Source organism: Micromys minutus, assembly GCF_963924665.1.
Source record: "Micromys minutus genome assembly, chromosome: 1".
Classification (NCBI taxonomy): Eukaryota; Metazoa; Chordata; class Mammalia; order Rodentia; family Muridae; genus Micromys; species Micromys minutus.
The window spans coordinates 55392757-56360256 of NC_137969.1; the positions used below are offsets into that span (position 1 = coordinate 55392757).

Below are 967500 nucleotides of genomic sequence, written 5' to 3' on the forward strand. Positions count from 1 at the left end.
TAGAGTATTATGAGTACACAGGCATACCTCACTGCTGATCACCAGACAGCAGAATTTAAATATTATCTTCACTTTCAAACAGCAGTATGTGTTACACTGAACTGAAATCCAAATGCTTGTAACAAAAATTCTTACCTTGCAGGCTCAAATGAACAACGTGTTAAAACAAAATTAAACAGAAAACCAAAAAAAAAAAAAAAAAAAAAAAAAAAAAAAAAAAAAAGAAAGAAAGAAAAGAAAAGAAAAGAAAGAAAAAAAAGAAAAGAAAAGAAAAAAAGCAGGCAGCCCCAGAGTATCCCCTCAATGGGTAAGTCACCCAGACACATTACATATTCCAGGGGAACACACAAAGCTCTTATCTTGTCACCATTGCCCACTAATGTGATCCTTCCATATTAGTGAGGCAGGCACATTACATCACCTCTATTTTTACAATTTCTGTCACGGGGCTGTATTTTTGTCCTTTGCAGATTCTCAGACCAATTTCTTTCAAGATTTACATTTAAAGAAATAGTTTGTAATAAACTACAAATAAATTTATGGAGTTCCATAAAACTGGCACAGACTTCGTCAAAATTCATCTCTGAACAATCCCAACGAAATGAGTTTCTTTTTTCATTTCTTCCCCAGCTTGGCCACTAGTTGACCTCTGAGAATATATTATACACCTTTTCCTCAACAAACTAAAAGGTTTCCTTCCTCTTCGATAAATGGCTACCTGGAGTAAGGTCAGCAATCCACACAGCCATGTCACTGAATTTAGATCACAACGGTCACCCACGATAGATTAGTCCTCAAAATACCACTTTAATGCGAATATGTAGATTGCTCCCTAACTGTTCTAAGTTTTTGCTGAGTGGAATCACACAGGCGAGGCGAAACCCAAGCAACCATTTTAGAACATAAAGCCAAAGACTTGACCCCAAAGAAGACGGTGAGTGTTGCAAGAAGCCACCATGTTGGCTAAGTCATTTGAGTTCCCCATTTTTCAAGTGTAATTATTTGAAAATGATAGATCATCTTTCAGCTGTTCCACACAAAATTTTCCTTCTCCTCCTTGGCACTTCCCTGTGTTTGGCTGCATCCTGGCAGTTTAGCCTAGAGCACACCAGATCACTTATTGGTTTTTAAAATTAGTCTATAAAATAATGGATCTCATCAAGGCATCTCCCCACAGGTTTATACTTTAGCATCCTCACACTCAGCACCCTCTCATTCCTCTTTCCCTCTGAGCAGATCCCCTCACACTACCTTTGACTTTCTTCTTTATGGCTGAGCAAAACTCCATTGTGTGCACGTGCCTCGGTTCTTAGGCTTCTATCTGCTGAAGGGCATCTAAGCTGCTCTGCACCTTGGCTCTTGCATTTTGGTCAACATGGATGTGCAGGTATCTCTGTATGTGGAGTCCTTAGGGCACATGGTGGGAGGATATAGTTGGTCTAAATGAACGAGTTGGTCACTCCGTTTCCTGTGTTGGTTTGTTTCTGAGGAAGCTCTGAAGTGAGTCCACAGTCGATGCACCAGCTTTTATCACCCCCCCCAGCAGCAGAGTGTGCAGGCTTCTTCTCCTTCCATATCCTCCCTGGCATTTTAGTGTTTCATATATTCTGGGTGCTGGCCCCCAATTGATGTACAGCCTTCACCATTATACAAACTGTTGTATGCTTCTTGAAATCAATGAATATTTATCTGTTCTCTATGCACATTATCAGAATACTGCAGTGAAAATGCTTGACTTGTGAATTTTGTTAGGAAGTAAAAATTTTGAAGCCAATCTTTAGAACCTTTCCATCTACCGTTATTGTTGCTGTTGTCATTGTTGTTGTTGCCATGGGTAAAATATGTGTTAAAATCTAAGTATATGTTCAAATCAGGACCAGCTCTGTATGTCATTTCATGAGAGAGTTCTTGAGAACAGTAGCTATGCTGAAACCCCACGAAGGAAGAGAAATTTAAGCCTTAGTCCTACTGAGCCTGAAGTAATCTACAATATTAACTTCACAGAAACTAAGGGTTAGTAGCAGTCACTCCGTAATCTGTCCATAGAAAAACTTGTTACACTAGACCTGAAAATGAGTGTATAATGCAATACTTTCTCTTTAGGAGCTTATCATCTGATGAGGGAATAAAACATATGTACAGAGTGGCTACTTAGAAACCATAGCATAAGCATCTGTAGGTGAGTTAAAACAATCACAGTGTATTGAACTAGAGAGATTCAACACAACTTCTCAAGTAAATACGATCCATATATTTTGTAATTTAAACGTAGAACATACATAGACACACATTTACATATATCCACTGTGATGGTTTGAATGTGAATGCCCCTTATAGGCTCATATATTTAGATGTTTTATCATGAGGAAGGGGCACTATTAGGGAGTGTGGCCTTGTTAAAGAAAGTGTGTTACTAGGGGTGAGCTTGGGGTTGCAAATGCCTAAGCAAGGCCCCCCCTCTTATTGATGTCTGACAATAATTCAGAGAGAACTCTAGGCTTTTTCTTCAGCACCAAGTCCACATCCATGATGCCATACTTCCCACCATGACGATGATGGATGAAACTTCTGAACCTGTAAGCCAGCTCCAAGTGAATATTTTCTTTTAGGAGAGTTGCCACGGTCATGGTGTCTCTTAACAGCAGTAAAAACCCTAAGATACCCACTTATACAGTATCTTATACAGTATAGAATAAAATCTCCTTGATCAAATGATAGCTGGATTTTAGTCCAAGTTAGTCCCAAGACAGGAGTAACACGATTTAAAGCACCCCCTTACTTCCTTCTACTGTTCTTCAAGTATATGATGTTTGTATCCAACCTTTCCTTATTCTGTGGTCCTACAGAGCCCCTTGACCCTTCATTTGTTTTGAAGGTATACTACTAGTAAGTTTTTTTTTTTTTTTTTTTTTTTTTTTAATCAGTAGATAAAAAAAAAAAAAAAAAAAAAAAAAAAAAAAAAAAAAAAAAAAAAAAAAACCCTACTAGAGCTCACTCATTCATTTTGGCTAACAGGAAGGGAAGGTTTCAGGAGTGGATAACATCCTTTGTCTATGGCTTTACTTTATGGATTTCCCCAAATTCAAAATGCACAGTCAAACATCTGTGCTTTCAGCACATGTAGGTAAAACAGGACTGAGGCAGCCAATCACTGCACTTGCTTGGCTTGGCTCTGAAGCAAATGGACATCATGAATGTTAGATTTAGTTTTCATTTTCCACATGGTTAGCAATCTGAGTTCTACTTGGCACCTCAGGGTGGGGAGTGTGCTGATTAGACATTCAGCACTGCTCCTTGTCCCGGCTGACACATCTGTAACACAAAGACCTGTACCTAAGGTTCAGGGAACAGCATAGAATAGGAGGGGGAGGGGCTCCAAGAGCCAGAGTGGCAGCACCTATGCCGAGGAATAGTGCCTTCTACATGTAACAGAGAAGTTGAACACATGAAGTCTCAGTATGGTGGTAGGGAAGACCTGAGCCACGGCAACACCAGTTGACATGCCAATGGCGATGGGAAAAACCTGACAGGGCCCCAGCCCAAGAAGAAGAGGGGTGGACATTAACAGTGCCAAGAGAGGAGCAATCTCTAAGGACAAGGCCCCTGAAAGGTTATCCAGTCCCAAGCATTCGCCCTTAAACACAAACACATTTGCATAAGACTAAAGGAAGCTCAGCAGATTAAATGTAAGAATATTATATATAAATATATATGCATATTTAAAAAAATAAGAGGGCATGAGTCTGAGAAGACATGAGAGGGATGCAAGAAAAATTGGAGACCAGAGAGAATTGCAATAATGAAACAATGTAAATTTTATAAAATTCTTAAAAAAATAAAGAATCAAAGAGCACACATTCCTAAATTTAATGTTAAATTAAAAATAAAAGAGAATTCAAAGACATGCATCTTCTAGCCTGAGTGAGTAGGAGTCTGTATCCCAGCATAATCCCAGGGATCTCTCCTTCCACTGTGAGCTCTTGGCAGCCCTGTACCCCACTTGTAACCCTCTGCCGTTCACTGTATGCCCTGGGATTTTCCTCATGGCAGAACGTGTCCAGCTGGAACATGGGGAAGGAAGAGTGTGGGTAATTCCAGCCTAGCCAGTGTTAAAGGCCTCACAAAGGAGCGTGTCTCCACACTACAGCTTATCCCCAGTGCCCCATGAGCCCCATGCAAAAGCTCAAGCCTGGAAAGTAAGCCAAGTATAGAATTTAAAGTCCTAGCATGGGAGCCTATGAGAGGGGCTGCATTTCAGGAGCCATTTGGGAATCACCTGATAGGATGGGGTTGAATCACTAACTGTTACTTGAAACTCCTCAAGAGAGAATAGAAATTTATAGATAGCCACGGCCCTGCTACAACCCAACCCCTTCCCCGCACCAGAAGTATATCAACTGCAGAGGCCAGAGATAGTTTTAGTGAGAAAAACTACTACCTATCTTATTATAAATTGAAATCTCTTATTTTTTTACAAAGATGTAAATTTGGTTGTTAATATCTAAAAATTATTGTTATTGATGAATAGTAAATAATTATTCTGGCAGAATAATAGTTACTTCATGGTAAGGGAAAGGAACATAGCCCTTGGATTTCAGAGCAATGTAATCCAAGAAGACTACTGAAGAAGTGATTCTTGTTTAGCAATTACAGCCTTAACAGGATGCCAGGTGCTCTGCTAATTATACTGATAATTAAGTTCATGAGCTCAAACAGCTCAAGAAAAAAATAACCATGTATGTGTACATCCTTGAATCCACTTATTCTTGGTATGCTTTCGGATCAGGTTCTGCCCCTCTCTCTGCGCAGCCTCAGTCAGAGGCTAAAGGGCTGGATTCTGGCTGCATCTTGACATGTTAACAGGGCCAAAAGGGAAAATCCACAGAAGCTACAAAGAGCTAATTGGAGCCCTTTGTAACAAGCCTACAGGAATAAGGAGCGACTGCAGCAGAGCTTCCTACCCAGAGGCTCAGGTGGAGGAGATGAACTCTGAACTCTGGCCTTGGGAGGGAATGGAGTCTAGCCCCTGTGGCCCAAAGGGGCCCATTTGCTCCTAAGTGGCTCTATTAACCCTTGGACCCTCCACTGCTGGTGGGATTATCCTCACTGAATCCTCTAGTGGCCAAAATCCACCAGGCGAATATTTGACTATCGAGTTTTGCTGCTCTGCTTGTCGAGTTCTTCCTGTTGATGGTCTTGCATAATCACTGTCCTCGTCTAACCTCTGCCTTCATGTGAGTCTGGCCATGGAGTCCAGCCCCCACTGTGCTTAACTGTCTTGCTAATTGTTAATTTTGAAATATATATATATATATATATATATATATATATATATATATATATACACACACATACATACATACATACATATACACACACACACACACACACATATATATATATATATATATATATATATATATATATATATATATATATGAGGGAAAAGTTATCCCAAGGATTGCTAGATGAAATTGAAATTTGGGAATGATGTCAAATTTCTCCCCTTAACCCCATGTTAGATGGACAAGAGAATTATCAGTTTAAAACTCTAATACATAGGCTCAATTCCAAAGCCATTAAACCAGGTGCTCTGCAATTCGGCAGAGGGTAGTAGGATGTTTGAAAGTCTCCTCATTAGGAAGCCACACCTTATGAGAAGCCAATGTCTCTAAATATCTTAAGGACAAGAGGCAAAGAGAACTTTGCAATATATCAGAGTGGGGCCAGGAAACCTGGATCCCCAGTAAATGAGCAATGTCTCTGGCTCTTAGTGCCCCGCTTCATTGAACCCTTGGAGGAAAGGAGCTGAGCTCATGAGCTGTGAGGGTAATACAAGTTTCCCTCAGGAGATGGGTCATCCTGTGAGAGTCTCCATTGACACCACTTGCTGACCAGTAAAACAGAAATCCACTTAGTGTTCCTAGGGGTGGGGCTACTGAATGTAGAAGCTGAGTTTCTGGGGTATGCATTCAGCAGATGGAGAAACCATGTCTGACCCAGGGAGGAAAACATGGCAGTAGACTGGCTTCTGTCACCAAGGAAATGGACAGTTCACATAAATCCACACACAGCACAAAAGGGCACAGAAGGTGATTAGACTGTAACTCTCCAAGGTCTGCCTTAGGCGGATACCTCCATCATATAGGTTCCTTAAGGCAGAAAGCTACAATCTTCCAAAACAGCACCACCATCTGGGCAGCAAGAGTTCAAACAAATGTGCCTGCAGGAATCAGGGAGGGTTAAGGGGAGAAAAGAGAAGGAAGAGGAAGGGGAAGGAGAGGGGAAAAAGAGAAAGGAGGTGGGAGAGGAAGAGGGAGAGGGAAGAAAAGAGGGAAGGAAGAGGGAGAGGGGAGAGAGAATTCATTTCACATCCAACCTAATGTCTGTATTATCTCAAAATCGCTACTTGTGTGCATCTAATGAATTTGGTGTCTATGAATCAAGGGGCAGATTAAATGGTAAGCAGACACTTAGATGGCAACCAAAAATGTTGAGAGACCAGAGGAAGTAAGAACTTGCAAAGCAAGAAAGTGAAGATGTGGCACTTTAAAGACCTAAACCAAAGAATTAAAAGCCAGTCAAGGAGCAGAGTCTGAAGTACAAAGACACTAAACAAAGCCAAAGTCAAACAAAAGCCACAGAAGATTTACAAGACAATAACCTAGAATTCAAAACCTTTAATTCAGAGACCTGAAACTATGGTTGAACATTTATTTGTAGATATATATATTAAGGTGATACATGATTGGGCAGGAGAGAGAGGCGAGGAAAGGTAGAGGAGCAGAGGTAGAGTCAGGAGAGGGATTCAGGGGGAAATGAAGAAGGAGCTCTAGAAGGATGATCTGGATCCTGGCAGACTTAACTGACATTAGGTAGACATGAATGTTTTAAGGGATTCTATAGGTCTTTTATCTCATATAGAAGGGCAGTTTGTATCTTTGTCCATTGGATGTAATCTTATTGTGCAGAGGGTTTATGGATTGAGAATTTAATATATAAACCTGCTTGATTTGGAGCCATGTTTGTGCTGGGCAGTGGGGTAAAGAAACATTCCAGGGTGGGCAGAGTAGGGAAGTCACACGGCTTGCGGACTGAATGACAGTCTGTGTTCGGCTCCACACTAGATCGGCGTATGTGGAGTAAGACTTGGGGGCTGATAAGAGGTTAAGCCATACTTTTAAAATATTTACCGCAACATTTATTTATAATTCTAAGCAAAAATACTTTGCACAAGGAATTCATTTTATCTTTGCAGTAATTACATAAATAAGGATTTCATACCCCACTGAGGTGGAAAACTTTGGTCCAGGGACATCGCTTTAAACTTGTCTGTGGCATTGTGATAAATCCTTGGCTCTGAGCACAGTTCTTAAAAACTAAAATAAGGGGGGGGGGGGCAACCTGAGAAGAAAGAGTTAAGCTGAGAACTTGCTCTTTTTTACAATTAGTAATGATTGGATACATAAGGCTGAATTCTTCACAGACAGAAGACCTAATTCTGTGGAGTAAAAGAGCTCATTATGAAACAGAAAAATAATTAATGAAAAGAAACGAACTCATTTTCTGAAGAAAAAAACTTTTCAACTTAATTGGTAAAGAATCCCGTATTGGGTAATAAATCTAAAAAGCCACTATTTATCCAGTATCAGCATTATTTTATTCAAATAAATGTGACTCTGAAGAGCAAAATTAATGAAAATATTAACATCTCAACCAAAGTCACTTCAGTTATGCCAAAGAGAAGTTATTTTTCCCAATTGGTATGGAGGCTTTACCATGTGACCAGAGCTGCTTCACAAAGTGACAGCTACCCTCCTGCCACGTCTGCTCAACTTTGACCCCACCCTCACCCCCAGCCCTGGAATCTACCCTGCTCTCTCTCACAGCACTTTCTAGTCTTTATTTTCTTTACTCTGGAGTTCTTTGCCTTAGATAATTACCACGGTTACTTTGATGGCAGTCAATGTGTGTGCTACCCCATCCTCTGTTACTCTGTTTCTGCGCAGATGGACTTGTAAGCAATAAAGATAGTGTCAAGTTTGCCACGGCCTTGCCTGCCTATCAGAGCGCTCAGTGGTTTCCACACACCTTTTGCGATCAAATCAATGAGCCTTCAGTCTGTACTGTCAGAAACAGGAACTAGGAGAAAGAAGGGCTAGAGCCATGGTTCAGTCAGAAGCGCTTGCCATGTAAACATAAACCTGACTCTGCATCCCCTGGATCCCATTCCAGAGGATGAACATCTAAGAGCACGATGGCAGGGAACATGGCAGCTGACAGACAGGTATTGGAGCAGTAGTTGAGTACTCAAATCTGATCCACAAGCCTGTGTCAGAGTGAGTGGGGTGGGGTGAGAAGAATGCTGACTGGAAATGGGATAAGATTTTGAAACTTCAAAACCCCAGTGACACACCTCCTTCTATAAGACCATGCCTTCCAATCCTTCCCAAAGAGTTTCACCAACTGGACCATTCTCACTTAAACCAACACGACCTGTTAGCATGGTCTATTCAACTGCAAAGAACTAAGCGGCTTTGTCCCAAAAGGCAATGACCAATATTAGATATACTGTGGCATATGTGTGCTTGCACACACACACACACACACACACACACACACACACACACAGCACATATATAAATAACCATACAATGAGAAAGCTGCAACATCTGTACCTTAAAGTCAGAAACAAAGTTAGTCACTCAACTCAACTATAAAAATAAATGCGAATGAACAAAATTTGGCTTCTAGTGCAGATGAATAGAAAATTTAGTCTTACCACAAAAGTACAAAATCCACCTTGAGTTTAAAAGTGAAAACATACACAATGGATATAAAAGTCATAATAACAAAGAGAATAATGACAATAGAAACAGTATTTTGGGGAAAACTGGAAAGTTGAATCGAGAAATTTCCTGCTACTTCATCAACAGATTGCATACAGAAAATTAGTAACCAGCCTGTGACTTTCCCCTCCCTACACCCCATCCTTCCATTTCCCATGCTGATGGTAACACCAACTAATTCACTACCCTGGTTCTCATCTGGCCTGTTCTTTCTCTAGGGCTATGGTTATCAACCTTCCTAATTCTGCAACACTTTAATACCGTTCCTCATGCTGTGGCGATCCCTACCCATAAAATTACTTTGTTGCTATTTCATAAGTGCAATTTCACTACTGTTGTGAATCATAATGTAAATATCTGATATGCAGATATCTGATATGTGACTCCCAAAGGGGTCATGGCCCACAGGTTGAGAACTGCTGCTCTACAGAGCCACCTTCCAGAATGTTGAAAATGCTTCTCCAAGTTTGATCCTACACTAAACATAGATTTGTTATTACAAGTCAGGTATTGATAGTTGACTTATCTAACATAAGCAAACACTAATTTACTCTGAATAGAAAACATGTACTTTTAATTTTTAAACAACTTACAGAAAAAATGAAAATATTTTATCAACTATACAAAATATCTTTAAAAAATTTTTATATGAAGTAAAAACTAAAAGGAAATTGGCAAAATTTGGAAGATCTATACTATATAAGAAAAAAAATCTAGGATGTTTTTGAACTAGAGACAAAAGTGTGACCCAGGCAGTAGAAAAATTAACAAGAAACCAATTTAGGCCACACCTCAAAAGAAGTCTAGTGAGTAAATATTTAAACAATGTCTCTAACAAGCGAATAAATTTAATTTGAAACAATATCTTCAAACCTTTGATTCTCAAATTTGCAAAGGTTTTTAAAAAAAAACTATAAAATATAGTGGTGGCTAAGATGAAATGTAATGTAAATATTCTTGTGTTCTCCTTGCTGGTAGTACAACTTGTACAACTTCTGTAGAAATTTGTACAAATTTTTGCAAATGATAAGCCCCTGAAATAACTACTCCTTTATTAGAAAAATTTGCCAGATACTATGCACTGTGTTCATATTGTAGAGACCCTGACAGCCCCTCTTTATAGTTCTTCACACGCCAAACAACATTTTACATATTGTACACAAATGTGGTGTTATTTTTTCTGGCTATCTTATGAAGGAAGTCATCGTATTTCATTTTCATTAGCATAAATGGAATCGGAAGCATATATAGAGTTGAACTGGTATCTTCAATTTGCAAGAGGTAAGAAGTATCAGGCCAGAATGGATCATGTAATGTTCATATTCTTTTGGGTATACATTACTTTTCCATTTCATAGGTTAAGAAGAACATGAAAGAAGGATCCGGGAGGTAGTTTAAGGCCCCTTTATTAATTACTTTTCTCACTGCTGTGAAAGAAGAACTGACAAAAGAAACTGTGAAACAGGGCTTATTTTGTCTCATGTTTTGAGCAGATGCAGTGCATCAGAACAGGGAAGGAAGGGTGGTGGGAGTGTGGGGTAGGTGGACGCTCTGTGTCCTCAGTGAGATGGTAGGCAGATGTGAATGCTGCTGTTCATCTGGTTTCCTCCTCTTTTCGTCTGCACCCCATGCCATTGAGATCGTGTCACCTACACTCAGCGTGAATTTTTCATCCTCTGTCAAACTTCTCTGGGAAGACCCTCACATACACCTACCAAGTCCTGCAGGACAGACTCATGCCTGCAGTCGCAAAGGACCCTGGGAAGTCTACAGAAGATATCCAGCACTTTGACTTCATCAGTTGGTAGGACGACATGGATGAGTTTAACAAACACTTTGAGAAAATGATTGTCACATGTAGATATGTGGAAGGAAGGAGGAGATTAGGAGGCAATACTAATGTTCAAAGGAAGGACAGACAGATTCTGCGAGGTGGACTCATCTACCACTGCAGTATCTAATGTGTCTAAGAATGCAACAATGAGAGGGATGTAGTGGGGGCCATTTGCACTTGGGTAGTTTGGAAAAACAGATCATAAGAAGGAGCTTATGGAACTGGTATTGCTTGAGACCTGTCATGATAAACTGCTGGATTTCTTTCATTTTGCCTAGCCAACTGTGCAATATGGAAAAAGGTCAGCTGGGGACATAGGTTGAGTTTGTATGGGGAGTATAAGAGGGAAGAAGGGAGTGGAGAACATAGATTTTTATATAGCATTTGGCTGTGGGCTGATGAGCTGGCTCAGCAAGTAAAGGTACTCGCCACCAAGCCTGGTGACCTGAACTTAAACCTGGGGCCCACATGGAGGAATGAAAGAATGATCCTCTCAACATGCTCATGCTGTGGACACATGTACTGTGCCACGTGTGCTCATACAAATGCATCCACAGCAAATAGGTGTGATTAGAAATAAGTAAAATTCTGAGATGTGTACATATTTGGATGACACATAAAACTTCTAAAGACAGGAATGAAGGCTTGGGGTTGTACAATAAATATGCTGAAAAGAGAAAAGTGACCAAGGTGATGCTCAAGTCTACACAATAACTCCAGTTGCAAATATTTGGCTATAGAAAAGAGTTTTTCCTCTCGGGGACAAAGCCTTCTACTTGGCTTTTGGGTTGAATATACTGTAGCATTTTCTAAAGCTGAAATTCCAATTGCTGCATACATGAATTCTGGTGTGAGATGTGTCAGCGAGGTGTGGGTTGTTTCTCTTCTAATCATTCTTCATGGCCAGCTTCACTGTGAAAAATTGATTCTCTGACTTGCCAGTCAAATGGCTGGGGCAATAACCCCCTCCACCTTGAGATAATTAGGTATAATCAGCAATTTTACAATAAATAATGGTTCTGTGAACTTGGGCTAGTCCCAAAGAGTATAGTTTTACATGTAAAATATACAAAGTAGTCATGCATTTTTGTGCATGGATATGTGTATGTGTATATGTGTGTGTATCTCACATGTATATGGCTTGCATTTATATGCATAGATATGTATATGATCTTTAAAAAAGATGTTTATGCAATATTCAAAGGCTATAAATCCTATAACCTAGAAGAGAAGATGAACCTCTAAATGCATCTATATTCACTGGAATTTGTGCTTTGCAGAATTATCCTTTTAATCCTACACAGATAGATACAGGATTCTGTCACATTGGTTTTCTTATTTGGTTGGTGGGATTTGTGTGTATGCACATGTGCGCGAATGTGCGTGTTTTTACTTCTTTAGGAATGGGGTATCGCTGTGCAGCCTAGGGTGGCCTCGTACTTACAATGAAACCTGAGCTGGTCTTGAACTCATTATTCTTCTACCTTCACTTTGTGCTTACAGCTGTGTGTCATCCTGCTTTGTCTTGTTGTTTTCCACTGGGCCAAACACACATAACCAATGTACGCGGGAGAGTAAAGCGTGAAGAACATTCTGTTATCCAAAACCAAAACAAAGGAGACTGCAGGACGGACTCCCGGGAGTCTCCTTTACCTGTGTGGATGTCGGTGTCATTAAGTTCAGTGCTGGCTGAGGGCTGGGAGCTGTCCTCACTGTAGGCTTTCAGAACATACTTCTCCAGGACACCTTTAACCAGAGCAGGTTCATTCCAGGCCACCTCAACGCTGTATCCATTTATGCTCTGGGCTCTTGTGGGAGTTGGCACACTCTGCGGAGCTGAGAAAGAATAAAAGAGAGAGGGAGAGCAAGCGCCAGTCTGAGGGGATGACTGTTCCTATTCTTCACTTTTAATGGCAGCAGTAAATCAGACTCGACCATTAGCATAAATACAATTTATTAGAGTTGTAACTTTTCAGCATTGATTTAATATGACTGCACATCTTGAGCCATTCAGTTTAAGCTATATTTCAAAACCATCAAAACTCCATCGACAGAACATCCTTTTTAGTTGAGACCAGGTTTTCCCCAAAACATTGACTGTATCTGATGCGTTTAAGCAACACTCATCAGGAAGGAGGTGCGTGGTCGGCAGGTAACAGGGTGACACAATATAATAATTTGTCACTTTGGAGCAAGGTAATTAGACTGTTATTATACACAGTGAGCTGACACTTTTATGCCTTTCAGGTAGCCAAAAAAAAAAAAAAAAAAAAAAAAAAAAAAAAAAAAAAAAAAAGAAAGAAAGAAAGAAAGAAAGAAAAAATCGAAAGAAAAAAAAGAAAAATCACACATTTGATTTTATGTGGTACTGAAATGGCTATTCCTACTTTCCAAATTCAATTTTTTGGGTTTTTTTTTAATGGTTTTCAAAAAGTAAAGCTCCAGTAGGTATGATATATAGGACACAGTTTTAATTGCATTTGGGAGGTTAAGGGAGCTTGTGCCCTGGATAGACTTCAAAATCAGTTTTAGAAACATTCCCTGCAGAGCATCTCAGAACAAAACGAGAATGCTTCGTTCTCAAAAGCTGAGCCCTGATTTCAAAAAAAAAAAAAAAAAAAAATCCATAACCTTTAACTAATTATTAGGTATTTACACAGCTCTGACCAGTAACAACTTCATCAGAGCTGACTGCACTGGGGACACAAAGAAAGAGCCCATGGAACTGTGTGGACACCAGGATGGATGACAGAGTGGTTCTAACTGCTCCTGGGCTTCTGAGTCCTGTAGATGGATGATGGGAGACAGTCCCCAACTTCACACAGCTTCCTTCCAGACTATCGCATTCAGACCACTACCACAGGACAGTTTTAAGAGAAGCAAACTGAACATTGAGGGTGAGAGGAGGTACAGTGAGCAGATCTCTCTGTACTTAAAGCACTACACGCATCTACAGAAAACGGCACACACAACCAAGTTGCCAGGAAAGAGACAAAGGGAGAGAGGCTGATTTTATTAGTTGTGAAATGTGGTACAGGGCAAAGATGATACTGTCTACCAGATGGTCTTCTCATAAGGGACAGAGAAAAACTGACTCCCAAAATAATCAAATTATCCATCAGCCCTCAGGAGCTGCCTCGTGCTGTGGTCAGACTGCAAATGTGAATCCCAGATACAGCATGTGTGGCCAGATCATGGCTCTACTTTCAGCCATGTACGACATGTGGGGTCATGTTGGGGAGTTAGCTAACAATGGATTTTATAGACACCACTAAATTGCCTAAAAGCAGGCTATGGTGGCATATTTGCTAAGAACATGGAGGATTGTGAAACAGGTGGAAACATGTTGGTTACCAGTGGCTGTTTTATTCTGAGTCTTTCACCTACTCTGAGGTTGAGGAGGGTCTAGAGAGAATGTTCATCTCAATGTATTGTCTATATCTAGACAGTTATCTCAGGAGATTCTCCCATCATCCTCTCTGGAAAATCTATAGGCAGCGGGTCTTGAAAGTCATTGTTAGTGATTGTACTGGCTGGTTTTGTGTCAACTTGACACAGCTGGAGTTAGCACAGAGAAAGGAGCATTCCTTAAAGAAATGCTTCCATGAGATCCAGCTGTAAGAAATGTTCTCAATTAGTGATCAAGGGGGGAGGGCTCAGCCCATTGTGGGTAGTGTAATCCCTGGGCTGGTAGTCCTGATTTCTATAAGAAATCAATCTTAGCAAGCCAGGGGAAGCAAGCCAGTAAGCAGTATCCCTCCATGGCCTCTGCATCAGCTCCTACCTCCAAGTTCCTGCCCTCTGTGAGTTCCAGTCCTGACTTCCTTTGGTGACAAATAGCAATATGGACATGTAAGATGAATCTACCCTTTTCTCCCTAACTTGCTTTTTGGTCATGATGTTTTGTGCAGGAGTAGAAACCCTGACCATAAAATGAAGGTGCCGTGGCTAGTAACCAACTATTGAGAAATAAGAAAGAATATTTTATGGCTAGAGAAACTGTCCTCAGAGACCACAGCCATCGCTAATATGCTAGACTTCCTGACAGACATTTGACTAGGTTGGTGAAAAACTCCTGACTCACCAAATACTTTGTGATCAATACCCCCTGTCATGCCACCCTGAGAAAGACCATGCTGACACGGTCAGAAGTACTGAACACACACCCGCTGCTCGGGGGTCTGAAGTCTGGTCTAACATGCCTCCTCATCATTTCTCTTCTGATTTGAAAACATTTAACTTATTTGAAACTTTTCGCCTTTGAGAGTCACTCTCCAAGGCCTTGGCTCACCACCATGACAGGTGTCTCCTAGGACATGATAAGGAGATGTCCCTGATTCTAGAGTGCACTCGAGAATTTGCCATTCTGCCTGATGGTACCCTCGTGTGTCCTACCTTTTGTGATACAGATGACTGCTAGATGTCTCTCACTCTGAAAAAGCAGGGTAGTGCCTGTTAAATCTGTAAGTACATGAGTTTCCCTTCTCTGGGTTTAAAGAGGAAAGAAAAAGCCCCAGCAAGCACAGTTAACTCTTACAAACTCAAATGCACTGATCTGTATTTTTCTACAGCCACCTGGTGCTGCTTTAGGGCATAGGTTTTATGTGCACAGACATGCCCACGTGCATGCATAGTTATGTTTGCAGATCAGCAGACTTTACCTGAGCCCAACGTACGTCCCCGACTCCAATCACTGGACACTGACCCTCCTTCGTGTGAGGCTATGACCCGATACAGGTATTCTTGAAGGGAAATAAGAAGTAGAAAGTTTAAAACCAGCTTCCTTCAGACTTGCAGCAGGCTTTCAGCAGGGGGAAAGAAAGCAGATGGCAGATCTGTAGCATTTAATTTAGAGACTGCCACATTACCTGTAAAGGGCTGGAGACCGCTCTCGTAAACATTCTGCTGGCTTCCCCGATAAACCAGGATGGAGTCATTTCCCCCACAGTTAACAGTACTGTCACTTGATAGGCATCCGTCCTGATTGACTCTGACAGCACGGCTGGACACAGATGCCAAGTTAACGACAACACCCTGTGTAAATGCAACTTCCTTCACGCAACCACGGAACCCTAGCAAACAGAAAGGGATTCGTGTCACAGAAAGGACTTGGGTCATTAATGACCAACTGTTTTTGTACTCTGAAAGTTTTACTTTTGGCGGTTGGGGGGTGAGATGTTAGTCAGGGACAATGATTAAAGTCTTGTTCGAGAAATCTTTATGGCTCTTGTTTTTTCATGAAGTTGCAGAGGTGTATTTATAGATACCATTTTGAAAAGCTGCATATGCCTAGGTAATTACAGTTTGACTTTGGCACATAAACAATTTCTTTTGCCTATATAGGCTTACATTTTCTACATTCTTTTAACTATAAAGTAAAATTTAAACTTTCAAACAAGATAGACAGGAGTCTCCATGTGCCTAGTCAATGTAGGATAAGTGGAGTAAGTGGGAAAGGGGGTGAAAGAAATTATTCCTGGATATGTGTGATTTGAGAACAAGATGGACCATGGCATGTTTATGTAGGGCAGTAGAGAAGAAAACATTGCTTTTCATCTACCAGAGCCCCCAGACACTGGCATGAGATGTGTAGTTTATAGATGTGGAAACACAGCAGGAAAAGACAAGAGCTCTGTGCCCCATCATTTTCTCTATACTCTGTCATCTTGATACACACCTTGAATACACACTGGGTTCACACTCAAGTTAGCAAAGACCCTCATTCGGTGTCAGCAATGTTAATGCCATAAACTTCATGGAATGGGTGCTTCACATGTGGATCCTGAGACAACATCGCCTGCCACTGGCAGTGAATGCACACAAGTGAATTTGTAGATTTCCCTGTGTTCACTAGAGAACAAATGCACAAATGACTTCATAGCCAAGGAGTCACCGTTTCCTGCTTCCTCAGACATGTGCCAAAAGAGGTCACGTCTGTGATGTTTGGCCAGGAGATGCCCAGAAATGTGCCCCAAATTAAGGCAAAAGAGGGCCACAGTCACAACTCCCCCATAAATACTCACCTTTCTGCACAAGACAATGTCAAGTTTGAAAAGTCTGGGGCACACTGTGAGTGTTCTTAAAAATTAAAATGGTCAAATTGTTCTCTTCAGGGTTTAGCTGATATCTTCTTATTTCTTCTCTCCTATTAAGCTGAAGTGTACTTCCTTTTAAATGCCTTTGGCTATTATTCCAATTCCTTCAGGCCTGACTGATCAATACTGTGAGTCTATCTTCGATACATGGTAGGCATGAAAAGAGTTGGTTGAATCGAGTTGGAAGCAGTGAGGCTTGCTATAAGATGTATTTGCTGGAAATTTCAGGACCGAAGAATTCTGTTGTTAATAGCAGACATTTTCTGAGGATATGTGTGAGGATCATCTTACTTCTCTGCACCCTATTTTCTATCCCCATAAAAAGAAGGCAAAAGACAGGCAGCTTTCACAACTCGGTAATGCTACTCTAAGAAATTCCACATGCTTCCGGACCTTCAAGTTGTCAAGATGGAGTTCTGGAGATGGGGTGGTGATGAACACACACCTCTGTTTGTACATGACACCACTGAAGGATCTACTTAAAATGACAACAAAGCCTCTTGGGGATGGTCCAGATCGCTCAATTGCTTGTTATGCAGTTATGAGAAACTGATTTCTGTCTTTAGAAACCAAATGAAAGTGATGGGCAGTCCTCAGAACTTGATGGAAAACCTTTTGTTGAAGACTATGATCACAGCACATGGTGCAAGCAATCAGGATGCTGCTGGCCAGGAAGCCTTCCTCCCTGCTGGCTGGCTTTCTCGGTACTGAAAGGTAAACTGCAGGTTGCTGGGGATAATCACCATGCGCAGTCTCAACAAAGCTATGGGAAAGATGTGCTAATTGGGTACAGTAGTCGCTGAATATTATGGTTAACAACCAATTGTTTTATTATTGAATTTATTTCTAATTTATTGTTGGATTTATTATATTAGATTGGAGGCCAGCTTCAGAGGAGGAAAGCCATACCTAGTAGCATAAGTCTGACCAAGAACTCATAACTGGGAAGCTCAAGGGCTCCAAGGTTGAATTTACTACTATTATTTTGTTAAAATAATGCTTAGTATCAAGCTGCCCCCTAAATGTATAGCCCTGTGCCTGGAGATTAGTGTAGCTAAGAGCTCTGCAAAGAAACTCCTTTGTGCAATGATTAATGGAGAAACTCACAACTGGTTAAAGTCCAGAGAAAAATGGCTATGAAAGCTCAGCTTCCATATCATACTTAAGGTTCAGGGGACACCACAGATGAGAGTGTGGGGGGACCATAAGAGCCAGAGGTCAGCTATAACCATAGCAAAACAATGTCTTCTGGACAGGACAGAATCAATGTATGCATGAGTTCTAACAAATATTCTTGCTTGCATAAGACCCGAACAAGATCAAGCTAGTGCACAATTCAATACAGAGTAAGGAGGAACTCCCCTGCCCCCATCACTAGGTGAGCAGCTGTTGACTAGTGATGGCCAATAGAGGATGGGAAGTTAGTGTCTTATGGTGGCAAAGTAAGCTGAGTGTTCTCCAGTAACGACTTCCACCCATCCCTGTATATGGTGCTCAAAATGGACTTAGTGAGTTATTAAAAAAAAAAAAACAAGAAATTGAAAGGTAGAGAATGGATTTCATAGGTGCTAGAAGACAAGAGTTGGGGTAAAAACAATCCACACACATTATATACATCCATAAATGTCATAAAGATGGAATGTTATATCAGGGGCCTTTAAAAAAATGTTGGACATTTTTGTTAGTGCTTGGAACCCCAGTGTTTGGGAGGTAGAGACAACAGATATCTGGGGTTCTCTAGCTAATCAATTTAGCCAACCACAGAGATTCAAACAAGTAAAAAAAAAAACCAATCTCACAATAAATGAATGAATCATTAATATGTGGACAGTATTCAAGGAACAACAAAGGTAGACATCTGCAACCCATATGCAAAGGCATACTCATTCGCATGCAGGCACAATGTAAACCTGGATGTATATGCACATATACATACATACACCAAAACTGCTGTGAATATAACCTCAAAATGGAATCTGGAAAAAAAGAGGCTCTAAATTAGGCGGCGTAGAAAAGGATGAGGTGAAAAGTAAGACAGCTCCTGAGAGGGCAGAGAGAGATACAGTAAAAAAACATGAATTATTTTAATTTCATGTGGCTACCTGTAGGCTAGCCATCTCTTTGGTGTATATTTTCTCAGATGAGCCTATATCCAGGTACAATAGATCAGTGTGTCTCAAAGTGTCTGAGTCAGAACCTTAAAGCCTGGAGTGAGGGAATGATGATGATGATGATGATGATGATGATGATGATGATGACAACGACGACGATGGTGATGATGATGATGATGATGATGGGGAGGAGGAGGAGGAGGAGGAGAATGATGATAATGATAAGAAAGCTAATTTGGATTTCTTACTGTCTTCAGGTATACTAGACTTCAATAGTTTATCAGCAGCTCAAAACCAGTGACACAGACAAGACACAAGTAACTGCGTAAATAAAAAGGCTACCGCTATCACAGACTTACATCTAGTACTGGTAAAATGGCTCCCCTTGGGTCCATGTTGATGCTTTACATCTTCCCCCCTCAGGATCTGTTCGGCATTTTGTTTCATTCTTGTTTCCAATACTCACAGTAATAACAGGGTCAGGTCTGACTCATTAGCTTGAATAAGGAGACTGTTTTATCTAACACTTCCCAGACCCGCGTAAACAGGACGAAGCAGTCTCACTCACGGAGAATTGCCAGATTCCTTCTAATACCGGAAAGCCTGAAAATCTAGGGATGATCCTGTATGAATGTAATATTTTTAGCAGCTGCTACATCTTAAGTGCCTTGAAAATGTCATTACTGTCTCAGATCCTGGTTATTCATTAACTCCTTACTGCTGCTACTCTGTTCAGAGTGTCCTTACAGCGCACCATATATTCTCAACCCAAAGTCATTTAAATCTTTATGTACTGACCAAGTAGGCAAAGGCTGCTTCATGGAAATTTTAACCATTCATGGTGCGTAGATTTAAAAATGCACAGAGAACACTCTCTCTATGAGAGCACGTTTGGTCAAGCTTTGGAAGTTTTCTCTTGTTCCCCAAGTCACAGGGGTGGGGCAATGGCAAGCACCAATCAAAAGAATACTTCACTGTCAGGAGTATAAACGGTGGCACCAGGCTATCCACTATGGAGTCTTGTATCTGCTTCTTAACTGTGCGATCTCCCGCAGGCAGATGCCTTCTTCCCTGTTTCTCATTCATCGGGTGGGGTCAGGAATCACCATGGCCCACTCAGCGGCTCCTTGTGAAGAACCTCTGTTCTTCTCACAAGAAGTGCTCAGCAGAATCACACTCAGATGCTGTTAGATGCTATTTTCCTTTTGATTTTGAGTCAGGAGTCTCACTATATAACCTAGAAGGGCTCCAACAATGTCATCCACCTGCCCCAGCCTCTCCAGTATCAACATGACCAAGGGCCTTAAAAATATTTTTTTTTCTAGTTAAGTCCAAACATACAGGAGTTAAATGCTGGGTCAGATGCTAATTTTTTTTTTTCTAGTTAAGTCCAAACATACAGGAGTTAAATGCTGGGTCAGATGCTTAACTACTTCCCCCTTTCTGATGGTTATTGATAAAGCTGTCCAGTTTTTCCACAAATGTATTTGGAATTCTAAGCTCAGGGCTTCATGTGCTTGCTCTGCCCCACACTTCTGCTGACGAGCTATGGAGATGACCGGTTCTGACATCAGAAGCCGTAATGTCTGCGAGGAATGGCAGTGGTTTCCTAGTTGCTTGTTCACATCCATACAAACTCCTGTCTTTTACCTTCACGTATAGATAATGATTGATATTTTGAGATCCCAAATCACACTGAGTTTTCAAGGAAATCAGGCATGCCATGCAATACATATGAAGCTGGTTTATCTGTGTGACACTTTTTTTTGCTGAAGACATGTTGGAATGCATGTGTTGGATTTAAGGAGGGTGGTCAGGCACTCTTAGGAATAACACGGAGAGCTGTCTGGGGCTCCTGGAGAGATTAAGGACACTGTCTGCTCCTGCAAAGGACCAGGGCTCCATTTCTAGCAGCCACGTGGTGTCTCTAACCAGCTGAAAGTCCAGTTCCTTTGGGTCTGGTGCTCTCTTCTCCTCTCGGAGAGCGCTGCATTGAACATACAACGCTTAGCCAAGACACAAACATGAGAAAATGGAGAGACAAATTTTTAAAACTTACAAGAAGCTATAAAATATATTAAAACTGTGTTTGAGGAAATAACCAGTGAGTGGGTATTTTTTTTTTTTTTTTTTTGTTTTTAGCTTAAAGGGCTGTAAGCAAAGGGTTAGTGGGGATTAGTTTAGTGCAAATCTACTGCCATATTTGAAACAGCATAACCAAAGTCCGGTGAGCCAGGGCCATGTTCAACAGACGTTGTGTGTCTCTGACAGGAACTTACCTTGCTCCAGAGTCAAATGCCTGTAGGAATCCTGCAGCTCCTGTGGGATGCCGCCCAGGTAGATGGGTGAATTCACCAGCAGAGGCTGACCTCCAGCCAGAGAGGTGCTCTTTGTAAGTTCATTCACACCAACTGACACCAAAGAGCCTTCCTTTCTGATGACGACTGTATTCCATTTCCCCTCACAATAAGCCAGTCCTAGCCTGAGATCCACGCGTGTGAAGATGAGGCTGGAATTTAACTTGAAGCTCAGCAGCCCCCTCTTCAGCTCCATCTGCATTTCATATTCAAAAAACCAAAGAGTTGCGGTCAGTTGAGAAGCTGGTCAGCCGAGAAGCTGCAGTGGGGCAAGAACAGGCCAGTTTCCTGAAGACAGGCCAGACACAATAGACCCACCTCACTTTATCCTGAGCAGAGCTGAATTAATGGGTGGTGAAGTGTGCTGCAAGCTTACAATTGCCACGAAAAATGTTGTATTCAGTCAAATGAATTGATACCTAGTAATGATTATACTACAGTGTATTATTACGGAGACACCGGCTTCTTCTGTAGCATAGTTAACAGATTAAATCCTCCTCTAAGTGACGGGCAAAGTGGAGAACAGAACACTTGTGAACTATGACTCCATTTTCTGAGTTCTCAGCAATGAGAAGATACGACTGCGTGTATCAATTTAATTTGGGAGAAAATTTGACAGGACAATAAGAAAATGAAATGTCAGGCTCAATGAAGCTTGTTTTAAATGGTTAGTGAACTCAATTTCAAATTTGTAAGATTTATTTTGATTCGATGTTTCAGTCTGATTCTGAGTTCTAGCATAATTGGCTCTGTGTGTATTCTTTTAGATTAATGCACTGTTTTCCAATGTCAGCACATTTTACCCAAATTTTCAGAGTAAGGGAAAAGCATTCAGATCTCCCCTCAAAACATTCCATGATAATTATTTTACCAAGCATTTTTTAAAAAAAATTTAGTTTTGGGTGTGAGATCAGCTTCCACACCTGCTGAAAGTTTGAGAATGGCATGTTAAATAAAATAAACAGTCAGTCTTGATGGAGAACGAATATGTCTTCTATGTAGATATCTCAATGATGCATCCCCAGCAAGCAGGCACTACCTTCATTCAATAAGCACGGAGCTCCCCAGCTCCCTAAATTCTTCCTGTTAGCAAAGGGGCCCCTTGGAGCACTCCTGTCACCAAGAGAATGACAAGCTGCCACAAAAGCAGATGAGCCACTCTATCCCTGTGGGCCAAGAAAGATTTAGAGTTGGAGCAAAGGCCCCTCTAAAAGCAGAGGTTGAGCCACTTGCCAAGAAAGCATAGGGATCCATCACCAGGGGGAATGTGGCCTCCTGGAATTCTGGAATTACAGTACTTGGAAGGCAAAGACAGAAAGAAGCTCCTGGGAACAAGCAGGATGTGTCAACTGGCTGGATGAACAAGCTCTGGAATCAGCAAGAGCTGCCAGCCCAATGAATACAGTGGAGACATATGCAGAAAGAAATTAAAGATCAAATTTGGGCTCTATGTGCACACAAACAAGTGCACACACACACACACACACACACACACACACAGGAGCACTCATTCAACTTGACTGCATCACACCCCTGAAGTAAAAATTCCTGGTTTTGTTGAAAACTCGTTTGTGCCGTGTGATGTTTTTCAGGAATCTGTCTTGTGAAAGGCATGTGGTGTTCTGCTAGAGTGGACACTTGAGAGGGTGTGTGATGTTCAGAAAGAACATAAATACAGCCCTGCAGACAGTGAGCGGGGCTCTGGTATTGGTTTGTCTTGCAACGTTTGGCCTGTGTTAACTGATCTTTGCTTCTTGTGTCTTTATAGAGAACTTGCCAGAGAACTTCAGGAAGTTCAAGAGGTATTCCAGCTGCTTCTTGCTGCTTCTCAGGACTCATGGCAATTTGGGGAGTCTTGTGGTTTTTTTTTTTTCTGGATTGAGCTGTTTCTACTGATTCTTGTTTGATGTTTTGGACTGGACTGCTGATATCCTCACAATGAAGAGTAAAATTGCCCCAAAAAACTACATCTAAACAGGCCCACAACACCCTTTTCCTATCAAACTGTCTTTTCCCCTACTATGTGTGCTAGGAGGAACATTGGATCATTTAAGAACCCTAATCATACACTTGAGCGCGCACATGCACACACACACACACACACACACACACACACACACACACACACACACAAGATTTAGAGTAATGTGAGCTGCATGGATGGTCCTTCAAGCAGGGTTGTGGACACATGCAGTCAGAAGATATTGGGCTTAAAGGAAGCTTACAGGCCAGGTAAGAGACAGAGGCAGGGGAGTGGGAGACTCTGAGAGCCTTGCTCACTGTGCAGAGGTAGATTTTAGACAATTTGGGGGTGAGATGGAAAAAGTATGAGTCTGACACCAAAAACTGCTTTGTATTGACTCATAGTTTATATCAGAAGTTCCTTTTTGGTCACAGGAAGCATCCAATGGAAACTGGAATACCGGATTAGTGATACGTCATCCAAAGGCATTACAATAAGCACACTTAACAGTGATGGTCAGGAAGTCTCTGAGAAGGGTTTCCTAAAGTACCTCATGAGAACATGGTGACCGGTACTGAGCGTGCTGGGTCCCTTCAAGGCACCTGTGCTGGTGAATGTCATGTGTTGCTTGAGATGCTGAGATGCTGGTTCAGGAAGCAGGGCTGTTCTTCCCTACCCCGTTTCTGATTTAAATGTGTTTGTCTCAAAGTGTTGTCGGTATCCCCTTGTCTGGGGACAGGGTAGCTTGCCCCACTGTGACAAGGAGGGAAAAAAAGCAAAGTAGGCCAGGAGTGAAATCAGTATCTTTCAGAACAGAAGGTAAATTGTTCCAGGTAGACATTAGTATTGCATGTCTCATAATAGAAAGATGCCTACCATGGAAACGAGGGGCCTGAGGTTAAGTGTGGGAAGCTCATCCATGCAGGGAAAGTTGAATTGGGAACTCCATTAGACTGCCTCAGTTTCCCTACTTGGTTTCTCCTGGCTAGCCTCAGCACTAACTTGAGAACCAGATCAGTTCATCTTTCTACTGTTTGTTTGTTCCTTCATTTGGAAGTCAAGCCCCAGTAGACAGATAACCTGCTCTGTGCAGGCCCCAATGAAACTAGCTGATGGACCTAATGGGGCTTCCTTCCCCAGATGAATTCTGCTGAGGGTTTTGAGAACATGATTTGATGGTGTTGTATTATCTGTCTGTCTTTCTGCTACTTGCTATACATTCTTTTGTTTTTACTTGCTGTGTACTTAATAAACTCCCCCATTTAAAAGCAGGTGTATATCTACGGTAGATCATACACTGAAGAGTGTGTGAAAAAAAAAATCAAGGCTATGTGTCCGTCAGTTTGATTGTATTGTTTTACCTGGAGGATCAGCAGATATCCCTGCCTGTGTAGGTAAATGCAAATCCAGGGCCGATCAGTGCTCGGATATCTCCCATAGTTTAACCACTGGGTTAAGATCGGAGCATGGCAGAGAGGTGGCTCAGAAGATAAGAGTCCCTGCTGCTCTTGTGAGAACCTGAGATTCATTCCCTGCACCCACATGGTGGCTCACAACCACTGTTTAAATTAGTTCCTAGGGATTTGTTGACCTCCTCTTGTCTCCGAGGTCATGTGGAGCACAGACATATGTGTGGGCAAAAACACTCGTACACATACATAAAAATAAATTTTAAAAAAGATCAGACTAGATTATTTTGAGATGGTGGTGGTGGGGTCCACAGGCTGATTGGAGAATGTGGCTCACTGGGACTGTGTTTCTGAGGGGCACCTGCTTCCTGTCCCAAGTGTTTCCCCAACCCCTCCCCTTGCTTTGTGCTTCATGGAATAGAAGCTTCTAGAGTGTTTCTGCCATCATGATGTTCTCAGGAAATGCCCAGGACTATGGAGTGAGCCAAAAATAAATTGCCTTTTAATTCTGTCAGGTCTTTGCTCAGGGTGACACACAATGCAGACATCTGTCATACTTTCACCATGGCAGATGGGAGAGGGCTGGCCACCATCACCACACAAACATCAGGGGAAGGGGCTGGAGGACAGGAGGGACTCACGCCATAGAGGAGACTGAGCTCAGCACAGGAAGAACACACCAAGAGAGATGTTTCTGGAAGAGGCAAGATATAAACATAAATATTTATAACTGCTAGGCCATCTCTCCAGTGCTTCACTCAGTTTTGATGATAGCATTTGATTGAATGATTAGTGGTAAATAAAAAACTGTCATGATTTCTTACTGCACTTAGGGAACTTATAAACTGTTCATATTAATCTTATTAACTACAGCAAATACATGAAAATAAACAGTGTATTGTTGGTGAGAGGTATATTATATAGCCCTGAAAATGGAACACCTCAATGGGAAATGTGAATAACCTAGAATATTGTGGCTAAATAGAAATTCCTAAAAGTATATTTTCATAAATCTTAAAATTGTAATATTCATATATGTTTATCATTCAAACCATAAAAGGTCTAACAATAAGAAATATAAAATTATGATTTCATGCTGGTTCTGGTTAGAGTTTTAGAAACAAAGATGCAAAGAATGATAATTGAGTTCTCAGACAGAGCGCATTGCTCATTAACATTCATCGTATAGAGTTTTATCTGACACTGAGTGAAACATATAAAGTACATTTTGAAACTATATCAAAAGATAATGAGGAGGCATTTTTCATGTATCAAGAAATGAAATTGGATTCCCTTAATTTTTTAACATCTGTTCTGTTCTGTTCAATTTACAACATTTATAGTACTAATTGTCAGTTGAAAAAAAAAGTATCTTAACTCTGTAAGTCATTTCACAGGCCTGTAAAAATAGACTCCTTAAGGAAAAATAAGAAAATAAAACTAAGTTTGGGGAAGGAAAACCATTGTGCTTGCTACAAACACACCATTTATCTCTTTCAAAATTGTGCCTGATATTTTAATATAAGCTTAATTCAATTTATTAACTTACAGCAAGAAAATCCGGCCCTTCTGTATTGTGAGTGAAAAGAAGTAATCCATTTAGTTGATCTGTTTGAAACTTCAGGGAAATCTCAAAGTCCTTTGCAGCATGAAACACATCTGAACGAAGCTCCAGGAACCCTTTAATACAAGAGTGTGCACACATCAGCATACTGCAGGCAGTGTAGGAGTGGGGCGAGTGTCTGAGAAAGGTGGGGCTTGTTTTAAAATCCCGCAAAAGACAGATCAGTCCATGACATCCATCCTGCTGTCTATGGGGGTTGCAAGATGGATGTCATATACCTTTGAAGATGAAACAAATTATACTCACACACACACACACACACACACACACACACACACACACACACACAAACACAGACACACACGCACTCACACATGCATGCATGCACGCACATATCTTGTATGATGCTAGCCCTCAAGGAACTAAGACAAGCCCAGAATGCCACCTTTAATGGAAAAACAAACTATATCACCATGGTTATGTTACTACACGCAGTTTAAGCCACTTAATAACCCATCAACTTAGAGACAGGAGGTTGACTTTGGTGTTCAGTGAGGAATAGTCTCAATCTGCCAAGCCATACTGTTCCTTTCCAGGGCCATGCCGTGGGGGTGGGGTGAGAAGGCAGAGGCAGGTGAGAAGGAAGGTCACTACCTCACAGTTTTCCTCAGCTTCTGCAGTGGTGGCAGGGATGGCCCTATTCACCAGGGTCCGTCAGAGGTCTTTTTAAGCCCCTGCTGAGCTTTAAAGACAGGTATCCTTCAATTATATATAAGAGGAATGGAGATGTTGAGTCATCTTAGCATTAAAAAAAAAATCTCCTTGGTACCATTTCTCCAACAGTAACTTGTATGCTGACATCTGTTATCTGATTCATCCATGGAAACTGTGACACAAGAACTCTGGAGCCCTCCAGAGATGTCACTCATAAGTATGTACCATGAATCTTAACAGCTATATTTTATATTCATACCTAGAAAATAATGTATAATTCAGAGTACACAGTTCTGCAATATAAACTCATTCAAGTAAACTGTGGGGAGGAGTTTAAATGAGACCACAAAGAGACCATATATGCCCTGCTATCGTGTGGCCCTTGAATGTCCTCAAATCTTTCAAAAGCGGGATCAGTGGGAGACCTTGAGGATCAACAAGGAGATATGAAAAGCAGAATGTGACTTCTCTTCTGTTCACCAGCAAGGAGTGGTTTTACATGGTCCCGTGTTCCCACCAGGATGTGTTCCTCACAGGAACACATCAGAAGCCACTGAAACCTGGAAAACTGAGAGCCTAAGTTCACCTTTCATCCTCTTAAGTCAACTTCCCTGGGTACCTTGTGATTGTGACTGAAAGATGATTAATACAAGTCGCGTCACCGGCCACACCTCACCTGCTCCCAGGAACTGAACTCCTTCCTCTAGGTTGGTGGGGCACCCCTCCCAGCTGTGATGTACATTGACCTGCTCCTCAGAGCTCTGCCAATCCAAAGGTAGCCACGTCCCAGAGGGGCTGGAACCCTTCATGATGAACACATCCTTTAGGCAGCCCACAAAGCCTCTTCGGACTATCTCTGCCAAAATGAAAGGCATTAAAGAACACACATGATTCAGTGGTGCAGACTATTGTTCAGCAATCCATTTTACCTGACATTCAAAAAGAAGAAACCTACAAGCATCGGTACCCCTAGTTCCCGGATATTACAATTTATGCAGCCCTAGTAGCTACAGTGAATGGTTGCGATTTTTTTTTTTTTTTTTATGGGCTCTGGCTTATTCTCAACGAATCTGCAGAAACAGAATTATGGGGGAAAAAAAAACAACAAAAATTTGATGTGTTGCTGTTAGCAAGACTACTGCCTCTTGAATTAACCCAGAAATTGTCTTCATAAGCCTCTAAAATAAGTGCTTAGAACTTTCAAAGGTGAGGTTTAGGGCTGGGAGAGAGCCCAGTTGGTAAAGTGCTGCCAATAGCCTGGGGACCGGAGTTTGAATCTCTAATGCCCACTTTAAAGGTCCAGAATCCCCCCTGCCCCCAGCACCGTGTTGACAACCCCAATTCTCAGGAGCTGAGGGGAGATATAGGATGGTCCCTGAAGCTCACTGGACAGTCAGCCCTGACAAAGCTTAGAACGTTGGTCTTTGTGAGAGATTCTATCTCTCACAAATAAAGGGCAGAAAGTCATTGGAAACATCAGACGTAGACCTCTGACATCCATGGACACATGCCCATGTTCAGAGGAGCATACACACCCACACACATGAACAATGAATACCTCCCACCCAAAACTCATATAACGACCCACCCACACACATGGGTGACCACATATCCCAGGGTTCCAGCTTTTCCGTGATATCTGGAATGCTCCATGGAAGCCTTTTGAGAGAAACCCCTGAGGTGCCCTGTGAGTCCTGGTAAGATGTGGAAAAAACCCTAAAGTCATTAGGAAGCATCTGGAGGTGATTGTTGTCAGGGTCTTATAAAGTTTGTTTCTATTTGTGTGTGTGTGTGTGTGTGTGTGTGTGTGTGTGTGTGTGTCTGTTAACTTGACACAGGTTATAGTCATCTGAGAGGAGGAATCTCAGTTGAGAAGGTGCCTTGATGAGATTGGTCCATAGGCAAGCTTGTGTGGTATACTCTTGATTAATGGATGATGTAGAAGTTCTAGCTCATTGTGGGTAGTGCCACCCCTAGCCAGATTGTCCTGAAATGTAAAAGAAACTGAATTGAACAAGCTGTAAAGAACAAGTCAACACGCAGTGTTTTACCATGGCTTCTGCTTCAGCTTGTGCCTGGAGTTCCTGCCCTGACTTCCCTTTATGACAGTTTACAACTGTAACCTGAAGTAAAGCCCTTCCTTCCCAAGTTGCCTTTTGTCATTGTATTTTATCACAGAACACTATCTATCTATCTATCTATCTATCTATCTATCTATCTGTATCTGTGTGCTTGCACGTCAAGTGGTCACAGTGCAGACAGAGGCTGGAAGAGTATGCCAGATTGTGAGCCACCATGTGGGTACTGAGAACATAATCCAGATCCTCTAAAAGAACAAACAATATTCTTATTCACTCATCCATCTCTCCAGTCCCAATATGCTAATTATAGAATTTGGGAATTGGGTTAGGATCATCCATCTGTAGCCTCTTTTGTGACTGTCACATAATACACTTGGAATGTTTCTCAGAGTTCTGGGAGTCAAATTTCCCATTCGTGTGCTATTCCCATTGTATTAAAAGTCTTAGAAAAAAATCTCTACACACATTCTAAAATTATATGGCTCTTAATTAATATAAGTTATTTTGGCAAAAGCCTAATAAGCTTTTGAATGGCAAGAACTTGATATTGACAAGGTAAGTAGAACTATTGAAGTTGCTCTGAGAACAATAAGGGCTTGAGATATATATAATATTAATATATTATATGATATATTGATATACCAATATAAATATAATGTTAATATAATTTTTACATTAATAGTATATTATTATTATAATTATTAATATGATTATATATAATGTAAATAATACCCCTTTATACTTTTAAGTACTATAAATAAATTGTATTTGAAGTTTTGAGTACAACATTATGCTGGTTGGTATTAATTGTACACTTGATACAATCTATAACCAACTGATAAGAGTCTTAATGAGTGATTAACTAGAGCAGACTACCCTTTGTGCACATCTGTAGAGGGACACCCTTGTTTAAGGTCATTGATGCTTGATGTGGGAAGACATAAGCCATGTGCCATGGTGGGCAGTACCATTCCCTAGATTTGATTCCTTGGTAGTGTAAGCATGGAGAAGGTGAGGTGAGTAGTAAGCAGGTATGGACTCTCTCTCTCTCTCTCTATCTCCCTCTCTCTCTCTCTCTCTCTCTCTCTCTCTCTCTCTCTCTCTCTCTCTCTCTCTCTCTCTTCTCTCTCTCTCTCTCTCTGCTCTGCTCTTGACTGTAGATGTAACCAACTGTTTTAAGTTCCTGCCATGGCTTCTCTGAAGAGGTACACTATACCATGGAACTGCTAAAAACATCCTTACTTCCTTACAGTTGTGCTGCTGGGGTGTTTGTTTATTTCATGGCAACTGAAACAACACTAGGATAATATGTTTCCTGTGAAACTCACCAAGCCTCTTCTGGAGGATGTCATGACCTTGAGGCAGCCCACCCACAAACAGTCTGGTGTAGCCTCCCATCATGGGGCTTCCATTCAGAGAAGTCGAGGAGCCTGTGGGGGAGGAGAAGAGAATTATAGCTTCCATGGGGAATCTTCAGAGTGAAAGTCATCACAGATTTTTGGTACCCAGCTCTCCTGCTTCTTCTTCACCTGCTTGTCCATTAGCTCCCAGATAGGCAGATGCTGTAGGCCTGCATCTCATCAGCAACCCCTCCCTGGCTGCTGACCTCCTTGTCAGACCCCAACATGTAACATAAAGTGTTCTGATATCCCTAGGGCCTGTTGCCCCACCATTTACTTCATCCAGGCCTGGTGTCCACTGTTTTGTTTTGACCCAAAACATACACATTTCTTTCTAGATATTTTCATGGTTCCTTTCTTGGTCCCTCATTTCCTTGTTCAAATATTATAAGAAAGTCCTTACCCGACAGTCCTGCATTAAATTTAACAGTCCTCCCAATGCACAAACCTTTCTTGACAACGGCCCCATTCCAATCTGCTATGAGTCTCTAGGATCTGGGCTAGTTAGTGGCTCTAAGAGTCTGTTCCCAGAATGCTCCTCAGCAGTCTTCAAGGGTAAATTAGATGGAAGTGCCCATTGGGTTAAAGACTTACCAACACAGATAACACCTACCTATCCTGCTTCTATAGTCTCATAACTTGTTACAACTTTATACCTTTATTTATTATCTCCTGCCTCCTCTCCAATTTAAACCCCAGCCACGACAAAGCTCTGTTTACTCTTTGCTATCTGAGCACCTAGAACAATAGTAGAATATAGTAGGAGCTCATTAAAATTAGTTATAGCCTAAAGGAATCCATGAAAACCTGTGTCACTGGATGAAAATGGAAGACAGAGGCTGCTGGGAAAAAAAAAAAAAAGGATAGTCAAATAAAAACTCTGGGTATGTGGGCAATGACCTGCCTACCCACTGCAGGAACTAGGAATAATTAGTTACATGTCTGAGCCTTGTGTTTTTCACATCTTTGTGCATAGATCTTGCTTTCCTTGCTTGCCTTCTGGAGGCAAAGGGGAAAGTTGATCAGGCAATCAAGAGCCCCTGTGTGGTTTGAAGAATACAGAAAATACAGAACAGCTGGCGATGGCTTTATTTCCATCTCTGCTTTACTGGAGTCTTACCTGGACAAGAACCAACAAAGAGACAGAGATCATGGGGACTAGTGTGGAACTGCATAAAGAAACCTATGTGAAATTCACACATGTATACACAAAGATGCACATATGCACACACACAAACACACATACACACAAGCACGCTCACACAGCCCTTACCTGTGTGCTGCCCATCAAGAGTGATCTGGCCAAAAGCCTGATGTTTGATTGCTATGATTTCATGCCATTGTCCGTCACTGTATTGTTGACTATGATCATCAGTGGTAACTTCCACTAGTGATCCCTTAAGAGAATGAATGAATAAATAAATGAATGAGTGCTCACATTCAGATATCAGCAATGCTACATATATGTTTTAAACTAGTTCACAGATTTCAGCATTATGATCCCAACACAAAGTAGCCACTCTTCCAGATAATTGACACACAGTTGGCATCTACTAATTGCCCATGACCATCCCGTGGCGTACGTCCGAAAACCCCAGTGACCAAATATGAACAGAAGGCTTCAGACCAGATTCTCTTCCAAAAGCACCTGTAGTTTGGATACCTATGCCCATATTTTATTGTTCATGGGAAATTGTAACAAGGAAGAAGAGATTTAAAACTGAAATAAGCTGGGAAAATTTATTCTAAGGATAATCAAGCATCAGGAAATTTTGCTTCTCTCCATGAATAATTTTGTAACGTGCACTGAGAGAGGGGATGCGAGGTGACCCACGTTAAAGTGAGCATTTATTGAACTTAGGTGTGGAGTTGAGGCTGGTGTTCAATACTTTGTAGTCTAAAATTCTAACATGCATAGTTCTGGTGTGGTCTTAATAACACGGTGGGAAATGAGTTCCTGAGAAGGACGGCAGTGAATGGCATATACCAGGAGGAAAGAGGAATAAAGTAGGCAAGGACAGGGAAGCAGAAAAGAGAGAGCAAAGGGACTAGCACAGAGAGCCATATGCAAATCAGAGTCCATATAAGAAACTCCATCCAGGTTAGCCAGCACTTCCTATCCTGACAAAGAATGCAAATCCCTCCAAACCTAAGGAGGATAAATTTAATCAAATACAAAGTCATTGCAAGACACTACAAGCAAGATTGCTTTAAATGACACACGTTTTGAAAAAAATAATCTTGAGTCAGGGCCGAAGAGCTTGGGCTAAGAGCTCCAGCTGCTCTTGCAGAGGACCCGGGTTTGTTTGGTTTTCAGCATCTACATGGTAACTGACAACCATTAGTAGCTCCAGTTCTGCGGGATTCTGCACTCTCTTCCGGCCTCTTCAGTTACTGCACGCACACTGTGTGCAGACTCATGCAGCCAAACACCGATACTTATAAGATACCAATAATTTTTTAAATACCTAGAATGTTCCATCAAATGCTAACAGTTTTAGTCAGTTGTTTTTCCTGAGAGAAAAAGCCAGTAATCCCCCCATGTAGCAGATTTACATGGCCGAGCACAAGGTATTATTTACAGTTTCTTACACTATGTTCATTTATATTTTCCTAAACATATTTTCCCGTTCTATACATGTAGTTAACCCTTGTTAAGCCTCACATATACTTGGCCACAGACATGATATCAAGAAACTTATGTTACTAATATTTAAAAAAAACTACAAAGCTAACAACAACAGCAACAAAAAGCTTTCAGTTCTCCACTGGTAGAAGTAGCTCCTTCTTACACGGACAGTACCCCAACCTATGCAGACAGCCTGGGCAGCGAGGCACATGACCATTTCTGAAGTTATCTCTAATCCTACACTCTTTTTCTTTCTAGGTTTTTTTCTACCTATTCTTTTATTTTCCTTGACTCTATTTCAACATTTTAATATTTTACAAACACACATTTCATTATCGTAGTTTAATAATTAAAACCAGAACTGGTGTCGTGCCCAATTAATGTGCCCTGGTAGTATGCCCATTAGTTTTTCCATTAGTGAATTCAACAATACTAATGGGATTACTAGCATGGGATGCTAATTGGGTGTGACATAAGAAACTGGCTTACTTCTGAGCATACCCTTGCTAATGATGAAATTAATGAGCATTTTATTAAACGCTGTCTCATCAAAGTGTACTTAGTTAGCGTTAAAATTGTTACAAACGGTTCTGCATTTTAAAGATCAGGTGTCTTAGGCAGAGGCTCTGCACATTTTGTTTGGCAATACTCAGAAGCAAGGGAGAGTTCTTGCCATCAGAAATCATAGTGATCGGTTACAGATCCACTGAGTTATTCTACAGCACAGAGCACCAAACTTGCTTCAAGTCTTAGAGGAACTTGGCATAGCATTCCTTGATGAAGACAACAATCTTCCCATCATAGTAATTTTTCAATTGGATCTGGATTATGCATGAAAAATCTCAGGCATAGCAATTACAGTCTGATCAGAATCATTTTCAAGTTTTGTTTTCAAAGGTTCCTTGTGTGTGAAGATATGATGCTCTGTGTATTTTCTGTGAATGCCGCTGGGTACAGAACACAGAAGAGACAAATTAGGTTAAAGCTGGGTAGTAAAACATCACCTCATCAAGTGTCCTCAGAATTGAAGTAGCCAAACAAAGGATTCCAACATTGTAGCTTTTAGAGACTCAGTGACACTATAGACATTAGAGTTGCAATTCATTTCTCATTTTGGTCTTTTTAAGCTCTGTTTTTATTATTTTAAAGTGTGTGTGTGTGTGTGTGTGTGAGAGAGAGAGAGAGAGAGAGAGAGAGAGAGAGAGAGAGAGAGAGAGAGAGAGAGAGAAGCAGCTGCATGCAGAGGTCAGAGGTCAGCAGGCCTCCCTGGAACTGGAGTTACAGGTGGTTGTGAGCTACCAGATGCTGGTGCTGCAGCTAGCACTTGGGTCCTCTGTAAGAGCAGTGTGTATTCTTAACTGGTGAACCCTCTCTCCCTTCCCTCACTTTTATCTATTAACAATTACTCCCAGCATTCCGTTCCTGAGAGACACATTTCCAGTTTTAACCACCACTAAGAATCTCTTCTCCCTAAATATTTATCCAAAGGAACATACTGGATACACAGAAGAGAAGCCATGGCCTCCCTCTGTGGAAGATTTACAGCTATTGAAGCAATTCAGCTTCCAGAGTTATTAAGAAAGGCATTTTAAAACTTGAAACATTCGAGAGAACATGAAGTTATTTTGAAACTGCATCATAGACAGTGACTTTAAAATTCCTGGAAAATGTCCTCTTCCAAATTTAAAATTAAATTCCTGTGAATAAATTCAGGAAGAATCAGTTAAAGTCCTCACTACAGCTTTTTTTGGACACGTTAATGCATCTAGTGAAAAAGGTAGAAATCGCCAAGTACCAAAATGTCACCACAGGATCATTAAAAGTCAGAAACTTCATCTCAGGAACAGATGATCTGATTCAACTATGACACAGTTTTAGTCACAACGCTCCAACATTTTAGCAGATAACCTGTCAGAGGTGTTTAGCCTCCATCTACATTTCCTAAGGACTGGGTGGGGATGAAGTAGTGACAGTCCAGTAAGAAAAGAACACATTAAGCACATAATTACCATTGTGGTGGGAACAATGCAGTTCTCTAGGCAACCTTGTCTTAATTTACAGAGAAAAGGAGAAAAAAAATGCCTTAAAGTGATGCTTGAAGTACTTAAGACACACGTAATTATGATGTCACTATCAGGTGCACATATCAAAGACAAGCACTTCTTTAAATGTGAGCTATCTCTCACTTCACTTAGGAATCTGTCTTCAGTTTCTTATCCGAAAGTGAGAGCAAACGAATAGAGACTGTTCAGATTTTTCTCTATTTGGAAGTTTCGGGACCTGTCTAAAAATAAGCACAGTCTTCATTATGCAGTTGGCAGACATGTCCAGTTAACCTGCATTAGCTATGAATTCTTAGAGGTGGGTAAAGGAAGCCCTCCTGCTGGCTGGTGCTCACTGCCCTATGGATTGCCTCCTGGCCAAGGAGCACTTAGTATAATATATCTGATTACATCTCCTCAAATACACCCGAGGCAAGCCTGCTCAACCAATAGCTTACTCTTTCAAAGGTAAGTGAATTGTCAACGTGCTGGAAACAGACAGCTCTTGCCTCGTGCGGACCGATTATTATTCTAGACAGGGATGTGCTTACCCAGCATACGCTCCTGTCTCCACTGGCTTCTACTTTTACTAGCATGGCTTTTGGTTTTCTTAGTATTTGGCTAGTATCTTCCAACTCAGTAGACACTTAGGGTGAAGCTGTATGGTTCTGGGGCAAAAGAGCAGGGAAGACCCCAGCAGCGTCATCTGGGATAAGAGATCAAGAGAGCAGAAGGGACAGGAAGTGCTCTCTGCCACTGTGACTTGAACCAGCCTGCCTATCTGATGGGAATCCAGAGAGCTTCCTGGCAGCACCACCAGGATCATGACAGTTGTATGGTTGCGTGATGAGTGACATGGATTGGTCCCTTCATCCCCTGCAGTTTTCAAGGCCCCTAGATTTTCGAAAGAGAGCAGGACTCACATCAAAAGAGATGGGGTGTTGACATTCAGATCTGGAGTCATTTTCATTCTCTGAATGCTTTGCCTCATATGCTTAAGGATGTGGGTGTGTCCATGCATGCATTTATTATAAAACTCCGAGTCTGGGAAGGCCATTTGTAGTTCCTGGGACTGTGTGTGGTCAATTTTTTATGTTTGTGTCACAGAGCCTAATCCCAGAGCCTGATTCAAGTTCTTTATTTCCTGAATTGTGTGTGTGTGCATGTGCACTTGTGTGCTGCATTCATGTGCTTATGTGAGTATACACACGTGTATGAAGGTGCATGTATAGAGGCCAAAGGACAAAGTGCAGTACCATCCTCCTCAATTTCCCTGTCTTCTGTTCTGAGACTGAGTCTCTCACTGAACCTGTGCAGAGATTCTGCTAGGCTGGATAGCCAGAGCACATCTAGGAATCACCTGTCTCCCCAGTGGCTCCCGACACACTAGCTGTTTATGTACATGCTGGGGATTCAAGCTCAGGCCTTAAATTTGTGAGCAAGTACTTTAACTCACTGAACCATCCTCTTTGCCCTGTAAGATCTTATTTTTTTATTTTTTTATTGGATAATCTCCATATTACGTTTCAAATGTTAGTAATCTCCTTTCCCCTAACTCCCATCCTCTTTCCCCCTCCACTTCCTTCCATGAAGATGCTCCCTTTTCCACCCCTCCCGCCCACCTCTGCTCCCTGGCATTCCCCTACACTGGGAGAATATGCATTCATTGGACCAAAGGCCTCTTCACTCACTGATGCCAGACAATGCTATCCTCTTCTACATGTGCAACTGGAGCCATGGGTCTCTCACCATGTGCACTCATTGGCTGGTGTTTTAGTCTCTAGGAGTTCTGGAGGGTTTGTCTGGTTGATAATGTTCTTTTTTTTTCCCCATGGGGTTGCAAACCCTTTCTGCTCCTTCAGTTCTTTCTCCAGCTCCCTTATTGGGATCTCCATGTTCAGTCTGATGATTAACTGCAAGCATCCTCAATTGTATCTATATGACACTGGCAGAGATTCTGAGGAGGCATACATATCAGGCTCCTGCTAGTAAGCACTTCTTGGCATCATAAATAGTTCCTGGGTTTGATGGCTGCATATGGGGTAGACCCCCAGATGAGACAGTCTCTGGGTGATCTTTTTTCAATTTCTGCTCCTCTATTTGTCCCTGTATTTCCTCCCGTGAGTATTTTCTTCTCCCTTCTAAGAAAAACTAAGGCATCCACATTCTGGCCTTCCTTCTTTTTGAGCTTCATAAGATTTGTGGATTATTTCTTAGGTATTCCAAGCTTTTGGGCTAGTATCGGCTTATCAGTGATTACATACCATGTGTGTTCTTTTGTGACTTGGTTACCTCACTCAGGATGACAGCTGCTAGTTCCATCCATTTGCGTAGAATTTCCATAAAGTTATTGTTTCTAATAGCTGAGTAATACTGCACTGTGTAAATGTACCACATTTTCTGTATCCATTCCTTTGTTGAAGGACAACTGGGTTCTTTCCAGCTTCTGGCTATTATAAATAAGGCTGCTAAGAACATGATGGAGTATGCATCCTTGTTATATGTTGGAGCATCTTTTGGGTATATGCCCAAGAGTGCTATAGCTGGGTTCTCATGTAGTACTATATCCAATTTTCTGAGGAACCACTAGACTGATTTTCAGAGTGGTTGCACCAGCCAGCAATCTCAACAGTGGAGGAGTGTTCCTCTTTCTCTACATCCTTGCCAGTATCCACTGTCACCTGAGTTTTTTATCTTGCTATTATGACTGGTGTGAGGTGAATCTCAGGGTTGTTTTTATTTGCATTTCCCTGATAACTAGGGATGTTGAGCATTTCTTTAGGTGCCTCTCAGCCATTGGGTATTCCTCAGTTGAGAATTCTTTGTTTTGTTCTGTACCCAATTTTTTGATAGGATTATTTGATTCTCTGGAGTGTAACTTCTTTAGCTCTCTGTATATATTAGATATTAGCTCTCTATCAGATGGAGAATTGGTAAAGAATTTTCCCCAATCTGTTGGTTTCCGTTTTGTCCTCTTGACAGTATCCTTTCCTTTACAGAAGCTTTGCAATTTCATAAGGTTCCATTTGTCAATTCATGATCTTAGAGCATAAGCCATTGGTGTTCTGTTCAGGAAAATTTCCCTTGTGCCTATGTGTTCTATGCTCTTTCCTACATTCTCTTCTATTAATTTCAGCGTACCTGGTTTTATATAGAGGTCTTTGATCCACTTGGATTCGAGCTTTGTACAAGGAGATAAGAATAAATAGATTTGCTTTCGTATGCATTCTGACTGCCAGTTAAACCAGCACCATTTGTTGAAGATGAAGTCCTTTTTCCACTAAATGTTTTTTTAGCTCTTTTGTCAAAAACTAAGTGACCATAGTGTGTGGGTTCATTTCTGGGTCTTCCATTCTGTTCCACTGATCTACCTGCCTGTCTCTGTATCAATACCATACAATTATTTTTAACATGATTGATAATACAGCTTGAGGTCAGGGATGGTGTTTTCCCAAGAAGTTCTTTTATTGTTGAAAATAGATTTAGATATCTTAGGTTTTTTGTTATTCCAGATAAATATGCAAATTGCTCTTTCTAACTCTGTGAAGAATTCAGTTGGAATTTTGATGGGGATTGCATTGAATCTATAGATTAATTTTGGCAAGATGGGCATTTTTACAATGTTGATCCTTTAAACCCATGAACATGGGAGATCTTTCCACCTTCTGAGATTTTTTTCAATTTCCTTATTCAGAGTATTTGTTATCCAGATCTTTTACTTGCTTCATTAGGGTTACACCAAGATATTTTATATTCTTTGTTACTATTGTGAATGGTGTCGATTCCCTAATTTTTTTCCTCATTCTGTTTATCCTTTGAGTAGAGGAAGAATACTGATTCATTTGAGTTAATTTTATATCCTGACACTTTGCTGAAGTTGTTTATCAGCTGCAGGAGTTCTCTAGTGGCATTTTTGGGGTAAGTTAAGTGTACTATTATATTATCAGCAAATAGTAAAATTTTGACTTTTTCCTTTCCAATTTGTATTCCTTTGACTTCCTTTTGCTCTCTGAGTGCTCTGGCAAGAACTTCCAGTACTACATTGACTAGGTAGAGAGAGAGAGTGGGGCAGCCTTGTCTAGTCACTAGTTTTAGTGGGATTGCTTCAAGATTCTTCCCATTTAGTTTGATGTTGGCTACTGGTTTGCTGTATATTGCTTTTATTATGTTTAAGTATGGGCCTTGAATTTCTGATCTTTCTAAGACTTTTAACATGAAGGGGTATTAAATTTTGTCAAATACTTTCTCAGCATTTAATGAGATGATCATGTGTTTTTTTTTTTTTTTTTTTTTGAGTTTGTTTATATAGTGGATTACATTGATGGATTTCCATATATTGAACCATCCCTGCATCTCTGGGATGAAGCCTACATGATCTTGGTGTATGATCATTTTGATGTGTTCTTAGATTCTGTTTGCAAAAATTTTATTGATTATTTTTGCATTGATGTTCATGAGGAAAATTGGTCCAGAATTCTTCTTTGTAGGGTCTTTGTGTGGTTTAGGTATAAGCGTAATTGTGGCTTTGGAGAATAAGTTAGGTGGTATTTCCTCTATTTCTATTTTGTAGAATAGTTTGGGGAGTATTGGCATTAGGTCTTCTGTGAAGGTCTGATATAGTTCTGCACTAAACCCATCTGGTCTTGCACTTTTTTTGGTTGGGAGGCCTTTGATATCTGCTTCTATTTCTTTAGGTGTTATGGGACTGTTTAGATGGTTTATCTAATTCTGATTTAACTTTGGTACCTGATATCTGTCTAGGAAATTGTCCATTTCCTCTATATTTTCCAGTTTGGTTGAGTATAGTCTTTTGTGGTAGGATCTTATGACTTCTTGAATTTCCTCAGTTTCTGTTGTTATGCCTCCCCTTTCATTTCTGATTTTGTTAATTTGGATACTCTCTCTTTGCCCTCTAGCTAGTCTAAGGGTTTATGAATCTTGTTGATTTTCTCAAAGAACCAGCTCCTGTGTTTGTTGATTCTTTGTATAGTTCTTTTTGTTTCTACTTGGTTGATTTCAGCTCTGAGTTTATTTCCTGCTGTCTACTCCTCTTGTTTGTATCTGCTTCTTTTGTTCTAGAGCTTTCAGGTATGCTGTCAAGCTGTTAGTGTATGCTCTTACCAGTTTCTTTTTGGAGGTACTCAGGCTTTTCTTTTCTTTTGGCTTTCTTGCAAGAGGATTATTTTCTTGCTTAGCTTAGGGTATAGTTTTCTTCCTTGTATTGGAGTTTTCCACTTACTATCCATTGTAGGACTGGATTTATGGACAGATATTGTATAAATTTGGCCTTGTCATGGAATATCTTGGTTTCTCTTGCTGTGGTAGGAGAGCTGGGTTCTGATGTTGCCAGGTTGTCTTGGTTTTTGTTGCTTAGATTCTTGAGCTTGCCTCTTACCATCTTCTTATCTTTGACATTAGTTGATCTTGTTGCCTCTAAATGGATCTTGTCTTTCCTGTGTGTTTGTAGGCCATGGGCTCAGGAGGGAGATCGGTCTGGGTGTTCACCTCTCTGGGCAAGCTGTGAGTTCCAATAGTGATAGGCTGGCTCTAGCTCTGGGTGCAGATGGAGGCTTGAAGGGTACAAACCCAAGCAGTACTGCAATACCTGCACCCCAAGAGTTCCTGACAGTCTCTCCACAGATAGTCAGTGAAGAGAGAATGTGGGATCACTTGTGGGATTAGGATGGAGAGCGCTCCTGTGTCTCCTCTGGGTGTTAAGCTCTCTGTAGGCAGGCTGGGAGTCCTTGCCCTGTAAGATCTTAACCAAGTTGTACAGAAAAACACAAACAAAAACTTCACTCAACACCACTTTTATCCCATGGTCTAACTTAGAATGGCAATGACATTTGACTGAAGTGGTGCCTTCAAGGATGAACTGTCATCCCTAAAGAAAGCCTCTCTGCTCCTGATTCAGCCTCTGGGGTAAGTGCTGAAATGGCCAAAGCCTTGATCCATCTGGCTTCTCAGCTATCCCCAGATAAGAAAGTGCAGAGCAGAGCCAGGCTTCCACTCCTTGCTCATATTCTTCCTGCATCTGCTGCTGGCTTCCACCTCTTTCCTCTGATTCCTCTGATTTCTTTTATAATTTAGCATTGATTGGATTTCTTTGTCCAGCATATTTATCTGTGTATTTCTGAAAAATTTTATTTAACGATCACTCTTTATCTTATGGAAAAGGGGGCATAAGGATGATGAAGTTCCTAACCACCTCCTATGCTAAGCTGGCACATTGAAAATCTTCCCATTCAGTCCACTAGTTTCCTACAGCTAATTTTATGTGTTGATTTCTTCTTGCTCTACTTTGGTCTTCATTTCTCCCTTGCTTTAATGCTTTTCCATATCCAAGATGGTCTCTGCCCATCACTACTTATGTGGACATTCGGGGCTAAGATAATGCGGTGAACTTTATCCTTTATCCTGGCTTCTCTTTGGGGGTATTTTAGATGCTTTCCACCTCAGTTCATAGGCTTTATCAACACCCCCTTTCCATACAGCACCAAGCTCATCATTTGTCCTAAGTTTCTGAAGCATCTTTGTTCACTGATGCAAAGAAGCACCAAAGGAATGCTAAACCATCCTGGAGACAGCTTGATGTTTGTTTCATCTTTTTCTTTGAGAGGCAGAGTCCCACAAAACCTCCCCTGACTTTAAACACTGGTAATTCTGCCTCAGACTCTCCTCAAGTTACAGGAGTGGCTCCCTGGCTTTAGACTCAGGCTGCATGGTTTTAGAATCTGCCGTGTAATTTAGTAATTAGGTGGGAGAGATATACTTGTGGCTCAGTATTCTCACCTGATAAATGGGATGTAATGGGACACACCTCATCGATGTGTCCATGATTGGGTTCAGACATGCAGAACTCTGGGTAGAAAAAGTGTGTGCCCAGCACAGGGATCACATGCTAAATCCTGACTGGGATTTGCCTGGGTTTTTCAATAAATATAAGAGACCCTTTATCAACACAGACATTTAAAAATGTTATGTTATTTTTACCCTATTCTTTCTTTTCTTCTTGTTCCAGAACTTTCTCCAACTTTATGTTTTACCAATATCTTTAAAAATATCTCTTCTCTAATTAATCTCCTTAAATTGTTCAAAGGAAAAAAAATAATGTTTTCAGTTCTGTAATTGAACCAACTTTAGTGTGCTGATTTCTGTCTATAGTTACCATCTGCCTTGCCTCCCCTGGCAGCTGCAGCTTCTCTGTCTCTCAGAAATTGCTTTTGCTGGTGATGCTATTTATCTGCATAGTCTCTCTCTGTCTATCAGCATCCAATAAGGAGCTGCAGTTTTAGCAGGGGTGGGGTAGCCAGTGGTCCTTGTTGCAAAAGTTACCTAATTCTTATGCTCAGGACCTATAAAGCCATTTGGAAGACAGCATGAAGCAACCTTTACTGGGATATCTTCCACTCTGTTCTCAGTTTTGCTAAGCAGGAAAGTGTCCCTCCCTACACACTGCAAGATGAACCTGGCAGGGTCTTCAGACATACTTGATCCAAAAGGAGTTGGTTACCACTCATCCCTTAAGTCACTGGGTGTCCAAGCCTGGATTCTTCCCAAAATGTCACGGGATGGTTACACCCTGGTTCTTCCTGAAAAGTCACTGGGTGTCTGAGCTCTGATTCTCCTCCAGCCCCCAGGTCACCAGGTTTCCAGGTTGCAAGAGGCTGAGGTCTTCCCTAAAAGCTTAGTCCAGGACACAGCATGGGAAAGCCCCTGCGAATTTTGATAAAATCACATAAAATGTTTATTTAGAAAGCTTGTTCATGACTTCTGTTGCTGGTTTTAGAGCGAAGACACAAACAAATGGTCTTCCTTGCTGCCTAATGTCTAATGACTACTAGAACTTCCTGAGGAGACTGACCACTCTGATCAAAGCTTCCATTTTATGCTCCTGTGATCTCAAACATCTCTTTCTAAATTTTCACATAATATTTTAAATTAATCACTTTCTACATACTTTCTAGGTTGTTTCTGAGGGTTATGGCCATATTAAACTTTAAAACTTCCCCCATCTGAGAGATAAAAGTCAAACTGTACTTAAGTAGCACTTAAATATTTGCTAGTTAACTAGTTAACTACTTAAGCAAAATAGTTAAGGGTAAAAAAATGGGAGAAGAACATAGACCTGAAGGGAAACAAAGTCATAATTTATTTTCTGTAGGAAAAGCAAATCTGTTTAGATTTATTTTAAATAAATTGTTGGTTTATTTTTGTTTCAATGTCTCAACCTGTAGCCCAGGTTGGCTTGGAAATCACCATGCACCAAGGCTAGCCTCCTACCTAGAGTAGTCCTTGAACACCAGCCCCTTGAAGGACAGGATTCCAGGCACACACCATTGAAGCTATACATGTTGAATCTTCCTAAAGTAGCATACTAATTTTAAGCACATAGCTTCGTAGAATAGATGCAGTTGGAAGAGGGCTCTGCTATTTGAACTGTGGTCAGTCATTTCCTTTTCTGTAATTGTCATTTTTCTCCCTGGTAGGATGCAGATCTGTGGTTCCCACCCTGTGGGGTTATGACCCTTTGGAGTCATCTATCAGATATTTGTAGCCATGAAATAATTTTATGGTTGGGAGGGTCACCTCATCATGAGGAGCTGTAAGGAAGGGTCATGGTGTGAGGTAGGCTGAGAAAGTACTATAGATAAAGCAGTTATAATAATAACTCCTGGAATCCCTGGCAGGGGTGGGGGTCTCAGATGATGATTTTCTATGAACATTTGTGTGTTTACCTTAGAACCTGGCATGTATCTGATAGACTCAGAAATTCCAACTGTCGTGGTTAGTAATTTACCTGAGGGTTGTAAAGAAAATGTGGACGGCCATCCTTTAACTGAAGGGCGAAATAATCTTCCTGCTTCTCAGAGGACAGTGCCAGGAGGATCAGCCCTTCAGGTACCCTTGTCCTGAAGCTGGCCTTGATACCTAGAGATACAAATGGCATTGGTTAGTTGAGGCTGCTCTTTCATTGACTCTTTCCGAGAAACGTACATTTACTTTCATTATTATTTATGATGGAGTGAATACAGTCAGGAAATTATATACAGCAGTGTGTTGGGATGGCCCTAGTCAATGGGTTTAAGTATAATGTCTGTTAAAGGCTAAGTAGAACTTGGAAGTTATGTTACCTGTTATGTTTAGTCCTGTAGATCAACACAAAATGAAGTTTAAATGTGTCCAAAAATTGTCCACCTGAAAAGTCATGCTGTCAAACCCCGAAGGGATACCTAATTTATCAGTTTGAAAAATATTACCAGAGAGTTCTAAAAATAAATGAGTTTTTGACAAAAAATTAAAAAAGAAAACATCCAAGGGACCTTTACAAATACTATGAAAATGAAAGAATAAATTTAATGACAGATGTTAAAATAAAGATCTATAGATGAGCTGCCTTGTTGGAGCTAAGTGATTGAGTAGCCTTTAGACTCTCCAGATTACACACCCAACAGCCAGGTTTCTCTTCTCAGAAACTGATCTGCAATATTCCTCTCAAAGGCACTTCCAGGACCCAGCTCCAGTCTTGGGATCCCACCTACACAACACATATGCAGAAACCTTCCTGTGCAGAGGACATTTCACTTCAGGTGCTGAAACTAGCAGTGACATCTAACTGTCACAGTTGGCTCCCGTACATCCCACTGGAAATATAAAATTAGCAGAGCAGAATAAAGAGATCAACAGTGTACCTGAAAATCAAACAGAAGCTAAAACACAATAATTAATAATGAATGGATTCTGAATCGAGCAGTAATACACAATAGAGCAGGATTATAAACACTTGAAAAATCTCCCTTTAGGCTGGGCTAATAACCAAAGGACCTACATGGGGTGGGGCTACCTTCATTCCGTTGCTATGACAAACACTAAACACCATGGCCAAAAGCAATTTAGAGGAGGGCATTTGTTTGAATGTACAGGTTTTAATCCACCACCTAGGAAGTCAAGGTAGAAACTCAAGCAGGAAAAGGGGTTTTGAGCAGAAATAATGGAGCTAGCCGCTTGCTGGCTTACCCCTAGGGTCATTAGTGATGAGTGTTGTTATATAGCCCAGGACCACCTGGCTAGGGATTGGTGCCACCCACAGTGAACTGACATCTATTAACCATCCAAGCCATCTTGTCTACCACCTCCTGATAATGTCCACTGGCCAGTATCTGGCAAACCCCTCAGTTGAGGCATACTTCTCATATTACTCTATGTACTCCAGACTGTGACAAGCTGGCAGGGAACTGAGCTTTGGTTCACAGTCATCGCATCTGGTCCACATTCCTATTCCACTTTTTAACTTTGTGCATAGGTGTATTTCATAACTATACTGAGATTTTAGGTGAGGAGAAGGGAGGGGAGAGCTTCAGCTTGACCAGCTGTTTCTGATCCTCTTTCCTTTCAAATACTATGGCAAAAATTCCAAGCTAAATAGCTCAAGGGCACTGAATAAAATGAGCTGTAATTCCAGCAAGGAAGGCTGCACTGCTCTCAACGAATGGGCAGAATGGCTCTCGGAAGTAACAGGAGAAAATAGAAGCCAGGGTAAGGAAGGAAGGAGAGAAAGTCATTCAACCTCATTAGACTATTTTTGACTATAGCTTGAGAAATTTGGTGAAAGAAAAAATACTCAATGATTATGGAAATATTTAAATGGATTCAGGAAATGTGGTACATTTACACAATGGAGTACTACTCAGCTATTAAAGATGACTTTCTTAGGCAAATGGATACAACTAGAAAATATCATCCTCAGTGAGGTAACCTAGTCACAAAAGAACACACATGCTATTCGATCACTGATTAGTGGATATTAGCCCAAAAGTTTAGGATATCCAAGATACAATTCACAGACCATATGAAACACAGGAAGAAGAAAGACCCAAGTGTGGATTCAGTTCTTAGAAGGGCAAACAAAATACTCAAGGGAGGAAATACAAAGACAAAGTGTGGAGCAGAGAGTAAAGGAAAGGCCATCCAGAGAGTGCCCCACCTGGGGATCCATCCCATATACAGACACCAAATTCAGATAATATTGCAGATGCCAAGAGGTGCATGCTGACAGGAGCCAGATATAGCTGTCTCCTGAGAGACATAGCCTGACAAATACAGAGGGGGGTTGGTAGAAGTCAACCATAAGACTGAGAATAGAGTCCCCAGAAGAGGAGTTAGAGAAAATCCTGAAGGAGCTGAAGGGGTTTGCACCCTCACAGGCAGAACAACTATATCAACCAAACAGATTTTCCAGAGCTCCCAGGGATTAAATCACCAACCAAAGAGTATGGAGAGACCCAAGGCTCCAGCCACATATGTAGCAGAGGATGGCCTTGGCAGGTGGGCATCAATGGGAGGGGAGGCCTTGGCCCCAGTGTAGGGAAATGCCAGGTGGGGAGGTAGGAGTGGGTGGGTAGGGGAGCACACCCATAAATGCAGGGAAAGGATGAATGAGATAAGGGGTTTGCAGAAGAGAAACTGGGAAAGGGAATAACATTTAAAATGTAAATAAATAAAATAATAAATAAAATATTCAGTAAAAATAGTTTAGATGCAGTTAGGAATATTTTAATTATTGCACATCATTCAATGGATGTCCAAATGCAAGTGTCTCCCTCCCACACAATAAATGTACAAACCTTTTAGAACAAAGAAATGTCTTTTATTCCAACAAACATGTAAGTCTGTATAGAGAGGTAAGTGTCTCACATGAAGGGAAAGATGTAAGTCAAGGAGGGGTGTCTTGATTTGACATGGTCAGCCACATCTCTCTCAGTCTTAACATCTTTTTTCTCCATGTTACCAAGATAAATAGAAAATGATTTTCTTTCTCCTAGACTTTAGGCGAGAATGGAAAACTTACAATTCTATTGAAGCATGTTCTTGATAGTTAGGTTACCATGACTATGCAGATAGACAAATCTTAGCATTTGAGCCAAATGCTTACTTAGTGTAATCAATTATTTAAATGAACTAAACTCACAAATAAATATATGTAAATATAACCATAACAACAGTGTGATGGATATGTAAAATAAAGGAAACATTATTGAATTTACAATGAGATAGAATGGTTAAATGTACCATTATTCAAGATAATTAACATCCTCTTTTCCCCAATGGAAGCCACTTATTTACAGATTCCCAAGAGCTGACTTAGGCTCTGCCATGTGACCTTCATTGGCTAAAGTAATGGAGCAGATGTGAAGTCCCCTGCTAGGGCAGAGGGTTTCATTGCAGCTGTGTTGTAGAGCATCTCCTCCCCTCCCTGCCCTCTGCCTCACAAAAGTGTTTCCACCTCTGGTCCAAGAGGAAGAAAACTTGTAGGTCACTGCCAAAGAAGCATCCCAATAGCTCAACTGTAGACAACCAAGTGAAGCTACAGTACTGACTCAAACAGGCAGCAAAGTGAGCAGCAGCTTTGCACTTCATAAAATGGGGATGTGCACTGTTTCCAGGCTAGGCAGAGAAGAAATGAGCTACGCTTCAACATCAGTATCTAGAGATGAGGAATAACTGAGTCCTCGTGCTGTCTCTAAGGTTACATATTCATTTGGAAACTAAATTTAAGGAACCGAATTTCAGTGGCTAGTGCTTTGGGTTAGTGGGACAAGGGTGAGCAAATATGCCCAGTGATTATGTATACACAGATATATTTGATTTAATATACTATATATATATATAGTATATTAAACTATATATATATATATATAAATATATATATAGTATATTAAATATATATATTATAACAAACAAGAAAATAAATAAAGCAGTCTTATAAAACTAGACAAATGTCAAATTCACAAACAGGTGGATGGAGTGTGAGTTCTAGCTCTAAGGAGGGATAACAGTTCACTTATCTGAGGACACCAGAATAGGTGTTTAGAATGCAGTTGAGAATGACATTGCTAAAGGAATGTGACACTAGGTTCTTCTCAGGGCTCCATGATGTCACCAACCACAAATGTTGGCTAATACTATCGTGAAAACCATAGTCAGCAAGAAGGAGAGACTATCTGAAAGGACCCGTTTGTACAAATCCAAAGCCAGGCAAAAGAGACATCTATGATTTGAGAAGTTAGAAATCAAGATTTTCTGAGATTTGTGGAAGCCAAGCATGCAGCTTTTCTACTTGAACATTGAATGTCAAGGGTTGTTGTGGGGAAACAATTTTTCTGAGTTTCTATATACTACAATAGAAAATATAACCAACCCCAAATGCTGAATCATTTTGTAAGTTTAAATCCGGCAGTAGCTACAGAGATATAAAGTTACATGTAATTTTTGCTTTGAATGCCTGTTGGCTCCACACTCTGAAAACATCTTATTTCAGAACACAATAAATTGATATCCTTTCTGTCTAAATTTTTTTATTATTGGTGATGTCAAAAATTCAAACGTATTAACTGTTAATATTGAACTTTTTTGAAATTGTATATTAATTTCTTTACCTAGTTTCAAAATCTCTCTATGGACATTTCTGCATACTATGTAAAAACCTGTTACATGCTGTGTGTTATCACCTGCTATAACGAACTCTGCCCTTTGTCCTTGATTGTGGCAAGCTCTCTCCCAGCTGGTTTCCATTTATTTTGTGACCCCCATCATTCACATGCACACACATTCACGATAACATGGCACATGCATACATTCACACTTACACAACATACAAGTGCATTTATACTCACACACAACATACATGCATATTTATACTCAACATACACGCATATTCATACTCAACATACATGCATATTCACACTCAACATACATGCATATTCATACTCATATAGTGCAAAGACACATACACAGTACACATCTAAAGTGCATTTACACTCACAACCAACATACATGCATATTAATACTTGACATGTATGCATATTTATACTCACATAGTGCAAAGACACACACAGTACACATCTTATATATGTGTGTGTGTGTGTGTGTGTGTGTGTGTGTGTGTGTGTGTGTATTATTTACAAAATATTCCAGTTCCATCCCTACCTCCTCCTCCTACTGGCCCAGGCTCCTTGCCTTCCTCTATAGGCTACGCGGTGTCTCTCACTTTCTGTTGTATATGCTTTCTTTCTCCAGTCTATTTGGTTCATGCAATTGCAATTGTTATTTTCCAGAGACATGCAGTTTACTACCTCAGACACCCTGCTCCCCGTGACTGCTCTAACCATTGTGATCCCTGCCCTCTGCCCTTTCCTTCTCCATCTCTGGCAGAGGCATTGCCTTCGTTATTCATTATCCCCTCCACATCGTCACCCCTTAAAAGGTAACCACCAATTCATTTCTTAGTTCATGACAAGAGATTTTTCAAATTGCTTCGCTTCTTTGTCATATTTCACCGTTTTACAACCACTGTCAGCCTCAGCAGTTTGAGCGGTAGTAGAAATCCAGGCTTGGCATTTCCAGGAGAGACCAATGAGGATCAGATGGATTAAGTAATAGAATCTTACTCTGCTTTTTAATTTGCATTTCTAGAATGAATTCTGAATTTAAGCTTGTCTTGCAGAATGGCTCCTGATGGGATAAAGCTCCACCATATTGTGAGATTGAAGGTATATTGGTCAGTGTTCTGTTGCTGTGAAGAGACATCATGACCACAGCAACTCTTATAAAGGAAAACATTTACTTAGGGGTGGCTTACAGTTCAGAGGTTTAGTTTATTTTTGTCATAGGAGGGAACATGGTGGCATGCAGGCAGACATGGTGACTAAGTTACACAACGGGATCCAAAGCAGTAGGAAGAGCATCACAGAGGAAATCTTGAGCTGCTGAGACCTTAAAGCCCGCCCCCAGTGACACACTTCCTCCAGTAAGGTCACATTCACCCCAACAAGGCCACACCTCCTAAGGAGCACCACTTCCTGATGACTAAGCATTCAAATATAGGAGCCTATGGGACCTTCACAAAGAAGATTTTGTTTTTATTGTTGATTTTTAAGTATTCTTTTTATAAAAAGGATTTGATCTTTTTGTCTGTTGCCAACTATAGCCACTTAACACTTTATTTATTTAGACAGACTGTGAGTTTTAGTGAGATTATTATTTTCCTCTGACTATTTTAAAATGTCCTCAGAAAGCATCAGACTTTGGAAGAACTTTGTTGTATTTACTTCTGTATCTTTAACACCTTGAACAGTGGCTGGCACAAAACAGAGTCCTCAAAATATTTGCTAAATAAATGTTTAATCTTGACGGAAATTCTATTTTTAGCACACTAACACTCTGCTCTGAGTCAGTCTCTGTGCTTGGATTCTGTTCCACAGACACAGCCTTGTAATAGTAGAGCATTTGGTTTCCTAGGGACTAAATCACCAATCGGAGCACACATGGAGGCACCCATGGCTTCAGCTGCATATGTCGCAGGGATGGCCTCATCCAACATCAATGGGAGGGGAGGTCCTTGTTCCTTTGAAGGCTTGTTGCCCCAGCATAGAGAAGCATAAGGGTGGTGAGGCAGGAATTGGGTAGTGGGTGGGGAAACACCTTCATAGAAGCAGGCAGAGGGGAGATGGGATAGTAGGGTTGAGGAAAGGAACCGGAAAATGGGACAGCATTTGAAATGTAAATAAATAAAATATTCAAGAATTAAAAAAAAAAGTTCAAATACTAATCACTGCATTGAATTTATATTTAATAAGAAACAAAGCATTTGAATTCCCTATACCTCACTGCCTTCTCTAGCAAAGTGATACAAGTCCGCTCAAAGGGCATAGATAAGAGAGCTTCACAAACTTAGGTGATCATGCGATGTCAACTGTGATGTGGTCCCTGTAAGCAGTGTACGTCTCTGCCGATTGCATTTATGCCTAGTGTCTCTTGAAAGTCTGTACTGTGGCTCTACCTCCACTATCTTAAACAGGCAGTCCTCAAATTCCTGGTCAATTCCAAGAGTAAAGTGATTTCCCTCCAAGTGCTCTGTCTGGGATATCGGAGGGCTAGCACTTGGCACCTGTTGCTTCACAGGCTAGCCCTAGCAAGCACAGAGTCCCTCAGGCCCATGTGGAATTGCAAGAAAACTTTAATTTTATTCACAAAATACACGGCGGGCATCTCCTCTAAACAGTGCTCATCATCGGTAATGATACTACCATGCAAATGGAGGGGTAGGTAGTCTCAGACTCTCCAAAAGTTTAACATTTAGAGATGATATTTGTTTTTATTTGGAGGGGCATTTTTTAATGATCATCTTCTCATTCTTCTATGACCCAGACCAAAAACAATTTATAATCTTCAAACTTTACCAAGAGACCCATCTTATGAGTATTTACTGTGTCTGTGATAGTGGTGGAGATGGTGTGCGCATGTGCGCTTGTGTATGCGTGGGATGGAAATGGGTGGTGGTAGTAAGCGCATATGTGACGGTGCTTATGCCTTTGCATACTGCAGAAGCAGATGAGAGCTTCTGATATCCGGTTCTACCTTATTCACTGAGACCGGGTCTCTCACTGAACTTATCGTGAGGCCAGTGGCCAGGAAACCCACCAACCAATCCATCTCCTCTGCCCTTAACACTGAGGCTAAAGGAACACACTGAGCCACATCCAGCCTTTTACTGGGGGCAGGGGAAACTTGAACTCTTAACCGTGCAGCAAATACTCTTACTATTTGATCTCTATCCAGAGCCCTGGGAAAACCCACTTTTTATGATCCCACCCATGACTTCATGACCCTGCTTACCCCTCTAGTCACTCTTTAAGCACCTGACCATATTGCAGAAAGGATGTTCCCTTCACTTATGCACAGAAATCAAGGACAGTGTTTGATACTCTGTGGCAATTAGATTTTGCTCCATTCCAGTAGCTAGGGTGATCTTTTATAAATTATCCAAAGAAAGCCTAGTCATATGAGAAGCTCTCAAAATTCTACTTCTAAACAATCCAGGGATCACTATGTGGCTATTTATTCAATTTGGTAATGGTCTTATTAAATAGGCTTCCAGTCAACTAAAACCACAATGGTGGCTACAAGAGCAGCAAATGGCTTTTATCAAGGGTGCATTTTAATCTGTGTTTATATGCATTCCCTTTTATAAATAAGTTAAAAGCAGGGACCTTTCGGGAGGATATAGTTGTTCAGCTCAGAAGGCATCAGTTGGCTAGTCAAGTCTTCTGCAGACTATACACACAAACCAGCTTTCCAAAACAGCATGGGTCAGAATACGCTGCTTTACATTTCGGCTACTTTAACTCCACATAGACTGAGAGAAGGACTTGGCTTCCCTGGAATATTCTATATACAGGCTTTGGGATAATCTTATAGAAGTCCTGATGTCTCCATTCACTAGGTGTGGTGAGCCAATGAATCTGAGAGCCACAGTGAAGCCACTGGGCCCATAGTCCTGTCACAAGCTGCTAACAGCACCTTCTTTTGGTAGCAACTTGCACCTACATACTTTGTTCCATGGCCATTCTTTTGGGGACATTCTATTGAGTTTCCTAGGTTGAGATCCCTAGGTTGGAAAGTGCTTTTCTTCTACATAGTAATGAGCAAGGTCATTAGCAAGTATAAACACCAGGACAGATTTAGTTTTCTTCCCTGAGGCTCAGCAGGAACCAGTACTTGATATTTTCAGTGAAAAACAAGTCACAGATATTGTCCCAATATAGATTTATAATTAAAAAACAAAACATAAAAACACAGATAAATCATCTTTTACTCTTCTGTGTACGTTAGACCTGAAGACAGAAATTTAGATTCAGAGACTAGAAATGAGACTTGGTACTTGATTCTAAGAATAAGACCTAAGTTCTTTAGAGCTGGAGATAGTTTTCATATAAAGCACATCATACTAAATAAGGGAGAAAGGCCTTTATCCTGCCATAACATGTATGAAAAGATCTGAAAAACAGGACAATCTTTTGGGTTCAACCTTCCAAAGTATGGCTGCATATTCATATTATGTTTATTTCAATTAATATTGAATAATTTTATTAGTGCGCGTGAGTCTATGTATGTCATATAAAACATAAATATCTGCTTCAAAGGTGACTATAGTGAGAGACAGATATAATACATATCTTTTGCATAATTAGAAAAAATTCTTTACACATATGGTCCAGCTGATAATATGCATTAGTTTCAAATCAGAATGGTGTTATATACTGGTCAAAGATTACTATAATTAAAAGGTGTTTTCAGTGTTAGAATAGTATTATTTAAAGTTGCTAGAAGGTTAACTAGATTTAGCTAAAAGGTTGACTATAAACCCACCTTTAATAATAATAAATGCATGGATGAGTAACCACATAAGTAAAAAAAAAACATATTTATGTCCTTAATTTTACAACTAATTGAAAAAGGAAATTCACCCTGATTCATAGTTTTGCTCACTTTTTTTTCTTTCTAATTTGTACCTGTTTTTATTTTCTTTTTTTTTTCCTCCATCAAACACTCACCACTGGTAAAACAAACAGGACATTTTAGCTTTAATCTTCTTACTACATAACCCAAATAACTTCAGTCATGTTTGCATTAATGTTGCATTAATCATGTTGTTGCGTATTAATGAGTTTTCAGGCTATGCTAATTACTGTCATAGATTCTGCAGCAGCCCATTAAATATACAAATTACAGAATTAAAGAGCCAGAGCTCTTCATGATTAATCTCTAAATGGAGAAAAACTAATGATGTCTATACAAAGTTTCTCTCTACTTTTGGCTGAGTGAGCCCAATGAACAATCAATTAGACCATGGGGAGGAATCTGAAGCTACCTAATGACACAATCCCATGTAAGAGCTTTGTTTCCACAGTCAGCACTGTCTTGTATTTCATAAGAATTTTCCACTCATGTGTCCACTGTCCTCAATATTGGTGGCAATGTTGGTTCAATGTTAGGCCTAACTTGAATACAAGTCTAACTGAATCAATTCCATGAAGGTTCTGACAATCCCATTGGGCTTTGTGCAAATGCCCATTCACCTCAAGGAAATTGTCACACAAAAGACCTCAAGTACCACTCTCACAACAAAAGGCTAGGGTTTTCTTATGAACAAAACCGTCCCATCCAGTTGGCCCCTGTGAGGTCTGTGTTTGTATCACAGAGTAAACTTGTCTTGAGTTGCTGATCAGAGCCGGGCAGGGAAATGGACCTAACATTTTACCAGCCATAGACTGAATCACATGGTCAAGCTGGTACTTAAAATGTAGCAAGGATTTTAGAGATGGGCACTGCCTCCAGATAGTGAGAAGGGATACTACTTGATCTCAGAGAGCTGCACTCAAAAACAAGAACAACAGTATGTGAGTGTGATCTGCACTAGACCTTGAAAGTTCAAGGGTGAGAGGCCAGACAGATGGCTCAACAGTTAAGAGCACTTAGCACTTGGGATGGCTATTTTTAGTTGTCAAATTGTCTATATGGAATTAAAGCCAAAGGAGCTTGGGACTCCTGTGAGAGATTTTTAAAGAGAAGACACAGAGGTTAAAAGAGAGTCCTTAAATCTGAACTACATCTGCTGGCCACCTATATAAAAGGCATGGAAGGAGGGTGCTTTTGCTCTTTGCCTCCTTGCCTTCCTACTGCTGGCAAAGTCATGCCCACCACTGCTTCTTCAGGACTTTGATGGGCACTGAAGACAAGCTGAGACATCCAGCCTCATGGATAGACTATCATATTCTTGGACTTTCCTTTGTTGGGATAGTCAGACCACAGCCTGACACACACTGTAAAGCCTATTCTAAATATGGTCATTTCATCCGTTTGGTTTCTTTAGAGAACCTAACTAACAAAGTGCTGTTCCAGAGGACTTTAGTTTGGTTCCCAGTACCCATGCCAGCGTGCCCACATCTACCTGTCACTCTGTCTCTAGGGAAAATCACATCTTAAACTATAGGTATGAAACAGAGAGACAAACTAGAAATGTCATGTATCTTAAAACTCCCCAAACCTGCTTACAGAAACACTTTCTCCAATACAGCTGTACCATCTAAATGCCCCTCTCAACCCCATCTCATATCACCTATTGTAGACAAAGCATTGGAATGGCAGAGACTACAGATGGTGTCTCTTTCAAACCATCACAGACTTGGTTTATTAGGTATATAATGGAGCCGAGGTTTTGAGAGGATCCAGGCTTAGAGAAACACAGCCACCAGAAGCTCCGACTGTTACAGAACCTGTTTGCTCTCATGGGGAGCCAGCGCTCACAGAGTGTTGAATGCAAGGCTCAAAGACTGTTGAAAAAAAGGAAGAATGATATGGAGAAGGGGGAAGAGATAGGACCAGTTATCTTTGTACCTGTCCTACAAAGCCACCAAAGCATAGATACACCTGATGGTCAATATTCAATAGCTAGTGGTGGGTATGGTGAAAGATTCGTCTAACCCTGGGGTTCAGTCAGTCGCTGGAACACTTCTAGGAACCACAGTTGTGATGCGTGAAGAATCTGTAACATGTGTCCTCTGAATAAATACTGGCGTGTGTATCCAGGTGCCATGGCTTCTACTCCTATATTCTTCTATTTCTCTGGTTCCTTTCCTTTGCTCTTCATGAGCAAGAGACATTGCCATGGTTCTTTTGTTTGCTTTTGAGGGACCAGTTATTACAGTAGAGGGCTCAGAAGTATTGTCTTGATGAAAGATCAGGAGATCTTGATGAAAAACCGCACACTCAAGACCACCATTCCCTTCCTGCCTGCTGCTATGTCTTCCCCCATCATGAGCAAAGTAAAAGTAAACTTCTCATGTCTAAGTTACCCTGGGTCATGGTGTTTTGTTTCTGTTGAACTGTGTGTAGATCTACGTGAACTCTGTCTATGCATATGGGTACAGATGCCTGTCAGGCTCCACAGAATTGGAGGCAGAGACAGTTGTGAAGTCCCCTGAAGTCAGTACTGGGAACTGAACTCATGTTCTCCAGAAGAGTAGTATATCCTTTTAGCCACAGTGCCATCTCTCATTCTCTGGTCAGAACGCTGTGTTACAACAACAGAAACATACCCAATACAAGGAGTCGAGGAGAATATAAGTTGAACATCTAAGAAAGCTGTTTTCTCTTCTTGCTGGAAGTGTGTGGTCTGCGCAGACCAGAGACGGACACTCTTTCTTACAGAGCAGTGCAGACCCGAGAATCATCTCTGGTGTTGATGACAACACAGCTCTACGCAGGGCTAAACTCGGTTCTGTCAACCAAGGCTGTCAAACATTGTAGCTTTTCTTACCCACGCACCTCGCAGATCAGAGGTGTTCTGAGAAAACTTTAGGTTGAATTACCCATTTCCCGGTTGGCAATTAAACCTTTTGGTCTGTTTGTTTTAGCAGCAATTGTATAGACACAATATTGCTCAGACAGGGAGTAACTACATTGATACACAAAAGAGCCATGGTGTGAACCAGATAAAACAAAAGAATGTCCAAATGAAAGTCAGAATAATGAGAATCATGAGATGGAGCCCCGTGAATTCAGACAGCATCATGGAGTCCAGGCACACAGACAGTCCGGGAACTGAAAGCTATCTGACCGGATGTTTGCATAGAAATATGCAGCAGACCCGAGAAGGAGAATGGATTAGACACTGCATGTGCAGAACAGAAAAATACACTTGTAAAAAGAAAAAGAAGCGAATGAACAAATATGATAGGTCAATGTAGAAATGTCACAGAAACGGATGAGGGTAGGGGTAGGAGAAATACCTCCAAAGAGAAATACCAGTGCCAAAGCCCAGCAAAAAAACCAAAACCAAACCAAAACACCCTTCAGGACCATTCAACCCAGAAAGCCTGAAAACTCTTTAAGTCATGGTAGAGATTTTAGATGAAGGGGAAATAATTCAGCCTTACATCATGTTTTCAGCCAGAAACACAGAGTCAGCAACATATCTGCCAAATGTTAAGGGTTCAGAGGAGGAGGGCACAGTTGTTAGAGAGCAGTGTGCCTGTTCCCTGATGCCATTTCCCTAATTATGGTGGCCGCCATGACTTTCTCTTGCAGGGACACACCCAAAACCTGGTGTAATTAAGGGCAGCTGGCATAAGGAAGGTTCTGTCTGTACTATGAGATCAAAAGAAACGCCTCCTTTATCTGCCCCTGTCAGGTGAGAAGTAGAAACCTCTGCCAGTCAGCCTAATGGAGAACATAGGCTTAAACAAAGCCAAACTTACAAATTTGAATATTCATTATAGTATCTTATTAATCATGTTGTGTATTCTTTGTTGCCTGAAGGAGGATGAATACCTCTCAAGCTTTTCTGTGGCCTGATCAGCTCATTGGTAACCCCCATACTTTGAGTTATCCTATTTAGACATTTCTCTCCCTTCAGAGTATAGGGTGTTGAGTGCCCTGACTTGCCCTAATTCACCAACAGGAACGGAATTACTCAGAACATTTTCAGCTATGGTTTGGAAAGGGCTGAAGAAACACAGGATCTGGGATGGCAATAATTTTCAAAGCCCTTCATCACCAAATGGCCCTCCTTTAAGCAAAGCACTCACCAAATTTCTCACCTGGGATGGCAGTTAAACATCATTTCACACCCAAGTAACAATGACTTTCTGTCTGCCCAGAACTCTCTGCAAAACCCTTTCTTTGTTCCTGTCCCTACCTGGCTCCTCTTTGATGCACTTAGCTTCCCACTATCTGTATTTTTGAAAACTGAATGTCAGAACAAAATTAAGAGAAAGTAGAGTGCATGAATAAGGAAAATCAGGGGAATTCTAAAGAGCTGAATGGAGGAGGACCATGCTCCTACCTCGGGAGCACAGTTCAGTGGGAGGGACTTGCTTACCCACTTGCTCATCTTTTCAGCCATATTCCAAGTAGTCTGAATCTCAATGAGGGACACCTCTAGTTGGGGACTTCTTTCTATTATTTTTCTTGAATAACAGGTTCAGAGAGTCAAGTTCCAGAATGAAGAACTGTTAGTAGCATATGTGAGAGGTGGTGGCAACCTGATTTCTAAGACAGATGCTGCTGTTCCTATACATGGGTCCATACGAACTTACCGCCTTCCATTTTCTCAGCTGAGGACTGAGAAGAGACTAGCTAGTCTCCTCATTATTATTAGTTAATAATTTAATTTATTATATCCCAAATGTTACTCCTTCTCCCAGTGGCCTCTCACAGTTCTTCCCCTATCCCCAAATCCCTTTGCCTCTGAGAGGGTGCCCCTGACATTCGCTCTCCCTAGAGGGAACCTCTAAAAATTCCCAAAGACCTGGAATGGGGGAAGCTACCAGGATTCAATGTGGTGACCTTAGCCAAAATGCCCAACAGTGGGGATATGGAACCTGGCTGGCATGCTGTGAAGTTCATCTGAGAGTGACCTGGGTCTATTGGCTTTAAGGGTAACTGCCGATGGCACTCAGAAATCTCAACAGAGGAGGATAATTTTTGCACATTTAGAATTTGAACTTCAAAGACTATGTTTTGCTGTCTTTCTCCCAGCTGGAGTCAGCATGCGATGTAGAGATTAAAAACAGTGGGGAGATAGCAGCAAAGGGGTTTGCTTCACAGGCAGGAGAACCCAAGTTTCCAGAAAGCTGAGACACGTGGAGTACCCATGTGATCCCAGTTCCAGGGAGGCAGAAGCAGCCATGTTAGCTGGAGGACCCCAGCCATCCAGCTAAGGCTAATTGGCGAGTTTCAAACTAGTGAAAGATTCTGTCTTACAAACAAGGTTCTTGAAGAGCAAATACAAAGTTGACTTCTACCTCCCTGACCCCCCCCCTCCATATGCATGCAAACACACATGTATGTACTCATAAAAGACATGAAAAATGTCTATGTTCTAGAAAGCTCCCTTTGGGAGACTTGCTGAGGTCAAGTCTTTCCTCAGCTCATAACCCTTGCAGCATAGTTTTGTCAATATTCTGAGAATGTATACGCAATCAGTATTTGTATTCTCTTTGTTAGCTCTATATTTTATGAAAGGAACCAGGGCAGAAAGGTAATATTTTTAAGTGAGACACAAGTTTTTATTTTTATTTTTTTAACAAACTCATAAGAGAGTTTTCTCTACTTCTGAAGAAATCATCACAACATAATATTTATAATGAATTTTATCCTTGATGATCGTGCTTAGTTTTCATTAAACAGTTTTACTCCCAGCTAAAGCCTTCACTGTGGGCATTTTTCCTTCAGTGAAATGTGTGGGAACAGTTCTTAGTCAGGGACCTATAGCCTCTAGTACAATAATCCAGTGGCATGTTGGGAAATATGAATCACGGTGACACCATGGGCTTCTTGAACTTCCCCTGATAAAGATGATTCTGGGACTGTGCATGGCTTTTCCTGGACCAGTGTTCAGAAATAAGATGGCAGAGAAACAAAGGTACATTTTCAGATTCATCCCTCAGCCCCTCAGAGCAGCAGACACTGGTTTCTGCAGTGGCCATTTTACATTAAGAAATACTTCAAGGGCTTGGGGACATGGCTCAGTGGACAAGGATACTTGCTGGGTAAGCTTGTAACCTGAGTTTAGCTCTCAACACCCAATTTAAAAGTTGAGTGTGGCCATCCATTTGCATGTTTAATGACTCAGTGTTGAGGGGCGGAATTGGGGCTAGATTTGATGTTTTCCTACTTTCCTCACAGAGAAACCCTGTTTCCAGGGAACAGTTGGAAGGTAATAGGGCAAGGCACCAAAGACCTTCTCTGTCCACGTAGGCTTACACAATACACACACACACACACACACACACACACACACACACACACACACAAACACACACTCATGCATCTGTCAAAAAGTATTTCAAAAGTTTACGTACCCTAACTGTCCAAATTCTTCCTGTGAGCTCTCTGAGAAGCAATGGAAATCACAGTAGTGTTAACAATATGCACAGTTAAGTGGTCCCTACTTTTACAACTAATTGAGGCCAGAAGCAAGGTGAAGCTTGACTACACTTTAGTCATTTTTGGTGGCCTTTAGATCCAGGGACTCAGCTCATGTTACAACACTGGTCAGATTCCAAGACACAAAGGAACATGCTTTTTTAAGGGAAGTACAGGGGTATTTGAAAGCAGTCTCTTTGGCACTCGTTCTGGATATGTTCTTGAGAGTTTGAAGGGAAAGACTACAATGGATTGCAGCCCATCCACAAGTCCACTGAGATGTCGGCCATTGGATTCTCTTCATTAGCTATGGCCAGACTGGCTTTTTCTTTCCTAATCTTTATTTGATTTGTTCCATGAGAAAGCTCTCAGGACAATGTGCCCACCTCCATGGCTGCCATGCACACAGAAGCCTTTGCTAATATCCATCTGTGCTGCTCGCTGCTTATCAAATATGAGAGGGTAATTCTGGAGAGCTCTCAAGTGATGTATCACTTCACTCTCCAAGGTGAAGAAAGGGGATTTAGAAAAACAAAACAAAACAAAAACAAAAACAGCTGGTGAGCCCACATGTCAGTGAGTGAGGGGTGATCATCGAAAAGTACTCACTAAACACTATCTTAAGAAAATCATCTGCAACCCAGCATTCTCTGATTAAGCTTTAAGTTTATGTGCAGGGTAGTTGTGGATCCATTTTTGTTTTTGCAGATGTGGTAGGGCATAGAGAGCATGAAGAAATGATGGGAGCATGACTGAAAAATAACTGTCACCCAGATCTGTTGGCTGTACTGTAAGAAAGCCATGCTAGTTCTGAAGCCAGGGCATTTTTAACCTTCTGTAGTTGGCATCCCAGAAGATACAGCTTGGGAGGATTCCTCTCAGTGTCCTGGAAATACTGGGGATGAAATGGCTGTTTAATGAGGATGTTTCTGAATCAAGGATGTGAATAGCCCAGTGGCCAGGATAGATGAAGGACCACCAGGAGAGGAATGGGATAGATGTTATTGGATGGAGACTAATATCTTAAGACTGCTATTTTGTTCTAGTTTTATATTTTCTCTTCTATTGGGAGAAAGTACTAACTAGTTAAAAGCTAACTGAATATCTATAAATGCTGAGCATACTGTAGATAACCTCTCCTCTACCTTATTGACCACTTCAGATAAATACTAAGTTGAGATCTACTCTCTTCACCTTTAACACAGACATAAAGGATGACCTGAAACATCATGTCTCTTCTTAACACTAGGCTGTTTGGAATTTCAATGCACTATTTTGAGATTGAGCTTCTAAAATCATCTTTATTTACAAACATTTTTTTTCAAACGGCGGGTGTTCACATTTCTATGTGTGAGTAGATCATGTGTGTTGCAGATGCCTATGGAAGCTATAGGTCTTCCTGGAGTAATTTTTCAGAAAAGTTCCATCACTAGGTCCTGAGGTTTACAAATTAGGTTAGGCTTTCTGGTTGGTGAGGCCCAGGAATCTAGCTGTCATTACCTTCCCAGCTCTGAGATTATAGGCACACACCATTGTTGTGTCTGACTTTTTATCTGGGTCTCAAATTGTCTTCTACATTTTAGCACAAAATGATCAAAGAACAAGCATATGGCAATGCTTTCTGGAAAGAAATGTTTGTCATTTCCCAAATTTGCCCTTTGACCCATGGCCTTGACACTTTGTTCCAGGATTTCTCCCTTCAGAGTGTACATTTCTTATCCAGTGTATACTTGTAAATATTGCAATTCCTCATAGAAGATTTCATTTCTACCTTCTTTACCAAGGCCTCTCAAGAGTGATGTGTTGTCTATGTTATCGAGTCAAGGGCTCCTCTGCGGGCCTTGGTATATCAATGTCTTCTGTTCCCACGGATCTATCAGATAGTCAGGGCAGTGGCCACCATTGCCGCGTTTCACATACAGTGAAGCTAAGACAGCTACACGATGTTACAGAGCCAAAAAAGGAAAGGTGGCAGAAAGGGTTTCAACCTGTGGCATTCAGCTCGGGATTATGCATCCAGATGTTCAACAACCCAGGTCCAAAACTCTGGTGTAAATTGCTTCTCACCCCTATCATGTGAGGTGGCATGTACTGGCCTTATTCTATTTGATGCCCCTTTTATCTTCTCTTAGCTTGAGGGAAGAGACATTATCTGACTTGTCTTTCAAGGCCCTTGGCCTATAAAGACTACCTTTACAATGAAGAGAAATAAATCTTCCTTTCTGCCACCTTGCATACTTAAGACAGTTTGCTAGCCTAGAATTGTCCACCCAGATGTTTTTTTATGTCGTAAACCCATTGAAGATTATAAATATGTCAAGCATATTTTTGCATCTATTACACATATATTGTAGTCTTTATAGTGCCAAGTAGTCAATTACTCCCCTGTGGCTTCTTTTGTGAAATTGGTTGCTCTAGAAGATTGAGGTCTTTGCTCCTGTGGAATGTCACTAAAGACCAAGCCCACTGATAATATCTTCTTTCATTCCATGGCATTCTTGTAGGGAGAAACTGTTCCTGTTTCACTGTGGTCTTTGACTGTCAAGGCAACCACTTTCATTGGATGGTTAGAATTAAGAGGAGAATAGACACTACTTACTATTTTTTCTTCTGTTGGGTAAAGAAATAGAGGCAAACAAACTCTCAGTGGTATTACTAGACGTCAGTGTCCAAACCTCTGCTAGCCCAACACCTCTTATGATGGTATTCCACTTAGAAATGTGTTCCATAGAGACATATGTGGCACTGCTGGCCACTTCTCCTCTCATGTATAATGAAAGCCTGCTCATAAGTGCTTACAGTTCAGAAAGGGCAGGATGGCCAATACACATTACAAAGCTAAAGAATGATAAAAGCTTAATGTAGTTTCTCTCCCTATGGGATAAGGATTCATTTTTGATAGTAAAAAAAAAATAATAACCTTCATCCTCAAATTTCTCAAATGTTGATGTGTGAGTTTTTGCTGACTACAAGGTCAAAACAAATGCAATCAAGGGATTTGGGGTGGGGGAGGGGTGCCAAGTTTATTGAACAGTATAAAATAGTCTTCTTTATAGGATAAGTATTTTCATGCAAAATGTCATGGAAATCGTACACCCATCTCAACCAGAATCACAACCAAAGAACAACTTCTGTCTAATGTAACATAATATAAACTTTCCTAATATATTAAAAATTACTCATCACGTTTTTCTGGTATGTTCCCTGGACCAGGTGTCAGGGAAGCACCACATACTCTGCAGACCTGTTTATGACAAGAGAACAAGCCCTGCTACCCTCTGAAATCTTAACCGATGGAGAGCCCTAAATCCCATCTATCTACAGGGATATGTGATTTTCTGTGAAATGACAGAGGGGTAAGTCATCAGGATGTGTTCATGACCTAACTCCAGATGGAGAGGCTGCATCACGTATGTCTGCAGGCTCAGGAAGCTGGGATGCTCGGACATAGTTTTCTTACCATGATTTCTGATGGCTCTGCTCCACCTTCTAACAGAGGAGAGAACATTGACCTTAAGCAGGGAAACAGAAGGCTATATTTATTTCCATATTTATGCTCCCCAAACCCATTATGTCATCAACTGGAGAGGAGACTAAATTAGTACCTAAGTCTATTTTGTTTCATGTTTTAGAGAAAAGAAAAATAAAAGGCTATTCTTTGTGGAGTTTGTGTTTATTTTAATTTTATTGCATAAATATGAATGATTACCATGGGTATGTCTGACTAATTCTGAATGATGATAATCAGGAAATACCTTCTCCTTTTGTAGTGAGCACATTGATAGCTTAATTCTCTTTTCTTATCTGTTTCACAGAACTGCGAATTTATGGAACACTGAAGATTATGATTGATTACAATATTTGTGTTATAATGAATCAGGCAATTGGATCTTATATTTTGTTCCTAGGATATTTGTTCTGTGTTGTATTTCCAACCTGCCAGGAAATACTAATGGAGAGTTGTTTTGACTCAGAAACACTGAGAGACAATCAAAGCCAAAAGCTGTTCTCAATACTATGCATAAACAACTCGTGTTTCTCAAAATAGACTACCGTGACTAAAATATAAAAAAACTCCAAAGATTAATTTCCAAATCAAAGGAAAGAAGGCCCAATATAAAGGTTTTAAAAATTCCTCCCATATTTTTCTATTCATTGTGGAAATAAACAAAGAAATACAATACTCTGAGTATATTTACATACTCAATCTTTGATAACTTTTTCTAAGAATCACAACTAGAATGACTAGGGGTTTAGGATTTCAAATTTAGAAAACACTATTCATTAATTAACATGGGTAAAAATAGCAATGTCTCTAGTAGCACAGTGGAGCAAGGATGCTATTTTACACATATATAAGCAGAAAACTGAATGCCCAGTTGAGCCAGCCACATTAGTCAGTTTGATAAAGGATTTAGGGGCACTCTGCTTAGAGATGACATGGTGCTTTTAGATCCATGTGAAGCCAACTTTGTCAGCATAAAAGCTGGTTTGTAAACTGAGGAATAAATGAGGTCAAAATTTCCCACCATGATGCTCTGTCTTTCACACATAGAACACAACTCAATGTCAGTGTTTAGACATGAAAAAGAGACACTTTGCCTATGAAATGGATTCCATTGCCTGTGAGAGCAGACAAACATATTCAAAAATGCTGCTTGACTTTACACAATTACACACAGGAGCTGTAGGAACTGTATAATAGGCTGTCAAGAATAGCTGGCAGGTAAAAAGCTATGCTGGGGTGAGCTTAAGGCAGATGCCCAAAGCCTACTCAAACAGCAGAATACAACTCTAAATTGGCTATCTAAAACTTGATTTTGTTTGGAGTTCTCTGGTTCAGAACGATTAGACTCAACACCTGGTAGACTGCCATCTAGGCATCAAGATCGCTGTCACAGACTCAAAGGCAGAGGTGCTATCATTTCAAGAGTAATATAGCAAAGATGGCTTACTACCCATGGATATTTCAACAACATCTTTTGTTTTCCTTAGCATGGGGTTGTAGGCCTATAATCTCGGTCTTGATCTCAGATGTCTAGGTAAAATTCAGAACAAGGATACAAATTTCTGTTGTTTAAGTCATCGAGCTCAAGGCAATTTGCTATGGTAGTTGTGACATATTAGAAATATAATAATTACAGGAATAAATATTAAGTTTAGTCAAATATTTCTGCCAGTGTTGTAAAATAATTAAATCTGTGGTAGCCTATTATTTAAAAGGTAAAATGTTGAAAAATTTCACACACACACACACACACACACACACACACACTAATATAAGGTTTGAAAAAAGTAGAACAGCGATCACCCCAAAGGTGGCAATGTCTATAATGAGTAGAGTTAATATTATTGTCCCCTTTCTGGAGATGATAGGCAGTTCTTTCTATAATGTTTTCTTCTATTTTTCTGTGTTTGTTATTTTGTTTTGTTTTATTTTTGCTTACCTTGGCCTTTATTGCCCCTTTTCATAACTTCTAACAGATTATTAGATGGAATTTGATATTCAATCCTAGTCTAACAGTAATATGTAATCATCTATGTATGCATGTATCATATATCTCTCTAGCTGCATATCTGTGCATATATCTACCTATCAATCTACATAACTATGTATCTATGCACTATGCATGTATATATGTATGTATGTATATATGTATGTATGCATGTATGAATGTATATTTTAGTCTCCTCCCTGCATCTGAAGTAAAGCAGAAACTCTACCACAATAACAGCAACAGCCACATGTGCTGGTGATCATAAGGATTTCAGAAAGACTACATAAATTTAGCATGATGATGGAAAAAAAAGACAGAAAATCAAAATTGATACAAATAAACTAAGAAAATATGTAAAATTTCCACACCACACTGAATCTACAGAACCAATCTCTGGTTCCTGCCTCCCCTCCTCCACCTACCCAACACCTTATCACCTGGTTGCAATTAGTGCCATCCACCACTTTTTAGCCTTCTTAGCTTCACAGGGATTATTTATGCTTAGCAGTGTGCATAATGCTGAGTAATATCAGTGATGTTAGGCACATGTGTGGAAATCCACTCCCCCCCCCCACACACACTGATGTTTCTTAGAATGGACTTTTATACTTTGTCTGCCATTGCTCTGTACATGAGAGATTGGGGGTAGGGAGAAGTAGGCATAGTGGGATGGTAAAGTTAGCTCTTTATACAATGTGGCCAAAAGCAATAGAACCTTCTCAATATGATATTTAAAGATAAATCATTGACACTAATTTTGAGGAACATATTTATGCTTTCCCAGCAATCCATTTGAGATAAGTTTCATCTCCGAAAATGTGGGCCAAGGCCCTTAAAATTGTGAGGTTATAATGGACCTATAAGTCACAGCTTATGGCTAGAGGTTTTAAATTTTTCCCTTGTATGAATAAAGGAGGGGGAGATGAAGAAAGAGAAAAAGAAAATAAAAAGTCCTTTGTATATTTGTTTCTATGTTCAGGACTCTGTGGCTGGGGACTGTTGTCACCTTACAGAATGGTTGTTCAATATGCTGGACAATGTGCTCCTAACCACGCAGTTTGCCTCCCAGAGAAGAGAAGAAGTCCCGAATTTGAATAGGTGTTGATGTTTTTTTTTTTTTTTTTGTCTCCTTAACACATGCCCCTAAACAGATTCAGTTCAGTGAATTCAAAATCCATCAACCACATCCTCAGCAACATGATCCCGATGCTCAGTACTTTCCCCAAGTTCTGATTTGCATAAACATCAATCTTTCCATCTCCTGCCCTGCTCCTGCCTCCTCCCAGCCCCAGCAGCTCATCTCAACTCAACTGCGTCTTTGTTGCGCCTTCACCGCAGCTTACAATTATTCTTCAGAGCATTCGTGGGACTGATTTTCCTTTCAGTGGCAAGCAAAATCCACATGAAAACCTTGGTTTAAATAAACACAACACACACAATTAATTAGAATGTAATTAACTGATTTTTATGAAAAATTCAACACAAGCCTTCTTCAAACAGGGTATTCCTTATGTGTGCAGAAAAAGACAGTAGAGTCAGCTTTAGCCCTTATCCCATATGATCAGAGACAATAGGACTTCCTTAATATGATATTTGAGATGGATCATTTTATGCTAATTTTAAAGAACATATTTTTTATTTTAGTAAGTGAATTAGTAGCTGGATTTCGACTTCCCTTCTAAGAATCCCTGGAATAAGTTCGCTACAAAAACAGAGGCTTTGTATAGCTGGGTTCTCCTATGTTACATATTGTGTCTGATACAAAATACCTGCTGGATAAATATTTCCAAATGATGGTTAATGACTTTGGAGGGATAGCATACCTCCTAGACTTTGTATGGCTGTGGACTGCATGTTGAATTTTAGGTGTCTGAATTAGTTGTTTCTCACAGTCACAATAACAACTTTAGGAGGGAAGGACTTGCTTTAAACAGAATGCAGTCCATCATGGTAAGCTAGGCTAACACTGGGTGCTCAGAAGCAGGAGGAAGGGAGCTCAGATAAAGGGTGAGCAGGCAATTCTCCTCATATCTTCTTCCCTTCCTCCAGTCACCCTTTCCTTTCATCTGGTTCCTACATTTTAAATGAACTACTACCATCCAAAGTAATGTCATCAGATAGATACCAAAGCATTCAGATTTAGCACAGGCACCCAGCACTTCATTGTCAATAAACACTTGTCCAAAGATGGCTGAAACTTCCACCCATGTTTGAGGCCATGAGTGCAGACATCACATAGACTGACAGACCAAAGCCCTCTTTCCCACAGTTGCAACTTGGCTTTCTATTTTGAGTTCTGAAAGGAAATCTCCAGTCCTGGTGAGACCAGGAAAGTCTTAGAAACATGCTACAGACAGTGACAGAGCACCAAAGTGACATCTGTCAGACTGGTCTTCTGTCTCCATCAGTGGGTTGAAGGGATGACACACAGACAAGTCATCTTTGTGCTTAAGAGAAAAATGTTACTGTCTTGAGTAGTCAGATAGAAGAGCTGTCCTTGTGTGACAGCCACAGGGAGAGGCACAAACATCCACAGGAGGACAGCAGAGCTAGGGGCTCTGCAAAGCTGGGGCACTGAGCTGATCTTTCTGCTGCTGAAGGCAGAACCTGCTCCAAGTTTCTCCTGGGGCTGGATCTGCTTCCCTACCAGACGTTCCATCAGCCACGGCATATGTGTGGTTCCCACGCTGAGGATATAGAGTTGCTTCAGTTGGAGATTTACTTCTTGACAGTTTAAACTGTGTAAGTGACTTTATTTAAAAAAATGGGGGCAGAGAACCCATTTACTCAAATTATAGTTCTCCTTTTCCACCAGCCCTTGGGATTTAGCAAGTCAATGCTTTTCTTTGATGTGCTGAAAACTAAGATGTGAGCTTATTATGCAACTGTCTCAGCTCTAATTAAGATTATGACCATTGGAACCTGCAATGTCATCTCAGAAAGAAAAAGCCAAACCAAACCAATGAACAAACAGAGAAGTGAGTTTCCCTATTGCCATTAGGCATAGGGGGCCATTAAGCTATTCTACAGCCTCCCAAGAAGCCACCCTGCTGCAGTCCTCCTATGAGAACACTGCTGGGGATCATCGGCTCCACAGGGGAGGCTGGCATCCTTCTGAGCAATACCAGAAGCCAAGAGAGGCTGCCATTTCCAGCAAACTTCCCTGTTCCCTTGTGGGCCTTGCATCCACAGAGCCCTTTGCAACCAGTCTGACTCCTGTACCACTTTAAAAAAATCCTAGTTTTGGCTGGCTCATGGAGGCTAGCAAGTGTCCTCAGACTCCACACATTCCCAACAGACAGCCAAATGGTTTCTCTTGATAATATTGAAGCATTATGTAACATCTTCTCTAGGGCAACAGTTCTTTCTATGCAACAAATTTGTAATGGTAGTCTGGGAATTCTCTACTAGGTTGTAGTTTTAGGATCTATAATACTATGTCCTGGGATTTGTTGTATATTTAAAAGTATAACACTCAGGCCAAGGAGGATGTTCAAATCATTAGCTGAGAGCACTTCCAAGGTCCTGCTCACATCTCAGACACAATATATTAGTCAACTTTCTATTTCTGTGACAATCAACCTTCAAGCTCAAGAATTGTAGTTTAGATGTTATCATGCAAAACTGCCAGGTTCTTTGGCAAGATGATTCGGTGAATGATCATGCCTGGAGCTCCTGTTAGGTCAAACTATATTTTCCTCCCAGCCATGAAGTAAAGGATGGAGCCCGAGCACCACCACCACCTTTGGGCATAACCTTAACCAAGAAAAGAATTCTTGAATAAAGAAACAGACCAGAAGTGACCCTAGCTTTTCCACCACTCAAAGTGAACAGGCTTGGTTTAGATCCTGGGAGTAAGACAAGGCACTCTATGTTCTCACTGGGTCTCTCATTGGAACCTTGGAGTGATCCAGAAGATATGATGTGGGGTTTTGTTGTTGTTGTTGTTTTACTACTGAAGAGCAATGTGAATGTATACAGGTGACACAGAAATGAGGCCACCATTGAGTTTAATAAGAAAGGGGTCTCAGTATATCACGCCCATGGAAGAAACTCTGGAGATGTTCTATGAAAACCCAGCACAGGAACTGTTACATTTTCTCCATAATTGTCTACAGCCACAGACAACCAATGGGTACAGGCACAACAGATACACTTCTAATGCTTTATCTTGTTCCTTTATGTAAACAAAAATTACCCATTGGTTGCTAGGATATAAATTACCTGATGCTGATCTTGGGTAATTAGGATGAAGGACACACGTGGGTTATATTTGATACGTTAAAAGCCAGAGGACTTAACAGACAAGGCAAGAACCCCAACCAACTAAACATCAGGGAACAACCAACCAACAGACCAGCACAATGAAAGGCAGATCACAACCAAACAAATGGTTAGATGTGGAGGGGAGATGGCAGTTGACAATTTGATAGGCTGTGTTCTAAGCTGTCTTGTCATGTTCTGAGACACTCACTCCAGGGTTTACCTACTCAGGACAAAATCAACAAAGTGATAAGTAAAAGAAAAAAGAAGAGAGGGAAAGCCATAGGACCCAGCTCTCTGAAATCCTACTTGCTTCTTGGAGGTGACCCCACTAACCCTCCTAGAAATGTCCAGAGACCTTAAATTGCACCCAAGTAAGAGCATTAGGAAATGCTTTAGTATTTTATGAACATGTGTGCTGTTTTCATTGAAAGCCCTGCGTTGAGACCCCAGGTATTCAAGATTCCTACATTAGATTTGGTTTGATTTCGGCCCTAGGACAATGATTTGTTTTTTTTTTTTTTTTTTTTTTTTTTTTTTGTCTACAGTCATACAATTCTTAAGTATAAAATTACGTACTTTTATCAAGTGTTTAACCCATATTTATCTCTGCATGCTTCAGACTCCCTGCATCTTTGGCATCTTGCTGAATAATGAGAACAATCAGCCCCTCTCTTCCGCACTGTGCCTCTTTATGAGGTAGAAATAGGCATCGAGCACTGCTCTGTGTTCTTTCCTCAAGATTGAGTGGCCGTGGGCCTCTCAGCCTTTTCTTCCAGGCCCCATTTTCAAGGCCCTTCATCATTTTTTGTTACTCTCCTTTGATGCCTCTGCCCCATCTGTCTAGGTTTTAATAGCGTAACTTCCCAAATGGGTCACGGTTCTCCTATCGAGAGCTAAGATTGCCAAGTGGAGCCTAATAATCGCCTTGTTTATCTTCTTCTTGACAATTCTGCTAATAAAACACAGGGCAGCACTCCCCTTTCTTCTGCCTTCTGCTAAAAGGCATCACTCTCCTGACTTTTTCTCAGATGTTAACTGGGATAAAGGATAGCTACCAAGGAGAGGACAGGTAGAAGTAAAATTAACATACTAACCTTTTTCACTTGCAGCACTTTTGGAACTATTTCAAAAATGCTGGGTGCATGAGAAAAAACAGAGTGGCCAGAGAGTACTATAGCTACAAATGAAAGCATTTCAAAAGCCCCTTATTATAGCAGAGATCTGTGTGATCTGCATTGCAGAGATGGCTCAGTGGGTTCAGCCCGGCCCACCCCAGTGTGAGACCCAACTTTGAATCCTCAGAACCTGATGAAGAGCTGAAGGCAAGAGCGCACCTGTCATCCTAGTGTTCCTAAGAGGGATGAAAGGAAGAGGCAGGAGGGTTTCTACAAGCTCAAAGTCCAAAGGGAAGCCATGAGAGCCTACCTCACACCACACAGAAGGGCAAACCAGCCCAGTGCTGGCTTTTGACTTCTGTGTGTGAGCTGTAGCATTTGAACACACAAACCTACCATCCACACACAGTCCAGACACACATACACATGTGCACTCAGGTACACATACACACATGCATATACACTCATGTATATGGATACACACATGCACACAAATAAGTACACACACATGTGGGCACACTCACATGTATGCACACACACACATAGTCCACATGTACACACACATGCATGCACACACAAGCACAGAGGCACACACAAATTCATACATGTAAGCACATACAAGCACATGTGTACATACATACACATGCATACATGTGTGTGTGTACACTTAAGCATGTGAGTGTGAGGAGGGTAAAGAAAAATGTTTGAGATTCTATTCTCACCTTCCACCTTACTGAGGGAGAGTTTCTTTCATTGCTAAGGATTTCAGACTAGCTGGTGTTTCTGCCATTTCTCCATGTGAGTGCAGGGATTATGCATGTGTGCCTCTCCATGTAGCTTTGAATGTGGGTTCTGGGGACTGAACTCATGTCATCAGGCATGGGCAGCTAGTGCTTAACCACCTTCCCAGCCCCTTTATTTTTCACACGGTATTCTTCACAGTCATGTCCAAATCTGTTCAAAGATTTAAAGAATTGCCCTTGCTGGTTGTTGGTTTTGATTGGAGCAGAAAAAGAGCAGCACGTTTCAGTGGCTGGAAGAGGTCTGCCCTTTGGCTGAAGACAGTGCAGCAATTAAGAACACACACTTTCAGAGGGCAGAAGCCTGGCTTCCAGGTTTCACATCAGGCAGATTTTATAATTGCCTGCACGTCTAACTCCTGGGGATCCACCTCCATTCTCTGGCCTTTTTGGGTACTTGTATACATGCGCACACAGACACATATTAAAAAAAAAAGCAAATAAAAATTCTTTTTAAAGTGGTCAACGAGTCATGAACTTGATACTGACAGGGTCTGTGTGTGCATAGTGCCAGCCTTTTCCATCTCAGTGACACATTTGTGCAGCAGAGCAGGCAGCATCAAGAGACACTGACGCCAACAGCCAAAATAAGTGTCACCGGGAAGATCACTAGTCGGAACAACTCGAGGTGTCCTGTCCTTTCTGAAGATACAGAGTTCTAAGAGTTTTTACAAGTTGTTTCTTGTCATCTTCCTAAACGCATCACCATACAGACAGCTACATAACAGAGATAATGTTGCATGTTAGATAGAAGGAATAAAGGAACAGGAAAAGAGGAAATGTGCTGCAGTTTTTAATGAGGCATTAACAGCTCTGGAAATTAGAGCCCTAATTTGCAGGAATTTATGAAATAAACAAGGAAAACGCACAGAGAGGTGGAGGCTGTTGCCAACTACCTCTGTGCCACACACCTTCCCCGAGTGTCAAATTGATTCTCTGACCCTTAATTATATTTCTTTACATTTTTGCTTTGCGATGGCCAAATTTGTAAGTATGCAGAAAAAAACAGTTTTCAACAAACTCTTTTTTCTCACACTTAAAATGAATAGCATTGCATGTTAATTCCAATTATGGGAGCTATGAAAAATGCACTAAAGAGTTGCCAGGGTCGTCAAGGCCAGAATTGGTCAGCAGTGTGTCCAAGTGAGCACACCCTCCTTAAGCAAAATTCTTTCTTAAGAGAAATACCTGGTAATATACAAACTATGGTCATTTTTTGATTATGAAAAATGGGCCTGGCTGTGAATGAAGTCAAAAGGAAAACTATTCTGCAGAGAAAAAGTGAGCCCATCTAGTGATACTGTACGTGGTATGGACTAGAGTGATGGCTAGCGGTTGGGAGCTCTGGAGTCTAGATATCAGAATGGTGGTTGGATATCAGCCCCTGTGAAACAAGCCAGGCAATCAACATGGTCTTCTAACCCCTTCTCTGAAGGGAGGAAAGAACAGGATGATGGGCCCTTCCAGCTTCTAGCACAGCCAAGGAAACATGAGGTCCTTATGTCAGAAGGATTACTGGGAAGTCCTAGAGACACTCAATGCCTTTCACTTGCACATGGAATCACACACACACACACACACACACACACACACACACACACACACACACAACACACACACAAGAATCAATCATTAAAAGCAGAAGCTGTACAACATGTCAGCCTAGCTTAATGAAAGCCATTTTTTTCTCACATTTGTACTCTATTAGATATTAATTTGTTTAAGTGAAATTTGGAAGACTGAACATAAACTGGGGAACTTTGTTTACCAATTTTATTTGGGTACAGCCTGTGTGAAATACATCAACTCAGAGGATATAATTCAGTCTGTTCTAGGGGACTGATATACCCATAATGCTATTACCTCCATCAGTATAGAGCATTTGCTTCAGCCTCAGGCTGCCCCTTTGTGCCACCTAAATAGCCCTGCCCTTTAAAACCTGTGTGAGTGCAGTTAGCAGCCCTGTCCTCTTTGGCTTTCTCTCCTCTGCACAGGAATTTAGAGTCAACAATACTGTTCTCAACAGTCCGCCCCTTCACATTGCCTACTACTGCCCTGTGTGACTGAATTCCCTTTGTGAGCTAACCACTGATGGCCCTCTGAATGGTTCACAGGTGAAGGGATGTGTTATAAAATACTGTGCACATCCTTTTGTGGAGGCAAATTCTTTCATTTTCTTAAACAGTTTTGAGAAAAACAGCTGGAGATGTTTTCTTGGTAGATCTGGTAGTATTGTTCACGTTCATTAGATAATTTTTCCTTCAGTTTCTCGATAAAGCTCATTTCATTTTTAATCAACATCAGTTGCCTTCTTCTTCTTCCTCTTCTTCCTCTTTCTTTGTATCATTATTGTTATCTTTATTTTTTTTCTCACTCAAAAAACCAACAAACCAGCCTCGGCTGTACACTGCCATATGGTGAGCATCTCTTCTCTCTCTTCTTTGGATATCTCTTTTCCTTTCCTAGATTCCTTCTTCACCCCTCACCAATCATTGTCTCCAGACTGCCAGCATCCTCCTAGGTAGTGATTGGTACCCAAACAGTCTCATTTCTCTGTGTGACTGTGAGATCCTCCTTTGGAGCCACAGGCCTGGAGGGAGTGCCCTGGGGTTCTAAGTTCTCCAAGAGAAAGAGGTGGGACTCTGTGAGACTCAGGCCTGGATGTCCCATCATAGCTCCTGCTCCCATTCACTATTCCAACATCTATTTGCATGGTGTTTATAGACTCAAGTTTTCTGACATTTGTGTAATTATGTTACCGTGAAGGTGAATCTTACATTAATAATGTTCATTTTTTAAATTTTAAAACCCCTCAATTTTGTCTTTTCTTTTTCTCTTTCTTTCTCTTGCACTGTGTGTGTGCATGTACATGCCAGTGTGTGTGTGTGTGTGTGTGTGTGTGTGTGTGTGTTGTGTATGTGTGTGTTGTGTATGTGTGTGTGTACTTTTTGTATGCGTGCTTTATGTGTGTGTGCCTGCCAGCACATATGTGTATGCTGGGAACAAAACACCAGACCTTGATTATGATGGACACGAATGGGATGCTTATTATATGCCCAGCCCCTCTGTGATTTAGGGCATAACTAGATTATTCAGTCTAGTCCTCTGCTTGCATTTTTGCATCAATGGCCCTCAACTATGTGTCTTCTGTCCCAGCTTCCCAGGTTGCCAAGATTATCAGCTTCTACCACCAGTCCAGCCTTGATAATGTCCATATAATCAATCATTTTCAACCAATTTTTCTTGTCAGGGGATTTCTGGTATGTTTCATAGCAAGATAGAAGAATTATTTGCCATGGTTTCTGTGTTCAATGAATGATCTTACTGCAATACTTTAAATTCTTTGCATTGGGGACTATATTTGCTTTGTTCAAAAATCCTGCTTATACCACTAATCTCGGTGTCTAGTTAATGGGGTGAAATTGGAGGAGAGCTATATATGGACTGAATGAAATAAAAGGCAAAGCAGAGGCTTAAAATACAGGTTGCAGAAAATAGAAGGATATACCTGTTGGAATTATTACATTTATTCCTGTTCACCAAGAGGACATGGTGGCCCTATCATTTTCCACAAGAGGACATGGTAGCACTATCCTGTTTCCTAAGAGGAAATGGTGGTCCTATCCTGTTCTCCATAGGATATGGTGACTTTATCCTGTTCTTCCAGAGGACATGGTGACCCTATTATGTTTTCTAAGAGGGCACAGTGCCTTATCCTATTTCCTAAGAGGATATGATGTCTCTATATTGTTCACCAAGAGAACATGGTGACCTCACTCAATTCTATAAGTGGGCATGGTTATCCTAATGACATTTACTGTATATGGTAAAGATATTTTTGTGTTTACCATTTGGAAAATGATCAACAATCTTCAAGAAAGCAAAGAAGAACATTTCTTAACATTGTAGGTCAATGAGTAATGAGCAGGTTGAAAAAATGAACATAGTGATGGAGTTGTGCATTTTAAGAAAAATGCTTAGGAGCAGTGGAAAAGAAGTTGGAGTTATGGTTACAAGAATATTCAGACTGAAACCAAGCTAGTAGATGGAAGACTGAGACACAGGGCATGTGAGCCTCCAGGAAAGAAGGAAAATAATACATAACATTAAATGTCTGTAGATTGTTCTAACCAACCCCCAGGTGTGGACTGTCTTCCAGTGGATGGGCTTCTATGTTGACACCTGTTGATAATCTATGGTCCACATGGAAAAATAGATTCAGACCTGGAAAGCAGACTTAAGTGATCGTTTCATGAGGACAGAAAGTATTACCCTTGGGGAGTCTGACACAGAAACACGAACACCTGTCAACCCTGCCTTCTCCACCAGACTGTGAGAGTCAATACCCCCAATGCCCTTGAAGTAGTTTCAATCAGCAAGACACCTCAAATCCATCCATAGCATTGATCATTGTTGTTTATAAACCACTTTCAAGATTAAATGTGAATTTTATTGTTCTGTATATGTTTATTACAATTGTCATCTTAAATCTATTGCAAAAACCCTTAATGATTTGTAAGGGCAAACATGTCAAATATTCATTAGCCTTGGAATTTGATAAGCCGAGATTATAACCTAAGAGATGTGTGACAATCCACCTACTAGGAACAGATGACTAACAGTGGTGGAACAGACAACATTCACTGATCTCACACTATGTTAACAGCTGCAGCTCACCACTAATTAGATCTCCTTAGTAGTCTTACTTTGTCATGGGTACTACCCGGTTTTCATATGCCTACTTCTACATGTAAAGCCAAAAGAAATCAAGCCAATAGAATTATCACTCTATATTATCAGTGCATCCAGTAATATGGCCTTTAAAGTATATACCATGTTCTAATGAACAATACATTGCATTCTAGCTAAGCAATGCTGCATATATATTATTTGTTTGCCATCTCTCAGTCAATTCTTTAGTCAATGAGCATTTTTAGGCATCTGGTGTATAATTTTACACCGTGTAAGAGCTTTGAACTCTCAGAAGACAGTTGTAATTTCAGTCTATGAAAAACAGAGCTCACATTTCAGTAGAGTGTGGTATGAGATAAGGGAGAGAAAAATTTTAATTCCTACAAAAGTACATAAAAAATATAAATAACCAGGACTTGATGTGGGAGAAAGGTGAGGGCTGCTGGGAAAATTTTTAGGGGGACACTAAAGGTAGCACTTTAATGATAAGTAGCAATTTAGCTAGAAACATTCCTTCACATGTTTGCCCAGGCAAAACACCTTCCAAATGACTTTCCAAAGAACTCTTAAATTTCCACTTCAGAGATGGGCTTTCAAGCAGTAAGTGACCAGTGACAGTTAAGAACAGCAGTATGTCCCTAGACCTGAGAATCCTAGAGAATGGAATACACTTAGGCAAAACAGCTGAGCCCAACGATGACCAGAGAGCTGGATGGGAAAGCAAAATGTGGGTAGAGAGAAGAGGCTGATAGATAAGAGGCAAGAGCTTGTGTAGAACCAGGGATATTTTACAGGGTGATAAACAAATGTGAAGAAGAAAGATGATCAGTTGGCAAATGGCCTACTTGTGAGAGAGACTTCCCAGGGAGACACAAACTGGTCAGCTCTGGGCCTCCACTTAAAACAAAAGTTCTAAGTGCTAAGGAAGAAACATTTACAGAGAAAGCAAAGAACAGACACTGAGGACAAATCAGCTATTGTTTTCAGACTCCTGACCACATTAAACTCAGGGTCTATAAGGGGAGGAGTGATGGTTGCATATGCTTGGCCAAGGGAGTGGCACAATTAGAAGGTATGGCCTTGTTGGAGGAAGTGTGTCATTGTGGGGGTAGGCTTGGAGACCTTCCTCTTTGTTGCCTGAGTATGCTGAGTCCGATTTTGATTTCCTTTGGATGAGGATATAGAACTCTCACCTCTCCCTGCCCCATGCCGGCCTGGATGCTGCCATGCTCCCACCTTGATGATAATGAACCAAACCTCTGAACCTGTAAGCCAGCCCCAATTAAATGTGGTCCTTTATAAAACTTGCAGTGGTCGTGGTGTCTGCTCACAGTAATAAAACCCTAACTAAGACAGGAGGTTCAGATGTTAAAAGTCCTGTTCCCAAACTGGTTCTTGATTTGTCAGTAAAGAAGGCTAAGGGACAATTCAGAAGGTACATGTGGGACTTCAGGGTCCCAAGATGAAAAAGTAGATTCAAGGAAGGAGAGAGGTCTTTTTGGCCTTGCTTTGAAAGAGAAGATTGCAGCAATCATGTGAGGTCCTGGTGGGGGGCAGTGCTTGGATCTGTGGCCTCCTATACAGGTGGGTGGCCGAGGATGTTTGGTGGGGGTTAAGTGGGACTAGCCACTGAAGTTTAGGGCAAGTGGAGAGACAGAATAATAAATTGGTTAGGGCACAATCTTCCAGAGGAGAGATATCTGCACCCAGCAACTTTGCCAAGAAGGCAAATTGTAAAGGAATTAATTGTGTATGTGTGTGTGTGTGTGTGTGTGTGTGTATGTCTTCTATCCACAGATTCAAGGAGCTGGTAGTGAGGTCATCACTCAGAGCTGAAGGCCTGTTAACAAAAGGGAAGCTAGGATGGAGTTAGTAGCTAAGCAAAAAGCTTTTAAAACTACACACTACAGTGGTAATTAAGTCAGTCAAACAGATTTCCCAGGGACCCCATATGTCCAGGAGGTGTCCCTATGGAAACAAATGAGTGGGTCCACACTGAAAGGGTGTCGTGGATGGACATCAGTGTGTTTGAGCTGGGGCTCTGTCCTCTCCACCTCCAGAGTCCACAGTGCTTTTCCTTTGAAGCTGCACTTCACACCAAAGACTGAGAGTAGACCATTCCTTAGTCAAGAGGATGGGAGTAACTGAACTTCCATTTTGAGTGCACTAACAAAGGAACAGGGCCACATTTGCAGCCCCTTCAATAGATATGCCTTACATATTATCTGCATTATTTTATTTAACACTTCCACACTCACTTAGAACTGTTTGCACATGGTCTCCTGAAACATCTCCCCCAGGACACTGGAATCATTTTGAAAATGTAGAGCCTCTTGCTTGTCATGTGATTCAGAATCTGTTCTAAATAATAAGAAAGAAACTTTGTCCTAATATGGATATCTAATATAAAAGTGAGTATGATGCCTTAGATATTTGCAGTTAATTATTTGAAGGACGTGTAAAACACGTAACACATGTAAAACATGAAACATGTCAAATAAAAGGGAAGGCTTCCATGACTGTAGCAAGCATTATTTTTCATTTCTGCTGCAAGTCCCACTCTCTATTTATCCTTACAGGATGAAAACAGAAAAACAATTAACCTGTGCTATATGAATACACAATGCTCTTACGGTATGTCAATATTTAAGAGCAGTGCAGTATTGGGAAGACACCAGAATGACCACTGTTAGCATTTCTTCTAGGCTCTGTTACCTAGAAATAGCCAGTAAGTATGGCTTGCTATAGAAATACTGCTTGGCCTCCCTTTCTTTCTCTCTGGCTTCTCTTTCTGGTCGCTCTTTCCTTCCCTCTCTGTCTTCCCTCATCCATATCCCTCTCTCCTTGCACGAGTTCCAGGCCAGCCTCTTCACTTCTCTGTCTTTCTCCTCTCTATGTCCCTCTCTGTCTTCTTTCTTTCCCGAATTCTTGTCTCAACCCCCTACTCATGCCCCTTAATAAATTTCATTTTATACTAGACTAGTTATATGGCTGGTACCTGGGCGGGGGGGGGGCACATTATGTCACCACATTTCAAAACATCAACCACCCATCCTTTGAAAAGTCACTACATAGCTTAACCGTAGCCGAGTATGTGTTCATGAGTGTGACATGAGCATGGGTGACATTTGTACAGTTTATATATCAAGAAACAACGTATCTGCTTACTGATGAGAGATGCAACAGGCATATTCTGTGAGCCGATTCATAGAGTTTGCAGAGAACCAAGAGCTCAGTACAGTGAAAATACTACTCCTTCCTGACAGGACTGGAACATTTGGCCTTAGGAAAATAAAAATGTGTGTGTGCATGTGAGTGTGTGTGTATATGAGTGTGTGCGTTTGTGAGTGTGTGTGTGTGAGAGCATGAGTGTGTGTGATGTGTGGTGTGTGTGTGTGTGTGTGTGTGTGTGTGTGTGTGTGTTTGTGAGTGTGTTTGAGTGTGTGTGTGAGAGCATGAGTACTTTGTATGTGTGTAGTATGTGTGGTGTATGTGTGTGCGTGTGAGTGTATGTGTGTATGTGGTGTGTATGTATGTGTGTGGTATATGTGTGTGTGTGTATGTGTGTGCGTAATTGTATATATATATATATATATATATATATATATATATATATATATATATATATATATATATACTGTACTGAGACCTAAACTCCAGAACTTGCTCTTGCTAGTCACTCACTATAACTACCACTGAAATAAAACCTCAACTTTTAAAATCATCCTTTCAAACAAAGGACAATAGGATAAAAAGATCTTCATAAATCAGCCTCTGTGATGAGTTTGGTGAACCACAGAAATGGCCCTCCCTTGCCTCATCATGCCATGAGTGCGATGCCCAAAGCATTTTCTGAGCATCTCTTTAGACCCCTTTCCTATAGCAAAGGTGATCATGGGAAAGGTTGCTCCTGAGATGCCCAGTTACGACAGCACAGTCTGACTTCTGCTATTCTGACATGAGCACATGGACCGGTGCATCACAGGCTAATAGAGGAACTCACCCAGCTGCACTCATCTCCTCTGAAGCTGTCACCCAGCATTTGCCTGCTATCAGCATCCTGATGGCCCTATTGCTCCCAGGCTCTCCTGCTACATGCTCTTCCTTCCTCTGTTCTGTCACTCTTCTTGTTTATCCATCTTCGAGGCTCCTAAGAAGACCCCAGATTTGTTTCCCAACAATGAATGCCGATGTCAAATACCAAAGTTTAAGCAAAATTTGTAACTGGCATCTATTACGGAAAAACTTAAGTCACTTTTACTTCATTTTCTCTTATTTCTTGCTAAATTTTGTGGTTCTACTATAAGGGAAACTAATAGAAGGACATGGAGGGTGTTGAAGGTCAGAATCACTGTGCTTTTTCCTAATTAGTCTATCTGAAGAAGGTCGCCCAACTTATGTTTTCCCTCTGCTTACAATCAGATTAGTTTTAATGAAGTACTTAAATACCTCAATCACCAAAAATAATAATAAGGCATAAAACACATACAGTAGAAGATATAGAATGCATGCCTTTAAAGGACTATTGATTTGGGATGTGGTGTGTTCCTCTTTCTGTACTTGCTAATTCCTTGTATTTTATGTCCTGCAGCATCTTAGCTTAGGTACTTTGGGGAAGATAAGTGCATGAGACCAACATGAATGACAATCATTTAGTGTCCTTGAGCACTGTGAGGAAAGGAGAGGGTGTCAGCTGCAGGGTACTCAGCGCCAGTGATCGCATTTCTCCCAAAGACAAATAAAATGGAATTACACACAGAAGCATGTGTGCACACATCTCCCTGGCGGCTACTACAAAGATCTCCCCAGAGGCAGGCGCTGCTTCCTGGGCAGGGTCAGCAGTGGAGGGAGTTTAAAAGGCTGGAGTGATTGGCATCCGGATACTACAGCAGTCAAACCTTCCGTCAAATGGTCATGAATTGATTTATCAACAGGGAGAAGTAACAGGGAGGGTGGATCACCTTTAAGGGGATTTCAGATTTTTACCTTCTCATGAAAAGGACAAACTTGTTTGTGTAAGTCAGATAGATTCGCTCTGCATTCCTAGGGAAGAAATACTTCACATGAACATGATTATTTTTTCTGTCTGTGCCCAGCAGTGAAGATATCCCATTGGAGTTGGACAAGGGGGAGGAGGCTGGTCTGGATAGAGACAGTGTGGTTGGCTATATGCAAGCAGAGGACATTGCTTCAAAGTACCCGTATGGTTGTCTAATTCTAACATCATAATATAGATTTTAATTTGCTATTTTTTATATAACCCCTTCGAGCACAAGATATTCATCCTATGGTGATATGCTTGGTCTCTCCATATCACAGTTTTCAGAGATATGAATTTTAAGCTCCATACTCCATGGGAGAACCCAAACACAAGAGATGACTTAAAATTCCTGAGATTTAACTGGGTGAGATCTCTCCGTGGCTGTGTTTACTCTTCTCACAGAGACAGCTGCTTGGTTCCCAGCACCTATATAGTGGCTCTCCTGTATAGTCACCTGTAACTCCATAGCTAGGGACTCCTTCCCACGCCCTCTTCTGACCACTGGCTCCTGCACAGACATGGTCCATGTATGTTAACACTCAAGCATACACAGGTACAAGTGAAATGAATTTTAAATTAAATAAATTTATTTAAAAAATACTTGCCTGAGTTTAGAGAACTTGATTCTGTGGTGATAACACAAATTTGAATTTGAGGGCGGCACTACATAAATATTTTACAGTCACAGAATTGGAGCTCAAGGAACTCAGAATGTTAACATCTGATACAGACCTCTATTTAGTTGATGGGGAATGTTTGACCTTAATCTCAGTAGTTCCCCCCACCCTATATTAAACCCACTTAGTTTTTACAAGATCTACTAGATCCACACGAACTTCAAGATTCATTAGGTCTGTTTAGCTTCCATATTCACAAAGATAGGAAGCTACCATCAGTAGCAAAATCAAGCATTGTATTTTAGTATTAAAATTTCCATATAAATTATCCCAGATATAACACCCAGCCAAACATATCTTGTATCAATGAGAATGAATGAAGGATTAATAGAGCATCCATTGATCAATATTACAGAAAATTCTTACTCAGAACAGCTCCCACTTTTAGTAGGCACATGAATATTATTAATGGTGTGGTAGCTTGCAACCAGTGTTTAAAGCGAGCTGAGCAGCATGTGTGTTGGCCCGGTGCACAGTTTATCTGCTAGACTACCTCCTTTCATCCCTCCTCTCCAACCTACAAGTAACCACTACAGTGTCCTTATGTCAAATATGAAGACAAGAAGACAGAGACACAGAAAAGAGTAGGTTTATCCAAATGCGCTTAGCTAACAAATAAAGCAACATAGATATATAGTAAGTACTGTTCCTCTGTTCCCAAAGTCCTCACTTCTATTCATAAAGACATGAGAAGATAATTCATGGTCATGAATTTATACTGTGATACAAAGGACTGATTCTATAATAGATTCAACCTAAGGATTAGAGTCTTGAAAACGCCTGTGTATCAGAAGACAAAACAATACACGCATGTCTTAAAGAACAAAGCTTAATCAGGTTCATTATTTTGCTCAAAGGTAGAATTCATAATCCTGATCTTAATAATGTGCAATATTAAACAGCATTTGGAATGTGTTTGGGTGCTTTGTTTTCATGTTGTCAGATATAAAATTGAAGGAGAATATGTATAGGAGATTCACATTTTCTTCACTGCAGTGAAAGTTTTGTATTGAGACTTAAAGACTCTTCCTGAGCCTGGAATATATTATGAGCATAATTACACAACCCATCACTAATGGGGCAGAGAAGACCATTTCTCCCCCCTGATAAACCTATAAAAGCACACATCACTAGATATTTGCCTTATGGTTAACTTCATTGCTCTCCATGTTTTGGGAAATATTTCAGTGAGCATTTTAGATTTGATGAGAAGAGCTAAAAATAAGGTTTATCTTGGTTTGTCTTGAAGTTAGGAACTTGTAGTGGATAGGTTATATTAGGGCTCACTGGGGTCTGTCCATTAGATAGGACAGGTTACATGAGTTCTGCAAAATATATAGACAAGTATGAGCTGATATTCCTGTCCCACCCAGCAGCCTAGCTGTAGCTCCATGGAACTAATTTCCAGCCATCTAATACCTTAAGATGTCCTTGGAAACATGACAGATAAATAAGCAAGCAAGCAAATCTTCTGGAATTTAGTTCATAATCAATAAAGTAACTAAAACATGAATCCAAACATGTGGCAGTATTCGCTCCTTCTCAGATGCATTTCTTTATCTTATTTCTCATTCCCTAACTTGGGAGGAATAGTCTTCAGAAATCCCCTTTTGTAGTGTAAACAAGCCCCAGCCTCCTTGGTTCAGTCAGAATCAGTGCCTGGTCCAGACTTGACTTCACTAGTACTAGTAACTTGGACAAGCCACAAGTATAGCTCCATCTTCTCATCCCTCATGAGGGTGGAGTCCTTATATAGGGCACAGGAAGAACTAAATAAAAGATGGGAGTAATACTGACTACACTTAGCTCTCTCTTTTTAGGGAAGGTAGATGTTTAAAGAATGCTGGAAAGTTGGTTTTGAGGGGCTAAGGAGACAGCTTGGGTCAAGACTGCTTGATATTGAGTTTGAAATATAAAGCTCACAAGTTAAAAAAAAAGCTAGGCAGGGTGGCACATACTGCAATCCTAGTGCCTGGGAGGTCTATGGGAATGCCCTGGACAATCTGACTGGTCTATTTGCTAAGTTCAAGGTCAGTGAGAAGCCCTGTCTGAAGGAGAAGATGTGGTGCCAAACAAATAACACACCTGGTCATATATACCATGTACAACATACATACCCACACGTGAGCATGCACATATGCACATACACACACACGCAAGCATGCATTGCTCCTGCATGTTCTCCTTTCCATTCACAAACATAGCTTTGAAAACCTGTTCTAACTCTCTAACTGGATAAATGCATAAATGTAGATAAATGACCCATCTTAATAAAATAATAAAATCATTTAACCAAACCTGGTCGTTATTCCAAAGGATCACACTAATTATACCAGTTGTTTTATGAATTATAAAGGAGGGCTGTAGAAACAGCTAAGTAGTTAAAAGCATTTGCTACTCTTACAGGGAACTATAGTTCAATTCGCAGCACCGAAATAGGGGTGGGGATCCCAATTGCCTATAATTTCAGATCTAGGGAATCTGATTCTATTCTTATCTCTGTGGGCACCAGCACACACATACTCACACTTAGACACACAAATACACATGGCATTTAAAAAGTCTATCTACCTATCATCTACCTACCTACCTACCTACCTACCTACCTACCTATCTATCTATCTATCTATCTATCTATCTATCTGTTTATCTATCTATCTATCTATCTATCTATCTATCTATCTATCTATCTATCTATCTATCTATCTATTTCTCATCTATCTTTATCTCTCTGTCTGTCTGTCTGTCTTGATGTTAAAACATGTTTTAAGTAACATCAAACTGTCCCTTCTTTTTCTCAGGAGAATCGCCAGTGCTCTGGAGAGCAGTTCCTCTGCAGACTGGGATGTGCATCCCAAGCATTCTCTCAGTGCAGCTAGAGACTATGCAGCAGACAGAAGGATCTTGCTCAGTGAGGCCAGTGTTTATGGCTTAAGATTTTTAAAGTGGAATTTGGAAATGTTCCCAGAGGCTGCATCTGCCCCTGGCCCTTCCACCTCAGAGGATGAGGCCAGTGAGGGAGACAGCAGGGATGACTAAATTTATTAGGAATGGACAGGCTACTCTGTCTTTCAGTGCAGCAGCAGTAGGCGATCCCATCAAAAACCTGTCTGTTGGCTGGCCTGCAAATCCAATCTGACATACTTAGAGCAGCCAGACCCAGCCGAATGGAGGCAGCGCGCTGTTTCCTGAAAGAAATTTATCCCTAGCCAAATGTTCAACCAGGGACACAGCTTCTCTTTCCATCTGAGAGAGTCCACCAGCTGAGAGTTCCTCTCACAACCTACTCTGTAGTTTCCCAATTATGAAAAAAAAATATTTAAGCAGAAGTTCAGGAACTTTGATTTAATTTTTAATTATGATGGTTTTGGTGTGTGTGGAAAATAGTTAAGCATACATTAATCTCAATATATCGCAGCTAACAGGTAATCATGATTTACGACAAGCGTACATCGGCAACCAGTCTCGCTCAGAAGCCAACTGTTTATTTCTGTAGGTAAAATTCAAGGCAGTGGCATTTGCTTTTTCAGGTCAAATTCCATTTCAGCATTATGTAGGAGTTTATTTATATAATATTTACATAATATGGCATTTAAATAAATTTTCTCACATATTAAATATCTGAGTTTATCTAATAATATAAAGCTTACACTTTGTGTGTTTATTTTACTGTGTGTGTGTGTGTGTGTGTGTGTGTGTGTGTGTGTGTGTGTGTGTGTATGTAAAGGTGGGCACTTGAGCCATAATAAAGTGTGGAGATCATAGGACAACTTTCAGTATGAGTCCTCATAAGTTGCTGACCTCTTTGAGAAAGGGTATCATGTTGTTCACACCTACACAGGCTAGGCTAACTGGCATGAAGTTTCCTGGTTTTCCTGTTGCCACCTCCCACCATGCCAGAGGAACACTGGCCTTATAGTCATGCATTACCACATGTGGCTTTAACTTGCATGCTAGAGATCTGAATTCAGGTCCTCACGCTCACATGGGAAAAGTGTTACCCACAGAGCCATCTCTCCAACCTCCTTGGATTTATTCATTTATTTTATAAAGTGAAGTGTGGACACGCATCCCATAGTTTCTGGAGTATACTAGAATAGTGATGTCAGAAAGTAAAGTCCATAGAAACAAATGGTCTTCTAAACTGTTCCAGAAAAAGTAAGTCCAGGAACCCAAGCCACGGGAAATATTTAAAATGTTTCACAGACTTATTACGGCAGTTTGAATGATATTGGCCACCATATGGTCTTATACTTGCCTGCTTAGTCGCCAGCTGATAAGCTATCAGGCAAGGGAGGTGTGACCTTGTTGGGGGAGGTGTGTCTCTAGTGAGGGGGTGGTGTTGAAGTATCAAAAGCCTAGGACAGGCCTATTCTCTCTGTCTTTCTATCTTTCCGCCTTTCTGTCTGTTTATCTTTCTGCCTTTCTGTCTTTCTTTCTTTCTTTCTTCTTGTCTTTCTTTCCTTTCTTCCTTCCTGTCTGTCTCCTTGTTTCTCTGTCTGTCTGTCAGCCAGTCAGTCTGTCTGTCTCTGTCTCTGTCTCTGTCTCTCTGTCTGTCTCTGTCTGTCTCTCTCTCTCTCTCTCTGTCTCTCTCTCTCTGTCTCTCTGTCTCTCTGTCTCTCTGTCTCTCTCTCTCTCTCTCTCTCTCTCTCTCTCTCTCCCCCTTTCTATTGTCTGAGGGTCAGGATGTAGCTCCTTCCCCAGCACCATATCTTGCTGTGTGCTACCATGCTTTCTGCCATGATGAAGACTGAAATTTTAAGCAAGCCCTCAATCAAATGTTTTCTTTTATGTGTGGTCTTGGTCATGGTGTTTCTTCACAGTAATAGAACAGTGACTAAGAACTTCTCTTTTACCCGTGGATTATTTGTATTGATTTTCCTGTTTCCAGTAACTGCCTTCAAAGTTCACTTCAAGCTTTGAAACACTTCTAAACTCTGTGCCGGCACCAGGAACCTCCTTCGCTTTGCCATAGTGCCTGCCTGGAGAGTTTGGCTTCCCCAAGACTAGTTTCCCAGTCGTTGTGGACTCAACTATGAAGGTGGAAATAGAACAGTCCTCAGACACCTGATGTAATCGGAATTCACAAGTAAGGGTGAATTTGTTTCTTCTGAGTCTTTCCATAAGCTTTGGTGACCACATGCATTCTCAGTAGGCATGAGACATTTCCCAACACCCTCGAAAACAGTGTAACATACTGCATTACACAGCAACGGAGGCTGCCCGAGGACACGCTTTGATCCAATGAGACTGGCTCTCCCTCTTTTCTTCCTCCCTTGTCTCCTCTCTGCTCCCCAAACAATCCTAAAGGCGTGATGTGTTGACACAATCAGGCTAGTGATATAAAAAGGCTGAGTTCATATTTCTATAAATAGCTACCATAAAAAATTCATTGTAAAGAGATATCAAAATAATAGACAACACCTTGGGGCGTAGCACTTCTCAAATAAAAGTGTCAAATACACTTACCTATAAAATCTGGGTAAGCTGTTCTGGGAAATCTGCAGTAACCGTCTCCCACGAAGCGGGTCCCCTTTGTCACAGCAGCCGTGGCAGTGGCGAGAAAGGACTGCCTCCTTTCTAGATGGTACAAAGGAGGTGGGCCATTGACTTCTGCAGGAGGAAGCCACCTGACATGGATTGTAGTGCTGTTGACCCCTGTCACCATGGGAGCCCTTAGCTGAGCAGGAGCTGAAGGACACAAAAGGACACAGAATGACAAAGGTAGAAATGCCCTTGTGCACATCACACTTAAAAGTCAACTGTGGTCGTAGGTGTCTACATAGTTGTATGAATTTAAAATAGGATGGAAAGTTGATCTGGAAGGCAACTAAATAAAATTTAAATGACCAACAAATTCTTAATTCAAAACACATAAATTGATGAAGGCTTTCCCTTAGAAATAATTTGTATTTTATTTATATTATATATAAATATATTTTATTTTTTGTTTATATATAAACGGATATTATAGATACTATAAGTACCCTGTTTCGCTGTTTATAAACCTGTTGACTTCAATAGCTATTGTCTGGCTCTTTTTCTGGGTGTTTCTGGAAGAATGAAAACTGACTTTTTTGGAAACTGCTGAACCTCCTTGAACTGTGGCCAGCCCAGAAGAAGTGATGCTAACTAAGGTAGAACTTTTTGTCCTGATCTGTACTGACCTGGTACTGACCAGGTGGCAGAAATATGGAGCATGGGCAAGGGGAATGAGACGGAGTGGTGCCCTCTAGGAGCAGGGTATGGTTGACTTGCCCCCAGTATGTCCTTCAAACCAGTTGCTAATGTAGGATTAATGATTTTATGTTGACCAATGTTTATTTCATTGTATTGTTTTATTTCTACCACACTTGGAGTTTAATCAAGACGGTCTAGCATGCGAGGCAAGCAAACACTCTACCTCCCAACTCTGTGCTTAGTCTGTTTTATGTTTTGATGTATTTGAAATGATATCAGTGTGTACTTCCTTCCTGGGATACAGTGAAGACCATCTTTGTATGCTTAATTTCTCTTCCCCCCCCCGTCTCTGTCTGTTTCTTTGTCTCTCTGTCTGTCTCCCTGACTCTCTCTGTCTGTCTCTGTCTCTGTGTCTCTGTCTCTGTGTCTGTGTCTGTGTCTCTGTCTCTGTGTCTGTGTCTCTGTCTCTCTGTCTCTCTGTCTCTCTCTCTCTCTCTCTCTCTCTCTCTCTCTCTCTCTTTCCCTCCTTCTTACCCTCCCTCCTTAGGTAAGACAGCCATTTTCATGTGAAATTTCCTGATGTTTTTATCCTATACTTAGAACTGATAGAAATTAAAGCAGACAGACAAGCAGGCACCACTCTGAAAGCCAAGCAGAACAACTGAAGTATAGCACCTTACATGTGCTGGTGCAGGTACAGTGGGTTCTACCTACTGTATAGTAGCTGGAACACATCCAGACCTGAGTTCACTATGCCACCAACATGACACAAGACTTGTCTCAGTAATCACGCAGGGGGGCCTGATAAGGGCAGTGAGACCTGAAACATTCATAGATCCCGGATAGTGGCAGTTTCTTCAAGCTGCTAAGAGATTCTACGAGTAAGCAGTGATTTAAGATTGTCTATGTACCTCACTGAAAGGAACATCTGACTAACAGCTGAGTTACTGAAAGTGAAGGCTGACATCTTCTTTGTTTGGGGTGGGGTTTATCTATATCATTCCTCCTGGTCTGGAACTTGCTATGTAGAACAAGCTGTCCTGGAACTCACAGCAATCCTCCTGCCTCTGCCTCCTGAGTGCTGGAATGAAAAGACTTGGCTGCCATGGCCAGACCTGATCATTTCTTTTTGCTTTAAGCAGTTGTTTGAAGGAAAACACTCATTCCTACTCTGAGCATGTAGGGTGAATGAGAAAGAGAAGAAAGGAATGAATACAACTATGTCAAAGGGTTTCTGACCAAGAACCCAAACTATGTTTGTAGACTTTTAATTTCTACTTCTATTAACACAACATCGTTCAGGAAAACAAATCTCCTGTTACAAGAAACATAGTGATGTAAGGTCGAGAGTTGAACTCCTTAAAGTACATCAGGAAATTCACCTTGAATGCATCAAAAGAAATATTCTGAGTTATCTTGAGGTGCTGGCCAACATTCTATAGAGAAGCAGCCAGCTACCGTCCTATTTGACTCTGAGATGGAACAGAGCGAAAAGTTCATTGACTTAAATAGAAAATTAGCAACTGTTTTCATCTTCTGCTGTAGGAATCTGTGTGATCTCTCACATGTGTGAGTTTTATATGCATGGATTCTCTTGGTACTCTCTGCCAAAGCATAGCTAAGTGGAATGTTTTCATTTGCCATCCTAATAATCCAAAACAAAATAATGAGATAAACCAGCCTGAAACTCTCTGCACCCAGCTTGAGTTTGGAGATGCATCTCCCCTTCATAATTTTCTCTGGCCACTTATGCTTGGTTACAGGCTGAGGTGGGCAAGAAGGTCAGTCATTATTTTAGTTTTGAGCTCTACAGTGCAAGGAGAAGAACAATTAACACATTTTTTTTTTTTTTATAATTTCACTGTTTGTATGTGTTCACTCACATGCATGTCATTTATGTGTTTGGTATGTGTGTGTGTGTGTATATGTGTATGTGCATATGTATGTTTATATATGTATGTGTGTATGTGTATATTTGTATATGTGTGTATGTATGTTTATATATATGTGTGTGTGTATATGTGTATGTGTGTATGTGTGCATATGTGTATCTGTGTGTATATGTGTATATGTGTATGTATATGCATGTATATGTGTGTGTGTATGTTCCAAAGGATACTCTCTGGTGTTATTACATCCCCCATGAATACTGGTAATCTCCTTCGATGTCTTACAGGCCTGGAGCTAGAGAGAGACCAATTAGGCTAGACTGGCTGGCCAGCCAGTCCCAGGAATATACTTGTCTCTCCCTGCTGGTGCTAGGGTTAGAAGCACACACCTAACACCCTGCATTTTTATCTGCCTTCTGGGGACCAAAATTCACAGGACTTTGTGTCTCCAAGGCAAATGCTTTACTAAGTCAACTTCGAGTATCTGCCCCTTGTACCAACAAGCAAAAGTCAGAGAAGAAATAAAAAAGAAATGGTATTTGTGCTTTTCTGTTGTCACAGTTTCTGCATTCCACACTGCATTTTCTAGAGTTTAGAGCATGTAGACCTGACATTTAATTTAAAACATACCACATAGCCAGCTTCCACAGATATCCAATAGGATTCTCTCAAAAGAAGAAAAGGTTTTCATATATCTATTCTATTTTAACTAAGTTGTCAAAGCTTAGATGAAAGTCAACTTTTTACCATTGGGTGAGCAGTATCCTCTGCTCAGAACCTCCTTCTAAAATCTCCAAGTGTTTGGCTTCCTTACGTTCTACCAAGGACATGGGAGAGAATGGGGAAAGGATGGGTCAGGCTGTTATTTGAACCCTTTCCACCTTGATGGCACAATCCATAGTACTTCTTAATTAGAAATATAAATAAAGACTTCAGAGAATCAAACAATCCTATTAAAAATGGGGTACAGAGCTAAACAAAGAATTCTCAAGTGAGGAACATCGAATGGCTGAGAAGCATCTAAGGAAGTGCTTTACATCCCTAGTCATCAGGGAAATGCAAATCAAAACAACCCTGAAATTCCACCTCACATCAGTCAGAATGGCTAAGATCAAAATCTGAGATGACAGCAGATGCTGGCAAGGATGCAGAAAAAGAAGAACACTCCTCCCCTGTTGGTGGGGTTGTAAGCTGGTATAACCATTCTGGAAATCAGTCTGGTGGTTCCTTAGAAAATTGGACATAGTTTTACCCGAAAACCCAGTTATTCCACTCTGGGCATATACCCCCAAAGATGTTCCAACATACAATAAAGACACATGCACCACAATGTTCATATCAGCCCTACTTATAATAGCCAGAAGCTGGAAAGAACCCAAATGTCCTTCAGTAGATGAATGGATACAAAAATTGTGGTATATTTACATAATGGAGTACCATTCAGCTACTAGAAACAATGACTTTATATAATTCCTAGGAAAATGGATGCATCTATAGAATATCATCCTGAGGGAGGTAACCCAACCACAAAAGAAAAGATATAATATGAAGTCACTGATAATTGGATACTAGCCTCAGAAAGCTCTAAATATCCAAGAAACAACTCACAGATCATATGAAACTAAAAAAAAAAAAAAAAAAAAAAACTAAAAAGTTGAAGCTTCAGTCCTTTTTAGGTAAAAAAAAAAAAAAAAAAAAAAAAAAAAAAGCAACAACATATGTATAGTAACCACTCAGAGTGGGGTATACCTAGGCCTTAAATCATTAATAACTGAAGAGCGGGAAAGGTAGCCTTGTGGCAAGTTTTGGTATTTAAAAATCATTATGTTCAATTTATACACACCAAGAAGTTTTGTTTTTCGTGTATTTTATGTTTATGGTAACTAGTAAGATTTCAATTCATCCTTATCAAACCTTTAAAAAATCAAGTACTGACAAAAAATATTCATATAGTTTTATTCCAGAATGTTCTTAAAAGTCTGTACATGTATCTCTTTTTTTTAAAAATAAAGTTGTAAGGAAAAATTAATTTTTTCCTGTGTCTGTGCAAAAAAAGAAATATTAATTAATTAATTAATTAATTAATTAAACGAAAAAATCACATTGGATCTGTAGTTACTTTTTCAGTACCTTCTAAGGTGCGAGCTCAGCTTTGCCTTTAGTCTGGCAAAGAGTCATAGACAGGAAGTTCACTCTTATGTGGAGAATCTGGTCCAAGTAGTGACTACTGTTCAAACAACTCTATTCATAGAGAATTGTTCCACCAAGCAACTGGGATGTTTTTGATTAGTCTCCTCCAGAGGAGGTGTTGGAAGAGAGTTGATGGCTTATCTTACTGCTTCAGAAAGAAAATGGAAACTTCCAGCTGGTACTTTGTAGCTTCACATAACGGGGTCAACCATGGTTGTTTGCAGGATAGGTATCCTACTGAGCCATGCTTTTTACAGGCAAGAGAGGGAGTTGAGTGAAACTGTCTATCAATTAAATGGACTGGGACACACATACACACACACACACGCACACACACACACACACACACACCAATAACACAGAGGAAGGGGAGGGAAAAGAGGGGGAGAAGAAAGGGAGAGAGGAGAGAAGGAGGAGGAGGGAGAGGGAGAGAGCTTATAGTAAGGAGGGTCATTTGCTAGACTGCCAAAACAAAGTGACTGTAGACACACAAATATTTTTTTTTAAATAGTTCATAATCATAGCACAACTAATAAAGAGATAACTTTGAGAAAAGAATTTAACTTTAAATGTCTAGAGATATTTCACCCTAATTTCTATGCTACAAATACTTTAGCAAAACCATTCAAACTTTGTATTATTTGCCTGAGTTTTTTTCGTCTGGAAACTGAGAATTTTCATTATAATACATTAACAGTAATTCAATGAGCAATCTACATAATCGTCTTGCTCCCTCTCATTGATCCTGGAACTCATCTCTTTTGTAAAGCTAGACTGGCTGCCCAAGAAGTCTCAACAATTCTTCCCTTTCTATCCCACCTTCAGCACTGAGGTTAGCCACACCCACATGCAGCCAGATGTGGCTTTCATGTGGGTCCTGTGGGTCTGCACTTAAACAGTAAGTGCTCCTATCTACTGAGACAACTCAGTTCCTCATCTCCCCTATGATATTATATCTTATAAAAAGCCTCCTAAAATGCTCAGCGAATCTACATCCTTTATGCGGCATTTGTTATATTATTATCTGACTAACAGCATATTGTAATGAATAAATTTACACTTGCAAAATTTATGGAGTGTGGAGTCTTAAGCAAGACAAACTCACGGGTCTTTTGAATCAAATCTCTTCATTTGTTTTCAAACCCTTGTGTATGAAGTCGGCGTAGACTAGTTATTCATCTGTTTCTTGCATTGAGTCCAGGCATCTATGCAGAGTTTCCATGGCTCAGGGTGTATAGAGTTTAGACTAGCATAGGATATCCTTAGGCACTCTGTCAGAAGGAAATTTGGAGTGGAAACTTAAGGGTTCTTTGGAGTGTCAGTTGTGTTGGATGATGCTTTGTCAGGGCAACCATGTGAAGGAGTGTTCTCCCAATGTGGACACGGGTGAGAGGATGTTCTGCTAAAGCAAGCAAGTGAAGGGACATATGATGAAGGGTACTTTGCTAATGACACACATGCCTTAGTCCACCTTATAGTTGAGCTCCATTTGTTGAAGCTACATAGAGAGAAACATGCCAAATACTTCTGGTGGTGTGCTGCAGTTTCTTTCTGCTTCTGCATACGCAGGGCTGATTGGCAGAGTGATATCAGCTGAGACAGACCCATGTGATGTGCAAGACCCATGGAGGACACTTGATATGTGGAAGAAGTGTAACAAGGACCCCATGGACAGTGACTGAGGTCGAATTAGGCTTGCTTATAGACCTTGCTATGTAACATTAGTTCTCAAGACCTTGCTGATCTTCACTGAGAGAGGCACAGCTAAGAGCGTCTCCTGGTAGCCATTCCTGTTGGCTGTCATCCCTCCTGCTAACTTGGGCAGATTTACCTGAGGCCTGGTTGGCTAGTTAAAAAGAAGGATTGGGAAAAAAATTAAAGTTACAAAAGCTACTTTGACTTTCTCTCAAAGTTCTAGAACCATTGTCAAGAAAAGTTACTTTCCATACATTGCTAGGCCTGAACATCTGCATGTAAGCTCTGAGACCAGGACCGAAGAGTGAATTCCCAGGTGACAGCAACTCTGTCCAGCCATCAGTGTACAGAAGAGGAAAGCCGTTTCCACGAGAGCCTAGAGGTCACTCACTGCTGTCTTATGGGCCAACAATGACTCTAGAAAACAAAATATATTTCTCTACTTGGCGCCTGCTTCCTCATCAGCACCATCACACTGTGAGGGTGTGCACAGTGGAAATGCTCTTCTCCATCATTTGATCTGCCTTTTCTTCAGTTATGTCTTCATTGAGAGACTTGGTTGAGCCAAGATGAACCAAAATATGATTCTCAATGAGAAAACTAGCAAGAGGCTGACACACAGGTCTCCATAGACTTCAAGGAAGCTGACCACAGTCCCTATCATTTCCCTTTCAGCAGCCAGCCTTCATTTCTTCACCCTGAGTGTGGCATACAACATGATCTTTTTATGTGTGCCATGTCACAGAAAGGCTACAAAGCATGACTTTCAGAGACCTTAAATGAACTTGGATCCTGAACATTGCTGTCACTGTCTCTCAAGTGATGGTAGATCAATTGTCCATAACTAACACTGCACAAGTCTAGAGAGAAAAGGACCCATTATTTCTGAATTACACACAGTGTACCGAAGGTGACAGCCACCACTGCTACTCCCTAAAGTCCAGCACTAATATAAGAGGTAGTTGCTCTGATTGTAATTATGGTATCCTTGCTATACAAACTTGAAGCTTTTATGGGGCCTGTGCAATTAGTATCTTAAACGTATCGTAACGCTTGCCTGTCTGACAGCACTGTATTGATTTTTTAATCATTTTCAAGTCTCCTCCAGCACAAATAAATGTACTGTAGTTACAGTTAATGCGCTGTGTACACACATTAAACATGGGTGTGACACAATTTATTATATTGTGATATATAGAATCCAAGTGGTCCATCACAGAAAGCGTCCCAGTTCCCACATCAGTGTGGGGGTTACTGCTGTCCTTGGTCTTCCAAATTCTTCAACTTCGAACAGTGAGAGACCTTTTCTTAATAAGACACTTAGGCCCCCCAAAAATAAAATAGGAGAGGTGCTTCATATAAATCTTTTATATATGCCACTGAGGGAGAAAAAAATTAATAGCCTAGAACAGAAGAGAGTTTGTATTTTCCTAAAGGGGTCACTGTGGGACCAATGGAGACTGCTCACTAGCATTTTTGTCTATTCGAGTTCTTTCCATGAAGTTTTATTTATTTATTTACATATTTATTTTTGAGGGTACTCCTGTCCAAGTTTTGGGTGGAGTCCTTGAGCCTATTTCTGTCCATTTTCAAATATTTCTGTCCTTACTTTAATGACCTGCAGAAGATACAGAGGGAGAAGGAAGCAGAGGGAAAGTGCTCTTTCATAAAGGTGATTTCTTCTTGGCCTTTCTGCATGCCCAAAAGGCCATCAGGAAGCGTGATAAAAGTCACCATCCAGATGCAGTCACTGGCCCCTTAGGTCACTGTGCTTTTCACAAGCCAGCCCTCTCTTCAGGTGCATCTCCAGCCCTTCAAAGTGGAGTCGATGAGTATAAAGCTGTTAATTTTGCTGTGTTAGAAATGATATCATTTTAGCTTTAGCATGGAAGACAGATGCCCGCATTTCCCCGGGAACAGATGGCATTTCTGTCTAATAGTGCATCTCTGTATTAGTAAGGTCTGTTGTGTATACAAACAGTAATAAACACTAGGTAAGGATCAAAATAAATTTTAATTGTTGACATTAAACCCTGGCATCACAGACTAAGGCCGCAATATTCCTTTTTCAAGTCTGACACGTTTACCAATGCTGCAGAAGCCTTGCTGAGAGCTGACAGGACGCAGCTCCATTGAAAGTATGCTTACACAGTCCTGGTTAGGTGTCAGCCGGGATCCCTGACTCCACAGGGTTGTCATGGCATTAGCTCCATTGCGTATGAAGAGTATTTCTAATGTTCCTAAGACCCCTTTGATTGTTCCATCGGGGACCACAGTATTATTAGTATCCAAACTACTTTTTCTTTTTGCCTTGCTAAATAAAGATTTCCAATCAAACTCATCATGTTAGACGCCAAGTTGGACAGCCCTAACCTCCCCCCCAAAAAGAGAAGCCACCCCTCATCTTGTTTACCCAGACTGCTGGGCTCTGTAGACAATCCCAGCTTTTTCAGCCTTGTTTCAATGAGTCTGTGCTGGGGGTCCAATGTGCCAACAGCACTGAGCCCGTTCTCATAACACCTCCAGCCATCTAGAGTCACACACACAATGTCCATTTATTTTGGGAAGCTGCTGTGCTTAAAAACAATCATAACCGATACTCACTAAACACCCCAGTTAGCCTGGATTTCAGATGCCCCATCACTAACATCGCTAACAAACATGCTTTGCCAACCATATTTCTTTAAAAAAATGGATGTATTTTTTTAATCACGGAAAATATATTGCTCCCACCATATGGGAGAAGCAACGACTCACCAGCCGATTTAAGATGCAGCATATTGAGCTGACCATATGTTCCAATGCTGTTGAATGGCTGAGTGATTCATGCCCGTCACATTGTAGTATATCAATTAAAGCTCCTTGAAGTCTGCATGATTTGTGCCTCTGTTATTAAACCCTGCTAATTCATCCCTCTTACACATCTGTTATAAATCTCTAGGAGAGCTGCATGATTCATGGCAATCTGTGAGCATGCTACAGCAAATTCTTCTCCTTGTAATTAACAGTAAATTGTTTTACTGCCATGCAATGAATTTTTCAGTTATATCGCAAATGAACTCCTAAATGTGCGGGTTTTTTTTTTCTTCCCTAAGAACTGACTTATATCATTAGGCAATTAAAAAGCATTGCTTTGAACCAAAAGCTTTTAATCAAGAGGAATACAACTTAAATATTGCTTGAGAACCCTGGCAATTTGACATGTTTTTTTTTTCTTCTTCTTTGCAAGTGCAAAAGTAATCTCCACTGAGAGAGAAAACAGACAGAAAGTGTCCGAGGGTCAGGGTCTCCTTCCTGAGGGACAGGAGCGCCCATGTATGGCACATAGGAGGGAAGCCAAGTTTTTACACTGATATTCTTTATCTTGAATGGGCCTTGAGTCATCTGCTGCTCCCAAAGTTTTCAGGCTGCTTTACACCACTCTCATTGTAGAAGGCAGTCTTTGCTTTTGAAATAAATAATTGGATAATTAGCCAGGTCAAATCATCAGAGGGCTCCGGGGCTGTTCAAGTGTTCTTGTCAAAGGTGAAGCGAATTCATTTCGGCTCTGCAGATCTTCCGAGGGCCTTTGATTTCTTCCTCCCCCTCACTTTCTTGGCAGCAGCCTCGGATTCACGAGTCCATACATCAAGTCAGTAGTTTTTAACAACAAATGGAATTAAATTCAAAGAAGAGAAACTAATTGAAGGACAGCGACAAAAGCGTCGGGTGATGTGCTTTTTAATATGGCCTGCCACATTTGCATGATAATTTTTCCTTTTTAGCATGGAGCAGAAAGCGACTAGCTTAATGAAGGATTATTCAAGACAGGAAGGAACAAAATGCATTCATAACTAAGAACAAAGATGGAATTATGAGACGGAAACCAGCAACCTCACAGAAAGAACTGGATGATTGCCTTACACTCCAGGAATAAAGAGGTGGAAAAATATTTATATTAGTATTCACTAATGACTATATAGACAAGATTGTTGTAATTAAAAGTATAAATTAACATATTAAGAGTGCTTGTTTAATCACTCTGGGCCCTATTCACAATGAAAAGACTTATGTCCCCTGCATTCAAACAAGCGGAGTTGCCAGCCCAGGAGAAAGGGGATCTACACTCTACTTTAGGTAGAGAAAAACTCAACACACCTTGCTTAAAAGATGGACACTTCTCAGCTTCTAGTCTGGAAGCCAGTGACAGGTCAAGAAAATAACCTGGGTACTCCTTTAGAAATGGATCTCCCAAAGGAAGATTTAAGCCTGGCAGATGGAGGAAATGACAGGAAGAAATTCACAAGTTTCCCCAATGGAAAGAGTAAATCTCTGTAGGTGTGTGTAGCGTGGACTCGAAGGAAGTCCAGCTCATCTGGTAACTTGCCTGAAAACCTGGAGTGACTCCACGCCATTAAGTCAAGCTTTTTCAGTTGCTCCTTAGGGACCCCATCCCTCAGATATGATGAGAACTGTGCAGGAACCAAACCCCAACCTGATCCAGTACTCATGGTGAAGTGCCCTGATCTATCAATACATCTGAAAGATTTAACGTCAATTGTCTGTTTCTCAAGCTTTCCCATGAAATGTCCAGATGAAGCTACATACTTATTTAAAAACAAAACAACACAACACAAAAGAAAACAAAACAACAACAGCAAATGAAAACCCCAACAGTGGCAGATATTTTAAATGGCCAGAAGTCACTGTTGTGATCCCTCACTTCTAAGTGGCTAAATGCCTATTCTGATTTGTGACTTTCTGCTATGGTGCTATTGAAGGGCTGGTCTCCATCCCTCCCACTTGAACTTAAGACTTAAATGACCTACAAGCTCCCAGGGAGTCACCCACAGTTCACAGAAGGAATAGAGCAGAGAGATTCTTACAGTGGATGGTTGACTCCCTTTCCTTTCCAATCCAGGCTTGACTACACAAAAGTCCTGCTTCGGCATTGCTTACTTTTATGATGCCTGGCCTATGAGTCTTATTTAGATGTTTAATCTTAAGGCATGTACAGGGACAGACACATAAGCACCTACTGAAAATAAGAGGCATGAAGAATACAGTAGATATTGAGCTTTGCTTTCAGGCAAATAAAAGCTAATTTCTCTTCGTCCTGATCTGAACATACCTGCAAATGGTGCGTTTTACACTGAAACACACGTGACAAAATCATCTTCTACTATCATCGTGTAAATTACGTTTATTGACAGATGAGAATTCAGATTCCTGACATATACCGATGGCTAACACTAAGCTCTCTTTATTTTCTGAAAGCCACTGGAACAATTTCTCCATCAGAATAGAAAAGATTTCCCCCAGGAACAAAAGCTAATGCAATGGTTTAAGTAGAAACTGGGCAAATTGAAGTGTTTTTCAAAACTTCAAAGACACGCCTTTGAATTTTCCTAAGGCATTGTCTTCCACAGCTCAGTCCTTTATGCCCAGCTTCAGCTTGGGGCATTGCGGGGACACACTTCCCCCAACCTTATGCGTGCTTCTCAGCAGCCCCTTTTAGAACTTTTCACATAGGAATCCTCTGATCTCCCTGTCTCCTTGCTTCTCTTCTGCCATGTTACACACATGCACTTGCTCAAATGCTTCCCTTCAGCCTGTATCACTGCATCCTCTCTGCCTCTCTGACTCAGTTGAACCATAGCTCTCCCTCCATCTCTCTACAGGTGATTATAAAACCAGCAACATTTTAACCATCAGACTTGTATGCTCTGTTTCTAGCTGCCCGTACATGCCATGACTCCAGCAAGGGATGGACCGTAAACCCAAGGGTTTGTTTGCCCATCTGTTGGTCTTTCCCATTTCGTTTAACAGAAAGACCACAGTCTAATATTTACTGTCATCTTCAGTTTTTTCCTGTTCTGAACCTGTCGATACTTTCCCCATAATAGGATCTGTTTCAACTGTCCATCTTCATTTTTACTCATTGGACAGAGTCCCTTGGTCTCTGCTGAGAAAGACTCTGAGAATCTATTGATATCCCCTCAGAACGTATTGCCAAAGAAGTCTTGGTAAACCACAAATTTCATCATAGCGATATCCAGAACAGTGCCGACCTCCAACATGGTGACTAGTACATTTTATATGCTCAGTAGATAGATATAAATGTCATTATTTATCAACCAAATCTATCTACAATAGCATCCAGTGATGGTCTAACCACCAAACTCGAAGCCATGCGTCCTCTGCTCTGTCCCTATGGCTTCTTTTCTGCTGAGAGTCCTAACACACTTCCTCTTGCCAATCATTCTACTAGATGGTGATTTCTTAAACTAAACATAGTGTGCATTGTCTTTAGGATTCCCACAGACTTTTGAATATTCAATGGCTGCTTTCTAATTGGAGATTTTACAAGATAATGTATCAATGATGTGCTCAGGGACACATAAGTGACTTCATGCTACAAATAGCAAATTGGAAAATTATAATTTGGACACAAATTTTTAAACGTTATTTTGCTATAATTTTTATTTTTCTTATTTTATATGTATGGTTGTTTTGCCTGCACATATGTTTGTGTACTGGTTGTGTGTCTATTGCCCATGGAGGCCAGAAGAAGGCACTGGATATCCTGGAACTGAAGTTGAAGATAGATGTGGGTTGCCATGTAGATTCTGGGAATTGAACCTGACAGAGATTAGACAAACACATAGGAATTGTTACTATATATTCAGTTACATTGGGCATCCAACAGCACTAGATGACTTTGCAGTGCTTTGCCTTGTGAGAGGCTGGGGTGTCCCAGCTATGACTAGCCTTATTGCTAGGGTTCTCCATCTAACACTCTACTAAAAGTTAATCTCCAGCTTGTGTTTAACCTCTCTTGTATTTTATTAAATCTGTGAGACTGAGTGTCTTTTCAAATTTTGTCCAAAACTGTATCATATTTTTTTGGCCTGGATAGAATCTACCCATCCTATTCAAATGTATTACCTTTGAATCATAGCATTCAAAAAATAAATAGGCTTATAGGAGTATGAACTCCATATGATTTGATACACTGGGCACTCCTCACACATCTGAAATACACATAGATTAGACATATCAGTACACAAATGAGTCAGTCCTTGAGGTAATGAACAACACTATCCTGGAATCTGGATGTACTTCACATCAACTGAAAATTGTAACAAGCAATAGCAATTGCATGACATAATTTGAACTGACTTATTTTTCCCAGTTATTTTAAACTAAATTATTTGAACTGAGGACAGAAACACTAGAATTAGACCTACAAACAGTAGGGTGACAATTAAAGATATGTTCATACGGTGCCTATAATTTGTTAGGGAATCCCGTAACCTCTGTATTTGCAGACACACCCATAAAGAGAATCTAAGCCTTGCAGAATAACTGACAAAAATACTGGCAAATGAAAATATTCTAAACGCTGTTAGTGGAGAGCGTAGACGGGAGCAATGCATGTGTTCAGCTTTGTGTAAATCTAGTTGGCTCTTAGTAACACAAAGGAAAATGATGTAAACCACATTATAAGATTTAACAAGTTTCCTATTACATTGGGCAGATTTAGGGGATTCTTATTAATCATGAATAAAATAATATGTGAGCAATTGCCTATCAAACAGATGAAACATCTAGTGGCAGGCAACTTAGACATTGCCAAAGAGCCTCATGGGGCAGGAGTTGATAGACCCAACCTCCTAACATGAAAAAAAAAAAGTTACAACTTAAGGAAGAAATGTCATGTGACCTCATATAATCACTCCTAAATGCATCTCACAACTGTCAGGAAATTCTGAGGCACTAGTTAGATGCTGTCTTAGTCAGAGTTTCTATTCCTGCACAAACATCATGATCAAGAAGCAAGTCGGGGAGGAAAGGGTTTATTCAGCTTACACTTCCACATGCTGTTCATAACCAAAGGAAGTCAGGACTTTCAAGCAGGTCAGGAAGCAGAAGCTGATGCAGAGGCCATGGAGGGATGTTACTTACTGGCTTGCTTCCCCTGGCTTGCTTAGCCTGCTTTCTTATAGAACCCAGGTCTACCAGCCCAGGGATGGCACCACCCACAATGGGCTGGGCCCTCCCCCCTTGGTCACTAGTTGAGAAAATGCTTTACAGCTGGATCTCATGGGGGCATTTTCTCAACTGAGGCTTCTTTCTCTGTGATAACTCCAGCTTGTGTCAAGTTGACACAAAACCAGCCAGTACAGATGCTGAGCACAGAAACTATTCTTTTTCCGTATCTAATTTGGGGCTCTTCTGATATGCCCGTCACCTTGGCTAATTTATTTATTTTTTTTGTTTAAAAATCTCAAGATAAATCTCACTCAGGATTTATGAGAAAGCAGCAGAGAACAGAAAAGACATATAGGACGGCCAAAGTGCAGCAGAGCTATAGGTATTGATTCTCAACGTGAATATATTTCTTCATACTCATCAGAATGTACTTACGTGCTGCTAGGGTTTGTCCTGCTCCCAAAGCACTGGTTACACAGCCAACTGAATTGCAGAGGGAGACAGTAAAGCTGTAGATCCTATGAGGCTTGAGTCCCTTTATGATGTAAGACTCGTCTTGGGACTTAGCAAAATGCACCAGCTTCAAGGCAAAATAACAACAATAGTAATCAGATAACAATCAACATACAGCATATAATTCTGGCATTCAGAACCAAAATTCAAACAGTGGGGATTATTCCAAACTCCTATATGGGAGATTTTTCCAAAAAAAAAAAAGTCCCAACAAGCTGAGGTTTAATTGACAATTGTACAATCACGCTGTTTATGGGGTAATAATGCAGTTCCTGAGTGGATAAATGAGAAGACGGTGTTATGGCCTCATAAAGCAGCATGTATGTATGCTAACTGTCACCAACAGTAGAGATAAAGATGGCAACACTGACATGCATACCGTGAAAAAGTCCAAACCAAGCCAACAGTAGTGCTACTTCACGGCAGCGCATGGGACAAAAACATGGTGCAGAATTGGCAATAGATGCTGCCTGAACATCCCTCCAGGTCAAATCTCACTTCCCCTTCTTATCTGAATAAATACATTCCGTTAGGTCGATAGTTACATCATTTTTGAAGAACTGTTATCATAATAAATTTTCAAATGAAAGTAGAAAGTCTGAGTAGAGGAGATTGGGAGGAACACTATAAACAAATAGTAAAATAGCAACACAAAATTCATGCTATCATTATGACCAGGACCAATCACCAGCAACTATGAAAACCTGCTTAGACTAAGGATACAATTTATATTTGGGGGGAAAACCATGCAACAGCATCATGAATATAAATTATTTCTCTTAGGGCTACTGACATGCACTCATGAACTATGTTCTGGCGATCTACCATGAACCAGACTGCATATGTGATTCCAGCCCTTTACACTTGTAAGAGGTGAATGTTTATGCTACCTACGGAGGCCATAGCCACGTAATGTCCTAACACAAACAGTCAAATGTTTCTGGTATATGCCAGTACAAACCAATTATATCACCAAGGCTATAGTATTTTAGGTCATACAACTGATAAAGAATAGGTACGGTATTAATGTATTTGCTACAATCTTTATATATAAAAGGCTATGGTAAAAGCCTGCTGAATTACATCAGTTACAGTTCCATGGCTTGTGCCTACCATGGTCTTGATCCTATCAATAGACTATGTAGGCTCTGACATAGTCCTAAGGTTTGACATTCATGGAACATGATACATGACATATAAACAAAATGGAGGATACATTGTTTAGTTACAGAGTTTAGACTGAGATATTTTCCCTGCAGGTGTACAACAAAATATACTGGGAATGTTTATCTAGATATTGACTTCAAATTTTATGAGAGCAAAATGACCGGCTAAAACATAACCATAAGCCAAACACCAATGATAAATATGGAATATAAGAATCAAAGCGAGGACAGCAATCCTATTTATAAATTTACCTAAACAACATTATAGATTATTTGCACAGGAAGCTTTATAAACTGGAAAACATGTTATTATACTATATGTTATTTTTTATCATGAGATCATTTAAAAAATCACATATGCAGATGGAGAAGGATAAAATCGTAAGTTTCTTATTGCCTCTTTGTTTTTCCCATTAGTAGACATCTGTGTTGTATGTGTACATATTCATTCCACTAAGACAGCTCAGAAAAGAGGCAAATATATTCACAGTGAATTAAGTAGGGTCTCTCAAAAATCATGTCTACCCAGAACTTGAGAATTTTACCTTTTGAAATGAGGTATTTATATAGGTAATGAGTTAACACATCTTGAATTTAGGGTTAGCTTTTAATCTGACAACTGGTACCATTTTAGGAGGAAAGAGGAAACCCACAGACAAAGGGGGTAGAGCAGATGAGACAGAAATGGGAGCTGTGTTGCAACACTGCAATGAGTATCAGCAAGCATCAGGAGGAAGGTGGAAGAAGCACCTACGGATGTCCTACATGGTACATGGAAGAAGCATGGTTCTCCCAGCAGCCCGATCTGAGTCCTCTGACCTCTAAAATCTGGGAGGATCAATGTGTGCCATTGTAACCCACCCAGTGTATGCAGATTCTGATGGTGGAATCAGGAAACAATGTGGACGTTAAAGAGCCAGGGACTTATACCCAGTTTGTGGCAACTATAGAGCTTGTTCTGGTGCTTGAACACTGTGGGGGATCCGCTGAGACTGTTCCACAAAGGCATTGCCTCCCAGATTCCTTTCTTAAAATCTTTTTTATTGAGTAGTTTATGTATTTATATTTTAAATATCATCCCCTTTCTTGGTTTCCCCCTCCCATTCTTCCCCTGCTTCTATGAGCCCCCCTCTCACCCACCCACTCCCACCTCAACACCCTGGTATTCCCCTACACTGGGGAAATGAGCCTTCACAGGACCAAGGACTTCTCCTCCTATTGATGCCAGACAATGGCATGGGTTCTCCCATGTGTACTCTTTGGTTGGTGGTTTAGTCTCTAGGAGCTCTGGGGGGTCTGGTGGGTTGATATTGTCGTTCTTCCAATGGGGTTGCAAACCCCTTCAGCTCCTTCAGTCCAATTTCTAACTCCTGCATTGGGGTCCCTATGCTCAGTTTGATTGTTAGTTACAAGCATCTTAATCTGTATCAGTAAGGGTCTGGCAGAGCCTCTCAGGAGACATCCGTATCAGGCCCCAGTCAGCAAGCACTTCTTGGGATCGGCAATAGTGACTGGGTTTGGTGGCTGCATATGGTTCTTATTCTCCCATTATACCACCTGTTGTTTCTCAGTACAATCCCCATCTCACCTGTTCTTATTCTTTGCCCATGGCAGGTATCCTGTGGAAAAATTTAATGGTGACAGTCATAGCTGGAATTGGAGGAAGATGTCAAATTATTAAAGTGGCATAGTGGAGCTGGACAACACTGGTGGCTGGCAATGAAGACACAGGTAGGCGGACTCTTGACAGCCTACCAAGTTGCTATAATGGTTCAAGCTTTAAATTTGCACTCTTGGTGGATTAAGTAATCGTTAAGACAGCTTTAGGGAAAGAATTAAGTTTTAGGACTATGTAATCAGATGACCATCGACAATGTCATCTCCACACCGAAGAAAGACAATCTTAGGATCATCATCAATTTAAGACAAACTATACAATCCTTCTTGAAAGTATTGTTCTCCAAGTCAATAAAGTCATGTTAAATGGGTCAGATAAGCAGAAAATGAGAGTATAGGGGGGTCTTGGTCAGATGTGTTCCAGAGTGTAGGATATTTACTGTGTTATGATTAGGGGATTTGATGCAACAGCTGGGTTTTAGGAGTTCAAGGTTTTTTTGTTTTTGTTTTTGGTTTTTTTTTTTTTTTTTTTTTTTTTTTTTGTGACATGTAGTACATCCATCCAATTCAAATGAAAAGAAAGTAACTATATCTTACACCCCTAAATGAGTTTTATCTTGCATTCCACAGGAACAATCTCAGTGTTAGGTGAACAAAGTCCCATCTGAAGGTGATTAGTCACTATTATTATCTATAGCCTGTAGCTCTGACACATAGTGGGTAGATATTGCAAATTCTTTATGGAAAGAGAGCCACAAGATAGATGGCAGGCAAAGCAAAGGCACTGGAAGTGATGGAAACTCTAGACATCCTGAACTATTCATTAAATACTCCCAGCCAGATACTGGGCTCACATTTCAACAGAGCATCACACAGAGCATCAAATGATAGCATAGGCAAAATTTCTTCTTATTGGCTTTACTTCTCAGGTATGTCAAATCTTAAGGTCAGATGGACTCAAACAAAATGCATTGTATGATGAAAGTTAAAATCTAAGGTTTGAGTCCAGACACTGCCCCCCCCAAATGCCACACAGACCATGGGAATTCTCTCTAAAACACAAAGAAAGGAGGACACACTGGGCTGAGAGGACGAGTCTAAGGAAGTAACTGCAAGGTTAGGCTGGGAGGCTGCTGATACCTCCACATGGTACTTCTCAGAAACTGCAGTGAAGTTAAATATTCTCAGAGGACAGACCTTCAGACATAGCTCTTTCTTATCTACTCTGTGTGGAAATAAAGTATCTAAAGATAAACCAAGTGTATAGTATGTGATCGAGCCTGGCTTCTCTGGTCATGGACACAAAACCAGATCTGATAAGAGTGTAGAAAGTCTGGGAAACAAATGGCTGGCAAAAAAATAATAAGTGCTGAGATTTTGTTTAATCTCATATTAGTGTTCATCAAAGGATATGTCCCCCAGAAGTAGAAGTGAACAGCCAGGAGCATAGAATGCCACGTGTAGCTGACACAAATGTCCTCTCTTTTCCACTATCATGCCTATAAAACAAGCTAGAAAGGTAAATCTCATCTCTGACTGCAGACAATGAGGCAATCTCATTTTATGAATCCTCCATATCCAATGAGATAGAACCTGGATATGGTAAGGAATTTATAACTGTTGACACTTTGACTCTTATCCCTGGAGTAGACACTACTAGAAGATACCATGTGACCACACATCTGCACTGAGCAAATATTGTGTTCATATAGAATTCATATAAATTATATCCATACATGAATTTTGACACAGGATCTCATATAGCCTAAGCTAGTTGTAACCTCACTTGGTAGTTCAGGGTGACCTTGAATGACCTTTGCCTTTTAAGAACTTGGGTTACAGACCTGTGCTACCATACCTAGTTTTATGCAGTATTGAGAATCAAGTGCAGAGTTTAATCCAAGCTAAGCAAGCACTTTACCACCAGGGTCACATTTGCAGCCCTACTGTCATAATTTCTGTTATGGTGTGATAGATTTGGTTTCCCATGACTTTTCCCAAGGAAGCAAAGACATAAACAAAGTGTGCATATGAGATGGTCTTGTCAATGTCATTTTGACATCCAAATGAATACAGTCTGAATACTGACAGATTGCAGACTGGTTAAATGTGCTATTATGTGTTCAAATAATATTTTCAGTTCATCTTACATAGTATTTAGCTGCTGAAAGAACTTCTTAAAAATATTTAAAGCAAAGTGGAAACAGCAGGTCTCACGAAATAAAATTATAACCACTTTAGTTCAGCATGTTAGAAAAATAAGTGATAATCATATATACATATACAGAACCTTGAACATCTGATGCTCTGTTGAAAACATGCCCCGTTAGATGAACCTGGTTGAAGATGGATTCTGCTACAGAATTATATAAATTCATAAAACATCAAATGGAGCCATAATTTAATTTGGAAAGGAAATGAGTTGAAAATAAAAATACCTTTGAACACTTGACTGGAACATCTTGTTGAAGGAAATGTTCAGAAACCATGCTGATCTTATACCCTATCGTTTCTCCTCTTGTAAAGTTTTCTGCTGGCTTCTCCCAAGAGACACTGAGGGAGTTCAGTGAGAGTGGAGAGACTGAAGGTGGGTCCATGAACACAGGTGCTGTCCAAGACAAAAACAACATCGAAAGTATACGTGTCACTCACATGGGACTTTAGACTGAGCTGTTCTAGTTTCTGAAAGACCTTATTTTTGTGAAATACTTTTATTTTCAAAATTAAAAACATACAAGTATGCATGAAATATTCACCTTTAATCTGTCATCCACAAATATGTCAACTATCTTTATATTATCAGGTAAGGTGTTTTTTCATTTACAAAATAAAATTTAGAACGGTAGGAGGACAAAATGGCTGAGTGGGTAAGAACATGTGACACACAGTGTGAGAACCCCAGTTCAGATCCTAGTATGTGTATAGAAAAGTGGGTGTGACCTCAAGTACACCTATAGCTCTAGTGCCATGTTGGCCATGATGGGAGGCTGTGGACTGGCTGTCACCAGGCTCAGTGAGAGACACTGTTTCAAAGAAGTACAGAGAGTGACAGATCAGAATACCCATTGACTTTCTCTAGACTCTGCCTACATATGCAGTCTTTTCTTTCTTTCTTTCTTTCTTTCTTTCTTTCTTTCTTTCTTTTGTTCTTTCTTTCGTTCATTCATTCACTCATTCATTCATTATTTCTTTCTTTCTTCGTTCTTTCTTTCTTTCTCCTTCTCTCTCTTCCTTTCCTCTCTTCTCTCTCTTTCTTTTTTTCTTTCTTTTTCTCTTCCTCCCTCCCCATCCCTCTTTCACTCGAACACCCCACACATAGGTGGGCAAACTTTGATATAAGTCTCTCTGGTTTCATAAAAATAGGTAGTGAGTAATTTGATAAAACATTTGAACAATCCAGACACAGAATTTGTCTCAGTCCCCAAAGGCTGGACACATGATGGCATACCGGGTTTCTCATGGAAAGCCTTGTTTCACTAAGCCAAACCAATGAAGCTAGGGAAAGTTAGGGACATCAGAAGGGACAACTAAAATGAACTAAATGATCCCAAAAACATTCACAGCATCTGGTCAGTCTTTCCTGACATGTTCAGGACATACAGACATCACACACTCCCACCATCCTAAACATCTTTGTATGAAATTTAGGGGAACTTTCAAAGGTATACTGTTATGGGCTTCTTTGCACTTTCCTTTCCTACTGATCCTTAAGAGTATGACAGCAATTGGATGCTATTTTATCTGTTGTATCTCATTTTGGACCTTGGGTTTTCCCCTGCAAAACTATAGGACTCAACATCTCTGCTCTCTTGTTCCTTTAGCCTGTCCAAAATAGCCTTTGACAAACGGTCAAACACAATACACATTTTATTTACTCAACAAGGCCACTGGACATCCACACAGAGCTCCCTTAAACTTTTACAGTTTCAACATGTTAAATTTATGACAGGATTTAGAGATTTTTTTTCATATTTGTAGATTCAATGCATAAAAATTTAATTGTTTTCTTCAATGCTTATGGGAGTGAGTATACTTTATGTGAGGAATAAGATGGAAAGTTAAGAATAAATCAGTTACATTGAAAAAGATACCATAAGAATACAAAATTTTAGCTCCTTCACACTATAATTCTGATCATTTCTAAGCATACTTGAATTTAGACTTTTCAGTCTATTAGCTTATATTATTGTATAAATTCTATTACCTTCGATGTTGGTCTTAAATGAGAGAGTAAAAGTTAATTGTAAAACTGAAAACTGGTAAACCAAGCTAAATACAAAGCAAGATTACGTTAAGTGTCTACCCAATTGACAGTATAAATCAACTGTTACTCAGGGGAAGGGATCCCCTGAAGAGTAGAGCTAAAGTTAAGCCTTCTTGTCCACAAATGAATAAATAGTCTAATCACCCACCTTTTCTGTCTCAGATATCTTCTTTAACCTTAATTTTTATGCAGCACTTTCATTAAGGGGTTTTAAATAAGAATCCAAGAAAATGGTTTTTACCTGCTTCTCCCATTCTCTCTACTGCCCAGGCAGATGACACGCTGCCTGCCATATTCACGGCCACAACCCTAAATGCAAACTTGGTGTGTGGCTCCAAGCCAGAGATAGATGTACTGACTTGGGGATGTTGAAGCATGTTCTCACTCTGATTGGCTGACTGTAAAGCAGGGTGCGAATTCACCAAACCATGGCTCTCAAACACTAGACTTTCTTCAGTGGACGGCCATCTTTTCATGTATAAATCATATCTTATAATTATACCTAGAAAAGAAATGATAAATTGAAGTGACTAAGTCAAAGGGTCTATTTAGGTCATTTAAGGTTATTTGCTTTTCAACATTCTGACTATATTACCTGTTAATTCTTTCTGCTAATGTAGATGGAGAAATTTAGAGGGCTAAATGTCTAGCATATATAAAACTAATTATTTTGAACTGCCTGCATATTCCACTTTCAGGATGCATATTTTGAAGTTGTGTGAGTTAATTACATACTTGACATAAGCCATGTTTGCATAAATATTCTGTAGCTAAGTTGTATCCAGTTTTTATGAAGCAATAAAAAGTTTGATGCAATATTTTACTATGATATGTGCATAATATAAATTACTAAAAACCTGGGAATATGTGTCTGAACCCTGAACCCCAAGGTTCAATTTTTAAAACACAAAAATTAACATAATGGAATCAACTAGCCTATATACAACTGTTTTGTATTATTTTATATATTTTTTCTTTCTTAAAAGAGAAAAATTTTAGTTTGCTGGTGCCCTAACATGACTCAGTCAAATGTAATGCATTTCAGCAGCGAGTGTCCAATTATCAACATCATCTGTGTTGTGACAGATGTCATTAAGAGCAAAGATAATATTAGCCTTTTAAAGAGCAATTTAATTGAGTGGAATTTGTTCTTAAATTAGATGAAATACCCTCTTCCATATCCAGAAGAAATCACATTTTATATCTTCAGAAATCATTTTCCAAGCAAATGTTTTATATTTGTATAAGCAAATAGAGTTACTAATAATAGTACATAATTCTTAATTTCTACTGTTTTTGTCTTCTAAAAGAGAAATTTAAGCCTTGAATTCTTACCATTTGAATGCACTGGTGGAGACCATTCTACTTTGAGTTCTGTGGGACTGATTTTCCATACTGTAGGTGGCCCCTGCCTTTGAGGAGGTGCTTGGGCTGTGGTCACTATAATAGGCAAGCTGTATAAACAGCCCCCATTAGCACAGCCCTGTACAGAAAAACAGTACTGGGTGAATGGAACCAGATTCCAGATGGTAGCTGAGGTTTCTGGACCTTCATAGGAGACACAGGGCTCAGTGCTGTCCACAGGTGTGCATGATAAAACATACTTCTCTATAGGACCAGAGTGGTTGGAAAGTCTAGTCCAGATAAGTGTAACAAAGTCTGAGGCAACAGGAATGACATGAGTCAAGTTCAAGTGTCCTTCTGAGACCTCTGGCTTTGTCTTATAAATCACAGGAATGCTCCTTGTTGAACTGTGCACGTTGGTGGTCTCTATATAATATGAATATGCTGTTTCTGGTGACAGACTAGTATCTAAGAAGTACTGAGTATCTGAAATAAAAAAGAAAACCAAACAGTCAGAATTAACAATTGTCAAGAAATCGTTTGCAATTGCCCGATTCTGGTGCTATTTAGTTAGGTAGTTTACTGCTCAGGTCCTGCACATAGGAGTGTGTCTAATGCTTTTCCAAAGCAAATCAGGCAACTGCTGGTTATTTTTATTGTCCAGTATGTTGTGAATATTATGTCAAGTAGAGTGAAGGAAGAAGTCTGTTTCTGTCCTTGTTTTGCTCTTCACAGGGTCCCTCGTAGAAGAACTCAGAACCAGTCCTTGCAATCTCTGTAACACATATTTGCTTTCAATGTAAGTGGTTTGCTAGCTAAATACTCTTACATGGGTCTAACCCTCTGCAAACTACTGCTGCCGAGCATCTGTTTTCTCCTGCTTAAATAAATGAATGTATTCTTTCCTGACCAAATAAAATGACATACAACTACACATGGGTTTTGCTAAATCCTGGAGAGATTTAGAACAGAGAGGTTGTAAAATAAATGTTTAAGATGAACAGAATCTCCAAGCATGAAGGACAGGGATATTATGGAGAGGAAGGCTAAATGCAGAGGTTATGAAATGAGAGGGGGTGGGAGAGAGATCATGGTCATGATTAACTCTCTGCCTGCACCCACCATTCTCTACAGAACAGCAAGCACATTTCAGGCCTGTGAAACAAAGAAATGCTGGAGTGGCTGCTGACTGCTTCCTTTGGGGTTGTGTGTAGATTGGCGGAGGCTCCTGATACAGCACTACCGGTTTCTGCATATCTAGATGCCTGACATGTGATAGACATGTAGAGTCTAATTTTAATCCACAGAGGTTCTTGGCTTTCTATGCTTAGGGCCTGTGGATGACCCATAAAATTTCTTTTGGTTGTGGAGAGGTAACCTTTAAATCTCTAAAAGGGCTAGGGGAAATTTCAGAGTGTGGTAGGATATTCAAAAGAACCTGACTTCTATAGAACAAGCAACTTTGTGTGAAAACAGTGTCTTGGTGATTCGAAGAACTAAACTAGTCCACTGCACTACAACAAGCTAGTCTTGTCAGGAGAAACTTCTGCTAAAGGTCAGAGAGAAGTTATTCTCCCCTAAATGCTAATTAATATGACAATTGAGGGATGAGAGGGAGAGGAAATGCAAAAGAGAGAGCAAGAAAGCAATAGTGAGAGAGCAAGAGAAAGAGAGAGCAAGAGAGAAAAAGAGATAATGTGAGAGAGAGAGCAAGAGAGAAAGAATAGTGAGAGAGAACAAAAGAGCAAGAGAGCAAGAGAGAGTGCAAGGAGGGGAGAGGCAGGCAGAGGTAGTTTCATTATTTAGCACATATCACTGCCATTTCTTCATTAAAATACAACCATTACATGAGTGTTTCATATGCAACTTGATGAGTCTGGCATCTTACACAGGATGTAAGAGGTAAGACAAACCTAAACACATTACCACATCATATTCAGAAAAGTACACTAGGTCTGAGACCCCATTGGCAAAGATGCTATAATAGCCCCTGGAATGAAAGTTTACTGAGGCTCCATAAATGGCAAAATTCCTTAAGGACCTGCTTCTGACAGTGCCCAACGAGGAGATTTACTCCAAGGATCACAGGAAATCACACTCCATGTTAAGTCCTTCCCAGATCATTCTATTTTTTTAATGTGATCCTATCGGAGAGGATTAGAATGTGTGGGAGCAGTGTTGCTTGATAAGAAATGGGAATGAGATGACAACCAGAGTGGGGCTATGTGATTGTACAGCAACATTACACATCATTTCATGTAGAACAGTTATAATCACCTGCATTTGCTGTTGAAAGGTTTATTTAAAAACCCTACCTCACCATTCTTCAGAAGAAAGAGTTTATAAAAATAGCAAATTAGGAACAAGGACTTTGCCACAGATGCCTACAGACTTCTCAGTTTTCTGCCCTGAGTCTCTGAAAAGAAGGATAACATTCTTATTGGCATATGTTAATGGTGCAAAATAATGGGCTTTGTAATACTTTGATCTGTGTGTGTGTGTGTGTGTGTGTGTGTGTGTGTGTAGAGAGAGAGAGAGAGAGAGAGAGAGAGAGAGAGAGAGAGAGAGAGAGAGTTCATAATTTTCCTATATTATGTCCAGAATTTACCACTCTGGTTCTATTTTTCTTCTCAAATATACTATATTCCTATCTCCATATCTTTTACAAAATATCTGCATCCAACAGATGATAAAAGCACATATAATATTTGTGTTTCTCTTTATTTCACTTAATGTGATAATTTCACTCCTATCCATCTTCCTACAAATTGTAAAGAAGAATTGTATTCTTCCTGATAGATAATTAATACTCTGCAGTGCAGAAAACACTCACTTTTCTTATCCATTTATCTTTCACTGGGTACCAAGAGTAATTTCTGTTGGGATAATATTTTGTACACCATGTGAAGGTGTATTTCTGTCCTTCCTCACCTGCCTAAAGAAGTCTCTGATTGGCTTTAGTAATACAAAACTGACCTCTTCTGCCTAGGCAGGAAAGAGTAGGTGGGACTTCTGGGAAGAGACAGGAAAGAATAAGACAAGGAAGGAGTCAGATACAGGGGACTGAGGAGAGGTAATGATCATTCAGCAAATGTGGACAAGTATAAAGGGGTTAATTAAGTTATATGAACTAGTAGAGAACAAGCTTAAGATAATGCCAAAGCTTTCATAAATAAGAAAATATCTCGGTGTCATTATTGGGAACTGGCAGTGGAGACAGTTTAACAGTAGATTCCTTATCATGTTCCCTCATAAAATGTAGTAATGATCATTAGTATGTATGGATCAGTGATATGATAACTGTTAATTCCTCTCCATAAAATTTATTTTTATTCATGTGTACATTTCAATAGGTCTGTGCATGTGTCTTGGTGTGTGCATATGAAGGTAGTTGCCTGGGGAGGTCCAAAGGGGTCATATACCCTGGATCAGGAGTTATAGGTGGTTGTGATCCACCAACATGAGTCCTGGGAAATGAACTTAGATACTATGCAAATGTATTATAGAGCACTGAACTACCTCTACAATCCCACAGCCAAGTGTGTTCTACTGTAGCTCAAATTTAGGACCTCAAGTGTACTAGTCTAACACTCTACCACTGAGCTATATTACCAACCCCTGACTCAGTTCCTGCAGTTGAATGTTCAAGTCACTGGCAAGGATGATGAATTTCAGTTTTAGATTCCATCTCCCTATTGTGTCTGGTATTCCTTTGTTTTCAAAAATCAATAGATAATATATAACATTATATATATACAGATAGATAGATATAGATAGATATAGGTATAGACATCTCAGACTTGCTTGAATGCCAAGATAATTAATATATGCATGTACCTACAAAACTCACTGGGCATTTCTTAAATATGAAATTCTAAATAAAGGGTGTTATTTTCCTCTGAAAACTTCTCTTTATACTAATGATGTGGAAGAGGCCTTTATCAAGCCATGTAGGGGTCCAAGCAAACTACTGAGCAGGTAAAAGTCCAAGGCGCCCCTTGAGTGCTAGGGAGATGGCTCAGTGGTTATGTTCTCGCTGATCAAGCATGAGGACTAGACATCAGATCCAGAGACTGCACATAAATGCCAGGGCATGACAGTTTGCCTGTAATGCTGGCTTCCTAAGGCTGACCCAGGGGTTCCACAGAGTAAGTGGGCTAGTGGTTGACACACTGGTCAATTCTAGGTTTGGCTGAGAGACCAAATGAGTACATACGGAGCCTCTGTATACACATGCATACACATCACCAACCTATTTACATAAATGATGTATATAAACATGCATAGAGCATAAGCTAGCTCTCTGTCTCTGTCTATCTGTCTCTCTCGTTCTCTCAAAAATCAAAACAAGTAAACCAATAAAAAATAAAATATAAAACCAAAGAGCCAGCTGAAATACATACTCTTCTACCAGAAGCATGTGGGTGTTTATCAGTACATTTTATTTAGGGAACGTCTGAATATACTGTAACTCAGTTACTACTAGTATTCAGAAACTTTCAAATTACCGCACGTAATGAGTGTAGCTGCTGGTTGGTTTTAATGTCAACGGATACAGTGTGTTATTACCAAAGAAAAGTCATTCATGAGCTTTAAAGATGATAATATAGATGTGTATGAGGATGGCAAGAAAATACTACCCAAAAGTGTCCCACCGGACTCCAGACTATCCAGGGAAAGTCTCCCTACTAATGAGGAATTCTATAATGGCCTGTACTAAATGATCAAACTTGCTTAGAAGACAACACTATTAATTTTCTTTGAAAAGTTCAGTGATTCTCCACCTACAATTCCAACTGCCTTCATTTAGCCCACAGATTTGTGCTCATTCGGCTGAGGAGAAATAGTGTTTCCTTTCCACGTTATTCATGCTGCCCAGGCACAGAAGCTGGGGCAATAAACACGGAGGTATTATTAGAAAGCTGGAAAGTTCTGACCGTGCTCACGGATTGTTCCCACTGTTCAAATGCCATCATGCAGATAACTTTCACATCATTAATTATGGGGGGTTGTTGACAAATGCCAGATGTGGCATTTTTAGTGCAAAAAAAGGTTTTGGAAAATAATAATTCATTTAATAGGATTATAGAAATGTCTGCTTAGCAAATGTGTGGAAATTTACTACCCAAGAAGACTTTTTTTTTTTTTTGGTTTTAGTTAGTACAATCGTGTAAAAAGCCATGGTGCTGTGTTCCTATATACCGTTTTTATGAAACAGATTACAATATGCCACTGTGAGAATCATGGACTGAATGAACCGCTGATGGGCTCAAACTGAATTCAAAGCTGCTTGGGAAATGGAGCCAGTGCAGCTGAATCTTCAGAGATAATTCAACCAGTGGTCCTGTCAACTCAGAAACCATGTTCAATATTTTCACAACTCCCCTCTTCTTCTGTCACAAAAGTTTAAGTTTCAGAACACCTGGATCCCGCTGACTTTTGGAAGAAAATAGACATTTTAGTAGCAGGTTCTTTGGATGCTTTGCCAATGTGGCAGATGCGGGCAGATGTTTGCTTCCCATCCCAATCTGCATCACGGAGTTTAGAGTTTCCATTAACCTCACTGAAGCCTAGAAGCAGGGACATGGTGTGCGGAGTGAAGAGAAAGTTGGGGGACACAAAGACGCAAGTCATACACAATAGGTCTGGAATGGTATCTGCTGACGTAATAGATAAAAAGCGTCTGGCGTGCAGTCGGGAGCTTTGAGGGCAGCTGGTCTGGTCAACTCAGCTTTCTTTCATCCATGGTAAAGAAGGTTATGGAAGTTTAGTCTCTTAATTTAGATTTCCACGCATTTTAAAGCAACTGTCATGGGAAGAGAGAGCTGACTCTCAAAAGTTTGCTCCAGTCTCTGCCTGGTTTTCTAAACTAAAACATAACAATTCACAGGCTTTTATACCTTTTAGTTTCTTCAACCAGAATGTCATAGTTTTCCTTTATCAATTTTGCAGAGACATCCTTTTCATAGCCTGTAACATACTTAACAGTGTACCAGGATTGATCATACTCTATAGATAACACACTGTGAGGCTGTTGAATGTCGAATTATTCCCAACATTTCAACACTACAAATTGTATAAGAATGGGCATGGGACTTTATCTTCATTTCTAGCTTTTAATTTGAGATGACATTTCCATGGTATGATGACTCTAATGATTATGGATATGAGAGAAAGAAATTTATATATTTTAACAATTTTCTGTGTGCAAGAGGCTGTGCCCAAGAAGTAATGTGACCACTCTGGAGTTCATGAGTAGTCCAGGCTTTCTGTACCAATCATGCTGGGTTGAGTCACTTTCTTCTCAGGGAATTTGGTAATTATCTTACCAAACAGGAACCATCTAATTTTCATTGTTTTTTGCTTCCTGGTGAGATTTCCAGTTCTCTCTGTGAGAGATGCTCTTTGCTTATCCTCCCCGTCAGGGGATTTAACTTATATTTGTTCTTAGAATCCCATTATTTCCATCACCAAATGCTAGAACTCACAGTATGGGTGCTGATCTTCGGTTGTGTAGATCTCAGAACCATTCCTGAACAGAGTGTACGTAAGCCAGTGGGCATTGGGAAAAGCAGGTGGACTCCAGGAGAGATTGATGGCAGAACTTTGAACCCATCCTCTGGGTGGAGGTTGCTGAGATGGAGCTAAATCACAACAGAGAGAGCATTGATTAACAAAAGCAATCGATAAACACAGAAGGAAACTGAAGTAAGAGACTCAGCAAAGTGGTCCTTCTGATTCAGGGTCACTTTTTTGAGAAGACATGTGGTTTACCAAGACATTAATAAACAAAGGCTATGCATCACTAATTCCCCAAGACAAAGCTTTTTATCCTACAAGCATAAAACATATGTGTGGGTCCGAGCAGCTGACAGGAGTAGGGATAGGGAGAACCACTGGATATTTAAACATTTCTTCACCTTACTTCAAAAATATAACTCAAGGATTCATAAAGTTTATTTTTTTCTATTGAATTTAAAAATTGGCAGATTTCCTTGAAATTTAACATTAAATTAAATATTAGGATTTGAATTTAAATGAAAGCAATTATTTGGTGGTGATGCAGATGGAATTTTCCATTCTACTAAATACAAGTTCTTATTTTACTTTGAAGGGCTTAATTTCAAGGACTAATGTTTGCTGACATAAATAGATACGGGTGTCAAAACCTAAACATTGTTAATTAAAATGTGGATCCTTATGAAACTGACCAAACCTGTGAAGTGTACCTTTGTGTCTAGATTGCCTCCCCTACATATAGGGCGCTCATCCAAGTGCAGCACACTATAAATTGGACACAAGCATTCCTATACTTTGCCACTAGTGATTTTCCTGTCTTTGGTAGCAATCTTCCCAATTTTTGAGTATAAGCTTTGTTATTTTCCCAGACTATGCAGAAGAGAGAAGAAAAAAGAAATATGAAAAATCAGCCACCCAAGTCCAAACTTCATGCACTTTGCACTAGGAGACCTGATGCAACTTTCTACTGAATGAGATTTCACAGTTACTCACTGTGGTGTGAGTTGACTTTAAACCCACCAAACCGTTTGTCAAGAGGTACCTTCAGAAAGATGCAAAGAACTGAGACCATTGAAGTTGCTACAGCGATGTTATAGGAAATGTCTGAAGCCATCTGATGAATCTTTCAGGGCTTCAAGATAAAAGACTGATTGCATTCAACATTTGTGTAGCACTGGAAGCAAATGGTCAGGGGACTGCTCTTTTTAAATGTTTAGTGACTTAGAGTATGGTAAGAGTAAGCTCTTGCTCTGTACAAGAAATGCTCTCTAGGTTACTTTGAACCCCAGGGTTCATACTTTCCTAGGAGAATCGGAGGCTCACCGTGACTATGATTTATTATAACAGAAGTCACAGATTACTGTTTTCCAAGGGGAAAAGCATCTCAGCAAAATCCAAGGGAACCAGGACAAAGCTGCTGGTAACCCTCCCCTAATGGTGTTAGCCAGGCCATACTTAACCTCTTAGCAATGCATTATGAAAGTGTGTATAGTTGTAGCTGAGTGTCAGAGCTCTTCCTAGAATGACAAAAGCCCAAGTTCCATTGACAAATGAGGACATAAAAGGTGCTATGCCTTGGAAGACTCCTGGACACTCAGTGCCCAGGGGACATTGGGTGTCATTAGGGGCTGTTCACATAGCACATGCGTCTAGCACATATCACTGCTAGAGGCAGCAAAAGAGCTACATACAAACTCCAGTTTCCATGAAAGTCCCTGTGTCTAGATCTACTCTGTTCTGTCCTAGGAGAAGGTGTAACTTTAGAAGCAGGCCCTTTAAAATAAAGTCAGAAGAGATTGAGCTGGTGGGCGGGGTGGAGAGGCTCATAAAGGGTATCTGTTGATGAGAGCTGGAATTTTCAGAGATATGGAGTCATGATTCTTAGAGTAGAACTAACTACCCTCCATTTTACTAAACCAACCTAATTCCTAGTTGCATTCTGAATACTTCCTTATACAAGAGTTAAGTGTACCTCTTGCCCCTCATAAAGCTTTTTTTTGCAGCAGGTACAGACAATTATAGAAACCACACAGGTCAAAATGCAGATGGTCTTTCCAATGGCAAGTCTGATGCTTGAGCCTAAGCCCACAAACTTTGCTAGGCCCATGAATGTTTTAAATATGAATTGGATGCTGATCCTTTCTTTATTTACAGTAAGAACATGATAAATCCATCTCTTAGAATCATCTTGAAAAGAAAGTGTGTGTGTGTGTGTGTGTGTGTGTGATAGTCTCTTCTGTGTGTGAACATGTTTATAAGAATATGTGTGCATTATTATAAATATTTAGTAAATAGCACCCCCTTGATTTCAACTTTCAAATATATGTACCAAAGCTTTCACAAGTATAATAATTCCCAAACTATTAAGAACTGCTTTGGCAACAGGTCTTAAGCTCACAATCTTCCCACCTTATGACCAAGAGTTACAGATAAGCATCACCATGTCTGATTACTACATGCTTCCAGGATTATTTATTCCTTTATAGAGATTTGGACACTTGAGATTTTAATACTACATGCAGTTACCAAAGAAGCAAAAGAGAAAATGAAAGCCACGAACGGGTGTCTATAGTATGCATTTTGAATGTGTTGCCTTAGTATGTGGCATGAATGTAACCGATATAATTCGAAAGAAAGAATTTTTGGACACCTATGAACAATGTAAATAGATAATTATATTTTATTATTCAATTTAGAGTTCTATTTTTAGACATACCATGGCTGGCAAGAGTTCCAAACATAATATTTCTACGGGAGTCTTATTCAAGTAAAAGGAGCCTCAGCATCCTATATCTGTTTTTATACTAATGACAAAGAAGACAAGACACTGCTGGCGTCTGGGCCTTATCCAGCTGTCCCATTGATTGGTTGAAAATGGAATATGGGATGGAAAGCCCTTCCTCCTGTGAAAGGGCCTGCCTTAGGAAGATCCATACTCCCCTCCTTTGGCTTTGTCTACTCTAGAGAGTTCTGGGAGGATTAATGGGAAACATGGTTTATTCTCATGGGGCCCTGACTGAGGAGTTTTACTTCTATGCAAAGGGCTTCTTCCTTCCTTCCTTCCTTCCTTCCTTCCTTCCTTCCTTCCTTCCTTCCTTCCTTCCTTTCTCCCTCTCTCTCTCCCTCCCTCCCTCCCTCCTTCCTTCTCTCTTTCTCTGTTTCTCCTTTTTCCTTTCTTTCTCTCATGAAAAACTTAGAAACATGATAACACCATGACCCTGAACTCTGTATTCTGTTGATGGAGAAGAAGAAGATAGTGGGCAACAAGAAAAAAATAAAGGGGGGATCTCTCTGTGTAGATATATTAAAAAATAAACTCTAAATAATCACCAATTTTCTTCTACCTCTCTGATTTATGGGGTTGACTAGATCTTGAAAATATATATAAAGTAACAGAAAAGAAGAGCAGTAGGAAGCCAGAGAGGGTATTACCACTTTCATTATATGCAATCCACTGCAACCGGAAGTTAGATCCCAGGACCCCATGGTGACTTGCTGCCCAGAGAGGGCCTTACTGCTTTTACTACATACAGTCTGTTACAACTGGAATTTAGATCCCAGGACTCAAAAAGGGCTTCCTGTATTTCTCTCAACTAGTCACAGATGTTGCTGGTAAGTTGTCATCAGTATGTCTCCAGGAAATAGGAAATATCGTCCTGGTGATAATTTCACAGTGAGAGCCTGTGTGAGGGATTCCACAAGCTACTTAGAATTTCCAGAAAAAGATTCACACACCTGTTATGCATAAGCAATCAACAGCCAGAAGCAGCTCCCAGTTTTAATAACAACTACCACACTAATGTTCGTCTGTCACCTCACATTGTGACATTGGTTGTTCTCGCTGGCTGTTATTAGTATGGAAAAGCAAGTTGTGGAACCCAATATTCCCAACTCTCTTCCCCTTCCTGTTTTCCCCTTCATTTCTCCTTTTCTCACCTTCCCCAGCTCCCTCAAATGTAGAGAGGGGAGTTCCAGGTAAACCACTGTTGCAAACATACAGACTGGATGTGGCATCATCATGCAGGGAATTTCCTAGCATTGTGACTCATGACAGAACAAGAGCCCTACAAAGACAGCATGCACAGCACAGCGTGCTGCAGAGGGGATGCTATCATGTGTTCCCAGGAGTCATCTTTTAGGAATTCTTGGAAAGTATGGATATATGATCTTAGAGTAAACACAGAAACACCATCCAAATAGTTATGAATATGTAACATAGCTACAAAGTGAAGGACTACAGGTGACTTTCAGAGCTCACCTTGGGACCCTGTAGAGTGCTACAAAGTCAAAAGGCACTACAATGCCATATTGGTAGAAAATAATTGAAATTATAAATGTGGAATGCAGACTCATGACTAATATTAAGAAGAAAGTAGCAAGAATAGAATATTGATTAAAGAACTCTGTACGCTGTGAAAATAATAACTATTAAATTATAATATTAATAAAATATTAGAAAATGTTCATAAAACTGATCAGAGAAGAGCATGAAACTTATAACGAATAAGAAATCCTCTATTTGTTATAGTAAATGACATGGAAATACGTTGGCGAGATAGGGTGACTAATCATTTTTGTTTAAATAAAAATATCATAATTTTAACAGTAAATACTGATGTTCGGGGAGGGAATCTTTTTTTTTTTTTTTTTTTTTGGAGAAATCTGGAATCCTTATTTTTCTTTGCTAGTGATTTCATTCCAACAAACTACTGTCGGTGTTTTACTACCAGCCTAGTCACCCAAGACATTTTAATTCTTTAATCAAGAAAAAGCTGACGGATTTCCTTTGGTGTGGTTAACAAACCTGCCGCAGTCTAGTTCTCCATATCATGCCTATGTCTTTTTTAATGACTTCTAATGGCAGAAAGCATTGAGATTCTCCTCCCAGGTCTTGGTGACTCAGATGCAGCAATGGGCAAGATTAGACTTACTTTTGCTGCAGCCTAATAGATTGTTGACCTCCAAGTGGCTTGCACCGGGAACACAAATGTCACATTTTGAGCCGGTGACAAACTCTTTGCAGAAACACTGGCCTGTGACCGCATCACAAGTTTCATTCAGGGCTCCTGCCAGATGACAATGACAAGGCTGGCATCTGAAGACACACATGGAGAATCAAAAGAGAGTGCTTTAGTTAATAATTCCTAGGATATGCCATACCTATCAATGGCATTGTGGTTGAACACAGCTTGCTTTCGCCAGAATATTAGAAAGGATGCTCGACGGCCTGGAGAGATGGCTCAGCAGTTAAAGGCTCACAACCAAAAATATCAGAAAGGATGTTCAAACTGAACAAGAACATGGTAATAAACGACCAAAAATAGATCTTTATCAAAATGTTGCTCATGCTTAAATCCATGTGAAGATTCTGTTGTTGATGTTCATGGATTAATGGCATAAAATGAGGCCTAGGGAGATGGTGCCATTAGTAAAGTCCTTGTTGAGGAGAAAGCATGGGGACCCGAGTTTAGATCCCCAGTGCCCATGTGAGAATCAGGCTAGGTGGCAAGTACCTGTTAGGTTCAGTGATGGAGGCAGGAAGGTCCTTTATTCAACAATGGAGACAAAAATGTCTTCCAGCTTGTCACCCAGAAGAATTGGTGAACTCAAGATTCAATGTGAGACTTGATCTCAGATAGTAAGGTGGAAAATGACTAGGGGAGTTGTACAACAGTGACTTTTGGCCTCTATACACAGACAGACAGACAAATACAGACAGACAGACACACACACACACACTAGCCAGGCATGGTGGTGGACTCCTGCAATCTCAGAATATGTGAATCAGAGGGGGGAGTCCGAAGCTACATAGTGAGTTTGGTAGTAGTAGCCTGAGCTACTCAAAGCTTTGTCTCAAGAACCTCCTCAACAGCCTTTTCAAACCATGGAGCCTTGTCATAATTAGCCTTACTACCAACTATGTAATACAATGAAAGTTGTGTTTTATTTCAATAGAAATTTTGCTGTAAGCTAAATGTTTAAATTATGTACTCACAGAAATACTTTCAATTTAAATACCCAGTCACAACATAGGAACTCGGAATAAGCCACTGCTTTCCATAAAACTCTTCAAACTCTATATTTAGTTCTATAAAGGCTAAATTTTGCTGACATGTTTAGATAGATTAAAATCATTGCTGGTGCTTTGTATGGGTTGCATTTATATTCTGTGCACTGTCTTGGTTTTGTTTTCTTTTTGCTTGTTTCTGTGATAAATGCCTCATTGTCCTATAACAGCCCCTTCCCAGAGATCAGAGTAACTGCCTTTTCTCCAGTATCATACGAGTAAATGATTGTTAATGCTAACTGTCCTGTTGTCAGTATCTGGATTCTCTTGGGAGACAGGCCAACAAAAGCACCTTAGAAGAGAAATGGTAGAATCTGGCCCCCAGTTGAAGGGGATTGTCCATCATGACTAGGAAGTCAAGGTGCAGGAGCCTAAAGCAGGAGGTCATGCGACTACACATCCAGAAAGCAGATGCCTGCTACTCGCTCTCTTTCTGCATTATAAACTCAGGATCCCAGCTAGGAAGTGGTGCCAACCACAACAAGCAGTTCCTCCTGTCTCAATGAACACATCAGCACATCCTGCATAGGCCCATCTCCCACGAGATACAAGATTCCATCAACAGGACAATTAGCATTAACCATCATTTACCCAGAAGACTGGAGAAAAGACAGTACCCTGATCTCTGCAAGGTAATAGGGCAATGAGGTATTTTCAGTGCAGTCCTAGCGAGGGAAGGCCTTTTCTTTAGGGTGAATTATTTCTATGCATCGTCTTGCTCCTTGTGGCATTTCATTAGGCTAAGCGGTCTGGGCATTATCAAGATTAGAGATGTAAAATCAGCCCCTGAAGACTGTAGAAGCAGGGACTTCCCATGTGGTACATTGAAAACAGCAATAAGTAGATTCTCCCCTCTATTCTATAGAGAAACTGGTGGGCATGGTGACTTCACCCTCCTGCAAATTTTATGGCGTGATCTCTCGGGTAATCATTCAACACCCTTGAGAAGGCTGATGAAAGCTGAAGCTGCAAAACAAACTGAACATTTGTGTGGTGGACGAATCTGCCATTGGGAATAAAGTACATTTCCTCCTGAAAGTGGCAATACTGTTGTTGTCCTTTTTTGTGGTTCTGATAAAAAAAAAAAAACCGTCCCCTACAAACGACACTGGTGGCCTTTCTCTGAGCACGTGCACTAGAATCTCATAGATGATCCTTTTTGCAAAGTATTAATTAAGCATTAGAATTAAAGAATCCTAGAAGTGGTGAGATGCCGAATTTGTTCTTAATTCATTACTCGACAGCATTTAATGTATAATGTTTGTAGCCTTCAGGATAATACTAGTAGTGGTCTGAGCAGGAAGAAGCAGCCCCTCCCCCACTCTTGCTATACATAAATATCACTGTCTATACATACCACTCATGAGTAAGTGTCTCTTGAGTGCTTCAGTTTTTATTGCCATTCACTCAGGGGACAATCACACTTACTTTGCATACAGGGCAGTTAGAGAAATGGCTTGCAGTGTGTAACATAATTCCATCCCTTGATGAAGCTCTATTTCCTTCCAGCCGACTGCTATCCCCACAGCTCAGAGTCAGCTATGTCAATATCCGTGGGATATTAAGTTCCAAATCCAAATGGAATAAATAAATCACTTCTTAGGAAAGCAAGAAATGTTTTGAGTAATTAAATGCATCTATTCCTGGTTTTATTGTCTCCTCTCCCGGCCGCTCTTGTATCAAACATATCCGACTTGTTATAATTGCTTAGTTTCAGTTAGTGAGAATTTTCCTTAAGTGAAGTTCATCAGAGCAGATTTTCGAGAATATTACAGTGTGCTTCCAGCCCAAAGGACACAGAGGATAACACTGTAATTAAGGCTTAAATGAAATGATTCCTATAAATTTCTCAGCCACTCAAATACAATTTCAAACATTTCAAAGACGCTTTAGCAAATAAGCCACAAGTTTGAGAGCAGTTTTTCTAATGCCCCTCCTTGGAGTATCAAGCAAATGAAATACAGTTCACATTTATTAAAACAAAATTAGACACAATAAAGGAGAAGACATCAGGCTTCGGAAAGAAGCAACAAACTAAGATGAATTGTGATATTGATTTTGCCAGGATAAATGGTTTTCGTAATATTAATATAAAGAAACCTTTATTGCACACACTCTCCTGGCACAGGCCGAGCTGCTCTTGCAATCTGTTTAAAATCTTCATTTTTCATCCTTATGGGAAAACCTCAGTTGCTAAATGGATTTCATAAAGAGTAATCTGTCAAGATTTATATAGATAAACAATTTGTGATGTTTATTGACCAGTTCATTATGATAAACAAATCAGGAGGGGGGCTCTGTGCCTGTCTGGCAGCACACGCCTGCTATCACTGTTTACCAGGTACACTGACGGGATAATTGTCTTCAGTCTCTTAAATGACAAATCTCCTATATTGTGCTTTCCTGGGGGGGGTTCCCTTTACTTATACAAATAGCATCCCAATTATTGTCATTGAAGAAACATTACTCATAATAAAGACCATGTTTTTGTACTCCTGGCATTGCTGGGAAGTTAGTTCATCTGGGGGTATGGGGAGATAAGTCACCTTTCTTCAGCTGGGGAACTCAACTCACATGTCCATGAAAGTGACCGACACAAGGAGTAACTTAAATACCCTTCACTGTGGTCCAGATATGTTCTTGGGTGGGAATCCACACTGAAAACATTGCAATTAGTGTTAGAGCTGCTCCTGTCCTTACGGGGTGCACAGGCAACTGTGAAGGAAATGAGAGAGGATGTTGGCAGTTAAGGATTCATGAAGATTTGTGTGTGTGTGTGTGTGTGTGTGTGTGTGTGTGTGTGTGTGTGTGTGGTGGGGGGGCAGGACCTAGGGAGAACACCAGCTGAATATCTCTGATCTGAACATGCAAAGACTGAAATGCTGTGAAATCTAAAACTTTCATGATGATAGGATGACTTGTGTGGAAAACTCCTACATCTTGAATGATGGATCACAGTCAGAATACAAGGGCATTTGATATATAGCACTGAGTACATTTATCCTTTGTAGACTTTGTGTTTGTGTGATGGGGGGAGACAGACAGACAGAGACATAGAGAGACAGAGGCAGAGACAAAGACAGAAACATGTACGATAGCATGTATGATTGTACAAGTCCACATGTGTGTGTGCAGAACTCAGAGAGACAAGCCAACCTTCTCCCTCCATCACTCTCTGCCTTATTCCTTTGAGACAGCGTTTTTGTTTTCCATTGAACTGGTCACTTGTCATTTCATCCAGTCTGGTTGTCAAGGCAGCTTTCAGGATCTGCCTATGTCTGCCCCCAGTATTGCAATCGCAGCCTTGTTCTGTCACTTACAAACTTTTATATGAGAGCAGAGGAACGATAACAGGGGTCTGAATGCTTGCAGGGGACCGGGTCTTGGTTGTTTTTCAGACAACACGACACAAGCTCAACTCCTTTAGGAAGAAGGAACACAGACTGAAGAAAGGTCCCCATTGACTGTCCTGTACAAGAATGTGAGATAGTTTGGATGAATGAATGATGTGGGGGTGGCGCAACTCACTATGGGATGGGCCAGTCCTGGGCAGGAAGTCCTGGGCTCACTGTGGGAGGTGCTCACCCTGCCCAGGTAGCTCTGGGTTATATACGAATACAGGCAGAGCAAGCTATGAGGAAGTCAGTAAGCAGGACTCCTCCATGGCCTCTGCCTTCAGGTTCCTGCCCTGACTTTCCCAGATAGAATAGAATCTGAGAGGTAAAATAAAACGTCCCCGGCCCCATTTGCTGTTGGTCATGGTGTTTCTCATATTAACAGAAAGCTAAGCTAGACAGATCACTGAGTGATCTCCCAGGCTTGCAATCAGAATGCTTGGAAAATGACCCAGCATGGGCAATGGTAACCCAGAAGCTGCACAGGTAAGAAGACATTGGTGGGCTAGGGCATTGGGAAATGAGGAAACGGAAGGCCTTAGAATTAAAAAGTTTTCAGTAAATAAGATTAGTGAATTGTGAGTGGAAATTTGAAAGGAAGGAAACAAAGACTCTAGAGCCAATCCTGGGCTTCTAATTTTCTAACAGAGAAGGTGAGGACATCTTTCAACACAGAGCACGAAGGAGGAAAAGAAAATGAGATGCCAAGGGCAATTTTAGGAGCTGGGATAAGAATGCCCCACCATCAGTTCAGCACAGTCAGGATACGACACACACTGCTGGACAGTCACACAGTCAGGATACAAGCCATCCTGAGGCTTGGTCAGTCAGGATGCAACACACACTGCTGTGTGATTTAAGTCTTACCAAATGAAGCACCAAGAGAGACTTGGGCTTAGGATGGGACCCCAGAAACAGATCAAAATGTGGAAGCTGCATGTAAAGACGCTTTTAGTTTTTGAGCCTAGCTTGTCTGGTATAATTTTCCCCTGGGTGACTTCCCGTTCAAGGTCGTTTTGCCTGGCAGCGGAACACTCAGCTGACTCACAGCTCCAGGATGAAGTAGTGGCTAGAATGTCCTCTGTAGCAGCATGGCTTTTCCTGAGCTGAGCACTTTTGTCCCTGTGGTAGATATCTGGCCTTGAGGTTGCTGCCCAAGCTTCTTAGTGCACCTTCGTCACAGCCTCCCAGAGCATCTGCATTCTCTTGAGACAAAGTTAGATGTTCAGTGGGGGCGGATATAGGATGATGTCATATAGAATGGATATAGGATGACATCATGTAGCTAGTGTGAGTACAAAGCCACATTTACATGTGTTGCCAAGGGATAAACAAAGGTGCCTAGCGTCTTACCTAGGAGAAGTGAGCAACTCAAAAACCAGATTCAGAGAACCTTCTTCAGGCTTGAAATCAGGAACTCAGAAAATAGGCCATGCTCTCCACACCCTCGTCTTCATGCCACGAAGGCATCTGATCCCAGTGAGGAAGCATGCCTGCTCTCTACAGGGAAGCTAGACCCGCGAGCATGCTCTACACCTAAAGCCAGTGTCTCCTCCTCCTTTGCTGACACTCCAGATCACCGGGCAAGTAACTGCGATATGGGAGTTCTCAAACAGAAGAGAGAATACATTTCTTCTCTGTGGCGGCAGAGGCAGATGGACAAACAGACATAAAGTCACAGGAAGAAAACATTTCCTTCCATTGGAGACCAGGCCTCTGACATGCAGTGACAACTGCTGAAGGCCATATGTGCTACTGCATGGGTCAGTGGACCTTTACAACTCCATAGTTTGAAGCAGGTGCGGAACTTTTCACCAGGTGTTCCGAAGGGGGATTTGATTAGTTAAATCTTCATTTCTCGTAAAGTTCTTTCAGTTCCTGTGCAGTTAAAGTTCTAAGATGCTTAGTGCTTTAGAATCTGAGAGTCTATCTGGTTACAGGCTCTGCAGTCTTAACCGACAGTGGACAGACAGTAAACAACTCAGGTTTTGCGCACACCATGGCCTCTATTACTCCTCACTTTTATTGGGTCCTCGGTAAGTAGCCCAGAAACAATGTATAGAGGAACAGCACTGTATTCCAGTTATAGATAGGAAGCAGGTCACAGCTGAGCATCAAGGGACAGAAGGGTGACTTTCAGTACAGTAGGTTGGGGTATGGCCTTTGACAGTGCCTGACTCCTAATTGGTAGAACTTGAAGTCTGTATCTTTACTTGGTAAGATCATTTCTGCAAAGATGGTTAAAGATCTTGAGATTGTAGGCTGACCACAGATGATCTAAGAATATTCTATGTGATCACAGGAGTCTTTATGCAAGAAAGGCAGGGCAGTGAGACAGATAGACAAACAAACAAACAAAGAAAATCAAATGACCAAAATCACACCACCACCACCACCACCAAAAAGCAAGTTGGAGAGAAAAGCCCAGCTACAGAAGGGAAAAAGCTGCTCTGCTGTCCCTGGCGAAGCTGTGAGTCACAGAAGAGAAGGGATAAGGTGACTACTTGGTCCATAGCTCATCTTGTAAGCAATCAAGAGAACCTGTGTCCAATCCCCAGAAGACAAATGATAACCAACCATTTAAAACAAAACAGCATAACATGGCAGTGGGAATTTTAGAAACACATCCTTAAGGCTCACTGGCCAACTAGCCTAACCAGAAAGTTCTAGTGAGGGATCTTATCACCACAACCATCACCACCACCACTATCATCACTACCACCATCAACAACCACAGAAGCAAAGGCTGGAGAAACGACTCCATTGGTAGAGTGCTTACTATGTAAGATTAAGGTCCTGAGCTTGGGCCTAGTACCCATGTTGCTACGGTTATGACAATGTAAACCTGTAAGCTTAGTGCTAGAGTGTCCAAGCCAAGGATTCCTGCAGCTATCTGAACAGCTAGCCAAACCTAATCGGTAGCTTCCAGGTTAAGTGAAAAGCATCTCTCTCAAAATATAAGGTGTGAAGAGATTGAAGGAAGCACCCAATGCCAGTTTCTGCCCTTAACAGCCACATGCACACAGGAACACCCACTAACATCCATATACACAGCTTCTTCTCACCCCTTAAAGAATGGAGGTGGGCTATAGGATGAGTCAAGATGAAGACAATGGATTTTATCCTGGAGTTTCCAGAGGAAACACAGGTGGCCTGTTGACACCTTGGTTTTAGTCCACCGAAACTAATTTAGGACCTCTGACCTCCAGAATTATAAGATAATAAATCCTTGTTGTTTTAAGACACTGAATTTACAGTAATTTATTATATCCAGGAGTAAGCTAATACACCTGGTCTAGTGGGAAAGAAGAGCTGGCCCCTGTCCTGATGCTCAGCTCTGAACCGTTCTCAGTCTGTCACATCAAGGACATGGTGCCATTAATAACATACAAAGTCTGGCATTCCTTCAAGAGCTTTCCACAATCTATATTAGGTAGACTAAGTAGATATAGGCCATATGATATTTCAGAAAATGACTATATACTTTTCCTTCTAAGCAGATCATTTTAAATGGTGTTCTTCTGCCTATGAAATGCAGGGCCTATTTTCTCACTCCAGAATATGGAGCGGCCTTATGACTTCCTTTAAAATACAGAATTGGGCGGAACTGGGAGTCTCGAGCACGAAACTCAGTGCCTTTGGATTCTTTTTTCCTCTTTCCTGAAACTGCCTGTGCCTTATGATTCCATGCAAGCTGTACTCTGAGCATGGGAGACTGATTAGGGTCTGTCACCTCAGTAACCTCAGACGGCAGCCACTGTCTCACAGAGTCACAGAGAAGACCAGGCCCATGAAAAACATGCAGCAAGTTTTAAATCTTTACTGCCTAAGAGGAGATCTCTTTGCAAGAGAACTGTCTGCTTTGATTTGAAGTCACCAGTGTGGGTTCTCAGAGCAAAGACCCACTGAGGCCTATTGGTGATGGGTATTGTAAAGATTACCAGACCAAATCTATTACATGGTGTTCACATGGAGGGTCTCCACAGTAAAATCTAAGTAATTCTGAGGCAGAAAAATCTGACCACGTATATTGTGAAGTCTAAGCTTTCAGACACTTGAGAAGACTTGAGCCTTGGTCTTGTCTCCAGAGCAAAACTGCAGTTTAGTGTTAGACCGACCTGGGACCTTGGGTCTTAAAATAAGGTAAAGTGAATTAGTGACTCTCAGTGGCTTTGAACACTAAAGAAGAAACAGTGTGGGTTGTGATATGGAGTTACAGTTAAAAAACCTAATGGGAGAGGGTGCCAGAAGAACTTGAGGTGCCTTACTCTGGGAAATAATCACTCACAGTCTACTTGAGGGTGATCGCAGGAAGTTTACGTGCCCAGTACAGAGGTGAGCCAGCTGTGGCTCACTTTTATTTTTTCTTGCTCTTCGTTTTAGAGTTAGACAAATGTGATACACATTTATTGCTTTGTTGATTTTTTGTTTTAAATCCTGGACAGAATTTTCTTGCTTCCTTGTTTTAGGGCTAGTTAAACCAGAGGCAAATGAAGCAGTGTTTTCACTGGGATCAGCTCTTGAGAAAGCACGGTCACCTTTTACCAATCAAACCCTTGGAGAGTGGAACATGAGCTTGGAAGCTGGCAAAGGCTTTTCCAGAGTGGCCCGAGGATGCTGTGATTGACAGGTGTGGTTTTCTCGGCTTTCTGCAGTTTAGGGTCAGTGTAGTAGTCCACTTATTTAGTCCTTTGGGATTATTTTTAAAGAATAGTGAAAATAAACCAAAAAAGCCACCAACAGCCAATCCAGGAGGCATTGCTCTCCTCAATGAAGAGTCAGGAAGACCAGACAGGAATGGAAAGAGTTCTCATAATGGGAAAGGCACCTGGATGAGGGTGTCATAGACCTTTCCAATATGTTGAGAAACACAACATTCGTCTACCCTTTTCCTCCTTACTGACAGAACAGGTTATTGTAGACACTAGAAATTAATATGCTTATATTAGCAATCACTAACTCCAGTGACAAAAAAATGGTTCTTTACTTTTCATTTTTAAACATCAAGACACAATTTTTTCTATATTGTATATCCACATACATCTGGACTATTAATGAGCCTTTTTTTTTTTTGAGAAATAAAATCACTTTCTCTCAGAGAGGGTGTCATGTAGCCCAGGCTAGCCTTGACCTTACTATGTAGCAGGGGATGCCTTGGATTGATTTTAATCATCCTTGACTCTCTTGCTCCTCTCTCCCCAAGTGGTAGAATTATAGACATCTACCACCAAAGCTGCAGGATGTTTTCTTATGCCATATAAGAACCCATATGTTTTAGTCCACTCTTCATTGTAAAAATAGATAATGTGGGTGAAGTGTAAGGACAGCAAATAGAATTTCGCAGAGACATCATAGAAGACTAGCATTCAGAAAAAAAAATGGGAATCATAAGCGGGCAAGGGTCTATTTGTTCCTCTATTCTGTGGTGAGTACACGCACACTGGAGTGATTCTTATGACACAGTTTGAAGCACTCCCCCCCACCCCCGCCACGACCTTCTGTGAGAGAAGGTCTTTTCTCTAATGACTCTCTGTGTTAAAGTGAAGAGAGACAGCAGAATTCATCAGTGCAATGGGAGGGTCAACTCACATCACAAGCAGCCCACGTGGAAAGCACAAATGGATCATGAAAAGCTTTGTTCTCCTTCTTCCATTTTTTCCCTAAGAAACTGTTTTTGTTTGTATATTCCTGTAAAGAGTGTGTAGAGCATTTGAGTGACTGTAGGCTTATGTGTGCCTGTGCGTGCCTATGTTTACCTATGTGTGAATGTGTAGACAAATGCCAGAGTGTAATAATCTGGTTTCCTGCTCTACCAATCTCTAACCCACTTATTTGAGGTGGGGCCTTTCACAAATCTTGAAGCTAAGCAGGTGCCATTAAGCCCCAGTGACTCCCTCACCCCTTCCCCACAGCACTAGGTACAGGGAATCATACAAACATACCTGGCTACCTATGTGAGCTCTTGAGGTTGGAACACATGTCCTAATGTTTTTCCTGAGGTGGTGTTACATGATGAACCAGGACTAGAAGCTTTAATCTTTCTATGCTTTGCAGAGAGGCCTTGTTACACATAGTACTCTTACTTTCCAGGGCTCCTTTTAGTGCTAGCATGTAGATTATGTTCTATAATGCCCAGACTAGAAGTCTGTAAACATTTTATTTAGAGAGAGACATACAAAGTTGTGTGTGCCTTTAGTCAGGATGATGAGGACATGCTATGTTTTAGCATTAAAATGGAATAATTGATGACCAAAAGAAGTGACCATATACTCAACAACAGTCATTGATTAAGTAATGTAGTGGCTGATGTTAAGGACAGAGCTTAGCCAGAGGATGGGCATGTTACATAGGAGCAAACAGCAAAACAGAATAGAAAAAGAGTATAGTTTACTAATTAGGGCAATTAAATGGAAGATACATTGAAAAAGGAATGAGTTATGAAGAGCAAACAGTAGTCAGCCTTTCAATTGTCTTTGACAAGAATTCCCCTTCAAGCTGGATATAAAAAGAGTCATCCATGGATTCTCTCACATTACAGAGACAATTAATGATCCTGGAGGTCGGTAGACAGGTAGGTGTAGGTGTGTGTGTGTGTGTGTGTGTGTGTGTGTGTGTGTGTGTGACTATAAAGAATTTCAAGTGTAGTGTACAAGTCCACTTTCAAAATAGACATTATAAAAACATACTTTTCTCTTGGGGTGTTTATTTCTAGTTCAGGAAATAGCGACAGGGACTCTACAAACAAGGGGTGCCTAGTTGTCCTTATCTCTTTTGATATACACCTCGTCGTCATATACAGTAAGGCTCAAGAGGCACTGGTACTCACTGGCCTGGCAGAGCAGGCTACATACTCTGACCTCACCTATGTTCAGAGATAGCCTCTCAGTATGTCTCTCTTGTAGTTAGGGATGACCTTCCACTTGGGGAAATACTTTCAAGCTCTCTTCCATGATCTCTGTCTTCCCTGGAAGTCTTTCCTACTAGCAGTTCCAAACCTTAGAGCTCAGGTTCACTTCTATTCCAACAATGTTCTTGTTCCCTGTGTAGCCCTGGGAGTCTTGCCTGTTTCCCCACCTGGGGTGATACTTTACACTGATGCAAAGGGAGCCCACTTCATTTTTCTTGCTATTCTAATCAGGCCTCTAACTCTGATAAACTCTAAGAGTGTCCGATAGACTGCAGAATAATACCTTAGCTGGTCTACCTAATCTTGGATAGACTATCTCTCCCCATCCATATTTGCCAGGTCTAAATTACATATCTGTCTATCCATCTCCACAACTGCAGGTGATGCATGTGAGCCTTTAACAAATGTCCTAGATCCCTCTAAAATGACTCAAGTATAAGAAGACATCTTAGATACTTCTGTTATTCCCTCAAGGGCAATCCTAAGCCCTAACTATCTTTCCTTAACTCTTGTTCATCTATTTTACTTTGCTATATACTTTCTCTTTCATGGAGATGAAAATTCAACCTGTCGTGCAGGGAACTAGAGATGTCACTCAGTGGTAGAGCACTTACTTAACATATGGAAAAGCATATGTTCTATTCTGATGCTACCAAATGAATCTGCTATTCCTTAGCTGTTTATATTTCATGAATTTTGGTTATTGTATGCTTGAAGTGTGGGTGATAAGGAAAAGATGCAAAGACATGAATAGGAAGAAGCAGGAAAAATGTTCTTAAATTTGAGTGTTCATGAGAAGGAGAAATCACACAATATTGCTCAGGCCTTATTAAGTGGAGCAAGGCCAAGGAGAGGAGCTGGTAATGAGGAGATGACAGCATATCTGTGTGAAGTTTTATCCAGTGAAGAAGCATCTGTTAAGTTAAATCAGTGAAGAATTTGATGAAGCAAAGTTCAGATGGGAGGATGGAGAGATGAAAGTGAGAAGAAAAGGAAGGGGCAGAAAACAAAACTCAGGAAAGCATCACACTCAAAATAGACCAGATTTACAAAGGTTGTTTTTCTCCATGACTAGATAGAAAGCAAGAATGTATAAGAAAGCAGACATACGGGAGACAGAGCGGCAATCTGGAGTCATTCATTTCTGTTGCCATTTCATCTGCACAGTGGAGCGCTGGAACACCTACAAGGTATTCAGGAAGCTGAAGCCAAGGGCGTCAGCCAGCATCTGAAGGGGAAAGAAAATAAGGTGGCAAGAAGCACACACAAGATGCAAGGCCACTGTGGGTCCATTGAGCAGAAGCTCATCTTCAGTTAAGTCAGCCCAGGACAGCAGCAAGGGGGTCACCTATAGAAGTGACAAGGCATGAAAGCAATCAAAGATGGCTTTGTCCCAGACTATGAGCAGACAAACACAATGCTGGTCACATGGTTGATCAATGTAGAAGCAGGCAGGGATACCAGCACAAAAATTAGATGAAGTCTAGGGACAGGTTAAGTGGTTGTTCTGGGAGGAGAGTGTTGGAACAAGGTCATCTAGTCACAGCATAGCATTTCTGAAATCTTGAAGATTGGAGCCATAGAAAAAATAGGTCAATGCTAGACATGGGAGAACTTCAGTAGGCATGGAAATTTCCATAGTTTGAAGTATTAGTGGGCATTAAAGATGAAAGAAAAGAAATGTATTGTCCCTACATTAGCTTTTCAGTGCTATAATGAATGGCCCAGACAACATACAGAGAGAAAGTCAAGATTTCAGTGTGTATTCCCACTGTTGGTTGCTATGGTGACATGTCATCATGGCACACCATGGCAGAGAATCATGAAAGAGCAAAACCGCTCTCACATCTGGGAAATGAAAAAGACAAAGAGGAATAGGCTCAGGTTGCACATCTCCCTCAAGAACATTTCCCATAGGAATGACCACCTCCCACTGGAACCTAACTGTTAAAAGGAATTATAACCCAAAGGAACAAAAGTAGGACCAAGCCTTTAAAACACAGGTTTTCAGACCCAAACTATAGTGATACTTCAAGTACTCAATGAATGAAACGTGGAGGAATAAATATGAAAGCAACATGAGTAAGAGAAAAATGCCTTCCCTGTCAAAGGATAATGTGTAGTTTTATTAAAGTCGCTCTCTCTCTCTCTTTCTGAGTCAATATGAGTCAGATGGTATGTAGAAATATTCAACCTAATCTACATAAAACCTGTTATGAATCATTTTGAGATTTCCCCTCTCCTGAAATTGACCTGTCATAGTTTGGCTCTCTCTGCCCTTTTATAGACCACATAATTTCACTAGATTCAAAGTTTAAAATGATCTCAGTGCCTTACGCTACTGCCTGCTCTACTTTCTTCTTCTTCTTCTTCTTCTTCTTCTTCTTCTTCTTCTTCTTCTTCTTCTTCTTCTTCTTCTTCTTCTTCTTCTTCTTCTTCTTCTTCTCCTTCTTCTTTTTCTTACCTGATATATTTTATTTACATTTCAAATGTTATCCTCTTTCCCAAATTCCCCTCCACACCCGCTATCCCATCCCCCCTCCTCCTGCTTCTATGAGGGTATTCATCCCTTCTACCTCCACCTCCCTACCCTGATATTCTCTTACACTGGGGCATCAAGCTTTGGCAGGACCAAGGGCTTCTCCTCCCATTTATGCCCAACAAAGTAATCCTCTGCTACATGTACAGCTGGAGCCATGGGTCTGTCCATGTGTAGTCTTTAGATAGTGATTTAGTCCCTGAGAGCTCTGGTTGGTTGTTATTGTCGTTTTATGGGGTTGCAACGCCCTTCAACTCCTTCAATTCTTTTTCTAACTCCTTCATTAAGGACCCTGTTCTCTGTTCAATGGTTGGTGGTGAGCACTTGCCTCTGTATTTGTCATTATCTGGCAGAGCCTCTCAGGAGACAGCTACATCAGGCTCCTGTCAACATGTACTTCTTGGCATCAGCAATATTGTCTTGGTTTGGTGGCTGTATGTGGGCTGGATCCCCAAATGGGTTGGTCTTTGAATGGCCTTTCCTTCAGTCTCTGCTCCAAACTTTGTCTTCATATTTTCTCCTGAGAATATTTTTGTTCTTCCTTCTAAGAAGGACTGAAGCATCCACAATTTGATTATCCTTCTTCTTGAGCTTCCTGTGGTCTATAAATTGTATCTTGAGTATTCCAAGATTTTGGGCTAATATCCACTCATCAGTGAGTGAATACCATGGGTGGTTTTTTTTGTTTGTTTGTTTGTTTTGTTTTTTTGTGTGTGTGTTTTTTGTATGATTGGATTACCTCACTCAGGATGACATTTTCTAGATCCATCCATTTGCCTAGGAATTTCATGTAGTCATTGTTTTTAATAGCTGAGTAGTACTCCATTGTGTAAATGTACCACAATTTCTGTATTCATTCCTCTATTGAATAACATCTGGGTTCTTTCCAGATTCTGGCTATTATAAATAAGCTGCTATAAACATAGTAGAACATGTGTCATTGTTGTATGTTAGAGTATCTTTTGGGTATATGCCCAGGAATGGTATAGCTGGGTCCTCTGGTAGTACTATGTCCAATTTTCTAAGGAACCACCAGACTGATTTCCAGAGTGATTGTACCAGCTTGCAATTCATGTTGCTTTTCTTAATATCCTCACCAGCATCTGTTGTCATCTGAGATTTTGATATTAGCCATTCTGACTAGTCTGAGGTAGAATCTCAGGGTTGTTTTGATTTGCATTTCCCTGAGGACAAAGGATATTGAACATTTGTTTAGGTGCTTCTAAGCCATTTTATATTCTTCAGTTAAGAAGTCTTTGTTTAGCTCTGTTCCCCATTTTTAATAGGGTTTTTTGATTCTCTGCAGTCTAATTTCTTGAGTTCTTTATATATTTTGGATTTTAGTCCTCTATTGGATATAGAATTGGCAAATACCTTTTGTCATTCTGTTGATTGCTGTTTTGTCCTAATGATAGTGTCCTTTGCCTTACATAAGCTTTGTAATTTTATTTGGTCCCATTTGTCGATTTTTGATCTTAGAACATAAACCGTTGGTGCTCTCTTCAGGAAACTTTTCCAAGTGCTCATGTGGTCAAAGCTCTTTCACATTTTCTCTTCTATTAGATTCAGTATATCTGGTTTTATGTGAAGGTCCTTGATCCACTTGGACTTGAGCTTTGTACAGGGCAATAAGAATAGATTGATTTTCATTTTTCTGCATACTGACCATCAGTTGGTACAGCGCCATTTGTTGAAAATGCTATTTTTTTTTTTGACTGGATGGTTTTGTCAAAGATCAAGTGACCTTAGGTGTGTGGGTTTACTTCTGGATCTTTAACTCTATTCTGTTGATCTACCTGCCTGCCTATGTACCAATACTATGCAGTTTTGTTTTGTTTTGTTTTGTTTTTAAATTACAATTGCTTTGTAATACAGCTTGAGGTCAGCAATGGTGATTACCCCAGAAGTGCTTTCATTGTTGAGAATAATTTTCACTATCCTTGGTTTTTTGTTATTCCGAATGAATTTGCAAATTGCTCTTTTTAACTATATGAAGAGTTGAGTTGGAATTTTGATGCACATTGCATTGAATATGTAGATTGTTTTTGGCAAGATGACCATTTTTACTGTGTTAATCCTGTCAATCCATGAGCGTAGGAGATCTTTCCATATACTGTCTTCTTTATCTCTTTCTACTTCTCATTAGTTAATATTAACATTTCAATCTACTGTCTAACCCAGAGACTCCAACTCCGGTGCTAGCCAGACATCCTGCAGAGTGACAAGTGACAGCACACTCCTCTGTAAGCAGGTTTGGATCCTGTAAGTAGCTGGGTTAGGAGGTATGCTGGGTGGAAATGGAGAGAGAGAAAAAGCAGAATTATCTCACCACAAACCACTTGGATTTAAGGAAACCAAAAGGTGAGAACTGTGGTAAACTGAAGGGAATAGTGTCTTTCTTAAAAAAAAAAAAAAAAAAAAAAACAAACAAACAAACAAAAAAAAAACAATAAAAATACTAAGTTTGGGTGGGAGAAGGGGTTTAGATGACAAACTTCTTGCTGTGAGAGGCATCAGGACTTGAATTTGAGATTCAGAACCCACACAGAAAAGCCAAGCAAGGTAGTACAGAGTTATTTGTATAGCAGATCCTTGATTCAGCATGGCCTAACAGGCAAATTCCAAGCTAGCTAGAGATCCTTTATTATAAAGGTCAGCTCCTTGGAACAATAACCAAAGTTGACCTCTGTCTTCCATCTGTAGAAATGCACACATGTGCACACACACACACACACACACACACACACACACACACATATATATACAGTTTCAAAAAAAGAGAAAATGGAGCTATCTCTTGGTCACTAGAGAGTGTTTTTTAGAGATGATGGGAGAATATCAAGGGAGTTCACAAACACAGAATGAAGTGATAACCATTACGTTTAGTGAACAAGATATAAAGAAATTAAAAATAGATCAGTCAAAGGACTTTTTTTTTTTTTTTTTTTAGAAATTATTGCTTAAAAGTGGCCGAAGTTCTTCTTGATAAGGAAAACTAAAGATAAAGATCTATATATAATGCTTTGTTATCCATACAAATACAGATTTACCTTCCAGTCTCAGGATCGAATCCAAAGTAGTGGTCTCGACACTGGTTACAGCCGAGCCCAGTGGTGGAGGGATCTCGGCAAGAGCAGTGCCCGGTGACACTGTTACAGATGTGGCTCACAGCACCAGCTGTGTGGCATGAGCATGTCAGGCAGCCGGTGGCATTGCCAGGAGAGATGTAAAAGCCTAGAAATAAGAAAAAAGCTTTCATTTTCACTTTGGGTTCAAGCTTCTCTAAAAATGACAGCGTTTTGATAGCACACAAACCCAAAATAATCTCAAGGGACCTCCAGGCCTTTGCTGTAACAGTGGCTAGAGCTCTTCTTGATGAATATATTAATGGCAAATAAAAACAACCATTCAGTCGCTTACATAAAAATTTAGTGTCGGGGCTGGGGAGGTGGCTCCGTGGTTAAGAACACTCACTGCTATTATAGGGGCCCTCAGTTCAGTTCCAAAAACATGCGTGCAACTTACAACTGTTCCAAACTTCATTGCCAGCAATTTCTAAGACCCTATTTTGGCGTCACTGGACACCAGGCACCTGTGATACATACATACATACATACATACATACATACATACATACATACACACACACACACACACACACACACACACATATATATATATATATATATATATATATATATATATATACAGGCAAAACATTCATTCACATTTAAAATTAATTAATTCACAATTTAAAGTAATTTAGGCCTATTTGAGGTTCTTTGACTAAAACTGCCCTCTTCTTTTTTTTTTCAATTTTATTGAATATTCTCTGTATTTACATTTTAAATGTTATACCTTTCCCTCCCCACCCCCCACTCCCCTTCCTCCTCCCCCTCAACTTGCTTCCATGAAGGTCCTCCCTCTCCCAATCACCCTCTCCACCTATTTGGCTCCAAATTGTTACCCAATAGGAAGTGGTATATACGATGTATCAGAGAGACATTTGGTAAAAAAGAAAAAAAGTCAGATAAAATACAAGATTTCAAGTTAACATTTAATCTAATATAACAATGATTTTTATAGTAAAAAATGCACTTTATTTGTTAAGTGGTTATTATTTGAAACTCAAACATAATCGATCATACAAAACACTGTTAAAATCCTCGGCCTTTTAACTATTTCTTTCATGCGTGATCTGCACTTCGTTAGTCATCGGGAGCTGTGGACAGTGTTTCCAAAGGATTATTAATCTTCTATTCTTCCTTCCCGCCTCCCTGTGAAGGCTACCGCTAAGTTTTTCATGGTGTGTACCAAGAACCAGTACCGCAGGAGACTCGCATACAGCCATCTGTTTAGACGTTAACATGTTCTTATGCAGACTAGAAAACAGAAGTTTAGGAAGCTTTGCGACCCCTCCCCCACACTGAACTAATGATCGCCACAAGCCAATTTCAAGCACAGGCTGTCCATCTCCAGAAGCCATTCACCCACTGGCAAGCCCTGACCTCCTCTTGATCCATTCTTCACAGTAGAGTTGAAACCACTTTTCTCAAGAGATACTTGTGATGCCTTTTCCCCTTATTGATGGCTTATTTGCTTCAAGAAAATTATAATTGCAACCATGGCTTTCCACTTTTCCCACCCCTACCCCTCTACAGTCGTTTCCCAACTCAGAAGGCTGCAGAGTTGTTTTGTTCTTTCTGTTCATGACCCTTGAATGCCTTTCTGGGGTGTGGGAGTGGGGGGGTGCTCTGTCCATGGCAATATTTTCAGTCTATCTCTTCTGCTCCATAAGCCAGGACTCCTCAAGTCCATGAGCAAATTTCTCTCGGCCAATTCAGGCATGCCTCTGATAGCTTCACTGCTTCCTGCTGATTCCCGCCAGTGCCCAGAAACATGTAATTAATCTAATTTTCATCAGCCTGTCACCTGCATCAGGGTCAGAACCGCATCTGTATAAATCATCTCTTCATTACCCATAGTAGGCCTTCACTGAACACTGATGAGCTAATACTGGACCCAAGGAGTCAGTATGTTCCACAAGCACTGCACCCACAAAGCATGCATACATATAAACATACAGTGTGTGTGTGTGTACACTCACATACCATGTACTCCCCCCATACACAGAGTTTAAAGATTTTAGTTTTATTCCACAATCCACATCCTTTCCTTATGTCAAAAGTCAAGAAAGGAAAGCAGGGCTCCTAATCCCACCCGAGTTCTTCAAAGCCTTCTGAAGCCAGAAGCCTGATGACAACAACACAAAATCAGAAAAGTCTTAGCCATTTGAAAGAATTAGAAAGGGTTCTTGGTGTAGTGTATATAGATGCATGTGTTAGCACACATGCACACATCTACTTGATACACACACACACAAGCACATAGAAAATGCTACCAAGCATGTTTAGTGGAGGCAACAGGAAACAGGGATCACAGAAACTACCTATCAGGTAAAGTTCTGGAGGATGAAACTGTAGTAACGTCATGATCTTTTGGGACATATTTGTCTTAGTGAAGAGAATAAGCCGGAAAACAAAGCCACCCCTCCCTCTGTTGTCTGTCCTATGGAGGGAAGCAGGGAATACCTGCTCAGGTCTCACATACAAGGAGGATCTGGTCACAAAGAAGCCATCGTCCTAGAGTCACAAAACAATCACTGTCCTGGTTCTAGCAGTGCTCTTAGCTTGCAGCACAGTAAATATAATGTTTGTCGGCAGTGAATGGGATAAATTGAAAGATCTAGAACACCCAGGCAGACAATTCAGGGAGGGGACATTATCTTCATGATAGTTTATCATCAGATTACATGATTTATTTCTTTACATTTATCCTCACATCCACTTGCAGGAACAGGTTACAGCCACATCAACTGGCCCAGTACCTGGTTTGTTGTATGATCCAAGTCACAAATGCCAAAAGCTTCTCTTTGGTCTCTGAGATGGAACGTGTCCTTTCTTGGAGCAAGGTGCCTAGCTTCTTACATTCACAAGGGTGGTATCATGAAGTCTTAAGAGCTCTCCAGTTTGCATAAGGGACCCCTTAGCATTGATACTTAGAATTAATTTGGACTTACTGCAAGAGCTTTGAGCCACAGAGAACTCTCCTCCAATAAAGGACCATTTTCACAAGAAATAATTTAATAGCTATGTGTCTACAAACAAGGTTGCATTTGGGTATGTATGATTAGGTAGTTCATATCTTGGAGAGCAAGATACTGTACATAAAAAACATCAGAAATGTCAGCATAGGACACCCTCTTTAAGAAAGCGTGAGAAACACACAGCATCCACTGAGGCAGAAAGCAGGCATGGTGGCTGTTAGCATGCAGAGAAAAACGCTGAGATCTCACCCACGCTGGAGCATCTAGTGAATGTGCCTCTTACCAGGACTTGATTAGAAAGGCTAATCCCACCAGTATTTTAGTTGTCCTATTTTTAAGCAGTTCAATTAGGATGACGAAGGCAACTTCCTGCACAGAGATTACTTGCCGAATCACCTGAATGTGCCTAATTCTAGACCATTACCTCTCCTTTGATGGCTTCCAACTATAGAAAACAACGTTTTCCCTCCCCTCTCGCTTGAACTTCCACTCCTGAGTGTGGCTTAATTATAACTGACCTTAATTTCTACTGTGGCTCAATACATCTCAGATCTCACACCATTACTTCAGCTTCATGGTCCGCATCTTTACATCTGTATCGTGGGAAGTGAATTTGCTCTGAAACTGTTCTCCCTCTTGAACGTCTTTCTGTGGCTTTCTTAAAACACAGGCATCGGGCCAGTGTGCTAAGTGTGTTTTCTGTGGAGCTGAGAGTTCTCAGGCGCAAGCCAGCCTGGTATAGCTTCTCCTTTCCTCTCATGTTTCAGCTGGCACAGTCCTGTACAATGCAAACATCAGGTAAAGGACAGCAGTGTGTCCAGCTCAAAGAGAGTGGCCGTCATATGGTAACTGCTGTAAGCAGTGGAACAGCCCCCAGAACCCCAGGAGTGCTACATTATTAGTAAGACTGGGGATATCGGCTCCTGTTGGGGTTATTTGCAAAGCACAGCACCTGTCCTGAGCATAAAGGAGAGCACATTTCCTAGCAATATCCCTCCAGGGGACCATGAACAACTAGGCTTTGCTAAGATCCTGAAATGGGAGAAAGAAAACAAACTTAACCTCTGGGCCCTGTTCAGGAAAGGAGGGCAGCGCTGGGCTCGGCACTCATTATAGGCCATTAGGAAACAGGACCCTGCACCTTAGACTATGGACAGGATGTTTGTGGGAGGCATCTATGGTGAGATGGGCCGCAAAATTAGGGTGTCTAGATGTAGTGCCAATGGCTGCAGATTTCCAAATCAGGATCCCAATGCTTCCTTTCATCTGGGTGTTTTTAAATAAAAAAATAATGCTGACAGCATTTTCCATAATTTTGACCCAATGTTCCTGGGAGTAAAAACACCACACTGCTCGCCACTGTGTTATTTAGGACAGTTAGCAAGCACTCTTATTAAACTCGATAGGCGATAAGGGCTCTGCATTCATTTTCTCTTTTGGCAATTGTAAGCTCCTGTTATCTTTCCAGTCCTATATACTCTTAAAGCCCAGCTCAGATTTCCTCTATTTTATTATCCATGCCCCCATCCTTGAAGAGCCCATTCTTTTCTTCTATATTACATGTTCCTTGTGCTTACAGAAAGCAGATTTCTCGGTTTAAAGCACAAGGCCTTTGTATGCTTGTAATTTTGTCTTAGACGAGCCCAGGACCCAGTATCTGGTATTACATTAAACAGACGTGCCAACTGAAAACTGGATTCAGCAACGAAGTGAGTATATAGCTTAATGGGTAGGTGGAAGGATGGGTGGATGTCTGGAAGAAAGGTTGGTGGATAGCTGGATAAAGAATGGGGGGATAGTTGGATAAACACTTAAAGTACAAAAGTATTTTTTCCTAAAGTGAGGTAAAGAGGCTCAGTAGGAATTTATGAGTCAAGAGTGACTGGTCAGCCTGGTCCAGTCTCTCAGGGAATGTGGAAAGGGATGTGGAAGTATTGGCACAATAAAAATGTGACTTTCAACAAATCATCTGAAGGATCAAATGAGAGATGGCAACTGTCAGCCCTCTAAAAGTCTCTTGTGTTTAGAACAAAGGGTGTGGTAGAAGCCAATACCCCTAAGCTTTCCCCTAGACTTGTGTGTTTTACACAAAGCTCAGCTTTCTTACCCATGTGAGCATCTGTGTGTATGTGGGAAGGCTCTTAACTCTTTGTTTTCTTCCTTTTTTTTTTTAAGACAGCATCTCACTGTGTAGCTCTAGCTGGCCAGCCACTTACTATGTAGCCTGGAACTCACAGAGGAAATGCCCGTCTCTGTCTTCTCAGTGGTGGGATTAAAGGCATGGACCACCATGCCCAGTCATAGCATACTTTCTAAGCATCGAATAGGGAGATGAAAATGACTGTACAACCATTGCATATTGCCATAACCCAGGTCAAACTTTTATGGTATACTTTCATTCTACTGCATTTCAGCATTTGTCAAACTGACACTTCCAAGTCTCTATGGTCTAGAAACTATCTCTAAAGTCTTCCAACCTAGTTTATGTAGATCATGCCATTTCTCGAGCCTGAGCTCCATTCACTCACTCAGGCAGCCGACAACAGCGCTGTGTTTCCATGCTCATTCCTTGGATTTTCCACCACAAATGAGCTATCCCAGGGCCAGAGGCAGCAAGCCAGGATCGCGTGTAGAGGGAAGTTGAAGAAGAGATGTTACAGATAATTGCAACTATATCTAATTTACAGCAGCCTCGAGCGATTTTTAATGACTCTTAAAGACAATTTTCTTCTTTTCAAAAAATGTCCCATAGTCTGAGGCACATCTGCGGTCAGATTATCAGAGACTTCTAAACGCCTCTACTCTCTTTTGCCTTACTAGGTGGGGAGGGAAGGAATCCTCCATCACGGAAATATGTGTATTACACGGAACTTCACAGCAAAGCTCCAAGGCAGAGCAGAGCACGTAGTAAATGCTCAGCATTTATTCTGCACCATTGTTATTGAAACTGTTATTATGAAGTCTTGACAGAAATGAGAGTTTTCTAAATGGAAGTTGAAATAAGGTCTTCCCTCCTTCCACACAATTGGAAGAGTGTAGTCTGGGTTCTTTCCAAGGCAAGATAAATTTCTAGCCTTTGTCGTGGGAGACATGCTTATCATGAGGCTCAACTCAGTGGGAAAAGCATATTAACTCAAAAGTTACTCCCCCCCCCCACTAAGCACATTGGTGTGCTTTGATTCTCTACGCCAACAGATGCTCCAATTCTGAAGAGAACATCAGCCACCTGATTCTAGTTCCATTGGCGGGGTCTTCATGAAATTTTGGTTTATGAGCCGTCATTTCGCCAGGAGGATACGTTTCCTAATGAAACAAGATACTTTGTTTTTCTCCCTAATTGTGTATGTGACTTACAAAGTAAAAGGCAAAAGCGAGAGCTGGAGAAAGCATGAAGCATTGTTCTGTTAGGACTCAACATGTCACAAGAAGCTGTTTCCACTATAAAATAGGCTTTATTGTATTTCAAAGCTGCGGCGCCCTCAATAAAACCCTCCATCGGCCTCTGGTTCTCAAGGACATGGGAGGGTCACTAGCTCGGGATGGCTTGACACCCTTTCCTGCCTTTCTCAGTCTGGCCTCTGATTAAGCACAGCTGCTGAATGGTAAGAGGTCATCCAGAGCTGGAGAAAAGACCAGGGGAAACATGTTTAGTACTGTATTTATTATTGTGGGTATGTGTACGTTCATCTTCATACACACACTACAAATAATTTTAAATTAAAGCATTTTAAAAATACTTAATGGAGGTTAAGCAGCATTTTTAACCTCTGCTCAAGTTATTGAATGGCGTATTAAAGCCAGTGTGGCTTTAACGTGCCTTCCACTGCACATTGCTGTGTTAACAAATTGCCTATAAATTTCAGCTGAATTAAGCCCATTCCTTGCATGTCCGTACTAAGGTTAGGTTAATAATACATGAGACTTCATTACACAAACCTTCCTCAATGGTGCTTTTTTAAGAAAGTGGGACAAGAATCTATGTGGAGCCCTCTAGCATGGGCCAATTTATATTTATAGTCACAGAAGAGAAGCAAGCAGGGTCTTTTGGCTGAGATTCTCCCTCTAGGTTCCATTGCTTGTATGTGCCTATGTGCACTGGTACCCAGTGTTATGCAATCTTTGACTCACACATGGGAAGAAGTAGGGGAGAGTAGAGACTGCTGGGTCAAGCATGTCTACTTCATAGTAAGGCTTGTGTTCTCCCTGCAAGTGTTGTTTTAAGAGCTGAAAGCCAGACGGCAACATTCAGAGTGGGGACTCTTAAGTCAGAAGATGGCAAAACCAATGGGCATCTCAATTATACTTTGCCCCATTCTTATGATGTGCATTCGTGAACACTATATCTTGTTCTGTTTTCAAAATGCACACAACTTGGGCTACTATTCCTCCTTGTGGAGTAAGAAAGTGATCATCTTGAGGCACAAGGACATTTCCAAAGGCCTTTGCTGTTCTCTTCCTAAAAATAGACAAAGGCAACTGAGGTATTTTTATACATAATTACTCATTCAATAAATATTTATGGATAGCCATTTATGAAGGTTCTGTACCATATGCCTGAGAAACAGCATCAGATGATGTGCAGCGTCACAGTAACATGAGTTGGCTGGGGAGACACTGACATAGTGAGGGATCTTCTAAAAATTGCAGACCGTGGCACCAATGGAAGCCTGCCTACTTTGTGCTTCTCTCTGCAGGAAGTCAGTGGAGGGTGGGTTCGACAAGACTTGGCTGACTTTTGGGGAGACCTGTCTCTGGCATGGTATGGCCAGGAGTCCTTGAAGAAGGATAAAGTAGAGAGCCAGAGAGTTTGGAATTTGCTTGGCTAGTTCAGGAAAAAGTTGCTCAGACTGGAGAGGAGTGAGTGGGAGTGTTAGGAAGTGATCAAAACAGAGTCACACTGTGAGGGAAAGCCCCCAGGACTGATTGTGATGGATGAGTCGGGAGCTCTGGGAGAAAGAGGAGTCAAGCCTGGTTATAATGATCTGACATGACAAGATTACAGCCCAGAAAATGCAGGGCAGCACTGTCAGTTAAACATGGTAGATTGAGCAATCTTTTTCTTCTCAAAATTCCCCCAAATGAAATTATTTTTTTTCTAAAAGCGGGTAGCAGTCAATAACAGACATTGAAGACAGAAAAATACGGATTTTTCAGTGGAGAATCCCATAGGAGCATATTGATCAAGCTCACATAAACCAAGAAAGGGTGAGCTTCAAAGCTTCAAAAATCTCTCCAGTCAGATACAGTGTTGATTTATCCCTCCCCCAAGAAAGAGGTTGTTGGGCTCACATTTTAGGAGAAGACAGGAAGCTTTATCTGCAGAAGGAGGACACAGAGGAAGGAATTGGTAGACTAAGTGTGGGGTGTTTTATCCAACAGGGAGACCGTGAAAAGGCTACCTGCAACAGATCATTTTATTTCTCAGCTTGGTCAGTCTTGGCATGTAGTTATGTGGTCAAAATCAGTCTACACATTGCAGCAAATCAATCAGGTAGATTTCCATACAACAAAAGAATGGTCATACATGAACAAACACACTTCACTGAACAGCAGAATTGTTAAATAAAAAGTGCACCAGCCTGAAAATTTCTGGAAACGAGATATACAGAAATTATAGAAACACCTAGAAAGCTGGGGAAGGTAAAATATGGCAAAACTGCTTAAACAATGGTGTGCGATTTTTATGAAAACTGAAGCACAAGTCAAGTTTCACATACCTCTTCGCAGCTGGATATTCTCAAACAATAAAGACCACTCTAGAATACAGTGAGTTTGTTCCTCATATTCTTTTTAGATGCTGCTGGAGCACATGTTGGGCTGTTTATACAAATAAACCAAGACAAGCTAAGATAGAGATGTATGAAAACTCAGGACCAGACATGAGGCAAATGCAAAGGTGAGGTACAGAAACAAGCTATGGGGTAGGTACTGCAGATTCCCCCAAATCAGAAGAGGAAGGTCAAGCTCCCAAATTCTACAAACTGCAACATTCAAGGGAAAACATCAAGTATGGTCAATATTTTTAGTAGAAAAAATAGCCAGTGTCCTGAGTCACAGAGTTAGGTAATTAAAAATACCTAGACAATTTCTCTAAGGTGATGCAAAGGCAAATACATTTTCTCCCAAAGAACTGAAGTATTGAAGTTCACACCCAAAATGTAATTAAAAAGTAGGAGATCACTAAATGGACAATATTAAAAATATTAATAAGTATAAAAGAACTGAAAGCCACAGGGTAGTTGAATATAGCAGAGCTTAGGTAGAGGGCTTTGAGGCTTCTTTAAATCACAATTTGTAAAATTATGCCCACAAGAATCTTGGTACACATAAAATTAAACTAAAAAGGGAGAGGATGCTGGGAAAATCACTCTCTGTCTTTGTTTTCACTCGATTCTCATCAGGTATCCCCAACCCCAACCCTACCCCTGCCTTGATCCTGCCTTGGTACCTCCAACCTCAAACCCCACCTCAGCTGTCTACTTGGAATTTAAATGATATTGATTGCTTATCTTTTAGGAGACTAACTCCTCTTTTACTCTTTATCTAACTAGAGATGCCACAAAACTCCTTCCAAAAGGGTGGGGACAGTTGCCATCTTCTTTCAAGGAAGGCAGAGTGGGTATTAAAGCCAGCAATGAAAAAAACAATGCTCACATTTAAAGCATTTCGAGTTTACCCTTCTCATATTTGATTTCTCAGAGCATCAGCGTCTTTGGGACAAGGCTAACTAATTCGGCTAGTGTGCGTACAAAGCCAACCTAATATCTTATGCACTGAGGATGCTTGGTCAGGAGTTTCCTTAGTTGGAGAGCCTGAGAAATACTCAGGAGTTGTATCAATAACAAGAGTGGCTGATCGGGCTGTTCTTTGAATTGAGCACTTGTAATCCTAACAAGGAAAACTGGAAACAAAAAAAGAAAGGAAGAAAAACTAAGAAACAATGACAAACTCAGTCCGCCATTTCTCTGTACAAAGCAGTTTCTGCTTCTACTGAGATCACCCCTTGGTGGGCTTTATGGGCATGGACAACACCCATCCAATTAGCCATTCATAAACTTTTACACACTCAGAGCAGTTGGTGCCACTGAGGAAGGGTGTGAAATATAGGGCCAGAGAAGGGAGCAGTTCTGAAGCTCTGCAGACCATGGCTGTAAAGTGAGCATTAAGTATTCATTTGTAGCTTAGCTTCCTACCACTTGCCCCATCAACTGACACTCAATGAAAGCTCTACTCAGTAGTGCAAGTACAATATTCTTTGATCAGTAAATCTCAACAATAATAAAAATACCATCAAATAAAGACCACCCAGCTACAACTATCATTCATGTTGCACAACAACTATATATGGCCACAACCCCAATCCTACCTTCTAACATTATCCCAACATCATTCATCACCAAAGCTATTAAAATCAACTGACTCAACCTCATTATAACAATATAATATTCTTTGATTAGTCTAAGACATCTACAGTATCCATGATCAAAAGTCTCAGTAGTGGGAGGATTTATCAGTATAAACTGTACCTTTTGGTGGAATATTACAATTCCATTCCAGAGTTTATAGTCCTGGGTCAGTATCTCTAGATGACTGGGGAAGAGACCTCATTCTAGGGAGTATGTGAGCCATATGTGAGATTATAATCAGAGCACTATAATATATATGTGTATATATATATATATATATATATATATATATATATATATATATAAAACTAACAAGGGATTGTGTTCATGTATCATTCCCTTAGCACCCCACTGGCCTTTTGCATCTCTGGGTAGTTATTTCAAATTTCACTAATAGTTAGAGCCATGTAATAAGTGGCAAACCCATGGTTGCTGGAGGGATTTCCTTAAGAGTTAGCAGATGGACTACAATCAAGTTTGTGATCTGCTAATTATCTGTATCAATTCAATGTCTTTTCCATTTTTAAAATGGGGGCTCATGTGTTTAATATAAGTACATATATGTACACAGATTCACTTCAGAAGTCTCTCTTACACTTAGCTCTCTGTGGACATGCAAAGAAATCTTGACCAAAGGGTGAGGAGTAGAAGAAAGCTGCAGTGGGTGCCATTTACATTCTTACGGAGAAACAGCACTGCCTACCACTGAGCAGCAACAATGCTGGAAGAAGCTCAGAGCTGTTGATTGCTGAAGGCAGACCGTGGCCACTAACAAGTCAGTGGCCACAGGAACTGGTCGTCTAATCCCATCCTCTCACTATTTTTCTACTGTGTTTCTCATGAAATTTTCATAATATGAGATTGTCATTCTTCTGTAAATTTAATCAACTGACTAATTATATCATATAGATACTTTGTGTGTCTATGCACCACAAACACTTCTGTGAAGGTAGAGGCCAGACAAGGTGTCTGATCCCTTGAAACTGGATTTATGGATGGCTGTGAGCCACCTTGTGGGTACTGGGAAATGAATCTGGGTCCCTGAAACAAATATAAGGATTCTGCACTGTTTGGAAATTGTTTCATTCTTGACATTCTTAACAACATAAGCATTCTCATTTTACCTTCGCCTACTCCATTTTTGCATCAAGTTCTGATTTAAATTTAATTCAACTTTTAAAAACTGATACACAACAACATACACACACACATATATACATATATACATACTCATAAACACACACACATATATGTATATATACATAAGTGTGTATGTGTATTGAGTGTGTGTGTGTGTGTGTGTGTGTGTATGTGTGTGTGTGTGTGTGTGTGTGTGTGTGTGTGTGTGTGTGTTTTCTGGACAGGACAGGACTACTATATTCATGAGTTCACAGCATTTGTGTTTGCCTATACAAGACCTGCACAAGATCAAGCCAGTTATCTAGCAAAGCACGAGAGGCGGTTCAAGAAGCCTTACCCTTACCTGAGGATCTATAAACAGCTGATGGCTTTCAAAGGAAGGCAAATCCGCTCCCTTTAAGGGTGTGGCTCCTGTAGGTCAGCCACATGAGACTGGATGACCCCAAACCCATCAAAATATAGACAACACAAATTAGAGTTGGTGGGTTATTAAATTTAAAAAAGAGAAAGAAAGTTAGGGGAGTAGGGACTTGTAAGTGGAAAGGTGAAAAGTAGGAAGAATATGGGCAAAATATTGCATGGCTTATTCAAAGAATTAGTAAAAATATTAATTAAAAATTAAAAACAAGCATGCCTTTCTGCCTAGTTCCTTAGAAGTATTTAGGACATAATGTATTCACCACACCCCTCAGCAGCATGCCAAAATTTCTTAGAATTCTGTTACTAAAATTTTTCTTCTTCCCACACTTCCCAATGTCTAGTACCTCCCTTATTCTATGCTTATGTGATCCCCACTTATCAACATCCCACACAAGGGTGAGCTCATGAGTTACCTGCCATTCTGAGCCTGGCTTGTTTCACTTAACATCCAACAGCCAGGTCTATGCAGGTCGTCTCAAGTGATGGTAATGACATGCACATTACCATCATCTGATGGCTAGACAAATAAAGCATGGTATATGCACACAAAGAAATGCTTCCTTCTCTTACACAGAACCATACAACTTTCACAAAAAGAAGTAATATAATGAAGGCACTTGGAATGAGAATGTAACATGATTTCTTGAACTTGAACTTCTTTCTAGACTCAAATCATAAGCAGCCCATGAAATAAATGTTGGCACATTTTCAAACTCGGCTTACGATCACATATTTATAGAGGTTTGAATGATCACATATTTATAGAGGTTTGAATGAACTCAACCTTCAAAACACTGATGCTTAACGTTGAGAGAATATTTCTGGTTCACTAAATACATGATGGGAAGCTAGGCAGTCTTTTAAGTGAAAACTTTTATTGGAAAAAAAATCAACCAATCCTACACATACTGAATACACAGGTCTGTTTCAATCTAGATATAAAAAAAAAAAAGTTAATACTTGGTAACCAGCAGTCTGGGTAATGGCAATAGCATCCTATACTGGCTAGACATGGAAATACCAAGAAAAATGAACCAAAGCATTAAGAAATTGGGAGCCAGGGAGATGCCACATAGGTATGAAGACTTGAGTTCAGTTCAGAAAAACACAAATTAAGAAGCCATGTGTGGTAGCATGATTCCAGCACAGGGCATGGAGACAGGGATTTCTTAGCAACTAGTCATCCAGGTTCCTGCCCCCCACCCACCCACACTAAAACCAGAACTAGAGTGGCTGAGTTGCCTCAGCAGGTTAGGGTGGAAAGCATCCTTTTGTTTTAAGTGACTGCAGAACACTTTGGGAGCACTCCTCTGGGAGCCCTTCTTTGGGAGAACTCCTCTGGGAGCCCTTCTTTGGGAGCATTCTGTTGCAGAGACATCTCAAAGAAGACAAACAGCAGAAGGATGGAAACAATGGGTTACCCTGGTTAGGATCAAGATGAAAAGAAGTGTAAGGCCAGAGACGCTCTGTCTAAGAAGGACCTGGGTGAGGCAGACGTGCATAGTGCACAGAGAAAGAAAAGGCTGTTCTTTCAGCTGTGTTGTCATGTATTTTCTCTATGTCTGCATTGACACAACACACAGGAACATGCAGAGTTATTAAGAAGGCCCAGATAGCTGGATGATGCATCAGAGTTTTATCAAAAGGAGAAGGTTTTGTTTCAGAGACGTATCCCAAGTTAGAAAAGATGTTTAAAACGGGTGTCATGCACAGTGCATGCACAATTCAGTTAGAATGAAACATTCACTTTTTTACCGGAAGATAATTAGGCAAAACATGCATCATCAGACCCGTTGGAACCCCCTTAAGCACTGAGAATCAAAGACGCAGAATCCTGGTTATTCACCATGCAGGAGACTGTACCCAGAGAATTAGACACCCTTTTAAAGGAAAAAAGTTGTTTAAAGAAAGAACACAAAATCAGTCCAGGAGAGCAAAACCTCAGGAGACAGCAAATTTGAGAGGTTGTTCATGGGGAAAAGACAGAGAATTGGCAGCTGCGTCTGGCCTGTTGTCCTGACTCTTCACGATGCCCTTATCTCCTGGGGACACTCATTCCCTACACCGAGTTAAAACAGATTCCTGGGTGCACTGATCACTTGAGATGCCCTGACATCTCTGACCATGCTCAATTAGCTCAGGGGTGCAAATGCTGTCAGAATGAGGCAAAAGAGAACCCCCCCCCCGCACCCTCCCCCATCCTCCCCTGCCCCACTTTGGAATTCCAAATGCAGGTAGCATGTAAGTGCTTCTGCATAACTGATATAGGCTCACAGGCATCATCGGGAACACATGGTGGCCAAACATCCACAGAGGGAGAAGAAGGGAGCAGGGGAGCCTCTTTGGGTGGGAGAGGAAAGGAAAATATGAATGTTGTAGCCTGGAAGGTGGGATTTTTTTTTTTTTTTACTCAGTTTTACTGCAGCATAGTTTCTTAAAGTGACATTTCCTAGATTTTTGTGTGTGTATCAATGGTTTGGATTGATCTGGTAATCATGTAGCTATTCACACAATTAAATTTTAAACTATACTAACTTATCTGAACCTCTAGGGATGTCTGTTTCTAGTCTGTCCTCTTTCACAAGGCTCAGCTCCTGGCCAACACTGACCTTAGCTTTGTTCTTATAGTTTTATGCTTTTGTCTCGCTTTCAAGTTCATGGGATCATGAATTAAGCAGCTTTATTCATCTTGCTTTTCTCCCATAGGAGTAAGAACACTACAGTTGTATCATTTGTACCCTCCCCTGCCCAACATCTTACATTTCACATTGTCTCCAAGCTCCTCTTGAATGTATGATCTCTCTGCTGGCCAGATATCCCCAGTGATGAAACAGGGGCACGGTTTTGGAAGTAACCAACAGTCACCACCCTGGAGTTAAGGCCAGCTGAATAGGCCAGCTCAATAGGAGACAACTTCTATATGTTACTGTAAACTTAGCCAAGGACCCATGGCTAGAGTATCATAAAACCCAGAGAAGAACTGACTCCTGAGATTTTCCTAAATCAATATAACTTCAGCTGTACTTAACAAAAAAGATCACCTTATTATAAAGTATTACTTTAGTTAAAAATTATATAAAAAGCAAAGGTCTTTACTCCCACTAGTAAACAATTGAAAAAAATGGACTTCTATACAGTGAGATCAGACAACCATCTGTTTAATCATATGATGGCATTCACAAATATTCCTAGATGTAACCTTATGATGCCATAGTGTACATCCCTTTCTTTAATAGTATTTTTACCAGCCACCAGCCACTTATTTAGAAATTCTGTTCATCACCTAGGTATTTGATATTGTACAGATGATTAGGTCAAATTTTCCTTTTGTCTTTTTAGAAAACAAAGTAATAATCCCCTTTGTCAGTTACGTATCTTTTAACTGATTAAAAATGCACCCACTTTAATGTAAGGAATTATAGCATGCCTCTATCAGGAAGTATGTTTGATTCCCCCAGAGCACCCCTTCTCTTCCCCACAAACAGCAAATGTACAGACAAGACAGTCTTAAGCAGGCCGAGTAGCTCGGTTTGGATGGCACAAAAGTAGCAACGGTGTTGAATGTACATTCTTTAGAAGCTGCAGCCAGACACAGGGGAATAACCCGCAGTCACCGAGCTGACAGGGAGCCTCTCTTACCTGGCTGACACTGCTCACACCTTCGTCCTTGTCGATGAGGCAGACACAGGCACTGGCCACTGACGGGGTCACAAATGCTTCCGGGTAATGTTCCCGAGGAGTCACACTCGCACGCCCGACACCCTTGACGATGGCCCACAGTCAAATTGAACCTGTGAGGCTCACACTGATGGCAATGCAGACCAGTTACCCCTAATTTGCAAGGACACTGCCCGGTTGACTTGTCACACAATAGAGAGCCATTTACTGTTCCAGTCTTCTCACAGTTACAAGGCAAACAGAGGTGGGAGTTGTTCTGATGTAGGTTGAAGTACCCTTCCTCACACTGACTGCATTGTCTCCCTCCAACACTGGGCTTGCAAACGCACTGCCCTGTCTCAGAGTCACAGATGGTCCCAGGCTGGGACCCGGTCCTGCTGCAGTCACAGGCCTCACAAGCACCCCAGGGCAACCCATAGAAGTTTTCTCTGCAAGTGTCACACTTAAGCCCTTTAGCTTCCTTCTTGCATACACACTGCCCAGAAAGTGGGTCGCAGAGTTGGTTCACCGAGCCATGGACGTTACATTGGCAGGGCTCACATCCATCACCACTAAAGTTCTGGAGAAATTTAAATCCGAAATTGCACCGATTGCATCTGAGCCCTGGAAACAAAACACATTTGAAAGGGTGAAGGGAGGAAAGATGGCATCACTGAAGAGGGCTGAAGATTCAGTATTGAACACAGATCCAAACCACAGATACCACTCCAGGATGATAGGCTATGGCAGTACTAATTTCGCCCTAACATACAAGTGGTAAGCAGGGTGCTTTGTAGAACTTAATTGCTAAACAATGCAACATAAAATGCAGAATACACGTGTTACACTGTCCCGTGCATTGGGACTTACCCGCTTTCACAAGAATTATTTTAGTAGAATAGGTTTGGAAGAATAAAAGAATGCACATGGCCATTCAAGTAACTTTTCTAAAAATAAAAAAAAAAAAAAAAAAAAAAAAAAATTGCCTGAAGAGAACTGATAAGATTTTTCCAGGAGGATCAGTAGAGTAGAAAATATCATCTGGGCAGAACAGGCAGGATCTGAGACTTACTTCTCTATCACTGTGTCTAGAATCTCAATGTAAACTGTCTTAAAGTATACATGCAAAAAATGGTAAAGGAATAAATTTTAACAGTCTTTACTGCAAATATGTTAAGCATGTAGACAGTAGATATGCCAATTAGTCTAAAACAATAATTTCAGAAATTGTCCTCATGACAGAGTGCTATGTTGTATCCCGCAAATACACCAAACTTGCATTTGCTTCTGTACCTTTAAACACTGGGGACAAGCAAACACGAACCATTGGTCTGGTAGCTGTCTTTGTGGCAGCGACGGGCACGTTTACATTCAGCTGTTAAAAATTAAATAATTCACACAAATAGAACTTATCCAGAGTAATTTTGATTCCAATCCTTTGTAGGGCCCTATATTTTATCATTTTCAATTAATATAAATTATGCTTGCCTTGGCTCATAAAGCAATCTCAGTGCTTGTCAAACCATGTGATCCAAACGCACCTGTTCACGCAAGGAGTGAACGCAGAGCCTGATGTTCTTCCCGGGTGGAGGAGCTCATATAAGTGGTTTACAAATGGAGAATATTTTGTCACTGAAACTTAAACCCCTAACAACTCGGGTTAGTCTCAAAAGAAGGACGCAGCCAGATGTCTCAAAAAAAGGGGACGTCAAAGGATGCAGCGGTGTGATGTTTAGACTCAGAGCCCTTCGTTCCCGCTACACAGACTTTATATATCTGAGACTGTAAACGTCTGCTCCCGTTGCATCAGAATCAATAGAGACATCTATTTCAAACTATAATTGCGTAATTGTAATAAAAATACCTTCTAAAACAAGAGTCACATACACACTCAGGCACTGATATGGAGAAAAGCAGCCCTGAGCTGGAAGAAAATGCATAATATGTGTGCATGTGGATAAAAATTCATTCAAACTCCAGTGGTAGGCAAGTTCCTTAACAATGATGAATGGCTCACCTAAGGCATATCATTTAATTTCAATAAGGAAAATAAAAAAGACCACGATTGCTGCAAATTTTAAAAATAACTGTATTGTTAACAAGAATTATGACTCATTTTGAACTATTAAAATCGGTCTACATGGATTCATATCAGATCAGTTTTAAAAATATGCACAGTGCTTATTTGAATATGCCATACATATTCCTGACAGGTAATCTATTCCTAACGATACTCACGGAGGCCTACAGGGCAACACACTCAGAGCTAACAAGTGCAGGCGAGTTAGCACACTTGGCATTTAATTCACATTCTTCTCCCTTTTTATTCTAGATGAATGACCTACTTTAATAAAATTATTGGTGGTAATGTATTTTACTGGTGATAGAATCATTAGTAAGATTTAACAGTTTTGTTAACTCAAACAGTTTGCCTTCTGAAACACATACAACACACCCTTGTATTTTCAGGGGGTTTGTTTCTTCCCATTAACGAGGTAATCTGCAGCAAGGACAGTTGCTAATCCTATTAGGAAAATATATATTCATGTCAAGTTTGTGATTTTATTAAAAGTCTTTCACTTGTGGAGATTTGCTCTGGAAAATCACCATTTACAGTATTGTTAAAGCGAGGATTTAATCTGCACAAAATACATATTTATATTTTCCTGCAGGACAATGTTTGCAGCATAGGTAAATGGCAATAGATCATGATGAATTACAAGTAATTAAAATTTCTTTCTGTTTTTCAAGTTGTGGGATCAAACTCCCACAGGACACACGTCACCGAATCGGAGAAGCCGCCACTCCATTGTGTACAAAGGCATGGGTTAACTTGTGTTTCCATACCTTGAATTTAAAACATGCCTCATACTTAAGAACAAAGAAAGCCACACAAAAGGAATTCGGCAAGTGACTCCAGACACGTACAGAGTCAAGCTGCCCTCCACAACTTAGCAAGACTTTGTGTTCCTAAGTTAGTGTTTGTGTCCCTGCCTGAAACAAAGGCTGGAGTAGTATTGCACACTTTTATGTAATCTTTGCTTAAACCAGAGGAGCCCTGGGTGATGTCATCATACCTGTCCATCATCTTTTAACTAATTCAAATGTTTGTACACCAGAGATGTGGAGTTTTGTATATGTATGTGTGAACGAAACAGATCGGGTTATATCACACAAAAATACATCATTCTGGATTACATGTAAATACATACATACAAAATATGCATATGTATGCATGTGTGTATCTATGTGTATGTTTCTGTGTGGTGTTCATATCACTGGTAGGCATTCTTATTATTTTGAAGTTCAGTCTCAGTAAAACCACACAGGACTTGGTGTCTTGAGTGACAATAGAAAAAGTTTCTTTTGTTCATTTGTTTTCTTGTTTGTTTGTTTGTTTGTTGTTTTTCTGGTTTTGTTTCTTAATTTACCCAGGAGTCAGGGCATGCTCGATTAAAACACAGAATGCACTTCATCAGGAGCTAGGGCATGCTCAGTTAAAACATAGGGTGCATTTCAGGCAGGAGCCAGGGCATGCTCAGTTAGAACACAGGGTGCACTTCATCAACAAACTTTCCCTCATAATATTCTCATACATCAAAATTTCAAAGTGCATTATGTACGTGGTGCATTTTGGGCACTTGATAAATTTTGTCCTTATGTGGCGGTGGCTCCCCTCAAAAGTGCAGGATGTAATAAATTGCTATAATCAAATCTAATTTCTGAAAAATACCTGTGGGAGTAACAAACAAAAAAGCATGTCTTGTATAAAAAATGATAAATAACACTGAAGCCCGCTGTTTATTATAATCAGCTTGGTACAGAATTACAAAATTAAAATTATGTGACCCCTTATAAGTAACTCTAGCAATAAACATGATGTGTGGAATTATGTTGACTTGCTTTGCATTTCATATGGACAGTTCAAAGAAATATAATAGAAAAAAATGGAAAGATTTATCACAAAGTACCCTTTAGCACAGAATGTCTTGAAAAAAAAAATCCATTTATTTTGGTCTATTAAAACTAGCAGAAAATGGCTTGCTTAGAACTTATTAAGTATAAAACATTTTGAAAAAGTGCTAATTTTCTAAAGGAAACATCTATGTAGCAGGCAAATTATATATTTCTATGACTTATTAGTCAAGTCCGTGTACCTAAAGCATCTACCGACTAAAGGAACTTCTAAAGGGTTGGTTAAACTAAGCTTCAAACTATAGCTTGATAGAATTATTAATTTAGTCATTTTTCAGACAGCTAATTTCATCTGAACTGTATTTCCCAGCCTTGAGCAAGAAAATCAGTTTTACCCTTCAGTTAAGAAATCAAATAGAGCCCCCCCCCAACCCGCCCCAAGCCCCAGATGGAAATAGAGATGTGACTGTAAACTTGTACATCGTACATACCAATAACGTTCGCTTTGCAGGAGCACTGGCCTGAATTTGGGTGACAGGTAATGTCTCCATCCACAGTCCCAGAGGGATCACAGTTACAGGGACGGCAGCCATCAGGATCCAGCGCCTGCAGGTCATAGAATCCGTCCTGGCACTGAAGGCACTGTCTGCCAGACACATGTCTCTTACAATCACATTGGCCTCCAACCTACAGCAGATACAACATTTTGTAGAATGATGAACATATCTATTTTTAGATAATTTGCTCATTAGATACAAGACAGGGAAGGAAAGAGAGAAAAAAATCTTGAAATGTGAAACAGACAAGAAGGTGGTCAGGTTGTGCCTCTCACGGCAGAAAACATGGGAAGCTTCGGCAGAGAGAAAATTTAGAAGCGGATGAAAATAGACCCATGGAATAGACTCATATGACTGAAGGGGAAATTGGGAATTAAGCATTTAAGCACTATATAAAGAAATCAGAATATAGACAAGTAAGTCCTGAAAATAGAAAAGAGACAGCAGCTAATTTAATCTTCACCACCCCAGCTCTCCCCATCACCCCTTCGCTATCTAGTTGGTCCAAATCTGTTTTGAGCATGTAGATGTTTGAATCAAGAAACAAGTCTCCCGATGATGAGGTGGTCTCATTAATCTTCCGACGATGAGGCGGTCCCATTAAGTGTGATGTTATTAAATAGCACGACACCGAAGACTGATCCTGATATGCATCCTCTTTGAGGAACCCTTCAGTGTTTTCTCACTTGTGTGTGGTGTCATTTCATAGCATGTACATTGCAGACAGCTAGCATCACTGTTAGTTAGGCATGTGGGTTCTGATGTCCGAGAAAGGGCTTTCAGAATACAGATTTAAAAGAATAATTTTCACCTCATCTTTTCTGGTCTGAGAAGCAAGTTCTCATTGGAATCATCTGTTTCAGGATAAATAATAAATAAGTAAAAGGACAACTGTTGTGCAAATAACTACGTTGTAAAAAAATAAAGTGTTGACATACTGTTTGCCAGTCACCAGATATATGAGTTCCACCCAGGTCACCGAACTGCGTGTACAATTGAAGGAAGTCACTGAAGGGCGGTCGTGCCAGTTAGGTCCAGTTCTCAGGTAAACTAAAGATTCAAAAACTCGAATGTCTTGTCTTAAGATTTATTTTGTCTTTAATTATGCATATGCTTGCGTGCATGTATACAGATGTGTGCATCTGAGTGCGGATGCCTTCAGAGGCAGAAACAGTTGAAAGGCCCTGCTTCTAGAGTCTAGAGAGCTGTGAGTTATCTAATATCGGTACTGGGAACTGGATGAACTTGGGTCCCGAAACAGTCGTGAGCATTCTTAACTACGCAGCCATCTTTCCTGAGCTGAGCAGCCTTGTCTAGCAGTTCTCACATCTAACCCTGATTTAATTCACATTTCTATTTCCCTGTACAGCAGGCTGAGAGGAAAGTGGTTTAATCTCTACAATCATTGTCTTACTAGTGTTGTGATTCCAAATCCTGGGAAGAAAGAAATACAGATAAAATGATACCACAGACGATGATGACGACAACAACAACAACAACAACAACATGTATCCCATATTTCAGGCCAGGCTCACGCCCCTATTCTCCAAGGCTTCAATCAGTTTTAATCGTGCCTGAATCATAGTTTGGCCTTGAACACTTTTAGACATATTTGCAAGAGAAAAATAATACTTGCTCACAAAATCTGCCTCAAATTTGAAACAACTATCATAAGGGATGGCTTGGGTCGCATTCGTTCCAGTTTTGTGAGTCATGGGCTCTTTCTTTGAAATTTCCTCCCAATGGCATTCTGGGCTATGAAGAGCCCATTAAGTTCTACTGGGCCAGCATTCCAACTTAATGCTATGTTTGGTTGATAATTTAAATTACTCAAAAGATTTTTTAATCTCTATCCCCATTTAAAATTTTAATTAATTTATTATTTATTAATTTTATATCCTGTTTTCAGCCCCTCCCAACTCCACCCTAACACACTGTCCCCCACTTCCCTCTCCCTGTCCTCAGTGACTGGGAGGGCCCCACATGCTATCCGTAGTAGACGTACAGTTCGGTCTTCATGTGGATTCCTTTTATATTATTTCGAAGCAGGGTCTTGTTAGAATGTCCATATTGGTTATAGATTCAGGATCTACCCCTTCAGCCATTCAAGGGTTGAGACTACAGGATTTATACTCTCATGCATGTCTTCTGATTGACAGTTTTACTTTTTCGTCATTTTTGGGTTATCTAGAGGTGGGTCAGTTTCTAAATATTTAGTGATGTTTCTGAGAATCTTGTTGGTTGATAATTTAACCAATAAATCAATATGCTTTATATGATTGAAATAATGTACAGTTTTCAGAGGTGTGGTTTATGGCTCAGATTTAGTCTAGTTTTGGAAGATGTTTTCTGTAGACTTCAAAAAAATCACAAGCAAAGCTCAGCTGTGGTTGGACACAGTGCTTGGTCCATGTCAATGGGGTCAACTCTGTTGATAGTATTGCTGTAATCTATATCCTTACTGATTTTCTGTCCATTTGTTTTTCCTGGTTATTGAAGGCAGAGGTATTGATGTTTCTTCATGAAATCTGGGATTTCTCTAGTTTTCCATACACATCTTTTGAAGTTTGCTTTCTATGTATAGTTATGTTGTTTGGCACCCACATGTTAAGATCAGTATTGCTCATCATGAAAATGAAAATTACTCCCCTTGCAATTCATAATTGCTTTCAGCTTCCTCCATCAAATGATTGTGGTAAAATCTGTGTTTCCTGATAGTCACAGAGTCACTGCAGCTTTGTGACAATTCTTGGTTGGTCGAGCTCTGTGTTCCCACTGGTTCTATACAGTCATTGGGTTGCTTCCATTTGAACTGTACTTCCCATATGCCATGCAAACTCAGTTCGTGAGATCTCATTGTCACATGCCTTCCTATCTTTCACCTATAAATAGAGTATTAGGATGTTGAGCTTTGGTGTGGTTATTGCTATGGCCCAAATCTTACCACCACCATCTTTCTATTCAGTGATATGCCAGGACTTCCTTTTCTGTTCCTTCTTAATTTGTATCATGGAAATTTATTGACTCTATTTTTATGTCCAAAATGCCTTGTAAACAAGAGTTTCATTCTAACACTTTACCACTTTCTTGTACATATCTACACAGGCTATGTAGGAGGAAAATTAGCTCCTCTGTGGGTTTAGACCCTCAAAGCCCTTCCCTTCTGCCCCATTACCACTGCAACCTTACAAACTCTTATAGTCGATGTTGATTTTGTTTAAACTTCTCCTGTCCCCTAGAGAGAGTTAAATAATCAGAACATGCACATCTGGAATTGCTGGTTTTGGAGCACCTTCCCCCTCTCTATAGATCCACGGAACCTGCAGTACTTCTCTTCCCCTGAAGCACTCTTACATAACATTTTGTATGGCACAGTTCTCCCTGCAAAGAACTGTGTCTTCATACACTGCACAACGGAACTCCATCCTCCCAGCAGAAAGACTGTGCTAGACAGAGGATTCAGCTGTGCTGTCCCTTTGTGTGTTTTCCTGTGGCCCCATCTTCTTCTCACTTGCGTTATCTTTCAGGACACCTCTGTCATCTGATGGTTATTACATATGGAGTTGTGTGTTTTACCTACGATGCTTTAATATTTCCTTTTTATCACTACAGGAAACAATCAATAGTTCTGAGGAATTTGATGACGATATACCTATTTGTTGTTTCTTTTGTGTTTCTCCTGTGTGTTTTATTGACCTTCTGGTTCTACAACTTTGTGGTTTTTACATACAATTTTGAACTTCCTAGCTATTATTGCTTTCTGTAGTTTTGCCTGTCCCAACCCCTTCCTGTCCTCTGGGAAATTCAGTTCCATATCAAGTCTTGGGCACTTGTGTGACAGTGTGACACCTCACAGACACCTCCTTCACATTCTCAGTCATCTTTGTCTCTACATCACACCTTCATTGCTGTGACGTTGTGTCTTCATATTTTATTCAGCGGACATTCTACTATCAATGCTAATCAGTTTCTCATTTCATACGCTGTAGTGTTTTTTATGGAAAGTCTCCTTTTTTAAAACCCACTACATCACCATCTACTTCTAAAAACATCCAGAATAGAGTTACGATGTTTGTAATACATTGTTGTAATGTATTTACCTGACATTAGCACATGTTCTTAGCTTCTAAAACAGTGTAAATTAGTGGGCTTTAAAAAAATACTTATGATGGAATGGAATGGTTTGTTCTATTTTGTTGCCTGCCTGGAAGTTTCTCAGCTTCCCATGGCTGCTTGGTGCTTTTACCCTTAATCTTCCTCAATGGGGTGGCATCCTCTAGCTCTTTGCACATAAAACGATCAATAATCATGTGAAGACAAATGGACCATTCTCTGTGCACCTCTAATATGACTTCTCTGAGTTCATCTCTTCTCTCTGAAACACTAACAACTTTGGTTTTCCAAAGCCCTTAGCTCCTTTCCCATAGCTTGGTATAGATGCTCCTTAAAGGAAGCCATCTGGGAAAAATGTAGGACTATAAAATTAAGTCTCTGTGCCTGGGGGGCATTTTCTTCCATGCCTAATTCTTGGGGTCTTGTATCCAATTAATACAGCCTATCTACATTTCAGTTTCTTCAGGTGGGAAGACAAACTCAGTTTCTGTTTGGTTGCATGGAGGGTGATAAACCAACACTTCTTCATCCTAAGAAAGGCAGAAAAAGGAAAACACTGCAACCTCTTTTAACAGAAGAGCAGATGAAAAATTCAGAAGGAATTTATTAGAGCCTTTAGCATATCATGGAGTGAATTCTATTGGGAAACATTTATTCAGATATTTTACATAAGCTTCAGGCTTTGAACCCAAATAAGAGAGAGCTCCCAGGAAGCTTGGCAGAAGTACCTCTGCTCCCAACTACAGGGATGGGAATGGAATAAATCAAGGTCTCCCACTATGTCTCAACTGCTCAAGAATTCAGTTTTGAAAGCATCCAAACTCAGATCTGAAATCTTCGACGATTCTATCAGTATAACACTTTCTGGGAGAGAAATGCTGGACAGTAACAGAATTTGCATAATAACTAAACAGAGAGGAACACAGAGCACCCTGGGCTGTGCAAACAAACCAGGAGTACTGAGTGTGTGCACTGACTTGGTTAGAGATTAACAAATTAACATAAGATTTGCCCATGAGGAGTTTAGAAGGACTAAAATATATCATAAAGCTATTTCTTCTCAAGGAAATATAGACAGTAAGTTTTGAACATCGTTTGAAAGGTATACATTTAAGTATTTGTGCAAAAAAAAAAAAAAAAAAGAAACTTAAAGGTTTTTGGTTGTGAACTTATATATCTATAATTTCAATCTGGGAGGCCAAGACAGGTGACACCTGTACCTCAGAACTTCATATCATCATCTCCTTTAGGTCTTACCATGTGCAACCCATGCAACAAGACATGTGCTAGCTACATGCGTGAAATAAGACTACTCCTCCTTAAAGTCGAGCTACTGAGGCTCATACCTTGTCTGGCTTCTTTTATAGTTCTTAATTTGGTAAAGAGACCCAAAGACACACCACACACACACACACACACACACACACACACACACACACACAAACATTACTTTTTGCCTTCTTCCCAAGGCACATTATAATGGGTACAATATAGCTACAGGCATTGTTGTTTGACTATTTCTGAGAATATCCTCATCGTGTATGTGTGTGTATGTATATGTGTGTGTGTGTGTATGTGTGTGTGTGTGTGTGTGTGTGTGTGTGTGTGTGTGAGAGAGAGAGAGAGTGCATGTGTGCATGCATACTTGTGTGATATGTACTTATCAATTATTTGAGACAGAGGGTTCTCACTGAACTTAGAGCTAAGCTGATGGCTATTAAGCTCCAGAAATTCTCCTGTTTCCCAGAACAGACAGAGAGACAGACAGACAGACACACACACACACACTACTGAGGTTAAAGGCTTGTTTGTATCCATGTTTAGTTTATAGGTATGTTTTTAAGGCTTGAACTCAGTCCCTCATGTTTGTGCACCGCTGAGCCTTCTTTCAAGCCTCAACCTTCCTTTTGCAACAGAAGCTAAAATTCTGGAAGACAGTGGGTTTCTGGAAAGTCAGTTACAAGCATCCTTCACATCCAAAGCAGTGCTCATAGCCACTGTTCTCAATTTACCCAGAATGCTAAGCTGCAAGTTCAGCAACAGCAACAGGAAGGACATCAGGCCAATGGAAAGGTATCAGCTTGTTTTGAACCTGTCAGGAGCTGAAGGCACACTAAGGGAGTTAGTCAGTTACAACTGTGAGCACACGCTTTCCCCAACAGCACTGTAATGGGTTCACTATGCTACTTGGTGATCACAACCAGGGCCTCTCCAACTCTGGGCAACAAGAGAGCCCACATCAGTTGTACAGACCATGTGACAATAGTGGCTACACTGCTGTGTGACAACTGTCACGAATTTGGCAGGGATAATAATGACAGCATAAAAAAATGGCAAAACCCTGTAAAAGGAAACAAAACAAAAAACAAATAAAAAGCCCTACTTTCCTCATCGTTCTCCACTCTCCTCCTCCAAATTTCCAGATAGAATTTCTCACATGGTAAATCCGAGGCATTGAGTAAATCAATATACAGATTTTAGTGTAAGTGTGCTGAAAAATTGGTGTGTTTTGGCTTAAAGAAAGCAAGAGGCACTATTTTCAGGCTGATAAGTGAACACATCATTTTCCATGATTTCTGTCATTGTAAGTAAAATGAAACAAAAATTATGTCTTCATAAGTATGCATTTGGCTGGTGGAAGAGGAAACTTAATGTTCTGTAGATGACATCTTCCCCCCAGAACTCACTAAAAGCCAATGAGGTAATGGAGATGCTGCCAAACAAAAATCACTAAAGCAAACTCAAAATTTGAAGATAGGGAAATTAAATAGAACCTGAGGGTTCTGTCTGAACAGGAAAAGTACAAACTCTGGCGAGAAGAAAAGGAACTGTTTAATCAGGGAATATATTCTTCAAAATGTTTTATTGTCCTGTGAAGAATATGGGAGACTTGGCTTATAAAAATCTTTCAGTTTTGTTGAAAGCAATGGATTCAAGTTGTCAATTAATATACAGTAATTTAGCCTGTACCCTGGGAACTTACAAGGTAAGAAACTACACTAAGGGGTTCTCCCAGTTGGAAACATACTTTTCCTTCTAGGTTTGTTAACAGTACCCAGAAACAGGTCACAGAATGATCTCAATGAGCTTGTTCCTTGTGTGTGCGTGCGTGTGTGTGTGTGTGTGTGTGTGTGTGTGTGTGATGGCTTATGTGTATCTGTGGGGGTGCATTGTAGGATCATTAGAGGAGAAGGCTGGGTGTTCTATCATACAACACAATTCCCTCGTATGATGGTTTGAATGAAAGTGAGCCCATGGGTTCATATATTAAAATATGGGCTAATTGTGCTCCCAGTCGGTGGACAATTTAGGAAGCAGTAGGACGTGTGGTCCCGTGAAGGAAGCATGTCACTAGGAGTGGGGTTTGAGGTTTCAAAAGCCCATTCCAGTCTTTCTCTGTCTCTCTGTCTCTCTGTCTCTCTCTGTCTCTCTCTCTCTACTTACCTTCTTCCTTCCCTCCCTCCTTTGCTCCCTCTGTTCTCCACACATTGTAACAGACATAAGTCCTCAGCTGTTGTTTCAGGCTTCTCTCTTCCTTCATGGTACCATGCTCCCTACCATGATGATAACGGGATTAACAGTCTGAAACCATAAGCAAGCTCCTAATGAGATGCATTTTTTTTCTATAAGCTGTCTAGGTCACAGAGTCACTTTACAGTGATAGAAAAGTGTCAGGGTCTCTCACTTATAGTCTGATGATCATGGAGATCTGGACGAGGAGAAGTTTTGGACCTTGCTCACAGTGCTTTTGCACACTGAGCACGCCTGGGTGACTTAGCCTTTTTAAATGGCTTTGTGGAGGACATATCACAGGAGAAGAATGGAAATATGAAGAGAGAACATAATACCCAACATGATCATCTGGTTTTCTGTAAACAGGAACAGTGATTTTTTTTCATTTTTCTATACGTTAGACTTTTATTACAATTTTAAAGGGAAAACCTGAGAGAAAATTTCCTTCCTCCACACTGCTCTACAGGGTCCACATACATATCCAAAACCCCAAAAGCCCACTCCTCTATCTGGTATCCGGAAGCCCAGGTAAGACTCCAAATACAGCCATCCATGACTTCCTCAGAGCCTGTCCAGCTTCCACAACAGCACTCCTTCCCCTTTTCTCCATATCCTGACCCACAACTCTGGCAGATCCCACTGCTGGAACCCCAGAGGCCACATCAACTCTCAGAACCCCAGAACCCTGGAGGTCGTACAGGATACCACCAAATACCAGTGGAGACAACCTGCTGAACCTGAGCACTTGCAGGCTTGGGAAGCACAGGACACACAGGCCAGAAGACCAGCTATAAAATAGAAACCAATGGAAAAAAACAAGAGATAAACTTAGTAATTTACTCCTAAGCCTGTAATTACCCCAGACCTACATTCCTAGAGCTCTGCTTAGGAACACAATCAATGACCAGAGCAATATGAATGGCACCACCAGAGCCAAACCATCCTATTACAGCAATCCCTAGATATTCCAAAGGCATCTGAAGCATGTGCGTGCACACACACACACACACACACACACACACACAAATGACTTTAAAAACCAATTCCTCCATTCAAAAGGAAATGTAGGGACAATGAATAGAGCAGAAACAGAAGAAAGGGCCATTCAGAAATGGCCCCACCTAGAGATCTATCCCATATGCTGACACCAAACACAAACACTATTGCTAATGCCAAGAAGTGCTTCCTGACAGGAGCCCAGTATAGCTGTTCCCTGAGAGGCTTTGTCAGAGCCAGACCAATACAGAGGTAGATGTACACAGCCAAACATTGGACTGAGTGTGGGGACCCCAATGGGGAAGTTTCTGAAAGGACTGGAGAAGCTGAAGGGGTTTGCAACCTCATAGGAAGAACAACAGTATCAACCAACCAGATCCCCCAAAGCTCCCAGGAACTAAATTACCAAGCAAGAGTACACAGTGGCTACCCATAGCTCCAGCTGGATATGTAGCAGAGGATTTCCTTATCTGGCATCACTGGGGAGGGAGCCCCATAGTCTTGTGGAGGTTTGGTAATACAGAATAGGGGAACTGTAGGCCAATGAAGCAGGAGTAGGTAGATATGTGGGGGACCACCCTTAGAGGCAGGAGGAGGAAGAAGGGGATAGGGGTTTGTGAAGAAGATACTGGGAAGGAAGTAACATTTGAAATATAAATAAATAAAATAATCAATAAAAATAGAGATGGTAGGGGTCCTTAAATAGGAAATGAATAAATCCCTTAAATATATCTAAGAAAACAGACAGGCGAAGGAAATGAATACAACTATTCAAGTCCTGAAAATGGAAATAGAAGCAATAAAGAAAACACAAACTGAGAGAATCCTGGATATGAAAAATTTAGGCAAGTGAACAAAAATTATAGATACAACCCTTACCAACAGAACACAAGAGTTAGAAGAGAAAATCTTAGGCATAAAAGATACAATAGAAGAAATTGTTAAATCTAAAACGTTCATGACACAAAACATCCAGGAAATCTGGGCCACCATGGGAAGACCACACCTGGTAATAATAGGACCAGAAGAGGATTTACCAGCTCAGAGGCTCAAAAATATTTCAACACAATCATCGAAAAACATTTTCCTAACATAAAGAAGGAAATGCCTATAGAGTTACAAGAAGCATATAGAACACCAAGTACACTGGACCCCCCCCCCAAAAGTCCCTATGCCACATAATCATAAAAATACTAAATATATAGAACAAAGAAAGAATCATAAAAGCTGCAAGGGAAGAAGGTCAAGTAACATATAAAGGCAGACCCAACTTCTTAACAGAGAATCTAAAAGCCTAAAGGGCCTGAAAAGATGCCATACTATGGACTGTAAGAGAGCACAGATGCCAGCCCAGACAGTTATACCCAACAAAATGTTCTATCGTCTATACTATATTATATGGAAAACTCCAATTAACTCTCCCCCGATACACAGGGAATAAATAACCAAAACAAAACAAAAAGGATACATGTACAGGCATGCACAGGTACTCGAACAGACACCCACACCAACTACCACCACCAAAATAAGAAGAATTAATAATCACTGGTCATTAATATATTTTAATATCAATTGATTCAATTCCCCAGTAAAAAGCCATAGGCTAACAGAATGAATGTGTAAGCAGGATCCATTCTTCTGCTGCATACAAGACCCTACCTCAACATCAAAGATAGACATTACCTCATAATAAAGGGTTGGAAAAAGATTTTCCAACATAGGCAAATAGGCCTAAGAATTGATTTGGCATAGCCATTCAGATATCTAACAAAGTAAACTTCTAACCAAAATTAATCAAAAGAGATGGGGAAGGACACTTCATACTCATCAAAGGAATATCCACAAAAAAGACATTTTGATTCTTTACATCTATGACTCACAGAAAAAGGGCACCTACATCTGCAAAAGATACATTTGCAAAAGATACATTATTAAAGCTTAAACCACACGTTGAGCTGCACATATTTAGAGTAAGATACTTCAACATTTTACTCACACCAATGGATAGGTCATCCAAACAAAAATTAAACAGAGAATGTTTATAAATAATAGAGTGAACAGACATAACTCAAATGAATTTAGCAAATATCTATGAAAGACTTCACCTGAACACAACAGAATATGCTTTGTTCTCAGCACTTTACATAATCTTCTCCAAAATTGACCACATACTGAGTCACAAAGCAAGTCTCAACAAACACAAGAAAACTGAATCAACTCCTTGTGTCTATCAGACCACCATAGGTTAAAGCAGACTTTCAACAATAACAGAAACAACAGAAAGCCAACAAACTCCTGAAAACTGAGTGATTCTCTCTTCAATGACCACTGGATCCAGACAGAAATAAAGGAAAAGTTAAAGACTTTCTAAAATTTACATTTTAGAATCCACAACATACCCAAACTTATGGGATACAATGAGAGCAATACTAAGAGGAAAGTTTATAGCACTATGTGCCTTCATAAAGAAATTAGTTAGATCTCATACTAGGGACATAACAGTACACCGGAAAGTTGTTTAAAAAAAAAAAAAAGGCGAACAGTAGACAGCAAGACATAATGAAACTAAGAACTGAAATCAATAAAATAAAAACAAAGAACACAATACAAAGAATCAATGAAATGAAGAGTTGATTCACTGAAAAAAATACACAAGATAGACAGACTCTTATGTGAGCTAAGAGGCAGAGATAGAATATCCAAATTAACAAAATAGGAACTAAAGGGGGGGGGCATAACAACAGATACTGAGGAAATCTATAGAATGATTCAGTCATATTTTAAAAGCCTATACACTACAAAATTAAAAAATTTTAATAGACAATTTTCTTGATAGATACCACTTGCCAAGATTAACTAAAAAACCAAAAAATCCATGGTGCAAGTGATAAGCAGGATGAGAAAGAAATCAGGGACAACTGGTTGTTGACAAAGAAGCCAAATTTATACAGTAGAAAAAAATCTTCAACAAATGGTGCTGGTCTTACTGGATGGTTGCCTGTAGAAAATACAAATAAGACCCTTATCTACCACTTGCACAAAACTGAAGTCCAAGTGGATCAAAGATTTCAACATAAAACCAGATACATTGACCAAGACAGAAGAGAATGTTGGGAATATATTTGAACACAGGGGCACAGGAGAGAACTTCTTAAGTTGAACACCAATAGCTCAGACACTAAGATGAATAATGGGTTAGTGGGACCTTCCAAAACTAAAATGCTCCTGTAAATCAAAGGACTGTCAACAGAATAAAAATGGAAGATTACAAAATTTGAAAAGATTTTCACCAACCCCACATCTGACAGAGGGCTAATTTCCAAAATATATAAAGAACTTGAGCAACTAGACATCAGCAAACAAAATAATTCGATTTAAAATGGGGTACAGAGCTAAACAGAATATTCTCAACTGAGGAATTTCAAATGACCAAGAAGCATTTAAAGAAATGTTCAACATCATCAGCTATCAGGGAAATTCACATCAAAAAGATTCTGAGATTCCACATTATACCTGTCAGAATGGCTAATATCAAAAGCAAAAATAACAGCTCATCCCAATGAAGATGTAGAGCAAGGTGAACACTCCTACTCCACTGCAGGCAGGAGTGCAAACTTGTATAGCCACTCTGCAAATAAACATAGTGACATCTCAAAAAGTTGGGAATCTACCTCGAGATACAGCTATATCGATCCTGGGCTTTTACGTAAAGGACACTCCATCTACTACAAGCAAACTTGCTAAAAATGTTGACAGCAGCTTTGTTCATAATGGCCAGAAACTAGAAGCAACCTAAAGATGGATAAAGAAAATCTGGTATATTTAAACAATGAATTATTACTCAGCTGTTTGAAAAAGTAGGATCATGATATTTGATGGCAAATGGATGAAACTAGTAAAGGCATACTGAGGTAACCCAAACTCAGAAAGACAAATGTGGTATGTACTCACTTATAAGTGCATATTAGCTGTAAGTTAGAGGATATGCATGCTACAATCTACAGACCCAGAGAAACTAAGTAAGGAGGCCGGGGGGGGGGGGGGCAATGGGTCTCCCTGGGAAGGGGGAATAGAGTAGACATTACAAGCAGACTTGGTGGAGTGTGAACAGGAATGATCAGGCAAGGGAAGAATGAAGGGAAAGGGTGTTGGGAGAGACAACTAGAACTGAGGAGAGGGGCATCTCAGGACAAGCTAAAAACCTAGTGCAATGAAAAATCCCAGGAATCTATGAGGGTGACCCTAGCAAAAACTCCTAGTAATGGGGAGTTAAGAGCAAGAACTGGCATCTCCTGTAACCAGAAAAAAACTTCCAGTAGAAGCCACAATTTGTCCTGCCTATGAACTTGACAGAGTAAGGTGACACAGAACTTAAATGAGTGGCCAAGCAATAACTGGTCCATCTTGAGACCGACACTATGAAGAGGAACCTATCCCTGACACTGCCTTGAGGACCAGGACCCAGAAGCTAGACAGCCCAGAAACCTAGGATAGAATCAAGCATGACTGGGAAAAAAATTCAATGAAATTATTTCTAATTACACTCTGCTATGTTCATAGACTGGAGCCTGGTCCACGTGTCATCAGAGAAGCTTCATTCAGCAGTTTATGGAAACAGATGCAGAGAACCACAGCCACACATTAGGAAGAGCTTGGGGAATTCCTGTAGAAGAGAGGAAGGAAGGATTGTGGTAGCCATAGGGGTCAAAGACACCACAAGAAAACCTACAGAATCAACTAACCTGGACTCACAGGGGCTCAGAGAGACTAAACCAACAACCAGGGAGCCTGCATGTTTGTTATAAACCAGGCCATCTGCATCTGTGTTACAGCTGTGTAGCTTGGTGTTCTTGGGGATCCCCTCGAGGCTGCCTCTGATGCTGTTACCTGCATTGGAGACCCTTTTCTTCCAGTTGAGTTGCCTAGTTCAACCTTAATCTGAGGGGAAGTGTCTAGTCTTAACTGCAACTTGATATGCCATGTTTGGTTGATATCATGGGAGGCCTGTCCTTTACTGAAAAGAAATGAAAGAAGAATGGGGGGTTATATGGGAGGGGAAACTGCAGGAGGAATGAGATAGTTAAGAGAAGAAATAAAAAATAAAAATAAATATCCTTTCTTTGTTCTTGACCTTAGGTTGAAAGTGTTTACTGTTTACTATTAAGTAGCCTCTTCACTGTGGCTCATAGACAGACCACCTGATCATCTTAAGAAAAGTCTATGTCCATCTTAGAATTTCTATCATGGAATATTTTTAATATTCTAAAGACTTTTTTACAGTTTATTGAGATAATTATGAGGAACATCTCTTTTATTATATTCATGTGTTTTTATATTAATTTTGACAAAATAGTTGTATTAATTCAAATTTAATTAAAATAATATTCCAATTGTTTTGAAATAGTTAAGTAACTTTCACTCCCATGGTACATGCTAACCAGCCTTGTTGCATTAGCATAGTTTACATTACAGGAGTCATGTCATTAATTGTTTTTATAGGTATTTTACAACTGTGCTCACATGGAAAACCCATGTGGAATATTCTGCTAGTGCTTTATGAGGCTCTGGGACTGGAATTAGGGAGTCCTTACAAAGTGATCTGAGAAGCTGGTGTTTCTCCTCAGTATTCTGAACACATTTATGAGTCAATATGATGACTCGGTGTGGTTTATTACTGCATGTCATGGAAACTCTACCAGGAAAGCCAAGGTGGCCTGGAATTGCTTTCACTTATGGATCTTTCATTTGTTGAGGTACATCAATGGCTCTCGAGATGAACCTCTTGGCAGATAACATCAGACTGGAGGATGTTTATGCGGGTGGAAGAACATCAACATCCAGAGAGGAAGCCAGTCAGAACTCAAAGTGCCAGCCAGAAAATGAGATGAAAATCACATGATCAGACAGGAATACACAGTCATACTGCAAGCTACATGGTGATAATGTGTTGCAGTAACTCAAAGATCAGATGGTCAGACAGGAAGTCAGATATCAACAGTTTGGTGGCACAGGAAGCCAGTCAGAGATCAAATGACATAATGATAAACAAGCCTGGCAAACAAATGGATGGACTCTGGACAGAGCTTATAAGATCCAAAGACAAGCAAGACAGAGGACACACAGATAGAAAGCTGGGCAGAGTTCACAAGATAAACAGAAACCCAGACAAGTTTACACAGGAAGACAAGAAAGACAGACAAGGAGAATGCCCAACAATAACCATTCCTATGTCCCATGTTTTCTAAGGAATCATAATACTGTAATATTGCAACAGCAGGACTAGGCTTTAGACACATAGCCTTTGGGAGACATACTTGAGTTATATCCAAACCAGTTTTCAGATCTCCCAAAATTCCAGCATTCAATCCCTATATAAAACAGCAACACCCTTGCTCCTAAAGTAAACCCATGCATAGCATTCAGATCTCAGAACTCAGGAGACTAGCCATCTGAAGGAACACCTAGGGAGAAGCGTGTCCGATGAAACCACAAGAAGTCCTAAGACCTGGACAGTGTTAGTAGCCACATGGAGGGATCTTTCACTCTTTAAGAAACTGGGAACTTGGGGACTGGATGACCCAGTTTGAGAGTGGGAGATGGGAAGCAGATGGCTTTGCTGGGCTAAGATAAAGAGACTTGGGGGTTTTACAGTGAGAGGCAAGGGAAGCAGAGAATTCAGGCTTTGGGGAGCTCTAAAAACTGAGTGATCAAGGGTGCTTGTTACAAACAAGGCCCACTTTTTGGCTGTGGGTGGGCAGGATAGGTAGTTGTAAAAAGATATTATGGAAGACAGGAGTTCTAATTGAAAATGACAAAACTAAAAAGCATGGAGTTCATTTAAAAATAAAAATTAAACGAGCAGTTAGTCACATAGAAAGTTGGAATCTTATAGTTCTGAGTGACTTCTTTATTCATTTACACATGACTTGACTAGCAGATTACCTGGGACAATCTTACTCCATACTACAAATGAAGTGAATTATTTAAAATTATTTTAATTATTAGTCATTGTATTCCTATAAATATATTAATCAGTCATTGCTTCACTATAAATGCCCTTGGGAATACTGTCAAATACTATGGGATAATGACTATTTTTCTGTGTGTACACATGTGCATGTGTGTGTGTGTCTGTATGTGTATGTTAGATTTATGGTAGAGTCCCATGTAGCCACAAACTTACTTTGTAGGCATTGATGACACTGAATTCACTGAATCCTATGTAGCCCCACATTCCAATTGCTGGGATCATGAATGTTGTTGGCCACAACACCTGGTCTAAAAGCCACAATTTCTACTAAGTGTTGTTAAGGAATTAACTACGACTCCTGGGATGCCCTTTAGAGAATATTTATACAATTTGTTTAGGTTAAAGTAGCTACCATACATCCATGATTATGAAAATATTCAAGTGTAAGAGAAAAAAAAATGAACCATACATCTATAGCCAAACATGTAGTTGCAAGTTTAATTCTACACAGCTAAAAGCTCATAGCTGCAACATTAAAAGGTGAAACTCATGAGTCTTCATTCTAAAAGCTCTGTGCTGAGTTATGTGAGCAGTGTCCTTTGGCACTTGTTAGTTATATCAACTCCTGAACACTTACTTAGCTACTTATTTAGGACTTATTTAGGACTCAGAATTTCTTAGCTGTACATCCCACTCCTGTCAGGTTCACTACTGATCTGCAGGAAAACATAGGCTTTCTAAGCTAGACCAACACTGGGGTAAGAATCGAAAATTAAATACTGGCAGACACAGATTTTTCTTCTAAATTATGGAGACTGGAGAGATAGCTCAGGTGGCCAAGAGCTTCTTCTCGTGCTCTTGAGGTCTGGTCTGGAGGGATCACATAAAAAGCTGGGTGGAAGATGCACACTTAAAGTCTTAGCATAGGTGACAGATGGGAGGATACCTGGGCTGCATGGCTCATCAGCTCAGCTTTACTGGTAAATTCTAGACTAGAGAGAGACCCTGTTTCCAAAGTATAAAACAGTAATGGAGATTGACAAGTGTCATCTACTGATGACCTCTGACCTCAGTCCTACTGCCATAGGCATACACATGGACACATGAAAGCAGAAAAGAATGCACACACACACAATCCTGTAAATATACACACGTGCACACACACACACACACACACACACACACACACACACATACACACAGTACTTATGAAATGCCCTAACATTCTTCTCATGTTTATAAGAGAAATGTCTCTCTACCTGCCTATGGTGTTGTCATCTGCCAGGAGTTCTGTCTTAGATGTGACCACATATTCCCAGAGTAGAGACAGTGACTTCTTTCCTTAAGCTCCTAGAATTAGTGTAAGCAGCCACCTTCTTGAAGGTACTCACTTGACTTCAAAATACAGGTATGCAGCTTCTAGCACATACAGATGTGGTGGGAAAATGTTGGTGAAGGGCATACATACACTGTAACACTTGTTTTTACAAAAGTGTTTTGTGGCTATGCTGTTGCCTTACTCAGCTGCTAAAAATACTCATTTGAGAAGAGAAGAACCTACACTGATGTGAAATGGAATTACCTTCCCATTTCCATATACACTGTCTGGTATTTGCCAGCCTGGTGTGTTTTTACGGTGCCCTACCTCCTCCAAAGAGACATTGCTGAGAGAGTGCTTTCCTCTGAACTTCCAGACTTTCCATGGGGATCTGAAGGAGTATGTGAGAGATAAAATTCTGCTCTGTTCACGGGAAGCCATGGTGGATGATGACACTTTGCAGCCTTTTGAGTGTCCAAGACAGAAAGAGCCTGAGAGGGGCCCACAGGCGGCTGTTCCCAGCGGCACTGAGCCACTGAGTTGTTTTAGGAGGAAACAGTGTAGTCAAGATCTTTTCCTCTCAAAGGTTCTCATTTCAGACTGTATCATCTTGTGTTTTTTTCTCCTACAGGATTAAATCTATGTCACTTAGCTTCCAAACTATTAGTTGGGCCTTTGGGTGCATGAAAAAATATGTCACCATGTTAACTTAAGGCACCACTGTGCTAACCATAGCAAATGTCTTCTAGATTTCACAGCATGTTGGTGTAAGTGTGTTTATATGGTGTGGTGTGTGTGTGTGTGTGTGTGTGTGTGTGTGTGTATGTGTGTGTGTGTATGTGTGTGTGTGTGTGTGAAAGAGAAAGAAAGAGAGAGAAAGAGAGAGAGAAAAAGAAGAGAGAGAAAGAAAGAGAGTGTGTGTGCATGAGTGTATGAGTTTATGATTGTGTGATATATATTATATGTGAATGTGTGTATGGTGTTTGGTGTGTGTATGTATGTATGTTTGAGTATGCATATATGTGTATGTATCTGTGTCTGTGTGTTTGTGCTTGTAGATTGTGTGTATTATGTGTGAATGTGTGTGTGTGTGTGTAAACATGTGTGTGAATGTGAGTGCGTGTGTGGTGTTTAATACTAATATCTGTATGTGATTCAAATAACAAAGTTCTCAATTATATCAAATAACCTAAGGGAAAGGTCTTGTTAGCCTTTCAGTTCTCACTGTTTCAAAGAACATGGCCTCCTGTCGTTATCCCACTTTGAGGACCCTCTATGTCTTTAATCTGTCTTTACTTATTCTATCATTCCTGGTTTAGAAACTGGTTTGAAACAAGTTTTATATAGCAACCAAGGCTGGGTGGACTCAAACTCTGAGTTTGCCGTTCAAGTTCTTAGATTATCATATATTGCCCACCTAACTTGTTTTGAGAATCTCTGTTCAGAGTTTGCTAAAAGCTATACGACACACGTATCTTGTCTTGAATTTATTATGCTTACAATGCAATTGATAAAGTGTTCTACAATGGGGCTTTTGGTCTTAACCACTGTGTTCTCAACTATTCAATGTGGTACAAATTCATTAAAATTAATACAGTCCTTGATTTGTCTTTATGAAACAAGCTGTATTTATCTGAAGTCATTTTGGATGTGAGGGTGACAAGTGAAAACTAAAGACAGCGTCAGTGAACTTGAACACTGAGCCACTGGCTAGAGGCACTTATCAATTCAGCTTAGTGAAGATCCGCATCTATGCAAGTCAGACATTAAGATTTGTCATGATAAACACATTTTAAGAATATAAACATATTTCATTTTCAGACTATTAGGCAGGTAGGAATTTAAAAACAAAGAAACATGAGTTCCATGAGTCTTTAGGTAAACTCACTTTTGCAGGACTATCCTCTCTTGAGTGGATAGTGTCTTATTTATAATTTAAAAAAAAACAATCTTTCACTTCTTTGTAGTTTGATTAGAACTACACTCTTCAGTGAATTTTTGGCTTTGGCATTTTCTGGTCACACAGCCGTCGGTTAAAATGATAGACACCCCTCAAGGTCCTATCTACCTCAGTTGTCTCTTAAGGGCCAGCTCCAAACTTGCTGGAAAATACACTCTGGGAGAGTGTCCCAGACCAATATGCAGCAGAAGAGCCATTGGTAACTCACCGGGTCACAGAGGAGGCTGCCGTTTCTAGTCCCGTTCCCGTTACAGTCACAGTGCTTGCAAACATCTGGGGCAGCAGGGTCGGCACCAATGGGCTGGTAAAAGTAATCCCGGCACGACTCGCAGTTTCTCCCTGTGTCGGGGCAAGCTATGCATTAGGACTCATAATTCATTACAGTCGGCCTCATACTTAAGATGGAATACTGTATCCCTTTGAGGAAATTCTGTAATTCTGGGGACGTCCATTTTAATGCACCTTTCATCTCTACCTGCCAATTTAGTGATCCGGAGCATATGAGACGACTAACCTGTTCCAAATGCTGCTTTACTTCATTAAGCTCCCATCTGCTGTGCAATGCCACACTTCTGAGAAGTTTTGCTTTGTCAGGGACCATACATTTTAAAGGAATCCTCTTCTAAACTTAAAATTGCTTTTCCATGGTCAGGCACTTACTTCTAAAGCACAACATGAGGACTTCCTACACACATAGTAGATGGCGTTATAGAAGAGGAAGGGGATGAATACTGTGTCAGGAATGTTTGTCGAGTGGCGAGGGGCTCACACAGTCTGTAAGACACTTGCTGCACATTCAGGAGGACTTGAATCCGATACCCAGCATACAGACCAATCACCCAGTGACAGGTGGATCCTTGGGGCTCACTGACCATCCAGTTCAGGAGATAGAGAGAGAAAAGGTGGAGGGTCACTGACAAAGATACTTGATGAGAAACTTTGGCCTCCATGCATATACCCATGATCAACAACTGCATACATGATTACACAGATACAAAAATGGACACAGATAGATTTTTCAGAAATAAGTTTTGAAAAATGAAGACTACTCAACATAATGGCTGTGGTGCATCTAACCTGACTTTTAGTGCATTTGTCAGTTTTTTCTTTTTCCTCCAAGTATCAGAATAAAGAAATGTGCTATATTTATATATATTAGATAAGTTTTTGCATGAAATATTAGAAGACCCTGATATATTTGGTGTGTAATGTAGTTTTTATGGCTTTCAGTTTATGAAGTAGCCCTTTCCTCTGACCATTTTTATGAATAAAAAATAAATAAAATATACAAGAATTATAAAATAATAAATATGCAAAATATAAGTAGTATAAGATATATAAAATATAAGTATGAATAAATTAATAAAATTAAGTGAATTAGTTCCTATGCTGTGAGTGACTTCCAGAGCCAGTGTGGATTGTACCAAAGCCACAGAGTCTGAAATAAACCTTCATGCTATCAGTTTCCATGTTAAAAACCACATATCTTCATATTATCAATTTCCTATTAAAAACCATAGACCCTGTTCTGACATTTCTGGAAATGCACTTGATGTCAGAAAACTATATACACAACTAAAAATTTTGGTTTGGATGATTTTTAGCTTCTGATGAACTAACAGCTAAATAAATCCTTAATGTTTCTCAAAGGTCTGTGTTCACAATCGCTGATGGAGCCTCTCTCCTCTGATGTCTCTACTCTAGAGCCTGCTCTCGTGTGAGAAGCCCAGGCTCACTCATCTTCATGGCTTCAGTCTCTGGTCAGGGCCTCGTGCTATTCTCTATCATCAATGCATCTGCTGGTGTCCTCAGGTAGCACTTTTGGGTCCATTATAGGTGCATTATATTTCATAGACACTCACACTGCGTGCTTCTGTTTTAATGTTAATACTGCTCTTCAGAGGTGACTTTCATGACTACAAGAAATTACTTGTTATCATTGAACCTATAGAAAATATTTAACACCTTCTGTATTTTTAACTCTCTCTCTCTCTCTCTCTCTCTCTCTGTGTGTGTGTGTGTATGTGTGTGTGTGTGTGTGTGTGTTGGACACATATGTACCATGTCCTTCTTTTCCATCATGGAGGTTCAGGGGATTGTCTCAGATTGCCAGGCTCTCTGATGAGCCCCATTTCCTATGAACCGTTGTGTTAGTCTATGCATTTGTGATGTCTTCAAAGGATGATTGGTTTCTGTGTAAACTCCGAGTGGAGGTAACACATCCATGTATGGAACCAAACATGGGGAAGATGGAGACATAATTCATGCAAGTAGTTCCTTTAAGGATGTATCAAGCTAAGCTATGCGAATGACAAGTTTAGTCGAGGATGTGAACCCTTTTGTGAACACATCTTCCTATGAGCATAATGAAGGACCATTTCTAAACAGGGGAGGTTTGATGAAAGAACCTTGACCCCAAGCTTAACAGCATGAAAGCTCATTCCTAATTAAGATGACTGCATCATAATTTAAAATATCCTACATTCAGAGACAGTCATCCATGACTCTACAGGCTGAGGCAGCCACTCAGGATTTGGGATTACCTGTTGTGTGATGCTGACAGTCATCACAGACTCCTCCACCGCCTCTGTTGTGCTCCAAGGGAAATGGGTCCACAGAAGCATCATAGTGGCAGCTGCTGGCGTGGCCATGGCACTGACAAGGTTTACAGTTGAATGCATGAGCATTGTCACCACTGCGGAAAGGCTTGTCATTGTAGAGAGGGGAGCAGCGATCACACTGGAATGAGAAAATGTCAGCAGAAATGGGAAGCCATAATGGCTCCTCGCCACTGTCAGGTAATGGCAGTTGAATCTTTGTCTTTAAAGCTCTTTTAAAGGTGTGGATTAGGATTCTTCTACAACCTTTAAAATTATGTTGAAATATTAAAAACCTCTCTACGTTTAGCTCAAACAGTAGAGGGAATCACAAACAAACAGTAAAATGAATATCAAAGCATCACTCTGACCTTTCAGACTAAGCAGTGACTTGGGAAATGAACTGATCTAACTAGTTGTAAAGAATCTCTTTGGCTCCCTGCCCTGGGCTCCATATTCCAGTCCATACCTCCAGCTGCTTTACCGGAAGCCAGGTCCATTCTAGGGACCCCTGGTAAGATGCTATCCACCACCTGCAAATGATCCATAAAGCCCTCCCCCAACAGACCTCAACTGCACCCTACCCTGGGCTCCACAACCCAGCTCACAACCTTGTCAGAAGACTTTGTCTTTACTGGAGGCCAGGCCATAATAAGAATTCCAGAAACCAAGCAAGCATCCAGAACTCTAGAGGCTGCAGAGGTCCTTGGAATCCCAGAGGCAATGTGGCACTCAAACCTCCAGAGGTCACGCAGGCTGAAAAACCCTAGTGGAGATACCCTACCGAACTTCAAGACAAGATGGTCACCAGAATCCTAGGCCATTAAAGCTAGAAGACCACAGTGGTGGGGGGGGACCAGAAAAACCAATGGCGAAAAAAACCCATTCATCTAACAAAGATAACCTCAGAAATCACATCTAAACCTGTAATAACCCAAATCCAGAAGCCCAGAAGCCAGTGTGGGAAGACAGTCAACAGCAGCCTGGGCAATAAGGTGCCACCAGAGCCCAGATATTCTAGTACATAAGCCCTGGATATTCCAAAACAGTGGACACATGAGACTTTAGTTTCGATCTTATGAAGACGACAGAGGCCCTTAAGCAGGAAATGAATTAATCCCTTAAAGAAATAGAGCAAGATACAATAAAACGGGTGGAGGAAATTAATAAAAATGGTTGGAGAGGTGAAAATAGAGATAGAATCAATGAAGAGATCACAAGCTGAGAGGATTCTAGAAACAGGAAAATCTAGGCAAGCATCAGACACAAACATCAACAGAATACAAGAGAAGGGAGAGAGAATCCCAGGCACGTAAGATATCATAGAGGGAATTGACACATCAGTCAAAAATGTTAAATATGAAACATTCGAGGAACACACATGCACACGCACGCACACACACATAATCTGGGACACCAGGAAAAGACCAAACCTAAGAATAACAGGAATGGGAAGAGAAAAAGAATCTCCTCACCTCTGCCTTTATTTCATCTCATGCTTTGGTATGCTGCCAGTTCTTTTCTGTGCTGTGTTGTGTGTGCTGTGCTGTGCTGTGCACTGTGCTGTGCTATGGTGTGTACTGTGTTGTGTGTGCTGTGCTGTGCTGTGCTGTGCACTGTGTTGTGTGTGCTGTGCTGTGCACTGTGTTGTGTGTTCTGTGCTGTGCTATGCACTGTGTTGTGTGTGCTGTGCTGTGCACTGTATTGTGTGTTCTGTGCTGTGCTGTGCTGTGCGCTGTGCTGTGCTGTGCTGTGCTGTGCACTGTGCTGTGCTGTGCTGTGCACTGTATTGTGTGTTCTGTGCTGTGCTGTGCTGTGCGCTGTGCTGTGTTGCACTGCATTGTGTTGTGTTGCAGCGTGATTCGGTGCAGTGCAAGCTGTGCTAGACCACCATACTAATTTGTTTCTTGAACATGCATGTTTGTACAGTCCAGTTACCAGCTTGGAGGTAACACAACCCTTACTGGTCTGTCTGAGAAAGGAAATGATCGGTCACCGATGCCAGGGGCACAATTTAGATGGCAGCTTAAGGACTGAAGACACATCGGCTGTTTATTTCAAGTAAAGGAACAAAAAATAAAGATCACTGATGATTTAGGACCAATGAATTTAAATAGTAACAAAAGGCACTTTCTCTCTGAATTTGTACATAGTTCATAGATGTCTTCCTTTATATTTTTAAAGAGAAAACATATGTAAAGAATTCTCTTTTTTTTCTTGTGTGGCTATTTTCATAGTGTACATTTTATTTTTTATTTTAATATTTTTATTTCAGGTTATTTTTTAATTAATTGGTTTATGTATTTAATGTCACCCTCCAGGAGTTCTTTACCCCATACCCCCACCTCTTTGCCTCTGAGAAGATGCTTCTTTGCCCCTCTCTCCACCCTAGACCCCCCATACATCCCACTTCCCTGGGGCATCAAAGCAAAGGTTGTGAGTTTTACCTGTTTACTATACTAAGGGGAAAATCAAATGGAGAATAAAATATTCATGCTGCATAAACATCAGGTTACAATGTCCAAAACCAGGAGAGCTAATCTACATTTTGTTGTAAGGAGCATACCCAATCAGCTTTCAAGACTCTCTAATATTCTTATGATGATCAAGTTCTTTTTAGCTATAACTACTTCAAAGTCATGGGCTGGGGTAGCTGCCCTCTGCCCTTCTCTCACTGTCCTCTAGAGACACCCTTACCATGCCTTCTGTCCTTTAGAGACACTTAGGTCATGTCCTGTCTTTCTGTCCTATAGTGTCCTGGCATCATATTCCTGTTCTGCACCGAACCCTCTCCCTAGAGATACTAGATACCTATTTGTATGTCTTGCACACTGTCTGCATGGTAAAAAGAGAGGCAGTTGCTGAGATCATAGCTGAAATTCACTTCTCTGATACCCGTGCCCAAAGAGATCACTTCTTTGATGAATTTAAGGTATACTAATGCTTAGTAACAGGCCAGTGTTTGCACACAGTGCTCCTGATGAGATCAGTCCCAAAAAGACACAGCCTGTAACGACAGACAGATGTAGCCAGCTGTTGTTTGTTGCAGTTCTTTGGACAGCTGGTTCTCTCTTTCTCTCTGTCTCTCTATCTGTCTCTCTCTGTCTTTCTCTTTAGACAGGGTTTTACACATATCACAGATTAGTAATTAACTCATTATGAAGTCTAAGGTGACCCTGAAGTTATAGTTATTCTTCTACCTCAGTTTCCCAAGTACTGAACTTATAGGCAGGCAGTATGGAATATGGGCAAAGGAATAAAAGAGAAGGGAGGAAGAGAGGGAGGGAGGAAGGGAGAGAGGAAGGGAGGGAGGAGTAAAAAAGACAAATGAAGAAGAGGAAGAAGTAAGCGATGGAGGGAGAGTTAGTTGTGGGACAGACCTCAGAGAGTGTAATTCATGTGCTTCTTGACTGCAAGGAAAACAAAAGTGTGTTTAATGTGAGGTATGTGTTCTTGCTGTTCTGAACCCTAAAATAAGCATTTAAAATTTCTTTCGATCAGTAGAAAGATAGATAAATATACAATGGTGTATGTACACAGTGGAAAGGCATTCAACTATTAAAAGTATAGAACTGTGTCATTTGAAGCTTCATATGTTGTACTCCTATTAAATAAGTCAACATGGAGAAAGAAACATGGTATGTTCTCAATTTCACATGGAAGCTACAGAAGTAGCAGAGGCAGAGGAGAGGCCACTGAGGCTGTGGCAACCCACTAAGATAATTGAGGATGGATAATCAGTGAAAGGTAAGGCAGTTTGTAGGAGGAAGGAATTCTTATGTTCTGAGCATCAATGCCAACTGTAGTTGGTATCAACTAATTGTAAATTTGAAGGAGCCAGTTGAAAGGATCTAGAAACCATGGGCACTCAAGAACAAGCACATTGACAAGCATCTCTGTGCCCAGGTGCTAAGCTGTTAGGCTGCATCATAAAGATATGTATGACCACTGAGCATTAAAAAAAAGTTTACAAACAAATGTTTGTTTGTTTGTTTGTTTGTTTGTTTGTTTTGCTGTATTGTAGGACCTGGATCACAAAGCATTCACATTGGATTACTGACTTGGCAACATTATAATATTTTGTAATAACCTGTACCTCATCAAGCCCATTTGCGCCCTTTATTTCATGAAAATGGGAACTCATATTTTGTAATGTTTTAACTAAAAAAAGAGGATTTGTTATAGTGCCCAGCACATAATTGACCCTTGGAGAACATGACCTACTAATGTTCTAAATTATGATAGCATCAGCAATAAAGGATAAAACTGGTTGGAGGCACGGAAGTGGAAATCCCTAGTTTATTTGGAGACTCAAGTGTGTCGTGGGATATTTTTATGGAAACTGTCTGAGTGGATGTTTTGCTGAAGTAGACACTGGGAGGCTGTTTTGCTGAAAATGGACACATGATGCTTTTCTGGATGCTGACTAGACAAAGGGTGTGTGATGTTTTGCTAGAGTAAATATTTGAGAGGACACATGGTATTTGGGAAAGGTATAAATATAACCCAACAGTTCTCCTTGCTACTCTTTTCTGGTCTTCACTGGGCTTTGCAAATGCTTTTCTTCAGTGACAGTGCTATAGCATATTGGTTCACCTTGCCTTCTTTGCTGATCATCATTAGTCAAGACTTCATAGAGAGAAAGGCATGAAAAAACTTCTGGTGGTGTTTTGGTGGCTTCTTGCTAATTCTATGAGGACTCAGGCTGCTTTGCAGAGTCTTATGGTTTCTTCTGGATCAAACTGCTGTTGCTGATTTGTGAATGGTATTTGCAAGTAGATCGAGCTACAACTGCTGATTTGTGTGAACTGAACTGCAGATATCCTGACAATGAAGATTCAAATTGCCTAAAAGAACTATGTCTAAACAGGTCCACATCCCACTCTTGCCCTATTAGCCTTTTCTTTCTACTACTTTTGATGGGTGGTAGGCCAGAAGGGAGGTTAAAGTATTTAAAAAACCCTGCCTAAAGTAGGTTGGGAAAAATCTAAGCCTACAAGAAACCATCAATGCTATTGAATTAAGTAAGTCATTATCCACTTTACACCTGTAAATCCAAGTTTCTTCATCTCAAAGGAGAGGAAAAGTCCGTATCTGACCAATGACTAATGGTAATGGGGATAACCAGAGGCTATGACCTCAAATCTGATTGGCTGCAGCAGAAAGTACAACTCAGTGCTAGGTGAAATACTGTCACTAAAACTTGGGTATTCTGTGACCTTCAAGGACCATGATTTATTTGTTCAGACCTCAGTCTATGCAATAAACTAAAAAGTAAGATTATTTCCAGGTCACTTTGTCTTGTGTCTCTAGGTCTAGCAGAAACACTACAGAGCTCTACCTCCAGGTGCCTTCAGATGTCACCAGGATGCAACGGTCTCCCGTGGCTGTAGGATGAGGAAACACACTGTGCTTAGATAAATGAAAGAAGAGGGGAACTTCAACTCCTGGTTCTTGGAATTTGAGGGAAAGAAATGAACATCCAGAGTCGCCGTGCCCAGAATCATCCACCACACAGCTGCGCTCACATCTAAACTTTTAAAATTTGGCTGTAAGAAACAACCTCAACTTGTTTTCTATTAAAATTTGTTTTTGTTGCTGTTTTTGATTTACTTCAAAACAATCTTATTGAAAGAATTTTCTCACCCCGGGGTGATATTTCAAATGATACTTTCTTCATAAAAGTTGGTAGGGAAGAGTAAGGATGTGGGAGTGGGGTCCTGTCACACTGGTCACACCGGCAGCTTGTGTTCCGCAATGTGACCGCAGGCTGGAATTAGAGAGAGAAACAGATCCAGCAAAAGAAGTTCTCTGATGTCCATGGAAACAACAGGTTTTTTTTTCTTTTGCTTTTGATCTAAATGCTTTTTTTCCCCTCATTTGATATTTTGTCCTTATTTTCAACCCATAAGCCACAGTCACAGGGCCTTGTGATAAGAGTGAATTAACGGCTATGCCAATGCTCCAAAAACACAACCCACACTTCTTGATGTTTTCAATTAAAGATGAATTTTGCTACAGGCTTGTGGGATGGTTTTGATCCTGGTCAGTCGTTGTTATTGTAACAGCTAGGCTCTCTTTGGCACACAGCCTTAAGACATTGGCAAAATGGATAACATTACGTACTTTGGGAAAGTTAAACACGTTTATCAGTTTGGGCATTTTAACGCTATAAATAATAGAGTCATAGAGATTCATCAAGATAATTAATTAGTGCCAATCTACCTCGAGAATGGCTATTTGCTTTCAGATCAGGCCAACTAGGAACCAGTGTCTGCACATAGAAACTTCTCTGTGGAATTGTTTCAGATTTCAAAGGAAAGATCTGGCCTCTTGAGACATGTTTATTACAATGAAAAACTGAAATGCTTTCAATGCCCCAAAATAAGCATACATAATTCTTACACATAATGCATAGACTAACAAATACGCATAGGTATTCATAATAGAGTTTAGATTTTAAAATCAAGTTCAGGTATCATGTTTAATATGATCTTTCTTTCTAAGTAAAGGCAGTTTATGTATGTGTGCCTCCAACTTTAGGGAGACAGAGACAGACTACAGATTTGCACACTGTCCCCATATTATTGTAGCTGAAAGTAGTCATGCACACAGCTGGCTGGAATTATCAGTGGGTGGCATTATAAGACATCTTTTCATAGTGTATATTTATTGCAATATACTAAAATAATTTCGATAATTGGTGGAAGAGTGATCAGTTTTCTTTAAATGTGACTCCAGGTAGGTGGGCAGTGCCCTGGTGCATGTCTCCACACATAGTAGGATATACTCAGTGCAAATCAGACTTGGTGGACTGTATGTGTGTGTGTGTGTGTGTGTGTGTGTGTGTGTGTGTGTGTGTGTGAGAGAGAGAGAGAGAGAGAGAGAGAGAGAGAGAGAGAGAGGGAGGGGGAGAGGGAGAGGGAGGGGGAATAACAAAGAAAATGAGAGAGTATAAGAGAGAATGAAAGAGAATAAGAGTGAATGAGACAGAGTAAGAGAGAGAATGAGAGAGAGACAGAGAGAGAGAGGAAGAAAGAGGACTTGAAGTAGGTATGGGTGGATCTGGCAGGAGTCAGGAAGGAGTGGGAGGTAAAGATCCTCAAATTCCATTGTAAAAAGTTCTCAAATAAGTATTTTATATATGTATTAAAATCATAAGAAGTGTGCATGTGTTATACGAAATAAAATACAGATATATATACACACACATACCAAAAAATTATAGAGTATTTTTATTGTTTGCATCTATTATCAAAGAAAATTAAAATGTTCCTTTTAAAATGGCATTCAAATAGATGGCAGAGGGTGATATAGGTTTTTTTTGTTTGTTTGCTTTCGTTTTGCTTTGTTTTGTTTCGTTTAAGGACATGTAGGGTGAGAAATCTAAATCAGAGCCTAATAAACAGAACTTGATGCTTTTTTTTTGCCTTCCTGTTTTCTGAACGTTTCACACATGCAAACACTGTAGCTTGGCCATGTCCACTTCCTCCTCCCTCACCCCAACTCCTGTCCTCCAAAGCACTCCCCTCGCAGCCTTTTCCTTTACTGTCTTTTTCCTTTATAACTCACATATAAAATGCAATAGCTGGGAGTCTAGACAGGAGGGCTGTGTGAGGTTGGCTTTGAGCATGACCTGGCTGTTGCACATGTAAACCTGCTGTCACTGTTCTTCCATGCCCATGACCTGTGCAAAATCTGGACAGTTAAAAATTCCAGCCTGAATTTTGTGGAGAAACTCCTGATGTCCTACCCATGACTGAAGCTAAAGGTCTATATGGCTGCTGGGGCAGAGACAATCACTTTGCGTGGTTGGTAGAGGAACGCTGGTAAGTTGTCATAGGTATGAGCGTAAGAACAAGGACTAATTGGACTCGTGGGTTATAAAGAATGATTATTAAGGATGTAGATTGTTCCAAAGCAATGTTACAGAAATAGAGATTCTGTGAAATGACTACCTAAGTATGTTTTTAACACTTGTTTTAAAACATGCACAAGTGAAAGGCTTGCTGTGTGTGTTTCGGTCTTCTAACTTAGAGACAATGCTAACCTTTAGTACTGTGTACAAAGATACCCGAGAGGAGCAGGGTGACTTTGTTGTCTATACTTTGATTTCAGTGCTTAAAAATAAACCCTATTAACTGTTCTCTTCCTACATTTTCCCACTCTATTCAGCTGAGCAAGGACAAATCTGGAAGGGTTTGAAAAAGAAGAATTCATGAGAATTTTGTGAGTGGCTTTTTGAATTTCCTATTGTTTTCTAGCTACGATTTTAACATTTTTGCCTCAAATATGAAAATGAATGTATTTACAAACACTGTGTGCTAAAGCAACCAGTTTCCTGCTCTCCCTTTCCGCAGCCCCCAGTGGCTCACTTGAGATGTCCATTTGTGTTTCAGCCTGATTGACGCTGGCCTGCTTCTCATCGAGGTATCTCTGGATGCTCAAACTGCAAGATTAGAGGTTGGCTCCACCACACTCAAGGACCGTGGTGGGTCTTGAGTTTGTGAGTTTTGTCCAGTTTTCTCTCAGGTTATGACTTTTAAAAAATAAGCTTAAGTGTTCCAGGCAGATTCTGGGGAGCTCATTTACTAGGCTGCTCTTCTGCCAGGGTACCCTCCCTGTCTGTGGCTCACCCTCACTTTCTGTTGCAGATGCGAAGGTTTGGCTTGATTATGGGTCAGTTCCTTTCTTCACCCTTGTCTTGTTTGCGTTTATGTCTATCTGAAGAGTCATTATACTTACAGTCATGCAGATTTTTCTTCCAGAAAAACCTTCTGAGTTTAATTTTCCAATTAACATTAAGGAGGGAAATGATTCATCCAAGTTGATGTTTGTAGAGTATAAAAATGATGTTATATTTGTTTTAACTTTTAGAATAGGATACCCATTTATTCTCATGACATTTGTTGACAATACTTCCTACCTTCTACTGTATCACCTGTGCTGATATGTCAAAGGTAAGTAGACAGTGTTATGGGCCCACTTCTGTGTTCCGGATTATGTTCCATTGATCTCTTTCTGTATTTTACAGCTGATACTACATTATCTTGCTGTAGCTTTATGATAATGATTTTGAATAATGATTAGGATAACCCAAACTTTCTTCCTCGATGTTATATCAGTTATTCTGTCTCTTTGATCTCGCCATGAAAACTTTAGAATAGTAACTTGTGATGTTTGTTGGCATTCTAGGTGAAATGTCATTGAATATATAGAATAAAACTGAAGTCCTGGGAAGTACTCAGTTTAGCCACAAATCAGGAGTGTCTCACATTCAGTCTGTGATGTGTGTCATCAGAAATCAGTAGTTTGTTTCATCACAAAGATCTTGAGCTTTTTGGTCAGATTCATACATAAATACTTCTTCTCACCAAGTTCCAATACATGGAATTCTGCCTCTAATGCAAATGCTTTTTGTTTCGGCTGGAATATAAAAATGTACTAGATCTAATTCTTCTCATTCTTGTGTCCTGCCGTCCCTGTTCTGAATCAATAATTCTCAGCAATGCTTTGGTCTCTTTTAGGGATCATCTGAATTGTCGACAGCTGTGTCAACAGCCTGCAATGGCAGGTTCATGTCTTCTCTCCAAAGATACACATTTTCTTCAAAGTATCTTATCCTAACTTTATACGTATGCCCATTTTGCCTGCATTTGTACACATGTACCGTGTGCATGTAGCACCTGTGGAGGCCGGAGGGGGGGTGGCAGAAACCTTACAGCCAGAGTTATAGCTGTTATAAGCTGCCATGTGGGAGCTAGGAATTGAACCCAGGTCCTCTGAAATAGCAGCAACTGTTCTTAATTTCCCAGTCAACTCACAAATCCCTTCTCCTCTTTTAGGTAATAGAAATGTTATTGCTATTATTACTGTTTAAATGTGGAATGCTTTGCAAAATTGTATCAGCCCCAAAGGGTCATGCGAATTTCTGAAATGCCCCACTATTAGAACCTTTTATGTGATATAAGGATTAGTAAGTGGAGCTATTCCCATGCCAAGCTTTTTCTCTCAGGAGGAAAGATCTTAGCCTCTCATCACTGTGTATTACACTTGCTATTGACATTTTAGTTGGTGTCAGGTTTTGATTCCACTGTTCATATACCTTATGGCTTAGGTCGGGTTTGGCTGCCAAAACATAAGCAGATATTTGGTTAGAACTACAGAAGAACTTGGAAATGAAGCATCAAGAGAGTGTCACATCTTTATGCTAACAATAAATTTGCTTTCAGAGAAATGAGAATATGGCAAAGTACCTGGTCCCACTGTTGTCTCCCTTCTTTTCAACAGGCAACTACTTCATGCTAAGAGTTGAAGTCACATGAGGCCCTTATGTAAGTCCAAAACATACCAGTGCCCTGTTCCTGAAATTCTAGAACCACAAGCCTAAGCTAACCTCTTGACTTTATGTATTACCCAGATTCAAGTTTTCTGTTATAGCAGAAAACGATCTCTAATGTCACATTAGACATCATTAGTCTCTTGATGTGATGCATTAGGTAAACTGATAATTGAGTTTTGCAGTATTCTCTCCTTGTATGCTTGAGATAAATTCCTGTTGGTTGAGGTGCAGAAGCTTTTTAATTTGATAAAATTGCTTTTGTCAATTCCTGAATGACTTCTGTTCTGTTTAGAAAGTCTGCCTGTTCCCACATCTTGAAATGTTTTTCCTAATCTTCTATCTACAGTTGCAAAATGTGAGTTTGTTGGCTACTTTCAACCTACACTTGCAAGCTCTTTTCCAGGCCCTGGATTTATCTGTGCTTACTGATGAACATAATTTCACTGGACTCTTCTGACCCTGTGTCTTATTCTGTGTTTTATTCTCTTTGGTCCTTTTAGGATCTGCTCTTTGTCTTTGGTTGTTGTCAGAACTATTAGGTTTGATCCATGTGTATTTTCTTAGACTGTTCCAGAAAGCGGTGTTGTCCTCAGCTTCAGAAAATTCTTCACACTTACTCCTTCACATACTTTATTTTATTACTATTAGTTTTGATTATATCTGTGTCTTCAACAAAGCTATATTTGCCCACAGGCCCATAATTTCTTTCCATTTAAATATATTTTATGTATGTACCGACCACAGAAAAATAACTAGTATACTAAGGTAGAACCACGTGTCAAAGAGAAAATTAAATTTCTCATACTGGGATTCATTAACTGTATTTGAAATGTAAAATGCCCAAATACTAGTTAAAATGGATTAACTCACTGGTATTACAACAAAAATTAAAATGTAAAATGGCATGCATTTGGAGTAGCCTTTCATTCTTTGCAGAGAGGCAGAAGCTATGTTGGAAGCCTGATGGAGGGGGTAGCATCAGTGAGGTGCAGGCTTGTCATGGTGACTCACACTTTTGGATTTCAGTGCTGTAAAAGAATTTATTCCATAAAATAACAGGAAATATCCATTTAACCTAATGAGCATTGTGAAGTGTGATGTTGGCATCTTTTGGTTTATTGAATGGTAGGCAAGCTTATTAAATAAAATGTTTCATGCTGGCTCTGCTATTTGTGACACTAACAAAAATGCACACTGAGTGTTTGATCTTAGTTAATTCATAAGACCCAGGTTTAATGTTATAAAAGGGTCAGACATTAGAGCCAAAAAATATATAAGAGAATCATTCATGGTCACTAATAAATGACTCTGTGAGGGCTTGGCTCTCCTTGCAGGTAATGATGTCACACGGTGATGAAGGAATAGCTAAGCAGCCAGCGGAGCACCAGTGCTGGCCGACGTCCTGGACATTGTATCACTCTTGGCTAGACTGCGGCTAGTAAAAGGAACAGACACTGAATTCTGATGCATCGAGATCCACCTAGCCACACCTTTCTTAGGAGTAGATTCAGCCAACACTTGAGCATGAAAGCCCCAGTTAAGACCAGGCATCCTGGTGAAGGTTGATAGCTCTAGTCCCTCAGAAGCAGAGGCAGGAGAATCAGGAGTTCAAAGGCTGCCTCAGCTTATAACAAGCATGAGGCTACATGAGAACCTGTCTCCAGTCCACACTAATAAGTCAAAAGGCAGTAGATAAGGAGGCAAAAGCACTGGAAGCCGTATCATGCTACGCAGTCACATTAGCAAATATGTAAATCTACAAACCGGGACTTACAGAATCCCTTGGCCCGATCATGCTGTATGATGCCTACATTGGTTGATGGATCCCATCAAGTGGGTAATCTGAGCAAGTAAAATGCCAGCTCCCTATTTTTATATAGACAGCACCCCAAGTAGTTAGGAAAAGATCTGAAGAGGGAGTTGGAATAATGAGATCTGAAAGCCTGTGTAACAGGAGAAAGGACTAAGAGCAGCTGATGCTAAACGGGACTGGAAGATGGAGGTGGAGTCCTGGTGGCAAAATGTAAGAGGACATCTGGGTGGGGAATGTGCTCTGGATCCTGATTGGCTGGTGACTGTCCAGCTGTTCAGACTTTTCCAACTTGGATATTAGACGAGTGTGTTCTATGGTGTACAAGTCATACATGCTAAGAGAAATGAAAACAGACAAGTTTGGGAAGATGTTACTGTGAGTGCATGTGAGCACAGGTGTAAAATATCGCTGCATTACTTTATCAATAACTTTATGTGGATCTATGGTTAATTCAAAATGAAAGATTTTAGACACCCCACGATACGTGGATCAGTATCAATGATTGTTAGCAAAAGAGAGGAAAGTATTGGAAAATATGTTCTCCATGCCAGCTATCTGATGATGAATGGAAGTTCAATGCCATGCAATGCTTACTCCTATTTTGAAATACATAATTCCACTTGAAAGCTAGGCTAATGGCTAGTATCTAGTATTTTAAATTTCTTTTCTTCTTCTTTTTTCTTTTTACCTCAGGTCAATCTCCAAACAGGCTGAAGACATTAATCATGTGCAGCTTTGGTATTCCATGGGAAGACACATCAAGAGTCCTCTAAAAGTGTTCTTTATTGATGAAATGTGCCATTATTCCATCATACATATCATATATTAAAGTCAAGAACTTAAATTGCCAATATAATGCCAAAATGTATCAGAGTTCCTCAGAAATATTAAGAATAGTTAGGGAGCCTTCCTAAGGCCAGTGTTCTAGCAATTACAAATTATAATGGAGTAGCAACAAAAAAAAATTAATTCATTTCAGAGCATGCATGGTTTTTAGGATTAATTTGAGTGGATTTTCATTTTCCAGCTTATTTTTTTTTGAAGGATTAAACCATACAAGTTGGGCACTGGCAGTCATAGACAGCCAGTTGGACTGCATTCTGAATAAAGAGTGCTGTGGTCTGTCAGTCTGTCCACTCATCAGTACATTTTACATACGTCTCCTGGTTAAATCAAATGAAATCAATGAAGATTCCATCTGAAAAGAATTTCAAAACTGTAGATACTGTTCCCACTCTCGGATCCCGATTCGTGCCTATGAACAAGTGAGAAGAATGTGGGCAGAGGCCCCCATGAGGCATGCTCCTGAGCACGTGCTTCCCCTCTCTCTCCACAGCTAATCCCCTTTCAAGTCTTCTAAGCACACTTTCTCACAGAAGAGGATTGGCCAGAACCAGCATGCTCACAGGCCTTACATTTTCACCAGTTTGCCCAATGGTGATAATTTACAAAAGCCCTGTTTATTGATGACTGCCCTTAATGTTAGCCTGAACGTGACCTGAAGACAGTCCTCCTGGACATTTTCCAGGCCTCTACAAAAGAACACAATGTCCCAAAGGAGATGAATGGCTCAAATCAAAACATAAAAAAAGCAGAACATGAAAAGCTTATGGTTGGATGATTTAAAAACAACTTAATAGTTTATTGACATTTTTCCTTCAGCTGAGCTTGGCAAACTTTTCTCAGCAAGCTTAAGTTTAAAATTTTATAACTAAATTCACAAATTATCAAAATAGGACAAGGAGAAAAATTGCACAGGTCTACTACTGAATGTTCCAAAGATGTCATCTAAATGAGAAGCATTGGAATATATCATCAGCCTAAATCATAGCTAATTGATTCACTAGCTCTGAACCCAGAAGGCGCCACCTGAGTCCAAGTCCAGCCATCACAACTTGACTCCAAAGCCAATCATGAAGCTTGATTCATTTAATGCCTCTATTTTTAAGGAGAGGCATGAAATCATCCAGGAATTATAAAATATCGGGCATATCAATGTTAGCAATTAGAAAGAACAAAATGAGAAAGGCACAGGAATAAAAGAGGAAGATGGAAGGGAGGGGGGCTGAGACAGACTGCATCATTCAACATCAGGGGAAGCTAAGTTATGTCATGTTATCAGGAAATGGAGTATCTACTTCAGGAGAAAAGACTATGCCAGAGTAGAGCTTAGCTTGTGGGTTCTAGCCAGATTCAGTACTCTGCTAACCTATCCAGAGCAGGTTTGAAATTGGTGTGTGTGTGTGCATGTATGTGTGTGTAACATGCATATGCACATTTGTGTCGATAACTCAGTTTCTTAATTAGGGTTTTCCTGCTGTGAACAGACACCATAACCAATGCAAGTCTTATAAAGGACAACAGTTAATTGGGGCTGGCTTACAGGTTCAAAGGTTGAGTCCATTACCATCAAGGCATGGCAACATCCAGGCAGGCATGGTACAGGCAGAGCTGAGAGTTTACATCTTCAGCTGAAGGTTGCTAGCATAATACTGACTTTCAGGGAGCTAGGATGAGGGTCTTAAGCCCACGACCACAGTGAAACACCTATCCCAGTAAAGCCATACCTCCAAATAGAGCTATTCCCTGGGCCAAGCATATTCAAACCATGACACTCAGTAATGAATAAACTGATCAATCTAATTCATTTAATCTTGGAAACAATATTGTAGGCCATAGAACCAAAGTTATTAAAATCAATCTTTTCTACTGCTAGATTTAGTGGAACAGGCCTGCCACACCAAAAAATCAAGACACCAAAGCGAGATGATCATGAATTCAACTCCTACCTGGAATGCAGAGCTAGTTTATGCCCAGTGAGAACATTCTATAATGACCCTGACCAAAGACAAACAGTGGCAAACAAGTACATAATTTCAACAGAACAGAAATCTTGGGCTCCAGCTCAGTAAGAACATTTGTCCTGTATGCAGTGGCCTCAAGTTTTGTCTCTAGCACAGAACCAAAGCACTGGATGACATGTGCATCTTACAGTGCATTCTGGTCTTTAAGGCTGTCCACACTCACACTGCAGCTGAGAGCAGTTCAGACCGGATTAAGTCTTTCAAAGGACAGAAAGGTACCTTGCCAAAACTGAATGTTGCTTTAAAGACAAGATGTTTCCAAATTTCAAGAAATAGATGGCACACAAATATTAACATTCACTGTCATGGGTGCACAAAATAAGAAATGGTGGTGACAGCATTCAGTGGACACATGAAATATGACCCAAACCTTGGTTTTAATCAAATTAACCAAACCTTGGTTGCTTTAATCTCTCAAATCAACAAACTGCTTAAAGAATGCTAACTTATATACTTCATAACTAAAATTGACATTTTGCCTGTGACTCTTCTATGGCAGTTGTATATTTGCTAGTATTAAAGTTTCAAATATTGTAAGCAATGCTACGACTACACATGTAGGGTTTGTATTACATAGACTTGGTATTGTCGATTAGTGTAGGCTGGTTCTTCTATCAGTATGCCTCACAGACTCACATAGACCTGGGGAACTTCTCTTCCTGCTAGATTTTAATTAAAAAATATGTGAGTCTTTCGAAATCATGTTCACCCATGTTCACATGTAATGTGCATGTGGAGGCCAGACGGCAGCCTTCCTTGGGTGTTCTTCCTTGGGTTCCGTCCACTTCATTTTCAGAAAGTGTCTCTCTTTGGCCTGAAATTCATCAGATGGACTAAGATAACTGACCAGGGGACCTCAAAGATCCACCAGTCTCTGTCTCCCTAATGCTGAGATTACACATGTGCGCTGCTATTCCCAGGTGTCCACATGAATGCTGTGGATGCAATTCAAGTCCCATACTTAAAATGCAAACAATTGAAGCTCATCTCCACCCTCGAATGCTGTGATCACAAGTGTGCACCATGCCCCTGTGGTACACGTATTTCAAACAAATATATTTTGGAGGAAGAAGTCGAAGTTTTCCTCGTTTAGTGTCAGCCTATCAAGACAATTTAGATGCTATTTTGGTCAACACATAAGGCTGATAAACCAGGAAAGGGACAGAAAGAGGAGGAGAAAAGCTTCAGGTTTCCTTTCAGATACAGCTTGTCTGAGATCAGTTTTAAACACACAAGTTTCAACTTTACCAATAGCTACAATAATAATTTTTTTAAATTGATACTTTGTATTTTTATCCATTTAAGTATATTCAGAAGCTGGGCCCATAATTAAGTTTCTAGTCACTTCTATTGACCCCATATCTTTTCCTTTGAGGCTTCTGGGATGAATCAACACACCTGAGGCCCTTCAGTGAAGCTGCGTGGGGAGCAGAGACATCTGTAAGGCTGTCTGGTTCTGTCACAGGTCCCGGCATGGCCATGACATTGACATCTGTGAATGTGAGGGGCACACATGCCTCAGAAGGAAGTCGCTGTCAACACTTTCAAGAGTTTATGCACATATGCACTGCACACTTGAGAAAGGAACTAGACTGTCTTCGATCACATGGGATGACTTGCATCAGTGATGTGTAAAGGTGATTGTGAAGACATCTTAGGAAGGGAGGTGAGGTGCACAGTGACCCCTCTAACCCTGTGTAATTTGTCACAGGAAACCATTTGGTGAAACCATTCAAGATACACTTAAGAAGAAATTGTAGATTTCAATTTTTGTTCTTTGTTGCAAAATGAGATGGAAAATATTAATTTATTTAATAGTATTTCTTTTTGTTATCATATTACATAAAAATAATTGTTGATACTTTGTGTCTTCTTGGTTATGGGGGATGGGTAGAGGCATCTCTTTAAACCTTCAAGGTAGACCGTTCTGCTAGAGCAATCCATTTCAAGTATACTCTATATGTACTTTGCCACACTTGGTGCCTAGATTTGAAACTATCCATATTCTTAAGTGAGATGATAAATGTACCAAAAATTAAGGGCACAGACTTCTTTTTTCTGATGATAGACAGGGGACACTATGCAACTTTAAACTAGGAACTCGAGTTCACGTACTTACAACCATCTGCTACTAAAACTCAAATTATATTTCTTATTTTTAATATAGAGAATATTATAAATATATACTAAAACTAAATAAAATGCATGAAAAAAATCTGTCATTTTTGTTTAAAGTATCTTTTTTTTTAATTGCAGTTTGAGAATTAAGCTTACTCAACCACTAAACATGCATTCCAAACTTTGGAATACTGTGCTTTGAAAATACCTTCTACAATTCATTGATTAAAAAAAAAAAAAGATACATAAAATACAGGGAAGTCTCAGATGAAAATCTCCCTGTAAAATTTCGGAAAGACAATTTATTTTATCATATCAAGCTTGGATCTGGCTTGTTCCAAGATTTCACCTACTACATTTTCTTTTTATGGTACACCAAATACCTCACTTAGAAGAAAACTCACAGTGAAAAATCAAAATGCACTTAAAACTCTGCTAAGGAACAATACCTCCCACGGATGGTGATTTCAGCAACTGTATAGTATCTGTATCTTGAGTCAACCATGCGCCAAGCAGAATAGTACAGCCCGAGGAAGTGCAGTCTTATTTGACTGGCTTTTGTAAATTCTTGAAGCACTGAGCTGTTGTAAAAATCGTAATACCCAGGACGTTTCTTCTGTCCAGATGTCAGGAGGTCAAAGGTCACATTAGCATGGGAAAACGGGATGAAACTATCAGGGAAAGAAATTTTATGTTTTAAAAATCTGTTCATAGTTTTGATCAAATAGAAATAACAAGCTTGGTTTATTTCTATACAATGTCAGTAAACATTCAAGTTTTTCAGTCTGGCAAAACGGATTCCACTTATTTCACCTATCAGTAAAGTGGGGTCATCATAGAGAGGTAGACGAGATGGTTTATGGGAAAGCAGATTCAAATGCCAGACTGAATGAATGACATATCATTACACAACAGCCGTGAGTTGTTAATACAGAGAATATCCAATAAATTAAAAAAAAAATAACTGAGATGTTCATACTCAGAAAACTGGAGACAGTTGACAGAATCAGGATTTTCTAAATCTCCATTGTTTTTCATCCCCCAAACACTGCAATTTCTCGCAAAATACTGCCAGTCTTCCCAGAGCGAGCTGTCTGCTTTCTTCCTTTGGATCCGGATTGCCACGGGTTGTGGGCCAAATAGCTGAATGATGATTTGGAACACCTAGGGATGGAGAACTCTATTATTCTCAGGGGTGGTGAAATTGAACACAAGGTAGGAAGCGAAGGCATCATATTTGAATACTAAGGCTCACTTCCTCCTAGTTATTGTGATAGATAACTTAAGGAACACCTAGAAACTTCAGACAAATGATCCAAGACAATACGCTCTATATTACATATCTCTTCCTATTCTCAATGATTTTGTAAATGACAACAAATTATGTTCATTTCAAAGATACAAACCACAAAACTGACACTCCTAAAGTACATATGAATAAGCACCTGCTCTGTTAATGTATGTTCTTATGAAAGAAATTCCAAACATTTCATAAATTCCACTTTAATATCAATCTCTGAACATTAAACATTGGGTGTCAAATTTAGATATTGTGGTTTCATTCAAACCTCTGTTTTGCGACATACTAGGTTCAATTGTGCATCCTAGTGACTGTGTCCAAGAAGTAACTACAGGTGCCCGTGAATGTTACCTTCTTAGAAACAGCCATTACAGGTCTAATAAACCTAGGATCTTAAAATGAGATCAGTCCATTTAAAGAGACTACTGGGGGGTGGGGAGTTAGTGCATTCTGAGAAACATGGAAGAGGGCTCTGTGTAAACAGAGGCAGAGCCTGGAGTTAGAGCCCCACGAATGAAGAGACATCATTGGAAGCTGAATGAGGCAAGCATCTTCCCTGCCAGAGTCTCTGGAGGGAGTGCATTGCCAAAGCCATGCACAGTTTGAGTCTCCAGGGATGTGAGAGAGCACATTTCTTCTTGAAACCATGAACTCTGCAGTCATTGAACTATAGTAGCCAGAGCACGGATAACCACCCAGCCCTGTCCCTGATTACCTGATACTGTCCATTTTCCAAGTCTATAGAAATAACCACTCCTTGGTCCAGCTGTGTAGTGTTCGTAAACACATGAGAGATCCATGAAGTAGCAACGTCGTCATCATTGATAAAGGAGAGAGGGTGGGCTTCGGGACTCAGCCGAGACACTCGATGCTGGGGCGTGTCCTCTACACCATTGGGAATGCAATACCGCTGAGCCAAGGGGTGGACACGGGGGTGGCTGCCTGGGCATCGGCAATGTGGCTGGATGTGCAAGTGGGGGAGATCTCCAGAAAAGAGCTCTAGAATCTCTCTGAAATGGTCCGGAGAAGAAAGTAAGGACATACAACCTCACAGTGACAGGACTCCTAAGAACTGATGCCATTCTTCTGTTATTTGGAGGATGACCGTTTACCGTTGATAATTTTTAATAGGACATAAAATAAAACTCATTTTGAATAAATACATATATTCACTATCCTAAAGTTCTGTGATGGTTATTGTTGATTGTCAACTTGATAGAATCTGGCATTGTAGCATTCATAGAATCTAGGAAGCAAGGCTCTAGGCATCCCTATGAGGGATTGTGCTAACATTTTCCTCTGTGAACGCCTGTGAGAGACTGCCTAGATCACACTGATTGATGTGGAAGACCCATCCTAACTTCAATAAGGATGATACCCTTTGAAAATATCCTGGATTATACAAAGTAGAGAAAGACAAACTGGGTTCTTACAAACAAGCATCCCTCCCTCTCCGCTTTTCCACCACGGATGCAATGTGACCACTTGCTTCAAGCTCCTTCTGCCTTCACTTTTCTATCATGGTGGATGGTACCCTGAACTGTGAACGTAAAAACACTCATGAGGTTGCTTCTGAGATATTTTTCTGTCACAGCAACAGGGAAGAAACTAAGACAAAAGTACATGAAAAATGGCATGGGTTTGGTTTTAACCTTTAAAAGATTGTGTGTGTGTGTGTGTGTCTTTGTGTATGAGTGTGTGTCTGAGTGGGTACATGTATGTATATGTGAGTGTATTTCTGTGTCTGTGAGTGTAAATCTGTGTTTCTGTGAGTATGCATGTGTGTGTATGTTTAAGTGAGTATAGGTGCAAGGGTGTGTGTGTGTGTGTGTGAGTATGCACGTGTGTGTATGTTTAAGTGAGTATAGGTGCAAGTGTGTGTGTGTGTGTGTGTGTGTGTGTGTGTGTGTGTGTGTGTGTGAGTGAATGACAACAGGAATGTGCAGGTCAGTGTACAACTTTCCAGAGCAATCTTCTCCTTCCTTGCTGGGTACCAGGGACTGAACTCAAGTCATCAGACTTGCAGAGCATGCAATTTTGCCATTTGAGCCATCTCAATGACCCTAAAGTGTGAATGTTTCACATCAAGAGTGACTAGACAAGCCTAGTGGAACATGCCTGTAATTCTAGCTGTTCTGGATGCTCTCACGAAGAGTTCCAACTGAAGACCTGCCTGAGTTAGAGTAAATTCTGCAATAGTTGGGCACTTTACTGAGATCATGTCTCGGAATGAAAAGTCAAAAAGAGGTCTGGAGGCATATGTCAGAGACTAGCACTTGCCTCTCGCCTGTCTGTGAGGTCCTCCATTCAACTCCCAGGACTAAGAAGAAAAGGAAGGAGGAGAGGAAGAGGAAGATGCAGTATGTATAAGACCTTGCTCTTTATCAAGGGATTTTACTTAAATTCATTGTCTCTGTGCCTATTTGGGATGATGTAGAAAGGAGTCGTATATTTAGATTTTAAACTGACTTACACTGTAAGTGAACAGCAATATATTGAAAATAATGAGATTTAAGATGACATCTCCAGTTCATCCAGGGGAAAGCATAAGTAAGCATGTATCATTTTATAGGCTTCTCATTTGGGTGAAGGAACCGAGGCCAAGGCCATTTGTCAATGGTTTCCTGTGACTCATAGATTCTGGCTTCCTGAAATGTTTCAATGGCTTCAGACCATAAGCCAGCTGCCAATAGCCAGACAAGAATGCCAGGGGAAGGCATATCTATTTAATTTTTCCATTAAGAAAAAAAAGCCCTTTCTAGAGTAACACAGGTCATTCTCTCCCCATCCTTCCCAGCACAGCCTTCCAGACAACACCAATAACCCTAGTTGAACTAGAGGATGGAGAAAGCAGACATCCTTTCAGCCCCCGTGAGGTGATGGTCAAGGTGGGTGGGTTTTGTTTTTTTTCACTAAGGGACATGAAGTGACCACTCTAAATCTCACTGATGATTTTCAATTGACATCAGCTGTTGAGTGAGTTCCAAAGTCAATAACTCCTATGAAATCTTTGCTCTGGCTAGAAAAAAAAAAAAAAAAAAAAAAAAACCCTTCATTCCAAAGAAATACAATTACATTAATCTTCAGCATAGTAGGCATAGGCAAAGCATGTGTGAAAGACAGTTGGTGAGGGGCATCCCCTTGCTTCCCCACTCCATGGTATAGCATCTATGCCTTGTGAGGCATCCTCTGACTCCTCAGACTGATAAACAAGGAGGGCTAAACTGATTCTGGGTATCCCAAAGTCTGTAGCATCATTCAATTGAGATATTTCCCAAATTTGTGAGAGCTAGTACTGACATGTAGAGTTAAAACACACCAGTCTCTGTCTTTCTTATAAAGATATGAGGGAAAAACATTCCATTGAAAACAGTCAACAAGGAGCAAGGAATGTCTCAGTGGCTAGATGCTTTGGCAGTAAGTATGTGGCAATCCGACTTCCGACCTCCAGAGCTCATGAACAGTGCTTAGTAGTGCACATCTGAGATCCTTCCACTCAGATTTGGAGATAGAAAAGACAAAAGAATTCCTAGAGGCCATAGACAAACTAGCCCAAAATGGCTGAAACAAGAGAGACCCTGCCTCAGAACAAGGCCAAGGATAGAAACAGACAGCTGAGGTTGTCCACTGACTTCTGTACACAGCTTTCTACATACCAACATTTAAAAAGTAAATAATAAGGTAAATGCATGCATACAAACACACTGTCTTATTTAGAGCTACAATTGCTATCATAAACTGACATGGTATAATAAAATGCCAAGCAACATGAAGAAAGACTTTTTCCAGCTTATATTTTCATACCACTGTTCATCATCAAAGGAAGTCAGGACGAGAACACAAACATGGCAAAAACCTGGACTGCAGGAGCTGACACAGAGACACCCATACTTTCTCAACTAGATTCTAAGCTGGGATTCTTCAGGATTCAACTCCAGCAGAATCGTGGCCATAAGGTAGAAGCAGTTTGTTTGTAGGAACCCCTATGATAGATTTTTGTCTCACTGTAAAGATGAGAAAATGCTTGGTGAGAGCTCATCACAGTTCATCTGATGTTTTGTAGAACAGATATAGAAAAATGCATAGTAACTCTTCAGATGCCCCATCAGGGTAAACCCCTCATCCCTGGAGGCTCTTGTGTGTCAAACTAAAGGCTTTACAGTTTCATAGTCCGCAACACCCACAATTTCTAAAGGCAGTTCTGAAGTCAGTGTTTAACTATTCGCACCCACTTTATATAGAAATTTTGAAATAACACATTCCAATCTAGGTAGTGCTAACAAAATGAATCTTCTTAGAGAAAATGTTCATGCATAATTTTGATCACCCCATATTATACAAAGTTACTGATAGAAAAAATACTAATGAATGAATGGAGGTTGGGGAAAGTAAACATGGCCAAATATAAGTCAGGGGATGTTTGCCAGTTGCTATGAAGAAGAAAACTGGTGCAATCTCCATGGTACTTTAAGTGAATTTACCTTATCCCAAGCTTTATTAGATGGCATCCACTTACCTGTTTGTAAGTGACACATTATACAATCGAAAGTCTTGCATTCTTCCAACAAACTGCTCTGAACCTGAAAAGTATGTACAGATAAGAAGCCCCAGAATACAAGCAGGTAAGCAGGTTATTTATCTGATATTCTTTTAAAACCACAAAGCTTTAAGCTATATCCCCGTTGGCACCCCTCAAATTCTTGAAGATTTGAGTCTGTTTCTAAGTCTTCATTAACAGTCATCATATTTATCTTTGTAGCCACTGCAAGACTGTGAAGTCAACACAAATCCTTCAGCAGATGATTTCCAGACCCAGCATATAACGGCACTTTCTTGAGTTTCTCTCTCATTTACGAACTTATAAACCTATTATTTCCTGAGCCTTCGGCTTGGTTGTCATCTGCTTTCAACAGCAATTTTTAGAATATTTGTTCTGTCAGTGGAAAAGCTTCTGTTCTCACATCCCACTCATTTTAGTTCAAACTACAGAATGTGGATTCTAACTAAAACAAAGGCTCATCCAGAAAACTTCAAAAAATTAAAAATTAAAAAAGACAAAACTATCACAGATGAATGCAATATCTGCTGCCCATGGGTAGTGTGTCATCTACATATTAATCAGAGTGCAAATTCAGTCTAAATACCATCCCCCAAAGGTTCTTCTAAGATCACCAGATTCAAAGACCACAGCATGAGCAGTGGTCCCTTTTAACTTTAGGTAGATATCAGCCTTCATAGACACAAACTTATTTCTTTATTTACTGAACCCTCAGGATTCATGAGAGCAGAAAAACTCAAGAGAGTTGGAATCACAAGAAACGGAAAGAAAAGGAAGGGTGCAGGGAAACAGCTCAGGTAAATGCCTACCAGGGAATCTCCACAAGCTGAGTTAGATCCTCACTTGGAAACCATAGTAAGAGTTTCATGCAGTGGCCTGCACCTGCAACCCTGGCACCCATACTTGGGGCAGATAGATTGGGAAATTCATCCCTACCCTCTCTCACATGCACACACATAGATAGAGAATGACAGATAGACAAACAGACAGATGGACAGGGAAGGGAGGGGAAGGAAAGAAAAGGAAGAGAAGGGAAGAGAAGAGAAGAGAAGAGAAGGGAAGGGAAGGGAAGGGAAGGGAAGGAAAGGGAAGGGAAGGGAAGGGAAGGAAAGGGAAGGGAAGGGAAGGGAAGGGAAGGAGAAAAGCAAAAAAAAAAAAAAAAAAAAAAAAATACAGTTGTAGTTTGAACCTGAAATGTCCCCAGATGATGGTGATAGTTTAGGTGGTGTGGACCTTTACCAGGTGGAGCCCACCTAGAGCAGGTACAATAGAGAGCAAGCTTACCTGGCCTCCATTCTTTGCTGGCTCTCTGCTTTCCAGTACCCAGTGAAGTGAGCAGCCTTCTGCACACATTCCCCACCACTGGCTGTCTTCCCATACCCTCCCCTTTGTCCCAAAAAAGACTAAAACAATGAACCCCTGATATACAGTACATTCTTTCTCCTTTAATTTAGCTCTGCCTGGTACTGTAGTTAGGACAACCCAAAAGTAACAAATTCAACTCCCTCTCCTAATTTTTTTTCTATATTTAATAAAAGAAAGAAGAATGGAAAGCTGGCATTTGGATTATAGGAACCCAAAATGAGATAGAATCTAAATATAATGTCAGTTCATTAATTGAATGTTTATTGGAAACTTAAATTCTCAGTACTGACTAATGCAATTTTTCCAAGCATTTATTTTCCAAAGTAGTCAGTTTTTCAACAGTATCTTGATATCAAGAAACTTTTTTTTTGCTTCTATTCCATGGAAAACAATTGGAGAAAACTGGAAACTGGGCAGAGGATGCTAGGTGAATAAAAATTGAACAGTAGAGACTGAAGAGATGGCTTAGTAGTCAAGTTCACCACCTGTGCTTCCAGAAGACCCAAGTTAAATTCCCGCACCCGCATGACATCTGTAACTCTAGTTCCAGGGGATCAGATGCCACTTTCTGGCCTCTGTGTAGATCAGGCATATACAAGGACCACAGACATATATTTAGACAAAACATCAATGCCAACAAACACTTAATGGTGAGTAGTAGAATCCAGAATGACCTCTTGTGTGTACCCAAGAAAATAAAGAGACATTCTATATTGATCATAAGATCAGGAAGGAGTTTCTGAGAAAAGCATCTAGAGTCTCTATGTGTGAATTTGTGTATCTACACTTGGGGGCATACATCTATGTTGTTTATTTGAGGACATAACTCAGAGGTAGATGATCACTTGATCAGTGAGCACAAGGCTTGGGGCTCAATCCTAGCACTAGCAGAAATAAAGGTAAAACAAACAAACTATATTGCTTATATCTATTATTTATATTTAAATGATGCACAGCCAAGAAAATGGTTGACTATACTTTATATGTAAGTATCTATTGAGGAAGATGAGGATTTTTAATTTATTGACCGACATAACAGTTTTAAGCTGCTTTGGACCATGATCTTTAAAACAGGAACTGAAACATAGACTATAACAGAATATCAAAAGGAAGAATATTCCAGATTTCAAATAAAGTGGGAGGGACACATGTGGATTCTTCTAAGCCATGTGCGTATGTGTGATATTTGGGAGGGAGGCAAAGTGAGCTGAGGATACCATTTCTCATGATACCAATTTTAATCTAAAGGAAAGAGGTCACACTGTTTACCAAAAACTAAGGGATAGTGGATGATCTCCTATCCATCCTCTCACTCATCTCACGCCCCACACAGCTTTCCACAACCTTCACACTTGCACCACAGCCTTGGAGATTAAATTTTGAATGCTCCCTAACTGCCCAGCACTCTCAACACTTAGACTTTACACTTGATAGTGCCTTTATTTCCTGAGTTCCCTCCTCACCCAGCCCTTACCTCAGCTTTGAAGTATGTCTCCTGGGAAATACTCCGAGGCCACCGCAGTGCCACAGCTCTGCTAAAGATACCCATTTACTTCTCTGTCTGTCCTACAAAACTAGAGACAGACTAAATAAACCTATCTCTCTTATTTCCTAGTGAGTCCACAGCTCATAAGCACATTCCAGTCAGCTGGTCCATTATTCAATGATATTAAATGATGAAGGAAATCAGAAAAAAAAAAGTATGCAGGGAGTGAGGAAGATCGTGCTGGTGTAAATTTAGGAGAGGAGTAAAGATTGCATCGGTTTCCATGGGAATGGGCCAGAGGGGTAACTGACAGTTGTAGCATCTCCACTATGTATTTTCATTGTCACTATGTTATGAAAGTTGAGTGCACATTTCATTATCTTCAAGTGTTGTGTGATTGGCAGTATCTAGCACTGATGGTTTTCAGAGTACATCTATCTAACCAAAAGGACTATAACGTGAAGGTTTCTACACAAAGGAACAGAGATGATCAGTACATGTAGGTGAAAGTGGATCACAGAACAATCTAGAAGGATGAAAGATGCCAAGGAATTCACTGTGTCCTTGAGGCCAGTGAACGGTTTGTTGGGAATCAGAAAGCAAGGTATTAGAGATAGCAAGGTATTTAAAATGATGATTGAACTCACTACAGTCTTTTCTAGAGGCACATAAAGTGTTGCCATTGTTCCCTTGGGCAATTTGTTTACAAATGATACCATGGTACAGTTTTTATAGTCAAAGCCTGGTTGTCCACCAGGCAGAGTTTTGTGCTGAACAGAATTGTGTCTCCAGAAAGACATAGGTCCTTACATGTGATAATGTCACTATACGTAGACGTAGTGCCTTTGCATATGAAATCAGGTGAAGCAATCACCAAAGAAGGCCCATCTTGAAGGAGAAGGCCATTTATGAGGTGAAGAAACAACCCAGACACACAGGACAAAAACATGTGAGGAGAACATAGGTAGGGCAGTGCTGAGACATAAATGAGCACAAGAAAGATTCAAGGAAGTCCTTCCCTCATTTTGAAATTGAGCAAAGTCTTGTATAAATTGATATTGTTATTACACTGTACTCCAAGGAAACAAACTTTTATTGTAGAAGTCACCCACGTTGTAAATGCAGCCACATGAAGTTGATAAAATCGTACACATTAGCAAAGAGACCCAATGCTAATTTATATAACAAGTTGTCCATTAGACTTGTTTCTTCAGTATAAAATACTGTGTATAGTGTTTATATAGCAGTTCAGAGGGAAACAATTTATCTCGAGAAATCATACCAGAACAAACAGTGGATATGATGGATTGAGTAAAAATGTCCTTCATAGACTCTGACATTTGAACATTTGTTCCAAAGTCTGAGATATTGTTCGAGGTGATAATGGAGACTTTAGAAGATGGAGCTTGCTAGAGGAAGTGCGCGTCACAGGGGACGCGCTTCGAGGTTTAATAGCCTGATCTCTTTCCTGTTCTCACTCTTTACTTCCTATTTGCCACAGAGAAGTGATCTCTTAGCTTCTGGACCTCCCTGTCATGATGGACTCTTCTCCCCCTGAAAGCATACGCTAAAATAAACAGATTTGTTTATAAATTAGTTGTGATCCAGTTGCTTCATCACAGCAACAGCAAAGTAACAGACACAGTGGGCAGTCCTCTATGATGTGGAACCATATGCTGCTGCTGAGACATGACCTAAATAGCAGAGACTTGGGTCTTGTCAGGGTCTTTACTCTGGTTTGGAATGCTTGGTTGATTCCATTTATTTTTCATCCACAAATGTTTATTTGGATCTTAATGTGAACTAGATAGTTTTGCTGCAACCAAATGCATACCACTCAACCAAAAATAAAATAAAACAAAACAACATGACAACAACAAAAAACAGGAAAAGTACAGAGCTTTTATAGAGCTAGTGTTTAAATAGATACAGAGATATAATAAACATGAGTTATATATAAACATAATAAATGCTGTTGTTAATAGAAAATGTTGTGTAGGGGTGAGAACAGGGCCAAATTATTCTGGGGTGGTGTGTTCAAAAGGAACCCTCATTAAGAATGCCACTCCAGTGGAAATGGAGGTTAGTTAACTCCCCTGGACATCTAGGAGTAGCATGTAGCAAGAGGACAACAAAGAGTAAATGGCCCCTAAAGATATGTATGTCAGAATGACAAGGAGCCAGCTCAGAGTTAGGGAAGGAGGGAGAGGAATTTAGAAGGTTGAGCAAGACTAGTAACTGGCTAGCAAGATGGATGTATGCAGTGTTAAAAGCTTTATAGCAGGTTTTAAGGATCTGAGTTTGATTCAGAATGAAATGAGAGGCCTCTGGAGGTTGGGAACAGGTGAGTGGCAGGGTCTGAGGTTCATTCAAAGATATTGAGATTTGGAAGCCAGGGAATCATGTTCTGATGCAGAGGAGCCAGAAAAGACTGCTGTAGTCACCCAAGAGGAAAGATGGCAGACAGAGGGGGTGTTAGGTGTGGAGGCTTCCTCAGCAAGGCTGATAAATTAGAATCCACTTCCTATATCTTAATAATAGTTAAAGGCAAGCTCTGCTGCAAAGGGACAATGAAATCTATTTTATCATCTATAAAATAAAAGGGCTGGGTTTTATAACCTTTAAAAATCATTTGAGTTTTACACTTTGGAGTCTGTGATAGGACAGTCATCGCCAGTGCCTCAGAATTCATAGTGGGGCATTTTGTGAAAGAATTAGAGAAAGTTTTGCAAAGACAAAGTGAACATATATTATCCATTCCAAGAGGAGGCATTATGACCGTGAGAGAGGAGGTCACACAAGAGGTCAAGGACATCCCCACAGGAGGAGACTTTAACAATTCCTTTGCTTATTTCCTGATTTTAACAGATATTCATAGGAGAAAAAACATGCCATAAAGAACTTTATCTTTGAAAAATATCCATATGGGAAAAATAGGTCCAAATTATATAAGTTGACCAAGGACAAAGACATGACTCATGCACAAAAGACACCAGAGCTGCCCAGGAGGAAATAAATACAGAAAAAAAAATCTTCACTCTGAGTGAGAGGTTGGAACAAATAAACATATGAGTTGGGGTGAAAGCAGTGGCAGAGCTGAGGAGAGCTCAGCGGTAACAGTGCACGAGGCCCGTATCCCATAACGGCAATGTGTGGCCACAGGCACCTGTAAGGATCAGAGCTAGGAGCCTGTAGAGTGTCAGTCAAGTTCAAGGCTCAGTGGAAGACCCTACCTCAAAAGGAATAAAGAAATGTGGTAGATCAGAAGAACTGTTGTCATCTTTGGGGCTCTGTTTGTGCAGGGACCTGCACCCTGACACAAGTATGTACAAACAAGTGTCCATATACCTACACGTGAATATATTTGCAAAGATGCTAAATAAGAAGTATAAAACTCCAATCTTAAAGGAAGCAATACATTGCTTCTATTTCTTAGAGCGCATGTTTTCCATTTTGAAAAATCCCAGAGAACATACAGTGAAGCTACGATAAAATTAGTATATAAAGTTAGCATTCCAGTTCATTAGATAAAAGTTTAATTTCTATAGATGCATCCATGTTAGTAAGATACTTTTGGACTCTTTATAATGGTAAATAGAACATGAAATACTATTTATCAATCTAATATAACAACATCTATGAATAAAAACTGCTAGGTGTGCATAAAAATTATATCAAAATGTCATTAGGGATGATTGAGTGCAGTGATATAAGAACAGCCCCCATAGGCTTATATTCATGCATCTTCATCATCAGAGAGTGGCATTATTTGAGAGAGATTACATGGTCTTGTTGTGTAGAACTCTCAGCTACATCTCCAGCACCATGTCTTCATGTGTGCTCCCATGTTTCTCTCTATGATAACAATGGACTAGACCTCTGAACCTGTAAACCAGCCTCAATTAAATGTTTTCTCTTATACAAGTAGCTGTGGTCATGATGTCTCTTCACAGTGATAGAATAATGCTAAAAAACAGAGTCATAGTGGAAAGTCTCTCTGTCCTGAAAATAGTGCTTAGATTGTAATTCCAACAGTTGTTGGAATATATATATATATATATGCATATATATATACATGTATGCATATATATGTATGTATGTATGTATGTATGTATACATACATATAGACTGTGATATGATCACAGGGAGCTTTTAAAGCTTTAAAGCTTTAGTATTTTAGTATTTAATAAGAGGTCTTTGAAAGATTATAAGTGTGACAATTATATATTGAACAAGGGGAAATACACACATTATAAAAATCAAAAATAAAAGATGAGATAATATTCCTGATATCATACATGTGAAATTTAAAGCCTATAAATAGGTTTTTCACTAAAACTAGTACTCATGATAAACTAGATACTCATGGAAAGACACTAAGTATTGAAGCCAAGTCAGAGGAAGAAAGGAGACAGGAGTAGGGTTAAAAACCTCACAAAAAAAACCCTGGGACTTGAGACTTCCTTGGAAAATTCTACTGAGAATTTTAAAAAACAACAACAACTCTTTGGAACTTCTTTCAAAAGGCTGAAGAGAAGCATTCTAAAGACATCAATCACAAGGCAGCTCAGGCTCTACAGAGGTGATGAGAATGCTTGTGGGTTGATGGCTGTATGCAGGTGAGGGCAGGCACAAGATACGGCAAGGCCTGTGATTGGGCAGTGAAAAAGAAAGAAAAGTGGGCAGAGAGTTTTGAGAGGCAGCAGAACTAGGAGAAGAAAAAAAAAGATGGAAGAGGAGAAGAATGACCCCACCCCATGTGGCTTTAAATAATCACAAGTGGTTATGAATATCTTACAAAAGATGGATTATTACAGGACAATTTGTCTTATCTAGATGGGCAGTTTATATCAATATCAATTGGCTCCTATTTTATTGTGTGGACATTTTGTGGGGTGAAAATTTACTGATATAACTCTGATTGATAAATTATAAGATTCTAGAGTTTTGATTTTACTGGATTACTGGAAATTGTGAAAGTAATCACAGGGGGAAGATGCTGGGAATGGGAGCAGAGTCCACAGCAAGAAAGCTGCAAGACAGGCAGCAACTGCATGGGCTAGTCATGAAGGTTGTGAGACCACTGGGGAACAGAGAGTAGCCAGTGATAGTATGGCATGGTGCCTGGTGCCTGGTGCCTTTTCCTTATTTAATATTTACTGGTACAAATTCATCCAAAAGTTTTAATGCCATAAATTTGTATAATAAAGATGAATTACAGCATATAATTCTTAAAATATAGATATATTTTAAGGATGAAAAGCAGGTTCAGAATATTAGATCCAAGTCACACATGAAGTTAAGGCAGCAATGAGCAGATATGACATCATCCTCTCTGTGACTTCAGCCTTTCCATCAAATAATTGCCCAACTATAACTGTGGCTCATGATTATAAAACCAATTTGAGCACTTTGAAAGAAAAAGAACATTGTCTGGTTGTTAATTGAGTCTAAAATTTCAACAGACCACATCATAATTAATGGTGAATGGCTAAATCCTTCTGTACCACTACAACAAGCTAGCATTGTTTATTTTCATGGAGGTATTAATCTTCCACACTGGAGAAGTTAGGGTGCCTCACATATATAGCACAATTCTAAGAAACTCATTTAAATATTTTATGGAAAATACATGACTCCATTCATAGGATGAGAAATCAATATGTAAAAATGCAGTGTATTATCTACCTAGTTCAAGCAATATCCAGAAATCAAATGAGATGAACTGCATTTTTACAAAGTAGCAAAGCAAATTAAATTGAAAAATAATCATCTTCTGAATGGTCCTGGAACTGTTAAATTATATTTCAAATATTGAAGCACCTTAACCTCCATCATCTACCTCGTGCATCAGTTCAGCTGGATGAGGACAGCAAGGCTAATTTCTAAGCTACAACACATCTAGAATAAATCATAGAAAAATGATATGGCCTTCATGTAGGCAAAGGTTTTTTAGATATAACAAGAAAGGAACAATTGTTCATACACAAAGAGATACAGTAGTAACATTAGCTTACATTTTTTGACAGATTTCTTGAGGAAATTTTTATGAATTGATGGAGATTTACTTAGAAGCCAGGTGGAGGTTAAGGATTCTAGATTTCCTGTAAACATAAAATGTCTATAGTATGTAGAATCAAGAAAGAAAGGAGTGAAATAACAGAATAAATAGGTACCTGCCATTAAGATAATATATTAGAGCATTGAACAATGTTAAGCATTTTGTGAACATTATTACTACTATTATTGTTACTATGTACTGATGTTAATAACAACAGTAATTTCAGTCTTCCTCATAGATAATGCTAGCAGAATTTATTGTCTCTCTCAGCCTGTAGGTAAAGGATATCCATAATTAGGAACTTCCCCTGGTGAAATGTCATAAGTTGTATCAGGGTATGCCTTTTTTTATTAATTTTTTAGTTGGATATTCTCTGTATATTATATTTCAAATGTTATCCCCTTTCCCCCAATTCCCCTCCTCTCTCCCCCTCAACTTACTTTCCATGAAGGCGCTCCATCTCCCAACCACCCTCTCTACCTCAGTACCTTGGCATTCCCCTACACTGGGAAAACGTGTCTTCACTGGACCAAAGACCTTCTCTCTCATTGATGCCAGACAATGCTATCCTCTGCTACATATACAACTGGAGCCATGGGTCTCTCCATGTGTGCTCATTGGTTGGTGATTCAGTCCCTGGGAGTTCTGGAGGGTTTGGTTGGTTGCTAATGTTGTTCTTCCCATGGGGTTGCAAACCCTTTCTGCTCCTTTAGTCCTTTCTCTATCTCCTTCATTTGGGTCCATGTGTTCAGTCCAATGGTTAGCTGCAAGCATCCTTAACTGTATCTGATTGACTATGGCAGAGGCTTTGAGGAGGCATTCATATCTGGCTTCTACCAGTAAGCACTTCTTGGTATCAGCAATAGTTCTTGGGCTTGGGGCAGCATATGGAGTGGATCCCCTAGTGAGGCCATCTCTGGATGATCTATTCTTCAATCCCTTCTCTTCTATTTGTCCCTGTATTTCCTCCCATGAGTGTTTGTTCTCTCTTCTGAGCAGGACCGGGGCATCCACATTCTGGCCTTCCTTCTTTTGGAGCTTCATTGTTTCTTGGGTATGTCGAGCTTTTGGGGGTTAGTATCCACTTATCAGTGAGTACATACCATGTGTGCTCTTTTTTGACTCAGTTACCTCACTCAGGATTATAGCTTCTAGTTCCATCCATTTACCTAGGAATTTTATAAATTCAGTGTTTTTAATAGCTGAGTAGTACTCCATTGTATAAATATACCTCAATTTCTGTATCCATTCCTATGTTGAAGGACATATAGATTCTTTTCAGTTTCTGGCTCTTATAAATAAGGTTGCTATGAACATGGTGGAGCATGTGTCCTTATTATATTTTAGAGCATCTTTTAGGTATATGCCCAGTAGTGGAATAGCTGGGTCCTCAGGTAGTACTAAGTCCAATTTTCTGAGGAGTCATGAAGCTGATTTCCAGAGTGGTTGTACTGACTTGCAATCCCACCAACAATAAAGGAGTGTTCCACTTTCTCTACATCCTTGCCAGCATCTGCTGTCACCTGAGTTTTTTAATTTAGCTATTCTGGCTGGTGTGAGGTGGACTCTCAGGATTGTTTTGATTTGTATTTCTCTGTTGACTAGGAATGTTTAGGTAATTCTCAGCCATTTGGTATTAATCAGTTAAGAAGTCTTTGTTTAGCTCTGTACCCCATTTTTTATAGGATTATTTGATTCCTGGGGTCTAACTTCTTAAGTTCTTTGTATATATTGGATATTAGCCCTCTATCAGATATTGGATTGGTAAACATTCTTTCCCAATCTGTTGGCTGCTGTTTTGTCCTCTTGACAGTGTTCTTAACCTTTTAGAAACTTTGTGATTTCAAAGATGTCCCGTTTCTTGATTCTTAATCTTAGAGCATAAGCCATTGGTGTTCTGTTTAAAAAAATTTCCCCTGTGCCTATGTGTTCTAAGCTCTTCCCCATGTTCTCTTCAATTAGTTTTAGTGTAGCTGGTTTTATGTGAAGGTCTTTGATCCAGTTGGACTTGAGCTTTGAACAAGAAGATAACAGGGTAAGACAGAGACACTACATCCCCAGTCTCAGTGTGACCGTCAATAAAAACATTGGACATTAACACACTAGCTCCATCATGTCTTGAAATTTCACACACAAACACAAATCCTTAAGCAACCAGAAATAAGAACCAAATTTTGTATGGAGACCCCACGATGGTCTTTTTTAATGGGAGAATTGAAAGGCTTTCCATCAAACCAACGGCAGCCTGGAGATACTTGTTCTGTGTATTCTTTTCAATACTGTACATGAATTTTTAGCTGGGTTTGACAGTTCACACCTACAACCCTGGAACTGGGGGAATGGAGGCAGGAAGATTAGTATGAATTTATGACCTACTTGGGCTGTATAATAAATCCCAGGCAAGCCTTGATCACAGAATGAGACCTTGTCTCATAAAAATTTAAATTAAAGAATCAACATCCCATAATCATAAGAAACTCAAAATTTAGAGAAGTAAAAATGCAACAAATGTTTTATTTCTATTACATGGTTTTCTACATGGAAAAGCCACAAGTCTAGAACCAAACACTAGAACTAGTGGAAGCTGTAAAGTGGCAATGGCAGTAAGGTTGACATACAAACCATAACATGTTCTTATGTAAGCAAAATATAACAGGAACTCTGGTGTGAAGAATACTATTTATACAAGAGTAAAACGTTAAATCTCATAGGGATAAACAAAAGATATGAATAGCCTTCATGCTGGAATTTATCAAAACACATGGAAGAAGACCTAAATAAGGAACTGGAAATATAGTCAAAAGTTAAGGCATGTGCTGGTTTTGTAAGGAGCCCAGGTCTGTCCCTAGCATTCATATTGTTTGCATCACAAGATCCAAGAGGTCCTACTCCTTTGAACTTCCACAGTAAGTACACACACACACACACACACACACACACACACTTAAAAATAAAAACAAATCACTTTATTAAAACAATACCTAAACAGAATCACATACCATAATGAAAGATGCAGATATTCAATAAAATAGCAATGTAAGTCCTTCATATACTTTAATATTATTTAAATTATATTTTAATAAAATTCTTATTAGATAATTGTCTTGAAAGAGATCCTAAAATGCATTTGGGGAAATAGTATCTAAGAGCTATTGTTTGCAGAATATTGGTAAGAAAGTTCAGAAAAAGAACATACTCTGAGACATCAATATACAATCAAATGGTATCACTTTTGACAAGAAGTTGATTAATTTGACCTCTGAAACAAACAGGAAGTACACAATCATAAAACTAGAGTGGCAGATCAAGGTGACTTTACAATCAGGAAGAAATTCATGGATATTCAACAAAAAAAAATCAAAGGGACAAACACGTACCAATAAAATCACTTAAAATTCAATCTTTATATCACACACAGCACAGAAATTAACGTTATGGGGGGAAAAGTAGATGATTCTTATTTTGCCAGGATATGGAAGTGTTTCTTTAAAAAGATACAATTATATGAAATAGTAGCTAGCCCAGGGAGAGCCAAGATGGCGGAGGAGAGGCAGTGGGTACCCTCTGACTCTGTTACAGCCGGGAATTGAAACCAGCCAGGAAAACAGCTTCTCATCTGTGAGTGGGAAACTGCAGTAATGGACTGAGACTTGGAGAGAACCAGAGACACTGCAACTAGAAAAAGACTTAAGAAATAATGTGCTTAGGCAGGAGTGAGGGGCCACTCGGATCCTGCTGAAGTCCATGCTGGCCAAGAGCAGAAAGAGGGAAGGATGCAGTCAGCAAAATCTTGGGGCAACAGGCACACCGCAAGGCGGGCTGATTCAGTCTGACCTCGGGGCTGCACAGCATGCTGGCATGTACAAAGAGTTCTGTGTTCCTCGAATAAAAGGCAGAAGTGTCCTGCCCTGATGGGAGCTATCTTGGAAGATCACACTACAGTTTCTGCTTTGGGAAGCCTAAGCTCCAGTATGTCTCTGCCAGTTGGAACCACATGTCATCTCCCTGTCCTGATGACTGGGCCCCTACCAGTTCTGTGAGGCATCTGAAGGAAGCTCATTGAAAACAGAGGCTGGGAAGATGGCTCAGACCGTAAAGCACTTGGCATACCAACCTGAGGATCTTAGCTCGATCTGCAGGACCACAAAAACCTCAGACAAGGTGATGTGCTGGGGAGGCTGAGACACAGCAGCCAGACTGTCAGCTAGCCAGTCCGACGCTATCCATCTGCCTCAGGTTCCTATTTCAAAACCACAGGGTTTGTAACTGCTGAGAAATGACAACATGCTGACCCCATGCATACAAGTGCATGGGTACACATACACATGCACACACACACACACACACACACAGGCACACACATGCAAGCACACAAGGAAAATAGAAATATGAGAACTATATTGGTGACTGCTGATGTTTTTGCTTTTTATTTTTTGTCAGTTCTTTGAGAATTTGATACATGTATTTTGGTCATATTCCCTCCCTATCACCCCCTTACTTCTCCAGCTAATCCCTGCTAACCCTCACAAGTGTTCTAGGTCATCAAACTCATCTTCAAGCTTCGAACCCGATCAAACGTACCAAAGACATTTTTTCTTACAATTCCCACCAATTAAACTTTTTCAGTTCAGAGAACCCTATGTCTTCTTCAGACTCCATCTCAGCGTTGATCTTGTTCAGGACTGGACTTTCTTAACTCTACCCAGTTGTTTTTTCCCGTTTTTTCAGAATTCACCGATCTTTGTGAAATTCATTTATTAGAATCCCTTGTGTCATATGCCATGTAGTCACAGTTAGTTTCTGGGGCTGTAGCCCCATCCTCACCCCACTTCTGCATCAACCTGCAGGTTTGAATGAGGACCATTCCCCAAAGGCTCATGTACTTGAGCTCTCCCAGAGCACAGCACTGCTAGGGGATCCTGTGGAGTCCTGTGAGAGAAAGGAAGTAAGTAACTGGGGTAGGCTTTGGGTTTACAGACTGGCCCCAACTCCTGTGCTCATTGACCAATGACTTGGTAAATCAGACTCCTGTTCCTGCTGTCATGGATTCCCTGCCACGATGAACGTTGACCATCTAAGAATTTGTCACCTAAAATGAACCCTTTCTCGCTTGGTCAGTCTTTTATTACTGCCGCAGAAGAGAAGCCTATACAGAGACACAAAGGGCAGTTGAGTCCACTGTCCTTTTAAGACAGCTCTCTGGAGCAGCTGAAAGGAAATAGAAGTCTGAGCCGATGCTTGGATGCTTGATGAACAGAGACAGGACCAATCCCAAAGAACTCTATGTAGGTAAGGAATGTTGAGAGTGGGACACAAAGTCTTACACAGAGAGGAGCACACCAATTGGTTATCAAACGGTCAGTCCTGAGAACACACGTATAAGAAACATTGTACAGACTGAGCAGGCATATTTAGGAACACACACACACACACACACACACACACACACACCTGGAAGAACAGTGAAAGAAGAGGCCTTGGGTTTCTGAGGGAACAAGGAGAGGTATATGGAAAGGCTAAGGAAGAAAAAAGGGAAAGGTGAAGTGATGTAATCATAGTATAATTATATTATATTTATATATAACTATAATAATAGTATAATATCAACATGAAAATATATTATTAAACGGAATGAAGATGCTGGGCTAGGGGCACACGGGGTGCTCTGTGCCTACTCCATGCAGGGCAGCTGTTGCTACACCTTCCGTGAGGAATCCAGGGGTACCTGGGACCCAGGTACTCACAAAAGTATCCAAAACTTCTGGATCCAAAGTACCTAGAGTTTGCTTTCAGTCATGGAACTTGGTTTTGTTCTGCAAAAGGCTCCAGTCCGCACTTAAGATGCTGAGCTGAGAGCTCGGTCCCAAGCATTGTCACTACCATGATGGTATGTGTGTACAGACACAAGGAGCAGACACCTACATTTGCTGTGCTGCCCAGGGTCACATAACCGCAAGGGCATGTCAGACCCACGGAGGGGATGAGTGCTTTACCTCCATTGTACTGTGCAGTGTTTTTTCTTTCCTTCTTTCTCTTCATCCTTTTATTGGTTTTTCTTCTTTTATATTAAATATATTTTTCTTCATTTACCCACTGCTTTATAGAGAGATCTGATCATCCCTTTCCTTTCATTTCCCAATACATTATTTTCTTTTAATTGTATTTTAACTTAATTGTCTGTTTTAGTGGTTCTAATAATCAAATTCTCTCCCTTCCTCTTCTCTCTCTTTCTCTCCCTTTTCCTTCCTCCCTGCTTCTCTCCCTCTCCCTTCTTCTCTCTGTCTCTTTCTGTGTCTGTCTCTCTTCCTGTTTTTCTGTCTCTCTCTTTTTCTCTTTTCTCTTTCTCTTCCCCGTCTTTGTTTGTCTGTTTGTCTGTCTGTCTCCCTCTCCCTGTCTCTCTCCCTATCTCTCTGTCTTTGTCTTTCTCTCCTTTTCTCACTCCCCTCCCCCTATTTTCCCTTACTCTCTGCCTTTTGTCTCAAACTTGCTATGCAGCTGGTAATCCCCTAACTTCCTGACAACACTCAGCTTCCACCTAAGAGTTGGGGTCAACTCCCAATCTGTCTGGCTCTAAGGCTCATACCTCATAATTGATTATTTGGGAAATTATAATTTTTATACAAATATCTAAATGTCTTGAGAGGCATTGTTTTTCCAAACATCACATACCCTGAAAAAAAATTTAATATGTAAAAGTCCCAAGATCACTCCCTATACTGTGAAACCTCGAGTCTCTGGAAACCAGCAGGTGGTTATGCTCTCAGACCTTACTCCATGAAGTGATTACATTGCCCACTCTCATCCAACATTTGAAAACACTTTAAACATGTATAGGTCACTGAGAGCAAGGTCACCAGTACTGTTATGTCACCTGAAGTACGCTTTGGCAAATGTCTGTCCAGACATTTAGTATCTGTGCTTCAGCAACCCACAGGGTAGAGATTATCCCACACACCCCTGCCTTTCTCAGGGGACAACTCATGTAGCTGGACTATCGCAAGTCGGGTCTCCTTCCTCACACTGCTGTTTATTCTCCCGTGTAGGGCAGGATTGTGTTTGTTCACCTTTCTTTTGCACACTTTCACTATTCCAGGTCTTTGCTTCTTGAACTCTCCGGTAAACTTTCTTTTTTTTTGGAGAACAGATTCAAACCATTGTGTAATTAGATTCTTTATGTCCCCGAATCAGTATGTTTTGATTAAGTCCACCGTTTAACTTTTGTTCGGTTGCCAGGTGGCCAAGCTCTGTCCCACAATAATGTTATCTTGGCAGTTTTTCTTTTCCTTTCATTCTTTGCCAAACAATAAAATGATAAGCGCTGGATAAATTTTAAATTCCCAGTGAATTATTCAGATATCTCAATACCTTCCATTCATATTTGTTGATATATTATCATGCCAGTAGGTCTCAAATTACAAGATTATAAAATACTTGTCTTTGTTCTACGAATTCATGATTACATAGCTCCCATGGGCTCTTAATCAGCACCTCTTATCCAATATGGCTGCAAATCTTACACTCCATATCTCTTCCTTCGCAACTGCCTGTTTGTTCGGAAACTCCAGTTAGGCCACTTCCACGCAATGAACTGCAATCAATTTTGTATTTAATTAGAACCTCCTACACGTCTACATATCTTTTTTCTTTTTTGTGTGTGTGAGTACAAGCATACATGTCTGTTCACATGAGAGCGGTCATTTAGATGGCAAAGAGCAGCCACGGGAATCACTCCTCAATTGCTGTCTGTCTTGGGGTTTTTGTTTGTGTGGTTTTGTCTTGTTTTAGTTTAGTTTGGGTTTTGATTTCTCCCTGACCTAGAGCTTGCCAATAGGCTAGGACGATCCTGTTGTCCTGTCTCTCTTCCCAGCTCTAGGGTTACAGGTCCACAATGCATTGCGACCTCTTATTTGGACCCTTATTTTGGATCAAACTTAGATTCTTGTGCTATAGCGGAGTAACCTCATGTTCCCATGTACCATATTTTTTCCACAGCATTTACCCCTCTTCATTCATTCAGGAATTCAGATAGTCTCCCATTTACTTACTTACTTACTTACTTACTTACTTACTTATTTATTTATTTATTTATTTATTTATTTATTTATTTATTTATTGTAATTCTCAAAGGGTTCTCAAAATTAGCAAGAACATGGGAGAACTAGAGAAAGTGGATTTCCTAGCGTACCTGAGGTTAAAATAGTAAGACTTTGAAAATGTTGCTGTACCCCATCTCCAGAGTCAAGAGCACTCATATGAGTTCAGATGCACCAAAGTAAAAGTAACTGGGTGAGCTTGGGCCATCTTCCCTAACATCCACTTCCATCAATACTCAGCAAATAAATGCTCACTAATGCCTCATGGCCAACAATCTTCTGAAGAAAGACTTGTCCACTTAAGTACATAACAAGGTATTCCTCACCTGATAGGAAACTGAAAATCTATTTATAAATCACTTCTGTTTATCTCCCCTTTTTTATTGGATAGTTTATGCATTTATATTCCCCAGTTCTCCCCTCTCCTCATGCTTTTATGAGGATGCTCCCCCTCCCACCCACCCACTCCCACCTCAACGCCCAGGCATTCTCCTACACTGGGGAAATGAGCCTTCATAGGACTAAGGGCTTCTCCTCCTATTGATGTCTGACAAGTCCATCCTCTGCTACATATGCAGCTGGAGGCACGGGTCCCTTTGAGTACTCTTTGGTTGGTGGTTTAGTCCCTGGGAGCCCAGAGGGCTTGGCTGGTTGATATTATTGTTCTTCCCATGGGATTATAAACCCCTTCAGCTCCTTCTTTCTTTTATCTAACTCCTCCATTTTGGTCCCTGTGCTCAGTCTGACTGTGATCCACATGGCTCTGTAATTTTGAATCCAGTATTTAAGGAGCTGTTATAATCCATGGTACTGGTCATAACTACAGGTTTGCCACTTTAACTCTCTAAGGCTAGAGACATGTTGGATGCCTGGAGATAAATCTACAATGGAAAGAGTATATCCTTAGGAAGGAGCTGGCAGACCTTGGTTGATATATATGATGGGTTGAGTGAAAATGTTCTCAGAGTTTCCAGCATTTAAATACTTGCTCTCCAGCTGGCGGTGCTATTTGGGGAGGTGCATATTTGTTAGAGGAAGTGCATAACTGGAGGCAGGATTTGAGAGTTGAAAGACCAGCACCATTTTCAGTTTGCCCTCTCTGTCTCATGTTTGCGGTTCAAGATAGAGGCCCTCAGTTTCCTGCTCCCACGCCTTCCTTCTCCTTGCCATGATGGACTCAAATTCTCTGGGACTGTCAGCCTAAATAAACTTTCTTCTCTAAGTTGCCTTGGTCACTGTGCTTCATGCCAGCAGCAGAGAAATAACGTGTACAATAAGGATGGTCTATTTTTATATCTAAAAGGCCGTCTGATCAAATCAAGTTACCGCATTAACATACATAGAGGCATATCCAGTAAAAAAAGAAAAAAATCATTCCTTTCATCTATTAATTTTCTAAATGTGTCCCCAGAACAATTAACGACAAATACAGATATGACTCAGGAGCATCCCAATGGCAGTCAGTACTCATGTGAGAAGTTATCACCAGCTAGGACAGGGAGAGGCAGGAGGACTAATAAACACACTTCGCAATGTGCTATCGGCCCCACTGGACGGTCCTATGCCAGGGGCAGTTCTTCGGAAAGCAGAGCAGTTAGCCTGGTCCTGCATGACAGCACCTTTCATTTAGGTGGCAGAGATGTCTTGCATACATAGCTGTCCTCTCTGAACAAAGCCATCTTGGATATGGACAAAACTGTGTTGAACGGTGACTTCACTTTCTTATTAAAAAATGGTGAAAGAAAGAAAAATAAAGTGATTTATAGAAAGTCCATAAGAAGATTCTGTCCCTCTCTCTTTTTTGATTAGAGAGGTGGCAGGGAGCCTGGCTCATTAGGCAGAAGTAATGAGCCAGGCTGCATGCCATCTCTAATTAGAGAAAAGATACAGTAGGTACCATCACACCTACAGGCTGATGGAGTACAGCTAGACATTCAGAACAAGCTTTCCTCCTCCCTGCCTCTAGATACCCGTAATAGAAGCAAAAAAAAAAAAAAAAAAAAAAAAAAAAAGTAATAAAAAACAGATATTTATAAGAAGCTATTTCCCATTTCTTGAGTTTTAATCATAGCTAAAAACCCTTTTCATGGAGTTTAAAAAACAAATATCATTTTCAGATTCGAATGGCCTTTTGAGGCATCAGTTCAGCATTTAGTGCACTGAAGTAGAACAGAGTCAAGTCATTTTAGCCCCACAGTGCAAAGTAGACAAATTTATAGTGCTCACAGACACTCTCAGCTACAGCTAATGTGAGGGAAGACTTTTAGAAACACAAGTGGGGGTTAAAGACCTAATAAGGTTCACAGGATTTAAACGTGCGATTCAAACTTTCTGATTGCAGGGTACTGATTTTTCCCCCCATATGCTAATTATTAAGACCAAGTTTCTGAAAACACCAACTACTGAGTTTACTTTTCCCCTGTTTATCAGATTTAAGGGTATATTCATATTGAAATGATTTTTGACTTTTTTATGTATACAATTCATCTTAATCATTTCCACAGCCCAGCTTCTTCCTCTTCAGCCCCTCCCCTCAGCCCCTCTCTCCCCTCCCTCCTCAACCCCTCCCTTCTACTCCTCTCAACACATCCTGCATCTCCCTTCTCACTTCACAAGGGTAGCCAGCTGCTTTCTAGAGTACATTGTAGCCTGATCTACAGGAAAGAATTCATACCTAGTCTTCTAAGACCCATGGCTAAGGATGCCATAGTTTCTTTTGGTAGAGATCCTATTGATGTTGTCTTGCTAACCCATATTGTTGTCAGACTTCCTTATAAGTATTTTTGTTTATATCGTAGGTTGAGGCTACTTTCATTCTTGGGCAGCAAGCCAATTTCTTTTAAATGTATATGATCTCATATGGTTCTTGTGATGGACTTGTATATCATGCATTAATCACAATCATAAATTAAAAGCCACAAACTGAACAGGGCTAGATAGTTTTGACCAAAGAAATACAACTGTTTTAAACTCATTCCTGTTTGCCGAACACAAAACTTTACAAATATAGTCTCATTGGTTTTAAAGTATTTGGAGTCAAATCACAAAAGAATGAACATGTTATAAAGCATAACATCTACTGCTGCTGGTAACAGGTTTGAGAAGTGAGGTAGAGAGTAAACAGAAACAGTAAGTGTTCTTCCTGGGTTTTCTTTAAACCTTCTCTTTTAAAAATGCCAACTAATGAACATGCAGAAATTAGTATAACAAATAGAAGTTTTCTATAAGGAAAACAAACCATTGTTGGAATGAAGAAACAAACTATCACTATCATGAAGAAACCATCACTGTCAAGAAGAAGCTATCACTGTCATAAAGAAACCATCACTGTAGTGAAGAAACCATCACTGTCATGAAGAAGCCATCACTGTCATAAAGACACCATCACTGTCATGAAGAAACCATCACTGTCATGAAGAATCTATCACTCTCATGGGTTGGAGAATTTAGATGGATACATCTCCATTCCTTCAAAATTGACATAATAATTTTAGGATTTACTTTTATTTCTGTGTCTGTGTTTGTGCATGTGTGTGTGCATGTAAGTGTGGTGTGTGTGTGTATGTTTATGCATTCATGCATTGTGGTATGTGTGTGTAGTGTTTGTGCATGTGTGTGCATGTCTGTATGTGTGATGTATATGTGTGTGCATGCATGCATTGTGGTATGTGTGTGCGCATGTGTGTGCATGTGTCTGTGCATGCATGTTTGGTGTGTGTGGTATGATGTGTGGATGTGACATGTACAGAAGCATGTAGAAGGTAGATGAGACTACAGGTTATCCTGGAGCTGGAATTCCAGATGGTTGTGAGCCAGCGATTATGGATGTTGGGAACCAACTCACATCCTCAGAGAGCAGTAAGTACTCTTAACCTTGACCATGTCTCCAGCCCCAAACTTACTGATTCTGATTTAAATAAAGTATAAACAGAAACTGAAACACAACTTTTAAAGTTTAAGTTAGTGGCAACACAACCCTGGGGAAAAAAAAAAGAAAATTGGGAAACTGACCCAGAAAGATGTAAAAATTCAAGCATTAACAACTGAGACTAAACATTTTGACTCAGATATACATGGGTCATAAGAGCAGATAACAAAGTTCAGAAAGGAACCCTTCTTAACATATGCAAAGATGATCAGATGGCTCAAAAGAGTTCTATGTTAGTTGTATAGGAAAGAAATGACTAAGCTTCGCCACTCTGTTCCATCACATTCATATATCTATTCTAGATAGAACACATCCCTAAGTTAAAGATACATAATAATGAAGTTCCCAAAATAAAATATGAGAATGCATTCTTCATGACATCAAAGTGTGTCAAGGTATAGTCATAAAACACAAAGCATGTTAAGAATAAAAGAAGGATCTGTAAATTGGGTTTCACTATAAAGGAAAAGTGCATATACCCAAAAGAAGCTCCAACATCTAACAAGGACACAGGCTCCATTATGTTCATAGCAGCCTTATTTATAATAGCCAGAAGCTGGAAAGAACCAGATGTTCCTCAACAGGGGAATGGATACGGGAATTGTGGCACATTTACACAATGCAGTACTACTCAGCTATTAAAAACAATGACTTTGTGAAATTCCTAGGCAAATGGGGGAAACTTGAAGTTATCATCTTGAGTGAGGTAACCCAGGCACAAAAGAACACTCATGGTATGTACTCACTGATAAACAGATACTAGCCCCCAAAGCTCAGAGTACCCAAGAAACATCCACAGAACTTATGAAGCTCAAAGAGAAGGAAGGCCAGAATGTGGATACCTCAGTCTTTCTTAGAAGGGAGAACAAAATTCTCATGAGAGGAAATAAAGGGACAAATAGAGGAGTGGGGATTGGAGAAAAGATCATCCAGGACTGCCTCACCTGGGGATTCACCCCATATGCAGCCATTAAACCCGCACACTATTGCTGATACCAAGAAGTACTTACTGGCAGGAACATGATATGGATGCCTCCTCAGAGGCTCTGCCAGAGCCATACTGATACAGAGGAGGATGCTTGCAACTAACCATCAGACTTATCACGGAGACCCCAAAGAAGGAGATAAAGGACTGAAGGAGCTGAAAGAGTCTAGAACCCCATGGGAAGAACAAAATTATCAACTAACCAAATCTACCACAGCTCCCAGGGACTAAAACACCAACCAATGAGTTTTCATGGAGAGATCCATGGCTCCAGGTGCATATGCAGTAGAGGATAGCATTCTCTGGCATCAGTGGGAGGAAAGGCCTTTGGTCCAGTGAAGGCATGTTTTCCCAGTGTAGGGGAATCCCAAGGTTCTGAAGTGGGTAAGGGTGGTTGGGAGAAGAAGCATCTTTGTGGAGTCAATGGGAGTTGGAGGGGGATGAGATTGGGAAAAGAGGATAACATCTGAAATGTAAATACAGAGAATATCCAGTAAAAAAAAAAAGAACAAAAAAGATAATGAAACTATAATCTATATCTTGGAAGATAATGCCTGTCAATCATGTATTTATCAAAGATTCACATTCAAAAGAGTAATGAACTTCTACAAATTAATAATAAAAAGACAAAGTATCCAATCAAAAATTGGTCCAAAACAATCTATCCAGAATAGGTAGTTCATAGGAAAGCATACTCACATGACAACATGAGTGTGAAAAATTCCCAGTGTTATTGATCATCAGAAGATGCACCTCAGCCCATTTGGCAGAATCAGGGACGACAATGACAGTGGTAAGTTGTGAGCCTGTCACCATCCTCAGTATTACTGATTGTGATATTTTCTCTGGAAAGTTATTTGGAAGTGTTTTCTGAAGCTAGAGACGTTGCTGCATATAACGTGGCTAAATCTGACGGAGATAGTCCTGAGGAACAGGAAGTTAGCATGCTCCCTGCATATCTGCATGTTAGTTCCAGAACAGACAGTGGCAGGAGTCTCTCCTAACAGTATTCCATGCACATTCATGCAGGGCACGTCTCTAGAGCTGATCTTTGAAACAGTAGAAATATTCTATACCCATTTTCACCCCGAGAGCTATGCAGATGCATACAGCTATTTAAACTCACCAAGTAGGGGCTGGAGAGATGACTTGGTAGTTTTGACTGCTTAGGTTTTCCAAGCAGACCTGAGTTCAGTTCCCCTTGTCAACTGTTCACCACCCATAACTCCAGTTTCTAGGGATCTGATGCCCTCTTCTGGTCACTGTGAGCACTGCACCCAAGGACATATACTCCACCCCACTGCACATACAGTCTACGTAATAAAAACAAATCTTCAAACACATCATAGAAGCTACAGTTCTAGGAATGACATTCTACCTTGTGTGGATGTTTTGGAATGAACCAAAGAATTCAATAATGGCTCCAAATGCTTGAACCAAGTTAGCAGGGCATCTAAAAGACTGGATAAAACATTCAACATGATATTCTTAGGTATATTAGTGAATTTTCCAAATAAGTGGAAATCATGTGGTATAATTTAGATACATAACATAGTTAAGGAATCTACAAATTAAATGCAAAAAAGTCAAGGAGAGTGAGGAAAGCTTGTCAACCTCAGTAAAGGCTAGCTCACTCTATATCAACAGTGCTTTTCTCACATAATCCTTAAAAGTATCACACACACACACACACACACACACACACACACAGAGTCAGACACATATACAGACACATACATACCACGCACATAGACACATACCCCCACACACACATACACACCACATACATAGACACACACACATGCACAGATACACACCACACACATATACTCACACACAGAGACACAAACACACACACACACACACACACACACACACACACACACACACCATGCACGAAAGTGTTTGAAGTAACAATACCCTTTCAGTAAGGGCTGTAAATCTTCACAACTTTCTGTAGCTATACATTAGAACAACCTGTTCTATGTACTAGCACATAAAGAAGCTGTATGCTCCAACCCAGCCCTCTCCTTCTATGGATACATCTGCGGAGATAATTGCAGACATTAGTAATAGCAGCATTTACCCACATGAGTTAGTACATGCTACACGTGTTGCTTTGAATTGCATTTGCTCAGTTGACAATTAAGTAGCATTTCTAGGCATCTAGTGCGTGCAGATGAATCAGTCATGCTAACACTGTCCACTGCACTGCCGCACTGAGTTCTGCATCACCCCTGCCAGCATCATCACCATCATCTTAAAGCTGAGGGAACACCGAGGCAGTAGTAGCTTTACCTGGTTATATAGTCAGTCAGCAAAGAGGTCCATTTCACCTCTTGGCAAATTAGCCCAAGAGTATAGATCATCGAGGAGCTATATAAGCAGATGATTGTTCAAATATATATATAATATATATATGAATTTATACACATATATATTGGTGAAAATATGGGATATATATATATATATATATATAGTCAAATAGCTTTTTGATGACTTGGAAGCATGAGAAATTATATAGAGATTCATTACAGACACTTGTTTTAGAAGCATGCCACACAATGGCATGTGACATACACCCCGAGAATGAAGAAGCACTGTGCTGGAAAGAGCTATTGACACAACATGTGGATCTTCAACATTTGGAGGGGAAAGGTCTATTTTTAGAGAGCTCAGTGAAGGCATATGTGTCATAATTTCCTTTTGGGGAAAGTACATTTGTCACCATACATTTCACTGTATGGGTAAAAAAAAATCTGGGTGAGCCTGAGAAGTTTGATTGTGCCTCTGAGGGTGGAAATGCGTAGCACACTTCCTAGTTCATGGAGCCCTTCGTTGTTTGGATTCTCTGATAATATGCATGCGTTATATGTGATTTTAGCCTCAACGTTCAAATATTTTGAAGGCAAGGGTGTTGGGTATTTCAAGACAACTTTTCTTTTGACTTTCTACTCTTCTCTGTTTGTACTGTGAGCCATCTTTTAATCTGTGCGTTCCCATAAATGTGGGAGGTAGAGCTGTCACAGATCTGATGTGGTGCATGTTGAGAGCATGCCTCGGTGTCTACAAAGCATGTTAGAGCTCTTACTTACTAACCGCTTCATAAAAAGTCAGTGAGTTAACAAAGGAAAATATTACATATGTTAGACATGTATGTGTAAGTGAACCTATGTATGTTTGCTTGTATGTGGATGCCAAAGGCTGACATCTGATGTCTTCCTTGATAGCACTCCAGCTGATATTTTGAGGCAGGGTTTCTCACCAATCCTGGAACACACTGAACTGCATTTACCTATCTCTGTTCTTCTGAGCTGGGAATTCAGACTCAGGACACCATGCATAAATTTTTTTAAAAAAATTTACTTATTTGTTTATTATATAGACATTAACTATAGCTGTCTTCAGACACACCAGAAGAGGGCATCAGATCCCATACAGATGGTTGTGGGCCACCATGTGGTTGCTGGGATTTGAACTCAGTAGTAGTCAGTGCTCTTAACCTGTGAGCCATCTCTCCAGCCCATAGATTAATTTTTAATATAGGTATTGGGTATACGAGTTTAGGTCCCCCTTACTGACTGAGCTATATGCCCAGCTCTCTTGTAGCCTAAAGAGATCAGAATAAACAAATTTACATTTTAAAGTTTCCCTCAAAAGATGTGTCCATGTGGTGCCTGTAACTGTGGCTCCTTAGAAGAAAGATCTTGGTGAGTGGCATTGAGGATCTTGAGGTGGAACTTACCCTGAATGAGATGGCTCTTTAATTTGATGACAACTCTCCTTATAAGGAAATAAAGGAAGAAACACAGAGGAGACCAGTAAAGGCAAAATGGAACTGCCCAGTGGTAAGTAGATGGGCTAGGTTTGCTGGCTGCACCCAGGACAGAAGTGTGGAGTAGTCTAGATCGTCTAGAAGGAACCGCAGTACTGAATTCCCATTACAGGTGGCTGGCATGGAAACAGTAAAAAATAAATTCCTATTCTCGAAAACCTTTATGCATTGGTAGAAGTTTGTTACAGTATCCCTAGGAACTGAATACATCTAATTATGCTGTTAACATTTGGTTGCTTTTCAAATCCTGGACCTGCAGTTGGCTAACAGGAAATAAAATTGTGAAGACAAAAATCTTACCGTTTAAACTGTGTCCTATTTGTATAGTGCCGGAGGCTGAGTCTGTAATTGAATCACGGAGAGCTCTTGTATCAAATGCGGTACTGTTCTCCTCCAAACCATCCACAAAGAAGCTGATTTCTGTCTTATGCACCTGTAAGAATTATCCCCATTGTCAAATGCACAAACTTCTGCTTGCTCTGAGCGGCATGCCCACCCACTGCTTTGCTGTCTTTTCTTTAAGAAATTTCACCCTCTCTCTGCTTCCTTCAGGTGGAGATGGAAGCAGTTTATTTAATAGGAGGGCAGTATCTATGCACATTACAAACGCAGATAAGAATCAGTGCACTGGGATTTTCATGCTCTGAGGACATTTCCCGGGGTGCTCATGGGGTTTGCACAGTGTTGTCCTGGGTGTGTGCTGACGGATAGCTAGGCTTTCAGCGCTTTCTGGGGGTTGTGTTATTTTTTGAATGCTAATGACATCATGTCCATACTTGGAAACAAATTAATACATAAGGGGAGAAATAGCCAAACCTAGATATACCCAAGATGTCCATGTGGGTATACCCTGGATTACTAGTACAAAATACTCGCCATAAACACCCGTTTATTTGGGTACTTGAGTACAGCTGATGGCTTTTAAGTATACTTTCCCATTATAAAATAACATTAAAAATCTGGCAATCACATTTTAACCTTACAAAATTCAGACAATCTGATACCTATCTACATCAGAGGAGAACCAATTTTCCAATAAATACCGGGAGGATATTGCAAGTTAAAGAGTTTGCTGTGGTGGCTAAACCGTTCCTTACCTGCCATCGGCTCTGATGTAGCATTGGCAAAGAAGCCATCAAAGGTACTTAATCAAATAGGCCTGATTGGGTGTCAGTTTAACATTAAACACAAAACTAGATAACCAGTCAGATATGACCCACTGATTGTATTCTGATGACTTCTGGGTTACAGTATAAAGAGACAGGCATGGGGTATGATATGAATCACCAATCAATCAACGTTTTGGAAGCAATACCTTCTTGGTTGTGGTTATGCATGATCTTTGATGATTATACACGGATTCAGAATAAACCAACTGCGGTTTAGGTACCAACAATAGTGTCTACAAAACAGTCTGTTCTGTTGATGTTGTCTCTGATTGTTAAAGGCATTCAAATTATCAAAGCAACTCAAGTGGAAAGAGAAAGGCCTGAGAGGATGAAGGGACAGGCAGAAGGGGGGGGGGAATGGAAGTGTACTGTTATGCAATTAAAAGGCTGACATGTAATACTTTAACAGAGTTCAGCCATGGGAATTATTCTAGAGCAGGGTTATTCTAAAATGGAGTTTGACAGATAATGAAGTTTGAGTTAGGTTTACTGTGGGTTCATTGATAAAACAGATGTGCTAGTCCGGTGTATGACTTCAGTAGTAAAGAAAGAAATGCATGTGTGAGGACAGAGGTCAGAGAGCACACAGGACTTTACCAGAGGCACATTCCTATCAGCCTGTGGCTCTCTGGCTATTTGTAAGTTACTGTGTCAATATGTTTTTATTTATTTATTAGTATTTAAGGGTTTCGTATATGCATACAAGTATTTTGATCAAGGCCACCCCATTCCCTCCCACAACCACTCTTTCTTTCTAAACTGTTTCAACCCAGTCTTTGTTTTAAAAGGATTTGCAACATTGAAGCAAGGTGAAACCTTCACATTATTATGTGAATCTTGCCATACAAATACCTTTCCAGAATACCCCCACTCAAAAACCAAACTCAGGAATCTAGGGGTCAGTGACAAAACTGCTTGGTAAAATGAATCTACTTTAAAAAAAAGTTAGGCAACATTGTATTCTTCCTTCTAGTCAACTTCTTTCATTTTAGTGTGTCCTTTCTGAAATGGACTGAGCCGGGATTATATGAGAGTCCATTTTAAACAAAGCTGAAATAGACCTAAAGTCATATACTGGTTCCTCATGAGCCCAGATCTATTTCTCTCCGCTGAATAGTAGGGAAGCGCCTTTTTTTCCCTTGCATCCCATTTTTCTCCGCTGGCTACTGTTATTTGGTGTTTGACTGTTATCGTTATGAAAGATACAGGCTCTTCCAGTTTGTTATTTGTAGCATTATCTCATGTTTTACAGCATCTTTGCACAACATGCAGGCTACATGAAATATAACTGGAGAAAAGTTCCCGGTGGTATTAATGCATAAAAAAGAACGCGGTTCCATCTCTACTGTCTTTACCCAGCCCAAAAACTGATGAACAGCCAATTTTCCTTTATCACATTAGCACAGCCATGAGGGAAACACATTTGTTCTCGTCAGTTACACTAAAGATACTATTACCAATCTAACATATACATGTTTTATATCAGCAGCGTTCTCAGAGCTTGAGAGAGTCAACAATATATTAACAGGAGCATGACAGTTTATTTAAGAAAAGAAAATTGTCTCTGCAGAGGGACAGAAGTTAGAAATGTATGGCTGAAGCCCAGTGCCACTGTTCTAATAAAGGTGATAATTCTTGCGCTTTCTTTATAGCAGGTAGCACTCCGGTGACAGCTCTGTCATATCATTCAAATAAAAATGTTGTCTTTTACAAGTTTAAGGCTACCTTTATTTCGAGTCAGATAGAGAGCGTGCTTTTGATTTTCTGCGTTATATCTGCCGCCACTGTTCAAGACCTTCATCACCTTCTGTTTTTATCAACTCATCACGCCTTTGCTTAGTAGAAGAATTCAGTGTCAGTCACAGCGAATTCCAGAAGGTGGTTTCGCTTGCCTGGCCCTTTAAAAATGATTCATGGTGATCCCAAGCTGCTCTCCCCACACCAAGCCCTCCCCGACCAACCATCTTTCTATAAATAAGATTAAATCTTTGGTTTTTCTGAACCATGTTTTATGTTACAAGATTGTCCAAACTATTTTACAATTCTGATCTGGAGCACCATCACAGCGACACGGTGGAGACAATAGTGGCCTTTGTGTAATCGCTCATCCCAGGGCTCTCTCTTGCTGGTTATTGAGGGCGATAGGAATGTATACAGTGGGAGTTCTGATTTGTGAAGAGAAAGCTTCTTGCAAAACCCTCCTCTAGCTCTGCTTTCCTGGCCCTGGGCAGACGAGAGCACCCTGCACATATTAGTTGAAGTGCTTCGAATGAGTGAATTGGCAAATCCAGCAGCATTTGCAGAGGGCTTTCAACCAACCCCCTTAAGGGGTCCGCAAGCACATGGAAATATGTCTGAGCCATTCTCAAGCCTTTATTCTGTGGAAGCTGCTTATTCTATATTAACCAGTACTTAGGTGCTCATCCATAGGCCCCGGAAGAGGCTAGACCTATCCATTTGAGAGAAAGAGGGTGTGCATGAAAATAGTGTTATGTTCTAGGCACTATCTTCCTGTTCTCACACCTGATTAGTAAAGAATAGATCCCAAAGGGCACACCAAGAAGGGGTTGGTGCTGCACACCTGCAGTCCCAGCACTTGCCATGCTAACACAGAGGGATCGCCACAGCTGAATGACAGCCCGGACTGACTACACGGTGTAACTCCCCAAAACCCCAGCAAAACATGTAACTCTATATGTAAATTTTATTTTATAGAGATTTACCTATTTGTTTCTTATATCAATGAACTTTCTTTTATGTCTGGGCTAGCAGTCCTCAGATTAAGAGCCACAGACTAACAAAAATTCCAATACCCCAGGTTATGAGAAGCATCTTTTTTTTTTTTTTCTGCTCAAGACACCGAAACATTACAGGTTGTTTCTGTTACCCTTGGACGCCTAGATAAGGTCAGTTCATATTTCTGAAAACACTATGAAGTCTGGACCTGCAACCTAGAGGACCCAAGCTGAATTTGACATGAGTGTCTCCTCCCATGGAACTTCTTTCATGGTACCAGGATGTGCCATGCAAGCTTCCAAAGGAGGGAAACAACTATCAGAGTCCAGCTATGATACCTATGATTGACAGCAGTGGCCAACATGATAGAATAAGGATGAAGCAGTGGGGCAAACCCTGCCAGGAACCACAGCTCTCTATCTGGACTAAGTACCTACTCAACAAGCGGGAGACCCCCCTCACTAGCACTGGACACCTAGTCAACCACCGGTGGAGTCGTGGCTGTTGGGGGGAGAACCTATAACTACCACTTAACTAAAACAGCACAGTCTCTAACTACATTATATACTTGTCCTTATCCCCAAAGTGAACTCTGCATTTCTCAGCAAGGAAACTTCTCTTTGCTGAGACCATTACAGAAAACTACAGCTAAATACCTCAGACCTGTGGAGGAGCCCAGTGTCAATGGATGTGTCTGCAGAACACTCCCATGTTTACGCTTCAGAGATTATTGTAGAAGGGTTGGAAGGCTTGTAAGGGCCGGGGAGTAGGGAGCTTGATGTGAGATCCTGTCTTTAAGTTGAGGCTACACCAACAAAGTGTCACCAACATGTCTGCCTAATGGGGACCTGAACATATAGACATACCCACATACACATAAACGAACTGGCATTTCATTTTCAAAACAGAAATGAATACATTATCGATCAGTTGTATAAGGAAAACTATAAATAAATCCATCGAGGATAAAAATACCAATCTTACAAGAGGCTATATTTGGTAACAAGACATTTAACCTAGCAGGTGATGTTTGGATCACCATGAATGACATTAGTTGTTTTGAACTTAAATACTGAATTTTAGTGTGGTCAACAGAGCACCGTCTTTTGAAGAAATCCTTGTGGCAAGGTACCTTAGAGGGCTCATGTGTGTACATAGAGCGTGTATTTGGACTTTTCCTTGGAAAAGATCACAGTGTCTCAAGAAGGTCTCTTTCCTAAATTCAGTTGGCCACATCTTAAAGTCAAACTAGCTTAAGAATTCTGAAAAACACCTTTAAAAATATTTTTTAATCTTATTCTACAAGCATGTGTTGTGTTTTCACAAGTATGTGTGTTTGCAGTCCTTGTGTGCCTGTTACCTTTGGGGCCAGAAGAGGGAGTGGGATCCCCTAGGACTAGAGTTACAATCATGGATGCTGGGAACTTAACTCTGGTCCTCTGCAAGAGCAGCAAGTGCTCTTAACCACTGAGCCATCTTTCCAGTCCTAGAATAACATATTTTTAAATAGATTTAACATGAAGTGTTTGGCAACACAGCCTAAATTCAAATTCACCTTTAAGAAGTAATGGGTTATACAAACACACTGAAAGCCATCATGAGTGTTAAGGAATTCAGTAGGAAAGAAAACCATTGTGGCATGAACCAGAATTAAAACCAACTCGATGGAAGAAAAACCAGTCTGAGACTTTCTGAAATAGAAATTGCCCTAAAATAGAAATATCTATTTCTAGGTGGAAAAAAAAAAAAAACAGATTTGCATAAAAGATCCCACAATACTGCCTGTAATTCTTAAGCATAAGACGATTTGTCCCCAAAACTCCATAAAGTTATTTTTAAAATCTCTCGTATGTTATATCCCCCCTCTCTGAGACCACATGGAATTTCACCCCACACAACCGCTTGCCATTTTAAATCTAAATGTGTTTTTTTCTAACTCATTTTATTGGATTGTGTTTCTTAACTTTCATCATCAGCCAACCTCTAGTTCACGGATGACAGCATCTCATTGGCTCATGAGCACTAGAGTATCTCTGCAATGAGAGCAGGTTAACCAATAGAGGCATTTGACTGAATATTTAGGATTATTAAAAACATCTGACATGAAAATGAGAGTTAGTCACAGAATTGAAAACAACGAGATTCATTCAAGGTCTCAGAAGTCTGAGTGTACCAGAGCCGGTTTGAATCAGCCAATTTTAACCTGCCACTTAAGTCCAGTTAGCATTTGGAAGGGAGAGCCGTTGAGTTCATTAGCGCCATCCATTGAGGCTTTCCTCTTCGACTCTGTGGAGTGGTGTGGTAGAGATCATGGTGAGGAGCCTGGCCCTGGAAAGGAGCTTAGAACTACATCCTGATCCTGATCCATGGAAGGGAGAGAAAAGGAGGGAGAGGGAGGAAAGGAAGAAGAAGGAGAGAGAGAAAGGAAAGAAGAGGGAGACAGAGGGATAGCTGGAAGGAAGGGAGAGGAGGAAAGAAGAGAAAGAAGGAGGAGGGAGGTTGAGGTAAAAGGAGAAATGCAGGAGTGAGAGAGAAGAGGAGGAGGAGGAGAAGGAGAAAGAGAAGGAGGAGGAGGAAGAGGAAGAAGTTCTGAAGTCAGGTTTACCTCCAAAGAACTACAGCTGAGAGAAACACATGAGTGAAGACTGGGGTGGGTGTGCGTGGGGGGTAGGAAGGTGGGAGTGTGGGTAGGGGTGGGGGTGTGGGAGTGGGTGGGGGTGGGGGTGGGGAGTATATTTAGAAGCAACTGTGAGCTGATACTCAGGGTGAAAGACAAAACAAGCACCACAGGTCTCTCTGCCTCTGCAGCTCAGCTCGGTTAGGATGTCCCTAAGACGTTCAGCTCCCCTTTCAGGATATTCTTCAAATACTTGCTTAGCAAAGACCTTCCCAACTCTACTTGTATTGGTTACTTTCTGATTTCTTCAAAAAACACCATGACTAAGGGCAGCTTTATGGAGAAAGGATTTATTTCTTCTTACAACTTTAAAAACAGTCTATTTTGAAGGGAAGTCACAGAGGGAATATAAGACAGGAATCTGGAGGCAGGAACTGAGACAGAGACCAGAGGGGCTGTTGCTTATCCTATTGCCTTTCCCAGGGCTTGTTCAACCTGCTCTCTCAAATGCCCAAGGACACATGCTTAAGGTTAGCATCATCTACAGGACCTAGGCCCTCCCACACCAATCATAATTAAGAAAATCTCCTACAGACTTGCTTACAGGCAATCTGTTGGAAGTATTTTCTCACTGATACTCTATTTCACAAATATTGCTAGCTTTTGTCAAGCTGACAAAAAGAAAAACAAGAACAAAAACAAAAAAGCTACCATAGCCTCCACCAACAACAAAAAAAATCTAGCACTAACTATATCACACTACCCAAAGCCTGAAATTTCTAGACTAGGTAGGTAGGTCCCTGGTAAGATTCTCCCCTCTCCCTCCTCTCTCCTCTCCCCTCTCCCTCCTCTCCCCTCTCCCTCCTCTCTCCTCCCTTCTCTCCCTTTTCCCTCTCCCCTCTCCCCTCTTTCCTCTCTCCTCATCCCCTCCCTTCCTCCTTTTCTCTTTACCTCTCTTCTTTCCTCCCTTTTTTCCCTTCCTTTCATCTTTCCTCCTTGCTTTCCTGTTTCCTTCATTCTGATTTTCAGTCCTTTTGTATGTGTGTTTGTGCGATGGTGTAAACATAGTTGAGGAAAGTAAGCCACAATAGTTGTCTATCTTTCATTTTCTTCTTGTTTGAGACAAGGCCCTTGAGGTTGTCCTGCCTTTTTGCCTCCAATCTTGCCCCCAGGAGCCCTGATGCCACTGGTGCACACTACCTGCTCTACTTTCTGTAAATTCCGAATATTTGAACTCAGGCATCTGGGACAAGAGCTATAACTGCTCAGCAGTCTGGCCACCCCGTTGACTTCCTTTCTTCTCAGACCATTCTTATTCATTTCCACAGGTTCTCATTTTGTCTTGTTCTATGTCTAGAATCTAAACTCTGGGAAAGGTGTTTCTCTTTTCTTTTCCTGTTGTATTCGCTGCTGTTCCATCCTTCCCTGGAACTACAATTTCTGCCTGCTGGGTACCTACTCAGTTCCCCAGACGAGTGAAGCTCCATGTCTAATGTCATCTGAGTATGAGAGTGCTCAGTTTCCTCATAAGATCTGATTGCTTTGTGAGCCTAGAATGAGGACTTGCTTTCATTATGTGAAATCAGAATGTTGCCTCACTTGTCCAAAGCTTGTTCCTTACATGACCTTTTAGTAGTAAGTAAAGGTTATTTTAGACATTTTTGTTTGTCTGTTTCTTTTTTATTATTGTCATTCTCAGAGTCTCACTCAGCAGCTTTGACTGTCCTGAACAACATAGCCCAGGCTAGCCTCAATGTTGTGACAATCCTCCCATACCTCCACTTCCTGAGGGATGGGTTTACAGGCATGGGTCTCCTTATCTGATTTAGTGAACACTTTAATGCATGGGTTTAAAAATCACCCTTCCTCCTTCAAATTCTATCCAGTTTCACTTTTATACATCTTTAAATTGTAGCAATAAAGCAGAACATCATTCAGCCCCTTGTGCCTGAAGGAGGGTAATGAAAATGTTGCCCTTCTGAATTCAGAAAACAAAGCAGCTCTGCCAATAGTGAGCTCATTGCTCACCCAAAGTCGAAGGATCCTCAGTCAAGTCCTCCACATGTACATACATATTCATGTCTTTGTTCAGTCTAAACCCAAACCTAGGTCAGCCCTAAACTGCCGCCTTAAGGATCCCACGTCATCTATGCCAAGAAATAGGGTGGCAATGACAAATGGAATCAAATGCCATTGCTTGAGTTACAGGTGGTAAAATTTTAAGATGAACTATTCTATTAAATAGACAGTTTTATTAATGTTATTGTGTGTATGTGTATGTGTCTGTGTATGTGTGTGTATGTTTGTATGTGTGTGTATGCATGTGTGTATATGTATGTGTGTATGTGTCTGTGTATGTGTTTGTATGTGTGTGTGTGTGTCTGTGTGTATGTGTCTATGTATGTGTGTGTATGTGTATGTTGTGTGTATATGTGTGTGTGTGTGTGTGTTGTGTGTGTATGTGTGTGTGTATGTGTATATGTATGTGTGTGTGCATGTGTGTACATGTCTGTGTATGTGTGTGTATGTGTGTGTGTCTGTGTATGTGTGTGTATGTCTGTGTGTGTGTGTGTATGTCTGTGTGTGTGTGTGTGTATGTCTGTGTGTGTGTGTGTGTGTGTGTGTAAAAGGGCAATTGGATTGCAACCCAGATATTGATGTCTGTATCTTTCCTCCATTGTTCGCTACTGTTTTTGAGACAGTTTTTCTTATAGTAGCCATAGCTCACTGGTTGAGCTACACTGGCTAGCAATCCAGTTCTAGGAATCCTGTCTCTACCTTCTCAGGGCTTAGATTCCAAGCACATGCTTTTTACATGATTTCTAGGGATGAAGTTTTGATCTTCTTGCACAGCAAGCCTATTATAGGTTATTTCCACCCTCAGGCCCAGATGCTGAGTTTTTATAATGTGTGCTTCTCTGTAAGCTTCCATCTCCTACCCATTGCTAGTCAGTTTACTCTTTTTAGCTCCAGATAATACCAAGAACAAAAAAGAAATTGTCCAAAGGCAACCAATAGTCTCTTTAACCTCTTTCAGATACATGGATTATGAAATCTGACCTTGAAGGCATTCTAGAATGGAGAATGTGGTTTCAAAGTGGCCCTGGTTTAGATGTCTTCTCTGTTCCGATGTAGGTTAGACAGTTCATATCTAGAATCCTGTCTCAGTAATGGAAAAGAACATACATTTGATTTACCTTGAACAATCTATAAATAAACAAAATAGAATCTATTAAAGGGCACTTATTAAATTTTTAAAAACTTAACTGTGTATCCCTCTGTGTATATATGTGTCTCTGTGTGTGTAATGCTTAGTACACACATACACCACACACACACATACACACACACACACACACACACACGTGTAGAATGATGTCATTATGTAGCTAGGTGGGTCCAGCCTATCATTGGATGAGAAGCAAGGGTAGACAGGAGGCTAGGAAAGATAGAGGAGAAGGAAAAGTCGGAGAATCAACATGGAAGATGAAGATGAACCATGTCCATTTGCGCAGCTCTGTGTAGTCATAGGTAGTTATGTATACTTTCTAAGGGATGGATTTCTATTGGTCAATTTATCTTATCTAGGTGGGCAGTTTATATCTTTGTCAACTGGTTATAATCTTAGAGTGTGGATGAATTGTGGATTGAAAATTTAACATACAAATCTGTTCGATAAGTTATTGATTGTTGAGTCATGATTTTACCAGGCTGTGGAGAATGTGAGCAAAGTTCTCCACTGGCATGGAGACAGCTGGGAGAGGGTGGCTTGAGGACCACTTGAGTCTGAGAGTACTTGGGAGTAGTGTGGAGCCACTGAGATAAAGATATCATGCAGTGCCATGTGACCCAAATGAGATAAAAGGTAATAACATTTTGAATATTTGCCACAACATAGGTATATTCTCTTATAAGTCATTCTTATTTAGTCTAAGTAATTTATAACAAACTACTTTCCCCTGGTATGCAGCACTGGTGAAAGCTAGCTGGAGACTCAGTGTAACTGTGTGTCTGTACATTTTCGATGTCCATAAAGGCCAATAGATCTCAGATATGTGAAGGCAAGATAAAAATTCTTAATATGAAAAGCATCCATTTGTTTATTTTGCTCATTAGAAGGGAAAAGTCGTGAGTTTACAAGTACTTTCAGTAATTGTTTAAAAAAGAATCAAGCATGGAGGGAGGTATTAGAGGACAGACATTTAAAAGGTGAGGCAGAGAATTACCATGGTTACAGTATCTAATGGAGAAAGAGCAGCATAGTACCCATTGTCTCCCCCAGGATGTTCAGAGCTAAGCACATCTCCTAATTCTCACAACAATGGAGATTTATAAACTAGTCTAACTTCCTGCCCAAGGAAAAGTAATTAGGCTTATGCAATAGCTTAGTTCCTTCCACCAATTCACCCCAGAGTTAGAATTTACATTTATTTAATTTAAGTGGTGATCCTAATAATTATGAGAGTTTTCTTTTCTTAATAATGAAGTGTAGGGATTAAAGGATGTGGGGTTAACTGACTATGTTGTCAGCCAGTCAATTCTCAGCTTTATTACTATCTCCCCAGGGAGTATTGTGACACCCACACAGACCCAAATCTCCCCAGGAAGCCTTGGGACACTATAGAGACCTAAATCACCACCTATTAACTTTTAATTATACTGTCCTGTAAAGTTTCCTTACCTTCTATTTTTCTATTTCCTGTTTATTTAGAGATTCTGCTCTCTATTTATTCATCCTGCAACATGAATACATGAACACACACACACACACACACACACACACACACACGCAGTATGTTGGCTGGAAGCAAATATGTTCTCCATAAACTCCTGAGTTTGAACACTCAGTTGATAGAACTGTTTAGAGAGGGTTTTTTTTTTTTTTTTAATGCCTGTATGCTTTCTACATTCGCAAACTACTTTTAATAAAACAAATTAGGGCTGGGGATAATGTTCAGTTGAGAGAGTACATGCAGGAAGCTCTGGTTTCAATGCCTAGTGCTATATAAACCAGAGACCTGGATGTATACCTATAATCTCTACACTGGAAAAGTTCACACAGAAGCAGCAAAATGCGCATACATATAAAATAATATCGACATTTTTTAAGTTCAAAGTCACAGTTAGAGGCTAGTCTAGAATATTGTGTGACTCAGTCTCACAAAAATGGGCAGGCAAGATAGTTCAGTGGATAAAACTATGGGTCTGGTGATCTGAGTTGGATCCTTGATACCCATATGGTGAAAAAACAGGACAGTCTTTTGCAAACTATCCTCTAACTTCCATATGGATATTATAGCATCTCTCCCTCCCTGCATCCCTCCCTCCCTCCCTCCCTCCCTCCCTCTCCCCCCCCCTCTCTCTCTCACACACACACACACACACACATACACACACACATTCACACATACTTACACTAACATGCACACACACTCACATGGATACATGCACTCACACACTCAGAACATCTACAGAAAAAAAAAGGAATTCTTAGTCTTTTCTTCAATATAAGATGTTACTCTCAGCTGGGCATTTGACACATACCTTCAACTGTGCAAGCAAAGTTAGATCACCACCAGAATCCATTTCAGCAAATGGCAACAGTCTCATCAAAAATAGTTCAAGTTACCTCCAGAAATTAGATAAATAAACCACACCAAGAACAGTCAGAGAGTGTCGACTGTACTGCACTATCCTGACTTTTAAAACAACAGTTGCAGAGGGGCCATCAGCAAGATGGTCAGGCAAGTGAACTCACTTGCCTTCAATCTTCAGCTCCTAGAGTTAAGAGTTCCGTGATGAGGGACCCCTGTCGTGCAAACTGAGAAGCTATGCCTTCACACACTTGCTGTAGCATCTACCGCCTCCACACACCAAACACACATGTGTGCAACTGCATACGATAAATGAATACAGAGTGACAAAATATTTACGGATACTTTGTGAGTTAATGATGTGATGGTAACGATTCAAATGTAAAGACTCCATTCTTGTGTACTGGGTCTAATCCCATTTATTTCAAAGAGCACAAGACTATAGACCAAACGTATTGTCTTTCAAATTATTTGAACAAGGTGGGGTAAGAACTGCAAAATGCATTATGTGGCTTAAGAGATGGGAGACAACAAGAGACTATTCCTTCTATTGACAAGAACCTAAGGGTCAGACACTCTGGTGCTGCGTGCGGTAGAATTCTGCTGTAGTCAAACACTTTCTGAAGGCTGAAGGCAGTCTGTCAATATGTACCCAAAACACAGTTATGCACACTTTGAGTCAACAACCGCATCTCTGAAATTTACCCTAGCGGTGTGCGGAGAGGAGAGTGCCAGGTGGAAATCATTAATTTCTAGTGTCCTCAGCCTGTGCACCTTGCATTCTCTTACTCGGAAGACCGTGGGCGGGAACTTAGAAGGTGGTTAGATGAATGTTCAGAGGATGAACCTGTAAAGTTAAAAGGAGAAAGAAAGGGAAGACAAACAAACAAACAAAACAAACAGGGATTTCACTTCAAACTAGAGATCCCAAGACAGGACAAGGCCTGCAGGCTGCACATCTGTCTGCATCCAAACATGATTTTAGGAGTGGCTGTGTCTTCAGAAAGAGAGCATGGACTATGGTTGAATGATTTTAAAAAATAGCAAAATGAGAATGCAAGTCTGTCTCTTGAGTGACCATGTAATCAAAGAAGAATTGAAACATTTGAGCCAGTGATTTGCACCCCATGGTGAGGCAGACCATCTTGGTAGAAGCACAGAATGCAGGCCATTGGCTTCATGCAGACAGGAAGACCCTCCAAGAGTCCCCGGACAGATACATAGCTCCTAAGTACAACCTGATTGTCAACTTCCTACCCTTGGCATTTTCCAACCTAATCTTCTTGATAAGAATAAACACAGGCTGGAGAGATGGCTCAGTGCACTGACTGCTCTTCCAGAGGTCCTGAGTTCAATCTCCAGCAACTACATGGTGGCTAACAACCATCCGTAATGGGACCTGATGCCCTCTACTGTTGTGTCTGAAGAGAGCAACAGTGTACTCATATACAATATATTTGTTAGAAGTAGGAGAAGAAGAAGGAGGAAGATGTGATGATGAAGAAGGAGGGAGAGGAGGAGGAAGAGAAGGCAGTAGCACAAGGGGTGGCTACAGGCTGTCTCTTTTAGGCCAGTTGAGAGACAGTAAGCATATTGATGACAATAAAGTTTTCTTCAGATACTCTAAAGAAGTAAAAGGATGATGAACAAGTACAGAAACCAAGACACAATCTACAGAGAAGCCCGTAAAACAGCCTCAGCTGCTCAGCTCTCTGGAACAGAAAGAAACTTGGACGCTACTTCCAAGAGGTCAGCATAAGGCAGGCTAGGCAGTTCACGGCCCTCAAATGCAGTCTCCAGTTTTGGTAAGACAAGAACTTCTTAAGCAGTTGGAGTCCCTGGCAGAAAGGAATCACATTTTTGTTGGTTTGTTGATTTTTCTCACACTAAATGGCACGGAGGGCAGAGATTAGGTACTATTTTTCATTTAATATCATCCTACTTATTCTAACCTCATAGCACACAGGTTCCACTCTATTTTATTTAGTTATATGTTAAAATTCTGTGTTCATATACAATATATTGATCATTTTACCCTATTACTTTCTTTTCTTCCCACCTGCCAATCATCTGATTTACAACCTCTCCCTCACACTGTTACCCCTTTATTTTGGGTGTAAGTCTCACACATGTGGACACCACAGCTGCATGTTCATGTTTGCTGTGACCATGCTATGCACGGAGGAGAGTGCTCCAAATTTGCCCTCCTCATCCCCTGTTCTTATATTCTCTCTTCCCTCTCTTCCACAAAGTTCCCTGGGCATCACAGTACATGCTACAGATGTGCCATTCAGGGTTAAGCACCTAGCTGTCCAAAGTCTCAGCACTGTGACCAGGTATGAATGTCTGTTTTGGCTGTTTCCTACTGTGAAAGCGACTTTTCCTGCTAAGTCTGAGAGTAGGTCCATTCTATGGGTATAAGCATCAATATTTAGGAAGCAGTTTAGCTACACTTATATTTTGCAAGATATCAGTAGTAGGTGCCCTCACGGGGCCTATGATATCGTCAATTGCAGACTTTTCACAAGGTTTGCTATACTGGACATGTATTTCCTCTGTGAAGTAGGCCTAAATAACCAGGAAGGGGTTGGTTGCCTCCAGAACACTCTCTAATTTTGTTCACAAATCTCAGTGTGTACTGACTGGTTTTGTGTCAACGTGACACAAGCTGGAGTTATCACAGAGAAAGAAGCCTCAGTTGAGAAAATGCCTCCATGAGATCCAGCTGTAAGGCATTTTCTCAACTAGTGATCAAGCTGGGAGGGCTCAGTCCATTGTGGGTGGTGCCATCCCTGGGCTGGTAGACCTGGGTTCTATAAGAAAGCAGGCTGAGCAAGCCAGGGGAAGCAAGCCAGTAAGTAACATCCCTCCATGGCCTCTGCATCAGCTCCTGCTTCCTGACCTGCTTGAGTTCCAGGCCTGACTTACTTTGATGATGAAGAGCAATGTGGAAGTGTAAGCTGAATAAACCCTTTTCTCCCCAACTTCATTCTTGGTCCTGATGTGTAAATTTTCCTGAAGCTGTTTGTATTTTAATGTTAATTCCACTTCCCCAAGAAGGGCTGGCTAGTCATGTGACTTCAACTGAACCTTCCCATTTTAATTAGTAAAATAAAGGAAAGCCAGTGATTGGGCAGGGCGAGGGAAGTAGAGAGGGCTGAGAGCTCTGAGGAGGTCAGAGGACAGAGGTTCGAGTTCCTGGCAACATGGAGCTTCCCAAGGACCAGCTGGACCAGGTGACATTTATTGGTGTTAAAAAGCTATGAACATTAAGGATTTTACAGGGCTGATATCACATATAGAAGTCAGTTTGTATCTTTGTCTATTTGATGCAATCTTATTGTGTCGAGAATTTGTGGATTGAGAGTTGAATACATAAACCTGTATGAAAAGCTATCGGGCTGTAGAGTTGTGTTTGTGTGGGATTTTGGGGTACAGCAATACCCTAGGACAGAGGTCGAGAACCGGTGGTAGAAAACCGCCAAGGGAAGGGAGTTGAGTGGATTAGTTGGGCCGTGTTGGCGGCTCAGACTGGGCTCCAGAGGTGTGTGCAGCTCCGTATCAGGGTCAGGCCAGAGGAGTGAGACCTCAGGGCTGGTAAAGAGATAAACCGATTTTTTATTTTTTAATATTTACTGTAACAATGATGTTTGTGCAGGAATAGAAACCCTGACTAAGACACAGTGTAAACTTGAATAAAAGCAGCATGCATTAACTGTGCCACAACTGGAAATTCTCAGGTAGGTAGTCCATAACCTGCAAACTCAACCAGCCATAGCTGTAGGACAAGGACAAAATGGAAGTAAATTCTTTACCAGAATGTAACATGAGCGGGCTTGAGTCTACCTTCTGTACCCAGCCTTTGCAGTCTGCTTCCCTGATGGAATTCTGGTCTTCTGAGTTCTTACCAGTATCCCCAATCAGAGCATCCTAAACTTTTCATAACTCTCCCATATTCATCTCATAAGCCAGTTCCCAGGGCTGCTGAATCCCCTGTCAGGCAGCCATAGCAACACTTCTTTTGCTTTGGTAATCAGTTTTACCATCGGTGTGACCAAACACTTGACCAAAATAACTCAAGAAAAAGAAAGATGCCTTTTGTTCATGGTCAGTGCTTTGAATCTGTCAATGTACGAAAAGAACAGCAGAGAACCTCACAGCCTGGCAGCTAGAAAACAGAGAACAGAGCAGTACTGAAGCTGAGATGAAAAATGTGGGCCAGAACATCTTCTACCAGTGTCTGCCTCCTCTAACAAGACCCTACCTCCCAGAAAATTTAGGCATCACATTAAGCAAAAGTTGGTTACGTAGAGAAACGTATGGGTTAAAATTGAAATGTCCCTTATATCTGGAGACTGCTCCTTAGGAATCACAGTAAGGGTGTCCTCTGTTCTCCAGAGGTTCAGCCAAGTTAGATGGCCAGGGGGCCCCAGGGATCCACCTGTCTCCAAGCCTCCTCCCCCCACATTGCTGTTGGATTCATCTCCTCAATCTGGAGATTTTTTTTTTTGTTAAAGGAATAGTTATTAACAAATGATTCCTTTCAAGGAAGACCAGGCAAGACCAATATTATTACAGTTAGGCGATTTTCTTCAGATGTAGATTATTTTCTAGATAGTAGGCAGGAAAACTCTAGCTTTCAAATACTTTTAGTAGAACATATGGCCTCCAAGTGGACAACAGTGCTTTTAAATTAAATGAAATGGATATTCACAGCAAGGAGACTTTAGTTAGCAAACCAAAATAAGAAAAATAAATACAAAAATATATAAAAATACATAAAAAACAATGAACTACATGGCACCCTTTGCAGACCCTTAAACATTAAAATCTATTTTATCAGCTGTACTTCCAGCATATGTCACTGGGTCTTTAGTGACCTAATCCACCAGAGGCAGACATAAAGGACCTTATTTTAACATTAAATTTGAAGAGAATATTCTACCTGTGTGCCCCCTCCTGCCTTCCTCCTCTTTATATTACGTATAACTTTGATACTCAAGAGGGACTAAAAACCATCCAGCTGAACAGCATCAGACTCTTCTGAGCTTCTAACCTTCTCTATTGTCCAAACCTCCTGAGAATCAACCTGTGTCACACTTAATTCACTTTCTCCTATGCAACATCAGAAAGAAAGAGAGAGAGAGAAAGAGAGAGAGAGAATGAAAGAGAGAAAGAAAAAAGAAAGGAAGGAAGAAACAAACAAACAAAAAACATGGCAACATCTTGGTGTGAGCCAGTTACTTGTCTATATAAAGCGAAGACAAACTTTCACAAAGGAATATAGTTGTAACTATTGTCTTTAATAAAACAAAGTAAACTTTCACAGAAAGCAAAGGGATCTAAAAGTTGTCTCAAAATGAGAAAAAAATGAAACAAGACTATGGCAAGGCAATAATACTTTTTCTGTAAACTGAAGTGGCTTAAATGTTCTACCTTCTTGGGTTAACTATTTAAAGAAGCAACTCAACCTGTGGGGTGCGACCCTTTCAAGTGTCAAATAAACCTTTCATGGGGGTTGCATATCACATGCCTTGCATATCAGATATGGACATTATCATTCATAATAATGGCAAAATTACAGTTATGAAGTTGCAACAAAATTGTTTTATTATTGGGAATCATCACAGTATGAGGAACTGTATTAAAAGGCTACAACACTAGGAAGGTTGAAAACACTGATTAAAGTCATTCGTGCAGTCTTTAAGAGTTCCCAGGAATCCACCAAGCATTTATGAAGATACTTCTTATTGCGGTTAACAGATGGCTAATCCTGTTGCTTGACTATTAATATTGTATATTAATGTCATGAGTTTGGACCTGGAGGGGTGACTCGGAGAAGAATTCTCAGGGCGCACGTTGGAGACACTGAGTTCAGAACCCAGTGGCAGAGTAACAATCTGGGTGTGGTCAGTGTGAGTTTGTAATTGTGACACTGTGAGAGGTAGAGACTGAAGAGCAGAATCTCTGGGGTTTGCTGGCTGCCTGTCATAGCTCTCTCTCCCGTGAGAAATCGTGTGTCAAGTGAACAAGGCAGACACTGATGCAGTAGGATTCACAAGGTACTCCTCTGGCCTCCACGTTTGAATGTACTTGCAAACACATGTGAATATACAACACATATGTATACACAGAAGTCATAACTGTGCAAAACAAAACACAAGGGAATTCCAAATGCTTTAATCTAAGAGTATGACTTATTGTAGAGCGGACCACTTCCCACACTTCATTAGAGGTCTGCATACAACCTTGCTCTCAGTCACACCAAAACACAAATGCTCTGTTAACCCTTGTGGGGAGTGGGTTTCAATGAATGCCTCAGGAGAAGCCAGAGAACAAATTAGATGGAAACTCTAAGTGTACATACACACATACCACGTGCTGAAGCTTCTGCTAGGGACACTTGGATTCCATTTGCTGTGAGGAGTTCTTGCTACTTTGGCTTCAAGTATATGAAAACCAGACTAAGAAGGTAACTCAGTGTTAACCTTGAGTAATATATACTGATTGTATAATGTAGTACAATATATAGTAACTTAGCATGTGTGTGTGTTTATATACTTTTATGTTTCTGTGTGTTTGATATGTATTTTTGTATGTGTATGGAGCATGTATACATGTGTGCACATGTATGTGGAGGCTAAACATTGATATTTGGTGTCTCTTCCTTGGTCAATCTTCACCTTACTTTATTTCTTGAGACAGACTTTCTCATTGATTCCACAAAGCAAGCTGAGCAGTGCTCTCCGGAGATGCTCCTCCCTCCTTCTCCCCAGAACTGAAATTAGTTAATTGCCATCAGTGTCATCATATGTGGCTTTCTGGGTGGGTGCTGGGGACCCAAACTCATATTTACATGGCAGGAACTTTACCAACCGAGCCATCTTTCAGCCTCTAACATTTTTCAAAACAACAAATTAGCTCTCTTATGATTAAAATGTTTGGTGGTCCTGGTTGGTCCAACAACACTTCTATCACTAGAACACAGTTCTCGCCCTTGACTTACTTGTGAAGCATTTCTGCATGGGATAAACTTACTACACAAGATTTTTCTCATTATAATAAAACAAATTTTATCACTTGATCTTGAATCTCATATTTCATTAAAGTAAATTCTTAATCACATATTCATTAACTTCTTAACCTGCTTCCTTTCTTTTTGCTACTTGTGTAATAGCCATTAGTTTCTAAAAGAAATGTCCATGCTGAAAGATTTATAGCCAAGGCTGTAGGAAATAAACACACACACACACACACACACACACACACAGAGAGAGAGAGAGAGAGAGAGAGAGAGAGAGAGAGAGAGAGAGATTACTTTACTACAGACTCCAACCATGCCTGTTGAGGAGAGCTTGGGGTGTCAAATACACCTCTGTCCTACCTCAGGCACTCATGTGGCACAGGGTCCCTGTGCTCCTAGAGTCACTGCAAACAAATTAGTTTGTGAGATCTAGGCACCATCCTTCTTGATGCCGAGGCATCAGCAGACAAAATAATGACTTGAGTTCCCTCTCCTTTCACCTGTCAGGGCTTTTAGTTGCTGTCAGTAAAAGAGAAACAAAAATTTAAAAACTGTCAGTTTTAAGAGAATAAGACAAGGAATGCCAGGAAATGCAGAGGAAGTAATTTTGAAAAATCTTTTTCCCTACTTGAGCTTAAGTTCTTCTCCTGTGTGAAATGTCTAGCTACATCACCGGAATTGTTTGATGTCTTAAACCGGAGGTTCCAGCATAGATTGAAATCTGTGAGCAAAACGTGTTTGCTTTAACATCATAGTGTTGAAGTCAGGGCCAGGCAGAGGCAAACACTGCTGCCACTCAGGCAGTCAGAGAAAGGGATTCTGGGGATTTGCAGTCTTATTTGTAGAGGAGGAGATTAGGCTTAGATTATGAGATCTTTGCATCCCAGAAGTTTCCCCAGTCAGCTGCTACATGAGTTTAAAGAAACCATAACACGGAGGCGTAATACCATAATGAGTGGGTTCCCAGCATCACCCTATGCATTTCTCAACAGAAACCCACTATACCTGATTATTTCCCAATTTAGTACTTAGAAATGATACTGTTTTACAACCTCTTATAATGTGCTTCTATATCTATTTGGTGCTTCAGTCTAGATGTTTTAGGTGTGATTTAAATCACAGCCATCTTAAAATGACAAAATATTCTTGAAATGGATAATTTTGAATGTAAATATTTAAAGAATACTGCCAAAGCTAAGATACTGATGCAAATAAAGGGATAGTGCTATAAAAAGCAAGTGAGAGTTTACTGCCTAACATCATAATAACATATCAAATTTGAAGACTAACTTTATCAGAATGTGACTTCTCCTCTCAAGCCCCTGAGCATTTTTCTGCCATACAACTTGACAAATGTTCGCCAAATTTCCTGAAAACTTGTCTATATTCAGTATATTTGACAAAATTAAAACCAGGGAGTACACACCCACATACACGCACCAAACCCAAAAACCTGGAGAGCACACATAACACTTATTAAAATAGTGAAAATGAATCATTATACCATTCTGTCCTGAGACAGCGAGGGGACTGACGAGAACATCAGCTGAGAATATATTTAAATATGATTCACACATGCAGTATTAGGGAAGGGAAAACAGGATATGAAATAAACATTAGGCATCAACTCCTAGCTCACTGTCAGGAGCACGCCCAAGCTGCTAACCACGGAGTTCAGTGGAAGGTAACTATCTGTCAAATGTAATCGGCGCGAGTGAATATGCTTAAGCCGGTGCTGTGAATCAACCAAAATTGCTTTGGTCTTATTGACATTCAATTGCAAGGAGTTGCAGCTCATCCGGGCCAGTAGACAGTTTGACAAAACCAAGAGAGCTCCCGGTGACACCAAGCTTTAAATATAGATGCAACTCTCATCAGAATCCGCACAGACTCAACCCTCTGATCCCAAACAGTGTCTGCTAAAATGGGTCAGTCAGGTGTCAAATGGTCAGAGAAGGCCCAAGATTTCATCATATAGCTCTTAACCACGGCCAGGCTGCCTAGTTAACAAACCTTTATTAGTCTTTAAGGGCAAAAAAAAAAAAAAAAGAAAGAAAAAAAAAAGAAAAGTGTTTATAGATTTGATTGACAGGTCAAGTCTGCTGGGTTAATCTATGGCTTCTATTGCATTCTGCATAATCCCATTTCTTTCCTTCGCCTTTTCTTTGTGTTTCCACTAGAGACCTGCTCCCTAGTACAGCTTAACAAATAATAGCCAAGTGTGTGGGGAGAAATGCAGAGGATCAGTTTTAAACAATGCTTTGCAGATAGTTTCTGACGTGTGTGATGTCTGCCTATGCACTGTGTTCTACTACCAAGAGAACCAAGGTGGGTGAGGTTGGAGGTCTGTCTTAGCACTGTTTGCCCTGGGCACTGTTCCCTCTTCTGTAGAGTCTTCCAGTGCCCATAGGTTTTTGTGCCAGGTCTTTATCCTACAGTAAACAAACATTCCACCCATCCCTCTTCCGTTCATCCCTATTCTCCATCAAGGTACCTTGTCGGGTACCATATTGCCTGTGATACCTGCTTGCAATTGTTCAACATTCTCACTCATACAGTGCTTCAGTCTGGCATGACATGGTGACAGGAAGCCCACATCTCGTCACATGGCTCCCATGCCCATCAGGATGTCTGTGTAACAAGCCATTATTAATTTGTAAAAGTAATGAAAATAGACAGACTTAGTCAGAGGCTTCTGCCACAGTCGTCTTTTCTCTACGTCCTACACAGAGCAGCTCATACCATGACAAGGACAGAGCCTGGACTGGTTGAGGGACTGATGGACCCAGTCGGGAGAAGAGTTTGATCAGTAGTGCTATGTAAACACCGCCTTTCACCAAGAGTTTGTAAGACAAATATCTCAATTAAGGATGAATCTATAAACGTCCACATTGTGGGGAAAAAAGATAATCCAAAATATTTTAGATTTCTCAGCTCCCACTCCGGTTGCTTCTTTAACAATACCCTTTGTCTTTCTGCAGGGGATCTAGGCTACCACCCCTGCACCTTAGAACACAAGGCTTAGTGGAACTTAACTCCAGTGCACGGTTTAAGTAAAAGCACGTGTAGGTAAATGTCATATGGACTAAGAATGAATTGTGTTTAGGATTATGTAAAATATATGTTTACAAGTTGCAGGGGCATTTGTCAATATTAGAGGGAAATTACTTGGTTCCTCTTTTCTAGTTTTATTATTTATTTTTCCAAGCATTTGAAAACGATGCTCCAATTTTTAAATGAAAAATTTTAAATGTCTTATTACTTAACAAGTACTTTCTCCAGATGGCTGTTCTTTTCTCCCACGTGGCCTTGCTCGCCAACCTCCATGCCCTGCTGCCATCTGTCAGCAGCATCAAGGACTAGACCCTTTGCTAGAAGGCCGGGGCCATTAGCCTCATCCCCCGACTCATGCAGAATGTATCTCAGTCCATCCTGGCTTCTACACGGGGGCTTGCTTTAATCTGCTACTGCGTTGTCCCAAATGACTACTATGTTGTAGTCATTTCTTCTGTCAACACAAGCTAGGATCATTTCAGAAGAAAACTCACCTGAGAAAGTGTCTCTGTATGATTCGCCGGTAGGCAGGTTGGTCCAGCATTTTCTTAATTAATAACTGGTATGGGAGGGCCCAGTCTACCATACCGTGTGTGATGCCACCCTGGGCTTTATAAAAATGCAGGATGAGCAAGCCAGCTTTACTACAGCATTTAATCACAAAAAGCATTTTCAATTTGCCTTTAAAGTTTATTCTTTTTTGTTTTGTTTTGACTGTGTGTGTGGTATGGTGTGGTGTGTGTGAGGTAGGGTATGTGTGTATGAGGTAGGGTGCGTGTGTGTGTGTGTGTGTGTGTGTGTGTGTGTGTGTGTGTGTGTGTGTGGTGTATAGGGTAGGGTGTGTGTGTTTCTGTGTGTGTGTGTGTGTGGTGTATAGGGTAGGGTGTGTGTGTTTTGTGTGTGTGTGTGTGTATGTGTGTGTGTGTGTGTGTGTGTGTGTGTGTGTGTGTGTGTGTGTGTGTGTAGTGTGGTGCTGAGAATAAAATCCAAGTTCTTACCCATGGCACCCATGTACTCCACCACTGAACCACCTTTCAGCCCCTGAAATTCTTTGAAGAATTCACTTTTCTAAGCTTGTCACAAATTTAGAAACTGATGTTGAAAAATTATCCGCCTTTTATGGGATATGCTGAAGGACTCCTGCACAGGCGTATATTAAGTGTTATACAGCATAGGAACTGAGAAGCGGTTTCTGTCTTTCTATGGCACTGGGGACTAAACTCATTACTTTCCACCAGATACTCTCCCAGCCCCAACACACAGGATGGTATTCAGACCTCCTTTCTTGCTTCTCTTTTTTTACTTTCTTTTCTTAACCTTAGAAAATATTTTTGAAATGTCATATACTCAATATGTCTGGTATACTGGCCCATAATGATATTTTTATGTAAGAATATGGTAACTTTGAGAATAATCTCCACCAAACAGACATGCCATCTCTATGCTCACCAGCTAGTTCTGACTAACCCCCTTTGTTTCATTAGGCAGTCTGCTTCCATTTCATGTCTTATGTATGTACATGCTTTAATTTATCTTTTAAAAATTTATGATTCACAACAGAGAACAAACAAATATTTATCTTTGCGAGACTGACTTAAAGCACTTAGGCAGATTGCCTCTGCATGTATCTGTTTTCTTCTCTATTTAATGGCCCACTAATTACTCAATGGTGTTATATAATTTCCATGAACTTACATGTGTTCTGCTGCTCCTGTTTTTCATTTCTCAGTTGTAAAATTAGTTCTGTGAGTTATAACACGATGCATTTTAGAGAAAGTGCAATGGGCAGATCAGGAGACTGTGTCTTCTGCAGCATTTAGAGGCTATGTCCAGTAGATGTCTGTTAGGGCCGGTCGATTTATCATGTGATTCAACTAAGATGTTTCCATGTTTTTTTTTTGACAAGACATCTTACTAGCTATATTGAGGCACTGAAACCTCTGCTATCATATGGGATCAATTGATGTGATCTAGTTACAAATATCTCATGAAAGTGAATACTCGGGTTCCATGTAATCATCAAAACGATAAGATCCTCTTCACTGGTTTGCTCATGACACAGTGAACAGCTTAACATGAATCTATCGTTTCATCCTGAGGTAGCGTCTGTCTAAGATGAGATGTCCTTCTTGGAGGCAATGTATGAATGGATCTTGCTCTTTCAACCAGCCCTCTATTTTATGATTCTGATTATATAATTGAGGCCAGTACTATGGAAATATTACTTTTGAAGAAAACATACTGTTTTTATTTTTTTGGAATTCTTATATTTCTGCCTGAGATCTTGTACATTTTTGTTTATTCTACTAATTTTGAATTATTCTTAATCTGTAATTATAATTTAGAGCATCTGCAACCAAGTAGAGCTAGAGTTGTTTTTACAGTGATAAACCATCAATCTCCAAGTTCACAAATGACAAGGGTGATCCTCTTTATTACTCTAGGAGTCATATATTGATTTAGGAAGCCACCATGACTACGAGATAAATCTGCTATTCAAATATTCTAATGGTCAGCTAAATACAGTAGCTCCTTTAACTTAAATAACTCTTAAAAGATAAAAGAACACAGATAGTTTGATGAATGGAGGAAGAAGCTACTGAGATTGGGAGTTTAAGAGAAGTGGGCTGAGATTAGTATTGGATTATAGAAAAATTCAGGCGGAAGAACAGTTGGAAGGGCAAAGTTGGATGACAGTTAGAATACACAGAATATAACAGTTCCCAAAGTTCTGACATGTTAGGGTTTAGGATACTATGAAGAAGAGAGAGGGTAATGAGGTGGGGATGAGAAGAAAAGCATGTGGGCTATAATTAGGAGACTAGTACAAAGTACACATGTGTCCAGAAAGAAACAGGTCTATCACAATACCTAATCATGTAACCTAGAAACCAAAGGAACTTCCCTGGAAGAAAACATATACAAGATTTAAACTAAAAAAAAAGACAAATATAAGCACACTCAGCTATGAAACAGTATCCCGTCTGATGCAAGAGTTTGAAATGTTTCTCTCCCCTCCTTGTTTCTGGTAGCGAGCCGTGATGATCAGGCAGGTACAGCTTGCAGCTCAAGTCCATGCCTATAGAGTCTGACTTGTGATATGTAGCATCCCAGGGGACTGGTAGGATTGAGATTTTAAAGCAACTACACTGAGCTGAACTGTTTGGACCTGTTTTGCTCTGATGGATGAGGTGACTGAATGCTCCAGGGATCTCTGGAGTTAACTCCTTGGTTGAGCATAGATAGCTCAACTACTTGTTGTATGGCACCAGGAGAGGGAGGGTAATATCTCTTGCTGCCATTTCCCACTGACCTTGAGTGGGATCTACAGGGAGGCTATTCTAAAATCATCGTGGAGGTATTACCCCATAGCTTGACTCTACAGCTTGCACTTATCCATGGTTTCTTTCCCCAGGGATATATCTAGGTCTTCCTGCCTCTAACACTCATCTCTCTCCAGCTGTTGGAGATTGGCTGGTATATATGGAAAAGGAGGATGGATGTTTTCATCCTGTAGTTCCCCTGACCTCAGCCAGAGTTCTATGAGTTCATGCTGAATATGCCTGTGGCTCTTCCATTTCAGAGTCTCACCATCAAAAGCCTGCCCAGCTCTTAGCCATCAGCTAACTGGAGTATCAACAATGTGGGCAGAGACTTTGCTTTCCTACTGACCTCTGCCAGTGCTTCATGGTGTGAATGACCATAGCAAACCTCTTACCTGCCTCCCTGTGAAAAGCTTATTAAATATATTCATTCATTTCCCCTGAGTCTCTATTGTACCAGTCTATTATCTTGGTAGTTCCTTCAAAGACTTCGGGGTTTGAATTTTGCACTTTACCAGGAAAATGGAAGTCTCTCTTTTTAGTGATTATTCTAAGTAGAAGCATGACTCAGTTTTAATTTTTGCCTCCATTTTCCTTATTTTGTAATTTATAATCTTAAATGCAAAGTTTTCCTTTTATTGGCATGATGTGAAAATATATACTCTGTTACATTAACCATGAAAAGATTTTAAAAGATATTAACCAAGAAGGACATGGCCTGGAAGCTTTCCTTTCTCAACTAAGGATGCTTTTGTTACAAAAAAAAATTAGGTAATATGTGTGTGTATTTATCACCAAAGGGGGTGGCAATAGACAGAGACCAGTGTACAGAAAACCTCCCAGCACCCCCGTCAATAAAACCCAAAGAATTAGATCAATTTCAAGAATGATGATACTGATAAATTGACCCAATGTAATCTTTCTTTTCTGCAGGATCCCCTAATTCACAAATCTCACTTTATGTCATTTCAGTTAACCACCTCCCTATCAACAGTCTAAGAGAACCTTAGGAAAAATTCTAGAAATAATTGATGCACTAGTGTCAATTTGCCTGCTGTTCCAAAAAGTATGAGAAAAACCATCTCATGCTTTCTGCCTCCAACCTACCTAAGTCATCCTTTGGTCCAGCACTTACAGCGTGAGCCTGACCTATTCCGGAAGCCACTCGACAGCCATCCTGGTTGTCAGACAGCTACCACCACATAAGTATTTCCATTGAAATCACCATCATTTCCCATATAACAGCTCTGAAAGGCAAGAGTAGAGATGCTGGAAAATGCATTACAATTGGGTTATATTCATTCTATTAAATGATGCCTGTTGCTAACCACTCACTCTTCCTGGTTTACATGGTAACCCTCACCAGATTAAGTATGGATGCATATTCAGGAATGAGCATAGTACTTTTAATATGCCTGCCCTTCCCCTTCTTCCAGAAAATTCTGGGAGTCTCAGGACCTGGAACCAGTAGACAGAGGGGTCTTGTGTACTAATGAAAAACCCAAGCACCAACAAAATCCAAATTCAGGAAGACTTCTAAACACACCCCATTTATTCTGTTTCATCTCTAATACAACTGAATACACATATCAGTCAATCTGACATGTTTTCAATATTAAGGCACTGCAGTAGCATTTTCTCCTTCAGTACAGAAAAGTATAAGGGAAAACCAACCTAAGAACTGTACCTAACATTTGTAATGGAAATCGACATCATATATGAGGACTTAAGCCGTTCAAAAATGAGTAAACTGTGATTCAAAGACTTCCTGGATAGAAAAGGAATTCTGGTTATCACTGTCTGAAAGCTTGGCCAAGAAAGTAAATTTAATAGACTTGTATTTACAGTAAGCCTACATGTCTATAGGAAATTTCTGATTCTATTTGAAATGTTATCCAAAATGTCAGTATTCCTACTCAGATAAAACCTGCAAAACTATGCCACAACTGGGCTGGTAAGATATCCCCTCTTCTGTAATAATGGCACTTTTATCTTGTGAGTAACAAACATCTTTTAATTGGAGTTAAGACCAGCTCAATAGGAGGAAATTTGTGCCTGGTACTCTAAACCTTGCACTACCCTCCATTGTAAAGGTCACAGACCCTAGAGGAGAACCAACCACTTCCATTTCCTCTACTAATATAATCTCTAACTGTATTATAAACACTCTTATACTCAGAAAAAAGGTGTAGTTCTCATCCCAAAGAATTTCACTGTCTGAACGTTGGCTAAGAAAGTAAATTTAATATGCTTTTATTTACAGTAAGCCTACATGTCTGTAGGAAATTTCTGATTCTATATTAAATGATATCCAAAAATGTCAGTAGTCCTACTCAGTTAAATCCTCCAAAAACTGTACAATGACTGAGCTAGCAACAATATTATTTTTGTGGCAGACCATAGAGTATTGAAGAAATTCACAACTGGCCAAAATGCAGAAAATTAGTGACCAGGAAACCCCAGCCCTGGTAAGTACATCTACAACCTAATTCTCACACAAAGGCTCAAGGAAAACTCTTGATGATCATAGAACAATTCTAAGAGACAGAGAACCAGGATGTCTTGTGCTAGATAGTATCCTCTAGACAGTAGAGGGAAAATGCACCCATCTCAACAAAACAGTTACCCGAATAAAATCAGAATGAGGACAATGCCCAGTTGACATGAAAATGTGGACAAAGGAATCTCCACAAGGCCCTGCTCCTAGATGAAGAAGTATAGGCTGTCAATGGGTTCTGAGAAAGGGAGACTCGGTTTCCCTCAGGGAATATTCCCATTGTTAAATCCCAAATAGTCAGCCCTGGACACATGTATGTATGAAAAACACTGGATGGACTCAGTAGGTTTTACACACACACACACACACACACACACACACACACACACACACACACACACATGCACAAGCACCTGTGTGCCTGCACTTACATCCAAATACATATTTGTAACAATAATAATTAAACACTAAATTCTAAGTTTAGGAATTACAGAAGGGACATTGGAGGAGCTGAAGATGAATCGAGGTTGAGAATTATGTAGATAAACTGCTTGTTTAGATAACTCTCAAAAATAAAATTTAAAAATCTTTTAAAAACCAAAAAAAAAAAAAAACCTAGAAAGTACACATGGATAATTCTATTGTACATTAAAGTGTGAGTAGCCTATACACTGTGCTCAGTTATGGCAGGGTTAGTGATTTAGGGCAGTATATCCAACACAGTGTAGGAAAAAATTAACAATTCATAATTAAAGATGCTAATTTGGATTAGCTCTAATTAATTAAATAATTTACCCTTGGTTTTTATCTTAACCATGATCAGGCTGTGGTGATTATTTTAATCTTTACATGGACTAGTTACGGGTACAAGTAAATATTAAAATACACATAGCGGTTCATATTAAAAACCAAATGCCCTCCTCACCAGGGCTACAAGAAATGGCAGCAACTACCTTAGCATTGTAGTCACTTTACTTTCTTAATGTCACAAACCCAGTCAGATCTACAGTAAGTTGATGGTAACCACATCATTGAAAAGGACAAGTGTTGAAGGTCCTCAGGCTGACTTTTAACATCTGACATTGTATGAAAATGACACTTGCCAAAACCAAGTAAAATAAAGTAGGGAGGCAAATCATGTCTTCTCTCTAAACTCTTAACTCTGGGTTAACATGAAATGTTAGAAATGTACATTTCCCTGAAGAATGTTTGGCCAGGTAAACCTGTTAAAACATTGACACTTTGATCTGGCCTGTGGTTTGAGTGAGAGTTGCCCCCCATGGGCTCATGGATTTGAACACATAGTTCCCAGCTGGTGTTGCTATGTGGGGAGTGTCTTAGTCAATGTCCTATTGCTGTGAAGTGACAATGAGCACAGCAACTCTTATAAAAGAAGCATTTAACTGGGACTTGCTTACAGATTCAGAGGTTAGACCATTGTCATAATAGCAGGGAGTGCGGCAGCATGCAGGCAGACGTAGTGTTGGAGTAGTAGCTTAGAGTTATACATTTGAATCTACGATCAACAGGACAAGATCAGGCCTCTAAGCCTGGCTTGGGCTTCTGCAACCTCAAAGCCCACTACCCCTACTGACATTTCTTCCAACAGGGCCATACCAACTCCAAAAAGGCTATGTGTGATTCTCTAATGTTTCCCATGTAGCACCATTCTCTGGTGACTAAGCTTTCAGACATATTTTCCTATCAGGCCCATTTCTGTTTAAACCACCACATTATACTCCCTGCCCCCCCCCCCCCAAGCTCGTATCATATCATAATGCAAAAAACTTATTTGGTCCAACTTCAAAACTTCAGATAGTCTATACCAGTCTCAACAGCATTTAAAAGTCTAAGGTTCAAAGTCCCTTCTGAGACTCAATGATATCTCTTAACTGTAACACCTGATAAAATAAAAAAGGAGATCACAGGCTTCCGACATACAGTGGTAGAAGATGGACATTACCATTCCAAAAGAGAGGAAAGGAGCATGGTGAGAAACTATTGGACCAAAGCAAGACCATCAGGACAAACTCCAAATCCTGTTCTCCATGTCTGATGTCAAAGTGTTCTTCAGATCTCCAAATCTTTTCAGTTTGTGCGACTTCAGCATACTTCCCTCTCTTGGGCTGTTTCCACACCCAGTCTGCAGCTTTTCGTGTCAGATACCCCAGGACTATGGTATCTCCAACTTCTTGGGATTTCTGACAAAATACAGGCTCCACTTTTATAGCTTCGCACAATTGTCTTTCTGGGCCCCCATGCAGGGACACTTCTGACACAGGCCTGACATCAACGACTTTCCTTAACTGCAGAAGAATATTCCACAATCTCTTTCTAGTACCCTTGAGTTTAAACCCAAAACTGTGTTGATGAAGCTTCTAGGTTCTTCTGCTTGCTGGGGCTAGAACTTGGCCCATTCATCCCAATACATCTTTATCAGCTTTCTTTTATCCGTGGTTTCTTTCACTGCTTAAATTCTTTAGTCCCTTCTTCCTAGTTGGAAGCTTAGCTGGATAGGGTCTCACCCTGTGATCACCACTTTTGTTTTAATTCTATTGAGTATTAGATTTTTTAAATGTATTTATTGCCTTGGGCACAGAATTTAACTCCATTTTACTCAGATTGCTCCTCTTAATATAAGGTCTGCATAAGAGTGACTACCAAACAATACAGTCAACACTAGGCTGTCTTGAAATCTCCTCTTCCAACATTATTGATCCCAAAACTCTTCAGTTTACCTTCTTACAGACATTTTTGGAACAAGGACAGAAACCAGCCCCATTATTTGCTAAAATATCATAGGAATGGTCTCTAGGCTACTTACTAATATGCCTTTCCTATGAAATCTCTTAAGCCAGGTTATCAAAATCTGCATTGCTATCAGCACCACTATCTTCCATGCTCTGCCTAGTACAGAAATCATTTAGTTGAGGCCTTCTTACAGTTTCAAAGGTTTAGTCCAATATCACCGTGGCAGGGAACATGGCAGCATGCTGGCAGACATGGTGTTAGAGTAGTAGCTGAGAGTTCTATATCCTGATCCATAGGTAGCAGGAAGAGAGAGCAACTATAGGCCTGGTTTAAGCTCCTGAAACCTCAAAGCCTACTGCCAGAGACATACTTCCAACAAGGCCAGGAATGTTTTCAAAATGGCCACATCTACTCCAATGAGGCCATGCCTCCTAATCCCTTCCATGCAGTGTCACTCACTGATGACTTAGCATTCAAACATATAAGCCTATGGGGACATTCTTATTCAATCCACCATGGGAAGGTCATTAACTCCCTTTTCAGAACAGGTGGAAGCTCATTGCTAGGAGTAGACTCTGAGAGGTTTCAGTCTTATCCTAATGCTAGCTTGATATCTCAGCAAGCTTTCACGCCTTGTCTACCATTAGCATCAATCCCCCTGGAACCTTAAGCCAAAGTAAAATGATTCTCCTATAATTTGCTTTTGGCCATGCTATTTACCACATTACAGGAGCCTAACAAATACCAGTGCTAGACTAGATGCTGCTTTCACAGTTCAGCCTACTTCTCACAGAGAGTTAATCATGAGAACAGCTCTCTACCCATTATGGTAGTTAACAACCATCACTTCACAAGCATTCCACGTGATGTTCAGTCTAGATTGAATTTCAGCTGTCACTCAACTTCCATAGTGGCATAGGCTGCAGAAAAGAGCTCAAAGTCTGAAGATGCTCCGGGCAGTCTTCTCTCAAGCACTTCAGTTAGCCAAGGCACTGAGAGCTGTGGCAGTGGCAGTCTTTCATAAACTTTTATATTTGATAAGATCATATCAAAGCTTTGCCAGAATCAACCTCTGATTGTTTGATCAGCATAACATAACTCCCCTACTTTAAGCTCCCTATGTTGATTTTTTTTTTTTTTTTTTTTTTTTTTTTTTTTTTTTTTTTTTTTTTTGTAGAAAACTTCCTAAGGATCATTTTGTCAGCCAATGTTCTTCAAGACTGGTCAATAATTTATACCTAACTTAGTACATTTCTTTGCAACCCAACCTCATTCTCTTCAGGTTCTTTCTTTCTACAGTCAGAGGGCATGGACATAACCCACAAGCAAGTACCAAAGACTGTACACTAAGATGAGAAGATGGTAAAATCCCAAGGCTGCAGGAGCAACACAGTAGTCAACCCCCATGTTTCTTGATAACATCCATTCATTTAACACACTGACAAAACCCCTAAGCTAGAGTCCCCAGCATACACAGATAAAAATAATCACTGTAACATAGTTAACATACTGTCTCTTGTAAATAACTGGACAGGGACAGCTCCATCAGAGAGACATTTGAGCAGGAAGTATTTATGTTATTCTTCTAATATAAATTAACATTTCTCTCATTCTTTTCTCAGTCAAGCCATGAGACCCATACTGTATCAGGTGACTAGAGATTTCCAGTTACATCAGTCTTTCAAGGAACTCATTATTTTATGTTTCACTGGGTTCTGGCCTTATTGTTATTTCCTCCTTTCCAATTCTTAGGGCCTAATCAATTCTTTTTCTTTAATGCTTTACAATGAAAGCAAGAGCAATCAATTTTAAACCAGTGTTTCCTAGTATAAGGGTTGGTTTGTAATTATGAATTCTCTAAAATTCTCCCTTTCTGCCTTCCTCTACTTAATGTTTTTCTCTATGATTCAGCGTGCAATAATCCCCTTCTGGTTTTGTTTTTATTGTTCCTGATATTTTGGTTTCAGTTTTTTTATTTTTCATATACGTGGCCAAAACACAGAACGGGTCATAGGTGCCCATCCCTACCCTCAGGCTTAGTGAAAAGAAGAAGGAAGAAGAAAACACAGAAAACTCCTTTGCAGAAAAAAATGACCAGAGGAATGATAGAAACAAAAAAGGGAACAACTGATGGAATAGCAGATTTCTGGTCAATTGCAAAGCAGGCCAGAGCAGTGGTACAGAACTCTGAGTGATGAGAGACATTAACCATCAATCACAAAACTAAATCCAGCAAGAATTAAACCCTTTAACAACGAGAGGAAAATTAGGACACCATCAAGTGAAAAGGTGTAGAGATATTAGCTTCATTCAGCTTAGCTTTCAAGAATGACTTGAAAAATCTTTTTTCTAAGAGACAAACCAAACATATACACAGTATCCCTCTGGGTAATAACTTTCCTCCTCTGTTGGTGACATTAGGTGCACACAAGCATTGTATGATGATGAAGGGCTGCTGAGGGTACATGTGGGGATCACTGGAGACAATTCAGTTTAAGTTAGGAGGAAAGGCCCTTGCTCTCAGCAGAAGAAGGTGTTGATGTCAATGTCGGTAGACTGTGGGAAGTGAATTGCATATATGTAAACACCCGTAGCCACGAAAACACTCTATAAATGACATGCTCCAAATTGAAGGAGGGATTATAAAATCTGTTCAAGTATCATATGGTGCTTTGGGGACAGGAAGAAAGAAAACAGACAGATGAAAAAAACAATCAAAAAGAGCAACACCAACTACAAAACATACAAGATAATATAAAAGTTGTAGGCACAAGGCTAATGTACAACTAAGAAGCCTGGATTTTTAAAACCCGAATAACCAACTAATGAAAGGTAGAGAAGGGCTAGATTAGAACAAAATATTAAAGTTTATCAAAGCACAAAAGTATATTCCTGTGACATTAGCAATCTGGGGCAGGTAACAGGAGGGTCCTGAGTCCCAATGCAGACTCTACAACAAGATTCTCTCTTTACAAAATCATCAAAATGCATAACTGAAAAATAAGCACTGTGTATATAAAAACCAATTGCCACTTAATAACCTGAAACTTTTATAAAAATCATGGGGGACAGGTATTATGCTATCAATCAAATCAAAGAAGGGGTGCCACGTTTGTTATCAGGCAACACAGACTTGAAAACAGGCCAACACCTAGAGGTAAAGAATGGTTGGTACATAATAATGAGATTGCTTGAGGTAAAAGACATAATCACTGTAATGTGAACAGACCTAACAAAAGCATTTCTAGATGCATGAATCAAAAGCTAATATAGCATCAAATAAAAATGAGGAAAAGAAACAAATTATGATATTTTATCAGGTAATCCTCACTAGATGGTATAAATTGTCCAAAAGAAAATTGTCAAGATTCAGAAGACTTAAACATCAAGAATATGTGTGTGAGAGAAAAGGAGGAGGAATTTGTCATGGGCAAACCACACTTAAGAATGCTTAAAGGATATTATTTAACAAAAAAAAGTATATGAAAATATATAATGCAGAGAACAATGAGAAAATATATGTGCATTTCAATCAAAGTAGAAACATTAACTCAAAACAAATGACAAACTGATGCACTGTGAAAGTTTTCAACAAATTATGTTCTCTGTCTAAAATGGCTTCAAAATTGAAATCAGAATTAGAAGTATAATTTCAAAACTCTTTAAATGACTGGGAAATATATAACAATTCAAGACAAACTGGAAGTAAGTAAAAGAGAAGGCTTCAAGAGAAGACTGTGTGAGAGAGAGAGAGAGAGAGAGAGAGAGAGAGAGAGAGAGAGAGAGAGAGAGAGAGAGAGAGAGAGAGAGAGAGAGAACAGCAGATAAAACAATAAAATATGCATGGTACAGCTAAAGTAATGCAGACATAGAAATTTATGATTGTAGTTGAAAAATAAATCATGTTCTACAACTGGAGTATAGCACAGTGCCAAAGTCAGTGCTAATAATAGAAAAGGTTCTTGATTTTAAATTCCTAAATTAAAAAAGTTTTAAAAAACTGAAAATATTGAAAAGGATAAAGTAGGGTTTGTTCCAGCTATGTAGTGTTTGTTTAATGTTTGATAATCCATCAGTGTCGTCAACCACATTGACAGGCTAAAGAGGAGCCATGTGATTGTATGATTAGACATGGAAATAAGGAGCCACTAACAAACCCAGAATTCATTCATAACTGAATATACATATACACTGATCAATACCATATCTTTGTTGTTTGTGTCTAGGTAGACTTTACAGTGTTATTTCATCTATCAGCTTTTGGAAATGAGTACACTTTAAGTTAGTAAAATGTTATAATTATCTTTCTACCAGGAGTGGGGTTCTTTTAATATTTAGATAGTTGAGTACATTATAAAGTTTTGGAGAATGTTTATTAAACAACAAAAAATATATTCAGAAATTATATTTGAAATTTGTTAATATTAATGCTATTTCAACCTAAAATTAATAGCAGATAGTTCTTATACATTGAGACAGGGAAGCCTACAAAAGTTTTTACAGCTAGCATCCCATTCAGTGATGAGATACTCAATTACGTTCCCTGAGATAAGGAACAGAGACAATAAAGATAGATATTGATACCATTGTTTTGCAATATAATAGTAGGAATCCTAGCCAGTGCTACAAGGGAAACAGGAAAATGCCAATGAACAACCAATGTTCTATTTCACATAGCACAGTTGTCCACACTGAGAGCTCAAGAGATTTAGCCCTATCACCCATCCTTACTTACCACTCCCAATAGTCAAGAATAAGAGTCATCTGTTTCTACATAAATGAGGAAGATATGCACACAGTTGGTTGTGTATTACTCAACTGGACAACCTTTAAACTGACTTGCAGCAGCATGGATGGAAATGGGTGATACTGTGCTAGATAAAATAAGCTAATGGAAAGACAAATACCTTATGCTCTCAAATATCCATAATAAACACCAACCCTGATATCATAATACAGAGATAATATGGTCTTTGGCCCTAATGACACTGAGTATGTCTAGTCTCATCTGATGTCTGAAATATGTAAAATAGGATACTCCAAGAGTAGGGGGGAGGAGGAACAGAATGCAAATGAATAATTTGATCAAAACATAGTCAAATAGGGAGGACTTTTTCTAGATAGCATAACATAATTAATATAATTTACATTGATTTATAATATATTTTAAGACAGCTAGAAAATATTGAGCAGAATGGGAGAAAAAACTTTAAATTTTTGATAGGAATACGCATTAGTAAAGGTATTATTAAGAATATAATAGAGATTACATGCACGCATGTATGCACACACACACACATACACACACACACACACACATACACACACCAAAATAAAATTATTTCAAGTTCCAGCCACCTCACTTCTGGTAATATGCAATCAACCTAAATATCCATCAAGATATGGTCTGGTTACAAATGTGGTATTTCATGTTCATTCCAAGTCTTCTAATTCATAAAAAAAAATGCTCTCATTGTAGTAAAATTGATGGAACTGTAAGACACCACACTAAGTGAAACAAATCAGACACAAGAACACTGCACATAGAACTGAGATCTGAATTTGAAACAGTTGTCATGAGCATTACAAGTGACAGAGGGGTGGCAGAAGGAGGGGCTAAGAGATCAAGCTGCAGCTAGGTAGAAGTAGCAAGTTCTCGAACTTTCCAGCACAGTAGAGTGCTCAATAACCTATCAAGCATTGTGTAATGAGGAGAGAAGCTCAAGTCTTAATACACAGTAACCATGAGGATCTGAAAATGTTAGCATCCCAATCTGAGCTGCACATCTCATATGCATTCATTGAAACGTTGCACCCCAGTTCATAAATACCTAGAATTATGTTAATTAAATTATTAAGAGACAGAGATGCTAATTACCACAGTTCAATCTTTACCCACTGCATACATGTAGCAAATTATCATGATGTATCCCATAAATATATATGATTAAATTATCAATCAACAAAAACACAGAGAAGCACTATCTATACAAGATCTATGTTTTAACCACCAAGCTCCTGGGTTTTCAGATATTCTCACAACATGCATTGTTTTAATACTGATGAAAGCCTTTCTCCCATACATTTTGATGTGTTCTGTATGTGATCCTGGGGACTGTTGGAAGGAATTTATTCACAGGGGTCAGTATTTGTCCACAGATATGATGTCACAGAGTTCATCTCACTTGTAGCTCATCCTCTTCAACCATCCTTTTCTGTGTCTCATTTTTAACCCAGATATTGAATTCAGTTGTATTCTGTAAAGTTACTGTAGCAAAAATACCTCCAAATTATTTGTATGGGATACTCTTGCCAAATAGCTAGAACAACACAAGGAATTACTTTCCCAAAAGTCAACTGAAAATTACATAGCATATACATGTATTCAAAGCTCTCTTGGTTTCTTTTCCCATGCTCATTTAGGCATGAGCCATTGTCCCTCATACTCAGGTTCCTGAGATTCTCTTCATAGCCCTGTGCTTTGCTCTTGAACCAAATTTAAGTTATAGGGTTTCTGCCGCTTTCTGCCTTTCTCCAATCTCCATGATAAAAACAATCGAATGCTAAACACAAACAAAGCAAATCTATTCAGTTTTCTATGTTTCAAACATACAGGTCGGAGTCACATTATCTTCCAATACCTGTCATAAATACTTATTAATTTATAAATAGATCACTTGAAAGTAGGTTGACCTATTATAACTTTTCCATTCTTAGAAGCGTGTCTTTTAAAGCTATTTTTCCTTAGCTTTGAGTACAACTCAGATAGGAACATTGAGTAATTTAGAATATTATATTTAAGAGGGAAATACCAAACAAAATAGATGGGGAAATAAAACTATTCAAGTCTGTGTTTAAGAACAGCCATAGTTTCAATTCCTTTGCGAAATGCTGCATACCATGAGCCCAGTTCCACCCTGGGGGTGTGCACACTGCTCTGCCTAGTGATGTACAACCGATGGCATCACTTAGTCCCTTGGGCACAAAAACAACTACCCAAAAAAGAGCTAAAATCGCCCAAGTCTTATTACACTTGGCTTTTAGGGGAAGATGCTCAGAATGGCAATTCCATCCGGCGAACGGGTTTAAACAGCACCATCATCGCATATGAACCATTATAAATTTGACAGAATCACCATGATGGCATTTTCAAGACTAGATATTGTTTAATAAAACAAAAAACTAAGCAGACACAGAAAAACACTTTTTTATTGCAAGTTTCAATTTTAGTACCATACAGAATCAACATAGAGCATGATATTTGTATATATTTATTTTATATACATATGTGTTATATATTTTATAGCTATCATTGAGGGCTAGCCATTCTCTTACAGAAATAAATAGGTAAGTTCATCTTCAAATATCAGTTTCTAGGTTTAAATGTTAATTTATTCATGACTTTCTGTATGTCTTGATTAGAAGTGTCCCAGTAGAAATTATCTCATTGGTCTCATGTCTTTGCTGTAAAATATTATCTTGATGACATTCAAACTTATCAAGGTAAATACTACATTGGGCCTTGTGGTGTTCTGCTATACACATGAGCTAAACAACACTATTTTGGGTGTGTACATTATATAGTCTATGTGTTTATAATTTTAAGAATGGCAATGATGAATAATAAAATTTATTATTATTTAGAATCCATTAATAAGAACACATAACTTATGCATCAAAAGAGATATTCTACCCCTCAAATATTCTTTATTGCTTTAAGTGTCTGAGCTAGTTTTCCTTAGCTATTTTTGTTTGACATAATAACATACTTCTAAATAACTCAGTATCTCTCACTGATACCTTTAGTTTCCATGTTTTACCCCCATCTTTTTTCTGGACATAATTTTCTGTTTCCCTCTTCTATACCAATCAGAAACCTACTAGTCTTTAAGAATTAACTAATATGACCCTTTCCTTAAGCTTTCCCCCCAACATTCCCATCTAAAGGTAGTAATTTCCTGCTCTGGGTTCTGGTTGCCATGTTGTCTTCCATACTTTTAAGATCATCAAGGTGGAGAGAAATAACACCCAGTCCCCATTTCAGGCTAGCGAAGACATACTGGAGTATGAACATGGGGGATGTTAGATTCTTGTTAATGCTAATGACTCCCAAAGTTGGAAGTTATGGCTGAGGACTGAGTATGACCACAAACATAAGTATTTTCTGGGGCCTCTATTTGAATAAATCAGACTTCAGGAAACTATATGGATGGAACACTACCAGAATCTGGAAACTCTACATTCTTTCTATCAATGAAGGTTCAAATTTTTGTAACTGAATTGTTCTTAACATATCAACTACAGACTCATTCATTCACCCAACACTGTTTGAGGTGGGCTAACATGGCCTGCCTTCATGCTTGTCTTCAGGATAACTTGTTCTTCCTCTCTATAGTCAAGTAGTGCTTATAGCAAAATGTAATTTTCTCATGGCATGTATGTCTCCCTTCCCTCCCTAGCCCTCTCTCCCTGTCCCCTTCCCATCATATCTACAGATTCTTGCTTAATAATTTCATTCCATTCAATGATGTTTAATGTACAGCCTTGTCTATCTACTATTACTAAGAAGCTTATAGTCTGTCTGCCGTGCTCAACCCCTGGCCTCTGCATCTCTCACATACAACACATCCCCTGTTATAAGGGGCACATGGGCATATGTCATGTATGTAGAATGTTTATTCTCTATGTAACAGCTTGGTTAGATGTATTCTATTGCATACATATGAGCTCTGGAAATGCAGATGTTCCAGTTACAATAGAGTTAGCAATCTAGAATCCAGGTAAAAAGAGTGGGAGTCAAGGTGAGGATGAGTTTTGCATACTTCAGTCTTCCAATCATGATGGTTGTGCTACACAGGGCATTATAGAATATGGACGGGTTACTCTTAGAAAGCTATGAATAACTGGAAGCTGCAGTCCACCATAACTGCCCAGCATCTCAACAAAATATGTATCATACATTGCTATCCCAGGAAAGATCACAAATTAAAATGTGCCATATAATTTCAACCAAAGCTGTATCAAGCTTACCATTATGGAGCTGAACCATGCAAAGGCTGAGCAGATGTAATCAGTAAGACATCTGATGAGTGTGTGTATGTGTGTGTGTTTGTATGTGTGTGAATATGTGTGTAAATGTCTGTGAATATGTGTGTGAATGTATGTGAATGTGTGTGTGTGTGAATATGTGTGTGAATGTGTGTATGTGTGAATGTGTGGGTGCTTGCACATGCACACACACGTATGCATTAAAAGGCAAATATGGGTGTTAGATGACAACTTACACAAGTCATTTCTCTCCTTTTATCATGTGAGTTATGGGGATCTACTTGGGCTGCTGGGCTTGGTGGCAAATACTGTCATACCCTGAGCCAGCTCTCTAGTACTGACAGACTTGTGCATAGAACTGGAAAGTGGTACATTACATAAAAATAATCCTGTTGACTTAAACCACTTATAGAAATGAGAGATACAGCTATAAAGCATATAGAGTCATTTGGTGAATGCTTAAATATGTAAAAACACAACACATACATATATACATTGTAACTGGATACAGAAATTGTGGGATGTTTATACAATGGAGTACTACTCAGCTTTGAAACAAATGACTTTATGAGATTCCTAGGCAAATGGATGTAACTAGAGAATATCATCCTGAGTGAGGTAATCCAGTCACAAAAGAATAGACGTAATATGTAGATACTAGGTCCAGAAAGATCTGAATACCCAAGAAACAACTCACAGACCATATGAAGCTCAAAAAAAGAAAAAGGCCAAAAAGTGAAAGCCTCAGTTCTTAGAAACAAAACAAGCTAAATGCTTGGGCTGAGATGCAGCTAAATGCTTCCAAGCAGTATTGCCTGTCAATCCACAACAAAATACTCAATGAAATTCTTCTATATAAATCCAAAATTTTCAAATATCTATCTCATAGTAATGATAATATATGAATCCAGTATTAATATAAAGCCCTTAAGGATCCACAAAGACTATCTCTAATATACTTACTGAAATCATGAACTGATTTTCTGAGTTTCAGTATAAAAAGTATGGTTTAATACATTTCTTTATTACATAATATGAAATGGCCATATATGCTAACCCCAAAACAAAATGTAAATCAGCACCCATTTAAGATTGAAGTCCCTGAATGAATATTAATTTACAAACTTTCCATTTTCCAATGGCTCTTATCTCAAAATGCTGGCTTTCACTTGAATGCTGATAAAACCATCACTAGAAGCCATCACTGGAACAGTCTGTGTGTTTTGGATATTAGGTCTCTTCTGTTTCCTATGGCTGGCCCTCCCTGGTATCTTTATTGCTCAGGGATTTAATCATTTAAAGGCATTTAAAAATGTTCTGGGGTTAACATTCTGAGTTCTTAAATTGCTTTTTACGTTGTGAATTAATTTACTGTATGTGTGCATATGTATCCCGTGGCATGCATTTGATGACCAGAAGGCAAGTTGCATGTGGTCAGAGAATAACTCTTAAGACATGCTTCTCTCCTTTCACTCTGCAGAGCCCTGGGACTGAACTAATTGCATCATGTTTGATGACAAGGGCCATCTCCATTGTTCAACATTCTTATTTTGTCTATAAGAAGTGGATGATAAATGAACTCTCTGAACACAGGTCATGGGAACATAGGGAAGGAAGTACTGAGTGAGCACAAAACCCACAGTGGTTTGGCATTAGGGAGATGCCATAAGAAGGTAAAGACTCTGGAGAGACAGGAAGTAAACTTCAACACAAAGACATGCAGAATCCAGAGATTGTCTGATCTCCTATGACCTGGCAGCTTTAGCGTGATCTAGTGATAGAGACATGCCCATGTGTCTATAAACACACACACACACACACACACACACACACACAAACACGCTGCTGTCATGAGGTGCCATCCTGAGAAGGTCTCACTATATGTTGTGCTTTGAGAAAGAAGCTCATAGTTTCATTTTTTTGGGGCTCATAGCAAGTAGCACTGTGCTGTCCTAGCCAACATCTACCTTGTGACCTAGTGTAGCCCCAGGGAAGTATCCCTTAAGTGAGCTCATTGAAGAAAATATCAGGTAAGATTTGAAATGATTGGGAGCTCAGGGGTTGGCTAAATAGGGCTAGGGGAATAGGCATGATTGCACAAATGCATACAGAAACAGAGCCACAAAAAATTGTAGTTGTGCGGTGGGAAAAATGTCCAGAAGCATTTTCTATTCAGTGAGTTTGCTGTCCTGCCACTTTGTGTGAGCTTTCTTGAGGAACCTGGGATTCAGAGAAACAGAAAGGTTCAGTGCAAACTTGTCCTGGGCGGTTGGGGGAAGTAATCAGTCCATCCCAAGTAAGCAGCATCCCAGGATATGTTTGGGTTTTTTTTAAAGCTACTTAGCAAGGAAAGAGAGTGAATCCAGTCAGTTCTTATTCCAAGCTATTCACACTGACTCCCTGGGAAGCATCACACACAAGGGAAAGGCTGAGCATCCCTTAGTCTTTGCCATCTGCAAGGTGTGTCTAGCCTGAGACAAAAACTAAGCTCAGGGTAGAAGAAATGAATATCCAGTTTAGTATTAACAACCATCCCTGAAATCATATTTAGTCCCTTTGATTTGACAGATGTGTATATATAATTGTGTTGTTGATTGGTTGTGTGTGTGTTTATGTATATACTAATTTGTTGTTGGTGGGTTGCATGTGTGACTTTTTAAAATTTTATGTTCTCTTATTTCTCTTATAGTGGGTATTTGGTTGTTATCTCTAATTTTTGTAACTTTTGAGATTATGATACAATTGCATCATTTTCAAGAAGTGAATAGAAAGACAGACATTACATGATTATATGTAGAATCAAAGAAGCAAACAAATCAAAAGACACGTAAGAAGTATTAGGGGAAAAATGGAATATGGATAAATTAGGGAGGTTGCTATACAAGTGTGAGGGCCTGCATTCAAACCCCCAGCTTCTATATACAACATTAGACATGGTTTTGTGTACCTGGCCTAGTGTGCTGACAGAAGTGGAGACAGGAGATTTAATAACTCCAGCTTCCTAGCCAATAGCTAAACTCCTTGCTCAGTAAGAAATCCTGTCTCAAGGAAACAAGGAGGAGAGAGTGATGGAACAGGATATCTGATCCCTTTCTTTGCCCCTCAAGGATACCTGTACACACCCACTCAAGTGCACACAAATACACACATGTATACACACACAAAACCAAAGATTAAAATCAGAAAGATGATCAGAGGATGTTGCATGCACACACGAAGTATTACAGTGCTATCCAGGGTTTTGTATAGTTTATACATAGTTACAACCAGACAGAGCAGTCATGAAAGAGGACATAATGCTAATTATGCTTTCATTTTTTGTTGTCAATAAGTGAATAAAAATATAATCAACAGTGAACAGTTAAGACCCCAAGAGAAGCCTAGAGCTTCACAACGGCTGTTCCGACAGCGAGAGTTTTAGTGACATGTATGGATTTGGGAATGGGCAAGTGCTTAATCAGCGTCATTAATCTAGCTGTGTGATGTTTTCATTTGTGACTTAATTAGAGTCCAGTGAGTTTATTCTAAAAACTTAATAGCCAGGCGCAGCAGCACTTGCTTGTAATCTTAGCACTTAGGAAACCGAAGCAGGGGGCTGGCAATTTGCAGCCAGTCTGGGCAACAACTTGATGTCTGTGCTGTCATTCAAGACCCTGCCTCAAAAATGCAATTAAAAATGTAAAACAAAGGAAAAGATAAAACATGTATAAATCGAAAAGCTCATCTGTCCCTTGGCAGACAAACAGTTTAAACTATAGGCAGCCTCACTAAATCATCAGGGCTGGAAGAAGAGTTTCAGCCCAGCACTTAAGACAACTTTATGCTCTTCCAGGGGTTGATGTGCAGTTCCCAGCACCCACATGATTCATAACCCTTGTGACTCCCATTCTAGAGAATGTGATGCTCACTTCTGGCCTCCTCTGGTACTACACACATAGAAGTTCACTGAACTCATTGTAGGCAAACTATTCATATCTATGCAATATAAATAAATAAATAAATAAAGTATAAAAATGTATGATAACTTTCTGAATGCCTTCCCTAAAAGTAAGTGTGTGTGTGTGTGTGTGTGTGTTCTCTCCTTTAGAGAGTGATACTGCACTCTTATGCCAAAATATTATGTTTTTAATAGCAATAAATGTGTATACAGCATGTTCTTAAATTATCAAGAATATGTTGAAAGAATAATTTAAATCAAATTAAGAATTCTCAGGACCACCTAAGGAAATTTATTTAGTAACTGATTCAGGCAGTATTCAAGTATCTATCTATCTTTCTATCTATCTGTCTGTCTGTCTGTCTTTATCCAACACACAGATAGAAATATATGGATACACAGTATATGCTTTCTTTCTTTATATAGAGAGGTACATAAATGTGTGTAAAAGTATATACACATCTGTATTATGTATATACATGTGCATCCACCTGTATTTAAAGTCAAATATCATTTCCATAAGATGTGAGGAGGAACTTTGCTGGTTCCTGGGTGAGAAGCCATACAGGAGCATCTCCTGGGAAATGGAGCATGCTCTCCCTCTAGTTTGAAAAGCAAGAGTGGGTCTGGTAGTACTGAGACACAGGAAGCCTTGCAGAAACAAAAGGCGCATCTGTCTCTATTCTAGACACTGCAAATGCCAGACATCTCGCAGCTAGTTCAGCATCTGAAGCCTAGAAGGTTCTTTCAAACTGTGGGTGACAATGACAATGATAATATGACACCTTCTGAGTGCCTCGAGTGCAAAGTTCACTGGTTCTAAGGTCACTGATTTAATGCAGCAGCCAAGTTCCATTCACATCAACAGACAGGATCTGAGAGAGACAGCTGTAGGGACTGAGCAAGCATTTAAAGCCACAACTAGCGGGATCAGTGTTGGACTCTAAAGGGCTTAACATCTAAACATAAAATACAGGGACCAAATAAAACAGAAATTCTCTGGACATGTGATTAGTGCCCAAGGCATCATTACTGTTCAGCTCTGGGGCTGAGAGTTTTACAGCAGCTTAAGGTGTGGGGAGCCTCGAACACATCATGAGACACACCAGGAGGTCATCGAAATCTCTGTCTTCCTTCGCTGTCATTTACGTAGTCGGGATCCAGATATGGCTTTAGCTTTTCTGTATAGGTGCCATTTAGAGGAGAAGACAGGAAGACAGATCTCCGTGTTTAACCAAATGTTAAATATTTTTTATTTTACTCACCTGCACACTGAGATGAATCCATTTCTTCATAAGAATTCTCCCTGGTGTCATTACTTTTATTGGAGGCTGCAAACCATTTACTGTGCGATAATAAAACATGGTCTCTTTCTCAGATATTGTAACTTTGAACACAATCTGCCCATCCACTGCCTTTTCTATCACACACCTAAGGAAGCAACCAGAAAAGACAGAAAAGGTCAGCGTCCAAGAAAAATGAAAAGCTGAGGTATTGTCCTGTTAAAGTGACTGTGGCCCCACCCAAAGTGGTATGCTATGAGTAAGTACATGAATCTCATTACACCCCCTAAAAAACCCCTGTTCCAACAGAAGTCATTTTACTTAAAAAAAAATGAAATTCTTATTTACAATATTTTCCCCAGAGCCTCAACACCCTTCATTAGAGATTCATGACAGAAAGTAAAGTAGTCGCATCCTACTGGAAAACTAACATTTAGGCTCCTGGCCCATTAGTTCCCTGCCATTCCTTTTATAGGAAGTGGTGGGACACACCACATCCCACATGGGTATTGAATCACCAGGGCAAATCTTTCTTCTTCTTTTAATGTCAAATGAATTTGGAGTCCATGGAAAGCTCTGAGTTATTAGTTCTGAAGTCAGAATTGTTCCACTCTATTCCTGGGATGAAATGGAGACTCAACAACCACCGTCTCTTGCATGTACTGGTCAGAAGCCAGGGCGGTGTGTACAAGATAACCAACTACATCTTCCATGACCACAGTCTAGCTGAGACACTGACACGGTGTAGTGATATGTGTAGAATAAGATTAAGTAGAATTTCAATGACATAAAACATCTTTTAGGAAGGACTTAGGTCTTGAGTCACATAAATGCTACTATAGAGACTGGGTTTTATTACACAGCCCCAGCTGGTTTGCAGGCTCCCCAGCCCAACCTTCTGAGTGCTGGGGAGTTAAGTGAGTGACATCATTCTGGGATGGAATATCCCTTCTCAAAGGTCACTTCTCTGTGGATCATATGGTGCACCTTTCAGAGCCCAGGGCTCCTCCCTCACCAGACTGCCATCTATGCACACCAGCCATCTCAGCACGAATCACTGATCAAAAACCCCTCTTTTCAGCCCAAAGATGTTTAAGCAGTCCTCCTTCCTGCTCACTCAACATGCTTTGCAATCTAGGTAGGAAAGACTCCTTCCTCCAGAGCATCAGAATTCTGAGGGCCTGAGGATCTATGGAGTACTGCAGCCTTCCTTCCCAAAAATAATCAAAATCAGTCAGGAGAATCCCAGAGGTAAAGGTACCACTGGGCCACTTAAGAATTGCTGCAAAAGATTTTTCAAAATCATCGTCAAAAGGAGCATTTAAAGACCTTGCTTTACTTTCATCTCTGTTTGTCTTAAGTTGGAAAAAAAGAAAGAAAGGAGGAGTACTGGTCTCTCCTTTATTTACACTAATTTATTATTCTTTTTGGCTGAATTCGGTAAGATATGAAATATGACATTTTTAATTTTGGCAAATAATTTTAGATACAAACTTTTAAAATACATACATACATGCATGCATGCATATATACATCCTAAATACATACATACATACATGCATGCATACATACATCCTAAGTACATACATACATGCATACATGCTTGCATGCATACAACTGCAGACTATCTTTAAGGCTTCAGTAATTGAATGTTTGTGATTTACTGACACGAAAAAAAAAAATCTACCATTATCCTAATTCTCTGGGCCTTTGGTCTAAGAGTTTTTCTTTGTTCATTTGTTTTGAGTATAAAATCTACAAGTGAGAATTCAATCATTACACAGGAGTGTATTTACCAAATGCAGACTTATTTCCCCAAGCTTGCTGAAAATGCTTTTCTTAATATGTTATTGATTATCTCCCTTGCTATTTTGTTTGCTTGTAAACACTCTAGCTTTGGTAGATAATAAATGTGAGACAAAGGCAGGTAGTAAAATATTTAGGAACTGGATTTATTCTGCTCCTGAATACACAGTAATTGGATAATCCATGTTCTGTTTGTTTCACTTATCTAAAGCAAACACCCCCAGATCCCCCCCAATTCCCATAGGTACTTTAGCATCAAAAATGAAGTGACCTTGGTACAAGCAATGGCTCCCCCAAATTATAAACCTCATCCCAGCATCTCTAGGAATGCCCCTGTATCTTATCATGAGGAAAGCAAGCCAACGGGTTGTTTGGTACAGAGATGTCTCTGCAAACTTGAAAGGGAGTTTTAAGATCAGGATGCTGGTGGTAAGACAAGTAGCTTCAATCTCTTGACATTTCCAACAGTAAAACAGCAAAGTCCTTTTTGGGGGCTGGGGTAAAGGAGGGGGAGAGATTGAAACAGGGATAATAGACTACAATTATCTCTCCAAACTGAAAAGTAAAACGCACGATGAACCTTCCCTTGGCAGAGGAAATGTAAGTGCCCACAATGTCTAAGTCACATCTGCCCCATGAGACGGCAAGATTTCCTTGTAGTTTCATAGATTCTAAGACATTCCCCCAACACAATCCCACAAAGAAAACATCCCAAGGACAGGTACCCAACACTACTAGGAGACAAAAGATGGGGTAGAGTTACTGGAACACACATCACACATGGAAGAAAATGGCAAAAGCAAATGTAATGTTAAGCAAACATTCATGGGAACCGGAAAGATGCTCAAAGGTTGAGAGAGCTTGTTGCTCATGCAGAAGACCTAAGTGCAGTTCCCAGAGCCCACATCAGCTGGCTTAGAAACACCCATAGCAGCCCCATGGTCCCCAAAGCCCTCTCTTGCCTCTATAGGCACCACACTTACACACACACACACACACACACACACACACACACAAACAAACAAACAAACAAACACATGCATAGCAAAAGTTTAAAGGTAAATTAAATAAAGATCAGTCAAAATGTTGCTGATGTTTCTCAACAGGCTTTGTATTACGTAGGGGACTGCAGTAATAAACTAAGAGAAGAAATTCCAGCAGGAAGGACTTGTGACTACACAAACCAAAGTTGGTAACATGGAAGCTTTATTCCTAACATGTCAAGGGCATCCTTAGAAGATTCACCATCGCCAGGAAGCTCTTGAGAGCTTCTCTGGCTTACCTATGTGCTAACAAATCTGAGGATGGGAACAGCATGTGGGTCAAAGACTGCACTGTGAGGGAGGTGGGGTGATGTCTGCAAGTGAACATCTTCCTTTCATCACGAGATATGTTTATTGAGAAAAGATAGAAAAGTAAAACAGCCCTAGGCCTTCAGAAAGTACCCACCTAGTGGAGATTTTTATTTTCTAGTAGGGACACTTTGTATATGGAAGCCCCGAGCAAGACTTAAAACATAACACATTTTCTATGACTGGTACCTGCGTCTACTTCACAGGGCTTCTAGGCCGACAGAAAACCAGAAACGTGGCTGGTGTTACTCACATAGTTCCTTCTTTCTCAGGTTTCAACCACACAGCTAAGGTAAATTCTGCTGACAGCCTTGGTACCAGTGGAGAGGGGCAGTTCTCCTGATGTCCGAATGTAAAGCTCGTGGAGTTGCTTCTGGAGTTAGGGTGGAGATCACGGTGGTCTGCGGGGATGCAGCCCTGGAGGCCTTCTAGGAGGGCGATATAGGGAGCAGAGACAGAGCGGTAGGGGCAGTCCTGGATACACAGCCTCTCGGTACACAACTGCACATGCTCAGTGGTCCCGGCGCCATGACAAAAGGTGCTGGGGCCTGGGAATCCACACGTGGCATGGGTCGGCATGGTAGACACCTTCTTGAAAGCACCCACATTCTCCAGCCTTGGGAAAATGCCCTGCGAGGCAGCCAGTAACACTGAAGCCAAATAGGCTACAATCGATGTTTGAATGGCATGACACAGGAAGCCGTGTGAGAGAGTCGGGCGATACATGGTTACAAAAATGTATTCTTCACCGGATGAGGCATTCCTAAATTAATGTCCAGGTCTGCTCCGTTCACCAGAAACACTGGAAAGGCTGGGTACTTGAATACAGAGATTCTCCATCTCCGGGAGCCTGCAGACACACTTTCCCAAAGAAGGCAGAGCAAGGATGTCCTTAAGAGAGTACAGAAACATGAGTCGATGCTGGTGTTGGATGAACAACACACGAGAAATCAGCAGCTTATTTTAAGCAAGAAGATTTTATGCCCCCTATGAAAACAATGGCGAACTTCTCAAAGTCCTTTCTGAACTGTACAACCTAGAGCCAAAAGATACGATAAAGACGGTAACGTTTTTTTTTTTTTTTTTTTTTGAACAATCACAATTATCAATCTATAGGACAATCGGTTTGTGTATTTATATATGATTGTGAATTGTAGAAGCTTATAGCTACTCTGAACTGTTACTCGACCCCAGAGAATTGGCACTAGCCACTCTAATTAATGCAGTAAAGCATCCTTTAGCTCTTTTCACGAACACCATATGTTGTGACCAGAGCTAACTTGCATTTGCCCAAAGTGGAGCTAGCTAAGCACTCTGGGCCTTCCCCCTCATCCCAGCCTGCAAGCTACTTTAAGCTCACAGCAAAGCTGATTAGAAACTCAATACCATCTGCTTGCCCTGAGCCTTAATATTTATCAAGCATTTGTGTTAATGTTTCTGCATATGACTCTGTATTTGGAGGTTAAATATGGATTCCTAATACCGTGTAAGTAATTGTATTGATAAATCAGCCGAGTTACCATTTCTTTATTGCATTGCGACCAGTCCCCTTGGTGGTGAGAAATAGCTCCTGGACAGGACCTCTGTCCTGTGTTGCCTGGCAACCCTCTGTAACCCCCTCCCCATTACTTCTAGGAAAAAAAAAATGCCCCAGCAATAGGAAGGCCCCAGTAAGACTTGGCACTCAGGTTACTATTCCCCACAGCTCAGAAGGTTACCTGTAACTCAGTGCAGGCTGCTTGGTGGCCCCTCGGCAACTGAGCTGTCCCAGCTTTCAAGCTGGTACCTTAGTCAGTAGGAGGGAGTCAGGTGGGGCATGCATGCTTAATTTTTAAAGTACCAGTACGCCTTATCCTGTAATATCCTGCCAGGCCCCTCCTCTTTCCCGCTGCTAGGAAGCTCACTCCATGAGAGGCTTTAATCACCGAGACCTGATTCTATAAGACAGCAACTGTATGGGTGATTCTGCAGGCTCTGTCTTTGGGAGGAAGGAACCACCATTTGGCTGGTCAATTGATGGAAGTTTCTCTCCATCTTCATTCACCTCAGGACATTCTGCTCTAACTGTGCTGGTCTACTTTAGGCAAAATACACCTTGTTTTTCTAAACACTAGGTTTGTAAAACACAGACTCTAAACCAACCAGAGAAACAATGGGACTAAGAGGACTACTGAATTGTAGCCACCTAACTGCAAGTTCAAACGTGGATTTGTATCCACAAGCTGGCTGCCATGTCTGTGGACTTCTTAATGCATTCAAAGTTGTCGTTTCTGTCCTCTGGATTATGCCACCCTACATTTAAAATATTCTAAGAATTCAGCAGTCTTTGTAACCTGTCAGTCCCAACTTTTAAAAACTGTAAGACAGTGTAGAAAGCCATGAGTCAATTTGTTCTCTATAAACTTTTATAGTTACAGAAATCTTGACAAGTAGGAGATGTTTCAAAGGTGTTTCTCATTAAAAGGCAAGTAGAGAAAAACCCTGATTTCTCCTTTCTCTGCTTGTCTTTCATTTCGCACCCCTGAGAACATTTTAGCCTTCGATTGAGTCTCCTTTGGTTAAAAATCCATTCCTGACTCACTGCTTTATTTAGGTGGAACATTTTAAGGACAGAATATTAGGGTAAAGATGGCTGATTTATAAGGATTTGAGTAGATTTTAAAAAATAAGTCTTAAAAATAACATAGGACACAGCTCCTTAAACTCACATTATCACCGAGAGCTGCTATAGTGTGTGTTATCTGCTGGTTTCCAGACAAACTCAGTGGGTGAAGGCTAGTGTCTCCAAGTCAGATGACCTGGGTTTAATCCTGACTGAATAAACCATAAAAGGTAGGAAAGAGCAGATTCCTGGAAGTTACCCTCTTACCTACATACATACTTACTTATACACACACAAACACACACACACATACACATGCACACTCACATACACATACTCACACATACACACCCATACTCTCAAACACATACACATGCACACATGCACACTCACACACACATACACACACAAAATACATGTGCACATGCACACTCACACACACATACACACACAAAATACATGTGCACATGCACACTCACACACACATACACACACAAAATACATGTGCACATGCACACTCACACACACATACACATGTGCACATGCACACTCACATACACATGCACACACACATGTGCACATGCACAGTCACACACACACGGTAGCATGCATATTCACACAAACCAAATAACCAAGATGAGTAAACCAATGATATCATATGTAAGTGCAGCGGTGATTAAGGGAAGGCATCCCCGCATTGGCCTCTGCAGGCTCTCACACACTGACACAGACAGCAGGGCTTAGCAGCTCTTCTCCACAGGGAGGCACTCTGCTTGTCATCTGCAAAGGCAGACAATGAAGTGACACATTCATTGTCTCAGTTTTACAGGTTACTATAATCACTCCTGTGCTATGTCCCAAGTGAGTTACACACCAATAGCTTTACCTTTCTGTAAGTGCCTGAGAAATAAATATGAAAGAGAAAGGAGAAGGAAGCAAACCACTGTGCACAGGGAAGCACAGGCAGGCACAAGGAGTCCTGTACCAGCTTTCTGTCTGTTTCTGGCTCATTTTGCCTGGGACCAGCGTGAGTGGACCAGCCAGCAGAGAGTTTGATGACAACCAGATCCGCAGCTACTGGGCACTGCTCTCGGCTCGTTCTGATGGCAGTAGAAAAAGTCCCATTAATGTAATACACAGGTTCTCTACTGACCTCTGCCTGTGTCTTACATGGAAATGTTCTAGTGGTCAGAGCAGGTTTGTGGCCCATGGGCATATTTACAGATTTTGGGGTGAACTCCTCAACATGGAATGGCAAATCACATCTCAGAAAGCACACATATCAGGGAGTAGGAAAATGTGTGACCATTTGTGGGCATGTCCCCACCTGCTCTTCTTGGTGTAAAGACATGATGTCATGACAACCACTTTTTGTTGACAGATTACTGAAAGTTGTACTCAATACTCAATTACACAACTCCGGAGAAATGCCCCCCATCCAGGTAAAGATAACAGTATGTAATAAGGAAAGAGCTTAGATTTCAGGTGCCACACGGTTAGCTCTTGCTCATGAATAAAATCCAGCCCAAAATTAGATTTGGGGTAAACCATGGTTTTATTATCAAAATGATAATCATGAATAATAACTTAATTACAAGACTGTGAGCATAAACTAAAGATTTTGTGTGGTTACACATAAAACATATTAATGTCTACATCAACTGATTTAAATTGTCAGAGGAATTGAGCTAATTGCTCAAACTTTCAAATCAAGATGATCCAAGAAGAGAGATAAAAATAAGCCAGATGTCCATCAGCTGTAGAATTCATCAATAAACTGTGTATTCCTGCAATGATATAACTCAATTGTCCACAACTGAACAACCATGTCAGTCAGCTCTATGCAGTCACGTGACAGACATAGTGGTGAAGAATGAAGGCCAGGACTACCCCAAGTTTAAACATAGGTAAAATTAATCTAACAGTAGAAATTAGAATGATTCTCTTTTTAAGGTAGAAAATCAAGTGAGAAGGAGCTTCAGAAAGACAGCCAGGAAGAAATAAAAACAAAAAAAAGAGAAAAGAAAAAAGCCAACAAGAGTGTTAAGAGTTTTCTATTCCAATTTGTATACAACTCCATTGTAATTTTTTCTTTTATTTTCTTGTGTTATGTCTCTCTGTGTGTATGTGTGTGTGAATGTGTGAGTATAAATGTGTGTATATGTATGTCAGTGTGTGTATATGTACATGTGTATGTGTGTATGTTTATTTTTGTGTATGTGCATGTGTGTATACCCTTATGAAAGGAGTTGGAATTCATTTTTCTTCCATTTTCATGATTTTTAAATTTAATTACACTTATATTCAGTGAACACATTGTCCTTATGGGGAAAATTTTGCTTACAGAATATTTAATAGAAAGATTTGTGCTCAGCGTTTTTATTTTAAACTGTCTTTCTGCTGAGACGTAATCGGTGCAGTAAAGAGTGTGGCTTTTTGTATGCTTTCGTTCCTGTGCTCATGCTGACTGCCACCCAGACAGCTGGAGAACAAGCCTAGGAACAAACACATGAGCAGATATAGCTCGCCATTTACACATCAAAATGTAAAGAGCCAGTGTTGGGACAGCAGGGTGGCTCAGTGGGTGGGGACACTTGCTGTCAAGCCTGAGGACCTGAGTTCAAGCCCCAGAATTCACATGGTGGAGGGGATAATGGATGCCAGTGAGTTGTGCCCCAATTGTTTCACCCGTACTGGACTATGCACCCCTACATACCACACAAAGCAGATTAATATGTGACTTAAACCATTAAAGACCTAGTTCTGTGGTCTGTCTGTTTGTCTGTCTATCTCTCTGATGAAATTAAGATGGACTGCCCATCGTCCTGGTCCATCTACAGCTGCAGCATACTCAAGGAACTGAGGCAAACTCATCCTCTGAACTTGGGAACTAGGTATGGTACCCTCTGTGTGTGGGCACTCATAACCTTGCCCCATCCATAAAAGTGTGTTCCCTCAGCCAGCTAGCAGAGTTGACCCTGCAGAACAGAATACCCTGTTTGCATGCTCTATTATCTTTTATCTTGATGATGATGATGATGATGATGATCACAATTTAGAAAATACAAGCTCTCTGACTCACCATAGACTAGAATCTCTATAGCACTATTGGTCCCAACAGGTTGGCAAATATTTTGAAGTAATATCAACATCCTAGCCATGGATGAGCCAAGCATTGGTCTGAGATTGGGACCCCTATGCAAGAGTTAGGGGAAGGACTGAAGGAGCTGAAGGGGGTGGCAACCCCAAAGGAAGATCAACAGTATCAACTAACCTGGGTCCCTGGGAGCTCCCAGAGGTTAAGCCACCAACCAAGATCATGCATGCACTGGTCTGAGACCCCCAGCACATATGTAGCAGAGGATTGCCTTGTCTGGCCCCAGTGGGAGAGGATGTGCCTAATCCGTAGACACTTGATACTCCAGGGAGGAAGGATACCTGGGGAGGGCACCCTCTCAGAGGCAAAGGGGAGGGGGGGGAGGGAATAACTCTGCTAGGGGAGACTGGGAAGATGGCAACATTTGGGATGTAAATAAATAAAATAATTACTAATCCATACAAATTAATAACAAAGTTAGAAGCATGACTCCCACCATTCAACACTGTAAAGGAAAGATGAATGCATCATTAGGAATGCCAGTCAGAGAGAGTCAGGGTTGTCCCAGCATGGCCAGCTGCAGGCTGCACTTCCTAGGGATAGGCCATTCAAAGTTCTTTGGGCCTCAACTTGCTCATCTGAAAAGATGGGAATAGCGTTACCCATGTACCAAGGGTGCTGAGCGGCTAAATGGGAAGAGTTTGGGCAATGGCTGGATCTCACTGCTGTCCTCATTCTGCTGTGTAACACAATGTGTGTGTAATTAATACATTTTTCCTGTAACCGTGCACACAGAAGAGATCATCCTCAGGCATAAGAGAAATACAGCTCTGAGTATTTCTCAACTGCTATATGGTAGCACTATAACTTTTTGGAATTATTTAATCTTTGCAACAATGCTACAAACCCGGGGGAGAACAATCGCTCCATGAATACAAAGGAGAGTGAGAGGTGCAGGTGGAGTTGTCACACAAGTGAGAAGAGGCGGGCCAGCATTTCTCTAGACTAGGCACTGTGTGCGGGAACGCTGACTTTGCACAACTTCAGTCACTGGGGCTTTCCTGAAAGTCGACAGTGCCGGCAAGAGTGTGGACCACGAGGGAGTTTATAAATAACAGAATTGCCGGAGTTCAGAGACAGAGTTGGGACACTGTTATCCCATGAGACAAATATACCGCAGACCCACAACTCTGGTGTAGATCATCGTACCTTCAGATCTTTCTGAACATTCTCAATTTACCATAAAGCGCACTGTTGCTAACTCCGGAGCCTTTGGCTTTTGGTTTCTGCTACTTCGTACTTAGGTCCTGGTGGTTCCTTTCCTGTCAGCTTGCTGGAAATGTTTGAACACTCGTGGCTCTATTCCCCTTGCATGCAGGCTCTGCCATTATCCAAGACTGTGTTCCTCTGAGGCATGAAAGCTTTGCAGGGAGAATGTGATACCTTCAATAGCATGTGGCAGGCCATCTACTTCCTGTCCGTTCTTTCTCCTCTGCCCGGGCAAGGACCCAGAGTTAGGCTGGCAGGTGAATTCAGGAGTGGCTTTCTAGATCTGAGGCTGGCAGCAAGGTAACAGCTGTGGAGCAGTGAGGGACAGGAACAGACCAGCGAGTTAATGGCTGCTGAGCAGGATAAATAGGAGGGTGTGGGGCCGGCAAATGAGAACACCACACAGTGAAGGGCAGCAGGCAAGCAGAGCACCGACCGAGAGGCTGAGCACAAGCCAGACAGGTGATCAGCAATAATTACGAGTCAGGTTTCCGCAAGAGCCGTGACCCTCAGAATGGTGTGGCTGCTCAGCAACCGGAGATGCGCAGGTTGTCTGCACCCCGGGCCTTTCGGGAAAATGCTGTGGTGTTAACGGAAAGTGAAGGAAGAAAGGAACGAAGGGCAGACAGAAGGACAGACGGACAAGGCGGGCAGGGATAAGGGAAGGAAGGAGGAGAACTCAAGGTTTGAGAAACACAGCTAAGCAAGGAGGGCACTATTGTTAGCTGGAGATAATCAATCCATTTGGGTGACAACACTGTTCTATAAAATATTTTAGTGTTTGCTGCCTTTAAAGATACACAAGAGAATATTATCCTGAGTGAGATAACCCAGTCACAAAATAACAGACATAATATGCAGTCACTGGTAATTGGATACTAGCCCCAGAAAGATCTGAATACCCCCAAACAAACAAACAAACAAAAACAAAACAACTCACAGTCCCCCCAAAAAAGAAAGGACAAAAAGTGGAAGCCTCAGCCCTTCTTAGAAAAAAAAAATAAGTGTATAGCACCTCTTAGAGTGGGGTACACCTAGACCTTAAATCGTTAATAAGAGTTAAGAAGATAGCCTTGTAGCAATTTTTGGTATTTAAAAATCATTATGTTTAATCTCTTCACACCAAGAAAACATTGACTATTCCCATGTTACATTTTGTTTTACAAGTGCTTTATGCTTATGGTAACTAGTAAGATTTCAATGCATACCATCAAACCTTTAAAAAGTCAAGTACTGACAAAGATATATTCATATAGTTTTATGCCAAATGCCTTTAAAACTCAGTACATGTATCTGTTTTTTTTTTTTAAATAAAGTTGTAAGAAAAAAAGATGCACAAAAGACAAGAGTAGAAATAAAAGTGGTTTTGTTAGGGGACAGAGCAAACATAGGACAACAGGAGTTGTTCCAACTGAAAGAGGGGCATGGGAAGCCATACCAACACTGAACTCTTCTAATAATTCTCTGCAACTCCACTTCTGTATAATCCCCTGAGCCAGTTTGTGGTAAGACCAAGTGCCCTAGAATCTGATGCTGTGGGATCATCAACAAAACATGACAAATGGAAGGGAAATGTCCCTCCATGCTGCAGGTGATGGGCTATAGCCCTAACACAGACTCCCAAAAGTTTTGTTTAAAGTAAATGACCAGCTGCACAAGTGGCCATTAAACATGCAAAAATTTCCATTTATGCTTGGATCCTCTGCGCTAAACATATAGTTACTGCCAAAATGAAAATAATAAAATTTTGAAACACTTCTGCTGTTGGGAATTTGAGAGAAACACACCCCAGGGTGTGATTTGGGGGTTCAGAAAACAAAGCCCCCAAAAGATGATCAAGACTAGGCAAATGACTGGAATAATGAGGGCTTAGTATTACTATTTTTTTCTCTCTCTCTCTCTTTTTTTTGGCACAGTTTTTAGAACACAGGGAATAATTATCAGTGTCACTGCAGCTCCAACAGCTAGCCTGAGAAGTTACTTCACTGAGTTAGAAGCTACAGTGAGTCCTCCAATGAGAAATGTAACCTTACTGTTATTGAGACAAACCCCTGCCCTGGATGAGCAGAAGAGTACAGCTTCTACCCCACCTCCAACACATGGGCACATCTGACTACCATGGGAAGTCAAAATGTTCACAAAGAAAAGAGATTGTGGACCAGGAGTTTGTGAGTGATGTTTTGAAGCTCACAGCCATGCTGAGAATACTAGCCGAGGGATAGGGTGCTAAGTACCATATTTCAGGTACTGTCTCATTAATCTTTACCAAAGGTTCAACAAACTTAGTATGGTGGCTCTCTGTGAATGAGAGCCTAACCTGGTCTACATAGTAGTTCTAGGCCGGCCAGGGCTACATATTGAGACACCATCTCAAGAGACATCAACAAACTTAAAACAATGACTAATGATCATGATTTTGTACATGAGGAGACTGAAGCTTGGATGATGAATAATTTATTGAAGTCCTAAATTTACTATTTAGGAAGAAAAATAAGATGCAAATGAAAGTTTGTCTACAATTCTACACAAAAGATTTTCTGTAATGAAAGCAGTCTCAGAGAATACAGTATTAGGCGTGTTGATGTATTGTAAATGTTTTCCCTGCAAACCTTGGAGGTGACTGTGTAGAAAAGCTTTGATGTGCTGAAGATGCTTAGTGTCTTTGTCAGGGTTTCTGCTGCTGCAACAAAACACCGTCACCAAAAAGCAAGCATTGGAGGAAAGGGTTTATTGGCATACTCTTCCACATCTCTGTTCATCATGAAGGGAAGTAGGGACAGGAAATCACACCGTGAAGGAATCAGGAGGCAGGAGCTGCTGCAAAGGCCATGGATAGGTGCTGTTCACTGGCTTGCTTTTCTTGGCTTGCTCAGCCTGCTTTCTTCTAAACCCTGTACCATCACCAGCCCTGGGATGGAACCAATCACAATGTGCGGGGCCTTCTCTCATCAATAACTAATTTTAAAATTGTCCTACATCTGGATGTTATGGAGGTATCCTCTCAACTAGGGTTGCCTTTTTTCAGATAACTAGTTGCATGTCAAGCTGACACAAGACCAGCCAGTATACTTACTGAATGACAGATTAGTACTAAGCCTAGTGGAGTTCTTGAATTCTGGGTTTGGTATTTTGCTTTTAAAAAAAAATAATGAAGGATTTTATCTTAAGAGAGGTGGAAAATCATTGTTTGTTTGAGGTTTACAGAGTCAAGGGTGCTCTGCTGTTTCTAGTTCTGTGCTAGTACAGTATCCGAATACACTTCAAAAGATCAGCAGGAAATGCCAAAAGGCTGAGAGAATGAGGCCCAAAGCAAAACACTGAGTGAGTACTTGATGGGACTGAAGTTATTGGTAATGAGGGAATCACTTTATATAGGGGCCAATGAATCACCTGTAAATTTAGCTTAAAGCGCCACTACAGGGATTGTAAAATTCTTCGCACCTGAAGAGAGACGATCTGATTTGTGGTATGCAGTAAGAATACAGCACAAGCAGATGTTTCACAGTGCAGAAAAGAAAAGCTCTGTGGCTGTGGGAGTGGGCACTAGAATATAAAGAGCTGTGATGTCTGCAAGTGGCCTATTTAGAACAAGAGGGAGAGGAAGGAGAGAAGGAGGGAGGAGAGGGGAGAGAGAGAGAAGAGGGGAGAGAGGGGGAGGGCAGGGATGGAGAGAGAGGGAGAGAGAAGAAGGAGAGAGGGAGGGAGAAGGAGGAGAGAGGGAGGGAGAAGGAGAGGAGGAGGGAGGGAGGAAGAAAGAGAGGGAGGAGAGGGGAAAGAGAAGAGAGAAGAGAGGTGGGAGGTTGGGGAGGGAGGGGAGGGAGAGGGAGGGAGAGAGAGAGAGAGAGAGAGAGAGAGAGAGAGAGAGAGAGAGAGAGAAGAGAGAGAGAGGGAGAGGGAGAGGGAGGGAGGGAGGGAGGGAGGGAGGGAGAAAGACAGAGACAGAGACAGAGAGAGACAGAGATATGAACCACAGCCAGATGTCCCACATGGTAGAGAAGATGATCTTCAGAGAGAAACCGCCTGAGAAATAACTTCAGGACTTGACATATGCTCAGTGGCTCAAAGAAAGGGACACTGTGCCCAGTCAACGCCAATACATTGTTTGTATCTAATAATGTGTTAAGCTGATGAATGTGTGGGTGGATGGCACAAAATGACACAGCGGCGCATCCTTGGATTACAACGTCTGTGCTGGACAACACACTCTACACCCTCTATTGAACTTTGTAGAAAGATAGAGCACAAAAGAGAAAGAATAAGACTCAGTAACTGTGAGCTCCCAGAAAGGAAAACTTAGGGTTCACAGGCACGAGAAACACTAGAAAGAAGCTGGAAGGAAACCACTGAAGGCGTCCGAGGAGGAACAAAGATTTGTAGCAGACTAAGTCCAAAAAGGGTGCTTTCTAAAGTCAGCGTTACACGGCATCATGGTTCATACATAGCCGAAACTCACTGCTTTGTATGTTTTTAGAGTTGAGGGTAGGGTGTGCACTTATGAATGTAGGTCTCACAGAGTCCAGGAGGGGGCGTCATGTACCCAGAGCGACAGCAACAAGCAGCTGGATTGGGTCTTCTGCAAAAGCAGCAAATAATCCTAACCACTGAGCCTTCTCTCAAGCCCCTGAGCTTATTCTTGTCAGGATGAAATTTGAGAAAAAGCATTCTAGTGATTTTTTTTTAACCTCTGAAATGAAGTGGGAAAGAAAACTCTACTCACACAGCAGAAACTGTCCCGTACATACTGTGACTAGTGGAGCTTGTGACACTTAGGTCCTAAGCTACTGTCATCCCTTTCTAGTCATTCTCCCTTTGTCAGTGCAAACACTGGAGGTCCTCAACATGACTGACCAAGCCAGGAAGAGAGGTGAAGAGACAAAATTAAATGAAGAGAGTGTGTGTAGTCAGTAGAAAATTATTATAAAACCAGCATAATGTAATATAGCTAATATTTATTTTTACCTTGCTTCTCCTTGTTCAAAAGCTTCTAAGCTGTAAGTCGGCCTCCAAGAATACCATAGCACACTGCTTTTGTTAAAACACACAGACACACACACACACACACACACACACACACACACACACACACATTTTTCTTTTTTTTAAAGAAAATCAGGTTAGTGATATTTGTATTTATTTCCTTTAACACTATTTTCTTTAATTATTATTTTAAGGTTAAAGAAATATGACCCAACAGGAAAGACATTAGCTGACATACCCAACAATAGAACCTGTAGATACTGTATTGAATGGATAGGTATGGCCACTGGTTGAGGGATGGGGCCACCCACCCACCTCAAAAATATTAATCCAGAATTCCTCCTGTCAAATGCAGGGACAACGAGTGGAGCAGAAATTGAAGAAAAGGCCATGCAGAGACTCACCTACCTGGGGATCCATCTCAACTGCAGACACCAAACTCATACACTATTGCTGATGCCAAAAAGTGCTTACTGAGAGGAGCTTGGTATAGCTGTCCCTGAGAGGCTCTTCCAGAGTTGGACCAATACAGATGTGATGTACACAGTCAAACATCGAACTGAATAGGGAGCTCCCAATGTATAAGTGGTCCATATTACCCACTGCTATGAGTTTTAGCTAGAGTCACCCCATACATAAACTCCCCGAGCCTCCTCCCATCTCAGGTCTCTGGAATGTTCTAGAGATGCTCCTCTGCCCCACACTGATTTCCATCCTCTCTCCCCTGCTCTCTCTACACTTGATCCTCCCACCCAGTTCTTTCCTTCCATCCATCCATCTCTGAGATCTGTTTTATTTCCCCTTCTCAGAAAGGTTTAAGCATCCTTGACCCTCCTTGTTATTTGGCATCTTTGAGTCTGTAGATTATTATAGAGTTGATATCCTATACTTTATGGCTAACATCCACTTACCAGTGAGTATATATCACCTATGTCCTTTTGTATCTACCTTAACCTCTCTCAGGAAGTTTTCTAGTTTTATTCATTTGCCTGCAAAATTCATGATGTCCTTGTTTTTTAATAGCTGAGTAGTATTCCACTGCAAAAATGTACCACATTTTCTTTATACATTTTTCAGTTGTGGTACATCTGGTTTGTTTCTAGTTTCTGGCTATTAGAAAAAAAAACTGCTATGAAGATAGTTTAGTAAGTGTCTTTGTGAGATTTTTGAGCATCTTTTGGGTATTTTCCCAGGAGTGTTATATGTGAGTCTTGAGGTAAAACTATTCCCAGTTTTCTGAGAAAGTGACGAATTGATTTCCAGAGTGTTTATACAAGTTTCTACTCCCAAAAGCAACAGGAGTGTTTCCCTTCCTCCACATCCTCACCAGCACATGCTAGCCCTTGAGTTCTTAATCTTAATCATTCTGACAGGTATGGTGGAATCTCAGAGTTTTTTTGATTTGCAGTTCCCTGATGACTAAGGGCTCTGAACACTTCTCTCAATGCTTCTCAGCCACTCGAGATTCCTCTGTTGAGTACCGAGCTCTGTATTCCAAATTTCAATTGGGTTATTTGGATTGATGGTGTCTAGCTTCTTAAGTTTTTTATATAGTCTCTGTGTTGGCCCTCTGTCATTGGTAGGGTTGGTGAAGAGCCTTTCCAAATCTGTAGGCTATCCTTTTGTCCTATTGATGCTATCCTTTGCTTTATAGGAGCTTTTCAGCTCCATGGAGTCACATTTACAAATTGTTGATCTTAATGCCTGAGCTATGAGTGTTCTGTTCAGGAACTTGTCTCCTGTACCAATGAGTTCAAGACTGTCTTGAACTTACTCTTCTATTAGATTTGGTGTCTGGTTTTACATTGAGGTCTTTGACCCACTTGGACTTGACTTTTGTGTAGGGTGATAAATACAGATCTAGTTTCACTCTTCTACAAGCAGACAAGAAGTTACACTGGCACCATTTGTTGCAGATATTCTTCCTAGTCCATTGTATATGCTAAACATTTTTGCTCTTTCTACCCTGAAATAAAAATAAAATAAAAACTAGGAAGAGAGTCACTCTTCCTAGTTGCTCAGAGAAATAACTACTGAGTTGGGCTGTAGGATGAGAGAGAACACTGGACATTAGCAGAAGAGAAACCAGAGCCGCACAGGAATCAGAGACCAGGGAATCTCTGGAGAGATGGCTCAGTTAAAGGCGCACACTGCTCTTGCAGAGGACCTGAGTTCAGTTTCCAGCATGCATTGGTGCTTGCATCCTGTGACTCCTGCTCCAGGAGGAGCTGGGACCTTCAGTTTCTGTGGGCACTTGTACTTCAAGCACATGCCCAGAGATGATTACCCTTGAACAGCAAGATGAGAGGAAGCTCCAGGAAGACACTGAGGTCCTGAGAGAACAAAGAAATATACAACAGAAAGCAGGGTCTGATGCCAGAGACACCATCAAACACAGGGGAGATGAACTAGACTTACACCTCAAAGTGGTCAGGAAAGATTACTCTTACTTATCTTTCTGTGTCATAACTGGGCCAACACTTTAAAACATGAAAGAATACTTTACACCATACATTCAATTAATTATTACATTATATTCATAAATGGAAATGAGCAAAGCGATAGGACAGCATTCATTACTTTAAGAAAGAGAAAGTTGTTTAAAAGACCAACCACACAAAAGGACCATCCACTAAGAAAAGCATTAATAAATTTCTCCATGTTAATCTAGAAATTGTGGTTTAACAAAAACAGTAAGAAAGAGAACAGGAGACCATTAGAAGGAAAATAAACTGCATTTCATATATGTAACCAGTAAGTACTACTCAGGGTGAGCAAAGAACACTTACAAGTCAATGTGAGGGAAAAAGAAAAGCAGTACTTAAAAGTAGACATAATTTATAAGCTTATTTTTATAAGTGATTAAAAAATATTTTCCTCATGATTTGAGTCCCAAGCAGCAGCATAATATTCCCTAGTCTCTTCTTACGGTTCTCCTATGACTCGAGGAAAAGAAAGGAAGTTTGGCTTAAAAGGTACAGCTGGCAGACATGAGTTCAGGCTTGTCTGTCTACCCCACCATCCCCAAAATCTTCCATCTTGGTTGGCCTGAAGGTCAAGGTGATCTTCTAACAACAATTTACTTCTTCAGAATTAGGTTCACTGGCTCTAAATTTTGACTTAGCTTCTCGCCTCAACATTGTATTTTTAAGAGTCAGACAGTGGAGGGACAGACTGAATGAGCCCAGAGCTCAGAGATATCCATGTAAGAAGATGCCATGCGAAACACGTCCCTTTGTATGCTAACTTAAAATATTAATCCTAAAGATTTCTTTTTCTCCCAGGTGGTACGTAGTGTTCTGTTCAGATCCTTTGACTCACATTACTTGAGGGATAAGTGGACAGGTCACAGAATGAGCTCATTGTCTTTCCTTTGGAATAGCAAATCTGAAGTCAATTAGCATAGCTCTACTATTGTCAAAAGTTATTAGAATAAAATCTGCCTGGGCTCTACCCAGAAGGAGCACGTCAGTAACACCCAATTGCTTTATGCTTCTCAGATCTTAATGCCTAACTTCTTAGAATGTTTAGAAGTTGTTATTTCTGCCAGTGCTGAAGAAATTCTTTCAGACTTGTACTGGTGTTATATATAATCATATGACAACAGGACTTCAGTTCCTAATGATGGACTTCCAGGTCTGATCAGGTCTTATACATTGCTGTTTTATCATGGTCTTGGTTTCTTGAAGCTTGCTCCACACACATGTTAACAGGATTGTGGTTTAGAGTGCATTCACACTGACGAAATTACCATAGTGTACACTGGCTTGATACACTGCCTTAGTGCTGGCAGGTACAATGTACACATACTAAAAGCAGGACGACGAGCGTAGATAATCTCTCATGAGAATTAAGATCAACATCTGCAGCTAGATTTTCAGTTTGTCTACATTCATTAACTGGGCTTACAGAATGTTTCTGAATATTTAAAATGTAATGTCAAGATTCTTTCTGTGGTTTTATTTTAAGAAACCTACAATGCTTTCGAGACTGAGAACACCCCCTGACTAGTATAGTTTACATGAGGGTGACTGAGAACTGTAAAGGGGAGGGTCCTCCTCATCAATCCTCAAAATGTTCACCATATGCTTTTGTCAATGTTGGGGGAAAAAAGCTGTCCTGAGGGGAAGATGGGAAAGACAGCCTGGTGATCAGAAGATAGAAAGGGGGTTCACTTGAGGATCAGAAAAGGAAAAGGGGGTACTGCTGGTGACCAGAAGAGGGGAAAAGGGTGGTTTTGCACTTGGATTTTATAAGATCACTTTATCAAACCCAGAAGAATATGATGTGCCTTGTTCTTTGAAACAAACAGGAGGTGAGCTGCCTAGGGAGGGAAAGCTCAAGTAGAGTGGAGTCAGAATTTCCCAGATGCCTTCCCCACCCCACAATATCAAAGACAATGATGCCAAACTCCAAAATCCTGCACCAAAACATTCTGAAATCTATATTCCAATGATATACTTGAGCCATATGCCAAGGAAATTATCAAGCATCCATCTCAGCCTCAGTGCCCCCAACTCACGACCCCTTCACTAGCGAATGCCACAAAACAAGTTAGATCCTAAGAACACAATCTGAGAGGTGGAAAAGAACAGAGTCTCCTTGCTTCTCTTCATTAATTGCTACTGATGGCACCTGATACCTCCCGAGGCTCCACTAAAGGCCCCTCGCATTTTCTTGTTAGTACAAGAATAGGCAGCAGGGGTGAGTAGAAAATTTAGGTCTCCTGTGCAACTGTAAACAGAAGACCTGCACTATTCCCATGCACTCTGTATCATCCTGAAGATAAAGTAACTTAAATCTGCTGGGGGGAAAAATGGTTATACATTTTTTTTTTTTTTTTTTTTTTTTTTGCTAGTGAAAGGGCTTCGACTAACCAAAATACCATGTCCAACAGAATAGGTAGAGAATGCTAGATTCCAGGTTTCAACCCAAGATAGTCTTCTGAGAACTTCAACCCCAAGCTACACTATAAATTGTGGTACTTAAAAAAAAAAATTGCAAACGCTCAGGCCCTTTGCCACCTGGAACAGCAGAGATCCGGACACACAGGTCTGCTGAGATTGCACTGTGAGTAACCAAATCACAGAGAGGGCTAGGCTGAGATCATGGAAAATGTGTGCCTGCAGCCCACAGTAAGTGACAGGCCCCTGGCAGAGGAACTCGGGATCCTCCCATGAAGCCTGTTCGCCCAGACTAAATGCACAGGCCAATAGTAAGGCACAGGCCTTTGCCAGTGGGAACAAGGGTCTGCCTGGGAAAGGCAGTGTTTGAAGTTCAGCTCTACATGCCCTCATACACCTGGACCAGAGGGGAGCCTGGCACATAGGCCCAGGGAGAGCACACCTGGAGATCTCAGAGAGCAGAAAGTACTGTGCTATCTGGAAAAGGGTCCTTTATGGCCTAGAGAAAGAGCCAGGTCCCTGCCAGTAGTACTCAGGACCTGTGAGCAGACGGCTGAGCTCCCAGAACAGCCTCACAAGAGCTTTCACACCTGAGCCCACAAAGACAGTGTCACGGCTATCAGAACTCACTGCTTATCCACTAAAAGTCGAACACTCAGAAGCAATTTTCTTCCAGAGTTCACAGGCCCTCAAATCCACTGGAGAGACAGGTGCCAGTCACTGACAACAAGACCACGTATAATCACAGATAACAAGATGGCAAGAGGAAAATTAAAGAAGTTAAGCAACGGAAACTGAGAAAACCTGGCAACATCACAACCCAGCTCTCCCACCACAGCAAGCAGTGGATTGCCAAACATGCCGGAAAAAGAAGACTCAGACTTGCAATCTTACCTCACAATAATGATGGAGATCTTTGAGAAGCATATGAATAACTCCTTGAAACAAGCACAGGAGGACACACATAAACAAATAGAAGCTTTTAAAGAGAAAACACAAAAGAAACTCAAAGAAATATGGGAAAACAGAACCAAAGAGGTGAAGAAATTGAAAATGGAAATAGAAAAAATAAAGAAAACACAAAAAGAGACAACCCTAGAGTTGGAAAACCTAAAAAAGAAATCAGGAGTCACAGATGCAAGCATCAACAACAGACTACAAGAGATGGAAGAGAGAATGTCAGGGGCCGAAGACAACATAGAAAACATAGACAAACCCGTCAGAGAAGATGCAAAGACCAAAAAGTTCCTAACCCAAAATGTACTAGATATCCAGGACACAATGAGAAGATGAAACCTCAGGATGATAGGAATAGAAGAGAGCAAGGAATATCAACTATAAGGCACAGTAAATATCTTCAACAAAATCATAGAAGAAAACTTCCCAACCCTTAAGAAGGAGATGACCATGAGCACAAAAGAAGCCTACAGAACCCCAAACAGATTGGACCAGAAAAGAAACCCTTCCCAACACATAATATTCAAAACAACAAGTGTTCAAAACAAAGAAAGAATACTAAAAGCAATAAGGAAAAAAGGACAGGTAACATATAAATGCAGACCAATTACAATTACACCTGATTTCTCAACAGAGACTATGAAACCTAGAAGATCCTGGACAGACTTCATACAGACACTAAGAGAATACAAATGTCAGCCTACGTTACTATATCCAGCAAAACTTTCAATCACCATAGATGGAGGGACCAAGATATTCCAGGACAAAACTAAATTTACACAATATGTGAACACAAATCAAGCCCTACCAAGAATAATTGATGGAAAACCCAATACAAAGAGGGAAACTACAGCCTAGAAAAAGCAGGAAAACAACTAAGCAAGAAAACCAAAAGAAGAAAGACACACATACTAAATTCTACCTCTAAAAGCAAAAATAGCAGGAAACAGCAATCACTATTCCTTAATATTTGTTAACATAAATGAACTCAATTCCCCAATAAAGAGACATAGACTATCAGAATGGATACATAAACAGAATCCAGCATTTTGCTACAAATAGGAAACTCATCTCAGAGTAAAAGGCTGGAAAAAATCTTCCAAGCTAATGGACCCAAGAAGCAAGCTCAAGTAGCCATTCTAATATCGAATGAAGTAGATTTTCAATCAAATGTTATCAAAAAAGATAAGGAAGGACACTTTTTACTCATTAAGGGAAAGTTTATCAGGATGAATTCTCAATACTTAACATATATGCTCCAAATAAAAAAGCACCAATATTCATAAAAGAAACCCTACTAAAGTTGAAAACATACTTTGAAACTACACAAAATAATAGTGAGAGACTTCAACAGCCCACTCTCATGAATGGACAGATCATGGAAGAAGAAACTGAACAAGGATGCAGTGAAACTAGCAGAGGTTATGAACCAATTGGAATTAACAGACATCTACAGAACATTTCACCCTATAACAAAAGAATACACCTTCTTCTCAGCACCTCACAGAACTTTCTCCAAAATTGACCATATAGTCAGTCACAAAACAAACCTCAATAGATATAAGAAGATTTAAATACTCCCATGCATCCTATCAGATCACCATGTCCTAAAGCTGGTCTTTAATAACAACAAAGACAACAAAAAGCCCATATGCACATGGAAGTTGAACAATGCTCTACTCAATGATAGCTTGGTCAAAGAAGAAATAAAGAAAAAAATTGAGGATTTTTTAGAATTTAATGAAAATGAAAGCACAACATTCCCAAACCTATAGGAAGCAATGAAAGCAGTACTAAGAGAAAAACTCATAGATCTGAGTGCCTCCAAAAAGAAACTGGAGAGAACATACAATTGCAACATGGCAGCACAGTTGAAAGCTCTAGAACAAAAAGAAGCAGATACACCAAAGAGGAGTAGAGGACAAGAAATAATCAAACTCAGAGCAGAAATTAACCAAACAGAAACAAAAAGAACCATTCAAAGAATCAACAAAACCAAGAGCTGGTTCTTTAAGAAAATTAACAAGATTGATAAACTCTTAGTCAGACTAACTAGAGGGCAAAGAGAGAGTATACAAATTAACAAATCAGAAATGAAAGTGGAGACATAACAACTGAAACTGAGGAAATTCAAGAAATCATCAGATCCTACTACAAAAGCTTATACTCAGCAAAACTGGAAAATCTGGAGGAAATGGATGAATTCCTACACAGATTCCAGATACCAAAGTGAAAGCAGGACCAGATAAACCATCTAAATAATTCCATAACACTGAAAGAAATAAAAGTAGTCATCAAAAGCATCCCAACCAAAAAAAGCCCAGGACCAGATGGGTTCAGTGCAGAATTCTATCAGACATTTATTGAGGAACTAATACCAATGCTCTTCAAACTATTCAACAAAATAGAGTCAGATGGAACACTACCCAACTCATTCTTCAAAGCCACAATAACCCTCATTCCTAAACCACACAAAGACCCTACAAAGAAAGAGAACTTCAGACCAATCTCCCTTATGAACATTGATGTAAAAATACTCAACAAAATTGTTGCAAACCAAATCCAAGAACACATCAAAACAATCATTCACCATGATTGAGTAGGCTTCATCCCTGGAATGCAGGGATAGTTTAATATACGAAATCCATCAACGTAATCCACCATATAAATAAACTCAAAGAAAAAAAATCACATGGTCATCTCACTAGATGCTGAGAAAGTATTTGACAAAATTCAACACCCCTTCATGTTAAAAGTCTTGGAAAGAGCAGGAATCCAAGGTCCATACCTAAAAATAATAAAAGCAATATACAGCAAATCAATAGCCAACATCAAACAAGCAAAATGAAATCAAAGAGATACACATTAGAAAGGAAGAAGTAAAAATATCACTATTTGCAGATGACAGGATAGTATACTTAAGTGACCCCAAAAATTCCACGGGAGAACTTTTACAGCTCATAAACAACTTCAGCAAAGTGGCTGGATATAAAATTGACTCAAATAAATCAGTAGCCTTTCTCTACTCAAAAGACAAACATGCTGAGAAAGAAATTAGGGATAAGATACCCTTCACAATAGTCACAAACAATATGAAATTCCTTGGTGTGATTCTAAGTAAGTGAAGGACCTGTATGTCAAGAACTTTAAATCTCTGAAGAAGGAAATTGAAAAAGATCTCGGAAGATGGAAAGATCTCCCATGCTCATAGATTGGAATGATCAACATTGTAAAAATGGCCATCTTACCAAAAGCAATGTACAGATCCAATGCAATCCCCACCAAATTTCCAACTCAATTCTTCAGAGAGTTAGAAAGAACAATTTGCAAATTCATCTGGAACAAAAAAAAAGCCTAGAACATCAAAATCTATTCTCAACAACAAGAAAACATCTACGGGAATCACCATCCCTGACCTCAAGCTATATTACAAGGCAGTAGTGTTAAAAACCACATTGTACTGGTACAGAGCTAGGCAAGTAGATCAATGGAACAGAAGATCCAGAAATAAACTCTCACATATATGGTCACTTGATCTTTTACAGAGGAGCTGTAAACATTCAATGGAAAAAGGACAGCCTCTTCAACAAATGGTGTTGCCTCAACTGGCACTCAGCATGCAGAAGAATGAAAATAGACCCTTTCTTATCTCCTGTCCAAAGCTCAAGTGCAAGAAGATCAAAGATCTCCACATTAAACTAGGTACACTGATACTACTAGAAGAGAAAGTAGGGAAAACCTTAGAACACATAGGCACAGGAGGAAACTTCCTGAGCAGAACACCAATGGCTTGTGCTCTAAGACCAAGGATGGAGAAATGGAACTTAATAAGACTGCAAAGTTTCTGTAAGGCTAAGGACACTGTCAAGGAAACAGAAAGGCAGCCAACAGATTGGGAAAAGATCTTTACCAATCCCACATCTGATAGAGGTCTAATATCCAATATATACTAAGAACTCAAGAAGTTAGACACCAGAGAATCAAACAATCCTATTAAAAATGGGGTACAGAGCTAACAAGGAATTCTTAATTGAGGACTATCAAATGGCTGAGAAGTATCTAAGGAAGTACTTAACATCCCTAGTCATCAGGGAAATGCAAATCAAAACAACCCTGAGATTCCATTTCACACCAGTCAGAATGGCTAAGATAAAAAACTCAGATGACAGCAGATTCTGGCAAGGATGCTGAGAAAGAGGAACACTCCTCCACTGTTGAGGTTGTAAGCTTGTACAACCACTCTTGAAATTAATCTGGTGGTTCCTCAGAAAATTGGACATAGTCCTACCTGAAGACCTAGCTATTCCAATTCTGGGCATATACCCCAGAGATGCTCCAACTTACAAAAAGGACACATGCACCACCATGTTCATAGCAGCCCTATTTATAATAGCCAGAAGCTGGAAAGAACCCAGATGTCTTTCAGTAGATGAATGGATACAAACATCATGGTATATTTACGCAATAGAGTACTACTCAGCTATTAGAAACAATGACTTTATGAAATTTCTAGAAAAATTAATGCATCTAGAGAATATCATCCTGAGTGAGGGAACCCAGTCACAAAAGAACAGATATAATATACAGTCACTGATAATTGGATACTAGCCCCAGAAAGCTCTGAATTTTCCAGAAACAACTCACAGGCCGTATGAAGCTCCAAGAAAAAAAAAAAAAAAAAAAAGAAAGAAAAAGAAAAAGAAAAGAAAATAGAAAGCCTCAGTCCTTCTTAGGAAAGAAAAAAGTAAGTGTATAGCACCCTCTCAGAGTGTGGTACACCGAGAACTTAAATCATTAATGATTCAAGTGCTAAGAATATAGCCTTGTGGCAATGTTTGTTTTCAAAAATCATTATGTTTAATCTATACACACCAAGAAAACTTTGACTACTTCTATGTTTTGTTCTTTTCTACATGTACTTTATGCTTATGATAACTAGTAAGATTTCAATGCATACTATCAAACCTTTAAAAGAATCAAGTACTGACAAAAATATATTCATATAGTTTCATGCCAAAATGTTTTTAAAAATCTGTACATGTATTTTTTAAATAAATTTGTAATTATCATTTTGAAGACATTTTTGAAGAATCCATGTAGATGGCTCCTGTTTCATAATTGATTATTATGAAAAATTCCAGAACCTACTTCCTTATCTATGAACGGACACTGAAATAATTTCAGGTGGAACAATCTGGGGAACAGTGGTGTCTGAACGAGGAAAAAGTACTTACCTAGGGCATGAAGAACCAGACAGGTGATTCCAATACACTGTAAGAGATTATCTGCCAATGTAATCTAATCTACGAGGGGATTGTATAGCTGAGAAGTATGGAAGCCTTTTACAGTAGTTGAGGAGCAAGTTACCAGGACTTATCTCATCGGCCATTTGTGAAGTCTATTGCCTCAATAGACAGATGGACGTCTCGCTACGAGTGATCAATTTTTAGAGTTGTCTCTCTAGAGACCACTGAATCCAGGGGTCATTAGTCTCAGGATTTCTGGTATCCTTGGGACATCCTAGGCGCTGGGGTTCAGGCCCTGGGGTTCAGGCTCTGATTAGGATTTCATTGTAGTGAAGTAACACCCTGCTGAAGCCACTCGTATCAGGAAGACATTTAATTGGGGCTGGCTCACAGTTTCAGAGGACTAGTTTGTCATCATCATGGCGGGAAGCATGGCAGCATGTAGGCAGGCATAGTGCTGGAGAAAGAGCTGAGATTTTTACATGTTGATCCACAGGCAGAAGAAGGGAACTGTGTTCCACACTGGGCAGAGCTTGGGCATAGGAGACTTTTTAAACCCCACCCCTATAGTGACACACTTCCTCCAGTAAGGCCACGCCTACTCTAACAATGCCACATCACTTAACAGTGCCTTCTCCATGGACCAGGCCTTCAAATACATGAGTCTATAGGAGCCATTTCTATTTACACCACCACATTCCCAGTATTCAGTGCACGGTAGGTGCAGTGTGGGAATTCTGTTCTAACTTTCTGCTCTTAGCCTCAATCTACACGCCTTCGTGAATGTTAAACTAAGGCTGACCATTCTCTCCTGCACTTTTTCCTCCTTCCGCTCCTTCTCCTCCTCCTCCCCCTCCTTTTTCTCCTCAACCCCAGGCATTTATTAAACCCACATCAGGAGCTCAAAAAATCTGTAAACCAGGATTCCTCCTTCTATACCATCCCAGACCTGATCCCCTGCTATGACCCACCAGCTCCAAAATTCCCATTAACAGCACTCAAAATATAATATTCTTCTCCAGCCTTTTGGTGCCAGTTGCTACCAAAGCACAACTGTCTTCTTTCATGTCTGAACATCTAAAGTGGTATGGGAAAAATTACTGGCTGCGTGGACCCCAAAGACTGCTGTGCCTATAAATTTCTGACTGTAGCTTCACATCAGGACCCTTAAAACCAGGGGTGTTCATAGCGGCAGTCGATGAACATCTTGAATGCTCCATGGAACTACACCACCACCTCCTCAAGCTCTTTGAGAAACCCCAGTCCTTTATCTCTGAGAGATGGTAGAACATTATTCCTCACAGGGAGAGCAGGGCAGTAAAGAGTACATACCCCTCACAGTCTCTCACCTCTGGACTTTTAGGGAGAAAACCAGGTTTCTTTTCTCTTGGCACAGATGGATCCAAATTTCTTTATTTCCCCCTTGATTTTGCACCTTGAATTCTCTTAAATTATTCCATCATCTTTTATTTCCACCTAGGTCTCTTGGTATTTGTACTGGTTGTCTCCGCAGGTTCACTGCTTCCTCTCATTCTTACGAGATTGGCACTACAGTGGATAAACCTGCCTGAAAATTACTGGTGGGCTCCCATTGGCCAAATCTACAAGTCAGCGTTAGCTCTAATTCTCTTCCAACCATCAACATCTGTCACATGGCGCCCTGTTCCCTGTTCCTTCTTTAGAAAACAGCTAGTTCACTGGACTTCCAGAGTTCCAGAGGACCCAATTCAGTTCCCAAAATGGCATGGTGGCTCATAGCCATTTATCTTTATAGGTCCAGGGGATCTGGCTTGCTCTTCTGGCCTCAGCAGACACCGGGCACACACATGGTGCGCAGACAGGCCTGCTGACAGAAAGTCTATATACAATTAATAATTCATTAACAATTTTAATGTACACACAAAAACATCACACAAATATTAATTGTGGCTTTATCCATAGTAACCAGGAAACATTTGAAAACAACTGTCCATCAGAAGGTGAGCTGAGACATAGGTCATGGCGCCTTCACTGAATGAACCATTGAGCAATGGGAGAGTTTGGAACCCCTGATGGCCAGACCTCAAAAAGTGCTTTAAGTGAGCACGGAGACAACAGACTGGCCCTGTATTACACCGCTATTATAAAAGTATGGAAAATCAAAATTTTGGAGACAAATAATCATTGACATCAGAGACTAGGTAGAGAGAGTCACTGTCTGGGCAGAGAGAGATGGCCAAAGGTAGAGGAAGAGAATTTGGGGGATGGGAAACATAATCTCATTTCTATCCTGATGGCTGTGGTGGTGACAAGATTGTGCATTCTTATGAAAACTTATTGAACATTCACAGGGGAGGAATTTTATGGTGTATAAATATTAATTCGTGTCTAGATTCAGACGATATGTCATACAGTAAACAGCTGTATACCTTGAACAAGCTTTTGTTTCTCCATGTGTAAAGCCAGAACTCAAGCAGTGCCACCTTCATTGAGCTGCTGGGAAGACACATAAGACAATACCTGTTAACGTGTGTAGTACTGTTTATGTATGCCTATTAGCAACATGTAGTGTATATTCCATAGTGGATGCTCAGCAGAATTATCTATGCAAATATGACATAATGGATGAGATCTAAAGTCAAGAGAAGACAGGGAGTTAAAGAGTTCTTCAGACATGGCCCAAATATAAAGACTTGATTGTCCTGCTGTCAATGAGATGTCTGTAACCCATCTTTCAAAGCTTGGGGAGCACCACAGGAGGAAGAGCAGAAAGAATGACAGGGAAGAAAGGCAGGGAAGGAAGGGAAGGAGTGTAGAATGTTGACTTTCAGGTAGGACATGAGTTTTACACTCTTCAGCTTATCAAAGCTCCAGTTGCATGCACAAGATTTCCACACATTGGTCCTGCTGGTGCCCTGTGAGGTAATGGAGAAGAGCTCATGGGGTCTACTGCTCCCTGGGGATTTAGACAGTCAAAGGTTGACTGAGGACAATGAGAAATATACTTTAGTGGTGTGGACACTGGTAAGGAACACATGCTCCTGTAGACAAGCTGTCATTCATGATCCTGTAAACAACCCTGTTGAAATTCACTGGGACACACACACACACACACACACACACACACACCACACACTTACCATGAAGTGGACTGGGTAGAAAGAGCAAGAGGATCATTGTGAATGGGAGGGCGACAGAGTAGGTTACAGGTAGTGTAAATAGGACAAAAACAGGTTGTGTACATATAGGAGAATGCTGTAGGGAAACTCATTTTTACATGTAGTTAATATATGCTAAGAAAATGTTTTTTAAAGGTTTTTTTTTTTTTTAAAGATCTTTGCCTATGAGCTTCACTGACTAGGAAAGTTCTAGAATCAGAGCCATTACCTCGCCTTTCTTTTTTCCTGTGTCACATTAAAAACCAATCTCTGCTCAGCAACTCAGTAACTCTTTCGAAAGTGATCATAAGCCCCACTTCCTGCCAGGCTGTTTCTTGACCTTGTAACCATCTTGACTGTCCGGTTCATCTATTCCAACTGAAGCCCCTGCTGTTATTCAATTAATCTTGGCTTCCAGACCAGAGACTCCTGGACAGGCAGTCCCTAGCCCAGGTCTCCCGTGGGCACAACACACAGCTCACGTAGACGCAGCAGAGTGACTAACAGTTGGATCCAAGACTTTCTGGTTCAACTTACACCGCAGGCAAAAGAGCAATAATTCCCTTGGGTTTGCACACTATCTGGGTAGAGAGAGTCATTGCTTCACATAAAGTAAGTAACATAATATTTTAAACGGAACTCATTAAATATACTCATAAATATACTCAAGACATTTTGGTAATACCACAAAACATTTACACAATTTATTTAAAAAAAAAAAATACCATTTTTCCGACTACCAGCCTGCAAACACAGCTCCTAAATAGCACATTTATCCTTGGCCCCATGTTGAAAAATGACAAGTGGAAACAAACTTTCTGCCTATGTGTAAATATTCTCTCAACATTGGGCTTTTAGCATAAGATCCATGAGCCAATCTTAGTAATGAACACTGTATCAATCTAGAGTCTCTAAAGATGTAGAGAGGAAAAAAAGATTGAGGCCATGAACTGTAGCTCAGATGCCCACATAGAACATACCGAGGTCATCGGGAAACTTGTCACCCAAAGTGAAAATCATGTGGTTTTTTTTAGCATGTATGCACCATTGTTTCTACAAATGGATGCCACTTCTCATGTGCATCGCCTGGAATATTTCATCTCTGTTTACATGGAACTTTAGAAATGCCCCCAAGATCAGGCACCTATATGTGTAGAGAGCAGAGGTTAATGCTGATTGTTACTTCAGCTGCCCTCCACCTTGTTCTTTGAGACAGGATCTCTCACCGAGCCTGATCTTGCTGACTTAGCCAGGCCGGTTGGGCAGGCAACCCCAGGCACCTTTCCACTGTACATTTCCCTGGGAATGGGCACATACCGCCATATCCAGCTTTGAATGTGGATTCCAGAGAATAGAACCCAGGTCCTCATGCTTTTGCAGCAAGCACGAGCGTGAATTGGCTGTCTCCCAGGCTGTTCTCCCAGGTCTGAGTTATTACTACTTCAGGGTCTTCCTGCATTTCCCTTTACTCTCTCCGGTCTGTTATTTACTTACTGTTGTAAGACTATGTCTGGATTACTCCATGTCCATGAACTACACTGGATAGAAGGAAAGCAATATATTGATTTTTTTTAAACTATCTGGTATAAATATCTTTCTATCACAGCTACGTGGTATTGTGTGCAGAGTACATTGTGTAAGAATTCTAAAGCCCAAGAGCCATGTATTCGTCACTAGCGTGAGTTGAATCTCTCTCAGTTCCTGGGGTAAAGAGAAGTCATCATGACTGCTTTAATGTAAGAACACATGGAGTCACTCTTCTTTCCTGGTCCCTCTTGGTTTTCTAGGACATGGAAATATACTGGCCAGTTTGTAAAGGACGATTTCTCTTTCTGCATGTGCTTCTCTGCTTACTAGTCAAGAACTTATTTATTTCTTTAAAGCAAAGAACTCGCAGATTCTTCTTTAAAAATGAATTCGCAGCATTTGAATGAAAGCTAATGCGGGGTTAAGTAAATTATACTTCTCAGTGTCTCATGGTAAATGAAGCCTGAATTACAACTCTATCCCCTAAGCAGGAGATAATCAATATTTCAGTATTTAATGCTAAGACTGTGGATAGAATAATATGTACTCTAATTTTCAAGATGAAAGTAGAAATTGTCCTTCCAATCACTCTCAGCAAGTAACTAATGAATTATGGGAGAGAGAGTGGGCTCATTGGAGGAACTTGGGTATTCAAGCCTTCATCTCATAAACAAGCTCAAAATGCAACTAATCCTTCTAATAGAGTCTAAATAGCTATCATTTGTCTCAAGGAAGGAGAGATGATAAATTCATGGTATAAGCAGCAACTGGATTTATATCTATCTCTATCCCTCTCTCTCTCCCTCCCTCCCTTCCTCCCTCTCTCCCTCCCTCTCTCCCTCCCTCCCTCCCTCTCTCTCTCTCTCTCTCTTTCTCTCTCTCTCTCTCTCTCTCTCTCTCTCTCTCTCTCTCTCTCTCTCTTTCTCTCTCTCTCTCTCTCTCTTTCTCTCTATATATATATATGTTAATGTCCTAATTTACAAAAAAAGAACAATGTATGTGGTAAAACAGAAAAGGCATGAAGTATTTCTTAATCAGTCGCCATGATCTCATTTATTTACTTTATTGGGACTTGTTATTATTTGTAAAATTAATTAGCTTCCCCTTTGCACCATACTTTCGTTGGTTTTCTGAAAGGGGGAAATGGTGGCTCTTAGGTCCCAAAAGACACATGGGCTGAGGCTGACTTAGCTGGTGACTAATGGTTCAATGCCGGGAATCAGAGCAATTTCTCCTCAGAGCTCTGTTGGGTAAGTGGAGAGACACTGAAGAACCCGCAGCCTGACAGCTCCTGTCCATCTGTGCTATGTGTGAGGGTCTGGCCAGATGCCCGCTAGAGACTCAGCTTGACTCACATCCCCAAGGAACTATGGCTGTCAAGAAAGAAGTCTGAGATAGTCTAAAGTCTGAGGATATGAGCGGATGACCCAAACATGTCTCTCTTCCTCCTCCACTGTGGAAAATAACCTTATATTCTAAGCCAGGCATGTTCAGCGTTCATCAGAGTCTGTGCCTGTCTTTAACAAAATTCCCATGTCAAAACTATTGCCCTAACATTAGCATTGGTTACAAAGTATTTGCCTGCTACTTCTAAATACCAATAAAGATGAGCCTGATGCAAAATAATTAACAATGTGTATTTTACAAATTATCAAGGAGCACCACTGCACTGCAAACTTTCACTAAACCAAGTTAAAGGCACACAATCACCTTAAGTCAGCGACCAGTGGAAGCAGTCTGGCACTGTGATGGGTGAAAACAGCAAACTGGCTCAAATAAGAAACATCATGTGATAAGTCCCATGTATGTAATTTCTCAAAGCGTCTCAATGAAAAGCTATGACCAGTGCCAGGAAGCAATGTGGCCCAGTTGGTAACAGTGCTTACTCAAAGCCCTGACTCATACTCAGCTCCACAATGAAGAGATGGTGTGGCATAGTCACTGGAGAGGCAGAGGCAGGAGGATGAGAAATACAAGGTCATTCTCTATGACATAGTGAGGTAAATGCCAATCTGTGATGCAGAAGACCTTGTCTAAAAGAAAAGGAGAGGTGGGAGTGGAGAGGAATGGCTGGATAGCTAGGTCAGGAGGGGGGATGGATCGAGGGAGGGAGGGAGAAAGGGCAGGCCAGACCTACTTGTCTGACTTCTATGTTCTACTCGCAGTTTGATTTTCTGGCTGATTTCTTCTTAGTATGTTTTAGCTCCCTTTAGCACACTCAAATTCTACACCCCCCCCCCACCTTTTTTTGCTTAAATGTCACCTATGGTTGAAAGATCCTTCCAAATTACATTCCGAACTCCCACCTTTCCTGTGCTTTGATGTCTACCAACCAATATCCAAATACTATAAACTCTTCTGGGGCAAGAATCTCCTCTGTATCCCTTGTTTAACCAGCTGTTCTCAACACTCCACCCCAGGGCCTCACAGTCCCCAGGATCTCGCTAGAGTTGCTACATCCATGCATCTGTCTCACTAAGTGATGAATTTAAAGGCTGTCTCTGTAGAGGCCCATCAACACATCACCCATGCCTGCATCCATGGCTTATTCTTCAGCTCCCCTCCATGTAGCCCAGAGCCTGTTCCAGCAGAGCTGTCTGACTACTTCTTCCTGTGCACAGGCTTCTTTGACCAAACTCTGTGCAAAAAAAGACTCGCACACTTATCACCCTCACTTTCTGTATCTATTTGTGCATCTACTCTTCCATTTACCTAGCAAATATTCCACCCTAGTGAAAACTGCCTTTTCCCATACACACTCCATAGAGAGTAACACCTAAGGCCATGCCTTCCTTTGGGCCTGCCTTGCTCCACCCCTACTGTCTCCTTTCTTCTCTGTCTTCTTCCCTGCCTTATGTTGAACTCCTGACTCCACATAGCCCCACCCTCTGGTTTCTCTAGGTGCACTTTGTATTGTCATCGTCCTGCTGTGGTTGTGATGAAACACCATGACCTAAAGCAAGCTGGGAGGAGATGGTTTATTTGGCAACATTTCTGCAACAGAGTTCAACATCACAGGAATTTGGGACATGAACTCAGTCAGGGCGGGAAAGTGGAGACAGGAGCAGAGGCAGAGGACACAGAGAAGGGATACTTACCGCTTTGCTCATCCCCACTCCCACCCCTAACTAGCTCAGATGGCCTTCTTTTCTTGGCAAGGCAATGAAGTTCAGAAAAGGGGCCCCAAGAACAGGCAAAAGAGTCAGGGACACCACCAATGCCATCTCAGGAGTCCCCCCAAAAGCACCAAGCTAGCAACCACAGCATAATTGCAGAGAATCTAGCATAGATCCATGCAGGCTCTGTGATGGTCACGTCGGTCTCTGTGAGTCCCAATGAGCCCTGTTTTGTTGATTCTATGAGCTGTGCTCTCCTGATACTCTTGACCCCCTCCTGCTCCCACAATTCTTTCTTTCCCCTCTTCCAAGTGATTTTTTTAAGCTCCAAGTGAAGGGACCTGATAGAGATCTCCAGTTTGGGCTCTATCTCTCCCTAATGTTTGTCAACGGTTTTTTTTTTTTTTTTTTTTTTTTTTTTTTTTTTTTTTTTTTTTAACCCAGAGCCATTGATTCAGGAATACCGCAATGGGCTGGACTCTCCCCCATCCATCACTGAGAACATGCCCCTCAAGTCTGCCTAAGGTCAGTCTTGTTGAGGCATTATATAATTTTGAGGTTCCCTCCTCTCAGATGCCATTAGCTGTGTCAAGCTGACATAAAACTAGCCTGCAAGATCCACATCTTCACTCTCTGCACTACCCAGACTTTCAACTTCGAATGATTTTGCCTATTTTTATATGAATTGTAAATTCTAATCAAAATCTATGTCATCTCTGCACAATTCCTGGGACTTCCAAAGAGGTGAGTGCTCTTGGGGGCTACTTATAGGTTCTGTGCCTCTGAGAGGCATCCGTCAATTACTAAAGCCTCATTCAGAATCAGCAGCTTGGTCAACTGTTAAGTACTGGATGATGGAGTATTGTTTTTTACTGACTCATTCTGGCTATCCTCTCTCCAGCTCTTCTTATGGTGGCTTTACATGAGGTAAAATTTATTTCTACTTCTTACACAAATAAAAAGTTTGTTTAAATGAATCACCTGCTATGTGGGCAGAGTCGGGACAAGTGAATTCCAAGGAAACTCCATCTGTATAGCTTCTGTTGAGGAGAAGAAGACAATGGTTAGGGAGGCTCAGTGAGGGGGTGAATTTGCTGTATGGAGCACAAGAACCCATGTAAAGCCAAATGTGCCAGCCACGGCTACAATCCCAGAGTCCCCACAGGCAGAAGGGAGGAAGAAAGAAGAGAATCCCTGGAAACTGTTGAACCAGCCAGCCTAGGGAGCTGAGCAGGAAGCAGTGACAGATACTGTCTCAAACATGACGAAGGGTGAGGACCAATGCCCACAATAGTCCCCTGAGCAGTGGGAGGCTCATGGGCGCACTCTCACACATGAACACCTTCTGCCCAGGCATCATACACACTATGTGCAAACATACATGAGGGAAAAAAAGAAAGTGAAGTCGGGGCAGAAATGTTGGCTCAGTTGTTGAGAACACTTGTTCTTGCAGAGGACCTGCGTTCAGTTCCCAGTGCTCCCATGGCAGCTCACAACCATCGATAACCCCACGTCTAGGGGACTTGACACCCTTTTTTAGCCTCCATGGAAACGAGATACACACATGGTGCATAGTCATACAGGGAAATCACTCATAAAATTAAATCACCCTTTATGGAAGAGCAAGGGGACATTTTGCCTTTTTCTACCCTAATGATTATTAGGACGGTTGTCACTCTGAGACTGGGTGACTGAGTGGCTGATCCTCACAGCCAGGGTAGGCTGGTTTCAGAGCAAGAAGACAAATACTTTCTCTACCATGCAGTTTTGGCACGTCCTTGGGAAACAGAAATGCTTGTAGAATTTATTCCAATCAGTTAAATGGGTTGTGATCACCTTACAGCTCTCATCACACTTTAGGATACATTTGAAGAATGGCCTCCTCCAGTCCAACAACTCAGCACTTCTCCTCACCCACCACGACTTTAGCATTTAGCAGAAGTGCTTCCGTGGTCTCCCTGCATAACTTGGGGGTCCGTAGAGAATAGCCCCTTCTCCCATCCCTTTCCTCTCTGCTCTCCATACCCAGCCCCTTTCTGAAGTGCCAAGGCATAAAAACTGACTGATAACATTGTGTTCTTTACCACTAGCTGGTCTATTATGATCTAAAACTGGGTTTCTCTTCAGTGCCAAGGGAAATCCCATGAGTATCTGTTGCTCAAATATCAATGGCCAAGGGTACCGAAGCAGAGGAATGGAGTAGGAGGATGGGGCTCTCATGGGGCATTTATTCCACTCAGCCAAAGGCTTCCTGGCTGTGGTTCATACACAGGTTCTTTCTCTCTTCAAGAGATACAGCACAAGGCTTGCTGGTTAGACAAGAACTCAAGCTGTTGAGTTGGATAGACAAGGGGAAGGTAGTCTGTCAGCCTCTGAGGTTTCCTTTTTTAAAATGTGACCAGACATTCATGTACATGCCCAGACTTTCATTTTCATCAGCAACCTGCAAATTGCATATTCATCTGCCTAGACACAGGGCAGGCACTGTTCTTGGAGATAGGGCTGTGCTTTGTATTACAGACACTGGTCTGGAGAAAGGAAACCTTTGTTGAACACTAAGTCCTAAAGGCAAGAAAAAAAAGTCATAGGAAAACAAATAGGGTTGGGGAGCAGAACACCCAAGGAAGGATTTGTTTACTTCAGCCTTCCTGGATCAAAGCCAGCCATGTTTTCTGGTGATTAATGGGAAAATAGTGGTTCACATGGTACACTGAAGTATACACAAAGATCTGTCTCTTAAGTATTTTCATCTGGATCCATGCAGTTTCTTAAATAAAAACATCTAGTTGATTGTCAGTGAATCGTCCATCTATTCTGGCTTACTTTCAGTGCTTAATTCCAATAGCCAGGCCTGATTTTGAAGATTCATGTATAGAGTATGTTTCTAGAAGATTTTGTTTGGAAAAAGAAAGCCAGTGTTGTATATGACAGCTATTGAATTAATGTTGAAACAAAATTAAAAGTTTTTATTTTTACGTTGCCTTTTGTATGAGAAACTATGTCTTCACACTATGATTGTCTCTGGTCAAGATTATCTCTGTAATGTACTGAGCACCATCAGATTTGCACTTAGTGAAATGCAATATCTATAAGCAATGTAGACGCTATCCTTCCCACCCCACTCTGACTCCTGAGTCACAGAAAGCAGTGAAGGAATTACACAAGCTTAACTGTGTCTAAAGCAAACATGGCAGCCCCTCTCCTATTTTCACTCCAGAGTGTAACTGTAGGCAGCTATGGCCGAGCCATCCCTGGCCTCTTTCATCTTGCCATCATAACATTCTGTGATGCTGATGCACAAGGGACCATTTGATCAGCAGACCACAGGCTCCCCGGATGTAGATAGTGACTCTGTTCACTTCTGTCCCCATCACTGAGAAGAAAGAGGGCATGAGCAGTCACCTGCACACAGCGGGAAACTCATGAAAAGCAAACAAAACAAGAGCAAACAAGGACTCCAGGCTTAGCTGTCTGCGCCCTAAATTATATATTCTTACTGATTAAAATGTTAATAATTCACAAAGTTTGGGGATTAAACATGAAATTGCTAACAAGTAAATAATTGAGCAAAGATTTAAATGGAAAGGCAGATTGTAGCCCCAAACTGAAGGCTGAGAAGCCTCGGGATAGCTCTCAGGTGCTCGGCAGTGAGACAGCATGGCTGTTGCCAGACTTCTGCTGGGGAGTAAAGGTGAACTGTGACCATGCCTTCTTTTACAACATAAACTGTGCTCCACCTCAGTCATTCACTGTTAAAAGGATATTGTAAGGTTAAATAAATCTGGTGAAAAAATGTCCAAGACCCCCAAAACACATACACATACATACACACACATACACACACATACACACACAAACACACACATACACACACATGCACACACATACATACACATACACACACATAGACACTCACAAGCACAGAGTTGTCCAGTTCCGTTCTGTCTACTTTAACTCTTCCATTTCAGAAGCACATAGTTTATACCATTCTCTTTCCATATCGAAATGCTGAGCCGGAGCAATGCCTTACATTTCTCCTGCACAGTGAAGAGGCCGGTGTTGAAGGAGGTCAGAGTTCCAAGGACTGTGATGAGCACGAGTGTAAGAGCCCATGGTCTTGATGGAGCCTGAAGAAGCTCATTTACTGTGGTGTGACAGGGACAGCAGTGAATAAGATAGCAGCCAGCAGACCCCCTATGCTCCACAGCAAGCTCCCTCTGAAATTTCCAGAAGTCCAGAAGACTTATGATACTAAACACAGCCTCCCTGTGTCCTGGAAAGAAATGGGTGAGTTCTGAAATCTGTTTAAGAATACAGTCTCAGGATTTTTGAGTTCAGAAGAAGGAAGGTGCGATGTTCAAGAAAGAGAGAAAGCCAAACACTATCCAGAACTTTGCTTCCTTGTCATTACACAGCACAACAGCGTAATGCTACATGAGGCCCACAAAGCAATGTCCTTCGTGGGGGGAAGGTAAAGATTGTGCTGGTGTTCAAATCTGAAAGGACTGAGGAATCTCATAACTAAAACACTTTCCACCTTGAGAAGGAATAGGGACTGGGATGCACTGAAGAGCTGTGGTCCAATGGACAGAGTTTAACCGGATGACAGGGTGCGTCACATCTGTTAGCCTTGCACTATAATTCCATTTGGAAGAGCGCATGCTCAAGCTGAGAAATGCAAGTGTAACTAAGCAATCTTTCAAGTGTCATGAATACCTGAGGAGAGATAAATACAAGCCTAATGCATTTTGTCTAAATCAAAGACAGCTGAGAGAAGGGCAGTAACAGAGTCTACTGTAGACACAGATGTGACCAATAATTTCCTTGAAAATAGAGTTTAGCATGGTCGTTAATATTTCATATCGAGTGAAAATATTACATTACTATTTAAATTTAGCCCTCTGTAACAACACAATGACTAGTGGGAGGAAATGAGACTGCTGACCTACTATATTGGGATATGGATTTTACATTTCTACGTGCCCAGTCATTCTATAACTTTATCAAGGAGAATTTACTCAGGAGCTGGGTCAATGATTAGGAAAACAAAGGTAACTGAAGAGAAGTCAAACTTCCCAACCATGAAGGAGATGTAGGTTTTAAATCAGAAGTCGTCTTCCTCATCATTGTTTGTTGATAATTTATTATTCATCGTCAGGGTCTCTGAAGTCACCTTTCAGCTTTCCCATTTATTAGCCATGTAACTCGTCCATGAGTTCCTTGGTGTCTCAGCTTACCTCTCAGTAGAAGAGGGACAGTGCGCTTCACCTGTGCAGAGACGGGTGTGCGAGGTGTAGTATAGAGCACTTGGGCACAGCCATCACATAGCATGTGCTACAGACACATGCATTTCACTGGTTTTGTGTTCTCTAAAGTGTGTACAGCCTTTTAGCATTTCAGAAACATATCAACGACCTAGGTCTACACATACCTGTAGTCCTAGAAAGTCTGAGGCAGAAGGATTGTGAGTTTGAAGCTAACCTGTTCTACATAATGGCACCCTGTCTCTAAACAGCAGCAAACAAAAACTCCTGTGTCTATTTATTTATTTTAATCTTCCTAACCGAAGCAAGGACCAGGTGGCCTTAAGCACATAGTTAAGAACCAAAGTGAAGCTTGAAAAGACCCTTACCATGATTCCCACGCTCCTATCAATGGTTCTTCATCCCCAGCTGCCCTTTACAGAAACGGTCCTCCAGGTAGGAAGGTGGTAATGCTACATTATCTGAAGAGACTTACTATCAGGAGGTCCGAATCACAGACTTTGCCGAACAAAGACCGTGAGCAGGAAGAAGTATTTACTCTGGTTCCTAAAGGAACAGACCAACGTGGGGATCCGACTCCTGCACACCAGTAGTAGTGGCCAGGGGAGGCTTCCACATCGGAGGCACTACAGGGTTACAGTGTCCATGGAACAACCCTACTTGTGGTCCATGGAAAACCAAACACTGCCATTCCTTCCTTATATGGGATACATCGGAGCATTTGCATCAATAATAAAAGACAATGTTTGAATGGGAGTTTCCCAGACATCTTAAGATGTAAAGTCAGGAAGAGACCTTGCACTACCATGATATACATAATCCCGACTACTATCTGCCACTTGAATTATTGTTTCTGTTTCTGAGAATTTTGATGACAAATCAAAAGCAAGTCTGTTTAAAGAGTGGGAAGCTTGACTTCCTTTATCTCTCATCCCCCCTTTTCCCCACCCAGTCTTAACTTCAAGAAGAGGTAAAGTGACAGCGTTTCCCCCACTTTCCTTTGTTGTGAAGGCTCCAGACAGTAGTAAATGAAAAGCTTAGCATTAGCGGCAGGGCACCTGCCCTATCTGTAACAGCAGAACACAGAACTGCAAACGCAGTGAATCAGAAACACTAATGAATGGTGCTTTGCATCCCGGGTCAGCTCAAGGAAAGATGGAGGCCAGTGTTTACAGAGATTATTCTAGGAGGTAACGGCAATAATCCTCACAATTAAATAATAGAGCCTTTCCATATTAACATAAATGATATGTATAAATGGAAACATTAAGCCACTGGAATCATAAGCTCCAATATTAATGGGGCACATAAACAGGAAAAAAAATGGTTTTGTGCTATTTAATCTCAAAAAAAGGCTTAATGACCCTTATCTGATTATCAAAACAACAGAAGCAACTGTATTAGATAAATAGGACATTATGACTACTGTTAACTGGTAAGCAGCTTGGAAATATCTAAATGAGTGTGTTTTTAATTCAACCATAACAGTCTCAGGAGGAATACTGAAGAGATACGCTGGGTGTGTCTATGACATTGGCAAACATGACCATGGAAGAAGGAGATAGGAAGTCTGTGCAGAAAACACATCAAAGCACAGCCTCGGGACGTGGTTCATTGCACCGTGGATTTCACAGCTGCAGAGACACAAGTCCTCAGATCAATAAAGTCTTTAAACCAAAGGGTAAGTGTCCTGCACGCACCGCATCGTAGTACCACACCGGGTCCTTACTCCAACGATGCTGCTGCCCGGTGGAGTTTGGTTAAGTTTGCCTGTGGAATGAAATCTTTTCTGTCAGAGAAGACCTAAGCAATCTTCTGCAACGCCTAGCCTGGGTGTGACCATTAGGCTTTCTGGCCACTTACTTAGATACAGAGGACGGCTTCGCACTTTGGTTTTCAGGACCAGAGCCAACGGCTGGAAAATGGGATTTGCTTCTTTTCCTCTGTGCTCGAGAGACTCCTCTGCCTGGAATCCTCTCATTTGGTGTGGTTTTCTCAACCTCCACACCTGAAACCCGCTCTCACCGGGCAAAGGTGTGACAGAAGAGATAAGCGCATGCGCGGTGCGATCAAGGATCGACTGACGTTACTGCTTCGCGGGCCTCACAGATCGTCGCGAGGTTCTAGGCTTTAACCCAACCCAACCTGAAAGTTCAACCTTTGAACAGGACAGTGCTGTCTGGGAATGTACTTACTCAGAACAACACTCAACAGAAAGCCAGTGCAGTACAGATTCTTAATATACATGGCATGTCTATTACAACCAGCTATATAAAGGATGAATATGCCAGAGATCATCACCATGAACCTAGAACACAAAGAGATAGTTCTTAATTTTAGTTAGAAATCTGTGATCACCAGACAAAAGACACACGCATAGACATCCCGCAGCTACAGAGAACAATGCTGGAGTCGACAACAACCTTGTTAAGCCTCCTTCTTGTTAGTTTCTGCACAACTGGTGCAGCTCTAGAAGGTGATGTCAGACAGAAGTAGTTGTCTTATTTGCAAAGAGATCGGCATTTGCAAAGGGTCAGGATTCTCCCTCCGTATCGTTTGAAGGCATGGTGCTCAGATCTATTTTCCCCTGTTGCTTAACCTTTAAAAATCATGATGTTTTTGTCTCCCCATTTATCACTGTACAACCTTTGCAACTGTAATTTGAGACACTTATTGAAAATAACCTTTGTCAATAAATCCCTGTTCTTTGGCTGGGTTTTCTTCTCAGTGTGTGGCTAGACGGTTTTTCCCATGTTCTGAAGTGAGGTGGTTGACTCTATCGAATCCATTCTCCCAGGAGGAAATCAGAACAAAGCTGAGAAGGCAGACAGAAGGAGGTGAAGTGCTCCAAAAGGTTCTACATACCCCAGGTCTCCAGGTGACATGGTATGTCAGCTTCACCCAACAGGAACAACTGGGACATGGAAGACCACACTGTAGCTCTACCTTCTGTCTTGACTGTTTCATTTATTTCCCTAGGAACTCCTTAGTATCTAAGCATCTGCCTAGATGTCTGCCTCATCACTGACATTTGCTGTGGTGTAGATAGGGCCTGAGAGTTGCACGAGATGCTACCAGAAAGGTAAAGTACCATATGAAGGAAGCCAAAGGAAGCCAAAGGAAGCCAGTCCATACATTCAACCGTCTGCATTTTCCCATGATTCTACCATAAAGTAATGGACCAAATCCAGCAGCTAGTGACTTCTAGCTACAAGCCTTGAAAACTCAGGGTTTTTTTTTCTTTTCTTTAAATTAGTCATCGTTCCCTAATGCAAATTTATCTGGTTCTCTCATTCTCTGTTTCAAAGAAATTTGGAACTTGACCGGTCACAAAGATGTAGTTATATTTTTTTCATATTAAGCATATTCCCTTCAATACCTACCAGAAAAGCATTTACAGATTCAGATGGGTAAGGAAATGATCAAAGGTATATCATGCCAAGGTCTGAGGTGGTTATTTTACTAATCACACAGAGCAAGCAGACACAGTCTTTCTAAACCGACAGCTGTAGAAGCATGCTTAAATAAGATACATGGTGGATCTTGGTACTCATTCAGCCAAATATAAGTGTTTGGGAAAATATAAAAGACAAATTGACCTTCAGATTAATAGCTACTGTATTGGTAAAGTGCAAATCACTCGTAACAGCCACATTACTTTAGCAAAGAGAAGCTTGCTAACTGCTCTTTAATTAAGTACATTTAATGACCTTAAGGGGATTAGTCTTCTTGTCTCATGATCAATAAGTGTGCCAAGAAGGCCCCTCATAAAGTGAGGTGGAAGAACCAAGTGACTCTAAAAGTGTTCCCTCCCCCACACATCCATCCCTTTATATTGTTTGACTGGATTCAACAATTTGGAAACTTGCAATCCAGGATGAGAAGGATAGACTGCTAATTGATTAATTCTAAATACATGTATCTATTTTCAGCACACATAGTGTTGAATGTATCATCCTAAATCCCAGGGACAAGCTGTGCATCTTTCCCTGACAATTGCTCTTGCAACAATGCTGGTCTCAGATTCTCCACTATCCCAGTTGGTAAGCGATTGGTTAATTAATTATAAATAGCTGGTTCCCTGTGAGACTCCTTTGGGGCATCTGTGAAATTGCATAGGGGATATCACAGGTCACTTGTAGTGTCTACGTTTTATATTTTACATATGTAACAGGTTACACTTTTTCTCTGTGAGTTATCTTTGAGCAGCCAGATGCCCAATGAATACTAAACTTCTGGCCTAGATCCAAAACTTTCCTCCTAAACACTAAGTAAAAGCAAGTACAGAAATGGATCACCCAAACCAAAAAAAAATAGATAAATTAATAACAGTGGGGAATTCGGTGCTGTGGAGATGGAAACCTGGGTGTGGCAGGGTGGAGTTACAGTGGGCTCAGTAGTGACCTGAAGAAAATTGTTCTTCTGTCTTGTCCTGAGCTTCCTTGTAGAGTGGGGACCATCATCAGTCACAGGTGAAGAGTCCTAACTATCAGAACATCTCTCAAAGCAGATGCCTGCTCCATACCTGTAGCTTCTGTCCCCATTCTATTCTCTGATGGCCCTCTGTGATCCAGACACAACCTGATAAACACTATGACACATGAGCTATCCCTTGTTCATGAGGACTGGCTTTTTCTTTGCTTCGAGTTATTTACTTTATGGGTATGAGGGTCTGGCCTACATGTATATATGTGCACCATGTGTGCCTCGTGCCCACCAAACTCAGAAGCAGGTGTTGGATCTCTCGAAAGCAGAGTTACCTGAAGCCATTAGCCACCGAGTCTTAAGGCACACTACCATTACTGTGATACCTGTGCTGTTAGACACCGTGTCTCATGTTTTACTCCCAGATGTGCTATCTGATGCCTGCAACAGGAGAGAAAGGATGAACAAGGACATTTTTCTTGAGTCATTTTATTGGAAGGGAGAGGTATCTGCTAGGCATCCTTCTCTTTTATGCATTTGACATCTGACAAATCTACAATTTTAGCAGCATCTCCAATGGCCATCACTAAAGAGACATGATATGATGGGACTCAGCAGGGAGAATGTGGGTTGGATGGCTTTCACCTCACATTCAGTCCCTGTAAGAACTTGGGGAGACTCTGTCTAGCTCTTTAGGTCTCCATTGTCCATGACCAAGAGAAAGAGCCTTTTTAATTGGACAAAAAGGGGGAAAGGGTGTGGGTTGTCCTGATGCTGTTTGTATTCTGATGTTAATTCTGTTTCCTTAAGAAGGGTTGCCCCCTAAGAGCAATCAGTCACATACTGGGGTGATCTCATGTGAACCTCCTCACTATTTTAACTGGTCAATGAAGGCTAGAGCCTGTGATTGGGCAGTAGAGGGGAAAGGTGGGATGGGTGGTTTTTGAGAGTGGGGGCATGTAGAAAGAGGAGAACAAGAAGAGAGGAGAGAGGACAAAATAAGAGGAGGAAGAATCTATAATGCAGCAGAACCATGTGGCCGGAGAAATGGCAAGAAGCAAGGGGTCTTTATATTGGGTAATAAGTTAGTATAGTTCTTAGAGCTGCTCAATCTAGGCATATAGCTTATAATTATAATAACTGGATTGTGTGTCCTTTATACAGGCTTACTGGGGCTAGAAATTCCAGAAACAAATATTATTAACTTAGCATGATGCTTAGCAATAGAGCAGGCACTTTAAAATTAGTACCTTTAGGTCAGGAAGATAGCCCAGTGGTTAAAGCTCTTGCTGTGTAAACATGAAGACCAGAGATTGGATCCCCCAAAATCCCATGCATGTAGGTGGGCAAATGACCTGCCTGTAATTTAAGTTGGGGGGGGGGAGGGAGAGACAGACAGACAGAGAAAGAGAGGGGGGGAGAGAGGGGGGGAAGAGAAGAGAGACAGAGAGAGGAGAGAGAGAGAGACAGAGAGAGAGAGGAGAGAGGGGGGAGAGGAGAGAGGGGAGAGAGAGAGAAAGAGAGAGAGAGAGAGAGAGAGAGAGAGAGAGAGAGAGAGAGGAGGGGGAGAGAGAGAAAGAAAGAAAGAGAGGAGAGGGACAGACAGAGAAAGAAAGAGGGGGAGAGGGGGGAAGATAAAAGAGAGAGAGACAGAGAGAGAGGAGAGAGAGGAGAGAGAGGGAGAGAGAGAGAGAAAAACAGAGACAGACAGAGAGAGGGGGAGAGAGAGAGAAGAGAGAGAGAGCGAGGAAAGAAAGACAGAGGCAGACAGACAGAAAGAGAGAGGGGTGGGGAGAGAGACAGACATACAGACAAAGAGGGGGGGGAGAGAGAGAGAGAGGAGAGAGAGAGAGAGATGGACAGAGAGAGTAGAGTGGGGGGAGAGAGAGACAGAGACAGAGAGAGAGGAGAGAGGGGAGAGGGGAGAGGGGGGAGGGAGAGAGGAGAGAGAGGGGAGAGAGAGAAAGAGAGAGAGAGAGAGAGAGAGAGAGAGAGAGTCAGACAGACAGACAGATGGGGGAGAGAGAGACAGACAGAGAGAGAGGGAGAGAGAGACAGACAGAGAGAGAGGAGAGAGAGAGACAAACAGAGACAGAGAGAGGGGGAGAGAGAGAAGAGATAGATAGAGAGAGAGAGAGGAGAGAAAGACAGACAGAGGCAGACAGACAGAGAGAGGGGGGAGAGAGAGAGGGAAGAGAGAGAGACAGACAGAGACAGACAGAGAGAGGAGAGAGAGACAGACAGACAGAGAGATACACAGAGAGAGACAGAGAGAGGAGAGAGAGAGAGGAGAGACAGATAGACAGAGACACAGAGAGAGATAGAGACAGAGGAGAGAGACAAATAGAGAGAGAGGAGAGAGTGAGGAGAGAGAGACAGACAGAGAGAGAGGAGAGAGAGAGAGAGAGAGAGAGAGAAGGAGAGAGGAGAGACAGACAGAGACAGACAGACGGGGGAGAGAGAGACAGACAGACAGATAGAGAGGGGAAGAGAGAGACAGACAGAGAGAGAAAGAGGAGAGAGAGACAGAGACAGACAGAGAGATGGGGGAGAGAGAGAGAAGAGAAAGAGAGAGAGAGAAGAGAGAGAGAGACAGACAGAGGCAGACAGACAGACCGACAGAGAGAGAGAGAGGGGGAGAGAGAGAGACAGACAGACAAAGAGAGAGGGGGAGAGAGAGACAGAGAGAGACAGACAGAGACAGACAGAGAGAGAGGAGAGAGAGAGAGACAGAGAGAGAGACAGACAGACAGACAGACAGACAGAGACAGACAGAAGGGGGGAAGAGACAGACAGAGAGAGAGAGAGGAGAGAAAGACAGACAGAGGCAGACAGACAGACAGAGAGGGGGAGAGCAGACAGACAGACAGACAGACAAAAAGAGAGGGCGGGAGAGAGAGAGGGAGGAGAGAGAGACAAACAGAGACAGACAGAGAGAGGAGAGAGAGACAGACAGACAGAGAGAGACACAGAGAGAGACAGAGAGAGGAGAGAGAGAGACAGGAGAGACAGACAGACAGAGACACAGAGAGAGATAGAGACAGAGGAGAGAGACAAAAAGAGAGAGAGAGGAGAGAGTGAGAAGAGAGAGACAGAGAGAGATGAGAGAGAGGGGGAGAGAGAGAGGAGAGAGGGGGGAGAGGAGAGAGAGACAGACAGAGACAGACAGAGAGAGGGGGGAGAGAGAGAGACAGAGAGAGAGGAGAGAGAGAGAGAGGAAAGAGAGACAGACAGAGTCAGATAGAGAGAGAGAGACAGAGAGAGGGGGAAGAGAGAGAGCAGAGAGAGAGAGAGAGAGAGAGAGAGAGAGAGGAGAGACAAACAGACAGAGACAGAGAGTGAGACAGAGGGAGAGGAGAGAGACAGACAGAGAGAGGAGAGGGGGGGAGAGACAGAAAGAGACAGAGATAGAGAGGAGAGAGAGAGGAGAAAGAGAGGGGGGAAAAGGGGGAGAGAGGAGAGGAGGGGAGAGAGAGACAGACAGACAGAGACAGACAGACAGGGGGGAGAGAGAGACAGACAGACAGTCAGAGAGGGGGAGAGAGATACAGACAGAGAGAGAGAGAGACAGACAGTGAGTGTGGGAGAGAGAGAAGAGAGAGGAGAGAGAGAGAGAGGAGAGGGAGAGAGGAAAGAGGGGAGAGGAGAGAGAGAGGGGAGAGAGAGAGAGGGAGAGAGAAGAGAGAGAGACAGACAGACAGACAGAGACAGAGAGAGAGAGACTGAGAGAGAGAGGAGAGAGAGAGAGACAGACAGAGACAGAAAGAGAGACACACACATAGAGAGAGACCGTGCTAACATGACTAGCTATGGCAGTGAGCTCTGGGTTTGACTGAAAAACTCTGCCTCATTGAAGGATGCTGAAGGAAGATTCCCTGCACCAATTTTGAGGCCTTTGTATGCATGCACACATGCTTTTTCTCACAACCCCCACATGTGTGTACCCACACATATGCACAGACATAATCATAACAAATGGAGAAAGACACAGGTATGGTATCTTTTCACACTTAACAAAAAGCAAATGATCTGTGGTATCTAGGCTAATCAATCTGCGATTAAGTAATCAATAGAAAGAAAAGCCCCAAAGCCCCAAAGGCAGGCTGAGAAGGTTCAAAGAATAAGATGCTTGGAAGTGAGCCTTGAAGAGATCAGGGAAGCAAGAACGAGAAATGGATTTCTCTCGAATGTTCTTTTGAGGTTCTGCTCTAGAGCCCGCACACAGATATTTAATCAGGGAACAGTTATGCAGTGCCAACTTGGCTATGTTTTTGTTGCCTTGCTATTATTTGCACGGCTGTTTCTCACTCACAAGGCTGTCCTTACTGCTTCCTTACCCTGGAAACTTCTACAACAGGAGGCTTCAGAGATGGGAGAGTGGCCTGGTTTCTACATGACTGCTACATATATCCCTGTATGACTTGCAGCATGTACCCATAACCCACTTAGAATCAGATCACAGATGCCTTCTGCCATCTATAACCTGGCAGTATGAATTAGGTACCAGGCTTGTGAACTGCTCAGTGAAAAACACCCTTTGTATATTTTTATTGCCTACTAATTGTCAGGAGAGTGTCCTAGCAAGAGGGATATGTTTAAAGAAAAGGAGACATCAAGCAAAGTCTTATTACCTGCAAAACACCTGTATTTAATTTTCTTTCCAGTGAAGCATCTAAACCCTGTGCACTCTGATGTAAGAAAATGTCACCAAACCTTTATCCTTGTAAGCACTGACTATTTGTTTCTTAATTGGTGACATCTGATGGAGGAAAGTGTTGTGCCCAAAGTTTTATCAGTCCGTAATCACAAAATTCAAGGAAGGGGTTCTACCAGCTTGATCTGGCTCATGGTTGGTCTAAGTTAGAAAGAAAGTATCAGGAGGAAGTGCCTAGCAGAAGGACAGAGTCAGGTGCTTGCTGGCTCAGCCTATTGATTAATATGCGGCAGGAGCGTGTGTGAGTATGCATGTGCATGTGAGTTTGTATGCTCTCAGTGTGTTTGTGAGCATGTGTATATGTGTGAATAATCTGTGTTTGTGAGCATGCCCATGAGTGTGTGTTTGTGAATGTGTGTGTGAGTGTGTGATTATGATGTTTGTGAGTGTGTGAGTGAGTGGAGTGAGTGTACATTCACACACATGTGTGTAAGGGTCCTTTCATCTACACAATGTAGCAGTTATTTTCTTTTTCTGAGTGGGGATAATTCTAGAGCCTTTGTTCATATGTATACACTGTATGTGTCTTCAGACACACCAGAAGAGGGCATCAAATCCCATTACAGATGGCTGTGAGCCACCATGTGGTTGTTGGGAATTGGACTCAGGACCTCTGGAAGAGCAGTCAGTGCTCTTAACCACTGAACCATCTTTCCAGCCACTTGAAATCTTTTTCATTTTTAAAATATTAAATTTGTATGAGATTTTAATACTCTAAGTCATGTAATGTACTTGAATGTATGTTCTGAAAGCTGGCAATGGTCAGATAAACAGGAGGTTGGCCACATCAGTCGATAGTCACCGGTTGAATGTACGTCTTTCACCAAATGACCTACTGGAAGGATCACATAAATGATGAGCACTATCCTGAAATGTTCCTCTATAAACAGTCATGGGTCAGAAACTTGTGCTATCTCAGGAGATAATAGAAATTAAGGATTGGGCTTGTAGGATGATGTTGCAGGTTAAGGCACTTGGTGCCAAGTCTTCCCACTAAAGTTTCATCTCCAGATCAACTTGGTAGAAGGCTTTAAAATTAAGAGCTAGACAAAGATGACAGAGAGGGATGCCTCACGCTTCTGGGATTGTAAGAGGAGCAGGGACAGAATCTGACTTCTGCTTCTCCATTTCATTCAGCCAGTGGCTAGTTATCAGCTTGGTTTCCCCAATTCCATGGCAATCCCTTTGCCCAATCTTGATTTCTAAGTTCTTCTCTTCATTCTCAGAGGCCAGAGGAATGAGGAATAAAACAGAGACTACTTAGATGTCTGAAGATGATAGTCCATCCGGTCCTACTTACTTGCTGTTCCTCAGCCTTGGGGGCAGATTCTGGGCCTTGCACATGCTGAGGCAGTGTTGTCCCACAAACAGTAACACCAGCTCTTGGTGTTTCCTTCTATCCCCTACAGTGGAGACAGTAGTAGGCCCCATGTGACCCTTGTCCCTGATAATTTTATTTTCCAATCATGCCACTGATTTTCCTATGATTCAAACTTTACTTCGCTTTCGTTTGATAAAGGGCAAAAAGGTATAGTTTTTTCTGTGAAAAATTATTTCATTGTACCACGTTTCTTTGAATTTCCTATGACAAATTCTTTAAGCTAATATGAAGTAAGTAATTTGATCTTGGTCCCTTTCCACTGAGTAGGTTTGCAAGGCATATGTAGAAGGCTAGAGGTTGGCAGAAATACTTTTGAGAAAAATATTTCTACCTTTAAAACAGATATAAATTAATGCTAATAGGAATGTGTACACTACGAAGAGGAGGAGGAGGTGGAGGAGGTGGAGGTGGAAGAAAAGAAGAAGGAGCAGAATGAAGAGGAAGAAAAAGGAGGAGGAGGGAAAGAAGAAGAAGAAGAAGAAGAAGAAGAAGAAGAAGAAGAAGAAGAAGAAGAAGAAGAAGAAGAAGAAGAAGAAGAAGAAGAAGAAGAAGAAGAAGAAGAAGAAGAAGAAATGTTCCACATACAGAAGGCAATGCATATGGTACTAAGAGCTATGACCTAGGCCAGGGAATGTCCTATAGAGAGAATGCCACATGGATTCTGTGTGAGGAAGCACTACCTAGCCTGAAAAACACAAACAAACAAACAAACAAATAAATAGTTTGTTCCTGTGACTGGTATAAAATGAGAACTAGGATTTAGTAAATATGAGATACTTTGTAGTTTTAACTTACTCTCTGTGTTTTCTATGTAAACACCTTTCAAGACTATGACAGTGTCAGTGGAGACAATCACATGAGGAGTGTGATGATGTCACCGAGATTTGAAAAAACCAATCCAGAGGGGCAAACACCCATGGCACCCAAAGGGCCTTTGTGCTATCAAACTTGGTGTCTTTGGGAGATCACAAATGACCTCTAATTGTTATCACTCTTCACAGGTTTACTGAAGAGCTTTGTGTAGTTCTCCTGGACCACTGTACTGCTCCCACACTCCCCTCTTGGGAAGTTAACATCAGGTCAGTCCCATTTCAACTTTTCATACCAAGATGCATTCTTCTTCCTCTAGAGGATCAGGTAGAGCTCTCATCTCATACTCCAGCTGCAAGCTCTTCATGTAACAATGAATGTAATCTTTTGTCAGCCATTACCTTGGTGGAAAGCCTTCCTTTTTATGGGAATAAAGGATACACATTTCCTGAAAACCATACACATGTAGGGAGTTTGTCTATTCCTTTCCACGAAGGTACTAGCATGCTGAGCACCTCATAGACTCTACATGTATACTTTCTCAGTCAGTGTGAGACATACAATTATATGTAAGGATGTGGAAACATGTCACAATCCTTGAAACCCATGTTGACTTCTTGTGATTGTGTTCCATGATTAGCAAAATGGAAATGAGCAGGATATAGAGACAGTGAAGGTAGAGGATCACGTGGAAGACAATAAGTAGACTGGTGTGAGAAACTATGAGACTGAAGATCAACCTCATCCTGAGGAAGCTCTGTGGAATAAGGACAGATGAAAAGGCAAGAATAAATGTTCAAAAAGTTCCATGCTGAGGGCAAAAAAGTCCAAGCATACAAACCAAACCCCAGTTCAGAGGAGAACTGGGGGAAGGGAGGGGACAGAATGAAATATAAGGCATGTACATGTGAAAATGTCAGCTTGAAACCCATTAGTTTACATGCTAACTTAAGTGGAGACATCATTTGTCTTAGTCAAGGTTTCTATTCCTGCACAAAACATCATGACCAAGAAGCAAGTTGGGGAGGAAAGGGTTTATTCAGCTTACACTTCCACATTGCTGTTCATCACCAAAGGAAGTCAGGACTGGAACTCAAACAGGCCAGGAAGCAGGAGCTGATGCAGAGGCCATGGAGGAATGTTATTTACTGGCTTGCTTCCCCTGGCTTGCTCAGTTTGCTTTCTTATAGAACTTAGGTCTACATGCCCAGGGATGGCACCATCCACAGTGGGAAGGGCCCTCCCCCGTCTTGATTACTTGTTGAGAAAACGCCTTACAGCTGGATCTCATGGAGACATTTCCTCAACTGAGGCTCCTTTTTCTAATTATTCCAGCTGTGTCAAGTTGACACAAAACAAGCCAGTATGCCATCACAGGGAGCTGAACAGCATGTCATTCATACACTGGGTCCTAGAAGTCATCTTATTTTGTGAATCAGGCCATTGCAGGTATGAGTAGGAAAAGCCTCTTGTGAAGAAGGGGACTGTATCAGATGATCTTCAAACGTGGATACCACCACCACAAACATATTTAAAGCACTGTGCCAAGGTAGATGGTACCCACAGACAAAAGAAGCTTGGATGAAGATGGAAATAAGAGAGAGGTGATGCTACAGACCTTTGACATTGGACAACTGTGGCCACAGGACCAAGATGCCCTGATTTCTCTCTGTGACAGGACTGTGCACTGGGGATATAAGCTAAAAGTAACTGTTTCCTCTCCAAGTTGCTTTTAGTCAGATGTTCATGACAGTAACAGAAAGCAACAAACACAGGCAAACAAAAGGATTATCTGTAAATTGGCCTATAAAAATTAATGCCATTCCTGCATTTAAAAAAAATGTGTGCATAACTGTAAATAAGGTGATTCAGTATTTTACAATAAAACCAAACCATTTTCACAAGGACACCAGTGAAGAGGAATTTCGGATATTTACTCTTACCATAAATGGTTTAGAAAGTAAGTAAGAACTCAGGTGTGGGGCTGATAAACAGATGGACAAGTGGATCCAAAAATCAGGTCATGGGATGAGGAAACAATCCACATAAGCAACTATGGTGCTGCATGCTGTGCAGGGAAACCCACTGCATGGTGTGCAGGAAGCCCACTGCATGCTGTGCAGGGAAACCCACTTCATGCTGTGCAGGGTAGCCCACTGCATGCTGTGCAGGGAAGCCCACTGCATGCTGTGCAGGGAAACCCACTGCATGGTGTGCAGGGAAACCCACTGCATGCTGTATAGAAAGCCCACTGCATGCTGTATAGAAAGCCCACTGCATGGTGTGCAGGGAAACCCACTGCATGCTGTATAGAAAGCCCACTGCATGCTGTGCAGAAAGCCCACTGCATGCTGTGCAGAGTCCTACTGTATGCTGTGCAGAAAGCTCACTGCATGCTGTGCAGAAAGCTCGGTGCATTCTGTACTGTGCAGAAAGAAAGACCCTTTTCAATAAAGAACATCTAAACAAGCAGATGGGAATAAGGAAAGACAAAAATATAGAAAGCACAATCTTCACTGCATGTCACCCAGAACACCTGTAGAAAGCAAGCCCAGGCTATGTGAGGAAACAATGTGGAGGTAATTTTTTAGTCTCAGAGAAACAATGTGTTTTAGTGACACCATAGCTGCTATCTATGAAGAAAGAGATGATAGCTAGGGTTATACTAAATTTCAAAAGTTCTTTGTCAAACGATACCATTGGCAGAGTGAAAAGCCAACCTGTTGATTTAGAGATCTCGCCTGCTTGTGACTGGATCATACTCAGAACATACCAGAAGTGCACACAAATCAGTCAACTCGGACCATGGAAAACAACAGGAGAAGTGCTTAATCCGGACAGAAACTTCATTTTGAGAAGATACCAAATAGTTGATGATGTCTGAAAAAAAATGTATCTAATATCGTTGGGGTTCACAGAAATGAACTATGCTTGAAATGAAATAAATTGAAAAACTGAAAATGAAGATACAGGAATATCACTATATAGAGTAAAAATGTAGAGAACATGGTAACATAGCAGAACATGCTAACATAGAATAACATGGTAACATGAAGTAACATGGTAACATAGCAGAACATGGTAACAGTAATCATGCCATGATCATTACAGTATACAAGGTAACAGTAAGCATTGTTGTGTTAATAAGCAAGTACATTGGTAAAACCACTTGATAAAACTGTTACAGGTTTATTTATTAAAATTAAACCTAAGCAGGATAAATAGCACTCTGATGCTACCTTCAGAGTATATTACCAGATGTATACATTCAGACCAGTTGAAAAATGAATAAGTCTGGAGAACTATTATTTATACCAAACATAACAATGAAACCCAAATGTTCATCTTTGGGTAAGCAAACTACTCCTATCTGAAACACGGATCAACTCGTCAAAAGTAATGTTGACCAAGAGAAGATATCTAGAAAATACTATATACTGTGTATTTTCATTCATTTCAGAAAGAAAAGCAGATGGGCTTCTATGCTGCATGGCAATATATGCCCATAAGGAAAATAAACTCCTGTTTACCTTCATTCCTGCTGGAGCCATAGGCACAGTGTTTGTGAAGCTGAGCATTTTGAGATGTACAGCTTGCTAGATGCTTCCATGGGTGTTAACATAATAAACATTTATCGCAAAATTCTAATTTTTTGTACTCTTCAGTGCTTAAAAGATATTCTAAAAGGAAGACGATTTACTGTTCAGTGATTGCTGAGCATTGTGTGGGTAATGGACATATGTAATTAAGAACATGTACTCCAAACATGGAATGCATCAACTGACAGAGATGGGTTATAACCAAGAATTATAGAGGTTCTCCTGCATTTCTCTCAGACATACCAAGAAGGAAAATAACTATGGAGTATTAGTGATTACAATATTAGTGGACACTTCCTCCACCAGCTGTAGCGACCCTGTTTGTTTGGAGTATAAGCAGAACTTTCTCAAAAGTCAACTAGAAACAGCCACCAAAAGCTCATAGTAAATGCTACGGTTTCAGCACCGATGGACTCCACTCTCAGAACATGCAAATAGAAACCGGTGACGAGCCAGGTGTGGTGGTATGAGCTGGTAGGATTTGCTGAAAAAGGCAGAGGCAGGAGGATCATGAGAAATCAGTGACAATATTTGAAAACGTAATGGCAAACATAAACATGGAAATACATCTACAAACATCTCATGCTCTTAAACACATTTATTAATGAGAAATATACTTAGAAATAATTTCCAGCAAGAACACTGCAAGTCAGATCCCAGGACGTACTGCTAAATTACTGGAAATTTTACTATGCTTATAAAAATAAAATAGAAACATGTAAGGAAGCTCTTATGGTATGTTTACTTGACTTTCCTGTCTTGTTTCTTCTCTCTGTGTGATATAACATAATTTTGCAGCTCAGTTCACAAGTCCATGTACTATTCTGCCCTCTTCTTCACAGTGGGATTCATCTCTGTGACTTTTTGGACAAAAGAGGGAGGAGGATAAAGAATTAGACACATTGTGTCTGTTTTATATTTTGCTGGAATTTTATAGTTATTACAAAACCCAAACTGGCTGACATACACATCAACACCTAGACATGAGGCAGTAGCCACAGCAAAACCTAAATAGTGGAATAGGTTTGTATACAAAGTAGATACACACTTTGGTAGAAAGTTGGGGAAATGCCTTTCAGGCTGGAAAACGGCTACCCACAGTAATGGTTTGTGGAGCATTTGAGAAAGAGTGCTGGGAGTAACTTAGAAGGGACTGAGTGCTCTGATAATCTCAGGGACTTAGAAAAACCAGCTTAAAGGGAAAATGTTAAGTCAGGGCTTGATTGCTCTAGACTTCCTGGAATAAACAGAGCTGTGTGGACTCAGGGGTGGACTGGTGGGTTTCCAACTAACTCTTAAAGAGAACATAGAGGGCTCACATGAAAACCCAGGACTCTTAACAGATGCCCCAAGGATGAATCACAGCCAGGCTCATACCACAATGTACATAAAACATGATAGCATTGTGCTCTTAAAACAAGGTAAATGGAAGGGTTAAGATAATAGGGAGTCAACTAATGCCACAGCTGCACGTTGATAGAGATTCAGGAGCTCCAGACTCCGTACCGACCGACTGAGAACCTGTCTATAGATATGTGGTGCTAGAATTCACAAAAGACTGAAACACCCCCGATGAATGTAGTTTGCAGAAATGTTTTCCCCACAATAACTATGCATCTGAAATCCAATGCCATCTTTACACTTTTAATAACTCGAAACAACAACAAAAAGCATTTTGGGAATTCATAGGGAAAGAAGAAAACTTCCCGAGTAAGTGTATATTTGAAAAATAAGACCAAGTGTGGAGGAGATCCAGACAGATACTGAAGCTACAAAGCTCTTAGTACTAAAAAAAGGGAGGGGCATTGTGTGGTAGCAGACATTGTTTTCTTTATACACAATGTTCTGTTTGTGGCAGAAGTCACTCTGCCCACTTGGGAGGAATGAAGACATTGGGAAACTAATCAGAACGTCTTACACATAAAAAGTGAGTTATGGGAGACCAAAATGTGAAATCCAAATTATAAACATCATTCCAAAAATAATTGGGAAAATTTTATTAAGATCTGGGACCATAAAGATAAAAGCAAGGGACTTGATTTTTACCAAGGTCAATCACTCCCAGGCAACAACAATAAAGGTCAGCAATACTTGAACAACTAACTATCAAGGGTTCAGGAGATGTACGGGTAGAACCGAGAAATAGAAAAAACAAAGTGCGTTGCTTTGGTACTTACAAAATTTTCATGTATAACAGGAAACTTTCTGTAGTGAAAATAAATATACAAATGGCTGCTGGTTTGACAACCTGGACTGAATTTCAGGAAATGGTTTCATTGGTCTATAAAGGGAAATATCCAGAAATGTTTAACATCAGGCAGTTCATAAACTAGGAGATGAGAAGTCATCTCCTGGGTCATTATCAGGACAGGTAAGATGTGACATCTGCTTTCAGTGGCCTATGTTGGCACAGTTCCTGCTGGCACATGGCTAAGTCACACAGATCTAGCGGAGTGTGAACAGAAAGAATACCACGGTCAACAAAAAGACATCTCTGTATCTTGCCTCACCTGTACGATTTATCATCCTGCACATTTGAGGTGAATAACAAAGAATTAAAAGTGAAATAGCAAAGAGCTCAGATTCTTGGACACACTCAACAGAACTGAGTCGATGCTCTGTTCCATGTCTCCAAAGTAAGGAAACTCGGGTACGCTCATCATTCGGACCTTAAAACTCTTTCGGTGCACAGCTCATGGTTCTAGCAATGAGATCAAGAATCAGAAAGACTGAACTCAAACTTAGCTGAGTTACACGTTAGCTGCAAGCTCTTAGGGCTTGGCTCGGATGTGCAATGCATCCACCAGCTCGGGGTTTGAATGTTTAGGTCTCCAGATGGTACCACTATTTTGGAATGTTTTTATAATCAGGAGGTTTGGGAGTACATACAGGAAGCAGGTCACTGCAAACGTGATTTTGGAGGGTTATGCTATCCCTGGCCTTGTGAGTATGTGTGTGTGTGTGTGTGTGTGTGTGTGTGTATGTGTGTGGTATGTGTGTGTGTGTGTGGTATGTGTGTGTGTGTGTGTATGTGTGTGGTATGTGTGTGTGTGTGGTATGTGTGTGTGTGTGTGGTATGTGTGTGTGTGTGGTATGTGTGTGTGTGTGTGTGTGTGTGTGGTATGTGTGCATGTGTGTGTGTGTGGTGTGTGTGTGTGTGTGTGTGTGTGTGTGTGTGTGTGTGTGGGTGTATGCTCTCACGCATACACATATGCACACACATGTGTGTTTTGCTTTCTGGTTGCCCACAGAGTGAGCCACTCTCCTTGTCCATGCACCTTCAGGCCATGACATCCTGCCCAAATACAAAGAGCCGGTATTAAATTGATTCGGCTGCGTACTCTTTCAATGGGACTAATCTCTCTTAGTCTCTCTTACTTTATATGTGAAAGGGAGTTTAATAATACCTCATATAGTTATTGGGTATATTTAAACTTTCTAATACACCCAATGAATGTAGCATAATGGTACATTTAATTTCTGAACAAAGGAAGGCAAGGCAACTCTGCTACTGTAGCTCTACGAAAGAGTTCCTGGCACTTGTCTTCTGTCAGCTGGAATCTCAGATACCCACATTGCCCCCAGTACTAATGGACTGCATTCTGTTATCTGTTCAATTACTTTCCAGTCTTTATCCTCTGTTACGATGTTTTTAAGAATGAAATGTAATTTCAATATATATTTAGTTTTATATTAGGTCGAAGGTATTTTTTCCCATCATTGAATTTTGTGATGAGAGCAATGTTTTGAAAATGTATTTATTCTTGTTTCCTTAAATGGAGTACATTTTATTAGTACACGTGCCATGGAACTGGCTAGTGAGAGCGCTGGGCTCTGAACGTACACTGAAGAACTGAATTTCTTGTGTTATGGAGTGTGGTACACTGTTGATAATTCTCCACAGGTTATGTTTACACCCCGGATCTTATTACATAAAACATGTCATGTACCAAAAATATCCCATGGAAAACTCACTTTACTTCAGTTTGTTTACTTATTACCCAGCCTAGAAATTATCAATGACTACATACTCATTCTCACTAATAAAGAAAATATTTCATATAGACAGTGAAACACATAATTATATATTTCTTGATGTGTGTGTGAATACACTGGATATGTCAGCACAGGCCTACTGCTGTAGGTGGAAGAGAACCTTGATCAAATAGAAGCCGCAGAGATTCAAAATAGAATCTTAGAGATTATTTTAATCCATCACCTTCAGAACAGTGTTCTTATGTCCTTACTCAGAATGCTTGTTTGCTATGACAGAAAATTCTCTGTTTAGGAAATTTAATCCAACTCAAGGCCTTGTTTGCAAAACTGATCTTAAGATCTTATTTTTCAACCCTGCATCATTTTACTTTTGTATACAGTAGGCATTACACTCCACTTGCCAGAAAACCTGTGAAATTTGATGGATGGTGCAGATTTACTGGGATTACGAATGACATCCTTTTAGACTTCGGCAAGCCTGGAGTGCTCCCTGATAGGCCTTGCAGTATCTTTTCCCGGGGTTGGTTGGTACTCCCTGAAATCAGTCAATAGTCAGCACACACTGTGAAACGCACGGTCTCGCTTAGTTTTACAAATGTTGAATAGAGCCATTTTCTTTCTTCTTCCTATTTACTTTTCCCTTTCCCAGTTCGTCTTTCTGAGGAGAATTCAGTAAACTCCAGATATAACTTGACTGCATGTTACAAAATTAGCATCACCCATACTTGTTCAGAATCCTTGGTCTGAAATGCAGTCTAGTGCCTCTGGAAATGTGCCATTCACTCTAAGATGTTCTGCACAGTTCTCTAAAGCTATGCTGAGAAAAACAATTCTAAGCCAAGACCTTTCCCCACTGACCTTTGCCTGACCTTAGACCTCTGTCTACTGTGCTTCTGTTAGGGGGTTGTTACTGGGTTTTCTTTCCCCATACACATTTGATATTAAGTTTAAGAACACTCTCTACTGAGAAGAAATGTTGTCACCGTTAGTATTTCTAAGGGTCATACAATTGATGGTACCTCGATCTACTGTCTGGTGTTTATAATGAAACAGGGAGTTCTTCATGATTGGACATGGACCCAGTAGGCGAATCTCTAGTGTAGGTACACTCATAACACATGCCCGGTGACAGGGTCACCTAGGTAATTTTTCTGCTAATAAACAAATTTGACGTGGCTAGGATTTCTAAAATTTGAGACAAGTTGTTTATCTGAAATATTCTCCAGAGGAATCGTGCAGTTCTGCGCTGAATTTAATTTAAACAGTGACGGGAAAAACAAATCTCTATGGAAGATACTCGAAGATAATAAAATATTTCTCTCAGCGGGTGAGCTGGTAGCGATTGCATTGTTGCAACCCAAGCTCACAGTGCAGTAGGTCATTACCATCATAACAAGCCCTTGGACCAACTGGTGTGGACACGCAACATTGAGCCCCTGATGGGCACATTATTTCAAAACTTGAGCTTTGTGGAGAAAAAGACAGATATTCCTGGAAAAGGAGGATTATATTTTGAAATGCCTTTCTTCTCTATTTTGTTTCATAATAAGGTGCGATTCACAGTCAGTCTCTGACTACTTACTTCCTTTGCTCGTTTACACTGTGAAGGGGCAGAAGAATCATGGAGCTAGGGTTAGATTTGAAAAGAGCAGATACCCCAACTTAAATACACCTGTATCCAGCGGGCTATGGAAATGTCCATTTAGCATGGAAGACTCTGCAGAAAAATCAGCCTTTAAATGAAATTTGCTTTTCCTTCACAGATTAGTCATGAATGAAATTTTTAGGTGAGCAAGGCAGACTAGAAGTTTCTACAGAGTTCTAAGAAGAAAACATTTTCATCCTCAATTCTGCCTTAGTTTTACCTGCCAAGTAAACCAACAACTTGGAAAACATAGGTTAAAAAAAAGTCTATTCTAAAATTTAAAAAATCTAAAATTTTTCTTATTATTTTTAAGTAGGGAAAAAAATCATTGGATTTTTCTGCTGGTTTCTTTGTTTGCATTAGAACATGTAAATGGATTTCAAAGCTAGTTAAAAGGTCAAATGAACAGATTAAAATAAAATGATCATGAAATACTCAGAACATATACATCGCTTTGCTGGCAACTCCATTTATTACTAGTACATAGCTAGATATGGGCTGCGTAATCATATAAAAGGTGTTCTCCCAGGCACAGTGGTGAATAGCATTAGCTGTTCTTGTAGAGGGTGGGGAGTTAGTTCCCAGCACCCAAGTGGGGCAAGACACTCGCAATACCAACCTCAACTCCAGGGAATAGGGTGGCCTCTTCTGGCCTCTGAGGGTCCTGACATGCGCACACACATAAATATACAGAGACGCATGAAATTAAAACGATGACAATCTTTTAAAAATAGGTTCTCTTGTGTTTTGGGGAGGGACAATGTAAACAGATGGAGTTGGATGAATGGCTCTCACCCCATCTGACATTAATTTGCCTGTCTTTGTAGGAACAAAAGGGCAAGGTCGCTTGCCTTGGACTTTGTCTTTAGTTACACACATGCAGAGTCAATGCAAGAAAGCACTTTGGTTTTCAGGGTATTTGTGGCTTCATGAAATGACAAAGATGCAAAGATTCCTTCTGTATCCTCATGTTAAACCATTTGGACGTCTCCAAATGTCCCAAGGCCCAGCCCAGATCATGTTGCAGACCCCAGTGAAACTGTATCTGTGTCCTTCCTGGATGGGACATGTGTGTCTGAAAGTTCCAGCACACCTGAGGAATTCACAACATGGATACAAGTTTCAGAACCATTGCTTTTGAAAATAATTGCTTACAGTTGTATCAAAACTATTGTTAGCCAATTTCTTTGAAACAATTGGTATAATACACTGAAGGGCACATTTACTCTTATAAGTTATGATTTATTGGCTATAGTCCAAATCATCATTAAAGTCAAACATTTTATCTCTCTCTCACACACACACTTACTATGTATTTATGAAGTTTTATGAAACTTGACAAGATGAGTTTTCAGATTTCAATGCCTAACATATTTTGAATGCAAAATTTGGCTAATATTTAATGCTTTTCAGCTGAAGGATGACATATTGTTCGTTAAAATAATCTAGGATGCAACGTGAACCCCTTCTAATATATTAAGATGTGAAACAAATAATTCCTCGCAAACCATTAAAAGTCAGCTAATTTGTAAAGGGAAATGATATGCAAATCTACCTTGTTTCTAAAATGACAAATAGAACATCTAAAAGTGTCACAATCCACTGTCTGCTGCTCTTATGCCTGAAGTAGCCAGGGCGCATGTCTCTACCAGAAAAGCTGGACCATAAGTATAGGACACGAAAAGCAAGAGAATTTAAATGTTTGAGTTTTGAAAGAACATGGGTGTGCCTCACATGTTTTAAAAGAGGAGCTCTCCTGAAGAATGCAAACAGGGTACCCCTTCTCAGGTCGGAATGCTGCATTTCTAAAATTTGCACACACGTGTGAACAAATGAAGAGCAAAACATACATACATGAGCTACTATGTTGGGCTCTTGCCCTGCGACAGACATGACAATAATGAAGGCAGACTTTGAGCTTTCTTTCTACTAGATGGTCTCGTGGTCCTAACAACAGCAGTTTTGAATAGTGGCCTTTGTGTCACTGTTGTGTGTCTCTGGAGAACCAGTCACCTGGGAAAGTAGGCAAGCACACAAGTACAATCCTCTGAAGCTGGGCAGAGGAAATAAAGACAGGTTAGGCAGGGACAGCCAGGGAGCATATTAGCAGTTGGTGACGGGTCCAGGAGGGTCCAGGGGAAGCGAGTTGACCCCAACCAGCGAGGGCAGGAAAAGGTTATTTCCTGTCAGTGGTGCTGTTTAGCCTTCCTGAATTCCATGACGGCCTCAGCCTCCTCCCTATGAGTGGATCAGAGGGCTCTGCCAAGACATCCCATTCAGGAGAGCTGGCCAGTGGCTGTTCTTCGGACTCCCTTCACCAAAGCCTGGCATGTGCTGAGCTCAGTGTGTGTGTGTGTGTGTGTGTGTGTGTGTGTGTGAGCCCAGGAGCTTGGTGTAATTGTCGATAGGAGGAAATAATAGATATCTCTCGCAGGTTTGAAGATGATCTTAAAATAGGGGAAAGTTTTCTGTTATGACATTGACATATAGGCAAAGATTTTGAGTAATGCAGAATGATGTGGGGCTGCTTAAGATTAAATATGAGCTATATAAAGGCCTGTCAGAATGAATTCTAATGTGCCACGAGACACTTTGCATACCCTTAAATATGCAAAATGTCTCTAGGCACCCTAGAATTCATTCTGACAAGCCTTGATAGAGCTCTTACTTAAAGTCCTGCTTTATTTTTAGGGATGGGTCCTCAGAGTTACTCTTTGAGGGGAGGCAACAAAGGGCACTGTTGATCCATTTGTTTCTTTAGTGAGGGAGGAAAAAAAGAAACAGTACAAAACAGCAGCGAAAAGTGGAAGCTTGTTTAATATTGTTCTACCATCCTCCTGAAAGGCATAATAATTTGAGTTACATATCTGAACTGATTGGAGTCACAGAATCATAGCTCCTTTTTGCATTTAACAATATATACAATATAAAATAAATACATTTACACAAATGGACATTTGCTGGAGCACACAGTATGGTACACATCACAAAAATATACAGTTGATTGCTTTACAGATGTGATGCCCATCTACAGCTATAGACATGGTTTCATTATTATTATTATTAATTATTATTATCATTATTATTTTTACTACTGGCTATAATGCAACTCCTGGATCGTTGTAAGCAGTTTAATTTTTGTTTTGTCCATTTACGATCTTTGCACATCAGACTGCCATAAAATGTTGTCCCAGGCAGGTAAACAGAGATGCTTAAATAATTAAAATACAATCACCAACATCCATTTTCTCTTCTATAAGAAAAATAGCAGTTTTAAATTTTTTATATCTTTTATGTCATCATTTAAATGCAAAATAGTGGAATAAATACAACAATCTGACTTGATTAAAACACGAGAGTCACTACAAGGAGCCAAAATAATCCTATTGCCTTAAATAAGAACACACCTAAAAGGAAAATAAAACTGCAAATTGCATGGCTAAAACATACACCTTGGTATCTTCCTGATGGCTGGCATTAACTAAATGGTCTTGCTAGAAACTTGAAAAAAAAAAAAAAAAAAAAAAACCAATAAACTTTGCCCGAGCAAGGTACAAATGGTATTTACCCTAAAGCTCGTGCATTTCTTTTAGATCTACATTTTATGCTGTTTTTTTTTTTTCACCTTAGTTGTAAGATATTGGTAGTTTTAAAAGGCCAAGTCTTTTAAACAGAGGACTACACATTGTACTTCATTCTTTAAATGTATTTCTGTCTCACATAATCACACCAGGCTCTGGCTTTTGAAGCTCAGATACTTCCACATGACTTGGTGAAATGGTGGATCCGTTGTTTATATTCTGTTTGTATGTATGTATGTATGTATATATATATATATATATATATATATATATATATATATATATCTTAATTGTGCAGTAGTAACTTAAACCCTGCATAAACCTTCTGCAAAATAATGTTTTAAACACTTAGATGATGAAAAAAATCTTACAGGATGAGCACCTTTTCCCCCCCAGGAGTTGTATTTTCTGTTGATGTTTAGTCAGGGATTTGCCAATTTTTTTTAAAACTTATCACAGCTATCAATTTCAAGTTATTGACCATCCGAATGAATTGCTAATGATGATTTACCTAGATTCACACTACAGTCACTTTCTCTACTGAGAACCACAATCTACTATATATTCCCATATAGCTAATGATAGATACACAGTATTCCTAGCACAAGGCTGAGACATCCTCAGCCCAAGGTATTTTGCTTAACGCACACAAAGTAGCAATAGTTTTGGAAGCAAGTCCGCACCAAAAAGGTTTGCAACAACACAGAGCGAGTTAATAACAACATCTGAGAGATGATCAGGTGAAAGCCATATTTACAGCATTTAAAAATTAGACTTATCTATATTCTTGAATATTCAAAGTTTTATGTCTAAGCTATACATTGGTATTCTATAATAAACCATTAAAGAAATTATCCCTTTTTTGAAAATATTATGATTTTGATGTGTGTCTGATCATAATGAATACTGTTTTGGAGTTTCAATCTCTTAGTTATTACTGGTAAGGAGTAGAATATACTACTGCAGTCTCCTGAGGAAGTATACATCCAATACTGTCTCTAATTCTACCCTGTGTCTAAAAGCACACACCACAAGAATCCAAACACCACGAGAACAAGACGACAGTTTCTGAATGCAACATAATGTTCAGAAAAGCGCAGCGAACATGGAACATTGAAGCTGAACTATTCTTTTGTTTGTTAGGAGTACAACTTTAATTACATCTGTGTACATAGAGTAAGACTGTCCACAGAATACAGAGAGCAGCTACTAACACTGGTCCATTGGTAAAGCCTTCTATGGAGTTACTGTTTCCTGGTTATTCGGCGACTGTAGGTTTCAGGAGGGGGCGTCTGATTTCTTCATTAGATTACACCGGGTTACAGTCTGAAACCTGACTGACCTTCGTGCTGTGACCATACTTGTTGAAAAGCACATTTATTGGCTTAGCTTTTGGTTAAAAAAAAAATCAACAAAACGAAACAAACCTGCAGGCTAATTGAAACAACCGTTCCTAAGCGAATCACCTCCCATGGAGTGGGATTTTAGAATTTGGTCAGGTGTCTGCTGTCTTTGACGACTGGTTTGTTTGAATCCTGGCATTAGCCTTATTGCCTTGGAAACGATATTGGCTCACAGCTCCTTCTGAGACAAGAGTTTGTAACTGCAGACAGGCAGCATCATGTTCCTAACCACGAGGGCAGCTAGAAATCGTATGGCGACTGTCCCTCCCAGCGGGGAGGTGCACTGGTGCTAAGTCTATAGGGATCCCGTGTGCAGTGCTCTTGGATGGGACCGCTCGGTGTCACGGTAGGTATAATCTAATCCTTGGTGTCAGTGAACAGTTAGGCAAACTGGAGCTCATGTAAGAAACTGATGTTTGGGACCAGACTGGCACACAACATAAATTGCATCCGTGGTAATATGCACCTTCCCTTTAACTATTGCTTGAGTAAGTTAAATCCCCATATTAATAAATGGCTGAAAAGTGGTAAAGCTGGTACAAAAAAATCTCCATTTGTAAGAAGAAACGAAACATTTTTAAAAATCTTCCTTCAGGGTTCATTTGTCCTTCTTTAGTGTTCAAGTGTTCAAAGCCAGCACGAGGTTGCGGTATCCTTACCCCTCTCTAGTATTGCATGAATGAATAAAGCTTAAACGATTCCCTGAAAAAGTTACATAGTAGCTAAACTAACCAACACCTGGAAGACTTGACAAAAGAATTAAGGAATCAGATGGCTGTAACTGATCTAGATGAGAAAGCAAGAAGAAGCAGCCAATGCCGCAGCGTGGGTTGTCTGATCGGGAGGCTGCCCAGTAGAATCTAATACTGCACTAAGTCGATTCGATTTTGCGTTGCACTGTTCTTTAGGTACGGTTCTCTCTCTTTGATTCCTTACTCACTGGGGATGTCGTGGTTCACGACAAGTTCACTAGCATCCATAGTATGGATCTCTGTCCTTTGGCAGGGCCGGCTTCCATCTCCCTCTCTCTTTCTCTCCAGTTAGAGACCACTTTTAAGAGTTCAGCAGCAGAAGGGAGGAAAGGAAAAAAAAAAAAAAAAAAAAACATGGGGAAGGAAGATATGGGGAAGAGATGCAAGAGGTAAAAGAAATGTCTCGTACAATTAGAGGTATTGAATATGTAGAGTGGGAGGGGCTGTGAGGAAGGGAAGAGGGATAAGGACAAGGCAAGAGAAGACTGGGGAAAGGAAGAAAAAGGAAGGTGCAGAAGAAAGAGAGGGAGAGAGAGGAGGAAGGGAGGGAGGGAGAGGAGGAGGAAGAAAGAGCCTCTAGTAAAAGAAGCAAAACGTAATAATGGAACAAGGAAGAGGAGGAAGGCAGGGACAGGTCCAGAGGGTGGTGGGATAAAGTGGAGGAAGCCTATCAGGAAGATGTGGCGGAATCCGCAGGCTGCATCGTACTGTGTGGCTGCTAGAAGAATGTCAGTGCAGTCTGTTGATTTTTAACGTTGTTTACTAAACTCTAAGATTCTTCAACATCATTCTTGGGTTTATCTTCCCTTTTCAACGTGCAGGATGGGAGGGCTCAGCAGGGGGGGCTTTTAGTCAGACCTTGGCCTCCAGCATTTCCAAAAAAAGTTTGTGCATGGGCACTTTGCCTTCGAGTTTGATGTTGTAGAAGTGTTGGACCGCCTTGGTGGAGGTCTGCCTCAGGAGCGGCAGCGTCATCAGCATCTTGCCCGCACGGCGAGGGTCTTCCATGTGCTGGCCAGCCTCATAATCCTGTAGGGCCTCATGTAACACATCCTGAAGTTTCTGAACAGCTTCCACGTCTTCTATGTGCATGGAATCTGGACAATGAAGCAGAATAGGTCAGCAATCATGTAAAGAGTAAAACCAAGATCATTAAACAAAATGTAGTTTATTTTACACACACACACACACACACACACACACACACACACACATAGACACATAGACATACCTACACACATAGACATACACACTTACACACACACAAACACCCATTCACACTCACACACTCTCTTACACATACATACACACATTCATATACATTCATTCACACACATACACACTCAAACCACTATAAATCAGTATCGAAAGGAAAGCAGATGAAAGTGTTCTAAGTAAAATACTGTGTGCTCTTGTGCACCCAAATGTTAAAGTTGCTTCAAAACCTGTATGTGCTTTCCTAAGTTTCACTTAGTAATCTTCAATATGAGCTTAGAAATGAAGAGTTCTCTTATATCTGCATGTGTGTGTGTGTGTGTGTATTTACAGCTTACATTACATATTGACTAGCAGAACAGTTTCACAGAATATAGACCCTATCCCTTTCTCATGTGTTCATTTAACAGAGAACACGTGGCAAGGAATTTACAACACAGGCGAATAACAGGAGGGACAGAAATAAATATGATGAAATTCTACTATAAGAAACTCTCAAAGAATAAATAAAAATATTATTTTTAAAAATTCTAAATGTTAGCTGAGGTAAATTTCAAATCCCAAATTCCTACCCGAAAGCTCATATTTCCCAGAGAATATTTCCCAATAGAAAAACTTAATGGCAAAGATCATGATTTGCAACTCCACATAATTCACAGAACCCCTCACCATATATCTCTGTCATACTTCAAGATCTTAAATGTATTGCTCACATTTTGCTAAGGTATTCTTATACACCCAGATTCCCTTGAGTTCTGAAATATAGTCCACATTTGTAATAGTGAGCTCTGCTACTAAATTGACTAATTTAACCATCCAATGTAGTCAGGAGCAAAAAGGGTTAACAAGGTTGCTGTAATTATCCTTGTGAGAAAAGTGAAATGTGGATTAAAAAAATAAAATAAAACAGACACTTAATTATATACAAGTTTGAATCATTTAGCACGTTTTATTGATTCCGATGACAGTTTATCTGTTAATTACACATAATGGAGTCTTTGGGGACGCTTCATGTTTAATAATCCCTTTTCTCTGTGAATGTCAAGTGTGAAGATGCATATAGTTAGCCAAAGTTTCACACTATTCAAACATAGATCCCAGAGTAAACTAAACAGAACCTTGTAATAAAACCAAATAAAAACAAGCAGGCAGAGGAATGAGGGTGACTGGACAGAACCAGTACAATGCTGTGAAAACTCCTCTGTCTGGACCCTCAAGAGGAGAGATGGTGTTACCAACCCACAGTTAAAATTTCTGACTCAGAAGTGCTCTTGTCTATTAGAACTGCAGGGACAAAACTGGAGAAGAGACTGGGGAAAGGCGGTCCAGTGTCCGGCCCAACTTGGAATCTACCTCATGGGGTAGCACTAAGGCCTGACACTATTGCTGATGCTATGATGTGCTTATCAACAGGAGCTCAGCACAGCTGTCCTCTGAGAGGCCCACATAGCTGACAGAAATGGACACAGATACTTACACCCAACCATTAGGGAATTAGGGAAAGTCTAGAAGAAGTTCAGGAGGCAGGCAACCCCATAGGAAGACTAGCAGTCTTAACTAACCAGGATCCCTGAAAGCTCCTAAACACTGAGCCACCAATCAGGCAACAGGTTTGAGGCCCCTGACATATATATTGCAGAGGACTGCCCAGTCTGGACTCAGTGTGACAAGTTGGGCTGAATTCTTGACTGACTTGAGGCCCCAGGGATGGGGGAGGCCAGGTGGTGGAGGAGCATCCTCTCAGGGACAGTGGGGGAGCAGGAATGGGATGAGGAACTGTGGGAGGGGGAACTGAGAGAGGGGTGACAGTGGCCAGATTGTAAATAAAAACACTAAAAAATAAAATTGCTTTAAATAACAATAAACTCTTTGGTATATTAAAATTATTTTGTTACCTTTTCTTGTACAGGGTCATATAAAAGTATTTTACCAAGTTATTGGTGAATTTGACACTATTTATACAGAGTAGATAAGGATTGCATGGTGTTTATGATGCTACCTTGGTACTCAGATTAATTTGGCATGGTAACCATGGCTACTGCCAAGCAATACAATATAGTGATGCTGGAGCCTATGCTAACACAACCAGTGGACCACTTGGTTGGCATTGCCTTGTAAAAGGGTATGAGGGAGAGGGAGGGTCACATGACCCTCACCTGGAAGTCCTGCTATTGTTCCTCCTTGTTCCTTCTCCCTAGTTGATAATGATCTTGGGAGATGCTAGAGAATACGGGAAATGGCAAGGTGATCGCTAGTAGACTTCATGATGGAGCTTCAAAAGGTCATGGTTTGTAGTGAGCTGGGACTAGGAGATGATGTAACTGCTTTGTAGTCACCTGTTCTGTTAACCACCCTCCATTTGTGCTTTCTCGGGCTCGAACTTAGTTTGCGATGTGTGCATGTATGTGTTATGCATTTGCTGGGTGAAAGTGCACATATGTTCACACATGTATATCTCTGTGACCTTCTTTAAGAACTTCCCACTGTGCCTTCTGAGGTAGGGTCTCTCAATGGCTTGGAATTTCCCAAGTCAGTTAGACTGGCTGGCCAGGGAGTCCCTGGAGTCTTCCTGTCTCCGCTTCCCCATCACTGGGATTCCAAGCTCTGGCTACACTATCTGGCTTCTTGTCATTCAAACATTGGTCTTGATGCTGGCGAAGAACACATTTTACCCACTGAGCCATCTCACTATCTCTGTAAACTTGGTTTTTGTTTGATCAAATTCGGCTTCTAGTATAGGGTGATAATAATGTTTCTTCTCCAAGGAAATGGAACCGCCCTGGGAACACAGTCATGGACTTTCCCACCTTTATCAACATGCTTCTCTACAGTGTTCTGAGCAATGGTGTCACCAGGTATATAGCTTCAAGGGACTGGTCTAATGATGAGAAATACCTATTTCATATCTTTCCAGTCTGTCTGTAAGTTCCTTCCTTTGGTTCGAGTTATAACTACTGTAATAAACTAGAGCATATTTCTTTTTCTAGGTGGTGTTCCTTTAAACATGGGAAGCCAGCTGCAGTTCCACCTCTGCCTGTTCCCCCTCCATCTTTTCAGCTTTCCTTTGCTGCTACTCTGGCCTGGCCTAGGGAGATATACGAGCGGATGTCACAGGAAATGAGGCGAGAACAAATAGCAGAGCGATATGCTCACAAACAGCAATTAAGACTTCAAACTATTCTTTAAAGCCTGTGATTTAGCTGGAGAGATTTAAAAATGATTTAATCAAATTACTATGATAATTTAACTTCCCATTTACAGAAAAGATTCTAACTCATTTTGACTCTACACGTTCTCAGATCTGCTAATACTTTAAATGCAAACTCACTAAATCTGAACTATTTAATTAGACCATGATTCAGCTGGCAGACCGCTGAAGGAAATATTCATCTCCATTAGGGACCCTAGTTCAAGTGCTGGTTCTGTAGCGTTAATCCGCTGTTTCTTAAGCGAGGTGGACAGGCAGGTGGCAGGTTCAGCGGAAGAGCTCTGGGTGATTGTCGGGCTTTGGTTGTTGGTGCTGGTTTCATCTCAAGTATGTTTCCACGGAAGCAGGTCTTAGAATCAGAATGAATGGAAACGAAGTAAATGGAGTAACAGAAACACATCAGGCCATGAGCACACTGAACAGGGTAAGGCTTCACAGAAAGAGCACTAGCTCTGCTCATCAGAAATTTGGATGCCTGGGACCAAGTCCTGAACCACCAACTCAAGGAATTAGGGCTTGGTCCACAACTTTCCACTAAATCTTGATTGAGACCTATTCAACAGGATAATAAATATATACATGCTAGTAAAAAGAATTAACATTATAAAACGTAACCAGAGTTTAAATGAAATATATACTATTATTATGTGCAGTTTCAACCCTTCATACCTACCTTCATGATTAACTATGTAGAACTGTCTTATTATGTTTGTTTGTTTGTTTAATGTAAGTGGGTGTTTCGCCTGTATGCATGACTATACCATGTGTATGCAGTGTCTGCAGGGGCCAGAGAAGGGTCTCATATCTTCTGAGACTCGGGTTACTGATAGCTGTGAACAACTCTGTGGGTGCTGGTATTGAACCTAGGTCCTCTGGAAGGGCAATAAGTACTCTTAATCACTGAGTCACCTCTCCAGTTCCACTTTATAATATTTGATGTATGACCCTATGAATGAGGCCATAAGGGAGGGTGCCATTCCAATCTTTGACTCTCTAAACAGGGACAAAACACATCTATTTTCATAGTTGGAATATTCAAAGACGTTACTTTTATTCATTACATGTAGTAAAGCCTTTTCCATAAACAGTTCGAAGACGGTGAACATGGCACAGCTACTCAGAGGACCACAGTTCAACCTGGGCACTGACTCGCTGCTTGTGGCTCATTCTCTAGAATGATGTCTCATGCTAAGCTAGAGTTGAGTATCAGAAATATGCATGCACATCCAATGTCAAGCCTAGTGTGTACAGTGAACAATCATAACTGGCAATACACTTTGTGGAACAGAGATGGTCCCTTTGTCGGGTGTGTATAATGAACAGGGTATGTGGTTCTGTGTCCAAGTGCTTCCCTACCATGTGGGAAGGACCTGGTGTCAATACCCAGCACTGAAACCAACAATGTAAAACAGCCTGCAGTGACGTGACGATTGATATGACTTTTAGCACTGAACCCTACAAGATTAAAACAGAATTCAGTAAACAAAACCAAATGGAAATGAGCAAAGGTACCTGCCATCCAGGACCCATGATTAACTGTAAGACAAATGATCTCTTGATTTGCAGAATGGCTTCCCCAAAAAATAAAAGGTTGAAAGGCACTGATCGTAAGTGTTCTCATAGTAACTGGGCAGGAAAGCCAACAAACATGTGTGGCATCGCAACACTAATCAGGACAAGGTTGTCCTCAAGACTGCTCTCCCAAAACCATATGATTAAATAGAGATGGGTGTTCCTAACACTTCCCCAGGTTGCCATCTGGCCCTGATTTAAAATGTCATACCTAATGGTAGAACTATTAACTAAAACCACAAAGTCATTAAAAACAAACCTTCTAGAAATCAGCCACTGACCAAACTGGAACAATCTTGAGGTTCAGTAAAGATAGCATTTGCAATTGACTGATATTCATTAAATACGCACAAATACCTATGTGTATAATGACATTTAGAAAACAATATATTGTGTATGTGTGTATTTATGTATGTATGGATGTGTATGTATGTTTATGTATGTATTTAGTGTGTGTATATGTATGTGTATGTATGTATGTTTGTATATGTATTTAGTGTGTGTATATATGTGTATATGTGTATGTATGTGTGTATGTATGTATGTATGTATGTATGTATGTATGTGCATATGTATGTGTGTATATTTAAAAAATGGAAAATAGAGAGGACTTGAACATTTGTCCTGCTTTTGCCAAACTGTCACTTAGAGAGCAGCTTAGTTTTCACAGGATTTGACATGCATGTCATGACAGAATGAGAAGCAGATGTTGAGACAAAGTCAATACTCTGTAATTTCTGGTGATGAACAGATCTGAGTCCTCAGCACCCTAAGCTCTGACATCACAGAGAGGCCACTGTCCTCACCTCTCCCTGGAGCCACTGAACAATGAGCTACCTACATATGAAGCTCCCAGGTTGGGAGGAAGTCTGTAGCAGGGCAGATACAGATCAAACACAATGAAAAGAAGGTAGGATACTTAGACTTGAGATATACATTTTGGCTCTAAAGTCCATCCATAGGACTTTTTTGGTTTGTTTTTGATAAATGAGAAAGACTCGATTGCAGTCACTAGGCATAAACAATTTAATAACAAACACAAGGATGTGGTGGCCATGAAAGCCAGGACAGTGGATGCTATGTGCTTACTCTTTAGGATGGAGTTAACTCCCCCACCCCTTAAGTATACTTGTGCTACATTTAGAGAATCCAGTGCATCTATCTGAATCAAAAGTATATATTTAGCACCTCATTTTCTAAAAGCAGTTACTTTGGAGGAAAGGGAGAGGGTTTAGGCTGAAACAAGACATCTGGAAGGGCTCCTGACTACTTTGCAATCTTACGGTTTTGACCTTGCTTATATATTCATTGTGTTAGACTAAAGATTGACTCCAAGGATGTCCAAGTCCTGAATCCTAAAACCCATGACTGTTACCTTATAGGGCAAAAATAACTTTGCATGTGATTAAGATAGAATCTTCATATAGGAGATTAACTTGGAATATTCAGTTCAATAAAAGCAAAATAGAAAGAAGACAGCAACGTCAGGAAGAAACATCTACACCACTGGCTTTTTATGATAGCGGAAGAGACCTGGCTCAGTAGGTAGGACTGGGTTCACAGAAATAGAGATTGAGATCTCAAGGGTAGCCTCAACTACATAGTATGACACTGTCTCAAGAATATAAGACAAAAGAGAGATTGGATAGATGGATAGATGGATGGATGGATGAATAGACAAATGGGTGGAGAAATGTTTTATGTATGTATGTATGTATGTATATATGGATGGATGAATAGATGAATAGATGGAGAAATAGATGAATAGACGAATGGGTGGGTGGATGGATGGATAGATGGATGGATGGATGGATGGATGGATGGATAGATGGATGGATGGATGGACAGACAGACAGATGAATGGATGAAAAAAGGGATAGATGGATGCAGATGATATGTTATACAACATGACCAATGCCAGATAATTAAGAAAACAGGTTGTCTGGAACTACCAGGAGGAGCTCAGTTCTGTCTGTATCTTGTAGTAAGCCTGATGAAACTGGTTTTGGAATTCTGACCCTCAGAGATGTGAGCACAAATGCATTTTAAAAACAAAGGCATGGCTTATGTCTGCCTAGAACATACAAAGTTTTCTTTGCCACTGTTCCCTAGAAAATACCATATGTCAACTGTTTACCTGAATTTACCTAGCACCACATATTACAAGTACTCTAGAGATAAGTTCCTAACAAAACAGGAATTGGTTATATAAAAACATGCCATTTTTACATACAAGTTGATACTCCACAGATTTGTAACCATTCTTAAGAAAAAAACTAGCATTGATTCTTCGCAAATACTATTATAATTATCAGAAGACATCAAAATAAAATGTAGGCATCAAATTTTGAACTAATTTAATACAATCAGTTTGGGTCCTTGAGGTAAAACAGAAATGGCCCAGGTTTTTATACTGAACCCTCTGTTGTTTGTGGGGTAAAAACAATGTGTCAGGAGTGGAGACAAAATGTCAAACTTTCTGTCTTACAATGACTACAAGTGCTCATCAGTTTGTCTCAGCTGAACCTGGCTCCAGCCTGGGCATGCTTTGAGATTCCTCAGAAGAAGTTTTCTGGAGAAGAGCTGGCTACAGAAAGGTTTTCCAAAACTACCCACCTACCCACCTACCTACTTACCTATCTAAATAACTACCTAAATAAATAAATTTATGAATAAATAAGTATACCCCTTTGCTCAGCAACTAAAGCTGTCTTAGAACATCATAGAAATGGCTGCACTTGTTTTTTCATTGCCTAAGAGCACAGTAGCGCTCTTAGATTGAAAAGAATCTTGTTGTTGACATCTATGCTCACTGCTTGGCTTCATGGAGATGCTAACATGTTGATCTTGAGAGTTCAGCATACAGTCTCCAACCCAAACACCCCCTACCCCAAAACTTTATTACCTTACCTTTATAACTGGTTACAAATATCTGTATCACTTAGTGACTCTGGACATTGCTTAAATCACCTACCTTACTATACATCTAAGATTAGTCTAACCCTTGTTCTCTGAAATGAAGAAAATTCAGATTTGAGGAGTACAAAAACATTCCCCTTAAACTGAAAAATATTCATAAATATATACTACTTAAACACACACATATTTGTGGTATTTAATTAGCAAGTTATAAGGAAATGCTTATCAGAAAGGTTCCCCTAAGGGCATAATAATAAAAATGACTGAGAGATACTAAGCCAATCCTATATAAGAATTCAAATGTTCTAAATGTGGCCCCATTCCAGTCATCCAAAGAAATCACAGTATTTGTCACTAGAAATTCCGCAATTGTGAATTGGGTAAACAAATCAATCTGTCCTGAGGAATATCCTCAATTACGAGTCTCCTAAAATTATTCCCAAGTTTAAACTAATGAAAAAAAGTAGTATTAATGGTTTTCTACCAGTGTTTATTTTATTCTAGAAGTATTATACAGAAGTTAAAAAAAAAAAACACTTAATTTTACTCATACTTAGTCTTGAATAAAATAAGCTCACTAAAAAGTATGAAAACCCCTGTCAGAAAGCCAACTGTCAGTTCACCAAACAAAAGCACAATATTGGTGACAATTAAATAAAAGCAGATGATTAAAGTAATATAAAACATAAATGAGATTTCTATAACATCTACAGCCAAGCAGGAAAAGATCAGATAGGTCTCTACTAAATAATTTTTTTACATATGCATTCACTTATGTTAATCTAAACTTGTGAATACTAAAAGAAAACCTAACCATTTTCTAGCACATCTAAGCAAAGCATCATCACATGCTCAGAGGGTTGTGCCCACAGAGATGTGCTCACAGGATTGGGCTCATGGGGATGTGTTCACAGGGATGCTCAAATAAGGATGTGCTCACAGGGATGCTCTCACAGGGATGCCTTCACAGGGACATGCTCACAGCAATATGCCCATAAACACTTAAAAACTCAAATGTGATCTAAACAAGATTAAATCTCCATGTTTGCTGTTGTCCTCTAAGTTATAGGTAAAACCAAGTGGAACAAAACAACCTATATTGAACTTATGAAAGAAAATTACTTTCTCAGTGATTTACCCCAAACTTAAAGGCTACGGGTTTGGGTGGCATTGGTAAGGACAAGGCCTTTGTCCCCATGGCTTGATTATAAGGTTAAAGGTCTAGTGAGACCTATAATTTAGAACTAGATGCAATTCACTTTTCTTGGTATCAAGAGCTGAAATGATGTTTAAATTGCCAGAATGCTCTGTGAAGCCATGCTACTGAGGAGGTAGAACCGGCAAGGTGGGAAATGTCTTCACCATGTCCTATACATAAAGACAACATTGAGTACGTTAAAGAAGAACCTCTAGTCAACTGTGCCAGCAGCAAGGCAGCTTCCTTCCTGGCCTGACAGCACAAGACACAGGATTGGAGTGTATTCGAGTTTCAACAATATTTAATGGTTATTCTTCTAGTGAGGAACTGAGGTAGTCTAAATTAATATACTTAGCTATAAACTGTGCCAGAAACATCTCCAACTGCCAACTTTTAGCAATTTTTGATGACCGAGTTTTAGCATTGTCCAGGGTTCATAATTGGCTAACAGTTTACAAAATCAATTGGGAACATAAAAAGATGTAAACTGTGCTTGCTCTGTTTAAAAAAGAAATAAGGAACAGAGCAAACGATTTCAGTTAGAATCATTTTTGAGATTATCAAATAAAACTTCTTTAGTACTGTGAAATCTTTCAAATCTTTCATCTAATTTGGGTGAATCCTATAACGTGGAGGCTAAACTAACAAATTCTCAAAACACTTCTATCTCACATCTCACTTGGACCATCTCCAGAATAAGGCAAGGGTTTGTAACAACCAAGTCATTTCACACACACACATACACAATCACAGTTATACTTTAAGTTCACAGGAAAGAGAAGAAAAGTCGGGTGAATTCTGTGGTAAGGGGTGGGTTATATTCACAATAAAACTGTGAAATGCTAACACTCATTATAAAGACAAATAGGAAGGTACAACTTCATTGTTGAAAACAATTTCCCTTCTATCAGTCCAAGGATTCATGCATCAATATTTTAGATGAACTGTTAATTACAAAATCAATTAAAAATTATTTCTAAAAAACAGTCACGCATCCCTGGCTCTCATGGGGGCAATTTGGGCAGAAGGTCTCATCTTGCCCAGACCGCGCCAAATCACAAAGTCGTCATCCACAAGTAAGCAAAAGCAATCTGGTTTTTCATTTTTCAGCACGGCTGAGCCCAGCCTGAGATTGATCGTCACATATGGCCCCAGAAAACAAACTGTCAATACCTTGAATACTGCAGAATTTGAACAAATAGCCATCCGCCCATTCAAGCCTCTCATTGCATCCCATTTAACAGATTTTATTGACAGTTTCCTTCTTGTAATTAAAGGGAAAACTACTGGCCGGCAACCAAGATAAAGTTCAAAGATAGGGTCAAAACAAAAGCAGCTGGAAGAGCACCCTGTGACTGTCAATGGTACATGGTTTCTGAGCCATTATTGACACACAGGTATCTGATGATCAGCCCGTCATTAGGAGGGATCTATCCAGAACTTTATGCAAATGTTAAAAGAGACTTAAGACTACAATCTAGACTTAGGGAAGGCAAAAAGAGAAAAATATAACAAAGTACCAACCATTTTGACTTACCGGAGCATACCCCTATTTTCGAACAATGCTGTTTAAACCCTGGGGGTGTGTACCTTTGCCTAAAATTCTTAATCTCTGCTTTCAACAGAATGTGATGTCTAGAGAATTCCAGGCTATAAACCATAGACTGTTTTATATATATATATAACAAAAATCAAGACAATATGGCGTGTATTTTTCTCAATTGCAAAATTGGCCTTTTTGAGAGGAAAGGTGGGGACTGTCCCCCATAACTCACTAACGTCGACTTGCACAGAAACAACAATGAAGCTAATTTTGTCCCAAGAGTGCCCATTTATGGAAGTCCCTCAAGACCTTTTGCTCTGCTGTGGTTCAAATTAGTAAAAGCATAGGGTGGTAAAAGTGTCAAAGCTTCCGAGGGCAAGTAAATAAAGAATGTTCCCTCTAAGTTTATTTTTCTCTCTAACTTTTCACTAGAAAGCTGTGCTGATTATAATTTTGCTGACTCATGGAGAACTTACAAACTAGGTCTCACAAATCCCTGAGAAGAGAAGGAAAGGGGGTAAAGCTGACATCTTTAACACTGCAACAATGACCACATCAATATGCCAACCTGAATTAGCAAGAGCTATTGCTTTGAGGGTGACGAATTCTTCTTTCTCTAGCTTCATGCTCTTATATTTCTTCACCAGCTGCAGGATAGCATTATTTAGGTCAAGAAGGCCTGCTAATTTGGACTGATCTTCATCCATTATATAATCGTCAGCATAGACAAGTTCATCCTCAAACGAAAGTGATCGGTACACAACGCCAAGGATCAAAATTTCCATCCATGCGCTCTGGAGAAGGCTCATCTGATCCGCCAGGGACAGGGTGGAGAAACCTGAAAGGAAAGATGGTGGACCACATTACTCTGAAGCCATGATTTCATAATGCAGCCTGCACTTCCTAGGGTGGGCAGCCTCTGCCTTGGAGTTCATAACCATGCTGTTCTCTGAATAGAAGCTATTAACTCTCCCAACCCCAGTATTATTTCATAAAGTCACGAGCCTTCTCTGTGGTAGGTGCTAAGGTAGGGTTACAACCCCAGCTCGGGAAACATGATTGAGTGATGGTTTTCTTTCCTGTTGGTAGAGAAAGCACCACACTATCTCTCTGCCCCATTTCCAACATTAAAGGTGGTAAGATTTTCAGGTACCTTCAACAACTTAGTTTTTAAAACCTATATTGATAGGGAAGATAAAGGTAAACACCCCACCTCCTGGAAGAAAATGCTTTGAACTATGTAAGAGTCACCAACTTGAAAATGTGTCTCTGTGACATCTGTGTATTAAAGCCAAGTGAGTATTCTTGGCTGGATATTTATCCCCGATGTCGTCAGTACGGATCTCTCTTTTAAGTACTCACTGGTATATAAAGAAGAAATCTTAGTTTACCTGCCTTCTCGTCCAAGAGAAAAGCCACAATTCACTCTCATTATCAAAGCCTATTTGCTTAAAAGTCTAAATATAGACTCAAAGTGTTTGGTGGGAAAAGCTGGCAGAAAGCCAGAGCCCAAATTAAAAATACTGGCTGTGCCTAGGCAGTGGTGCTTGGTCATTCATCCTCAGCGGGGCAAAAACACTTGTTTTGCACTTGGGAAAGGTAAAATGCTTTTCTAAGTGATAGTTCACAACACACAGTCTGGAAGTGCTGTGTCTTATTTTCACCTGAAATTTCTGGCTCCATCCATTATGAGAACATAGAAAGCATCCAGTATCAATGCTATGCAAACTGTACATCCACTATAGAGGCTACGTAAGAGTCTTCTATGTTTGAGTAACAAGAGACAGACACTGAGAAGTAAGAGTCAAATCATGTCTGAGAGAGCACAGCACAATGGAGTGAGACAATCAGATTGCCTTCACTAAGTTCATGTATAGGTGTGCATGTTATATCATGTGATTGCATATACATTATATATATATACATGTGTATATATGATGTGTGTGCATATTATCTAGTGCCTTCACATGTCAGGGGACGGAGCTTTAGACTGTAAAGAGCAATGAGAATGGCTGATGACCAGGTGACTCTCCAAGAGACCTAAAAGTATAAACTTTCTTGCCGACAATATGCCTCAAAATTCCACATATGACCTGTGGTCCATGGTCACTAAGTGCATGCTAGCATGATTTACGGTACTTCTAGCAGCAACCGTACAGATCACTGTAACTAAAGCAACTTCTGAAACCCCGTTTGACACCCTTTCTAGTCATCAGGACCTAATCATAAAGACAGCGTACACCCAACCTCACAAATTCCTGCTTACATCAGCTGGTCTCACTCTTATTCATGTTAGAATAGATCTGTCCCATACAAGGTAAAGCAGAGGTTTTCCTGACCCACTGAGAAAAACCAGTAAACTGCCCCTTAGTGCCATTACCTATAAGTGCTTAATCAAACCATCAAAAGGATTCCTTCAGCTTCTCTTGATGGGATTCGCATACCAGTTCTTTCACTATGGAGACACTTAAACTGTATTTGACGGGGCTGTTTTGGGTCTAGTTACATAAGACTTTCCTCCCCTATTTTCTCCTATTTTATATATATAGCTTGGCAGCATTTTTAAAATGTCAACAGAGGAAATAATTATCAGGGAAAATTAAGTTCTACAAAAGATAAACACAACTCATTGTTCCTTCCCTGCCCCCCACCCCCCACCATCACTAGCACTCAGAGGAATTGGAAAAGAAAGACTAAGAGAGATTTCTTTTACAAATTCAATCAACAACACCCACAACAACAACAACAAAATCACCACTGGGAAACTTCTGAGCCAGAAGGAACAGATATTTTGTTTGTTTGTTTGTTTGTTTAGTTGGTTGGTTGGTTGGTTTTGGTTTTGGTTTTAATTTTTCTGGTTTAATTCTTCCATTTTCCGATCCCAAGCAGCCGTTTGTTGCCGCAGCAGATGGAGGGACCTCGCGTAGCCCGGAGCATCGTCCTGAGACAGCCCGGTCCTCCCTCCCAGACATTGCTGTTAGTAAATAGATTTACACCAGCCTCCAATCTCCACACATCTTCCTGCCGAATAATTAAAAGCAGGATGATTAGTTTATTGAGTGGAAGGAGGAACTTTTTTATTGAGGTCCATCCATGATTTTATCAGGGCCAGCACTTTTACAGTTGTCACAGGGGTGCAGCCATCCAATTTTTCTTATCTGCCTGATTAATACAAACGCTGTTTCAGGACGCATTAATTAACAGATACAAATCTACGTTCTCATGGAAGGATCAATACTGAGAAGAAAAGAGGCATCAATGTGAATTTAGTGCTGCTGATGGAGAAGACGCGCTATCGACATTTACGTGTGCGGAAACTTTAAAGTTGCAGGGGGCCCCTTTGTCCCTGTGATTTACAAATTAACATTTTTTTTCAACAACAACAATGTCTGCTGCATTTCTTTGGGGTTTAATTAAGCAAAAGCAATAAAATTTCATTTTTAAAGGTTGATTCTGCAATTTGTTTCCTTTGTATTGATGGCTCTGTGTGTGCGCGCACCTGTCTGTGTGTTGTCTGGGTGGGGACCCGTTTGCAAACCTCACACTTTCCCTCCTACGTTGCTATGAAATAAAGAGAAAGAAGAGGTAAAGAAAGGTTTTTCTTTTTTCTTTAGCACAAGGCTGTAATAACTTTGCTTCCTTGATGTCCTGAAGTTTTTGTTTTTTTTGTTTTTTTTTTTCTTTTCCACTTTGATAAAGTAGCATGATTTTTACATGCATCAATTAAAAAGAAAGGAAGGAGGGAGAAAAGGAAAGAAAAGAAAGGAAGGAAGGAAGGACAATCTATGCGTTGTAGACTATGGTGTCTGGGCTCCTGTCCCTGTGTAGCTTCTTTATTAGTGTCTCACAATTTGGCCCCTTTTAAAGTTCACCTCTGCAACCTGGAAGCTGACACAAAGACCTCCCCCGCCCCGCCCCCACCCTGAGCTGGGACTCAAGCTGCCTGCAAACCAGCAATTGGGAAGATCTAAGGGGCCCAATATACAATAAAGATTTTGTTTCCCTTCCACAAAACACTTACGAATTTACTTCCTCCCTTCCTGGCTTATCATAAGTGGTCAAGGCTGACCTTGAACTTGTTACACAGCTCAGGCTGCCCTCCCTCTGGCGATTCGCCTGTCTCTGACCCCCCAAGTGCTAGCATGACCCATATGAGCCACCATGCCTGGCTTTCAAAAAAACAGACCTTCCTACCCTCCGTTTAGGATGGCTGGCCCTATTTCCCTTCCATGATGAAATATCTTTATCAAGAGGCTTGAGCAAAACTAAACAAGGAGACTAATGAAAATGGTAAGGTCACAAAGCTGACTCTCAGGGTGCTTTGAAAAACACGACGGCATTGCTGGCTCACACACACTTGTGCCCAGATGATAATTACCCGTTTGTGCTCTCAGCGGACATTCCATGGTGTCTCAGAGGCCTTGTCATCTATAACATGCAGCTATTGTTGGCGAGATCCCTTTCTCTCAAGGGAAATGAGAAGGGCATGGCCACTGTGTCCCTTGAAGCTCACATGCTGTATATCCAGGGTCTGAATCTCCAGCGTGTGGCGGGCTATACTTTCTAATGTTCAGCTTTTTAAAATACACAGCACATTTTTCTCTTTCCGGTTGGCAGCCCCTTCCGTGGATACCACTGACGAGTCTGATCTCTCTTCATGCCAACCTTCTTGCCCATTTCTCCTGGAACCTTCAGGAACTGAGTAGGATGGCAGGAGCACTCGTCAGTAACATTTTCCCCCCAGCCTGGCAAACTTACACTCCTTATAGTCAATGTACAAAAAAAAAAAAAAAAAAAAAAAAAAAAGGCTAAGCATTTGAAAGTGTGAAGGGCAAAAACTATCTGACGGCCAGTCTTCAAAAATACACTTTCATTTCAGAAGGTATGAATGTTTATTTCCCGAATGGAGTGTTGACAGAAATAGGCTGCAGTGCAGGCATTTGGCTTTAACCCCTGCCAGGCATTTCCCTGTCAGCTGCTTAGCTCGGAACAGAACGCCAACATTTAAATCCTCGGGGTATCTGTTAGTATCCGTTAATCATGGCATTGATTTGCCTGTTCACAGGGTTTGAAGCTGAGTTTCTCTATTCCACAACAAATAAATAAATAAATGAATAAATAAATAAATAAATAAATAAATATCCAAAAATGATAAAATGGTTGATCCCCCCCCCAAAAAAATAGCATATTAGGCTGCACTTATTTTTCAGCTATTGTGACCTACTGAGATGACAAATCACTTGGGGGATGTAGTGCAGGCAAGAATGTCTCATTCCCATACAAGTAACCCCGATGCTTACAGGAACTGGGGAACAGGTTTTTGCTTAGCTGCCACTAGATACTTGGACTAGAAGAACCCTTAATAGAGATGACTTTATTAGCCAGTTGTGTTTTGCACATATTGACAGACATTACCATTTGTCCTCTGAGCCACATAATGCAAAGATCAGGTCTTGGCTGTGAGTGTGTTTGAGCTTTCATGCACGTGTGTGCATTTATGTGTATGTGGGTATGCATGTGCATATGTGTACGAGCGTACATACGTGTAAAAGCCAGAGGCTTTCGTGCTATCTTTCTTGGTTGTTCTTTATCTTACTTTGTGAGACATAGCATCTCAATGAACCTAGACCTTACCAGCTGATTGGCTGACCAATAAGGAGACCCTGTTTCCCTAGTAATAGGACTACATATTCACACAGCTATACCAGAGTTTTTACATGGGTTCTAGGGACACAGGCCTTCCTGTGCAGCAAACACTTCCCAGACTGGACCATTTCCCAGCTACTAGTGGGTAGACCAGTACCAATAGCCAGCCTGCTTTGAGAAAGAAGCAGCCCTGGGCAAGTAAAGAATGTCTAATAAGAATGTCAAGGTCTCTATGAGTCACACAGCTTTTCTCGGAAGTTCTCCCTTGCCCTAACCACTTCTGGATGGTCAGACCATAGCTGAGATGACCCTCTAGATTTTTCCCAAGCCCTTACCTGGCTCCAGCTTTATTTCTCTGGTTCTTGAAACTAAATGTAGAACAAAATAATTCTCAGGGATTGTGCGTCAAGTATGTAGCAAACTCCCTGAACAGGGAGAAGCTAGCCACTTTCTTGTCTCACAATATTTATTTTTTACAAGCCCCAAACAGGAAGTTCTGTCTAGAAGACCCATTTTTTGAGTATATCATGTTTGTGTGCTACCTAAGAGCAAGGCGAAGCAGCATCCTGTAACACAGGGCTTACACAACCCATAAGATAGCATCTGTGTCAGCTGCGAATTAGATGACAGGAGTTTTTGGAAAAGTATAGAAGAGGAATTGTCTGTGAACAGAACTCCAAAAGCCAAATAATCACTTATGCCCAAAAGTACTTAGCTGGACTGATTCACAAGTTGAATTGTTCCCCAAAATATAAAAAAAAAACACTTCTTTTCTGCATGTGTGAATGTGATTGTGTTTGGAAATAGTCTTTGCCAATGATTAATGAGGAAGAGATATTATTAAAATAATATGACTAAATCTTTAAAGAAAGGGGTGACTTTAGACTCAAAGTTGGACACGCTCAGATAGAAATCGATACCCAAATATAAGGCAGGGAAAATATGAGGCTTCAGGACTATGGGGCAGGGGAGCAGGTGACTCCTCACGGGCCCCCTAGCTGGAACTGATCCTGCTGATATCTTGAACTTGGGCTATTATTCTTCAGGGCCATGAGATGGTGCATCCCCGAGTGTTCAAGCGTCTCTTGAAAACAGATACAGACCCATGCCTGACATCCTCATCAGTCAATCAGGAAAAGATGATCCGGTTATCTTTCTGAAGAATCTTCTAGTTTCAAAAGGTTTTAGACTCGAAGGATCAGCAAGAATTATGCTAATGAATCACAAAGCTGCTGGGGTTCAGTGAGACCAAAAAACGGAAGTCATGGCACTGGGAACAGACAGACCTCAGGTCCAATGGGACCATCTGCCACCTTGATACTGATGAGACTCAGGGGTCATGACACACCCCCTATAGCTCTGAATTGACACGCCCCCTATAGCTCTGATCTGCAGATGGGAAAAATGGTCATAAAAGCTTGCTAGGGAAAACTCTGTGTCATTAGGTTTCTAGAAGTTTTACTATAAGGATGCTCTCACCATTCATACTTGGGGAGCATCTACATAGGCACTGTAGTGTGTTAAGTACTTTAGAGTATAGAAAATGAGTCAGATAAGGCCCTTGTCTGCTAAAACAGTCAAGTGAAAGTATATTGGAGCTCAATGCAGAACATACCAGAAATAATGCAAAGATGAGTCAAAATACACATGGATACAGAGAGGTAGCCCCAGGGTTTGGGTGTATCCATTCTTCTGACTATTATCTTCCCACACCCACAGTTTTGGTTCAGGCCTTCTCCCCCCCGCCCCCTTTGGATCCCATCTCTTTGATCCTGTCCACAGACAAACTATAATGTTACTTCCTCTGGTGAAAATGCTTTCGGGGGGTACAAGGTAGAAGAGGGTTCAGTGGCAGTATAATGGGGTGTCAGGCATATGAGGGAGTTGGGGTGAGCAAAACAGAATGATATATGGAAGGATCATAAAGAAGGCCATTATTTTGTGTGCTTACCAAAAAGATAATAAAATATAAATAATAATGACCTTTAAAAATGTTCCTTAGCTTGCAGAATTCCAGCAGGACAAAATTCAAATTTTCTGATATAACAATGAATTTCTTTCACCACTTGGACCTCTTTCTCCTTCCCACCTTACCTCCTGAAAATGACCAAGTCTTCCCTCGGGAAGTTCCCTCTGGCTACCCTAGGATGTGAAAAAGTTCACTAGCCTCCCATCCCTTCTATTGAAAGCTGCAGCTCCAACAACCCAGGTTAAGAGGGTCACCATCCTCTCCCTACCTACTATTCTCTTGGCCCTTCATTGGCCTACCCCCAGAATGAACCCATTCTCAAATGCAGTCGGCAGCTTCCATTCCTGCTGACATTATAATAATTACTGAATATTCCTAGGGCCACTCCAGTAACATAAGGTAAGGAGAACATAAAGACATAAGTCTGAAATACATATCAGAGCATAATAGGGACTGGCCATGAGGAAGACCAGCCTGTGGGGCCTGCCTGACTCCTTGTGTGAGGTTTTGAGGTTTCCATGTCTCAGTAAATCTTTAGGATGGAGAGGGTTGCTTTGATTCTTTATCTAGTTTTAGAACCCGCAGTTGTGCCTGTGATGGCATAGGTCCTTAGTCAACACGTAGGGAATGAGAAAATGGGTAATTCCAGTTTAATGACTGACTGTCCAGACTGGAAATGAAGAGACTGTTTTAGAAACCAGATGTCACATCCCAACATACCCATAACTGACCCGCCCCAGTGAAGTAAAAGGCTTTGACATGAACTCAGTGAGTGATTTCAATGCACTGATCATGAGGGGAGCTCCCAGCTGATCCTGCATAGAGTATTTTACAGGACGCAGATAAATTCTAAGAAGGCCTACCCACATGCCCTAACATTCACTTGTCCTGCTTAATTATAAATTAGGGGTGATATGCTAATCCTGTACTCTAATGCTTTTCTTATGTTTCTATATATAAATTAAAACAGAATCCATGAGAATATTGTAACTTTTAAACATCGCTTACAAGTATCTGGAATTGGTTTTTTACCTTTCTCCGGTACCGTGAATTTTTAAATATACCTACTTAAGCACACAGGTTATTGCCTGTAGCTAAGAAATTTTTAAACTTCTGAAACCCTGAACTCTCCAAATAAAGGATGAGCCAATATGTCCATTGTTTCTCTCATCTTGGAGGTGGGTAGAAACTGCATGTCTACTTTTTCCATATATTAGAAGATTTTAGGTGAAATCAAATCTACTCATTTGGAAAGCCCAAGCTGAAATGGATGATGATAATGATAATGATGATGATGATGATGATGATGATGATGATGATGATGATGATGCCTACTGTATTAAATAAGGAGAAGAAAGGGGAGGATGAAGAAGAAGAGGCAAGAGAGAAGGAGAAAGGAATGAAGGTAAAGACAAAAGATGGGAGGGAGAGGTGGGTGCATCCTTGATAATTATCATTTTCTTCTTTCTGAAAACAACACAGACAAAGAGACTTAAGATGCACATCTGACATGTGCTTCCTAGTACAGTAGTGGGCTTCTCTGTGGGAGCAGTCACCCAGTCACAAACCTCTGCCACAGTACCACAGCCGCCCAAGAGCTTTGCCTTGTGCTGTCCACTGTGTCAAGAAGGTGCTGCTGTGATTTCAATGCCATGTAAACCTGTTGCGTGTCACCTAAACACTGTGCACAGCCTTGCGTAAGAAATAATTGTGAGAAGCCAGGGGCGGCTTCATGAGCAAGAATGCTTGCCGTGCAAGCATGAAGGCCTAAGTTTGAAGCCTCAGCACCGACACAAAAGTCGGGCAAGTTCTCGTGTGTACTGGTGAGTGCTGAGGCGGGATGACCGAGGAGTGCCACTGGTCAGCTAGCTGAAACAGCAAACTGCAGCCTCAGAAAAGAGACTTGTCTGAAAAGAATAAAGCATCAGTTAGAGACCTGGAGACCTGGCATCCTCCTATGGCCACAGCACATGTGCACGTACACACACACACACACACACACACACATGTAAGCATATACCACCCACATATGTATACACATGCATACACCACTCACATGCACACGTGTGCATATACTATCCACACACGTACACATAACTCACATGCACACACATGAATACACCACCTACACATGAACACACATGCATACACCACCCACATCTGCACATATATATGGGCTTCACTTTTCCCTATATATCATGTTTAGTCATTTAGCAAGAATTCCTAAAGAAACCTGCTTTACGTAAAAACAGCCAGTAATGAGTGGCATCTACACCGTCATCTGGGTTAATTCATTTCTGTGATGTGTGCCCAACATGATGTCCTCACACTATAACACTCTAAAAGCATGCTTCACTCACTGGTTGAGGTGGGGATAAGCCATAGAGGATTGGAGAGACAGGTTTATACATTCCTATACTCTGATGTTGAAAAATTGTACATTAGAAGGGAATAGGAGGTTCACGATCACCTCCAGCCTTCGTCTGCTTTTGGATTACAGATTAAGTAAGAACAAGGAGAAGTCTCGATGCTGCTGACTCATCGAGTCTGTGGAGCTCACTGGACACCATGGCGTCTTGTTAAACAAGAGTCTTTATCACAGTCCTTCATGGCTGAAAGCCACACACTTCTTCACAGATGCCACGGAATGATACAGGGACTAAAAGAGCCTGAGACATTTCTTTCTTCTAAGTGAAACCTCAAGTGTTGGTGTCTGGCTACCAATTCATAAGATTCTTTATAAAAATGGTACTGGATATCCACTGAAATGAGCAAGAATTGGTTCAGTTTCAGATCTCTGAGAGGAAATCACAAACGACTCTTAATTTCTTTTAAAATAAGATAGCCTTAAATGTTTTCAAATTTCCTTTGCTCTCTCATGCTATAAACACAAATCCAACTCAGCTCCCTGGGTGCTGAGAGTTGATGCTCTCCCTCAGCACCTACACCTCTCCCTTCCTTGCTTTGGTTCACTATCAGGAGAGCAGATAAATAAAGGGAAAGCAACCCATGAGGTGTTCTGTTAATCTTCCTAAAACAGACAGTATAGTACAATCTAACATGTGACCTAGAAGGACCCAGAGGAGAGGCAGGGGTAAAAAGAAAACAAGGGGTCAGTCTTGTGCATAAAAGCAAGCTAAAGGATCTGTAATGTGGTCCAGGAAGAACAAAGTTTCACAGTTTTCCATACAAGTATGTGAGGCAGTAACTTGTCTGCGAGACTCAGGTCATAGGCATGAAATTACAGCATGCCAACACAAAACTCCACATCCAAATACCAGGAGAGATTATGTGTATATATCCTCAACGATCTGGCCATAATTTGTACTTTAGACATCACGGGAAAACAGCTTCCCCGTGTCTCTGCCTCTAAGAGTTCCCTTTGGAGTCAGGCTGTGGCACTGTTTCCACTGTGGCTAATGAAGATCTGTTTACGAATATTTACTCCAAAGCTCATGGCCAGTGCTGGCTGGGGCACAGCTAAGTCATTATGGCTTGGCATAAGTTCCAGGGGGAGGCAACCAACTATCTTCTCACTGACAATGAGAACAACCCCTTCAATTCCTCTCTGGCCGGCTTGTGCTCCTATCTGACCATCCTCAGCTTGGATACCTTGCTGAATAAAAACCAAACAAAACTGTAACAAGATAGAGCATCCCCTGAGAGTCCTCAGGTATCCGCATCGGGGTGAGAGGCTTCCTTAGCAAAGAACACCTGCTTGCCACATTTAACCTGGACCTTTGGGATACAAACCTGGGCCTCGTGAGCTAATTCTGAGACGCTGCTCTCTCATTCAAAAATAAGCTGGAGCATGCAGATAGATACCAGCAGGTAATGTCTCTCCTCCTTGAATGAACAAGAACACCCAAAGTGCTTTTCCCAGCCTCCTGCTTTGATCTGCTGCCGGGGAAACAGCTTTATTCATACAGCCCATCTCTGTCCTCTTCAGTCCCCTTCAGGCACTCATGATGCTGTCAATAATCCCTAGGAATTCCTACGGACTCCCACACAAGGTTGATTCAAAGAAAATATAGGGACGGCACTAGGGGGTTACCAAACACAGATGAATCTATTAGGGACTTGTGTCATCTCCTAACTTGATTTGAGTGGCATTAAGAACACCTCTGGAGGCAGACACTTTTCCATCGGCAATAGTCCAAAAGGGAAGCAGGGGGAACGGAGAGAGGGGGAGGGGGGAAAAACCACTGCCTGATTCTAATACACCTAATTAGCCATCGGCAGACTCTTAATTGCATACATTAGGATGATTCCATAGTGGAGATTAATTCTAAATATACCCAAGCAGCTGGTTAAGATGCCATGGATTACAGTGTGGACTGTACTTTTCCACTTAATTAGATATCAAAATTAAGCAGCAACAAGCATTTTGACATAACGGGGATCAAGCCGCCACTCCGGCTCCCAGAGCTGCAGTAAAGTGACCGCTAAACAGAGCCGCACAGATGGAGAGATATTAAATGCTGCACTGGAAAGTAATTTCAAATAATAAAATATCAATATTTACATTTTAATTACCCCTACCGAGGGCCTCTCTGTCATTCCACGATTGCCGACGCAGCAAGGGGCTGCGAGATGACACGGTGGCTCTGGCTGCAACGACTGTTTTGTTTCCATTAAAGAATGACAAGTGCTTTGGAAGCAGTGACACTCGGTGTGCCCGTGAGGATGACAGCCGATCAGAAAATTCATATTAAGGGGCTAAACGCCTCAATGAGAGAATTCACTCAGAGCAGCAGGCTCCTCCTCGAAGTACATCAGCCTTTCCAATTCTTCAGCCGAAAGTTTATTATTGGGGAGGCCCAAGGGAAGTTTTAGCCTCCCATGAAATATTTAGAACCGTAAAATGTTATGTGATGATTGTCAATTTAAAAACAATAATACTAGATAGGGACTGATATGCGGGAGTTCTCTGCAAATCTCGGGGCTGGGACGTTTAGTTTCTTAGCCTCATTTGCATCAGCAGCACCAGGAAGATGCCTCCCTAAAGCGTGTCTATGCCTGATAGCCCGGCCTTCGCAGACCTTAAAACTACTGGGCCTGCCTTTATGATCTTTTCATCGGGATTTTATTACGCACAACCAGCTTGAGTCATAATTTCCTTGACTTCCAAAAGGAAGCCAAGAATGGGTCATTATTCCTGTGTGTGTAAGTATGCGCACATATGCACACACATGAACAAGGGTCATTGTTCCCATATGTGCAAGTATGCACACACATGGGTACACCTACACTTTTTTCTCTAGTTCCTTTTTTTTTCAGATAATACAGTTAGGTCTTAGAAACTCTTCTGGGCTCCTCCCAAGTTTAATTACTCTTTATAAAGTGTGAAGATAAAATTATGGGGGTGTATACTTTGGAAGTGGCATGCTGCATTCACCAGGTAATAAAGGAAAATAGTAAAGCCTTCCTTTGGAAATGACTGTCAAAAGTGTAGAGATCTTGGAAGAATGTTAATGCCTCAAGATATGAGTGAGCACACGAGAAAGACTCCTTGGCCAGGGCATTGTCGTAGGCAGTTAACTGACCCCCTATCTCAGAGCCTGCGTTTATTGAATGTGTGGAGAGGAACAACCGTAAACGTGATGGATGGTTACAGCGGCAGGCAGAATAGAATTTTTCAAAAGACAGCAAAGGGAAGTTGGGGGGTTTTATAGATCCTGGGTACTCTTTTTAATCCTGTTCCTTAAAGAAAAAAAAATATCGGTTCTGAAGTTGAGATAAAGGCTGGGAACTAGGCAAGGGATACTAATGCCTGTTCCGCAACCGAGAGGCGCTTCCTCTTAAGGAAAAATAAGTATGCACTGAGCCTTCCTTTAGCATCCCTAATGCTTCCAGGGCAAGACAGACCCCCATTCCTCAGCTCCCAGTACCTTCTAATTTCTGAAAGAGCCACGGTTGAAAATCTTAATTAATTGTTCCATACTGCTTCAGGATCATTATGCAACGTAATAAAGGCCGTGTAATTATGAAATTTTACAGCCATTACCAAGGCTGATGGCTCATATTTCATCCTCGGCTGGACTCGATGGCTTTTAGGCACTCAGCTCCCCTTTGATGAACTACGGACAGATCTATCAGGCCCAAACAATATCCAGGCGAGGCAGCTCTAATAGCTACCTACAGATGAAGCCAGAGATAAAGATAAACTATAAATCTGCACACACAAATGCAGCACATCGCCTGGGGATGACAGAGGAGAGGATGAGATGCTTGGGAGTGTCTGCTCCTGGGGAGGCAGCCTCCTAGGTTCTTCATGCATGTCTTCCACAGTGGCTGGAGTTTTAAAGAAAGAGAGAAAAACCCAAGCAAAGAATGTCCCATTTACTCTTTGTATCTCAAAAAAAAAAAAAAAAGAAAAGAAAAGAAAAAGAAAAAGAAAGAAAAGAAAAAAAAAGAAAAAAATGAGATCAGGTGAGAGGAGGAATGGATGTCCATGAGCATTGTATTCAGAACATTGCTTAAAGGACAGGGACAACTTAGAGAGTCTAACCTCAATTTCACTGGGGGAAGAGAAATGCGAAGGCGTGGTCTATGGGGTATGAGGTTCTACACCGCGCACTGATGGCAGTTCAACGTGAGCGTTCAGTAACCTCTATCCCTGCAAATCCTGAGCATCCCTTATGCCGATATGTTCATATCTTCAAAATATCAGTTCAAGAACAACAACAAAAAAACCCCACACTGACACACAGATGGGATAAATAAAATCCTATTCCTACATAACTACAATGCTTACAGCTCTCAGTCACGGTGATATCATGAGACTGAACAGTGCCCAGGACCCAAGGAGGCTCCATCTGCCTCTCGCTTTCCCATCACATCTCTTTTGGTGAATTAAGCATTTCCATGGGTCCTCTGAAACTTTAAACTGAATGGAAAAGGGCCATCTAGGAGGGTCATTCAACAACCCTAAGTGCTACAACACCAGGGAGTATCTAGTTCAACTCTGCCTCCCAGACACAGCCGTGGCTTCTTGCAGTGCTAAATGCCTTCAGTCGTTAGGATGCCAGCCGCCTCACACTGGCTCACTGTATGAAGAGGAGCAGATAGCCAGTCTGCCACAGGGCTCATCCTGGGGGAAAGACCCAGACAGGGTCAATTTAAATCAGTGGTGGCCATGAGGGGCAGGCAAGACAATGAAGGAGCAGATTGCAGGATGTCTGGGTTCTACGCTGATGACCGGCAGGGGAGTTGGTTAGCTACAAATGACGGGGAGAGAATGCTTATTCCAAAGATGCAGTATTGGCTTCCACAGCATTGAGCCACTGGAAAGTACCACTTGGCAGAGTTCACGAAAGTGTGGATTAAGGGTAAAGAGAACTGACTTCGATGTAACCATAGCTAGTAACTGGCTACATAGCCTGGAGCTGGACATTAAGTGCTCGGTGCCATCATCAACCATGGATTCTTCATGGGTGTTCTCCCATGCGTTATCTAAAACCAACTTCCCGTGGGCTGCAGATGTAGCTCGGTGGGCACAAGGCTAGCGTCGCACGCACAAAGGCTAGGGATTGATTCCTAGCCATGCAAAACTTGGTCTTGGTGGCTCAGTTCTATAATCCCAGCCACTGGGGGAGGGGGTAAAGGCAGTACGTAGGAACAGAATTTCAAAGCTGTTGCTGCCCTGCAGTGAGTTCAAGGTCATCCTAAATGCTTGAGGGACTATTCCAAAGCTAAGCACAGGAGCACACTGTCTCCCCATGTGCACACTTCCTCTGCCTGGGTTCGCCTTTAAGATGACTGTATTTGATTTCACTTACATCTTCTCTGATTCCGTGTTTTAAGAATAAACATGAGCTACTTCCTCCTTTTTACCTATGCTGGGACCTATTCAGCTGCTTGCCTCTTGTTTATCAGGAAGCAGCCTGTTCCCTCTTCCCATGGGAGTCGTTTTCAATGCGTTCTGTTCTACCTTCTCTAGCCACCTCGTAAGTTTTATTCCACACATCACATATGCAGCCCCTTAATTTCTATCAGTCTCTCCCTTTCCTTTAACCCTCCATTCTGAGCAATCCCCTCTCCCCCACACACCCTCTGGTTTCTCACTGATGCTTAGCTTTCTCTGTCTGTCTTTCTGTCTACCTGCCCATCTTGATGCCCAAGGACATGGCACACACAAGCTGCTCTCCTGCGCTCACCCATTGTCTTCTGATGTCTGGGTCTTCTCTCTCACCTAACTGCCACCTCCCACAGCCTGGCTTCCCTTCCTCTTGCTTGCCCTTCTTTCTAGTCTGTTATATTGCATCCTTTGGCCAACCGTCTCCACTGACACTCACCGACTATTTCTTCTGAGTTCCCGTCTCTGTTGCAGTCTTTCCGTGCATACACACAACAGCTCTTCTTTGCAGGATCCCTGCTCATTCCCATGGTTATAAGGAGGCTGCATTGCCAGCTCACCTTTTCCTCAAAGAGGTGAACATTTTATCCCCAAGCTTTCACCATTTATTCAAACCTAAATATCCCACAGGCTTCCCTAGTTTGTCTTAACACAGGGTGTCTCTGTAAACCTATTCTAAATATATTCCTCAAGGGCATTACAGGATACCAGCATCCCCATTTACTCAGACTGTATCAGTGAAAAGGAGACAACTTTGAACAAAAGAACTTGAAATTTGGAGTTTGCTTTGACCTTCCTCCTACATCTAGTTCTTTCCAACAATTTTTTCTCTTCTGACTTTTCAAGTCTCATTGCCGAGTTCAAGCTCACCAATGGTCTCTCTCTTCCCTTCCCAGATGCTTGCTCTTCCCAAGAAAGTCTGTAATAAAGGATGCCATCTTCCTAGCTCCATGACTTGTTCATGGGAGTCCCCAGAGTCCCTCACAGCCAGGACCCAAATCCTCTTTTCTCCCTGCTTACTAATGAGGAGGAAGAGGGGAAGAATGACTTATACACAAACATTTCTCAAAGGCTTATTGTGTGCCAGGCACCTCGCTGAGCAGTGTTGTTGTGTGCCATTTATGAGACAAACAGTAGAAATAGAATAAAGACAGGCTTTAGCTCTTCTGAGGGCTGACACTGGGATCAGGGGAATAATGATAAACAGACACAGCACCAGTAGTGCAGCAGAGAAGACTGTCCTTGTCACCGGGGACTAAATGGTCTCCATGGGGACTGTGGAAAAGAGGAACAGCCTGGTGAGCAGGTTAAGTCTTGGGAAGCCTCAATGGTACCTGGTCCTTAAGTAGATATCCTAACAAGCTGAGATATCCTTAAGTAGATATCCTACCCATATCTAAATGCTGCAGATGGAACATTTGTATATCCTACACGTTAATTTGCCAGAATTTCAATATCCAGTGAGACTATTCAGATGAGGGGGCACCAGGGATGATTTGTTTTCCAATTGATACAGTTTCATGAATGGGATTGATTGCCTGATTAAAGGAACCTCAGAGATCTCTCTCCTGAATTCCTCCAGGCCTGTGATTGAGCAGACTTGCCCAGGCACTAAATCTGCCAGAACTTTGATCTTAGACTTCTCAGTTCCTTAACTGTGTGCTCTGTATAAGACATTAAACCTATGGGATTTTTCTTACAGCAGCCAGGTTAGGCAGATACCCTAGAAAACAGCAAGTGACACAACAGGAATGACAAAGATGCCGACACTGAGGAAGAGCCTTCTTGTGGTGCCTCGGGGGATGGCAAACGGGCCAGAGCAGATGAGGAGAACAGTGGAGCCTGGCAGTTGGCTCTTGGCACAGGAGTGTTGCAAAGGCTTTGTAACCTTTTGTGCATTTACGCTTTGAGAAATATGGGAAGCCACCCTGGCCAGGGGTTTTGGCAAAGAGAAAAATGGGATATGGTTTATATTTTCAAATATTACTAGAAGGAAAATGTGACAAACATTTACCTCTCAATGGAGAATATTCTATATTTATTTGCATTCTACATAAAAAGAGAGTAAAGTCCAAACACGTGGAACATCACATGACTGAAGCATTCATTATAGAGTCTGTTCCCGGCCTCTGGATCCAGAGCCTACGGTTGAACCACCTTTTACCATTAGCAAGCTTCTTATGTGCCCACTCCCACCTACCCTTTCTGCAAACGGCCCGTGCCAGGGCATGTGTGCACTCAGGTCTGCAGTGGCTTCTTGCTTCCTTCCTGACAGGCTCAAGTCTTTCCAACCATCCATACATGTCTGCAGTATTGTTATTTTCTTAATAAACTTCTGCAGATGATGGTGTGCTTTTCTTCCACTCCACTCAACCTCTATTGCTCCAGATGCTAATGAGGGCAGTGTCTCCTATGGTTCTCATATCCCCAGTCTTCAGCAAATAACAGTGATGGAGAGATGGCTTAGTGGTTAAGAATTCTTGCTGTGTAACTGGGGTTTGGATAGTAAGACCCACAGAGTGTAGTCCAAAGCCACTGTAACTCCAGCTCCCAGGGATCCAACAACCTCTTCTGGCCTCCATGGCCACTGGTGCATGTGTGTGTACATACATTCACAAAGACACATATACATAAAGAAAATAAAAGCCTCTGTGTTTGGTTTTTAAGACAGGCTCTCGCTGCGTAGTTTGACAGGCCTGAAACTTGTTATATGGACAGATTGTCCTTAAACTCAGGTATCTGTCTGCCTCTGCCTCCCAAAATCTGGGATTAAACGTGTATACATATATATACATATATTTTACAACGAATCATATTTTACCTGAGAATATCCTATCTTTTTGTTTTGGGTGTGTGTGTGCTTAGAGCTTGCAAGGTTCAGACTGGAAGGATGCAAGAACCTGAGGCCAGCAACCAGAAGCAAGTGTAGAAGGAGCTAAGTCCCTACTATGGTTTTCCTATTTCAGGGGTAGCCAGACATCCCTCCAACAGAACTGGGGAACAGTGCCACGCGAAGGCTTTTTACCCCAGTTTCAGACTGAGCAGACGCAGGCAAGTAATCAATTCCTCAAGGGTTAGGAGCCTAAGGACCTGTGTCAAAGAGGAAAACCTTCAAGTGCACAATTTAGATCCCAGGGATCTAAATTTACCCTAAACACTATTATATCCTCTGGCTTAGCATTTTGTATTTAGCATTTTGTATTTGGCATTCCTTTGTATTCTTAGGGTTAAGTTCCCACAGGCCAGGTACCAAGTTCATAGCCCTGGTGTAAATTGGCTTTAGAGGCTAAGTTTTCTGAGCAATGAAAGCAAGCACCAAAAATGAGCTCAGGAAACCCTGAGAAAATGGTTTGTTCTGCATGTTCACTGAGCATCTAAAGAAACTGAAGCCCACACACTTAGGGAAACAAGTCCCCTGGAGATGCGGCAATGCCAAAGAGAGATTTATGTACTTATGTTCTTGTCACCATGACTTACATCTAAGCCATTTGATAAGTAGGTATATGAATGTTCTCTCCTCAAACATTAGGCTGATGAGGTGCAGAAATGGCTCACAGGTTTAGAGTCTTGACTACTCTTGCAGAGGGTACGGGTTTTGCCCTCACACTATAGTTTGCAACAATCTTTAACTCAAGATCCAGGGCATCTGAAATATTTTTCTGTTCTTCAGAGGCATCAAGAGCACATCAAACACACATACCCATAAAAAAGAAAAAAAATACATCTTTAAGAACACTACAAAATAGAAGGCAGATTTTCCCAGTCGTGTCTGGGAAATGAAGACCAGCACTCCAACTGTAAAGAAAGGATTCAGTATCAATCTCTGCAGTATCACTACACTAACATGAGCTAGAATTAGCATAGAATCATTTTGACAATGTCTATGTGAGGTAACCAAGAAAATGTATCCAATTCACTGAAGCAATTTCCCCTCGATAAGCGTTTGGGGACTGAAGTGTTAAGCACCACCTGACCAGCTAATATGTGAGCTGGGACAGTTCCTAAGGTTGTAGACCCTGAGGAAATTCAGTGCAGAGAAACCCTGGAGTGCACCCTGACCACTGGTCCCTCTCCTCCTCCTTTGATTATCATCACCCCTGTTCACTCTACTCCAACCCAGTGGGGCCTCCTTCCTATTCCTCAAAGACCCAAGCACAGGGCTCCCTACACCGCTAGCTCTTCCAGCCAAGGGTTTGGCTCCATAGGTCAAGCACATTTTTTTTTCTTTCTTTTTTTTTTTTTTTTTTTTTTTTTTTTTGATCATTGTGTTTGCTGTTGAATCACAGCTGTTTAGCAGAACCTCGCACATTTCCATGCCCTAAAGTGCATGAAAAACTAAAGGACAAGATGAAAAAGACACATTTAACACCAACATGGCAGTAACATTATGTTCACTTAGTCAGTGTAGCAGGGAAGATCTTCGTTTGTTAGGTGCTCGACTCTCACCGTGCCTCCGATGCTAAGAAGTGTAGGTAAGAATTTTTGCTCCCAGAATATTTTCCAGCTCTTGTGTAAAGACAACTTTATAATGGCTCTTTAAGGGCCAATGGGACTATATAGATGCTTTATTTTATCATCTAAATACCTGAAGTAAAGTTAAATATTTGATGAAAAAAAATTAGCACAGGAATCTGAAATGTACACTCGATCCTATTACCTAACTATTCTGTCTGACCATGTAACAGATAGAATTTTTGTACTTTTCTATCTCCACTTATTATAGACCTAAGATTGAGGTAACCCTTTGAGCCTTCTGGCTTATTAAATTTACCCCAGAATTCAGATATTGGTACTTTCATATCCTCAAGGATCCCAGAAAAGTCAGTGGCCTCTGCAGTTCTCAGGGAATGAAATGAGGCAGACTTCCACATGCTGTGCAGAACCAGACCTTGTAGATTCCTGGCCGACCATGTTTCTCCTGTATTGGCATATTTTACATTAGAACAAAAAGTAGCACCTCAGACTGGTGATGTCAGCCTTGCATGGAAGACCACGTGTGCCTACAGACAAGGGGTCAGATTAAATTCAGTTACAGCACACACCGCAAAGTAGGTGTTCAAATACCTTTCAAATGCATGAATTCACAAGCACAGCTTGTGTGTACTATACTCACATTTGCAATGATGCGTTCTTATGTTTCTAGCTGTGTTTGATTTTTATGTAAGTAAAAATGCTTTTTAAAAAATTGTTTATTAATTAATTATTATAAAAAGTATTAATTTATTAATTAATAGTTAGGGGCAAGCAGAAGCTATATGCTCATCTCCTTTTGTTTCTCTAGGACAGAGGCCTGGAAAAAAACTAAGGAAAGTGAAATATAGACCTAGAAATTTGAATACAGGGTTAGAAATAAAGACAGCTCAAATCCAATTATATCCCAAATGAACCTTTACAGGACTGTTTTCAGAAAGGCATCTCCTCTAACAGAATCAATCTGGTTTACCGTCAGGAGGATTTCTGGCTGCTTAACATTCAACAGAATTATTTATTTAAAAAATTTGAAGATTTGGGTTTTGTCTTTTCTTTTTTTAAAAAAATCTATTTAAAGCCAGCACTTTGTCAAGATGTTTCTTAATAACTCATAAATGTGTCCGTTACAGATGTGCTGACAAGACGAGATTGTCTTTTGATGCAGGCAACACTAACAAGAAAGCAGTGCTTCTGTGTGCTGAGTCTTCTGAGTTTGTTAATTAAGCAGGAGGCCTTTCCCACAGGAATGATGCAAGGTATTTATTAACACCTCATTCCACAAACAGAGCAAATGTACAGCAAAGATGGCAATTATTAAATACACAGATCCCTTTATTGGCTTGCCAGGGACAACCCCAAAGATGGTGTCTGATTATGATCTTTTTCAAGATATTTTAATTGTGCTTCTTAACCTGATAAATTAAAAACTACAGGGCGATCTCACTTAGATCACAGACAAACGAGATCCTTATCAATTTGCAACAAAAACATAAGAGTGCTTGTATCCGATTTAATTACATCCCGAGTTTCACAGGCAAATTCAACCGGATCGTAGAAGAATGGAGAATTCACTGCCGCTACTCAGCCTGTGGCTTTATCAGTTTGTATGTAGCGGTGGGTTATACAGCATGAGCCTCATCTAGGAATAAGAGTGGGAAGTCATACCACAGAAGAAAAATTTTTCTCAGATATTTCTGTGTCTGATGGTGTCTTTTGTGCCCACACCTTCCATGTGCCTAGGGTGGCTCTGAGCACAAAAGGGGAAACTATTAAAAAGAACAGCCCAAGGTCCCCCCTTTCCTGAAGCCAACACATAGATGCAGCTGCGGCTCCTTCCATGATCAATTTTTCTACCAAAATTCTTTAGCAGTCTCTCTATCTCTCCAGAGACCATTTATCTTCACCCTAAACTTCACTCCACTGGCGCCTCTTGCCCATCTGAGACTTGAACAGTAAGTCCCCAGAGCTTTGGTTGTTGAAGAGGTTGGGGATTTTCATCTTGACCAGTCTGGGATCTTAATTTGGTCCTGTTCTCTAATAATGAATTGACTGCAAAGGTGCATGCCGTAAACCTTACAAACTGAACATAGCAGTATGTGGCTGTGCATGTGTGGGTGTGACAGAAGAAGAAGATGGGGGTGGAAGGATAGAGACGAAGGAAGACTAGAGAAGGAAGAGACATGGGAAGAGGAGGAAAGGGTGGGTGGAGGACTGGGGGAAGGGGTAGGATAGAAACAAGAAAGGAGTTGGGTTGAGAGGAGTGAAGGAAAGGAAAATGAGACAGAAGGGAGACTGAGAGAAAGGAAAGAGAGGGAAGAAATGAGGGGTGTCAGAGTGGGAAGAGTGTAAAGAAGCTAATTCTATTGTACCCCTGCCTGACCCATTTCTACCCATCCTGCCTGCCCAAGTGCACCTGTCTCAAGTTTACATCTTGATAAACTTCATGCTGTGTCCTCCTGTTCTGAGGATCATGTCGGCCCTCCCAGCTAAAGGAATTATTAACCACTCCAGCAAAGTTTCTTTCATCCTTGAAGAAGTAAAGGGGGATGCCTTACTCTGATTCCTTACAAAGTTACTGCAGCACTGCTATGGCTCCCAAATCAACAGGAGTGGGACCCTGTGGGACCCCATCGTAACCATAGCACCACGAATCACAACCAGGCAAGGGTACTTGACTTCCTCAAAGAACCTGGAGGGTGCAGACAGCCACCGTCTGCCCTCCCTAAGTTAGAGGAATGGGTACCACATAGCACACATATATTACACCCAAGTTGTAAATGCTTTTGTGGGTACTTTTTCAAAATTTTAAGTTTCTATACTCTGCTATTAATAATTAGGGCTGTGTTTTAAAGAGTATTTTTCCATACCAATTTAAAAAAAAAAAAAAACAGCCACATCACAGAATTTGACTTTTTGGAATCTATCAGAAGACTTGCTATTGCAGCTTTTTAGGTCTCCATTTCTCATGGGAGGTGGTGTCATGCAGGTAACAAAAGACCCTCTCTTTGATGTCACTGGCTTTAATTTAGTGTTTATTTGCACTCAAATGACTCTCAGTTCAAGATACCACCTGCTGTCTCTTTCCCCAGGAGACAGCATTAGGGGAAAATGGTGAATTTTTTGAACTGGGACTTTTAGGAGAATCAAAGGATGCTGAATATCCTGGAATACAGATAATCTCCCAATCCAAATGGCAAGTGTACCCCACTGAGAAACACTCTGAGTTAAGGATGGGAGAGAAATGAGCCTGGAAACTAATAATGCGCAGGAGACCTGTGCACCCTTGGTGGGGTGGGGGCACAACCCTGTACATTCTAAACTTCCCATGAACTCCCATGGTCCCTACCTGCAGCCCTGTTCATGTCTCCTCTGCTGACATTCCAAATTTGTCTTAAGGTAGATTACTGTCTATTCTTCTGTTACATGTTTTCATAGACCCTACCAGTATTTTCCAAGGTCAGAGGATACAAATTTAGGTTTTGTTTGTTTGTTTATATAAACATTCAAACATTTCTTTGGTACCACTTTGAGCATTCAGAACGTAAACTGCCAAGGGCCTTGGACAGTAAGGTTAGAATTAACTTGGCAGCTCTTCTTCTATATCTCACTGCAGTCTCCTGAGCTTCTGACAATGCCTCTCACAGTTTTGTTTAGTGACATTTGAACCTTGCCCACTGTCATGATTTCAGGAAATCCCCTGGTTTACTACAGGAACTATGATTCCATCTGCAGAGTAGCTCCCTCTACTGAACAGAGAACTGGTATTCACTACGGGATGGGTACCATAACCAGTCTAAGCTTTGTAGAGTCGGCCTCCACTAAAACTCATAGTAACATGGAAATGATAAACCTCTAAAGAGACAGGAAAAAAAAAAAGAGTTAAAAAAATACTGAAGAAAAATGAGCAAGTTTCACCTTGAGCTTATCTGTAATATAGAAAGGAACGTCTCGACTGTGGATGGTTGTTTCAAATATCAAATTAACAGGAATGTTGGATCATTTAGATTTGAATATGATGTCAAAGGCAGCCATTACCTGCCTGATATCAAAAGAAATATGAACATGTATTGTCATCGTGAACACATCAGGGCAGTCATAGACTTAGGGTCCAGTTTCCTCATCTGAATAAAACAGAATCAGAAATCTACCAACCTCCCAGATGTGAGGTGAGTACCAGAGCAAGGGGGCTCACATTGCATTTGACGTCTTTACAGTCTGTATGTCACCTGTGCGAATGACAGTCCTTGCCAGTAGAGTCATTTACACAGTCATCACAAATTAAACTTGGTATCCTTTTATGCTTAGTGAAAGTTCCCAGTCATAACAGAAGAATGTGATTCATTTAGGTGAACTTTATAATAACCTCAAATTCTAAAACACTTTAGTGTTCATGGTTGGACTCTTAAAAAAAAAACTCAATTAGATATTGCTGTGTTTTTAAAATAAATGCACTAAGCATAGCTTTCTTTGTGATTTGATATTAGTATAATTTTTTTTATAATTGGACCCCTAAAGTGACCCTGGGGTCTTTGTACAGGTCACTGGGGGACCATAATGGAGCTCAGCTCTACTCCAGAGCTTCCTAGTATCTGCCTGGCATTCTTTACTTTACTCTAGGAAGACTCTGACTTTTAATTGCTGACCAGGAGAGAGTCTCTTTAGCACAATCTCTCCTCTACATTGTGTGGTCAGGAGAAGAAGTCGTTAAAATGGACACAAGGACAAAGGGCCTCCGAGCAAAGGCCACATGGCCACTCTACAACTGTATGTTGGGTAGCACCATTGCTGTAACAGAACACAGAATGAAACTTAAAAAGAAATATCCCCAGAGCACACATACTGGAGGTTCCAGGCCAGGCTGCTTTTGATATGTGGAGAAAAAGGATGTCAGGATGGGCTCACCTCATCAGCCATGGAGGAAAGAGAGACTACAGAGAGAACAGGAGCTCTTTGATTCCCTTCCCCAGCATCCCCACAGTGACGGAAGGGCCCTCACTAGCTCCCACCTTTGAATGGTTCTACTACCTGCTAACACAACAACCTTTGGGAAACAAGCAATATTTTGAGTATAGATTGCATGATGTTTGGGGGTTTAATCAGAAATAAAATAATGGGTGGGTTTTGTGTTTTGTTTTTATTTCTCTATCAAAAATTTAAATTTATCACTTGGATTTGTAAAACCTACATCAGAACAATAGCAAATTAATTGTTTGGTAACTAACCATCCATTCCTATATTTGTTAAAGTGCGCAATGCTTATACAATGGGCTTCGAGGCTTCTGTTACACTATTATCTGTGAATGTGTAATTAACCCCATAAATGTTTCCTAAGAAATTTATGATAAGATTATATTCAAATATCAGTGGTCACCTTTAGAGCTCATTATTCTTTCTGTTTTATCTTTAAATGATAACTATAAGACTTCCTCCCTGACTATGCTGTGCTGGTGCAAATACATCCCTTCTACCCGATAAACATTGTTGATTTTGCTAATGAAAAGGGTATTTTGTCAAATGAGGCCAGAGAGTCCTAAAACTATCAAACTGACTCTTGAATTATTTGAACAATAAACAGGAGAGTTTCCTGTGGATGAGGGTTAAGTACAGTTTTCAAGATGCTCAAAACTAGTGGCCTGTTTTTTTGTTGGGAATACAATAGGACAGAGTCTCCTCTCCTGGGCACTGTAGGCGGGTTGTCAACATCTGTGACCATTGCTTCTCCCTTACCTCAACTCCCATGCTATGACAACTGGGATGTCCTTAGATGCTGGCAATTGTTCCCACTGGTGAAAAATTCCTCATGGAAAGGGACCACTAGGGAGGAGTGATGTAAAGACATATTTCCTTTCCAAATAAATTCTCAATGGACAGTAAAGATTTCTAGCATGCATTGTCTCCTTGGGGATATATATCAGCCCTGACATCTCAGAACTCTGGAGGTTGAAATGGAAAGATGAACACAAGGCTTGCCTGAGCATCAAGCAGAGTTGAGATGCACTCTAAAACACACCACAGTGCATCTTGTTTTGGTTTACAGAGCATTTTCTGAGACCGATCAAGCCACAAACTGGAGCTAAGCCTCTCTTCTTTTTGAACTTGTCCCAAAGCCAAATCTCTTTCTCTTGAAGTGATACCATCCTGGCTTCATGGATCTGCAAACTATGCAGGGGTCCATACTTGTCTAAATTGTCCCATCACAGCCTTGGAATTTTAAATAACTTTTAATAAGGGGGCCTCCGTTTCCCAAGAGTGCACTGCATGCACCAGGGACTAACAGGTCAACAGTCTTGCACTCGGTCAGTGAAGTCCATGTTTGCCAGAAGATCTTTTGAGATCTTACTATCTAAGAAATGAAATGATGAAATAAGATGAAAGTAGCCTGGAATTCAAAAAGTAAAACAGGACTAAGGGACCTAAGTGGTTTGAGGTTGCTTAGTAGGTTTGAGATCCAACTGACCCGACTTTAAATATCACATCCATTCTCTTACAAGCTAAGGGATTTCAGATGAGTTGTTTGACTTTTCAAATAAGGCCTCACAGGCTATCTTTCATCACATGCTGTCTAGAAAGATTAATCAGGATAGAAACAGAAATCAGTGAATGGCAAGGGGGCTGACATCTCATCGAATCCACCTCGGGGGAGGAGGATTTTGGCTGAACCCACTTGGGTTTGGGATGAAGACGCAATCTTCCCCAGGATTTTCTCAGTCCCTTGTAACAACATTAAGTCTCTGATCTGTGTCTTCGGAGTATCACCAAATTCTGCATTCAGACCTGCCCCTTGGTTCACGCCACCTAGCCCAAAGGACGAGACACACACACACACACACACACACACACACACACACACACACACCTGCATGAGGCTGCTTGTGGAGGCCGGCTGACACCGCCCGAAGCTGATGGTACCAGCATTCGTGTTAATACATCTCATACATTAGAGATGTAAATTTTATTCTTGGCGCTGAAAGCCAGGTGATTAATTCTTCATAGCATCGTGATCAATTGGTGCAGATGCTCCACCTGTATTAGTGTTTGTTTTTGTGCACATTAGTAAGAGGAGTGCACCAATAACACAGGTGTCTGACAGAGCTGAGAGGCACTCTCTGAAGCAGGCAAACATTGAGATCACTAGTTAGGTTGCACGCAGCACTGCCAATTTTTTCAATTAGACCCATTATTGATTTGATGAAATAGCAAATTAAACATACCATGGTGGTATGTAAATTGGTTAGAGGGAGCAGAAGGTTCTGGAATAGAGCTTCAAGGCACAGGAACTATTGGCTTACATCGGCTGTCACTCATGGGGTGGGGAAGGCTTGGCCATGGCTGCTCTATAGGGGTTCCTTGAGAGCCATAAGCTAGCTTGTATAATAACCCTTAGGAAAGATCAATACTGTAGCTCTTTAAAACACATGACAAATGTAGAAGGAAAAGAATTCGAAATATCTAATCCCAATTGTAAATGAAAAAAATTGTGAGGGAGTGAGCCCAGAAGATGTTTTTATAAAAGGTAGTGTACTTTGCCTGCCCAAATATAATGCAAGAAAACCATGTCCAATGGGCATAGTCCTGTGAATTGCATTATGCTGATCCAAGATTTTTGCCCAACCACTCCCTCAGGTGACCACTCCCTCAGGTGACCACTCCCTCAGGTGACTACTCCCTCAGGTGACCACTCCCTCGGGTGACCACTCCCTAAGATGACCACTCCCTCGGGTGGTCACTCCCTCCGGTGACCACTCCCTCGGGTGACCACTCCCTCAGATAACCACTCCCTCAGGTGACCACTCCCTCAGGTGACTACTCCCTCAGGTGACCACTCCCTCGGGTGACCACTCCCTAAGATGACCACTCCCTCGGGTGGTCACTCCCTCGGGTGACCACTCCCTCGGGTGACCACTCCTTCAGGTGACCACTCCCTCAGGTGACCACTCCCTAAGGTGACCACTCCCTCGGGTGACCACTCCCTCAGATAACCACTTTCTCAGGTGACCACTCCCTTAGGTGGTCATTCCCTCAGGTGACCACACTCTGACTACTTCTTGAAGCTTCCCAGTTTTGTCTATAACTGGAGTCTAATCCAATTTACAGTATAACTGCTTTGAGTTGGAAAAGAGCCTCTTTGTTGTTCAATAAAAGATGTCTATCATCTCTGCTGATAAATGAGAGCCTGTTCACAGTCCTGGGTTTATTAGGAAAAAAGTGGTTAAATTCCTTGTCTTAAATGCCTTATGAATGTATCTGTAAACATTCTACAGTTAAAAAGGCCCTTTCTTCAGGAAGTGCACCCTGACTTGAAAGGTTCAGGTTTCTCCCAGGGTACCCTGTAGCGTGCCCCGCTATGCTGCCAATGTCTTCAGAATCCTGCATTAATGACTTTTGTCTAGTCTGGAATCACTATCAGACACCAGGACCTATTTTTATCTCCTTGTTTGTTTTATGAGGCAGGGTCTCATGGAGGCTGGGCTAGCCTCAAATTTGCCATGTAGCGAGGATGAGCTTGAAGGGCCAATCTTCCAGCTCTAACTCCTGAGTGCTGCGGTGAGCGGGTTCACAGTTACCGTGTCTCTAAGCATCAGAAGACTAAGGCTACAGCCAAACTGCATGCCACTACCTGGAAGTAATTACAGAAAAGGGCTGAAAACACTGTGTTTTCATAAATGTTGAGATTTGGCCAATGCTATGTATTATAATGCTAAGTGTGGGGCCTACCCAAGGCCTGGCTGCCCCAGAGAGGAAAGTCTGCCCATAGAGCCAAGTGACACTATGTGATGTTGCCCCCAAGTTATTTCTGATTGTTGAGTAAAGATACCTATGGCCTATAGCTGGGCAGTACTGACATAGGCGGGGCTTGGCGTTCCCAGGCTTGGGGTCAGAGGAGACAAGGAGGGGAGATAAAGGAAAGTGGAGAGAGAAGGACTCAGGTTAGGAGTCAAGAAAGCATGGCCCTGAGGGCTGACTGCCCGGAAAAAAACAAAGTAAGTAGTAACTCAGGGACACTGATAGGAAATAGATTCTAATAGCATAGAGGGTAGATATTTACCCAGAATTAGTGCTAAAAAAGGCTTATAAATATAAAGGTTGAACGTGTGTTTTATCCAGGAACTGGATAATCAAAAGCTGGATAGAAGCCCCGGGTTGGGATTAAATATTTTCTGCAGCACATCAATAAGTAAACAATGCAATAAAAGTGTGTACCACTGCCGACTTCACATGGGCTTGCTTATTAAGTCAGGCTCTGAAACGCTACTCTGCTCCTGGTGAACAGGGACACTTGTGAGAGAGAATGCCTTGGCTGGTGGGTGAGGCCTCAGTTCTAATTGCACAGATTAGGATGAATCTGTCAAGACACATGGGAGTCACTGGGTGACGATCTGAAGTGCCACCAAAACAAGTGGCAGGTGCTCCAAGGTCGGAGAGACAAGTTCTTCAAGGTCAGATAAGCATGTTCTTCACACAACACTTAGCAACTTGTCTTAGAGAAGGCAAATAATGCTTTGGAGAAGAGAAAAAGATGGTGTAACATAGGCAGTTGGTGTGGGACTGGGAAAAGCATGACAGAGAGTAAGAGAGAAAGATCGAGGGAGAGAGGGGGGAGAGAAGGGAAGGGAGAGAAGGAAGAGGAAGAGACAGAAGGAGAAAGAGAGAGGGAGGAGGAAAGAGGAGGAGGGAGAGGAAGGGGGAGGGATAGAAGGAAGAGGAAGAGACAGAGAGAGAGGGAGAAAGAGAAAGATTGAGGGAAAGACAGGGAGAGACAGGGTGAGAGAGAGGGGAGAAAGGGGGAGGGAGAGAAGGAGGAAGAGACAAAGGGAGAGAAGGGGTAGAGAAGGAAGAGGAAGAGACAGAGGGAGAGAAAGGGAGGAGGGAGGGAGAGGGAGAGAAGGGGGAGAGAAAGAGAGAGAAAGGAGAGGGGATATCTTATGGAAAGAGTCCTTGTCTGTAAGAATCACTACTGATCAGGGCACTGAATGGCCAGAGGACCACAGTTAGGGACAGTATGTGCAGCGCAGATGTACCACACAGCTGCGTTTCTCTTCGTGAAAACTAGAACTTGTTGACTGTATTGAGTCCCCACGTGTAGAGCAAGGAGGGTGGCACAATGGGTGCATGCTTTCTGTACAAGCACAAGGTCCTGACTCCAGCACCCACAAAAACAATCATCTGTTGCTGAGCCCCCCTATGATTTCAGCATACAGAAGACAGACAGACTCACCAGTCAGTCACTCCAACTCCAATGCCTGCAAGCACTAAACACCTTGTCTGCATGGGGTGGGCAGAGGCCCAGTGGATAAGGGTGCTATGCAAGCATGGAGACCTACAGTTCACTCCCTACATCTATGGCTTTACCCCCAGAGATGCAGGACAGAGACAGTGGATCCTGGAAGCTCACTGCCCAGGCAGCCTCGCCCAAATGGTAAGCTTCTGGTTATGTGAAGTCTCATCTCAAGGCAACAAGGGGAAGAGCTGAAGAGGAAGATACCTGATGTCCTCTGATGTGTGTGTGTGTGTGTGTGTGTGTGTGTGTGTGTATGAGTGTACCTGTGTGTGTACAGGCACAATTGCTTTTCTGAGTTCACACATGCATCAAAACATAATATAAATTCAGAATATAAATGAATAAAGTAGAGAAGACACTTAATATCAGTCTCTGGCCATTACATGCACACACTCCGGCATGCACACATATCTGTGCACACACACACACACACACACACAATAAGCTGCACATGTGATTGAAAAAGATTTATAATGTTCACTTCTGATCTACACACACACACACACACACACACACACACACAAGCATACATACAGACACATTTCCTGTATGTCAAACATTAATACACTGTTTCTTCAATGTACATGTTAGGAACAGCAAATCTGCATATGCTCGCAGAGAGCGACTCAGGTAAAAATAATCCTGTTCCTATGCAAGGATATGTTAAAGTGTAAAACTTAGTCTATCCATACCCCCCCCAACCAAAGGAAAAGTACTCCATCAAAACAGCCGAGGCCTGCATAAATCACCCAAGCATGCTTGGCTGCCGTGGTTTTTTCTGTATTTTTACAATTTCGAGGTCATTTTCTTAGAGAAGAAATACAGAAGAAGGGAGAGCCGGCACGGCCAGCGTTTCTGACGGATGGGGATGCATGCTTCCTGGCATGTTGGCGTCTGACTTGGGCCATTGGGAAGTCCAGTTCATGTCCCTACTATCAAAGTTTGTCTGCCATTGTGGGAGATGTTGGCAGGAGTTGGGGGGAAAAGAGCAGCAATGTCCATCTGAAGCTTGTCGGTGAACTTTGCATGAACCTCCAGGAATAATGCAGTGGGATGACAGCCCCGTTATACCTTCCACTAAATTTGCTGTCTGGAATGAACTGAAATAGTGTTTGGTTTGTGTAATTACGTCCATCTATCTTTATATTCCAGCGGCATATCGCAAATTGAAAATACTAAAAATTGACTGTTGGTTCTGATATTTAATGATTGCCAAAGACAAGACCATGATTTATTGGTTACTTACCGATGTGACACATTTGCATCTTATTAGACGGAGATTACTATTCCTTAAAATGCGGACGAGGCCTGATCATGTCTGATGGATTGATTTGATTTGCAAATGTAATCAAACTAATAAGAGGGAAAAAATGAGCAATAATGCCTTGTTTTTCAACTGGCAATCACTCCCCTGCCAACAAGGCTGATATCCCTGACTAAGCAGCCTTTATGCCGTCTTCCTGTCGCCTCAAATAAACAAAGGGAAGCTAAGAGTCTGATAAGAGGGTAACAAGCCAAGTAAGGATGCAACATGGAGCCCGCCATCTGAGCAGAGTGTGGCAGAGAAACAAAGTTAATCGCTAACAGCAAGAGAGGAAACAGGTCCTCAGTAGTCTTGAGAAGGACAGAGATGACTAGCTCGAAGGGCCATACTGAACCACGGTAGATGATTCTTAAGTAAAATACCGGCATCCTTCATTTTGCAAAGAGTGAGAACCTATACAGGCAGGGCCTCTGTTTCTAACACAGTGTAACCACTACGGCCTGTTTAGAAAGATGGTGGCCTTCAAACTGATCCTGAAGCCCAGGAAAGGAAATTTGGGTGAAGAAAAATCAGAGATCTAGGCAAGGTTAGCACCTGAATTCGACTACCTTCCAGATAAGTCTCAGCTCTGCATGAGACAGTATTCTTAAAAGGAAATGTCAAAATCTATTTGCATAGTATATAAGCCATGTATAGTAGTCATAAAATAACCTCAGAGACAGTTTCCCTAGTGAAGGCAGTTAGTCAGGCCCAGGATATGGTAATTTCACCTGTAAATACCCCCTTTTATTATATGCATTAATTGGAACTAATATGCAGAGAATGTATATGAAATGTTACCCCTAAGACTTAAGGATTTTTACTGTATATGTGGTATCTTATTAATGCGAAGCTAAACCCACACCACCCATCCACAAACCAGCCTATATAAACTTTAGTCAAATGTTTGGGGTATGATTCAATGTTAGAACGCATGTGTACTATGTACGAAGTCCTAGGTGTCCTTCTAAGACCCAACCAAGAAAGACCCAGCAACCCAAACTAGGATGATCACATCAAGCTAGACAAAGAACAGTCCTGCATAACTGTACAAAGTCACCTTTTCCATTCAGGTTCAAGTTTCACAGCAGAAACAGCCATGATAAGATGCTCACTGAGTAGATTGTGTCAGACAGCTGACCAGTAAATTACTAGTCAGAGTTATCCTCAAGCTAATTTTAGCCAAATGTTATAAACTGATCACTGTTCAGAAATCTTGATTCTTAGATAGCCTGGTACCTACCAGGTAGGAATGAATAGGCTTTGTTCTCAGGAACACCCTGTAAACTCAGGTAATTTCTTCTCGTGGTTTTTGCTTGTCTTGCCTTAGCATTAAGTTCCTTGACAGTCTTTATACTCAGCAAGCTCTTAGCACCTCTGGCTGGCTGGCTGGGTTTCCCAATGTGAAATCCCAGTCAGAGATTTGCTTCCAATGTATCCCACTGCCTAGACTACTAAGTCTGTCCACCCAAAGGCCAATAGTCCTTGAGGAAGGCATCTGATGTAACGTATCCTGACAGTCTACCAGGCAACACTAGAGGATAGATGAGTTTATTGTTTATGATTTGTGATAAACTTTTAAATGTGCCAAAAATAATTCCTGTAACATTTCCATTGCTGTAAGTCTATCTGCAGAAGATACAGTAACCAGGAGCCTGGTAGGAGAGCTGTCAGGAAAGTGCTCTTCCAGAACATACATCTACACCCAGGTGTGGTGAGACACAGCTGTCATCTCAGCTTTGGAGAGGGGAACACAGGAAGATTTTGGGGCTCCCTGTTTAGCAGCGCAGGAGTATACTTGGCTTTGGAAGGCCAGTGAGAGAGTGTCTCTGATAAAAGTTATATAGTGCCTGAGACGTGACACCTGAGGTCATTTTCTGACCACCTATCACACATGTCTATGTGAACATACATATATACCTGGGCAGAAATGAGCATGGATAGACATTTCCTATAATGTGTTGCAGCATATTATATAAAAAAGAGGGTAGTTTGCTTTCTAGCACTATAAATGAAGATTTCTATCTCCTGAAAAAATTGTTCTTGACAATGATAAGTCCCGGTATGGTTACATTTGTGAGTCCAGAGGTGTAACACTCAGTCACAGCTGACCCTGACTAATCTGTGACCTTGCACAGGTCATTTGACTTCTGTGTATCTAGTCCAAAATAGAATATGCGAGCACAGGCATTTGATTCAATGCATGTAAGAACCTTAAATGGCATACCAAATTTGGATTGGGGACTTAGGTTCCATTAGCCTGTGGGATCCCCAGGCTACCCCCACACCACCCTTCCTTACTCAGGCCACCATGAACATATGCAAACTTACTATCGGACAGGTAGGGTCTCTAAGTTGGAAGACAGTTACGCTGCCCACTGATGGATGGAGCCTCTTCTCTAAGGGTCATGCTCCAGTCTCAGCTCTAAGGCTCTTTTCAGATCTATCAACTCAGAGAGGATTTGAGGGGTGAGGGACTCCTCTCCTATTATGCCATGTATTTTTTTAAAAAAAGATATCACAAAGCTTCCCCTTGGTGTGCCTCTGAATAAATGAGGGTATTTAATCAGCTCTGGGGAAAGTCTGTCATAAAGCCCTGTATTCCAAATAAGAACAATTTGCAGAAGCCAAACTGGAAACAACTGGTCCATCTATTTTTATAAAAGGTTAATCCAAGAAGCTGTAGCATTAAGACAGCCAGTCTGGGGATGTCTTTCTTTCAGGGGTGCAGACCTGTGCAGAAGGTATCTAGTCACAGTCCCTACCAGGACACAGATAATCACCACATAAGAGCAGACCGCCTTTTGCTCTCCCACCCAAGTGCTGACCAGGATGAGAAAAGGCAGCCTCTCTGAGGCACCAGCTGCTTCTCTTACCTCCTGCCTCCCTCCTTCCATTCCTTAGTAGTTCAGGTCGCCACATGCCCTGTCACAAACCTGCTGACTGGCGGAGGTGCCACACCCCAGGTAATTAATCTTTTCCCAATGCAGGTTAAGCAGGTGGGAAGCCTTTCTCATATAGAGAGGAGGTGGCTGCTCTTGGAGATACCCCTGGAGTGATGGGATTTGACTGGGCTCACATGATCCCCCGAAGTTGGGCAGGCTCTGATGCTGACCAGCACATTTAATTACCCAAATCCAGCTGAAGAACCATTTCTTTTCTGCTTTTAAGTGCTGCCATATTAACATAGGAACCTGTAGTGAGGATATCATGTATGCTGAGAGGACACTTGTGAAACTGAGAGATTAACTGAATAGAACTGACAATGGTTCTCAGAACTAACAGGAGTTAGGATTTATCTAATCAGTCTTCTCTCTGTGTCTCTCTTCTCTCAGTCTCTCTCCTCTCTGTTTCTCTCTCTGTCTGTCTTTCTCTATGTGTGTGTGTCTCTGTCTCTCTTTCTTTGTGTTTCTCTTTGTGCTTGTTTGCCTGAGTGTGTATGTGTGCGAACACATGTGTGTGCATCAGTGTGCATATGAGTATGTGGAATACAGAAAGCAGTGCTGGGTCTTGTTCATCACGCAACGTTCACTTTCCGTTTTTCTCTTGTTTTGTTCTCAGGCAGACTTGCTGAATTGAATCTCACCAGGTAGGCTGACCTAGCTCACCAGCAAATCCCAGGATTCCACCTGTCTCCACTTCGCCACTGCTGGGATTACAGCCATAAAGCACCACCTAGGCTTTTAAAGGATGAGCTCTTGGGAACAAAGTACCTACCCAGCTGTGCTATCCTGGGAACCATAGGTTTTCTCTTTAACACACTGGCACACTGGCACTCTTTGTCTCACTGATCACTTCCTTGGCCAAGTGTTTGTAGAAACTACAAGGAAAGCTCTCTTGTCTGCTACATCCACACTTGCACCTTTTTTTTTTCAGCACATCAAAACAACATTTTATATAAATACATATATGTTTATATATATATATATATGTTACACATACACACATTATACACTCACCACACTTATCTATCTTCTATCATTTAACTATCTATCTATCACCTACATATCTATCATCTATCATCTATTATCTATCTATCATCTATTTATCATCTATCTATCTATCATCTATCTATCATCTACCTATCTATCATTTATGTATCAATCATATATGTATCATCTATCTCACTCTCACTGCTGCTACTATAGCTGTGGAACATAGAAAATTTTCCTTGAACTTCCTTGAACTGTAAAGAGGAACTTATCCAAAAAATATAAACAAACAAACAAACAAACAAACAAACATAATAGCAATGTATGGGAAATTCTAAGCATACACATTTCCTAAAAGAAAACACCAGTTAAAAAAAATTAAATAAATCACTTTTGTGTTTTAAAAGTGTTTTTAAATGAATGACGTGGAATTCTCTGGAAAATCATTTCTCTGATGCCTGAAGTCTCCAGCTGCCACACAATTTATATCTCTTTCCTGGGCTCTTTGTTTTTCTGCCATTTTCCCTGAATGTCAAAGTCAATTTAGTGCATTTCACTTTGCTGAATAAATCAGAGGCGAAATCCTTGCTAAAAGTGAAAATTTGATTTGCTAAAAGGAGCTTAGGGCAACTATTAATCAATATATCCAGAGTGTCAAAGCCAAGGCTGGGATAGACACGCATTCATTTGGAGATTGGCTGAGGCAGATGAAGGGGAACACGGAGGGAAAGTGTGACCAGCCACTGTGAGAAGAGGGAGTAGGGTTAGAATGAGGGTCGGTCACCAAGGGACAGAGTGGAAACTCAAGCAGCGGGCTCAGTGAACCACAAGCCAGGGTTTCTATGGAAGCGACTTTAATCAACCATTCACAAGTGGGCTGCAGCAATGATGTCAGCTTTCACAGGGCAGTTTCCTCACAGTGCCCAAACAGGTCACCCTTTCTAACTCTTCAAGTAGTGTTGCCAACAACCCAAAAGTCCAGGTCACTGCCCCATGAAGGCTAGAGAAGACTACAGAGGTGAGGTTCACAAAGTGCCTGTATTGTGACACAGGGACTTTACTGTGACACAGTGACAATTGTGACACAGTCAGTGCCTGCATTTTGATACTTGCCTGTATTGTGACACACGTCTTCAGATCATTCCCACATATTCCAATCAGACTTCTGACAGATCATGGTGGATTGGAGAGCAAATGACTAGTTCTCCATCTTGTCATTCCATAGAGCTTAGTAATCACCCCCAAACCCCTATACAAAAATCACAGTGGTTCATAGGTCATAGGATAACAGACACCCGAGGATATCACAGAACCATTAATCTAGAGATTAATATAATATATTGATTATATTGGCTAACATCTCAGTGTGAATTGCCTCAGCCATTCTCATTGAACACTTTTCAAGAGGAAGTTTCAATCAGATTTTTCACAATTCAGATCTTAGATGCCTTAGCTCTGACTTTAACAGGAAATGACTTTCCTCAGCACAGAAGGCAAGGTTCTCTGTGGTGAGGCTTTTTGTCTCTCTTTGCTTCTTCAAATAGTCTCAGCCCTCACTACCCCATGTAGTTTCAAGTTTGTCTTTCTCAACATAGCATTGTAAAGTTCTGAGATTTGGAACTTGTGAGGTATGCATGTTTGTGTGTGCACACAGTATCTTTTATGGGTGTCCCTAAAGGCTTATGTGCAAGGAGAGAGAGAATGGAGGAAGATAGATATTGATTCAGTGCTAAATACAAGAGCTATCTTAGTGATTTGTTGGTTGATGGGTTGGAGGGTTGGAGGGTTGGTGGGTTGGTGGTTTAGGCTGGGTCTCACCCTGTAGCCGAGGCTGGCTTTGAAACATGGAGTCATGTTCCTGCCTCCACTTCTAAAGATCTAGAGTTTTGGAAATGGCCTGTACCCATCTGGTCCATCATTTTTATAGGCTAGAAAGTTGCAGCAAGTGGCTTCTGCTTCTGTTTACTGTTACATGTTCATCCAATGCGTGTGAACCTAGATAGATGTAACCAAGCATTTAAGGATTTCCTCAGACATTCACATGAGTAGCCAGAGGGTGATTTATTTATATAGGTGCTGTCTAGGGCACACTGTCACTCAAGCATCTTGATTTTTGTTGATTCAAAATGTGCTATGTATTTCCTTCTCTAATCACTGATGTTCCTTTAACCTTCGGCTTTGTAAGTATACAGATGAAGTTTGGACTTGGGGGTCCTCCATTTGATATAAAATACAAGTAGGTGGCCTGGGACAGACAAATAAATGATATGACACAGGTGGAGAGTGGGGGGAAAGGACACAGGAAACATACCAGGGACATTGAGTTAACCCACCCTACCCCAGCCCCGGCAAAGTCCAAGCTCTCAAGCAAAGAGAGCTTTACTCCTCTGTAAAGAGGAACCAAGAGCTAACCAGCGGAAGCTAACTGTGCACATAACTGCACATAACGGGCTGGTGAAAGCGCTTTACAGGCAGCAAAGTACCATGTAGACCATGGATGGTCATGGCACACCGACCTGCAATCCCAGCCCAAGCAGCATAAGCTCACACTCAAGGCCATGCTGAACAACAGTGCAAAGCTGTCACTAAAAATTAAACAGAATTGTACACAGAATCATTCTACTTTTAAAGCTTAAGCCCATCCAAAAGAATACCAGTGAAGAATTCAGATAGGAAACTAATCAAATCAAAAGGAAATCATAATATCTATATCAGATATGTTTATACATTTTATATATAAAACATATATGTGTTTATACCGGCATAAATGTTTAAGTTGGGGGTAGGAACTTTGCCCCTTGTATCTTTCAAATTTTCTATACTACTGAACATATTGCTATGTACAAAGCTGACATGTGAACACTTAAATGTATTTGGGGATTTACTATGAAACCATGATTTAATAATGCACCCTAAGATTGCAACACCCTTATGAAAAGACAGTAGCTATATAGGAAATGCAGAAGTATTTGGAGACATCGAGTAACTGGCCATGATAAAATGGACTGGGATGCGCATAAGCAGGGAAAGTTCAGTAGGATAGCAGAGAGGTGCAGCAGGCCTGTTGCGTGGCTTTTTCTGGGGAGGTATGGGAGTTTATTCACTTCAGACAGGCACCGCCAATCTACTAAAGAAATGCTTCCAATAGATATTGTCTGTGGAGAACATTGTCTGTCGACTTGACATGGTTTAGAACCACCTAGGAGACACACCTCAAGCACTGAGAGCTTTTGGAGTTTTTAGATTGGGTTACCTGTTATGCGGAGACCCATCTAAATGTAGGTGGCATCGTCCCATAGACCACACTGACGATGGGCATTATCCCTTCTGCTTCTTAAGTGCAGATGCATTGTGATTGGTTATCTCATGACCCTGTCCCCATGCCTTCCCCACCACTAGGACTTGTACCCTCAAACTGCGCACTAAAATAAACCCTTCCTTCCTTCAATTGCTTTTCTGTGGTTGTTTCTCTCAGCAGTGAGAAAAGTAACTAATGCAGTATAGCAGCTGGATTATGAGGTCATTTATGGGATCATGGGTGAAGGGTTATACATGGTGTGGCACAAAGACACGTACATCACTTAATAGTCTCACTTCAGCATACGGACAACTCATGGAACTTGATCCAAAAAGATCCCTGCATGATCTGTCGGCAGCTCTTTGAAGAGTTTCTTCTAACTCAGCAATTGTTTATTGCTTCCATAAGATCCAGGGGAGATCTTAGGAGTCTTTATCTCAGTGAGGTTCCCAAGTCTCTTGGGGTCCTTTGCTTCCTAAGTCTTATGATGGACTAGGGGAGGTAACTATCATTTATTTTCACGTGTGTCTAATCAGTACGTGTATAGGACAGATGACAATGAACAAAAGGTTGTTCCTTGCTCTCACCGTGTACTCCTTCAAAGCCCAACCCTGTCTAATCAGGCTGGTGGGCAAGTGCCCTTATACACTGAACAATCATGCTGACCCTGGGGAGGGAATTCTTTTTAAAGGATTCTGACAAGGTAATCTATGGATTGTATTCAACATGAGTGAAAGGTGTAGGAGAATAGATAAAGCATGAATGATATTTCTAAATGCTAACCATACTTAGGTTGAGATTTCAAGTCATGGAAAGTGGACACACTACAGTTTACTTCTCCCAGCCCCTGTGTGTTTTCTCCTTTCGGGTCTCTCAGCCCCACAGTCCAGGAAGTGAAAGGCTCGTTGTTTCTCTGTGTAGAAGGATTTCCTGAGTCGTTTAGCTCAGGTACAGAGCATCCCCTGGTTACCATAGTTTTCAATGTTGGCCATTTTTAGGGTTCTCTTGTTCAAGCTGAATGCAGGAGTCTTGGCCCAATACCTCTGTATTAACTGTCAGACCTGAGAGTTGTCTTTAGTCACTCAGACTTCCGTCCCTCCCTTCTCATTGTCTACGGAAGCCAGGAAGGGCTCTTTAATACAAATCTAATTTATATCTCAGAGTGTAAGAAACGACAATGGAGCACCTCCATATCACTCTGCCCTTTTTTCCTCTAATTTTCTTAACAAATCAGAGGTTAATGAAGAAGGCAGCATCCTAATTTCTTTCCCGAGCATAATTTCTCTCTTTTTCAGGGGAGCAAATGCTTCTTGGACAGCAGCTGAGCTTCAGAGTTTTATCTGCCATCCTGGCAAAGGCCATGAGACCCTGTCATGGCCTGCCTATGACCTTGTCTCCTTCATGCTACTTTCAGGGATGGCAATACTCTAGCTGCAGAAATATCCTAATAGGGATATGGTGGTCCTCACTGATCAGAGAGGTATGTATGCCTTCTCACATAATGTGGACAAAGACAACTCTTCTAGGTCCCACTAACTCAGGGATACTCACATGGCCCAACCTCTGTTCCATGTCTTACCACCCACACCAAGGGGCACACCACTGCTAATGTAGCAAAAAGACAAACCATTCCATCCTTCATAAAAGACAGAAGCCGTATTTAGATGGGACCTATGATCTAACACACCTCGTTAGCTTCCAGAGCCTTGGGAACTACCCTTGGCTCTCCAAGATGGATGTTATAATTCAGAGACAGCTTAGTAACTGCCCATACTCCAGGTACCAGATGGAAAGACTGGCCTCCTGTGAGTCCCAGTAAGGAGCTGTGGCTTGTCCCTTGAACTTGATCTGCTAGGGATACCTTCATTGGTCCGTGTTTTATTTTCAGCAAGGGCAGCAGCAGAAAGTGGAGAATACCTTGGGTGATACTTTAGCTAACTTTCTTTCACAACCCATTTCAACCTACTGGGTCCTGTTTTTCTTTTACAGTTTATCTTAATCAGAGTACCTATTCCTACACAAATATCACGACCAAGAACAAGTTGGGGAGCAAAGGGTTTATTCAGCTTACACTTCCACATTGCTGTTCATTGACAAAGGAAGTCAGGCCTGGAACTCAAGCAGGTCAGGAAGCAGGAGCTGATGCAGAGGCCATGGAAGGATGTTACTGGCTTGCTTCCACTGGGTTGCTCACCTTGCTTTCTTATAGAATCCAGGTCTACCAGTCCAGGGATGGCACCACCCACAATGGGCTGGGCCCTTCCCCCCTTGATCACTAGTTGAGAAAATGCCTCACAGCTGGATCTCATGGAGGCATTTCTTCAACTGAGGCTCCTTTCTCTGTGATAACTTCAGCCTGTGTCAAGTTGACACACAGAACCAACCAGTGCATAGTTCTAAAACTTTCCGTTATTAAAGGTTGCCTAAGATAGATGACATTACTTATACAATAATGGATCCTAACTGTCTGGGAATTAACAATAATACCCACACAATGATCTCTTAGCTAAGGAAGTGTTCCCTGTTAAGCAGAACAGAAGTTTGCTGAATGACTTCTATGAGTACTAACTTTGGGGGTCCTTTGTATTTAAGGCACTGAAAATACCATATGTCAGCAATACTTTGCAAATAAAAATGATTCCTGGATATTTTACATTTAAATGATACTTTCTAGTACACAAATTAATTACATATAAATTTATAATTTCCAAATGTATTTTTCCCATTTGATTTTCAAAATATACTTAATAGTGTAATTAAAGAACATAAAATGTTACCAACCGAGGCTCTTTTCTGATTTTACTTCCATTAGCTCTTTAGCTGACAGGTGTGTTAAAGAGTCTCTGTGCTTGATAACTGAATAGCCTTGTAACTCAGCCTTATGCACAGCCAGGGCTTTGAGTCCCCATTTAACTTTTATCCACCTATTTAACAGAGTTGCACAAACACAGAGTAGATTACTAGGAAAAGACACAGGCATTTGCTTTAACTCACTCACTGAAGAATATAAAACACAACCGTATGTAAACTCAGTTACGCGATGAAGTGCAAACGGTCCCTAAAGGCTAGCTGAAGTTTTATGCTGTGCGCATTTTAAAGCAACAAACCAGAAACATTTATCAAGCTTTACTGATATAGAATCAAACTAAAGATGACTTACATAAGCATAGGTCACTGTTAGTCAACAACCACCTGCTTCTTAACTATCAAATTACATCCCATATTTTCCATACAGAGACTTATCTGTATTAAAATGAGACTTAATCCTGGGGCCATTATAGTCACCATTGTTTCCAGGCATCTGCGTGTGTTTCCTGTCTAAATAGTGCACATTGAAGATAGAGGGGGACGAAACAGAAATAATGCTATGAGTTTGAGCTCAGAGTGGGACACAGAGTGAGACCCAAACCTGCCTGGGCTCAGTGAGACTCTGTCTTCAATGGAGTAAATATGGGGTGGGGGAATTTAGCCAGCAATCTCCAGAAAGAAATACTGCAAAAATAAAACCTCAACATTAAAGTATAATCTTAAAATAATTGGTCTCTACAGAAAATTTATTTCAACAATAAACCACATCTCCAAACAGTGCCACTGGGGAACAATGTTCAGTCTTGATTATTTTGTAAAAATAAAAAATAACATTTTAAACAAAAATTTGTGTATATATATATTACATATAAAACATATACATGTATATATACATACACATTTGTGTCTATACATATAAGATATGTATATTCACACACATATATGTCTTACTATAAAAAGAGTTTGGTTCATGTTCTTTAGAGATTCTTGTCATATCAAAGTCTACAAATTGAAATCAGGAAAACTCTACAAAGCCCTGGTAGTAAGAAAATTTGACTGAATTTTTTATTTAAAAGTTAGCAGAGCTGGGAAATGCTAGCTAGTGTTCTTTCTACTCTTTTACAGAAAGAAGCACACTTTGAATTGTTTTATCATAGTTTCTCGCTCCAGGTGTGGCTTGCTCTTTGTGCTCTAATCCCTCTGCCTTGGCTGAAGGGAAGCCCTGGGGTTCTTTCCATTTTTGTCTGATGCCATCTTCATATGAGACCCTGTTTTAAGGATGTGATGTGGGGCTGGAGACACAGTTCCATGGCTAAGAAAACTGGTTGCTCTTACGGAGGTCCCAGGTTTAGTCTCCAGCACTGATACTGAGCAGTTCACAGTGACTGACCCAGGTCCAGGGGATGCATTGCCGTCTTCTGGCCTCTGTGGAAGACTGCGTGCATGGGTTGCCTAACTTACCCAGGCACATACTCTCGTGCATAAATAAAAATAAATGTATCTTTAAGAAAACATGTGACTGGGGACATTCCCAGCGTTGAGCAAAGCCCTCCTTTGTGAAAGGTAACCCACGTGTTCTGTTACAAGCAAGTGATACTGAAGTTGAGCGTAAGGCACACAGGTCAGCATGAGAGCATGGTGCAACCCCAGAGACATCGGCTTTGAGCCTTTCTTCGGCAAGATAACATCGGTTAAATTAACTTAGTTTTTCAAACGATGATGGAGCGACCTGAAAGTCTGCCATATTTTCTTTTAAGTTACACCCACCCACTCCATTAGTCAAACACACTTTCTGTTCCTTTAAAGTAGTAGTAGGCCCACAAGATACGTAAATATGTTCAAGCCGCTTGTCCAGGTCAGCTAATACGGGCTACGGCTCTTTAAGTGCCGCCTGCTAAGCCCACGCTGTATTTTGCTAAGGAAATTCCAGGACATAATAATATCCTAATCAGCCACAAAGAACAATCACAGATCTGCCTGTTGGGCTGATAATTGCCTTATCACAGCCTGTGAAACCAAGCTCCTCTGCCGTCTGACGGAGCCTCCGTTCCTTGGCGGCCCCGTTCTAAGAAAGGCCAACAATGGAGAGGGAGTGGAGTGTGCCGAACCTCCACATCTACATAAAGGAGATTAGAGGCGACAGCGGTCCATTTTACAGCTCAATCATATTGTGTTAGCACGCGCTTATCCGAGCGCGGACGAAATTGAAAGAGAAATAAAAAAGAGCCAGGCAGATAGGAAGCAGAAAAGCGAGGCATGAGCAATTTCCAAGGATATAAAGGGATGCTAATGGCAGGGCCTGTCATTCTTAAAAAGGGCTATTAGGGCTGGTGCCCTTACACTCCCCCAGCTAAAGTCAAGCATTTTCTGAAGCCCTCGTGGTCCTTTCTTTTTTTTCTTCTGTAGATAAGTGTGGTCATGTTTCATGGCAGCTCATGTCCCCATCCGTGTGATTTATTAATGCAAGCCAACTAATTCTATTTACTGATAAAACCGCTCACTCCCTATGTATTTTTTGTTCAATGTTTTCTTTGGTAGAATTTCTCACTTTTCATAAGGCTGAAGCGAGCATGCTAGAGTGGATTTGCAGCAGCACAGAAGGGGAGCTGGCCTGACCTGAAATGCCAAGCTTCAAGCATGCCAGAGGGTGTGAAAGGAGAATGTGGATCACAAAGGCTTGAATGGTGTGTGTGTGTGTGTGTCCTTGTGTGTCCATGTGTGTGGGTGTGTCTGTGTGTATGCATGTGTATCTGTGTGTTCTTCTGTGTTTCTCTCTGTGTGTTTTGTCCCATGTGTGTATGTGTGTTTACATGTGTGTCCTTGTTTTTTCATGTGTGTGTATGTGTATCTTTGTCTATCCTTGTGTGTGTCTGTTTATGTCTCTGTGTCCTTGTGTGTATGTCCATGTATGTGTGTGTGTCCATGTGTATGTGTATGTGTGTCCATGTATGTGTGTCCTGCCTATGTGTGTGTGTGTGTACTCATACACGTGCACGCATTTATATAAGTCCACTTTACTTTTATCGTGTTACGTATATATTTTAAAGTTAAGGGCAGAGGGAAGTTTCAGTTTGCTTCTGGCTGCAGTGTGGCTCCAGTCTCACTCAGTAAGGCTGGGTTCCTATAGAGAGCACAGTTTATTTTTATCAAGGCACACATGTGACTTTAATCTTTACGCTCCCGTTGCCTCTCCCCACCCCCATCTGCTCCACGTGGTGATGTTTAGCTCTCAGATGCCCTTGAACTCAGGCTTTGACAGCACAGAGCTTCCCACACTGTTCTCAACCTCACCAGAGTAACAAAAAACAAACAAAAAGCCAAAAGACCTTAGGAAACCATTCAGTGAATTAATTTTTTTTTTTGAATTCCCCTCTGAAAAGCTAAGGTTCTCTTTGTAATCATGTAAAATACCCTCTAGGCACTGAGAAAAGGAAAGCTCAAGGCGTCTTGCCAGTGACGGCTTCTTCACTGCTACCGAGAGAGAATAAGGCCGACCCACCAATTCCAAGCCTCACAGCCGAGCACGTAAGCACACATTCATTGTTTCCCACACTGGAGTTGGCACTGCTTGGTTATTTAAAGTTACTGCCTTCTCAAAAGTTGCCTATTCCATGACTACAGCATGCTTCTTTGTAAGCCTCCCTCTCCACTTAGGTACATAATCAGGACTATAATTTCACCTCTGACCTTTCCAAACCACAGGCCTTAGGAGCAGTTACTTTTTTCCCCCCTTTAGTGGCTGGTCTTCCTCATGACAATTCCAGATGGTATCAACATATTGCCTTAATAAATCTCTCAGCTTGGGGAGACCTGGGCAGCGCTCTCTGAAGCGATGGGTGATCTGACATCATGATGACAGGACTCACACACTGCGTCTTGTTGGTTGCTTGTTTGTGGCAGGGAAGGGGCATAGAGGTGAAAGGTCAATGCCAAGTATGTTTTTCTATTACTCTCCACCTATTTTTGAAGAAAGGGTCTATCACAGAAGCTGAAGCTCACTGGTAGACTGGCTAGTGAACAATTTCCCAAGATCCTCCTTTCTCCACGTTCCAGAGACTGGGATGACAAACCATGCCTGGCTTTTATGTGTATTCTGGAGATCTTAATTTGAATAGGCTATTATTTTGAAACATAGCCTTAAATGCTTATGAGGACTCTTCCGGAATATTCTATGTAGCCCAGGCTACCCCAAACTGTGACACTTGTCCCACTTCAACCTGTCTAATTCTGCCATTGCTATGAGCCAGTTACTCTGGGCTTCAATGTGTCTTGAATATTCTGGAAACACCTGGGAACTTATGTGGGTGCTTGTATTTCTCTTTGACTCAATTCTCTCTGTCCTTGAATAGAGGAGAATAAATATCCTCAACTGGGGAGTGGTTCTCAATTTTGAGGGGTGAGGTGGGCAGCGTGGTGTGAAGTGTCCCCTGACATCTAAGGTAGTGTCTGGGGACATTTTTGTTTGTTAGAGGTGCTACCGGCATCTGGTCGGCAGATAAGGATGCCAACAAATATCCTATAATACACAGAAAGGCTGGCTACAAAAGAATGTTCTAGTACCAAGTATTGGTAGTGCCAAGATGAGAAACCCTGGGTTAAGATAAGGATATGTATGTGCAAAAGTGTGTGTGTGTGTGTGTGTGTGTGTGTGTGTGTGTGTGTAACAATAATAAAGAAAAAGAGAATGTCAACTTGTGAGTTGGGGAGTATGGGAAGACCTCAAGGAATGTGTATAAGGAAAATGTGGTCTAAGGTAAAGACATGGAACAATGGTCTACCACGTTAATGACCTATCTTGATTATCTGAAAACGTGACTATAGACATTTTTTTTAAGGAGTTAGTTTTGTTTCTCAGACATTCTAACCCAGCTACCAATGGGACTTTTTTCCCCAAGAGCAAACGTTAGCTGGCTTTTCCCCTGTGTCAGGCTGTCATTCTACAATCAAGGCACATCCTCCTGCCTCAGCCCCACAAATGACAGGATCATCAAACCTCGCCATCTGGTTCTTTTTCCATCCTTCCTTTGCACAACTTTTCATGCAATCCATGTAAGTGTGAGTGTATCTAAGTTCACCCTCCACATATATCCCTAGGGTCAAACTCTCTTCTAGATATTGTTATTCGTGTGTGGGTGTTTTCCGAAGCATACATTCCAGTTACCTATTTAACCAGTTCTGACTTAATTTGGAGAGCTTTATTAGCACACAGTGTAAGACAAAGTAGCCGGTATAATACAGAGCGATGTTTAAATTAGTTTACAATTTGCTTGGTCTCATCTAGAACTGCCCTGAACAAAGCTATTCAGAAATGTCAGCTGTGTCCCTAACCACTGTAACAAATTGTTGGCTGAACGCTGCACACCTAATGACTTCAAATTAGCTTCACTGCGATGCTGCCTGACAGTTCGTTACGACTGTTAGCAACATGGCTGGCGTATCATGACCAATAAATTGGTTTCAGTGTGGGCTGGGAAAGGGACTTCCATCAATTTGATTAAAGAAATTACTGTAGCATTCAAAGCATAAAGACAAACTAGTTTAGGGAGACGGAAATAAGCTAACTGTGTGCGCCAGAAAAACATCTCTTGCCACTTGAAAACTTCTTTATAGACTATTTGGAAAACTAAAGCCAAAGGAAATGGAAATGAATTCAGACACATTACTACTATTTTCAAAAGGCTTCATTCTGTTATATGGCCAGGTATCTGTTTTGCTGCTATAGGATGGATCAAGAAAGAAAGATAAACAAGTACAGGCTTGGGGGTCAGTATATGAGAAAGTCTGCCATCTTAATCTAGCATTTCACTTTGTATATAAAGTCATCATAAATCTCTAACTGCAAGCTGATTGAAAGTGGGTGATCATAAAAAGAAGGTCAAAGTAAAGAAGAATGATAAATACATATATATATATATATATACATATATATAGGTGTATATATATATACACATAGACATATATGTATATATGTATATATCAACCTATATATATATATATATATATATATATATATATAACCATTTAATTATAATTATACTAATTATAATTATACTAATTATAATTATATATAATTATTTCCTCCAAAAAGATAAAAATCCTTAACATAACTAAGAACGGGTTTTATGGATTCTGTATTTCATTGTGGCGAACAGTGCCCTCAGATATTGGACTGATGAGCAGAGTTCTGGACAGTGCATAAACATCATGCTTATCACTGTATGAAAGGCAATGCTCGGAATTAAGCAAAACCGGTGCTGAGTTAAGTGCAAGTAACCGAGAGTTAGACATGACCCCAGAGGAAACTGGAAAATTTGCTTCCCGTAAGATGTACCAACCTGGAGGTGCCTGCAGCCTTCGGGTTTCTTTGGGGTTTTCGGAGAACTTACCTGGGATATGTTTTGCCCATCCAATGATAACCACCAACTCTCGATCAGCCAAGTCACAGAGTGTCGTGAGGGCTTTGATGTCACTGTCGGGGACAGTAGGGTCAGGCATGGCATAGATCTTCTCTGGTTCAGCCACCAGCAAATGCGAGACAATCTTGTTATCTGTAGGGTCAGACCAGAGCACTGCATGCTCACCAGTATAATCACCACTTTTATAAACTCTAAGCTATTTCGTACGTTGAAAAAAAGATAATTGCGACATCCTACAATAAAACACACATTCTCCATCACGGTTCACCCTGTGTGCTGTGAGCAGTGTTTAGGAAAATTCACAGCAAGGAAGAACTCGCTGCTCACAACAGAAAGCATCCTTTTCTTTGCCTGGCTTTCTGGAAAGAAGACTTGGTCCTGCTGTGAACATTTTTATAGCAAACGGGTAAAAGAAGTAAGATGTTTCTTGGGTCTGCTCTCTGACTCTTAAGTGGGATCTGGGGGAGCAGATTAAACAGCATATAACAGTTTCAAAATAAAAGCCCACTGGAAGGCACTGAAATGTGGTCTAATGCAGAAAGCAAGGACCCACAAATGCCCATAGTCTTAATAGGCACGAAAGTCATTAACTGTTTTAATTCCTTTAAGGAAGAGCCAGAGGTCAGAGCCCTTCTGCCAGGATGAATTACAGACTATATGACTCTATCTCCTTGGGATGCATTAAATAGAGCTGCTCTCCTTTCCCCGGCCTCCACATACCAAGGCAACCCTCCAAATACAGCTAATATCTGTGCCCATAAAAACGAGCCTGCTTATCCGATACAGCATTTTCTCCTCCAAGCACCTTATTCTTTAATCTCCTACTTCCATCTCTTGTCCCCAGCTCATTCTCTGCCTCAGATTTATCTGTCTGAAATTTGTGATCTATGCTTTTGAAATCTTCATAAAGTCAACACTAGAGACGAATGGAAAGAGTCTCTTCGGATATGTTTTGCTGCTTAGGGGCATGTGTGGGTTTATAGAGGGGCCGTAAAGCCTGACTAACAGAATGATTTTTCTCGTTGGCCTGATTTTCAATTTCTTGATGTAGCTACAGATGGGATTCTTTCTCCTACGTGAGGAGACACAAATGGGTAAAAATTCAATTCACATGTTTAAGAGTCCTAGGTAATATCTTTCCAGAAAATTGGGAGTCTAGGGGGGAGGGTGTGAACAGACCTAAAGTTTCATGTATGTTTGCTACATGTTTTGTTCTTTCACTCTGTTTTTAACTCCTTAAACTCCAAATGATAGCTGGCATTCTTTGGTCTTATGACAAAGTAACAAAGAGACTTACTTATCTAAGAGCTATCTCCCATTTTTTCTGTAATTGTGTATGTGTGTGTGTGTGTGTGTGTGTGTGTGTGTATGTAGTATTCCATTGATTCTCTGAAATTAATTTATATAATGTATTTTAATAATTTAATAATTTAATCCAACCCTTGCACTTCCATATATATATATGGAACATATAACTCTTCAAAGATCCTCAAAAGTTATCAGCTGCCAAGAGTTCTTTAATTTACAGGGGTGGGGGGGCTCTTGAGGCCCCTCCCCAACTCTATGCTAGAATGATGACAAACTTAATTTTGTTCGGGTCTTGTACAAGCAACCCTAAAAATATATTTTAAATTACACTAATACAGACATACAAATTATACTTATTTCAGACAGTAGTTAACATAAATTAAAGGACTTAATATTAATGTTCATAGTTGGGGAGAAATATTCCCAAATAGCACACTTTCTACGGGAAAAAATCATCTAATGGTGGTATATGTTCTTCTTAGCTTATAGAATTTGGAAGGAGGGGTGTTTGTATTATATGTCGTGGAAGGGACACCTTGTATTTCTGGTCACACTTAGAGAAGCTTTGACTTTTGTGACTCTGAAGAAACATCAGTCAAGGGCACAAGGGTGTAGCCATAGGAAATCATGATTCTAGATTGTATTGTTTCACACAGGGGAAAGCATGCAACCTGCTCAAGCCAAGTTCTAGGTTTTTGACTTGCAGGTCAGAGCTACTGAGAAAAGCCTAAGCATTCCCATCCCCCAGCCAATGGCCAGCGGCACTGTCTCCGACTAAGTCTTGTTTAATGTTTCCCTAATTAGAATCAATACAACCCAATTTTCAGTCTTAGGCCTTTGTAGTACACAAACAACCAGCTAGGGGTGCAAAACTCTCCCCAGCCACCTTCTTGTTAAAGCCTGTGGTTTCCCCTGATGCCTATCTGACAAGATCTGAAAATTAAGTTTTATAAATGTTTGTTACAAAAACACACTAATTGGACAGACTAAGGAAAATTAACACAACGGCCTTTAGATAATGAGTAACGATTCATTAGGAGCCCTCTTTATCTCAGACGAATGGAGTGCCCTGCAATTGCTGTAATCTTCTTAGAGGTACTTGACAAGCCACTTCCCAATGTTTCAGGTTTACACAGAAAACGATAGATGTCCCTGTACCATGTTGATTTACAAATAGCCTGGTGCTTGCTTTTCCTTTCTGTAGTGGAAATTATCAATGGTTTTGGTCAATGTGTGCTTCAGATAAACGAGAAACAGGCAGTTTAGGTATTATTGAATCAAGAAACACTAACCCTCTAATGAAATTAAGCATTAGTGTTTATTGCATTTTATTGTATTATCAGAAAGTTTTTAATTATAATGTGCAAAATCTGCTTAATGCACTCCTAGATCGTATCTGCAGAATGCCAAACGGCTTCGCAGGCTGAGGAGGAGATGCCAGATTGGACAATTGAAAGTATAATCAACATAATGTTTTCTGGAAAAGCAAAAAGAAACTATGCCATATGTTCACTTACGCTTTAATTTTATGTAAAATGGGCTGCTGTGCTTTTAACACAGTTAAAATGCCCTTTCATTTACAGTTCAGGGTCTGCTGTATTTATTTAACGGAGTCCCAGATGCCGGCTTGGACGGTGCACAGCACTGACCCCTCCTGCAAAACTTAAACTAGAAGCGGGGCCCTTCCTTTTTTTATGAGGGCAGATCAAAACAGCCTCGCCTTCTCTTATACTGAGAAGGAAGAGTAGCTTATGTCTTCTGTTGGGGAAAAACAAAAAACAAAACAAAACAATCCCCCCGACAGTATGTGCAAGCATTTTTGCTACCAAAGCAACTCTTGGGGACTCTTCTGAATTCCAGGCATAAACATCTAGATTGCTAGGTTGGAGGCACAGTCGCTATTAACTGATTTCTCAGAAAATGGGATACATTTATTGCCACAATCTACACTCCAGCCCTTTTTAGTTAATGACAAAGAGAATGGGGTTTGCATTCTAGCTGTGTACCAGCCATCCTTTCCAATTGCAAGCTGGTATCATAAAATCATGGGCTCTTTAAAAACAATTTATAACACCCATAAGGGCACCTGAGATGGAACCACCAACCTATGCTCATTATTAGTAGGGTCCATTCTCGTTCTAATCTATTGCTAGCTACTGTGTTAACCTTATATAGCTTCAAATTAATGAGGCCCCTAATGTATTTTCATTGGGAGGTTGAGCAGCCAAACTCATTTAGTTAGGGAAAAACTACAAAAGTCACTTTCTTGTGAAATCTGAAACTAACAGCCCCAATGAACTAATGATCACAGTATGATCCGTTTTATGTACCTCTGCAAATAACAGCAACCGGTGAATGTAAAATTCACACCGTATAAGCTGTGCATTAATATGCTTACGCTGCTACAAAATGACTAGGCACAAACAGGGAGAGTAGAGAAGTATCATAGACAGCTTTTAAAGAAATGAAAGAGATCATTTGTCGGGTTGACACTTGTTCTTCATAGACAATCCCTGAGAAGAGAGTTCATGTTCTCCAACGGAGATGAGTTTCCTTGGACTCAGAAGGAACGGGCATGCCAACACTAGGATACACAGTGCCAACTGGGAGGATTCTGTGTCTGGGAAGCCAGGCACATGTGTTGTACTTACATGGCTTTTTGGCTGGCTGCACCAGCTGAGGGTTCAGGTATGGGCTGTTCTCAGCATCTATTCTGCGCTTGTATTTCTGCCGACCTCCACGCACTCTGTCAAGACGGACCCCTGTGGACAGAGACACACACTGGCTTACTCTTGAGGTAGTTATAATCAAATACATCAACTGCATCTCCCAGGAGTGCTAGGGAGACAGACAGTGGCACTCAGAATGGACCAGCTTTACAGGAGAAGGAAAAAAAATGGAGGTTGAATGAAAATTGTCAGTGTTTGAAAAATATGGCAACGCATGGCTAGAAAATATTAAAAGACATTTTCTGCAGAGCCATCAAAGTTGTCACTTGCAAATACACCATATGAAACTGATCAAAGAAGTATGTGTGTGTGTGTGTGTGTGTGTGTGTGTGTGTGCACGTGTGCTAGTGTCATGGTTTCTCAAGGTAAAAGGCATTCATATTCTGTACCCTCATCCCCTATCACTCATGAAAGCTCCATGTGTGGGAACCAGTCAACAGAAACATCTAGAACTCCACAATCCTCCGATAAAGAGTTTCTACAGACTTGGCAGAGTGTGGGACTGATGTAATCCAATATTGGCCCATAAGAAACTGTCAGTCTACTGCTCAAGAGATTCTTATTTACAAGATGACAGTGATAGAAACCAAAAGTGGGCGGGTCCATGCAAATAGTGTAGGAAGCGTTTTCCCAAGAGGAATTTCAGAAGGGATGAATGTCAAATCCACCCCCCAGCTATGTAGCCCCCCCTCCTGTGTATTTAGTTACAGTTTTCAAGGCATTTCATGTTCACAGAATTCTCTTTATTCCTCAAATTGTTAGATCCTGGTTGTGTAATTGTATCAATATTTACTGAAGTTTGATATGTTTTCCTTCTTTCCCCTCTTAATTAAACTCCCTCTTCTCTCATAATTTTATGTTGCAACCTTTCTCCAAGATTTTTGCACTTTATGTTATGTGGTTCCATTTCAATCCATCTGAGATGCACGGGACATTATTTATATTACATGTAGCCTTGATTTCTCTCAGCTAGCTTCAATCTGGGCAGAACATTTAGTGTGCTCTTTCTAGATGTAGCAAGAGAGGGCAGAGAGAGAGGGAGAGGAAGGAGGGGAGAGAAGGAGAGAATCTGAAGTAAAAGAGAAAGCACTTTAGTCATCTCTAAAGTTCTTAGAACAAAAGTCTGCAGAAGGCACGTGGATCGTTTGGATCTGGTGTATGGGTTCCTTTATATTCTCTTAGAGCTTATCAGAGGATTCACACTACCAATATAATTATTAAAACTACTATGCCCTTATTTATTTACATTATAAGGGGATAAGTGCTCGTGTGCACATATGAAGGGTAGTGGACAGCTTGCAGGAGTTGGTTATTGTCTTCCACCATGTGGATCCTGGGGGTGGCTCTCAGGTTGTCTGGCTTGAAAGTAAGTGCCTTCACTACCTGACCTGTCTCGTCAGCCAGTGCTGCTCAGTTTCTGAAGATGGGGGCTGTCCAGAAAGTAGAACTTCTGGAAGCTTGAGAGACAGTTCAGCCCCCAAAATGCTTACTGCTCAAGCTTGAGTTTGATTCCTAGACCCCACGTAAAAGCCAAACATGGCATCCTATGTAATGCCAGTGCCCACCGGGTGGGAGCTGGAGCATCCTAGAGCTCAGTGGACAGCTCTCCTGGCCAAACTCGTGAGCTCCAGGCTCAGTAACTAAGTTTTTGGCTTAAGAACTAAGGTAGACAGTGATTGAGGGTTGACACTGGGCATTGACTCCTGGCCTCCAAATATGCAGTTATGCATGTGTACACTCATACATAAGAAAGTATACATGCATGGACCCCACATACAGGAAATCGGCCTTCAGTGTTGTGACTAGGTGTGTATGCACTGCTGGACCCTGAATTGTCATTCAGTATAGTTCTCTCATGTGGCATCAGGGGAGATGTATTAGGGAAGACTGACTTTCTGTCCATGCTCAAAATGACTCTCTAACGTTCTCCACCTTCGTCCCTTGGCATCTGTGTAGATAAGTAGCAATCCACCCATATACCTACATGTATGCCCTGCCTGCTCCATCCATCGACCCCACCCACACACCCACCCCATTCCTAAATAGTCAAGAGCTTTCCAAATGCAGGAAGATTTCACTTCTTTTTCTCTAAAATGAAAATCAATTGGACAAAGAATTCTTTTATGACTTGTGATCTTTATTTGTATGAAATGACTAGATATTGATACTCATAAAGCCTGAGATTAATAATCCTAGAGTAAACCCTGACAGAGACTCGATATGCAGAGCAGTGCTCCTGCCAAGTTTGGATAACAATTAATAGCAAAATTTTCTGAAGTCAATGTGTTTTAGAAGATCACAATAATGTATTCATGTGCAAATTTATTCCCAATCAAAAGCAGCCAAATATTAAAATTTTTCAAATATTTCAGACCAAATAAAATATATCTACTATTGCTTTAAACCTTGCTTCCAAACCTGGGGTAATATGCCTTTTATGTACCCCTGGAGGACTAGTGCCCGTCATTGTGATTTTCTCTAGCTGGTTATGTTTTCAGTGAAAGTTTAAAGGACAATCCAACTAACAATAGCTGCGAATATCTTTGCACTATGTCATGCCGTTTAATTTATTTCTTTGCACTGAAGCAAAATCTGAGCAAGGAGACACAGCCCCTTGTCACGTGAATCATAATGTAAACATATTATATGGGAACAGCAGCATGTAGGCTAAACCAGATCCAAACACCTCTGAACACATGACAACAGCTTCTTTGCCTTAGACGATTGACAACCAATGTGCTCATTCATGTGACAAAAATATATTACAACTTGTTTTTTCTTTTGAGACACTATCTCTCACTCTATACCCTTGACTGAAAAACAAAGTGAGTCCCATCTCAATATACATAAATAAATAGATAGATAATATTTTCCTTGAGTTCAGCTGTACTTTACCCAATATGAAGTACAGAACTAATAATCACAACTTACACTATTGTGTTTAAAAGGTTCAAAACCATTTTATTAAAAATAAATAACATTATTTATGGCCAGTAACTGGGAGAGTCAGATTAGTGAGAGCCAAACGTCGATGCACCCAAAATCACCATGTCTGTGTTTTACACATCTATAGAAACAATTTCTCCTTAGACACAATTTATATAATACTTTTGAAACAATTAAAACATGAGGGTTTTACTCCCTAAAACAGAACATGCCCACGATGTAGCATGTGTGACAAGATTTGAACTTAATTAAGGCAACTGGGTTGTCCACGCGTGTGGAGACCACCATTGTCTTTTTATAAAGAAATAAACAGGTAAATAAATAAATAAATAAATAAATAAATAAATAAATAATATTTTAATAGTTGGCATTTTCCTACCTAACCAGAACGTTTCACAAGTCTTCTTCGAGTTCAGCGTGTGCCTATGTGCCACTGGGGAGTCACAAATTGGACACACTGTCCAAATTTACAAAATGTAAAGAGCAGGAGTAGGATGGGGAGGAAAAACTGCTGTGATGAGGAAAAAGTCCAACAAAGCGAAAGGGTCAAGCTGAGGTCGCAGGGGTTGACCCATGCTAAGCCAGCTTGTTATGTCCAAATGCAAATCTTCCTGATGTCATGTGACCCAAGTCAAAGTGTTTCCTTCCAGTGGCATTGTAAAGTCAGCTGGGTGTCCTATGTATTTCTTCCTCTTCAGGGAATTATTAAACATAACTTGCCTACTTCCCCAATTTAAAATTAAGGCATTTATTACATTGTTGCAAAAACAAAAGAAGCTAAGGGTGAGATCCCCAGAATACTTATGAAAGAAATAGACAGCCCCATCAAAATACAAACGATTTTGAAATGACCACTCAAGAATATTCAACAACCAGCTGTGCTTGGTGAATGTCATTCTGCATAGATTACAGTTCAGTCAGGAAGGGCCACAGGAAAGCCAAACTTATGACAGCATGGACCCGTCCCTGCTGACCCCTGCCTGTACCATCTGCAGCCCTGTTGTGTGCTACCCTGAGCTACCCTGTTACTTTGCTGCCTACTAGTGCCTTCTTCCATTTCTGTAGAGCATGTGACCCTAACCCAGTCTCTGCTGGACACTGTCAAGGGCAGCAGCTTTGCCTAACACAGAGGACATTCTCTTGCAAGGAGCTGCAGCAAGGGGCTGTAAGGATTAGCAGAGGCTAGGCAAGAACTGTGGATTTCAATGGCAGCTTCTGTTGGGTTCTCCTTTGGGACAAAATTTGGTCTGCTATGCGTAGTTTTGGGCCCCAGGGCAGGGAAGGTGAGTGGAAATTCTTTGTATGTGCACACACATGCTCCAGGGAAAAGCCAGCCATATTAAATGCTTGTAGAGCATCTGAGACAATGTGACAAGCCAAGCTCTGGGTATGCTTTGTAACTATCGTCATCCCTCTCAAACTAGACAGCAATTTTGTTAAATGTTGCTTTGAGATCGGGTCCCTTTCTCCTGTTTTAACATACAGTGTCCTGGTCCCGATATCCTCTCAGGAAGCCCTGTCTACAAGTTATCTCAGTGAGCCAGTTCATGCCTGATGTGTCATGGAAGAAAGGAAAGTTCGTGAGAGCGTGTTACACGCTGCACAATCAGGGCCAGTTGAATTCTGTATGTGTTAGTGCACATGCCCTCAAAGCAGCCCTAGGAGACAGTTGCTATTTTTGTCCCATTTTACAGGTGGGAAACCAGTAATGTGTAAGACACAGAGTCGGGAAAAATGCCTACACTAGAAAAATTAAATTGCTGAAGTAAACAATATCTCCACCCTGATCGGTACATAGATAAGAGGTAGGCAGAACAGGGCCAGCAGAAGACATGTGACTTCTATTCATTAATGACTCTGAGTCTGTTTCTCAGTCAGGTGCTTGAGCCCATGGCTGTGGACAAACCCAGTGAAGATTTTTTAAAACATAAACTTAAAAGATTTATTTTCTATTCTTCTCTTCTGAGGCAAGGCGGGTTATAAACTCCACATGCTCTGCCTTCTACGTTGAAAGCAACAGGCTTGGCCATGCCTAGCACAAAAGTGAAGGAAGAGAGCAGCCAAATCTCAGAGTCCTGACAGGTACCACCAGTGGCCCTTGCCCCACTGAGTGGCAGCTAATGATTTCAGTTACTTTGGCTGGAATATCCGGTCCACAAAACCATAGTATGGAAACTTCTCCACCTGTCTGTTAAAATACTGTAATAAAATGTAAAAAAGATCACAAAGGGATTGAAGGGCAGAGTAGGGAAGAGACAGAGAGATAGAGATAGAAAGACAGAGAAAAAGAGAGACAGAGAGAAACAGAGAAAGAAACCAAGACAGGGAGACAAAGAGGCAGAGACACAGAGGCAGAAAGACAGAGACGGACAAGTAGACAGAGAAGCAGAGAGACTTTATTCTCTAAGTGAGATAAAAGGGCAGGGTTCCCATTAAAGCTTTCTTGTTTTCTAGATAAATGAATAATCAACCCTCAGATTCATCAGCCCTCGGGAATCCTTCCTCTTAGGCTCCCTGACAGCCATCTGGGTGATTAACATGAAAAGCTACACTGGAGTCACATGGGCTTCTAGGTGCATCTGAAATGCACACGTGGGTTCATGCATATAGGACAAAATCGCAAAGAAGCTTCTTGACCCCCAGCTCCCCGAGATGCCACCCACAGCTCTTGCCCCGCTCCAGAGCTCTTGTACCAAACTTGCAAAACCTGGATTGGAGCCCAAGTGCAAATGGGAATCGTTGGAAACCACTCCCCACCAAACGTTTCGTGGAGGACATGTTTTCCTAGCAGAGGGAAAGTCGCTTGGGTGAAGCATGGGGGCCAAATCTATGACACATACAAGTACAAATTAGGTCATCTGCAACAGGTGACGCATTTTAATTGAATGTCTTCTGTCTGCAAGTCTGACAAAAGGTGGATGGAAATGGATGAGCCTGGCCAGACAGCCCTGAGTCTCACAATACCCAATATCTCATTATTTCTAAACAGCTGTCTATAAACTAATGCTGACAAGCCTTGAACCTTTTATTTCTGCTCAGACTGGGATTTCTGTGAGGAGGAAAAATAAAGGGCAAGGAGAGAGACGGGCATCCAGAGCACGGCATTAAACATGCGAGGTCTATCTTTATTACCTCCCCAGTGTAATTAAAGGAATCTCCTGTTAAAAAGGTGCCATTTCTTCCCTTCCTCTGTCAGGGGCAGGTACTCTTGGCCTGCGTGTGCTAAACATAGGTGCTGTCTTTAAAAGAAGAAAATCTTCCTATTATTTGTGTGTGTGTGTGTGTGTGTGTGTGTGTGTGTATGTATGTGTGTGGGTGGGTGGGTGGTTTGTGCTGTGTACACATATGTGGGGTACCTGTGCTCTAGGGCCACTTTCCAGACTGCTATTCTGCCACTTCCTACTTTATTCCATTGATATAGGGTCTCTAACCAAATGTGAAGCTTTGCTGGTACTCAGCAGCTTCTGTAACCCTTTCCTCGTGGCCCCTGGCAGCACTGTTGGCACAGGTGAACTTACAAGTGGCCTGGACAGCCATCTCCCCTACAGGATCTTTGTATGTAGCTTGGAATAGTCTGAGATTCATTCTATAGAACAAGCTGGCCTCAAACTTAGAGTGATCCTCCTGCCTCTACCTCCAAAGTGCTGGAATTGGAGGCAGGGGACCCCATGCTACATCTGGCTTTTTATGAGGGTCCCAGACATCTTAACTCAGATCCTTGTGAATACACAATAGATGTTCTTACACAGTAAGCTACCTCCCCAACATCTGCTTTTATTATCTTAAAAATCTTTACAATTTCATTTTACTGTGGTGACCATTATAATCTGCCAAAGTAAAATTCAAAATGGAACGAACCTGGACACTGAAGGTGTAGGTCATCTTGTCCATTGCTCAGTGAACAAGTGTAAGGTCTCAGGCTTAGCTCCCTACACCAAACAAACCAAAAGTGAAGCTGAGCTTTAATCTCAGCACTCTGGAGGAGCAGGCAAGGGGATGAGAAGTTCATAATCATCCTATAGTAAATTCAAGGCTAGCTTGGTCTATATGTGTTCCTGTTAACAAACAAACAAACAAATAACGAAGTAAAATCTACCAGGAAGTATACCAAGAAATGGTGTACATTCTCAGGCTGTGTTTAGTGAAAACTATACCCAATGCATAAAACATATAGAAAAACTCATTTTAATAGCAATTAAATATAGATATAATGTTAACATTACATGTCCAAATGTCACACTAGTGTCAGGTTTCTTGTGACATTTCTAATCTTTTGTGACATTAGCAGCAAGAAGTTTAACACACTATAGTAGTCTGCTGAATTCACAGACCCCATGGGAATCCTCTCTGTAAACAACAGCTCACATGAGGTTTAGTCAAATTGTAATACCATGCAAACATAAACTAAATATGAAGTCAAGATGACTACCAAGTTTCTGGGTTGTGAATCATATTCATTCCCTCTTAGAGAGGACAAAGGAAAGGGACTTTAAAGATATCATTGTTAGGGCTTCAGCGGAACAAAGGCAACGTAATAAAGAAAATCTCAAATGGAGCCAAAGAAATGCTCTACTGCAGATTACCAGATAAAGACAACTGTCCTCTCTAAGACCCTCTCTGTACAGGTCACACCCAACCTCTCTTCATTTACCAAGCAGAAGTTAGATATTCCTGAGGGGAGTTAGTAAAGAGAGAGGGAAGAGAAACTGAATAGTCTATCAAGGGCATGGACACTGTTCAAGTTGAGAAAAGGGGACATGTGAGCTGAAGGCAGCCTTGTTAGAGGCAGGCATGTCCACAGAGATGAGGGACTTCAGCAAGCACTCCAAGACATACGTTTCTCTCCCCAGATTGGACCAGTTTGGCTTGGAGGGGCTTAAGATGAGGCTAGAGGATTTGTGATACACAGTGATAATTTAAAAATCACATATAAGTACATATATATATATATATATATAATCAATAAATGAAATGTTATATGCTAAACAAGCAGCATTTCCTATATAGTCCATTTCATTCACTATCCTTTGATCTCCTGTAGATCTGGAGACTCTGGATTCTATCTATTTCAGCAAATAACTTTAAGTTCAGGTTACTTGGCACAGTTGGTATATTTGTCATGTCTTTACAGCTCACCATATTCATGCTACATAAGGAGACGGTTCTTAAGAAATGATTTCATATTCCATCCTCATTGTCATAAAATGTTAAAAAAATAAGTGAGAGAGCTAGATACACATAAATCTAAACAGGTAACTTCCTGTCAAAGAAGGGATCCCTATCAGGAAATTGAATACCCTTGAAGGTGAGTATTTAGGTTGGTGATGAGGGCACTTGTCTGAGTTCTCAGCATTTAAGAGGTTAAGGCAATAAAATAGCAAGTTCAAAACAAGTCTAAGAAATTAAAAAAGAAAGGGAAGAGAAGAGTGGGAAAGAAAGAGGAAGGTGGGGGGAAGGTGTCAGGCATGAGTGGTGGTGGGGGAACTAGAAATGGGAAAATGATCTTCAAATGTTTCTACAGGAATTTAGAAGTACCTTGTATTTAAGTGAGGCTGGTGGATGGGTGTGTGCAGAGGCTAAAAGCTTTGGGTCCTCATGAGGGGTCCGGTTACACCAAGCAGGGAATTTGACAGAGGATGTTTTTTGGGTACTTGTCACCAGAGATCTTTGTCCAAAAGTACCCACAACATGGGGAATTTAAGTTCTAACTAGATCCCAAGACAGAGCAAACACACTTGTCTGGTCATAAGGCAGCTCAATGGTAGATGTTGGGAGTCAAAGTCCCAGCTGTCATTCCCGAGCATGGGGAGAGGTGGAATTTCCCATGGAAATCTCTGCTGGTTTCCAAACTAGCTTTTCTTAGTCTATCCTATGGTCAACAGCTTCCCTGTGTGTAACTGAGGCATATGCTGGCCCAAACTCAGACTCTAACTCACTCTATTGCTATGGATATTCAGCTGAATTCCACACACTATTTGAAACTGGATCAAAGGATCAAAATATAGCCAAATGCTTTTGTTGTAAATTTTAACTGTATATTAACATCAGTGGATTCCTTATGTAGCTCACACAGTTATTATGAAAGATGACTCAAGGGGAAAACAACAACAACAATAAAGAAAGATGGACAAATGTATGTATCATTTGTTAATTGGGTGTTTCTGTCTGCTTGAATGCTCCAGTTGTATTTCTCCATTGAGAGTGAGCACACAAAAAACACGAATCTCTTTGCAATTCTTTCTGAAATTCTCACTTGCTGATGTTCTACCTGTGCTGGGATATTATTATACTTTAAAAGACATAAGAACACGAGGGTCCCAAAATACAGTGAAACACGAAGGAGAAAGAGTTGGCTGGACGACTGTATACGACAATTCAACGTTTCAGCATCCTTCCCAGACAGTGTGCAAAGAAACACGCGCAGCTGATTGCTAAGTCAGATTCTAAGAGGAACCAACATGTGAGAATTATATTCAGAACTTTATTTAAATGCTGAATGTAAAATGGGAAAGACTGTACCTCCCTGGACTTGGGGGATTTGACAAATGAAAATAAAACCATTCTTTTCCCAAGACTCTTTTATGGCCTTCCTGCCTAGAAACAGATGAATGAATCCGACCACGTGGTAAGTGCTCTTCCAGTTCCAAGAGTCTATGAATGAAATACTTAAGGAGATGGAAGTGGCCCACAGATTTGGAGTCTCACAAGTGCCCGGGCAGCTGGAAACGTAACATACTTTGGATCCTCGGTCAGTAAAGGCCGGAGCCAAATGGCAGCATTAGCAGAACAGGCAGCAGAAGGCTCTCTGGCATGGGTCTTGCTGCCTCTCCCACTGACCTTGGCCAAATGCATTTCCCTTTGTTCTCACCGATAATAGAGCAAATAAAATACCCGTTTGAAAAATGCTTGCAGCTTATTGCTGCATTAGGGAAAGATCAATGTCCACTGCACATGGAGGGGAGGCTGACACGGGGAGATTACAGACTGCCTCGGGTTTGCCACCACATCTGGGTTCAGCTAAGCAGAAGACACACAGACTGGGGTAAGCTGAGCAGAAGAGGACCAGATAGTGGGTATTTAGAAAGCCACATGCACTGGGGAGAGCTCAGTTACTGAAGTAAACAGCTCCTCATCTCCAGAATGAAAAACATGTGTGAAATCTAACTTATTCCCTTAAATATACCACAAAGATAAAGGATGCATCTCACCATACACCACTGTCCAGAAACTAAGGGATGTATGTGCAGATGTGTAGACATGCCCCTTGATTATGAGGGGCGTGTTCCAAAATCCTCAATGAATGCTGATAGTGCATACAGCATTGAACTCTATATGAATTATATTCCTACCAACACACACACACACACACACACACACAGAGAGAGAGAGAGAGAGAGAGAGAGAGAGAGAGAGAGAGAGAGAGAGAGAGAGAGAGATGGGGTAGACAGACACACAGAGAGATAGAAAGAGACAGTAGAAAGAGACAGACACACACAGAAGAAGAGATAGAGAAGAAAGACAGACATGCAGAAAAAGAGAGAGGGAAAGAGAGGAGAAAGAGGGGGGGGTAAAAGACAGACAGAGAGAAGAGGGGAGAAAGAGTCATACAGACAGAAAGACACACACACACACACACACACACACACACACACACACACACACACACCAGAAATCTCTAGCCCTTTCCATTTTGGCTGAGCTCTCATTACTCACCAGGACTCTAATTTTTAGTTTGAGGTAAGAGACAAACATGCACACTATCTTAATCCTTCTTTATGACAGTCTGGGTCACAGATTCTGTCTTACCACAGATCTTGGTCACCACATCCAGCTTCACCTTTTCTTAGAACAAGAGCATTAACTTGTTCCTAGAAGGAAGCAGTACACAAACTCTAAGGCTTCCCTACACTGTCAGCGTCCCCACTCTTAGGACTTAGTTCATTATTAGGGAAGACAAGGGACCCAACAATATCGTGGTGTGCATTGGGGCCCTCCAGCTGATGCCTTGGCCAGCTGCTGGGGGTGACTGACAACGAGGTGGTTGACATCATAGACATGTTGGGAAGGGGAAATGCCACACTTGGGGCAGATGAGACGCCATCATGCACCCCTCAACGGACTATGGTTTAAATCGTAACTGTTCTTTATTTCCAGAATTTTCCATGTATTACTTTCTCACCCCTGTGGCATATACTGTTGTTTCTGGACATCTGCGCCTGATTAAATGCAACCCTCATTGCTGTGGTGCATGTAATGGAATAGGTCATATATGTAATGGAATAGGCCATATTTCACACATGTTTACCATGCTGGAGGTCATGTCAGAGGGACTACTGTACATACAGAGATACGAAAAATGCAGATGGGGAAGGCAACTACTGTATACACATGGGTAGACAGATACAGATTACACATGAACGAAGGTTTTTCAATCAGCACGATGTGACTTATTTTTATGTCTGTTCTACTAATTCCACGGTTGGACCCAGTAAGACTGAGAACCATTCATGCATGATGTATTTCCTTTGAAAGAGAACTCACAATGTGTGGGTTTATATTGATATTTATATCAAGAATTATAAACTCAAACACCTGGGGAATTACCTTCATGGTGTCAGGAAAATGGACTGTTAGATAAAAAATAAAAAGAGGGACACAGCGCAGTGAAGAGAAAGAATCTGCCTGATAGAAAGGCCAGATAGAAAGTACGTGGGGCAGATCAGTTACTTCTCATGGATAGGACAGGCCCACATGGGTACAATTGTCTCAGGTTCCCATAATCAAAAGAAGCCACATTCTGAGTCTTCATGTAAAACCATCAGTATGTAATTGCTCATGGATTTCTAGCTAAAATAATCCTCGGGCTGCCAAGTTGCCAGCTACAACTTTTGATGTCCACAGAGTTAGAAGAAGCCAACTGCTGGAATTTCCCTGATGGAAGCCAAGTGTGACAACTGGTGGCACAAACTAATCATATTATATTATATGATTAGAAATTATCCTTGAATTTCACTTATGCCCTCATTATGAAAAAGTGCAAATTAAATGACCCATTTTGCTCAAGCTGTCCTATAGACCACAGCACAGAACTCTAGTTTAAACATCTTAGTAGGCACTCAGTCCCATGTTAATGGAAGAGTGTTTTTATTTGAACTCGCGTCTAACATGGTATAAGTTTAACCAGCCAGACCCTGTCCTAGCACCTGTCACTTGAAATTGCTGACATGCTTCAGTCCAAACAAGCCCTCATGAAAGAGCATCACTTGAGAAGATCCCATGGGCAATCATAGAGAACAATGGCATGGACCAGCTCAGCTCAGAAAGACCACACTTTGGGACGTTCAGACAATTCTCAGAGGGGGGAGAATTGGAGTTTCATGGCTGCGGGATGGAGAGAGGTTTAGAGCACTGGGTCCGTATCTAGCTCCCAGCACTCACATGGCAGCTCATAACCATCCCTAACTCCATCTTCAGCCGGTCTGATGATCTCTGCTGGCCTCTGCAGGTACCAGGCACATAAGCTGTGCACATACATGCATGCAGGCAAACACACACACATAATGGTTATTTATTTTATTATACAGATAATAAAAATAATTATTTGAAAAGAATTGGATTCTGGCATTGAGGTGCTTCCTTTAGATTAGGGACTCGTGGGGTAAGTAGGACAGAAGGTATAGGTAGAGTGAGTCTGAAACAAGTAATATGGACAGGGAATGTGACTTTCTGTGACAGGAGAGTGGGGGATAAACATTTAAAAGGAGAAGGTTTGTGTTAGGAGACATGAAAATTTGAAGGAAGATGGGGAACCTAATGTTTGAATGAAGATTTGAGCATATAAAGTCACACTGTGAAAACCTTTACATGTGCAACCTAACACATTACACTATTGAAGACTTGAATTTTAATAAAGCATAAAGCACACTGGACACTTGAACAGTTCCTATTTTCAGATAGCATCAGAACCAGTACAGCCAGGATTGGTGTGTGTGTGTGTGTGTGTGTGTGTGTGTGTGTATATGTGTGCAGGTGTGTGTGTATATGTGTCTGTATGTGGTATGTGTGTGTATATGTGTGTATATGTATGTGGTGTGTGTATATGTATATGTGTGTATGTGTATATATGTATGTGGTATGTGTACATATGTATGTGTATGTATATGCATATGTATGTGTGTATGTGAGTGGTGTGTATGTATATGTGTGTGTATGTGTGTGTATGTGTGTGTATGTGTGTATATGTATGTGGGATATGTGTGTATATGTGTATGTATGTGTGTATATGTATGTATATGTATGTGGTATGTGTGTGTATATGTGTATAAGTGTGTGTATATATGTGTATGTGTATGTATGTGTGTATATGTATGTATATGTATGTGGTATGTGTGTGTATATGTGTATAAGTGTGTGTATATATGTGTATGTGTATGTATGTGTGTATATGTATGTATATGTATGTGGTGTGTGTGTGTATATGTGTATAAGTGTGTGTATATATGTGTATGTGTATGTATGTGTGTATATGTATGTATATGTATGTGGTATGTATGTGTATATGTGTATAAGTGTGTGTATATATGTGTATGTGTATGTATGTGTGTATATGTATGTGGTCTGTTGACCATGTAACTTGGGCCTCTAAAACAGAGATACCAGCTTCCGCTCAACAGCAGATTTCAGAAATTGACTTTTTCTAAGACTCTCAACTTTGCTGCCGTGAAGAGAACTGGAGGGACGCCCCCAGCCCCTTCCCAGAAGTTGAAGCAGTGTCCTAATCCATCATGAAGGTCACTGCTGGGCAGGATGAGACCTTTGCTTCATCGCCAGGGCCTCCGTGGCTGGCCTCTCAGCACTTGGAATCCCTGTTGGCCTTGGAAATGAAAGACCGTGAAATTGAACCACAGAACCACAAGGCAGATCAAAGGAGGACAGCACTGGGCTGCCGCACTTAAGACTGGAAAAAATGTAGCAGTTCTTTTTCTCAGAAGTTTTGGATGGCCCTGTTCCGTGGTTATTCAGGCATTGAGGCTCATCCTAAAGGAGACAGTGAGCAGAGCTCAGAGCTCTCACGCCTGGGAATGCAGCTGGTAGAAAAGCTCTTCTTCTCAGTCACTTCTTGCCCCATTTGTCTAATTAACTCAGTTAAATGTAAATATAAGATTCCTGTATGAGGATTCGAAGAAGTGCTTTCTAAAACAGCTTTACACAACCCTACATTCTGCTTTTAAAAATACTTATTTAGATTACTCCAAATCTTAGATAATTCACAAAAATATAATTTAAAAAAATTTCCTGTTCTTTAACTCCTCTCTGTGTGATATATATGTAGTCACATGTGTGTGCACCTGTGTTTATTGGTATATGTACAAATGTGTGTGCAAATGTGAGAGTAAAGAGGCTAATATCGGGTGTCTTTTTGATGTGACTATAGTGGATACAGAACTCTCTGATTGGCTGGACTGCCATGCCTGTTCCCATGAGCTCTTGGAATCTATCTATCAATGAACCCCATTACTCCAGCATTGAAGTTACACATACACACACACACACACACACACACACAATATATATATATATATATATATATATATATATATATATATATATATATATATATATATACATATATATAAAATGTAGATCAACATGGCCAGCTTTTATATGGGTGCAGGGGTCACAAAGAAATCAGGATCCTATTCTTGAAAAGTGATCACTGTTACCTCTGAACCATCTCCCTAGCTGGAGCCTTTAAAAGATTTTGCACCAAGTCTTGGTAGGTAATGCCATCCCTAGGCATGCGGTCCTGTTATATATAAGAAATCTAACTTGACAAATAGCATACCTCAATGCTTTCTGGTTCACATTCCCTGCTGGAGTTCCTACTCTGACTCCCCTCAGTGCTGGACAGCAACCAAGATTCAGAAGTCAACAATGTGTTCCTCTCCTAAACTGCCTTTGGTCATGGTACTGGCACATGAACAGAAAGCTAAAACCCCAGTGTTTGTGGAACAACAGAATGGGAAGATTCAGTTGTAGCCCCTCCTCCCAGTAAATTTGACTGTAAAGGTGTGGTCACGAGGGTGTGGCCATGAGGGTGTGCCCATGAGGGTTTGCTGCAGGACAGCAAAATATGCTGGGGTAGTATTAGCATCAGCTCTTGCCTGCATCCTATTAAATGCCCAGAACTCCCTATACCAAACAATATAATAAAAGCAAAACAAACAAACAAAACAAAACAAAACAAAAAACTTGCAAATTGGAATAAAGATAATAATGGCTGGAATAGGGCTGGAGAGATGGCTTAGTGGTTAAGAGCACTGACTGCTCTTCTAGAGGTTCTGAGTTCAATTCCTAGCCAACCACATGGTGGCTCACAACCATCTGTAATGAAATCTAATACCTTCTTCTGGTGTGTCTGAAACAAGGACAGTGTGCTCACATACATGAAATAAATAAATAAATCTTAAAAAAAGAAACAATGGCTGGAATAGATTTAATCATTCATTCAAATGATTGAGTTTTTTCATCTATCAATGTACACGTATGTGACCCTAAAATGAGAGAAACTCAAAGGGTTGTATACAAAAAACACTATCTAGAATTTTTCATTCGTCCCTGGTGATTATAATCACTGGCTTTCAAAGTTGAGATATGACAAAATATACAATGAAGAATATAGAATAAGCCTTTCAAGTTCATGTTCAGTTCCATCTAGTAAGCTAGCAATATACTCTTTAAAAGTTGCATTAAAAGCTTTTGACAAAGAACAGAACCAACGAAGACTTCTCCATAAATTTGAATTCTTTTAAACTAAACTGGAAGGAAATCTCGTCTATTTAGCAGAGAATGAGTTGGAAAGGTCTCGGTTTAGAATATGCTACTGCAAACAGTGTATCTGAAATCACAGAGTCAAACACACAGGGGGTGGGGCTTACAAGTACAAGTCTAGTCACTGATTACAATGAGAGGGAAAGCAATCTGTGAGGGGACATGCTTTCAGAATGACGGTGCGGTATTTATAGCCAACGTTGTTGCCAGGAATGTTTGTGAATAGTTGTGCATAAGCATCCAAAGTCATTCGCACACCCTATTGAATACCTTGCACAGCACAGAAATGGAGCTCCTGTCCCATAAGTTCTCCTAGCCCAAGCAGGGAAAACACCACATAACACATAGGAACAAAGCTTTACATAGACATCCCAGCAAATAGCAATATCCCATTCCTCATGAATAAAAAGGAATACATGCAAACAATGTATTCCCACAGTAATTACCTCTCTGCAAACTTAAATCCATACAACTATCTCATTTTTCTGGATGCTGTTCACCTCACTCTGGGACTCCCTGAATCATCCCCCATAGACTTTCTAAGTTTCTGAAATGACATAAAATCAAAATTAAAAAAAAATCTTTTGACATATTTGGAAACTTGGACTGCTAAAGTAATGTTTCTGTGGGTATATAGCTGAATTTTTTTTTAAAAAAGAACAGTCTATGCTTTATTTTAAATGAAGCTAAATACACATCAGCAGAGAAAGGAGAGAGGAAACATCTACTAAGTAAGAACATACATCTATGTCAATTTCAGTTTATACAGGATGATTACCTAAGCAAGGGAGGCTTTCAATCCCTTCCTCAATTAGCACCTTCATCATATTAAAAAGACAATTTATCATGCTTGCAACTTCCATATCTATTCTTCAACCACACCTGTGTGATGAATGAGAGTTTAATGAACAATATCATATTCTTGGTATCTCAGTGTAAACTGAGCCTTTTAGATTTCCACATGCATCCTCAGGAGACTGGAGAGTGTACTAACTGTGTTCCATTCAAATACAGACATTATGCTAGAGAATTCTGAGAAGCATCATTTTTTGAAAGAATTATAACCTATTTCATTATCTATAATGCTGCTTCTAATCAATGCTTAGAACCAAATTTGAATTACAATTTTTAAAACTCCGCTTGGGACCTAGAGATATGGCTCAGCAGATAAGAGCACTTAGTGCTCTTGCAGAGGGCCTGAGTTCAGTTCCCAGGACCCTGTAGCTCCAGTCATAAACTAGAGCCTAAGACTCCAGCTCCAGGGCAAAGGGCCCTGTATCTCCACCTGCACCTGCACTGAGGTGCCCACACCCACACAGGATGCACTCACTTACTTAATTAAGTAATAAAAGAATCATTAAAAATACTTTAGTGTATTTAGGAATAAATAAATAATCTATGTCTTGACTACAATGTGTGGCCAACTGTAAGTTTTGTTCTTCTCTTTTTGATATTATAATGCCATTGTTTCTCCCTTCCCTTTACACCCTCCAAACCCTTCCACAGAGCCCTCCTTGCTCTCTTCTGAAACTTGAAGAAAGCAGGTGTAATTTAACATTGTCTGGTACAGAAGCATGTGGACATTGAGGGAGAGAGTTAACCAAAGAGAGGTCTCCAAGCAGTGTTCACAGATAGTCTGAAATCTCATCCCGAGACTTAGAGTAGGTGTCTGTCAAGTGCTTGTGAGAGCAGATTTATGGAAACTAAGAGTAAAGCTCTGTTCTTATTAAGAACCATGAATATGTATGTAATTTTAGCCAGACTAAATTAACCCAAAAATGAATAAATAAAAAAATAAGGACAATAATTGTTTTCGCAAGAGAAGGATTCGCCTCCCTTCCCCCTTTTGCTTTGGAGTTTCAAAAAAAAAAAATACACATTTTAAAATAAACAGTGTGTGAAAGAAACAAAAGAAAAATAATCTTTAAAGAATCTACTGAGGAGCAGAAAACATGCACAGTTCAACACACTCACATACACACATTCACACATACATGCTCACACACACACACACACACACACACACACACACTCTCATACTCACACACATGTACACATACACATTTTCACACACACATGCATACACACATTCTCACAACATACACACATGTACACACACATTCTCACAACACACAGACACAGCCATGAGCATTTTTGGTGAGGATAGTCTGCAGACTAAATACAGTCTTCTATCTGAACATAGTGCATGAAAATTAGTGTCAGTACATATGCTATCTGCGGCTGCGCTGTGCCTGCTCTGAGGCATAACTCTTCACTGGTAAGGGTATATCAAGCCTCCATTCTAATTTCATAATATACACCTTTAGAAGTTGCATGAGTTGGGATTTGGATGAAATCCCATGTTATTCATCAGTAACAATGTAAAAGCACCATATATAAAGGCATGTGAAAGCCCTCTGTGCCTTTGCAGGTATGGTATGTTAACATGCTCCCCCTGGCTAATGCTCAATCATTACTGGGAACCAGCAGCAATAAATATGTGAGTTAAACCTGTGGTTTCACTTTCGTTTTCAATCTGATGGCTTAATTTGATTGATGGCCACTGATCATTAGGGGTTTTTTTTTTTTTTAAGGAAATTGCTATTTGAGTTTTCTGACAAGCTTACAAATCATCTTATTCTTGCAGCACTCATTGCCTTGGGCTCCTGGTTCTTCTCTACCTTTGTGACATCCCCAAAACCAGAAAGTACAGAAATAACAGACAATGCAATGTGGACCGCTTCTATTAATAAATGTAATTTATTGATAAATATTATGAATTAACTCTGGCCTGCCATTGGTATGAATATATACTTATAATTTTCATGCTTTTTCTGTTCCTGGGACCTCAAATGTATTAATGGCCTCCATTTCAGACTTTGGGATACAGTTGGTGATGATGTGGAAGTAATTAGTTAATGTCAGCCCATAACTTGCATTCTAGAAGCACCAAACATTTATTAGAACATTGGAATGCTCATCCCTACCTTCCAGATGTCCCTGGAAGGGAGAGGGGACAAAGACTGAGTTAACCGTCAGTGGCCAATGACTGATTCAATAGTGTCTATGACATGAAGCATCCATGACAGGCAGTGAACCAGTGTGTTTTAAGAGGAGCTTCTGAACTGGAAAGCATAGGGATGGGGGACACATCCAGAGAGAGGAAGAGGGCAGTGTGATCCTGGTAGTCAGAGGGGCAGAGCCCTGAACCTGTAGGAGTGGATTCAAACAGTTATACCTGAAACAGATGAATGAATACCTTATGGCATGCAATCTGAGAGCATTGTGTATTTGGGGTGGGGGGAATCTTTGCATGGCAAAAAACCTGAATAACTTCTTGACCTAGGTTTCTTAGTGTCAACTCACACCATGAGAAAATAAGGTATTTGGAGAAATGCCTGTGATTAGAAGCACAGAAAGTGAATAAGGCCCACTACCATGTACCAGAAAAGCAAGAATGTGAAGTGAGAATGACCTAGGAATGTCAATAAGGAAATGAATGAATGAATAAATAAATAAGCTGTATAGAAGCACTTTTCCATGCCATAAGTCTGGGATAAACTGGGCATTGAAATCATTGACAGCAATGGAGTTTAATTCCCTGAATAAAACAGAAGCCCACGAGTCCACATCACCATATGTAAATATGCGAGTAAACTTATGGAGTGGAATAATGACTTCACATTAGCAGGGCTGCAAACATTTTTACTACTTTGAAATGGGCAAGTGCCACTTTGTAGAGGAAAATGCCTGGTATACAGCCACAACCTAGAGAAAAGTCCGATGCCGTCAGTGACAAGAAAGGCCAGCAGAGTGTCCACTGGCATGATGAGATGGATCAATGGGTCAATTTTGTGACCAGGCATCATCATCTGAATCGCATGGCGTGACATCATGACAACCCGCCAGGGATGCGGCCACATCACTGGCCTGCAGTCATCAAAACCTTCAGTCATGAAAGTCAACAGAGGGGAAGAAGTGAGGAGGGAATTCACGTTTTGTGGCAGTGAATGTATATTGGTCTTGGAATTCCTTGACAGTATTGTCTCTGTTGTTTTAATTCTTGGCTAACACCCTGCTCTATTTCTCTTTTTGTCCTAAATACTCTAATAATAAAACGTTAGGTTTATCTGGGATCAATTATGCCAAAATACCTCTTTGTCCTCCTCCAGTAGATCTTGACTTTTTTTCCCCCAACACCCTCTACCTATGTTTTCAATTGGCGTTAGTGACCCTGGGATCACTCCAGTTTCAATGCCACCATCGTGCCAGCAGGATGGGATGGAAGGAAATCAGTTTCAGTTAATGAATTGCTTCAACGACGTCCCCCATCGTCAGGTAGCACCTCTGGGACAGGCAAAGGATGCTTCTCAGCTCACCAGAAAGGAACGGAAGCAGGTGCCAACCTCTGCAGATGGTGTGGCTGCAGGAAACCCTTCCAACATGGGAGCCACATTTATCGAAACCCTGCTTGTCAGTGACCAGCTACTTCTCAGCCGCCCAGACAGAAAGACATCAGTCAGTGAGGGAAAGTAGTGCCCGTTGTACGTACTGAGCTGGGTGGATGAGTAACAGCCACATGCCCCTCCACCAACGTGCGCATGACTGTGATCTGTCTTCTTCATTGTTGACCTGCTTTTTAATGAAAACGGATCGTGCTTTATTGTTAGTTATCTGGGTGGGGGTAGGGGTTAGAAGTGAAAAGAACAGACGAGAAACGAACAAAATCAATGATAGTTGGTGGTGAATTCCATATATCTGAAACTCAACTTTACAGTTTTAATTAAATGGAAATATAGGCTCATTGTTTTAAGGACATTAAAAAAGACAATTAAAACCTGACTTTGCAACCTGAATACACACCCCAAACCCATCTTTTCTATTTAGAAATCGTCAACAACTGGCCAACCATAGGTTGGATTGGGTTTCTGATAACAGCTAATTGTTAGTTGGCCACCTGAATTCTGATCTTTCCTCCGCAGGTCCAGTTAATTACACTGGCACTCAGCACAGTCTTATGAAGGCTGGATAGTCCTCTAAAGTTTGAAGTAATTGATAGAGTTGTCAGATGTGAATTCACAGGGAAACATATATAAGTCTGAATGCATCCCCAGGGATAATTTTAGGATTCATTCTGTGCATACACATGGGCTCTTAATAGTATTGAAAACCATAAGAACCTCTCTGCCCAGTGGTCTGAAGAAGCAGAGGAGAGCCTGAGGTCACATTCATGAGATCTGGGCTCAGCTCCTTGTGCCATCAATTTTGGATGTATGTGGCTTGCTTTGTTAAGTGAAGGAAAATTGATCTAGACATGTGTCTGTCTATCAGTCCAACCATCCATCCATCCATCCATCCATCCATCCATCCATCTATCTATTGATTGATCTACCTTATCTACCACCTGTTATCTGCCCATTTCTCATCAATCAATCAATCATTTATCATCTCTCAACTTCTATATCATATATGCATATGTAATATATATTATTGTATATAATAATACATACCAATGTTTATCTTTTTATAAAATATCATTTATCTTTTATGTTATATTAATATATTCTATATTTACACATAATGCATTATATTATATATATAATTTTATGATATATATTATAGATTATATATTATTGATATAATAATATCAATATATAATGATGATAAAAACATTAGTAATATCATATAATATATGAATGCATAAATAAATATATAATACAAATAAAAATATATATGAAGGATATATATTAATGATATAATATGTATAATAATAGATATTAAATATGTAAATATATATCCATGTACATGATAACTAAAGGAGTGGCTGCACCTCTCAATGCTCTCCTACTTGCTCTCACTAATAATTCACATCTGTATTACAGTTTGCTTTCTCACACTTTACACCTTTACTTTATGAAATTTCTTCATTTCTAGAAAATAATAACTTTTCAAGATACTACTTATACCTATCTAAATACAATTTGGAATCAGGATGTGTTGAGGCTTGCAAAATGTGTGTTGGTCTTCTCAGCCCTGCTGCGTAGCCAACCAGCCTGGAGGAAAGATCTTCCCCAACTATCTTCTTCCAACCCCAGCTTTCCAAAGTGGCCTTCTGCTGCTACCTCACCCAAAGATGGAAGTCCTAGCATTCTAGAACTAACATGAAGTCTGGGCACTACAACAGAGTGTAGCTCAAACAGGGGCTGACTAGAGGGAGAACACAGCTCTGCTCCTTTCTAACTCCCTGCCTTCTGTGTGGTTCCCTTACAGAACTGGGCCACTCTAACTTTCCTGCAGAGTGAGCGCAGGAAGTCACGGGAGGCAGAAAAAGGCACCTGGCCCACAGCGAACACTGAGCACTTGGTAAAACTGTTTGAAAAGATGCGCAAGTGGACGGAGCAACCACCAGCGGAGGAGAGTAAGAGGTGCTTCAGGTGTCAGCATCTTGGGAGTGAAGACACTTGGGGCCTGTCACCTTCTAGGAAGTGTCCCACACTACATCATTACACATGTGATCTCATCACTACCGGTAGGAACTGAGTCTACCAAGCAGGAAGCAGAACACAGCTCTGGGAGATGATTTCATGGAACCCTCTAGGGTGGGCCATGTGAGGACCTGTGCACAAGTAGGTAGTGTATTTCCTAAATGGGAAATAAAGAGAAAATCCTTCCCTGGCCAATGTTTGCTATCCATGTTCAAAGAGGTATGATTAAAAGTAAACACAGGCTAACATATCTTTGAATGACAGAAAACACACCTTGAGTTTTTCAATGTTGCTATAACTACCTGGGAGGGTTTCATTGGTTATCAAATGTTCTAGTTTGAAAGTACCTAGGACATCTCATCTGAGTGACTCAGGTGACCTAGCAAGAATGAACAAGGACTTCAGACAAGACACAAAAACCTATTACTTGGTGCCTTGGGTTCTCTCCTAACACAAACACTCCTAGTTGGATTTGTTTGCTTGCAATATCATGGAAAGGACCTTCTCTGATTGTGTTCTCAAAGTATGTTTTAAAGAACTTTAAACACTATAAACTTCCTGTAACAAAATGTCAGTTTCTGAATAAGATACAGCAGACATCTGATATTTCTTATACTCTCAGTAGTACCTTCTCTTCATTTCTGGAGACAAATAAATCCTGAGAGAGCCTAATTGACTGTCTATGCAAGCGCAACTCAGAAAAAGCACAAGCCCTTCCTGGCTGTTCCTTTCAACTCCCGGCTCCGTAACAAACCTGATTGTATGCACAAACTCTCTGGAAGCCCTTGGGATCAAGAGTCAATTTTATTCTCTACAGTCCTGGGCTAGGGAAACGATTACACAGACCATCAATGGCACGCCCTCCCCCACCCCCTGACACTCAACACACCTGTCTACTCTGAGTATAAAAAAAAAGTGGTAAGGCTGCAACAATAAAAACAGGCATCAAATTCATTGAATTGGGTGTTTTTAGTAGTGTGGGAGAGAAAAGACAAGGATTGCCTCTTATGTTTCATAAGCTGGAATTGGACTTGGGGTACCCCAAAGCCAATTCCCACAGCACTCAGGAAGCGCAGCCCAGGCCTCTTCAATTGCTTCCATCCAATACAAGCTTCATCCCTGGGGTCACAGAGAGAGGCAGCCGGGGGACAACATAAAACATGACGACTGCTCTAGTTCTCCCTAAATGGTCTGAGTAGCCGTCACTTTACTCTGTGTACCCTGCATTCCATTACTGCCCAAAGTAATAAAGACTTCTGTCACCACATAGCCTTTCATCTTCAGGGCTCTTTTCTCTTCTCCTGATAAGACTGCCAACTCCACTCTCTGCAAATGAGCTCATGTGAACACTTGCAGTGCATGTGGGAAGCAGGGTCCAGGGCAGGCGTGACAGGGCATCCCAGATAGAATGAGGGTTTCCGTCTACAAAGTCAGAGATGCTTAAAAGGGTCAGACCTGACCCGGGAAAGCCAGCCTAGAAGGAGGAAGATGAAATTGAGGCATGAGCTGCTTCTACTAGCTCACTTTGATTTTACAGTACTTAAAGATATGTAAGTGGAGGGAACGGAACACGCTAGCTATCTCTGGACAGATTTGTGAACATTAAACATTTGTATTGACTGCGGCCAGCAGCAATAGCCAATATTAATGTTCCGTGTATGTGGGAGTTGAGCATGTCTTGTGTGGGACAGATGGCCGAACCCTCACAAAGCAGTCAATTCTGAAGTAAGCGAATTGCAGCTTTGGCTTCCAAGTCCAAAGAGTCACTAAATTCAATTTTTTTGCAATTATTGGCATATGTTTGCATCTGTCTACTATATGACTTGGACCAAAACGGATCTGGCCACAGCATCCTGAGGACCAAGGCTATACAATTCCTAGTGTTAAACTGATTGTGAATGCCAAAAGGGGATAGGTTGATTAATTCAGTTTGGGGGGTTGGGGAGAGCTGCTTGGGTATTACCATGTTTGCAATAAAGGCAACAACTACTGAGCAGTCAGGGGATTTTTCTGTTTTGTACACAGCATGTCTAGACTTTGATAACAGTAGTTAACAGGAATATTAATGAATAATCTAATAACAATGTTAGAGATAAGAGACCGCTTGCCTAACATGTACAAAGACATAGAATTCATCTTCATCAGCACCCTGAGACAACATACACGCATGCATGCATACAGACAGACAGCCGGCTGTAGATCTGACATTGTTCCAATACCTCCTATATGTTGTCACTAAAGCCAAGGACAAAGTATGTGTTAGAGGGACACAAGGACTTCTGGAAGTCAGTATTTGGTGTAATTCTTCTGTTATATTGTTTCCTAGGGCTGGAAATGAAGAACGGGGAAGAGAGAACTCTGGTGCGATTTACCCTGTGAACAAAACAAGCTGTGAGCTGACCTTAGCTGCTTCATGGAACCTCAAATACAGTTTCCTGCTCAAGAAAATGTCAGTAGAGATCAGAATGCCTTGCTAGTGAGAAACTTTCAAGAGTTTAAAATTTAGTTACTTAAAGCCAAAAATAAGAGGCCAGTATTTTACTTGGGGCTGAGCTATTAAGAGCACCTGCTGCTCTTGCAGAGACCCTGGGTTCAGTTCCAGCACCTAAATGGAGGCTCACAAACATCTGTAACTTCAGTTGCAAAAAATCAAATGCCGTCTTCTGGCCTTTCCAGGAACTGTGCATAGACACACACGCAGGTAAAACAACCACACACACACACACACACACACACAAAATTAAAATCAAACCTCTTTTGATGCATTCCTGGGGAGGTTTTGATAAAGGAATCAAGTACAAAAGCATAGGTGGGAACATGGCTCACAGGGAAACCTCAGCTATAATGCGGGATAGATTTGCTCATGCCTTGCTATCTGAGACGGGACAGGAAATGTTGAGAGCTCAGGATCCCAATCAGTTAGAGCCATGCTGAACTCCACAGAAAGAAAGTGAATGTCTTTTGGGGGGACTAGGGGATTCATATCTGACTCTTGTCCAGATGAAAGGGAAAGGGAGCCTGCTGTGGCCTGGGATGTGGAGCTTCTTCTTCAAGACGCTCTGAAAGCTGTACTGCTTTGTCATACTCTCTGCCTCAGCCTATGGAAAGCAACCGCTTGAACTCTGTGTGGAGAGAAAGGGAATGATGCCATCAAGGACTTATAATCGAGCACATAAACACCCCTTAAAGATATGAACTGGGCAGAGAAGAGGAACTGAGGCAGGGATGTTTTCGCACTGAACAGCAGGACTTCAGACAAGGTGATGAACAACCCCATGAGTGTGGAGCCACTGAGAGGCCAGTGGAAGGACTAGTGAGCTGTTACTAAGGGAAATGCCAAGAGTGCAACGCCAACCGAGAGGAATGTGGTGGAGAGCCGGGATCATGGGCTTGGACATCAGAACATAGTCACAGCTAAAGGCCTTAACAACCGGGAAGAAGGCATAAGAGGTAAAGTAGGTTTGAGCACAAACTAGTTCATTAGGTTTCCAAATAATAAAATCTTAAGAGGTTATATGCCCTATCACCTATAATATTAAAAAAGAAACCTCTCTGAACTAGCTGTGTGTCTCAAAGACAGTAACACGTGTGTGTATTATAGTATTATATATAGTATATTTATATGTGTATATACATTATGTATATATAATATGTAGTATATATACATTTGTATGTGCATGTAATACATATATATGAATAAATTATGAATAAATTTATGGACATTTATGTATATATGTATGCATATTTGTGTATATAGAGACATGTCTATAAATGTAATATATGCATACATACATTATATACACATATATGTATATGCACATATATTGTATGCACACACATATATACTTTACATCTTTATACTTACATACACATAATGTATATGTAGAAAGAGAGAGATCTGCTGTGTGTGTTCTTAGAGACTGTAATTCCCTTAGAACTTTTCGAAACTGCTATTTACCGTTTTTGATATAATTAATGGGATGTTTATAATGCTTAATGCTGAAAATCCTCCAATTTAATTTTTAAAATGAATTATTTCACTTAATAAGGAAAAAAATCCTTTCGATTTTGCCTGAGCGCTCCAGTTCGCCAAGTCTCCCACATTTCCAGCTATTAGCCCTTTCTCACAAAGAGCCACTTAATAATGCTCACTCCAACAGCCTCATTTATTTTCCAGAAAATTAACTCAGTTTCAACCCTGATTAATGATTTCATCTAAATGAATCAAATTAAAAATTGAAAATTATATTTCAAAAGCCGAAGGAAAAAAAATTGACCATTTCCAGTTAACAAATGATCCTTTCAAATATTAAAAGATGACCATAGAGAGTGTGGTATGGTGGTAAAATGGAATCTGACTCAGGCCTGCTGCTTATCTGGAGTTGGTGGAGGGGAACCCGGGGCAGGGGGAGCTCTGAGCGCGGGTAGGGGGAGAGAAAGAGAAGAAAGGGAAAAGGCATCCTATGCAGACTTAACACCACACAGACTCCACCTGGGTTTGCCTGCAATCAGTGTTCCAAACTAACCCGAGCACTTTCTGAGGCTGGAAGCCTGTGGATCTGGAGGAGGCCTCAGCAAAAGGGGGTGCAGGAGAGGCCTTGTTAACAACACACTGAAAGTGACCTGTGAGGAACCCCCCCCACACACTTTGCACAGGCACTGTAGGCGCCCCAATTATTAGGAGAGACATTCAGGGCTGTGGATTATGTCCGTTTTGTCCGGTGATCTTACTCAATTCAATTCTCCAAATACATGTTAGTCAGGAATAGCTAATCAGCTGGATGTGGTAGTGCCTTTTAATCCTGACACTCTGGGTATGTGGATCTCTCTGAGTTTGAGGCCAGGCTGGCCTATGTAGAAAGTTCCAGGACAGCCAGAGTTACATAGTAAGACCCCGCCTGCCTTTCACGCCCTGCCCACAAAAAAAAAAAACAAAAAAAAAAACAAAAACAAAAAAAAAACAAAAACAGAAAGAAGGAAGAAAGACAGTAAGGAATGATTGGCTCCAAAGCCAGTCACTGAGAGCAAACAGGTGTGGTTTCACGAGCAAGGAAGAACAGGCTGCCTGTGTATTCCTCTCAGCTCTTCTCTGGGACTTAGCACTGCAGATATTCAGGCTCACAAAGACCTGCCTGGAGTGTGGGGTGTGGATAAAGGTGTTGGAAGGGTTGGAGTCTGGACATCAGTTGCGGCTCCCACACACTCCCAGCTTGCTCGGAGCCCCTGGTCGGCAGCAGGCAAGGGCTCTGCTTGCACAGTGGTCTGCTAGTTAGGAGAGACTCCCTGTAAAGGAAATCTAGTTGGCAGCCTGCAGCCCTCTGGGCCTCCCAGGGGCTCCCTCCAAGGATTTCCAGAGATTTTTCTTGGTTCACTAGGAAGGGTACTATGTGTATAATTCAGGCCAGTATCCACAAAAGAGTGTCACAGTAGCCAGAGAAGGAATCTCCCCGGAAACTCTGTGGCTACACATGAAGGTACGTCATTTAAAATAGTAACTGAGGGGGTTCTGATCCTTATTAGCTGCCTGTCATGACAAAACAAACAACTTTATGGTGAATCAATAATAACAATAAAGTATTCTGGGCAAGAAGTAGTGAGTTGAGATTCTTATGGTTAGAATCATTGTCCCTCTGTTGTGGTCCCTTGACTGACCCACTCCCCTTATCTCCCCATAGCCTTGGTGTGAATTCCTTCCTGGCTTACAGGTTGCAATATCATTTTATTCATGAGCACAGTGGGAGTCCAGTGTTATCACTGTGATTTACAAAGGGACATTGACACAATGTGGTAGAAAGGAAAGAAGGATGGGAGGGAGGGAGGAAGAAAAGAAGAGGAAAAGGAAGGCCAAAAGTAAGTGAAAACAAGAGAGGAGATGGGAGGGGAGGGAAAAAAAGGGGAGGAAAAGAAAGGGAAGGTGAGAAAAGGGGAGGGAAGGAAATGGAAGGGGAGGGAAGGGAAGAGAAGAGAAGAGGAGGGGAGGGGAGGGAAGGGGAAGAGGAAAGGAGGGGAGAGAAGGAAAGGGGAGGAAGAAAAGAACAGGTGGGGGAAGGGGAGGGAAGGGAAGAAAAGGGGAGGGGAGGAAAGGAAAGGAAAGGAGAAGGAATGGAAGGGGAAGGAAGGAAAGGGAGGGAAGGGGAGGGTAGAAAAGAGGAGGGGAAGGAAGAGAGGGGAGGGGAGAAAAGGGGAGGGTGGAGGGGAGAGAAGTCTTTTGCTCTGTGGCTTATTATAAGCGTTACTGGCTATCTAAGAAGCTCTCTATAGCACATTTAACCAAATTCTCTGTTTTTCTTGGTCCCCTACAAACCCTTAAATCTTGAAGTCTATTGAAAGCCTTCCAATAAAAACAAAACCTTGGCTGTACATTCATATGTAGTGGCTGGCAGTAGCTAAATGACTGGCCGAAGGTCGCTCAGCTGTTAACTGTACACACATAACAACCTACAAGCTGTCTGCACGAGCCTAGCCTTTATGCATTCTGCTGATGGTCTTCATGCACGGTAAATATTCGACACCCACTATCACAACTTCAGTCTCCGATAGCAAGAAAATTGAGGTTCCCCCAGTGCAGCTTCCAACATCAGGGGAACTTTACAAGGATCTGGGAGGAGTGTGCGAAGTCACTGGCCACTCTGTGAAACAGTCTTTAGGTTCGACTTTGACGAGGGGAGTCTGATTGCCCAGAGCCCAGGCTTCACCTTTGCTCTACTTCCATAAATACCTTGGTATAGAAGATAACAAAAAAATACCAGCTTTGTGAAAGAGATGTTCCCCAGTTATTACTCAAACAGTGAAACCAGGACGGGAACATCAAAGTGGAGTGACTTTGGTGGCAGGTGCTGATACACTCTTTCTGTGCACCTTAGTGGCCTTATCATTTACAGCCTGATTCAGAGCCAGGACCATGTGAGCACCAAAGCTCCATGGGTGACAGAAGCCACGGTCACTGTTCCATGGTGGTTGTCAGTCAGTGCGCAAAGTGTCTGAGGCATGTGGCGATCACGCAGAAATTTCTCAAGAGTTTCTCTGGCAGGTGACAGATCTGACTTGATTTCAAAACTGCAACTCAATGAACTGCCTATCCAGCCGAACAAGAGCCCCACGGCGTGACCACCCTGAGAGGACCATCTGCGTGCACAGGGAACAGAAGATACAGGTGAGTTCACCGGGCTTGAATTTATCTCTAAAGCAGTACTCAATGCAGCCCCTGGTGTGGTCCTTATTGTCTAGATGAAGCAAATGCAGACGGGGTAAATTATCGGTGGTCCCAGGTTGGCAAAGCCGCATCTTTGCAACGCATGGAGCCATGGCTAGAAACCATCCTGTCCTGTTTCGGTGGTGCAGACGACCTCTGGGGCATCACAAAGCCTTTGGACTTGTGTTACTGAACTTAGTTTTCGGTGGCATCAGTGAGGACAACAACATGTGTTTTCTAGATTTTATATTTGATATTTCTTAAGATGTTATGTAATCACTGGATGGATTTTAAGCACAGGACTTTAAAGGAAACAGTGTCTCCCGATCTCCGTGAAGCCTCCTCTCCCTCAACTTGTCTGTTGTACTGACTACGATTTCTGACCTCTCATCTTACACTTTCTTACTCCCGCTTACTCAACCGTTCTCCAAATCACTGGCTCAGTCTTTGAATCGAGCTTAATGCTCACTAGTTTGTGAGTGTTCGCTATGAGTATAGCGCTCTCTCTCTCTCTCTCTCTCTCTCTCTCTCTCTCTCTCTCTCTCTCTCTCTCTCTCTCTGACTAAGTATACAAAGACAGATTTTTATTTAATATCTATTGGCAAAGGACACTAGGAAGGGTTGAGGACATAGTTCAGAGTGTTTTCCTACCAAGCAGGAATTCTTGGCCTCAGTACCCAAGACTACAGATAGGACATCTACTAATACACACCTGGACCCCAACACTTCACAAGTGAGAATGTCAGAATCAGGTGTTCAAGGTCATCCTTTGCTACATAGTGTTTGAGGTCAAGAACCTGTCTCAACATGACGAAGACACTGTGGGGAATGAAAAAAATCCAAAACAAAACCAAAACCAAAACGGGAATTGCAACAGGTAGATAGTAAGAGGCAGGTTGGCTCCAGGGTGTCAAAGTCTTGCCTGAGAGAAACAGACAGGGCTTATAACAGAAGGGAAACTACTTCTAGACAGTTCGGGACTAAAGGAAGAATGATACACTACTGGAAATGGATGTGAAGAGCTCCCATGAGGCTGAGTTTTATGTCTTAAAGGGTAGCATTCAGTGCCTACTACAAAGCCTTATTCCAGTTGCACATGGAAGCTTGTTCTGGGGGGACTGGGAAAAGCTAGGAACTGTGCCACTAGGCCAAGGGGAATACACCTTGTTTCTGTTCTTTGGGATAGGGTCTCACCCTAACCTGCTATGTAGCCAAGACTGGTCTTGAACTCATAATCTTTCTGACTCTACCTCTTGAGTGCTGAGATTACAGATGTACTACTGTGTCCAGGTGCAAATAGTCTTTGAGAAAGGGCACACTGCCATGAGTCGGCCAGAAGAAGGAAGATCTAATCCCTTCTCCCTGCTCCTGCCCACAGCCCCAGCCTGGCTTCCTTACAACCCTATATACCTCAGAGGACATTTTTAACTGGATGATAAGTCATCATTAAAATGTAGGAACCTTCTCTGAAAACTGTGTGGTGTGATGTCAGGGGTTGTCTGGCTCACTGTCTCTACCCAATAATCTGTTGCTAATATCCAGTGATCCCTGAGAACTACTCTTTTTACGTTATTATCCTTGGCTTGCAACTAGCACTTACCTGTTGTTCTAGAATCTGAAAGTTATTCTTGACTTTTCAACCTTAACAAGACAACAGCAACATTTGTTAGCCAACACACAGAAGTATGTTTGTGGGGGAAAAAATCTCTGGGATCTACAGGAATGTCATCCCTGACTGGACTGAAGAAGACATCTTCATTAGCAAGAGGGCAGTGTGTAGGAGATGCTGCAGTTGAGGTAATCATGCCTCTGGGTTTCAATGAAGAGAAACAAACAGAAACTCCTATCCAATGGGGTCAGGGAGGTGGTACCATCTGGGGACAGCAACAACACAAGGTCCCTATAATTCACATTAAAAGTCAGGTGTGATGGTACATGGCACATCCCTGACACCCTAGCACTAAAAGGTGGAGACAGGAAGATTCCTGAAATCTGGGGAGCTAGCTAACCTAGTCTATGTGGCAAACTTCCAGGAGACTGAGAAATCCTGTCTCAAGAAGTGGAAGGTGCTGAGAACTGACACCTGGGTTGTCCTTGTACGCATACACCAAAGTACATATATGCACACACACACACCTAAATATACACATACACATAAAAAAGTAGGAAAATAAAAAGCAGGCCAAGTTCATGTGCTTAGTGTGTGCTTAGCCCTGGTTCAGTCCTCAGTAACAGAAGAAGAGTAGCCAAGGAACACTGAAGCTGGAACTTGGTTCTCTTCTCATTACTGCCATGGGACAGGGCACAGTGTCCTAGGGAAACAGACCTGCAGCGTGTGAACCGATATACTAAGCAAACGCCAGCTGCAGCAAAACATCTGTCTGGGGAAGAGGAAACACAAACTCATACAACCAAAGGAAGGCGGTGTGATCTGCTCTCTCACAGGCGTGCAAAGACTAGACATGCAGGGCCCTCTGCAACGGCTATTCATCGTCTCCTTAAAAGCCACGTGTGCAGTGGGTGAGTCTGCTGATCTTCACACGGGGTCAGCAGCCAGCTAGCAAGTGGTGGCTCTGAGAATGATAGGAAGATCCAGATCATCTGGATCTCTTAGAAATGGGAACTAACGTCTTCCAGAGAAAAATAAAATTAGTATATAAAATAGCAATGATGTCTCAAGGAAAGATATGGGTGCATATTCATTACTAGTCACAGAATGGAGGGTGTCAAGTAATTATACAGACTTTAAAATGGTGATGGAAACAATAGAAAGAAAAAAAAAAAAACAAGTGTCCTGTGCAGGAGACTTTGGGATGTGTATGGATCTAATCTTCTGACAGAGTTACAGTAACTGGCTACTGAAACTCAATCCTTACAGAAACCCTTTAGCAACCATTGTAAGGCAACTATCAAACAGAAAAGTAAAAAACACCAAGTTTCATCTCAAGGCACCCAACCTGCAAGAAAAAGCAGATGGGATTTAAGAATAAAAGAAAAGAACTTTGAAAGAAAGTTTGATGCCCCAGAATCATGAAAAGTCTGGGTTTTGTTTCTTGTGTTTCTGGTGTCCTGCTTGGTAACAACACAAAACTGCCTGCCTATCTTCTCTATGATTTATGGACTTCAAATTGAAACTGAAAAGAGACATAATATACTCACCCAAAGGAAGACAGAGAAACAAAGTCACATTGCCCCATAAAGCAAATCAGAAAGCAGTATTAAGTGTCAGAGAGGTAGGGGCAGTGGCAGCCACTGCTTTACTCTTTTTGCTCACATAAGTTAAAAAAAGAAAGAAAAAGAAAACCACAAAATACCTGTCCCTTATCTTGGAGCTTGCAGGACCTCCTCATTGTAGATTTAATAATACAAGAGGCTCCTTATCAGCACCCAGGGTGACTGATTGGAGCTGTGATACATATAGACAATGCACTGTATTTAACTGAATTTACAGATGCCCCAACTCAGACATGGTAGTAAACGCCAGGGACTAATAGGAAATTAAACATGGACAATGGGCTAACTCCATTTGCTCTCACTGTGGGTAACCTGTTTAGTTAACTTACTCATGGACACACTTTATCTTTTTCTCTATGGATTCTCTGGGATATGTTTCAAATTGGTCAGAGATTCAATCTTCTTTTCAATTTTTTTTGTTACTTCTTTATGGACTTTCCTTCCTTTTATTATTGGCCACCCTCTCCCTCGAAGAGATAAGCCAAACCGAGATGACCCCTGCTATTCTCCCCCAACACAATGATCAGATAGCAAGAATGCAAGGGTCTAGAAGATTCCATAATATTAATATTAATATAACATGAGAGGAACAAAAGCCAGTCATGTATTTGAAAGCAATGGTGTATTTAACTCATTTGAAATTTAAATGTATATTTTAATGTGCCTGACATGTAACAAGTACATACAAAAAAAAAAAAAAAACAAAAAACAAAAACAAAAAGACAGTGATGACAACTGCATACTGGGGTCAAGCTAAGAGTTAGTTTAACTTCCTTGGTTCATGCATCTGCTAGCAAAAGTGGCTTCAAGTGGACATGCATCTACACACATGGACAAGGTTTAACCGCTGAGGTGGGGGTGGGGAGGTGATGCCACAAAGCTCTCTCTTTTCATCTCACCAACAGAGAAAGATAATTTTTTATTACAGTGGTTTTTGTGTTTGAGAGAGAAGGTGTGGAGAGGTATGAGCATGGGGGGGTTCATGTGTGTTTGCATGAGCATGTGGGGGGGGGGTTCATGTGTGTTTGCAATCTTGTGTAAGCCTGGGTTCCGTGTTGAGTCTCTCACTGAGTCTGGAGCTAACAAATGGATACAGGCAAATTCTGCTGCCTTCGCCTCTCCAGCGATGGGGCTGCAGGCAAGCACTGCCATATCATTTCTTATATGCATGAGTGTTTTACCTGCAGGTGTGTAAGTGTACCGGGTATACACCTGGTGCCCACAGAAGCCAGAGGAGAGCAACAGATTCCCTTGGAACTAGAGTTTCGGACACTTGTGAGCTGCCACATGGGTGGTGGGAATTGAACTCAGGTCCTCTGCATGAGCAACAAGTGCTCTTAACTGCTGAGTCATCTCTCCAGTCATCAGGGATCCACCTCGGGTCCTCCTGCTGGTTCCTTAAGCACTTTCCTGACTGTCCATCTCCACGGCCTCAATCTGTGTCCTTAGGGGAATGTTGTCCAGGGGCTATTAACTATTCCTCTTCTTTATCACTGGCTGAATCCTTAATGGTCTGTTGCCCTATGAAACCACAGGCTACCTGCACTAACAAAAGTTTGCTGCCTACAAAGGCTGAGCGAGTCCTCCCTTTAAGCTGATCACTGCAGAGTTAAGAGTGGGTCCACCAGAATTTCGACCATATCCACACAACCGCATGAGAAAAAATGGTCGCCACTGCCCGTAGAGGCTGACAGTGGCACCTGTTTGGCCAGGTTGATCTCTGCATCACCTGCTCATATTTATTATGTAGATATGGATGGACATTTGCCTAGTTCAAAATTATGTTTTCATGTACATTTGTACATGAAATCCACAGTGCCAGACTTGGGGAAGTGGAGCTTCCCCCATTCCCTTCCCTCAAACTAGATCCTCACCCTTTCTGTCTCTTGTTAGAAAACAAGCAAGTATTTAAAGAATAATTGCAAAATAAAATGAGATTAAAAAATTCATTCAATTTTAAGTGTGTGTGTATGTGTGTGTGTGTGTGTGTGTATGAAACAACAATGGCGCCAATTGAAAACCCTGAAAGCACCCAGAACCAAGAAAAACCAAAAGACAGAAGTTTCTACAGTGAAATCTCTGACAGTGACTCCACAACAGACTATCACTGAGTGGTAGCAACCGGGTGGAGCAGTTTTCATGGCTCTCTGATGCCACCTGAATGCCAAGTTAGAACCAAGTGAGCGTTCCCAGGGAAAGCTGACTCTGTGATCGTTGCTTCTGTCTACAACTGGAGTCCAATAAATGTTGCTTCTCTTTATCAGTTCTGATTGGTATTTGCTGGAGGAGACAGAGACAAATCTTTGACCAATCTTTAATTAGTGTCACTGATGAGATATTTATTCTTTTAATTTGAATTTAGAAACCCAATAAAGCCATGTTTGCATCTTTTATCAACTTAAATATTATCCTTTATTGCTTTTTTTTTCCAGAACTCTGGGTTCTGAAGACACTCTCCTGGAACAACGGGTGTTCCATGTATGCACAGTGGCTTGGGCTTTAATGTAGGCATTTTGATTATAGATTCATTGCAGTCTTTTCTGCAGTGATCATAATTTTGAGAGAGGAGATGATATTTTTAGCCATCCTAACTCCTTCTTGGAGAATCACACATTTACCACATCACAAGCTTATCCTCCTTGCATCTCCTACTTCCCAAGTGACAGGAAGAATGGGACTGGACAGCGTCACTGGGCTTTTCTGTACAGGTGGGGGCTATCCTAGTGGCCACACACTGGATGTAGACGCCACTGTTCTATTTTGGGCTCAACTGCTGATGCGTCACAGCTGTCAGCTTAACCTGTCTCTCTGGCCAGACGCAGTGATGCAGTGCCCCGGTCTGATGGTTCTCGGGGATCTGAGCACATCTAAAGGAAGCAGAAACCACCGAGCATATTATTAAAACCTAATGAAGCAATCAGATTGCATCTTGTTAGAAAAACAGCTTCACCATTTTTCAATAGTCCACAATGCACCTCTAAAATTAGAATATCCAGAATAACCCAGGGGAGGAAAGCGAGGAAGAATTGTGTCTTGTGCAAGCATACAGGCGAGTGGCAGGCACCCGTGGCTTCTGAACTGGGCAGGAGTGTCTGCTATGTGGGGTCCATTCCTAGCTACTGGCTTTGAATTTTTTTTCATATTCTCTTTCATGCTTTTAAAAAAATGGGAGCTTCTTCTTCGTCACAAGTATATAGGAATTATGTGTTTAGGGGTGAGATGTAGCTGTCTTTCCAGAAGGAAAAGCAGTAGCTGGGGTTACAGTTTGAGCAGTGCCTGTACTATGAAGAATGCAAAGAAGCAACATTGAGCAACTCAAATGGCTTCTGATCCGCTAAACGATCTTAACTAAAAATGTTATTGGTCATAGTCTATTTTCCTCCTCAAAATATTCTGGCACGGTTAAGGCAGATACAAGGAGGACAAGAGCTACCTTGTGGCTGACGTGAAGGTACGGTTAATAGACACATTGTATATGGTGGCATTTGTTTCCCCGTTTTAACAGAGTTTGCTCTGTCACACAAAATCTTACTCTGTGCTTCTTTCTGCTGGTGGCTGTCACCTCGAGTCTTGCATGTCTCAGTCTCATTTGAAAGTCCTCTCCTTTCATATTTAATGTATGATGCTTCCTGTCCCTTCCTACCAGCATGTGTCACCCCTCACGGGTGATAAGTCTCCATGAGCATTAGGTCTGCTGCAGCAGAAAGGCCCTGTTTATTTCCCGTGAGCCATTTGGAAGACAGCACCGTACAGCACAGCAGATATTTCTCAATTAATAGCTCACATATTAAGCAACGGAGGCACAAGTCATTAAAACAGCCCTGCAATGTTTGAGGAGCACGAGGTGCCACAAGAGGGAGGGATGCATTGTTGTACAAGATACTTGGTTCTTTCTTTGATTTCTGGGTCCAAAACTCATCCTGTTTCCCAAACTGGAACTGCTGGTGTTGGCCGAAGAACATCAAGTCTAGAAAAACAGGGCTCTGTGGTCTCCCCAACAGTCCACTGCAGCCAGCACTAATTTCCTTGTCTCTCTACTATGCTAAACTGATGAACCTTACAGAGTGGAAACATTTAAGGAGTGAGGAAACACCCTTCCCACCCACCCCCAACTGACTTAGGCTGTATGCGCTAAGACATCTTTAAACTGACTGACTTTCCAGCAGCCCAGCTATGCCTAGCCACGAGTTTGAGAAGACAACCCAAAGAGCAAGCAAAGCCTCAAGTTCCAAGTTTCTAGAACAAGGAGGAAACAAAAATGCTACTAAGCGGATGTACAAATTCGAGTTTAATTGACACTTGGGCACTTAGATGCTAAGTGGTGTCTTGTGTGTGTTAACTAGAATAATAACTCCATGAAGAAGTTAGCAAAGGAAACATGCTCAAAGTAATAATAAAATTGCCTATGTCACGCACACTAAAATGGTTTCAGGCATCACACTGCCCTGGGGAACATAAACGTGATGAGCAAGGATGTCTAGGAGGGCACCTGCTAAATAGCAAGTCCTATGAAAACAAGTGGAGCTGCACTTCTGTCTGTCCGTCTGTCTGTCTATCTTGCATTTACTTCCTGCCCAGTCACCAGATTCTCTTGAGGTACCAGTAGAAAGAACTGACATTAGCATTGCTCAGTAGAGGTACTAGATAAAAAGAAACCTGTAAAATAGTGTGTGGTTGATGTCTTTATTAGGTGAGGACCACTTCAAATGAAACACACAGAGACATGCACACGTGTACTCAGGTGTACCACATGCGTGAAATCCCAGCGAGCCTCCAGCAGATGTCTTCGGGAATACGTGGTGCCAAGACCTAACCAGCACTGCTGCTGGGCAATGTTCTAGGTTGTAAACACCATGCTGTGTTTCAGGGTAGCAAGGAGTAGAGACCAAACACAGAGAAAACTTACGGGCTGTTCTCCCTGCTACAGAATCCATAGGAGGACTTAGTAGTACACTCAGATCATGTGCTAAGGTAGAGAGCCCTGTAGGACATGCAACGGGTAGAGCAACTGATCTGGCTCAAGGCCTAAAGATAGGTGTGATTCTTGTCTAGGTACTAAAAGATCCCCCATGCAGAGGTGAGTGGGGGGGTCATCCTAATCAGGAGAATGAATAGCAAGATACTGGAGCATGAAAAGCAGGCCATGAGTGGGCAAGATGATCAGATCTATGCCCCACGGTGAAGACTGGGGAGGAAACCAAGGTTGTGCATATGAATGGCAGTTTTATGCCTACTGGTGAGAGTGAACATCATCACAGGCATTTCTGAGACAGTGGGGGACTCCATCTCAGTGGGATCATTTTAGGAGCTTGGGGGAGGAAGGTTAGAGATCTGTCCGACAGCCTGTTGGGGGATGAACGGGGAGAGAGAAATTGGGAAGCAAGCCTAAGGCTGAGTTGGGAGCCGGTAGAATACATGGCAGTTTCCATGCACCTGATACTCTCGTGGCTTCTCCTTGGGCCTGGGAGATGGCTGGGTGTGGAAATGTGGTTTCCATGCAAGGCTGATGCCCTGAGTTCAATCCTGGAAACTACAGGAAGGAAGAAGAAGGGAAATAAGTCCCAAAGTTTCCCTCTGACCTCCGAATGTATGACCTCCCATGTCTACAACACACACTCACACACACACACACACACACACACACACATAACAGTAGTAGTAATAAATAGATTTTTAAAGAATTTACTCTTGGAAATAAAGAAAAGGAGGGAGGCGAGGAGAGATTTTAAAAAAGGAGGAAAAGGAAGAGAAGGAAGGGGAGAGAAGCGAAAGACAGGAAAGGGAAGGAAAAGGAAGGGAAGGGAAGGAAAGGGAGAGGAGGGAGAGGGAAGAGAGGGGAAGGAAGAGGAGGAGAGGGGAAAAGAAGGGGAGGCAGCAAGCTGAGGCTGAACATTTTTAACTTTGGGCACCATAACTGATGTGGGTGAACAGATACTTTGGGTAGCCTTAAAGCCCTAAAGGAACCTGGTGGTGGCCCCTTGTGACTTTAAAACAACATCTGGTGGTATCTAAGTCTCCCTGCACAGTGCGAGCCTCTTTCTGCTCTAGCTGTCTTCTTTCTTTCCTCACTTCTCTGTGCTTGGGCCCAGAACACCAGCCCAGCTCCGCCTGTGAGAGAGGAAGTAGCTTCCCAATCATCTCTCCTGTTTTACCCACTGCAGCAGCAGCGTCAAAACCATGTCCTGTTAGGCTCCTCCAAATCCCTTGACAAAAGCCCAAACTTTTCTGAGGGACTTATTTATCTCATAAGCTAGGGATGGTTGTCTGGGAGCCTGCAGCCATAGGGTGGAGTAACTCAATCTTGGGGACCAGGAGATGCATTTATGCCTCCTACACAAACAGAGCTTAGAAAAGCCAGGACTGGGAGTTAGAACAGGTGGGAGCCAAGTAAACACAGGCCAGCTAAGCAGGATAACTCGCCCAGTCCGGCGCTTCTTTTCTGTGGTGACAATATCAGAATCATTACCAACAGTAACATGTTTTGCTTTTGCCAACTGCGCTGTAAACTGTTTCTGGTTTCCACGGTGTCTTAGAGGAATTCCAGAGAAATTTTTCTTTATCTTGTGGGAAAGTCTTTTGGAAAGTTCTGGATTGCTCTTGGGAATTTTTCCTGAAATGGAGTCTACTTAAAAAACTATTTGACTGTTCACTTAAAAACCAGAATTCTGATGAATACAAAAGTTGGCTCTTGTCACAGGCTGCTGCCACCTTAGCATCTTACGAATGCAACAGTTTTCCAATTGAGTATATAAAACCCTATCTTACTGCTTTGTTCTCTGTGGCAAAAAGCCATTGTTTGACAAGCTTAGGAACATGGAACATGTGAGGTTTTTGTTGTTGCTGTTGCAGTTGTTTGTTTGATTTAAGTTGGTTTAATTCTATGTAGTTGGTTGATTGCTTTTTTGTGTGTGTATGTGTGTGTCTCTCTGTGTGTGTCTGTGTGTGTTTGTTTCTGTGTCTATGTATGTAGTTGTGTGTCTGTGTTTGTGTATGTGTTCCCTTTTGTGTATATTTGTGTGTGGAGGCCAGAGATCAACCTCAGATATTATAACTCAAACATAATCCACCTTAATTTTTCAGGTGGAGTCTTTCACTAAGATCCTGGGCTCTGGAGTTATGCTAGTCCAGTCACCTAGAGTCTCGGTGATCTTCCTACTTCTGCCTTCCAGAGGCAGGCTTCCAAATGTCCATCATTACACTGGGTTTTTTATGTGAAATCTGAGGATAAGACTTGGGTCCTCCCTAATGTGTGACAAACAATACAGATTGTGTGAGTGCCACAGACCCTGTTTAGCTTTTTGAAACAAAGTATTATTAAGTTACATGGACTGACCCAAAACTCTAGATCCTTCTGCCTCAGCCTGCAGGGTTCTGGCATTATAGGAATGCTTGATGAGACTTTGAACAAAGAGATGGCTTTGGAACATTTTCATAACCCAAAGAAAAATTGTTCCTTTTTAATTTATCAAATGCATTATATGGGATTTTATCTAGAAGATACCAAAAGGATGCTATGGAGCTTTAATGTATTTTTCAGCAGGAACTCACATAGGTGCCCAGTTATTGTGATGTATTGCTTGGAGTGTTGACTATTACATCAGTGCTCTCTTCTGTACCTACCAGTGTTAAGGGGATCATATCACAATGCCCCATGGGTAGACATCTCCAGAAAACATCTCTGATGTTCAGCACTGTGGGTAGCTTTCTAAACTCCTTCCTAGGGGTGGGGCCCTCGGTAATGTAAAAGTCCTCCCTATGTTCTTTATCTATTATTTATTTTTGAGTATTATGAACACCAAATGTATCGGAAAGATAGTGGATATGAATGAAGAACCAGTTTGAGTTTTCTGAGCAGCTCTGGAAGGTGCTGGGAGCTTGGCTAGTCTTACTGACTTTTGAAAACAAACAGCTTTCTCCCTCACTTGTCTTGTGGTTTCATGATTTGTTCCTTTGGGCATCTTGCTAGTACCATGTTGTCCGGGCTACACCGAACTGTCTAGCCCTCCTCCCCAAATTCCACGCCTAGGCTTCATAGAAACACACCCTTTGTAGATGACAGAGAGAGGGTGCCCGCTTTCATCCAGCTGTCTAGGGATTAAATGAAAACAGATCATCAGTGCACCGTGCACGCAGGTGGCTTGGTTCCACCACCACTGTCCGCCTCAGAGCGATTAAATTGTGTAGGAGATGGAGGGCCTTCTGCTCCCATTCTCCCGAGTACAGATCAAGCGGTGACAAATGAGATGTTACCGCTCTTGTAAAGCAAGGCTACAATCTGTCAAAATCCAACACAATTTGTGACCCTCTGTGACATCCTCTCTCTCCCTCTCTCCTTCTTTTTGACATTTGAATACAGTGATTGTGCCAGAGTCAAGTCCATTTAAGAGGATACAGTCAATTCTATCTAAAGGAATGCAGCCTGTGTGCTCCAACGTGGAGACTGAATGTGCACAGAGTTCTCCGCGACCCTCCGTGTTAAGTGCATACCATTAACAATGAATTCTGATTTTTTTCCAAGTTATATAATTTGATATCTTGACAGCCCAGACACTTAAAGCATTACTATTTGTCTTAAATGGCTTTATTTTATTGTTTAAACGTCAGTATCAAAATAAAGTAAAGCATACATTCTTGTCAGTTCCTGAAGAGGAAGTGTCCCACACAGAGGAGTCTTGGAAGACTTGGTTCTAAAAATGGACTCAAGAGTGAATTGTAATGTCCCTTGGCTAAATCTTCAAATGACTCATCAAACATATTTATACTCCATTTCTGTTTAGCGAGTGTCTTGAATGAGGCAGCGAGGCATAAACAGCCCAGGGAGCAGGGTGTCTTAACTTACTCAACTTGACATCCTTGTGAGGGTTTTTTTTTAAAAAAAAAAATACTGACTCCAGGAAATAATTGAGGGACGCATGATAGAACCCATGGCCCAGATCCATGCAGGCTCCTTCCATGTGCTTTAATTGTCTAATCCCCTGGATGACAAAAGGCGGATTAGTGAGAGAGGAGACTGAGGAGTCAAGGGGTGGATTAAGGAAACTATCTAATATTTTTCAACTGCTAGGATGGCTGGGAAGTTGATTCTTTCAGTCTCTAGCTCAGGTCAGACCCCATCTGGGGTGACAAGCCTGTCACACTGCAAAGCAGGCTATGACTTTTCACTTCAAAGGGACTAAAGATCTGTCCCCAAAGACTTTTGTTGACCACAAACCTTCAGGCAGGTTAATGCCAACCTTCGGTGAGATATCTGTGGAACGACTTTGTTTACAAAGAATCAGGCCTAGGGAGACTCTCTCTGAGTGAGTACTCTGTGCTAAAGGAGCTAAGCTCTATGTCAAGCTTTGGGGCAAGGCACTTTCTGCTCTATAGTTTATTATGTGATGTACCTAAGTGGACAGGCTTATGAGCAATGTCACAATTTAATTTTAGCTAGTTTGAAATACCCCCTACTTGATGAACCACCCAAAAATTCAGTGGGCCACATGGCACCACCCAGGCCATACCCAGATTGGAAGGGAAGTCACCGTGTTGGTGCACAGCATCTTGATCAGCTGACTGATCTGCACTTAGCCATAACAGAGCTTACTAACTCTCCTGGATTCCATGTTTGTTGTCATTGTTGCCCGTGGGGAAAAACAAGCACTGTCCAGAAGACCTCCTACAGGCCTTGCCTTCTGAAGGCCCCACATTATTTTGAACACACTAGAGAAATCAGGTGTTTGCTGGTTCTAGCCAGAGCCTTCGCTGGCTCCAGGTCTGCAGCCAGAATTCTGTATTTTCAGGATATGTCATAACTGCTACGTCACAGAGGACGGGCTCCAGGGCCCTGGTTACTATGACTGTGTCCCTAGGCTAGCTCGTGGCAAAGCAGCTCACCCCGCAGGATGGGGCAGGGACTTCTGTTGTCATGTAATGCTCACTGGGAAACTGGGATCGAATCTTTAGTTATATGTTCTACTGGAGATGCATTGATGGATGGCTACACTGAGCCACAACATTCCTAAATGTTAGATTGGCTGAGTCTTAGCATAAGAATCCTCCCCAAGTTACAGTATTTAACCACAAAAAAGATTAGGAAAAGGTCAATTTCACCTCTCTACTTCCTCTCATCTCGTGTGTGTGTGTGTGTGTGTGTGTGTGTGTGTATGTGTGTGTGTGTGTATGTATGTATTTATGCATGTCAGTGTGGACATGTTGATGGTACGATTTAAGTGTCAGAAAACAACCTTGGGTATTCCTTACCTTATACCTCTCTTGAGGAAGGTCTCTTGTTTGTTCATGGCTGAGTACTCTGGGCTAGCTGACCCTCAGGACTGTCTCCTCTCTTCTCTGCCTCCCACCTCACTGTAGAAGCATGGTAATCACACACATGTGCTGCTGTGTTTGGATCCATGTGGGTTCTGAGTATACTAACCCAGATTAATACTTAGGAGGCAGGTGGTTTTATCCACTGAAATCTCTCCCCAGCTCACCATCTTCTTCTTTACAAGTTTATAAATGCAACTGTGTTGGGAACTGCTCAACCCCCTGATAACCCATTATAGCCAGGGGCTTGCCAGACTACCTACATTTCTACATCTTTCTTGACTTCTGTCTGGCTCCAGGCTCTGCTAAGGCATTTGGTGATTTTATGGATGGCTACAACCCCCCAAGCTGATCTCTTCTTACCCTTAACCTTTTGCCCCTCTTATCCCCAGAAGCCACCCTGCTATTCCTGTGGTGTCTCTTTGGGCACAGGGGATCCAGGGCTGGTCTTCACTGTTATCTTTGAGCACCAGAGGAAGAAAGGGTACTTTGGAAGCAATGTTATTAACCTTAATGTCTTTCCTCTGCCTCCAAGATGAGAATAAATGTCCCCCCAAGATTCCCTAAATAAGACAGTGCCTGATCTTTCCCACAGGAACCCCATCACCCCCATTTTTTATCTCCTTTTTTCTTTTAAACCAGCACATAGGTCGCCAGTATCTGTGGTGCTGTCTTCCAGTGAAACCTGTGCACCAATCAAGTGGCATTTTCATAACAGAAACTCAGCCGACCTGCATCTGATCCATGTCTCCAGTATCTGTTTTGTGATGGCAACGGACTATTAGTTTCCCTTACCTAAGGGCCTCAGTACACTGCATTAGCCAGACAAGGATCACCTACTCCCACTTGACTACAAAGCTGCAAACAGGCTATGCATGGCTTCGGTTAAACCCACCAAAGGCCATATGAAAGTGCTCCTGAAAGGATCGGTGGCTGAAGGTTATAAATAGGTGACACTATTTATAAAGCATTAAAAAAGAACGTTTTCATGACTTATAACAGGACACCCAGGAAGTTTGTTAAAAACCTGACCCATGCCTAACACCCAATCAAATGGTAGCACAGACACACTCTGGGGCCCAGGGGCAGCTTTAGCATCCGGCTAATCTTTTACATAAGAAAGGGAACATTTGCTCCTAATGGCTGGTCCTCCTTAAAACAAACAAAACTGAGGTAGGTACTTTTAATGTGAAGACCGAGTAACCACCACCAACTCCCCTGCCCAAGTAGAGTTCAAAGGGACCCAAAGAATTTCATCCAGCAATGAATGATCTAAGTCCATGGCCTCTACACCCAACAACAGCAGGCTGATAACAGGAATGTTAACCCCTGGCCTACACCGCTGAGCACTTATTGCTCCTGAAAGGCTAACGTTATCTTCCCATGGAAATAACCCATAGATGGGTCCAAATTTAGGCTGTGAAAGTGTGGGTCTCCTTGAGTTGGGGAAAGAAGAGTTTTAACATCAGTTTGTAAGTGCTCTAAAAATGTGAGCTACTTTCCCTTGGCAGAATGGCTAATGCATTACAAGATTTCATGACACCCAAACCAGGGAGTGTCAGAAAGATTTAAGTTCAAATCAACATGCATTTATTCCACGGTATTGCAATATGGAAGGCTGATGGCGTGAATATTTTACAGTAATGCTTCAATATTAAAATTCCCATATTGAGATTCCAGAGTCAGATACAAATTATATTTAACCACCAGAAAATTCATTGAAGTACTTATTAGAGTATCAGTAATAATAGTCATTAAAATTTTATGATCACTTAAGAGAACACTAAATAAAGGCAGTTTAGCAAATGCCCTATTTACATATTTTAACAAGACTCACACAGTAATATCCAAATCACACTGAATTCGAGGGTAAAATTAAAGTTGCCCTCGAAGGAACAGACAGATATATAATGGATCTGCCCTGGTAAGTTTGTGTGTTTTTCTAGTCTTGGTGTAGGTTGCCCTGAGTCTCCCCACAGCCTTCATGGACCAGCTGAGGTATAATAAGTCTGGCTTGGTCTACGGACAACATGACTGGACATGAAACCATATTAGCTTTCCTTGGTACCATGTGCTTAGTCTTTAAAGTTTTATTTATTTGTGTGTGTGTGTGTGTGTGTGTGTGTGTGTGTGTGTGTGTGTTGGATCCCTAGAACTTCAGTGACAGATGGCTGTGAGCTGTCTGGCAGGAGAGCTGGGATCTGAACTCAGGTTCTCTGGAAGAACAGCAAGTTCTCATTACTCCTTAACCATCTCTCTCATCCCCCCTTGTCTTATTTTTCATTTAAAAAACTTACAGATCTGTTGACCTACTTTTACATATAAATTAATAGCCAGTATACATGATATGTAGTTTTTTAAAAACTGATTTAGTTGGTATCCTTTGCCTTATATATTTAATGTTAGGAATTACCACTGGAAAGTCTGTGAACTCAGGAGGTTGGCAGGTCCTTGGAAACTCTCGAAGGGAGATATATAAAGGCATCTGCGAAGGATGAGAAGCCCAGAGATAACAATCAAATCCTGTGACAGGCATGGCGTTGACATGCCTCACTTTGGTTTCCTTGAGACATGTGATTTATGGGCAAACCCATTCACTAGAACCCTGTGGGCACTGTCAGAATCAGAGGCTCATGAGTGGCAAGTTAATTTGGCATTAAACAGTAGAAAATCACTCAGGGAACAAAGTCATACCAATACACATGACTTTTACTATTTTCCTTCTTTTGTGTCTTTAAAAACATTTGACTTTATGAAAGTCAGGAAGTCAAAAACTTCCTAATATCACAGTGTCCTAATGTTGTAAAATTTTGAAGGGGGGTGAGCATACATGTTTACATATGAGTGTTAGTTATGTAATATCTATTTATTCATCTATCTTTCTGTCTATATATGTCTATATCTATATATATTTATATATATCAGGGAGGCATATAAAATTCTTCAGTACAGGAGAAAATATCAAATGATATTTCAAGAACTTTACCTAAAGAGGATACAAAAATTAAAAAGACCATGATATTTAAGACTATTTTTCATTCCTCTGCACAAAAAGGAGTTCATTAAGAAAACCATATTCTCCTTTGTTCCAGTGTCACCTTTTCAGAGAGATGGGAACTAGCCAGGAGTGGTGACACAAGCAAGTGTTCTCGGCACTTGGAGAAACTAAGGCAATACAGCCCCAGAGAGGGCTATATAGTGATTTCAAGAACATCAGGGGATGGACAGCAAGACCCCATCTCAACAAAGATGGGAGAAGTGGAGAGGAAGAAAGGACAGGAAGGGGGCACACAGGAAAACCAAGAATTAGCCCCGCAAACACTTGTTTATCTAGCTGCTCTATTAGAACCATAACATTATGTTTAAAAACTCTAGCAAATAGTAAGATCTTTCATTTCTTTCCTTTGCTATGTTCTAATCTGTATGTGATAGTAATGAAGGACAAAATAGCACAGGTAATAATACACAATCTAACACAGGTCCTTATTCTAAAGTGTACTTACTATCAGAGTAGTGTTCTTAGTTAAATTTTAAAATCTAAATCCACTTTTTACAGCCCATAGTTGTTTAGTTGTGAAGTTTCTACATGCCTCAGACACAATTGACAAGCATGATTTACAGAGTAGCTCCAATAGGCATGACAGGCCTGGTCAAATTTAACCGTAAGTACCAACCAATCAAAATCCATGGAGAGACGCCAGGATTGAAATATGCAGGGGATACGAATTATCAATATCCTGAGTTATTAGCATCAAGTCAGGAAGATGCAAAGCCCATGCCTTCTCTGTCCGAGGTCCACCCCGACAGGTCAAAACTGGAAATGAAGTAACCCATCTCTGTTCTCATAATTTAGGAGTCCTCTGCTCAGTAACTCACCAGTAGCATAATTCTAAACAAGTTTATTTTTCTTTAAAAAAAAAATCTAATGATAAAACACACAGGGAAACACACTCCACCACTGACCCACATCCAGGACCTTTCAACAAATGTTTGAAAACCTCTGTTCCCTGAACCCTCAGAAGCAAGATGCATGTCAGAAAAAGAAAAAAAAAATAGAGAAAGAAGGAAATGACTCAATATCCACAAAGCACTTCAGCAAAGCTAGGCCCAGGGGACAGTCATCATTCCTAACTACCTTAGATCAGTTTCTCCTCCCATGACTAACTTGCCAATTAACAGCTGTGGTGTTCCCAGGGAGTCCTCTTCAGCTATGGTGCTCCCAGAGAGTCCTCTTCATTGTTTCAGAATTTTATTCATCCATTCAGTTATTCACTTTCTCCAACATAGTTTGGAGGACACTCCAAAAAATGTGTAGCAAACCAATGAAAAGAACCAAGGAGAAGGATTCTGGACAGTATGTGTGCTTGTTGGAGGTCTGGGGTCACTGGATAATACACAGCAATTCTTCCGTTTCCTCCAGTGTGTTCATATCATGCTTAATCACTTGCATGTGAAAATATTCACTATTTTAATTAACCTAGGCCATGGAGAGAGGGTATTTACAAAAACCGCACCTTCCTGAAAGGTGGTCATCTTCCATTGTTCTACGATTTGTATCCACGGTTGACTCACTAAACATCTTTTAAATCCATGTATTAAAAAGGGTCTGAGGCACACTGGGGTACATAGGGAAGAAGAAATGACCCCTCAGTGTGTTTGGCCTACTGACAGGAATCTGCTATACCTTGAGGTAATATCTGCAGCCACATCATTTTGGATGCCGGCTGTCAAGATGTAGACTATTTTCCAATGAACACTCCCTCCCCATTTTGCTTTTATATCAAGCTGATGAATATGGATAAGAGACTGGACACAGTTCTGGGTGTATAACCTCAGCGAAACTTAATGTAAGTGGCACATAAGTGATATTTATGTATACATTCTGCTTCTTTATTCCAGACTAACACACTCAGAGCACTAACCTTGACCTTCCCTCTCCAAATGGACAAAAATCCAATTTATTATCCAATTTAAAGAATTTATTTTCTTTATCTTATACTGGAAAATTATTCCTCTCTAGCTCATGACACTACAAAAAGAAATACCCAGTGATATGCTCAAGACTTTGAAGAGTGTGATATCAAAGGTCACACATAATGAGTACTTTGGTCAATTCTACATATCTAATAAAAAGGGTGTCATTGGTTACAGCCTTGGGTTTTGTTATTAAGAGAGGGGACAGGAGATCGACAATATTCTCATGCTTTGGTAACCTTGGGATCTGACTAAAGCCCTGTTCACTAGAAGAACCAACTTCTTAGCTATCCTAGATCCATACTTAGAACCTTACATTCTAAACCATCTCAGGCCCATACCAACCTCCTGAACAGTGCCTATAATTCATCAGGGCATATGAGGCAGGTCACCAACCACGGAAGACAGAATTTCACTCACCCACTCACTCTGGCCTTGCTATTCTAGCGTGCAGCCTGATCAGACAGCATGGGTGACAGGTGAATCTCTCACAAGTTATAGCTCCATGAATTTTCCCATTAAAATGTTTACAGAGCCTTCTGACAATAACCCCAAATCCAGCCATGTACCAGGCTAGGTAGACTCATGCTTCTTAAGCCTGTCCCAGCCTATCTAGACCCACGGTCACTAGGGTGATGCAGGTTGTCCTTGCTTGACAATTGAAATATCTGCACCAGTGTAGAAGCTAGGCCTTCCGCTGTCTGATGGTCCAGACACATACAAGGCTGGGGGCTGAACAGATAACACTTTCTATAGGATTCAGTGCAGGTATTTGACCTGAACTGAGAGACAGTACACCCGACGAGCTAGGGCTCTTCCTATTTACAATCTTTATCTCCAAACCCTGTCTTTGGTAAAACTCGGCCCTGAAAAATCTCATTCCTACAGTACCTACGAGAATCTACTGACCATAGAAGTCCATTCTCTCAATCTCTCCAAGTCTAAGAACAAACATGTCCTTTCCCAGGGCATGGATTTCTGTGGGACTTCTTACAGCTCAGGGGCTGACTTTTGGACAGTTGGTACCACCCATATTTATAAGCAATGCTGCCTATGCCCTTTTAAGACCACCCACCTTTAGACATTCCTAGACCCTTAGCCTGATTTCCAGCCCTACACCTGAAGTTCTCGGGACCTATTGTAAGAGACCTAGAGATAACAGAAAATGTATTCACTGTGATATTAAGAGAAATGGGGGCTGTGGACTTAACTCGGTGGTATAGCATTCATGTGGCATGCATGATACTCTGGTCTCAATCCTAATCTCTTCCAAGAGAAGAGGAGGTGTATCTCTCCTAGTTAAAAACAAAGAAAATGAGACATTGTCTGTACCTCTCTCCCTCTCTCTCTCTCTCTCTCTCTCTCTCTCTCTCTCTCTCTCTCTCTCTCTCTTGCTCTCTCTCTCTCTCTCTCTCTCTCTCTCTCTCTCTCTCTCTCTCTCTTTCTCTCTCTCTTCCTCCCTCCCTTTCTCCCTCTCTCTCTCTTCCTCAAGGCAGTGCACACAATTATTTCACTAGCAGGCCATGCCTTTTAGCTATGCTTTGTATCTCTGAAGCTTAATTTATAAGCCCAGAATTTTTCTGAAGAAATTCAGACAGATGTCAGTCAACTTTATTACATATATTTTTTCAAAATATTTAACACTGATATGAGCCTTTTCCGTAAATGACTGGTGTGTTTTTGAAGGGAGTTTCTGTGGGTGTTAGACTTAAAAGGTAATATTTAAAGAAAGAAAAGTTAAGAAAGAAAGTAGCTATAGTTATGAAATGATCTAAGAATTTCTGAGAGAAGATGTCATTTAAAATATTCTTACTTTTTACCCTAACAGTTAAAATATTTACTTTCTACCATATGCCCAGTGAAACTTTTAACTGAGGTGGCATCAGTAAAAGGCATTGACTCTAACTGCTTAGAATCCAGATAACACAAGGGAACACATACATACCTTCTCTTGGTGTTTTAAGGATCAATGGTACCCATGCATGTGGAAGGATTCTTATTCAGCTAATTTCCAAATCCAAGAAATACAACAACCATATATCAAGACAAGAACACACTGATGTTCATATTTCCAACTCCCATCTTTCTTATAAACTTCTCAGTGACAACCATGTCACACTATACTTTGGGCATGTCTCTAGGAAATACAGCCCTCTGGATAACATTAAGGTGAATAGTTACTGAACACTAAACATGCTGGAAATGAAGACAAAGTGGAATTAATATGGAGGGATGAACATAGCTTGTGTGTATATGTGCACACAAACAAATGTAGCGCAGTGGTAGGACCACATGGCAAGCAAGTGTTTATTGAGCTCAGAATAATATGCTTGCATGTCCCAAGGTATTCCTTCAATGGTTATATTGTTCAGGGAAAGCACATGTGTGCCAGTGGGTGTGTGAATCTGGGGCTCCCATGTAGAGGTTAGAGGAAGCCTGACAAGTCAGTCTTTAGATGACTTCTACAATCTGTTAGAGACAGGATCCCTCGTTAGCATGGGAATTAAGCAAGTAGGCCAGGATAACTGGCCAGGGAGTTTGCAAGGATTTGCCCATGTCTTCCTTCCACATCTATGTGTGCCTTCTATGCCTCATCACTGGTCCTCAGCACATGCCCCCGAGTTCATCTCTTCACAGAGCAGCTGTGATCTGCACATGAGCCTCATGCTTGCAAGACATTCGTGCTCTCTACACTGACTCCTCTCCCCAGCCCATCCTTAATGACTTACATTCTCTAAGGCCAGTTCATATTCTCAGATCAATAACAGCTTGAAAAGACATAGAGCACTCTTTGACCAGAATATGCTTTGCCAATACCATTTCTATAAGACCTAGTAAACAGCTCAAAGAAGCACAAAATCCCAACCAAGTACCAGCCTTGCTCTTCTTTCATGGTTCTCAATGATTAGGGGAGTTAGCACCATAGAATCCTGATGTGGAATACACCTTAGAGCCATTGCAAGAAAGTTTGCTTTGCTCATTTCTATCAGCAAATGATTGTTTCTGATACTGTGCCCATGTGTCTGAGCAGTAAAAAGAAAATCTCAGATACTGAGCAGTCTAAGGAGACCATATTGAATAGAAGAAGCTCTGATATCTAGGAAATCTGTCAACATTTCTCAAGATTAAAAAACAAACAAACCAATCCCATGACACACACACAGTAGACAACAGCCATGATCCCGAGACCCAAGTGTTAACTCCAAAACTGTGAGACATTTGATGACAGCTGATGAAGGCATCTGTTGCATACCCTACCTAGAGAAGGTGATATGCTTGAAAAAGAATGTTCAGCATGCGTGCCTTAAGGACCACATGGACAGCCATATAAGGAAAAGAGTCAAGCTCTTCATGATCCAACACAGAACTCCACTCTCTTCTCTGCACACTGCTCTTCCATCCAGGAAGTTCTTACTAAGATTTGGCTTCATGCATCCAAATGCTTTGTAGGTCATGTTGTTCATCCCTGTCTTTCTGTTCCCCCAAATCTCCCCACCCCCACCTCCTACCTTCTTGCTCTTGCTCGTTCTTTCTTCCTTTCTTTGAGATTTTGTCTTACTGTGTAGCCCAAGTTGACCCAGAATTCACTGTGTAACTCAGGCAGGCTTCAAACTCATAGTAATCCTTCTGCTTCAACTCCCCTCTCCCTGAGTACTAGGATTGTATGTATAAGTTATCCTGCCTACCCCATTCTCTTTTAACATCTCTCTATGATTGGTTAAAACATACTATCATTTCCTGTCAGCTCAGGAATGAGTCCATAATACCCTTTGTTTACTTTTCTGCCAACTTCACCTAAGCAGACTCCCCACCAATGCTGTTGGAGAAAAGAGAATCCATATTCATCTGATCTCCATATGAGGCCTATCCTTAAGCATGGCCTCTCTTCTTATTTAAATACCATGCTTCCCTACACAAAGTCAAAAAACCAGCTGCTAGAGTTGATAACACTGAAGGCAGTACCTCCTGTGACTCAGATCTGCACTCTGGATTAGACTGCTTGGATTCAAACCCCAGCTCCAGCACTTAGCTTGTACACTACCTTCTAACAGCCTGCTGAGGCTCTCTTCACGTCTTCATCTACAAAGCAGAATACTGTGCTGTGTGTTTGGAAGGACTTGATGAGCTTGTATATACACGTAATACCCCGCTGCTAACTCCACTATATTTGGTTATGCTTATTCTGGCCAGTCATCTTGTTCTCTCTTTCTGCCTCAGTTTCCCTTCTTGCTTAGGTCATTATTTCTCTTATAGTCAGGACTGAGCAAAGTTTGGCATATTCATGGCTTATCTGATCTGCAGAACATAATGAAAATTATTTTCTGACTATGTGAGCCTAATGGGACTGCTGAGAACATCATCTTGGGTCTCCTGTTCACCTAGCAGTGACTATCCATTAGCTCACTGTACATTTCTTGTTGTTTTCCCTCCTCCTCCCTCAGTCTCCACTATCTGGGTCTCTGTGATTCTCTTGGATAACGCCACTCCAGGTGCCTGATCTCATTCTCCTTTAGAGCCCACCCTTCTAACCTGGACTTGCTCCCAGCAGCCCTAGGAACTTGCTGTCTGCACCCTTTTCTACAACTGTTTAAGTAAATGCGTCCTTGCCTTTCCTTGTCTCTCACAGGCTCATGGCTGTGATTTTTCTCTTCTTGAACTCCACTCAGGTATTTCTACTTTTGGATCATACCTCAAACTCAGCACACATCCACCCTGCATTGTAGGTTCTCTATGCTGTAGGATGCAGCAGGCCCCCCCGGACCAGAGGTGATAGTGCCTTGTCTGACCTCTACCCCACTTACTATGTCCTGACCCTCGAACCCTCTTTCTACCTCCTGGCTCTGTCACTCCTTCAGTGCAGAGACAATCTTCTATTTTTAGTTTTTCTCCTTCTCCTCTTCCTCTTCTTCCTCCTCCTCTTCATCCTTTGCCTCCTCCCCATTGTTCTTTCTTTTCTTCTTTCATTCTTCCTTCCTTTTTTTCCTTTCTTCCTTTTTTCTTTTCTTCCGTCCTTTATTTCTTTGTCTTCTTCTTCTTTCTTTCCTCCCTTCCTCCCTCCTTCTCTCCCTCCCTCCCTCCCTCCCTCCCTCCCTCCCTTCCTTCCTTTCCTGTAGTACTGGAGATTGAACCTGGGGCTCTGTTTTGAGTAAGCAGTCTACCACTGAGCACTGTTCCAAGATTTTATTTAATGTCCGCTCTTCTATTCACCATGTTTGCCCCGTGTTACTGAAGTCAACTCCTAACTATCTATGGTATCTGTGTCAATGGCCTTCCTCTCCCTTGGCCACACAACAGTCTGATTCATTGTTCTAAAATTCAGACTGTAATCATAGCCCAAGGCAAAGCCCAGTATTGTGTCTCTGACTACTGTATAGAGGAGATAGAAGCTCTTTTGGGATGATCTGTAGAGCATCTAGCCCTCCTTGCCAACCTTATCTCCCACCATTGTCTACTCAGAGTTGAACTTGCTGTTCTCCAGAGGCTCAGCTCTCTTCTTCCACCAGGACCTGACTACACATCCTTCTCTGCTTCTAACCTATCTCAGCTGTCACTATGAAGAAAGCATTCCCTAACCTCCCAGCCTTGACTTAGATGGTTCTGTGGGCTTCATTAGATCTGTGCCCAGCTGCAGACCCATACTGTTTTGTTGTTCCCTAGCTCATGAGTACTGTATGCCCGTTCCCTGGACTGGGTTTGTCAGGGAGAAAAGCCATGTGGTCTTCCAGCTTTACATCTGGCACAGAGCAGAGTAACCAGCGCTTAGTGGCTGCTCAATCTGCATTTACCAAAAGGCTAAATGAACAAACCTAACTGTGGTTCTCAGTGTGCAAATATTTCAGTTCATGGTGAGCTTGCCTGATCAAGCCACATCTCGGGAAAAAGACACGGTATCTAGAGAACTAATATCTCCCATCTCATGAAACAAGAAAATGTGTGGGTGGAAATAATGGCAAGTGTAGAAATGAAAGCATCCTCCAGGAAAATGAGCGAAATGTCTCATGGTTTCTAAGGGTGAGGAAAGTTAAGGCCTAACCATGCAGCATGCACATGGCATGCACAAATCTCAAGGGAATATGCTCAGGAATCCCTAGGTCACATCCATGGCTGAAAACCCCCAAAGCACATGCTTTGCTCTATTCTTTTGGAACGTATCCTGAAGAGTTTATTCAAAGGCTACAATGATACAATAGATAATTTATCATAGAGTGGACACAAAGGAAACACAAGTGGCTTATGACCGCATAAAGGAAAAAGTAAGTGAATCCCAAAATTAATATTAAATGAGTTTTCATTTTATCCTATATGGAAATACATGTAAAAGTCACATGAAGTTTATGATTACAGTTACAAAATATATGTATAAGTAAAATTATCATGGGAACATATAAGTACATCTCAGTGATAAAGAATTTACCTAGTATAAGGGAGGCTGTGGGATCTATCTTTAATTCCTCTGCCTCCCAGAACATAGCCTCATGAAGAAATTTAAATATTTGCTTTCAAGGTGAAAAATAAAAGACTAAAACAACATGGTACTAGTAGTCAATTGTGCTTTTTCAATATAATCCTTAGATAGGACATGGTGGCACACACCTGTAAGTTTAGCATTTGTGTGTTAAAGGCAGGAGGAACAGGAGTTCAAGGTCACCCTAGGCTACAGAGTAATCTTGAGGCCAGCCTTGGCTATGTAGAGACCCTATTTCAAAAATATATAATATATGTGTATTTAATATTAATATGTAAAACTACAGACAAGGTCAAAGAGAAGACAGTATCTTCAGAATCCCACATGACCAAAGGGTAAAGGAAGTATTATATAAACATGGACTACATTTGTAATGTTAGGTCTCTAGCCTTGACTACCACTTTTCAAAGTATAGATTGTCATTTCCACCTTATACTCTATGACACTGCATCTCAGGAAGGCTAAGTGGCTTTTCTACTCTTCGGAGATAAGTGGCTTGATCAAGCTCAGAACCCCATAGGCCTTGGTTCCGACCTTTCCTTTACCCAGTTCCACTATTGCTCATCTTTCACAGACTTGATCTTAACAGTGCAGCAAAAAAGCAGCAATTATATATAAAAAATAATATTCACAAATGAGCTACTATTTATAGAACATGACAAGACACACATCTTTTTTAACATATAGTCCCCCTTGATTTCCATTTGCTTAGAAACCATAGCTACACTAAATATCCACTTACCTATTAATGTGTTCCCACCCATACGTCAGGACAACTCAACTCAAGACACTTGCTCAGCAGCACCCCAGCAGGAGGGAAAGGGGACATGCTGGTGAATCATAGCCTCAGCCTGATCTCTGAAGAGAGGAGATAGCTCATGGAGGAGAGTGTTGGGAGCTCACCCCCCGGCCACCCATTGCTCAATGAGAGTAGATGCTGTGCCAGTCCCCACTGTGCACCAGGCTGATGGGCTTAGATGAATGTGGCTGTGGTTTGGTTCCTTCCCTGAGCCTGTTTTTCTAAAGTTCCATTGGCAGCCAAGCTACTGACCTTCCTGCCCAAATCCATTTCTGCTCTGCTTAAGTTAACCAGCGTTGATGTCTATTGATTGTTAGGAGCCCTGCTGATGAAAGGTTGTAACAGAACATATGGTCGAGAGATGGCAAAGTATTCTGCCCTTGCTTTTCTCTTTCTTCTCCAAGTTTTCTCTACCAAAGAGAACAGCCTCTAGCTAAAAGCAGGGAAAATCAACTAACAACAAAGAAGCTCACAAGGGACAACTATGAATCTCAACAAAATGACGAATCTCTAGGCTCAAAGGAATTACATCCAAACTTCTAGAATAATACACTTACAGAACTAAAGAATCCCTTTCCTCTAGTTAAGAAGCATGTGGAAGAAGGAAGTCGCATTGGCAGATAGGATCTTGTCTATGGTCTCCAGAAGAGGGAAGTTAAAGGCTTCTCTAGGATGCATCCTTACTGTGTTGCCTACCACCATTGCAGTGGGGATAAGGATCAAGTCCTGGAATCAGGAATCATATAAACAGGACTTGCTCTCAGTTATGTATTTTTATTCCTTGTTCTATTATGCATTTTTCATATTTGTATTACTTGATGATCAGCGTGTTCTTTCTCAGTGACACAGAGACACTTAAAATTAAATGTACTACAAAACGTCCTGCCCTGGTGTTTGGAGTTTATCCTCTGCACAGGTTGAGTGGGAGATGATAGACACTGTGGTAATATTTTCAAAACAGACTTAACACCATCTCCATGAAAATCCTGTGAGCAAGAGAGAACTGATGGGGAAGCTGATCATGAGCTCAGAAGAATGTGTGGCTAAACTCCGTTGCAGCTCAGCAGAGTCACAGAGTCACACCGTCATCCTCAAGTGAGATGCACTAATGAGCCAGTATCTACCTGCAGGAAAAGAGATCTCCAGAAGTATGCTACAGATTCATAGTGAGTCTTACTCACCTTGAGTTGCAATGACTGGAGGGCAAAGATCCCTATTCTAATAATGGTTATAGGTGGCCCAGGGAAGTACAAGGTATACTTCACACAGGATAACAAAGAGACTCTGTAGGAAACAATCTAACATTGAAAATTGACATCATCTAGATAAATATAAATTTTAAAATTAGGCTAAGAGAACAATTAGTTAAGTCAAACTAGATGAGCAATTCGATACTAATTAACAACAACAACAAAAATAGTGCTTAAGATTGAAGTTGATGAGAAGATACCTAGCATTAATCATAACAAAAGGTATTAAGTCATTTAAAAGGAGCCAGGAGAAGTAGGGGAGCTGCAGTCACAAAACACCAGGGCTTCAAGTAGGTCTGAGAGTTACTGACCATAAGTAAGAAACGGAAGTAACAGCAGAAGTATAGGGAGTCTACAGAAGAAGACAATGCAGCCTGGAAAAAATCAAGACTAGAGGAAACCCCATGCTTTCTCACTCTTGCAAACCAAGTGCAGATTTTGTGTGAATAAGAGATCCTGGGGTCAGAAGAAGTAAGGGTCAGCTGATGGTCAAGAGAAGCAGTGAGACTAACTCCCAACAGAGTCAGGGTCAAGGCAGACAAACAGAGCAGTGAGCAGTGAGCTTCTGCAGGTTTATCCCATAGAACAGGTCACTCTCTTATGTCTTTGTGTCCAGTCGAACCCCTGAGAACTTCAAGGCATAAAACAAACAATGTCCGGGGAGCTGGTCCACTGATGCACTAGAGGGTAAGAAACACCCAGAGCAAAGCTCTTTTTAAAACAGTCACTGCATGTACTCATTTATTTATTTTGGTGGAGGGAGAGGGCATGTGTGTCACAGAGCACGTATGGATACCAGAGGACAAGTTGTGCAAGTTGGATCTCACTTTCTACCATGTGTGGCCCTGCGAGCTAAACTTAGGCCATCAGGTTTGGAGCAGTCGCCTACCTGGCTGAGTCGTCCCTCCAGCCCCTGAGAGTTGATGTATCCGTGTACATGTACAAGGCGTTCCCTTGAGAACCGACATGAATATCCTCTATGGTCAAGACAGCACAATCTAATAGAAAGTGTGACTTCACATAACATAAGCAGTGGAGGGCTGGGAAACAGTCAGCCTTGGAAATAGGAGTTTCTGAGTTCAATGCCCAGAATCCATATTGTAAAATCATTCATTAAAGCTGGGCATGGTATCATGTGATTGGAATCTCTGTCCTGCGGGAGGGTAGAGATGGGTGGGTCACTTCTACTCAATGGATCATCATGACAATAGGAGGCACTATTTCCAAAATCAAGGTGGATCGCACCAAAGGCATCCCAGGTTGACCTGTTGCATACAAATAGGCATGTGCACTGCTACACCTGTACACACACAGACACACACCCAACATACATCAACACACATACATTTACAAAAGTTAAAAACATGGAAGAGATTCTTATTTCTTTCTGTAAAATCAGAAATCCCTTTGCTCTTTGTGCATTTACCTCAGTTGGCAAGTTTTATGGACAAGCCACCCACCTTTTCCAAATCCCACCACCCTGGCTCCTCACACACTCCAGCCCTGAATCTATGCTCTCCCATTTGCCACAGTCCTCACTCTGTGATGCCCACTCCGCTCTGTCCACAAGTCTCACTGCCATTCTGCTCCATCTAGTGGAATGCTTGTCTCTGCAGAAGTATGGGCAGCTTGAAGAAAGGAAAGACAGACAAGCCACACTCACCGTACAGTGTTAGAAACTAAGCACTGAAACTAAGCATCGGCAACACACCCGTAGTCAAGCCTTAATTAGATTAGCTAGCTAAGGTTGAGTTTGCCAACTGTCTGGGGTGGAGCCTGAAGTACTGACAATGTGCTTTTTTGAGACAATAAAAGTGTGCTCAACTGGTAACTCAGCAGCTCTAGGTTCCTCTTAGAGAAGCCCTCTGCCAAGAAGGAAGAGAAGGCAAACATTCACTTGTGCAGGTTTCATCAGCACAGCCCTGTTAAAGTAAATTTTTATTTGATAATTGTGAAATATTCCCTAAGTATGGCTTAGATCGACTTTTTCTCATGCTGCATGACAGAATTCTTCAAATACTAAAATAATGAAAAATGCCCTGTGCTTTCTTTTTTACATTTCCAACATGAGCAATGATAGATAGAAACTCCTGAAAATTGATTTGATCTCCCAAGACTGACTATTGTTTTCTGGGAGACATATTTTAAATTTCTCCATGAGGGATAATTTACAGAATAGCAACTTCAGAAAAAACCCAGAGACCAGGCTGGAGAGTTGGCTTAGGGGTTAGGAGCTCATATAATTCTTGTAGACAACCTGAATTCAGAATTCAGTGTATTCAGTTCCCAGCATACATCAGGTTGTTCACAACAGCCTACAGCACTAGTCCCAATGCTTCTGACCTTTGTGTCACCAACACACACACACACACACACACACACACACACACACACACAGTTAAAATAGAGTACAAAGGTGCACAGTCTTTAGATAGCCTCTCAGGCAGTGTGTATACGATTCCTATGTTCTGAGGCTCCAAATGATCATATCGTCATTGACACTGGTGTTAGTTCATGGTGATTCTGGACCTGTAGGAAGTGCCACATTCACGAATATATATCACTGTTGATTTTGGCAGGATTATATTGTGAATGTTCCTGTGATGAGCCTGACTGGAGCTGACTCCTGACGGCTAACTCCTGGGGTTGAGGCTGTTTCTTCTGCACAAAAGTTTCCAGTTTAAAACCAGCTGGCAGATAGAAATCTCAGAACTTAACTAGAAGGGAAAGGGATGCAGTCCTCTCAATATGGGGGTGCCTGACACCATCTGGATCTTAGACTACTGCACATGCAACATGCATTTATTCCCCGGGGTATAGCTACAATGTTCCTCTTAAAACACATCAACTAAATCTCCTCCAAATCAAGACAGGAGAAACCTTCAAAATCACCTCACTATCCTAAGTGAAATCCAAATTCTTCACTGCAATTCAAAATCCTTCATTGTTAAATTCCAGTCCACATTGCACCTTCCTTCCTCCAAGTCCCTAAGTCCTTAGTGACTGCTTTGCATTTCTCAAAAGAGCAAACCTCTTCTGTAGACCTCTGAGCTGGGCCATGTACTAATCTCTCCCCTTGGAACACTTTTCCTTCCCCATCTTCACCTGATCCTATATATGCTCAGGCAACACTGGGCACATCACCAGAACAGGTCAGACCCTGACCCTGCTGTGTGTTTCCATAACACTAATGCTCTCTCACCTCCCAACAACCAGACGGGCTGCTCTGTAGCTCGGTTTGTCCCATCACCTAAAACACTGTTTGGAACTAAGGAACTCAAAGCGCTGTCTAGACACTCCTGTCAAATGCTTAGATGAATAATCTGAGGCACAAGGCTACCATCCCAGGGAAGTAGATGCAGACCTCCGCTAGTGGTAGGCCTCCAAGGATGCAGGCATAGGAGCCAACACCATGGTTGGAAGGAAAATTTACAAGACAATGTAATGTTTACAAGCTACATAGTTATGCTTGCTGTGTCTATAGGAACACCAAACACTGCTGTAAGAAATGAAGTTAAGACTGAGTAAGTGAGTTAAATCGGAATGGAATAACTCAGGAAGATAAGTGGGATTTTTCTCTAGTGCTTATTAGCTTCAATATCTAAGTCACTCTCAGGGGAGAATTTCGCTCATATATAGGAATGCTAACTTTTTTTGCAGCAGAGCAGAGTCTAATCAAGTGTGTAAATGCTGCAATACACCAAATGGCAGGGAAAATTAATGGTCCTCGTGTGGGTCCCTGCAGTGTCTCACCACTGGGAAGTGACTTGGGCAGTGAACAGAACGGGGATTACTGCATGGGCTTACGAAACCTAGGAATGGAATGGGAATCAGCCTTGGGAGAAGAGCAGAGTCTGTGATGAACATTGAAGAGGGAGACTGAGTGGAAAGATCCAACCTGATGCTCAAACAAAGAAAGAAAAGAAAAGAAAAGAAAAGAAAAGAAAAGGAGAGAAAAGAAAGGAAAGGAAAAGTAGAAGACAAAGCTTACAATTTCTGTGGTTGTGCATGTCTGGCTTCAAATGATCACTGAATAATACATATATTCTATGTTATATAATATGTATTAAATATAATTGTGTACATGCTTGTGATACAATTCTACATATGGAGTGTGTGCCTGTGTGTGTATGTGTGTGTGTGCATGCGCGCGTGCGTGAGATATGTGTGAGTGTCTACACAAACATTCAATGCTTTCCTTCTACACTGGGATCTGTAGATCAAACTCAGGTATTCAGACTTACATAACCATTAACCATTGGTCAATCTTCCCAGTTCTCAAGGTATATATTTTTGTTAGTTGATTCTTTTGTAGTCAAAAAAGTAAAAAAGTAAAGGAGAAATCAAAGGCTATGCATATACAGTGTTCCTAAGAGCCAATGGCCTCTATGTAACTATGAAAACGAGAGGTCACCAATAAGAGTCAGGCTGTGTGTGAGGGTGCTTCTAAAAACCCAAGGGAGGTGATTTAGCTAGTAAATTCTTGTTGATTCTTAACCAAGAAGTTGAGATTAGGTGACAAGTACCCAGAGAGCAATATGACACACCATAGCTACTCTTTGGGACATTTTATAAGGTAAGGGGTTCTTTCAATCTCTGCATTCAGAGCCTTTGGTGTCCGAAGCCTGTATAACAAACTCTGAGCTAGCCCATTTCCTTCCATCAGTGACCACTGAGTAACAGTTGTGGGAGTTCTGTTTCCCTCCTTGTCAAATTTGATTTTGACAATTTTTCAAACTATTAGCAAAACTAAGAAACCCACACATACTCATGGCGAAGTGTCATAGGAAAAGGCCTTGACCCCTGCCAAATTTGAGGCCAGGAAGACATTTTTCAGCGGCCAGCTGATAAGCCTTCTGCAAACAGGGGTTGATAATGGAACCCGGGTGCAGCCCTTAACCACAGTGTGTGCTGCTCTAATAAAAAGAATTAATGCAGTCAATTTGTACTGCTGTTCTTGGAACAAAAAGCCCTATTTCACCCACAATCTTTTCAACAGCTGATTGGCAGCCCTGTCCATTTCCCCTCTGCAGTGTTGTCAAGAGACTTCAATGTGATAATGAGCCTGTCACCATATTCAAATAGCCCTGTGACAGCATGTTTTGTGAGTGTGACGTCCACTGCAAAGGGTCTGTCAAAAAGCACCTTTCAGAAAATGAAAAGAGGGTGCTCTCCTGACGATAAACCTAATTTCTCTGTAGATAAAAGATGGAGATTTTCCATCCGATTTTGTCAGTGTTGTGTTGCATTTATCTCTTCAAACGTTCCTGTTTTCTTTTCTTTTTTCCCCCTTAATGTACATAAATTTAGATTTGTCAGTGGTGAGGACAAAAAAAATGATGATGATGATGAAATCCATTCTCTGAGGAATCCAAGTTCATCGGGAGAGCCATGTAGAGGAGAAGGAAAAGAGAGCTGGGATCCACAGAACAGGAGGCCACCTTGCTACTCAATGCTCAAAGGCTTTCCCAGCTTGGAGCTCAGATTATGCACACTTCACACACCAAGGCCAAGTGTTCTTTGAAAAACATGCACCAGAAGTTGCTGTCCTCAACCTGTGCCTCCATGTGGCCACTTCATCAGTGGCATGAAGACATGTCACCCCATGTTACTATATTGGGATTGTCCTTATTCAGGATCTGAGGGTCACTTCTTCAGTGTCTTATAAATACTGGGGAAATGCTCTTTTATGGCATTTCAATTCATAAAATACCTCTAGTGTATAATTAGAATCCATGAATTTGTATCTGTTGTTCAAATAACTCTATTTTGCTGTTTTTAATACATAAAATAAATATATGTGTGGGCATGTATACATACATACATGCATGTACACACACATGAGAGAGACAGAGACAGAGAGAGAGAGAAAGAGAGAGAGAGAGAGAGAGAGAGAGAGAGAGAGAGAGAGAGAATGGTTTAAATACAATTACTGATGGAAAACTGTTTTTGAGTGCTGAAAATCTATGTTATAAAAAACCTAGGCTCTCAAGAACATGGTTTAACTCTATACTTTGTTTCTCCATCTGAGGTAGACCAAGTCCTAATGTGTTCAGCATGAATGCAAATGTCTTTTTAAAGGGATTTTTTTTAAATGGGATCTAGACATGTGAACGTGAATAGGTTTATACAAAACATATGTATGTTTATCATACATGTACATAAAATAGACATATCTATACATGTACTATGCACACATACTCAACATAGCACAATGATGAGACTATGCATTGTAAACACCAGGCTCTTGGGTCATAACATCCACCTACCTACATGGATCAGAGAGAAAGTAGGAAGCTCTGAAGGTGGAGCTAGGAGAGAAGGCCAGTGCGTGGAGCCAGAGAAAGAAAGCCATCAATGAACTGTTACTGTTTAAAGAAAATATACACATGCAGGTCTGGAGAGTGTCTAAGAAAAAAAATGGTAGAAATTTAAATCTAATGCATATGGTCACATCAGCTTCTAGGACAGCCAAGAACCTTACATTGTTAAAAACATGGGTAAAGTGTGCAGTGAGGTAGTACCTTGTAACTTCATTAACATCCTACATTAAACCATAACCAAGCATTTTAAAACACATTGTTGAGAACAAGTGTAAGATACTGCTTTCCTTTCTCTATGTTATCCAGTAGCTCATGGAATGGAGCCTGATTTCCTAGCAAGCTTTTCTTTCATGTTGTCTGAGCCAGGCAACTTAGAGACCTGCACCAGCTAACAGCAGCTTCAAGCCCTATCAGAAGTCAGAAGTAGGGAATCTACTTGAAGGTTCATTCCCCCAACTTCACATAACATAGCCCGTGGTTACATATCACCTGAGTTAAAGTCGTAAGTGTTCCAAAAGGGTCTACCTATTAACTTTAAAAAATTCTATTTCTATAAAAAATACACTTTCTTTCTCCCTCTCCTTCTCTTCTCTTCTCTTCTCTTCTCTTCTCTTCTCTTCTCTTCTCTTCTCTTCTCTTCTCTCTCTCTCTCTCTCTCTCTCTCTCTCTCTCTCTCTCTCTCTCTCTCACACACACACACACATATACATACAAAGCTATAGAAGGTACCTTAAACATATCAGGCAAGATTAAAAATTTAAAGCAAAAGGGATACTTTTATAACATGATCTGTTTACTAGTCAACAATTAGTGAAGCTAAAATGACCAAGGAGCTTTTTGCTATTTTCTTGATTTTCTTCATTGCAGAATAAGAAAAGGCAGCAGAGGAAGAAAAAAAATGTGAAGGGGTGGCCGGGCACAGGACAAGCCAGAGCCCGAGGAAGGAGAGAAAGTAACTGAGGGTCAGCAATTCATTGAATGACTTAAGTTCATCACATGGAGGAAAATGTTTTAAAGCTAATACATAAAGCTGTCAACAGCTGGCCTGGTGAAATATCCCATTCTTTTTGCCCAAATGCTTAAACCTTTGGCTTATTTGGGAAGAGCTGGGGGTTGGGGGGTGGGAGTCTAACTGAGGTATACCCAAACACAGGAAGTGAATTCCAGAATCTTGAAGACTTTCCTTGTTCCCAAAAGTCATTGTCACCACCATAATCCCCTCATTAAAGGGAAAGAAATGCCAGGGTAGCATTTAAATGGACACAAAACACTCTCAGCCATCTCCTGCTCCCACCGCCTCCAAATGAAGGCAGGCACACTGCCACATTGCGTAATCCAGACAGCAAGGGCTCCTGACAGGTGGATGATTTATGCTCATAGTCAGAAGAATCGGAGGGCCTGCCGAGGAGGCAGCATGAGTAAGGCGGTGGCGAGACAGATGCTCTCAGTGGGCTTGCAGGGGCTGGCAGGCTCCAGCTAGCTCAGGTGCAACCTGGACACTTCAAGTGCTAAACTCCTATTGCCCAGACTCCGACACTTGGATGTGCCGCCTGTGATATTATATGCAATGTACACAATGAATAAACTGTCAAATGCAGGCCAGCATCATGTGCACACTACATACGTTCCCTGCACACAGGCTCTGTGTGCATGTGTGTGCATGCACACTCATCATCAGAGTGAAAGGAACTCGATGTGTGAAATTAGTACAATGCATGTGAAAACCCTCCCTGGCTTAAGGATGCATGGTCCTGGAGATATTTAGCCCAGGTGTGGCTAGTGACGGGTGACAGGACTCCCTAACAACTGGATCGATATTAAAGATTGCACGGTGGGATTAGGAGAAACACACCTCAGCAGAAAACCGACATCGCTGTCAATTATATTAATTACTCTTCAGATACACAGCGAGCTCTCACGGCATTCCGTCCCGAGGAAGTGTTTGAATATTTGAGAGGAAAATGAATGAGGGAGGGACAGGAAAAAGAATCCCCAAAGACAGCAACTGCTTCAGAATCAATCCTTAAAATACTTTTCCAGGATTCCTTTCCATGGCACCGACAATAACAACCTGGTAAAGATTATGGTATTGGTTGAAAGGGTAGATAAACCTAATTACAGCTATTGATGACAAATTACTGCTTCTCTGATCTCTAACAGAAGGCATTAGCCAGCATTTGCATGGTCAGCACCAGAAAGACGCTGGACAAGAAATTCTCTGCACAGCTCTGTGTAGAACTCTGACTCCATGTGTCCTGCTCAACCTGAGGAGAGTACAGACAGATGCTGGCAAGAGGGACAGGCATCCAAACACAAAAGCTTCAAGCTCTCTGGGATGAGTGACTTTACTTTCAACTCTCAGACATGGGAAGGTCAAAGGTAGACCTACCTGTGAGAATTAAAGATCCAGGCATCCCTTTAATTAGGTGAGAGCATTCAAAGACTTGTAAATTCCCAAGAAGCCACTTTGCAGAGGAGAGTAAGAGCATTCTGTGGGGAAGGCGGCCAGTGGGCTTCTCTTTCAGCAATTCTCCCCTAAAAGAGCGTTTTTGAAAAGAACAAAATGGAATACATCCCAAGTCATTCAGAGTGCCTCTGGACTTGACAGTTCTCCCGGGAGGAAAAAGAAAAATCAGATAATCTGAAGACTTCACAAATGGCATCCAAATCCTTTTTCTAACTTCATTAAGCTCCAGCACTTAAAAATCATCTGCACCAAAGTACGTTAATTAGAGTCGAGCCAGCGTAGGAGGAGGCACTCAGAAGTACGTTCGCCTAAGAAGTCAAATGCATGCAGTGGGAGGGAGGGGTGTCTGTAACTCATCAGTGTGATCAACTGGTCAACGTACAAATAGGAAGGCTGCCACATCCTTCCCCGGCCCTCAGAATTAATGGGATTATGTGCCAGGGCAGGAGAGAGAAACATTGAAGTGTCAGGTCTGACTTCATCAGTACCCTGGGATTTTAAGGTTTTCTGTACAGAAGGGTGTGGAAGAAATGAAGTTGGGAGAGAAACTGACAGCCTGGCTGTTTGTACTGGCACATCTACTTTTTCCCCTTTTCTTTCTTTTTCTTTCTCTTTCATCTTCTCTTCTTCCTCCCTCTAAAATCCTTCCATCATTTTCTCTATGGCTCCACAGGGCACTGCTGCCATGCGAACCCTCCCTATAAAGCCAGCATAAAGGGGCTTCGGTGCCACACAGAGCTGAGATGACAAGACTTCCATATTCTACAATCCACTCCAAGGTGCAAGAAGGGAGACAGGCTAGAGAGAGAAGAAGGGAATAAAAAAAAAGCCTTCTCTTCAGTACACACAATAAACATTTTTTACCTCCTCAGCTAGAGGAATGGCTTTGAGGAATAACTTAAGGAGTCCAGAGAAGCTTGCCAGCCCCCAAGCGATGCAAATCTTTAAACCTGTGTTGTCAAAAGCTTAAAACACCTATAAATTGTTAAGGAAAAAACTAAAGTGAAATGTTTTAGATAGAGGTGAAAGTCCCTTCTTCCCCAGTGGCCCCACATGTTCATATCCTGCTAGAACGGGATGGACACATTAGCATGTGCGACACTATACACTCCATCAGTTACGCTCGGGAAAAGTGAGCGCCATCCAGACGAAATGCAGTCCCATGAACCGAAGGTTATTTGGTCCATGACAGACTTTCTTCCTGTCCTCCCACAATTCACAGAGGGGTCTCTGTGAATCTGGCAGGTTATGCTGACCCTGCCTGTTACCCTCGGATCTCTAGGGCACACAAATGGCTCAGTCCGGAGTCACGCAGCGCATTATTGGGGACCTCTGACCCTAGCGAGTCATGGAGAGAAGGCAATGTGAAGACAACCCAGGCCTGCTGTGAATGCTACCCTCATTCACTACAGAGAGCAAAGCAAAACAAAACACAAACCAGGATTATGATGCTTAAGACGAAGCAGAACCAACCGATATGTGGTAGAACCAGTAGGGTCCTAAACACTGGGTAACAATGGAATTGCCCCAGTCAGAACAGCAGCTAATACCCACTGAAGTCTGATATATGTCAGGAAACCCAGTTAGACATCCGCAACATGAAGATACATAAAAGATCTCTGCCGAGGAATGGTAACAGCAGCTGCGGACATGGGAGAAAAAAGGTGGTCAGACTGCCTCACGTACGTGCAGAAAGACCTCACACACCCATTACACATAACGGATACATGCTAGTAAAACGTTTTAAAAGGAGAAATTGGCAGGTAATTGGCAGCCCAACAACTTGAAAATATGCCATACTGAATGACATATAGGAGAGTACATTTCCAAGGGTGTCACCAATGGGATTTGTCTCAAAGCCTTGATGTTTGCAAAGTATTTCACCATTACTACAATGCTACAATGTGAAAAGAATGGCTAGCTATGATTTCCCCCCCCCTCCTTGTGTTTCTTTAAAAAGACTCAGCCTTGGGTCCAGCTCAGTGGGAAGACTGTTCGATTACCACAAATGAGGCTCTGGGTTCAATCCTTGGCAGGGGAGGGGGGGGGGGGACGTCACATAAACAAAGCAATATGTCTGTACTCCCAGCACTTGAGAGACAGAGATTGGGGATCAGTTTTCTTGTCAGTCTGAGGCCAACCTGAGCTACCTGGGTCCTTGTCAGAAACAAAGGGCTCTTAAAAATTACTTTTAAAAAAGAGAAAAGAAATGATATGTTGTGTCTTGGGTTTGCCTGCCTTTTTTATCAGGACATACTTCAGCTGCGAGGGAAGGAAGACAGAAGAGACAGGCCTACTCAAGCCCTAATTCCCTGCCCATTAGCTGTTTTCCGATGTGCAAATGACTCTGGTCTCCCAGGACTGCTTAAGAGTCCAGCTGACTCCAGCCCTGTGCCCTTCTGGGCTTCGGGTTAAAAATCAATCCCTTAACGGAGGCTGCTAGTTTAAACTCGGTGACTGCGGGTTAGCAAGAGCTAAAAGGGAGGGGTGGATTCTGAGCTCCACACTCTTAGGAGCATTCAAAAGGGCCAGTTCCTAAGTGGCATTAAAGTATTAATAGAATTCTTTACTTACAACAACTTTTCAGCACTGAAGCAAAAAAACCAAAGTAAAAAAGATACATTTGCGAGGTAACAGGAGGTCCTCTGAGTTTTCTTTAGACACGTACCACAAGAACACGTTTACTCTATCACTGTGAGTGAAGTTGAGGTTATAACTTTCCTTCCCTGTGGTATCCCCTCTAGATACCACCTGATAGCTCTGAAGGGTTCCAGACAAAGTTCAGGATTATTGAGAAATACATAATCCACAAAGCACAAACTTGGAAGCGCTACCGTGCAACATTAAAGGCTGCAAACATGGGGTTGGATCAACAGAGGCCACCCAGGCCTTTTTCTAGGAAGGTGCTGGCCACTGACCCATTTCTACCATGACTTCCCATTTTCCAGAACAGAAAGCACAGGAAGTTAAAGAACAAATCATATGTAACAGACTAGAGTTGATGCTGAGAGCTCAGAAGGACCACATACTGGGAGGGCAGAGCCATCTAATGAAGTCCCCGCCTCTCTTTGAGTATGTTTCTTTCTTTCTCCATTTGCCAGATTTATCGTGGTAGAGTCTCAGTATGTTACCAAGGCTGGCCTCAAACCTCTGGGCTCAGGTCACCCTTCAGCCTCAGCTTTTCAAGAGTCTGGACATAGAAGAACGCCACTATTCCTGAGTGTGTCATGTGCACTTTCATACCAATCTAAAATGAGTGTGAATCATGTTGTTAAGGGAAGAGTATTCACACTCATATCATGCAGCCAAGTAAGGGAAGAGTGAGTCTGTGAATCTGATCCACATCTGAGGCCCCTCCCACCTGAGGGACAGCACTGACTATGCCCTGGTGTGCAGTCTACTTGGATAATATTGAATGGCAATGGCAGGCCTTCGGCCACTGTTCTGGTAGCCACAAAGCCACCCTTGGCTCTCAGAAGACACAATCTGCTGCTGCCTTTGGTCTGGTCTGCCAGGAAGCCCAGGATGGACTCCCCACCAGCACCAGCAGGCTCAGGGAATTTGGCTAGCACTAGGCACCTAGACTTCTGCCAGGTAATTGGCTTTGGGGAAGCCGCTGACCTACTCTCCACTGAGTGGCTGTTGTGGACCTGGAACCCAGCCTGCCTCTCATCATTGATCAACCTTGGCCAAGCCAGCTGGCCTGCTCCTCTGCAGACAGCTTGCCTTAGGGAAGCTGGTTGGTGGCTTCTCAACCTACTAAGCAAGTGAGAGAGAGAGAGAGAGAGAGAGAGAGAGAGAGAGAGAGAGAGAGAGAGAGAGAGAGAGAGACAGAGACAGAGACAGAGACAGACAGACAGACAGTGAAGAGACACACACAGACAGAGAGAAAAGCTGAGATCTCATGACCACTGAGGAGAATCATGATAATACACAGTTGTAAGTAAGGGCTGATGCTTGACTGTTTCAACAAGGGACACAATGGCTGGAGAAGCCATGCAAGTAAAAGTGTAAAAGGACAAAGGACATACTTCACTAAATGGGCCTTATGAAATACAACCAGAACTTCTCACAGTAAATTACAACAAACTCACCCATCCATACACACACACACACACACACACACACACACACACACACACACACACACACATACACACACCCTGAAAGAGAATTATAAAAACATACAATCTGAGAACTTATAAAACAAAAAATTTACTATGTCAGAGCCTCATAAGATCCTGGCTTCCCCACCCCTTATTCAACTGGCTTTTCTCTCTGGGAAAATGGTCAAATAAGTCCCCCCCTGGGGAAAAATCCATTGTAATCCAAGAGTAATAACACTGTAACCTACTAGATTCAGGCTGGCGTCCTACCTCATGCCCACAGTGGAAATGGCAGGCAGGGAACAAGCCGAAAAGGACTGGCTTTAATGGTGCTATGATTCATAGGAGGGACGGGGTGAGGAGGCCCTGGGGTTTCACCTTGTTCTGCTTCCTGTGCCACAGAATGTGTTCTCAGGAGCATTCATGGTGTTGCATTTCGTCAGCACATGTGCCATCTCATTTCAAGTTAAATTATTTTTTAAAAGGAAGTATATCTAAATCTATAATTGTCTCTGAGGTCTTCAAATACAGAGGTTATATTTTCTCATGAATTTTATGTACAGTTATAGACAAATCTCCAAAATATGAGTTTTCACTTTTTCTCCTTTGTGATATAGGTAAGATTTGATTATCCCAGCTACACATCATGGCCAGACCTTTAAACTGCCAAGAGAGAGGGCACACACATAGTTCTCCCTACAAATGAGAGGGACTCATTTGATGGAATGTGTCTCTTGAGTTCAAGGTGTAGAAACTCTCCCCGAAAAGTGAGACTTTGCTACAAGGTGAAAATTTCCTCTCTGCTCAAATTTGGAATGAGACAAAATGTCACAAAGTGCTTGACACAGACATGGACTGGCAAAAAAGGATTTGTGGGAGAAAAAAACCCACAACTGGAGGATTCCTGGTTTGCTTCATATGCTTTACATCTACTCACTTATCCCTAACATGACCCGGGTACAGTTCTACCATTGAGTCTTGCCTTCATGGTGGGCTTCATCTCCAGAGCAAGAAAAAACAAATAAATACAAGAAAATATTATTCTAAATTTTATGTGGAAATCTCAAGGAGCCCAGAGCAGGAAATCTACCTAAGAGATACCATGTCTAATTCTCTCAGGACTTGGGACTCTTTCAGTTAGAATGTCTCTCCTAATGTAAGCACACTACCACAGCAGTGGAGGTAGCCTCTGTAAGGGTGAGCCAAAAGTAAGAATCCAGTTGAAGCACACAGCACATAGCCTAAGGCATTAAATCCTTATGATGGGGCCACTAGTCTTACCTCCGACATCTTGGCTATTTATTTTGAGAGAGAGACTATTCCAGCCACATAGCAGCAGCAACAACAAAAAATAAAGAAATAAAAACAAAAGATGAGAAAAGGAAGAAAAGAGGTCATCATCTACTAGTCACATAATTGTCTGGAGGTGGGCTAAGTATCTGTGGCACCTTCGCTACATTTCCAAATGGCTTGGGTGTCAAGACAAAGCTCACAGACAAGGTGCTCTTTGCCACTGCCTATATTATAACTTGGGAGTCGTGTTTAATGTTCTGCATTAATGAGGGGACTACTTGGGACGGGATTACAACTGTGACTGTAAGAAACACCAGGGAGGTCAATACAGTTCTATTAACTGTCACCCAGCACAGAAATATTTTCTGTGAATACCATTAAAGCCTTCTCCTCTCCTTTGTTCTGCCTTTTGAAGGCAGTAGGAACCCAAACTTCCCTAGCGATAATTTCTGTTTTAGACTTGCCAGTATAATGATATTAGACTTGAGCTGGTGGGGGGAGGGGGAAGAGAATCACCTTGGCAATGTCTTCTTGGGAGGTATTATTATTAATATTTTTATTTATGTATGTATTTATTTTTACAAGAGATTTTTTTTTTGTTTTTTTTTTTTTGTTTTGTTTTGTTTTTTGGTTAGGATAAATCACTAAGCAGACCCATTCAGGAGGTAAAAAACAAACTCAGCTGTTACTAAATGACCCTGTTAGCTTTATATTTTCTAAGAAGGGTACCTGCCTGAAAGATGCTACACCCTCTAAACGGTCATTTTATGGCAATGGGAAATGTGGAAGTGAAGGGTAGTTAAAGAAATAGTTGTTCTATGCCCCACCCGCTAATAGGGTATTAGATGATGCTCCTGGATCCCTGGCCATGGATGAATCAGGAGAGAGCTGGAGCTGCAGCAGACACTGTCCTGGGATAATTCTTCCTTATATCCTAGTGGTACAGGGCAAGAGAACAGAAAGAGGAGATCGGTGACTGTGAATACATCCCTAACCTGTGCTCTGTCCTATATAATTGTGTAGATGCTGCTCTCTCCCAGAGGTGGAAATAGGAGGCTATTCCGTGAGATAATCCTAAAAGGCTGCACCCTGAGATCAAATATCTCATCACTCATGAGACCTCAACACCGTAACGGAGCCCTTTCATCCCTGCTGCCACCATCTCAGCCACTCAAGGACTTCCTGAATCTTAACTTGTCCTGTAAATCCCTATGTCAAAGTAAAAGTTGAAGACTTTATACTGCACATGGTTCGTCAGTTCTTGACACATTTAAGATCCATCAGACCAGAGAGTTTCAGCTGTTTAGAGAGGACATGGCCCTGTTAAGACATGGTATCCTCAAATTGGCCACTGTGACCCAAAGAGGCTCCACAACAGCACCAAAATTACAGTTATGACATAGCAACGGAAATAATTTTACGCTGGGAGTCACCATGCCATGAGGATCTGTATCAAAAGACCATAGCATTAAGAGGCTGAGAGCTACCGTTCTGTCCTGAGTGGGTTCTCATGCAAAAAGGAAACTTTGGAGCCCTGAGTCCTTTCCATGTGGGGCAGTTCTTTCCTGTTGACATCCTGTTGGGAACATGGGTATTCCTAATTCTATGTTAGTCATGATGTTTATTTAAAAAAATCCCTTGTATTCTTTTGGGTTTGTAAAGGTAGAAGAAATATGCATGAATGACAATGATTGCCTTCATAGCAGAAACATGTTCCAGAGGTTAAGGTTAAATATTAAGCTCTAACCGAAACACAAACACAGTATGTAATGTTTGCCCCAATCAATGACTTTCTCCAATTTCGGAGCGCAACTCTGATCCCATCACCATCGGGATTTTTACCTTAAAAATAAAAATTCCGTTCATGAAAAATCTCAGGAAAGCACTCTGAAAGCCATTGATACCATCAGATAGGACCCATTTTAGATGAGGCTAGATTTTGCAGCAGGTCTTGATTTTATACACACACATACCCATGCACATGCATACATACATGTACACACAGTGTTCAGATTCTGGTTCCGTTATTTCTTGCTTATCACAGCCAGACAGTGTCCACTGTGTTCTGAGACTCTCACTCATCATAAGAACCTTAAGAAGCAAGAACTGCAAGTCTTGGGAAAATTTTATAACTCCTGTCAGATCCAAGAAACAAATTCATGAGTCTATTCCCATTCAAAGCCTTGAATTTAGGTCCATCTGGCACCAAAGCTTTATGGTCTCTGGCAGCAGTAGATGGCTGGGGGTCTGCCCTGCTCCTTACTTTATGTCACAGGGCCTGGTGGTCAGAAAGTATCTGGTCCCTTTTTCATTGTGGTACTAAGGACGGAGTCTAAGAAGCAACCCGTGGTAAGCTGTACCCAGAGCTCCCTTAGTACCTTTGTCAGTATCCACAACTCAGAAGCTGAAGGTTATGCTTTAAACTTCATTCAATACCAGGTCTTCTGGGATGCTTTTGTCTTGCATTTGTGTCTTGACACTGGGTCTAAGGTAGCCTATGCCAGCCCTGAAATGACCCTCCTGCTTCAGTCTCTCACATGCCGGGACTCCAAGCATATGCAGCCATGCCTTGACCTGACAATTTTCTGTTGTTTTGTTTTGTTTACAGGCTTCAGTGTTAAAAGGAAAATAGATTCTCAGATTAAAATACGGAAACAGTGTGGATGTTGCCTAATTCATTCACACTGTGCATGAACCCTGCACACCCAGGGAATGTGCTATGCAAGATGCAAGAGTAAGAAAAAAAAAAAAAATACAGGCCACCAAGCTATAATCCCTGCCTGGCAGGTGGAAACAGGGAGATCTCTAGGAGTTTGATGCCAACTCCTGCTACAGAGTAAGTTCTAGGCCAACTGTGTTATGTCCTGAGATTCTGTCTCAAATGAAGGAAACAAAAACTTTCAAACAATAACCACAAACAGCAAGCAAACAAAAGACGCCTTGAGTTATCCACTTGAAAGCCTTTGTGGCAATAACAGAGAGTTTCCCTTCTTTACAGAATTATTATGGCTTTCTTGGAATGGCTCTTTCTGTGCTCAACAAAGAGAAAGTAACTAAATATGCACTGAAATAGCATTTACATTACCAAGGAGGTGGTGCTAAATAAAAATACATTGGGACAGATTCACAGGGCCACTCTGACTGATTCCTGGGGTAGGCGTTTCTTTTCTTTCCTACAAATAAACTATTTCAAAGGGAAAGCTTGAGAAAGTGAAAAATAGAGACAGAGAGACAGAGAGAGACAGAGAGATAGCAAGACAGAGAGGAGAGACAGAGAGACAGAGAAAAACACACAGAGAGAGACAGAGAGACAAGGAAAAACAGAGATAGAGAGGAGAGAGAGACAGAAAGACAAAGAGAGAGACAGAGACAGACAGAGAGACACAAAGAGAGACAGAGAGACAGAGACAGAAAGACAGAGAGAGACAGAGACAGAAAGAGACAGGGAGAGACACAGAAAGGAAGGAAGAAGAGAGTATGGTGCTGACAGCAGGTATGTAACAGATGTGTTTCCTCTGACATGCAGTATGAGAGAGTACTTAAAAAGGAATGCTGTTCCATCAGGACATTTACCTGCACAGAGACCAACAAGAGACTGGTTTGTTAGTGTGCCATAGGGTGCACACCAGTATGGTTTTTCTCAATGTCATTTCTCTGGGTTTGGTTATTGTGTGAAGTTTTTTTTGTTTTGTTTTGTTTTTGTTTTTTTCCAACACAAGTGTTAAATGGAACCCTTTGGCTTTTTTTTAAGCTGGTAACTATTTTTTAGCTTGAATGAGCATGGTTCTGTGTGTATGTGTGTGTGTGTATGTGTGTGTGTGTGTGTGTGTGCGCGCGCTCCCATATATATGCACATATAACTGAGAGAACACAAACAGTAGATGCCCATGTATGTAGATGCTAAAGGTCAACAGCAAATGTCATACTAAATCATACACACACACACACACACACACACACACACACACACACACACATATTCATATATACACATATACACATATACACATATACATATATACATATATACACATATACACATATACATATATACATATATATATATACAAGCATACACATATGAATCATACACACACACATACACACACACACACACAGGGCAGGGTCTCTCATCCAATCTGGAGCACTGAATTACTGACAAGACTGGCTGCCATCAAGCCATAAGAATCTTGTCTTCAGATTAGAGGCCTCTACTGTGCCCAGTTATCTTATGGGTCCTGGGGGAACAAACTCAGGCCCCTACACTCCCGTGGTAAGCATCTAACAGATGAGTCATCACCCCAGCTTCCTCAGCTGGGAACAATTAGACTCAAAGTTCTAATTTGGAGGCTGGAGAGACAGATCCATTAAGAGAACTGGCCACTCTTCTGAAGTACCTGAGTTCAGGTCCCAGCACCCACACTGGACAATGAGTGACCACCTGAAACCTCAGCTCCAGGGCACCTTATGCCCTCCTCTGGCCTCTCAGGACACTTACCCTCAAGGGCAGATACTGCACCAAGACAAGTAGTTACAAAGAAAAAGAAACCTTTTCTAAAACTCTAATCTCACACATCAAGCATAGTTCACTTAGATATAGTTCTGGCTTACTAGTACAGAGAAGGCCCGGGTACTTATTCCTGTGAGTGAGTGAGTGAGTTTACCCACAAAGCCATGAGTTCCTTCTCACCTACACTCAGCTATCTTCCTGCAGAGACACCCCTCAATTAATAGAAGTGCCAGACAGTGTGACTAAGAATTATCATTCTTTAAAACAGTCAAGCCCTCATTTTTCTATAAGGCTCCTTTTTAATGGAAACCTCCTCCGCTCCCCTCGGGCTGCGCTTTATGGCATACTTGGTGAATTGAATAAAAGATACTTGTTAAAGGAAGGAAGGTTTCCATCGAGGCTGTTGAAATCTGATTTCATCTCAGATTTGAGAACTAATGTTGTTTTTTGTTTAACCAGATTTTGCCTGTCAATTTCCAGACCTGCTGTGTCGTCCGCCTGTATGGACTGCTGTGGTCAACACAGGGGTTGTAGTAGCAAATTTTATTACGGACTGGTAATTGAATTGAACAGGTTTACATTTGAATAGATTTACTACGCCGTGATCTCTGACATACTGCACAGGACTCAAATCCCTGCACATCCATAAAGATACGTTTAAGACAGTATCACTCTTTCCAGGCTTAGGGAGCAAGCCTTGAGCCACGGAGGTGCCCAAGCATAATTGTGCATTTATATGCAGGTTGCGATGCAATATTTCACTGCATTCTTTAAGCATAAAAGAAAACAATATTCCGTGTTTCCACACGCCCGGCCCACGCAGGTTTTCAGAGAGAAGGGTAGCAGGCTCAGAGGGATGATATTTTGCCAACCAAGTGTTTGTGAGGAAGTAAAGGGGAAATAAATTATTATCTGAGCATGGCAGAACAGCAGCTCTTCCCTTGAAAACACATCCTCTAAAGACTAACATAACAAGTGCTGAGAGGTGCGAACCGTAGATAAAGAGCGGCCCGGCTTACTCTGCGCAAAGATGTTTAATTAAAGACAGCTTACACCTCTGCCTTCCTGCTCGCCTCCCCCAGATCCTTCTCCTGGAAACTATGAGAAACACGATCTAAGGAAAAAGCGGTGTCCCCGTTCATCTTTAAAGTCGAAACGGCAAATCAGATGGGTAAATTACAGTATCAGAATCAAACTAATCAAAGACCTGCATCTCCCGAGAAACGAAGGCTTGTCTCCACGCCCTGCACTGTTTGAAAACAAAACCGCACCTGAGGTATACTTTCGTGAACAAGGCTTCCACTGATACCAGCCTTTTCATTATATTCAAACAAATGGATTGCTTTTTAAGCGTGACGATTCTTCCATGTTCAGGGGCTTGCAGCCTTTCACTATTTTTCTTGTTTTGAGCACAAGTTTAGTTTAACTCTTTGCACTCAGTTTAAAGAAAAGCAAGGCCAAAACCTCACTGTTCGTCACTTACAGTATTCCCAATTACATTTTTATGAGATTTTTCTGCAACATGGGGAGGAAGTTCTACCCTGTGAATTAATTTCTGTATGCTACTCTGCCAGAGGGCTTAAAGCACTGGCTAAGCAAAGCTAATACCTTAAAATAGTATATCATCATCATCATTATCATCATCATCATCATCATCAGTTAAAACAGTGGTTCTCAACCTATGAGTTGTAAACCTCTTGGCTGAGTCCAGTGACCCTTCCACAGGGGCCACCCAAGGCCAAGAGAAAAGACAGATATTTACATTATGATTCACAACAGTAGCAAAATCACAGTTATGAAGTAGCAATGGAAATACTTTTATCCCTGGGGCAACCATGCCATGAAGAACTGTATCAAAGGACCATAGCATTAAGAGGCTGAGAACCACCGCTCCGTCCCCAGTGGGTTCCCATGTAAAACGCGCTCTGGGTCCTTTCCGTGTGGAACAATTGCAATGCTCCGAAGGAAACTGGCCTGTGCTTCGGTTAGGTGGGCCTGCTTTTTAGTCATGTAGTCAGCTCCGTCAAAAGTTATCCTTTGGACAGTTTCAGGTACATGTTTCTAGCAACCGAGGAGCTTCTGTGATACAGGTTGGAGGAGCACTACCTGGTAGTGTGGGAGGAGCCACATGCAAATTGAGCAGATGGATTGGAAACCAAATAATGGTTACCTATGATATCTCCTAACTGGGCCAAAGGCACGAAAATAAAAAGCTCCCTCCTCATTTTTATCCCCAGTCTTAGCCTGTCACCGTTCCCCACGAAGCCCTCCTTCCTTGTCTCTGCTTATAACTCACCTGTATGGGTCAGCCTAAGCCAGGCCTTCCCCTCATGGGGTCTCTTGCCATGACCTCCATATTTCACATAGCATACATGCTTTATATAATCACATTACTGCGTATCTCTTTCCTTTATCTTTCTACTTGGTCATCCCGTCTCAGCCGCCTTCCTGCAACACTTTAAAGTTGCAAGTTTGTTTGCCCACAGCTGTTCTCCAAGAAAAGCGCAGGCTGGAGACCAGATGGAGACGCAGAGCAGGCTTTAGCTTTTTCACTATACAAATAAAGGCCAGTTGAATAGGGCAGCAGCTCCATGTCCGCATTCTGTCCGCTGACTTTCTGCCATGCGGGCTGTGAGAGGGGCCACAGACAAGGTCTCGGACAGGTACAGAGCAGGTGGGATTACACAAACCCATTAACTGTGCAGTTAGTGAGGCTCCTCGTACAATGTGTCAGCTGCATATAAGTGAACTTCAAATGACACCAGAAAGGTAGCCGGGAGGGGTCCTGAGGTGACAGCAGATATGCTGTGCTGTAACCACACCTATGTATTTCTATAAATAATTCACCTAAGTTTGGTTTCAAGCTTCTCTCCCTGACCACACATTCATCTTGGTGTTTTATGGAAGCATCACGTTCGCTTTAAACTCTGAGGAGCTTTCAGAACACAGAGAAACAGATAAGTCCATGTTTATCTGCCAGATTTGCTTGTACTGAGATTGAACAACAACAAAAGCTCTATAAAGGTGGGTTTCTGAAAAAGAAGGAAACGTTTTTTTCTGTCTCACAACTGAATTACAATTTTGTCTTAAGTAAGCTGAAGCACACGGTAGGTCAGAAGCTCTGACACATGTGGGAGAGCAGAATGTCCTCTGCAGCCAGTAGGTTCACCTCTCCCTGAGGAAATCATCAAGTGTGGAAGTGCAGCCAGTGTGCTTGACACAGAACACACATCCCCTGGCTTTGTGTTCTCTGTGTAGATGCTTTCCCCAGCTGAAACCATGCAAGGCCATTACAGTGCCAAGGCAGGCATGGTGTTCAGTCAGAGAAATAACTACTGAAAGTCAGTTTGGAAAATAATGAAGATGACCTTAAACCCATAATTAGTTTCTTTAAAAAAAAATGGGAATGGGGTGCATTGTGGGTAGCTTCTTGCGTTGTCTGCATCTTTTCTGTGTATCTGTAAAGATCAAAGAATCAGACCCAGCCCCACACTGGGGGATTTGATCACAGGGTCTCACCTTCTGGTTGGTGCCGAGCTGCTAGCAGTGGGGTATTAAAAACTCTGGTCTCGAGAGTGTTCAATGTACCTACTGTGCCACCTTCTCTTGCTTTCCATGGAAATGATCTTGAGATCTGTTTGGATGCCCATCACCCCACACACACCCCTGTGCAGCCCACCAAACCCAGAGCACAAGGTTCTTAGCTGCCCACTTACCTTCTTTCAGCATGCCCACTTTGAGACATTTCATGAAGCGGCAGGCCTGGCAGGATTTGCGTCTGCGCTTTGTGATCTCACATTCATTCGTGGCCGGGCAGCTGTATTCGATGTTACCTGCAGCACAGAGTTCAAGAGAAAGAGGCCATCAGACTGGTGGGAGGCCATCAGACTGGTGGATCCGCAGAAATGGTGGTGTCCCAAAGAAAAGGTACTCTGGTATCCCCAACCCCAAAGTCATGTGACCCCAAAGACATGTCATGTGACAAGTGTCAGAAAGCTGGATGTGCTGCTGTAGCCACAGTTTGACATAATTTAGTACTTCCAGAGAGGCCGAGGCAGGAGGATTAACACAAGTCCAAAGCAGCTTGGGCTATAATGTAAGCTCTAGGCCAGCCAGAGTCACATAGTGAGACTGTTTTAAAAACACAAACAAACAAAGAAAAAGAATTATTTTAACCTCTCAATACCATATTCTACTCCAAGACTTTCTTTGTATCAGAACACTGTGGAAGATTGTTCCTACATGTAACAATGGAACAACAACCAACCACCGAGCAAAGCTGGCCCACACAAAGTACAGTCTTCTAGAAGAGATATTTTAGAGACTGTGCTCAAAAACACCAGAGACTAGAGAGCCGGTTCAGTGGCTCTGATCGCTCACTGCTCTTGCAGGGGACTCAGGCTTGATTCCCAGCACCCACATGGGACTTCTCCACAACTTCCTGTAACTCTACTTCTGAGGATTCTGTGCTCTCTTCTGGACTCTGCTACCATGCACAGCCAACTAGGCATACACGGGTACACATAGAGTAACATAACAACATCTAAAAACAAAACAACAAATTTTCAAAGAAAGCATCATATCTGGATCCCAGGTGTCAGTCCCTGTCTATGGTGACTCATGGGTTTGGGGACAATCTGCTTGTCCTTCTGGCTGCACACACATCACAGAGCTCAGTGATCCACAGTCCAATGTGGGATGTTGTGTAAGCCCCTGGCATCCAGGGTAGCAATGTCACAGCCCTTCCCACCAGTCTGGCCAGGCAGCGCTACCCAGGATGCTTCTTGGTGATGCTGAGGGTAAGGATGAAGGGAATAATGGCCGCCGTTTCCCTTTCCATCCTCATGGTGCTTATGACAGCATTTACATAATTAATTCCAAATACCATGCAATTGTGATAACAACAAACTAGTAAAGGTTATAGTTTAAACAGCAGACTGTTTCATTTTCTGCCATATATAACAACCTGAAGTAAAAACATCCGTGCAAACAGAAGTTCTGAACTTTCGATGTTGCTCTGAGACAATGAAGTGCATGCAGTGTGCTCTTGGCGGCCACGGCTTGTAAAGAAGCTGCCGTGAAAAATAAAGGCTGTCTCCACTATCAGCCTCGCTGCAGAGTGCTTGAAGGTCTCTGGCTACTTTCTAACCCTTTCCCCTCGTGATTAAGTGCATTAGTAACCTAATGAAAATGCATCCTGCTTATTGCCCTCTTGGGAAGGGGGAGGTCATTGCACTGAACGCATAAATTGTCATAGGAGACAGTCCGGGCATAATTGCAATTTTGCTGTTCCATGCTTGCTGTACTCAGGGTCCATCGAGTCCCCAGAAACATGCGCAGATCCAAGTAATTAGCATAGAAGGCTGCCTGGGACCACAGCATTGATGAAATATTTCAGAGTTAATCACACTTTGTAAACACTGATTTATATTGACTACCTTTCTGTGGACTGATGTGTCCTCATTAAATATCACATTAGTGCTTTGCAGGGTTGTTCTGAGACTCCACTACTCGCCAACTGCTAATTCGCCAGGAAGCGGTACCTAGCCACTTGGAACTACAGAAAATTGGTTAAGTATGCATGACTTAAAAAAAAAAAGTCTTGAGCATTAGAACTTGAGGTAAATTGACTGGCTAAATTAGCATTCTAATTCAAAGCAACTACTTTTAAAATGAGGTTAGATAATAGAAGTGATATTAACTGCATTAGCAGGAATAATATTCACCATCACCTTCTTCAGAAATATCACTCAGGGGCCGGCGAGATGCTTCATCCAGGAAAGTGCAGCTGCGTACGGCTTGACCATGTGAGCCCGTGTGAGCTCAGTCTCAGGAACCCATATGAAGACAGAAGAGAGAACCAATCGCACACCGTTGTGCACTAATCTCCACACAGAACTGGTTTTCACTCTACTTGTATTAGTTAATACCCTTTTTTTTTTAAAAAAAAAAAAAAAACATATTACTCAGGAAAAGGGCTGGCAAAATAGCCCAGCAGTAAATGCTAGATCGTCCTGGAAACCTGGGTTTTATCCTTGACTACCATGGTGGAACACAGTAGTAGTAGTAGTGATAGTAGTAGTAGAGTGAGAGACAATGGTAAGAATAGTAAGGTAAGTGGAGGCTGGCATGGTTAAAGCTGAGAATGAAGAAATTGGGAATCTGAGTGGTTTTCTTCAAACGTCCCCAGAAATCTAATTTGTATCGAAATTGTTGCTACAATTTTGTTTGTTTCTAATCTTGCCTTTGGTCTGGCTTTGTGGCTAGAACCTGGGGTCTGTCAAAAGAAACTAGGCTAGAACTGAGCTATATCCCCAACCCTGTTTTTATATTTTGAAATTCCCTTTGAAACAGTTTCCCTACGTCCCCTAGACTAGCCTGAAGCTTGCACCCTTGCCCCAGCCTCCAGAGTAGCTAACCGAACGCTGGTGATCTAGTAGTGTTCGGCTCCCAGAGCCTCACATTCTCTATGATTCTCTCCATATTTATCTCAAAGGGAACTCTAACATGTCCTGTTGATGGATGACGGGACAATTACAAACACTGGGAACCAATGCTCGTCAGACATCGTGTCTGGCCATTCCTAGTCTCTAAAATTAGCACGCTGTAACGGCTCACGTTCACCATGGAGGCATGAGCATCGGGCTCAGGCCTACAGCTCAGCGACATCAACTTCTGCCACAAGGCACATCACACGCACAAATGGGACTGGCTGCCTTTTCACCCTTCTTTGGAGACCTTGTTCTCATCCTTTATGGCAGGAGGTTGTCGGGCAGGAGCAAGCTCAGACGTGGACCTGCGAAGGTTCCCATCCTGATGGAAGGCCTCCAGACTTCGTGCCTTAGTCAGGATGGGTGCTGCAGTTTGCGCTGTCTCTTCCCAGGGCTGCCTTGCTCACCTCTCCACCCGAATTGAAAACAAAGGGACTAAGCTCAGTGTTCAGAGCTATCAATCCCAGCACTTCGGAAGCTGAAGTTCGAGGGCTGCCCAGAGTCCCAGGCTCGTTTAGATGCAGTAATAAATAATAGAATAAATAAAATAAAATCAAAACCACCTGCCTAGCATGTTTAAGGCCTTCAGCTTGACCCCCAGCACCACACATGTGTGTGTGTGTGTGCATGCACACACACATAAATGCTGCCCTTCTGAGTTAAATGGAAGCTATCCAGCTACCACAAGGTCCTTTCCCAATATAACTCTCATCTACTTTTCCGGCAATATCACAATTATTACCTCACATGAACTTTCAGATCCAGCCAATTTCATTTATTCATTTTTTTTTTTTTGCTGCATGTCCTTCAAGACTCCCCTCTGAGAATGATCTATTTCTGCCCCTCTTTTCTTCTTAAAATTATTTCCAAGACTCAGTGTTCAACTCCAATTCCATTCCAATCATTTATGAAAACTTCTCAGACCATTCTAGCAGGAAATGACTTCTGGGATGCCTGTCTTTGGAAGTGCTATCATCTGATACAGACAGGTCATCTTTTTGTTAGTTCTCTGCATATGCATGATACCTACTAGACAGGAAGACCGTGGAGGACAGGAGCCAATTCTTAGGGAGTGGAAACATCTCCAACCAACGGCTGTGGTGACTCAGGAGGAGAGGGGACAAGGTGTGATTGTGTCCTGGGCTTGTCATCTGCAACTGGAGAGGGAGAGACAGGCAGAGCTCCAGAGCTCACTGGCCTGGTTCGCAAGCCACAGGTCAGTGAGTTCATTGTCTCAAAAGAAGGAGAAGTAGACTGTGGCTGAGGAGTAAAACCCAAAGTTGACCCCCCTGTTCTCCATGGAAACATGTATACTGCATGTGTATACATGCACACAGACACACACACACACATGCACACAGGTACATGTGCACTCATTCACACACATATGAACACACACATACATACATACATATACATACACTCATTCACATGTGCATGCATGCTCACAGAGATTATACTTAGTAAAGTCAATGACATAGGTAAAAATGTCTGAAAAGTGAGTCAGTAAACACACCGGTGTAATGGATTCTTCTCAACATCGCAGAAAATGTAAAGGCATCTTTCTAACAACCTCCCCATGATGGGGCTGGGAGTGAAGCTCAGGTACGGTGCTTACTTGGTGTGCAGAAATCCTGGGTTCAACTCCAGCAGCATTTAAAAACAGGAGTAGGGGTGCAGGCTTGAACCCAAGCACTTTAGAGGTAGAGGCAGGGGGATGGGAGGTTCAAGGTCAGGCTGAGATAAAATAAGCCTTTATTAAAAAAAAACTTTTTTCACAAGGCAGTTTCACATTTTTATATTCTTCATAACATATATGCACACATATATACATATATGTGTGTCCTCCATAATATATATATACATGTATACATTTATGTGTCTTTAATAATATATATATACGCACATATATACATATATGTGTGCTTTTTATAATATACACACACATATATACATATATGTGTCCTTCATTTTATATATATATATACACACACATATATATATGTGTGTGTGTGTCTTTTGTAATATATACATATATATACACACATATATGTGTATGTCTTTTATAATACATATACACATATATACATATATATATATGTGTATGTCCTTCATAATATATATACACATATGTATTCGTATGTGTATCCTTCATAATATATATGCACACATATACATATATGTGGCCTTAATTTTATATATATGTATATATACATATATATGTGTCCTTTATAATACACACACACACATACAAATTCAACTTAGGGGCATAGGATTTGTTTACAATGAATTGGGGATCTTCATGAACATTCTGTCTTAAGGAATTCTTAACACAGGAAGATGACAACCTTGGTCTCCCTAAGCAACTCTGGCTTATGACTGGAAAAACAAGTCAGCATGGCTCTAAGTAAGTTATTTGCTAGAGGGAAACCTCGTTTCCATGGCTTCCCATGGAGTTCCTTGGCTCACTGTTGTCTGTGGTCACCCAGACATCAACATCTTTGATCGGTGTTACAGGCTACTGTGATTTTGCCCTTCAAATACCTTCCCTGCTGCTTTATAAAGTCAATTAAAGAGTCATTTTACATTAAAAATGTGCCACCCCTAAGTACCCGGATAACAATGTTGCAGACACTTTGGTAATGGTTCAAAGACTTTCTTCCCACTGGAACACAGCCTCTCTATGGGACGCTTGTTTTCCTCCAAGTCACTAAAAGTAGAAACTAGACATAAATAAATAAATAATCCAATTTTTTAAATCTCTAATATATCTGGCTATCTGGAACATTCTCCTGGGTAAAGTCAGCCAGGAGACAACAGAAGGTCTTGTTCCCAGCATGCGTTCTCATTGTAGACAAAGAGTTTTCATGGATTATAGCGCATGATTTTCTGGGACACATTTGTTAGGTGGCATTGGGGACTGAGTGGGGCAGCTGCTAATGACATGGCTGGACTTGTCCCCGGTTTTGTCGATAGCCGGGGTAATACACTCCTCTGCCTCAGGAGTGAGATCCACGTGGAAGCTTGGGGTCCTACTACCTGGCTGCCAGGAGTGGGGGAGGTCCTACCAGTGGGAGTGGTGGAGCATTTATAACATCTCCTGGCAGCCTTGCATGAATTCCTGGTCTCTGGTTACTTATTTCAGTCTTTCGTACAATTAGTTTGCAGGCAATGTAATTTCCTTACTCACTACTTAACAGAGTCTCGCAGCTTTCTGGCGGGCAGAATAACGGGGTGTGTGCGGAACTCCAGCCTAGAGAGCCAGCAGATAATTTGTGGGTTCCATTCAGTCACCAACTACACTTCTACTCTTTGACAGTGAAAGGGCTGAGTGCTAGAAATTAGCACGGCATCTCAGGATAAAGATATCTGTCAAATCTTTACTCTGGTTCTCCTACGGGGTAACCTCTCCCTTGCACCTAGAACTTCTAAGTGAGCCCTCTTTGTCACGCATCCTCTCCTCCCCAAGATCAAGCCAATTCCAAAGCCACTATCTGTTCCCCCGACTTGCCTGAGTTTTATAGACAAAGCCAAATGGTTATAGCTGACAACCACAGCACATTTGCACGTCACTGTACATGGAAGTTTGGCTGAACACCCATGTATGTGGGAGGTGTGCCCTTCATCACTCTCCACGGTATTTTCTTGAGGCAGGCTCTGTCACTGGACCCTGAGTATCATTATCTCTTATCAGGCAACCACAGGGACTCTCTTGTTCTGTTTCCCTGTTCCCTCTTCCTTCTCTGGACCCTCTTCTCCATCACTATGGTCACAGGTGCAGGCAGCCACACCCAGCTGCCTTTCTCAGGATCCGACTTCAGGTCTGAAGTAAAACTGTAAGTAAGGGCCATAATGGCCTGGTGGCACAGATTGCTGGATTTTGAACATGAAGCGGACACTTAATCCCCAAATAGGAATGAAATATGCCTTAAAGACAAGAGACTTAAAGGAACCACAAGCACGTGGTTTGCAGACCCAGAGAGAGGGTTGGAGATATAGCTTAGTTGGAAAGTTGCTGACTTGGCAGGCAGGAGGCCCTGGGTTTGATCAGGTAAAGCTGATACTCGCTTGCCTCTCAGGGAGCTCTTCTCTGGTCCTTACCCAGCTTGATTCTGTCTCTGTGAACTAACTGTCCCTCCACCCCAGCTGTACTTTAGGACAGAGGCATCCTAGGGCTGTATACAGTGAAGTCCACAGACCATAGAGAACACTTGCTATTTGTTAATATTTTCAAGCCAGCATCTTATTATGTTGCCTAGGTTGGCCTTGGGCTCAAGTGAACTTATTGCCCTTTTCTACTAAGTAGTTAGGCTTCCAGGAGCAAACCCAAACAGTTGCTACCCAACTGGCTTTTTAGGGACTCTATTCCTTACTGCTCTGTTTTTGAATTTGGGACTCAATTGTTCATCAAAAAATTAGATAGCAAGAAAAAAGAGAGAGAAGGAAAGAGAGAAAGTTTATGTTCAGAAAGAAAAGAAACCACATGTTCTCCCTCATATGGGCCCTAGCCTATAATGTCTACATGTATATATTTTTTAGAATGCACACATAGGTATAACATTTAGAAAAGAGAACACAAAAGGGTAAGGGATAAGATACTAATGTTACATTCTGAGTATATTGTTTACAAGTTCTCTTCAGAAAGATGATACACTGTAGATATTTGAGCCCTGTGACTTTGCCATCCATAGAGGGAAGGCTATAGACTTATTCATCCCCTTTATAAAGTATCTTGACATCTGCCCCAGTGATTTCTATTCAGGTGCCTACACAAGGGGCTATAGCCACAAACACCAATGGCCCCAGTTAGCCTTGGATGCCATGTGCACACAGGAACACCCTCTGTGCTGATGGAGCGCTAATCCCGGAGACCAGGTGACACCCCCAGTATCACAGAGCTCACAAGTGCCCGAGGCAGGTTTTGAACCTGGAAAGATTTGCTCCAAAGCCTGCACTCTTAAGTACCAGGCATTACTGCTTAACTCTAATCTTTGGAAAGTCATTACTGACTGCCAACTCACCTCAGAAATGCAGCGTACCCACCCTGTTCTCTGAGCTGTCTCTTTGTGTTGCCCTTGTGGGTGTGACAGTTGTTGGACAGAAAGGACATTTTGAAGCCTGACCCAGGAGCCTGGGATGAGAGGGTGAGGGTGGATCTTGGCATTGTCTTTTGCTGTTGTCTGCCTTGTGGGACCAGGGCAGCTGTTGGGGTAGGATAGAGTTGCTTTTAGAGAGGAATCTCTCAACACCTCAGGGAGAAATCCTTCACCTAGTTTCTGTGCCACCATGGTCAGTGGCTAGTTTAATTCCACAGAAGCTAAACAGAGCAGGTCACCAAAGCAACGGGTGTCAGGTTGTACACAAAGCAGTTTGAAGATCCCAGAATAATGCTATTGTTCATGAAGGGAAAGAGCGGACTCCATGGTCACCGGGGCATGCTCAAAAATACATTTAAAGGGACATGATAAATGTCTAACAACAACAAAAATGTGTGTGCTGCAGATCCATGTGGAGACTGAGGCAGGGCGATCTTGAGCTGGAGGGTAGCCTCAGCTACACTAAACCCAGAGCCTTGCATGTACTAGGTGAGTATTCTCCCAGTGAGCTACTGCTAGTCCTCCTTCAGTTTTTAAGTTTCTGTAAGGGTAAGGCTAATCTCACAGAAGCCCTTATAGAAGGGTCACCACAGCCATAGGAAAACATCATATCTGAGCTGACCATAATCCAAATTGTCTGTGCTCTATATCAACATCACCTTTTCTCTTCCTGTGAGTATAAGCAAGTACACATATCCAGCTTCGAAAACACACAGGCTTAACTATGAGCTGGGTACATAGGCCAGTGATGAAGAGCTTGCTGTACAAGAATGAGGAACTAAATTCACATCCCTGGTATCCAGGTGCGGAAGCACCTTCCTGTGATCTCAGTGGACAGAGTTGGACATGGGATCGAGTCGATCAGCAAAATCCAAGTTCAATAATAGAAAGGGTGAGGACCAGCTGTGGTCATCTTGCCTACACAGATATATGTGGGCACGAGCTCTCATTTACCCACTGGCCTTCCTCAAATGGAAACAAAGTGAATAGAGCAGGTACACAGAGTGCTCATCAGAACATAATGTGGTTATGTTCAGATTCGCTGGGAAGGAATGTTCAGAATTTAAGCTGGAACAGCAGAACCACAGGCCAAGAGTGTAGCTCAGTTGAAACAGTGCTTACTTGGCCCTGAGCTACATCCCAATACTGTTTAAGGAAGGCCAGCTGGGATATGCCTAAAATATGTTGGTGGGCAAAGGCCAAAGGATCAGAAGTTCATAGGTCATCCTTCAGCCATACACTGAGTTCAAGGTCAGCCTAGCTATAGGTTATTCCTCAGGGATGAATTGACAGGCATACATTACAATGTTCTTTCACAAAGTAGCCAAGTAAGCCAAACATGAGACCTGATTTGATGCCATGGAAAGGACCTTCCCTGTTGTAATTGAGAATTGAATGTTCTCCTCCTTCTGAATGATATTTATGATTAGAAAACAAGAGAGACAAGACACCAGTTCTAAGCCACCTGCTGCTGTGGTTGTAAAGTGTGTGTATAAGTAGACCGCCATTCTCCGTCAACCCTGAGGAGAGGTCCATCCAGAAGGCTCGGGGAGAGAGGTAGTGCTGCCAAGTCTCATGAGCTAAGTTTCATCCCCAGAAACTCATGTGTGGTGGAGAAACAATTCCTAAAAGTTGTCTACTGACTTCTATATGTGTACTGTGGCTTATACACATACACACACACAAACACATAGACAGACAGACACACACAAAGATACATATATACATAAAGATACATAGACACAAATACATACAACAGACACACACAGAGACAGACAGACAGATAGACACACACACATACACACGCACAAACACACACACACACACCAATAAATACATCAGTAAATACCAACCAATCAACCAAACACCCAAAGAAAACCAGTCTAGAGTGTCAGTCCTGCAATCCCAGTACTGAAGATTTCAAGACAGGGAGATTACTCACATCCCAGGCCAAAATGGGCTAGAGTAAGTTCTTGTCTACAACACCAAACAGACTAACAGTGAAATTACCCTGTCCCTTGAAACTAAAGGCTGTGTGTAAGTGCCTGCGTTATGTGCGTAAGTGTGACTGTGCACACATGGACATGTATTTCATGATCAGCCTGGGTCTAGCCAACCTGGGGCTAGCTGAGCCCGGTGTGGAACTAAGGGTCTGCAGAGAGAAGGCCCAGTGGTGCAGGGCCGGGCTGAGCTCTCAGCTTTAAACTTGAGGGATTTCTGGAAAGGAATGATAAAGCAGTGGGTAGTTTTAAGCCTTAAGTCTGACTGTCTCCTGTCTAAAAACCTTCGAATTATCTAATCATAGCCTTTGTACTATTCTTAACTCCAGACTTTCATTTTATTTTAACAACTTAATGGAGAAAAAAAAAAATGCTCACTGACTACAATCTCTTGAGGAAAATACAGTCTAAAATTACCCAAATGCTTTAAAGACCTTTAACATGTCTAACTCAGAGCCAGGACTGTGGGCCCTGGTGTTGCTGAGAGGCACTTGCTCCTCACACTTCAGTGTCTGGAGCTAGGGAAGCACATAGTGGTGGCATCACTGCTGTCCTGGGATGATAAAGAAGATTATAAGGAGCATTAAAACAACACGAGCTCATGGTAAAAAGTAATATATTCACTGTTGACAGTGGGCATGTGGCTCCAGTAAAGAGCCACTCTAGTCTTGCGGGGAATCCAGCCACTGTGCCATGCAACTCAGAATCACCTATAATGTATTTTATTACAGTATTACTATTACAACCTAGAAAACTGTGGACTGCCTGCTTATGTAATTACCTGTGAATAAATCCAAAGAGGTAAAAGACAACAACATCAACAACAACAAAAACAACAACAACAACAATCAACTTTAAATGTGGGCATGTAGGAAATTCCTAAAAAAAAAAAAAAAAAAAAAAAAAATGAACCATCATATTAAAGTCATTAAGAAAGACAATAAAATAAAATAAAACAAGAAATGACAAGTGCTGGAGAGGATATGGGGGAGGGAGGGGCACAGTGGTATAGAAAAGAGTAAAGGTATTCTTCAAAAACCACACACATGTACAAAATTAGTTAGAGCTGAGTGGGTGGGAGTCAGGGGTGGAATTAGGGACTGAGTCAGAGTCTTACAGATGTCAGACAGATGTGCTATGACTAACCTACATCTTCCACTGTGGCTCAGGATCTGGCTAACTTGCCCAGGGTGACCTTGAAGAAACTATGCAGACAGAAGGCATTGAACATTTGGATCCTCTCGCCTCAGCCTTCAGATCAGAACAGAGCATTTTATGCAGATATTTGCATACCGAAACCACATACTCATGACTTACATAGCCACAAAGTAGATACATCTTAAATGTCCACCAGGAGATGAATGGAATTTTTTTAAAGCCTCATATGCACAATAGATTGTTCATTCAGTTTTCAAAAAGACCATTCTGGAATATACCACAGCATGCCATGGATGGACTTTGAGGACTTTAGAATAAGTGACAACCACAAGAAAATGTATAAACGCTGTGGCTGACGATTTAATCAAGGGTAGAACACATGTCTACCCTCTGCAAGGCTCTGCATTCCATTCCTAGCACCAAAAGAATAATATTGCATGGTCCTCCTGGCTATTGGCTATGTTATGGTTCTGTGAGTGCAGTTGCCCAGGGCTGGTGGCAGGAAGACAAAGGGCGTTGTTATGTTGGGGAGAGTGCCAGGGTCACAGCTGAAACTAATGATATGCTACTCACCCACATGAACACAGTTGACACCATCTCTTTGTACAATTAGAGTGGCTAAGGTTCCAAACTTATGCTTTTTTAACCATAACTCAAACCAAGTTCCAATACCATATCTACTGATTACAGTCTTAGAGATGGAGGGTGGGCTCCCTGGAAGACCATGAGTGTCCAAGGGTCCAGATTTAATCTCCAGTACCAAGCACACAAATGTACATGGATGTAAGTTCCAAATTCTTCACCAGAATCCCTCACCAAAATCTTGCACTTAGGTGAAAGTTCTAGAATGTTTGAGTACACACCAGTGACCAGAACATTTGGTATCCCTCAATAATAATTGAAAACTGGATTTATTTAGTTCCCAAGAGAGTGACTAATAACCTTTAAGTCCTAAGAAGCTATTTAGGTTTATTAAGTAATAAAATAACTCTAGGCTTCACCAAGAAAGGAGAGCAACCCTGCCTGCCCTATGCCTCAAAATGTGTCTGTTTCCCATTGATTGATTGGTTGGTTGGTTGATTGATTGATTGGTTGGCAGATTGATTGACCTATTGACTAGCTGTGCTCAGGATTAAACTCAAGACCTCACATTAGAAAGCAAGGACTCTACCACTGAGCCATGCCCTCAGCCCTGGACTTCAACTTTTAACAGATTATGTTTGTTTTCTCCTGGGTCTCAAAACTCACATTAACCCAAATCTTCTCATTGGTCACCAGAAAATCACCCCAACCCAGAAGGAACCCCTGATGACCCTACTCTCAAGAATTATTTCTCTTTCTTTCCGGTGGATACTCTCAGCTGCTCTACCTCCTCTTATCCATAGCTAAGTTTGGCTTGGTGGAAGAAATCAAGTTGTTTCATTATATATAAGCAAGCATCTTCGAGCCACAAAGCATAAAGTTTTACCCTAAAGCAGTTAATGTGCGCTGAAGCTTTTTAAAAGAAGATTTGTTTTGTTATGACTAGTCAGGCATAGTCATGTGGGATATCACTATAAGTTCAAAGCTACTCAGCAAACCCTTGTCTTAAAAAAACAAACAAACAAACAAAAATTCTGAAAATAATGTGCCAGTAAACTGAACTTCTCAGAAGTCTGAGAGTTGAGGCAGGAGGATTTCTGCTAGTTCAAAATGAGGCTAGATGTAAAATGTTGCATCAAAGAAACCAATGATAATACATTTCTTTTAAAGACTTTTAAAGACTTGTTTTCTAATCCAGGGGTGTTGAGGATAACTAACTATTCGTTTGTCAACAAAGGTACAGGCTCCTTTGTTTGCGTTTATCTTGTAATCAAAGAATTGCTTCCAGCCTCATCAGTCAACAGATAACACTGATTACAGTGTCCGGTGCTGGGGAAAAGTCCATTGAACTGAGGCAAGATACCAGATCACCTCACTCCCTGCGAAATCCCAGTTCTAGGGGAAAGATTCTACTTGGCAAACTGGGCAGGACTGAAAGAGGGACAGACCCAAACCTCCTGGAGTCTGGAGGACTGCACCAGGCTGAAGCAGAGCAACTCTGGAGGAATCTTTAGCCTAAAAGAGGCGAGGTGACTGCTGTCTTCCAGTGAGTGTCTTGGAGGCAGGGTGTGTAAGAAGATGGGTTTAGGATCCCTTGCTACTGTGGAAGGAAACCTCGTGCTAGCTTTAGTCTCAGGACTTGATCAGAGTTTCTAATCAGAGATTTGGTTAAACAGTGAGAGAGTCGTGAATGTACTTCTGTACACAAAAATAAGATAAAATAAAAAATAAAAATGGCTGAGCAAGAGACCTGAGGAACAGCTTGCTCTCTGGCTAAAAGCATGGGCTGCTTTTACTGAGGACCTGGGTTTGATTCCCAGAGCCCATGTGCACATGTGAAGATAGTTTAGTACTAGTGACAGCTTCATTTTTTTCTAGGTTTTGTAACACAGGCCCTGTTTCAAGGGCACTAACAGAGAGAGTGCCTCCTTTTACCTATATTACAGTCTCATTTAAAATACAAAATCGGCAGCATGCTTTTAGAGATGACTAAAGGGCATGTTATTATTATTATTATTATTATTATTATTATTATTATTATTATTATTATTAAAGTTATAGTCATTGCTCCTGTGTCGTCACAATTAGAGCACTGTATTTCTGTTTTGGAGACTGAATCCTATCCCAGACTGGCCTGTTCATCGCTGCATTGGTGAGAAACTTGTGATCCTCCTGCCTCCACCTTCAGAGTGCTAGGGTCACGTGAATATCCCACAATGCCTGGATTCTTTGTGGTGCTGGGGATGGGGCCCAGAAGTTCATAAATGCCAACTGAGTCCTATCCAAAGCTCTTTGTGTGTTTGTTTTAGTGCTGGGGAGGTGTGACTTTGTGTATTACAGGGAACTGCGCTATCACTGAACTACCCTAAGATAACTTAAAAATAAAATAATAATAATCCATGTGGTATCACATCATATCTTCTCATTTCTCCCCCAAACACTCTGAAGAGACATAGTGATAAAACAGGAGCCTGGAAATGCTGCAGAGCAATCACTCAAAAGGTTAATTCTGCTTGCATAAGTCGACAGTGTATATACAGCTAAGCATTAAATGTGGTGCGAGGAGTTTCACTGCGTCTGGGAGTAAAGCTCATCTTACATTTGCCTTGAAAGAATCAAGGCCCTTGGGTTCAGTCACCAGTACCACAAAGTGAAGTAAATGTCTATTTTTTTTTTTTAAGAATTTCCTCTCTGAATACCTCACACCCTCACACGACAGAGTTCTTAGCAACTGACTCCCAACTGGAACAGACACTCTGGAAACTAGATATCAGAATAATACACACACATACACACACACACATTCAAGTGGCTTTCAAAAGTGCAGCTTGTGTGCCATATTCCTAAAATACACACAAACAAATATTAGATGTTCTTCCTTCTGACATGGCAGTTTCTATAGTAAAACCAGAGAAGGGAAAATGCAGTAAGGACTTTTGAGTTTTATTTGCCAGCCCTAGATTAAAACTGACCAGACATGGGAAATAGTGCTCTTGTAATGCTTACTCTCAGGAGGATGAGGCAGGAGCACTGAGAGTTTGAGGCCAGCTGGACCTATGTGAGAATGAGAAGATTGCAACTTAATCCCTGAGAATCATCACTCTGGCTTTACATAATCCCAAAACCCAGCATTTTAAATCAAACATCAATTACTTTATCTTAATTTGCACTGATTTTGTTTTATGCTTCACTAACTGCTACACATACATAGGCTCACATATTACCAAACCCACATCCTATCACACATCTGTGTACAAATAACCATACATATATACATGTATATATGCACACAAACACATATAAGAGCTTATACACATGTATGTACCTGTACATATACACAGACATATGTGCAGATACACATATGTATGCATGTATGCACAGATATGTATCTATATATGAACATTTACTTATGTATATATAATACATATGAACACATGTACATATATATGTTTGTGTACATATACACATATATCCAAACATATATATGTATGATTACACATAGATTTATGTACACACACACTTGTGTTATAATGCTCATAGGTGAGTAGTCCATACAGAGCTAAACTAGAAAAAAAAAAATAAACAGTGGAAATACTAAAAAAAAAATTTGATTCTTGAGAAAGTAAAAATACAAAGCAGAGGTGATGAGTTCAAAAACCGTCAGCATTGTGACCCTAACATCTCTTTAAATAAAGGAGACATACACAAGCTGACTAGAAAACCCTGCAGTGTGAACCATATTGCTTAATGCAGCCTACACAGTTGCCAGGAGGAAAGTTCGAGTCTAGACCGAATATAGGCCAACTACGGCCAGGAAGTCCAGTAGAGCCCTGCCCTTGTGTTCCTATGATCCAGGCTTGAAGTACTTTTACTTTCTAAACAACTCAACAAGTAAAGCAATGCAGTCAATGAAGGAAAGAAAAGATGCCCTCCCCATGCAATCTCAGGAAGCTCCCATTCTAAGCAATCTAACTTCTACTGTCTGGTCCATTTCTTCCAGAAGTCAATTGACCAATGCCCTTCAACAGCCCAAGCAATAGAACAGCTTCCCTGAGAGCCTGGGCAAACCTTGGGAAATGATGCTGTACCTGCTGACTCTCTAAGTCAAAGAGGTGATGTACTGGCTGGTTCTGTGTCAATGTGACACAAGCGAGAGTTATCACTGAGAAAGAGGCCTCCCTTGAGGAAATGCTTTTATGAGATCCAGCTGTAAGGCATTTTCTCAACTAGTGATCAAGGGGGAAGAGCCCAGCCCATTGTGGGTGGTGCCATCCCTGGGCTGGTAGACCTGGGTTCTATAAGAAAGCAGGCTGAGCAAGCCAGGGGAAGCAAGCCAGTAAGTAACATCCCTCCATGGCCTCTGCATCAGCTCCTGCTTCCTGACCTGCTTGAGTTCCAGTCCTGACTTCCTTTGGCAATGAACAGCAATGTGGAAGTGTAAGCTGAATAAACCCTTTGCTCCCCAACTTGCTTCTTGGTCCTGATGTTTTGTGCAAGAATAGAAACCCTGACTAAGACAGAGTGAACTTTCTGCCCACATGGGAAGTTCAAAATACTCTTACTATGAAAATAAACACTGGCCCAGCAAGGGATAATGTAGGCAAGAGATCACATGTGGAATTTAGAATTTGCAACATTAATGCAATTCAAAACAGATTAGCCAGAATTAGAATCAACTGCAAGAAAAAGCAGAAAAGCCAATTAAACTTACCTCAAAAACTAGTTTAAGTTCTAAGTTAAAGCAAATGAATTATAGACAGCAATTCTTTTTGAAATATTACTTCTGCCTTCAATTCTGTCTCCAAGCTGATTATCACATGGAGATTTATCAAGTCAATTCAGACACTCCTGTATTATTTTGGATTTAATTGTAGCGCATAGTTGAGCTTTTAAGTTGACATTTACTATAAAGTGCTATAATTATTTTCTTCCATGCACTATTTAAATAGGAGATATTTTAGCAGATTCCTTTGGAAGCTCATACATTCTCTCAGTGTGTGAGTTCTTATTTTCTCTATGGCTATACACAGCTTGGTCTGACTGTGATTGTGTATAGTGGTTTTAAAAAAAATGAAAACAAAACATAGATTTCACATCTTTGCAAGACCTCTCTCCAGGATCACAAAACCTGCTTCCACAAAGAGTCATACAAAATAATTTACTGGTAGAAGCAGTTGGCAGCACCAAATGCAGGGCCTAGGTGCCATTTGTCCTCAACACAAGGTCTTCAAGCCAGTGCCTGACCTTCATATTTAGGGTGTAGTGTGAGACTCTACCTATGCACTTTGTACCTGAGGCTGTGGACACTGGAGAATGTGACTTTCTAATAAGGAATTTGTGAAGGAGCCAAGGAGATGACACAGAACAACTACCATACAGCCTAGATCTTGAGTACCTGTGACCTTCACTTTGCCTGGCTATGTGGCACAAGGCCAACCATATCTGAATAACCTCTCTCAGAAGACATCTTCTGCTAGTAGGACTGGAACAAATACTGTGACTGGTGTGGTGGTTTGAATATGCTTTTTGGCTGAAGGAATAGCCCTACCAGGAGGTGTGGCCTTTTGGAAGTAGGTGTGGCTTTGTTGTGTGTCACTATGGACATGGGCTTTGAAACCCTTCTCCTAGCTGCCCGGAAGTCAGTCTTCTCTTTCTCCAGCTCTGTGTCTGCCTGGATGCTGCCATGCTTCCCTGTCATGATACTAATGAATACAACTTAAAACCTGTAAGTCAAACTCCAACTAAATAATGTCCTTTATAAGAGTTGCCTTGGTCATAGTATCTCTTCACAGCAATGAAACCCTAACTAAGACAGCCAGTGAGCATTAGTCATGAGGTGTGTTTGTGGTGACTGGGGCCGGTGGTGTTTGCAGATGGTTATTGGACTTGGAGATGTTGAGCGAAGTTTCTAACACATGGATAGAAAAAGATGGTGGGACACAGGTAGAAGGAGAAGTGGCTAGGCTGTAAGCTACTGATGTATCTTCTACTACTACTTTGGGACACAAACTCTCCAGTTCCAAAACTAAAACTGCAGAACAGACCTCCCTGCCGCTGAAAGTGTGTTTGATCCAATAAGAAAATAGAACATTTTATTCAGCCATAAATCCTGACATATGACCTTAACCTATTTACACACAGGGGATGTTGATTTGTTTTGGTTGCTAATAGTCTATTCAGAAGATTTTGACAATTACTGGACTAGGCAAAGATTAAGAATCTTGGGATTAAATATGCCTTAGGTCTGTGGTCTATATAATTTCTGTTTCGTTAAACTTCTTATGCTGTTTAAAAAATCTGGAAATCAGTGTATTAACGAAGGCTTTAGTATTCAAATCAGACTCTGTCCTAACAGATTTTCAACCCTTAAACCCCACATTGATGCTGTGTTTGTGTTTCTCTGTGTGTGTTTCTGTGTGTGTTTCTGTGTGTGTCTGTGTGTGTGTATATTTTGTTTTATTGGTGTGTGCATGTGTGTGTGTGTGTGTGTGTGTGTGTTGACAGAACAAAAAAAAAAAAAAAAAAAAAAAAAAAAAAACATAAACCAACATTGCCAGGGCCGTATATATGCTAAGTAAACCTTCTCCCCTTGACCACTGAGCACCTCAGCCCCAAATCCTATTCGCTCAAACATATGATTTAGGTTTTGAAATGGCAGAGAACGTTATCTCTAGTATTCAATAAGCACTTGGAATGGCTTTGTGTATAAAACCTTTTCTTTTTATTCTAATATTGGAATTAAAGCTTTAGCAGTGTTTTCTGTTAAATTAAGTAATGGAACAGGTATTGACTTGCTTTATAAATGTTTTCTTTCCCCTATCCCCCCAAGTACAGAAAAAAAAAATGATACACACAAGGAAAAACAACATCAACAAAAATAAAATAAGATAAAATAAAACCTCTCCTATTTATGTATGAATCACAACAGCCAAGAGTAGAGTGGGGGGGGGGGTAATAGTCTTTTATGTTCCAAATTACTAACAATGGAAGCACAGCAGCCTTTATATTCCTGGGGGTTGTTAGGGTTTCATTTGATGGAAATGCCAAATTCCATGCAAGTAGTTTTCATGTATCTTAATGGCTGGAGTGTAGCCAAGAAGAGACCGAAGGCTTAGCATATATGAGGCCCTGGGTTGCTCCCCGCAAGCTAAGCAAAATGCCCTCAAAACCAAAGTTCTGAATCCTGCCTACTTCTCACCTATCCAGTAGTTCCTCAGTAATAATTAATAAATAGAATATGCCTTTGGACTTGGCATTCAGTGAAATCCATAATTAATTACCTTTTCAAAAGTGAAATTCCATAGTCAGCTTTGAAAAGGACAATTCTCAATAGTTTTCTCAGAGCATGCCTCAGTGTGTGTTTAGTTCCAACTTTATGACTTATTTGATCCATTTTTTTCCGTTTTATTTATTTTTTCTATAAGGTGGGTTCTTACTACATAGACCAGGCCTGCTTCAAATTTATAGTCTCTTGCCTCAGCGTTTCAAAATGCTGGGAGCCAGTATATAACATCATGCCCTTTGGGGTTTTTTGTGGAAGTAGTTTGTTTTGTTTGTTTGGTGGGTTTGGTTCAGCTTTTTGAAAATATGTTTTTACTTTGAAGATTATTATTGGTTTTATTTTCAGTTTTAGATTTGGGCTACATTTTAGCCATGTATAAAATAGGACATGTTTTCTCATCCATCCTCTGAAACCTCATATTTATTACCCATCAGTAATCAACTAAATCCACCAAATAAGCCATCATCATAGGAAGCAAGACTCTTAAGAGGCACTGCACACAGATTAGTTTTTGGATACACATGTCCCTTAGGAAGTCACCAAGACCAGAACCAGACCCTGGTGGGGCAGAAGTCACACTTACCTAATGCCCTGACCATTGGGGCTGCGAGACAGAACTAGGCTTGCCTGGCTCTCAAGGGGAGTTATATAATCTCTGCTCCTTCCCTGAAGAGTTCACAGGAGGGGGAGGGGGAGAGTACTACCTGTCAATGATAATTTGCCTCGATGTTGCCCTGAGTCCTCGAAGCCATGCTTCCACGGGGCACGGACATGTGGGGCTGTAACGCGCCTGAGCTCTTTCAACATCTTTAGAGTTCAGTCACTTTCCACTGCTTGGCCACAAAAAGGTGGGTCCGTTCCAATCTTCCTTAACAATTACCGCCCTAATTATTACATTATACTTTCACAATTTAATCCCTTTATTTGCCTCACTGCCTTTTCGGGGGCTAAGTGAGCGGCACAGTGTGAAGCCTGGTGATGCGGCTAGCAGGGTAGCCTTACAGTGTGCGGCCCAGCTGCCAGCTCTAGGCACAGCCAGGTGGGCAAGACCAGAGTGCTAATCGGGACAGTGACATCTCTGTCTCCTGCTCAAAATCCTTGAAACCCACTCTCTCCAATGTGGGGAAACATCCAGTCCTCTGCAGCCATGCCAAGCATCATCCTGTGCCGTGCTCCTCTGAGCTCTGGGTAACAGCCCAGCATCCTAAAGAGTAATCACACTCAGGACATTGGTGGCTCTGTGCCAGCGGCTGCTCAGTCAGAAACTATTCTGTTTACATGAAAGTAATAATCTATGAACAACTACAAGTAGTATTTTTTTCCTCTGACATATTCTGTCTCAACACAGAGCGTTGAAGAGTAGCCTAATCCTCACCACTACTTTAAGAAGTCAATGCCATCATAAGACAAGGGGCTTGTATAGAAGGAATTCACATAGCCCCAATAGGATTTGCAGAAAATGCTGACAAGATGAAATTCTGGCCAGCACACTGACAGGATCATGAAGGCTCTGGGAATATTTGTTGGTAAATGGTGCTGCTTTTTCACCTTGAGAATCTACTACTTGTATCAGCCTGGCCTGTATTTGTCCATACGTCCCGAAACATTTATTTTCATGTCAAATCAACGATCATACAAATCTGGCAAAAATTACTAGCAATTTGAATTTGATATACTCTACAACCATGAGATTATATTAATGTTGGCCAATGGCTGCTAAAACAAACCAGATTTGAGGTGTTTTAAATTCCTGATTTTAACAGCTGTCAGTCAATGGAATGAAAATGTATTCGGTCCAACTGCCGTAAAGAATACATTTATGTGTTTTATTGTTGTCCCGGGTAGTGGTAAAAGAATCCAGGAACTTGTCCATGCTAAGGCCATGGTGGGTAACTGAGTCACAGTCTCAACCTCTACACGTGATTTTGTATTCCATCTGTCCTTAAGCATTGTCCCTAGTATGGTACTAAGCTATATGTGTTTTAAAGATAATCCAAGGGCTGGAGGATTTTAATAAGAAAACTTAAAGCTTGGTCTTCTGACCCAGAAAATGGGAAGGTGCAGCTGTTAGTGGTTAATGAGTTCGTGAATACTCTACACAAACTTGGATTCATTTCTCTTCAAACCACAAGAGCCTATGAATATATCTGCCTCATTATGTAATGACTGTGATATCCTGAACAGTGTATGCTTTTTAAAAAAAATTCAATTGAGCCTAGAGTTTCGGGCAAGGTAAGCAGGAGCCTAGAAATGAGCCTCAGTCTCATTCTTCATATGTGTGTGCTGTCTGTAAGCCCCGCGCTCTCAGCTGTGATAAAGACATTGCAAGAAAGAACACAGATGAAAGAGGACAGAGTGTAGTCCAGCAGTATAGCCTGAACTTAGCACGTATGAAGCTGGTTTCCATCCTCAGTACCCAGTGCCAGACAGGACGAATGGCAAATAAGATGCTCTAAACTCACCAATTATTAAAATGTGTCAAAAGTATTAGTGCTCAGCAAGTGATACCTCTTTTATACCTTAAATCCAAGGTATTATAGCCATTAAGGGTTTGAATAATCTGACTTTACTTATGTTCCACAAAGAGCATGAGATGTATGGTAAGATGCCGTTGGTAAGTTAGCATCAATGTGATTCAAGGTAGCATTCTGTAACCTTAGTCTCTTCGTGGACCCTAGAGTTCCAGGCTCCCACCAAAGGCTCTTGAGTTAACCTAGGAGGAAGCCTAGGGTTGGCATAGCTAACACATTTCTTGGTGATGCTGACAGTTCTGACACAGCCATCACACTCTTGGGGACCACTCATGTACTAACACAGCCCAGGGCACTGACTCATCACCTTAACTCTACATTAAGAATTCCTAGTAAGCTACCAAAAATCTTGCTTTGCCCTGGCCATACCCAAGACAAATTAATACAGATATTAGGGGCTTAGGCCCTGGAAGAAATATTTAATATTGTTTCCTAGAAATTCCGAATAATCAGAAAAGCTTGAGAAGCATGGGTACGTGAGAAGTTACACTCTGTATATAAGACTGGCTGTTGAACATATATATGTAAGTTAGGGGCTGAAGGTGTGACTCAATGGTAGAGCACACACGGAAGACCTTGAGCTCAATCCCAACATAGACATATCACCTATGTGTCTGTCTCCCTGCCTATATCTATCTCTCTGCCTGCCTGTGCCTACCTGTCTGTCTGCCTATTTATCTATCTATAATCTATTTATCCCCCTTTCTCTCTCTCTCTCTCTTTCTCTCTCTCTCTCTCTCTCTCTCTCTCTCTCTCTCTCTCTCTCTCTGTGTGTGTGTGTGTATGTGTGTGAGTATGTGTGTCTGTAGCATGGGCAGAATAATCGGTTTGCTTCAGACCCTTAATAAATGATTATTCTTTCTTCCCCTCATGCACTTCAAAAGTGTGTCACAAGGGATCAAAAAAGATGAAAACTAATTTTCTGCCCAAGTATATATATATATATATATATATATATATATATATATATATATATATATATATATATATATATATATATATGCTAAGTTCTATATTTGTATATGACTAGTTTAAGGAAGCAGATATAAATTTCAATCAATCAACATTTTACACGGAAAGTAATCATGTTGTTTTTAAGTCTACAGATTTGTTAAGGTTTGGTTACACATCACTGTTATTTGTTTGAAGGTATGTTTTATACCTAAATGCAATTTCCTTGGTATAATTTTTGCATAAGTTCATACATAAACAAGGAAAACATATACACAGCAACAAGGAAAAGATGTTGAGTTCATGATAAGTATGTCGAGGGTGGTATTTCTCAAACTGAAACCCCTGGACTGTCAGGATCATCATCCTTGGCAGGTTATGAGGGATGTAGGTTCTCAGGGACCACCACAGGTCTAATAAACCAGAAATTCTAGAGAAAGAACACAATAGTCCACATGTTGGTAAGATTGTCAAGGGCCTTTAAAACATAAGCAGGTTAGAAAAACATCGGATTAAGTTTGATCACTTCCTAAAATCTATGAGAAATGTATGCACAGTGCTGTGACCCTTCTGTGCACTTCTCAGCTGTTCTTCAGACCTACTATGCTCTCTGAAATGCCCTCCTTATCATTGCCAGCAAAGGGCTCCACAGGGAAACTGAGGAGGGATTATTGCTGTTAATTAGATTTCTCGGCCCATGCCTGGACAGACCATACAAACCAACACGGTTCCGTGGAGAGATTAAATAGAACGGGCTGGGGCAAGGATCAAGGTCAAGAGAAGAGAAGAGGAAAAAGAGAGAGAGGAGGAAAGTTTCGGTCTTTTGTAGGGGTAGTGACGACACTTGCTCCCAGGTGGAGATGGGATTCTGAACTGATGTCTTCTGGGAATGCTTTGGCTGTTTCCATGGCAATTGATGTGCTAGGTTCCTGTCCCCTGTGGGTGGAGCCATTGCTGGGGGAAGGGACTATCCTAAAGCCAACAATTATTACATACATCCTCCATATATCTGTGTTTTCTACACAAAATAGAATTATTAGCACCCATGAGATGAAATAGGAGCGTGAGTCCCAGCGAGAAGACATGGAGTAGGGCAGCACTCACCTTGAATCGTCCTCTTGAAGAATGCCTTGCAGGCTTCACAGGATGCAACCCCATAGTGGTACCCAGAGGCGATGTCGCCGCACACTAAGCACAGTCTCTTGGGCATGGAGTTGAGCATATATTCACACTTGGTCTGGGGATCCTCTACGATGGTGCTGGGACAGTCGTCATACAGTTTTCGGACAGGCCCGCTGCCTCCCAGGATTGGAGCTGAGGGGTAGAGAGGTGGCGAGTCCAGTCCGTTTTGGTGGCCGTTCATGGTTGAACTGTAACTCCCACTGGCGTCAGAAGACCCACCAGGGCTGTGGTGGTTGACGCTGTCCGTCAGGGAGGCTGGGCTGGAGGGTTCCGTCTTGATGAAGGACGAACAGCTGGAATCAATGTGTCGATCTTTGTTTGACATTCTGCAGAAAAGCCTGAGAGTAAGCGGGAGGAGAGAAGGAGAGAGAAGGAGAGAGGAGAGAGAAGGAGAGAGGCATCAAACTGAGTCCCAACCAAGGCAAGGCCTAGAGGAAGGAGAGCAGCATATTGGTATGTTAAAGGCATTGCTCTTTAAGAGTGTTTCCTAAGGGCTGGGGCTCCCCATCATTCACTCCCAGTCAATACCTCTTGTTCTACAAGAAGGTAATCAGCATAAGGGCATGACAGGGTTACATCAAAGCTCCCAGACAGACCATAAACAAAGGCTCTAAAGGCTCCGGCTGCTTTTATTTTATCTTTCTCTCAGAGAACCACTGTTAATACTACCCTGACTCTCCAGATTCTGAATTTATCAACAAAGCAGTAGTGATTTGCAAAGTCCCTGTCATCCCTCCAATTGCATTTATCTCTCCTCAATGTTCCATTCCACAACAAGACGCTGTGTTTACTTTATCATAAACAGAATCCAAGTTTTCTTGTCCAGCCAGAATAGATATTCTCAGGCTCTGTAATGATGTCTTGTGAGCACCAGCTCACCAGTTTCACAAAGCTTAATGGAAGATTGATAGCCCGGATTAGTGAATAATCTGTGTGTGTGTGTGTGTGTGTGTGTGTGTGTGTGTGTGTGTGTCTGTCTGACTGTATGTGTGTATATACATATGTGTGTTTGTGTGTGTGTGTCTATGTGTGTCTGTGTGTATGTGTGTGTGTCTGTGTGTATATATGTGTATGTATGTGTGTCTGTGTGTGTCTATGTGTGTCTATGTACATATCTGTGCTTATGTGTGTCTATGTGTGTCTGTGTGTATGTGTGTGTGTCTGTGTATATGTATGTATGTGTAAGTATGTGTGTCTGTGTGTGTGTCTATGTGTCTGTGTGTGTGTGTGTGTCTGTGTGAAAGAGAGACAGAAAAAGGGAGAGAGAAGTGTTAAAAGATGATTCTCAATAATTCCCCCTAGACGGCACAGAAACTATGAGTCAGGAATCTGAGACATTCTCTGCTGTAGCATCGGAATGAATCTCCTCATTTTAGAAAAATTAGGTGAGAAATTAGACTTATGATGGGCCTCTCCTTGACTCCCCCTTAAGAGCATAAAAACACCATAACTTTATGGAAGACTCCAGGATTAAGTACCTAATATGACAAACTATTTCTCTAACCTGGAAGAACCACATCACCCTCTCTCTCCATTGGCCCCATAAGTGGGTGGATGTCTCTAAAGGTAATTAGATGGGAAGACATAATTGGTCCTCTTGGCTTTCTGCCTCACCATGGTATAAAGCTTGTCTTAGCCAAGCCTCTCAGAACCCTAGATGCTACTATAAAAAGGTGACGGTTGAAAAAGGGACTTAGATAATTGCTTCCCAGTGGAAAGTTGATTTATGGGGATCCCGCTGTGTATGATGGTCATTCTCTAGAATTTGGGGGAGCAGTCACAGTATAACCGAATGGATGCAATTATCACTTTCACTATAAATCTAATGGTATCTTATCACAGACAAATTCCATGCTCTCCTCCTTGTCTTCCTCCCCCATTGAGGACATGATGGGATTTCCTATCAGAAATGTCTGTCTAACTCTTCCAAGTGAACAATTTCAAGAACAAACCACAAGGGCAGGACTTTACCTCTTCCTCAAATATCTTTTCCTGTGGGAACGTCTCTGCTTCCTGAAACCAGGCCACATGACCATGTTTGGAAAGAAGGAGAAAGCCACCCAAAGACCATCTTGTGGTCACATAGCCACTGGTACTGTTCTTTCCCCAAAAGCTAGGGAAAGAAAAAAAAAAAGATCCCCCTTGCCAGCCCTGGCTACAGCATCCTCTCCCTCTGCATCTGCTTGTCCTTGTCATTGTTAATGAGCACTGTAATTAATAGATCTTCCTCCTTGTCCCCTGCCTGCTCTCTGGGCTAAGCATTCTCCTCAAGTCAATGTTTGAAAGAAAGCAGGTCGGCTTGACTTACAGCAGCCCTGCAACCCAACTTCCTTTTAATTTAAAACGATTACATTGCCAGTTCACTTGTTACTGGACTGCTTCTCCAAATGTTATGATCTTGGGCTACCAGTTAGATGTTACTGGCTATTAAACCATAGACACACTTTCTCTCCCTTTCTTTTCTCTCATAGCTTTGACAATTAACTCTTCCACTGCCTGCCCACCCCCAACCCCAGTACTTTATTTTTTACTGCTAAAACTCTATCCAGTTCTCTAGTGGGGAAACTTCTTTGAGCTTCCTGGTCACAGAATTTACCACCTTTCTCCGGGCACCTCTCTCTCTCCCTTCCTCTATAAATTTAGTAATCGATCATCTCAATCTTTGTCCCCCAGTGGACTTTTTTTTTTCTTTTTCCTCCTGGGCTTCTAAAATTTATAAATGGTGAGATTAAGGAACCAGGCCAGGAACTAACAGAGCAGCTATTTGCTAAGTTACCATTTTGCACATGTCAACGATATGTTGTTCAAACCCATCCATGAAAAATGAGGAAACTTTAGCTGGCTGTCTCTTTCAAAACCTCAGTCCATACAGTAATTTGGATGCTAATGGAGAGTTGCTGCCAAGGAAGCCCCTGGAATGGGGACAGGATCTTCTAAATGAGATCCGGTCACTCCAGTCACAAGTGAAAGTGAACGGGGTGGGTTTGTGCTGTAGGTTGCATGTGGTTCTTTTCAAACATAAACTGCACCCTTAATTAATAGCATCTGCCTGTTCAAAAATATGAACAAGACTGTCATTGACCAGCTGTTCTGAAGTATAATGAAGATTATATAACCAGGAATTGGAAAAAGTAGCATCTGAACTCATGTCTCCTTCCAATCCTTGGAGCAAAAAAAAAAAAAAAAAAAAAAAAAAATGTATGGAAGCCAACAAAACTTTCAATAACGCTTGTTTTCCATCCATAACAAGACTGGAAACTGGAGAGATGGCTCAGTTGTTAGGGGCCTGGACTAACAACTAACAAAGAAGAGTGGGGGGGGTTAGAAGTGAGATGGTCAGCTATCCAAGGACACCACAAGAAGACCAACACAATCAACTAAATTTGGACTATGGTGGTTCACAGATCTTAGGCCACCAAGCAGGGAGCACACAGGAACTGGACCCAGACGTCCCTACACATTTGTGGCAAATGCACTGCTTGGTCTTCATGTGTGTCCCCTAAGGAGTGGAGTGGGACTGTCTAGGTCTCTGGTCCCTGCCATTGGATCCCCTTCACCTCACCTGGTCTGCGAATTTGGACTTCAGGGGGAGAGGATGTGCCTTGTCCTGCTGGGAATAAATGCCTCAGGGAGGGGTGGTACCCAAGGGAGTCTTCCCTTCTCTGAGGAGAAAGGAGAGTGAAATGGGAGAGGGATTTGTAAAGATGGGACTAGGAAGAGAAGAGGGAATGGGGCTGTGATCTGGATGTAAAGGGAATAATAATAAAAAAATAGACTGCTCTTATGAAGGTATGTGGTTCCCAGAACCCTTGACTCATTCCTGTCTGCATCTCTGCCTCCAAGGGATCCTACAGACCTTCTGGCCTCTACAGACACTGCACTCATGTTCGTACAACCTCCTACCATATACACATAATTCATTATTTTTAGTTTAAAAGTCTTTAAAGCATACATGCCTGGGCCTGAGGGCACATGCTTGTAACCCTGCATACTATCAAGATTGAGAAAAGGGGACTACAAATTTAAGACTTGTCTCACCTACAAACTGAGAGTTTAAGGACAGAATATGTAACTTAGATGCAGTCTCAAAACAGAAAACACAGGCCTGGAGAGGCAATGCTACCTGAATTCAATCCCAGAATCCACATTTAAAAAGAAAGTGTTGGGCATTGGTGGCAGCATTTGTAATCCCAGTACTGAAGAAACAGAAACAGGGGAATGCTTGGGCCTCAATAGCCAGGAGCTTAGCCACTTGCCACATTCCAAGCTAGTGATAGACTGTCTCAAAACTTTAGATAGATAAATAGATAGATAGATAGATAGATAGATAGATAGATAGACAGACAGACAGACAGACAGACAGACAGACAGATAGACAGACAGAAAACAGGAGGACAAGCAAGCAAAGGAAAAGGGAAAAAAGTAAGAGTGGTTAGTACCTAAGAATGAACAAGCAAGGTTGTCTTCTGACCTCAGCACACAGGATCACAACACAGGCACCTGTACACACGTGAATACACACACACATACACACACACACACACACACACACACACACACGAATGCTCTCTAACATACAAATATACAAAATACCCACACAAGAGGTGGAGGGCAAAGCTCTGGGGTGGTGTACTTGCATGAGGCCATGAGTTCAACCCCAGTACAGGGAAAAGCATAAATAAAAGTAGTTAAGCTCTGGCCTGGCCTCTCTGATAACTCCTCTATTGGTCACCCCCGTAAACAAAAAGAGAACAGAATGCCTCTGCCCTGGCTGCTGATCCAGTGTGTTGAGTGAAGCCCAAACAGAATCCCCCAGAGAACACAGTTGCCTCCTAGCCACTGCTGAGCTCATTACACTGAACACTTCCTAGAATGCCATTCCATTATAACCTAAAACCGCAGCCAGTCTTGATTCTCCAGCTCGTGGTCTCTGAATTCCTTCGTCTCTATTATTCAAGCCCGAAATATTCACAACTATCTATAAATTCAATTGTCAGCTGCTGGGTTTTATTCTAGACTTCACTTCAATCTAAAATTAGAGGCACTAAAATTCACATTAACTCTAAGAGGAATGTACTGAATAAGACTTTATTTCAAAAGAACACCTTTTTGTCAGAAAGAGCCGTTTTCAAGATGATGGCTTTATCTGAAGCCAAAGTGAATAAGCCCACGTCTCACATTGTGCTGTCCATGCAGAATTTCAGGTCACATTGGATTAATAATAATAATAAAAGGTCTAAATTTAGTTAAGAATTATGAATAGAAATAACATGTGTCAAAATGTGTAGGAAATATTTATTTTAAAGCCTCAGTACAGCTTACATTTATCTTATTATTTTAGGTGAAAAGATGGGACAAGGAAGAGGGAGGAACAGCTTCCAGAAACCCGGAAATAGACTAGAGGGGAAATATCAAGAGGGGCCTGAAGATGTAGCTCAGGGTGGAGGGCTAGCCTAGTGTCCTAGGTTTGAGCCTCAGAACTGATTTTTTAAATGAAATTTTTATATAAAGAACAAAAGTTGAGGAATTTAACTATGTTCCTGAAATATAAAGATTTCAAATAATACTTGCAATATCGATTAAGACATGCTCTCCCGTCAGCCTGTTACCACTCTTTGACATAGGAATACTTCTCAGCCTTGTCTGGGGTCCACAGGCTGTTACTACATATTTTACATAACGTATAATTATATAGAGCATATTACCTTTGTAATTATTTGTACATTAGATTGCATAAGTGGTTATATAAGTTCCTTTGGTGTTAGGTATTACAGATTAGAAAAACCAGACTGTTTAGCAAATGCAAAATTTCATTAACTATGGTGCACATTTGTGAGTAGAAAGAGACAGTGGGAAAAAGAAAAGAATCATTTAAACTTGCTGCTGTAGGCAAAACAGGAGGACAATTTGTGAGTTAATATTCAATTTATGTTATAATTATCAAGATAATGATTTCTAGAAGTTTTACCCAGATCCAGGTAATGGGTCAGCTTCAATGAGTAGCTGAAGTTTGAGTTTTTACACGTTCGTGTCCCCATGCAAGGTCTATGTGTCAAAGAAAGGATCCAAGCTTAGAAAACAATTTTGTTTGTTAAATGCAGATATACAATTTTTTTTCAGTAACATTAATTAGTTTTATCCAGTTCCTCCAATTTTGAGTTATTTTCTGATCTGTTAAATTTTATATGTCTGGGTGCATCATGTGTTCTAAGTCCATGTTCAGTGCTCACAGAGACCAGCAAACTCCAGCAACTAGAATTACAGACAGTTGTAAGCCAGCATGTGGGTCCTGAGAACTGAACCCATCTCCTCTGCAAGAGTGTACTTAACTGCTGAGCATCTCTCCAGCCCTCGACCATGAATTTTTATTTTGTTACATTTATGCATGTGTGTGTGTGTGTGTGTGTGTGTGTGTGTGTATGCATGTAATGGCATGTGTGTAAAGTCTGGGGACAGCTTGCTTATTCTTTTCATACAGCACAGGTTCTAAAGAGAAAATTTAGGTGATTAAGTTGTTTTGCTGCAAATGCCTTTACATCCTGATCTGCCTTCCCAGCCTGAAACATGAGTCCCTGATACCTCTATTTCTTGTTTTGCTATGCATATTTTTTTTGTCTGTTCATTTGTTTGTTTTGAAACAGGGTCTTGTGGTTTTGCCCAGGCTGACCTGAGACTGTGGTGTACTGAGGACTCTGTATCCTTAGTTTCGGGAGAACAGAAAGACAGCTATGCTTTACCAAGATGACTAAGTAAAAAAAAAAAAAAAAAATTAAAAAAGGTTCATAAACCTGTAATCCTGATGTTGAGAGTTGAGGCAGGGGAACACAAGTTAGAAGCCATCCTGGACTGTTTCCATGGTGTGTTCTCAAGAAAAGGAAAAACCAAACAAAATTAATTAATTAATAAAGTTCCTATTTCCCATAGAAAACATGTAGTTGTCCTCCATCTCATCTTGATTGTCACACTCAGTCCAGGTGCAAACTTGTCTCATACTTCGTACACCATGGGCAGATTCACCAGCTAAGGGCAAATTACCTGAAGATTCTACCACTTTGCTTCCTTTGAGTTACGCTAGAGGTTCTAAATAGGTACCTGTCATCACTACAATTCAAAATGTTTTTAAAACATCTCTCCTACATGTGGGCAGAAAAACACAAACACCCAAAAGGGCACATTTACCAGTGGGCGTCCTGGGATCGCCACCTCTTCAAAGGACACATTAACAAGGCGTCTGGTCAGTTTTCTACCTTCTGGACTCATTGGAAGAAATATTTAAGTACTTATGTTTACAAGAAGGACCAAGCTCTTGGTAGCCTGTAGTAATTTTATTATTAATGCTTTTAGAGGAAGCCCCTGGTCTAAAGCCACATCCCCTCCAGTGACAGGCTGCCTGGCCAGTGACCGGAGCATGGTTCCCCTGGCAGCCTGAGTTACAACTTCAAGCATATTTTACAGCCCGCTCCCACCCCCCAACTTAATTGCACTTTGTAAAGTGGCGAGATGTGAATCACTTAGCAAGGAAATGGGGCTCCAGCTGCTATTGTTGAGTGAATGGAGATTCTGAAGAAAGGGAAGCAGCCGAATGAAGTGTCATGTCAGAAATCAACGGTGCAACGTGTGATTTGAGAAAACATGACTACTTTGGAGAGACAGGGTGTCATTATGGCTTCATGGTAATACGGTGCTTTGACAACTGCTGGCTCCAACATACCATCATTGCATTAAGGTACACTGGCTTAGTTGGGGAAGGACGAGAGAGAGAGGGGTTTTTCTTTTAATAGGAAAGATCTTCAGGTCTGCCTGGTTAACCCGACAGAGGATCACTGTTTGTTACTGGAGAATCATAAATCCTAACCCGGGTGCTCAGAAAGACTGAAACATGCACGCACCCACGCCTAACTGTGAAAAGGGCAGCCCATTCACCAGCACAGATTTCTGTGTACCACAATCAGATCAGATGCTCAGTGATGTAGCTTCTTTGGGTGAGCAAATTGTGCATCTAGTACAAAGAGACTCTAACTCAACCCATCCCAAGAAAATGACCTGGATATGTAGGCTGGGGATAAGGACACAGCTCCCTGGGGAGAAATAAGCTGGGGCCCTATGTGACCAGAGAGTTGTTTCATCTCTGCAGGAAGCTCCTCAATGTACCCAAAATGGAGGAAGGGAAATCTAGAAGACATGCAGTGGTGGGGGGATCACCTCCTGTCTGGATGGTACTTTCCTCATGAACTCCGACCCTCAAACAGAACAACATAACCCGAAATTCAACAGTCCCATTCCCTCTCCTGACACTGAGGCTTTCGGCTCTTTCCATTTAAGCCCTAGGGATCCTTGAGTCTCACGTTATCTTCCAATGCTCTAAGTCCCATCCAGTGGACAGTGGGGCTGCCTTTGCTGCAACAGCTAGAACCAAGGAAGTTGGAGGAGTTCCTTTTTAGCCCTGAAGGGCCAGAAAGATGGCAAGAAACACAGAGTAGAAAGACCACGCAACCTCACAAGAGATGGGCACGCTGTAAGTACGGAGCAATCACTAGAGAAACACCATCCATTTTCTATGCCTTGTAGCCAAACACTGCTGTGGCCAGCCTTGTTGTCACCCAGACTTGCTATCCATTTACTTGTTTGTTTTTCAAGATCAACCTTTAGATTCCTTTTACATGCATGCATGATTTTCCTGCATGTGTGTGCGGGGGGGGGGGGTGTCACATGCCTGGGGTTCACAGAGGCTAAAAGAGGCTCTGGAATAAACGGGTGGCTGTGGTCTGACATGTAGGTGCTAAGAATGCTCTAAACTGTTGTGCCATCTCTCCAGTCCCTCAGCTTTATTTTTCAGGATAAGGTCTCGTGTAGTCCATGCTGACCTTAAACCTCCTGTGTAGTTGAGGCTGGCTTTGAACTACTGATCCTACAATTTCTGCTTTCTTAATGTTGGGATTGCAGACCTGTACCACGACCATCGTTTGCTGGTTTCCAGACTGCTTCTGATGGAGGAAACCCCTCTTGCTTCCATTCTGCTAAGTAATGTAGTCTGCTTCCTGGTTGGTGGGCATTACGAATGAGGAACAAGAAGGTGCTGTGATGTCACCTGTGTGGCACACTATGTAGGGTTTCTGTGTTTAAGGTTTTAATCTGGCTCACATGTTCTCAGTAGCTTGATTTATCTTTAGTTTGTTTTCTTGGACTTGTTTCAACCTGGGGTTGAGTGTCTCTTGTTTATAGCTTCTAGATACAGTAAAGCCAGCAAATCAATAAAACTGCTAAATGCATAGCCATGCTTGGGAATCGCATACATGAAGTTTTGCATAATTAACTGTCTGAGATTTCCTTTACTATAATGGGCACTCATGGAACATAGAGTAAGATTCAAGTCCATAAAATACACAATTTATATGAACCACGGTTCTGCTTAAAACTCCAGCTAATCATCTACCTTGGCTTTGAAGGAAGTATTCCCTCCCACTGCCAAGCCCAAATCAATTCTTATGACATTACTTTATAACGAACATCATACTTAACTGATGATGGCCATTAACTATTATGCAGAGTCACATTTAAGTACTGGAAATAGTGGGGGGAAAATACCATTTAGATTTAAAAAAAATTCTGCCATGAAGTCAATACTATGGAGGTAAATTGTTTTAACAAGTGTGTATATTTGTTCTTAATGCAGCTTAATTAACTATGTTCTTGAAGCTGCCCATAGACATGAGACCTGTAGATCTTAAAGACCTTTTGAAGTATCTCATCAGACACTCAATATGTGATATATGCTAGAAGCAATCATTTTACCTCAAGGAATAATTCCTGTTTTATACAAGTTAGTCTCCAGGAAACCAGAAGGCCAAGGAGCAGAAGGGCTTTAGACTAGAATGCCCTATTGTCAAGTAAGTATCTCAGGGTGACCTGGGTCACAAGCCCCAAGGTACAGAAAAAGCGCCCTGGGCATCGGGTGGGTGCTGTCACTAAAATGACTGTTCTCCGATGGAAAAGCTCCATAAGGTAAATCATCAAGATGAGGCTTATGATGTACCCAATGTAACACTCGCCTGGTCTTAGAGATTTACTACGCCATGGGCAGATTCCCTCTGTAGCGGGTCTTCAGGAAAGAAAGAGCAGACTGCTTGTACAAATCTCCAGTCTTTCAAACAGAAATATGGATCAATAAAGTTTGCTCATGTTTAGACGATTCCGTCTTCTAGCAGTCAAGGACTGCATGTGCCCGGCAGAGAAGTCTAGACAACTGGGAACTGACAGCTAAATGGAGACCTTTTCACACTTCTCACTCTACGTGCACACTCCAATGATGGAGTGCACAAATCAAAACCCAGACCAATGAAAGCTCTGCTAACTCAATGTCCCTTCCTGGTCTCTTGGCTACAATGAAGCAGGAAATAAGAATTCTATCAGGAGTGCTTGTAAGTGGATGTCATGTTTTTCTCATTGATAAAAATAGTTTTTGCAAAAGCAGTTACAATTACCCATTGAGCAGCTGCCTCCAGGGAGCTAGAACAGATACTTAGAAGGGAGTAGGGGGGAAGGTGGGCAAATTTACTCATAAATGGGGTGAACTGTAGTAGTAAGACAATCCGAATGTGAAGATGTGGAAAAGATTTTAAAAGATGGTTGCTTCAGCTCATATGAAAACTCCTGTCTTCAGGAAGAGTTGCAGTACAACCAGAGATGGCATATTGCATCCCTGGACGGGACTTCAGCTCTATTTATACTTTTAAGGTGATAGCTTAGTCTGCAAGTCAACATCTGGATAAAAAAAAAAAAAGCAGCTGGTCTTGGGGTTACATGGGACTGCAGACTAAGTTGGTATCAGGTGTGGCCCAGCTGAAGCCTAGTGGGGTGGGGTGAAAGATGGGATGGGTTAATTATTCTTTTGGGAACGGCCTCTGGGTCTAAGCAGCTTCTTGAGCAGGGCTGCTTCAAAGAGACAATGAAGCTGAGCCACACAGCCCCACTGCAGGGCCAGCAAAGCAGCAGAGTTTACCTCTATTTAATCCAGGCCATAGAAGTTGACTACAGATTTGTTCTGCAGCCTGGTGGGCTTTGCAAAAAGGGATTTACTGTGCATCAGGCAGGCCAAGAGAAGCCATCAAAGAGCAGGGTTCAGATCAGAGGGACTCTTGTGTTGTGTCTGTCACATCCAAAGGGCCAAACACTAGCATGCGAGGAACAATTTCTAAATCTTATTTGTCACTCAAAATACCTGATTTTTTTTTTTTTTCAGAACTGTCTATAACAGAATTCTCTGGGCCTGATTAGAGCCCAGACTTGTTAGTGTTGGACTCAGTAGGAGAGAGTGAGTCTACCAGAGGACTTGGTTATGTCACCCACAGCCATAGTGCCTACCATTTGGGCCCTGAGTTTTCTCACTTGCACAGTGACAAGTGTCACCTGTATGCTTCCCTAGATGTTCTCTAATTCTTTAAACACAAAAACAAACAAACAAAAAGCATTTCGGGGGGCTGGAGCGGTGGCTCAGCAGTTAAAAGCCCTGTCTGCTCTTCCAGAGGTCCTGAGTTCAATTCACAGCAACCCCCTTGTGGATCACAACCATCTGTAATGGGATCTGATGGCCAATTCTGGTGTGTCTGAAGACATTAACAGTGTACTCGTAGACATAAAAAAATAAATCTATTTTTTTAAATGCATTGGATTCCAATAAAACCACATTAACAGTGCCTCCAAGTAGACCCTCAGAGTAAGGAGGTCTGACATAAAAGCACATATACTCAGTTAACATTGAGACATTAAGACTACGTGTGCATGTGTGTATGTGCATGTATGTGTGTGTTTTCAGAAAAAAATCGTCATAAACATGTGTCCCATCACAGCGAAGCTGTAGAAACCACATTCAGCCTTAGCTCTCAACCGTCCCAATGCTGTGACCCTTTAAAATGGTTCCTCATGTGGTAGTGACTCCCCCAAACAAACAATAATTTCTGTTCCTACTTGATAACTGTGATTTTGCTACTGTTATTAGGAATCATACTATAAGCATCTGATATGCCGGATATCTGATATGAGACACCCAAGAAAGGCTCACTGAATCACCCAAAGATGTCGTTGAGAACCACTGACATTCAAGGAAGTCTAGATCCCTGGTGGGCCCAGGACAGAGCAGTGAGCATCTGAGGTGGCCTGGGCAGACAGCTTCTTGGTGTGTTCCTAGAAATGACTCTCTTCTTTGCTCATTCCTCCCAAGGTGGGAGGTGCTGGTGGAAAGGGCAATTCTGTGCAATCAGTGTTTAAGTGGTTGTTTGTCCCAGTGTGTGACACCATGCTGTCAGCTAACAGCGGGGAGCCGTTGAGTTGTTACTACATTTGATTTGACTGCCAGTAGGAAGCTCTGCTTCTACCAACTGCTGGCAGCCCCCTCAGCGATCCTCTCTTCATTTCTGCAGATTGTTTTGGCCCATGGCTTGGGCCCCCTCTTCTGCTTTCTCCTTTCTGGGATGACTAGAGAGCCCAAATACCACATGGATTTGCAAGAGGCAATCCTAGGACTGGTCTCTTGAGTGCATCGGTCTCCAGTGGTCTGTGTAGACCTGATCCACACAATCTGTTGGCTAGTTCCAGCCACACAGATCTGAACACACAGTATTTGAATTCTGATTTCCTGGGTCAGCATAGGTCAGTTTGGAAGCAGGCTGATTAAGGGAACTGCACCCAAGTCTGTGACTTGGTGAGTCTCTTTTACCTGTATCACTCACTTTTAATAATTATTATTATTTTGTTAAGATATTGCTACATCTAAGAATTGCTTCTGGAAACTTTCTTTCAGTTTTTTTCCCCAGATTGGAAAACTTTACTAGGCTGCTCCAACATCTTTCTCCTTAAAATAAACATTTTAGACAGAAGATGGGGAGAGAGGAAAAGATGGAGAGATGGTCAGCCCAAATGGAAACACGAAACAGTCATAGGGAAACCTGTTATTTAAGTAGATTATAAACAATTTAAAAAAAAAAACAAAGAGAATTCAAGTTAATTCTTTACTAATGCTTTTGGTCAGTAGGATTCTCAAGAAAAGAGTCCCAAAGAATGACTGACAATTCTAAAAATGAATAACATTTTTAAAAACCCATAAAAATATGTGTGAACCAAAAGGGTGGAGGAGAAAGAAAATAAATCCCCCAGAGACATCAGGAAATACAGAATTGAAAGAAAAAGTAATTAACACTGAAGAGCTACAACTGTAATTAAGCAAAATTTCATTAAGAAGAGGCAGGTGAGCCCGATTTCCAAAGAGGGAAAAGGTACTTCGTGGTAATAAAATTGAGGCAGGTTTCCGCATGGAGCAGGAAAGCCGTGTCTTTAACCAGATCAAATTCTTGAAATTGGCTGTCAAGACAGGATTGCTGTGATTTATACCCGTCTATCAAGTGCGAGGAAGGGAGACGCGGAGAACAGAGGCAAGCTGCTGCTGTGGCCGTTTGCAAAGAACCTTTAATTTCCACAACACCATCTGTTACCAAATCTGATCCACATTCCCCTTTAATCTGGTTTACTTCCATAACACTAATTCTTTCCCAACCTTTATGAACATGAACTAAAAATAAAATAAGATAAATAAAAATGCAAAGCTTCTGTTGTTGATGAATGAGAAATTGAATATTACAGAGGAAGGTGTTAGGCTCAGTGAGTTACAGGAAGGGCTTTTGTCCCATTAAGATGCATTCCTGAGAAAGGGATTTGTTTTCTGCCAATCCTGAGATATGAAATTGTTCATATTTGGGGTGGAAAAAATGATATAAAAGCAGGCCAGGGACATGAAAGCAGAGGTTGTCATAAAACACAACTGTTGTCAAGTTTAGTCGCTTTCAGAACTGGCTATAAAATCACTCTGTCATGGTTTTCACATCTATAAAGCCTGAAATTGTATTTTTGTTAAGGAAATTTCAAGAGAGCGATGTATATATTTAGGAAGAATACTGAAGGGCAGAAATCAAAACCTTGGAGAAGTGGGAGTAGGAGGAAATGAACATCTTAAAATAAAACACACAGACACAAGCCGGCCTTTCTCTGGCTGAGCTTCTCTTGGTGAGTGCTTGTGATTCACCAAAGCTCCGACCCTTCACCAGGATAATAACCGGCACACAATAATGAGCCTGCCGAGCTATAAAATTATAAAGTGCTTTCTGCATCAGAGAAAGATTAAACTATGCTCAGTAAAGATTTAGTGTTAAATGCATTTTATTGCTTCCTAAGTCTGTGAAAATTTGTTATCTCTAAAGGCAATACTACATAAAGACCCACGGGCGGACGCGCATTACAAAAGGGAGAGTGTGCTTTGAATACCGGCCTGATTTTGATTATGCGTCTGGTCCACAGGCTCACTACCTAATTCTATTAGCATCAGAAGAAACACTGCTTTTTTTCCTGTAACCTTGTGTCTTAGAACACGTGGCTTATCACCCTGAGTGTCAATGAATATCCTCCAAGAATGTGATTTTAAAAACATTTATATTGATTCTCGGTATGATTGCTACTCACAAATACATTTCTGTGGAGAAGGCTTTAAATAAAGGCTGCCCACAATCTGGTATTACCTTAAATCCCAATACTTTAAAAATCCTAATCTGTTATGTAAAGGACATGCTTTCAGGAGCAAATATTTCATTTTATGGTTACAAATATATAATGAGCTATATAGATCATACCAATAAAGATCTTTATTTTTAAGCTACAAGAGATTATGAAGATAAACAGTTTTAGATGCTAATATAAAAACTAACTTGAAACCAGAAAATACACCTACACACAGAAATCTCTCACACATGTGTGTGCATGTGTGTGTGTGTGTGTTTATGTGTGTGTGCATATATATATGGGGGAGATTTATTACCAAAAATACATCACTGGGTAACATAAATTTAAAGGATTAATGATTGTAAATGTGATGCTATTCAAGACAGCTGTTATAAGTAAGGAATATGTTCATTTTGATATTACAAAGGTTTTAGTATTTCATAATTCTACTACAAGTATAAATTTTAGCTTCTTTGTACATATGCAAGGGCTAAAAAAAATCTAGGGACAGACAACACCAAGTACAGATGTGTATGTTGATAAACTGGAAAATGATTGCATAAATCATTTGCCCTCTTCAAAAGAAGTTTAGAAGATTTTTTTTTTTTTTTTGAAGTGAAGGAGACACCACATCACAACTGTGCTCTCAAATATTTGCTAAGAAACATAAAACTCCATAACCAAGTGTGTGTCATAAGAGTCCATGGAAGGAAGCAGAGTCACATGACTGAGGAACACATTGTGTTACATTTATACACATATACGCATTATATACAGACACATACATACAATTCATATATGTATATAGATACCTACCCACTCATAGACATACATACATATTTATGTATATACATGACACCATACATATACACTCACATATGTTCACACACTAGCACAAATGCATACGTACACACACATAAATGCACACCTAGAGGATTCTGGTCAACAGTACAAGAACGGAACTGGGATCAAAGGTCAGACTTGACCTTCAGAGCCACGCTAGCAGAAGAAGCAGGGACGCGGAGCTGTGCTGCCAAACTCCGGGTCTGGGCTGTGCTGGAGGACCAGAAGCTGCTGCCTCCTAACAGCCGGCTGTGTCTTCAAGCTGGGGTGGACTTGCTAAAACGCACAGGAAGCTGGTGGTCAGCTGTGCGTAACCCAAGTCACAATCACTGTGATACAAATATGTGTTTTCGCTGTATATAAGTTCATCTTCGTACAGGTTATCTAAGCAAAAGTTTAAACAATGAGCTAAGTATAAAGACTTTGAAGGACCAGAAGTTTCCATCATTCCCTATGACCTAGAACAAGTCTTTTTGCCTTATTCATTTTTGAGAGGAGGTTTCACTCTGTAGCCTAGGCTGACAGCAAACTCACAATCTGCCTGCCTCAGCTTCTTAGTGCAGAAATTATAGATGCCCACCACCAGACCCACTTTTGTGCCAGCCCTTAGATATAGACCTACACATCAGGATGCAGGGACTGACATTTCCCAAGGTCTCCCAGAGCTAGAGCAAAATCAAGACCAAGGGACAGAGCTCTAGTTCTTGGGCCTTTTAAAAAAGTGGTTCCTCAAGGAATAAATCTCTATTGGTTTAAGTCACAGTTTTTTTTTTTCTGTATTCTGTTTTGAAACTTTGTAAAATGTTTGTCATCACCAACATAAAATAATGTTAGTGTCTGCTTCATTCCTTCCCTGCTTCATCCCCTAACACCCGGCCCATGAGAACATCCTTCAGTCAAAACATGACATCCTTTAACCAAAACATGATGTGGGGATGTGAATAGGAGAGGTGAGCTTTAAGAACTGGCTTGGGAAGCTGGTGTGGTAGCACTCACCTTTAATCCCAACACTCAGCAGGGACTTACAGAGGAGTATCTGTGAGTTCAAGGTCAACCTGGTCTACTTACAGTGCTCCAGGGTGGCCAAACCTATATAGGAAGACCTTGTCACAATCAACAGTCTTAGAAGACCAGCATAGTGATGTGTGCTTGTGGTCCAGGCATGTGGGAGATGAAGGCAAAAAGATAAGGAGTTCAAAGACAGCCTCCCCTACACAGTAAGTTTAGGCAAGTCTGGGCAACATGATAAGATTGTATCTCAAACAAACAAACAACAAACCGAAACAACAGACAAACAAAATACAGGTTTGTTTAGATTTTATAGTAAGAAAGATGTAACTGGAAGATAGAAGTATCCAAACTTATGATTTGGAAACCGGGAAGTGGAAATAAGAACAAAGAGTCCAGTCTGGTGTCACAGACAAGAAGATGAAGCAGGAGGATGGGCTACATTGTTCAAGGGTAGCCTATGCTATAGAGTGAGCTCAAGTCCATCCTGGGCGACTTAGGTCTTATCTGAAAATTAAAAAGTAAAATTAGAGCTGGGGTTACGGCCCAGTGGTAGAGTGGTTGCTTAGCTTAGAGGATGAAAGAACTGGAGAGAAAGGGAGAGAAAAAGAGAGAGGGAGAGGAGAAAAGGGGGAAGAGAAATGACAAAAGAGAAAGGAGGGAGCAAGGAAGGGGAGGAAGGGAGAGGGGGAGAGAAGAGGGAGGGAGACAGGAGGGTGGGAGGGAGGGCAGAGGGAATAAAAAGAAGTAACTCTGTGTTTTAAAGAGTATCTGTTCACTAAGCTTGAGTGGTCAGAAGGATTCATTTTAAATGAATGTCTACTTTTACAAAGGTGCCTGAAAGACTAGTTACATTGTAACATAGGCACATTTTAAAAGACTTCTGTTCTTATGCTGCCAGTATGTCCTTATAGGCAGGAGAGGGAGTCTGTCACCTAGTGGGCATCTTGGCTTTAACTTGGACAAACGTGGAGACTACTTGGGTAAAATTCTCGCCAGGCAAGCATGATGACCAGAGTTCAAATCCCCAGCACCCACATTAATGCCAGCAGAACTGACCACAATGTACAGCTCTGGGTTGAAGTGAGAGACACTGCTGCAACATGTAATCAAGGAAGACACCCATGTCAACCTCTGGCCTACATGCATCCACGTGTGCCCACACATACATGTGAACATGCATAAGTATACATGCACATACCACATGCAACATACATACCCCAAACCCTATTATCTTTCTTGCACGAACTATTTCCTATGTCTACTGGTCTATTTGAGTAGAACAACTGTCCAATATTGTTTTCCTTTTTAATTTCACCTTACTACTGAGTCGTTGAGAGAATAAACAAGTGCGCTGATAAAGCCACCCATTTCAGCCTAAATTAAAGTGTTCTTCACACAATGTGAGACACAACAAGACTCTCCGGAATCTATGAGATAAAACATTTTTATACCTCTGTGGATGACAGTCAGCTAGTTCAGAGGTTACTATAATCAGAAGGTCTGGTTTGGGGTTTACCAACACAGTTCTTTCTTTTACATGACTCTGCCATATCTTCTACAAGACTCGGCTGCCAAATCAGTAAAATGGGACTTGTATCCCACACTGTGGGAAGAGTACATTAGTATCCTTCGAAGATACAGTGTCGAATTCTGTGGCTCTCAAGGAGTAAGGACTAGAGCAAGCACATTACAAAGGGAGGCTGACCTGTGGGCAGGCTCCGAGGCAGGGAGGAGGGGCTATAGAGAATACTCAAAGAGGATTTGGAATGAGCCCAGTGAGTTTAGGAAAACAAAATGAGGGACATAATGTCACTCTAATCATATTTTAGACCTATAATGTGACAGAAATAAACATATGAGGTCTTTTGACCCCACAGCACATAAAACCACAACTGTGTAGCCATCCTAGCAGGTGAATCCTGAGATGCACCCAAAACAAGCTGGGGTGAGACCCCTGAAAAAAATGAAACCAGGTACTACAGCTCAGCAATTGAGCTCTAGCTGGTGTGCAGTCTCCAGTCTGACATAGCATCTCACACCCACATATGGGGTCACTGCGGCAGGGAGGGGTGACCTTCTCATGACCCACAAGTAATACTCAGTAGTCAGTCATGTTAAAATTTCTTGAAAAGTTTTTCATTATACTTTTATTTAAACAATCTACAAGCCAAACATCCTGCGATGAAGCTGTTCTTTATGGTGCTTGTGTGCAAAGGCTCCTTGCCTATGACCATAGACAGACAGAAAATTAGACAGAGAATTCGACCCACGCAGAGAAATGACTGGCTGTGGATCTGTCTTTCCAGAAGGTATGTGACATTCCTGCAGTTAGTGAGGCTTCCTTGTGTTTTGTTTGTGGGTGACAGAGCTTTGGGTCTGCCACATGCCAGTGAACTTTTCACCCAGTCCACTCTTTGCTCCTTCCTTTTCCTTCTTTGCTTTTTTATTCTTTTTCTTCTCCCCACCTCCCCTCTCTCAAGTCTTACTAGTGGCCCTGGCAAGCCTGCAATTTCTTCCTTCTTTTCTTCCTTCCTTCCTTTCTCTTCTATTTTTTTCCTCTTCTTTTTTTTTAATCTAGAGTCCCAGTAGCCCTGGCAAACCTGGAATTTCCTCTCTCTCTCTCTCTCTCTCTCTCTCTCTCTCTCTCTCTCTCTCTCTCTCTCTCTCTCCCTCCCTCCCTCCCTCCCTCCCTCCCTTTCCTTTTCTTTTCTTTTCTCTTCTTTTCTTTATAGCTAGAGTCCCACCTGTAGCCCTGGCCAGCCTGGAACTGTCTATTTAAGCCAGGCTGCTCCATGGTCTGGAGGGGTTGGTTGCCTGCCTCTGCCTCTCCCTCGGGCACTGGGATAGATGGAAACACAATTGCTTTTGCTCTTCCCTAGTTTTCAACCTTAAACATCAGTACATTCCCTTAGCTATCCCTGAACTCACTGTATCCCAGGCAGGCCCTGAACTTGTGACCTTCCTGTCTTAGCTCAGCTTCACTGTAGTATAGCTGTGCAAGACCCATGTCTGAGAAAGAGCCTAGGTAGAAAGAAGCACACAGGACTTCTCTGTGCTGGTCATGATGACCCGACTCTAAACGTGTTTCAACTAACTTATTAATAATATCATTTAATAACTGTAATTAAAGTTTCCATGGGAGGCATGAGCAGTAATCTGCTTCACATATAACCCCAGTATGATGTGAGCTAATTTATAAGTTTATCACTTACTACATCTTTGTTCGAGCATAAAGGCATGGCTGTAAGGTGTAACATCCACTGAGAACATCATTTTCCACTACTGTGATAATTGAGGGTCAACATCTGATTTACATCTGTCTAGAACATTCTAATGAATACCAAAACATTGACCATGCTCAACAGGAAGCCAAGTGATAAAAACACAGCACAGAGGGCTCCAGACGGCCCTCCTCTGACTCCTCATGGAGACTTTGGCAAGATTGTTGGTTGAGTGTGGTACCTCACTGCTTTAATCCTGGAATTCAGAAGCCTGAAACAAAGGCACAAGAATCAACAAGGATTCAGTTCCAGCCTTGCTATACCATGAGTTCCAAGACAGCAGGAGTTTCTGCTGAGATCCCCCCACAAACAAACAAGGAAACCAAAACAACAATAACAAAAGACGACGCTCAGAGCAGGGTCAGTATGATTCCTTATGTCCTGAGAAGAGGACTGGGAAGCAGCCCTCCTTTTCCTGGAAAGATGGAGAAAGATGTGCCAATCTGCACTGCAGATCAATCACACACACACACACACACACACACACACACAGGAGCAAACCTTCATTTCCGTTTTCCATACGAGGATGCAAAGATGGGTAAAGGGAAAAATCATTCTAAGCTTAAACTTTTTACTCAGAACAACAAGCCATACCTGAGATCTCTAATATCAATATTTTAAGGCGGCCAGCTTTGTGTCCGTTCTGATCAGACTGTAAGTATTTTGCCATGCAGAAGTTTAGTTTTTCACCAAATGTATACAAGGTGAATGTTCTGCTACCCCTCTGGTGGCCATTTAAACTTGTAACAACAAAAGTGACCAAAATAAGACAGAATAACAGTATTTTGTTTCTTAAGGCTCAAGAACAAAACTAGTGTAGAAATGTCAGAATTACCAAGCACCTGGGAAAATGCTGCTGTTAATTACATTACACAGTAGAAGCCTAAATCACCAGAACAATTTGTTGGTTAGAAATTAGTCTTCTAGTGAAAAATAGAATTATTTTAACTGCACAGACTACTGCAGCTAGGGTCCATGTGAATGCTTAGCAGGTGAAGTCATTAGGTCATGTCCCATCAAGACTGATAACTTGGGCTCAACTCACATGGTAGATAGAAAGACCTTCATGTGTGGGCATGGCATGTAAAGGCATGTATACATGTGTCCGTGCATACACATCCGCACATGATAACTAAAGAATAAAGAAAGTGAGATATTTTTAGAAGTGTAGCTTTTCTTGAAGGACTTCCTGCTTTGTGTGATCATTAGTCTCACCAGTGTGTCCACTTTCTATATGTTACATAGTGCGCCTGGTCTCTGGGCATTAAATAGGATTGCAGATGCCCAATGTATTTGATGCACAGAAATCTGAGATAAAAAAATAAAAGCCAAAAGCGCCTAAAGAGTTTAAGGAATCACGTAATGCTAAAGTATCATAAATACATAGGATAAACATTATTTTATTTTAAACTTTTAGAATAATCAAATCTTAAAGTGAATATGTTCCTTCTTTGTTTTGAGACAGGGTCTTGCTATATGTCCCCGGCTGGCTGTGTAGACCAGACTGGCCTTGAACTCACAGAGATCCTCCTGCTTCAGTCTCCCACTTGCTTGAGATTAAAGGTGTGCACAAACATACCTGGCTACATCTGTGTCTAGCTTTGAAATGTAGATTGGTAATTATCAGAGACAGTCATAGGGAATGCTGGGACTGTTGTGATGTGTGTGCAAAGACTTCAGTGATGCGTGTTGGGTTTCACTGATCATTCTCTGGCATTTGTTCAGAGCTTCATCCGTTAGAGCCCAGGATGAAGGTGTCTGTAGGACACAGTGGCAGGCTTTAATTCTATCACTTTCATGGCTTCCCTACCAGAGTGACATACATGGTACTAAACTTTGAAGGAAAAGAAAACAGTCTTTTCCCCCCCCAAAGGAAAATATGCATGTGTTTTAGGAATAGCCAAATCATCTACAATGAGCATTACTATTATTGAAATTTTTGCAAGATGATCGAGCTCTTGTTGAAGCTCTCCACTGAAGTCATCTCTGCATCAGGTTCTGTGAGGCTAAAACCTGACACAGGTCTGGGGAGAATATAAATAAGTAGCTAGCAACACCTTCTAAACTAATCAACTACACAGGAAACACAGCAAGGCAGATGGCATGAGGAATCACCTGTCCCAAAAGGTGATTCCTGCTCCTGAGACATCTCCCTGAGAAGGGCCCATCAGAATCTCGGCTGTAAAGCCCCACGATGCACAGCACTAAGCATCAGAGTTCCTGCCTCAGAGGCAATGAGGTCACACCCCGGAGTGCCATGGTTCTTTGTGCCCATGGTCCATCTGCTCTGAGACAATTAGCCCATACATTGTGTGGAAGGATCTGCCATTGCTCTATGGTAGCTAATGAGACAGATACCCCAGCTTCCCAGTCTCCTGGAACACACAGTCCTACAGGCAAACTCTATGCTTGTTAATGAGTCTTGTGGTTGGCTGCAAAACCACCAAACACACTGCAGTGAAGCCTCAGGTGCAGGTGTGAGCTTGGGTCAGAATCAAGGATAGAGAGTAGGAGACAGGCTCAGAGGAGCAGAGAAAGAAATGGGCAATGAAAATTGGGAGCATCTTCGCTACCTCCAAACATTCTCTATGAGTGGTTCTGTGACTCGGGAAACTGAGGCCGAGCAAGAAATGCACAATCTCCTATCCGCCTTTCTCTACACATACATATTTGTCCCCTGCGTTCAAAACTGAACTGACAGCCTAGCAGCCATGGTAATACCTCATCCATTCACTCTTCATCCACCTTTCTATTCCCTACAGCCTCACAAAGCTGGTGGGGGCGTGTCAAGGTTATAGTTGGCAAAGATATGACTTTATCTACCCTGCACCCCTGTGTTAAGTAGGTGGTCAAACTGAAACCGGATCATCTATTGAAAAAAATCTACCCGAGAAAACAAATGGTGACGGTGAAGGATGCTGTGTGATTGGTCACCTGTAACGAGTACAGAGGGTTGTTGCCCCTCATAGTTTTACTAAATATGAAGGCAGAGGATTTATGTTATGGAGGATAAGGGCAAGAATGCAGTAAAAATGAGAAAATATGGCACCTGAGTACTGTACATCACCAAAGGGATAATTATTTATCTAAAAACTTGGCATTGTTAGACTTCCAACATGCAGTATATGAAATTCATATATTCAAAGGGGGAATCATAATAAGCTGTCAGCTGGAGGTGATGGATATGTGCTTAATCCCAGTGACCACAATCTTCAGTCTGCCTGTCACAGAGAGCCGGGGAAAAATGGAATTTTTCCTTTCATAACTCTTGATGCTGTAAGAGGGAAACCTGGACGGATGATGGGTGGCTCATTCTAATGGACAAACGGACACTGAGCTGAAGGGATACGGGTGAATAAAAGCCATCTTCCTTAGCTACTGCCACTTGTTACACTCCAGAGCATGAATGGAGATGGAGGGGGGACTCTCTGCCCCCACGCCTGCAAAGCACAAGCCCAAGCCTCAGCAAAGGCTGCCAAGTCCTCACGTACAAAATCATTTACAAATTACCTTTGGCTTGAAAGTCAGAGCGAGGGAGGCCTGTGTCATGTTTACCCGTTAACTAATACTCGTGCAGACACAAGGAGAAGGACTCCCCCTTGCCCACCTGATAGATGATAAAGAATTGCTTATGGTTGTCCTGCTCTGAGGTCTAGGCGCCTCCCTCTGTCTCACTTCTATCAGACAAGGATGTGGCCCTTGGACAACATATAAATTTACTCAGTTGACTAGCCAGGGATGAAATGGCTGCATTGGCCATCACCCTTTGGGGAAGAGACTGAAGTACCTGTGTGTCCTGTAGCACCTACTACATCTATTAGATGCTCTCCTACTGGTGTTGTTGTTGTTGTTGTTGTTGTTGTGACCACGATACTTGTAGCCCAGGATGACCCCTGACTAACTAGCCAAGGATGTCTCTGAAAATCACTTCTCCTTCTTCCACCCCCTCACTGCTGAGAGGACTAGCATGTGCTACCACGAGTAGCTTGTGTGGCCGAACCCAGGGCTTCCTGCATGTTAGACAAGCACTAAGCCACATTCCCAATACCCTCTCCTAGTTGTCAGTGGTCCCCCCTTCCATGTGCCCCTACGCACACAACCTGACTGAACTCTCGGGCCCAAAGTCTGGCAAAAGTACTGTCTGAAAAAAAAAAAAAAAAAAAAAATCAGAGTCATTTTAAACTCAAAGAAGATTCTAGCTACTTCAGATTTTCAAGATCCATGTGACTGCAATTTTCTTTCACACTCAGCAAATTCACAGTAACAAGATGTTCCCCTGACAAATTAATCACGTTCTAAGCATTTCGCCGGATAAATAAAATATCTCCACGGGAGGGTAAAATCAGCTCAGTCAGTTGGTAAAAATCTTTCCTGTAGGAGACTGCCTGAAACGAGTGGGGAACAGCCTCGTGGGCATGCTTACACCCACAGGCATGCTCGCACACACAGTCATACTCGCACACACATAATCATTTCTACATGGTGAAAATCTGAGCTGGTGTTGGTCATAATCCACAAAGTACTCCACCAGCATCATTTTCGCGTGACTGTTTGCCTGACTGGTGAAGAGAGGGGAAACTGATGGTAGGAGAGAGCCTCTTGAAATGCTGTAATGTGCTAGACCCCAGGGAGTGAGAGGTGGTTCTACCATTGAAAGAACTGGCTGCTCTTCTACAAGACTCCCGGTTTGGTTCCCACCACCCACACACAGAATGGCTCGCAAGCACCTGCATCTCAAGTTCCAGGAGCTCTGACGCCCTCTTTTGGCCCCCAACAGGCACTGCACTCAAAGTAGAGGAAGATTCCTTTTGCTTTTCTAATGTCTTCGGTGATCACAATGAACTCTGGGGTTTTCTCACCCCAGCTTTCCGGGTAGGTAAGGAACCAGCAAGCAGCTAGGTTTCTGCCTTTGCCTTCCTTTCTCCTTTGCTAATTTCAGAAAGTGAAGCTGGCAATTATAAGTAGTGGGGGACTGATAAGGGCGCACGCATGCGCGAGAAATAGGTTCGATTCAAGCTTCCCTGACTAATCCTTCTCGTGACTCATTTCGGCTGCAGAATTTGTCGGTTGAGGTAAGAAGCTAATTTGGCTTTGAGAAGTGAAATCTCAGTTTGTACTTTCCCCTCTGGTACTACTAACAACCCCGTTATTAAGAGCCAAGTGGTGGGGGAGGGGAGGGGATATTTATGGAGGGTACGGTCTTCCAGGCTCCTTTGGTTTTGACGTATTTTAAGCAGGGGCATCAATTTCTCAGCTCTTGAGCCCACAGTGTGTACCATCCAACCTTGGTCCCCAAATAAAGTACATTATTCTTAAGAATGATACCTAACACACGTTCAGGATTGACTGCTAGTCAAGTTAGGAATGGTCAAACACCCTGAAGAGCTTCCTGGGAAATGGGGCAGAGCCAAACCAGATTTCCTAGTTGTTCCATTCCTCAGGGCATGCTCTCCGCCCTTTCAGTCTGCACTCCTCTCCTGGTGGTCCGTCCCTCCTCTTATCAAGATTCTCTCCCACCAAACAGAAGTCAAGTTTATCAAGGTGTTAAGACAATAAAGGGATGTGACGTTGTATCTATGTAGTCGGGACATCCCCAAGCAGAAGAGGCTCATGACACATTGTCTTTAGTGTTTAAGTAATGCCATTCCGTTCACTGTCCCTGCTTTTGGGAAACCCCAACATGGTCACCTCTACTCCCCACTTACACAGCCATAAAAATTCCTGAGATTCATTACAACACCCCTCTTCTTCCCTGTGAATGGGGTAATGGAGTTCTTTATGGGGAGCTATTAAGCAGCACCACAGTGGCTGTTTGCTTCTCATTGTATAATTAATAACACGGTGGCTGTTAGGAGAACCCGCATTCAAAGCCGCTAGCTCGCCATAAAGGCAGCAGATCTAACTGCATTGTCAATGGCAGGCTCCAGGAGGAACCACTACAGAGAGGTTTACTTTGGAGATCTATGGTGGTGTTACCCAGAATCTTTTATTAGCATCCATTTTCTTTCTTTAATCTTAGTTTTCATAATATCAAAAAGACTTACCAATTTACTCCGTAATTACAAAGTCAGCATTCTGCAAAAGTAAGTCACAACACTAATTAATAACCTGCTGGGTGTCTCCTTGAGAAATGATAATATTTCTTTTAGAATTCCTAGCAAATATTTGGGTGCATAGCGTTCCAGAAAAGATGATACTCCTGTATCTACATAGCATCCCCGCCCCCCCCCCCCCAGACACCACAATCGAATAAAAATGAAATCTACACCCAGGTTATGTTCTTGACTCCTATTAGATTCAACGGAATAAAAACATCAAAATGCTGGAGGAGGTGCTCAGGGGCAGCCTAGAAAGCTGACTGTGCTCACTGGCGAAGTTTCCCTCAGTATCCCATGGGCATGCGTGCACGTCAACTTCCTCCTGTTGAAAGGCATATGCCCCAGGTGATCTTAAGATAGCATGAAGAATAACATTTTCAAGGCACCCCTGACACAAGCAAGTCTGACCAGGTAAAATCACCCTGTCACCTACCGAGACCTACACCTCCCCACTTAGCACCCCCGTACCACACAATGAAGAGAGCAGGAGTCTAGAAGCCCGTGTCTTCAATTAAAAACTATAAAACCTTTAGATAAGTACAGCTAGTCTCGATGAATGTAGAGCAATCAAAGGAATAAGAGAAGGCCCGAGTGCTCTTGTAGGAGCGACAGTTTAAGAACCAGCCTTGTGTGTGTGTAAGGAGCCTTGAGCTACTTATGTTGCTCCTGAAACTGTCATTGGAGCACTGCCCCAACCCCTACCATCCCAAAGTGTACCACTGGCTAGGTCTGAACACTGAGCCAAGGCTGGTCAGTCAGCTCCGCCCTCTGCCTACTGAAACTCAGCAAGAAAAAGTGACCTGGGAAAAAATGAGGTCAGGGCAGTCAGAGGTGCCTATTAGGGATTCTAGGGAGATGGGATGTGGAGAGGGAAGGGGTTTCTTTTTACAGAGACACAAAAGGTGGGCAGAGAGGGCAGCTGGATGTGTGAGGCCTGAGTGGCCAAGATGGAGAGATGACTCCAGTTGCCTGAATTCTGTGAATTCTCAGCGTTCCTTGGCTGAAGACAAGTACTTTTCTTGGAGCTTCAAAGACAGACTGAAAGAGGAAGTCCCAAGGATATCATGGAAAAGAGGTGACCATAAATCAGTTACCATAAAACACCATCTGATAATGAAGGAGGTCACTGGTTACTTTTAGAATTGGTTAATTTATTAATATGTTATTTATTTCTGTGCCTATTTGGCGGGAGATAGGAAAAAAATGCTTTTGTTCAGATAATAACTTGGGGCTTTCTGGGTGAAGAAAGTAACAGTAACAGGACTGTTACTTTCTTAGGGATTTATTATAGGTATATTGACTAAAAATAAATAGACTAGGCACTACAAAGAGCATCCTTTATCAGGATCACCCACTCAATAATGTCAAAATAAGAGAAGGGATTAAAAGATATCAATTTAATTACAAAGACTCCACCCTCCCTTTCAAACAATGCCATGGTCTCACTCTGGTTTCTAGACACTATAATCCCTGACCTGCCCCTTACCTTTCTCGTATAACTTACATCCATGTTGTACAACCCACCTTATCCTGGGCTCTATGATGATGCTCACAACCTCTGGAAATGATACCCAGAAAGTCTCTAAGTCCCGCCTCACTTCAGTATTCCCCGGAATGTAAGTCGCTCACCGAGTCTGCCTCATGATTTCACCAAAACGTCTGTGCATTAATCTCAGTGTTTAGAATTACTGTGCACACCCATCTGTTTCATCTAGACACAGGACTCAGAGCTATGCACAGGTTTCTGTCTGGTGACTTTTACGCCCTACTCAGCACCTGTGAATACCACCTATTAAGGCACATATGCCAATCAGTGAACGGAACTGGTCCTAAGTGAAATAGTTTCAATTGGCACGCACATAAACCAAACTAACACGATTTTCCCCATTTTTTTTAACTCAGCAGGAAAAATCTAAATTCTATAAATTATAACGGAAAAGTCAAACACACACCCCCATCCCCCACCTCGACAAGACCCATCTGTTCCTAAAAGGACAAAGAATAGCTTTTCCTCAGTGAATGGAAACCTGAAATCCACTCCCGTTATCAGCTCCACTGTTGCCGAACTCTTTAAGATTCCCTATCTTAAGTGCAAAGCAGTCAGAGTTTTATCAAAAGCTAGATAAATCTCCCCCACAGGTAATCTACACAGTGATCTACACACCCAAATCTACATGCAAATGGATGTTCTCCAGAGTCAGAACATTCCAGAGCTATGGAAGAAGGGGGTGGGGGGAACCAGTTCTCTCAGTTTTCTTGCCCTGTTATTCTTCATCCCTTCCCCTCTATTTATTTGTACCAGCTACTTAAATAATTCACACTGCCTGTTTTTTCAGCCCCAGTGTTCCTCGGAAGAGGCCTACAATGAGCTGTTGCAGTCACCAGATGGACTCATGCATGCAGCAGGTGGGCCAGATGGCAAAGCGCCCTGTCTGATGCTGCCTGCCTGGGCATGGGCTGCCTCTCCCTTCCAGGTACATTATCATCATCTGATGCTGAGCACCACAGAGCTCGGGGGTGGGGGGGAAGTGGGGCATGGGTAAATCCTTTACATCGATACCAGAAGAATCATAAATTACCGTCTTTCTCCCATCACACCACCCAGTCCCAGCAAGCCCTGATTTTTTTTTTTTTAATGTTGTTGCTTTGTTAGTGAGTTATTCTGCTTTTATTATTTTTCTTTTCATACACATACAGGGAAGGCTTCAGAGATACACCCAAGCCGTGTGTGCACAGAGATGGGTGCATCTGTTTGAAACATTCCATCTCTGCTTGAAGAAGTGAAAAGGATTCCGGGGGAGCGATGGGGTAACCTCTTGGAAATGGTACGAGGAGGGGGATGCTCATTTTCACAAATATTTTGTGAAAAGCCCAAATGAGATGCACAGGAGACTCTTGGGTACCAACCTACACAAAGGCAAACTGTGCTTCTCATCATCGAAGAAGACGCCAAAGCCAGGGAGCCATGGCTATGTAGTGGTGCAGAAAACATTGGCTATGCCTAAGTGGAGGCACTCCTTTGTCTTATTTTTTTCTCACATCTTTTCTGAAAAACTAGTATCTCCCTTTGAAAGTTTGCCACCGTATGGCACTGTGACACACAGGACACCGTGTCTGTCTTGTATCGGTTTCGAAAGGAAGCTGGCCACACTGACACCGAGCCAGTGACAGTCACTCAGTACCATGGAGTATAAATTTTAATTGAGCATAAACACTTGACAAAAACTCTCCCGAGATGTTTCTGGCACATTCTGACTGGCAGTGGCACCGTGGTACTATGATTTGACCCTTCTGTAAACTTATGTGATGCCAGTATGAATCTTATTGCCTGATATCACTAACCCTCTCATTGGAAACATCGAAAGATGTGGGAGACAATGATTTTAATGACCCAAGGCAAAGCAAGCTGCATCTTCAAAAAATAAGTAAATACATAAAATGCCAAAATAAAGTGCAGCTGCTGAGTAGTGACTGCAAAGGGGGAGGGGCCGCTGCAAAGAGGGAGTGGGGTTTTCAATGAGTCCTCAGGCAAACTGAGATCCTGGCTTTGGGGAAGTCTAAAGGGCAGTGTGTAGAAATGCCGGATGAAGGTCCAGCTGAGAGGGCATCTCAAAATTAACTGACTTCTACTGAGGCTGGAGAAATGGCTCAGACATTAGGAGCACTGAATGCTCTTTCAGGGGTTCTGGGTTCAAATCCCAGCAACTACATGGTGACTCACAAACATTTGTAATGGGATACAATGTCCCCTTCTGGAATATCTGAAGACAGCAACAGTGTAATCATATACATGAAATAAATAAAAGAAATATTTTTTAAAATGACTTCTATTAAGGACAGACTGAGCACAGAGCGTTTCAGTCTAGAATGTGTTATGTGCACCCGGGGTCATTTTGTATTTTCATGCTTTGCTTCAGGATCCCCAGAGTCAGGTTTATACTTGTGTCCACTCAGTGGCTTCTCAAAACAGGAAACTAAAACTGTCTTTAAAAATGGCCAACGAGGGCTGGAGAGATGGCTCAGAGGTTAAGAGCACCGACTGCTCTTCTGGAGGTCCTGAGTTCAATTCCCAGCAACCACATGGTGGCTCACAAACATCAGTAATGGGAGTAGATGCCCTCTTCTGGTGTGTCTGAAGACAGTGACAGTGTACTTACATATAAATAAATAAATAAATAAATAAATAAATAAATAAATAAATAAATCCTTTTTTAAAAATTGCAAATAAATATAAGCAACCTTTTTTTGAGGCAGCACAAAGAGTTATTGGATGCTATGTATTTGATGCTAGACAGTTGGTTATAGAGAACACATGTCAAAAATTAATTTTAAATGGCTATCTCCTAAACCCAATTTCATTAGCTATCATTAAGTTACGAGCCCCTTTAACTAGTTCATATTTCTAACGGGTATTTAAAATCATAAACAGAAAAGCAAGGGTGTCTCTGAGGGAGAGAAATGTTAGAGGGTAGATGGTAACAGGCTAGCTTCTTAGGTAATAAGATAACTTAGCAATGAAAATGGAATCTTTAGACGGGTAGATACACAGAGGCAAGTAGACATCCGTGAGTTCAAGGCCTGCCTAGCTCACATAGGGAGTTCCAAGCCACTCAAGGTGACATGGCAGAATCCTGCCTCCAAACCAATAAATGTACACTTTAGAATTTACATAGCTTACAATGACTTGCCAGCTCCTTGCAAATGACATATATAGCAGACACCCCAACTGCCAGGCAATGTGACTTTTAGAGTAAAATTAGTGATACTCAGGGAGAAAAATCCTATTTTAAAATTCTTAAAGAGTTAAGAAAAAGGCAGAAAAATAGTGAAAATTGTATTTTAAACCACAGATACAAGAATAGTGGAGCCAGTGAGCATAGAATGGGGCAAGAGAGATCGACTGTCAAAATTCTGATTTGAAAAGCGTTTTAAATATGTGTATTTGATAGTCTTGAATAGCACAGTTTTATAACTATATTCATTTCGGAGGCCAGTGTAATTCCAAAAACATGCAAAAAAATCTGCATTTGGACATGTTAAAGGTTTATGTGTGTTCATGTGTATGGTGTATGTGTGTGTACACACAACATAATTTCTTCAACTAATAGCTGCTAGTTCCTCATTTTAGATGCCATACAGAATGTGACCAAGTGCCAAAGTTTTGAAATATAAATTGGTTTCAGTCCCAAGAAGAAATGGATATGTAAATTTTATATTAACAATTGTTCATTACTGGCAGCTTTCTTATTCTTAAGCAGTATTGTTTTAATAATTCTAGAATGAAGATGCTACTATTCAGTTACTTCTTTTTTTTTCAGTTTATTTGCCCTAGCGAAATTATGAGTCACGTCATCCAATTAAACATAAAAATAATAAAATAATCAGTCAATAGGATGTTTTAGAGATGGGAAGACCATGACAAACGTCCACCCATCAGCATCTAGTTTGGAAGCAGGGACAGTATCTTTGTAACATTAACCTGCCAACCAGCCTCTACTTAAATGACTTTCACTTTATTTTTTCAACTCCTTCAAAATACTCCTAAACGGTTTGCTCCCTACGTTTTGAATTTACAATGTGAAAAGGGAGAGAATTCAAGAGTGAACCCATGTGCCTGGCTTGCCTTTTCTGCCCTAAACAGAGCCTTCTGCGTAGTTCACTGAGCAATGTTGGGTAAACAAGCAGCATGGCCCAGCAAGGCTTGTGTCTTCCCTTTCTACATGTCCTTCTCAAAGCGAGGCAGGGGTTCTGTTTTTAGTACACACTTTGGTTTGGTGTTAATCCTGTTTTATGTTGTTCACACCTGCTGACGACTGGCAGCCTGCTGATGGGTTGTGGCTCATGCTGCTTGGGAAGAATCCACTCAGGCCTGCTCATAGGAAAGTTCAACAAAAGCTATGTCCCTTCAGGGCTTGGGGGCAAAAAAGTAAAAGCCTGAGGGACACAGGTCCTACAAAAATTATCCTCTGTTGCAAATTAGGGAGTCTTCAGTTTTCTACCCACACACAAAATAAAATAAAATGGTCTTTCTCCATAGAAAGACTGAATCTATTTGGCTATTTTCTTGAGCCTCTTATCTCATTGGGTCAAAATGATATGAATACAGTGTTTGTGGCTGGGCGTTACTCTAGTACATAACAAACTTATCTTACATCACTTAGTGCTTAGTGTCTTTAGCAAGAGTAGTCTCTGCTGCAGTCATGGGATTTTTATATCCAAATGAAAGCAGAATGCATATATACCTAGGCTGACACTGGTCCCCACCATGTGGCCAGGGCAAAGACATGTGTGAACTAAGGATGCTATCTCACCACCATGACAATGACCCCTGTGTGCTTGGGTCCAGTAGGAAGTGGAATGATTTTTTCTTTTTTTTTTTTTTTTTTTTTCTTTTTCTTTCTTTTTTTTTGGTAGCAGCAAGTAAAAAAAAAAAAGAAAGAAAGAAAGAAAGAAAGAAAGAAAGAAAGAAAGAAAGAAAGAAAGAAAGAAAGAAAGAAGATGCATTTCATAGACAGGGGGAGAGCAGGGGCAAAGGGATATTCCAAGACTGACAATAGGACCAGGCAAAGGCAGACACCTTGAAGATCCAGGAAACCATGTCTACCCTTGTTTTGGAATGAGATAAAAGTGGTTGTGGACTCACCTGAAGGCACAGAAATCCACGAAGTCCTGATGTGACCTGAAGTCAAGATGCAGTTTGTCCTGTACAGGTTTCGTGGTGGCCTCCAAGCCCTCCGTGTCTTGCAGAGCCAGCTGCTGCCCATAGGTGGGTGCACAGAGCTCCTACTGGGCAGTGCAGGGCAGCCCTGACAAGTGCCCCACATGTATGGGATCACTTTAGAACATCTCTGCTTACCGTGACCACTAAAGCATTTCTAGCCTCAGCATTAGCTTGAGGAACCGCATCATAGGATTCTCAGAGCATGTGAGAGGAAAACATCATGGGCACTGGTAATTTTCCTCAATTTCCTTTGAAACTATTTACACTCTGCTCTTTTTAGAAAGTCCTTTTTGCCTGATGCTCTGAATGTGTGTGTGTGGGGGGGGGATGATGGGTGAGAAGAGCCTTTAACAGTTGAAAACTTTGTATAGATTCTCAGCCTTGCTCCTTTAAGACAGGCAACAGACTAACACACTTCTGAGGTGTGCACAAGGCACTTGGATACTCTCTACTGGGAAGGAAACACACAGTTGCTAAAATAATGTTACAATAAGCTTATCAGAGTTGAAGACAGAATTCATGCCTCTCCCATATTCTGCTGCTGCCCATCAGAAACTAAGGACCAGTTGTCATTTCCAATTTGATTATGGAATATGAACATCACAGAAACAAATTCAATTATTGAGCTCGATCACACAAAATTGCTGATATTTGACCATTTTTTTTTGACCTACAAAACAGCAACTCCATACAGCTCAACTTAATAAAATTAGAATCCAATTATATTATTTCAGAGCAAAATTAAAAACACTCTAACGTTTTTACAGGTAATTCCCCAATTTAAAGCTCGACCTTTGTGTTGATATGTGTGTGTGTGTGTGTGTGTGTGTGTGTGGTTTTTTTCTTTTTTTTTTTTGCTAATTTTTCAAGGTGTTTTTTTAAAAGTTTCCTAGCAGAATTATAGCACCTACCAATGTTAAACATTGAGCCTGGACTTGGTTGGGGTCTCAGGGGGGCGTTTCAGGGGGGGATAGCTTAGCAACAGAGTCCTTGGTAGCCTGGGCTTAGCTCTAGATATGGTCCAGAGCATCATTCACAAAAGAAAACAAAAGGACAGGAAGCTACTCAAAACTTGGGTGCACCGGCCTAGTACTTGAAAAGCTCACCAGCAAACGGGTTATATAAGAGCTTCTGCCTAGAGCCCCAGAGAGCAGATAACTAGCACCATCCTCTTTGGCATAGCCGCCCAGGACCACCATGCAGAGGCTGCATATCCGATGCGCAGCCCGCACGAGGGCAGATAGATGTTGGTAGAACAATCTCCTTGAGCAACTTCACTGATAGGAGGGAACCGTGGACTACCCCCCTCCCCAATGACTTTGTAACTTTGCTTGCGACAGAAAGATTCCAAGGGACTGAGGGTGCTGGCGGCTGGCAGATCAAACACATTTTAGCTTGCTGTGGATGGTCTTGGGGATGCTGTGCACACCCTCAGAGGAGGAGAACTAGCAGCTGCGCTTGATCAAGGTACCTGCTGCCACCTTGCAGGCAGCGCTGCTCCCGAGCATGGCCCACTGGGAGCAGAGTTAGGACCGCCTTATTTTGATTACACCGCTTTCCTCAGGCAGGGATTTTTATTTTATTTTGAATCTTAAAAACCATTCTCTTTCCAGCCATGCATTTTTATGTTTACAATTGACATCTTCATAAAAGAATGGAACCTTTGAGCGACAGCTCAGAAGCATGAAGGTTGCCTGCAGTAAGTACTTAAATGATTTTACACCTAAATGGAGCCCAGTTGTTTTTAGTTAAAATTTAATAATCCTTAAACTGATGACCTTTCTTCCACAGAAAGGCCCCGAGTTGTGAAAAAAAAAAAAAAAAAAGAAAGAAAGAAAGAACTTTGCAATGAAATATATTTTAAGAAACCAGTGCTGGACAAAGGACTGCTTAGAGCTGAACGCTTTGTCAATTTATCAGCTTGTGAGCACTCTGCCCCTCAGTCCCCCACTGCTGGGGGAGTGCATGGAACTGTGGTGCCTCGCTTAATCGAAGACTATTGATTCGAGTGTGTCACGGTGATCTCATTGAGAGTAATCAATAGTAATCCAAAATCAATCATTCTGATCTTGCACTACCATTTATCAAATCTGAATACACTAAATTATTTGGGGAGGAGGCATCAGATTACAAAGACCAGAAGATGCTACAACGGGGAAACTTAATAGTTTGCATTAAGAGAAAACCAGCATCCTTTTCCCCCCAGTAAGGAAGGGTCCTTTAAAATAGACTATCATTTACACAAAAAATTTATCTTTTCATTAAAGCACCCTAAATCTAGAATGAACCTCATCCCAGTCATAATTTTTATTGTTGGTTTATATATATGTGTGTGTCTGTGTGTGTGTGTGTGTGTGTGTGTATATGTATCTATACATGTTCAACATAGCGGACACACACTGTGTCCTGAAACTTGACTGCAGCACACAAACATTTTCTAAGTCTGATAAGCTGAAGTTTCAACTGCCTGTCACTCATGGGCTCAGAAAACAAGGAGCCTCCACTGACACAGAACACAACTGAATCTTGGAACATCAGAAATAGCGTTTAATGGACCTAGAGACGGTTTGGCATGTTAATTTCTCCAGAGAATGGAGAACATACATGTACCTGCTTATCAGAGACGCTGCTGTTGATGCAGAGGGTTCCTTTATCAACACATCCCTGTGTAATTTAGTGAGGGTAATAAACCCTTCTATTCATTAGCACACACTCAAAAGCGTCCCTCCTTATTTAACCCGAATAGGGAAAAAAGGGGGGCCCAGGGTGTCTAAAACATTTACTTTTGCTAATGTAAAAGTGTTGGCATTTTGCTCTGCTCTGATAAGCTGGTGCCACTGAGGGAGATTAGTCCTTTCTTATTCAAACCTATCAGCACTTCGTAAAAAGCTCTCTCAATCTTATCAGGAGTATGAACCAGCGTGGTTACTGAAAACAGTCTACACAGCTCTTCTCTCTCTGCCAAGCTATCTGATAAACCCCCAGCTAACGAACTGTATTTACACACAATCAAACACAAGTTGTATCTTCCACCATGGTGGAGCTAGATTCTAGTTTGCCTTTGGTTTTTGTTTTTTGTTTTTTTCCTTGCTGTGACATTAACTTAACAAAAATGTCAGCAGCTGACTATCCCAAACTGACAACCATCAGGAAAACACTAGAAAAGCACACAGGTTAGAATGTTCTGCAAACAGAAACAAAAGAAAAAACAAACAGGAGGTATTGGGGGCAATCTCCTTGGAACCCCAGGGAGAAGGAAGGGGTGCTTGGTAGGTTAGCAGGGGGAATCTAGCACCAGGTCACCAAAGAGCATGGTCCTTTAACAAAGCAGATGTGAAGAAACCAATTTTTTAAAATGGGTGTATTTCCTGGGACTGGAGAAGGGCTCAGAGAACATGATTGAGGGCTACCAGAAAGTCCCCACCTGGAAGCTGAGCCATGCTATAAGGCAAGTCAAAGAAGACAATAGACATCAAAGGACTTACCCCAGAAAGTGGAGATAAGAGAGAAAGAAACTAACACCTATGGTGACCACAGCTCAGGACAGACTTTCCAATCATTAAAACCCTCACAAATGCTCTACACATTCAAGTTTTGTTCACTACAAAGAGATAAGAAAAGAAAGAAATACAGCTGACGTGGGACTTTAACCCTCAGATTAGCTTTGTTTTGTTTTCATTTCTTCAGACTTAACCAACTGAATCTGTTCACTCTCAAGGTAGACATGTCACCCAGGTTGGTCCTTCAGTTTTGTCCCTGGAAGGCCACCTACCAGGGAGGAGGCCTTCTTAGTGGGTAGTACTCTGGGGGCACAAAAAGTAACAATGACAGTCCTAGAACCTGAGCAACTTGTGAATGTTTCTTGAACAAGCAGGGCCACAAGACATTCCTGTGATAGAGCTTTATGTGCATAAAATGTCCATGTATGCCTCACATTCCTTGTCCAACTGGCTAAGAGAGAACAGAGGAGGTCAGCCACATGCTCCCCCTGAGGCCAAAACCCAACACTGTCTAGACTCTGAGCACATGTGTCCCCTTCGGATGTGAAGACCAATAGGAAGAATTCAAAAGCATGCAACTCAGTACCCTTCGGCAGACAGCGGTTTCCCCATCTGTGACTCTAGCCTCCCGTGACTGTTTAGGCAGGTCTCAGTCAATACTAGGAATAAAGGAATGCTGCATTATTCCATGGGGTCTAGCAATCACTGCAGACAATCATCTCCTAGGGGGAGGCATGGCTGTCATGAAACATGGACACCCATCTCTTTCCCTGATCACAGGTTGATTCAGGATATAACAATCCTCAAACTATCAGATCTGTTTTAGCAAATGAGCATCTGCAAAGGAAGACCTCCAAAGGTTGGCATTTGGGGACAAATAAATGCCATTGATCACAGCCATCTTTGGGCTTGGGAGAAAATAAAAGTACGTTAAGAATTTGGAATTATGGATGACAAAAGGCAGTCCAGGGAACTGCTCAAAACTAAATGATTCTTAAAGGGGCAGGAGAACTTCTAATATTTTCTCATATGATCTACCTGAACTAACTTTGTATATAAGCTTTTACTCTTTTTCAAGCTAGGAAAATTCTTCTAACAGTTGTATATGAACATCTTGGAACGTATGCCAGGGAAAACTACTTTAATTCGTATTATAAATGTTAAGAGAAAAGGGGATATAGTTTTATTGAGCAAGCCTTCGCATAAATTCTCAAAAGCCGTTAGACAAATGAGTAGATTTTGGGGGAGCAGATGAAAAAAAAATTATCATTTGCCAAGATCATTCTGACCCAGGCCAGGGAGGGGGAGGGGTTAAAAATTCAGCACACCAGCCTCTGCTTTACTAGATACTGACTAAGCCAGACAAACAAAAATCGCGAGGGGATTTTGCTTTGCTTTTTGAGAAAAAAATAGGCAAAGCTCCACAAAAAGAGAATGTGTCCCTTTCAGAGTGGACTTCCCAGATGCCTTCAGATTCTCCACAATTTAAAAATTAAAAAAAAAAATTCATAAGTAAAAGTAATAAAGGCATGCCTTGGTACCTCATCTCACAAACTGCCAGGAGAGTTTGAATGAACTTTGGCCATACAGTTGCATGAGCACCTATGTAGCCGGTAATCCCCATGGTTAGTTTTAAATAAGAGGTCAGCAGGCAGCCCAGCTCTTCCTGCCCTCACCTGGCCCACCCAATCTCTGATCTCTGTGAGAATTTACTGCTCGCTTTCCTAATATTCAGTATCGTCCTGACCAACGGTTTGCGGAGAAGGTGGATGATGAAGTGAAGTAAAATTGACGTGTCTGTGATGTGCCTGGCAGCCCTCAGCGTGCCCAATATTAATTTGTTTTCTTTGGCTTGGTACGTGCTGCCAGGGTGTATTACACGTGAGACGCACTTCAGTTCCCAGTGATGTAGATTCTGTATGCGATTTGGCTGCACTGGAGGCCACGGGAGAAAGCTCAGAGGCATGTGATGAGAACTGCTTCATACAATTAAAATATATATTCATGTTTAGATTCTTTAGCATAGAACCTAATCTTCAGTGAGGTTGGGATGATCCTCAACACTTTAATATTTGATACTTTCTACGTGTCAAAGCCAATGGTTTGTTCAGAGCTCTATGTTAAAAATCTATAGTTAAATGCACACATAAACCTTTGGCAGTATGTTGAAATAGATTTCAAAAGACCAGTGGAAATCTGATTTTAAGATAACTATACCTTTCTTTTGTTGATCTGCCTTAACAAATTACCTTCCAAATACAGAGGCCACGCTACAAATTAGGATAAATAACACTTGAAGAAATTAAAATATATAATGCCAGTTCTCTCCCAACATTCAAAAATGTCCTTTAAAAATCAAAATGAGAAATCCATGTGTGCAATACACACCTATCTGATGGGGGAAAAATTTTAGAACCTTCCAATTTAATAACTAGCAAAATACTTTTAAACATGCTGTCCAAAAAAATCTGAGAAAAAGGAACACCTGGCACTCGGTATGAAATAGCAGGAAGGGAAATGTGGTGGAAAAGTCAGGATGGAGACTTATTATTAGCTGAGGTTTCCTCGGACCCTAGGAAGTGAGAGTCTAACGTGAACTTGAAACAGAAATTGGTCAGGTAGATCCTTCAAAGAGCAGAAGGCGTCACTCAGCACCTCGGAGACTGGAGGCTGGACGATGCCTTGCAGTAAAGAAGCAGTTAGCAGGAATTTTCCATAAACACAAGAGCAGGAATTTGATAAAGCGTTATGCAAATAAATAAAGGCAGGAAAGAAACCCAGCACTTTAAAGGAGTGTACAAATTAGAACATGAATTAGAAGATTAAAAAAAGCAACAGCGTCAATGTTCTCTTTCAGCGCACACTCAGATTTATGAAAGCAAAAGCCACAGAATTCCGAATTTACCTTGAAGGATAAAACTGAATTAACTAAAACCCAGAGTGAATTTTACAGATACAAAATACTTATCAATTTTATCCCTTTCCTCTAAGGAGAAAAAAAATTAAGCAAATATCATATTTACGGAGTGCAAATAATATAAATTCCCATTTTTGCATTTGTTTGAGAGCTGCCCTGCTTTTTATTATCATATATTTGTCAGGCCAATTATATAGGAAAAGATGTAGCCAGGAGCTATTGCAAAATATTCTACTGGATACGGGCTCAACCCATTAAATTATGCATTTACCATCAGCAGTCGATTTCCTATTTTACAAATTATTTATGGTTACTAGATGCTGAATATATAAGTGAATATAATTTTTAAAAAATTAAAATCAGATAAAAATGTGCATTCTTGGTTACCTGTGCACCTGTTCATGTGTTATAGCTATAAGTCAATTCTTTCTCCACTTGGGCCTAATAAATACTTAATATATGAATTCCAGGTTAAAACCATACCTGATAAATTTAATTGGCAACTATTTGTGCATTACACCTAAGAATTACTTTATTAGGCAATGGCTTTTGAATAATATTAGCAACATATCTAAATTGTTTACATAGCCCTCTTCCCACACATACGTGCATTTCACATGCAGTTAAACATACATACAAACACACTCCCTATGTGTCCTATGCATCCTAGCAGCTGCTTGCGATTTTGAAGGGCCACATGTGCATTTATTTATCAGTCATAGCATTGATAATCTATATCAACGTAGACGTGGCCATGCGGGGGGGGGGGGGGATCAATGATAAGACATGCAAAATGCAGCAAGAATGTCAAGCCGAAGAGACGTCTGGTGTCATCGCTGTACTACGAAATGCACGAGAATATGACTGGCGAGAGATGAAATATTTCACTGTCAGGGTGCGGAGAAAAGCACAATTCATTTCTATCTCGTGTGTTTTAGGACAATGACAATTTAATACAATACCAGTGGGTGTATAAGAGATAAAAACTGAACAAACTGACCCAACATAATCAAAGATTTTCTCCAGAGAGCTAGCTCGGCCAGAGCTAGCCTTCAGTATAGCACACCAACCTGGCATTGTTTTTCTCTCTCCTGTGAATTTACTTGGGAACCAGGCTCAGAGAGCAGTTTATCTGCAGCCATGACTTGAAACTTCTCCTATAGTCACATACTCTTATCTTCTTCGTAAATGCTTGTGGGGCCAGTATACGAAGTTTATTTGCTATTAATTGGTTTCATTACAGCCAGTGGTCTGAATGATCACTTAGATGTAAAGTACTAGCCAAAGAACATCACTGTAACTCAGTCTGTAAAATCATACACAGGAAAACCTTTCCTGCCGAACATCTTCTGACAGGCAAAACAAAGAAATAGTTTCTTAATCACTAAGCTCACAGCAGTATTGAGGAATTTTTCACAAGTGACATGGACTTGTAATTTGAACACTGCACTGCCTTCGCAAAGAACCACGTCTTCTTTGTCTGTAATTCTGGTGGGAGGGAGGGATCATGAAAGTATTGTTAAACAGAACCCTAGAGAAGTTAGCTGCCCTCTTTGATGAATAGCACCAGGTATGGAAAATTAATTGCAAAAGTATGGCCCAGCTAATGAGATAGTCCTTATCTTTTCTCAACCAGAGAGGACAAGTATTTTTCTGCTGGCCCAATATTTTACAAAAATGCTCGAACAAACTGTGATTAACTAAATAAAAATCTGATCAAAAAACCTCAAAGCCATGCAAGATCATAAATTCTAAGATCTGGACTATTTGAAGTTAAAAGTGATTTTCCTGTGTTATTTTCCCTTTAAGCTTAAAATTCCTGTCTCACTTTCTTTCTCTCTCAACTTTAGGAGAAAATAACAACATTTTTCCCCTGTTAGCAGTTTTAAAAGATGAATTTTAATACCATTCTCCAAGAAATAGCCACTATACATTACAGGTCAGATTAAATTAAAGAAATATGTCAAAGACTATCAATGTAGAAAAAAATATATAAGGAACAGTGCTACCTTATTGAGGAAAAAACACTAGAAAAATGATCATCCACGCAAGAGAATTAATGGCTGTTCACAAGGGCTTTGCTAATAACATGGGTTAATTACCACTGCAACACACTAGGTTCAGTAAATAAAGCTGCACAGCCACAAACACATTAAGACAAGAAGCCATCACTGTAGGGAAGACCAAGCCCCCACTATTGCCCTTGCTTCTCCTAAGATGGAAAGATGGTTAAATCCACCTCCAAATGTGCACAGGGTAGTGCCCACATACCCTAACACAAAGGGCTAGGAGAGCCTAGGTGTCTGTTACCACCCACTTCCATCCATAAGCATTCCATTCACTCAGAAACACTTTAAAAATGTTTTTCTTCAAGAAGAAAAAAATAAATTACAAGTTACATAATACAAATCACTTAGACACACACACACACACACACACACACACACACACGATTTATTCTACATAAATATATAGAACATTCACCATACTTATTTAGTTCTTTGAAAAACAGAAATGTTCTGTTCAGTTTTGTGATGGGCAAGGTTGCAGGGTTTTACAGCCAAACAACACTAATTGCTCCTGGCTGTCATTTCGGGAGATTTACCAAGAGATTGTCTCAAGGCCCCACCTACAACCACCTACCTTTAAGGCTGCAGGTTTTGCAACAGATTTATACGAAAGGATCAAGACAAAAGTAGAGAGTTCTAAGTCTCGAGTTTGGGTATTCTACCTTAGAAAAATAAACTTAAAGTATCTCTTGACAGCTCTCAAATTCTGTTGTAGCTAAAGAAACTTAGGGCAGGCTTCTATTTTTCCTTAAAAAGGAAGAAAAAAAAAGTAACCATACCCATTATGATTTAGGCTTTTGTTGCTGCTGTGATTTTATACAGAATTCTTTCTTATTTTTATTCTACGTATTTCCCCACGATAGTATTACATTGGAAGAAGTCTATCTCAATTCAGGTTAGCTTTTCCTAAGAATGAGTCAGAGGGGAAAATAAAAATCAACACCCTAAAACAGTCAGAGGAAAGCATACACAATAAAATGCGCATAGCCCTGTGCAGGGATCCTTCAAACATGAAACTGTTCAATGTTCACTGTCTGGATTTGAGTGATCAAAGCTGATATTTCCTAAACCGCCACCCTCCTCTCCCTGCCGGTTTTGGAGTGTTTCAATTGCCTTCTTCCAACAGCTGTGACAACTGTTAAAACAGTCAGTAAAATTAAGTCCGCTCTATAATCCTGTAGTCAATGTTACATTTTAATCAGAGGTTGAAAGGGATTCGTGAGAGGAGCGCACTCATTTAGAATGATTACACAGACACATATGTCAAAACCAGCAGATACATTATTTCCGTCTACTTATGTTAGTAGCCATTACTGCCATTCAATTCGAAACAAGCGTTACAGCTTTGTGCTCTTGAAAGTGCTGGCACCTTCCCTAAAATTAAGAAAAAAAAAAAATGTATGTACTTACATAGTTAAAGGTTAACATCTTAAGCTCTCTTAATGGTGGTCAATAAATTGCACGAATCTTTTTAACAGCCTCCCAAGCAGAAATGGTCCAATATTTTCCTTGGAAATTGCATAACTCAGGTTCCATTTCTGTGTATACACACGTTATGGGGTTGAAACTGGCACAATTACTATGAATATTAATAGCATGTATAAATTCTGTGGTTTATTAATTGAGACAGAGAGGCAGATGCATTCATTGCTCAGCCCGGGTCTTTTGGTCTGTCCAGTGAACCACGTAACCATCACAACTGTACCCACAGGATAAATCTGTGTTTTTAAAAGATGACTTTTAATTGAGCCAGAAAGAAAGAAAGAAAGAAAGAAAGAAAGAGAGAGAGAGAGAGAGAGAGAGAGAGAGAGAGAGAGAAAGAGAAAAGCTGGTTTGAATCTTGCGCCAAACCCAAAAGGACATGTGCCCTGGTTTCATTTAAATACATCTGCTCTAAGAGGCTTATCTAAACTAATTATTCAAATTAGGTATAAGAAGTTAAATTCAAGGAAACTCCTTTTTCCAGAAGCCCTTTGCAGAGATATTTAAAGTTCGCTTTGTTTATTTATTTGGGAGACAAAGTTCAGACTCTGATGTGAGGACATTTGATTCCCCCGGTCTATAGGTCTATAGCCCAGGTGCCCTGTTCTTGACTGGGCAGGTCTTACCTTTGTTTGTATTTCATGTTTATTCTTGAGCATTTTAAGGTTGACTCTCTCCCTCAAGTGTTTCAAACAGATGCAAAGACAGCCTCTCAGTGTTTCAGATCCTAGTCTTTTCCTGTGAGAGCGTGTGCACTTATGTACACACACACACACACACACACACACACACACACACACACACACACACAGAAACACACACAGGCAGTCAGAGACTACAAGCCACTTCTGGCTCCTCACTTGATTACGATGCAAAGCAAAGGGCAGCCGCTGAGGACAGCTAGTGGACTTCTACCACCAACACACTGCCCCAGCGTTTAGAGTTCTGTTTTCCTCACAGTCTATGAAGAGAAAGGTTTGCCAAGAGCGCTCTTTTAAAAATCATAACAGTTGCTATTACTGTAATGCGAAAGCCATCTAACTGACTCAACAGGAAAGCAAAAGAGACCAGTGGCAGCTTCTGTGGCCCATGGATATTTTATCTTAATGGTGGGTTGAAGTTAAGTTTATGACCTCCTCATTTACACAAAAAAGCCCAATTTGCTTCCCCTAGGACCTTTAATGATCTAAATATATAAAATATCCAAGAACATATTTCTAAATATCAGCTAATTAAAGAATTTATAAATATCAGTGAACTAGGTTTAAGGAAGAACAAGAATATATATATATATATGTTTCTGGACATGATAAACCAAACTCAGGACCAGCACATTGTCTATTTAAGGGAAGATTTTTTAAAAAGTCTCTACTGTTTCTTTTTCAGTTTTCTCCCCTTTAAATATTTATAATGTGTGAAAATCTCATGTTACTTAATGGACTGATTTGCCAGTTAAGTACTGAGTTAATGCTAACCACACAAATACCATTACGCTGGCTCTGAGCAGTACAGGGCTAGTTGCTAAATTGTTCTCTGAAGAAGAATTAATAAATGTACAATTTTGCCTCTAACTCTGCGCGGTAAAGGGTGACAAGGAGTTTCAAATATCTGTCAAACTGCAAATACATAAGAGGCACTCAGTAGAATAAATCATTTTTGAATATTGTATTTTAAAACATCTTTCCTAGGGAAAATGGATCTGGGTAAAAGATGCATTTTAACAGTTCACTAAGCATTCGTGCCCAGCGCCTATTCTTAGCACCTGAAAGAGAAGTGACTGTCACCCAGCTGTTTTAGTGACAGTCACAGGGCTGCCTCAAAGGTAGCCCTGTAGTCGGAGAACAATTCCCCACTTACTGAATTAGGAGATCACCCTCCACACAAAAGGCACCAGACAGACACCGTCAACGCACCAAACACTCAGGTCACTACGTTGATCCGCGTGCACACACGCTGCCCAGTCCACTCTCCCACACACACGCACCCCCACGCCGAGTTGCAAAGGAAAGAAAAAAAGAGGTACCTACTCTTCTTCGTAGTGCAGGGAAAAAGATTCAGGCAGGCAAAGTTCTACCGAATCCATGTGCGCCCGGCAACCATTATTTGTGCACCCCACCTATAAATCAAAGTTTCCTTGACAGAGCCCGGTGCAATTAACACACGCGTTCTCCTGGTGACAAGCCCATAGGCACGGCCAGTTGGGACCAAGGCTCGCACACTCTCTCCTAATCAAGGACTTAAAGCCCCGATTGGAGCTTATTAATATGAAGTAGGGCTTTACATATGCAGTCCCACCGGCCCAGGAGCGCCGCTGATTGGGGGGCCGCTGCCCAATCAGGAGGGAGGCGATCCGAGCCGCCCGAGCCGCAGCCTGCAGGTAGGCAGGGCGAATGCCTGACGGAGCACGGTGGGCAAAGCTGCAGCCGGCTGCAAAAGCCCCAACGATCGGCAGCTTCCTCTTATTAGTCCCCTTGTTATTCTTTTGATTCCTACTCTCACGCACGCCCCGAGAAGCTTTAAACAAAAATAAAGGAAAGAAAGGGGAAAATATCAAGCGTAACTAACTTAACTCACTCTACGCTGAAGAGATTGATGGTTGGTTTTTCTAACCTCAGACCTATTTGGTTTTTGCAAAGACCTCGTGCCAATTCGATACGTTTTTGGCCAGAGGATTCTGCGGAAGGTGGTGAAAGGAAGTTTATCTCGCCTTACTCTGTGTATTGAGTTCTCCACCGGGGACGGCTGCTTTTTACTTATATTTTTATTATTGTTACTATTGGTGCGTGTGTTCTACTGTCTCCTTAGCTTCTGCTAATACCTTTCCTTGCTGGGTCCTGATATAGAGAACATTTAAAAATCAAATAAGACTTTCTTCGACATGTTTTCAGCGTAAGAACTGACTGGTCGACCCCTCTGGGGGTGGAGAAGTACAGAAGAAAAGAGTGCCTATGCAAATTCTGTGGGTAATCTCTCTGTCTGTGTTCTCTCTCTCTCTCTCTCTCTCTCTCTCTCTCTCTCTGATTTATGAGGCATAGCCTTTCAAAACAAAGGTAAACAAATTCAGGCAGCGCTGCTGTCTGATTCACTTTCCAGGTTTGGGGAGAAGACTGAGGGCGGGGACAGGGAGCGGCAACAAGAACCTTAAATAGCCTGTACTTTGTGGAAAGTCAACATACAGATTTTGTGACAAGAACATGAAGCAGTGCACTGACAGTATGAAGCATGTGCTTATTTTAATACAGGAGACATATTCATATATGTGAATATTTATATTCATACTCATATGTGAATATAAATAAAATTATATGTAAGTATGATTTTATCCAAATATTGAGCTTCGAGGTAAAGCACAAACTATGAGCTTCTACACACAACACACCCGGCTTGTTCTAAAAAATTAACTCAGGAATATTTTGCATATTGCCCCACAGTTTGGCCTACAAGAAGCAGTTTCAGACAGAAAATAATATACAAAAATGATGGCGACTCACTCAAAAGTGTAAAAAACAATGTGAGAGGAAACAATGTTTTTCCTCTTACAATAGTGTTATGGGTTGCTTCCAATTCTCATATAATAAGGAATATCTTTGTGTTGTATTTTAAACTATAGGAATATGTATGTATGGGTGTATGTATGTATGTATGTATGTATACACACAGTACCAAATGTATATTTGAAAGAGATAGCAGCTATTTCTAGCAAGGAGTTATCTGATGCCTTCTGGGAAGTGGAAGGCCCAGGCTTTTGACAGAATCCAGCTTTCTTGCTTACCAACCTCCTGTATCTGCATTCTTACAGGGTAGAAACAGGATGATCTCTGTGATCAAAATAAAACAGCTCAGATATTCAGTGTGTTAAATTCACCACACCAGAACTTAACTCTCCCAACCCTCTCAGATTTTCTAGGTCTTTAAGAAACAAAACACTAAAATAGAATATCCACATTAAAATTCCGAATATAAAAATGACAGGCACAATTTTCTCACACACACATACACACATACACACACACCATGTATTTAACTATATCCAAGATAGGCATCTGATTCCTTCTATGTGTGTTTTAAATGTACACAAGTTTCTAAAACCAGGACTCACACAGGGAGGAAAAAAGACTGTGCTTAAGAATACTGTACAAAAACAGGTAGTAAAAGCTTAATTACCAGTAACACTATGCTGTCTATATTGTTAAATGTGAACTCTGCAATTAAGATGTAAATTTGGTTGTGAGCAGTGAATTACAAGAGCTTTGGTATAGAGAAGAAAATCCAAGCTTTCTACAGATACCCAGTGTAAAAGAAAAAAATTAAAAGACTTGCCTATTCAGTTGAAAATGAGACATGGGATCAGTTTACAAGTAAAGGAACAAATAAAAAGACGTTTTGCAAGAAATATGTTCTTTTTTTTTTTTTTTCTAAAATGCAATCGGGGAAATACAAAAGCGTAGCCTGCTTTACAAAGAAAAGCATCTTTCAGACACTGCTCTGATTTTTTTTTACTAAATTAAAAATTTCAAAGTAATTAATAGATTTATATTCCTATATTATATATATATTCACATTCCAACAGAAGATTTATATTTATTTATCCCAGAACATTTACTTAAAACTTAAAATTCTTCTGTCTACTTGACACATCTTAATATCCCAAAAAATTTACTCCACTCAGCACTTGTTCATTGCCCACTACTGTATACAATCTCATGGTATCACACCGCTGTGACAGTGTTCACTGTGACTCCTTCAAAATAGCCCTTTAAAGACAAGGTTTGGGGTCAATTATTCATCAATGAGTCTTAAAGTCACTACAAGGTCTAGAAGTGATCTTTGATTTCCCCAAATTTTCTTATTTGGGTAATTTATTTGCTGCCATTACAGACCATTTGATTTCTCTGCTGTGTATTTTGGAAACATACTCAGACTCACATGCATCATAGAGCAGTCTGTGCTCTGTGCCCACAGAGAATCATGCACAGAGCCTTCTCACTGAGCAAGCAACGCACAATAGGTAAGTGATGTGGTACACACCCCGCCCGAGACCCTAAGGTGCTACTTGTGACCTTGAATCCGGTGCAACCAATTTAAAATAATACCCAGTTGTAATAAACTTGCCAAAAAAAGCTGTCAGGAAAGTATACAAACACACAGCTCAAGACATCTCAAGAAGCCTTCCCCAGCCACAGAGCTCTCTCGCTTTAGAAGAGGCAGGGACAGAGAATTATGACTAATAAACATTCTACCTGTGTCACTGAATTAAGCACCCGAGAATCTCAGAGAAAACTAGAGACACATCGGAGATGGGAGAAAAGAGACAAAAGCCTAGATAAACACGTCCTGTTGATATGTGTATACGCTTCACAATCTTACCACAAGGAGTCCACCCAAATCAGGAAAAATTGAACCAAACAAAAAGACCCCTGAGGACTGTTGCACAAAGAATGTAAATAAATTAGTTACTATCAGTCTCTCACGAATCGGCCCTACATTCTATGCAGAATTCCAATCTGTTCCTCATTACACAGCGCAGACACGAATATCTGAATATCTTCAACAAATGCAGAGGCACCCGTCGGAGGGTTTCTCTTCGAATAGAACAATAACAAGTAATGTGTAAGTGGAAGCAAAAGATGAATCCCTGTGAATTGTATATGGAAGAAATTTTACTGCATTTCCATCAAAAACATGTCCTAAAGCACCCTAGCACTGTATTTGGGGGTTGGGCAAAGATGATGAGGAATTTAGTCTTCTTGGTCATTCTTATATTTCTGATGATTTTAGTTTTCAACCTTGTCCATGAGAACCAATAGGACCAATCTATTGAATTGTTTAAAATCATCTTTGGCATGTTTGAAGGTTTTCATTTCACACTGCCCTTCTGACATTTGTTACACATTTAAAAGCCAACAGCCTGACGCACTGATAATTTCAGTTTGCCTTGTATCTTACCATTTAAAAATGCCTCCCTCCCAAGCCCCTAAACATTTGAAAAGCAGTTTAGCCTTTAGAAACATTCCCCATACTATCTTAGACATACCGTATATGGTGCAATGAATAAGAGCACATGAACTTAACTAGCCAAGATTATCAGAAACCACTGTCTTAACATCCCAGGGGAGACCATTGACAAACATCCTTCAGAAACGTGTCTTGGGGAACACACACAGAAAGTCAGATGACAGAGGGGTCCCCTGTACTGCCCTCAGGAGCCCTGTGTCCTTGTTCAGGCCCCCTCAACTAGTTAGTTCCTTGCTCTGTCACTTGCAGAAGCCAGTGTCTACTGTTCTAGGAGCCTGCTGAAGCTAGCACCTTTTCTGAGAGCACAGACTGACACCCAAGGCCATTGCCACTGAGCCTCTATCAATTCATCATCCACCACTTTGTGTTGCCTTTCATTTCTAGGGCGCAGACTTTGATATTTAAATTATTGTCTCCATTGGCAAGAAGCAATCATTTCTGTGGCAAGTGGTTGCTTCCACAGAAGCACTAATAAAAAAATAAAAATTAAAAAGCCTTCCCTTCTGACAATACTCTTATCCCATAAATCTATCTAACCCATTCCCAAATTACAGAGTCCACATTCACTGAGGAGCTATTGTTTCAACTCCAGAACACACTAAACTCTTTTCCAAGTAATGTGTGTGTGTGTGTGTGTGTGTGTGTGTGTGTGTGTGTGTGTGTGTGTAAAAAGCCAGGGAGAGACAGAGAAACTACTAGAGGCAATTTGGTTTCCGTTTAATTAATTCAGGATTATTTTGCTTGCGTTTTGTCAGGCTAATAATATACACGGGGAAGTGTCAGTAAAAATTAAATTATAAACTACAGTCAGTCCAGTGGGAAAACTGACTTTTGTTACATTGTATTTCCAAGGCCTTCGCTCTCATAAAATAGCAGATGCATGTGAGGGCATCCTGTGAGCTTTGTGCAGGCTGCATGGCATGCAGTGGTGGAGGCATAGTTAACATGGGGAAATTATACATTAATAAATGAGCTGCAGTTACATTCTTTCCTGAATGTTAAGCACCATGAGCTAAATGCAGAAAACATTCAAGGTCAATGTCCCGTTTTTAGACCTTTTCAGTCGGCTGTAATACTATGATAATCAAGCTTAAAATATTCCTATAGAAAGGGTAAATTAGCCTTTTCACTTGAAAGATGATTATGATAAACAATAAACCTAGGAGGGGACAAAGTCCCCCCCTTTTTTTTAAAGCTATAAATTGTTGACTCAATGGTGTGTGTGATCATGTTGTCCAAAATAAAGGGTGGTTTCATTCTTCGAGAACGGGGAGGGGGTGGGGTGCAGAAACAGTGGGGGAAGGGTGGAACAAATATGACAGACCTCTGAATATCAATGCATGGTTTGATGATGCCAGCAAAAGGACCAAATTACCCACCTTAGCCACCCCATTACGTGTACAGTATATCTGAGGATAACTGTGTGTGTGTGTCTGTGTGTGTCCCATGAAACACACACGGAAAAGCACATTTTCCCCTGATGATTATCAATATAATTTGAAAGGTCTCTACTCTGAGAGTTTCCATTAACCCTTTTTGTCCAGCGTTTCAAAGGACTAGTTTAAAAACCAGAAATGAGACCGAGATCGATTGTGCCATCAGATATCCACGTAAACAGGCTGAAAGGGTTCATTAGACTTTTTCATTTCTTTTTTAATGTTAGAGACTGACAAACTTCTAAGGATCTGTTTCACAAATGACCGTGCTTGATAAAAATCTGCTTCCCCGGCCAACGCTGATTAATTGGGACTCTGTCTATCATACCTGCAGAAACCAAGAGGCTGTCAAAGAAAAGGGCTCACAGGAAGGAGCCTTGGCCCGGTCTGTGACAGGTCAAGATTCACATTCCAATGACCCAGAGAGAGAAAGGTGTTGGTATGGAGTCACTTTACCTAGGCAACTTTTGTTTCTTTTTATAACAAATGGGGGTTGAGAAAACCATTTTTGTAGAACTGTTATCACAATTCAACAAGTGAAACTAACTCAGTAAAATGCCTGGCCCAGGTTATGGGTGGAAGACATGTGACTTATTGGGCTAGGGCCATTCTTATTTGAGCCCGTTATCCTAGCCTTATGAAGGACAAGCATCCCTTTATATACTCTCAAAAATCCTGCAGTTTGGATAATAACTCCTAAATGTTCTCCTCCTTAAAGTGAGCTTTCAATCAGTATTAATGTTGATTTAAAAATCCAACTGAAAGGATAGGTATAAGAGAATGGTATTGTAAGTTAGTTCTTTTGAACTCCATCTCTGAGTCACTCAAGGTTCTTAAAAATAGAAGAAAATGAAGTTCAAGTGTGACTGTGTTAACTTGACAGAATCTAAAACCACTGGGAGACAGACCACTGGGCACTATCTTGATTGCCCTAATGGAGAGGTGGGAAGACTTGTCCACTCTGGGTGGCACCATTCCCTGGCTGGGATCCTGGATCTATACATGGAGGAGGAGGTGGACAGCAGCATGAATTCAGCAACTCGCTTCATCACAATTGTCCTGTTGCCTTGACTTCTCCAACATGATGGGTTGCACTCTTACGGCGTGTGCCAGGATAAGCTGGTTCCTCCAGTTGATTTTGTCATCATATTATATCACAATGGGATGAGAAGGAAGAGGAAGAGGAGAAGAAGAAGAAAGCATCTCCTCCAGGAAAGCACAAATAACATTTGCCTTAAGATTCTGAAAATTCCTGTCATTCTACTGGGGTACACTGGCTGAACGTGTTGAGCAAGGAGTCAATGACTTCATAGCGGTCATCTTGTCTGATGAAGAAGACAGTGGGGGAAGGTCGGTAGAATGGGATGGCTCTACAAATAATTCAATTGTACAATGTTCCCCAAAAAGGAGAGAGAGAGAGAGAGAGAGAGAGAGAGAGAGAGAGAGAGAGAGAGAGAGAGAGCACCCTTCTGCATCTTCCCTTTCACATCCTTCTCCTGAAGCAGTTCAGGCCGGTCAACAGTGACTCTGGCTTCCACTGTCCCAGGCAAGAGTAAATTCACACAGCTCTGCTGCTCAGATAAATCAAGAACTCTATTTCTTTCAAGGGCTACCCATCCATGGCAGATCAGTGAGTTTGGACAATGGGGAATTAGAGGCAGGGATAAGCCTGAGTTAGGAGTTCAACCCTTTTACCTTACAGATACACACAGCTCCGGACAGCTAAGAGCCTTAACACGGGTTATACCCTAGATGGTAAGGCAGTCCCTAACAGAAACTTCGAGTTTTTTCCCCTCTCCTTGGTTAGCAGCAGGCTACTAGTATTAATCTCACAATCATTGACAACATACCAGTGCACAGAAATAGGGCACACTGAGACCCGAGTGTTCCAAGGACTAGGTCCTCTAAAGAGTTAGGACATATTCAAACCCAAGAGATAAATTCCACATGTATACTCCGTCCCCAAAGCATAGTAAAATCTCTAAAATCACATCTTTCTTTTCTTTTCAAAATTTATCTTCAGTGTGTGTGTGTGTGTGTGTGTGTGTGTGTGTGTGTGTGTCCCCGAGTTGGGTTTGTGCACACAAATGCAGTTCCCACAGAGGCCAGCAGAGAGCATCAGATGCCTTGCAGCTGGAGTCATCAGCCATCTGGGAGCTGCCTAATGTGTCAGGCAAATAGAACTCCCAAGTCCTCTGCAAAAGGAGTGTACACTCTTAGATACTGAGCCAACTCTACAACCCCTTAATGTAATTTTTTTTTTTTTAAGGAAGAAGGAATTAGTGGGTTGTTGTAAATTAATTCTCACTCCTCCCCCATCTAACAAAGATTTGGGGGTAGTGGTTTACTTTGGAGATTTAGTGTTTACAAAATGCTTACTCCCCCCCCACACACACAAACACATACACTCCAACACTAATCTAACTGCAATTTGTTAGGGCCGGGCTGAGTCTGATGGTATCCCGAGGGCCAGTTATGGAACTAGGCAAAAAATTTATCAATGCTTCAGAAACATGAAGAACATATTCTGGATGGATGAATGGATGGATGGATGAATGAATGAATGAATGAATGAATGAATGATTGAACAAATTAACTCACAGCAACTGCTCCTCCACTGTTAATTGAGGATTCAGTTTATGGTGGCCTCACTGACTCATATAGTATAAAGAGATTTGAAAACTGAAGGAGTTTTTGGTTGTTGTTTGTTTTGTTTTGTTTTTTGTTACATAAATGGAGAATAGAGAGAATGTATGGAGGAGAAAAATATCAAAGAGAAGAAAGGATGTAAAAGCCAAGGCCAGGATCTGGGACGGTGCTTCAGCCACTATACTACCTGGTTTTGTATCAACCTGACACACACTGGAATTATCACAGAGAGAGGACCCTCAGTTGAGGAAATGCTTCCATGAGATCCAGCTGTAAGGCATTTTCTCAACTAGTGATCTAGGGGGCAGGGCCCAGATCATTGTGGGTGGTGCCATGCCTGGGCTGGTAGACCTGGGTTCTATGAGAAAGCAGGTTGAGCAAGCCAGGGGAAGCAAGCCAGTAAGTAACATCCTTCCATGGCCTCTGCATCAGCTCCTGCTTCCTGACCTGCTTGAGTTCCAGTCCTGACTTCCTTTGGTGATAAACAGCAATGTGGAAGTGTAAGCTGAATAAACCCTTCCCCCCCCCCCCAACTTGCTTCTTGGTCATGATGCTTGTGCAGGAATAGAAACCCTGACTAAGACAGCCACCATTTTGGGATGAGCTACTGGATAGCCAGGAAAGAGCTGGGGGGGGGGGGGGCAAGGTACTGTTCATCTTTTTATTTATTTTCTGCTTTAAAAATATTCATATTGACCAAGTTTTTAGATAATGGAAAGCAAATAAAGCAGCTCCATCATAACCACTGCGGCGACCCAGATGGGCGCCATGGAAACTCTGTCCTGGTGCAGGGTAACTATCCTTTCTAAAACAATAGCCCAGATCTGTACTGGGACCAAATTATATTTTGGCAAAGCCTTGAGGGCTGCTCTTGTGCACATATAGTTTTTGCATTAAGAAATGGTATTCCTTAAATTTCATCCCATTAATATCTTCTTGATGAGAGAAATACCCACGGGAAAATGACCACACCGCCTCTACTTCTCTGAGGTGCTGTGCTAAAGCTACAGAGGACATCCATACTGCCCCAAAAGGAGGCAGGCCTCTCCTTGGTGTGATGGGGGAATGGGGGCAAACTACTGAGCCAAGAGGGCAAAGGTCTTATACCCCAGGCTACTCTCTGGCTCCTTGTACCTCCTTTCCAGCAGTTCTACAAGCAAGCCTGGTGTGATTGTGCAGAGCCACATGTGTGCTCACTGTAGGAACTCTCAGAATAGGCTGGCTGGCCACTGAACCCTAGAGATGCACCTGTCTCTATCTCTCCACTTTTGGGGTTACAAGTCCATGTCATCATGCCTTGCTCTCTTCCTTGGGGATCAAATGTAAGCCCCCCATGAGTATACCTGCAGGCAGTTTACCAGGTGAACTATTCCCCCCAGCCCTCAAGTCCTGTTCTTGTATTTAGTGCTTCATGATATCAAAGTCTGAGTTACAGGAAGCAGAATAACACAATTAAAGAACCTGTTTGTTTGTTTGTTTGTTTTCTTTCCTTCTTTCTTCCAGGGTGTTGAATTAGGAAGCTAGATTAATCAAAGACAATTTTCCTCAGAGAGAAAAGAAACTTAATTCACTCTCTGATAAAGTAGAACTCTTAACAAAGTAGTGAAAGTTAACAAATGGGCCAGTGAGATGGCCTGGTGTGGAAAGGTGCCTGCCCAGGCCTAAAACCTTGACTTTGAACCCTGGAAGTTTTGGCTGTTGACATTTTAAAATGATAATTAACAGGTAGACTATTTCCCAGTTGGGCTTCTTTGCTCCTTACAGCTGTCTTGTACGGCCTGTGGAAATGCCATTATTCTATCATTAGGGTGGTCAGCACTGTCTTCATTATACAGATGACAAAAGTGAGGGAACTTGGCTATTCAAAGACACACAGACATTACAAAGTCACAACCTGATTTATGTATTAATGTTTTTAATTCTACGTTTTACTGCATCTGAGCTCAAGCTGTTTTTTATGCATCATCCCTGTGCCCTCTTAAAAGGGCACACAGAAAAGCAAGCAATGGGTTGCCGGTACCTTTTGGTCACCAGGAAGCTTAGCTTCAGAAAGCATAATTCACTACTGTCCACCCCGATGCATGTCCATCCTTCTTGACAGGCATGTGCTTTTCAGTGAGTAAACGCCTGAGACACCAACAAAAACTCAGAGCACAAAGAAAGAACCCAGCTCTGCTTTTCCTTCGCAACTAGGGGCTTCACATGGCAAGGTTTTCCATAGCACCTCCTTATGGCTGGCCAGCTGCCCCCAAACAACAAGTATTGCTCATCAGAGAGAACCAAAAGTTCAAGGAGGAACAAAAATTTCCTATGAAAACACAAGTAGCAGGGACTGAGCTACTTCTGCTCAGTGGTGGAAGGATATGGTTTGAACCTTAAGTACTGCAAAAGAAACCGACAACAACAAAAACAAAAAGCAGAAATTCCACCACCACCACCAACAAAAGCAAACAGACAAACAAAATGTCCCCAAAAGCAAGCAAGCAAAGAAAAGTAAATTACAAAAACAAGAAATATCCCTTCTCAATTTAATTAATCAATGTATTTATTTGAAAGGAGTTTAGACCAGCGGAGTGGCCTGGAATTTCCCTCATGATCTCCCATCAAACAAAAAGAACTCTGACTAAATCTACAGAATGCAACATTGTTGCAAGCAGACTTTCTTCAGAATTATCCTGGTTCTTTGCTCTGCCCAGTAGAATGGGGTTTTTCCAGCCAAGTGCTAGGACATAATACTTCTTTTAAGCATCCTGGAAAGAAACATGGCGGCATTTTTCTCTCTCTCTCTTTTCTTCTATTAGTTAAGATAATTAACTGAGACAAGACAAGCTTTACTTGCTCCTGCTGCTGGCAACACTTTCCAGTTCTACCCATGTCCTGCCCACCATCAGCCTCACTTCCATCAGCTGAGTTAGGACTAGTCAGTCAATCCCACCAATAGATGTACAGAGAACAGATGGAAACACTGTTTCACAGTCTGCATTCATGTGCCGGTACTCCTGGGAGAATTATCTTTTATAAATAAATTCTGTAGTATCACAGAGTGAACCCTTCCCCTGTGGGTCTGCCTGCTATTCTGTCAGCAATGACATGTACCAAGACAGTTTACATGGCAGACACGATCCTCTCATGTTCCTCAAGAGCCACCATACGAAACACACACACACACACACACACACACACACACACACACACACACACCAATCTCATAAACACTTATCCAGCTTAATTTTGCTTTGTAACTCTGCATCAAGTATTTGAGGGAAGAAGTCTTGTCAGTGTTTTAGTAGTTTTTCCATTAGCTATTTATTGAATGATACCAATTTTGACTTATGAAAAAGGTTTTTTTGTTTGTGTTTTGGACAGAACCTCCCAACTACAAGAATGAGAAAAATCGACTCTGTCTTTCTCTTTCTCAAGTGGAGGGGCCTGTGAACTAAGGAAGCCAACCTTTTTATGTCTTGGGTGACTCTAACCTCATCTGTGGCTTAAGGGGGGTTGAAAGTGAGCCCCCAAACTGTAATCTAGACAAGCAATTTATAATCTCTGACATCAGGAGTTTGTAAAGTTCCCCAGATACTTTGGGTCTGCAGTCAAGTTTGAGACTAAGAACCACTAGTAAATGACTTAGCACAGAGTTTGCATCATTAGGACTCACACACTGGAAGCACAAGGAAGAAACATCAACCAGGGGTGGGGGTGGGGAAACCTGGTTCAGCTTTCCCTTAGCGTGTTTTAGTTCCTGGGTCTGATCCCCAGAGCCTCCAAACTAAACAATCAAAAGCAAACATACTGATGCAGGATGGGAGAAGCTGCTCGGTGGGTGAAGGCTTCACCTGTGTGCAGCTTCCTCCATAAACACTAATGTGAACAGAAAGAAAAAGCATCCCTTGACTGGGGTAACTCACAGCTCTACAGAGAGAGGGCTGGCTGGCGGAGGACTCTGGGAAAGTCTTTTCTCTCAGTTCTGTTCTTAGAACAATTAACAGAAGGGATGGGAGACTGTAGAGGTGTCTGTCTCAGGTTCAGAGCAATGGCTCCTGTCAGAGGATCTGAGTTGATTCCCAGCACCCCCTTCAGATGGCTCACAAACTGTTATAATACAGCTGGAGGAATGGAATCCCCTGTCTTCTGGCCTCTGTGAGATATCGCCCTTCCCATCCCCCTCCCCCTCCCCTACTCCGCCCCTGCTCTTCTCCCTTCCCTGCTCTTCCCCCTCCCTCTCCCCCTCCTGCTCTGGCTCTCTTGATCTCTCTCTTGCAAATAAAGACAATTTAACATCCTCTTTTACTATTTGGAGTTCTCTCTCTCTCTCTCTCATTCTCTCCCTCCCTCTCTCTCTCTCTCTCTCTCTCTCTCTCTCTCTCTCTCATACACACACACACACACACACACACACACACACACACACAAAGATATTTTTGGAAAAAGCACCTCCCTTTTTGCTTACGTCATAAGGGAAAAAAACGTTCCATAAAGCAGCATTTGTTAGCAATTAAATGTGCCCTGCTGAGCTATGCACATGTAAATCAAACGCTATTCTTTATGCAAATGGAAAAGTCACCTGCTCAGTGGACTCTAGGGGCTTCGTTGGTTCTGTTGACAAGGTGTCTTCTGTTAGATTGTGAACCCAGGGCAGTGCTCCAAAGATCAACAGAAATCCTCCCAATGAGACAGTCCAGCTGCCCAGGGGAGTTGCCTAGAGACCATAGCAGTTTGGATTCCAAAGCCAGTGAGTAAGCATGGCCCTGACCGTGCCACATGAAGCATGATGGTGCTTCAAGTTAAGTATGAACCTCAACCAGTGTTGAAAGGGAAGGAAGCAGGTGACATTAACCACCTTGGGAGTGGGGTTGGGTAAACTGAAAACCACATCTGAGTGACATTGTTGCAAGGACTAGTATTTTATGAGTGTATCCATCTAGGAAATTTAACCAATAGAAACGCAGGACTGCTAAGGTCAGTGGGGTGTAAGTACAACTTAAAAAGAATATCCAAGCCAGGAAGCATGGTGTGAGTCTGGGTACCCAGTGATGGAAAGGCTAAGGTAGGAGCAAAGGTTGATCACCACAGATTTAAAGCCTGCTTGTGACACACAATGATGCCCAGGACATTCTGGGCTAACTCGCTCAGCCCCTCAGCCCCGACCCTTACTCACTGACCGGGTTATATTCAGGCAATGGAGGTATAGGTTGATAGGAGAGAACTTGATTAGCACGTATGAAGCTTCCCTCCCTTTTTTCATTCCTCTCTCCTTTCCATCCTCTCTACCCCCTTACTTTCTCCCTCCCTCCTTCCCTTCCATCCTCTCCTCTATTACTTACTCCCTTCCTCTCTCCTTCCCTCCCTCTGTCCCTTCCTTCTCTTCCATTTGTTGAATGGGGCTGGAACACAGGGCATCATTCTAAACAAATGCTCTCCCCCAGAGTCCTATGCCCAGCCTTCCCATTCATTTTCTCATACTGCATACTTCTTTGAAATATGTTACAACGTGAGCAGGTTGTTTATCTAACAGAAACCAGCAGAACCCTTCAGAAAAATCAGCAGACCCAGCAAGGGAAAAGTACTAAGCCTCCATCAGACCAGGCTTATGGTGGGGGCTCATTCACAAATAAGGTATTTTTAAAACCCAAACTGAGGGCAGATTCCTGGTCAAACACCAACATTTAACTCCCTTCTTCTCTCCCCTGCGACTTCCACTTATCACTAATATTTATGTGTCTTCATGGGGTCAGCGAAGGCATACAGCGGGACACAGACCACTGTACCCTGTTATCCCATAACTAAATGCGACCACCAGCTTTCTCAGGTTTGTCTGATTCTCCAGAGATGACGCCTCCTGTGAGAAAGACAAAGGTCCCCATTCATCACAAGTAACCCCAGGTAAGTAAAGAGAGCAAAACCACCATGGAGGAAGCAGAACTCACTGAGCAAGAACAAGATGTCAGAAGGCTATGGCTTTGATTATTTACTGTTAAAAATTATTTTACTGAAACAAATTCCTTCACATGACTCTTCTCTGCAACTCTTTGGTCTTCCCCATTGGAAGCTGGCAGTGAAGAGGGGCTGCCCAGGCCAAAGCTCAGGGGTACACCTTAAAGCCCTAACTTAGTACGCGCGTGCGCGCGCGCGCGCGCGCACGCGCGCACACACAGACACAAAGTCTAAAGGCTTTAGAAATAAAACAAAAAAGCAATGCTTCTGTGCAACTCCTCCAGCGTGGACTTCCCTGCTACTGCCCTTCCATACGAACCACAGACCAGGTCCCGATGAACCTGTGTTTCAAGAACCAAAGGAGATGTAATTCAACTGTTCAAAACCATCCTTGGTTAAGCCCCCCACCCCCGTGGGCAAGTAGGTGGTAAGGAGGTATAAGAGGAAAAATTAACCTGTCTCCTTTGTTCCTTTTATCACAGGATGTCTGCTTAGCACTTCCCCCTACCCGCTTTGCAAATTATCCCGTAAATATGTCCACAGCCTCATGTAAAGTCCTCCGCTGACTCCTTGACCTCAGCCATGCTTGTCCCTTCTCTGCTGATGATGGGCCCCTTGGATCACTGGCTTGCTATTATTCTGTGCTTAATGGGCCTGACCTGTGCAATATTTTTTATCTGGCTATGGTCCTATCTCTAAATTCTCCGTTTTGAATGAATACCGATTTTGTGACATGAAGTCTTTATATAATGAAATGCAAACAATGGAAAGGCTAAATCAGTTTACAAAAAAAAATCTATTTGTCAAACAGTGTGGGGATGCTCCCAATTTAGCCCAGCAGCCCATGCGGTTCTTGATAAGGGAGCTAAACACCTAGCTGTTCGCCAAATGAAAATAAAAGCATCTGGCCAGGGATATATTCTCCTTTCAAAGTCTTTGTTGTAACTTGTAGCTAATTAAATGCCCTTACACACGAGATGCACACAGCAGCAGAATCAGGGAATTTTCTTACAAGAGAGCAGAGGAGAAGAGCGCAGCCCCACACGAGCTTCCTGTGAGCTCCTCTTACTGCATTTACATTTCTATAAGGGCTTCATCAGCCTGGAGAAGAAAAAAAAAAGGCACAAGAGGAGTCCTTTCTTGTTCAATTGGACCAGAAAGATTTCTAAGCCCTGTAAAGGAACGTGCTCAACATTTAAAAAGAAGAAAAAAAAGAGAGAGAGAGAGAGAAAGAGGAAAAAAAAGAGAAAAAAATAGTAACCCAGCCTTAGATGCTGGGGAGAGACAGTAACTAAAGAATTTTTAGGAACCTGAAGGGTTTTAGTTTTTATGTGTACCATTTTCCCCTTGCCCAGAAACTGTGGGCAGTTAGTTGCTTGTGTGAAGTTTGCGTTCATTAAAGATGCTCTAAACTACCATGCTTCACTTATTAATCCAGGGTTGTACTTTTAAACAATAGACTATGGAGAAACTAGAAATATAAACAACAAGGATGTTCTTTACCCCTCTGCGTCTTACTGCCCTCCAGAAGGAACCTGAAATGTCAACCCTCTGCTGAGTGTGTCTGCTCATCATACAAGAAGATGACTGTCACGTGTAATGTTGACTTGTCATTGTCTTCAGCTAGTACCTCTTGTCCGTTCTTGCATATGCAACAAAATGGAGCAGCTCCAGAGTCTCGGAGTGGAGTCCCTGCAGAGGGGACATTGCTAAAGAGTTGCCAAAAAATCAGAAGCTCTTTGGGGTCTGGGCAATTTATTTTACAATGATTTCTCTATGTCTGCTCACAGTTCATATGTAGATTCCTTAGGTTCAAACATCACCTCCAGAGTCCTCTTCCAACACTCCTGACCCCTAGACATAGCCCCATGCGTGCACTCAGCCCCTGGAATACTCTCCTCCATATGGACAGCAAGAAAGGTCACCTCCTCCCAGGAGGCAACCTGTCCTCCATTGTTTTGCATTTTCATATCTATTTATACATGGCTTCGCTTCTCTCAGGAACCTGTGATCTTGATGAAAGCCTTATCTCTGAGTGTCCGGAACAGAGCTTCAGACTGGTAGAGAGCAGGTGTCTATGGCTCCTTTTTAAGTAGAGGAATGAGGACCAGGAAGAACACCAGCCTTCGGCTTCCTGTTTTCGATCACGTAAGTGATTAATGAAGTTGACCCCTTGGGTCATGAAAGAAATATCCCGCTCCTGTGTGCAGGCTTACATTTGTCAGCTTTTAAGTCCTATTGGTTGTGACCCATGTCACCTCCATAATCGTAATGTTCTGAGTAAGTGGATGTCCTGACCAGTGTTTTGCATGGTTTTCCTCCATTTTTCTTTTTTTGTTCTGGTCCATTCTTGAAGCTCTCTCTCACAGCCACCTTGCTTCTCCCAAGGTGGCTTCAGACAGAATTCAGAGGTTTTGTATCTGAATACTGAGTCTGTTCTCAATCTAACCCAAACCCTCTGTCCTGTTTTAATTTATATTCTGCACCAGATGTGCAAACCACTGTCAAACCTGAATGTGTGAATGTGTGGCCCTGCTATTGTATAGGTAAAGTTGACCCGTTCCTGATATTCTCCTTAAGTGGAAAATAGCTCTTTAGAGTTGTTTGTTTGGTTGATTGGACAAGGCCATTTCTGCTTGGAGTTTGGGGGGGGGGGGGAGAAAACTGCTTTTCTGAGCTAAGTCTCTAAAGACGACCTGAGAAGACACATTCATGGTAGATTAGATAATCTTTACTGGCAGATGGGAAAGGATTGGATTTCTCCAATTGGCTGTATACCCTTTAAGGCAGGCACTGTCTAGTTTATGCCAGTTGTCTCCACTGGGCTTGTATACAGTAGTTGACTAATAACTATTTCATTAATGACACTTTTCCTAGTCCTGTACTATTTTCCTCTAACATTTAATGTGATTCTCTACATACAGTAGGAGCTCAATACATTCCATTTGCATGAACAGAAATAGTATCTTAACTTTTTCATTCTTTGCCAATATGTAAAAATAGAGCAACACACAGAAGGAGTACAATTTCAGCAACTGGTGAATAAGGATCCCCCAAGCAAAATCAAGAATTGTATTATAATAAACGTAAAACCAGCTTATTTGTTTACATACTCCAAATAAAGTATACATATAAAAACTACTTAAAATGTTGTATTCACATCGCCCTCTGGTGTTTGACTCTCCTAGATAATTAAAAAGACCCTCAGACTTCAAATTCAGGTAGAATATTCTTCCCAGAGGGGGGCTTCCCCTGTCTCTGATGACTATAAAATGCGTTTGACAGCGGTTGAGAAGTGAAGGGGATTTTCAAGTTTGCTATCATCACTGGACTCCACCCCAGCAAGGCATGGAGCCTCCAGAATACTTGCTTAATACCTCCCTGTCTGTCAGACAGTGCCTCACTGGGGGTGTCATCACAGAGCCATGGCACAAGGTTGCTGCTGTTCCACATGAAAGAGGTGTGTGGCAAAATCCAGAAGAGGGTCGGCTCTGTGACAGCAGCATCCCGTAAAAATGTAGCCCTTTCCCAAATCAAGTACACAAGAAGATGCTCAAAGGACGGTAAACGAGCCAGGAAAGAGCCACAGTCTGAGCATTTGCTCTTATCCGTGTTCCAGCGCCACCGAAGCGAAATAATTCATCCACTACATAGTGTTTGCTGGTATCACCAGAGAGCCCTGGAATAAAATCTAGGTAATAAACTCATTAATTTTTTTCCTGGCTATGTAAACACACACACACACACACACACACACACACACAAACAAACACACACACCCTATTGGTCTTCAAGGAAATTTAACATAGATCACTGACTAAAGTTTCCCCCAAGGCCAGTATATTTGCAAAGAGTCTTAGACTCTGAAACATCAAGTAGAAAACAGATCTCAACACAATTCCTACTGTACGCACACCACCATATATATGAGCACCACTGTCAGCAGCCCTGGTGGCAATGGGTCCTGGTCACGATGGACAATGCTAAGTACCGCCAACTGATAAAGAATAAAATCTGTCCTCGGCCCTAGCCATCCTGTGGCTCACCGGAGCTCCACAGCCTTCATTAAGATCCAGTGCTGCTGATGGGGAAACTGAGGCTCCATGACATTCTGCAGCTGTCATAACAGACAATTAGGAGAGCAATTCTCACCCTGTTCAGAGGGCACCTGGCTTTTGCTCTGGGCTATTTTCTTTACTGTCATTAGGGACGAGCCCATGTGATACTCTGAACATGACCCACAAGTAGTATGGTCCCAGTCACCTGTGGTAGATGACAGCCCATTTTTTCTCTAAGTGAAGAGGTTTGGGAAGGCTGAGGGAATTCAGAGAAGGAAGCTAACAAGATCAAGTGAGATAATAAAGTCTCATCCGCTTCGAGTCTGAAGAAACAGCAATTAAACAGAGAATACTAAACTTTGGGGTGTCGAGTCAATTTATCTATTCTATATTTGGCAGGCATTTAACACATTGCTGTTAGCGCCAAGCTAGGTGCCAAACTAAATATTTACACACAAGGGAGATGCTAGCCCGCATTGTTGCCTTAGACCGCACCAGCTGAACAAGGCTCCGAGAGGCACTGCCTGGATGATTTAAATTGCATCTCTCACCCAAGTCTAGCATGCGGTTGTGCACACATGCACACCTCCCTATACACTCCTGATCACAAAGGCTCATCAGTGCCAAGGATCTACAGGTTTTAATCAAGGATTTTCAACAGCCACTGACCCATAAGAAGGTGAATTGGGAAATTACATAGTGTGTTGTCTATGGAGGCAACGGCAGGCATGGGAAAAGCACTCTGTTCACCTGGAAGAAAGGAGCAATGTAACATGGGTTAGCGATGGCAGGGCTTGGCTTAGAGGATGGACCGAACTGCCAGCTAACCTCAAACATAGGCAGTGAGGCAAGGAGCACCTCAGCCCTCTCCGGTTGAGTCGTCATCTTGCCTCTCACGCACATCATCTTTAGCACACATGCTAACTCGAAGGTGATAAAGAAGGAGATGAACTCAGACAGGACTTACTCAAGGGAGTGATGAGCCGGATGTGACCCTAGGGCTCACAGTGGCTCAAGGCTGTGATGCTCCTGCCACTCCACCCACTGCTTCTCTGAACTGGGAAAAGAGAAGCCAGCTTGTTAAGAGGTGACAATACGAAAACAAGAAGACGTTAACCGCTAGAGGGAAAGAGCCCTAACCATCTGTGTTGGTTTTACCTCTGAAGTTCTGTACATCCTGAAGAGAGGGGACCCACTGCCCAAAAGGATTCCCTGCTGCAAACTTATTGCTGCAAACTTATTTCTGCATCTTTTTCATTGTTCTTGCCTGAGAACAGAAAGTGTACCAAATTCGGATGTGTGGAAGCATATGAGACAGACACGTTTTTCAAGGCATCAGTCGGAGCACTGTATCCCGCACTCCTCTGTGGCTGATGCTCAGCCTGTAGGAAGGCTACTCTAGCACCCTCACGGACAGACGTGAAGGAGCAAACTTCTGGAGAGGTAATCAAATATTCATGGGTCCTTCATCTTCCCTTTACACACCTCAAAGGGCTGTCAAACGTTCGCAACAGGAGTGTTCCCTCAGCCCAGAAGCTGTCTGCTCATTTAACAAAGGAAGCACACACAGAGCAGACACATAACACAACACACACACATGGCACATAATACAACACATATATAGAATACATATACATATGCAACCACACACGTAGCACATACACACCCACACACATATAGACACACACATATACATACAGTGTACACAAACACACACAGCACATACAACACACACAATTTACAAACAGAGCACACACATACACAAAGCACATACCCACACAGCACACACAAAATACATACACAGCACACAACACACATACACAACACACTCATAGCATATACACACACTATGCATACCCATACACACACAAACCATACACACATGTTAACCCCCCACATAGCATGTACACAAACACACACCCTATATATCCCCCCCATACACTACATACCACCCATCCACATCCAACACACCCATGTACGCACACAATTTTTCTTGTTATATGTTAAATAAACCTGTCTGCATGTAGTTGTAAGTATTGTCCTCAAAAACAGCCTCATTTTAGCAAACTTTTTTCTACAACAAATTCAAAAGGACTTTGATTACTCTCAGAATGATTTAGTAAAGGAGAACTGAATGTAATTGACAACTTTTATCAAGTTACTAGTTTGATTAAATTTAAGTTTATACACATAGCATTGAAGCTTCCAAGATGACCAAAACCATACAATATTATTTAGTCATTTTTTCCTATTTTCAAGGTAAATAATGGCTTGGGGAGGTGGTTCTGTGGGGAATAGTGTTTTGCTGGTCAGGTATAAGGATCTGAGTTTGGATCACTGGCTTCTACTTCAAAGCCAAGCATGGCTCCATATTCCTGTTATCCAAGGCTGGGTTGTCAGAAACAGGAGGATCATCAACACCGCAGCAATAGCAATAATCCCAGCTGTCTGGCGGGAATATTAAAGACACTGAGAGAGGAGAGCCCTTGACATCCTCCTCTGGCTGCCACTCCTGTCTGCAGCCGCCAGTATGGCTACCTTCACACACGTGCACCTCATGAGCATACAAACTCACACATGAAATCAAGTAATCCTGGCCCCACTGTGAGCTGTGTGCCTGGAGGAACCACTCACACTCTCTGAAGGCCTGAGTCTACTGACATGTTAGAGAGGAAATGGGCGAGCTTATGTAGAAGGTGAATTCAAGTCTTTAGATATGACACATCTATGGGAATGGAAGTCAGTGTGACTCCAAGTTTTACACCCGGGAGACCAGAATGTGCCTCTTGAACTGCACTCACACGTTCCCTATGCTTGCATCACATGTGGCAGTCTATCAGCCTCCTACTGCCCCAGTGCCCTACAACTGAGTAAGAAGATGATGGCAGGGATCCCATAACATGAACTCAGAGAAATAGGAAGAGTCACACTCCTGAAAATCTTAGATGTGCGTGCTCACATGGGGGTACTGGAAAGTATAATTAGTGGACAAATCTAGATTGCAAGAAGACGGCTGGGCTGAAGATAGCTCAGTGGTAGAGCAGTGGTATAGAATGGACTAAGTACTGAGAGCCATGGAATGAGAGGGAGAGGGAGGGAGGGAGGAAGAGAGAGGGGGGGAGGGAGGGAAGGAGGGAGAGGGAGGGGGGAGGGAGGGAGAGGGAGGAAGAGAGAGGGAGGGAGGGAGGGAGGGAGGGAGGGAGGGAGGGAGAGAGAGAGAGAGAGAGAGAGAGAGAGAGAGAGAGAGAGAGAGAGAGAGCGCACTAACCTCCCTTTCTGAAGCAGACAAAAGCTGGCCATAATAAGCAGTAAATACACCCTACACTCAATAGCTTATTTTCTTTATATGCCCATTTCCTCTAATCTGACCTGATTCTTTTTATCCAGTTAGAAGAATAAAGGGCTTTCTTTAGTCTTTTGACTGACACAGGATAGTCAGTCAAATGTTAACCCCAATTCAGAGGCAAACACTAGACCACGAGTCTGAGTATTAACAAAACTGTGGATGCATGTTTACCACTTACTGCTTCAGACTACCTCCGCAGCTCCCCCTGCCTAAACACAGAGCGGGCCCAGAATCTCCTCTAGTATTTAGATGCTTGGGGTATGTAGGTAAATTCAGGCTTTTTTTTTTTTTTCTGTCGATTCCAAGCTGCCTGCTCCCTGCTCCTTAGGAGGCATCTACAGTCTCTGTGGTTCTGAAGTGAACTGATTTGGGGGACATCAAAGAATCGGCTGCATTTTGTGAACTTTTCCTCAGGGCCTGGAATGTGGCAAGGAAGAAATAAACCCGGGACTGGATGGAGTGGGCTTTGCAAAGAAGAAATAATCACACGGTGTACGCGCGTGGCCTGCTGGGTGCACCACCTGTCCTTGCGGACAGGGGCAGAGCAGGCCAGCAGCCAGTCCAGCTCCATTGGCTGTAACGTGCGGGCAATCTTCAGCGCCTGCTGACGTCAGATCAGTCATCCAGCCCTTTAGTTTCTAACAGTACAGGACCTTTCTCGCCATCCATTCTGTCTTGGGGTCGGAGGCGGACTACAGATGCTCCAGCAGCAGTCTGTTTGCTGAGGGCCTGCAGAGCTAAGGTTCCTAAGTATCTTTTTCGCGTGTCCACCACCGCTTCGGCATCAATTAGCTGGCCTCCACGGCGCGCTGCTGCTCAGGGCCGGGTGCCATCCTGTGCACCGGGCAACCGGACAGGATGGTCACTAGCCTCTACTGTTTGTCCTGTCTCTCAGGTTCCCCGGGACCACACTGAAGCACCTGTTAAAGCTGTTTCTGCTAAGCCGGGCTGCATTTGTCTGGCTGGATTTGGACTTCCTGGATCTCTGACTGAACACAAAGTGATTAGAGTCCAGTGTTTGGCAACAAGCATGCTGTGTGTGGGTCTCCGGAGCACAATGTGTTCCTCAGAGCTCCATGTGGGGAGCACCCTGCTAGAGTCCCTGGGCTGAGGAGATCAAAATGGACTCCTTTGTCATCAGCTGCTCATGAGCAGCTGTTTAATGCAATTCCAAATGATCCGCCTGAATGAAGTTGTCCTGTCCTCAGTAATCTTTAATTTAGCACAACGCATAGCGGAGCAATACTATTTGCAATGTGATTTGAGCTTTGAAAATAAGTTTCTGATCCTTAAGTATGCTGTGTGGACAGGAAAGAGTAAAAGCAACACTGAGAAATGTCAACTAGAGAGAGAAAGGGGACAAAGAAGAAACAGTTGTCCGGCGTTATCCTCCTGGAGGCATGGGGTGTCGACTGAGAGGTCAGGGACAAAGTAACAGTGAAGAGAGTGGACAAACTGGAGACCCTCCACTGCCCACACTCGTCTCTACCAGGATGAAGTTGAAACGTGCCTCTTGTAGGGTGTGATGGGGTCACACCACGATCCCAGCGTTTCGGGAGGGGAGACAGGAGGATAGCCACGAGATCAGCTGGGTCAGCGTGAGCTAAAAGTATGCAGCCTGTTTTATAAGTAAAAACAAAATAAAATAACAAAATAAAACCAAAATAAAGGGAGGCCACCTTTCTTCTGAAGAAGAGTTCTTATGATAATAACTCTAAGCAGGCGTGGGGGTTCCTTAGTAATTTCATTCTTCAAGGACACTGTAAAGGGCACAGACGCCACTCTAGCCTTTCCTGCCCTCCTCTCCTTCTACCTACTTGTCTTCCTAGCTTCCATTCCTCCCCGTCTCCTACTCTGTCCCTCTTTCCTTTCCTCCTCTCTCTTCCTTCTTTTCCCCCAGCCCCCCATGTCCTTCCTTCCTTCCTTCTTTTCTTCCTGTGCAGCCCTGATTCTGGCGGCGGTGGTCTGTTTACTTAGCAAATGCTGCCAAAGCTCCCTTTCAGGCGTTTGCATTTCTTCCTTGAACAACAGAGGGCAGTGGCGCTTCTAAACTGGCCGCCATTGCCTGGGAGAGCACAGACCGACCGCTCTGCTCTGGGTAAGCCTCCCAGCTAGACCACTGTTTGCAGCAGACTCCCTAGGAGTCCTTGGAGGGCTGCCTCCAGTCTTTCTCTGTCTAAATTCCATCCCCAAGTTTTCAAAGCACCTCATTATAAAGAGCTGCCTATTCATTAATGGCTCATGAGAATTTTTTAAACCATCAGACTAAGATTCTGATGGCAGATGCTGTAACCACATCTGCTTTCTAATCCCACTTAAATACAGTCCATTCCAATGTCCGGTACTACCAGCACCTTGGCCTAAACAATAAAGTTTCTAGCTGTACCCTTTATAAAAATCCATGTCTTAACTGTGGGCTTTTTTTTTTTTTTTTTTTTTTTTGTCACTACTTGTAGAACACACTGGGATGTTTTCCTTCCAAAAAGCCTCCCCTCCCCGCCACCTTAACTCAAAGCCATACAATTTTAATTGTTTCACTTGAATCAAACGAGAAGCACCAATCCTTTGCCTGGTGCCCTTTAAGCAAGGAAGAAAATCACACACATGAGATGTGAGGCAAAGTGTTGTGTGTTTAACCATTTTCTCACCATAAAAGCTTCAAAAGGTAAAATGACCTAATTGGAAAGCACAGATGTTTTCCTGAGTGGTTCCTAAGCCCACACAGATCCATCTAGTACCGCAGCAGGTACCCACAGACTTCTCTTCTAAAATGTTCTCCCATTTCTCTCAGTGCTTTTTGAAGGAAGATATATTTCTTAGCCTGAAGTTGGAGATCTCAGCGTTCTGGATCATAAAGGCACCCGACAGAAGAGAGTGGGTTATTCTTAGTCTCCTTAGAGTCTTTTCTTCAGGAGAAGAAACGATGCAGTGTGTGTCTCTAGAAACAGTGAATTCAGCTGGGGCTAGTTTAGCAAGGTAGTTGTGTTAGAAAAAGATCTGAGGGGAAAAAAAAAACTGCTCACAGCCCCCGTGAAAGACACTAACGGGCAGCTTCTTAGCAGCTGTGAGGAAGAGTTACCAAGGTCACCGATCTTCCAACTTATAACAAGCTTTGGTGGGAGGCTGAGGAGATGGTTCAGTGGATAAAGCACTTGCCAAGTAAGCACAAGACCAGGGTTCTGGACCCCAGAATGCACAGAGGAGGTAGGTATGTAAGTCACCCATGATCCCAGCAGAGACAGCACATTCTGGAGCACACTGACTAGCTAAATTAGTTGAAATCGGCTATCTCCAGGTACACCGAGAGACTCTATTTCTAAAATTAAAGAAAGAGCTGTTGAGGAGGACATCTGAGTCAACCTCAGGCCTATGCACCTACGTATAGACACAAACATGTATATACACATGTGGCTCTGCAGGCATACCACATCACACACCCACATCCACACCCATAAACTTGCAAGAAGAAAAAAAATCAATTTAAAAAACAAATTAGGGGAGAAAAAACAAACAAACAAACAAAACCTCCCTTTGTTATAGGAGTAAAATAAATTGCTCCGGCATCTTTAGCGATCTGTGAGCTACAGTGAGAAGCACCATTACTTGATGAAGGATTTGTTTGCCTCCACCCGGTTGTGTGAAAGATTCTCATGAGTTCAATGGAGTTCTTTCTCCACCCTTCCTCTGTGTTCCTCACTCATCCATCCATCCTTCTCCTTCATCACTCCATGCCCTGGGAGCTATGCATAGAATGCACTGCATCTTTCTTTTGAGTTTATAAATAAGCCCAGCATGGGCAGTGCTAATTCACCTTGTATTTTCAGGATGCTTCTCTTGTCTGTGGAAAGAGTATTGGGTTGAATTTTTCTTCATTTTGGGAAGAAGCTGCATCTACGCTGTGGCTGAGCTAGCTGGCAGCCAAGTGTATTTCCGATTAGAAAGCTTCATAAATTACAAACCACCAGAGTAAGAGTCATTATGTAGAATGGGCCTAGCCATCTGGTCAACCACTTTGACATGATAAAGGCCATCATCTTGGCCCTGTGGTTTGGTTACTTCAAGGGGACTTCGGCCATAGGAAAAAAAATAGATGCCTTTATTCCAAGCTTACTTGGCCTTTAGATTTATTTTATGTTATTCTTCTATTTGGAGGCTGAGCTTAGGTCCTTCAGCCTACACTGAAAGTACTTTGCCAACTGAGATACCAGCTAACACCCTTAGAACCTCACATGCTCTTTCAGTCCTAGGTTATTCAGATACTTTCAAAAGGTGGTGGTTGTTCCTATTTAGCAGACTGAACAACTGAGAACTAAAAGAATTGGATGGTTTTCAAACACAAAGACATACGGTGAAGCAGAAATTGTATTTATTTATTTTTTTGGTTTTATAGGAAGAATCATCATCTTCCTTTCCCTGTTTCTGCTCTGCAGCAAAAAGCTTGACATATTTCAAGTTTCTGGAAAGTTCCATAGTGGTATCAAAGGTGCTATGAAGCAAGTTGCAGGAAGACAGGTCTCTGCCGGAAAGGATAACAGTTAAGAACAGTGCAGAGTTCAGCCAAACTGCTATAAGGAGACATGGCATGGGCGCTGTTCTGGATGTTAACAAAAGGAATTAATTCTTATGTTTTATTTTGCTACATTTTAAAAATTATTTATGTGTAAGGGACTGGGGCACAAGTAAGCTCGTGGAACTTGTAGGGCAATTTGTGAGAGATGGATCTCTGGTTCCACCATGTAAATCCAGAGATTGAACTCATGTCCTCAGGCTGGGTGGCAAGCACCTTTACCTGTGGAGTCTCTCTGAGAACACCAGCATCAATTCATTACTTTTATATGTGTTTGTTTCCTGAAGCAGAGAAGCCTGTCCTACCTCAGGAACATGTGTGTCTGTCTGAAGCACTTTGGTGGGGGTCTGCTTTACTCTGGCATTCTTTGTTACAAGGACTGGGATTGAACCTGGGGCCTCACACATTACATTATAGACAATTGCTTTGCACTGAGCAATATCACCAGCCCACTATTTTTTTCAATGAAAACATCTGGGCAGTAAAATTATAACTGGCCAAATGAAGGAACTTCACTGCCTTTGCTCTGACTCAGGTTCTTCCCCTATGAAATGGTTTGGAGGTAACCCTGACTCCATGGGGTTGCTGGGAAAAAAACAAAATATCCCTCTGCTGTCTTGTTCATTTATTGCTGCTTTGATTTTTCCATTCAAGGTTTGAATTTATCAAAATCCAAAAGAAGCCAGCATAAGGAGCAGAGCTCAGCTTCTTCCCATTTGATGAGTCATTTCCATGAATCAAAAGCCTACATTTGACTTACTCATTAGGATAGCTAAATGAATAAATGATAGCCATGCCCCACTATTTATATACACACACACACACACTTGCAAAAATATACACATCCACATATCTACATACATGTGTGCATATATATAAACACACATTACATCCATACATCTAAACACACATGTGCACACACAGATGCAAAGTACTATAATGAGAAGTTTCTGTAAACACACAAACGTGTCTCTAGTGGCTTGTGTCAACAATTTAGAACTGCACATATGTGCTCATGTACATATACTTTGTCTAGAGACGACCACACACTCGGATGTCTTCTGTGAAGGTTCAGAGACTTTTGCCTGAATCAGACTCTTTCATTATCAAAGAGCATTGATTTTTATGAAGCACGACAAAAGGAAGCCAAAGGGTATTTTAAATGTATGCTTTGTTATCATACATAGGTACCATGCATTTCAATCACACCTGCTACCCCATCTTCCTCTCTCATCCTGCCCCCAGATCCCCCAGACTCTTCTGAAAAGTTAGATTTTTACACTCGAGTCTTTTTAAAAATGACCCGAGTTTGCTAGCATAGATGCCACCGTGGTGATGTTGACTGCTCAAGCCACTCACCAGCAGGTACATGACTGAAGAAATGTGAATCTGCCTCCCCCAGCAGCCATCAAACTGTCAAGAGGTCCTCAGCCGAGGGTGGCCTTGTAAGCCCCTCACCCCTTGTGAATGATAATGGGGTCCTATCTTATTCAGGAAACCACAGCTTATGAGTACAGCGACTATATATGTCCGGAAGACAGTGTTCCACAGCTCTCCTCCTTATCTTCAGGCCCTGACATTCTTTCTGCCCTCATCTTCTGTGATGCAACCAAAAGGTCATCTTAAAACCCCACATTAATTATGTCATTGACACCTTCCTTCCTTACAAAAAGAGGGACAGGAAAATAATCAATAAGATTTCCAACTAGCTGATTGTACCAAGTCTATCCTCTGCTTTAAAAATGGCTTCCATCACATTTTACTTTTTGTATTTTTCCGCTAGGGTCTCTTTGGTTCAGGCTGGCTCTCACTGTGTAACTCTGGCTGTCCTTGAACTCGCAGCCCTCCTCTTGCCTCAGCCTCCTGAGTACCGGGATTGAAAGTGGGAGCAGCATGCTCTGCTTTTATATTATTTTTAATTGGCATATAATAATAGCATAAATCGATGGGTTATGTTCCTTTCCTAAAAAATTAACCCCACGGGTGCAATTGGGTTTTCTGCATATTTTATAACAGTTTTACAAATACAAAAAAGTATGTACGTTTTCTTACATTCATCTAGTTCTTGAGCAAAGCATACAGTACTGTAAATTTAAAATAAACTAAGCACTTTCATGATTTTTCCAGTTGAAAACAATTACTTGGAGGCAGCAGAGTTGATCTTGTGCAGGTCTCATGCATGCGGTCACAGCCACTATGAGTTCATGAGTTCAGTCTCAGATCAGACTGTAAGAAATGAAGCATTTAAGCATCATAGAGGGTTAGGGGTGGGGCTGGAGGACAGGTGTGCACATACTGTCATCATTTACTCGAAGCAGGGCTAGACAATCACCAGTAATTTTGCATGTGGCAGAAAGCCAGGGCTTCTGGGGCACAGTCTCCTCCTGTTCCTGCCTTTCAGGATGGTAGCACCTACATTTGCCACCGGCTAGCTTACAACGTTGCTGCCAGGCCTTTAGTCAAAACCATGCATACTCTGCTTTTTTCTTCGTTCTAAATGATCGGCACTTCAAAAGTAAGGGCTGTAGCTAGATGATTTAAAGGAGAAGGGGGTGGGTTGGGGGGACAGGGGGGAACCTTTCAATAGCCTAGAGGCATTAAGAAGAAATATGACCTCGACTCCACCCACGCCTTCTTCCAGAGGCCTAGGCTCCAGGGAACAACAGCCACCCCACCCCCACTCCGCACACCTCACACAAGTCAGTCCTCTCTAAGAATTCAGTCTTACAGAAGAAAAGAGAAAGTTTGACTCCAGAGTCTGGTCCAGCGCCTCCTGCCTTCCCCAGATTGTGTTATTTCCATTTCATTGTGAAGTTAACAGCAGGCGCCTGAGAACATCTTTCCTCCTCCTTGCTTGGTTTAAGTTCACTAGCAACTCCTTCAACACAACAACAAGCCTGCCAAGCACTGGCCTCTGAATTTCTTCCTCTAACAGCGAGTTAGCCCTGAAACCTTGTTGTGATATTCTGAGAAAATCTTTGGGATGCCCCTCCCCCACCCCACCCCTGTTTTCACACACATCCAACCCATAAATAGCATTCCTCACCACCAAAGGCCAGAGAGAAAGAACTCCCATGCAGCCCTTTTTTGTCACTCTGTGTTAGAGTTGGTGAGAGCTGCTGAGGAAGTTTGATCACGAAGACTCTGTCAGTGATTTGTAGATTTCCTTCTCAAATGTGCCTCTCCTGTTTCAACTCCATTAGAATGGATAATTGAGAACCGACTACACAGATGGAAATGTGCCCATCCATCCATCCAGCAGATATTTCAAGATGACTGAGCGACACCAAATTCACTAACATGTAACTGAATCTCCTCAAAAGAGGCAGATTGCAACCAAATATAGAGAAGAAAGATAGGAGAGCCTCCGCCTCTGTGTGGTACCTTTCAACCGTGCTCCACACATTCTTACAGAGCAACAGAGGATGCTGTGAATGCCAAGCCCATCCTTGGCCATAGCTCATTCATCTGCTTTAACTATATTAAGATATTCTGATTTTTATACTCATTTTATTACAGTTTGATAATTCAATGCAAGCATGCTATCTTTTGGACAAATCTCCCCCCATCCAATTCCTGCATCTTCCTTCTCTTCATAAAAATATTTAATATGAATACATGCATGTGATATAATATAAACAAAAGAAAACCTGCAGATGCCACTCAGTGCTGACTTTGCTTGCATGGGTTTAGGGACATTTCTTGGAATATGGGTACATGGGTCATCTCTTAAGGGCCACATCCCTAAAGACAACAGATTCCCCCTCCTCAGAAGCTATCATTTGCCAGTAGCTCCTGAGCCAGGGATGAAACTTGATGAGTTCCTGTCCAATCCATGCTGGGATTTTGGCAGAGTTGATCTTGTGCAGGTCTCATGCATGCGGTCACAGCCACTATGAGTTCATGTGTGCATGAGCCCTGTCACGATCTGCCTTGTCATGTCTGGCAAATATGATTTCACTGCAGATGTCTACTCCCTCTGGTTCCCACAAAAATACTCTTAATGAAACTGCTGTTTTCTAAATAGCACAGCAGTGAACGAGTGGTAGTGTGTTCTAAATCGCCATCCTTACTGGCTGTTGCATTAGCTCACCTTCAAGGATGAAATTAATCTGAGAATTTAAGTCATGTTTAATCTTCTTCATACCCAGACCAGAGTCCTAGGTTTCAGAGCCTCAATGATCAGGTGCTGCATGTTTACTTTTGCAAAAGAACACTTTGTTGAATGCCAGACAATGAATTATCTAAGGTGTATCCTGCACTTTGTTTTAGTGCCCTTTGTTTTATCAGACAGGGCACCACTATGTTGCCTAACTGAGCTCTTCAAGAAAGCTCTACCTCAGCTTCCCTAATGGCTAAGATTATGGATGCAGTGTGGTTAGCTTATCTACCACAAAACTTTGATATAGAATGTCATATCCTTATTATTAATCATATACACAGATGTATACGCTCTATCATCTTGACCAGCCTATAGTTGTTGGAGACCTTGAAATTCCCTTTATTTAGATTTACCTCAGCCAATCCCCACAGGTCAGAGAAGAATGTTTTTCAATTCTTCACATGTTTCCAATCCCTGCCACACTATCTTCAGGTCCTAAAACTGTCAGGAACTTGGTTGGTGATGACACTTCACAGATGTTCCTAGAACTGAAACTTCCCTCTTTGGTATAATAATGGGTGACAGACAAGGAATCTGTGCATTTTCCTGCTAAGGTGTGTTTATTGGAGTTTACAATAGTCAAAGGCATTTCTACCTTCCTATGTCAGAGGCTGCTCGCACCTGCAGATTCTAAGAATTCTAGTTAAACATGACACCCAGTAACAATCTGGAATTGCTGCCCAACCCTGGCTGGTTGCAGGTAACAGTGAACCTAAGCTGACTTTGCCCAGGGTTCTGAAGTGCTCTGGCTCTCCAGGTAGTGAGAATCTCCAGGGCTCTGATGTATCTCAGAGAGGTACATCTTCCTGCTGCCAGAGGGGAGGAAAGCTTGCACACTTTAATTTTCTCATCTGGAAAAATGAATTTAGATAGCATCTTCTCTAGCTGGCGCACAGGCAGTGGGGACATCCGTGTAATAAAATGGAAGGCTAAGGCTTCCAGTGAAGTCCATCTCTTCCCCCATGGCTCTCACAACTGATGCACAAATAGTCTCTTCTCTCTGTGCTCTAGGATAAGAGAATGCTATGTTAGCTGGCCAATACTCAGCTTCAAAAGCCCAGGAAAAACTAGGTCTTAGAGTTAAGAGAGTGACCGGGAGAAGAGAAAGAATGAGTTTAAGGAGACATTCCTAGCACCCTCCTGAGACCACCACATGGAAGCCCATTAAATTCAACAAGAACTAAGACTTCCAAGACATCAATAAAATTAGGTTCTTCCCTTCTTGAACACATAGGGCTCTCAGAATGGGAGTAGCTAAACCTTCCTGGAGCCCAGAGGGAGATTTCCTTTCAGCTCCTTTAAAAGTCAAGGTAAGGGAGGTTTGGGGGAGCTCCAAAGCTGAGGGACTAGATGGTGCTGCAGGTATCATGGTATTCTCAACAGCCTCCCCGTGATCCGACTGCAACTTTTCCAGGTGCTCCCTGCTCAGAACAATTCACTAATTCGAACTGTAAATCTTTATTATCCACATTGCCTTCTTCACTGCACGCCTCCTCTCTGCTCTGGTGGGGGGGGGGGCGATTTGTTTTCTTTCCGTTCCTGGTTATTTATAAGATATCTACTCTAGATTAGTCCTGCTTGAATGACACTCTAAATGGCTCCATTCCCCAGCACCAACTCTGCTTTCTGAAGGGAGCCTGACAACCCCTACTTAGGGTGTCTTTCAAGGAGCACAATGGAGTGTGAACTGCTATGCAATGCTTGTGTTTCAAAACAAACCATCTCAATAATAAGCACTTAAAATACTTTTCATTAATATATTTCTTTGTGTATAAAACAAAAGCTTCATGCTGCAACGTGGCCTTTGACAATTTAAAAAAAATAATAATAAACCACCGTTTCAATTTTTATCTAGACCGAGATAATAGAAACGAGGGGGGGGGCTTGTTTGAAATTTTACCCCCACACCATCAGTGCTGGTCCAAATGGTGCCGACTCCATGCAAAATATTAAAGCTCAATAAAAATGCAGTGGCAGAAGCATGAATTAGTAAATACAGAATCCCAACCTTTCCCTCTCAGCTATTAGCAAATACCTGTGGTTTAGGGAGATACAGTCCTGTGTAATCCTTATCTGAATTTGCAATTAAGACTTCAGAGCCACGGATATCTCCGCAGCTTGGTGCAGCGTTCTGCTCTCTTAATTTTAAATGACTGGCCCCAAATCAAATCAGGCTTCAAATGCATTAAAAAGTACACGTCTAATGTCTAATTGGACTAACAGACAGCATTCTTTACCACAGATAATGCTTACTATCCACCGAAGACAGCCCAGACTCAGAGACAAGCACAAATGCACAGCGTTTAAAATAAGTGAATAAGGGGAGACAGAAGAAGCTTCCTTGGATAACTGGTTATGAATTCATGGTGGCTCAAACCTCAATGGAAACATAAGGCAAGCAAACTTACAAGGGCCCGTGGCTACAGACCTCGTCTCTCAGTTCAAATGGGCTCTGAATTAGATTCCCATTCCTCCCTGTCAATTGCCCCCTCCAGTAGAGCACTGTGAAGGTCTCCAAACGGAGCACTTCTGAGCGTTCTCTTCCAATCTCTCGTGGGCTTCTCTCAGTTTATCACAAATGAACAATCACGTTGGAAGGGCCTCCGTCTGTTTAATGTCATTAGCGATTGTTTCATAAAACAAACAGCCCCTGCGCCATTCGGCAGCCGTTAATCTTACATCTAAATGTGGTGGCACTCAGGGTGCGCCTTAGACCGGCTTGTTCTCACCGTTGTGGGCCTCTTAATCTATTGCAAGTCAAGGCGCTTATCTCTGCTCTGTTCAGAGCAGGGATTTCTTTCTCCAAATACTAAACCGAATGCAGTTAACATTGTGTGTCCAGAATTGCTTTTATTTTTAACCCTGGGCAAGCTCTCTCTCCCTCTCTCTCTCTTTTTTTTTAAGTGATTCAAAGCCCTATGGTATGTTACTTATTGGCTGGACTGTTTTACAAATATTTCCTCAATAGTGACCAAGTCAAGTTCTTTTACAGGTTGGCGCCTGCAAGGCAGCCTAATCAGTGAGCTTGGGAATCCCGTCTGATAAATGGCTGGATGGAGAACAGAAACACAGTTACAGACTGGGCCATGACGGGTGCCTGAAATGTCAATAACTTCCGGGGGGGGGATAAAACCCATTGCAGAGCTGACCTGTTACCCACATGTCATGCTTGACAGCTAGAGTTCAAATAATTATATTATTATTTATATTTATTTTGTCATGTATTATCCTAAACCTTCATAGTATGTTATTTTTTCTATGAATCAGCCAAATAACCACTCAAATGATAATATTTTTATCCCCATTTCCAGATAAAGTAACAAGGGCTTAGAGAGGTGAAGAAACCTTCTTGGAGTTACCCTGCAGGCCCAAGGCTGAGCGATCGGTAAAAACAAGATCTAACTATCATTAAAAACTTGCATTCACAGTCAAGGTATGAATGTTACTATAAACAAGTTTGACAGCTACTACTCTAACAACCACATATCCTGGAATTTTCAGGAAATTCTAGTTAAGAATATGTCTACCTCTTTCAGATAACATACACCTAGATCTTAGCAAGAATTGCAAGAGGGTTCATTGGCTGGAGTTCTGAGGCAAAGAAAAAGTTATATTTTGCTGCTCAGACCTAGGGCATTAGGGTCACTTTCCAGGTAGAACTAGTAAACCTCTCTGTCTTCCCACCAGAGCCTAACAGGAGAAAGGGGAGGGCTAAGGCCAACTTTCCTGGTGGCTCCCATGGGGAAAACCTTTGTGTGCAAGCTGCAGCACTGTTCCTTACCCAAACCTCCTCAGTACCTCTACCCAGCAGCTGTTCTTCTGCTGATGTTGTGTTCGGCATTTGTAACCCCATGACACCAAACAAATGACACCACAGGCAGAGCCCTGAGTACTGAGCCCATCACATTGTCTGGCATAACTACTCAGTCAGCCGAGGAACTGAATATATGGACTAAGGGGTGTTTAAGGTCTGATGGTGAGGCTGGGTGTCAGCTAAAACGAAGCTACTGTGCTAATGTGACTACTTTTCATTGCTGAGATAGCTGGTTAGAATCAGGGAGGCAGATCTCATTCATTTCCTTGTCTGTTCGACTGGAGCAATGCTCAGCTTTACCTCTTAGCATCTCTGAGTGAAGGAGGTCACCCCATCACCCCATCTGTATATATCTTTATCTACCTATGTTCAGTTCCCAGATCAAATGTGACAGCTCCTGAAGTGTAACCCCATATACATATGAGGTGCTACTCTGGTAGGTTTTCATAGAATCTAGAGTTTTTCTAGTTTACAGATTATCTGTGTATGTGTCCCATTAAATTATAAGCACTATAAAACCTGGGAACTGTCCTTTCTTTCGTGGCTGTCTGCCCAGCAAGAAGAGCAATGTCTTGTGCAGAGATGGGGTACTTCCTGAAATGACGGATGGATGGATGGATGGATGGATGGATGAATGGATGAATGGATGGATAAATTGAAAAGTGGATCAATGCCTAAGTTGCTTTATACTCATAGCCAGCCAAAACCACAAAAGCATATTTTATTTTACTAAAATAGGATACACATAATCACACCTGTAAATATTCTCAAGTATGGAATTAGCTGAGCCTCACGACCTGTAATTTTTGCTCTTCCATTGTTAAGACTGAGGAGATAATGCCATTTTGGATGGATTTAAAAGCATCCTACAAAGTTAAGGCAGACATCATTTGCTAGAAGGATCAGAAGATGGGACATAGACACTTAACACTCTGCAGGTTTGTCCAGGGAAGTTGGTATCTTGTCAAGATACAGATTCAAAACAATCCTCAGCCCCACTGGTGGAATAGGGACTCTGTTAAGTATTTTAAAGTGGTCATAGATGATTAATAAACACATTAGACTTTTATATAATGTGTTATATATGAGTCAGGAGACAGAGAGTAAGGTTATTATTACTTTTATTACTATTAATAATTACTATTAATAATAGTAATTATTATTAATAATTAATATTAAATAAAAATTAATATTACTATTAATAATCACTATTAATAATAGTAATATTATTACTATTATCAGTTCCACTGAAGGGTTTCTGAGATCTGTTGTGTCTCCTTCATGGATACAGCTGAACAAGCAGCCTCAAGACCATTAAGTCCCTCCCCCAAGTTTACCCCAAGCCATTGCTGGGAAGAAACACTAAGGTCCAGGAGAGAAAGAACAGTCTGGAAAGAGCTTGTCCTAAGCCTGGCTTCCTAGTACACCTATGTCCTAACCCTGGCTTCCTAATAGACCCATGTCCTGAAACTGACTCCCTAATGCACCCACCGTACACTAACATAACAATTCTTCCTTGCTCAAAAAAGTGAAAACAGAAGTTCCACCTCTCACAAGTGCTTTCTTTCCCTGCAACAGTTGGCATTTCCCACATACAAACTTGTGGACGTCCAGAATTGTTTCTGGATTTGTATGACTACTTTAGTCACTGGGTCTGCCGCACCAAACAACACCTTGAAAGTTCAATCATAGAAGCCAGGAAGCAAAATAACAGAAACATCTTAGATATACCCTTAGTTTCTAACTTTAAGTAACTATGTGTTGTGTGCGCAAGTGATGAACAATTTCAGTTTTAGAGAAACAGCTACACAGGATCATAAAGCAGAACTTCAAATAGCCAAATAGGGTGATGTGGATGAGTTTCTTTTCAGTTCTCCCAGCAATGCCAACTATCTAAAACAACTACAACAATAATAAAAATATGTTTAAAACAATGTAATAAAAACTATTTTAACAAGATAGATCTTTTCTCTATATGAGCAATATCCAAAGCTGGTATTTTGGTACAGACTTAATCATAACCACACTGTGAGATATCTTAATACTTGTCAGGTACAGAAAACCCTGACTAAACACCCTGATGGGTCTATTCTTCCTCTCAGCTGTTATGTAGTTGGCTAGGCTATGAAATTAAGGTTTACAGCTCAGACCTGCCCTGCTTTTAAGGCAGTACAGAGGCTTCAGGGAGTAGGCACCTTGCTTTGCAGCCTTCACTCCATCCGATGTATGTATGTATGCAGCTGCCCAGCTGTCTTGACTCTCAAGCTCCACCATGACAAAGCCTTCTGTTGACAAGACAACAGCCACATCAGCACACTTCTCATGCTCTCTCGGTTCTCTGTTCTCGAAGCAACACTTCAGATAGTTGTTAGGGTGCTAAGTGATTAACAGCCTCCCTCTATCTCTACAAATACTCTGGAAAGTAAAGCTTGGGGGGTATGGGCTGTATAGATGGCCCACTTCTGCTGCTATGAAGAATTAGTTGGCAGTTGGTTGAGGATCTAGTGTATGGAAGAAGGTTTGCCTTGTATGTCCAAGGTCCTGGGTTTGATTCCCAGCAATGCAATAAGGAAGGGAGGGAGAGGAAAGAAGGATGGAAGGGAGGGGAAAAGAAGGCAGACTGGAAGAGGAGAAAAGGAAAATGGGAAAGGAGAAAGGGGTAGAAAAGAAAAGGAAAAAGGAGGAGGGAATGAGGGGAGAGGGAAAAGGAGAAAGAGCAAAGAGGAGACAGTAAGAAATTAAAGATAGAGGGGAGGAGGGGAAGATGGAGGGGGAGGAGAGGAAGTAAGAAGAGGAGAGAAAGGAGGGGGAGGGGAAAAGAAGGAAAAGGAGAGGAAGGAAGGGGAGGAGAGAAAAGAGAAAGTGGAAAGGAAGGAGGGGAGGGAAAGAATGGGGATAAGAGGGAGGGAAAGGAGAGGAGAGGAAGAAGGAAGAGAAGAGGAAGGAGGAAGAATAGAGGAAGGAGGGGAGGGGAACAAGGGAAGAGGAGAAGGAGGAGGAAAAGGAGAGAGAGGAGGGGGAGGAGAGGAAGGGGAGGGGAGGAAGAGAAGAGGGAGGAGAGGAGGAGAGGAAGGGGAGGGAGAGAGGGAGAGAAGAAAGGAAAGAAGCTGAAAAGTGACAAGGGAAGGAGGGGTGACTGGAACTCTGGAGTAACACATTTTCTGTGCTCTAACTCCTTGCCCTACGTGTACTACTTCCCAGTGTGGACAAGGAGTGATATGTGTAGCACACACCTCTCTCCAGGAAAGCCCCAAGTGCTCACTTCAGTGTCACCAGCAAGCACTGAGTTCTTACAGGGCTGCTCCATGGAGCATGTGCACAGGCAGACTGTGTCCCAAAGGCTTTCCTTGGTCAGGGATCCTCCCTTTTAGACTATAGGGCTGTGTAGAAGTGGGCAGACTAAAACTGGAAAGCAACCGATTGTACTGGGAACCATTGAAATTAGCCAATAGGTCTTGTGAAAAATTTAGTTTAATTTAGCTTGGTTTTCTCATTTTAGTTTCTCTTCTAAATACACTTAATGAACTGTCGTGTAATATTTTAATTTTAAAAAGTGTACAGGAAGTGGATATTTCCAGTTTTCCATAGGGAATGCAATGATTTCAATGACTCACTAAGAAAAACTAAACAAAACAAAACCTTAAGTCAGATGTGGTGGTTCATCCCAGTCTCACTTCAGCATTCAAGGCATTTGGGGAGGACAGCCCTGGTCTCATACCGAGGACAGCCTGGGACACATACTGAGGACAGCATGGGTCTCATACTGAGCTCCAGGCTCAACTGACCAATAGAACGAGGCTTTGTTTCAAATACACACAAGCTCACATAAGTACGGATTCTCTCCCTCTCCCTCTCCCTCTCTCCCTCTCCCTCTCCCTCTCCCTCCCTCCCTCTCCCTCTCCCTCTCCCTCTTCCTCTCCCTCCCTCCCTCTCCCTCTCCCTCTCCCTCTCCCTCTCCCTCTCTCCCTCTTGCTCTCTCTCTCTCTCTCTCTCTCTCTCTCTCTCTCTCTCTCTCTCACACACACACACACACACACACACACACACACACACCACACACACACACACACACACATGCACACGCACACGCACATGCATGCACACACACACATGCCTTTATTATTTGAAAAGTCATTTGCTTCCTATTGTAACAGCAATGATAATTTTAAACGTCCTCCTTCTTACCAAGTCTGGCTTACTTGAAGTTTCTAAGCAACTAGTAAAACACAGGGTGAGGAGAAGGGACGGAACATTAGAGCTGGAAGAGAGAATAAGAGAAAAACCTTAAAACTAATCAGTGGAGGGAACACTAGTGAGATGGGACAGAAGAAAGATGAAAATCTGGGAGAGGAAACACAGGCCTCAGAGTCTTCAAGTGTGGAGAGCATGGACCCTGGGGAACAAGGCTGTACAGACAAGATGCACGATCTCAACTGTGTACCTTGTTTGCATTGGGCTCTTTCTCTCCAATCTGTTCCTGAGCCTCCTTGGTGGGAAGAGCCAGATAGAAACCAAAAAGCCCAGTTTCCCTGTTGCTGTGGCCCACGGACTTTGCTACCCTGAGCACGGAACCAGTAAGAAAGGATAGGCCTCCCTGGGAGATGGGTAAGGCAGATGGGAGATGTCTGTCATGGGGAGAAAAGAGAAGGGTGACTGCATGGGTGGAAGACATCACAGACAGAGCAGCTGCAAGGGGGTGGGGGGTACCAGAACATGCTCCATGCCTGTGAGAACGACAGGAAGAGCTGGGTCTCCTCAGCTTTTGTTGTTCCATTATTCAAGTGACTCATTAAGTCTTCACAGAAGGGTACCCCCTAACATGAACAAGGCCCTGGGTTTAATCCCCATAGTTACATTGCATAAATTAAATGCCCATGGGAAGCATGAAACAGTGGCTTAGACAATTAGAAGGCAGAGTAAGCATTGTGCCTTGGCCCCTGTATAATGGGGTACACCCCTATCCTGAGAAGCTTTGGATACTGTTCCCACACTGTGGCTTCTGAGCTGGCCTCTGGACTGTGTGGCTGAACTCTGGGTGCCAGGCTGTGTGAAGACAGCTTTATACTCACTCACTGACAGAGTACTGTGAATCACCACTTCCTCTTCGCCTTTCCTTGCTACTGATATAACCTTTTATGTCGCCAGCAATAGAAACACAAACTGGAAGTCTCTCAGGTCAGTGGAGGTAAAAATAGAGTGTCGTAGTAAAGAGGAGCTATCTCTGTCACAAATCTCACAAGGCAAGCCTGCTGGCCTGTGATCTCTTCATTCAGCAAACCTGGGTTCACCAAGGACCACAGCCAGGTGAACCCAAGATGACAGAGCCCAGTGGCTAGGATTAGGCTAGTACCATGTCTGTCTGTCTCAGTATCCCTCAATATGTTCACAACTTACCGCAAGGATAAAGCTAATGACTTCTACGAGCCAGCCACTCAGGAAGCCACAGTCGTATGAGGGAGATATGTGTGTTGAGGGCATTCTGTGGGAGGGGAATTGAGAAACATGTTCAGGTAAAGGGTGGAAACTTTACCTGCCTCTTAACCCTACTTAAGATTTATTTTTATTTTATGTGTATGAATGTTTGCCTACATGTGAGTATTAAAACTGTGTGTGTGTATGTGTGTGTGTGTGTGTCTATGTGTGTGCTTGTATCCAGAAAGAGACATCAGACCCCTGGAACTGGAGTTACAAATGGTTGTGTGTCATCATGTGGGTACTTGGAACTGAACCTGGGTTCATTGCTATAGCAGCAAGTACTCTCTACCTCTGAGCCTGCCTTACTTAGGTTCTCATTGCTGTGAGCAGGCACCATGACCAAGGCAACTCCTATAAAAAACAGCATTTAATTGGGGCTGGCTCACAGACTCAGAGGTTCAGTCCATTATCATCAAGGCAGAAGCATGGTAGTGTCCAGGCAGACACAGTGCTGGACAAGGAGCCAGGAGTTCTACATCTTGATCTGAAGCAGTCAGAAGACTGTCTCTTCTGCAGCCAGCCAGGAGGAGAGTCTCAAAGCCCACCCACTTCCTCCAGCAAGGCTATACCTCCTAATAGTGCCACTTTCCATGGGTCAAGCATACTCAAACCACCACAAGGCCCATTTCTTCCTTTCTCTTTCTGACACCCCATGTCATAGGCTTTACTGTGACTTAAAAACCAATAATTATGTGACGACAGTTGTTCACTCCCTGATGTCTTCTTGGGCACTGTAGCACTGTCTGGAGCTGAAACCACTCAACACTTTGACTACCTTTATCTGACTTTGGGGAGATATACTGGGATTCCATGACATGGTAATGAGTACTTCACTGAACAGCAAAAGTCCAAATGTCTGTGGGAAACTTCACCAGAGGCCCTGGTTACTGGCCCCAGTTTCGTTATGTATAGACATGCAATCTCTTCTATCCATCACTGACCTCAATTTCTCTCTTCTCTTAGGTCAGACATGACTCAGGCCGAATGCCTTTGGCTATAGAGCCAATGTTCCCTAGTCATGATTAGGTTAGCATAGATGTTCTGGACCCAATTTTGATTATTACATAATTCTTCTCTGATCTAAACCAATTTCTCTTCCTTTTCGCAAAATCCTCAGCGAAGATCCCATCATTTAGAACCACTGAACTTTAGAGCAGGGGCCTCTCAGTGCATTACCTTGCCCTGAGATGCAAGGACATCAACAAGGAGACTTAGCACAAGGAAAGGCATGAGGACAAGGTCATAACAAGGAGAGAGCTGTGCTTGATTCCTCTTATCATGCTGACTCAGCAAACCATCTCCCTTAACAAGCCTTCCCCTTCATCCCTGGTTCCGCATGTTTTAGAAGTCACATTGGCTTCTAAAAAAAGAAAGAAGAGAGAAAATTCACAAAGGAGTGAGGACTGGCCAAAAATTTAAAGACACCTTCTCTGAAGCCTCAGGCAGAGGGGGCATTGTTCTTAATCATGAAAATAATGCTTAACAATAATGACAACTTGCAGAGCTCAAGTCCTGCTAACTCTTTCATAGATGTCCTTCCTAGAAGGGAGACCGTGTGCAGCCTGCTGTCTGAAATGCCACCCAGATAGGTGGCCTGCAATCTAATCACCTGCGGTGTTTATCAGCCAGTAACAATGTGTTTAAAGTTATTTGAATAACAAGATAGTGGGTTTTGTCAGCTGTAGCTCCATGATGTCTGTGATTTTCAGTATATCTCAGGGTGGAAAAATAGACCCAATCTTTAAGCCTCTGATTGCCACCAGCTCAGTTTACTTACACAGGTACTTAACTTGTGCAATGCACACAGCCAAAAGCCAAGGGAATGAATAGACACATGCCCATGGCTAGTGACACCGTGAATGCCTCCAGACAGTTCTCTCTGGCTTTCTTCTTCAGACAGACTTTCTCATTAGAAGAGTTTCATTTCAATCTGGTTTCCAATCGTGAAGTCTATATTTTGGTCAAGGGACATGTCAAGCAAGAAAACTGTGGTCTTTTAAAAAATGTAGGGGGCTGACTCAATGGTTAAGAGCTTGTTGACTATTCTTCCAGAGGACCTGGATTTAATTCCCAGTATCTACATGGTGGCCCTCAAGCATCTGTAATACCAGTTCTAAGTGACCCAACATTCTTTTCTGGCCTTCGTGGTCACCAGTCATACATGTGGTGTATAGACATAGATGCTGGCAAAATAGACATTTTATACATACATTCATACATACATACATACATATATGTATGTATGTGTGTATATATGTATAAAGTTAAAAGTTGCATGGTGTGGTGGCTCATATCTGTAACCCTGACTACCAGGGAAGCTTGAGGCAAGAGGATTTCAATGAGCTCAGGTCATGCCTAATAAATTCCAAGTTGGCCTTAGCTATAGAATCAGACCAGATATTAATGAAGATTTTAAAACATGATTAAAAATGTCATTTTATGTAGTTCACAAATCAGTTCTTCCAAACCAATAGGGAGCTACTCCTTCCATTATGGGTTACAATAAAGAAATTTAAGCTCAAAGTACGCCAATGAAGCCTTCACATAGAACCAATGGTATAATGTCTGCTTGTTTTAAAATATATAATTAAAGATATCTTAGTGCCTGTGATGGGCTAGGCATTTAGGCAGGTTTCCTTCAGTCCTCACCAAATTCATGTGAGGAGACTATCAGCCATAACCCCACTTTCCAGGTGCAAGTTCTCCAAGAAATGTTTTATGAGCAACCACCTCATAGCTATTGAGTACAGAATCTGTCATTATACACAGGAATATTTTGCTCAAAAACCATGTTCCTTATTGCCTCTGTGAAACCTGTTTACCATGGAGAAAAGGTTGGCTTGAAAACTCAGGTTGCTAAGTAATGCCCTAAAATCATATAACACTTTAAAAATGTATTTATGGTGGCCATGGCATCTTATGTCAATCACTGCAGTAGGTGAGGCTCAGGAAGACTGCTGTGAGTTCAAGGCCAGTATGGGTTACAGAGCAAAACAAACCGCTCAACAAATGCAAGTCAAAGACTTCAGTTTTATTTATCAACTGCCTATTGTTAGCCCGTTAACCATACCTGTGAATATAAATAAATTCAATACAGAGGAAGATTAGCCTCAGAAAGCATTAGCATTTTACAAAACCCACCAAAGACCTCAATTTCTAGGTCTTAAAAACTGTAGGCATATGTTAGGGTTTGAATCTAAGACATATCCTTCTACCCACAGTCTCATAATTTGAACCTGTTTTCCTAACTTTTGGCACTGTTCTTGAGCTGTGGAGCCTTTAGGGGACAGGCACTAGCTGCCAGATATAGGCCACTAGAGGTTTGAGGATGACAGTAATGGTCCAGCTGATGTTACCATTCCCTTCCTACTTCCTGTTCTGAAAAGCCTCCACTATAAGCAATTGCTGCCAAGATGTTTCTTATGCCCTTCCCACCAAGAAAACAGGAAATTCCTGAAACCTATAATAAAGTATGTTCTTCTTCAAGAAAAGATCTGTCAGGTCTTTTGTCACAGGGCTGGAAAAGTAACTACTTCAGCATCATTTGGGGCCTTTTGGAGCCCAGAAGCAGAAGAATCACCAGCACGCACAAATCAGCCATGTGAGAGTCAGCCTGGAGCTTTGAGCATTCGTCAAGCTACAGATCTGCTGTGATATATCGAGTTGCAGTGCCAACTGTTCTACATGGACAGGTCCCTAGCAGTGGGGCTATGAAAATGAGGGACAGAAGAGAAAGTCAAGCAAAGAGCCAGGTGCCACCACCTTTCAAGCAACCCTCAGCCACGGAGGGATAGTCTTGGATCTGTTGTTACCTCTGCCATGTTGAAAATAGACAAAAGCACAAATAAAGTGGAGTGGTGAGCTGGGTTGGAGATGATTTATCTTAGATTTCTCCCATAAAGGGGTGATGGGTAGCTGACACCATGGGATCATCATGAAGGAGGGTAGAGAGACAGCAGCAAGCTGCAGCCAATGAAGATGAACCTGCTTTAGGAAGCAAAAAAAAGAGAGGTACCAACCATGGATGAGAAACATGGATGCAGAGAACAAACGGTGGTGGAGAGGCAGTTGAGTAGATGCTTAGGATAGAAGTCACCAAAGACATTGAAGTAGCTAAGGATACAGGATGAGAAAAACAAGGTCTCTAGGCAATAGGAAAACCTTGGCTTCTGTTGATGGGTTGACAGCTAAGTGAATAGCAGTTACTAAGACAAAGTCTGGTTGTCTGAGGAATGAAAAACAATCAAGAATCAGCACAGGAGCATACCTGGTTACAAATAGGCTTCATATTTTATAAATCTATAGGAGATTTGCACATGTGTGGATGGGAAGCAGTCCAAGGGTCAGAGCCATCATCCTAAACTTTCTGCTTTCATTAGTATTGACTCTTACGTCATGTATGAGTGTTTGCAACTTTTGAATGGTATGACTTGTGAGCAGGTGTCATGGCCCTTTAACCCTGGGAAAAGGGTGAGCTATTGACTTTTGTTTCCTATGTGATTTCAAGCGATTATGGAAGATCTACAGTTGTCTTTTTTTGAGAACATTTCTATACACACATATACTTTTCAGATATGAAAGCTTTAAAAAAGTTAATAAAAGCAAACATAAACACTTATGATAATAATATACATTCAGCAGAAATAGGCTAGCACACAGCTGTATGAACTAGCTAATCCTGGAAACCCCAATTTTTGAACATAAATACTTAGGCTGGGATTGTGTTTTATGTAATACTATTCAAAATACCTGCCATTCTTGAAAAGCCAGCAATAGATTCCCACTGTCATACCCCTGCTAAAATTACTTATTCATCTTTTTATGTGCCCATCCATCTTCCATCCTTCCATTCATCCACCCATCCACCCATCCATCCATCTATCTGATTATGTATCCATCTACCTACTCCCGCATCTGCCTACCAATCCATCAATCCATCTATCTTACCTTCCGCTCCTAACCTCCCTCCTTCTCTCCCTCGGTTCCCTGTTTCTCCCTTTTCTCCCATTTCTCTCTCCTTCTGGGTTCATCAGATATACCTCCATATTCTGTCCTAGGTTGTGGGACAAACAAAGAAACTGCCTCAATATATCCATTCTACTTTATTACAAATAATTTTATGGATACACACTTTTATCAAATGAACCAAAACAGCATTACTTCAATTAAGAAGATTTTTTAAAGTCTAAATAAATAACAAAATGATACTTTTTTTCCATTCACTTTACTAGTCTAATAAAGAAGCACAATAATTTCTAGCATAAATATACATATGCTTATAGCCCATATGTAAGGAAATTCAATTGAAAAATTAAAATCAGGCACATTCCTAATTTAGTGCCTTATTATCTTTGTCATAGCATGTGCACACAGTTACCTAATAAGTAAAATATGTAGAACAAAGCAGAAGAGCCCTACCCTCAGGGGATTTATAATGTATTCTAATGTATTCTAATGGTGTGTGAAATATATATCTAAAGTCAAAATTTGTCAAAATTTTGTAACTGGGACATGCTGATAACTATGTTGGAGTAGGTATTTAAAATATTCCTGCCACAGAAAAATAATATATGTCTTTATTTCATGATGCCCACGTGTTGTGTTTAAAAGCTTCCCCCTGCTCTGCAAGGAAAACTGTTAACAGGCCTAGAAATACACAGAAACATTTTCAAGAAACAGCATGGGATAATCCGGGCACAGAGTACATGCGTGCAGTTCTAGTGCTTGGGAGGGGAGGCAGGAGGAGCAAAAGTTTAGGGCCAGCTTTGGCTACGTAGCGAGTGTGAGGGCAGCCTGGGATACACAAAAAGGCTGAAAGCAACAATATAGGTATCAGGAGTTGGCTGACTTTAATGGATGTGTTTATAGACTGTGGAATTTTTTTTCCCCAAGACATGATAAATTTAGTATTTATTTCCAAGCTTGTGTTTTGAAAGCTAGTGGGTTTACAGATGTAAACTTCAGGCCCTAAGAGGTATGGTAAGTGCTTAGTGCCCTTACCAGCGGGTCTGAGTTCCAGGCTTACCTTACAGAAGGAGATGACCATGCACTTTCTCACAGCCTCTGATCTGATGCCACCACTTTATCTAGAAGCAGCTTCACTGACACCAACTGAGGATGACTCTGTAAAGGTGGCAATTCAGAAATGTCATTGCCTATAGGAGCCAGGCAGGTACCATGCTCAAGAAATACGGAGTAGAGGGTCCTGCTCAGAGCACTAGAACACTGATATAGCCACTATGTCTCTGGGTTGGGAGAAATTGTTGGAGATACAGCAAAGCTCTGTGCAGCCCACAGGGAGCTAATCAGTCCAACCAGAACTTCAGGATTGCAAAGGCAATTTCTAGATCTTCCTTGTGGGTTGGGGTGGGGTGTGGAGTTTCCTAAATTACCACTTCTCGCTGGGTCTCAACTCCAGCATCCCAAAGGAATTCAGCAATTGCAGTAGAAGCCCCACAGAGTTACTCCCACAAAGATTCAAAACCCACTTAACCTGGCGGAAAGCAAAGCCCTCTTGTTAGAGGAAGCCTGATCTATGCCCACTGGTGAGAACACAATGACACATGGTATTCCAACACCAAGACGCCAAAGGTAAGAGGCCAGACTCCTCCCCGGACATCACTATTGAGCTGTTCATGCTTGTCCTTTGAAATTCTCAAACTTGTAGAACAACATCCTCCAGTGAAAGGTTCACACTATTTGCCAGTGGCCTCAGAGGGACTTTTATGATGCAGAAAAGCACAGGGAGTTATTTTTTGCTCACCAACACCTCCTGGCTTTGGGACCAGATTCCCAAATTGCTGAGTGACCTGGCCTAGTGTCACATTACCCAAAGAGCAGCTAAGAATGTGCTGGGACAGCAGCACATCAAGGGCATGCTTCCCTCCCTCCCTCACTTCTTCACTTCTTCCCCCACCTCTCTCTCTCTCTCTCTCTCTCTCTCTCTCTCTCTCTCTTTCTCCTTACTGTTTGAATTAACCTTATGGTTAAAAGTCTTGGAAATGTAACTACCAATGTAATCCTTATGCTCATAATGTATTGTATTTTGTAGTAAAAATTACATAGTATATTCAAATTATATACAGTACAATATATATGTAATATATTGTATATATATATATATATATATATATATATATATATATATATATATAATTATCTCTGATTTATTGTGGCCATTCCTCTTAATGCTGAATAAAGTTACTAAAGCTGACCATTTAGATATCAAATTTTAGATAGAAAAAGTCCAGCTGACAATTAGAATAAAAAGATCAATAAAGGCTGGGTATAGTGGCACATGCATCTAATCCCAGCACTTGAAAAGCAGAAGCAGGTGACTCTCTATGAGTTCAATACCAGCCTGATTTACTTTGCAAGTTCCAGGCCAGGCCAGGCTACATAGTAAGACTCTGCCTCCAAAGACACAAGAGCAGCCAAAGAACAACCTGAGCCAAATCAACAAATGAAACTCAACAAAAAAAATCTCAACCAAGAAAAGAAAACCCCTTTTTAAATGCATATATTTTTCTGTAATACTCATTGTAAAAAAAAAAAAAAAAAAAAAAGACACTGTTAACTGTTTTTGTTTCAGGATGAGGAAATTAAAAAATTGGATAGGTTTTAAAAGGAGGAAAAAAAAAGACTTCCAATGAGATTCATGAACTTTCTGCACAGATCTAACCTTGGTTTTGGTTGGAAACTTCCCCTAGAGAAAGCCATCAACCAGTTCAAGAAACATCTAGTACTACTATGGATTCCACAAACAGAATGAGTTATAGCTAACTATGAACACGCTTTTGCATATACAACATTGGGTAGTAGACCCAATTAGAAGGGAAGACGGAGAGAGAAACTAACAGAACCTCCATACAAACCCAGTGGATAGAAGACCACTCACAGGTTCTCAGCAGGCAGCCTACCAGGGCTGTCATGCTGTGGGCAGGAGAGGGCTTATTCACACTGGGAGAGTCAGACTTGGATGCTGTTAGAGGAAGCAGCTGCAGTGAGCTTGTTTGAGGCTAAAAGAGATGAGCTGAACAGTGAGGACGGAAGGGTACCAATAGAATCATGTGGATGCACCTTTAAAATAAGAAAGCCTATAGGCAGAAGCACGGAGTCCAGACATTTGCACCTGATGACTGTAATAATAGAACGAAATGAAAAGTGACTCAGTATTTCAAGTTTGACTTGCTGTATAGTATTTCATTCATGCTACTCGTGAATTCTGTCTAAAGCTCATGGGGGCACCATTTAAAGGTGAATGCATTCATCTTGTAAGAGTGCTTCAGACTGGGATAACCAAGGCTCGAATCGAAACATATCCTTTCTGACATTAGTCCTGACATAGATGGGGGTTTTTTGTTTGTTTGTTTTGTTTTGGTTTTTGGTTTTTTGTTGTTTCTCACAATTTGATTTTAGAAAGCATGGCGTGAGGTATTATTTCAGATGCAACTGCGTAGATGCTCCATGGTTCTCCCCACTGCCCCTCTGAGAGGTGAGTGGTCTATATAGTAGCCAAAGAGACCTGAGGGTATGATATACCTCATGTCAGAAGTCTACAGCCAGGGTCACAGTTTAACTTCTTGCATCGTGCATGGGAAGGCTCACGGGGTTTTATTACATGGTGCAGCTGTGGGTTATGAATTGCCAAAGCCACTCAAGGTTCTCCTGTGGCACCCATCATGTGGCGATCCCATCTTCCCCCTCTCCCTTTTGGAATGTCTATGATTCAGTCCTCCAATGCTGTCTCTCTGCCCACTGCACACAGAGAACTAAATACCTCTCCAAAGACACTCTCGCGGTCACCGCCACTGTTCCCAAACAAAGCCTCAGATGTCACATGCATAAAACGCACAAACTATATCAGTGATGGGGGCTCTGATACATCATTAAAGGTACTTTCTTGGACTGCCTGAACTGGGGGTACAGGGGAACATGGAGACAATTAACTCAACAAGAAGAAAGTGAACATTTGTTATCTCAGCTTATTGTTGGATTTGTTGCTTGTACCATTATAAAATAGGAAACCATAGAGAAATAATGTCTTCAGACTTTAACTGTTGCCTTTGGCACACAGGTACACATGAAGACCATGGGGATATGTATGCATGGGGAGGTCAGAGGTTGATGTTGGAAATCTTTCTCAGTTGCTTTCTGTTTTACCTATTGAAGCACATTCTCTTGCTGAACCCGGTGCTCATCGACTTGGTTAGTATAGCTAACCAGATTACCCCCAAGGAAGCCCTGTCTCTGTCTCTTGAGGGCTGGGATCATAGAACGGCTACCAGGCCCTTCTGGCTTTCCGTGAGTGCTGAGGTTCCAGACTCTGGTCCCATGCTCCAGGGACACACACTTTATCTACTGTGTTATGTCACCTTAGCTTGACAGTGACGTATATTTTTAAATGACTTTTTGTCAATTTATCATCCCTTTTCTCCTCTGCTACTACCGTCTTCACTGGGATCGCTGGTTGCTCCTTGCTAACGCCACAGCAGAAGGTTCAGGGTTGCCACTTTCATTTTCACCTTGAATTTGTCTGACAGAGCCAGTCTGATAAATTTTTTAACAGGGAGTTACTGTTGCTCTTCTACGTACATCTTTGTAATACTTCATGGTGCTCATTAGATGAGGGGTAAACTGTGTAATATGTCCCTACAGACCCCCCTTTGTCCTAGCCTGAGCCCACATTTAGACCTCTTTCTTATTGCTGTCCCCACTCCCTTCCTAGGGGGAAAAACCCATTAGCTGCCCAGACAGCAGCTTGTAATCTTCAATTCCTTTCCTTCCTAGAATGTAGGGAGAACTTCTGTGATTAACCCCAACATCAATATGCCCCAACTTATTCTCCATCTCCGTACCACACCTCCAGGGCTGACTGGGTACAACCCAAGGATTCCCAGGGTCTCTGTACCTGAGCCAGCACTTCCTACCTTTGCATGACTCCCTGCTCTGGTGACATGACTCTCTGCTCTGGTGACATGACTCCCTGCTCTGGTGACATGACTCTCTGCTCTGGCTTCTGCATTCTCTCCATAGACATCACGCTCTTAAAGGTTCTGATGGTACCTCACCCACACCCATCCTGAGTAGTCTAGTACGGTTCCCACTGTGCTTTATTAAGGATTAAGTAAGGCTTACATGGTAGTTTCTAAACCATGTGGGACTATTCAAATATCCAACAGACTGACAAAGAAAAGCCTTGGTGGGTGTTAGTAGTAAAGAAATCTTTAGCGCTGGGGAGGTAAAGATCCAGAACTTCCAAAGACTATTGTAAAAAGTTACAAAAAAGATCCTGAAGAACCACCCCTGCCCCTGAAGCAGCTAAAGGAGAAAATGCTAGTGCTCATAGGAGTGATTGAAAAACAGACAGGGGATAGCACTAGGTGCTAGGCCTGGTGGGGAACAGCAGATCACAAACACTCGCATCAGTTAGGAACAGCGTGCTCTAAAAAGATAAATGGGGGCCTAAGAAGTGGGAAGATAAAAAGGGCACCACCAAGCAGTTTTTCCTGGAGACTTGTCTCCACACCCAGTCATCTCTTCACCTTTTGGAGTTTATCTATCATTGCTTTGAATTGATCCTTCTTTCTTTCTGGCCAGGTACTATTGGCATAATCAATGGGAAAGGGCACAATTCACCCACAAAGCTCATCTATCCAGGCTGTAATCAGTGGTGACGTGTTCTGTGACAGTTCTGTATAAAAGATGACTAACATAAATAAAATGCATTGTATATTATGGGGTAATAGAATATACAGTACTCCAGCTCATCTTTACCAGCAGTGGGAATCCAGGATTTAAGTCCATGAGTGATGGCAGGCTGAGATAAAGCTGAAATTCTGCCTAGCAACTCATCCTATTACCCAGTGGCAGCTTGGCAGTCCATCACGAGGCAGCTCAACATGAAGCCTGTCCTCTGCAGGTGCTCAGGGAGATCCTCCACAAATATGCAAGATATCATGGGCAGTGTCCACAGTGTCATATGAGTTTGTATACCATTTATCTTGCCAAGGAGGGTTTTCTTTGCCATGTATTATAGACTACTGCAAACAACTGATAAGAATCAGTGTGTGTGTGTGTGTATGTGTGTGTGTGTGTGTGTGTGTGTGTGTGTGTGTGTGTGTGTGTGTGTGTAAAGTTAATATGTGCTTCAAGCTTGATCCTATTTCTAAATAATAATGTGCTGATATGAGACTCAAGGACACAATGGTTTCCAAGTCTTTAAAGTGGCAGTGTCCAGTTACTTATCTCCAGTTCCCACTTGCCACAACACAGACCTATGAGGATCATTCATGTTTTGTTCCACTCCACCTGCAACAGTGTATCTTCTGTCCACATGCATATCTGTATCCTCTATCTACCCATGACATTGTATCTTCTAGCTACCCACAACATTGTATCTTCTATCCACTTGCAACAGTGTATCTTCTGTCCACATGCAACACTTTATCTTCTGTCTACCTGTAGCACCATGTCCTCTGTTCATGTGCAAATTGTATCTTCTACCTGCAACATTGTATCTTCTATCCACCTGCAACATTGTATCTTCTATCCACCTGAAACGTTGTATCTTCTATCTATCTGCAATACTGTATCTTCTGTTCTAATAACTCAGAGGGCTGGCTCCCTGAAAAGCTGATACAGTGTCCTATGTGTACGCTATATCATTGCCAAATGGAAGTAGATATCTAGCCCACTAGGTATCCCTGGCTCATGATGATGTATGACTATAGCAAAGTAGGTATCAGTAGTCAAACCTAGCAGTGCCTGAAGCCTGAAACTAAACCTTGGCTGCCTTTACCTTCTTGGGACATGTCTCTACAAATTAATCATCCGAAGAGCAATAAAAAGGAGATATTTGAAAGACACTTGGGGTAGCTAGTCTCAGATCCATGGAACTTTAAAAATTCATCAAACAGAGATTATTGAAGGTTGTCATAACTTGGCTGTTTGGGAACAGCTTTTGATATTTGTGTGCAGGGGTCTACTCCACGGTGTTCCTAAGAAATGAGTGGGGGGGGGGAAGCATACATGGGCAGATGAAGGTATTCATATGCAATGCAATAGATCTCAACAAAAGCTCCAAAGCACAAATGAACCCCCAAAGGTGTCTCTATTTGAAATAAAAGAAGTAGTCTCTTGTACCTATGTACGTTGGTTCTGTGAGAAATGATGCTCCTTAGGAATGGGGTCACTCTTGTAGACAAGTTTAACTGTAACTAACTGATATAGCTACAACACAGACTCTACCAAAGGCTTAGGAAATACCACGAAAGAGGGGGCAGAAAGATTCTAAGAGATTGCAGGGGCCAGAAGACTGGGACGTCTGGTGTCTCCCAAAAATGGCAAAGCAACAGATCCATGAGATTTCAATACCATGGCTCCCTAAAGGAACAGTGATTGTACCAGTAGACATGCCAAAGTTGAGGGAGGAAAATATCACTAGGCCCCACCCCTAGGTGAAGAGCAGTCAGTTAATGGATGATCAGAGAGATACAGCCTTCTCCAGAAAAGAGACCTCAGGCTATCCAATCCCATAAAGTAAACCCTTAACATATACACTTGTGTGGGTGTGTGCACGTGCACTCACGCACACACACACACACACACACACACACACACACACGTGCATAAATTTATCATTTCTTCCTATTTACTCCCAAATGTTGAGAAAACTATAATTATCTTAGAGACTACAAAAATGGAGGCAATACTCATATAGGTAGATATTAGAAGGATAGAATGAAAGGCTAGGGTCCAGATTCGGTATTAGGAGAATGACCTTGGACAGCTGGCTTTCCCCCCTAAGATTCCTCTTCTGCACAGTGTAGATGCCAGTGCACTGCTCTGCTTTCATCAAAGAGAAAATAGGATGGGTGGTTCATGGAAGGTCAGCAAATCCCAGAGCCAGCATATCTGTCCCACCCTGAAGTGCCACTGTGGCTGCTTCTCTTGCACTGTCTTCAACATAAACCAGTTAAGAGCTTTGTTAAGAAGAGTTGAAAGGAAGAAGAAGAAGAAGAAGAAGAAGAAGAAGAAGAAGAAGAAGAAGAAGAAGAAGAAGAAGAAGAAGAAGAAGAAGAAGAAGAAGAAGAAGAAGAAGAAGGAAAAAAGAGAAAAAGAGAGAGGCTTAATTTTGTAGCACAGATCTATAAATTTTTTCAAGTGCACAAGGAGAGCCCACATAAAGAGATGATGACTCGTATGCCCTAGCCAGTGATTAAACCTTAATTAACATTGACAGTTTTAATTTTTATATCAACATCACTAGGGCCTATCATTCGCATTGTGGATTCTAAGCTCAAGAAGTCTAATTTGAAGACAGCAGAAGCCCCTATCACAGGGCTGACATCCCCCAAACAGAAAATGCTTCTGTGTGTAAACTTTGAAGAGGAGGAGCCTGCAACTCACCTCCTGAAAGAAATGTTCAGGATGGACCCCGGGAACACCTGGATGTTGGTGAATTTCAGTTATTGATAATTTAAGAGGATGTGTTATAGAATTCTAAGTAGCTGGAGCTCCATATTAGAACAAACTATACAGTGGCAATGGGGCTCTGCAGAAGAGAAACCAGCATCAGAGGAAAGAGGACCACCAGCAAGAAGACAAAGCATGAAGGTAGGTCCCTAGACACAGCATGGGAGATGAGAATGTTTTCAGAAATAAAGCACTCTAGCTCTATGCTAAGTGATTAGGTTTTCACTAGGATCAACGTGTTATCGATATGGGCCCCATATGTATTTTCTCAGGACTAAATTAAACCAGGAAGTATATTTTAAAGAAAACAATTCTGCAGTTCAATCTAACACTGTACGCCAACCACTTATCCTCTAATCTTAGTAAACAATGTCAGTCTTTTACCCCCAGAAGTAGCAGATACACCCATATAGTGGACAGCGAATTCATCAACAAGCATAGCATGCTACTATTTTAATTCCCAAACTATATCTATATCCATTCTTCCACTCAGAAAAATATGTATTAAGATTCTGTGATTCACTACTTTGCTCAACATTAGGGAAATGTCCAGAGAAGAAACCAAAGAATAATAATAATGCCTTCCCTTCTGCCACAGTCCTCATGAGACAGTAAGAATAGAAAAATTTAGCAAACATTCTTAGCTTTTTTTCTTTCCCAGAGCATCAGTTTTCTTTGTTTTGATTTAAAGCAGATAATAAATGCAGTATTTGCAAGCTTTCAAATCAGGCTTATTTTGTAATACCCAGTAAGAGATCTTACCACCTGAATCCAGGTTGAGGGTGTCTGTCAAAACCTCAGCTAAGACTTTAATTGGGGGCTTTTACATTCTTATTGCTACTCAAACAGCCTCTCGTGCTTCAAAACAGCATAAAGTCTTAGGTAATTCAAGTAAGGAGAAATAAGTCAGTCAACATACGTACCCCCTGAAGCCCCAGTGCAAAGAAGACCACCTCCCCACACACAAATATATGCCCCTCTCCGCTTATGCCTCCTGTAGCAACCTGAGAAAATCAAGCATGTCAGTTGGTAAGGGGAAAAAAAAGTCACAGAGGAATGGAAGACCTAACTCATTACCTGATTTCTAGATGATTCTTAGGAACTGCTAATTGCAGAGTAGGAGACAGACTGTCCAGATATTTGTGTCCTCCACAGTGGAGACACCCACACCGTGGGCAAATGTTGTCGATCGCAAAGGCGACATGCCTCTGAAGGTCATCAAGTCCCACTGGAGGTCACCTGGCCTTGCTGACACCTTGGCTGCACAAGGAGAGGGTTTTTGTTTGTTTGCTTGCTTTGTCTGTTTTCGTTTGTTTTGTTTTTCGAGAGACAAAGGAGAGTTTTAAAGCAACAGTTGCTGATAAGGTTTTAAAGAGCTCCCTCCTTTTGAAAGATAATTATGCTCTACTCTTTCTTAGGCTTTAAACAAAAGAAAAGTGTGACTTCACCTTTCCTTCGGTTATTTGTTACATTTCTGTGAGAGCAAACAGGAGCAGATTACAAAGGCCTCCGTTTTTAGATAAACCGGACAGGCACGGGAACGTAATAAGGCTGGTGGAGCTGTCCTTTACCCTGTCTGGCACCTGGACTCAGGGACAGCCCTGCCCTTGTTACAGGATGACAGAGTAAGCTCTTCATAGCCATGCCACTTGTGAGTAATGGCACAATTCCTGCCTTCTTGGGCTGTTAAGTATTTTCTCTCCGTCTCTGTCTTTCCCCGTATATATTAATATCTAATTTCCATGTTGGTTATCAAAATGCAGGCAAACAGTTTCTCCTATTGCACAGGGAAGATAGAGGGCATTTCGGGAACTCCAGGAGAATTCATGCCTCAATCATGCTCCAACATTGATTTATGTGAATCAATATGCATTTTTGCAAACAATCTTTTAGCTCCCCCCACTTTTTTCTAAGTTAGCACTTAGCAGCAGAATTAGGTCATTTTCATTAGAATGAGCCTCTGATTAACTAGTTCTTTATTTAAAAGAATACAAGCCCAGCTCTCAAGAATGTTATAACATTTTGTCAATAGTTCAGAATGGGGCTAACGATCATCGTTAATGAAAGCCTGATGCACGTTTGAAATCTCTATTTGGCTTTTTTTTTTTTAAATCAAACTCTAGGATGCTGGCAAATCTACTTTGTAGCAATCGCTTTCTCCCTTCTTAAAAGTAAACCAAGTGTGCCCGAGAAAGTAACAGAAAACATGTAGTTGAAAATGTTTAACATGTTCAAACACAGTTTAAAATGTCTAACAGGTATTGTATCTTTTGTTCCTAGTGAGAATTTGGAGGAAACCATTTTTCCTTTTATTTAATTCTCAGTAAGAAATTTCTCTTGTGAATAAGAAAAGGTTCACTGGTCAAGACAACATCTTGCTGGTTTTGTAAGAAGACCAGAGTTTGGTTCCCAGCACCCACATCTGGCAGCTCTTAGCCACCTGTATCTCCAGCTTCAAAGGATCCCGTCCCTTTTTCTGGCCACTGCAGACACTCACATATGTATATACACACAGACACATAGTAATAAAATGCATTTTAAAAACGTCTTACTTGATGCCTCATGTTCGTTATAAATATTCTCATCTATGGTTTTAGGCAGATGAGCAAAAGAAGGCATGGGTTGACTTCAACCAGTCTCGGAGCATGTTAGAATCTTCCAGAGCATGACCGGGAAATGAGTGCATTTCCTTTGGGAATACTTTGCAGTTGGTTGTGACATAACTTCTGCTGCAGCCTGAAGACTACATGCCCTTGCATTGAAGGATCATATGTATAAATTAGCTCTTGAGTGCCTCCCTATTCCACTCCTTAAGAACAGTGCATTTAGCACAGGTCTTCGGAGTCACTGCCTGATGAATCAGGCTGATTCTAACTGCCAAGGCCCAGGAGGACATCTGTGGAAGCCACACTATTTTATAAGTTGCATGATGATTCATTTCAATATACTCAGCATGAACAAAAACGTGTTCTCAACATCAAGCTCCTGTAGAAACTGTCCAGTGTTCACTGCCGACCTCTAGTTAACATGAGAATCTAGCTTGGGTCATCTTTAACCCTTAGGAAGCCACATTGCCTCATCCTGACTTACTGTTCCTATTGAATGTTTAGAAATGTATTTCTTCCCAAAACTGAGGTACTCCTGGGGTCACGGTTTTAGAGGCTCAGCCAGTGGGTTCTGCATCTGCTGGTTACACACTCCTAACGTGAGTCTCACCCTCCAAGGTTCTTTAGGAGGATTTCCTCCATATAGTGACTATGAATTATCAAATTGCCTAGTAAGCTCCCCCATGCCCCATCCCAACACAAGGCTCGAATAGGGCACACACAAAGCTTTGCCCCATAATATCACTCATTTTCCTGGTTTATGTTCTCTCTCAAACATTTCAAATCACTGAATTATGCAACATCATTTTTTTTTTTCTCTCAACTCATTAGGGTTTAAACAAGAAAAGAAAAGGAGAAGATAGTTAAGGTTCCAAACACTGTACTGACATGTATGATCTCAGAATTCCATGGGTGAGTCCGAGTGATTTGGGGGCACTGGGCTCATTTTACACAGTGCCTATTGCTTTTAAAATCTTCTTGGTTTCTTCCTTAACAGAGCTTTTCCTTAACTAATTACAATTTTATTCTATTAACTAAGACCAAAGCTGCTCTGGAGGAGTCGGGCGTGCACATCACCCCTCCTTAGAGAGCAGGCTAAGCATGCAGATACTTGGGGTTCAGAAATCCAATCTTTCACATCAAAAAACAAAACAATAAAATCTTTATGTGTTGGCTTTCTGTATGAGTATGAAGTTTCTGCCACTTTGATGTACTTCCTGAGAGCCGCACCCCATCATGCGTATCTTGCATGGGTCTCTTTTCAATGTTTGGTCTCATAATGAGGTTATAGCTTCCACCCACATCCCAGCATCTCTTTAAATTATCAATGAATTTCAAGATCCTTGAGTTCATTTTGGTCAAGTTTTTTTTTTTTTTTCTTTCCTAGGAGGGACACTTGTTTGGGATTAAAAATACGTTCTTTGCTAAAACCTTGCTTCTTTTCCACAGTCACCCACATGCTTGGGTTATACTTCCCACATTACCGTGAAGAAAATTATGAGCTGGAGATGGAGCTAAATTGGCCCCGTGGTGCTGCTCACACACACAAAGCTCTGGGCAGGGGGGATGCACACTGTCGATTCAGGCACTGGGGAGGCAGAGGCAGAAGAAGCTCAGGTCCACCTTGAGTACACACCGAGTTTAAGGCCATGTTGGGCCACATGAGACCCTAAGAAATATGAATATGATTTATTCCATGAGACACAGGGAAATACTTGTGTGCACAGAGTAGTAGATTCGAATTTGGTAATTCAAAAGAGAAGAGAAAGCAAGACATTGGGGCTATTGCCAGGGAGCAGGAAAGAAAAAACACACACGGATGGATTCCTCTCAGCTTCGTTTGAGAAACTTGAATAAAATGAAGACTTAGAACACAGGGAATCAGGTCAAGGGCTCAGTGGATGTACACCATTTTCAGAGATAACTTCTTGGCCCCAGCCTTCTCCCTTCCCTATTCACCCTCACCGCAGACCCCCCCACCCCAACAAAATGCTTACCCGTTGGTGAGTGTCTGTGTTATTAGTTCGTGGAAAATGTTAGTATTATTATTTAACGTTAAAAATAAAAATCACACTCAAGCGAGTGCTGAATTATTCATGTGCTGTGATTTTACATAATTTGGTCATCCCTCTTTATGGCTATTTCAGCTTCTATCTATAAACAATTCTTTCTGAGGTCCACCTCGGATTTCTGTGAACAAGGAGATAACACTTGCAGAATGTTTCTGTGACTCGATGTTCTGAGCTGATGTCCAAACATTTACAGCTAAAGCCTAAACAACCCGCAAACAGATGGGGAGACCCTCAGAGGCCGGAATGGAAAAAAAAAATCAAGCATTAACTAGGCAATTTTTATTTTTTTTTAAATCAAATTTCTTTAGAATTTAAAAGTCTGTGGTGTCACAAAAGCTACCAAAATTGAACCATCAGAGGAACCTTTAGAGGTTTGTATTGTCACTTGGAATTTCCATTACAAGTGCACACCAACCTAAGACGTAATTTAAAATGCAATTAAGGCCCTTAATGTGGTTTGGGCATTTAAAAGGTACTAATGGGCACTGTCAGCCCCTCTGTTCAGTGTGTGGGAGGGGAGAAGGGACAGGGTGGCTGCTCGCTCTCTCCGCAGAGTGACAAATGCCACAACTTCAGTGTTACTGTGGTGGGAACTTTGGGTGTCACACCAGTAGGGACAGTTGGCCCTGGCCTGAAGGTTGGGTAGGACTGAACTTCCCAGTGACTCTGCTGAGAGTGGGGAGGGGAAGTGAGCCTCAGCATGTGTGGCAGAGAGAGCAGCCATGCAATCGATACAAGGTTAACTGACAACCCTCTGCTTGCTCAGGAATTTCTTGAAAAACAAAATAAAATAATTAAATAAAACACTGTTTATTGTTTTGCTCATTTCTAACTAACTAGCTAACTATATATATATATATATATATATATATATATATATATATATATATATATATACACACACACATATATAATTATATATGTATGTATACATGTTTAATCATTAATGGACATGGCTAGAAGTGGCATCCAAGCCTCCGTGGTGGCATTCTTCAAATGTTTGTTGTCAGTGTGAGAAAGAGAGAGAAAAGCACAGTTGGAAAACACTACAGTGAAGCAACATGTTCTATTTAAAACCTGTTTGTCAGCTGCAGTTCACACCGTGAGCATAGCAACAAATCATAACACTTTGCAGGTTTTCCTGGGCACTGGAAGCAGCCACGGCACATGCTCACCCGGATTATGGTGGTGGGAGTTTTGGAATGGCAGGATGGGTGGGGGAGAGTGGCCTGTATGAGACCTGCAGCCCCCTCAAAGGTCACGGAAGTAGGCCTGATCTTTGAGTGCTTCGACAAGTTAAGGGTGGTGCTGTGGGTCTTTCAATGGGCTGTCGGGACTTTAGTAGTACCTGGAGAACCCCCTTTCCTGGACGCACAGTTTTGGATTTCACTTAGAGATTGGTTCTGAGAAAGAATCAAGTCCTCCGCTAGCTTTCATGTCTGAAAACATGCTAAGATAAAGTAGGGCAGAAGGAATTTGATTGCAGAAGCTGGAGTCATAGAGGAAAAGGGGGGAGATACATAAAGACAAATCCTTTGATTTCATGAACATGAGCCAAGGCTCTGAGCTAGGAAATATGGGGTCAGCAGTGAAGAGATGCTAAGGGCTGTTGAGATGACTTGGAGGACTAAAGAAACTTGCTGCCAAGCCGAACAACTCCATGGTCTACAAGGCAGAAGGATAGAACTTTCTTTCACGAGCCGTCTTCTGACTTCCACAGGCATTTGACATGTATGTATAAGCCACTGCCCCTGACTCCCAATACACACAAACATAATACTCCTGGAAGAGAAGACATAAAAAAATACTTTCTGTTCTCATGGAACGAACTGACATATTAAGAAAGTAGTAGAAATACATACACCAAAAAGCATGGGCCAAGCTATAAGGAATCCAAACACTCAATTCAGCTAATTGTAAAGGAGCTGCTTAATCCACCAAATCAGTAACAATTCTGTCTCTTTAATGTCTGTGCGTAAGTGCTTTTATCAACAATCTCTATTTCAGTCTGATTGCCCAGGCTCCCTCCTTGGAGTCAGCTAGATGGTATTAACTGGAAGGCCTTATCTTTCATTATCTACATAGCAGCATCATGAAACAATGGAGGATGGATGGGCTCCTAAACCCTGTTTGTTGTAGACCTGGCTGTCAGCCTTTAACTCTGGAGAAGACAGCAGAACCTTCAGGAGGTGGAGCTAAAGGGTGAAGGGTCATTAGGGTGAAGGGTCATTGGGGACTCTTGGAGGGAGTTAGGGCTCTGGCTACTTCCTCTCCTTTCCCTCTATTTCCCAGTCTCCATAATGTGAAGAGGCCTCCTTTGGCAAGGGTGTGGCCCATGATGATCTGTGATAATATAAGCTAAAACCTTCCTCCTTATAGGTTGCTCATCCCAGGTATCATGTTGGAGGGGCAGGATACAGCCTCTCACACTACTTTACCCATCCTGTCGATTCAAGATACCCATAGAATAAACCGAGCACTTGAGACGTTTCTGGAGTCCATATCTTCATTTCTCAAAACTGCAAATGATGGTCTGAAGTGTTGGTGGCTCTTCTAGATCCTGGGAAATCTGAGTCAGGTGAGCTCCGGGTTCCAGCGCTCTTCACAGCTCCATATTGTTTTCTGGCAGGACATGCAGTGGGACTGCTTTATGGCAGTACACACAGTGGGGCAGCAGGTATGGCTCTGTGGAAGTGGACTTGCCTAGTGTGCATGAAGCAATGGGGTTTATCTCCAAGAAGGAAAGAGGAAAAAGATAGGGGAAGAAAAGAAGGGAGTGAAGAAAGGTATTCTGAACATATAAACTACAGTGTAGGAGAAAGACCATGAGCCTTACAAGCATTAAGAACTATACCCAGGTCTCGTATTCTACCAAACCTTTTGACTCCTGTTTTCTGAATCTCAGCTGGACTGGGTCCCCCAATTTAGTGGCCACTGGGACTCACAGCAAGTTTCTCTGCCTTACCAGGAAGGATCTCCACCTGAGTTCCACTCTTCTTTCTTTGGCCAGAATGACCTAGGCTGGGCGCACCCTTGGTGACCACAGGTTGAATATGGGAAAATCATAGCAAGAAAACTGGACACCTGGGGCTTCCAACTTGGTCCATGGAATGAGAGGTAAATAATCATGAGTGTTTATATTCATATCCATGCCTGCTTTTTTTTTCTTTTGTTTAGTAGACTACCTCTTCCTATGTAGCCTAGGCTAGCCCGGACTACATTGTGTAGCATAGGCTGACCTTGAGAGTCACAGCCCTTTTGCTTTAGCTTCCCAAGTGTTTGGGATCACAGACATGTGCTACCACACTCAGGTAACATTACTTTTTCCATTGCACACCATTTTGGAGGTTGCTTTCTGCTGACATTTATTCCTAGCTCTGTCGGGTCCTCCTGCAGCTGACAGCATGATGTCATCATGAAGCCTCTCAACCCACTTGCCCACTTCTCATCTGTCAAACCATCGTGACCATAATTGATTATGTTGACGCAACAGAAGATGGACATAAACCAGTCTGTACAATAGAAATTACAAACTGTCTTAGAGATACAAAGAAAAGAGCAATTCCTTCTATCTGGAGGGGCCAGAATAGACTAATGAAAAGGATGTGAAATGGATTTAGTAGTGTTTGGATAGGATTTTAACTTGCAATGATGATGGAGACAGAGCATGATGCCAAGTTGAAATGTGTAATTCCTATTTTCAGAGAGCAGCTGGAGATATTCTGGATCCCTGGTAGGGAGTTTTGGGAAGCAAGGCTGAAAAGATATTCTGACTGTACTGTGGTAGTGTAAGAAAGGCTGGGCATTAGAACAGTGCATTGCGATGTATCTTAATTGTGGCTGCACATTTCTTATCCAGCTTGGTAGAGGAGTTTTATCTTCTTGGGAGTCCATCCCCACAGATGCCTCCCCAAGATCTGAAACAGCCTCCTTTATTCTTCATGGGAGGCTGTAGGAAGAAGTCCAGAGTCTCAAGGCTGGGCAAGAGGTGAATGGAAAAAAAATTCCTTTTTTAGGTAAAGTTTTATTTTTTTAAGTGTGCATGTGTGTATGTGGCATAAATGTATGTATGTATGTATGTATGTATGTATGTATGTATGTGCACCAAGTATGTGCCTGATGCCTGCAGAGAACAGAGGATAATGTTGGATACCACAGAGCTGGAGTCACAGTTGGTTATGAGCCACTATGTGTGCTGGAATTAAACACAGGTCCTCTGTAAGAGCAGCAAGTGCTCTGACTCTCTGCACCATCTTAGCAACCACTGAAGCAGGAAGTTCTTATCTCTAAACTACTTATGATATGGGGTCAACAAAATGCTTCTATTCACCCAAATACTTTAGAGTTTACCTTCATTTTACACATAAGGACATTCAGGTCTCAATAATTTATTAAATGTTTTGATAAAAACCTAAACTCTACCCATTTTCCTCTCTTCCTTCATATCCTTCCCAGCCCTGTTTCTTCTCCCCACCACTTCCCTGCCTCTCCCCCTCCCTTACTTCCCCTTCCCTCCTCTTCCCCCTCTTTTCTCCTTTCCTGTGCCCTCCCCCTCCTCTCTTCTTTTTCCCTGCCTTGCCCTCCTCTCCTTCTTCTTCCTTTGTTTTTTCTCCTTTGTCATCTCCCTTTCTCCCCCACCCTTCTCCTAAATGCAACCAATCTCACAACTATCAACTGAACTCCCTTTTTGTTTTCAGAATAAGAAACACAGAGAAAAATCATTGGCAAACTCTAATTGGTTAAGGTTTCCTGGGGTGACCTTTAATGCTCACATCTTACTAGCAGCATTTATATTTAAATTTTCAAATTTAAAATGAAATATTACAATAGCATTATGACTTCATGGACCTAAGCTCATGCTATCAGTATTTGTCACCTCTAAGATACCTGTGCACAGTTTGCCAAATACCCCATTTCCTATGATATCCTAGAAGTGTAAGTTACCTTAACCTGGTCTTGTGTTAAGAACTGGAAGTCCAGTTGAGCCTAAGTCTAGTGCCAAGATATAGTGATCATGTGATTTCTTCTTCCCCAGATAGTACTGCCCCTTTAAAAAGGAGATTTTGCTATTTATTAAAATGTATGCATACCTGCATACACATGTGTGCATGTGCATGCATGTGCTCTCAAGGGCCAGAAGAGAGCATCAGATCTTCTTGAACTGGAGGTGCAGGTGGTCAGGAGACAGTTCATGTGGGTACTGATGGAACTTGGATTCTAGAGGGGCAATAACCTCTGAGCACTCCCTCCAGCCCCTCAGTTAGTACGAATTACAGAGTTCCAAGTTTTATACCAAGAAAGAACGAAGAAAGGCCAGAGGAGCTAAGCTGCCTTGAGACAGTTCCCAGCTATGGTTTCACAGACACATATCTATAAGAACTAGCAAGTTGAAGTTGGATCCAAACAGGAATTATTCATGAAGCACATAAGGAATAAGGACCTGCAAAGAACACCTGCCATGTTCCAGATCGAATGCACATTGTTTTCATAGACATTACAGAAACTTCTCCAGTTCTTCACATGGGACGCATGCAGTAGAAGATGCCACTTGAGTCTTAATCAGGAGTGATGTTAGAAATGCACCAAGGGAAGGCTTTCTTAGCTCTATATGACCATGCTTTAAATGAAGTGGCACTCTGAGAAAAACTGTTCAGTGACAGCTAATTCTGAGGTCACAGCCCAGGAGCTATCAGGTGACTCTTCTGATGTCACAGCCTCTCGTGCTGCTTCCATTGCTGCCTGACTTAGAGATGGCTCAGAGACAAAGCACCACCCCTCCACCACAGTTGAAAGGACCACGGTCTACAGCCAGAAGATGGACTCCAGACTCTGAACATGTCCAATCCCGAAACAGATCTCCAACTTCTCTTGCATTCGATTCAACTTAGCACTTGTGCCCAGCTCCCACCTCTGATCTTCCATCCCCCCAAAATGTCTTATCCACTCTTTGAGAATTTTCTACAACATATTTTGATCATATTCATCTTCTCCCCTCAAACTATTCCCGGATCTGCCTAGCTTTGTATTCCTCTTCAAAAAATTATATCTAATTCATAATGGATATATATTCTTGCATGTGTGGTCTTCTACTGGAACATGGTCAACTTACCAAGAGCTACACTCTCAAAGAAAACTGACCTATCCATCTGTGACTAGGGTGGGACTTCATGCCCACCTCCCACATTGGGATTAGGTCTAGTTTGAGTGTGGTCATACCTCATTTATGTTCCAACTTCTGCTAGCCCACATGTGCAGTTGCCATCCCTCTTCTGACCTGAAGACCCTCTGTCCCTGTAGTCACCTCCCTTAAATCCCTATTCTATATGCTTTCTGTCCCTGTGTCTACAAATATTTCCTTGACTAGCATCTAAATCTTTTCTTGTCATCTTCACTAATGATAATAGATGCTGAGCAGACTAGTGTCTGGATGGTAGACTGTCATAGCTTTGAAAATGTCCCCCAATGATCTCTTTTCTCATCACATAGACCTTTGTAGAGTTCCTTCTAATTCACTACAAGGGTTGATCTCTATAACCAAAAGAATCCTTCAGAGGTATTGACCCATCACTTCTTAGATTAGGTCCTAAAATGAGTTGCTGTTTCTATTCTGTCCCCCACTCCCACTCTCAGGGACAGGCCAGATGCCATGTTAAAAGCAGCCACATATATAGGTATATAAGGGAAGGAACTGAGTCTTCCAGCTGACAACCATAAAAGGGATCTTAGAAGCATGTCTCCTTGCCCTGCGGAAATTTCAGATGTCTTCTCTGTCAGTACCTTATGAGAAATTTCAGCCAGAACTATTCAGCTAAGCTGACCACACAACCACCTACATCTGACGCTCAGACATGGCAAGCTTTGCATTGTTTCGAATTTTAAGTCATTTGGGTTTCAGGCAGGTTATTATGTGGTTCAACGGTGATGAGAGGTACTCTACAGGTTCCTGTTTTGATTTTGTTTGTCTTACTCCATTCAGAGGACTTGAGGAGAGAAGCCATGTCTTATTCACCTCCAGGATGAGCAGAATAGCCAAGGCCAATAGCAGATCCAATAACCATTTTCTGAATGAATGACCATCTCCTTCCTGTTTGTAATCATTAAATTAAATTCAATGACAATTACACTTCCAGACTTCTGACTTAACTAAGGTCTTTAAAAAAAATAATGTGGTTTAACTCAGAATGTGGATGAGGGAAGGAAAAAAATCTGAAATGAGATCACCTTTCAGAAACTCCAATTTTTTTAATGCTCTCACCATTAAGAGTTCAATATAAATTTACAATAAGGTTCAGTGAACAATTTAGGGAAGCTTGGCCTCCTGCCTTGTAAAGCATTCATGATTGCAAACTGAGACTTGGCCCAGCAGCTAAGGCATGACAGAATGATGGGAAGGCTGACGTAAGTGTGGGGGAAACAAACTCCTGTAGCTCTTGGGTACAGGAGACATCAGAGACATCAGAGTTTGAAACAAGTCACTCAGAACACCCACCTAATATTAAGTCCCCTGGGTGACTTGCTATTATCATTTAAACCAAGTTAAACATACTTCTTTCTCAAATACATGCCAGTTCTTAGGTAGAAGCATTTAAATCCTTTCTTCTAGCTTGGCTTTCCCCCCCTTTTGTCCCCCAAGTGTTTATTTCATTTCTAATTGTGTGTCTGTGTGTGGGCATGCTCATGTGGGTACGGGTGCCCATGGAGGCAAGAAGAGGTCATCAGATCTTTGGAGCTGGAGTTACAAGTGATTGTGAGCTGACAGGAGCAACTAAATCCAGTCCTCTGAAGGAGCGGTGCATGCTCTTAACTGCTGAGCCGTGTCTCCAGCTTGCTCTTCCAGCTTTCTGGGAGTGCCCTGAAACCTACACTCACTGATGCCTACAGTCACCGTGTGTCACAGCACATCAGGGTTGGTTCCTGTATAACAATTACGTAGGGCCCATCCAGCTGCCTTTCCCCAATCTTCCCTCCCTCTACGCCCTAGTTCACCAACATGCTTCTACTCTTCATGTCTGTGACATCACCTTTTATATATTACACTTAAGAGAAAGGTCATGTGACTCTCAGTGGCTATGACATCACCTTTTATATATTCCACTTATAAGAGAGGTCATATGGCACTTGTCTTTGTGTGCTTGGTATATTTCATTTAATATAACAGGCTCAAGAGAATTAGGGACCAAACACCCTTTGAGCTTCCATTGGTGGGAATTATATTCTGTAGTTAATAGTGGAACTTTATAGTACTTGTGTCTCCAAATCTACCAGCCTCAATAACCTAATGAATGTACTCCTAAAGGCTATATTGGTAAATGCCAGAGACAAGAAACATATCCTATAAGGACTCACTGTTCATAGTAAGGAAATTATTTTAACCACCTAAGAACCTTGCTTCCCCTTTAGGAGTACATAAAGGTGGCCTTGAATGTACTATGTAAAATAATTGTGGTGGAGATTGTTGAGTCTGAGTGTAGGTCTGTAGTGAGGATGGCTCTGAATGTACTACATAGCTCATTTCTAGCTTGTTCTCACCATGTTCTTCCTGCTTCAGCTTCCTGAATGCCATGCTGACAGGTATTTGCCTCCATGCAGATATGCAGTTAAAACCAACTGAATATCTGAGTCACTGTAGACTTGTAGAAAAATTAAAAATATAATGAAGTATTTCCAATGGTTCAGGAACATCTCTCTTACAATAAATGTATGTGGTATGTTCATCCTAACTCCTTAGCTGGTAGGGACCGATTGTTTGAACTTCACATCTCATTCATGTTTCGTTACCTTGAACCCACTGCCTTCTCTTTATCCCAGGATTCCACGTCAAACACCCCATCTCCTTGTCCTGCTCCATAACTTTCACAGCTCCTCAGATTTCGTTTGTGTTGACTGTTCTTAACTGTTGAGAAGAACTCCGGCCAGGAGCTTTGTGGAATTCTTCAATAGAGACTCTCTTCCCCCACAGATGGTTAGACTGAGTTTATAATTTTAAGGAGGGTGACCACAGTGGCAGGGTATGTTTCCCTCACACCACACCATTCTTCTAACAGTCACTAAGTATATCAGCATGATGTGTCATTGCAGATGCTTCACTGGTCCCCGGATGAGTGGTATGTGATATATATCCACACCTCGGAGAGTTTTCTTCATTTTTCAGCTCACACTGATCCTCAAAGTTTTCACAACAGCCCCACTTTAAATCAGTTGTTAAAAATGCATTCTGATTTTCAGCGGAACCAAGAGTAATGTTTGATTACTGAAGGAACCTCAGACCACCTTGTCCTTGTCTCCCACATATCTATTCTTTCTAACACTCCTCATTGTCTAATGTGTGTATCAGGTACTGTATCAGCTTTAAAAACACAATTTTACCTCAAACAGACAATCTGAATATTTACAAACACACAATGCTAACATTGAATTCTGTGGGCTGATGTCTACAAGCAGGTGAGAGCAGGTACAAGATAAGGCAAGGGCTGTGATTGAGCAGAGAGAAAGAAAGGGAGGTGTAGAGTTTTTGAGAGGTGGGAGAGATAGGAGAAGAGAAGAGACGAGAAGAAGAGAAGACGGAGGAGAAGAAGGATTATTCACCCCCATGTGGCTTTAAATATGAATATCTTATAAAGGGTGGATAATTACAGGACGATTTGTCTTATCTAGGTGGGCAGTTTATATCAATACCAATTAGTTCTAAGTTTATTTTGTGGATGTCTTGTGGAGTGAGAATTTACTGATAACAATCTGATTGGTAAATTATAAGCCCCTGGAGTTTTAATTTTACCAGGTTACAGGGGTTTGTGAAAGTTAACCGTGAGATGCTCAGTTGTTACATGGGTCTAGTATGGTGAGATCAACTCTGGGGCCAGAGAGTAGCAGGAGGTGGTCTGGTGCTTGATACCAATTACATTTTTTATTATTTAACACTACAGAATTCTGCTAGGGAGTCAAAGCAGGCCTCCTCAACAAGGTCCTCACTTTTTCCTGTTGTTTTGACTTAGTTTTGCAATTCTAAGGACTGATCCTAACCTTTCACATGTGCTAGGCTAGCACACAGAACACAGATTTTGAGACTGCACCAAGCACAGAAAAGGACACTGTCACCATCATTATGACAGTGCATCACAGATAACTTAAAAGCCTTAAGAATGGATCTGGTTTGTTGGACAGACGAATCGCTCAGTAAAGCTCTTGCCTTGTAAGCATGAGAACTCTGGTGTGATCCCAAGAACCTGCACACAACTCTACCACAACAAGCGGCCAGATCTCAGGAGCTCACTGGCTACCTCATCTATCCAGTTGGTTAGCTCCAGATTCCAGGCAGAAATCCCAGCTCAAAAATAAGGTGGGTGGCTTCTGAGAAATGGACTCCACAGACACATTCACATATGTGCATAAACACACTTGTGCACTCACTTGAAAATAGACACACACACACAGACACACACATATACACACACATATACACACACAGAGAGACAGAGAGACAGGAAGACAGAGACAGAGAGAAACTGAGAAAGAGAAAGACAGGAGTGGGGGTGGATATGTGGTACAAAGAAAACAGTCACATCCGTTGTAACCTTGCTTCTTACCCAGGGTCTGAGGCCAATCCAATAAGACTGAACATAAGATTACAGAAGTTATGAATGAATTCTCAGTTCAGTCCTGGCAAGGATCTAAGGAAAGGGAATGAGGAATATGGAATGTCAGAAAAAAGCCAAGGACAATGGGAGTGTTCTGTCAGTAAACTCTTTTCAAATCACAATCGAAATAACAAAACTTTGCTTTAACCAATACCTAACCCAACACTCTCAGCATGCACACAGACTAGCACTGAGACAGAAGTTGCCCAGGTATTTCCTTTAATAGAATGATTTTATCCACAGCTACTACATATGTCTCATTTCTCAGTTATTTGGTGGTTCAACATATGCAACCCTAGAACCCTTCAGGTCTCCTGGTACCCACTGGGGATTGGTGTCAGGACATCTGACGGTATCAAAGTCTAAGAACGCCCACATCCTTCATAAAATGCCATAATATCTATAGATAAATTGTGTATATACTCCTTTATACTTCCAACAATCTCCACACTATACAGTATACAGAATACAATACATCACAAATATGATGCTATGCATAGTCATTATCCTGTGTAGTTTAATTACTGAGACATCGGGACATGTCTGTACATTTTCAGGATAAACATGCTTTTTTCTATGTTTTAAAACTGCAGTTGTTTAGACAGATGAATGAGAAACCTAAACACAGAGAATCCTTCTCATAAGGCTTTTGGGAAGATGGAGTCTCCTTCAAAAACTCCCACCTTTATAACTGGAAATACACTATATAAAGGGGGAAAGGAGTCAGATGCCTATAATGAGGTGCTAAAAGAAGGAAAGTGGAGAAAGGAAAAATTGATCAGAAATTCCATTGCAAATGAGTTAATGTTACAGGTAAATTCACAACAAAAACCAGATAATTCCACCAAAAATGCCACCCTTCAACACAACACTTAGCCAAGTCTGGGAACCATTAACAACTGGCCATTATACTCCAAGCACATCACCAGTGGTTGAAGTCAGAATCAGCCCAAGGCACATGCTTGCTCTCCCAGCTGCCCTTTCCTGGTGCCATGGCTACGTGCTCAAGTATTGGCCAGGCTACCAGGAAGCAGGCCTGAGGGCCAGGAAGAATAAGACACAGCAGACAACTAAGGTGAAAAAGATTTCAACCAACACTCGTGACAAATCAGAAGCCTTTACCAATTACAGAGATGACAAGAAGCTCTGGTTAGATGCCATGAAAGCATCTCTTCTAGAATAAGTCTTGAGACACATTGTTCTATTTTTAATAAGAAACTAACAGCATTTGCTTGGTGTATTGAAATACCAAAGCAAGGGTCTTTAATTACATTTGGGCCTGAGGCTCCTTTGAGGATCTGGCAGAAACTGGGCATCTCCCTGGCAGACACACACGTACGTACCTGTGCTCAGAGACTAAACTCTACATTCCAGCCCTTTCATTCCCATCCCTGTCCCACATCGAGCACATCACTATGTGCCTTCTCTGTTTCCTCAGGGGCTCCTGTGCTAAAAGCTTATAAATCTATAAGTTTTGTTAAGTCTTATGTTAAAAAACAATATGCTTTAGTACGTTCAAAGAATTTAAGTTTTAATGTATAACAAATCAGACCAGAGAGCCTCATTTTCATCTGTTGTGTGACACACAATTTAATTTTGCACAGATTCCCAGGTTTTTTTATTTCCTGATTCTTATGTGATGGAGGTGGGCAAGAACACAACAGGAGATCTACCGCCTTACCAGAATTTGTCAAGGAGACTCAAAGTCATGCCTCGTCACATGCTAACAAGTGTTCGACCAATGAACTCCACACACTACTAAGACTAGGAACAACTCTAAAGGACAGGGTGGCATTCCTATCTGACTGACAGCTTCTCATTTCCCTTCCCTGGGTACCACCATCCATTGTTCCCGCTTAAGCATGGAAAACTGGAACCATGCCAAAGTACCTCTGTTTCTGTGACCAGTTTATTTCACTTAGCCCATGTAGGTCTTCTTACGTCATTCCTGCCATTAAAGGCTGTGCAATATTTTGTGCTGGCCGTGTCACCTTTTCATTTCTGCCCATCCTATGATAGGCTTTTAGATTATCCTCACACTCTAGCATTTTCAAGAATGCTGTGACACCAGTTTGGGGTCTATATTTCAAAACCTTTGGATAAATAGTCAGAAGCATGATTGACTGTCGTATGGAAGCCCTACTCACGATTTCCTCTTTTGTTTTTAAGTTATAGTTATTTAATGTGTACTAGTGTTTGTCAGTGTGTGTGTGTGTGTGTGTGTGTGTGTGTGTGTGTGTATCTGTGCACCATGTGAACTGGATATGTGTACCTGGTACACACAGAAGCCAGAAGAGGCATCAGATCTCCTGATCTGATGGTTACATATGGTTGTGAGCTACCATGGAGGTACTAAAAATTCAACCTGAATCCTCTGAAAAAGCATCCAGGTTCTCTTAATCACTGAGCCATCTCTCCATCCCCCTTTGTGATTTTTCAAGGAACCTCCACTTTGTTTCCCAGTGTATATAACTTACATTTCTCCATGGCACCACCTTTGGCACCATCTATCTACCCAATGCATCTTTTCTTACTCGTGTATTGATTCGAAAACTTATAATAGCTATCCCAGGAGGTGCCCAGTCTTTATGCACATTTCCCTTATTACTAGGGAGACTGGGCACTGGGCTTGTTGATTGTGGATTTGACAGGGTCTAGAATCACCTGGGGGATACTAGCCTCTGCACTTACCTATGGGGAATTTTCCAGATTAGGTCAACTGATGTGTAAAAGACTCACCCTGATGTAGGGAGCACCATCTCACAGGCTGATTAAAAAGAAGAAAGCAAGCTGAGTACCAGCACCCATCTCTCTCAGCTTCCTGATCATGGACACAATGTAACCAATCACCTTAGCTTCTTGCTTCCATGACTTCTCTCCAGGACTGTATGTACCCTTGACATGCCAGCTCAAATAAATCATTTCTTCATGCAATTGTATTTGTTGGGGTTCTTTATCACAGCAACAGGAATGTAACTAAAACAAACCTTCTCATATCTCAGCTGACCATACTTTTTGTGTGTGTGTGATTGAGTATCTGTGTTTGCATGAGTGTCGACATACGTGTGTATTCAGGAACATGTGTATGAATGTGTATGTGAAAAGCAGAAATAGATGTCAGACACCTTCCTTGGCCATTTTTCATTTTATATATTGGGGTTGGGTTTTTCACTTGAGCTCAGAGTTGATTGGCTCACCTAGTTTAGTTCACCTGCTTGCTCGAAGTTGATTGGCTCACCTAGTTTAGTTCACCTGCTTGCTCAAAGTTGATTGGCTCACCTAGTTTAGTTCACCTGCTTGCTCAAAGTTGATTGGCTCACCTAGTTTAGTTCATATGCTTGCTTTAGCCACCTCTTGTTCCCCAGTGTGTCTCTGCCTCCAGGATGGCTGGGATTACAGGCATGCATGGCAAGTGATTTACACACCCAACTCCCTAGCCCCAAGCTCAACCTTTTTGTGGGTTCAAAAGGGGTCTACACAGAGCCTTTGGTTAACTCTAAAAATGAGTTTATGGGTTGTTTTCCATTGCTGGTTACAGTATTCAGGACCTTAAACATGGTAGTCAAACTCTGTACTCCCGAGTCACCTCTCTAGCCCAACTTGCCAGTTCCTTATATTCAGGAGCTGATTTCTCACTCTGAGAGCATTTTATCTTTTCGAATTTAGCTTCCCCAATCTCACAGTCGTGCCTCTACTCAAACAAGCTCCACATAAGAAAATCAGAAAAATGTTACAATATAAAGAGACCAACCCGAGTAGGTAGCTCTCTTCACAGGTCTGGACGTCAGTTTCATCCCCTTGCCTTAGTGTCCTCTCAAGAGAGATTGTATGTCAAATTTGTGGTATGCCAGGGGCTTGAAAAATACCAAGGCCTCTCTTCAAAAAGCTTTCTATCCAACAAGTAGGAAAACATCTGAATGTGTATATAGCAAGATGGTGGGGGAAGTCCTTGACATGTTTTCTGCTTGGAGAAGTTTGGAATCAGATAGGTAGAGAAATGCAATGGATGTTGCTCAGGACAGGAAGAAAGATAAACAATCATCTTCCCAAAGAATGCTGTTTGGTGAGAATAGAAGATGAGGAATTGTGATGTCCTGGGACACAATGGTCATTACTGGAGAGGATATGGTATCCACTGCACCACACACTCCCAAAAAGGAATAACTAAGTGGTTATCTTTCCTGATGTTCCTATAGTTAGCTTAAGGTGCACAAAACAACTTGAGTTTTAACATAACAAAAATAGAAACAGAGGAACAAAAATGACTATATATAGGACCCATTACATAATTTGTGGGCTAGATACAAGGTAAAGATATAGCAGGGTCCTCTTTACAGAACCCTCACCACTAGTAGTCGATGTTTATGGTCCTGGAAGGTACTCTGCACTCTACCAAAGGAGACAGGTAAACACCAAGCTATCTACAAGCTTTTAGATCTACAATGATTCAAGTTAAGTCCTAGTACTGGTGCAACAATGGCAAAAACTGTGAGGTGTAACCAACCATAGCATTGGTCTTAAGGCCCATTCCAGGAATTAGGGTCCATTTCCAACAATGCTTGGGTGGCCAAAAATCTGAAACCACATAGGCCAGGAAATGATGATGGAAAGCAGCCACAAAAATGATTCTTAAAGGTATTCTGCTATATGCAAAGATCAGTGCCTTGCTCGGCCATCATCAGAGAAGCTTCCTCTTGCAATCGATAGGAGCAAATTCAGAGACCAACAGCTGACAGTGTACAGAGAGTGAGGGATCTTGGAATACTCAGCCCTAAATGGGAACTCTCCATCAAATCTTTCTCCTCAGGGCTCAGAGATCCCTGCAGGAGAGGAGACATAAAGAGTGTAAGAGCCAGAAGAGATAAAGAACAGCAAGGAAGGAAACAAGGCCTTCTAGACACAGCAGGACCAAATACATGTGAACTCACAGGATCTAAGCCAAGTGTGATCCAATCGCTGAGAGGAAGGAGTAGACCGGCATCCTGATTGCTAACCCAGAATCTGTCTCCCAGTGATAACTACACACAGATGAAAAATTAGTTCTCTCCTATGGAATCTCCCTGGGGAGAGAAACCACGCTTCAGAGCAGGCTCCATGCCCAGATGTTCTATACAAAGCAAACTCAGTGGCATCGTTGGAGGTTCTTTGTCTCATGTTTTGTCAGAGCACTTTGTGAACCTCACAGTCTTGCTGTGTATATATCATGGCTTCCAGTTTTCGTTTTGATGGAATCCCTCGGTGCACAAAGGTGTGCACCTCTACATCTGTGTGTGTTTTCTGTGGCTTTTCTTAGTCTCTTTTTCTTCTGTGTGTTTGGTTTTGTTTTTATCTTATCTTATTATGGTTCTTTAGATGCTTGTGTATATTCTAACAAGAGACAGAGCATAATGGATACTGAGGGGAGAGGCTCAGAGGAGAAGAGGGAAGAGAAACCATAATCAAAATATATTGTATAAAAAAAGATCTATTTTTAATAAAAGGAAATAGAAACAAATAATTTGATAAATTACTCCGCCTATCACCTATCTCTTCCTTTCTCTGTCTCTCTCCCACTGCCCTCTCTCTTTCTCCGCCTCTTACACACACACACACACACACACACACACACACACACACACACACTTGTAAATCTCTTAACATAAAACTCACTAACACATTTTTTCTGAGCACCTGAGGCTACTGGGGTCAGGGCATACCAACAAGCTAGTCCTTGAGAATATTAGGGAGAAACTTCAAGTTTTTATTCATGCCTATCCTTGTCATCATGATGACCACCCCATATTTTCATATAGAAAAAAAAATGTGACCAGGAAGGACTCCGCATTTGCTAAGCCCCACACCCGGGAGCTTTACCTTCATTCAACTCTTTCAGCAACTGTGTGATCTTCATATTTTAAGGCACTTACCAATACAAAACAGAAGTTAAGAGAGGTAGACGATTACTGAGGGAAGACCACTCCCTTTGTGTGTAGGGGTGGGTACTGTCAGTCTCGATGATCGACCCTGTGTATCCTACACCAAGCTCTGTTGCAGAGCATGCTCAGTAGTGATCTATACATGGCTGAGTCTATTTCTTTGGGCTTGCCTTTGTCTGAGCCATGAAGGTCCAGACTCTATGAGATCAGTTTGAGGGTTTCAACTTTCAGAGCAATGATTGACAAGCTGGAGTCATGTGTTCCATCCTATAATCCTAGCGCCTGAGTGTCTGAGGCAAGAGGACTGCCATTGGTTCGAGACCTGGAATATTAGTGAGATCTAGGCCAGTGTGGCCTCCAGTGACAGAAGCTGATGAAATAAACAAGCCAACAGTGGCACACAGACCTGGAGCATGAAGGATCATGGGTGAGCATCATAGTCAATTCCCTCAAAGTCCTTTGCTGATGGCCTTGGGTGGGGACATGGGATGGACATGGTGAATATGGTGGAAGCCAAAGGTTAGTTCTCACAGAGCTGTTCCTTTAACATAGGAACAGGAGAGATTCTCTGATTCTTCTCAGAAATCATGCGGGAGAACTAATTTTTTCTAAGCTATTGATTCCTCAGGCCCTACACTGCCTGAAGCCCGATGTCTCCTACAAACTTTCCGTTCATAGCTTTTCTTTTTTTATAAGGCCCCCACAAGTGTTCATGTTCTTGGGAATCTCTGACACTAGCTCCCCTGCACTGTGAATCCAATCTCTGGCTCTCAGTGAAATCCACTTTCCCCATTTAGAAGGAAAAAACAGCCATGGGCACAAATAAATATCAGCTTGGTAGCAACAACCAGTTGGAATCTGAATATTTACTAAGACGGCATCAATTTGTCTCAAAAGTCTTTAACCTGTGATTACCGCCCCTCTGATGCTTTGTTGGAGGAAGGTTACAGAGCAGCCTGAGACATCCTCCCAGCCTTTAGTGTAGGCGTGCTCACCCAGGACTCTATCTGGGATCACCTTGTGATTAATAGGCCTGCCAACAGTGCCTGTTTAAGCACCTTTCCTACATATGTCTTCCCTTTTTTATTTGTTCCCGATTTTTCTCTGGTCCTCATCGTTCTCCTCAGCAGAGATCACCTGCTGTTAGGCTCTTCTTATCCCCAAGCCTGGTGGTTCTATCCCAAAGGTGTCTTGTTTGGGGATCTGTTGTTAAGTGGAGAGTGGGGGAAAAAGTCAGTCTGAATTAAATAAATAACTGGCCAGAAGGATTCAACACAGGTTAAGAATCCATCAGTACTTTCTTCCCTCCACACAACTTTCCATTCTACAACCACATGGTTAAGAAAAAAAAAAAAAAAGAAAAAAAAAAACAAGAAACAAACAAACAAAAAACCCCAAAACACAAAACAACAACAAAAATAAACTCTCCGACACCCCCACCCCCACACACTAGTACTCCAGCTGACACCAAGCAAGTGGTCCCTCCACTTGTTCTGCTGAGCAATGGATCTGGATTCAAATGCTGACAGTTGTGTTGTCAGTTCTTCGACTATTTAATTAATTAATCTAGTCCCTCCTCTCTGTGTGGCTAGCCAGGTCTTGTCAATCTCTCATTCAGGCGGGGCATGGAGCAGTCTAAAATCCCTCAGCTGGCAGCTGAGCTTGCCAGAGACTGATGCTCATCCAATCAAAAATTCTTTTCTCTGCCTACAGCAGAGCTTGACTCTACAAGAGGCAGGATCCACAGAAACAACACAGCTTTCAATTTGTGTTGAGGGGAAGAGGGCCCTCTTTGCGTTGGCATTTTAAGGGACTTTGGTCTTAGCACATCACATTCTTTTGTCATTTGCCTCCTGAACAAACCCTGCAATTTTCTAGGAAAATTAGCATCTTAGCACACTGACATCAACAACTCTTGTGCCTTTAAAGAGGTTATGGAAGAGTTATTAACTTGTAGGAATAACCATTTCTTTGCAAGATGATACATCACACACTCACTCGAGCACTCACTCACACACACACACACACACACACAGCCTCAGAATAACCAAACTAAATCTGCTGTATGCATTAGTGCTTGCAAATGGTCCTTTCCTTTGAAGGGGTGATAAAATAGGGATACACACACCTTGCTTTGGTGTGGATGTCTGCACCCAACCCTTTCCCCCATCCCTGCTTTCACATGCAAAGCAGTCCATGAACTCCTTGTTTTGAATTCATCTTCTAAGCCAACTTCCCAATTTCCCTCTCCAAGCTCACCAGGCATTTGCACACAGCAAAACACTATACTCACAATTTTGGGGTATGTAATGCCGTTGTGTGTCTGGGAAAACTGTATGGTTTGCTGTTGCTTTCCTTCCTGTTCGAGACAACAGCGGCCTCTCAGTACAGCTGGGGAAACTGGAGAGGAGAAAGTCCTGTCTCTGTCACACACTGACTGGGAAACTCCATCCCACAGGAATCAGGCTGCTCTCAGACAGTGTTTGTCACTTGGCTCTGATATCAAAGTCAAGCCAAGAGCCATCAAGCAGACGGTCCATCTAAACTCATAGCTCACAGGTACCTGAGGAACCAGGCATGTAAAGTCATATCTCACTTCACAGGTACAATACTGCAGACACGGGTGGGAACAGACCCACCAGACCCTGGTTCACATAGTCCAGCAGTTAGCAAAGGTTCTGAGCCCTGTGGATACCCAGACCACATAGGAGCCTCACGGCTAGAGCGTCTTTTCTTTTGCTGCTTTTTAAAATAAGTGCTGGGTGCTTCTTGCTTGGACGAGATCTCTGTTCCATTGCATCAAACACCCAGTAACAGGATAGCTTCAACCACTGTGAGCATCAGAAGCCCATGCAGGTCACAAGTGAAATGCTCTTGGCTGCCAATCGAGATTGACATGTGCTGTTGTCAGGAACATCACACTGTCCAATTTGGCCAAATTGGCAGGCTCGAGAATAATCCAAGGTACAGTCTGTTAAACGGAGAGCTAAGCAATGAGCTCTTGGTAATGGCAGGCAGCTCTCCATCCCTGTGGGTTAGAACACGATGCTTTTGTAATCGGAAATTTCTAAGAGGAGTTTTAGTTTGGGGCATTGGGTTTTTGTTTGGACTCTGTCTTGTGATAGACTTGTTTTTAAAGCACTTACATCTAGACTACAAAGAGCCCTGGTGAGGCATTTTTAGCAGGGACTCAAAAGTGCATAGGATTGGAAGAAAAGGTACCTAAGAGGTTTCTAGGATTCCCTTGGAAGACCCTAACGTGCAATAGCTAGGCAACAGCTTCTCTTTAGGGCTATCCTGCCCCTCAGAGGGTCTTTAGGAGCCTAGATGCTCTAATTGAAGGTCCATGTAGTCTGCAGAACACATCACTGTTAGCCCCAGCTTCCTGCAAGGCTGCCTCCTAACAGCTCTGTTCTCTGCCTGTAGAATGTGCAGGCAAGTGGAACCGTCACAGGCACCGCGTGTGAAAGGCCGCAGCCTTTGTCTTCTCCAAGTTCTGTCTGTCTCAGAGGCTAACATGCAGCAATTAGTCTAATTAATGAGAAACAATGAGCTGTGTTACCACTTATCAAATTGATTGTTCCCCTATCAAAACAAAGCAGGCTGGCTTTTTGATGTAATTTCAAGAGATGATTTGAAATGTCATGTTACTGCAAGCCAATTACGGTACGACTGGAGTCACGGTCAACAGAATACATAATTAGCATGAGTTTGGGAAGGCTGCATAGCCCTAGTATGTTAATTAAGCCTCTTTTGTCATAAAACAAAAAGGTTGCATGGGAAGTTTTGAAATAGGTGGGTTTTGTTTTTATTATTATTATTATTAACTTTTCTTTGTGCTTATCAACCAGAGGGATGACCACGCAGAAGAACAGGCTTGTTTTAATTCCAAAACTTCAAGTTAACACAGCCACAAGGTCACCGGTGCTGCCCAGGCTGTGGGCCAATCACCTCATTCTAGTCCCATCTCCCCCCCACCCCCCCCCCCCGCCTGCTGGTCCAAAATAAGAATGTAAGAAACACCAAGATCCTTGAGATGTTTAACCCCTTTTTCTGGGGAACTTGAAAGTACTGGGCAAGCACTCTGTTGACCTGGAAACTGCACCCAGGTATCATCTTTCCCTTGTCATCTTGAAAATTGTGGAGAACGAACCCATCATGAGATGATATCTTAGCCTTTACCGCCTTGAGGTTCCGAGGGGATGCATGGCAGCTACCTGTGGGCTTGGGTAGAAAACTGATCTGTAAGGCCAGGACTCTGTGGGGACTCTGTCACTCCTTCTTGGTCTCAACATAGGGTGGGTTCCATACTCTTGATGAAGAAGCAGGTTCTGTATGTTTCTTGAACTATACAGGGTCTTCTGGGAGATCTTGAATCAGAAACAGTAGTAAGAATCAAGGTCAGAGCTGCTTTGAGCTGTTGAGTCCTCTTCATGGCTCAGCCGAGTAAAGACTGGCCTTCTAGCCTTCTAGCATTTTCTCTGGACCCTACTAACTTTCTGGACTCTCTTTACTTTTCATGATCTGATAAAAAGGCAGGTGGGAGGCTCTTTCAAGCTTCCCACCCTTTCTTTGAGAAATACATAGATACATTTCTTAGGACTTGTTTTCTTCACTTTTCTGGGGGATTGGCTATGCTTTGGTTTTACAGTTAGATTGGAGTAGACCCCAGTAGTCAGAAAACAAGGGTTCATAGTATGCCTTAGCCAGGCGAAGTTCTTGAGGCACAAACCCAACAATATGAGTTTAATTCCTGAAACCCACAGGAAGGTGGGAAAAGAAAACTGACTCCACAAAAGTTGTTCTCTGATCCCCCCCCCACATCTATATTAAAATGCACAACAATAATATGCACTTTAAAGAGGCATAAAAGAGTTATGTGCTGTTAGATGATCATCAAGTTTAGTCTGGACTTTATGACCAGTTTTGTTTCTAGTTGTCAACATAGTTTCCCCTCCCCTCTGTTCCATATATATATATTAATAAAAACATTAATGAGTAAAATAAAATTGGATGGTTTTTTTGTTTTGTTTTCCTTCAATTCAGGGGACTTTTGTTTGTTTGTTTGTTTTCCACAAACAATGGGTGCCTGGCTTTGGTCACATAGAGTAAGGAGGTTTGCAGCAGCCCTGGCTATACTAGGTAAGGAGAGGCAGTTCTAGGCACATGCTTTAACTTTCAAGCTACACCTTTCTGTTTAGCCTATTAAAAGGCATCACGGACCCCTGACTGCAGTGCTTGACAGAGGGGATGGGGAAAAAACCCACAGTGACTATGAGCACCCAGGAAACATATATGAAGGCAGCAAGGTGACTCAGGGGGTCAAGGCACTTGCTGACAAGAATGACCACCCAACTTCAATCCCTGCACCTACATGGTAGAAAATAACTAGGTTCTGCATCTGTCCTCTAACTGCTGGGCACATGTGCGCTGTGGTGCCCTCAATAGATAGATAGATAGATAGATAGATAGATAGATAGATAGATAGATAGATAGATAGATAGATAGGTAGGTAGGTAGGTAGGTAGATAGATAGATAGATAGATAGATAGATAGATAGATAGATAGATAGATAGAAGACAGACAGGTGGATGTATGGATGGATGGATAATGGATGGATGGATGGATGGATGGATGGATGGATGGATGGTTGGACGGATTGACAGACATATGGACAGACAGACAGACAGATAGATAAATGGATGATAAATACTTGAAAAGGAAGCTTGCTTCATTAAGTGCTAATAAAAGCCAACCATCATTCAGGGTTTTAAGTGCTAGGTACATTTTAGCTCTCTTATTCTCCAAAAAAAAAAAAAAAAAAAAAAAAAAAAAAAAAAAAAAAAAAAAAAAAATGCAGAGGCTCGATTACAATCAATGGCTAAGTGTATTATCTAATTAGATAAGAGAAGAAATTTACTAAGCTCATGCCTGGGCATGGGCTACATGATAGGAGATGCCTAATTAAGAATCAAAAGTCCACAAGTCTCTATGTTGAATGAAGTCTTAGATACGTGCCTCACCGGCCTTGAGGGACTGAAAAGGGATTTCTTTCTATGGAGATGCCTTTTTAGTAGAATTTAGAAAGACTATCAAATACACTTATAAGTTTTTGGACCTATACTGTAAAGGGTTTGGAATTCAGAGTGCTTGCTGTCATTGAGCCAAAGCTAAACCATGAATGTGGTGTGAGGGGCAACTAGCTCTGAAACCTACTTGTTCAACAAGGTGAGACCAAGTCTTCATAGAATCACATGGCTGGAATTAATCTTTGGGAACTAGAGATGCATATGTGTCCTAATGAGAGGTTGTCAGTGGATCTCAGAGTTAAAATTGGGAGACTACAGCATCTGGATAAGGAACAGTCAATGCTATGGTCTCCTTTCTGATGTCCTTTTATCCTAGGTCACAGGTCCTAATGTCACCATTGGTTTTTAAAGTGTCTAGAAGCATATCAAGTCCTGTGCATATGATGTCTTTACATGCATGAGTGTAAACTCATGTGTTTATATGTATGGAAGCCAGAGAGCAATCTCAACTGTCTACTGAAAGAAAGCTTGTCAGTCTCCTCTGAGGCAGGCTCTCACCCTGGCCTGTATCCCATGGAGAGATAGGATGACTAGGGAGCCTCAGGATTCCTTTGTCTCTGATTCTCAGTGCTGGGGTTACAGTATAGGCTACCATGTTGAGACTTTTTTCATGGCTTCTGTGCCAGCCACAGAAGTCCTCACACTTGCAAAGCAGGTGCTTCACCAACTAGTCAATCTTTCCAGCACCCAAGTGATTTATATTATATAATTCTGCCACAGGATTTTGTCTTAATTGTTTTCTTCTGTAAGGAGAATAAAGGAAGTTAGAATGGAGGGAGGAGAAAAGTGAGGGAAGGAATGGCTGAGTGACTCTCTGTTGCCAGACACTGTAAAGGTTCCATAAAGTCACATGTGTACGTGCTAGGGGCTGTTATAAATTTATATACTACCCTGCAACTTTCTGATGGCAATTCCCAAATACATTTTTATACTAATGTTAGCCAGTTAACAATACTTAGAACCAAAAACTAAACCAAAGCTGGGCAACTGACTATGGCTCTACATTCTCATTCACTCCAACTATACATGATAATACACTGTTTGATTTTCTATTCTATTAAAATCTTGAACAAGAATTTGACTGTATCGTTACAGTAAAAAAACACATGTATAGAAGATAACATAAACAGAGACACAGGCACACACATGCACAGAGACAGAGAGAGACAGAGGCAGAAAGACAGAGAGGCTACAAGACAGAGACAAAGAGACAGAGAGAGACAAAGAGACAGAGAGACAAAGACAACGAGACAGAGAGACAGAGACAAAGAGAGGCAGGGAGGGAGAGACAAGAATGGAGCTATAACCATCGTTATCTTCAGTTCACAAAGCATCCAGATGACTCTATCATTTGGAGTTTTGTCCAAGGAGAGTGAATAGAGCAACACATCACTGCTACAGTCTTATGGCAAATCTAGAAATTCTTTTCTTCAACTGTGGGGAAAATTTCAAGCAAATCTGCGTGTTTACAACACGGGGCACCTTGTTCTCTCTCAAAACTGAAATCCCTCAGAAATGGTTTCTTTTGGTTTCAAGCAAACTTGTACACATCCTACAAAGACAATTGCCGAACCAAAGAGCTATGCCATCTGTCCATCTAACCAGGTCAGAGCACCAGCGTCTGCCAACGGTCTGTCCAGAGGACCGGAGGCAGCAGCATAGAGCAGTGAGAAGCAACAGGCACTGCAGATTGCTGTTAAGATGTCTTTCAGGTTCTCAGCTGACCTCCAGCATCCTTCAGAGATGAACATTTTTTTAACTTAGAGCAAACTGGGCAAAGCCTGTTTTCTCTGACTTCAGTGAGGTGAGTACAGGAAAGGAGAGATAACGAGATGGAAAGGGAAGAGCAAAAGAAGCAGGTAGTTCAAGTGAAAGCATCATGACATTGCTATGTGCCTGAAGCTTTTACTATAAACCATGGAAGTGGGATAAAGGTGCAAACAACACTCAGCAGAGCCAAGTCATCCTCTCCCTCCCAGACCACAGAAGCCACTTCAGGTTATGCACTGATGTCTCTGCAATGGAGAAATACTTGTTGCTTCTTTCTGGCCACTTCTGGTTCATGTTCTTCTACCTTAAGTCTCAAAAAAAGTGTAAAGTCTCTGAAAGAGTCTAACTGAGAATAAGGAACAATGGTACACGATGGAAACAGGCTGGAAAGCCTCAACTGCAGTTGATATAGACAGAATGGGGTTTGTAGTGTAACTGCTCAGCAGCAGACAGGTCTCTTTCTCTCTGTCTCTCCCTCTCTCTGTGTATCTCTGTCTCTCTCTCTCTCTCCTCACTCTCCTTCTCCTCCCTACTCTGTGTATTCCTCTATGAAGTAAGTGTGCTACATATAAAACCCGTCTTCCTACAACTTACTGTTTGAAGAATAAAGCCAATTGCAAAGTGCATTCTTCCTTTCTATGGGATTGCACACAGGCATTGCATATGTTATTAGGCTCATAATCTATCCTGAAAGCTTCATCCCCAGGCTTCAACAATATAGATATAATATAAAGATCGTGGAGATGCATTTAGGCATGTAGAGGAGTTCCCTAGTTTCCTCAGGTAATAAAATCAGAGGTGCTTAGGTCCCCTATAAAACATATCATATTTGTGTATAATAGGGGTTCTCAACCTTCCTAGTGATGTGACCCTTTAACACAGTTCTTCCTAGTGACGTGACCCCATCCATGAAATTATTTTGTTGCTACTTCATAACTGTAATGTTGCTACTGCTATGGATTGTAATGTCAACGTTTGACATACAGCATATCTAATGTACAACCCTGTGTAGGGTTATGACATCCAGTTGAAAACATCTGGTGTATACCCCTGCTATTACTTGAACAAATATGCTTTAAATACAAGGCCAGCTCAGTGCATAGTTATTTTGCTGCTCTTGTTTGGAGCTAATGAATAAAGTGGGGGAACCTCTGCATGTGTTCCAAATAGATATCATTTTCTCCCCAAACATTTTATATCTCTGGTTGCTTGAATTGCAATGATATCCATGCTTACAGATGGAGGGTTGTATGTGGGTTAAGTGTATATATACATATGTGTGCATGTATGTGTATCTTTATTTCTCTCTCTCCCTCTCTCTCTCTCTCTCTCTCATTCTCTCTCTCTATATATATGTATGTGTGTATGTATGTGTGTGCATATAAAAATTAGCAATAATTTTTATAAAGCATCATTTATAAAAAGACGAATAAGAGGTGACCAAAAATGCCAAAATATTACCTCTTTTGCATAAACCTAAATATAGCATACTTGTTTCTTAGTCTTTCTTTAGGGAGGCACAGACACAGATAATAAAAAAAGAGAAAGAAAAGAGAACAAAGCAACAAAGAAATGAGACACCGGATTTCTGTGTGTGTGTGTGTATGTGTGTGGTGTATATGTGTGTGTGCGTGTGTTGGTGGAATAGAAGAGAAGCTGTATTGTACCAAGATTTCTCCTGTAAATCTGAGTCAATGGCTACTCTTGAGAAAAGAATGTTTGGTGTGGGAGAAAATGGAACCTATCAAACAAAATGAGATAATATTAATATTTCATTTAGTACTTACCATCTTTTTATGCTGATGAAAAGACATTATTATCATATTTTTTATTCTAACTCATAAAAATGGCCAATCTTCCCCATTTGTAACGGGCGACAGCACAAGAATCTTAGTTTACACAAAGCTCAGACAAATCACTCAATATTTTCAATATAAATGTGATGACTTCTGATTTTAGAGAAAAATAACAAATCTCAAAAAAAATCCTTATTTACCTCTGACCTGTCTCATGGGTCATTTATATATCTACATTCCTGAAAAAAATAAAAAATAAACTTTCTGCATATTCATTATGAAGAAGACGGATGATAATCAGAAGAAGAGATAGTACATTTTTTTTTCTTGAGGATTAGGCTCTCATTGGTCGAATTTTAGCATCAGCCAGGCAATTTTACCATTAAGTCAGCAAAAGTGAGTTCTTACACACTATGCCACTTACTAGCGGAGAACACCAGGCAGAGGGAAAAGAACACGCTAGAATAAATTGTGCATTATTTCTGGCATTAGTTAAAGGAACTGAACATTATAAGGAAAAAAATACAGTACCATTGATTTTTACAGGTGTTTAATACAGATAAGCCGAAAAAAGGGTTTCCATTTTAAGCCCAGCGATGGCTAAAGATGCATTCAAATATGTTCAAAAGCAATCTAAAGTCTTCTAAAATGGTGTTTAAGCTATTCAGGCAAAATGTAAATAGTTTTTGTCGTAGTACTGGGGAATATAGAACAAAAGCAGGGCCCAGGGTACTGGCTCTGGCATAAGACAGGCCACTGTCAAAGAAGGGAGTCACTAAAACAGAGACTACACTGTTTATCCACCACCTGATCACAGGTTACTTAGTGAAAACATTACCAGACTGTCCTTACAAAGGTAGACAAAGTAATTACCCAATGCTGCCATCAAGAGTAGAACCCTTCCCCTCAAAACAAACAAACAAACAAACAAACAACAACAAAAAAAAAACAATCCAGCTAAGGAGTCAAGTGTATGCTTGTGAAAGATATTAGATATGAAACTGAAATCCAATATTTTAACCTTGTCTGCCTTCAGCTTATTTGTTTAACATAAGAAAGAATGATTTTTAAACAAACTACATTAATATATTTAAGTGTTTTCTAAATGTTCCAGGGGAAAACTGAAATGTGAGACACTGGGATGACTCTCTGTGGAAAAGCATGTATTACATACATATGGGGCTCCATGTTCAAAGTTGGAGTCCAAGACATCAATAAGATCTCTACATAGTCACAGAACACAGAGCTTTTCTTCTGTCTAAGTAGGGGTGGCAGGCATCACCTGTAATTGTTTGAGAGACCACTGTTCAGACAGTGGTCAAGAAATCAGGCAGCCTTCACCAGAGGCTCAGCATCCATAGAGGTGAGGAGAGATGAGCAGTTCCTTTCCTGTTCCTCCTCCTTCGTTACAGGCTGTTTTGCCATATACAAGGTAACCTCTCCCTTAAAAGTGTATAGCTGTTCCCTGAGAGGCTCTGCCAGAGCCTGACCAACACAGGCAGATGTACGCAGCCAACCATTGGATTGAACATCGGGACCCCAATGGAGAAGTTAGAGAAAGGACTGAAGGAGCTGAAGGGGTTTGCAACCCCATAGGAAGAACAACGATATCAACCAACCAGACCCCCCAGAGCTCCAAGGAACTAAACCACCAACCAAAGAGTACACATGTAGGGACGCATGGCTCAAGCTGTATATGTAGCAGAGGATGGCCTTATCTGGCATCAATGGGATGTGAGGCCCTCGGTCCTGTGGAGGCTTGTTGCCCCAGCATAGGTGAATGCCAGGGTTGTGAGGTAAAAGTGGATGGGTAGATAGGGGAGCACCTTCATAGAAGCAGGATGGGGGAATGAGGAGGAAGGGGGGTTGTGGAGGGGAAACTGGGAAGGGAGGAATAACATTTGAAATGTAAAGAAATAAAATAACCAATAAGAAAAGATAAAAAAGGGCTGTGTAGCTCAAACATAATCACCAGACCACACAGCACACAGGTCTCCTTCGTTGTGGATGGATCCTGGAGTTTCCTACATGTAGAATGTGTGTTTCATCACTGAGTCACAGCCCCAGCCCTTGCCTTAAGCCCTCCTGCCAGCTCTCCACTGTGACCTTGACTAGACACCGTCAACTCTTTCCGGTATCTCAGGTGACCTCATTCCTACGGATGCCACAGCTGGTGTGTTTACACAAACAAACAAGAGGGATCAGGGTTACCCCAAGCCTCCCTAGTCCAGAACGGCAGGCATAAAGTTAGTGTCCATTATCTACACTGAACAGCTTCAAGGGAAGGGCTGGCAACATAAAAATAGAAAGAGCTCCACAGGCAAGCACATCACCTCTATAATAAATGCTAGGACGGTTACAGAACATCGTGTCAACTAAGACAGAATAGTGTGCCCAGCCGAATGGCTCACCACAGTGAGGGATAAGCTGGCAGAGTAACCAGACCCCATCTGGAGGGGTTTATGGACGGCGCCTAGTCACTAAAGGATCCTGTGAGGAGTGGTAGCTGACTCATGCACTGTAGATGCTGGGAGAGAAATCCCATGTCTCACATAGCTTTGGCGGTTAAACACATGACTCAAGCATTCAGTAGAGCAGCAACCATGCCAAGCCTGTTGGGTGACATTTCTGGACACACCGAGGCTCAGCTGAGGGTATCTCAGAATTTTCATCCATAGGAGGTCTTCAAAATGCCTTGCGTCGTAAAGAACAGTGACGTATTCATAATTTAGGATTTAGAACACGTTTGTAATTGCAGGCCAGGGCTATGAATCACCTCAGGATAGATGAAAATGTATGTTACATAATTGCAATTACTGTTGATTTTTATTCTGACACAGATGGGGATATGAGATTACAGGATATAAGTTTTGAAGTCTGAAAATTTGGGTTTAATTTCTTGCCTGACCAGCACTGAACAGCATTTGGTTAGTCATTTGACTGCCCTAAACTTTAGGTAGCTTGTCTGTGGGAAAGAAAAAAAAGGAAAATAGTAAAACCTGCCTGTCCTCACTGTCCTCAGCTTGTTAGAGACACAAGACACTCAGGCCGGAGGAGTTGATCGAGATCATTGTTGCCAGAGAAACAATGGCACCGTGGCATTGTTTGTTAGTTTCGGATGAAATGTGTGCTGTCTAGAGGGGAAATTATTTAGTAAATCCACTTTATCTTCTTTATGTGGTAGTGTGTGTGTGTGTGTGTGTGTGTGTGTGTGTGTGTGTGTGTGTGTGAAAATGTGTATACATGTTCACATGTATGTGGCCATATATGCGAACATGTATCATGTATGTGGAGGTTAGAAACTTACACAAGGTGCCTTCCTCAGTCCCTCTCCATGGTATGTGGAGGCACAATCTCCCACTTTAATCTAGAGCTCAACTTGTATTCAGCTGATCTATGGAGCAGTTTAGCCCAGGGATGCCCTAGCTCTACCCCCACATGCTAGGATCATGGGAGTTCTCCATTCCCAGCAGCATGCATGTGGGTCCTGAGCTCCTCCTGCTTGGACAGCATTACTTCACTGCTAATCCACTCACCGGCAGCCACATTCGCATGCTTGGGAAATTACTCCGATTGCCCCTGTGAGTTTCAAGACTAGGTCTCCCTTGAATTAGCTGGTGTTTATTAATGTGTTATGAACCTCTGCCGTGGCATCTGATTCACAATAAAGAGATTACGCATACTAATTTGTCATTTATTTTCCAATGCCTGCTTTCCTGCCTGAAGCGCCACTAATATCTCAGGAGCACCTCAACCCAATTACTTCCCATTTTGCGTTACCACCTAAATGTGCTAATGTGCCCAAAGGCTTTGCATGTGTGTGCGTGTACTCGCACTTTTCACACACACACACACACACACACACACACACACACACACACACTCAGTTCCTGGCTGATCTATGACAACATTGCTGTCAACTTCTGAGAAACAATGTCCCCACCCCCTGGACTCCTAGACTAAATCTACCAACCAACTGATTTAACAGCCTGGATAAGCCCTGGACGAGAACAGCAGACCTGTGCTTACTTAGGATTTATTTTGAGTGTGAGTGGGAATACCACCTGCAGAATGCAGCTCAGAATATAGGGGGTGTTGTAATACATAATGCCTACACACATAAGTTGTTTTGTTTATTGGGAGAATTGTGTGAGCGTGTAAATCATTCAATAACTGCCTATCCAACTCGTTTTCTCAGTTGATAACTAGTCATTTAGACAAACCCAAGTATTAACTTGGAAGCTAATTTATGAGTGTTGACTTCACACATGATTAATACACAACCGCATGTAGTCCATACTATTTGATATTGCCTCATTACTAGATTTTTAACCTTTCTATATAATGTTTTGCTACTTGCTTCCGTCTTTACTTTGAAAATGTGGTTTTAATTATTCTAGAAGTGTCTAGAATTATTCTAGAGTAATTCTAGACGCTTCTATGTCATTGCAGAAGACTGCAGAGGGTCAGTGTGAATACTAAAAACAAAACAAAACAAAAAAAACCTACCATATCCTGGCTCAGGCTCAAAGTTCATTTAAATGTCTACACCAAGGATAATCATATCTTTTAAACTCACCGATATCACGAAGCACACAAAGCTTAGATTTTGAAAAGTCGATAGTGTTTGAAGTGAGGTGATCCTGACAGATTGTTATTTTTGACGATACCCTCAGCACCAGGCATGAGATGTATCAGGTTAGGTTGATCTGGGTGAGGCTGTGTCTTCCTCGCTGTTGGTTGAGAATGGGGATGTTAAGGGATCGCAGACAGAGACACCTCAGGTGAGTAGCATAAAAGCACGAAGCTGGAAAGACGAATTCCTGCCCAAGTCATCTTATCTGAGCGTGTGACCTACACCCCCAGTCTCTTCTCCTATAAAATTAAAAGTACTGCACATACCTCAGCTGGGCACGGGGCAGTAGCAGTGTGGATGAGTGCTATGCAGCTGACAGAGATAAGACCCTTACAAGGGAGTCCCATGTTTAGTCTTTCAAAGAACATTTTTAGTATTAACCTGACTTTACAAATTGGAGGGTAGAATACAGAGGAGTAAGGGACTGGCCTGAGGTCACATGGCTGGGAGCTGGCCGCCTAGACTAGACTGAGCTTTAAACTAGTCACAATGCCTGCCTTCTGTCTAGCCCATTGGCTCCAGAGCGCGATAACTTGGAGTAGAGCCTTGAGAAAGAAGAGGTGGCACTACATTCCTAGCCCAGAAAATTTTCAGAAGGTTAGCTCAGATTCTTCTTCCCTCTCCCCTTAGGGTCTGTGCCACCTGCCTCCGGACCACCCAGCTCTAGCTTCCCCCGCCCCGCCCAGGCCCACGTGGTCGCACAAGCTGCCCTGGCCGGGGAACAGTGGGGCTTTCTCTGCCAAAGCAACCTGAGACTTTGGAGTTAGGTTCAGCTGGTGGAGGGAGGCTCAGATTTCCGCTGAAGGGAGCACAATGGAGAAACGGATCACAGGACCGTGGGGAAGCACACGCTCCCCGCTGAATGTTTGCAGCATAAGTGTGCGGACTATTTAAAACTTTCCAGTTCTGAAATACCTTCTTAGTGACAAAGTTCATCTAGGGGTCTATGGGCCATATGCCGTTTGGTTTCTCTGTTTTCTTCTGTTTCGTTTTTGTCTTTGCTGGTTTTGGAGCTGACACAAGAGAAATCAACTTGCAGGGGAAAATATTTAAAACGCCCGTGATTGTGAACAGTTCGCATAAGGACTGGCACGCTTGCAGACAATTCAACAGTAAGGCTGCTGCACTTCTGCTCAGACAGAAAGCAACCGTGAACACTTGAACTTGACCAGTGCAGATGGTCTAGGGGGCGGGGTGTTGGTGGGGGTGGGAGGGCTCCTTCCTGACTAAGCTTGATCTCAGTTCATCAGAGGTAATTTGTCAAAACAGGGGCTGGGAAACAGCTGCCTGTGAACTAAGAGGACCTGAGTTCGATGTTCAGAACTCAAGATTAAACAAACCAAACAATCCACCACAACAGCAAAAAATTCTGGGCATGGTAGAGCAAACTTAAAATCCCCCGTTGAGGGAGGTAGAGACATGTTGATTCCTAGGGCTCACTAGCCAGCTAGCCGGTCTAACCTTCTCAGTGAGTTCCAGGCCAACAGAGATTGTGCCAAATAGCAGCACATGAACTGTGCCTGAAACACAAAGCTAGAGGTCTACGAATGACACATGCATGTATCCCTGTATTCACAGAAACACATGCCATGTTTATACACACCCCACACAGAGAGAGATGTGCATGAAAGTGTGTGCACACACAACACACCCAGTCACAATTCACATGACCCTCCCTATATCACATGAGTTTTACAGAAAGGAAGCATGACTTTAAAGTTCTGCACATTCAAGGATGTTCATCAGACAGGTGTCATTCAGCAGCAGTGTTGCTTCTAATTGTAGATTTAATAAGAGGTATTGAGGCAGAGTTGAGAATCTGTATGGCAGCACTTCTGCTTAATTTAATCATTCTATAATGAATACTTATTTTCAAAATAACATGATAAACACATACGACTTTTATTTGTTGTGACAAAAAGAAAGAGCGATCAATCTTCACTAATCAGGACTTAGGAAGGAGATGCAAGGAATGGAGAAATAATGCCTTCTATGTTTAAGTTTAAAAATAAGTAAGTAATAAACCAGAATGAGGCCTGCTTACAGAAAGGCTGTAATTTAGCTGCCAATCTCACACATCCCACTCTCTTGAAATCCCAGACTTCTGCTCTGAAACTTGTGGATCAATATTTGTAAATTTGAGGGTACCAAAGGTGGAGTTCAGTATCTGCTAAAACACAAGTGGATGGAAGAAAGTTGTCTTCAGCATCTTTTAGAAACCTCTCTTTATATCTATCTATCTATCTATCTATCTATCTATCTATCTATCTATCTATGAACAGACGCTGAAGATTTGCTTAAAAAAAAAGTCTTCCCAAAGAATTCTCTCTAGCTACATGATACACCTACTTAGGACTATTGTTTTATGATTTAGAAAAAACACTTCTTGATCTTTTTATATCCAGATATACTCCTTATAAAATATTGCATTTACTGGCTCAAAAATACAATAAATTTGAGCAGTTTTAAAGGAGAGTATAATTTTTTTCCCTCCGTAAAAGTGTAATTTGTTGTAATTAGTGAGAAACTAAAACAGAGGGAAGCAAGGGCTTTGTGAGTCAGTGGAGACCATACTCTAAGAGAGAAAATACTTTGGGGATAACTGGTCCTAGACAAACATCAAGGAAGGTGCCCAGAACTTTCCAGTACTCCTCAAGGTTAAGACATGATGCTGAGAGACTGACTCCTTCCAACAAACTTTTTTCAAAAAGGCTTTCAGATACAAGTGAAGCAAATTCAGTCCATTTCACTCCATGGTCTTAAAAGTGTTTTCCTATAGAACTGCGGGGATGTGTCTCGTGAGTCTGGAAAGGTGGAACAGTGACTGTCAGCATCCTGGAAAGTGAATTAGGAACACACTGTCACCAACTCCAGCAACATAATAAAGGTGGAAATGATTAAGAGGCAGTCCATCTTTCTAAAATGTAAAATGGGTTTATAGGTCCTTCTAATAACAACTTTTACTCAAACCTTACATAAATAGGCTTAGAGGATACAAATATTATGTGGGCCGTGCGGACACTCCTAGGGTCCTAATCATGCTGGGGGATTACTCGGTAGAACAGAGGCATCTCGTTCCTATTGGGCCAGGGATTACGGCAAAGAAACATCTAATATTCCATTTTTTAATTTCATGCATTTTTTATTTACCTTTAATGATGCTGTATATATTCATCATCCTGAAATATTAAAACAGTATGAAAAAAGTAATAAATTGCTAGAAAATTTAGGGAATAAGAATGCGACCGCACGCAAATCATACACTATCAAGTGCTTGATACACATTTAAAATTACTGCCGACCGCGGCAAAGCCAAATTCCGAGCAGGTTTCCGAAGCACAGAGTCACAATAAGAAGCTCAGCAGAACAGACTGAAATAATAGAATATTCATCCCTCTAATCCATGTGCAATTCTTTAGGGCTTTTTTATTTTTTTTTTAAACAATGCATATGAGGTCTGACTGTATTCAGGATTTAAATAACTTGTCTGTTCCTTCCTTGGTCCCTCTGTACTTTTATTTTTGAAAAGCATGTACATACAGTTAGCAAGTCTCCACCACAGTTCCGACAATGTCCAGGTCAGAAAACTTTCTTACACCTCAGAAGAAGCAGCAGCATTTTAAAACAATGCAAATGTTAATAATACACATTTATTTCTTTCTCTTAAAAGCCCTGGAAACAGCTATCTGAAAAGCAGGAAAGTTATCTTTCTTCAGGAAAAATATGAAGTGATCCTTTGTCCTTTAATTACCAATTAATGGCTTCATATTGCAAGAGACATTTGTACTGGAATCCTGGCCAAAGGAGTTGAATGTGGATGCTCTGTCTAGCCAAGCTTCTCTTGCAGACAGGGCAGGTGCCTATAAGGCCTTACCTCATGTTGTCACAAGGAAGAGAAAGCTATCAAGCAGTTAGGAACACACTTGGCATTCTGGGGCAGCAGTCACTGAGGTCATTAACATCTTTCCATCTCTCTGGTTCTTCTGCTCTGTCTTCTGATTGACAGGAGCCAGCTGCAAGCTATCCCCCATCTGGTGTGGTGTTTTAAAATATCTCTGTCCACTTTGTTTGTTTGGATGTTTTTCCTTAATGAAAGTTTCTCCCTTTTAAAATCTGTTAGTGTGTGTGCATGTGTGTGTGGGGGTGTATCTGTGTGTGTGTATGTGTGTGTGTGTGTGTGTGTGTGTGTGTGTGTGTGTGCGCGCGCGCGCGTGTGTGTTAGGCATAAGAGTTCTGAATTTCTTGGAGTCAAAAAGAAAATTTCTGGTACCAGTTCTCACCTTCTGCCTTATTTGAAACATGCTTTCTTTTTCCCCACTGTGTAGGGGGCAGCCAGTGGCCTTCCAAGGACTATCCTTTCTATGTGTCCCATCTTACCACAGGAGTGCAGGAATTAGACAACTACTAGCCCGTCCAGCTGTGGGTGAGTTCTGAGGATCCAAAACGGTCCTCACACTTGGAAAGCAAAGACTTTACCCACTGAGCCATCTCTCCATCAATGCCAAATCAACAAAAAGGAAAAGCAGCAAATCAGAGTGTGGGTGCCTGCCTGCCTTTCTTCCAAGTCCCCTTCTCTCAGAAGCTTCCCCTTCGAGCCACCTGAAAGAATTTGTCCCAACTGATGCTAATGATAAGAAATTTCCTTAGGGCTGGGCTGATATGCCACATAGTCCTTTGCCTTACCATCGAATCCCTTCAAAGCAAAGCCTAGGTAAGCTTTCCCAGACTCTTATTTCTGGAAGGCCCCATCACAGCCACCCACCAGCACGGGCACAAGTGGGTGGCTCCAACACTGTCCCATGGATAAGGCCCAGCCACACCCTGAGCAGTTGTTAGCAGTTAATGGTTGTTGGGGGCAGAGGAGGCATTTTCTTCATCAGTGTGGGCACTGGTGAGTATGAACCAGAAAAAAACCTTCAACCTGCTTCTGTAGGCAGCTCTAATTGAGCTTATTAGAGAAAGAACATGGGAGCAGAAGAGGGACTTCTTAGGATGAACCAAAGGTCCAGAGGAGGGAAAGAAAAACAAGAGAGGAATTGGAATTGAATATGATCAAAATACATTGTGTGTGTGTGTGTGTGTGTGTGTGTGTGTGTGTGTGTGTGTGTGTGTGTGTTTGTGACACTGCCAAGAAGTGATAGATATTCTTTGCCCATCTCTGTCATTTGCAATGTAATAATATGTGACTATTTCCTTCTCACACTGATCCTCCAACACAGAATCAAGACTAGCTTCAAATTACAGTAAAAAAAAAAAAGAGTTTGCTCCTGAAATTTTGAAGCATATTTGTTCTCTTCCCTTGGAACCTATTGAAACATTTTAGGGTGGTGGCTATATTCAAAATATGAGCTAGTGACCGAAAGAGAGAAAATGGCATCCTGAGAGCTGGTGTACACTGTAGGAAACACAAAGGGGGGCATCTGCCCACACCTCCATCTTCTGTCTAAGCAGACCACCTCCAATTAGGATCTCAACACTTCTTATCTCCAATATCCTATCTTTTCTTCTCAGCTCACATTCTGCTACTAGTGAGCCTTTTGACTCTAGGCATCCATTCAAGAATTCGGGAGTGTTCTTAAGTTCTTGTGTGAACCAAGATGTGTCAAGGGAGAGCAGGTGGTTCTGCTGCTGAGAGAGTCTCTGCTGAGTATCCAGCATTTGGGTAAAGCCTCTTATAAATACTGGGCTGCCTTGCAATTGGCCACCAAAGCTTGCTCCGGTTAATAAATTACTTGATATTTAAGACTGTTGACAAGAGGTCAGAAGTGTCACCCATGAAGGGCCAAAGAAAGTGGTAAACCTCTGCTAATGTTGAGATTCCATACTTAGCTTCCCACAGCATTCTTGAAGGCCAGTTGTCCCTTTCTGTCGAAGGTTCTCCTTCCCACATCTGCTCTCTGTTTTGTCCTCATGGCTCCACATACATTGCTGTGTGAGCTGGAAATATCTGACCAAGATCATTTTGAAAATACATCCAAGCCACAGAATGAGGTTTCCAGAGCCTGGATTATTTTTGCAGATTCAGCTACGTACTTTTGTGTGTGTGTGTGTGTGTGTGTGTGTGTGTGTGTGTGTGTGTGTGATTTACATAAGTATTCAAGCAAATAAGGATGTAGCAGAATGAGGTCACCTGGACTGCTGGACATGATGCTTCTGGCAACTGTCATTCCACTTGCTTGCCTATCCTGCCTCTCAACACAGGCATGTGGCCCATTTCCCTTAGCAAATGCCTGTTTCTCTTATTTAATCTCTTAACTCCATTTTTTTTTTTTTTTTTGGAAGTTGTTCTTTTCTGGAACTTGCTATTTGCTGGGAAACACTCTACATGATTTATGCTTTCACTCAAAATTGTCATGGTTCTTTCTGAGGAATAATCAAATGCCAAAGTTTCCTTAGGATTCAACCTAAAATATTGTATTAGGTCGACTATCCATTCAAGTCTCACAGTGACGTTCTGTTGTAGGACAATCTTACCTCAATATTGCTAGCACAGTGCAATGTGACAGTATCACCCAGACTGCAGACTTAAGATTCCAGCTGTGGTCTCTGTGTTCAATGATCCTGTCCATACATGACTATCCCCCATAGGATAAGCAAATATTGGGGTTAGGTTTCCATCATCCACACCCTGTCTTTCAGTTGTCTGGTACGAAGTCCTCAACATCTTCCAGGAAGCCTATGCAACTCTACCTGTAAAGCTGCAGACGTTCATTATTTGGAGGGAGAGGGGTGCTCTTTGAAGATATCTGGGTACAATGTTGCATTTCAATCTATGTCTATAAACATAATAGGCCTAGGCTTTGTGAAAATGGAAGACTGTGCCCAAGCTAAGGGTAAATAGACTGTGGCCCCACTTCCTGACAAAGGCACTGATCACAGATTCCTCATGATATGAGTTACAGCCCACTCTACAGTCGTTGTAAATTAGGAACCATGTGAAACAGCAGGCAGAGAAGACCAGGTCACTGAAACAATGGAACACAACTACTGGAGGAAAGGCCATCAAGACAGTGCTGCTACAAAGTAAAGAGTGACACTGGAGTAGTCACAGACCACAGACCGGCTCAGCACAATTGAGCCGATGAAAGCATCCTCAAAGTGGCAAACCTGCACTTGCCAGTCCTGCCCCGGAAGCTGCTGCGTGCCCTGGCACACACCTGTTGTTTAGCAGGGAGTCAGCAGGTGTGCGGAAGGCAGAAGGTTTATCTCCAAGTCATCAAGGGTTTCTCTGCTCCCGAGACTGGGGCAGCCCCTGGGTGTCGTGTTCTCCCACTTGTTTATATAAACGGGCCACTGGCTGTTGAAACAGTTCACAGCACTTAACTAAAGTAAGCAAAGCTCTTGAACTTTATAAATAGCCAACAAGAGAAGCCATTGACAAGCGGGGTGCTGTTCAGCAAATCTCAGAACTTTACACAACCGCTCAGATTAACAAAAAAGCCACACACCAGAAGCTTGTCTCAGTTCTGTCTCCACAAAGAGGTTGCTGTCCTGATTTGAGAAGTGGTCTGTTCAGTAATCTCACCCTACAAATCATGTGCTGTCTCTAGTTTTGGTTGAGGCTGGAGATGGGTTGAACTCAGTGAGAGACATTAAGTGTTTAATTCGTATATAAGCCTTCTGGATTCCCAATGTCTTTGCAAATGGCCAGGAATTGCAGAGAGAAAGCCTTCAAGAAGAAACTTAAATGGCCATCCAGGTACATGGATTCCAGTTCATTCATTTTCTGAAAGAATGTGTCAAAGTCACAAACTCTCTTGCAGCCCCGTGTATCTGATCTAGTAGGAGGGAGCAGGATGACAGGCAGGGACATGTCTCAACAAAAAAGCCAGTATTCTCCTATTCACTGTAGTCACATGGCAAACCTTCTTGGCTTGTCTGAGTGACTGGTGTGAGAATGTTAGAGACTGGTGCACACAAGATTCTAGGAAGGAGTCTCACCTTGAAGCAATGGTGTGTGTGTGTGTGTGTGTGTGTGTGTGTGTGTGTGTGTGTGTGTTGCTCCTCTTATGTTTAGGAAATAACTAACTGCATGCACCTCTGCTGATTTGGGGACCTGTGAGCTCTGCATTGGGGTGAAGGTGGTTGAGAGGAACACAGTTCCTTTAATTTTGATCAGAAAGCCATAATCTTGTTATACTTGCTGAAGCAATATGGCTTTGGTTGAATGCCAGCAGGAAAACCCAAAATTTAGATCATGTAACCTTATTTCTAAGTTTTCTTTCATGGAAGGCCATAGGCTGAATTCTTTCTCTTCCCTGGTTTCTTCTTCTTCTTCTTCTTCTTCTTCTTCTTCTTCTTCTTCTTCTTCTTCTTCTTCTTCTTCTTCTTCTTCTTCTTCTTCTTCTTCTTCTTCTTCCTTCTTCTTCTTCCTCTTCCTCCTCCTCCTCCTCCTCCTCCTCCTCCTCCTCCTCCTCCTCCTCCTCCTCCTCCTCTTCTTCTTCTTCTTCTTCTTCTTCTTCTTCTGACCTTCTTTGATTGCCTCTTTCTCCTGAGGTGTAGGGTCACTGCTGGGTTTGGGCACACAATCTTTCTTTGGCAGACTTGAGAACTCAGTGTAAAGAGTTTGGAGAAACTTGTACTTTCTAACAGCTACTGGCCTATGATTTCATAATGTAGATTTCCCTAAGCATTAAAATTATATTTACATTGTTGCCCTGGACAGGCTACCTCTCATTACCGTTAACAAATGAACACGTCTGTTTCCTTCGTGCTCTATAAGACAGGAGTGGCTGGAAATCTGCTGGGCCTGGGGACAGGTTTCTTACCAGCGACATGTTCCTTGCTTATATTCCTTCTGCCATAACTCCATGTTCAGATGGCTAAAAGAGAAATGCCACCCTTTCTCAGATATTCCTCAAGGCTGTGCTAAGAGTAGTGACTAGTGCTTTGTCCAAATCCTTTGTCAGGAGCAGTTGTGTGTTTTAAGAACTCTTGTTTTGTTTTGAAAGTCTAGGCCAGAGAGAGTGGGAACTACCACATAGTAAACGGCAGATAGTTTTGAGCACCTATCCTGTAGGGAATCATTTTACAAAGTCTTCCATAGCAAAGTTATAATTGGGTTTTAGTGTATAAAATGGCTGGGTAATTTAAATGTTTATGAAAGAAAACAGCCTTTCCTGGAGTTTATGAAGTGATAAGAAGCCTATTTGTTAAGATGATTAACTGTGATTCCTCTGTTCAAACACTGGTATATTCTGTGCAGAGGAACTGCAGAGGACAGTTCCCATGTGCCAAAGTTCCTTCCTCTAATGGTGGCCCAGAAGCACATGTTTTTCTGGGAGATGATCAGATGAACAAGCTAAGAACCACACTGAAGTTGTAGTCTTCCTGACTCACCTTCTAAACAAAAACTATTACCTCACTGGTCTTTCTGGTGATGGTCTTTCTTAGAGACAAAGAAAGTACTCTGTAAGAACGTCAATAGTTTTCAGAAAACCCTACAGAACCAGCAGGCCTGCCTGGCTTTGGTTTCTTGGTCATCTTCTTGCTTCAATAACTAGAACCTCCCCATGTCACCCGGTCCTACCACTTACAGAAACAAGCAGGGGGGGAAAGGGTAGATTCTCTTCCACTCTCTGAAAGAGGAAGGGGGGAGGTGCAAACATTGCTACCTTCACATGACAGTTCTGAAAGACTCATCCTGGAGACAACCTTTCTTGCCATTCAAGGCAAAGTGTGAAGGGAACTGTCACTGGCCTGAACCTCAGATGGGCAAGATTTGAGGCTTCACTTTACCAAACATGATTCCTGCCTTTGGATCTTGCTGGAAAGTTCTCCCGGAAAAAAAAACTCAGTAGGAAAATGTAATCATGTATTTGTGTGCATGTACGAGTGTTTGTGTGTGTGTGTGTGCAGGTACATGTGTGTGTGCAGATATATATGCTTGTAGAAAACAGAGAAAACAGAGAATTCACAACCTTATGTTTCATTTCTCAGACACCACCCATGTATTTTTTGAGACAGGGTCTCTTAGTGGTCTGAAATATATCACGTAAGTTACGCTGGCTGGCCAGTGAATGGCATGCTATTTTTACCTAGCTAGGGCTTACATTCCAAGAATGGGCCACCATGCCCAGCTTATTGTTACAAGACCAAGACTTATTTTTACAAGGTCCTCATGCTTCCTAGGCAAGCTTTGCACCAACGAGAGCTGTCTCCTCAACCCAACACATATATACTTAACTTTTAACAAGAAAACATTAAGTAGTAGAAAACAACTTGTGTGCCGGATTGCACAAGCAAATACACCAGGAGAAGCTGTGAAGTGCGACATCGTATCAGAGGCAATGAGAACTTGGATTTGTTAAACTCAGCTAAGAGGAAGGGAGTCATTCGGAAAACCTGAGGGGGCCATATTGGAAGTTATTTCAATTAACATAACTGAAGTGAGAGAGGGAAAAGTGCTCATGATACTTGATGTTTGGCACCATTCAGGGAGGAAGCACAATGGTAGGTAGGCGGGCATTGTGGGACTGTGTGGTTACTTGGTAGTCTGAGAGGGAATTCAGGTAACATGATTTCACATCAGCATCCTGGTGTGGGCCTTCTAGAAGCATCAGGAAAGGGAATCCTAAACCTACCACTACTGAAAGGTTGACTACAGGAAATGAAACTTTCATCTCTTACTTATTCTCAAATTTAAACTAAATCCCTGAACTCATCTTTGCCTCCTGCCTCAAAGCTTCTTAACTACTAAAGTTAGTCCCTTGTTGGAGTCTAAAGATCTCCCAGTGTTGCCTTTCAACCTGTGGACAGGAGAACTAGGTCCTCCTCAAGTGGATGGTTCAGTTCTTGCTAACAAAACCACGGGATCAGAGTTCACAGGAATATCATTCTCAAGTTTGAAAAGTGCTCTAATTAAGCTCTAATGATAAAGGGCTCGTCACCATGACCCAAGAAACTTCTTTAAAGGATATATATATATATATATATATATATATATATATATGTGTGTGTGTGTGTGTGTGTGTGTGTGTGTGTGTGTGTGAATATATGAAAGAGAGAGACATACAGACGTCGTGCAATCAGTGTGTCAATGAGTACTGATGGAAAAATCTAATGTGTATTCTTATCTGGCTAGGTAAACACTTGGCATGATGAAACGCAGTATCAAATGCTCGGTGTGGAATAAAGGGAGCCATACACCTACTGACCTTGTGTTTCTTGTGCTAGCCGTGAGATCCGGGCTTGCCGGCCATATCTAACAGCACAGTTTACAACCTGCCTCAGAAGTCAAGCGAGGTGATAAGCCAGGGTTAGTGACAAGTGTACCTTTGTATTGTGTAGGACCGCTGGCTATCATGTGAGTTTCTTTTATAAACCTTTCCCAACTTCATCATGTCCTCTACTAAAGTCTCTGGGGTCGAGATTACCTATCTCACTGAACAGATAAAGGAACTCAATCAGAAGGCAAGGGCGTTTATCATTATGAGTCCGAAAGTCTTTCTTCTAACGCTAAACCTGTACTTCATTAAACTTCAGCTTTCATAAACCATATGGCAATATTACCACTTCTGGGTTTTGGTTCAGAAGGGAATTTGAAATTGTTGCTTCATACCTTCCTATGCTTTGGTTTGTCTTGTGAGGCCTGTGGGTGTGTCTGTGGGAGACTGTCTTGATTATTAGTGGAGTCCAGCCCACTGTGGGTCTCGGTATATGAAAATACTAACTAACCATGAGACTGAGAGCAAGCCAGCAAGCACCATTTTTCTATGATTTCTGCTTTGAGTTTCTGCCCGGACATCTCCCAGTCTGTGACCTAGAAGCATAAACCAATAAATGATTTCCTCAATAATTTTCTTTTGGTCATGGTGTTTCTCACAGCAACCAAATGAAACCAGAACATTCCCCACCAATCAATTAATCAAGTGACTTTCTGGATCTATTATGGGATTTTTATGAGGCTGCCTAAATCTTTTCTTTCCCAACTACATTAGAAGTGGGTGTGGAGAGGGCTTGGATTTATTAGTTAATAGATATTGACAGTCAAGCAATGCTTGCTTCAAAGCTGCATGAAAATACAGCTCAGATCCATAGATTATCATCCTGGAAAAGACTTAGAGTGATTGTTTATGCTTAATATGAACAGCATCTTTCTGTGTGCAAAGGTACAACAGTGTACTTTCATTTTCTTCCAGGGGTCTGTCTGTGCATATCTTAGCACATTATATTAAAACTTCTTGGTGATTGACTGGTCTGGTTATGGCAGGATTTAAAACAAACAAACAAACAAACAATTGTAGAGAAATCCAGTATTCGCTTGTGGGTTTGGAACTTCCTTGCAACTGTCAGATGACATATGTCATGGCTCTCAGTGTTTTCTTCTCACTCCTGGAATCTGACAACTGGCATGAAGAAGCTGGCATAACCCTGGCTCTGCCCCTCATTAACCTCATGGTCTCATCGCACAACTTCTGGACTTTGTGTCCTATAAAATCGGAATCAGTAAATCATGTCCAACACCCCAAAACCAAGAGGAGTTCCTTACAATTGACCCAGCCTCCATAACTATCTTCCTCAGCACATGATAGCTATTTCCCATAGGATATTTGATATTCAGCCGTGTGTTGTATGTTGGTGCCTGTGTGTGAGTGCATGTGTACCCACATGGAGGCCAAAGGTTACTGTTATACTTTCTGGATTACCTTTTATCTTATTCCCTAGGATGGGGCCCCTTATTGAAACTGGAACTCACTACTGACTAAACTGGCTGAACAGGCAGCAGGCTTTGGGGTGTGTCTCTAACTCCCCATTTCTAGGGTTACAGGCACATAGCACTGTTTATGGGCTGGGGATCTGAGTGCAGGTCCTCACACTTGGGTGGTTGGTGCTTTAGGAAGGAAGCCATCTTCCCAGCCCTGACCTTTAGCCAGGATTAAGCTGATGTCCTGTGTATATGTTTTATCTCCACAATAGGTTTGATATAAGAGCATTGGAAGGTGTATAACAGACTACAGGGCAGCAAGCAGAGGGTGCTCTGTCAGTCACAGGCAGACCTTTGTAACCAACCACAACATAAACTAAAACCCATAGGAGATAGAGAAGAGGGGCTCATTCCAACAGAACCAAAGACCCGTGAAGGGGGATGAGGAATAGGGCTGAAAAGAGGAGAGAGTCCTATGCTGGAAACTGAGGACACACGCTGGAGAAAAATTAGGGAAGTATGCATTTTCTTCCCATTTCCAACATGGATTATTAGGGCCCACAGATTTTCCACTGTCTTGTTGCTTCAGCTTCTGCTTAATACACAAATAACTACTTCCTGTGTAAAGCCGGCAGTGGCTGAACCCACTGCAAGGGGAGATTGTAGACAGGGGCAATTTCTATAAGGAAGGGCCTTGGCCTAGTGTCTACAACACTCACAGCACCCTTACTAGCTTAAAAAAATATAATTGTAACACTTGATGACAGTTCTGATTATACACATGCATGAACACATATCACTAACATGTGCACATGCGCACACACTGAAGACTTAGGAATGAAAAAGAAATACTGTTGCTGAAAAATACCTGAAGTATATATAGATTGTGTAGGGTTTTTAAAGGCTTATATATTTCTCTTTGTGAGTGTTTTGCCTAAATATTTGTCAGTCTGTGAGTGCTTGCTGCCCACAGGGATTGGAAAAGGACGCTGACCACCTAGAAGTGGAGTTCAAGATGGTTGTAAATCATTACGTAAGTGGTAGGAAGTAAACCGGGCACTCTGCAAGAGCAATGAGTGTTCTTAACCACTGAGCTACAGGGAAAATCAAAATCATGTTATCAGAGCATGCACTCACATGTACACACTCACAAACATACCCTCACACACCCTCATACATACACATGTAAGCATGTGTACACTCACACACATGGGGGCTACAGGGATCATTTTCTTACATTTCTGGCATTGTTTATAATACGCATACATCTCTACTATGAGTACAGAACTCCAGCACAATGCACTAAACCCAAAGCAAGGCTGGTCATAACTTCAGATCTTTCTTCATTTTTTTTCTTTCTTTCTTTATTGTGCTTAGTGAAGGGTTGACAGCCAAAGCTGAATTTGAAGGTCTCCTCTCACCAGCAGCCTGACTTGCACCCTGTCTCCTTCACTCCCAGCTTGCTCTGCTGTGTTTATAATGGTCGATTGGTATACATCTCAGTGAGCATCTGCCAACCCACTGGTGCCCCCAGTGTCCCACAGTTAGGGATGAACACACAGCATTGAACACCAGCCTGTGGGATATCTACAAAAACAGACTCAGGGCTCCTGAAAAACAAATGAAACATAGGTACACTGATACATGCTTAAATGGTGTCTATTTTATTATTTGTTTTAGAAGATTAAGCTGTCTCAGTAAATAAAAATCATTGGTTAGAATGGCCATGGAATTCAAGAAAAAACCAATAGTCTTTTTGCTCTGTGACCCTGTGAAGTTTATTCTTTTTCTACAACCAGGACCATGACCTTAAAAGTACACCTTAAACACACACACACTGACACACACACACACACACACACACACACACACTGACACAGAAACACACACACACAGAGCTCTCACCACTGCAGAGTATGACTGTGAACTGATACTCACTGGGATGGTTTGCACGAGGAAGCTTTTCATGGGCGAATGTGTTTGAACAGTTGCTGGCCAGCTGGCAGAGCCAGGCTTGGGTAGGATGGCATCACTACCTCTGTTGCCCTCAAACAGTTATATAGCTGACAATGGCCACCATGAATGGGACCCCAAGGACCCCTGACAACCATACTGCTCCCAACATGAAACCATGAGCTAAACTAAGTTCTGCTTGGGTTAAATAGTTCCTGTCAGACATTTTGTCCCCGTGATAAGACCAGTAACCAATAAACTAGAGATAGCTCTAATGATTGAAGGGTAAAAAAGCAGTATTAGTCTTCTGTGCCCACATCATCGCTGGCCTCTGGGCATCCATCAAGATAAATTATCTGTGATAATTTTACAATGTGACTCCTTGCAACCACCACATGAGTCACTGCTGATATTCCCATTTTGCAGATGAGAATGAGGAGGCAACAAGACTGAGTGACATGTTTCAGATGCCTGGAACTGAAACGAGGCAGGCCACACAGATCCAGCTCACTCCAATAGCTGTGTTACTAGACTCCTCTTCATGATCATCTTGCCCTAAGACAGGATATGCAGAATTCAGGTGTATCAAGTAGGTGAACCCTTCGTGCAGAAGCTGAGGGACCAGAACAAACTAGAAGAAACCATGCTTTCCAGATGAGGTATCAGCATGTCAAGACAAAGCATTAGTGTGTCAACACAAAGGTTTGTGCGCGCATGCACACACACACACACACACACACACACACACACACAGAGAGAGAGAGAGAGAGAGAGAGAGAGAGAGAGAGAGAGAGAGAGAGAGAGAGAGAGAATTTATCAGCATCTTCCTTCTGCAACTTTGAACACAGCCCTCCAATGTATTCATCGCAAGGTGTCATTAGGGCCGGGCTCACTTCACGTGTTACCAATTCACGGGCAGATTAGAAGGTGCATTAATAACAGAGTTAATATGAAGTGCTGAGGCCTCCACAATCAGAGACAAATACGACTCGGCCAAATTTCCTGAGCTCAGAGGCCACGGAGGAACAATTTGGTAGATTTCATCAACAGCTCTAATTATGTTCCTGTCAAGTTGAGAACAAAGTAATCCATAACTGGGGGGCCGCTCAGAGGCGTCAGGGAAGAGTAATTCATGCCCAAGACACAGGCTCCATTCTGTAGTTAGTGTGCACAACACTTGACTAACAAGTGGGTTCAAAGAGGAATGTATTAGAGAAAATGCAGCCCTGTCACTCTGAGAGGCTCATCAGGGCAAGCTTCTGAAGAGGCCTGGGGTGATGACTTCCGGATGGTCCTGTTCATACAGGTGTCTGAGCTCAGAGTATCACATGCTCTGACCGTGGAGACTAAGGATGTAGGCTGTCAGCACCAAACCCCTCTCAGATGCCTTTTTAACCACTAGACTTGAGCCATATTCCTCGGGAAAATTTGTGGGCAGACTTGAAATCATGGCAGCAGGGACAGAGAGGAAAGAGAATGAGCCAGTACAGAGACATCTTAGGAAATAAGATTTAAGAAAGAAAGAAAAAAAAAACCAGTTCAATCCTCAGATAGCATTATCATCAGAGGTATAAGGATATTGTTTGAAGAAAATAAAAAGGCCCTTTTATGAAGCTATAAATAAAGTGCTAATGGAAATTGCTAGAGACAACCCCTTAGAAATGAGAAACTGAAATGTCATGATGCCCTTGCCTCCATGGTCATGTTTCTGTCACCCACAACCAACCTTAGGCACAGCATAAAGAGGAGCTGAAAAGGGACAGAAAATGGGGATGAAAAGGGAGGTTGGGGACAACAGGGTGCTAGTGTTAATTTCAAGTGATTCTTCCATTGGCATCCCTACTAGACAGGACCCTGTCGCTCAAGAACAATGGGATTTTATGCATGGCATCATGTTGAGTATTTCCTGGGGAGGAGGGTAAGAGGGAGGAGCTGTGATAAACTGTGTGTCCTGTTCAAGAGGTAAAACTGATGACGTCAGCAGAGGCTCAGCGGGCTCTGGGAACTGGAGCACCTTATGGCAAATTATGCTGAAAAAAAAATCACAACTAATTGCATTATTAGCAAAAAATTACATTTAAAAATAGCGTCACGCAAAGAACTAAAATTATCTAATTATCTAATCTAAGCTCGCTTCTGCCAAATGAGTTTTGGGGAAAACATGGGGTTTTCTGATACTCAATCAACTTGGGTGGTAGAAGAGAGAAAGAAAAAGAGGGGGAGGAAAGAAAGGAAGGAGGGAGGAGGAATGCAGGGAGGGAGGGAGGAAAGGAGGAGGGAGGAAGGGAGGGAGGGAAGAGGGAGGGAGACTTTAGTGTCCTACCCAAATACTTATGATAGACATAGTAAATAAATTTTACAGAGCTTAAAGCAAACTGTAAGACTATAATTTGTACCATTTTCAACCAGTTCAAAATGATATGCATTTGACATAATCAGTTTGTGTGTGTGTGTATGTGTGTGTGTGTGTGTGTGTGTGTGTGTGTGTGTTACCAAGGATAGAACCTAGGCTCTTGTGCATGCTATGCAAGTACTTTACCGTAGTAAGTCTTAATCAGTGACAATCAATGCTCAGAGAGCAGAGGATGCTGCTTTCAAAAGTCTTTCCAAGCTGGCGAGGGATTTTCGCAGATCCTTTGAGTTGACCATTCTTCTGCAAACAAAAGCTCATTCATCCTACTCTAAGAATCTCCAGTAAAGTCATGGGCTTCACCAAGTTGTGTCTTTGCGGAGCCATGATGTCTAACATCCTTCGCCTGTGTTGCCTATGTTGCTCCAGGAAAGGTCACACAGGGTACCAGGCTAGGGAAGCAAGCATGCTTTGATGGCACAGCTGCTCAAGTCAGCATACCCCTTGCAGTGACCTCACCAAAACTCATTGGTTCATCCAGCTGTACTTGGATGGAATCCTTTTGTCGGCTTGTCAGTATGGGGGGGGGGGTATTGGGGTTTTGTCTCATCTCTCCAGAAAAAGGAACAGGACACTGTGAAGCAATGATGGCTCCTGCTCAGGTGAGCCACCAGTGCCCTCACGATCCAACGACGTACTGAAGGGCCAGGACTAGTTAGCTCAGACTTTCTCACTTATCTCCCGAGACGCCTTGCACACCTGTGGGTTGACCTTCTGCGGGAGAAAGCGCGTCTTTCGTCAAAAGAACATTTAAATGTTACACTTTAAACTTCTGTACAGGCATTATTCAGCCACATACTATTTTGAAAATAGGTAATTTATAAATAACACATAAGGTGAGAAAACCCATTTTGGTCCCAAGAATCCAATCCTAAGCTCTGTGGCACACAGTAGCCAGTTCCAAGGCTGCCTGGGCAGGTGAAGTTACTAACCTCAGCTGCAAGTCTCAACGTGTCCTTTACAGTCTGCAAGCTTAATGGCTAGCTGACGCCTAACTGCTTCTGTGCACCTTGCTTAGACTTTAAAATCAGGGCTTGCTGCTTCCCTGAACAATTTGACACCCCAAATTAGCCAATTAGTACCCCCACCCCTCCACTGTTCATTTTCAGTCTTTTAAGGAACGGCGGTAAACACTGCTTGGGGCTAAACTTAAGGAAGAGCAAGCTCATTCTTCTACATCAAGGTGGTTGATCCAATTACCAAATTTCTCTCAGTACAGCTGCCTCAGGCTAACTGGTTCACCGTGCATCTAAAAGGTGTTCTTAGAGACTTTGCTGAGGAAAACCTGCCAGCTCCCTAGTGCCTACATACGGTACAGCTTTACCGTACAAGTAATTGGCAACCAAACTGTCTGGGCAGTCTATCTATTGATGCTGCCTCGGGAAGGGCCCAAGGGTCGTGTCTCGAAGTCATTCCTTACATAGTGGGTAAGGGCACACAGAACTTCAAAGATGAGGAGCAGGTCAGTCAGGGTGGGGCACAAGTTTAATGGAAGCACTCTGGGGATAGAGGCAGGTGTATTTCTGTGAGGCTGAGGACAGCCTGGACTACATAGTGAGTTCTAGACGAGCTAGATCCTGTCTCAACCCCAGTCCCCTGAACAACAACGAGAGAGAGAGAGAGAGAGAGAGAGAGAGAGAGAGAGAGAGAGAGAGAGAGAGAGAGAGAGAGAGAGGACCTGGGATACAGCTCAGTTGGTAGAGTGCTTGCCTAGCATTTGTAAAGGCCTGTGTTCCATCCCCAGCACTGTGGAAGACAGGAGCATGAGGATTCAGGAGGTAGAGGCAAGAGGATGGGGTCCCTAGGATGTTAGGTGCAAAGAGCAGCCTAGGCTACATAAAACTGTCTCCAAAGAGGAAGGGAAAAGATTTAGAATCATTATTAAAGGTGAGTTGGGGTCATTTTGAGAGTCTTGGAACAAAGGCTGGGTCCCTGAAGTCCTGCATTGGGAAACTCTGGTCAGCATTTTCAAGTCTTGTTGGATGGGTTGAGAAGGAGCAAGAGGCTGGAGCGCATACGTGGGGGTGAGGTAAGGCGAGCTTTAGCTCTCCACCAACGGATGCAGGCAAGAAGTAGGAAGAAATCAAGGCATGATGAGCTTCATGAAATCCAAAAAATGAGGACTGTGGGTAGGGGGTCTGAGAAACGGGCACACAGCCTCGGCGAGGGCTCAGTTCTGGTATGCTACGGGCAGTCGGGCACTATGATGATATAGTGGGTCTGCTGAAAGCTGGAACAATGCTCTAGGATTATTTTCACCACAAGAATGATAAATGACTTCTGGCTGTGGCACCAGACACCTGAACTCCCGACACCTTGAAGGCAGAAATAAGAGGAACAGAAGTTCGAGGGCGTCCTTGGATATATAGCCAATTCTGGGCCAGCCTAGGCCACAAAAACAACCTCCATTTAGAAAAACCAAAACCCAAACCAAAACAATCATACAAAGAAAGAATGAGGAAGTAAATACATTTTTCTATTCTGAACATCATTTAATGTGTACATATGTGGAAGCAGAATCATGTGACGTCCACTATCATGTATAATTTTTATATAGTAAATTAATTTTTAAAAAGCAGCTAGTTTTAAAGTAAAGTGCTTCAGAGTTGAAGACTCTGAACCTGGGGGTGGATGAGTTGATTTGGAAATGGGGACATCAACAGTAACCTCAGAGAGAGCCAGTAAGGGAAGTGACACAGGACCACAGGGCTGAGGAGTGGCCAATGGGAACCAGGGAGAAACTGAAGCCAAGTGACATTTTTATGAAAAGTTCAGGTCAAAACATGAGAGAAGCAAGCTGAGCTGGGGAAACCGCCATCAAGGTTTGGGGGTCTTCTGTGTGTCCCTTTGCTTTGTGGCATTAGAAGCATGTCCCATAAGAAAGCACAGAGGGGCTGTTGGAGTCGAAAGTCAGAGAGGATCTAAAGGGCAGGACTACTGGCTCTGGTGGATTCTTCTCAGGAGGGAGAAGCAAAGACATCAGTGCTTTATTGTGCTAGACCACAGCCAAGCAGGGCCTGATGAGACAGTGACACCGCCCAGGCTCTAAAGCAGGCCACAGGACACAGGTTACAGGGGCTGCAAGGCAGGGCACAACAAAATGGGGGCTGCAAGACTATAGCAGTTATCTTGAGGGCTCAGCTAAAGTGATGTTTAATGCCTGGCTGACAAATTGCTTGGTTTATGAGAACCCCTTTTTTTTCCACATCATGGTTCTAACTCACGGGCCTGTGTGTGTTCCTGGCTGTCTATGCAGTGTGTGCATCTAGCACCTATGGAGTCCAGTGAGAGCACAGAATTCCCCAGGACTTAGGGGTAGAGCCAGGAATTAAACTTTTGTCCTCTTCAAGAGTAGCAAGCACTCCTCTCCATCCCCTGTGGAAACTTCTTTTGCTTGGGAGGGCTGTTGATCTAGAATGTGTAGTCCCTGCTCAGTAGTTAAAGTATCTGAAAAACAGTTTTTGTTTTGTTTTGTTGCTGCTGTTGTTTTTAAATACGGGTGTGTGTGTGTGTGTGTGTGTGTGTGTGTGTGTTTGTGTGTTTGTTTTACCACTTTAGCAAATAAAACATTTTGAGAACTCTCAAGGTTTACTTAAAAAAAGAAGAAGAAGAAGAAGAAGCCACTGATGTATCAAGTCTGGACTGAGCACTAGCCTGACTCAGAACTGCTACAATAATAAATGTGACTTCTAGAGTCGGGGCAAGAGAAGATCCAGCTCAGACAGACTAAGGATGAACTTTGAGGGACAGTAGAGAGATCTTTCCCATCACCCCCTCTAACTCTAGCTTTTCTCTTATCTTGAAACTTGCTGCTTGACCTAGGATACCACCCAACTTAGACCAATGCCCCTGCCTCAGCCTCTATAAGTGTGGGGGACCGGTGTTAGCTATGGCTCCTGGCTTTCTGGTTTCCCTTTTGTGCTTCTGCTGCAAGGACTCTTGTGATAAGAATCCTTTCCAGCAAACTCCAGGAGAGGGAATCAAAGAAAAGAACACCTTTCTCCCGGTGAGTTAAAACCCAACAGCGGCAAGTCACGCAATTTAACTGTATGTCTTTCACTATTTTAGCTGACTTCTTGTGTTGTCCCCCAGTTTGAAAGTATGGCATGGGGGACATGACTGACCAGCACGGCAGCTGGGACACAGACACTCTCTCCCTTTGATTCACTCTCTGTTGTACAAGAGAAACACCAACAATGGAGTATTTCCACCACCACCAGCAGCCAGGGCTTTGTGTTGTTTTGTATAAACAATCATCAGTATCAGCTGGGGCAGCAGACTGAGCTGAGTGTGCAAACGTTTGCCTAATTTAAAATCCTCCCGAAGCCGAAGAATCAGACATGACAGTCGATGGCAAAAAGAGAGGCTATTATACAAAACGAGAGAAGTGCTAGATGGCTCGAAGTGGTTGTGGTCTGAGTGGCAGAGACGAGGAAGGGTTGGTGGGAGAGAAACAACCTAGAATGGTAATTCCAGAGAAAACAGGCTGCTTTCTCTGTGTTCACATGCACGGGCACAAAGATACCCACCCCTCCTGTCAGGATACCACACAGTAGCAGAGGGCAGAGGAGAAAAGCAAATAATTTCCAGCTTCAGCACTGGACAGATAAACCATGTAACCAGGTTAGGGGGCAAAAGAGGAGGGAAAGGGGATCCTGAATAAAATAACATGAAAAATAATAAAAGTTACCAGTCTAGTCAAAGATAAAAAAATATACACTTGGGGGAAAAGAAAACCTTTTTATAAATGTACCCCATTTCTAGAGGGACAACACCACAATGTCTGGCTTGAGTTCAGGTAGTGTTGTTAACTAGTTTTTACTAGGGAAGATGGCAGAGAGTCACTGTCTTGGGACCAACATATTCTAACTTAAAAAGAAGGTGAGGTCACCAGGTCATGAGGTCACCAGGTTATGAGGTCACCAGGAGCATTTGATACAGTGTACTGGAAACTACAGTGCATCTAAAGAAGGCTGATGGGCTCTGGACTTGCAAACCCCTATCCTCTGCTCCCAACAACATGTGGCATGTGGAACTGGGGGTTCACCAAGGGAGGTGTCTTTTGGAAGAGTTATATACTTCAAAAGGGCTGACATTAATTTTGACTAACATTATGGGTGCGTACTGTTCTCAAACTAAGCTACGGTGGCAGCCAGCCTTTGGAAGCTTCATGCTGCAGATTTTCTTCCCCAGATGGAAATGTAGACTTAGAGCAGCAGGTCGCTAAAAGCCCTGACCTCAAGTCTCTCTGCCCCAAGCCAGGTGTGAGCAGTCAGTGTTGCCTGACATATGACCTCCTCCTTTATACAGATGTGCTGGAGAGGGAACCCAGTGGTGAACTGTTGGAGGTCCAGGCTTTTTCCTACCCAATGATACCCTTTCTGCCGTCTGGTAAGTAACTTGAAGCCAGGTATCCAGAGGGAACTTTGGGCCACATTGGTACCTGTTCACTTGCACCACCTCATCTCAGCATCCTTGACTAAAACTTAGTTCTGATTTTGGCCACATAAAGGCAGCTTCGGCTCAGTACCAGGAATGATGTGTTTTCTCTGCATCAGAGTATCTTTTGAACACAAATAGATAGCAACTAGCATCCATGCCTTTTCTCAACTCCTCCTCAGTTTGGATGGCTTGAAATCCTCCACCCTCTTTTCTCCTGGGGGTGGGGGAGGCAGACTGGATAGAACCTGCAGTGAAGCATTGGGACTGTAACAGAAACTAGAAAAAAACCCCACAAAAACCCACCACCACCACCAACAACAACAACAAACAAATAAACACACACACAAACAGGCATAGAGGGTGAGTTTGTGAGCTTAGCCCTCAGCTCTGTCCTCAGCTTTCTCTCTCACCTTAGCATGAAGAGACCTGCTTATGAATGCAGACTTAGACTTGCTTACAGATGCAAGGACTGTTATATATGGGGGTGGGGAGAAAAGAGAGTGGGAGAGGGAGAGGGAGAGGAAAGAGAGAGGGAGAGGGAGAACACGAACCTGCTCTATACTCCAGGAACCTGGGACAGGTTCTTAGCACACATCTTCCCAGGATGTTTTCCCTTTAGAAAGTCTTGGAGCACAAAAACAGAGGTGATTTCAGGGTAAACATCTTTTACCCTCCTCTAGTCCTTCCCTTCTTCCTCATCCTCTTCTCCCCATCCCCACCCCACCCCTATATTCCAGGCTAACCACAAGCTGGCTATGTAGTTGTGAATGACCTTGAACTTTTGACCTCCATCCTGTACCCCCAGAGCACTGGAATCACAGGCACACACCCCTATATCCTAAATATCTTACCTACAACTTCAGAGGCCAGCCATCTGGTGAGTTTGCCTTCTGTGCCCTCCTTGTCCTGGGAGAGTGTACAGAACTCAGTCAGGAAGAAAAGTGTAGTGGGCCGGCAGCACCGAGAAACACCAGCTGCCAACTTCATTTAGGACAGAACGTTAATATGAAGGGACAAGGTCTGAGAGCATTTTGCAACCATCTTTGGAGAGCAGTTAAGAACAATGCCTCCCTGGGACAATGGCAGACCCAGTGAAAACCTGAAATAGTAAAACAGGGAATGCTTAGCTGGTTGATCTTTACCACACTGAACCCATGGACTCCCCTCCAGCCTTAGGGGGCAGGAGAAAGCACAGTAAAGAGCAACGGGGGAAAAAAGACAGACATCTAGCTTGGTCCTTTAGTTTTGTTCTTCTTCGTTTTTGTTTGTTTGTTTGTTTTGTATTGTATTGCTTTTTGTTTTTAACTTTCAAAATATACAATGTGATTCTAGAGGTTGGAATGTGAAAGAGGAAGGACCAGCACTGTTTAACAGTCACCGGGTCTACACAGTAAGCTCCGGACAGCCAGGGCTATGGGGAAAGATCCCAGTAAAGCAGAAACAGCGACAACAACAACAGCAGCAGCAGCAAACCACAAATGTAAAATGTCCGCACAGTTGTTAACTGGGAAAACATTACTAATCTTTACAACAAAGGAAACTGCACATTTTTAGAAAAGCCCAGATAATTTCTTAGAGAAAAAAATCAAACCACAACTAAAGACCCTGTGTTAGCAAGATGCTACCTCACCCTAGTTCTGGCTCTTCATGTTCACTTTTTCACACCTAACATAACACAAATCCTGCTTATTAAAAAGAGGGGGGGAAGAAATGTCTAGAAACATGCTGCCAGATTGGTAAAAAGTCAGACCTGGAGATATTTTTCCCTAATATTCATACTGGTGGTAAAGACTAAAATATCTAAGGCTAAAGATGATGCTCCAGGCAAGACTGCCTATCGTAGGGGACCTTTCTATGCAAGGCTCCTCCGTCTCCCTTTGTGCTTCAGAGTTGAAACCATATTGTCCCATTGCAGCATGAAAGAACGGGTATCTTTCTCTTGTCCAGGGATGGTTGCCTATCAGAGGTTTACAAACTCTCTCCTCCTGAATAGCAGTCAGTTATCAGGGGGAAAGAAAGGTACGCTGGGGTCTAAAGTGAATTCAAGTAGACAGAACACCCAGATACTGGTTGTGGTGATTTGATCAAGATTCCTAAGGGTTCAGCACACTGGGAGCCAGGGTATGTACTGTGTCACCAACTACACACCTCTGTCCCACTTACAATGTCTTTAAGGCATGAGACAAATAGATGGACTTTGGCAAGGAATGCTCACTAACCAGACTGTTATCAAAGACTCCAGGGAAACAAAATGTCATGCAACGTCTTTCTAAGGCACCCCTTGGCCATTTTAATAACACCTAAAGAGTTTTCTCAGGGAGACGTGCTGTGGTTTGAATATAAAACGTCCCTTGTGGGCTTCTGTGTTAGAACACTTTGGACCCCAGATGGTGGGAACCTTTAGGAAGCAGAACGTGGTTGGAGGAAAGGCTCATTGGCAGGTGGACTTTGAGATTGTCAGCATATTACTACTTCCTTTTCTCCTTCTTGGCTTCCTCATGACAGACAATTTGAGCAGTCACATGCTCCAGGTCCACATTGTCCCTGCCCTATGCTGGACTAGACTTGCTTAAAGTGTACTCTCCTCCCCCCAACACTAACTTTTCCTTCTTTAAGCTGCTTCCTTGCAGGACTTTAATCACTGAGGAGAACAGTAACCAATATGGCATGAAACAGCATCCAGTCACTGGCAGGGAAGCAGGGTGGGAAAGGTCACAGGGATGCTTGAACATCTGCATGGTGGTCACAGATGGCTCAGAACTGGTTTGTGCCTCATAGGCTGGCTGCAATTGGAAACACTGAGACACTGGGATTGTCGTTTGAGTGCCCAGCATTACACAGAGTCCCACTAAAGCGGAATTGAAACCCTACCTATGAGTTCTAAACCATGATAAGATGAAAGCTGGGAGTGTAGCTAAGGGGTAGAATACTGCCCAGCATACACAAGACCCTAGGCTTGATTCTAAACACGCCCAGAAGAGATAAACACAGAAGCTGGCTGCGTGAAAAGTATTAACTGTCTTATTTTACCTTAAAGGAGACTAAAACAATTACTCTCTCGGACTTGTTTTAAATTCATGGTCATTAGACACACCCAGGGTCTCCCTCCAAAAGTCAGATGCTACTGAACAGAGAAGTGCTAAAGAGAAAGCTCTTTCTTTAAAAAAACAAACAAACAAACAAACAAACAAACACCTATGCATGGGGCCAGCAAGAAGGTCCCGTGGATAAAAGCAATTGCGCTGAGCAAGCCCCAGCAAGTGAATTTGATCTCTGGAGTCCACGTATAGATAAAAGAAGAGAACAAATTTGAGAACTGGAGAGAAGGCTCAGCAGTTAAGAACACTTGCTACTCTTCCAGAGAACCTGGATTCAGTTTTCAGCATCCACATGGCAGCTCACAACCATTCATAGCTTCAGTTCCAGGGATCTAGCGCCCCCTTCTGGCCCTCACAGGCACCAGACATGCAAGCACTGCCTTTGCCTGCATACAGTCAAAACATACACACACACACACACACACACACACACACACACACACACACACACACACACACGCCACAAAGAAATATACCTTTTTAAAAATTAGATTTCTATCCATCTTTTTAACCCTGTCTCCACAAAGGGAGCTTTTTCAAAACTAAGTCTGTTCTGCTGTGTGCTTTATTAAGATTTCCAGGTAGGTTCTTCTAATTGTATGGGATCATTTTTTTTCCTTTATGAAATCCTACATGACAAGCAGAAAGTTTCAAAATTATGATTTTTTTTAAATTAACAACCTTCTCTTTCCATGGTGCTTTTACAAAATATTCCATCAGCAGATGTGCTAGCCAGGTCAGAAAGACTAACTTTTCCAAGGTATTAAATGAAAAGATGTTGAATTACGTTAACTGCCCCCACATTGAATTGACATTTCCCCCCATTTTCAATGAAAGCTAAGATTGATGAAAAATACCACTTATCTACATTAAGGGTCAAAATCTCTCATAGAAGGAGCTTCTGGTTCAACACATCAGAACAGAGTCAGTCTTCCATAATCCAGGGCCCAGGACGCGGATCACATTCTGATGATCCAATTAATGGTGGGGTACTTTGCAATAACCGGGCAAGCAAGGCCCCTAACAGATTGTGGGTCTGTAACATCAATTTCTTAAGTGCATTTAAAGGATTACAAATGTTGGTCCTGGCTTGAGACTGAAACACCTTTCGAGGTGCTCTGAGCCACATTACCGTAATTGGGTACCTGACTTAATGCCATTTCTTCTAATGGGTGAGTAGGATACGTCGGAATTAAGATTTCTTTCTGGTATATTATGCTTTCCTCCCCTTTCTTCCCTTTTCTTGTTTCCTTGAAATATAAATCTGAAGCGGACTGCCTCTCCCTTCATCTAGATAGTGTTAATTACAGCCCTTGGGATTCTCAGGTTTGTCCTAATTTTACCTTCTGCTCTGTCTGGGTACACTCTCCACTGAGTTTGTTATTTTAACACGCAGCACTCGGATGGCGGAAATACAAGTCTGTTCAAGTGTTTCCTGGATAAAAGTACAAGAACAAGGGGAGGGAAGACTAAGAGAGACAGAGCTTTTGCTCCTCCCTTCAGGGAGCTGAGCATCTTTACAAAGGTAGAGGATGCACTTAGAGCTCATCACAGGGCAAGCTGAGTAGAAGCAGACTCTCCCTGCCTGTTAGCAGCTCAGGGAAGAATTGAAGAAATGACCTGAAGAAATGGGTGCCTTCTGGATATTTTCACCCTACCAAGTCCCTAGACTTTAGGAAAACAGTACTGTATTACTCCCCGGTTCCAGACCTCCCTGGAGCTTGCTCTTGGTGAATGGCTAAAGTCTAAGCCTCTGCTTTAATCTGAAAGGTCCTACAAACTCTACTGTGCTCAGCTCCTGCTCTCCAACTGATGCCCTGGACTCTGGCTCTGGCAGTTTTTCAGCCTCTCATTTAAATACAATATATACACCTCCAATCGGACCATGTGCTTCAGAGGCGCCTCTCTGTGAACTTCCAGGCTTCTCCCGAAACACATGCTTGCAGTTTCCTCGTCCTGCTATAAATAGCACCCATGCCTCCTCCACACTCAGCATCACACACTCCTGTCCTGATTTACTTTCTTCACAGCATTCATATGTGTACATATGTGTTCACATGTACACATGTACATGTGTGTGCTCACGTGTATACAAGCACATATGTGTGTTCACATATACATAAGCTAGCCATACATGTGGCACACACTCATGCCTGATGGCTATATCAAAGCAAGGACTGTATGATTCACTGATGTAACATAAGCAACCACAATAGGACTTGGCACAATTCGGATATTTGTACAGTTGAACCGAGTTCAAGTTTTGCATGGCTGATTCCACCTCAGTATTCCAGTCACAGGTACAATGTTTGTTTTACTGAAGACCCAAGATGACTTTTATCTAACCAAGCCCTTCCCTATCCTCTCTTGCAGCTAATAGCTTATGACTATGTTTAATTATATTTTTTACCAGCTATCAGCTTCTGAAATATCACACTCATGGGCCTATCTATGGATATAAATATAGTTTATTGTTGTTGTTTTTTGGTTTTTTGTTTGTTTGTTTTTGTTTTTTTTGTTTGTTTTTTTGTTTGTTTTTTTGTTGTTGTTTTTTTGGTCAGTCTTCCCTACCAAGTACTTCAAAGTTCAGAGCAGAGGAGTATTTTTTCACTTCCTTACTTTGGTGTAATCAGTGCTAAGAATAACGTGTGTGTGGCACACAGAAGGGGATACTGGAAAACACGCTTGGTATATGCGAAGGAATTCTAAGCAGGAGTCAGAGGTGTAAGTAAGAATCCTTCTCAGAGCAGTTACCAATGGCACAGATCTGAACCTGACTTTATTGGCGGCACCGTGAAGGTTGAGAGATCAGAGGCGAATGTGCATACAATGGAGTCCATTCTACTTCCTGTAAGAAGAAAAACTGCTGAAGATGTCTAGGGGATGAACTGTGGGGCACACAGAATCTTAAAGGTCGGTGTTAGGTAGAAATGGAAGAGAGGGGTCCTGTCTGGTTGCTTCCCACCCCTGCCATGCTTGCTCCTTTGTTAGTGAAGAACTATAGTGTTGTCCCAATTCCAAGCTGAAGCATGCATCACTCTCTGGTGTAGTACCTGCCTCAGTTCTTCCCTTCCCCGGAAACACAGACTCTGGAACTTTCGGATTCATCTCTGCCCTACTGCCAGAACATTCAATTCAGGTATCACATCCCCCTAGATCTATCTTCTGAGACTGGAGCTGGTGTGGTCAGCCTCTAGCCTGAAAAGCTACAACAGTGCTGGTCACCTCTGCTGTGCTCTCTGGTAGAAGCGGCAGGAGCTCTCTTTCCATGGCCCTCTAAAAGCAAAATTTCTTGACACTGTGTAATAAGCCTGAGCCCGTGTACATGGTTCCCTTCCAGGGCAGGAATTCTCTGGGGCATTTTTCACAGTGACCACTTTCGTTTCTTTACACGGTGATAAAATCTGGTGTACAAAGGCTCAATAAAAGTTTGCTGAAATTGTCCAGTCTAGCATGCATACAGCCCCAGATCTCTACATCAGAAGAAAACAGGGTTAGGAATAAAACTCAGTGATAGAGACCCTGCCTAGCATCTCCAAAGCCCAGATTTAATGTTCAGTTCTCTCTCTCTCTCTCTCTCTCTCTCTGTGTGTGTGTGTGTGTGTTGCACAAACATGCATGTATAGAAGAAATTTAAGATATCCATAAGTCTAAAATTTCTAAATGACACCTTTATAGTTTTCTTTTTTGTTGTCATTTTTTAATGTATTTATAGTTGATCTCTTACTCTAGATGCTGTGGAAATACTTCTCTGTCTTTATAATTCTTGATAACAAGTATCAGAGATATGGTTCAGTGGTAGAGTGATATGTAGAATCTGCAAGGCTCTAAGACCCAGTTCAAGTAAAACACACACACAGACCTACACACACACACACACACACACACACACACACACACACCACTCACTATGCTTCTGATAAATATTGTGACCATAATAAAGCATCTCCTGACAGGGTGTATTGTCCTGAGATTAATAATAATAGGTATCACATTGTTCCATGTTCTACCTATAAACAAAGCAGCCATTAACAGGTGTCTATCTGAAGGGCTGGCAAACTTTGCCCATCAATGGTCTGCTGATATTTTATGTTTTATGAGCCACATGGTCTGTCTCAGTAAATCACCTTTGCCAAAGACAACATGTAGAATGAATACCCATGACTATGTGCCAGTAAACTGTATTCACAGAAACAAGTAGAAGGTAAGGCTTAGCCACCAAGTCCCAAAGCAGGTATCTGTCAATGAGACCTATTGTCTACTTCTCTGAGGGAGTTCAGATCACCAGAATGCATGTGAATGCCAGTGTACGTGACAAGCCACACATACTTCCTCAGAAGGGACAGAGAGGGGCCTGGACAGACCCTGCCTAGGCAGGCTAGCTAAATGGCTGAGTTCTGGGTTTCACTGAGAAACCCTGACTCAAAGGGTAAGGTAAAAGAGCAATCAATAAAGATTCTAAACATCATTTAGACCTTGACACTCAGGCTGTATCACACATGTGGAATACTCCCCCAATGCATATATGCTTCCACAGGTGTGCAAATGTACATACACACAGGCAGATAGCACACACACACACACATACACACACACACAGATACACACACACACACACATGAACAAATGTGTGTGCAGGCACATGAAAAAGAGGTGGGACAGGGAGCAGAGACCGTGCAAGCCAAGCATGGCCCTCCTTTTGTTTTAGGGACTGATCTGCATAACTGACTCGAAGGCAGAGAGTGAGTTCTCATAGCACCAACAGCAAAGGCACAGACATGATGTTGAAATAAGACACTTTCTAGATGTCTCCGGACCCTAGTACCCTCCCGTGCTGCCTGCCAGACACGTGGATCGGTGGCAGTCAGTGACAGTGATTAGAGACTTTTTGTAAACTTCAGAATGAGGAAGGATAGAGGGATGCTGACCAGGGATTAGGAGGGATGCTTGGGCCAAAGGGAGAGGTCACGACACCCTCAACGATGCATGGAGGCTGGACACACGCAGTGCCTGCCACCAGCATGCTACGCTATTAAAGCAGGCATGGACAAGGGGCAAGGATGTCGTCCAAAGTTTCCAAGCAATGTTTGGTGTCAATACTGTAAACCCACTCTTTCCTGACATCATATTTCCATCTCAGTTTGACTTTAAAAACTGTATAGAGGTAGAAAGCCCATTTGGAGACTTATCTTTATTCTTAGCAGAAAAGGAGTCATGTGAGTCTAAAGGCATCATTTAGCTGGAGACGGGAAAGGGGAACATTTTAATTACTAAGATGACTTTCTTCAGGTGACAGTGAACATTTAAAAAAAAAAAAAAACATTTGTCATGTGTCCCCCTTAAATATTCAGATATATCCTTTTTCCTCCAAGCAATGCAAGCTGATGTGGTGGGGGTCAGTTTAGATCAAGTTCCTATGTTGCCAGAACAGTTTTATTTCTTTGCCAACCATGCTGCCTGTCTCTAAATGAGGTATGTTTGAGTCTGGGACTCTACGTTACCAAGTCCTCTAAAGCCCTGGGTGAACTTGCACCTTAGCTGTGGTCTCTTGTCAAAGCATCAGGCTTATCTGAAGAATAGTGACTGCTTGCAGACACTGGGCATCTGGGTAGCAAGGGACATCAGGGTCTTAGATTGTGGCTTTGCAGTAGATGAGTGTGTAATATGTGCAAGACCCAGAAATCAATCTTTAGTACCATATCATAGTTAAAATACAGTAGTAGCAATGGGTTCTGAGTAGGTAAAACAGGGTGGGAGGGGCATTCCCTGAGGCCAATCTCGTAGTCCATTCTCGACTCTCTTTGTAGTTGCTGTCTATATTTTCATAAGTAAATGTAGTTATTAATTCATGGCAGAATATAGCATTTCTAAATATTATTGCCATTAAGAAGCAAAAGCTTTGTACAATGGAGGGGTTGACACAATTTGTATTTGGGAGAAGGTGATATTTTTTTGTGGGGAACTGTCGTCAGTGGTGCTGTAATGAATATCTCTGGTTTCTACCTCTGAGATGCCAGGACAGCAAGCCAAATGAGACAACCAAAGAACGGATCCAGGTTTAGGGAGATGGCTCAGTCAGCGAAGGGAGTGTGATGCAAACATAAGGACCCGAGTTTCATCCCTGGAACTCATCAAAAGTAGGTGGATGTGGTGATGTATGTCTGTAACCCCAGCCATGGGTAAGGGGAAACAGGTAGGTGTCAGGGACTCATTAGCTATCAAGTTCCAGGCCAATGAGAGAGAGGTCCTTTTGGAACAAAAAGGTGGTGACACCTAAGGAAAGCTATCCAAGGCTGTCCTATGTCCTACACATCCATGTGCTCTCACATGCACACATAAATGGACATGAGCACAGGCACAAACACACACACATGTGCATGTATGCACTCAAGTATCCACAAATAAACAGTTATGAGACCCTGAAATGGCAATGCAAAGAAAGCACACACACACACACACACACACACACACACACACACACACATGCACCTGCTATCTCTCCTCAAAACTGTTCTGTAACATGAAACTCAGCAACGACACAGCTCTCGTGAGCTGCCCAGAGGATCAGGAGGATGGAAGTGTCTATGACACACACTTTATCCCTATCTGCCAGTGTTTCTGCTCCACCATTCTATTCAGCATCACTGAAAAGCTATATATGAGTTTCTTAGCTTTTTTTTTTTTTTTTGACTCATTAGGTTGCCCTGCTCAAAATGATTTACACATAGATAATTAAACTTAAGCCCCAAGGACTAGTTAACTGTTTAGCAGTGTATACATTTCATATAACCATTTCCATACATCTAGTTTTAAATTCATTAACAAAAATTAATAGCCAGCCGGTGCTGAGCAGAGCGCAGCGTGTCGCTATGGTGCGCTTTCTAAATTGCTACCCTCCATCACTTCTCCTGTGATCTCTCAGACAGTTAAAGTTTGCGGCGCTAGAAATGTGGCCCAGCAGTCTGCAGCGAAGACCATATTTAGTATATTTAGTGGGAGGCACTGACTGAGCATCAGGAAATATTTGGCTGTGTTCAATGTGCCTCTGAGGGACACTGTCCAGCTTCAGGGAACAGCACAAGTATTTTCTTTGCCCCTTGGAAATGGTTAAACACCATCAAGTCCTCAAGTTTAGCTTTAAATAATATATTATTAATCGTTAATTAATTAATGATTGGTAATCTTATTAATAATCAATAACAATAATTAATAACAATGATATATTAACGTATAATTATATATCATTTTACATCTTAAATTCTCTACCTACACTATCTCTTACTCCCAGTATATTTTGTAAAGGTAAATGCCATTGTGAGTAGAGATACAGTCTTAATTATCTTAAAAAAAAATCTCTAAATATCAACATAAAAGGTAAAATTAGAGAGTGAATGTCTCTTCTACGAATTCATTTATACAGCTTCAGAAGTTTTTCTTGTAACTTAAAAAGTATTTTTTCATTATAAAAAGTCATCTCCAGGCATACTTCGCCAATATCTCCTGTGCTCGCCACAGGTTTGAAAGCAAGTCGGGGTGAACTAATGCATTGTTTACAGTCTAAATCCTAGGTGGCCCAGTCCCATAAAGGTAGCACAATGTGCTGTATCTCTCGTTCTTAGGACTTATCTTAATCTTAATAACTAGCCAGACAACTGACTCCAGAGACCAGGGCTTATCAACTGGAATTCGTCACATGAACCCAGGAGAGGACAACAAATGCATTATAGACAACGGCTCTGCCAATCATTCATTCCCTCTACATATTTAAAAGTTTTCATTCAGAAGCCTGTGCTGGACTTCTATTTATCTTTCACTGAGCTAAAAAAAAAAAAAAACTCTACTTGTTCTTAAAACCCGAGAGCCAATATGAACAGAACCGCCCATTTCAGGTATTATAGGCCAACACTTCTGCAAGATCAGAAAGATGCTTCCTGCTCAGCTCCAGCCTGGGCTATAGGGAACAACCCATGTTACATGCCCACTTTGGTCCTGATTGTTTAGGAAACACACCTGGACTCTTCAAACATGGAGAAATTCCAGCTGCTTCGTGGGCTTTTCTGCATCTTGCCAGGAAGAGGAAGCCTGGGTTCCTTCCGTGAAGCTGTTACAAACAGCAGCTACCCTGCACCTTCAATAGCACCCAGATCACAGCCCAGGTTAAAAACAAGGTTCTCAATAGCTCACGCTGTGTCTGCAGCTGCCATCATTCTCAGAAAGCACCTTGATTCACTTCGGCAGGTGATTTCTCACACCGGTGTCACACCTGTGTCAAACTGTCCTTTCCAGTTTCTCTCCCAAAGAAACAGAGACTTGGAGAAGTCGGATGAACTTGATTCCACGGCTTTACACAGGATAAGGGTCATCTGGCCGCAAACGCTGGGGAATTTCTAAGAGTTTCTTACCATGTCTACAATGAGCTAAACATTTCTACTGAGACTCAAAACAGAAATATTTGCACAATTTAAAACCTCAAATAGCTGAAGAACAAATTGATTAATTAGTTAATTAAGCCTTAAATCACTGCTTTATTTCCTCGAATGAAATGTTGTAGAAACGTGTTCTATCGGCATCTGCGTTCTCGCTGTTTGCCCGGTTCACTGACTAAATAAGCTCCTGTCAATGCCTTGTGCTACTTCCCATGGCAGCAGGGTGCCGGCTCCTTTAGTGTGTGTGTGTGTGTGTGTGTGTGAGAGAGAGAGAGAGAGAGAGAGAGAGAGAGAGAGAGAGAGAGAGAGAGAGAGAGAGAGAGACTCATTTATTACATTTATTTATTTATTTTTGAGACCACCCTACTCAAACTCAAAGATTCAGTTCAGCTGGCTGGCCATCCATCTCCTGGGGTCCAAGTTTGTCTCCCCAGCACTTAGATTCCAGGGCTGTACTTCCTCCTGGGTTCTTACATGTGAGCTGAGGATGGAACTTCATTCTTAATTCTTGCAGGACAAGCAGTTTTCCCAACTGAGCCTTCCTCTACCCCAGTTCCTCTCTCTCTCTCTCTCTCTCTCTCTCTCTCTCTCTCACACACACACACACACACACACACACCTCTCTCCCCCCTCTCTCTCCCCTTACCCTTTCTCTCTCTCCCTCCCTCCTTCCCTTCTTCCTGTCCCCCCTCCTCCTTCCCCTCTCCCTTTCTCTCTCTCCCTCCCCCTTTCTCTCTATTTCCTTCCTTCTCTCTCCCTCTTTCCAATTCCTGCTCCCTCCCCCCCACCTCCCCTCCATCTTCTTACTCCCCCTTCCCCTCCCCATCCTACCCAACCAATGAGTTTGTAGCTATTAACCAGGCTAGTCCCAAAGGGAACTTGCTAACCCGCAGGCAGATTCCACATCTCAGGGCTCAAGCTGCAAACACCCACAGGTGGCCAGGACTCTTAGCACATTGAGGAACAACAAAAAAGAGGCCTGCAAGTATAAGATGGACCAGTTGGGAAGAGTTGGAAGGCAGGGGAGCAGGAGGATGAGGGGGAACAAGACAGGATGGGGAGAAATGTTATCCTAATACATGATACACACATATGAAGATGTCATAGTCAAAGTCATTGGTTTGTCTGATTAAAATATGCAAATTAAAATATTTCAAAGGTCTCATTCACTACAGTCAAAAGGCTTGTGCTTGTTTGGTGGTGGTGATTAGTTGGTTTGATTTTGGCGATACGGTCTGGACTCAAGTGATACCTCCACTCAACCCTTTGAAGCCGCTGAGACTACAGGTGCATTCCACCAACCCTGGCACACAACAGGCTGAGAGCTTCCTTTCCTCTGTTCTGAATACCGCACTGCTTTCCGGAGAGAAGGAGAGAATGGCTTATGCTACCGACCGTAGGCTTTGTAAACGTGCTTTGTAATGTGTGACCTTAACTGAGTCGGTTGAGGATCCGTGTGCCAGAGTGCAAGGGGCAAGAGGAATCCAGAAATACGTCTTAATCAAGGGATGCGCTGGGCTGGGAGTGCAGTTTAATGGTGTGCCAGTCATCCCCTTGGCTCAGGGGGAAATGGAGAGGCACACAGAGAGGAAATGAATGTTAATGAATATTTAGCTATAACTCTGTGTTTCTTTGAATGTAATTTTGTTTATTTCCTTTTACCTTCTCTTACAGAAAAGACCTTCTAGAAATTGGAGTTTAAATATCAAACTCTGCTTTATGTGGCTGAGGAGATGAGTTAGTAAGGAAAACCTTTGTCGTGCCAGTGTGAGGTCTCAAGTTAAGACCCCAGAGCTCACAGAGAAGCCAGATGAGTGTGACAATACTGTAATTCCAGCTCGCAGGAGGCAGAGGCAGGAGGCCGTGGGAGCAAGCTGGCTCGCTCTAGGTTCAGCAAGGGACCCTGATAAAACACATAAAATCAACTTCCTGCCTTCATGTGCACACACATGTGCATAGGCACTCGCGCATACACACAGCAACATGCATGAAAACATGCACACAAATATGCACATACGTACTCATGCACAAATGTAATTCATTAAATAATATATATATATATCTTCTAGTAAATATCTTAATATCTTATATATTTTATAACATAATGAATCATATGTTTTACATTAATTAATTATATAGTATATTAAATAACTATATGATTAATTGTATGTTAAATTATATTTCCTTGATACAAAAGTCATGGTTCACAGACAGACCTAACTGAACACACAAAGAAGGTTAAAGCTGACACACTTGTAAAAATGAACTTGCTTGCTTGCTTGCTAAATGCTGCACTCTTTACTGGACATAGTTGGACAAGTTAGCATACCATGCGAGCATTTCAGTAAAGAGACTGCAGTCTCTTGGGAAACAAGATGTGCTTTTCTCTGATGTCTTGTCTAGTACTGGAAATATTGGGCATAGGCCAGTGGATTTTTCCGAACTTAAATTTTCCTAAATTTTGAGTGAAATTTAATTTATGGGATTTGAAAGTCAAAATAGACTTGTTGAGCAAAATAGTGAGAACAATCTAACTGAACAGCTTGATTGTTGTTGTTTAACTTAAGAAATGAAAACCTCCAAATCCAAGATTCAAGTCTGAACTCAGGACATTCAGCTCCAGAAATGCAAGCCATCCACTCTTAGGCCTGCTTCCCACCAGAGATCTCCCCCAGATCATTTAATCAGCACACTCCCTGTATATATACTTGAGCCACTCTGACAGAACCCTACTCACTGTACAAGAACCCATGGCACACACCAGACACAACTTCGGATATGCCTCATAAATGAGGTTGTATAGAAATGTTAACCTACATTGGCCCAGACTAAATATTTGAACCACTAGTCTTTGCAACCAGATCCCAAATGTCCCAGTCCAGTAAATAAACGTATTTTTTAAGGTCTATACCATGGTTATGCTAGAGAACTAACTCAGCTGAAGTTGGCTTACAAACTGCCCAGACATCTTCTACTGACCAGTGCATATAAGCGGACTGCTAACAAAGAGAAATCACAAATATTCCAAGTACAACTTGGTTCTCAGAGTGGCCTCCATGCCTGTATCAACTCAGCCGTCACTGGTTTCCAGGTTCTTTCAAATGCCCAGTGTGGACCATGTTGTATCCCTTCTCAAAGGCACCCCATGGGACCCAGTCCCACACTCCACAGACGCCAAAGTCTTCTGTATGGTACCTGAAATCTGTCTTATTTTATGTATAGCTGTTTCAGCACGGCTCTATTCTGAGTGTCCCTTGCCTTATACACCATCACCTACTGTCCTTTGTCCTCATTATCTACCCATCACATTCTACTTCCTTTCCAAGGATGAGCTGAAATAACTGGTCTCCAAAAGTGCCATTCCTCCAAGGCCCTTGAAGCCTCCACAGTGAGTTGCCCTGATCAGTGTGTCCAGGACTAGTCACTATTGTTACCTTTTCCACTTCTCTAAGACTCTGAGAATTCTGCTGTTAAATGGCTCAACATTTCATTGGCTGCATGGAAATGTAGATGTATATAAGATTTACTTTTAACATTTTGTTTCCTTTCCTCCCTCTAGCACAAATATTCCTTTACTGAGTCTAGAATGTTGCGAAAAATAGAGGACAGCAGAGATGCCATGCCACCAGCCAATGATTTTCTGAGGATGTCATTAAGCTCATCTGGGATGCTTCTTAACATCCCCCCCTCACTCTTCTTCCCTCCCTTCCTCTCTCTTTTCCTGTGTGTGTATGTGTGTGTGTGTGTGTGTGCATCCATGTGAACATAGTTAGTCATGTCTGTACCAGTCCAAGTCTCTGTGGGGGTACACATGCATGTGTATGTGTCTCTGTGCATATAGAGACCTGAAGTTGATGTTGGGTGTCTTCACTGGTCACTTTACCCTTTACTGACTAACGCAGAGTCTCTCACTGAACCTGTGCTTGCTAATTCTAAATGGTCTAGATGGTCAAATTGCCATGGGTTCTTCTGTTTCTGTATCCTGCATGCTGGGATTATAGGTGGTCACTATGTCTTCCTGGCTTTTTATGTAGGTCTGGGGTTCTGAGCCCCAGTCTTTACATTCAGCGTGGCAAGGATTTTACACACTGAGCCACCTCCAGCCTATCATTATATGTTGTCACTGTACTGCTGTCTTCTTGAACAGCTGGGAGTTGTCTTGTTTACCTCTAAAATGCCATAGCATCTAACAAATACCTTACAGGTACCCATATGTATATGCTAGATACAGCACAAATGAAAAGCCAATAAGCTTGATTACAACAATTCAATAAAGTGCCCAGACTGATAAAATTGGTCCTTTCTACTTTCATTTCTGAGACCTAGAGAAGCAAAAAGGTTTTTATCTAGGAGAAATGCTAATATCCTCACCGTACTGAAGGCAGCGATTTACAGACTTCAGTCCTGTCTCTCGGCTATCAGAAAGAGCTGATCACAGCTCTCAATCATCTGAAAAACGTCTATCCTCCAAAAATACTTTTGAACAACAGAGTCTGCTGGCTTGAGAACATACTGGGTCAAGGTATACGTTTGTTGGACAATGGAAATCTGTTTCAGAAGAATTTGTTGAGTAAATTTTATCATCCAGAAGGAAATAAGAGGAGTTTTTTTTTTTTTTCTTTCTCAAAGTCTCTTAGAGAATTACTATAACATTTGGACTCTATCCTTTGAAAGAGAGAACATCTCCATTAAAGTTCACTGGAAGAGCAGCAAGGCTTAGGGACAAAGCCAACAGACCTAGCAATAGCACCCCAGAAGTAAGCAGGAAACCTCCGTGTAAGGTCTTTCCTGACACCTTTAGAACTGACACAGATGTGGATTTGGTACCACCTTAGGACTTGTGCATTCTTTAAATTATCTCACTGGATTCTTAGAAAATTCCTTGTGGGTATCATTATGTCCCGGTTTTGAAGATTTGAAAAGTCAAATGGGAAAGTTTAAGAAAAGTGTGCAAATCCAAAAAGCAATTCAACTGCCAGCAGCAACAGAAAGCTCTTGTTATATCTCACAGTCAGTTTGCATGTGTGAGCCATGGAAGGTGTATTAGGGTTCTCTAGAGTCACAGAATGTATGGAATGCTTCTCTATATTGAGGGAATTTATTACGATGACTTACAGTCTATAGTCCAACTCCCCAGCAATGGTCAGCTGTGAATTGGAAGTCCAACAATCTAGTAGTTGCTTAGTCTCATGAGGCTGGTTGTTTCAGCCTATCTTCTGTAAACTCCAACAGATGTGTTGGCAAGTAAATGCAAGCAGGGAAAGAAGAGCGAGTCTTCCTTCTTCCAATGTCCTTATGTAGGTCTCCAGCAGAAGGTGTGGCCCAGATTAAAGGTGTGTACAACTCTGACTTGTTTTGTCCCAGGCTGACTTTGAATTCTTTGCCTTAGTCTCCTGGGATTAAAGGCATGCACTACCTTGCCTGGGCCTAAGCTTTTCATAGCTACTATGCTTCAAGATCTCTATGCCGAAATCCAGGTCAGAAACTTGTATCTTCCAGCCTCAAGATCTGGATCACAGGTGAGCCCTCCAAATCTGGATTATAGTTCATTTTAGATATAGTTAAATTGACAACCAGGAATAGCCATTACAGAAGGCAAAGTCACCTGTGCGATACACCTGCATTTTATCCACCAGAGAGAGTGTTCCTGCCAGGCTGGTATCAGCTCCCTGACAAACGTAAGTGCCAGAAACCAAAGGGCTTTTTCTAAGTTTATATACAAGCCGTTGTTGAATGAGGAGCTTCCGCCAACTATAGAGAGACAGTCTGAGCTCTTCAACTGAGTATCTAAGTGACCTATGACCCCAGAGCACAGTGTTGACATCTATGGATACCAGAGGCAAAGTGTTCCTTGTTCTGCCTTCCTCTTCTCCCTGGGGAGTTGCTTCTTTCAATTTTTTTTTTCATGAAGGGAAAAAATGGGGTCAACAGAGTATGGAAGCAAAGGAAAGAGACAAATCTACAGGTGAGTAAAAACTGGTTCTTCTCTGTTTGCATGCAGGTGTGGCCTCTCCCTCCCCATCTCTCCTTCCCCTCCCTTCTTTGTGTGTGTGTGTGTGTGTGTGTGTGTGTGTGTGTGTGTGTGTAAGAACATTATCCTCTTGAGAGCACCAGAACTTAACTTGACCTGAAATTACTTTTGGATCTAGTCCACTTTTGACATCAAAACACTTTATGTCAAAGCAGGTCAAAGTTCAAGCAACCCACAAAATAGCAGCTTATTTAAAAACCCCACATCCATTCCCTATCAGAAGTGGCGCTCTTCTGAAGCCCACGGTAGTAGAACTAATTTAACCTTTGGAAAACCCTCTCTGGAGAGAAGAGCCAAAATCCCTTTCTAAGATTCCTAAGCATTGCAATTATTGACAAAGAGGATATTGCTTCAGCTTTCTCTGATCAGGAAGAGGGGGAAAACGAGGAGAAGCCACAGGAGACATCAGCAGCTGTCACACTGCTTCCCAACAGTGAACAGGGAGTTTATAGCAGGCCAGTGCCTGTCTCCTAAGACCCTGTTAAGAGGCCTTTTTAAAATGCCTTAAAAAGCCAACCGATACATTAATCAAGTTGAGCCCTCAGCCATACTTACTGCGATACATCAATTACTGTGTCTTTTTTTAAAAATAAATTCCGGTTGACAGCAGACACCTTATTAAGTCTCACTAAAATGATACAATAACTAGGAGGCTATTAATATTGCTCCCTCTTTCTTTCTCTGCTATTGTCTTGCCACAGTGGTCTGCAAACAAATTCAGGCTGAATCACAATTAATGCCAGTGAAACTCCTTCTAACGACTTCCAGCTTGCTAATTTTTTACGCTAATAATAAAAACCGCCATTGCTATGCAAGAACGACCCCCTTTTATCACGCCAGCATAGCACACCAGAGAGTGTCTGCCATTGTTCACATGAAAGACAATTAAACCCTGGAACATCAAACCGAGAAATGACAGTCGGCTAACTGGCGCTGGCCACTGCTCCATGCTTCCTTCCACATTCTGGGCAGATAGGAAACTATTCTCTGAAGACATTTTTTTCCTGGCCTCCCTTAAGTATTCTCTGGTGTGTGTGTGGGGGGGGTTACTTTAAAGAATATCCTTTGCTGACTTGAGTATACCTAGAATATATTAACTGTCCAGGGCCAATTTGATTTCCAGTTGCCCGAAGGTTTCAATTCAGGACATGACAAAAGCTAAAGTGCCAATTTCCCCATTATGTCATTTCATTTAAAAACAAACATTAAATGTGTGCTTTAATATGCACACAATAGAAAAGTCTTGAAGGAAAAGGAAAACCTAACTCAGCAACTCTGAGTGTCTTACCACCTCTGGGAATCATGGTCGAGTCCCACGATACCTGACTCTTCACTAGGGCCAAGTCAGAATACCCCACCTGCCAGACTCCACAGAACCATCCAATCCCTCTCAGTGACTTAAGAATGTATTTCACAGGGCACATTCCCATTTTCTGAAACAATTCCCCTTATTTGGGCTTTAAGGACACTTGCAGACAAAATATGCACTTAAAAGTTAATTCTTCAAAAAATGTGTTTCAATTTTTGACAGACATTTAATCTACAGTATATAGAAAATTAAAAAATGATTGCAAATCCAGCTCGGCCCCTTGTTTACCTTGGGGTAACTGTCTGTTTTAGAGACAGGGTCTTACTCTGTGACCTAGGCCAGGCTTGAACCCATGATTCTCCCATCTCAGTCTCCTGAGTATTAGGATTACAGGCTTGCACCACCAAACCCAGATGATCTTGGGTGCAAGGCCCTCGTCTCTGCTTCACCTTCTCCGTTTGTAAAACAGGAAGGAACGATAGCTCTTTCTTAAAAAGAAAGAAAGAAAGAAAAGAAAAAGAAAAAGAAAAAAAAGATTGTAAATGTAACAGGAGAGAGAAGACAAACTATGAGAAACAAACAGATATCTCAACCAAATGAAAACGTGAAGAAGGACATGTACAGTCTTCCTGAGGCTGCTTAACAGCGCTGCTGCCTGTTCAGCGATGAGTGGCTCTCAGGCTCAGGACAACCTTCTGTTTTACCAGGAGTTTCCAGGGACCGCACCCGTGCTGTAATGGGTTCATTATAGTTGGTAACTCCTTTTGATTTTACAGGAGTTCTCTTGGCAGAGATGGGTGCTCCCTGTTCCCTGTGCACAAATGAGAAAGGCTGGGCCTAAGAAGATGTCGCACTTGACTTGTGTCGATGTCCAGATCACTGAGTAGACCCTTGACCAATCCCTAAGCTGTGGCTATCAGGAGGGTGACTTCCCATGGTGGGCTTCCTGTCTGAGATGGCAGTTCTGTGAAGCGGGCCAAGGGATGGAGCTTAGATGGCGTAATATATCAGCTCTGATGCTTACTGGCACTATTATTCTGGGCCAGTCACCCATCCCTCGATTTCCACATTGGTAAAACCCTGACATTTCCCTCCCAAGGTTGATATGAGGCCAGATCAACTAGTCCCATTATAACATGGAGAAAAAGATTCTGGCTGCTAGGAAACCCTTAGTAAACACGAACCCACGTGAATATCCACACTCCCAGAATCGGTACAGAAATGTAGCAGCAGCTGGAGTGTGGCTCAGTCGGGACAGTCCTTACCATACATGTGTGAAGCCCTGAGTTTTGTGGCCAGAGTCCCTGAGGTTTATCCTCAGAATACATATAAGAAGCTGGTGTGGAATTTCGGGTTTATAACAATGGCACTTGGGAGGCAGGGATAGGTGGGCGCCAGGGGATCACAAGCGGGACAGATTAGCCTAATCCAGGAGCCTTGTGTCCCCTTAAGGGATCCTGTTTCAAAATGAAGTGGAGACTCCTGAAGAGCTACATCTGTGGCAGTTTGAATAAAAATGGCCCCCATAGTGAGTGGTATTATTTTGGGGTGTGGCCTTGATGGAGGAAGTGTGTCTCATTCTCTTCCTGCTGCCTGTGGATCCAGATGTGGAACTCTCGTTCCTCTCCAGCATCATGTCTGACTACATGCCGCCACACTTCCTGCCATTGTGATAACGGACTGAATTAAATGGTTTTTTTGTTTGTTTGTTTGTTTGCTTGCTTGCTTTTTGTTTTTGTTTGTTTTTTTTTTTTTTTAAGAAAAGTTCCATGATCATGGTGTCTCTTCACAACAATAAAGCCCTAAGACAAGGTCCATGGTTGACCTCAGGCTTCCTTGCACATATGTGCAAATACACACACACACACACATATACACACACAAAACTGTAAGAGAGATGAAGGAAGAAAGGAATGGAGTCAAGGATTTCTGCATTCAGCCAACAGTTTCAATCTTACACCACGAATAATTGAAGCCCAGAATTTGCAGAATCCTCTAAGTTTCCAGACTGGCAAGGAAGAGGGAGATCTCTGGAAAATGAGAAACCGAGAGGTTAGACTTCTGACCATCTCATCTTAACTCCTTTAAAAGAGAAAGTCGAGTGTATGACAGTGGAGGCAAGCAGACACTTTCAGTGTGGAATCAGAGCTGGGTGGTCTCCAGAGGCGGGGCAGCTCACATTCTTAGGACTGAGAACTTGAGGAGTCAGTGCTGGAGAGAGCACGCTATACATCTGCAGATGGCTACCTTCCTTCGAGTGTTCAGCAGAATGCTAATTAGCATGTGCACGTGAGGAAATTAGCCAGGGCCGCAGAAAGAACTGCAGAGAAAGACCGGAGGCACCAATGCCTAGAACTCCCAGAAGGCTAGGAAAAGTGTCTGCCCCCATCACTCAGAATGAAGTCCTGTGGCTCAAGAGGCACACACAGGGTGAGCGCACAGAAGGTTGCCAGGCTTCCTGGGTAATTCTGGGCTCTGAACTGCATACTGTTCTGGATTACAAAACAGACCTTAGAAGTAAGATTCTACCAAACTGAACTATTGCTGAGTAACTTAACAGCATCTCTGAGAGAAGCTCAGATACTCACAGAAATAGGAAACACCCTCTACGTGGTGATCCGATCAAAAATCAGGAGGTATTGAATACCGTCAGGAAAAATTAGCCCTAAATAAGGAGAAAAACCAGTCTGCTCAGACATTAGGATTAGAAGGCTGGGGTATCAGAACACATGTAATGGCTGTGGTTTAGACAGAGGTTGAATACACCCCCGAATTCCATGTGTTGAGACCCTGGGCTAGTTGAGTAACAGTTTCCTCCCAGGTTAAAATATTATCTCTTTGATGGAAGCTCATTACGGATGTTAACAAGGAGGTAAAAGAATAGGATGTTCTAATGAAAAGGGAAACATTCCATCCTTGGAGAAGCTCCTTATACCCAGGAAATAGACACATGAAAGAATTCAAGAAGTCCCTAAAACTGACCAGATTCACTAGGCCCCTCTACAAAACATATGTAAGAAATAAGGCGTGCTAAATGATACTTACAAACAAATTAAGCTGCCTAAAAGAAGAGACTGACCAACCTGAACAGAAGAGGCTTCAACCTTGTGAACTACCTGCAAAGGACCTTCTCCAACCACGCGAGCTGCCTACAGCTGTGCAGCTCGCTCCAGGTTTCCAACCTTTGCAGGCTGTCATCCATGCTGGGGTTGGCTTTTGTGATGGGACTGTCTCTGAGTGGTTTCTGATCTTGCAAGTAACACCTCACCCATACTCCTCTAAGTATTTAAAGTACAACAGGCTTTGGTGGTGTTCTTACTTTGGTGTGTTGTTAGTTCCTGAGTAGAATCTGTTCTCGTCTCCCCTGAAATAGCATCACACAATGGGGCACCTGTGCAGCAATACTGGAAGGAGGAAGAGGATTGGAGAAGTGTTCAGTTAAGAGCTCATACTGATTTTACAAAGGACCTAAGTTTGGATTCCAGCACCTACACACCAGATACCTGTAACTCCAGCTCCATAGACTTGGACCTCTCATCTTCTTCTTGACTCTTCAAGCACTTGGACTCACATTTGCATATCATTTTTAAAAGTTAAATTAAAATATTTTTTTAAACAAAGGTGGAAGAGAGCCTTTAGAAGTAGAGGGATTTAGTCGAAGTGGGGGTGTTTTTAAGTGCCACTGCTAAGAGAGATCAGGATCTAGAAACCCTAAGACAAATTCCATAAGAACAATCTAAGTGTGAGTCACATCTACCTGCCTCTCTGAGATCTCTGTATCCCACAAATTGCAGTATCATGATGTCACAGAATTAGGATGGCTCTGCTGGAACTGTTGCTGGTTGTTTGGCGGCGGGGGGGGGGGGGGGGCTGTTTGGGATTTCCGTCTTCAGAACTACGAGCTGAATGACTTGCCTTTGCTTTATGAATTACCAAACTTGGGCATTTTAGTACAACAATGGAAAATCAGCTAACATAATAACTGCATTTTGTATGCTTCCAACGTTTAAGCAAGGAAGATTTATAAGCTTATAAAATCAATGAAGTTCCAGAAACCTCAACATGAGAAACACAAAGAAAATGATGCCAAGGCACATCATAATCGCATTGTTCAAAATCAATGATAAAGAGGAAATCTTAAAAGCAAGCAGATACAAAGGCATGAAGGCAAGAAGGAGCATGGTTCCCCATCAAAAGTAGTGTGCGTAGGAAGACAGCCAGGAAACATACTCAGAGTAATGAAAGAGAAAGAACCTGTCAACTGAGATTTTTAAGTTCCTTGCAGAAACAAAGGCAGAAAGGATATGCTGTCACTGATACATGGGGTGAAATTATTTATCATAAGCCTACCTATTGCACACAATTGCTGAAGGACATTATTAAACCAGAAAGAACATGGGACCAAGTAGATGCCTGGATTCGGGGACTGTGGAGATGGCTCAGTGATTAAAGCACTTGCCATGCAAGAGTGAGGATCCCTGTCTGAATTCCCAGTACCTGCACACATACCAAATGGAAATAGCAGTTTCCTGTAATTCTAGCTTTGGTAGGTCAAGACAGAGGATCCCAGCAGCAAGCTGGGGTGTGTCATACAGGCTGTGAACTCTGGGTCTGATGGAGAGATCTTGTCTCAAAAAAACAAGATGAAAAATTAATGAAGAAAACTCCCAACATCAAACCCAATACCTCTGAGAACACACACACACAATTCACACACATGTATGCATACATGACACAGATATATGCATGAAAAGAAGAAAACAAAAGAGAAAATTAAAGCAAGCAAAGATACAAAGGGAACCCAAATTTACACTACTGAGATAAGAACATAAATGGTACATTAACATATATTTTCTTTTTCCATTTACCTCCCTTTGAAAGATAACTTATTGTTTAAACAAACAGTAATGGTAACGTATGATCTGAGGACAATAACTGAAGAAGAAAAGAAGTGACAATAACTATTAAAATGTACTACTGTGAATTGCATAATGTCATCTGAATATAGATGTAATAAGCAAAAGTCAAACAGTATAAATATTAAAGTAATTACTACAGCTAGTCTAAAACCAACATGAGCACAAAATAAAACCACAACAATATTACTTACAATATTATAAGAAATGGAAAAAAAATAAGCCAGAGAGAGAGAGAGAGAGAGAGAGAGAGAGAGAGAGAGAGAGAGGAAGAAAACAAATATATTATGAAGTTGGGATAGAGTACCAAACAACAGCTTTAAGTCCACCATCCTAGTAATCACATTAAATATAAATGGTCTAAGTATTACAATTAAAAGACAGAGATTGTTAAATTGGACAAAAAATACACACAGCTACCTCCACATTTCTCACACATAACACATGATGAGACACAGAAGAAAACTTCCATAATCTAAATGAGCTAGAATGTTTTCTTTTGATATCACAGCAAAGGCAAAATTCATAGACCATAAAATTTGACTTCATAATAATTAGAAGTGAATGCTTTTGAAATATGCAGTTGAAAGGATGAAAAGGCTATGGTGGCAAAATACCCAAATATCATAAAATCTAACATGGTGTTTACCTCAGGTATGAAAAAAAGCCATCAGAACCTAAAAATCAGGACATATAAAATATAGCACAAAGGTAAACAAAAGGTTTAAAAGAACCCTCAAATGAAATACATAACAAAAACCACAGCCAAACAATATATTCCAGTTGAAAATTCCTTAACAAGACTACAAGATTACACAGAAAAACCGTTTCCTTTGTCTGTATTTAATGGTTCTAGTTTTGATTCTCTTAATATTTTTCTGAAGCCTCATGAGTGCAGTTGAACTGACTAGATTCTAATTGGCATCACAGTCTTCAGAAAACCCTCCAGAAAGTTTTTCTTAGGGCATCCTAGGCTTTACCTAGCCTGCCTCTTTTTGTTCCAAATTCATCCTGTAATCCAGTTCCCTGAACTTCTGAACCATATTGTGTAGTAGGTCACAGCAATGACCTCATTTTTCTGCTACTAATTTTCTGTTCTGAATTTATGCCGCTGTGATCAAATACCTAAGCAAAGCACCCAACATTCAGCCCACTTCTAGGCCCCAAAGAGAAGGAAAGCCCATGTGTAAAAAAGACTCTTACACAAATGGTCTAAAATGCTTTGAATTTTGTTTTGTTTTGTTTTTCCTTTAAGAACTTAGATAAGATAAAATGCAGACATCCACGGAATAAACACATGACGATGCATCCATCCAACCAAAGAAGTTCTCAGCCACGAAACAAAACAAACTATTGATATAGACTACAACATGGACAGATGGCATTATAATTATGCTGAAAAAGAATACACTATATATAAACCTAGGACATGTGTGTGTAGTTGCAAAGACAAGCAGGTGGCTGTGTTGAGACTGGAAGAGGAGGGGGACTAGGAGAGTCAGGGTAAGGATTATAAAGAGGCATACAACAACTTGGGGAGAGATACATGCTCATAATCTTGACTATGGTTATGGTTTCAGAGACATCCAGCTGTGCTAAGCTGAGCCAATTGTGCTGCCAAATGTCTTGAGTGTTGTAGTTTGACAGAGATGATAACTTTAAGGACAGCATAAGTCCCCATGGGAGCTTAAAGTTTGCTACTGAAATAAAGTGTACATACGTAGCTGTATGTCTGTGTGGTAGAGCTTGTTTGTGGATGTGAGGATGGGGGTGTGTTATGTGGGAGAGGGGCCAGAGATCAGTGTTGGTTAGTTTCTCAGTCACTTAACTCCTTTGCTTTCTGAGGGAGCTCCTTCACTGAACCTGAAGCTTCCTGATGTATCTGAATCAGCTGGCCAGTGAATTCCAGAAATCTAGCTGTCTCTGCCCTCCTCAGTACTGGGATGACAAACATTGTCATTTTACATGAACACATGGGATCCAAGTGCAGGTCCTCATATTTCTATACCAAGCATTTAAACAACTGACCAGTTTCCACAACCCCTAAGAACATTTGAATTGATGAGAAAATAATAGAAAGTATTTCAAGAAGAACACATGGATCATACAGACCAAGGGCTCCCAGACTTTCTCACTCACAGGACCAATAGAAACTGGTAGGCCAGGTATCAGAATTTTGACTGAGACCCCTTGCTTAAGAATTTGCAATGCTGCCCATGATGTTACTTAGAATATCATTTATTACTGTTGACATGTGTGCAGGAAATTATAATAATTAGTATACACATGTATGTGCATATAGGCTACTTGAGGGGGTATTAACTTCTCTAAGGGTGATAATTTTAGGTAAAACTGATACCTATGCCAGTTTGAATCACAGGAAAACTCAAGTTCTCCCAATCTTGAGCCAGCACTTGACACATTTATGATCTGCTTTTATAGCTTTTGATGTCAATTTCCTGGAAGGCAGCTTGTCCTTAAATCAACAAGTCAATAACAAGAAACTGCAGCCCAGTCTTGTTTTCAAAACACTCATGCATGCACTGGAATGCCCACACAACATGGGTGAGAGGCACACCAAATGTCTCTTGTGGTTTTAGTTGTCACTTAGGGATTCTGTACATATGCTCTCAAAATTCTAGCTAGAGAGAAGGTGTCTTAGCTTCTTGTTTTGGTTGCTGTAAAAAAGATATACCAACAAAATCTAATTAAAAGAGAGAAGGCTCACGGCTAGAGAGATGGCCTCCGCAGTTAAGAGCACTGACTGCTCTTTCAGAGGTCCTGAGTTCAATTCCCAGCAACCACATGGTGGCTCACAACAATCTGTAATGGGATTGGATGCCCTCTTCTGCTGTGTCTGAAGACAGAAATTATGTACTCATATAAATAAAATAATCTTTGAGGGGGGAGGATAGGGAGAGAGAGAAAGGCTTGTCTGGCTTACAGTTTATCATGGTGCAAAATCAAGGCACCAGGAACTTGAAGTATCTGCTCACATCTCCACAGTTGGAAAGCAGAGAGCAAAGAATGTACACGTACAGTGGCTAAGCTCACGTTCCCTAGTTCCCAGAATTAAGATGGATCCTCCCATATTAACCAAACCATTTGCACAGTGGCCTGCCGCAGGCCTATAGACCGGCTGAGTCCAGGTTTTGTCAAGTTGACGGTTCGAATTAGCCATTCAAGGTGAGTAACTAACTAGACCACTTAAAGTAGACAGAGTATTTGGGGCCATCAGTGTACAGAGACATGGATTAAGGGCCTAGGACTCAGGAGATTACCCAGGATTTTCTCAGAAATGCAGCCATGTTTGGAGAACAGAAATGTTGCAAGAGGCCAGCAGGAAAAAGTAGCTGGCCCAAAGATTGACGGCCATGACCCGGCCCACTCAGTACTGTTGGAAGCAGCCTGGAGGGGTCTTTATTCTGGCAGAAACATCTGGTGGGCATAGTCAAGGGAAACTTCAGCCACATCCTTTTCTTTGGTGGATCTGTAGTTTGGTAAGTGGGGAGGTGAAAACCAGACTCTGACTAGAGAAACTTCTTACACACAGTTTCCCCCAAGGCTTTTTTTTTTTTAAAGCTATTGCATTAAAAAAAATTCCACAAAGAAATAAAGAACATTAGCCAAAGAAATTTTACTCTTACCAATTTTCTACCACCTCAGAACTTCCTTGAAAAGGAAGGACAAAGCAGCCATTTGCTAAGCTTAGATCATTTTGATTGAGACTCATATGTTATTTTAAATGAACATTGCTCAGGTAGTTAAGTCTTAAAAATCAACCATCCTTGACAATTGTCCAATTTTTTTTTTTTTTAAATCTTACCTTAAGGGTTTCGGAAACACATTTACGAAGCCCGCTGCAGTGGGGAGTGGGTAAGCTCCCTGCCTGCCTTCATAGATGTATGAAACTGCTGGCCTTTGTCCATTTTTGTCTTTGAAAACTTTGTTACAGTTAAAAAGGGGGTTAGAATTAGGATATCTTAACACGAACAATGTATTATTTGAAATGGTATTCACTGTTGGAATCACACAAATTTCCAATGCATGTCAAATGGATAACCCAGTTGACTATTCAATTCCCCAAACTGCTTTAAGCACTTGTTAAAATGGAAAAGAAAAATCCGTTTCCTGGCTGCTGATGAAAAGTTCTTCTCTAGGCACCCTTCCTTTCGAATGTCGAAAGTCAGTTTTTGCCATCCTTTTTTTTTTTTTTTTTTAGTGTTGTATTTTATTTTGGAAACATGATCTCATGTAGCCCAGGCTGACCTTGAACTTACTATGTAGCTAAGGATGGCGTTCAACTAATCTTCCCTCCCAAGTGCAGGGATCACAGGTGTGTACTGCCATGCTGGGCCATTTTCTGTGTCTTCTGCATGCAGAGTTTCTATCTTAGACAATGTCAGCATTCGTGATACCCAAATCTGGATACCTTTCCACTAGATGGTTTCTACTCCAGAGCCTTGGGATATATGCCAACCAAGACCATTGAGAGAAGGACACCCAGAGGAAGGTAGAGCGCGTTCTGCAGTGTTTGATTTCATTTAGAAGCTACCACCGAAGACCATGTTTGAAACGGGGCCCAGGTATTTGTGTTAACAAGATCATGCCATTTAAGAGCCGTGAAGCATACTCACACAACTTTCAGAGGAGATAATGTTGTAAGCCACTCAGTGAAGAAGTGAGCTCTGCTTACTGTACTCTGTGGGAGTCGTGCAGTGCACTTACAAACTTTATTGGGCAGTGCAGTGAGTGGCCATCTTTTAAGGATAGGAGATGTGTGTCGGTTTCTTCCTGTGGTGCTATACATAAATTTTAATCCAGTCTATTGTTAAATACATGCACCCGTAGTAACAGTGAAGTGTGGAGTTTTAGGAGAAATATGGTACACACCTTAGCTTTTATGGAATATCTGCTTTAAACTGGGCTAAAACAATATGGAGTTATGGGCAGGTGTGAGCATTGGAGTTCTGGGACCCAACCTCTTGTCCTTTGGAAAAACAATTGTTCCTAACTGCCTAAGCCATCAGTCCAGCCTCAAACATTGGGGAATCACACTGGTGAATCAGGGTTTTATAAATGGACAACCTAATTTTGCTCCTAATTTTAGAAATGTGGTTAGCATTTAGAAAGGGTTTTTTGTTTCTTTATTTGTTCTGTGGAGTTTTTTTGCTTTGTTTTTATTTTTTTTCCTATTATTACTTCAAGGCGACTTTCTTTTCATGAAACTTGAAAATTCAGCAAATATTATTTTCTGCATCAACTCATATGAATCTGTGAGTTTCTTTTCTTTATACTAATATTAAAATGATGTGTGGGGATTTATAGTATTGAGCCAGTTTTGTAAAACCACTTTGTAGTTAATCAGAATTTATACTTCTATAGTCACAAGGAAATGTTTGTATCTTTCTTCTTTTTTCCCCCGTTTTTTCATTTCTTTTTCTTCTCATTTTTTTTTTTTTTGTTATTTTATTTTGTTTTGTTTCCTGATTTCTGCTTTGAGGTTACCCTTTAGAAGACAAAGTCACTCTTGGAATCCTAAGACAAATTAGGACCTACTCTACCTTCATGCCTTTTCTAAAGGAGGTTTTGTTAAAATTAGCAAGAATTTTTTATTACTGGGTAGAATTCACTAATAGAATTATCCAAGCCTGCAGTTTCATTCTACAGAAGATTTTGTTTTAAGAATTGAAATTTCCCAGTAGGGGTAATTTATGCTTCTGGGGTGGATTTTCACTAGTTACTGATTTTCAAAATCTCTGTTTAATTTGCCAAATTCCTGTCTGTCACACAGAGCACACTCTTCTCTTGATAGCAGCTTTCAGCCACTGTGGGACCTGTGGTGATGCCTTCTCATCTTTCATGAGAGTGATGATGTGTTCAATTCTGTTCAAATTTTTAATTTCACCCCTAGCCTAACAGTTTGTTTTGATTCTGTTTTTCATAACGTGCTTTTGATGTCTCATTGCCTGATGCTAAATTACAGTTTCCTATCGAAAACCTCTTTAGATGTATCACATCCATTTTGATAGATATCATTATGTGGTTCTTTCCCCAAGTTCCCAAGTCTGTGCATGGGCCTGCCCTTGTCGATTTCTTTGAACTCCTATTTCTAGCCCTCCACCCTCAGGTTTAGGGCTTCATATAAAAATGATAACGTGGCAAATACATATACCAGGGGCTGTGGATGCTGCACATTTGGGAGAGTGCTTGCCTAGCAGACATGAAGTCCTGGGATCTATCCCCAACACTGTGCAGAGCAGGAAAATGAGAGAAAAATACTTCAAATCCCAGGAATCAGGAAGAGGATGCAGGAGGATCAGAAGTTCTAGGTCATCCCCAATCACATCGTGAGTTCAAGGCAGCCTGAACTTCATGAGACCTTGTCTCAAAAAAAAAAAAAAAAAAAAAATTACAGTCACATGTGTTCTGTGCTGTTCTGGAGCTCTGTTTTACCCAGTGGCTGACAAAGGGCCCCAGTTCGCATAGCCTCAGATACTGCCTTGGGATACACCAAAAGGTGGATGATGGGAAACTTCTCATGAGACCATGGTCACACACACAGTCTGTCCTTGACTAAAATGTCATTATGCAGCCACAACGGTATTGCATTTTCACAGTTCAAATTCTCCGTGCTTTTATTCTGTTCTACTGGTCTCTCACCTGTTCAAAATATTTAAAATGAGTCGTAAAAGGAGAAAATATGACTAAATTATATCATAATAAGAGAACAAATAATGTGTGGGGATCTTAATTCTTCCATGTCTAATTTTAGATTTTCTCCCATCTTATTTGTCTTTATGTTTCCCTTCATATGGCAGACTGCCTGGGGTAAAATAGTCCACTGGATACATTTTGAGTAAAGAGATGATTAAAGCTCAGTGATAAAGGTGCACAGAGTACAAGCCAGCTAAGCTTAGAGGAAACATCACACACATGTGTGCATACAGGCACACACACACACACAAACACACACACACACACACACACACACACACACACACACACACGAGGAGCTAGTGGAGATTTGTTGGTGTGTGAGAAAAGGAGGGGTAGACACGGCATCTCCTTCTCTAGCCTGGACTTGCTTCAAACTCTCAGGAACACCGATCCCTCATCTTTCCTGGTACTGATGGGAGACACGTCGTCCCGTGAGAGGCACAACAGTCAGCACGAAAGTCCTAGTTCAAAGGCAAATAGGTGACTGTGTAACCAGCAGAACTGAGTCCGTTTACGTAATTCTTGAGCAAATCTGCGTTGCCATCTGTCTCCCCCTCAAAATAACACAGAGTTCAAGAGTTTACAGGGCTTGCTCACAAGCTCAACGACTTTTTCTGCTAAACTGTTATGGAAGCCTAGGCTCAGTCACCGAAGACCGAGCAAACAAAGCACCCCTGTGCCCCCATCTCCCTCTGCAGTTGCTCTGATGATGTCGGATTACTGATATGATTATCCTGAAGATGGCAAAGTGCAGTGAGCATCCCCCGTCCGGCCGCCCCAGTTTTATGAAGTGAGAATATGGCCTGGCTGATTCTCTAGGGAGGAAAAACAAACAAACAAACAAACCAGAAAGGGCTGTTTGGAAAAGCTGCCAGCTGCTGCTACCGGGCCACATTACTGCAGACACAGCACGGTGACTTCGGGACATCTGCTCTGCTGTTGGGTCTCAAGTCTTTCACCCTCTCTCTGTTCCTTTGGCGGCCATATATCCACAGGGAGGCAGGGCCAGCGTGACTATGAATAGATCGTTTGCCCTCGCAGATCGGTCATTTTCCTCACGACTGGCAGAAGACTCGCAAAAGCAGCTTCAGGAGAATTTTATTTACTTTGGCTCACGGTTTGAGGGTTACCGTTCATCACACTGAAGAAGGCATTGAGGCAGGAGCACGGAGCACCTGCCCATGGTGCAGTCCAGATGCAGAAAGCGATGGACTCTGGTACTCAGCCCCCCTCTACCTTTTTTCCCTTTTAGTTTGGCTGAGGCCCATGGCATTGGTGCGCCTACACTGAAGGTGGGTTTTCCTTCTGTTGATCCTCTGAAAGTTCCCTCCCAGTCACACCTAGAAATCTGTCTCCTGGGTGATTCCAAAACTAGTCAAACTTTGAATGAAAGGGTCCCCTTTCCAAAGTGGAGCTCAACCACAGCTCTATTCTCCTCCCTCTCCCCCGGACCCCCAGCCCCATCTCTGTTCTTATTAAGCCCACCCCCAGCTTTCCGTAAACATTTTCAAGTTTACCAAACTTTTACATCACACTGTCATGGCGTCACCAGCAAAATCAAGTTAAGATATCCTCAAATAGGATCTTGGAATTTGGAACATATGATCTGTTTTAATAGCTATCAATCTGAAATTGTTCAGTATCAATATAGTATATATTTATTTATGATTGTTATTAATAAAGCCAAATGACTTTAAAAGAAAAAGCCATTTTATGTATATTAAATACTTCAGAAATATGCATGAATATTTATAAAGTTGGTAAATTAATGCCAAAAGAAATGAAGGGGTAATCAAATCTGCATTTTTCATGTTTCACAAGTGAGGAATGGGAGGCTCAGTAATGGGAAGTGACTTGACGAAATCATTTGGGTGATATCCTAATTACTGTTCAGGCAAAGTTCTAGTAACTTAATCCTGGTGTATTTTCAAATCGCCCTCATCACTCGCTCATACTTTTAAAAAGATTTATTACTGCTGTTGTTATTGTGTGTGTGTGAGTGTGTGTGTGTGTTCTCAGGGTTCATAAAAGGGTATTAGATCACCTAGAGCTACAGACAGTTGTGAGCCATCCAACATTGCTACTCAGAATTGAACAGTGTTCCTCTGGAGAAGGATGTATTCTTAATTGCTGATCCATCTCTCCAGCCCAATTTCTAATATGTTTTAATGTTATTCTTGACAGTGAAATGCTTTTGTTTTTGCAATGCTCTTGACTTCAGTATTTATTCTCATAATGCCAATATAATATATTCTATTTCTTAATCAATTTAGGAGATATTAAACCAACTTATTTTTAATATTTTGAAAATAATAAACCAAATATGCTGAAGAGAATATATTATTAAGAATTTAATGTATAAGCCCACAAATAAAAAAAATTAAGAATCCTCAAATATATTTTATGTGTAATAAAAATTGCAATGAAAATATTCTATTTAGGAAAGATAAAGAACACTGTTAAATTGCTATGATTAAATGTGTATCACAATATTATTGCTTTTAAATATGCCTTTTCCTTATAATATAAAAAAGTAAATATTAGTTAAAACAGAGTAGTGAGCCATAGGGAAATTTTTTTACAATACAGCATAAAAGAAAACTGCATACATTAAACTAACAAAGTTCAAATGCTTCTATTCTTATGTGTATTAAATACTTCTCATGACGAGTATGGAGAAATGTTGCCAAGCAAGACACTGGTTAAGAATTATTCAGGGTGAGCAGTTTCTCAATAAATTCACAATATTTTCCATCACATTCTCTAATTCCTTCCCTAAATCAAGGCCTCCAGTCGTGTGTGGGCTACAGGAAGCAGATTTCCCTGAAAGTTACACATCTTGATGGGTTTGCATAACACATGAAGAAATTAATTATAGTTATTAAGTAGTACCAACTCTCAAAGAGTACGCCTGAGCGCACGCAGAGGACTGGACTGGCTTCCTAGTACCAATGTCTAGCAGCTTGCAACCTCTTGTAACTCCGCCTGCAGAGGACCTAGTACCTTTATGGGTCCTCTTCACATGTGTACTATAGTACACACACACACACACACACACACACACACACACGTTTAGGCAATAAAAAATGATAAATCTAAAAACAAAAAGAGAAGGCAAGCAAGTCTATGTACACTCCATCTGTCTGCTCGGGAATGGCCATACATCTTCCTATGGGCTTCTGATATCTCAGAGAAGTGTCTATAAGGAATGGATGAAGTCAGGGTGTTGGGGTACAGAGAGAGGAAGGGCAGAAACAAACCAACGAAGACAAAGTTTTTGCCTGTGCACCTACGGTCCTCATTGACATCTTTGCATAACTTCTCTTGCTGCTTGCTTCCTGCGCCTCTCCAAAATGAGGGATCCATTCTGTCATTGAGGTGAAGGAAAAGGAAACCTAGGACTAATTGCATTTGATGTGTAGGAACACAGATGTGCTCTGCATAAATGTATTGAAAGGGGATAAAAAGTTATAGACACATTCAAGCGAGTGTTTCAAGGGGAATGGAGATTTATTGCATAAATCTAATAGGAAAGATGTGTTGTGAACCATCTGGTAAGTGACTTATATAGCCCCATACATTAACATCTGTTGTCATGTTTTCAAAGTACAGAATTTCAAACCTGTGTTGATGAGCCCTCTGCATTCGGTGAGCCTGCTATGCACAGATCAAAACAAAAAGTCCTACAAAAATGGCTTTGTGCTGACCTCTGAATACAATTCTATAGTGCCCTACAACTTACCACAGGTACACAGCAAACCATGCTCTCCTCTCTCACAAGCATATGAGAACGAAGTGAGTCTTCAAATCATAATTGCCCCCAGCAGTCACTGAGATTTGGTGTGTTCTGGGTACCCAGGTGACCCAGCTTACAGCTATAGAGCTGAAACTCTGTTAAACATGCCCTGTCCTCAGATAGCCTGGAAGGCCTTGCATACAACTGGAAGTGTGTATGTGTGTGTGTGTGTGTGTGTGTGTGTGTGTGTGTGTGTGTGTGTGTGTGCATATGTGTGTGACTGAAAGCACACTCATGCCATACAATGCATGTGGAAGTCAGAAGACAACCTCAAGTTTTGGTCCTCACATTGCACCTTGTTTAAGGCAGGGCTTCTTATTTCTCATTACCACTGAGAGCTGCCCTTGAACTTCCAAGGATCCCCCTGTTCCCACCTCCCATCTTGCTGAAGGAGTCCTGAACTTACAGATATATGCTACCATATCCAGCTTTATGTAGATTCAGGGGATTCAAACTCAGGTTGGTGCATTTGAGCAGCAAATGATGCACCCACTGAGCTGTCTTTCGGCTCCAAAACTGTCTATGCTCCAATGACAAAGCAGAATGCCACTGAAATAGATTTAAGTGCCTTGGGAGGAAGAGCCCAGCCTTGGGAGCCCTCATGTGAGTGCACTATTGTGATTATTTCTGACATGAACCACTTCGGAGAAGGAGGATCTGTTTTGTCTCCTGATGTCTGAGGCTGTAGGGCAGAGCAGCTTGCCTCCTAGTGGCCAGGAAGCAGGGAGAGAAGGTGTGCACAATGCAGTTTCCTTTTCCCTGTTAGATTCCATATTATAACCTCTACCCTCTGTAAATGGTGCCTTCCACATTCATGGTGGGTCTTCCTGCATGGCACTCACAGACATAACCCTGGGTTGTGTTCTCCTGCTAGATACTTAATCCAGACAAGTTTATGATCACAACTGACTCCCAACTGACTCCCAACTGTAGAACACCTAAGGACGGTTTTTTTTTTTTTTTTAATATTTGGTTTGTTTTTGTCTTTGATTTGTTTATTTTATATGTATAAGTATTTTGCCCGCATGTATGTTTGTGCACTGTGTGCCACCTGGTACTCACAGAAATCAGGATAAAGTGTTGGGTACCAGAGAACTAGAGTTATAGATGGTTGTGAGCCTTTGTGTGGGTGATGAGATCGAACTGGGCTCCTTTATAAAAATTCTTCACCATTGCTGTTGACTCTCCAGACTGATATGATGTTTAGTTCTGTACATGTGTGAAGGTAGGGTAAGGAACATGTGTGTCTGTGTGTGTATGTGTATATGTGTATATGTGTGTGTATGTACCTGTGTGTGTAGGTGTCTGTGTGTGTAGGTGTCTGTGTGTATCTGTGTCCATCTGTGTGTGCCTGTGTGTGTGTGTTTGAGCATGTGTGTGTGTGTATACATGTGTGTATGTGTATACATGTTTGTATGTGTGTACTCATGCATGTGTATATGTATATGTGTATATGTATGTGTACATGTGTATATGTGTGTATGTGTGTGTGCCACAGAGGCTCGAAGCATTAGATTTCCCCCAGAGGCAACTATAGGCAGGAAGGAGCCAGCAGACTTGGGTATGGTATTGACCTTGCATCCTCCTTAAGAGTAGTCCAAACCCTTCATCACCGAGTCACCTCTCCAGACCCTAGTCTAGGATTTTCAATAGAAGGAAACCATGGAATTCCTACTGTCTTGGATGTATATAACAACATGGTGCATTCTAGAACAAACAGAAGACAGAGTTAGTCCCAGCCATGCTACCAAAATGGAACGCCAGGAGAATTAAATTGTTCAACCTAGAGAAATCGGCCTATGAGATGTCAAGTTGGCCTAGAGAGTCGGTAAGCTTTCAGCAGGAGCTGGGAACAAGAAGATAGCTCCCGATGATGAGAATGGCTGGAAGTGGGGCAGGCCTTGAGATGGTGAAATAAAGCAAAAGTCAAATAACAGCCTCTAGAGTCACAGAAGCTATAATACCTCTGAAACAGATCATACATTTATCTCTAAGTTTCATAAGAAATCTAATCGTTTTCTCAATCTGTCAGCTGTCAGAGTCCAAGAGGCAGAAATACACGTTTATATTTTTAGGATTTTTTTTTAGAAAGTCACACATTTGAAATCACTGTCCAAATAAAAAGGATGCTAGGAGCAGCAGCCGGCACTGAGGGAAATCAGCCGCTTCCCCTATTTAAGGAATGAGGAGCGTGAAGACCCTGCTAAGAGAATCACAGCCTCAGAGGCATGCTAACTCCTTAGTGGGGCTTGTTTCTGAGGTGCTCTGGTCCCGTAACTGTCATGACCCAATCTGCTTCACGGGAGTTTCCCACACACTGCTTGTAGAACAGGGGTCAGGGGTGACCAAAGGGAAGGGAAGCTTTTCATTGCTCCAAGAGGCCAGGAAGCTCGGCAGAGCAGTGTGGACCAAAGGGTGAGCTCTGTGCCTGCTTGTTCCACCATTGTTTGCTCCGGTGAATCTCGGCTTCCTGTCTCAACAAAAGGTCCCTACAATCTGACGCTTCATCAAAGGCAAGTTGATTAGTCGCTGGTTGCCACCCCCACCCTCTCACAGGAACACTGCAGACTCAGGGCAGGCCTGTAGGAACAGTCAGCTCTAGGTAGTTACTGTGAAGAATATCAGTGCAAATAAGAATCAATGGCCGACACTACTCCAGAATAGTAATTTCTTAATTCTTATTCAAATCTGGCAGGCAAGCCAATATAACTCGATCCGAATCGGCCATGTGGTCCCCATGCCATCCCGCTAATGGGCTGTTCACTTAATTTATGTAATTTTTAAAAATTAAATAGCCATATTTTAAATCCCCTCCATAGTCCTTTAGATGGAAACTGCGCATTTAAAAGTTACAATGTCTTTATAAATCTCCATGATCAAAGTCCTTGCTTTGTTGACTACATTGCCCTAAAATTTTACTTTCTTACGAGGAAAAAAAAATATTCCAGAGTATCCTCAGCAAATCATTTAAAGCTCTGCCGAGGGAAACTAGGATTGTCAATTTGGGTTAGGACTGAAATATAAAGCTCCGGCTTTATGACTACACAGGAAGAACGCAGCCTGCTGCCCTACAGGCCCATATGCCAAGAAGACAGAGAGTAGAGCAAGCACTACATTCACTAGCTAACAAAGCCTAATTCAGTTTTGTAGACCCGAAACACCAGGCAAAGCTCCAATTACTTCACGAGACCCATAGAGATTGTTTTACCAGCTACTGGTAGCTTTATCTCTATTTAAAAATCTATTTTCCTGACCTGGCCTAAGTGTGACATGGCTTCTGGAAACTTCCCTGAGTTTCTCTGTGATCAGTCTCTGTAACAGTCCTGGGGGCTTCTCACACACTACTAATGCCATTGCTTCCTGGGGTCTGCAGAATCTGGACTCACTTCCTCCGTTTTCTTCAGTCTGGGGCACTCTCATTTTGGACCCTTCCATCAAGAATCAGAATTTCAAAGTGGACATTATTCTCCTAGTTGGGCCTGTCTGAAGATTTACTCTCCACTCTCTATTCTGACCTCTTCTGACTATATTGGAGTTTGTATCTGCTCTTACAGCTTGTGAGTCATTCTGTAGCAAGTTAATTGTTTTTATTGATATAAAAGGGCCACGCAGTTGGGCAGTCAAGAAAGAGCATGGCTGTATGCTGCAGGTTTGGGCTTTGAGCTGTAGGAAGTGAGACAGAGTCATCTAAGTTTTGTTCTGCTGGTCCCTTCCCCTCAAAAAGAAGGAAGATTAACCACTCTTTTCAAAAGTCCTGCTACAGTCTAACAAGCCAGCTCCACTGGTAATGTGTTTACCATGAGGGCAAGAAGATCTGAGTTGGATCCCCAAATCCATTGAAAAAAAACAGATACAGTGGGATATAATTTGGGGAGGTGGGCACAAGAGGCCCCAGGGCTCCTTGGCCAGCCAGATTAGCCAAATCCATAGGCTATAGGTCCCAGAGAAAGAAACTGTCTCAAAGACAAGTGCCTGGGAACCTCATACATGATGTCAAACTCTGCCTTACACATGCAAATATATGCCTAAGTATACATACAAATGAATATATACATTTGCATGCACACACACATGCACACACATACACACACCTACAAGTGGGGGACAGAAGTGAGGTATGTGGTTCAGAGGAGGATGCTGGGTACAAGACAGAAAGAGGAAGAGGCTTTCTTATCTCACCTTAAGAAGAACAATCTATGCATCCATTTAATATGTGCTCAATTAATCATTCATAAAAACATATAGTAACTGCTATCTACAGAGCATGTAAACATATGATATACATGCAAAAGATATTAAACTATACAGATACACGGATGCGCACACGGGAACCAGTAGGCAGATCCTCAGAGGAGCCATCAAGGTTGTCTGGACAAAAGGCACTTGACCAAAAGGAGAGTTCGGGGCAGGTAGGGCAGAGGACAGCACTAGCCTGAGCAGTTTTATCTTCTCCACCTCTAACTTGGTCTCCAAGTTTCTGAGTAAGTTTCCTTTTTGACAGAACACCCCCTACCTACACACACACACACACACACACACACACACACACACACACACACACACTCCTCACTCTGACTTCTCACTGTGCCCTCGGCCCCTCCCACAGGCCCTTCCTCTCATCCCATGCTCTCCTGGTGCCATTGCTTTATACCCATTTATAGGTACTCTGTCCTTAAGGACAGGCCCATGCTTCATGCCTACATACATAAATGCCCTGCTAGAGACCTGTCTCGCTGTCTGCAGCCGGTTTATGATTCCTTGACCTCTCACTAACCAAGAAGTCAACATTTCTGATTTCTGAATATATTTATTAATTTATTATAATTTTGAATTCCCAGTAAGCTCAGGATGGATAACCTTCATGTGAATGGCCAACCAGCTAAGAATAACAGGAGTCCTTTCCCTTCCTCCTTATCAGCCAACCTGAGGTTTATCTATTACATTTTGGGGCTGGTTTTTACAGATACAAGTATCACCTGTGGTGCCTGATGTCACTGAGTTAGAAAGTAAAGGTTCAAACTCAGCCCCAGGCCATCCCAAAGCTGAGGCTCCGCCATGGGCCATCTAGATCTGTTGCGTGGCATCAGGGGTGCCTTGCCAGTCTTTTCGGCTACATGCCAGCTAAGTAAATTGTCCTAAAGTAGCTGACTGCCACTTCTCACATCTCTTCTGCAGAAAGGCGCCTTCTTAGCTTCCAGGAACTTGTTGAACACAAACGAGCAGTAGAGCACACAAGCCTCATAATCCCAAGATTTCCTAGTTCTAGTAAATATCTGATTTAGGTCAGGAAAGACGGGTAGATTAACCCGTGCTCAATAAATAGGACATTAGCTTTATGCAGAGATAATATCAAAGGTGCACTTGCTAAGCTCTTGGAATGACTTTACTTAAACTATAATTTTTTTAAGGAAGAATTGAGTGCAGTTACAGCAGCTCTTTATGGAATCCACCCCACATCTCCAATTCCGACACAGAACTCCCCAACCGACCCACACGCTCTGTGCGGTTCTGCTTCACGCACAAGGTTCTCCACCCCTTTCTTACAATCGCCTAGATTTCCCTCTTCAAATGAACCCCAAGGGACTTGTCCCTGTTGAACTGGGTTAAAAAAGACACACCTGCTTTTATTCACAATTCGCCACAGACCTATTATATAGGAAGGATAAGATGGTTTCATCAGAGCCATAAAAAGTAAAGTGTTTCACACTTCAAAATGGTTGTGGTATCTATTATATATATATATATATATATATATATATATATATATGTATGTATGTATGTATGTATGTATGTATGTATGTATATGTATGTATGTATATATATATATGTACATATATTATTTTGAATAGAATGATGCAGTCACTGTGAGGCATCTGATGGACTCCGAGTGTTCGTCATCATGGTGGCTTCTCTGCCTGATTGGTTAAAGAAAACAACTCAATTTGTAATTGATTAAAAAAAAAAGACACTAAACAACTAATTTTGTCTTCCAAAAAAGCTCTGGACATTATTAACTGTGCGGTCACAGTTTCCTGAGGTCCTTGCATTAAATCAGCATGCAACAATGCAGGTTTCCCTTATTTCCCTTCCGTGTCAAGAAGGGCTTGCCACTCTGCCTCTAATTTAGGGGCTTTTTCTCATTTAACAATTTATTATCCCAGCTACAGAGATTTCTAATCCAATTCTGGGCATCCTTTATTTCCTATTTCCAAACACTCCACAAGAGAAGCATGTTTTATCTCCACACTAGCGGCGGCCGCGTGCTCTTAAAACTGCAAGCAGTTTGCTCTTCTCCGAAAAGACAAGTTTCAATAGAGATAATCCACTAAATTTGGAGACTTTTTGGCTTATTTCTTGGTGTTATTTATTCATGGCCCTCATATTTACACAACATAATAAGTCTTAGTGTGTCGATGACAGTATTAAGGTCTACTTTTTAAAAAGTGCTTTTCCTACAGGAAGCCCAGCAAAATGAATTCACTATATTTTTTCAGCCTTCTGTATTTTTTTCCTCTCAGGAGTGTGGGATGCATACAGACTCTCACAAATGCCAAAGAAATATTCTGCAGCTTGTTCCTAGCACCCAACTTAACATCTGCCCCCCTCGGAGGGACAACAAGAGTGTGGCAAATGAGGGTGTGAATAGGGAGCCAGAAATAGAACTCCGGAGATCAGGAGATCAATAGAGAAGCTGAAAGAGCGCGCACATTCTCCAGGGCCGAGCTCACTGTGTTTCTAAGTGGATCAGAGATATGATCCGCGGCCGCTCTGAATGGAAAGGAAAGTAGACTCCATCAGAGGGAGACGGGAGCACTAATGCAGTGAGGTAATGCTGCAGAGAATAGAAGAGTCAGGAATGAAAAGCCACCCGAGGGATCCTAAAATAATCTCTCCCTAGCACTCCCATCCTCGGGAGAACAACAGAAGGCCGGAGAGAGAATTCAAGTCTCAAAACTGACCACTTAACTTTTTCCCTTCTTACCTAGGGAAGCTACACCCAAGCAGCCATAGCTTTGTCTCAGCAGGTCCCCCCACCACCGGGAATGTAATAAGCGAATTGCTGACACCTTTGTAGTTTGGAGGGAGGGAAGTCAAAACGCTGACTCTCCACACTGACAGACACCGGACTGAGGCGGCCCTGACACGGGGCTCCCACTGACTGCTTCTGAGAAGGCTGCTGAAGCACCAGTTTCAAGCCCAAGGTTCCGGGGAATGGTCTTTGCGGAAGGCTTTTGCACATGCTAGGCACACTACAGCGGTTTTCCTCTGCGGAGAACAACTCAGCAGTCTGTCAATCAAAGGGCCCGAGGCTGACAGATCGTGGGCACCCACAACTGACCTTGCCAGGCCATAAGGACAAGGCAGATACAAAGTGACTGACGGTATTAAAAAAAAAAAAACCCTCCCGGTGAGATAAAGTCAAATGAACTACTTCTAAAAGGAATTTCAGTGTTGCTACCCTTGCTGACCTGTGGTCCAGTACCCTATGCGGTACTTCTGAATTACCAGAGAGCAATGGAGGAATCCACAGGCAGTACTGGTGACTCTAGTTTTAGCAGGTATTCAATGGTTTCAATGTTTTTAGACTGTTAGGGCAACCCATTCATCCTAGGGCCCTGCTTCCCCAATACATCAGTTCCTAATAAAGCCGGAGGAAGGCCCATGTGAATTCAAGTGAGGATATATAATGATAATAATGATTTTACTGTGTATTGAAAGTAGAGGGTGGGGAAGAGAAGTGTTATTTATTGTTGGACAGCCCTGAAGTCTGATGTGGAGGCATCCTCGAATATCAATTGTGTAAACTTGCTTTGATCACAGTGTTAAAAACTGAAGGTACATGAAATAGTTGGTTGAGAAGGAATCCTTGAGTGGGATGGTGTTCACCTTGTGAAGAGTTTCTATCTGCTGATATGCCTAAAAAAACTTGCACCAAAACCCAGCCAAAAGCTACAAATGAAATTTGGGATAAATAAGCAATTAAATACAAGTGTGGCTCTCTTCTTAAGAACCAAGTGATCTTCAAGGGAGTTTTCTATGTACCTGGTCAATGGTAACATAACTAGTTGTATGACCCCCGTTTCTTCTCTTGTTGGGCTTGAAACAAATCCTGTGCAGTGGGTATTTTCTGGGAAATCCCACTGTAAGGAAGACTATATTCACTCATCGCCTGACCTTGAAAGTGACTTTTGTTGCCCAATCAGACATATGGAAGGGTGAGTCTGAAACAGATAGCCTGTGGCCTGAAGTTCAATTTGTGGATGTCTTATCTTGACTACGTAAACATGAACAAACTCTCTCAGTTTCTATTTCTACTGCTGTGATTAAAAACAACTTTAAAAAGGATGGGTTTATTTTAGCTCATGGTTGTGGATTATAGTCCATCGTGGTGAGGAAGTCAAAGCAGCAGCAGTTTGAAAAAGCTACTTCCACATCCACAATCAAAAGAAGAGGATAACAAATGTATATATGCTAGTGCTTAGCTAGCTTTCTCTACTCTTGTACACTCTAGCATCTCCTGTCTAGGGAATGGTACTACCCATGGTGGGTACATTATAAGAGCTCCTGTTTAGGAAATGGTGCCACCCACAGTGGGTATACTCCACGATCCCCTGTCTGGGAAATGATGCCACTGACAATGGGTGGGTCTTCTCACTTCAATATAATCAAGACGATTCCTCCACAGACATATCCAGATGCTCATATTTGAGCTAATTCTAGATTTTGTCAAGTTAAAGATTAGCACTAACCATCAACCCAGTACTGAAAATGAATATGCATCCATGCACACAATATAAACAAACACAAAACCGAGCTTGTCTTTTTGAATGTGTCCTTACTTTACAAAAATTCCAGTTACTCCCAATTTCTATTCCTAAACCTAAGGGTTGTAACTTTCTAGGAAAAGAGAAACAATAAAGGATGATTACACAGTCTTATTTGGGCAAAAGCTAACATATGGGTATCAAGGCCAAAAATATGGATTTCAAGATAAAGCATATGGATGCCCATATGGAAAAAAGGTTTCCTGGCCGGAAATTCTGCTGTTGCATTTTTTATGCCTGTGTGAATGGTACAGTTTTTCCCTTCTGCCGAACAAGGCGTCTGCAGACAGATTATAATGTTATAAATTCACATGCAAATTTTACAAAATGCTCCACTGGTATCTTTATTAGATTTTTTTTATTCTCTTAATCCCTTCATCACTTAAAAGCTCAACAAGTAAATGGATTTTTAGCACAATGACGAGGCTTATTCCAATCAATCCTGTGGCTGATCTTTCCTTGATGCTCAGCTAATAAATCATAGCTTTTCAGAATCTCAGAAAGGAAATCTCCTCCTGACACACATTTGCATGTACGGGGGCCCATGCACACATGCACACACCATGAGCACACTCAGAGAGTACGTGTATCCTGCACAGCTGTGACCATGGGTGACCCTGCTTTAGTCCAGGGTGGTGCATCCTTCATGGCTCTGCTGTGACCATGACACCCCTGCATTGTGTAGCCCTCAGCCACTTCCTTATCTTTATCACTTCATTGAAGAGCAAGCGAACATCATGACGACTGCCACACATGAGCTAATTTGAAGACAAATTCTCATTAAAATTTCCATCTTAAATCCTTTTAAAGATTTATTATATATATATATGACTTTATTATATAAATATGCATTTATTATATATATTAATATATATGAGTACACTGTAGCTGTCTTCAGACACACCAGAAGAGGGCATCAGATCTCATTACAGATGGTTGCGAGCCACCATGTGGTGGTTGGAAATTGAACTCAGGACCTCTGGAAGAGCAGTCAATGCTCTTAACCAATGAGCCATCTCTCCAGCCCTCCTCCCATCTTAATCTCTTATTGTCTATTTATAAAGGGCATTTTTCCTTTAGGGGCATAAGAAAAGGATGTTAAAAGAAATAAGGAGATGTTTAAGAAATAAAAGGTCCCCTTTGTTTTGAGCCTACTTTTAAATCAGTGGACTCTTCATAAGAAGATATTTTAAGTTCTTATACAATTTATGAACCAAAAGATATTTAGCAGCTTCTTGTGGAATTCAGAAACCGAAAGTGTAATTTAAACCCTGTCCTTTCAAAATGATATTTGAGAGTATATTTTATCATCATTGTGGCCACAAAGCAGGCTGCATCTGGCAAAGGTGAAGGGTCAGACTTCCTGATGATCAGATCCCCAAAGCCTATGTTTCTATAAAGAGCACCCCCTTCTGTCCCACGAGGCAGAACACATTTCCTCCACCTGACCGAAAATATACTTACCAGTGAGCTTCTTCTCGCAGATTAGCTATGGTGCTTAAAGCTCTGAGAGGAAGATTCTTTTTGTCAGCTACAATGGACACTGAAGAATGGGGTGGGATCAGACGACCCCTGGTTGCCCAAGGCAAGTCTCTTGCATTCTCCCTGAGCCAATTTACATCAGTGGGACAGAAGACCATGGAGCGAGACTGAATCCAGTAAGGACAGAGCAGTCTCAAGATGATTTATAGCAAGAAACTCAGCCCTTTCTCTATCCTTGTTCCATGCTTGGCCATGGCAGCTAGCACATTAGAGCTAGCACTTCTGAATTATTTAATTTAGCCTCACCACCCACCACCTCTGGAACCAGAATGAAAGCCTGGCTTTTCCCTGCCCTGTTTTTGCTGTTCCCTTGGACGGCCAGAGTCAGCACCTTTTAGGGTGATCCTCTGAGATAATGATTAGTCATTAACCATATCCATTCCCTGCACACAAGAATGAAGTCCAAATTCCTTAGCTATACAGTTAACTTGACTCAAAGTCTAGTCCTCAGATGAATCTCCAAACTTATTTTTCTACCATTTCCTAAAATACGTATGCATCCGGCTCCTGAGTTTGGGATGCTGCTGTCTAAAACGTTTCCTGGTACACTTCTTTCAGTTGGACACACTAGCAAACCATTTGCCAGGATATATTATAATGGGAACAGTGTTGGACAATTAAATGCACTTCCCGAACTTGGAGAACTTGCTGTACACCTAAGATCTGAGCCCTCTTTCAATGATTAGTGATAATTTACATTCACTATAGATCAGATCAAAATCAAGGCATTGGGGCCAGTGAGATAGTTCATTAGATAAAGTCACTTGACACCCAGATGACCTCAGTTCCAACTTCAGAACCCAACTAAGGGAAGGAGTGAATGGATTCCCATGACTTGTCCTGTGACTTCCACATGTCCACTGTATGGCACAAAAATGTACATACACACACACACACACACACACACACACACACATGATGATGATGATGATGATGATGATGACTTGTCAAAAGTTCAAGAGAGTGTCTAATATACTATTAAGGCCCCTTTGGGTAACTGTGAATAAATGTGAATCATAAAGGTGACAATAAGATTAAAGACAGAATGAGGGGAAAGGGCATAGCACCATCTTTTAAATGCTTCTTCATTCATTCAGTGGGAGATTCAATGTCCGAGGCACAGTTCATGCGCCCTCCTTCATTGGTAGGCTAAAGCAGCACATTGCTGCGATGAGGCCTTGATGATTTTACAGGAGATTTAAATACAGAGGTCAGGAAAGTATTATAAAATGCCAAAAAGTATCCTGAAAAACCGAAGGAAGTGTAACTATCCCGCTCATGATTACCTCTAAAAGCTGAGTTTGAAGAAAGAGCCCTACTTGATTAGCTCAAAGACATCCTCCACCCTATTGCAAAAATCAAAGTTTCAAATTGTTCTCTAATGCAGCATGATATTTGATCCGATTAAAAGAGATGCTGTGATTTTAGAATTGACTCGAAACGATGGCTTCTTCAACGGTGTTGGAAAAGCCTTTTCCAATGCACACACCGGCCTCAGGTTCTAGAGATACAGAAGTGAGTGATTTTCATTATGTTTCTACTGTGGGTGTTTCCCAAGGCTAATCCCGGTTTTCCACGTTGAGAATCCTGCTGCGGTTATAACTACATTCTGCTTTACTGAGGATAACCCCCTGAACAAAAGCTCTAACTCAGGCGGGATCAGCAAACTGCAACCTGGCAGGAAATTCTATTTCACAGACTCAGAAACCAAAAGATACACAGTCTTCAAAAAGGGATGCCTTGATGCCAATGCTCAATTTCTCTTTTAAAGGTCTTTGGTCATAACTCCCTGAGTCAGGCAATTTGTCCTGTAAATATTCTGGAAGAGCCTGAAATCAACTAGACAAACGCAAAATGAAGCAAGCTAGCCAGTTCATATGGTAACCTGGGTAAATCATCTGCATTTCCCCAGCTCTTTCATCAAGTGCCTGGATGTGGGGCTGTGTTTATCTCTCTTGGGTATCGCTGCAAGTCTATCTTCTCTCCCTCCTACCTTAGCATTTTATGCTTTAGGAAGAAGAAGAGAATAGAGGAAGAAGCTGGGGATAGGGGAGTGGGTGGGGGAGGGAGGGGAAAAAAGAGAGCAATTACTTTCCAAGCCAGCGCATGTTCACCAGAGAACACGGTCAAGTGGTCAGGAACAGCTCGGATGTTAATTAGCAAAGAAATGAGGAATGAACCAGCATTAGCCCTGAGACTAATCAATGGGAAAATCACTCCACACAGCCGCTTAATGAAGTAGTATACAGCTATTTATTTCTAGTCTGCCTTATCCACCGCAACCCTCCACCAGCTGAAGTCCTCATGAATTAAAAAAAAAGTTTGTGTGTGTGTGTGTGTGTGTGTATACATCTTTTCAAAGCCTGGTATAGCTATGTTCTCCACTCTTGCTTTAATTCCCAACACCTATATCTTTCAATGGCTAAGATACATCACATAATTTAGGCTGAGATGAACACCCATTCCATACAGGAAATGAGTTCTATAAAGTATATTTAGATAGATGTTCGATCTAGTTGTGTCTTATAAAACAGTAGTACATCTTTCACTGAAGAGTTTAACCTAATCTCATTTTTCTGAGAGTAAAGAATCAAATCAAGGTATCTGGTAGCAAATAAAGCTCTTGTCTCGATTTCTTTCTAGCAAGGAAAAGTATTTGGGAAGTTTTGGGGCTTAATTCTCACTTTAAAAATATGACTACCATCTTCTACGTGAGAGCAAGCTCTTCAGGCCTGTTAATTAAGACCTACTGGTCTCTGGGTTTCATTTGCTTGTTTGATAGGGAACACACCAAGATATATACACAGACTCCAAGATCAGTGGCTGCAGGGTGGTGGGTAATTTTGTCATTTTTTATGATCATGGACACACACCATAGTTTGAACAGAGGAAGGCTTTCTCCGGGAATGTCTCCTTTAAATTGGAAGATAAGTTTCCTCAGAAGGATGAAATGTTCTACCTCAGCAAGTTCTGGTAAGATGAGGGGACTTCTGAATAAACAAATCTTACTCCCCAGGTAGAAAGGAACCTTAGAGTAGTGGACTCCATCCAGAAATAGAGCTGATACTGAACTAGTACATATTCTGCCAAGTGTCCTTCACCATCAGACAAGTGTCCTCCACCATCAGACAGAAAAATTAGTGTTTATAGAGCAAGTCTGGGTGGAAGTAAGAACCTCACTCTGGACAGCACTAGTCCAGGAAGGCCTCCCTGCTGGCTTTTAATTGGGGACTCAATATCCCACCTCAAATAGAAAGCTCCCCACTTCTTCCCAGGCTTTTGCAGAGTCCAAATCCAAGCCCTGATTTCATGTAGCCTTCACTGTCTACCATGGGGAATAAGATACAAGTGGTAGATTTCTGTCACCACGTCAAGACCACTGAAATGTATGTAATATGCGCACATTCCTTCCTAAAGGTGATCTATGAAACGCTTACCTATCAAATCTCAAGCTAAAATGTCAACAATGACCTGTGGCCATTGTTATCTAGGGAGAAAGAAGGAGTGTCTTCGGAATCATCCTCTGAGTCTCGGCACGGTCAAAGGACACTAGGGGTAGTGGTAATGTTTCTAGTATGTTCTTCATATCCTTAGAACACACACACACTCACACACACACATACACACACACACACACACACACACACACTGAGAGAGAGAGAGAGAGAGAGAGAGAGAGAGAAAGAGAGAGAGAGAGAGAGAGAGCAGGAAAAACAAACAAATGAAAAACTCTGCTAAAGACAAACCTGGGACACAACAACTCCCAGGTAATTCCCTTTATGGGTTGATCTGATAGCTCTGGGAAGCAGAAACAAAGCGCTGAGCACACCAACAGCTGGTTGGGAAATCGCACAGATTGTCAGAGGAAGCTGCAGACTAGAGATAGGTAATGAAAAGGTTAGAAATGACAGTTTAAAAAAGACAAATGACTCCAAAGACCATATTCTTTAAAGCACTGAAGCAAAACATGTTTATTCGATTTGTTTTGTATGCCTATTACGACAATGCTACTTTGGGATTCTAAGAACCCAGTCTGTCAATTTTTCAGTTTCTGCACATTCATGGTTGCTTAGAGCTGTTTAATGCAAACACACTTCCAATAAGAGATTTCATGCCCCTAAATTACACCCAGTTAAAAGCGAATGAAAATGTAAGGTAAATAACTATAATCAGCTGTATTATCTTTCTCTTGGCACCTCTCACTTTGCAGGCATATTTAAAGGCATCTCTGGGGTCCTATCCTTTTTAACAAGCAGTAGCGTATTTCCTGGAATATTACTTAAGATGCTGTGCACCGAACATTACACAGGTTAAAATGTTACCTAGAGACCTAGAAAGCAGTGCATCTGTTGCAGAGAAACCCTACCCCCCCCCCCCATTGTGGAATGCCTGAGAAGATAAAAGAGTGTTTGCAGTGGATGGGGAGGGGGTGAAAAGAGAAGAGAGGAGTTTAAGTTCATCTTTTATGTTGAGGTTCATTGATCAGCTGCTGTGGAAAGGAAAAAAGTCTGAAGGACTGGGGGGAGGGGTGGCAAAAAGGAAGGATTCACAGTGTTTGCCTTACAAAAGTAGCCAGGAGTCAACCGTTGACCTGCCCTTGTGAGTTGGGAGCCATTTTGGAGACCACTGACTATTTATTTTGCCTTAGACAACACTGTCCTGGTCAATAGTTCTCAAGGCATTAGGGTGATCTTCTGAGTAGTTTAAAATGCAGAGTCCTAGGGATATCCTGAGAGATTTGGGTTTAAAAATAATCCAGGAATTAAAAGCCAGAAAGGCATTGTAGCCAAATCTGACTCTCCAAGTTTGATCCCAGGACCTCTGTGGTAGAAGAGACCTGAGTCCTAAGTGCTGTCCTCTGACCTACACACACACACACACACTACATCTAATAAAATCTTTTAATAAAAAAAAAATCAAGGAACTTGCATTTTAACTCAAGTTGCCGATGGGTCTGTTGGCTGCAATTTGGGGAAAGAAGGCTCTTAAACAACAGATGTCTTTTATAGTGACTTTTAGCCCTTCTCGTGGCCAGCCTTCCCTAAGCACATTGTGACAATGAAGCCTGTAGGAGTAGGGTTAGCAAGGAGTGGACTAGAGCTAGGAATCAGTGAATCGCTCGAACACGTGAAAAACCTTTGTTCACCCAACATGCAGGATGCTGAGGCCCTCCCTATTGTCATCAGAGAGTTCAATTGCTTCCATTCAATTTCTGGAAACCTGGCAATCATTTCTTTTTGAGGGGTGCACAATTTCCGAAGAACCCAGTCATTTTAAAATGTAACATATCACCTCTCTAATGGCAGAGAACCCACTGGCAGGGAACCTGGCAGTTGAGGAGAGAGAGCTGAGTCCAAGAAATGTCCTAGCTCGTCACCTTGTAGCAGCTCAGCCTTGAGTAGGGCCTTCCTAGACTCTGGGCACATAGTAGGTATTTCCCAAGGCCTTCCTAGACTCTGGGCACACACTAGGTATCCTAGCCTGCACAGTGGATTTGCCTCCTACTTAAGACCAGACTTCCCGCACAGAGATGCAGATCTTCCACTTCCCAAAACGCAGAGCTGGTACTTTAGCAGAGATCCTGGAGTGTGAGAAGGGGGAGTGGAAATAAAAACAGAACAATCTCTCCAGGGAGCCAAACATAGGGGATCTATTTGTGGCATTGGTTTCCTGATACAACTTATAAAGATTGGTGGTCATTTTAAGCTACTTGTGTGTACACTGGTACGTGTGCATGGCCATGTGCATACAGAGTGTACATACATGTGTGTGAAAACCACCGTGCAACCTCAGGTGTCACTTTTCAGAACAGTATCTACCTTTGGTTTTGGAGGTAGGGTCTCTTACTAGCTTGGAGGTTAGTGAGTAGGCAAGACCTGTGAGCCCACAGGATCCGGCTGACTCGGGCTCCCACCAGTGAGATTCTAGTTATGCAGAACCACATCTGGCTTTTTTTATGTGAGGTCTGAAGAATCAAGTTCAGGTATGGGTTATTCCATACATGAGCATTTGTGACACCTAGCACAGCCCTCAGGGGCAAGTGGACACATAAGAGACGTCTCAAATAGTATGCCAGTGGTCTTCAGCACTGAACTCCTGAGATTTTACCAAAAACACCTAACATCCTTGGCCACTTAGGTTTGCCATGGTGTGCTTATTATGTCTCTGGAAGGGCAGGAGAATACTTGGACCACTCACATTGATGCTCAATACATGACCTTCAACAGCTTGACCACAAACTAGGACTGAGCAGATGACCTTTGACCTCAAGGTGTAGATGCTCAAATGCTTACATGTGTGAAGAGACTCAGTCTACTTTGGGGAAAAAGCACTTTGTCCTAGAGTTCAACCTCATCCTAAGTCTAACACCTATTACCAAACCTTTATGTGACACGTAGGCCTTCTATTTTATCACGCAGTCCCCAGATGTAAGCATGTTGACACTTTTAGTAGTGGACCAAGGGCAGTATATATTAATAAAACTGTAAAGTACAGACTCAATCACCTTTAGATACACCAAGGGCTCGGAGATAATCATAATACATTGACTGAGTGTGTTGCTTTAAACTGGAAAGACTTGCATTGTGCCCTAGAGTTCAAGACAGAAGAGCAGGGGAAAGCACTGACTAATCCCCTATGTAGTCCTCTTGGGTGGGGTGTCTATTCTGCACACCTCTACAGAGGACCCATTCTTAAGGCCTTTGTCATTCACAGTAAAGTCTTGTCCCCTCTGGGTCTCACTGGCTAAGGAAGCCAGAGTCCTTCAAAATCACAGCCCAATTTCACATAATTGTCTGGTTTTGGCTCTCTCTCTCTCTCTCTCTCTCTCTCTCTCTCTCTCTTTCTCTCTTTCTCTCTGTGTGTGTGTGTGTGTTTCTCTTAACTTTGCAAAACAAACCTGGAGGCCCATATGCTCTTTTGGTGTATCTTAGTTTTCATAAGTCAAAGACACACATCATGCCACATAGCAGGCTAACAATGATATACCACACTATAGCAAAACCCGGAAATGTCTACAAGAGAAATTAGCCAGCATATGACTTCTTTAGCACTTAGGCTAATTGTCCTTATAATCAGAAAAGGGGTTTTATTTACTTGTTTTGTTTTGTTGCAGAACAGTGTGTATGGGGAAAAGGTAGACTGGGCAACTACTGGGGTGGGGCGTGGGGAATGGACCATGTCAAATTATGAGCCTGATACAATTGCTTTAGCTCCACTTGCCCAACTGTGAGGAGGAGAGAGGATGAAAACATGTTCTCAGGAACAGAAAGTAGCAAAATCTATCTGGCCCCTGCTGGCCTGTCTATCCAGAGAAAACCCTGAACATCATTTGAAATACCCAGAGATATCAAAGAGGAAACTCCATCAGGAACACGAAGAAGTGCCTTAGGGAACGGAGGCTAGTGGTGTGGGTGTGCTGGTTAAACTAAGTGCCAGTCACATGCCTTTCACCTGAACCAGCTCTGCAGGAAGGGGGCACTGGGTCCATTGTGCAGACCCTACATCCACATTTCAACTGGCAGCATATCACTGAATCTTCTGACAGTTGGTCTCCTCTCATGCCAAGCAAAGACAGGAACTACACCCCTTGCAGGTTTTAGGAGTTCAGTGACTTCCCTGAAATGTCTAACACAAAGCAGACAGACCTTAGCCACAGCTGTCAGTAACTCTCTGGAAACTGAGGGCCAGGCTGCTTGTCTTGTAACATCTACTGTGAGTGCAGTCCCCTCATAATTACTTAGATTTAACGCCTTAATTTTTTGAACGATATGCATAACAACCATTCTGCTCCTGGCTAGCAGGCTGTAACACACATTTCTAAGTGAACTCCAGTGATTCACCCACAGACAAGATGGATCTACCCAGGCTAAGCAGCTTAATCAAGCATTCTGCTAAACTGCAGTGAACATGAAGGTCTTCTAGGTATTCTGAAACACACGATGAGATTATGAAAATTGAACATCATTAAAAAGTACACTCGGGACCTGCTGTTAGCCGAAACAGTTTCTTGTCTGCCGAAGATCCTTATCTCTGCCCTATCTCTTTACCACAGAGAGGGGCTAAGCTTACCAAAGCTGGTGAGCTCAGGAAACCATCAGAGCCAACCCAGAGATGCAATTCTAGAAGCCAAGCAGATTGACTGATGCCAGCCACTCACAGCTGCCCCATGATCACCAGACAGGCTCATCTTCTACAAATACAAAGGGGGCATCCACATTCGACTTGGCTGTAAAGCTTAGCCGTCACCTGAAAGCTGACAGCAAGACAGACATGCTTGTTAAGAAAATGCTAAGCATTCTCTGGCATCTTTGAACTGAGCAGGGACACGGGAATATGTTTAATAGGATACTACTCTCTTTTGAAATACTCAAAGAAAATTCCTCATCCCAAATAAAATGAAGGGTCAGGGCTGAGGCCTGCCAGGGACATCCATTTGCATGCCAACCAGCAGAACATGGCATTGGCTTCTGTTGATGGCGATTCTTGCACAAATCTATTACAGGATGACTTTGTCTTTGTGTTCTCTATAAAGGTGGGTTAGCTGAGCATATTAAAGTAGCAGGAGCTACTGCAGTGAGTGAACTCAGATGAAGGGCCAACATTTCAAACATGCTATCTGCAGACAAATGAGAACAAAGTCCACTACTCCTAGCATGCACCATGTACCACGCACCCCTTCCTCAGGTTTCAAGGCTAAATGTGAAAGGCATCCAAGAATCTGCCAATCTCATGTCAAACACTTTCTTTCACGGGCTTCCCTTGTACTGCTCAGACCAGCTCATTCCTGCCTCAAAACCTCTGCTCTATTTCTTGGTCCGTCGGGAACATCTCACCCTCTGATATTCACTTGGTCAGCCCCTTTTAATTATTCAGACAGTGACTCAAAGGTTTGGTCTTAAAACTTAAACCCTTCTTCAATGATCTATTCACTTCATCTTCAATGTCTTCCTAATACCCATAAGGAGTTAGTTGCCAGGTAGGAGTCCTTTGTCTGGTCACATAATAACAGAGTTCTCACACTAATGCCGCTACTTGGGGGGCGGGGAGCATATGGGCCTGGTTTATCATCTTCTTTTCAGAGCTCCAATCTGGGCAATAGTGGTTGGACATTAGGAGACTCCCAAGTGACATTTGTTAATTTAAGGAAACTTTAAGACAACATACTGTCTTACGTTTTATGTCTCAAGGAAGTGCGCTAAAGACAGAAAGTGAAGGCAATAGGAATGCAAATGGTTTTACATGGTTAGCATCATCATGAAGTAGAACACGCTTCTGGAAAAGCCTTAGCCTGTGGTATGAGGTCTACAGACCGGCCAGACTCTGGCATAGACTCACATGAGCCACAGGGCCCTTCAGCATCTCTGATCTATTTGAGTCTGTTGCACAGATGGCCAGCAAAGCTCAGCCTTTACTGGACAGCAGCACTGTCTGGACTCCCTGTTTTCCACCACCTTCCACGATGGCCAGCCTTCCTTCACAGAGAGAAACTCCAAAGCTAATAACATGCAAGAAACAGAAGGTAGACGCTCTCAGAACATCCGTGCCATAATGATGACACACATCACACATCAGTGACCTGAAATAGGAGGCCTTCCTAGCATGTCACTTGGCAGCCAAGAGAGGCAACGATGAGCAAGAAGCAGTGCCAGTCCACAATAGCTGTGTCATGATGTCTGATATTGTGGGACCTGGCTGAGGTGTGACTGTGTGTCATCTACAAGTTACAAAACATCATTCTCCTCTTCTCTGTGTTTTATTTTGTTGTTGTTGTTGTTCGAAAATTTTATGTATTCATTTAGTGTGTTTTTATTAAATCCAGTCTAATTCCTCCCCTAACACCTCCCTCCACTTTTCCACACCCACACTGTGTGCCTTTAAATTCAGTAAGCCCACTTTGTGCTACCAATATGTGCATCAGAAGAGGGTCATCTGCTGGGTAACTGGCAGCTTCTCAGGAGCATCCTCTCAGAAGCAAACAGACTCTCCCTCTTTCTCAGTCAGGGATGGGAATTCATGACTTCCTTCTCCAAGCCTGCTGGAGACTTGGCTGGCTTGATCTCGTGCAGGTCTTGTGCATCCAGTCATAGCTGCTGTGAGTTCAAGTCCTGAACACACTGCTTTGTTGCAGTCACCTCTGACCCTTACAATCATTCCACTCCTTCTTCTGGAATGAACCCTGAGCCTTGGGATAAAGGGACATAATATGGATGTCCTGTTTGGGGCTAAGCACCCTACAGGTTCTGATGTTCCGCACATTGACCAGTTGCAAATCTCTAGATTAATCGTTATATACTGCAAGAAGAAGCTTGTCTGAGGAGAGCTCAGTGATGCACTGATTGTGAGATTTAGGTGCGTTGTCCTTTGAAGATAAACATGTTCTTTCCAAATAAGAAACCAAGGTGAAGTGATACATATAAGTTCATGAAGAGCACACAGAGATATCTCTGAGTTTCTTTTGTTATGTGTTTATAACCAGCTGTGTGTGTATGTGTATGTGTGTGTGTATGTGTATGTGTGTATGTCTGTGTATGTGTGTGTGTGTGTGTGTGTGTGTGTGTGTGTCTGTGTGTGAAGCATGTGTGTGGACATATGCACTCATCTGGAAAACTGAAGCCATTGAAGAAGGCCCTGTCACGTGGGAGACTTTCCACGAGTGGACCACTGAGTGGATGGCACTGTGGGCCATAAACTGCTCGTGCAGCAGGGCTGCGGGGAAGGCAGGGCCTGGCCACCGGCTGTTCCTGACTCAGAGCTCGAGAGCACAGCAGCTCTGCACCTGCTCACCTGATGGTGAAGGAAGGAAAAGCCATTACCGAGTGACAGGAGACAAAAAACCAAACTCCACTTCAGCAACTCATCCCACGGCCGGTGATTAATCTCATGCTCCCACAGCCTGATGCACATTAACCAGGTAATTAATAATTTCTTTAGGGATTCCGGCTCGGCAACTGTTTTATCAACCTGCACAGCATTAGGAGGGAGAGGCTGCTTTTGTGATCAAACGTCTGGAACTAGAAAAAAGCTATAAGAAGCAGGCAGAGCTTCACAGCAATATGTGACACTATTTGGAAATAAAGCCGTGTGAAGTTGCTGGCACAGGCCAACCTGAAGAGCCAGGGGGCAGATTCCTGCTTCAAGGCCTTCTGGTCCGTGCTAGCAATAGACCTCTGGGCACTGTGATACTTGCTGACTTAGACTCACATGCTCACACCATGTATACAAAACAGAATGCTCCAACAGAGCCAAACTCTGGGAAACCAGCTTTTGAAAAGTGTTGAACCTGACATTCCAGATCTACAGTTTCCAAAGTGCATTTGATGAGGATCAAACCCTTGACATGTTTCTTGCCCTGTGAGTCTCATTCACACTTATTTAAGGGAGCATGAAATGAAGATCAACCTTTGCAAGTTCCTCTTTGCAAACTTACACTTCTCTCATATTAAAACTTGACCCAATTACATATATAATTTTTTAAGATTTCAAGACTGTGAACAAAATTCCAAGTATAATAATAAACCACAAGCAGTGTTTTTAAATAGTCGCACCATTAAAATCCCCAAATCTCACGTTCTCTCTCAATGAGAAAAGCACTGCATTGAAAATATTAAGCATTTTTCTCAGCTCTATCCAAAATGCTCTTCAGCTAGAAGAGAAACAGGAGTGCCCATTGCAGTGGTAGTCATGGGGAACTATAGGCAGGAAATGAAGGTAGAGACTTGCCTCCGTCCCTCTTTGTTGTGGTATTGGGTTCTCCAGCACCAGTGGCCAACAGCACTCAGCAGACTGTGGCTCTCAGGAGTGTTATAAATAGTTCTAAGAGACGGTCCACCTTACACAGACCCAAAGAAGACACTCCCCTGTACACTGGGGTTGGATACCTTAGCTTCTTTCCAGTGTGCATTTCAGAGGTGAGGCAACACTTGGGGTTTAGGGTGGGAACTGTGAAGAAGCTTCAAACCCAACCAAGCATGTTAGAAAACTCAGAGCACTATAACATAGGCATCTCCCTCAGTGGATGCCATAGCTTAATCTTCCTATAGGAGAATGGACTTTGTTCTGCAGTCTGGCCTTGGAACATTTGGGGTGTTGTATGCCTGTGGTGGTTTGAGTGAGAACGGCCCCCATAGGCTCATATATTTAAATGCTTAATTACCAAGAAGTTGGACTGTTGGAGAATTCCAAATTGGGGACTTATTAAAGTAAGTGTGGCCTTATTGGGGGAACTGTGTAGCTGGGGGTGAGCTTTGAGGTTTCAAAAGTCCATGCCAGGCCCAGTCTCTCTGCACCTCATTCTCTGCCTACTGCCTAAGGATCAGGATGCAAAGCCATTACCTGCTGCTTAGCACCTTGCCTGTCTGTTCCCCGTGATGATGATTATGGACTCACCCTCTAAAACCATAAGCAAGTCGCCAAACAAATGCATTCTTTTATAAGAGTTACCTTGGTCATGGTGTCCTCTCACAGCCATAGAGCAGTAACTAAGACAATGCCCTATGAGAGACACCTCCTGTCTTAGTCAGGGTTTCTTTCTATTCCTGCATAAAACATCATGACCAAGAAGTTGGGGGAAAAAAGGGTTTAGTGTGCTTACACTTCCACATTGCTGTTCATCACCAGAGGAAGTCAGGACTGGAACTCAAGCAGGTCAGGAAGCAGGAGCTGATGCAGAGGCCATGGAGGGATGTTACTGACTGGCTTACTTCCCCTGGCCTGCTCATCTTGTTTTCTTATAGAACCTAGGTCTACCAGCCCAGGGATGGCACCCCCACAATGGGCTGGGCCCTCCCCCTTAATCACTAGTTGAGAAAATGCCTTACAGCTGGATCTCATGGACACATTTCCTCAACTGATGCACCCTTCTCTGTGATAACACCAGCTTTTGTCATATTGACACACAAAATCAGCCAGTATACCACCCCAAAATCATCTTGAGCTATAGAAATATAAAATGAATTAGACAAAACAAGAAAAAAGAGTCAAGAGGAACAACCTATAAAACTCTGCATGAAACAGAAGATCACACAGTACAGTCAAAGCTGAAGTAATTTAATATTGTTCAATCATAGTGGTTACTGCCCAGGAAAGGGGGAGGCCATTACAAAGCACATAACCTAGATAAAAAGAATATGACATCTCTGTAACTTAGCTTTATTTTCTTTTTGTTGAGGACTAATTTTATATCAAGATATATATTATAGAAATAATACATGTATATATGCATACTAAAATTCAGGTAGAGTCTTCAAAAGCGAATGTCTTGGTTGTCAGTAGCTATTGGAAGCCTGATGTCAGGGACCCACAGATTCATGTCCTTAATGGGAACACAGGGATGGGTATTTTGAGAAGTGATTGGACTAGATTGTGTTGCAGGTAAGGAAACTGAGGCTCATGTGCTGACTACATAGAGCACTGAGCTCTTCAGGTGTCAGACAATGGTCTTCAGACTAAAGAGACAGCTCTGTGGTGAAGCAGAGGACACAAGTTCAGTTCCCAGTCTCACAACCATATGCACCTCCAGATCCTGGGGGCTCTAATGCCCTCCTCAGGGTGCTTCAACCACCTTTACATACCCACATGCAGATGTGCAGGCTGGGAGGCACACAACAAACCTAAAACGAACCTTTAAATCTATGGTAATGTTGAACTTTTTCATTGGCACCCATAACAACTCTGTGAGATGTGTGTAGATGAGAACATTGTAATCTCAGAAACGCCCATGGTAAGGCAGTCTATCTCAAGACGCAGCTCTCAGCACTGCCTCCGCCATCCTACAGGATTCAAAGAGCGGAGGCTCAAGGAGTCTTTGGTAGGAAAAGCACTATAAAAACTCAGAATGGGAGACTACAAGGGCTTCCAGGATACATGCGCATTCCCGGAGTTTTCCCAGGGGCTTTCATTCTCCTTGATGGCTAATGTTCATTTGTCAGCCGGGATCCACTAGGGGAAATCTCTGAGTGGGCCTGTGAGGATCCTACATGAAGTGAAAGTGTGGGGTACTCCCTTCCTGTGGCAGGACAGGTATGAAGAGGTCTAAAGGACAGCCTCACTTGTCACAGGACACCCACTCTGTCACTGCCATCTTCAGCTGACACCAGACCCCAGCTTCTGCCTTCCAGTGTGGGCTGAAGACCGGCACTCTCTGTTGTAGCAGACCGGGCTGCTAATGCGTGTGCTTGGATTGAGCAGCTCTTGGATGCTACCCGATCATTGTGCAAAAGGCCACTGTTGGATTACACTGTCCATATATCACATAAGCCTATCTAATAAATCCTACCCCCCCACACACACAATCTTTCCCTCTCTCTCCTTTCTTCCTCAGTTCTGTCCCTCTGGAGGACCCTAACTAACACAGTACAATGTCTACAGAAGGTGTCCAAGACACGAGGTATTTAGCATTGGCAGAAATGATGTGTGTTGACCTGAGGTCTTGACAGGAGTGTGATTCAACCACACGACATGGCAGTATGATGGACTTGCTCAACAAGCTCAAAGTGACACACTGACAACAGCAAACAAAATGAAGACACAAACCAAAGTGAAAAGCCCCAGACCTGTGAAGAGCCCTGGACTAGAATCACCATATCTGGTGTATTTCACTGACACGAAGACTTAAAGAAGCAATCTCAACTACGCACAGTCTATTTCCCCACTAAAATACACAAACAGTATGTTAACTCCAGAGTGTCACTGTGAGGGGTAAATTAATATCAACCAAAAGTATTCAAATGTCAAACACTAAAAGCATGTTTCTATCTATGATGATGTTGTATAGAAACACAAAGGCTCTGCCTGCACACACACACACACACACACACACACACACACACATACACACATACACACACACACACACACAGGGTGACACATATTCACAGATGCACACACATACCCACAAACTCACACACAGGGAGACACATCCACATGCATACATATGCATACATACATACACATCAACATGCACACATGCACCCATACATCCATAGGAATGATTGCATACACACACATACACACACACACACACACACACACACACATGTGCATGAATGCACACACATGCATCCACACACATGTATGCAAACACACACACACACATGTTCATATTCACAGATGCACACACCTACCCACGCACACACACACAGACACATCCACATGCATGCATACAAACATATACATCAACATGCACACATGCACACATACATCCACAGGAATGATTGCACACACATGAATGCATACACACATACACACACATACATGTGCATGAATGCACACACACATGCATCCACATACATATGTATGCATACACACACACACACACACACACACACACACTGCAGGTTTTCTACTCCCACAGGGCCTGATTCAAAAGCTAACTAAAGCAAGACCTTTACAAACCAGGAACAGTATTTTAAAATAACTACACACCATCTCAGCCACTAATTATCTTTAGGATTCTGTTCTCTGCAGCTAATTGAGAATGTTCAGTCCTTTCCATTCATTAGTTTTATTACAAGCACTCCAATGAATTAAAGGAGAGCCCGTCATCGCCAGCTTCCTTGAACCTCCACCACTCTCCCAAGGCCTTGACCTTGCCAGAGCAATTCACATTAACTCAGCGAAAGCCACAGGCCCAGACACAAGACGAAAACTTGGCATTTTTAATAACTAGAACACCGTGGAGTGCGTTTGACACAGAGCTATTACAGTCTCGATGTCAGGATATGGGGTAGGCAATGCTTTGCCTGCTCCTGAGAGGAACAGAGAGTATTCCCATCCACACAGGGACTGAACTAGCCTGGAGGGATCCACACATGCTTGCAGAAGCCCTCCTTAGGAAGGCTGGGGTTACTGAAAGCGCAAAGATCTGAGCCCCGAGAAGATGAATTGGCAGGTTTAGTAGTAGGGCGCTGTGGGAGCATCAGCACAGGTGGAAGTAAAGGCAGCCACGTGCTTCACCTCAAATAGCTACTCTGCATGCTGACTGTGTTACTGATCGACAACCATCTACCTACACACATTTCTTCACATTGATTAATCAACAGAAATAATCTTATCTAATCGGTATTTTCATTGTTGTTTTACAGCTGAGAAAGAAAATCACAACAGGCATGGGAGAAGAAAAGTAAAGATGGCAATCTAGGTCCACAGGGAAACCTGAAGGCAGATTGGATAGCAGCCCTATTCATAATCGTCCAGACTCAGGAGCAACCAAGACATCCTTCAGTGGGCAAGTGGATACATCCTGTGGGTAAATGGATAGACAGAAAAAACATACTGTGCTATATCTATAAAGTGAACTATTATTTGGTGCTTAAAAAGATATAAGCCACCAAACCATGTAAGGAACATAAAGGAAGCTTAAATGAATACTTTCAAGAAGACAGTCCCAAGTTACTAACTACCTACTGTATAGTCAGAACGACGTGACATGTTAGAAAGACCAAATTATGAAGACAGTAAAAATAGAAATAAAACAGTAACAGAAGACAGAAGGTGAAGAGGTGGGTTTTTGGTTTTAGGGCTGAGAAACAATTTTACATAAAACTTCATTGTTTAGCATAAAATTACTATAAGGATGGATAACCATCATCACATGTTTAACCAATATCATGGACTATGTGCATCTGGTTATACAGCATGGAAATGTATCAGTGCTGGCCCCGAGCCATGGAGACAGACCCACCATACTAGTGGTAGATGCTGATGGAGGGGGCAGCTGCGCAGAGGGTATATGTATATATGCACACACACATACATACATCTATATGTGTGTGCATGTATATGTATATGTGTATATGTGTATGTATATATGGGCATGTGTGTATACACACATATATGTATATAAATATACACATAATATGGATTTGTATATAGACATCTTTTATGTGCTCTTTCTAGTGACATTATATAACTAAACATACAATCTTATGTTTAATATCTAGGGTTCTTAACAAAGATGCCACTCATATTACATTCAACCAGCAGGTCGAGGCTTTGCAGCTGGGAGACCTGGGATGCTGCAGGAGAACCCTGAGTTTTCCTGATCCTTCTCACACCACAGCTCTTGATGGCACTGAAGCTGTCATGTGTCTAAGTTGGGAAAATGTCTTCACGGCCTACCATCAAGGGGATGGCTATGAATATTAAATGATATGGTACATACCACACTTCCTAATGTGCAAAACAGTAGATGCTAAAGGTCCCCATTGTTAGTGATGGTTGGCAATCTAGAAGAAGCCCAGGGAATCTGCTATTTTTATATTTAAAGCCATCACTGTACAATTTTTATGCTTTCACAACTGTGAAATGTTCTCATGTCCTGAGGAATTAAGAAGAGGAGAAAGATAAAAGCTAGGTGGTGGTGGTGGTGGTGGGTGCCTTTAACCCTAGCACTTGGGGGGCAAAGGCAGGTGGATTTCTGAGCTCAAATCCAGACTGGTCTACAGAGTGAGTTCCAGGACAGCCAGGGGTACACAGAAAAACTCTCTCTATCTCTCTCTCTCTCTCTCTCTCTCTCTCTCTCTCTCTCTCTCTCTCTCTCTCTCTCTCTCAATGTTATTTCCTGGCCTAGTTACAGCACAGCATGTGACAGTAGTGTCTGCACATAGAAATTATAATCTCTTACTCAGGGACCTGTGAGACACTTGCTGCTAAGCCTGACAACCTGGATCCAATCCTAGGATCTCAATGGTACAGGCAGAGAGAGAGACTCCAGCAGAGTGTTCTTGGCCTTGCCCAAACATGCTGTGGCATGCATTTCCTCCTCCCAAGGTAAAGAAATGAATTCAAAAAAGGAATTTAAATTTGTTTACTAAAACAGTTTATTTCACTAGGTTTTGACTGAGATGAACGGCGTATGCCATGTTCCTAAGGACTGAGCATCCTTCCCCTCTTATTTAAACCGTCCGCCATCCTTCAGTCTTGCAGCTTCCACAAGCTTGGATACCAGCTGAGGACAGAGGGTCCATTGGCAGCCAAAGGCTCAGTCCCCACTCAGCTCTCACAGGGCAGGTTTATTGACAAACAGGTGTGCTGTTTCCTGAATAAGAAACCTTTTTTTTTTTTTTTTTTTTTTTTAAATTGTATTAGTAGTAGTGCGTCCACATGTGTACTTGCCCTGACATGGTTTTGCATATTTAATATTGTTTATTACATGAGCTTCATTACACAAACAAAAACAAAATGTTATTTACAGAAACACTCTCTTTCCCTCACTGTAATTTAAATGCGTCTCTGAGAGGTCATTTTTCAAACCATTAGTGGCCCTGCAATTTCCTAAAACTTTTAGCCTTCCCCAGAAAGAACGCTCACAGAAAATGCCTCCATTTGAAAGAGGGCCTTTGACCATGTAAACTAAGCACATCTAATTATCAGGAGACGCTACCAAAATACCCAATTGTACAATTTCCAAAAAGTCTTGCTGAAGCAACAGCATGAAATGTTTTGTTCTCTGGGTCATGCTTACTCTTGATGATTCCTCTACCTAGACACAAGCATGTCCATTGTCACTGCTCTTGCTGCCCTGATGGCAGAATGATCATGGTGGCCAAGGGAAAAGGGTCACTATCTCCTATCCTGCATCAAACACTGGGCACTGGGACAGACAGGGTCTACAAACTTGCTATCACCTGCCCACAAGTCCTAGACTCAAAGACAGGAGAGATTTGTCTTTCAAATGCTGTTTTCTGGGACTGGAGAGATGTCTCTGACCATAGGAGACCAGACTCCCAGCACACAGGTAAGAAGCTCACTGTGATGGCACAGGCCTGGTGTGCCAACAGTAGGTAGAGTGAAGAAAGGAAAGTTCAAGGGCGTTGCTGACATGTCAGTCTCATCAAATCCAGAAATCCAAGTTCAGTGAGACTAAGAGTCTCAAAACCTAAGTTAGAGAAGTAATTGAGAAATTCTTGAAATTGTCTAAACAATCACACTAACAGACACAAACACATACACACACATACAAACATACATATAAACACATACACAAACACATATACAAACATACACACACATACACACAAACACACACATGTAGTAAATATTGAAAATAAAAAGGCTTATCTCTTTATCAAATGGTCAAAGATACAACTGCCCTTCTATACGAGATATTAGACCTATAATATTCTTAAATTTTTATAGCTATCTAATACCAATTACGCCCACCTGAATCTAATTCATCCTTTCTGATGTCCATCTTGGAGCTTCTCTCTTGGTCCTCCCCTGTGTCCCTTTCTCTCTCCTTTTTCCCTCTGCCTCTAACCCTCTCTCTTCATCTCTCTTCTCCTGCTTAATCACCGACTCTCACATTTATTTTACTAATTAAAATGGGAAGGTTCTGATGAAGGCCTGAGTTCATGACTAGGCAGCATTTCTTGGGGAAGTGGAATTAACATCAAAATATGAACAATTGTAGGGCCATCTACACACACAAGCACACACAAACACACATAAAAACATATATACAAGCACACACACAGTCTTTAGGCCCTTAGTTGGGAGAAACTCGGGGGAGAAAAGCACTAGTCACCTAGTCACAAGGGCACTTAAAATGACAGCCGCCATTTTCAAACAGCTTTTATATCTTGCACTTAGATGCTTCATTTGGTTGTGGTTAATGGAACTCACCACTTCTCCTAGATGCTACCCTGTGGTCATCTAGGACACTATGGGGCCATGTGGTAGTTTGAGGGAGAATTGCCTCAGGTATTTGAACACTTTGTCCTCAGATGGTGGCACTGTTGAGGAGGTGTAGATGGTGTGGCCTTGCTAGAAGAACTGTACTTTGGAAGGTGGGCTTTAAGGGCTTAAAGACTAGTAGCATGTCCCTTGTTCCCCCTCCCTCCCTCCCTCCTCCCAACACTCCCTCTTGCCTTTTCTGTCCCCCATACCCTAACACCCTTCAGTTGGCACGAAAAGACCAAGTCAGTTGGCACCAGTGAAATTACTGAGAAAGCCACACAGCCTGTCTTTTAGGAGGAGGATGTCTATGCTGTAGAAAGGAAGGCCACATTAGTACACACAAAACTTAGTCTGCATGCAAAACCATGGAGATGCATACCTCACTGTGCAGAACAAAGTGGACAACTGTTACAATACCGCACAACCCAGATATAGAGGTAAAATGCTCCAGGGAGCTTCCTTAGATGACCAGAGAAAGAACACCAAGCAATTGCTTCATGGTGATGCTGAGAAATCACCCGAGAGTCAACTACTTCCCCAAATGAGAAGTTTGCAGTGTGCTCTTAAGTACTGACAGTACACTGTGCCCTTCCTTTCTGTGCTGGACCATCCCTAACTCCTAAAGGGAACATCCAGGCATTGTCCCCTTATTGGTATGCAATGTGACATTCTCTATCCAGACTTAGGTGATCTTGTGAACTATTCACCAGGGAAGATATCTATTTTTCTTTAGAACTTTTAATTGTCTGTGGTTTTCTTTCTCGATCCGGGTGTTTGTGTGCATGTGCATGCCTGTGTGCATAAACCCACCCACCTTCCTTTGCCTTTCAACCCCAACATGAGCATCCACCTTTGATGCAGCACTTGTGTCCCTCATCAGAATGGCAAGATGAGCTTCAGAGAGACAATGGAGTGGAGAGACTAAAGGTGACATCACATTAAATGTGAACTTGCCAGCGAATGGTCTTTCAAGTGCTCCCCCATGTTGTCAGTCAGGGACTCTCCACCCTTCCTGACTACATGCACTGCCTGCTTCATGTCTTCTGATCATCCTTTGTCTCATGTTGTCATTCATGACACTCCCATGTGTGTAGGCATCTGCTGCACTTGTGACTCCATGGAGCCCCTTTAAATGTCAGGTTGACCAGCCCCCAAGTGAAAGGCAAGAATTCATTAGTATCAGCTATAAGCTTCCTGGGAAAGTCAATAAACATTTCCACAGAATGTGAATAAGAGGCCCAGGAAGGAGGATTTTGGACAGTTGCTCATTTTGACTGATGCCAAGTGACTTGGTATCTTCATGTCAACTGAAGGGTTCTTGGGTATGGGGGACAGGGAAGAAGAGGGGGAGTATTGAGAGGAAGGGAGGGAGGGAGGGAAGAAGGGAGGAAGAAAGGGATGGAGGAAGGGAGGAGGGAAGGGAAGAGAGAGATCAAGGGGCATATAAGCCCACCTCCAGTAGCATACTTCTTCTAACATGGCCACACCTTCTACACCTCCTTAAATACATCTATTTGTCTCTTTTATTTGGAAAGTACAAATTATAATGTGTTAGTTTTCTCTCTTTCCGTTTGCTTATGCCAAATTCGGATGGAATATTCTGAGCTGTCCTCACCATCACTAGATCCCCACCTGCAGGCCACGCTTGCCGTAATCATTCACAGTGGGGGAAGTTTGTGTCATAGTGACATGAACTCGAACCCCGGGCTTCGACTGTCTCTGACTTCCTTTGATACCCAGCTAACTTAGCTAGCCAAGCCAACAGACTATCAATAGCTGTCTCTATATTGGTTCCCAAGGCTACATGATCTGGGCTGGGCTCTGCCAGAATTTATCTTCCTGTCGTTTGTGGCTTCATGGTGTCCACTCAGGTGGATGAGCAATGCCTAGCTGAGAAGATTTCCCTGGCCCTGCATTTCCTGTGCCTGTTCTTCATCCCTGTCTATATGGCCTCTCTGACAAAGTAACTGGATTTATTCATTTGTTTCTTTTAAGGGGCAACTCCAGGCCTTAAAGATGACAAAAGAAGCTGCTATCTTCTCTTAATGCTGAGATGTGCACTGAACAAACCTCAGCGGTGCCACAAACTATTGACTCAAATGAATCCTGAGTCCGATGAGTTTCAAGTGTCCATTGACACAAATGGAAATGCTAAAAGGTACCAATATGTCTGAGTGCGTCAACACTCCGAGGATCACCAAATGCGTGTGTGTGGCTGTCACACTGGCTTCTTTGTCATCTAAAACAGAAAAGCAGGCACTGGGGTGATGGTTCAGTGGGTAAAAGTGCTTGTCATCAAAGCTTGAGGACCTCAGTTCAAACCCCCAGAAACTATGTAAAGGGTAGATTTGTGGTACATAGCTGTAATCACAGCATCCCTGTAGGGAGATGGCAACAAGACATCCCCTGAGGCTCTTGGGTCATCAAGCCTGGCACATAGAGCAGGGAGAAAGAAAACAACAAGGAAAGAGGCTCTGTTTTAAACAAATAGAAGGCAAGGATAGGCATTGGGAGCTGTCCTCCAACCTACACACATGCAGGCATATAGAAATGCACTTGAATGTGTGTGCACATACAGACACACAATTTTATAAAATAAAAACACATCTAACAGTTCTCCAGATATAGACATATTTTTGCATATAATAAATGTTCTGACCCTCTTGCCTCTATCTCTTGGATACTGGGATTATAGACTTGAACTATAAGCCTGGTTTATGGAGGGGCTAGCAAACAAACCCATGGCTTTGTCCATACAGAGCAAGAACTCCCCCTTCTGAGACCATGGCTACCCTATAAATGCTCCACAAATAGGATCCTTGGTCCATCCCAGAGCACTTGGAATTTCTGGTACCCAGAAACTAGTGGGCCCCTTCCCTAACTTCTCCTATAAACTCAGGGCTCCCAGTTTGTATGAGTCTAGCCCAGGGCCTGGCATTTGGCATTCTCCTGAAGGTGTGGGCTTGGTGACTGATTCATGGACAAAGGAACGGGAAGAGTTTCAATGACGACTCCCTTCTAGAGCGCACGGACAGATTGAGCTACTTCACAGGAACCTGGGAGGCGCCAATTAAAAGTTATCAAATTCAATGTCATGAGCAGTCACAGCAGTCTGGAGTTCGTCTTCACCTCTTTTTAAATATAGTATATGTAGCAAATTCCCCAAAAATATTTTGCCAGATTTTTTTTCCTGCATCGTTTTTTAAAATGCGGGCACACTATAAGAAATATGTAATCCATATGTCTCTGACTCATTTTTACCCGGTTCATCAAAATGCTGTTTTCATATTAAATGTCAAAATGCCTTTTATGTCTTTATATATGAGCCCTTTTAAGCTTTTATTTTTAAATGATATTGGAACATGTTTTGCCTCATTTAAAATCTACTGAGGCATTTGTAATACTGTTCCAAGCTCCGGGTTCTGGGACAGCTCATTTTGTTTACTCTGGGGAAACTCCTGGTTCCTGGGATCAACTTTAATGTTTCCTAAATTCTCTGCTTCCTTTCAGTTATCTTAGTGAGAGGAGTCACTACCACAGGGAGGAGAAAACCAACATGTGACTCCCAGTTTCTTTCAAGGGATGCCTGACTCTTTTGCCATCTTCCTCTGCCTTGAGTCTACACGGTAGTAGGAGGAGTTTAATCTGATTGTCATCTGTCTTTAAGGGTAGGACAAAGGGTGGGTTCTCCCACAGGGTGGAAGCTGCAAGCTCCTGTGTGTCCAACTCTTACCTGCTCAGTTTCCTCTTGGAACTCAAGTTCCATCCGACTTCTTCCCATCCTCCCCCAGCACTCGGTTACTAATTTTTCTTTTTCAGGATGAGATTTTATTTACTATAAGAAAAGCCATTTCTTTTAGGATCCAGATTTTTCTAATCAACTAAGCTTACTCTGGATTTTAATTAAATATTTGTAATAATGCAGAGTGTTAGCTAATAATAAAAAAACCTATAAAAGTTAGTGCTAGGTAAACTGGGAAACCTTATATTTGAAGTTGTAAAGCTCTGAAACTTATTCTAATATCCATGGTTTCAGATCCACCAATAAAATTCAAATGGTTGTTCGTTATTATACAAAAAAAGAAGAAGAATCCACCCCACACACACTGTATCCATCTCAGATCTGAGAGTATGAAATGAATAAGACAACATTTCATTGTACAAGCAGTATCAGAAATTATCGTAAAATGTGTAGCCAAAGCCACCCTAACCTTCCATTTCAAAATAAAAGTATTTATACTGAACAACAAAGGAGTCTGTGAAAATGAGCCACAAGCATACATTCGCAGGCACACACATGCACGGACACACCACAAGCCTTATCTCCTCTGGTTCCAGGACTCTTCTCAAAAGCCTAAGGCTGGCTGATGTCACCTGCTGAACCAAGGTTCCAAGTCCATCCTTTGTAGAGAAAATTCACTGGGCCCTGAAATTTGTCAAAGTGCTAAGATGCTTTAGAAACATACTTCAGAGTCTGAGTTGAGAAAAGTTCTCTTTCAATAACCTTTGCTTTGGTAAAGACTCCAACTACACAGCTAGAACATTCAGGGTCAGCTGCAAAATAGCTGATATTTAAATACCAACCAGTATAAACCATGTGCCAGGTTAATGATATTTCCTGGCAAACAGTTCTTTTCTTTAATAACTTTGCAACACAGAACATAGTCTTTTTATTCTTCTTTTAAAGAATCCAAGGGATGGGGGACAAAGAGGAGCTCAGAATGGCATAGCCAGGTTTCTTCTGGAGAAATCAGACAAGAGGAACTCACATTCCACAAGCGAATTAGTCTTGCAGAGAGAAGGAATATCATGTTTCCATAGGAGCACAGAGATGACCTGGGTGTTAATTTGAATTTTAAGCAGAACCCAGCTTTTGCTCAGGTCCGTCCTACCTGTCAGGATATAGTAACATAACAAGATAATTACTTCCTCTTATTTCAAAATGCCAGACACCCAAGTCAGACTTCCATGGAAAATGAACATAGCATCTGTATTAAATTTTATTCTAATAAGTCTGTGACTGAGTTTCCCTACACATTGTTATGTTATTCATAGAAATGACAGCAGATGCCACATAAGCCCTAAAGAAATGTAGGAAGGTAGGTCCATGTAGCATATGAGAAATTTAGATGTATATTAGAGAAAAAATCGTTTGCAGAAACAAGCTGAACTTGAATACCATTCCTCCACAGAGGAGTGCTTCCTTCATGGAGAATGCAAGGTTGAAATTCAAGGTTATTAGAGAGGAAGACACCAGTGTGAGAGTCACCAGTGTGAGCATGTCTGACAGCCTACTGTTTGCTTAATTTGAAAGAATTTGGACATATTGATCTCAGCCAGCCGTGGCTCTTCCCAAACCAGAATACAATGTTTAAAGCCTCACAAACAGAGTTGATCAAGTTAGCCAACTTAGGGCAGATGTATGCAGATGATCCAGGGAGCTGGGCTCTCGTTGTAAGCCATGAACACATATGTACATCTGTCCATATGTACACATGCATGCTTGTGTTTACCCATGTGGACATGCCTTTGTGATCATTGTAAGTATTTCTGAGTACATGTAAAGAACTTTTCAAGTTTACTGTGAATACAAGAGACTAGGTATACAAAAGACTAGACTATTGCTGATGTAGAATAGACCATCTCATCACCTTGTGGGAGTTTACAGGATTTGTAAGAATAAATTCTAAAGATGAATAGAATCTAAGGAACGTCTTCCAGGCTGGTTTTGTGCAAAGCGATGTCAGTTTCTGGGTTTCAGTCATCCCTGGCAGACACTTGACCCAGGACCTGTCCTAGAGAAGTCAAGACCTAGGACCTGCTGAATAGTGCAGGAGAGGCCAAGGCCATGGGTGCCTTGCTCCTTATAGATGTTTAACACAAAAAGAAAGATATGGCCTAGATAAAAATGTTAAGTGTGTGGGAGTATGTAGCCCACTCTTTACTCATAGGAGGACAGGAAACCTAGGGAGTCAGTGGCAGAAGAGTAATATCAGAACTATCACAGTAGCTGAAAACCTACACCTATGTGTTTGCTATCCTGCCTCACAAATGGAGCCTAGAAAATGCAGCAACACGCACCTAAGTGTCTACTTCCCCAGTGCCGTGGAAGCTGCATGCAGCCGTAAAAATCACAGGCATTTTAGAGGCAGGCAGCAGAGCAGGTTCGAGGCTCACCTGGAACCTTCCTCAGCTTCTCACAGCAATTGACAGGATCCAGTCTATTTTGCTAACTCATTCAGGAAGTAAACTTGAATGTGCAAGTAGGGGAGGGGACTAAAGAGATAGCTGCACATGGACCAGAATTTAGATCCCCAGTGCCTACATAAATACCAGGTGGTGTGGCAGCCATCTTATAATCTTAGCAGGGACAATGAGGGAGATAGGGAATCCCCCCAGCAAGTTTGGAGGGTTCCAAGCTTTTCAAGTAAAGATACAGTCTCCATATATAATGTGTAGTACAATTAAGGAAGGTATCTGAAGTTACACACACACACACACACACACACACAAACGTATCCACATGCACCCATACATACAAATACACACATAGAGAGCCTCACCATCTGCATATATACATGTAAAGTAACTCAAAGGATGCAAATTCATGCCGAATGGACCAGTTGCTACATGATGTATAACCTTCCATTCAAAGGTATTTAAAATGTGAACTTAGTGTGATTTTTCTATTTGACATTAAAAAGGGCATCAAATCAATCTCCCATGGGTCCTCTACTAGGAGGCTCAGGCTGTGGAGAAAGACAGTGCCCTCTGCCTCTTAACCAGGTGGCCTTTTACCTGAGTGTTCTACACTTTGAGGGCAAAGTCACTGACCTTTAGGGTTTCAGAAATGACAGGTGTCACTTGCTGCTGCTTCCTCAGCCTCACAAAGTCCTGACAATAGCTAAGCATACAGCCAGACTCTTGTCACTGGCACCTGCTGCTGTCTCTTGCCAGAAGGCCAGCCTGCTTTTTCTGTGACAGGGGCTAGGTTCCATTGGTGGGGGAGGGGCTCCTCTGCTTCACTTTCCCCTGACCCACAGCCTTTGCCTTCGCCTTTCTATTCCAACCATACTTGCTGGATGGGGGCTCTTCACATCACCTCCCTCAGGCCTGCCACCCCTTACCTTCTCCATAACCCAGTCTGGGGCTGACTCATGATTTTCAAATGCATCCTGTGGATTGTCTTAGTGTTTTCTGCTGGACCAGAAACTCTAAAGGAGACAAGAGGTCTTCCTGATTCATCCTACTATCTCCTTAAAGGTAAGGCTGCCACAAGACACAGCTCCTTTTCAGGGTAAGATGATGCTGGTATAAGGTAGGACAGGTGTGCACAGCACCTGATATGTAAGGGGACCCAAGCAAGCAACAGCCATTAGTTTTTAAGACCCTGCAAGCAGGTTGGTGAGCATGTTGGTAGGGTCTGTCACATCTGAGTGGCACCAGGAGTACATATGGGACTAGAAAGTCATTGCTCAATTGCTGGATGGCACTATGACCCCTGCCCATGCCTTCAACACACCTGGTTCTGCATCTGTCAACAAATATATCTGAACCAGCCTGGTAGTGAGGCAAGAAGCTAAGTGCTAGAATTCTGTCTAAGCTCCACCCCACAGTTACCAGGCGACAGCCAGGTGTGCCTCCTGATGCCCCCCTCCTTACTCTCTTGCTTTCGTGCTCCTCCCTTGCTCTTGCCTTCCTGTCCCTACTCTTTTCCCACCCCCCCCCCCGTTGCTCATGTCTTGCCTCTACTCCTCTACTTCTCTCTTCCTCTTCTCTCTCTCCCTCTCCCTCTTCCTCCCTCCCTCCCTTCCTCCCCCACTCTCTCTCTCTGCCTTTCTCTGCCCCTACTACCCTCTTAACCCCCCTCCCTATGCCCTAAATAAACTGTATTCTATACTATACCATCGTGTGGCTGGTCCCTCAGGGGGAAGGGTTGCCCCAACATGAGCCCACCAAAGGCACCCCTTCCCCTACACCTCACCACACCTCCATAGAACATATTCCCACTCTCTTTATCTTTTTATAAACACATCACTAAGGGTGACTGGTAATTTGCCATCAGAGATGAAGTACCCCAAGGATGCCTTAAAGCATTTGCTACAGTTAGAAACAATAGAAGTCTTAGCAGCATCTCTGCTTTGGAGCAGTTTGTTGTTGTTTGATTGTTTTTGTTTGTTTGTTTGTTTGTTTGTTTGTTTGTTTGTTTGTTTGTTTTGACTACAGAAGCCATCTTCCATCTGGTGCTCAAACACCTTGACAAGGAGGACTTCCATCACAGCCCTTCTTTCTTGGAGACATGTTTAAGCAGCTGTGAAGGAAAACCCCATTCACAGACTTCCCTGGAGAAACGTAAGGATGGGGCTTTCTGACTGGGCAAGTCTTCCTTTGAAGTGGGGACACAGAGGAGCTGATACAGCTCCACTGTCCTGCTCCTTAGCTGGGTAGAATTACCAGGCAAGAAGGTTAATAATTACATAAGTAATTAACACTGCCTTCAGATCGAGTCTCTAATCCTAGAGTTGCAGGATTTCAACGTTGGTCCTCAAGTCCACGGGAGGATGGAAACCCAGTGGTGATGAGCCCAGCTGGCACTGAGAGTCCCTGAGAACTAAGGGGTGATGCTGGGTTTCTAACCACCCCACGCTCAGGGAGAGCAACAGCACACAGAGGGTGCCAGCCAGGATCCACTCTGATTTCTAATAATCAACTGTTTATTTTTCTGTTTCTGCTTTTTGTCTTGTGGCAGCAAGAACTCAAGTCACATGAGCCAGCCACACAGGTATTTGACACCCCTCCCTCCCTTCACGCCTACACACTGTACGTTTGGTGTCGCTGTTTATTAAAGATAACTAATACCCTAAGTCTTTATTTACTTCTGTTTATTGCTGTTTTAGCCAAAGTCACAAGAGAACAGCTAGGCTTCTGGTCCACACACATTCTTTAATCACTGTTAGTAGGCAAAATCATCTGTGACAACTAATCCAAAAAGCAGATTATATTTATTTTGGCTACAGTGGCTTGCAATTCGTTAAAATCAACAAAGCCTTTTCATTAGCCCCCTGCTGGTGCCCTAAAAACAGACATTTCAAGGGTCTCAAAGCTGCTGAGCTACACACATGCAGCCAAGCTAATTCTGACAGATTCATGGTGCCATTCTTAACACAAAATCTCATTAAACTAACAAACAAGAAACAGAACCCCTCTGCTTTCATACAAAGACTTCATTAACATGCCTGAACTCCGAAATCAAAATCAGAGTCGGAAAAGCTTCCTGAACGAGGAAGCTAAGCCAAAAGGGAGGCTCCGTCATTAGTTAAGGGAGATTTACCCAAAATGGGAACTTTTTGTTTTCTCTTTTGAAAGATAATCTGGGAAAGAATTAGATGTCGGAACCGTGATGCCTATAGCTAAGCAGTTTCTGCCTGAGGCTTGGGGCTTCCAGAGCCTGGCTTGTGATTAGCTTCACTGTTAAAGGAATCCAGAGCAGAAATGGAGCCAGGACCCTAATGAAGCAGAGAAAGGAGACCAAACCAGAAACAGGCATACAACCTTCACTAGTTTCGTTGCTCCCCTCCCTCCTCTCTCTCTCTCTCTACACTCCCTCCCTCCCTCCTTCCCTTCCTCCCTCCTACTTTTCATACCTCCCTGCATACAGAACTTTCCTTTCTGCCTGCCTTGTCTCTGCAGGGTATTTCTCCAGCCTTGTATCAGGTTTTAAGGATAAGGGTATTCTACCCTCCTTCTGGAAACATCACGAATGTACCCATGTTGGTGCCCCCCGCCCCGCACAATTCTTTCATTTGCCACCATCTGGTTGTCCATCTCTCAGAAGAAGGACCTTTTTAACACCAAGTGGGAGTTTAAGGCTGAGTGTCAGGAATGGGGCAGTCTAGGAAAGATGTTCATAGGTACAGCTCAGCCATCAGTGCGCCACCAGGCAGCGGCCATAATTAATGAATACATCAGAAGGTCTACTCAAGGAGCAAAGAAGGTAGACAATGATTTATGTTTACCTGAGGGGAAGATTATTTAGCTTTGCAGGAGCTTTGAAAACGAGGGAGCCCAGACATATTCAGATATGCTGTGGTCCCTCAATAAACCTGATGGGGAAATTCAAAGAGTAAGCAGTATCAGAAATAAAGATGGGGAACAGGCTGGATGGTGTGAGCCCTGAAGCCCAGGGTCTGCTCTAAAGCTCTGGTCAGGAAAGCGCTGTGAAGTGTGTGTCTCTGTGATTGCCCCTTCAGGGGAATTAATGCTTGTCTCCCCAGCCTAATCCTAAATACTGTCGAGTATAATAATCAGATGGTGCCTCACCCACGTCTCTAGCCTAATGGGCAGAGTAGCCAAAGTGGGTCCTGGGGCAGCATCTCACCAGACTCCCAAGCTTGCAGGCTGAGCTAACAGGGCTGTCTCAGGGTTAAAGAATTCCGGTGTGGTGCCACAGGGGCCTCTGTCTGTCAGGCCCTTCAGCCTGTAAAACTTGTTTGCTCTCATACACTTCATAAGCAAAAGACCTGTCGGTTAGAGCAGATAATCAAACCCAGCCTATAAAGAAAATCTACACAAAGCTTCCCCCGTCAGACCTTTTTCCACAGGGAAAAAAGTGAGCCACATCTGATATACAAGGCATCATTTTGGGTCTCTCTAATTAAAACTATTGTTGCCATGGCAATCCAAAGAGTGCTGTACGCCTAGGGGAGGCCGACGAGGAGGTGGCCTGTTTGTTGATGTCGACACCATTTGCTGTACTGAGTGCTCAGGCACATGCCTGTGTGCGTATGTGTGTGCATTCATGTATCCAAAGAGAAAGGTACACATGGAAGACGGACAACAACGTTTGGTGTCGCTCTTTGGGGTCCATCTACCCTGGATTTTGAGACAGAGTCTCTTATTAGACTGGAGAGATGGCCAAGGAGGCCAAGCTGCCTGGATCATGGGGATACATATTTCCTCCTCCTCAGCACTGCGACTGTGTTACCTTACCCACTTTTGTATCTGAGGGGAGGAGCTTGGGTCCTCATGTTTGTCAGGCGCCCAGAAACTCTCTCAGCTCACCCTGATCCTTTCTTCTTTACCACCTACCCCTTCCTAAGGAACTCTGGGTCACAGAATCAAGGCCATCTCCTGAGCCATCATATTAGACATTAGGCAACCCATGTCACTCTCACTCCCTCTGGGAAACAAAGACTGCCTTGATTCTGTGCCCTGCAAGGAGATGGCCAAACAGCTTTTATGACTGTTGTCATATAAACATGTTGAGGCCAGAACTCAGCAGTCACCCCCCAGGGACACTCCAAAGTTCTACTTTTGTAAGGTTATTCTCAAACTCAGGAGAACAATATCTGAGGGTGTGTGTGTGTGTGTGTGTCCATGTTCAAGATTCCCAAAAGACCAAATAATCTAAGTCAAGCTACAGAGGACTACATGGGTGGTCTATACCTGCTGTCTTATAGACACCCCCAAATCCAACACACTTCAGCTAGATGAAAGTCAGAATGAAGGGATCTGTGCTTCCCAGACTCACAGATCCATAGGTGCTCCTCTGGATCCACAGGCCTCTGGAGGCTCCACACCACAGCTCAGCACTCACTGACAAATACGGTCACGGGTGCTCCAGTGAATACCATGTATTCAACACTCAGTGGCTAGTAAGGTCTATCCAGAAGCAAAGGTCCTATTAAGGCAGAAGGTCTCTTCTCTGGGTGACCTGTCCCTCAACCAGCTACACTGAACGGCTACTTAAACAGCTACTCTTGGCACAACCACAGGGAAACCAAAAAGCAAAGACACTCTCCTGAACTTCCGCAACACATACCTCCGTTCCAAATTCCAATCAGTCTAGTAACAATGCTGGGTCAGAGGAAGGAGTCAGGCTCAAGAGAACTTCTTTAATTTAAGTTTTCAGCTAAAAACAATAGAAGAGAAATTGGCAGTTTGAAATTTGGAAAAGGGACCTGCAAGGTGACTCAACAGGTAGAGCTGCGGTTCCCAGCCTGTGGGTCACACCAGGTATCCTAAGTGTGAGATATTTACAATAGCAAGATTACAGCTGCGAAGCAGCAACAAAGTAGGTTTACGGGTGGGGGTCACCACAACTGGAGGAACTGTACTGAGGTAAGGAATCTCCTCATGATGAGCATCGGAGTCAGATCCCCGGTAGACGAGAAAAAATCCCTGCAAGTTATCTACACCTACTCACACGCCACAGACAAATAAACATAACACACACTTTTAATTAAAAAGCTCAAGAAAGAGTAGTTTCCTTTATTTTATCTTTGGGAGTCTGAGGAAATGTCACACTGTCCCCAACAGTTCAGAGATTTGGGGGTGGGGGAAGAGCATCCTGTTCCGTTTAGCACTAGGACAGTAGCTCAAGTTGTTGAGAGAACAGTAGACTATTTCCCTTGGGGGGGATCTGCAGGCAGCAGTATAGGTGACGAACAGCTTGTCGGACTGAGGCAGTGAAGACAGCTGTCCTCTGGTCAGGGAGCAGCAGATGTGCAGGCACAGTGATCAAAGCTGTGGGTGGGGAAAGCTAGCTCCCCAAGAGGAGCACTCTGGCAAGCACGGGCGCCTGTCACTGAGCTAACTGGCCACAGAGTCCCACTGGAATACAACTTGTTGGGAATTACTGTCGAGAGAGAGATTTTCAAATAAGCTCTGCTGGAAGACTAGATGCTTAGAAATGGCAACTGGCTCTTTCTCATTCTGAAAGCCATCCAAGCCCTAACCTGCTAGTTCTGTTCTCCTGTAACAAAGTAGAAGTCTAATACCAATCCTGAGAATTTATAGACACTCTCTCTTTCTGAAAAGTACATGAATAGTGTATATACACTCTTCAAAGGCTCCATTTTTCTCTTTTGTAGCAAAACGGCAAGAGCCTATGGGAGAGTGAAGCCTGGGGCAAAGTTCCTTTCCCCTTAGAAGCTACCTGCTAATCACCTGCAAGCAAGAACAGACTACAAGGGAGGCAGCCCAGAGCCCTCCCCTCAGCACCCTGAAGGGCAGGGGTTAAGCAGAAACAAAGTGAGGGAGGCTTTCTTGGCCTGAGGGGGCCTCTGCAAAGTGACCAGTGAGACTCCCCAAGGGTAGATTGGAGGGGCTGGCAGGAAGCAGAGGCAAAGGATCAGAGGCAGCTTGAAATGGGCCAAAGCATCAACTGTCTGAAGTGAAAAAGAAAAGAAAGAAGGAGAAGAAAAAAACTTCCAGAAAGGCAGCCAGCCCAGCCTTGGGGAAGAAATACCTAGGGAAGTTAAAGTTAAGTGTTTGCTGTTAGACCAGGAGGCCTAGAGCTTTGTGACTTTGGCAAGCAGTGGGGCTCCAGTTTAGGGTGCCTTTTCAATCTAGGGAGTGGCCGTGACTCTCACATTGGGACTGAGAGACGGGCAAGGAGCATGAAGAAGGACCGTGGCTTCTAAGAGGGTCCAATAAAATCTAGCTCTCCAACCCTCTAAACCAGGAGAAATATTGCTAGACAAATCCATGGGGTGTTTAAAGCTTAGGACACAACTAGGAAGCTGCCAAGGATGGGGCTAGAGAAGGCTCTGCCATTAAGAATACTTTTTGCTCTCCTAGAGGAAGTTCCCAACACCCATGTAATGGTAGCTTATGTGACTGCCTGTCACTCTAGTTTCAGGGGATCTAAAACTCTAGTTCAGTCTCCATATACCCAAATACATCACAGACATACACACAAGAACATACGTGTGAGCGTGTGTGCACACATACACACATGAACACGTGGGCACATACACACTAGCTTGCCATCATTAACAGCAACACTCTGGGGGAAGCTTCATGGGATGAGCTCAGTCATTCTTTTCTCGGTGCCAAGAAGTCAAGAGAAGAAGGTAGCCCAAACTAGTCTAATTGCAAAGAGAGATGTTCAGTGTAAGTGACTGGTACCCAGAGTTCTCTATGGGGCCCAATTTCATATATTGTCATTAGCTCTAAGGTGGCAGATCTTGTGGTGCAGGAAGCTCTCTTGTTGAAAAGCATTGTGTGCAGACCACCTGATCTTCTCATTACAATGTTCCCACGCACACTCACCTGCTGAAGCCTGTAAACCTAATCCCTGGTAGACTATAACCACGCCCCTCTTCCACACATCCTTCTGTCCTCGGCTGACTCACTTTTCCTCACCTCTCCCGCTTTAAGAACAGGACAGAGTGAGTGGATAGAGTGCCCCTTGCTGTCAACTCTGCATTCACCCTCACAGGAATGTCCTGCCCTGACTCTTCACTGTAAGTCCTTCACGATCTAACTGGATTGGCTTTTCTTGCCCTCCTGGACACTTCTGTTGATGTTACCCGGCGCAGAGATGATTCCTTGGTCTACTTTGTCCTTTTTCCAGAGCTATCAGCCCTAACAATGCCCTCAGAGACTATAGTCCATGATGAACGGGGGTATTTTAGCATTCAGAACAATGGCCTCCCTGGGGAAACAACCCAAATGTCCATCCATAAATGAAAGGGGAAACGAGTCACCATAGACTATCGGTCCACTTGAAAAAAGGGAGACTCCAATACCTATGACAAAATGAAAAAACTTAGAAGGTACATCTGGTGAAACAAAGATGTCCGAGACAGACAAATACTGTCCGGGTTCAGCTCCGAGAGGCACCTCAAGTGCTCATCAGAGAGACAGGAAGTAGCATGGTGCATGCCAAGGGCTAGAGAGAAACTCAGAGTAGTTGCTCGAAGTTTTCAGCTAAGGTGACGACAGCACAGGTTTACAGGTGGGTGCTCACGTCACACCCCATGTGAGGGGATTCAGTGCCACAGAAGTCTACAACTTTGATCTCTAAAGGGAAACTACTGGGATAGGAAGACGGTTAACTGGTCAAGCTCCTGTGTGCCTTGCAAGACCGAGGGCCTGAGTGTAATCCCCCAGAACACCCCAAAGTAACGAGGAGCATCTTGGCATGCTTATAATCCAAACAGTGGGACAATGGAGCAAGAAGGGTTCATGTGCCCACTAGCTAGCTAACCTAATCTAATGGGCAAGCTGAAAGATCTTATCTTCCAAACACAGCAAATAATATTTCTGAGTAATAGCACCTGAGACTGTCCTCTGGCCTTCCTTCTTTATAAATAATCATCAGTCATTTTACTCTGTGTCATGGAGATAGGACACACTGGAACTTGTCATCTAGAAGGGGCAGCGAACAAGTCAGAATTAACAGAACACCCTGCAAAGCTGAAAAGTGAATGCATAGAAAATAGCGAAGGACTGGAGGTTGTGAGCATGGCTGGGGTGCCAAGGTGGGCATGGATATAGGATACGGGACCTGGGAGGAAAGCTTTTGAAGCTGGGACGTTGGCTTCTAAGAGGAGAGGGGTCAAAACTCAAGAGTGTGTAGACGGACATCCCCAGTGATGGGAGTAACAAAAAGAAACGGGAAGGGATCAGAGGTGGTTTGGCTTGGCTGAAGCTTCAAAGAGCCAAGAAGCATGCATCAGCCTAAAAAGGGGCACAGTAGCTCATGGGGGGGGGGGGATAACTGAGAAACAACATTAAGCCTATTAGACAATTTTTCCATAAAAGCTGGATGAGAATGTTGCACTCCATCCCCCATCTTCCTCTTTACCGATGCATTTAATTATAAAGATGCTCATTCTGGGAGGCCTGTCCCAGTACAGCAGCTTGCCAGCAGTGTCCTCACTGTCCTCACCCTCCCGAATACCTCCCACGCCTCCACTCACGCCCACACATCTTCCTGACATCATCTGCATCCTTAGCTACTATGCAGCTCACAGGAGACACTTTCCCTCTCTGAGTCCACAGCAGCCCCTTGACTCCCACTGCTGCCCCACCCCCCCAACACACACACACACACACACACACACACACACACACACACACACTTCTGAGACTCTGCCAAGTTCATTATGTAATCTTCCTTTCTGACTCACAGCCCCTCTGAGGAACCTTTTTCTGACTCACTTCTCCCTGTTCACACTCACCTTCTCCCCTTTCATCCTTCATCTACCTTTTAATCTGTTTCCCTGTAGACAGCCTTCAGCGTGGCTCTTTTCTACTTCATTCTGCCATCCTCCCACTTCACTGCTCACCACGCACGTGACCCATTATCCATCTGATAAGCGTTTGTCACCTGACCCTTCTGAGTTTCCATTCGAATCGCTGTCTGCTCAAGCCCCCACCTCTGACATCCGTGACGTTCGCACACTCACTACATCGTCTGGGGACCATGTCCCTGCCATCCCTGCCTTCTCTGTACGAGTGTCCCAATCAACAGAAGCACCCACTGTGCACTTTGTTATGGAAAATAAGGGACTTCACTGTGGTAAAGAAGGAAGGTACACTAAGCACAGTAAAATACAACTCTTGTCTGTTCAGAAATGTTTGAGCTAGCTGACATACAGACATAGATCACAACAGGCTGAGTTGTCTCCCTCTAGGTATAAACCCATTCTCAACTGTCCATGAGCAGCCAAGTTCCTGATTGCAAAACTGGTCAGGAACAGCTGCAGGAAGGAGACATGGAAGGCAAGACTTGGAGAATAGCTGAAGTTTTACAAAGCTTGAAAGGGGGCTAGTGGGCTGCTGGGGAGCCTGAAGCCAAAGATGACAAAATCCACAAACCAGGAGTGAGAAAGGAAGCACATGAGGTCCCGTAGGAATTGCTTTCAGCCAAAATAACATGATGCGTTAACACGACTTTTATTGCCAGATCATAGCCAAATTTGGGGAGATATAAAGAATCCATGTGACTTCTGTTGGGATATTTGAATCACAAAGGGTATGCCATTCTCGTTGGGGCCAACATGAAAGACTGGCTGCTAAAAGAAGATGGAATTCACTTGGGATGAGTATGCCTTCAGCTGACCCCAAGAAACTAAAGGAAGGCAGTGGGATTTTTATTTTTCATTTTATTACTTAGTTTATTGTACATGTTAAAGGAGTGCAATGTGTTAGTTCAAAACAACTGTATAATATTCATCTGCACTTCTTTTCCCTTTGCTAGGATGAAATATCCTGAGAACTGCAACTTAAGGGTTTACTCCAACTCACAATTCAAGGGCAAGGTCTACCCTGGAGGTGAAGTCAAGATGGCCGGAGCTTAAGTTGCTGGTTAGATCAGGTCATAATCAGGAAGCAGAGACTGACAGACACCTGGGGCTGCTCACACAGGCTGGGATCCCAGCCAAGGAATGGAGACACCCAGAGGAGGTGCGTATATAAGAACTTCCCTTCTGGAGAGCTGGATATCTCAGATGACAAATTCTCAAATTAAGATCCAATTCCCATTACCTCCTCCCTAGCCATTTGGGGCAAGCATTTCTTTTCTTTATTGTTTAGTGTTACATACTCCGTTCTCTGAGCTCTCTTTTCTTATGAGCTTTTCTTAGCCACAAAGACAATAATCTTTTATGTGGCAAGTCTAAAAAAAATAAAAAAGAGCTACACATATTTTCCATTGATCCATGTCTTTAGTCATTTTGGTGGTGCTGGGATCTGGCATCTCCTATACTGTAGGCAAGAACTCTTAACACTGAACCAAATTTACTGGAGGTGAGTTTTTCCTGCTCTGTAAAGCTTACTGACTCTGACATGCTCAAGCTGGCCTGGCTGGCCTTTTCCCTGAGCTGGAACCATAAGAGTTCTTAGCCCTCAAGAGCTCCAGATATCCCCCCGCCCAGAAGACCATCCCCTGGATTCCCAAACCACTGAAAATGGCACTCAGGTCCTGAATACGAAATGCAGATATTTTTACACTATAAAACTTATATCTACAACCCATAGGAATCAAGGACCACATTAGAAAAATGTATATAAAAGGTTAAAAATTGACTCCATTTTTTATTTCTCTCTGGAAAAGCTAATTTAATAAAAGGGGTGGATGGAAGATTACAACCACCCACCTCAACATGAAACCATAGCTGACTACTATTTTAACAATAAAAAGACATGCAAAGCAAAATTAAAGGGTAAACGAGACAAGAGGACATTTATATAACACACCAAAGTTAATTATTTATTGTGTGTGTGAAGATAGCTTTCCAAGGCACATGAATAAGTGTTGGAGGACGATTTTCATGAGTTAATTCTCTGTCTTTGGATGCAGGGTCAAACATAGGCTATCCAATTGGCATCAAATGCCTTTACCCTGGGGACCACCCCATCACCCAGTAACATACTCCTTTTAAAAGAAGTTAGTATTCTTAGTATATAAAAATGTTTTGAAAATGAAGAAAAAGTATAACTAGTTTAATAGAAATAAGCTGGCTAGGCAATATCAACATGTAAATTAACAAAGGGGATTCAAACAACCAATAAAAATTATAAAAATGTATTCATCTTAATTAAAAAGTTTAAGATGCAGATACAAATAGATGAAAATACCACCTCCCAATAATAAACCTGTGAAATGTGTTTCAAAGTATGGATCGCTAGAAATGTTGGTGCAAATCTATTTTCCTAAGGTTCACTCACTATTTTTTTTTTTCGTGGAAATGAGAATACAGACTCATTCTTAGCTCAGAAATCTTGTTTTGGATATCTATTCTTTTCCTATAATATCATACTAATAAAAATATTTATCTAGCAGAATAATATAAGCAACAAAATAAATTATAATGGGGTTAAGTAAATTATTATCCTATAAGAGAATGATCAAATTCTATAGATCAATTTACAAGAATATTGCCTGTGGAGGCAGGACGCATCTGCCAGATCGCCTGGAGCTGGAGTAATAGATGGTCATGAGCCACCAAGTCAGCTATGAATGGAAACTAAGTCCTCTGGAAGCCACTGGGCCATCTCTCAAACACTTCTACTATAATGACTAATAGTAGCTCCTACCTACACACTGATTCTGCTTGGAAAACAAACTCCAAAATGTCAATCATTCAACGGTTCTTTGCCACAAACTATTCCTGATATTTCTCTGTCTATATCTCTTACCCTTCTTGTCTGTTTCCATTTTTTTTTCCTACTGGTATCATATGTTTCCCCTGAAGCCTAGTTTCCATAAAACTCTCTTTGCTAGCTTTGTCACTGGGATGTCCATCCTGCTCTGCCAAGGGGCTTTCTCTAACCGGAGCTACACTCTTTCTTTAGACCAACATGCAATGGCAGTGGCTCCTTATCACCCCTAATCCCACACAACTCAGTGTCTCTTGGACACCTACTGTGCCTCTGCCTTAGACTTGTGTCTCTCCTGTCTGTCCACTTGACCCCAGTCTGCCTGCCTTACAGTGTCTTCTTCCAGAGCAACATGGGTTGTTGCTCTTTCCCAGCATCTGTGGGTAATCTATTCCTTTAGCCGTTTAATATCCTCACCACTGACTGCCTTCTATACCATCATATCTCCCAACTCCAGATTACATTTGCCTCTGAGAGATAACCTGGGGGAAACTGTTAGACTGTATGGTGTATCTCTGAGACAGACTGACATTCATCTATAGTATCTGCCACCTCCTTTAGGTTAGAGAACAACAATTTCATCCACCACAAATCAGCACAACAAATGTCCTTCATATGCAAGCATAGCCTACAAGTTACTGGAAGAGCTATTTCTGAATAGAGAATCAAAGCTCTTCTAACTAATTTAATAACCAGCTAAAAATAAAGATTCCTTGTCAAAGTAGGTAGAGCGGGCACAGGATACTCGAGCCCTTTGCCTTACCTTACACTCAATCAATACTGAACATTTGCATCTTCCTGTGTGTTCAGTATCTCCACATGCAAGTATCGGTCTTCAGTTGTGAACAATTGACTGCCACACAATTTAATGCAACATTGACAGTATGTTAAACACTTATTCATACACAATATATACTATACCCATCACTACCACAACATTCACACAGATAACACATCTATCACACACACACACACAGAGAGAGAGAGAGAGAGAGAGAGAGAGAGAGAGAGAGAGAGAGAGAGAGAGAGAGAGAGAGAGAGATTGAAGATTGCCTCATAGCCTATAGGTTTAAGACTCAGATCCATAAAAATAAGTTAACCTTCACACACCATTCCAAAGTTGGTGGCTACCCGGAACTTCTACTGACTATAATGTAGAGCCTGTTTTGAACCCCTTCTCTGGTTCAAGTAATGTGCTAGTGCCCTAGCACTCTGTCCAGGGAGGTGCTTTATCCTGTATGTTATACTAGTAAATGATATTACAAAGGCTACATGTGCAAAGAACACAGAGCACCATGCCCTGGTCCCCTGCCCTCCCAGGACCTCTATGTGCTCTCTGGACATCATATTTTCTGGCTTTCATGGTGTCTTCACCTAGGAGCTTTGACATGTTATTGAGTCTACCTCTGGCTCCTCCCCCTACCTTGAGGATGAGAGGTGGAGCTGAAAGCCCCTAGACTCTGTCCATGGCCTCATCTTTCTGGAGAGCTGTTCTTGCCCAGGAGCCCAAGAGTGTTATCAGTGCTGCAAGAGATGCTTTCATCCAGTGGAAGATCCTAAGAATGGGTGCTGAGCCCAAACACAGATTTTTAATATCTGTCACATTTCCCAGGAACCCTTGGATTCCTGAAACTTCTGTCAACACTGATCTAAGGTATCACCAGAAGAAAAGCAGGTTATGTGCTGGGGCACAGTTTTTTAGGAGATGTTGTAAAGGTCTGCTCCCAGGGTTCTAACACCAGGAACATTGCCAATAAAGATCATTTCACTTTATCAATGTGAAAGTAAGCATTTGGAGGTCCTTCTAATACTTAGAAGCCTTGAGAGTTCACACACACACACAAACACACACACACACACACACACACAGAGAGAGAGAGAGAGAGAGAGAGAGAGAGAGAGATACAAACATGATATGTGTATATATATATATATATATATATATATATATATATATGTATGTATGTATGTATGTATGTATGTATGTATGTATACTGCCAAATCACATTCTTACTGAATACATTTTGCATTTCTAAGTGTTATGGCTATATACTGATAACTAACTTTTTTCATGGAGTTTCTGGGGGAATTTTTGCCTAAGAAGAACTAATTAATGGTTTCCATTGTCCCCTGGAAAATTTGACTCACACGAAATTCGAAAAGCTAAGCACTAGGGGCAAAGCCTGTAACCTATACATCAGGATCAGGACTGCCATCTCACATCATTGCTGAAATCAGAGGAAGGACGTCAAATCATCATCGCTGAAATCCATTTGTATTCCCAGGGCACATATCCAGTGTGTCAGAAACTCACAGAGAGCCTTTCTCAAGGGTTCCTGAAACATCCACGCTGCAGATAAGCCGCACTCTCAGGCTCCAGTACCCCGTGAGTGGGTCTTCCCGTTTTAATTGGCACTTAAGCTTGCCCTGAGAAAGATGCATATTTTCCCCCAACTGTCTATTTGGTAAAACATAACTCAGATTTTGTCTGTGCAGGGCCAACCTCACGCCTTCTGCTAATTCTCAGTCATAAGTAAACAACATTGACGAAGCCACTAAAGATGGAAACAATAAAAACAGCCAGAAAGGGAAAAAAAAAGTCTGCTAAGAGTGTCTGTCTCAGCTTGCCACGAAAGGTATTAAAACACCAATGATACAAAAATAGACCAGCAATTATTCTTAAGAGCTGGAGAGAGCAGAGGAGCCACTCCCAGTCTTCAGCATCTGGGTAGCTTGAAGGTCTCATTGATTACTTGATCAGTTGGTTGGTGAATGATTAGTCCTCGGAAGGTCGGAATTAGTGACTAGGGGTCTGCCTCCTCTGAATAAAATGTATAATCTCCTCTCTCCCACCCCAGTGACAGATGATATCTGTTTCCTCCCATGAGTTTTGAATTTAAGAGGCACTGAAGCTCAGCAACACTATATTCTGGCTCAAATGAGCTGAAAATTGCATTCAATTTGAATTTCAAAACTGAAGGGGAGGAAGGGAGGGAAAACCCCTGAGCACCCATCAACAATCCACATGGTTCTCTACTTTCTCCTGCTTACCCACAGTTCTGCCAGGCTGGGGACCCAAAGCCCAGGATGTGTTGCAGGACAAAGAGCATTGCTGGATTCCTGCCCAGTCTGAGTTTAAAAATAAACTTTTAATAGACAGGATCAAAGCAAACCTCACTTTTACGCACATGCATAATGCAGAATGCTACCCGCCAAACAAATAGATTTATTTATCTTTTCCAAACTCGAGCTGGCCTGATTTCTTTCTTCTTTTTCTCTGATGTACTTTGGCAACCATAAAGGTGTCTTTCTCTGGAAAACTTCACAAAAGTAAATGATTTTCTAAATTTAATTCCTGGATGGGGAAGAAGGGTCAGTGTAGGGAAATGATAGCTGCCCAAGCATGAAGACTTGAGTTTGAGTCACCAGCACAAATGGGCAACATCAGGTGCATTAAACCTTAGTCATGGGTACATGGGGGTAAGAGGATCCCCTGTTTTAAAAATACGGTAGAAGGAGACTGAAGAAGAAGATTGCCAACTGTTATCTCTGGCCTCTACACAGACACCAAGCATGGTGAAACCATTAGTATACACACACACACACACACACACACATACACACCATTAGTACACACACACACCATTAGTCCACACATACACACACACACCATTAGTACACACACACACACACACACACACACACACACACACACCATTTATGTCTCTGCAGATCAGTGAAGACATCTTTCCATGATTTCTACCCTCTTACCTGCCTCACAGCTATAGATCTGTTGTCCAAAGTCTGCTGAGGAACCACTGTTGTTTTCTCAAATCGTCAGGTTTTAAAAAAATCTCTGCGAGAAGTGCCACTTAAAGCAATCTTGTGGTAGATACTTTATAAAAGCCAGCCTGCTTTTAATGTGCCTATAACCGGCCCCTTTTGTAGCACGGCAAGCATGAATTTGAAGCACACTCGAACTTTCTGAAACAATACCTATAACTTCAGACAAGTAGGCTTAAGTGCAAAAGAGAGAAAAAAAAACTTGAAATAAAAAAAAATGACACAGCAAGCAACATATCCTACCTCTGACTCACGGGATCGAAGGGTCTGGAGTCAGAACTCCCTTGTAGGGACCTGAAATAACAAAGCTGGGGCTACCTTTATTCCTGTCTGCTCCTGAGAACTGGAACCTGTTTTCCCACCCCTGAAGCACTGCCAATTTGTGGATAAAACAAACTCAGATCCTTTGTAAAAGGAATTTCAGTTTAAAAAGTGCCATTTTCACACTGAAGCCAAAACCTGTTGATTTATCTTCTGAAGTCAGCCGTGCTCAGCAGGCTCAGGAGCAGACACCTTAGAGGCCCAGACAGGGAGGGCACTCATTTCTGCAGAAGCGCTCCTTCTATAGAAGTAGGCCTCACTGCCTGTGCTCAGTGGGACTCCGCAGAAGACATTCCCTTTCTGCTTCTACCTGGAGGGGGCAGTAGGTGTTCACCCTGCCTCAGATCTACCTATGTGGGAAGACTCTGAAAGAAACAGGTCCCCAAGCCATCCCCCCCCCCCCCCCCCCGTGAGCCTCCACTGACAATCGTCACTGTGTGGTTCACAGAAGCAAGTGAAGGCACTGTGCCCAGAACATCAGCAACGGTAATGGATGAGACCTGAGGTTTCTATGGGTTTTCTTTAGAATAAGGAAGTGAAATAAACTCAATCTTTATCTAGGGAAATAACAGAGCCTTCAATAGGTTATGAGTCTGTAAGTAAGTAAGTAAGCCTATAGCAGCTTGAGTCAGAGACCTTTGCCTACCGTAAGCACAGAACAAGATGCACAGAAACGTAATACTTTGTCCTCTCTACTCTACCAAAATACAGAATTCAGAAACAGGCTGACCTTGCCAACCACATTTTACAGGTCAGCATAACCCATCAGAGCACTGAAGGCACGGACTCACCAAAGAGCCTCCTGGTGCCTGCCACCCACATGCAGTAACTTCTACCCATCAGCACGAGCCACAAAAGAAGCACTCGGTGAGAGCATTCAAAATGCTGCTTTGGAGTAAGGCACTGAATGCACTTTGGTGTCAGGCAGGACAGATCTCTGTGAGTTTGAGGTCACCCTGATCCTCATAGGGAGTTCCAAGCCAGCCAAGACTATACAGTGAGACAGGGCTACATAGTGAAACCCTGCCTATTTTTTTTTTAAATACTGCTTTTTCATTTTAAAAGACAACAAGGAAAACATCAGACCTTTCTGTTGACCATATCATTGGTTATAAACTAAACTCTCACAAACACAACACAACACAACAGACGAAGCTGTCAATAGTCTGCTTTACCTTCGAAAGTAACATGGGACACAGCATCACACAGATCTTAAGAGAACATCAGAATTTCCCAGTCTCATGGGGAGGACTTACCTTTCCAACTGTGACAGTGTTACCGTGGGATGCTTTCCTTACATCTTCATCACTTCAGGTTGTTTCATTGATGAACCAGCAAGTAGCTCTAATGTGATAGAAGCAAGGGTCCAACCCAAAAGAGAAGGGGGAAAAACACACACACAAGAAAAAGTGAGGTCACTTTCTTGGCCACTATATTTAATAAAATGCCCCAGGCAATAGTGTTCAGCATACATTAATAACTATAATAGTATGCTGAGCCTTTATCAAGTCTTTGATTTTCTTATATATACCATCAGGACTGTATTAACACTCCAACAACGGACTAGTCCTCAATTTTATTTTACTTTTCCTTCTTTTCAGTTTTCTTAGATTTATTAATCTTCCATTCCTCTCATATGTATGGTGAATGTACCAGGAAATATTTCAAAGCATTTCCCATGATATCACTCTCATATAGCTTTTGAAAGAAAAAAACCAAAACAAAGCAAAAAAGTTCTTTCAAGACCAATGGACTCACTTGCTATCGGCCTGAAAATTGCATGCATTTTTTCACGCTTTTGTTTCTTATTTGAGAATGGACAGAAAGGCCCAAGTTTTCAAAGTCACTTCTCAGTTTGTTTTAACCAAACATCAACAAAAGCCATTTCTCCAAATATGTTCATCAAAGGAAGTTGGTAGGTCAAACCCCACTAAATTGCTTGTATTCTCCAATTTGGAAATATAAAGGAGACCATGATACAGGACTTGACACTTTTCACATCATTACTGTTGCACACAAGAGCTATTCTGAGCAGCAGTAATGCAGACTTACACCTTGTGAAAGGGACATGGAAAAGCTCATAACCAACGGGTGATGGGTTGGATGTCTGGCCTGGTACAATGATCTATGTGAAAAGGTATAGGACAACTAAGTAGCCTGATGGCACTGTAGTATTTTCCGTGACACCCTTTGAGGCATGACTGTGCTAACGAGATAGACCTTAGGAGGAACATTTTAAGGAAATGTCACCCGGACACCTTTAGGTACATGACCCTCCATCATGCCACCTTACACAGCCCTGCTTCTTCGGGCTTCCTGAGCAACGATAGAGTTAAAACTATAATGCATGACAGATGGTCGATATTGAAGCTTCTCACGGTCCCCTAATACTCCAAGGTTGAAAAATAGACAGTTGGAAGTAGACTTTATTTGCTTTGGGAAAGTATTGGGGTATTAGAAAACAACAGAGTGATTCTGAAAGAAATTTTTGGGTAGAATAAAAGCTGAAGATCGACTAGGACCAGAGAAGTGGAAGGGGGTCTGCTGTAGGTTGGGATTTGGCAGGGAATAGAGTCAATAAAGCAGACAGCTTGGCAGAGAAAACTAGAGTGTTTGCAGTGTAGTCCTGGATGAGACAGGATGCAGGCAAACACGGATGTGAAGATCCAATCCTACTTATTTTCCAAGATTGTGAGCATAGGAGGCCTGTTGAGAAGCTGTAATGTGTGTGAGTGGAAAGAAACATTAGAAAAAATCCTACCCCAATGGCATGGCAGAGTTGAAAGCCTGGAGAAACTCGTGTTGATTTGTGCTTTTAAAGAAAGCTAGGGGATAGAGAAAACACAGGACAGGCGCTGATCTGAGCAGTTAGGTTGCTGTCTGGACACACAGACCAGGGCTGTGACCAATGTGACTGCTGAGCTCAAGGCAACATTAAAAAATGTGTTACATGGGCCCAAGAGATGGCTCATGGGTACAGGTTCTTCTCTCTCTCTCTCTCTCTCTCTCTCTCTCTCTCTCTCTCTCTCTCTCTCACACACACACACACACACACACACACAAAATAATAATAATAATAATAATAATAATAATAAAATATGAAAACAATGATAATAGAAACAATATTTTAATTTTTAAGTATAATGTACTATTTGTCTAGAACAGGGGCTATTTCTGGGGAGGAAAAAGTATGAAGGATAAAATGAGGTGATCAGGAGTTAAATATGATCAAGAACATAACATAACATATATGTTGATATAATTTAAAGGTGTTAAAAATAAAAAAGTGAATTATTTGTCAAGCCCCATATCTGAGATTGGCAAAAATTCAAAACAATTATATTATAATGATGACCTTGGGATCCAGTTCTTGGACTCCATGTACCCAAGGTATCTAAGTGAGAAAAGATGACAAATAGAAAGGTGTGGTATTAATTCCTATTTTCTCTATGATAGATATTTAATAAAATAAACTCTAATTCCCCCAACTAAATCCTGGATTTACGTGCAATAATTAACCAAGGTGCACAATCTCTTAATAAAAATGAAAATAATATATTGGAGGATAGAATCTCAGTTACAACGGGTAGGGGTATAGCTCAATGAGTAGAGTGTTTACCTAATACACAGAGAGCTGGGTCCCATTCTCATTACCACATAAACTGGGCATGGGGGCACATGGTGGCACATGGGGGCACATGGAGGCACATGGGGGCACATGGCTGCAATCCCAGTACTCAGAAGGTGGATGCAAGTGGATCCAGCTGCCAAGGTCATGGTCAGCTATACAGCAAATTCAAGGCCAGCATGAGCTACATGTTCCCATGTCATTATAAGAAAAAATAATTGAGAAAATCAGTGAGGGAAAAGATTTCTGAGGGTAACCCAGACTGATCATGACCACTCATTCTGTCGGGAACCTAGAACACTCACTACCACTCATTCTATGGGTAAACTAAAACACTCACTACCATTAATTCTGTGAGTAATCTAGAATGCTCATGACCACTCATTCTGTGGGTAACCTAGAACACTCACTATCATTCATTCTGTGGGTAACCTAGAACACTCACTATCATTCATTCTGTGGGTAACCTAGAACACTCACTATCATTCACTATGTGTGTAGCCTAGAACACTCACTATCATTCATTCTGTGGGTAACCTAGAATGTTCACAACCATTCATCTCAGCTGATTTCCTGAATCTCAAACAAACAAACAAAAAAGCATAGACTGGAACACACCAGCTTTATAAACTGGGAATTACTTGTACTAACACATAAAATTGGAGGTATGAGCTGACAACAAGAAGGTAATTTTGGAAACCAGCACTAGTAGATACACTGGTTTGGGTGTGTATTGTACAGGGGATGTCTTTCATATCTCTCCTGGCACAAATAGCATCATTCCACTCTGGCTGTGACATGTGAGGGTTGGGAATCAAACATTATGATCCCCCACACATACCCACAGAATATTTTTATATTATATAGAGATATAAGTTGCCACAAAGCCACTGACCCCAGTGTAATGAAATTTCTTATACTATCTTCTCCTTTACCCTACATTATTTCTTGTAGGAGCCTCTGCATTTTCTAGGCATTTCCTTTGACAGAGAAGTACTACTTCCTCTTCAGAGGGCAAAAGTTGATGCTAAATCCCTAATCAGTGCTAAGAATGGACATTCAAGAAAAAAGGGAGAAAGTATTGAGTATATCAAAGACCTGACATCATTAACAACACAGCCAAAGACAACATACTTATCCTTGGGGAAACCCCATGTTAACTCCATCTTCCTACACAAAGTAGCCTTGGAACTTCCACTCAGGTTTGAGCTATCAGTTCATGTACCATCAAGACCAGCAAATGAACAGCACAATCAAAGATCCTCTGAAAGAGGAAGGTCCTGTCGTTCCTCTGCTCCCTCTCCACAGAAACTGAGTACAGAGTAAAAAGCAGGGGCCAGCTGCAGTGTCTCAGCTTTCTGAACTTCCCATCGGATATTGTTCATGTAGGTCTGAACCATTTGGTTAATTGAGGGTTTGATGGAGGGGGCAGTTCCATAACCATCAATAGAAATATTGGCAAATGCAAGAGGCCTACAGGAGCTACTGTTAGTTGGGAAAGTAGACAGCAAAAAGAACTTCAGTGTCCCTCCAGGAAACTATCTCTAACAATGGAAAATGAATGCGATAATCTACATGGTCAGCAACCAAGCTGGTTTTAGGGTGGGTAATAATATATATATCTTTACACCATGGAAGAAAAAATAGAAACTTTCCCTCAGTGTAAGTGAGTTCAAACTCAGTATTCTGGATTCAGTCTTCCTGGTATGGCTCCCACCCAAATTCAACAATGTAGGTAAGTAACTTTTGGAGTATGTTCTAACAGAGAAAGCTCTCTTGAGAATGAAGACAGGGAATTTTCAAACTATGTTATTTCTTCAATAACTCAGCCAAAATTCTCAGGTCTGACACTGCCAAATAATTCTTTTCCACTTTATCTCTGAGTTGTAGAAGTCAGAGAGGAAGGAGGCAAAACATCAAGGGAGAAAAATACCAATGGAATGACTAAAGAAACTACAGGAAGAAATAGGATGGAAAATTTATTTTCTATTCACAACAGATTAAGACATTTCGAGGGGCTTGAAAGATAGTTCAGCGGTTAAGAGCATTGACTGAGTTCAATTCCCAGCAACCACATGGTGAGTCACAACCATCTGTAATGGGATCTAATGCTCTCTTCTGGTGTGTCTGAAGATAGCTACTTATATACATAAAATAAATACATCTTTTTTTAAAAGACATTTTGAGCAGCCTACATGAAATAGAGCATGTCTTCTTCTTGTAAGTAGAAGACCACTGAGTGAGTGTGTGTGGTGTGTGTGTGTGTGTGTGTGAGAGAGAGAAAGAGAGAGAGAGAGAGAGAGAGAGAGAGAGAGAGAGAGAGAGAGAGGGGAGAGAGACAGAAACAGAGATAGACAGACAGAGACAGACAGACAGAGACAGATAGACAGAGACAGAGAGACAGAGATAGACAGAGATAGAGACAGACAGACAGACAGAGACAGAGAGATAAAGAGACAGAGTTGGAGAGACAGAGAGACCACTGTGGAATAGTCTAAAGTTCTACCAACCATGGTAGCCTAAAAGCCCCCATAGCTTTTCCAAACCTTGAACAACCATAAGGGAGATTTGGCAGAAAACACAGATCACCTTATTTCCTTGGAACCTTCCAGAATAGCTGGAAATGTGCAAGGCTGCACTGACCCCACTTTCAGGATAATGTGATGCTTGTGGAAAATCATATTGCATATTCTTAGGGACAATTTTTAAACCACTTCTTAATATATATTTTTTTTTCCAAAAAAAAACATCTCTGGTACAGGAGATGACATACCTTGTTTTGCTAATTATTTCTGCTGATTAATTAAGAGCTTTTTATTTTTTATTGCATCCACTTACAGCAAACAGCTCCCTGTAATCTCTAACAAAGCAGAATGATGTGAAAAATTGAGAGATGCCTAGTACCAGGTAGTGCCCAAACCCTTGTGGAAGATGGTATCAACTGTGCCATCAAGGAGGTAAAAAGGGGTGAGGAATGCGGGATTTTTTTTTAACAAACATTAAGAGCAGAGAGTGTGAAGGAGGGATTGTGGGGAGGAAGGAGGCAGCTGCTCAATTGGTTCCTATTTTCAGAATTTCCTTCAAGCTGGCGCGGATTGAGAACCATCAATTATTAAAAAGGTGTAACATGATGCTTCCTTTGTTGAAGCAAATCAGCTAGCAGACCCCGGGAGAAAATAAAAAATGAATTAGGAAGTATTTATTAGTGTGCTTGAAGAAAACAAAGATTTAGCTATGGGGAGTGACTTCTAGAAAGAGTTCAGCCTCTGTCTCCCTGAATCCACAGACCTTTGCTTCCGCAGGCTTCCTTGCCCTGTTTGCTATTTTCCACAGTAGATCACACAGAGAAGGGGATGAATCATCCCCTAAACTTCTCCTTTCTTTGCAGACTCTGGCTTGATGTATGGTCTTCATTTAAATTACAAATACACTAATCTGCACTGCTGTTTACCAAGTAGCATTTTAAATGAAAGATACAAGAAATTGAATCGCTCACATTTAAAAAATGACTTTAGACTAGAGACCTAAAGGAAGAAAAAAAAAAAAAAAGAAAGAAAGAAAAGTGAAAAAAAGAAAATAAAGCAGGCAGTGTTCTGAGGCTTCTGTGGCTGCTCCATTTCAGCCGGTGGATGAAATTCAATTAGTGGACTTTAATCGGGGCACTGTAATTCTGGCTGCAGGTATGGTCCAGAACCAGTTTACTAAGCCCTGACTCTGATATTTGGGGAGTGGGGCGGGGCAGTTAAGAAAAAGTAAAGAAACCAACCTAAGAAAAGCTAGACCCTGTGGGACTCTACACCATCATAAGAAAATCCAGAGGCCTTCACCCAGGGACCATTCATTACCATTTACTTAACTAGATGATGCCACTCTCCAGGAGAGCCCACTGCCTGAGTCTGTTTTCCTCATCTGAATAAGCTCCAAAGATGTAACACATAGTCTAGCATGAATTTGAAACCAAACAGTACCAGGAAGGCACAGGTTTGTATCATCCTTAGAGCTCTTTCTGTTGCAAAGGCACAGAACAGAATCTCCAGGGTATCAACAGGACTCCCTCCACATAACACAAAGCAGTATGGATCTCCTACAAAAGCCTCTAGATCTTGACCAAGGAGATCAGGCCTACTCTATTGTTCAATTAGTCAACTGAGAGGAGTTGCATTGAATTTGAGAAATATGGTAAAACACACTTGGGGTGCCATGGTGCAGCCTAGTGGTTAAGCACACGTTAAGCATGCATGAGTGGGATTGTCCCAGGATTTGTGAAAACAATCCATGCATAGCCAAAGCAATGTGACTGAAGTCCATTGTACCAAGGGGCCTCATGGGTCACCTGGACCAATAGCAAGCACCTGGTATGGATTGTAAGAAATGGCAGGAGCTCATCAAACTGCTCATCTTGTGGGGTACAGCTTATCACATGGACATCTCTTTGATGCCTGAATTGCTGGCTCCATGACTAGACACCCTTCCTAATGGTTTTCTATCTTCAACAGATACAGTATATCTAGAGATGAGTCCTGGCTACATTGGGGAGGTAGAGATAGAGGTCTGACCCTGATTGTGTCCTCACATACAGACTTTATTTTCTCCTAGGTTCTGTGTGTCCACTCTGACAGTGGCTGACCAGGGCGCTGAGGTACCTCCAGAGCCCTGCAGTCTGAGGTGATGCTCAATTTTTTCCCTCCAGCTATGTCACCTAAGTGAGATGTCCCAATTTAGAATCATTTCCATGTAAGAAATGGATGAGGGATCCAAACCATATGCTCTACACCTTGTCAAGGAAATTAACTATAAAGACAGTATCGATATTATACAATTAAAACAAGAGCTCTTAACATATTTAATTTCCCCCTGACCTGACTTTCCTCAGTCATTACGGACAAAAAGTATGAATTCATAATTTGCAAATAGCCCTCGGTCTTTTAATATATTCTGGGAGGCACTAAGACACCCACGCATATGAGCAGGCACACACATACGTTTGAGCATACGTGTTTCTTTATCAAGGGCAAAACGAATGTAGAAATAATAACGAATGTAGAAATGAGGGCTCATTCCAGGTTGTTAAAACTGTCGACTCTGTGGCATATTTTAAGTGCATAAATCATATCTTTCCATAACACTTATAATGGAAGGAGGTGGGAAGAAAGACAGAGAAGAAGGGAGGGGGAGAGTGGGGGAAGGAAAAGAAGAAAAGGGGTGAGGGTAAAGCAAGGGGAGGAGATAAGAAGTGGGGAGGGAGGGAAGGAGAGGAGGGAAAAAGAGAGGAATGGAGAAAGAGGAGGAAAAGAGGGAGGAAGAGGGATAGAGGGAGGGAGGGGGGAGGGTGGGTGGAAAGGAAATTTATGAGTTTGTCTCAACCTTTCCACTTTGTTTACTACATAAGACATCATATGTTCCCCCCCCCCCCTTATAAACTTGCATAAGGCATCTATTTGGAGGTGTTTGGGATTGTTGTGTTTTTAAAATTTTAACAATCATAGCTCTGAAGCTTAATCACTTGTATGTGTTAGAAAACCAGATGGCTCAAGTGGGCGTTTGTTTACAAGCTCTGTGCATAAGGATTTTAGCTTCCTTTCAGACCAAAGCTGAGTATTTTAGCTCAGAAAAGAGGCAATGAAGAATAATGAAATGAAAAGAAAAAAGTCCTAGATTTCACAGGTCCCTGGTTTCCTGCCTCTCCTCTGCCACTGTGTCACCAACTTTAACAGGGAAGTATGTGAAAATGAAACAGTATGCTCTGGATTCCTTAGGAAACTCTGTCATACTTTGGGACAGGCTAGGTGTCTGTCTATCACCAGCAGTGTGGTCACCTCCACACTAGAGCAGTGTCTGCAGAGTGAGACCATGGCGGGGGCGATAAAAGGTTAAGCCATCCTTTTAATATTTACTGCAACACCTTATCTCCCGACCATTCTAGTGAAACAGCATCTCTCAGTTGAAATGAAGATGCCCATCACACGTACTCCGTCATTTTCAACAATACAAAAAGTCTCATCAGAGTGGTATCTGTGGACCATAAGCTGCCTGTCTTAGGTCAACCTCTGTTGTTATGAGAAAGACTCTGATCAAGGCAACTTGGAGGAGGAAAGGGATTATTTCAACCTACAGGTCATAGTTCCTTATGGAGAGAATCAGAGGCAGGAACCCAAGGCAGGAACTAGGGATGGCTGAGCTTCCTTTCACACCAAGCTCAGGCTTGCATGCCCTGGGATGGCACTGTTCACAGAGGGCCCTCCTCCATCCGTTTAGCAATGAAGACAATGCCCACAGATCAATCTGATGGAGGCAAGAAGTCCTTTCTTTATATTTCTTCCTTCTGGGTATGTCCAGATTTATATTTGAAAACAAGCAAACAAACAAGCTATGACAAGGTCTAACTTTTTGTGATATCTCTTGCTTATCACCAGCCAACCAATTTCCAAGAACAAGTTGTTTGAGTGAAATATTCAAAGAAATTCCACGGGTATGTCAGCACACCAATGAACTCTGTACCACATCCAATAACAAATAGAAAAAAGACACATGGCACAGAAATACATTTGGTCACCACCACAAGATGTATTTGACTTTTCTTTTGTTCACTTGAGAGGAAGTTAACTTCTTCTTATAACTGTGGGATTCTTCTCCACAGATTTGCAATAACCTGACTGTTTCTTTAGGATAAAGATATACCATGTTTATTATGACTATCAACCCCTTTGCTCCTTAAGGTTTTCAACTCTGGATCCACCTCATACCACATTAAAGATCTCAAGGGGAAAAAAATCTGTTCTGACACACACAGATTTCTTGTCATTTTCCCTAACAAGCTCAGTACAATGATTCCTGCAATATTCATATAATATTTAATATATAAATAACATAAAAACAATAGCATGCCATTTTATGAAGCATTTGAGGATCTTGGAATTTGGCTACCTGTGGGGCTCTCAATCTCTATGAATATCAAGGGACAGCCCACTGCCATGAAGCTGAGTAAATGAAGAAATGACCTAGCAGACATGAACTTTCACTTCCAATTTTAATGGTGTAAGAACTCAGCTACAAACATTTATAGGGAACCACATCAGGAACATCTAAGTAAATTATCACACTCGTGATTTACACGTCTGTTTGGTCTGATTTCTAAAGTGAAATTTATGAAAGTGCCTTCTCGTTGTTTATTGCCTTTAATAAAGGAGATTATATCTGGTGAAATCCAAACAGTCTTGAAATACTGTCTCGATTTTTCAACAAAAGAAATGAAGCTTACTTGTGTATGGCAACACCCCCCCCCCCATGCAGAAATCAATCCATAAATAAAAGAGCTCGATGAACCAGGGCAGTGGAAAACAGCAAACTTCCTGCCAAAGTGAAGCCAGGGTCTGAACACAGAGGATGGAACATATTCTCCTTTTCTACTCAGAAGTCGCTTTCTGCTAATCCAGGCAATGATTGTTGTTTGGGAAATAAGCTATTCTACAATTGTTGAAGATATTCATTATATTACATAAATTATACAGGAATGTATCCAAGAAAAGTGCAACCAAAGTCTACAAAATAAAGATCTGTTTAAGGGTAAAATCAAGAAAGGCATTAAATTTCTAACTAAAGGAAGTAGAAACAGGTATTCCATTATTTCTCTTAGTTTTGTGCTTCTAGCATATATGTTTATTAAGGTAAGGAATCTATTTCTCTTACATACGTGTCTCTTAGAGATTTATTTTTATTTTATCTGTATGGAAGTTTGGTTTGTATGTATGTCTGTAAACCACATGCATGCAATGTTCACAGAAGCCAGAAGAGAGCATCATATCCCACAGAACTGGAGTTACAGATGGCTGTAAGCTTCTGTGTGGATGCTGAAAATCGAACCCAGGTCCTCTGGAAGAATGAACTATGCTCTTAATTGCTAAGCCATCTCTCCAGCCTCTGATAAGTGTGTTCTTAATGTATGGCACCGTCACATAATGAAAGATCAGAAATTCCTTTCACAGAATGCTGACTGTGGAATCAAGGTTAATGTTAGTGGTACCAGGGAATGAGAATGTTTAAAACTAAGACATGAGTTTCTCTAACTGTACCCCTTAAGCAGACACTGATCCTGGGCCTGTGCACACAGAGCACCCCCATCTCTGAAGCTCAAATGCAGTGCACACAAGTTATTCGGGGACTTACATAATGCAGCCAAGTGTCAACAGTGACATTCATATTGATAGCCTAATAAACTACACCTTGAACAATATTTGCAATGCTAGACTCAGGTAACACTCCTGATGTTACCGCAGGTCTAAAGCTCTGAGCACAGTTTACAGCACAGGGAACAAACACAAATCTGGTGATTCGAATAAATCAGCCTCCTGACTGCTTAACAGTGCTGCCAGGATGGGTATATGCTTTACACAATGGAGCAGAAGGCAGTGGTATATATTTAAAATTTCCATTTTTAAGCTGTCACTCAAAAACTTTTCGTACTTTCCTTTTAGCTTTTTTATTGATCTTTCTGGCTCGTGATGAGACTTCAGCTGCTTGGTCGGCTGCTTTTAGCTCTGCTTCTTATTAAGAGCTAAATCGGGAATCACAAAATGCTACTAATTTGGCAGCTTTCGATAGAAATGAAAGCTAAAAACAGCACCAAGATAGTACAACCCTTATGTTTTATTGCCCCAGAATCCTGGATTTAACTACTATGGGGCATAATAAAGGGTGCAACCAAACTGTATCACTATGCAGACCCGATAAAATTCAAGCTTGTATCAAAATTATCAGATCAACTCTTGCTGGTGTCTGATCCTTGCTAAATACTTTACACAACAATACTTATTTGTGTATATGCTTGCTTACACACATATACATGCATTCATACATACGTGCCATATATATACATAAGTATACATATGGAGGTATGTATACATACACACATATTTGTACATGTACACACAGATATATTTTGTGCATACACATGAAGATATGTATATATAAATATAGGCATATATGTGTGAATATACACATGTATACATAAATATACATTCTCAAATATATATAGACATATATACATGTATACACATGTGCATATATGCATATATACAGTGCATACACAGACATGTACACATATATATGCACATATGCACACATCATGTATACACACATGTACACATATGCTCAGATAGTGTTCTTCCTATTATACTTCCTTTCTTTAACATACAAAGAAACATTCATTCTTAGTTCTTTCTTCATTTTTTATTTTATTATTCTATTTAATGTGGGGGTTGCACATCATTCCACATGCGTAGAGGTCAGAGGACAACTCATTTTCAGTTCTCTTCTACCATGCAGGTGGGTCCTGTAGCTCAGACTTGAGTTGTCAGGCTTGGTGTCCGTTAGGTTCTGAGGCATCTATGCCATCTCACTGGCCCCATCCTCAGTTTAATGCTTTGTCTTCCCATCCTCCACTCTCTCCCCACCCCCCTGTCTCTGTCTTTCTCTTAAATACAACACTGCAGCAAAACAATCAAAGTTAGACTAGCATAACAGCTATGCAATTGGCCAAACATGACCAATCAATGTGCAGGGTTACACTTCCAATACCCACATGTTCGCTGGGTGGCAAATTACATATCACAAACACGAAGCTTTCGTTGGCTGATTTTGGATGCTGACCCTCTCTCAAGCCCATTCACGGATTAGACTTCAGAAAAGTGGGATCTGTTTTCGCTTCTAATTGGTCATGAAACTTATCCTCAGTAACAACGGCAGCTGGTACTTGGTTAGTCTCATTAAGTTACCTTTAAAGAGGTTCCTAGTGGCTTTTCAAAGAGCAAAGACTGTAAAGGGGAATATTCGCCCACAGAAAACCTGCTCTTTTTTCATCTCTCTTTTTATGATTTACTTACTCTCATTTTATGTGCATGTGTGGATGCCTACATGTATGTGTGTGCCACATTGATGCCTGGCACCCAAGGAGGTCAGAAGAGAGTTACAGGCTGTAGGCAGCTGAGAACCACCAGGTGGGTGCTGGAAAACAATACAGGGTCTTCTCCAAGGGTGGTACGTGTTTCTAACTACTGAGCCATCTCCCCACCACCTGTTTCATTCTCAGCGAATCTGAAATTGCCAGGTCTTCCATGGGCATTTTTTATTCAACAGCTCTGTTGGTGATTTTAAACTTTCTTCAGCATCTCATAGGGAACCCCGAGGTTCTTCCTTGTTGCTTCAGTAGCAGTATAGGCTCACAGATAAGGCACTTTCTTGGGAGCTGGGTTTTCACTTGAGGTCCTCACACACAGGAATCTCCTCCAGTCCTATACTCTATACATTTCCTCACTGCACTGCCATTGGCCACACGTGTCCACAGTTTGCATATGCATATGTCTGGGATGTTTGGACACCCAAAGAAGAAGGCCCAATTCCATTTCTCCCCACCAGGATAGTGATCAATCGGCCTCTCAAAGCTCTTCTGACAGCTAGTGGAAATGGTAGCGACTGTGGCCAGAAGATGTCCCAGCTCCCCTATGCAGAAAGGTATTCAGAGCACGTAGCAATTATCCATCCATCTCGTTCACACTAAAGGCATGGCAATGCAATTTTAGCCTTATAATCAAGACCATATGACAAAAACCAAGGCCATTAGGGACCAATTTCGAGCATTCTCTGCAAGACAATGATTTTCCAACTGCACTTACATATGCTGAGCAGTTGCCTCTGCATGACTGCAGCTGCTGCCATTTATGTGACACCCCTCCCCCTCACTGTCACGCCCCCTCCCAGCCCCCCCCCCCCCAATAGTGCAAGGTTTCAATGCCTTGCTGGCTTTTTGTTTTTTCACCCTTTCCTTTTTTAAATTTATTTTTTATTTATGTTATTTTTTTTTTAATTTCCCAAAGCATAGTAGGAAATGCTGAGGGTAAGATTTCTACTTATGTCAGCGGCCACTGCTGGGACTTGCTTCTCTTTCCTCTTTGCTGACTCCTGTGCCTGGATGCAACTGTCCCTCTCAACTCCCTTTGCTTCCCCTTGAACTACAGCAAGATCTAGCTAGACCCACAATTACTCAAGTGCCTTTTTGACTTCACCACTTCAGATCCAGTGATGTGACACTTATTTCTGAAAGATGGTGATGCCATCGTAAGTCACAGAACTGAACAGGCAACATGCCACTCACCAGGGTGTGAAGAGACCTTAAAATGATGTAAAAGTTAGCTCAGACATCCTCAGGCGTTGTTTTAAAACACCCAGCACATTTTCAGAGCAAAAAGATGACTCAGCAGTTGTAGACCAGAGGTCCTGAGCTCAGGTTTTAGCATGCTTATCTCAGGCAACTCCCAACCAACCAGAACTCCAACTGCTGGGGACCCACCTTGCACACTTATTCTTGTCTCTGATGGTACACACACACACACACACACACACACACACACACACACACAAGGCTCACTACCTGTTACTTACTCATTTTGGAAGAAACAGAAACTCATGAAATAGCCTACACTACATAAAATGAAGAAAGAAAAGCCAGATCATATTATATGAGCATTCCTTTGGATTTCTTATGGACCCACCCTCCTTCCAGTTTCCCAGTTGGTAAGAGGGTAGAGGGTTATCTCTAGATATCAGGATATCAGTATATAATCACCTCAGTGCCTTAGTTTATAAGACACATTGCATCATAAAATCTCACTTTACCATGTTTTAAAAATTATGGTAGAAGGGCTGGTGAGATGCCTCGCCGAATAAGGACCTTATAGTGCAAGCCAGATGACCTAAGCTTCATCCCCAGAACCCACAGGGTGAGAAGAGAGAATTCAGTTCCAAGGTTTGTTCTCTAACTTCCATACCTGTGACATGGCATGACTGCCACACCCATTCCCACACCAAATAAGATAATAAATAAATACAAGTCTTTCAGAACTTCTGAGATAAATAAGTATGTGTGAGTTTTATTGGTATTTTAAATGCAAAGCTGATTTTTGTTATGCTGAAATAATATCTTGGCATAATGCAATGCATTTGAAACCACACACAGCTCCGTTCTACTAAAGATGCATTCATATATTCTTGATGACCATTTTCCAGAATGTTCTGTGAGGACACTCAACTATCCCTGAATGAGATCCAACAAAACCAACTTTGGTTAACCTCACAGTGTACCCTAAAAATACCATCTTTATTCAGAGTTATTTTTTAAAAAATGATTTAGTCATTTTTATTTTTATGTTTGAGCATTTTGTCTACATGTATGTATGTGTACCACATGCATGCAATACCCACAGAGGCTAAAATAGGGTGTCAGATGCCCTGCAAGTAGAGTTACAGATCCCAAGAGCTTCCAGGTGGGTGCTGAGAATGGAGTCCAGGTCCTTCGCAAAAGCAGCCAGTGCTCTTAACCACCAAACCATTCCCCAGTCTTATTCCTAATTCCTGGTGCCTAATTTAATACGACAAAGGTCAGCACTTTCAAGAAAAGCCAGGGTAGGGTGAGTTACATTATTTTTAGCAGAAAACAACCAAAAGCTCCTATGACTGTGTCTAAGCAAGTGTTAGCAACAACAGCAAAAATGTATTAAATTAGATAAATATTATGGCTTGGGCAATCTGTACACTGAGCCATATTCTAGTAGCCCAATCCAGCTCCAAAGATAAGAGGTACATACCTTGGATCATCAAGGTTATTGCGTACACGTGGCTATGACCCCATGTTCTACACTTTCTCAGTTAAGAGGCTTGCCAGCCAGCAGGTAAAGGAGAAAGGTGTCCCATCTCAGAAGTGAACCTGCTTGAGCATGTGGGGACTGGAAATCATCTGATCCCAATGTCAACAGCACCCAGGGCTGGCATTTGAATCCCTCAAAATGTCTTCAGACATGATTGCCCCACGATGCTACTTTGAAATAAAGTCACCACCTACTGTGTTTCCAATAGTAAGATATTCCCCATAAGTTCGAATGCTGGAATATGCCGTCCTCAGTTGGCGGTGCCATTCCGAAAACCTCCGGGAGATAGAGCCTTGCTGGAGAAGTAGTTCACTGGGATGGGCCTCGAAGATTTACTCTTCATCCTCACTTCCCACTCATTTTGAACTTGTTGAATGGTGCAGTAGGACCAGTAGCCTCTCACTGTACTTAGCACAGCTTCCTCGCCATCATGAGTACAACCCCCTTGAACAGTAAGTCATAATGGCTCTTCCCTGTCTCCCCTTTGCTAGTCATTGACCAAAGGACCAAAAGGAGCTGTGCCATGTCTAGCACTTAGTCACAAATGACAGAAAATGGCCAAGTCTTCCATAAGACATCATAAAACTGAACCATAAAAGCAGTTGTGAGTAATGCCTGTGTCAATAGAGTGGTTATCCTGGATCTGCCATGGGCTTTTAGTAAAGGGATGATCTTAAATTAACAAAACTGTAGAATTTTGTAAGTTTTAAAATCTTATTTTTTTTCAATCCTATGAAGCACTCAAGCTTACAACAGGCTTTGGGAACACTGTCTCGCTGTGAGCAAAGGTGGATATAGGTGTGGAGAGTCAGCTTCTGGTGTTCAGCTTCTGCTGAATCTTGCTGAATTGGGTATTGTATCTTCTGTGTTCACTGTTCCTCACCTTCTGGTATGGCCTAAGTAGTAAAATGCTAAATCCTTAGACGCCCTTTTGTGTTTCAATCCCTCCTGTCTATACGGTCACAGATCTTCTTTGTAAAATTTGAATGCCAAACAACCCTCCAAAGGACTAACTTGAGCTGCCATGTCTTCTCTGAACTCGCTTACTCCTCCTTTCTACTTAGAACGTTATCTTGGCTGTCTAATACGAGTCTCAAATATTTATAAAAATGACTCTAGTTTATATCCTTTAGCTAAATCTAGCCCATTTCCCAATCTTCTAATATTTTTCATTTATCTGGTGCTCCAGACCAAAACCAAAACAAGACAAAACAACAAAGCTTAGTAGATATCATCCCCTCTCTCTAACGCCTCTCGTGTTCTTCTGTTGCCCTTCTTTCAAAACACACAGCTTGGCCAAGTCATCTTATGATCCCCACCTCTGTCACTGCTCTCCCAGAACACTGTGATATAACAGCACCTTTGCTTCCATGCTTGCCCTCTCCTGCCTGTCCTTTGAAAACAAGAACACTCAGTTATTAGTAAATGTATTGACCAACACTTACAATAGAATTCGATGATCTAAAAGTGCAGAATTGATGGCTCGGAAGATGGCTTAGTCAGTAAACTGCCTGTCTTGCAAGCAAAAGGTTGTGAGTTCAAAGTTACAATGCCCCTGTAACAGCTGCGTGTAGTTGTAATCCCAGCACCAAGAAGGCTGAGACAGGCAGGTACCTGGGGCTTTCTAAATGGCCCGCCTACCGAGATCAGCAAGTTCTGGGTTCAGCGGGAGACCCTGTCTTAGAAATCAAAGTGGAGAGCAACTGAGAAAAACAACAATGACCTCCAGCTGCTACATCCATGTGCACTCATTTACACACATGCACTGCCACATGTTCATGAACATACACAGAGAGATGTAAAATTTGGTAAACTTTTATAAATTTGTACATTCTCAAAACCATCACAATCGAGCAGAAGACAGTATTGTCACTCTAGAAGGTCCCTTTATATGGCTTAGTCAGTCTCCTGACAGAAGAAATTATGGCATGGTTTCAATTGCCAAAGCTTACTTTGCCATATTCAGGAATTTACAAGAACGAGAATACAGCAGGACATGGGGAGTTGGGGTGGACATGATGTTTGGTTTCTGTTTTAACAACATAGGGTAAAAATTTGCATTTCATATAAACAATCTGTTTTCCAAATATTTTTATGATCTCTCTCTCTCTCTCTCTCTCTCTCTCTCTCTCTCTCTCTCTCTCTCTCTCACACACACACACACACACACACACACACACACACACAGTAGATTTAAGCCCAGATCCTGTTTGATGATTATACATTTGGTTACTGTCTGCAGGAATTTTATTGTTAATGTTTCTTTCCATTTTAGTAATTCTGTCAAGAATGAAATGCTCCTTTACTGGAATTTTAACTCTCCTTGATATCCAATGATTTTGACATGTTTTCATACACTTATTGGTCATTTCTATAGCTCCTTGTGTAATATGTCTGCTCAAATCTGTTTTTTAAGAGTGACTATAAAACAATATGTCAACTAGCATCATTTCTCTGCTCAAAACAGTCCAAGAGCATTTGTATCTTTTAGTAAAGGTCCCAGCTCTGACATATCCACAGCATAATCATCTGGACACTCAGCCTTGAGAATTAATTCTCACAGGGCTGCTTAGCCTGTTGCCAATGCCTCAGCCACCAAAGTCCATGAGCAGCTCACATCACACCTGGAGAATCTCCTGGAACCTTCCTGTCCCAGACACCCACTTACATTCTCACTTTTTTTTTGGTCTTTCTAGAATATTCTACATAAAACAGCAACCATATCCTCAGTTTTCTCTATACCCAATTCCAATTTTATCTTTTTCATAGAATCATTAAGATGAAACTAAAACTTACTTGTGCTAGTTCTGGCCTCAGCTTTTTTTCTTATTTTCTCTTCCTTTTCCTCTTCTTTTCCTTTTTATTCTTACACCAAAATACAAACAAGATGGACAAGAATGTTCCCCACCCTAAAGCGATCCAGCTCATCCCTGGTTCTCTACTTTCAACAAAACTTAAACTTCTGAAGACATATATCTGGACTATTTATCCACTTAAATAAAACAAATCATTATTTAACTCTAAGCTGCAAATTCACCTACTTAAATTATAATCTTACAACTGTTTCTTTCAAGTAGCCAGTTAAAAAAAATTTAAGAGATTTAAAAAGAGTTTGAATGACCATTTTTTTTTTCTAGTTTCATCCTTGTGTAAAAACCACTTCGTGGAGGAGAGGATTTCCTTGGCTTATCCTTATTACAGAAGTCAGGGCAAGCAGCACTGAGCCATAGACAGCTTCCTATTGCGCACAGCATGGCCTCTCACCAGGAACTCTCTTGACAGACCAGAGAGAATAGAGCACCTGTGGAGCAGGCTCACTGGTTCTCTCAACGCCTCAGGCTTAGTTAGCTTCCTTACAGCCCAGGACCACCTACCTAGGGATGGTGTCTGCTGGGCTGTCCCTCACCCTACGTGTTCACAGACCAACCTAGACCATTCATTTCTCTGATGACCTTCGGTTGTGTCCAGTGGCTGGTGCAAGCTAACTAGGACACATGTGAGCCAGACACTTTCAAGAACTAAGTTAAAAAATTATGTACACATCCAGACCATTGGTTGGGATATGAAATATGACTCGATAAGTCTGAACTATTCCCCAGCTGGTGCCACTATTTTGGACATATTTAGGAGATGGGATGTTGCTGGAGGAGTTGTGTCAGAGGACACCAGCTGGAAGTTTTGCGGTCTGACCCCACTTTCAGTCCGCTCTCTGGTTCCTGAGTACAGACACAATGTAACCAGCAGCATTATATCTTCCAGTCTAGAACAGGATGTGCACCTTCACAACCTTAGACAAAGAAAACACTCTGACACAAACGTAACCAGTAGCAGCATGGCTTCCATTCCATAATAGACCAGGAACCCTCACCTTGGACAAAGCAAACACTCTGACACAATGTAACCAGCAGCAGCATGCCTTCCATTCCATAATACACCAGGAACCCTCACCTTGGACAAAGCAAACACTCTGACACAAAGTAACCAGCAGCAGCATGACTTCCATTCTATAATAGAACCTTCACCTTGGACAAAGCAAACACTCTGACACAATGTAACCAGCAGCAGCATGCCTTCCATTCCATAATAGAACCTTCACCTTGGACAAAGCAAACACTACTGTTGGTTGCTTCTTGTCAGGTACTTGGTCACAGCAATGACCAAAGTAATGAATATCTATACCTGTGTTTATGCACCTGGGTACACACAGGCATAAAGGTTGTGCAAAGTGAAGTCATAATAAAATGGGTAATGTGTCCTTTATTAAATTCCTGCCACACATTAATCCTCAAAAAATATCCCAGAGGGACTTTCCTACTTTGCAGATTAAGTTGAAGTGAAGGATATTTAAGTAAGTTGTCAAATCCTTATCACTAGTCTCTCCTACAGTCAGGATTTCAGCATTATTATATTTTATCAGCATGCCTTAATATTGCATAGATACCTAGGTGGGGATATGTGTAAACTTAATTTAAGTTAGAAATAGAACATTTAAGAAGTGTGCAATACAGAGAAAAGAAAACATTCTACAGCCTTGCATTGCTTTTATAAAATTATGATATTGTATATATGTGGATAATAGATTCTCCTTTTTTCCATAGTAAAACGAAGAGTAACTATATATCACATAAGTACTATATGAAATGCAGAAGTCCAAGGAACTCTCTGTACCTAATTCCTGATGTAAGCAAGGCTTACTGCCCAAGCACAAAGCCAGACTCAGACCCAGCCCAACTCCTCTGAAGTATAAATGCCACCTTTAATATGCAAATACTATTCTTTGATTTCCTTGGTAGTTCTACCATAAAAAGGCATTCTTAAAATATTCTTGGTTTATTCCTGCAAGTTACCACTCTATCACTCTACAGTTGTAATGACCAGACTGTATCTGTAAGCAACCAAAGCCCCAGGGCTGGGCACTGAGGGATTTTCTTGATTAGATCATTTGAGTTGGAAAGAACCACCCTAAAACTGGTCACCTCTTCTGTGCCTACATAAAAGAACTTAGATGAAGAAAGTGTTTTCCCTATGTGCCCTAACTCTAGCTGGCAAGTTGATCTAGCCTGCTGCTGAGGCATTTATTTCTTCACTGGTATTAGAACCTACCTCCTTAAGATTCTAATAGGGACTAAACACCAGTAGCTTTCTAGGGATTTCCAGGAGTCCAGCACCAGACTGGGACTGCTGAGACATCCCATCGCATGGTCTGAACAACTACCAGACTCTTGGGCTTTGTTTGGTTAACAGCATTGTTAGACTATTTTGACCACAGTCACCAAGCCACACTAACAAATCCCCCTTTAATGCACATAAACATACACGCACACATGTATACATATATACACACATACATACACATACATACACACATACATACACATGTACACATACATACACATATATACATGCACACATATATACACACATAAACACACACATATATGCATACATACATGCACACACATATATACATACATATACACATGCACACATGCATACATACATATACACACAAACATACATACACACACATGCACACATATCACATAGATACATATACACACATGCACATATATATACATTCATACACACACACACACACACACACACACACACACACAAACAGTCAGCCCTGTTCCTTTAGACAACCCTGAGACAGTTGTCAGGACCACTCTGCTGACTCTTGCTTTCTCACTAGATAGCTGACCTTTGAGTCCTTAGCAGCCATCATCACAAACATCACAGTTCTTAACTTCTCTGTATGAACGTCTCACTTTCATTTGTTCATCTTCCCACTGACAGCAAGACACACAAAATATATCATAAAGCTAGTGTTTGACAGAATGTTATATATCCAATCGGAGATTGATGGATCAATAGAATCATGGAGGGCTCTAACACCAGGACCATACCAGATGAAAACTGTATCTACAAAAGAATCCCGTGGCTCTGCAGAAGAGATGAACTCTTCAGTAAATTGTTCCTGGACAGTTGAATAATCTTAAAGAACCGCCTCCCTGCTTTCTGCACAACAACAAATTAAAACCTCCTGGGAAGCTGTAAAGAGCAAACTTCTAAACCTTGCAGACAATCCTAATGAATATTTTTATGGCTATCCAGTCATCAAAAGAATATTATTCTTACAATAACTAAAAAGTAAGCCATAAAGGAGAAGACTGAAAATTCAATCTAAGCAGAACAAAAAAAATTCAACAAAGGACACAACACAGAAAACAGAAGAGGCAGCTGTAAACTTTCAGAAAGCATGGGATGTGTCTATTATGTCCATGAGAAATTTGTTTTAAAGTAGGGTCTTGACTTTACCCGGCTACTTACAAGGGGAGTGCCTCAGCCTTCCTTTTGTTTGGCTCTTTGTGCATCTGGAAGAGGAGACACTAACACACTTAACATACTGCTTTTAGGCTGCTCTTTGTTGAAGCCCATGTAAAATTCTACCTTGCTTCAAAGAAAAGCAACTAACTATAGGTGGCATTGTTGTAGCACACATCAGTGGTCTGTATGACAGCAAAGACTGATACAAGTAAAACTTCATTTAAGTTTTTTAATTCCATTGAAGGAGAAGGTCATTGACACCTCAGTAATTGCTATTGAAAACCATTTGGCTAAAAGAGAAAACACACACACACACACACACACACACACACACACCAAATAAATTGTGGCATAATCTTTACTACAGATTACTCACTTTAAAAGAATTACCTAGTAGCATTCTCATGATATGACCACTATTTCAATTATCTTGCCTAGCAAAGTTTGTGATTATGATTTTTAAACAATAGCTAGATAATTTATATAGTCCAGACAAAATTACTTCCCCCTTTCTCTCACCCCTGAACAAAAAAACTCTAGTTTTAAAGCTTTGTTCTAATCCTCACACAAAGGACTAGAAAGAACTTGCCAAAATTTTGCTATAAAATACCTTTGACAGTCTTGTATGTATAGACACTTTGCTGTCTCCTACCAATGCTGGTTAAGAAGGTTCTGGAACCTTTGGGGAGGGAGGTATGGCTAGGACAAGGGGATCTCTAAGAGTAGGACTTACTATTCCAGCCTGCTTCTGGTTTCCTCTTTGCTTCTTGGTTGGTATCATATGAGAAGCCACTGCTGGGAACAGGACAGAAGAAGCTATTATACTACATGGCCTCCACCACGAAGAACTGTATCCCTTCCCTCTGAGCTGAAATAAACTCTTACTCCCTTAAGATGTCTCTGTCTGGTATTTAGTCTCAGTGATATGAACACAAAGCTAATGAGGCAGCTCCTGAGTTCAGTGGCCAACACCACATAATCCTACATGGTAGCACATGCTGGTAACCCAGCACCTGACAAGTATAGGCAAGACAGTTAGAAACCCACGAGGTGTATCGTCAGCTACATGGTGAATGTGCAGCCAATCTGGGTTACTTGATACCTTGCCAAAAAGAATAAAGAAGGAAGGAAGGAAGGAAGGCAGAAAAGAAAGAAGGAAGGAAAGAAGGAAAGAAGGAAGAGAAAAAAGAAGGGGGAAAAAGTCACTAATATAGAGGTGGCACAATAAAAGAAGGGACTTGGAGAAACAACTGTTTTCCTTCAGACAGGTAGCATCCTGGCAACTGGGAACCTCACTGTGAGCCCTGATGTTGGTTATCACCCAAGACTGGCCACCCAACTCTTTCTTCCCAACTGGGAACACTAGGAGGCTTTACATGTCTGTGGTTTCTTCTCCATCTTCATTCCAAAAGGGTGGGGTTTAATAGAGCTAAGCACCTAAAATGTCCTTATCTGTGAATGTATAAAAATGTGTTCCATTTCAAGCACGCTACAGAGAGGAGCACTAACAAATATCTCAGGCTACAAATTTAGCTCGCAAAGCCCCGCGTCTGTTGCCTCATCCTTCGGAGAGCAGGTTCCCAAAAGCCATGAAGGTTTGGGGGCGCTAAATCCCAAATGCTGCTTTAGCCTAACAAATCCCATCACTGAAAACGCAAAGCCAGAGAAACAGCAGAATGTCTGATTGAAGCACGTTGTAGGATCATCAAAATCTAATTGTTCTGAAGCTTTCTGAAGAGCTGCCCTGTGTTTTTCAGGGCTACATTGCTGGTGCAGTCTGGGGAATGACAGATTAGATAAGAACAGGGCAAATGAACAAAGGCGTGGAAAATAACAACCAAGAAATGATGTGACATTGAACATGGCACGGTTGTGATAAGCCAGGGAAGATCCTTCTTCCTACAGGAGTACAGGAGCTCATGATTACAAACACAATCACCTGAGTTCAAGACCCACCTTGCCATGACTGAGCCACAAAGCCCTTGGCACTTTGTCTGACTGTTTCGAGAAAGGAGAGCAAATGAAATAAATTTAGTTCATGGACTTGCTGGAAAACTTAACGAGGATGCTGTACTTAAAACACTTCACACACTGTAAGGCAAGAGGTAAGTGTGGTTTGTGTTTGTAGAAGACATGGGGGGGTGGCAGGGAGTGGGGGGGGGGTCAAATGTCAGTAGGAGTGACATGCACTAGGCAGCAGGAGATGTCCACAGTACAGATGAGAGATGTGGTGGAGTTACCTTCTGAGGCTATACGCCATCATTGCTTATATAAGGTTTATTAGAGAAGTAATCCTGCCTGAAATGAAATGGCCATATTGCTGCTCAGAACCGGATAAGTGGGCTCCCTCACCAGCTCCGTTCCCAAATACTCACTTAAGCCATCTTTCTTGGAGTCTCCATGGACTTGAAAACATCATTCTATTCCCTACAACAGCACTAGTTGGCTTCCTTTTGTAAAACTTGAATAAGGACCTATCTCTTCCCCCTTCATTATCTCCAAATAAAAAATTGTTCAAAATGAGCCTCTGACCTATAAAAATCCCTTGAATGACACCACGGCAAGTATTAACTATGCAGGCTGCCCTTAGAGAGGCTTGGAGGAGAGGAGGCAGAAGTGTGTCCACTGATGGCTCACAGGGTTTGTGTGGATGGTCGTCTCTGGGCAAGGCTCTATAATGTATGCTGGGGGAATACCGTCTCCATCTTAGGGAATCTGTTCCATGCGGGAGAAGAACATTATTAAAATAAATAAAGGAAGGAAGGAAGGAAGGAAAGAAGAAAGAAAGAAAGAAAGAAAGAAAGAAAGAAAGAAAGAAAGAAAGAAAGAAAGAAAGAAAGGATCTGAAAAGAATTATCAAAGAACCTGCCTAAGACAGGAAAGCCAGGCAGGGCTATCAGAGGATGAGTAGGGAAGGGTGCTATTTTTAAAGAGGAAGATATACAAACTAGACAAAACAAGTCTTGGTGATTCCAAGGACATACTACCATAGGTGTGTGGACAGTGATGATCCCATGGATCTAAGTGAGGGCAACATGGCAGCCTTACTGAGCAGAAGGCACCAGCAAGAGAAAAGTTACGAGACTCAGTGAGGGTCAGACAAGACTTCTTCGCACTATGTAGGGTTTTGGTCTTTACCTTCTGGGACCATGTGAAACCATCAGCATTCTACAGGCAAAGAGCAAAGGGACCCTGGAACAAGCCTGAGATTTACATTTAGAAAGGTGCAGAATGATGTACCAGGATGGTCCCATCAAAGAGCATTGCCTACTATGGTCACAGGTATGTCTCCAATCCAATCCCATCATTCCTCCTTCCAAACGTATGTCTAGACTGCTTATGTCTGTCTGTACCCACTCTGCTGAGATGCCCACAGACAATGAGAGGTTGTGACAATGGCAGAACAGAGTGGAGTAGTCGCTGAAGGAGGCTGTGTGCAGAGAAGGTAGGTAGTGGCTGACCCTGAGCATACCCCTGTGTTCACTTGAACCTAGAGTCAGACCTGGAGGAAAAACTCATCACCCAAATTTGCTCTTCATTTGGGTCCAGATAATAGCTGTCTAAATTAAAAATGTTAGTAGGTCTGTATTTATAAAATGAGAAAAGAAAGGGAAAAAAATCTCCGGCAGGGAAATAAAAATAAAATGTATGATGCACAGAGGTGGTGGGAAGATATAATGTTATTTTACATATTTGATATAGAGCCTAAATTAAGCCATAGAAAAGAGGCTATGAATCTTCACAGCCTCATTATCACGCCTTCCTAAACCTCAAATACAGAAAAATACATTTCATAAACAAAGACCCAATAGGATTTTAATAGTACAATAAATTTCAGAGACATTTGCACTAATCACATTTCATTACTTTTTTTTTTTCTAAGAAATTCCATTTGACGGAGAGTTAGATTTTGAAAAAAGGTACAGAATATCTGTGGAGAGCTAGTTGTTGATTAACCATAGAAATGTCAGCTAAATGTATTATGGACATGTCAAGCAGTATGTATGCTAAAGAACACTTTCGTGTCTCTCCCTCATCCATAGCTTCTCTGTGCCAAGGGTTAATCCCCTAACATCCCCAAGAAGCATCTATTCTCTAAACAGGTCAAATGTCACAAAATTTTGACCTCAATTTGAGCTGTCAACTCCGAAGGTGTTCTATGAGCCTGGCTGCTTGCTAGCAGATTCATGCTTTTTAATCTCTGTAGATGAACTTTCAACTCAGAATTTCCAGCTTCTTTTCAACACTACCTTGGTTGGAGAAACTCTAGTTTTGAATGTTGTTGCCAGAATAATCTAACATGAAAGAGACACATTTGCCTATGGGACTATCATACCAGGACAAGAAGAAGTGTTAACCTGGACCTTGCACCTTAGCTGTCAAGTCTACAGCTGTAATTCAGTGTATGATATTTACAGGGCCGGAGGTGTGCTTATCTTGGGTTACAACTCACTTCTAAATTATTAATGTACTGGAACCCCAATTCCCTACTTTTGTAAGCCTTCCCATGGCCTGAATCCATCTTCTCTGTGAGTGATCATTCAATCGGATATACTCCTAGCACTTTGTGTGTGTGTGTGTGTGTGTGTGTGTGTGTCTGTGTGTGTGCGCACAGCACCCTGGGACACTGGTAGGTGCTGGGAATGGCTATTGTTCTGCAGCTATACCCTAAGGCTTTATTAGAATTAGAAACAGATCCTCCAGACCATGCTCAAAGTTCACTGGGTTAATGACGTTGTCAAAGACCCTGTTACAATACAGACCCAATCAGTCTGGGGTGGAGCCTGGAGGAAGTCTGTATTTCCCAGGAGCTCTAGAAAATGGGGACCCTGTAGTGTATAGCCCACACTTGAGGCAATCATGTAATGTCAGGGGTCATATTTGCCAAGGAGAGAATTTGGTTGGAGGACAAAGTTCTAACAAAGGTTTGTTGCACCCACTCATGCTGCCTCCAAGGCTGGTCCAGGCGTCTCCCATACCTTAGGCTTGGTTCTGGTTTCTCTTGTAGACAAACTCATCACTTCTCCTTCACACTCAGAATCCTACTTCATCCCCATGAGTCATCCGTATCAGAGCAGGATCTGACCACAGAAGTTGAAGTCCCCAATAGATAAAGGCTCATTCGTGGCTTGGAGAATGCAGTCCTGCAGGACTCTCCTACAGGGTTGGTTACTTCCCCACATCCTCCACCCGCAGAATCCAGGGCACCTCAGTTCACTCGTGCTGAGAGTGAAGCTGGACCCATTTTTTTTTTCTAAAATTGCCTGTTGTGAAGACCACCATACTTTGGAACATTACAAAAACAGCCATCGGTTGTCAAACCAACTGGCCCCATACAGCATGGTTGCCTAGTAAGAAGAAACACTGTGTATTCTAAAGATAGAAGGATAAAACTCTCAGCCCATAGGCTGATTACCTTCTGTCTGGCCCTGCTTGTTATTCAGGTCACAGACCTGAGCACTACCTGTGCCCTACCCTTGTCAATAAGGCTCCATGAATTTTCCTGAGCAAGAGCTCTTGCTTCAGTCTGACCACTGTGGCTCTTATCTGAGGCTCTCTAATGGTGTGGAATGTGGAGTATCTCTTCCTATGCCCATCTGCCATCTGCCAACCTACTTTGATGGTGTCTGTTCAAATCTTCTGTACATTTCTGAATTGGATTACTGGTTAAGGTTTTGTATCTTTTGATTGACAGTCCTTCATTGGATGCATCGCTTACAGATCTTTACACATGGTGTGTAAGCTGCCTTCCCATTTTCTTTTGCAGGACAGCATCTTTCCCAAAGTGTCTTTTTAATTATATTGATGCTGTCACACAGGTCCCTTGGGTACTAATTGTACTTTTGTGTCACCCCAGGCTCATGGCTCCATTAGAGGACAATGGCATCTCCTCTCGCCATGTCTTCTGGGCATTTTACACTTGTGTCTCTTACATGTAGTTGTATGAAACATGTTGAGCTCCTGTTTGTGAAGAATATAAGATTTAAGTAGAATCTGGCTACTGCATGTAGGCACCTGCTTTCCCAACCTCATTTAGGAGCACACCTTCCCCCCCTTTATATTACCGTAGCTCCTCTTTTCAGAGATCAATTGACCTTTTACTGTATTTCTGGGCTCTCCACTCCACTTTATCATTCTTTAAATCTATGCTCGCCCAATATTGCTGCGACTACCATGCACTCCTAGCTAAGTCCACTCATTGTCAGTCCTCCAGCTCTGCTCTCCTTCAACAGTGCATCGGCTAGCCTAAGTCTCCTCCCGCTCTATGGGCACTTAAGAATTGGTGTGTCAATACCACAGTGCAGCTTTCTGAGGTTTTGACAGGTGACGCATCGAATCTTCAGATGGGCATGGGAAGAGCTGACATCCTGTTGATATTGAGAAAGTCTACCCATCGATATGGAATATCGATATGATTGTTTATTTAGTTTGCTGATCTCATTCCTGAGTTGTATGGTTTTGCTCATAAAGATCTTGCCTGTGTTTTGTTAGATTTGTGCCTATATATTCCACCGTGGGCATGCCGGCATAAATGTCTGCTCTTCCCTTCAGTGTCCGACAGGAGTTTTCTCTCTACTTCATTCCTCCTCTTTCCTGAACCTGTTCCTGCTGTCACCTTGTTTGGAAAGTCTGAAGAATGTTACTTTGTGATTCATACCTTCATGCTTCCCTTCATTTCCTGTCTACTGAGCCCCAGTTGTTACTCTGCTATGAAAATATGACACAGACATATCACTAGTACTAGCAAAGAAGTTATATTTAAGTGGTGGGGGGAGGCAGTAAAGATTAAAGGAAAATTGTCCTATAAGTGACCTAGATGGGGAGATGCTCACTAGCACTGAATGGAGAAAGGATGAGAGCCCCCTCCTGGTGTCTGGACTACTTTATTTTAGGGCTGGCTTTCCCCTTTGTCAAAGTGTGTGTGTTAGGGAGGGCACATATAGAGATAAATCACTTTTATTTTCTACCGACTCCAACATTGATCTAATTCTACAATGAGTTCACCTTCAGCGCTTAATAAATACCTAATTGATTGACTGGCTGTTGTTTTTGGAGCCTCATTTTTAACTATTAAGCCTTCCATAGAAATCTGCAAACAGGATCTTACATCTGTGATATGGTGTGCCTTCCAAAGCACACACATGTGGGCTGCTTTGGGTCTGGAGGGAAGCTGAGTCCCATGGGAAGATCGCTGCTTCTCCCCAACCAGCCTCACAGACTCTGACTGGTCCAGCTTTTCCAAAGACAGGTCCAGTGGAACCCCTGTTCATGCTTAGCTTTTGATAATCTTCTGGGTGTTTATTGATGGTTTTTAAAAAATGCCAAGAACTACCAGGAGATACACTAGAGAAGCTTTCCAAGTTTTACTACCAACTGGAAAACCCACAAACAACAACAACAACAACAACAAAAAAAAGGAAGATGAGAAAAATGCATCACTAAAAATCTAATGTGCAGTTCGCTAAATGATAAACCAATTTGAATTAGTGGGTACTAATTGAAAAGCTGCATGACAAAGTATTTTCCCATTAAGGCAGGAATTTGCTGAAGGCATTTTCAATTATTTATCATGCTTCGGTAAAAAGCATCACACATCCCAATAATGTCGTGTCGGCTTCAACTTTGCCGACTGATCGAGTTTTTAGCACAACGGCTACCTAGCCCAGTGACTTTCAAAATTCTATGTCGATGACCTTGAAACCGTTCTCCTCTTTTATGGGGTCCCCTCCCCTCCTCTCCAGTCCTCATAGCTAACTGCACAGATGCTTAACCTGAGAGTCTAATTATTATTGGAGAGTGTTAATACTTTAGCCATCTCCTGGCTTATCTGAATGGAGAGACTCAGAGTTCATGGTGCTTTAGAAGGCAAGTGAAATATTTAGTTCTGACCATCTAGAAGGACATTTTAGATGAAGGACTATCTCCCTTTGAAGTACACAAATATTTGAATGTCCTTTTTCAATTGCTTGCATAACTTGCCCTTCTCAAAATCGGGGCAGAGGTGACTGCTGGGAGCCAAAATTGTGGATTCCAACCCTACAGGGAAGGGAATATGTCTGGAACATAATACCCTGCTGGTACTCAATAAATGTTTATTAATGAGCCCCGTTTTCTGACCCAGGCACAGAGAATAAATCTAAGGAAGGAAGATTATGCAAATAGACAGAAAGGTCACCCAGCCCTACATGGGGGTGTGGCCCAGGGTGGGGGCAGAACCAAGTCATTCAGGTGACAGGACATCCTCCGGGGTGTACAGTAGTGACCCTGGCAACCCTCATTCCAATAGTTATCTATTCCGTTATGAAATCATGTAGAACATTTCAGGCAGAAGCTGAGAAACTGCTTTGGGTGGGGGTAGGAGCTGCTCTTTTCTTACTAGGGTTTACAGAGATTTGTGTGTGTGTGTGTGTGTTGTGTGTGTGTGTTTGTGTGTAGTTAACAGTCTGTTGTGAAAGGTCACATGAGTGGTGGAATCACAAGTCTTGCTAATTCATGTCACCCAAACTGCAAAGGTCACCAAATAAAATTTACTTTCTCTCATACCAAGCAGAAAAGCCAGGAAACAGTTACCCAATGCCTCCTAAGAGGCATCTGTCCTTCCTCCCCAGTTCTGCAGCAAGGGGTAATCGTGAGTTGGCACCAGTCATTAGCCACTTAAAATTATTGTTTTTAATCTAGTAAGTAAAACCGAAATTTGCAATGATTTGTCTTAATAAAATATTTATGATACTTCAGGAAGATAGCTAAATAACTCTTATCTGAGAAAGAACAATGAAACACAACTAAATTGATTTCCCCCCAAGTAGGACACACACCTCAAAATATATACAGACAGAAAAGATGGACATGGCATCGTGAAAGTATTCACAGGCACTGTCCCTCTTTAATTGAAATCTTATCTGAGGTAAAAAAAAATACCTCAGTACCGTCTGCCACACTAATCTTCCCTAGCCTGGAGGCCCACAGCTTGTGAATTATTAAACAATCATATTTGTAGCTGCAAATTGATTTCTGAGAGAATCCATATTGATTGAGATATTTAAGACCAATGATTTTGAGGTTAAGGTGTTTTGATGTTATTACGTGTGATGAACTAAATGGCTTTGTTTTGTGCTGAGATGTATATAGATAGATAGATAGATAGATAGATAGATAGATAGATAGATAGATAGACAGATAGATCTTCTTATGGGTATATATATATACATATATATATACATATATATATACATATATATATGTATATATATATGTATATATATATACATACATACACATATACCCATAAATAGATTTTGTCAGTCTCTTTCATCCTGAATCCATCAACCAGGTCAAGAAGTGAGGCAATCTTTCTAAAGATTCCAAAGAACATGATGCACTAACTGGCTGCCAGGTGTCGCCCACATTCATAACATGGTGGTAACAGGGATATTGAGCTGACTAGGTAGCAAGTGGGCATTGAAGTAATGGCAGTAGCCATTAGTTGCATTAATCAATCATGCTAATTCTAGGAATTCAGAGTGCGTCCTGGAACCACAAACAATCAACCCAGTCACAAGACTTGGTGAAGCAGACACTAGTCACCACAACAAGTACACACCAAGGGCAAGTGGACTTCACTACAAGTCAGCAGCTCCGTCTTCACAGAGCTCACACAACAACGGGATAGCCAATGACAGGGTCAGCGATGCTTCACACTGACTCAGCTCCTCAGAGGACCAAGATGCTGAGATGGCATAAGCTACAACCCCAACATTGACCGGGCCAGATTACTGTAAGATGCTAAGTATGTGGGAAAACTGAGTTTCAGGGCCTGGTCTTCCATTGACTAGGTAACCTGGCCCAGAGTGCTAAAAAGCACCAGACTTTCCCCCACATAATGTGAAAAAATGAGATATCATCTTTATTGCATTATATTCACTTAGAATAATGCAGATAAAACCTCTTTAGTCTTGAAAACACAGTACAGGAATATATTTTCTTGATGTTTTAATGTTTGTTAAAATTATACTAAAGAACATGTCCCTATCTCTGTATGTATACATGTGTATGGTGGTGTATGTGCACATGTGAATGCACACATAGGCTAGAGATCAATATAAGGTGTCTTCCTCAATCACTTTCTACCTTATCTTTGAGACAAGATCTCTCCCTCAATCTGGAGATCACCATGTCAGTTAGACTGGTTGGCCATAGGGTCCCAAGGATCGTCCTGTGTCTTTGTGCCCAGTGCTGGAACCTGTGGTCACACCTATTCTTTTCATACAAATGCTGACAATTCAGTGTGGGTCCTCATGCTTGGGTCTGACCAATCCGCCTGCCCGGCTAAGAGTCTCTGATTTCAAGACTCTCTTCCTCTTACATCCTATTGACATAACTTTCAGATTACATCCAAAATCGAACCGTTTCTCCCATCTCTGTGTTTGTCTCTGCAGCCCGAGCCCCGTTCTCCTCTTCCCTGGAACAGGCAGCAGTCGCTTCATGGTATCCCTTCTTCCATCTCAGCCCTTCTTCAATCTATTCTCTAAGAGCTGTTAGAATGATCCTTCAGAAACATAACCATGTGACTCCTTTTTCTGAAACCCCATAAATGGCTTAATTGAAGTCAGAGCAATGGACATGGCTATGACAGTGACCTAATGACCCCACATGCCCTCCCCTTTCCCCTTCTTCTCCCCCTCCTTCTCCTTCCCCTCCCTCTTCCCCCTTTCCCTCCTCTTCTCCCAGCCCCTCCCTCTCCTCTTCTTCCCCCTCCTCCCTCTTCTTCCTCTTCCTTCTCCTCCCTCTCCTCCTTCTTTCCCCCTCCTCCTCTCTGTCTCTCTCCTCTTCTTCCTCCTCCCTCTCCTCCTCCCACTCCTTCCTCCCCTCCTCAAACATCAGCCCTCCTGCTCTCTCTCTTAGCAACTGTCACTTCAATACCATTACCAACTTCTGTTCTCAGTGCCTGGAACCCCAGCAAAATTAAAACGTGTAACTTCTTTGAATCATTTTCCAAATAAGCCTTTAAAAGTAAAAACTACAACTGAAACCACATCATCTCTCTTGTTCTATTGTTTATGGTTTTGTTTTGTTTGGCTTCTTTGTTTGTTTGCTTGTTTCCATTTTGGTCCACCAAAATATGGAGCTAAATATTTTTCTTGAGCCCCTGTCAGAAGAGAATGTAAGTTGTGTGTAGCTGTGAGGGTTTGTACCTGTTTGGCTCAGGGAGCAGCACAATTAGAAGGTGTGACCTTGTTGGAATAGATGTGTCAATGTCATTGTGGGCTTTAAGACCCTCATCCTAGCTGCCTAGAAGCGAGTATTCTGTAAGCAGCCTTGAGATGAAGATGTAGAACTCTCAGCTCCTCCAGAATCATGCCTGCCTGGATGCTGCCATGCTACTGCCTTGATGATAAGGGACTGAAACTCTGAACCCATAAGCCAGCCCAATTAAATGTTGTTCTTTTTAAGACTTGCCTTGGTCATGGTGTCTGTACACAGTAGTAAACCCTAACGAAGACAGTAGACAAGGGCTTTCATGGCTGTGGCCCCTGTCTGTAACCAGAGCAGAGCCAGGTCCATGACTGAATGCTAAAGAATAAAAGGACAGGAGACTGGATTCCAAATCAAGCCTGCACGCTAATGCCGCTCTTGATGTTTAGGGCTAATGTGTGCACCCTTAGTATAATAGTCCATTGCTGAATCATCCGTATCCAGATATTATATCCCCACCAACTGCTACAATTCCTACTGTAACTCCAGAGCTTGAAAATAAAGAAAAATAACAGCCAGGTATGACTGCATGCACCTGTAATAGCAGCTTTAAGAGGAGCCTGGAACTCACTGGCTAGCCATCCTAACCAATCAGTGAGCTCAGTGAGAGACTGTCTCAAAACAGAAGGTATTTGAACTCACAATAGCCATGATTGTTGGCACAAACCTGCACGAGAGCAAGCAAGTCATTGTCTAGTATGATGAGAGTATTAGAAGGTCTCACAAGGCCCCTGCTAGAGCTTAAGAGATACACACAATTGATGGGTACGGGGGTGAGGTCGGGCAGGAAAGTTAGTGTCCTCTGTGGTAAGGCCCATGGTAGGCTGTCCATGGTCCAGGGAATGGTACCTTAACCATGTACCTAGAGGCTAAGTAGACTCAGTGGGCTAAAATTAAAAAGAGGAATGAGAGAAAGAAGAAAAGGAAAAGGAAGTGGAGGAAAGAGAATAAAGAAATAAAAGATGATAATCAGAAGACATGAAGTTAGGAGGTGGAGGAGTGACATACAGGAAAACTGAATGGAAGGAGTATACACTGTATGTATGAAATTTACAGAAAAAATAAAAGTTTAAATCATCATCCTCATCATAGAAGAAGAAAAAACAACCAACTCAGCCTCTGGCCACCTCCTTTCCATGCATGGGTACATATTGTCACAAACAGACGTTCACCAAACACCCCAAAAAATTTAAGTGGGAAGTAGATGACCATAATTCTAATTATTACAGTTAACAAATTTGTTTCTTTAAAGAATGAAAGTTATTTTAACATTTAACTATATTGATTTCTCAAAAGAAACTCGCTGACAGACATGAACCTCTGAGATGTCCAACCTCATAATTACAAGGATCAGAGTCTCCTGGGTTTTCTTCTGAAGTAGGAGAGTGGGCAGAAATAAAATCATCACCACTTAACTTCAGCAGCAATTCCAAGGATTTGTAACCATAAACCACCTACGTATCTGCCTCCAATGTTCTCTGGGTGAGAAATAAAAAGCCTAGTTTATAATTTTTTAAACAGCAAAAAAGGGGGCTGCAGCCCTTTAAAACTTCCCAGTTGGAAAGGGCTATTTTTGGTCAATGATCTATTTTTATTTCTGCTCTGCTGTTTCTTGAGGAGTCCAATGACAAGGACCTGTCCTTCAAAGTTTTAGTCTGTGGGCAGAGAATTAGCATTTCCAATGACTTTCCCGGGATGCATTACACAGGTCTCACTCCTCCCACCTTTAGCAGCGTGTCTCCATTTTGTCCCCCTCAGAGGGATAGTGGAGGCATTATCTGAGCTAACCTTCCTATTTTCACCCAGAATTTATCAAGAACAAAAGACATTTTTGTTAAAGGAACATGGGATTGAATTCCCAGTTTATGTTTGTTTCAACCATTGTTACTGTTTTGATTAGCAACCTCATTTTATGTCATTCTAAATAAACCGACACACATATGTACATTTATACATACACACACATACACACACACACACACACACACACACACACACACATATATAGTTTTTACTCATGTTGATTCTTCAGCAACACCAGTTAATACTATTATCTTGGCAAGAGTGTTCTAAGCAGCTGTCCCCTCAGACATATTTAATAAACACAAACATCATCTGGGAACCCAGAGAGAAGGTCAGATTGCTTCATCACCTAGACTGATGCTTAATACAGCCACCTGATCAGATCAAAGGCAGTTCTCTAACAGAAAACAAAACAAAACGAAAGGAAGGTCCACACATTGCTAGTCAAGCTCATCTTCAAAGGAAGAAAACCAGAAATCGCTGGAAGCCAGTACTAGAGCTGGGCTCAGGTAACTGGAGCCATAAATTCTTTCATGGTGATGATGTAGCTGCCTTGCCAACTGGGCAGATGATCTTGAGGGCCCTTTCCTTTATTCTGGCTCTGGCCTCCATGCAGACAGAGACAAATGACTGTTGAGCACTTTGGAAATGTACAGGGCTCATCACAGAGGCACTCACAGAATTCTGAATGTATCTGCTTCAATTCAGAACTTGATATACCCCACCGCTGTACTTTTAAGCCATAAGGGAAAGGGCTACAGACAAATAGATCTGGAATCTAATCTATTTGATTGCAGAGAGCCATCCTTAATCAAGAAGGCTAAGAAGCAAGCATCGAGACTAGTGAGCAGGACAGATCTTTTATGCCAAAGGTATTTGTTGATCTGTTACTTCGTGTCATATCCCTGTAGGAGTCTTCACAGATACAATTTTAAGGAAAGTAATTTAAATTTCTTTTTTTCAAAAGATATTAGCTTTGTTATTTCCCCAAAAATATCAGCATCAAACTATCCTTTTAATGCATACGTGTGTGTGTGTGTGTGTGTGTGTGTGTGTGTGTGTGTGTGTGTGTGTGTACATGCATATGTATGTCTGGGTACATACAGACAGAGGAAGCCATTCAGGGTGCTTATTACAATACATTAGACCAGATGTTTATTCTAGTCTGTCTCCACACCCACAAAGTGCTTGAATTATACCATGTGTACAGCTAAATGTACACCATGTGTACCCAGAAAGAAAGAAAGAAAGAAAGAAAGAAAGAAAGAAAGAAAGGAAGGAAGGAAGGAAGGAAGGAAGGAAGGAAGGAAGGAAGGAAGAAAATATGTGTAGTTACTAGGAAGCATCAGAGTACCACCACACACATGTAAAGATCAGAGGACAAGCTTGGGGAGTAGGTTTTCTCTCTCCACCATATGAGTTCTGAATCATGGATCAGGTTCAGGTATTCAGGTTTAACTGGAAGCACCTTTATCCACTGAGCCATTTTGCCACATCATACCAACCTTTGTTCACAGATTCTGGGGATTTGAGCTCAGGTCCTCATGCCTTGCAGCAAATATTCTCACCTACTGAGACATCTCTCAAACCTTGGGATTAATCTGCAATAGACACTTATAAGGAAGTGGCCCTCTGTGATGGATTCAAACACCTTCCAGATGTCTGTTAGCTTTATGTCTCCCCAAGGCCCAAAGAGTATGGACTGCCCGTGCATCCAACACCAAAAGAGATCCCTAAAACAGATTCCTCAGCAAAAGGTGCAGCTAACAGAATCACAGCTAAAGTGCTTTACAGGTGCAATGGAATTAAACAATGTCAGTCACTGAAGATGGGCTGTGTAATGTAGCAGGAACAAGGGGCCACCTCTAAGTAAATGCTGTTCAGAAGGGATACTTTCTTGGCATCAGTGGGGCACCAGTAGAGGAGCTCTCAGCAGCATATAAATAAACTTGCTGCAACATTTCTCACCTGCTCCCTGAGTCTGCTTTTGACACTGCACCACCCCACCTCCAACCCCCAAGGATAGGTAGGGAGTAGCCCGCTAGTCCAGGGCACAAGCGACAAAGTAAACTACCAATCACTGCAATTACTCTAACCAACAACTCACTTTAAGCTACTGAAGACTAACCCAGTACTGCAGAAAAATCATACCTCTGAGTGTGCATACAGAAGTGGTCACACCCTTTCTGTTCCCACCCTGGTCTCCCTATTTCCGAAGAAAGTGACTCTCTCACCCAAGCCTTGACCCCATGTCCTAACACTTCCACCTCCACAGTGTAAGCGTGTAAGCGTCTCGGTGAGGATCTTCCTGTGTATGGCATTTACATGATAACATGCTTATTCAATAAAGGCAGCTCTCATTCAGAAAGATGGGCCAGGAGGGCAGTCATATCGATTTCTTTTTGGAGGAACTGAACTGCCAATCAGACCCATTTTATTATCTTTCCATAATGAGGTTTGCGTTTTGTTTGGGACATCAGCCACAAACTTCACTCAGATGACTGTTTCCTTTCTTATGGCTTACACAGGAAAGAGAGAGCAAGTTTAGGAAAAGCAAGTGCTGGGGGGAGAAAAATAAGTAATATTAGAGCTTTGTTCGGATTTCTTATCTCAATTAGTCTTGATGATGAGGCCTCCAGAGCCACCTACAGCAGCCACAGGCATGTATGGAGCCATTCCCCGAGTTTGTGGTCTTTGCAGTACCATGTATGTTAATACCCAGGAAAGAATGAAAATCAATTCAGTCCCAGTGTCTAGGCCTAGCTCTCGCCTTCTTTTGGTGGTGTGTGCGCATGCGTGCGTGAGTGCCTCTGCGCGGTCGCTTAGACACCTGACTCTCCCCTGGGCATCATTTAATGTGTAATCTCCATAGTCCAGTGGTCCAGTAGGGGAGAATAATTAGCAAATTGGACACATGTTGAAAGTGAGACAGAAAGGTAGCATCCACGGCTAGGAAATGACTGTGGTGGGCCAACGTGGACCCTGTCACCACCTCCAGTTTGCTTTGTTTGCTGTGCACTGCTAAGGATCAAATTCTTAAGTAGGATTGATTGGTCAAAGGCTCTGCCTTTGCGCTGTAACTCCTACCCACGTTCTGTTTTCTTTCCTTTGGTTTCTGTGTTTGCCGGGAGAAAGCGCTACTGTAGAGAAGCACTTCCAGTTTCCTTCTTCAGGGCACTAAGAAGTTTTTTTTTTTTTTTTTTAAGAGAGAATCTGTCACTGGAACTTGGAGCTTGTCTACTAAGCCAGACCAGCCAGCCACTGAGCTCAGGGATCGACCTGTCTCTGATTCCTCAGCATGAGGGTTTCAAGAATAATCCACACGGTGCCCACTTATGGATGTGAGGTCTAGGGAGAAAATTGGGTTCCATATTTCCTGTGCAGCAAACAGGTCACTGAGTTGCACCCAGTCAGTCTACTAAACCATTTTTTGGTTTTGCAATTACAACTTAGTTCCAACATTTCTCCCTTCCCATTATTCACTCCAAATCTTCTCACACACCCTTCCCTGTTCTCCTTCAAATTTCCAGCTTCCTTTACTCACTCACATTGCACGCCTACGTGTGTGTGTGTAAATACATATCTGCCTGCTCTTAACAAAGTCGCACTGCCTTTACTCACTACCATGCTGCCTAGGGCTGCTTTGTGTGTCGGGAAAAGAACTGAGCAGATCTGCCGCAGGGGTTGTAGGCCCAGCAAAACCAGAAATATTTACCATCCACCATTTATAGAACCAGCTTGTCAGGCCCAGACCCAAAAATGTGCAGATGGTGCCAGAAGCCGTGTAAGAGCACAGGTTATCTATTTTCTAAGAAGACTTAGTCGCTTCTGTTTTCTGTGTATGTGTGTCTTGCCTGCATGTGGGAATGGATACCACATGTACATTCTAGTACATTAATAGCTGAACCTCTCTCTAGCCCACTACAGATGGTTTCTTTTCACCAGGGAATAACCAAAAATGCCAACCCTTAACTTTTCGGAGTCAAAATGACTCTCCAGGATATTACGGGCTCAGTTCTGCAAATGAGGATCTGATGTGTAGCTTTCAGTCTCTCTGCAATTCTAGTTCTGAGTCTGTCAGCACCCAGCGCTGTGTGATAGCAGCCGGATACCAGGATCTCCGGTGACTAAGCAGAAAGGAGTTATCTATGTACACATGCCCTGACACACATGTTTTGTGCCATGTGTTCAGTAATAAAAACCATGGACCACTTTGCCTTCTGAGAGGAGGTTGTCACAATCTCCTCCCTCCATGTCTTCTTGTCTCCAGCATCTTTTCAAGAGGGCTAGCCTGTTTAGAGTCACCTGGGCTGCATGAATTGAAAGATGCCATGGAGCTATGGATGCTTCATTGAACTGCTAGTTATTTTAAAGGAATTTCTAAAGCCTTCTTGATTTCATAACCTTGAATGTAATATTTGACAAAGATGTCTCTCAACCAAGTCGTTCAAACATCATATTCCTACCCTCAAGGTCTCTTCGATATACAAAGAAGTCTTCTGCCCAATTTGAAAGCCTGGTGTCTAGTGCCAAAGCCCTTCTGACATAAAATGCTGAGTAACTCCACCGCTGGTCTACTGAGTCGCACTTCCTCAGCCCAGCTGCTGCTGCATGAGGCACTAATACTGACAATGCTAAGCAGTGAGCACAGAGAGAAGACTGTGGTTAGTAACATCCATGAGCCATGCCTCAAGCCTGCTATGAATGCTCGACCAAACACGGTCCTTTGCTAGAGTTTGAGTTCTATGCTTCATCTGCTTCTCTTTACGTACCACCAACCAGCACATCTCCGAAGATATTCCAGACTTGACACACCCCATTTGTTCACTCCAAGCCAATTCTGTTTTATACTCCTGGTCCTGGCCATTGGCATTATTACTGTTTCTTTTTCAAAGCAGGAACCTACTCTCTGGCTCTACCGTTTCTTCTTTCCTTGTATCTACAAAGCCTTGTCTACTCCACCAGTGGAATACTATTGTTACTCAGACCTCCAACTTCAAAGGCACCCAGCAATCCGTACCTCCATAAATTCACACAGGTCCATTGCTCCAGTCTCTAGTTTGGACTGCTTCCTTCTCCCTTCAACCCCTTCCACAAGGCTGGGCTGCCTCCCGAAGATCTCCATGGCCTATCCCCTCAAGGTATTCGCACTACTGTAACACACCCCCTTGCCTTAGATGTTCTCACAGCGTACATTACATTACCCAGCATAGCCCTGCTTCTTAACTAAACGAGGCTGCTTCTCTTATCTCCACTCAACTGTCTTCCATTTGATGCTCCAGTAATACAGAACCAATCATTTGGATTGATGGCAGTTTCTTCTTCTTTGATATCTTTTTCTTTCTTTCATCTTGGCACACCCATTCTTACTTTCTTTGGGGGGAAAAGCCCAACCCTGACCAGCCCACTGTCTCAACCACAAGCTATGCACCTACGCTGTGCATTGAGGATGTACTAAGGCCAGATACCTGTCCGGCAGGGTTTCTGTGGCAACACATGTGGAAGCTATTTCCAGAGAAACAAGTGCTCTTTCTTTAAGGTTCCCCCGAACCCCACACATCTTTCTGTTACTCAAGAATATGCCTGCGAGGGGATTTTGTATTCTCATGCCTTATCTCTACACCAAGCGCAGAATGGTCAGTGAAACGGGAGAGCCTAGTCTCGACTCCTCAAGTGACCTGTCCTCCAGCTTCGTTACTGCTCTCAGAGGCCATAAGCTAACGCAGGCCATGGGGTCGGGCACACCAGCTTAGCACTCAGGATGCCACTATCCTTGGTTGATGTGATTCAGATCGGGCTGTTTCTCTTCTGAGAGGTAGGGCTAACAATAGCGTGTACTCCAAGGGCTGCCCCAAGGAGCCAAGGAAGTAACATGGACAAGTTACTGCAACCAGCCCAAAAGGTATTAGCATGAAACAACTACACATTGATGTTGCCACCCATTGTCTGATATTTAGACGTGTGCCACTATACATAAAAGGACCAAAGAAATAGCATTAAGGATATAAATTAATTCCTTCTCAATCAGTCACTTATTGTATAATCCCTACCTCATCTATGATTTTCCATTGTGTTGAATGTAGAGTTACACATGCATACGTGCACTACACACACACACACACGCACACATACACACACACACACATACGTGCACACACACATTTTTCCAACCAAAGCTTGTTTATCTGAGGATGAGAGCCGACAAAGGGAGGACTGCTGGTTCTGGATGTTAAATAAACAATTTTTTCTTACAACAAACCTCTGCACCCTGTTCTCCCATGTCAGGGCCTGTGATGACTTAGTGTCTCCCAAGCATGACCAAGCGATTAGCGGGGCTGTGTCCATGCATCTCGACAGTAATGGGAGCTCTCTTTCCATTTGCCATGTATTGAGGGCTGAGCGCTTCGCTGCCTCGTGCATTTTCAGCTTGATGAATTCATTATTCCCTGCATTTTCTCCTCCTTTTACACCCCCCCCCAAAATGCCAGGACTTGTTCTTCCCCCTTAAAAAAATTCGGTGATTTTTAACTTAAAAAAAAAAAAAAAAACTTGACATCACATCTGTAACAGCTCAGCTACAGACCAGTGGCGCCCCAAGAAAAAGAAAAAAATAAAATACAAGCTCCATGATGCCAAGCCATGGTGTTGTCTTCCACTCAGTATGGGTATGAGGGCATAAACTGGGTGTTCTTAGAGAAGGAAGAACTATTGTTATAGCTGCTAAGATATTATTAGATCTGAAAGTCAGAGGCTGAACATTACATGTGATAGGGTGGTAAGGACATGCAGACCAGAGCAATAGAAGGCCGAGTTCTTGAACCCTGACTTGTCTCCTGGAATACACTCTTTAGCACAGCCCCCCAATTTACAGGGCATGTGGGTCCATTTGGACCCCCCCACTCATACACAGGCACATACTGCAGGTTAGCAGGAACAATTTCTGCAGCTTCCATTCCTCTAGGACATTTTCCAAAGAAAAGGGGAAAGAGATAATTCTTCTGAAACAGAATGGTGGATAACAGAGGCCACTCTAAGTTAAAACCAATTGGTTCCCAAGCTTAGTCTTTATCTATATGACTGACTAGTGAATTGGAAGGGAAAACTACAGCCAGCAAGTGGCAAGCTATGTAGTTACGTCTGATTCAAGACATGGAGTTCCATGAACAGTAATAACCTGGCCTGTGTAGAAAGTAACATCACCTACAAACGTGTAGGCCACAACAACCAACAACTTTATGTTTGTACCTGTGGGTCTATAAGCAATTAGAATTGGTGTTTAATACTTTCCCCTCGGGAATCAGAAGTCTATTTGTCACAATGGCATGAAGTTAGATATCTCTGTAAGTCTTGGTTTTCTTGTCTGTCACCTGCAGAGCTGCTTCCTACCTGATAGGCAAAGCAGTGGTTAACTGATTTGTCAAACATGCTTAGCAAATACTCCACTATTTTAGGGATTAATGACACATGTGGTAGCACTAGTTTTGTTTCCTTTTTGGCCATTTTCCGATATATTTTCAAATACTTGTCTCAGCTTTATCAGAAGCAGGTGTTAAGGTTGTTTCTGGATTAAGAGGTTTGTTGTTAAAGTCTGTGTTTTCATCTAAATATGAATAAAAGAATCTGTGTATATAAATAAAATGGATTTGCTTCCCCCAAATGAGTGATATTCAATTCCAGCACTGATTTTTTTTCTTTGCAATATGCAAAAGATACAATAAAAATGCTTTGTTTTCTATAAGATGATGTCAAAGGGGCCCTGCCTGCTCACTGAGTTCCTGATATAAAGCAAAGACTTACCTCGAAGAGGTGAGAGAGTCCCAAATGGCTCTCTCCTCCATATGGTAAAATAACCCCACATTCTGCCATCCTTGTCAGAGGTACAACCTTGCTGTGGGCATAGTTGGCACGTCAGATCTAAATATAGGGTCACTGTGAGGCTGGGGGCGGGGGCAGAGGTAATAAGGGGGAAGACAGGTGGAGGCCTTCACACTATAAATAGTCAAAGAATAGGGTTGCATGGAGAGGCTCCTGTGTGAAGGACTTAGTGCAATCTCAAGCTTTGTTTCAAAAACAAAAGCCAGAGTCACATCCAGCTCTCTGGGAATCCCTGGCAAGAACAAACTTTCTCTCTCTCTCTCTCTCTCTCTCTCTCTCTCTCTCTCTCTCTCTCTCTCTCTGTGTGTGTGTGTGTGTGTGTGTGTATATTTAACAAAATTATATACACATACATGTATATGTATACACACACACATATTCTTTTTTTTTCCTGAAAAACAAAAACCGAGATGATTTTAAAATCTTCTCATCTCCAAACTGCTTCCATGTTTGCTGAGGGAATGGTCTGCCACACACTTTGAGGAATGTGACTTTCATGTGAAGGAACACCCAAACACAAAGTTTGATTTGACAAAGTCACAACAAGCAGCAGTGTGAATCTTTCATTCACATGTATCTGTTTCTCAGACATGTCCAAATCTGAAGCTTATTATTGTTATTATTATTATTATTTATTTAATTGTTGTTGTTGTTGTTGTTATTTCACAATGTTTTGGCCAGAAACAAACATTTGTTTTGAGGGTGAAACCTGATGAAGTTAATCGTTCCCGTGATGGGAAAGTGCTGACTAGACAGAATGTGAAGAACATTCAATGTGTGGTGAGACTGGCCCAGGTATCTAGAAAAGAAAATCTGTTCAGCAAGACATGGCTGAAAATCTCTGACTGAAGCTTCTAAGCTACCTGCTGGAGAAGAGAGTCTGGTACTGAGCCCACCGCAGAATCATTTGGGTAACAAAGGCTATCCACAGGTACACTGTGACTGACGTGCAGTCCTGACCAGTTGAGTGGGGTCTGTATGCAGGTGGATTTGTCAGGAGAAATCTAACAAAGCCTGTTCTCTGCTAGGAGAAGCCAGGGTACACACCTAAAGCACTGAATGAGCCCCATTCATACTTGTTGGTTGCTTTTCAGTGACATCAATGACATTCTAACATGCTTAATTCTGGATACCCCTTATTAAACAACATACTCAAGAAAAATTCCATACACACCACTGGTGTGGGTAACTCTTCTCACTAATGCAATGGCTTCTTTCCAGGCAAAAGGGAATCTTACACTTGAGTCACACTGGAATTTGCCAGTGTGGAAACCCCTTCACGGCAGTTTCAAATCCCCGAACGACTTATATGGATAGAGTCCACGTTAGATCCCAACTTGGAAAGGTGTTGACCTGTCAGAGGTTGGAAGAGCAGGCAGCCTCTGATACGTTCCAGGATCCTTTTGAATGTTAGGATATTCTATTTGAACAGTTTCCTAAACCTTCTAGATTTCCCTAATGCGAAAGGTAAAAAGATAAATGGGGGGGGGGGGTAACAGTAAATGTACCTCCCTCAAAAAAACTTGCACACACTTGAAAAGATTGGTCAATAAAACTCAGAGAGATATAAAGGGAGTGTCCCATTTAGGACAAGCTACATGAAGACAGTTTAGCTAGTTCAAGATAAAGTTATTGCTTTGGTGACAAGATGTCTGTGGGTGGCTTCATATCTCCCTACGGTATACCAGTTTCCCCAATTGCTGCCTTCCTTACATATATGGTAGGACTATCATTTAGCAATAAGGAGCCTTCCCATAGGGTTTGTGGGGATACTATTCAACTAATCTATACTGTAAAAAGTACAGAAGCCAAGTCTTACCTTGTAACCATTCCCCTGGTACTGTTTATCATCTACCATGAGCTTACCATTTACATAGACACTTGGGGACAGCTGGTGACAAGGTCCTCAGAGGACAAAGGTGCTCAAATCTTTGTGTTGATCCAGAAAGACTAGGATGGGTAAGGGTGGGCTTCTAAGTATCATGATAGAACCTGCCACATACAAGCACTCAAGGGCTAGAAAATAAATACCAAAAAAGATACAGTCACTGTATCTTTTAGCGGGAAGCCTAATCTCCAAGGTGTTACAAGGGAAAGCTGAATGTTAGCTTTCAGAAACAGTGATGGAGGGAAGACGAGCTGACTCTAAAGCTAAAGGCTCTAAAATTCAAATCTCCTCACTATGGAATTTCCTCAGTTTACATTCCACTGAATATCTTGATGTCGTTTCCTTTTCACTACAATTGATTTCTAAATGCTTCTCCATTTCCCCCTGGCTAAGGTGACCTAGGTGTGACCATAAGCATCACTGGAATTTTGCTGAAGGGAAATTGTGTTGTTAATATATTTAATTTTGGTTTAATACTTTATATTTCCATAGACCACAAGCATTTTCATGTAGAGAAAAATTATTGTTTATGGTTCCCATGAACCAATATTATTTTACAGGAATGTTTCTCTCCCTTCAATACTTTCCTACAAAAGGAAAAATACACAGGCCCAGCGATGAAGTAGAGTCTAAGGTAAAGCTCAGGAGACTGAACCTTTAATAGACATCATCATGAGAAAGAAGGAAGGTTTCAAATGCACCAAGCCAGATGCAAATCTCAAAAATTTCTTCTTATCTCATAGCTTATATAAGGAAGTTTGAAAGAGTTTTCATAAATGCTGAGAATAATCTCAAACATGTATATAACATTTCCAGTAGTAAGTAGTGTAAGCTTTTTAAAACTAACAATGGTAGTTTTTGTTTTAAATTCCAATCAACACAGTAGAGGGGAGACTAAATTATATTTTTATTCTTCACAGGAAATGGGATTATAAAACCATGCCTGGCATATGAAGAGGCAATCAAATAGCACATAGCAAAAAAGAGAAATATTTTAACGAAGAGTATCAGACAACTAATTAAAATTTTGTTTCTCTGGCTTTTTAAGTGTGATATTTGGAATCTTTGTTAAATTAAAATTTTGTTGTGATTTTCTTCCTTCCTCTGAACAAATACAGTTACTTGTGTGCCTAAAATATGGCTTTATTTTTGTGTTCGATCTCTCAAATGGTTAAGGAGAGAGAGCAAGGCTCTAGCACCCCTCAGTTTAGGAAAGGGGATGCAAGAAGACCTGCGAGTCTCTGGGGAGAGAAACATCACAGCCAATGGCCCAGACCTCTGACTCATATCTCTAGTACTAAAGGTGACATCCTACCATTGACATCATACTTAATACTCTGAAAGTTTCCTGTAAGCTTCCCACCTTGATCCTGCTGAGTCAAGGGTTTGATGGGGGTTCTCTTTTTCTACCACTGCGGCCTTAAGATCTTCAGTGTAGGAATGTTAACAGTCCCTTGACAGAACAGGGGTTTTCAGTTCCCATTTTCCTTCTAGTCCAGAGAAGTGTGGCCATCATCTGAAACTTTGCTTCATTCCCTGACTACAGTGCTGGTCTGTCTATACAGCTATAAAAATGTACCAAGAAATTCATGCTCTAACTTGCTTATAAGCAGTGGGTGACTGAAGAGGAATTGTGGGATATTTTATCTCTTGCTATCTTTGGTGGGATCACTCTGACCTTTCAAGAGTTCTCAGTAGGATACCACTCTCCAGCGACAAACTGTGAACCCCTTCTCACCACTGTCCTTTATTCTCCTTGTCTACTGGCACCCCTCTTCATATATAACGTGGCCTAGAATATTTGTCTTGGGGTCTGTTTCTATGAAAATTCAATTCAAGTGCTGAAAGAGTCAAGCCTCATCTATCTCTCTCTCTCTCTCTCTCTCTCTCTCTCTCTCTCTCTCTCTCTCTCTCTCTCTCCCTCTCTCATCTCTCCTACTGCTACCCCTCCCCTCTCCCTCACTCTCTCCTTTACCCCTTTCCCTCCCTCTCTCTCACACACATACATACACATACACACTCAGACATATACACACTCACACACACATACACACTCACACACACTCACACAAATACACACACATTGGGAAATAAAGAAGAGACAAAGAACTACGTAATTACTATTTCTTGCTGCATTTATGCCTATCAGCTTTTCTGTTTCCTAGTTTCTTTGAATAGGAGATTTGAAATATAAACTAACACTGGAATGTAGGTCCTGCATGATCACTCTAGAGAATTTCTAGACTGTGGTGTCTGTCTTTCATCTTATCTGCTTCTCTACGTGATCTCTCATATTAACCAGTTTCTTTTTTTGTTGAATGCTTTTTACAAAAAAAAAAAGTTTATGTTTAATTATGTATCTGTGTGTGCTGGGTGTGCACACCAGTGCAGGTACCAGTGAAATCCAGAAGAGGGCACCAGATCCACTCCAGATGGAGCTATAGGCATTTGGGGCCCAGTTGGTGTGGGTGCTGAGAATCAAACTGTAGCCCTCTACAAAAGCAGAGCCACCTTATCTATTAATACTTAGTCTTATTGTAACTTTCTGTACTCACGGCACAATTTTCTGGTTAACACTGTTACAAGCTTGATTAACATTGTGGCACAATTTGCTGATTAACATTGTTACAAACTTAATTAACATTGTTACAAACTTGCTGAGTCCTTGTTGCCACCTGTTACTTGAGACTCCTTCCATAGCACTGCTATCTGCCCAGACAGCAGCTGGTCTGGAGTCCTTCTCAGTTTCTGTCTGCCCGAGAACTTCATCTGCACCTTCCATGGGCTCTGAATCACTCGACTTACCTCTTCATCCTCAAAATCTCTGGGTGGTAAGTAATAGCTACTGCTTTCCCTGCATTTGCCTGTGGCTGTCTTCCCAGAAGACTGTGCATTTGGGAAAGCAGCATTGGGTGCCTCTTGGGCTGCCTTCTGCTCTAATACCGGTAATTTACCACATCCTGAAAAAAAAAAGGATCTACTATGAATAATTATTCCAGTAAAATTTGAATGAGAAAATAAAGAAATGGAAGTCAAGGGGGAGAATCTTGTGGTGGCTTAAAAGAGAAAGGTCCCCCATAGGTTCATGTACTTGAACAGCTGGTCCCTCAATGGTGGTTCTTTGTAAAAGTTATGAAATCTTTAGGAGAGGTGGTCTCACTAGAGGAAGTGCATTACAGAACGTGAGCTTTGAGGGCTTATAGCTTTACCCTACATCATACTTTAGCCCACACCCTCTTTCTGCTTATTGTGTGTGAATAAATAGATGATCAGCCATTTCCTGCTCCTGCCTGCAAGTGATGCTTTTCCTGTCATTATGGACTCTAGCTCTGTGGAACAAGAAGCCAAAATAAACCATTCCTTCTAGAAGTTGCTTTTTCAATAAACAAAAGAAATAAAACAAATACAATCCAAAAATACAACCCATGTGTGTAATGTGTGTATCCTTTTGTGTGTGTGTATGAATGAATATATATATATGTATATGTGTATATATATATATATATATATATATATATATATATATATATATATATATGGTCTCAAGTTATCATTTCCTCTTGGATGGATAAGACTTAATCACAGTTAATTGCCACTGAGTAGAATTGCAGCAATTACACTTCTAACACAAGTATACGTGATTTGATACAATTTTTTAAATAGAATTTCTCATCTAAAAATTAGAGAGTGGTTAATTTCACAGAAGACAAAACTTAACATGATATAATTAGTTAGCTAATTCAAAAGAGAGATTCATCCAATGTATCGCTTTGCTATCTCCTATTAAATGAACAACTAGTAAGAGAAAACAGACTTTGTAGGCACCACTAAGAACTCAACCCAGATCTTTGATAGCATCCAAATAAATCATTCACATGTTTTCAGTTGCATGCTCTCTCTCTCTCACACACACACACACACACACACACACATACAGTATGTACACCTGCTGGGCCATGGTTCACCCCCTTTATTTTCATCTGCTTTCCACAAATTTCTGCCTGAGCTCTGAAGTAGCCTGTTGACAAGTCATTTTCTACCGGAAAGGAGTTCTGAAAAGTTCAAAACAATTTCCTAACATTTACTTTTGAGAAAAGTACTCTGTTTTTCATTTAGGTCGTCCCTGGCACGTTAAGAAATTCTTCACTAAACTCAGAAGTCAGTGAGTTTTAAAATGATGTGAACTTGGGTTGGACACGTGACTTGGCGTAGGCCTTGCCTAGAATGCGCAAAGCCTTGGGTTTTGTCTTTGGCACCCCAGCAAAAATGCCTGTGATCATAGCACACGGTGGGGGGGGGGGCAAAGATGCCTGTGATCATAGCACACGGTGTGGGGGGGCAAAGATGCCTGTGATCATAGCACACGGTGGGGGGGGGGCAAAGATGCCTGTGATCATAGCACACGGTGGGGGGGGATCAGGGAAATAAGGAATTTAAAGTCATCTTTACCTACATGTGGATGTTAAAGTCAGCATGGACTAAGTGAGATCCTGTCTCAAAAATAAAATTCTCTGAGGTCATAATGGAACGTCATTAGGTGTTTTCCAATGAGAGTTTGCTTTCAGGCCTAATTCTCCAGACATTGCCAGTAGGGTCAAAGGGTGTGGCCTAAAGGGTGACATGGACAGAAAGTAGATTCAGAGTGGATGTTTCACAAGTCCTCAAGATTAACCAGTGTGGGCTCCCCCAGCCCCTAGAACATAAAGTTTTTGTAATTAGAAACAATGGATCCTGTCTTAGAAATGCAATAACAGCACCTGCTACTCACATTACAAAAATAAATAGGCAAGAGCAATACTTAAAAGACGCCATTGTAAAAGACATGCTAGCCTCACCATAATGCTCTTTAACATCTGAAACGACTTTATATTTTCATCCCAGAGTTTGCACAAAAGCATTTCTTGTCCACTTTATTTGGCCTTTCAAAGTGTATCAGGAGTGCCATCCCTTGAACAGAGAAGAGTTGCTTGAATTTCATGAGACTGTCTCCACAGAAGTTCCCCTGGTCCCAAGGGCCTGTTGCTGCTTCTGTCTTTACCCCCCCCCCCCCCCATCAAAACTCAGGCAAATCTCCATGGCCTTTAATATCCTTGCTTCAGATACAGCATTGGATTGACAAAGATGAATAGGACATAATATCTGTGTTCACCAATCTTTCCCCACTTGGGGAAAACAACCAATGATTTTGTGTGTGTGTGTGTGTGTGTGTGTGTGTGTGTGTGTGTGTTTCTTTGTGTGCCTGTCTGTGTGTTTCATATGTGTGTGCATGTGTGTGTATAAACATACACATGAAAGAAAGGTGAAATCTTTCTAAGGAGTAAGGATGATGGTAGAACACAATATAACATACTATGTGAGGGAAAGCCAGGGTTGGTCAGTAAGCAAGTTTCTTATCTGGCTGGTCCTAGTGTAAAGTTTGCTGCAAACAGCAAGTTGTCTCTGAAAGGAAACTCCTGGGTGTGGTTCTCGTATTAACTTCATTAACTTCTATATGTGTCTCAAGAATAAAGCTTTGTTCCCAAGTGCATACCACCCCATCCCTACTATATGTCCTGTCTATGAGCTTTGCCCCTAACTTTTCCCAGCATGCCAGAGGAGAATATGCTGCTTCCAAAGGCCACAGAATAGCGAGGAGCTGCAGAGTCCACATGGAGTCTGGTGGAGCCTGGATTTTTTCAGATGAAATGAATCAGCCGGACTGCTGTGGCCTCAGATCGGATGGGAACGGGGGCTTCAATTTGGCCAGGCATCCAAACCACATGCAGTACTTAAGCTTCCGAGCTGCCGGAGCTTTGAGACTTTCCTTTAGCGATATTTAACTACTCGTGACATGAGATTCTGAAAGCTTTTTGAAAGTCTTATTCACTAATGGAAAAGCCTCTTACATATTTTATAAAACTAAACAAACATCAAAGTTAACACTTGAGTGCAACTTGTTTTTCTAAACTCGGAGCCTCGTCAGCATATAAATCCCTCCTGACAGTTCTATTGAAGCCAATAGTGGGCGAAGAGCACAAGCTCCCTGAAGGCCAAGACTCCGTTCATGTTTTTGTTCCCCAGGACCCACAATACTGCCTGATACAAAGTCAATGGGCACAGATGTTTACTTAATTGTTTTGATGGGGAGGACAGGATATTCATATGAGATATTTATCTACATGAAGCATTTAACTTATTCCAATTTTCCTTGAAACCTTTATCAGCTAGCTCCGGAATTAAAAACTGCAAATGCAAGTGTTTTTGTTTTGTTTATACAGATACAGAATTCCACTATAAACATGTCCTAAGCTGAAGTCCCCATACCTGACACAGACTGACAGAGGGTACAGCCTGCCTCTGAGCAGGAATCACTAGTTAGCCCTGGTCAGTTGCTAACTATGAGACATGCTCTGGGCTAAATGTGCCCATGGTCCTTTTTAGTCACACGTCACAGCAAACAGGTTTCCCCTTAGTCACCACGTCTAAGCATCTCCTGCTTGTTCTCTCACGTCTTACCCTGCCTTTTGCCACCCACCTTCTATCCATTCATCATTAGATGCTGCTACCAAGAAGAATGTAAGTTCCATAAAAGTAGGGACCCAATTTCAATGCTAACTCTGGGATCTTCAGTACTAAATAAAAACTCCATTAGCAGTTGATGAATGGATGGTTTGACTCGTCCTTTTAAAACACATCTGCAAATAAGACAGTTAGCTCCAGAAAACTGGACCCAGATTGCTCTAAGTCTCATTCTCTACCTGGTATCCCCACGCTGACGTCCCCACATAGTAAATAAACAAAAAAAGTGAGGGAAACCTCTGTTTCCTTCCTGGCTCCCTCTGGCTTCTCCCTGTTCCGAGACCCCAGTTTTAGCAGCGCTTGCCCATTCTTAAGGGAACCCAGGGAGCAGAGTACATAGAGCTAACCTGTCTACAGGAAGGAAAGTTACATAGTTGCAGTATGGGAGCAGAGACAGACAAATGCAAGAGCCGGCTGAGTCACCTGAAGTCCCTGCAGTACGGACCCACAAGGCACAGAGTGGAATCAGAGCCGGAGATTCTTTTGAACTCACCGGACGATGACAAGGGTGGATCCAAGGTTACGGTTTTCCCTCACTGCAGCTTTGCCCATTTATATCCAGGGCCCTCCACCTCTGAGGCACCCTGTTGAATGAGTCACTCCTGGCTACATTGTGCCTCACGATATCTATATATATATATATATATATATATATTGGGTAGAGATTGCGCTCACTCTGGCTCCTGTTCCATGATGATCTCACTCCAGCTCCTAGTCCATAATGATGAGTTTCTGCTGGAATTATGATCCGCAGTTCATTTTCAGTTTCTTCCTCTAGAAAAAGACTGACTTTTATCAGCCTCATATGTTAAACTTCATCTCCAGGTAAATATTTCTTTTCTCTTGATATATTTTTATTTCATGAGTATGATGGATGGAAACAGAAGCCGCTGTTGTAATTACTCCAATAAAATGAATCATTTCTTTCATTCACATTTTGCTCCCTATACAGATTTGGTTTTTTTTTGGGGGGGGTGTTTTTAAGAGCCCTCATATACATTAAATAAATAAATAAATGTAAAAATAAATCAATAAATAGATAAATAAATAAAAGAACTAACTGTGTGCATACATGTATGTTCATGTGGTACAAAGGCACCTGTGGCCATGTATACATATGAAGCCAAAAGAACAACCTCAAATGCCATTCCTCAGTTGCTGCATGCTTTGTCCCTGGAGCACTTTCTCACTGGCCTGAGTCTTACCATGCTGGCTCTGCTGGCTGGTTAACAAGTCCCAGGGATCCGCCTATCTCTGTCTCTCTGGTACTGAGATTACAAACCAGCATCTAATAGCCTGCTGTTTTCTTTCATGGGTTCTGGGGCTTTGCTTTTAGGTCCTTATGCTTACAAGGCAGGTGCTTTCCTGGTGGAGCTATTACCCCAGCCCTAGGAAATAGATCTTATCCTTTTATCTGACCAGCCTCAGTTCAGCACAAACTGCTCAGTAGTCCTTGCAAGTGCCTGCAACACTCTGTGGCCCTTTGCAGAATTTCAGCAGAGTGGCACAGAATTCCACGTGCCTGCCTTGCTGTCCACTGTGACGAAACAGAAGATGGCACTGGCCTGTGGGGATGTCAATCCAGAAGCTTTTAGGAGCACTAGCCTGTACTTACAGATCAAAGACAACTGAGACAATTAAGACTCCTTCACGGGAAGCTAGGAGGTCCAATGCCACACTTGGTCCAGCCTTTCCTTTTTTGCACCCATCATGGCCTATCCCTGCATCTCGTTATATACTCTATGAGTATTGTCCCCAATACTGGCTTCAGGAAGGTGACCACACTGCTCCCTTCTACTCCTCTGCTGACCTCCTGACTGTGCCCCTCCATGGGAATTTACCCCTCTCCAGGGTATGACCAGATTATCTCCCCCAAATGTTACTGTCCTCTTTAAAGCCTTCCAGCAGTTCTGCTTGGTCTTCAGAATGAGGTTCACGCTCTTTGGCAGAACTAACTGGATCTGTGATTGACAGCTCTGGCTTCCTTTCCTCTCCTTCCGTGAAGCACACACTTCCAAGGCATGGGGTGTTTAGCCCTTTGGTCAAGGAATGTATCTGGAACCTTCCAAGCTCTGTGTTAGGATTGGCACCCATGCCCTACCTTGTCACCTTGTCATTCTCCATACTTCGAGGATATTACCTTCTTCAAGTAGGACTATAGTCTCATTCATTTTCTAGCCCCTAGTCACTAACAAGGTATCTAGGCCCTAACAACATAAACAAATCAGTGAGGTCAGAATTTTGAGAGTGGCTCTCTGCATTTTCTGTAGCTCGTGAGTCTGTTTCTCTGGGTCCTTCTGACTGTGCTGTGAGCCTGTCTCCTTTCCGAAGCTTGCCTCTGATTCCTCTGTCTCTCTTAAGCATCTCATACAGAGGAGACCTGCCTGGATCTGCTGAAGCCAAGATTCCAAGGCTGGGCCACTGAGAAAAACTAAGCCAGGACCTGCTCAGGGGGCTTTTATTTACAAAACAATACAAAGGGTAGTTTAGTCCTGGCTTGGAGAGTCTTATCTCAGGAATAACCTTAATTGCTGAAAGCAGGGTAGACTGGATTCATAGTAGGTAGAAATAAACCCTGGGTATGCTGAGAGGTCAGGTAGCTGGTTTCTTTCTTACATCTGTGTGTCTCCCCTTAAGATCTGACAAAGAGGGAAGAGGAAGGGAGAGGAAAGGAAGAAGGGGGGTGCGTTTGCAGTTAGCACACCGGAAGTGCTTTGTTTTGTCAGTTTGAAGGATAGAGAAAAGGTCGAACAGTGAAGAAATAACCAAAAGGTGGGAACATTGAAATTTTGGTCGTAATGTGACCACGACATGTACTCACCACAGAAGTGCCAAGTCTCCTCATGGGAGGACACACAGACTATTCGGATATTAAGCAGGGGGCTGGGGAGAAAGCTCAGTGAGGCAAAGTGCTTGCCTTTGATCCCCAGAAGCCTATGAAATGTGTTGGGCATACAGGTATCCCCTGCACTAAGAAGCCCTGGGGCTCACTGCCAGCCATGCTGGCTTCTCTGCTGAGTTCCAAACCTGGAAAAGACCCTGTCGGGGGAGGTGTGTGTATGTGAGGTAAACCTGAACAGGCATGCATGCTTTTGGCATACACACACACACACAAACTCTAGTGCAAATAAAAAAAATTATATATCAGACATTTGACGAGCACTCTGAGTTGGCCAGAGATATTTTTAGAGGTCAAAAATCTGACTCTAAGACCCACCATTCACTTCCCCAAGGTGATGGCGTGAGAACACTAAATCTTTTTCAAATGGGAAACAATCTTTTACTTTACATTACATAGGCTACATAATTTGGGTGGGGGGAGGGGATAGAATAAGTAATAGTGTGCCTTGGCCCAAAGCCACAGGAAACAGGGGCTTCTTTTTTTTCATCAATAAAATTAGATGACATTATGACATGTGCCCATTTAGAATGAAACTGCAAATCATAAAAATGCCAAAAACGTGGGAGGAAGAGAAAACATTAAAGGCGCTAACAGTGGAATATTAAAGACAGACATAATTAAAGAGAAAAAGCATAATAAATACAGGGCACTTTAGATTCTCTTTGTCACGGGGCTACACTGCAGCTTGACTCCCCCTCCCCATCCCATTAAAGTCAGTTTGAATTGATTTCCTCCTCTGTATAATGAGCCCCTCTTGATAACAACAAAACACTTCTGCTCTCAAGAGCTCCTTGAGGCATCCCTGCAGACTCCACAGCTAGGGTTTTCCTGCAGGAAATGAACAGCCATCTACTTCCGGTGGCAGCAGTACATGCCAGCAGGCAGGTCCACATCTGGCCTTCCCTGCCCAGATGAGCAGGGCTAGGCATGTTTCCTTTGCCCCGGGCCAGGTGGAAGGGAAACCTTTGAGGTACGTACTGCAGAGGCGCAGACCCCAAGCTGGATTGAACAGCCTTACCTTTGGATTGTTGGGACGTTCCCCAAATGAACACCATTTATTCACTCGTGTTTAGGTTATGCAGTGTAGCTTCCCACATAATTTGAGTTGATTAAGGGGAGAATTGGCTTGTTTTGGTTTGGTTTTATGATGTGCATGAACGATGCCTAGGGTAAAGACACGGGGAGTTTGAACACGCCTTCTAACAAGCAGTTTCCTCCTCCACTGCACAATGTGAGAAAATGGAAGGGATTTGGGGAACGAGCCAAGAAATCCAAATTATTTTCCTGAACCATGTGAGGACTGTAAAGGTCACCTCTTCGCCTGGCCTAATAGTCTTCCTCTGGAAGGCACAGCACCAATAGCCCTCTGTCCTGCACAGTTCTGGCCCCTTCCCTGATTTTTTTTTTTAAATCACTGATAGAACTTGCAAGATGACAGGTCTTTCTTTCTTAAGACTGAGCCTTTCTGTCCCCTTCCAGCTTCTTAGCCTTGGTGACAGCAAAGGAGTTAATGCTGGTATCTCAAAGGCCTGTGGTTTCAAACAGAAACCAGCTAGCCTCCTAAGAGTCAACACCCTTGCTTCCAGGCCCTTGTTTTCTGATAATGCAAGAAAAACGAAATACTTGAAGTCTAAAATAGATGCTTTATCTGTAGGACACACAGGCTGCAGTCTGTGATTCTCGCCTTGTAAAGCTACAGGGGGAAGCTAGGATAAAGAAAACAGAAAGGACTCTTAAATGCTAACAACGGCATGCTTTCTCCTTCCTTCTGACCAGTGCTCTTTGCCTATTAACACCGGATGGCTCTGCTTCTCATTTTATAAAGCTAGCCACAACCCACAAGTGTTATCGGTCTAAACATGGCTTTTTCAAATGTCGCGGTGTTCTGTCTAGGCACGAGCGCTTGTTTCTCGAGAATCCAGCCACATTCAGCACCATCTATTGTTTCATGGCCCCTACATAACTTAGCATTTTGCTGACATTTTGTTGTTTTCATTATCGAGATTTCAAATCAGTTTTCAGTGCAGTTAGTCTGAACAATGTACATATTTGAATATGTCTATATGCTTCAGTTCTGGGAGATAATTAGGAATAGTCCTCCACACAGCATAAAGTAATTCTCCAGACCTCATCAACTCCAAAGTACTGGACATGAAACATATAAATGAATAGATAATGTATTTTGACGAGCTTATACTAGTTTGAAAAACTATGATAAAACCATATGTGGACATTAAGAGAACCCAAATGATATCCAGCCTTTGAAAGTAGATGACAGACAGGATAACCTAAGGCAAACATTTACATCTGAAAGACTCATGCAGCCCATACAACCTTTGGGCCAAAGATATAATAAGCACTTCATTTACAATCTACTGAGGGCCACTTGTGGCAAGGGCCTGGTACCTGTGATTGGTTTATGTTTCTTGTTATAGTTAGCTTTAATGGTTAATCTGACGAATGTAAAATTGCCCAGGAACAGTCTCAGTAAAGAAGTACCTAGAGCAGGTTGGCTTTCGGGCATGTCTGAGCGGTATATTTATAACAGGGCTAACTGTGGTGAGAAGATCCAGCTGACTGTGGGTGGCACCATTCCCTCAGCTTGGAATCCTAGACTGGATGAAGGAAGCTGGCTGAGTATTAAGCAAGCACCCATTCATCAATCTCTGCTCTTGGCTGTGGGTAAGTTGTAACCAGCTCCCATAGCTCCAGCTTCACTGCAGTGATGGTATATAGCCTAGGGCTGTGACCTAAAATAAACGTTCTCCCCCAAGCTGCTTGGTATTTTATCCAAGCAATAGAAATGAAACAAAAACATTTGAAAATGGCAGTATGGCACAGGAGAGAAGACTATGGGTCATGTGCAAACTGTTAGGTAGCAAGTTAGGCAATAACAAACTTGAGGGACCTGGAAGGTAGAAGCTCCCTCCCCCTCCACACATACACACATACTTAATAGCTTGCAAAAATAAGACTACAGAACTGTCAACAGTCAAAGATTTGAGTTGTATTACTGGAAAGACTTATCAAGATATAGCCGAGGCTCTGTGACAAAGGACAGAGACATAACTCCCTTTCTCCCATGTGAGTCAGTCCCAATGGGTTTGCCACTTACCTGAACAAGAAAACGCTGCTTTAAAAAAGTTGCCCATTTTAGAGACTTTAAAAATAATATGAAACCTGTTAAAATTGTAGCTCAGCACAGTGGCCCCTTTGACCACTGTACACTCTCAGCCCTGGACCCCTGTGGCAGCAATCCCTTTCCTGTCTCCCATGTTCTGTGTTCTATGTTCTCTTTGAATTTTCTGACAGAGATCATAAGAACCAGGAAGCCAAGAGAAGTTTCATGCAAGATCCTGGTGACAGAGCTTCTTCATTTTATCATCCCCAGACGAGAAAGGAATGTACCCTCCCAGTTCTTTTCATAAGAACAAATGTTTCTTAAAGAGGGCAGAGGAGAAAGGTACCATCTAGAACACAGTTCACATCTTACCAAAACCAAGAGAAAATCAGAGAAGGCTCAGTTGTGGTACTGGTGGGAGAGTCAGGTGTGCAGGAAAATATTCATGGGGTTATACCAAGAGTCATGGTTAGGGTTAGGGGTGAGGTTGAATGATAAAGAGATTCCCTGGCCTGTTGTAAGGCCCTGAGTTCAATCCTTGGCATCAGAAGAAAGAACAAGAAGGAGAGGGCAGTGAATAAGCTCATAGAAGATGCCTATGCTAGAAATCACGTTTTGTTGTATTATGGCTAAAATACATTTTCAGGGTATTTTCATCTTTGTTATGATAATACAGTGGTTGAGGCTCAGAAGTTAACTGGACAAAGCTCACACAACAAAGTGTGGGTTTAAGAAGACAGTTAAGATTATTTGATTCCCTATACCTTGTTTTCCAGCCTGATCCAAAAGGTACAATCTTGTTTACCTAAAACCTGTTATTTTACACAAAGCCTAGATTAAAAAAATCTCTGGGCTCACCTATTCAACTAACAAATAGGCTGTATGATGCTGATGCAGAGTTTGTATCTTCAAGACAAAATGTGATTTTTTAAAGGAGTAACATGAAGTAGAGAGAAAGCTTGGAGGTCAAGGGTGGTACTTGTTCTTGTAGAGGGCCTGGCTTTGGTCCCCAGCATATACATGGTAGCTGACAACTTTCTGGAAATAGAGTTCCAATGATCCAACACTTTCCTCTGGCCTCTGCAGGCATGTGGTCTACAGTCATGCATACAGGCAAAACACCTGAGTGTGAAACATAAGCAAAAAGGATGACAAAATGGCTTGTAATCTTGGATTGAGTCCCGCACAAACTGAAGAACTTCTGCAGCTTCTGTGGTTCTGCTAAGATAATCTGCTCAAGTATCCTCCCCCAAAATGAAGACATTGTAATTTCTACAGAAAACTGTTTGGCATTCTTCAGATCTGCTTCCCAAATACTAGTCAAGGCTAGGTATGGTAGACATGTCAACGTCAAACTGTCATTATTAGCAAGAAGCATAACTGGACACATGGATTGGATGGTTACCTCACCGCATGAGCAGAAATGATTCCCCCCCATGCTTACACACCAATATCTTTCTCATATAAAAAGTACTAAGTAGCTTGATGCTAAATTTTTACTCTGTTCTATAAAATCAAAGGGTCTCTGCATTCATCTACTGCTGGAATAAAGGGTCACAAACTAGGTGGCCTCAACAATGAGAATTTGTCTCACTTCCAGTTTAAAAATTCTAAAATTAAGGTAGCACAAGGTTGAGTTTTCCACAGGGCTATTATGAGCTTGTATGAGCTAGTATGAGCTTGTCCCTCAGTCCCTGCTTTCTGTGGCTTCTCAACAATCTTTGGGATTCTCTGATTTGTGGCACCACAGTTCCAATCTTCAGGTGACATTATTTTGCCCAAATTTTCTCTTCTATAAGAAATATTAGTTGCTTCCATCTTTGCAAGGACAAAGCAAATTAGGGGAAAAAAGTTATTTTGGCCTTGTGGCTTAAAGAGAATAAAGTTGATCGTGCTGGAGACGACATGTTACTAGGGGCAGCTGGTGGCTGGACACAGTGCATACAGGGTCAGGAATCAGAGAGCACACAAGAAGTAAGGCCAGGGTCTGAAATCTCAAAGCTTGTCCACAGTTCCCATTTGTTCAGAGAGACTCTACCTCTTAAAGGCAACACAATTTTCCCCAAACCGCCACCATCTAAAGACCAAGCATTCAAATGCATGAACCTGTGGGGGGAGGGAGCATTTTACATTTAAAACACAACATAAGGACACTTGTCAGAGTGGATTTAGGGCCACTCTCATGACCTCATCTTAATGTGATTATCTACAGAGACCTACTTCCAACTAAGGTCATATGCAGACATATTCGTTATTAGTACATTGATGCTCTTGGGAAGACAAATTGAGCCCATGAGTGACATCTTCTCTATGGCATCCACAGTGACAAGAACTCTAGCCGTCCACACTGGAACATGGGGAGTACAGACATGTCACTTCCTTTCATCAGGGACAAGTCTAGTCTCACACACTGAAATGAACCATTCCCTGTCATATGGGATGGCAGCTCAATGAGATATATCTTGATTTAATAGAGAAATAAAAACGATATAAGGTCATAAGCTAAGACCATCATAAAGTGCACACAGACACCCTAGACTTTAATACTCCCTAGCTGCTTTTTAACTCCGAGTGAAACAATTTACCTAATATGTACAGGAATGGTCTGATTAATTTCCTCTTCTTAGTAATATCCACCTGGCCCCATCATAAACCTTACCAAAGTACTTTTCTTTCTTTCTTTCTTTCTTTCTTTCTTTCTTTCTTTCTTTCTTTCATTCTTTCTCTTCTGTTTCCTTTTTATGTCAGAGCTTCAAAGGTTCAGGGATGTAAAAGTATAAAAGTACTGACTTCTGAATAAAAGGAAGGCTCCCCTGAAACACAGCATGGTCATACCTGATCATGGTCTGTAGAGAGCCCTTTCAAAGAACAGGGTCTGTACCAGAGTCAAGGGGATGATTCCATCCTGCCTTGGGCAGTAGACGGCAGCAAGTGTCTCACCCTACACCTTCATGAATAATTCGTTCCTCAGTGGAACAGAGATTGATAGAGCCTTTCAATAGTGGGGTGGTAATGGTAACTTGTTTGTCAAGGCTAACATTGGAGGAAAGACTTGAATTATGGAGGTAAGGTGAATAAGGATGAATGAAACAGTGCTTTCAATGGAGGACATGCCTTGTATACAGACCAGTCAGCATAAGCAAAGCAAGCCAGATTAGGGATGAGTGGGAAGTCAAAGACACTGAGGTGAGCAAAGCTCCAGAAGAGGTCCAAAGACCATTCACTGAGCGGAAACAGAGCTAGGAGATGCTTCAACTAGCGTGTGTACCCTGGACTCTGAAGTCATGCTCATCGCAGATCTTTAAACACTGAAAATGTGTTTCTCATTCTCAAGGAACTTCGTCCAAAATTCTATAGAGAAATCTTCAAATTTAGTCACCTCTCCTTGCAGAGGCTCCAGAACAGAAGGTTCTAGGTTAGTGCAATGAGAGGCTTGAACAGGCATGAGATATAATCCCAGGATCCATTTTCTCTGCACTGGGCTGGAGTTGGTGTGACCTAGTCAGATAGCTAAACCAAAGAACAGTCTATTCACAGTTATGTGCGTTAACAGATTAGAGAACCATGAGCAAGAGAACTGAGATCATGATGAACAGCTGGGGCAACCAAGATAATCTGACATCCATAATACTATAAATTCTCTCTAGATGCATTGTATAGTACATTAAACTGAGATTCCAAACAGCCCTCTGACAAACAAGATAAAAGACTTTAGGTTTAAATCTACAGCATTATAAGGCAAAGTTCTCATGGGGTATATACATATGATGTCTTATATGTGTGAGTGTGTGTGTCTGTGTCTATAAATGCAAGCACAGGCATGTATGCAGGCATCAGAGGACAATCTTTGGTACCCACTGATGTCTTCCATCATGTTTGAAATAAGGTTTCATTGCTGGTTTTTTATTGTTGTTATTTTGGCTTTGCCACTATATATATACACACCAGTTTAGCTGGTCTAGGAGTTTCCAAAGATTCTTTCTCTACCTCCCATCTTGTCAGAAGATCATAGAAAAGACAAACAGTCCCTGCTGCACCCAGCTTGCATTTGTAGCCTGGGGTTTTTGAACTCAAGTCCTCAAGTTAGCTGCTATTACAAACTCCTTGCCCACTGAGCAATCTCTTCAACTTAAAAGTCTCTCTGAGTGGCACCATAGATGAGTTCATTCCTGCTCACATGCTAGTCCAATCCATGGATAACTTCTTTTAGCCTTTATTCAATCCTGTTCCATAAGTATGGTGACTATCATTCTCAATGCTTTGGAATTGGACTAAATAACAATGATTGGTATTAACTACTTAGTTCTCAGATCTATTGTTTGACTATTTGTTGTCACCAATGATAAAGCTTAGCTTCACCACAGTACTAGAGAAATTCTGTTTAAGGTTTACAATGGCAACTGTAATTCTTTGTAATTTAGGCCTTTGAATGAACCACCAGGATTTTTCCTTAGATCTTTATTCTTATCTTTTTCATTATTCTTGGATATTTTCTTTACTTACATTTCAAATGTTATCCCCTTTCTGCATTTCTCCTCTAGAACCTCCCATTCCATCTTCCCTCCCACTGCCTCTATGAGAGTGTTCCTCTGTAGGTTGATGTCTATATGCAGGTGAGGGCTGGCACTAATTAGGTCAAGGTGACACATAATTGGACAGTAGAGAGTGGGGCGAGGAAGTTTTGGTAGGGCAGGGGAGGAGAAAGAAGGGGAATTAATACAAAACATCTCCATTTGAGTGGCTCTGAGTAGTCATAGGTAGTTATGTATATTTTCTAAAGGATTGATTTCTATAGGTCAATTTATCTTATCTTGGTGGGTAGTTTATATCTTTGTTAGCTGGTTGCAAGCTTATTGTGTGGATGGATTGTGGATTGAGAATTTAACAAGTAAATCTGTTTGAGAAATTGTTGATTGTTGAGTCATGATTTTACCAGGCTGTGGGGAATTTGAGAAAAGTTCCTGGCTGACAAGGAGACAGGTGGGAGAGGGTGTCTTTTGAATCACATGGTGGAGTAAGAGATTGGGAGCATGGCTTCCAACTGGAGTGGCTCTCAAAAAATCCACTCTTTCAGTGTGAGCATGCTGGACAGGTAGCAAAAGATTCTTTTTAATATTTACTGCAACAGTGACCCACCCACTCACTCCCTTCCAACTTCCTGCCCTAGCATTTCCTTCCACAGGGGTATTGAGCCTTCAGAGGTCTAAGGGCTTCTTCTCCCCTTGATGCTTCAAAAGGCCATCCTCTGCTACATATGAGGCTGGAGCCATGGGTCCCTCCATGTGTACTCTATGATTGGTGTTTTAGTCTCTGGGAGTCTGGGGGTCTCATTAGTTGATATTGTTTTTCTTCCTATGGTGCTGAAAACCCATTTAGCTCCTTCAATCCTTTTTCTAACTCATCCATTGGGAACCCATTCTTGTGAACCTCCTGCCTCTGCCTTCTTCAACAAATTCTACTGGTATGCACCACTACAACTGGCTTCTTAGATCTTTAAAAGAACAGTAATGAGTTCAAAAATGACATGGTAAAGCTATGAGATGCTAACAAGAAGGGAAAAGGAATATTTTATCACATATATAAGTGTATATGTGATACCACAATGGAATGTCCACAGTGAGCCCCAAATGTTAGCATTGGAATGAAACATCTCAGTTATGCCTAGAGGGGAAGGCTTGAGGAAAGGAAAGAGAGAATTTTTAGTTTTAGTTCAAGATGTAAGATCCTTCCCAGGTTGCTGTGTAGTTATCAACTCAACAACTTGCTTCCAAAGGGGAGACAATGAAAGAAAGACACATCAGCTCATGGACTTTCTCAAAACTAGCTCTGAACACTGATAAGCCATAAAATCTCCTTCATGGCTTATCCCTTCAGCTCAATGCCTGAGAATCATCCCTAGAACCAGCAGCTATAGCCAATCATGATTCCCCTTTGAAGGATAAGGGATGAAAAGACATCAGTCTTGTAAATACATTTATCATGTGTGTCTCCATAAAGCTCATGTATTCTTAGGCTATTTTCTTGGTGAGACCAACCTTCCTGTGTACAGCAAAAACCAAAGCCTCATTATTCAGACTGAAGAGACTCGCTTCCCTGTCCTGTCAGTGATGGCAAATTCAGTTTATAATTGTGCCCAGAACCCCTCTAGACAAATCACTAAGAAAGAAGATAAAAAGAATTATTGAAGGCCATTTATGAAAATAGGTGGGTATAGATAAAGGAGAAAAAGGTGATGAGTGAGGAAGAGTGTATTCAATGGCAGAGTGATGGTAGAAACACAGAATGGACTAAGAAAACCTAAGACCTCAGATCATCTACGGAGTGGGTGGACAGCCTTGCTATTTCCAAAGTGCCCCCCAAACCCCCCACCGGTAGATCAGAGCACTTGTACTAACTACAGCAACCCCAAGGCAGAGCCAGACACAATACAACCTTCACCTTCTGCAAGTCATCTTAATTTCTAACTCTTGAGTCTTGTGGCCACAATAACTATGGGCAGAAATCTTAGCAAAAGATCAAGACTATTTATTCAAATTTACAGAGCTGAGCTGTGAAGAAAGGAAAGTCCAGTGCTGGCCTTCGGTGACTGCTCTAGGCACCTTGCAGGGAATCATCTAAAAGCTATTCAGGAAATATCTTCAATATATTGGATCCTCTAGGCTGGTGCTGCTAGTGGCTTCAAGAACTTTAGGAGTGGGAAGTAGCAGAGTAAATAGACAAGCACAGATAATGAAGGAAATCTCAGGGTGCCCGAGATGTCTATGACAAGTTGCCATGTGAAATAGTATTCCAACTTCCACCTGGAGAAGTTTTAAAGTTCTTTTATTAATCAGGGACAGTAGCTCTCAGTTTACCAATTAAGTCCACATCTCCAAGGATTTACACCGTAACTAAGTGAAAACAAATTCCACCTCTTTGGAAGAAAGAGTTCCAGCCTTCTCCAATAGCCACTGGATGAACAAACATTGTCCCACCTTTCTAGAACTTTCTCTAGAATCTTCAAAGGTCAGATTTTTCTCTGTCTCCTAATGCACACATATCTTGAAGGATTATTCTGTGATATGTTGAGGTACTTGTCCTAGAGGAAGTAGAAACATTTTGCCATGGTGAGAAACATTTTATGTCTCAACATGACACCTTAATTTTCTCCTCTGTAATCCTATCCTGCTTCCTCATTACTGAAACACTTCCTGCTCAAGATTTTTCAATCCATCTAAATTCCACACATGTAAGATTGAGTACCTTCTCTGCAAGAGAAAGAATTCATGGATCACAGAAGGACAATATCCATCGTTTGATTGATTCCTTTAAGAAGAGAATGCTTCTTAAAAACTCAATGTTATGGCTTGAGATGCCTGAGTTGGTAAAGTGCTTACCACAGAAGCATAAAGACCAGAATTTGGATCCACATGAAAATCTGGGAGACAAAGCATGCAGCTGTAATCCTTGCACTGGGAAGGCAAAGATTGGAGGAGTCCTATTGGACAGGTAGTTTTGCTAAATTGTGATCTCCAGGTTCAGTTAGAGACTGTCTTAATTAGGGTTTCTATTCCTACACACAAACAAAATGACCAAAGAGCAAGTTGGGGAGGAAAGGGTTTATTCAGCTTACACTTCCACATTGCTGTTCATCACCAAAGAAAGTCAGGACTGGAACTCAAGCAGGTCAGGAAGCAGGAGCTGATGCAGAGGCCATGGAGGGATGTTACTTACTGACTTGCTTCCCCTGGCTTGCTCAGCTTGCTTTCTTATAGAACCTAAGTCTACCAGCCCAGGGATTGTACCACCCACAAAAGGCCCTCTCCTCTTGCTCACTAATTGAGAAAATGCCTTACATCCAGAGCTCATGGAGGCATTTCTTCAAGGAAGGTTCCTTTTTTGTGATAACTCCAACTTTGGTCAAGTTGACACACAAATCCAGTCAGTACAGAGACCCTGTTTCAAACTATAATGTTGACCTTTGGCACCCACATACATGTGTACACAAGCACAAAACACACCCCTACACAAAAATACACACATACATATTTGCATGCACATACACAAGCATACATGCATACACACATGTGAACACACACATATACATGCACACACAAGCATACACTTGAAAAATTAAAACCCAATATCATAGAGTCATAAAAATGCTCCCTTGCCATAGACTCAGATTCTTTTCACAGGCTGAACTCACTGTCTTTGTGACTTACTGTGCTTAAGTCTAAGAACGCTAGAGTAAGAAAAAAATTATCACAAGGAACTCAAATATGCTCACTTTTTATGGGATTGAATAGCAACAACAACAAAGACAGCAGGCTGTAAAAGAAAAATAAAGCTTCCCTTTGTTTTGTGACACTCTGGTAAATTGGGTGGTGTTCAGTTATTACTGATGCCTGGCTAGAATGTTTTAGGTCCAAAAGTTGCTTAAAGAACCCTCTGTGTGCCAGACCTCTGAGTCCATGTGGTCCACAAGCAAGTCATTTAGAGTATAGTTCCCAAATTTTAACCTGCTGTAACTTCCATTTAAAGCACATAGACTAGACCAACTACCGGGGCTTCTGTGTTGGTGGGACACAAAAATGAAGAGATTTCACTGTAGCAGGAAACATCAGCCAATCAGAAGAGTGATGATCCCAGCCAGCCCAAAATGAGCAGGGCAGATGTAGTCATTAGCACAGTTTCCCATGAACAGCTATATCCTTTCACATTATTCTGATGCTTGCCTGCTCACACATGCTGTGCCTCTTCGGAGAAAGAGAGCCAATGTCTCTATCTGAAAATGTCTGTTAATCACAGTTTTGAAAAACATATTTTAGCAAAGGACAAAAATATCAGTGTAGCTAAAATGAGGAAGGGCATGAGAGGGAAAGAAGCAGACAGCCCCCTGAAGCCAAAACAAGTCAGTGTGGGGACAGGGCCATGTAATCACATCTCTGAAGACCAACCGGTTTGTAAAGTCATCAGAAACGAGGCACTGGCCCTGATTACCAATGTGATTTGGGGTGTATTTATCCTTTGGTAGAAAGTCTGTTCAAATGATTTCTCCCATACACACACTGCCTATCTGACAATAAACTCTCAGTGATCTTCATAAAGAATTGAGCACTGTCAAAGGTTATCTTTGCATTTGAGCATCCCAAATGGAAGATGGACATAGATATTCACATCAGAATTTACCTTTTGAAAATGGCAGTCACTGGATGACAGTCTAAAGAGGTTAATTTTCAAATAGAACAGTCAAAGGCCAGAGAAACAATGACCTTGGGAAATATCGTTGAGCAAGACTGAATTGGGAAAGGAGGGTTAGAAGAAAAGAAAGAGAAGGTAGTTCTCAGTTCTTTGTCTATCCCTCAAAACAGATTAAGCCTGACAATGTCATTGGTCTTTGGTAGACCAGGTGTCCATACTAATAAGCTAACATGTTCAAGGGGAGCAGATTTCAGATTTCAGTAAGCCATGTTGAAATATTAAATATACTAAGGAGTTACCCATAGACACCATCCAACTTACAGCATCCTGTGATAAGCATTGCATAATCTGCTTACTATACAAATGTCTGTGTACATGCAAAGCCTTACGATAAACAATTAAATTTCCAGCTGCATACATATACCCCAGAGAACATCAGGCCCCAAACTAGATAATCCTACATTTGGGTTCTGTTTAGAACCTAAGAGAAGTCTCAACTAAATTTATCTGGTATTCAGTACATGTATTTTCCCCTCACATCCATATTAAGTAATCTGGCTTTGGAGAGAACAGGGTTGTAGACGGCTCCACTATAGGAACAACCCATCCTGAAACATAAGGCAGTAAGAGCATAAAGCGTCAGTCCTAGTGCATCTACAGTCAGGACACAGAAATGAAGCTAGTCCTCAGCTTGCTTCATCCCTTTTATTTTGCCTGAGACTCAAATTCTTGGGATGGTGCTGTCCATATTCACACTGGGTCTTCCCTGGTCAGTTGGACCTTTCTAGAAATGCTCTCATAAACATATCAAGAGATGTGTTTCCATGGTGATCCTAAATTCTTTCAGGTTGAGAATCAAGGTTAGTCATCACTGTCTGGTATTAGTTTTCTTCTGAGGAAGATGCAAAGATGTCTGTGTATTGGTACACTTCACTGTGGATCCCACGTATCCAGTGCCTCATCAGAGTCCTCCAGGCCTTCATCCGTGATCTGTAATTTCCCGGTCCCTCTTGCCCTGCTCTCTACCCTAGCTCCAGTACATAACTGTGTACTTGGTTCCTTGATTACTCAGATGAGCTTTGTTCCCACCTCTGATTCCTAGAAGAGTCACTGTCATTGAAACCAAGGACATGTCCCTTTCATGAAGTAACAGAGGCCCATACAATTGGAACCTCACTTGCTTTAAGAAAAAGAACACAAAAATCTCAATGAAAAATGATAAAGAAGGCCTTGGAGACAGTCTGTGGAGGGGAGGGGCTGGCTTTTTGAATTTCATCAGCTGCTCAGTAAATCTGCCTCTGAATAGAGCTCTCTCATTCCAGGGGGCAGCTGTAAAAGGCTTCTGGCTGGTGTTCTGAGAAGCCTGTCCATTTTCACAGTACTTAAGACTTGTTTTCTTTGAAAATTTGAGAACTTAATAAATCTTAAACATGTTTATGCTATAAGAGGTTGCAATCAATATCTGCTGATGTTAATAATAAAACCAATGGGAAGATGGGGTCAGGAAGGTCCCAAACCCCTGATGTATAAACTTGGAAGCAAAAGAAAACCAGGAACCCAATTATTCTTTTGGAAACAGCTGTGAATACACATCTACCTTGATACTGAGACAGCTCCTAACCCAATGGCGTTAGAAATCCCTGCTCTGAGTTTCTGAACGAAACAAATTCATAGTAATAGTGGTGATTTGGAGGAGCCAAGCTCAGAGGATTGAAGGGCATAGGACCGACATTCTCCTCTTCCTGTTACCCACTAAATCCTCAGGCTGCATACCCCAGCCTCACTTTCAGGTTCTCACCGCTCTGCTCTTAAGTCGAAGTCCACCATGTCTGGATAGCTCTCCAAGCTTGGCACAAAATGAAGAACTCCCTTTCTTAGTGGGCCTTCTGTCTTTGCCTGAATAAAGAGGGTCTCTAAGCACAGGCATCAGAATGACCCTGTCCATGACTCAGCATACAAATCCCACTCTAGCTTCTCGCCCATATGATAATTAGGTACTGTGTTAAGATCAATCAGGCCATTCTATCTGAACCCTTAAAAGTTCTTATATACACTACCCCCGGAGCAATAAAGTAGAGCTGTCTCACGGAAGCTGTCTCCAGAAATCCTTCTGTTATACTCATGACTTCCCAAACCCTGCTCGCTGTTTCTGCCTACTCCACTACTCTCATGGGCCAGTAGCCAATGACCCCGAGGAGAAGGGAGACCCACACCTCTCATCTCAGTAACCATACTTCTCCTGAACCATGAGCAAGCACAGTTCTCTGGCTTTGATTCCCAACCACATTACAAAGCTGTCTATCCAACAGGATTGCTGAAATTCTCTATGTCTTAGATGATAAAAAATTTTTTATCTTGGTTTTGGATCTTGGAATCCAATATCAAGGTTTGACAGAGTAGCTTCCCATAAAGGACTATGAGAATGGACTTTCTTTATAGTTTGTAGGTGTCTCTCTTCCTGAGTCCTTTCCCATGATGCCCTCTGCATGCATAGCTTTTTCTGTGTCCATATTTCTCATTATGTCTATACTGGATTAGAAGGCACTCTTAATTCCTCATTGCAAGATGGTTATTTATTTCAAGAATCTATCCCCAAATAAGGCTGCATCCTAGCATGTTGTGTTAGAGTTTATGCTAGCTAGTTTTGTGCCCACTTGTCACAAGCTAGAGTCATTGAAGTGGGAGGGGGGTTAGGGATCTTCAATTGAGAAAATATCTCTATAGAATAGCGTTGAAGAAGAGCCTCGGACATTCTCTTAGTAATTGATGTGGGAGGGCCCAGGTTACAGTGGGTGGCACAATTCCTGGGCTGGTGGTCCTTTGGTCTACAAAAAAGCAGGCTGAGCAAGCCACAAGGAGCAACCCAGTAAGCAGCACCCCTCCATATTCTCTGCATCAGCTTCTGCTTCTGGGTTTCTGCCCTGACTTTCTTCAATAATGAACAGTGATGTGGAAGTTTACACTAAATCAACACTTCTTCCGTAAGTTGATTCTGGCCATGATGGTTCATTGCAGCAATAGTAACCCTGTGTAAGACAGATTCGCACATGGTTTATGGTGGAGATGATGATTTAGTTATAAAATGTTCTCCAATGGCCTGTGTTCAATCACTTAGCCTTCCATGGAGGTAAACTTTTGAGAGGTTTTAGAAGCTTTGGGGGGGGGGTACATTGAGGAAGTAGTCATAGGGAGCAGGTCTTGAAGTTGCACAGTCAACTCTGCCTTTCATCTCTTCTCTGACCTCTGACATCTGTTTCAACAAGATGTGAACAGCTTCAGCTGCATCCTCCAAGGTAGTGGAGCCTTGCCCCCCGATTATCACATACTACATACTTTTAACTGTGAGCCTAAGGGAAATCCTTACTCCTTTAAATAGCTTCTTGTCAGATATCTGGTCACAGAAGAAGAAAAAAAGTTAACAGGGACATACACAATTCAACCTCTAACTAGGACCATCCAGCTGTTTTTATTAGACACTGAGGAAAAGGTGCATAGCCAGGGCAATCTTTAGCAAACTCACTGAGTAAGCAGACAGAACACTGGGCTGCCAATGGCAGGTGGGGATGATGTGTGTAATAGCAAAGATGTAGAGAGTTTGGCGAGAGATGCTGTGAAAAGGCACAGCCCTCATCAACACCGTGAAAATGCAGCTTTCGTTGTTTCTCTGCTTGCACACTGACAGTTGAACTTGGTAGCTCGACCTATTCTGACTGTTGAAGGACTGATTAGCTTTCCACCATCTGGTGAACCTTAGTTCTTTTAAATGCCTATATGCTAGGTTATTTTGGGCATCACATAATGAGAAGGGAAGACCCATCACTTCCTGCAAAGTGTGGCACAAAGCTTTTGTGTATTTCATATCTACACAGAAGGGATGAGAACCCTCTTCACAGATCAAAACCTGCAAAGCATACATCAACAACACAAGGACCAAAAACTATACAAAAGGCATTTTACATTGTCAGAAGAGGCCAGCCCTATGCCGTGGATGTTATCTCCCTGAAAGTGACGGGACACATAATCCACCATCCTGTGAGGAAACATCTTGTCTTGTCGCACCCAAAGAGAAGACCTCAACATTGCCATACCAGAGGAGACTCGGAATAGGATCACAACAAAGGAAAAAACCAGGTGCCAAGTCAAGAAGACACAAATGATGCCTGCTCTCCCTGCATATGGCAGCCACTCCCCAGGTGAACAGTCCTTGACCAGAGGATGCCAAGACATGGTAGAGGGTCCTATTCTCAATCTTGCTTTTTCTTTTTCTTCTGCCATCTGCTTGGATACATCTTTTGGCCTTTGGTTCTTACCCTCTTTCCAAAATAGAAATTACTTTTTTGTGTGTGTGACTGCTGTGGGTGTTTGGGTTCTTATTTTAATTTATTTTAAAGTTTGATTTAAATTTGGAACCTGTAGAAGACTTTTGACATTTATTTCTGGGGGTGTTTTCTGAGGCTCGATGAAGTGGGTGCTGATTGACAGGCAGGTTGCCATGGCAATAGCTGTCACGGCAGAGACTAAAGCTTTATTTCATACTCTTCCTTTGTCAGGCAAGGGTTTGTGGGATATTTTAAAAATAGTATAAGTGCTCCAGAATTAATAGGAAACTGCTCGGTGGCTCCTTCGTCACACACCTATCAAAATCTGCAAGTCTTCATTCTTCGATGCTCTGGCCTGCGTGTATATTCGTAACTTTGGGCTTTAAAATGGGATTTCTGGTGTTGTTTTCTCTCCTGGATTGTTCACTCTATTCCCCTTCTGATACTGGCACCCTGAGAGATCATATCGGTAGGGAAATGAAAGGAACAACAACAACAAAAAGTACTCAGCTGTCTTTCCAAAGAAATTCCCAGCTAGCTGTGAGCTTGGCTACCCTCTAAGCTTCAGTATGGTCCTACACTTATTAATGTCTTCATATTACAGCTTTAATCTTTTATTTCTAATTATACTTTCTCTCTCTCTCTCTCTTTCTGTGTGTGTGTGTGTGTGTGTGTGTGTGTGTATACATGTTGAGGTGAGAAAAAAGCTTTCAGGGATCTATTCTCTGTCACATGGGACTTTGGGATTGAACTCAGGTCATCTGAATTGGTGATAAGGATCTTTGCCTGATGAGATATTTTCCTGGCCTCATGCTGTGGGTTTTATGAATACACATACATAATTTTAAAAGAGGTGGGTGACTTACCTTAAACTATAGTTGGATATATTTATCCTTACTTCTAAACATTTCTCTTTTCTGCCTTAGCTGGAGTCATAAAAAGTTGGTTATGCCATTAAATGAAATGCAGGATTTCTAACCCAAATTCTATCAGGTCCAATCTCTTACTACTGAGGACTTGCATTCCCCAGACATTCATTATAGCTCCCAAAGCAATTGAATTCTGAATACTTTCCAAACACCCTTATAGAAAAGAAAGAAAGGCAGAACACCCCCCCAATCATCTGCTCTAAGAATAATAAAGGGTGACCCTCTTCCAAACCTGTCTTCCTATGATCCTGAATCCAATCATCTATTTTCTTTTAAAGCAAGCTCCTCTCTGTGCTACTCCCACGCCAACAAAGCACAGGAGCCTGAAGAGTCTAGTCGGCAGCTGGAGTTTGTGAATAGAGTTCAGAGCATGAGTGTCTGCATTACTTTGTATTTTCTTTCTGGCTGCATTCAATTTTTGCTATCTTTTATTGGTCTTGTTTAGTTCCCCCTTATATGAATGTCAAACTTTGCATTTGGTAAAGACTATCATCCAGACCCCTGCTGGGAATGCAGATTTTCCCCCAAGGGAATGCCTTGGGTTCCCTACCTCAACAAAATAATTAAATTCATAGCCTGAAGGAAGTATCAGATATAAAAATGGACATTTGTGTCCATGAAACTTCCCTCAGACCCCTCCAGATCCTTGGATCATTTCATTGAAGGGGTCGAAGGAGAGCATTTCTCTATTACCCACCACTTGTAGGTGTTTATGTCATTGTGCTCTGTGAAAACTCATTTAGTAGATTGAAGCCATTTATCATATTTTCTCACCTACTGGAAACATCTACCTAAGATCTATGAGATCAAGGAAGGCCTGAATTGTGTGTGGCACAATGTGACATTTTAGGGACCTTGGGTTCTAAATGAGATTTACAATAAGACTTGAAAGAAATGAGATTTACTGCTGAGGAGGGGACTTGGTGGATGCCATCCTCTTTTGCCTATGGCTCCAGGTGAGCTGATATGAGAATCAAGTAAATGGGACAGATTTTCTAATTTAATTGCCAAAAGTCTAATTGAGTTCAGGAAGATATGATGGACTCAAATTCCTGCAAAAAACAAAAAATAAAAAAAAGAGAGATATACCTGAATTAGAAGGCCATGCAACCAATCAGGACTCTGATTTTTGTAGAGTTGAAAAGTTAAAGACCCAAAGCCAAATTCCCTTGAGCTGTCTGTCTTTAGTTCCTTAAAAGCAATCCCTTGCCTACTTCTGGGTCAAACCTAATATTCTTGTGACTATCAGCTAAAACTTTTTAGCGTGTCTTGATTTAGAAGACTTTTGAACATCAATCCCAAACCTGTGTACTTTTTTAGATTGCATCTTGAGAGCTATTGGAGATATTTCCAACTCTGGTACCCACCTTCTGATGTTCCCCTCAATGTATTTGAAAAAAGACAAACCAAATATCCTGGTTAGTGGTGTCCCTTTGTACTGTAGCTATAAAAAACACATGGAACCACTTCTATTTGGAATGAGTTACTTAGGGGCAAATGGAGTCCATGTATGTAGGCTATGGTCACTCATATTGGGTTCAAGAACCAACTTTGAGGTAAGGGCAGTGCTTTGTTCTGGCAGTACACATCTTTGGTAAAGCTGATGGAAGAATGAATGGGAGCAAATGATATATTAAAATAAAACTCAACCATGGAAAAAGCTAAAGAATGCAGAGGCAAGAGTATCATACTAGAGACTAAGATCAAAGATGGAAATGACTAAATCCAGTTGTGCCTAACTTTACTTAAGTCTGCTGTACTGACTGGTTTTGTGTCAACTTAACACAAGCTGGAGTTATCACAGAGAAAGGAACCTCAGTTGAGGAAATGCCTCCATGTGATCCAGCTGTAAGTCATTTTCTCAACTAGTGATCAAGGGGTGAGGGCCCAGCCCATTGTGGGTGGTGCCATCCCTGGGCTGGTAGACCTGGGTTCTATAAGAAAGCAAGCTGAGCAAGCCAAGGGAAGCAAGGCAGTAAGTAACATCCCTCCATGGCCTCTGCATTAGCTCCTGCTTCCTGACCTGCCTGGGTTCCAGTCCTGACTTCCTTTGGTAATGAACAGCAATGTGGGAGTGTAAGCTGAATAAACCCTTTTCTCCCCAACTTGATTCTTGGTCATGATGTTTGTGCAGGAATAGAAACATCTGCCCGCAACAATTACATTGGCCTAGAGTTGGACAAAGCTGTCTACTGCAAAGACTACTTCATAACAATATGCTAGATATTATGTAATTGAGTGGAATTAACAGAATCTCAGAGACCCTTTTCTCCTTCCTAACATCCAAAAGCATTTCAAGTCAAATCCTTAAGACGATCTCTACCTTGAGCTGGGTTTGGGCTTTGGGGGGCTATTTTGTTTGTGATTCCATGAAGCTGACAATTCAGTTTAATGTTTCCTATTTTTGTTCTTGTCTCTTTCCTCTCCTCCCCCAGCTTCTGCACTTGATTAGCATAGGTGTTGTCATTGGCACCATCATCACCACCATGGTTATCATCATCACGGTCATCACCACCACAGCCATCATCACCACCGTGGTCATTTCCACTCTCGTCACCACCACCATGGCTATCACCACCACAGCCATCAGCATGACCATTACTACCATGGTGATCATCACCACGGCCATCATCACCACCATGATCATCTCCACTATGGTCACCACCACGACCATCACCTTCACAGCCATGCACCACCATAGCCAACATCACCACCATAGCCATCACCACCACCACTGTCATTTTTGTCATCAAGACAGAGACAAACAATCAGCTGAAAGTCCTATCTTGGTACTCGTATCTCACAGTTGTATGCTTACAGACTTGCCAAGAGACTCAGAAAAAAGAATCCTCCAAAAAAAAAATTCTCCTTCTGAACTCTCTCAGGCCCTGATAATTGTCCCCCAAATTGTGTTTTATTTTTTATAAATAAATCTAGTGTGGACATTATCGTTAGATAATTAATCCTAGTAAGCTATTCATATTTACAGAATTTCCTCGCAAACTGCAAATCATATCACATAAATCATATCAGATGCTATGTATACAAATGCATTCCCACACAGTTGACAGTTGTTCTTCTCACAACATACACACACACCCCAAAACTGAAAATCCAGTAAGTAAGCTCCTTTACTGAGGAGCCATAACCAAAAGAGCTTGTTGTCACTTTAAAAGAGTACAGATCAATAAGTGACGTAGAATTTTAGTTTTTTTAACATCAGGATGTTGACTTCAGCAAAAAACACAATGTAGATCAGAAGCTAGAACACAGTGTTCTACGGCTCACAGTGAAAAGGCTCCTCATTTTAGAACTGTAAGAACCATGGTCGTGAGATATCTAGCAGCTTGCTCTCTCCCTCATCCTCTCCTATGAACTAAAAGGGAATCTAGAGCCACAACACCCATTTATTTATTTCAAGTTCTACCCAGGGGGAGGAGGACCCAACAAGTAATAGGATAAACTGTAACAGCCAAATCAGAAGACCTTCATACAAGAGAAATGATTCCCCTCAGCCTCATTCACACCGAGAAGAAGGGCAGGTGCTACGATTCATGCTGCTGTCAGACAAGATCACATCCATGCCATGGCACATACCAAAGATTCTAATGTGCTTGTTTATTTACAAGATCCCTGATGAAGAGTGTGTAGAACTCCAAGTGAGGGAGACCCACATTTTGTTTCTGCAAGTTCATTGTCAGGCTCATTTGCTCAAATTAGGGTAAGACTTCTTCTCCCCCCTCCCCTCTCTGTATGTGTGTGTGTGTGTGTGTGTGTGTGTGTGTGTTGGGTCACGGGTGTGAGCATGCACACAAATGAATACCAAATAGTAGCCCTGAGTCTCCTAACTTGATTGTTTACACAAGGTCTCTCTTAATGAGGCCGAGAGTTCACCACTTTGGCCAGACTGGATGGCCAGGTCTCATGAATCTTCTAATCTTTACCTCCCCAGGGTAAGGATTCCAAGAGTGCACCTCCACACCTGGCTGTTTACAGGAGTGTTAGTGAGCAAACTCAGGCAGCTCTTCCTGCTTCTAGGGAAACAATCTACCGGCTTGAACTTTATCTCAGCCCTACCTAACTTTTTAGAGCTCAATTTTATTTCATGTATTTAGAATAGGGAAATGATATTTGTAGTATACAGTCTCTTGAAAATAAACAATTTAACATTTTAATAATTTAAATATTCTGAAACAATATTTTGCGGTGTCTCAATGCTTGCTGATAGCAATAGATAGCTTCTACTGAAAGAAGTGGTAGTAAACCACATCAGAGACCACAAAAGGCACACTGAAGAACATGGTAGCATGTGCTTGTAACTCCAGTAGCTCAGGAGACAGAGGCAGGAGGGTCCCGAGGTTAAGGTCAACCTGAAAAATAAAAGTATCTCATCTCCCAAACAAAACACCATGATCACTAACTGTCAAATTAAAACACACAGTGCTACTCATATAACTCTTCAGTAGAGTCATAAGCAAACCACTAATAGGATAAATAATAATAATAATAATAATAATAATAATAATAATAATAATAATAATAATGATAATCAGAACATAAATACCCTGAAGCCAGTTAAGGTCATATTTTGCTGACAAAAAACTTTTGTGGCCAAAATTATAAAATAAACTTCGAAACAACAATTAATATTCTTTAATTTCAGAGCTAGAGATAATAGAATTTAGTTTGTGTTTGAACTTTTAAGCTTCTTTCTATGAACCCTTCCTTCCTCAGCATGGAACTGGTGGTCATTAAATCTTTCCCCCTCTTGCTGCAAGCCCTGTAACTTACTCTGGTCACCTTTCCTTCTTGATCGGATATTCCAACCGGTTCTGTCCTCCTTGCCCTTCTTCTAACACTTTTGTCTTAGTTTAGTTTCTATTGCTGTGATAAATACACTGGGAAATTTCTACCCTTCTTCAGAGAAAAGGAAGGCCTTTGGGACTTCCACATCACAGCTCACAGCAGGGAAGCTGAGGTGGTCCACACTGTGGCAGAGGACAGACTTGATGCATGCTTGATGCTCTTCTCTCTGTTTCATTTACTCCGGGGCCCCGCCCATGAGAGGATGCAGGCCATGTATAAGGCGGGTCTTCCCACCCCAATTAACCCGATTAAGAAACCCCCACAGGCATGGCCACAGGCTAATGTGATCTAGACATTCCTCACTGAGACTCCCTTCCCATGTGATTTTACATTGTCAAGTTGACAATCAAAAGGAACCACTGCAACTCCCCAGTGTGTCACATGTTTAGGTCAAACTCAGCTATAATAGGAAAAAAAAATCCCAAAATAGGGTGTGAAAGGCAAGTGTCTCCTGACAGACCCCTCCCCCACCCATTACCATCCTGTACCCAGGAGGAAGTGATCTCCTTCAATTGAAATTTCAACATGTCACCCTGCTGCTAAAAATCTTTCAGGGATTTCCCATAATTCCCCGCAACATCCGTGTTTTAGTATAATATGCAAAGCCTTGCATGATCCGTTTTCATCTCTTTCTAGCTTTACCTTCCTGCGCAAGGCTCCGGTTCCAGATCCACGAAACCCACACTGCAAGCCAGCCACAGGGCAGACAGTACGGACTGTGTAGCGTAGCTCTGGGTTTTTCACTCACAAGGTTTGCTTTGCTGGCTACGCTGTGCTTCCCCAAGAGATCTGCCAGGTGATTCCCCACTCACCCTGCCTATGTCCTCCCAAACATTTTCTCTGTATAGTCCACTGTAGTCCCTTCGCATTTTTCCTGAAGACCAAGAGCCCCTCAGCCTCCACTTCACATGACCCCGGAGCTTGTTCACAGTCTGGGTTCACATCCTTCTGTGATAGCAACACAGGCTCTTAGACTGTGTGCTGGCTCCCTGAGATAAAGAGGCCTCCTATAATATTTCACCAGAACTGCAGATGTGAAACGAATATGAAAGGCCACCACCCAGTGACTTGAAAGCCAGAAGGAATCTGGTCAGATGTCTCTTATTCCTATGAGAAATGGCAGGTTTATTTTCTGCCATTCTTGTAGAAGACGGCTAAATGGCATAGTACATTGAACAGAATGCTCTACCTTTCTACTCAGTTAACCAAAGCAGAAATACAACAGGGGTTCCAGAGCAAGACTCTTATTAGAATTGGGCCAATAAGATTTACTTTGGGATTGGAAAATATTTAAGTAGAGGGAAGGTTTTGGTCAATAGTAATTTTCCAAAATTCTGACTCTCCCACTGTTTTCGAAGGATAGCTACTTCTTTGTCATTTTTACTAGTAACATTGTTGCTTTGTTTTATTTTGTTTTGCCTTTTTCAAACAGCATCTCATGTTGCCCAGGCTAGCCTCTACCTCAGTAGGTAGCCGAGGCTGGTTTTCAACTCCAGACCCTCCTGCTTCTGTCTCTCAAGGGCTGGGATCATATCTAGCCAATGGATATTGATAACATCCTTTATATATCCTTATTGCATTTTGATCTTAAATGTCTTTTGAGGGTCATGTGTTGAAAACCTGATGCCCAGAATGGCACTGTAGGAAGGGTAAGGGAACCTTTAAGAAGCAGGGAATAGTAGGAGGAAGTTAGGTCACTGGTAGTCTGTCCATCAAAGGGCCCTGGACCCCTTCTCTCTCCCATTTGCTTCCCGGATACCTTCAAATGAGCAGCTTGTCCCAGCCTGTATGATGGACAGCTGCAACCTCCACAAGCCCTGATAACAATGAGGTCAACGGGTCTTCACGGAACTCTCCTAAATGTAAGGCTGAACTAACATCTTATTTTTTTAAACTGGCATCTCAGGTGTCCCTCTGCAGTGACAGAAAGCTGACTCGACAGAACCGAGCTTATCAGCATGTCCACAAAGTTCCTGAGCATTTGGATGCTCAAGGAGATAACTTCAAGAACAGCAAATTTGCTAGGGCCGAAGTGCACCCATACCTGTGGGCATGAAATGCTCCTCAGAGACGCTACCTAGGCTATGTAACAGCTTAATTTGGGATGAAAAATTTTAAAGGCATGCCATATGTATGTGTGTGTGTGTACACACACACACACACACACACACACACTTCTATTTCATTAGAAAGAGCCCACAGCAGGCTTCACTCAGAGTTTCTGGACTGTGCCCATTCTTAGTGCCCAGTAGAGTACACCCTACAGAAAGGTTTGAAAGTTTTAAAGGTTTTGCTTATCTGATAAGACTAGAATGTTTCACTTAGAATAGAAAGACAGTTTACCCTTTCTAATGTTCTTGCCTTTCTATGTATGTGTGCTCCTGTCTGTCTGTATAGGTACTGTATCACTGCAGATCCTTTCTGGGCCCAGAAGGAGTTGGATTCCTGAAACTGGACTTATAGGTGGTTATGAGCCCTTAAAACCAGGTGGTGGGCACTGAACCTGGGTTCTCTTTAAAAACAGCACACGCTATTAGCTATTGAGCCATCTCTCCAGTCCCAGAGAAACAAACATTTTTCAAACCTCTTTTGACACCTTGTATGTCTCTCTGTTTACAGTTTTATATGTTGGAGAGAAGCAAAGTCACTGAGGATGTGGCTTGTGCCTGGAAATCCTTTGTTGCTGCTACTCTATTGTGAATTTGATCTGCCATGAGTAGTGGGCCAATGGTTAACAGCCCTATTTCTAGTCCAATTCATATCAGAGGGAGATTGGATTGTGATTGATGGATCACAATACTTAACACAAAAGCTTAACACAAAAACAAAGTGCTGAAGTAAATAGTGGGAGGAGCTAGGGATTACCTAATCTGGGAGGGATTTAACCCAACGTGTTGGGGTTATGGGTCCAATAGCTAAGTTAGCTTCCCTAACTGTGAAATAGGACAAAGAGTAAAGGTAGTGCGAAGGTATTTGAATTCTTGCCTATAGGTTCCATTCCTATTGTCCTAGAAACGAGAACATTTAGACACCTGTAATTTACGATATCAAAGTTTTGCCAGACAGATCCTTGTTAAGTGTGGTGGGATAGATACTTGCCAAGAAAACTGGAATTGAGATGTGTCGCCTTACTTACAAAGCATCTCATAATTTGCAGATTTTGATGGACTGAAACTTTTATTCTGTTTTTCTTTTACTCCGTTTATCCATGATCAGAGGTCCAAATAGAATGAGCAGAACTGTGATGTCCCTCTTAGGTCGGTGGTTCAAGGCCATGAGCAGATAGCGTCTTCTCTCCTCTTTTCTCGTAAATCCCCCAACTCCTGGGACATCTCCTCACTACAGTTCAAGACGACAAGGAAGCATGGGGACACCTCGTGAGGTTCATACTGCATTCAGGGAGCACTTTAAGCTGTTTCTTGAAGACTGGACACCAGCCATTACGTACCTCTGATATCATGGTTTCATACATTTTTTTAAAAACACAATGCAACTCATAGAAAAATCTAACAGATCATCAAAGCTTCTGGGTGAGTTCAGTCTTGCTCGTCTATCAGACATAGAGGTAGTCTTCTACGCTGCCTAGAGACCACAGAGATTGTCTATGCTGCTGTCACACAAGGAGGAAACTGAGCCGTGTTCAATAAATCCTGGATGCTCATGAGCACTAATCTATACAGGGAAACATTCTTCCTCCCCCTCTCATCAGAGCTTCACTGGCAAGAGAAGCCCAACTGGAAGTGGAATTATGACCATTCTCCTCTGTCTTCCTCGTACAATTCTCAACAACACTACCCATTTCATCGGGCCCTGGCCATGTGCTTGGAGGGGAAAAAGAAAGAGCAAGATGTGAAATGGAGCAGAGCCTTATAAAGCAGTGTTGAAAAAAAATCTGCAGCTCAGATAAAGATCTTAAATCAGAGAAAATTACACACTGCATGCTAGTGATTGGGTCACGGGAAATTATAAAGCTACGTGAGGCCTCGTTTGTTGAGCTGAAAACAAATGTAAATAAATTGCTGGGCGAGCCTCACTTACATGTAGGAAGTCATCCCAATGCATGACGTGACTGCAGATTTTTAAAAGACACTTTGAGAAGAGATGCCGCTCATTAAACTCCAATCAGGAGGATTGAGAGATGGGGCTGGGAGTTTGGGAGCCTGGTAAATGAAGCACTTCCCACAAAACATGGGAGCAGGAAGCCAAACCTTGAGCACCCACACAAAGCCTAGCCGGAATGGCAGCTTGCCTATAACCCTAGCACTCAGGAGGCAACAATGATAAAGTCCAGCTTCTGTGAGGGACTCTGCCTTAGTAAATAAAACAACATCCACATATATATAAACACACACACACACACACACACACACATTCACATAGTATACACCTATACATGCAAAATAAAGAGAATCCAGAGAAGCTTGATTTGATGTAAGGCTTTTCAAAGGAAGAAAATCCACTCCTTTCTACGGGGAGAAATGCAAATTTCCCCCACCTCAACACACTCCCTTGCACAGGGCAGAAGACACAGCCTCACACTCACTCACACACAGCTCTTTCTCTGTTTCTAATGACCCATCTGCCATGTTCAGAATAAACACTCTAAAGCCACTGCCCAGTAGTGGGGACTGTCTGTGGCGAGCCGTTCCTATTCTCAGGCCGTATTCCACCCACAACTTACAGCAGCTGGTTGGGGTTAATGGGACAGAATGGAGTTAACTGGCTCCAGCAGGGATCAAACCCATGACCAATGTCATTACCACTCCACTTTGACCAAGTGAGCTGCAAATCCAGGGACTCTCATTGAATGGGAATAGGCCATCAAGTGGCAACGATGCCCCGTGCTAAGAGACGGCTGACCTGAAAAGGCAGATAGAAAATACGGAAGACTGATGGGATTTGGGCAGAAACCTTGAAGGGCTTCAGGTCTGGTGCCGGGCTTCTCGCCATGCTTAATTTATCTCATCCACCTCTCCCTGACTCCATTCAAATCATCTGGGCAAAAGCAAGGACTCGGGAACTCAGGAACAAACAGAGTTACAGCCCACAGGATGTAAGGACAGCAAAGCAGACAAGCGCCTACCAGAAAGTGTTTGGACCATGGGCTGGGGAGGCATCTCAGTCTGGGAAAGTGCCCGCTGCACAAACAGGAAGGCCCAAGTGCAATCCTAAACACCCACGGGAAAAACTTAGGTATGACACTGAATGTGTCATCCCAGTGCTGGGACAGAAGAAATGCAAGGTTCCCTGTGTTCCACTGCTTCCCACCCTGTCCATTCTCCTAACCCCTCAACCCCTAACAAGGTAAGCAGCCTTCTAAGGAATGATATTTGGGGTTGACCTCTGGCCTTCTTGAACAAGGGCGCTCAAAAGAAGTGTTGAGACTCATTACATACAATCTAGTCAGCTAGAGCTGCAGGGAAGTAGATCATTGCTTCTATAATTATTCTATAATTAGGACACTGGTCAACACGACTCGGCCATCAAACATAACCAGACTACCCCAGTCCCTGCCTCTGAAGTGAGAGTCTGGCACTCAACCTCTTCTCCTCCCCAGCTGTGATTAGGAACCTACTTTCCAGCCTTAAATGTCTTCCCATGCTTCCTCCTTCCCTATTCTAAATAGATATCAGGCAAGAAAGTAGTTGTGTTTTGCTTTTCCCCCTACAAGGGTGAAATCCAACCACTTCCTACACAGCGATATGATAGTGTTCTCAACTTTATCTGCAGCAGAATATTTACATAAGCCCAAAGAGCTCTGAGAGTTTATTGGTTAAGGGAAAAAAATAAGCAGGCCATGAAATAATTATTTTTCATTGTGCCCTGCCAAAGCCATTCAGCCAAAGGCTAAATTGAACTGCTATTGTGATTATTTGAACTGTGGAGCCAAAAGTCCTTGCTGTAAAGCATCCCAGCTGTCCTAAATTTCATTCTGATGGCGAGTTTTCATCATGGCTCAGATCCTGCCAGGAAAAAAAAAGGTCCCCAAAATAGGAGGGTGGAAGGGTTGTTTTATCCAGATCCACATCAATGAATGGTTTAGGGCCGTTCTGAGAACTTGATCATTAACAAATCGCTTCCTGAAACTGTTATGACAGGATTCCCATATGCAAATAGCAGGCCACTCATATGCACACAGTGAGGGGAAGAAATTAAAGCTGAGATTCCATGTTGTCTGATACGGCAAATGAGCCCTCCCAGTGGTTTTCATGCCTGGCAGGCTGTGGCAACAGCATTCTTTGGGCTTACTTAATGGGGACAGGGATTGTGGCTGCCAGACGCTGACAGGTATGTATAGTTATTATAAGATTCCAAATGGCCCTTTTGAAGCTTAAGAAGACATCATAGACTTGAATATGGCATCCTTGGGATCCAGAGTGGTATCTACTCATTATAGATACTCCACTACATATGAAGGAAAGAAGGCAGTTGGGCTGCTAGACCACATAACAAGGTTCCCACAATTTACCTTCTTGTGAATACACAGAACAAATGAGATCTGTACTTCATACCACATAGACCAACGAGGTACACCCGGAGGTTGAGGGGACGAAGGCAGAAGTCCTGGACCTGTAAGGAAAGCTCCTAAAAGTGATGCTCTGGAAACCATCCCTTTTGGCTGCAACCATGAGACAGCCATAGAGATTTTCTTGGAGCCCCAGCTGACTTCAATTTTTGTTAAGATGTGTTTAATGTTCTCTGACTCGAGGTCCTCACTGCAGGGACAGAGTCACCCTGGGTTTACCAGAGTGAAGGTAGATTTTTACAGTTGCTGGAAGGACTTGAAGGAAGGTAAGTGGAAGCTACTTAAAAGTTTGGTTTACGGAACAATTACTGTTCAAGAACAGCTTCCGCCCAAGTTCAAACAACCTTGGAAATCCCCTTCTGTAAGATTCATTTCTGGAAAAAGGCCAGGGGAGTGAGTGTCCTTGTGTGAAATGTATACTCTCCTCCACACCCTCAACCCCTAAGGTAAAGACTGGAGACAAGGAAGGAAAATGTTCAGATGTCCTCTGAGCAACACAGAACCTGAAGAGAATAGAGCAGGTGGTCATGTGACAATCACAATCAGGAAACCAAGAGCCATGAATGCTGATGCTCAACTCCATTTATCCATCAATCCTGCTTTTCCTTTATCCAATCTGGGTCCTTAGCCCATGGAATAGTGTTGTGCACATTCAGGATTTGTCTTCCCCTTCAGTTAAACCTTTCTGCAAACACCAGGACAGATATGCTCAGCAGTGAGTTTTCTGAGTGATACCAAACCCTATCACATTAACAATCAAGATCAACACTCACAAATACGAAATCAAGGCAACCAAAACTTTCGGACTCTATCATAGACCTAAAAGTGACATTTGAAAAGTAAAATGGTTTTCTCCTTGATAGTGAGATCTAACTACATTTGGTTTCCAACAGTGTTTTAGAGATATGTGTGTTTCAGGCTAGAGAAGGTGGCAGTAGTCTTTCCCATAGTTGCTATAGTTGGTGCCACGGGAGGTCAGATCCAACAGAAGCCTTCTGAGGCTCCACCCAGACCAGACTGGCTTAATCCCATGTAAGAAAAGACACAGCAGTCCAGAGTCAGAGTGTTACTTTGTCTTTCTTGTGAGCTACTTTAATCTTACCATCTTCTGCATCTCCCTTGCTAGGTAAAGAGAATGATAACATTAATACCAAACCATCTACCTATTGCTTGCCTCCATTTTCTCAAGCCCTGTGGTGTAGGTGATCTGTGATGTAGGTACTGTGATCGCCCAGTTTTATTGTAAATGAGCACACTTTAAATTTGGGTATTTTTTTGGAGGTTAGCCAGAGATTAGCCAGCCAAAGTGCAACAGAAACAGATTTCAAAGCCTTCTCTCCCACTTCCTGTCTGAGGAAACATAATAACATGTTCATATGCACTCAGCTACTAAGAATCAACACCCATATTCCAGAATGGCTGCTCTGCTATGCAGGTGTGTTTAAAATCTCTTCTCCTCTTCCAAATTCCCTTGTCTGAAATCCCAAAGGTAGGGTGTTCACAGAGAGAAACAGCGCTGATGGCAAAAGAGAGTAGGGTGGTCAGTTCAGAAGCTTGTAGCATTATCCGGGTGTTTAAAAACTATCAACAACTCTGGGGAAGTGAGCAGGTGTCCACAGGATGCTTTTGTTTTGTGAAAACAAGGTCTGGCTTACTTAGCATATGTTCCCAGAGAGTAAGTTTTGCCAGTTTTCAGTCATTAAAAAATAAAAGCCCAGTAGGGTGACATCTATTTCAAATAACTGCATAACTGCAGCCAAGAATAAAGCTTTTATTTATTTATTTTTTTGTTTTTTTAGAAGCTTAAATAATATCAGTCCAGGACTTATCTCTACCTTCTGGAATACATAACACCAAAAAGAGGGTGGGGAGGAAAGAAGGAAGAATGAAAGAAAGAGAGGGGGTGGGGAGGGGGGAGAAGGAATGAAGAAAAAACATGTGTGCAAGAACATGAACTGGGTTTAGTCAAGGGCAGTGGAGAAAGTCATCGAGGAAGATGTCCAGAGGATTAGTAGAACTCTCTGTCAGTGATTTTCAAATGTTAGTGTTATTTCTTCCTGCCTGCTGCAGGCATACAGAGAGACAAGTCCCTTTCTCCATTCTATGACCCAGGAGCAGACATTGGGTTGTATGTAGCTCAGGAGAAGAACACTTGCCTAAGGTTCCATGTCCAATGCCAAAACAGAACATTGCCCTCTCCAAAGGTTCCGGAAGCAATCAACAATGCTGTGTGTCCTGAAAATACTTAGGAATGTTTGTCAGACCAATGCAGTAGTTAAAGAGTGAACCAAGGTAATACTTAGTGTGTGGATAAACATTAACAGTCTTACTACCATTTAGTACCCAGTCATAAAAGGTTTTTATTGTGTCAACCAATTACTTTTACCTAATATTCTTGTTGAGAATCGTACATGGTTTGACATTAGAAAGACATAGCTGGAAAAGGAAAGTTCTAGTAAAACATAAAAAGTTCCAGCCATGGTTCTGCACAGCAAATGACCTTTGCCCCGCTCTTCCTCCGTGAGCTTGGCTGTTTCTGGGGATTTCACACTTTGTCTTTAGTCTCTCTGACCTCTTATCTTGCCCTGCCACCGAGCCCCAGAGAACTTTCTGCAACTCCTGATTTAATTCCGATCTGAGCTGGTAGCATGAAAAGAAACTGACAGCTGCCTCTCTTCCCTGATCCAGCCCACTGGCCAAATGGGGCGACAGAAACATCTTTCCCTTTAAGGCACAGGAAGACATGCCAAGAAAGGCTTCATTTCCATCCAACTCAGCAGAGTCTAATAACCATACCAGACGCATGGACGGAGGACCTTGCACAAGGCACGAGTTTTAAAGACCCACTTGTGTTAACTAAAGACCCCAGAAAATGTGCAGGTATGTGGGACAAATCACTTCTTTACAAAGAATTGTAGATTTAGGAGAGGTTTTTAATAATTGTGCAGAACCTCTGGCCTGGATGTCACTGGAATGGTGGGATGTTTTATAGCTCACCACTTATGTGCCTTATCTATAATTTGAGGGCTATGTATGGGGAAGCTTTGGGGGCAAAGCCAAAAGGATCAGTGACTCCCCCAAAAGTCACGTTGATCATTGATAACATTTCCTTTGTAGCCTACCATAAAGTGTTCCATCCAAGCAGTCTACAGTGCCTTAAGAATGGTCTAAGAAAAACATTCCCCAGAGGATGGTGCTGCTGGAGAAACGCCCATTAGCCCCACACCCAGAGTCAAAAGGGTTCATCCAATGGCTGATTTCCTTCAATCCTACAACACACCCTTGTGTTTTCTAGGTTTTACTTCAGGCTGAGTCTGCTAAAAGCAGTTGAAAGATACACTGGTGAAGATAACAATTGTATATTACAGGCAATTAAAAAATATTTGACCACAAAGCGTCATGTTTATCCTGATCTTCTAACATGCTGCCCCGGAAAACAACTTCCTAATGACTACAGTTATTCTTGGAAAACCACAGGGAACAATTTTGTTATGACCTCCAAAGCCTCAGAAGAAAGGAAGATGGCTTGAATGTATGTTACAAACAGAAGAAACATCGCAGATTTTTGTTTGCCTGGTGATTTTGGCCCCATGAGAGCAGAACAGCTTACCCAAGGCCCACGAAACGCTCTCTCCTGACACTTTACTCTTTCGAAAGCACTCTTCAGTCCTTTTCCAACGTGGACTCGGTACAGTTAGAAATCCTGTCAAATCTGGGGGCCTGGAACCTTTCTTCCACTATACTGCTGTGCACTTAATTGCTTGTGCCAGTTAGCAACCCAATTATGTTCTGTAGAAGTAGAGACCAACAATAGATTTTAGTATTTAGACAGGAACTCAAACTGCAAGCAGAGAGCCACAAACCACACCATTAAATTGGAGTTAAAACCAGACATGAGAGAAAGTTCTCAGCCCACGCTGGGGGAAGGGGGGAGGTGCAGGGAGCAGAAGACGGGACCATCATGTGAAGTGACTCTTGGCTTTTCAGTTTAACCAAAATCCTGGGCTAAAAGCACAATGAAATGAAGGAAGAACACAGGGAGAATGGGGGGACGTGGAGGAGGGGAGCATGTGCGTTTCCACGGCTGAGGGGTTGAAAGAAAACTTCCCAGTGTACAGACGGGGCCATTTGCCCTTTCTCCTGTCGCCACTTCACTTCTAAAGTAAGTCTTTGGGAATTAGGTATGAGAACAAGCAACAGTCACAGACGTGTATCCCTCTATTCTAGAAACAGAAACAAGACACGCAGACGCCCAGTGGCGAGTCCTCGCTTCTGGATACATCTCTAGAATTTCTGCGTACTCCTTCTCTTCTGCACCCTCACATGGACCTCCTCTGAGAGAATCCACAAAAGGGGAATGGCACGTGTTCCACAGTATCTTATTTTGGGTCCGTGGAAAGTAGCAGCTTAGCCTCTGCTACCCCTAACACTCTGCGAACAGACCAGGAAAGGCTTAAAGACCCACACCGGGAGCACTGAGGGTGGATATTGTCCGGGGTCTTCCCCTGAGACTTGGCAGAAAATAAAAAGACTGAGAGAACCCACATGGGAAGCAGAGGCTTCACCCATACCCTCTGACAAGCGTATCAGGTGACATCTTAGCTAGACACTCCAGGGGAGGCCAGGCTCTCCCAGATACCTTACATCAAGTTCAGAGGGCAAGCTTGGCCTGTTAGCTGGGCTCCTAACACTACAAGTCTTTTGGCAAAAATAATTCCTTCTAAGAGAATCCTGAGAGAAATATTTGGTTTGGGATTTATACCGTGTGGGACAGCAACTTTCAAGGATCTCATCCCTACGTATACAAGTAGCTTACCTGACAAAATCAAAACTGGCAAAGAATAGTTTTCAATCTGCAAAGGAGTTCACCCAGTGGCAAATCAACCAATGGTAGAACCGAGTGTAGCACATGGGCTTGTGTCTGAACTGACCCAACTCAGGGCATATGCTGCTACTGACTCCTGAGAAGTCTTCGGATGACTGTTAACTGTCCCAGGGGTTCTCAACATGTGGGTATAGGGGCTGGTGGGGGTGTTGAACATGCCTTTTATAGGCATGGCACATCAGATATCCTGTACATCAGCTGTTTACATTCATAACAGTGGCAAAATTGCAGTTATAAAGTAGTGACAAAATAATTTTATGGTCCTCACAAAGTGAAGAACTGTATTAAAGGGTCACAGCATTAGAAAGGGTGAGAACCACTTTCCTGTGTTCCGAATAAGCCTCTTCAAAGCCAACCATGCCCCACCTTGGGAAAACACTAAGTGTCACACCCTTTACCTTGCTTCCTGGAAAGCAAGACTGGTGCCAGAAACTACATCCGCCAGGCCTCTAGCCCACTCCAAAGAATCTATTCATTCCTTCTTTAACTCAGAAGTAATCTGTTCCATCACCACTCAGAGATCCAGGGTTCTCTAAAAAGCAGGGGAGGAAGTGAATCCTAACCTGCATCTTTGGCACCTTCTGAGACTTCTGACCAAAGCGTTCCCATGTAAACAGAAAGGAGCTAGTTCCTACAACAATGCCCAAGGGCAAACACTCACTAACTGAGGGAGTGTTTGGCTTCTGCATGACTAACTGGCTGGTGGGGACTGTAAAAAAGCAGAGGGCATAAAATAATAAGAAACACTGATTAACAGTCCTCTTTGAAAGAAGCTTGTGAAAAATCCCTTCCTTAGCCTCACTAGCTCTGGTGTTGTAAGTGAGATAAACTCCAGTAGTTTACCAGGAACACTGTGGCTGCAGTTTGGTCTTCAAAAGTCACCAGCGAGGGAGGTGCAGAAAAAGAAAAGACAGTAAGCTGCTTCAGGCTGCCCAAGTGACACAACAGGTCCCTCCGGTTGTCACAGAGCTAATTTTCTAATACATTGCAAAACATGTTATATAAACTGGAAAAAAAATATGGCTGAGCCTGGTGTCCATTCAATTTTTCTCTCTGGAGCACTCGGCTAGACCACACTTGGCTTTGACCACTCCTGGACCAATTCATTAAGAAAAAAGGGTATGAAATCTTGAGCCAAAATGCTTGACTCAAAAACAATTTATTCTCAGGGACATTTTCCCTAAGCTAATATATGGGGCTTTCCTGCTCTTACAGTCACTGTGCTGGTCTGGAGAGCCCTTAAGTGAGGAGAAGAGGGACTGGGTCCAAAAGGGAAAAGTCATACTGGCCAGCAAGGACAGAGCAGCTCTACAGGAGCACACAAGTAAGGGGCCACTCTTTAAGCAATCCAATTTCTCTGGCTCCTGCTAACTTCCAAGACAACTAATATTTACCTAGTTTCGACTTCTCACTAGACAAACATTTCCAGAGTTCAGGTTTCCCACCTGCATGTTACACTCAGGCTCCAAACCACCTTGTGCCTAGGATGCTCCACAGGTCATGGGAAAGTAAGGGGAAGCCGAGTATGGTGGGACACACCCACAATTCCAGCGCTTTGAAGGTGAAGGGGACTCTGAGTTCAAGGACAGAGTCGCCTATGTAATGAGTACAAAAGCACCCTGACTGTATAGTGACAGCCTATCTCCACAGCATAAGAGTTAGTTACTCAGGACTCTTACCTAACATGCACAAGAGCTAGGGAAGGGCTATCCACAGCAGGGACAACCATCTTCAGATCTAAGGAAGCTAAGGGGATCGGCATATGTAAATTATACCTGATGAAAAAGCTTTTAAGCTATCGTTCCCCAACAGTAGGGACTTGTAGCGGCCACTAAGCACTAGTAATATTGCTAGCTTGGGTTCAAAGATGCATAGTAATGTTGGTAATGTTTACAGAAAATAAAGTGTGTGTGTGTGAGAGAGAGAGAGACAGAGACAGAGAGAGACAGAGAGAGAAAGACAGACAGACAGAGAGAGAGAGAGAGAGAGAGAGAGAGAGAGAGAGAGAGAGAGAGAGAGAGAGAGAGCCCATGCCTGCATGCATACGTTTGAGGCAGTCTTACTGTATGCCCAGTCCAGATTCTACCAGACTAACTCATGATCCTTCTGCCTCAGCCTTCTGAGTTCTGAGATTTCAGATATGTCTACTGTTCCTAACTTAAAGTTATATGATTAAAATAAAAATTACTTGCTTCCTCCTCCCTCTCACCGTGTGTGTGTGTGTGTGTGTGTGTATGTGTGTGTGTGTGTGTGTGTGTGTGTGTGTGTGTGTGTGTGCTAGAAAATTTTATATCAAGACACATGGCTCACAGTGTCTTTCTAAGGCAAAGCTCTTTCATGTAGCCGAGCTTGGGAAACCATGCCTGTTGGTTACACGTCTTTTCTAAATACCCTGAACTATAACTTGGATGTGAAATGCCCCACAGTCTCCTTGGCTTGATCCTGTGTTTCCCCCATTAGTGGCTGTGTTTCCAGAGGCTGTGAGACCTTAAGGCGATGGGAGGAACCTAATGGGAGGCGTATGTTACTAGAGCATAGGCCTGTGTGGATATATACCCTATGCTAGGGTGTGTTATCTTGGGGGCTACAGCTCAGCAAATTTCCTATCTTACCACCTCAATCTCTCTTCTTCCTCCTTCTTTTCCTTCTCCTCCATCTCTGCCCCCAACCCCATCTCCAGATACAGATCAAACCAAGGGCTTTGGATATGCTAGAAAAACACTCAGTGGCTGAGCTTGACACAGTAGTTGTTTGAATCACAGATACAGGCAAAAAAACAAAAACAAAACAACTCCCCCCAAAAAAAAAGTTTCAAAGGAAATATGAATGAAACCCCAAATCCTAGGTAGTTGACGAAGAGTCTGTGAAGACGTCTTGCTGATGCTTTGGAATTCTGGATGTCAGGGCTCTACAGTGCATGTTTAAACACAGGTGAGCATTCAGGAGTTTCTCTTCCTGGAGACAGCATGAAAGTGCTGTCCTTGTTTAGAAGCCAACGGTGTCACTGCATATTAAACAAACTTCTCTATGTTTGATTGAAGATACTCTGTTGTGCAATAATTGGTCCCCACTGTCACTGTCACATGCATGATTTGGCTCTTCAGATGTAAAAAAAATAAAATAAAATAAAATAAAAAACCTTTTCAATGGTTAGCTTCACTGATAGCCTTAAGCACAGGGGGTCCCTTGTGGCCACAAGTTTGCAGCAGCCATGGCTAAGGCTACTGCATGGCAGAGAGATTTAAGAAGTACCCCAATGATCTTTTCTTGATATTGGCAAAGCACCCCTATAACTTATTAGCAATAGCAGAGAACTAAAGCTGAAATGGCCCATGACTGGGACAATGAACACCATGGCCTTCCTACAAAATCTTTTATACCATTTGCTGCCTAAGCCCGTATACATAATTCATTCTCAACTTTATAGTTGCAGGAACTATTTCTCTTTTGTGTATATATGACTACATGTTCATGTGTGCAGGTGCACAAGCGTGTGTGTGTGTGTCTGTGTGTGTGTGCGCGCACACGTGTGCATTCACAGGGGCTAAAGGACAACCTCAGTTGCTATCCCTTAAGCACCAGCCTAAGGAATGTTTTGTTCTGTTCCTGAGACAGGGTCTCTTCACTGACCAGGAACTTACTAAGTAGGATAGACTAGCTGTCCATCAAGCTATAAGGCTCCACCTGTCTCTGCTCCCCCAGATTGTCGGTATATGCCCTGTACCAACACACTGAGCTCTTTATATGGATTCTGGGGATTGAACTAGAGTTTTCAGGATGACAAGGGAGCGTTTTATCAACAGAACCATTTTTTTATAGTTTCTCAGTCCCCAGAGCTCAGCCCAATTGGAGCTGAGACCCTTTCTGGCTATGGATGCTACTCAGAATTTCTATTCAATCTTTTCAACTGTGTTCACACCAGAGTCACACCTTGGAGTTTTTCTGACATGATCAGCTTTCCAGTCATATGTTTTTAAAGATTCCCTTTGTTTCTTTCAGGCAAAGTGTTAGTCAAATCCAAAGACCAAGGGAACTTCAATCTGTAACTCGGCTCAGTCCTGTCAACCAGTGGGGGACTTGACACTCAGAAGGGATCCACATGCTGGGCACAGAACAACTGAACACATTTATTTGTAGAAATCAGACATCTGCCCTCCTGAGCTGAAAGCCAATTTTCTCCTACAAATCCTTTCACTACAGATAAACAATGATGGGAACCAGCAGAAGGCTCAGGAGCCAGGAAGACAACATGGGGACAAGCTAGTCTTCACCAAAGTTTAACACCCACGTCCTTCTAATGACACAGAGACTAGGAACAAGCCATCCATGGTGGAACATCATACCCTAGAGGACCCAAAAGCATGATTTCTTGTGTTATATAGTACACATGGAGATCCACTGGTTATTTTCAACACATCCAGAGCATTCTAAAAGGTCATCTAATGAAATGCCAAATCTTCCTTGTTGATGAGACAGACTGGATTCAAGCTCAAATCCCAGCAGATTAGTCACATGGTCACGGCCAGCTTTCTCTGTGTGACTTGGCCTTGGTTTCACCATTGTTGAAATAAGATTCAAGATGGCTACTTTATTAGGATCACTGCTGGAATTCAAGAGGTCATTTAAGAGAAGAGACCTAAGGAAATGTTGAGCCTTGGGCCAGTGAGGTATCTGAGTAAGCAAGAGCATTTGCTACCCAGCCTGATGACCAAAATACAGTGCCCTAGCCACAGATGGTTGAAGGAGAGAACTGTCCTGTGAATTACACACACACACACACACACACACACACACACACACACACACACACACACACACTGCACACTGTTCATATATGTTACCCTAGTAAATGAACATTAATTTTAAAAAGTGTTATGTCTTTGGGAAGAATAGCTGTGGTTGTTTCTTCCATTTCTAGTGGGTAGATAAGAAAACATTGGACAAATGGGGTAGAACTTTCCAAGGGCTGCCAATCTTGAAGCAATGTGGTCTTCTCACTGCTTTCAGTGCCCCTCTCCCAGTAAGTCTCCAAAGAACCAGCATCTCCCAGAGATCACTAGCCACAAAAGATAGATACAGAAGATTTTTTAAATTATAACTCTCACTTTTATAGGATATTTTGGTTATTTCAAAAGCCAAAAGCTTCAAAAACCTAAATAAATAAAAAAAAATCAGCTATTATGTAGGGAATGGTCAGGAATGGACAGGGAGCTATTTCAAAGGCATCCTAAATGGAATAGCGGAGTCTTAAGGACACTGGGGATTTCCATATTAGTCTGAACAGCATGTGTGCCTCTATCCAGCTTGACTCTGAGCATGAGGAAAACACAGCTCGTGAGCTTGCTGCTGCTTTGCTTGTAAGCAGGGACTACCCATGCCTTCTGAGCTATCTATGGTCAGTTGGTACTGAATCCTGTCCTGAGCCCAGCTAGAAAGTACAGGCCATCAAAAACAGATTACTTTTGCCAAAGGACTCACTTCTGGGCTGCTTGCCCTGGACAGCATGACTGCATATGCTCCACATGGACTGGGTAAGATACCGGTAGACACTGGTAAGACACTGAAAGATTACAGAAGCCAAACATCTTGCTTTTTATTTTGAGGTTTCCAGATTCCCAAGCTTCCTTCTGGGAAACCCAGACAGGGTAGATATGACATGCATACATGTCCCCCTCTTGAAAAATATTTTCATTGTATCATTTCAGACTTATCCAAGTCCATTACAAATTCCCTCTTCATGCACTTATGAAAACAGGTTTTATGACTGTCATATATGCTTCTTCAAAAAACTTCACTGTTATCCACGTTGGTATCTTATTGGGTTCTGATCTTCCTTGGCGAACATGAGTGCCATTGATTTGGAGGTTTTTTTTTTTTTTTTGGTTGGTTCGTTGGTTGGTTGGTTTTGTTTTGTTTTGTTTCTTAACCCTGTCCAACACCTGAGTAGAATTCCATGCACAATCACAGAGTAGTCAACCCAACCTCATTAATTCTCAATCAAATGTGTAGGGTAGTTCCATGGGAACACATGGAAATAAACACTCTATTCTTGCCCTGATTATACATACTATGTGCAAGAGCAGACAGAGGGGGCAGGCCTGCAGAGCTGAATCTCAGTACGTATGCATTTCCCTTATAGCCTTCACCTTCTCCTTTGACGATCAGGCTATGGGGCTACATAGTGAAAGGGCTGTCATGGACTGACTAGTCAGAAAAGATGCTGAGTTCAAATCCTCAGTCTTTGGCTGTGTAGCTAGGACAGGAAGCCATTGCCTTGTCTCCCTGGCAACCATTCTATGAGAAAACATGAGAGGATGCCTACCAGCCAAGGAGAAAGAAGAGTACACCCTACCTATCATCTGTCCAAAAACTGGGATTTTTTTTCATTTTTTCCAAATTATTCATTTTATTACTGAAATTTAATAAGGAAATTTATCAGATTAAATTGAAATGTAGTGATTTGCCAATCTAAAAGGGTTTTGCTGTTTTGTTTTCCCTTTCCTGGTGAGAGTTTTAGTTTGGAATAGCTCAAGAATTTTCTATTATGATGAAAATGTTTTCTCTTCATGGCAGGGTATTCTTTGAGAAAAATGAATATATGTGCCCCCTCCAAATACTACTTCTGAGTAGGAGACAATAATAAATTAGGAAAGGTTGGTAACTCGCTCAACATCAACAACCATTGCTAAGCATTTGGGTTTAGCTGTCACTCTAATCAGTTTGGCTCCCTGAACCTCAGCAGAGAACACTGTGGATGGAACTCAGGAAGCATAGGTGGGCCCCACTCCACTCAACCTACACAGAGGCTCACCAACATCCTTGGCTCAAAAGAACGAATCTTGCTACTGCTACTTCACTGTAAGCAAGTTTTATTTGGGGTTCTGAGCACACATCCCCTTGTTCTATAATATACTGAGTTGTACTCTCCTCTGCTGGACAACCTGAGCAGCTGAGAAAAATCTTAGATATTGTTTATGGTCCTGTCACACCCTCCCAACCTGATGTTCGACTTAGCTCAGTTTCCAGAGAACGGGTGCTCAGTAAAGTCGAGCAAAGATATTTTCATCTTTCTTTTTCCTGTATAAAAAAGAAAACTAGAATCATAGTGACCCAGGGATCTCTAGCTGAGAGCGCCCATCGTCAGAAGCATCGTAAAAGATCATAGCTGACACCACAGTGAAAATAACAGCCTGCAAGCTGTGCCAAAAGCCCTTTTCCCTCATCTAATCCTCCACCGTTCTGATACAAGACAGCCGACACACTAAATCCTTTAACCACTCACTGGCAGTTGGTATAGAGGTAGTTCCGAGTAAGAGGTGAGCGGACGCCTGTGTACACACAGACGCACATCCTTCCACACACAGTTCAAAGGGAACAGGCTCAGAAGCAACTTAAAAGGATCTTTTAATCTACTTGATCCTGCATGTGACAGTTAAAGGAGCTAGCTACAACCAGATTAGATTTGAGAAGTAACTTTTCTATCTCCGCTCCTCTGAAAAAAAGAAGAAAAAAAAAACATAAAACCAAAACAAAACAGAAAAGCTAAACCCAGGACAAATGCTGCATATGCAGGTTTTGTTCAATGTTTTTACTTGGCTCCTCCTTGGAGCACAAGAGGTCTTGGATCTCACACTGTAAACAGGCAACTGACAGTCAGCCTACCAGTTGGCAGACTTAATCGGCACAGCTAAAGCCCACACCTGCTCTGTTTCCCACAGAATCTCCACTTTAATTAGAATTGTATATTGGTCTGTGAGTGTGTCTTCTAATTTTACTTTTGATTTTAAATCTTGCTTTGGCAGGCAACATCTTCCTACAGTCTCTGAAGAGAATAATGATGCTTTTCCTAAGAGATCACCAGATTCCAGTCAAAGTAGCGCACCCAGTAGGTTCTCAGCTGACAGTTTGTGTCGTCAGCGGTTGCTCTCTGACAGCATTCCATCTCAGGCTGAAAGGGAGCTATCACTCTGCCAAGTGGGCTCGCTCTGACCACAGATATGCATTTCGGCTTTGATAGAATGTGGAATTATTTATATCATGGATCGCTCTCTCTATTTGTTTTTTCTTGAGTCACTCAGCTATACAGTATGCTGAATGACATATAAATATAGAAATTATGGAAATAGAGCAAGCATTTTATCCAATGCAGAGCCTGAGTTGATAAAATGAGTCACTCAAATTTCTCTCAAGGGTGTCATTAAAAACAAAAACAAAAACAAAAAAAAAAACCTAACCTTGTCCCAAATAACAACTGACCACCAGCTGGTTCATTTCCTAAGAAAGAAGGGTTCTATGGTATGACTCTAGCCCAGGAGACATGCTGTATGTGGCTTGAAGACATTATCTAGAAGGGAAGGAAAATAATCTATTTATGTACACATACACATGCACATATGTACACACATATAAGCACATGTGTGCACAAAAATTACATGTGGTCTGGCTTATATATGCATACACACATAACCATATCACTATACACACACACACGAACACTTTCCATGTCATAGCTTGCAACAACAATGCAATAGAGACTTTGTCATTTTTCCAGCCTAACCCAGGCCAACATGTACTGGTGTAGGTGTTTATAAACAAGTAAGGTGCAAGCTGTTTCTAATTATAAGCTCTTGGAGCTAAAAGTAGAAACCTAATCTGTTCATTTTAAAGGGGGGGAATAAAAAAGAGTAAGAGATGTTCAGAGGGGTTTGTTTAACTGGATGCAGCCATGAAGACGATTTGGCACACACTAGTGACATACCATGGGATTGCTTTGTGTCAGCCTTCTCGGGGCACCAAAGAAGTTCTCCTAGTTCCCACAGCATGAGAGTTTGCCATCCACTGTCATGTCAAGAGACTGTCTTCCCTGATAACCCACTCCACAGTATACACACACACACGCACACACTCACACTCACACACACACACACACACACACACACACACACAAAACTCAACCCTTGACAGCCATTAAGGTTCTCAGCAGATAAGACAAAGTTTCCACATTTTTAGCGCCATCTCAGCCCATCCTCCGCCCACACCCTGTGCAGTGAGCAGCCTTCACCAATTGCAGCTATATTGGGCTCAAGGAACTTTCCATAAATGGAAAGAAGGAAGCTGGGTTTGGTTACAAAGAGGAAACTTCTCTCCTTCCATTTACCCAAACAATATAAAATCATCAGACCCAACCTGAAAAGTTGGTGTCATTTCCAGAGCCCATCAATAATAAATGAACACTTGCAAACTTATCTCCGATAGACCAAAACTCTCGGGCAGACTTCCTAAAATGAGAGCATCATTGATAAGCCCGTTCCATCTGACAATCGTCTATAAAGGATCTCAGGCAATAGCACTCCTCCGTACTTTTACTAACGAGTCATTATCTTAACCCTGAGCTTTAAATTTAGCCACTCTACACCCTGTCGTCATTACTCTCACTGAGCCAGCATCTCGGGAAAAGAGGCAAAAGCATTTTTGTTTTTGTACCCACATCCTGGCTCTTAAAAAAAACACATATAGACAACAATTTAAATCCTATTTCTAAAGATGGTGTTAATGTTCTTGATATAGAATTTTATCCACACAGGAACGAGAAAGTGGCTAATAATTTAGAACAAACTGAGCACAGGCCGTTCCTAGAATTGTAGCACTGGGAAGGTAGAGGCAAGAGATTCAGGAGTTCAAGGTCATCCTCTGACTAGGAAGTTCGAGGCCAGCTTCCTGCCTCAAAAAACAAAAGCAATGAACAAACAAGAAGAGGGCAGGCTGTACTGAAGATTCATTAGCTGGGAACACGGAAAGCTAAGATTGTCTCCCACGGAACATGGACAAGAGTTTCAACCCCATGACCTTCATATACCTCAATCTAACGCTCAGAATAAGAGAAAGGAAATACTGCCTGATTTTACTTTTACCTCTCTCCAAATTCCAAAGAGGCTGCCAATAACAGAGAATAGCCATGGGTGAGCGGAGAGGATGCTATGCATCCTGTAGTGACTGAACTTAGCTTAGTAACTCTATAATGGAGACCTGACTAAGTGGTAAAGCAACATTCACTTCTTAGGTTTACTGCACTGCATAGCAGAACCTCAAGTGTAAAAGCCAAAGGACCAAGCCCTCCCTCTTTCTGCAGGTTAGAATCCAGCCTGCCACTACCCACCCTTTTCTGTGCCAACACAGACTCTTGCCCAGACTGATGTCAACCACTTGAAGCTGACCTTGGAAATGCCAAGGCTTTTCCTCTATTTTCTCGCACCCCACCCCACCCCCACACACCACCTGCATAGATTCTCGCCGTGCTCTTTCTCTGTTGCATCTGTCTGTAGACTTTACTAGAAAGGTAATTCTACTCCATGAGAAATGAAAGTGGTGTACCCCCTTCCTGAAACAGCTAACTCATGTCTCACAGGTTCCCAATACCGAGCCACGTGCTATTGTTTAAATCTAACAAAGTCACCCCCAAATCCACAGTCTGACCTCGAGCTAGCAGGTCAGATCAGTCATAAAGTAGAGAAGAAGCTGAGGATGACTTATCACCAGGCCACAATCGCTGATATAAATGACACATAAAAAGCCCAGTCCATTTTCATATTTTCTGACTGACACTTTCTTTTAAAAATAAAATAAAATCCACCCCAGGAAAATGGACTTCCTACTGAAAGCTTTGGCGAGAACAGCCGGCAGAATAATTCATGGGCACTGGGTTATTAAAAACCCCGACAGGTATTACTTAAGATGTTAGCCGATTATGCAGGCACATGTGTACACATAGATCCACCCTCTGTGCTTGCGGGCTCCTGCATACACACTCGCAGTTTTAGTAAGTACTCATTAAGCTATCTGAGATATTAAAACTAATCATAGCAGTTTTTCCTTAATGTTATCCTCAGCATAAAGAGAAATGAGCCCATTGTCATTTACTTCGAAATCATTCTTTATAAAAAAAAAAATAGCTAATCTTCAGAAGCACACCTGGTTTATTCAAGTGGAAACAAAGATGCAGCTTATAGCCTTAATGTGCTCATCTAGGGAAATATATTTTTTTAAATGAGCATTTGTTAGGGCTTTTATTTGCAATTGCAAAACTACCCAAGGCTCTCTTTGTGCACGTACAGATTTCTCATTTCAAAACCACATTAATATAAGGTGGTTCTCATCAAACCCTAAAAGCAGCAGAGCAAATTAACCCTTGTGGGCCTAGACAACAAAACCAAACCAAAGCCCAATACCAGGTCATGGGAAGTTCAACACCCAGGAAGCCACTGACACAGCCCTGAATCAGAGCAGCACTAATTTCTACTGCGGCATCTTCCTACAAAATCTCCTGACTCATGTATTTAAAGTGCAAGAATCTACAAAGTTGGTCCAGGTATTAAAAAGGAGACCCGCTAGGCTAAATATTAAAAAGGGGAAAAAATATACCTAATACCCATTAACTACATTCCAGAACTTCTAAAGTAAGAATATGTTTAGAGTTTTCTCTGATCTGAGGAGTTATCCAGTCTCTACAAGGAGGTGGCCCCAGTTGCCAAGGCTGGGCTGTGGAAGGTTTCCATAGCAAGGGTGTGTGGGAGAGTGTGTGGCTCTTCGCCATGTTAGCCTGGTGTTTCCTAGATACGATGGCAGGTGTCATTTTTTTTTTCCATTTGATCGGGGAATGTAATACGTCTTCAAAACAATTCTCACCCAACAGCCAGAGATGTTCAAGTGCAATGACCTGCAGTTCCTTCTGAGGTCGGCCACCCGACCCTGCTAGATCTGTTCTGGAACACATTTGAAATGTTTCATTGTTACACAAAAGCCTTAGGCTTGTTTCCTTAGGGATTGTTGAGGGGGGCTGGGGAGAGGTGAGAGGGAGTGATATGGTCAAGATACATTCACTACGTGGATGGAATTTTCAAAGAATGAATAATAATATTTTCCCTTTAAAAATAAAATTTTCCTCTTTAAAAAAATATTGTTTATTTAAGGTATATGAGTACACTGCAACCACCTTGAGTACACTGTAAGTACCTTCAGAAGAAGGCATCAGATCCCATTACAGATGGTCGTGAGCCACCATGTGGGTGCTGGGAATTGAACTCAGGCCCTCTGGCAGAATATCCAGTGCTCTTAACAGCTGAACCATCTCTCCAGCCCTCAAAGTGGATTTTTTTAAAGTATATATTTGTTTAGAGATTTAAAGAAAAAAAATACTTGTGAGAGATGACAGAACAAACATGGTATTAAGAAGGAAGCTGAGCAGCACGCCAGGTGCCGACTAAGGCCAAGTCTATAAACACAACTCTCCATGTCCTGAAAAGAAGGAAGCTGTGCCTCTAGTAAATAACGATTCCAGAACAAACCAGATCCTGTGCTGTGTGTCCCCTGACAAACAAAACCTAGAACTGGTCCCCAGTTGAATGTCAGTGGAACAGGAGATGTGTTTACAACATTTTAAGTTTTATATCCTTGTAACGCCCGGCACAGTCTGATACAGACGAAAAATGGTGATCGATAAATATGTATTAGGTTGACTAAATGAGCTACTAAACCAGGAAATGCATCATGGTGAAGAGAACATCCTCAGTGGTTTCTTCTCCCTCTTTTTTTTTTTTTAAAAAGGACAATATTTTAAATTTACTTGTTTACTTTTATGCATGTGAGTACACTGTACCTGTCTTCAGACATACCAGAAGAGGGCATTTGATCCCAACACACTTCGTTGTGAGGCACTGTGTGGTTTTTGGGAATTGAACTCAGGACCTCTGGAAGAGCAGCCAGTGATCTTAACCATTGAGCCATCTCTCCAGCCCCCTTGCTCTCCCTCTTGACCTAGGACTCTTCAGTGATGTCTTCATCTTTGAGTTGTTTACTTCTCAGTCACCTTTCTAGTTTCATTTTCTAAACTCATGATGTTTGCAAAGTATTGACAACAATGAGGAAAATGAAGTTGGTGACAGTAAAAATATTAGGACGTCTGTATCATGGGATTGGGAGAGCAATCTATGAGATTTTCAGAAAGGGAAAGAGAAAAGAAAAACTATTCTGATCGGCAAGTCTTGACTATATTCATAAGAGAAGATGTCTTGTAAGAAGAAGAGATCTAGTGTTCAACTTATGATTGGTCTTGGCAGAGGAGTACATGCTGTCAGATTAACTCCTCATGGTCAGCCTATGCCTATAGGGGCATGGCAGAATCAAGCCATCATTTTATTTATCCCATAAATACTTCTCTAGTTTTATCCTTTTGGCTATAATGTGATTTTTCTAAAGAACTATCTTGTTTTAGGCCATAAGCTTGTATGTCTTCCTGACTGCTAGACATTAGGACAAGCAGCACCACCATCTGCCCATGCCAAGCAGAGGCCTCAGACTCTCGTCAAATCATGTGATCAGGCTCCAAATACTATACACCTAGATGTTTAGAGTCCACCAACTTCTCACACTCACTTGCACCGCTAAGCTCCAACTACTCTTCAGCAGTCAGGTTCCTACTTTTAACAGCTAGGGCATTTAGAAAATTATAAACCCATGGATTAAGTCATATCCCCTCACACCAATCCATCTCCACAGCTAAGCTGGTGAGGATTTCTGTTCCAGTGGGGGACGTAGTGGAAAAGACCTTCAAGAAAGAAAACCTTACTTGGCTTTAATTAAGCTTTGAGTTTCAAAGCTGACTTGCCCAACCTCTGTAACTGGACAGAAGTCTTAACACCAATCTTTGGAGGGGGGAGTGAAAAAAGACCATAAATCCCATAGTTAAGAGCTTCAATTTTTCTACAAGATTATAGTGTTTTGACTATAGGCTGGCTAGCTCATATACGTACCAAAGTGTCAAGAGAGAGAAGATGGACAGAAAAGCAGATGTGCATCAAGGCCCTTACACCTAGACTTCTTGCTCCAGAGGAGGTAGGCATGTAGGGGGTTTTCTCTTCTTTCTCTCCGGAACCATCTGGGAAGGTGCACACTACAATCTGACCTACAGTGGGCCAGCAGAAGAAATGAAAGAGAAACTGGGGTGAGATTAGAGATAGTCTGAATCTTATTTCCTAGAGACAGCCTTGGATTTGATATAATAAGGAAGGATTCAGAAGTCCCTGTGTCAATGACAATGACAATGGCTAAGGTGTCCACTGCGGGCTAGGACTGTAGGGGGTGCATCATATCCCAGACCAACACAGAGCCATACTGCAGAAAGACAGGAAGCAGTGTCCTGGAGAAAATCCAGGTTCAGAAGAGAATAGACAGGCCCTACCAATGCTGAATTACAAGGTCTAAGGTCATGAGCCTCAGAACTCTTGGAGACATAGAAGCCTGGTCAACGGGGCAATAAGGTGGCCACTCCAGCAGAGGACAGTAGTGGGGATGCGGCAAATGACAGAATACCCCTTGAGTACTATATACCAGGAGCCTTCTACCCCGAGGAGGTAAATCCAACTGGAAAATTGTCTGGAACAGTTCATCTTAAGTAAATGAGGAATAAACATAACCAAAAGAAACTAGGCTGTAATATTTCCCAGTGTTTCCCAGCTGCACAGAGACATAGGAGCAGCCACAAAAATGAAGCGGCCTACATTTTCTTTATGCATTTGAATGTGGTGTGAGGACATTTGATCCTCCCAATCCACTGTGCTCTAAATTGGTAGCCAGAGTGTTTTTTTTTTTAATAACAGTGCATATCAAATCATACTGCACAGGTATGATCAGCATCTTTGATGTGGCCAGTCTACCATTCATAGTCAGACCTCTTGCATCACGTAACACAGGAATTCTCAATCTGTTGGTCATGACCCCTTTGAAGATCAGATGACCCTGTCACAGGGGTCACCTAAGACCACTGGAAAACACAGAGATTTACCTAATAATTCATAACCGTAGCAAAATCACTGTTCTGAAGTAACGAGGAAAACAGTTTTATGGTTGGGGTTCACCACAACATGAGGGACTGTATAAAAGGGCCTCAGCATCAGGAAGGTGAGAAGCACTGTTCTACTACTGTTGGCACCGCAGGAAGCTATGCTCCATCCACACTGGCTTCAGGGTTCCTCAAGGTAGCAGAGTCCTCAAGTCAGACTATGCCTCTTTCCTGTTTGAGATTTGCGTACTCAGGAAGATCCATGGATATACAAAGGGAATAATCCCCTAGCTTTTGAAAATCTCAGAGCCTTGCCTACAGCAAGTTAAGTCTTCGAGAAAGCAGACGAGATTAGAAATGGCTCCTGAAACCGTTGGTCTCTGTACCAAACACATGAGCTAATCACCAAACAAGAAGGCAAGAGTAGGATTGGTTCCAGTCTGGACTTGGCTGGTGCTGTTCATTTTAGGTCTAAGGAAAAGGAGTGCATCAAGACATCAGCAGGTGGGTAGGGGAAGCTGAGGCATCCAGGAAGCAAGAAAAGAAAGAGCAAGGAGCTTCATCGTCACTGTCCCTTTTAAAGCTATGTCTCTGCCCAATGATCTAACTTCCCTTGTCTAGGCTCCACATCTTAAAGACTCTGCCAGATCCCACTTCAGTTGGGCCCTATGCCCATTAGTGTTCAGGTCCTCTACAGACCTTTCAGCTGAGCCATAGCACCTAGCTTATACTTCTCTCTGCCTCACAGAATTACAATCTAGAATAGACTATTTCGTAAATACAGATTTATGAGAATGACAGAACCAAGGAAATTGTCTTCAAAGCCACAGGAGCAAGCGAGGAAATTAGGGTTTCCTGGCAAAAGACAGTCTCTATGGTAGTCAGAAACTGTTCAGTGTCCTCGGAGTCAACAAGGCAGCAGCAGAACAGAGGAAAGAGAGGAAGAAGAAGCATGCTCATCAGCCCGGCCAAGAAGACCCAAGGGACAGCAGGGAGTTCACTCTGTGTGAGAAGGAGCAGGTGCAATGGTTTGATCACCTCCCAAGTCCTAGACCATGGCTGGAACTTGAGCTCCAAGCATTGTCTCACGTGCCTATGGCTGTATCCCAATTATATGTGCCTATGACAGTGCCACCCTGGAGAAATCACCCTTCCTGGCAGCCAGAAGAAGGCACCCTTCCTGATAACCAGGAACAAGAAGTCAGACTAAATAAACATGGCTTCATCCTTGGACACAGGTGGCATCATCTGAGATAAGTTAAGTCAACCTGTGCAAAACAGAAGCAGGAACATGCTTCCAGAAAGGTGGCCAGTGGCTCGAAAATCGTGAGAGAAATCTTGCTGTGAGGTGGGTAGATTTGAACTCCCATTCAAGAGAATTTAATAACTGAGATGTCAAAGAACCTTATTAGAAGGCAATCATACCTACATGACCCTCTGACCTGGGCCTCAAGGATCATGCATGGTGATGTGCCAAGATGTCTGAGCCAGGGAGGGAGGAAAGGACTTTCTGGCAACATAGCTTAATAAATGGATTCTTTGGCCCAGGAAAATTGCTGAAGTGGTAAAACAAGATGCGGTCGAATAAAATTTAGGTTAAACATGAGGAAGATCTTGATAAAAGTATAACAGCCCCCCTCTCCCCAAAGTGGCACCATCAATAGTAAATGAGTTAGACCCCATGTCCTGTCAGGCTTGAGCCACTGGGGTCTTAGGTCATCTGGGGACACAACAAGTTTGTGCATTAAGGGAACCAGACAGACACCCGCAAGCAGCTGGCAGGGAAGCCAAGAGTCTCCTCCTATTTGGAAAAAGCTCCACCCTGAGAAAGGCAAAGGGGTTGATCGAGGAAATGCCAACCTCCAAAATCCAGCTCTCAGAATGGACCTATGGCTGAAGCAAGATACTCTGAAGCAGAGGCCATGCGTCAACCAAACCAACAAAGGTGGGAAACATGTTCTCACATTTCCCCTTCTGTCCTATCAGCCACTGGCTTTTCCCTGATCTGCTGATTGATAAGTGGTCAGAGCAGTTGAACTCCCACAGAAAGAAATGACTCACTAAAGTAATAATCAAGTTGTGTGAGGACAGTCAGGACTTAGGTCCATGGGTCTGAAATAACTTTGTTCTTTCTTCTGGGAGACCCTTCAATGGCTCCATATTATAAAAAACAGTGACACTTGAGATGGCTAGGGGGATTTCTTTGGCCTTTCCAGGTAACCTGTTATCAAAAGAAATCGGTGAGTGGAACAGACACTAATATAGAAAGAAGTGCATTCCTGGAAGCTGACAAAGGGAAAGTGGAATCACAGAAGAAAGAAGGGTTCTATGGGAGACTTCCCCTTCCTTCAATTCAGGATCTAAGTCCTATGTGCCAGCCGAGGAGCTGAAGTCAGCAGCTCTATGTCCTCGGGTGGTTCTGCGACAACAGAGAAAGGAGTGGGTAAATGAGAGGGGGTAATCCTGGGTCATTTGATAATTCTTGGCTTCAATCTATGGGGGTTTCCCTTTGGGTATTATCCTAAAGAAAGCTCCAGGCAACCTCAGGCTGGCTCCTCACTTGGCACTTCTAAAAGGTGAGTCCGTTCATGCTCACAGTGCCTGACTCTGCTTCCGTTCAGATTCTCATGCACCTTCTAATTATAAGAAACAGGCTTCTTGGGCTTCTCCAGGCAAAACCCGAGAGGGCACCAACAGTATTTTTGCTGTGACTGCAACCTCCAAATAATGTTCCATCTGTTAGAGCCTCAAATTAAAAGGGCAATGGTTATGAGCGAGTGCATGTCCACTGGCTCGGACCATTCTTCTCTCGTGCTCCTGAACTAATCATAACTCCATTTTGTATAGCAAGAAGTGACAAAGACGTGGACCACATGTGATAAGTTTGGCTCCAGGACAGAAAAACCTAACTTAGCTCTTGACCGTGCTTTTTTATAGCTGAATGGATTTGTACCGAAAAACACCCATCAGGGGAGTCCTGTTCCCCACTTAGGAGATGCACAGAAGTTCTGAGAAACAACAGTGACAAGAGGGAAGGAGCTCTCTGTCTGATGGAGGAAGATGAAACTAATTATGTCACATGGGCATATACTTAGGATTTTGGAAACTGAAATTTAAAACTATGAAAACATTGAAGCAACTTCAGAAGTGTCCCTGCATGAACCAGGATAACTTCCCATAGGTAGGTTTCTAAGATTGGGTTCTTCATATCTAGAAGGTCATTAGGGAGCCTTGAAGCCAGTGCTGGGATAAGTTTCATGGTGACAGAATGGTTCCCGAGACCAAAGGAACCTCTATCCATCTGTGTGAACTCTTCATTATGATATAAGTAGAAACCATACACTATGTTCACATTAGAATGTGATTCTGTCTCATGTCCCCCACCCCCACCATGTTGTTTCTAAAGTGAAATGTAAAAAAAGAACAAAAAACAAAAAACAAAACAAAAAAAAAAAAACCTGAGAAGAGAGAGAGAGAGGGAGGGGGAGGGGGAAGGAGGGAGGGAGGGAGGAAAAGGGGAAAGAGAGAAAGAGATCTATGTGTATCCAAAACCAGGCTGTTGACAATGTATCCAATTCAATGCCCATGAATTCTCTGAATAAGCCTAAATTCCCCGGACTTCACTGACTATTTCTTGACTTCCTCAGGGGCATTAAGAACTTACAGAAGATAACAAGGGTGAAAACTTGACTAATGGAGATAATTGAGAATAAAGAGAATTTCTTAAGTGGTTTATCACAAGCAATTGGAGGCAATAAGAATGCCGTATCTTGAGCCACCCTCCATGACACAGGCATCTTTAGTCACCAAAGGAACTTCTGTGTGTTATGGAACAAACCATAAGAAAACAAACTCAAAGAGCAAGACGCCCTTTTCTTTCCTCTTCCTCCCTCTCTCCTTGATCACTTTAAAATTATCCATTATAGTGCAATTTGCAAAACCAAGCACAAATCACTAGAAAAGCATGTGGTCCCTGTACTTACCTCTTGCAGCCACCTACCAATTGTTCAAGAACACTAGGTGGTGTGCTTAGATGTAATGAAATTATTAATTTAGTTCTAAATAATTTGAGTGGTGTGATAAACAAATGTTTTGGTCTTGCTCCTAAAACATGATGTCTTTTGTTAAAAGAAAAAAAAAAAAGGGAACTATGGAAGAAGAGATCCTTTGTGTTTTTTCGAGAGCCACTGATGGTCTGGCTGTTATCACCAAACTTTGGCTAATGTGGAAGAAAGGGCTTGTCATGGTTTGCCAAAAGTCAGGGCATTTGGAGCCTCCCTGGTAGGTCCTGTGGCACAAAGGCCCTGTGTACAGCCTGCTGCACCAGCAGGGCTCAGCCCAGTCCTCAGCAGCTGTGAGCTTGTTAGCCGTGGCATTCTTTACAAAGCCGGGTAGCTGCTCACTGCTGACATGTGGGTTTTAAGCTCTAGAAAAAAAATAAATAAATAAAACCCCTCACTGGAATGTTGAGCTAGGCAAAGATAGCAGATGCCCAAGTGAAAAATGCCAGTCTTTGTATATCATGTGCTTGAGAACCTTCTGGAAATTATTGTGGGAGAGGACGATTTTTTTTTCTTCTAAGTTTGCACTTAGCCATTAGAGGTCCTTTTCATCAAAACCCATACACTTCTCCCTTCTGGACCTTGACAGGCAGAGTAGAGAATATCCAACGGGCTATCGATCATATTTCCTTCTAAAGGTCATACCGGGGGAACAGAAATGCCAGACAAACCACACGTTCTCTAAGGAAGATACACATTTCATTTGCCTTCACGTTTAACAATGCATGGGCTTTTGCTGAGATGCAGAAATAAATGCCCATGTCAAGTCTGAGACAGCACTTGGGGTCATTTTTCTGAAATGTTCTCAATTTCATGGAATCAACTCAAAAGGATGGGAAGCTAGGAAGATGCCTTGGTAGGTAAGGTGCTGCATGTAACCATGTGGACTGACTGGAGATCAGATCCTTAGCACCTACAGAAAGGCTGAGCCAGCATGGCAGCCTGCTTATAATCTCAGCACTTGAGAGGAGGAGACAAAGGACTCTTGGAAGAAGCTGGCCAACTAAACTTACCAATTCACTTATCTCTGGGTTCAAGTGAGAGACCTTACCTCGACATATGATGTGGAGAATAACCAAGAATGACCATCGGATGTCAACCTCTGACTTCTACAAGCACACACACACACACACACACACACACACACACACACACACACACACACACACATGCACAATTGCCTTTACACATAAGAGCAGTCATATGCATGGGAATACACATTAACATCATTTAGAATAAAAGACAGGACAGAATCTATGTGACAATCTCCTAAGTTGCAACTCTAAGCAAAAAGCACCCAGCAACATGTTTAGATACCTTCTAATAGAAAAGAAATAGTCTTGCCCTGAGAGGGTTGCAGGACCTCTTCCTACAACTAGTTCTTGCTAGAACAGTGCTTATTTAGGCAGTGACACGCTGAACAACCCTACATGTATGGCTACTACAGTTATTATAAGGGTACCTGGCCATAAAACACCATGCCTTCACAAATAAAGAGACAAGAGAAGCAAAGAAAGGCCATGGGGGATGGGGGGAACAGAAGAAAAATCAATGTCAAAGGAGGTGACTTTATGAGCTTCGAAGGGAGATGCAGCCATCGATTACGATACTGGAACAACATGGCCCTGGTAGATCTGAGACTGCACTTGGAGTCTGAATTTATAGAACCCATGGAGACACTCACCCTGATAATGGCAGGAGCTTTCCCCAGAAGCATGACTGGGATGGGAGCCTGCCGAGGTAAAACCAGTTTGTTCAGGCCTTCAGTGACTGGGTGTCTGAATGAAGGCTGTTTTGAACTCAAAGCCTTGGCTGGTGACAAGGAGGACTCAGGGCCATCTTTTCTAAGGAGTTTGATGATAGCACCTCCTTGTTCATAAACCATGAATCTTCCCCAAAGCTTTCATATAGAAACAAGTCCTTTGAAGGAGGCTACCTTGGGCTCCTTCTCTGACCACATGTGAAGCCCCAATGATTCCAACAGCCCTCCCCATTTTTCAAACTCATCCTACTGTTTTTTTTTTGTTTGTTTGTTTGTTTGTTTTTAATCCTCAGACCTTTGACTCATATTATTGTTTTATTTTTGCCTTGTTATAGAGATGGGGTCTCAGGTATCACAGGCTGGCCCTAAATTTCTGCTCCAACCAAGGATGCCCTTGAGCTTCTGACCCTCCTGTCTCTACTTCCTAATTGCTGGGGTCACAGGCATGCACCGTTGTGCTTGGTTTGTTGTCACCATGCTGAGGACCAAACCCGTGGCTTCATACATCCTAAGCAAGCATTCTACCAAGTGGCCTGGGTGCACCGCCGTTTTTATTTACTTAAATTTCAGAAACCTCTGCATTGGCAGCTGACTCTCAAATGTTGGCAGTTAAGGAGCTGCCCCTCCATGTACGTGGACCTTATGCAATTCATTTCTGGATGAAATGCCCTCTCTGCCCTACTGAAGTTTCCCTCCTTCTTTTGGCTCATTTCCTCACCACAGGAGACACTTGGCTCACCAAACTCTATTTCTATTTTTCCCTGGGCACTCAGGTACAGTACCCTCCTCAGCTTCCCTTGTTGCCAAGAGGACTGCATGACTAAACTCTGACCACAGTCTACATACAAAGGGGATGTAGCATCCAAGGACCCTAAAATTCTCTCCCTCCCCTTCCCTTCCCTTGTCTCTCTTTTTCCTTTTTGTATGTATATAAAATCCTTGAGGGTGGTCCTGTGTCCCAGAATAACCATGGATCAGAACAGCAAACCCTGCCTGTCCACATGGGGGCTAAAGCTATCACCTAGGAACACCCAGGGACACCAAAATGCTTAACTAGTCCACTATGACTAATACACTCAACCAGATAGTTAATTACACTTTATCTTTTGTAATTACGGTTATTTTTGTAGGTTGCTACACATTTATTTTTGGAAGAAGCCTGGGAATAAATAGAAATTTGTGTGTGTTAAAAGCAAGAAGCAAAATTTATATCCAAACTGTATTAGACGTGGTTTTTTTTTTTTCTGCAGTGATTGGTTGTCTAGAACACGGGTGGGCCTAGGATGGACCATTTCCTAGTGCTGTTGTTGCTCAGGTGTGTGCCGTTCATCTGAAGGGATACGGCTTAGGTGACTTGCAGTTAGAAATTCTGAAAATCCATTTGCCACAGTGATATCAAACGATTTTTTTATATTTCTCACTACTATATAAATTAAGCAACTAGGTAACCAGATCCCAGGCTGGACGTCAGCATTTACAACAAATGTAGGAGACTTGCTGCTCTCTCAGACTCTCATATGCAGGGGAATGAGGAAAGAAATGGAATGGAACTGTGAGCCTGAAAACAAGGAGCCACAAGGTGGGCCAAGCACAGTCACCAGAAGGGAGAGGAGGGATAATCATACTACTGAAAAGCATGGCTTCATGGTAAGGGGAATATCATCGATGGCTGTTTGGTGACTTTAGCCTTCCCTGAGTGGTTGAGACACCAGGACTCCCTCTCTTTTAAGCCCCCATGTTGAATGACTATGCCTATTCCAGACCAGATGTCATCACCGCTGCCTTGAAATAAGAGCAGCTGTGGTCACCCACAGGAGTCAAAAGTTGAGGCCCTCTAACATCCCCCTTGAAATGTCAGGACTCAGGGAGCACAGGCCCCACCCCCATTTTCTGTCAAAGATATACAAGTACTTAAAAATGGCTGGGAGATAAAGACTCTTCTGTAAATCAGCTGCCCTGGTCACACATGTTTCTATAAATCACAATACGTTCCATGAGTTACAAGTTGGTAGGGGAAGAATTCTCTCATTTCATTGCCCTTTCCCTCTGGAATGACTGGAAATACACTCCTGTGTTCAGTTCAGCTCAAACTTTAGTGATATAGGATAGGAGGGCTGAAAGGCAAGGTCTACAGTGAGAGAGGGGAGGAACAATGGCCAAAGAACCCAAGAAAGTAATAGCCAATGTTTTTGTCACAATAGAAACACAGGGAGAGCTGAAGAGTTAGTGTAATTTCTTTTTTTCTGAGCTACATTTTATACCTCCCCCCAAAAAAACCCAGGAAACCTAATTTTATATAAAAATGAAGGATGAAGAAATATCAAGGTCAGATCTCATACAAGGTTATCATGACTACAAGCCAGAAGAAGCTGAATAACATCCCTGGTGGCAATAAAATCATTTCAAAAGAAACTTGAAAATACTGCAAAAAAAATCATTAAAAATATAAAGGACACTGCCGTGAGATTCAAAAGCTCTTAAGTGTAGTGACAGGATTGAAGAGAACCAGAATAAAAACAAAAAATTTATTTCAGAAATACCCAACTAACCTGGAAACAAACAGCATAGAGACGCTTACTAAACACAAACATTAAAAGGAAGAAAGGCTTTTTAAATCTCAAAGAAATGAAAAGAGACAGGAGATTAAAAGGGAAGAGATGAATCATGAAAACGGACAAAGAGACTGAAGCATTTGGATGGTAAGAGATTCTAAGGAAGCAATCCAGGGGACTAGGACAAACACTAAGACCTGGGGTTTCAGACATGTGCTGATTGACATGACAGACTGACAGCTTACACCCAAGTCTGTTATCTAGCAGTAAAGGGTGTTCTTGTAAAATTGTTAGGTTTCTAGTAAAAGGCTGCATGGCTTATAACAAAAGGAAAATTATTGTTAAATTTTCTAAAGTAAATACTTCAGGCTGGAAGATGGAATAAACCTTCAATGTATTGGAAGAGGTGATTTTTATAACCAACTAAACTATCTTGCAAATACAAAAAGTTCAACCAGTAATAAATTCAGGCACAAACTCACACCTTATCTTATGAGTTCTTTCTAAGGATCATTTGTCAAAAACTAAAAATCAAAATGATTATAGTAGACAGCAACTAGAAGCATGTATTTAGAAATATACTTATTATACTGGAGGTTTCAGATCAAAACCCAGATAGGAAGTAGCAGAGGAGACTTTTTAAGAGTCTGCCCTAACAGGCTTAATATAACTAAATTATCTTAAAATGAGGGAATGGGAGAGAAGCAACTATTTTTAAAAGCTTTAAAATTTCAATAACCACATTGGGACCCATATTAATATTCTTCTTCTAAAACTACTATACATAAAATATATGATAAAATGTGAGTAATATTGGAATACCTAATTCTACTACCCCATGTCCTAGATAGGCAAGGCCGATAAAGAATGAAGAAAGCATGTACGATTTAAGAGAGATTGAATACAACTGGAGTTGAAATTTTCAACTGAGCTATTGGCATAGACTCAAAAGCACATGAGGTATGGAATAAAGTAAATTGTGTACACGCACTGAATATAAGCATGCATGGTTCTATCTCTTACTCTACTAAATGGTATAAAACAAAGAACAATCCCATCAGGCAAGCTGGGGTCTTTCAGCATCATTTCTTACCCAGAAACACAGGACCCCTTGAAAACGACACTCAATCTAGGTTTAGGGCAGGAACTGTATCAGGCAAGCCTGGGACCTCTTATACTCACAGAGAGCAGCAAAGCTGCCAAAGGCTTTCACATAGTAATGAAAGGACTTAAGAGCAAGCTTTCGAGGTCCCCTCTGGCTACGGGGACAAGACAGATTTCTTTTCTAGAGAAAACTCTAGTTTTGCTGAAAGGATCAAGCACAGTCAGATGTGGTCCGGTTTCTGGATCCAGTTGTCGATTTTCATAAAGTGAAGGTAACAAAAGAACACTTTGGACATCACTGCAAATGTGTGGCCTGTGCAGTTCCAGCAAAGGCAGGCTCTGCACACAGTAGCCCTGGTTGCTCCACAGAGCACAAGAGTGGGAGTGGGATCAAGAGAAGCCTTAGAAGTGGAGCAAAGGGCTTAAAAATGTATCAGGTGTTAATTTATTGAGGACTGAACCTAGATCCTCCTGATTGTTATGCAAATGTTCTTCTCCTGAGCTACAACTAAGCTGAGATGTTTGGTTTTGGCTTTTGTTTTGAAGGACAAGACTAAGCCATGGTGTTTGGGAACACAAAGAGGGCAGCAAACATATTTCTAAATTTAAATGCCCATTGCAACAGATCTAAAAATGCTGCATATATATATATGTGTGTGTGTGTGTGTGTGTGTGTGTGTGTGTGTATACACATATATGCACATATATGTATGTGTGTATATATGAATATATTTGTGTGTATGTGTATATATATGGATATATGTGAGTATTATTTGGCAGTAACAAAGAATGAATTTCTGTCATTTACAAGAAAATGGATGCAACCGAAGGTCATCATATCAAGCAAACAATATTAAGCCAGGCATAGGAAGAATTCAATGCTGCCTTTTCTCTCACATATGAAATCTAGGTTTAAAACCATGTCTTTGTAAAGTTGTATTTAACATGGAAGACCATATAGAGTCACTGGGGGGTTGTATTTTCAGCCCATTTCCTCCTGAGTGTTCCCACCTTTACTAGGGGCTCATATTTTATGATCAGACTGGCAGACAGATAGCAAAAAAATGTAAAGTACAGTAAGGCCACACACTGTGGTGTGGTGAGACAGAGATGCCGGCCAGCACCTTGCTCATGGCTAAGGCTCACCAATTGTTGCTTAGGGACGCTGGGAAACCTGTAGGCAGAACCACATCTCCCACACTATGATGTTGCTTTTCTGAGCATTTGAATAGTTCCATTTGTCAAGGGCCATGCTAGGATCCAAGGGTGAGAATGAACTTTGAATTAAAATCAAAGCAACACTAAGCACAAGGTGGGCAGGCAGACACAAGGGGCAAATGCCTTGGGGTGCAGACACCTCATTTTAGAGCATTCAAAACAAACTTATAGGCACGTGTTTGTGGTTGTGGGCAAGAAATCCCTTAGAAATGATTGTTTTATTTTTATTATTTTGTCTCAGAACACATCTAGCTTTCATGCAAGGCCCTTTCAACCATGTGCTCAGTATCTCCAGTGATCATAAAGAATAGTTTTAAAGCATCTTATGCATTTCTTCTCTTTCATCGAAGATCTCAAGTTCCCCTATCACAAATTATCTATTGGGATAATGGGTGGAATTTTCCACAGTTAATAATATGTAAAAAAAAAAAAAGTGTTCCTGTTTAAGACAAAGACAAAATGGAAGCTTTCAAATTGCTAGTTCACAGGCAGGAGAAAATAGCCTGCCAATCACAGGGGAAGAATTCAACCCCAATTCAGAAGAACGCCAACTCCGAGTTCTCTGAGAAATAAGTGGGGTCCTAAGTCACAAATGAATAAACAGACTGACCCCCTCAGAAGGAGATGCCGCACATCTAGGAAGCTAAATGCATGTAGATTAGACCTGAAGGGAAGTGAACCCCACAAGTACTGTCTTTCACAACACTGCCTCCAAACCAGGGGAATATAGAGCTCACCTGTCCTAAAATATGGAATAAAAAAAAAAAAAAACAGTTGCATCAGACAGCAGCAAAGGCAACCCCAAATTCACAGAGGTTTTATTAAAAACAAGAAAAGGTCAGTCCTCTTCTCCCCCCAAAGGAATGCCCAGGGCTTGTAGGAATTATTACTCCAAGATAGTTTCTTTATTAAATTTACAGTGCAGAAATAGAAAAGAAAAGCCTGGGGAGAGGCAGAGGGGGAACACACTCCCTCTCTTCAGCTATTGCGTACACCTGGTCACAGATGAAGCCCAAGTATGGCCCATGGGGCAAGCTCCTCCTTCAAGAATTTAACAATGGAAGGGAATTTTTAAAAACAAGAATTTTTAATGAGCCAAGGAACTCGAAAATTGTCTACAGACAAAAAGTATGTCGGTCTCACCCCCCCCCCCCCCATACCAGGGGCTTGATTTGTTGAGATACCAGGTCTAATATCCCTCATGGCCTCACTGCCAGGCAAGTCCAGAAGCAGACATCAACCCTGAACCTACGCGTGTTTCCACTTAGAGCCAAGTGTTCATTAAGGGATGTGCTACAAGGAGTGTATAGATTGAGGATGGCCCAGCATAGCTTTGTTTAGTAAACATTTTCAACATGGTCAGTCACAGAGAAATCTCAGAGCAAAGTGAAGTGCCAACTGGAAATGGGTTCCGGCGACGCCCCTGGCATGTAAATTAGCTGTATTTGTATTAATATTTAGAATGATACACGAGATGCTGAAGTTGGTTTTGCATGACACTCTGGCTGCTCTCCACAGCATTTTTTTTTTTATCACGAACATGACCATGTTTTAAAGGCTATGGCATACTCACTGTGAGAGAAATTTTACAGGGCTGAGAAAGACGAAAATTCCTCTCCCCAAAGCCCAGGCTCTGCCTATTAAACAGACAAGATTTCCAACTGCCAGCCACATTTTGGTGTCAAAGAACAGGGCTTTGTATTCACTTTGTGTGTAGTGAGGGGCTTGGGTAATTCTGCCTCTTTACACTTCAGATTGGCCTGCCGTGAGACAAGTCAGGGCTGGGAGCGTGGCTCAGTGGGAAAGGTGCATGCCTTGAAAGTATGAGGCCTCTGGGTTTGATACCCCCAAACCTAAGTTAAAAGAAGTCAGGTAGAGCATGTCTGGGATCCAGCTGCTAGAGAGGTAGACATGGGAAGATTCCCTGGGGTTCATGGGCATTTAGCCTAGCATATCTGGAAAATTCCAGGCCAGTGAGAGACTATCTCAAAAACCAAGATGGACAGCAACTGAGGAAGGATACCTGAGGTTGTTACACCTGTATACACACAAACAAACATACACACACAAGCACACACACATACACCTATATGCATGGGTATTTATACAGACATGTACATAGGTACATATATATACATACATGTATACACATGTCCACATGTGTTTATTGGACCATATATACATGTAAACTAGTACAAAGACATACATACACACACTGTACATACATAAACAGAAAACAACAGAACCAGATGCTCCAAAACTATCCCCCTACGATGTCAGAAAGGACACACAGAACCAGGTACTCCTTACACTAGGGCAATAACATGGTTGAGGCTCCTGAAAACTGAAACCAAAGGCCTGCTTCAGAAATGGAAGCCCTTTCTGGAAAGCCTTCGAAAACAGGAACAAGACTGGTTTAGATCAGCAAAAACTGGGTAAAGACAAATCCTTCCCTTCGGTGTATAGCTTCAAGTGTTTCTTAACATCAAACACTTTTATGGCTTAGAAATGAAAACATCACCTGGTTTGGGTTGTTTTTCTTTTCCTTGCAGGTTTCTGGTAGAGATGTCAATAAATCTAATGCAGCCAGAAAGAAAAGGAAGAACAATAAAAATAAGGATAAAGTTCATGCCACTCCATCAGCCTGTAATCAAAGGGAGCGGCAGTGGACATCACAGCTGAGATCTCTCTGTGGGATCCGTCCTGGGAGAAAGAGTATCTGGTTTGGGGCTCTGGGGTTTTGGGATACTGTTACCCCCTCCTCTCCTCTTCCCTCTTTAATGGGTTCTAGAAAAAGCATAGGAGATTGCTGTTTCAGCAGACAGGGAAAAGAGTGTGGATATGCTGTACAGGGTTATTTTTATATTTAATCCAGGAGAGGACTATGCAACCCACATGACTCTGAAAAGCATTTTAGGAAGTTGGCAAGGGAGCAAGCCACCTTCTGCTATCTCCTGCTGTGAAGTAACCGTATCCATGGTATAGATATGTTCTTCAAAGATATCAAAAGCACAGATAATTAAGTTAGCGCAGCAAACCAGCTCTGTGCTTTGAAGTGTGCCTACAGTTGGTGTACTAGCCTTTCCCTCGCCTGCTAGGCTAAGCCTCCGATCTCCTCACACATGTTAGCAATCCGGTGAACTTTAGTACCTCCTCATTATCACATTATTTACGTTGCCCAACCACGTGGGGCCCACCATTAAAAAAAAAAAAAAAAACACTACTTAGAAACGGATATCAAGCTATCAAGCTAACAGGCTCAGATTCAGACTCCAGTGGGATCAGAAGAACTTTCCAGAAAGGGAGCTAAGAGTCTCTAGACTCAGCTCTACTGTTGCTGAAAAAAGAACACCATGAAGTGCAAAAGTGGTTCCTCAGAATATTGGAGCTCTTGCCAAAGTGATGAGTTACTGGCTCCAATCCACTCTTGGCCTTTTCTGCACTTTAGATTTGTGTGTGTTGTGCATGTACATGTGTGTAGAGCTGCATGTATTCATGAACATGTATGTAGAGGCCAGAGGTCATAACTGGACATCTTTTAGGAGGGATCAGATTTTCACTGAACTTGCCCCTTGGGCTAGAATGACTGGCCAGCAATCCACTAGGGTCTACTTGTCTCCCTCTGTTGCCAACACTGAGGCCCCAGATATGCCACATCTGGCTCCGTGATGTGCTGGGGGTCCAAACTCAGGTCTGTGCTTCTACCACAAACACTATACCTGCTGAACCCCACTCCGTGGGTCCTGCATTTTAACAAATCCCACGTTAGTAGTCCTCAGGCATGTTTTACAGAAGGGAAATATGTAAGGCAAATGTCTCAGAAGTCCAGGAGTGTGTACATGGGAACCCAAGAAGCAACCACTGTGCTTTTCCCTTTCTTTGTAGATTTTACATCATGCAGCCTTCAAAACATAAATTATAGATAGCCATAGGGACTGAGGCTGAACCATGTCAAGCCACCTTATCCAAGGGTGTCAGCCTTTACATGCAGAGACCCCTTCAGGGAATAAACAAATGGTGGCTAACCATTTAATCACAGGCTTTTCTAGATAACTCTCAGGCTTACCCATGCCACACTCAACACAAATACTCCAGTAAGCCTTAGAACATCAACCCGGGGCTCTTGTGATCTTCCCACTCTCAATCTCTCTCTCTCTCTCTCTCTCTCTCTCTCTCTCTCTCTCTCTCTCTGTCTGTCTGTCTGTCTGTCTCTCTCTGTCTGTCTCTCTCTGTCTGTCTGTCTCTGTCTGTCTCCCTCTCTTTTTCTGTCTCTCTCATGTATGTGTGTGTTCATATGTGTACATATTGGTGTTAGGCAGAAGTCATACACAACACTTTATCACTTTACCAGGTGAGCTCTTCCCAGTTCCTTCATCCTACCATGAAAATGGGTATGGAGATTTCATTTCCTTTATCTCATGTGCTGAATCTGGGGACTCAGTGTTCTCCAAGAAGTCTATATATATAGGCAGAGGTGCCTGAACAGCTACTACAAAGATAAACTGCCCAGAATATCCATTAGTGCCCCATAAATTCCCCTGCTCAGAATGCTGATATATTTCTAGTGATTTGTGATGTTGTCCTGTCTGTGGTTTGATGGCAACTTAGGTTTAATACAAAAAGACCAGTTTGGCGAAGGTAAAATATGAAGCCATGACAAATCTAATTCTTTATATTCCCAATCCCCTGGTAGGTATAAAAGCAATAGACCCCAGCTCTTCGAAGGTTCCAGCCAAAATCTCCACTGGAAATACACCTCCCCACATGGCATTTTCAGGAGGAAATCCCATTGTTAAATGTACACTTGAAGAAAATCCCCAGAGACCTGCTTGGAGAAATCTTATTTTATATTTATTTCAAATCTAAGTGAGCTTTACCTCGTCCCTATGATGATATTTAAGAGGAAACCACCATCTCCCTTTGGTAAACTCAGAATGAGATGGGGACACAGGAGGCCACAGCCAGACAGAAGGAGACAGTCAGAGGTGGGAAGAGGCAGCTCGTGTTTATAAGGCTGGGCTGCAAAGGATATTCACTCTACATAGTTTCCACACAGTCTAAGAACTACCATAGGAGAAGAAAAGACAGGCAGGCATGGGGTCCTCTGTAGAGCCAGACCACACAGGAAAGCTGTCTCTCTTTCCTCCCTCCAAAAACACAAGCAAACACAAGCCTCCTTTGTGACAGGAACCCTCATCTCCCAAAGAAACACTCTCCTAGTAATAGCACCATAGAAGAAAAGCTTGAGCAGCCAGGGCATTTAGGAAAACAATCCTTCCCTATTTCCAGATACTTTGCCATCAAGGCCCTATTCCTTGTGCTACCTGCCAGGAGCTCATTACAACCCTGCAGGCTCCGGGATTGGAGGGAACAGCCATTGTACCTCCACTGCTGAGCTGCTCTGAGGCTTAGATGAACCGACACGGGCAAAGAGACTTTGAAAAGTGTCTGGTGTGCTAGGTAAGTTCTCTAAAATTTGAAGCCACTTAAATGGTGACTGCTGCAGTAGGTGGTCCTGTCAGCCATGAGACGCTTGCTGTGTTTTCAACATCTGCAGAGTACGCGCGTGGCTTGTTTGCTGTTGCAGATGCTCCCATGTTCTGAGAATTTATCATAACAACGCCAAGCATCTTACAACCCCAAGTCACTCTAGTTACCCACTTTCTCTTGGCTTTTTAAAAAATCCTCATGTGTTTAAAGCAGGACCTCTTGGTCTTGACATTTTTAGTTCTAACTCTTTGGGCTACCTGTTGTTGGGGGCGCAGCTTATTCACTGCGTGCTTGAAGAATTCATGGGGCTCTGCTCACTGTCTATCCAACCATTTTAATCCAAATGGTCAAGATATTGTCAAGTGTTCCTTGTGGGAAAAACTATCTCAAGAACTATTGGTCAAAATTCATTCTGGAACAAGCAAGTAGGCTCTGTAAATCACGCCTCAGGCATGCGATGCTTCACTCACCCTGTAACAGATTCGACTCACACCACAAATAGCATTTTACTAGCAGTAAGTGAAACCCACAGCCTGCAGGGTCGAGGAGATGTTTAGCTCTAACAAGCTACGGTGAGCAAAACAGTCCAAAGTTCTCCATATATGCAAACTCAACATTTAATTTTCTGCAAGATTACCCACAATAATTACAAAGTTTCCATAATACAGCCCCAAAAGCTTGGAACTCTGAGATACATAAGAATTGATCTCTGATCTGTTGCCTTGACTGTGGACTGTGCCCATGTAACAAACCAAACAGGGGTGCACAGTGCTCTCCTCTTAATATTTAGGACTATTAAAGTAAAACTTTCCTAAAATTAGGTTACTTAGCAACATGGTGAAGAGAAACATACAGCAAAGCAATAGCATATAAACAACCCTGAGGCACCAAACATTCACTTTGCTCCTAAGCCATGTGTCCTTTAACTAAATATACTTGCCTTGTCCATCCTAAGTCATGGTTTGACTTTCTAAAGATGATGTTACAACAGTTTGGTGATAGCGCTACTAGTTATTGAGGGCTCAAAGGTACCAAGTTGACATTCACATGACACCAGTTTGTTCCATCTGCCGGTAACACACAGACCTTTTGAAGCATTCCGATAGCTGGAGCAGACTTTTCTACCGGGAATCTGTAGTCAAATGCTGACTATGGTAGATCAACTTGAAGATTTCAAAGCCATTATCAAAAGACATAATTTCTTTGTCATGGTCTTAGCATTAAGCTGGGTTGAGAAATCCATCCTAAAATGCACAAGGCTGTATTGGGATGTTATTTACTTGATAGTCATCAAAGCTCACGGGGGGGGGGGGGGAGACAGCACACATTTGTTTCACTTTCAAATAGCCATGTGACTAATAAAGCTATATTCCAGAGCACCCTTATTTTAACTGAGGATGATGCCAGTGATTTTATTTTAACTAAAGGTATGAGATTAAGGAATGTCACACTATCTAACTAACACATCCTTGGTTCTCTAAGATGATGTCACTGATGGGGGCACTCAATCGCATGAGGAAAGCAGGTGGGTTCCAGAACTAGATAACACAGGACTTAAACTGATAAGCACGAAGCCATTTCTCTTGCTTTGAATGCCCTGAGTCCATGTGAGAGGAGCTTACCTCTCTGCTCTACTCAGAAATAGAATGATTCTAGGAACTGACAGAGGAGGAGATAGGCATCATGGGAAATCGTTAACGGGGCACTGATCCTTCCCTGCCCCCCTTCCTGCCACCCTCGCTGTCCTTGTCCCCCTTCCTGCCCACTTCCCTGTCCCCTTCCCTTGCCCCCTTCTCCCCTTCTATACTACACTAACTTTTCTTTTATGTTAAAGTTTTTTTTGTCTCAGTTTTGTGTGTGTAGGTTTGTGCATATGATCACAAGGACCTAAGGCGGTCAGAGGACGGTATCAGGGTCCCTGGAGCTAGAATTACAGGCCTGTGTGAACCCCTGATGTGGATACAGGGAACTGAACTCCAGTCCAAGCAGCAAGCACTGATCCATCTCTGCAGCCCCCAAAGTAGCTTTTCCACGGAGAATAAAGTGTGACTTGGGGCTATCTCAAAGTCTTGGCTACCATAACCAATACTCAATGACCTTGCAAACACTTTCTTTCCACAATTCTCTGGGGCCTCTGCCTGCTTCTCAAGCTTCTTTGTACTCAACTGCCAGTCCCACCTTTTATCGAACCTCTTCTAGGTTGAAGATTCTGTAAGACAGGACCAACCAGGATCTAGATAGGGAGACCCAGTTTCTAGGATTGTTATTATTATTTTTTTTTAGCAAGCTTATTCTAAACAAGCCACTTCGTCATGTAAAGCTAACTCGGCTGTAAAAAGGAAAATGATAATTTGTGATTTCAAAACATTCACAACATAAATACCATGTATTATTAGGAGAAATATTTATATTTAGAGCAACAGAGAGTCGGTTTGCATATATTTTACTCCAAGTAGTGTGAAGGCATGAGTTGAGTCATAGAATGCACACTCTGCTTTTCAAGGACAGCGGTGTGGTTCTGTGACCTTGGGAAGCAAAAGGCAAAGTCCTGACTGCCTCCTTTGTTCAATACCTTCTCTCCACCTATAGCACACTAAAAACACTGAAAAGGGGGACAGGGAAGCTCCTAGATTTTCTCCAAGAAAGGCTGTGAGTCCCCTGACTGGTAGCCTCAGTTCTATAACATTCAAACTGTCATACATAGTCTGACCTTGACTGTGACCTTGGGAATTAAGGATTTTGAAATCCCCTTTCTAGTCTACCTTGGATCGTATTTCATTTCTAACACAAAGGTTTGGCACATGATTGGTTTTGCCCCCCTGCACTTACTGCAACCTACATCTTCAAAATGAGCACGCCAAGCAGGAAGTACCACTTGCAAGGAAACCCCATCTGCTCCACAGACAGAGTGCCAGTCCCACATCACAAGAGCCACGGGTGGCCATCTGGGGAGAGTGCCATAGTACCCGGTTGGCCCCAGGAGGCTAAGGCACAAGATGGCACAGTACTCTGTTCAGCACCCAGCCTTTGTTCTAGAAAAATATAGATAGCTCCCCATCACTTCTCAACGTTGTAATGATGGCCTGGTTACCTTGTCAGCTTGCAGGCTGCAGCGAATCTGTATGTGAGGGCCCCGTTTAACTTCGGTATGACCCTCCCACACACCTAGGTATGTGAGTTTCCTCTGCCACATGTCTCCATTCCTCACAAATGAGTGACATCAGAGTCACACCAATATAGATGATTGCTCCAGACCTAAAAGTTATATATATGGTCATGATGCAAGGGTCAAAGCCACCAATTGTTCTGCTTCTGACTAAATAATGCTAAAAGTTGGCTAAAGTGAGAATTACCTAAAATTGTCCACTTTCCCCTTCTCAAAGGGCTGCCTAGCTATAAGCCTCTATCTATCTATCTATCTATCTATCTATCTATCTACCTATCTCTCTATCTATCTACTTATATCTCTATCTATCATCTATCTCTTCCCCACCTTTCTCCCTCCCTCTCCATGTCATTTTTCATTCTAGAAAAATCTACTTTTCTACCTTTTTGGTTTTTTTTTGAAGCAAAGCAAGCCCTATAAGCAGTGACCTGCTGAATGGGGCAGAATTCACACAGTGCACAGGGAAGGCAATAAATCCAAGCCCAGCCGGGTCACTCATTAGCTGTAGATGTGGGCAAGTTTCAACACTTCTTGGAGGCCCTCTGTTCTCACTTATAAGATGGGGATGAAAATATGCATCATATAAGAATAATGAAAGAACTGAATCAATTAGATAGCACACACGGCGCACGGCACAGTGCCTACTTAAATGGCGCAATAAAGAATAGCTGCTATTATCTAAAAATCAGTTTCGTGAATTTATAACATTGTGAATAATCTGAAGAATGAAAATTGGGGGTAGAACCACGAGGTAAGACACTGTTCTACTCGTGTTTAAAAACAAAAACAAAAGAACCATCTAATTGTTACTAATATGCATAGAGCACTTACTGTGAGTCAGACACTTTTCTTAGCCTCTCCAGCCACCTCACCACAGTCCTATGAAGTAGTTGGCATTCCGTTTCCCATCCGGGATAAGAAAAGAAACAAACTGGTTCAGTTGATCGTCTCCCTCATTCCAGAACCTTCACATGGAGTCTGGTTCCAGGGCTGTGTTATGAAGCATCCTCTAAGTTCATGGAGCTCATGTAGGATGATACCTTCAAGGCTAATTATCCACAATAAAGTCCTGGAGTCTGCTGATCATGTCCCTCCCCTTTAGATGGCTCAAGCTGCTCTTATTTACCAACATTGTAATTTCTTCCCTTGTATAAAAAAGAAACCAGGACATGTAAGCTAAAGTTATGAGCTCTTAGAGCCCTAGTCATCACCCATCAACACTGGTCTTTTTATCATCAGCACCATTATCACCATCACCATGGATGTCCCAAGCAACCAGCAACTCTCAATGTGTTTCCTATTTGTGCTTCTGTAGTACAAGGGGATGGTGAAAACGGTTGGCCCCTTCCTAATCTAGGTGTGCATTTACAGTCGTATGCTTATATTTCTATCATTCACGGCTCCACCGTTGATTTCACAAGGGGAAAGACTGCTAAGATAAAAATCAGCTACGACCTCTCATGCCAGGTAAAGAAAGCATTCAACACAGCTAGTCCTGCTCAATACCCACAACAAGCCTACTAGGTAGGCACTGCAGACACTCCCATCTCAGCTTCTCGGCAAAGGAGGCCACAGCCCTTATTGGTTAACTGTCCTTCTCAAGGTCGCAGGGCTTTTCAGAATAAAGCTTTACAACTTGACCTAGGCTTCCGTAGTCATTCCCGTAGTCATGTTGAGATGGACCACCTTTTTCTGAACTGGATGGCGTTTAATCCAATGTAGAAGATCTCTCTTCCAGTGCTCTATTACATTGTGAGGTGGGACTCTCGGAAGAGTCCTGAGAGGGAATGAGACCTCGGGGCTTCTATCCTGACTTCACGCTCACGGGTTTTGTGACCTTAAACAACCCATGTGACTTTCAGCTCCAGCCTCGCAGCTTTGTGATTCCAGGAAAGGTAGATTATGGATGGCTAGCATCCTCCATTCTAACCAGAAGAGATCCTAGACCCGGTTCATGGTTCTGGCTTCACTGGGCGGCAGGACCATCAGGCAAGGGTAGTCAAAGAAAAGGCTGGCTGGGAAGTGTGAGAAATACATGCTCCTTGCAGCTGTCCCTGCCCGAACAGTGTCATGGGTAAACAAGAACTCCTCTCTAGAGATCTCTGCTGGCAATCTGTTTTCATTCCTTTCTTAGGGGGGAAAAAGAAAAATTTGTATTTTCATGGAGAATGTATTGCTTTCTACATGAAACTGCCAAAAACCCAACTGTAGACAAAATCCATCTGACAAAAATCCCGTAACTGCTTTGATTCCATTCTTAAAGGAGATTAGTCGTTGGAAGGTCGGGAGAAAGCCATCCCACCACACACTGCAGTGTGGGGTTTCAAAGCCTTCACTACTGAGGGGATCTCCAGGCTTGATGCCCCCTCTCTCCACGGGTGTTTTATCAATGAATCAACAAATAGTTCCCGAGCGAGGCTTCCCTGGGGTCTGCAGGTCACTTCAGATGTGGCTCTCCTGCTCGATAGTAGGAGAAAGAAAAACAGGTTCTCTGACTCCTCTAAAAGTTCCCGTTTCTAAAAGCAGGGCTGGCATCAAAAGGCTCCGGGTCTCCTGTCCCCCTCTTCCTATGCTCTCTGATTCAGACAGAAAGAGGAAATGTGATGTAGCAAAGGGTACACAGAACAAAGAAAAGAAAAAAGAAGGCAAGGAAAATGGAAGGAGTAAGACCAGGAAAGGGCAAGGCACGGGGGAATTGAAGAAATGTGACCTTTATACCACAAGGTCAAAGGTCAAAAACTAAACAGCAGGCACACATGCCAAGCAGTGTCTCCAAGATGGTGTGAGCAATGCTATGTGGATAGACTTATGCTGCTACTGGTCTGTGATACAAATGGCAACCTTGCTGGCCAACTAAGGAATGCTGAGCTTTAAATGCTTATAATCAGGGTGATTATCTCTTCCTAACCTTTGTTTTTCATGACTCTGTGTGTGTGCCAACTCGAGCAATGGTGTCATACATGTAATTAAATGTCTTAGGTCTAAATGTCCTTTTGACCTCAACTCTAGCATGGGATTCTATACAGCTGGTTCTCAACACCTACAGAAGTCCTGATCTGCAATAATTCATTTCTTTAAAAAAAAAAAACATTTATTGGCCTTTCTGAATAATTTTACCTGAAAATGGAAAATACCATCTTGGGCTTTGAATAAAATGTTGTGCAAAATAATGCACAATGCAATGAACTGACTTACCATCTCCCACAGGAGGATGCATAGCTACCCTGGGGCAGGTTGAGATGTCTCTGTCCCTGCTCAAAACATAGCAGGGCTCTACTTAACTATTCAGTTGTTTAAAACCAAAATAAACAATGAAACTAGCAATAGTTTATTGAGCACATACAGTGCCAGACAGGGTGCTGAGCATTTTCTATGCGCTATCTCCTCTGTCCCTCTCATCACCAGCGGCTTGCTTTAGTGCCCTCTGTCTACCAAAGAGCATACAAAGGTTGGAGAGGTGAAGCAGGCTCACACAAAATCTTAACTTTGTTCATCCAAAAGCAGAGACTCTACACACGCTGCCACAGAACCAGCCTCCCTCAAAGTAACCATGGATGTGACACTTTTGTCCTTTAGCTTCAGGAACCAGGGTGAGGAAACATCAGGGACTGTATATTTATTACAATTGCCCCAAACCTCTCTGACAAGATATTCACAAGGCGTGCTTGAAATTCCCCTCCCAGACGAATATTAATTACCTGAGATTCATCATGTTTTAATAAGCACAGCTTGTCTTAAAGTACCAAGCAAACCCTAACCCACATCCTCAGCCAGGACATTCTGAAGTGTTTGCCAGCCTAAATATCATGAAGCCACCCCAGCACCTTTCAAACGCTAATTTTAAAAACAGCCACCACTCATAACATGTAACACTTCTGGTCTGCACAGTTTGCTAGGTAGCATCTTGAGAGCAGATAGAGAGGCCCATGCTTTTAGCTCTCCTTGAACTCCCAGCACACAATTTCCATAGGTTGATTGGTTCTACCTCAGTGATACTAATAGGGAAAGATTCACCTGAGGTCTATACAACTCAGCACAACCTCAGGGGGTGTTCGGTTATGTTGCTGGTCAGAAGAATCTATATATCAAAAAGAGGTAAAATATACGCATGTGATTACTTTTCGTCCCCATATTGTGTGATCATTTATACCCAACCTAATGGGGAAGAGAAGCTGAGCCCCAAACACCCATTCGGCTCTCTTTTACTAAGACAAACAGGTCTGGTTCTTAGCATAAAGTGTCCATGAGACCAAGAACATCCTTGTTCCTCCATACTGCATGTGGCAAGGGCATAGCTGAGCTCCTAAGAGGCCCTCAGCCCCTCTGAGTTGTGGTCCAGACTTCTCTCTCTGCTTGTTGCTACTAACAAGCTCAATTGGACGCAGCTCATCAAACCAACCATGAGTTAGTACCTAACAGGGGCCCAGTTTGTTTAGTTGTGGCTGGTGTCATTTTAAGTTGAAAGCAATTTTATAAAGACCTTCATTTCCACATACGGTCATCATTGCTTCCAGAGAAATACAAATGTCACCAAGAGACCTGGCCCTTTCAGAACCCAGAAAGGATCTGGATGCATTAAAAGAGCAAACAAACAAAACAAAAACATGAGATTAGACTTAGGACTCCTCTCCCTCCGGGCTTCCAAGGGTTCATTATTATCCTGCAAAAGTTGACTTGAGAGCAAATAACATTTTTCAGAAAGACCAAGGTTACAGATTAATCCAGAGAACCAGGAAGAAGCAAAGACAGATGTACCACTTAAAAGGGACATGAAGTGACCTGTGATCCTGTTATATCTGGTCTAGAGGAGTTGTGACGCACAGAAAGCATGATTCCCCCCCCCAACACACAAAAAATACTCAGCCCTATTTTGTTTTGTTTCTAAACTAAAGGTACTTACCACAGAAATTCCACAAGTCCCCATGCTTTGCCCACAAGGCACAGACCACCTTTCTCCATGTAAGCCCAGAGGAGGGCCTATCAAGTTCAAGGAGATACTTACTGTAGTGGGTTAGAATTAGGCGAGAAGGAAGGCTGAGGGGGGAGAGGGGAGAGAAGACTGACTTTCCCTTTAAAACTGAACAGAAGCGGATCCCAGATCACATGACCTTTTACCGTAATTTCTATTAAAATCATTTCATGTCTGGTTGCCCCTGCTCTCCCGGCTCATTTGTATTGTTCACAACGAACCTCTGCACAGCCAGTTGGTGGTGGCTGATTCCATGGTTACCCGGTTTTACATTCACTAGTTAAATGGAATGCATCTGGGCTGTGGGTTCCAGGGAGCAGGCTCTTAAGTGACCACAATCCAGCTATCAATCAGACTAATCTGAGAGAAATTAATCTTATAAACCTAAGTATTGTTGCAGATTAAAAATTGATAGAAAGGGGGCACCAGCTTTTACAGGCTGGAGTTCCAAAAGTGGGCAGGCTGAGAGACACCTCAGAGCCCAGCGGTGTTTGGTTTGTGGTCCTTCTGACAGCCGGTCAGGTTGGGTACCTAGAAGGCTTTCAGAAGTAATAGACCACCCTCCACAAGCAAATTTACTAGCCCCCCCCATCCCCCGGAGACCTGCACATTTCTTTCACCTGGCAGCCTTTAGAAATCAAAACACTGGTTTAACCAGACTGCAATCCAAGCAAAGTAAATTAAACAGATGCATACAGGACCATCAAACACCAGACAAACACCGAGTAGGATTCAATTAAAACCGAACCTCAGAGGAATATGCTATGAAGGAATCATAACTGCAGACTGGTACAGTTTATGGAGAGCAAGCACACTCCACACTCATTCCATTGTCCCTGAATTTATGTAGTTAATTCTTTAAAAGCATCGTCCGCCCCCGAGACTCTTCCCACCCCCACCCCCAGAGAGCTAACTTGTTTCTCAAGATGGACAAGACCAACAATTATCGGCCCTAATAAAAACGGAGAAGTTGTATAGTTTAATGCCCACAATAACTGGCCCACGAACCACATCTATGTGCTAACTGAGAAGGGCAAATAGCTAAAGCCAAGATATTACAACCTCCGTCTACTGCAAAGTCACTGTATCAGAGGTACAATTGATCTGTTGCCTCAGAGCGAATTGAAACTGAATGTAACATAAGGTCGGGAAAAAAAAAATCCCTCCTGTACTGCTAATCGGATATTGTATAATGGTTGATTGCAGCTTTGCCTTGTCCCATTGCTGCCTAAATCATACATACTTACACGTTCTGGGCTCTTCCAAGACTTTGGTGCAGTTTCAAGGACAAATGTCTTGAGCAAGACTCTGTACAGTGCAGCAGGGAGCCCTGCTCGGATCTGATGACAGGGAGTCTGGTGCTAAATCTGACAACAGACAAGAAAACTTCCTGGGTGAAGAGGGAGAGCTGCGAGAGTCTCGGGTTCAAAAGGCTGCTGGGAAGGTGCTGCTTGGTCTGCTCCCAGGGCTGTGTGTACAGGGTAGCAGCTGAGCTGTGTTTGCAGCCCTGCAGAAAGGAACCTTTACTGAAAACCAATGGCATCACATTTCAGAGGAGCCTGTGCCAAGTGCTGGAGAGCAGAGCAACCTTTGACAACTTCACACAATTCACCCCAGCGGACTCCAGCACAGGTCAGGGAAGAGTGTGGAAACAGTCTCCCCTCTGCCAGCTCTCATCTCTGCTTCTCAGCACAGCACCCGGCTAGAGAAAGGATGGTGCCCGCTGGACGTGGCACCAGAGCAAGGCACTCCCTGCACACAGCTTCTGTCTCGGCTGCCCTCACCCACCACGTTCAGTAGGCTAACAGAACCCTACCAGTTAATCCAGTTTGTGTTGGTATGTATGTGATTATATGTGCTTATAGTATGTGTGCGCATGGACTTGTAGAGGCCAGAAATAGATGTCCAGCGCCTTCTTCCATCCCTCTACACTGTATTTGTTGAAACAGATTTCTCACTGAACCTGGAGCTCAATGACAGGTTACAGTGACTGGCCACACTGGCCCCAAAGGCGAGACGGTGCAGTCACGTAGTGCTACTCTGGCTTTGTATGGGTGTGCTGGGAATCAGACTTAAGGTCCCCCATGCCTTTACAGAAGGCACTTCACTGGCAAAGCCTCATCCCCAGATCCTTAGTCCAATATTTTAAAGTGTGCTTCCCTCTGTTTTTTTTTTCTCTACCCCTTTGTCTGCGTCCCTCCATGATGTTCCTACGAAATGACTAAGATGAGAAAAAGGTGGGAGCACCAAGTGAGCTCACCATGCTTAGAGACAATTGGCCACTAAGAACAGAGAAGTAATAAAGACCATGGTGGTCCTGCCCACCAGCATGGGAATCGCCTTCTCAATTATCAGTCTTAATATGGAAGAGATGAATCATTGAGACTTTACTGTGTCAGTGAACAAAAGGTGTTCTTATTTTATTATTTATTTATTGGGGGAAAGAGTATGTAGGAGTCAGAGGTCACCTCTCTCCTCCCTTTGTGTGTGTTTCAGGGATCAAACTCAGGTCATCAGGCTTGTTGGCAGGAGCTTTTCCTCCCTGAGCTTAAAAGTAAAAGGAGCATAAAGAACAGGGACAGGGAGCATGAGAGGGAACAGGCCATGGCTAAGAGCAAACCTGAACCACATCACCACACACTCCCTTCTCTGTGAGGCCCATGCTTCCCAGCCCTGCCCCGGAGGCAATGGCCTATGAAAAAGCATCATTTTTCAACACTGTGCAACTCCCTGCGCAGGGCCAGAACCACAACTGACCTCTTCTGGGGGGGGGGGGCAAGCAGCTCAGGGCTCTATTACCCTCCTCGTCTGAAGCCTGGCCCAAACCTGCCTGGGAAAACAGTGAACTATGTCAAAGTCTTCCTTTTGCATGCAAGCCACACTGCAGTCTAGGAACAACAACAATGAGCTACCGTGTGCAACTCCCGCCCTGTCACGAACAAAGTCAGCCCATGTACCTGGTTTAACTTCCATCCCAGCACTGCCCCTCCACCACACAAGATCAACAGTTGCTCAGAAAAAAATATTTTTTCATTTATGAAAGGGATGCAATCTCACCACCATTCAAGTTTTGGTTTTTTGTTTTTGTTTTTTTCTGTTTGTTTGTTTTGTGAAGATTTAAAGGCTGACATATGTTGGGGACGGACCACAGAGCCAGGCGCTCGCGCATTCAGAAACATTTCCTGAGTCTCTGTTCACAGTCAGGCATGGTGCCAGACACTGTGGGCACAAAGTCAATCACAACACAGGACCGTCCCTCAAGGCAGGTCTCTAAGAGTGAAGTCTTCCTTCCTCCCATCCCATAATCTCTGCAGTCCCCTACTGAGCTGCTCAAGAGCATTTCCAGATCTTCTTTCTCAGGGCTGGAGAGGCAGCTGCTGGTAGAACAGGGCCTACTTGTGTCATGCCCTGAGTCCAGTACACACGAATCAAATCAAACCAAAAGAAATAAAACTAAAGGAGCCCTTTCCTCTCACCTGACTCTTCTTTGAACCAGACAAAACTATGGCCAACTAATGAGTGGAACAAAGACCTCTCAATAGGACATGGCTAGTCAACTGGAGCCTGGATGTCAATGGGGCCGCTCTGGGGTGCCCAGGAACTTCTTAAGGGATCTGTATGAATTAATCATGGTTCATACAATTCCCTCCCAGACTCTACCTGAGTTTTGTTTCTGACAAGTCTAGGCCCCGTACCCCTGAGCTGTTACTGCAGCCTTCAAAGCTGCCACCGTTATGATTACTTCCCTAAAGCCAGCATGGATGTCTTAAAGCAGAAGCCACCTCTCACAGACGATGCCGTACTGCTAACTGACTGATCACGACGATAAAGGCACAGCACGTTCGATGCATTTTGTTAAACGGGAAAGAAATCCGAGCTGGGCCAACTGTGTTCACTGACCAGTTTCAGGGCAGCTTTTTGGAGTTGCAGCTCATCTGTAACTTGCAAATAATCACGTGGCACCAGACCCATAATTAAGCTTCCAGGGTTTTGATTTCCTCTTGCTTAGCACACATCTACCCTGGACAGAGGACCTCGTGGTTTAGACAAAAGCAAACAGCAATTGGCTTTCAAGGACAAATCGGGTCTCACAACATTTTTGATTTCTCCTTTTACTGAGTGTTTAGGTTTAACAGATCACCAAGTGCAGGCTTCTGCCCATCATTATCTGGGAAGTCAGCTAAGGACGCCCCAGTTTCAGATAGAATCCTAACATGTTTCTCTGAATCTGTTTTTTTTAAAAGCATTGTCTGCACAAACAGCCCATTTCTTGAACAATTTCTGACCTATTCCTTCACCACAGGCTTTGGACTATAGTTCATTTATAATGGCAAAATTGGCTAGGCTTAATATCAGTGAATCATTCATAAAAATATCTCTAAAAAATATGTGTGCACCACACCTGCACGTGGAGTCAACTGTCCTTCCATCTGTTACCTCTAAGCTTATGCCCATGAAGACACAATTTTCAAATGCAACTTACAGCAGTAATTTCAACTATTTATTACCAAACAACAATTCCTATAGCCTTCACAAAAAAGTGCATACATTTCAGATTAATCTCAATGCTATAGTAACGGTGCAAATGACAGGTAAGGCTTGAGACAAAACCATCACTAAATACTGCAGGTAGAAGAGATTGTGTGTGTGTGTCTGTGTGTGTGTGTGTGTGTGTGTGTGTGTGTAGTCACCTGGCCTATTTTTACTGTTCTGAAATGATCTTGATGATTTTGTTTTTAAGGTTATTTGCCAGTTTATTTGGAGAAGAACTGGCTTTCGGGGGCAGGGAGAAAGTAAGTGAAGATGCTTTATTGTGTTTTAGTGTGTTGTGTTTAGTGTGCTGTATTTGAGTGCATTGACACTGTCTGCACTAGAATCACCATACCTACGGAACGTTGGCCACCTCCCTCTGCTCATCTCTCTCTGCCTGCTCCACAGGAAGCTAGAAAAGTACCAACAAAAGGGACTTCCAATGAGACTAACTCACCTCCAAATGATCAGGGACTCAGACATGATCAGACTAGGTTGGCCCTAAAATTTCCACTCAACCCTCAGAGCCATCTTGAGAAGCAACATTTTGATTAGTCATAAATGATAAAGGTTCAGGGAACTACTAATTTATCGGAATAGCACAAGTCAGCGGGTGACCCAGCAGAAGATGTAAAACAAGAACTGGGGACCCAACTCCACAGTTGTCCCTTCAAAGAAAGACAGGGAGTGCTTGTCTGCATCAATTCCCCTAGTGTGTTTAGCAGATTTTGTTTGTATATTTTGTCTTGTTTTTGTTATCATTTTGTTTTGCTTTTCTTTGTTTTGGACAGTGTCTTCCTATATATCCCTAGTGCTTAAGGCATCCTTCCTGCTTCAGCTTCCCAAGTGCTGAGTTTACAGGTATGGCTACCCTGCATCTTCACATCCTACAGCTCAGTAAAAATAAGCTAGGTGATCTTACACACACACACACACACACACACACACACACACACACACACATTCACATAACCCTGTGCACAGACACACATGCATGCAAGCACATGCATACCTCTTCTACCTGCAATAGCCTTGTATCTTGTCTTCTCTTATATCTTGGCCTATTTTATATCTCTCTGTTTTCCCTCGGTCCTACATTTAATGAATTTTAGCGACAAAAAAAAAAAAAAAAAAAAAAAAATCAACCAAAACAAAACTGTACCCAAATCTTCACTAAGGCCATGCCCTTCTCAACAGTACAGTTTCCCTACTTCAGGAAATTTAAGATTCTATCTTGCTGTCAGTCCCTAAAATTCCTAGAAAATTTCTGAAAACCCTTTCAGCCATTCTGCAAGAGGTTTGCATCTACCTGTTCAACTTGTAGATTCATGCGCAAGGTCTTAAAGCTGGACCCCCTCACCCCCATGTTCACACACTGAAGAACATGGCTTGGCCACGTGAAGAACACTGTCTGTCATGCGTATCTCTTGCATCACAATAGAACAAGTATTCTTACATTTGGGGTGTCGCTGGTAGAATATTTCACCCCATTGGTCACACCAACTATTATGATCTAACCATGGAAACTGGCACATAAGACAGTTTTGTATTGTTGGTTTTGGTTTTTTTTTTTTTTGTTTTTGTTTCATTTTTGCAGAAAGAGTCTATTTAGAACAACTGATATATGGCATATAAAGAAAACATATACACTCAACCCTGAATGCTTAAATCCCGTGAGGTGTTCATTCCGAGCCAATGAACTTGAGCTCTGTTACATACTCTGCACATGGCATTTGTAGACATTGTGTATGGTCCTCCATAAAGAAACAGTTTCCAGAAAAAACAAAAAAACCAGTAAATCGGAGAATCATCTCTGGTTGATTTGTTACTGTCCTTAATCACCAAAAGGATAACCAAGGGGAGCATGCAGTGGAGGCTCTAAGAGAGCAAAGGATCCATCTTTGTTCCCTGATGGACTGGTACCAGATGCCACAGACAGTGCTCCCTTCACTGCTGCTGACCTTTTGTGACAACCAGCATCCTGCCAAAGCTACATTATCTGTAAAAAAGCAAGTTTCAACCTCTGATGGTGACTGGCCGGAAAGACAATCAGAACTGTGTCCTAATTCTGCAACCTTCTGAAATCAAATGTCCGTGCAAAACAGAAGATGAAATTGTCGTCAATAAAGAGACTGCTCATTTAAGCAGACAACTTTGGATCTCTCTCCACACACAATAACTTGGAAAAAAATATATAGGCTGTGTTTACAGAGCCACGAGAGAAAGAGAAAGAGAAAGAGAGAGCTGCAGTCTCTAAGAAGGGCTATAACTTCTTAACAGTCTTCCTGATTTATGCTGGAAAACATACAGGGCATGAAATGATTTCTGCAACCTAACATTTTCCTTAAGAACACTGGTGAGTGGAATATATATTCCCCAGCTGTGGGGGCTGCTTGTTCCTGTTCCCCTTTCAAGAGACATATATGTTAGGCAATTATACATGCTCTGTCCCTGAAATGGGGTTTTACATTATTAAGGGGGAAAGGAAAGCAAGAGAAGAGGTTTAAGGAGAAAAAGGAAACAAACAGGAAGAGCTGGCAAGTAAAAGCCTATTTTCATATAACATTTACCTTGTAAAAAGTGATTGCCTTCTTAAGATGGGTAATAAATAATCTTCCTAAGAGCTATGGGGAATGTATAGTTATAAAGTATCACTCACTAGACAAATGTTAGTTATTTTTCTTGTTAGGTTTTCACGGATGTGGAAATTTTTCTCACAGTCTACAACTGTGCTAATAAAATTGGTATTTTGAATATAAATTACCATGGTCATAACATAAGCCTTATTAAATGAAAATATCTAAGAACAAGATCAAATTTAAATGGGAAGCATGTATTTTGAAACATAACTCACAAAACCCCTTAAATGTCTGTGAAAGTAGAGATACAAACATTTTGCTTTGCTTCAGATAATGTTGATACTCGGAGTCTCTGCTCAAAACAGTCAAGCATCTTTGTTAGAAATGGATATTTTCTAAATGTTTCCATAACTTAAAAACAAAACAAAACAAAACAAAACAGGTGAATCATGATTTAGCATCCTTTTCAGAGTTTGATCAAGGTTGTTTACATGAGGACACATGCCAACAAAGCAACTCTGGATCTCCAGTACCCTGGACCTTTCTAGGGTTCTATCTCTTGCTTTGTGATAGTACCATCACATAATTTAATGAACAAAGTGTTTTCCATTATAGGAATATAAGTAGAGACAACCCCAAGCTGTGCAAAAGGCTGTGATGTCACCTCTACACCACTGGTGTCGTCCAATGTAAGGACATAAATATATCTCTGTGTGTACAGTACCCATGTCTGAGGGAGGATGGAACACTGCGTCTAGACCCAAATGGAGGAGGCAATTTAAGGAGAGGTTTCACAATCAAGGTTGAATACTGAAGGCTGTCTAATCTCCAAGAAAAAGAAACATCCTGGTCTAAGGACCTAAAGAACCCAAACCTCAAAGCCTCATCCCAACATCTTTTATCAGCCTCAAATAATAATAATAATATCATTCTGAATATTCATTTAAAAACCTTTTCAAGAAGATTTTTCCTAATACACTGAATATAAGGGACCAGAACCATCAGAAAAGTATGCCTGTCTATTTCAAGTCTGGGAGATCTTTTATTATTTTTCCTTCAAAGACCCCCACCCTGGTTTTCATAGCCTTGGCTCACTGATCCCTAATAGTGATGAACTGGGATCAAAGTAAATAAATGAAAGCTCTCTATTAGGCAGAAATATCCTTGGGCTGAGGAGAAACTCAGTGCTGGAGGTCTTGCTGGAAGACAGGACCCCCTGGGTTTCTGCATCAGTACCACCAAAATGCAAGAAGGAAGGGGTGTCAAAAGTCTCTTACAAAACTCCACCCTCAGCTGCAGTCCAAAAGCCTGTGAACACGGCTGTGAATCCTCCCTGAAGGCCCAGCTACTCCACTGGGATGTCAGAACTAACCTAAAGTCTGACTTGTAAAGTCATGCAACCAACTATGACAACACTGTCCTAAGAGACAATGTCTTTCCTACACACAAAACAAAACCAAACAAACAAGCAAACACTCAAATGATGAGGACAACAACAAAAACACTGTTAACTTTACAATCGGGAGATAATTTTAAATGATTTTTTTAAAAAGAATAACAATGTTGCGATACTTGGTAATCATTGTCTCAAAATGACAGATGCTATTGTTCCTGGATAAATTGTCAGTTGCTTTTCTCCTACCAGTGCCTTGATTGAAAGATTTGCCAAGTGCCCCCTGGAGAAAACCAAAGATCTGCATTTAAATAGAGATGTTGCCTTCCCTTCCAAATGTGTGGTACCTGAGAGGCAGATTCCATCAGGGCTCCTTAATGAGAGTAACTTGGGTTCTGTAGGCATGTTTCAATGCTATAGAAGTCCCATTTCATGGCACTAGGACTATTTCCATCACAGTCCTTTCCTTCTGAAGATTGTTCCTAAGATTTGCCCCGAGAAGTTAAAATTAAACCTTATTTCAAAGCAAAGTCCTCACAAACAACAAGCAATTACTACCAGACACATCAGTCCTGATGTGTACAAAAAGACCGCAGAAGATAGCTTGGCCAGAAATGGTAAATAATTGAGGAGTGTAATGACTTAATAGAGTAGTGAGCCTGGTTTACACTGCAGCCAATTTAAGCCATAAAAATACTGTGTAAAAATTTTATCTTGTGGTTGACCATTACATAGCCAATCTATTATTCAAAAGTACCTACCTCTTCAGTGTTTTTCTTCATCAATGTGGCTTTCCCTCAAAAGCTTTCTGTTCCAACAGTTTTCCAACAATTCCTCCCCACCCAAACAAAATACCAATTTTCGACTTGGTTTCATTAAAAATCCTTTCATTGGGATAACCTCCTACCATGTCTAACAGAAACTGATGTCACGGGGGCAAGCTCCAATGGTGCACTTTGACCTCCTCAAAAATGAGCGGGTTTGCCATAAAAAGAGTCAAGACATCAAAGTAAATAAGAAAGTAAATAAATAGATAGATAAAGGTAATTGCTTGCCACATCTGTAAACAAAAGGAGACTCTTCTAAACAATTCCCTATTCTGTGACAGGTGAACGCAGGGATTTGGCTGTTAGAAAATGCCAAGACACCTCACCTTGAATGTCCACCTAAGAGACATAGAAAAGGAGCCAGAGAAACAAACAGCCAGAGGGAGAGAAGTCTCAAACATAGGCCCTCGACCTCTGGTGGGCTCTTGCCCAAAATTCTCAGTACAGCTGAGAACAAGGTCCCTATAAGGAGGTCACCCCTCTACTGTTGTCCCAAGACGTGCTCCTGAGAGTGCGCTGGTGGTCTGCATACATAGTTAGCTCTTATCTATCTGCTCTGCCACACTCATGCTGAGACAAATTTGGAGCTCAAAATGAAAGATGAAAGACCTTGAGGATCACTTAATATTGAAATACTGTTGTGGTAATGAATGGGGCTCGGTTGGAGATGGGAACATGGCACTGTCTGGTAACCTTTTAATTTCTGGAAAAAAAACTGCACAGAATAAATTGAGCTACACACACACACACACACACACACACACACACACACACACACACACACACGGAAACCTAATCAATTGATCTAGAACAGGTTTCAGAGCATACCATACAAGAAGGCAACCCATTTTTGATCTGCTAAGGGGAAAGAGCATCTTTTACCTACATTCACCACACCCCAGTCAATGGGCAGTTTAATGTGCAATATGACACCTATTAACGCTGAATACTATGTAATGCAAGTTTAAAGAGTTAAGAGAATTGCTTTAGGAGAAAATAACAAAGGCACAGAACAGGGCCGACAAATCAATGTTTGAAAGATCCTGGAGGCCGCTTCCTCAGTCTGATGGCTTCCTCAAAGCAAGGAAGCATCCCCTTCAAGGTCACATCCCCTCCATCATTGCCCAAGCCCCTGCCATTTCTAAGATCAGATCTTAGAGGCCTTCAAACTTTCTTCTCTCTATTAAAAGGACAGAACTGTTTCTCGGAATGGTTAAGTCCGCTCCAGAGCATCAGATCTGCTGGACAGGAGGAGTGAAAACAAAGCCGAACACAGCCCTATAGCCACTCTGGGGTCTGTTCCCTGCCATCCTCCTTCAGACACTTCAGACCCTCTTTCTAAACTTGGGTGTTTTCCAGACACCACCAACTATTTGGTCTCTGGGCAGTGTGGTAAACAAATGAGTTTCTCTTCAAAGCTAGTCCAACCCATTCGAGCTGCTCTGAAACATAGTTCAGGATTCTGCAGGTCTTCTCATCTTAAAAAACTGGGCAGGGGTTTTTGAAAGTAACAGGAGGTTGTAGGCCCTTTGGCAACTCAGAATCCGGCCCAACCAAAACAACACAGTTAATAAACACATATAGTCCCCTCCCAGTGCTGAGGCTTGGGGGGGGTGAGGGGGGGGGTTACAGGCCCTTCCAGAAGGCTTGCTAAGATTCTGGAAGGAGGAGGAGTTGAATCTAAAATGTTTCCTGCTGGAAGGGAAGAGGAGAGGAAGGGAGTCTTGGGTCTCCTCTCACCCAAGGAGGGGTGAGGAGGGGCTGGGGTGCTCTGCATCCTACCCTCCAGGCGCTCTGATAGAATTCAAATGGGGCAAGGTAGGATAAGCAGTTTGAAATAGTTAGTCCAGTGACCTCCAGACAACTTTGGAGACTTCCTCCCCGGGAAAGGTGACAGTATTGGAAAGCCTGGAGAGGAGAGGAAGGCTTAGAGGACAGGAGGGACACGCAGCACTAGAGCGGGGCGGCACTGCCCTATGGCACCAGCCTCCAACTCCGGGCACCCCCCTTCACTCACAGCGACCCCTGCCCCATGTCCCTTTGGCCCTATCCCCTCCCAGTCCAGTAGCCCTAACTCTGCCCAAGGGTTATTTTGCCACTTTCCCAAGCACTGAAGTCTGTCACCAGGAAGGGGAGGGGGATGGGAGGGGTGTTGAAAGAAAGAACCTAACAGCAATTCAAATTTATCTGTGTCTCCAGCACACACCTGACAGTTTTGCAGTCTGGGCCAGGAAGTCTACAAGAGGTGGGCACTACTTATGCGTGTGTTATTGAGAGAGGATGTCCTTTTTCTTTTTCTTTTCTCTTCTTTCTTTTCTTTCTTTTTTTTTCCTCCAAGACACTCTAAGCAAGTGAAGGGGGAAGGGGGTAGCAATACAGATCCCAAGCCGGACTGCAAGCACAGATGCAAATGTCTGTCTCCAGACTCTGATGGTTAAAGGATGGGGCAGTTACCTTTGGCAGGGTCAGAACTGCAGCAGGTTAATCGGGTGAGTCCTCGGGGATTTTTTTTTTTTTAATTTTTTTTTTCAAAGCAGCCGAGGCAACCCCGGTTGCTTTGGCTTAGGAAAGTCTACAAACCCCCCATGCAGGGACATCGCACATCTCACACACGCCTCCTTGAGCTGGGCTCCCGCGACCTCGGCGGGGCGAGGGGGTGGCGGGCGGCCGGCGGGCGGCCAGGGCCCGGCCCCAGGCTGTGTCCCCGCGCACAGCGGCCCTGCGTGGGCCCCGGGGTCCGCGTCCCGAGCGGCGCAGCACTCACCCAGCCGGGCGGCGAGGGGCCGAGCTGCGCCCGCGGCTAGCCGGAGCGCCCGGGCGCCTCCCTTCGCTCTTGGTAGCGTCGGTCCGCACTCCCTGTGACCCAGGACGTCATGATGCCTTCCCTGTTTTCTTAATGATAACTTGGCAGAAGAGGAGACAGGCTGCCAGGTTCTCCTCGGGTGGTTGCGTGGTATGTGCACGTTTCTCTTTGCATGCGTTTGGCTCCCTCTTTTTTTAAAAAAAATAAATATATCTCTCTATTATTTTTTTGAAAAAAAAATTTCCCCGGCACTGTCAGGATTTGATGGCATTACTGCGTTTGCATAATCGACGCCTCTGGGTGTGTGTAGATGTATGTATGTGCGTGTGATTTCTTTTTTTCCCTTTAAATCCTGCTGCTCCTGCCTCCGTCGCCGCCGCCGCAGCCGCTGCAAAAGCAAGCATGCGTTCCTCTTTTGTCTTTCATTTTACCTTCAGGGTGACATTCAGTGCCAACTGCTCCCTTTTGACCGTCGCCAATCCCCGCCTGGGCAAAATAAATTTGAAAAAAAAAAAAAAAAAAAAAAAAAAAACGGAGTGGGGGAAGGGAAGGAAGAACCCCTTCAGCCCCAACGATGGGGTGCTGGGTTTCCATTCCCTGAGCTACGGGATCCCAGACCTACATGACCCACCTCCCAACCTAAAAAAAATAGACATCTTCCCTTCTACCCACCCGGCCCAGGCAGATCAGCAGCACCAAGGCGGCAGGAGCATCCACCCAGGGCCCCACTCGTGTTCCCAGCTCAAGCTGGCTGACTTGCATACCGGGTGTATAGGCCTCACACAACTGGAGCAGTTTTTCTTTAAATCTTTTTTTAATGGGGAGGGGGTAGGGAGGAAAGAGGAGTCCCAGCCTGTGTGTAAGGGGTCTATGGACATAGAAAACTGGGGGGGGGAGTATGCTCCCAGCCAGTATGTGAAGGGTTTTACAGACAGCAGAAAACTGGGGGAGGGGGTATTCTGGCATGTAACTCACCACCAGGGGAGTTTGGAAGGACATAAAGGGTGATAGCTTTTATTTGACTTATTCTAAATGGCAATAAAACTTTTTTTATATATACAGACAAAGATGTGACAGCTGACTATCCAATGTCCTTGTCACTTCAATAATTATGTTCCCTAGCAACAGTCAGGGAGGGGCTCCAGGGTAACCTTAATACTTGTGTCTGCAAACAGGAAGATGTGCTTTAGATAGCGTGTCCACAGGACAGCATAACACAGATAACTTTATTTTCGTCAGGTTTCCTTTGCTGTCTGTTCACTGTCTGGCATAACTATGTCCTGTCATCATAATAGTGTGTGTGTGTGTATTTACATGCCCAGCACCAGTCCTGACAAATGTCTGTCTGTCTTTATCACTACTTACCCATTTAGAGTAGTAGGACAGACTAAGGAATTCCCCTCAAGCCTGTCCATGACCTTAGCTTCTAGAATGTATTGTTGAGGTCATTCACTGTGCTCTACAGATTCCAAATCCCTAAAATATGACAGTTGATGCCAAGGTCTGGGGCAGGGGTTGGGATGCACAGAGGAGAATGTCAACTGTGAAAGAGACCTAAAAGGATGGGTCTTAACTCACCCCAGCTCCTGCTCAGTGGCTATCCATTTGATGTCACCAACCTGAACCAGGATAAGTTTCCCAAGCAGGGGACAGCACTTGTTGCCTCTTCTCCCTTTAGAGTCACAATCCAAGAATTGCTAGCAAACCCCACAGGGAAGACACTGTAATTATGCAAAAGCCAGACAATCAGAATTGGAGGGGAGCCTGGCTGTAGTCCTGTAGTCGACTAAGAGGGTCAGAGGACTATTGATGAATGGCCAGATCCCAAGTCTTGAGCGGAGCCTCTCCACCCTTGACAATCGGCCCAGATACTCTGGCTCTGCTCTCCGTCTCTTTGGGCTGCCAGGAGATGAGCTGGTACATCCCCTTGGTTCTGAGAGGTGACCAGAGTCATTGATTCCAGAGACCTAGAGCCTATTCAGCATGCCTGTCTATAGATGTTATTGGTAACTTTCCAGTAAGTGACCAAAACATATGGGTTAATGGGCAATATCCAGTTTTCTAGGAGGGGCAAGAGGGGAGTGTTTTTGGTTTTATTTTCCATTCATTGTCTTCATACCCAAACCCTTTATGACCTACCTCCAGGATATCAAAAGAATTTTTAAAATGGACTAACTTTAATCCCCTGAAATGTTTTTTCTTCTCAGACAAATTCTGTTTGTGCTTCACCAACCCACGAGTCAATGCAGTGGCCCTCTCCTTGGCAGGCAACTCAAGTTCTGCAGAGGTCTGAATGAATGGTTGTTTTGTTGTTGTTGTTGTTTTGGGGTTTTTTTGTTGTTGTTGTTGCTTGCTTTTAAAAAAAAAAAAATTTAAGGGTCTTATTATGTACCTCTGACTGGCCTCAACAATTCAGCAAACTACCTGCCTCAGCCTCCAAAATGCTGGGATCACAGGCTGTGCCAACATGTCTAGCCTGTATAGGTGTTTCTGAAGCCAAGACTCTCTAACTCTACCAAGGATACCTCTCTGTTGCTCATCCAAGTTCCGACTCAGACTGTATACAAGGTTTATTTTCTATCTTCATCTTAAATACAACAGTTAATAAAAGTGGAGTATGCTTAGTTTAACTTCCCAGCCGAACGAGGAAGTACTAAAAGGGCCTGCTAAGAATCATGGGATACACAGAAAGCATGGTTGTTAACTTAGCTGTGTTTGGAACTTGTAAATCAGACACAATGGGAGGGGAAGATGAAGATTAACCTTACCTTACCAAAAAATACTCCAGGATGGAGAAATTTCAGCCTTAGTTACAAGGCTGAGATTCAAATCCGAGGGCTCTGAACTCTTACTAGCAACCTATTGCTAACTTCTGGCATCAAACCGAGACTCTCCCCACCCCAGACCAATTAGGTTGGTAGAACACTGTCCTCTCACAGTGAATGCCTCCCTTTCTCCAGCAAGCCATGTCTTCCTACTTCCTCTTTAAATCCAATTTTTTATCCAAGTTCTACCCATTGGGAAAGGCCCAGCTCCAAGCCTGCTAGACCACAATGTTGTTATTTATGAGCATTCTACTCTTCCACAGTTCTAAAGTGATCACTGCTGCATAGAACACAAATGTTCTGTATTTGGAGTTTATTTTTAATCCTATCTCCACCTTCCAGTTTTTTCCTCACAGAATTATGCCTCCCCACACCCCCACCTTTCCTGGTTTATCCAGAATGATACCAATCACAGCACTGACTTTCGTTTCTGCATCTGGTGCATTAATCCACACAAAGGTACCTTTTGGAATGCAAGGTTAGTACTCCTGAAACCAATAGAATTTAAAAGTTCTGGGTAACAAAGGCTTGTTCTCCTTTCATCTGAAAATATATAAACTGGCTTCAGCATGCCTTAGATAGTCCCCAAAAAATAAATCAGTCTGACATGACTGTAGATATTCGGCTGGAATCCTAACCCCCACAGAGAAGGCTGAGGTCGGGGGGGGGGGATGGATAACAGGGAAATCATCATTAGAGGTGAGATTATTAATTTGAGGATGAAACTACATTGAGGTAGAAACTGGCATTGCGCCTGGGGCTTATGACAATAAACAAGGATCTGAAGAACAGTGTTGAAAATATAATCGTGCAGGGGTCTTGGTAGCTAATTTTGCATTTCCTGGGTAATTTTGTGATTTAAAAAGTTAGGCTACTTTCGACTCTGGTGGCCCCCAGATTTACCAGATACATGAGCAACTCTAGATCCTCTACTGACCAGCATGTGAAACTTGAGGCGAGGGCTTTGGTTTCCGAGTTATACAAAGTATCCTTAAACCTGACTTCCAAAGTCTCTTTAGTTCTAAGTCTGAAACAGTGTAACAGGAATCAAGAGTAAGCCTGAGCTCACAACCAGTTATCAGTGGTTTGGGGATTAACAAAGATCCTTGAGAGCTCAGGCTGAGTAAAGTCAAGTTCAAGTCTCTAACATACTTAAAGGACATTTAGAAAAAATGGAATTTCTAGACAAGAGTGTATTCAACTTACACTCTCAGGTTGGGAATATTGCACAGGGCCAAGGCTCTTGTCTAGTATGAATAAGTTCCTAAAGTCAAATGAAATTATCGGTAATTGTGCTTACTAGTCATATAGTACAACCACCAGAATGATGTCACTAGTCATCATTGGAGCTTACAGAAAATGAATTTTCCCTCTAACATAGCCAAGCTTGGTGTAAAGATCCAATCCTTGTTGCCTGCTGTCTTCAACGCATACGCTTGAAAGAAACAATGACACATGTAGAAAAGCAGAGATTGACAATAAAGAGACTTGCCAATGAGAACCAGAAGGAAACTTCTGTGTATTTCTTGACTGTAGCTCATTTTCAGTGTGTCTCTCTGCATTCCCTTCTTGTTTACTCTTTAGAATTGAATGTTTACACTCATCAAGTTTTGTGTTCATGTGTGTGTATGTGTGTGTGTGTATGTGTGTGTGTATGTGTGTGTATGTGTAGCAGGATGTTTGGTTTTGTTTTCTGTTTTTTTTTTTTTTCTGAAACAGATTCTCATATAATCCGTGACATCAGTGCCAGCCTCTAACTCAACATGTATCTGAGGATGACCTTGAACTTCTGGTCTACCTACTTCACTTTCCACGTGCTAAGATTCCCTCTCTAGGCCTAGTTTGCACCTTGACTTTCACAACAGTTTTTGTTGAGATAGATAAAACAATAGAAATGAAAATGACTGCACATATAAAAATATTGTCAACCAGATGTACATTTTTACACCTGAGTCATGTTTCTAAAAAGGTTTCCACAGTTATTAAAAACATGTGGAGCCAATATCTCAGGCGCCATGGTCAAGAATCTAGGTTGATTTCCACCAAGGTTCATTATAAAACCACACAGAGTCTTAGACATAGTTAAAAGAAGATCTAGATGGCTGTGATAAACTGCCCATCCACGGTCCACTCCATTACAAACTCAGGGGCAATGGCTACCTGGCCATACATCTTGATTAGAACCAAGTTCATTAGGATGTTTATTTAAAATAGGCAATATGTTATAGCTGGCACATAGAAATATGCAGATAAACTTACACAAGGCAAAGGTTATTATGGAGGTTTGATCATCTCAGGGATACATGGATGGGCTTCCATTTTTGTTTGTTTGTGGTTTTGAAATTGTGTGTAGAAAGAATAGAAGAGAAGGCTGCAGGCAAGGGTGGCAGAGAAAATGCAGGTGTGGTACTGTTCTCAATGTAGAAGATTCCTAATGTTTATTGCACTACAGACATGTTTCTGATTTAAAAAAAAAAAAAAGGGTGGGGTTAAGAACCACTGGAATAAAAAAAATAGCTTATTTTAAAAGTGAGATCAGAGAATAGATATCCATTTAAGGCAAATGCCATAACTATCACACAGATCGTATGTAATAACCACTAGTGTTCGAAATGATAGCCCTGAGACACAATAAAAGCCTAAGTCATCAAAGAAAATCTATTTTCAAGGTATTTTACTTAACAGATAGAGGAAAAAGTATTAGTTTGCTGGAAAGAGTTGAACGTCAAATGAAAATGGGGCTAACGCTTGATAGCAGGCTGGGTAACTCTGCTAAGCAAGGCACGGTGGGAAGCGAAACGCTCTTCCCTTTTCTCTTTTTTTCCTCTGCTTTTTAGGAAAGAGAGGAGTGTCCTGCAAGTGCTGAGGTCGAAAAGGATGGGGGACAGAGCAGAATCCTAACAGGTCTGTAGGGAGGAGCAAAGGGGAACACTTGGGAGAGAGATGGAGTCAGCTGACTTCAGTATTCTGCAGTGAACGACTGAATTTATTGTAGGCTATTAGTTAAGGTTAAGATGAAGAAAATACTGAATTTGGCTTGAACTATTTGGAGTTCACAACCCTTTAGTACAGGCTGATTCCCTGGCCGCAGGTAGAATGTTGAAGATATTGGTGACTGAAGACATTTATCTATGACCCACCAGTAAGGAAGTGATGGTCAAGACTGTTAATAAAGATACCAGAAAGGTATGAATGAAAGTCATTTATTTCATAGTCTGAAACAGAACTACATTTATTTGGCCAAGCGTTAATTATGTAAAATATAGAACACCCTGACAAATGTTGGTGATTTTTCAACTTGCAGACTTCTGAATTTGTACCATCCTTTGCAGAATAGAAGCCTCTGTCTACCCTGAGTGTTGGGTCACACCTGGGCTTTTCCACACTTGGTCCACTTTGATAGGCTCAGTTTTCCATATGCGACAGCACACTGACAGCCTGGGGGCAGGGGGGGGGGGCAGAGCTTTCCCTGGCCGCCGGGTTCAACTGGAAAAAATGCTCACAACGTCACCTGATGCCACTGGCTCCCGAGTATGTCCTCATCTATGTGACTCTGCCAGCTGCTGAACCAGCAGGGAAATTCGGGGTCATGGAAAGAACAGTAAACTTAGAGTCGGAACTCTGGAGATGAAGGCTTCCTGCTGCCTCTGGCTGGATCTATCCTGAACCCTCTGCTGCTGATCTCTGGCCAGTCCCCTAAAGCAGAGCTATGGAGGTAATCAGCCAAAGGAAGATGTGAATGGAAGCAACCACACTGACTCAAGTCACCTTTTCTAAGCTCTTCCAAGATGGCTCCTTCCTATTTCCCACTGTGGGAACTTCCTGTGTTTCCACCACATCCTCACACTACTGAGATCAGCCTTGTACTTAAATCACTATTACTCTGTCGTCTGCTGGCATAACCCTTGTTTATGACATTTTTTGACTCACAGTGTGTATAGCACAGCAGTTGCTCCCTAAGTGCTGAATGAATGAATGAATGAATGAATGAATGAATGAATGAATGAATGTCTAGGCCTGGGCCTGCAGAGGCACCAATCTATAAAAACGCTTTTGGTATGCCAGGAAGTGGGGGGAGCTGGGTCAGCCACAAGCACATGATACAAGCACTCCAAGAGGCCTCTTTATAATAAAAGTTCTACAGTTACTATATATAATTTATTCAGCCAGTTTGAGAAAATAAAGACCTTTATTTCCTACACAGGATTAAAGTTAAAATGAAAGGGTTACTCTCTCTCCCACCCCAAAAATATTAAGATGGGCTTTATTTGTCAGAAGTGTATAAAGAACGCCTTCAGGATATTTTCAGAAAGCTATGGAAAACCAACCCAGAGAGCGTCCAGACTCAGGTCCCTGCACTCGTACAGGTGCCATCACATGCAGAGAAGGATCTAAAAAGCATGTCAAACATCAAATTCCTAAGAAATTTTGTAAATTTTCCCGGGGCCACAAACCCTACCTCCAAGGTGGAAATAAATGGTTTGGGGATTGGTGGGAAAGGGATGGAAGATATAGTGTGTGTCGCAGCCAAAGTCTGGTTAGTGTGGTGAGATGCTGGGAACCATCCTCTCCCCAGGCCTTCCTGCAGTCACCTTCCCAGAAGACAAGCCAATAGACTACATCACTTTTTATCTCCTCGTCAGCTTTTTACTTGGCCAATGCTGTTTGTAACTGGGCTGCCCCACAAAGTTCATAGTTTTAAGGCATTGTTCCTGGCCTGTTGTGCTATTGAGAAGTGGTAGAACCAGGGGGTTGGGTCTAGGGTGAGAACATTGGAAGGAAGGAAGTTGGAACACCAAAGGCATGTCCTTAAAAGAGAACAAAAGACCTTACCCCTTCTCCCATCTGTTCACTTATCAGCTGCCATGAGACGCACGGCATTGCTCCCTAAAACACTCATGCCTCGTGTGTTGTCCATCTATAATCCCCAAATGGGCAAACAGACCAACTCACCATCTAAAAATGCAGGAAAAACTTTTTTTAATACCCAGCACTTTATTCCAGGGATTAAGACCTGGTTGTGGTTCCCAACATTGGCCCTATATCTAACCACTTGCTCGGTTCATCTCTGGACCCCTATGAGAAAAGCTTCTGTTTGCAGTGGATGGTGAAGAACACAGAGACTCACAGCTGGACAAGGTGAAGAGAGTCAGAGACTGCATAGTACGGAGCCCTGAAAGAAACACAGGCAGCAAGGATCCTCCTCCTGAGGCTCTAGGATCCCTGCGAAAAGGGGAGTGGGAAGCGTGTACAAAACTGAGATGGGTGACTCCAAGAAAACAGTGTTTCCTGGATACAGTATGGTTGCGTGTATGGACTCCTAGTGGTTGCCACAGCATACACAAGGCATGTGCCAGATCCCCGCATGGAGAGAGGAGTTGAGCATAGACTCCCATCCCCAGCTATGGAGCAATTGGCAGCCATTAGCTGCTGGGAAATGAAGGAAGAGTTTCGTCTAAGAGTGTAGCTTCTGGTATGCTAACCACACTCAACAGGAAGGCCACACCCTGACAAATATATGGGCATCAAACACTGGCCTTGGTAGGTTTAAAAATAAAATAGACATAAAGGTGGGTGAGCAGGGAAGGGGGTGTGGATCTGGAAAAATCAGGAGAAGAAGAAACACACATGATCAACACACACACAAAATGTCCAAAGAATTAACAGCAACAAAAAAGTTTAAATCCTGTTGCTCTAGTCACACTCCACAGCAACTGGGTCAGAACATCCAAGGACAGGAGCCAAGGACTCACCTTTGCTAATGTAAAACCTCTAAGTGTGTGTTCAAGAGGACAGCTTAGTAGGTTAAATACTGGTACAAGTGTGGGAACCTGAGTCTGCATCCCCAGAATCTGTGTAAAAGATGGATGTAGTAGCATGTCTCTGCGTTCCCAGAGCTCTCACAGAGAGGAGGAAGGCTGAGGCTAGAGAATTCCAGAGAGCTCATGGCTCGTGGGTACACAGTGGTAAAATGTGGAGACCAATTCTCAAGACTGTCCAATAGTTTCTGTATGTGCTCTGTGGCCTGCATGCACCTGCATGTACCTGTGGGCACACACACACACACACACACACACACACACACTCCAACTCATTCTATCCCACAGCAAAGATTAGACCCCACTGGTCATTACAGATAGATGGAACGTGGCATGGGATAGTTAAATTAGTTAACTGATGTTAGTTAGCATCAATAATTAGGCACTGGTCCAAAACAGAACAATTTGCAGACTCCAAGTCCCTGTTCTTTCCCCATCAAACCTCTCTTGGAAAGCTCTTTGTAAGTGAGCCATAAACAGAATAGTAATGGTAGATGATTAGTTCATCCCAGATATCAAGAAAGCAATTTTTTTAAGGCACATAAAAAAACATAAAAGAATTTTATGCTCTCTCATTCACATGGCTCTTTAACTCATCATTTTATTTAATCTTCACAACAAGACTGCAAGGTTGGTATGTTTTGCCCACTTTATAAAAGATAAAACAAACTGTAAAAATACTTCCCCCTATTCAGGAACAAATTGAGGCTCTGGTCTCTGAAAACTATGTACCTTTTCTGGACCATCTGCCTCAGAAGCCCTGCTGACAGCTGCCATGAAAGCAACATCAGCACTGAAAACTGGTGCAGAGCAGTCATCCACATGCTCTAACAGTAGTGCCCAGCACACAGCCCAGCAGCCTGCAGCCGAGGGTGATGAGGAACATGCCCAATGCCAAACAATAAATATGCTTAAAACACGAGATGTGGGAGGGCAGTTTTAATTTGTAACTTAGTCATGAGAGTCTTGAGCAGGAACTTTGTAGATGACACATTGTCTTGCAGCGTCAAAAGTTCCCACCCACCCTCAGCATGTTAGGAGAGGAAAGAAGAAAAGAAGGAAGAGAAGGAGGAAAGAAGGAGGTGGGAGAGAAAGAAATACTTTTAGATATTTGTAAGAAGTATATTTTAAGGAGATTGAAAATCATTTTACTATGCTAACAAGCCTTGTCATTGTCCAAAATCTGTTTTTTTCAGACCTTAGAAAAAGCTTTCAAGCCCAGTGCTTCTTGGGACTGACATCCCATTGGCCTCATGCTGTCCTGCCTTCCTCAGCTCTTTCCATACTCTACCTGGTGTCCTTCTCTTAGAAACAACCCTCCCCCATCTTGGTGTATATTTAAAACTGAAACATATTCCTGTTTCCAGGAAGTCCTCCTTGTCTCACTCCCTTTTTCTTTCCTGGTACCCACTGGCACTCTGTAAAGAACTTTATAATTTACTTCTTTATCTTGCTCGCTCTTCTGCTTGTTATCTCTGTGGGCTCCGAGGATCTTTTGTTTTCCCCACACCATCTCTCCAGTATCTAAGAAAACCAAACAAGTGTTCAAACAAGTCCATTATAAGAAAATGATTGTCAAAGAGGAGTATGCCGCGTGAGAATCTCAGACAAAGACTAAAAACTCTGCCTCCACTATTTTGTTGTCTTCAAGAGTGTCTTTTGGGCCAATGAGGTAGCTCAGCAGAAAGGGGTGATGCTAAAAATAATTACTTGGGCTGACTTACCAGGACACGCATGCTGGAAGAAAAGAACCACCATTGCAAATTTGCCCTCTGACCTCCGTGTTTATGCCTTGGCATAAGTGGGCACACACACACACACACACACACACACACACACACACACACGAATGCCCATGTAAATCAATAAGCTTAATCTTAAAGAGTCAAGTACCTTTTCAGGTTTGAGTTAACTTCACAGTCTAAGGGTGTCAACCAGAAGCATGGGAGAACATTAAGATGAGAGGATCATCGGTTATTGAGGAACATGAGGCAATGGGACAAGACCTTCCAGTTGTCTGTAATTATTAGGAGACTAAGAATAGAAAGAGGTTTCCGACCATGGGTGTGTGACCCAAACACACTGTGGGTAGCCACAGACTGTGGCAACCTTAATGGATCCTCCCAAGAAACTCTTTTCTGTCTTCTCACACCAAGAATGGGCCTTGAAGAAGTCAGCAGGTTCCCTGATTCAAAAATGTTAACCAATTATTGCTTTCGGGTTTCCCAGAGAGAACTCATGCTCCGAAAAGGGTTCTATAGAATGTGACAGGGCCACCTGAGGCACCATGGTTAGTAGGGCCTCCCTACCATTTGCACAGGCTCCAAGATGAGATCACAATACTGTGCTGTCCGTGTGGAGCTTTGCATAAGAAAGGTCAAAGTGCATGCAGGGAACAACGCAAATCCGAGCAGGGATGAAGATGGCCCGTGGAGCTCGGAAAATAGCCCAGTTGGCTGATTTCATCCCAAACATAGAGAGCAGCAATGGAGCAGAGACTATGGTGAGTAGCTGTTCCTCCGTGCTGGCCCTCCCCTTCTAGGAAAAGCAGGTTTAAGAGGAGAAATCCTTTATTAAATACTCCAGCAACTACAAATTCGAACTAGCATTCCTTTCAAAATAGTCACTTGGGGAGGCAATGTAATTACCTCAGCGATGCCATGATTGCACTAAACATTTTGGAAACTCCTCTTTTGAAAATCATCTTCCCAGCTGCTTTAGGACTCATGGAAAACCAGTATCATTTCGTTATGGCTTTTCTTTATGTAAGGAAACTACTGTGGTTCAGCCTGACGAAAATTTGGTTGGCTCTTGTTGTAGGTCAAAAACTGGCCTCCAGTTCTTCCATGTTAAGGACACCGTGGGACAGGCTGAGCCTGATGTACACACTGTAGGGTCAGGGCCGGGAACTGGAGATCTGGATTGGAATGCTTTTTCTGGTTCTGACCATAAAGTACGACCTAGACTGTCTTGTTACTGGGATAGGAGTTGGGAGGTATCAACTAAAGCAGGGTTTGGATCCCTAATATTTACTCCCTCACACCAGATCTCCTGATTCAACAGAAGGAACCAGTTGGTGATTCAAGTAGAAAAGTATTGCTGGTTAAAGTCACAGGCTCACCCTCGGCGGGACTGGGACCCATCCCCTCTCCTACTGTGTAGTCTTGGCCAGTTGTGTAGCTTCCACCGTTTCCTTGGAGACAAAAGAGATGGGGATGTCAGCTCCAGAAAACCAACATCTGGAGTGAGACACTCTATCAGGTAACCTGGAACAAACAGACCATGGTCTCTGTGCCTCAGTTTCACTTGTACATAGCCCAGTGCTGGTCTCTGCACTAGGCCAATGTACAATGCAGACACTACACTTACTTATTTCAGGCCTTGCTTTCTCCATCCTAATGCCTCAGACTCCCAAGTGCTGGGATGACACATGTATATGACCACACCTAACTGCTTTTATCACTTCAAGTCACAAATTATAAATCCAAAACTGCAACCTATCAGCTTCGCATATTGACCAGATACAAAATTGAATCCCTTACTGGCTGAGTTTCTCAAATTATTACAGCTCTTCGGCTCTTCTTTAAAGACATCTAGCCATCAAATACCAAATCAAATTTATTTTGGATTCTCCCTCTAGCCCAGGTCACTACATCCTAGACCAGCATGTATGCATGCCTGTGCATACATGCTCTGTGTGTGTGTGTGTGTGTGTGTCTGACAGAAGAGTCAACATTAAGACATGCATTGTGCATGCCAGACCAAAGCACAAAATACACACCACACCATAAAAATCTCACAAACACTTTGTGCTTGTGATTCTGTCCGGTTCCATGGTGACATCCATTTTGAAGACGTTAAACCCAGGCTACCAAAGTGTGGCCCAACCTTCCAAGGCTTATGCAGCAAGCCCTTTGAAAACTGGTGGGGTGTGGATGTGGGTGTGGGTGGGGGTGTAGGTGTGGGTGGGGATAGAGGGTGTGAGTGGGGGGTGGAGTGTGTGTGGGTGTAGGTGTAGGTGGGAGAGGTGGGATCAGTCCTGGCAGCTGTCCTAGATCTTTGGTCTCTACCACACAACCCTGTTGCTATTGTTTTTAAATAAGAATAATTGAAATGGGTCACACCCAGCACCCAGAGAAGGCTGAGGCAGGAGGACTACAAAGCTGAGCCCAGCCTATGCTATGTGGTAAGACCCTGTCTCAATAAAAACAATAGCCATTCACAAAAACTTCAGATCACAATATTTTATCGTTGCTATGATATGTGCTGAGTTCAAATTACAGCATACTCTAACCACAACCTATGATCACAAACTCCACTCTTACAGTTGAACAAACTCAACTTAGAGTAGGTGAGCTATCACTTCCTATAAAGTACTTATGACCTAGGCCAACAAAGTCACCACCAAAGTTTCCACTGCACTCCACTTGTAATGACCAGGCATCTGTATTCTGAAGGAAACCCCTACTACATTTAACTGTCGGGAAACCATCTCAAAGAGGCGGTCATCATGTTACACTGTGCATAAGGCAGGGGTTGAGTTCCTTATTTCTAACTCCGATAGGCAGACATCACCTTATTGTGCAGACCTCAGAGACTTAGGCTGGTGCTGTCTGTTATGAGTGGATGTAGTATTACATGTAGCTCTTCATATTTCCAGGTTCCATAGAATGTGTCAGTTCTCATTGCTGGCTCCTGAACGATGCTCCTTCACAGGGGTCCTTTCTAAATCCCCGAAGCTGGGCTTTCTCTTCTGAATCACCATGAATTGGTCTCACCTGGATCCCCAGGCAGATGGGCACAGCCATCACCTACCATTTGCTGACTCTTAGAGAAGTCCCAAGCTGTCTCCATGGTAACAGAGTCAGCAAATAATTTTCCTGCTAAATTTCCCCTCTTTCAACTTATGTGGGAACAGTTTACCTAACACTGTCTCCTGCCAGGAGCCACCTCTAACCTAAGGTTGTATTTTCTCTGGTCAGTGGTTTCCAGGGAGTCCAGTGAAGTTGTTAGCAGTGTGACTTTGGGGTCTCTTAGAGGGAAATGCTAAAGGTCATAAGGTGGACACCAAAAAACATATCCCACCATGCAGTTTCCCTATTTCACATGTCTTTCTGTAGCCAATGGTCTCTGGACTCCCCTTGAGAGTGAGATGTCAAAGAAAAGCAACTGACTCAATGGGGTGTGATGGTACAGCTCCTACCTATCACACACACACACACACACACACACACACACACACACACACACATATGTACGTGTGTGTTTCTCTCTCTCTCTTTTCTCTCTCTCTCTCTCTCTCTCTCATGTGTGTGTGTGTGTGAGAGAGAGAGAGAGAGAGAGAGAGAGAGAGAGAGAGAAAGAGAGAAAGAGAGAGAGAGAGAGAGAGAGAGAGAGAGAGAGAGAGAGAGAGAGAGAGAGAGAGAGAGCACGCCAGGGTGCAGAGACAGACAGACACAGAGACACAGAAAGATAACTCATACTTTTTCTAGGTGATTCCTGGAATTTTCAATGGAACCTGAACCTGTCATGTGGGACTGAGGCAGCTCTATTCCAGAACCTGGATACAAAGAAAGAAAAAAGTCCTTCCATTCCTAGTCTTCTAATGGTTATTTTGGTTTTCTTGTTTTTTTTTTTTTTTTGTTTGTTTGTTTGTTTTTGTTTTGTTTTAGGGTTTTTTGTTTGTTTTGTTTTTGTTCACTTTAGATTTGGGGGTTTTTTGTTTGTTTGTTTGTTCTGTTTGGTTTTGGTTTGTTTTGAGAATGAAGGAATTTGTTTTGTTGTTAAAGACCCTCATGGATCCCAGGCTAACCTGAAATTTACAACTTGTTGAGTAGCCTATTCTAAGTTTCTGTACTAAACCAGAGAGGGTTGTGGAACAAAACTCCATAATAACATCGTTTTTTTTCTTATAAAATAATCAACCATAAGTTTCACCAACAAACATGGCAGACTAGGTTGGCCTCAAACTCACAAATATCTGCCTGCTTCTGTCTCCACAAGTGCTGGGACTAAAGACATGCACCATCATGTTGAAGTCCTAGAGACAGCTTTAGATTTTGTTCCCCCTCCTTCTGTGAACCACTCAGCCTCCAGCCATGTGCCCATCACTTTAACAAGCTCCTTCCTGCCTTTGAGTCACTCACTATCAGTCTAAAGCATGCACCATTCTGAGCATTCTCCATGTTGATAATTTTGCCTAATATTATATCATTACCTATCGTGGTTTAAAACTTGACCTTCCATTTTCCCCTGTTATCACATACCTAGGATAAGAAAACATTGGGAATGTTTAATACAGTTTTAATTGATCTAGACTTATCGAACAGACTAATCTTTGAAATATGCCATTCTAAGCTGCTGTAGAAGTTGGGGTTTGGCTTGTTCTAATATCTTCTGGCTGATGGGAACAGTCTGGCCTAGTCTTAAAAGTTGGAAGAAAACCCCTGCTAGTAAAACTTGCGACTCTGTTATGTCACATCAGAAAAAAAAAAAAGCTGATAATATTGATTCCCTGTCTGAGAACATTGGGTGAACTACCCCTTTTTTAATATCACTAGACTCTGCCTCGATCTGACTTTTCTATCTTGGACAAAAGTTAAGCTCACATTAATTTTTATAAGTTGTGACAATGGTAAGAATCCAAACTTCAGTCATAATTTATTCATGGGGTGAACCAAATGCCAGGGTTTTCTTGATGACGTCCTGTGTGACTTCTACTTATGCCCTGGTCCCTGGTACCTAAACATTATATACATACATATTACAACATTTTCCTCCGGGTTGAGTTTGGAAAGTTTGCTTCATTAGGCAGCAGGCATAGAAAAGGGCTTCACCTCTTAATCATTGCATTTAAATGCATATACAAACATTTCACTGGAGGTACCTGGGCCTGAAGGTTCACAGGGAAGTTGCCTGTTAGATATATGGCCTATTTCCATGCCCAAAAGTTAATGCTAGGATGCATGAGAAACTCTCCTAAAATTCAATCTGAGCTACTTATGCGCAGAGACCACTGGATTGGCCTCCACACAATTATTTTAAGATGTGAGAAGGAGCGTTTCCCATCTTTCTTATGCTTGGAAATAGTTAGATTTTATGGGTGCTGAGTCAGAGCCAAAAATATATAATTTTATGCCATAATATACAACCTTTCCCTTTGGCTGTGAAAATTTATATGTACATATTTATGTGCATACATAGATAAAAATCTTCATAAACAGAGTGGTCCATTTGAAATGAACTGTATTTAAAGCATGCACTCTCTGACTCTGATGATATTATGACTATTTAAAAAAAAAAAAAAAAAAAAAAACAGTTCTCTCCATAACTTAGCAAACCACAGACAAATGCCGTAAAGTGGTGTTCAGGTGCACGCAGTTTTCTTCCTTAACCTTTCCCTGCTTCTTCTTCTGCTTTGTGTGTGTGTTCAAGTCGGGGGCAGTGTGCATATCTGCACGTGCAGGTGAAGTTGTTATGTGGAGGATGGATTCCAACCTTTTCCATTGCTTCTCAGGAGCTGTTCCCCCTTGAGTTTTCAAACATTAGATCCTAGACCTCACCAGTTAGAAGAGGCAGACTGGCTAGCAAGTCCACATTTCCCCAATACTGAGGTTCTTAGCTCATGCCCCCACTGTTAGTTGTTTGAACTGGGGATTGAACTCAGGTCTTCATACTTGCTCAGCAAACACTTTACCAGTGGTCTCTGCAATCCCTGCTAATATTTCAGCAAAACATTCTTAATATAGTTAATGATGGTGAGGCCTGACCTCTGCATGGGATAAACCATCTGTGCGGCTTTTACTTCTCAGCCCTAGTATTGGTGTGCTTTGTTGTTTTCTTGGACACTTTGTAGACCTCATCTTGAAGTGCAGGTCAGCCTTCTGTTCATTATCTGGGGTATAGACAACAACCGCACTGCCTTGAATGTCAGGCCCACTCAGTCTTCTGACAGTAGCAGATACTATCAAACAATCATGGTAGCCTTTTGTACATATGTCAAGCATGGACTTAGAATACTCCTCTGCACAGCACTAAAAACCAGCTGTCAGCTAGTCAGAGGAAGCGGAAACCCACACTAGGGAAATCTCTTTAAATCACCTGCTTGCCTCTTTTTAATAACTTTTCCCATATGTTATACAAATACATCAACATTCTTTGTTTTTTATCACTCCATGTTTCCCTCCTCAACCCACCTCTGATTGGTCTCTTTCCTCTGCCAATCATCCAGCTTCAGCTTTCATGTCCCACAAACATACTTATGTACAAATACAGAGTTGAGTCTTCACTCTGCCCATAAGAGAAGATGCAGTGTTAGTCTGGCTGAACTTGCATGCTCCTAAACTTTAAAGTCTCCCAAAGATGCCACAGACAGGCTCTTAGACCTGCCAAGTACTATCAGTCACACAACATGGCAGAAAATCAACATGCAGAAATCAGAAGCCAGGATTGGTGACACACACCTGTATTCCTGGTATTCAGGAAACTAAGGCAGGAGGATCACTGGGAGTTCAAGCGCACAGAGTGAAATCCTATTTTAAGAACAGAGAAATGTATAGCTTTTCTGTATGGGAATAATAAGTTACCAGGAAAGGAAAAGGGAGGAGAAATAACATTCAACAGAGATTCAAAACTGTAAAATGAATACTTAGGAAACCTAGGCAGTCCCAAGGAGGTAAAAGACCTCTACAATGAAGACTTTTACACGCCAAAGAGAAGAGTCTAGAAGGTGGAACTGCCCATGTGCTCATGTTTGCCCTGGCTATGCTTCTGACGTCAGTGACCATCAGGAAGCACTGATTTCTGCTACACTGTGCTCTCTCTCTTTTCAGACCACAGCATGCATCTCACCCCAATTTTGGTGTCTGCCAGTTGGAATGACCCCACATTCCTCCCATTCTTGTCTTTCATGAATGCCATTCAGTGTTTTGTTTCAAGTGTGTAGCCATATAATAAAGTGATCTAGGAGCAGGTCCCCATTTAGGAAAAGTAAGGTTAGATAGATCACTGTGGTCAAGATACTGTTGCCAGTGCTACAAGACATTGCTGGCCCACCCTCATTACCATCTCCAACATGCAGCTCAAGAGGACAGAGTCGCACGGCTGACAACCTTTGACACCCACCAAATGGGAAATTGGGCCCACCGTTGCACCAAAATGCTGGGACTAGAGCCCAAATCAAGGCAAAATGTCAGGGGATGTGTGTGTGTGTGTGTGTGTAGGTCAGAGATTGTGGTGGTTTGATTGATAAAGGTGATATATCCAAAAACTTGGTCCCCAGTTAGTGGAACAATGTGGCAAGAATAAGAAGGTGTGGTCTTATGTGTCATTGGGAGTTGGTGTTGAGATTTAAAAGCCCATGACATTCCCAGTTAGTTCTCTCTCTCTCTCTCTCTCTCTCTCTCTCTCTCTCTCTCTCTCTTTCTCTCTCTTTGTCTCTCTCTCTCTCTCTCTCTCTCTCTCTCTCTCTCTCTCTCCCTCTCCTCTCCCTCTCCCTCTCCCTCTCCCTCTCCCTCTCCCTCTCTCCCTCTCCCTCTCTCTCCCTCTCTCTCTCTCTCTCTCTCCTCTCTCTCTCTCTCTCTCTTTCTCTCTCTCTCTCTCTCTCTCTCTCTCTCTCTCTCTCTCTCTCTCTTTGTCTCTCTGTCTCTCTCTCTCTCTCTCTCTCTCTCTCTAGTGAGCTTATGGATCAGGATGTGAGCTCTCAGCTACTGCTGTGCACCATGCCTGCCTGCTGCCATACTCCCTGATAGGATAATTATGGACTCTAACCGTCTGAAACTGTGAGCCCCAAATAAACTCTTCTACAAGTTGCCTTGGTGTTTCATCACAGCAAGAGAAAAGTAAGTAAGACAGAAGATCCCACTGGATGTCTTCCTAAATTCCTCTCCACTTTAATTTTTAAGACAGTCTTTCACTTAACCTGGCTTCAGAGATCTGCTTAGATTGGCCTGGCTAACAAGCCCCGCCTTCAGCAGACCTAGGGTTATATAGGTACACTTTCTACACCTGACTTTTGTATGGGTGCTGAGGATATAGTTTAGGTTCTTTGTCTTGCACAGCAAGCATTTTACCAATGGAACAATCTCCCAAATCCCTAAAAGGTCAAGATTCTGGTGGACCACAGTTAAAAGGTCACCGAGTCCTGCTAGAAACTACAAAATAGGGTGCATTGCTCAGATGAAGTCAACATGTGGCAGGAAGGGATTCACACAACTTTAGAAGTTGCACCAAGCATCTCTGTGCCTGTGAACTTTTAACATTGAGATAGATACCAAGTACAAAGCTTACACTCAAAAACCACGCTGTTGAGTTACCAGAACCACATTTTTAAAAATCCCATGTTTGAAGTAAATGTAGGATTTTTGTGTTGGGCCCTAATTCAGAGTTATCTGAGGGGGCGTTTGTCCACAGATTGCAGATTGGACATACCTGCATGTCGCTGAAACTCAGGACAACAGGAACAATCTAAAGGGGAAAAAAAGCTGCGTTGAGAAAGTTTGCAAGATTTCATAAATGTTAGATGCCTTTCAGGACAAAAGACTGCAAGGTTTCTGTTTCCTGTGGATTGAGGCTGGGCATGATGGAACAAACCAATAATCTCAGCATTTAGAAGGATTAAGAAGATTAAGATTTCAAACCCACCCTGGGCTACATGGCAAAATGCTATCTCCAGAAATGTTTTTAAGGGATTAAAATTCCTTTGACTCTTGCCTAGAACCACCGAGCACTACAGAAGCCCTTCCTAGTTTTTAGCTCCAGTCTCTCATGGCACCAGTACCTGTAGGGTAGGATAGTTGTTCAAGGCTCTGACCATTGCTACAGAAACAAAAGGGGAGAACAGCATATGTGTAGCTTCTCTCATTTAGACCATATTTACAGAGCAGGGGGAGAGGTTTGGTGAACCAAGCCTTTGCCACACAAATGTGAGGACTAAGTTCTGATCTCCATTTCAGATGGTCACGTAAGAAAATATAAAACTTAGAAGAGTTGTTAGGGGCTGTGGTCCTGCATGCGGGTATACTCGTGATATGCCACCTACTTGTATGAAATAGTTAAAGAATAAACAAAAATACTATTAGAAATAAAAAAAGTCGTCTCTCTGTCAACTGAATGTTGATTTTTAGGATTCAGTGGAAGCAACATTTTGAAACTTCTAAGGAAAATTTACAAGATACTACTCAGGTATCTTGAAACATTCTTTCTGGACTGTCCCTCCTGGAACACAGCCACCATGCTGTGCAAAGTCCATGGCTCAGGGCCTTAGGTCAACATCCCCTCCTGCATTCCCAGACAACAGCCAACATCAACTGCCATGTAAGTGACCTATTTGGCCTTCTGCCTGTCCAGACCTTCCGATGTAACTGTATCCACAGCCCTACCTAGCCAACATCTATCTGCCTACAACTGCAGAAGAGACCCAGAGAAAGAACTGAATGGCCTTCCCATCACAAACTCCTGGCCCACAAAACCATGAGCAAAATGAATTAGCATCTTTATACTACCAACTGTTGAGGTAGTTTTCACATGGTTGTATGTAACTAGAGAAAGGTTGTTACAAAACAGCAATCTACCACAGAAATCCAAAACTGTGACCTTTGTGGCCTTTGTGACTAGATGATAGGCACTAGCTCGTAGGGCCTGGAAGAAGTAGCTAATGAAATTGGAAAAAGCCTGGAGAAAGTAAGAACTTGAAAGGTAGAGAGAAAAAGAAGTGTCAGGGAGTGAGAGATTCTGGGTTAAGTACAGACACAATAGTTTACAAAAAGCTTGGCTAGAGTGTTATAGAGTACAGTAGAGATAAGCTATGACGAAGTTCTGTAGACAGAGTGTTGAAAAGTGCTCCTCACAACCACATACAGTGAAACCTAAGAACAGAGGAGTGGCTTCTAGAGAAGATTGTTAAAGTCAGGGTGCGGTAGACAAGGAACACAGCGGGAGGGACTTCAGCAAAACTTAGAGAAATTTAAAAGTTGGCTTTCTCCTCTTTCCCTCTCTCAAAAACTATTCTCCTCTGAAGATATGACTAATTGCCCAAAGGTTTTCACTCCCTGCTTTGCTTTTGTCTGAAGTGTGCTTATTCACAGCAGTCTCGGGTGGTTACACGGACCCAGTGGGTTGTGCTTCAATGAGTATCCATAGCCAAGAATTTGACCAGTAAAAGGCAAGGTCATGGGAAAGCCCAAATATTCTTAACAGAGTTGTGCTGGAAGAAGAAATGTTGACCTTGATCAGAAAGGATGGAAGTACAGATCCCATTATTCTACCAGAAGACACTGGCTCAGATCATTGTTCTCATAGGGACCTGAGCTTTGTTTCTCATAGTGGCAAACTCAAGAGTGAAGCCAACATCTGAGAATAAGAGAACTGACCTGGAACAACCCGAGGAAACCCTAACTATAGACTGGCAATACATCACAGGCTCTGTGTCGACCAGCAGCTGCTCTGGCCTCCCACCTGTTTCCCTGTTTTTTAGCTGGGTGTGTTACCCCTGTACTACCATAGACTGATGGGTGGTAGACCATTTGTCCCAAACCATGTTTGAACAAACAGCTCCCAGGAATCCCCATGCATATCTGAAATTGAACTATTTGATGTTTTGTTGTGTTAGGTATCATTTATTTACTTGGCTGAATTTTTTGAGACAGGACTTCTCTGTATCCTTGTCTCTAGAACTGATTCTCTTTAAGGTTCTTGCCTCAGCTTCCCATCTGCTGGGATTAAAGGTGTCATCCACCCCATCCAATGGACCTGATTTAAATAACAAAGTCCTGGACATTAAGCCACTGTCACAATGAAAAGAAAGTTAGGGATCCTGAGTTTTTGGAGGGAACAAGAAATGATCTTATGTTGTCTGCCACCAAAAAAAGAGCCCCACCCACGAGTATTCAAGAGCCCCATACACACACACTGGAGGGCATCTTCTCTCTACATGCCACTATACTCCTGGTTTTAGGACTTTAAAAAGAAGTCACATCTTGACCTATAGAATCCTAAATCTCCAAATGCTCCCCCTACCATCCCCCACAAAGCCTCTCAGCTTCTTTCCTATGCTTGCCCTCTTGTGTCTGTTTCTGCTCTGCTCTCTTACTCAAACACAATAGGCATGCTGTTCCCTCTCCCAGAAAATGTTCTTGCTCAGACACCTGTAGAGTTAGCTTCCTTAAGTCCTGCTGGCTTGTATCCAAAATTCAAACCTTCCCCAGTGTCTCCCCAGTTTGTTGGAGCCTCTCAGGACCCCACCCTTTCCTTATGTCTTCTCCATATCCTGTACCATCACAATATGTTCTACACAATGGCTCTTTCTCAGCTACCAAGGAGACCCCCAAAGCCCTGAGATTTTTGCCTATTTTGTTTACCATCCTGAATCTAAAATCCATACCTGCCCAGTGTAAAGAAGATAAACTAATAAGTGAATGAATTAAATAACTTCATAGCAAACGACTTTTAAGATCCAGTTGATGAATGGGCAACTCGGCAGCAGGCTTGCTTCCAACCTACAGGACAGTAGTTTTAAAGATTTTTTTTTCTCAATGGCAATTTTTATATACATGAATGAGAGATTTATTAGTATGTTTTTCTCTCTAAGAACCTGATATCCTGTGCAGTCTGCTAAAGCATCTGGATTCTATGTAGGCATTACAGATAAAATAGATTAAGGCAGGTACTTTTCCATTTTATGGATATAAATATCTTAATTACCTTGAGAGGAACGTATAAAGCCATAAAGCCATCATCATGGATAATAGTGATGGCTGGCAGATCCCAACTCTGGTTGTCATCACATTGGCAAAGTCCCAGAGAGTATAACAATTTTCTAGTAATTCATACCAAACTAATAACAACCCACAAGGTTCTTGACATGTTTAGGGTTAATGCTCTGCAATATCTACCCAGACTTATAGGCAAGGTCTCTCATCCAAAGGCTAGACATGATGTCCACGTGAAATCTAGTATAATAAGATGCAGATGACATAATGTCTTAGTTATGGGGAAGCAGTTCCCTCTGCCATTCTTGATATTTTAACGCTCATTCTGTTCAAATATGTTTTCTGAAGTCTAACTAGGATACTTTCTGCTCATACTTTGACAGTGTAGATGAAAAGCAGAAAAATCAATCAGTCATGGTTCTGGAGAATGGAGCTGCCCAGATACCTTCTACTTTTAAAGGCAAGATGAGATTACTGAAGACTGTCTATTCTCCTTGTTTCCTGGCTGCTTATCTGCCTTCCTTCATTGGGGTCACCCCTCTCTTTCTCTCTCTGTCCATCAGTCAAGAAGATTGTAGTAGGTATGGAGTTGGCAAGGAACTGTTGGAGAATTTGGTTATTTGGTTGTAGCATGTAGGACCTGAAGAACAAGCCTAGGTGAAACAATCTCAGTAAGCTTCAATGTCCTGACAAGGAAACTGGCACTAAAAGAATGTTTGACACAGGCTGGGGAGATAGCATAACTGGTAAGCACTGGCCAAGCAGGCATAAACTCTGAGCTTCGGCTCCAGAACATCCTTTTAAGAACCAGGTACCAAGGCTTCACTTGTAACCCTGACACCGGGGAAGCAGAGGCAGGCAGATGGTAGATGCTGAGGCTTCTTGTCAGCCAGACTTATCTGACCTGTGATTCCTGGGTCTCAGTGAGGGACTGTTTCAGAGAAACAAAATGGATGCATAAGGGACATGGTGTGGGGATGACCTCTGACCCACACACACGTGTATACATGTGCACCTGTGCCCTTACACATAAGAATGCACGCATACATATACACAAATATACACACATAGGAAAGAATGTCTACTTTACAAAACTATTAAGTGCTTTGCAAAGCTAAAAGTGTCCTTGAAATGATAGATTTGAACATCATCCACAACAAATGGACGGGACAACATAGCAGACAATAAAAACAGGGAAGGGACACACTACTGATCACAGGCCTGCCTGAACCCTCTGCTTAGATGCAGAGAAAGTAAAGAGAGCTTGGCTCCATGGAGTTTGGTGAGAACCAAATGAATTTACATAGTTTAAAAAATAAACAAAACCAAATAAGTAAAGAGAAACAAAACCTTGTTGACCTAGTAGTAATTGCTAAGTAAATATGCTGTGATGTTATATACATTACAAAAGCCATTTTAAAGACTTTTGAGAGTTTCCTCTTCACCAAATTGAAGCATCCTGAAGTTTCTAATCTTCACTAAATAGCACTTCCATCTCAGCTTCTCTGGATGCTTTTTTTATAGTCTTAATAATTTTTAGAGACTATTTATAGAAAGCAATCTCTGTAATAATTCTGGTTTTAAAAGGTCAAGCAGATGATGTATATTTAATGGTTGACCAAAAAGTTCAATTTCTTGTTTTTTATATCTCACCAGAAGTTCCACTGACTTTTGTCTTCGTGAATTTTTGTATTTCTAAAGCCCATCTCTTGAGCATACTCCTGATCTAATAGTAGCAGCTAGAACTTATTTGTTGTGTAGCAGACCCTGTCCTAACCATTCTGCTGATAGTAACTTTTAATTCCCCTAGGAACCCTGGGAAGTAGGTATATGACTAACCCCACCACACCGGGGATAACCTGGGAAATAAGGTGCTACACAGTTAAACCAGGGTCATGCTACTAGAGAGTGGCTTAGCAGGAGATGTGAATACAAGCCGTGTGATTCAAAATCCTGAGACCCTAACACCCACATTAACTGTCTTAATGCAATCATTAGAGGCTCTAAGACCTACCAGAAGCTTACCTCTCTTTGTGACTGGAGTTACTGGAAACCTCACATTATAGATGTAACTTCAGAGTGCAGCTGGATCCAACAAACTTGCCACAGCCCATCCTCGGAATCAATATGATTGGACTCATTTAAGGTTCAACTCTAATTCTCATCATTCCGACTGACAAGAGACGTTCAGGGCCAGATGGCACCATTTCTAAAGGTTCCTGCCACTAAATCTCACAACTCGAGTTTGATCCCTGGGACCCGAATTGTAAAAGGTAGAAAAGCCAGCACCCACAAGTTGTTTTATGAACTTTGCCTGTAGCATGCGGGTACACGTATGTGCACACACACAATAGATAAAGAAATAAACCTAAATTATTTTTAATAGAGTGGCAAGGAGGAGCTGTGGTTTATTTGAGTGTCAACCACGATCTGCCTGGCTCACATGACAGGGCTTTTATAGTCCAACAAAGGAATGAATTGTATGTGCAAAGGCTCTTTACTCATCAGAAAAAATACATTCTCTGGCTTTGGTTATCCTCATACCCCATGTGGACAGTAAATATGGGACCTTACAATAAAGATTTCTAACGAGGCAACAAAGGCCAGTGTATCTGATTTCAGGAATGATTGAAAAATGTCTCATCGTCCTGGCGAACAAAACTCAAACAGCCTCATTCATGACTGCAAACTGGCTTCAGACAAATCTTGCATAAGTCAATGTTAATCCCAAACACTTCATGGGACACTTATAGACTCAGCTTTGTCTTGGTGGGAAGTGCCTCATAGAGGCTGTTTGTATGGCTCTGACTAAATGAAAGTATCATAAACTATTTTGCTATGACCATGACTCCAGTCAACAGAGGTAGCCCTTCAACATTAATCTCTTCAGAGTTGCACTCCAAAAACAACCAAGCAACAGACCATGTAAATGTTCTGCTTCTCTCTAGATTTGTCCTAATGACCAAATCCTAACCTCTAACACAAAACCAAAGGACAGCAAGTGAAAAGATAAATAGTCATCATAACATTTCTTCCATATTGCTAGCCTTTTTCCTGTGGATTTACTCTGAATCCATTTGGTCCTTGTCATAAAAAGCTCGGCTGATTCTTACAGCATCACCGGTGTGGTTTTTCCTTAGTTTGGCTGCTGGCTTTGATTTACTTAGGAGAGAATGTCCCTTGAGCAAACACTGTAATGTTTTTAAAATAACAGAGGCAGTATTTAAAACAAAGGTTGGATTGGAAAGTAAATGTAAACTTGAAGTTTAATTACATTCATGTCTTAATGGAGCTTCTTAGCCAGCGATTTATAGCACTCTACCACTGATCTCCAACTTGTCTTTCCAGTTTTGTTCCTCTCTCTTGTTGGTGTGGGAGAAAATGTGCAGGCCTTTGGGGTCACTTGTAGTATTTGTGCAAAGGCATTTACTTGGCAAATGTCACACACCGTTATAGGGATGGGCATAAAGGACACAAACATGAGAAAGTAATAATAATAATAATAAATGCTGTTTCACTGCGTTGAGCCGCTCTTGGCTCTCACTATAGGATCTGAACAAATGTAATTATAAATATGAAGTGATAGAGATGCCTGTGGAACATGGTGGGTTGAGCCCTCCTGGCTCTTTCCAAGGTACCTGCCATACTTTTATGTTAAATGTCCCCACAAAAACTAAAGAGTATAAAAATGTGGTTGTTAGCCAGTGACACTTCCAGTGCTTTGGTCTTGTAGAAGAAGGTGTCAAGGGGTAGATCCTAGAAAAGGAAACTTAGGACGCCATTCCATTCCTCTTTCCTTCACTTCTTCTCGCATTCTTGGCTTTCTGGCTGCCATGAGGTAAGCCCCTTCCTTGTCAAATGCTCTCTCAACATGTTGTCTTATTGTGGGCCCAAAAGAAGCATTCTAACCAAGAATACACTAGAGTCTTCAAGTTGGACACAAGCAAACTTTTCTTATTCAAGTTTTTTAATTTTATTTTATTTTCTCCCATAGCCTCAAAGTGGATCAACCAGCACCTCACATTTAAACAACCTCTACACTGAGTTTCTCCAACTGTGTGTCAACCCTTCACATCCATCCATGTATGTAAGGAGCTCTTCTAAGCGACCTACTGTAGTGAGTCCTAAAAATATTCTGTTTTATCCCTTCCACCCCAATCCTCATTCAATGTCTCAGCACATCTTCCAGAACAAGCCTTCTGTCACCCATTTGTACAATTCTGAACTCATTGTCCACACAGCAGATGGAATGAATTCTTTAAGATTTTTTTTTTTAATTTTGAACTACACATACTGTCTGTATCTCAGTATGTGCAGAGAGGACAATGCCCACGGAGGCCAGAAGGGGGTGTCAGATTTCTCTGGAGCTGGAATTACAGGCAACCTCGAGCTGCCCAATATGAATGCAGTAAGAGCCACTAACACATCTCTCCAGACCCGGGATAAACATTCTTGTCTTCTTTATCTCTTACTTCCCCTGATCCCAAGGCTGGGGACTCAGAGCCTTGCTAGACAAGTAATTGATCTACTCTTGGGCCAAATCTCTAGTACTTTTTCTCTTTTAATATAGCCATTAATTCCTGGTGGGTAAAAAAGAAACCCTTGTAATGTAACAGGATTCAGGAATTCTTCACTGTCTAGCCCTACTGTTCCAGCCTACTCCTGTTCCCCCTTCACACAACTCACTCAACTTTTTTTTTCATTGAGACCCCGTATTGCCCTTTATCTGAGGCTGGTTTGTTATATGAAGCAAGGCCTGACTTTGTGCCCCAGGCTAGGGCCTGGAGACACTGCTCAGTGTAAATCACTCTTCCAGCTCTCACTTTCTATCCCCAGTACTCACATAAGTCAGCTCATAGCTATGGATATTTCAGCCTCAGAAGATCAGAGCCCTCCCTCCTCCTTGGACATTCACACACGTGACACACAGACACACAGACACACACGAAGGGACATGCTCACACAAACACTCAGGCTAACACAGACACAGACACTCATGCAGATAGAAACACAGACACACAGACTGGATTGAAAAAATGAGTGTAGATAAGAAACCAGCCCAGGCTGGCTCAAGTTCACAGCCCTCCTTTTGGTGTTCTGAGGGCTTCTATTATAGGCATGCTCACAAGGATTGACTCAAACTCCCAAGGGGTTTCTCTATCCCCTCTACATGCAGCCTGTTTCCCTCGAGTTCATAGGTCAACTCCCACATCTCAACATAAGCACATTTTGTTGGTCCAAGCTTCCCTTTTCTTCTCACAGCAGTTCAGTTCTAGGTTGGGCCCTCTTCACTTCCCCATAGTGTGTCAGAGTGGTAATTTCACCTGTATCAGTGAGGATATTGAATTAATAGCCATTTCCGTTGTGTGTAAGCAACTGACAGGGTGCAAACCAGAACTATTCCGACTCACAACTAACGCTCAGCTGACATCCCAAGAGACAATTCTAAAACTGAATCCCTGAAAACAAAGGACACAGGTAAAGAGCAGGGTGCTATCCTGGGAAGAGGGCCGGCACAGCATCACCATGTTGGCTATGTAAGGTGTCATCTCCCTCTCTGTCTTGAAGGCCATATGATTATTTATTAAGCAGAAGGAAAACAGAAGCAAGCAGACAGAAACAAGGTAGAATGTCACTGGTCACACCTCACTGTGTTTGGGGCTGGGTGGGGAACAGTGACATATCTGACACAGGGCTGGAGAGACTCGAGTCTGGAGCCACGGGAGGCCTCCCATGCTCGTGAAGTGATTTGGAAGTGTGCCACCGGCCATCAGTAGAGGGTTGTAAGGCAGGGGTGAAATGGTGTCCAGATCGACATTTTAGAAACATCACTCTTCTGGTTGTATGAGGGATGCTCTTTGAGGGGTTTTTGGGAGAGACAAGGTGACCAGTTGGGAGACTGTACTGCAGGTCTATGTCAGAGATGACTGTTGAGCCAAAGCAGGGGTGGGGGTGTCAACAGTTCAAAGGAGGTGAAAATGAGAAGAAGAAGGAAAAAAAGGGTGTTTAAAAAAAAACAATGACGATTACTCTCTTACCATCTAACCTTAGGAGTGTTGGCATTACATAGATGCATCCTACCCCATGCAGCTCTGGGTGGGTTTCAGAGATGAGAACTCAAGCCCTCATGCCCAAAAGGCAAGCTATAACCTCACAGAGCATTCTCCAGCCCACAGACCCTTATTTCTAAAGGCTTATATTTTTATCCCCAATACTACAGACCGTCAAGTAGAATTACTGCACAGACGGTTACCTCCACCTGTCTTGACCTGCAAATGGTGTTTGGAGTAACGATGGGACTCGATACTGCTTAGAATGGAGGCAGCTTTGAACCCAGAGAAGCACCGTGGAAACAAGCCTTACTAGTTATAGGACTAGGAGTTACATGTGAACCACTGGGAAGCCATCTTAAGCAAGCCAATCCTAGATGCTCTGAAAGAAAATCCATACATCTCAGAGATCACCCTGCAGCAGATTCACCTCTCAGCACGTAAACCCTCCTTCCTTTCATGGTTCTCCTTCCACTTTAATGTCGAAGTCTCTTTGTTTATACCCATCCCCATCTCTTGCCCATGATAGAAAAGGTATACTGGGTTCCTAATCGCTTCAGCTGAAAGGCTACACACTGTCCACTGCTGATAACAACTGCTTGACCTCAGTTCTGGGACACATTGTACTTCTTAGCAATAACTTTCCAGCAGAAAGCCACGCAGTGGGTATGGTGCAATGATCATTAACAATCTGCATTGCTTGGCATGCGAGTAAACACTGAGGACAGCTAGGCCATGGACCTTACAGTGTGTGCAGTGCCTAAGGAACCCTGAATAATATCAGTCCTCATTTTCTTCCTGATTAGGCCCCTCTCTCTTCATCCTAGATGTGCTTCTACTGTGTTTCCAATAACCTTACATCATCCACGCCTGCCTCTGTTCACACTTGTGACTTCTTATGTAAAAACCCCATACCCATTTCCTCCCTTGTAAAGCTCACCAATGATATCTGTGGTCTCAAAGCCATCTGCCGGAGAGAGCCTTCTCTAATCTTTATGGCCAGAGGAAGCTCACTGAAGCCTATCCCAGTGCTGATTGATAACCCTTCCATTTAGTGCTTAGCCGATGTCTGCTTGGGATATACTCTTTCTGAGCCTCACTCTGAGTCTCACTTTTTCTGAGGAAGCCTCAGGTACAGCTTCCCTGCAGGTGGCCACCAACCTCTAGTCTTTCTCACTGAGAACAATGAGAAGAGTAAACTCTAAAATAGAGTGTGAGCCATGGAGATCAGCTCACATATGAACCAAGGAGGTCAGCACACAGAGCCTTGAAGGATCCTTCCAGTAAAGAGCTAAACATATATTCAAACAACTCTGGAAGCACTGAGAATCTAATTGGCCCCAAGAATATAATGTTCAGGTAATGGTTACCTGAGTCATTGGGACAGTAATGATATGTGTTTATTTTATTTTACATAAGCACAAGAAAGCAATGGTGGTAAAGCCTGCCTGTGTGTACAGTATGCACTTAACAACAACAAAAAAGCGACACATCTTTGAATGTGATGATTACTAGGAAAAGCAAATAGTAAAAGACTTCCTTAAGATGTCTGCTTGTGGGTGAAGCAAGATGGTGATGTGGAAGGTTTTGGCGTAATTTGATAAATGTCAGCAGCTTAAACTATTTAAACCTATCCATCAGGTGAGGACACTGCCCCTGGTTTGTCTGAGCAGTTGCCAAGCTCTTCTGTTTAAACACAGATACTTCCTGACTGTAAAAGAGAGGTGTGGGAGGAAGAAGAGGAAGGATTGGTGGAAAGAACAGAAGGGGGTAGGAAGGAGAGGGAGAAGAGCAGGGGGGGTTGTGGAGGTGGGGAGAAAAGGAAGGAGTGAAGGGGAATTGTTACACATCAGGACTAAGGTAACTCAGCCAAAATGCCTATATTTTCCTTATCCCCACAGATATAATGACCAACATAGACATGACATAGGCATAGGGTCAGGCTTGATAATAATTTTATCATATGTACCTAGCCAGAGGGTGAGAGACTCTCGAATGAATTGAAGCCATTGGTTTGTATGGACTGGCATGAGTTTCTTATGGTACTACCGTCTTCATATTGACTGCTCCAGGAGGGTCTCAGACTCATTGGAAGACAGGGAGCTACTCTTCTGTGTCAAACATCTTCTAGCGAGAACAGAGACACCTCTAATATCCATTCTATGTCCAAATATACTTCTAACCCAGGACCTTCAAAGATGACCCCAAGATGACACAGACTCAGAGACATATGTCCACTAGGACATGAGAACACGACCATCCTAAAGAGGGAGGAAGGTAAAGTGAACCCCATGCTTGTGGATGACACTTTCTGTGTCTAGACTAGTGTCATAGGTCTTTCAGAGGTCACTGGAATTCATTGACATGTTCTACACACCGTTGGCTTTCTATATTAAGGAAATTGAAGAGTCTGGAAAACAGCAGACTTCAAATTCCCTCTGACAGTCACAGGAAGTAGAAGCTCAAATGAGGCTCTGAAGCATCCTGTAATGAAAGCTATGACTTCAAAAACTTGTTTTCCAAGAAAATTTTTGGGGGTGAGATACATGTTAACATCTTTTTTTTGCCTGGAAACTATGGGTTGTTTTCATGCTGTCCACAAAGGGGACTTGGTATCAGAGGAATGTGGGTTTGTCCCCACACAAATTAGACCATCACAGGAAATAATTCCTGAGCTTTGCTTCTCCCCTCTATGGATTTGTACCACCATTTCTAAACCAACCTACCCCACATCACTGTGGAAGAAAAGCATGCACAAAGTTCTGTTTTGGAAGCTAGCAGGCAGAAAACACACACTGCTCAACAACACAGGAAGTCTGCAGCTGTGTTACCATCCTGTTGTATTTTAAGGAGAGAAAAAAATCACAGCACAAAATCATGGCAGCACAAACCAGGTTTCTGATATTGAAAGAGAGATAAAGCAAGGCTGGCCCAACTGTACCATGTGCAACCATGTCAACCATGCTGGTAAACAATTATACAAGGATGCTGGTTTTGCTTAAGCCCACTCTGATGGGTCTTTTAAACAGCTTCATGTACTAAAGATGGTTTTGAACTCATTGTGTGTACTGGCTAGTTTTGTGTCAACTTGACACAAGCTAGAGTTATCACAGAGAAAAAAAAGCCTCAGTTGAGGAAATGCCTCCATGAGATCAGCTGTAAGGCATTTTCTCAACTAGTGATGGGGGGTGGGGCCCAACCTATTGTGAATGGTGCCATCCCTGGGCTGGTAGACCTGGGTTCTATAAGAAAGCAGGCTGAGCAAGCCAGGGGAAGCAAGCCAGTAAGTAACATCCCTCCATGGCCTCTGCATTAGCTCCTGCTTCCTGCCCTGCTTGAGTTCCAGTCCTGACTTCATTTGGTGATGAACAGCATGTGGAAGTGTAAGCTGAATAAACCCTTTCCTCCCCAACTTGCTTCTTGGTCATGATGTTTGTGCAAGACTAGAAACCCTGGCTAAGACACTGTGTGTAACTAAAGATGACCACAAACTCCTGATTCTTCTACCTCCAGCACCCCAAGAACTAGTATGTAACATCATGCCTTGTATGTTCAGCACTAAGGATCAAAGCCAGAGCCCTGGGCATGCTATAAAAGGCATTCTATAGACCAAGGCATATTCTAAGCCCACCCTTCTGATCTTTAAACTTTGTTTTAAGTGCTTGCTGCAGGTTTCAAAGTGGATCACATGACGTGCCCTTTAAAGAAATGTGTATTTCTCATCACTCTAGATAAAGAGGTTATCAACAGACTAAAGAGAAGATTCCACTAGATGTAGTGGCTCATGCTTATAATCGCAGCACTCAGGAGACAGAGAAAGGCAGGTCTCTGAGGGCAGGGTGGCTTACAATCAGAGTTTCAGAACAGTCAGGGCTACATAAAGAAACCCTGTCTTGAAAACTAAAACCCAAACCAGAAAGAAAGAAAGAAAGAAAAAAGAAAGAAAGAAAGAAAGAAGAAAAAAGGAAAGATGGAAGGGAAGGAGGGAGGGAGGGAGAGAGGGAAGGAAGATTTATTCCACCCAAGTCAACCTCCTCACCGAAGAGAGTTCTACCTCAACATCTATACATCACAAAAAGAGGTACCTGTACCACTGAAGATACAGCTACACTGTCCTGGAGGCATGCCCCACCCAACCATCTCAGCCTTCCTACAACCTACTTCAAGTAGGGCGTTGCTCATGAGCCTCACTCCTCTGTCCTCCAGGGAATGATTCTGTGAAGCTCTGATGATCATCATTGCTCCTCATCAAGCTGGAAGTAACAGGTCCAAACCAGAAGAAACAGCAACTCACTGACCAACTCCAAGAGTCATTGTTCTGTGGTCATATCATTACTAACAAGGAAGGCCTTGGTAGAACAGAGCCTGTGCCAGGAGGTCCTCTTCCTGGTTATCATTGACTTTCCTCTGTGTGCTTTGGTTATAATGGTTTTCCCCCCTGCCTCCAGCCTATGGTAGTTGTAACAAAATGGCTGAATCTAGAGCTCAGGTATGTAGAAAAGGGAGCAATCAAGCCAAGCTGGGGGGCAGCTTGGGAACAGGTGACAGAAACAAGGCACTTCAGGTGATTATGACTATATCAGGGTGGAGGGAGGCAGGCCAGTGCTGCTGGAACTTTCCATGCTCCCAGAGAAATCTGCTAATGTGATAGACAACCAACTGATACACACGGAATCAATTAATATGTAGGTTTAGGGTTTCACTAGAAACTTGGGGGTACTTAATTTTAAGTAGTCATGATACTTCAGCAGATAAGCCAGAACACGAATTCTAGAACCAGACTCTGTGTTTCAATGTCTACTTCTTGCCTGTGGTGGTGGCAATGGCAAGCTATTCCAGTTATCAAAAGGTAGAAGGAAAAGATTAGGAGTTCAAAGTCAGACTTGAATAGAGAACGAGCTGAAAGCCACCTTGGGCTACATGAGACTGGGTCTCACAAAGCGAGTGTGTGTTTTGCTGGAGATGAAAACTGGTCATCATACATGCTACATAAGCATTTTATCACTGAACTACATTCTCCATACTACACACTACATACTACATATTACATCCTCCAGCTGTGTTTCTTACATGTCATTGCCATTATAGTAGTATTGGTATTTCTATGTAGCCCAGAAAAGCCTTGAACTCATGATCTTCCAGTCTCAGTGTCTTGAGGATTCTGTTACAAGTGTGTCTCACCATGCTCAACTTGTTTTATAGAATAACTTTAAGTCCTAGGATAATATCCACATAAACAAAAAAAATACATAACACAGTTCAAAATTTTTGATGTCTCGTATGTATTCCTTCACCTTTATTCCCATCATAACTCTGAAATGGAGGAATACCTCCACAGAGGAAAGATGTGCTACCCTGGAGTTCCTCAGGACTGTTGCCTGGTAACAGCTTATATGTGACATTTATAAGTGTCCAGTGTTTTACACAATGGCACCCTCCATAAAATAACACATCCAGAAATGCAGTCAAAGACAACTGGACAAACCAGAGGTCTTAAATCTGCACTTGCTATTCCATAACTCAATAACTAAGTGAAATAAAAATTTGATTCAATCCAACGTGTGTAATACTCCAATCAATAAATGAATTGTCCAGTGTAACCAATTTGAGTTTAGAGATGGCTTTACATTCTATAGGATCCATTTCTATACATTCTCTTTTACTAACTTTGTAATGGTGTTCACTATGCCGCCTAGGCTGGCCTTGAACCCATAGCCCTCTGCCTGCCTCGGTTTCTAGGAAGCCTGAATTACAGATATGAACCACTGTGCCAGCTAACTTTTTAACAATGTCTTGTCATAATTCACTTTTCCTTCTGACTCTAGGACCTTTCTCCCAGGAGATTTACCAGCAGATTACCCGACTACCCAGGCCTGTGGCCTAGAAACTGCTAATTTAGGAACAGTCTGTCAACCTTTACTTACATTTTCCTGGTTCTTATTGGCTTAAGGCAGATCCTTAATGTTATTTAAACAGAGAGGACAATTGGAAATTTCTTGGTAGATAAATTTGATCATAATAAATTTAAAATAACAATGGCTAGCACCTGGAGATAAAAGGTCTTATTCATGGAGGATCCCTTATCTGGATAAGTCACATGTGTACTAATAGAAAGGTCAGTGGGACCTCACCCACTTCCCTGTCCTTTCCTGAACACCACAGGTAGTTTCTCCTGCTCTGCAGTACTCAGTATTTGATAACGTGGAGATGGTACAAGTTCTCTTATTTAGAAGTCCAGTGTTATTTTTTTTGGGAGGGGTGGTTCCTTTTGGAAGCTGTGTCTAAATTAAGTCCTTTGGTGCAGAATGTACCCATTATCAAAAGTAATACTGAGACTGACATTCATCAAAACTGGGAGTTGGGAAGACAGCTCAGTTGGCAAAGTCCTGCCTATCCAAGCATGAAGACCTGAGGTTGGATTCCCAGTGACAGGGAAGGAACAACAGGCTCCTTGCTGTTTAAATCCCAGAGCTGGGTGGGAGAAGGGAGTGGAGGCAGGTGGCTCTCCATAGCTTGTTGGCAATTGAGTGTAGGCCAATTGATAGACTCCAGGTCAGTGAGAAATGGAGACAGTCCTGTCTCAAAAATGGAGTCCAGGGAGGTGGTCCAACACTGAGAACATTAGCAGTGAAAGGCTGATGGCTGCCCTGGATCCCCAGGACCCACAGAGGTGGTCCCTATGGGAGAGCTGGCTGTGTGGGGTATCTGTAATCCCATAATCCCTACAGAGAGACTGGAGGTGGAGATGGGGGGCAGGAAGCTCAGAGGTTGGTGAGTGGGTAAGTAGCAATACTGAGGGAGAAACAGCAAAAGAGACCCTGCCTCAGAGGTGGAAGGGAAAACCCACTTCTCGAAGTTGTGTTCTGGCCTCTACATACTCTCACATCTATGTTTGTGTGGGTTACATGCACAATACATACATAATACAGACAGACAGAGATATCTAAGAAGATATCCAGCATCTACCTCTGGAATCCACTTCTATGGACCCACTCATGTGCACAGACACACACTCATCCCCAAACAATATGTACATGGATAACATACACACTTAATAATTTTTTTTTTGCTATTGAACTTTACTACATTTAAAAAAAATTTAAAAGGTACAATTTTAAGGCTCCAGTCAAAAAAGGCAAAAGCTGCATCGACTTGCAAAATACATCACTTCAAGATTTGTTTCTTTTCCAGTGCTGGGAATCCAACAAGTGTGTCCCATGTCCTTGGCACATCTCCTACTCTAAACACTGGAGCTCCACCCCCAGCACCACACACCTAAGATCTTTCTCCCGTGACAGCCTCTCTAGCCCTTGAGAGGTGATTGAGTTTATCAGTCTACCTGAAGAAGCATTAACCCATCCTATGTTACAACCCCATTTTCAAATGTCCTCTGTAAACTGTTTAGATAATTTGGCCACTGTCGATTGAAGGATGTGTGTGAAACTTCCTCTCTTGCTAATTATACTGAAATGTGTAGTTGCAAAATATTTGCACACTAATTCTACTTGGAAGAAAGGCAGAGGGGTAGGATTTCTGAGATCAGTAATTTGAACCTTTCTTTAACTGGTATCAGGTGAGTCCAGTAGACCAATCTATCTGATAGAGGGAAATAAGATGTACCGGAGACAGACCGATTATTCAGCAATTCTCCTGGAAAAAGATGACATATGCTTTTCTCCCACAAGAAAAATGTTTCCTTGGTTTTTGTTTTATTTACCATTACAACATTAGCAATAAAATATAGCTTTCAGTCTTGAGATATAGCTCCGTGGCTGAGTGCTTTCTTAGAATGTGTGAGGCCTTGGGCTCAATCTCTAATATTTCAAAATAAAAAAAAAATTTAAAACAATAAAATACAGCTTTAGCAAACAGACTTATGAAACATACTATTTTATTTTTCTGAGTTACTACGTTTCAAGTAGGTTGCATGAGTGGAAAAACTGGATACATTTTTAAATTGGGGGTAAATTTATTTAAGTGAATGCTTGTTCAAACAATTGATCACTAACTAATTGGATAAGGGAATAAAGCCATAAGGCATACAGTAAATTAAGCTGGAAGTGTCTGAAATAGGTATCTTGGCCAATTCCTATGAAACGGCCAGTTTTCTGGAGTTTCCTTAACAATCTGACCCATGACTTGAAAAGTACCTCAAATAATTTACTACATAAAGAGTCACATTGATCTTTTATGGCATATCTTTAAATGTTAACATGATCAAATTTATTCTAAATCTTTATAAGGAGGAAAAAGGGAGAAAGAAGGAGTAGGGACAGGGGACTGTATTTGAAAAATTCTAGGATTTATTTTTAAATCCTTTATTTTCATCTCAAGTTATGTGTCTAACTCAGATGAGAACAAAGGCAGTTTTAGCCAGAACAACCTGAGAAACGGTGGGGTGAATCACCCTGCCCCACAGAAGCTAAACACAACCTGGTTCCTGCACTATTATTGTAAGGAAATTTGAGAAATAGAAATTGAAACCAGCCTGTTGTTTCAACCAATTGTTGAAGGTGACCAAGAACTTGGAAAGAAACATTTTTTACTTTGTGTCAAACTCATGAGACAGAGGTGGGTACAGAAAACAATGGAGGCTGTAAATGGTTCTGGAAGTCAGATTGTGAAAGTCATTGGCCAGAACACAGACTTCTCAGCCTTAAATTGTGAACGAGGTAGCCACAGAATCTGTGAGGTCTATTTCCCCCGCTTAGGGTGCAGGATGAAGCAGTGCATGGAACAGTGGGAGGCATGGCAGAGTTCTTTGCCCAGGACAGCTCCTTCCTCTGTCCCTTTTTTCCTGCCACCTGCAGCTCAGGTCTCAGCTCTTTGCCTGTAAATGTGTAAAGGCAATGGCCAACGGAAACCCAGTAAGGGAAGCTCACTAGCACCTCCAGCAAATAGATACCTAGAAGAGAGGAGCATCAAGTCTGGGGATATCCCCCTGCAAGAGGCTAAGCTTCCACACCCAGGAAAAGTCCTGTTGTGTTGGGAGTGGGGTCAGAGTGGAAAAGCAGGACGCTTAAAAGATTGTCTTGTGATTCTCTTCAAGCAGCTATATTCCTTCCTCCAGTAACATTTAGCTGGGGGAGGAGTGAGAAGGGTGATGTGGTTGACTCTGATGTCATCTTAGTCCCTGGGTAGTTCAGACACACCCACCCCACCACTCCCACCCTGAAGTGCAGTTTGTAGCCAAAGCCATGAAGGTGGATCTGAAGAAGAGAGGAACGGTAGTGCTCCAGCCAGAGATTTTGGGTATATACAATTCTCTTGGTCTGGGAGAATTCAGGTTGATCATTCCAGGGCATTTAGTAGACACACACACACACACACACACACACACAAAGAGGAAAATAAAGATTAAAAAGTAGCAACTAGTTGCAACCATAACAGAAGACCATGTAAGAGAAGCCAGAGAAGCCTGGAAATCTGCCTGCCTTGCCTCCTCCAGTCACACCTGTTAGGGGCTAACTTGTAAGTGGCAGACTTGAAGAGTTCATAAAAGGACACTCCTTTCTGACTCTGTCCGGAATTCCTAGAAATGGACCATACTGGAGAAGAACAACTCTTTCTCATTCATTGACTTGGAAGCAAACATGTCTCCCTGTCCAGTGCTTTTCTTACCCTAACTGGTCCTCCTCTGGTCTTATCTGCTTAGTGGAAATGCCAGGAATATTTCACACTCTGAAAGAGAACTTCTTCACTGTGGGGAAAAGGCCCATAAGGACAGAAACCATCTCAAGACAAGTGCAGAAGATTGATTTGAACTTGCACCAGGGAACTCAGAAGTCAGGGATTCCAGCAACAGCACAGTGAGTGTCATGAAGTTATGCCAAAGTGAAGCTTCCTAGTCCTAAGGTCACATCAAATGCTGGAAGGAGCTTGCAGATCACAAAGCTGATACAAGTAAAAATGCTTTGGGGAAGTCCAGGAGCTTCCTGGGCTGTATTCAAGCCCAAGAACCAGAGTCCACACCAAAGTAGGGCTCCTGGGAAGAGCTCTTGACTTTCTCCATCTCTAATACCTTCTTCTAAGCAAGGGGCAAAAAGGAAAGGCCCATGTCCTGGGGGTAAGAAATGGCTTGGTTATTGGTGGCTACTACCCTCTCTAAGGCTTCAGTTCCTGTCAGAGTCCAACCAGCTAGGAGCCACGTTCTGTTTTAAAGAGGCCTGACTACTTTCGTTGTGACTCCCCTTTGTCCTTCCCTTCTTTTATCCCTCCCACCCTCTCTCCCTCCTTCTCTCTCTCCCTCCCTCCCTCCCTCTGTCCTCTCCTTTTCTTTAGGCACAGGGCAAGCAACTCTTTCAATCCAGATGAGGCATCTTGGGAGGAATAGGAGAGAGGTAGTTGGAAGAGAGATTAAGACCTAGGACATCTACGCCCAGATTCGGACAGTAAATGTCAACGCCACCGGTTTCCTAACCATAGTTCTGAGAGCTGCCTGGGGACAGCAGCAGGAACTGGCTTTTGCTTTTGGCAAAGGAACTGTAAACTGTCTCAAGCTTGCTGGGGTGAAACGCTGGGCAAAGCAGGACTAGGTGTGGGCGCCCACTATCCAGCCTGAACCAGACAGGTCCTGCAGTGTGGAGATTGGAGGGAGGCGGGCAGGAGGCTGGCAACACCCGAAATGCCATCCCTTTGTCCTGTGGGCAATGGGAAAAGTCTAATGTGGGGAGAAGACATACTCTACAGGGCTCCACTACAAGTCTGGACATAGCCCTCACCTTTCCCCATTCTATCACCAAAGTAGTCTTGACAATTTTGAGCGCGCGGGGGGGGGGGGGGGGATGAGGTTTCAGGGTGGATCCTAAAAGTGAGATCCACTATATTGGGGAGATTGACCAATTGCATGGAGATGCCTCCATGAGGGTGGGGGTAGACACTGGGCAAGGACGTGAGGCAGGGACTCGGATCCCAGACTGTACATTCCCTGACTCTTAACTCTGCACTCCCGTTTTTGGCCAAACTGATAAGAGACCCTTATTCCGCCGTCACAGCCTTCCCCGTGTCGCTCTCCATCTAGACCGTGCCTCTGCCAAGACTGCAAAGGACACTTTGACACACCAGGAAGGAGCCACAAGCGGGCCACAGCGCGCCTGCGGGGAAAGAGTGTCTGACCGAGGCTGAGCGCGCACAACCACCCAGAGCCCGCCCGTCGCCGTCCACGCATGCCTGAGAGCTTTTCTCGCCCCTGGGTCGGGAGAGCTTTCAAGACTCGCTACCCCCAGACTCTTGATTTCTAAAAGCACACAAACCGAGTCTGAGGCTCCGACGCTTAGGGAAAGAAAAGACAAGGTCAAGGTCTCCCCGTAGCCACGGTCTGCCCCGCCTTAATCAAGCTCCACCTGCATCCATTCGTTGGGAAAATGGATGGCAGAGTCCAATGTGCCTGGCTGGAACTATGGGACCTTACCCTGACTCTTTCTGACCAGTCCGGGGCCACAGCGTTCCCTTCTTTCCTCTCTTTTTCTGCTCAGTGGTGATTCGAAGGGTTGTGATTAAGACCAATCGGTGATCGCTCAGTGGCGGCTGGGGGTGGCTCTAGACCAGCAGGCTACGCCGGCGCCGCGGCCAAAGCTACTCGGGGCAAGGTCCTCAGCTGGACGCACTTCGTCCCCTCCCCAAGGACGGCGCACTCGGCGGGCTCCGGGCGCCCTCGGGTCGGAGACTCCCCGCCCGTTCCCCGCAGTCTCCCGCACGCGCGGCTCACACACCCGCCTCCCCGCCGAGAGGCCGCTCGGCTCTTTCTCTCTGAGTCTAGAAGCAAACTCGGCTTCAAGTTGACAGCAGGCTAGAAAGGGGAACTAGGGTGCGGGGAGGGGGGTGCGCAGAAATGAAAAGGGTGTGCGTGTGACAGCAGGAATAGAGTGAGCTAGAGCGCCCGGCTGGAGGTCGGAGGGGACAGAAGCTGGGGACAACGCGACCGGCGAGGTCGCCGCGGCAAGCGACAGCGCCTCCCGCGCGTACCCACAGGCTCGGCGCCAACTCACAAGGTCCCGCGTGCAGAGCCGCTCTCCGAGCTTTCGGGAGTGGGTGGCTTTGGGGGGTCCCCGAGGATGTCTGCCTGGTCGCCGGCTTCTAGAGGGGAAAACCAACACAAACAAGGCACCGGACGCCAGCGACACCGGCTGCCAGCTGCCGCGGGGACCTCTCGCACTCCGCACCAGGAATCGGGCGCCGGGTTCGGGCTGCTGGGTGTAGACTATAAATAGCAAACTTTTAGATGGAGTCAGCTAACAAATGAGAAGAGCGGTTGTAAATGTGTGAAGGACCCTCCCCCCACCCACACCCACACACCTTGGGGGGGGGGGGAGACCCGACATTCCTCTTCACTCTCCCCGCACGGGCTGCATTTTAATATCTCTAGAGTTTCCAGCAGTTTAGCTGCTTCGCTTCCTTCGCTCCCCTACTGGCCCCCCACCCCACCCCCACTCGCGGCCAACTCACGAGCCAGGAAGGGCAAATCCTCCTGGTTTTGTGAGAGGGAGAAGGCCCAGGGCGGGTTTCCCCCTAGGACTGTGCGAGCCACAGTCCTTAGGGAAACAGGAAAAGTGCCAGGACTTGGGGTTCACTCGAGGTACCGGGACAGAAATTTGGGCAATCCCGCCATCTGTGAAAGAATTGCAACAGGGTGAATTTAGAAGCCACAGGAGTAACCTGGAGGGCAGGGTTGCCCTTCCACTACCCAACAATGACCTCTAGGGAGAGAGACCTCTTTCGGTTAGTTTCCTTGAATTTGGAGACCCGGAAGGACCCTGGCGAACACACTGGGGTGGGTGGAGCGGGGTACCTTTTTGCTTGCTGAACAGATACAGGGGTTCCTAGCAGCTATGGCTACGGGTTGACACCAGTGAGTTTTCCCCACTTAGCCCTCTCCACCCTAAACTGCCCCGGAGGGAGAGGCCTTTTCCCACGGAATTCATACATTGGGCTATTTGTCCGATCGATCGACTGAGAAGCCCATCCCACGCGTTCACCTTTCTCTGGTTCCTTTGGCCCCGCCGGGATATGGGCGGAGGTGAAGAATGGGTTAGTTCGACTTTCATTTTCATCTTGTTTCCTCAAAAATATAATCACTGGAGACAGTATAGAGTGGAAAAAGTATATACTCTAAGCTCCCTACGCTCAGGAGGTTTGCAGCTTTAAAGCTTTACTGGATGCTGCACAGAAGGGAACTCAGGGTCAAAGGCAGAATCAACGTCGGTCGGCGTGGGAATTGTGCCGGGAAGAAGAGGGTTGAAGGTGAACTGGATCTGCCCTGCTCGCTTGGGAAGTTAGATTATCCACGCGGGGCCTGCGGAATCACGCCGCCTACTTGTCCCAAGGAAGCCTGTAGCTGTGAGAGTAAGGATAGTGCCCTCCCCATAGCCCATCTCTCCTTCACACCTTTCCGCCCACCCTCTACACACGAAAAGGTCAAATGTTCTCGGTGCGGGTTGCAAACTGGCTATCTCGCACTCAATGGGTTAGTGTCACTGCCCTCAACTGCGCTTTCCCAGCAGCCCGTCCTGCTAGTTGTCGCCTCTTGTCATCCCTAAATATATTTGCCCAAGATTCCAGCCTGGCTTGGACCCAACAAAAAAGGCCAAAGGGCTAAGGGGTATTGGGCAGCCGCCCTTGCTGTCCCGCCGTGTGCACAGCCCACGAGTCCACGCAAGACGGTGTGTGCGCGTCCTCTTTGCCAGCCCCTGCCAAGCCTGTGCTCCTGCGCTCCCACCGGAGCTTTGGACGCAACCGTGCCGCCTCAACATCCCTCCTGTCTGGGGGCCCAGGAATTCTTCCCGGGCGCCATTTGGCCCGGGCCCCTGCCACGGCTCAGAAAGATATAAAAGGCGTCCCCAGATTGGAAGGGACAGAAGCACGAAACGCGGGACCCCCGCAACCCCCGCCTGACATGTGCTCCCAGTGCTACACACCTGTCCTGGCCTTCCCGCTGCGGACGCTGAATAGGTTGGGAGCTAGGCCTAGAGCCCGCAGCTTCCAACCTGTTCAGAGGAGCCCGCCCTCACCCTCCTCCCCGCTCCCCTTGCCTTTGCTCCTAGGGACGCCCTGCCACCAACGGGGCAGTTCCCCCCCCCCCCTAGGGCTGCTGCTGTGGACTAAGGTTCTCAGCCTGCTGTGAGGATATCTTTAGGCTGTGCGGCCCCGTGATGGGTCCACGCCGTGGAGCACCTTTCACCTGTTTTCTGCACCCCTCCCCCCATCCGCAGGGCTCCCCCTGCATCCCAGGTTTTGGAATTGAGGAGGCTGGGAAGACTTGCAGGAAGAGTGTGGGTGTTCTGGGAGGTTTTGAGTGTGTTCACTGTAGGGGGGCAGACCTTAGGGAGATGAACTTGATGGACGCACAGACAGCATCCCCATGGCTGCCCCCAGTGCCTGGTTCCCTTCTGTTGTTTTACGCCCGGGGGGAAAAGCTGCCTAACGTGATAGATCTCCGTAGATCCCATCACTGGAAGAAAAATCCTGCTGATAACGATTATCTCCCGGTCGAGCTATCTTGCCATCACCCCAATTCATCTCCTTCTCGCTCTAGCCCCTCTGGGAGATGAGGAGGGTGAAGAGCTGGAGGGAGGGTGGGCCAAGCTGCTGCCCCCGGATGGAGCGGAGAGGGAGAAGCGCCAGCCTTTCCAGCTCCAGGCTCGGAAGAGGGGACCGGGAGAGTTTTTCTCTCTGCTGAGCCTCGAGCATCTCCGATGATTTTAGTCTGGTGCTTCGGTCTACCCATATACATTTCCAATCTCATGGCTCATAAACTATTAGCAAAATGGTTTCATTATTCACCTTCTGCATCCTACAAAAGGGAAAAAGAGACAGAGTGCGGGGGGGGGGGGACGGGGGGGGAGTTGGACGCTAGTTAACTACGAAGCTGTGCGGGCTTAAATCAGGGCTCCTTCTGCTTTCAAACTCACACCCAAGATTGGTCCTTTCGGAAGGAAGGATCTATCTCTGATCCCTTTCGGTCTTGCTTTCTGTCCATCTCTAATACCCTAGATTTCATGTATCCTTAATACCCAGATCTCTGGGTGTCATCCATGAGGCACACTCTTTAGGTTACAGGCATTCAGAATTAATTAGTTGGAATTGCTGCCCGGAGGCCCGTTCTGGACGTGTGGTTGACAGGATCACTTGTCCCTGATGTCTTGGATGAGAAACACTAAGAGGCTGTCCCAGATGGACACCAAGTCCTGGTCTGGCTTCCTCTGCAAGAGGATGAAGTAGGAAACTTAGATCAAGTGGGTGGGGTGCTGTGGGGAGGAGCGTGTCACAGAAGGCAGGCGAACGGCTAATAACTAGGAGGGAAGATGGCACCAATACTCTTGAGTGGGGATCTTGGGTTCTGAGACCTGCACCTTTCACTGGTCACATTTAGTGTCTCGATGGGAATGAAAGTCAAAAGTCTTTGGGGCCTCCCGAGAGCCACGTGCAAAGGTAGCAGAAATGCACTGGCAGGCGGCAGACTCAGCTTCAGGCCAGCGCCAGCCGGTCCGATCTTTCTACGGGGTCCCTGACAATATTAAGTATCTCCACACACGCCGTTTACTTCTCATATAAATGCATTTATCTAAAATGACTGTCGCCCCACCCCCACCCCATCCACACTTCTCTACACTCTTTGAAGCTATGAAGAACGTTAGGCGAATGAGCGCGCGGTAATTATCCCTGGGTCTGGGAAGCAATCTGGCTGCAAGAGGCCCCACTGCAATTGCCAGCGGCTGCAGCGGCGTCAGCGTGCGGTCCGGAGCTGTGGCCGGGGACTCCCGGCGCTCGCTGGGTCACCGAGAAACGCAGCCGCCACTCGCCGGCTGTTTAATATACATGGGGTGGGAACCGACCGAAGCCGGTCTGTAAAAAAAAAAAAATCAATTTGCTATTTATTTTTGAAATATATAGATTTAGGGATTTTTTTTTCCTAGCCCAACCCCTCCAAGAACAGCGGCCCACATTTAATTGCATCTTTTAATGACTTTCTCAGCATATGCCAGCGCTGGCTCGGGTTCTGGGGTGGGAGTAGGGTGGAGTTTCTTTAAAGGGTGTGTGTGTGTGTGTGTGTGTGTGTGTGTGTGTGTGCGCGCGCGCGCGCGTTCAATTCTGGTATCTTCAAAAAGACTTTCTTTATGTGTTAATTGCATGCTGTTATGCACATCTGGGACTGCGTGCTGACCAACTCGGACCAACTTTTAATTAACACATTGACCTGGCAAAGAAGCAGCGGCCCAGCCTCCCCCTCGAATTATGGATATTAAGGCGCCTGGAAGCGCCTGGGCCCGCGGCGCCAGATGCGTGCGAGGAATTGCCTGCATCCAGGGGCAAGCCGGGTGCAAATCGCAACTGCTCACTCTTTCTGCGAAGGTTTTTTCTCGCTTCACCTCTAGGAAAACAACAAAGGGAAAGAACAGATCGTCGGACGCTTGGGCGGGCGTCTTACATCCTTTCCCGAGACTTGAGCAGGGGAACACAGAGTAGGAGCAGAGACCGGACAAAGCCGGTTTCTATCCCACCTGATTTTGGGCCTGGGTTCTATCTTCTAAGCTATTTGAATGGACTAAGTTTCTGGTGGTGAAGATGGAAAAATAGCGAGAATCCGGTTGGAAGGAGAGAAGGACCAGATCTGTTGCCCCTTTGAAGTTCTGGCCCAGTTCCTCCCAACCTCCTTGCCTTCGCCCTAGGCCCACTGAGGCGAAATCCCTAACTCTGAGGTCCTAGAATCGAGAGGAAAAAAACAAAAAACATAAAACTGGAGGGTGCCCTTCCTGCTGGCTCCAGCCCAGCAAGGGCAAAGAAAAAGATTGGCTCTCTCGAGTTCGCTAGGCCTTTCCCAGAGGCTAGGCTCCTCCTCCCGGGAGTTCTGTTCAGCAGGCTAAGGCCAGCCTAACCCGGAGGAGAGCGAGAGAGAACCCCACAGAGCAGTTCAGGCAAGCCACCTGGAGATATGCAATTTCACCCTAAGTAATCTCATTCAGGATTGATGGCTTCCCCGGAGAGCTGCCTTCCAAGTGAGTGTCTAGTCCGCTTCCCTGTAGAGCACAAATGCGGGTTAATCCCCAGATACGAACTCATTTTCTCTTTCCGTGTCTAATCCCAACTGCCTTGCTCTGCTCAGTGCTGAGCTCCCTCACACAAGCCCATAAAAAATGTCAGAGTTGTATCCCTTCTCCCAGCCATAAAGATGTCGGAGTGAATCACTCCCCAGCTACACGTTAACGTTTCCTCCAGGTAACAGCGGAAGTTTCTTGTTTGACATTTCTCATTCCCCAACACAGAACTTTTCAGTACACACTCAGAACCAGCGTGAGGAAAGACAATGTCAGATTCACAGCTGTGTGCTCTAACTAGGTCGGTGCCTTAGAATATTTCGTGAGACAAGGTCACTCCCCAAATCTCTCTTTTCTCCCCTTCCCTTCCCTTCCCCTCCCCTCCCCTCTCCTCTCCCCTCTCTCTGTCTCTGTCTCCCTCCTTCCTGCCTGCCTCCATTTCCCTCTTCCACTACCACTCTCATTAATCTGGATTGATTAATTGATGGATGGACTGATTGATTGATTCATAGAAAAGATAACCCGGAGGGGACCATTCTAGTGTTCCTTGGTTTGTTTGGCCAGTTCTTTGGACATTTAGATAAAGGTGTAATGGACACCCATCTTTAGACATGGATAAAACCCAGTTTGCTAGTAAATGACAATGTCCCTTTACAAAGATAAGGCCTCTGGAAAGTGACCAAAAATACGACCCAAACAGCCTTACTTGGAATTTCTGGGGATTCCAGTTACTAACTTCACTTCACCAACTGATCTGTAAAATTGATGTCTAGGTGAACAAGCCATGGGTAACTACAGCTGCTTTTTCTTTTGATTTGCTAGGTCCCAGTAAGATGTATGCTGGGTGTTTTGATGTGGGGGGGATGGGGAGAGGGGAAAAAAAGAGTCAGCAGTTTGATTTGGAAAGTTTTTTTTTTTTGAACAGTTGCAGGTTTAAACTAAAGAATGTGTTTCTGCTGAGGACATTTGCATGACACATGCATATGCATTAGCAGCTGCATAGCATTAGGAGCATTTATCCTCCCCCACCCCCACTCTGTCCTAAGGGAAGTGGGTAAGTGGCTTGCAAGAAACACTTTAAAGAGACCCATTGAACCTTACTGGTTCATAAGGACTAGTTTCTTTGGAAATTTTTTGGTACCTCCCTGGTTCTTTCTTTAAACTAAGATATTGGATTAGGAGTGTGTTAGATATAATAATAAAAGAGTTATCTAGAGTTAGAAGCCTGGCAGTGCAAGTCTGAAGTCAGAAAAAGAATGTTGTCACAATGCTTTCCTTTGATTGAGGCTAGCCTGTGCCACGTGAGACTGCCTCCAAAATTATAAAATAAAACTTTAAAAGAAGGAAATACAAGTAACCCTACTGAGTGAACAGCGCTCCAGAGAAATGTTTCATGGCATGAGTTCATCAAGTTACAGTCATCACTGATGCTTGGTAGAGATGACATACTGAATCTCAATAGCCTGGGCCTTGCCCAGGAGTAAGGAAGCATTCTGGAAGCTTTTGCACACACTATGAGCCAAGTGCTGGGCTATTGTTCAGCTTCCAGTGTCATCTGCTCCTCAGCTCACCTGACCTGTAGTTTCCTGACTCTTCATACCAAGACCCAAACTTTAAAACTAAAACCAGAATGAACTAGACTCCTAATTTGTCTGATGCTCTTAAATCGTTGAAGTGATTGGTCTGCCTCCTTCTCCTCTCTTTTTTTTTTTTTTTCTTTCCTATTACTTTTCTTTCTTCTTTTTCTTCCTTCCTTCCTTTCTTTCTTTCTTTTTTTTTAATTTGAAAGTAGAGTCTTATTCAGCCCAGGCTATCCCCAAATTTGATCTATAGTGGAGGTTGGCCCTGAACTTCTGATTCTCCTGTGTTAACCTCACAAGGGCTGGGATACAGAGCTGTGCTATTACAACTGTTTTATTTTTCTTGAAAGAAAGAAAGAAAGGAAGAAAGGAAGAAAGAAAGAAAGAAAGAAAGAAAGAAAGAAAGAAAGAAAGGAAGGAAGAAAGGGAAGGGAGAGAGTGAAAGAAAGAAAGGGAGAGATAGGAAGGAAGAAAGACAGAAAAGAAGAAAGACAGTGTTTAAATTTTGGACAGCTAAATTCACACAGACACCCAAATCAGGAATATCAACATAAGTATATTAAAGAAAAACTTTTCTATTCAAAGCCAATATGTCATGGAATTTTCAGAGAACAATTTGAATTATACTCAGATGTTTCCACCAGAGCGGAAAGGCATTGCAAACTGTCTTGGGGTCTTCATTGCCATAAAGAGACACCATGACCATGACACCTCTTATAAAGTTACATTTAGAACATTTAATTGGGGATGGTTTATAGGCTCAGAGGTTCAGTCCAGGATCATCATGGTGGGAAGCATAGCAGCATTCAGGCAGAGATGGCCCTGGAGGAGCTGAGAGTTCTTCATCTTGATCTAATTGCAGTCAGGAGAAGGAGTCATTAGGAGGAGGGTCTCCAAGCCCACCCACAGTGAAACACTTCCTCCAACAAGGCCACACATCCTAATAGTGCCATTCCCTGGGCCAACATATACAAACCACCACACAAACCAATCAGATCTTAGAAGAAGGAATCCTCTCAGGGATTGTGCTGACCAGTGAGGACACTTACAGCTTTTGCTTTAAAAAGAAAAAAAAGGTTGTCATTATGGTTCTTTAAGTTACCAGAAAGTCGTGTAGAAGGAGGAACAAGCTGACAGTAATGACCGGCATGCTGCCTTCTCCCTTTCCTAAGCCACATAGAAGTACTGGTTGTGTGCAATACTGTACAAACATACATATGCATGAATCTAAATGATAATCTATTTTTATGACTCATTTCCAGATGTTTACAAATACTGCCGGTTCATTGATGTGACCTCCTCACAACTTTGCAAAGATCGTCAGCATTTAACTGAATCCTAGCTGGTTTTACTCTTCGTCAAGCAAAAGTTGTTTGGGAAACAACAGCAACAGCAATTCAACGTAAAATCAAACAGGAACAAGATGTTGTGGTTTGAAGGAGAAATGTCCCCATAGGCTCAGGTATTTGAACACTTGGTCCCCAGTTGATGGCACTGTTTGGGGAGATTATGGAGCTGTTAGGAGATCTGACCCGGCTGGAGGAAGTATGTCACTGGGGAAGGCTTTTGGGAATTTATATTATCACTTCACCTCGCTTTTCTTTTTCTGCTTCCTGTGTACCGTTAAGATGTAATCTCGCAGTTTCCTGCCCCTGCTGCTGTCTCTTCCCCACTGATATTGACATCTAGCTCTCTGGAACCCTAAGCTAATTAGTAAATATAGTTACATATATATTCACTAATTATTATTCACTAATCATATATTACATATATGTTTATTTTATATATTTTTACTAATTATATATAATATCTAGTCAATATACATTGACTAAATATGTATTGCGTATATACTTACTAAATATATTACATATACATATTAACTATATATATATATATATATATATATTTACTAAAAAATAGAGAGTGTTGGGAGATGCCCTATTAAGCAAAACTTGAGGAACTAAGTAAGTTCAATCTCTGCCGGTCATGCAAAAAGCTGGGTACAGTGGCATATCTGTAACCCCAGGGCTCAGGCGTCACTTGATTTCTTGGATAGTCAGTCTAGCCAATCAATGAACTTCAGGTTTAGTGAGAGACTCAAAGAATAAGGTGGAGAATGATACAGGGGCACCACACAGTGACCTCTGGCATGTGTTTGCAAATGTGCAAACACGTACACAAAAGGTATACTTATGTATTCCACACACATCCATAAAATGTGAGTATAATGTGGATATAAACAAAAAAAGTTGCCTCATATTATATAATGGCAAATTATGTCAATGTTCTTGTTGACTTTAGTTATAATAATAATAATATTGCCTGTAGGTGAGACTAGCTTAACTGTTCAAAATATAACATGGCCCAGATCTGATCTGTGGTCAATTACCCCAAAGCCATACACGACATCTCTAAATTAAGTCATCCCTGGACAGTTGTGTGCCAGAGGAAACTTAATGGTCACTCAAGTATGAAGAGAAATCTACACACCCAAAGAAAAACATGTAGCTTTCAAATTTTTTATTACTTGTAGTATAAACGGGGGGGGGGGGGGATACACAATTGCCACAGTGTGCCTGCAAAAGGCAAAGTCAAAACTCAGACATTACTCCTTGCCATCCTCCTTATCTGATGCAGGGTCTCTCTCTGTTCACCTTGGCACAATCTAGGCTATGTGGCCCATAAGTTCTTGGGTTCCTCCTGTCTTCACCTCCCATTTTGTTGTAGCAGGGTTACAAAACACACTGGGTCTTTATCCCTGCATGGCAAACACTTTACCCATTTAGCATCTCCATAGCTTCCTTTGTCTCTGAGATAAAAAGAGGACAGGTCCCCCAGGAGAAGACCTGAAGGACAACTGAAAAGTGCCAGAGGCCAACTCACTCACTTGTCTAGAACTCTGCCAGACTCCTGATCTGGCAGGAACTGTGCTTCTACTGAGAAAGGGGAATCACCCAGCCATCCGAGGTCTTCTGGGTTTTTCTTATGGAGTCCTCCTGTGAGGAGAAACATTTTTTCAGTCTCATATTTGTATTAAAACTTCTCCACCAACTCAGCTCCCTCAAGCCTTCCACCAGCAGGAAAGGGAACGAACGATTCAACTCCCTCGCCCATGGTTTTGCCTGAGAATTCAGGTCACCACCTAGGAGCATAGCTTTACAAAAGGCTGACACCTAGTTCATACCTTTAGAACACTCCAGATGACCAGTTACAGTTAACTATTAGAGGCCCCCCAGCTTCTTCGGTTTCTTTCATACAACGTGTCACATGTGTCTTTTAATAAACTCTCCACAAGGGTGTGAAAAGAGCAAATAAACAGAGACAGTCTCAAGTCTGTCAGCAAGCTGGTGCTGGCCAGAGCAGTCATGTGCCTCCTGCCTGTTGGTTACTGTTTGTGTTTTCATTGTAGGGGATTGAACCCAGGACCTCATGCGAGGTAAGCAAATACTTTACCTAAGCTACAACTCCTGCTCCAGATTGGAAATTTTAAAGAAATATGCCTAATTAGCTTAATATGCTATGAATTTCAAAGGAAAAAGCAGACAACATGCCAGGTCACATGAGTTGTACCGGCAGAGACATGGGAACGGTACAGATGGAAGTTTCGAAGAGTGAAATCGGAGAGAGCAGTTGTCTTTGTTGGACGCATGGGCACTGAGTCAGCTGCGGAAAGATACTCCAAGCGTGAGGATAGCCTAATAGAAAGTTCTAAAACTGTAAAGCCAAATGAACAAGACAAGAAAGAAAGAGAGAGAGAGGGAGGGAGGGAGGGAGGGAGGGAGGGAGGAAGGAAGGAAGGAAGGAAGGAAGGAAGGAAGGAAGGAAGGAGCAGCCCATGAGGCAACCGGGAAAGGAGAGCATGTCCATCTGGGGAAGCCTGAAGAAAAGAGGAAGAGAGACTGAAGTGTGGACACAAACATGCTGGAACACTTTCCCAGGTTAATAGCAGACACAAACAACAGATTCAGGAAGCTGACAGAATTCAAACAGGACAAAGGTCCCCACCCAGGTCTTGTCCAAACAAGAAGATTAAGAGACAAAGCAAAGAAAATCGGTTTTTAACTTCAGAAAAGCAAGAAGAAAAGTTACATTAAGTATCCGCTCAAAGGAGAAAAGTTACTTTCAGTATCCATTCAAAACCAAACTAAAACAAATTGTCAACAGCATGAGTGAAAGCGAGGGAGAGTCACAAGCTGAGAAAACAACACAAGATGCTGGCTTCTGAGGTGAAATGTGAAGCTACCCCTCAAAAGGAAAGACTTGGTAGGCATAGCATGCCTTGCAAGCCCAGAGCCCATGAAAAGGCAGGAAGTCACTAAAGGTCAAGGCCAACCATGGTCACACAGCGAGTTTCAATGCAGAGCAAAACCTTGGATTCTATAAGGAAACTGTCAAGGAGAGGAGTAAGGTCAAATTCAATCCTGAGGTGTTGCTCAGAACATTCACGAGGCCCATGATTGAGTTTCCCACTATTAAAAACAACAACAACAACAAAAAAAAGCAGAAAGCCTTTATTAAATCTGGGCGTGGAGCTGCCTGTGGATCCTGATGTAACGACTTCTCCAGGCACTGCCTGAGTGCCATGTTTCATCCCCCAACACCCCCCCCCCCCCAATGATAATGGACTAAACCTTTCAAACAGTAAGCCAGTCCCAGTGAAATGCTTTCTTTTGTAAGAGCTGCAGAGCTCATGGTATCTCTTCCTGACTAAAATAATAAGTTTGGAGAATACTATTCTTGGTCAACATGGTTCTTTACAAGATTTTATCTTCTACTTGTGTATCATCAAAACCTAATACGGAGACACGGCCGTGATGTCTGTTCCGATAATTGTTGGTGTCTTAAAGCTTCACAAGGGAACCCAAAGCCTGGCTGTGGTGAGACTCCTTTGTAATTCCAGCACTTAGAGAGGTGGGGCAGGAGAATTGGGAGTCTGTGGCCTGCATGGTCTGCATCTCAATACTGTGTCTTTAAAAATGAATATAAATAAATAAAAAAAAAAGCCACATCTAAAATAAAAACTGCCCAAAACACAATTTAGCAGATCTCAGCAAGTGGCTTAACTAACCAAACCAAACCAAACCAACAACAAAACAAGAAGGAAGGTGTAAGAATTGAGTTGGTTAAGGCCTTTCTGAGTAAGCCTGGCTCCCATTCCCCTAGAGTCTGTATAGTGAAAAGACAGAATTGACTAGCAAGTTATCACCTGAACTCCATGAGTTTCTTTCTCTCTCACATACACACCACACCACACACCACACACACATATACACACACCACACACATGCATACACATATACAACACACATAGATACATACACATACCACATATCTACCATACATGCATACATACATACACCACACACATGCACATCACACACATACAAACACACATACCACATATATACCACACATATGCACATATACCACACATATACACATATTATACACACAGATAAACACCACAAATACACACACACTTACATATATACCACACAGACACACTACACACCACCCACAGATGCACACATATCATACACACACATACACACCTAATAAATAAATAAAATAAATAAAAATAAAAACCCAAAGGAAAGGCTGAAGCTTCATGACTTTACACAGACCGTCAACACTTCTGGGGTACTCGGCACACAAGGTGATCGAGAACCTGAGCCATAATTGCTATTGTCATCCATACAGTTAGCTGCAGTCAATATCTTTTTATCATATACATTTTAATCGTGTATTAATAAACAAAGAGTTTGTAGCTTATTGATGATTGGATTATATTATTGATTGCATCAGCAGCACTGCACACGACTTCTGGAAAACCATAAACAAGGTCAAATGTAAGATCACAGAGTCTGCATCAAAGACACAAAGGAGTCCCCTCTGTCTCTCTCTCTCTGTGTGTGTGTCTCTCTCTCTTTCTCTGTGATTTTGTCTGTCTGTCTCTCTGTGTGTCTCTGTGTCTGTCTGTCTCTCTCTGTGTGTGTCTGTCTGTCTCTCTCCAACTGTTGTGGAGAAAAAATTAAAGAAAATAGGAACCTTTGGAATTAATTCTCAAATAAGGAAGTGACTTGGTCCATACAAAAAATAATCTGCATACAATTAAACTATTACCTACTATCCTAGGATATGCAAAGTGTTTCTGTGTTGTCTAAGTGTTGCTTCCGCTTAACTTGTTAGACATGGTTAGGCTCAAGCTCCTGCCAGGACTCTGGATGAGGTCCTAAGGAAATCACTTCCTCACTGATGATGAACAGGAAACAGTCTTTGGAAAATGGATATTTTATCATACCGGCCAGGGAGGGCAAAGGCCTGGATTTTCTCCCCAGTGCTGGGCTCTAGGCATTAGAACAGTTCTCAGACTTCACTGGACGCAGCAATAGCATCTGCAGCCATATGTGACTCCTGACCACTCAACCCCACAGATGTGCAAAGTTTGTGAATGTTGGACAAATTATAGGTAGATCGATGGTCATTTCATTCGGATTCTGTTCAGTGTGACCAACTCAAATAGAGCATGGGCTTTCTTTGTTCAGACCTATTGAGTGGAGTCTGAGAAGATGTCTGGACTGGTAAAGAACTTTGTCCACAACCATGAGGAGGACCCCAAGCAAACACCCGAGCAGAGAGCCCCACTCCCACCCTAATAATCTCAGAGTTGTGTGGGAGACAGCAGGATGTCTGAGGCCAGCCAGGTAGCACATTTGATGAGTACCAGGCCTAAGAGACACTGTCTAAAAAAATCAAAGTGCTTGAGGAGGGACACCGCGGCTGATCTCTGGCATCCACATGCACATGCATACACAAGAGTATGTGCAAATGTCCTGCGTAGCAGATTCTACAGCCACAAACAACTACACCTAACAAAGTCTTGGATCTGATGATATAATAGGGATACAGGAGATGCTACCCAGGACAAGAGGTGATGAAGCCTTGATTGTTTTTTGCAACAATACGATCAATTTGCAATAATGTTTTTATAAACATATAACTATATCTTGGAAACATTTAAAATCAGACTTATAAATGCTAACCTTGCCTACAGAAGGTATTTACCTATTAATACAAACATTTCCACACTCTCTGCATGTAGCCCTGTAACTTACACTTACTTTGGGGGTGAGATATTGGGGAGGTTATAAAATTTAGTATGAGTTATATCTTACCTTAGAATCTTAAATACTTTGAACAGAGGCTATTGGATGAATGCATAAACAGAATTAAAAACAAAAACTGAAACAACATGGTTTTTGGCTTGACTGAGAAGAGGGAATTCCAAGAACAAATAGGCCTAATGCTCTCATAAAATGTAGTCTTGTCTTTCTCATGGAAAATGTATTCAAATTGAATTAATACACCATCATTTGCATCTGTTAAATATGCTAATAACACCTTATGTATATACTGATCTACAATTTTCAAAATTCACATTTATTATCTCTTTGATCTTCATAAAAATTCGGTGACACGGGCAAAGCTGGGGTTATTATCCCCATTCAAATGAGAGAGAATTGTGGATCAGAGAAGATGAGTATGCTTTCCCTGGAGAGGCTGAGACTTGGACCAGCTTTAGTCAATTCCAAATTTACTGTGTAGTACTGCAGTATCCAAACAGGGAACTTATTTATCTCTGGTGTCTTTGCCTGTCACTGCTGAGGAAGAAAGTCACAGGTTGTCAGAGCTGCTTGTAGAAGTTGGGTCTTCCTGTCTTCCTTTGTGTTTTCTGTGTAGAAAACTGTATAGTACATCACTGGCTTTTTAATCCTTTCCTATCTGAAAACACACGCCCACCTCTCTGTTACTGTCTTCAGCTTGGTTTGATTCAGAAGAAAAAATGTCTTAATATTTTATTTATTCAGCATAATTTATAGTCACCTCTTCACCCTCTCCTTTATGCTTGTTTCTGGTACTAGCCCTTACTGTGAGCCCAGACTGGCTCTGCATGCAGGGTCTTCCCTCAGCACCCTGCATGCTAGGATTATAGATATGCACCTTTATACCTGGCTCACAACTCGAGGGTATTATTTCAATTTGAATAAATGTTTTCCACAAGAAAAATGAGACTACATTTTACAGGTAGTATTTGAAGAATCTTTTTTAGTCCTCATTTTTTTCAAGGTAAATTATTGATTCTTTACCCGTGGCTCCCTTTCAACATCCTGTGTGTGTTTAGGTTGGCCCTGGATTGTACAGCTACTTGGCTTTTCTAGTCAATTGAATTTTGTTGCCCCGAGAAGTTTATTTAAATTACTAAAAGTTAATGTCCAATATTGTCTTAGTCAGAGTTTCTATTCCTGCACAAAATCATGACCAAGAAGCAAGTTGGGGAGAAAAGGGTCTATTCAGCTTATACTTCTACATTGCTGCTCATCACCAAAGGAAGTCAGGGCTGGAGCTCAAGCAGGTCAGGAAGCAGGAGATGATCCAGAGGCCATGGAGGGATGTTACTTACTGGCTTGCTTCCCCTGGCTTGCTCAGTTTGCTTTCTTATAGAACCCAAGACTACCAGCCTAGGGATGCTACCACCCACAATGGGCTGGGCCCTCCCCCCTTGATCACTAATTGAGAAAATACCTTACAGCTGGATCTCATGGAGGCATTTCCTCAACTGAAGCTCCTTTCTCTCTGATAACTCCAGTTTGTGTCAAGTTGGCACACAAAACCAGCCAGTACAAATACATAAAGTCTATAAAATTCCACTATTTCCTTGGTCATTTAAGAGTAGCTTACACTTGTTATACCAAAATTAATTCTTTGTTTTTCCTTCCAGAACTTCTCCATTTTGCATATTACATCTGTATCCGTGCTTTCCTTGAAGCTAATGCCTGCATTAAAAAAGCACAAGACGTAGGACTTGAACCTTTGAGATTTGTTTGTTCCCTTTTGCCAAGATACTGCTTCTTTTGATGAACTGGTTTTCCATATTTGTGAAGAACCAGTTGGCTCTGTGTGCACCATCTGGCTTCTAGAGCCTTTGCATGGCAGGTAAGTGTCCCTCCCTGCATCGGTCCTGGAGGATGGTGACTATAGCAAGAAACTCCCACAGAGATGCAGAAGTCGGGGTTTGGAAGGTATACTTCTTTTAAAATCATTCACCCTTTCTAGACTGGACCACAATCTTTTTCTACAATCATCCAAAGTCTTAGATTCTTCCACAGTTGTTCACACTTTCCAGATTGTTGCACAATCAATCATTCGTAATTTTCAGATTTTTTCACTCTTCTATTTGTGTTCATTTCTGTGTGATTTAGAAGTAAGTTGTCTATGCCTGCAATGATGCCTGTTTTAGCAAGAATGTGTTTAACTTACCGATCAATTAGAGGAGCATTTGCCTTTTCACTGGCTGTCTCTGGATAGGGTATATATCTTTATTTTCCTATGATTTTTTAAATTTATTTCGGCAAAGTTTTTGGTAGCACAATGATTGTATGTATGTTTTCTTAAATTTACACTTGAATATTTCAATGTATATTTTAATTGTAATCATTATTGTTGGTTTCTACTTGTTTCTAAATGTTTATTGCTAACATATAGAAATTAAATTAATTTTTGCTTGTTAACTCTGTCATAAAACATTGTTAGGCTGACTTAGAATCCTTAAGTGTATTTTCTAGATCTCTTTTGACTTCCTACATCCCTGTCATATGCAAATTTGTTTTTTTCCTCTATAAATTACATGTATTTTTCTTCCCTTTTTGGCTTTACTTTGAAAAATAACAGAAAATTTAAGAGTCCCAACCAGTTTCAATGCTTATTCCAGGTTCAATTTGATCAGTAGTTTATGACCTATGTTTCAAAGATATTTCTTATAGTTATTACATGAGATTTTATCTTTGTTTCCTTTATAGTAGCTGCCTCCTTTTCCTCCACCTCCCAACTTCATTATAAATGTTTCCAACCAGTTATGTCTCATGAGAGACCAGATAAGACTCACTGTTAATGGGCTGGGAATATCCCTCAGTGGTAGAGTGTTTGCCCAGAATGTGAGAGTCCCTATACTCGATTCTCCAAGAAGTGGGAGGAAGAGGAATAGGAAGAAGGAGGAAGAAGAGGAGGAGGAAAATGAGAACAAGGAAGAGGAGGATGAGGAAGAAGAGGAGGAGGGAGAAGAGGACAAGGAAAAAAAGGACAGGAAGAGGGGGACGAGGAAGAAGAGGAAGAGGAAGAGGAGGAGGAAGATGAGGAATAGAAAAAAGGTTTATTTTATTTTATTTTATTTTATTTGTTAACCTTGGACAACTTAAAGATTCATACCTCTTATCAACACCAAATCATGGCAGAATCCTTTTAATAAACAAGTGATTCCAATAAATCAGAGAAAGCTCCAACATTCCCATTAGTTCTAACAATATTATAATTAAGCAGTTATCTTCTTAAAAGTCTAGGATATTGTGGGTTTTTTAAATTTAAAAATATACTCGCTATATTACAGGGTATTGATAAACACAGTAATGTGGATTGCCCTGGTGCTGTTTGTGTTTTGATGCTAATTCTGGTTCCTCAAGAGAGGCTGCCCTGATGATCAAGTACTCAGGTGACTTCATGTGAACCTTCTCCCCATTTGAACTGGTCGAATAGAGGCTAGAGGCTGTGATTGGGAAGCAGAAGAGAAAGGTGGGGCTGGAAGTTTTAGAGAGGAGAGAGAGTACAGAGGAGAGGAAGATGGAAGAAGATGAGGCAGAAGGAAGATGGAGCAGAACCACATGGCCTGGGAGAACTGCAAGTAGCAAGGGATCTCATGGTGGCAAATCTGCCCAATTTAGGTGCCCAGCTTATAAATATTATAACTGAGATGTGTGTTCTTTGCACACACTTATTGGGATTGGAGATTTACTGAAACACAGTAAAACTGCTTGCATCGCTTTGGACATCAGAAACATTACGGAGTGGCTGCACTCAGGGGACACACAGAAGAACACACTGGATGCACAGACACAGTCCAAGCTGGTCAACTGAGAGCCAGCAAGGGTTGACCCTAACGATCAGATGTTTAGATTCTATTCTGCCAAAATAGCCTGAAGCCCCAGCTCCTGAGCTTGGAGTAAAGGTGCAACACTCCCAGAGAATCAGGCACACTGAAAGAAGTTGGAGGGTTGTCCTTCAAGATGAAGTGTCAGAATCCAGAAAACCCCAGTGGCAGTGTAGGGTCTAGAGAGTTGGGCTCTTGCTATGAGTGAGGTGGACCCTCACTGATCAACAGGCCCTTGGTGAAGGCTGAGGATGTGTGGTCCACTGCAGGGAGCAGGGGAGGAAGGCTTCATGTGCCCGGCTCTCGCTTCCCAGGACTGGGATGTATGAGTCACTTTCAGTTTGTTACTTTCACCCTGACAATATAGAGAAAACTCTTCCTATTTCTTAAGCTGATTTTTAAGTGAGAGATATTAATACCTGAGAGGAGTCCTAAGAGTTCAAATACACAGATTAATGGAAGGAACGTTATTGATAAAGTTGAGTGAACATTTGAGGGTTGAATAAATTCAAATGTGCTTTTACACAAAGAATCTCTTCCCATCATTAGAATTTTTCTCTTTGTCTTTTTGTGTGTTTGTGTCAGATATGCCTGCATATGTGTGCACGTTGTGTGTGTGTGCTGTGTGCACAAATGCATATGGGCTTGTGTGGAGGCCTGAAGTTGATGTCAAGTATCTTTCTCCACTGCTCTCCACCTTATTCTTTGAGGCAGTGTCTCTCAACCAAACTCAGCTCACCAATACAGCTAGTTTGACTAGTTAGCCCACTTGCTCCAAGGCTGCTTGTTGCTGTTTTCCTAGGCTGGAATTGTAGGCAAGCCACAATAAACAACTGGCCCTTATGTGGATTCTGGAGATTTGAACTCTGGTTTTTTTGCTGCTGTGGCAAGTTCTTGAACCATTGAACAAGCCCGTAGCCATCATTACCGTATTTTCAACAGGCACATTTTTCTTGAGGAATAAAACTATCTGCGGCCAGTGCTTCAGTTCATAGAACTGAGATGCTTTTTCCTATCATCTCAGGCCACGAGACTGAGGTAGGGGGATTGGGGTTGGAGGTCTTTCTGCACTGCATAGTGACATCTCACCTCCCATAAGCCAAAAGTCAAATAAACAATTCAAAGAAACCCAAAGACTCTGTGGTAAATAGGCTCGGACCTAACTTCCTCATTAACTGCAGTTGAAGGCAATCTTGAAGAGGAAGATCTGAAATCATGAAAGATGATTTATTTCTGTCTTCAATAATTTCCTGTTCGCTACAGTAATGTTCACATTTGCGGCATAGGTGTGTGTCTGCCAGGAATACGAAGGCATGTGATAAAATGAATAACCCATAAATTGCTTGTGTGACCAACTGTGGTCTCTAATTCTGCTTAGCTTTTTCTCTTACCGTAGTGCTGGCGTGTTGAAATATCTGACAATTCACCATGGATGAGCTTTCTATACACTTCCAAAAACACCCTTTCCTCAAGAAAAAGGGTATTTGTAGAAATGCTAAAAATATGTTCAAAAGCTTTACTGAATTCAAGTCGTTCGCATAACTGGCTTGGCTCTGACAGCCTCCTAAGGTCACCCGTGCGGTTATTTGCATTCTTCAAGCTATCAACAAATATAAATTAAGCCACCTGCAAGAAAAGGAACTTTAAATTTAGGCAGTGGGCATAGACGGGGCCCAAAGGATCCATTTTCACTAAATGAGGCTATAAAAACTAAACATGACCTAAGCATTCTTCTGCCCTCCAAAACAAGGCTCAAGATGACAGTAAAGCCAAGAAAACACACTACCCAGGTGAAAGCAAAGGACAGTGGGAACACACGCTCACTATCTCTCCAAACAACAAAGGATGAGCCACATTCGTGACTGGACAGTCACCTTTTCTTATGTTTCTCAGACTGTTAACCAGAGCTTTTATACACACACACAAATGAACACGCACACAATCCCCAGAGCAAAATTCCATCTCTAACAAGCACAAGCAAGACATACTTGTGTTCAAAAGACACACTCAGAGCTTCCAAGAGCTACGACTTTGATATTCTTTGGCATGCTTGCCACTTGATGCAGAATCTGGGGACACAAATGTAGATGGTGGGGCACCTCCAGGGTTTCACCCCAGACATCCCGTGAAACAACTCCCAGGGAACCTAGTGGGTTTGAATCAGCTGGGCAGGCAGCTTGGTGACAGTCAAGGACAGAGTAAGGAAATAATAGTAGAGATTTAGATTTGTGCTTCATCTTCCTTCTGCTTTTCTTTCCCTCCTCATAGCGTCTTAGATTAGACTGTGGGATAAAAGTAAGCCCCTACTGGACTCTGTGGGAAGCCAGAGGAAGTCTGTGTAGTCAGCTAGGTGAGAACAGGTGACAGGGGAGGGGAGAAGAGGGAGGAGATGAGAGGGAAGGAGGGGGGAAAGGAGAGGAGGGGAAAAAAGGAGAGGAGGGGAGAGGATAGGAGGCAAGGGGAGGGGAGGGGAAGGGAAAAGAGAGGACAAGGGTCAAGAAGGGAAGGGGAGGGGAGGGAAGAGGAGAGGAGAGATGAATAGTCATGCACTTCAATAAGAGCATAGAGAGATTGATTAGGACAATCTGTTGGACAGCTTGATCTCAGTGAGTCCTGCACCATCCTTGACACACTGTTGTGTATAAATGATAGAAGTAACTTGACATCTCATATTATAATTTTATTTATCAATATATGCATGGATATTTACACAGTATGTATATATACACATTTGATAAACATTATGTATGGATATATTTATATCACAAATGCACAGATTTAAATACAAAATATAAATATATATCTTTCTTTGTATCTGTATTACATATTTACATGTGTTTGTACACACAGAGAAGGATAAATTATATACATTGTGTAGATATACTACAAAGGAAATCTAAGGAAGAAATTACTACAAGTACCCAACTTACCACATAAGGGGAATTAAAACAAATTGCTGCTATAGAAATGATCCTTGCTAGAGGAATTATTATTTGGTTTATGTAAAATTGCTTAAATTAGTATTTATTCATCAAAAATTTTATAGTGACTTTTGCAGACTAAACCTCGCCTGTCCAAAAGTACTCTAAGGTAATGTGACTATCATTTAGAGACAGTGCATTTAAGGAGATAATATTAGATGAAGTCTTGAGGTGGGATTCTCATCTGAAAAAACTGGAGTCTTAATTTTAAAAAAGGGTAGGAGGTCTCCAAGGCCCCCATCTCCAGGGACACAGAGAAGCTACATGGATTCACACAAGAAAGGCCATCCTCACACCAGGAAGGGCTCTCACTGAATCCAACCCAGACAGCACCCTGATCTTGGATTTCTGTCCTTCAGAACTGCAAGAAAACACATTGCCTTTGCTTAAGCCACAAGCCTGTGGTGGTTTGTTATAGAATCCTGGGCTTGTAACCTTGCTCTGTCATAAACCCTCTTCCAAAGATATCTCTGTCTCTCTGTCTCTCTCTGACTCTTCTCCCTTTCTCTGTGTATCTTCTCTCTTTATATATCTCTTCTCTTCTCTTTCCTCCCTCCCTCCCTCCCCATGCCTCCCTCTTTTTCTCCCTCCCTCCCTCTCTGTCTCTCTGACTCTTCCTCCTCTCTCTGTGTATCTCCTCTTTGTTTATATCTTCTCTTCCTCCCTCTCTGTCCCTCCCTCCCTCCCTCCCTTCCTCCCTCTCTCTCTCTCTCTTTCTGCTTAGAAGCCTTCACTAAATCCTGAGCACAGGAAGGACAAGAGCTGAAGACTTTAGCATGTACTAGACATTCAGTCACACTTGCCACACAGGAGAGCAGGCGATGAGTATCCAGCCCCCAGCTGCTTCCACAAGTAAAAGGAAGCAGTAACTGCAGACATTTAACACACTATGGGACTGGATGTGATAGTGCTGAGAAATAACTGAAAATTATTTGCTGGTGTGTGTCTGTGTGTGTGTGTGTGTCTGTGTGTGTGGGGGGGGCATGACTATGTATATAGGTCAGAGAACAATTTTCTGGAGTTGTTCTTCACTGGTTGCTGTCGAATCTGGTGGTCTCAGTCATGAGCAGGCTCAGTAAACATGCCTTGAAGGAAATCTGGGAACAGATCAACTCAGGCGATTTAGACTGACTGGGAAAGATTCCTGAGCTCACTGGGCAGTTTTTTATTTATTTATTTATTTATTTATTTATTTATTTATTTTAGTAAACAGAAGTATCAAAGGACTGGGGGAGGGGAACTCTTCCAGTGGAAACCAGAAGTTGTAAACTCTCACTGTAAAAGACAAAAATTAACTTCCCTTTGGAAAGTCCAAAAGAACCCGACCTTAGACTAGTCCATCTCACCCATGGTTTTCTCAAGCAGAACAGAACTGGTGTGTCTGTGTGTAAATATTTACAGAGCCGAAGGCTTGCTTTTATTTAAGGAAAATGGCTCCCCAAGTCATTGTCCCTCTGGCTCTGTACACACGTGTGAACACCTGTATGCACACTTCTACGTGGTCTGCTTTAGGAAGCTCAGAATGTATTTGAGAAGCAGCCTCGACCTTGCAAACTTTGTGTCTCCACAACTTGAACCAGCACTCACTCACGTAAGAGTTCTGTGAGTGTCCATCTCTCGAAGCAGTTGGGTTTCATCGCCAGCACAACAGACATCCTCATCACGGAGGACTCAAGGTGGTAGGAGGAGGCAGTGCGGATCTCCTTCCTCTCCAATTGCTATTTAACCCTCCTGTGCTACCATCCTGTGAACCCGACAAAGCTCAGATTCCGAGTTTTCCAAGCCCACCTTTTAACCACATGTCAGTTGACCTGCTGCCCAAGAAAGCCCCAAACAACACCTAAAACTTGCTGGAAGCAGAGGAGTGGGTGAAGATGCCAGGCAGTTCAAACAGACTCACTGATGACTTCCCAGAGACTCTTGCATCTTTCTGTGGAACTGGCCACATACGACATGTTGGATGATGCATGAACTTAAGCTTTCCCCTGCTGTAGAAACTGCTAATCTTCATCATCCTCTCCCCAACCTCCTTCTGTTAAATACTCATCCATGCCAGAGCATCCACACCACCTTCTAGCTAAGGCCACCACAAGACAAGACAAGTCTCATCATCTTACCCTCCTATGACAAGATTTAGGGGAGAAGCCCCACTTCTTGGAGCCTCGGTGCGGTAAGGTTGGCCTTCATCCCAAGATACAAGTGGTGGGAAAAGCAGAGAGAGGGTACGAAAATGTAAAAGTAACTTGTATTCTGCCATTGTAATTCTTGTCTCTGGAACTTACTGCCTTAGTCTGCTAACCTAGACCTGGTCTCAGAAGCTTCTAGCTTTCGTACAATCTGTAAAATCTAATCCAGTCATAGAATGTTTTCAGCCTCTGAGACTTTCTGCTGAATAAGTTTACCTCTTCCTAGTTCTTTCTGATCTCTGGCTGGTTGGTCAACTCAGCTGTTCTGGCTTAAAACTTTTCTGGCTGACTGATTCAATCTGGCTTCTCTCAGTTCTTCCGGAATTGTTCTGCTTGACCTAGGCGACTGTCTTAGTCAGGGTTTCTATTTCTACAATAATATCTCATGACCAAGAAGCAAGTTGGGGAGGAAAGGGTTTATTCAGCTTACACTTCCACATTATTGTTTATCATCAAAGGAAGTCAGGACTGGAACTTAAACAGGTCAGGAAGCAGGAGCTGATGCAGAGGCCATGGAGGAATATTACTAACTGGCTTGCTTCCCCTGGCTTGCTCAAGGTCCACCAGCCCAGGGATGGCACCACCCATAATGGGCCTCCCACCCTTGATCACCAATTGAGAAAATGCCTTACAGCTGGATATCATGGAGGCATTTTCTCAACTGAGGTTCCTTTCTCTGTGATAACTTAGCTTGTGTCAAGTTGACACAAAACCAGCGAGTACAGAGTCTGTTCTAATCCTCTGGTTCCTTCTCATTCTCTGGCTGATTCTGTCTTCACCTGTGTCTAGCTTGCCTTGTTTTCAACCTGTCTCTGTAAAATTCTCCTGGTAAAGCTTCCTTGATCCCCACCCCCAACCCCACTGCCTCTTAAGTGGTTTCCCTTTTCCTCTCCTGAGAATTGCCATAATCTGTTCTGTCAAAGCTTTCTCTGATTTGTCTGCCACTCAATTAGACATTACTTTCAAATATGTTTTCTTCTCTCTACAAACTTTTACCTTCCTTGCTTTGGATGAAATATGTGTACTAAGCAGAGAGAGGGTAGGAAAATTGAAAGGAACTTTTATTCTGCAGTTGTAATTGTTGTTTCCAGGAATTTACTGCCTTAGGACTGTCTGTATCCCAGCCAGAGGGATTAAAGGTGTGCTAAGGCTGAGCCACACCACAAGTAGCTTTTTTTTCCTCCAGTAAATAACACAATCCTAGGGGTCACAATGTGATCAAATATCTGACAACAAGAAGAGGATCAAATAAGGGCTCCAGTACCCTTGAGCTAATCTCCAGGGCTTTTACATGGGATTTAAGCTAAAACAGAACTGGGCTGTTGGCAAAAAAAAAAAAAAAAAAAAAAAAAAAAAAAGTATGCTCGTATGCTCGACTGAGCAGTCTGGCTCCAAATGTGGTCTAGCTGCTTCAGCTCTGATGATGTAAGATGGGTTGAGAAACAGTTCATCTAAAATCAGTGTCATCCCCTGAGGCAACACATCTGTCTCTCTGAAGATGACCTGCTCATGGATGGGTCATGTCCATTGTGGATAATATCCTACACGATGGTCTAGTCCTGCAGTTGTGATTGTTTCTGGAGTCCAGGGTGACTGCGGAGCTAGGACAGTCCTTCCTCCAGGGCGTTTGGCCTGGGAGAGAGAGACGGTGACACCTCACTTGTTTTTATAATTATTGTGCTTTCATGGAGCTAATCAGGAATCTGAGCCCAAGTTTTGTTTATTTTATTATCTAGGAGAATCATGAAGACTGGACTGTCTAAATGCCACACCACAGAGGTTACTGTGGCAAAGGGAACCAGTCTCAACGACTTGTGTATCTATGTTGGCTTGTGAGAGACAAGCTTCATATTCAGTGAGTCCCTCAGTTCCTTGGGCATTAGACACAGAGGAGACAACATGAGAAAACTGTCAGGTGCTATGGTAACAGGTCCTAATTCTGATTATTTTTTTAAAAATCTCATTTCTCTTTAAGGACAGTTTAGTTCCATGGAAAAGTCCTATGCAACAGAGGATGGAGAGGCAAAAGCAAACTAAACAGAACAAAACAAAACAAAAACAGTGGAGACATACCTTCAGTAAAAGTACCAAATTTACTCAGCCACGGAGAGGTCCCTCTATGTCCCAGTTCTTCTAAGACAGAGAGGGGCTTCTATTCAAGTACACCAATTATCGGCAGGCCGTCTTAATCCACAAACTCCTAATAAAGACACAGGGACTGTATTATTTATTATAGCCCAGGCTTCAGCTTATGGTATTTCCCATCTAGCTCATATAACTTAATTAACCCCATCTACACTAATCCTCAGTTGCCAAGTGGCCCCTTACCTCTTGGCATGTTCCAGTGTGTCTAACTTCCTCCACGTCTGGCTGATGAATGACCCCTACCCCCACATGTGCCTGATTCTGTCCCAGAGTTCCTATGTCTTTGCAGAAGCCCCGCTTTTCCTCTCTTGTTCTGATATGGGCTGTCGGCTATCTATCAATCCAATCAGAAGGTGATGGAGAAGAATGTTTACAAAATTCTCAGGCAGGTGCTAATCTAGTACAAATAACAATACCAAGGTCTGGCCTCCACTCAACTCAGTACAGAAATGAACATTTGAATAATAAAAAGACAACCTTCACACAGAGCACAACACCCAACCACGGAGAGGGGTCATCTATCCAAATACACCTAGTCACAGAGAGGGGCTTTTATGTCAAAAGTTTAAAAGTATCATCTTACATTCTGTCTTCAGAGTCTTGCCTACCTCACTTTATTGGCACACTGCTGTTGCTATCTATCCCTTGACATTACCTTGTAGATACTACAGGCTGGTCTTGAACCCACAGTCATTCTTCCCTAGACTCCGAAGTGTTGGTCTTTCAGGTAAGCACCATCCAATCACCCTTGGCTCATAAAAGCTGCTTAATTTAGAAAATATATACCCACTCCAGATATCTCTTTTCTAAATGGTTTTAGTTATCAAAACAAACCTAAAACATCAACCAGTAGTTACCTACACTGTGTTAAAATATTACATTCAAATAACTAAATAAAAAAAAAAAAAGTAAAGAATTTTCACTTGTCCTGGTTCTAGATTAATATCCCAAGAGGGCCAGAGAGGTCAGATGAGTTTAAAGAGCTAAGCTTAAATGCTATGACAATCAAAAACCCTCTTCTCCATTTACCAACCATCAGCCCTGGGAGTTGACAGTAGCTCAGAGGCATGGAGGGTGCTTTTCTCTTAGAAACAGTGTAAAATTTAGCAGGAGAACCGAAGCAAATCAGCAAGCAGATACACACTAGAAACAGACATGATGGAGAATTAATAGTGCACTAGGACTTCAGAGGAGGGAGGGGCAGTTACAGTCAGCCGCACTGAGGATGAAGCCTCAGACACGGTGCTACAATCATGAACGGAGGTGAGCCTGCTCTCGGCCCATCGATGCCTCACATTAACCCTGTGAGGTTAATCTCTTTCCATAAATGAGGAAGCAGGTCAGGCAAATGAAGTGCCTCACCAAGGTCACACAGCTCTGGTCTCTCCTCTACCAAGTGCTGCTTTGTCTGTGAGGTCTGGGCTGTTGAAATCACAGGATAGAAGGCAAAGCTGGCCTCTTTTGATCCACCCTCTGTCTTTTCTGTGCAATCCTTGTCTTCCCATCTCCTTGCCTTGAGCCCCGTGTGTGATAGAAGAGTCCAATCAAGAAACGGGAGACACTGTTTTCAGAGACGTGAACACAGTTGGCACATCAACAAAGGCTGGGAGGATGCTTGTGACTGGGAACCACCACTCTCCAAGGACTGAAGATTTAAAGGAAATGCCCAGTGACAGTGAACCCTGGCGGGGATGCTGAAATGGAAGAGGCCCACAGCAGCTGAAGCTTCTCCTGGGTAAGCTCTGCATTGTTGGGACACAGTGAACAACATAGCTCCGCTCCCATCAGCCCTTACATCCCCACTGCTGTCTGATTGCTGAAGGCTTTAGATGGCAGAGGGTGAGAGGGTCTCAGAGGTGTGATCCAGAGCACTCAGCGTCCTGAGGCTGAAGAGGTGAGGAGAGAACTGATGTTGGCAACTGATAAAAGAGACATATGTTCCTCCTGCCTCCGAAAGTCCACCCATGGCTCCCTAAGCCCTCTCATCCTTCTGTCTTAGTTCAAGGGTCATACACAGACTAAGTTATGTCTTCTCTGACCTCTCTCTCCACAGTATCTGTGTTTACCTTTGCTATTATCGGTACAGGTTGAGGTCTACCCGGGGTTCTCAATGAACCCGGGGCTGAGGGAAATGCCTGTCCTCATTTGATTCAAAGCATATAAGCAAGCCCATCTCCATGAGTCCACAATGCCAAACACATGGTTCCTAAATTTGAAATTTCGATTTAATTTGGAAGTTAAGGAAAATATATGCAGAAAAGCAGAAGGAGGTTATGGCTGTATCTCAGTTGGTAGACTCTGACACGCGAGGCTCTGCTTTCCAGCCCTGGCACTGCAACCACAAATAACAAGGACAACAGCAACAACAAGGTAGTGGTGCACTCTTAAAACCCCAGCAGTCGGGGGTAGAGACAGGAGTTTCAGAAGTTCAAGTTTACCCTTAGACACATAATGATAACAAGGCTATCCTGGGATTCTTGAGGCCTTTTCTCAAAAAAACAAAATAAAACAAAACAAAGAAATAAAGAAAAAAAAAAAAACAAAAAAGAAAGAAAGAAAGAAAGAAAGAAAAGAAAAGACAAGAAAAGAAAAGAAAAGACAAGAAAAGAAAAGAAAAGACAAGAAAAGAAAAGAAAAGAAAAGAAAATCAAATAAAAATAATGGCTCAAGGAAATTTTGTCTTCCCCCTTGTTCTAGTTTGCTTTCTATAACTCTAATAAAGACAATGGCCAAAAGCAATTTAAAGGTACAATGGATTCAATTTTCTTGGACATCCAGAAATATGGAAAGTCAGGGTAGGAGCTCAAGGCAAAAACCTGGAGGCAGGACTGAAGCAGGGGCAATGGAGGAACACTTTCTTTCTTCCTCTCTTTCTTTCTTCCTTCCTTCCTTCCTTTCTTTCTGTCCTTCTTTCTTTCCTTTCTTCCTCCTTCCTCCTTTCTTTTTTCTTTCCTTCCTTCCTTCCTCCTTCCTTCCTTCCTTCCTTCCTTCCTCCTTCCTTCCTTCCTTCCTTTCTTTCTTTCTTTCTTTCTTTCTTTCTTTCTTTCTTTCTTTCTTTCTTTCTTTCTACCTTTCTTTGTTTCTTCCTTTCTTTCTTTCTTTCCTTCTTTTTCCTCCTTCTTCCTCCCTCCCTCCCTTTTTTCTTTCTTTCTTTCTTTCCTTCCTTCTTTTTTGCTTCCTTCCTCCTCCCTCTCTCCCTCCCTCCCTCCCTTCCTTCCTTCCTTCCTTCCTTCCTTCCTTCCTTTCTTTCTTTTTTCAAGTGTGTTGATGTTTTTCCTGCATGCACATCAGTATTAGGGTGTCAGATCTTGGAGTTTCAAACAGTTGTGAGTTGACATGTGGGTGTTGTGATTTGAACCTGGGTCCATAGGAAGAGCAGCCAGTGCTCTTAACCTCTGAGCATCTCTCCAGCTCCAGGAACAAGTCTTACTAGTTTGCTGTCTTATATAATGCAGGACCACCTGCCTAGGGAGAGCACAACCCACAGTGGGCTGGGCCTTCCCATATTCATCCTTAACCAAGAGACTGCCTTACAGACTTACTAACAGATAATTTTTCGAGCTGACAAAAACACAAAACAAAACAAAACCACCTAACCAGAACATCCCCTTTTTCTCATATTCCCCAAGAAACATCTTGTTTTGTTTGCAGTATCTTTTCCTCCCCATTTACACACATGCATGCTTGTGCACTCACACATGAACACACACACACATACATACACATACACACCATACACTTTAATAGACTACCTGAGTTCTGTAAGCATTGTAGCACTGTCCTTATGAGTATGTCCATATGTATTTTCTAAGAACAAGGGCATTTCTTACAAACTCAGTATAATACTCAATACAATCAGAAACAACTCTCAAAAACATGCTACTTAATCGTATTTTGGACTATAATCATATCATGTACTCCACATCCCATTGCAGAATTATATCAACTGTGCCAACACTGTCTTTAACAATGTTCCTCTATCTCTCCCAGTCCAGACCTGATACTGGGCCATGCAGTTAAACATGTTTACTGTTCCTTCACCGACCTCGACCTCCACATCTCTAAATATTATGGGACCTTAATAGTCTGCAGTGACTTGTGGCCCTGTGTGGTAGCCTGTTGCTTCTTTCCTGTTGGCAGCCACCCCATAAATGGCATTGTGTCCTTCTCTGGGCTTTATATCAGCAGTCACAGGACATCTGTCCCAACACTGGTAATGCCATCTCTGATGATGGGGTTGGCTGTTTCTGCCAGGATTGTCAATTATAAAGGTACTGTTTTAAGTTCATAAATAATTTGTGAAAGATACTCAGACTGTGTGGGTGTATTGTTCCTCTTCAAAATCCAGCCAGGTTTTAAACAGAAAGTGAAAATGGTCTAGTGTTCTTCTCATCCATCCAGTTTAGATAGAACACTATCTGGGTCTAAGGTTCTTGCCCAAGAAAATCTCTCTGTGTTTCTTTCTCTCTGTGTCTCTCTGTCTCTGTCTCTGTCTCTGTCTCTCTCTCTCTCCCTCCCTCTCTCTCTCTCTCTCTGTGTGTGTGTGTGTGTTTCAGGAAAAGTGTGTACATGTCTCTCTGTATATGTAAGCACCAGAACAATCTTATGTGTCAGGTCTCACCTTCTGTCTTTTTGAAGCACAGTCTCATTGTCACTGGGGACTCAGACACCAGCCTAACTGGCCCTACTGTTACCCATGATCCTCTGCCTTCAACTTCCATGGGAGAGCTGGGTTTTACAGACTTGAGTTTTGGGTTCTGGGGTTACAAACTGAGGTCACCAAGTTTAGCCATCTTCACAGGTCTTGGGTGTTTCCTCCCTGTCTTCTTACAGGAGACAGCTACAGGAGTTGATCTGAGTTTCAAAAACAATTACAAAGTGCTACCTTGCACCCCCTTGCAGTCCAGATTGAATCCTTTTAGGATGCTCCTGTGTCGTCAGGAGAGCATAATTCTCTTCATCCCTCTTCCAACTTCACTAAACGCATATCAAAAGGAGTCTGGCTTTCTGTGGACTTATTACCCCCTGTGTTCTGAGCCATGGAGCAATACCCTAATTATTATTGACCGACATCATTTTTCTTGCTTAGGACAAAAGTTAATGGAGTTAAGAGCTGAAGTCCAGTAAAATTGGATCCAAAAAATTCCTGTTCTTAGACCTTGAAGACTAGCACAAGGTTAACATCTCTGTCTTTTTAAACAATGTGTTTATAGGTTCAGACCAGTCTCTGATTTCCTTTCCATAGCTCACCTAGTGCCATCATCAAAATGAGAAGTAATAACCTGAAAAGTCAGTTCTGGGGCCTGCCCCCATATCGGAATGAATCTTCCTGAGGCAGGGACCATGCGTCATTACCAAGTTGTATGTCCTCTTTTGTCTAGCAAATTGTGCGACAGACATATCACAAGGCCTGAGATGTTCTGAAAAAAAAAAAGTAAATTAAATCACTTTCTCTCCCAGTTTGCTTTCAATTGCTGTGAGAAACCAGCAGGACCCAAAGCAGTTGGTTCAGGAGTTGATTTGGTTTGCATTTTCTTGTCATAAGTCTATCACCAACAGACATCAGGCCAGCACTTCAAGCAGGAACCTGGAGGCAGGAACTGAAGCAGAGCTGAAGGAGGGTGTTGCTTTCTTCCCGTGGCTTTCACAGCCTGCTCTCTTATACTACCCAGGGCCTCCTGCCCAGGGGTAGCACCACCATAGTGGGCTGTGCTCTCCCGGATCACTAATAATGAAAACGCTCCACATATTTGCCAACAACAAGCCAATCAGATGGAGGTATTTTGGTCAGTTAAGGTTCCTTCCAGACTAGCCTCTGTAAACTTTCTCTGCAGTCTCTAAAGCTTTGTTACTTTAAGATATTTTGTTTTAAAATGTGGGGCTGAAGAGTTGGCTCAGTGGCTAAGAGTACTGACTGCTCTTCCAGAAGACCCAGGCTCTAGAGGACCTAGGCTTGGCTCCCAGCAATCAAATGTCATCTCACAACCATCTGTAACTGCAGTCCCAGGGCATCTAATACCCTCTTCTGGCTTCCTCTAATATCATCTGGTATATAGACTTATGTGCATGCAAAACACCCATACACATAACATTTTTAAAAAAGAAAAGAAAGTTTGCATAGTGCATAAGTACTGTGACTGGTTTTGTTGGTTTGTGACAACACCTGAGACCCTACCATGGCTCTACTTTGCTTCCATCTACCTCTCCTTCCTTCTGCTCCTCTTCATCCATCTGTCCATTTGCTATCCATCCATCCTCTCTTCCTTTTCCCTTTCCTTCCTTCATTACTTTCTTCTCCTTTCCACTTCTTCCTGCTTTTTGTCTTCCCTTTCCCCCCTCTCCATTCTCTCCCCTTTTTCTCCTCTTTATCTTCCTTTTCATATTCTAAGGAACTTCCCTGCAGTTCATTTTGCATACATTTGCAGTGAACAGTACTTTGATTTGCATATGCATAGTAAAATGATTGCCACAGAGAAGCTAATTAACATCTTCCAGTTACCTTTTCCTGTGCTTACCACTAAGGCCGCTAAAACCCACATTGTTTGCAGAACAATGTTAACCTTAGCCTTGGTGTTGGGCATGAAAACTCTAGCATTCAGTCATCCTACAAACTGTAACTGTCTTTCCTCTTTTCAGACCTTTTCCAGTAACTGCCTTCCTACTGTTTGCCCAAGGTTGGCTTTGGTTCAAGACTCTACAGTAGGTGAGATCCTGTGTTGTTTTCTTTTCTATGCTGGCTTAGTTCACTTGCCATAACGACCTTTAAATCCATTCACTTTGTAAAGGGCAAGAGCAAAAATAATACTGCTTTTTCTGACTGGATGTCGAATGGCTGCCTCACATTCCTGCTGCCTTGCTTTTTAGTCAACATGGGTTGTATCTTTTCTTAAAACGTGACCCAGAGTAAATCCTCCACCCCTTGAAAATCAAATTAAAATAAAACAATATTAAGTAATATATGTGTGCAAAATAAGCCAGTATCTGGAGGGAGCATGGTCTGGGAAGAGATACTGGCTGTTGCAGAAACCGGGAGGCATGTTTGTGACTTGAACTAGCAGGAGTGAGGGGGATTAGGCAAATAGACTGGGGCAACTAGATGGTGTAAGACCTGAGATACAGGCTAAATTTTTCTTTCATTGAGATAAGATATTATTGGAGTGTGTAAAACATAGGGTTGCTATCACCTCATTCACTTTTGTTGCTGTTTTAAAGCAACACGGGTTTATGATTTTCTGGGGTGGGATCCTTTTCATTATTATTTTTTTAGGTGGACACAGTAAATGGTGGGGTTCAGGTACAAGTTCCAATCTTGGAGCTATGCTCAGGGGTCTCTGGTGACTAACATATTCTTCAGGTCCTGTCCTCAGGGTCTCATACTGTTGGTGCAGGACCATCAGCTGTACTGCACCTATTTTCTCTTTTATGAAGGCTATAAGCTTGTTCAATACACAGGGTCCAAAGGTCAACAATAGCAGGAATTGAGGTCCCAAGAGGAGGAGGAGCTTCAGTAGGTGTCTCCTGTAGTCTCACATTCCCAGGAGGTACAATAAAACTGGTCTGGACCCTCCCCCTCCCCCTCCCTCAGATCGGTTTACTGCCCTGCTTCTTCCATCTCCAGAGCAAATTTCATGGGGATCTCCCACAGGTGATACCTTTGTGCAAGGAATGTACATCTTATCATTCACCCCCCCCCCCACCCAGCCCAGATCCCTCTTTCTCTCATATGGGCAGTTTGCTTCCACCAGCACTCCCATCATGGGTGAGGATGTCCCATAAGTCAAGACCTGCTGACAGCTAGTACATGTCAAAAGTAAAGTTGAGCCACCAGGTGTTGAAGGCTTTTCAGGCTGTCAGGGAGGTGACCTCATCTCCAGTTCCAGTGGAAATGACAGATGGACATATGGGGGCTGCATAGAATGGGGGAAGGGATCAAAAGCCAGAGGTACCACCAGGCAGACATTATCAGGGTCTAGTGATCTTGAATTTGAATGGATTGTCCCTCTTCTGTACTGACCAGCATAGGTCCCTGAGGAGCATGGCATCTGCAAATTTCATATAGGACCAGTGCACCCAGGGCACAGTACCATCCACCTTAAGGGCTGTGGAAGTGGTTATACTAGCACAAAGAAGGGTTCCTTCCACCAGGGTTCCAGCAACTGTGCCAGATGCCTCCAGATGCAGACCCAGTCACTAGTTTGGAAGTAGTGAGGGGTCTCTGGCATTCCTGGAGCATAGAAGGCAGACAGTTTGGGCCAGATCTTGTGTTGTATAGACTGAAAGGCTTGGAGCCTCAAGAGGTTCCTGTCATTGAACTGGGATACCTCCAGGGTGAACTCAGTAGACATCAAAGGACTTGGGGTACCAAACAGGATCTCAGAAGGAGTCAAGAGGTGTTCTGGGTTTGGAACAGGGCCAAAGGAAGGGGCACCAAACAATCAGTGCTAATCTCCAAGGACAATTTAGTTAAGGTTTTTTTTAGGGTTCTGTTCATTCTTTCTACCTGCCCTGAGCTCTGGGGATTGTTTTTACAATGGAGCTTCCAACTGGTCCCCAATATCTCTGCCAATCTCTGATTTGCCTTAGAAAGAGAAGCAGGACCTGGGTTCAGGGAGGGTGTCTGAACCCCATCCTCCCTAGTCACTCTCTTCCCCCGGGGCTAATACCTTCATCATTTCTTTTCTCAAGACCTCGGATTTCCTGCCCCCAGCTTCTGTTTGTTAGGGCAGTCTTGGGCCCAGTGGCCCTTCTCCTTGAAATATTCACACTGGTTCTTTTCAAGGGGTTTTCTGTCTATCTTTGGTTGGAGTCTCTCTATTCTGCTTTTCCTAACTACTGTAGCCAAGATTCACTGTAAAATCCTTTCCTGCTGCTTTTTTTTTTTTATCTCCCTTTCATCTTCTTCATTTCTCTTTCTCTGCTCCTTCTCCTCCTCTGCCTTCCTGTTAGGTAGACTTTCTCAGCAACCTGCACTAAATCTCTCAACAACCTATCCAGTAGTCCCTCTAGCCTCTGAAGCTTTTTCCTGATATCTCTACTAGCCTGGTCTATAAAATAGCCACATAGCTTTCTGTTCCTCGATCCTGGGGTCATAGGGTGCATATTGGCAAAACACCTGCTTAACCCACTCTAGAAAGGCAGCAGGTTGCTCATCTGATCTGTCTAACTTCATGTACCTTGGTCAAATTTGTGGGTCACCAGAGGCTGCCTTGAGATCTGCCAATAGAGCCTGGTATAGACCTTAAGGTGTTCTTTACCTTTGGCTGAATCAATCCAAATCATGTCAGGTTAAAGTAAAACCTGTGTCAATGACTGCTGGGTTTTCCAAGAGAATCCCATATCTGAGGACACGTTTTTTTGGGGGCCTCATTGAGGATCATTTTGCTCTCCTTAGTGGTAAAAAGGACCGCCGTTGTATATCATCCCAGATGGGTTGATGGGTAAACAGGAGAGTTTCAAAGAAATTAACCAGCACCTTGGGTTATCTCAAAAGGAGGAGGTGTTGGCCCTTCCAGTTGTACAAGTCAGCTGAAGAAAAGGACCAACATTGCATGGAATGATTGTCATCCTCATCTATGGGCCCATAGGCTCGGAGGGAAAGGGCCACTGTTGTATCCGGTGAAGTGGTGCTTTTGTTCCAAGTCCCCATGGCCACTTTGGATTCTGAGGGTCCCTCCCTACCCTTTCCCACTTGCAGGGGATAGAGGAAGGGGGTAAAGAGATGCTGGACAAGGGCTCAAGGGAGATTCTGAGGAGAGACCATGGGAACTGGGGCCATGGTAGGGGGTAAAGGAGTGGAGGATCCATCAGTAGCAGATTCACTGTGGAAAGGTCCTGGAAGATTGTTTTTATTTACAGACTCATTGGTCTCTACAGGGCTCTTCTCCTTTATGTCCAGGACCTGTGAGAGTCTTAGAGACAAAAAGTCTTTTATTCAATATGTGTGTGTGGAGGTGTTTGCCACTAAATCCTTCCAAGTAACTATATAGGGCGCTCAGTCTGGGTGCCTGAGAGATCTTGTTCTAAAGTCTCTTTCCTCTACTGCTTTGATCACCCACAAATCAAAGGTCCCTACAGGTGGCCACCCTACTCTGAAGGTGGGTTATTTGGAGGAACAGAGAGTAACTAACCTGCCCTTCTTTACTACTACTGACAAGTCTTCTCCTCTTTCCCTATCTTCCCTCTGGTTAATTAGGATGTTTAATGGGATAGATTCAGTTTGCCTCATGTCCAGAAATGATGTCAGTCCAAGTCCAAGAACACAGAGAAAGATAATCAGCACACAGGTTATCCCTGCCATGGGTTCAGAAACCAGGTAATCAGTCCCCCTCCCCCAACTCCCTCTGGGGTGCCTAAAGTGTCCTCCAGACATTAAGGCACATCTTTCCACTGCATTAGACTGCACCATATCAGAGGCTCTCTAAACCTTATAGACACTCTAGATCAAGCTGAAAGCAAGATAGTACCTGGCTTCAAGCTGGAGCTTTTTCTCTAACCACAGTTCCTCGAGACTGCATAGTGGGTCTGGATTCCTAGCCAGTGCACCAAATGTAAGACTCAAAGAGAGTCTTAATTACCAGGATCCCCCTCCCCCAAGTGAGACACAAGAATGGAGTTTGATGCAAAAGCAAGAGGTTTCTTTTCAGGCGCATCAGGGTCAACCCTCAATCAGTCCCTCAAGTAGAGTGACTAGAAGGTGACCACCAAATGGCTATAACAAGCAGTTCTTCTTTTTAGGGGCACAGGCTACATCAGGAAGGTGACAATTCAAACCTATTGGCTAAGCATATTGACCTTTAAGTCTATTGGCTAGCAAGCATCATTCTGAGAATTATTGTTCTAATCAAGAATGTTCCTGTGGGTAGAGAATAGATCTTGGCTTAGCCCTGACCTGAGGTGGGTGAAAGGCTGGAAAAAGCCCATGGGGTCCTTCAAGAAGTTCAGTCTAGTATCATCAAGGTGGGAACATGGCAGTATTCAGGCAGGCATGGTACAGGAGGAACTGAGAATTCCACATCTTCATCTGAAGGCTGCTAGCAGAATGCTGACTTCCAGCCAGCTAGGGTGTGGGTCTTGAAGCCCACATATACAGTGACACACCTACTCCAACAAAGCTACACCTCTAAATAGTGCCACTCCCTTGGCCAAGTTTATTTAAACCATAACATGAGTATTATTTTATTATAGGCTTCTGTGGGCACCTTCACAAATGTACACACACACATACATGCACATACACACAAGCATGCAGACACACCCGTGTGCATGTGCACTTTTAAATCTATGCTCTTCCTCTATGAGGTGTCAGGAAATATTTCTCTTTCAGAATCTTGCTTATTTTGCTTAATCGTGCACTTTCCAGTCAGCTCAGTTCTCACTCACTCTTCCTGAGAACATGGCGGAAGTTGTTACGTAAAGTAGATTCAGGGTGGCCCAAATAACTCCATCCCCTAGTGTGCACGCCCTATCTCCTAGTGTGCACACCCTGCAATCCTCCAGTGATGTGTGGGCATGACCTATGACTATGGCCAGGAATCCTTCCTGAGATGAGGGTTCTAATGGGCTGACTTTGGACTAATCAGGTAGAAACTTAATCAGAGAAGCAGCCACAGCATTCGCTCACTGCCTAGCCTGCAAGATAAAAGGGTCATGTTGCAAAACACAAGTGAGGCCATGGGAGCAGAGGAGCATGGGAACTTAGGATGGGGGTCAGCTGTCAGTCAGCAAGAAACAGGGGTTTTAGTCGAGCAAGCATACAGGACTGTCTTAGTCAGGGTTTCTATTCCTGCAGAAACATCATGACCAAGAAGCAAGCTGGGGAGGAAAGGGTTTATTCAGCCTACACTTACACATTGCTGTTCATCACCAAAGGAAGTCAGGACTGGAACTCAAGCAGGTCAGGAAGTAGGAGCTGATGGAGGGATGTTACTGACTGGCTTGCTTCCCCTGGCTTGGCCAGCTTGCTTTTTTATAGAACCCAGGTCTACCAGCCCAGGGATGGCACCACCCACAATGGGCTGGGCCCTCCCCCCTTGGTCACTAGTTGTGAAAAATGCCTTACAGATGGATCTCATAGAGGCATTTCCCCAACTGAGGCTCCTTTCTCTGTGATAACTCCAGCTTGTGTCAAATTGACACAAAACCAGCCAGTACTGAGTGTCACCAGCATCCTTAGCTTTGAATGGGACCATGGACATCAGAGGAGAAGGGAAATACAGAGCAGACCCAGATGACCTGTTTCCAGATTCCTGATCTACGGAAACTGAGTTGAACATATTTTTTACTTTAATAATTAACAAATACTACAATATGCTACAAATTCGGGTTGTTCATAGTAAGGTGTACTGCAGCTAAAATCAGACATGGCTAGCGATGGTGGAAGCAAACGGTGTCTTCTGCCAGGTCATGGGCTGATCCAGATGGGAAATGGTGGTGGCTTGGACCAGAATGGTCATTACACACTGTGACTGCCAACCCTTCAGGATCTAATGACAGATGGAATGTGTGGTGCGCGAGAGAGGTACCAGAGAAACCCTAAACAAGTTTGGCTGGAGCAGATGCAGATTCAGGATGGTTGATAGCAGGGGATGAGAAAGCTATGGTGGCAGAGTTCTTGCAAACTCCACTGCATGCTGAGTATCGGTTGAACATCACAGTGGAGCTTTCTAGAAGGCGCAGTGATGGAGTATGGGCATCCGGCAAGAGGTCCAGGACACAAACACTTCAGAGTTACCAAGAAACACATGAGGTATAAAAACAAAGCCTCAAAGGTGAAACCAGAAAAGGTGAATTGTTCCTACCAATGTCTCTAAAGGAGTCCAAGCCGTCATTGTCAACGCCTCTGACCTCTGGTAATGATCCCAGCACTCGCTAGTGCCTGCTGTCTTCTCTCCACCTGCCCTTTCCTCTGGGGCTGCAGTGACCATCTTTTATAAACTGTATTCATTATTACTGTGTATTTAAGAGTGTGGGAAGGCACAGGACACAGCTCGCATGTGGAGATCAGAGGACAATCTTCAGGAGCTGGTTCTTTCTTTCTACTATGAGAAGTTCTTTACTTCTACTCAAAGAAGTCTTTGAGCTTGCTGGCAAGTG

At 42.0% G+C, this 967500-nt stretch overlaps 2 protein-coding genes across 2 annotated transcripts in view; both read right to left on the bottom strand.

Annotated features, from left to right (window-relative positions):
- The window catches only part of USH2A (usherin), a gene marked incomplete at both ends in the record, with an annotated part of 645989 nt that extends 367492 nt beyond the window's left edge, over nt 1-278497 (bottom strand). The window contains 29 exons of the mRNA XM_080923960.1: nt 12337-12519; nt 15345-15425; nt 15552-15755; nt 21169-21442; nt 26168-26298; nt 27573-27752; nt 30306-30407; nt 31651-31774; nt 43849-43979; nt 87375-87596; nt 102269-102413; nt 107568-107737; nt 109635-109895; nt 110729-111223; nt 117226-117381; nt 122188-122351; nt 139215-139398; nt 154876-155517; nt 159300-159495; nt 178444-178574; nt 180779-180974; nt 197250-197343; nt 198419-198640; nt 198949-199133; nt 199985-200279; nt 203786-203849; nt 229881-230013; nt 274596-274761; nt 278025-278497. Coding sequence (XP_080780086.1) covers nt 12337-12519; nt 15345-15425; nt 15552-15755; nt 21169-21442; nt 26168-26298; nt 27573-27752; nt 30306-30407; nt 31651-31774; nt 43849-43979; nt 87375-87596; nt 102269-102413; nt 107568-107737; nt 109635-109895; nt 110729-111223; nt 117226-117381; nt 122188-122351; nt 139215-139398; nt 154876-155517; nt 159300-159495; nt 178444-178574; nt 180779-180974; nt 197250-197343; nt 198419-198640; nt 198949-199133; nt 199985-200279; nt 203786-203849; nt 229881-230013; nt 274596-274761; nt 278025-278497 — 6004 coding nt within the window. The remainder of the gene's footprint in view (nt 1-12336; nt 12520-15344; nt 15426-15551; nt 15756-21168; nt 21443-26167; nt 26299-27572; nt 27753-30305; nt 30408-31650; nt 31775-43848; nt 43980-87374; nt 87597-102268; nt 102414-107567; nt 107738-109634; nt 109896-110728; nt 111224-117225; nt 117382-122187; nt 122352-139214; nt 139399-154875; nt 155518-159299; nt 159496-178443; nt 178575-180778; nt 180975-197249; nt 197344-198418; nt 198641-198948; nt 199134-199984; nt 200280-203785; nt 203850-229880; nt 230014-274595; nt 274762-278024) is intronic.
- Nucleotides 278498-337284: 58787 nt separating this feature from the next.
- ESRRG (estrogen related receptor gamma) lies at nt 337285-851750 on the bottom strand. The gene is made up of 9 exons (XM_080942069.1): nt 851627-851750; nt 750317-750404; nt 596243-596340; nt 506221-506636; nt 482742-482858; nt 403767-403877; nt 399778-399939; nt 352397-352666; nt 337285-341270 (listed from the first exon to the last, which is right to left on the bottom strand). Exons 4-9 carry the CDS (start codon nt 506621-506623, stop codon nt 341026-341028), a joined length of 1308 nt encoding a protein of 435 aa, XP_080798195.1. The 5' UTR covers nt 506624-506636; nt 596243-596340; nt 750317-750404; nt 851627-851750; the 3' UTR covers nt 337285-341025.
- Between the last annotated feature and the right edge of the window lie 115750 nt (nt 851751-967500).

Coding starts and splice junctions, on each gene's coding strand:
- ESRRG (XM_080942069.1), bottom strand. CDS start 506,623: ATGTCAAACAAAGATCGACACATTGATTCCAGCTGTTCGTCCTTCATC. Junction 399,940..403,766: donor GCAGCCAGCCAAAAAGCCAT/GTAAGTACAACA, acceptor CTGACCCTACAG/ATAACAAGATTGTCTCGCAT. Junction 341,271..352,396: donor AATAGCTCTTGCTAATTCAG/GTTGGCATATTG, acceptor TTCATTGTCCAG/ATTCCATGCACATAGAAGAC.